The sequence below is a fragment of the Tursiops truncatus genome, chromosome 11 (assembly GCF_011762595.2).
Source record: "Tursiops truncatus isolate mTurTru1 chromosome 11, mTurTru1.mat.Y, whole genome shotgun sequence".
Lineage (NCBI taxonomy): Eukaryota > Metazoa > Chordata > Mammalia > Artiodactyla > Delphinidae > Tursiops > Tursiops truncatus.
The window spans coordinates 99,671,649-100,773,143 of record NC_047044.1 but is presented as its reverse complement, the minus strand read 5'-3'; the positions used below and the strand labels follow the sequence as shown (position 1 = coordinate 100,773,143).

The window sequence follows — 1,101,495 nt, the reverse complement described above, 5'->3', positions numbered from 1 at the left end:
CTTGTCCGCTCCTTCCGGCAGAAGCCTGCCTGCTTCCGAAGGAACGTTTCATCATTTTCAGCAAAACGTGCTGAGAGGAAGGTCAGAGAAGATTTTAAGGCCGGTCCTTAAGCCTCTGTGGGGAGGCAGTGGAGTGCGGGCATGACAGCAAGGATTCTTGAGGTCGTGGAGCGGACTGACGACTCGTGTTCACAGAGACGAGGGCCTGCTCTCCCCCCAGCCCTCCCCCGGGTTGAGTCGCCCTGGAATTGGTCCCTGCTGCGCGCTGGAGATAAAGTGAGCTTTGTGTTTCTATAGCCCTGTTTATTCCTGGACCATAAAAGGATCCCTAGAGGCCCACACAGGAGCTGGGCCTCGTTCTCCTTTTAGGGGTCACAAAGGAGGCAGGGAAGGAGGTTTCCTCACAGCTTCTGATGCCCAGAGGTGAACTGGAAGCTCAGACCTGGGGTAGGCGCGTAACCAGGCAAGGGCCTGCGGGGGAGCGCCGCCCCTCCACCCGCCCGCAGAAGGGCGCCTTCCCTTCGAGGAGGGCCCGGCCCACCTTGCGGGGGCCGCCCTGAGGCCGGGGTGCGGGGCTGCGGTTCCCTCCTGAGTCAGGAAGGGACGCCTCCCTCTGCTCCTCCGTCTCCTATAGCGCCTCACACCCTGACAGACCACAGAACCCCTGAAGCTCGTCATCGCGTGTGCAGCGTTTCAGGGCTCTTACGGGGAGTGTGGGGCAAGGGGAGACACACGGCCCTGTTGCCCTGCGTTGGTGACGCTCACCTCGGCGGCACACGCTCAAACCGGAGCAAACTCCACCGTCTCCCAGACCGCGGGCGACCTTTAAAACCCGCGGCACGTCTTCGATCTGAATTACACGTTCAGGGCGGCTTCTCCAGCTGGGGAGAAGCGAATCCCACTGCAAATTCTTCTCATGTATTTGTGGTAGCAAGTGGCTAGTTCCTGAAATATGTATTCCTTTACTTGATTGTTATATAAATAAAATAGAAATCCCAGTTGCAGCACCTACTGTGAAAAGGTGGCTATGCGCTGTGGCTGGAGGGACCCCCCCGTGCCCGGTGTGGTCAGACCCACACCGCAGGCGTCACTGGGCCTTTCTAGGTCAGCACCACAGTGGTCTGTTTTGAAAACAAATTCTCCATCCTTCACTGGAATGAACCACTTTAAAAGTGACAGGCGCAGTTTGTTCAGACCAAAGGCCGAGCCCCCTTTCAAAGGGCTCGGAGATGAAGAGCTGGTTTCCTCTGTGTGGGAAGCAGGTGAGAGCTGCTTTGTCCAAAGACCTTTCTCTGGAGGGTCCGGGAAATGGATTGCAGGGTTATCCAAGCACCCAGGACTAGATCTCACATGTAAACTCGCTTCCTTTTCCCACCTCACCCCAAATTCTGAGACCATCCTGGACGCCCTCCTCCGTGTCGCTGGCTTCCGGCAGCAGCTTGAAGCCAATTGAATTCCAAGGGGAAGGAAGCCTGGGATGGGTCCCTGAGCAGCGTTATCCCGGGCACTGGATTTCAACCCTGGAGAAGTGACTGAAGTCGGTTCTGCCTGGTGCAGGGACAGAACACGGGGCCTCGGTCAGGCGGACTTGCCCTCACGTCCTGCACCAGGGACCTCGTCTGAGATGCTGTTCTTCCATCTGTAAACGAAAGCAGTGCGCAGCTCTCGGGTCCTCGCAGGGATTAGATGGAAGCCATGTAGGGCAATGGCTCCTCGGGCTGAGAGGCACAGGCTCCACCCTGCCCGACGGGGTCCCGCTGGGGTGAGGCCCGCGGCGGCCGGAGCGCCCTCGCCTGCCGCCCACAGGATGCCGCTGCACCCTCTTCTCCCTCACTCCTTTATGCATGATGGGGGCCAGTGCGCCTCACCCCTTCCCCCCAAGGGAGGCGCCCTGAGCTCCTCAAGACACACACGTCAGTCCACGTAACCCAGGGCCTCGCCCGCCGTCGGAGGAGGAGGTGCTGTTAGGCCCTACAGTCCTGGACGGTCCCTGCAAAGACACGTGCTCTCATCTCCCCATTCAGAGCGTGAGAACCCTCGTCAGCACCCTCAGGAACCTCCCGTGCCCCGACCCTGCGACTCCCACCCACCCCTTCCCCAGGCGGCTGGCGGAGACTCCAGCCTGGGTGCCACATTGCTTGCATCCCAGGTGTCCCTTCTTCCCCAGACCCTGGGCACGGCCCGCGGGTCCTGGCCCAGGACGGGCAGGACTGCGGTCTCTTCTCCTGAAGGGGAAGTGCACGTCGGAGGACACACGTCCTGCAGAGGAAGTTCCAGCCACTGACTGGCCCCAGCCAGAGGACACATCAGCGGACACTGTGAAGACCGGTGTCCCTGGTGTGTGGCCCCAGGGACGGGAGCTGTCACGTCAGGTCCAGGCCTCTGAATGCCAGGCCGCACGTGTCCGGCAGGATGTCACCCAGACGCAGGCGGGGGAGGAGCGTAGGACTGACCCCACCCCCCTCCGCGGGTACAGCGTGGGGCACGATGTCTCCACAGCCCAGCTGCTCACTCCCGCCAACAAAAGAGCCACCTGCCTTTCCACCTGCTGCTCCGTTCAGAGCCGTTCCTCCTTCTCTCTTTTCAAAGAAATCAGGTGCTTCCAGGCTTTGGAGCTTGGAGCCCTCTTTGAGGCCACATGTGTCGTCTGCAGCCGGCAGGCGGGAGCAGCTCTGCATCGTGGAAAGTCGCCTGGCTACAGAGGGGTGCATCTCCCCGGCATGTCGCTGAATGCTTGGTTTTCAGGTTTCAAATCCTCAGCACCACCTCTCGTACAATTAGCGGGGGGAGAGGGGCGGTTACAAATACTTGGTACATTTAACTCAACCTTGAGCATCGCAATAGATTTCCACCAAACTGGGTTATGAGTAATGCCTCCTAACAGGGCCTTGAGAGAAGCACACAAATGAAACCCGTGTGTGTAGATTGTGGTCTTAAAACACCGCGGGGCGGCTGAAAGCAGAGCACGGCCGGCCATTCCCCTGGCGGCGGCTCTGGGCAGGGGCACAGCCGGCCTCCTGGGCCAGGTAACTGGGGGCACAGCGGGGAGGAAGTAGAGAATGTTCTAGACGCAAGAGAGAGGTGGGGGACCGGCAGGTGTGAGCCAGAGCCTAAAAGGCTGGGAGCACCAACCTCCTGGGTACAAGTCAAGGTGGGGCTTCCCCGAGGTCGGCAGGTGCTGGACGGACACTGGAGCGGGTGGCGGGACCTCCCAGCTCAGGGTGCTGGGCCGCGGGGCCCCGGGCCTGGAGGACGAGGTCCCAGCCAGTTGCGCCCACAGGCGAGTCTGGAAGACGTAAACCGACACCTGGCTGGGAGGCGATGCCTGGCGCGGCGGCGTTTCTCAGCACAAAACATCTACCGGCTCCACGGACCAGGGCGGCACCCAGGCGGCCACGCTCCGCGTCTTCTCTAATGACGAGCCCTCGGGGTCAAGGAGATCTGGGCTCTCCTCCCAGCCCCTGTGTCCTCCCTCGACTGTAAGCTCCGGGGAAAAGCCATTCCCCGTGTCTGTCGCGGGAACAGGGAAGTCCTCGCTGGGGCAGAGCCCGCCAGTGTCCGCGGTGGCGTCTCCTGCCGGATGGCGGCCTGGGTGTGCCCTTCGCGCCGGCAGCTGGGGTGGGGCCTCCCAGCCCGTCTTGGTTGCCTTTCTGGCTCTGCCGTAAATCCGTGCAGAAATCTCTTTTCTATGTTGTGCCCACTGTGCTTTCCAGGGTTGTAAGCTCCTTAAGTTTCATTCCCTGCCGTGTACGTGTCAGTCGGCCCTGTGTGCCCAGAGGCTAAGAAACTGGCGCCGCGGGAAACCCATGCCTGACACGCTGAGGACAGGCCGCGCTGCCGGCGAGAGGCCCAGCGCAGGGCGGGGTGGGGGGACTCGGGGAGAAGATGGGCAGCGGAGGCCCCTCCGAAGGACCAGGGCCTGGTCCAAGGCAATGGAAGCTGAGATTTAAACACAGAGAGAGGATGCGGATTGAAGAAATATTTAGGAAGCAAAGTCCGTAAGACCTGGTTATTGCTCACGTGTGGATGAGTCGTGACGGAGCCGCCAGGGCTGCTTCCTGGCTCGGGCGAAGGGGACAATGAGGCTCGGTGAGCAAGTGCTGGGAGTTAGTGATAATAATAACATACTAACAAGAGCAGGTGGCACCCACTCAGCGCCCCGCGCCCAGCACCGCTCTCCCAACTCGGGGCCGCATCTCGTGTGTCCCTCCCCAAAACCTGCCAGGCTCGGCACTGACGCCTGAAGCTCAGAGTTGGTTCCTTCCCGCGGCTGCCCCTCCCTCCGTCCACTCAGAGGCAGTGTTCCGTCCCCACCCGCCGAGCTGCCCAAGGGGCTGGCACGCAGGGGCAGTGTGGCCGCGATCGCAGGCTGGCCCGGGCTGGGGGAAGGAGAGCCCGCGCTGGTACCTGTACTTCCCAAACCCGGCCCCCCACCCCGGGGCGCTGATGCCGGCAGAACAGGGTCAGTCTCAGGAGTGAGGTCCTGGGTGCCCTGGGCCCAGACTGACGCCTCCGGGGTCAGATCCTGATGCTCCGTGACGTCCGCCTCTTGTGTCCCTGGGGGTCGGTGTGTGGCTTTCAGCAGAGTCTCTCCTGAGGGCTCCCCCTCCTCGGGCAGAGCGGCTGTGTCTCTGCGTGTTTCCCAGACGGGCCCCCTGGCGAGCCCGGCCCCGCCCACCCAGCTGTCACCCCCCCCACCCCCCGGGTCCTCCCGAGGGAGGCAGCAGCACTTCGCACTGGGCCCCGCAGATGTGCGCCTGGCGGAACAGATTGAAACGGGGTGGCGAGCGGCCAGGGACCGCCCCCCACTTCTCCGGCTGCCGGCGGGACCTGCCCGACGTGAGCACCCAGAGCCAGAGCGGCGGAGGACGGAGCCGGGCCCAGGAGACCGGCTACACGGCCTCTCCCCGCTCTGCACGTCCGCGTCCCCAGCGAGAAGACGCGGGGTGGTGGACTTGCTAACAGAAGGTAGCGCCTCACCCTGGGGAGCTCTTTGCTGTTCCAGGCCCAGAAAGCCTGAGACCCAGGCGCCGCTGCGGCCGTTTTGTGCATGAGAGTTGGCCTGGTGGGGACCGCCCCTGACTTGGGGTGCGGGCCCTTTTCTCACAGGCCCTGGGGTCCCTCCCTTCTCTCCCTCACACCCCACCCCCGGGGGCAGAGTGAACCTCTCCACTCAGCACGACATCAGCTGAAGCCCAGAGCCTCTGGGATGGCTTTTGCGTTGGACAGAGGTCCTTTCCGACCTGAGGCCAAGGGTCCTGGGCCTCCGGCCTCATCCTCGTGCCACCCAGGTGCCCGTCAGCAAGGTGACCACGTAAGCAGTCACCCAAACCAGGCTGCTCTGAGCATGAGCTGTTAGTAACCGCGCCGGCCAGAGGCCCGGAGGCGGGCATCCTGGGCCCGTGGGAGGGGTGGTCCCCACCTGCGTCCCCGCCCGAGTCCCCGGGTACCCAAGCCACGCAGGAGGCGGCCTGGGCTCGGCCCGAAGGAAGTCGGGCTGTGGGTGAGTGGCACCTCGGGGCCCGGCTCCGGGGCACGCCTGCCGTGTGGAACGTAAGCCAGGCCCTAGCTGCAGCCTCCTTGTCATCGAAGGGTTTGAACTTCCAGCCCTGACAGCCAGCTTCCTTTGTCCTTTGAGGTCCTTCCTTTCTGGTTAAGATGTAAGTTCAGGGAAGGCCACCACCAAAGCCGGCCAGGCTGTTGCAGGGTGTGAAATGGCCACCGCTTGCTCTGCCTCCGCACCCAGGACAGGGGTCTTCGAAGGACACTGAGTGGCTTTGCCGTCTGTGTTGCCTCCGCGGGGTCACTGGGCAAGTGGCGTGCCTTTCCTGGGCCTCCCTCGGGAGCCAGTGTCCCGGTGGCCACGTCACTGTTGTGGGCCAGGCTGGCCACGTGGCCCCCGCCCGCTTCCCCCAAGCCTCTTGGAGCTGAGCTGCAGCCCACGCTGTGACCTTGGCCAGAGGCGCGGATGGCAGAGGAGCGTGAAGATGCAGATCCTCCTTGATTGTACTGCTGCAGACACAGGCCTGGGGCTCGTCGGGCTCCGTGGACCAGGGCCCGGGCTTCAGCTCCTCTGCCGCCCCTCCCCCAGCCTCGCACCACGCTCCCCTCCCCCGAGGGCTCAGGCATTAGTCAACCTTCCGAAGTCTGGGTTTATTTATAAAGCCGCTGTTGCCGCTTGAGCAAAGCGCTTTACAGGCATTAATTAAGGAAGGTTCCCAGCAAGCCCGGGAAGGAAGGGAGGGAAGGGGCCCGGGGTTCTCAGAGGACCAGTTTCCCTGCTGGTGCCTCTCCCTGTGTTTCCCTGTAACTTCTCAGTCTCCTCAGGACATGCACACGGGTGCACACGCACGCATGCACACACGTGTGCGTGCACCGGCCCCCTTCACCTGCCCCCTGGTATCCTTCCTAACTGCCTACCTGCCCTGATCGCCCTGCCATGCCTCCCTGACCCGTGCTGCCCCGGGGGGTGCCCCGCAGTCACCCCACACCCCTTCCAAAATCCACCCCCGGGTGTCCCCACCCTTCAACTCAAGCCACCTCCCGCCCAGTGGGGCCGTCATCCTTGACTCCCTCCCATTAGCGGGGAGGGTCCAGGACCCAGAGGGAGGGATTCAGACCCTGGTGGCCCGCCTGCACCGGGTTCCTTGGGCCGCAGAGCAAAGCACCACAGGCTTAAACAACAGAGATGCATTGTCCTGTGGTCTGGAGGCCAGATGTCAGGCCGCGATGCCGGCAGGGCTGGTTCCTTCTGGGGGCCGCGAGGAAGAGCCTGGTCTGCGCCCCTGCTCACCCCCCGCGGTTTCTGGCCATCGGCAGGGCTCCTCGGTGCTCAGAAGCATCGCCCCGGCTCTGATCCACCCTCACGTGGGATACCTGCCTCTGCCTCCAATGTCCCCTTCGTAAGGACACCTGTCGTGTGGGATTAGGGCCCTCCCTGCTCCAGCAAGACCCGAGCTCCAAATGAGGTCACATTCCCAATTCCTGGGGGTTAGGGCTTCAGCATACACATCTGGGGCGACACAGTTCAACCCAAACCACTATGTTCCCGAAACACCACAAGTCAGGGGGCCCTCCCAGACCAAGAGTTGCCACTGGTGGCCTGACTCACGCAGAAGGGTTCCTCCTCGGACACCAAGGTGAGCACTGCTGACCGGGGGCCGGGAGTTCTTAGCTGAGACCTTTATTTTCACAATTTCTCTCTCAGTCCCTGTCTTGGGCTAATTAGTCGTATGCCTTAGTGTGTATAACCCTCCATTATCGGTTTGAACAAGAGCGCTTCTCATTCTGGTCATCTCTCCCTGTGCCTGTCCTGACCCCAAGTCCAGTCCCTTCCTTCCCAACGACCCGCAGCCCTTCCCTTGAGCCGACGTGGGCCCTGCTGTTTGCACGTGTGCTTCCAAAGCACGTGTTGTTCTGTGCGCGTGAATGTGTTTCACTTGCGTGGAGCTGTCACATGTACACATCCACCGTGCAGACTTCAGCGGACGGCTCAGTGAGCCTTACACACACCTGTACGTGCATGTCTGGGCGCGTGTGGTGACCCCCGCCAGGCTGAGCTGTAGAACATGTCCTGCCCGGCCTCCACCAAAGTCAGCCCCCGGAGAGCCCAGGCTTCTGACTCCTGTCATGGTAGATTCCTTTCCCGAATTTCACAGGCATAGGTGAGCCTTTGAGGGCATGTGGCCAGGGCTGCCGTGAACATTTCTGTGCACGGCTCCTGGCGCACGTCTGGGCTTGTCCCCGTGGACGGAGGGGTCGCAGGGAAGCAGGCCCCCCGATGGGCTGCAGGTCATGCCCTGTGACCCTCCCCGCCAGCAGCACAGCCAGTTCTAACAGGTCCCCTCTGGCGGGGTGCACGGTGTCTGGTGGTCTAGTCTGTGTTTCCCAGGTGACCCCAGGTGTGGAGCACGGATGCTGCATGTGTGGTCCTGGCCACTCACGTGTGGTCTTGGGGACGCGCCCGAGCACTTTCTAGCCCATTTTTCAGTGTGGATTTGTCTTCATCCGCTATGTGTCCCCGTGGAGTCTCTCTTACTGGAAAGAGAACCACGCCTTCTCAGTGGGCCATTGCCTTTCAATCTTCTAATGGTGCGTTTTGACACAATTATAAATGCTCTTAATCTTCATGAAGCCTAAGTTATTAATTTTTCTCTTACAATTAGTGCTTTTTGTGTTTTAAGAAATCCGCCAAGCCCCGGGCATATATTTTTAATTTACGTTAGGGCTCTCGTGTTATAAACCTCCCTTCTTCCCACTAGGGCTGTCTTCACTCCTCCTCCTGTGCCGTCCACACGTCGAATCTGCCGTTTCTAGTCACTCTTGACTCTCCACCATGTGACTGTTTGTCCCCGTTCCCTGCGCTCCCCGCGTGGTCACCCCTGTGTCGCACTGGATGACACTGCTGGGGACGGAAGGTGCTCGGTACAGGGGACGCCTTTGTCCTCACACTGGATGACTGTGCAGAACCCGGTCCCCGGCTGACCACCTGCTTCCCTCTCCTGAGTGACTTTCCCACGTCTGTGCAGGACAGCCGAGGAGGGGCTCCAGGCGCTGGGCCCACAACGTGAGACCTGGATCCGCAGGCCTGGGAGGCGGCCTAGGGACCTGCTTTTCCTGCAGGCTCCCCGGGGGATTCTGATCTGCCACCAGGGAGGAGGATTGATTGAGCACTTACTGTATGCCGGTACTGATCTAGGCTCTGGGAATAGCGAGGAAAGCAAACAGTATTCCTCCCGCGAGAAGATGGATAATTAGCAAGAGAGACAAGTGAACTACATACGTCCAGCAGAGACGCTGAGGAGGATGCCTCCAGCAGGTGCTGTGAGGGCTGCCCTGGGCCGGGGTCGCAGGAAGATCTCACTGGGAGGGAAGCGACGGAGCAAACTGCCGACGGGCCTCGGGGGACGAGCCGCGTGGGCGCCAGGGAAGCGCGGGCGGGCGGAGGCCACGCCGCTCCCCACCCGCTGATGCTCTGCAGCTTCCTTGCGGACTGGCTGCGCCCAGACCGTCCTGAAACCCTGAAGGGGACATTCACTGGCCAGAGACGGCCCGCTGCACACCGTGCTGGTTGATCACACAACTGCCATCCCCCCACCCCCGGTTCCAGCAGGCCTCAGGTTTGGGGGACACTTTCTGCCACCACTTTCTTGGGGGAGGTGGGCCCGGCCACAGCCAGGAGGGGAGTTGTGATTGGTTCAAGCTGGTCATGGCTGCAAGTCCTTCAGGCGTGGGCATAGAGTGCAGTCCGGCCACTGCAGAATGAAGGAGTCTGCTAGGTGATGTCCACAGTGAGGGGTCCTCATGGATGAGAGAAGCACAGGTAAAATCAGTGCCCCTTCTCCTCAAAGATCTGAGTGCAATGCCTGGAACAGTGGCAGCCATCCTGTGACCATGAGGGGAGCTAGCTTGAGGACAGCCCCAAATACTGAGGATTCCAGGGAAAAAAATGGAGGAAATGGGATCTTTGGTGACACCCTTCAGCTGCTGTGTTAATCAACCCTGGAACCACCTAGACTTCCTATGTGAGATACTGAATTGTCATTATCTAAGTCAGCTGCGTAGAGGTTTTCCTGTTACTTTCAGCCCAAAGCACTAACTGTGACCTACTCCTTTCCCACACCCTTGGCATACTTAGGATGCTCCTCTGACAGCTCCCTGAAGATGCAGGCCAGGAAGAGTCTACCTTCTACTCCTAGGACCTGGGGCCCACAGTGTTGGGGACTCTCAGGCTGCTGTCAGACTCGTCCTCCTTCACGGGGCCCAGAGCCGGGGCAAAGGCCGGGGCACCTGCTGCAGCCCTGGGGACCCACACTCCCCGCAGGTCGGAAGGTTCTCTTGTGTCTGCCTCCTCGGCAGCCCGTGGGCTTCCCCAGGGGCAGAAACCACCGTCATCCTGGTGGCCCTGAGCCCCAGCCCGCTCAGAGCCGGTGCATGGCAGGGGCTCGAGAAACGGTAGAACAGGAAGAGAAAATGAGCAGAGAAATGGGGAGGGGGGAGCAGGGGGGGAAAGTGAGGAGGGGCCCGGGGACGGCTCGCAGGCAAAGCTACAGGAATGTGGCTTCCCCGGGGCACCGGCAGAGGCCCCACGAGGGGAGAGGTCAAGGCTGTGAGGCAGAAGGACAGAGACCGAGGGACCCAGAGGCCAGTGGCGACGGCCAAGTGAGCCTGCCAGCACCTGGTGCCAGAGGCCCCGGCGCCCTCTGCCTCCTGCCCCCGTGCTCTCCCCTCCGCTGCCGGGAAATGAGGGCAGCGCTTAGGCTTAGGCGATGAGCCTCCAGCTGTGCTTCCCTGAACTGCCACGAGGCTCCCCCAGTGCCAGGAGCTGCCTGTGTTCGCTCACCTCCACCACTCACGCCGCAGCTCGGCACAGCTGCTGATGCTGGCGGAGGAGTGCACAGACGTCCCCCGGGGATGCTGCTGCCACACGTGCTTCTCAGTGGCCCGCCCCTCCTTCGCGGGCGCCTGGGGGGAGGATAGTGACAGGACGGGGAGGGCCGGGGGGGCCACAGGGCCGAGTGGTGAGTGGGCGCTGCCCAGCACGGTCAGTGAGTGGGGACGCACCGCACACCGTCCCAGGCTCCCAGCCCCGCAGGGCAGCCACCACTGCCTCGTCCTGTCTGGGAACTGAGAGTGAAAAAAACCGAGGGGCTCGACTCTCGTTTCCCACTTGAACTTCTGTGACTCTGTTCCCAAGGCAGAGCTAGGGACCCCTTCCCCAGTCCTCTGAGGCGCTCAAGGGCATCGTGGACTGGAACTCCAGCCCACCCCGCCCCGAGGCAAGACCCGGGACATCCCACTGGAGGTCGCCGGCCAGCGAATGAGCATCCTCCCTGCCCTTCCTGGCGTACCTGCGTTTCCTCCTCTGAAGAAGAGGGGCACACCAACTCCCCTGAAGGTGTCCTGGGAGTAGAGATTTGCCCATCAATCCTTGCACAGGAAGAGAACTTACTTGTGACTAATAATAGGGAACGTTTCTGAGTGCCAAGTTGTGAGCTGAGAACTTAGGCAGAATCTCATCCGTACTCAGGGCACGAGGTAGGCATGCTGCCCGCGACACCCAGCCCCTGCTCTTCCTTGCTAACAATGCCCAGCCCCCGGCGAGACACCAGGACTCGTTGCGGGGGGGGGGGGGCATCCCCCTCCCATCTCTCCAGCCTACCTTGCAGCTCCTGGTAACTGTGCATCTCACTTCTGGCCAGTGGGTCAGAGCTTAATCTGCCAGCAGAGGGGGCCAGTGAGATTCTTGGGAGACTGTTTGCCTTCCTGCTAAAAAAAAAAAAAAAAGAACAGCAGCATCTGGCAAGGCCCTTCTTCTTTCCCCTGCCTTGAACTCAGGCATGATGTCTGGAAGGGCAGCAGCCATCTTGTGGCAGTGAGGTGACAGGCATGAGGATGAACGCAGCGTGCAAATGAGGGAAAGGTGGAGAGAGGGAACACCCAGACCTTGGCTCTGTGCTGACAAGTCCTCATTTGTTAGGTGGGCTTCCTGTTACTTGCACTGAATACACCCCTGCCGGACGCAGACAGGAAATGTCATATCTGTTCCACAGACAATAAAAACGGGGTGCCCTGGACAACAGAATGAGGAAGAAATAGAGCTAGAGTTCAGACCCAGAGCCTGGACACCAGAGCCTGAGCTCTTATTGCCTATAAAGTTTGCTAAACAAATGACTCATATAAATAAGATTGCAAGGAAAACATTTATCTTATTTAAAAGGGTAATTACAGGCTAATTACAAATGAGTCCTGCCTTCCTATTAAATCCAGTGCAGTGGCCCCAGCTCTCAGGGCCACTGTGTCCTTTCCTGGCCACGGTCACTTGGATGGCCCCTCACGGGCAGATCTGGGACTCACCAGGCTGAGCAAATGCAAACCCTTTTCTGATCCAGGCCATCTGCCGTGGGATGGGGCCTTAGGCAGCCTGCAAGGACGCCACACCCCAGCCCAGCCTGAGCCTGCAAGGGAGCCTCTGCCCTGAGCCCCGCCTCCAGTTACAGGCACCTTCGGAGCCCCTCCCCGAGCTGCCACTCCAAGCCCCCTTGGTCAACACTTGACCTTAGCCTGGAGGACAGAGCCTTTGGGTTCCCTCTGTGTCCCCACAGTGAAGCTGCTGTTCTGTCCTGTCCCCGCGGGTGCTGCTTGGCCTCTGGCCTGGACCATGTCACGTTGCCAATGCCCCACGTCCCACCCACAGCCTGTCAGATGGGGGACGCGGCCTGGCTCAGAGCAAGCCCTCACTTGTGGGTCAGGGCAGGGACTCGCTGGCTGGTAGCTTGAACTTTCCCTTGCGCGCTGTTCCTGGGGCTGAGAGAGCGTGGAAATTCACCAAGTGCTTTACCACAAGTCCCCCAGCTCCCCAGGCCCCTCGGGCCTCCTCCCCTCCCCCTCCCAAGCACACTCATTTCCTCCAACTGTCCTCTTCCAGGTACTGATAGACCCAGCAGGTCCCCAAGGGGCCTGGCCAGCCTGTAATGAGCCCACGCCCCCTGCCCCGGGCTTCCAGGGGCCTGAGGCTCTGCAGGCAGAAGTCGGGGAGCTGGTGTCCTGCGGCGAAGGCGCCAGCAAATCTAGGCTGACGCTGTCACCTGTATCCCAGCCGCGTTTCCGGTGACCGGTAGGGAGGATGCCTGTGGGACTAGAGGAGGCGCTGTGAGCTAGACACACAGCGTCCTGGCCTTGCCTCTCCGCCCCTCCTCCCAGGTTGAGAGAGGACTGGCTGCGTGTGATTGAATGCATTGGGAATCTGAGCACTCACTCTCCCCTCAGTCTCGAGAAGCCAGACTAGCACTTTGCAGCAGTGGGTGTTTTAAAATGAGACGCAGTCTCTGGGGGACCGAGCAGGGGGCCAGACTCTGGCTCTGCCCAGGGCAGCTGCAGATCCCTCTCCCTGTCCCCCTACTTTTTAAAAAATTGTGATTTAAAAAAAAAACCCACATAACATAAAATTTACCACCTTAATCATTTCTAAGTGTACAGTTCAATACAGTTAAGTACATTCACATCATTGTGCGACCGTCTCCAGAACCCTACATCTTATAAAACTGAAGCTCTGTCCCCTCCCCCAGCCCCTGGCCTCACCCTCCTGATTCTCTATGATTTTTTACCTCCTCCAGGGACCTCATATAAGTGGACTCACGCAGCACCTGTCCTCTGTGATGGGCTTATTTCATCGAGCACAGTGTCCTCAGGTCCATCCAGGGCGTAGCAGGTGTCAGAATCTCCTTCCTTTTTAAGGCTGAGTCACCTTCCACTGCGTGCAAAGAGCACACTGTGTTTCTCCATCATCTGTCGACGGGCACTCAGGCCCTTCCAGCTCGTGGTAACTGCGGGTCACGCTGCTCTGAGTGGGTGCAGGTATCCGTGACATCCTCTGGCTCATTGGAAGATGAGGGGGAGACGGATGCCCCTGCGTGGCTGCCCGGTGGTTTCCAGGCCGGGCAAGAGCCCTGGGGGGGCTCCTCGGAGGCCCTGGAAGGGAGGGGAGGAAGAGCCCTCACCCTCACCTCCTCCCAAAGTAAAAGCTTTGGCTTTTACTCTCAGTGAGGTGGGCAGCCGCTGGGGCTTCTGAGCGAGTGTCGTGGGCTGACTTTAAAAGGACTCTCGGGGGCTTCCCTGGCGGCGCAGTGGTTGAGAGTCTGCCTGCCGATGCAGGGGACGCGGGTTTGAGCCCTGCTCTGGGAGGATCCCACATGCCGCGGAGCAACTGGGCCCGTGAGCCACAACTACTGAGCCTGCGCGTCTGGAGCCTGTGCTCCGCAACAAGAGAGGCCGCGACGGTGAGAGGCCCGCGCACCGCGATGAAGAGTGGCCCCCACTTGCCACAACTGGAGAAAGCCCTCGCACAGAAACGAAGACACAACACAGCCAAAATAAATAAATAAATAAAAATAAATAAAGGACTCTCAGCGGCTGGGTTTAGAATGGACGGAAGAGGGGTAAGGGCAGAGTCGGGAGGCCAGCTGTCAGAGGCCCTGCAGGAAACAGGCGGGACACTCATAATGGGATCATTGGGGAAAAGTTTCTTTTCAAACGTACGAATGGAGACGGCACACAGAGTAACCCAGGGCTTAGGAGCAGCTGAGCTGTAACTTCCTTCCACGTCATGGGGAGGAAGCAGTTACTCCTGGAGTCTAAGGGGGTGTGATGGTCAATTCCACGTGTCAACTTGACTGGGCCACAGGCACCAAATGTTTGGTCAAACATCATGCTGGCTGTGACCATGAGGTGCGCTCTGGATGAGATGAAAAGTCTATAGTCTATCAAGCTATAGACTTGGGACATCCCTGTTAGCCCAGTAGTTAAAACTCTGCTTTCCCACTGCAGGGGGCACAGGTTCAATCCCTAGTCAGGGAACACGCCGTGCAGTGTGGCAAAAAAAACAAAGAAGCAGAAGAAAAGTAAATAAATAAATAATCTATAGACTTTGCCCTCCCTGGTGTGAGTGGGCCACGTCCAGTCAGTTGAGGGTGTCAATGGAACAAAGGGTGACCCCTCCTGCAAGTAAGACTGACGGCTGCCTGACAGCCTTTCAGCTGGGACATCGCTTTTTCCTTCCTTTGGACTTGAATTGAAACATGGCGGCTCTCGGAGGTCTCCAGCTGTCAGGTGTTTGGGCCCCAGTGACACCACCGCTCTCCACGTCCCCGGGTACACAGCCCGAGGCTTGGTCGGCCCACAATCGTGAGAGCGCCTCCCCTGTAATGAATCTGTTTCCCTTGCTGCACACACCCAACCGGTTCTGGCTCTCTGTAAAGTCCTGACTAGTGCAGGGAGGAAGCCATGCGGGGGCAGCCCGCGAAGAGGAGTGGTAGTGCTGGGCCGGCCTGGGGTGCGCCTGCTCTCTCCAGGCTCCTGCTGGCTCCCCGCTGGACTCGGCTGCGTGGTCCACACAGGCGACCCCCGTGGGCGGGGCAGGAGCCTGGACACTAAACAGAAGGCGCGAACGTGCGCAGAGGGCAGGACGCTGCTGTGAGCCAGGGAAGGAGCTGGGCTGGCCGGGGCCCGGGGGCCTGGGCTGGGCAGCAGTGGGCGGGCTCTGGATGTAGTCACAGGCAGAGCCGGCAGGAGAAAGAGGGGTCACGGCTGGCCCCAAGGTGGGTGCGGGGCAGCCAGAGGATGGGGTTGCCAGTGACCGAAATAGCCTTCTTTGCCTCCTGCAAAGATTTCTTTGGAAGAAAGGACTCAATTGCTAAAGAAACTGTTATGAAATCCCTGCTGTGATAGTTGATGTTTTGTCGACACACATCCCTGTATCGCCACCTGTCCTCCTCGCTGTCCCCTGGAGCACGGAGGGGAGGGATTCAGCGATCGGGGAGACTGAGCCTGGGTACAGGGCCTCCAGTACAGCTGCGTGTGTTCACAGTTGCTGGATGAAGGAAGGAAAATTGATGTGGAATGATGGGAACTACTGACCTTTCCTCCTCTGCTGTGGAGCTAAGCCTGGAGCCCTTATTCCTTCTATCTGTCTGTCCTTCCACTGCTCAGAGGACATGTGGGTGCTCACCAAGCATTGCAGTGCAAGGGTGTGTGCAGGGGGTGTGTGTGTGCAGGGGTGTTTGTGCAGAGGGTGTGTGCAGAGGGTATGCAGAGGAGTGTGTGCAGGAGGGGTGTGTGCAGGGGCGTGTGTGTGCAGGGGGTGTGTGCAGGGGTGTGTGTGTGCAGGGGGTTTGTGCAGGAGGGGTGTGTGCAGGGGGTGTGTGCAGGAGGGGTGTGTGCAGGGGCGTGTGTGTTCAGGGTGTGTGTGTAGGGTGTGTGTGCAGGGTGTGTGTGCAGGGGGAGGGTGTGCACAGGGCGGGCAGGGCTGGGGGCACACACTTCTCTCCCACAATGCAGGCCCGGGAACAGCTCACTAGCCAGCGCTCTCTGGGCAAAGGTGGGAACGTGTGGCCTGTGTGCACAGGAGCTGAGCTTGGGTTACAGACTTTTTACATCTTTTGTGACCCTGTTCTTCTTCCTTCCTGTCCCCCCACCTCCCTGTTCTGCCAAACTTGTAAATCACTATTGTCCCATGGATGCGGGGTCGCAGCGGGTGAGGTTTAAGTTTGATTTTGGAGAGAGCTAATATAACCGCTGCCCAGTCTAGGAACAGCCTGACTTCCCCCAGCGTCCTCTCCCCTGTTCCTGTCTCTGCATCCCTGATCCCTCACACCCTCCCCCGCTCCCACCCCACTACCCTCGAGGTGGCGGTTTTAAGACAGGTGTGCAAATGTTTGCTGTTCTTCCCACTGAGAGTTGGGGCCCGCATCTGCTCCCTTGGAGCCCAGCCCAACCTGGCTACCAACTGGTAGCCCGTGAAATACACGAGGCGAGGCTCCGTGACTTCCAAAGCAGACCACAAGGCAAAGGGTTCCACTGCATTCTCTTGGGATCTAACTCTCAGAGCCCAGCCACCGTGCTGTGAGGAAACCCAAGCAGCCCCTGAAGAGGGAAAGTCAGTCTCCCAACCCTTGGCCCCTGCTGAGGTCCCAGACAACAGACAGCACCAAGCTGCCAGTCGTGTGAGTAAACCACCCTGCAGGTGGATCCTCCAGCGCCCGTTAAGCTGCCCCAGCTGACACTGCATGGGACAGAGATGAGCCTTTCCTGCTGAGCCTTGCCCAAAATACCCATTTGGGAGCTAAATAGATAATTGCTTTTATTTTTAAGCCACTAAGTATAACTTAGTATGCAGTAATAAACAACTGATATCTCACTATTTCCTAAAAAGTATACACAACATAGTATGCCCATGGTTTCCTACTTTTGTTCCTTCTGTATCTTATATCCTATCTGTTCCTTATAATGACTCCTTCAAGAGGCTCCTATTGGTGAACTCCTATTCATCCTTTAAAGCCCAATTCAAATGTCCCTTTCACTATGAAGCTTTCCCTAAAATTTCTCTCCCTCTTTTTCCCACCATAAGGAGAAAATGATTGTCCCTTCCACTATGGTGACAAATGCATCACTTATGCCTCACAGCACTCAGCCTGATTTAGCTGAGTGGCGGGTTTGAGACCAGCCTCCATGGATAGACTCTAAGTATGTATAGCAAGCATCATGTCCAGTCTTCCTTCCAACACTGTGTCTCTCATCTCCAGTGCCTGGTGAGGGGCCGACACCAGGAAGATGCCCTAGGAAAGTGGGTTAAATTTATGGGGGTTGAGATGCAAGACTGACCAAGGAAAAGCTGGGATACTCTTCCCCTCATAGCCCTTAAGAATGAAGCCGCATGTAAGTTCCCTCCTCCCTGGCATAAGTGATATGCCTTCCTGGACGACAGATGAAGGGTGAGCCCTGAGGTCTGAGGGCCAGAGGGCTCTCTGAGCTTGGTAATGCCCTTAGCTCTTGCTTTGGTCCCACCCTTCATTTTATTCCTGCTAAGAAATCCCTCCTCTGAAGGATTCAGCTCTGAAGTCCTCTGCCCTCCCCACTGCACCCCACAGCTCCTGGGGTTTCACAAGGTCCTGCAGCAAGAGGGGCCCAGTAGCTGGAGTGGGCCACAGTTGGCAACGCATACACAGCAAGATATATTTTAGAGCTATTAGAAAGGCATCTTTCTCTGCACAGCTGGTAGGGGCAACACCTCACGCTCTACCCACCACCCTAGCTTCTTTGCAGGAACTCTGAGGGCTTCCCAGCAGGCTGGGTAGACCCAGGCCACCACCATGCCTGTAAAATGAGCCATGTGACGTTGACAGAGATTTCTAGCAGGTCCCAGGCTTAGACTGTTAGAGTTGGTCATGGCCGCGGTCAGCAGGTGCTAGAACAGGCAGGGGCCGTTCCGGGGGCCACAGCTCCCGTCATGTGGGGATGGTCACCCACAGTAGAGACAGAACACAGACACACAAGTGGAGAGGAAAGTGAGCATTTATTTAAAATGGAAGAGTCCGGAGGAGGGATAAATTAGGAATTTGAGATGAACAGATACCCACCACTAGATATAAAATAGATAAACAACAAGGACCTACTGTATAGCACAGGGAACTGTATTCAATATCTTGTAATAACCTATCATGGAAAAGAACCTGAAAAATATATACATGTATATCTATAACTGAATCACCTTGCTGTACACCAGAAACATTGTAAATCAACTATACTTCATTTTTTTAATTTAAAAAATTAAAAAAATTTTTAACATCTTTATTGGAGTATAATTGCTTTACAATGGTGTGTTAGTTTCTGCTTTACAACAAAGTGAATCAGTTATACATATACATATGTTCCCATATCTCTTCCCTCTTGCGTCTCCCTCCCTCCCACCCTCCCTATCCCACCCCTCTAGGTGGTCACAAAGCACCGAGCTGATCTCCCTGTGTTTTAAATTAAAAAAAGAAAATGAAAGAGTCACTCCAAATCACAAATTTTAAGAAGTTGATGAATACCACAAAAATCACAAAACCTAGAAAAATTACACATTCTCTTTATTTATTAATTGACCAACACGCCTCTATGGTAATTTTTCTAATCTTGGTACGATTTGTGATGAAAGGTACGCAGAATCCATCTGAAACTCACGAACAACTCACGTGCCTGTAGAAATCGCTGTCCTGCCAAGCTGAGCCTGAACGGAGCCCCGCCCACAGCGCGGACTCCCCGCCGGGGACACACAGGTGTTTGCCATGGGGACACTTGCTTCTGGCATTCCTCTGTCGGTGGCAGCCCTGCGGGCCGATTTGCTGGAACCAGCAGGTTTGTCAGGACAAGATACACCAAGAAGCCCTCTGACCTGTGGAAGGCGTGCGCTGTGGCCTCACGTGGTGCTATCACCAGTTTGGACCCGCAGACATAAGAATTTTGATCAGATTCTGTCGTGTGTAATTCCCGTCGGAAGAGGCGACAGCGTATGGCATGCTTATAGTTACGGACAGTCAACATCAACCGCTTCCTAGCAGGAGAGCCAGGCCCCGATGAGAACCAGGTCCCCTGCTGGCAGCTTCCGGCCTTGGAAGAACCTTCCGTGGACCGGCTCGTGGGCTTTTCTCCGTCCACTCCCGTGCGCTGCCAGTGGGGCACTGCGGGGCGCTCACGCGGCAGCTGGGTGTCCTGTCACGAGGCCAGCAGCCCCGCAGGCAGGCGGTGAGTGTCCCTGGAGCCGCCCTGCCCTGGATGGCTGCACACAGCCGTCCAGGTGGCTACACAAGCCGAACTGTTTCCCCACTGGCTTCCTCTTAGCTGGACCCCAAGGCCCAGGGCCCCCCCCCCGGCACCACCCGGCAGAGGGGACATCGGTCGGAGAAGCTGAAATGCAGACGGGCGGAGGCCTTGACCAGCGGGGCTTGCACTGTCTTCCTTTCACATGCATTAGGTGCTCATTCCATACAAGGGTTGGGGGCAGGGGAGGGGCCTGGAGCTTCCCGGAAAAATGGGTCCCCAGCCTAGAACCGGGGCAGGTGAGATGTGGGGGAGGTGAGGCCCAGGCTGTGGACGTTACCTCTGACCTGGCCCAAGTCAGCGGCCTGGACACAGGAGCCAGCACAGGGCCCCCTCTGTCCCCTAGCCTCCCCGAGCCAACAGGGATGCTGACGCTACCCCCAGGACCGTTCTGAGGTTTAAGGAGAAGGTCTGCCACAGCTCCTGGTAAGTCAGAGCGCTGGACACGCATCCAGGGCCAGTGTCACTGCAGAAGGTGCTCTCCAGGGACGGGTCTGCCTCTTTAACACAGGAGGCTGTGCTCTGACCCTCGTGGGGTGGGGGTGAGCCAGCCCTGCCTTCTGAAACCAGGGTAATCCCGCCGAAGTCACCCCCACCGCCCTCCTGCTGTCAGGCGGGGATTAGAGAGGAGGCCCGTGGATTAACCAGTTCATTTCGTCACACCTTCTCCCACCAGCCGCTCTCCTGGAAGCCTGCGGCTGCAGGGCAGAGAAGGGACCCCCACCCACACTGGGCATTGCAGCCAGGACCCGACTGGAGGCTGGGGAACCCCAGGCTTTCCCCGACCCGGAAGGCAGAAGGCTCGGGGCCGTGCCAGGGATCTGGGCAGACAGAGCTCGGGGTCTGAGGCTGCTCTTTCCTCTCCCTGGCCCGACCCCAGCAGGGGCACCTTGCCCGGACCCCCCAGGGTCCACCCAGCTCCCAGCTCCACCCACGGCAAGATGCCCTCCCACCGGTGGCCAGAGGCCTGGGCCTCCCTGCAGAAGACGGTGGTCACCCTGTGCCTGCTGTGCAGCACGTCCCTGTCCCCCACGCGGGGGCAGGCCAGGATTCCTCTGGAAACGTAAGCCTCAAGAGCCCCCCCACCCATAAACCCCTCCCTCCCTCCCCTCCCCAGCCAACCTCAATCCTCGGCCTCCCCCAGCCCCCAGGCTCTCCAGGGCTCGGCTGCCTGCTCCCCCTGTCTTGCTGTGAAGACCTTTTCTTCACCGGCCTCTTCTCTTCCCCAAATCTCTGCCATATGGGGCCCTACCTTCACCCCCTGCCCAGACACCTGACAGTCCTAGGAGAACTGAGCACAGGGGCCCACACTCCTCCTGGGATGGCAGGCAGTGTCCCCAGACCCTGAGGGCGAGGCTCCTTCCAGGGCGATCGCACACTGAGGCAGCTCTAGTAGGAGCTGAGTTGCTGGACGTGACCATCTCAGCTCCACAAGGATTCGTTAGGAAACATTCTGAGAGGGTGAAGCGGTCCTAAACCGACCAATAGCTCTGCAGCCAGGAGCCAGGTGGATGTGCACGGTGGGGGCCGGGGGGTGTCTCCATTCCCTTTCTACACCTGCCTGCCTCCCTCCAGTCCCCCGTCCTACATCCTGTCACTAAGACCAGCTGCAGGGAAGCTATTGGTCATTCACACTTTGGTATAATCTAACTTAATGTGCGACTCTCTGGGGGTGTCTGGCCTTTAGTCCTTAGTTCTGGCGGTTCCGTTAATGCCAGTTCTGATCCGTGTGGGAGCAGAACATTCAGGACTGAAGGGGCTACCTGCTCATCACACCTGAGCCCACGAGGACAGTCAGGCTATTGCCAGCCTCGTGTCTGACAGAGGGGGTCCTGCAGCCCCACGAACACCTGGGGTTTGTGTGGAGCTGAGCTAAGGCGGGCTTTGAGCAGCTCTGTCCCCGTCGAGGGGTCCCACCTCTAGCTGTTACAGGCCTGGTGCTGCCAGGTGCTCCGCAGATGACCCTCCAGTCCACACAGTGAGGTGGGGAACGGTCTCCTGACTCTGCAGTAGAGGAAACGAGCTCAGAGAGGTCAGACGGCCACCCCACACTCGCGCAGCCTGCAAATGGCCGTGCCACACTTGAACTCGAGCCGGCCTGGCTGGGACCTCACCTCCACACCCCCTGCCAGCCTGAGCCCTTCATGGTGGGGGGAGGTGTTGAGAGTAACCGTCATCCCGGAGCACACCCCAGCTAACAGTACAGGCAAGCTCCAGGGACAGGCTGAGCGCCGGCTAGCGAAGGCTGGAGCCCAGGCCTGCGTAGAGGGGACCGGCCACACGGGGCGCCCGAGCGTCCGCCGAGGGGAGGGCCCACAGCCACGCCCGTGTCTGCACGCGCCCACCACCCTGCAGCCAGACCTCCCCCGGGCTCCGGATCCCTGCCCCCCAGTGAATCCTTCCCAGTCTTTCCCCCCGGAGACCGGCGCCTCCCCCACGCCTTCCCCTCCCACTCAGGGCTCGGCTTCTCCTGCCTGCCCGGCTTCTCCCACCTCCCAGATCTGTTCCCACCAGGACTCCCAAAGGTCTCCCCGCCCAACCCAGTACACACTCCTGGCTTCACCTCCTGGCCTGCTCCCGACACTCGGCTCTCCCTTCTTGAGTCTCAGCGCTCTCCCGGGTCTGCCCGGGCGCCCACGTTAACCTTTGTCTTCCTCTAACGCCCCTTTCCCGCCGTCGGCCCCGGGAGCGCCGCTGCTCCCCGGGGTTTGTCCTTCACTCACAGACCTTCTCAGCCAGCACCCCCTCCCTGTGAGCCCGTCCGCCTCAGAACCCCGGCTCCCACCCACCAACCAGTGACCCCCAGCCCTGACTCCCCCTGCTAGACCCACATTCCGCTGCCACGGGCTGCTCTTCCTGAACATCACCGGAGCTTTGAAATTCAAGTTTGTGTCTTTCCAGATACAATACGAGGGACTTACCCGGCAGTCCAGTGGTTAAGACCTTCCAGTGCCCGGGCTGGGGGAGGGGAGTCAGATGCAGGTTCGATCCCGGGTGGAGGGAGCTAAGCTCCCACCGGCCTCGCAGCCAAAACACTGAAACATAAAACAGAAGCAATATTGTAACAAGTTCAATAAAGACTTTAAAAATGGTCCACATCCCCCACCCCCCAAAAAAAGATGCAATGTGTTGGGTGCTTTCTGGAGCCGGGCAGCTCACAGCTGCCCAACGGCACCCAGTAGCCTCGCTGCAGGGACCTCCCCTCCTGCCTCTCCCAAGTTGCACGCGTCACCTTCTGCCCTCCCCAGCTTGTTCCCCGATCGTCCTGATAGTCTTAATTTTATTCAATAATACCACCATCGGCGCAACCACCCAAGCTGGAGACCTGGAAGCCATTTTGTTACCGAGCCCAAGCTCCTACTGCTCGCCACACAGCAGGCCAATCGAGAGACAAGTCGTTGGGGCAAAGAAATGGCGACTCTATTCGGAAAGCCAGCAGACCGAGAGGGCAGTGGACCAGTGTCCCAAAGACCCGTCTCACCCGGGTTGGAATTCAGGCTGCTGTTATACTAAAGGGGAGGCGGTGTGTTCGGTTGTTGCCAACTTCTTGGTGCCAGGAGTCCTTTGTTCTTACAGCTGTCCACATAGGTCAGGTCATGTTGTTTCTATAAACCTCAAACAAGGAAATTCCCTGGTGGTCCAGTGGTTAGGACTTGGTGCTCTCACTGCTGTGGCCTGGGTTTAATCCCTGGTGGGAGAACTACGATCCCCCAAGCCGCGCCTCTCAGACAAAGAAAGAAAAAAAGAAAAACCTCCAACAAGGCAAATGTTACTCTCTCTCCTGCAACTTTTTATCTCTATATGCATGAAAAGTGCTACACCCTTAAAGGTCAGAGTCTTGAGAATGGGCTGTGCTGTATATTTCAGGCTATAGGCAACCTTAACTCGTAGCAAAAGCAATAGAATACAAAGGTTAAAATAAAAGAAACAGATCCACCGTGGAGTCAGGTTTGTTCATCCCTGTTCCAGTTTTTGACCCCTCCAAGCTCCTCTGTCCTCTCTACCTAGAGTTCTCGGCCAAATCTCTTTGATGGGGGAGACTCTCCCGGACTTCAACACTGAGTCAGAGCCCACCTCTGCCAGGAAGCCTTCCCTCACCACCACCACCCCTCCCCCAGCTTCGATGGTGCCCCTTCAAACGTGCATGGCGCCCTCTGTACGTGGAGGGGTGTCACTCTAACTAACTGTTCCACAAAGGCAAAGACTGGGCACCGCTCATGCCCGTGCACGATGCCCAGCACATAGTAGGGCCTCGATCATTGTCGGTTGAGTGACCGAACGAATGCTGACCTTGGCATGATCACGTGGGGGAACTCCTTTTGCTCCATCTCGAGAGGCTCAGGCACAGCCCCGTGTGGCCTCGCCCCCAACCAAGGGCGGGATCTCAGGGCACTTGTGGGGGCGGGTCTCCCCGTGAGGCTGCCTCATCCTCCCTGCCCGCCGGCCCCGGCCTCTCAGACTCAGCTCAGAGCCTCAGCCTCCCTGCCTCACGCTCCCTGCGCAGGGCAGCTGGGGGATGACTGGCCGAGGAGCTGCAGCTGTGTGAGTCCTCGGGGTCCCCCCCCCCGCCTGGTCAACCCCGATCTCGTCCCTTCTTCTCCAGCCCTCGGGGGCGGGGGGCTAGGCTTGGCTCCGGGCGGTCAGCCCCTGCCCCCCAGCAAGGGTGTTGGCATCACAGTGTGGCTGCCAAGCCTGATGGGTCCTCTGGGCCCCTGTCCTGGCCGGGAGGGACCACAGCTGCCGGTGTGTTTTCCTGGGTGTACGTCAGGGTGTGTGATTGCGTGTGTGCATCTGTGTATACGTGTGTGTGTTATGTGTGTCCCTGCATGTTTGTGCGGGTTTGTATATGTGCATCGGTGGGTGTCTCTGCATGTAGACACTTGCCTCCTGTGTGTGCGCATCTCTGCGTGTGTCTCCTTGTGTGTGCTCACGCGTGAGTGCACACACACGTACTCCCACTGTCCTGCAGAGTGAAGCTGTGGGCAGACACCTTCGGCAGGGACCTGTATGACACTGTCACCAAGTACTCGGGCTCCCTTCTGCTGCAAAAGGTCAGTGACCGCCCCCCCTCACCCTGGGGCTCCCGGGGCAGCTGGCGTTAAGCCGTCCTGGTGGAGAAGCAGGACGTCTGGGTGTGAGAGCTCTTGGGGGTCATCTAACCCAACCCCCATTTCAGATAGGGAAACTGAGGCCCAGGGAAGGGAATGATTTGCCCAAGACACAGAGCAAGTCGGGGGGTGGGGTGCGCAGTACGGTCGGGTGGCCAAGAGTGTAGTGGCAGCTCAGGGGCCTGGGAAACCCACGCCTAGATGAGATGGGGGAAGAGATGGTGGGGTGAGGAACAAAGGGGAGAAGAAGCAGGAGCTGGTGGACCGGACACAGTCCTGCTGCCTCGGGGCAGAGAGAGGTCGGTGGGAAGACCCTCGGACAGAGAGCCGCCCACCCAGTGCTCGACCTGCCGCCACGTCTCCAAGCACTAGAGAGCCACCGGGGCCCAGCGAGTCCAGTCCGGCCCTGCCTGGCCCCTGGGCACAGGCTGACAGCCGGCTTCTCGCTCAGCCCCCACAAGCTCCCATCCCGCTGGTGTCCCGACTCCCAGGCCAGTGCTGAGGATGGCGCTGCCGTCCTGCTGCGAGTCGCTGAGATCAATAGTCACCATCTCAGCCTCACTGCAGCTTCAGCACCTTTCTCTAAGTGCTGTGGAAAGGGGAGCCTCTGGCTTTTATGGCCGTGCTTGTCCCCTCCCCCAAGCTGGGGGCCCGCTGTCCTGACCGCAGGGCCGCAGCAGCCATGCCCGCTCCCCTCGCCACCCCACACAGGCTCCCCCCACCCTGTGGCTGTTCTGGGTAAAAGCCTTGCACGTGACACATCTTACAGTTTGGGGAACTGAGTAACTCGTGCCCAGGTGGCACCCAGGACACACGGTGAGGGAGCACCTCCCGGGGGCCCAGATGGCGACTCAGCGGCCCTCTTAATGCCCCCAGGCCCACTGGCCAAGAGTCAGGCAGCACCCACCCCTGCAGCGCATGGGGGGCACAGACACCACGAGCCTCACAGCCCCTGAGAGCAGCCCCTGCGCTGGCTGTGTGACCTCGGTCAAGTTCACGACCTCTCTGGGACTCAGCCTCCCTCTGAAGGATGTGAATCCGAGGACATCTGATAAGAGGTGTCCCTTGTCGGTTGTTGGGGGAGGTTTTACGAGGATGGAGGGCCATCCTGGCCCCAGTGTGAATGCACCAGTGGGAGGATGGAGGCCGCCGGCAGCCAGGGATGGACGTCCAGGTACAAGACGACAGGTGTGTGTCTCTCCACGTCCCCTGAACAGAAATACAAGGACGTGGAGCCCAGTCTGAAGATCAAGGAGGTGGATGGCTTGGAGCTGGTGAGGAAGTTCTCAGAGGACATGGAGACCATGCTCCGCAGGAAAGTGGCGGCCGTCCAGGTGCTCAGGCCTGCGGGCTGATGGGACACGGAACCCCCTCCCTGAGCCCCGCTACACCACCTTCTCCTGCCTTGTAGCCCATGAGCCACAAGACCCTTGTAAAGGACGGGGTGGGGGGCAAGCGGAGAGTGGGGAGGGCCGGGCGGGCACCCTGCCTTAGGGAACAGCCTCCAGGGTTGGAGAGTCAACCACGGTGCTAAGAAGGACCTGCGTCAGGACCTCCGGTTCAGTGATGGGACAGAGCAGGGCAGAGTGAGGGCGTAGGAGTCACGGGCTGAGTGAATGGCGGGGGCTGGAGGGTGGGAGCATAGGGGGGTGAGAGCGGGTGGCGTGAACTCCCTCTCTCCTCCCCCAGCCTCTCCCCTCCTGCCACACAGACCCGCCCTTCATGGCACCCAAGTGCTGCCCTGATGGGGGCCCAGGGCCCAGGTGTTTCGTCACTGCACAGCCACCTGGCTTGGCCTGGTAGAAACGGGACGTGTCACTTGCCTGGCATGAAGTGCTTCCCTGACCCCTGTGGGGACCTGGCGGGTGTAAACCAGCAGGTGCTGTGTGCCAGGAATTGGCCACCCCAGACCAGCGTTATCCCCAAAGGAACTCCTTTCGGGGGTCCAGGAGAACAAGGAGGGAGGAGAGGGGTCTGGGCTGCGGACCCGCCAGGGAGGCCGAGGCTGTGCAGAGGATGGGCGAGGGTGGCCGTGGTGGGGGACAGGCTGCAGCCCCCACCGGTGTCCGCCCATTTCCCCGCCTCCCCGCAGGTTGCCGGGGCCCCCTCTCCCACCTGTGACGATTTGCAGCCTCTTCTCTGCAGGCTTAGTTAGGGCAGGGGCTCTTAGCGTCAGGAAGCAATGAGGGATACCTGGGGACCACCCACAGCAGGGGAGGCTGACCCCCAGAGAAGCCAACACAGTAGTAACACCCGCCTCCTTCAGTCAGCTGGCCTGGGCGGAGTGCAGACACCGGGGCACGGGGATGCCTCTCTTTAGGTGCCAGCCCTCCTGGCGCCAGAGCACAAGAGGTCCTGAGACACCTCCAGAGCCCAGGGCGCTGGGCTCCGGGGGCTCCAGGGGCACCGCATCCTTTCCACAGCCTCAACATGGAAAACCAACCCAGGGGGCACTTGCTCTGTGGACCTTCTCCAAGCTTGAGGTCCTGCTCCCTGCTGGGGGTGCCCCCAGGGCCACAGCCACGGACCCTTCTATGAGGGTCCCCGTGGGGAAATTGCCTGGAGAGCGGCACTCAAATAATCTTTGCCCCATGGAATTTCTTCATCACATCTCGGCATTGGGGGTCAGGAGTAGGGAAGCGAGGAGGGCCCTCCCTCCTTGTTGGGGATAACGCTGGTTCTGCCCAGTGTACACGAGTGTAAATAGAGACCCGGAGGGCAGCGGCTCCCCCTGGCAAAGCCAGCTTAGGAGCTCTGGTCTCCTTTCCCCCACCCCCGGCTTTACTGAGGTATAATTGACAATCAAAAGTTGTGTATACTAAGATGTACAACCTGATGGCCCGATATACACATCCGTTGTGAAACAGTCACCCCAACCAAGCCAGCCACCTTATCCATCACTCACAAATGGTAATTGTACTAAGGATACAACGCATTAAGGATAAATGGTATTTTCCTCCCTCCCCACCCCTTTCTTTCTTTTTGTATGAGAGGTGAGAACGCCCAAGAACAGCCCTCTTAGCAAAGGTCAAGCACACCCTACAATATTGTCACCTAAGCCACCTTGCTGTGCATCAGCTCTCCACAATTCACTCATCTTGCACAGCTGAGACTCTGTACCCCTCGACCAGCGCCCATTTCACCCTCCCTCCGACCCTGGCAACCACCATTCTACCCTCTGTTTCTAGGAGTTTGACCAGTTTAGATCCACACGTAAGTGACTCCATGCAGTATGTGCCTTCCTGCATCCAGCTGATTTCACTTGGCCTGACGTCTTCCAGGGGCACCCAGGTTGTCACAGATGGACCAATTTCCATTTGGAAATAGCCCAAATGTCCACCAGCTGATGAGCAGATAAACAAAAATGGGCTATCCATAAAATGGAATATTATTCAGAAATAAAAAGAAATGATCCCACGTGCCTCAGAGCAAGTAAGCCCGTGCCCCACAGCTACTGAGCCCGTGGGTCACAACTACTGAAGCCCGTGCGCCTAGAGCCCGTGCTCCGCAACAAGAGGAGCCCCACTCGCCGCAACTGGAGAAAGCCCGCGCGCAGCAACGAAGACCCAATGCAGCCAAAAGTAATAAATAAATTAAATAAATAAATTTATTAAGAAAAAGAAATGAATACATGTTAAACATGTCTGATACATGTTAAAATACGGATGGACCTTGGAAACATTGTGCTAAGTGAGAGACTCCAGACACAGAAGGTCAAACACTGGCTGACTCCACCTTTGGCTGCTGACTGTGTACAGACTGAATACAGAGGGAGAGATGGACACACATACACACATTTTAATAGACTATTTTTTAAAGCAGTTTCAGGTTGACAGCAAAATTGTGAAGAAAGTACAGAGAGTTTCCATTTACCCCCCTCCACAAACACAGCCCCCCCAAAACTATCCACACGCCCACCAGACGGTGTGTTTGTACAATTAACGAACCTACGCTGACACGTCATTGTCACCCAAAGTCCGCAGTCTGCACGAGGGTTCGCTCTCGGCGGTGTACGTTCCGGGCGTTTGGACAAACGTATGACGACGTGTCTCCATCATCAGAGATCATACAGAGTAGTTTCCCTGCGCTAAGAAATCCTGTTTGCCGGCTACTCATCCGTCCCTCCCCACAAACCCCTGGCGACCACTGACCTTTGTGCTGTGTCCCTAGCCTCACCTTCCCCACAGTGTCATGTAGCTGGAAGGACTCAGTGTGTCACCTTTCAGACTGGCTTCCTGTCCCTGTGACATGCACCTGCCTTCGGGCTACTGTGACTAGTGATGCTGTGTGCATTCGTGCGCAGGTGCTGGTCCGAGAGTCTGTCCCCACTTCTCGCGGGTGGGCCCTGGCAGTGGACCTTACGGGGCGGCCTCTGGCCTCCTTCCCGCACTGACTCTCCCCTTCCCATCCCCGCCCGCAGAATCTGGTCGAGGCTGCCGAGGAGGCCGACCTGAACCACGAATTCAACGAGTCCCTGGTGGTGAGTCGTCCCCTCCCACAGCCCTGGGAGGTACGGTGCCTAATGTCCCAGCGCCCCAGGGGCTGGGGCCGCCTGAGGGTGGGACATGGGTGGGAATTGCATAGGCCCGGCTCCATCCTTCAATGTGCACCGGTTTGTATGAAGCTGTAGAGGTCTGATTCTGAACCACTGTATCTGAGGAGATATTTATGGCTGGCCAGAGGCCAGGCTGCAGGCCTTCTCTTCAGAGGGAAGCCCCCTGCAGGGACCCCCATTTTGTCCCCCAGGAGCCCTCCCCCCCTGCAAGATCTCGGGGTGCTGGCCAGGCTGCCTCCGTCTGTCCACCTCTCCCTGAATCTGTGTCCGCCTGTCAGTCTCCAGCGCTGGCTGCGTCCACATACGCCAAAGTGGGGACTGAAGCCGTAATCTAGACAGTTTACACCAAAACCCAAAAGAGTCAACCATCTGATCCAATGTCTGGATGGGTATTTGCCCCGAATCAGTGATCGTGGCCGGAATCCTCCGCCAGTGTGGACGTGGTGGTCAGTCTGTCCGCTATCCATCACGTGTGACTCTATCTCTCTCTCTCTCTCCCCTTCCCCTCCCTGGGCCCCCTGCCCTCCCGTCTTCTCGGTGTCGCCCTAGTTTAACTATTACAACTCTGTCCTCATCAATGAGAAGGACGCAGGTGGCGCCTACGTGGAGCTGGGGGCCGAGTTCGTCCTGGAGGCCAACGCGCACTTCAGCAACCTGCTGGTGAACACGTCTCTGAGCAGCGTGCAGCTGCCCACCAATGTCTACAACAAAGGTGCCCGCCGGACCCCAGCCTGCAGCCCCGCCCGGAGCAAACGGGGGTCCCCGGGGAGGGGGAAGAGGAGTGCGGGTGTGGACAGCAGTCGTGGGCGGCGTCGCTGCAGGCTGTGGGCACACGGGTGTGTGTGCGTGTGTGCACGCGTGTTCCGTGGGGGAAGACTGATCTTGTTTCCCCTGCACTTCCTCCTATAATCTTACCCTTCAGACCCGGATATTTTGAATGGAATCTACATGTCCGAAGCCTTGAACCCTGTCTTTGTGGAGAACTTCCAGAGAGACCCGACGCTGACCTGGCAGTACTTTGGCAGCTCGACAGGGTTCTTCCGCATCTACCCAGGTGAGGCCGCTGGGAGGCATCTCCACGGTCCTCGGGGCTCCGTCTCTGGGAACAAGGCGACGGAGGCACTGGAGATGGACCCTGGTCCAAAAGCGCCTCCAACCCCACCTCCGTCCCCTTCACAACCTGATAAGCACACTTTCAAGTTGATGAAGGAATGAACAAATGACGCCTCGGTAAGCAGCCAGTAAGTGCCCACCTGGACTCTTGTCCTGTGAGAAGCACATGGGAGGCGAAAATGAGGGCAAAGCCATTCCCATCTTCACTGGAGAAGTGGGGCAGAGTCACTCATTCAGCAGCGGGGAAGGAAGTGTCACAGGCTAGCGGCCAACCCAGCAGGCAGCGGGGAAGCCCCCTTGTCTACCAACGAACAGAAAACGGAAGCCCCTTCCACGGGGCCTCCAAGAGCGCTGCCTTCTTTTATTTCTCATTTAAAACAATTCACCACCACAGCTCATGCCCACTCGTCTTATTTTAGCCCCCTGTCCAGAAAGCCTTAATATTGCCCTGTTTTCTGAGATAGGAACCGGAAGGTGCGACTGGCCAGGGTTCTGGACCTCCCCAGTCAATAGAAATTGACAAGAGGCCAGACAAGAAATTCAGGCAAGGCTTTACTGGGGCCCCTGCTGCGGCAGAGAGAGTGAGAACAACAGGTTCCCTTGCTCACCCCCTGGGGGGTGTAGGGGCGAGGCGAGCTGGTTCCTTATATGGGGTGAAGGTAGGGGTGTGTCCAGGGGTCGGGCTGGACGGACGGCTTAGGTGTTTTGCCCACCCCTTTCTGGTGTTGAGAGCAGGGGGCATGCCCAGTACCCTGCTTTTGCTCCCGGCCCTTCAGAAGTGGCAGTTGGGTTTTTTTGGTCTTTTTGTATCGTGTTGTCCATAATTTGCCCCAGCTCTGCAGGCACGCAGGTATTTTTAGTCCCTCATAGTTTCTTTGTTGCTGGAGGAGACTCTCTCCAGGTGCAAGCACTGCAGCAGAGGGTCCCAGGTGCCAGGTCCCAGCCTGTCTCAAAGGGTCCTGAGGACAGCCATGTGTGTCCCCTGGGCCTCTCTTAGGAGGAGCACAAAGTGACCTCAGGGCTCACCGGTCCCCCTCAGTGGTACCTCTTGTCTCTGCCCAAATCCACAACAAGCCATTTGGTTCTTTTCCTGTTCTCTGGAGTCTTGATGAACAAGTTCATCCCTCTTCCATGGAACAGCCATTCAGATGCTTGAAGACAACTCCCCTGTCCCTCAAGCCTTCCCCAGGGTGGAAATCCCGCCACATCGGGGCTTCCAGAGCCGTCAACGTGTGTGCAAGCACGAAACTTGCCCATTTGTAAGCCAGGTTGTCGCTGTTGCTGCTGAGTTGCAGGAGTTCTCTGTACATTCCGGATATTTCCTCCCATTCTACGGGCGGCCTTTGCACTCCGTCGACTGTGTCCTCTGATACACGGAAGTTGTTGCCTGTGCTTTCTGGTGTCAGCGTAGTGTTTTAGTTATTGTATTGTCTGCTTCTCAGTATTTTTGTATTCCCCTGTGATTTCTTCTTTGATCTCTCAGTTATTTAACTGTGTGCTTTTTAAATTTCCAAATACATAGGGATTTGATATTTATCTTTTTAGTATAAATTCCTAGTTCAGTTGCTTTGCAGTCAGAGCACACAGTGTATGTGGTACTGAATATATGAAGTTAGCTGGGATTTAGTTAATAGCCTAGTATGTCATCACGTTGTGTAAATATTCCATGTGTGCTTTAATCGCTGGATGAAAACTTCTGCTACGTCATTAGATCAGGCTTGTCAACCGTATTGTTTAGATTTTCTGTGTCTTTGCTGGTGTTGTGTCTGCTTGACTCTTGTTAGCCCTTATGATACCTTTTAAGTCTGTTTTGTCGGTATTCATAGCGTGATACCAGTATGTTCTCAGTTGGTATTTGCCAGACATATATATATTTTTTCCATCCTTTTACTTCCAATCTTCTATGTCATTTTGTTTTAGCCATATCTCTTGAAAATAGCTTATAGCTTTTTAATTTTTATGCAAACTGACAACCTCTTTTACCATTTCGCAAGTTAAGCACATTTCCATGTATTATGTTGATATATTTGGACATGCTGTTATCTTATTTTTTAAATTTCTACTCACCCCTCTAGTTCTATGTTTCCTTTCTTCGTCTTTTTTAATGATTTATGTTTTTTTGATAAATCTCCCCTACCCCTTCCTTCTCTTTTTTCTGTCAGTTTGGAGCTTATTCCTCTGTTCCCATTCTTTTAGTAATTAGCCCTGCTGTTTTATCAACTTTTTTTTTTTTTTTTTTTTTTTTTCCGGTACGCGGGCCTCTCACTGCTGTGGCCTCTCCCGTTGCGGAGCACAGGCTCCGGACGCGCAGGCTCAGCGGCCATGGCTCATGGGCCCAGCCGCTCCGCGGCACGTGGGATCTTCCCGGACCGGGGCACGAACCCGCGTCCCCTGCATCGGCAGGCGGAGTCCCTCAACCACTGCGCCACCAGGGAAGCCCTCAAGCATTTTTAACGTGAGATATAACAATTAAAATACTATTTCCACCCTCCTCGCAGTCAAAAAAGGGCTTTAGAACTCTCCCACTTGCACCTCCACCTCCCCACCCTGACTTATTTTCATCCAATGTTTCCCTGTTTTTATCCCTGCAAATTAGATACTCTCACTGTTGATATTTGATACAAACATCCCTTGTTTGAGTTCCCAGGCGCTCTCTCTAGGTTCTGGGAAAGCAAGGCCACAGCAATGAACATCACTCCCACAAGACTCCTAGGCAAGCAAAGCTTTTTAATCGAAAGGAGAGCTGGTGCAGCAGAAGGAGGGAAAGGGCGCCAGCTCCCTGAGGACGTCTAGGGAGGGGGGTTAAAGGCCGCGCCGGGGACGGTGCAGGAGCCTGATCAGCTCGCGCTCGATTCTCGGGTTGGTTGGCGTCCGAGCGAGGTTTCGAGCCTCGTCCACCTGGTTTCAGCCAGTCTGGGGCCCACGTGCCCGCGGTCAGCAGTTCTCATCGGTGGTGTCTGCTTCCTGCAGAAACAACTTAGGAACGTGTGCAGGCCTTTCTCTGTGTCTCTCAGGGAACTGGGAGTTCGGTGACTCTGCTAGGTGGGGGGTGATCGCCCGCGTTGTCCTTTGGAAACCACGTACTTACATCAGTGGAGCAGGGACAGAGCTCATCTCTCACGCCTGTGGGTCTCCGTTCACTGAGCGCTTTGCTTCACGGGGCCTGTGGAGCCCTCTTGCTAGAGGCCACCCTCGGTCCTTTTCCACAACGGCCACGCTCTCGCCTCCCTGTCTCAGCAGCGCCCGTCATCCCGGGAGGACGCATCTCATGGTTCTTGCCTCGCTGCCTCTCACCCACAGGGGCCTGTTTCTGACGCACGTGGTGAACTTGGCTTGTGGGGCCCGACTTGGGAAAGCTTCCCTTGAGAGGGTTGACCTCTGTTTCTGCTCGGGGTTGAGGGCACCCCACCCGGGACCACCAAAGCCCTCTTCTAAGGTTTGGGTTCAGAGCCAAGAACTTCCGCCTCAGCCGCCCCTCTCCGTTGCTGTTCCGGGAATCCGTGTCAGACCTGCCAGGCCCTGGGAAGGCCTGACCTTGGGGAGCTTAGTCTTGTAGCCAAATCACCTCCCCCCGCAGCTAACAGGGAGGGCGCAAGCACCAGCAGCTGATCTGCCTGGAGGCAGGTGGGCTGCAGCTCAGAGCCCCGGCTCTCGCCTGCTCTGTGCACGCTCTGCTGGATGGCAATGACGCTAAATAAAAGTCACACCCCTGGGCCTCCCCGTCTAGTTTGAGGGGAAGTTTAGCCCCACCGATGAGTCCCAGGAACCACATGGCTGGGTGGGGGGGCGGGGTCCTACCTATGAAATTAACCCAACTCTAGATCGGGGCCGCTGGGAGGTGAGTGTCCCTCCAAGAGCCGGCCTCCCTCAGCTCACAGGGGCTGACCTACTGCCCTGGGGGTCCTGGCCGTGCCGGCTGTCAGCACCCAGGCAGAAGCTCTGGAGCAGCCTCTCGGGCCAGCGAAGAAGCCAGACTTTCTTTCCCCAGGCATCAAATGGACGCCTGATGAGAACGGGGTCATCACCTTCGACTGCCGGAACCGCGGCTGGTAAGCGTCCCCGGGGCGAGGCGTCAGGGCCCAGCATCTTTCTGTAGCCTCGGGTGTTGCCTCGTTCTCCTGCCCTGAGCCCACCCCCACCCCCAGGGCCGCAGGTAGAACTAATCCAACACAGGAGAAGAAGAGTGTCCTTCTGCATCCCTCTCCCCCGACCCCGTCCCCCCCGTCCCCCTACAGCTGCTCTGCTCCAGCCCTGACCGCATGTGTCTTCCCTGCCCCAAACCTCCTCCCAGGGCTCTGAGCTGTCTTCGCACCAGGCTCTCCCCTCCTTCCTCACCCCTCCTCTGGCAGATCTGTAACCCAGTCTGAGGGGGCAGCCAGCTCCCTCCCTTCCCACTGCCAGCACCCCGGGACCAGGGCTGGCCCGAAACAAAGAAGACAAGGGTCACCATGAGCACTTGACCATTCGATGGGCACAGTCCCAGCCACGGCACCCGAAATGGCTCCAGAACGGAGTGGTTCCGGACCTGAGAAACGCCGGGCGTTGACCTGAACTTTGAGCCAGAGTCTGAATGGAAACCAGGGGGACCCGGTCGGCGGCGGTTCCGGCTCGGCTCTCCCACCGTCGGCCTGTCCCTTCCTTTCTGCTAAAGGTACATACAAGCTGCCACGTCCCCGAAGGACGTCGTGATCGTGATGGACACGAGCGGCAGCATGAAGGGGCTGCGGATGGCCATCGCCAAGCACACGGTCTCCACCATCCTGGACACGCTGGGGGAAAACGACTTCGTGAACATCATCTCGGTAAACTCGCCTTCCCGTTCCAGAAAACCCGTCCTCTGCCTGCACCGGAATGACCTGTACTTACGGCCACCCGATGGTTCGTGCTGTGAAGGACCCTATCCCCTGAAGCTGGGACTCCCCACCCAAGACAGGCTCCCAGGCGTCCACAGTTTCTGAAATTACGTGGGAAAGGCATATGTCCGTTTCTCGGAGTTGGTAGATTTACTCAGGTTCTCAGACGAGGCTGGGGTCCAGTCCAGATGAAGGGGTATCCGAGTAGATCCCTAACTCAGCCCCGCCCATGTGCCCTTGCCTGGCGCCACCGGGGAGAAGCCTCCTGCATCTGCAGGATGGGTGACCCCAGGGCCCTACTTCCATCCTCCCCAAATCCAGGCAGGTCGGGAGGAGGGGCCAGCAGCCCCTGGTCCTGCTTTCACAGCGACTCTCCTGAGGGTCGCTCCACCTGCCCCCAAAAGGTGATGAAGTGGAGGGACAAACAGAAGGAAACGGGAGAGGAGAGTTAGGTAACTCCTGGTCTCCGTGAGCCCCAGGGATGGACGGCACCCAGCTGGCCTCCTGGGAAGATGCCAAGGGCCAGGATTTGAGGGAGAACGTTTAGAGTTAAGGCCCTACTGTTCCCTCCCCTCTACTCAGAGAAAATTGCCCAAAACCTGGGGTCCCCCAAGGTCATATTACACAGGGGCCCGGGTGACCCCACCCCTGGCCCGCCGTGAGTTGCGCGCTCCGCCACTGGGCCCTGACTTTCCCAACTGATCGTGTGTGTTCTGCCCTCTGCAGTACAACGACTACACCCACTACATCGAGCCTTGTTTTAAAGGGATCCTGGTCCAGGCGGATCGGGACAACAGAGAGGTGAGTGTGCCTGTGCTGGCCCAGCATCTCCATCCAGGGGGGAGGGTGGCCCTGCACCCGGCCACTCACACCCTCTCGGCTTACCCTGGGGGCATCTGAGAGACATCCGCTGCAGGGGTCCAGCCATGAAAGTAGGGGGTGGGTCCTGCAATCTTGTTCTTCTGGGTGAATAGCTCTGCGCAGCCTCTGAAAGTACGACCAAAGGGGAAGGTTCCCTGGTCCACTGACCGGCTGACCCTCCCCCATCCTCTTCCCCGGGACAGCACTTCAAACAGCTGGTGGACAAGCTGATGGTCAAAGGTGTGGGGGTCGTGAGCCAAGCCCTCAGTGAGGCCTTCCAGATCCTGCAGCAGGTACGGCAGCTGGCGGAGCAGGGGCGCTGGGGTGGTGAGGGGAGATGGGGAGTCATGGCCACGTCCTCCACGCAGTTCCAAGAGGCCGGGCAAGGAAGCCTGTGCAACCAGGCCATCATGCTGATCACCGATGGGGCCGTGGAGGACCACAGGACAGTGCTGGAGAAATACAACTGGCCGCACCGCAAGGTTCCTCCCTGGGCGGGTGGCCGGGGGCCAGGGGAGCGCCTCCTTCTGCCGTGTCCACACGCCCCAGCCCGTGAGCCCCAGGCCCCGAGCGAGGGCATGGTAGAGACAGAAGACTGCTGGCTGTGAGCCCCGCCGGGCAAGCCTTCACGCCGGGCGGGCATCCCGGCGAGCCTGGGCCCCGGGCCCTTCCTGATGCAAAGGGGTGAAAGTGCAGAATCCAGAGACCCGGTCCCAGATTCAGACACAGACACGGTCAGGCCTCTCGCAGCCGGGACTCTGCTGAGTCCGCCGTGTCTCATCCACCAGGTCCGGCTCTTCACTTACCTGATCGGGAAGGAAGTAAGTTTTGCTGACCGCTTGAAGTGGATCGCGTGCAATAACAAAGGTGGGTGACGCCACGTGAGGCAGGGCGTCCGGCGGCCTCACCTGAGCGCAGGTGGGAGGGCATCCCCGGACCCCGCAGGTGCTCAGCTGGGCCTCCCACAAAGGGACCCAGAGCAAAGGTGACAGCATCCGCCCCCCTCCTGCTGAGACAAAGCAAGACCCATGTCGATCGCTCCCTGCGGGGCTCTCACCCCCGTGACACCTCCCGCAGCGCGCCTGGAGGTGGTGACTCCCGTTCTGCTGTCTCTTCAAATAAGCCTTATCCAGACTGCCACACGGAAAACCATGTAGACATGGGCCCGACCTTTCAATGTCAGTCGTCTCTGATGTCCAGCCTCCGTTCCTGCTGCTGCAGATGAAGCCCGTGTGCTCTGTTTCTGCTCCAGACAAAAGGCAGAGACCGTCATTTTCTTTAGATTAAGGTTTTGTGTGTGGCAGCCCTCATCTGTCTCTGGCCAGAACCCAAGACCCGGGCCTCGAGGTGCCGACTCGGGTTCCTCGATCCCAGCAGGACATCCGAGAACCTGCTGTGGGTGGCTGACTCTCCCGGCCCTAGTGGGTCGACGTGGTCAGGAAGGCCTGGTCCAGTCGGGGAGGCGCACACATGAGCATCCGGGACGGGACCTCTGCATCGCGCTGAGGGGCAGCGGGGCACAGGCTGCCCAGGGTTCTGGGCGAGGGGCGAGCCCTCCGCGTTTGGGGGGTCCAGGTGGGCCTCCTGAAGGACAGGGTTCTAAGGTGAGACAGAAAGAAGTGGTAGGAGTGAGTCAGATGCAGAGAGCGGGGAAGGGTGTTCTGGGCCGAGGGAAGAGCATGGTCAAAGGGTCCGAGACAAGAGGCACCCTGGGAATGAAAGCTGTCCCATTCCCCAGAGCTGGTGACAGTGTTCTGTGGGAGGTGACGAGCGGTCACGTGATAAATCGTCACAGCCTTGTAAAGCATTTGCTCTTTTTTTTTTTTTGCGGTACGCGGGCCTCTCACCACTGTGGCCTCTCCCATTGAGGAGCACAGGCTCCGGACGCACAGGCTCAGCGGCCATGGCCCACGGGCCCAGCTGCTCCGCGGCATGTGGGACCTTCCCGGACCGGGGCACGAACCCGCGTCCCCTGCATCGGCAGGCGGACTCTCAACCACTGTGCCACCAGGGAAGCCCGGCATTTGCTCTTTTAAATACCGCCTCAGCTGCGGCCCCCTCCCAGTAACTGAGGGACGACAGCAGTCAGGGAAAGGAGGAGGTGGGGCTCTCAGAAAACAGACCCGGGACAGAGCTGCCTGCAGGCACCGCTGAGGACAGCCCTGCAGGGAGTGAGGGGTGGCCTCGCGCCCTGAGTTGAGGCCCTGCTTCTCGGGCAGGGGGAGCCTCAAGGTTCTGCCAAGTCCAGCCAGGGCCAGGCCTTCGTGCCCCCGCAGCACCACTGGCCTCCAGTTGCCCCGGGAGAGGACAGCCTTGGGGAAGGTGGTACCTAGCGGCCCAGGGCAGCTCCCAGCCAGGGGCCCAGGCAAGAGCCGTCGCGGCTGGGGGTGCACAGGCCCTGCATCCACAGCCATCCGCCCCTCCCCTCCACAGGCTACTACACGCAGATCTCCACTCTGGCAGATGCCCAGGAGAACGTGATGGAGTACCTGCATGTGCTCAGCCGGCCCATGGTCATCAACCACGACCATGACATCACCTGGACGGAAGCCTACATGGACAGCAAGGTGGGGCCCCCAGCGAGTGAGAGGTGACTCCTGGGTTGGGAGTGGGGTGGGCAGAGCACGTCCTGGAGAGACACTGGGGGAGCGACACCTTGGCCCGGGAGCCCCGGGAGCAGACCACCCCCCCAGGGCCGCACCCCCGTGGACAGAGCCGTCTGCTGCAGACTCATCCCTCCCTTTTCCCATAATCCTCACCTGCTCTGGGAAGAAAGGGGGCCAACCAGTGATTCAGGACACTATGGCTTAACCAGCGGCCTCCCTCAGGGCCCAAGTTTCCAGCAAGACCTCCTGTAGTTCTCCCCCATGCAGGACCAGACACGGAAGGTAGACAGTCAGATGAGATGTCAGGGAAGGGACCTTCCTGACACGCCTCAAACCCAACACAGACGCAGACACCTGCTCCAGCAGCGTCATAGCAGGCTGGGATTAAGAGACATCTGGAAATAGTGGCTTCGATAGGAGAGAAGTGTGTGTCCCCCTCACGTAAAAGGGGACACGTAAAAAGTGGATGACGAGCCCCCTGGCCCCTTCCCGCTGCCCCTGCCCCCTGCCATCCCTGGGGTCCACATAGTCCAGGTGGCTAGTGGGGTCAGGACGACTGCGGACGAATTCTAGGCTTCAGGTGGAGGAAGGGAGGGGTGCACACCCCACCTTTAAGAGAAATGTCCAGGGACTCTTACCTGACACTTAATCTGGCATCTCAGTGACCAGAACCTGTCCCCTGTTGACTCCTCGGCCTGTCCTCTTGCTGTCTGAGCCTCTGTTTCTGGGCTCATGCACAGATGGGCTGGTCCCACGGGTGCACCCTCATCCTTGGCATGGCCGAGACCAGAGGCCTGGGTGAGCCTGGGTGTGCTCAGGGGCTGGGCCGCATACTCGGGGCTCTGGGGCCCCCTCCGGCTTAGGGCTTCATTCGCTAAGTGACGTCAGCCCGCTCCCCTGTCCGGCCTTCCCCGTCCAGCCTTTCCCCCAGCTGTCTTCATGCAGAGAAGGGAAGCCTCCTTGGGGATTTCTTCCTCCCGTTGGAAGGTGCCCCTGAGTTGTGGTTGAAGTGGCGGCTTGGGTCCCCAGTCTGTGGACACCGCCCTCCGTGCGTCCCCCTGACAGCTCTCTACCCGCAGGCGCAGAGCATGGCGCTGCTGACCACCGTGGCCATGCCTGTCTTCAGCAAGAAGAACGAGACGGTAAGTGTCTGCTCACGAGCGGCTGCCCGGCTTAGAGCTCCAGCCGCTGCCTGGCGTCGTTAGACCTGTGGCTCTTGACGTGGCCTCAGAGCCGCCTTGGGAGGGTTTAAGGTCAGGTTCCAGGCCCTGTGCCCAAGTAGCCATGTCAGAATCTCTGGGTCGGGAGGGGATGGGGCAGGGGCCACACTTCCCGAAGCCGCCCCGTGATTCTGTTCATCCAGCCTGGCGCTGACCCGCTGCTCTGGACTTGGGACCCTGGCTTGGGGATCAGGGCCAGAGGGGTCACCTGCCAGGCTTCCGGCAAAAGCACACGGAACCTGCTAGTGTGGGCAGGCCCTGGCTTGTTCGTAAAGGCTCTGGTGGGGAGTGTGGGAGCCGTCCGTCCTCTACCTGGCCAGGGAGTATTCCCTCACGGGCCCTGGGCGTTTCAGGGCCCCTAGATGAGGGGCCCTGGGATCCCAGTACTTCAGCCTCTCCTGTGAAAGCTCATATTTCATTCAACTTTGTAGTTCATTTAAATATTAAACTTAAATGTTAATACTGGACATTAATCTTCCCAGCGGTTGAGATTACTCCTGGGGCCTCTTCGAGTAGGTTCTAGATTTTTATTCCAGGGAGCTCTGCCTAAAATCTAACTGCAGAGCAAAGACCACCTTAGGTCCAAGTGGCTTCCTCTTCCGGGCTCTGGAAAGGCCGTGGGTTCAGTTTGGCCTCGTGCATGGGAAGCCTGGTCTCCCCTGAAGCTGGCATTTCCTTCCAGCGATCCCATGGCATCCTCCTGGGTGTGGTGGGCTCTGACGTGGCCCTGAGAGAGCTGATGAAGCTGGCGCCCCAGTACAAGGTGAGCCCGGTCAGGCCCCCAGGTAGGGTCACAGGCCTCCCAGGAGACACCCCACCAGGCTCTGGAGGCTCCCTTCAGGCAGTGCAGCCAAGCTCACAGCTGGGACGGGGCCTGCGGCCGCCCCTCAGCCCCACCCCAATGTCACACCCCCGACGCCCTATTCCCCCTCCCCGGACACCCCACCCCCAGACATCCCCCCATCCTGCCCCCCACATCCCACCCCCGGACATCCCGCCCTTAGAGACGTTTGGGCACAGAGCAGGGGAACCGAAACTTGGGCCCCTGGGACGCTTGGTCACGGCAGCCGCGACGTGCTCTGTGGCCTTCGGCACGTCTGTGCCGTCCTGGTCCGCCTGCGCACCACGCAGCCCCATCTGGGGAGGAGCAAGGCTGTGTAATCAAAGCCCCAGAGCAGTGGTGGAAGGAGGCAGGTGGTGACGTTCGTTGTTATGGTCACTGCCGACTGGAGCAGCTGGAGCAGAATTCAGAGTGAGCGGCTGGAAGCTGCCCAGCTTGTTCATACTGTCGCCAAAACGGGGCTGTGAGAGGTGGTCTTCCCGCCCGTGGCCCCGCCCCCTGCCCGGCCCCAGTCCTCCTGCACAGATACCCCCTGACCCCCTCCATCCCTGTCTTCCTAGCTCGGGGTGCACGGCTATGCCTTTTTGAGCACTAACAATGGCTACATCCTCTCACATCCTGACCTTCGACCCCTGGTAGGTACCGATCCTATTTGCCTCGGGGGTCTTAACTGTGCGGGATGTGGGGGTAGTTCATACAGACGGTTAAAACAACGAACACGCCTTCAGCTCCATTGAAGAACCCGATGGACTACAGGAAAAAAATTAAGTCATGGTCCCTGTTTTCAAATTGCTTATGATCTAGCAGGAGAGACAAGGCAGAAATGCACGAACTGGTAGCAGCCAGTCTGCAGGGAGCCTGTCATGAGTGTGCAGTGTCCCTGGAGGACCCGTCCCCTTCCCCGTTGTCACCCCGTCAGTCACCCCACGCTCTGTCTTGGAGTCTGACCGTGTGTCCCCAGATCGCCAGGGGCCACCCCAAGGGCGTAAGTGCCAAGTTAACACTACAAACGGCAGGAGGCGTCCCCCACGAGCTGGGGAGCAGAGCTGAGGCTGCCCTGAGGATGTGTCCCCAGGGCTCCTGCCCCCTTCCAGCTCCCTCCATCCCAAGGCGGGAGCCCATGGCGTTTTCACCTGCGTTCAGATGAGCGGCCGAGGCCAGGAGAGAAAGCAGCAGCCTTTTATCTAAGGTGCTACCTCCCCGGCCGGGGGGCTCCCCGAGACCTCCATCCGTGGCAGTAGTGGCCACACCTCCCAGTGTGGTTGTTGGGAAGCGGGGAGGGGAGTTGGGGTCCCAGCGGCATCGCGACCCTTCCCCTCCACCAGTCTCCTCTGGAGTCAAGGTTGGCACTGAGGACAGCAGCACCGCGGGCGCCTTTCCGAGCTCTCTCCTGCCCAGGTGCCACGGAGAGACCAGCCTAGGCCACACTGCTGTCCGTTCGGGTCAGACAGACGCTGAGTGACCAAAGGCACTGATTGAGCTATTTAAGGAAACGCTAGGGGTTCAGAGTTGAGAGAGACCAGGAACACTGACCTCTACCAGTGGGTCCTGTGGGGAGCAGCCCCAGGGCCAAGAAGATGACTCATTGGGGAAGAACAAAAATGTTGGCCCTTTAGAATTAAGGGGCACCTGTCCCAAACCTGTCTTCACATCTATGTAGTGTGGATGAACATAAGGTCTCAAGCAACCCATGCGTACTGGGGGCCCGTCGCACGCCTGACCCAATCACGCTCCGAGACGCTGTCAACAGACATTTATGGTCCAGTTAAGGAAACAGACTTACACAAATGAAACGATGAGAGAGCTGTACCACGCAGAACATTATCCCATACAGCAAAGCCAGCACAGTGAGACTCCCGTGGAGAGAGCGATCCCTTCATGACAGGCGTCGAGGAGAAGAATAGCTGAGTTTAAAAAAGAAAAGTCATAGAGGACACGCCTAGTAATAAAGGAGGGGCCGGAGCCATACTTTCGGCCTGAAATGTTTCCACGTCAGTGCCCAAACTAGGAGTAATGGAAGCGGAATTACGGTTTCCTGAGGAGCCCGGGATGGCCTTTCAGATATCCTTAGGAATTAGGAGGTGGCAATGAGCCGGGAGGGTCACTTCTTACTCAAAAGCAGCACCACCCTGAACAGGAGCGCAGGGCAGGGCTGCTTGTCATGAGAATAGACTTTCAACAGGCCAAGAATGGGAACATCGTTCGAGCACAGGCAAGAAACTGGAGACACTTTCTTGAGAAAAGAGGAAACTTGCTGAAGCAAGATACACAGTGATGGGGGACGTCAGCCATTCAAGCATCTGTGGGGGGCCTCGTCCTGCTAAATAGAGACCTCTGCTTAATTCCTAATGACCCTGATGATAAACTATCCTCTTTCCTTTTTTTTTTTTTTTTTTTTTTGCGGTACACGGGCCTCTCACCGCTGTGGCCTCTCCGGCTGCAGAGCACAGGCTCCAGACGCGCAGGCCCAGCAGCCATGGCTCACGGGCCCAGCCGCTCCGCGGCATATGGGATCTTCCCGGACCGGGGCTCGAACCCGTGTCCCCTGCATCGGCAGGCGGACTCCCAACCACTGCGCCACCAGGGAAGCCCCTCCTCTTTACTTTTTTGATCTATCACCAAATTAAACCTGGGGAATGCTACAGACCTAACAGCAGATGACTTGACGATATCTCTCTTGGTGTCAGAGAGAGAGAAGTCAGGGCCAGAAAATGATAATAACACTCAAAGAATGTTGATGAATGGTCCTGTCACGCTGGATGGAGGGCTTTATCGGGCTTTGCGGAATCTGTCTGTCCTTGGCTCTGCTCGCTCAAAAATTCTATCAACAAAGACTTCCCTGGTGGTGCAGCGGTTAAGAATCGCCTGCCAATGCAGGGGACACGGGTTCGATCCCCAGCCTGGGAAGATCCCACATGCCACAGAGCAACTAAGCCTGTGCGCCACAACCACTGAGCCTGTGCTCTAGAGCCCGCAAGCCACAGCTACTGAAGCCTGCACGCCTAGAGCCCATGCTCCACAACAAGAGAAGCCACCGCAATGAGAAGCCCGCACACCGCAATGAAGAGTAGCCCGCGCTGGCCGCAACTAGAGAAAGCCCGTGCGCAGCAACAAAGACCCAATGCAGCCAAAAATTTTTAAATCAATCAATCAATAAACTGCACACAAAAAATTCTATCAACAAGATGAAAACACAGAAGGAGATGCCATGGGATGTGGAAGGTATGGCTAATACATGAAGGGAGAAAATTAGTATTCAGAAAGTATTCTTCTAAAACGATGGGCTGGAACTAAGGAGATGAAATATATTAGGAATGCATGGAAAGTCGTGCAGCATACTCGATGCCCAAGCAGAAGATGGTAAAGCTGTGACTTAACAGTGCATCACAAGGAAGGTCAAGGGAATCTAATGGGCTGAAAACTCGGTTTGACCTGTCGGGCGAGGTAGCTGTCCTGGATTAGCAGAATCAGAGGCAGCGGTCAGAGCCGTACGATGTTTTGGTCTGCACGGGTCACACCCCACCCCACACTGGTCAGACCCCACCTGAAATAGCGACTGTCCCAGGCACTCTGCTTCGAGAGTGACATTGACAAAACGGAAGAGAATCAGAGGGAGCTGAGGCGTCTGCGAACTGGGAATGTTTAGCTCGGGGTGGGGGGGGACGTCTTAGCAGTGACGAGCATCCCCAAAAACCCTCAGGGTGTCGGGTGGAAGCTCTCTGTGTAGCTCCAGGGAGAGGCCTAGGACCCGTGGGTAAAGTCACAGGGAGGCAGGTTTCAGCTCTGCATGAGGAAGAGGTTTCTAACAACGCGAGTCCAAACCTAGGACAAGCGCACTCACGATGGGAGCTCCTTGGTGTGTGACATACTCTCCCCGAGGCCGGGAGACCATCTGACTCAAAGGTTGGCCAGGGCCGCTCTGCCTTGGGGGGAACGTGGCCCGCACGACCACGAGGAATCGCTGAGCTTCTCTGGGTTGTGACTGCCAGACAGGCTTTCTGGAAGGGCCGGGGCTTGTGTTAACCTCCCGTCTCTCCCCCTGACTGGCACACTCAGTACAGAGAGGGGAAGAAACTGAAGCCCAAGCCCAACTACAACAGCGTGGACCTCTCGGAAGTGGAGTGGGAGGACCGGGCCGGAACCGTGAGTGGGCGGCCGGGAGGGGGTCGGTTGGCTGGACAGCGGGTCCCGGGGCCACAGGCGCTGAGCTCAGCCCCCTCCCTTGGCCCAAAGCAGAAGCAGTGCCTCTAACGGGCAGCCCTCCCACCATCCACAGAGAGAAGAGTCTCTTCCTCTGGGGCTGAAGGAGCACACGTCTGTGAGCCACAGAGTTCGGGTGTGAGGGCGTTTTAGGCTGGCCTGGGTGTTGGAAAACTTGCATCTCAGGGCTCGGCCACCGTGTTCCCTCGCCCGTCAGCCCACTGGGAGCATCCTCTGAGTGAACTCCAGAATTCCAGCTAAAGGGAACCTGGCAGCCGGTCTATATTGCCACCTGTAGCCTGCTTGCAGGAGAAGGGGGAAAACGCAGCGTGTCCCCAGGGGTCACCTCCAAGGCAGTGTTCATTGCTTCATGGTCCTGTGTGAGCCGAGTTCTATTATCTGTTCTATTACTAATTCTATTACCTTTCCCCCTGAAGCTGAGAACAGCCATGATCAACAGGGAGACAGGGTCTCTCTCCATGGACGTGAAGGTTCCGCTGGACAGAGGGGTAAGGCGCTCGAGGGAAAGACTGAGGTCTGCTCCCAGGAAGCGGCGTCATGGTTAACTGGGGTTGGTGGTGGTGACAAAGGACCTGGCTGAGTTCGAGCTAAAGCCTTGAGAGCTTGCTGGAGCCTGGAGGGCCCTAGTGGGGGGCCCGGCCCAGCGGGCATCGGCCCCATGGAGCACCGGCCGGGGAGCTACCGCTCTCCAGGGCCTGGTTCTCGGGGCCGCAGAGCGAGGCCGTGGCCAGCCCAGCCCTTCGCAAGTCTTCCTGCTGCCTGCCATGTGGCCCTTTTGTTGTTTATGGTGGAAAGGGGGAAAGTGACAGTTAATTTTGCCAATCGTTAGCAGCTCTTGTAAAACATGTTATATGGGAAGAGGTTGAAAATAATTGCTACCCCGTAGAGCAATTTCCACCCATGGCAACCACAGAGAATCAGGCCAGGTCCCCGCAGCCGTGCCATTCCTGTCACCACAGACCCGCGCGTCGCTTACAAAAGACCACTTCATCTTCTCGTTGAGAAGGTCCCCCTGCGTTTGCACTGACGGGGCTTTGTCCCTTGACGTATTTGCAAATGTCACCTCCTCCCTCACGGCCACCCCCGCATCCCCTCCGCTGCCCATCGGCCTCTGCGGAGAGAACGCGGGCATGGGTCGGCGACAATTAGATCCAAGTTCTTCCACAAACACGGACCTCCGTGGAAGCCTAACAGGAAAGCGCTGGGAAGGAAAGCAACTCTGCATTCCTTTTAGATGCGTGCGCTGGTTTTCACTGGGACACGTCTCATTTCTGTGGGATCTGCCTGTTGTTTATAAGCTCCGGGCTGAGAGGGGCCTCCCTCGGGCAGGCTGGGCAGCATCCCTGATGTCCCACCAGGCCCAGCAGGTCCTTCTCTTGATCCAAAAAGGCAGAGGTTTCTTCCACGCGCCTCCACCCTTATCCCAACCGGACCCCTGCTCCTGGGCACCAGGGAGCTCGCAGCCACCCGGCACTGCCAGAGCACATCAGGTGGGACCTGCTTCCAGGCTACAACGTGAGTTCCACGCACAGGGCGAGGTCTAACTCAGACCAGCTCGGGAAGGGCTCCCAGTGCCGCGTCCTCATGTGGCCTTCACGCTTCTCAAAGCGACCGAGGGGTGGTCCTAACCAGATCCAGGCAGTCTGGACGTCTCCTGAAACTGCTGTCCAGCCCTTCAGAATGTGTTCACTGCTGTTAATAAACCGTCCAGGTAAAATTTGCAGTTTGACAAAGGCTTCCGGGCATGCGGTGCTCTGACATGAAGAAATAGGGTGATGCTGACCGTGGTCACGACCGGGGTGGACATTTCCCAGCGCATCGAGTTCTCGCCTTACCTCCACTGCAACGAATCATGATGATGATGCCAGCTCACCTTTATGAGAAGCTGGACTACACTCCATAAGCCTTCACTCACTTCCCACAGCCCTGTGATGTATGTCCTGTCCTATCCCCATTTTACCGATGCAGAAATTCAGAAAGCAAAAACTTGCCCGGGGCGACGTAGACCAGCGGTCCCCAGCCTTTTTTACACCAGGGACCGGTTTCATGGAAGACAGTTTTTCCCCGGATTGGGGCGGGAGGAGGATGGTTCAGGCGGTAACGCGAGCGGTGGGGAGCGAGGGGTACTGCGGACGAAGCTCTGCTCACCCGCCCGCCTGCCACCCACCTCCTGCTGGGCGGCCCGGCTCCTACAGGCCGTGGACCGCTACTGGTCCGCGGCGCAGGGGTTGGGGACCCCTGAGGTAGACGATCAATCTCCAGGCCTGTGTGCTTGGGTCTGATTCTGACCACACGCTCCCGACCACGGCTGTGCAAGGCCTTCCCGTAGGACAGGCCCTGATTTCTTCACTCACTCTCCAGAATGAAAGATTTCCTGGGTCTCTTTAGAGATGCCTTTCTGTCCCTTCTTTAAATTCACTGTCTTCTCCTCTCCCTCCACCCATTACACCATGACTCAGCCCTCTTTAATCAATCGTTCCTCTCTTTACTCTCATGCCCGGAAGCTCCTGTGCCTGCCCGTGTAGACGGGACACTTTGCTGGTACGAAGGACGCCATGGTGGAATCCAGCCTCTCACTGCTGTGGTGATGGTGCCCCTCCCTCAGCTCAGCCTACGTCTACCTTACGGGGTCCTCAGCAGAAACACCCTTCAGGTCTAGGCCCAGGGAGGCTTTCTTAGAGCATTGTGGGAATATCCGATATCATTCAAGCCATTCTCCAGGCAGGCCATAACCTGCTTGGTCATTTTCTCCAGGGGATTTTGCATGCGTCCTTATTTCCCAGGGATTAATTCAGACCTTTCTCCATCTCCCCTAAACTCCAGACAGGCAACTAGGTAGTGCTACTGAGGACAGTGGCAGCAGCCCAGCATGATAAGAGCAGGGCCCACAGACTCAAAAGCCTGCGGGACCAGATCAGCCGAGTTCAGGAATGTAAATGGGAGAAGCAGACAAGCCTCCGTGCTGCGGAGCCTGGGAGCCACGGCAGGCTGCAGAGTGCAGGCCCCTCGGAAGGATTCGGCTAGGAATCCATGCTGTTAAGTGTGTGCAACTAATTCCAAAAATGTGAGAAACACAGTCTGGCCCAATATCTAGGGTCTCCAACTTGTGAGGAGCCCACGAGCTAAAGAGGCTTCAACCCTTGAAGCGAGAGAAGTGCATGGGGTGAGGTGTACGCTTATATGGCTCTTTCCCCAAAGGGCTCACCCCAGTCCATCTGGAATGGAACGACTAGAAGTCAAGCAGAGATCTGTTGTTATCATCTTGAAGTGTCAGAGAACAGACTTTGGGCTCCCAGAGTGTCATAAAATGAGGGGCGATACCCCAGAAATGAGGGAGTCACAGGTGGGCTGGCCCTAACATATGTATGCAAGTTCCTCTCCAATTCCTGACTGACCTTGAAGCTACACATCTCCAGGGGGACTCCAGGCAACAGCTTGAGAGCTGGAAGTCAGAGCAGGGACTTCACCGCTTCCTGTGGTCGTGGGGAAAATTTGGAGTCACACCAGGGTGAGGAGGCTCAGTAAATACCTCAGAATTTTCTTTGAAAGCACAGAAGAACTACACCTTGGGAGTAAAGACTGTGTCCCAAGACCAAGGGATTCACCCTAGACCTAAAGACAAAGTTGAAGCAGACCCACCCTAGCGAAAATGTAATCCAAGTCTCTGCAAGCTCAAGGTGGTCAGCCAGTCACTTCTCTGCTGAGTAAAGTAGAAATCAACACTGCCTGGAGGAAGACAGAGTATCTACAACCTATTCTACACAATAGCCAGTAGACACATGAAGAAACAAGATGACGTTTCCTTTCTTAACAAAGAGTTAAGAGAAAAAGCAGTCTTATATGTGATCCATAGATGACCCAGCTATTGAAATTAGAAGAAGGACTTTCAAGCAGATATGACAAATCTGCACAAGGAATTAAAGGAAAAGATGGTCATCATGAGTGAACAGATGGAGAATCTCAGCAGAGAAATGTTTAGGATTTAATCAAAGAAGCAGGACCACTACAAATGATATGAATATAGGGTTTTATTGTAGGGGGTAGACCTAATGAAATGGTGGGAGCTGGTAAAAATGTCTACAGAAGGCAGGTGTCTCTGCCTCTAGTCATGAGCTTGAAGTCATCGTAGGTTGTCAGGGCCAGCGATTGGGAAGGAAAACTGGATGAGATGTGGGAGAAAGCAAGAACAAACTGGAACCCATGAGGAAGAATAGGAACCCATGAGGACAAACTAAAACCAGCATCTGTCTCTCACTATCTCCAGCCACAAGGTTGTGGGACCTGCAGAAGGAGCTCGTGCCCTTCACCTGGGCCTGCATGCTCACTGGCTCAGATCTCAGAGAGACTGAAGGAGGAGGTCCAGTGGCAGCTGCCCGTCCCAAGAAGGGAAGCCAGCAGAGCAGAGTGAGCTGCCGCAGGGCCCCATGTGCTGTATCCACTCCAGTGTGTAACACGGCCGCGGCTTTGCTCTCCCTTACAAATCTCATGCAGACTCCTCATCTGGCCAACCCTAATTTGGAACCATACAGGGAAGTGAGTCTGAAAAAATGTAATTCCAGCTTAGCTGACTTGACACAGTGTAAGACCAGCACAAGAACCAAGTGGAAATTCTGAAACTGAAGAGTGCAACACCTGAAAGGAAATTCCTACAGGACGGAACTAACAGCAGATGGGAGGGGAAAAGGACAGCGAATGTGAAGACAAATAGAAATTATCCAATGTAAAGATCAGAAAGAAAAGTTTTTAAAAAAATTATTCTTCAGTTACCTGTGGGGTAATATCAAGTGGTCTAACATATGTCCTTAGAGTCCCAGAAGGAAGGAGAAGGGACGGAACAGAAAAAAGTATTTGAAAAACTAATGCCCCAAATGTCCTGAGTTTAGTGAAAAACATCAACCAGTAGATGCAAGATTCTCAGCAAAACCAAGCAGAATTAAAAAAAAAAAATCCACACCTAAACACACCATAGTCTACCTGCTGTGAATCAAAGAGAAGGGAAAATCTTTTTTTTTAATAAATTTATTTACTTATTTATTTATTTTTGGCTACGTTTTGTCTTCGTTGCTGTGCGCGAGCTTTTCTCTAGTTGCAGTGAGTGGGAGCTGCTCTTCGTTGCAGTGCAAGGGCTTCTCACTGTGGTGGCCTCTCTCGTTACGGAGCACGGGCTCTAGGTGCGCGGGCTTCAGTAGTTGTGGCTCGCGGGCTCTAGAGCCCAGGCTCAGTACTTGTGGCACACGGGCTTAGTTGCTCCGTGGCATGTGGGATCTTCCCGGGCCAGGGATCGAACCCATGTCCCTTGCACTGACAGGCGGATTCCTAACCACTGTGCCACCAGGGAATTCCTGGGAAAATTTATTTAAAAGCTAGAGGAAAACGGTAATAGGGGAAAACAATAGTAAGAATGATGGCTGACTTCTCATCAAAAACAATAACGTAATGTTGTTAAAAACCAAAAGAAAAAACTGTCAACCGAAAGTTCCGCATATAGAGGAAATATCCTTCCAAAAAGAGGTGAAGTAAAGACAGATTCAGATAAAAGAGATCAGAGTTCATCACTTGGAGAAATGCTTGAGGAATTCTTCAGGCAGAAGAAAAATGACACAGATGGAAACTCAGATCAACACAAGGAAATGAACAGCATTGGAAATGGTAAATACGTGGGTGAAGTTAAAACTTCATTCATTTTTTAACTTCTCAAAAAGACAACTGACTATTTAAAGCAAAAATGTTGACATTGTATTGTAAGGTTTGTAACTTGTAGGATACATGGCAACTGCCACACACAGTGGAGTTATCCCCTTACATGAACAGATTAAAGGAAAACACCACATGGTCATCCCAACTGATACTGAAAGAGCATCTGACAAAATTTAACTGGGAACAGAAGGAAACTTCCTCCATCTGATAAAAGGCATCTGTGAAAAAGCTCACTTTTAATGATGAAAGATTGAGCACTTTCTCCCTAAGGTTGTGAACAAGGTAAGGGTATCTGGTTTCAACACTTCTGTTAACACTGCTCTGGACCTTCCAGGACCTATCTTTGCAATAAGGCAAAGAAACAAAATAAAAGGCACAAAAATCAGAAAGGAAGAAGTAAAACTCTCTTTGTTCACAGTAAGATGATTGTTTACATAGAAAATCCTGAGAATCTGCAAAACAGCTGCTGGAACTAACAGGTAATTGAGCAAGTTCACAGAATACAAGGTCAATATTATAAAAATCAATTGTATTATATATAGGAGCAAACATTTGGGAAATGAAATTATTTTTAAGTTTCAACTTCAATAGCATCAAACAATATAAAATACTTAGGAATCAATTTAACAAAGACATATACAACCTCTACATTGAAAATGACATAACACTGCAGAAAACATGTCAAAGAAAAAAATAAATAGAAAGATATAACCATGTGTATGGGTTGTAAGATCAATACTTCTAAGATGTCCATTCTGCCCAAATTGATCTATAGATCCAACACAATCCCAATAAAAAGTTGAACAGACTTCTTCTAGACATAGAAGACGGTGATTCTAAAATTTATATGAATATGCAAAGGACCTAAAATGGTCAGAACTGTCGAAAAAAAGAACAAATTTGGACGATTCACACTACCTGATTTCAAAATTTACTACAAAGCTACAGTAACCAAGCAGAATGGTATCGACATACGAATAGACAAATGGATTGATGGAATGGAATAGAAACTCCAGAAATAAACTCACGTGTCATCAGTAGATTTTCAGTAACGACACTTTGACAAATCAATGGAGAAAGAAAATCTTTTCAACAAATGGTGCTGGAACAACTGAATAAATGCATGAAAAAAATAAACGTTGAGACACACTCACACTGTACGCAAAAATATTTGAGATGTACCATAGCTCTCAATGTAAACCCTAAAACTGTAAGCCTCCTACAAGAAAATGTAACTGAAAGTCTTCACCACCTGAGGTTTTGCAAAGATTTCCTAGACAGAACACCAAAAGCACTAAACATTAAATAACATTTGATAAATTGAACTTCATCGAAAGGCACAATTAAGAAAATGAAAAAGCAAGGCACAGACTGTGTCCAGATGATAAAGAACTTCTCCAAATCATTAACAAAAAGACGAACAGCCCAACAAAAATGGGCAAAATACTTGAGCAGACACTTCACGAATGAAGAAACAGATGCGACCCACAAGCCCACAGAAAGATGCCCAGCAACTTTAGCCGTCAGGAAGGCGCAGATTAAAACTACTTTCATACGCTCTATCATGGCTAAAATGCAAAAGACTGGGAACACCAAAGGCTGGCAAAGATGTGCAGAAACCGGAACTCATGCATTGCTAGTCAAAGTACAATAAAATAACTGGGACATTGGCAGTGTTTTCTAAAGGCAAACATGATTCACCATATGACCCAGCAATTCCATTCCTGGTATTTACCAAGAGAAATGAAAACACATGTCCACAGCAGCTTTGTTCATAATAGCCCCAAACTGGAAACACCACAGATGACCACCCAGGGGTGAACATAGAGGCAAGTCCACCCTGGAGTACTTACTACTTGGCAGAGGGAAGGAACACACTGCTGACACGCTCAGCAGCGCGGATGGGTCTTAAGGACATTACGTTGAGCAGAAGAAACCGACACAAAAGGACATGTGACACGAAAACAGGGACACCTAGCCTGGGGGATGGAGCTCAGAACAGAGCGCGCCCATGGAAGGTGCGGGGATTGAAACCGAAGGAAGCAACGAGATTGCAGGGGATGCGAACAGTCTGTATCTCCAGCACAGAGGTGGTCGCAAGGCCGTGTACATTTATCAAGCTAATGGAACGACACACTTAGATGGGCGCGTTTCACCTTTTTCTTCCATTAGGAAAAAGAGAGAGTATGAAAACAATTTTTAAATGCTCTCCAGTTCCAGACTCAAGCCAGCCCCAAGCCAGCCCCATCTCCTCCCTTGCTGGGCCCCAGCTGCCCCGTAGCTCCCAGGGCCTCCCCCAACTGCCAGAAGGTCTGCCTGAAGCAGCGGGGATAGGAGGGCATCACGGAAGATGAGGCCCGTGCTGGGAACTGATCTTTTGGGTTTGGTCCACAGCTGGTTTCCTATAGAAGTAAAACTTTTTTGTCCCCTTCTCCCGCCACGTCCCCTGCAACATCTTACTCCAGTTTCCAACATGGAAGTAAAAAAGCCAGAAAGAGGTGAAGGAAATAGGAACAGCTCCCGAACCCAGCACAGTGTGTAGCTTTCCCAGAAGCATCCGCTGTGTCTGTGGACGGCACAGCCCGCAGGGCTTCGGAGCCCGGAGTGAACACTGCTCTTCCCGTACTGGCCCGCTAAAAGCATCCTCACCACCACCCAGTGGCCTATGTAGGGGATGCTCTCGTTACCCCTGACTTACGAGCAAGAACTGCGATGCCCGGGAGAAGTCACTTACCCAAGCACACACAGCCTGTGAGTGGCCGGCTAGGCTTCGACCAGGTCTGTCTGATGCCCTTGCCCGTCCTTAGCCACTGTGCCCCCTCCCCATGCCCTGACTTGTGCAAATTCAACTAAACCTAAAAGTGGCAGCTTTGAAAGGAAAGAGCCGCTGTCAAGGGCGCCGTGGCCTGAGGGCTCTGGGCTCCGGAGCCGGTGTGGGGGGGGGGGGCTGTGGGCGGGGCGTGCAGGTGGCTCGTACAGGTGTGAGCTCAGCTGGCAGCCTTCTCTGGTCCCACCTGAACCACAGTCGCTGCCCAGTGCAGGGACCACCAGCCACCCAGGCTCTCTAGTTAACTGACATTTACTAAAATTTGAAACTTCTATTCCTGAGTCGCACATGTGGTGGCTTGTGGCCCCATATGGGACAACGCAGGTCTGGACCGTGGCCCTGCATTCAGGCATCCCCCAGGGGCTGCAGCGTGCTGGTGGGAGGGGATCTGCCTGTGGCGTCACTGAGAGGAGATGTGAGGGGGTGGGGTTGGGGGCATGTAAGAAGTAGTGGAGGAGCACCAGGTGTCAGGTGGGAAGGGAGGGAGGGGGGAGGGGTGGGGGAGGGAGGGGTGGGAGGGAGGGAAGGAGGGAGATGGGAGGGAGGGAGGGGTGGGGGAGGGAGGGAGTGGTCAGGAAGGAGGGGCATGGGAGGGAGGGAGGGGTGGGAGGGAGGGAAGGAGGGAGATGGGAGGGAGGGAGGGGGTGGGAGGGGTGGGAGGGAGGGAGGGAGGGGGTGGTCAGGAAGGAGGGGCATGGGAGGGAGGGAGGGGTGGGAGGGAGGGAAGGAGGGAGATGGGAGGGAGGGAGGGGGTGGGGGAGGGAGGGGGATGGGAGGGAGGGAGGGGGTGGGGGAGGGAGGGGGATGGGAGGGAGGGAGGGGGTGGGGGAGGGAGGGGGATGGGAGGGAGGGAGGGGAGGAAAGGGAGGCGGGAGGGGAGGGAGGGGAGGGACGGTTGGCGCTCCCTCCCCAGCAAGCACCTTTCCTGGTGCCTCTTTCAGAAGCGAGTTCTTTTCCTGACCAACGACTACTTCTTCACGGACATCAGTGACACGCCTTTCAGGTGAGGGGCCGGGTCTTGTCTGCAGGGGAGGGATGGGTGCAACATGAAAGCCGACAGCTCAGGTGGGACTTTCAGGTCTGGAGGTGGATTTACTTCTAGGTAGTTGGCAATTTTGTGGTAACAGAAGAAGACTCAGGTCTGCATTCTGAGGTCTGCACCTGCTGTGCCAGTGCAGCCCGGTGTGCAGTGCAGCCCGGTGTGCAGTGCAGCCTGGTGTGCAGTACAGCCAGCCCGGTGCGCAGTGCAGCCCGGTGCGCAGTGCAGCCCTGTGTGCAGTGCAGCCCGGTGCGCAGTGCAGCCCTGTGTGCAGTGCAGCCCGGTGTGCAGTGCAGCCCTGTGTGCAGTGCAGCCCGGTGCGCAGTGCAGCCCGGTGCGCAGGGCCTGGAGCCACCACGCACAGGCTGTGACCTTAGTCAAGTTTCTCAACCTCTGTGCTTTAGGTTCCACCTCTGTAAAGTAGGGGTAATTACAGCTGCCTTTGGGCGGAACTGGGTGGATTAAATGACATGATCGACCTAGAGATTTTAAGCAACGCAATCATAAGCAATTGTAAGATGAAAGATGGGATTTGAAGAGCTCTCAGGTTCCCTCCCACCACATAAATATTCACTCTAGTATCATACAGTTTAGGGAACAAATGGGGCTTCTCTCTGAATTACCCATTTCTCAGTGAAGGGTGGTTCCCAGCCCTGACTGCTCCTGGAGCACCTGTGGGTCCTTGTAACATCGCCAGCGTCCAGGTCCTCCTTCTTACCTTACTTGGCATTCCTGGGGTGGGCCCGGGCGCTCGTACCCTGTAAAGCCCCCCGACCCAAGTGGTTCAGGTATCCAGCCAAGGTTCAGAAGCAATGCTTTTCCTGACGAAGGCATGGTGGGATTCTCCAGGCAGGAGGGGCCTCCCGACTGCGGGACGCGTGGGACACAGAGACCCCTCCCCGTCCCTGGGGGCCCTGACAGGTCCAGGGTGAATCTGACAAAATGAGAGTGGAGGGGGCCTTTGTCCTGTCGTGTCCAGCGTCCTTCCCAGGAAAAAGGCTGATGACAAAACAGAAGTGCTGCCTGTGTTTTGGAGGGGACGCCGAGGGCCAGGGCGGGCGGGGGCTGGCTGTGCGCCCTGTCGTGGGTGTGGGAGGCTCGGAGGCTCGGAGGACGAGGCTGGGCTGGGCCGTGGGCACCAGCTGGTGGTGAGCCGGCGTCCTTCACTCTGCCAACAGTTTGGGAGTGGTGCTCTCCCGCGGCCACGGCGAATACGTCCTCCTGGGGAACACGTCTGTGGAAGAAGGTGGGTCGGCCGGCGCCCAGGACTGGCGGACAGTTCGGAGGAAAACTGGCTTCTCCGGGAACACGGGGCAGGGCCATCCAGGCAGGGGCTCTGCGGGCAGGGCTACGTGGCTAGAGGGGCCTGGCATCCCCGGTTCCAGGGCCCACAGGGTCTGCTGGACAGTCGCCACAACCCGCGGAGTCTAAGACCTGCCAGACAGGTGGTCAGACTCTGGGCGGCCTTGCTGGACAGGGCGGGGTTTACCTGTCAGACCACTCAGAGGGAAAGAAGAGGCCTGGGAGGGCGAGTGGGCAGATCCGTAGCCGTTTGCTGGGGCTGCCCCCAAAACTGGCCAGCTTCTCTGTTCTGGGAGCCCCGCTCCACCCAGCGCCTCCAGGGCAGTGTCCCTCCTTCCCCTCCCGGCTCCCACTGGCCCTGGGCTTGTGGCTGCCACTCTCCCGACTCTGCCTTGGTCATCACACAGCTTCTCCCCTCGTGAGTCTCAATTTTCCCTTCTTATCAGCGACCTCATCTTTTTTTTTTTTTTTTTTTTGCGGTACACGGGCCTCTCACTGTTGTGGCCTCTCCCGTTGCGGAGCACAGGCTCCGGATGCGGAGGCTCAGCGGCCATGGCTCACGGGCCCAGCCGCTCCACAGCATGTGGGATCTTCCCGGACCGGGGCAGGAACCCGTGTCCCCTGCATCGGCAGGCGGACTCTCAACCACTGCACCACCAGGGAAGCCCAGCGACCTCATCTTAACTTGGTTACATCTGCCACGATCCTATTTCCAGATAAGGTCACGTCCACAGAGACTGGGGTTGACACTTCACACATCTTTGGGGGACATAATTCCACCCATTACAGGAGCCTGTGGGATGTGAATGGGGATGGGGGGAGGCGTGTTGCAGGGGGATGGGGGGAGGCGTGTTGCAGGAGGACGGGAGAGAGACCCTCCACCCCCACCCGCCCTGGACTTGCAGCTGCCTGGGCGCCCTGGGAGAACAAAACCCACGTGAGCCCTGGGACATGTCAGGAGGTCCTTGGACGACGCGGCCACAGCCCTTGAACCTCACGTTCTGTCTGTTCTTCCATTTCCAACCCTTGGATCATCTCATCCCCCCGTCTTTCCCCTCCATCCTGCTCACTCCCACTCTCTCCTGGAAACCACACCCGCAGGTCTTCCTTTCTCTCACTTTCTCCAGAGGGATTTTTCTATAAATCCAAACTGGATAGTGCCGCTGCTAAAGGCCTTCCATGACCTGCGGCCCCTTTTCATCTCTCCTCGCCCGAAGCTTCAGGGTCTGCTCTGGGCTGTGCTGCCCCACCCTCTGACCCCAGCCCACCCAGACGCATCTGCGGTCACTTTGCCGGGAGCTGTCCCAGGAGGAGCCTCCCCCAGGCTCCTGTCACGGCTCGTGTCCATGACGCCAGGACACTGACCTTCCCTGTCTCCCACTGTCCCCCCAGAAACCAAACTCCCTGGGCCTCCTTCTTCCTTCCTCTTCCTCTTCCCAGACGTGCCCAGATGTCACCACTGCAGGACAGAGGGTACATCCCTTACCCTCGCTGTGGTGAGACCCACCAGGCATCCATGGGCTTCCGGTGGGGAAGGCCGTCGCCCCTGAGCTGTCCGCCTGTGTGTGTTTGTCCAGCACCATGTTCAGTGACTCCACAGAGGCCCTTGGCATGCCATCATCCTTTCCTTCAATTAACAGATCTTAATTGAGCACCAGTGGGTGCACAGGAGGGCATTCGTCCATTCAGTCGGTCAACAAACACGTGCTGAGCCCGCCGCCACAGACATGCAGGGCCCCGCGGCTCGGTTCGGTACAGTGAAGCCAGGGAAGCCGATGTCTCCTTGAGGGCGATCCCATCGGGCGGGTCCAGGAGGCAGTGGGAAGGAAAGCGTTTCAGAAGCAACGTGACAGTGACAACGGCGGGACCTGTGCTGGCCCAGCCGTCCTGTGGGCTGAGATTCCGCTCTGCCCGGGAACGAGGCAGGACGCGGCCCAGCCCTTCCCCGACGCTGTTTCCAGAGCACTCGGTACACAGACTCTGGGCAGTGGGTGAGCGCGGACTTTGCTTTCAGGCCTGCACGACCTGCTTCACCCGGACCTGAGCCTGGCCAGCGACTGGTGAGGACGGGGGCTCGGGGCGGGGGAACAGGGCAGGGTGTGGGCTCTGGGTAACGGGCTCCGTGGGTTCCAGGATCTACTGCGTCACGGACATCGACCCCGAGCACCGCAGGCTCAGCCAGCTGGAGGCCGTGGTCCGCTTCCTGACCGGGCGGGACCCAGCCCTGGAGTGTGAGTGACTCTCCGGCCCCGAAGCTCAGGACTCCGTGGGGACAGTGGGCTGGGAAGAGGGGCCCCATCTGCAGACCTCACGATGGCTTAGGGAGAACAGGGAGTCCCCAAAGGAGAGGACAGAGCCAGCCTCACTGGGGCCACGCCGGTGACTGAGAGCTCTGGGACCCGCAGGGGCACAGGTGTGTCCCCACGGCAGGGAGCGGGGTCTCTTTAAGCGTCTGTCGCCCAGGCACTGTTAAGGCTCCCACAGTGAAGGATGCTGGCCTGCCCATCAGGTCCGTCCCCACCCCCAGCCAGTAGCTGATGTCTGCCCCCTCAAGTCCTCGCCTCCTGGACGCTGTGTCTGTTGAGTGTTTCCTAAGCCGGGTTCCCAGGTGACCCCACGTCCCTGCACTAACGCAGCTGGGGAGTCACAGGGCCACCCTCCGCATGGTCCCTTTTCTTCCTCTTTGGAAGGAGGCACGGGTCATCCCGTCCCATCAGCCTCCCGCTGGGGAGAAGACCCCGCTTCCCGTGTCCGCCTGACAAGGCCTCATTCATTCATTCATTCCACCCACAAGTCTGCGCCGGGCCTGGGGGGCAGAGGGGCAGTGAAGCTGCCTGTGACCCAGAGGCCAGGCCCTTGTGCTCACGGGGCCTGTGCTCTAGGGGAGGAGACAGGTAACCGGGAAGCGGCAGTGTGTCGATGCAGGGGGTGTAAAGCCGTGAGCAGGTGCCCTGGGGGAGAGGGGGCTGCTCTAACCGTGGCCGGGGGGGCCCTCGTCAGGAGGCGTCACTGCAGCTGAGGACAGAAAGGAGCCACCGAGTGGATCTCCTGGGGGGTCGGGGGAACGTTGTGCTGTGGAGGTGAGGGCCGTCCGTCTCCGAGCAGGTGTAAATGCCCAGACCGCACGCTGTCGGTCGGGTGTGTGCTGGGTGGATTTCACCACAGTGAACGTAAGAATCGTGTTAGAGGGGCGGAGGGAAAAGAAAGGGCCGTCCTCGCAAGCAGGGGGCGGGAGCATCTGGACCACGTGTGCACAGGCCCCGGGGCAGGTTTAGGCGCTCGGGGAGGCGTGGGCACGACGGAGCCCAGTGGCGAGAGGGAGGGGAGGGGAGGGCGGCTGGCGGGTGGGCCTCCTGATTTCATGGAGCCCAGGAGCTGGAAAGGCCTGGCAGCCCCTTGGTTCTGCCCACACGGTGGAGGCTGGGTGGAGGCTGAGGATGCGGCCTCCTGGCCCCCTGAGCTGCCCTCCTCCAGCTCGAAGCACGTCTCGTGCCTGAAGTTCAGGGCCCCTGGGTGGGGCTGAGCTGAGCTCCCGACCACGGCGGGAGTAAGAGGGTGGTCTCCGTATTTTGCCCCAGGCGACGAGGAACTATTGCAGGAGCTGCTGTTTGACGCGGTGGTGACGGCCCCCATGGAGGCGCACTGGACGGCACTGTCCCTCAACACCTCCGAGTACGTCTGTGGGGCTGAGGGTCCCGCCCCTGGGGTCCCTGAGCTGAGGCAGGGCCTCCCGCTGTGTCCTTTGTCCTGAGAGGAGGGTGGGAAGGTGTGGGAGGGACAGCCCCGGGACAGCAGGGACTTGACAAAGCTTCCTCAAGGCCCCTGCTGCTGCCCCCTCCCCTCCCAGGGAACACCCAGCCCACGCCCCAGGCCCAGTTCCCAGAACCCCTCCCTTGGGGCCGGCTCCGGCTGTGAGAGCCCATTAGCCAAGGGGCCCGGAGAGAGCGGTTCAAGCCGACGGGGGCCTCGTTTCCAGCAGGGAAGGTGAGTCCAAGCCCCGTGGGTTTCCTCTGCCCCTCTGCTCTTCGTCACCTGGGGCTCTGGTGTTTAGCAGGAAGGTAGAAAGAAGAGATGAATGGACGTGAGTGTGTGAGCGTGTGTGTGCATGTGAGTGCCAGGAGGGTGTAACGTACTAATGAGGTAAAGGATGCAGGGGCCACACCTGTTCCTGAACAGTAAGAGTCAACTTCGACATCAGGACGACGTCAGACCTCTCCTAGTGCTGTCCTCATGAAAACACCGACAGAATCTTATAGGAACAAACACCTGTTTAAAAAGCAAGATGCAGAACAGTGCCTGGTGGTACGCTACCATCTCTATCAAAGGGGGAAAAACATAATATAGGGGGTGTGTATGTATAAAATATCTACGGAAGGCTATATAGGAAACAGTTGTCACTGGTTGCTTCTGGTCAGAAGAATGGGTAACTGAAACAGGGATGGAGGGACACTTTTCACTATATAACTTGGCCTCTCACTGTTGTGGCCTCTCCCGTTGCGGAGCACAGGCTCCGGACGCGCAGGCTCAGCGGCCATGGCTCACGGGCCCAGCCGCTCCGCGGCATGTGGGATCTTCCCAGACCAGGGCACAAACCCACGTCCCCTGCATCGGCAGGCGGACTCTCAACCACTGCGCCAACAGGGAAGCCCAGTATATAACTTTTTGATACCAATTTGAGCCATGTGACTGTATTATCTATTCAAAATTAAATAAAACTGAAGAATGAAGAATACAGAGGGCCAGGCACTGTTCCAAGTGCTTAGTGTACATTAAGCCTTTTGATCCTCACGACAACCCTACAGTATAGGTCCTACCATTATCCCCACTTTACAGATGAGGAAGCCAAGGCAGAATGAGGTAAGTAATTTGCCCAAGGTCACCTGCCTCAGAAGTGGCCGCGCTGGAGTCAAAACCAGGCAGCCTGTTTCCAGGGTCCAGACTCTTGGCCCCTGTGCTGTCCTGCCTTCTACAGTGGGGGCTGGCTCACCAGGTTTGGAGAGAAGACACAATCTTTATCTTTCCAAGTTCAGAAATTAGCTGATTTTTTAATGTTGGGAAACATTGAGGAACACATATTCTTGACCAGGGAAAGAATATCTCAGGAGAGATGACCTGGGGTCATCAAAACAGCATGGTACTGGCAGAAAAACAGAGACATAGATCAATGGAACAGAACTGAGAGCGGAGAAATAAACCCACACCTATGCGGACAAGTACTGTGTGACAAAGGAGCCAGGAATATACACTGGAGAAAGGACAGTCTCTCTAACAGATGGTGTCAGGAAAACTGGACAGCCATATGCAAAAAAAAAAAAGAAAGAAAAGAAACTAGACCACTGTCTCACACCGTACACAAAAATCAGCCTAAATGGATTAAAGACTTTAATGTAAGACCTGAAATCATAAAACTGCTAGAAGAAAACACAGGCGGAATGAAGTTCATTCGGAAGAACAGGCAAGAATTGCCAGGAAAACGCTGAAAAAGAAAGGCAACAAAGGAAGGCTGGTCCCACAAAACAGTAAAACGCTACAGAACCTCTGCAACTTATAAAGTGTGGTTTTGACACAGGAACAGACAGGCAGACCAAGGGAATGGAAAAGAAAATCCACAAATTCATCTAAATGCACGTGGAAATTTAGCGTATGACAAGGGCATCGTGTCAGACCAGGGAGGGAAAGAGGGACTGTGTAATACTAACCGGTTTGAGGGCCATCTGCAGAGCAATAACGCTGTATTCTTTCCTCACACCGTAGACCTGGATAAAGTCCAAATGACTCAGAGATTTAAATGTAGAAAATGAAACCATATAAGCGCTAGAAGAAACCATGAGCCTGTTGCTGTACAATCTAGGAGTGGGGAAAGCTTTCCCAGCAATGGCTCAGAATTCAGAAGCCATAAGGGAATGACTGATAAATTTAAGAACATAAAATGTTTATTTGGCAAAAAAAAAAAAAAAAAAAAAACCATGAGCAAGGTGAAAAGAGAAATGACACACTGGAAAAATGTTGGCAACTTAAAAAAACAAAGAAAGAGTGACTGTCCCTATATTACATATGTGTGGTAGAGAACTTCAACAATAGAGAAGTGAACGACCAACGACTTACGGGGAAAACGACCAAGAGGCAGTTCAGAGACTTCATGCAGCTCGTCCTCAGTTGTATGAAAAAGTGCTCAATCCAGCTCATAATAAAAGGATTGCAAGTTGAAGGTGGACTGAGGTTGTACTTGTCATTTAGACTGACAACCATTTACGTTTGCTGACGGGCATTGTCACGAGACTGTGGGGAATCAGACACTCTTGTGCGCTGTTGGTGGGAATGCAAAATGTTTCAAAGCCTGTGGAGGGGAATCTGACAGTATCTACCAAAGTGACATATGCATGTACACTCTGGCCAACGATCCTGCTCCTGGGAATGCATCCCAAAGACATACACGTGCGCTGTTCGTAACAGCAAAAGATGGGAAATAACCTAAATGGCCATTAGTAGGAGCCTAGTTAAATAAAGCCTGGTGGCTGCACCTAATGGAATACTATGTAGCCTTGAAAACTGAGAACTATGTATATTGCCACGGAAGGTCTCAGCAATGGAGAAAATTGTGTATAATAATACCCTGCTGTTTATCTAAAAGAGAAAATGCAAATGTATCTTCATTGTTACTTACACGTCTATAAACATATATGTATGTGCAGATATAGCTACATATTTTAATGGAAAAATAAACTAGTAACAAAAAGGGTTACTTGTAGGAAGAGCGAAGGAACAGAGGGATGGAGACAGAAACAGACTTCTGAATATGCCTTATTTTGCGTTTGACCTTAGAACCATGTAAATGTTTATATCATTATAAAACAAAATTAACTTTTAAGAAATAAGCTCTAAAAATCTGAAAGCAAATGAAACAAGTGAACCTGGCTGTGTAGCAGGCTCGTGCGATGACCACACGTCGGGGGCTTCTCTCAAGGGACTTGGAAACAGAACTGTAAACACTAAACAAAATCTTAAAAACTGTTCTTCTCAAACTACATGGATAGACAGAGCACATAGTATTGTTAATGTCATTAGGAACAAGATTTTCAACAAACGAGAAAAGAGGTGCAAATTTTTTAAATCAGAGAAGTTTAGATGGGACCCTAAATACAAGTTGGAAATATCGATGAACTCATGTATTTTCCCTGAAGGAAACAAAGAGGGGATCCTCGTCCACTGAAAGGACCAACCTCAGTGAGCACCCCAGACCCAGCTTGTGGACTTCCAATATCTACCTTAAGAAGTTCTCACTAAAATGAGTCAGTGATCCCTGGAGAAGTGTCTGATTCCAGGTCAGGGGCAAGGGGTGGACAGAATGAGCTGGGGGCACCTTGTCATCCCAGGGGCAAGTCATCAAAGACGAAGGAGGTTTTGCCAACAGGACGTCAGAGCCGCACTGAAGGGGCTCTCGCCGGCCAGACGAGAGGCAGTCAGACCAGCATCACCGTAACAACAGCAGTAGGTAAGAGCACAGTAAACATGCTAAAATCCTGCGCTCAGAGTAATACTGAAGGAAAAACCTTCTTGGTCACCTTTGGAAGATGTTAGGAAACCTATTCATACTTGTACCAACTGGTGAAGAAACAGAGACACGATTCTTTATCCTGCCTCTTCTTACAAATTATGCCTCAGGATAAACAGATGTTGAGGAGAAGTTTTTCTTTAGTCAAGTATAAATAGAATAAAGAAGAAACCAAGGGGGCTTCCCTGATGGCACAGTGGTTAAGAATCCGCCTGCCAATGCAGGGGACACATGTTTGAGCCCTGGTCTGGGAAGATTCCACATGCCGTGGAGCAGCTAAGCCTGTGCACCACAACTACTGAGCCTGCGCTCTAGAGCCCGCAAGCCACAACTACTGAAGCCCGCGCGCCTAGAGCCCGTGCTCCGCAGCAAGAGAAGCCCGTGCACTGCAACGAAGAGTAGCCCCTGTTCGCCACAACTAGAGAAACCCCGTGCACAGCAACGAAGACCCAACACAGCCAAAAATAAATTTAAAAAAAAACAAAAAACAGTGAGATGTCACCTTATACCTGTTGGAATGACTATTATCAAAAAGACAAGCAATGACAAGTGTTGGCAAGGATGTGGAGAAAGGGGAACACTTGTGCACTGTTGGTGGGAATGTAAACTGATTTTGACACTATGGAAAACAGTATGGAGGTTCCTCAAGAAATTAAAAATAGAACTATCACAGGACCCAGCAATCCCACTTCTGGGTGTTTATCCAAAGAAAACAAAAGCAGACTATTGAAGAGGTATCTGCACCCTCCTGTTCACTGCAGCCTTATTCACAGTAGCCAAGACACAGAAACAACCCAAGTGTCCACTGATGGATGAATGGATAAAGAAGGTGTGGTGTGCATATTCAATGGAATATTACTCAGCCTTTAAAAAGAGGAAATTCCTGCCATTGGCAACAACATGGATGAACCTAGAGGGCATTATGTTAAGTGAAATAAGTCAGACAGAAAACGATGAATACTGCACTGTATCACTTATATGTGAGATCTAAAAAAAAAGTGTAATCATAGAAACATGGAGTAGAAAAACGGTTGCCGGGGGCTGGCGGTGGGATACATGCATGGGGAGAGGCTGGTGAAGGGCACGGCCTTCCAGCTGTAAAATGAATAAGGCCTGAGGGTGGTGATTCTAGTTGGAACACTGGATTGTGTAACTGAGATTAGCTAAGGGAGTAGAACTTAAATGTTCACATGCACGCGCCGTGCGCACACACACGCACCCACGATGGAGGGAATCCTCTCACAATGTGCACCTGTATCAAATCACCATAATGTACGCTTCAACTATCTTACAGTTTTATGTCCGTTATACGTCAGTAAGGTTGACATTTCAAAAAAGGTGACTCTCCCAGGTGGGGCATTGTCCCCACAGGGCCGCTCCGGGACCGTGAGAGAAGGAACAGCGCCCTCCAGCCCGCGGGCTCTCCCAAGTCTTGTTGGCAAAGGCGTGAGCTCTGCCCAGACTCCTCTTTGTGGATGTGGACAGTCTTCTCCTTCCCCATCTCAGGAATAAGGCAAACGTTTGCAAAGGGCTTCACATGGTGGGGTACTAAGTGTGTGCTGGTCACAAGGAGTTACTTTCCTTAGGTCCCGGGACAAAATCTCTCTTCCTGGGTTCCTTCCGTCTTCCAGAGCTAACTTCCCGCAAAGCTGCATGCACGCAGAGGGGCAGAGGCCCAGGGGACCCACGAATGAGGGCAGGTGCAGCCCAGGGATGCTCACAGCAGACGGCCAGCAGCATCCCCTCGAGAGACTGACCCACCTGCCCCCACCCACCCCAGTCAGAAGGCCCGGCGCCGGGAGAGGCCTGCAGGTCCTCCCAGTACGCCCATCCCTCCTCCCCGGGCACGTGGTGATGACTTCTGCTCTGTCTGCCCGCAGTGAGTCCGAGCATGTGGTGGACATGGCCTTCCTGGGCACCCGGGCCGGCCTCCTCAGAAGCAGCCTGTTCGTGGGCTCCGAAAAGGTCTCTGACAAGTGAGTCCTGCCGGAGGCCAGGGAGCGGGGTCCCTGGGGTGCCCCTGTGGTTTGTGGGCAGACCTGTGCCGGACTCCAAGAGTACGGGGGGAGGAAGGGTTCGGGTTTACAGACTGGGACAGCCGGAGAAGCACCCCTTCCAGCCAGGCTTGGTCCCATCCTGGGCTCATCCCCATTCACTCCCAAGAGGGGAACCAGATGCGGTCTTCCCGCCGGGACAGATCTCTGAGCAATGGGCTGAATCTTCCGGCCGTGCCCGTCCTTTGTCGACAACTTTCCCCTCCCCCAAGCCCGAAATTCTCAGATGGGGGTGATTCTGCCCCCTACCCTGGGGAATTTATTTTGGGGGAATTTATGACCCTCTATGACTATACAGTTCCCTCCTGCAGACATGCTAATCAGCTTGACAAAGAGGAATTAGGCTGTACCCCAAATAAATGAACCCTGCAGGCAAGGAGTGCACAGAGAGGTGGAAAGGCTCTCTCAGCACACAGGCCCTCCACCATTCCTACGATGTACCCTCAGCTGCACCAGCATTTGATTCCAGAAAAGGCAGGAATGACTGGGGAGCATCCTCCGGGGCAACACCCATTCAGGGGCTAATCTTTCCTTCTGCAACCCCACCAAGTCAGAGGGGAGTCGCCCCCCTGGCCCAGCCACGATGACCTCGTAGGAGCGAGGAGATGGGAAGACCGTGCTCCTGGGTCCGGGGGAGGTGACAGGCCCTTCTCGCTGCAGGAGGTTCCTGACGCCGGCGGACGAGGCCAGCATCTTCACCCTGGACCACTTCCCTCTGTGGTACCGCCAGGCCGCCGAGCAGCCTCCGGGCAGCATGGTCTTCAACCTCTACTCGGCAGAGGGACGAGGTAATCGACACCCCAAGCTCCAGGGCGGGGCCCAGGGCATCCCTCCTCCCACCGCGCTTGGGGTGGGAGACCGCCACGAGATACAGGACCGAACGTCCAGACCTCGGCGTCCCCTCACCCCGCTGGCCTCCACCTGCACCCTGGGTGGATCGTTTCATTCCCTGGCCGGCAATCAACGACGCGGTTCAAAAGTTCAACTGTAACAAAGGAGACCCGAAAGTCAGGAGGAGCTGGATTCTAGCCCAGATTCCGCATAGGAGGACGTCGGGACAATGGGTCTCTGGAGAGTCGTGTATTTCCAGACATCTGAGTGTTTCTGAGAGCTGCTCAAACCGTGAAAGGAGCAGACTTTATTCCGTGGGGGGCCGCTGTACTGCCTGGAACAGACTATATCCCAGGGGGGTGGCTGAGCCCCGGCCTGCTCCCCGGCAGCTCCTGGTAATAACGGGGCGCCTCCCGGCCGCCAGGCCTCTGGGGGCTGCAGGGCGAGAGATGATGGCGGATTGGGCCTCAGGCACCCAGCCAGCACAGGCCTGCCAGTCCAAGGGCCAGGGGGGCTCAGAGCTGGAGCCCCCAGCTCCCAGCCCGGCCCCCACTCTGGGAAATAACCCGAACGGGAAACGGTAAGTGGCTTTAACAGAGCGCCCAGAAAGCCGCACAGTGTTTAGGACAGAAAGGACCCTGGGGCTGCAAAGCCTCACCCTCTCAATCCGCACTTGAAGTGACCACGGCCCAGAGAGGGTCCACGGGTCACGTCTGGGGGTCCTGGCCTCAGCGCCGTGGGGTGAGGGGGCCCGCAACTATCCTCGGCGTCCTGGCTGAGCGAGCCGAGGTTGGGGCTGAGGAGTGGAGACGTGAGGAAGAGGGCGGCCGGGAGCCGACTTGGGATGAAGCCTTGTCCTCCCTCCAGGCCGCCCGCCCGCCCGCCAATAGCCTCCTGCCACCGCCGCCACCAAAACCACCCTCACGCCGCCCGACGGGAACCTCCCCGAGCTGAGCTGCCGGCTGGGGAGGCCCAGGCCCCGGGGCCCCGCCCGCGGCTGCAGGCAGCACCTGCCCTCTAGATGCCCTTCCTCGGCATCCTCCGCCCGGCGTGTCACTGACGTGCTTTACAGAACGCTTTTCCCCGCCCCGCTCATGCGGTGTGCACGCCCTCTTCTTACACAAGGAGAGTCTGAGGTTCAGAGGGCGCCTGACTCGCCCGGACCGCACAGCGGGGGGCACACCGGGGGTCTCTCCGCACTTCACTGTGTGTAAGGCGCTGGGACTCCAGGGCACACCCGCGGAGGGGCCCCTTCCCGCACTGGCACCACAGCCACAGAGGCAGCTCCCCCTTTCGGCGCCCCCCGGAACAGGAGGGCCCCACGGGGTCCCGGGGGGTCTGGGGTGAGGCCCTGCCCGCCCCCACGGTGACGGGCTCCCTCCTGCCAGTGTCACCAGGATGAGCTGGCTGCCGGGGAGCTCTCTGGCACAGGGGCAGGAGGGTGGTGGGCGGGAACAGAGAGCGAGATGACGAGGGCCGGCTGGGGACCACCGGGCAAGGGGCCCTGCACGCTCCCATCCTCCCCCAAAGGGAGAAACCGACAATTTTAATGGGGGGTACCCCTGAGGAGGTGGAGGGGCGGCTGCAGGGTGAGGGGAGGGCCCCGCCCACCCAGGCTGACTGCAGCCCTCCGCCTGGGCCCGGTGGGCGAGCTCTGCCCACACGGAGCTGCCTTTTGCAGTCGGCGCTGAGAAACCTGCCAGCACAGAGCAGAGTCCCAGCGCAGCCCCAGCAGCTCAGGCCTGGTGCCCCCACCCACAGCCCTGCTTCCTGGGCCAGGCCTGGGCCTGCCCCCCTACCACCTGGTAGCTGGCTCACTCACCCGGTGCCTGGTGACCCAGGCCCTGAGATCCCTGCTATCCCCAGAGACCGCGTCATTAGTGCCCCACACCTTCGCCTGGGTGTTTCCTCCGAGCCCGTGGAGCACACACAACGGGTCTGTCCCGAAAGCAGCTTGCGGCCGGGAACGGTGCGGGGGTCACCCCATCAGGATCGTCCAGACATTTCTAGAAGCAAGGCGGGGAAGCCAGCTTCTGCGGCTGTTCTGGTCTCTTGTGTCCTTGTCATGGCCAATTCCTAGAGCCAAGGACGACCTTACATCGTGTCAGTTCCTAGAATCAGAGTAATTTCTGATTTCTGTGAGATACTTGGTTCCGGCGAGGTGGGATGGGTAATCCTGACAAGAGGGCAGATACGAGAAACCAGTGGTGGATTTAAGTTTCGCTACGACTGACACTGTCAAGAGTCTCACGACCTGTTGGTTTCAAGCAACGTTTGATGTAAAGACATTCTAACAAGCGAGCACGTGGCAGAACTGTGCCCCTTTCTCGGGGTTTTTAGTGACACACTTGATCCGTAGGCAAGAGTGCCTTTCCCAGGGCTGTAGAGCCCAAAAGCCACGGGCACGTACTCGTCCGCGCCTCTCAGAGCCGGAAAGCTCTGTGCTGGTGCAGAGCTGAGGCTGCCACCTGAATTCTGCGCCTGGAGGCCTGGCTCTCCTGAGAGGTCCCGGAGCCTGGCTGTGTCCCGGACGTGCAGCGACCCTCCGGGCAGTGGCACGCAGGCCACCAGGATTCACGGGGCACCTCGCACGTGTCAGATGCCAGCCAGCCTCTGTGCCCATCGCAGCCCTGGCGTCTGGCTTCCCGAAGGGGCTGTCGTTGTCACCTTGACTCATGTAACTGATGAAGGACAGCGCAGGGTCAGCCGGCACTGCGTCCGGGAGCGCAGCCCGTCCCCTGCTCGCAAGGGCCCCTTGATGCCACGCGAGTCTCCTGGGTGGGTCCCCGCGGGGTCCCCGAGCTGCAGTGGGGCAGCTGCATGCAGACAGCTTTGCGGCCCTGAGACAGAGCAGACCTGCAGCGTCAGGGACCTGACAGTGCGGCGCTGTCCAGGCGGGCAGGGGCCACACACTGACCTGGCAGCTTCGGAGCTGCATGGAGGGGTGGGCGGCACCCGGCACATAGGAGGCAAGTACGAGGCGCTCCGCAAAGACCCGAGGTGGTGGTAGCAGGCAGCCTCCCGGGCAGCCCCTCGCTCGCTCAGGGAACGTCCTAGCCTGCTGTTTACTGGGCTTCCCAGCCCGCGCCGCCACCCCGGCTCCTCCTCAGGTGCAGAGAAAGTGACTGGACAATTTTCCCCCCAGAAAATACAGACAAGCCGATGGTGGTGACCGTGAGCACAGCTGTAGCCGTGACCATGGACAACAGGACAGCCATCGCTGCAGGTAGGAGCTGCCCCTGGGCTTTGAGGCCGGGCAGTTGTGAGTCCGAGTCGAGAACGAGGCCCAGTGACGGAGGCGGCCCCGCGCGTGGTTCGCGAGGCCACGGTCTGTGTTTTCCCAGATGAAATGTGGGGCTGAGGGGAGGTGGAGTCTTCCTGAGCCATTTTGTTTATACAGCTGTGAGGCCTTAGATCTAACAGAATTCATGCAGTAAACTGAAGCCCAGACAGGTTGAGAGATCTGCTCAAGGTCACACAGGACAGAGCCTGCCCAGACCTCCTTCCCACCCTCTTTGTGTCGCTTCCGCCTCCACTGCCCACTCAGGGGAGGAGTGGGCTTGGGACTCAGACCCTAAAGTCCGAGCCCGTACGTGAGTCCTGTGCTCCCGTGCATGTTCTCATCCAGCCCGGGGGGGGGGCGGTGACCTGGTTTGGCTCCATTTTACAGATGAGGAAACTGAGGCCCAGACATGTTATTTGCCCGAAGTCCCACAGCTAATAGTCAATGACTAGAATTTAAGCTCAGACTGCCTCTCTTGAAGGCCCAGGATCATGATCCTTTGTTGCAATTGGCCACAGAAGCCATGAGAGTACCCGGGCAGCCTCACGAGCTGCCCCGGCTTTGCAGCTTTTTGGGGCCTAAGAAGGGCCTTGGCACCCCTGCCCACTTGTCTGAGAGCCCTGAGGATCCTGCCCTCGGTCTCCGTGTCTCAGACCCCACTGTGTTCTGAGAAGCTGTGAGGTCCTCACAGCTCTCAGCCGTCCTGGGCACTGGGGTCGGGCGCCTGCATTGTGGGGGACCCCACAGCTGCCAGGGGCAGGCGAGCAGGCCCCTCGTGTCTTCTCCCCCAGGCTGAGTGCAGGGCAAAGGGCAGGGAGGAGCGGCCCAGCAGGCAGGCTGCCCCTTCGTCCGCCCGCCCCAGCAAGGGCACGGCCGTCCACGCTGCGATGAGGAGGGAGGGAGGGAAGGGCTTGTTCTGGTCACTCAGAGCCTCATTTGGAAACACGTGTGTCACAGGGGTCCTGAGGCTGCGCCACCGGGCACTTTGGAGGGACCCGCGCCTTCCCAGCCGCCTTTCTGTCCTTCGCCTGGCCTGCTAATCCCAGACCCTAAAGACTGTCCCGTAGCCCCTGCTCCGTCCATGACGTGGGCTTCTCAGCTCCCGCACACCGGAAAGCCCAGCAAGCAGAAGGCACGCGGGGTCAGCCTGCTGGCTGCTCCCCTGCACTCTCCAATTATTTGACATCATTTTTAACTCGGCGCTGCATTAGAGCCAGGAGGGGTTGCCATGGAAACCGTGTCCGGGTGCTTCTGGTTTAACTCACTGCAGACGATCGCTCTGCAGCTCGGGGGGCACGGATGTGATAGGACAGGGAGGAGGCACTGGAGACCTTTATGCTTCAATTATTCTTTTCAGCCTCCTTTTGTAATTTCCTCTTCCTAGCCTGTGGCTCAGCCTCCCTGACCCGGACCAGCTAGCCTGTGTGTGCGGTGCCGGCAGTTCCTTTCCTCGCGTGTTCTGTGACGCACAGGCTGCACGTTCGATGTTTGTGCCCTGGGCTGGGGAGAAGGAGGAAGGGCAGCTAGGGGGACAGCCAAGGGCCAGGCGGGTGAATGAGGAGGCGTCGCTTAACCTTAGTCTAAGCAGGTATTTCTCAACGGTTCATGCAAAATTTCTAGGAATCTACTGTTTTGATCAGGATCCACTTTCAAGTCTCTGTGCCCTCCAGGCCCCACTTGGGAAATACTGCCGAGTGTCATGGTGGTACCGTAACCTGCAAGTGTGCTTCCCCAGCCCAGCAGCCTTTGTGCGGAGGGCCTGCTGTCTGGAGCTGCCTGACGGCTCCTCTCCTTGGAGTTCCGCCTGCGTGCGCACGGCCCAGCCTTCAGACGGCGGGGCGCTCTCAGAACAGTGCGTCTGCGCGTTACCCACACCTGTGCAGGCTGTGCAGGCGGTCCCCTGCCCCCATGGGGCCTGCTCTCCCAGCTCTGCTGTACCGGTCAGGGCCACAGGAGGGCACCTCTCCCCACTTACCCCCACCCAGGAAGGAGTCCAGCCGAACTCCTGGAACAGGGACCTGCTGGTTCCCTTCTCCCTGGGGTTGGCTCCTGGCTCGCTGGGGTGTCACCGAAGGGAGGGCTCCTGGCTAGAAGAGAATCCCGTCTTGGTCTGAAGACTGTGACGCGTGTAGCCCAGGCCCGGCCAGTCAGGCGAGGTGGGCCACGGCGGGCCGCAGGTGGGCAGACAGCCGGAGGCCTTGCCGTCGCTCACTCCCCCCCCCCGGCCCCGCCCCAGCCCTCCGGCCCCGCCCCAGCCCTCCGGCCCCGCCCCCGCCCTTCGGTCCCGAGTTCTGATCCTGCACCTGCTGAGCCCTGAGGAGGGGTCGTCTGTACGTCAGCCTCAAAAGCACAGGATATTAAACGGGGCTCGTCCTGCAAACCCAGCGACACCCCTCCAAGGCTGGTGAAACCTAGTCCCCTAAACTGCTCTCGGGGAGCCGCCCCTCCCGGCAGGCAGCAGGAGGGTCCCCAGGGCCAAGGCGCGCCTCCTACCCCGTGGCCGTCTGCCCTTGACCGCAGGGCAGCCTCACTCGCAGCGGAGCTGGGAGCAGGCCCGGGGCTCCGCGCTCCCCCGCTGCCCTCCCGGGGGCGCCCCAAGGCCAGGCCTCGGGCGGGAGCTGCCGTCCTCCTTAGGGGCCTGGGGACACTCCGTGCGCCCATCTGGGGAGGTCAGCGGGCAGGGGCCGCCATCCCGGCTGCTGGCTCCTGCGTCCCCTCCCGCCCAAGGAAACCAGGAAGTAGATAGGAAAATACAGGCTTTATTTGTCATCTGAAACAACAAACCAGAAATATAATTTTGCCTTTAAAAATCTCTGTCTTAGGCTAAAGACACCACCACTGACAACGTCCAGCCTTCCCTGACTCCCTTTAGAAAATCCCCAGGTCTGGTGTCAGCCGGCACCAGAAGAAGGAAGACTGCAGGCCAGCCCGGTGGGCAGCCTGTACCCGGCCCCCTCTACCCCTGTCCTGCCTCAGAACCATGTTCTGACGGCCTCCCCCGGGCCACTCCCTAGACTCGCAGCCGTCACAGAGCCAGAAACCGGCCTCCTGCCACCTGACCCTCCGTAAGCGGCGGGGAGGCTGATGTCCTGCAGAGCGAGGCCCAGGACTCGCCGGGATCGCACTCCCCAGGAGGGCAGACCTCGGAAAGGGGACCGGTGAACCCCACCCTGCACTGCCCCCTCCCACGCCCACCCTCAGCCTCTGTCCCTTTGGGGGGGCGGGTTACAGGTAACGAGCAGATGGGCCCCTGGGCCCTTGCTCTGGTTTGGGCCCCAGTCCAGGTGCCACGAGGACTCTGGGAAGTCAGACTGAGCTGACAGAACGCTGGGAAAAGGACCCCATTACTGAGACCTCTGAGCAGGACGGGGGGGTCCTTTCGCTGCTCCCGGGGTCTGTTTGGTATATGCTGGCAGGAGGGTCACAGAGGATGAGCCAGTCCCCGCCCTGGGGTCACGGGCCCAGAGATGCTGAGGGTGGGGCATGGCAGTGGGAGGTGCAGAGCAACGGTTCTCGGGCCGCAGGCTGTGGGAGTGGGAGCGGTGCGCGTCCCCACGGGGCCTGGCGGGGACGTACTTGGGCAGCGCGGAGGATGAGTCCGGTGGTGCGTGGCCGGGCTCTCGGGAGGCCACCATCCACACACGCTGCATCTTCCAGGCCTCTGGGCAGGCGTCCCTGGAAATCCCAGCAGGAGAGGTGTGAGTGGGTTACCATGGTGACGGGCAGTCTCATCCGGCAGCACCACCTTGGCCTCTTGAGAGGATCTGGAAGGAATCCTCGTGCCGTGGGCTTGGGTTTCTCCCCATCCGCCGCAGGAGGTTGCATAAGCAAGCAGCAGGTTGTGTGGCCCGAGGGCTGAGACCACGGGGGACGCCTGGCTCCGCTCCCCGAGGTCCCACGACCTCTGTCCCTAAGTGACTGTGTGTGTGATGCCGAGCTCGAGCGGGAACGATTAGTGACCCGGAGCCGGGTGGTTGGTGGTGCAGGGACAGATGGCTTTGGAGAGGGCGTGGTGCTGGGTTGCCAAGTGCTGGTCCAGATGGCTGGGCTGGGCTGAATGCACAGTGGTACCAGCCATCGGAAGCTGGGCCCAACATCTTCCTGGCTTAGAAGAGAGTCGCAGAAACCGGCCCCGCACCCCCAGACGCAGATAAGGTGGGTTGAGCCAGAGGAGGGGGGTGTCACCGGCTGTGACTGTACCGGGAGCCGCAGCGGTACGGGGGCGCTGGGTCCAGGAGTCTTTGCTCGCACACACACATCTCTTCTGCCCGTGGGCCAGAGCGTTTGTGGTCCAGAGGGGAGCGTCAGTGTACTGATACCTTCCGGACGCTCCGGTGTCCGTGGAGACACGGGCCCGTTTGCTGGCGGGCTGGGGGGAAGGTGGGAAGGGGGCGGGAGGGGGGCTGGCGTGCCCCCCGGCCCCGCCCTGGGCTCTCAGGCCACAGAGGAGACCTGCTTCCGGTCCTCGTGCTCGCCCTCCGCGTCGCCCATCAGCGGCTGGCGCTTCCTGAGCTCCCGGTGGTACTTGGCCATGAGGGAGGCGTAGATGCAGCCGTAGGCAGCGGCCACCACCATCATGATGCAGACCACACCGCACAGCACCCCCGCGATGATCACGGTGCCGACGGCCCGCCGCACGCTCACGGGCCGGGGCCTCTGCTTCTGGGGGCAGGCGGTGCTGGGCTCGGGCTCGGGCTCGGGGCCCGGCTTGGGCTTGGGAGGCTCCGGGCTGGCCTTGGTGCAGGGTGGCCCGGGGACCTCCAGCCCGGCTGAGCTGCTCTGGTCCTCCAGCTGCGAGCAGTAGTTGAACATCTCCATGGGGACCACGCGCATGTCCTTCCCCCTCAGCTCCTTGGGCAGGGTGCAGGCCAGCTGATCCAGGCGCCCCCCTGCATCAGGAGAGAGAAAAGGGGGGCTGAGGCCGGCACTCCCTCCCCCAGCCCCAGGTCCCCACACAGAGGCCCGGGAGGCCTAGTTTCCATCCGCAGCACTATCAATCCTGGAGCGAAGGGGAGAGGTTAGGGGGACTGGCGTACGGCGCCCAGTGACGGGGAGGCGGGTACACGTGTCACGGCGTTTAACCCGCGCAGAAGCCTCAGAAGACGGACAGTGTCCCTGCTCCCATCTGATAGAGAAACAAACATTCCCACCTCTCCTGCCCCCAGAGTCAAGCTGGCCCCCGGGTGCTCAGGAAAGGGGGGCCAGGAGCCCTGCCAGGCGGCAGCCCGTGCCTGTCCTAACTGACCTCTCCACTGACCGCCGTCCGTGACCCCCGGCTCTGCTCTCCCCAGCAACTGCTCCCCCCGCGCCCCTCCCGCCCACACAAAGGACAGAGGTCAGAGCCTCGGCCCTGCTCCTCCACGCGGGCGGGACCGTGGTTCCTAAGACTCCTCCTTGGAAGAGGGAGGGGGGGCCCAGGGACAGCAGTTTCCTCCTTGAGGGCAGTGGTGGCCCCCTCAGCAGCCCGGCCACAGCACCCGTGAGCGCAGTGCCATCTTGGGAGGACACCCTGAGGACCCCCGAGGGCAGAGGAGGGCGTGCGGGCAGCGCAGGCTCACCCCGCGGCCTGGGCGGGGAGGGTGCAGCGCACAGGTGGGGCGAGAGGAAGAGGAGCTGCCCAGACGCCCCCCTTTTGGCCTCTTCGGGCAGCCCGAGATCTAGACGCAGGCGCGGCCCCCAGGGAAGCGCCTGGGCTCCTGCAGCCCCATCGCCGGGGTCTCCTCACACAATAGACATCAGTCTTCCCCGGGTGCTGAGGAAAAGGGCCCAGGTTTTTGTTCTGGTTTGGTCTGCGTTGTTTTGGAGGAGCGCATGGCGGAAGATAACTCTACTAGTGAAAAGTTCCTAAAGTGTACGTTCCCCCTCCACGCCCTTCAGCTCCCGGTGACCGATGACTGGAGGGGCAAGGACGTCCCCTGCAGATCACACATCGGTCTGGCTCTCCAGACCCCTGTCCAAGGCTTACATCCCGTGAACTGTGTCCAGGGCCTTTGCACGGGCGGGGGCTGGGCGTGGAGACGCAGCCGCCCTACCTCCCTGCTCCCAAAACCTGAGGCTGACTCCCTCCCGGCCAGGGCATCTGCAAGTCACTTTACGTATCGAATTGCTGAGGAGTCTCGATTTTCCAGGCTGTCAATAAGAATGGCCGTCTCAGCTGCAGCTCAGTTAGGGTTCAAGTGGGTCACGTACATGGTAGGATATTTGGAAACTGGAAACCATGCAAGTGTTACTATTTCTCCTCTCACAAAAACGGGAGAAATTATCACAGGGACTAACATTTTATGGTACTTTATCGTTTGTAAAATGTTTTTAATTAACTAACACGTGAGAATATTATGCAAATAATTAAATTGTGGAAACACTGTGAAACAAAGGGAGTAAGACTTTGACGAAAGCATTAGCGTTCGCTTCACATCGATTCACTCGTTCAGCAGATTCATGGAGCCCTACTTCCTGCTGGACACCAAACTGTGTCTAATTAAGCCCGGTTAATATTATGACTTCCGCCAGCCAGTGGACATATAAATGAGTAAGTTTTATTGCGGACTCACTTTATGCTGGGTCCTTTTCCAGACGCTTTCCATGAATTACCTACCTACTCCACACAGTGATTCTCTGAGATAGATTCTCTGAGATTGGCCCCATTTCACAGACGAGGGTGCAGCCACAGAGAGGTCAGTGAGCTCTCTCGAGATCACACACAGCTAGTACGTGGCAGAGCCACGAGGCAAAACCGGACCTGGCGCTTTTAGCCAGCAGGCTTACTTCTCTGCCCTTGTCCATTTCATTTAATCATTCCGAAGGTCATTCTAGAACTTTCCCGGGTCACCGAAAGGGGGAGCATTTGGCTTCTTAGTAAAAGCTTTGATAACAGAACTTCTAGGGAGAAGGAGTTGAGATCATCGTCAGAAAGAAAATGTGACTGCATTTGTGGATTTGAACTCGATTCCACCCTCCTGGCACTGTGGGTACTTAAGAGATGGCTGCATTATTCAGAGGAGCGAGGGTGTTTTGTTTTGGTTATTTTTGCCGTACGCGGGCCTCCCACTGTTGTGGCCTCTCGCGTTGCGGAGCACAGGCTCCGGACGCGCAGGCTCAGCGGCCATGGCTCACGGGCCCAGCCACTCCGCAGCATGTGGGATCTTCCCGGACCGGGGCACGAACCCGCGTCCCCTGCATCGGCAGGCGGACTCTCAACCACTGCGCCACCAGGGAAGCCCGCGAGGGTGGTTTTATCCCTCCTCCTGCCGGGCCAGGGAAGCCTAGAGGCAGAGGACAATGATACTGTGTGTTTAAGTCCATCCTGAAACCTACAGAAGTGAGAGCCAGTTACAGAGAGTCAGCCTGAGGAGACAGGGCAGAGCAAGGCGGCTGGGAGCGGAGGGGATGGGAAGAAGGGGGCCGCGGAGCCCCTGTGCCCGCCGGTGGCCAGGCCGGGCCCACTCCTCCCCGACCTGACCCGTGCTCACCTCGGTAGGAGAACCACTCTAGCCAGTGCTTGAAGTCCCGCAGGTGGCAGTCGCACTCCCAGGGGTTGTCCCCCACCTGCAGCAGCTGCAGGCTGGCCAGGGGCTCGAAGGTCCGCCGGTCCAGGCTCTGCAGGCGGTTGGCGCGCAGGAACAGGGAGCGCAGGGCGGGGAGCCCGTCAAAGAGGCCGGGTGGGAGCCGGGCCAGGCCGTTGAGGGACAGGTCGAGGTGGCGCAGGCGCGCCAGGGGCCGCAGCAGCTCGGGGTCCAGGGCGCGGAGACTGTTGTTGCGCAGCTGCAGCTCCGTCAGGTTGGCCAGCCCCCCGAAGGCGGCGCGCGGCAGCCCGTCCAGGAAGTTGTTGGAGAGGTCCAGCCGCTGCAGGCCCGACAGGCCGGCGAAGGCCCCGGCGGGCAGGGAGCTCAGCCTGTTGTTCAGGAGCAGCAGGCTGCGGGTGGCGGCCGGCAGGTCCGCGGGCAGCGCGGCGAGGCCCCGGCCGCTGCAGTCCACCTGCAGGCCGTGGCCGTCGCACGTGCAGGGCAGGGGGCAGGCGGGGGCAGCCTCCGCCGTGCACAGGGCGATCCAACAGGTGAGCCCTGCGGGACAGACGGGGCATGGCAGGACTGCGGGTCGCCACTCCCACTGCCTTCCCCTCCCATCCGCCTCCCATCACGCGGCCTCGCGCCGATCCCCTTTGGCCCAACCACGCGCGGTGCCGTAGCGCTTCCTGACCACGTAGAAACACAACTAACCCCCCGCAGCACGTCCATGTGGACGGACACCACCGGGCAGCCAGGGTCCCCACACAGCCCCGACACCACAGACGCTGATGCGACAGAGGATGTGAGGGTGTCAGAGGGGCCGCCCCATGTTCCTCTCCCAGGGCCGCTGCCATGGAAGGATTCTGTGCAGAGAAAGTGGCTCTGCTTCCTTCCCCTCTGCACCGCACCCCCCCACAACCACCACCTGGAGCTGCACGGGGCTGATGGCCGTGCATGGGAGGGGCCGCGCTGCACACACGAAGGGGCACACCGACCCCTGCCACCACTTCCCCGGTCTGCATGAGTCCCACATCCAAGGTGGGCCAGCGACTCAGGGTGACGAGGGAGCCCGGGCCCGCCCAGGCCCCACCCCAGAGACCACTGTGGAAACAGCAGGGTGAGATGCTGAGTTCCACGTCCACGTGGAGGATGCTGGGGTGCGAGCCCCCAAAGTTGTGGGCCCGGGGCAAGTCCCACATCTGTTCTCACTTTACAGCCAGCTTGCCCTTAGCCTGGGCCCCTGTCCCCAATTTCCGCAGGACAGATCTGTTGACAGAATTCCTTTCACGGTCCCATGCTTTGCCCAGGGCCCCTGTGGCAGGGCTGCAGGGGGACGGGTGCTCAGAGAACAGTCCCGCAGGGCAGCTCGTTCCGTGGCCCACCCTTCTAAGAGTGACTGCAAAGCCCCCGACTGTCCCCCAGGGTGTCCCTGTGGAAGGGGAGGATCCCACCGGGCCGGGAGGAAAGGCCCCAGCCGAGGAGTGCTGGCCGCTCGGCTCCAGCTGGAGGGGCAGAGCTGCTCTGACCAGGGGTCTGGAGGGGACGGTCCTGAGTCTGTGTCTAGTAGGGGTCTGCTGTCTGGTGTCCCAAAGGGCAGACCCTGAAGGAACAGGGTGGGACCGCACCCCCCTTTCCTGGAGGATCTGTGACTCCTGAGAGGCACCTGCCAGGCTGACACCTGAGCGTCTTTGTTCTCGGGAGGAAATGAGCACAGGCACGGCCACGGACGCCAACTGGAAGCCCTTCCGGCCACCTGAGGTCACCTGAGGGCCGCTGACCCTCTCGCTGTCTGAGCTGTCTGTGGCCAGGTCAGCCTGTCAGACTACCCCCGCCGTGCCTTGTGGAAGTCAACTGAATTCCTCAGACCTCACTTTCCCCAGAAAAACACTCAACCCATCCAGCCTCCCTCTCAAAAGGACCGACATAACTACAGGTCACTGTCCCCCCCCCCAAAGAAATTCAGGCTGGCGTTAAAGCTCTGGTGGCAAGAAAACAGAGCCCTGTGTCGCGAGGTGTTGAGTGATTCCAAAGGAGGCTGAGAGGGGAGCTGGGTCCCTCGGGATCAGCTGCTCTGCGGGGTGAGTAATTGAGGCCGCTTGTGTCTTGGGGCGGCAGCATCACAGGGCTGACCGTGCGAGGGCAGGAGTCAGGGACCTCCCTCGAGACCATTCTTACCTCTTACCCTGTAGCCTTGACCCTTCACCTCGTGAAGAGAATTCCCAGGGCTTCCTTCACCCGACAGCTCACAAGGTTCCCTTGTGGGGAGTGGGCGGCCTCTGTCTCCCCATATGCAGAAGGAGGGGCTGGACCCGCTCCCCAAGGCCCCTTCCAGTGTCACGTCCCCAGAGCCCCCTGGTTCCCCCCGTCTCGGAGCTACGGGGGCTGAGCCCTAAGGGAGGCCTCCAGGCCCACCCAGCTGATGGCCGAGCAAGGAGAGGGCGGTTTGCCATTAGGGCAGCAGGACTTGCTGGGGCCCCTGGGGGTGGAAGCAGACCCACCTGGGGGGACAGAGCTGCCTGTGGAGCCCCTGCCCCCGACCCGCCCGCCACAGAGCTCAGAAGCAGCTCTTCCCCCGGCACCGTGGGCAGGGCTGCGGGGACTGGGCCCTTCTTCCCAGACCCAGGCCATGGACACCTGGGAAGAGCATCCCTGCATCCCCGCTAAGCCGACCCCCGCCTCCACTCACAAGAGATCTGCCTCCACAGCGGGGCAAACCAGGTGCTCAGCTCGGGGCCGCTGCCCGGGGCCAGCATGGTGGCTGCACGGCTGTCAGGCCCGGCACCTCGAGGGAGAGAGAAGCCGCTTGTCCGCTCGGTCAGTCCTGAGAGAGAGGGAGAGAGAGCTGAGCGGAAGCGGGTGTCAGGCCGGTGCAGCCCCGGGTTATGGAGGGGGCCCGGTGTCTCTTTACCCTCCCCTCCTGTGTTCTTGGCTCTGATTCCCTGGGCGGGGTAGGGGGGTGGGAGAAAGAGGAGCAAGGGGGCTGAGAAGCCAGGAGCCTCTGCCTCCGTCGACAGCAGGGGGCGCGTGGAGGGGCAGGCGGGCATCCCAGGAGCCCTGGGGCTGGAGACAGTGCTGAGGCCAGTGCTGGGCGATGCAGGAGCCGTCCACCCGCCCTGCATCCCTCACCTCCCGCCCAGCCTCTCCCCGCCTCTTCTTGTCTCCCTGGATGATCTCGTAAACGTGTTCGGAGCCACGTGGCCTCCTCGGCCTCTGGGCTTCCCCCACGTCCCAGGCGCGAAATCATCGAGAGCCAGCTGGCCCCCCAGCCCCACTGTGCTCTTACCATGGCCCCCGAGGAGGCCGAGACCAGGCCCCGCGTAGGGGCGGCCGTTGGCTCGCGGGTGAGGCCCAGGCCCGGCTCTTGCCACGGGGAAGCCCCCTGCTTGCCCTCCGCGGTCTCCCGGGGGGTGAGCGGCCGTGCTCTGTCTTCTGCCGCCGGCAGGTCTGGGATAAACCTCATCAGCGCAGGGGCTCGTGCTGCAGCCACTGCCGTCAGGGCACAGGGGCAGGGAGAGGGCGAGGCTGCAGCGCAGAGAGCGGCTCCTCTTCCCGAGGGGCGAGGGGGCCTCCCCCTTCCCAGGTGACCTGCCCTGCTCCCACTCCCTTCCAGGCGCGGCCAGGGGCCCGTCACAGGGGCGGGAAAGGGGACTGCGGGCCCCCTGCCGCCAGCCCAGCGCGAGGTGGCGAACGGACAGAGACGGGCCAGCAGCCTCCCCTGCTCGGTGGCCACGCTGGACCCGGGGGCCCCAGGCTGCAGCCTCCCGCTCCCCTCCCACAGCCGCCTTAATTCTGGGAGCCCGAGGGGCTAATGGCAGAGCGGAGCGGAGCTGAGGGGTGGGGGCAGCCGCTGGAACCTCAGCATCTAAGCAGGGTCTCCCTCAGGCACTGGGGGCCTCTTCCGTCTCCTCCCCGCTTACCGCTGCCAAGCAGCCTCCTGGCCCCATGAGCCCACGAGCGCCACAGCCCCGGGGGCCTGCAGCTGGGCCCTGGCAAGGGCACCCGCTCAGGATGGGGCCCGCCGGGGAGGGGGACCGCTCGGGGGGCCTGTCTGTCACCTGGGCTTCACCCCCCACCAGGGGGTTCGCAGAGGCTGCAGAGCGAGTCGCACTGGGCAGATGTGGGTGCAGACCCACATGCCTATAGGATGGATCTGGGGCCCTGGGCTGGGGGCGGAGCAGATGCCCAGAGCAGCTGAGGGGTCCTTTCCAGCTACCCTCCCAGGGCCAGGTCCCCGGGGCTCCTGGCTCAGACTCCCGGGTCAGGGAGGGCTCTGGGTTCGAATCCCTGCCGGCTGCTCCCTCGCTGTGTAACTTAAACAGATCACGGAAACCCTCTGGGCCTCGGTTTCCTTATCTCTCAGGGTGATGACCAGAACACACTGCCCTCGGTGGGGGTCAATCTGGTCGGGGGAGGAGAGCTAGCATTTGCTGAATTCAGGATACATCATCTTGCAAGGCAGTCTAGGGGACTCCAAGCTTGGACCTGAGCCCCAGGTAGACGTAGGGAGACGTCAGTGCCCTGTGTCCGCGGGGAGGGGCGGCGGCTTCCAGCGCGTCTGCGGGACCTCTCTTTCTTGGTCCCCCAGTCTCACACTTGGGTGTCTGTCTCTGTGCCTGGGCCCGTGCCAGGCCAGCAGCCGTCACATGGCGGTCACCGTGGGCTGCGCTCGCACACAGCCTCCCAGGCCTCCATCACTGAGGACGCCGTCCACCCTCTCCGTGAGCCTTGGCCCCAACCCCTGGAATAGTCCCACACTCCTCTCGCCAGCGAGGACCCGCAGGTCGGCAGCTCACAGCGCCCACACGGTGTCAGGGGGGTCAGCAGCCAGCCAGGCTCAGAGGTGGAGACCAGCGTGCCTGGTCACGCGGCCGGTCAGGGACAGAGGCCCGCTCCCTGGGGACTGTCCCCCAGCAGTGGCCCCTGGGGGGAGACACGTGTGTGCGCTGAGCGGGGTGCACACACAGGCTCCCAACGCAGCGTGTGATGCAGACCACCCCCCCAGAGAGCGTGCAGCCACACACACGCACACGGGTGCACTCGCGCGCGCTGGCAGCCCTCCAGCATCCTCAGATGCTATCACTCCCGCAGTTCCCGCATGCCCCCGGCAGACAGATGCACGGGGGGACCTCCAGCCCGGAAGCAGGGCCTAGAGAAGCCCCCCGAGGGCCGCCCCCAACCCAGGACCCTTTCCACACTCAGACCCACGCCCTGGGATCTCTGGAGAAACGTGACGGGAACAAGGCCCCACAGGTCCATGGGACTGTAGCCTGCGCTCCCTGGGGACCACAGAAGCACCCCTCAGGCGCTGTGGGGTCCATCACCCTGCCCTCCAGCCCACCTCCAACCCAGGACCCCTTCCGGCCCCCAGAACCCTCTACCTCGTTAGGAAAGGGGTGACCTACATTAGGATGCCAGGAGCACAGCGGCTCAGGCAGGCGTGGCCACTGCGGAATAAATTCACGCCGTCTGGGAGGGAAGTCCCCACCCAGGTGGGGGAACGGGCAACGGAAACGAGTGAGGTGGCAGTGTCGGGGCTCCAAGCCCCACAGCCTGTGGGCATTTCTGTCCCAGTCCCAGGGACAGGGACACAGAGAGGAGGGTGGACCCAGCGGGGTCCCCAGCCTCCTTCGCTGGGCTCTGCTGAGAGAATCAGGATAGAGGATGGGGCTGAGGAGCTGCAGGCCGAGCGACCCCCCCCGCCCAGGATAGGAACACGGGCTCTGGGCCCCAGCCCTCTGCTACTCCAGCGTGGTCCACGGGCCAGCAGCAGCAGCCTCGCCAGGAGCTTCCCAGACCCAGCCCAGGCCAATGGGGCCAGGATCTGCCTCTTAACAAGACCTCAGGCCATTCACGTACCTGGTCACGTTCGAGAAGCCCTGGGCCAGGTCACTTCTCTCCCGGCAGCGCAGACCCCAGCACCTCCCGGGAGGCCGCGGCAGGGGATGGCCGGGGCCGGGGCAGCCGGGGGCGGCAGCGATGGGGGATGCTGGCAGTAACAGCTCTGCAGGAGGGCTCCGCATGGGGAGAAAGCATGCCCGCGGGGAAACACCTGTGTATGGTTCCCAGTCCCCGCAACAACTGTCTGGGGTTAGCAGCACTGCTGACACCATTTTGCGGATGGGGACACGGAGGCTGGGGACAGGTAGTAACTTGCCTAAGGGCAGGCAGTGGGAGGGTGCAGCCAGGGCCCAGGCGGCCTGGCGACAGAGCTACCGACCAGCGGCCTCAGGAGCCTGGAGGCGGCTCTGCTGACCCGCCTGCGCGTGGAGGCTCCTGGAGCAGGGGGAGGGCTGTACCCTCGCGTTTGTGCAGTGCTTCACGCCGACCGGCCTCTCCTCGTCCTTCCGCTGCCTCTCTGCGCCCGACGCGGGTACCCTCATCAAGCCGGGTCGCCCCCTCCCCGCCAGCCTTCCCCCCAGGGGCATCACAGATGCAGTGAGGAGAGGGAGGCAGGGGTCTTGCTGGGGAGGGGGTGGCGGGCTGAGGTGAGGAGGTGGGCTGGGAGCCCCGCGGGGGTGGCAGCAGGGCAGAAGGGCCCACGGGCTCCTGCGGAGTCACGTGGGGTGTGGCAGCCCCCCGAGACTCGGGGTGCGGGGGCGGGGACGGCTTCCCTTCCCCACGGGAGGAGCAGCCTGCCTCGCTCCCACCCCCGCCGACGCCCAGGTTAGGGTGGGCGCCCTGACCCCTCTGTGCTTCTGCCCCCCATTCCTCCTCCGGCCAGGGTTGGCTCAGTCTCCAGCCGGAAACTTCCAGCAAACCCACCCAGGCCTGGCGTCCGCACCCTTCCTCTGGTGCTGCGTGGTCACGTCCATCCCCCCAAGTCAGTGTCCAAGCCGCACAGCCATCAGCGCCCACTGTGCCTTGACCTGGGGCTCCTGCCCCCTGGGACGTCTTGCTGGCCTGCCGTGTACCCCCTCCCCAGGGATCTCCCTTTGATCAAGGTTCCCCAACCCGGGACAAGGCCTCTGCGCCCCTCCATTGTGCAGACAGGTGAAGGTCACGGGCTACCGAGCGGCAGGGCCGGGACGGAGGCCACGCCTGGGGCTTCAAGGGCAGCCCCTTCCCACCCGCCCGGCCGGGCTGAGGGGCACCTGGACAGGGGGACAGCGGGCGCCCGCGCTGAGCCCCGGGGGTGCCGTCCAGGCCGCGCGCTCCACCTGCAGCCGCCGGTCTGGCCTTCCAGGCCCTTCCCACCTCTTCCCTGCCTGGCATCCCCGTAACACACGCGGCCCAGGCAGCGCGGAAGCTGGTTTTTTTAAATCTCTAAATTTGTACTTGGAACAGACAAACCCCCTGGTGCATTTTTAAACGCGTGCCCCGTTCTCATGCCCGCCTTCCTGCAGCCTCGTTTCCTTGTCATCCTTCCTTGTCAGACATTCCCACTCCCAACCAGACCCTCTGGAAAGCGGAGAAAAACCCCCATCACCCCTCGCAGAAGCTGCTCTTGGGCCCGCGGGCCTGGCTCGGGGGCGAGGGGTTGGACCCGGGCAGGCAGGGTGGAGAGGCCTGATCTGTGTAGGAGGAGGGGGGAGGCCTCCCCAGGCACCCCAGCCCTAAAACACCCCCCTCCCCGTGCCCCTCAGCGTTGGGGGCTGAAAATGGGAGCAGGGTTTGCTTGTCCCAGGCGCAGCTTCCAGCCAAACCCCAAAGGAAGCAGATCGGTTGCTGAAGAAGCTCCCCCCACCCCCGTCCTCCTCCTGGCACCCCCAGCCGGCTTCCCTGGTCTCCCTCTCCTGGCAAAGCTGGATGGAGCCTGTGCCGGTGTGGAGGGGGACACGGCCGCGGGTCCCGTCCCAGCTGCGCTCCCCGGCCCATCTCCACACGCTCAGCCCGCCCCCCGGCCCTGTAGTTAGCTAAGCTGCTGGGTGTCGGTCTGAGCCAGGCCCGAGAGCCAGGTGCCAGTGTCCCCACCAGCCACCCCAGACAGGCAGACAGCAGCTCAGGGAGAGGATAAAGGGCCCTGAGAGTGAGCGGGGAGGTTGGGACTCCCGGTCAGACGGCCTCCGTCCTGCCCCGGCCGTATAACAGCCACCCCTAAGCTGAGCCCACCCCGCCCCCCAAGGCTTCCTGAGCTCTTTCGTAGGTAGAGAGGGTGTGCAGCTGGGGGACCCCAGCCCCAACAGGGCCCAGGTGGGCTGGGAGCAGAGCTGGAGCCTCGAGGAAGGGCCGGAGGAAGGGCTCCGAGGCTCCTCTCCCGCATCCACTCCCGGCCACGCCCCCCATACGAGCCGGGGACTCAGGTCCAGCTGGGGGGACCCTCTGCACCCCTGTCCAAGGACAGCCTGCTAGAGGCCAGCGCGCCTCGCTGAGGGCGTCCTGTAGAGGCCGGTCAGCACCCCTGGTCCCTGCCCACGCCTCGGCGCCAGCCCTCCAGCCTGCCACCCCACAGACGTCCTGTGTGCCGGCCCTGTCACCAGCACCCCCTTTCCCCTGGCACCCAAGTCCCTGGGGCTGCCTGCCGAGCCGGGCATGCAGGCGGCACAGGGCTCCTGGCTGGCGCCCCCCATGCTGCAGGGACCGGTTTCTATGCCACCGGGCCTGTCATCCGGCACTGGCAATGCCTCCTCCCCTCCTTCCCCAGCAGAATCCCAGCTCCTGTCCCCAACGCTGGGAGGTCAGAGTTCCCTGTGTCCTTTGGCTGCCCAGGGGTCCGGTCCTGAGCACCGCCCCAGCCCCAGCCACTGCCCCCAGGCAGGAGGCAAAGCAGCTGTCCATGCAGGCAAGGAACCCAGCGGAGATGGGCTCGGCCCCAAGCCTGGCCCCTGCACCCGCCCCCCGCGCCCCTGCCCAGCGCTCGGCACTCACCTTCCGCACCCCAGCGAGCGCCCTGAATCAAGTGGTCTGAGCCGTCCAGTGAGCCCCTCCTGGGGTTCCTGGAGAAAGGAGACAGCAAGCGCAGCGGCACCAGCCTGATCCCCCAGCAGGACCTGGCACGCAGAGCCCCGGCGGGAGGAAGGAACGCCTGAGGCCGTCTCCCACGGCGGGCGGGCGGCCGGGTCTCGGGAGCCGCGGAGAGGGGCAGGCGGGGAGGGGAGCGTGCGTGCGGAGCAGAGAGCAGCGGAGTGACAGCGGGGGAATGTCCGTGATGACAGCGACAGGCGCGCACACGGGAAGGCGGGCGCACGGAAGGCGGGCACACGGGCGCACACACACCGGAGGCGCTCACCCTTGAAACGCTCCCTTTTCAGGGGGAGACGCTGCCATGAACTCCAGCGGGAGGAGGACTGTTTACCAGGTCCTCTATCTTCTCTCCCCACCCCCGCAGGCTCTCCCTGCCCTGGCTGCCGCCCCCTCTGGCTTTATCCCCTCTCCCCTTGCCTTTGGGGACACAGGGGCAGGACCCAGGGGACAAAGGCTCCGGGAAGCTGGGTCTGCATCCTGTTCGGAGGTGGGGGCAGTATCTCCCACCCTGCCTGTAGGAAGGGAAAGCTGATCTGGGTCTCTGTCAAGGGGTGGCTTATTCCAGAGGGGGTACCTGGAGGGGTGCACGGGGGCCCATCTGCCTGGTGGTCCTTCGGAAAGGGGCCCCAGGCCACACAGCCAGGGGCACACGGTCACGCAGAGGTCACTGAGCCTCGTGACCCCTGACCGGGGCTATCTGGGGAGGGAAATGCAGGCAGGCTGGGCCGGGGGCCTGGGGTCAGGTTGCCTGGGGCACCCTGGGGTGAGCCCTGAGGAGGGGCCAAACCCAGCCCCGCCTCCCCGGCCTGGGCTTCTGCTCCTGGCTCTGGGCTGGATGGGAAGAGACTGGTATCAAGAACTCAGAGACGTCTTTACCAGCCAATCAGGACAAAGGAGTGGGAGAAACTGATATTCCAAGGGAAGGCAAGCGTTGATCCAAAGGAAAGAAAGCCAGGCACCGAGTCAGGGGAGGAGTGGCGGCCAGAGCTGGACCCGAGGTGACCTTCCTGGCATCTCTTGAAACCTGCCTGACAGCCGGACACGTGGCATGTTTCTGGCATCCCTCTTCCATTTCGCCTGCTTTGTGGGGGATCCACTGTCAGCCCTGGGTGCAGGTTGAGAGACCCCCCTGACTCAGGATGCTCCCACACCCTCTTCTGTCTGCTCCGCCGTCCGACACAGCAGGGATCCCGTCTCCCACCCCACGCCCATGTCACATGCACCTCACCTGCCCCCAAACACGCTTCCTGTCCCCCAGCTGCAGCAGAGTGTGTGTCCTTCCTGGAGTCTGGGACCCTCTCCTCACCCACGGGGTACATCCCGCTCCTTGAAAACTCAACCAGAGCTCACGTCCTGGTGCACCGTCCCAGGCTAGTGCCCGTGGGACCTTCTTCTCTGACCCATATCACAGAGGACGCGTGGCAGCTTTCTATGGGTGGTTCACCCCCTTTCCTACACCGGGGGCTGTCCCGGAAGAGGGGTCCACCTCGCCAGGCTGGTGAGGAATGAGCCGGAAGGAAGAGCCCAGCCGGGTGGCAGGGGCCCAGAGGCTAGACTGTGTTGCACGCTGACCCGCCATCCGCTGCCTGTTAGCTCCACAGCCCGGGGCTGCCCTGCAGTGACCAGGAGGGATGACCAGGTCTCTGGGGTCCCTGGGCATCAGCTCCCCAGCTGGTACCTAAAAGATGGGCCCCCGCTGACCCCGCAGCCCTCGTACAGGTCAGCACAGTCTGCAGCTGGGTTTCGAGGACAAAGTGGATGGGAGGGTGCGGGGCACGATGGAGTTTCTGCCCCCCCGGGGCATGCTCCCCCCCAGGGAGGGTTTCTGTGTGTGCAGCACAGCTGTTTTGTTTCGCCGTCTGTGATGACAAAGCGGCACGCAGGTGACAGCCAGGACGCAGAGCAAAGAGGTGCATCTCCATACGCCGCCTGCCGCCTGTGGCCTCACTGAGGCTCTTTGTCTGCCAGCTGAGCGCGGGTCCTAGAGAAAAGCTGCTTTGCAGGAAGGCAGGCAGAGGGAAGGCGGGACCCGGCCCCGAAGGGGGACAGGCCGGGCTGGGGCAGGAGGAAGGGGGTCCCATCGCTCCTCCTCCATCCGACTGTGGTAGGTCCCCCTGGGGACCGAGGCCGGGCTCTAACACAAGGACCCGCCAAGCACAGGCCCCGAGGGGGAAGCAGCCTGGAAGGATGGAGGCCTTGCCTGCCCTCGGCCGGGCCTGGCTCTCTCTTCACCATGCGCTCTGCCCTGCCTGCAAAGTCCAGCACCAAGGGCTATTCTCTGCTGCACACAGCAGGCTTCCAGGAGGTGCTGGGGGCAGGGTGGCCAGCCCGGGGTCCGCTGGAGCGAGGGAACGGGGGCCGAGGGCCGCCCTGGAGTCTCTCAGGAGAAGGCTGGGCTCTCGTGGTGTCTGGGGTGGAAAAGCACAGTTTGGGTTGTGAGGCAGGCGTCGAACAGAAGGATGTGAAACAATTCGAGTCCCGAGGTAAAGCCGTCAGGCGTGGCAGAGCGCGGCTAACAGTTCTCCCTGGAGGAGGTTCTTGTGTCTCGCCTGAATTCCCCGTCTCTTTGCGGGTTCCCTCCTGGGTCCTCGAGGGCACCAGAGCCCGGCTAGATCGCTAGCATTCCGTCCCGCATCTACAGAAGGGCGGGGCTCCACGTGGATGAAGGAGTTCAGCAAGGTGCCCACACCGGAGGTAAGGGGAAGGCTTGCAGAACTGGCTTCCCAGCCAAGTGGCTGACTCAGTGGAATTCACAAGCACTTACTTATTTAGCTCGAAAAATATTTATTGAGCCCCGATGAGTGCTAGGTGCTGTCCTAGGTGCTCTCCTAGGTGCTCTCCTAGGTGCTCTCCTAGGTGCAGGTATCGGAACTCAACCCCCCACCCTCCCGCCTGCTGTTAGCCCCCATGCTAACGGGGCAAGACAGACTATAAATGAGAATAAAGTAAATAAGTCATGCATCTTAGAAAACAAAAAGAGTGATGAGACAGAGGGTGAGCACCGGCGGCAGGGAGAACTGCGGTATCTGGGAAGTCAGGACGCCGCCCCAGGAGACGCTGTTTGGGCTGAGATCCGACCGTGAGAAGGAGCCTCGTCCTGAAGTTCTAGGGAAGAGCATTCCCAGAGGGAGAAAGCAGCTGGTGCAAATGCCCCGGGGTGGGAAGAGGCTTGGCCTGTTTGAGGGAGAAGGATTTGGGCTGAAGTCAGAGGTCGGCGGTGGGGCCTTGGACACCAAATTACAAAGGAATTTCACCTTTGTTCTAAGGGCAGCGGGAAGGCCTTGGAAGGTTTTTAGCAAGAGAGAGACGTGATTTGATCTTCAGGAAGGTCCCTCTCCCGGTTCTGTGGGGAGCGACCCGCTCAGGGCTCTGTGGCGTTAATCCAAGTGGCTCTGGGGGTAGCAGTAGGGGTGGAGAGAGTGGGCAGATGCTTGAGGTTCTGGACAAGGGCGGCAGCACTTGGGTGGGACACGGGAAAATGGTAACAATTCGGTAGAAGGTGTGTCCCCACGTGGGGAGGTTTGGGGAGGAAAAGCCAGTTAGGTTTTGAAGTTGTGAAGTTTGAGGTGCCTACTGGTGACCCAAGGGGGCCGGCAGCAGGCAGTTGCAAGTCCTAAATCCTAGGAGCGCGGCTTGCCTTGGAGGAGCCCGTGGTTCCACTGAGACGGAGCCTGGCTCCGGAGAACAGGCTTGAGGTCTCACTCCTCCCATCTCTACCCACAAGCCTCAAAATACTGCTTCATTAGACGGGCACCGACCCCGCTCTCTCAAGACTCCCTGTGGAGGAATCACAGAATTTCTCCCAGCTCAGAGATGCCGGGACTCCGGGAGACTTGGCGGCGAGACATCGAGAGGCTGAGTCTCGCTCGAGAGAGTCTGAGAGCTTTGACCCAGAGGCCAAGGTCACGGTAAATAAGCGTCCCTAAATCCCAAAGGTTGGAACATCCTAAGCTTTCGTGTGACTCCCCTCTGACAACTGTTAGGAGGTTCCTCTCTTTCATGCAGCCTTTTTCCACAGGTGAGAGAAATCTGTCTAAAGTGAACATCAAGGGTGGTCCTAACAGGAAGAATGAGGGGAGGGGCCGAGGGGCCTCCCCAAGCCTTAGAGAGAAATGGGGGGAGGGGAGCACGCCTCACCTGCCGCTCAGGTGCTGCACCTGGGTCTGTCCTCTTTGTCGTGAACCGAGATGTGGGCCTACCAGTCCCCTTCCGGCCCCCCGGACCTTGCAGCAACAAAGAAGCCCCCGAATACGATGCAAAGTCTCGCCAATGAGCCGTCACTGGGGTGACTGCAGAACGTCTCGGGAACGCGGCCTCGTGGCTGGAACCCCGACCCATCCCCGCATCACGGGCCCTGAGCGGGGAGCTTGCCCAGGCCTGTCAGCCCCCTCCTGATGGCGGCTCAAGTCAGGCCAGAGGAGAGGCGAGGTGCCTGACAGACAGCGGTGCGTGGGTCCTGCTCCTGTGTTCAGGGCAGGCGGCTTGGGCGAGGCTTCCCCGGCCGTGAAGCCCCAGCGATAGCAGAGCCGGCCTGCTGTGTGGACACGACCTCAGGACACAGCGGGCCTGGCACTCAGCACACTTTCTATATTCTTGTCTCTGACGGTAGGAGGCCGGCCTCATTTCTTTATTCTTTTCCTTTCACTATAACCCGCCTTTCTTTCTATTCTCTGGCCCCAGATTCCTCTTGGCATCTGGGCACTGGCTTGCGTTCTCCAAGCGTTTGGGGACCAGAGCGGCGTGGCGGCCCTTGTGAGCGGCGGCATCAAAGCCTGGTTTTCTGGGGCTGGGAGCCTCCTGCAGGCCTGGGCGACACGGGCCCAACTTGCGAGGAAGGAGCCCTCTTACAGATGGGGCTGGGGGGCCGGAGCGGAGCGGGGGGGAGGGGCTGTAACTACCCACGGAGGCCCTGAAATCCAGCCTCGCTCTCTGTGGGAAAGGGGAGAGCGGCCTTCCCAGGGCGCCTGCCTCGAGCTCCAGGGATGCAGGTCCGGAGCCGCCGCTGCCCCCACCAGGAAGCTAGTCTGCAGGCTGCTAGTGGCCCCCCTCCCCCGCTCATGGGCCTTCTCCCTCTGACTCAGATCTGACGTCTTCTCTCTCCACCCCCCCACCCCGTCCCCAAACACCCCCATGGCCTGGCCTGGCCCGCTCCTGGCAGCCGTGGGCGTGCAGATGAGGATGGAGTTCCTGCGGCGTACGTTCTGGGCGGCCACCCGGCAGGTGGGTGCCAGGGGTCGGGGGGGGGGGGGCTGGACGCTCAGGGTGAGGACTCCCGACCTGTGCACCTGGCTGCTGCCACGAGCAAGGCCCTGCCTGCATCTCAGCGCCCGGACCCCCTGCACACACTCCCCGCGCGTACACGCAAGGCACGCGCCACGGGCGCACCGCACAAGCACACACACACGTCACACCGTGCACACACCCCTTGAGTACACACCGCATTCACCAAACGGGTATGGGGCACACCCCTGCACACACATCACAGGTGTGCCGTGGACTCCATCCCCACACAGATGCATCACACACACGCACACACCACACACACAGGTGCACAGCTCATGGTTCCCCTCTTCCCTCCAGTGCGGCGCTGCGGAGGGTCCGTGCCCGGAGAGCTGCCAGGACAGTGTGAGCTCCCCACGGGGGGAATACGGTGGGAGAGGGAAGCAGCCCCCAGCCCGCGTCCTCCCGATGGGCCAGCCCCTCCTTCCCTGCAGCCCGGGCTCCACACAGAGGGCCTCCCTACACGGTCGGGCAGGCAGGGGCCGGGGCTCAGTGGCAGGGCCTGGCCTTGACCTCCTTCTGGGTCTCCTCCCAGGGCCTGGACTGCTTCGTCATAGACAACAACGGATTCATCCTGATCTCGGAGAGGCCCCAGGAGGTAAGGCACTCGGGAGGCCCAGCGGCCTCGATGGTCAGAGAAAGCCCAGGGCCAACTAGAGGAAAAGGTCTGATGAAAACGGAGTCTCTTCCTAGAACCACAGCCAGCACCGCAAGACCCCCAGATCCAGACTTCTCAACTCACACGCCCAGAGGAAACCTTACGTCTCGGGTCTTCTCCCACGATTGCTGGCAGGGAGCTGTCCACATGATGAGGCCCCAGCTTTTCTGTCTGCAGCCTTGCCCTGGGGGCCTCCCCCAGAGTCCTACACCCGCTCCTACTGCCCACCCCCTACCCCCTCCGCCTCTCCCCTCTCCCATCAGTCCGTTCAGGCGGCTGTAACAAAACCCACAGACTGGGCAGCTTACAAACCACAGTTCTGGGGGCGGGAGATGCGAGACCAGGGTGCCAGGGGCCGGGGTAGGCCCCGTCCAGGTTGCAGGGCTCTCACTGTGCCCCCTCCTGGCGCGAGGGACAGGGAGGCCTCTGGGGTCTCTTTTCTAAGGGCACCAACCCCACTGTGAGGGCTCTGCCCTGGGGGGCGTTTCAGCATGTGAATCTGGGGGACACACAGGCCACAGCGCCCACCCTTCTATCTCCTTGGGGCCGGGTCCAGGCCTTCCCGCTTCCCGTCTGGACCTCCCTTGTGGGAAATTCTGTCCTAACCCTCCAACCTGGCTTTGCTGCGAAGGGAGTGAACGGTGGCACTCCCCATCACACGGCACGGCTGCGCACCCAGGAACCCCACGTGCCCAGACCGGCCGAGGAGAAGGTACAGCCACAACCTTGTATTTGCTGAGCCCCAAGTTATTTATTTAGCCAGAAATTACACCTGAACCAATGCTGAACACATTCACCTAAAGCGATGCCTTGAAATGAGCCGGGAGCATCAAGGGGCCTCCAGCCTAAGGGACACGGGGTGTGGTCCAGCGGGAGCTTTGCCACTAATCAGACGTGTGGTTGGGTGGCCTGGGCCCATCTCCCCCTCTTGGAATAAGGGCGGGGCTGCGTGATTTCTCAGGTCTGGGTGCCCGGGTGCCGCAGAGCCGTGGGGAGCGAGCCGATCTATGACAGCAAAGTCACTCAGACTTATATTTCTCTAAGTATTTACCCTTATGTCCTCAGCCATTACGTTATCTTATCACCCCGTGTGTAGTTTCAAAAGGCACCTCACATCCTTTGTAAAACAGAGGACGTCAGTGAAATCTAATTTTCGTCACAGGGTTGGGACCTTCCAGGGGCTTCCACACAGCCCCCTCCCCCCCAACCAGGCCCCATCAGGGGTGGGACGTCCCTCCATCATCTCTGGTGACATTATTAGGCTCATTTTATACCCGAGGGACAAACTGAGGCTCTGCCAGTTCAGGTTATTAACCCAAAGGCTCAGGGCTGCAGAAGAGGCCAACTTTGAACCTAGAGATACACGTAGAGCCGCAACGGGGGGGGGGAGGTTCTAGAAGAGCCCTCCCGGGAGGGGGAGCAGGCTGCGGGAGCAGTGGCTTTGATGGGACCGAGAATTTGTTGGGCGGGGCTGGCGTCCTCGCTGGGCTGGCGGGTGTGGCATCCGGTCTGCCAGGGGTCATCCTCCCGCCGAGCCCCTGCCCCAGGTCATTAGGACCCAGAAGGCCTGGCCTGCGTCAGTCTCCGGGGCTGGTGCCGGGGCTCTGGGGGCTCTGCGGGTGGCGGTCTCCTCCCCCTGGACGGCTCTGACCCCAGACTGGGCTGTGAGGCTCTGAGACGGCTGGAGGGGGTAACGGCGTGTGCGGGCAGCCCTGTGTCAGGAGTCACGACGCCTGTGCTCGGTGGACACTGGAGACTAGAGTGAGGCCTGGCCTGAAGGTCCGCGGAGCACGGAGCTGGAAGCCGGGCGCTGACTGTCCAGCCATCCAGCCATTTCTGCTTTTTTTAAACTCCTTCACTCCACAGCCCTGCCGCACTTACCTGTTGCTCTGTAACAAGTCACCCCCAGCTGGAGGGCTTACACCCCAAGACCCACGATCTCCCAGCCTCTGTGGTGAGGAGCCGGTGTGCTCGGCGGGCGGGCCAGGCTCGGGGTCTCCATGAGGCATCAGCGGGGCCTGACCTGCGAAGGGCCAGATCCCGCTGCCCCGGGGGCCTCCTGGGCTGCGGAGAGCCAGTGAATGTCAGCGGCATGAGGCCGCGGTGCCCTGGGACCGGCTCTCAGAAGGGACAGCGCCACTTGGACCGTGTTCTGTTCACTAGAAGCAGGTCGCTGGGTCCAGCCTACACGCAGGGGAAGGGTACAGAGCCCTGAGGCCCAGGAGGCTGGGCGACTGTGACCCGTCCAGGCTCTCCCACCACAGACCCCTACCCCCTCCCCAGACACACCCAAGAGCCTCAAGGGCCCGTGACCTGGCCCCTCCCCCTTCGTTTGCCCCTCCCCCTTTCCTCCCTGGGCCTCAGAGTGCGGTAGGGGGACCAGTAGCCTCTGGGGAATTGATAGAAATGCAAGTTCTCAGGCCCCGCCCCAGACCGAGTGAACCAGAAACTGGGAGTGGGCGACCACCTGCACTGCAAGCTCCCCCCACCCCCCCGAATGTAATGAGGTCCAAGGACCACTGCCCGGGCCTCTGCCGGTGGTCTGGACGCACCTTGCCACCTGGGCTCACGTGCCGGAAGGCCCAGGTGACACTCCCTGTTCTGCCAGGTCCGTCCCAGGGCCCAGGGAGGGAGGCCTGTTGCTTCCATGGTGCCAGTGGGGGCTGCCCTCCCGGAGAAGAGGCGGGTGCTCTCTGCCAGGGCAGCCTGTCCTGGAGGTCACGTTGAACGGGGGGCACCTTTCTCCACTGTCCAGGAGCTTGTCTTACTCTCAGGAAACTCCCCTTCCAGAATCAGGGGTCTGGACAGCGGGGATATCGGTGAATAAGCCTGGAGTCAGGACAGACTCGGGGGACAGGCTCGTGGGGAGGGAGCCAGCCTCCCCAGGAGCCTCGGTTCCACCCCGATCAGGAGGCTCAGATCACTCAGCCTCGCCCTGGTCGCTTCCCTCACTCTGCCCTTCAGCAAATGCGCAAACAATCACCATGGCCTCTGGGGATCCGCCCGCCAGGATCTCGCTGTCTGGTAGCACAGACACACACACATGCACGTGCATAAAACACACACGACAAATCAAGTTTCACCTTCCTGCACGCGATTCACCCAGAAGTGTTCAAAGAATTCTGCACCTTTTAAAAACAAATCTGATTGCAACGCCTAGATTGATTTCACACCAACTTAGAATTTAAAAGCACTGAGAGGCGTGGCTGGAGCTGTCCCAGGAGAGGGCGGGTGGAGTGGAGTCAGATGGGCCACGATTCAAGGGCGTCTGGAGAGGAAACCCAAACACAGGTGAAGTCTGGCACTCAGAGCAATGTCCTCATCCTGCTTTCCCCCCTCCTCGCCCTCACAGATGGGACGATTCCTGGGGGAGGTGGACGGCGCCCTCATGACCCAGCTGCTCAGCATGGGGGTGTTCAGCCGGTAAGTAGGGCAGGCGTCACACACCCCCCCGGAATACACACTGAGGAGGGGGGGTCGGATGCTAAATGGACCAGACAGACTTCAGAGCCCGACCTCAGAACCCACAGTGAGCCCCACAGGGCTCCAGAAGCAGCCTTTCTGAAGCCTGGAACTTGATGGGGGCAGGGGAGGGGGGAGGACGGGGAGGGGGGAGAGGGGCTGAGGTCATGTGACCCTTAGCAGGAAAACCAGATTTGCCGTTCGTTGTCTTTGAAGCACAAAGACAAGAACAGAAATGTCGTTTTCTGACCTGCTGATCACGCACCCTCCTGGATCCAGGTGTCCAAAAACCTGGCTGCAAACTCCCCCAGGGCGGGGGCGGGGCGGGGGATGGGGTCCGGACTGCCATGCCCTGCTTCTGGTTTCAGAGTGACCATGTACGACTACCAGGCCATGTGCAAACCTCAGACCCACCACCACAGCGCCTCCCAGCCCCTGGTCAGCGTGAGTGCCACCCCAGACCCCGCCCCTGCCGGACGCCAGCCTGTCCCTTTCTCTCCAGGGCCCCAGGGCCACTCAGTCCTCTCCCAGCGCTCCCCGCATGCAGCCCGCTCCCCCGCACCAGGGTCTTATCTGGGCGGCCTCAGGGCAATTGCTCTGGCAGAGGAACAGGCTGCAGCCCCTTTCTTGACTGGTTCCCCACCTTCACCCCCAGTGCCGTCCACACATCATCAGGGACCCCAGAGATGCCACCCAGTGTGATGACAGGCATCGTCCGCCCTACAGTAGGAATTCCCCAGAAACCGCAGCTTCCCGCTGCTCCCGCTGCCAGGAAGGGGCGGGGGAGACCCCGGGGTGTGGTCTCTGATGGTGCAGAGCGAGGGGGCCCTGGGGCTCACGGTGTGTTCCCTCTCCTCCCAGCCCATCGCTGCCCTCCTGACTGCTACCAGGTGGCTGGTGAACGAGCTCTTGCTGTGAGTGAGGGGCGGGGGGGCTTTGTGCAGGGGTGGTTTATGAGGGAGCCCATTGAGGGGAGCTGCCGAGGTCCCCACGACCCCAAAGGAGGAGGGTGAGGTCCCCAGGTGGAACCGGCCAGGCCTGTATGGGACGCCCCTCCTACATGCCGCTGCCACCAGGAGCCCTCAGCAGGGACAAGGGTGTCCTGGGGGCGAGAGGCAGACAGCTTGGGGCCCCACTGGAGAGGGCAAGCAGGTCTCCAAGATTCACTTGTGCCTGACAGGCTCCTGCTGGAGTGGAGCGCCTGGGGCTCCTGGCGTGGGGACAGCGGGGCCGAGGGTGAGTGTTGTTCCAGCCTCCACCTGGTAACCGTCACCTCAGGGGGAGGGGCGGGGGCTCCGGAGTCCACCGCTCACATCTGTCCTGTCGGCTTCTCTCATCACCTTCCCTCACCCCTGTGTGACGTCACACCATCCCGGGTACCACCAATCCACGTGACATCATCCATCCCACGTGACGTCATTCACCCCGTGTAACATCATCCACCTCGTGTGACATCATCCATCCCATGTGATGTCATTCATCCCGTGTGACATCACGCCCACATGTGACATCACCACCTGTTTGATATCATCACCACCCCACGCCGTGCACGGGTCCTGGGCAGCCAAGGCCGTCTTCCATCACTGTAAGTAGGGCGGCCAAGGAGCTGGGTGCTGGGCTGGGCGCTGTCCCGGGAAGCTCCCTCCATCTGGACCCCCTGACTCCAAAGGCCCCTCCCAACTTACAGCCCTGCTCCTTCGGGGTGTGGGTGTAGCCCAGAGCTCATCCCACGCAAGCGCAGCCCTGCCCCAGGGAAATGCAGCACCCCAGCCCTCTCCTGGTCTGAGAGCGCTTACAGCGCCAGGAGGAAATCTGCGTGGTCCCAAGGCCGTGGCCCCTCGCGGGCGAGCGGGGTCTGCTCCCCCAGGGGTGGACGTGGGCTCCCCCAGGGGTGGACGTGGGCTCCCCCAGGGGTGGGCGTGGGCCGTCCGGGGCGGCTGCCAGGCCTTTGCCCTGGGTTAGCTGAGTCCTTTCTGGGCCGACTCGAGGGACCACACAGGCCCCACTGAGGAGCCCAGGAAGCTGGGCGCAGGGCCCCCGCCTGGCTCTCCAAGTAGCCACGGGGGCAGGGGGCGGGGGCAGACCCAGGGCTTGTCCAGGAGCTTCCCCCCTGCACGGAGGGAGGGGGGAGAGGACGAAGGGCTGCCGTCTCCCAGGCCCCCCCCCAGCCCCTGCCCTCCTCTCAGCCCCTGGACGTCACTGCTGATGGTGAGGAGAGAGACGGGTATCCCCAAGGGTCCCCAGGCGCGTCACCCACACGCAGCCACTCCCCTCCCCGGCCCCAAGTCCTGGCCGGGAGCCACCTGCCAGTGGACGGGTGTCTCACTCCTGGCGCGGTGACCGCACTGCCCGGGGCGTCAAAGCCCATCCCCGCAGCTGTGGCCGAGGCGCCCCTGAATCCACGCCCTCTCCGTGTCCCCACAGCCCACAAGCACAAGAAGCAGGACGTGCTGCAGCCCTGCGACACCACCTACCCCGTGTTCGTGCACGAGACGGCCATCCGGGGGGCCAACGGCATCGTGGAGTGCGGGGGCTGCCAGAAGTGAGAGGGGCTGAGCGGGACGGGGGAGGGATACCCGCGGGCGAGGCTCAGAGCAGAGACCACAGGCCGCGCGCCCAGGGCACCAAGTGCGGGGCTGGCCGGGGACGGAGAGGCGGCCCGAGGCCAGGGCAGGCTCGAGGAAGGGGCGCCAGCTCTCCCTTAGACGTCCGTCCACACAGAGGACTGAGAGGCCCCGGGATGCTCCTGGGAGTGGCTGGGGCACCTGGCACTTCCATCCCTGGGTCCCACTCCCGAGGGGAGGTCGCTGGTCCCCCAGCTCCGCCAGGCCCTGACCCAGGGAGGAAGGGAGGCCTGGCTGAAAGTGCTGGCCCGCTGACTCTCACCTGGACCCCGGGCCGCCCCCCGCCCAGGAGGTTCTGTCCTGACCCCGAGGCTATGGTCTCCCCTAGGCTGTGCTGGAGGGAGGGATTCTACCATCACCGCAGCCAGTTTCTCGGGAATATTGTTATTTGTACACTTATCTCAGAGGCTGGCAGTGCGGACACACGAGCAGTGTGGGTAAAGCCAAGTCCTCAGAGCAGACGACCTTGATTTAAGAGGGGCTGTGTGGCCTCGGGCGCGTTACTCAACCCGCTTCTGGCTTCAGTTTTCCCACCTGCAAAACACGGATAATACCAACCTCATACGGCGCAGTGAAGGTTAAATATATACGTGTGCCTGTGTGCACATGTGTATGTATGCATGTGCGTGTCCACGTGTGTGTGCACGTGCATGTAGGAAGTCCTCCACCCCATAGCAGAGGCCGAGCGGTGGCTGTCGCCAACGCACTGGCCGAGCGAGGGACCACGACTGGCTTGCACCTGCGCTCCCTGCCCTCCAGGCGGCGTGTGGGACTGTGGGACCACCTCACGGCCCGGCGCGAGCACTGCATCCCCGCCCGGAGCAGGGGCGGCCGCGCAGCCCTGTTTGCTTGGGACAGTCCTGACTTGCTGTCCCCATGTGTGTCAACAGCAGCTCCTGTCCCCTCCCCCGCAGATGTTTGGGCTTCCTCACTTCCAATCTGCTAGGAAAGGAGCAGAGCAGCTGCAAAGGCTCGTGGGGAAAATAAGCCATGCAGCCCATCGGTTGCTGGGACGGTTCCCGGGCTGCCCCCCGCCCCCCCGGGCTGACCCGGCCCCTCCTCACACCCGCCTCCAAAAGAGCCTCCCCTACAAGCCCAGGGCCCAGCTGCCGCAGGAACCTCCACAAGCCACCTCTCTGCCGCAGGACGTTCGTGATGCAACAGATTCCCTCCAGCAACCTTCTCCTCCTGGTGACGGACCCCGCCTGTGACTGCAGCGTCTTCCCGCCAGTCCTGCAGGAGCCTACGGAGGTCAAATATATCCTCCCGACCCTCCAGCATGTACGGGCGAGGGAGGGGTGGCGGGTAGGACATGACACTGAGGGGCTCAGATTTTGAGAGGCAGAGGCCAGCCTCCCTTTTGCCACCAACACCACCCCTCCCCCAAGAGCATCGCTACCTGTCCTCCCCCCTCCCCGGGGCCCCGGTGCTGCTTCTGACCCCGGAAGCCACTTCCAAGGCAGCTGGTCCCACCAGAGGTCAGTTCTTCCAGAGCTCGGCCCCCAGAGTCTCCGGTACCAGCTCCGTCGGCAGGTGTGTTCACCTTAACAGGGAGTTCTGCACATAACGCCACGGTCAAGTGTGACAAGATGCGCTCCCGGAAGCTCCGCCGGCGACCGGATGCCTGCCACGCCTTCCATCCAGAGGTAGGGGCGGGGGGGGGGGGGGCTCCACCCCCAAACCCTCAGCCCTGAGCTTGTGCCCTTCAGATGTGAGCGCGTCTGGACACGTGGATGCAGCTGTGAGGGCACCCACACGTGTGCATTCACGCTGGGCCCCGTGTCATTCTGATACTAAGTCAGCGGGAGGGACCCGGGGTGTTTTACAAGGAGAGCCGCACCTCCCAGGGTCGGGGCCCTCAGTGCGTCATAACACAGCCTCTCCGTACGGCCCTCACTGCACTCAGCTCCACGTGGTCCAAGCAAGTAGGAGGAAACGGTTAGGCACGTAATACCGCTGGTGACGGGCCCTGTGCACCCACCACGTAGCTGGGCTCCTTGTACATGGGGCCGTCCCTGCTGGACATGGCTGCCTCCACACCCAAGGTGCTCCCAGAGTCCAGGGCTTCTCTGAAGCCCTTCTAAGAGGATGAGCCCACAGCCCCTCCAAGGCTGGGGCCAGCGAGAAGGCTCGAGTCCAGCTCTGGGGCTGAGTGAGCAGCCTCTGCCCTCCCCTAGAAGGCAGGGGTCTAAGAAAGGGGGCAGTATTCCCTCCGCCTGCTGGAACTTCCCTCTCTCCCCAGCCCCTTGGCCCCTATTAGTTGGCCCCAGCGATCCCTCTCCAGACCCCCGGCCACCTCTGCCTGGGGCGGTCACCCCATCGTGAATGCTCTGGGTTCACAGGAGAATGCCCAGGACTGTGGCGGCACCTCGGACACCTCAGCCTCACTCCCCCTGTTCCTGCTGCCTCTGGGTGCCTGGGTACTGCTGCCCCAGCTGCTGCGGTGACACCTGCTCCGGCCGGCCGGTTTTGACAAGGTGACCCTTCCAGAGACATTGTAAAGAGTCAGCAGCTGAAGTGGGGTCCAGCGCTCTACACTTAGGTTCTCACCCAGGTCCATGCTCATCCAGTCTTGGGCTGATGGTCCCCTGCCCCCGAGATTGCTGGACGGAACCAGAAATCACTCCCAGAGATCTTCCGGGTGCCTGGTACCGTCCACCCCGCGTCTCAATGGGCAGCCTCCCTGCCCTCCTACCTTCTCTTTGGAGTCCAGCGCGAACTCAATTTGGACCAAGACAAAAGAGTTTTGTTCCGTCTATTCCCCAGAAGTCCAGACCCAGCCAAAGAAAGGGGCAGCTCTTCCTAATGAATCTGGTTGGTCTTCAGTAGAATCCAAGGACTTAAACGTACTGAGAAAGAGGAGAGGAATGAGGCCAACAGCAGAAAGGGGAGGAGGGCAGGAACGGGCCCCACGGGAAACACATCTGCCCTAGGGTGAGATGCCTGATGGGGGACCAGCTCAGCCTCCCAGATGCAGCTCAAAAACTGCGTGTGTGTGTGTGTGTGTGTGCGCGCGCGCGCGTGCGTGCGTGTGTATGTGCGTGTGCGTGTGCGTGAGAGAGAGACAGAGAGACAGGACACAGAGAGAGACAGAGAAAAGGCAGGGTCCTTTACATGAACATGGCCACGCATGATGTCCACAAACTGTTGCTATTAAAAACATCTTTCCAAAGCCCTAGTGTTCACATCCTTCTAAGAAAAAGCCAGTAGGATAAGCTATACAGCTGCTGCCTCGGAAGAGGATGCGAAGTCAGGGGAGGTGGCAGGGACAGCTGCACCCAAGCCGAGGGGTCCCAGGAAAAAGAGGGGTCTTCACGGTGGCGTGGTCAGGGGGCTCCTGAGAGCGCCAGGCCCCCAGGAGGTCCAGGTCCCAGGCTGGCCTTTTTCTGGCCACTGATCTACAAGAGAGACTACCTGACTGTGTCCCTGGGGTTGGAACTTTGGGGAACACTGCCATTTGCAAAGCGGACTCCAGTGGGAAGGGAGACACATCTGGGTACCTGTCCCTGGGGTTGGAACTTTGGGGAACACTGCAATTTGCAAAGCGGACTCCAGTGGGAAGGGAGACACATCTGGGTACCCCTCCCTCAGGGTCTCGGTGCCGGGGCTTCCTCCCCCATAGAGCCGGCTCCCCAGGGACCACAGTCCCCACTGTGGGAGCAACACTAAAGGCGGAACAGTGCAGAAACTCTAGGGTGGCCTCCGATCTCTGAGTTTAACCGGCCTCCCAGGAGGAGGTCCAGCCAGCCCCATGACGAGCAAGGACCATGTGCGCTGGGCCTCTGGGGACCCCCTCCCAGCCCCCCCCACTCGCACGTGCAAGCTTCCCACCAGCAAACAGCCTCGCCAACTCCTTCAAACACACGATGACGTTCGTGAAGCGCCTTCCACGTGAGGACACGTTACTCTCACTGCTGTCACGTTCCCCGTATCTACCTGTGAGGTGGGCACCAGTGGCCCAGTGACAGCTGAACTGGAGCCTCAGAGAAGGTGAGGGCCAAGGCCGGCTCGCTCAGCAGCCAGTTTGCGAGGCAGAACAGTGCTTGGAGAGCTGAACGCACCGTGGAAGTAACAGGCACCAACTCATCCAACCCGTACAACCACCCTCTGCCGTGGGTCCTATTCGCTCCTAGAACAGGAAACCCAGGCTCGGAGCTGAAACCTGGCTCCAAGTTATCGGAAGAGTATTGTGAGGCGTGAACGTGAGGCTCATATACTGAGCCTGAAACTGTGTGGCCTGCAGTCAGCACTAGTTACATGTCACCTACTCTCATCTATCAGAGCATCCTGTTTCGTGGCGGAGAGCCTGGAGAAATGACCATTTGGATGTCAAGAACAACAGGCGAGGTCACAGGTGCCCACCTGGCGCAGGTGGGCGAGGAGGCAGCGGCGGGCCCGTCTCCCGCCCCCTTGGCTGCTGCAGCCCAGCTCCCCACTTGGTGTCACAGAGACCTCGTGGCAACAGCCCCTCCATGCTGGGGCCCCTGGCTACCCTGCATCCTTCTGCAGCAACAGTACAAGCCCAGACCCTGACCGCCAGCCTCTCTCCAGGACAGCGTCCCATTCCCCACCCAACCAAGGAGAGCCTTTTCAGGCAAATTTATCAACTATCTTGGCCAGGTAATTTTTTTTTAATATTTATTTATTTATTTAGGCTGCGCCAGGTCTTAGTGGCAGCACACGGGATCTTTAGTGGTGGCATGCAGACTTCTTAGCTGTGGCATGCGAACTCTTAGTTGCAGCATGCATGCAGGATCTAGTTCCCCGACCAGGGATCGAACCAAGGCCCCCTGCATTGGGAACACAGAGTCTTATCCATTGAACCACCAGGGAAGTCCCGGCCACATAACTTAAAAACCAAGCTTAGGCATGCCCTAGAGCCCTCACGCTGCAACTACTGAGCCCGTGTGCCACAACTACTGAAGCCTGCGCAGCTACAGCCCGTGCTCCACAACAAAAGAAGACGCCACAAAGAGAAGCCCACGCACCGCAACGAAGAGTAGCCCCGGCTCGCCACAACTAGAGAAAGCCTGCGCGCCGCAACGAAGACCCAATGCAGCCAAAAATGAGGGACTTCCCTGGTGGCACAGTGGTTAAGCATCCGCCTGCCAATGCACAGGACATGGGTTCAAGCCCTGGTCTGAGAAGATCCCACATGCCGCGGAGCAAATAAGCCCGTGCGCCACAACTACTGAGCCTGAGCTCTAGAGCCCGTGAGCCACAACTACCAAAGCCCACGCGCCTAGAGCCTGTGCTCTGAAACGAGAAGCCACTGCAATGAGAAGCCTGCACACGGCAGAGAAGAGTAGCCCCCGCTCACCACAATTAAAGAAAGCCCGTGTGCAGCAGTGAAGACCCAATGCAGCCAAGAATAAATAAACTTAAAAAAATAAATAATTTATTAATGTAAAAATTAAATAAATGAAAACCAAACTTAGGAAGTGCTAGGGTAACTCCTGGCCTCGTCTGCTTCAGCCCCGTCTCCGCATGGCCAGGAGTGGACTGTAAGGCCTGAACTCCCTTTCAGAACCAACGGAAGCAAAAACCGTTTGATACACTATGGTTCTAACCACCCCCAAAGGACAGCAGGGGGCAGCCTGGCTCAAGCTAAAGAGCCATCACCTGATTTCTGAGGAACAAAGTTAAAACCAAAGCCATTTAGTCGATGGCAAGATTCTGGGCACAGAGTCCTGAAATCCCTATTCCTATAAACACCGTCACCTCGTGGGAGACCGAGCGCGCAAGGTACTGCCAGTGCCTTCCTCAGGGCAGGGATATACTAACTCCTAAGCCTGCCTAGTAATGTGTGTATTTTAGTGGAAGTGCTGCTGTCAGGTAAAAGGCTCCAACCACCGCTTCACAATGCCACGTGGAGTTTCGGTTTGGGAGGGCAAGGGAGCAGACACCTCTCGAAGTCAAAGAAGCAAACACGGAGGAGGAATGAGAGCAAGAGGTTGGCAAAGACGCTAGCCAATCCCTGTGGCTCATCTGAGAGATACTGACCTCGGGGAGCTGGGCTCACAGGTGAGAAAGCAGGTCTGGGTCCCAGCAGGCCCGGGCGCTGTCCCCAGGCCAGGGCAGCAGTGAGAGGCCTTCCCTCCCGCGTGGCTGGACATCTGCCATCACTGCAGAAGGTAGAGCTGGACTGGACTTGTTTGCCCCAAGGCAGGCAGCTGAAGGTGGGAAAACCCCTCCAGCGGGACACAGGGACCGGGGTCAGTGCTCCGTGCTGAGCAGACCCCTCTGGAGACCAGGGATTATTCCTGGGGTGATTCGGAAGCAATGGCACCTGGAGCCGTCTCCAGGCCGCAGAGCGCTAGCAACCATCGGCCCAGATTCAAACACATCCCTATCCACTTCCTTTCCAAGGCCACGGACATGGCTGAGAAAGCCTTCCAGCTCAGCAAAGGACTAGGGAAAACCAGGGGGTGTCTGTAGGCCTCGAGGACTGTCACCAAGAACAGGATGCCACCAGTTCCCATTCCCGGGTGACCTACGCAAAAACCCTCAAGTTATTTCTACATTTAAAGTGAGAATTCATCCAAATACTGGAAATCCCCCTGAAAATACTAAACTTACCTAAGGCAAAGGGGTTGGGATTTCCTCTCTTTTCTCGAATTACATGGAAAGGCTAACAAACGCCCAACCTTCGGGTCAATATACATGAGACCCTTTAATCCGGTGTTCTTCTTCGTGTAAAGAACGCGGGCATGGGCGTCAGACCTACCCCTGTAGCCTCCTCACCTATAAAACAAGAGTGAAACAACACAGACGTGTTCGGAGGGTGCTGCATTCGGTGGGATGAGGCATTGAGGCCTTTAACAGATCCCTCTGCATGAGGCACTCCTTAGGGAGTATTTTTCTAACTTTAACAATAAATTAAGAACTGCCCCTTAGAGCTAGCTCTCCCCTCCATTCTACACCTGGTACCCCCAGTTATGATGAAAGCATGAAGGCTGGGAAAATCTGAGTTGGGCGTAAGCACTTTGTTTTTTAAACTGCACCATCTTTATTAACTCATTACTATCCTGCCTGCCTTAGAACACATTAAGAAAATTCAATGGAAACGCAAAATACACAAATTACAAGGCTATCTAAAATTGCGAGAATTTTCAACTTGCGCAAACCCTCAACGTTATATGTGGAAGTGACAGTATACAGTGTAACTTGCAAACAACTGGTGGCCCAACTGAGTACACACACCCCTAAATGTCCTCAGATACCCTATTCAGTACAGAAACTACCCCTAGTGGCCAAAGAATTCTATTAATAATTCCACAAGATCTTAACTTGTGGAAAAGTTAGTCCACGGAGAGCTTTTTCAGAATGGTCTTCAGCACTCAGACTGGGACATTTCCGAAAATTTAAGCTTCAGTGACTAAGTTCAGGCTTCAAGTAAGAAGTACCAAAAGCTATGGACAGGAAAGTTGAGGCAGTAACAACAAAGTTCATATTCCATTTGGTTCTTTTTATTAGAAGGTGAGCAATACAGCAAGTAGGGAAATCCCATGGTGAATGGAACCATCACATAAATGCCTTTCTGGGATCCCAACCCTCTACGATCCCCAAAATTGTGCTTTGTGGCTTCAGCAACTTATAAACGGTAAGGGGGAAAATACCGAAAAGGCCACTATTTAATGGTGAAAGGATGAAGCTGTTAGCGGTCCTAACCAGCCTAGGACCCAAAAAGAAAATTAAAATCTGCACAGAGCAAGCAAGCCTCTGCCTGCTGAGAGTAAGGCATCCAGGCGCCAACCTGTGAGAGTTCTCAGCGAGCTGAGACGTGCGCGAACGGCGGGGTAGGAGCTGCAGACACACCCGTGGATGGGCGTACACGCCGCCACGCTCCCCAGAGCGAGCGGCGGCTGCTACTGGAGGACGGCTTGAGTGGTGTCAGCTTCATTTTCCTAAGGGTTTGTGCTATGTTGAGCCAGATTCCGCTCCTCCTTTGCAGTGTGGGGCGACCGGGCCCTGGACTGCCGCTTCTGTTGGTGGCGTCACAGGGCTGTGCAGACACACGCCCTGTCCCCCGAGGTGCGTGACCGAAGAGCAAGTGTGGCTTCTGATATGTGCTGCTGCTTCATGAAGCGAAGTGTGCTTCCTCCCAGGTGGGCCCGTCCTGCTGGGCTGGGCTTCCCCACGGGAGTGACACCGCTCGTCCTTCTGCCGGCACGGCACCAGCTCACCCACTGAGTCTTTCGCTGAGCCCACCCGGCACCCAGGGCAGTGACCTCACTCAGAATCAAAACTCTCGTAAGTTCTTCGCAAGTTCTTCAGTGGATTCTTTCTTCCTGGCTCCCAGCTTTTGCTGGAGATTGGAAGGGGCGAGAAAGTATAACCAAGGAAAAACCCCATACTGAATTAATAGGAGACCCTTCCCATACCCCCAAACACCCCCTGGAGGCTGCCGACCCCCACGCTCGGGGACTCGATGTTCACTGCTAGTCTCCGCCACCCCGAGGATGTAGTTTAACCGCCTGAAATCCTGGCTGAGAGTAAGAAACTGGACTCAAGGGTTATTCTGATGGCCCTCCCATGAGCCCAGGTCAGGATTCCGGGAGCCAGACCCTCCCCTACCGCCTTCTGACACCCTAACAGGGCACCTCTGGGACATGAGCAGCCTTTTTCACTTCGAGCAGCTCGTCAAAGACTTAACAGCTTCCAGGATCCGGCCAGACCCCGTGGCAACAACACAGCATTTCCTTGGGAGACTCGCCACCACACTAGCCCTGAGAAGTGGGGTCCTGGGGTGCCGGCCACTCAGGCGCTGGCGGGGCAGTGGGCTCTGCTTTAGGGGCATGCCGCTGGCTTTCCTGATGCACCTGCCACCAGGGTCACCAGGACAGCACCACAGGCAAACGCTCTCACCCACGTGAATGTGTCAGGGGCACCTGGAATCCCTCTGTGGCTGGCTCCATGCCAGGAACTATGATGCCAGGAAAGGTCGATTTTTATTCCCGGGAGGAGGAAGGGTAGTTTCATGGAGGAAAACGTACAGGGTGGTCCAGAGCTCCACAGCAAGGACACGGAACACTCTCACCCCCGCCCCACCCCTGGCAGCCAGCCGAGTCGCCACCAAGTTGAAGAGGACGCAGGAAGGGCTGCGATGGGCCCCTGTGCCAACAGTGCCCCCCCCACCGCCCCTCTGCCAGCCTAAGTGACCTTCCCAAGTAGGTGGCTCTAATGACACAGTCACTAGAGCCTTGATCTAACACATCCCGTTAGCCTTTCACGCGCTGTTTCCACTGAGAAAACGCACGCTGCTCCCGTCCACCTCAGGGCTCCCGAGGGCTCTCAGGTGCGAGAGCGGCCATGCGACTGCCGGGCTGGGCCGTAGACTCTGCCCCACCAGGGCCCAAGGTATGCCAGCCTTCAGAAGGCACCCTGGTGCACAAGGCATTATACATTCTGGGGCTGTCACCTGATCATCCTGCCGTCGCTTGTGCAAAATTGAAACAGTGTGTGGTACTTGCATGTTTCATTCTATACAAAAATCGTCCCTCCCTCCCCTACCCCTATGTTTTAAACATTTATATAAATTTTTATTTAAACAGTAAGTTAGAAATCTTATTTACATTAATTTCTTTGTTCTCCCAAAAGCACACCCCCCCCCCCTTATAGGATATAAATGTTCACCGAAACTGGTTTGCGTTACTGTTTTCAGGAGAGAGGAGGGAGAAGAATGAGCCTCCAGCTAAACTGTCCCGACATCTACGAAGAAGCAGGACACGGATCAGAAGCCAGCTTGCCCGGGCCTCACAGTGCCCTCACTCAGCAGACCCAAGAACAAGGCAGGGTTTGGGTCGTCTCTCCTCTTCTCCACCTCTGAGGTGGGATTTATTTTTGTTTTCTCTTTCCAGTCGCAGACCACCTGGAGCCCTGGGGCATCACAAAGCCCACGAGGCTGCCAGGGTTTGGGGCTCCTCCGGTACTGGCGTCACCGGCCAGTGAGGGGGCCTGCAGGCACCGCAGGCCCTGGTTAAGGGTCACAGTCCCCGGGCACCCGCAGGTATCACAGTGCATCTTCTTCACTGCAGCCTCCGCCGATCATGAAGCGGAACTCCTGGAGGTTCGAGACACCGTGGAAGTGAACGAAAGCGCCGGCCACCACGAAGATGTGGAAGAGCTGATGGGAGTGGAACTGGAGCAGGGCGGGGTGTGGGGGGAGAGAGACACATTGTTAAACGTTGGCAGAAGGTCCTGAAGATCATTTACGCTGAGCAGGGGGCGGGAGTGGATGCCACAGCTCAGATTCCAGGCATCCACAGACCTCGGAGCATGCAGCAGGCATATCACATTCTGCTGAGTTGAAGGCCAGCTGTCCCCACAGAAATCAAGCTGCAGCCCTAAGCTCGAGACATGAACACATGCGTGCCTGACACTGGGGACTTGGCGGACTCGGGGCAGGTGCTGCCAGCAGGCCACAAAGCCCTGAGGACCCCGTGATGCCGAGCAGCGGGCGACAGTCAGACACAGGGGTGTTTCCCTCACTGCTGTCATGGACTAGGACATCATTTATATGCTGCTCTCCTAGGAAACAAAGGGACTTCCAGGATGGGGTAGAGGGTCAAAATACCTGCTGGCTAGAGTTTCCTTCAGCTCTAAGACGCCAGAATCACATGAAGATACGACATCAAAAGACTAGTAGAGGGGGACTTCCCTGCTGGCGTAGTGGTTAAGAATCTACCTGCCAATGCAGGGGACACGGGTTTGAGTCCTGGTCCGGGAAGATCCCACATGCCGCGGAGCAACTAAGCCCACACGCCACAACTACTGAAGCCCACACGCCACAACTACTGAAGCCCACACACCACAACTACTGAAGCCCGTGCGCCACAACTACTGAAGCCCGTGTGCCGCAACTACTAAAGCCCACACGCCTAGAGCCTGTGCTCCACAACAAGGGAAGCCACCGCAATGAGAAGCCCACGCACCGCAACGCAGAGCAGCCTCCCCGCTCGCTGCAACTAGACAAAGCCTGCGCACGGCAACAAAGACCCAACACAGCCAAAAATAAATAAAATAAATAGATTTATTTTTTTAAAAAAGACTAGGAAAGGAACTTCACTGGTGGCGCAGTGGTTAAGAATCTACCTGCCAATGCAGGGGACACGGGTTTGAGCCCTGGTCCGGGAAGATCCCACATGCCGCGGAGGAACTAAGCCCATGCGCCACAACTACTGAGCCCACGCACCTAGAGCCCGTGCTCTGCAACAAGAGAAGCCACTGTAATGAGAAGCCCGTGCACTGCAATGAAGAGTAGCCCCAGCTCGCCGCAACTAGAGAAAGCCCGCGCGCAGCAACAAAGACCCAACGCAGCCAAAAATAAATAAATAAATGTATTTATTTATTATTATTATTATTATTTTAAAAGGACTAGGAAAGCAGGGCCTTCTACTTCCTTCTCAAGTCAGAGGCTGGTCTACAAGCATGTGATGGTTCTGATTTAACTCGTTCTGTTGAATGCTAGTTCATATCAAAGGGGGTTATTGCTCAGTGTACCAAGTATCACTTCAAAACTTACACTATTCTCTCATTATAGTCTCAACATGAAAAATGGCAAAACTAATTATCAAGGGAAAGACATTGATTTCAGAAGTGTCAACTAGACAGATCCACAAGCCACTTCCGAAGAAATACTTCCCAGGAAACCAAAGGGGATGCATTTTCCAAAAAGGCGGGGAGGGGTGTGAAAATTTCTCCATATCAGTGTCAAAACCATGATGAGGCAATCTCAGAAAGATAAATTTGATCATTTGAAGTTCCAAAGATGACCTAAGTTAGCATTTTCTTTTATATGAATAGTAAGCTTTGAAGAGATAGAGGACCAGCTCAGTTTGTGATCATCAGTAGCTGCCTGAGGAGCAGAATCCCGGAAGGTCAGATCCCACCTCAGGCAGCACCGCACTGTTGACAGGCCTCAGGCCACCTTCAGTTACAAGAGTGTCTGTCTATTGGCCCCTTGTATTTTCTGCCCCTTCTCTCCTCCTTTCTTACCATTAACCACATCTAGTTATCCTACCTCCTCTTCCAGCCAAACACGTGTATCAGTCCCTCATTACAAATCACTGAATTTTGGTATCAAAAAGGACCTTGGTAAAAACCTGGTCTGTCACCCTCATCTCATACACGAGGAAACCAGACGAAGAGGGACTAGAAGACCTGCCATGCCACACAGTATAGGGCACAGGAGCACAGACTGAAATTCCACTCATGCCATCTAATAGGCAGAGGTGCTGGATAAGGAGTTACCTAATCTCCCGAACCCTCATTTCCCAAGCTGTCGAGTGAAGGCACTGATAGCAGCTGTTACACTTTACGGGGCCAGTGTATCTGACGAGGCCGTCCCTGTAAAGTGCTCCCTCAGCTCTGTGCCAGGCACCACCGCATGTCAGTTACCAATAAACACTAGTCAGTACTGTACTTACTGTCCAGAGAGAGACAAATCATGAGGGAGACTGAGGGCTAGGATACACATATCTGGATTCTGAGTCTGAACCTTCCTCAATTATTCCACTTCCCCGTCTGCCAATAACCCACTAGCAGATGGACGGATAGACACTGACCACCCCTGACCATACTCACCCAGATGTCACACTTGCCGGGAAAGAAGCGCTCGGGGATGCGGGCAGCGTACAGGGCTGCTCCCGTGATATACAGGCTGGCCATCAGCATCAACCAGCCGATCTGCCCTATGGTGGCGGCCTTCAGGAAGCCCTCCGAGATGACATAATGCAAGGTGGGAATGACGCCACTCAGGCCAAGGCCCAAGAACACTCCTGGGAATCGTAAGAACACAGTGAAAACGAGGAAGGAGAACTTTGGCACGGTACCAGTGATTCTGTAAACTGAACACTTCACAGCAGAATGCAACAACATCAGCTTTTTGGTCAAAAGGAAAATGAAGGTTCTTCAAACTCTGTGATTCTGACACGCAAGACAGCACATCTAAGTTCTAAAAAGGAGATCTATTTACAAATGCAAAGAGCCTCCTGCTGAGAAAGGCTTAGCTTAACAAGTCAGCAGTATTCAAGGGGTCTGGAATTACCCTGCTGAGTGTTTTAGAAACAGACAGCTCTAGGGGTTTGCTCAAAGCACCCCCAAAGGCTGCTTCTTTAAAGACACAGATACACAGGTACTTTAAAGACACAGTACAGAGCAGTTTTACACACTTCATCTTCCCTTTGAGGCACCAGACATTCCTGGGGGGAGAGTAGGGTGGAAAGGACGGAGGTGGGGATGAGGAAGGGAGAGGGCCCCAGAGCACCGGTCAGATAGTGTGTCAGCAAGGCTCCACCACGGCCGACTGCCCTCAAAACCCTCTACAGCAGTGCTTTTCAAACTTCTGGATATGACCTGGGTTATGAGACAAACTGAGTCTGGATGAGCCTTTTTTTTTTAATGAACTAGACTAAAATAAAAAATGTAAAAAAAAATCAGACTGTGTCAAGTGGAGGGTTAAGTGCCATTTTGTGCAAGTTTTATTATTATTATATATATATGTATATATATAAAATAAGACATGTTTAGGGTTGTAACAGAAAATGTCACGATCCAAAAAAGGTTAAAGGTAATGCGGATCTAAAACCACTGTGAAGGGTGTGGGTCAACAAAGCACCACAGGGACGTCCCTCAGCAGCCAGGAGCTGCTCCCACGTTCTGACACACAGGTAAGAACGACCTTTGCCAAACAAACCACCATCTGGTAATAAGCCTTCTCAACAACAAGGTGCCTATTACTTGCTTTGGATGTTACAAGCAAGCGCCCACCGATGTGCACCAATACCTGTGCACCAATGCCGAGTGCACACTCGTAGATGACACGGGCATCCCCGAGGGCAGAGCAAGGGCAGTGCTGACTCACTATTTCCTACCCCACCCCCCCGAAAGCATCGTGCTCCTATCTCTTCACTGCGCTTCTCCTCCACGTGCTAAGCGGAGGCTGCTCGTGGTCGTGCCCATCATTCCCAAAGCCAAAGGCTCAGGAACGTGGTCCCTCTGATGTGCACAGACCGCAGGCCACGCAGCTCCACTCAGCCGGAGCGTTCCCATCTCTCGTGCTCCAGGCTGAACACCACAGCTGAGCACCGCTGGGGAAACCAAGTTCTCTGTGAGTTCACGATCAGCCTCTCTATTCAAAACGTTGTCTTCTTGTCCAATACCTGTTCCCCCCAAGATAGAGGCATATCACAGGAAAGGGGGGGACTGAAACCCAGCAGGACCTGGTGGGGCCCTCCCAGGCACAAAAGCCCTTCCGTGTCCCCCATTTCTTATTTGCAGGAAAAAGGTTTCAGCCTCCTAGACCTTTCCTGAGTTCCAAGGGCAGATTCCAACAGTCACTAATTAGAGGAGTGAGGGAATGCAGAAGCAAAGGCGGAACAGTCAAGAACAACAGTGCAGGAAAGGGGCACACGGTCCGGTTCCTCCTCAAGGGACCCAATCTGATGCATGTCTCAGAGCTCTTCTATAGGAACTGGGGCCCACCCGGTGGAGGATGGTGACTTCAGGCTGAGCACAAGCGCGGGGACCCCAGACTGGCTGCAACCAGAAGGCCAACGACTGAGGTTTCTGGAACACCACCCGGTTACCCCCCCATCAATCAACCAGAGGGAGGTCACACACCATGCAGACCTCCCCCAAATTTTGCCTATAAAAACTGTTCCCCCCAAACCATCAGGGAGTTCAAGTTTTCTGAGCACTAGCTGCCCCAGACTCCTCGTCTGGCGCCTTACAATATAAATGCTGCACTGTCCTCCACCACAAGCCGGTGTCAGCAGACTGGCACGGCAAGCAGACCCAGGTCTGGTTCAGTAACACTTGCAGCCAACCCTGACCACTGCTCACGTGCTCAAAGAAATCCTCAAAAGGGAAGAGGACAGAGTTACAACAGTGCTCATTAACATGAAGTTAATTCTAACTTCTAACCTTCTAGGTAACTGCAGATAAACTGTGGCTTAGACTTTGATACAAAATGGTTTAAAACAAAAAGGTTGAAAGGAAAAGTATTCCTTCTAATACTTCCTGTTCATTCTCAGGAGGTACTGGGTTTGACACTGGGTGGGCAGAAAATTGAAGACACAGCCCTGGCTCCGAGGGGTCAGTCACCAGTCTAGGCCCTCACACAGGAAGTACTCACACAGGAAGGGGCTTTTGGCTTTCCACTGATCTCCAACTAAACAGGCATTATCCTAAATACAAAAAGCCTCTTTATCTCTACATCAGAAAAGATATGTGGTTTAGAACACAATCAGTTGGGAGTGAAGACTTTTTTTTTTACACATTTTAAAATGAAAATACATAGGAAAAAAAATTTTTTTAATTAAAATGAAAATACATAACAGAACAAAAATGACAACAAAAAAAAGAACTAATCACTATAAAAAGTACACCTTGAGCTGAGAAAGAGGAATCACTATTTTACAAAGGTTACGGAGCCACAGCCATAAGGACAGTGTATGGGCCTAAACTCATGTACACGGTATTGCCCCAAATACGTCAACTGCAATAGCTCAGCACCCCTCCACTCTGACACCCCTACTACATTACGAGGCCCTCGAGAACAGGAACTGTGATTTCTCCATCTTTGCACCACAAGTACCTCACGTAATGCTTGGGCAACGGTGACCCTTTAACGAAGCCCGGCAAATAGACGCGGGTCCAGCGTGGACCCTCGGCGACCTCTTACCTGCTCTCACCCCCCGGTACTGCGGGGTAGCGAACATGTCCCACTGGGAGACGATGATGGCTGCGATGCCCAGCACACAGATGACAATCAAGTAGATGAAGCACGGCTGCGGGTTACAGTAGAAAGAGTAATAAAGCCAAGGGACGAAGCTTCCCATAATCAGAAGAGCAATGCCAGAGTAATCCAGCCTAGGACAGAAAAAAGAAAATCCATTTAATGTCAAAAAGTACTGCCTGCTACAGGTTCCGATCAAAGTTCCCAGCGGGTGGTATCAAGGGTTCTGCCACCTGTGCTGGAAGTTCTCCCCTAGCCCATGGCCTCTACATCACTGATCAAATATGGACTTTGCAGATACTTACTTAGAGAAGACACGGGAGACCCCTTCTGAGTGGCAGTAGACTGTGTGGAAGAGCCACGAAAAAGAAAGGCAGAGAATGGCCCCCAAGAAGAATAATCCAAAGACCACCTTCTCTTGCACGGGGGCCACAAAGGAGATGTTTGGACGAAACATATAAAAGATCCCCAGGCACAGGAAGAATACGCAACCTAGGAAAGAGTACGGGAAGAGAGAAAGGATTATCCTTTTGAAGATACACTGAAGCGTTATATACTGATTATGTTTTCAATCCTGACATCCAAATCGAAAGTTCCATGAGAACTTTCCTAATTTTTCCAAATAACTGAACCTTATCCAAAATGTTGGTCTACTCCAAATACTGTTGGTATCATATGCTCCTCAGTTTCACAAACTCAGTATACAGAATAACTTACTACTAATCCAAAAAAGAAAATAGACATTGCCTGCTACTTCTCAAAAAACTAGAAGAGAGTGGCAGGGACTTATACTACCAAATGTAAAACAGCTAGCTAGTGGGAAACAGCCGCATAGCACAGGGAGATCAGCTCGGTGCTTTGTGACCACCTACAGGGGTGGGATAGGGAGGGTGGGACGCAGATGCAAGAGGGAAGAGATATGGGGATATATGTATACGTATAGCTGATTCACTGTGTTATAAAGCGGAAACTAACACACCATTGTAAAGCAATTATACACCAATAAAGATGTTTTTTAAAAAAAAAGATTAAACTAAAAAAGTAGAAAAACCCACTTCTACCTCTAGATCCCATGTGAAATTTCATTTATAAAGTTTTTGGCATTTATGCTGTAGCCCAGGTTTCGAAGGCCCGTTCTGCATTTTCCTTTGCAGTGAATGCTGATACCTCCAAACTCTGCTAGGAAATACAGCTTTTCTCCACCAATAGCTGTCTAGGAACCTCATGCTTCTCTGGTCCTCACCCGTTGGCCCAACAGATTGGGGAGTTAAGGACAGTGAAATGCCCATTTGGGCCATTTCATAACCAGTTTTTAAACTGTTCTTCACAGTGAGATACCATGTTCTTATTGCCTAGGGAAAGGCCACTTAACACAAGACTGGCACAGAAATTAAGAAGTTAAACATTGACTAAGTGCTTCTGTTCGATCCATTTAATAAAGCATTCACCCTCGAGCAGAAGTCAGCAACAAACCTGACTGTCTATTCTGCTCTCACTGCACTAGCAGTCTGGAACTTGCAGTCACAGCGGAAATCAAATGCGGGGTAAGAAATGCACATCAAATCGGGTCAGGCCAGACTATTCAGTATATTCACAAGGTTGTGTGATCATCACCACCATTTAATTCTAGAACGTTTTCATTACCCCAAAAAGAAGTCCTATACCTGTTCAGCCGTCTCCCATTCCCCACTAGACAACCCTAGGCGACCACTAACTAACTTTCTGTCTCTATGGATTTCCGCATCCTGGGTATTTCATGTACATGGATCACACCATACTTGGCCTTTGTGCCCAGCTCCTTCCACTTCGCATGTTTTCAAGGCCCACCCGTGCTGTAGCACATTATCAGCAGTCCACCCCTTCTATGGCCATTATGTGGATTATGCCGCATTTTATTCACCCGTCAGCTGATACATGGGCTGTTTCCACTTTCAGCATTATTATGAATAATGCTAAGAACATTCATGTACACATTTTTGTGTGAACATGTTTTCAATTCTCTTGGATATATACCTAGAATTAAAATTGCCAGTAACTCTGTTTAACTTTCTGAGGAACTGCCAAAGTATTTTCTGTGGGCTGCCCCATTTTACCTTCCACCAGCAATGCACGTGAGTTCTAGCCTTTCCACATCCTGGCAAGGACTCGTTATTTTCCATGTTCGTGAGAGCAGCCATTCTAGTGACTGTGAGGCGGCAGCTCACTGCGCCTCCCTCAAACGACCCAGGATGCTGAGCACCTTTCGTGTGTTCACTGGCCACTTGTACGTCTATTCCGATGCTTTCCCCATTTTAAAAGCTGAGTTGTCTTTTTATTGTTTATTTGTAAGAATTCTTCACTAGACCCTTACCAGATATGTGATTTGCAAATATTCTCCCCCATTCTGTGGGTTACCTTTTTACTTTCTTGATAATGTCCTTTGACATACAGAAGTTTTTATTTTTTTAATTTTTTGGTCACGCTGCACAGCATGTGGGATCTTAGTTCCCTGACCAGGGATCGAACCCATGGCCCTTGCATTGGAACTGTGGAGTCTTAACCACTGTACCACCAGGGAAGTCCCAGAAGTTTAAAATTTTTTTTAGTATTTTATTTATTTGGCTGCGTCAGGTCTTAGTTACAGCATGCGGGCTTCCCTCTAGTTGTGGCGTGTGGGCTCAGTAGTTGCAGCATGCGGGCTTAGTTGCCCCACAGCATGTGGGATTTTAGTTCCCCGACCAGGGATTGAACCTGTGTCCCCTGCGTTGGAAGGCGGATTCTTAACCATTGGACCACGAGCAAAGTCCCAAGTTTTTAATTTCGATCAAGTCCAATTTATTTTTTCTTTGGTTGCTTATGCTTTAGGTGTCAATTCTAAGAAACTGTCACTTAATCCAAGGTCACAAAGATTTACATCTATGATCTCTCCTAATGGGTTCATAGTTTTAGCTCTTATGTTTAGGTCTTTGATCCATCTTAATTTTTCTACATGGTGTGAATAAGAAGTCCAACTTCATTCTTTTGCATAATAGTTTACTCAGTTTTTCCCAACATCATTTGTTGAAAAGACTGTTCTCTCCTCCACTGCATTCTTTCTTTAATGTGCAATCATGATGGGAAGAAATATCACAGATCACATTCTACTTCAAGACAAACTGAAACTGAACTGTGAATATTCTAAGTAATGACTTCCAAAAGTCAGCTTACTTCTATTAAATATTACCTTCCTCTCCACGCTCATTAAAACGTTATAACCCATTCTGTACAGTGCCTTTTCCTTTGCCTGGTTTAAGGACATGTCTGAAAATCTAGCAGAGAGAAATACAACCTAGCTATAATAAAACCATCGTGTCATCGAGGACTACCACAGAGACAACCACTGAGAAACTTCATCATTAGAAATCCAGAAAACAAAAACGGCAAATCCAAAATACATTTTTTAAGTTCCGTCCTTACCCTCAATTACACTGGTGGGGGGAGAAACAGAATGATCACATTGTATCACTGCTGTTACATACCTAAGAGATGTGTCCAGATGTTGCCTGTCTCAGTGTGTATTCTGAAAATGCTCTTAAAACAGGCCCGGAAAGAAGGCATCGGGGGCCGGTGTCCATGCAAGAGGAAGTCGTTATCCTTGAGCCAGTCGGGTAGCACATCATGAGGGATCACTCGCCACCGACCTTCCCAGACCTGGAAGAACATTAGCAAATACGTCGGAGTTTAATGTCTACTGAGCAATACTGACAGCTATCTCTTACCACACTGGCTGATAATGAGAAAAAATACCTTATCTTTAGAAAGACAAATAACATTCAAAGGTATAATGGCCTATATTCTGAGGTTTTAAAAACTTGACTGAGGAAAAACATTTTTTAAAGGCAGGGGATGGGGGGGGGCGGGGACAGGACTTTTCTTAGGAAAAGGGAAGAGCAAATGAAATGAAGTTATAGAAAATACCCAAAAAGAGTGCTTTCAAGCTCTGTTTCAATCTGGCTAAAGGTAGAGTGAGGGGGCTGAAGTCCCACCCATACAGACGCCCCACCCCTCCTTCATCCTCCACCACAGACTTGACCTCTGAAAAATCCCTGTCGTGTTAAATAAGACCATTTTTATACTTAATATCCCTGTTGGTGAAAGAAGAACCTAGAATCACACTTATGTACCTTCTGCTAAAGTCTCTCCCTCTCCCTTACTCTTTCTCTTCCCATCACAGCAAATACGGCAAGTGGAGAAGAGCACAGGAGTCAGAAAACCTTGGATCTCTGCCATTAACCAGTTGAATGAGCTTTAATTAATGACAAAATCCTCAAGCCTCAGTGTCTGCATTTATAAAACAAGGACACGAGTGCTTCGATCACTTGGTGAGGAAGCTGTGAGGATCACAGGAAATGACCCAAAGCACTTCATAAATGAGGCGGCAAACCCCAGCATCCCCGCCAAAGGTGATGCGCAGTCCTGCCTGTCCCCGCAGGCTGCCACCTGAGAGCTGATGACCAACGCTGCGGAGCCGGCAAAGGGGCTCAGCCCTCCTGCCCTCCAGGTCCCCCTTTCCTCGCCGTCAGGCCCCCATCAGACTCTAAAGGAAAGGGATCAGGAGTGTGGAAGCCCCTCCGAAAAAGTGTGTGTCTTCACTCTGCTCCTAATCATGTCTCTCAGCCCAGTGAGCTCACACCACAAAATCACGTAAGCCTAAAATCTAACCTGCTTCTGCTGAGCCAAAAAGATGCAAGGAAGGATGCAGTAGCATGTCTACCTGTGGCTTCCACACTGACATCGACGCCCCTGTGGCCAGCAGCACGGCTGAACCCCACACCTGCCAGCCACCATGCTCACCCTTTCCCTCCACAAGAGTCTGCTGCTCTGCTCCCCCTAATCCTTCCTTAGGGGTGTTTTCAGAGAACTGATCCTCTGTGGAACTCCAAAGGGAGTGGGCACAAACAACTGAAGAATAGCAGTGATACTCTTCACACTCAAACTTACTCTCCCTTCTCTCCCTACCCTCCCCGCTGGCCCTTTCACCTTCCAACTCAAAACCTGAGGCCTGGGCTAATCTGGCCATTCCCTGCTTGCTCCTAACATACGACAAGATAAAATAATTTGTTACAAGATGCTGCTACTCTGTTTTATTTTGGGAGAATTTTATTTTCTAAGATAGAAATCAATCCTCACCTCCCTCAAGGCAGTTCACAACATGGAAACAGCTCTGCTGTGATGATATGAAAAGTGCTACCGTGTCATCCACCACACAGCCAGAATAGTCCAAAGAATGCCGAGTTCCTTACATGCTTACACTGTCAGAGCGACCTTCCCCATTGTTTCTAAACAAACATTCTGGTGTCTAAAGACTGGGCCAAGGAGCTGTGCTTTCATAATTATACCGTATTAGTGTCATTTTCAGACACTGCACCCACGTGGCTCAACTTGCAGTGTAGCCAAACGCCAACCCAAACAGGTATTCTCTTTCCCCTCCTGGGGAGGAATAAGGTCACAGCTTAGTCAAAGACACATCTATTTATAAGCTTGACAAGGACAATGCCTAAATCAAACATCTTAGCAATGGTCCACTAGGTTTGTATTAGACCATATAATGCACAAAACTTAATTTACAAAAGTGACCCACAGAACACCTCCGATCCCACATGACGATGCTCGTAAACAGCATCTACTGAAGGCTGGGAAAGAGACACCAAGATCAAGCTTGGATGCTCCGTAAGCCTAAATGGTCTTGTTCCCTATCCCTACAAGAAAAGCTTTCCCAAAAGGGAAAGTACCTGGACCAGCAAGGTGACAGGACACTTCATTCTAAACTGTCTACTTGCTTCCAATCCAAGAAAGAACCCTGTGTCATTAGGTTTATCAAGGACGGTCTGGTGCTGGGCCACAGTGTGTGGGGCGACCCAGGAAGCCTCTCCCTCTGATCACAGACACACTGCTAGCGGATGATAAGGGGCTGGTAATAATCACTACGTTTCCTTCAGTAAATTATAGTCTGTAGCAAAAAAGTGCCCATTTATTCACCCATTAGCTTTTAAACTGGGAAGTTTCATCTGCTTTATTCTCTACTCGGTTCAGAAGGGAGAACAAAAAGACAGTCAAGTTAGCTACAGGACCCCACGGACCCATTAATATAAAAGTCCCTCATGGCCGGACACTGAATATTGAACTTTGAGATTTAACACCAAACTTGCTTTCTGAAAAACAAAATATATCTTTTGTATCCTTTTGTGCCGATTCTCCAGAGACACTGATTACTAGAATGGGTCTATTGTTTTGCTTGGCTTTTTCTTCACCAGTTTTCAAACAATGATGCAAATTTCCGAGGCTCTGAAAGTAGATCCCTAAATGTTTAGACACGCCTCCCACTCCCCCCCCTCCCACTCCCCCCTCCCCCCACCCCCCAATCCCTCTGTCTTGGAAGAGATGTCTATATCCAGATTATAACATTCTCTTCTCAGCTCTGGTCCAAAGTATAGGACTCTAAGTCAACTGGCCCCAATTATTTCTAGAATCATTATGAATGTAGGAAAACCTAAATTTAGTTTTCAGGATCTACAACTACACGCATAAAAAGTCTTGGTTTCATAAAACTCATGAAAAAGCTAAGTGTCAGAAAAATTTTTCTCTAAATGATCAAGAGTCCTTCAAAAATGTTTAATAAATGAATTTATACACACACACACACACATACACACACACACACACACACACACACACACACACACACACACACACACACACACACACACACACACACACACACACACACACACACACACACACACACACACACACACACACACACACACACACACACTGAATTGTGTTGACCTGAGCTGAGGTCATACCTGCCAGGGCTCCTACGGAATGGACCGAGCAGCTATACCCGTACCAGGGTCCCTGACCATTTTCTCTAAACAAGCAACCCCAATTCCAGTTACCATTTTAGGAGGGAAAAAATCCCCACATGGATCCTAATGAATCAGAAAACATACCAGCTACACTGAAGATACTAGACGTGTGTGAAAACTGGGCAATTCCTATGTGAAGAGGAGTCTGATTAGCCACACGGTCCCTAAGAAGAGCAGCACACTCGCTATCACAGCGGAACAGATTCAAGGCACTTGGAGATGGCACTCCAGCATCTCCAGGCATCGAACCCCCCCAACTTTTTCGTTCTGTCTTGTCTAAATGGTCAACAAGACATCTACTCTGTGAACCTATTTTCAGGAAAGTCTTGCTTCCCAGCTGGATAATGTAGTGCTATCAAACCTTTATCACGGCTGTGCAGGCAAACAGAACCTGCGCCTTGAACAGGGTTAAAGTCTTGACACTGCTTCTGCCCCCCACACCGCCACACGCCTCTCTCCTTAAAGTTTCCTGTTTGGGAAGGACTAAACATACAGCACGGAAACAACAAGAAAGGGCCACCTTACCTTGCACACAAACTCTTCCATTCTCTCCATGGCGTGGTGGGCTTGTAAGAGGGGGGACATGCCCATAAACCCCTCGTCCTCCTGAGACGCTCCATCATCGCACCGACGTTCCTCCAAGCTCTGCAAGGCAATCACAGAAACAGTCAGGGACAGAGACCAGGAGCCAAAGGAACCAAACAATACCTTTTCCTTGAAGAATTACAATGAAATTCTCTCAAGGTCAAAACAAGGCTCAGACAAGTAACAATGTAGGAAGCAAGGTCTGTTTATTATAGAATGGTTATGAGTACTGAAAATGAACAAGAGGTGCCTGATTCTTCTCTGACAGACAACTGCACTACGGCAGCAGCATTCCTGTTCAAGGAGTAGCCTTGAATGCTTTTTTATTTTAAGAATTATACCCACAGACCACATAATACTATTACACATATAAAGTTGAGAGATTATTGAGGGGAAATCTCCAAGAATCCCACCTGGCACGTGTAAAATAAATACAATGTGGTAAGTGCTCTAGGGGAAAAGAAAGAAAGGAGGAAAAAAACTACATTTACCAAATTCTTAAAATACACTGAGCACAAAGAAAAGGCCATCTAACTTAATCCTGACAACCACCTTACTAGAATAGTATTCTTATCAAAACATATAAAGAACATTAGGCAAAGAGGTTAAGTAAGTGGCCCAAGGTTAAAACCAACAAAGTGGAAGAGTAAAAAAGACGAAACCCATCGTCTTTCCACACAGGTGAGGAAATGATCACTGTGTCTGGGGAAATGCAGGAAGACGTGACAGCCTGCAGTCTCCAGGTCAAGGTGCCTGCTGGTTTAGACAAAATGAAGTTGTAAGAAGGGCAACGGACTAGAACTCAGGAGATGCCAGGAGTAAGCCTGGTTTAACCGCTAACGTCAATGGTTTTCTAGACAGGTCTCTCAACCTTTCTGAGCCTCAATTTTTCTCATTTCCATCTAAAAGGAGAAGTTTAAATCTCTCCAGTCTTCTCCATTCTCTAAAATTTGGTGGTTCTGTCACTCAATGAATAATGACACCACAGGAAAGTACTTCCTAAGCTAAGTGTCTGCCAGGTGAACAGCACTGCCCCCATAACTGCATGAGGGGGGGAACTGCAATCAGAAAACTAACCGGGGACGCTGAGCACACGGAGGTCGTCTACCACAAAACGTGAATTTGAACATGTTTCAAAAGAAATCCTAAGATTTTACTTTCTTCACTTTTCAAGATAACTAGAGGCTGTTAGGCAGCATGTGAGACATGCTATGCACCCAATCTCAATTTTTTTTAAATTATGTTCTCCAAGAAAACCATCCTGAATCTGCTTCTCTAGTATTCTCACCAAGAAAACACCCTCCCCTTCTCTACTTACCTAAAACTTACCTTCCTGCCCCTCCACGCCAGCCCATCACCATCATGTTCCTGTTTAAACCTCTTAACTACTCTCGCATAGTGTTTCTCTACCTTTCCTTCAAGAAGGTTCCATGTTTCCCTCCCACACCCCTCCACAGCCCCTCTACCTTTCTAGGAACATTTTTTAGATTGCTTCCCCCAATCCTGTGAAATTTCAATAACACAGATATTAACACAGCCGTCTGGAGGGCTACAAACCATTGTAACATTTCAATGTGTTTCACTCCCTGAAAACAAGAAGTCATTTTCACCAGAAAATGTAGGCGCCACCTAACCCATCACACGCCTCCTCTTCTGAATTTCTTCAGCACTTCAGGTCCAGACTGCTCACTTGACAACTGATGTACAGCTCCTGTTCACTGCCTTACACTGTTTTAGTTCATATTTGACAGAATGTTGCTTTTTCACGGTAACGCTTCCTAAACTAGATTTTAAGTGTATGTTTGTCTTCTTCCATTGCTCCCAGAACAGCTGTGCCAATATTTTATATACTTACAAAGTTGCTAGATTAATTAATGCTTTAAAAGATTTAAGGATTGTGCCTTATTAAACAAAATAAAAGTGATAAAGTTCCATTAAATCATCAATTATATGAAAACTGAAAATAGACAACAGCTTGAAATGATTAGCGGACTGGTTTTTTTAAGTATAAAATGTAAATTTATATAAAACATAAAATAGGTCCAATATTTATGCATGTTTAACACGTAGTTCATTCTTCACAAAGAGAAACAGAAACATGGATTCAATCTTGATTCTCAGACAAATAAATCATGCCAGCAGTTTCCAATAAAACTACAAATAAGCACACAGAACACAGTTAAATGTTTCCTGTACTATCAAAAGTAAAACCTGACTAAGTTGCAGGCAGTCTGCGATACCAACGGGGTCAAGTGCACTTGGATCCACGGAGGACCACTGACAGGGAAAGGCAAGGCAGCCTCACTGGCAGAAGCGAAGGCACTTCACATAGGTGACCTTTACTACAGACTGAGGAAAGGAAAATGAGGAGAGGGCACCTCTCTGGGTGGGCACCCACCACTGTCCACGTCTACAGGAAAGAGAGATGAACTCATCAACTTCCCATAGCAGGGAGGAGGAGAACAATGGCACTGCTATGGGGGAGGACAGCTTTGATTCTCAGCAGTGCTTAACACATGTTTATTACAAGAAAACAGAAAACATTGAGAATGCAAGATGTATGGTCTCGGTTGAACGCCGAACAGAGGAAAAAACTGTTTATTCACTTAAACAGTTTTTAGGAAAAGTTGGCTTGCCAATGGATAAAAGTGACTCTGAAGCCAGATAAACCTTGACTAATGATAAATTGTGTGATCTTTGACAAAATTATATACAATCTCAATAAGCATCAGTTTCCTCATCTGCAAAATGATTTTAACAACACTGTACTACACTGCACATCTGTTTAAGGAACAAAGATAATGAATAAAAGAAACTATCCCAGGGCCTAGGACTCCGGCAATAAATAAGTGATGGTCTGTCTCATGATGGTGGGCTACGTACTGAGCACACTGAAGTAGGTGCCACAGCCTAGTGGGGAAGGCACCCCTGTAAGTAAAACAAACAAACAACAAAAAAACCATAGCAATGAGCTAGTCTATAGTATGGACAAGGTCTGATGCAAACAGAAAAGAGAAAAGTTAACTCTGGCACTGCTAGAAAGTTTTCCAGAAAGGTAACATCTGAGGCAAGCCCCGGAAAATGCGTTAAGAGTTCACCAGTCAGACATGACAGGGAAAGGTAACAGCCCGAATCCAAAAACACAGAGGGAAGAAAAAGCTCCAAACAAAGAGCACAGAGTTTAGCACAGCTGTGGCAACAAAGCAAACGTGATGCGAGGCCAAAGGAGGTGAGTAAGGAAACAATCCAAATGCCCGTGGATGAGGGAAGAGACCCAGCCTAGCTAACAACAGAATACTAGTCAGTCATAAAAAGGAATGAAGAGTGGATACAGAAGATGTGGTGCATATATACAGTGGAATATTACTCAGCCATTAAAAAGAATGAAATAATGCCATCTGCAGCAACATGGACGGACCTTGAGATTGTCATACTGAGTGAAATAAGTCAGACAAAGAGAAATAGCGTATGCTCACATGCAGAATCTAAAAAAAAATGATACAAATGAACTTATTTACAAAACAGAAACAGACTCACAGACTTAGAGAACGAACTTATGGTTACAGTGGGGGGTGATAGTTAGGGAGTTTGGGATTGACATGTACACACGGCTATATTTAAAATGGATAACCAACAGGGACCTACTGTACAGCACAGGGAACTCTGCTCAATATTCTGTAACAACCTAACTGGGAAAAGAGTTTGAAAAAGAATAGATACATGTATATGTATAATTGAATCACTTCCTTGTACACCTGAAACTAACACATTGTTAATCAACGATACTCCAACATAAAATAAAAAGTTAACCAAAAAAAAAAGGAATGAAGTTCTGGCGCAGGCCACCACAGGGATAAACTTTGAGAACATCACGCTCAGTGAAATGTACCCCACACAACAATTCCACTTACATGAAATACCTAGAATAACCAAATTCACAGAGACAGAAAGTAAACTAGAGGTTCCCAAACACTGGGCTGGGGGGAGGAAGGAATGAAGAGTTACTCCTTAAGTCTTTCTGGGGTGATGAAAAACTTTGGAAGTAACAGTAATGGTTGCACAACATTGTGAATACAATTAGTGTCACTGAACTGTATACTTTAAAGGGGTCAGAATGGCAAATTTTACATTATAAATTTTGCCATAATAAAAAATTTTTAAAGAAGGTAAAGACGTACAATGTAGCTTTATTAATAATAGTGAAAAACCAGAAATAACCCAATTGTCTAACAATAAGAAACTGGATAAACAGGTGTGATAGATTTATATAACAGAATACTCTTCCGTAATAAAGAACTGACACAAAACAATATGGGTGAGTAGCAGAAACATGCCAAGTGAAAGAAGCCATTATTAAGACAGTGTGTATCACATGATTCCATTTGTATCAACGTCAGCAACAAGCAAAACAAATCTACTGTGGTAGGAGTCACAATAATGGCGACCACTGGGAATGGGGGTGAGGGAGGGGTTACTGACTGGAAGGGCATAAAGGGAAGTTTCTGAATGATGGAAATAATCTGAATCTTGATCTGCGTGGTCGTCACACATATGTAGTGTCACTGTGCTATATATCTAAGATTTGGGCATTTTAAACACATTTTAATGTGTTTAAATTACCCCATAATACAATGTTTGTGTAAATCATACCTCAATAAAATGCTTAAAAATAAAAAAAAATTAAAAAACGGAGGGAGAGGAATGGAGGTGGAGTTCGGTAGGAACCAGCTCCTTCAAAGCTTCTGATGCTCCTGGGCTTCAGGCTTTACCCTGCAGGCAGGGCTGAGCATTTAATGGATATGAGAGCAGGGCAAGCTGAGCACTAGACTTGCATTTGGAAACTATCACTTTGGCAACAGAGAGAAGGTCTGGTTGAAGAAGGGAAACAGGAAAGGAGAGAAATAAATTAAGAAAATACTTTAAAAGTCTAAAGCAGGTTGATCTCAGCTAGGGGGAATTTTATCCCCCCCCCCTCCCAGGGGACATCTGGCAATAACTGGATTCACTTTTACATGTCACAAGTGGTGGGAATGCTACTGGCATCCAGTAGGTAGGGGCCAGGATACTGTTAAACATCCTACAATGGCAAAATGTCACCAGGGAGTGAGAAACTCTGATCTAAAGAAATAATGAGAGGGTCTATACACCTCAAATTATGTATGTCACAGTTCAATACTGTGTTCACATCAGAAAAAAAAAAAAACTTATCAGATTCTTCTCTGTGAAAGATGCTAATAAGTGAGCTACTTACTAATAAGGGGTTACTAGTGCCGGGGCGAAATGGTAAGCATTCATTCAAAAAACTCAGGAAGTATTCACTGAGCGGCTACCACTTTAGAGATGAGAAACCTGAGGTTAAATGATGTGTTCAAGGTAACACACCTAGAGTCAGAAATTCAACTCAGGTCCACAGAGTTCCTGCTCTATTCATTCCCCTCACACAGTTTTCTAGTTATGAAACGGCCTGTTTCTGTGGGTAACAGACATTGGGCCAAAAGGCCACGACACATACAGACAGCCCTCGTTCCACATGGTAGCTCAGGACGTACAAACTGTGCAAGCCAAAATCACGCTTGGCAATCTTAATGACCAGTGGGGACTACTGCACGACCTGAGCAAAATGCTGTCAAAACATTAAAATCTCTGTCAGTTTTACATGTACAAAGAAATAGACTAGTGAAAACCAGTATTTATTTAGCATGCTATATTTTAGAACAGAAACACTGAGAATTAACTGTTTATTGGTTAAAAAAAGTTACCAAGAGTGATGTGAGCAGTGTGTGCCTTCTTGTTGTTTAACTTATAACACACAGTGAGCATATTCTCTATGCCTTGGCAAACTGTCGTACTTTCTAAGTTTGGATCAGGGTTTCAACGTTTTATTCTTTGCACTTTCAAAGTCATGAACCATCCTTAGGCACTCCTTTCATCTGACCTTTCTGCCTGCCACTGGCCATCCACATCCTCTGTCACACGATACTCTTTATGGCGACAAGCCTGCCCTCGCTAAGATCCTCTGGCTGCAGATCTAGAATCTAAGTGGCGGCAGGCAGTGCCAACATTCCCCCAGTCGGCTATTGCTTCTCTAACTCCTATTTATGTTTGACTTGATTTTCACGTTCGCCATTATCACGTTCATTTCTTTGCTTCACTTTTATCTTTGTCAGCCTATCCCCTCTTTTGATTATCCATTTTTATAAAGGGTCGCATGGGTTTATCACTGGGAAGCAACACACTTTGCTGTCTCATGGATTAAGTGAGTAACAGATGTACACTGACCAGTCACTGACAGACTTTCAAAGAAGTCATCAATACAATGAACATCTACTATTTGCACCATCATCTGTGGACTGGAGAGACAGCAGAGAGTTGGTACTTTAAGAATTACTCACAGTAAATAAACCACAGTAACTAAAATCTGAACCATACTGTGGAGGGACTGATATTATTTAACGAACGCATGGTAGCTGAAACTCATGCATGCTGGAAACTCGCAGAGCATCAGGGCTGCCTGTATGCATTTCTCTTCTCATCTTTTACAACTGCCCTTCTATCCAAAATGGTGCTTCTAAAGAGCTAACCTCAATTCAAAGAACGCGATCCTATATGTAAGGCAAGAATTTCACTGTACATTACATTACTAAGATACGTAGCTTCATCCAGGTTTTTTTCTGGGGGGGGGGTGGGGATCAGTTTTTTATTAATAAATACCACCAACGGTAATATTTCCACCTCCCATGGTCCAGTGTATGTGTTATGAAGCAGAATGTGGTCAGTGGTCAAATACACACCCCAGTAAAGATAAATACTTCCACCCATCCCAACATGTCAGCAAGATTTCTGAATTTTTATAAAAGAACATTTCCTTCAGAAGAGCAAAGTATTAATAAGTCTGCTGATCTACCGAACATTATCCCCACTTCTCACCCTCCTATAACAGAATACTCACCAACATGTCTTCAAAAAACAAATGTCTAAAACACTAGACCATAAATAGTTATTTGTTGTGTTCAAGCATTGTGGAGTTGCCAATTAGGGATCTACACAGAGTGGGTGGTGGTAAATATAGCTCCCCTGGTTAAACAGAGGTTAACATGTAGGAATTAAGTGGTAGAGTCAAGCAGTGGCTAGAACACAAGACAAAAATGTTTTCTCCAGGGCATACGGGCAAGTTTATAGCTCTGCCACATAATGACGGTTTGGAAAGTCTGTGCTGAGCACTATACATATAAAAATATCTGTCTTCCAATATTAACTCTAAAGAACTACCTTGTCATGAGTGGAAATTACGTTTAATTTCCCTTCTAGTAGCCACTAAACCACAGCACCCAAAGATCTGTTTCAATACTAAACTGCATCTATACTAAGATGATCACATACAAGGGTTAAACATTTGCTCTGTTCTGCTCCTGTTGTCATATCTCTAACTGTTATCAAAACAAGTTTTGAAGAGAAACAGGACATTGTAAATGATAATTAAAACCAAAGCTGCCTAAAATAAAGGCATAAACCTTAATTCTCTAAGGCTTTCTATGAATAAATCACTATATTTAAACTTAAAGAGAGGTCAATGCTCTGAAGTGAGTACAAAGACACTTTCAAATCTTTTCCTCCTACTATATTCAGTGAAGTCCATCTGTGAGAAGAGTTCAAGTGGGTTACATCTCAAAACACAACAATATCCAACTCTGATGATCCGTACAAACTGCAACCTCAAATGTTAAGTCTCTGGAGTGTATTTTACCTTTGGAAAGAGAGAACCAGAGTGATAAAGATGAAAGTCCTATATGAAAATAATTCATCAGTCTATTGGGCGTTTATCTGCTTTAGCCCAACTCAGTTCAACAGAGTAATTCAGTTTAATAAATATTAAGAGGATTTTTAAAAAGATGAGTAGGGCTTCCCTGGTGGCGCAGTGGTTGAGAGTCCGCCTGCCGATGCAGGGGACACAGGTTCGTGCCCCGGTCCGGAAGGATCCCACATGCCATGGAGCGGCTGGGCCTGTGAGCCACGGCCGCTGAGCCTGCTCGTCCGGAGCCTGTGCTCCGCAACGGGAGAGGCCACGGCAGTGAGAGGCCCGCGAACCGCAAAAAAAAAAATAAGAGTAAAATATAGTCTCTGTCTTCCACGGGCATACAATCTAATAAGGGGCTGAATTAGCTACATAAATGACTAAGAAATAAGGTACAGCCAGTTTAAAGACAGGGAGTGTGGAGCTCGGGAAAGGCTGCATGAGGAATAGAATTTTGGAAAGACGAAATAAAAGAACTGTCAAGAGGGAAAAGCAAAAGTACCATTTTGAAGAAAAGAGACTAGTTCAGTTCAGCTGAAACTTAGGGTGCATTTAGCGGAGTAGCAAGACATAAATTATATATTTAAATACTAGTTGAAGTCAGTAGACAAAGTGCCACAGAGATCTACGGTCATAACACCATCCACAATTAGAAGATAAAGGTCAAGGAAACGGTAAGATACCCAGGGGCCAGGACGGCAAAGTTTGATTAAAATGTATATGCCCTACAGAGGTCAGTGAGAACTGAGGCTTCTGCATTCACATAACTGTGAGGACTAAGATCTAAGGCCCCTACACAACATGACCTCATTTGTTCAGGAAACCCTTGCCCAGGAAGATTAAGGGTACAAACCAGTAGGTAGCTTTGCTGTTAGCTTTAGGAGCTTCTCAGAAATTCACTTAACATTAGACTGCTCAACCAGCTCCTTAGTATAATAAATTACTGAGCTGGGCACACCTACTCCCTTATCAAGTAAGAACTTGCTCACCAGACTTGCTCCAACTGTCCTAATCTATCACAAGCTCTGCGCAACGTTAATACGATCTTTGTATTGAAAGACCTGCTTTAAACCACGAGAAGTCAGACCGCAAACCCTACCCACAGCCAGCCACGGCCTCTCCTTCTAAAGCAAGACCCTTCAGAGTGATGCTCACTCTCACTGCAGTAAATAAGAAACTTCGCTTAGTCTGATCAACAGGTTATTTTTGTTTGTTTGCTTTTTTTATTAACCATTTTTTAAACTGAAGTACAGTTAATTTACAACGTTGTGTTAGTTTCAGGTGTACAGCAAAGTGATTCAGTTATAACATCAACAGGTTATTTTGATGGTCTTTTTGGAAAGTTGACAGGTTGAATCCAGCCTTAAATTTAGAAATCTGCAATGTGTAGTAAGGGCATTAGCAAGCTGCTATAGCTAACACACAAACACAGGGGTTAGTAGAAATTAAGGGGTCTTCAAAAAATGATAGCTGAAAGAGTAAGCACCGATGACTGCATCTCTGCTGTCGTCCAACAGAGGTACAACAGCCAGTCTATCTGAACACTCACTTTGGCCAGCCTAGAAACATACAGACTCAGCCTGTAAAGACTAGCTATCGCTATCAAAGATTGATGGGAAAGACCTTTAAAATCATCCAAGTTTTTTTTTAAATTCTCACAAAGCAGCTGTCTCTAATCTTAACTGAATTTCCTAAGTAGACCTCCTCAAGAAAAGAAAATGAAGTGACTGGCAGACGGGAGTCTAATTACAAGTTAGATTTCTTATGATAAGCTAATAAACAGTGGCATTCTTATGAGTTTGGTTAAAGCAAATCAGTTCAAGAAAATAATTCCTAGGTTGAATGAATGAAGAGTTGGCTCCAGTCCCTGTTTATGAAGAAGAATTTGGAGCAGAGAAAAAGTAGGACAACCATAAAGGCTGCTCTCTTTATTCAACTTAATACCTTAAAAACTCAGAGATACGAAATAAAGTCATAAAACTAAAGATCAAGGGTAACCTGGTTTGAAATGCCTCTTTTGTGTTTTTATCTATAGATGGTTACAAAACACAAACTATAAAGTTCAGCAAATACAGTTAAAAGAGCTGATGCTTTAGAGCCAGAGGCCTAGAAGTAATGGTCTATCCACTTCAACCAGTACACAACACTACACATTTCAGAAAGAACTTTGGAGGGTGGAAGAACACTGGACTGGGAGGCTAAAGATCTGGATTTTAGGCCCCGATCGTCTAGGCTCACTTGCTAACAAACTGAAACCCTTGTACCTTTCACTCTAGCTATACCAGACGTTTTGCAGGTTCACACATCAATATACACCAATGTATACTCAAAACACGTTAGCTATTATCATTATTACTATTCCCTAAAAGCATCATGCTATTTCTTATTCTGAGTCTTCACATCTGCTATTCCCTTGGCCTGGAATACCTTTTAGTCCTTCAATAACCGAGTCAAGCCTTATCCAGTTCTGCTTATTACATTTCCACTTCCTTTTAGATAACCCCAGTCATAGAAAAAACAATCCTAAAATTCATATGGAATGACAAAGGACTCTGAATAGTCAAAATAGTCCTGAGAAAGAACAGCAAAGCTTGAGGCATCACACTTCCTGACTTAGAGACATATTACAAAGCTACAGTAATCAAAGCAGTATGGTACTGGCATAAAGACAGCCACATAGACCAATGCAACAGAAGAGAGGCCACAGAAATAAACTCACACATATACAGATCTTCGGCAAGAGTGGCAAGACTACACAATGGGGAAATGATAGTCTCTTCAACAAATGGTGTTGGAAAAACTGGATATCCACATGCAAAAGAATGAAACTGGACCCTTAGCTTACACCATACACAAAAACGAATTCAAAATGACTTAACTAAAAATAAGTTAAATGTGGGAATTCCCTGGCAGTCCAGTGGTTAGGACTCCATGCTTTCACTGCCAAGGGCCATGGTTTGATCTGGTCAGGGACCTAAGATCCCAAAAGCCATGCAGCACAGCCAAAAAAAAAAAAAAAAAAGTTAAATGTGAGACCTGAAACTATAAATATCCTAGAAGAAAATGTAGAGGAAAAGCTTCATGACATAGTCAATTTTAAAACATTTTCATCACCCCAAAAGAAACCCCATACCCATTAGCAGTGACTCTCCATTTCCCCATCCCCGCAGCACTTGACAACCACAAATCTACCTTCTGTCTCCATAGATTTGCCTATTCTAGACATTTCAAATAAACAGAATAATTAAATATTTCATCTTTGTGACTGGCTTCCTTCATTTAGCAGAATGTTTTCAAGGTTTATCCGTGTGGTAGTATGTAACAGTATTTCTTTTTTTTTGCCAAAAATATTCCATTTTATGGACATACCTCATTTAATATATCTATTCATCAAGTAAGTGATGGACATTTGAGTTGTTTGTACTTTCTGACTCATAAATAGTGCTACTAGGAATATACATATAAAGTTTTGTTTTGATGTATATTTTTATTTCTCTTGGGTATAAACCTAAAAGTGGTATTGCTGGGTTATATGATAACTCTGTTTAACTTTTTGAAGAACTGGTGACAGTTTTTCTAGAGCAGCTATACCATTTATATTACCCTCAGCATATATGAGGGTTCGCATCTTCATGAATGCTTGTTAACTGTCCCCTTTGCAAAAAAATTTTAACCATTCTTGTGCATATAAAGTGGTATCACATTGAGGTTTTGACTTGAGTTTCCTTAATGATTAAAGATGTTGAGCATTTCCTAAAAAAAAAAAGCTTCGTGACACTGGGCATGAAGAAATATGACACCGATATCACAACAAAAGCAAAATAAGAAAAATAGGACTATGTCATACCACAAACCTCCTGCATAGCAAAGAAGACAACTGAGAGTGAAAAGGTAACCTAAGGACAGGAGAAAATATCTGCAAACCATGGGTCTGATAAGGGGTTAATATCCAAGATATATAAGGAACTTCTATAACTGAATAGCAAAAACCAAACAAACAAAAACAAACCCAACTTAAAAATGTGCAAAGGACTTGAACAGACATTTCTCTAAAAGACATATAAATGGCCAACAGGTATATGAAAAGGATGCTCAACATCACTAATCATCAGGGAAACACAAATCAAAACTACAATGAGATACCACAGTCACATCTGTTAGGACAGCCATTATCAAAAAAGAACATAAAGTGTTGATGAGGATATGGAGAAATTAGAACCCCTGTACACTGCTGATGGGAATGTAAAATGGTTCAGCTACTATGGAAAGCAGTATGGAAGTTCCTAAAAAATTAAAAACAGAACTACCATATGACCCAGTAATCCCACTGCTGGATATTAATCCAAAAGAACTAAAAACAGTACCTTGAAAAGATATCTGCAGCATTATTCACAATAGCCAAGAGGTAGAAACAACCTAAACAACCATCAGTAGATGAATGGATAAAGACAGAGTGATATATACGTATCAATAAACTATTACTCAGCCTTAAAAAAAAAGGCTTGTCTTATGCTACAACATGAACAGACGTTGAGGACACTGTGCTCAGTGAAACAAGACAGTCACAGAAGGACAAATACTACATGATTCCATTTATATGAGGTATCTAAAGTTGTCAAACTCATAGAAGCAGAAAGTAGGATGGTGGTTGCCGAGGGCTGGTGGGGTGGAGAAAATGGGGAGTTGCTATTCAATGGGTAGATGTTTCACTCACGCAAGATGGAAAAGCTCTAGAGATCTGCGGCACAACAAAGTGCATACCGTTAGCAATAACATATGTCATGTGTTTACTACAATAAAAAAGAAAAGATAACCCAGTCCTCATCCAAACCTAGCGACAGTTCTTACTGCTTTGATAACTGCTTAGGCCTAAGTAGCAATGGAGGGAAAGTCAAGTTGCTCAGCCTGAATAGGGGAGTCTTAGCTGCTAGTACATGTTATTGTAAAACATCAACAAGAAAGCAAAGCCATAAGCAAGGAAGAAAGTTCTTACCCTAGCTATCTGTCAAACTTCTTTTAAAAGAGTAATGGTAGGGCTTCCCTGGTGGCACAGTGGTTGGGAGTCCACCTGCCTATGCAGGGGCCACAGGTTTGATCCCTGGTCCAGGAAGACCCCACATGCCACGGAGCAACCAAACCCGTGCGCCACAACTGCTGAGCCTGCGCTCTAGAGCCTGCGAGCCACAACTACTGAAGCCCGTGTACCTGAAGCCCGTGCTCTGCAACGAGAGAGGCCACCGCGATGAGAGGCTCGCGCACCGCAGCGAGTAGCCCCTGCTTGCCGCAACTAGAGAAAGCCCGTGCGCAGCAACAAAGACCCAATGCAGCCAAAAATAAACAGATAAAATGAATGTAAAAAAAAACAAAAAAGAGTAATGGTAGTTTGAAGGCCAAATTACACTATACTCATAGTAAGCAAATCTTGTTTTTAATCCTGCCCTGTATATGCGGGGGCACACGCACACACAGGGACACAAAAACAGTCTTTCAATGTAGCACAACTAGCCAAGAGTATGAAGCTGGCTTACAAAGTGTTACCAAGGGTAAAAGAAGAAATAACCTTAAATTTCCTGCCACAATAGCCTGTATTCCTACAGTGCTCTGGTGAAATTCTTATAAAAGACCTGAAAAGACAGGACAATCCTCTCGAGTTCCAACCAGCACCACCATTACCCACACAATAAGCTTATCTCTTACGATGGTAAAGATGCAGTTCCAAATAGAGGCTTTCAATATGTTTCTAACTACAACCCACAGTAAGAAATGTATATATTATTCATATCTATAAACACATACATATCTAAATAAAGCTAAACAATTTCATCAAATAACATAGTTTAAAGGTATATTACTACATATATGCACCTTAATATCTTTATTTGCGGTCTAATTAACACTGCTTGTAGTACCAAAATAAATTTCACAAACTACTAACGGGCATAACCTACAGTCTGAGAAACACTGTACTAGAAACACAACACTGAACGTGCTACACAATTGCAAGGTTCCAAAGCACATGGCAAAATGTCTATTAACAATGACACTGGGACCTGCTCACAGATATTTACACCTTTGCGCTCTTGGTATAGCTGCTTGAATCATTTAAAAGCTGCTCTTTTCTCTGCGAGGTAAAAGGAAAGATTAGATTATTTTCCCAGAATTCTACTGGCTCCCAAGGTATGCACTGGAGATAAGCTCTATCTGAGAAGTAGTTCCAGCATGCAATTAGGATTTCTCCAAAAATATAAACGATAATGTCATTACTAAATCATGGCTGAATTATAAAGGATATATGGTAACTACAAAAACCCATTTCCTTTCTTAAATAAGATAGAGCAGCTTAAGTACGGTTTTACGTGTCAACAGAAAGGGCATAACTAATTCCTAGCTACCTTAAGAGACTTCAAAATCTTACAAATGTGCTCAGGGTTCCTTTTCAAAACGCCATCTTCTCTCCAGCAGAGTCCCCGTACTCTCTCTTTTTATTATCCTTCCTCCAGCTACATTCCCATAAGTCTGTTTTACTTACCATCCTTCCACTTTAACTTACTTTTTTATGATGGGAAGAAAGGGCAGATGCCTCTACAAGAGGCTCCAAATCTCCTTGGTGGATGTCATCGTCACCTCCCCTTGTACCATCAAGTTGGTGCCCTTTTCTGAGCCTTATATCTGGCTCTGGAGTCCTGCTGTACTCCAGTCGGTTTTCTGCTGTCTCATTCATGGGATACCCACGCCTTTCTTACAAAGAGGTCTTTCTGTTCCTTCTTCTTGGGAGGATGGACTTTTAGGATAGTGAGCTGACCCTAAGGAGAGAAAGTTTTGGATTAACATATTTGAATGAGTGATGGGGGAAGACATATGTTGTATTATTTTACACTAAAACTAGAATTTTCTGCAATCATTAAGAATAAAATAATAATGTATTAAAAAAAACCCTACACTTGTTGATAAAGAGGACTGCCAAAATCTACTTTTAAATGAAAAAAGCAGGATATCAAAGACGACATGTATAATGTTCCCGCTTATACATTATAAGTGTATACAATCGTGAATACGTATACATGTGTACACAGGTACCTATTTATTTGAAATTGTGCTCTTGGTCCAGAGGCACACAGGGAAGAACCTAGGGTCTGTGGTGAGAAGGCTTACTCTTCATTTTGTTCTGCCTGCATTGTATTTACCACATGCCATCTAATACTTTTTCAATTAAAAACATACCTAACTGTAGAAAGAATATATGTGGGGTTTATGTACTACAACTAGGTTTTACATACCCAATCTCATTTAAATCATCACAATGACCCTTCAGGGTATTTTGAGTTCTACTTCACAGGTGAGGAAACCAAAATTCACCATACTTTTATGAACTAAGACAACGTCTCTGACTGCCATGGCACATATTATTGGTTATGTTTTGCATTTAAGTTGCTTAATGTCTGAAATTTCAGTATTTTTGAGCTGCTTTGAACTCCAAGTAGATTACTCTGGAAGGCAAGAGCACACTCCTATTATATCCCTGAGTTCCCAGAAAGTACTGCGCACATAAATGTTTAATGAACATGACAGATGATATTTAAATGTTCTTAAGTGGTAAAAACACATTCAGGGATCATCAATATTTCTCTAAACTGGATCACATAAGTTTCCTAGGAGTTCAATAATTTCAAGTCCTTGGCCCTCTACCTCATAACTTACAGGACAAAAGCTTATTTTAGAGATTTAAGTTACATATCCAAATAAGGTGATTATCACAGCCAATCCAACTAGAAAGACAAAAACAGGAAGAAGCCAAGGTACATGTTATGCTCATAAATCCCATGGGATTCAAAATTTTTACTGCAGCAGGGGAGGAGTGGGGCAATGTGGGAGGGTCTGGATAGCATGAAGAGAGGGTAAAACAGGCACTTAGTGTTCATATGTGGATACACAAGACTAAGAATTAGCCAACTGTTAGTTTCATAAATCATCAGAGTTTGTTGTAGGAGTTCTCTCAAGTTTTTAGAACAAGAACAAACACAGTCTTTAAGGATCACCAAATCTGGGCCTGTGCCCATCACAGAAGGGCCTGAGCCAGCATATTCTAATAATGAGATTATAAACTACGCTATTAATACCCAATGCTGACAGAGGAAACAATGCTAGTGATTTATATTTATTTACAAAGCTGTTTCACACCCACCATTTCACTTTGTTTCAGGGAAGAGGGAGCTAACATTTACTGTGGATTGACAAAGTTAAATTCTGTACCAGAGAATTTACAGATGGTATCTCACATAATTCTTACATATGGCCCTCTGAGGTATCTTATCCCCATTTTACAGATGTGGAAACTGAGGCTCAGAGATTAGGCAACTTATCCAAGGCCATTAATCTCTAAGAGTAGCTGGAACAATGAACTGTCCTGCTGTACTTGGATAAATGATTTTCTTGCGAAGAAGAATAAAAAATAGGGAAAGTATTCAGAACTAGGCTTTAACTTGCTCTGATTCTTAACAGTAAAAGGAAGTGAGATGGGAGATGGAAAGTAAGACTTCAGAGTACCATTATCTGTTAACCAGAAGAGTTAATCTCTATTCTACTTCCTCAGAAATTTTTCGTTGGTCAGGATTCTAAGAATACTACGCTATATTACACAGAACCAAGATAAAAAAAAAAAAGAGAAAAGAGGGCTTCCCTGGTGGCGCAGTGGTTGAGAGTCCGCCTGCCGATGCAGGGGACACGGGTTCGTGCCCCGGTCCGGGAAGATCCCACATGCTGCAGAGCGGCTGGGCCCGTAAGCCATGGCCGCTGACCCTGCGCGTCCGGAGCCTGTGCTCCGCAACGGGAGAGGCCACAGCAGTGAGAGGCCCACGTACCGCCAAAAAAAAAGAGAGAAAAGAAAGGAATCCAATACAAACAGCTGGCAGGAAGGAACAAGTAACTGAGAGGTGCTCTGAATTTATCAATAGACATAGAAGTCCAACACAAATCCAACCGGGTGCATTTTCAGCAAGTAGGGCAGATCTAAGGTCTTTTAAAATCTCTGAGTGGCCAGTGGGGATGAGGAAAGAAAGAAAATACTAATGTGAGTTTTTCAACTCCTACACCTCCTCTACAGGTTGCAAGGCCTCTTGCCCCCAATATCTAGATTAAATATACTTTTATTGAATGAATTATTATACCTGCAGTGTTTATTGGAAAAGAGACTCATTTTCTGTATAAAATTGCTTAACATGCACCCTATTACTTTTTTTTTTTTGCGGTACGCGGGCCTCTCACTGTTGTGGCCTCTCCCGCTGCGGAACACAGGCTCCGGACGCGCAGGCTCAGCGGCCATGGCTCACGGGCCCAGCCGCTCCGCGGCATGTGGGATCTTCCCGGACCGGGGCACGAACCCGTGTCCCCTGCATCGGCAGGCGGACTCTCAACCACTGCGCCACCAGGGAAGACCTCCTATTACTTTTTAAGAATGTTTTCACAAACTAATTTAAGTATTAGCATAAATAACATTTAAAAGTTGCTAAGCCTTCTTCCCGGTAGACAGAGTCTGTTCTACAGATGATCAAATATGAAACTATGAAACAAAAGCAGTAAAATGGAAACTTGACCTCACACGTTCTAGGAGCAGACACACAGGCGTCACTAACTCTGCCCAAAAGCAATGGGGATTTGCCAAGCAGAGTAGAGGAAAGGTATTCTGTACAGAGAAAACAGCATATGCAAGGCAAGGACTCCAGGGTCTGTTCAGAAATCAGAGAACAGGGACAAGAAAGGACTCAGATGACACAGGCTTTTTGCTCAAGCAGCTGAGCATATAGAGGATGCCATTCACTGATGATCCAGGGGAGAAGCAAATTCACAGCAGAAGAAGAATGAATTTGTTTTCAGAAACGGTGTCTGAAGTGAAAGAAATGTTCACTTGGCACCAGGAAACATAAATCTGGAATTCAGAAGAGAGAATGAGCCTGAAAACAGAACTAGGGATTACTAGGAGTAAAAGTGATAATACTAGGGACTTCCCTGGTGTTGCAGTGGTTAAGAATCCGCCTGCCAGTGCAGGGGACACAGGTTCAAGCCCTGGTCCAGGAAGATCCCATATGAGGCGGAGCAACGAAGCCCGTGCACCACAGCTACTGAGCCTGCACTTTAGAGCCCGCAAGCCACAACTGCTGAAGCCCACGCACCTAGACCCTGTGCTCCACAACAGGAGAAGCCACCGCAGTGAGAAGCCCGCACACCGCAACGAAGAGTAGCCCCCGCTTGCTGGAACTAGAGAAAGCCCGCGCGCAGCAACGAAGACCCAACGCAGCCAAAAATAAATAAATTTATTTTTTAAAAAGGAAAGTGATATTAGCATAATAATAGTTAACAACACAGGACAAAATCCTTTGGGAAAAAAAAGTTATACAAAGGACTGAGGAGGGATAAGGATCAAAGTAAAAAAAACCCAGGAGAATACCAAATATTAGATGTTAAAGTCAGGACTGGACCCTCATCTGTTGACTCCCAATCACATGTACTCACACCAAGTTTCCTTCCCAGTGGGAAAGCAATGGAAAATTTAAAACTCACGCTTCTTAGACTTCACTTTCCCTTCAAATAATACTGCATAAGGTAAATTATTATGTTGCTTAAAAGCACCAAGGTTGCTTAAATGGTAACTCAAAAGCAATTTTCTCTACCTGAACAAACTGCTAACTTAATGGTTTGATACTTCTGGTCTAGAAATTTAGCTCTATCCCAGGAAAGCTATTTTCTAAAATCCAGTACTTGTCTGCATGTTCCATGAGGCAAGAGTTTGCTTGCTCAATGCTGAGAACCAAACTGCAACAGATACACAGTAGACATTCAGTAAAGGTTTCTTGTATGAATGAATAAATGTCTTATTCTCCAGGGGAAAAACAGAAGAAAAGGAATTAGTATTATTTATGTCATATTTAATCAGTTATATTGGACTTCCCGCCAAAGGTAGACTATATTATAGTATAATGTATTACTTCACCTATTTCATAATTTTAAGTTATGTTGCCCCCAATTTTAAAAGAGCAGGCAAGCTGTGGAAAATAGTATGGCAGTTCCTCAAATAAATTAAAAATACATTTACTGGGCTTCCCTGGTGGCGCAGTGGTTGAGAGTCCGCCTGCCGATGCAGGGAACACGGGTTCGTGCCCCGGTCCGGGAAGATCCCACATGCCGCGGAGCGGCTGGGCCCGTGAGCCATGGCCGCTGGGCCTGTGTGTCCGGAGCCTGTGCTCCGCAACGGGAGAGACCACAACAGTGAGAGGCCCGCGTAGCGCAAAAAAAAAAATACATTTACTATATGACCCAGCCAATTCCACTTCTGGGTATGTACTCACAAGAACTGAAAGCAGGGTCTTGAAGAGACATTTATACACTCATGTTCATAACAGCGTTATTCACAATCAGTAAAATGTGGAGCGGCCCAAGTGTCCATCAATGGATAAACAAACAAAATGTGGTCTATACATACAAGAAAATATTCAGCCTCAAAAAAAGAAGAAAATTCTGACACAAGCTACAACCTGAGTGAACCTGAGGACGTTATGATTCCACTTACCATAGGTTATTTAAAGTAGTCAAATTCATAGAAAGTACAATGGTGGTTGCCAGGGGCTGGGGCAAAGAGGGAATGGAGAGTTACCGTTTAATGGGTATAGCTTCTGTTTTGCAAGATGAAAAAGAAGAGTTCTGTAGATGAATGGTGGTGATGGCTGCAACAACATGGATCTACAACATGGCTACACACTTAAAAATGGTGACGACAGTAAATTTTATGTTATGTGTATCTTGCACATTTTTTAATGGGGGGGTGGAAATATACTATAGTACTATATGGCCTCTTTGTCTAGTAAACTTTTTACTCATGTAAAAAATACATTCAGAAAAGCACACAAAGGACACAAAGTTGACAAAGTATAAATGCTGTGTAACCAGCAACAAACAACATTCTAGCACCCAGAGGACCTCTCTCCCCTATCACTGTAAAGCTTTTTAAGGTGTTAAGTTTAAGAGGTCCAACCCCTTTCCTTGCCAGTTAATGTGATACAATCTTCCAGCAAGGTTCTCTAAAGACTTGCCAACTGCCATGGACCTTAAGTCTTCAAATTCTAAGGGCCAGTGGTATAATGTCCCTTTGTATTAACTGGGACACAGCAAGTAGGGTGCAGCAAGTACTGAGTCTAGTGGCATCGCTTTCTAGTTCTATAATTAGATTATTCAGTGGTAGAGGACAGGCTGCAAAATATGTCCCATGATTTTGTTGGCTTCCTCCAAGTTGAAAGTAGCCAATTTCAAAGTGACTTGAAAGTTGTATACTGAAATTATTCCAGTGTGGTCTGTCATTCCACACTGAAGTATGCGTTTGAAGTTAGTGCATGGTTAATGAGATTTCTGGTATCAAGTTCATGCTCTTCCTTGATTGGAAACCTGAGTGGCACAGAATGTTCTAAGTGGAAGTATCAGTATGTTATGCCCCTCATGACCTCTTCTTTCAGACTTCAATGTGAAACAAAATATGTGATGCAAATCTGAACTACTAATAATGAAACCAGATTATTTTTTTAGGATGGAATAGTTTATTTCAACAGTGGGACCAGCAGGGATATTAAAGGCAGCAGATTTTCTTTTGAATACTAGCCATTTTTTTCTCTTTACAAATCATTATTAAAAATAAGTACTAGATGTGTTACCCTGACTGGCTTATAAATCTTTAGAGAACCTTGTTGGCAGATTTCTATCACATTAACTGGCAAGGAAAGGGGTTGGACCTCTTAAACTTAACACTTTAAAAAGCTTTACCTTCTGCTCTGGGTGGGAGGTTGGAATAAAATTTACCACCTAACTCTTTAAAAAAAAAAAAAAAAAAAGCTTTACTGTGGGAATTCCCTGGCAGTCCAGTGGTTAGGACTCAGTGCTTTCACTGCCAGGGCCCAGGTTCAAGCCCTGATCAGGGAACTAAGATCCCACGAGCCGCTCAGCGCAGCCAAAAACAAAAAAGAACATAAAAAGCTTTACAGTGGGGATTCCCTGGTGGCGCAGTGGTTGAGAGTCCGCCTGCCGATGCGGGTTCGTGCCCCAGTCCGAGAGGATCCCACATGCCGCGGAGCGGCTGGGCCCGTGAGCTATGGCCGCTGAGCCTGTGCTCCGCAACGGGAGAGGCCACAACAGTGAGAGGCCCGCGTACCACAAAAAAAAAAAAAAAAAAAAAGCTTTACAGTGATGGGAGAGAGGGGTCACACAGCCCAAATCTACCTGTTTCCCTCCACTCTTACTTTCTGGTTCAAGCCACCAGCATCTCTCACCTGTCCTAATACAACAGCCAGTAAAGTCTCCTGGGTTCCACTTCTGTTACCCACCCACCCACCCCACCCCCCTTATCCTCAGAATCCAGTCCTCACACAGTGGTCACAGCAGATCTTTCTCAAAACACACTCCCTTACTTTTTGAGCCCTCCAATGGCTTTCCTTTACACCTAAGGGACCTCTTACCCTGGCTTACAAAACCTTAAATGATTAGCCCCTAACTCTGGCCTCATTCTGTACCACTCTCCCCCTTGCCCACTACATTCCAGCCACAGTGACTTCCCATCTACTCCCCAAACACCCGAAAGGCTCAAATGGCTCTATGTCACCTGGTTCCCAAGGCCTGGAATGCTCATCGCCCAGATCTTCCCATGGCTGGGCTCCTTCTTCACATGCGGATCTCAACTTAAGGGTCACTTACTCAAAGAATCCTTCTCTGACCACATAATCTCAGTCACTCCTTATCACATCACCTTTTAGTCTCTTCCACAGCACTTGTCTCTGGTATTTTTATTTCTTTGTTTACTTACTACTGGTCTTTTCTCACTAGACTGAAAACTCCTGAAAGAAGAGACATTATATTGGGTTGGCCAAAAAGTGCCTTTGGTTTTTAAGTAAAAATAAAAAACACATTTTTCATTTTCACCAAGAACTTTATTGAACAACATATTCACCCTTTTGTTCCACTACCTTCTGCCATTTTTCAGGCAACTTCATAATTCCATCTTCCCAAAACTTTTTATCTTTTTTTAAAATTTTATTTATTTATTTATTTTGGCTGTGTTGGGTCTTCATTTCTGTGCGAGGGCTTTCTCTAGTTGCGGCGAGCGGGGGCCACTCTTCATCGCGGTGCGCGGGCCTCTCACTGTCGCGGCCTCTCTTGTTGCGGAGCACAAGTTCCAGACGCGCAGGCTCAGTAGCTGTGGCTCACGGGCCCAGTTGCTCCGCGACATGTGGGATCTTTCCAGACCAGGGCTTGAACTCGTGTCCCCTGCACTGGCAGGCAGATTCTCAACCACTGCGCCACCAGGGAAGCCCAACTTTTTATCTTTTTGAGCAAGGAACTGGTCCAGATGCCTTTTACAGTCTTCCAGGGAATTGAATTTTTTTCCATTAAGAGAATTTTGTAAAGACCGAAATAAATGGAAACCTGAAGGTGCAATGTCTGGTGAATATGGCAGATGAATCAGAACTTCCCAGCCAAGCTGTAACAGTTTTTGTCTGGTCATCAAAGAAACACACAGTCTTGCGTTATCCTGATGGATATTCTGTTGACTAATTCCAGATGCTCTTCATCGAGTGCTGCTTTCAGTTGGTCTAACTGGGAGCAGTACTTGTTGGAATTAATCGTTTTGTTTTCCAGAAGGAGCTCATGGTAGAGGACTACCTTACAATCCTACCATGTACAAAACATCACCTTCTTTGGATGAAGACCAGCCTTTGGTGTGGTTGGTGGTGGTTCTTTTCGCTTGCCCCACGATCTCTTCTGTTCCACATTATTGGACAGTATCCACTTTGCATCTCCCATCACAATTTATTTTAAAAGTAGAACATTTTCGTTACGTTTTAGTAGAGAATCGCATGTGGAAATACGGTCAAGAAGGTTTTTTGCACTTAACTTACGTGGAAACCAAACATCAAAGCGATCAACATAACCAAGCCGGTGCAAATGATTTTCAGTGCTTGAGGATATTTTGAGTATGTCGGCTATCTCTCGCGTGGCATAATGTTGATTGTTTTCAATTAATGTCTCGATATGATCAACTGGTCTACCCAACCGTGGAGCATCGTCCAGTGAGAAATCTCCAGCACAAAACTTCGCAAACCACTTGGGACACATTCAATCAGTCAGAGGCCCCTCTCCATACACTGCACAAATCTTTTTTTGCATTTCAGTTGTGTTTTTACCTTTCTTGAAATAATAAAGCATAATACGCCAAAAATGTTGCTTTTTTCTTCCATCTTCAATATTAAAATGGCTACACAAAAATTCACCAATTTGAGTAAGTTTTTTCTTTTTTTAAATGCACACTGATATGTCAGCTGTCACAATACAATCTAACAAAACTGTTTCGAATGAAGTTGAAGACAACTAAGTGCTATTAGAGCCACCTTACGGAAAAAAAGAATGAACCTTTTGGCCAACCCAATATATCTTCTTTACACCTATATCCCCAGTACCTAAAATAGCTTCTGGCACACAGTAGGTGTATTCACTAAACATCTGCTGAATGATTAAGTGGGGAATTACTACCCACACTTCAAGAATAAGTTCATAGGCAGAAACTAATTTCCCTGACGTCCCCAGGCTCCTGACACTAACTCCTTTATTCTTCTCATTTACTAATGTTTCTATTATAGTACTTATCAGAATTTATTGCATTTTTTTGTTTACGTGCCTGTCTTCCCCTCCTGCAATGCAAAACTTCTCAAGGTCAAGGAGCCTTTTTTGGAATCCTATTTGTATCCACAACACCAAGCTTGGTCTGGAATGCAAAGGAGCTTAAAAATCTTTGCTGTATGATGAGGAGGAGGAGGGGGAATGACAGGAACAGCTAACATGCAGTGAGCGTTAACTACATGCAAAGAACATTTCCCATGGATTATCTCTTTAAATCCTTGCAACAATCCTGGAGGATAGGTACAATTATTTCCTCCATTTTGGAAATGACAAAACGCCCAGAGAGGTTATAAATAACATGCCTGAGATAACTACAGTAATAAGTGGCAATGTAATCTATCTAATCAATCTAACACCCAACTTAATGCTCTTATCCCCAACCTTCTATGTTAGCATGAACCATAAGCTGTTCTCAAATAAATGCATGATAGCACTTAAGTGACAAAACCAGGAGTTAACACTGACAGTACACTGTACTTTACAGCGATGTTGAAAATATTAAGAAACAATCAAGAAATGGGGAGGAGGGCTTCCCTGGCGGTGCAGTGGTTGAGAATCTGCCTGCCAATGCAGAGGACACGGGTTCGAGCCCTGGTCTGGGAAGATTCCACATGCTGCGGAGCAACTAAGCCTGTGCGCCACAACTACTGAGCCTGCGCTCTAGAGCCCACGAGCCACAACTACTGAGCCCGCGTGCCACTACTGAAGCCCGCGCGCCTAGAGCCCACGCTCTGCAACAAGAGAAGCCACCGCAATGAGAAGCCCGCGTACTGCAACGAAGAGCAGCCCCCACTCGCCACAGCTAGAGAAAGCCCGTACGCAGCAACGAAGACCCAATGCAGCCAAAGATAAATTAATTAAACAAATTTATTTAAAAAAAAAAAAGAAATGGGGAGGATCATGGAGCCTTGCCACATACCAGAAGCAATAAAATGATTGGTTAAAATTGGAATTCTTCCCAAACACTCAGAACATTTCTGAGTAGAAAAATGTCAATAAGAAAACCTGATGACTGGGAAAAGAATAACTGATAAAATGGGAAAAGTTCCCAACATATGTTACTAACTGATACAGCTCTTCCAAAAATGATACAGTTGATAACTGAGAAGGAGCAACACGTAGATTTTTAAGACAGGCACTACCAGTTTTCATGTTCATAAAATCTTAACTGATGTAAGCACAAAGAAACGTTTCAAATCAAATGCAGCTTATTTTTTAAAGATTATTTTGAAGCTCTGAAGACAGGCAACACTCTGTATCATTTACACTACTTTCTTTCCTAGCATGAAGTAGGGCAACTTTTAAGTACAATCACAAGGAACCTCTTCTAACTTACTGCCCAACCCCACTGACCAACTTTCCTGAGAAGAAATCAGGCAAATCCTATGCCGTGAAGTAGCAAAGCCAGTGAAGGCCTACCTCTCTCAGTCTTGAGACCTACTTCAGATGCACGGTATTACCACCTATCACTATAAAAGTTTAGAGGCTAATTTAGAGGTTACCAAGTGCCAGATAAAGTGAGCTTTTATACATACTCTCATTTAACTTTAAAACCCTGCCTGTTACAGATAGTATAATCTTTGTTTACAAACGAGAGGACTGAGGGTAAGACTATTCAAGGTTATAGAAGCTACAAAATAGAGAAGCAAGAACTATCCAGATTAGGCCCTCTCCATTATACAACACCGCCTCCCACAAAGGTAAGTGGTTCCATTTTTCCTGGTCATGGTCATGATGTTATCTCTTAGAAGGGAGATGAATTGCTGCTTAACACTTACCGGAGCCAACTTTGAACCAGGCTAAGTAGTTGGACTTTCACCCATCATCTCATTTAATCCTCCAGCAATCCTTATGATATGGGGTCCCATTTTACAGATGAAGAAACTGACACTAAAGGAGATCAAATAAGTCATCAATAACACAAACTTAACTGGAGACTATGAATTCAAATCTGTATCTAACTCCAAAGACCATACCTTACCATCTTACAGGGCTTCATTGAAGGCACAAATAGTCCATTAAAGCCACTGGTCATGGTCACGGATAAAAAACACCTTTATAAAAAGGATTCGAGGACCTAGTGGCACAGTGGTTAAGAATCCGCCTGCCAATACAGGGGACACAGGTTCGAGCCTTGGTCCGGGAAGATCCCACATGCCATGGAGCAACTAAGCCCATGTGCCACAACTACTGAGCCCTCGCACCACAATTACTGAAGCCCGCCCACCTAGAGCCCCTGCTCCACAACAACAGAAGCCACCTCAAGGAGAAGCCCGGCACCACAACGAAGAGTAGCTCCCGCTCGCCGCAACCAGAGAAAGCCTGCGCGCAACAACAAAGACCCAATGTAGCCAAAAATAAATTAATTAATTAAAGAAAAAAGGATTTGATACAACTCTTATAGCCATGTTACAATGGTTGTTTCCATTTCCCAAGATCTATAAGTAACCCTGAGTTTCTAAAACAAAGAACAGTACACAAAAATGCAAACATACATGATAGGAACAACAGTCCTGAACGTTATAGTCAGAGAAATCCTGACAAGCCCGTGATATATAAATTGTCATATCTACACTAAACCAAACTATGTAAATTATGCAAAGACTTCCTTTCATAAATCATCTGCACTATAATACCATATAACCACACTCTTGTTCCAACTATTTCACAAATAAAATCTGTCCAGGTAAAATATATGATCTGTACAGTCAATGTTTCAGGCAAAATCAAAAACCCTACTTTGGTAAAGACCTGTCTCCATAAGTAAATAACAATCATTCAGGGCCCTATCTCATCCTGCATAACACCCTCCACAGCATAAGTTTCTTTTTTGTTTTTTGTTTCTACAATGCTGCAGATGGAGAAACCAAGAAGTGATTAGTTATCTTTCTCAATATCACAATCAGAAATCTACAAATAAAACTTGTGTCTATAACCTTTCCCAGTATCACTAAATTCCACTAACCCACAAGGTCTTCTTTCAACTACAAATGTAAAAGAAAAGGAATGGGAAAAAAAAAAACCTAGAATATATAACTATCTGCAGACTTCAAAGCAACTCTTCTCAGACTAAAAACCCTTTATAAGTGGAAACAAAAATAGATTTCATTCTTTTTTTTTTTTTGCGGTATGCGGGCCTCTCACTGCTGTGGCCTCTCCCGTTACGGAGCACAGGCTCCAGACGCGCAGGCTCAGCGGCCATGGCTCACGGACCTAGCCGCTCAGCCGCATGTGGGATCCTCCCAGACCGGGGCACGAACCCGTGTCCCCTGCATCGGCAGGCGGACTCTCAACCACTGCGCCACCAGGGAAGCCCCTTCATTCTTAAATTAAGTGATTTGTAGCGATTTCTATCAGACATTTCAGAAAGATTCAAATTTACATGTATAATTCTAAAATCAAAACTGAAAGTCTCGGACTTCCCTGGTGGCACAGTGGTTAAGAATCTGCCTGCCGATGCAGGTGACACGAGTTCGAGCCCTGGTCCGGGAAGACCCCACATGCCGCGGAGCAACTAAGCCCGTGCGCAACAACTACTGAAGCCCATGCACCTAGAGCCTGTGCTCCGCAACAAGAGAAGCCACTGCAATGAGAAGCCCATGCGCAGCAACGAAGACCCAATGCAGCCAAAAATAAATAAATAAATAAAATCTTCTTTAAAAAAAAATTTTTTTTAAAGACCCAACGCAGCCAAATAAACAAATTTATTTTTAAAAAAAGTTTACCCTCAAACTGTCTGAAACCTAGCTTCTACTTAAAATGTGGTTGAGGGCTTTCCTGGTGGCACAGTGGTTAAGAATCCACCTCCTTCAAAAAAAAAAAAAAATCTCCCTGCCAAAGCAGGGGACACGGGTTCGAGCCCTGGTCCAGGAAGATCCCACATGCCACAGAGCAACTAAGCCCGTGTGTCACAACTACTGAGCCTGCATGCCACAACTACTGAAGCCCACACACCTAGACCCTGTGCTCCACAAGAGAAGCCACCGCAATGAGAAGCCCGCGTCCCGCAAGGAAGAACAGCCCCTGCTTGCCGCAAGTAGAGAAAGCCACACACAGCAATAGAGAACCAAAGCAGCCAAAAGTAAATAAATTTATTTTAAAAATAAATAAATAAAGTAAAATAAAAAGTGGTTGAGAGAAATGACATTTGGATGAGATCTACAAAATGTGCTGTATTTATCTACTCCTCTAGGTTCTGTTTCTGGATCAAGTAATCCACCAATCAATTACTTTGGCCCAGAAGTCACAAACTTGAACATTTGAGCAACCTGATGAAAGACAAAAAGGCTGTTATTGTGTTGACCCAGAAACTGCTCAAAAGATTTACAATTCAAATTTAAAAACACAGTGTTAAACAGTGCTGTGGTAACTGGCTATGCATATAAAAAAATTAGATCCCTGACTCACATCATATACAAAAAAAATTTTTTTTCAGGCAAGATCAAGAGCTAAATATAAAATACCAAATTTCTAAAACTTTTAGAAGGAAATGCAGAGACCTAAATGACCTTGGAGTATGGAATAGATTTCTTAAATAAGGCACCAAGGACACAAACCAATAAGAAAAATGATGATAGATTTGACAATCCTTTCTATTCAACAAACCATATAAAAAGTTAACAGATAAGCCACACAGACTAGAAAATACCTACAATTCATTTCACAGATATAACCAGGATATGCAATAAACTCCTAAAAGCAATTTTCAAAGGACAACCCAACTGGGGGGGAGAGACAGGGACAGACAGCTAAGAAATAGAAATCTGAATAGTCACTCAACATTTCAACATGCTCAATCTCATAATTAATCAAGAAATATTTTAAGATAATATCATTTCACACTCATCTGATTTGTAAACATGTAATAAATCTGCCAATGTCATGGATCTATAAGGATTTAGATAGAGCAATTCTCATTTTCTCATGCTAAAAAAACACAAAGTGACTCAATTCTGGAAAGCAATTTGGCAATATCTGATAGAACTTTAAATTCCCATAATCTCCAACCCAGTAATTCCACTTCTGGGTAATTTACACCAGAGAACTTCATTTCAAACTGAGTAGCCACACACACACACACACACACACACACACACACACACACACACACACACACACACACACACACACACACACACACACACACACACACACACACACACACACACACACACACACACACACACACACACACACACACACACACACACACACACTTCACAAAACATTTAATCCTTACTGCAAAACTGAACTATTTTAATTCCTAAAGTGATTTCATAACCGATTACTGGTTCCCAACATGCAGTTTGAAAAACTTGCCAAAGATCTTAAATACGTGCACAAGGATTTCTAACCAGGAATGTTCAATGCAGCATTGTTTTTAAAACAGGAAAAATGGAAACAACCTAAATACCTATCAACATGAAAATAAATTTAAACTGGTTGTATTCGTATAATAATACAACTATACAGCAGATAAAAGTAATGACTGTAACTAGGATGAACCACATGAAACTACCATTTTTGTAGGTCAAAAATGGTAAAAATATCAGCAATTTCATGGGTCTAAAAAAACTTGTTTCATGAAAAACAAGTTACAGAGTAGGTAGAATATTGCTTATATAAAGTTTGAAAATACCCAAAACATAATATTGATTTATGAATATACTCCTATGTAGTAATTATATAAAAACAGGTATTAGAAACACCAAATTCAAGATATCATTACTTCTGGGAAGAAAGTGAAATGTAACCCAAGAAGGTGCTTCAACTGCATGTGAAAGGCTTTTCTTTAAAAAAAAAAAACAGGTAAGTGTGGGAAAACGCTGAGGTCTGATATAACTGTATGGTAGCCGTGTGAAGGTTGATTATCTTGGTCTCTGTATCCTCCCGTATGTTTGAAATACGTTAAGAAGAAAAATAGTATATGTATTAGCCAACGAAAGCACACGTCTGCAGCCTAAATTCAAACCAACTGCTCCATAGACAATTTCTTTCATTGGCTTGAAACGCTAACGCATCATCATCACCTTTTTTTAACAAGGGCCTCTAGCCAAAAATAAATAAATAAATAAAATAAAGCTTTATGTAACACCCAATTTAAATAGTTCCTTAAAATCCATCAAGCGAAGATTATCCCTGGAAAATTGGTTTTGTTCCTCCTTCCAGTTCAGTGCTATATATTTTACCATATTTCCATTTTCATCTCGGCTGCCAAGAAAATTCAAATCCAAATTTTATTTTTAGTCACTGAATTATGCTGCCACTTGGGAAAAGAATATATGCCTTCTCCTTTTCCTCATTTTTCTTTTATATATATATAATTATTATATTTCTGGCTCTTTTAAGTTACAGAAATTCTGCAGTGAAATAAAATGTAAATAAATTCCAAGAAAATAAAAATAAACTTTCTGTTCCACCACGCTACGGAGTTTTCACCATCATTGCTTCTTCCTGGACCAAAGGAATGGGTATGCAAATACAACTATGCATACATGTTCACGATACTAAAATTTCAGGACATACAGGATTAAAGTCAATATGCTACCAGTGAAAAATAATTAGCTAATATACTAACAAAAAAATGCATACAAAAGAAAACGTGAAGTTGGTCAAAATTTAATAAGCTGATTATTTCTTTCTCTTCAAGACCATTTTGCTTTGTATGCTTTGTTTTCCGGTGCATGGACATTGTGGAAAATTCCTAAGTCCAATAAGAATATGTAACATTACAAGTCATATATAAAGAAAGTTCTGTGGGTTTTTTTGCGTGCATGTGGTCGCCTTTTTAAAAACTTGAAGTGTCCTTTCCCACAGGTATTTTGCCCATGCCTAAAGATATTCTGGCAGTTTTCTGAGTTTGGCTTCCCTTCTCCTTCTGTCTGGAGCCTCACGATGTCTACTGAAGCCAAGCATACCATTTAGGCAGCACACATCCCCTCTAACACATGGTATACCCCAATACAGAAAATTCAAAACCATGGGTTACATGAAACAAATCCCCTAATTAATCCATTCCTTAACTTCCAAAACTGAATACCAAATGTTCTTATTAAATAGGTTTGGTTAATTATTTCCTTACAAACAGGGCCTAGGATGTCAATCACTCTTATTTATCTCATTTTAGAAATAAAGGATAATACAGGGGGACTTCTCTGGCAGTCCAGTGGCTAACATTTTGCCTCCCAATGCAGGGGATGCGGGTTCGATCCCTGGTCAGCGAGCTAAGATTCCCACATGCCTCACAGCCAAAAAAACCAAAACAGAAAACAGAAGCAATATTGTAACAAATTCAATAAGGACTTTAAAAACGGTCCACATCAAAAAAATCTTTTTTTAAAAAGAGATAACATAGAGAATATACACCAAGATGACAATTCACAAAGACTTTGAAAAGATTATTTTTAACAAAGTTAAAGCACTTCACTCAGCAGTAAGCCCAAAACAACACAATCCAATTTAGGTTTTGAAAAGAATATAACATTTACTCGCCACCAGGATTACAACACATATGAATAAAGTTATATGCTCCTCATCTTCAAGAAATGTATAGTCTACTGGGCAGTCGTCCAGATTCTTTTAACAGGGATGGCAAAATCACGCTGCTTTCCAGGACTAGATAGGGAATCTAAATAGGTGAGCAGCTCTATCTAAGGGGTACGTATTAGAAAGAACAACTACAGAATGTAGATTTTGCCTAAAGTAATTCTAAATCAACTTCAAAAGAATGCTATCAAAACAAAACACATCTCCCAGTGACACAGAATACATCATTGCAAGACATGTTTAACTGCCAATCAGATACAGACTGAAAAAAAAAGTTGGAAATGGCATGGAGAAGCTAGACCTCGGCCACATTTCTGGTCAAGAGTTAACACTGCTGTGACTTTTCTGGATGGCAGTCTGGCAATACACATCAAAAAGTAAAACATGCATTTCCTTCAACCCAGTAACTAGACTCTTTAGAGAGCTACTCTAAAGAGCCATCAGCACGCAACAATTGTACATGCAATGCATACGCATGATATACAATAAATTTAAACAATCTAAACATCCAGCAATAGGAACACTGTTAAATTATGGTACACACATTCAACAAAATACTAAGAAACGATTTAAAGAACAGAGTAGACACAAACAGATTGACCTGGAAAGCCATCATGAGTGTTGGTTTTTAACGCACACGACTATGAGCCAAGATGGCGCCACGTGCCAAGCTCCCAAGTGCTACTTCCGGTCACACCTGGAAGCAAGATTCCAAGCCACAGCCTGAGAAGGGTTGGCTGGTGTCAGTGGTGTAGCTCTTCTGAGAACTGCTCAAGGAGAGCCAGTCTGCAGCCAACCTGTCCAGCTGCCCAGCAACCTGCAAGCAGGTACAGGAATAATAAAGTAGCCCCTCTGGCCTACACTGAGGAGTCCACAGCAGAACATTCACTACAAACCCAGCGTGGAGATTTTCAAGTTGCAACCAAATAAACCCAGCAAAGAACTGGCAAAGCTGGTGATGTTTATGGCACAGATGTTCTGCCACCCAGAACATCTAGATAACTTTCCTCAAGAACGGAAAGATCTGCCCTCCTACAGCTACACTGTCTTGAATGCAGGCCTTCCAATAACATTTTGCAATACTCTGATCTTCCTGAATACCTCATCTATCCATCAAGGTTGCCAGAGATCTTCTTTGAACCTCGACGCTGCCATGTAAGTTTCTACGACTCTGTACACTCATTCTGTGACTGATGAGAATAAAAGTGCAAAAACAAGAATAAGGTGAATATAGTATTGCAGAATTATACATGCACATGTTAAGGGACAGCAACACAACTGCACCCAAGATACCTTTGGAAGTGATCCCTAAACTACAGAAGAAGCATCTGAAATGACGCCAAGACCGTCAATGTTATCACAACCGTATGCTTCTGTCTCTTTTTTCTGTAATCTTTTGGCTGTGCCGTGCAGCACGTGGGATCTTATTCCCCAACCAGGGATCGAACTCTCTCACTCTGCATCGGAACCGCGAAGTCTTAACCACTGGGCCGCCAGGGAAGTCCCACAACTGTGTGGTTCTCTAAGGTCGCTGCCTTGACATTCTAACAAGGGCAAGATGAACAAGAGGAAGAGGACAACGACCCAGAATGCTAATGCAGCATGCCTTGGGGGAGAGGCTCTAAACACAAGGAAAGAAGGTTACCAACGTACTTCAGAAACAAAAGAAGAAAAGAGTTCGAAGTGTTTAACTTTTCAGCTATCTGTTAGATTCATGAGCCCCAAGAATGTGCACGAAAACCACTAAAGCAGCTGAAGAGTTTCAAGGAGACCCGTGAAGTGAGGTTAGTGCCCCTGGGCCTTACCTCCAGGTTGGCAGGGATTCACACGCTTTTTCTGTCTCTTTGTGCACAGGTTTCTGCAGCAGCACCAAGGAGGAGTAGCGAGATCCTTCGGTCTGCTGTGTACACTTCTCAGCGCCCGGCAGTCGCAGAGCGCATTCCGGTGTTGCTCACGACCATGCCACCCATTCTGTTATGACAAGAACTCTGGGGAAGTCATGACAGTAGGAAACAAAGCTCTGCAAGAGATAACAGCGCAATGACTAAAAAACTTCCTCAAAACCTTGCCCAGAATAATGAAACACAAAGAAAGAATGTGATGATGTCTCCTAGGACTCTGATTCAGTTCTTCCAAAAACTGAACCCTCAGATACTGCAGAAGGAATTCCAGGGTAGGACTACAGAGGCCTCTATAAAATCAAGGGTACAAGAACACGGAGAATTAGATGCTAAAGATTACATTCCGGTAACAGAAGTTCTGGAAGTTGAGCAAGAGAATGCTGAGAACGATCAAGATGGGTGGGGAAACACCAGTCTCAGGGAGGAGGAAGCTGATGCTAAGTGGGTTGATGTGCACCACTCTTCCGATGAAGAACAGCAAGAAGTCTCCGAGAAGCTGAACGGCTTCAGAGAGGAGCCAGAATGTCCCATCAAAAAATAAGTTTTTCTGGGCTTCTCTGGTGGCGCAGTGGTTGAGAGTCCGCCTGCCGATGCAGGGGACGCGGGTTTGTGCCCCGGTCCGGGAAGATCCCACATGCCGCGGAGCGGCTGCGCCCGTGAGCCATGGCCGCTGAGCCTGCGCGTCCGGAGCCCATGCTTCGCAACGGGAGAGGCCACAACAGTGAGAGGCCCGCGTACCGCAGAAGAAAAAAATAATAGTAAGTTTTTCTTCAGAGAAAAGCAGCTGGTGCTACAAGATTAACTTTTGAAAAAGAGAAAACGAAGTAACTTCCAGGCAAGTTTTCCACTCCAAGGAAAAGGCTAAATTTGTGTCATTAATCTGAATGTTAGTGAATAAAGACTGTTTATTTGCATTCAAAAGTCCAGAAGCACTATATTTTGAAAATCACCCAAAAAAGCACACTGCTGAACAATGGTTGGTTTGATCCCATTTTAAAAACTCTGCAACAGGAAAAATGAGCCCTAATATGTAGATTTTAATTAACAATGTAGCAATATTGGTTTATCAATTGTAACAAATACAGCATGTTAATGCAAGGTGTTATCAACAAGGGAAAATGGAGGGTGGATAATATGAGAACTTTCTTTACTATCCACACAAAGTTATGTAAATCTAAAACTGCTCTAATAAAGTCTATTAATTTTTTAAAAACCTACATGTGTAGACAGATTTGCAAATAAACATTTGCATATGCAGACAAAGAGAGCGGGAAAGCTCTATATCAAACTTATTAACAGTGGTTTTCTACAGAGAGTGAAGAGCACAAGGAAGAATTTTCACATTACATATTTCTGGACTGTCTAAAAACTTTCTACACTGAGCAATACTCTAAGAGGCTCTGCAGCACATGGAGAGCCTGGGTCCTGAAACCAGACTGCATGGATTCAAACCCCAGCTCCACCATTAACTAGTTGACAAACTTGGGTAGTTAATCTCTCTGTGCCTCAGTTTCCTCATCTGGAACTAGGGATAGTAGTTTTTGTACCCACACAAAGCTGCCGCAGGTATTAAGTGACTTACTCCATGTTAAGCATTGGAAAACTACCTAGTCCATAGTAAGTGCTCAATAAGTAGTGTCCTCCACCGCCACCAAGCATCCACTGTGCCTCAGTTTTTTTAAATCTTGACTGGTAAGACAAATCAGGAAAACTTGGCTCATCAAGCCCTTTCTAGTGAGATCTACAATCCAGAGAATACAATGTATTCAACAGCCAAATAAAATTAATCTGAGTTTTTAACAGATTACAAATAAACACTTAGCAATATAAGCCCATTTATATGAAAACAATCACTAATAGATTCTATAAGGATAATCATAAAAACAAACCCCTCTAAGTGCTGTGATTCTGGATAATATTTACTTTCTCCTTTATACTTTACTGAGTCATTTTAATTTTCCACATTGAGTATGCATCATTTTTAATGAAATAAAGTAGGAGTCGGCAAACTTTTTCTATTGAAGGCCACATAGTAAATATTTTACCCTTTACAGGCCATAAGGGTCTCTGTCCCAACTATTCAACTCCACTGTTGAACCACAAAAGCAACCAGACAATACCTAAATGAACGCATACGGCTATGTCCCACTGACAATTTAATTTACAAAAACAGGAAGCTGGCAGGACACTGCCCACAAGCAGTCAAGTTTGCCAACTCCTGAAATAAAGAAGGAAACAAAATTGTTTTCATTTTGGAAAACAAAATATAATTTACAACAAAGAAACTGCATGAGCTAAACTGACATTATTGATGGGGAAAAAAACCCTATTCATTTATTAATATATGGGAATGTACGGAAAGAAAAACACAAACTCTCTCATTTAGGCTCTGGAAATCCTCCTCTCATCCTTAGTGCCCCAGTAAGAGAAAACTTGCTAAGGAGCCTAAAGTCTAGATAGGAACATAAACTAGTGGGTAGGCAATCACAAACAGAAACTAAAAGAAGTATGTCGTTCATATTTAAATCAACTTGAAATTTCTTCAAATTTCATAATAATTCACCAAGTAGCGGCCACCACAGGCGTGGAAGTCCCAACTACTGAGGAAAGGATTTTAGTCTTGGATAATCACAATCGGCACCGACAAATTTGTGAAAGGAGATGAAAACATCTATGGACATCTAACAGCATTAGAAGTGAAATTTCTATGAAATAAACGTTAGAAATGAAAAACTCAGGAATGAAAAATCTATGAAATTCTAACGGAATTAGAGTCAGAGGGTGGTTAAGATGAGACATGCAAGTGGCCTTTGATAGGACACTTCAAACTTCAAAACTGACAAAGTTTCTGATCTCCGCCCCAAAAATAAAGCTTTGGATTGAAGGAAACTATCCTTAACATTTCACGTGGAACGTGGTTTGAAATATTATGACAGATTTCTTTGAGTTTTCAATGGTTTCTCTGGAGGAGGGAAGGAGGACTGTTTTGGGAAGAGCTACGAAGGCTGCGAAGTCCAGAGTCTAAACCTGAAGACGTTAGAAGACCACTCTGCTAAAAAGACGCCAACCCCCTGCAACGCAGCCAGCGTGCCCGATACAACCGCAGCGGGACCGCTCAAGCTTTCTGCTGAGCGACCTCGCCAAGTTGTCAAACCCCAGAGGAGACAGTAAACACCACCCAGAGCCAGCGGTGCCCAAGGCGAGCTCTCGCACAGACGCCCAGACCCACCGAAGCCGATGAGCAGCAGCCTCAAGGGGCGACACCGACACACGGCAGCCCGACGCCCGGGACACCAGGCCCAGAACGCGGTCCCCCCGGCCGCCTGCGCGCGGGCAAGCACCGGTGAGGGGTCTCCCCGCCGCAGGGGCCGGACGAGGGCCCAAGCGGAGCCCACCCAGGAGTGCGGCCAGCGGAGACGCGGAGCGGCGCTGGGGCCGGGGGGACTCGGGGCGGAGGGCGGACCCGGGGCCGAAGGAAGCCGGGGCCGAGGGACCCGGGGCTGGGGGCGCCGGTACCAAAGGGAGCTGGGGCCGAAAGGAGCCGGGGCTGAGAGGACCCGGGATGGAAGGAAGCCGGGGACCCGGAGCTGAAGGGACTCGGGACTGAGGGGACCCAGGGCTGGGAGTACTGGAAGGGAGCCGGGGCTGAGAGGCCCGGGGCAGAGGAAACCCGGCCCCGAGGGGCGCCGGCCCGGGGGTCGGGCGGACAGAGCAGGGGATGGAGGAGCGCGCTCCCCGCCCGCCGCGCCGCCGGGACACCCGCCCTCAACCCTCGGCCCCGCCGGCCTGGCCCGTGCTCCCACTCGAGAAACTCACCAGAGCTCGCCGCCGCCTCGCCACGCGTCTCGGGTGCCTCGGAACCGCGGCCGCCGGGACCCCAAAGCAGCTGTGGGGCCGCCCGCTGCCGCCGCCGCGACCCAGCGTCCGGGAGGGTCCTCACACCGCCGCCGCCGTGACGCGAATCGCAAGAGGCGGCTCTGGCCAATGAGAGCACTCCTCGTGCGCAGCCGCGCTGGCCCAAGCCGGAAGCGCCCCGCCAGGCCGCTCCCCGGCCTGGAAAGGCTTGGGAGCCACGGGGGGTGGTACGCAACACGATCCGGCGGCGCCGAGAGCCCGGGGACACGGAAGTCCTTTAGCTTCCCTGCCTCCGGAGGCGGGAGCGTGTGCAGCGGAAGAGGCGGGGCCGCCCGGCTCGGGAAGCTTCCCGGTCTCTATGGATACAGCTCACACGCCTTGGGCGGAACCGAAACTGAGGGATTGCTAGGCGTAGTCTGTGGAGGCTTCGGACCTAAATCCGAAACATCTTGCCCAAAACAACAGCGTTTGCCTTTTATTACCTCCCGAAGACACTACCATTTGTGCCCCACGACTTCCAGAAAACGAATGTGAGCCCGCTCCTCTTAAAATATATGTAATTCAGAGCGATTTTTAAAATGTTTTAGCGTAATAGCAGGTCAGAAACTAATTCAGCAATAAATACCGTGTCTGTTTACCCAGAGCGAGTCGTTTTCTACTTGTGAGATTCAATTGAGCTCTAACTTCTTAGACCCCAAGATCGGGTTTCGCTACATACTTACTCTACAAGAAAAGGAAGTGTAGGAGTTGGCCGGTGTAGAAAATGTTTTCTTCACATTCCGTTCTAAGAGGGATTTATCACGCTCCAAGGAGGTTATATTGCCTTAACTGTCAAAAATCTTGTTATACTGATTAAAGGAAACCCATAAGCTTTCAAGGACATCCATGACCCAGGCCTGTCCCTCCCTGGAACCACACCAACCGAAAACGAAGGAGGCTGGAAAAAGCGTCACAGACCTATCAAAAGACCGAAGATCCGATACACAATATAAGGAAAAATGTTTAAAACAGAGGACCCTCCAGCCTGGAAATGTAAAATCTAAGAAGTGATTAAAGTTACTAAAATCAGAAAGAGCATGAATAAAATGGTCTTAATACTAGTATTTTAGAACTAAGTCCACCCAGTTAAGCTTGAAAGATAAATCAAAGCAGACAAACTTACACTTCGACAGCACCTTAGAGACAACACCAGTATTTGCAGAGCGAATCTGACCCGTGTACCGACTCACACAGGGCACAGATGAGAACAGGGGCCTCAGGCTTAAAAAGAGGTCTACTACAGAGGACAGAGCTACATAAAAGACCATTAACTAAGAGAGTGTTCAAATACCTCAAACCTTTTCTGCATCCTTCTCTCAATGATTTTGCTTTGACAAAACAAAGTGCTTTCCTCTGGAACAGTCCTTCATGGGCTAAAACATGTGAGAAAGATCCTTATGATTTTCCCACCAAGATTTTTCCTCTCATTCTCTGTCATCTTGACCCCAGTCCCAGATCACTACTACCAATTCCTGATGCTCCCAGTGATGAAACAAACCCCATCATTCCCTCAGAATGCTCACAACTTCTCAGCCAGTGAAGACACTGACACCATCCCTGACCTGAAGGACCATCCCCTGAGTCCCACATCCACAGATGGCTTCATCCATATCTCTTACTTAAAGGTCACCATTAAATGTCCCAAAGCAGATATTTCAGGTCTCTCTCCCCAACTGTGCTTCAGTTCATAATCTCTATATATTGTCTTCTAACTAGCAGTCCAAAAACCAAGGGGAATTCAGTAAAATTCTGTATCCTCCAGCACCTCAGAAACAACTGTGTCAGCTGTGGATTTTTAGAATGTCTGTTCCCTCCATCCTAAAGGTGTCACACTTCTCCACAGGAGGGTGGAGTACTTCCTCTTCTGCAGCACCCAGGAAAGAGTCCCTTCCACTCCTACTCCCCCTACTAGTCACCAGTGACCCAACAGTGCCCTGAGGCACAGCTAGTCTGATGTGGTCATCTCTACAATGATCAGATGTTGTTGACAGAGAAGCGCATCACTGGGTAAGTGACATTCATAATCCGGTTTCGGCCACCCCAGAATGAGGCGTCAGTGGTGCTACAGTATATGCTGCAGAAATGGTGATGATGGACTTGCTCTGGGGACAGCCTCAGCCTGCGTTGTGATCTGCAAGTCAACAGCCAATGAGAACTGAAGAGGTAACCAGAGCGACCAGCAAATGAAGGTGCAGCTTTCAAATGCTAAAGGACAGAGAAAATGCTCCAGACCCCATTGTGAATTTAAGCTTGGAGTCCCAACTGGTTTGTTTTGTTTTGTTTTTCTTCTCCAATAAATAAAAGAGAAATTATACTATTTTTCTAATCAGAACAATTGCTATTTTTAAGGAGAAAAAAGAGACAAATCATTCTACTAGTGACAATCAAAATTAGCAGTCTTCTTTGAAAGAACTGTGTCTACCACTTTCCAGAAAAAATTACAAAAGGAGGTTAACAGCTTCATCATTACGAAATACCTAAAACCAATCTAAACTCTTCTCTTCTCCCGCAGTATCTACAAGCTGCTGAAATATAAACATTAGAACTGAGGGGAAAAAATCTGGACAAAGTGAAAGATGGACCATAAAAAAAGAGAAACTGAGAAGAAAGAGCAAGAAATGTCACACCAATCCTTGTGTTTGTCTCATACATATGTTGTAGGAGAGGAAAAATTTCTTTCTACCCTCTTAGGTTCTGCGGCTGGCCTAAGACGTAAACTGAGATAAGACATTCCTAACAAGAGAAAAGCTTATAAATTTAATGTTTCTACATGCACACAGGAGTCTGCAGAAGGAAAATGAAGACCTGAGGAGAACATTAGAGCCAAAAGCTTACATGCCTTTTTACATAAAGAATAAAAAATTGTGGGGATGTGGCGAGACAAAGTGGCCTGGACTAGGGACAGTAAATTGGGGGACAATGCCTAGGAAATATATGGGGAGAGGGGAACTCATGGAATATCAGGCTACTTTAGTAGGGTTCTTAGCACAGGTCCATTTTGGTTTAGGTCAACTCCCAGTCTAAGAATGTTCTACAGAATCATCATGTTGCACACCTGAAACTTACACAATGTTAAATGTCAATTATATCTCAATAAAACTGGTAGAAAAAAATAAAGAATGCTCTCTTCCTGGTAAAGGGAGGTACCTTTAGGTGTAAAGTTAGGTGATTCATTTGAATTCTTTCTTTTTTCTTAATGTAGGTGTTTACTGCTATAAACTTCCCTCTTAGAACTGCTTTTGCTGCATTGCATAAGTTTTGGCATGTTTTGTTTCCATTTTCATTGGTCTCCAGGTATTTTTTTTTTTTTTTTTTTTTTTTTTGGGGTACGCGGACCTCTCACTGTTGTGGCCTCTCCCATTGCGGAGCACAGGCTCTGGGACACGCAGGCTCAGCGACCATGGCTCACGGACCTAGCTGCTCCGCGGCATGTGGGATCTTCCCGGACCAGGGCTCGAACACGTGTCCCCTGCACTGGCAGGTGGATTCTTAACCACTGCACCACCAGGGAAGCCCAATGTACCTAGTCTTAAAAAAAAAAAATAGAAAATAGAAAGTGACATAAAAAAGCAAAGTTTGGGTTTTTTTTTTTCAGGGCACAGGTTTATTTTATTACATCAGGGGTCAACAAACGTTCTCTAAAGGGCCAAGGAATAAATAGGTCTTGTTGACTACAGAGTTTCAATCCTATTTAACTATTATAGTGAAAAAGTGGCCATAAACAATATGAAAACAAATGAGCATGATTATGTTCCACTAAAATTTTACTTACAAACACTGGGGAAAAAAAAAAAAAGGACGTCAATTCCCAAACACTGTCCCCAGAGATTCTGATTCATTAACCCTGTTAGGGCTCAGAAATCAGATTTTGTTTGTTTGTTTTTTGTTTGTTTAAATTTATTTATTTTTGGCTGCATTGGGCCTTCGTTGCTGCGTGCGGGCTTTCTCTAGTTGCGGTGAGCGGGGACTACTCTTCGTTGCGGTCCGTGGGCTTCTCACTGCAGTGGCTTCTCTTGTTGCAGAGCACAGGCTCTAGGTATGTGGGTTTCAGTTGTTGTGGCACGTGGGCTCAGTAGCTGTGACTCGTGGGCTCAGTAGTTGTGGCTCACAGGCTCTAGAGCACAGGCTCAGTAGTTGTGGCACAGGCTTTGTTGCTCTGCAGCATGTGGGATCTTCCTGGACCAGGTCTCGAACCCGTGTCCCCTGCATTGGCAGGCAGATTCCAACCACTATGCCACCAAGTAAGTTCCAGATTTTAAAAAAGCATTTTTTTTTTTGGCCTCACTGCGTGGCATGCGGGATCTTAATTCCCCGACCAGGGATCGAACCTGGGCCCCCTACAGTGGAAGTGTGGAGCCCTAACCACTTGACTGCTGGGGAAGTCACAGATATCAGTTTTTTACCAGTCGCATTCTAGCGACTCTGATACCATGGGCTCCACGCAGGCTCGGCTTCCTGGCTGTCCCTCCTGCACACTGGCACAGGGCCCTGTACTCAGAAGGACACACACATGGTTTAGTGTTCTCTTGGTCCTGTCCTGAAATTCTGAACAAGAGGCCCTGGACTTCCATTTGAGGCTGGGTCTTGCAAATTACATAGCTGGTGCTTTCTGTCCCCATGGACCACATTTTGAAAAACACAGCAATGGGGGTTAGATCTTAGCCTTCAATCTTCCACTCCTGAATGTATTCAGGCATTTATCTGTAGATCTATTGGACTTTAGGTGTGATGGACAGCCAGCGACCGAATAAAATCACTTTGCACAATTTCTACTTGACACTCTAGGATCAGGGTTTCCCTGAGTGTTTGTTTCCAAAGGGAGAGCTCAGGGAGAGATGCAGCCATCGTTAGAGGGGTTGTGGCCGGGATTGGGAATTACTCGTGCAAGGAAGGGATAAAGAAAAAAAGTAGAGGCCTCAAAAATAATACCTGGGGAAAATATCGCTCTCAAGCATTTGGGGGAAGGCCAATTCGGCCCAACAAAGGTAAATAGGTAACCCTGAAATTCAACTCTCCTTTTTTTTTTTTTTGGCCGCACCGTGCGGCATGCGAGATCTTAGCTCCCCGACCAGGGATGGAACCCATGCCCCCTGCAGTGGAAGTGCGAGTCTTAGCTGCTGGACCACCAAGGAAGTCCCTGAAATTCAGCTCTCTAAAGAAAACTTTGGTCACTGAAAGCTGGACAAGGTTAAAGACCTTTGGAACAAATTCTAATCTAATCTAATTCCACGAACCCATTTAGCAGTTGACGTCAGCGGCTGGTGGTGTGGGCTTAAAGAAAATGTTAGATTGTCACAGCATTTTGTGGGAGGACCCGAAGAGAGGCGCTTTAGGACAGCTCATCAAAAGTTCACGTTTCCCCATCCGTCGTTTATCACTGGTGGAGCATCAACAGTGCTCATTCCACAGGGTGAGAAACCAGAACCGTAGCCATGAGTCAGTTCCATCCCAGCCTGAAAAATAGAATCAGTATACATTTTAGTTAAGTCTAAAAACCAAGTTGCTTTTTCCACTTTAATTGCCATTATAATTGAACACACTCATCTCCACAGTCAAGTCAGGTTGCCCAGGCTTAAGAGTCTGGCTGGCCGTCAAGGGAAAAGCTGTGTTAGCTTCATCCGGAAGAGTCAGCTGTTTATTCAGCATTTCTTGTGGCTGTGCCTTCTCATTCAACTCAAGTGGCTCCAGGAAGGTATCAGTCATCGCGATTTTCACCATCATTATCATCAGTGACACGTCTATGTAATAATTATAGTAATGGCTTCCCTGGTGGCGCAATGGTTGAGAGTCTGCCTGCCGATGCAGGGGACACGGGTTTGTGCCCCGGTCCGGGAAGATCCCACATGCCGCGGAGCGCCTGGGCCCGTGAGCCATGGCCACTGAGCCTGCGCGTCCGGAGCCTGTGCTCCACAACGGGAGAGGCCACAGCAGTGAGAGGCCCACGTACCGCAAAAAAATAAATAAATAAAATAAATAAAATAATTATAGTAACAATAGCTAATATATATATAGAATATTTACCATGTGCTGAGCATTTTCTGAGTTATGTACATGCTCATGTAATCCTCAGCACAACCTCATGACATAGTACTATTGCCATCTCCATTTTACAGATGAAGAAATTGAGGCACAGAGAGTTTCGGTGACTTGTTTAAGGTCACACAGCTATTAAATAGCAGAGCCAGGATTCAGACGCAGGGGCTATGACTATATTACCCAAGCACTTAACCAGCAGACTATGTAGCAAAGGGCACTATGCAGAGAACTTAATGAAGCAAGGTAAACAGAGTTGCTCTTAACATTTTGGGCATTATAGACTCCTTTGAGAATCTATAACCCGCAGAAAACTAAATACACACACACATATTTGCAAATTGCCAGATGACTGTCCCTGCTCGTCCAAGACCTCACGTTGAACTTTACGACTCAATCCCAGGTTATGAAAGCCTGCTCCAGGCACTAGTTGCTTAAAAGTGTAAAATGGTTACCGCTACCAAAAGACAAAAGGATTGTTTAAAAGCTAATGGCTCTGTGAAGGGTAGACTCAGAGCAAGAGTCAAACTGTGAGCCTTACACTCGCACCACATCACCAAGCCCAAGAACTGGCTAATTTTTTTTTTTTAATATTTGCCATTTAGGGTTTTTTTGGCTGCGTTGGGTCTTCGTTGCTGTGCGCAGGCTTTCTCTAGTTGCAGCAAGCAGGGGCTACTCTTCATTGCAGTGCGCAGGCTTCTCACTGCAATGGCTTCTCTTATTGCGGAGCGCGGGCTCTAGGCGCACGGGCTTCAGTAGTTGCGGCTCGAGGGCTCTAGAGCACAGGCTCAGTAGTTGTGGCTCGCGGGCCCTAGAGCGCAGTCTCAGTAGTTATGGCATGTGGGCTCAGTAGTTGTGGTTCGCGGGCTCTAGAGCACAGGCTCAGTAGTTGTGGCACACGGGCTTAGTTGCTTCGCAGCATGTGGGATCTTCCCGGATGAGGGATAGAACCCGTGTCCCCTGCATTGGCAGGCGGGTTCTTAACCACTGCACCACCAGGGAAGCCCCTCCAACAAACTTCTTATCTTCCTAGCCTACTGTCTTTCAGTTCACTCTTCAATTAAATAAGCAATGTGGCACCTCTAACTGGCTGGTGTTCCTTTAAATTTAGCCCATTAAGAAAGAAGCTATAATCCAATCCACAACAATTTGGGAAAGGGGAACTCACACACAGGACATGGATGAAAATAACCTGAGAACATGCCAGGGTAATGTTGAAAGCAAGTGCAAACCCAGCTGGGTTACCACCGTGCCAACTGGATATATGACCCAGGAGTGACCAGTGATTAAATTGGCCTTCTAGAAAATCTGGAGATGGAAAGTCCAGAGCAATGATTTTAGAAGATCTTGCTGACAACAGAAGCAGACAACAGGAAATCCCCCTGGAACTGGGCTGATGCTAAGGACAGCTCTTTGTACTTTGTAGAGCTCTGGATCTCTCTGTTATACTCTACTTTCCCTGTTTTAAAAACCATTCTCCAAACCATGCGGACACGTGCTTTTCAAGCCTGGGTGCAATCACAGGAGAACTCTGAAATATACAATTAAAAACTATACAGTGAAAAAATATTTATATAGTGAATGCATAAATCTAGATACGCATTCACTGTGTACTGTATATTATATTGATGATGGCTATATATAAAAGAGTGGAACTAAAGTACGTCACAAACTAGCATGCAAGATAGGGTGGTGTGTACAGACTTAAAGGATGCTAAGGTGCTTGTATTTTTCAGGAGGAGGGGAGGGTTCCTGAGTGACAGGCTGACGAGCAGACAGTCCATAAACAGCACATCTAAGAGTTCATAATGCCACTTCATTGGGAAGCAACTTAGCTCTAGAGAATGCTGTCATATGCCTACATGGGCCTCTTCTCTTGGCCTCAATTTGGTTAATAACTACAGCTACGCTCTGATCATTTCAGCAGCTCTGAGCCTTTATCAGACCTCACCCCTATTAAGGGGCACCTTCTTCTTGGGCTCCTGCAATAAGTTGCTAATTGGTCTCCCTGCCACCAATCTCACCACAATCCAAACCATTCCATAAACTGCTGCCCAGATTACCTTCCAAACGAATTAAAAAGAGATTAAGTGCTAATGAATGCTACAGCATGGGTGCACCTGAAAACATTACACCAAGTGAAAGAAGTCGGTCCTAAAAGGCCGCATATGCTATAATTCCATTTATATGAAAGGTCCAGGATAGGTGAGTCCACAGAGACAGAAAGTATTATAGATTAGTGGATGCCAGGGTGTGGGGTAAGAGAACAGAGAGTGACTGCCAGCCGGTATCAGATTCCTTTTTTGGGGTGATGGACACGTTCTATAATTAGCTGGTGAAGATGGTTGCACAACCTTGTGAACAGACTAAGAACCACTGAACTGTGCCCCTTAAAATGGTGAATTATGTGGCATGTACATTATATCTCAATGAAAAGCAGAAACAGCAACAACAGAGAAGCCCTGTGCTATCTCTTACCATGTCAAAGCAGGAAGGGGTCTTAAATATCATAGGATCCAACTTGATCGTTTTAAAGAGAAGGAAACTGAGGTCCAGAGGAGGGAAGTGACTTGCAAAAAGTGACAGAGCTAAATCAATGCTGGGTGAGCTTGGGGAGGGGGGAAAGGACCTCTGCTGCCAGTATGGTGCCTTTTCTTTTTTTCTCAATTCTTTAACATACATGAAAATTTTTAATTGTGTACAAAAATAGAGCAAATGGTATAAGCTCCCTGTATCCAGACCCAGCTTTAATAATTACCAGTATACAACCAACTTTATTTCATCTATGCCCTCACCCACTTCCTCCCCTCCCAGACTATCTTGAAGTGTATCTCAGACATCATATTTTTCATACATAAATACTGTAGTATGTGCATGTTTTTATGTATTTTATCTATATGATCTATTTCTCACACACATATATGTGAATATACACAAAACTAAATAAATAAATGACCCCTCCAAAAAAAATAGAAAGATAGAAGGAATCGTAACCAAAGAAACAGGTAAAACTTTATTTGATTTTTTTTGGTTGGTTGTTTGTTCTTTTGGCTATGTGGAAGCTCATGGGATCTTAGTTCCCCAACCAGGGATTGAACCCGGGCCCTTGGCAGTGAGAGTGTGAAGCCCTAACCACTAGACCATCAGGGAATTCCCAGAAATAGGTAAAACTTTAAATAAATCTAAATATGCATTCACTGTATATTATATTGATGATGAATATATATTAAAAAGTGGAACTAAAGTACCTCACAAAGTAGCATGTAGGGGAGGGTGGTGTGTATAGACTTAAAGGATGCTAAGGTGCTTGTATTTTTCAGGAGGAAGGGAGGGATGCTGAGTAACAAGATACTGCATGGTGCCCTGGAAAACTTGTACAGCAATGTTCATGGACCAGCCTTTGTATCGGCAAGAGGACTGGAAACAACCAAACAATGCATCAGTAGAGGAATGGATATATAAATATGATATGTGCATCAAAGATGACATAAACAGATGGAGAAATATACCATGTTCTTGGACTGGAAGATTCAATACTGTGAAAATGACTATACTACACAAAGCAATCTACAGATTCAATGCAATTCCTATCAAACTACCAATGGCATTCTTCACAGAATTAGAACAAAACAATTTTACAATTTGTATGGAAACACAAAAGACACCAGATAGCCAAAGCAATCTTGAGAAAGAAAAACGGAGCTGGAGGAAACAGGCTCCCCGACTTCAAACTATACTGCAAAGTTACAGTAATCAAGACAATATGGTACTGGCACAAAAACAGAAATATAGATCAATGGAACAGGATAGAAAGCCCAGAGATAAACCCATGCACATGGTCACCTAATTTATGACAAAGGAGGCAAGAACATACAATGGAGAAAAGACAGCCTCTTCAATAAGTCGTGCTGGGAAAACTGGACAGCTACACGTAAAAGAGTGAAATTAGAGCACTACCTAACGCCATACACAAAAATAAACTCCAAATGGATTAAAGACCTAAATGTAGACACTATAAAACTCTTAGAGGAAAACATAGGAAAAACACTCTGATGTAAACCACAGCAAGATCTTTTTTGACCCACCTCCTAGAGTAATGGAAATAGAAACAAAAATAAACAAATGGGACCTAATTAAACTTAAAAGTTTTTGCACAGCGAAGGAAACCATAAACAAGATGAAAAGACAACCTTCACAATGGGAGAAAATATTTGCAAATGAAGCAATGGACAAAGGATTAATCTCCAAAATATACAAGCAGCTCATGGAGCTCAATATCAAAAAAACAAACAACCCAATTAAAAAATGGACGGAAAACCTAAATAGACATTTCACCAAAGAAGACATACAGATGGCCAAGAGGCACATGAAAAGATGCTCAACATCACTAATTATTAGAGAAATGCAAATCCAAACTACAATGAGGGACTTCCCTGGTGGCACAGTGGTTAAGAATCCGCCTGCCAATGCAGAGCACATGGGTTCGAGCCCTGGTCTGGGAAGATCCCACATGCCACGGAGCAACTAAGCCCGTGCACCACAACTGTTGAGCCTGCTCTCTAAAGCCCGTGCTCCACAGCAAAAGCCACTGCAATGAGTAGCCCACGCACTGCAACGAAGAGTAGTCCCCACTCTCCGCAGCTAGAGAAAGCCCACGCACAGCAATAAAGACCCAACACAGCCAAAAATAAATAAAAATAAAATAAATTAAAAAATAAACAAACAAAACTACAGTGAGGTATCACCTCACACCGGTCAGAATGGCCATCATCAAAACATCTACAAACAATAAATGCTGGAGACGGTGTGGAGAAAAGGGAACCCTTTTGCACTGTTGGTGGGAATGTAAATTGATACAGCCACTATGGAGAACAGTATGGAGGTTCCTTAAAAAACTAAAAATAGAACTACCATATGACCCAGCAATCCCACTATTGGGATTATACCCTGAGAAAACCATAATGTAAAAGGATACGTGTACTACAATGTTCACTGCAGCACTATTTACAATAGCCAGGACATAGAAACAACATAAATGTCCAACGATAGATCAATGGATAAAGAAGAGGTGGTAGATGTATACAATGGAATATTACTCAGCCATAAAAAGGAACAAAATCGGGTCATTTGTAGAGATGTGGATGGACCTAGAGTCTGTCGGACAGGGTGAAGTTAGCCAGAAAGAGAAAAAGAAATATTGTACATTAATGCATATATGTGGAACCTAGAAAATGGTACAGATGAACCTATTTGTAGGGCAGGAATAGAGATATAGACGTAGAAAACAGACATGTGGACACGGGGCGGGGGGAAGGGGAGGGGGGGATGAAGTGGGAGATTGGGATTGACATAAATACACTACCATGTGTAAAATAGATAGCTAATGGGAACCTGCTGTATCGCACAGGGAGCTCAGCTCAGTGCTCTGTGGTGACCTAGGTGGATGGGATGGGGGAGGAGGGAGGGAGGTCCAAGAGGGAGGGGATCTATGTATACACATAGCTGATTCACTTCATTGTACAGCAGAAACTAACACAACATTGTAAAGCAATTATACTCCAATTAAAACTTAAAAAAAAAAACAGGACTGGAAACGACCAAACCATGCACCGGTGGAGGAATGGATCTATAAATGCGTGTGTGCATACGCTGCAATACTGCGTGTTGTAAGGATAAGCTGCATCCAGGCAGAACAGTGCGCACGGATCTCAAAAACACGGGACGAACACCGAGCTGCAACGCAACATGAGGTGTAAAACGGCATTGACTGGAGTTAAAAAGAAAAACGTACCAGCTTGCAGAATGGAGAGAGAAAGAGAATAGGACTGAGAGCCCTTGTTAAAGGGATTTTGAGCGACATTCACAATGTTTTATTTCCTTGGAGGAAAAACAGATGATGCGCATGTAGCAAGAGCATAACCATTATACATCTAGGGTGTGAGACTAGCGGTGGTGGTTATGTTGTTTGTGTTTTATATGTTATTATCTGTGCTTGAATTATTAAAATATCATACATTTCTGAAGATTTTACACCTCTATATATTTTAAGAAGAATTATGGAGTCTGCAGAGCAATCTAAAATGTTGGCCTGATATCATCTGTATTGTGTAAACAATCCCGCTAAGACGTGGGTTTTATGGGGGCTGCACGCGAGCTCCACCATGGATACCCACCATGTTTGCTCTGCATTCTCCCATCTCTAGATTCTGACAAATTGATGCACATGTTCAGCTTTTCTGTCCTCATGAATTTAACGCCAGCATGGAATTCAGGGTAAGTTAGAAAGGAGCATTCTGTTTGAAGTGACGTCAAAGCTAATGTCATGAATTAAGGAGAAATGTTTCTCTTGCGTGCATTTTTTATATTTACAATATTAACAGTGTCATAGTAGGAGTGGCTTCTGTTTGAGAGGTGCAGCTTTGTGGGTGAGGGCACAGCCAGATACCAAGTGGACTTTTCACCAGGCACCACGTGTAGTGGCCATCATGGACTCATGACTCAGAACACTACCCCCGTGGAGTAATCAGGTGACACGCCAGCTTCATATGGAAAGAAGAAAATACAACACTGTCAAAGTGAGAAAACTAGATGAGTCGTCTTTTCAAGTGAGAGGTAAATTTTGTCATCTCTTCAGGGACATGGGGCAGGGGAGGGATACATTAGGAGTTTGGGATTAACATACACACACTACTATATATAGAATAGATAAACAGCAACTGTATAGCACAGGGAATGCTACTCAGTATTCGGTAATAACCTATATGGGAAAGGAATCTGAAAGAGAACGGATACGTGTATATGTATAACTGCATCACTTTGCTGTGCACCTGAAACGAACACAACATTGTAAATCAACTATACTCTAATATAAAATTAAATTTAACAAATAAAAAATAAATTACGTCATCTCTTCAATTAATGGAAGTCCAAACTTCCATTAATTTAGTGATTTTTAAATTTTACTAAATTTAGTGATTTTAATTTAGTGATTTTTAAATTTTATGCTCAGAATATATATGGTGAATCAATGAATAAATCCTTGGGGTTTCCTCCATTGACTAATTTTTTGTTTTGTTTTGTTTTGTTTTGGCCACACTTGCAGGATCTTCGTTCCCCGACCAAGGATTGAACCCGTGCCCCCTGCAATGGAAGCACAGAGTCTGAACACTGGACCGCCAGGGAATTTCCTCCATTGACTAGTTTTGTAAGATGTGTACTGCTGATGTGAGGAGGGAGGGTGAAAACAGGAGAGTGAATGGGGGAGAGGGTGCCATTCTGAGGGGCCGAGCAGACAGCTGCCCGCAGTGACACGAGGGCAGACACTCAGAGCCGAAAGCCAGTGAAGAGAAGGTGACGACACGGCACCTCCAAGGTGAAGACCCCTCTGCCTCCAAGCAAGGTCCCGTCAAGGGGCCGGCACCCCTTCTGTCTTGTTTAACTCTCGCTCCCGGGAGCTGGTTCTCCTCTGCCCTCAGATTCTCCGCCCTCAGAAAGGGATGTGATGTTAGCACCTGCCTGTCCACGTTCTTCCAGAAGGAGGGTCAGATTGGAGTGTGGGAGATGTGGCAGAGGCCAAATGTCCCTTCCAGCCTGAGTTTTGGAGATAATGTGAGACTGTAGAATGAGCCCTGCTTTTCCTGACACAGAAAAAACAAGCTGTGTCGACGGGTTCTTTGGTCTGGGCAAGGGCAGCATCCCAACCAAAGCTTGGGATGTTTCTGACAAATTATTGGAGATCATTTGATACAAAAAACAAAAACTAAAACAAAAACATGTCGAGGGCTTCCCTGGTGGCGCAGTGGTTGGGAGTCCGCCTGCCGATGCAGGGGACACGGGTTTGAGCCCCGGTCCGGGAGGATCCCACATGCCGCGGAGCGGCTGGGCCCGTGAGCCATGGCCGCTGAGCCTGCGCGTCCGGAGCCTGTGCTCCGCAACGGGAGAGGCCACAACAGTGAGAGGCCCGCGTACCGCAAAAAGAAAAAAAAAGTGTTGAGGATTGAAATTGTTAGTATTGTCTATTTTCCCCAGCTTCTATGCGGCAGCCAAATAAACTGCAACTGAAGGAAAAGGTCTCTGAGGACGAGGGTCAGCCGGATGAGAACGAGGGCAACTGTTTCCCAAGCAGTATCAGGTGTTTCCATTTCTCCCTGCTCCGAGTCTGCTGGCAGTGACGTTTCCACATCATCAGGCCCGTGCTGACCCCGTGGCACCAAGTGGGAGGCTCCGGGTCCAGAGGGCAGGCCTCTGCGGGCACCCCCAGGGGCCCTCTCATTGGTGGAGGCAGTGTGGGGTGACAAGCCACAGCCACCTGGGCTCCCACCCAGACGGTTATTTCAAAAGCGAAAACAGAGCAAAATGTTCTGATGAACACTGAGGCCATCAGGGTTGGGCCATCGCTGCAGAAAGTTACAAAACCAGGGTAGGGCTGGCGTCAGGCGACCGACCGCGGTATCTCTTCCAGACACCAGACTCCCTCTGCCCCAGTTCTGCTCCACGTCCAAAGATCAGGACTCGTCCTAAAGCCCGAAGCTGCAGATAGGCTTGTGCACACAGACTATGACACCGTCCTTGGAAAGAAAGCCAGCTGGGCACTGGTGGAAAGGCCACAGAGCAGTGGGACGCCAGCCACCTGCCCCGGAGCAAGGGCAGCTTGTGGGGACACACGTCGGGGGGAAGGGCTTTCAGCTGCAGCTCTGCTCTCTGGGCCCAGAAAACAGGTGGGCTGTTGGGATGTTTCCACCCCGTGGGAGGGAGTGTGGTGAAGACTCACTGCCTTTGTCACTTGAGTGCTGCTTGCTGTTTTTAGTTTGGTTTTGTTGTTTTGTTTACTTTACATGTATATGTTAGGTTACATATGTGTCATAGTAACATACATTTGTGTGTGTGTGTATATATATATATTCGTATGTAAATGTCAAAGTTGTATTTCACACTCTTGTCAGGAAATTTGTAGGAAAAAAATATAAGCTGGTTTGGTTAAAGATCGTGAGGCAGCACAAGACGGGTTACACGCTGCACCTTTGAAAGTCCATCAGCTGGATGGGCAACTTTTTAAAAAATTGTGCTCAAATAAGATAACATTTACCATTTTAACCATTTTTTAAGTGCACAGCTCAGTGGCATTAAGAACATTCACACTGTTGTACAACCGTCACCACCATCCGCCACCAGAAGTTTTTCATCTTCTCCAACTGAAACTGTCCGCATTAAACACCAGCTTCCCCTGCCCCTCCCCCAGCCCCGGGCACCCACCACCCTACTTCCTGTCTCTGTGGCTCTCTTTTGGGGGCGTTGTAGAAGTGGAATCCCACAGCATCTGTCCTGCTGGGACGGACTTCTTTCCCCCCTCAGCACAATAGCTTCAAGGCTCCTCCATGTTTGTTGTTAGATTCTAGTTTGTTTTCCATCGATTGGAAGGTTTATTTTTGTTTTTTTTTCATTTATATACCTTTATTTGGGAATGTTTAAATCAATACAGAGAAACTAAATTTCAGAGACACTGAATATCGTCAGTTTGGATATCATTACTTTATTATAAAAGAAACACAGAAATTATTTACACGATGAAAGATTTCAGAACTTCAGTGGCAGCTTCCCGTGATGCCATTTCAATAGTGACTAATTTTAGTCGACGTATTTTCCAAGAATGTCACCATCTCTAGATAAGAAATCATCCTTGTCGTCTAGAACTACTTTGGTGCCTTCATATTCTGGGAGAAGAACTTTATCTCCAACTTTCACACTAACTGGTTGAATCCCTCCACCCTTTCCCTTAGAGCCGGATCCAACAGCTACTACCGTTGCTTGCAATACTTTCCCTTGTGATTTTTCTGGAAGCATAATGCCTCCTTTGGTTACAATTTCGGCTGCACTTCTTTCAACTAATACTCGGTCAAAGAGGGGAAGAAACTTTCTAAATGCCTGTCCTGCCGTGACTCGGGTTGCAACACTTCGTACTCTCGCTCTCTGGCCGCCGCTGCCGCAAAGGAGAGATCCGCAGTCCGACCCCCCTGCCACGTGAACTCTGGTTTTGTTTTCTTGCTGAGGACTCTGATGTTGAGAACAGGACAACCATCTGAATGTTTGCCTGGCCAAGGGGCTTCTCTCTCACCACCCTAAAATATACTTACCTTTGCCGTAGTGGACATTTTTCAGTGTTTTTTCCTGCCCATCCACTACATAACTGGCGTGTTAATAGCTGCTCACGGGAATTCCCTGGCAGTCCAGTGGTTGGGACACTGCGCTTCCACTGAAGGGGTCATGGGTTTGATCCCTGGTCAGGGAACTAAGATCCCACATGCCACACGGTGCGGGCAAAATATAAAAGAAAAAAATTTTTTTTAATTAAAAAAAACAAAAAACCCAGCTGCTCACCACTCTCAGTACGGTCCGCACTGCAAGGGTGAGGTTGGAGGGAGTGCAACCCCTGCCTGCTTGGGCAAAGTCTCCGAGAACCCACAGAAGTCCTTTCTTTCTCCAGGAACATAAGGCCTCTTGATCTAGAGGGCAGGCCTGTGCTCACCTTCCTCTCCAAGTAAAACAGGCTCTTAAAACATGCTTTTTGTTTGCTTGTTCTTTATTTTTATTATTATTATTATTTTTAAAATAAATTTATTTATTTATTTTTGGCTGCATTGGGTCTTCATTGCTGTGCGCGGGCTTTCTCTAGTTGCGGCGAGCGGGGGCTACTCTTCGTTGTGGTGCGCAGGCTTCTCATTGCAGTGGCTTCTCTTGTTGCAGAGCAGGGGCTCTAGGAGCGCGGGCTCAGTAGCTGTGGCACGTGGGCTCAGTAGTTGTGGCTCACAGGCTCTAGGTGCGTGGGCTTCAGTAGTTGTGGCACATGGGCTCAGTAGTCGTAGCTCGCAGGCTCTAGAGCACAAGCTCAGTAGTTGCGGCACGCGGGCTCAGTAGTTATGGCACGCGGGTTCAGTAGTTGTGGCTTGCGGTCTCAGTAGTTGTGGCTTGTGGGCTCTAGAGCGCATGCTCAGTAGTCGTGGCGCACGGGCTTAGTTGCTCCGCAGCATGTGGGATCTTCCCGGCCCAGGGCTCGAACCTGTGTCCCCTGCATTGGCTACACCACTACACCACCAGGGAAGCCCTGCTTGCTCTTTATAATTATTATTTTTAATCAGTATGTTCAAATAGTTAAATATATATACAGTAAGAACGTGCAGTGAAAATTCACACCAGGGAACCTGTGTCCCCTGCATTGGCTACACCACTACACCACCAGGGAAGCCCTGCTTGCTCTTTATAATTATTATTTTTAATCAGTATGTTCAAATAGTTAAATATATATACAGTAAGAACGTGCAGTGAAAATTCACGTCCCACACTGACCCTGCTTCCTGGTCCCCTCCGCAGCTGCCCAGAGACGGTTCTCGGGGAGCAAGCACACGGGTGCTTTTTTACACAAAAGATTTCATCTCGTGCTCGCTGATCTGTATGGTGGTTTTGGAAAAAATACAGAGAAGTCAGAGTGTAATATGAAAAGTTCCCACCACCCAGAGCTGATAAAAACTAATCTTTGTTGTTTCTTTTTATCCCTTACGTAAAAGAAGTAAAATGTTACAGATAAAGTTGAAACATTCTGTGACGTTCACAGACAATCCTATTCCCTTCCTTCTCTCCCCAGAGCTGAGCACTGCCACTAATTTGTTATTCCTATCAGTAATTTTGTATATTTTCACAGGCATACATATATATGTCTGTGAACAACACATAGTATTGAAAGGGAGCAGGACCCTGTGGTCCTTGTCTCCCATGGCCTGAGCCTGCCTTCTGTCTGTGGAAAAACTTTAGCCAAAGGATAAGTTCAACTGGAGACGTGAGAAAATGCAGAAACAAAGGAAAACAGTCAAAGGAGACCAAATAATAAATGTTTAGTCAGTAAGCATAGTCAAGGACCTTTAGTTCCTCTTCAAGGGCTAGAGATCATAATGTGAGCCATATCCTGTGAGCTGTCTTGTAGATACTGATACCCTCGCCAGGTGGAAGAAGTGAACTACATGAAGACTAGACTGTAGCCATGACCTAAGCTGCCACAATTCCAAGAACTGGCCTCAAAGAAATGGAAACAAACCGACCCTGGAACTGAAGATTAATTGTACATAAAACAATCAAGATGACGCTGGTCAGACCACCAATGACCAACTTCAAGATGACTGTCAGAGGACTTCCCTGGTGGCGCAGTGGTTAAGAATCCACCTGCCAATGCAGGGGACACGGGTTCGAGCCTTGGTCTGGGAAGATCCCACATGCTGTGAAGCAACTAAGCCTGTGTGCCACAACTACTGAGCCTGTGCTCTAGAGCCCACGAGCTACAACTACTAAGCCCACGTGCTGCAACTACTGAAGCCCATGTGCCTAGAGCCTGTGCTCCACAACAAGAGAAGCCACCGCAATGAGAAGCCCGTGCACCACAATGAAGAGTAGCCCCCGCTCGCTGCAACTAGAGAAAGCCCACATGCAGCTACGAAGACCCAACGCAGCCAAAAATAAATAAAAATTTAAATTTACAAATTTAGTAAAAAAAAAAAAAAAAGCCTCTATGAGGTGATGGATTTTTTTTTCTGGCTTGCGGGATCTTTGTTCCATGACCAGGGATTGAACCGAGGCCTCAGCAGTGAGAGCATGGAGTCCTAACCACTGTATTGCCAGGGAAGCCCCTAGGTGATGGATTTAGCTAAACTCATCGTGGTCATCATCTCACAATATGTGTAAGTCAGGTCATCATGCTGTTCCCCTAAAACTTAGTGTTGTGTGTGTCAATTACATTTCAAAAAACAAACTGAAAGAAAAAAATAAATAAAGCACTTCTCTACATGCAAAGCAAAAAAAAAAAAAAAAAACTCAAAATGGAAACCTCAGTGTTCTGATTTCCAAACAATTTTCCTCCCTGTTTTTTGTTTTTTTTATAAATTTATTTATTTATTTATTTTGGCTATGTTGGGTCTTCGTTGCCGCGCACCAGCTTTCTCTAGTTGCAGCGAGCGGGGGCTACTCCTCACTGCGGTGGCTTCTCTTGTTGCAGAGCACAGGCTCTAGGTGCACGGGCTTCAGTAGTTGTGGCACACAGCCTCAGTAGTTGTGGCACACGGGCTCAGTAGTTGTGGCTCGCTGGCTCTAGAGCGCAGGCTCAGTAGTTGTGGCACACGGGCTGTAGAGCTCAGGCTCAGTAGTTATGGCGCACGGGCTTAGTTGCTCCACAGCATTTGGGATCTTTCCGGACCAGGGCTCGAACCCGTGTCTCCTGCATTGGCAGGCGGATTCTTAACCACCCTGCCACCAGGGAAGTCCGGAGTGAAGTCTTTTCTTAACATTTCTGACCTGGATGATTTCTGAAGGTGTGGACTGTGACCTTAGCAGAGGACAGAGTTACCCAATCTTCTACAGCTCAGGGAGAAGGGCAGGTGGTACGTGAACAGGACATGCCACTGCCACGTGCACAGGGTGTGTTCCTCTGGGCAGGTTCTGACCAGGTCGGCCCTGTGTGCTCACATTCGGAGCACACACTGGGACACAGCCGGCTTTGTGGGGGTGAATCCCGCCCACCTCCCTCTCCCGAGAGAGCTGTGACTGCCCAGCCGGGAGTCGCTGGAACAGAATGTCCCCGTCGTATGAATGGGTATTGTTCTCAGAAAGGGAGCCCGCAAGTCAATTGTTCAGAGTTGGGAGGCATTTCCCCAGATAAACAAGGGTACGTGTAAGCTTCACTATTCGGGACAGGCCCAAAGAACTGCTTGCTCCCTGCAGTCAAGGCTGGGCCGACGGTAGCTGAATCCCTGCCTGGAGTAGAGACGTGCTGCTCAGAAAATGCCTTCCAACTTGTACCCTCTGTGACTGGGGAGCAGGGGCCTCCCCAGTTCTTGGCCCTCGATGTGGCTGCCATGGCCTGGGGTGCAGGCCAGCGAGGAGAAATAGCTGGACCCTGCGGAGGGCGGAGTAAAGCCCTGGGTCCTGGTCCACGTCTTCTGGAGGCCCGGGTATGGGCCTGCTTCCCTTCTGCTTCTGGTCAAGGTTCCTCTGTCCTTCTGAAGTTCCCTAAGGTCTGGAAACAATGGGAAACAGACTTTAAAAATGGCTTCCTTCAGAGGAGCACAGTGATCACTTCTCAGGAAAGACCAAGGTTGACCCAGGGAAGAACGGTGGATTTCTAAGTATACGAAAGGCCAAAAAAATCCAGGTTAGAGTCCTTGCATTTGTGGCTGGCTTTGATCAAGGGATGATTCTGAAGATCTTATGTGTCATAATCACGTGCTTTTTAAAAAATCATGTTTCCTTTGACCTTTCTTGCCTTGATACAAGTTCGATGTACCAATACCTCAATCTCTAAAGAGACTTGACGTTTTACAAAAGGCTTTCACATCCTTTATCTTATTTGAGGGAAAGATATTATTACCCCTGTTTTACTGCTAAGGAAACTGCCCGAGATCGCTTAGCTGGGAAGCCGGGCCCTCTGCACCAATTCCGAGCCCTTGCTGGTGTTAATTCCCGAAGGGAGACAGGACCCACAGTCCTGTAGCGGAAACAAGTCTCCAGGGAATATCTGGTTTTCTCCGTGTCTCCGGACTCTTCCAAATTACCCCAAACATCTAAATATCCCTTATTTTCTTAAACTTCTCTAGGGAATGAAATCTATAATGCTCGCTTACCTGTCCTGGTGACAAATAGCCTCTCTCTGATTAGAAAGATATCCTTTATTTCCACCTTGGTTCTTTTTGTTACCAAAAAAATCTGTTTGGCCGAGAGCGTGTTGTTTTTTTTTTTTTTTTCTACTTTGTTGGGAACATACAGTAAGGGGCTTAGAAAACAAGCCTGGGACTACTGGGTCCGTCTACAGCAGACTTGAAATGACAGCTAACGCAAGAGTGTGATCGGGTATGTGGTCCAGAGCACTTGCCCATCTTCTGTTGCAGCCGAGCCTTACCGAGCCCCTGAGGGGCAGGTGGCACTGGATCAGCTAAAGCCTGGCAGCCTGGTGCTGCGTCCGGGGCTCTTGCACAAGCCGACGGCAGAGCCAGCCCAGAGTTCTGGTCTCTGACTCGGATCAAGGAGCAAGTGTTTGTGCCCGTCACAAGGGCGCCCGGCTTGATAGCTTAACAAAGTTCTTATCTGGGTGAACTTTCAATTCGTGCCCAAGTCCAAACTCAGGACTCTGGAGGCGGAAGCAGAGGTGACCCTGGGGACTCTCCTCAGCGAGAACACAAAGCCCCGTTGGCTTCTGCCGGCGGGTCCCAGGACAGTGGCTGGCAGAGGGTGCGCGGTGGCCGGCTCTGCCCTGAGCAGACCTGCGTGGGAAGCGGCAGCAGCAAAGGCTCCTCTTGGGCTGTTGTCCACGTGGTCTGGGACGGTCTGAGCACAGGGCCGCTCCGGGGCACGCTGTGTCCTGTGCGTCTCTCCAAAGCCAGAGGAGACCGACCAAGACACAGCCAAGCTCAGGGCTCAGGTCTGCCTCCAAAAGACGCTCTCCTCATCTGGTCAGACAATGTGGTCCATGGACCACAGCAGAGATTAGAAACACGTCCAGGAAGTTACGTCCACACATCTTACTATGGAGGAGATTCTAGGGACAGACTCTACTGATGTTAGACTTTTGGGGAGACGCTAATTCAGGACGGCCCACCGTCCCCTAGTCCAGGGTCAATCTCGAGGATGTAGACGCTGACCTCTAGCAGCCTGATGCCCTGCGCATGCTACCTCTAAACCCAGGTCCTCTGCAAACAGCCATCTCACTTGTGTGCAAGGCTTGGTCAGACCTAATAACCTGTCAGCAAGTGTCAAACTAGCCACAGAGCAGAACCGCCCAAGGCATCTTTTGAAAACACAGATTCCCAGACCTGACCTCAGATTCACTCAGTCAGCGTCTCCAGGTCTGGGTCCTGGAAGTCTGAATTCTTATTTTTTATTTTATTTTATTATTTTTTCGGCCACACCGCGCGGCATGCAGGATCCTAGTTCCCTGTGCAGGGATGGAACCTGCGCCCCCCTGCAGTGGAAGCATGGAGTCCTAACCACTGGACGGCCAGGGAAGTCCCATGAATTCTTTTTTTTTTTTTAATATTTACTTATTTATTTGGTTGCGCTGCGGCAGGCGGGCTCTTTAGTTGTGGCATGCATGCGGGATCCTAGTTCCCTGAGCAGGGATCGAACCTGGGCCCCCTGCGTTGGGAGCGCAGAGTCTTAACCACTGGACCACCAGGGAAGTCCCATGGATTCTTAAATCTCCCCAGATTTTAACAGCCAGATGGAGGGCAAGCTCGGGCCCTGCAATTGCCCAAGCTCCACTCAACGTCCAGTTCGAGCTTCCTCTCCGGGATCCATGGACAGCATCTTGCTTGCTCCTGGGCTCCCTTCTCTCCAAACAGATAGAGGATGGGCGCCCAGAAGTGCAGGCGAGGCTCTGAGTCTGCAGCAGGAGCTGCCCTTCCTGCTCTTACCCCCGTGGTGGACACAGCCCAGGAAGCGCTCGCACTTGGACACCCTCCACCCCACCCCCATGCCGCAGCCCCTCGGTCCAGCGCAGCAGGCGATTCCCAAGGTGTCCTGGTCCTACTCGGCCGCCAGCACGTCTGAGCCCAAGAGTGGACTGACCAGAAGGGGGAGGGCTCCCTGGGGCTGAACATATGCACGTAATTCGGAAGTATTTTAGGGTGTCTCCTTCTCTGTGGTAGAAGGTACTTACCTGTGATGGAGAGGTGGGTCCTGGCGTGGAACCCGGGACCTTCCTGGGGGAGCAGCTTAGAAGAGGGATTTCCAGAACTCAGCTCACGGCCTGGTCTGCTGACGTCACACATTCTCAGGGCCCTTCTGAATTCTGAAGAGCACCATTATTCCAAACCTCAGACTCATCAGCCCCGGGAAAGGCAATGGGGGTTGTGTAAATCCAGGGAAGTGCCCAGTGGAGACCGCCTGTCCTCCATCTCTGCTGGGGGCCTCGGGCCCCTCCTGAGGGCCGCATGTCCCCACCTCCCTGGGTAGATGCGCTCTGGCCCTGGGGCTGAAGTCCAAGCCCATGTTTGACTTGAGGACCCAGGGGATGTGTGACCTCGTCCCCCCTCCAGCCGATTCCACTCTTGTCGTCTGCGCTCAGATCTACAACCTTCCCACGATCATCCCTGCGGCTCAGGCCTCTCCCACCAAGAGGCCATCTTACCGCTCCTACCCAGGGCCTCCTCCAAGGGCCGCTGTCTCGCCTCGCCTGACGGCTGAAGTCCTTCTGCTGTGTTAGTTACATCACCAGAACAAATTAAAAATTTCAGAGAATCAAAAACAAAAAACCCAAAAACGAAACAACAACAACTGTCTTATGTAAAACGAACCCACCGTGAGGCAGCTCTGTAATTCACACGTAAGGCGAGTGACCTAGTCAGTTCCGCTGTCCTGGGCACACAGCAAGCGCCAAGCTCAGCGCCCACCATCCGTCTTGGCTTCAACATGTCTTTCAACACCCTCTCCTCCCTCTGTGCAGATTCTCTGTGTCCTCAGCTCTGCACTCCCTGTTCCCTTCCCTTAGATTCAGGATGGCCAAGTTCCCTCGGCCATGTGCCTCTATCAGAAGAAATTTCCCTACTCACCCTTCTCATTCAAAATTCTTGGTAGCGGGACCTCCCTGGTGGTCCAGTGGGTAAGACTCTGTGCTCCCAATGCAGGGGGTCCGGGCTCGATCTCTGGTCGGGGAACTAGATCCTGCATGCCGCAACTAAGAGTCCGCACGCTGAAACTATCAGCGCTCGTGCCACAACTAAGGCCCAGCACGGCCAAAATAAAAATAGATAAGTAAAATATGCATATATATTTAAAAATTCATGGTGGCAAGATGGGGAAGATTATTGTACACACCTGAGTCTCAGAAGGAAACGGGCACCTCTTACTGCAGGTGACTACATCCTGTGATCACCCAGAAATCCACTGAGGAACCGGAAGGGCCTCTGGAGTTGTTCGGCATCAATTAGCAGCTGTGTGAGTCCGAGGATGTTACTTGACCTCTCTGAGTCATAGTCTTCCCATCTGCAACATGTGGATAATAACACAGACCCTGCAGAGGTACTGAGAGAATTACCCATAATATATGCAGAGCAGCTGGTACAGTCAGCCAGCCCTCTGAATGGTAGCTATAGTTACTCCCCACCTCTGCAATGATGACCTTCAAGCAAGCAGGGTATTCGGCTGCCTGGAAACTACTTAGGGGCAGGGGATCCGCCGTGGCTGACACATGCCACTTCCCAGCCCGAGCTCCACTGCTGTCACGGACGTTTCGGTGGCCTATCCCAGCCAGACTAGGCACTCCCCTCATCTTCCTTGCACACTCAATCTTTAAAAAATTAGTGGGCTTCCCTGGTGGTGCAGTGGATGGGGGTCCGCCTGCCAATGCAGGGGACGCGGGTTCGTGCCCCGGTCCGGGAGGATCCCACATGCCGCGGAGCGGCTGGACCCGTGAGCTATGGCCGCTGAGCCTGCGCATCCGGAGCCTGTGCGCCGCGACGGGAGAGGCCACAGCAGTGAGAGGCCCGCGTACCGCAAAAAAAAATTAGTAAAATATGGGAATTCCTTGGTGGTCCAGTGGTTAGGACTCTGAGTTCTCACTGCCGAGGGCCCGGGTCCGATCCCTGGTTGAGGAACTAAGATCCCACAGGCCATGCGGCGTGGTCAAAAAAAAAAAAAATTAGTAAAATTACACTGACCTAATTCTTCCCAAATTCGTCCAAACGAAACATGTAAAACTCAGCCGAGCTGCTGTCCAGAGTCTGTTTCTGGCATCAACCCGCAAAGACCCCACGCCCAGCTTTTGAGCTGAGGTGCGAGCCACAGACGCTGGGCTGGAGCTGGGGAAACAGCGACACTGTGTGGCCAGGACGAAGGCGAGCCCAGCGCAGAGTGGGCGCTGGGGACCTGGCCCTGGCTCAGGGAGAGGAGAGGCCCTGACAGTCAGAAAATAGAAAGAGGAGGGAACACAGCACCTTACACATGCGAGTAGACCCACTTCCTACTCAATGCTCCTCCCGTCCCCAGCCTCAGACTAGAAGGCAGGGCAGTGCACGCTCTCAGATCGGAAGGGACAAAAGCAGGCTGCCCGCAGGGCATTTGTAACGTTTCCAGTGTTTGCTGCCTTTGCTCCTGGGAGCCGAGGGAGATTTACAGAAACATCGGGCCATCTTCCTCCCTCTCAGATATTTCCTTTTGGTGAGGACTCAGACCTTGCAGAACTGAGGAAAGTGTGAAGAAAGCAGCTGGTGCTGTAGAGTTATTACTGTCAAAGGGAAGTATCTTTATTTTTTGTTGTTTGTTTAATTTCTTTTTCTTTAAAAAATTTTTTTGTCTTCTTTTTCAAAGGGCAGTATCTTTATAATTGTTTTTTGGTTTGTTTGGGGGGGGGGGTTTGGCCACAAGGCATGCAGGATCTGATCCCCAACCAGGGCTCGAACCTTTGTCCCCTACATTGGCAGGCAGATTCTTAACCGCTGTGCCACCAGGGAAGCCCTCAGATCAATTTATGTCACTTGGAACTTTTTTTTTTTTTTTTTTTTTTGCGGTACTCGGGCCTCTCACTGCTGTGGCCTCTCCCGATGCGGAGCACAGGCTCCGGACGTGCAGGCCCAGCGGCCACGGCTCACGGGTCCAGCCGCTCCGCGGCACGTGGGATCTTCCCGGACCGGGGCACGAACCCGCGTCCCCTGCACCGGCAGGCGGACCCCCATCCACTGCGCCACCAGGGAAGCCCATCACTTGGAACTTTGAGAAAACAAACTACACTGTTCCCTCATCTGTTGAGTGAGAATCATCATTCCTCCAGCAATCATGTATGGAACCGTCTCTCTGCAAGGTACTATTTGAGATTCTGGGAGACAGAGCTGGGAACAAAAGAGATTTTTTTAAAAGTCCTTCCTTTATGAAACTTCCCTTCTACTAAAAAGGTCTCTGGAAAACCAGTAAATCTAAGGGAGACGACAACGTCAAATCAGAGACTAGCCAAAGGGCTGGTTGACCCAACAGACAGAGCACAGCCCCCAGTCCTAGAACGCATGCTAGAGGGCCAGGCCCCTTGAAACAGTCACAGCCCTTTTGGCTTTAAAATAAAATTCGTTTAAAGGATGCAGCTCTCTTTTTTATATATTTTTTAAAAGTATTTATTTATTTAGGCTGCACATATATATGGAATTTAAGGGAAAAAAATGTCATGAAGAACCTAGGGGTAAGACAGGAATAAAAACACAGACCTACTAGAGAATGGACTTGAGGATAGGGGGAGGGGGAAGGGGAAGCTGTGACAAAGTGAGAGAGTGGCGTGGACATATATACACTACCAAACGTAAGGTAGATAGCTAGGGGGAAGCAGCCGCATGGCACAGGGAGATCAGCTCGGTGCTTTGTGACCACCTAGAGGGGTGGGATAGGGAGGGTGCGAGGGAGACGCAAGAGAGAGGAGATATGGGAACATATGTATATGTATAGCTGATTCACTTTGTTATAAAGCAGAAACTAACACACCATTGTAAAGCAATTATACTCCAATAAAGATGTAAAAAAAAAGTATTTATCTATTTAGGCTGCATCAGGTCTTCATTGCAGCACACAGGATCTTTCTCTTAGTTGCAGCACACAGGCTTCTTAGTTGTGGCATGTGGGATCTAGTTCCCTGACCAGGGATCGAACCTGGGCCCTGTGCCTTGGGAAAGCAGAGTCTTACCCACTGTGCCACCAGGGAAGCCCCTAGAGAGGGCCACTTTCTATAGTTGCCTTTTCTTTTGCATCTTGGAGCAGCTGCTGCAGCCCCTTCTGATGCTTGCTGACGGGGCCCACACTCGGGCCAGCTCGCTCTGTACTGCAGTTTCCTATCTGCTTTGGCCGTGGAAGCTTTAAGCCTATTTCCAATTATCCTGGGGAGCAGTAGAAATACACGTAAGTGACAAGTTAAATTTGCAGATCATTTAAAAACCTAATCTCAGCCACCTCTTCTCCCACTCTGTTATTTATGAAAACTACTCAGGAAGCCCCCGTTAACTGATTTGGTTCTATCTTCTGTTGCCGCCTCGGGCAGAGCTGCAAATGGACAGAGTGAAGAGCAAAGGGCAGGCGGCAGGGGAGGAAGCAGAGCGTGGACAATCTACCTGAAAATCCACTCTGTGAAGGCTCTTCCAAGCACCGAACATCTGACCTCATACCTGGGCCAAACCTTCTTACTTAGGGGCAAATTACCTGGCATTCTTATGTAAAATCAGGAATTAAAGCACCTTTCCTTATTGTTTGGGTATAACTACAGTGCAGATTCTTACATAACAAAGGACTCACAATAATACTTAGCAACCACGGCTGTGGGGGGGTCCTTCTCAGCCCCCCAGGCTTCTTCCAGAGACGTGAAGCTTGTCCTCCCAACCAGAGGGCAGGGGTTTCCAATAACGACAGACAATCCATGTTCTGCAGCGTCTCAGCCAGAAGTGGTGACAGTTACTTTTATTTTATTTTTTTTGCATATTCCATGTCTCCAGTGCCTCTCTAACTCCCCTCCAAAATTAATGAAAGCGTTCATTCCTGTGTACACGGTGGGCATGGGCGTGTACAAGCGCACGCACACGCACACATACCCCATGCACGCGCACGCACACATGAGGTCCCAAAATACATGTGACCAGGGTCAGTGGGGGTCTGGCAATGCATCAGAGCCTGTTTTAAGATGGAAATGAGGACTTTTCCCACCTTCTTGGGACAGTGCGGCTCTCCTCCCAAGAAATGGGCTTCTTTCTTGATAAATCACTGGAGCTGTAAGATCGTTGTCTCGTGGAGAAATTTCAACCACAGACGTCTTGTTATGGGCCCAGAGCTCCAAGGATAACAAAGCTTAAATAAATATATATATATATATATATATATTTTTTTTTTTTTGGCCACGCAGCATACAAGATCCTAGTTCCCCGACCAGGGATTGAACCCATGCCCGCTACAGTGGAAGTGCAGAGTCCTAACCACTGGACCACCAGGGAAGTCCCTAAAGTAATAATGATTTAAGGGAAGAAGCAGGGCAGAATTTCAGAGGAAATAACCAACTTGGAGATTTAATACAAGTAGCAAGTTTTGTTTCTCAGCTCAAAGGATGGAGCGTGGATGACAACGAAATGTATTCTCCAAAGTAGGACTTCGAATTCAGTTCCTGAGACTCTGGTCACAAAGCCTTTGTGAGTGGAGGGCTGGCCTCATCTTGACCCCAGCTGTGGCTGTCTTCCCACCCTCCCATCTACTTTTAGTGGAGGCAGTCGGGCCTGCCTTTCTCTGAATTTCATCTTGAAGACAAGGTGAATGCCCGCAGACAGAGCTAAGTAAATAACACCTTATTATATTCATAGTGGATCTGTAGGCTTCCCCCAGTCCCGGGTGGAAGATCCCAGGGCAGATCGGTTCTTTCCCCTCTCATCAGAAAGGCTCCCTGGGGAATTCCCCGGCAGTCCAGTGGTTAGGACTCGGCGCTTTCACTGCCAGGGCCCGGGTTCAACCCCTGGTCAGGGAACTAAGATCCCACAAGCTGCTGTGACACTGCCAAAAAAAAAAAGAAAAAAAGAAAAAAAAGAAAGGCTCCCTGGGACGGCTGCTTGGTCCAGGCATCTCATTAATTCCATTAGGCTACATGTTAATACCTTTCAGGTGCCAGGGAATTCTGCAGTGTTGCCAAGAGCACCAGGTTGGGAATTAGGGCCCCGCTGCCTGTCTCCCCGTGGGTCCTGGGCTAGCTCTCAACGCCTGTAGGTCCAGTAGAGTCTCTGCACCACCAGCGCAGGTTCCCTCAGGTCCTTGATGAGGGTGTGGACAGTGGTCCTAGCTCCACCCACCCCAGATCAAGTGAATAAACATTTCTGCCATTGCAGGTCTAGGACGCCGCATTCTCACAGCACACTAAGGTTTAGGACCTGCTCATGGTTTGGAGGTCCTCATCTGGACACACAGGAGCTGGGGGTCTGACTGCCACACTCTCTGCTCAAACAGTCTACGGTTCTGAGCAGAAGCTTTTTTTTTTTTTGGTTTTTTTTTTGCTTTGCCGCACAAGCTTGTGGGATTTTAGTTCCCCGACCAGAGATCGAACCCTGGCCCCTGGCAGTGGAAGTGCAGCGTCCTAACCACTGGACCGCCGGGGAGGTCCCCAGAAGCTCAGTCGTCTAGGGCAGCCTCCATATTCTCCACCCACTTCCCACTGTCTCACTGGCCACGCCACAGGCAGCTGCGAATTCACCAGGATCCCACAAGCGTGTGACAATAAGTCTAACTTCATCCCAACCCGTTTTGAAAATTAAATAATCCCGAGACCTGGTTGTCAGCGGCTGCAACAACCACGTGGGTGTTTGAACATACAATCTGCTCCGCAGTTGGAAGGAAAACAGTGGGTATTCTCCCATTCCCGGGCCAGGACTCTGCAGGAATAAGCTCGGCGTGACAGGGGTGAGCCATCTCCCTTTGTGAACACGGGGCCACTTTTGGGGATTGTGGGCAAGTCACTCCCAACCAACTTTCTGAAGTGTCTGAGGATGAACTGGGTCTCAGCTCTTAAACACTTTGAGCACCTGATACAAGGTCACTCTCGGGGTCTGCGGACCCGTGATGTAGGCAAGGGCAATGAAGCCAGCCAGTGTTTCAAAACCCTGACGGTCACAGTTGATTTGGGTGACTGGTTGGTTTATTTGGTTAAATGCCAGCGATTGAAGCCAAGGACACGCTTTTGATCTTTTGTAGGCCAGGTGGTTTAAACACTTTCTCTCATGGACCATTCCTCTTGAAAATGTCGACCAATCTGAGTAACTGCGCGAGGAACAGTTGCAGGGAACACAGCCCCACGTCGGACGTTCCTCGGTGTCGGGTCAGGAGGTTCTTCTTTAGGTACTAAAGACACAGCAGGATATGGGACCCTGGACACCCTCGGGCAGAATCTCATTTACACTGTTCTGCAGCATCATTTGCTCATTATAACCAAGTTAATCCCGTAATCCCATCACTTCCCCGGAAACAAACTTTTCTTACACAAAACTGGTGTCTTTTGTGGCTTCTGGCTCGCTGGACAGCCTGTCTCAGTGTCTCTCCCAGAAACCCCCGCCTTTTCTAGGGTGCCTGAGCTCTGCCTTATTCTCTCCTGTCCCAAAACTGAAGTTCTGGCCCCAAAACCGCACATGGCAACACGGAGGAGCCAGCAGAGGGCATCCCCAACGCCTGTGGTCACCAAGAGCCCAGGAAGACTGGTGGGAGGTACAATGCGGAAGATGGGAAGAGGAGGTAAATGTGAGGTTTAACCCTAACTCTCTGAATTCTGTTCAGAGCAGAGATGTTAACGGCCATCATTTAACTCTGTGTTGCCCTTGCGGAGAAGGCGTGCACGCACGCGTCACCTTATGAATTCTCATGATGTCCCCCTGTCCCTGCAACACCAGACTAGGGCTCTGAAACGTCTCCATTCTCTCGCCCTCTTCCGTGCGTGCACCGTGTAGCAGGGTTCCAAGGATCAGATCGAAAATAAAAGGACCCATGAAACATAACCGTGTGTCCAAGTAAGGAAAGAGACACTTCAGTGGAGGGTGTTTAATGTCAGAGGGAAACTACATCTGGGGCACAGGTGAAGAGCCCGCAACAGGCCGGCCGAGCATGGCCGCACCTGCCCCAGCTTCCCGCAACGGGGAGGGCCGGCAGAAGCATCAGAGCGTCCGCTCCCTGCGCGGGAGCACGGTGCCACCCGCCCTCGCCAGTCACCACCTGGCTTTCTGCAGCTCGGGCACAGAGTCCATGTCTTTCCTGACACATCAGGTCAAACGACCCCTCCCTCCTGGTGCAGGTGCCAGTGAATCGCAGAGGAAAAGTAATTCTCGCTGGAAAGGCAGGCCCCGGAGTCTGGGGAGGAGCTGTCCCTCTGTGGTCCCCAGAGACGGCGTGGGGCCTGTCCTCTTTCCTGTAACTGTGGATTCTGCAAGTACGCACACAGACGAAAGTGCAAGGAGGCACTGGGCCTCTCATGGAACCAGTCGGTGTTCTGGACGAGACCCAGAAGATTCCAGGCGTGAGGCTGGGTTCCCGTCACTCCACGGGGCCGCCTGGCCCAGAGGCCAGGGTCGCAGGGCAGTCACCCACCCAGCAAAGACTCCAGACATCACCAAGTTCCCCCTCCAAGCACCACCTCTGTCCTCAAGGCCGCGGTGGGTAGACAGGGAACATTCCCAAGTCCCTACCTCTTGAGAGCCCCCACCAGAGGCGGGGACAGAGCCCTTTTCCCACCCACTGGGATCAGAGAACCAGCAAAATCCAACCCTCCAAGATTTCCAGCGTCTCTTAAATAGGCTTTTCCTTCCGTTTTCTTCCTTCAATTATTTACCATCCATCCTTTTCTTTATACAAATATAAAATAGATTTATATAGATTTATATCCTATAGACTCTGTGCAGCAGCGCGGAGGAGCACAGGAGAGCGGCCCTGTCTACTTGCAGACGAACTGGTCCACGACCTGCGTGCACTTCTTGCAGCGGACGAAGCAGCACCAGTGGAACTTGCAGTGGCAGCGCTCGGTCTGCACGCTCTTGAACTGGTCGTAGCCGCGGCCGCAGCACATGAGCGCGCAGCCGTCCAGGCCCTCGGACGTCTTGTTGCACAGGCGGCCCTGCGTGCCCAGCGAGCCCGTGCTCTGGTCGCGCAGGCAGTAGTCCGGGCTGGGGTCCACGTAGACCAGGTCCTCGGGGGTGGGCTGCTTGAAGCGGCTGTTGACCAGCTCCAGCTTGCCCCGGCGGGTGATGCGCATGGCAGCTGCGCTATCGTACTTCTCCTTCAGCTGGTCCCCCACCTTGCGGAACTCCGCCAGCTGCAGCCAGCAGGTCTTGAGGCTGCAGGACCCCGAGACGCCGTGGCATTTGCAGGCCACGTCTGCCGTCTTATACACAGCCTGCGGGGAGAGGGGCAGGAGAGAGAAGGGGGTGAGAAGGAACATCCCTGACGGAAGATGCCCAGAGGCTGGCTAGGGCGAGTGCAGGAGAGGGCCGGCAGGGTGCGTGTGCGGAGGGCCGCTTTTGAAAGTGGATAAAAGCAACAGCACACAGAAAACTTCTGGGGAGGTGACGGCCGTGTCTGAGCCACTACCAGGATGGTACACGTGCCCTTTTTGTTACCCATTTATTATCACCTGAAATTTGTCACAAGAAATGTGTCATCGTTACCAGCAGGAAAAAAAAAAAAAAAAAAAAGGCTATTTCTATCTTGATCAAAGTCTCAAACAAATAAAAACCAACAACATGAGTCTAGCTTTTACACGATGTGGAGCCCAGTCCAGAAAAAAGAATCAGCCGCACCGGGAGCCTGTAACAGAGACCGCTGGCACGGCCCTGGCTCGCCGAAAGCTATCCACAATCTTGTCAAGTCCCCTAAGAATTCAACGGTCCCTTTTTCTACATTAACAGTTGGTCACTAGCTCTACAGAGTCATCGGAGCCTCACCATAAACCAGCACGTTGTGACAAGACACCCCCTGGGAGTGGCTGTGATGCAGGGGAGGGGCAGCCCCTCTGCGATGGGAGAGCAGACCGGTGGGTCCATTTCAGGGCGGATGTCTTGGAAAACAAATCCACCCAGAAGTCACTGAACCACAAAAATGGGAGGGGACCTGAACGTGGGCTACCCCAAATCCAAATGGAAAAGCAAGAGCAGACCAGAAAGCTGCTTACAAAGTGCCTTTCAGCGAAAGCATACGGATGCATTGTGTCAACTAGCCCTGGCAGCCGGCCCAGAAGTGCAGATGGCAGGATAAAGATGCAGGTCCGCTGCCCAACATTTTCTTCTGCCACAGCTATTGTCACCGACGCAGGCAGGACTCATTTGTCAAGGGTTTCTCTCGGCTTTCTTTTCAAGAGTCCCCAGATTGTGTCTTTATTCAGCACTGCGGCTGGGACCGCTGCAGGTGCAAGAGACAGCTTCAGCTGCATCAGCTCATATCACTCCTGTCCAAACTCTTCCTGATTTTTTTCTGGTACAGAACTATTCCCACTATTTTCGGGTGGAGAAACTGTCGCTCTACATGAGGCTCAATAAACTGTGCAAGGGCCACCCAGGAAGGGTTGCTCACCAAACTTGGGGCTTAAAAACGGATTAGGGTGGAGAAGTCAGGCAGGCCCCTCCCCAAGGTTAAAGGCACCAGCACTTGGCTGGCAGCTCCAGGCCAAAGGCAGAAAGGAACTGACACCCCATTCCGACAGGGACTTCAAAGACAGGGCCCGCAATCGTCCTCTGGCGCAAATCCCCCGGGTCTGAGCTGGAGCCTGACATTCCTTGGAAATGGTCCTCGGTTGAGAGAGGGATGTCAGGCAGCTGGTGCTGTTAGAAGAAGGAGGAAACATTAAGGGCCTAAAACTGTGTACCCGACACTGAGTGACTGGGGGTGAGGGGTGGATAAGCATCTCCACGGGGAGATTTGGGAGGGACAGGAATTTTAGTAAAACAAATCCGTAAGGGAGAGCGTCACTGACCCTCACTATTTAGACGTCCATTCTACCTTCTTCTAGGAAGAAAGACACCGTAGAGACGGTTATGTTTGTATTTTAAATATTTTACTGTTGCTAATATATAGATGCTCCTCTTGCAAGAGAAGGAGGTTGGTAATTTTGGCCCTTGCTGCGAACTGAAAAAGCAAGAGAATGTTTTAAAATTTTCTCTTAGGTCGACATCTCGCCCCCTGGCAGAGCCCCTTGCCTCTCTTCCGCATCTAACGGTGTGACGGAGCTCGGTCACTGGCAGGAATGTCACAAGGACGAGGCAGCTTTCATCTGGAAAATGCTCAGAGGCCCTTGAGTGGCAAGGCAGTATCAACCCACCGCCCCTGGCCTCAGTATTGTAAAACAGGGTCCCTAGAGGCTCTCAAAGGCCAAGAGAAATTTCTTGCAAAGTATGCCCGAGATTTCCTCTGTGGTCAAGATGTCAGATCCTAGATATCCTACCCTTTAAAAAGATCTGGTTGTAAAATATCGGTCTGGGGCATTTTCCATGCCGGCCGCCTTCCTTCCTGAGGAAGGTTCTGTGTAGGTGTCAGGAGGCGGGAGGTGATCGATGGCGAGGGCTGCTCCTTGGAGGGGGGATAAGACATAGAGAGGGACAGAGACTCCCCACCTGGAGCAGATGGACGCCGGGGGAGAGATAAAGGGCTGTGCAGAGGTGAGGAGACTGCAGGGGGCAGACAGACGAAGCCGGGGAGGGGGTAGGACAGGCGATGGAAGGCGCAGCCGAGATAAGGGCTGGAAAAAGCAAACAAACAATTAAGGGTGAAGCAATGAGGAGCCAGCAGAAGTGGGGCCGGATGAGGACGAGCGGCTGGGCACCTCCGCATCTGCCCTGGGGCCCCAGGCACGGCTCCGAGCAGAGACAGGAAAGCCTTCCTGAATTTGACCTCTTGCTAGGAGGCCACGGGGACTTTTCCCTGCACTGTCACGTGCAGAGGTCCCAGGGCAGCCCGCTCCTCAGGAGCTGGAGTCAGCAAAGTCTAACACCTCAGCCACGTCCGCAGGTCTCCACTGCGCTTCAGACGCAGAGACTGCCAGCCACGGGGGATGGGAAAGACTGTGGGAGTACGTGGTGTTTGAACTGGGACCTCGAAAAATGGGTAGAATTGGGGCATTCAGGAGATAAAGTGAAGACCCTAACCTTTTTTTTTTTTAAATCAGTCTCTCACGGTTAGACTCCCAAAGACTGGCAAACAGAGAGGAAGTCGTGGGAGACTGAGGCAGCTCCACAGATGCCCTCAGAGCAGAAGAGTTCTGGTCTCTCCACCAGGATTTATAGCACAATAGCCACGGATCAGAGCGACGGCCCGAACTCCCGACACGCCGCAGCTGAACACCCATAACTGGCTAAACAGAACTAGCCTCTGGACGTGGGCTCTGCAAGGAAGATGCTGGGCAACGGCCAATTCTAATTTTGACTGGATGTCACGCTAGTGATGGCGCTAGGTTTACACACGGGTACCGTGCTCTGCCAGCACCACAGGATGCTAAGTCATAGGAAAGCATTTCCAATCCCCTTTGTTTGCTATGTGCTCCTATGAAACGAGTTAATTTTTTAAGAAATTAATATATTAACACTTTTTAGAAGTCTATCCATATCCTGTTACTGAGTCACCAATGAACCAACATTAAATTTCTGAATTTACTTCTCCAGAAACTGCTGTTCCTGTTTTGTCGTTGGCTCATTGGCCTCACTAAGTACCTTGCTGGGCCCCGAGCCCGGGCTTGACGCAGACGTGAGTGTGGACAGCTCTCCCAGAGAGAGGTCTGTGTGGTTTCCTGAGAGGTCCGTGGCCCCGGCCCTTCGCCAGGAGGGCCTCCCGCCACCCAGCACTCGGGCCTCAGACCTCTGTCCAGGGAGATCTGGACGCACATCCACGGTGGACGCCTGAAGAGTGGAAGACAGCCTCTGGCTGAGCGAGGCCTCCAGTCGGTAGCAGAGGCAGACCCCGTCGGGGCAGACCCTGCTCAGGAGAGAGGAGCAGGCCACGTGCTCAGACACGGGGGCTTCCCGAGCAGGTGCCGGCAGATGAGGCCCGAGCTCTCCAGCACCCGTGCAGGAAGCCCAGAGCCCTGGCCCAGGTGTGCTCTGCACAAACAATAAACCCAGCTCTCCCCAAACCTACATTTTAGTCTCCACTGCAATGGAGGCTCAGAAGACCCTCGCCTCTTACATGAGATTGATGAGACTGGGCCTTCAAAGGATGGGTGCCGTCCACAGTTCCACTTAAGTTAAAGCACCCAGGTGTGTTTGCCGTCAGTACTGAAGTGCTTTCGGACTGGGTCTCGGGATACGCATGACGGCAGCCCTGAAAAGTCAGCTCTGCTTTACCTGAGCCTCTGACAAACCAGAAACCCTAGGCGAGGTCTGCTGGCCTAAACCTCCAATCATCCTAGCTGTTCACACGACACAGGAGGGGCGGTCAAGACGAGAGGTGTCTGGGGTTCTGGTGGTGAGACCGCATCTAAGTCCTACAGGCACGGATGTCCAGTGGAGAAACAGATAAGGCTAAACGAGTGGCAACTGCGTGTGTCTTGTGGGAAATGGAGCCTTTGGAAGTCAAGGATGAGTTCCACAGTGTGGGAATCTAGGTCAGCCTCGTAAGAATCTCTGTGGTCAGACTCAACCCCTTCCTGGACCAGCTGCCATCGCACAGCAGAGCCCAGGAACAGCCGATGGTCTAGTTGTCTGCGGGGGTGGGGTCCTTCATCTGGGTGTGTGTGGGGGCGGGGCCCTCCGTCCAGGTGTGTGTGGCAGGGTCCCCTGTCCAGGTGTGTGTGTGGGGGGCCCTCCGTCCAGGTGTGTGTGTGTGTGGGGCCCCCTGTCCAGGTGTGTGTGTGGGCGGGGCCCCCTGTCCAGGTGTGTGTGGGGGCGGGGCCCCCTGTCCAGGTGTGTGTGTGGGGGGCCCTCCGTCCAGGTGTGTGTGGCAGGGTCCCCTGTCCAGGTGTGTGTGTGTGTGGGGCCCTCCGTCCAGGTGTGTGTGTGGCAGGGCCCCCTGTCCAGGTGTGTGTGTGGGCGGGGCCCGCCGTCCAGGTGTGCGTGGGGCGGGGTCGCTTACCCTCCGGCCGGCCTCGTTGTTCTGCAGGTTCATGAGCACGCGGCCCTGCTCCTCCGAGCCCTTGGCGAAGTTCTTCTCGCGCTCGCGGGCGTCCACGAACTCCTTGGCGAAGCGGTAGCCGTAGTCCACGTTGTCGCCGCAGCCGCCCCACAGCCAGTCCCGGGGCAGGTCCTTGGGCCGCGCGGCCCGGCTGCAGCCGCACGTGGACAGCTCCCCCTCGCGGCAGGCACGGCTGATGGCGTTGACCACCCCGGCCGCGCTCACGGCGTAGGTGAAGGCCGTCTCCCGGCTCCCTGCGGGTGGACAGGAGATGGGTGAGGCCCCCGCCCCCTGCCGCCCCGCCAGCCCGCACCCCGGGAGCGGGCACCTCTCCCTGCCGAGGCCCCCGGGGTGAGAAAGCGCCCTGGACCAGGAACCGAAGTTGACTCGTCTGCCCGTGAGCCCCTTCAGCCCCGGCCTGCACCTCATCCCCTCCGGAGAGGTCGCCCCGGCTGTGCCTTCCTAGGATCCCGGCCAGAGTGGACGGGAGGGGGGCCATGGAGGCACTGGTGGACCAGGTGGGACAGTCGGAACGAGACTGGGCACCAATCATGGGACCCACAGTGCAGCTCTATCCTGGCAAACACCTCTCCTTCACAGGTCTGTTTCTCCCCCTCCACGAGTCACACATCTGTCTTTTTACGCCTGCATTATCTAGCTGGACAGTGGCCGAGACCAGGAGTAGAAATGAACTAGGATGACAGAATCCAGAATCCTCTGGGCCGTTTCCCTCTGTCCCCCGAGGTCCACACTGCCTCCCACCCCGACAGCACTGGGGGACCACCTCCACGGTCACTCAGCACGGTCTTTCCAAACGTCCAGATCATTTCCCGTAAAAAATCCAAACTGTGCGGGCTTCTCTGGTGGCGCAGTAGTTGAGAATCTGCCTTCCAATGCAGGGGACACGGGTTTGAGCCCTGGTCTGGGAGGATCCCACATGACGCAGAGCAGCTGGGCCTGTGAGCCACAACTGCCGAGCCTGCGCGTCTGGAGCCTGTGCTCCGCAACAAGAGAGGCCGCGATAGTGAGAGGCCCGTGCACTGCGATGAAGAGTGGCTCCCACTTGCCACAACTAGAGAAAGCCCGCGCACAGAAACAAAGACCCAATACAGCAAAATCAATTAATTAATTAAAAAAACTCCTATCCCCAACATCTTTAAAAAAAAAAAAAAATCCAGGGCTTCCCTGGTGGCACAGTGGTTGGGAGTCCGCCTGCCGATGCAGGGGACACGGGTTCGTGCCCCGGTCTGGGAAGATCCCACATGCTGCGGAGCGGCTGGGCCCGTGAGCCATGGCCGCTGAGCCTGCGCGTCCGGAGCCTGTGCTCCGCAACGGGAGAGGCCACAACAGTGAGAGGCCCGCATACAGCAAAAAAAAAAAAAAAAAAATCCAAACTGTACTTTATTGCTATAGTGAACCACTTAAGAACCCATATGATGGATGTTCTACTTCAATAAAAACGTTGATAAAAAAATAATACTCAGCCACCAGGGACATGCAAGTCAAAATCACGAGACATCACTTCACACCCACGAGGACGGCTATAATCAAAAAGGCAGGGCTTCCCTGGTGGCGCAGTGGTTGAGAGTCCGCCTGCCGATGCAGGGGACACGGGTTCATGCCCCGGTCTGGGAAGATCCCACATGCCGCAGAGCGGCTGGGCCCGTGAGCCATGGCCGCTGGGTCTGTGCGTCCGGGGCCTGTGCTCCGCAGCGGGAGGGGCCACAGTGGTGAGAGGCCCGCGTACCGCCAAAAAAAAAAAAAAAAAAAAGTGCTGAATTGTACCACACATGAATTACATTCAGTAAAGCTGTTATGAGAAACGATAAATAATACTCGTATGGACTCAGGTATGGAGGGAGGGGAGGCATTCTTAGCAGGGAACTGAGATTCAGTCGTGATCTCAGCGATTAAACCAGGCAGGATCTTCTGCTCCCCACGCGCCCCCTCTTCTGAGCCTCCAAGGTCAGGGGTAGCCGTCCCACGATCCTGTCTTGGCAGGTGGTGAGGAAGGCAGTCTGCAGTCACTGCACCTGGCCCTACTTCTGGATGGTCTAGGCACAACACAGTGAAGTTTGCAACCAGAACAGACAGGGCAAGTCAGTTTTTCTCCAGTAACCAGGGGTCAGGAGAAGCACCAGGGAAAACCAGGTGACGTGGGAAGCGTCACCTGGTTTGATTCAGCCCTCGGGACTGATGTGTGAGCCAGTGTGAACCACAGCCAGAGACAGGATCTGTGGGTCTAGGGAGTTAGACTATGCGAGCTCCCAGGACGGTAAGATGGCCAAGGGGTCTTAGGGAGGAGGGACTGGGCACCCCTTTGAAGGAGTCATGCCTGAGAAGTCTCCCTAAAACAGTTCCTCAACTCCCAACCTGGCATCCAGGGACAAGGAGGAGAGTCTGAAGCCGGGCCCAGATCTACACTCCATCCGCTGTGAGCATCGCTTTTACAACACGCCTTGGAGAATCGGGTTGGGTTCCCAAGGCCACCCACTCCATCTTTTTAAAATGACTCTCATCACCAGAATGTTCTTTCTCTGAGCAAGCTGAAAGATGCCTCCCTATAACTTCCCTTTTCTGGAGCTAATCCCTCTTCCATTTGACAGCCCTTCAGGATTTGAAAACAACGAATATGCCTTTTATGTTTTCTCTTTTCCAAGCTACATATGTCTGATTTCTTCCACCACCGTTCTTTAGCAAACACGCTTTGCAGAGCTGAGTCACCCCTCTCAGAATTGCCTTTTAAAATAACGTTCCTGCAGCTGAGCGTAATCCTGCAGACGTCAGGGCTCTGAGGGTCCAGCCCACCATGTAGTTGGATCCCGGTCTGTCCCGGTGAATCCCCTCGGGATCCCCCGTGGTCACTCTGTCTCCTTTGGTTGGGGGCATCATTCGGCCCTGAGCGCAGGCAGCTCTGCCTTCCTGGGGCAGCACGTGGGCCTCAGGGAAGCCTAAGGACAGACTTCGTGCTGCTCTCAGCAGCAGAGAACCGGGGGCGTCTCTATATGTGAAACAATACAGAGAGGATAAAGGCTGAGAAACCAGCAGCCAGGGAGCTCCTGAGAGGTCGCGAATCTTCCCGGGACACAGAGACAGCAGGACAACATCACGTCCTCTGTTCCACAGCTGCCCAGCTACCCGCAGGAGCCTCCCGCCTCCGTGGCCTCCCTGGCCTCCAGGCAAGAGGCCTGGTGCCCTCCAGGCCGCTCTGCTGCCCTCTGGTGGTGGACGCTTGCAGTGGCTCAGAGGAAGGCGTCTCAGAAGCCACCCGCCAGACACAGGGAGAGGACTCGCCAGAGTGCCTGGGCCCAGCGGGAGGCGGGAGCACAGCTTCCCAGGCAGCAGAAGCCTGCAGGGAAGCTGCAAAAGGGGACGGTGAGAATAAGGCAAACAGAGGGGTTCCATTTGCAGCAGAGTAGGGCAGAGACTGGTAGCGTCTGCTTTCACTGGTCACTCCACCACGCAGACCTGCACCCCACGGAGTTTCTGTTCCCGACACGCCTCCTTCCCTAAAGCAAAGCCCCACTTTCGGGCCTTCACGCGACAAAATTACGTGAAAAGGATCTGGCCAACGTCAGGCATTCACTAGGTCCCAAAGAAATATTAGTTCCCTGACAGTGATGAGGGGATGCCTCTCTCTACACCTGGGCCATCCTAGTTTCCTCACCTGAAACCCAGCAGGCAGGGAGGAGAGTGGCTAACCAAGACTCTCACCGGGAAGAAGGGACAGGCACTAAGCGTATTTGATCAACTATGAATGAATCCCATTTGACCCCCAGGCCTATTGTTTCGGGAAAGTTGCCCAGCAGGACTGTTACAGGAACTCATGAGAATTCCTTTCAAGGGCCTTGAGTTGATGCTGAAGGAAGAAGAGAGAAGCAAGGTTCAAAGTGTAATCTCCCTGGACCTCACTTCTCAATGTGGGGCAGGGAGGGAGGGGAAGGGGGTCAGGAGAGGGAGGGGCCTTCGCAAAAGCGCAGAATCCCTAACTCCCCTGGTCCCGGCCTGCTGGAAACCGCAGCCTCAGGGAACTGCAGAATGTTGCCTTCGGGGGGGGCGGGGGGGGAGCTGTTCGGGGAGAGTGTGAGCCGGGACGTGGTGCTCTAACACCTTCCTTTTATGGCCCTGGGGATAAGAACCAGTAGAATAGGGCCGGATTTCTCAATTTCTTGCCAGGGAGGGGAGGATTGCATTTCAAAAGGACCTAAAACAATTAGACCCCAGATCACACCTCCATCTAACCAATAGGGCAGCCGAAGAATCCTCGGCCAGGCGTGGGAGAGGGGACAGGACGGGAACCCAGGCGGGGGCGGCCCTCTCCTCTTCCTCCTTCAGTCTGCCCCTCCCCGCCCTCACTTTCACACACATCCCCTTTCAAATGAAAAAGCCGGGACTGGATCTGGGTTGGCTTAATGACAGCCATCGCCAATTTGTCCCAAAGTTTCTCTCTCTCTCAGTGTCCAAGTGGAAGAGGCAAAACTCTCCAGACACTCAGCTCTCTGCCCACAGCTCTCGAGGAGGCCCTGCAGCTGAGACAGGGGTCAGTCGTGGTGGACGGGCTTCCCGATCCGCTCTAACTCAGCTTAGACCCCCGCCCCCTGCCCAGAGGGAGCGCCTCTAGGCTCCCTGCTCGGGGCAGGGCGGGAAGCAGAGGGCCAGCTGAGCCCGGGGGCTGGGCGCCGGCACGCCAGCCGAGACCACCCCCTCGCACGCTGGTCCGCCGTGGAGCCCTGGCTCCCCGGCCGGAAGCACGGCTGCTCCAGCCCCACGCCCCGCTCACCGATCTGCATGACTCTCCCGAAGACGGAGGCGTCGTCCACGGTGCTGCAGTTCCACCGCCGCTGCCGGAACTGGTGCTGGCACTCCCTGATGCCCGTCCTGGCCCCCTCGCCTATGTAGGCCATGTGCTCCTGGTACAGCTGGCACAGCTTCCGCTGGCCGGCGGAGAGCCCGGGGAGCTGGCTGCACACGGGCTGCGCCCCGATGATGAACACCTCAGGCCTCTGCACCGGGTTCATAGCCAAAGACCTGCAGCAAGAAGGCCGGGAGTGAGCGCGGCCCCGGGGCAGCAGCAGGCCTCGCACCTGACCCCCTCCCAGGGGAGGCCCTGAGCCAGGGGCTTGGGAAGGAAAGTCACCCAAAACCGAGTTCCTGCCTTCAAAGGGAAACTGAGGCACGAACGCAGGCGACGTGTGAGACGTCGAATGCCCGAGACCACCTTGGGCGTCTGGATCCACAGTGACCAGACAGGGAGGAGTGCTCCGAGCTGGGAGAGGGCTTCGGGGGGACGACCGGAGTGGCCGCCGGGTGGGCGTGCTGTGCGTGAGGCCGCTTCTCTGCAGGAGGCGCGGCCAGGCCACTGTGGCCCAAGTGCAGGATGTGTGCGGAAAGCAGCCCATTCCTTTCAAGAGAACTCCCCTTAGGCCTTTAAAATCGAAACCAATTTACATACATGGCCATATCTTCTAAAAGTCTGCACTTCCTTCTCTGCCACATGGCCCCTGACCCTGCCCTGTAGGGCTCTCCCGCTCATCTAGCAGATATAATAAGGTGCTAAGTCAGAGGGGAAGGCTGTGGTTTTGCCATCTGAGCAAAAATGAGAGCAGAGCACAGACCATGCCAAACAGGGGACGGGGGGCATGCCTGCCATTCCCCTGTCCACCTGGCAGTGACAGTAATCTTAACAACACAAAAGGAAGCCACACATGCTCCCGCAAAGCCCTCATCAGGTCTTCAGACTTAGAAACTGGGACTCCTACTCTCCTTGCCCTCACCAGCAGGAAAGAAAAATCAATATCCGTATTGATCCGAGAGCAACAAAAGAGCTGTTTCTAACCCAGGGAGACGGAGGAGGTCCAGGGAAAGGGGACCGTGGACAGGATCAGAGAAAAAGCCAAATGAACTGATCCTTTCTCCTCAGGGAGCCTTTACATAACGCTGGGGGCTCGAGAGAGAAAGAGCTGTGCCCGTTCTCCTGGGGTTGCTGAAAAGGGAACGGCCCCTTCGCCCCTCTTCTATGGCCCAGGGGGCCAGGCTGGGAGGGCTGCAGCCCGCACTCACCACCAGGAGCTGGCCGCGGCCCGAAGCGGGGCCCAGCAGGCGAACAGCGCAGCGGCAGCAGCGAGCAGGGCAGGCGGGCTGGGCATGGTCCGCCCGCGCCCCCCGCAGGGCCCGGGGAAGACCCCGGGGGCCGACGGCTTCCGAGACGGGCTCCCTGGAGAGAAGAGGCCAAAGGGAGCAGTCAGTGTGCGACGCAGACCAGGGGCACCGGGCGGGCCTGCTTCCCGGGGAAGGGCCATCTCTCCCCAGCCTCCCGTCCCACCCTCCCCTTCTCACCCTGGGGGTCGCTCCAGCCTGGGGAGCCCTGCTCAGGACCTGCTGCTTAAGGAAACAGGGGACTGAGAGACCAGGAAAGGGAGGAAAGCAAGGCATTTCCAGCGCAGAGCCGCTCCGGGCGGCATTTAGGGAGATGCTGCGGCTGCTACTATGCAGGCCTGCCCTCCTTCCAGAACATCCAAGGAGACAGCACCATCCCATCGGCTCCTCCCAGGGGTGTCTCTGTTGCGTGCAGCTAAAAACACCTGGCAAGTTGGTTACCTACAGCCAAGCAGGAGCCTTCGTTCTCAGTCTGCACCCTTCTCCCGCTAAACGCGGTTTCCAAATCCCAGCCCGAGCCCACCGGGACAGACAGTAGGAGAAGGGAGGGACTTTTCACTTTCTCCAGCCAACTCCCCTGGGAAATGTAAAAGCTGCCACCAGGCTGCGCCAGCGGTGGCGCCTCGGTGGCCCATGCCTCCTCTGTGCCCTCCAGGAGGGAGGGGTTTGCCACCCTCGCATCAGACTGCCTGCTCCCGGAGAACAGCTTTCCCAGAGCCCCTGGAGACAGACGGACCCTGGAGCAAGCCTCTGGCAACGCAACCCCACCTCTTCTCCTCGCTGAGCCCCCATCCAGGGCGTGACCACACCCCCAGGGCCCCTCAGCACCCCACCTCAACGAAACCCCCGCCCCCACACTCCGAGACCACCCCCATCTCACCGAGCAGCACAGGGCCTCCTGGCTCTCCGGGAGGGGCTCTGGGTCATCAGCCTGGGAGATATCTCTGTCCCGGGGCCACCAGGAGAGGAAGGTGGCCGAGCAGGGCCCGGGGGAGCTGGGGCATAGCTGTCCCCACCCCCTCCGGGCTTTTCTTCGGGAGGTCTCCGTCGGGGCGGGGGCACCCGCGGGCAGGTGTGTCGGGCTGGTGGGGGGCAGATCAAAGCCCCTTTGTCATGCAGAGCCAGCTCGGAAATGATCCGGCCTGGCGGCCGCCGGCAGCGCCCCACACCCTGCTTTCCTAACAGACCTCGCCTCCTCTGAAGAGGCCCTCCCCCCATAAAACCTCCCCGTCCCCCAGGGCAGGAGGTCTGTGAATGCACCGACAGGGCCCAGAGATGGAGCAGAGATAGGGCTGGCACCAGAAGCTAATGGCTTTATGGAGGGGAGGGGACCAGGGCCAGAGTGGGAGGACAGGAGAGAAGCTTCAAAGAGTTTGCTTGTGCAAACACCCTCCACCCCACTACCAGCCCTTCTTGGGGGCTGGAGGGCCGGGGCCGCTCCCCCTGGTCCTCTCCCTCCCCACACCCGCTCCCGCCGGCCCATCCCCACCACCAGGGAGCTGAGTTCTCTCTCCCAGCTAGTGCCCCTTCTCATCCCCAGGTCCCTCTCTCTCATTTCTGTGCCGCCCTCACATCAGGCTCCCGTGAAACCTCTCCTGCAAGTCCCAGGTTCACCGGAGGCCACGCTAGGCCCGTTTCCGAGGACAGGAGTCGGTCAGAGCGGCTCTGACGGCCCAGCTCCAGCACAGGCGCTAAGGCCAAACTTCCCCGAGCCGCACATCCCGCCCTCGTCAACATCGCCCGAGGCGGGAATCACTCGGGCGGCTGTTCCTCCCACCCCGTGCTTTCCAGCGAACTCTTGGCTCATTAAAAAATATATGTTTTAAAAACTTAGAAGAGGAAAACAGAAGACCCTAGCACGTGTGGTGGCTTCTTTCTCTGCTTTCCAGATGTCCGGCACCTGAGATTGAACACTTGTCCCCAAAACGCACACACAGCAGCCCTCAGGACCCGCTCTCTCCCACACACAGACGTGACCCCCCCCCCCCCCCCCAGCGACTGGCCTCATTGGCATGGGCAGAATGGAAACATCTTGCCCCACCTGGCTGGGGAGGAAGGAGGCTGTGAGGCCCACAGTTTGGCCGAAAGAGAGAGCGGACAGGGCAGGATTAAGCAGGGGGGCGGTCCAGGGTCTCTCTCTTCGGGGCCAGGGGAGGATGCCACGTTCTCAGTCAGGACCCCTCCTGAGGGTCAGAACGAGCTGCTCAGACATCTACTCTGCCCGCCTGCCGCATGATTTCATTCATTCAAAATAGTCGTTCGCCAAATGCGTCTTGGGGGCCTGGTTATGTGACAGAGACACAGCCATGAACAAATAAGTACGTAAATGTCAGGCCCAGTGAACCTCGAGGAAAAATCAAGGGGGGACAAGGGTGCAGAATGAGGGCGATGGTTTACTCTGCTTAGGGTCCTTGGGGGGAGCATCCCCCAAACCACTGAGTGGCCAGGTGGGGTGTAGCCCTGCTGTACTCGGGCCCCTCTGCACACGTCCAGGGTCCTTACTGAGACCACTTCACTGTCACAGCCGAAGGGGTGCATATTTGAATTGGGACTTTTTCAGTCACAAGTTTTCTTTCCCTAAGAGGCCGTGTCCACCCCGAGCAGCTGGGAGACCCAGAGAGGGGCTTGGGGGCTGGGGCCGACGCAGCAGCTCCGCCCTTGAAGGGGCGTCTCCTTGCTGTCCACACACGAGAGCAGTGATGCCACAGAAAAGCCCACCCGTGGGACAAGCGCCCGCCAAGGTCACTGGCTGTTCACAAAACCACCCCTGCCTGCTCAGGACTGGCCTCCCCCAGAGCCCGAGGACTCAAGCAGCTTAGGTGTCCCCTAGGAAGTGATGTCACCTCCCACACCTGCCCCCTGGCCCCAGATGGGCCCCCCACCCCACCCCGGAAACCTACCCAGAAAGAAAAACCTGCAGGGACCTTTTCCAGGTCGCCACTGGCTACTTCTTACTCTGCGACCCAGCGAGGAGCCTTGTAATTCAAAGGTCATTTGCAATTTTGTTAACAGTCCTGGCACAGCAGGTAGACAAACTCGGTCCCTGTGTGAACTCCTGGTGCTGTCCAAGTGCTGCCCTTGGTCCCAGGAGTTCTGCGGGGGTTGGGGGGGGGGTACCAGAGCTGCAGGCCTGTGCCTTCCCTCCCCTCCCCGCTACCCCCCGGCCAACCTGGCCACTCCATTTCCACCTCTGCAGAGAAAGGCTCCTCATGGACCGCAGGACACCCGACGACACCTCCTGCAATGCAGGTGCCGTCATCCCCCTTCCCCGCTTTCCAGGAAGTGCTCTCTGCTGTCTAACCCACAGGGCTCCAACACCAGCTTTCCTGCAGCACTGACTGTGCATCATAATGTTTCCCTGGTTGAAAATTCACGGTGGTTACCAGCCCTTGAGCCCCCAAAACTTCCCAACCTGGCCTCATTCTACCCCCCAACTCTTTGCCTGAAGTTCCCGCCACGGGGTCCCTATTCCAGCCTCCTGCTCTGAGAACAAGCCCTGCTTCCCCACCCAAGACCTCATCTTAATCCTCTGCCTCTCCAGCAATCAAACCTCAAACGACTCTCAAGTCCACCACCAAGGTTCACTTCCTCCGTAAAGCTGCCTTTGGTTAATCCAGTGCCAGGAGGCTCTTTCCACTGACCCGGCGTTTCCTCAGCCCCTGGAGCATGGTGTCCAGCCTGCACCGCCAAGCCTGCACGCGCTGCCTTGGAACTCTGTGTGTTCCTGCTTCTCCGGTAGGCCCAGCGTTTGCTGAAGGTAGGATGTGCCCCCCTCCTTCTCCTGGGTGCCCCATCCTGCCTGCTGTACGTACACCTGTCAATAAACAGCTCCTGATGGACGGCCAGGGACAATACCTAATACTAGAGCATTTATTAAACACCTTCTACATGCACTGAGCCAAATGTTTTACACCCGTTTTCCTCATTTAACCGTCACTAAAATGCTATGGTACAGGCTATTTTTATCCTCACTTTGAGCAGGGAAACCACAGGGAACCGAGGCATGGAGGGGCCCAGGAACTCGGTCCTACAGCGATTGAATGGGAGACCCTGGCTTGGAATCGAGACCTTTCCCCTCTTCCCCAAACACAGGCTGAACACGTCACGTACCACCCCCGGAGCAAAGGCCTTCTCTGCTCTGCCTCCCTGCTTTTCACCACTGCCTCTTCCCAAGAGGAAGATTGTCCGAGGGCAACATCCTGATTTGTAGGAAGTAGCCCCAAAAGCAACGTTTATAAAATACAGGCTGATTACAAAGTGATTAGTATAAACACACACACACACACACACTCACACACGCAGCCTTGTGGGAGAAAAAAAGCAGACTTGCCCCCCAAACAGAATGATACATGGATTGAGAACAGGTTGTTTAAAGCCGGAGAAATTAAAATAGAATAATAGGATTTTTTCCACTTTTATTTGAAGGATAGTTGATGTATAAGAAATAGAATGATGGTTTTAAAGAGCTGGTGTTTATGTTGAGATGGGCGGTCCCAGCCAGGCTGAGATGAGTGTCGGGAGACAGACCCTGTGAGGGGCGAGGGGCGCAGAGGCAAGGAGCAACGTGCTTACGCGAAGAAATGCAAGGCTTGGGGAGAAAGCGGAAAGAAGTTTCGGATAGCTCGTAACAGGGATGCTGACCAAGGGACTGTGTCTTCGGGAGGAGAAGACCCTACATTGATGGTGGAAAACTGCATTGCCTTTCAACGAATACGGCTGCCAAGGAGCTCTTTCCATTTTATTTATTTATTTTTAATTAATTAATGTTTTTTGGCCGCCCCACACGGCATGTGGGATCTTAAGTTCCCCGACCAGGGATCAAACCCGTGCCCCCTGCAGTGGAAGCGTGGAGTCTTAACCATTGGACCGCCAGGGGAGTCCCAAAGGAGCTCTTTTTAAAACTCAAAATTGACCAGAGACTTCTCTGCTTTTTAAAGAAAGGTTCCCCGTCTCCTAAAGGATGAAGTCGGAGCTCCTCAACACATACGCGAGGCCTTTCAAGAGTGCCCCCCCGGGCCGGGCCTCCCACCCTCTCCTGGTTTCCACTCTGCTGGAGGAACCCCCAGCTGTCTGAGGCCTGCCTCCGCCCGTCCCCACGGTTTCTCCCTTTGCACTTGGCTGACCTCGGGACCAGCTTCTCCTCTCTCTGTGCAGGGCAGGCTCCTCTGTCCTTGAGGTCACATCTTCAACTGACCACCCGCTCCAGAGAAGGGCCCTCCGTCCTCCTCCCCAGCTTCCTGTGAGTGTCTGCAGCAGCTCTGAACGTAACACACAAGAAACTGGCGTGCTCATCTGTCTACTCGTGGTTTTGTGTCTTTGCTCTGGAAACGATCCTGTTCACCATCTCCTCCCCGTCATTAGGACAGAACCCCACTGAAAGGAAAGAAAAGCCTTCGTTTGCTCTCAAGGAAACAGGAGGCGGGACACCAAGGCCTCCGCACGCTGCAGCCCACCGACCAGCGAGAAGCTGCTTCGCTCCTTATCCTCTTGTTTGGGAACCACCGTCGGCTGCAGATGGAGATTTCAGAGACGCCAGCCACGTCTCTACCTTCTCCTCAGAGACTCGCGCACCATCCAGCGTCTGGAAATGTGTAGGAAGCTGCTTCCCCAAGGCGCTGTGGTCCAGCAGGGACGACAAACCTACTTGAAAGGCAGGACGGATCAGCCCAAGGACGACCACGTCAGGATGTAGAGCTGGAGAGGGACAGAGCAAGGACGGCACCTAGCAACGCGCTTTGGTGGAAAAGAAAACTTCAAGTTGCTTTTGGAAGGGTCCGAGAGATATTGCAATAAAGAAGGAGTGCGATAATTTCCAATGTACTCAGAACAATTCTTGTTTGTTAAAGTTACGAGTCCCTCTGAAATCTGATATTGAATCCCCACTGAGCATCTAACATCCGTGGTCCAGGGAAACTCCCGTGATCACACGCTTCTAGTTTCTTAGGGGGGTCAGTCACCTTTTGACCATGAAATGATGGTTGAGTAAGTCTTCTTAGAGAGCTAAGAAGTACAGACATGAAGATACTGATTGGCTACACCTCTTCCTTGCAATCCTGGCTGCTCTCTGTCCTCCAATTCTCCTCCCGGATCCAGGCCAGAAATCTTGGTGTCCTTCACGACCCCTCCCTCACCCATACCCTCCACGTCAAAGCAATTGTCAAGGCCTCTTGACTGTGGCTCCCTCATACTTTAAAAATGTATTCCTGGGCTTCCCTGGTGGTGCAGTGGTTGAGAATCCGCCTGCCAATGCAGGGGACAGGGGTTCGAGCCCTGGTCCAGGAAGATCCCATATGCCGCGGAGCAACTAAGCCCGTGCGCCACAACTAGTGAGCCTGCGCTCTAGAGCCCACATGCCACAACTACTCAAGCCCGCGCACCTAGAACCCTTGCTCCGCAACAAGAGAAGCCACTGCAATGAGAAGCCTGTGCACCGCAACCAAGAGTAGCCCCTGCTTGCCACTAGAGGGAAGCCCGCACACAACAATGAAGACCCAACGCAGCCAAAAATAAAAATAAATAAATAAAATTAAAAAAAAAAAAAAAATGTATTCCTGACTCTCCATTGCTACTGCCACACTCTGAGCTACTACAAGCGCCTGCTAACGGCCCTCTTCCCTCCAAAAGATTGTGTCTTATACCCCATCTCATCTATTGAATGATTGAATGAATTCCTTCCGCACGCAGTCCTCCAACTTCCAAGGTAACAGCCGCTACCAGTTTCTCGAAATATGGTCCCCCAACTAACAGCATGAGCAACGCCTGAAAACCGATTAGGTACAGAGGTTCTCAAGCTCCAGCTAGACCTACTGAATCTGAAGCTCTGAGGGTGGTGCCTAGCGATCCGTTTCAACAAGCCATCTGGTGGTTCTGATGCCCAAGAAAATGTGAGAACCACTGTCATAGAACCGTTCATAGGAATATGCAACGAATTAAAGCATGGAGTCTTTCAGATTACATATATATGGATGGATGGATGGATGGATTTTAATGGCAAATTTCTACACGAAATGCCTGGAACCAGCGGCTCCTCCCCTAGGGGCTAAAGATATCTGGAGACCACACAACCACAGAACACGCAGACCAAGCACTGTCTCCAACATGAGTAAATATGTCCACGTACTTCCGCTCTGACAGTCTACGTATATGGACATCCTTGTAATGGATAAAATACTTATTCACTTAAAAGTGCTACTGATGACGCCAGTATATTACAATTCAAGGAATATATTAAAACCATTGAATTATACACTTTAAATGGTGAATTATATGGTACGTGAGTTATAGCTCAATAAAGCTGTGACATTTTAAAAACATGTTCCTGAAGACACAGCAGTTCCACTCTCCTGGAGGAATCTGCCCACGCGCACACCAGAACATGTGTCAAGACTAGAACAGCCTCAAACTGGAAATAACACGCATGTCCGTTACAGTTTATTACAAGGTACTGAGTAGAGCTCCCTGTGCTCTACAGTAAACCCTTGTTTATCTATTTTATATACGGTGGTATGCATCTGTTAATTCCATACTCCCAGTCTGTCCCTCCCCCCACCACCTTTCCCCTTTGGTAACCAGAAGTTTATTTTCTAAGTTGGTGCGTCTGTTTCTGTTTTGTAAATAAGATCATTTGTACTATTTTCTAGATTCCACATGTAAATGATGTCATATAATATCTGTCTCTCTCAACACAGATATTTTTAAATGGGGAAAATACCTAATGATTTGAGGGAATCTATATACTATCTCAGTGGAAAATATAACTATTTTGTCTCCTGGGGCACATAACTTTTTTTTCTTACTTAAAAAAGGGTCCTCACACTTAAAAAGAAACCTCTGCTTTCAGTGAACGTTGGAAAATTTAGGTACAGAGACAGCTGGCTGGAGGGCAGGTGGAGCTGGCAGGAAGGGAGGGGCTCAGGGGGTTCAATGCAAACCACGTGGGCTGGTTACACAAGCGCAAGGCCTGGACCAGCCATGCAAGAAACAGCAGCTACCTTGACCACTCGCTCCAGGAAACAGGACCTGGCAAAATCTCCTCTGTCTCTACTTTTCTTTTGGGGGGGGGTGCTGGTCAATAACTGCTACTTAGTCCTGTAGCTAGCCGTTTCTCCAGCATGCATTTCTCTCCATAGACACTTTTCTCTTTAAAATATTTTCTTAAGCAGAGACCAGAGATTAATGCAATGATGAACCCAGACTTTATCAGAAAGTCCCATAACCTCCTACACAGTCCCCTGGTGACTGTTCTCCTTCTCAGCTCAGTTAAGGCAGTCTCAGCAAGTTCTCCCACGGGTCACTCCCCATCCCTGGGTCTCTCTCTAGTTCTTCCTTCTAAGCTTTGCCCAATGAACCCTCTCAGCCTTAAGGCATATAGCATTCCTTTTTGTGATATTTCTCAACAGTTGGTGGAGAGGAAAATAAGTAAGTTTTGGGGTTTTTTGGAGGGGGAATCCCAGCTCCACCACCTTACTCTTTGCAGCCCCTTGGGAAGCCTTATATCGCAAATACTGTGTCGTTTCTCCTGCGTCTCTAGCTTGCAGGACAAATCATGTCTTGGGGGTGAGGTGAAGGGTAGAGAGTGGGTAGGAGTGGTGAGGTTTTAATTGTGGCCTTTCAGAGAAATGCAAAACTGCCCTTACCCAGAAATGAGTTTGTCCTTCACAGTGATAAGTTTGCCACAGTGACAAACTTCCCACTGTTTGGGAAGGAGAGAGCAAACCCACCCCAACTGTGGCACAGGGTGTCAGCACACATAACCGGATCCTGAGACCACCCCGCTAAAGACTAATTCTTTTTTTTTTTTTTTTTATGGCTGCGTTGGGTCTTCGTTGCTGCGCCGGCTCTCTCTAGTTGCGGCGAGCAGGGGCTACTCTTCGTTGTGGTGCATGGGCTTCTCGTGACGGTGGCTTCTCTTGTTGTGGAGCACAGGCTCTAGGCACGCGGGCTTCAGTAGTTGCAGCACGCGGGCTCAGTAGTTGAGGCTCTAGAGCGCAGGCTCAGTAGTTGTGGTGCACAGGCTTAGTTGCTCCGCGGCATGTGGGATCTTCCTGGACCAGGGCTCGAACCCGTGTCCCCTGAATTGTCAGGCGGATTCTTAACCACTGTACCACCAGGGTAGCCCTAAAGACTAATTCTTGATGTTTCAGAGAAACATGATTCCCCAGGTCCCAGGGCCTCAGGAAGTGTAAACGTGTCCTCTGTATCTGCTGCAATGCAACCCAAGGAGCAGGTCGTGCAAGTCCCCAGACTCTGGTCCCTGCAAGGTTCCCAGAGGGGCTGATCCCTGCTGACTCCCCCTCACCTCACTTGGAAAAGTAGAGTTTTCTCCCTGGGTACCAAGCAAAAGTCCATCGCAAGATAAGAAAGAGGAATTTTTCCTCCTCACGAATCCTGACAAATTAATTTAAAAAGATGCTCTAGAAAAGAATGGCCAGAGGTGAGTGTGGTACAGGAAGCGTGGCAGCCACACTTGTGGACTTTGTTTTCAGGGGAGCGGGGAGGGGAAGGGAGAGATGTCTGGGTGCTCCCACCTTTCTCCCGTCATCTGCTTTCCCTGGGTCTGCTGGTCTGGGGAAAAGCATTTACCTGGGCAAGTGTCATCCACTTCTGCACATTCCTTGGTTGGGACAGAGTGAACAAAGCAATAAATGGAGCTCTGGATCCCCGTCACCCGCAGGCCAATGACCTCTCTCTAAGCCATGGGCTAACTAGAATTAAAATGTTTATCTTATGTTACCAAGTAAATGTGTTCCTCTTTTTGCAAACCAAAGCGTATTTTAAAAGGACCTGGGGAGGGGCTTCCCTGGTGGCGCAGTGGTTGAGAGTCCACCTGCCGATGCAGGAGACGCGGGTTCGTGCCCTGGTCCAGGAGGATCCCACATGCCGCGGAATGGCTGGGCCCGTGGGCCATGGCCACTGGGCCTGCGCTTCCAGAGCCTGTGCTCCGCAACGGGAGAGGCCACAACACTGAGAGGCCCGCGTACCAGACACACACACACACACACACACACACACACACACACACACACACACACACAAAGGGCCTAGGGAAATCTTACTATTTTTAAAAACAGGAATCACCAACTGTCAGCCAATCAAATCTCTTTGACTAACGTAAAGTTTTAAAATTTTTGACATATAAATGTCTCATGGATGGGGGAGGGGACACACATGCTAATTTTCCAAACTCCCCACTGCTCTCTATCGCCTCTCTCCTGGCTACTTCACACATTCATTTTGCTTGTCGGGTTCCCAAAAGCTTTTAAGTAAGTGACTCTCTTATTTAAAGGAACATTCCTATATGTATTATATATTTTTATATATTACATATAATAGTCATTTTACCCTGTGAACAAGCATTCTGAAGTATTTATAAATCTGGATTTGCACATATGGGGTTTTCTGGAAGCAGTTACAGACACTGGTTCTTTTTTCTAAACAATTCCGTCGTTCCATCCCAGAAACGGAGAGTTCGGTTAAGTCATTGCCTCATCTTCTCCAGTCTTCTTGTGCTCTTAAACTCTTACTGAAGTTGCCAACCTTCTGCCCCCCAAATGGGCAATTTCCATTTGGAAAAACAGGATAGTTATTTCAGTCATTTTTATAAACAAGCGGGAGATGCCTACTGCAGGGAAAAGCATAGTGGGAGCAGCAGCCTGGATCCACAGGGCTGCAGCAGTGATGCCAGACACCTGGGCCTCCACCTCCACCAGCCAGGTACCAGGGACACGGCTGAGGAAGGACCGGCCGGAGGGGCTCCCACCCAGAGCAGGAGAGGAGGGGGCATCTGACTGTCCCGGGACTGACAGCCCACGTGGACGTGGCCCCCTGGTTGCCAGCAACTCTAGGTGATGCGGTCTGCCCACCGCTGCCTCTAGCTGGTCCCCCGGTTCAGACTGACCCTTAGACTGTGCTGCGGGAGAGGTAGGTCCTCAGAGGGAAGAGGTGTCGAGCATCCTTCTAATGGGACCAGAGGCAGAAAGTGCTCACCCCTACAGGAGCCCTCACTTCCTTCCTCACGGGGAGAACCTCCACAGCCAGGCGGCCCCCTTCTTCCCTCCCTTCGCCAGCACAATACCCACATCTCCTTTCCCCAGACCAGAGTCACACTGGAGTCCTTCAGGCCAGGTCCCGGGGTCTTACAGGTTCTGGTTTTTGGAATTAAATGACTTGTGCGGTTGGCTCTGGAAAAAGCAGGGTCACGCGATTCAAGCCTGGGCAGGTTGAGGGTCTCAGTTCACCACCGAGATTCTTCTGTTTCTTTTACGGCTCTGCCAGGCCCCTTTCACAGGCTCCCAGCCCTCCTGCTAAATTGCCCCCTGGTGGCCTCCTGGCCTGGCGAAGGCTGCAAGGACAGAGGCCGAGCCGGGTGGCCGTGTGGCCTGGGTCACCTCATGGGGGCTGCAGAGAATGCAGGTGACACACAGACGCTGGCAGGCTCCTTGAATTCTGCGGCCCCTGGCGAGTGTCCATCCCTCGACGGGTACTGACTCTAGGCCACTGAGTGCCCGGCGCCACACAGGAGAGGACAACAGGCCCATAAGATGTCACTCCCCTAGGAATGCAGCATCACCACTACAGTAGCCACTGGCCACTCGTGACTACTGAAAGTTAAAATGACTCAGGACTTCCCTGGTCGTCCAGTGGTTAGGAATCGGCGCTTTCACTGCCGTGGGCCCGGGTTCAATCCCTGGTTGGGGAACTAAGATCCCACATGCTGTGTGGAGCGGCAAAAAAAAAGCTAAAATGACTTGAAGTTAAGCATTCCGGTCTTCAGTGGCAGTGGCCACATTTCAAAGGCTCAGTCCCCTCGTGGGTCTTGTGGCTGCTTTTTTTGATTTTGGTTTTTTTTGCCACATCACACAGCATGAGGGATCTTAGTCCCCCAAGCAAGGATCGAACCTGCGCCCCCTGAAGTAGAAGCGGGCAGTCCTAACCACCGGACCGCCAGGGAATTCCGTGGGTCTTGTGGCTTTTGTTGGGGACAGCTCAGGTCACACAACATTTCCATCATCACAGGGACTTTACGGACCAAGCTGGTCTAGAGTGGCAGCCAGGCAAGTAAAACAAATCATCACCACCATCATCAAAACCACAAGCTCCATCTGAAATCTGTGAGTTAGTTACGTTTCGTGTAGTAAGGGCTATAACAGAGGTAACACGCAAGATACTACGGGCACATGGGTAGTAAAGGCAGCCAACCTAACCCACGGGCCAGGGTCACCACCTACCAGCCAGGGAGATAAACTTTCTATTCCAGTAACTTCTCATCCTTACAGTTAATCACTAGGAAAAGCAGATGCAGTAATGACATGGGGAGTAATTTCCCATCATCAGAACTAAATGACTAGCTATTTCGTATTTGCTACTCAGTATAGGAAAAAGGTCAGACCCAGCGAAAATGCCAGAGAGTCATTCAAAGGAAGTTCCTTCTGTGACTCCAAATCAATTAAATTTTATCGAGCATCTACTACGTCCTGGTCACAGATGAGTGAAATTGTTCTTATCTTTCAGGGGCGGGGCAACGGGCCAGATTCCAATACTGAGCAGAGTAACACGTCACAGTGGAGGTACCAATGGCTGTCCAGCTGTTATCCTAGTAAGTGTATCCGATTATTAATCCTAAGAAAGACAGATTAACTCCTAAGGAGGGGATGCTTCATGATGGAGGTGGTGTTTTCTTTTTTTAATTCTTAATTAATTTTTGGCTGCGTTGGGTCTCCGTTGCTGTGAGCGGGCTTTTCTTTAGTTGTGGTGAGTGGGGGCTACTCTTCCTTGTGGTGCGCGGGCTTCTCACTGCGGTGGCTTCTCTTGTCGCGGAGCACGGGCTCTAGGTGTGCGGGCTTCAGTAGTCGTGGCACGCAGGCTCAGTAGTTGTGGCGCACGGGCTTAGTTGCTCCTCGGCGTGTGGGTTCTTCCCAGACCAGGGCTCGAACCTGTGTCCCCTGCGTTGGCAGGCGGATTCTCAACCACTGCACCACCAGGGAAGCCCTGATGGAGGTGGTGTTTGAACTTGTCCCTCAGAGGACGAGCAGGATTCCCACGGGCGGACATGGGAGGGGGAGGCCTTCCCACTGGACGAAGGTCAGAAACACGTAACGCATTTTGAGAATGACAAGAACATCATATAACAATTTCATGTCCAAAATTCAACTGTAGAAAACACAGAATGAGAAAGAGAGAGAGAGAAAACCCAAATTCAAGGAAAAACAAAAGTCATCAATTCCTGGCAAGGCGGGCTCCCTCATCCTGGGACCACCTGACTGAAGACCCCAGGACACCCCCCACTCCAGGAGTCTGGGCCTCCGTCGGCAATCTGCAGGGCACCCAAGACACTCCAGCAGGAGAGAGGCAGCATCAGATCTGCACTCAGGAAGGCTGGCGATGTTTGCTGTCTGTGGAGTGACAGCCCAGAGCTTGGGGCCCAGCTGGGAGGGCCGACCCCGCAGGAACACAATGAGTGCAGAAGGAGAAGCTTGTCAGCCCGCGTGGGCAGGACGGGAGGACGTATGGTCTGTGTTACACAGCCGTGAGGGCGGCAAATGGCAGGAGTGGGGACCAGCCACCAGCACAGGCCCTCAGACCGCCAGCCTTCGGTCACGGCTGAACTGAAATTAAGAATACTGATGGGAGAGGACTTCCCTGGCGGTCCAGTGGCTAAGACTCCGTGCTCCCAATGCAGGGGGCTGGGGTTTGATCCCCGGTCAGGAAACTAGATCCCGCATGCCACGACTGAAAAAAAAAAAAAGATCCTGTGTGCTGCAGCTAAGACCCAGTGCAGCTAAATAAATAAATAAAAATTAAACAAAATACTGATGGGAGCGTGTCTGCGTGTGGCTTTGGGGAGAGCTCACGATTTTCAGGCTCCTCTCCAAGGCTACATCGGGTGGTTGGGGAAGATTTGATCTCCACTGGATCCGGCCAGGTTGCAAACATGTCCTTGACCCGAGAGAGGCACCACAACTGAAAACACAAACGGCCTGAAGTGTGTCTACACCTATGAGGAGTCAGCAGCGATGTGCTTATTAAAATCAACAAAAATGATAGTTAATCGTAGAAGTAAGTATTAATAACTTCTGCATCCCTGGGTACCTATGCATTTATTTGCTGAGATGTCACTTCACCCCATACGACATCTTCCCACTTGGGACCCTCACAGCTATTCGTGGCAGAGCTCACGGGCTGGTCACACGGCTCGATCACATTTTCCAGCGCTCAGATGTCCTAAAATGGTCACAGGACTGAGCTCTTCCTCGTGCAATGTCAGAAGAAATGATGTTGGCAACTCCCGAGTCTGGCCCATGAAAACCCCCCACAAGCTGTACCCCATGCTCCTCGCTTCTTCCAGCCTCCTGTGGACAAGCACGGAGGGTTCAAGGAGGACTAAAGCCAGAGTCACAGACAGAAGAAGCCGAGGTCCTGGAGTTGCTGCCTGGAGAGCTGCTGGCCGTAGGGAACACACATTTTGGTTTTCACAGGGGCTAGAAACGAACTTCTACAATTTTAGAGCCGATTTACAGCGGACACTTGTTCATGACAGGAGCTAGTATGAGCTTGACTAACACCAGCTTTCACAGCCTATCCTGCTTTGTATTAGACTCATGTATAGACTTCTAAAAATCCCCTTTCAGACTGTAAAGACCTCTGTGTATTTGGAGTTGCTCAAATGGTTGCTAAGTAAGTCTACCGAAGAGATGGCAACTGTGGTCAGGTGGCAATCCTCATTAAAATACAGAGTGGGGAGGGATAAAGTGGGAGACTGGGACTGACATACACATACTGCTACCTATAAGATAGGTAGCTAATGGGAACCTACTGTCCAGCACAGGGAACTCTACTCAACACTGTAATGACCTATGTGGGAAAAGAATCTAAAAAAGAGTTGATACATGTATATGTATAACTGATTCACTTTGCTGTACACCTGAAACTAACGTAACATTGTAAATCAACTCTAACAAAATTTTTTTTTTTTTTTTTTTGCGGTACACGGGCCTCTCACTGTTGTGGCCTCTCCCGTTGCGGAGCCCAGGCTCCGGACGCACAGGCTCAGCAGCCATGGCTCACGGGCCCAGCCGCTCTGCGGCATGTGGGATCCTCCCGGACCGGGGCATGAACCCGTGTCCCCTGCATCGGCAGGCGGACTCTCAACCACTGCGCCACCAGGGAAGCCCTAACAAAAATTTTTAAAAAATACAGAAGGGCATCCAGACACACAGTCATATAAGGACAGAGAGTGGATGGGAAAACAGGCCTGGATTCCCGTTTTTTGAGGCCTATGACATTTTGTCTGTCTGGAAAGACAGTAAAGCACAACATCCTAGAGATATTAAAAAAGAAGAGAAAGCATAATCCTGTTTTAAGCTATTCACCTACAGCAAGACCTAAGCAGCAGCACATTGTGTTTTCCTAACGCAGTTCTAGCCCTTCATACTTGGGACTCCAGACACACCTGCTCTACAAGCCTGAGGTCTCATGGAGATGATGAAGGGCTGAACCACATAAGCCCTAAAGTCCTTTCCAGCCCTCACAGCCCTGGCATCTACTGACCAGTCCACCAATCCAGTTAAATTGGTTTATTAAGTCTATTAGGCAATTTATTATGCTTTCAAAATAGTCTAAAAAATTTCCAACCTTTCATGAAGGTAAAGCCTAATAAAACACTACAGTAATTTTTAGTTCTGAATAACAAAAGTTAATTAAGATGATTGGATAGTGTCATTTAAAAAAAAAATCTCATCTTGTGATAGGTAAAAAATATTATCTCATTTTGGGCTTCCCTGGTGGCACAGTGGTTAAGAATCCGCCTGCCAATGCAGGGGACACAGTTTTGAGCCCTGGTCCGGGAAGATCTCACATGCCGTGGAGCAACTAAGCCCCTGCGTCACAACTACTGAGCCTGCACTCTAGAGCCCGTGCGTCACAACTACTGAGTCTGCACTCTAGAGCCTGTGAGCCACAACTACTGAACCCGTGTGCCACAACTACTGAAGCCCGCGTGCCACAACTACTGAAGCCCACGTGCCTAGAGCCCGTGCTCCGCAACAAGAGAAGCCACCGCGATGAGAAGCCCACGCACCGCAACGAAGAGTAGCCCCCGATCGCTGCAACTAGAGAAAGCCTGTGTGCAGCAACGAAGACCCAACACAGCCAAAAATAAATAAATAAATAGATAAATAAATTTATTTATTTTAAAAAATACTATTTCGTTTTAAACTGCATTTCTTTGATTATTCACAAGGGCAGACGCGTTTAGATGATTCCTAGGCATTTGTATTTCCTCTTTCATATGTCATTTAGTTTTAAGATGAGGACACTTCAGCAGGACCACATCTTTCAGCCAGCGGCCAATTGAGGGAGGCCAGAGGATCCTGCCCAGAACTGTCACCAGCTCTGGGGACAGAAGTGTAGGACTCCTCGCCTTGGTTCAGTGCCGTATCTCTGAGCACACACCTGACTTTCATTATGTGTTAAATGCAATGGAAGCACAGCATCGGCGGCGAGCAGGGGTCCATATTTATTCTCTTTCTGTGACAGCCACATCCGACGAAAGAGAAAAACAGGGTTACAAATTCCACCCAGGATCTGGAAAGCCAGCTGGGCTGCTGGAGCTTCTTTTTCCTTCTCCATGAATAAACATTCTACAGAGGAGCCCTGAACAAACAATGCCTCTAATCGTGTGTGAGGCAGACAGGCCCCCAGACTCCACTAGCCAGGTGACACTGGCTTTGCCTGGCGGACTCTAGCCCCAAAACGTGTTTTTGCCAAAGAAACCCTGTGACTCTGCAACTGGATACGGGCTGAAGTCACTCAGAGGGCAGAAGTGTTGAATCAGGGGGCAGTTTTTGGCTCTGCTGTTTTCCCCGAGCTAACCATGCTCTGTGGCCACAGCCCTGTCCCAACATCACCCGCTGGGTTCCACCCGCAAAATAAAACAAGACTGTGGGTTTCGAAAGCAGCTAGAAATTTCATTTACAAAAGCGGATTGAAGTGCTCACTGCCGCCGCAGCAGCAGATCTACTAAAATTGGAAAGACACAGAGAAGATCTATATCTTCTGTGCGCACCTTCGATACTAGCATGGCCTCAGCAAGGGTGATGCAAATTTGTGACAAGGTCCCTATTTTATATGTCGGTTATACCTCAGTAAAAAAGCAGATTTTAAAAGCTGCCAGAGAGGAAAATTCTAATGAGGACCCTCATTAGATGGGTCTCACGCCCAGTAGCCAGTGCCCCCAAGTTCAAGTCCAGGACATAGGCAGGAGCCTTCCTGCTCCTCTGCAAAGGGCCTCACCCTTGCAGATGCCACCATGTGGGGTGTCAGGGACTGGCAGGCCAGCTGGGTCTGGCGCTCTGACGTGTGTCACGGCTTTCCCGTGGTGCCCTTGTCCTCCTTGTGGCACAGAGCGGCTGCATCCCCTGCCCCGCGGAAAGGCCTGTGTTTTTCACCCACAGGAACGTGAACACGAATCCCGATGACAATTTCCAGCTTAAAATGGCCGGACCCCTAGGAAAATCTCAGTGATAAAAGGCACTCGTGTTTGTGTCAAGAGAAACCACACACCCAACCTGAAAAGCCAGTATCGACAACCAAAATGACAATGGAAAACTGCACAGCAGAACCACCAAGTATAATGTCACCCGACTGGGCTCCATAGGGAACAGCGTGGAGCACGCTACGGCAACGATGAAATGACTGTATTTTTCCAACATTACGGAAACATCCTGAAAGAAGGAGGCAGACCTAGAAAGGTCTGTGCGTTCTCTGTCTCACTTCCTGGCCAGTCCCGGGGTGCTCCCCATGACACAGAGTCTCTGATCTAGGCTTTAAAAAATAGCTTCCCTTTCCCTCTCTCTCTCACTCTACTCCCCACCCGCAACACAGATTAACCAAAGAGAAGTGATCAGACTGAAAGAATATTTATCGAGTGCCAACTGCATACACTGTACCAGGGGCTTCGGGGTGTGGCTGAGCAGAAAGACAAACTCCCTGCCCTGGCTCAGCAAGTGCAGCCAGGCCAGAAAGGTCCAGGGAGGGTGTGGCAGTTACTGGGCAAGGGTGGCCGCAGGGCTGCGGGGTAGGGTTAAGGCAAAGCGCCCGGCCCTTTTCAATTCCAGCCGCCGCAGAATCTCTACCTGTTTGATTGGCCCGTTGAATAAACAGAACTTGTGATCGTTTGTACGCAGAGAAGTAAACCTCCCTTGACCTGTTAAGCCCCCTCTGACTTAAACAAACAAACAGCTTTAAAAAAAAAAAACCTGAAACAAACTATACATAGAGTAAAATACACAAATCTTAAATACACAGCTTGATGAATACTGACATTTGTCTCCACCCATGAAACCACCACCCAGATCCAGATGCTCTAACCATGAAGCGAACCAAACTGGTATATGCTGCAGAAAAATGCAGAATAGAATCTGGTGGATCTCTGATACGCCTTTTTAAAGTTGTTTTATTGCTGTTGTTGATTTGATTTTGATGTTTAGAGATAGTTTACTCTTTTTTTGGGAGGGGAGAGAGTGGGGTAGGTCCACTCAGGCAGGAGCTAGGAAACAGTCTCCTGACAGGCACTCACCCAGGATGGAAGATTCTGCTTGTTTAAGCTTTCAAGATCCCTAACATCTAAGAAATGTTTAAGAAAACATTCAGACTCCCACCTAATGCTGCCATATATTTGCATCCTTCCTGTTTAGAAAGGGGTGTGAAGCAGCTCAACTTTCAGATGGAATCTGGGTGCTTTCTCACGTAGAACACCGCAGACTTAATCCCTGCAACTTTTATTTTTTAATTTTTTTCCGAGCCATTGCTTTTCCTGGGAGAATAGCAAATGACAGAAGATATTATTTTCAGGTCTTCAACTCTCCCTTTTCCAGCTTCGTCTTAGAATTTAAATGAACAGAATAAAAAAAAATTTTTTTTAAGGAAAAACAAAACAGAGAATTCCCTGGCGGTCCAGTGGTTAGGACTCAGCACTCTCACTGCTGGGGGCCAAGGTTTGATCCCTGGTCGCAGAACTAAGTTCCCACAAGACCAAGTCATACATCGCGGCCGGGGCGGGCGGGGGGGTGGGGGGGAAGCAAAACAAAACAAACACCTCCCACCCTCAGTGTGGAACACGATCCATGCATCAGAATAGAACAACCTGCTCTCTCCCAGAGCCAAGGATAATTTAAGATGATCTAATTTAAACCATGGGATTCTTTGTTGTTTTTTTCTTTTTTCAAATTGAAGTATAGTTGATTTACAATATTGCGTCAGTTTCAGGTGTACAGTTTAATGACTGAGTATTTTTGCAGATTATACTATACGTTATTACAAGATAATGGGTGTAATTCCCTGTGCTGTACAATATATCCTTGTTGCTTCTCTAGTTTATGTTGGTTTGGCCAAAAAGTTCGTTCGGGTTTTTCCCTAAGATGTTCCAGAAAAACCCAGACAAATTCTTTGGCTAATCAATATATAGTCGTTTGTTAATTCCATACCTCTAATTTGTTCCCTCCCCTCTTCGACCATGAGATTCCTTATGGTGGTTCAGGATTAACAAATGCTCAAATCTTAGGCACTTCCTATCTTATACTATAGAACACAGAAAAATATTAGCATGTGAATTCACGTAGTAGCCACGGCTTTGCGGCGGTGTTTGCAGTAAATGCTACGTTTATATGGAACATTATGATGGGCCGGTAGTAGCCTAAGGAAGCAGACGGGCCGTTTCTAACGTGAAGCGCCGCACAGGCGCTGCTGCGGTCACAGCGCAGCTCACTCACTTCCGCTCTGCCTGCTAGGACAGCTTCTTAGCTTACATATGAGTTTTCAAAGTATGTCAAACTTTTAACATCTATACATAAAATTGGGAGAATGGAGAACCAGGCAAAAAGGGGATCCCAAAGGTGGGGATTCCCGTTTCCCCACAGCACTTTTTCTTTTAAGATATTTTACAATTTATTTCTTATTTCTTCATTTACCCACCCTCCACCCAGCACTTTTAACAGCCGCTCCCACCGTCGCTCTGTCTGGAGTGGCCGCTCTTCCTCGCCTGCTGCGCTTTATCAATTAGCATCCCCGTCACTTAGTGCCACACTGTGAGCCCATGTCTGTGGACTTCTGCCCACGTCTGATTATCCTTCCAGACGCACAGAGTTTTAGTGAAACATCATACAAAGGCAAGCCTGCGTGCGGGGTTCCCAGAAGCTGTGCGGGCCCAGGAAAGACCCCATGACTTTGAGAAGGTCACTTCTCATTTGCCGCCTTGTTTTCTCCACTTGTAAAACCCGGTGCTGTCCTCACACGTCCTCACGGCGCCCTTGAGGCTTCAAAGGGAAGCATCGTCCAATCTCTAGGTTTCCCTCTTCTGCCCAAATGCTGACGGCTTAGTCCCCACAACCAACTAAATCAAGGAATTCTTTTTTTTTTTTTTTGCGGTACGCGGGCCTCTCACTGTTGTGGCCTCTCCCGTTGCGGAGCACAGGCTCCGGACGCGCAGGCTCAGCGGCCATGGCTCACGGGCCCAGCCGCTCCACGGCATGTGGGATCTTCCCGGACCGGGGCACAAACCCGTGTCCCCTGCATCGGCAGGCGGACTCCCAACCACTGCGCCACCAGGGAAGCCCCATCAAGGAATTCTTGATGGTCCACAGCAGGCATGGACAACTTGAAAGAGTTACCTGAACTTTTCGGCTTTAAACAGTACTGTTTAAAAATAAACAGCAAACAACAAACAAAGAACCTCACTGAGTTCAGAGCTGAGACAAATTTTTCCAGCTTTAGGGACAGTGTGGACAGGGTTTCTGTGCTGTTTTCATGCCCTGACACAGGGGGGAAGCCACGCTCGGAGTTAGTGGCCTCTTTGGGAACGACTGGCAATCACGAAAGCTGTGGATCCCATGATGTAAAGATGCGATTTTTATCTCCAACTATCTTCTCTGGGGTGTGAAGGGTTAACACCAGCAAGGTGAGATTTTGCTTTTGTACCCCTTGAGTTTCTGGCTGTTTTTTTTTTAAACCTTTAACCCTATCCTCTTGGCAGAAAAGGGGACCTGGCTGTGAACTCGGCATCAGGGCCGACCCTTAGTCCTCCTCTGGGTCTGACATGATGTAAGAAATGTAAATGCTCTGGTTCATCCCAATAGGGCTTTTTTCCAGCAAAGCCTGGCTCAGTGCCAGCGCCCTTCCAGAAGGGAACAACCTTCCAACTCCGGCCCGTAAGGCTGCAGAGTCCCAGGCCCGATACGGAGTTACAAAGCAGTTCTGAGTAGGAGGGATCTTAATCCCCTCTCTGCCTTTGAAATATTTATCAAGATATGACAGACCTACGAGGATCCTGACACAAGTGACCTTTCCCGGCAGAGAGAACATAGCCTCAGGCCGGGGAGAAGAAGTCAAGCCAGCTGTCCACCCAGGTGGTGAGAGTTTGGAATTTACTCAGCCCTTGTGAGTCCCACGGCCTGTGCCTACTTCCCTTGGAAAAGAGAACTGAAACTGGTTAAAAATAGCTCTTCTCCAACCCCACCAGCCCTCTGCACTGAAGCTCCCGAGAGAGCCCGGGGTGTAGCACCCACGCTCACAAACGAGAAACAGCGCTCGGTAAAGATGGATACGCGCTCTGTTTCTGTAAATAAGTTCATTTATATCACTCTTTTAGATTCCACATGTAAGTGATATCATACAATATTTGTCTTTCTCTTTCTGACTTACTTCACTTAATATGATAACCTCTAGGTCCACCCATGTTGCTGTGGAAATAGACTCACAGACACAGAAAACAAACATAGGGTTACCAGAGGGGGTGGGGGGAGGATAAATTAGGAACTTGGGATGAACAGATACACGCTACTATGTATAAAATAGATAAACAACAGAGACCTGCTCTATAGCACAGGGAACTATATTCAATGTCTTGTAATAACCTATAATGGAAAAGAATCTGAAAAAGAATAGATACATACTGTGTACATACATGTGTACGTATATACATAGATATGTGTGTATGTACATATAGCTGAGTCACTTTGCTGTACGCCTGAAACTATACTGTAAATCAACTACACCTCAATTAAAAATAAAAGGCTAAAAAAACTGATGCGTAGGCGCCCCTCCTCTCTCCAGATGTTCTGCCTTTCCCACCTCCGCCTTCTCTGCGGGAGTAAACTAATCCTTATTCCCAGAGCACTTTGTCCTCTTCTGATCCTGCCCTTCTCTCCTTGCCTCTTTTCCCAGCACTGCCCCCCTGCAGCCCCCCCAAGTTCCCTGAGGGTCTGCTCACCCAGAGGTCACCTGCACCTAGAGGGAGGGGCTGTTCCTCGGATAAAGGGCTAATACGGAAGTAACCACTAGAGGGTGACATAATTACACACAAGCGGCTTCCTGGGGCCTGAGTGAGGCCGGAGCCGCCCAGGCGTCCCGCTGGAGGCCCGGAGACGGAGCCGGGCGTGAGCACGTCACCCCAGTGAGCACACTCACAGTGGTGCCCGCAGGCTCCGCCCTCGCAGTCTCTGTGTCTCATACACACACGCACAGACCCACTTTGGCCGTCTACCAACCAGGGCCTTAGGTGTTGCACACGGAAGCCACCCCTCGTCGTGGCCCATGACCGTTCATGGCGGGTCGGCATCTCAGTCACTAGCAGCTGCTGCTTTCATAGACACTCCTCGTTTGGTGTCGCACAGCCACTGCACCCTAGCCAGGTGCGCTGACAAACTCAGCACGCGTCCTCAGGGCAGCGGAGCAGTGATATACAGAGTGGCTCTAGGTCTAGACCATGGCGTTGAAATCCCGGTTCTGTGGGCCGGATCGTCTTGAGCACTTACTCTGTGCCGTGGTTTCCCCACCAGGAAACAGAGGTAGTAATGGAACCTACTTCACAGTCGTGTGGGTGGATCTATGGGAGGAAGAGCTGAGTCATACTCGTAAAGACCTTCAAAGAATGTCTAACACATAATAAATGTGCAATAAATGGCAGGTATTCTGGGGACTTCCCTGGTGGTCCAGTGTCTAAGACCCCGCTTCGACTGCAAGGGGGCTGGGTTTGATCCCTGGCTGCGGAGCTAAGATTCTGCGTGCTGCGTGGTGCGGCCAAAAAAAGAAAAAAAAAAAAACAACAGCTATTTTGCCGATGGCCAGGAGCCGTACTAGGAGGTTCCGTGCGTTATCCCGTTCAACCCTCGCAAAGCTCCCAAGATAAGAGCATCGCTAGTCCTGTTTTACAGACAAGAAAACCGAGTCTCCAAGTGATGAAACAGCTCGTCCAAAGTCACAGAGCTGATAAGTGATGAAGTCAAGGTTTTGACCCCAAATCTGTCTGACTAAAAACCCACATTCTATCACTGCCTCACGGGGAAAACTTCGGACTTCACACCAGAGACTCAAAGGCAAAAGACGGTGTGGGGGGGACATAATTATTTTAAATATTATTTGTGTTTTACTAAAAAAGGAGAGGCTTCAAGAAGTATAATTTCACAAAAGTTTTAAATCAGGAGAAGGAAAACCAGGAGGTGGGAGGTTCCAGCAGTACCTGGGAAACCCACTGGATGTGCAAATTCTCGGCACCCCCCCCCCAGACATCTGACTCAGAGACCTTCGAAGTTACTCTGATACACATGCAAGTCGGAGAAGCCCAAGAAAGCATGAGAGTTGGTGATGAAAACCTAGGTCAGAGGAAAAAGGATGGATGTGTGTCTGGCTGACTCCGAGTCTGGGACTGTCTCTTGCTTTTCTGAATGGAGCACGACTCTTTCCGACTCAGGGAGGAGGGAATGAGGGGCACAGAGACAGGGGGCTCCCCTGACGTGAGGGACCATCTCATCCCGCTCTTGCGAGTGTGCTGTTTCCGCTCCTTTAACCTGCGCATTTCTTAAAAACAGGAAATGACATTTTTAAATGCTTAACTTTCAGTAAGGATGTATCTGTACAATTCGGGGGCACATCCACGTGGGGCTTTTTTTGATGGTTCATTTATAAAAGAAAAAACCAGAACAGTGTTTATTAGCTCCCTCCTAAAGGCCAGGTTCCCCCGAGGGCCCTCCCTTTCCCCTGCGTGGTTTTTCTCAATGAGTTGTCACCACAGTTCTGTGACCAGGAGTGACTTTTCACTTTATAGATGAGGAAATTGTAGCTCAAAGCGCTGAAGCCACCCTGCCAGAGGGCACGCAGGCATAATGGAAGAGCCGGGACTCCACCGCACAACTTGGGCTGCAAGCCTGGGGGGCACTTAACTCCTCAGGACACTGCCTGGGGAACAGCCCTGTGTCAAGGGGCCTCGAGTCACGGGCACCTAGGGGAGCCCCCCTCGGACCCGGGCCGTCCCAGGGGTCAGTCAATGTCTCAGTGGTCCCCTCTCACTGCCCCCAGGGTGTGAGGCACCAAGCTCTATTGTGGGGCAAAACGAGGAGAAAGACAGCTGATTTAAAATAATTTTTTCCCAAGGCAATCTCTGTTCTAAAAACAGTAGCCAAGTCCAAACCAAGAACTAAGAATTTCTGACTTCAGATGCCAAATTCCAGTTCCAGATAGACAACAGTTAAAATAAAGTTTCTTATTCTTGAAAGAGAATAAAGAGAAAAAGCTAAGAATTCTTTGAAAAGGTGACTCTTTTTGGGGGCCCACGTCGCACGGCTTGTGGGATCTTGGTTCCCCGACCAGGGGTTGAACCCGGGCCCTCAGCAGTGAGAGTGCAGAGTCCTAACCACCGGGCCGCCAGGGAATTCCCTGAAAAGGAAATTTTCAATATTCTTCAATACTGAAGAATCAGAACAATGTATGACAATGTATGTTTGCTATTATGGCACTCTTATTTTTTCCTAAACTAGTAAGGTAAAGCCAGCCTGTTCTCTAAATAAATTTCCACCCTATGTAATGACTTTCCTCTCATCAACACTATTCAAATTCGAGGCTCCTCTGTAGTGGTCCTCTAAACTGAGAACATTTTATTTATAACCATCACTCCATTGGCACTTACCCCACTGATAATACGGAAACCATTTTGTGGCGCGTTGCTGGGTCCTGAGTCCTAAGAAGCAGACATACCCTCTGCATCTTTGTCTACTCCAGGGCACAGAGCCGTGCGCACCAGCTGTAGGAACATTTCCTGAACGATCACATGATTGAAAACCCACCTTCCCAAGCGTTCAGTACTTGGAAATGGCTACATTTTCAATATGGCTCGTTTTATTTTAGGGTTGTCATAGCTACCTGCTTGGTAACAAGTACCTAAGGTGTTTGTTAATAATAACTGATACTTGGGGTTATTCAATCAAAGTATTTCTAATCCTTTGGTCGGGCACCTGAAAATATGAAGATATACGTTAGGCTTCCCTGGTGGCGCAGTGGTTAAGAATCTGCCTGACAATGCAGGGGACACATGTTCAAGCCCTGGTCCAGGAAGATCCCACATGCCGCGGAGCAACTAAGCCCGTGCACCACAACTACTGAGCCCGCGCTCTAGAGCCCGCATGCCACGACTAGTGAAGCCTGTGCGCCTAGAACCTGTGCTCTGCAACAAGAGAAGCCACCGCAATGAGAAACCCGTGCACCGCAACGAAGAGTAGCCCCCGCTCGCTGCAACTAGAGAAAGCACGCGCGCAGCAATGAAGACCCATGCAGCCAAAAAAAAAATTAAATAAATAAAATTTTTTAAAAATAAAATATGTTACAGTTAACACTCAAAAGTTGCAAACAACATATTTCAAATGCAGCCGCATTTCCAGTGTAAAAGGAGGGGGTGTCCATTCATCCGGGGGCGATTATTAATAGCACCCCATCTCTTTCGCATGAGTTTTTCCAGTTTGTACATGAAAGGGCACAGTCATCCTCAGGAGAGGGCTCCAGCTACCCAGACCTCAAGCCCTTATTTTTATGGGGGTGGATAAAGCCCTTGTTTACAGGATACAATGAACTAATAATTTGGGAGAGAGTAAACAAATATTTTGGGGTGTTCCGGCAATTTGCTGACGTGAGGACAATTTTCACCTATTTTTCCTATTTATTTACATCTTCATTTCACAATGTTGGTTCTGTTTAAATCTTTTCATTTTTAATTGTGGTAAAATATATGTAACGTAAAACTTACCACCTTAACCATTTTAAAGTATACAATTCAATAGTGTTAAGTACATTCACATTGTGCAACAAATTTCCAGAACTTGTTCATCTTGCAGAACTGAAACTCTGTGCCCCCAAACAGCTCCCCTCCCTCAGCCTCTGGCAGCCACCCTTCTGCTTTCTGTTTCTGTGATTCTGACTATTCTACATGCCTCATATAAGCGAACTAATACAGTATTTGTCTCTTTGTGAGTGGCTTACTTCACTCAGCATGACGTCTTCAAGCTCCCTCCATGCTGTGGTGTGACAGGACTTCCTTCCTTTTTAAAGGCTGAATAATATTCTGTCGTAGGGAGAGACCGCCTTGTGTTTATCCGTGATCTGTGAGGGACACTTGGGTTGCTCCTACCTTTTGGCTGTTGCAGACAATGCTATGAACTTGGGTGTACAGATGGTGCGTCTAGACTCCGCTTTTATTTATTTTGGGTATATGCCCAGAAGTGGAATTGCTGGATCATGAGGTAGTTCTATTTTTAAGTTTCTGAGCAGCCTCCGTACTGTTTCCCACAGCAGCCGTACCATTTCACATTCCCACCAACAGCACGCCAGGGCTCCAATAGCTCTACCTCCTCGCCAACACTTGTTATTTTCTGCTTTATTCATTGTAGCCATCCTAACGGGTATGAGATCATAGCTTATTGTGGTTTTGATTAGCATCTCCCTAATGCTTAATGTTGAGCATCTTTTCACCTGCTTGCTGACCATCTGTATGTCTTCTTTAGAGAACTGTCTGTTCAAGTCCTTTGCGCATTATTCAGTGAGGTTGTTCTGTTGTTGTTTCTAGTTAAATCTTCTCTTTGCACTCAGTGAATCAAGTCCTCACTATGTCTTACCTTTTCTCTAATCAAAAGGTGCCCCAGGATACTCTCCTGCTTAGAATTACTTAGGAATAGAGAGAATGTTGCCTTGAAGTGGGGAAGTAGTTGGAAAGGCACGATCTTATAAACCTCAGATATCCATTGTTACTGGTGGTCCAGAAAAGTTTTGACATGTATGAAGTCTTTTGTAAAGAGATTATATAGTTGTTATCGTTCTCATTCGCTTCAGTTCAACCACGTTTACAGAGCGCCTACTGCGAGGCATCCACTGTGCCATGGACACATTAGAGTTAACATAAAACACACACAACCTGTTTTAACTCCTTTGATCCAACGCCCACCAGCTAGACTCTGGGTCACTGTTTCTGGACATCTACATTCTGTTTTCAAAAAAAATAAATTTTATTTAATTTATTTTTATTTTTGGCTGAGTTGGGTCTTCGTTGCTGCACACAGGCTTTCTCTAGTTGCGGTGAGCAGGGACTACTCTTTGTTGCAGTGCGCGGGCTTCTCATTGCGGTGGCTTCTCTTGTTGCGGAGCACAGGCTCTAGGTGTGTGGGCTTCAGTAATTGTGGGTCGTGGGCTCTAGAGCGCAGGCTCAGTAGTTGTGGCACACGGGCTTAGTTGCTCTGCGGCAGGTGGGATCTTCCTGGACCAGGGCTCGAACCCGTGTCCCCTGCATTGGCAGGCGGATTCTTAACCATTGCACCACCAGGGAAGCCCTGGACACATATATTCTTGAATGAGGAGTTTAAAAGCCACGGATCTCTTCTGATCTTTCCTGCCTCTCTGTGTGAGGAAGCATACATCCTTTTTTTTTTTTTTTTAATATTTATTTATTTGGTTGTGTCAGGTCTCAGTTGTGGCTCGCAGGCTCCTTCGTTGAGACATGCGGGCTCCCTAGCTGTGGCATGAGAACTCTTAGTTGCGACATGCATGTGGGATCTAGTTCCCTGACCAGGGATTGAACCCAGGCCCCCTGCATGGGGAGCGTGGAGTCCCAACCACTGCGCCACCAGGGAAGTCCCAGGAAGCATACATCCTTAAGTAAGCCTCATCTTTGGGTTGGGCCTCACAATTTTCCCAGGCCCCACCCAGATGAAAAACACACCCTATCTAAAAAAACAGTGTCTTTAAAATTCTTGGTAAAGTTCTAGAGATTCTGTACACAGGGCTATCACCTCTGCTCTAAACAGAAGTTCAGAACTCATTCAGAAAAAAACTTCACCTCGGTTGCAAGCTGCTGAATCGTATACAAAGTCTCGACCTGGGCTCAAAATACACGTGGCTGTCCACGGGCCCCTCTACGTTGATACACATCTTCTCCAGACCACCAGTCTCTGGCCCATAATTCCCTCCACCTATTTTTGTGTCCTAAATCACAGCCTAAACTGAAACCCCCAAGAAGCCAGTGCACGTGAAACTATCCCTGTTCTCGGGGTTGCATTAGGAACAATGCGAAATGTCGGGCTGAGACAGGGCTCAGAGAGGCTCATGGTTTCCCAGAGGGTAACTGTTGAGAAGATCCCTGGAGATTATCCAGTCAATCTGCCCTAGTGAAACACAAGGAAACTGAGCCGCAGAAAGGGGAGACACTTCCTCCATGCCCCAGACTCAGCAGAGGGCTCACCTGATGCCACTCTGTTTCCCCACTAATGTGCATTTTCTAAGATACTTCTTGATGTTTATTCTCCTGTTTATTGAACGTGAACACAATCATATTGCTGAAAATCCTTGTCATATATGTTTGAATGCCTTACATAAAAGGTCCTGAATTAATACCACTCTAGAGTTAAACTCAAGAAAAAACTTCGCGAGAGCTAGGAGCAGGTGGTCAACTCCTCGAGAAAGTGCTTCCGGGCACCTCTGAACTACTTTTCAGACTTGAGAGCGGCAGCGGGTCTGGAGGAGGGGCACGGCTAACTAAGCCCCTCCTCTTCAGGTCAGCCCCCCCCACGCCCGCCCCATTGGTGGTCTAGCACTTTGTTTTGCGACAAGGAGGATTAAGGTTTTGTGGATTAAGACCTTGATATCAACACAAACACATCTACATCCACAGAACAACAGGAAAAGTCACTTCACGTAGCGCGTTAGGTAAAAGTTTACGCGGCAGTGACTGAGACCAGTTTACGCCTAGATACGGCCCAGGAGAAGAGTGCCAACCCAGGTGCAGCGCAGAGCTGAGGCTCTCACTGCGCAGCGCATTTGGAATCTTCTAGACGACCAACACAACCCTACGTGATTCCAGGAGGGTTATAGAAATCTCTGGGCCTTACACCACGTGCATCGTGGCTGAAGGATTTTGCTTCTGCATTTCCTGATTTAGGAACAGGGGAGGTGGGCGGCAGTCTAACAAGGTACTACGCCTATTATCTATCTGTATGCATTTGGCTCGCTACTGGTCTCCTGGGCAAAAGAGAAGTGGCCAAAAGGGAACCTCATATACTGAACATGGAACCCAGTCAAAACCTCGTTCAGGTTCTCAAAGACTCCTTTTTTGATAGCTGAACCAGGCTGTCTTGCATCTTGTTGTGCGGATCCACAAATTCCTTCAAAACACAGAGGGTCATTTTCTGGCTCCAAAATTCTTGGTTTGAAGGTAATTAAAATGAATCTCTTTTGAAACCCTATTCTCTGAGTGGGCATTTAAGACCCAGGAGCCACGCTCTAGACTGGAGCATTCCATGGTTCCAGAGAACAGTTTGTAAACGAACAGACATTTGCTGGAGCATCTTAAACCAAGCCCAATCGTCACTCTGTTTTGTCAAAAGATAAAATTGTATCGGCACATACGAACACAGTGACTGTCGGCACAACTGGGCCCTTCATCGTCTAAGAGGCTGACAAGAAAGAAAGCGGTGGCGATAGGGTTGAGGTGAGGCTGCTCCCTCCGGGCGCGAGGCAGGCGGAGGCGACGCGGCGCAGCCCAGGGCTGCCGGCCGAGTGCGGAAGCGGAGGAAGTTGTGATGCATAAGGAGCCGAGGGAGCGCACTGGCGGCGGTGTCTGGAAACACCCGGAACATGCTAGAAGGAAGTGGTAATGGCTAGATCCAGAGTGCGCACTGGGGGGAGGCCGTGCTCGGCTAAGGGACGCGTGGGTAGTCCTGAGTTTCTCCCCAGTTCAGGGCACAAGACTGGAGAGAAAGGAACCGTGGGAAGCCGCCCACTGGGGTGGACCGAGGAGGTGGCAGCACAGACGCGCGGCGGGGCCCCGGGGACGGAGGCGGGGAGGAGAGCGGGGCGGTCACCGAGCAGCGGTCCGGGGAGGAGGGTCTTGCGGGAGGATAAAGGGAGCGGGCGGGAGGCTGGGCCAGGAGCGCGCGGGGAGGCCTCGGACCCGGCGGCGCGGAGCCTAGACGCGGGCCGGGCGTGGCCGGCAGCTCCCCGCGGTCGGTGGAGGCGGCGGAAGCGGTGGCGGCTGGCCCGGCCGGCGCCCCGACGGCGCGCACAGGGTTAACCCGCGGCGGGCCGGCGCTCGGTTTCCAGGACAACGCCGGCAGTTCCGGCGCGCAGGCTCGTACCATCGCGCGCGCGCGGGGGAGCGCGGGGGGCGGGGGCGCGGAGGCGCGGAGAGCAGCGGGTCCGGCCCGGACGCCCCCGGCGCGGCCGCCGCTCGCCCCGGGTCGGCTCCGCGCGCGCGCTCCGTGCCGGCCGGCGCTGCCCCGCGCGCGGACGCGGGGGCCGAGCGCGCGCCGGCCCGAAGTCCCCCCGCCGGGGCGGCCGAGTGCGGGCGGCCCGCTGGCAGCTTTGAAAAGCGGGCGAGGACAAAGGCGGCCGCAGCCTCCCGGCGCCCAGCCCGAGCGCGCAGCCCGGCCCGCGCGGCGCCGGAGGATGCGGCCGGGGGCGCGGCGGCGGCGGCGGGGCGGCGCGGGCCGGGCGCGGCAGAGCTGAGCCCAGCAAGGGCCGGGCTGCGGGGGCGCCCGCCCGGGATGTGAGCGCCGAGCGCGCCGGGCGGGGAGGGCGGGCAGGGCGGCAGGAAGGACGCGCGGACGGGAGGAGGAGCGGCGCCGAGCCGGAAGGCGGGAGGCGCGTCCGTTGGGCCCGCGGCGCGGCCGGCCAGCCGCCTCGTCGCTCGGGCGGGAGCGGGGCCCGCGCCTCCTCCCCGACGCCGCGGGGAGGAAGATGGAGACGCACATCTCGTGCCTGTTCCCCGAGCTGCTGGCCATGATCTTCGGCTACCTGGACGTGCGCGACAAGGGGCGCGCGGCGCAGGTGTGCACGGCCTGGCGGGACGCCGCCTACCACAAGTCGGTGTGGCGGGGGGTGGAGGCCAAGCTGCACCTGCGCCGGGCCAACCCGTCGCTGTTCCCCAGCCTGCAGGCCCGGGGCATCCGCCGGGTGCAGATCCTGAGCCTGCGCCGCAGCCTCAGCTACGTGATCCAGGGCATGGCCAACATCGAGAGCCTCAACCTCAGCGGCTGCTACAACCTCACCGACAACGGACTGGGCCACGCGTTCGTTCAGGAGATCGGCTCGCTGCGCGCCCTCAACCTGAGCCTGTGCAAGCAGATCACTGACAGCAGCCTGGGCCGCATAGCCCAGTACCTCAAGGGCCTGGAGGTGCTGGAGCTGGGCGGCTGCAGCAACATCACCAACACCGGCCTCCTGCTCATCGCCTGGGGCCTGCAGCGCCTCAAGAGCCTTAATCTCCGCAGCTGCCGCCACCTCTCGGACGTGGGCATCGGGCACCTGGCCGGCATGACGCGCAGCGCGGCCGAGGGCTGCCTGGGCCTGGAGCAGCTCACGCTGCAGGACTGCCAGAAGCTCACGGATCTGTCTCTGAAGCACATCTCCCGGGGGCTGACGGGCCTGAGGCTCCTCAACCTCAGCTTCTGCGGAGGCATCTCGGACGCAGGCCTCCTGCACCTGTCGCACATGGGCAGCCTGCGCAGCCTTAACCTGCGCTCCTGCGACAACATCAGTGACACGGGCATCATGCATCTGGCCATGGGCAGCCTGCGCCTCTCGGGGCTGGATGTGTCCTTCTGTGACAAGGTGGGGGACCAGAGCCTGGCTTACATAGCGCAGGGGCTGGACGGCCTCAAGTCCCTGTCCCTCTGCTCCTGCCACATAAGCGACGATGGCATCAACCGCATGGTGCGGCAGATGCACGGGCTGCGCACACTCAACATCGGGCAGTGTGTACGCATCACGGACAAGGGCCTGGAGCTGATCGCCGAGCACCTGAGCCAGCTCACCGGCATCGACCTGTACGGCTGCACCCGCATCACCAAGCGCGGCCTGGAGCGCATCACGCAGCTGCCCTGCCTCAAGGTACTCAACCTGGGCCTCTGGCAGATGACGGACAGTGAGAAGGTCAGGTGAGGGCGGCAGCACCAACTCCCCCGGCCCCGCCCTGTTCGTCCTCCTGCCACCGCCGCGGCCCCCGCGCTCACTCAACACGCACACGTAGACCCAGAGCATTGCCGGGGACGCGGTGGGGGCGATGACGCGGAGCCCCAGTCTTGTCCTCCCCTCCCCCCCCCTTGCGTCCGGGGTCCCTCCGCCCCCACACCCCCTCCTTTTCCCCGAGGATGCGGAGGACTCGCCACCCACCAGCCACTCCTCCCAGCAGGGGTTTGGAGGACGGACTGAGCTACCGTATCCCCGCCGCGCTGCATTTGGAAACGGGGGTGGGGAGTGACCAGTCCTTTCAGCCCTGGGGAGTTGGGGAGAATGTCTGCCTTCACTTAAGCTTTCATTTGAATACTGTGATCTGGTTTTTATTTCGAAACGTATAAAAGCAAACCCAACTACAACGGCCTTTTCACCCTTCTTCCACTTCGTAACTAATCCCAGTCTCTCGTCATCAGTCCTTTGACAGTACTCTGCTACCCACGCTCATTTCATTTGTATTGTCTTTTTTATTTTTTTGAAGGAAGTTGACATCATGGTCTCTTTTTTTTTCTGCTGAGTATAGTCTATATATTATATATATATATAAATTATATATATATATGTGTGTGTGTGTGTATATATATATACATATATATATATATATGTGTGTGTGTGTGTGTGTGTGTGTGTGTGTGTGTCTGGCTACCTCGTTTTAGTTTACTTTTTTCTCTGAAGCCCTGGAATTCTACAAGAGAGATATTTTGAGACTGAAACATTTTTGTGCCTGGACTGGACAGATGCCCATCGGGTTCGTACATCTTTTTTGCTTTGGCTTCTTCCCAAACCCCATCCACCCCGTGTATCCCACTTCACATTCCGGCTCTGCTTTCCTTTTCCTCCTTGTCCACAGGGATTTGAGGGCCCAGCCGTGATCCTAAATCTTGACTTAATTTATAGCACAAACGTGTGGGAGACGCGAGAGTTGGACTGTTTCGTTTTTTGTTATTTTGTGTGTGTGTTTGAGATGCAGATTGTGTCTTGAAAATGATGATTATATATGCAGATTCTGCCCTGCCCTCCCCCTCTTGCAAGTTTCCCCACGAAAAGGTCACACAGTGAGGGTTCCTGTTGGGAGCGGAGGAGCTTCCAGAGCCCCCGGGGCTGAAATGTGAAGGGGAGGAGACTGAAATTCATGTCTTGTCTCTGTTCTGTTAATAAAACGGGAGTTTGTGGGTTTTTAAAAATTCTGTTTCTAAATGGAGGAGTAGATGCCTTTATTTTGATGGGGGTTGGGACTTGTGGCTTTAAAAAAAAAAATCACTTTTGTGTAGGATGTACATTTTCGTTGGATTTTTTTGGTTTGTTTATTGTTTTTTAGAATCCTCCACTGCAACATGCGAGACCATGGAGTAAAAGAAACCCAGAGACCTTTATCAATTAATTGTACTGTTTGTGAATTTGTATAAATAATAACAAAGATCCTCTTAAAACGTTTATATTCTTACAGTAAAAGGTTAAACTGATATTTATATAATAAAAGAGGAAATATGAAGTATGTTTTTGAAAAAAAAAAAACCAAAAACAAAAGCCTTGTATCTGTGCATTATTTTTAAGGCGGTGTGTGTTTGGGTCCAGGCCACGGTAGGAGGTGCTGTTTTGTGTCTCTGAAGTAAAAAGCATAAGATGCAGAGTTCCGTGCAGCCTGTGTGGTGCGAGCTCACGGTGAAAAATTCATCCTGTATGAGGTTCACCACTGACATCTACACGTTTTGTTGCTAGAAATGGGATTGGAATGGAGGTTTATATAACTTCTGGTTCTGAACTGTGCACAACATGGAAATTTAAAGAAACCGAACAAAATGAAACTTCTTCTTAAACCAGATTTGTAAGAGTCACAGCTTCACCAGGGTGGCCAGTTTTTCTCCACATGGACGTGAGATCTAGGGGTGATGTTCAAGAAATGCGTCCTGAGATGTGGAAGTGGGAAGAAAGATGGGTTTCTTGACCCTGAGCGGGTGTGGGGAGGCTGCGAGGGGGCGGGGAGGGCGCCAGGGCCATTGTTGGGAAAGTTAAGGGCGCTCAGTCATGCGGACTGCGGCTCAGTGCGAGCAGTGCGGCAGGGCGGGGGCTCGGGCCCCTCCTTAGCATTCCCCGCCAGCCCCGCCAGCGCCGCCGGGTTGGACACTTTCCTGGGGGCGGGGAGGCCGGCCTGGAGTTCTTGCACATTTGCATTTTAAGAAGGCGGCCACTCGAACCCCGGTGAGGGTTCTTAGACCGAATTGGGGCTGAATACCAACAATTCCAGCAAAGAGCTCCCTTTGGTAGACAATAACTAAATCATCTGACACCCTGTGGTTGGGCTGTGGAAACGGAAGTGTATAAATGCGCCAGCAGTGGGGTTTTTCATATTCTTGTTTCGCAGAGGTCTGTCTTACTTGTTTTTGAGGGGTTTTTTTTTTTTTTTTTATACTGATCCCAGGAAGAGCCGATAAGAATAGCACAAAACTTTCCTGGATCAACACCTCTTTCCAGGAAGAGAGCTAGAACCAGGTTTCTCTTGGGTAGGACTGTTTTGTAAAGTTTCCAGGCTTGCTGTACGGGCCTGGCACAAAAGCTGCATTGTTCCTTCTTGGAGAGCCACCACAAGTGGGTCTAATGGAGCCTGACACTAGATCCATCTTCCTTTTCTTTGGGGAAGGTGTGGATCTCTTTCTTCCCTCTTAGGTTACAGTGCTTACTGCCTGGAAAAAAAAAAAAAAAAGTGTGAACCCTAGTAAGAAGAGACTCTGAATCAGGGTCAGCTTTCTGATTTAGCATTTGCCTCTACAGCACACGAAGCTTCCACAAGCTGTGAGTTCCTATTTTTCTTCTTCCAAGAGATCGTGTGGCTGTGCAGATTCAGTCAGTAAGAATCTGGGCACCTCCTACGTCTTAGGCTCTGTGCTCACCTCCTTCATTTAATACAGAAAGTAATCCTACCAGCTATAACTGGAAGGTTTTCTGTTTCTCTGCTTTGTCTTGGTTTTTAAATATAAGCTTGACTCAAGGCTGGTAAATTACTGTTTGGAAGTTAAGATCACGGGCCTGGTGTCCTCATCCTGAACTGGGCAGAGTTTAGAATGTATCTCAGTGTCTTGGGAAAGATGAGTAAACCTCCTTGCATCAGTCAGAGGTGACTGCTTACCCCTCAACCTTTTTTGACAGAAAGAAAAGAATCAGGGTTGAGAACCAACGATGTGCTCTGCCTGGTACTTGAAAATTTCTCCGAGTCCTCAAAGCAACCTGCTGAAAGGTACCCTCTTTTCCAGATGAGAATACTGCTCGCCTAAAGCCAGCCACTAAGTCCAGCCCCCTTCCACTCCACGAGGAGGATCAGCTACTGATCGCACCTTGGTTTCCAGGAAGGCGACCTCCCGGAAGCGAGTGGTGGCTGTCTGAACCCAGGATGGACAGGCTCGGGCCAAGGGCACCACCTGAAAGGGAGCAGAAGTGGAGTTGGCCTCACCACACCTACGGGAATGGAAGGAAATGCTTTTAAGGAATAGGAGCGCTAAGCACATGAGCGGATGTGTAATATGTGGGTGGCGCACAGGTTAAGAGGACTTCAGGGCAATTTTTAGAGTAACAGAAAAAACCTGGCTCAGGTATTTGCCAAAACTCCAGAACTGAAAAAACAAAACAGGAACTTAGCGTAAACTTCATCATCTAGAAGCAATAAACCTCAGCAGGAACTGTGTTGCTGGCAGTCAGGAAAGGGTTCCGCGTACTTGTCCGAGACTCATGGGGCAAAAGCCATGAAACGTCTGCTGAAAAGATGATGTGTAAGTGAAGGGCGGGGTCGGCGGGGTTCAGACAGTGTCTGCAGCCTCCTCAAGACCACGACGGGCCTCTAGCTGAGAGCGCTGGGTGTTGCTGAATAATTCTCCCTGCCGTAGACGCCTGCCTGCCCAGTTCCTCCGTCCTGAGGCGGGGAGGGCCCACTTGATGTATCCCACCTTTGGCAGCAGTGACAAGGATGCTTGCCTAACTGACGGTACATCCTTAAACAGTTAAGAAAATTCAAACCGATCATTATTCTTTCATGATTGAAATCAGCAGCAAAGATCTGAAAAAGCCAATGTTCCTTTTACGGCAGTTTCTCTAACGGCAAGAGCCTTCTCTTAAACGGAGACACACGATACGTAAATGGAAGCGTGGCTTAGCCCCCAAATCCACGTGCTTTCCCACAGTGGTTATTAAATGCTGATCTTGCAATATAAGTAAAACCCTTCCCTTCCGACTTAGAGAATCTGAACTCAAGTTTTCAAAGGGGAGAGGGGAGTGGCCCCCAGGGACCACTGTGTTTCCAAAGGATAAGACCCCCTTATTAAGAGATCAGATTTGTAAAACAAAACCAAGACCTCATGCAGCTTCTGACAACCGTTCCTCTGCTCCCAGGGCTCTGCTGCGGCCAGGGGGCCAGTGAGTCAACCCGTGGTTGCCCCCTTTGCTGCCCTTCCCCCTCTGCATCACCCCCTTTTAAAAGTTAATTCTGCCCCTTTAATAGAGGGCAAGACCTAAATTGTGTGCCACCGTGACCCCTGAGGAGTCAGGGGCGAGGCTTTTGGTGAAATCATGTGGGTCCTGGGCAAAGCTGCATTGAATCCCGAGCCAGTGCCCAGGCCACACCTCTGTCTCGTCTTGTCAAGGTGCTTTGCTCAAATGGTACGGAGCAAGTTAAGTTTTTTGAAAAGTGAATGTTGTCAGACAGAGGAGACCTCATATTTGGACCCGTGCCAACTATTAAGACGTTAGAACGTCTCCAAGGTGAGTGCACAGCTGGGCAAAGAGCGAACACTCAGGTCTCGGATAGAAGAGGGGCATTTCCAGACATCTGTACCTGTAAATGTCCACAACTGATCAGTTTCAGCCTTTTCCTCTGTCGCAGGGGTGGCTCTGATGTGGCCTGGTGGAGCTGCCGGTACCACCTGGAGCGCTGGGTACCGTGGACAAAGCCGCTCCTCCCGTTCAGGGCAAGAGGAAGTCGGCACGAGAGCAGAAGTGATGGCACGAGACGGGGTACGTTGACATCCCCCCCAAACAAAACAATCCAAGTGGAATTCCTCCATCTCCTGTTTGTTAACCCAAGAAAGTGCACATATTTTCTTAAAAGAAGACTTAAGTTTTTTATTATCTCATCACTCTTCCACTTTGTGTAAAGGACAAATGCCCCATGTCCTGTGCGTTCGCTTTCATCTGTGAGAGTGGACAGCATCCCGGTCACACAGGCGGGATGTGGATGCGGCCCGCGGACGCACGGAGTCTCGACCGTGTTTGGCTTCCCTGTCTCCGGATTTGTGTTTCCCCAAAGCTGGTGGATGCTGGACATTTAATTTTATAAACGGGGAAAGAGGCTTGACGAGGGTGAAAGACTGTGCCCAGTGACCACCCCAGACTTTACCCATCACCGGGGAGGCCGGTCCCCAGCAGGAGGGAGCGGGGGGTCCTTCCCTGAGCTGTTGTCAAGCAACACCCGACCCCCTGCTTCTGAAGAGAGCTGAGCTACAGCACATTATTTTCATCTGGAGTAAACGCCCCGAATGCTGAAAGTTATTATTTAATACGCATTACTTATGCAAACTCAGACGTGTACGTTACTCATGCAAACTCCTTTTTCAAGGAGCCGGAAAGCTAGTGCGAGGAGTTGGTAAACGGGCTTAGGGTACCGGGTGGCCCGAGTATGCGTGAGGGTCCAGTCGGTCCCGTCGTCCTCAAGCACGTGGGCCAGCTCTCCAGCACTGCTCCGTCATGGACGGTGACAAACAGACGGCACAAAGGCCTCCATGCTGAGAAGTCACAGCTCCACACGCCCCCAGGGCCGCCTGTCACAAAGGAGAACTGAGCTGTGAGAGCACGAGGTGTTTTCTCATCACTCAAGGATAAAACGTCCTGACTTTACAGATGTTTTAGCTGCAAATCCCTCCTGTCCCGAAAGAGTAAAAGGGTCTAGTCCAGTGTGTTCACATCAGCACCGCTTCTGTTCCCTGCTCTCCGGGGGATGTAACCCGCCCTCCAGAGGCTCAGGCCTGCTCATGGTACCAGCAGTGACCCCCTGCCGGATCAGGGCCAGAGCGACAGGAGCGGCACAGACACAGCGGGGAAAGAGCCCAGTCCAGATTCACTTCTCATAAATGGTGTGGAATTACTCCACATGGTTTGGAAAGCACTGTTTTCCTCATCTAAAAAGATGATGCAAATATTTACTACAAATGTTTGTTTGTAATAGTGTTTTTCCTTAGGAAAGGTTTACCCCAAACTGGCATTTTTATGCACACGCTTGTGTACGTTTGTGTAGGAATAGCTACCGGCTTCCATTCTGCTTTTTGAGATGTGGCCTCTAGATAGAGAGGAACCCCCCAAACTAGTCCTCACGTTCCTTAGAATCTTCGGTAAAATCCCCGAGGCCAGAACTGGTCAGATGGGTGAAATAAGGGAGAACTGCAACAGTTAAACCCCTCAAATTCTTAGCCTTCTTAGATGGGAGATACACTAACCAGGGCCTTCCATTTTTACCTCAGTGTTTTAAACCTTAGCTTCCTAGCTTCAAAGCCCACTGCTATGAACTACCAAAAAGAAAAAAGGCCAGTAGGTGTGCCTTGAGCAAACTATATGAAAATACAGCATTAAAGTGACAGCTTCGAGCTCTTCTAGTTCATTTCGAATGCACAAAGTTTAACGTCTTTCAGGGATCTACGGTACGGCCAGGTTCTGTGGCCTGAACGTTGTCGAGCTCCCAGCGCAGCTTCCTGACATAGCAGGCAGAGAAGCTCTTCGGGTTTTCTGAGCCTGGACTGGATAGACGACTGGCCTTCCCAGCCTCCCTGACGTCCAGACGCCTGGCCACTGTGCTCGGAGTCAAAGGGCGACAGGACAGTGACCCATAGCAAGACAGCTGGCCTATCTTCTCCCCCACACGCAAGGGTCTAATGCTCAAGGGCATCACAGGAGGACCCGCGGAAATTCACTCCAGTAAAGCAGGGCACAGGGTTTCGCAGTGACAGCCTCACCCCTGCTTGCGTCGGAAGCTAAACCGCATCTCTGTAAGTTAGGAGACAGGTCGCACGGCACCTCGTGAAAGGCAGGGGTGGAAAGTCAGTCTTGCCTCTTGCTGCGTTGTTCCTCGACCTCCCCATCCCCCGCAAACCCTCTTCCACCTTCTCCCACCCATTCACCCTCCCCGCGGGGATGCAGCCCTGCGTCGTGGCCACACCAGTGTCAGAGGCGGGCGTCTGACCTCGTGCTTTCCTTTACCCCAAGTGCACTAAGTCGATTTTAGGATCCACTGTGGGGCAGAAAAGTAAAGTACGGTTCATGCAAAACTCCACGTATGTTTTCCACGTGGAAAGGCGGACTGTCTTTATCCACGGCGCCTGCTAGCCCCGAGACCCGTCAGCAGGTGGCAGCATTGCCTGTGAGCCGGATGCCCTCCGGCAGGTGCCCCCGGTCGCCTCCCCACAAAGACCTTCCCCGGTGTGAGTGAGAGCTGGCGAGACAACCTCATGTCGCCAAGAAGATGAAATGGAATTTTTAGGTATTGGTGGAGTCAGGGACGCCAGTGCTGGGCACTCGGTTTGGGAGCAGGTATCAGATGCGCCTTCGGGACGGTTCCCTGATGTAGCTGGCGGGAATCAAACATCAACTCCTAACTTTTCTTTAAGACCATCTCATACAGATCCTGTTAGATTGCCGTATTCGGGGAGTTTGGGAGAACAACTTGGGGAAAAGTTTACACTCATACGTGGAAACATCCATTCTAACAGGAGGAGCAAAAGTGCTGCCTTTATTACACACACACACACACACACACACACACACACACACACACAAATATTAAAAAATGTTAGGAGTATCAATTTCTAGTTTTTATTATCAACATGAGGATCTTCTGAAGGAGCCCACGAAAGTGAGAATGATTAAGAGCCCTGATACAGCAGTGAGGTTGCTCACATACCTAAACTCCTCCCCTGGAAAACAGACATTAGGAACAGGAAGCAGAAATGAAGGAGAAAGAACTTCTGAGCCAACCTGGCCAGATTCCGTAAAACGCCACAACGAGGGACAGGCTGGGGTCTCCCGCCGTCTTGGCCCCGACCGTCTGGCCTCGGGGCATGAAAGCAAGGATCTGAAGGGCAGGTGCAGATGTGGAATCAAAGTGTGGAAGGTGGAGGTGGCCGTGTCCCGCGGCTGCACCTGCCACGCCGTGCCATCCCAATGAGGCAAGCCACCAGCATGGTGACACAAAGGCCATTTTTGGTTAGAAAATGGGAGAAGGGAAAGGAGAAGCTTCTGGAACTCAGGGCCCAGGCACGAAGCTGATCACTGCTCCTGCCAGCAACCAAGAAGGTCGTAGGAAACCAGAAAACCTCCCGGCAGCTCCGTGGACTCTCAGGCTGTGTGTCAGTGACACACAGAACGAATACAGATTCAGGGAAACAACCCGGATAAAGAAAACAGGTGGCCGGGGAGAGAAAAGAGGACACGGAGGGGACACAGAGACCAGGTGAGGTGAGTGCAGGGGAGGCCAACGGCCAGCATGCCCAGCCTGGACCCCAGGAGGAGCTGGGAGGGGTGCTCGGGGCCAACATCTCCGGGAGCGGCGTTCCTGGGCTGCTCGTGTTTTCAGGAAGACAGTCCTTCTTCCTCTGGTTGTGTGACTCGGACACGAGACAAAAATTCCGACTGCTAGGTCCCCGGGCTGGCCTGAGGAGCTGGCAGTAGGGTGTTGGGCCCCCGGTAAGGTGACGGGTCCCACTCCCAGAGTGTGGCTGTTACTGCCCAGCCTTCTGGCCGTCACCGTCAGGACAAAGGTTCTGTGCTACCCACTCTCCCCATCCCGCAGAGAAAATCACCCAGAACAACAGCATCCCAGGGCTGTCATGTAACACCTCCTGTGTCGTGAGGCTCCCTGGCCTGGACTCTGTCTCTCGATCCCCAGGAGTCGGGCCTCTTCGCCCTGTCCTGGCCAGCACTCGAGTCACCCCACGGAGACAGCTGCTGTTTTAGGTCATGTCCCCAGCCCCAGCCCCAGCGGCCCCGACACAGTAAGCAAAGCCAGGCGGCCAGCACCGCACGTGCACACACCCCTCACCTTCCTCTGTCCGCTCCGTCCTCCCCACAATACAGGGGCCACGTGGCCATCACTGGCCCTCTGAAGTGGTCCGGCCGGGCCACCCGGTCCCTGAGTCAATGGAGACCACGACGGACGTGCAGGCTGGCCTGCGGTGGGAGCCAGGCACGCGGTGGGCACGACCTGGAGCAGACAGGCCCCTCCGTGCAGGCCCCAAGCCCCTGACCCGGCGCCTTCTGCCTGATGCCCGGAGGGAAAGCCCCACGAGCACCCCACGCCTGGGGGTCTCCGCGCCCTCGGCCGCTCCTGCCTCTGCACCTGTCGTGAACTCGTGGGGCCGCCGACACCTTCCCGCCTCCCGGAGCCCAGACAGGCTGGCTGGGGCTAATCCGCCCGCCGCGCAGCTCAGCAGCTCCGCTCCCCTAAGCCCCTGATAACGGTTTTACTAAAATCCTCTTTTGATGGAAAAAAATCCCAGCTGGACATTTCAGGCCCGGCACATTGTACAGGCCTGCGGGTCCCTTTCCCACCTCACAAAGGCCTCTAATCAAGCGGAAAATGTGCTGGAGGCCAGAGGTTGGGTCTGCAATTATTTTTTAAGGGATTACGGAGAAGAATAGAGGCAACGAGGCCCTCCCCCGCTTTGTTTTCCATTTGGTCCTGCTCGACATGCTTGGGGCTGGGGGAAGCCACCCAGATCTCCGCACACCAGGCCTCACCTCTCCCTGCCCCGTGGAAGGGTGGCATCTTTGAACACCATCACTTCAGGAAGACTGAGAGTCTGGAAGCAACACGCAGGCCCTATTCTGACCCCGTTTAAGCCCCTATTTATAAAACCACTATGGAGCGGGCCCCCCGTGTGTGGGGAGAGCCCTCATTCATTAACCTCTGACCCCACTCTGCATGCAGAGGGGAGGGTCCATACGCTGCTGGGAGTGGGAGCATTCACTGGGGCTTCCCAGGCTTCGGAGGGCAAGAGGTCGTGTTCCCAATGTCGCCAGATCCCCTCCTCCTTATTTATATACATTGACCCTTCCCCTCACACTGAGCAAATATCCAGGAAACTCCTAAGGCAAAGCATGGATGAAAATACAAGACACCAACCATTTTCATCCGCCTATCTGGAATCGTTTAAAAATGCACACTGCAGAAGGGAGTTTGTCTTCCCCGTACACTGGGAAGGACCTTTTCTGATGTCATTCGTACAGGAACGTTCATTAAAGATCAACTGATAAAAGGTGAACATCTCAGGTTGGCGCTCTGTTCTCATCCTTCTATTTCAGCCAGGAGAAGCGGCTCATCCTTCTAAACCAGCTGGTTAGTGATGTGTACAGATCCCCAGTAAAAAGGACATGATCACAAATTCCTAAACTCGTTCTGGGATGATCCAGGATTAGGCTGCTTGGCTCTGAAAGTCAGAGGTCAGCGTATATTTCAAAATAAATACCAGGCTGAGTGAGAATTTTCAGGTCCTTTCTTCAAAGTCCCTAAAATAAAAGCAACTACCAAAGGCAAAACAATACCTCCGGCCTGTTTTCGTCAGTATTTATGACTTACTGACATGTTTTGCCTCATTGATTTTGCAGTTCTGTCTCAGAAGGACCCTAAACGATCAAGGAGTAGATGGAGAGAAACACAATTCTTACGTTTAATACCTTACACGAAACACGATGCAGATAGCATACTAGTATTTCATGTTGGCCTTCATAGTTCCTTTGGTGGGTGTTACAGGAGGAGGGGACCACATAGTTCCCCTAAAGAAAGCAAGTCAGGGTGGACCCTGTGGGGTCCTCTCCCCAAATCGTGACAAACACGTTTGCTGAATCACTTCTGCTGGTTTTCAAAGCGTGACGGCTTTCTCCAGGAATGAGTAACCTTCACCCTGCTGTAGAAGATGAGCTTCTCTGGAAAGGTGAAGTGATAACATTTAAGGGCATCTCAGGAGACAGTGGACCATCTCGAAAGTAGAGCCCGAGGGGGCCTGGCTCCTGAAATAAGGGCAACGCGTGAGATAAGCCTGCCTTACAGGGGAGGGGTCCCAAAGCCTCCTCTCCCAATATACTTCCCGAGTCACCCACCACTCAGAATGCTGGCTTACCTCTGTCCTGGGCTTACCACCATTATTTTGTATTCGTCGTTATTCTTATACTTCTCCATCCTTTTAACATACTCTGTTGAACAGAATATCAGTTGTTTTCAAAGCCTCTCTTTTTACCAAAACCAGTTTGGGGGAGAGTAAAATAGCAATTTGGAAACAATAATCTGATAAAATACGGACAGCAACACATCTCAGATTTCTCAGGGCAGATGAAACTTTTAGTACTTTGGAATGTAAACCTCTTTCAGACTCTCACTAGATCACAAAGGTTTCTAAAAATCAACTTAAGACCAGCTCTCTTAATTTTCCATTCAAAATACAAGATGAACATACTTAGAATTAAGAAGTACAAAATATGGGCTTTCAAATTAACGAGAAAGTTTTGTTCAAGGTCTAAAGAGAAAAGGAAATGATATCTTGAGGTTGAAATGTTATCAGTCCAGGAATGAACAGTCTTCATCCTGCTTTAGGAGAAGATGAACTTCTTCTCCTAAAGGTGAAGTGATACATTCAAGGGCATCACAGGAGAGACAGTGGACCGTCTCTGTCCCGAAGAAGATAGGAAACACTGCTTCTCCGGATCACACTGGGTGGGGAACTACAGGAGAAGCGGAGCCTCATTTCTCCACAGTATTTTCTTCAGCTCTTCCTCTCCTGCTCTTGATAAACCAGGCGACATCTCACTCCTGCCCCAACTGTCTCTGTGCAGTTGCTTCATATTTCTGAAATTCTGCTGTTCACTCATTTTCCATCGTTACGGGCGCACTCATATTCCGACTCACCTGATTCTCTAAACCACCATCTCCATGCCTAACAATCTCCATCCAGCATCCGCAGGCCCTGCGGGGACCACCGCATTCCTGACTCTGAGGCCCTGGGCTTCCCTGCCCTGCCCTACAAGGCTGTCCCCAGCACCTCCCAACAGCCACGGAGCTTCCCAGAAACATCCAGACTGTGGTGGCCAGAGAGTGACGGCTGCCATCCTGCAGCTGACCGGCAGTCTCTACACCGCGGCTTTTAAATATTATTATTACTACAATATGCCTGCCTAGTTAAGGCTGTTCTTAAAAGTGATACATAAATCTTTATTTCAAAAATCTGTGGACTTCCCTGGTGGTCCGGTGGTTATCGAGTTCATCAAAGACCACTTGTAAAAGAAGCCCTCTAACTTTTCCAACAAACTCCTACCAACCTCTCGATGACCTTGACGATGCTTGAATTGTACCGAAGTGCTCAGCGGAGCGCCTGGGGCCGTGACCAGCCAGGTCCCTGGGGAAGGCAGGCTCCTGCTTGCCGCCCACACCCGACCGTTAAAGCAGACACAAGGCAGGCCTGCAAAACTTCGTGGGGTTTATTACCGCCGAGGCCCCACATTTGGAACCCTCAGAGGAAGGGTCTGGAGATCACCCCGGCCAAGCCGGCCGCGTGATCCTCAGCAGCTCCTGGGTGCGTGCGCTGTCCCCGCTCCGCCGCCAGCCTGCACGCACCCCGCCTCTGGTTCACACGCCGCTTCTCCAGGTGTGGTCTCTGGATGACCTTCACACGGGAGTCACCTGGGTGCTTCCCAACAATGCATTTTTCAGGGGGGAGGGTTCACAACCTCTCTATCCCCAGAGGTGTCTTCTAAAAAGGGATACCAATCTCACTGCTATCCTGCTTAAACACCTCCACCAGCTTCCTGTCGGTAAAGAATGAAGTCCCAGCTCCTCACTAAGGTCCTGAAAGCCGTCGGGGCCCCAGTCACACCTCGAGGCTAACCTCCCACCAGCCCTCATCCTCCTGAACTCCAGGGCATGCTATGCCCCAGGCCTAGAATGTTCTTCTCCTCCGTCTGATTGGAGAGCACTTCTCACCCTCCAAGGCCGGGCTCACGTGAACTTTGTGAAGCCCCCCGTTTCTGTGGCTCCCACGTTGTCTGAGGCTCCAGTATCAGCACTGGACACTGCATGGTGTGTCTTCTGTGCAGTTCTCCCTCACCCTGGAAGGCGCTCCCAGTCATGGGCAGCTGGATGGCATTCAACTAATAGTACGAGAGTCTGTATCCAGTGTCTACCGGTGCCGGCTCTGTACCAAGGGCTGAGGGTACAGCAATGAACCAAGCTTGGTTCCAGTCCCACAATGCTTACAGCCTTTGTGGGAAGAGAAAAAATTAGTAATTACCAGGGCTTCCATGGTGGCGCAGTGGTTGGGAGTCCGCCTGCCGATGCAGGGGACACGGGTTCGTGCCCCGGTCCGGGAGGATCCCACATGCTGCGGAGCGGCTGGGCCCGTGAGCCATGGTCGCTGAGCCTGTGCGTCCGGAGCCTGTGCTCCGCAACGGGAGAGGCCACAGCAGTGAGAGGCCCGTGTAGCGCAAAAAAAAAACCAAAACAAAACACTAACCTTTGCATGAATTGTCACACTCTCCCCTAAAATGCTCTATCCTGCTGACCTGCCTGCCTTTCCCGACTCCCCCAGGCCAAAAGCCTGGGTGTCTCCTCTTGTGCCCTCAGCCTTGGTCACTCCTGCCCACCCTTGCTGATGCATCTCTGAAGTCCCCTGGGTGGAAGAATGTGCAGTTATGGAACTTACGACTTCATAGATATACTGGGCTTCGGTGGCGAGGTCTCGAATGACCGAAGCTCAGAACTGCCTTCGTTTTGGTAACCGCCGCACTCAGGAAAGCACTCGGGATACAGCAGGTGTTCAACAGACACCCGGGGAACAAGCGGAGGAGAGATACACACTCTGCACACAGGCTCAGGTGACTCTTACTTGAGGAAGACAAATGGGACAGAGACAATCTTGCACTAACCTTGCTAGTGAGAAACCTACTAAAAACCCAGGTTTTTAAATAGTCACTCTGATAACTGCTGTGTTCCTGTCCCAAGGTAACGATTTCAAAGTCAGGGAAGCAACATACGTGATTAGAACATTTCAAGAACCTTTTTAAAGCATGATTTCGGTTTATGCCATTGACGAGCTCTGTGGTTTAAGCTTTGCTAATTGAAAAAGTCATCTCCTGGAGAGACGACAGGCGACCACCAAGAGTGGAACAACCTCAGCTCTGCGAGCACGTCCTGCGGGCGCAGAGCCCGCGATGGGAGCCCTCTCCCGCGCGCTCAGGGCACAGAAGCCCCCCTTCTAATTCCAGATCCTGCATTTCTGGGCAGAACCCTCCTTGCCCATCCTGGTGGGGACAAGTGCTCGCTGGGAAAGCCCCCACTCCAGCCCCCGGGGCGTGTGTCCTATCCAGGTTGAGTTCCCCAGCGGCCTCCGTCCGGCAGCCCCGGGGAACTGGCTTGGTAGCCCTCCAGGATCTGATGGCAAGGATCACGTCTGGCATTTTGTCTGGTTTTACGGGTGAAAAAGTGAGGCAGGTGCAGGCCAGTGAAGCTGAGCTGTGGACTAAGTAAGCAAAGCAGAAGAGAACCCAAGTTTCTCCACCATTTTGCCCATTTAGGTCCGGGCATACACTAAATATTCAATACACCTTTGATGATATGATCGTGGGGACCAAATGGTGTTAACTCTCCTCGGCCGCTCTTGGTTTTTATCCCCTTGGAGATCTCCCAAGTGGCCCCGGTAACGGTGGCCAAAGGACAGACCACCAGTGCCGACGCGTAGCCCTGCTCCTCTTACCCGGGTCTGCTGAGTCTGGGGTCAGAGGCTACTAAAAGACAAGGGCAAGTTAAGTCTGCCATTATGGTCAACAGTCCTCATGCCGTGCAGCATTTGTTTGTCAGTGGCAGTCAGTCATGGCTGTGACCGGCCACCTTCCCTTCCTTGTCTCACTCTCCCTGATCTCACAAATAATCTACCCAAACAACCACCACCTTTCCCCACCTTAGAAAGGAAAGAAAAAAGAAAAGGAGGAAAAAAAATAAGGCAAGACGAAGAGACACGATGGACTCAGGCGACCCCATTCCTTTGACTTCTATACAGTCTCCATCAACACAACACTGATTACGTTTACTTGCATAGAGGTGAAGAGGCACCCATCTTTTCCTCTTAGTTCTGTAAATTTCAATGCATTCTTTACACCCCACCCTCATGAAAATGTTTTTAAGATGATTATTATTACATTATTAAGGATAATTATTCTGGGTTATTCTTTTTTTTTTTTTTGGCCGCACCGCACGGCTTGCAGGATCTCAGTTCCCCGACCAGGGATTGAACCCGTGCCCCCTGCACTGGAAGTGCACAGTCTTAACCACTGGACTGCAAGGGAATTCCCAATTCTGGGTTATTCTTCATGTCTCAGGACTATACTTTGTGTTGCCCAAAGTGACCTCAAGGAAGCACACTTTCATTATAGATGTGTATGTATATGTGTGGATATATGTACACGTGTGTCTACATGTATATGTACGTCTATACAGAAGATGATGATATATGTAATAATCATATGTTTCTGAGAAAGCAAACTATGTTTACACAGTGATAGCTGGACACACAAGGAATTCACAACTCCCCAAGGAAAACACACCCGGATGACCTGCCTAGCAATTCCCTCCAGGATATAGAAATGTCTCCATATTTCATTCCCCTGGTCCTTCCCTGAAACAGTTTCAATCACTTGACAAATCATTATCATTCATTAGTAATGTTTCTGAGTGTCCCTATGTGAGAGAAATCCACCACACGTTTCACACAGATGCAATTTCTCTCCCTGCAGAGTTTTCCCGTTAATGGAAACGGTGTAGAATATATGCGTCTTCCACTTACATCTTCTGTTGTGTTTGTCGTTGCGTCTTGTGTTGTCTTTCTCTCTCTCTGGTCCTGAGGAATAATGTCCTGGCTTTATAAACCAAGGTGCTCACTTCCATGAGTGAGGGGCTTCTTTGTGAAAGAACACAGATTTAAAGAGGACTGGGGTAAGCAATGGAAGAGAGGCGAGGAGAGGTGAACTAAGCAGGCTGCCCTCCCTCCTGGCGTGGAGAGACCCCCTGGTGGTGGCCCCTCCTGCAGGGACCAGGGAGAATCGCTGGGGACAAAAGGAGGGAAAACTGATAACTAGCAAACTGTATCCCCCCAACACAGTTCTCACTGCCTCTTCTCAAATTACCTGCTCAGTTTGATCCAGCAAATTCTCCTGGCCCACATTTCATAGCCACAGGGACCGGATTCCATAGGACACAGCTGAGGAAGCCCAGAGAGGCTCAATGTTCACTAACGTTCTCTTCCAAAGCTCTCTACCAGCTGTTAGCCCAGCTCTGACAGCCATGGGGTTGGAGAACTTTGTCTCTTTTGATTGTTCTAGAAACTGCTGACTACATCCGGTACACTGCTAAGAACACCCTTCCTGCTGCCCAGTGGGCCTTCTGGTTTGGACTCTGGTGTAAGGGTCCCAGGGCATGAGCTTCCCGACATGTGAACCTGGCAGGCTTAGACCTGGGGTGTAGGGAGCCTTTCTACAAACATGAGAGTAGCATCCAGGGGTGTGGACAATTTGAGGGTAGACCTCGTATTGAATCGCTAAGATTTAGAGGCAGTGATTATCTAGCCCCGTGGCTTTAAACTTATTATTATTTTTTAAGAAATAGAAGTCTGCTTTTCTACTGATATCATATGTTGAAGCAAAAGAAATAAAAACATGCATGTAGTTGATATCTGGGGAGGGGAATGGACCTCCAGACTGGCCCCTAATTAAGAACTGTCTCAAAAACATCTTGTCTAGCCCACTCAATCCATTTTACAGATGAGGAAATGGGTACACAGGGAGATCAGGTCAATTTCCAGGTCACAGAGCTAGGGACCAGCCCAAATTTCCTGATGCTTAATCCTCTGCTCTTTCCACTGTAACACCCTGTCTTTGACAATCTCTTCTGAACCTACGGAATTACATGTGGCAATATTAAGCCACAAAAATGACTGACTCAATGCTTTCATTAGAGACTCCCTCCTGTTCATTTCCTCAGAATAAGTTTTTAGTTCTTTGTACCACATTAACTCCAATCGGTAATTTTGAATTCCTCTTGGCAGAGGTAATATAGGTCAGATTCCATTAAACACATATCACCACAGTAAAAAAAAAAATTCTCAAACCCAGCTCGTGGTCTACAGACTCCAGTCAAATTTAATCAGCCAGAGTTTAGTACTAAACTGCAGAAGAATTTGAATAGTGTTTTGAATTTTACTGTAAAGAGATCTGCCTATAGTATATCTGTTGGCCTCGTGTTGGAAGATTTGATCATTCAGACAGCAGTGGGCTTCCAAGCCCTCCACCATCAAAGTGGCTGTATGTTACAGAATCCGACACTAGGACACCCGGGCCAGGACCCCTGAGGAATTTACCCCCCTTCACTTAGCTCCCCAGGTAGTCAGATACGATATGCAATTTGCTGCCCTGGCTCAGAGAGAACAACCACCAGCTTTCCCCAAGCCCCCCATGGTCCCCCATGGCCCCTGCCGCACCCTCTGGGATGGGCTCTGTAATCCCAGCTTCGTCAGTAAGAAGCTGGGTTATTTACAAGACCGGAGGGCTTGTTAAAGCAATAATGTCCAAGGCAGTTTAAAAGAAGGGAAGATGAGTGAGAATTGGAAAGAAATGTATTTGCATATTTGAAAACCAGGGGCAGGGCAGAGGCAGGCTGAGGCGGGTATGGGATGGGGGGCCGGCAACTCTGTGAAAGCGCCTGGCAGCGGGGGTCCCTTGGACTCAGCGCTGTACCCTTGGGGTCATCGGGTGGGGTGATGCTGCAGTGTCAGGAAGGATTGGTCACGGAAGCAATGGCAACGAGAGGGAGGCCGCAGGAACGAGGAACTTGTCTACATGGAGTATAAATTCAAGGCCGAGATCCAAGTCAAACATCGTATTGGAAAGAAGAAAAATAACAGAAACATTTCAGATGACAAAGCTGAAACTCTGAGATGGGGCTCCTTAGATCTGCCTCTCATTCCTGACGGCCAGAATCAGAAGCCTGTCATCTCTAGACACCGAGTCCCGGACACTCGAGGCCCCGGGGGCAGAGGGATCCCACCCGCCACGCAGGGGATCTGGGCGGGGGGTGAGGTGTATGGGGCCAGCGCACCCCCTACTCGGGTTTCTCAACCATTAGCTTGTACTTGGAACCTGGCAGTTAGAGCAGTTCATGCCGGGACGCTCTCTGAGCTCTTGCCCTGTCTGACACTTCTTGCCATGCAAAGGGAGGAGAATTTTAACAGCACTGAAAAAACAAGGGAGAGAGGATGAAATACTTGTAAAAGCTTTTGCTAGCATTGAGCCATGCACGCACAAGCCTGCAAGTGGTAAGCGGACTGTATGTTCTATAACACGTCTGCGCTCACGGGGCAGCCAGGCTAAGCTAGGGCTGAGAACCAAGCTGAGATTCTAAACATCAGGGGCTTTTAAATACCTCTGAACTACACATATGCAGGGGCCTACAGCTTTCCGAGAGGGGCTGAGCTCTGGGAGCACGTGAAGTCTGCAGCACAGAGGACAGAGCACTGGGGTTGAACACTCAGTCTCATCGGCGGCTTCCCTGGTGGCGCAGTGGTTAAGAATCCGCCTGCCAATGTAGGGGACACGGGTTCGAGCCCTGGTCCGGGAAGATCCCGCATGCCGCGGAGCAACTAAGCCCACGCGCCACGACAACTGAGCCTGTGCTCTAGAGCCCGTGAGCCACAACTACTGAAGCCCATGCGCCTAGAGCCCGTGCTCCACAACAAGAGAAGCCACGTCAATGAAGAAGCCCGCACACTGCAGCAAAGAGTAGTCCCAGCTCGCTGCAACTAGAGAAAGCCCACGCACAGCAATAAAGACCCAACACGGCCAAGAAAAACAAAAAAGAAAAAGAAAACTCAGTTACATCAACTGTTCGCTACATGACCCCAAGCAAGTGAGCTACCTTCTGGTCCTCAGTTTCCTCATCTGTAAAATGGGAATATTAAGATCTGCTTCATAGGGTCATGGTTGGAAATGAAATCAGGTGATGCACGCACAGCATCTACCACAGCGCCTGGTACCCACCAGATGCTTCGTCCATTCAACCAGTATCTACTGAGCATCTCATTATGTGCTGGACACTGGAAAGAAGAGTCAGGAGAGATGGACGGGTACCTGTCGCCTTGGAGCTTTCAGGATGGCCACTGGTCTAGGCACCAAATAGAACTTTCTGTGAACTGTCTTGACTGAGGTGTGCCGGGGGTACCCAGTAGGTAACGGAGACAAGGGAGGTGCAGACTCTGTTCCTCAGCTGCTGAAATCTGATTGAAAACGTAACAGAACCCCATCACTGATGGCTCTGCCGCCAATCACGGCCCTTGGGGAAGTCACTGTGGCTCAGCTTCTGTATGAGTAGGACAAGAGGCTGGAAAGGATTTGGGGCTCTCAAGCCTCGCTGTGCATCGGAATCTCCCGGAGGAGCTTTTAACACTCCGGGTTCCAGGGCCCCTGCGCAGACCTGCCGGATCAGAATCCCTAAGGGGAGGGGCTCAGGGATCTGTCCCAAGGAATCAAATGCAGATATCTTGGTCTCGGTCCATCTGTAAGACGCTTCTTAACAGTAAGGTTCTGCGATAAATTGCTGTCACGCAAGCTGAAGCTAAGGGTGCCACAGAAAAGGCCTAGGAAAGTGTCATGAGGGTTAGGAGAAGGCAAGGTGGCAGCGTCATGGAAGTGGAGCTGAGCAGGGCCTTGGGGAGGTGGCTGGAACCCGAACTTGAGGACTAGAAGGGAAACAGAAGCCAAACGCCTGGCCGGAGGACAAAGCCCTTGAATGGGAATAATCGGACGGAGGCTGGAGAGGTAGGCTGAGGCCAACTTCACACACTCACTCACTCACTCATTCACTCATTCACTGTGTGACCTCACTTGGAAATAGGGTCTTTATAGAGGTAATCAAGTTAAAATGAGGTCATTAGGGTGGGCCCTAACCCAATATGACTGAAGTCCTTATAAAAAGGGGAAATTTGGAGACAGACAGACAAGCACGGGGGTTGGGGGGAAAGACGATGTGAAGATGCAGGAAGAGCGCCAGGTGAAGGTGGGGGGATGGGAGCGTGAGTCTATAAGCCAAGGCCCCAAAGATTGCTGCAAACCACCAGAAGCTGGGCCAGAGGGCTGCAGCAGATCCCCCTCACGGCCTCGGGAGGAGCCAAGCCTGCAGACACCTTGATCTCAGACTTCCAGCCTCCGGACTGTGAGACCATAGGTTTCTGTCATTTTAAGCCCCCCAGCTTGTGGTTGGTGCTTTGTTGCTGCAGGCCCTGGAAAGTGATACGCGATGGAAGAGCAAAGGTAACAGGGGCCAAAGAACTGTCAGAGGCTGTACAGTACAGCCCTGATGCTCCCTTCTGTGCACCCAGGGGTGCCTGGGACCCCTCGCTGAGTAGAACCAGCATCCAGAAGTATTTGCTGAGTAATTAAGGAGATGTCGGGGGAAAAGGGGGCGTAAAGAGGGGTGCTCGGGGAGCGTGATGGGACACAGAGGAAGTGTACACTCAGTCCCAGATGCGCGAAGTTCTCCAGGAAAAGCTGACGCAGGAGGGGACGTGGGGGAGGAGTCTGGGCAGAGATGAAGTTTCAGGTATCGCCCATCTAGAGAGAATCGACCAGATGCACTCAGGAAGATATATAGGAGAGAAAAGAGTGTAATTTAGGGTCTCAGAAAAGAACAGAGGAAGTGGAGAGGGAAACGAGATGGACAAGCCGGTGGCCCAAGTTCAAGGAGGCAGCGGCAGGACCCTGGATGGGGACACGGGTTTGACACGCGTCATTTCCTGTCCAGGAAACTATGGGTCTGTTTTCCTTCCTTCTTTCCTTCCTTCCTTCCCTTCTTCCTTCCTTCTTCCCTCCCTTCCTTCCTTCCTTTTTTTAAACATAAATCCATGGCAAGTCTTGAATGGTTTTAAATGAAGTAGCTTTTTTTTTTGGCTGTGTTGGGTCTTCACTGCTGTGTGTGGGTTTTTTCTCTAGTTGTGGCGAGCGGGGGCTACTCTTGGTTGTGGTGTGCGGGCTTCTCATTGCGGCGGCTTCTCTTGTTGCGGAGCACGGGCTCTAGGCGTGTGGGCTTCAGTAGTTGTGGCACACAGGCTCAGTAGTTGTGCCTTGCGGGCTCTAGAGCGCAGGCTCAGTAGTTGTGGTGCACGGGCTTAGCTGCTCCGTGGCATGTGGGATCTTCCCGGACCAGGGCTCGAACCTGTGTCCCCTGCATTGTCAGGCAGATTCTTAACCACTGCAAAGATTACCTCTCTCATGTCACAGATAAGGATGTTCAGGAAGTACAGATTTGTAGCTCAGTTTTACCCAGAATATCAGGTTCAGGTGAAGAGCTGGGTTCTGACTCCCGGGGAAATATTCAAATCAAAGCACCAGCCAGTTTATTCATTCATTCGACCCGTTACTGATCAGTTGGCACCTGCCCTAGAGGCCCAGAGATGAATCGAACCATCCAGGCCCTTCTCACAGGAACATTGTCAGGTAGTTTTTTTGTCTGTTTGTTTGTTTTTTGCGGTACGCGGGCCTCTCACTGTTGTGGCCTCTCCCGTTGCGGAGCACAGGCTCAGCGGCCATGGCTCACGGGCCCAGCCGCTCCGCGGCATGTGGGATCTTCCCGGACCGGGGCAGGAACCCGTGTCCCCTGCGTCGGCAGGCGGACTCTCAACCACTGCGCCACCAGGGAAGCCCTGTCAGGTAGTTTTTTAAAAATGTTAAAGACCTTAACTAGAGAAACTTTAAAAACAAGAACGTTCCATTGATGACTGACTAGGTAAACGATATAGACTCATGGATGAACCTTGAGGACCTTGCGCTGAACGAAGCAAGCCAGGCACAAAAGGACAGACACCATGATCCACTCACGGGAGGTGCCTGGAACTGGCGAATTCAGAGGGACAGAAAGTAGGAAGGTGGTTAGCATGGGCTGGGGGAAGGGACGGGACTGAGCTAACGGGGACTGAGTCTCAGTTTGGGAAGATGAAAACATTCTGGAGATGGGCGGTGGTGACGGCTGCACAGCAATGGGATTGTACTCAAAGTCACAGGACTGAACACTCAGAAACAGCTACGACGGTACATTTTACGGTATGTACATATTACCGCAATTCAGAAAACCCACCATAATGTTTGTGAACCTATCAGGTAACGGAACAAATTGAAGCTCTTTTTCCAGGAGCCGCTATCTGAGCACACAGCCTTTCAGCTCAGTGAACTGCTAAGTTGTTGTGCTTCCAGATTCGACGCTGAAAGGAAAGTATTCCGTTTTCTCTCGCCCAATTTGAGAGCTAGCAGTGCCCCGTGGATCAAAAGCCACATGGAGGCCTTTGTGCCTGCGAGTCACGTGCGACAAGTTCTTACCCTGCACAATTAGGCAGCCGGTGATGCTGACACAGAGTTCCACCACCAGGGAGAACGGAGGCTCCCTCCGCCCTGCTGCCACAGAAGGGAAACCGCTCCAGGGCCCGTGCAGAAAGAGACCAATTCCCACCCCGACCAGGGAAGCTGTCCTTTCATTTAAGTTGCGTGTCACCACCGACAGTAACTATTAACATGGGTCTAAGAACTGGCATGCGAAGCTTCCTTTTAGTACACAGAGAAGGTGTAACTGACCTCACTCGAGTAAAGAGACCAGGTCTAAGCTGCTATTCCAGGACACGCTACATATTTTACAGTTTTTATCACAATTAATTAGCATTTGCATGGTTAAAAGTAACTTTTGGCTTTTACTTGATTACATGTTCCCTTCCAGAAATGTTAGAAAATAAGAATAAGAAAGGGGAAGAAACAGCACTTAAAGCTGTCACCTAGAAACTAACGCAACTTTGTAAATCAACTATACTTCACTTAAAACAAACAAAAAGACCCCCATCCCCTAGAGAGAACCGCAACTAACGTTCTGCCACGGCACTTTGAGCTGAGCTTGCCCTCTGTTCCGTTTTCTGAAGCTCAACCCCTTGTACGGAATTTCCCACCCGCCCCAGTTACAAATGGCAAGTGTGATCCAGAAGGAAGGCGGGGGCGACTTTCGCAGCATCGCACAGTCTGGAGGAAGGGGCGTCAGAGTCAGAATTCAATTCTCCTTTGGCCGTCCACGCCTCCTGCCGCTCCAGTAACCATGTGGACAGTTAAAGCCACCGCCAACCACAGCCAGAGCTGCTGGCTGAAAACACAACCTCCTCTGAGATGGTTTCCGTTATTCGGATGTTTGAGAGCCGGCCAGAGCCTGGCCTGGGCGCTGAGTGAACATCTGCGTGAGGGACCGGCCAGAGAGCCACCCGGCAGCTGGGGGCCATATGGGCAAGCAGTCTCCCAGCCAGCAAGGCTGCTCTGCACCCCCTCCTCCCTGTACCCCTCCTCCCCCTGCACCCCCTCCGAAGATGGAGAGCCATGCCTGGGCCTTCACAAAGCACACAGTCCTAGGAAGCCACCAGGCATCAAAGTCGACACTCCAGAACATTCTATCACAGTTTAACTCTGAAATCAAATGCAAATTTCAATGCTGTCAGCCGAACACATGTCAGTGACAGAACTGTCATTGCCGCTGAATGAGAGGAACTGGTCACAGTTGTTCATACTGTTGTCACTTCAGCTGAGCAATGTCCACTGTTGGTACCACACACACTGAGTTTAACTGCAATTTCAAATGTCTTCAGAAAGATGACGCCAGGATTCAGCATTGAAACACAAAGTTCTTACAACCACTGCGAAGCAGAAGGGCTGTTGTAAATTCACTGTTTCACGGGACCCTCTGAAAGGCCCTGTATCACAGGCAATTGGCACTGTTTTTCTCTCTTTGCCACAAAGAAGCACAGCATAAAACCAAAGCAGTCCAAGAACCCTTGGTTCACGTCAAGCTTAGCATCTCAGTAATTTTTTCACGGAGCCCCCAGGCCTCAAGAAATAGCTGATGGTTCCACTGAGTGAGTAGTTAAGTCCAGACAACGCGATAAGCGTTTATGTTCCAACAACTTAGAGCCATTTGAGGAGATGAAACACATAATTTGCGAGAAAACTATTCTCATCTCATTCTTAAACAACCTCACAATAATCCCTCAAGGTGAGCTCTCAACCCCCTTCAGAGATGAGGAAGTTGAAGGTCAGAGAAGGTCAATGCCTTTCCCAAGGCGTCAGAGCTAATGAATGCTTCTGCCTTGTAATATGTGCCTTTCGGTTTTTTTGTTTCTCCTTTGAGGCAAGGACTGTCTCAGCTGTGTCTGCTTCAGCAGAACCTAGCACAGCATCTTGCCACAAAATAAAGTAAATAGTTCTTGAATTAAATAATCTCTTCCAAAGCACTCCTCCGGTTACAGCATCTTTGGCATTTTGAGTAGCTAACTCTGCACTTGCCACGTTGAAGAGGATGATGAGAAAAAGATGAAGGGAAGAAAGGAAATGAAGGGAAGAAAGCAGGCTGGTTGCAGAGCCTGGACAGAGGTGGCTGAGAGCTACCGAGTGCAGACCCTCGTGGGGCTGTGAGTTCGTTTCATGAGGCACTTCTGCTCACGTGCCCGCCCCACATCCTGAGCCCGAGCGCGGGATGTATGGTTACCATGGCGCCGGCAGAAACTGTCCCCGGGGCACGCACCCAGGAGGAAGCCTGGGCGGATTGGCGGATGTGACACAAGATGTACCCACAGGCCCCTGTGGCTCTGAAATGACAGCACGTGGAGAAGCAGGGGCCCCAGGGCTCCTGAGACCTCAGGACTCATCCACTGGGAGCCACGTGTGGACAGAAAGCTCAGTAAACAGGACTGAACAGAAACAATCTGGGAGCCACCATTGAGCCCCAGAGTGAGCAGTCCCCGCACCCCTTCTTCCAGGCCCTGGGTCTCCCCCTGCCCCTCCCGATGGGGCGGTCGGGGCAACAAGGTGGCAAAACGAGAGCAGCCTGGCAGTGCCTGCTGTGACCTGGGCCTCTGTGGACACGAGTGTCCTCACATGTCACCCCGTCGGCGAGCGGCAGGGCACACGGCGGTCACAAAGGCAGGTGCTGGCCCGAGGTCGGACCAGCCTGGTCCCCGACCCAGAGCCTCCGAGTCAGGACTGTCCCCCTCGCCTCTAATCCTCAAAGCCTTCTCACCCCCATAAAGAGGGGCATGCGGCAGAGTGGATCGATTGTCCTAGAATACGAAGCAACAACCTATCCCCACCTGCTCTCGGAAAGTGATTCCCACGAACGACAGGGCTGCCCGTGGACGGAAAGAACTGCCTGGCGTGGAGAGCTGCCTGACCCCCAGTGACGGTCATGCCACTGAAATATGACAAACACTTCTCAGGATATTTAACATCCGATTAGAATTTCATGTTATCTCTAATCAGCTCCAATTATCTTAAGAGGCATCATGAACACACAACTCCATGAATTTCAATTCACATTTATTTAAAAGGCATACACCGGGTAGTATTTTGGGAGAAGGGAGAGAAGAGTGGTCACAACACATAATGATACATGTTGCCTTTCCAAAAAGTCTACTTTTATTTTCAGAGGGCTTTCATTCACCTCTAAACTTCTTAAATTGTGCAAGACACAAAGGGCGTGAAGCTCAGGTGACTGTGGAGTTTGAACATCCCTGAAGACCCCCGAGCTCCAACGGCAGGTGCCTCACTTGGCCAGCGTTCCCCTTCCACAAGCCAACTGTCAATGGGGCTTTGGTGCACCGGCCATCTGCCCCAAAGGAAAGTCCCCAGGCTTCTGAGATCCTGCAACCCTCAGGATACCAGGTAGGGACAATTACAGGATTTCCTACTTATTATCTAAGAAAACAACATTAAGTACTGCAAATAATTTGAAGGTTTCTATTTTGTCAATCTGTCATGGCTGGACTGGATCGTCTAAAGATGCTCAGGTTACTTTCTCTACCAATAACTGATGCAGGATGTCTCAGAGACCCATATTAACTACTGAACATATTTCTTCTTCAGTGACACAATGCACCCAAAAGTAAGGAACCCACAGAAGAGGAGAAAGGATTTGCAAATCATATATCTGATAAGCTACCATATAACAATAACGCAACTCAATAATTAAAAGACAAAAAATCAAATTTTTTAAATGGGCAAAGGATCTAAATAGACATTTCTCCAAAAAAAGATACACAAGTAGCCAATAAGCATGAAAAGATGCTCAACAGCACTAGACATCAGGAAAATGCAGATCAAAACCACAGTGAAATGCTTCATACCCGTCTTAGTCCGTCATAACCAAATACCATAGACTGGGGGCTTAAACAACAGAAACATATTTTCTCACAGTTCTGGAGGCTGGAAGTCCAAGATCAACGTGCAAACACAGCTGAGTTGTGGTGAAGGCTCTCTTCCTAGTTTGCAGATGGCCGCCTTCCCACTGTGTCCTCACATGGCAGAGGGAGGAGGAGCAAGCTCTGGTGTCTCTTGCTCTTATCAGGGCACTAATCCCCATCATGAGGGCCCCACCCTCATGACCTCATCTAACCCCAGCTGACTCTGAAAGGCCCCACCTCCTAATATCACCACGCTGGGAGGTAGGACTGCAACATGGCAATTTTGGGGGAAATAATTCAGCCCATGGCCTTACTTATTAGGATGGCTATAATAAAAAGACAGATAATAACAAGTATTGACAAGATGTGGAGAAATCAGAACCCTCATACACTGCTGGTGGCATTTTACAATGGTACAGCCAATTTGAAAAACAGTCTGCCACCTCCTCAAAGGGTTAAACACAGAGTTACCAAATGACCCAAATTCTAAACTTCACTCCTTGGTATCTGCCCTAAAGAAACAAAAACATATTTCCACACAAAAACTCATGCACAAATGTTGACAGCGATGTTATTCATAATAGCCAAAAAGTAGAAACAACCTTAATATCCATCAACGGATGAAAGGATAAATAAAAGGTGGGCTGTCTATAGGCCACAAAAGAGATGAAGGACCACAGCATGGACTAACCTTGGAAACATTATGTTACGTGAAAGAAGCCAGTACAAAACACCACATGCTGCACGATCCCATTTTTATGAAAAGTCCAGAACAGGCAAATCTATAGTGATAGAAAGTGGACCACTGTTTGCCTAGGGCTGGTGGGGGAGCTGGGGGGAAATGAAGTGATTGCTAATGGCTGTGGGATTTCTTCTAGGGGTGAAAATGTTCTAAAATTGATTGTGATGATGGTCGCTCAATACGGTGAACATACTAAAGACCACTGAATTATACACTTAAAATGAGTGAATTGTATGGTATATGAATTATATCTATATATCTTTAAAAAGTAAGCAGTAGTTAACACCCCTGGAGTCCAGCTGAGATATGCCTTAGGAGTAAGAACCTTGCCCTTGAGTAAGACCTCTTCTAAACACAGTCTAGTAAAATCTCAAACCAAGCCCTAACAAGATCTACAGGAAGGACGGAGTTAGGGTTTGAGCCCTGCCAAGTTGAAGTCTGTGCTGCCGACAGATCTGTACTAACCAGGTGCCACACCACACCTCCACTGGCACCAAGTGATCAGCCAGTAACTTAACTGTCTGCCAAAGCAAGAGACAGCACATTTCAGAGACTGACAACAAAATCCAGAGTCTTTAAAACACAGTCACACAATGCCCAACATGCAATTAAAAAAATCACTGGACATAAATAAATAAATAGGAAAAAGGTGAGAAAAAATAGTTAAGAGAAATAAAATTTGACACGGTCTAGATGTTGAACTTAGTTGACAAAGACTTCGAGGCAGCTATTACAATCATATGTAAATCATTAAAAAAATGTTCAAAGAATTTAATAAAAACTTGATCTTAATGTGGAAACAGATAGGGAAACTCAGGAAAGAAATGGAGACTATATAAAGAACCAAGTGAAAATGTAAGCATGGAAAAGTACAATAACTAAAATGAAAAATTCACTGGATAATCTTAACAGCAAACTGGAGAAAGAGTCAGTGAACACTAAGACACAGCAATAGAAATGATCTAATCTGAAGAACAGAGAGAAAAAAAGGATTAAAGAAAAATGAACTAAATTCCAGGAACCTGAGTGACAATATCCATCAGCCTAATATAAAGGTAATGAAAGTACCAAGATAAGAGGATGAAAATGGGGCAGAAACAATATTTGAAGAAATAATGACCAAAAATTCCCCAAATTTGATGAAAACCACTAACTCATAGATCTAAGAAGCTCACTAGACCCCAAGAAGGATAAACATAAAAAGAACCATGCCTGGGCACATCACAGTCAAACTGCTGAAACATAAAGATAAAATATCGAAAGTGTGGGGACTGCGGGGTAGCAGAGGGGCAGTATGTACAGGGAACGAAGACTTTGAAAAAGATAGCTGATTCCTCATTAAAACTACAGAGGACAGAACATAATGAAACAGCACCTTTAAAGTGCTGAAAAAAAATATGTCCAGCAAAAATGTCCTTCAAAAACAAAGATGAAGTGGAGACATTTTCAAGTAAATGAAAGTGAGGGAATTCATCATCAGCAGACCTGCAGTATAAGAAATGCTAAAGGATATCCATAAGGCTAGAAACCTGGAAGAATGAAGAGTACCTAAAATGGTAAACATGTAAGTATAAAAGACTCTTTTCTTTCTTCAGATAATTTACTTAAAGGACAACTGACTTTGCAAAGCAAAAGTTCGAACTCTATAAGAAGGGGTTTATAACATATGTAAAAGTAAAAGATATGACAATATACGAAGGGTTAGGAGCAGGCAAGTAGAATTATGCTGTTGTAGGCTTATCATATCTGCAAAGTATGCTCTGTGAAGAGGTACTCTAAATAGACCTGATTATTTAAGGATGCTACAGTTAGCTCTAGAGCAACACACACGCCCTTGCAAAAAAAAGCAGGGAGGGGATGAATGGAAAACAAATATCAACGTGGCAGATTTTAACCAAACCATAACAAAAATTGCATTAAATGATCCAAAGTTAGCACCCTCAGTGGTAGGAATGCCGACATCATGTACCCCAGAGAAGATGCACTGAGGGGACAGAGCATCCCTTCTGTAGTATTCCTGCCCAAAATGCACAACCACGACCTGCTCGTGAGGAAACACCAGGCAACCCAAACTGAGGGAGGGACAGTCTGCACGTGCACACATCCAAGTGTCAAGGTCAAGGGAGACAAGGGAAACACCAGGCAGTGTCACTGACTGGAGGAGACTGATGCAACATGACAACTAAATTTAATGTGAGACTCAGGACTGTATTGGACTGGGGGCCAGAAAAAGACATTAGGGAAAAGCTGGTGAAATTGGAAGAAGATCTGTGACGTACTTAATAATACTGTAGCAATGTTAATTTCCTGTTGCTTCCTGTGCTATGGTTATAGAAAAATGTTAATATTAGGGGAAACGAAACTATTTTTTGCAACATTTCTGTAAAAAAAAGCTCAAATAATTTCAAAACAAAAAGTTGAAAGATGGTACTAAATGTAAATAGACTAAACAGGACAATTAAAAGACAGAGACTGTCATATTAACCAAAATCTAGAATAACCTGAATGCCCATCCAAAGTGAATTCCATGGTATATACCCAGCAATGAAAAGGAATGAACTACTAATATCTCAGCAACACGGAAAAATCTCACAGATACGATGCTGAGCAAACCAAGCCGGACAGCAAAGAGCTGAAGCAAAACCCCTGAGAATTCTGGTATAATTCTGCTTATGTGCAATTCTAGAACAGGCAAGACTAATCTAGAACGACATCAATCAGATCGGTGGTTGCCTGAGTGGCAGCGGGTGGTGGCGTGGAGAGACTGTGAGGGGACCAGGGGACTTTCCAGGGCAGTGGAAATATCTTGATTCGGGAGGCAGTTGCATGGGTTTGTCCAAATTTATCAAACTGTACACTTAACAATGGATGAATTATATTGCATGCAAATTATACTTCAATAAAGTTGATCAAAAAGAAAAAGTAAGGGAAATCCCTGGTGGTCCAGTGGTTAAGATTCCACGCTTCCACTGCAGAGGGCATGGGTTTGATCCCTGGTCGGGCGACTGAGATCCTGCATGCTGCGTGGTTTGGCCAATACATAAATAAATAAAAAGAAAAAAGGAAAAGAAAAAGTTGCACACACACCCCCTCCCCCATTCAGCTGCGGCAACACAGGGCAGCACGTGAAGAAACAGAGGGCAGAATGCATGAAGCTTATGAGTTTTGAGGCCGCCAAGATCTCCCCCAGCCTCCAGATGCAAACAGCGTGTGGAAGGAAGCTCAGGACGTTTCTTCAGAAGCAGGCCTCCCAGGCTGCACCCATAAAAGCTACACGCCACTTCAGGCTTTTCCTTAAGGACGATCAGCAGTGCACCTCGACAATCTCACTTGAAAGAAAACAGTTCAAAGCTGTCTGGCAAAGTCGAGACCAGGATTCTCCTGATTTAGTTACAGTATAACAAACTGTTTCTGAAAATGCAAAGTCGCTGGGGTCAGATTACTGTGGAATTGACAGGTTTGTGTAGCTTATTAATGCCACGTCTAAATGTGAAAATAACACCAAGGTGACCCCTTGTCTTCAGACATAACCCAGCGTCCGAGGATGTAGGCAGAGCTAGTCACTGGCTATTGCGCAAGAGTGGCTTGCGGGGTTGTTTAGAAGCATAGCGTGCACACCTGCTGGGCACGGCTTTCCACGGGCAAGGCCCTGCTAAGTGCTTCCCACGTGTTTCCTTTAATCCTCTCAACGGCCTCTAACAGATGAGGAAACAGAGGGCAAGCAGGTTTGGGTGGCTGGTTCAAGAGCACCTCTGGGTGTGGTCACACTGCTGGGGATTTTGTGTTGTCTTGTTTTGTTTCGTTTTTGGTTTTGTTATTTTTTGGCTGCGTGGCTTGCGAGATCTTAGTTTTCCGACCAGGGAATCGAACCCGAACCCTCAGCAGTGAGAGCACCGAGTCCTAACCACTGGACCGCCAGGGAATTCTCACTGCTGGTGAGTTTTGGGGCCGGGACCGGGCTCCTACTGGGCTGCAGAAGTTGATTTTTTTAAGCACTGCACATAGAGATTAGACTTCCTCTTTCATGATAAACACATTTGTGTTCATGTTGATGATGTTTTTTCTGACATACTTTCCCATGCCAAGGCAGTGAAACAGGAAAATATAAAATGGAAAAAACAAAAAGCCCGGCACTCTGGTTATAGGATGTAACTTCCTTTTGATCCTTCGGGATAGGATTTGCCTCACCAGACAAGCTTCCACAAAGTTTTCAAAGACTCTCTCCTAGAAATAGAGAAATGAGAGGACAGGTGCCACGTAGGCATCACTGCTGAGTCAGCAGGGGCTGTGTCTCGTCAGTGGATTTAAAACGTCTCTGGGTCACCTGTCCACTCTGTACATCCTGCAGGGATGAACAGTGCCTCACAGTGGTTATAAGCCACTTTCACACACATCGTCTCACTTAATTCTACAACTTGGTGAGGTAGGCATTGGGGGGGTACATTGTGAACCCCAACAAACAAATTACAAATGAGGCCAGGGAGGCTTGTCCAAGGTCCCTGGGAACACAGGGGCAGTGACCCTGGACTTCTGAGTCACAGGTGACCACAGGGGGCCGACCATCCTCAAGCATCCGGGTCCAAGGTCTGTGGGACATCTGGTCTTTGCCTAGAATTTCCCACCTCAGTTCTAACTCTAGTCAATAGATGGTCAGCATGGAGGTGACACTCTGAATACTCTATTTGGCAAACAAGAGAAGCACATTTCCAAGGGAACACCAAGGCAGCCACCAGGAAATGACAACAGGTCACCTTAATAAACAGTGATCAACGACATTGACTTATGTCACCAAATCTAAGATGCCATTTATCTCAAAATGCACCATTATTCCATCCCACTAAGGGAGAAAAGTTCTCCCAGTTAAACACATTGATTTTAAGATGAATCCTACAACAAGGTCCTACTGGATAGTGCAGAGAACTATTCAATATCCTAGGATAAACCCTAATGGAAAAGAATATTTTTTTAAAAATTATTTTATTTTATTTATTTTTGGCTGCATTGGGTCTTCGTTACTGTGCGCGGGCTTTCTCTAGTTGCAGCGAGTGGGGGCTACTCTTCGTTGCGGTGCGTGGGCTTCTCATTGCGGTGGCTTCTCTTGTTGCAGAGCACAGGCTCTAGGTGCGCGGGCTTCAGTAGTTGTGGCATGTGGGCTCAGTAGTTGTGCCTCATGGGCTCTAGAGCACAGGCTCAGTAGTTGTGGTGCACGGGCTTAGCTGCTCCGCGGCATGTGGGATCTTCCCAGACCAGGGCTCAAACCCATTTCCCCCTGCATTGGCAGGCGGATTCTCAACCACTGCACCATCAGGGAAGTCCCAAGAATGTGTGTGTGTGTGTGTGTATATATATATATATATATATATATATATATATATATATACACACACACATATATCTCTATATCTCTCTCTCTATATATCTATATATATATATATCTGAATCACTTTACTGTACAGCAGTAATTAACACAACATTGTAAATCAACTATACTTCAGTAAAATAAATTTTAAAAGATTATTAAGCTAGCTCTATGTTAAATTTCAAATGAATCCCTTAAGATGCATCCTGATCTCAGATATGTTAAAATGTGTCTTAGCATAGAGAACAGACTTGTGGTTGCCAAGGGGGAGGGGGTGGGGAAGGGATGGATTTCGAGTTTGGGATTAGAAGATGCAAACTATTATATATAGAATGGATAAACAACAAGGTCCTACTGTGGAGCACAGGGAGCTATATTCAATATCCTGTGATAAACCATCATGGAAAAGAATATATACATACACATATGTATAACTGAGTCACTCTGCTGAACAGCAGAAATGAACACGACTTTGTAAATCAACTATACGGCAATAAAATACACTTTTACAATGTGTCTCAGTATTGATGAAATACGGTAATCCATGACCAGCTTTCTCCAACTGGGGTGAGAACCTTCTTAGGCGTCACTAGCTCATTAGTCTCAATACTACTGAGTGGTAACGATGCTGATTGCTGGGACTACTCCAGGGACCCACTCAGGTTGGGTCCTTCAAGGAAAATTCCAAGAGCCTGGAGCCGTGCGCCCACAAGAGCACCTCATGAGAGCAGCTGTCATAGAGGCGAACTTTCAGATTCCCTTTGTCTCCTCACTGCCCAAACCAGCCAAGTTACAAACACTCAGCCCTTCTGGCCCAAACCCCGAGCAGGCACTGGAGCATCTGGGTGACGGCCCCTTGACACCTTCAATCTGTTTAGCAGAAGTTAAAGAAGGGGGCTGACACTGACTCCGTGCAGGAATTGCCCTAATTCACACAAATCATCACAGTGGATTCTCAGAATAACCCTAGGAGTTGGCCGTTATTATCCCTGTTTAAAAGATGAAGAACAGGGAGCTCAGAAAAGCTCGGCAGCCAGGGTGGGGTCTATCAGGTGTGAATGGCTGAGTGGGGACTCAAACCCACGTGCATCCACTTGCCCCCAAAGGCCACGCGCTTTCCACGACACGGGGGACAGAAAGCAGGGAGGGCAAAGGCCTTCACAAGCCTGAAAACCACAGCCGTGCTAACCTGGAGCCCGGAAGGCTTCCGCTGTCTAAACAACTGCCCAGCAAACAACAACCCTTCTGCTGCAGAACGCCCCACTCCCAGGGGACCCGCCGGTCAGCAGGAAGGCCAGTCACCCCCTGACGTGGTCCCCTGCACTGCCCCAGCTGCACAGAGGGCCTCCCCGAAGATCTGCTGAGAACACAGCGTAACCAGCCACGTGCCTGGTAGGGAGGATGAGACGTGAACACAAATGATCATGATGTAAGACAATGTGTGAAAAGGGCCACACAGATGACCTCTGAACTGCAGCAGCCTGCAAGCTCCCAGCCAGAGAGGGCATTTCTGACAGAGGCGGGCAGGGGGCTGGCATCTGAGGTGCACCTTGACGGACAGGCAGGTTCCCACAGGAAGGGGGCGCCTGGCTCAAGTGGACATCGGGGAACGGGACACAGAGAAGCAGAGGAGAGAAGCCTGGGAATGTTGGCAGGGTGAGGATTGAAGGCTACTGAACACCACAGTCAAGATATTCTATCAGTTCAGTGGGGTCACAAGGAGTGACTCAAGGATGCCGAGCAGGGGACGGACCCAGGGCGGCAGGGTGACCGTCCGGGAGCAGGTGACTGATGTCCCTGGCGCCTGGACCAGGGACCAACAGCTGGTGGGAGAGCGGGGGCCCTAATTCACATCCCTCACATGAGGGCTCAGCCCAGGCAAGAGCCCCCAAACAGGATGCAAAATGGATAATTCCAAGGGATTTAAGGGAAACGGAAATAAGGAAAGGTTCTCAGGAAAGGAACAGACACCCTTTAGAGCAGCGGTTCTCAACCAGGGGCAACTTTGCCCCCAGGGGATAACGGGCAACGTCTGCAGACATTTTTGGTTGTCATCACACCGGAGGGCAGGCACTACTGGCGTCTAGTGGGTGGGGTCAGGGTGCTGTTAAACACCGCACGATGGATAGAACAGCCCCTGCTACAAAGACTCATTGGGCCCAAAATGAACAGTGTCAAGGTTTAGAAACACGGTTTGGGGGCACAAGGAGAGGAAAGCGGCCCCATGCTCCTCGCCAGGCAGCTCATGAGCCCAAAGGCAGAGGAAGCACGGCGCCTTCTCTGCAGAGACGCAGCTACTCACCAGGACCAGTACACACCTCTCCCCACGCCCTTCCTCGACATCCCTGGACACGTGCTACGGCCGGGCCCGACAGGCACCGAGGGTGAGGACGGGGCAGCCCTTGCCCTCAAGGAACCACCTTCCAGAAGGGGGACAAGCACAGAAGAAACACACACGTGTCTGAAAATGCTTACGTGCTCGCACACGTCACTGTGGTACAGACTGAAAAGGGACGCCTTTTTCCTGCACGAGCCAGGAGGCCAGCAGAGCACTAGGAGCAGAACAGTGACACGATCTGACCTGTCTGAGCAGGACGGCTGCCGCTGCAGCAGGGAGGCCAGCTGGGAGGCTGCTGGTGGTGGACAGAGCCAGGAGGGGGGCGTGGAGGGGTGAGGAGAGGCCGGGGGTCTGGGGATCTTCTGGGAAATTAGACATGTCAAGATCCACTGCTACTGGGCTTCCCTGGTGGTGCAGTGGTTGAGAGTCCGCCTGCCGATGCAGGGGACACGGGTTCGTGCCCCGGTCCGGGAAGAAGCCACATGCCGCGGAGCGGCTGGGCCCGTGAGCCATGGCCGCTGGGCCTGCGCGTCCGGAGCCTGTGCTCCACAACGGGAGGGGCCACAACAGTGAGAGGCCCGGGTATCGAAAAAAACAAAAACAAAAACGATCCACTGCTGGACTGGATGTGGGCCGTGAGAGGAGGAGAGAAACCAAGGAGGATCCAGGGCTTAGGGCGCGAGCGACTTGGAGGGTGCGATGGAGCAGGTCTAAGGGGAAAGGTCAGAAGGTCAGGCTGGGACGCCCCTCAGACCTTCTAGAGAAGGTGCTGCTTGAACAATCGAGATACCAGTCTGAAGGTCAAGGGAGAGGGGCCAGCAGGAGATGACGGTGGGAGATTAGCAAGAGGGCGGACGGTACTTACAGCCGTCACAGTGTGCAGAGAAGAGAAGAGGTCCGGGGAGAGAAGGAACACCCAGAACCTCAGCCAGTGAGGCAGGAGGGAGCCTGGGAGAGTGAGGGATCTGGGGGCCAAGCCAAGACCGAGCGTCAAGGACGGGGTGATGGTGCAGCCGCCCGAGGCAGACAGAGACCCTTCTTATCAGGTCTTCTCAGATTATATTCAGTGGGACTTACTGGACACTGGCTGGGCAACCTGGGACCAAAGACATGCATGCTAGTAACTTCTAGACGGTGCCAGTCGTCTGGAATGACAGCCCAGCGAGGTAGACGGCTGTGTGCGTGCAATGCACCCACGGAGCTCCTAACCCAGGTCCTTCGCCACGTCTCCATCTGGTCACACGTGGGTGGAAAATGTCCCGCTAGCAACGGCACAGGGAGGAATGTTCCAGGTCCGCCCGGGAGCAGCCGACCATCCAGCCTGAGCAGAGGTCAGGCCAGCGCTTCCTCTCTCGGATCTTCTGGCCTGGGCTGCTCCTGTGGCTTCCCGTTCTTCTGTGTTTCCAAATGTCTGCTGCATCCCCAAACCACCCGCAACGTGTGTGCACTGTCACAGATGGGTCTTACGCACAGGGTACGGGAGAATAAAAGACTCGAGAGGTTTTCGAATTCTGCATACTTGCTGTTTGTACATAGAAGGAGTTCCTAGAACAAAAGCTTCTGAGGTTCAGGGACTGTATCTTATATCCCCAGCTCCTGGGACTCGCCTGGACCAATATTTGTTATATGAATAATTCAATCCACAGAAAAATCATTAAGGATGGCATCTTTTTAGGCAAAATAGGCCTTTTCTAGCAAAGAACATCCTATACAATTACAGAGCTCATTGCCCTAAGATCAACAATCACAGCTATCTTGGGAGCACCGTTAAGCTCAGGCACCGTCAACACTGTCTCAGCCCCAAGGACGCGTGGAGAACAGGAAAGACACAGGGTGGCGGACGTTTAACAAGATCTAACAAAAAAGAGAGTCTGAGACGGTGACGGGTGCTCTAGAGCAAAGAGCCAGGAATAGAGAGTGTGTGTGGGGGGGGCAATTCTGCCGCTGGGGCCTGAGGGTAGGGGTCCATCCAGCACAGAGAGGACCGCCCACAGCGTCACGTGCGCCACGTGGACAGGAGGGCGGGACCGGCCACAGGGAGCTTGGTAGACCACGGTGTGGGGTCTGGGTTATGTTTAACTGCAGCGGAGCTAAGGAGGGTATTTTCTGGGAAGCGTGCAAACTCCCTGTTAATCCAGTAAGTCCCCTACATACAAACGAGTTTCGTTCCAAGAACACGTTCATAAGTCCAGTTCGTTCGTAAGTCCAACAGAGTTAGCCTAGGTGCCCGACGAACACAATCGGCTCTATAGATAGTACTGTACTGTAATAGGTTTATAACACTTCTCACACAAATAATACGTAACAAACAAACAGAAAATAAAGAAAGCATTTTTAATCTTACAGTACAGTACCTTGAAAAGTACAGTAGCACCAGCACAACAGCTGGCACACGGGGGCTGCCATCGAGTGAACAGGCAGGAAGAGTTACTGACTGGAAGAGGGAGAGGAGGTGGGAGATGGTAGAGCTGAAGGGTCGTCAGCAACAGGAGACGGAGGAAGCTGCAGTGTCGCTCACGCCTGACGCTGATGGCGCGGGTTCTGGGCTGGAAATAAAGACACTGTCCTACTGTCCTCTATACAGTACCGTACAGTAAAGTACACAAAAGCACAACCACTTGTAGGGGATGCACGCACGTGACAACGTACGCCAGACACGTGCACTAACTTACGTGACTGGACATGGAAACGCACGTCCGCACCTTTGACAGTTTGCAACTTGAAGGTGCGTATGTAGGGGACTTACTGTATCCGGAAAGATACACAAAATCTGCAGGGAAGCCCATGTGTGATGGCCCCGAACCTGACGCTCTGAGAGGTGGAACTGTCGGCGCAGCTGGAGACTAGGTTAGGGGCAGGGCTGGGGACGGCAGCCTCTGGGCTTTGACAAGTTAAAGGACTTGACCCAACCCCCTAGGTGAGGCCTGACCTCCACCTTGGAGAAGGGCCTGTCGCCTGCAAAGCCAGTGGGTCCCCACTTGTCAGCTCGAGGTCCCCCGTGGTCACAAGGAAAGTCTGGGACAACGTCCAGCCAGCAGAGGCCTTTGGTGGGGCGGAGTCAGTGGATTTGAACGCCTCTAGGTGGGAAAAGCCCCTCCAGTGTGCACTGGACCCTGCTCCACAGCTGGCTGCTACCACCGCCCTCCCCTCCATCCCGCCGTTCGGCCCTGCTGGCTCCTGGGCGTACCTGAGGGCGAGGCCCTTCACAGGTGCTCTGCGGCTCGTCTCAAGGGTGGACGGACCTGGCCTGGGGAAAAGGAAGATGCCCTCGGGGGATCTCCCCCGTGTATTTAAAGCATACTTCAGGTTTGATTTTGCAGAGGTTACATTTTAAGAACAAGAAAAGACAACATGTCAAGATCTTGAGTGGTTTCCAAATGCAGGGACTCTCCCGGCACCTGCTTAGTTAAAAGGACAGACTCGTGTGAGGCGGGGCCCTGCTCGACCCCCAGGCTACAGGCCCCGTCGGCATCCTGACAGCGTCCACTTTTCCTTCTCTTCACAACAGCCAACGCTGAACACCCAGCCCCTCCCGTCGGTGGTCGCTCCACAAACCGAGACCCTCCATCCCATGGACGTCACGCCGGATGGGATGCGTCTGACACCCACGAGAGTCATTCCCTTCCAGGACTGGCGGGCACACGCTTGACACGGGCAGCTCTGTTAACAGCAGGGCGGGTTCCAGGTTCCTCCCTCACAGCTCGCAGCCAACGACGCCCAGCCCTGCACAGCCTAGTGCCCTGCACACCCAGACCTCACCACCAACTGCCTCTCTGCAACCACGCGAGAGGAACAGACAGTTACTGTTTCCACTTACAAGTGAGGCAACCGAGGTACAGAGAAGCCGGGTTACGTGGCTGGCTTCTGAGGGCCGGGCCACAGCCGCAGTGCCACCCTGAGGCCCAGCCTCTAGCGTCTCAGCTTCCCGCAGCCTGCGGACTCGGGGCATAAGCCACAGTGCCGCCCAGGACCCTCGCGCCATCCGCCAGCCCCTGCTCCCCAGCGGACAGGGCATTTCTAGCCTTACGCTTAAATACAAAATCTCTTTAAAGGTTCAGTTACAGTGATTGCAGGTCTTGTAGCCAGACAAGATCTGTGTGAAGTATCTAGTAATTCATTACTCAGAGTTTCCCAGGAGAAACTTCCCAACGAGCACGGGTGAGGTATATAACCTTAGAGACGATTCCACAAAGGGAATCAACTTCCTTCAACCGCCCTCAGACAGGAACGCCATCATCTCTGGGTATCTGCTGGGAAGCGGAAGGGGGCGCACAGCAGGAACAGAGCCCAGGGCTGCTCTGAGGCTTCTCCCCCAAAGTCCCCTCCGAAAGGAGGACAGAGTGAGACCCGGCAGCGAACAGGGTCACCCCGAGCCCGTGTCAGAGAAGCTTTGTTCTCGTTTCTTTTGCTCTCCCAGCAGGGCTCAGAGCAGATCTACTGACTGGACATTCCAGATAACTTGGATGTGACCTTCGGGGGCTAAAGTCTGTAAACCAAGAACTTCTCACAGTGAAGCCAAGACCTCGGGAAACCCACCCCGACCCTTTATCAATCAGTGAGACAGGAGTGACCCTGGAGGGGTTAGCATTTCTGGGGCTCAGGGACCCTGGGTGCCCCCCAGGAACTCAGGCCCTGGCCCCTAAGTCACCAGCAGCTGGACACAGGGCCTCGAGCCATTCTTGGGAGGCCGGCTAACCACAGGGGCCCCTCCGGGCCGGAGCCCAAAGCCAGGAGCACAACCTGCGCCTCCAGCTGGCCCACAAGCCCTGCCTGCAGGCCTGCAGGGGGTGAAACAGTAACTGCGAAGGCAGCCCCGACGCCCCTCCGTCACCGCCCCTCCATCGGGAACAGACGCCTTTGACTGGCTGCCTCCCCACCCCCGGGCTTGGTCCACAGCAGAGGGATTTCCAAAACGGAACCAGCTAGAGCTGTTTGAAACAACAGCCTGTTAGAACTGGAAGGGCCTCCAGGGCAATCTAATCCCAAGCGCCACATGACGGGAGAGACAACTGAGCCCCCAGAGGAGATGCTACAAGGCACCCCTCCCCCCAGTACCCCTCCCCTCGAAACCTCACACAACAACAGGACATACAGGCGGGCTGAGTCCTCCTGGGTTTTGGAGGGTCGGGGTGCAAAAAGAAACACCCCTGTGTCTGAGAAAACATCCCTGTGTCTTTAGGGTCTGCACTTGCTCCCAAGGGGGCCCTGGGGCCCTGGGGCCCTGGGCTGGGCTGGCGACAATTACAGTCAGCACGAGGGTCTAGGTGGCCAGGCTTGAGCTCCCTGAAACTCTTCTGTGCCTGACATTTGGAGGGAGAGCTTCCCCAGTACTAACCAGCTTCCAAAAAGAGCTGGGAAGAAAGCCCCGTGGGCAGAAGATGGGAGGAGAGAGGCCAGCTTTAGAGAGTCTGGAGGAGAACTCAGGCTGCACGGTTGGGAAAGACCCAGCTGCAACCACAGGGCAAGAAAGTCTGGAAACGCTGCCCAGCGGCCACAGGGCGAGACCGAGAGCCAGTGGGTCAAACTGGGATGAGGGGTGGAGGCTTAAATTTACCCAGGTAAACAGAGCCGACTGGGGGGCTGCGACGAGTGGGCCATCACTGCCAAGGCCGGCCAGACTGGACCAAACTGCAGGTCCGCTCTCCCAGATCTGCCAACTCGCTGCCTGGGGGAGTGGACAGTCGCCCCTCAGAGATGGGGAGAAGGTGACCTTTTTTTTAACATCTTTATTGCAGTATAATTGCTTCACAATGGTGTGTTGGTTTCTGCTTTATGACAAAGTGAGTCAGCTATACATCTACATATATCCCCATATCCCCTCCCTCTTGCGTCTCCCTCCCACCCTCCCTATCCCACCCCGCTAGGTGGTCACAAAGCACCGAGCTGATGTCCCTGTGCTATGCGGCTGCTTCCCACTAGCTGTCTATGTTACATTTGGTAGCGTATATATGTCCACGCCACTCTCTCACTTCATCCCAGCTAAGCTGGGAGAAGGTGACTTTTACCATGAAAGGTGGTTCAGACGGAAAACGATAGGGCCTTTCACCTTCATCACAGCATCCGTTCCCAAGCCCTCTGCTGGATCTCTCTGCACTGCTGGAGGCAGTTTGAAGACACTTAATGGAAACCAGCCAGGACGCCCCTGGGGTGAGGATGGGGAGCCCCACATCCTCCCCTCACTCGGGGTTTCTCCATCTGCTATTGTGAGACTTGAAGGGGCTACAGAAACAGCACCAACCAACCAACCACTGAAAACCCTGAGGACCATGTTCAGGTGTGCGGATGGAGCACAGGTGGCGTCTGAGGACCTGTTCGGAAGATGATGAGGGGATGAATGACAGGCAGGTTGGAAAGGAGCTCGGGAGCACAGACCAGAGCAGAGAACAGGAAAGCTCTGTGGGCTCAGTGGCGCTTACTCCGGAGGCGGCTAGCACCAGCGCTTCAGGTAAAGCCCTTGGCCCCTGCTAGACATGCCGGCATGGCCGTCCAGGACCCGCAGAGCCATCCCAGGGGTGAAAATTAGAACAGCCTCGCCTGGGCTCCTGTCCTTCTTGAAGGAGAGCCAACAAAAAATCTTCCAGCTGCCGCTAGGGCAAGCCCAGCGTGAAACGCGCAGGTGAAGAATAATCCCAGATTTTCTCTTTTCACAGCACGTGGCTCCCAGCAATCTGGCTTACGCTTCGGGCATAGAAATTTTTTTTTCAGAAAACAGTTGTTTCAAGCCAACAAGACACCCTTGGAGACATGAGCACGACCAAAGGACACGAAAAGGGCTGCTTTCGGGCACACCGAGCAAACGCCTGTCACACATTCACACTGGAATACACGGGAGGTCGGGGCCTGGGAGGGCAGGGCTGCTCCTGCTTCCCGGCAGGCAGACCCCAGCAGGTCCCACGCCCGAGGAACGAAGGGGGGCTGCCCTTAGGTCCTTATCCACATGTCACCTCAGTAGGTGCTTTGCTCCACGAACCTCCTTCCCTGCGTCTGCTCCACCTGCGCCTTTTCGGGCGGGGACCTGGCCCCAGTCTGCCTCTGGCCTCGGGCCCCGGACTGGACGTCCCCACAAAGAGCCCAGCCCCATCACTCCTCCCGCGAGCGTGCAGAGGGCTCTGAGCACTGCCCTTCCTTCCCAGGAGACGCACCTCCTTCCTCCTGCTATTTATAACCACAGATCTTCTGTGTGAAGAGAGAACAGATGCTATTTTGAAACAGAGGAAACCACCACTCAGCCTTCCACGTTCCACAGGTCGGCGGGTCTGCCGGGGGGCGCGCGTGTGCTCCTGGCGGGCGTGTGGGCACAAGCTCGGGGCCGGGCCTCGCTCACCCACGCCTGAGATCGGAGCCTTGCCGTTCATAAGTAAACTGCACATCTGAGTCAGCAGCAGGAGGGCCGGGGTCCAGGAAAGGGTCCTCAGCTCTCCCAGAGTGTGCCCGCCGCGCCCTGGCCCCCGTGTTGCCTCAGGGCCAGCCTCGGGGGGGGGGTCACCCTAAGCTTCCAGCCCTGTGCCTGCCTGGGTGCTGGTGTTTGGCCAGGAGCGCCACTCTGCCCACACCCACGCTGATGGCATCACAGCTCTGGCAAGTGGGCCCTTCCTTGGCCGCTAGACTGGTAACACGATCCTGGCCTTTCTCCTCCAGGTACCAGGCTGAAACTCTGCCCAGGGTGGTAGCAACTGAACGCTGTTGCCAAGCAGCCAGGTGGCAAAAGCAGTGAAGAAGGCCCGGGGGAAAGTGGAGAGCAAGTTCCCCAGAACAGCTGGGTCACCACTCAGCTCCCCTCTCTGCAAAACAGAAGCAGTCCCGCTCCAGGCAAGTGGAATGGTCTCTCACGAAGACTTGCAGGATGAGAACATCTAGGAACGGGGGCTCTAACTAGAGTGCGTGGCCAAATATCGCCTGCGGCTCCACGAGGAGGTGGAGAACGGCCACCCCGCACCTCTCCCGGCTGGGATGGAAGAGGCAGGGCGAGCGGAGGCGCAATGAAAGAAAACAGAAAACTAGGAAGACCAGCCGGAGACCTGCTCGGGCTTAGGCAGGAATCCAGGCACCAAACTAGCACTGCTCGCGGGGGTTAAAAGAATCCAGATGCAGCTCTCGCCACAGTCTGGCGGGCGCGGGGCGCAGACCCCACCGCGGACCCCAGCTGGGCCCGAGCGAGCCGGGAAAAGCGCGCGGGAAGCTCGGGGGCTCGCGGCGCGCGGACGGGCCGGGGCCGAGCCTGCGCGCCCGGGGGCGGCTCCCCGCGGCTCCGCGGTCGCCGCCCGGGGACCGAAAGCGGCGACACCCGCCCGCCGGGAGGGCGGGGACCCTCGCTACCTGCCGGCTGGAGGCGGCGCGGCCCGGGCGCGGCGAGAGCCCGCGGCCCCAGCTTTGTTCGGCGGCGGGGACCCCTTCCCCTGCGCGCCCCCCGCGCCGCCGGGCCCCGGCCCCTCAGACCCGTCCCGGGCCGAGCTCGCGGCCCCCGGGCGCGGGGGGTGGAGGGGAGGCCCCTCCCGGACCGCACCTCCCCGCTCCCGATCCGGGTGCCCCGACCGGCCCGCGGGCGCGGGGAAGTTGGGCGGCGGGGCGTGGGCTCTCCTTTCCCGGCCGCCGCCAGGCTTACCTGCGCGTCCGCGGCTTGTCAGGCCCGCGGGCTCCGGCTCGCTCTCTGCCCGGCCCGGCCCTTCTAGCGCCCGCGGGGCCGCGGCGGCCGGGGGCGCCGACTCTCCGCGCTGCGCTCCGGTCCCGCCGAGTGTCCGCCCGGCCCCGGGGGTCGCCCGGTCGCCCCCGCGGAGCCCGCGCTCCTTGCCCCGAGGGCTTCCGCGCGGCGCCGGGTCCGAGCCGATGGGCGGAGGCGGGGCGCGGGCGGCGGCCGAGCGGAGGAGGCTGGGCCCTGCGCGGGGCTCGGGCCGCCGGCTGCGCGCTCCTCTCCGCCGCGGCCGGGAACTCGGGCCCGAGTTGGCTGCGGCGGTGGCGGCCGCGGCTCTGAGTGCAGGGCCGGCGCCGGCCGGCGGGTCCCGGGCCCCGCGCTCCGCCCCGCGCCTCCTCCCCGCCCCCGCCCCGCCGCGCCGAGCCAACACGCCCCCGGGGCTCCTCGCGGGCGGCACCCGGCCTCGCACCTGCCTCAGCTCCCCGCGCGCCCGCTCCTGCGCGGGCCCCGACCCCCGGGCGCGCGTGGGGAGCCCCCCCGGACCCTCCGCACACCCACCGGCCCCTTCGCCGGAACTCGACCCGGTCCTCCGGGAGCACCTGGGGTCTCACGCGCCAGCAGCCCCCGGGGCGTCCAACTCAGGGACTGCGGGGCTGGAGGCTCTGGGTCTCACGTAGTAGCTTTTCTACTCACATCAAACACTCACACGCGCTTTATCCTCCTTGAATCTCCCCACGGAGTGGAGTGATCTGTTATTTCTGCCTCACAAACCCGAGCCATTCCCTCTGGTCCTGGACCCCTTTCGACAGCACCCAGCAGAGCCATCCCTGGGACAAGGAAAGCTGGCGCGGCGCGGATACACCAAGAAGAGTGCTTCCACATGGGAAACGCGCGCTCCCATCGCTTCTGGGGCAGCGTCCGGCCTGAATTAGTCCATAGTCACTGACCGGTGCCTGAAAAGTCACTAGAGGCTCGGCTGGGACCGATGTCCCCAGGTCTGGGCAGTGCACCCTGGGTGAGCTGCCCCAGAGGGAGTAGGCAGAGCTCCAGCTCCAGCCCTGGACCCGATTCCAGACCCCAGTAACAGGGCACCAACCAATGGGGCCAGCATGGTTTGAGGCCGGCCCTCCAACTGCTTTTTTTTTTTTTCAAAGTTCTGAACACCCCCCCCCCCTCTCTTCCCTGAGTGAGTAGGAGGTCGCTCTGCTAAAGAAATTGCCTTTGAATGCAGTACAATGAGAAGAAAAAACAACAATAGCAGTAATCGAAGGTTTGGCCTTTTTTAATTAGTAACTGAACAGGGTGACAACCTTCCCCTTTCAGTGGGGGAAGGGACCGCGGGCGGCGGGCGGTGGTCAGGGAACGAGGGACCAGGAACCCACCGTACTGGGCTGGCAATAAGGAGCTATTGTCCTCTGGGTTTTACAATAAGGAAAGTAAGAGCAGTTTTAGCAAATACCAGACTAGAGGGAAAGTCTTCCTTGGAATTGTGCCGTCTTGGCCGGAGGTGCCTGACGACTCTTCTCATCTCACAGTGAATGGGGTTTATGAGACCGGGTCCAGCAACCTGAAATGAATGGCCTACGATTGCCATGCCCCCCCCCCCCGCCCCCTTCACGGAGGGGAACTAGTTCAAGGCTTTACCTTTGGGGACAGATGAGACACAGAGGGTAACTGGCCTCGTGCAGGATGAGAGCTTTGAATCCACCTTGTCAGCTTACAAATAGGCCCAGCTCCTCTCCTCCTGAGGAGAAAGCATCGGCTCCGGGGTTAGGGTCTTTGCGGGAGGTCAAGGGAAGACCTCATGCAGGAGGCCCTGATCATTCCGGAATGCAGACTGGGAGAATTTGGGGATTCACTTCACACTCACATTTCTTGAGCCCTAAACACACAGAGATGGCCGAGAGCAGGTCCCAGCCGCAGGAAGTTTAAAGTCTAAAGGAAGGAGCGCAAGAACGAGCCACTTTGCTCCCCCCCCCCCCCCCCCCCCCGCTAGCTGACCACCCAGGGGGAGGGCAGGTGACAGATGACAGCAACCCCAGCTGTCCCTGGAGTGGTCCTGCACCTCCCACCTCCGTCTCGGTCCAAGATGAGTCAACAGTTGTGGTCCAGCGAGGGAAGCTGCAGCTACCCCCCGCCCCCGCCACCCCCAGGAAAGGAGCATGTGGCTGAGTAGCTGGGAAAGCATTCACACGACGAACCCCGAGTCCTGGGCTGGATTCCCAAGGGAAGTGGTGAGCGCCCCACTGCCTGAGTCAGCCCGGAGATGAGAGCCGATGGGACTGTGGGCAGATCTCGCCCATGTTTTGTCTGTGATTGCTGGGCGGGGCCTCTTGCCTTCTCCCCCAGATAAAACATACCCTGACTTGGCATTTGTGGTTTAAACAAAGAAAGAGAAAGCAAGTATCTGGACATATGGAAATTAGTAAAGACTCCTGCTCTTTATTGGAGACCCTATTCCCCCGTCCTGGTCATGCCCTCACAGGCCACCGGCCACACTGGGAGGCCCCGTCCAAGCCAGAACAGCTAACGAAACCCCATCAGAAAGAGACAGGAGGAGCCAGCCTGTCGGGGTACTAGGTCTAGGGCTGGCCTCTGCCCCTTGGGCCGTGCACGCTGAGGGCGACCGTTCCCTTTCCATCCCAGCCCCGGGAGGAAGCGCTTCGGGGGGCGCGGCTGCTCCAGATGGAGCAGAAGGAAAGCGCCCTGAGGTGGGAAGGTCCGCCCCCACCCCAGCCTGCTTCTCTGGCCTTTCTAAGGCTTCACAGGGACGCACAGAAGATTTCTTGGGGGCGCCAGCCTGATGAGCCTTTGAAGCCAGAGGACAGAGAGGCAAACCTGGTAACTGCCTCCCAACAGCTACTTCGCGGGCGCGTTGCCTGGGCCGTTCGGCTTCATCTGTGCCTCTTATCTGGATGCCTTTCTGAGAACGAGGGCCGAAAACAATGGTAGATTCGGACCCGAATGTCCGGATACCATCCATAGATTCCCCCACGGACTCAACGGTAGCTGAGCCCTCTGGGACGTGTGGGTCGGGGGATTCTAAGCACTGAAGGCAGCAGGTGAGAAGAAAGTTCTGCCGTCATGAGCTCGACCTGCAGTTGACTTCCTGGGAAAAGTTCACCCCAGGAGGCCGGCAGCCCGAGGAACCTGTATAAAGGCAGAAGGAGGCTACAGTACTGACAGTTCCAACCGCTGATACGTGCGGAGTTACGGTTTATCTTGCTTGAGATCAATCCAATGAGGACAGCTCCGCTCGCCGCACGTGGAGGGGCCTCCTGTGACCGATCCTCCCCAAAGGGAGGCCAAGTGCCCTCCAGGGCGACGTCTAACGAGGGTGCTGAGCAGGGGGCTCCACGTCAGCCCCCCCGGGAAGTCCGGACTCACTGCCTGTGTGATCTTGGGCAAGACGCCACTGCTGTCTCTCAGCCCCGGTTTCCTCATCTGCAAGGGAGTAAGACGGCAGCCTGCCTGGGGGAACCCGAGGCCTAAGTCAGGCAATGCAGGTGAGGAAACCGAGAGCCACGTCTTGTATGTGGTACACACTCCATAAAAACTAGTAACGGTATTACTACTCCGGAGTAGACAGGGCTGAGTTCGTTCCCATTTGGACAGTCTGCTGCGGCTCTCAGCCCTTGAACTCCTGGATCTTCATCCCCATTTTTCTCCTACGAGAAGATATACAGGGTCCTACATTGTTCCGTGAATGAATTACTGCTTCACAAATATGTAGAATGAGGCAGCGGAAGGTGTCACTAAAGACTTGCAAAATCCGGAGACCCTAGCCTCCGCCAGCATTGCCTGCCGAGGCCCCAGCGTGCGCGGACGGGAAGCCCTCATGGGCGGGGCCCCAGGAATGAACTGCTCCAGAGTGTGGCCCAAAGGGAGGCCCTGTTTGGAGTCGCCACGGACACGAAATGCTACATCCCTTTTGAGATGCCAGTGTCCCCATGTCCCTCCCGTTTCCCCTTCTCGGCTTTGACTGAAGTCCTTTCGTGTGTTCTGTACGGACGGATGTAGGAGGGCACAGGGACACGGGGCCCGTGCCAGGAGGTCTGCCCTCACGGTGGGGCTGGGGGCCGCAGAGGGGCACACAGCCAGGTCAGGTGCCCCGCTGTAGATCCCGGTGCCCTCAGGACGGGGTGGACCCCGCGCAGGTCACCTCCTCTCTTGGGGCCGCCGTGTCCTCGCTAACCTCACAAAGCCAAGACTGGGTCAAAGGGAAAGGGAAGCGGCCGGAGGTGTGGGTGGGAGACGAGACTCTGACCCCACGTCCATCTCATTTTGAGGGTCAGTGGGGCGGTCAAGTGTTGACGGCAGGAAACAGCGACCCGGAGCGGGGTTAGAGGTCGGGGTGGCTGGAGACGCAGCTCCAGCAAACTGAACTGATAACTATGAAAGCCAGACGGCCAGGGTCAAGGTGGGAGGGGAGGGAGCCCCGGGGATAATCCCTGCACCGTTAACTGGGAGGAGAGCCGGCTGGCAGGGGCCCTGGGGTCAAGTGATGTGCTCTTCACAATACGGGCCCTGGACACGCTTGAAATCAGAAGAAAAGTGAGGCGGATGAGAAATTCCTGGTGTCGGAGGAGGGGGCTGGGAGCTCGGAGGGGTGGTTAGCCGTCCACGCCCCGAGGGGCCTTCCTCCCTCCTCTCCAGGGGATGTTGGGTCTTGCGACCAGAGGGTGTCTCGCCATCCTCGGGCTCCGAAACTGCTGCCTGGGAGGCTTCCTAGGGCCCTGGTGGGTTGATCAGAATCTCCCAGGAAAGACTGTCACAGACACAGACTCCCAGGCTTGCACCTCAGGCCTTCTGAGCAGGTGTGTCTGTGGCCTGTACTTTTAAGGCCCCACAGGTGATTCTGGTCCTCAGCTCGGTCTGAGACTTGGCCACAGGGTCCCATAGGTCCACACCCAGCAAGCCTGAGAGGAGAGGAGAGGCGCCCTGGCTCCCAGAGGCCCAGGTGGACGGCAGGGCGGAGGGGAGCCCACCTGGTTCCCCAGCCCGACTCCAGCCCACCTTGGCCTTGGAGATGCATCAGCTGAGCTGGGCTCCAGGTCCGCCATCACCATGGTGTTTGAGAGTTAACTTTCGCTAAATGGTACCAATGAGGATGAAAGAGGAAATCCACAGGTAATCCAAACCTCTCACGGTTAAGTCATGGTTTGTCCCCCGCCCTGTACTATCATCAGAAGCGTTTATGAACTCCTGAATCCCACCTTCTGAGCTGGGACGCTGTGCTGGTAGTTCCCTGGCTGGAGCGTTTGTTTGGCTTGAGAAAAAATGGTTGTACCACAGAGGCGAACAGTGACACGTGGGAATGTATCATGGTAATGGAGTTACACTGGACGATGTGAAATTTTAAGCACTTAGCCCAACACCCTCCCCTGTTCTCTGATCTTTTTCACTCTGTCTACGAGCCTCTGGGTCCTAACACATAACTAAGTTCAGCACCTGCACTAACCCTGGATGTCCGAAAACGTTGATCAATTAAAACAAGTCACAGGAAACAGCAATCAGCTTCAACGCTAACGAGACGCTGGGGACTCCGCCTTCCTAGAAGCCCTTCTTGAGACTTCATGCTCTGGCCATGAAGACAGTGAGAGGGACAGATGATGAGCAAAGAGACTGGAATTATATTCAGTGTTTCAAGTTTCAAACATGGGCCTTAAACACCTTTGATTCTAAGAGAAGAAACATATAAATGCCATTGGCTTTGAGAGACTTGTTGGTGGGCTAGAGGGGCTGACCCGTGTTTCCCAAACCTGAGTGGATGGGAGGGAAATTGATAAGGAGAGAACAGTGTGGGAGGTGACTGCCCAGGAGGGGAAAGTGCTGGCTAGTGACCTCACCCCCTCCTTTATCAAACTCCTAACCACCCCCCCACCCAGCCCTGCTTCATTTCCTTTTTGCCTTTCTTGTAGCCTGGTAACCACACCTGTATCCCGTCGGCTGATTTCAGTCGTGGGCTGCCATCTGGGGTGCATTTTAAGCAGGAATTTCTGGAAACAGAAGAGCTACCAGACCCACGGCAGATTCTCCAATGGTGGAATTTCAGGCACCGCAGCATCTGGATGGAGGAGATGCTTCAGGGCCCCGGGGGTAGGTGGGATGCTGGGAGCCTTCCCAGTACCTTTAGATCTCAACACCCAGGCGGCCGCCCACCTCCAGTTCGCTCCCCAAGGCTCTGTCAGGGCTCCTGTCCCAGCCGGTGGCAGGCAGCCAGGAGCTGCTCGCTCAGCTTTTCAGTTTAAATGTCCACCTGGGTTTGCAGTGAGTGACAGGGACAGGGTCTCCGGAAGCTGACAGAGAAGGCCCAGGTCATTGAAACCCAGGCCTGGCAATCCAGGGTCCCCAGGAATTTCACTCGCTGGGATGGGTTTTGAGTGTGTGTTTCAAAGATGCCTTCATCCTAACTGTTAAAGGTTCAGACCTGACCTGGTCACCATCAATATGTTAAAAGCCTCTTCCTTTGCACTTAGAGAACCCTGAGCGTGGCCGTTAGGACAGCAACCCAGACAGACAGAGGACACTCGTGCTCCAGCTGTGGAGCACGTACGTTTGACTTAGGGCCAAGCCCTGGCCCGAGAGCCTTTGATGTGGGGAGACAGAGATGAATCAGGCGGGTTGGCAGTTGGGCCGGAGAGAGGGAGGGAGGGGAGCTTCTCTCTGGGGAGGAGCTGGCTCAGAGCTGCTGGAGGAGGGGAGGGAGGGCCGGAGCTGGGGGGCCTGAGCAGGGGTGGCCCGAGGGGGGCAAGAGTGGGCAGCCAGCGGGCGTGCCGGGAGGGCCTTGGGTCAGCCGCCAACGCCACGGGCTGGAGTGTCCCCACCAGCCGAGTGGAGTCCTCACTGCTTGAAACAGAAGAGGGAACTCTCAGCCTTGTCCCCTGGGGGCCGAGGGAAGAGTCACCCCCAGTGAGGGAGGGGTGACAAGGAGGCCCCTCACTGCCCAGGACTGGGCTCCAGATTCCCCGCTGCCGAGAGGTGGTCCTGAGACCGACGGTGCCGGAGATGGCGCATCCTGTCCTGTTCCGCACGGGCGGCCCCATCGCCGCGGCCCAGCCCCACGCCGAGGCCCAGCTTTAACCGCAGAGCCCGGTCTGACTTTCTTTCCCGTCTCAGTGGGCTCGGGAGGGGCTGGCGGGCTGGTAGCAATAAAGGATGTTTTGAGCAGCTGAAGCCACAGGCATACACTCAGCTACGGACAAGCTGTGGGGCAGCCCCAGGGCACCACCCCTCTGCTCCTCGCCCAGGGCAGCCAACAGGAGGAACCACCTGGGCCGTGTTCCTGCTTGCAGCCCTGGCCCGACCAGCCCTCCTCGCCCTCCAGTAGCCCCCTGGGTGTCCCTGCACCTTCCTCGGGGCCCTGGTGCGGTGGTCCGGTGGGGCTGCCGGTTCTGGGGTCGGGGAGGGAACACCCTCTCCAGCATAAGAACCACTGTTTGGGAAGCGCAGACCCCGGAGCCCGGCTTTTGGGAAAACCTTCCGGATTAGGACAGTTCCCATGGCAACGAGTGAGGGTGCTTTGTCAGTTACACCGTGTCACGGGGATAACGGTTAGCTTTCATGGATTTTCCAGTAGTATGTGGTGTCAGGAAATGTGTGGAGGGACACCTGCTCGGTCCAGAGATTATATTGGACCAGCATCAGGACAGCACTGACCAGTCCTAACGGAGCGCGAACCACGGGCTGAGGAATGTGACCCTCCTAACGGCACTCTGAGGACAGCACCCTTGTCATCCCATCTTGCAGGTGAGAACGCTGAGACCCAGCGAGGCCAGGGGGCCCCAGGTCAGTCCTCACCTGTCCCCAGGTGTACAAGACCCAATGTGGAGACAGAGGCTTCTCCAAACTCCGCCCCAAAAACCCCAGGTCTCCATCCCACGCCCACCATCACTCAGGGGCCGGAGTCACGCTGGCCCAGTTCTATAAATAGCTGTGGGAGGGGCGGGCTGCGCTGGAGACGGTGGGAGAAACACAGAAGATGAAGTGCTTTTCTGCGTAATCTGTTCACACTCACAAGGAGGCGGGAAACCAATTTCCGCCAAACTAAGAAAAAGGGCGGTTCTCTGGCCCCTGGCGCTGGAGACATGATGCTTTTTTTTTTTTTTTTTTTTTTTTTGCGGTACGCGGGCCTCTCACTGTTGCGGCCTCTCCCGCTGCGGAGCACAGGCTCCGGACGCGCAGGCTCAGCGGCCATGGCTCACGGGCCCAGCCGCTCTGCGGCATGTGGGATCTTCCCGGACCGGGGCACGCACCCGTGTCCCCTGCATCGGCAGGCGGACTCAACCACTGCGCCACCAGGGAAGCCCCGACATGATGCTTTTAATAAAACAATTCTGGGCCGTAGCTGGAGCTCCGGGGAACAAGCGCTACCCGCCAAGCCGCTCAGGCCGGGTCAAGCCCGAGCAGTGGGAGGCTGCTGCTTCCTGTGCGCTGTGTCCCCTCCTGCCCCACCAGCCAGAGGCTGCAACGAAAGCAAAGACCCACTGCATCCCAGGCTGGGAGGCTCCCCCTGGTGGCCCTGTGGACCCCCTTGCTGGTGGCCCCTGGGGTCTCGACGGGAGGAGGGAAGGAAGCAGAGGTTTGAACAAGTCCAGAGTCTGCCATAGCAGAGGCCGGTCCACTCCTGGGCGTGAACCCAGGAACTGAGAAGATGCATCAGGACCCCGACTTCACGAGAGCAGAGGGGTGGAAACAGCTCCGACATCCACTGACTGATGGATGGATAAACACAGTGCATAGAAACACACAGTGGAACATTATTCAGTCTTCAAAAGGAAAGAAAATTTGACTCAGGCTACAGCATGGATGGAACTTGAAGTCACTGTGCTCAGTAACATAAGCCAGACACAACAGGACCAATATCGTGTGACTCCACTTACATGAGGGCGCCGAGAAGAGTCAAATACGGAGAGACAAAAAGTAGAATAGTGCTTACCGGGGCTGGGGGAGGGGCGGCAGGCCCCTTTGCTGTTTAATGGGGGCGGAGCTTCAGTTGGGGAAGATGAAAAAGTTCTGGAGACGGATGACCGCACAACAGTGTGAATGTACTTAACACTATTGAACTGGACACTTAAAAATGGTTAAAATGGTAAATTTCATGTTATTTATATTTTACCATAATAAGAAAACAAAACAAGAAAAGAAAAAGAGGAAATGTGTCCATCCATTCTTGTGGGGAAAAACACACCTTTTTCCAGAGCCCTAAAACATTTCCCAAATCACCCAATTTGTGTTGAAATTTCCTGGGCTTGTCTCAGCCTAGAATGGAATCTAGGGGGGATACTGTCTTCAAATCCATTCAGTTTGGAAGAATAAATTGGGAAGAATTACTGTACCTGATGTGAAAACTTACAATATAGTTGGAGTAATCAAGGCAGCATGGCTTCATGGAAGGACAGACAGACAGATCAGTGGAACAGGGTGCGGAGCCTGGGAACAGACCCACACAAACACCCCCAAATGCTGTTGACAAAGCTGCAAAGGCAGCTCACTGGGGGGACGGTTGTCCCCAGCAGTTCAGTCTTTTTTTTTTCCCAACATCTTTATTGGAGTATAATTGCTCTACAATGGTGCGTTAACTTCTGCTGGATAACAAAGTGAATCGACCACACGTATACACATGTCCCCATATCTCCTCCCTCTTGCGTCTCCCTCCCACCCTCCCTATCCCACCCCTCTAGGTGGTCACAAAGCACCGAGCTGATCTCCCTGTGCTATGCGGCTGCTTCCCACCAGCCATCCTTTCTACATGTGGTAGTGGGACGAACAGTCTTTTCAGCAAGGGGTGCTGGGGCCACTGGGCACCCATAGGTTGAAAATGTGAGCCTCAACATCATAGAAAAATCCACGTGCTCATCAACAGCCACTAGGACACGCCAGTGAAATCCACGGTGAGGTGTCGCCCCAGACCCACGAGAACAGCTGAAATGCAGAGCGACAATACCAAACACCGGCGAGGCTGTGGGAAGCTGGCCTGTCTCTCTCATAAGTTGCCAGCGGGAATGCAAAATGGAGCGGCCTCTCTGGAAAAGAGTCCGGCGGTTTCTCTAAAAACTAAACATGCGCACCGTACAATCTGGCATTCGCACACCCGGGCCTTTATCCCAGAGAAATGAAAACTGGCGCTCCCACAGAACCTGTACCTGGAAGCTCACAGCAGCTCTATTTGTAACAGCCCAGACTTGGAAACGGCCCACATGTCCTTCAACAGGTCAGTGTGTGAACAAAACGTGGCCCGTCCATACCACTCAGTGACCAAAAGGAACCAACACTGATCCGTGCAACAATCTGGGTGGATCTCAAAGACATTCTGCTGAGAAAAGCCATTCTCAAAGGTTACAGACCGAGGGGCTTCCCTGGTGGCGCAGTGGTTGAGAGTCCGCCTGCCAATGCAGGGGATGCTCGCCGCAACTAGAGGAAGCCCGTGTGCAGCAACGAAGACCCAACGCAGCCAAAAATAAATAAATAAAATAAATAAATTTATTTAAAATAAAATGGTTAAGAATCCCACGATGGTCATAGTAGAGCAGAGGACGAGTGTGGTAGCCCCTCTAAACCCAGGGTCCCGAGTGACACCCATGAAGCTGGCCTGTCTGTCTCACTACAGAGGAACATTGCCAACATCTGCTCTGGGGGGTCAAACATCAACTGCTTTTTTAAATTTTTTAATTAATGTTAATCTTACAGCAAAACATTTAGAGGCGGTTATTAAAGTGTTTCTGGACACACTTTGAACAGAAATTATTCAGTACGAGGACACAACATGGGTTCACTAAAAAGAAATCATCCCAGATTAGACTCATTTTCCTTTTTGGTGGGATATCTGTTGGGGGTGGGAGGTGCTATGCATGTGTGGGTGCCCCAGCCCTTCCGCTCAGGCAGTCACCCCACACTCACCCCATAGTATCAGGGACAGTCTGTGACATTCCTTCTCTTCATGCAGGAAGTCAAAAATTTTAAGTGTAGTTTCGAGTTTTCTCATTTCTCAGATATCTTGATAGCTCCTTTGAAAGTCTGCTCCATAAGCCTTGTAGTTGGGTTGAGAAGTTCTGTTTGAAAGTTACTTCCCAGTTATTTGGGGTTTTTCTCAAGCCGTTTCAGAGGCTGTGCGTGAGGTTGAGTTGTGTTGGTGTTTATGTCGGATACAGCAATTAAATTTGGTACAAACGTAGGTAGCAGCTATAGTTTCTGGCTCCACAGTGGGCAGTGGGTGAACCCCCATCTCATCCCCCAGGTTCACATCTACACTTTGCAGTTCCTGGCAATTTGAGAATCCCAGTGAGCGCTATAGTTTGGAAGCATCAACTGTCTTCTGCCGTCTCCGCTGGACGCTGGATTTATTTATTAAACAAAATGTGAGATGCCGCCTCCATGGGTGGCATCAGTGGGGTGCCCGGGCCTGGTCGGAGTAAACAGCATTGACCTTTGCTGCTTCTGGTAGCGCAGACCGATTCTTGCTGAAGTAGGAAGGGCTGGAGATGGATCCAGGTTCAGCCTGTGCCTGGCCTCCCGTCACCCAGCTCTCAGGCGGACCTTGGGGAAGACACGCCCTGAGCTGGGGCCACGGTGGGTAAGAGCTGTAGCTGCCGTGGGATTCAGGCGGGGCTGGGGCCCCAGTGCAGGGGGCTCAAGTGCGGCGCTGGAGGGGGCCCGGCCTGCAGGGTGGGGATCTGGGCCTGCCCCTGAGTGGCCATGGGACCACGACCGCCGTGCTTAGTGTTTCCAGACCTCCTTCTGTTTAAAATGAAGAGACCGGACAGGATTGTTTTGAAGATCCTTTGCAGCTCTAATCGCCCACAAGTCTACAAGGAGGAATTTCCTAACATAAAAATCTGTTCAAAGATAGAACTGGTGGCCTCAGAGAGTGCGAGGGGCTGTGTGTAGTCCAGGGGGTCCTGTAATAAGAGGGGAGTTTGGGCAACCCCTTAACAGAAAGCAGCTTCTCTCTACTTCCGACATAAAGTGAATTCCTCACAGGGCTTCTGCTCTAAACCAAACAAATCTAATAAAAGGTAGTTTACTCAACCTCCTTATGCCCTGTTCCTGTTTGGAAAGCAGAGGAAGCAGGCAGGTGTCCTTTTCGGGCAGACCAGAGGGAGGCAAAGGAATGACTGGACAGCCTGGGGCTACAGGGAGGAAGCGTCTGGGATGGGCCAGCAAGGAGCTGCCAGGACACTGTCAATGTTCCAGGGACACTGGCCCTGAACCGGGGTCGGGGCTGAGCAAGGGAGCGGGGAGGCCCTGGGGAGGCTGGTGCCGGGGAGCCAATGAGCAGTGACCGGGCAGTGGGCAGGCCTTGGTGCTGGGCGGACTGGCTCAGGCTTCATCCTGGGCTAAGAGGAACCTTGAGAGGTTCTAGGCAAGGGAGCAACAGTGACCAAAGCAGTGCCCAAGACTGCAGGGATCTGGTGTGGAGCAGCCTTTAAAATTAAAAAACTTTCTGTGTGTGCGATAAAAAACATATAACAGGGCTTCCCTGGTGGCGCAGTGGTTGAGAGTCCACCTGCGGATGCAGGGGACGTGGGTTCGTGCCCCGGTCCGGGAAGATCCCATGTGCCGCAGAGCGGCTGGGCCCGTGAGCCATGGCCGCTGGGCCTGCGCGTCCGGAGCCTGTGCTCCGCAACGGGAGAGGCCACAACAGTGAGAGGCCCGCGCACCGCATAAAACAAACAAACAAACATATACCATAACACTTACGATTTTAACTACTGGTAAGTACACAATGCAGTGACACTGAAGTCACAGCGTTGAACAATCATCACCACAATCTACCTCAGAAGTTTCCTGTCATCCCCAACAGAAACTCCATTCTACATTCTGTCTGTACTTCTTTTTTAATTAATTTTTTATTGTGATAAAATTTACATAAATGTTACCATTTTAACCATTTTTTAGTGCATAATTCAGCGGCATGAAGTGCATTCACATTGTTGTGTGACCATCACCACGGTTCACATCCAGAACTTTTTCATCTTCCCAAACTGAGACTGTCCCCGGTAAACACTAACTTCCCATCCCCCTCCTCCCACCGCTGACAACCACGCTCCTACTTTCTGTTCCTGTGAACTTGCCTGTTCTAGGGACCTCCATAAGGAGTCACACAATATCTGTCCTTTGGGGTCTGGCTTAATCACTTAGCATAATGTCTTCAAGTTTCCTCCGTGTTGTATCTTGTGTCAGGATTTCTTTCCTTTTTTTGTTTTAAGGCTGAATAACATTCCATCTTATGGATACTCTGTTTCATCTGTTCACCCATCGATGGACACTTGTATCGCTCCTACCTTTTGGCTTTTGTGAATAGGCTGCCACGAACGTGCGTGTACAGGCATCTCTTTAAGACCCTCAGTTCTCCGGGGTATAGACCCAGAAGTAGAGCTGCCAGGTCATCTGGTAGGTAGTTTAGTTTAATTTTGGAGGGAATTGCCATATCACTTGCCGGTAGCCTTTGAAAGAGCCCCACAAGCTATACCCAGAGAAGAGGCAGAAGAGCCTGGAAGGCAGGAGAGGTGGAGCCAGGCCGGGAGCCGGGCAGCCCGGGGGTCTACCCAGCTGGCCGCAGCCAGGCTGCGTGAGCCCGTGTATGCGGCATCCCGCTCTGAGCTCTGTTTCCTTCCCATCCATTCGTGGAGTGCGGTTTTATTGAGCACCTAGGATGCGGACACTCTTGTATGCAGAGGGTACGCTGATGAGAGAACAGATGTGAGCCGCATCCGTCTGAAACGCAGATGGGACCCCGGTCCGTCGCGTGGCCAGGGCTGGCTTGGCGTCCAGCTCATCGCAGGCACTTAATCAGCAGCCCCTTCCTGCCCTCCGCTTGCAGCCGGGCGACCGAGGGCACCGCATGTGCTCTACAAGTAACTCCCTTCTCAGTCTCGTTTCTTAAGCTCACAGGGGCCCACCCGGCAGGACGACCACAAACCACTTTGGTGGTGGTGGGAGCTGGTGGGCCGGGGGGCTGTCCCAGGGACGTGAGTCACCCCCGGCAACGGCAACTGATGCAAACCTGGACGCAGACCTCACAGGGGCCCCCGGAAGAGCTGGTGAGACACAGACGTGAACCCCGGCGTCGGGCCAGGAGGGTGCCCTGCAAGCCACCCGGCTGCCCACAGCTGGGGCTCTGAGTCCGGGAGGCTGAGGAGGGAGCGTGAGGGCGCGCGGAGGGGAGGATCCGTGCACGCGGGCCGCCCCGCGCTCCTGCCCGGCCGCGTCCTCCCCCTCGGATGCCTTCCGGATCAGCTCCGGAGCCTCGCCCCAGACACGGTCCAAGTTGGCCACAGCTGCACGTGGGGCCGTTGGGCTTTTAATAGTTTATGATTTAAATCTTGCCTCTTAACACCTTCTTTGCAGGCCTCCGAGGGGAACAAAAATGTGGAATTTGTTCACTCATTTCCTTCATGGCAGGGAGACCCTCTGGGCCAAAGCCTGTGGGTACGTGTGCGTGTGAACACGCAGTTTGGTTGTGTGGCTGTCCGTACACACACGCGCACACACATCCACATGCACACGCTCAGGGGGAGGGGAGGAACCTTTAGAGAGACTGGCTGCCACCGCAGTCCCTGGCAACTTCCCCGAACATCAAACAAGCCTTCAGCACGAAGACCCTCCTCTGAAGAAGCGACACCTGCCTTAGGCGCCGGGTCTCTACCCGCCGCGGTCGGCGACGCAGGAAGGAGCCTCCTCAGACTGCTCAGAAGCTGCTGGAAAGAAAGGAAAGTCTCAAGGCCCCAGAGGACCCGGTCCCAGGGGAGCCGATGGTGAGGCCACGGCAAGGCCCTCAGCAGGGTCCCGGCCTCCAGGCTCAGTCCCAGCTGCCCCCCTCCCCGCCTGGAGGCAGGACTGTGACTGGGCGGGGGGCAGACAGCGTCCCCCCAGGCTGGCCCTCGGGGGAGGTCTCCTCCTGACAGCCACCCGGCCAGTACACTTGCAGCCACACGGGCCGGAACCGGGCCCGCTGTGGGACGGTCCTGGAGTCAAGGCTCGTGGGAGGCCGCCGAGAGCACGGCAGTCCCAGTGAGCACAGGTATGCGCCACTGCATGCAGGGGCCCCAGAGAAGGAGGAGCCGCACACCTGTCCTCGGGGTCCTTCCAGCCGCAGGCCTGGGCGGGGAGCGGGCTCAGCTGCCGTCCTGGATGGGGACACCGCACCTCCCGCAGGTTCCGGTCCACGTCGGGGGCTGCGGGCTGGAGCCCACGGCGTGACGTCCTGGCTCAGGGACCCGGCATCAGGCTCCAGTCTCCCAGGTCCCTTTTGCCAAATGGGACAAAGTCCGCATTCAGGAGCCCATCCCCGTGGGAGGGTAGCACGGCCACGGCTGATGAGGCAGGCGCGTTGGCATCTGGGTTTTTCCCTCTACAGCGGAAGCAACATGCTTGTTGGCATCTGACGCCCCTGGGGGAGGGCACTGCAGCCAGGATGGGGGGGCCTGGAACAGGGCAGGTGAAGAGGCCCGTGACCCCCCGCAGAAGACTTCCCACTCCAGGTCCCGCGTCCCCCATCTGTGGGAGTGGGCATCCTTACCTCTATTTTTAAAATGAGGAAACTGAAGGTGAGAGAAGCCAGGTGGACCCTCCAGGGCCACACACCCGACCCGCAGTACAGACCGGACGGAGACTCCGTCTTCCGACTCCTGGCACACCAGCCTTCCCGCTCATGGCCAAGGGCCCCACGGGCCAAGCCCTACTTTGCCCTGGTTGCCTGCCCGTCCAGCAGGGTGGGGATACTGCTCCCCGTACCTCCGCAGGCCCGCAGAGGCCAAGCGTGGGGAGGGGCCGGGCAGCCTGGAGACTCGGTCCCTCAGTGGCCCCCCGGACAGGAAGGCTGAGTGGCTACTCGAGTTTTCTTTTTCCCTAAAGCATCAGGTGGCTCATCCTGACGTCCACACTATGGTGACAACCCAAGGAGAGCCTGGCCGAGCCCTCCAGCCGCCCTCCTCCGCGAGCTGTCCGGGCGTGGAGGCCCTGCCGTCATGCTCGGGAGGCTGCCCGCTGCCCACCCAAGCTCCAGGCAGGGATGCCGCAGCTTCCCGCCAAAGCCCGACGGGAATCTTGAGAAATAAATTCATGGGTGGATGCTGTCCTTGCCCTCCCGGGACCGCAGAGCACGTCCCTTCAGGCACAGGCAGCCTGGGGACGCCCAGGACAGGCAGCGGGTGCCAGGTGCCGTATGGATGGTGGCAGGAAGGCAGGGCGGCCCTCCTGGCCCAGGTGCCCGGGGGGCCCCCCGCCCGGTTCCTGCTGGTGAGAGCGTGACTCCCCTCTACCCTCTGAACCCCCACTGGCCTCGATGCCCCAAACCCTCCGGCCAGGGGAGGTGTCCCCACATCCTCAGCCCCTCCCTGGCTCTGAGCCCTGGACTGGCCATGAGCCACTCAGAGAACAGGGAGGGAGGCTGGGGACACCGACAGGGGTCAACCCCTAGGCCCCTCACTCCCTGCTGTGTAACCGGGACCCGGGCCCAGCCTCCTCCCAGTGCGTCCCACAGCCTCGGGCTGGCGGACCGCTCCCTCCCAGCCCGGACACCCAGCTGCCTTTCCCCGGTCAGCTCCCCGCGGTGGCTGCAGGGGGGACCTGGGCGCGTGTGCCACGCTCCCTAGCAGGCCTTCCTCTCCAGGGCATCGCAGGCCTCCGGGCACTGACCTTGGGCCCCGCCGTGCCCTCCAGCCGAGCGAGTGACCTTGCCCTGGGGACACCAGACCACTCGCCCGTGTCCCTTCCTGCCCCCCCATCCTTGAACCCCTCTGCTGGCAAAACTGTCTTCCAAGGTCAAACTTGAGGCCTGTGGAGAGCATGGCCTGCCCTCCTCTGCCCACCTCCCCTCCCCACCCCACCCCCGTGGACCCCGCACGCCCAGAGAGGTGGCCACTGACGGGGGTGGAGAGCACAGCTCTGGAGACAGAGCCCCGCCGTGGACGAGGGCACGGCCCTGGGAAAGCTGTGTGGCCGCCCTGGGCTCACCTGTGAAATGGGGCAAGAGGACCTACCGCTCGCGACGGCCACGAAGGTGCCACGAGACAAACACGTGATGCGCCGAGTCCTGAACTGGCGCCCAGGCCACGGTCCCGGGCGCCCGACGCTGAGCCGCTGAGCGTGGGTGAGGGATCCGGGGGTCTTGGGGGAAGGTCCGTGTGGGATCCCCGCAAGCACCGCTGCAGGGTGTGAATGTTTAAGAAGACACACACGGTGGACACAGCAGTGTGAAGAGCTGGGTACCCAACGCCCGGCTTGGACAATGGCTCACAGCGTCTCCCTGTGTCCACATCTTGCTCGCCACTGCCTCCGCGGCACACGGGCTGGATGATCTTAAAGCAAATCGCAGACGTGAAGAAAGCAATTCTACGCTTCCCACTCTTAAAGCAGCTTTCAAACAGGTGAAACAGGATCATCATTATCCCCGTTACAGCTTGTGACCTAGAGAAGGTTGGGAGATGAGGTCGAGGGCGGCCGAGGCTCCGGGCTGCGAGTCCAGGGTCCCCCCCGGACACCTGGGAAAGCGTGTGGATCTCAGGCCAGCGTCCTCAGAATGGCCCCTCACCCAGGGTCTAACCAGCCCCTAACTGTCTTTGGGTCAGCCCGAGATGCTCCAAACAATCGCAATCTTCTCCGGATCCAGAGAAAAACCAAGTGAATGGACGCAATTATCCACTGAAACGTCTCCTCTCACGTATTTTCCTTAAACCTCGGGGTCTCTGCATCCCTCTGTCTGCAGCTGAGCTGGTGACCACCGGGTGCAACAACAAGCAGTGAGACAGGATGAATGGAAAACCCTGGGACAGCGACCACTGCCACCTGACGGCTGGCTGTGGACACACCTGCTCATGCTGGTGATTCCGTGCAGCAAAATCCACATCCTGCCAGCAAAACTGTTCCTGCTTTACAAGGGAAGGACGGGCAGCAGCGGGTCGTCAGCCCTGTGAGCAGCGCCGCGTCCCAGGCTGGAGCGGGTGAGGCCGGGCAGAGCCGGGCGTGGCAGGGCTACGGGTTGGCGGCACTCGGCCCCCAGTGCCAACGCCCGGGTCGGGGGCCAGCAGGACCCGCACGAGAGCAGGCCAGCCCCACGTGGGAGACAGAAACAAGCGAAGCAGAAAACCAGCTCTCACCAGAGCGCCCAGAATAATTTCTCCCTGCGCACCAGGCCCAAGGCAAATGCCAGGGCTGGAGATTTCCTGAGCAGACGGCTCGGCGGCCTGGTCCTCCTGGCACCCGCCTTCTGTCGGCTGACGCAGCTCACGCCTCTGAGTCTACACGTGGGTGCACGTCCCAGGGGAGCTCCAGCACCCCCTGAACCAGACCCTCTGAAGCCGCGCCCGCCCCGTGGGCACTTGTTCTAAGCCCTGGAACCGTTAGCGCTGAATCGGGGACAGGGGCTTGGGCCTTGGTGTGCGGACTGTGAAACACAACGAGGGGGTTGCCAAGCTGGAGTCCAGGTGGGCACCCAGAGGGGCGCCCCCTTCTCCGCGTCAGGGCCAGGGTGCTGTCCACTCTTCCTCCCTCCCCTGACCCGGGCATCCCTGCATCCCTGGTACCCCGAGTGGGGCTGACCTCGTGGGGACCGCGGGCCTCTCCTGCTTTGCAAAGCATCTGAGGACACATTCCACTTGGATGAGCAGACTGCATGAGGCTCAAAGAAAGACACAGCACATGATTTTTAAATAACTTTATAATTTCCTGATGGATTTAGTTTGTGAATAAAAAAGAAAAAAAACGAACAAAGTGTTTACAATAATTATCAAGGCAAATCCGACTCTAACTCAGTTTCTCTGTAACGTCATGATCGTGTCAGCCGCACGACGGGGCAGGTGCACAGCTGGAGGCAGCGGTGCGTTCGCTCACAGACCCCACCCCTCAGCAGCTACTGCTGCCAGAAGGAACTCAAGCTACAGGGGGTCAGTGCCCGGCGCCCTGGGGCCTCATCAAAGGGCAGCTCTCCCTCTGGAGCAGCGGGAGCCCGCTGCACACCCACTGGGCTCGGAGGCCCCGGGCCGCCCTCAGGGGTCCACCGTGCTGAGGTGGAGAGCACAATACTGCTGTGGGAGGGTGGGGGGCTGCCCCAGCCCGGGGGGGCTCTCTGGCTTTGGCAGGGGCCACCTCCTTTCCTGGCCAGGCCACTGCTAGGGCCCAGACGGATGGCCTGGGCCTGGGAGACCTGGGCTCTAAAAAGCTTTCAGGGAAAGGATCCAGGAACTGAAGCCAAAGGAACTGGGCTCTGAGGAGGACTCCCCCATCCAGATCATAGGCTCCAGGCTGGCCGGGGCTCGGCCCGTCTTGGATGGGCCACGGGATGATATAGCACCAAGTGGGCAGGAAGAGGTCCGGCGCCAGGCCCAAGTGACCACACAGCATCCGGCACACGGGGCTGCAGCCAGTGTGGGCTCACAGATCTGGAAACACCCCGCAGAGGTCCTGAAGGTGGACGGGCAAACCAGGGCCCAGGAGCCTGTTCCCCTAACTCAGCGGTTGCCTCCTTCCCTGGGTGGTCGCCTGCCTGGACCATGGCCACCGTGTTTCCCCAGAGGCCAGCTCAGCTGCCATCCCAGCCAACTCGGGGGGATGGAAGGAGCCTGGCTGCCCCATAGCTTGAATTCCTTTATTAACATGATATTGGAGGGATTTTTTAAAACACAGCTCTTTAATTTTTCAGTCCTACAACTACTTTGTAATATCTTAATAATCTCAACAGTGGACACAAGGTAACCGCCCCAATTCTCTGAACCACACAGACAACATCGACAAGCAGAGAAACAAAAGAGGAGGTGGGTGTGGGACAAAAAACCACTCCCCCCAAATCAATCCCTAAAACCACCCCTCCCCCAAGAGTCAGGAGGAGAAATACCTACAACAGGGTCACAGCACTCGCCAAACACGTTGGAAAAACCCAGGAGACACTTGGTTACAGTTTTGACACTAAAAAGTTTGGGAAGTTTTTGCTTAAAAAGAGTAAGACAGCCATTTTGTTCAGAAGGATTCCCCTGGATGTCTTCTTCTTGCCCAAATGTTCCCTTAGTTCACGTGGGGGAAACACCAGATTCCTCTGAAGACACTTATCCGACGGTGCATCCCTGCCAAGAAGCCGGGGCCGGCAGTGCAGGCGGGCCCAGGTCTGCTCGGCCCAGCTGCCCGCTCCCCCGGCCCCCCACGCCCTCCCCTCCCCTCCCGCAGCCCTGGGCTCCCGCCGGTGGGAGACGAAGCTGCGGGGGCGGGACGCAGGGTCCGTGGGGACTCGGGAAAAACCACTCGAGGGCCACGTCTGCATGGCCACGCCCTCCTCCGCTGCTCTTGCCTCAACGGCCCCGAGGCCACCCGTGGGCCTGTGCTTACACAGTGGGCGCCACAGGAGGGCGCGCGGGCGGGATCAGCAGGGCTCCAGCAGCCAATCCCAACGCCGATCCTGACCACCAGCCATCGCCCAAAACTTGGAGACGACTTCCTCTTCTCCTCTCCCTCTGAGGAGCAGGTGAGCCGGTGGCTCCTGCGGAAACCCCACAGGCCTTTATGGACACACAGGGCCGAGCCCCGTCGCCTCCAACCACCCTGGAGGTGCCTCGGGTCCCGTCTGCTTCACTAGTATTTCTAAAGCCCAAGTGTCAGGAAGAGAGGCGCCTTCGGATGGTAAGGTACACGGTCAAGGTTAGAGCCGAGGTGGATTTGGGGATTCCCGTTCCCATTTCTTCACGTGTTAAAGCCCACTTAAAATCTTTTCCATTTCAAACGGTGTCCAAGTCCTTGCAAACCTCAGTCCAGACACTGCATCAAGAGCTCAGTGAATGCTTGGGATGGAGGTACATGGGAAGAGGACACGGCCGCATTGTCCTTCTTCTGTCCTGAGCCCCAGGGCGGATGCCACCCACTCTCCCTCTTGCTTCCCCCTTCATGATGACTTTGATCTGGGTACAGAGCTGCAGGTGCTAAGGGGAACGAGACTTGCCAATGGGATGGCGGAGTTTGGTGAGCATCACTGGTAACCCGCAGTGAGTTTTCAAGGTTACAGATCCTCGGCAGCAGCTGCATGAACTTGTGAAACCATGAATATCAGAAGAGGCCACGGAACGGCAGGTCCCGTGTGATGGGAATCGTGCATTTAGCAAATGTTGGCTCAGTGGATGACCTAAACTTCGTAAGACACTCTAAATGCTAAAAACTATGTTAACTTTGCCTGTGGTATAAAGGCAGCTCCTTGTTCACTATTAAACTTTAGCCAGAGCCGACTTTCATCCAGGACCCAACAGCCCCTAGAACCATCTGAGATGCCAGGACGACCACCCAGGAAGCACCGAGGAGAGTCCCGCTACGCTTCAGAGACAGACAGATGGCGTCTGCCCAGAAACTGCTCTTCTCAGAAGCGCTTGCCCAGAGGAATCCCATAAGGCCCTGGAGGGGAAGCCACAGGAAGGAGAGCAGGCAGGAGGGCAGGTGGCAGGGGTGGAATCTGATGGGTGACGTGGAATCAGCGGGACCCGGGAGACCAGCTAGAGAGAAGCCGGCCAGGCCCGCCGCTGCTCTGCACGTGGCCTCTGGGTCCTGTTCCCTGTTTGCTGTGGTCCCGGGGAGGGTGTCTTTCTACTGCAGTTCTTGCTCTGTGGTGGACAGTGTGAGATTCCCGGACTCCAGCCCTAAAATCCTGGGGGCTTTCTACATGATTTATGGGCAGTGCCGTAAACAAACGGGACTGAGGTAATTGACCACAAACGGTCACCACTTGCTGTCTAACCTCCGCTGCACCCCCTCTCCAGCCAGCCTGGCTATCAGGAAGCATCTCAGTAAGAAATTTACGAGCAGAGTCCATTTAAACCTTCGGTAAGGAGTACTCGACAGCTTCTCACAGGGAGTCGGGGCAGCTGGAGATGTGACCATATAAGTTGATGGTACAGTCACAGGCCGCTGGCGGGAAGATACAGGACTGATGGCTGTGAGGACCTAACAGGCAGCATCGGAGAACTTGGGGAGGAGAAAGGAGAAAACGCAAGACAGACCCATCGAGCCCAGCAACTCTTACCAGGATGTGAGCGTCTGGTGGGTGTCTGGCCAGAGAGGTGGTCAAGGGGCTACCGAGGTGGGTGAAGTGATCTACTTCCTGCTGCCTGATGTTTAAGGCTGCCATTATCTACGCCTGGGGAAGACGTCCACACCTTCCACGGGATTTGCAACTTTGGGGTCAATTTTCTGTTCTGCAACATGGATCTGGCTGAGTTCGACAAGGTGCACCTGGATGTCTAGAGAAAACACCATCCACCGTTGCAGCCCATTAAACAGTACACTCTCTCAGGGGGACAAAACCCCGAACCCCAAGTCACCAGATGGGATTCTGCAGGCGAGTAAGTGACTCAGCTCTCTGCCCCCCAAGACCCATAAATTCCATTATAACGAGAAATGCTGATCTGTGGAAGATTTTCCTGGAAGAGATACCTTCTACTAAGATGGGGGAGGGGAAGGGTGTGCCTCTTACTGCTCTGACTTGACCAGGTGGGTCTCACAGAATCCTCGACTGCCCTCGCTCCCCGCAGACAGGCTTTCTTCCAGGATGGGTGCCCCTCTGACTGGACCAGGTGGGTCTCACAGAATCCTCGACTGCCCTCGCCCCCCGCAGACAGGCTTTCTTCCAGGATGGGTGCCCGACAGCGGCTTGCACACAGGAGGCACTTCATCGCGATTATCCGAATGCAAGAAAGGGGGAAGGGATGCGCGTGGGAAGAGAAACACTCATCCGAAGCAGAAGCTCTGGTTCAGCAGGAAAGCTGAAGGGGGGAGGCTGGGCCGCCTGAGCGTGGAGCACGGGCGGTGGGGTGAGGCAGAAGCACGCTTTGGGGCCTAGACTGCTGACGAGGGAGGTGTCTGGGAGAAGCCGGCCTGACCCCGAGGACCGGTCGCCTTCCACAGAAGCAGAGCTGCGGGGGTGACCACACTGCCCTCTTCTCTTTCAGTGACAGATGTGATCTGACACACCAAGGTCCTCAACAAGAGGGGCTCGCCCCAGAGGCTAGGAGAAGCGCAGGCACCAGGGCGGCACGGACGCCAGGACCTCCAAGCCCCGGCGCAGCCTGCCCGCAGTCCCGCACAGACGGCCCTGGTGGAGAGTAACCAGGACGGATGGGAAAGAGAAGAGCCGGTCGGCTCTCTGTCCCTGTTCTCTCTCCCCGCCGTCTCCTTTGTTAATACTCTTTTTGAGATTTTTTTGTCTTTTTTACCCTTTTACGAGAAAGCACCTGTTGTGACATTAGAACACGCGGCGCCCTGGTCTGCAGGGAAGGCGTCTCTCGGTGAGCTGAGCTCTGCAGAGCCCAGACCTAGTTCTCACGCCACGGACAGAAGGGAGGAGGGCTCTGCCCCGTGTCCCTCTGTCAGGGCACGGCCGCCCGCGTCCACGGTGTCGCTGCCGATGGCTGGATGGCAGCTCTCCACGGAGGCTCGGCCCCTCACCCGCCCTGGACAGCAGGACAATTCGCGCAGAGACGACAGTGGAAGACAGGAGGACAGACGCAGAAACGGTGCTGGAGCCACACTCGCGGGACTAACCGAGACAGGGCAGAGTCTGGAGTGTGTGCCTGCTGCCAAGAGCCGTCTGAGCTCCCCCTCCTCGTGCTTCTCCCTCCTCGGCTCCTGGGCTCATCGAGCGGGCTACGGTACTGGGCTGGCCGCTCCCCACGGAGACAGTCACGAAGACTCTTCCAGGGCGCTGACCACCTGCTCCAGGATGTCGGGGCAGCGGTCTGCTATCTGCTGCAGGACGGCGTTGGCAAACTCCTGTAGCTCTGAGTTGTCCCGCTCACCCTTCTCTAACTCGTTCTGAAGCTGCAAGGAGAGACGGATTCAGGAAAAATAAAACAACCCTACTGGCACTGAGTTAAGAATTGTTGTTCACCAACAAAGAGATGACATTTGCAACAACGTGGATGAAACTGGAGGGCACTGTGCTCAGTGGAATAAGCCAGACAGAGAAAGGTACATACTGCGTGGTGTCACTTATATGTGGAATCTGGGGGGAAAAAGTCAAATCAAATTCAGAGACACAGAGAATAGAACGGTAGCTGCCAGGGGCTGGGGGTGTGGAAACGGCAGTGGGTGGGGAAAGGGACAGACTTTCAGTTATGAGATGAATGAGGTCTGAGGTCTAAGGTACAACACAATGACTAGACTCCACAACACTGTGTTGCAGACTTGAAATCCGCTAAGAGAGCAGGACTTAAGTGTTCTCATACGGAAAAAAAGGAAATCGTGAGATGACGTATGTGTTGATAACTTGACCGAAAGGATGGAGAATCCCTTCATGACGTCTGTGTACATCACACCATCAGGGTGTATACCTTGAATATATTACAATTTCGTCAATCTTAGCTCAATAAAGCTAAAAAAGAAAAGAGAAATGACAAAAAAGAGGCAGTTTCTATGTGAAGTCTTCCTGTGTCAAAACTAACAATCAGGAAAGTGTAAAAGTAAATATCAAATGTCTCTTCCTGAAAACGAAGGTTAGTGACTGGTCCAAGGCCCTGAGAGGGTGACCTGCAGAGCTGCGCTCCCACCCCAGGGCTCGTACTCTGCGAGTATTCTCCCACTGGGCGACACCATCACTCACAGGCCCAGGACAGGGAGGGGTACACGCGTGATCAGGCAGGATCTTCGTCTTGCACCCTGGTCCCTGCCTGAGGGAGGCTTCTCCACCGGCCATGTGCCACTCCCTTGCTGACTGAGCCAAAGAGAGACGCGTCTAGTCCTCTGTTTGTTTACAAGTGTATTTCCTATTGCTTTAAACACTCTCTCTGACATTCCTTGAGGCACCGAACCAGCATGTACTGAGGGCCTACTGTGTGCTAGGTGCTGAAAGATGAACGGATCTGCACGTACACAGACGATTATGACCCAGCAGGGAAAGGGCCATGACCGAGGCCTGAACACGCTTCGGGGGAGACAGGAGGATGTCCGCTTCACCCTGGAGGAAGCCGAGATGTTCCCGAACAGGAGTGTGTCCAGGAGATCAGAGACAGAAGAGGCGGTCGAGCAATAAAGCAAGTGCAGACGCGCAGAGCCACCTTGGGGCTTGGTGCAGACCTCGGGAGAGTGAGCCTCCCCTGCAGCTGACGCATCAGGTAGGGGGCTGGGTGCAGAACGACAGAGGTGAAGCTGAAGGGCCAGACTGGGGCCAGGCAGCATACACAGAGCTGTGGGGTTCGGATTTCATCTGGTTAGAACAACAAGGACGACAACAGCAGCAAGTCCTAGACCTTTAAGACAGAAGAGTGACGCGATCACCTTTATTTTCTCAGAAGACACTGGGAAGATAAAGCATGTCAGCCTGAGTGGAAGGAGGGACACGTCGAGGGAGGTTACTGTCACGAACCCGGGTAGAGTGAAGCAGGACTAAACCTAAGGTGGGCCTAGGAACAGGGGGGGACCAAGCGGGTGGGAGATTCTCCAAAGGCAGGACTGGCAGGAGGCAGGGTTATGTGAGAGAGAACAGAGAGTCAGACAAACAAGACTGAAAATACAGGAGGCAGAGCAGGTTTTAGGAGAGGAAGTAAATTAAAAATTGAGTTTAGGGGCTTCCCTGGGGGCGCTGGTTCGAGTCCTGGTCCGGGAAGATCCCACATGCTGCGGAACAATTAAGCCCGCGAGCCACAACTACTGAGCCCGTGAGCCACAATTACTGAAGCCCACGCACCTAGAGCCCGCGCTCTGCCAACAAAAGAAGCCACCGCAGTGAGAAGCCCGCACACCACAACAAAGAGTAGCCCCCGCTCGCTGCAACTAGAGAAAGCCCACACGCAGCAACGAAGACCCAACACAGCCAAAACTAAAATATATATATATATAAAAAAAATGAGATATTCATATAAAGTACAGTACAATGCCAGACACACAGAAAATGCTTGGGAAATGTTAGATGTTGTTGTCATTATTATTACCGTTGTTTTTATTAAACAGATAAGATTACCCAGAAAAGAGCATGTAGATTAAAATGCAAAAAGAATCCAAGTTTCAATTACACTGTTGACAGAACCTAGATGCTCTGAGCCAAGAATGACTATGCTGCTTTTTCAAACATCAATATAGCAAAGAGCTGGGAACAGATTTGGCAATCTTCTTTCTGCTAAACGTTGCTAAAAGACCAGGACGTGCAAGGGCCAGATTCAGACCACACGAAGTCTTGGTGTACCTCAAGCTCTGGCTGCATCATATGAATAAGAGTCTCTGAAACGGGGAAACCAGAGAGGCAAGGGGCCTTATGAACACGGCCGCATAGGCCGTAACCCAGAAATACTGCTCGGTGAAAATGCTGCAGCTCTCAGGTCTCTTCAACCAGCTGAAGTAAGTGAGGAGGTGATGAGGTTGTACTGCTTCAGTTTCTTACCTTAATCCTTCCCAGGAATTCTCTGGACAACTTTGGTTTATATTCTGAGCCAGGAATCTTCACAAGTCATGTAGCTATTGCCCATGAAATATTTTTTATTCTAATTTGGGTTCTGTTAAGTTGATAATCATGAAGTTACTAATGAATATATTTTAGTTTAACAACATTTTTTCAAGGGTTTTATTTTTCTGATTTAAAAAGTATTACACATGCATTGTAGAAAATTTAGAAAAAAAAGGCACCCCCCCCCCCAAATCACCTATAATATTAGCATCAGGAGATAACCACTTCTATATATAGTCATATATTCCTTGAGACTTTGTTTTATTATACATACATGTAATTTTAGAAACAAAATGGCAATGATATTATATAGACTATATATAAGCTGATTTTGTTTTCACCTAAAAATATACTCTAAATACATTTCCAAACCAAATCCCAAAGGCTCTTTTTGAACCTTGGTAACTGATTCTACAATTTATCCTCAAGTGTAAATATATAAAAAGAGCCAAGAAAACATTTTAAAGGAAGAAAAATGGTGTAGGACTTGCCCTACCAGATTATAAAACAGTATAGAAGCACACTAATTAGAAGAGCATTGCACTGATACAATTAGATCAGTGGGATTTAGAATATGATCAAGATGCATTTGAAACCAATGAATTGTATTAGGAAAACTGGGCCCAGCTGTGGTTAGATTCCTACTCATGTCATACGTAAACATAAATTTAAAACTGGCTAAAGATCTAAATTTAAAATTATACTGGGGCTTCGCTGGTGGCGCAGTGGTTAAGGATCTGCCTGCCAATGCAGGGGACATGGGTTCGAGCCCTGGTCCAGGAAGATCCCACATGCCGCGGAGCAGCTAAGCCTGTGCGCCACAACTACTGAGCCTGCGCTCTAGAGCCCGCGAGCCACAACTACTGAGCCCGCGCGCCACAACTACTGAGCCCACACGCCTAGAGCCCGTGCTCCGCAACAAGAGAAGCCACCGCAACAAGAAACCCGCGCACCACAATGAAGAGTAGGCCCCGCTCACCGCAACTAGAGAAAGCCCGCGTGCAGAAACGAAGACCCAGCACAGCCAAAAATAAATACATAAATAAATAAAATAAATTTATATAAAAAATAGAAATGTAAAAACACTCATTCAAAAAGTATTGATTGATTCGCCCATGAAAAGGAAGGCAGTTCTGATACATGCTACAACATGAACCATGAACACATTATCTGGACTGAAGGAAGACAGTCACGGAAGACCACACTGTACGACTCCATTTTTATGAAATGTCCAGACAAGGCAAATCCAGAGTTAGAAGGCAGATCAGTGGTTGCCCAGGGCTGGGGTGGGACGGGGTGATCAGAGGGAATGATGAAAATGTTAGAAAGCTGATTGTGGTAATGGTCGCACAATTCTGAGAACACACTAACCCTATTACATTGTACGCTGTAAACGGGTGGATTGTATGATGTGTGAATTATACCTCAAAAAAACTGTGAAAGCATACTGCCTGAGTCCTGCATGCGAAGTGCTGTAAAGGCCACAGAGAGGAATGAATGAGCGCTACAGCCTTCAGCTTGGGTAGAAAGCGGAGTTGGCAGTAGATGTTAGAAGACAGAAAAAAGGGTCATTCCAAACAGACAAACAGTAAGAGCTGACCAGGCACGGAGGAGGAGATGCGCTTGGCTGGTCCCCGAGGTTTGGGTCTCTGCAGAAGCAACGCCAGGTGTCCCCAGGCTGGCCAGGTGCAGGCACTGCCCCCAGGACCCCCCAGGCCACTCCACGCTCTCAGTGAGGTGAGCACCTCTTTACCATAACAGCGGAGACAAACTGGCGTAAGTTAAGAGAACGATGGCAGGTACAGCTAAGACGCAGGGTTAGAGGAAATAAACAGGAGACTTGGAGGAGCGGAGACTGAGAGCGGGAATGTGATTATGACCCACAAACATAAGGGGTTAAGCAGAAGTGGGAAGGGTGACGGCACTGGAGGAGGACGCTGAGCCAGAAGTGATGGAAGAAGACCAGGGGAAAAAAGCAGAGGTCGACCATAAGGCTATGGTTTTTCCAACATCTAATGAATGGTCTGCCTGGGAAAAGGTGTTTAAACACAGAGAGGGTCAGAAGAATCAAAAGTTTGGAGAAGGCAGTGTTCCTTCATTGGTGGGAGCTGCTCTCCATCCCGCAGGCCTTCCTGTCTCCAGGGGTTACGGCTGGTTTGCACTTTATCTGGAAGCAGCATTAAACGTGGGCACGGCTGAGCAGGGAGAGACCTCACTGGCACTTGATCCATCATATGCGAAAAGTTCCTGTCTTGAAAAGAACTCTCAAAGATCAGCCTTTCTTGTGAAACTGGAATTACTTTTTAAAGGAGGATTTTTGTTTTGACTTTGAAATGCAAAGCTTTAGTCATCCTGAAGTCCGAGGAGCACAGAATGTGTCGGGAACATGTGGTTAAACCTTCAGACAACTTAGGAAAGAAAGGCAATGTGAAGAAACCAAAGGAGCAGCTCTGGACAGCTGTATTACACAGCACAGGTGGGAAAACAAATCTCGAGATGGATGAGTACCTCGTGATTTTAAACTGTTTCATTAGCATGTGCAGCGCGTGTAAAAACGGAAGCTTCTGCATGGTTTCAGATGTGGCAGGTCCCATGGATGAACTGGGAAAGGTATATTCCAGCTTCTGAAACTTAATTTCTCAGATCTCACTCAAGATATTCCTGTCCCCACCCCTGCTCCCACCCTCAGGTCTGCCTATCCATCCCTCACCCCCCCCCCCAAAGAAAGGGCCCCTTGGACTTGACACCAGGAAAGAATTTCCCAAAACGCGCACACATGTGATATCTGGGATTTAATGAAAATGCTTATTACATCTTAGCCACAATGAATTATATCCTCCTCTGCCCCTCTTCCCTTCCTCGTTAAAGCTACAAATCCAAATTTGGTGGATATAAATATGACTGAGTAATCCAACGAGATCTTCTGTATCCTACTCTCTGCTTTCTAATGCTGGCAGGCCAGTTCCACCACCGCAAGTACTACAGTGAAAAACACTGTCTTCTTGTTTACTTTCTTAAAAACATTATAATTATACGTAGCATGTAGGTTTACACAATCTCCCTGCTAGATACAGATGCAATCTTCCCTGTATGTACTGAAAGCTTTGCATCTAAAGACAAACAGCAACAACCCTAAAAACATCTCCAAGTACATTAATTTCCACTAAACTTCAAAACAAACTTGTTCCCACGAATCCCGCAAGCTCCTTCTGTTATGTAAGCATTAAATCCCAGACCTCAGCATCTCCGTTTCCTCCATATACAGAATATCTAACACAAAACCTTCCTCAAGTGTCTTGGGCCTCTTTCTATTCAACCTTAAGTGAACTAAGATGCTCTGGAGGAACGGACTCTTGTAGTAAGAGATGTACAAGTATGTGCCTCCAATAGAGAAAACAGAATACAGGCTCTGCTAAAAGAAACAGGGGCTTGGACGTGTGGGTCAGGATGACCGGGAGGGCAGCGTCCTGCACGTGGGCCTGCTGCTGTCAGTGGCAAAGGGCACGGCTCAGGACGGCTCCCGGTGCCAGCAGCCGCGAGCCTGAGGACTCATTACTAGGGTAACGCAGGCCTGACACAGCCTACCTCAAAACGACCCCACGACACTGCTGTTCTGCCTCCTTCTCCAGGCTACCCTGACCACCTCCCACGTCTCTGTGCCGTCAACTAACTCTGTTTCCAACCTCTGCGCTCCCCGATCTTCGACCACAGCCTCAGACGGCACTCTCACCCCAAACTTTCTGAGTCTGCTTCTCACAGGCTAGACCAATTTTCCTTTCTTTCACCATCAAACATCTGAAAGAACAGTCTACATTTGCTACCTCTGTTTCTCATTTCCCTCCTTAACATCTCAGAATTTAGTTTTTGCCATTTCACCAAAACTGCTCTCTCCAAAGTCTGCTAAACTAAGATTTCTACGCTGAAAACCACACGACATTATTTGGAGAAGTAACACAGCTCTTAAATGGAGGGAGACGTGATGACAGATTGGAAGACTCAGTATCGTAAAACTGTTAGTTCTGCCCTAACTACCCATGGATTCAGCGTAATTCAAATCACAACCGCGGCAGGTGTGTGTGTGTAACTGACACGCTGACTCAGAGTGTGAGAGGAAATGCAGAGCCCAGAGCAGCCCGAGCGATCCTGGAGAACGATCGTGGAGAAATCTCGCTACAACACAAAGCTCTCGTTACTAACACAGCTTGAGACTGGCACAAGAACAGACACAGAGACCACAGGAACAGAACAGAGGACAAGCCCAGTCCTGGGAGTAACCTGAACGTCCCTCAACAACCGAATGATAAACTGGATATTCACGCAGCGGAGTGTCAGCGGTGAGAACGGATGAACCACACCCACGCACAACGTGGTGCTGAACGGAAGCCGGACAGCAGAGCTCAGGCTGGGTGAGTCTGGGCATATAAAGCTTAGAAACGGGCAAAACCAGCCTGTGGTGCTGCAGGCGGGCTGCTCTGGGAGGCTGCAGTTGTGGCCGGAAAGCAGCTCTGCCTCTCGTGCCCGGTGCTCGTTCCACGGGCGTGTAAACTCACAGGCTTGTACACATATGACTCATGTAGTATGCTGTGTAGGTGTCACACCTCCAAACCTAAGACTCCAAACCAAACTGAACCTCAGGGAACCCCTAACAGCACAACCTGTCGGTCGCTGGTCTTCGTCCAACACAAGCCCCCCTGGACACTTGGCCCTGGGGACACCTGCTCCGGACTCTCCCTCCCGGGCTTCCTGGCTCTCCTCTACCTGTCTGTTAGTCCATCTGTGTGTTTCTTCCCTGTCCTGCAGCTGTTCCTCCCCTTTCTGCTTCCTGCCCGACACGCAGGGGTTCCCTGAGGCCTACGGAGACTGTCCTCTGTTGCCTTGGGTCACCCTGTCCATCCTCGCTCCATGAAGTTCAATAATCATAGCAACTAACCTACTGGACATGGATCCCGGCCGGGTCTGCTCTACGTGCTTTAGTGAACCAGCACATTTAATCTATTTTCTTTGCCAACTTAATTATTTCTTTTCAGGTGGGTTTTGTAAGACTTTTTAATTTAGCAGAGAACTGCACACATATACAAAACAAAACAGTATAATAACCCGCATATGACCTAAATTTAACCATTTTCAAGGTATGTATAAGTGTAGCTCCCTTCTTTCTCCCGAGCTTCAGACTAACATGCAAATGCCTGATAAACACTTTCTTGTGAATGTTTCACTTATACATCAATTCATAGTGTTCATACTGTTTAATAAACTGTTCTTTTCACTTAATAATGACTAAAAATAGCTTTTCATGTGATTAAGTATTCTTCTAAAACCTAATTTTTAAATGGGCTGCACTGTAATCCTTTCTTTTTTTTTTTTTTTTCTTTTTCGGCACGCGGGCCTCTCACTGTCGTGGCCTCTCCCATTGCGGAGCACAGGCTCCGGACGCGCAGGCTCAGTAGTCCTTGTGCGTGGGCTTAGTTGCTCTGTGGCATGTGGGATCCTTCCAGACCGGGGCACGAACCCGCGTCCCCTGCATCGGCAGGCGGACTCCCAACCACTGCGCCACCAGGGAAGCCCCACTGTAATCCTTTTAATGGATGTATTATAATTTATTTAACTAATTCCATTATTAGAAATGTAGTTTGTTTTCAGCTTTTCACTACTATAAATATTAACGTGTTGAAATTTTCTGTACATAAACCTTTGCATATCTATGACTGTTTTCTTAGAATTCCTGGGTCAAAGGGTATACACCTTTTTAAAGTTTTTGACATGTTACCAAACTGTTCAGGACAGTTGTACTAATTTTCAGTCAACAAATAAGGGTGACCATTTCCCAGCCTCCCGGTCCACCGGGGTCACACACACACCCCAACCTTGCCAATATGACAGGGCTGCTTTCGTTTGCAGTTCTTTGTAGTTCTTTTCATTTGTGGTGAAGCCAAAAATAGAGGCGACACATTTAAAAATATATTTACTGGTCCTTTCATCTTCTGTGAAATTCCTGTTAACGCCCTTCCCAGGCCATGTTTCTTTCGGTTTAGTTTCTTCCTTGCTGATCTCCTGGTCACAGCCCTAACAGGCTCTCATATCTCAGCATCTTTTGCTTATTGCAATAGCTTCACAGTCATTTCAACCTTGGTTTGTAGGAGTAATCTTTCTAAAACAGGTTGGATTAGGTTCACTCCTCTTCCAAGATCTTAAGTGATTTCCTACCTACAACAGAGTCCAACCTCTTTGGCATGGCAGCCACCCTCCGGCCCCATCCTACTTTTCCAGTTTCATCTCCTGGTATGTCCGTGCCACCCTCTGCCTTCACTTTCACTCTGATGAGGTTCCCTCACCCTGGGGTGAGGACAATCTTACCTCCTACACCTCCCTCTTCCCCATCTAACTTATTCTTCCTGGTGGAGATCATTCGCCCCTTTTGTCTGTGGAGACATCCCTTTTCAGAGGTGAACACTGCTGAAGTATTCATTTTGGCTCCTGTTTCAAGAGTTCGCTACATGTTCAATTCCCCAACTCTTCAGCAAGCTCCTCAATGCATTCTTTTTTACATACCAAGGCTGCCTAGCAGAACAACCTGCACATAGCAGACAATCGAAAAACAACTGGAGAATGAACTAAAGGAAAAGATGCTAATCCTGGGGGAAAACACCCATAACTTTCCCAAGAGCTTTTGAAGGTAAACCTGAAGCATCTCCAAATCCAGACCGTCTGACGGTGCAGGGCTTGTAGCATCCGTGGTAACACCCACGTGGCTGACGTTCTCAAAGGACAGAATATGGCACAGCACAGGATACCAAGGTGGCCTCTGGCAGGAACTTTCTGGCTTTGTCTGCTGAATGTTATGATAATGTATTCTGTTCTTAGTAGCTATTCCAGCCCTCAGTGTAGTAATATGATTTCTAGAGGGACCCCAGCCAAGAATCACAAATGCAACAGCAACCCAATCTGGACGCTCAAAGCAACACACATGGGGAGGGTGTGTGGCAGAAAGGGGGGGGGGCATGTCAGCCTCCACCGCTGCCCAGGGAAGAAGGCATTTCAGAGAGGATACCTCACAACCTCCACACTCCACAAAAACACGTCATGAAAGGCTGACTGTGAGAGAGACCACTCCAGCTCCCTTCCTGCTTTCCACGTCAGGACAGCTGTCAGAGAGCAGAGCTGACAGTGGCAGGATGATCCGGACACAGCCGGGCGGGACGGAGGGGCAGAGGTAGAGCGGAGGACGGGCTGGCAGACCTGAAACTGCCCAGAACAGCCACCGCCAGCACAAGTCAGGGTTTCAGGGCAGGGGCGGCCTCTCTCCACAGCCGAGTCAAGGCCAAGGGAGAGCGAACAGAAACCCGTGAAAAAGGGCAGGCTTAAAGGAGAGAAAAAGCTTTATTTCACGGCAAATAGTTCTCTATTCACAGACACAGGATGAGGTGAGAGAGGAGGATGGAGGGATGGGTTTAAAGGAGGGATGGTTACAAGAAACCTGACTGAACAGACTCAGTCGTGCTTGGTAGTGACTCAGATTAATTCGTTTCTGCAGCTGGTTTGGTGGTGGGTGGGGAATTACACAACAGATGCTCAGTTTGGTTTAATCAGACACGAATCTGAACTTGACGTTTTTGACAGCTAGGTCCCAGGACGCAGAGGCCATGAGGTCTGAGCTGTAAATGGACATGATGACTGGAGCCTTCCAGAAGTGACAGTGAAGCCAAAGCGGTCCTCTATCCTGGCCGGATCCGGGCTACAGTCCCCAGCCCCAGTTAGCAGGCTGCTTAACTACATGTACCCAGGAGATATGAAGACATGAAACACCCCGAGTTTGGATTTTTGAACAACTAGAATAAATTGCAATGTATTTTGTCATAATTATCTGCTGAATAAAACATAAAACTTACATGGTCAGAGGGACCTGACAGCATGGTGGAGATTTCATGCCCAGGCAGTAAATATTTCATTTACTTTTCTACAGGAATTGGGTCACTTTTTTGCTCTGTAGAATCCCTCTAGCATTTAGTAACAGGGAAAATGAAAGTTGCCCTTGAAAAACTCCAAGGCCCTCCCTTCCTTGTATTTCAAGTCCGAGCTTGCAGCTTGAATCTCCCAGTTTCCTTCCCAAGGTCTCCCCCCACCCCAGCTGCCTACTGTTAAGAGCCTGAAGCAGCTGCCACCCTGCCCGGACTCTGCAAGATGACCGGATGCGGTGGTGACGGTGAAGTTGCTGCTGGGCCTTCCCCTCCCCCTTCCCTGCCTTGCAATGAACCCCTCTGCCCGGCAGGGTCTGGATTTGTCTTCCTAAAGAGGGAAACACTGTTGTTGCTTAGGCCAAAAGTAAACAAGGTGCCATTGCTCCTCCATGACGAATCTGGAACAAAACGATGCAATAAAAACCAGAGTCCATTCCACCAAGGGGATCCACAGTCAGTTCCACTGATGGCAACAGGCCTCTGCACGGCGATTTCCTCAAGATTCAATTGGTGAAATAAAGGAACTTCCTCCTCTCCTTCCCTCACCTCACGACAGGTAGCAAGGCAGGAGGAAAGCCCCGGCACTAAAGCCTCCCGAAGCATGAAGATCATAACTGACTTCCCAGTAGTGCCAAGAGCACGTTAAGCCTGGCGCGCAGGGGGTGCTCCCTAAACAGTTACTGAATGAATGCTTGCCATGTGCCCTGGGGGAGCTAGATTTTCCAATGGTTAAAAACTAAACAAAGATAAAAACAAACCAAGAGCTTCTCTGCTTCCCGGCTGCGGCACTGGAAGTCCTGCAGTGTGGTACTGGCCACCCCCTAGCCCCGAAGGAAATAGGCAGAGGGGTTTTTCGTGACTCTGTACTAGGACAAAGCACACAATTTAGTTTCTACACCAACCCCCTCCCCTACAAAATATCCAACAGTGGAACTACCAGACCTAAAAGCAGGCCGAGAACCAAAAGCCTAGAAGGGAGCTAACAGAACCCGCAGTTCAACTCTCCAACCTTAAAGTGAGGCGAGGTGACGGGCCTGGTGCAGTTTAGGCTGATGGAGCGTGCACCCCAGGAAACCTGGGGCTCGTCCTTCACGCCCTGACAGCAAGCGGTCAGGGACCAAACTGCTGTCTCCAGATGCACAAGTGCTCCAGAGAGAAAAAGAGGCTATCTCTCTTGCTTCAGAGGCAAGTTTTACAAGAAAGCTGGTCTTGCTGGCTAACCACCGGCCCTCTTAGAGTCGGCATGTCACTGCCACTTATCATCTTCTGAAGATTAGTGTCGGTCACGGTTTTGTGAGAGTCAACAACCTGGAGTGAACCCAGGTGAACTGGGGTCAACGGATCTAGGGACCAAAACACAGGTTGCTAACACCTGGATACAGCAGGCGCTGGAACCGGGCACCGTGACGCCACAGTCCAGGTTTAGACGGTCATCTGCACATAAACCAGCACAAACTTCTGCTTGCTGATAATTCTGTTTTGTACTTGCAGGTGTCACTAACATACTGTCTTAATTTCTAACCTACTTAGGTCTAGACACTTCTAAAATGCTGGATGCGTTCCTGCCTGAAGTATTCTTCCCTGGCTGAGATAATCTGAGCTCTTCTTTGTGCTATTCAACCTCCCAGGTTACTCTCTTTCCAGAAAGGTTCTGTCTTGATATAGGTGTTATACCTTCTCTGAACGAGTTAGGGAAGGGAGTGAACAGAGGAGGAGACAGAAGACATGGCTACAAAAGATAAAAGTGGGAAGAGACCCCCCCCCCAAACCCAGTAGGAGGTTTACATTGGGCTGATTGGCCTCCTATACATTAAATTTCAAGAATCAAGAGAATGGTGGTGGGGGGGGAAAGAACGGGGAATCCTCTCTTGTGTAAAAACCTTGCAGAACACCAAAGGAATCTGACGTATCATCCCGTTCAAACAACAAACCAGTTGTGACTACAGTTGATAACACGGTATTGTGTAACTGAAATGTGCTAAGTAGAGCTTTAAAAAAGGTAAGTAATGCAAGATGATCAATGTGTTAATTAACTTGATGAGGGGAATCCTTTCACAATGTATACGTATAGCAATCATCACACTGTCCACTTTCAACATCTTACAATTTTATCTGTCAGTCGTATCCCAATAAAGCTGAAAGGAGCAAGCCAGGTACCCACGTGCGTGGGGCGTTTAGATGCAGTGCGTCCTGAGGCAGAGACGGACCACTCCCCAGTCCAGACTTGCTGGGGCAGCACTGGAGGCTGGAGAAAGCACGGAGGTTTAAATGGGGAAGCAGAATTCCTGCCACGCAGAATTTTCATTGGTAACACCTCACACCACCTCTTACAAACCCGTTAACTGACGTGAGTAGAGACATTCACTTTAAGAGCCTGTAGTTATCCACACGGGGAAGAATGTCCCTCTCTGTCAAAGGGACCATCAGAGCAGCAGCAGGGTTCTGAGAATCTCGGACACGGCCAGGCCAGGCCAGCCAGGCCAGCATGTTCGGTTTGGCTTTCAGAAACGAAACGTGTCAAATGCAGAGGATCAAAAACAGAAAACAAACCACCCAAACAACTAAGAAATCTAATGCTGAGGCCATCAGGACGACAAGAACAAGGCTCTGCTGTACCTGAGATTTAAGCACTAAACCAGCACACAGCCAACCCACGCCCATGAATCCCTGGCTGAGCAGGTCCGCTGCAGCGGCACGCGCGCAGTGCACGTTCCATGTCTAGCACGTGGCACCCGACTCTAGGGCCGGCGTGACGGGAGAGACTGGCAAGGCTCCCTCAGGGAACCATGGATCTTGTTTTTGCTATTTTTTAGTGCCAACCTGACGTTCCCTGGGTGGTGAGATGACAAAATGACCTTTTACAAGCTCCTGGCCCAGCAATGCAGAAGGGCCAGGGAAGGGGTGCCACTACCGCTTAAGGCTCCGGGGCCGTGTGGGCTGTTCTGAGTGACCCCCGGGTACACACGACCATCGTCTGGAGGACCATGTACGGGCACAACGCGAGGACAGGCACCTGTGCTGACGTGGAGAAGGCTGGTGGGGCAGGGTCTGGACGGTTAATTTTGGGTGCAAAAGGGAAGAGGATGTGATTTGAAAGCTCCTGGGCAAAGCTGGATTGGAAAGAAAAATATTCCCTCGGCCCCCTAAAGCTCGGGACTTCTGCAGTCGTGTTTCCTTAGGTGAAGAAGGGTGAGAGGAGAGACCCAGGGACCTTCCAGTCCCGTCTGGCTCAGCGGACGCTCAAGGCGCAGCACACGGGGAGCACAGTCCCCTGGAAAGCGTGGGCGAAGCCACGGTGCCGCAGGGCCCGAGCGGCCTCCCACAGCGTGGTTTCCACGCGGCAGGAACGGCCGCGGTGAGAAGGGAAGTGCACAGCACTCCCGGGAGGCTTCTCCCAGCCCCTGCAGAGGGGGGTCCCCGAGCTTCGCGAAGCAGCAGCTGGAGAGGGAGGCGGGCTCAACCTTCAGCAGCGGCCCAGTGAGCAAGTATGCTCTGCGCGGGTAAGAGGAGACGGGGGGTGACGGGGTGGGGCGCGGACCGCCCCCGTCACACGGCCCAGCGGCCCCTGCGTGCGGCTCTCCGGCCACCCCGCGGCCCGTGTCACCAGACAGGGCAGAGCTCAGGAGCCGACCGCGCGGGGAGCAGGCCGGGGCTGGCAAAGCCACAGGCCCCAGAGAGGCCAAAGAAATCTCCGGACAGGCATTTTAATGACCTCCTGCTCACTTTCCTCCCCGAAGAAAGTCCCAGTACTTGGTCGGCACACGGGGCCCGGGACAGACAGGCAGCCCTCCCTCCACACTCGCGGCCTGAGCCCGACGGCGACGCCCGGCAGCCCTTTAACGCGACCACCGAGAACACGCCTGTCTCGGGGGTGTCCTCTGACAGGCGGAGGGGGTTTTCTCTCCCGGGGACTACAGGGGGATGTGGTGGGGACAGGTCTGGGATGGAGGGAAACGTCCAGGCCCCATCTGGCCACTCGGCTTCATCTTCCCAGGCAAGTCCCGTCGTGCCGCCTCAGCTCCCTCCCATGCAAAGCGCCAGGGGCAGGGGATGAGGCTGAGTGAATGCAGCTGCCCCTGACGGAACAACACGGGACCCAGCTGAGCTCCCGAGGCCGGAGGGTCGGAAGGGTCTCCTCTCCTGGCTCCTTGTCTGGCTCTCATCACAGGGCGCTCCAGAAAACTCGATACCCTGTCTTTTCGGTGACTCCCCGCCTTCCCACGAGGTGCATCCTGACGCCCACGTGTGCTAAACTTAATCTTACGAATAAATATCTGTGGACTCAAATTTAGGCTAAACACTTGCAGAGGGCTGCTGTGGACTTCAGCGGTGCGACAGGCCGACATCAGCGCACCCTAAGGGCGATGATGCTTGATCACCAGGCCCGGGTCACAGTGGAGACTAAGCTGGTTTTTAATGTGGCAGCGTTGTTCCCTTCTCAACTCTCCTCTTCCCAGCCACTCACCGTTCCTATTATCCTAACGTTCAGGGGCCTTGGGCAGGCTAACGTGGGAGACACCGTGCTGCCCTTCCTAGAAACGCCTGCATTTAGAAAGGTACTAACCTCGGAGAGATGCTTGATTCAAAGGAATAAACGGAACCAGTGACCGTCAGGCAGGGGCCCCATCAAACACCCCACCCCCGCCTTAAGCTGCCCACAGCCTGCTCAGGATGGCAGTGAGATCCTAGCATTGAAGTTTGGCTGAGAGTTTCTATTAGAAAAAGTTATTTTTTTTTTAGTTTGATAACATTAAAACCACTATTTATCTTTAAAAAGAACCCCATGAAAAATCCCGTCCGTCAAAACCTGATTTTTAGGGTGACTTGAGTATCTCTTCAATTTACGGCAAGATCTGTTATCTTCAGTGTTAAAATCACAGGCTCCCTTTCACCAGGAGCACACGCTAGGTGGGGCATTTTCTCTTGTGCCGAAGTGGTCTTTCAAAAGAGGTGGACAAAGCAGTAAGATAGCATTTATACGGTGCAGAAGAATGCCACTAGCTCACTCCAGAAAGCTCCTGATTTCATTCGTTCACTAAGCATCTGCTTCCGACTTTACGCCTTTGTGTCTATTACACAGCTTTTAAAGAAAGGTCCAGTTTCTAAGTTGTGTCACAGGGCACTCTGGACTGACATCACCAGCAGCCCTACATCCCCACCTCCCCCCACCCGAGGGAGGATTCTGTAATTAGTGGATGTGGGCAAGGCTCTCCAGCACGCCCTGCCTCTTGATAGGCGGCCCCTGGGATTTATGTGGAAGGCTCTTTCCAGAGCTTGCTTGGAAGTTGGTCGTTGGAAACACTGAAACAATTACTTAAGTGGTAGTTAGGGCCCCAGGAGGCCCCATGGGCTACTGGCCATAATGTTATGGGCTGAGTCATGTGCCCTCCCCCAACTCACATGTTGAAGCTCTCACCCCCAAACCTTAGAATGCGACTGTATTTGGAGAAGTGATTTAAAGTGGTTAAGTTCAGATAAGGCTGTTAGGGTGGGTCCCACTCCAATCTTACTGGTGTCCTTGTGAAAAAGAGGAAACTTGGACACATACAGAGACACCGGGGATGTACCTGCACGGAAGAAGGACGATGTGAGGACACAGGAAGAAGGCGGCTGTCTGCAAGCCAAGGAGAGAGGCCTCGGGAGAAACCAACCCTGCTGACACCTTGATCTTGGACTTCTACCTTCTACCTTCTGTTGTTTAAGTTACCCAGTCTGTGGTACTTTGTTGTGGCGGCCTTACAAACTAATACAGTATTGTTGGTGAGCAGTGTCACCTAACCATCAAAAAACTTAACCATCACTTGTAACATTTTATATATTGGAAGACGCCTTCTGCGTCCCAACTCCTGCATCAGAAACACATCTTCACTTGCCCCAGTGGCAAGTTGAGTGTGGCCTGGTCCCATCTCTCCCACTTAGCACTAGAAGGGGTTCAGGGAGAAAAACCTCACTGATCCAGCCGCCCTGATGTTCTTACAAGAGGTGCAGGAGAGTCGCTTAGAGGCTCAGCGAGTAATAGGGACAACAGTCAGAACAGCAGCAGGTGGGGACTGGGTCACTGGGAAGAGGGGACACCAGGAGGGAGGCTGTGGCAGTATTTCCCCCCTCTCTGGGGGAAGCAGCGCTTTAGGTCAGGGGGCACAGGGAGTCTAGTGGGGAACAGCAACACCGTCTGTAAACTGGGAGAGGGCTGTGGCCCAACACCTTTTCCTGTTTTGAAGTTCACACAGGTTTTCCCTAAGAATTCTGCTGTACATACATACGGCCAGCGTGACAATGCAGCTTGGTATTGTGCAGGTGCCCTGGGGAAGAGATGTGGCTGGGACCATGCTGGACGCTGCCCACTAGACGTTTAAGTGACTTCTGTTTCTAGACTGTCCCACCAAATCTTTGGTAAAGAATTAAATAGTGGTTTGAGGAAAGCTAAGGACAATTTATTTCAAAGCTCTGACTAGACGGGAAAACTGCCGTCTCCAAGGCTTCTCCGCTCCACGGGCTTCGGGGTGGCAGTGCCTGCCCCGGGCCAGTTTCTGGACGTTCGCAGGGGTAAATTTCCCTGCATTATCTCTGTAAGTCAATGTGCTGGACTGTAGGAGTTGTCAAGACTCATGAAAACTCCAAGATGGTAACTAGTTGCTCCTGCGGCAGCTCCGGGGAATCACAAGCGCTGACCTCCTCCTTCCGTGGGAATACTCTCAACACAAAGGAAAAACACAGGGCAGCTAAAAGACACTAAGAGCTCTATAAATACAGAGCTTCATAATTAAAAAATGTTCCATATTCCCATTTCAGAGCTCTAAAGGGCCCAGTGCAAGATCAAGCTAATGGAAACAAAATTAAAGGTTCCTGCCCTCTTTGCTGCCAAGCTGAGGGCACAGGAGACCTGAATTCAGACTAGGTGTTTCATGTTCTTTTTTTTTGCAGTATGCAGGCCTCTCCCGTTGCGGAGCACAGGCTCCGGACGCACAGGCTCAGCGGCCATGGCTCACGGGCCCAGCCGCTCCGCGGCATGTGGGATCCTCCCGGACCGGGGCACGAACCTGTGTCCCCTGCATCGGCAGGTGGACTGTCAACCACTGCGCCACCAGGGAAGCCCCATGTTCATTTTTATTTAGCCCCGGCCCGCTGTGGGCAGAGGCCCTGGCGACAAGGATCGGGATGGGGAGGGAGAGACTGTGGACAAGAGAGAAACAGCAGATCCCCTTCTCTGAGATAAGTGAAGGGAGGAGACGGTCTGGAGGGATCTTTTGTATCAAAACAGTTCTGGTCTAGCTGAGTCTCTTAATGCAGTATTGTCTCTCCACAAACAAGGTGACGCAGCACGTTCAGCCCCAAGCCTTTAAGTGAGCTCCTGCTTAGGTGTAGCCTTTCCTGTGTCCACCATTCAGCTGCCCTCAGGCCGGGAGTGATTTGCAAAGAAGGATTATGTCTGTGTCATTTCTACTGTGTGAGCGAGGTCCTCACCTCCTCTACATTCAAATCCTCTCTTCCTCTTCCTCCCCGCAACCTTGTTTTAGGGGATTTTACCAGAAGTCAGGCAGCAGGCTCAGGGTCTCAGGGCCCAAGCCAGCAGCTGGCCAGGCCCTGTCCTCTCTCGTGGGGTCTTCCAGCGCTTCTACCTCTTTTTCTTTTTCTTTTTTTTCCTTTTCAGAACAATCTCTTGTCTGCCAGATTTTCAACATCCAGCTGGCAGGATCCTCTGCTCTTTGCATGAAAAGGTTAATGGAAGCTGTCAGGAAGGGAGAGTGCCAGACCGTGAGAGCAGAGGGGAGAGGAAGAGTGAGGCTGCCCCACAGGGTTTTCTCATAAACGTGAGACAGACAGACACACACACACCACTCCATCCCCAAGCCCAGTCAGGCACAGACCCCGCCTGTCCTCAGGGCCTGCAGCTCTTGCTGCTGGATCGCTGGTCGCCTCGCTCAGCCTCTCATGCTCTGCTGCTCTTAGTCTTTTTGGACAAGAGTTCAACGTCGGAGCCGAGGAAACAGTGCAAACATCGCAAAGAGAAGAAAACCAGATCAGAAACATGCAGGCTGGGAACCAAGACAGAGTTTGCTGCCCATAAAGAACCCATTCTTCTCTTTTCTCTCTCTCTTGTTTTCTCTCCCCGTTGCCCCCAAAAGCTCCCGTGTCCACGTGGCCCACTTGGGGGCTACGACGATCTGTGCAGATGCATTCACGAGAGAAGAGTGTCACGTCGTGACTGATGACCCACGAGCTCCCGGAGTGAGGGCCCAGTGCCACCCCGGCGTCAACCATCCCAGACTCACCGCCCTGAAGAGAGAGGGGACAAGCCAAGCAGCCACTGATCAAAATCGAGAAGACAAATGGAAGACGGGCTCCGAGGAGACGACGAGGTCCGAGCCAAGCTGTGCAACGATACTTCCCTGAAGGTCAAAACTGGACTGGGTGCTGGGAAAGGGGCTGGAGTCCACAGCCGTGACCCGCGGAGCGAGCTGGCCAGTGAGGGCTCGTTCCAGCGTGGTCGGCCGTCAGGGGGCTGGCCTTCGTGGTGGAAAAAGGACGTGTGCTCCAGGGAGAGATTCCACTTTCAGCTTTTCAGCAGAATCTGCCTATCAGTCGACCTGCTTCAAAAAGTTCGAGAGGAGACTGGAAATGGGGTGTGACTTTTCTGTTTTCGTTTTGAATTAAACTACCATTGACATACAGCAAGATGCACAGATGTCGGTACATCAGGGTGTACAATCTGATGAATTCTGATCAATATCTACGCCCACATGACCATCTCACCAACCGGAACACAGAACATTTCCACCGTCCCAGAAAGATTCCTGGGACCCCTTTCGGTCAGTTCCCACAGGCGCCCAGTGTTCTAGTTTCCATCACCACAGATGAGGTCTTCCTGCTCTGGAAATGCCATACGAAGGGAATCAGACATTAATCAGATACTCTGTTGCGTCTGGCTTCTTTTGCTTAACAGTGTTTTTGAGATTCATTCATCAAGTTGCTTGTATTAGAGTTCGTTCCTTTTTGTTGCTGAGTAGTACGCCATTATATGATATACGATAATTTAAAAAAACCTCTTCTGTTAATGAACATCTGGGTTGTTTCCAGTTTGGTGCTTTTACGAATACAGCTGCTCTGAACAATTTTGTGCACATCTTTTTGTGGGCGTGTTTTCATTTTTCTTGAGTAAATAAGGAAGAGTGGGATTGTTGGGTTACAGGACAGGTGTGTATCTAATTTAAAAAGAAAATGCCTAACAGCTTTTCAAAGCCTTGGACCATCCTCACCACTGCACGGAGAGTTCCAGCTTCTCCACACCCTCGTGGACATTTGGTGGACGTGTAAAATTCACATTTGGTGAATTTTAGCCATTTTCTTGGAATTGCCCTGCTATCTCACTGTGGCTTTCGTTTATGTGAGCACTGTTTTCGTGTGCTTGGTTTGTGTGTTTTCTCTTGTGAACTGTCTGGTTCAAGTCTTCTGCCCATTTTAAAATTATGTTGTTTTGTCTTTTTGTTTCTGATTTTAAAAATATCTTCTCAATAGAAGTCCTTTGTTCAATATATACATTGTGAATATTTCCTCCCAGTCTTCTGATGAACTAAAGTTTTGATAAAGTACAATTTTTCATTTTTTCCTCTCACGTTTAATGTCTCTGTGCTTGCTGAATTGGGGGAAGTTTCAGCAACATATGTGCCATTTGGCTAATACCTAGAATTAAGACATAACGTTCATTTATCCCACTACAGGTGACGTTACCTTCAGTCATTTGGGTTTAGATGGTGTCGCCAAGTTTTTCCAACGTAAATCAACTAAAAGGATTTTGTGCTAATTGACTGAAATAACTTTTTGTGTGCGTGTGTGAAGAGACACTTTTAGACTACGCAAATATCCTGTTCCTCAACCAACTTTCACCCACTGGTTTTCACGTTCATTGATGATTCCAGTTCAAATCAGTTATTACTGTGATGGTTGCCAAGTGGTGATTCTCTAACTCCGCCACTCTTTCTCCATGTATTAGCTGGCATTCTGCTACAGGGCATGGCCCCTGCCCCACCATGTATTTGCTTACTGTTTCTCTACACTAGTACAGACTCATAGATTCCTGTTCTACTCAGTGGGCTGTAATTTGTTACTATTATTAATTTTGCTGCTCAAATTCCTGAAGATTTTGCTATTGGGAGCCTCCCATGTCCTTCTTCTTTTTTTAAAAAAATTATTTATTTGTTTATTTATTTATTTGGCTGTGTTGGGTCTTTGTTGCTGTGTGCGGGCTTTCTCTAATTGCGGTGAGCGGGAGCTAATCTTCGTTGCGGTGCGGGGGCTTCTCATTGCAGTGGCTTCTCTTGTTGTGGAGCACGGGCTCTAGACACGTGGGTTTCAGTAGTTGTGGCATGCGGGCTCAGTAGTTGTGGTGCACAGGCTTAGTTGCTCCGTGGCATGTGGGATCTTCCTGAACCAGCACTCGAACCCATGTCCCCTGCATTGGCAGGCGGATTCTTAACCACTGCGCCATCAGGAAAGTCCCCCCCCATGTCCTTCTGACACCCCCCCACCACTCCTAGAACACTCCGTTACTTTCTGGTATAAGATGCTCTGGATTTATGTTGTACTTTGCCACACACAGTCCTAGGCTGAGCCATGTCTCCAAGGAGCCCTGGTTCCTTTTGGTGAAAAAAGGCATCTATAAACCAGGAGCTGGCAGCTAGGTGAGTTTCTTGTTACTGGTGTATCACTGCTTCTAGGTGCTTCAGCAGATAAAACTAGGAAATACACACATGTATCCATGTAGATGAGCACACAAATGTACACACAGAGAAAGCTAAATCTATTGTCTGTCAAAAACCCTGAGTCCATACGGACACCTGCAACAGCAGCTGAACGCCACCGGACTTGCCTTCACCCTTCTGTATTTGTTACTTCCTCCTCCTGGAGTAACAAGCCTGCTCCCATGAGCTTCAATATACCTACTCATTCCTTCAGTCTCCTTGTATGTAGCCAGTCTCCCAACCATCTGCACCATCATCTTGGTCCTTGCCTCCAAATGCCACCATGCCAGCTGAATCCTCAGCCCTGGCCCTGCCAAAAATGCTGGCCACGTGGGCCGAATCCTTGATCCAAGCCTGGCAAACACACCAGAATCTTTGGTCCCACCAAATATATAGGCCAGTGTCAGTGCCAGATTTATGGAAACACTAACAAGGTTTCCTGCCCAGGAGCTGGCAAGAGGGCCTGGCAAAGAAAAGAAGACACCTTCTGTAGAAGGTGTGTGGTGTGGGAAACGTGGACCTGGAATTTCAATTATGAGATGTGATTCTGGAAGATAACAGACAGTGGTCAAATATGGGGCTGTCCTAGAATCAACAGAGAAGATGTTTAAATCTAAAACTGAACCTAATGAAACCTTTTTCTTCATTCTAGCCACCTTGTACCACTACAGCATTCTACTGTGACACGACCTCAATCTACTTTTTCAAAGAAAGTTTCTCTAGGGCTCCAGAGCCATACTTAAAATGGTATGAGACTTACAGTTATCTGAAAAATTTCAGCAACATCTTTTCTTCCAATAGCAAGTGACCAGAAGGCTCAGGTTCAGTAAACACTAATGAACAGAGAGATAGCCTGAGTAGTATGATGTCATTTATTTCAAATTTATATCACACTGAACAATACTGCACATTGTTCGTGTAAACAAATATGTATATTAAAAAGGTAAAAACGTGGACTGTAAAAATGCAAACCAGTTTAGGACACTGGTTGCCACTGCAGATGATAAAAGAAAAATGCAACTGGGTACAAAGAAAACTTTAACTATATTTAGCGTTAACAGGTAAGAGCAGCCTGCACTGGGAGAGGACAAGAGTGTGAAGGGGGAGCCCTGTGGTGCAGGCAATGAAGGAGCTACTGAAATCCAGGAAAAGTCAGCACTCAAGACTTTGCGCTAAATGCACAATCACCACTGGAAAATTTAAAGCCTGTGGAGCGATGAAAGCAACTCAAACCCAGCTCAATTACAGACTTGACTCAGTTCCCAAATGCTAATGGTCTGACAGAAGAAGAGGAGTTGCCTATTTCTAGACATAAATGTTATTAATCTCAGTTTCTTTTACATATAATATTTACCACTTAATAAAAAATGAGACACAAAAAAAGCAAATGAACTTAAAGACATATTGATAGAAATTATCCAAACAGATAATAGGAATCTCCAAACATAACATGAAAAAAATCCCCCAAATAAACAAACAAAAGCCCCCAGACATTGAAGAGATGTGGAACAATATCAGATGGTCTAACAAATACATAACTGTAGATATAGAAAGGGAAGAGAGAACGGGTAGAAAGGCATATCTGAAGAGATAAGGGCCAAGAATCTTCCAAAATTAATGAAAGACAACAAAACATAAGCCCAAGGGACACAGAGATCTCAAAAAGGATTTTAGCACAGACAGGAAATATAACGTAAACTACAAATAGGCACAATATTTTCAAATGGTTGAAAACAAAAGTTAAAAAAAAAAGTCTTGAAAGCAGTCAGAGAAAAAAGAAACATGAGAGGGTGGGGGTGGAGCACACATAAATACAGCAGACTTTTCAACAGAAACTATGGAAGCCAGAAGAGAATGGAACAACATCTGTAAAAGTCAACCTAGAATTCTATACCCAGAGAAGAGTATCTTTCAAAAAGGTATTAGCTTTTTGTATCTTTCAAAAAGGTATTAGCAAGGTATTAGCTTGCGTGGGCTGCCATAAGAAAATAGCACAGACTGGGTGGCTTAACAACAGAAATTTATTTCTCACAGTTCTGGAGGCTAGATGTCCAAGAGCAAGGTGTTGGCAGGGTTGGTTTTTTTTTAAGGCCTCTCCTTATCTTACAGATGGTTGCGTTCTTGCTGTGTCCTCACGTTTTTTTTTCCTCTGTGAGCACACAGCCCTGGTGTCTCTGTATGTCCCAATCTCCTCTTTTTACAGGGACACCAGTCAGATTGGATTAAGGCCCACCTATCAGCCTCTTCTTAACTTAATTACCTTTAAAGGCTCTATCTCCAAATGTAGTCACATTCTTGGAGTCAGGGATTCAAGAATATAAACTTTGCAGGGGACACAATTCAGCCCATAACACCCTGCCTTCTCTACTCCCCAAACTCACGTTCTTCCCACACACAAAACACATTCACCCCCATCCCAACAGCCCAAGAGTCTTAACCCGCTGCAGCATCAACTCTAAATCCCAAATCTCATGTAAATATCATCTAAATCAAGTGTGGTTGAGACTTAAAAAACATGATTCATCCCGAGGCAAAATTTCAATGTGGACCTGCTGAACCCAGACAAGTTAGCTGCTCTAAAATACAGTGGTGGGACAGGCATAGGCTAGACTTTCCCATTCCAAAAGGGAGACCCTGGAAAGAAGAGAAAGGGGTCATGGGTCCCAAACAAGTCCAAAACCTAGCAGGTCAAATTCCATTAGATTAAAAAATATATATTTATTTATTTATTTGGCTGTGTTGGGTCTTCACGGTGTCAGGCGGGATCTTTTGCTGCAGCGCTTGTTGTGGCTCGCGGGCTTCTCTCTACTTGGGGCATGCAGGTTTTCTCTTCTCTAGTTGTGGCACGCGGGCTCCAGAGAGCGTGGGCTCTGCAGTTTGCGGCACGCGGGCTCTCTTGTTGAGGTGCGCGAGCTCAGTAGTTGCAGCGCGCGGGCTTAGTTGCCCTGCAGCATGTGGGATCTTAGCTCCCCGACCAGGGATTGAACCCACGTCCCCTGCATTGGAAGGCAGATTCTTTACCACTGGACCACCAGGGAAGTCCCTCATCAGATTTTAAGGCTTGAGAATAAGGCTCTTTGGCTGGATGCTGTCCTCCAGGCCCACTGGGGTGGCAGCTCCAGCCCTCTGGCCCTGGGTGGCAGCCTGGCCTATTGAAATCAAGGAGGAAGAGACAGCCTTGCCCCCTAGGCCTGTGTCCTCTAGGCTGGTGAATATATGTTGTCAACAAGAAACTCACTGTAGCTATAAAGACATCGACAGCTTAAAGGCAAATATATGAAAAAAGGTTTATCGTGCACTCACAATTCTAAAGAAAGCTGGAATGGTTACGTTAATGTTAGACAAAGCAGACTTCAGAGCATGGAGTATTACCAGTTTTGAAAGGAGATATTACATCATGATAAAAGAGTCAAGTCATCAAGAAGATATAGCAATCCTTAATGTGTATGCACTCAATAACAGAGCTTCAAGATACATAAAGCAAAAGCCGATAAGGTAAGAAAAATAAACAAACCCATAAATTTAGTTGGTAAGATAGCCAGCCTCTAAGAGGGCAAAGGAAACAAAACAATTCTGGGAAATCTTCAGATGTAAAGTAATATTTCTGTAGGCCAGGCAGTTGCAGATAATAGGGTCATAACTCAGGATGGAGTCTGAGTGGTTCTCCTGACATCAATGTCAGATTATCCAAAGCTACCGGATGGCACTGAGGAAACTGTCTTGGGTCACCAAATAAACCATCAGCAAGGTATATACTAATAAGCATTCTTTACACGTACAGTACTGTGCCAGGCACTTTAGAAATACAAGACATGGTTCTGGCAGTGAAGAAACTCATCTAGTTAGGGAGTAAGAATCATAACTATGAAATACAAAGTAATAAATTACGCAGAACTCACTAGAATTCACTCACTCATCTGAGTTAGTAAGCAAGTACCAAGTACCTGACGTGGTGCGAGTTTTAAGATGAAAATGATATGGTTCATGTCCTCAGCTGACAGAAAGCCTCGACTAACGGGAAGACAGATATGAAAACTAGTAAGTACGAGTGTCACAGGTCATACAGAAGCCCTAAGGAGGGAGTGGCACATTGGGCCTGGGGTTTCAGGAAAGAACTCAAAAAAGAAATGATGCCTGAGCTGAGTTTAAAAACTCAGATTCCTATTTAGATATTCCCCAGGGACACAAGGCAGGAAAGGGCAGAGCAGGCAGAGGGACACAAATGTGAAAACTGTAAGTCAATTAACAGTTTGAAAGACTGTCAGTGGTTGTATGCTTCAGGGACAGGGTGAGGGGAGATGTGCATTTAAGAATCAGGCCAAATGGAAGGAGGCCTTGTGTGCTTTGATAACAAGCACGGACTGTATCCTGCCTGCCTTTCTCCTTCCCTTTCTCTCATTCCTTAAACAAACCTTTACTGAGCAGATGCTATGTGCTAGGCATTATTCTTCGTACAGACAACAGTGCTGAAAAAGACAGACAAGGCTCTTGTCCTGTCCTCACGGGGGTGTGTGACCGAGGGGAGCACGGTGGCAGTGAAACGCATGGGACATACAGAGTGGAGTAACACAAACGTCGAGTGCAGAAGGCTCTACCTCCCCGAAGAAAACACACGCGCAAAATAAACCAACGTGCATATTTAGCGGTGATCTCTATCTAATGTTTCTTGGGCTTCAAAAAGTAAAGTCAAACCTTGCTCACAATAGGCAAGTCATTTTGTATTATCACAGGTCATCTTTCTCGACAGCCTGCACCACTCCCTTAAAATCTTACTTGGAGAGAGGTGGCAGAAAATGGGTCGGTTTCTCCACCAAACTCGAGCTGCTCTGGAGAGGCTGATGGAAGGTGTGGTTAGTTGCTGTGCCCCTTTACAGATGACCCTAGTCACCTGCTCCCCAGGTTTTCCAGGGCTGCTGCTGAAGATACAGTTTCACACGCCTCATGCAACAACTTCAGTAACTGAAGCAGGTTCTCAGCCAAGGGGAAACGTGACAATATTAACATGATTCATGTATGTGAGCAAAGCTGTTTGGATGATAACATGTGGGATGGCATGCCTTCTATTGAATTCCTGGTTTTTCACCCAAAACTTTCTGGAAAACTCTTAGCTTGAGATTTTCTACCTTGGCCTCACCCTGAAGGTATTTTTTTTCCCCTTAGAAAGACTGATTACTTCCATTCAGGCATATTTGGAAAACAGGACTGAGCCAAAATACTTTTTTTCATTTCAAAGACAAGTTGTTTCACAAAGAAATAATTTAATGCCAGTTAAACTTTGATACATCACTGTTCGTGCTTTAAGATGCCCTGTCTCTCTGCAAAATTTTGAAGTGGAGTTTCTAAAATTAACTGGCTGTGTGCTCTGTTTCCAGCGGGCTTCCAGTGGCATGTTAACTTCATGGTTATTAATATCAAAAGGAGCTACTAGAAATTCGATTTAATTCTGTCCTTTAAATTTCTCCCTCTTTTGAGAAGAAAGAAATTAAAATTTCCATGGCAACACGCTAAATCTGAGAGGTCGGCCTTACCTTTTCCATCACACAAATCAGGTGGGTGACCGACAGGCCGTTAAATGGGTCTGTTTTTAGGCAATGTCCACACCCGGGAGTCAGTCCTGCCCTGACCCCAGCGTGCAGTTCTCGACCCGCGGCCGTCACTGCTCCCTGCAACCTCACACCACAGGATGTGCCCTATGCGACACAGCCTCCGCTCATGCGTTGTAGGTGAACAGACGTTCAGCTGGAAGACGGTGCACAGCTTTGACACGCTGGTGCAGAGCTCCAGCAGACTGATGGCACGATCACATCTACAAGGGGCTGGGACACCATCAACCCCACTCTGTGGCCGGGAACAAAAGCAGCTTAGGATTACTGTTCTAAAGCTGCTCCATTTCTTCTTTTCTATTTTTATTTCTCAGTGTTTATTCCATTTTTCTTTCTTTTACTTTCCATGTCTGCCCTCACCCCGTTTTCTCCTTGTTTCTTTTATTCATGGTTTTTGCCTCCTTTTAGCCTTCTCATTTTCTCTACTGAACTAAAAAAATCACGACATGGAAAAAAGAGAACCAATGGATTTTACAGGCAACAGTAAACAGAAAGTGGAGCAGAAGAGGGTAACCTAAACTAATTCATCTAATGGTCCTTTTATTGAAAAACTTAGTAGGTTGTGACCCACAGTTCCCTAGAGACAGCTGACTTGTCAAGGATCCTCATCCAAATATCCCCAACTCAGACTTCCTGTCCGTGGTCACAGTCACGAGTGGCCATCAGTTCTGTGAAATAACAGATTCCCCTTAACCCTCTCCCTTCCGAACCAGCCCTTTCTGATTCTTTGGCAAGTTACACTGAGGGAAGAATAAAGTGGGGCTTACATCAAATGGTAGCTCCTAATACCTACTGAAGAGCCAACCACTGCTAAGAATCTTGACTCTGAACCCCGAATACTCCAAGGCAGCTTCTACTGCGTCAACCTACAGAGCAGCTGAGTTTTGTGAGGGTGTCGCCAGAGCTCAGGTGAGAGGCTTACCTGTTCCTGGGTCATCTTCTGCAGCTCATTCTCCCATGCTGCCTGGTCATCGTCCAAGTTATAGGAAGCTGGTGGAGTGAGTCCTTGAAGAATCAGGGGGTCTCGGTCATGGCAGAGGGCTGTCAGGTGTCCAATGTACAACTTTAGTTTGCTTCTGTTTTGGTCAAGTTCTAAGAGGGGCTGGATGATCTGAGGTGAAAAAAAATGAGGAAAGTCAAGGTCAATCTGAAACACGAAGTTCCAGTCTCTTTATGCCTCCCAAGGCAAAGAAACGGAGCAAGACTAGAGCTCTTGTAATCACTACCGCAGTCTTCGGGACTGTAGAGAGAAGCAGGTCCATACACCTGCACGTGTACACGGTCACACCCACCCACTGTTCTGGGGGCTGCGTGGGGACCACTGGCATGGACATCAACGCGAGATGCAGTTCTGACTTTGGGCTGGAGATCAAGCACAGGGTGAGCTTGTTTTTGCAGAGGTGGCATTCCTGATACAGAAAGACTCCAGTTACTTCACAATTGCTCATCCCATCTATTTACAAGGAGGTTACAAAAGACTGCTAGTTATTCACTTTGTTATGAAGCAGAAACTAACACACCATTGTAAAGCAATTATACTCTAAAAAAGATGTTAAAAAAAAAACCGCCAAAACTCCTAGTGAAACGTGCTCATCTGAAAGCCTGATGCCACATGCTACGTGTGTTCCTTCACCTCCTACTATGGAAGGAAGGTTCTGCCTCTGGAGAAAGTGCGTGTTTTTCTCGGCCACGAGATGTGGTGAGTGAACTCATGACTAGATCTGCCTCCTGGCTGGAGCTCCCTCGTTCACTGGGCCGAGGCCATCGATCCTCCTTTTAATGGGTGACAGATAAATCCTTACACAACGCCAGAGCCCTGGGCCTGAGCCCGGGCCCAGTGTGGCGCTGGGCCTCTTCTCTTGAGTAGCAGTCCTGCGCTGACTCTGTTTTGTGTCCCCTTTACCCTGGATGGGTAACTGTCACCTCGGCTCCCTCTGAAAGCACATCAAAGGACAGATGACTTCATCGGGCAGCTCTCGGGCCCGATGACACTCGGTACTGGCAAGCCTGAGGGGCTGAGGCAGAGCTGGGCCGGCTCTCCAACGCTGAAACGCTGGCACAGCGTCTGCCTGACACACAGCAGCTGGGGGAGCCGCCAACCCACCAGATGCTGGCAGGCCCCAGACGTTCCCAGGGCTCACAGGCAGGGTCTGCACCTGCTGTGTGTCACCGGGCCGGCACTTTACACCAGCAGGACACCTCTGACCCACCTAATGGACAAGGAGCTCACTCATCTTCAAGTCAACAGAAACAAGGCCTGGTATTACTTTCAGCAGTGACACTGATTTCTTCCTGGCCTCAGAGGACTCCCCTGCTGCTTTCCTTTTAAGAGTTTCTAAAATAAAGTTTTATGTTTTTTATTGTGAAATCAATGCATATTTTACTCTGAAAAGTATGGGAGAAAATATAAAAGAAATAATAAATAGCCTATAGGTATTCCATCAAGAATACCACTTGCAAAATTTTGCTGATTTTCTTCCAAGTCTTTTTATAAACTTACATAAATCAACTTTTAACAGTATCATACTTCACGTTTTGCTTAATACCCTGTTTATCCATTTAGTGTTATATTGTGAGTACTATTCACATTACGTATTCCTGGAAAACATGATTTTTAATGGTCGCTTTATAAATATATCACATTTCCTCTGTTTCTAATACTATTTCCATAAAATAGTTAAGAGAGGGAACAGCCAGGGCTTAGTGTCTAAAACGATCTTTAACTTACTAGAGAGATCAGAGTTCAGAGTTTAGGCCTACGTGGTATATAATACAATATAGAAATTGGAGCCTGTCTAGACAAACCAGAGAAAGTGAACACATTCAGCATTATTATTGCTTTTAAAACACACACACACACACACACACACACACACACACACACACACACACAATTCCCTAAGGATAAAGGTTACACATTCAGGGGCTGGGGTGGAAGGCTCTGGGCTCTGTAAGGGACCCCTAATCAGCAGGCTCGTGGTACGAGTCCCGTGGTATCAACACTGCCAACCACAGAAGGACGAGACTGTTTTGCAGAGGATTTGGAGACTGGGGAAGTTGGATAGCTTTCTACAAACAACACTAATCTCTCAAAAAAGACTTGTATTTTATTCCTGGCCACAAATGCACATTCACAGTGTAGAAGATTTAGAAAGAGTTCCAAAGCAGAATCTTTAAAGGCAAGTTCAAGGCAACTCCTTTAAATGCATGTTCACCTTGCACGTCAATATCCCAACTGTCTAGCCACGGCTCTCCTACCACACCCCTCATGCCTCCGCACACGGCAGCCCTATTTCATTTCCCGTGTTTTTAGCTTGGCCTCCAGCTTCTTTCATGGACACATTGATTTAAAAAAATCACTTTGGGGATTTTCATTGGATTTGTGCAACTTACTCCCATTCTTTGTGTGTGTGTCTGTGTATAGTTGCCATCACATCTGGGCTGCAAGGCTGAAAGAGCTGGTATCTTAGGTAATTACTGTTTGAGTTGGAAAACTGACAGAAAAAAGCACGAGCTCTGAGGAAGAAGACAATGTGATAAATGGTGGTAGTGGAGAGGTCAAATTTTTCACAGTAAAATGGAATCTGGAAAGATACTAGCTCACTGCTGTATGACTGGGAATGAAAAAGTGGACTTTTTAAGGTCCCTGTTCTTAATCAGAGATGAATCTCAAACTGATTTAAATGTATTTCATGCTGAGGTGCTGACAGATTACAAAATAGGTAGTGTTTTGCACTCTGAAAGTTTTCAAAGTCCAATTGAAAAGTTAAAAAATGATGGAATCTGAAAAATTTTTCGAGGATAAAAATTCATTCCATGCAATGACCAAGATGCCCTTTCTTCTCATGTCAAAAGGAGTCGCTTTTTTAAAACAAAACAAAAAAACTATAGAGCTTACTCGGTGAAAGTGTATGAAACTGCCCGACCAGCACAGTTCTCAAATCTATCCATCAAGGAAAAAAAAAAAAAAAAGTCACCGTGGCCTCTCTGGGACACATTCAACCATGTCAATCATGTGGGAAATGTCCTTATCTCTTCCTTCTCCCCATCTAACTTGGGCAGGCCACTCAGAAAAGAAACTGCATTTCCCACAAGGTAGAACTGCCACTGCCTAATCTCAAGAGGGAAGAGGGACACTTGCCAAGTAGGAAGAGGATGCCTTACAGGATCCAGAGGTTATGTCTTTTGTCCACATACAACCTCAGTACACTGGCAAGAAGTCCTACCCAAAGCTGTCAGTAATGCGGTCAGACCACATCAGTCCTACAGCTATGCAGAATTAGAATTACCTATCTTTTTCTCGGCATAAAGAAGTTAAAAAATGAACTTGTCAAGATAACCTCTGCTTTTATCAAATATAATGCCAAAATGTCAATATCCCCCCAATCCTACATTTACGGAGCTGTTAAGGAAAATAATTTAAATTATGAAGGGGAATGAGAGCTTTCTGGTGGACTTACTGAAAGCTCTGTTTCTTCTTGCAAGGATTTATTTATGTATCAGCCCCTCAAATTGGCTTCAGAGGCCAGCATTTGATGACACATGGTGATGGAAGACAGTGACCTCCGGAAGGTGTTTATTTTAACCTCCCTTCCACTCGAGCAGGTTAGATGGCTAGAGATCTTTTGGAAGACAGACCAGCTGCTCCTCTATTGTTCGATACAGATTGCAACTGAAAATTCTACAGCATCCCGTTTCTGCAACCCATTCATCTAAGACATGGGAACACATGTTCTTGGACCAGGATGGGACGTTCAGTGAAAGGCCCCTCCAGTCAATTCCATGGTCTGCCCCCTTCTCCCCACTCCACTGTTTCTGTACTAGATCTTTAATCTAAGTATAGGTGGGTTGGTTACGGCACATTCTGGGAGCTCATTCTGAGAGGAAAGGTATACCTTGAACTGAATATCACTTGGGACTTAAGGCATTTGCCCTTGCAGTACTAATATTTTATTGTTTGGAAGATGCCACTGTTTTTCAAGCTAACATTTATTGATCATTTACTGTGTTCCTGGCAAATTATTTTTATATTTACTATGGTTCCTCTGTCGCTACAAAATCCTCTTACTCTTCTGTCTATCTGCGGAAGTCCTCGGAGGCAGGTTCAGCTGTCCCTGGATTACTGCATAAATGCCAGTAGCAGTTCTGACTTCTCACTGGGTCATCGTTACACCACTGTCCCCCAGTGTAGGCTCACCAAAGAAGTCCTGGAACAACTAACGTATTAACTTCCCAGAAACATTATTCTTTTAATGACATTCTTGTCCAGAGGCCCCAGCAGAGAGCTAAACTCTGAAAAGTAAAAAAGGAAGCAAGGGAATAAAATTCAATGGTCTAGCCTCGAAGTCTTTTCTCTCAAGAACTCACTTCACCTTCTTGGTTGCGGTGTGCGTGAGGATGAGGAAGATGAAGGACGGTACTGGGTCTCTTCACAAAGTTTTGGACCTTTGTGTTGCTTTCTCACTTAAATGCAGCTACTTTGTGCAAGAATGTGGTTCTTTGAACAAAGATAGTAAACTGTCATGATATTTTTTGCTACATTAACTAGATATACTGCGTATCAAATCACACATATTGACACTGAGAACATTATGTAATTCGCTTAACAAACATTCAGTGGATGCCTTTGTGCCACGCCACAGCCAGCTTTTGCTGGCAGGAATATTAAGAACGAGATGTGGTCCTGTTCTGCATTAAAAAAAAATCACGAAATAATGGAACTAATGTGTTGGGTGTATATAAGAAGTAAAAGGCGTATATTCAGGATTTATCTTTGTTTTAACTTTAGTTTTGAAGTTTACTTTAGGCAGACCCTTAAATTGCTAAATCAACCTCTTTACCTTGATTTGAGGCCTAGTTTGACGTAGTCTTCACATATAAGGTTATAAAATTCAACAACTTGTTTATTCTTAGTGGTCTCTGAGATCCAACCTTTTAATTTAGCCTTCCCATTTGGAGCACAAACAGAAGGATACTCAATGGACCCCCTAAATGTTTTTGGTGTTATGGTCCTTACTCATTTGTAATCCTAGCAAGCTGAAAACAAATATGCCTTCGAGAATACCCCTCTATCTTATACTTCTCCTGCAAGAGAGACCCTGGATAAACATACGCCTCTCAGGTCACACCCTCATAATAACTGATATAAAGCCGGGCTACAGAAGGGTTCATGAGATACACCTGCACGACCTTCATCAGAAAACAAACCTTACTGTGAACAACGGGAATCTGGAAAGTTTCAGCAGCGTTAGCCTGAGTTTGTGCTTAGTAAGAGGGCTACAGTCTTTGAAAAGAAAAATCTCTTTTAGGGGGAAGTCAATTTCTAAAGTTTCATGAAAAGTTAAAAATATAACCTAAAGCTAAAGGCAAGAAAGTTCAGAGCTCCAAATCCTGACCCCCACTTCAGAACCATTTTTCACGTGTGTCTATCTGACTCCTCAAACAAACTTTATAGAATGGGACTGTCTTACATTTATCTTCCAAAACAAAAAGTCACGACAAATACAAAACCCAGAATGACATTTCTTATGCTATAAATGTTTACTAAGTACTTAGAATATTAGTTCTGTACTAAGCAGGGTCCCTTCCTCAGCATCTCTTACAGATGACCTACTATTACCACTTGTTTAGCTGATGGAATAACTAACCAGGCAATCCCTGAGGTTCAAAGAACTTTCTCATTCCCCTCATCTACAACCTGGGGACAGAGGTCTTCTCATTGACCAAATGTGGGTCAGGCTCCCCTGACCTCTCTTCTCAACTGGGCCCTGACTTTTGGGCGTTCATGTTCATCTCTATATTGTCCAATTCCCCCAGGAATTCTAAGTTGGTTTGTATCTGACGGGGTCCCTCATCGCCCACTATCCCTGATCACTCTGCCTGCCTTAGGCAAGAATCCAGTTAGGGTGGTTTAGCCGGAATCTCCCCCTATCCCTGATGTTTCCTCCTTAGGAAGTGTCCATCCACTGACCCCCACCTGCTCCTTGGCTGTAAATTCCCACTTTTCCTTGTTGTATTCAGAATTAGGCACTGTCTCTCTCTCCCTCACTGCAAAACCCCACTGCAGTGGCCCCTAAACCCATCACGATGGTCCTGAATGAAGTCTGCCTCACTGTTCTTTAACAAGTGAGTAAGCACCACTAGGAGCTCACATCCAGGGCCACTAGTGAAACCGAGTCCCCCTAAAACTGACCTCCTCTGCCGACAGTTTGTGATTAACCTCTCCAGGGGAAACTTTATTCCGTTTCTCGTTCTGAACCCGTTCCCCTGAGAGTGAGGGGCACCACAGAAAAGGGGGGACTGAAACCATGTGCAAGCCCCTGTGTCTACATCCTTCGAAGTAAAAGCCTTTTGCTTTCGTCTCTCAGCCCTCTCCTGAGTCTCAGGAGGCTGACTCCAGAGGGAATGACCAGGAAATGTGAAGACGCAGAAGCAGAGAAGAGCTCTGGGTCAGGAACCTGGTAACAATTCAGACTGCACACCAGCCACACAGCAGAGCCACCAAACTCCCCGTTCCCTGGAAGATACGGATAAAGGCCTGACACACGTTCCTAAGCTGTTTTTAGAGGAAGCAGACCCCCACAGATGAAAACTACTGACCATCAGAGAATGTAGGCCCCAGGCCGGTTGAAACTGGAAGACTGGTGATGCTCGAAGCTTCACCTTGTTGCCAACCAATCTGAGAACTGCGTACGAGCTGATCATGCGTCCTGTGACCCTCTCCCTCACACACGCTGCCTTTAAACCCCTTCCCTGAAAGCCGTCGGGGAGTGTGGGTTTTCAGCACGAGCTGCCCGTTCTCCCTGCCGGGCCCTGCAATAAACGCTGCACTTTCCTTCACCACAACCCGGTGTCAGTAGATTGGCTTTGCTGCGAGTGGGTGAGCAGATCCAAGTTTGGTGTGGTGACACTAGGTGAATGAGATCAATAAACATTAATCAGAAATCTTACCACAGAGAGAAATGCTGGGTTCTAAAAGTAAAAACTCTCTCCAAAGGTTTCAGATTTAAAGAGCTTTACGGTTTGTTAAAGTTAGATGTGTCTCTGAAAACGGCAAAAGGTTTGAAACATGAAAAAAACAGTGGGAATCATTTAAAAAATAAAATGTGATCATTTCCTCTTAGTTTTACAACTCAGAAATCTGTTGTCAATTTTCCTTTAAGCATGCATTACCACTCCAGCAAAACAAAACATCTCCTATTTCTTGACCCAGATATGGAGACAAATATTCTGTACTCAAAGTTGTAAGGACATAGGAAACAGAGTTTAGAATAAAATGAATCTTGAAATCTGAACTACAGAGCTGCTAACTGCATTTTGCCTATTTACTCCTTATTCAGCTAAAACCTATCCTATTGTATTCGGTACAAGGAATCCTACTCGAATAGAGAGCAGAGTGTGTGGGCCCCGCCACTGAGGGAAGAAACCTCCTGCTGAGCCCACCTCTTCATGGCCATGAGAGCAGCTTAAGGCTGGAGGTATTGCAAGGACCTGCTTCAGTATCTGGAAACTTGTAAAATCGAGGAAAATAAGGTCATTCACCAACAAGAAGGCAGACAAGTGAGTACAGATGAAGACAGGGCACATCAATGGGCAGTAATAAGAGAAAATGCTGCATGAGGCGCCGAAGCCATCGCGCGCTGACGAGTGGAGGGGACAGGAGGGGACGCACAGTGAGCACCCTGCGGGGACGGGCGGACGAGGCACAGGGAGGTAGCCAGTGGCACGTGTCCCGCAGCTCTTCTTCCTTGCTCTTTCAATAGAGATGAGAGCACCTTCGACTTAGTTCTTGGCTTGAGGCTTGCCTTTCCACAATAAACCATTTACTGTATTTTAGCAAACCATGTAGTGGTTAAATATTTGTGTGTGTGTATATTTTACCGGACTTCCCCACAGTAAGGTTCCAGGGCTATACACTAATGAATTACAAGTTATGAGGAAGAAAGTCTGGGCACGGGAAAGAAAATAAGGCAAAAGAGGGAGAAGAGAGGGTCACACTCTTTGAACAGGCCAGGCAACTGAAGGCTGACGCTGAATTTCAAAGGAAAACCAGGTAGGCAGTTGGCCACAGGCGAAGACGGTGGCCTCCACCCTGCCGTGCCCTACACACACACACACACACACACACACACACACACACACACACGCTGCGGCTGACCACACCTGCTCCGCCCAGTCCTCTGAGCTCTGGCACCTGAAGTGCTCGGGCTGCGTTAGGGCTGCAGCCAAGCACTTCTCAGCACTGTTACACCTTCACAAGACAGAGGGATGGATGTGAAAAGCAGCAACACGCTTGTTGCCTGCCGTGTGGAACACAGTAACGACCTTATCAGGACGGTTCATTTTCTTCTCTCTCTAGCCACTGGGAGTAGAAGGAAGGCCAGCCCGAGCTGTGCCGGGTGCACAAAGGGAACCTCCTGACCTGGCCAGGATCTCGGTAAGTAACCAAGGGTGCCAGTCTAGAGTACAGGGAGCCCACCCAATCGCTCCGCCTTGCAGGCCACAGGACGACAGAGGAGCAAGGAGCCGAGTACGCTTATCTGGTGACCAGGAGATTCGACAGCTTATCTGTACAAGGGCTCCCAAGCGGAGGCCAGGCTCTGGGGGAGACTCCCCCGTGATTGGCCGTTATTTCAAGGCTGGGGTAAAAGCAGGTGTGTGTGTGTGTACACACAGAGAAGCTGGAGGAGCAGACACGGGCAACTGGCCACTAGTCACATCATGACTGCAGCTCCAGCATCACATCCCACAGCACAGACTGCAGACACGCAGCACCTCCAGCTGAAACTTGCAACGGCTGCAGCTCCAGTCACTGTGTGTCCACAGGCTTTGGCTTCTCATCACACAGTGCTTCACAGGCACCTGGCCTTGGGGGTGCAGGTGGGAGGGAGGGGTTCCCTATCACCTGGAAGGCAGGGCAAGATAGACATGTACCCGTAGCTGTGTGTACACATCAGAGACGGGTATCTGTGCTACTAGAGAAAGACAGGCCACACACAGGAATTGAATCTCTTAATGCTGAAGGAGGAAACAGAACACGACCTGTGACAGGCTGAAACACCTGTGAGTGTGTATAAGGAGGCCCATGTATACGCGTGCAGTGGCGAGAGGGGGCCGGCAGGGTGGGAAGAAAGATCTGTGCAGAATGGCCCTTAGCCCGCAATTCAGCTTCAGGATAGCTTAGCACTCTGCTTAACTGGGAGGATGGAAATGTTTCAGAATATCATAAAAGAGCCCTTCAAGAACAGAAACCAGTACCAGGGCAGGGGGCACCAAGGGCATCTCCTTCACTCACTCCGGGCTGAACTCGTGCTGCCTTCTGGGGGCTGGCCTGGTGCGCCCCACCTCCACCCGCTGCTCTTCTTGTGCCCACGCCCCCCCCCTTCTCCATCTCTCCTCCTGACCCACCCACATGAAGAATCTTCATTTCCACTCCACACTCACACCAGAACTGCCGTATATCTAAGAATCTAAGAGGGATCTTGGCTGCTCTGACAGAGCTGTCGTCCTTGCTCGATTTATGTCTGCCACAGTCAATCAGGAAATCATGTTGCAAAAGCAAATTCTTTCTGAAAATTTTATACACCATGAACAAAATCCATGGATTAACGATTTCCAGACATCACCCCTTCCACCTTGGGAGTAATCCAGGCTTTGGGTGGAAGAAAAAGATTTGGGAAAAACAAAAATTAAGAAGACTGTTTTTCTCTACCCATTTTCTTTATTTGGGAATAAAACCTTCACACAATCACTGAATTAATCTCTCTTCCCCCTACTTCTGAAAGTTAAAGTTCCTTAGCGTGACACACACTCTGGTAGACATCACCATTTCAATGTTTCTAGCTGCTGAGGTTTAAGCAAAGCTTTAATATTGGAGGGTACGACAGTGACTATGACAAAAGAGTTCAGCTCAGGAATACCAGAAGTCCTACAAACTGTGGCTGATATTATATAAGGTAACCAGCCAGGGTAATTCAAGATTCAATAATCTGGGGCCCACCAAGCCCTTCTCCGGAAGAAGGGCCCCTGTGCCCTGATTCCCCGATCCCCCTGATCCAACACAGGGCTCAGTAAGTGCTGACTGAAGATCAATTCTGAAGTGTAGGGTCAGAGCAGGGCGGTCCCACTGGGATGCGAGATACAGAACGCTGAGAATGAGCAAACCCACACATTCCGATTGAGCCGGGAGACCCTGAGGGAAAAACTGCAGAGTACGGCAAGTAAAAAATGGGGTGCGGGGCAGTCCAAGGGGAAAGTTCCAAGGAACCAGAGATGGGGGTACATCTAGACGGAAGCACGTGAGGCTACCTGATGTAACAAAGAATAAGCAGCTTCTGGTATAGTTGTAAAGTGACCTGATAGCGGGGGAAAAAGTTAAGTTTGTGCAGAATCTTTGTATTGGTTTCATCTACCAGGCTCTAGTCCCACCTTTTAGTACTCATAAGAAACCTATCATGCACATGGACCCACATCCAAATTTTGTAGCAATTTCAGTGAGGGAATACAAAGGATAGAGACCATGTTTCTGATAGAATCAGAGGACCTAACACTTTATGGGTGTTTAGAAAACAGAAAACAACGGACAAGTGACACAGAAACTCCCAACTCTAGAAAGCAAGCAAAGAAGAAAAGGGAGAGGAGAACGTAGAAACACCTTTCTTCACCACGTTAATCTGTCCCTGTTATTAGTGCTTTCCCTGGTTCCCTCCAGGGAGCATACTTTTGGTGTTGTGGACTTGAACAGCAACGAACAGGAGGAAAAGCTCTCTCTGTGCTTTAAGCAAACTGCCCAAATGTACGCATCACACAAGTTGGGGGGACTCTTCATACTCAGTTGCCTTGTGGGCTCTAGCAGCTATAACCTTCTTATATATGAGATGCTACTGCTGACAAGAAATAGAAACATGGGGAGCAAAGTCTCTGCCATCTTATTCATCTAAGCAGTAACAGCTCATGACACTTGGTCTGATATGTTTCTGTCATCTGTCTAGCAAGCCATCCACATATCATTCCCCAGATGTGCCATTTCAAAGCACAGTGCAGAGTCATCCTATAGTGGGCACGTGTGTTTCAGAGTATCCTTTGAGTCCGGTGAGGCACGTTCTATGTACCTGGAGGTTTTCAGCTTTCCCTGACTCCATTACCATGCCTGTCTCAATGATCACACATTTCTGTGCACGCAAATAAAGCAACAGGTTCACGTGTTAAGACACACTCGTACGTTTATGTGAACGCGCGCACACACACACACAAACGGAATGTGGTCTGACTGGGAGGGCCCAGGCTCCTCTGAACTGGAACTCCTGCATCTTAGCATCTGTTGCCTCAACGACAACTTGTACGTTCCAGGGAAGCATGGTTGTTTGCCCAGCTGCTTGTCTTACCTATGATTAGGTTAGTTGCTTCCCTCATGGAAAATTTTTGTTAGTTAGCCACGGAATTCACTGAGGTGGTCCTCAGCATCTCATGATCTTAACTAGGAATTTTATCTACTTGAACACTTCTCTGGCAAGAGCAGCTGTGGCATCTCACACCTTATAGCACCACATGTTAAGCAGACACAGTGGTGTCCTTCTTCAGTGCCAGGGAAGGCCATGTGACTGGCTGTGGCCAGGGCCACGGCCACGGCCACTAACACGATCATTCAAACACCGCAGCCATATGCATGCAGGCCCTTGGCTGGTGACTATGTTAATTACTGGGCATCTAGTTTCAGAAACTGTGGTGAAAAAAGGCTTTTCTACCCAGAGGCTACTCTTAACAGAGACAGATTTGTATCAGTCATGTTGTGTGCTACAATATCTTTGCACTGCATTGATGACTGTGCCACACTGCAAAGCCACAAAGCAGTTAACAGCATGGGCTCTGGAGACAGACTGGCTTACCTCTGGGGCCTGCAACCTTCTAGCTGTGAGACCTGGGACAAATTACTCTGAGGACAGTATACCTTATGAGACTGTAATAACCCACGTGTCCATCACACGGTAAGCTTCTTCAGTAATTAGTGACCATTGTTATTTCCAAGAACCTGTTTTACCATCTGTAAAATGGGAATGACCATTCTCATCCGTGTGAGGATTTGAGCACATGTAAAATGCAAGGTACTCTTGATAACTCCAGCTGACATTCTGACCCCGAGGACACCTTAACCCCATCATTTGCACTGAGCTCCACCAATGACCGGATGGCTACAAAATGGCACATGAAGAGGTGAGAAGCACAAAGAAGAACTGGAAAAGCAACACAATAGACCAGAGGTCAGTAAATAAACGACAGTCTATGGACCAAATCCGGCACCACTGCCTGTTTTTGTACAGTCCATCACTAAGAATGGCTTTTCACATGGCTGGAAAAAAAATCAAAAGGGTATTTGGTGACATGTGGAGATTATCTGAAAATCAAATTTCAGTGCCCATAAATAAAGTTATATTAATCATAGTCATATTAACCCTCACTAATTTACATATTGTCTGAGGCTGCTTTCCCACTTTAGAGCAGAGCTGAATAGTTTTGACAAAGAGTAAAGTTCACAAAGTATAAAACATTTACTATCTGGACCTTTATAAAAAGGTCTGCCAATCTCTACAGTGGACCTATTCCAGATAACAGGGTAACTATACTATTAGGGAGGAGATGCTTATAATTTTCTTACAGATTACTTAAGAAATAAATAATAATTACTGTTAAAAAATTCAATTCACAACGAATAGTACTTGTATTAATAGTAATATCAACACAAAACAAAACATTGGCTAAATAGAAAACTGGATTTGGCAATGGGCATAAAAAGAAAATTCACAGTTGCAGGACGTTCTAATTAGTAAAATTTGATCTGGACAAAATCCCTGATTGATAAATAAAGTCATTATAAAGTTTAAATATGGAAAAGAATTGATACTAAAATGATTCAGTAAAATAATATGGAAAAAGATGGACATTTTCAACCTCACGCCTGGAAAACTGATAAAGAAACTGAATTAACTTAGTTTCAGTTCCAGCAAATATTCAGTGAAAATCCCTTGACATTGGTATAACCTGATTTAGATGTTTGTGAACAGATCAAATGTTTCTATTGAGTCAAATATTCTCAAGGTTAAACAAGGATAAAACACTAAGTATATCATTCTGAGCACAGAGGAAGTTATTTTAGTGATCATCGAGGTCATCGACACCTGCCTCCTCGCCCCACTTTCTAAACGAAAAATTCAACGCCCGGGGAGGTGACCCGGGCCGTGAATGTGGCTGGACCGAAGTCACTCGGCGTCCAAGTGTCATAGCCACCATGGAACACATGGGCTCGTGCAGGGCTGTTTATGTGAACAGTGCCTGTAGGCAAGTTACCTTTCTGAATCACAGTGGGGCTTTCGGGCTGCGTTCTCTGCCTGGGACATTTCTGAGAACCAAGCTTCCCGGTGATGAGCACACTGGCGATCCTTCTGCATCCCGTCCACCGCCGTGGCATCCAGGCCGCATGGCCTCCTCCAGGACAGAGCCAGAAGCTCTGACATCCCTCCCGCCCACCCTCCACAGGTCGCCACGGCACACGAAGGTCATCGTGATCCACCCACGCTGGCGGCATCAGCCGTGTGGCTTGTCACCCTGCCCCAACACCTGTGGAGGTTGGCAGTAAGTCCACATGTGCTTTGACATGCCTCCCCTCAAAAAGTAAAGCCTAAGATGCTCTGGTCCGTTCAGCACAGACGGGCTCAGTGCCTCACGCTGAAGGAACAGAACACAGTAGAGGTGGTGGTGTGTGACTTCCGATAATGGGTCATAAAAGTCACTGTGGCTTCCTCCTTGCTCCCTTCTCTTGAATCACCCATTTTGGGTCCGGATGGTGAGGAACTGAAGGTTCCTGCCAGTATGAGCTGTGGGTGAGCATCCTGGAATGGACGCTCCGTCCCCACCAAGCTTTGGACAACTACAGACCCAGCTGACATCCTCACTGCAACCGCGGAGACACTCACGCAAGAGCTACCCAGCCAAGCTGCTTCCGAATTCATGACCTGCAGAAACCACTGACCTAACAAGGGTGTATTGCTTTCAACGCTGCCAAGCTTTGGGGTAATGTGTTATGCAGAAATAGAGAATTAATTCACACTGTAAGCAGTATCCACAGGGAGCTACTGAGAGTTCAACAGATTTACAGTATATCTGCTTGGCAATCGCCTACTGCTCCTTCAAGATGCGGCACAATGTAACCTCCTCTGTGAGTCCTTGAGCCTCCGGTGCAGACCTGGGTTTTCCTATGGCACCTCGTATTCTTTTTTCTATTGGAGAAAATCTGTCCTTTAGTATTTGTTTTATAGTCTTGAAACATGTATTTCAACCCAGGTACCTAGTGCAGTGTAGGTACATAGTAGACTCCCAATAAATATTTTTGAGTTAATTTTCTCATTTCAGTCAGTTTTAAACCAAACAATAAAAACTTCAAACTGCACTTACGGACTTATTCTGTATGACCTCAGGACCCAGGTGTCAGTAATGGACTGCAGAGAATGTGCATTTTAGTTTGTAAAAATATGAAGTCAGGGATAAACACTCTGGTTCAATTCTGGAGGATGTAACAGTGTGAATACTAGATTTCAAATAGTGACCCATCAACAAAATGACCGTGAGAATCTGAACATTTACGATTTTTTCATTTAATACCCAAAATGCCAAAAGAAAAATCTGAATAACTTATTTTATATTCACGTGAAAAGGAACCCAGACAGTGTAACAGCTTTTGGGGTTTGCCAAATCCCTCCTCATGCAGAAAGTCTGTGATTCTAGTCTTGAAGAAGAGAGAGAGGTATATGTTCAGTGTTGACTATCTTTCAATGAAAAGAAATGAAGTCTTGCTAACAAGTGGTTTGCCTTAAAACCTGAATTTTCACCGCAAAGAACCAGCCATCTGTTTTGAATATTATAAAGACTAAGCCTCTATTTGTGCTCCGCTTTGATCTCCTAGGATAACAGGAAGACAGTGATACAGTCCAGCTACACCTCAATCAAGTGTGCGCACTTAATTTATCCCAGAAACGCTGACTGACAGATCCAGCTGGAAACTGTAGTCTCGTCATCCCAGGATCAGGAAGAATCAGGAAGAAGGAGGCAGGAAGGAGGCAGACACATCAAGGGAGAATAGCTTTTTGTTTTGGTTGATGATGCATTTTTGTGTCCCAGAAAATATTCCTTTAACCCAAAACAGACAGTAACCCTAAAGACAGAGAGAATGTATAGAAAATAACAAATTAGGGAGAAGCTGAGGACAAGTTAATGAAAGAAATACTGCAGAACCCTATTGTAACAAGACTGTTGTTAAATAGTTCAGATAAAATGTGAGTCAAATCATATCCTCCAAAACGTAACTCTATAGAATAAAAATGTGATACAGTAGGCAAGTGTTAGGCCTATCTTCCAAAACTGGTATTAAAAGGGGTCCCACCACATGTTAACCGAGGGGTGGCTGGTAAACCTGACAATGTATTCTAGAAGGTGGACTGGGAAGCCGGCAGTCCATGCCATAACCGTGTCAGGTTACAGGATAACCTGTTAGGGTACAGAGTAGACTAAAAGATGAAAATATCTACTACGAATGCATAAAATACATGCAACTTTCCTTTAGGGTAAAAGTTCACCAGTTTTTATTTCGAAAACGATTTACTGGGCTCCGTAGGGTCCCCCCATTTTCAGGGGACTGTGAAAAACAATTAGGATGTGAAGAGTTTTATTTTGCATGAAGTACAAGGATATTTTTATTGTCCAGGAGGAATGTCTGAGTCACGAGCGATACGACACACAGGAGGAAGCCCGCACTTCCTTATTAGTCAAATGCTGGTAATTGTTAAGGTAAGAACCCATGCCTCTGAGAGCTTATGTTCCAGAGATGTCTAAAACACTGCAATTTTCAGTCTAAGAAATACATCAAGTGAGTCACAGGACAATGTCACCTTAAATCATTCAGCAGAAACTACAAAAATGTAGGATGTACCTGTGGAACACTGTTAACTCTGTCTTAAAAATACACTGAGAGGGGCTTCCCTGGTGGCGCAGTGGTTGAGAGTCCACCTGCCGATGCAGGGGACGCGGGTTCGTGCCCCGGTCCGGGAAGATCCCACGTGCTGCGGAGCGGCTGGGCCCGTGAGCCATGGCCGCTGAGCCTGTGCGTCCGGAGCCTGTGCTCCGCAACGGGAGAGGCCACGGCAGTGAGAGGCCCGCGTACTGCAAAAAACAAAACAAAACAAAACAACAACAAAAAAAAACACTGAGAGAAAGGCCTCTCCCCCAGATTACTCACAACCCACTCACGTGGCCTAAGAAGAGGTCCTTGCCTCACTGAGCTCGTGTGATCACCAAGCCTGTCAAGAATCACTTACAGCCACCGTGCAGGGGTGGTGCTCCTGCTTCCTTCTACGGCCTGAAAATTTTCTAACCCTCAGGTTAGAAAACTTCAGAAGAAAGTGTCACCTGCCGCCAAGGGTGCTTCTTAAAGGTGATTAGGTCTGACAACGTCTGTGGCTGACCTCCCGCACCTGGGATACCTGGGAGAGCTGTCTACACTGTTGCTCAGGCAGTACTGGTGACATCATTGATGATTCAGTAAAGAAGACATTTCTTTTGCTGCAGGAAAAATTAATTACTAGGATTGTGGGTTACTTGTGCAATGGGAGGAATGTTACTATATTAGGAGAGAGGAGAAATCTATAAAGCGAAGAGGAGCATCAAAGGATCTTGTAAATATTCAAGGATTTTTACCACAATCACTACCAATGTCACACAGTCCTTTACTGAGCATTTCCTGTGTGCCAGGCAGAGGGCTAAGTGCACTGAATACATTAGTACATGTAATCCTCCCAAGAACCTTCACTATAGGTTTTATTACTGCCATTTAACAAACGAGGAACCTGATGCTTAGAGAACAGGTCGAGTGACTTGTGGGAAATTACACAGCTACCGAGCTGGACTCAAATCACATCTGGAGCCAAAGCATGCTATTGACCACCAAACTAAATGGCCACAAAGTAATAGAACTGCCGTATAGGGGACACAGGAGAAAACATGCTCTGTCAGTTTCACAGGTAGGACGTGATAGGAGAAAATAAAAGAGACAGGATAAATAAAATCAGAAACCAAAGAGGAGACGTTACAACTGATACCAGACCAATACAAAGAATCATGAGGCTACTACGAACAGTTATATGCCGACAATTTGGACAGCCTAGAAGAACTGGATTAATTCCTAGAAACATACAACCTACCAAGACTGAATCATGAAGAAACAGAAAATTTGAACAGACCAATAACAAGTAAGGGAACTGAATCAGTAATTAAAAACCTCCCAAGAAAGAAAAGCTGAGGACCAGCTGGTTTCATTAGTGAATTCTACCAAATATTTAAAGAATTAACACCAATCTTTTAAAAACTCTTCCAAAAAAATGTAAGAGGAGAGAACTCTTCCAAGTTCATTTTACAATGCCAGCATTACCTGATATCAAAACCAGAAAAAGATGCCACAAGAAAAGAAAATTACATGCCAGTATCTCTGATGAACATAGACGGAAAAATTCTCAACAAAATATTAGCAAACCAAATTCAACAACACATTAAAAGGATTATATACCATGATCAAGTGGGGTTTATTCCAGAGATGCAAGGATGGTTCAACATCTGCAAATCAATCAATGGGACATACCACATTAACAAAATGAAGGACAAAAATCACATAGTCATCTCAATAGGTGCAGAAAAAGCATCTGACAAAATTTAACATCCACTTATTAAAGAAAAAAAACTCAACAAAGCAGTAACAGAGGGAACATTCCTCAACATAAAAAAGGCAATATAATGACAAGTCCACAGCTAACAATACTCAATGGTGAAAAGCTGAGGGCTTTTCCTCTAAGATCAGGAACAAGACAAAGATGTCCACTCTCACCATTCTTATTCAACATGGTATTGGGAGTCCTAGCCAGAGCAGTTAGACAAGAAAAAGAAATAAAAGGCAGCCAAATAGAAATGGAAGAAGTAAAACTATCACTGTTTGCAGATGACATGATATTATATGCAGAAAACCATAAAGACTCTGTCAAAAAACTGTTAGAACTTATAAAAGAATTCAGTAATATTGCAGAATACAAAATTAATACACAAAATCAGTTGCATTTCTATACACTAATAACACAGTATCAAAAAGAGAAATTAAACAATTAAAACAATTAAAACAATCTCATTTACAATTGTATCAGAAAGAATAAAATACCTAGGAATAAATGTAACCGAGGAGGTAAAAGACCTGTTCCTTGAAAACGGTAAGACATTGATAAAAGAAATTGAAGAAGACACAAATAAATGGAAAGATAGCCTGTGCTCATGGATCTAAGGAATTAATACTGTTAAAATGTTCATACTACCCAAAGAAATATACAGATTCAATGCAATCCCTATCAAAATTCCAATGGCATTTTTCACAGAAATAGAACAAAGAATCGTAAAATTTGTATGAAACCATAAAAGACCCCCAAATAGCCAAAGAAATCTTGAGAAAGAAGAACGAAACTGGAGGCATTATGCTCCCTGATTTCAAATATATTTCAAAGCTATAGTAATTAAAACAGTATGGTACTGGCATAAAAAGAGACATATAGATCAATGGAACAGAATAGACAGCCCAGAAATAAACCCATGGATATATTGGTCAATTAATTTATGACAAAGGAGCCAAGAATATACAATGGAGAAAGGACAGTCTTTTCAATAAATGGTACTGGAAAACTGGACAGTTACATGCAAAAGAATAAAACTGGACCAAAATCTTACACCATACACAAAAATTAACTCAAAAAGGATGAAAGCCTTGAATGTGAGACCTGAAACCATAAAACTCCTATAAGAAAACATAGGTGGTAAGCTCCTTGACATAGATCTTGGGGATGAATTTTTGAATCTGACACCAAAAGCACAAGCAACAAAAGCAAAAATAAACTAGTGGGACTACATCAAACTAAAAGCTTCTTCACAGCAAAGGAAACCATCAACAAAATGAAGACAACCTAGTGAATGGGAGAAAATATTTGCAAATCATATATCTGATAAGGGGCTAATATCCAAAATTTATAAAGAAGTCATACAACTCAATAGCAAAAAATTCAACTAAAAGTGGGCAGAAGATCTAAATAGACATTTTTCCAAAAAGACATACAGATGGCCAACAGGTACATGAAAAGGCACTCAACATAACTAATCATGAGGGAAATGCAAATCAAAACCACAATGAAATCACCTCACACTTGTTGGTTATTACCAAAAAGACAAGTGATAAGTGATGGTGAGGATGTGGAGAAAAGGGAACTCTTGTGCACTGTTGGTGGGAATGTAAATTGATGCAGCCACTATGGAAAACAGCATGGAGATTCCTCAAAAATTCAAAACAGAACTACCATATGATCCTGTAATTCCACTTCTGAGTATATATCCAAAGGAAATAAAATCACTATCTTGAAAAGATATCTGCACGCCTGTGTTCCTTGCAGTGTTATTTATAACAGCGAAGACACACAGACAACCTAACTGTCCACTGATGGATAAAGAAAAATGTGGTGTATATACAGTTACCCTTGAAAAATGCAGGGGTTAGGGGCACTGACCCTCTGAAGAGCCAAAAATCTGTGTATAACTTATAGTTGGCCTTTTGTTCTGTGGTGCCTCTGTACCCATCGTTCCATAACTGCAGATCCAACCCACTGCCCATTGTGTAGGACTATACTATTTACTATTGCCAAAAAAAAAAAATCTACGTATAAGTGGACCTGTGCAGTTCAAACCTGTGTTGTTGAAGGGCCAACTGTACACACACACACACACACACACACACACACACACACAGAGTAATATTATTCAGCCAATAAAAAAGAAGAAAATCCTGCCATTTGTGACAACATGGATGGACCTTGAGGGTATTATGCTTAGTGAAATAAGTCAGACAAAGAAAAAGACAAATAGTCTACAATCTCACTTACACGTGGAACCTAGAAAAACCAAACTCATAGATACAGGGAACACATCTGGCAGTTGTCCGTGGTGGGGTTTGGGGGTGGGTAAAACGGTTGAGGGGGTCAAAAGGTGTAAACTTCCAGTTATATGATAAATATGCCCTGGGGACATAAGGCATGGTGTCTACTGTATATCTGAAAGTTATTAAAAGAGTAGACCTTAAAGTTCTCATCACAAGAAAAAAAACTGTAATTATGTGAGGTGACAGATGTTAACGAAACTCACTGTGGTGATCATTTGGCAATATATACATATACCAAATCATTATGTTGTGCATCTTGGATTAATACAATGCTATTTATCACTTATATCTCAAGAAATGGGGGGGGAGGGGGTTGCCACATAGAGAATGAGCTTTGGTTTAAATAAACGTCAGGAGAATAGTCAAAATGTAGGCAAAGATCATTGAAGTCAGGTGCTTGTAAAGCTCCCATTCTTCTATTACCTCTCTACCGAAACCATTCTACACTGTGTGTGCAACCAGATGATTATTTTCTCTTATGATTTAACTTGGAGTACCTCCTCACTATATTATTATAAGGTTCTTTTTCTTTTTCTTCCTTCAGTGTTAAATATCACAAGCCTAGGGCCAATGCACAGTTAACCTGGGAGGTTACTAACTTCCTAAAGTAAATACCTTTTTATCCATAGCATCTCATCCTCTATGACAGGGATCCCCAACCCCTGGGCCACGGACCGCTACTGGTCATGGCCTGTTAGGAACCGCGCCGCATAGCAGGAGGGGAGTGGCGGGCAAGCGAGCGAAGCTTCATCTGTATTTACAGCCGCTCCCCATCGCTCGCATTACCGCCTGAGCTCCACCTCCTGTCAGATCAGCTGCGGCATTAGATTCTCATAGGAGCGCGAACCCTACTGTGAACTGCGCATGCGAGGGATCTAGGTTGCGTGCTCCTTATGAGAATCTAATGCCTGATGACCTGAGGCGGAGCTGAGGCGCTGATGCTAGCGCTGGGGAGCGGCTGCAAATGCAGATCATCATTAGCAGAGGTTTGACTGCACAGAGACCATAATAAATCAATTGCTTGCAGACTCATTTCAAAACCCTATCAGTGAGTGGCAAGTGAAAACAAGCTCCCACTGACTCTGCATTATGGTGAGTTGTATAATTATTTCATTATATATCACAATGTAATAATAACAGAAATAACAATAAAGTAGAAATAAATAATAGAAATAATAATAAAATGCACAATAAATGTACTGTGCTTGAATCATCCCGAAACCATCCCCCCACTCCCCAACCCCTGGTCCGGGGAAAAACTTCCTTCCACAAAACCGGTCCCTGGTGCCAAAAAGGTTGGGGACCGCTGCTCTGCGAGATGTCTAAAATAACAGCATAAAAAAGAAACATATTCTTTTATCTATAAAGGAAATGATGTTATCTGGCAATCTGCTCTCCAGAAAACTCTAGAAAGTCAATATTCAATAAGTATTAATTGAATGCCTTTTATTGCCAGACAAGACAGAGTGACTTTTCGTGTTAGTTTACACTGCTCCTTGTTGACTTAAGACTAATAAAGCAGATTTGAAGACAAAGAATATTCCTGGAAAATAAAGAGGGATATCTCATAATGACAGGGAGGTCAGTTGATCAAGAGTATACAACAATCAAAAATGGGTGTGCAAATAATAACAGAGCTTCAAAATACATGAAGCAAAAATTGAGAATTCAAAGGACAAATAGAATAATTCCAATTATACCTGGAGATTTTAATACTCCTCTCTCAGCATTTAATAGACTGCCCCCCACCCCCCTGCCAATTTTTAGTAAAGTCATAGGAGATCTGAACAACCCTGTCAGCCACCTGGACCTATCAATATTTACAGAAGACTGTGTGCAATAACTAAAGAATATCATTCTTTTCAAGAGCTCATGGTAAGTTCACCAAGATGATCATTTTCTGGGCCATAAAGCATAAGTCTGAGAAATGGTTACATCTAGTAAGGCTCATACTTTGCTGGTACACATGGTGTTTTCAAAAATTTTTACACAAAAAACATTATTTATGTTCTTAAGTTTGATAAGGCAAATCATCAACTTCAAAAGCTTGAAATTTTGTTAAGAAAATCTGTTCTCTGTAGAATTAGCAAGTAAAGTGGATTAGCAAGTCAAGACTTGGGCAATGCTTAGGGATCACTCATGCATTTCTTTAGGTAAAACCTTTATAATATAATTATATTCACAGCACATTTTAGAAAACTTGAAATACTCTACCACAGAAACTCCAGCTGTGGCCAGCTAATTGCAACTGCACTTTGTTAAACCAACGACTGTTAATATTTTAGTGCAGTAAGATCAATAGTGCAATAATTAAAAAAAAATTGGTAGCATCTGAACACTTGTTAGGAGTTAGATTCTATTGTGGGAGAAGAGAGAGGAGAACGGAGACTCAGGAACAAGGTCATGTGAAGGTGGCTCATTTCTCAGTCTCCTGGTGAGGTTACCTATGGGCCGTGTTTCCTATGACACCAGCGGGGCTGGGCTTCCTGCTGAGGCCTGCACAGAAGCTCCTGTGTTCTGCCGGAACAGACAAGGCAGCTTCACACTGGCGGAGGAGCCTGCTGAACTGCATTCAGCTCCTGCGTGGCCCCAACAGGCTCCACGATGCCCAGCTCCACCGCCACCCCCCCCCCCCCCCGCCAGCGCGTAGTGTAGATAAAGAGAATAGCACACGGACTTGCTCAGCTGCAGCTCTGTCTGGCGTGCGGGGTTCAAAGAGCTTTTTTTTAATTGGAGTATAATTGCTTTACAAGGTTGCGTTAGTTTCTGCTGCACAGCGAAGTGAATCAGCTTTAGGTATACACATATCCCCTCCCCCTTGGGCCTCCCTCCCACGCCCGCCATCCCACCCATCTAGGTCCCCAGTGAGCACCAAGCTGCGCTCCCTGTGCTATACAGCAGGTTCCCACTGGCTATCTGTTTTACACATGGTAGCGCATTTATGTCAAACCTAATCTCCCAATTCATCCCACACCCCTTTCCCCACCCCCTGTGTCCACACGCCCGTCCTCTACTTCTGTGCAGATGGACCTGGAGTCTGTCATACAGAGTGAAGTAAGTCAGAAAGAGAAAAGCAAATACTGTATATTAATGCACGTATGTGGAATCTAGAAAAATGGTACGGATGAACCTCTCTGCAGGGCAGGAACAGAGACCCAAAGAGCTCTGTGGTTGGCAGCACGCATCTCAGCTTCTTTCACAGCCTCGGGATAAAGCCACATGGAAAGTTTCCCGTCTTCACAGTGCACGCCTCTCTCCACAACTTACCTCATTGTTCTCCTCGGCTGTGTTTGCAGCGAGAGGTCTACACGACCCTCATCATTTTAAGGAGGGTGACACCAAGACACAGACTCTTCAGGAAGAAACAACTCCAGAAGAGTGAGATCGCCAATAAGCACGGGCAGTGAATCCAGGGGTGCAAGGCCACCAATACGTGTGAACTTACTCATCATAATTATTATTTTTTCTAAGAAAAGGATTTCCTCAGTCAAACCTCCAGGGCATGGGATCAAAGAGAGATACTGACACAGCTGGACTATATTTTCTAGCCAATTGGCCTGGAAGGGAGAATCTAGACAGTGTCCTGGCAACCGTTTAACACGGCAGCAATCCATAAAAGAGGGAAAAAGAACTCTGGAGACCGACCTTTTAAAAAGCCTTCTTTTGCTTCTTTATTTCTCTTTATTTATAAGGACAGTTTGGGGGTAATATCCAAGCTCTAGGGGTTGTCCAGGGTAGGCACTCTGGAAGAATTACTGACCCTGAGAATGCAGAGCATTCTTCTATAGACAGAAACTAAAGGTTTTAGTCCACAGTACAGGTTTTTTGTTTTTTTTTTTAAAGACTATATACTTTAACTTATCATAAAAAGTATATCCCAAACCTACTGGCAGAGTATCTGATCAATTTTCTATTTCCAGTTTGATGTAAGTCACTATAAACCTTACCAGGACACTGTAATATCATGCTAGACAGAGTAGTTTATAAATAAAATAACAACAGGAGAAATTTATCAATAGTTACATGCCCTGGAAGTTCTCCCAAAAATGCATAAAAGAAATTATAAAAATGACTATTAACACACAACAAGAAAAAAAAGCCAAAACCCCAAAGCCCACTATGTCAGAAGCATAGCAATACACACAGGAATCAGGTGAGATGAGAAGGCAGAGAGCACACCAAGGATTTAGTGAGTTACAGAGAAACAAGCGTGAGATGATCGTGTGAAAAAAAGTGACGGCAAACAAACAGCACGCATGTCTGTAGTTAAGGAGAGCCTTTCTCACCGTGCTGAACAAATGGCTGCCCTAGGAGCACGTGGACGGCTATGCCCATATGCCCTCCTCCTCGTCCTACGGGACGGCAGAGACCCCAGAGCAGCGTGGGAACGAAAAGAGCTGGTTAGTATTCAAAACAGAGACACAAGCACACTGTAGCAGCAGCAAACAGTCTCTAACCTCCTGACCCTTTTTACATGAGGCTCTGACTCGTAATTAGTTTGTCACTGTACTTCCAGCCTTCCGACCTCTCCGAGACGCTCTCTCTATCCACTGCTGGATCTGGGCAACATTATCAAGTGAGAGGCTTTTCTTTATTTTTTGCCTTTTCCTCAACCTTTCCCCATTCCTGTTTGCCTCCCACTACTGCGAGGTATCCAATTCCTTGTATGTATGAGCGAAACCCGTTTCAAGGAAAGGATCTAGTACTCGTCTTACACACACTGGCATAAACTTAATGCCAGGTATCAAGAAGCAGGCAGAACAAGCAAAGTGATGTCTGGCAGAGGGACAGACTGCTGACATCAGGCAGACGGCTCTCCATTCTGCCTGCGTCAAAGATTGTACTGCTTTCCCTCTAAAATATAAGGCCTGCCGCAACTGGCTAGGAAATGTCATCAAACCATGACTATACCTTCCGAATCTTAGAACAAAATTGCATTTTCGATATTATTGCTGCTTTCACCTGCAATATTTCTTTTTCTTCTCCTAAGACAAAGCTATGCTATCGTTTGGAGGAGACGCTCAGTGGGGGAGTTTTCCTTGACTCTTCAGTCATATGGATGTAATTACTTAACTATTATTTTTCTCCCTCAGCCGTATATTTTAAGATTGAGTGTGATGGAGATGTTGAAATCTGACTTTTGGCAATGGGATATGAGGTAATCTGTTCACTACTCTCCCCCATCCATCATATTCAAGATCTTGGGAGAGTTTCTTTCTTCCAAAAAAACTGGCATCGAATATGGTTCCCCTTCAGGCTGACTCATCACTGCCTCTTTTGCATTGATGAGAAATTGAAGGCAACAATTTAAGAATGACATAGATGGAGGGATCCACCAAGGAAATGGGAGCGAACAACTAAGTTTCAATCTTCACGTCGACTAGGTGATGAGCAGAGATCTTAAAATTTGCAGTTAAATAATATTCAATAGTTATTACCGTTACGTTGCACTGTGTGTGCCTCACTGAGCTTACAAGGAGAGTTTTGTTTTTCTGCTGAGGCAGGACAGTTTCTTAAATAAGAAAAGCAGGACAGTTACAAATTAGTGAGTATCTCTGAGAAGATTAAATTTTTTTCTCATCTCAAGGATTCTTTAGTGTCCTCAAATCTGCTGAGTATCTCCTCTTAAAATATTCAGAATCATGTACCACCTTCCTCTACAGAAACTGACTCTGTGTTAAAAAAAAAGAAAAAGTTTTCAGCAACTGATTATTTTTATTTTTCTAACTCGTACCCCAGAATCTGTAATGTGCTAGTACAAAATATATCAAAATAAAAGCATACTGGTTTTCACAAGACAATCAAAAGCAGTCTTACCTGGTCTGGGGAGGGTTTATGATTGGTTTGACTGGAATGGGAGGATCTGAAGTGGTCGTCCTCATAATTGTCGGCCATGAGCTTCATCCGATTTTGTGTCTAAGAGGAAACGATGCATAAGGTTAAATTTAGGTAAAATTTCTGTGACACACTGCAAAGTAACAAGTGCCTTAAGAATGTCCTAAGAAAGGATAAAACGAATCCTGTCCGAAATAAAGTAAGTTAAACATAGGATTTCTGAGGATATTGGGGGAAGAAAGTTTAGACACTATTATGGACTGAACTGGGTCCCCTCAAAATTCATGTTGAGGCCCTGACCCCCAAGCCGACTGTGTCTGCAGACAGCCTTTAGGAGATAAATTAGGGTTCAGTGAGGTCATAAGGTGGGGCCCTAATCTGATGGGACTGCGGCCCTGTAAGAAGAGGAAGCGGGAGATGAGTCCCCCTGCCGCGTGGGGACATGGTGAGGAGGAGGCCTCCGTGAGCCAGGAAGAGGGCTCTTCCAGGAACCAAGGCAGCTGGCACCTTGATCTGGGACTTCCCAGCCTCCGGAATGGTGAGAAAATAAATTTCTGTTGTTTAAGTCACTCAGTCTACGGTACTTTGTTATGGCAGCCCGAGCAGGCTAAGACAAGCACCTAAATTTCCACAGGAATTCTGGAGGGAGGAGTAACCTCCCTAAATTAAGCACTTTATTGCAGTGCTTGTTTTTATTTTTTAAAATAAGGATTGGATTATACTACATATAGGATAGAACTCTGCTAACTCTATTTTTTCACTTCATGATATCAATATATAGGACCCATCTTTCCAGGTTACCATAAAATTACTCACCCTTTTTAACAACTATTCCATTTGGGGGGGGATGTTGTATAACATACAGACCATAAATATTGGGGGAAAAGTTATCATTATCTGTAAATGAAATCATTATATACCTAGAAAATCCAAGAGAATCAATTGAAAAATGATTACAATTTACAATAAAGTTCAGCAAGGTGACCAGACAGAAGCTATATATTAAAATTCAATAGCTTTTCTTTATACCACCAGTAAACAATTCAGGTTTTGGAAATGAATTGAAGATTCTGAAATCCTTCTCTTCAACCCTAGACCAGAAGAGGATTATTATCCCACTGCCTCTTCTCCATGTTCACCAAAATGGAGGACTGGATTGGTAATTCTATGTGCTTGGTTAATTTAAAACCCAGGTGAATGTAATATATATATATATGTATAAAACATTTTAGAGAATTCCCTTTGCAAAGCAAGCAATTCAGAAAATGCACGGTACAAACACTATGCATAAAATCAAACAGCAATATTGTTAAAACCTGAAGTTTTAAAAGCATTAAAAATACATTTGTTAACATTATATGATTCAAAAATGTTCACTGTAGATAATCTAAAACACAAAAAGAAAAAAGAAAAATTACCTGTAAATCCCTCTAACCAGTGATAATCATTGTTAATATTTAGGTGCACCTGTTCAGCCTCTTCACTATGAACATAAAAAGTAGCATGCTTTTCCGATTTATTCTCTATTTCTGCTATGATATGGTATTTTTTAAATTGCTATATCTTATGGTATATTTTGATACCTGGTAGGACATGTTGTCCTTCTCTACCAATTCTGCTTTGTCAAAATCTGACTGACACATTTTCTTTTCTAGATGAATTTAAAACATTTTGTCTAGATCCATAAAAAAGTTTAGAGAGATTCTTCTTCGGTATTTTTTCACATAATGATGCCTGAGCAAGGGTAGGGCCCAAGTGTCTGGGCCTGAATTCTAGTTCTGCCTCTTACCAGCTAGCTCAGCTGGGGCAAGCTACTCGGAGCCTCAATTTCCTCACCTTTAAAATGAGAACAATACCTTCTCCCCATAAGACTGTTGTTAGGATTAACCGAGGTAATACAAGCTCTTAGAAAGGTGCCTGGCGTACAATCGACACCCAATAAATTTCAGCTGTCACCATCGTTATGAACATTTCTTTTCATGGCATTACGTATCACTCTAAAACCTAATTTTAACTGGCTGCATGGTATTCAGTTGAATAGATGTTTAACAAGTCCCATATTGCCGGGCATTTGGGCTCTTTACATTTTCCCCTAGTAATATATGAACATTTCTAAGCCAGTTCCTCCCTCCAGGATATAATGACAGCAGAAAAAATACTTATCAAGAAATTGTCTGTGATATCAAATTTCTCTTTTCTGAGATGACTTAGAGGGACCTTGAAAATATGTAGGGCACTCTTTCTTATGTCAAGCCGTACTTATGACAAATGGAGAGTCGTCTGCAAGGCAGCTCTGGGGAAGCATGAGGGAGAGAGCAAAGGGCAAAGGGGCGCACCGGAAAGTGACAACATGCTGCACCTCACTCACTTTCACGTGGGTAAGAAACACTTCCCCGGGGACTTTAACAGGACCCTGCAGCAAAAGTACACGTGGATAGTTATTATCTTAGAGCATGACACGCAGTCTTAACGCCTGATACCGAGTGTGAGTTTAAAATCTTAGAGAAGAACTAATAAAGCACATGCAAATCCACTTTCAAGGCAGGATGTATCTCAAGTATTCCTCAGGAATGAGAATGAAGGCTTCGCACAAGAACTGATCACAGGAGACAGATAAGACCACAGGTTACTTATTTGATCCATGTAAGCGAATGAAGAAATAGCCCTAAGAGGGTCTCCATTTCTGAAAGACATGAGGTTTATCAAAGTTAACTAGTGTTCCCAGGTCAAATATTCATTAATTTGGTGTGAAGTCTGTTTCCTGCACAGTCAGAAGTTGAGCACTAAGTATCGGACAGCTCGCAGCGCAGTAGATATTATACAGACCATATAAACGACACTCTGCTCAAGAATCTCTTGTTCTACGCTCTTCTTAAGACTAAGACCAGCAAGCATGGAAGGTACTTTATATCCAAATATTTTCGCTCTTGAACCATGCCACGTGCATGTGCAGAGAGCCGAACTCCCATGGTCCCACGACATGAAGAATAAAGTTGTTTGAAGGAAGGAAGGAGAAAAAAAAAAAGGACAGGAGGAAACTTGCTGAGATAAACTTTTTAAGCTGTAAACGTATATCTGTGTATATAGGTATACATACCCTCCCAGAGGAAAGGTTCATCGTTTATTCTGTTAATCTTTTCTTTTAGGACTAAGATGTCAATGCTCAAAAAAGGTGGTACAGAAACTATATGTTTCACAGAAAAATACTTAGTTAGGCTAAGAAACAGTACATGTTGGTTATTCAAACCCAGGTATTAAAAGGTTGGAATTCTGATCAGAGTTACCTGGTTGTTCACTAACCTTTCCTTTCTGGTTTCTGATAACGCTATTAACCTACCTAAATGAGTTTTAGAAAAACTACTACTTAGAAATATTCTGAGATATTTTAGAAAACATATCATAAATAAGTCTTAACCTAACTAGCATTATTTCCAATTATAATTATCTTTAAGAAAGCATTAAGGGCTTCCCTGGTGGCGCAGTGGTTGAGAGTCCGCCTGCCGATGCAGGGGACACGGGTTCGTGCCCCGGTCCGGGAAGATCCCACATGCCGCGGAGCGGCTGGGCCCGTGAGCCATGGCCGCTGAGCCTGCGCATCCGGAGCCTGTGCTACGCAACGGGAGTGGCCACAGCAGTGAGAGGCCCGCGTACCGCAAAAAAAAAAAAAAAAGAAAGCATTAAAATTATTTCTGCCTACATTTGTTAAACTTTAGAAATCATTTTACTATAGTGAATTTTAATTAAACTTTAATTTGCTATTTTGGTATTTGATATACAAAATGAGAAAAGCATGATCTTCACCGTTTTCAGGTGGGTTGGACTCTGTTGGTTATAAACTTAGCAAAATTTCAACAAATTACCTATGAGCTTTATTTTAAACTTCATTTCATGAAAAAGTATAAGTAGTCATTAATTATTCTATTTTTTAGTTTTTTTTTTTTTTTTTTTTTTTTTTTTTTTTGCGGAACGTGGGCCTCTCACCGTTGTGGCCTCTCCCGTTGTGGAGCACAGGCTCCGGATGCGCAGGCTCAGCGGCCATGGCTCACGGGCCCAGCCGCTCCACGGCATGTGGGATCTTCCCGGACCGGGGCACGAACCCGTGTCCCCTGCATCGGCAGGCGGACTCTCAACCACTGCGCCACCAGGGGAGCCCCATTAATTATTCTTGAGTTGTTCATTTTATACACACTTGACTGAAGATTATCCTTCTACCTGGGAAAGCTCCTTTTCCACTGGTTGGACAGCTTTGGGGGGACTCCCGTGAAGCAGTGTGGTAGGCAGGGGATGGCAACTAGATTAGAGGAGACAACTGTGCTGAATTTAGCCCGACAGCAGTCAGGTCAGACTACCTTCACATCCTATTTATTTTCTCAGCTGGAGTGCAAGGTCTAATAGAAAAGTGTGCTTCCTACTGACTTTGTTTTGCTTTTTAAAGAAATCAGTTAGATAGTTTAATTTTGGTCCTGATTAGGACCAAAATGTGGAAGGAATAACCATCCTGTGCATTCTGTGTACGGTAGCAGACTTTCTGTGTCCTTCTGACATGACATTACTCTTGCGTTCCGGCAAACATGCGCTAAGCTCGTCTTGTACATTTCTTGCCCCACATCTGGAATCAGCTGGTTTACCAAAGAGCTCATTCATTCAGTGGGACAGGAGCGGGTGCTGGGTGCTCAGTGCTGCTGGATCACTGCTTCCTGGTTGTTTCAGCTGAGAGGTAGGAAAAACTTTCCTTCTTATTAAGAGGGAGAAAATTATAAATTAACAGTGATATTTTCGATTTAGATTTAAGATTCTAGGTCTGCATCTTAAAGAATAAGTTCTTACTTAACTTCTTTGATTTTACACTTTATATATCTTTTTTCCTCTTATGCTGAAAAACCTTGGTTCCTAACAATAATGACATAAATTACTTTTTATTTGCTTTATTCATCAATTTAATTCTTTGAAAATACCAATACCAACGTAATCACTATCAATATGCCTTCAGAATGAACTTTAAAATTTCTCTGCATTATATTTTCTTCTCATTGGAGTATATCTTATTGAGAATGTACAGAGAAAAATCTGTAATATATAAGGTTAGTTGAACTAATTCTCTGCTGCATGTGACTATGCAACAATTTAATAAACAACTAGATTCATTTGTTTCAGTTTGTTTACAAAATTCAGGAATTGCTTTCCCCTCTTTCTGATGTAATTTTATTTTTGATTATGTAAAACATCCGTATGATTCTAGAGTCAAAACTATATAACGAGGTATAACGAGGTACTTTCAGAGAAGACTTGCTTTCAATCCTGCCTTCTCTATCCTATTCCCTTCCTCTTTTCATAGGAAATTTTGGGTGTAAATTTTAAATTTACCTTTAAATTGTTCTTTATGTAACTGTAAGCAAGCATACACTCTCACAAACATTTATGAATTTACCCACTTTTCTCACATAAGAAGTAGAACATTAAATACACTATTCTGCATCTTGCTTTTTCATTTAACAACATATTCAAGTAGTCACTTCATAACAATAGAGATGTTTCCCATTCCCTTCTACAGCTGCACAGTACTCTACTCCATTGGATGTATTATAATTGATTCAACCAGTATCCCACTGTTGGGTATCTGAGTTATTTCTAATCTACCGCTACTACAAATATCGTAGCAAACACTATAGTAGCACACACGGAATTACCTTGTATATGTGTTATTTTGTAATTTTGAAAATGTGTCTTTGGGACAGCTTCCTAGAAGCTTCACTTCTGGGTCAAAAAGTGAAAACATAGTTAAGTAATGTTATTACACGTTTTGCCAAATTCCCTCCACAGGAGGTGTGCATTTTGCGCTCCCACCAGTAGAGTTTTACGAGTGTGTGACACGCGCAGCCCTGTCAACTGAATATGCTGTTAAACCCTTCCTTGATTTTGGCCAAACAGCACCTCAGTTTGACTTTACCTTAATATGAGTGCGGTCGGGCATGGATTCATGTTTAGAGACTATCTACATTTCTTACCCATGATCTTCCGTTCCTATCTTTTGACTATTCCCCCCACCCCCCATTAAGTTGTTATCTTCTCCATTTTTAGGAATGCTCTTTTTTGGGATATTAGCTCTTGGTGATGTAAGCTGCAATTTCTCTTCTGAAGTCTGACACCTGTCTTAATTTTCAGACCCCACACTCTCAACTATGACACTATCCTGTCTGTATCCACTGTTCTTCCTTCTGATCCTTATACTTCCTCTCTTTAGTTATTTTAAAAACTTCAAGAAAATATTGCCCGTCTAGGATCTTAAGTCTTCAGAGAAGTAATCTCCTCTGTTACATCCTCCTCGTTGTGGACTGACTGTGAGCTCATCCTAAGGGTCACCTGTTTTTTTCCATGGGAATATTGTGATGTCTGGGCTGTTGAAGGATCCCAGCAGTGATACTGTAATTGCTTCTGCTAGGCTCTAATGGGGCATACATTTTTATTCTAATATTTCAGGTAGGAGCTTCCCACGCCCAGTGGCAGTATCAATTTATACTCTAAATCTGCTGGAGTTACAGGCTTCAGAATTCTGACATCTTATAAGGGACCTGGGGTTCCTTCCCAAGGTCACGGCAGAGAAAAGCTTTTCTCATCTACCGGTGGTAAAGGTTTGACTCAATTAGTCTTATTTCCTTTCCCTTGAATGGCACTCATCTGACTGTCCCATCTCGCGGCAGAAGTTCAATTCCAGGTCCCCAGTTCAGGTCATCCTAAAGTCTCGCCTTCTTTCCCTGTGCGGGCACTAAAACCCAGCCCCAGCCCTAACTGGTCAGACTGGTCATAATGCCCAGGGCTGCTGCTGCTTCAGTTCACACCCTTCTTTGCTTCTGACACCTGCAGATTTTTTCTGTCAATTGAGCTCAATCATGCATCACAAATTGAGAGGGGATTAACGCTTATCCAGTATCTTCAGGTTTGGAACAAAAGGATTTCAGTGTTATCTGGAACCTCTGTCAGATTCTAATAATCTGTCTACATGTCTTTTCTTCCCATGGATTGTGAGTCTGTGAGGGCTGGGACAAAGACTCACTCACCCGTGTAGCAACCTAGTAACTAGTAAACTTGCCAGTATACATACATACATACATATATACATATATATATATATACACACACACACACACATATACATATACACACACATATACACACACACATACACACACATACACACACATATATATACACACATATATATACACACACATACATATATACACACACACATAAATATACACACATACACACATACATATATACACACACATACATATACACACACATATACACATACATATACACACACATATACATATACACACATATACACACACATATATAAACACATACATATATATACACACACACATATATACACACATAATACATACATATATGTATACATATATATATATTCCTTAACATATGTTTGTCAAATTCAAGAATCTATTTTCCATGGTTGTTACATTTGGGATTATATTTTATTATTGTTCCAGCAATGAGCTTCATATTTTGAAAGCTTTTTCTATGAAATTATCTTTATTAAATAATGCTCTTTTCCACTTGTATTAATTAAAAATAGATGCACTTACCAAACACAATTGCTCATAACTATGAAAAATCCAGCATTACCACAATGAGTTATCTCAGCCAAAAGAAAATAAAATAGACATTTTAACTAACTAGCAGAGTTTTATCTCAAATAAAAACAACTGCTGTTACTTAGAATAGGTTCAGAAAGGACCCCAGCACCCAGGCACTCTGATTTATAAGCACGTATAAGGTTCTTTTCTTTGATTTCCTCATATACAAATTGATTTATGTGTGAAAAGGAGAACTTCTGACTATAGATATTCAGGTATTTATTTTGTTACTCAGTGGATTTTTTTTTCTTAAGGTTTCATGTAATCTTCTCTTATCTAAAAGGATATACTTGAATACATCCCCATTTATGGCATTAAGCTCATAGGATATCTGTTCTTTCTACATATTCTGTATTTCCTAGCAAAACTCTACTGTTTTTTCCCCTCTTGGTAGAAAGCAAAGAAAACAAACACCAGCAAACTTTCTGATTTTTTTTTTTTAAAGGAGCCTACGTTTTTCCATCTATTATAATCATTCCTTAGTTCTTAGAAAGGTCTGTGTGGGATGCCTTGCTTCCCTAACTCAGAGACGCACATATTCCTTCCTTCTCAGCCTCCAGAAAGTATTTATTAATCTTAATGCTTAGTCCTGATTATTATGTATGTCTAACACTTTCTTATATGCCATGCAGACTGTAACTTTGATCCCTGAAGGACAGAAGCTTATTCTTTCTCTCTTTCAACAAATATTAACATGAGAATAAAGACATATTCAGTGTTTTAAAACTAAAAAATACTTAAAATACTTTATAAGAATTTCTATTCTATTTCTAAATTTTGAGAGCTGTCCTGTTTCTGGCAGGCCCGTGGTGTGTATCTGCAGTATACTGGGGTGAAAAATCAGAGCCAGATCCATAAAGTTACAGGAATGAAATACCCTGTAGGCCATCTTGTTTATACTGACCCAAACCAATGTCTGAAATGAGACTGTTTAAAACAAAGTGCGATTGAAACTTTATTCCTGATCACTGCCTCAACTTTCTAGCACATACTTCTCATCCTTGCAATAAACCTAAAGTAACCCTTTAGGTTTACTTTTTTACTTGCAGTAAACCCAGTTTTAATGTTATAAGGATCATTTCTTCCAGTTGTATCTGTTCTCAAAGCAACAGAAGCACTACATTCTGCAAAATAACCAGAATGTTTAGGGGGAATATTAGCTGGATCCAGTGAGACTCACCATCATATCTAAGAAAAGAACAAAATGTAGGTAGATGTTTTCTGTTATTCTAGAAACCAGTGAACAAAGGTCAGTATCCGAGAGCATTTACCGCAGCTTTGTTTATGGATTACGCGATCTCGGTGGCTAAGTATACAGTTAAAATGTTACAGATACAGAAGCCACGAAAAAGAGAAGTGACACTAAATTCCTTCACATGTAACAGAAAAGACCGACCCCCCCCCATTTAAAAAAAATCTTAGATTGTGTTAAACACAAATTTAAAAAAATCATTTTCTCAAGGATGGTAGCACAAACTATAGGTATCTATTACAATGCGTTCCAACCCAACAATTTAGTGCTGCAAAGCAGGAAAGTTTAGTACTCTCGCTTCAAACAGGACACCCTTTCCTTAGTAAATACACAGAAATTAACTTTAATTTATTTGATGCTTTTTATATAAAAAAAAGTAAAAACGTTTCCCCCTGTTTGAGGAATAGCTGAGCAGGCAATGGGGTAATCTTCAAGAATTTGAAGCACTTTTAAGCACACACACACAGAAAAAAGATGCCTTTTAGATAAGAAGGATCAAAATTCTTAAAGTAAGAAGTTTTGAGGGAATTTTATGCTTTCCTTTTACAAAATCATGGTCCATGTGTGGAAAAGGAATGAATGGAATTGACTCAAAATAAAGTTAACTATAAATTGTACACTCATGAGCACGTACACTGAAGTATCTTTAAACAAACCCAGGGATGTGAGGGCCATTTGGGTTCTTACTGGAAACCATCCATACGGAGAGCAACTGACAGAAGGCCAGACTCTGCAATACCACCTGTTCTTCCTGTTCTGTGAGACTTCATTATAAAAGGATTTCTCTGTACATATGTGCCTTCACAAACCTTCATATGTGGTCATGCTGGTAAAATCAGCAAAAAACGACCAATGCGTTCTAGGTGTCTTCTCTAGTTTCCAAAGTTACTTCTTTTTTTGTGAAATTGAGCTAAATGGCTTTCAGTCTTTTGTGTAAAGGAAAAAATCCCCTGACATTTATTAGAATCAGGCCTTTCTAAAACAAAACAAAACAAAAGATTAAATTTAAAAAAGTATCTTAGGGCTTCCCTGGTGGTTGGGAGTCCGCCTGCCAGTGCAGGGGACGTGGGTTCATGCCCCGGTCTGGGAAGATCCCACATGCCGCGGAGCGGCTGGCCTCTGAGCCTGCGCGTCTGGAGCCTGTGCTCCGCAACGGGAGAGGCCACAGCGGTGAGAGGCCCGTGTACGGCAAAAAAAAAAAAAAAAAAAAAGTATCTTAAATGATCTCATATATTTATGGTTGTGGAAATACTTCACTGATCATTTCAATAAACTCAAGTATTTGAAAAACTCTGATTTCTAGAAATAAACAAGAAGCACCAGGCATAGATAGGTTCTAATAAGGAATGAATACCCATTAAGAATCATTTAAAAGGCATCAGTGGCTGAATAAATTAGTGAAACTAGACAGCAAAACTTGTCTGCTACTAGAGGTATCATTTTCTAAAACACATCAATAAGTGACTGGGGCTGGCGGGTAGTGAAGATTGTGATTTCAAAAAAACTGGGTTATCTGAATACTGGCACTAAAGTTCAAACTCTACTGGGGTCACTTAGCTATCTAAACCTAGAACATAACTATTGTCTTACTAAAGAGAAAAGGTAGTTTTGCCTAAGTCTTCCTTCAGAAATAAAGGTTAGCTTTAACTTGCTGCTTCTAGAAGATGGAGCAGACATACTTTTCCCCATACCTCTGATAAGGACAAAAGTAAAACTAAAAAGTAACTGTGAGCTGTACATACAAATGTAAAACTGCAGCCACACCAACATAAAAAGCTGGAGGGAAGACAGACTGGTTAAGGACACTGGGACCCAAAGAATGCCACAGGTGGTAAGTTCCCTGGATTTTCTTCTTGCCTCATATATCAGACCTGGAGCTGGAAACCAGCGACCTGGAAGCACCAACAGTCACAGACAACAAAAGCCTGAGCTCTCTAGCCCAGGAGGCCTAGAGGGGAAAGGGGCAGCCTAGCAAGATAAAAACATTTTAGACTATAATCACTCTACTCAAAAGGTCACAGGAAAAACTGCCGCCCATGGCAGCAAAGCTAAATGGTGAGCTGGGGCCTGTACCCCACAGCCTCTCCTCCCCCCGGGCAGGTGTCAGAGGAAGCCAGGGAAGGGGCAGTAACCAAGCCCCCCCAGTGGCACCGGGGACAGGCGGGCGGAGCGGTGAGTCCCACCCTGGGAAGTGTCAGAGGAGGCCCAGTGCTGCACAGCAGGAAGGAGGCCACCCTGCAGTGCTTACGGAGGGAGTCCTACACATCCCGGCAGGAATAAGTCCGGGGAGGCCTAGCAGGGGTACAATTCATACCGCTGCCCGGAGTGACGGGGAGCCCCACTCCCTGGGTGTCAACAGAGGCAGAGGGGAGCCTGGATTTGCCTCCACTGGGCAGTAATGAGGCCTCACCACCCTCTCCTCTCTGGAGTGTGCCAACGAAAACCAGCTGGCAGAGACGGTTTAAATAAGATCCAGAGTCACAGGGCGTGCCCCAGACCCCAAATGTCCAGGCACCGATGAAAAATCACTCCTCATACTGAGAGCCAGGAAGATCGCCAACTGAATGAAAAAAGACAACTATGGTTAAAGGCACAGGGGAAGCGAAAACCTTCTTGACAACAGACTTAGGTATTTGGGCAGCAGCTGATTAGCTACCACAGCGGGACTGTGAGGGGCCGGAAGCAGCCAGCAGCTGCCCCGAAGGCCTGCCCACAGAGCACCGCCCTCCCCAGCAAGCCTTGGTTCACCTCCGCCCAACCCTGGGACAGGTCGGGGAGGCAGGCAGCGGGGGCTGCTGTGTCTGCAGTAGACCTAACTCTTAGCAGCCGCTTCCGGGAAACTTCTAGGTCAGGAGAGCCTATCCAGTCCAGGTCTCTGTAGCCATCTGACCACAGTTAGTCTGCAACTGGGTTCATCTAATCACCCAAAACCACAGCTTTATTTTGGTGGTAAGGACACCCCAGCCCCAAGAACCAACAGCACCCCTGCACTTCCTAGGCATGTGCAGGTAGGTCCTTTTGACTAGCCTCCCTGTTTTTAGGTTAAGAAAAATTCCTTCTTTCTCACACATGTAGCTCCTTCCATTTAGATAAATAATAATAGTAAATATTAATTTTATCAACTCAGAAGTTATCAATATATTTTTACTTTTATTGATTTGAAAATTATTAATTTTGAAACTTACTGATTTATTAATCAATATTAATGGACAGCTGATGTTCATAATATAATTGATTTTTAAAAGTTCTTAATTTATGTTACTGAGGATTATACTCTCCTAGAAATACACAGCAATTTACTGGCTAAGGATCAGTTCTAACTATATCAAGATGTGAAGTACAATTTATTACCCGACTATATGAAAGACTAGTTCATGAAATAACTGTGGCACTTAAAGTGAATAGGTTAACTTAACCAAGAGTTAAAAAAAGAAAAGGTACTAGATATTTTTGCTAAGGGATCAAATGCAGAAAGATTGAAAACTTTAGGTTCTTTAAGGAAAATAGAGAAAATAACCTGAAATCGATAGCATTTAGACTGAATTGTTTTCGGTAAGGAATTTTTTTACCCTACATTTATTTTACCTCTTCAAAATACGGCTGTAGAATTTTTAACTCCCATCCTCCTTGTTTCCAGGAACAGATCTTTAATTTAAAATGTCAAAACAGCAAGAAGCCTGTGGGGTACATAATATCACAATTACCTGTGATACACTGTGCCATAAACGCTTAAAGCATTCTCAACACATGCAAATCATGGAAAAAAGGTCTTAAAAGCCCTGAAACCTTATAAAAAACTTCCAGCAGTTCTCATCCAATAAAGCCGATTCTGAACTCTTAACAATGGGGTGGTGTACAGAGGGCGTCTGTTTGCTGAGTTATATTATGTAAGGATTAAAAGAATGGCATGTGCTAATATTTTCACACAAGTGTCAGAAAACAGTAAAAAGTAAACGTAACGCCTATATTCTCTCTTGAGTAAGCAAATACATTTTTTATGGCGTTAACTGGTACTTCTATTTTGATGACTCCAGAAATCAGTATTTCTAGCTCTCATGAAGTTTTTATACTGCTTTCTTCTAAAAATGTCATTGTTTTAGGTCTCATGCTCTGGTCCTTGATTCAACTGGATTTAATTTTTGTATATGGTGTTAGGTAAGGGTCCAAACTCATTCTTTAGCATGTGGATATCCAGTTTTCCCAGCACCATTTGTTGAATTGACTGTCCTTTTCCCATTGAATGGTACTGGCACCCTTGTCAAAAATCATCTGAGGTCTTCCCAGGTGGCGCAGTGGTTGAGAGTCCACCTGCCGATGCAGGGGACACGGGTTCGTGCCCCGGTCCGGGAGGATCCCACATGCCGTGGAGCGGCTGGGCCCGTGAGCCATGGCCGCTGAGCCTGTGCGTCCGGAGCCTGTGCTCCGCAATGGGAGAGGCCACAGCAGTGAGAGGCCCACGCACCGCAAAAAAAAAAAAAAAAAAAAATCATCTGACCATGTATGTAAGGGCTTATTTCTGGGCTCTCTATTCCACTGGTCTGTACATCTGTCTTTATGCTAATAGCACATTGTTTTGATGCTTTTAGATTTATAGTAAGTTTCGAAATCAGGAACTGTGAGTTCTCCAGTTTTGTTTTTTTTCAAGATTGTTCTGGCTTATTCAGGGTCCCTTGAGATTGATTCCATATAGATATTAGGATGGGTTTTCTATTTCTGAAAAAAAGCATCTCTGGAATTTATATGTGACTGCATGAATCTGCAGATTGCTTTGGGTAGTAGTGATATTTTAACAATTTTAAGTCTTCCAAAACCATGAACCAGGAATATTTTTCCATTAATTTATGTCTTCTTTAAATTCTTTCAGCAATGTTTTGTATTTTTCATTGTACAAGTCTATCACCTCCTTGGTTAAGTTAATTCCTCAGTATTTTAATCTTTTTAATGCTATTGTGTGTGAAATTGCTTTTGTAATTTCTTTCTCAGTTTGTTCATTGTTTGTGTATAAAAACGCAAACAAATTTTTATATGTTGACTTAAAAAAATTTTTTTTGAAGATTACTATTATTCTATTTTAGTTATTTATTGGCTGCATTGGGTCTTAGCTGTGTTATGTGGGATCTTTCATTGCGGCACGCAGGCTCTTCGTTGCGGGCAGGCTTCTCTCTAATTGTGGCGTGTGGGCTCATCAGTTGCGGCACGCAGGCTCTCTAGTTGTGGCACGTAGGCTCCAGGGCGTGTGGGCTCAGTAGTTGCAGCATGAGGGCTCCAAAGTGTGTGGGCTCTGTTGTTGTGGCATGCAGGCTTCAGAGTACGTGGGTTCTGTAGTTGTGGCACACAGGCTCTCTAGTTGTGGCATGCGAGCTCAGTAGCTGCAGTGTGCGGGCTTACTTGCCCCATTGCATGTGGGATCTTAGTTCCCCAACCAGGGATCGAACCAGTGTGCCCTGCACTGCAAGACAGATTCTTAACCACTGGACCACCAGGGAAGTTTTGTATGTTGACTCTTTGCATCCTACTTTGCTGAATTCATTTACTAGTTCTAACAGCTTTTTTTTCTGTGAGAAATCCTTAGGGTTTTCTACATATAAGCTCATACCACCTGCAAACAGAGATAATTCTGCTTCTTCCTTTCCAAATTGGAGTTCTTTTATTTATTTTTGCCTAACTGCTCTGGATAGAACTTCCAGTACTACGTTGAAAAGAAATGGTGAGGGACTTCCCTGGTGGTCCAGTGGTTGAGACTTTGCCTTCCAATGCAGGGGGTGTGGTTTCGATCCCTGGTTGGGGAGCTAAGATCCCACATGCCTTGCTGTGAAAAAACCAAAGCTTGAAGAAGCAACACTGTAACAAATTCAATGAAGACTTTAAAAATGGTCCACATAAAAAAAAAAAAATCTTAAAAAAAAAAAAAGGCAAAGAAGTGGTGAAAGCAGGTACTCTTGCCTTGTTCCTGATCTCAGAGGAAAAGGTTTCATTTCAGTCTTTCACTATTGAGAATGATGTTTGCTGTGGGATTTTCATATATGGATTTTATTATGTGGAGGTAATTGAGTGTTTTTATCATAAAAGGGTGTTGAATTTTGTCAAATCAATTGAGATGATCATGTGATTTTTTTCCCCTTTATTCTGCAGATGTGGTTTATTACATTGATTAATTTTTGGATGTTGAACCAGCCTTGCATTCTGGGAACAAATCCCTCTTAGTCATGATATATGATGTTTTAATATGCTGTTGAATTCTGTATGCTGGTATTTTGCTGAGGATTTCTGCAACAATGTTCATAAAGGATACTGGTTTGTAGTTTCGTTTTTTTGTAGTCTCTTTGCCTGGCTTTGTTTTCAGGGTAATGCTGGCCTCACAGAATGAATTAGGAAGTATTCCTTTGCCTTCAATTTTTGGGAAACATCGGAGGAGGATAGGTATTAGTTCTTCTTTAAATGTTCTTCTTTAAAGAATTCAGGAATGAAGTCATCAGGTCTAGGGCTTTTCTTTGTTGTTTTTGATTACTGACTCAATCTTCTTACTAGGTCTAACTCAGATTTTCTATTTCTTCATGATTTAGTCTTGGTAGTTTTTTCGCTTCTAGGAATTTGTTTCATCTAGGTTATCCCATTTTTTGGCTTACAACTGTTCACAGTACACTCTCATAATCCTTTTTATTTGTGGAGAATCAGTAGTAATGTCCCCATTTTCATTTCTGATTTTAGTAACTGAGACTTCTTTTTCTTCCTTAGTCCATATAGCTAAAAGTTTATCAATTTTGTTGACTTTTTCAAAGCAAAAGCTTCATTGGTTTTTCTGATTTTTCTCTCCTGTTTTTCTTTTCTCTGTTTTATTGATTCTCTGCTTAAATCTTTATTATTTCCTTTCTTCTGCTGGCTTTGGGTTAGTTTGCTTTCCTTCTTTTACTTCCATAAATTATAAAGTTATATTGTTGATTTGAGATCTTTCTTGTTTTTTAATGTAAGCATTTGCAGCTACAAATTTCCCACAGCACTGCTTTCACTATGTCCCAGAAGTTTTGGTAAGTTGTGTTTTCATTCACCTCCAAGTATTTTCTAATTTCCCTAGTGATTTCTTCTTTGATCTATTGGTTGTTTAAAGGTGTATTGTTCAATTTCCACAACTTTGTAAATTTTTCAATTTCACTTTCGTTACCAATTTCTAACTTCGTCCTGTTGTGGTCAGAGAAGATACTTTGTATGATATCTATCTTTTAAAATCTATTGTGGTCTAACATATGGTCCATCCTGGAAAACACCCCACGTGCGTGTGAGAAGACTGTGTACAGGCATACCTTGGAGATACTGAGCGTCAGTTCCAGATCCATGTGATAAAGCAAATATTGCAATAAGTGAGTCACGTGAATTTTTTTCTTTCCCAGTGCATAAAAAGTTATGTTTACACTATACTGTAGCCTATTAAATGTGTAACAAAAAATTACAGACTTTAATTAAAAAACATTGCTAAAAACTGCTAACTATCATCTGAGCCTTCAATGAGCTGTAGTAGTAAAATCAAAGATCACTGATCACAGACCACTGTAACAAATATGATAATAATGGAAAAGTCTGAAATATTGTGAGAATTACCAAAATGTGACATAGAGACACAAAGTGAGCAAATGGTGTCTGAAAAGCGTCACCTACAGACTTGCTTGATGCAAGGTCATCACAAACCTTCAATCTGTAAAAAAAAAACAAACCAAAAAACCCCAACAACAACAACAAAACATAGTATCTGTGAAGCACAACAACATGAAGTGCAGTAAAATGAGGCACGCCTGTCTGCTGTTACTGCTGGGTGGAGTGTTTTGTATATGTCTGTAATGTTTAGTTGGTTTACTGTGCTGTTTAAATCTGTTATTTCCTTACTTATGTTCTGATTGTTCTATCCATTACTGTGAATGGGGTAATGAAGTCTCCAACTGTTACTGTAGAACTGTCTACTTGTTCCTTCAATTATGTCAGGTTTTGCTTCATATATTTTGATGGTCTGTCCATTGATGTGTAAATGTTTATATCTGTTTCACTGTCCTGCTGTATTGAACTTTTCATTAATATATAACATCCTTCTTTGTCTTTTGTAAACTTTTTCAATTTAAAGTCTGTTTTCTTATATTAGTAGAGCCACTTATGCTCTCTTATGGTCACTATTTGCATGGAGTATCTTTTTCCATCCTTTCATTTTTAAACTTTTTTATGTCTCTGGACATCAAGTGGGCCTCCTGATGACAGCATGTAGTTGGTTTATCTGTTTTTATCCAATCTGTCAATCTCTGTCTTTTGATTGGAGAGCTTAACCAATTTACATTTAAAGTAATTACTCATAAGGAGGGGCTTACTTCTGCCATCGTGCTATTTATTTTCTACATGCCCTATAGTTTTTTTGTCCCTCACTTCCTGCATTACTGCCTTCTCTTGTATTTAGTTGATTTTTTTTTTTTGTAGCAAAATGTTTAAATTCCTTTCTTACTTCCTTTTGTGTATATGCTATATCTATTTTCTTTGTGGCTACCGTGGGGATTATATCTAACATCCTAAAGTTATAACTGTCTAATCTGAATTTACACCAGCTTAACTTCAATAACATATAAAAACTCTGCTCCTTTACAGCTCTGTCCCCACCCTTTCTAGCTGTTGATGTCACAAAACTACATGCTTATACAATGTGTAACCCGAAACATAAAAGTAATTCTTCTTAATGCGCCAGTCTCCTAAATTACGTAGAAAACAAGACGTGGAGCTACATACCAAAGTTACAGTAATATGAGCTTTTACACATAATTTTTTTCCCTTAAATCTATTAGTCTCTTAAATGATGCATAAAACAAAAACTACAGTTACAAACCATTGTTACAATAATACTAGCTTTTATAATTGCCCATGTATTTACCTTTATTGAGATCTTTATTTCTCCATGCAGCTTCATGCTACTGTCTAGTGTTGTCCTTTCATTTCACCCTGCAGGACTCCTGTGAGCATTTCTTGCAGGGCAGATCTAGTGGTCATGATCTCCTGCAGCTTCTGTTTAACTCAGACTGTCTTAATTTCTCCCTCATTTTTCAAGGAGAGTTTTACTGGATATAGGATTCTTGTTTTTTTCTTTTAGCTCTTTGAATATATCAGCCTCCCCAAAAAAGTCTTCTGGCCTCCAAAGATTCCAATAAGAAACCTGCTGAAAATCTGACTGAGGATCCTTGTATGTGATGACTCTCTCTTCATCTTTTGAAAGTTTGATTATAATGTGTCTCACTTTGAATTCATCTTACTTAGAGTTTGTTGAGATTCATGAATGTTTATATTTATGTCTTTCAGCAAATTTGGGAAGTTTTCACCATTATTTCTTCAGATATTCTCCCTGCCCCTTTCCCTCTCTCTTCTTCTGGGATTCCCATGATGTGTATGTTGGTCCGCTTAATGCTGTCCCATAGGTCCCTAGGCTCTGTTCACTTTTCTTAAATCATTTTTCTTTCTGTTCCTCAGCCTTGATAATTTCCCTTATCCTATCCTCATGTGCACCGATTCTTTCTCCTGCCTGCTCAAAGCTGCCTCTGAATCCCTCTAAGTGAGGGATTTCATTTCAGTTAATGCACTTTTCAGTTCCAGAATTTCTTTTTAGTTTCTTTTTAGGTTTTATGTCCCTTTATTGATATTTCCATTTAGCCACATATCATTTTCTTGACATCCTCATTCCAAAAGGGAGAAGTTGGAAGGAGTAAAGGGGTTGTCAGTTCCAAGCAAGTTTGAAATCCAGCAGAACACATTCCATTAGGCTTCAAGGCCTGTGAACAAGGCCTCTGTGGCTCAAGGTTGTGCCCTCTGGCCACGTGGTGGCTTCACTGGCCTCTGCCTCTGGGCCCCCAGCAGCTCCGCTGACACAAAATCTTAACTTTAAAGTCTTGATTTTAAGGTAAAACTAATCAATACTATCAGAATTCAGGCAAGCAGTCACGTGCAGGACTGAGCCGGGTACAGAGCCTGAAAGGGAGCACGAGGGCCTGGTTCTGGGGTGCTGGTGATGATCTGCTTCTTGGATATGTATGCTGGTTACATGAGAGTATTTCCTTGTGAACATTCACTGACATGTATGCTTAGATGTGTACTTTTCTGTGTGTATATTTCAATAAAAAAGATTTTTTAAAAAAAGGTTGTAGAACAAGAAGATTTCAGCAATAGAGGAAATTATCTCTAGACAGAGAGAGTTATTTCCTTTAATTTAGCTCATGTTTTGCCATTTTCTACAGTTAAAGCATTATGGTAATGAAAAGAAGATGTTAAGTTATGGCTGCTCCTACCAGCTGACATAAAAGTGAGAGACCTATTTTAGTCTCAGAGTATTAAAAGATACAATTTAGCTATTTTAATATTATATAGTAAGAGACATAGTTATTTCAGTGCATGGCCATAAGAACAGTTGTAAGCCAGTGGCTAGTAATATCATTACCATTCAGGAAGATAATCCAGGATTAGGAAATACTGTTATAAACAGTGAATGTCTAAATACAGTTAAAGATGGCAATCAGCTGAATTAGAACCAGCCTTCAAAACTGCTTTCCTGTAGCGTATAGCTCTGCCTGGTTATTTTTTCTAAACAATAAGGTAGATAGGGAGGCAACCGTGAGGAAAACTGTTGCAGAGATAACTTGATCTTACGAGTCTTCCATTTAGCAGAGACTGGGACAGAGCTGGCTAGAGGGACAGCACACAGTGCGTCCTTTCTCTGGATCCGGGCCAGTGACCGAGGGCCGATGGAGAAGTCAACCAGGCTCTTGCACGTGTTTAACGTGAGCCTTAATATACAGCTAGGTATTGGTTTCAGGCCTGCGAGGTGGATACATTTGCGAAGAGCACACATATATCTAAACATAGTTCGATCTCTTTGGATATTTCTGGTGACCTGGCTCATTAAAGTGCTAGGGAGGCCTGAAAGGCGCATGTTCAAAATGATCTTCAGAGGCACCTAATTTTAGAGTTGACTACTATTAGGCTGCAATCTCACACAAGGCCAGGAGAAACATGATACCCAATCCGGAGTGCCATATTGAGGCGCACCACCGGCAACACCACAAACTTTATGTTAAGCACATTCTCTACCTTGAAAAACCGCTACCGCAAACCCTGTTTTAGCACTAAAGCTCATCAATTTACTTAGTTAATTAAATTCTTACACTGTGTAAAATCTTTGAAATACAGGGGGAAAAGCTCTTGAACCTCAGCTATAACAGATGTTCATTCTTTGGCAGTCACTATTTTCTAGGAGCTTTTAACAGCTTTTCAATCTCTATTTGCTCTTCTTAAGAATGCAAATTTACTGATTCTTAAATTCTGCTGTTCAAAAGATATCTTAATAAATGATGTGTAATATTTTGGGGCCAGATTTCCATATATCTGCCCATGTACATATATGACAGTAACAGTATTTTCACACCCGAATCATTTGTGATGGTAATTTAGGATTACGACCATACATGTTTTCAAACTTGGCTGCTTAAAAATCGGTCTATCTGATTTCAGATGCTCTCTGAGTTCTCAATCAGAATTCTCTAACTCTCATTAATTCAGTCAACAATTTCTAAGATAATTGTTGAAAATGAGAAGGTATCTGTTGACGTAAGATCGGGAATAGATTTTGGCCTGTCAGGATTCTGACTTTTTAAACTGAGCACAGTCCATTATGGTAATTTATTTTCACTGTAATTTAGAAAAGAGCTTATTCAAGTACTATTTATCACGAGAGAATTACTGGGTCATTAATAATACAGCTAAAGGCTACTGAAATCTCTAACCAAAAGCCCACAATGATGGCAACACATTTCAGTGTAGTGATCAGCAGTGTTGGCAATGGAGGAACATGATTTGTTCTGAATCCCAGCTCCATCGCTTACTAGCTATGTGACTTTGGGCAAATTACTCACTGTCTCTCTCTTAGCATCTCCTCTGTACAATGAGGATAACTGTACTTCACAGGGTTGTTGTGAAGAGTATATGAGTTAATTCATGTGAAGCACTCAAAACAAGAGTTAGCTCAATAAATTTTAGATATTCTTATCTTGAATAATGTTTTCAAGAAAGCCAGATAGTACGGGTGATTTAATTTGGTCATGTACATTGTCCACGGGAAGGGCATTCTGTAACAGGTAATGTTATAGTTTTATATCACTCCTCTCGTCCTTGAATACAAATATCATTTAATTCCATATTCACTTTTAATAAGTATCCACACTGGTTCAAAAGGGACCAAAAGAGGCGGTAGGAATAGATTCTGTGGAGTACACTGGTCTGAACTGACTCCTGCCAAGAGAAGTTTAGTGGGGGAAAGGGGAACCACCCTAAACCAGCCTTCTTTTTACTCATGTTTAATGAGATCCTCAGACCAAGGTCAAGGAGCACAGGAAACAGTTATAAATCATGCCACCTGACGGGAGAAGGAATAGGAGGGGCACGTGCACTGGGGCAGGAAATCTAGGTTGATTTATTTGCATTGAGACAATTCAAGAGGGATCAGGAGACTCAGAAGGTTTATAAATTCCCTGTGGCATCATAAAAGGCAGCGGTCTGACAATAGGAAGGGCAAGCTAGATTTGACGCTAGAAAAGAAGGGAAGGGTCTTATCAAAGTTTTGTGAAGAATTTTTCTACATCTGGAATTGATGACAAAAAAGATGGAAGAGATGGAAGAAAGGAGGCTGGGAGGATTCCAGATTTCCCCACATCTCCCAGCCTCTGGACTTCACTTAACTCCAAGCAAGCAGAACTCATCAAAATATGATCTATTTCTTTGTAGGATACAAAAAAGGTTTCAAGGGGATAGTGAGTAACCAGGATTTCTTTTTTAACTTTAAAATGCAATACTTACTACTTTCATAAAGTAAGGAAATTCCTATAGACAGATTTAAACAATCCTTACATATGTGTTTTCTTATGCTTTACAATTCCTTCTTTTAAAACTGTTCCCAATGTCAGCAATTAGCAGGTAATATAGCTATAAGTAAATATATTGACTTGTCAAAAATTGGAAAATACATAACTTTAGACCTCAAAATTAATTTTATCTATCCATGTAATATTATAGATGAGGAAGATAAGACCAGAGAGGTAAGTTAGGAAGCTTGTGACTTGATTCATTAAAAAAACCGAAAGAATAAATTAGTGGCCAACACTTACATTTCAAGAGATTTGTAAGTGAAGGGGGTCAGAAAGTATAAACTTCCAGTTATAAGATTAAGTCCTGGGAATGCGACGTACAGCATGGTGATGAGACATTTGAAGGTTGTACATTTGAAGGTTACTGAGAGTCAAGATCTTAAAAGTTTTCATCACAAGAAAAAAAAATGTAACTGTGGTGACGGATGTAAACTAACCTTACTGTGGTGATCGTTTCACAATATACACACATATCACATCATTATGTTGCACATCTAAAACTAATGTAATGCTGTATGTCAACTACACCTCGATTAAAAAAGAGAGGTTTATACATATGGATTCTCTGTGTGTGGGGGCGGTATGGATGACTGGATTACACAGGGCTCTCGTCTTGCAGGGTCACAACGAGCTGGAATTAAAAGCGGCGGCCTCTCTGGACAACGCACGTGGCCCCCAGTTCATCATGGTCTCTCCTCTCGTCTTACATGCGTCCCTCCCCTCTTGAGTTATGGCATCTGCCTGGCCCACACAGCCCTCAGGCTTGGGGCTATAAGGCATCTGAATAGTACGCTGTAGGTTGTGAAGTGCTGTGTATCAGTTGATGGGGTATTACTGCTCCAGATGATACACTTAGTTTATCAACAGAGTTGGAGCTGGAGCTGAGGTCTGGAGCTGGAGCAACAGTTACCGGTGGGGATTCCTACATTTGAAGAGGACACTGTGGCTCAGAGTAAACGCAACAACTCGTAGGACAGCAAGTGAACAGTGCTGCTGCTTCTTTCCTCCTCCCTCTCGCATTTTAGCTTCTGCCCAAAGGAGGACGAATGTGTGAATGAAGAAAAGCAAAGAATGGCTTTGCTAATGTAAGGAAAAAAACCAATTCCGTGGCTAGGAAATTCCAAACTACAAAGATGAGTCTTGAAGTGAAGATTAAAGCAGAGATTAAGCTGAGGAAGGAGAAGGCAATTCCAGAGATGAGGGCAGTGAACGGAAAATGCTTTGCATCCAGTTCCTTTCAAATAAATCTGGATACCAGCGGCAGGAAACATGCAGCTGATCCTGATGTTTGTAGTGGTTTAGAGGAAGAAGTATGTATACTGAGTACTTAATATGTAAGAATCTAGAACTGAAGGGAGATAGGATAATTAAAACGAGATGAGCACGTTTATCTGACCAAGTCAATACGGGCTGTTGAATCATGAAATAAGGATTGAACTGTAATCGTCTACTCTGTCAACTTCTGGATATCGGATATTCTAACCAGCAGAAGGTTTTCACTCTCTCTGATCACCACGTACCAGTCACCTTCACGGGATAACGTCGCACAGATGGCTGAGAGGCTGGCTCGTGGACATGCCAAGTACAGGACAGAGCAGGCAGGCCAGACGCCCGTGTGTCCTCTGAGAGATGCCTGCTGTGTCCCAGCACCTGGCATCGCGGGTGCGCGGAGGCTGGCCTCATCACCAAGAACGCCGGCGCTTGGCGAGGCGGCCAGACGCCTCTGGCTCTGCCCCCCACGTGCAGCCTCTGCAGCACTCCCGCTACCTCAACATTTGCTGTTTATTTTTTCCTTTGTTCACTGACAATTCAGGAGCTCTCTGTAGCTTCACCCTATTGCTGTTCTCTTTTCATAGAATGTAAAATCGTTTTGTTGTTCTCTCTCCAATGTTAGATGTCACTTTTAAACTAGTTTTAATACTATGATGAATGGGTTTTCCCAGCTGCTCCAGAACTGGTGGCCCAGGCCCAACGCCGGGGACAAAGGAGAGCTCAGCAGGTCACATTCTAGAGAGCCCACAAGGGGGGTGGGGGGGGCAGAAAAGGCACCACCGTCCACCAGGCCAGCCCCTCACAGCTCATGCCTTTTCTGGGTTGCGACTGGTGTGCGGTGATGCTAAGTCTGGCAGAAGGAGTCTTGACGTCACGGGGAGCAGACAGTCATGCACAAGGGGGGCCCCTGTGCTCAGTGAGAGAGGCTCAAAGAGGATTCAGCCCTAAATCCTAGAGTCTTCAATCTTGAAGACGGGGTTTGAGTAGAAGAAAAGGAAACAGGCTTCTCCTTCCTTTGTTTGGTACCTACTCAGGCATCGGACTTGTTGGTTTGCCTTGTGCTTATCTGAGGAGGAGAAAGGACACCTAGAGACAGAGAGCAGGATGGACAGAGGAGCACGTGGCAGCCGACACGCTCTCTTCAGCCCAGCAAGGAGCAGCCAGGTCTGAGTCTTCCGGGCACTGCTCACCCCTCGGGGGTCAACGCTGGCCAGAGAAGCAGCATCAAAGGGCTGCAATGGCATCACAGGACCCCAACGCCAAAGGAAGAGGGAGAAAGGCATGAAGAGGACAGAACCTGTCCCTTCCTGCTGCAGGCCCCTCTTGGGGGCGGAGGCAGGCAAGAGAAGATGAAGCGAGTTCTGCTCTGATGCCTCATCTGCCTTCTGAGGTCAGAGAGTAAAGTGGTCTTTTCTAGAGCTGAACATACACATGGAATCACACAGCACGTACTCCTCTACATCTGAACAGTGTCTCACCACAGGAGGACACCACTGTTTGCTTGTTCACTCACTTCTCATAGCAGCCAGCCTTCCAGGCCGCCTGCACTGGTCCCCCCACGTTGTAGGTGGCTGGTGCACGTGCAACAGGACAAGGGGAAGTGATGGTGTGCCCCTTCCGAGACAGGTTATAAGGACATCGTGGCTTCCATCTTGGCTGCTCTCTTCCCCTCCCCTGGATCATGTGCTTAGGGGAAACCAGCCCCATGTCCTAAGTAACCCCATGGAGAAGCCTAAAAGGTACAGAGCCCCGGGCCATGTGAGTGAGCCCTGTTGCCCCGGCCAAGCGTCAGGTAACTGCAGACCTGGCCAGGAGCCTGACTGCAAACTCATGGGGACCTGAGCGAGAATGACCAGCTTGGGCCGGTGTCCTGGGCCTGCTCAGCGGCTGTCAGAACCCTTAGTTCCACCTGATGAAGCAACAAGTCAGGGGAGAAGTATCACGCAGGCACCCTGTGTGTCACAGGCAGCTCCCTGGAGACTAACCAACTGGTAACAGGAGAGCGGGCAGAACGTAGTAAAAGACAATCACTGAAAGCAAGATTCACTTAATTCAGATATTTTTTCATACCGGACCTACTGAAATACTTGGGGCAGCAGTGAAGTCCCCCCTTTTCCATCAGGGACTTAGGGATTAGGGAAATTAAGCGGTCTTATGAGGCTAAAGAAGTAAAATACAGAAAACACAACAGAAAACGAAGCAAGTCTGTGCAAATGCTTGTCTGAAGAGGACAGGATCCCCCCACTGCCGCCAGGACCACCCGGGGGTCACGCAAGGAAGGAGAGCGGGGACCGCTGGGAAAAGACTGCAGGGACAGGAGGGCATGTTTGGTCTGGGACAGTGAAACAGAGACCCTGTGAGCAGGCTCGGCCAGGTGAGCAGGTGACAGCACGTCTGTCTGACAATCAGCTCACTTCCCCAGTGACAGACACGTTTCCACAGAACATGCACCAGGAGACCTCAGCTCATGACACAGCTCTGCACGGACACACTGCTCGTCTCAAGATCTGGGTCCTGTCTGAAGACACTGACTGATTCTCACTAACTGCTCCCTAATGGAACAGGAGACGGCACCCACCTCCTAGCTGGGAGGATGACGCGCAGACCCAGGCAGCCCACCCGAGTTTTCTGCACCCACGACACAAGCACAGATGCATCGTTTACGACCCCTCCAGCCTCCTCAGTCCGCTGAGCTAGCCTTATCCATTCATAATTCTCCTGCTGAACATAACGGAAACTGAGAATCTGTTCAGAAAATGGGAAATGAGGACCAATTAGAATCAGTTACAGCTCTTAAAATGAGACAGGTTGAGCAATGTGAGCTGGGTGACAAACCGCTGATCAACTTTTTTGCTCCGTTTTCTTCTGTGATATGAAAGAAGTCTATCTCTCTCTCTCCTTCTTTTTTTTTTGTCAAGCTAAGTGACCTGAAAATGTTTATGTGGCAGAATTCCCACAAATGATGGATAAAGTGGTTGAACGTGCAATAAAGGGAGGCCCCCAGAGCACCTTTGTTTTGCTTTCCCTTGTGTCACTGGCACCCAGGAGAGGGTGAAAGCTCATAGTGAATTCCATCTCTTAAAGGGATGAACGTCCAGGGGTACCAGAGCTTAAGTGGGTAAAAGTTTTCTTTCACTTGCAAATGAGCACTGGGTTGTTTTTTGCTGGTCATCTATCTATCTTGCAGTAGGGAACATCTTCTGGTGTTTTCTCATCAAAGTCAGCCACATAAAGTCTATTTATAAGCAGTTTTATTAGTCTTTAAAATAGAGAAAATATCTTTATTGTGTAAATAGTGATTCTTGTTTATTTGAACATTAAATATGATGCTAAGACTTCCCTGGTGGCGCAGCAGTTAAGAATCCGCCTGCCAATGCAGGGGACATGGGTTCCATCCCTGGTGCGGGAGGATCCCACATGCTGTGGAGCAACTAAGTTCATGCGTCACAACTATTGAGCCCTCATGCCTAGAGCTGGTGCTCCGCAACAAGAGAAGCCACCGCACCGCAACGAAGAGTAGCCCCCCCCCTCGCCGCAACTAGAGAAAGCCTGCGCACAGCAACAAAGACCCAACACAGCCAAAAATAAATAAATGAAAAATGATGCTATCAATTGATGACTGATCCTCTAAAGTAGAAAAAAAGAAATTCCTTCACTTGAAAACTTTCCTACTCTGATTACTTCAGGCAGAAGGGAAAATGTGGGCAGCCCAAACGTACAGAAAAGTGGCGGAGGATGAAGGGGATGACCCGGAAGGCAGGAGGTGGACACTCGTGTAGAACAGGAATGCCGGGAACAGCACTGAAGATGGAGAGGACGCAGACTCTGAAATTCAGCTTTCTCCTTATCTTCAAAGGGGAAAAAGATCTGCCCCAGTTTTAAAATTGTGGCAAAGTATACACAACATAAAATTTACCATTTTAACCATTTTTAAGTGTGCAGTTCTGTCCATTAAGTATATTTACATTGTTGTGCAACCATCATCAATGAGGAAATTTCTAGCTTTTATTTTCACAGATGAAAGGCCTCACGTTAGTATTAAGCATTAAATTTGGGGAAGGTTTTGGGTGGAAAAGAAAAGGGCAAAACTTTGCTCTTACCATCAGAGCTTACCCAGCCTTGAATAACAGGAAATCACTTAAATGAAAATACCCTTAGTGCCTTCTGTAGCGGGAATCTGACTGGACGTAAGGGATAAGACTTTTCACCCGCTGGTGGTATGGGCACACCACCACCAGCTCCACACCACTGCTGCCTGCCCTTACATGCGGCCTCTGCCCCTGGAGGCACCACTGAGGACCCCAACAGCCCTTGCAGATACCCCACAGCACTTGCCAAGGACCACGCAGTTGTCAGTGCTGTGGACGACCCCTGCGGCCTGACCCCAAGAGACATGCAAAACCCCCCCCCCCCAAGAAAACCTTTTTCATTTCAAATGGGCAGAATTTCACTAATTTCATCCAGCCATTGCAAAAGTTAAAAAAGTTCTCCTAAGACGTGTGACACCTTCTAAACCAGTCCTCTGACCAAGAATGCTCTGTGCTTCCTAGACAAAGCAGAGGTTTGAAGGCTGAAGTCTCTGCTGGCGAAGATCAATTAGATAAAGACCAGACCTCTGGCCCGAGGTGGGAGACCTGAGTGCGTGAGCCGCGGGCAGCCCCCCCCAGCCCCCCCAGCCATACCTGCTGCTTGAGCTGCTGCACGAGCCGGTCCTTCTCCCGCTTCAGGGCAGCCACTTCTTCCTGGGTCTTTTTCTTCGAGGATGAAAGCTCCAAAAGAGCTATATTGGCATCTTTTTCACTGATGGCGGCCAGAAGGGCTTCCTGCCTGCAAACGGAAGAAAACATCCCGATTTCCATCTAGTCCTCACAGCAATCCTCAAGTTACTAGTACCATTACCTCCATTTTATGGGTGGTGAAACTAAGGCTTCGAGAGCGTATGCAGCTGCCCAAGTTCACACTTGAAGCAAACGGTCCGGGCAGGAATCCCATTCAGGGCTTCTTGACTCTAAATGTCTTTATCAGGTTGTTATACTGACATCTTAATGAAGAGTTCCTAGATCTAGTTGTAGTTAAACTTGGACAGTAAACGAAGTTAATGACTTTTTTTTAAAGTAGGAATTATCCTGTCATCTATACATTTTACCCATTTGACTCATTCTTTTGATAAGTATTCTGTGGTTTCCAGGCAAACGAGGCACCACTAAAACTGAAAACATTTTTATGTACAGAATGTGTAACGAACTGTAAACGTTAGTAAATGGGATTCAGGAAATCAGCCAGCTGCTCCCGGGGCACTCTGAACATCTATGAATCTTTTTATCTCATCAATGCAAATACGTTTCCAGTCAAGGCCTTCCTTGGCAATGATCTGCACATTTCGAAACAACAATTTAAACTTCACTGATTCCTTGTGGTTTACCTAACAGCTATTTTTGGGTTCATATCCAGAAGGAAAAGAAGGTGGGATTTTAGGGGAGGGGCGTTGAACTGAGAAATTGACAAAATAGTCAGAATGAAGTTGGTGAACAATTAGTCTCACAGTCCAAATGCATTCCTCTATAGCTCATCTTTTATGTAATAAGTCATCTGGAAGAAGACAGATCTGATTTACAGGAACTATAAAAGTGGCCTGAGCTTTTGACCTGAGGAAATGCTGGATCTGAGAACGCACTGCCCAAGTTTAACCTTGCTTCTGTCTCTTGTTAAGATAATTACGCTTCAACAGCAGTCATATGGAAGAGTTTTAGTTTAGCCACAAACTGGAAGACTATCTTTTGCACATTCTGACAAGGATATTCCATACTCAGATGGGTAGGTCTGGGGAACCCTGAACAAGCAGTGCTAACAAATGGAAGACGTGGATCAGTTTACATCATGGAAATGAGGATTTGTTTAACTAGTCTTCGCTGTTGGAAGGGAAGATTCGTTGACCTCAGTATAACTTTCCACTGTCCTCACTCTACATGAGTCTAAGAAATGGCAGATGGCTTATCCCATGAAGTCAACACCAAAGGGATAACGACAGTCTAAATATATCCACTGACCACTTGAAAAAAATATGTTAAGTGGTGAAATGAGCTTAAAGGTGAAGGAGTTCAAGATGGTCTCACTCTGCGGTTTCCTGTTAATTGCTGTCATCTGTTCCCTTTTGGGGAGCCCAGAGACTGACAAGCTGGGACGAGAAATGTGCCTTCTCAATAAGGGGGCTGCATTTCTGTGCGTCAATAGTCAGAATGACACATTTAGCGGCAGGCAAATAACAGACGACGAATGCAAGATAAATTACTCTGTCCAGTTAGACCGAGTCATGAGAACTTCTGCCGAATGCAAGATAAAAGGCGATAGGATCTGAGTTCCATTCTGTACTTAAGGAAAGAAGCGTCATAATACGAAATGGTAAAAATGATCCTATACTGTTGAAACATCTTGACTGAATTCCAAATTCTTTTATAAATGATATGCTTGGCCAGCTAGTGTGGTACAGTTAATCTCTGGGGTAAAATGTCACATTCCCCAAATGCAATATGATATAACAGGTGCCAATTCATATTCTAAATTTTAAAATAAAGGATGTGGCACTGGCGTCTGAGCCATTGGAATGGTGCCTTTTTTAATAAGATATATATTTTGAAGTCTTTTTTTCTTTTTCTGTACGATTCAAATAGAAATTTTATTATGTCATTGATGCTATTTACTTTTTATTGAGCACTGATAATATATTATGAACTGCACAGAATCAAATTTTCTCTCCCACACCCAAGGCTCTCACCCTCTAAAAATTCCCTAGCGGATTAACATAACACTGTCCTTTCCATTTTAAAACTGTACTCTCGGTATTGACTTCTACCTGTGTATGCGCCCATAAAGGGCAATTCACAGTCAAGAGAGTGAAATGTCTTGATTGCATATGATCATGTAAACTCTGGGTAATGTTAGTATCTTTTGTGGGTTTATTAGCTTTCAGGTTTTTCTCTTGTTTTTGGAAGGGGACAGAGACTGTACTGTTTTCCCTATAATTTTGGTAAATTTGAAACGGACACCATGGGAAGAACAACTTCTTGAAAACAGTTTGGAGGACAGGAACAAAAATAAAGCTGGTAAGTAGTAACAGCCGTCTAATTTATGGGGAATAAGAAAAACTCTTGTTCCCTCAATACATGTGATAGCAAAGACCATATTTGTAGTTGAGCTTACGTGGTTAAGCTTTACAAAGAACATTCAAGTGTCTAAGCTAAGAAATTCTAAGAATACCCTGCCTTTCAGAGGGAGTGGAATTTGGAGCAAAAAAGCAAATAGTAAAAAGGATTTTATTTTAGTAGCCACCTATTCTTAATACAACTGCTTCTTTGAAAAACAGGTATTTTCTGATAACAAAGTAATGTTCATTCATTGCTGAAAAATGGCAAGATACAGAAAACTGTGAAGAAGGAAATAAAAATACCTGCAATAATTCCTTTCTAATCAGAGTCAATTACTTGAGAGCTGAAAGGCAGCTATTCTAACACTAATACGGCTATTTCAAAGAGAATGAACCTTCCTGGGGATTAATAATCAACTTCGAAAGCTTTACTAATCCAAGGCTCTCCACAGAAGAGGAACACTTGCTGGTGGAACACTTCCTGACTTCATTTCCCATAAGCCCATAGGGAGTAACACCAGCACATGAAACACAAAAGGGAACATACATAAGCCACAAGCCCAGACAAAAGAAGAACTAAGATGCTCTTCCTGCCAAATCACTCTCCTTGTTCTCTTAGTGGCTTTTCCTCAGTTAAAAATAAAAAAAAATGAAAATGTGCACACAGGACCTTTCAAAGTGATTAGTAATTCCCTACTGCATGACTAACAGGCCCCCTGACTTGCATAATGAGTAGGTAGTAACAGAAATCCAACTTTAAGTCATTAGTCTAGTCACACCATCCCTGGTGCTGTAAACTACCAGAACAGTTGAACCTGCCCTTTGACCTGCAAATTCTAATAGAATCAAGATGTCTCTAAAAGTTCTGCTGTGGCATTTGAGCTTCAAGAAATGGTAAGACCACCTTCTCTGTCCCCCTCCCCCTTCCAGCAAATTTCAGAAACAAGAGGCAAATACCCAAGGCAAGTGGAGCTCAAAATCCTGCTGGTACCTCCTGAATCCTTAAGGACAACACACGAGCCCTCTCTTACTAGTAAACGACGGTGGTTAGCAATTTAAGAGTGAGTCCTAGGTAAGCGTGCGTTTAACAGAAATGCAAGACAGAAAAGGAGTATGAATGAAGGGATATTATAACAGTTTATCTTTCCCTCTTCCTCCAACTGGGTATTCCAAACGGAACGATTAAATAATCGTGTTTCATAAGTTTCATAATCCAGAAAACACGAGGAAAGAGAGCAGATGAAAGCAACAGTGAGATCAGTAGCTTTGGACGTATTACTGTCAAAGACATGTAGGCACAGCTTACTCCAATTTTAAGATGAATCTGAAATCCAGATTCTCTTACTGATGCCTCCTTTACTTGTAATTTAACCGGTTAACTACCCGGGGTGAAATCTCTTTCACCCCTTCATTTCCCTTGGCGAGGAGGTCCTCCAGCCTCCCTCACGGAGGCCTCAGAGGGTGTGGCCGATACGCCACCTTACGAAAGCTCAGTGGGCAAGCCTGGCTGAAATACCTGAACTTCCAAATCTGGTCCCTGAACATCTCCTTATGTCCTCTCTAGGGAGCCTTTACTTAGATACTCAGCATTACCTTTAATATAAAATGTCTACACTAAGTCAGGTCTTCCATCCGTCATAACGAATCTCCCGTTCAACGTTAACTGAATCACCACACTTCTAGGCCCACAGCCTGAGAACACTGAAAAAATTTGATTTCCTCTTTGTTCCCCAGAACCAATATGCAAGTTTTGTGGATTCTTCCTTTCTAATAGTTTTTAATGAACCCACCACTTTGTACCTGCATGTTCACTATCAGGGTCCCCAGCATCCTTTTATCACAGGCCTGCATGATTCTTAAAACGCCTTCTCTGACCTCACTGCTGTTCTCACTGTCCTGCTTCCAGCATCACTTTCATCAGGTTTCTTAATGTATTAAACACTTGGGCCTAATATCTGACCAGCTACAATTTTCTATCTACTCCTTCCTCAGTGTCTTCCAAGGACTGTGTGTCACTGAGACATGACTTGTTTTCACTTAGTTTTATGCCACACGCTCTACCTGAAAGGCCTGAGCTTTCTCCTCACCGGCTGCTAACTTCTTTCTGTTCAGCATTCCCTTCCAGCACTTTCACAGTTTAGATTAATAGGCATCTGCTCTGTGAAGGTCCTTCAATTCTTCTACATGGGTCTGCTTCCCCAACTATACTATGCTTATGGCTTATGTCTTTAAAGTTTTCTTTTAATGTTGAGTTTCTTGGTCTTTCAATTTGTTGCTTTGCTAATTTTTAAACTTTTTTTCTTCTTAATTGTGGTAAAATACACATAAAATTTACCATCTTAACTGCTTTTAAACCAAGACCAGGGACAGGAGGCTGTCACCTGAAGGAGGGGGGTGGGCGTGCCCCCAGGACTGGGAAAGCGAGCGGTGCCAGGCCCCTGCCGCCCGCTGCCTTGCTGCAAAGTGCTCCCTGGGCTCCCAGTGGCCAGGTTACAGCCCAGGTCCCATCTGCTTAAGCACCATCCATTCTCCCTGAGCCAAGAGCTTGGCCACAGGGGCCACGCTGGCCAGTGGCACAAGGTTCCAAATGCTGCTTCCCAAGCTGGCTGACCAGAGGCTGCAGCTAGGATTCCCTGCCAGCGGTCTGCGGGTCCCCAGGGACCTGACACAGATTTTCCAGGGTTTAAACACCTGTAAAAAAATGTTTGTTTTCATTTTGCTTACTCTAAAAAAGGACCCCCTAACCAGTCACAATGACAGAACTATTTTGTGACAACTAGAAATGAAAAGGTTTTCACAGATTAAAAAAAAATACACATAACATTTACCATCTTAACCGTGTTTAAGGGTACAGTGCCGCAGTGCCAAGGACATTCATACTGCAGTGCAACCGTCTCCAGAGCGCTTTGTCTTGCACAGCTTAAACTATGGATTAAACGATCCCCAGCCTCCTCCCGAAGCCCCTGGCAAACCACCCTCGCCTTGTCTCTATGAATCAGGCTACTCTAGAGCCTCACGTAAAGGCAGCCACACAGTATTTGTCCTTCTGTGACTGGCTTACGTCCCTGAACATAAAGTCCGCAAGGTTCATCCCTGTGGCAGCATGTGTCAGAATCTCCCTTTGTTTCAAAGCTGAATAGTATGCCACTGTACGCAGCCGTCACGCTTTGTCCATTCATCAGTCGATGGACACTGGGGTTGCTTCCACCTTCTGGCTATTGTGAATGCTCCTATCTTTAATTTTTAAAATGTATTATTTTCCTTCTAGAGGTGTGGTTCACGACTGTGAATACCAAAAGCTTGCACATATTGTTAATTTTCTACATTGCATGTGCCTGAACCATTTACACTTTTTTCTCTTCTTTTCTTTTGGCTTCAGTTACTCTATACTCTGATATTATCTGCCAGTCTTTTTTTTTTTTTTTTTTTTTGCCTAAAGTCTTTGCTCAGAAACAGCTGGAATACAAGCTCCACGAAGGCAGGGTGTCTGTCTATTGTGTTGTGTGTCCCAAGTGCCAAGAACGGCTCCTGGCACCAGCAGGCACTTCATACATGCACCCTGAACCAACAGCTCCTCCAGTTCTGACTCCATTCCCATCTGCCATAGTGGTTCCCAACTGCTCCAACGTTTTCACTTATTCTGAAGCTGGGCTTCACTGTATTTTATTTATTTATTTATTTTTAAAAGGGCTTCAAATGCTTGGCTTTTTTATTTATTTATGGCTGTGTTGGGTCTTCGTTTCTGTGCGAGGGCTTTCCCTAGTTGTGGCAAGCGGGGGCCACTCTTCATTGCGCTGCGCGGGCCTCTCACTATCGCGGCCTCTCCTATTGCGGAGCACAGGCTCCAGACGCGCAGGCTCAGCAGTGGCTCACGGGCCCAGTTGCTCCGTGGCATGTGGGATCTTCCCAGACCAGGGCTCGAACCCGTGTCCCCTGCATTAGCAGGCAGATTCTCAACCACTGCGCCACCAGGGAAGTCCCACTGTATTTTTAAGGCTTTTTTTTTTTTTTTCAGTCCAGCAGCATGGAAAGCAACTGAGCAGAGGGTTAGAGTAGGGGATATAAAAATTTGAAAACATGAAAAAAACCAAGACTAGAAAGAGACCACTAGCTCCGGCCAATTCACATTTCATTAAAAGAAGAGTTTTGCTTTTCTCTAACTAGACAGAGGACAACTGGAGAAGTAGGTTCAATTCTGGAGGCCATTATTCAAGAGGCAATTAAAAGTAGAGGGATCCAAAGGAAGGTGACAGGATGGGGTTATATAAGGGCATATTAATCCAAAAAGATTTACCCACAGAGCATGACTGATACTAGAAGAGCAGAAACAGGAAAGGCAGAAATAGGATTTTTTTTTTTTTTTTTTTAGAAATAGGATTTTAATCTGTGTCTCTCTAGAAAGCACATATGACACTAAAGGGAGGACAGTCACAAAGATACATATTTCAGTTTATAAAGTGATCATCTAACGTATTATCTCCTATTAATAAGTAGAACTGGGAGGCCTAAAAAATGACAGGGCTTCTCCTGACTAGGTGTGTAAAGAGGTTATCAGAGGTACTGTACAAATGATTTTGCTTTGAGTGGTAAGTCTGTCCTTTTTAACTGTAAGATTCCAGCAGAGCGAATGAGATGAAACAAAAATGCTAACTAAGTGCCAGTAAATTGTATGGGCCATACGTGCTGAAGTAAGTGACACCGCAGACAAAGAAAATCACCTGGGACCGAGGACACGGGAAGTCAGTGGGCCTTATTTTGACAGAGATAATAAGAAAGACAGAGAAAGTGATGTGTATAAAAGCACAGGTCGTGTGAGGACATACGGCATGACTGGATTGGAGGGTTTCTATAGGGAAAGGACAGAGTGAGGGGGATGCTGAAAAGGTAGCTTTGAATCGGAGCACGGATGGTCTGGAATGGCAGGAAGGAGTAAACACAGACTGTGACACCCTTGAGGGTTCTAACCTGAACCCGGCAGACAGAGGGTACTCAAAATGCTGAATAAGGAATGATTTGATTTTGAATATAATATAGAAGCATCAAAAGTTCCAGAAAAGTAAAGCAAGGTCTTAGAAAGACTGACTTAGAGGCAAAGAGGAGAGACGAAGTGATTCCGGAAGCAGAAGGGTCAGGAGGCTCCTGCTAGAGATGTATTATGAGCAGAATTCTTACATTACAAAAAAAGTTTTTAAAGAAATAAGAATAGAATGCTGCTGTCTGACTCTGGATTCCAGAGTCACAGGAGGGCTGTGATAAATCGCTATACTATTCAAAGAATACGAAACACACAATCAGTGTTGGACATATGTTTTGATGCTGGAAAGAAACTTTCAAACGTCACCAAACATAGACTCTCTGAGGGCATTTGATCCAGCAGCACGAGCTGGGGTCCTCCCTCATGTGACCTTCTCACGGCAAGGGGCCAGCCCTGTTCCACCTCCTGAAACAGGGGAAACAGACACACTGGCAAGAGAATGGGTAGAGAAGTTACCCTGCTATGGACGAACTTCTATATTTCAGAAGTCCTTGAAAAGAATCAAAATTAACATAAAGGCAGAAATTGCTGGTAGTTACAGCTCAGTAAAGGAGGCTGATTGAACAAAATTTTGTGCAGAAAAGCTGTATTCAGTTTTTCTCCTCACTTTTTCTGAAAAATGAGCATTTTGATATATCCAACCCACCACAAGTTATGACAAGTTTGGAAAACGGAGTTTTACTGTGATATTGATACTTCTGCTATAAAGCTTCTGCCTGCTTCTCAGACAGGCAAAAACTTGATGACTGTATTCCATGTGTCAGGAAAAAAAAAAAAAAAGAACCTATATCTTTTCCATTTGTTTAAATATAAAAATTGTAATCTAGTCCACAGAGAGATATAAAGCAGATCGGTGTCTGCCCGGGACCGGGGACGGGGCTGCACAATAACTAGAAAGGCCCACGGGAGCTTCTGGAAGTGGATTATAGCTTGACTATGGCGGCAATTACAAGTGTATACAGTTGTCCAAGCTCACCATACTGTGCACATGGGCACCATAAATACGGCATGAACTACATTCCATGATTAAATCGGCTTGCCCCAAAGTAAATGTCCGCGATTCCAGCTCCCTTGGGACTACTGAAAGTTTAATATTACCAGTACATAAAGATGATTCTTCTTATCCTATGTTTCCTTAAAATATAGCAAACATCCAGTTGCTTCCCTCATAAAATATACCTGTACTTACACTTCAAATGAAAGATAAGTTCTTCAAAGAATTCATTTTAGGAAGTTATATAAAAACATTTATTCAATAATGCTGCCAAATTTATCTTTAAAACTGACTTCAGGGCTTCCTTGGTGGCGCAGTGGTTGAGAGTCCGCCTGCCGATGCAGGGGACTCGGGTTCGTGCCCCGGTTCAGGAAGATCCCACATGCCGCGGAGCGGCTGGGCCCGTGAGCCATGGTCGCTGAGCCTGCGCGTCCGGAGCCTGTGCTCCGCAACGGGAGAGGCCACAACAGTGAGAGGCCCGCGTACCGCAAAAAAAAAAAAAAAAAACTGACTTCAAAATCTATTACATTATTTATGTATTTGGAATTATGACAAACATCCTTTTTATTAAACTGAATTTAAGTTCTGACATCAAGTCTGGACACTGAAGTTAGACAACCAGTCAAGATGATATGTTTTAGGACCACAGTGAGGATAAGAATATATTTATTTTCAGGGGCACCTCGTTAACCAGCTCTGGAAGCAACCGCCAAGAAAAGGGTTACAGACATACTCTTAGCAATGGCAGCACCAAGGGAGTAAGTGGAAAGCTGTCTAGGTGACTGTTTTGAGACCAGTCGGATCCTCAGTTCCTACACTCGTTATTTAAAAAAAAAATCCTTACCACTTCATAGACAAACCTTATCTTCATGATAGATCAGGACAACACAATCTCCTCTAAACAATATTGGATCTAGAGATCCCCTTCTGCTGAGTATGACTTCCAGACTCTTGTTTTTGATACTCTAAGTTCCTTTACTTTTGAATTATACTTAATCAAAGTAGCTTGTTCCTTTTGTAGCTCAGTGTGCCCTCCCCTCCCCACTCCTGCTTCTGGGGTGCCATGCGTCAGTGAGCCACCGGATTACGTGAATGGGGGTAGAACCACAGGAATGGTGGAGAAACAAGAGAGGATGACTTTGAACTCATGATAACTTTATAGAGCAGAATTAATATACCAGTTCGGACTTTGACAAGAAAGAGACATACATTTGTATACAGTTTGCTCTGTTATTTTTGTCGGAGCAGGTTAAACATATGTCCTAACTAGTTTTAATTAAATGTTTTAAATCCACTTAGCATTTTGTATACAAGAGGGAAAATCTATGAAAAGTCTACAAATGGTAAAATGACAATATAACTGGAATCTAAAAATTAGAAGAGAAATTGAGATAGGAATTAACCGCAGAATACATTCTTTAAAAAAAAAAAGCTAGAAGAGAAAGGCATACCTTGTTAAGACAATGTCTGCTCATTTAATATGTCATTTTACTTACTGATTAGAATAAGATCCACTAAAAATTTAGAGGCTCCAAAGTCAGTTGGAAAATATTGGCACACAGTACCTTTCTTTAAAACAAATCTAGAACTACAAAGTTAGTCAACTATCAAATTGTATGTAAAATGTATATCTACATTCTCCATGTTAGAGGATTCAGTCGATGATATATCTTTTGTGATACCCAAAGATGTGGAGACCAACAGTCCCTTCAATATGTTAAGCAGGAATTACAATTTATGGTGAAACATTACACCAGGAAGGAAAACAGTATCATTCAGACGAGTGTCTCGGGCTTTGTTCTCTATACAATCACAGCTCACTAGTGATTTGTCTCTATCTCTGGTTCAGTGTCGAAGTCATTACTGAATTCTACCTAATGTCCATCTGTTTCCAGAGAGAACTCATAAAAAGGAAGAACGTGTTTTATTTGATCTAAAATGATTTATTGTTCATACCACAATTACTGATGCTCATCTTAAAAGGAAAAAAGCCTCCCTTGACTTACTTTCCCCTAAAGCTGCTATGCCTTCTGGTCAAAAATTTTGGCACTCCAACACAGTATTGGATTCCTGATTTCAAGATGGCAGAACAAAGACCTAGCTCTCCCATTTCCTCTGGAAAATCAACCCCAAACACCAGAACAGCAAAAACCAGAAACAAGCCCTATCTTTGAAGATACAAGATTTATGTGATGCTGAAGTGTAATATATAAAGAGAAAATGGACATGGCAATTCTTAGCACAAGAAAGTCAACCCAAAGTGCCTACAGAGGGCAGGACTTATGAGAGGGAAGTAGATTTACCTGCAGAACCAAGAAGAGCTCAAGAATGCTAAGTCCACCACTATGGAGAGGTGTGTAATTCAAAGAAGTATAGCAGACTTGCTTTACAAGCAGTGATTCTCAAACATAACAGAAATTATTACAAATGGAAGGCTGTTCTCTACTCCTGACCTACCGAATCTGAATTTCAGGGGACAGCCAAGCCACCTATACATTTTTTTTTTTTTTTTTTTGCGGTACGTGGGCCTCTCACTGTTGTGGCCTCTCCCGTTGCGGAGCACAGGCTCCGGACGCGCAGGCTCAGCGGCCATGGCTCACGGGCCCAGGCGCTCCGCGGCATGTGGGATCTTCCCGGACCGGGGCACGAACCCGAGTCCCCTGCATCGGCAGGCGGACTCTCAACCACTGTGCCATCAGGGAATCCCCACCTATACTTTTAAGAAGTTTTGCAGGTACTTTTGGAACCCACTACTTTACAGAAACAATTGATCGATTGATTGATATTTTAATAAATTTATTTATTTATTTATTTTTGGCTGCGTCGGGTCTTGTTGCCGCACGTGGGCTTTCTCTAGTTGCGGCAAGCGGGGGCTACTCTTTGTTGCAGTGTGCGGGCTTCTCACTGAGGTGGCTTCTCCTGTTGCTGAGCATGGGCTCTAGGCGCACAGGCTCTAGAATGCAGGCTCAGTAGTTGTGGCGCACGGGCTCAGTAGTTGTGGCACGCAGGGTCTGGAGTGCAGGCTCAGTAGTTGTGGCGCACGCGCTTAGTTGCTCCGCAGCATGTGGGATCTTCCCAGACCAGGGCTCAAACCCGTGTCCCCCTGCACTGGCAGGTGGATTCTTAACCACTGCACCACCAAGGAAGTCCGAAACAACTGATTTAAAAGACCAACAGTAAGGTGTTAGGTTTCCCTGATTCCCCACATCCTTGCCAAGACTGGGTTTTTAATATTTGTATTTACTTTTCCAAGTTCACTAAGTACATACAAAATCTTCCAGTTCCACTGTAAAATGATCAGCTTTTCAAACTCTTAAATTCTGATGATACTGCAGATACTCATGAGACTGACCATCACTGAACTTAGAGATATCACGCAGAGATGACTCACGTGCTGTGGTTCTACCCAACAGATTGTCTGAAAGGCGAGCATTTCATGATGTATTTATAGGCAAATTTCCTCCTATCTTCATGGCAAGGGCCATCACAAGATAGACAGGTGAATGTAGGATCTTCTGCTTTCTAAATTCTGCCTTTAAAAAGAGCTGGCAAGCCAAGGGAGTTTTTGTTGGGGATTTACTCAAATCCTACCAAAATCCCTAGTGAATTATGTCTTAAACCCAATGATTTGTGTTGGAAATCCGGGGGGTAAAAACCGCTTAGCATGAGCCTCAAGAGATGAAGTTAAGTAGTGGGTTCACAGTAACATCTGGGGATGATGTGTACAGAAAGATTTATACGGCCTTTTCTTTCATTTTGTCTTTACTATTTCATAATAGTATGTCCTTTATGCCTCATGTTTGATAGTATAATATGAACAGAACACTTCAGAATATGAACTTCCCTTATAAAGATACAGTCCCTTCAAAATAATGGTCTGCTGGTTATTGTTATATTCACACTTCAGGCTGTATCATTTACTGTGTCTTCTTTTCTTAGTAAGTTTCTGTTTCCAAAGGAAAATAAAGTCTTCTTACAATGTTTCTCAGAACTCAAACACCAGAATCCCTCCATTTATTTAGATGTCTGTTTTAAGAATCATTGAATGCTTTAAGCAATTAATCTCTGCACTTCGTCACTGCCCCACTGTTGACTTAACCTTTTCCAGTTGTAGATAGATAGCATGTCCATACCAGCTGCCCCCATGGTGCTACCATGGCGGCTGTCTGCCTTGCCTTTAGCTTGCACTGCATTCCGAGTCTGTTTGCTATGACATCTGCTAGAAGAATGCCAGTGTATCATGGCACTCATTCTCCACCTTCTAGCACAATCAAGAGCTCAGTGTGCCTTGATTTCACAAAATAGCCAACATTATACAGAACATCCAATGTCTGGATTTGTGGTACACTGCCTGAAATAAAAAGTAGGAACAGTTCCAATGAGTAAATATCCCAGATATTCTGCAAGCTGTCTATGAAGCCCTATGAGAGCTGTAGGGATATATATGCATGACTGCTGGGGTGCTGGGAGGGGCCTGAAGATGCTGGGCTGCTGAGATGCTGAAGGTCACCAAGGTACTTGCTGGACAAAACAGCTGAAAGCAAACTCTGCAATGTATTAGTGATTCAACAATTCCATCATTCACCTCCTATCAGTTTGTTGGCAAAAATTATAAGAACAACTCCTCTCCTACACAGGTCTCCAACGAAACATCTGGTGGGGAAATTCTACAGGAATACACAAGTGACTATGCTTGCATTCGGTAGATGAATTGTTACTATTGTCGGCTGGGATCCCGTGTTCTCTGCATCCTCCCTTAGGTTCCAGCTGCTTGTCAAGTGATAGACATAAATTAGAAAGCAGGGCCTCTACACCTGTTTTTCCATTTTACATATAAGGGGCACATGGTGATGGTAGGCATACAAGGAGGGGAGATGTAGAATCTTCTGATAAAAGTGTTTTTTTTTCTTAATTTTGAAGTTTTTCTGCATTAGCAATTGTATTATTTTTAATAGGGAAAATATGTTCAAAAATAGTAAAGCAATAACCATCGCTTTACTTCTCAAAGATATAGGAAAAGGCCAACTGAAAATATTATTTCAAAATAAGTTTTAGAATTTACGGTATGATTAATGATTCAACATTAATTAAACTTTTTAAAGTTTAAAAACTAAAAAAGTTTTTAAACTTTAAAATTTTTGCTTATTTAACAAGAGCAGTAAAGATTTTAAAACTATGGAAAATGACAACTATTACTGCTCGAATTTTGTTATGGCCTCCGGATCTCTTCCTCCTCAACTGAGTGTTTTCTCTCTTACAGCACCTCTGTTTGCCTTGTGTTATAGCAACATATACACTTTTCCCACTTCTGAAAGCTGATCAATGACATGAAATTTACCACGTCCACTTCAACTCAGCCAATCTTTGAACCAGGTGTAGTGAGTGCCTAACTGGTACCTTCCTCGCAGGGGTAATTCCATTTTACTAGTCACTCTGTGACTAGTTAGCTCAGCTGATCAGAGAAAGAGTAATAAAGACAAGATACTTTCTCTTATTTCCGGTCTGTTCCACAACCAAAATTTTTACCTCTAGCACACATTTCTCAAAAGTGTATTCCACAGAAGTAAGGCAAGAGATATTAACAAATGTCCCGTGAAAAAAGATTTCCATAGTCAAATAAACAGGAGAAACACGACCTAACAGGGCACTGGTGCAGACCTTAGAAGAGCTTTTTATGATGTAAGTTACATATCTTTAATAGGAGGCCATGTTTTAAAGCAGGGTTCCCCCAATTGCTGCCCACAGGCCAAGTCTGTCCACCACTTGTTTATGCGAAGAATGGCTTTTACACTTCAATATGGTTGAAAATTTAAGGAAAAGAATATTTTTGTGATATAATATAAAATAATATTTTGTGAAAATAATGTGAAATGCAAGTTTCAGTGTCTATAAATAAAATTTTAATGCAACGCAAACATACTCATTTGTTTATGTATTTTCCATGGCTGCTTCAGCACTACAACAGGAAATCTGGGTGGTTTGACAGAGACCAAATGGCCCTTAAAATCCAATATATTTAGAAAAGGTTTGCCAATCCTATTACAGACCATTTCCAAACTTACTTGAATGGAACCCTAATTCCTTCCTTCCTTCCATGTCTCAAGTAACACCTTGAGACGTAGTATTCCAAGAAAGCAGTTTGGAAAGTGATGATTTAAGGATAAGCCAATGGTTCCCCAAGAGAATAAATAAAGAGTCTTAATGAACTGGGTAAAAATTTACCATGATCAACACTGCCATGATTACTACACAGCTAGATGCTTTGCTAAGCACTTTACATGGATTAAGTAATAAATCCTTACAACTACTCTATGAACTTGAGAGAGGAGACCTCTAGTAGGCAGTTGTACTGATGGGCCTGAGTTAAAGATGGGTGTGGAAATGGTCAGCACACAAGGTAGCTGAAATAATACACGGGTCCACCAAGATCAGGAGGGGCACATAGCGCTGGGGGAAGAAAAGCCTGTAAAGAACTGAGGGCAAAAGTCTTAGTAGAAAACAAGGTGTGAGTGAGTGGTATCTTGGAAGCCAGAGAAAGTTTCAAGAAATAAGAAGTGATCAAACACTTTAAAGTGTTTATGGACAAGTCAAGACAAAGAATGCAAAATCTCCTTTGGATTTAGCTTTTAGAATGCTACTGATTAGTTTGGAAAGCAGTTTCAGTGCTGGGAGCAGAAGCCACATTGAACAGGGTTGAGGAGTAAACAGCAGGAAAGAAGTGGAAAGAGACCATAAATTAGCCTTTCAAGATCACAGAGAGCAAAACTAGAATCACAGACTCTTAGAAGAGCAAAAGACCTTACAGACCACCAAATCCATCCACGAAAATGATTGCTTGATTTTGTTCCATTACATTCCTGTCAAGTAACCCTCCAGCTTACGCTTAGACACATTTAAAGACATGGAATTCTAGCTATCCCAAAGTGGCCTACACTAACTGTGATAACCCCGCGCTTAGAAATGACTTTATAAAATCAATCCTGAAAGCTTCTCTTCTAAATTCCTTAATTCTATCCCTTTAGGCCACATTAAAGAAATTTAATCATTTTTCCACCTGTCTTTTTAATATTTAGAAATGCTATTCTTTCTCCTTAGTGCTAAACAATTGCTTGCCAAAAGTTTGTCCAAGGTGCCATGGCCTGATTTTGCTCTTCCTTAAGCCCAAGTTCACTGAATACAAGTCTTAACGGAGCCAGGTGATCCGTATGAACTGGCATTTGATGGGCTAACTGGCTGCTGAATTTCTAAGATGAGCAAATATGTCTAGATATTTTATTTAAAGCAATCTGTAAGCTGTATCGTGTAAAGTCTACTCCTTAAATCTCAGTTACGCAAAGAGCTGATAAATGTTGGATCTCTTGCCTCAATTATCTTGGAGAACAAAGTAAGACTTATAACTGGAGAAAACCATTCAAAAAGATACATGCACCCCCCACTTTGTTCATGGCAGCACTATTTACAATAGCCAAGACATGGAAGCAACCAAAATGTCCCTCAACAGATAAATATGGAAGATGTGCTGTATATATATACACACACATGCGCACACACAATGTGTATATATACATACATACATACATGTGCGTGCGCGCGCGCGCGCGCACGCGCACACACACACACACACACACACACACACAATGGAATATTACTCAGCCATAAAAAAGAATGAAACAATGCCATCTGCAGCAATGTGGATGGACCTAGAGATTACCATACTAAGTGAAAGAAGTCAGAAAAAGAAAGACAAATACCATATGATATCACTTACATGTGGAATCTAAAAAAAATGATACAAATGAACTTACTTACAAAGTAGAAACAGACTCACAGACTTCGAAAACAAACTCATGGTTACCAAAGGGGAAAGATTGGGGGGAGGGATAATTTAGGAGTTTAGGATTAATATATACACACTACTATATATAAAATAGATAATCAACAAGGACCTACTGTACAGGGAACTCTACTCAATATTCTGTAATAACCTATATTACCTATATTCCTGTTATTACCTATATTCTGTAATAACCTAATATTGGGAAAAGAATCTGAAAAAGAATATATATATACATATGTATGTATAACTGAATCACTTTGCTGTACACCTGAAACTAACACAACATTGTAAATCAACTATACTCCAATATAAAATAAAAATTAAATTAGAAAAAAAAATTAGTATAAAGAGTACAAATAAAATGTGGATTTTCAATGGCTCTTTCATGATCAGATTGATATTAGGAAATTTTATAGGGATTAAAATACAACATTACTGGGGAATGTTCCTGCTTGAGTCATACGAGGCAAAATGAAAATGACCTCCTGTGAATTGTATCAAAGTTGACGAAGGGCCTTATTATCTTTTACTGATTGGCTAAGAGTTCAGATACCTTCTCTATGTTAGTTTCTACAGCAATCTCTGCAGAGCAGGAATCCTTAATGTACCATATCTCTGCAACTACCCTAGGAAGTTAAGAAAATTAAGACTTTTGCAAAGAAAAAACAACAACATAACATTATATCTTAGTTTATGAAGTTCATTATTTGATTTACCCAAATACACCTCTGGGTGAGATGACTCATTGCTTCTCATACCCTAGAATTTTATCACAATGAGAACTAAGAGATCGGGTTGAGTACACATGCTTAGACGGCATACAAGACAACATTTTAAAAAGAAAAAAGATATTTCAAACAAAGTAGTCCTGTTCTAGAGTAAATACGCATTGTCTTACACAGGAGATCATGAATATAAGATTTATTTGTACATACCTTGAAAGAAACCGAAAGAGAGAGAGCAACAGAAAGTAAAAGCAAAACTCCCCAGATAATCTCTACTTGTGTATTATTTTAATTTTCACAAATTTCTATGACTACTCTGTGCATGTCCCATCATACTTGAGGGTAACTGCTTTAAGAGCCTAAGACCAAAGGTGCCGGCAACGAGAGATTATCTGAGGATCTACTGACAGATCTCAATTTGCTGTTTTCTGGATTAAGATTATGAATTCGAAGAACATTCTAGCCACAAAAATTCACCATTCTATGTAAAAGATAATTATACAAATTCACAAACTACACATGATAACATTCAAACCATTTGCAGTTTGGCTCCCAACCAATTTTCCCAGCCTGATGCTTGAATATTTGGAAAATTCTTATGTTCCCCAAATATATGCTTCCCTTTCTTAGTGCCTTTTAAATTCTTTTCACTTAAAATGCAGTCTTCTAATCCCTCTTGCCTCTGCTGGTTCAGGTCAGTTCAGTACACGTTTACTAAACGTCTTCTATGTATCAAGGTCACACTAAACATTGAGCCAAGATAAGAACGCAATCCTAAGGTGTTATCCTGAGAAACCGTCTAGGTGAGTGGAGTGGGGAGGCATGATGCAGCCTTGGGTGGATGGAGTCCGGTGACCCCTAAGAGCCCCGGGAAGCAAGGAGGTGGGTGAAGCCTTAGGCCTTCGGAAGCTCCTGGGAAAGCAGGGGATTTCCATATATTGTGTCGGATGGAAAGGAGGCCGAGTGGATCTTCGGGCCTTTTGAGGCAGTATACACTAAGTAGGGATTTATTTGCCAACTGTTTAACCATATGAGAAAAGGAACTGGTTGTTTTCTTCTAAAAAGTTATTTGTAAATGACACTTGTAAAACTGGAAAATAAACCCTTTCCAATTTGACTGGTTAATCACATACATCTAGAAATTATTTCCCCCTGCATTTCATTAATAATGTCTCTGCATTAAAATAAGAGAATCTTAAATTCTTTAAGCATATAAGTCTTTATATTCTGGATACTTTTGTTGAGAAGCATGTACTGTTATTTTATTTTAAAAAAAACATGTTTAAAAATTTCAAATACCAAGAGACTGAGAAGTCCAGTCACAGACTGGGAGAAAATATTTGCAAAAGACACATCTGATAAAGGACTGTTATCCAAAATATGCAAACAGTTCTTAAGACTCAACAATGAGAACCTGATTAAAAAATGGGCAGAACTCCCGGGCACATCGCCAAAGACGATGCACCCATGAAAGATGCTCCGTGTCGTCAGGGATATGCAAACTGAAATGATGAGACACCACTACACACCTATTAAAAGGGCCAAAATCTGAACACTAACAACACCAATGCTGGTGAGGATATGGAGAAACAGGGACTCGCGTTCACTGCTGGTGGAAACGCAAAAACGTACGGCCACTTTGGAAGACAGTTAGGCAGTTTCGTACTCACAAAACTAGCCCTACTCTGACCACATGATCCAGAAAACACACTGCTTTGTATTTACCCAGGTGAACTAAAAACTATCTCACACAGAAACCCAGACAGGGATGTCTACAGCAGCCTTATTCATAATTGCCAAAACTCAGAAAATCCTTCAGTGGGCGAGTGGACCAACTGTGGCACATCCAGACAATAAAATATTATTTGGTGCTAAAAAGAAATGAGCTATAAAGCCATGAAAAAGCCATGAAAGGAACTTAAATTCATATTACTAAGTGAAAGAGGCCATTTGACAAGGCTACATACTATACAATTCCAACTCTATGACATTTTGGAAGAGGCAAAATGATGGAGACTGTGAGAAGATTAGTGGTTGCCAGGGGTTGGGGGGAGGGAGGGATAAGGAGATAATAAGGAGAGCATAGAGGACTCCTGGGGCAGCCAAAATACTCTGTATGATACTACAATGGTGAGTACATGTCACCGTACATCTGTCAAAACCCACAGAACATGCAAAACTATGAGCGAACCCTAATGTAAACTATGGACTTTGGGTGACAGTGATGCACCTATGTAGGGTCACTGATTATGATAAATGTGCCTGCAGCTGTCACTGGGGGAGACTGTGCGTGTACAGGGATGGGAGGAATGGGAACTCTGTGTCCTTCTGCCCGATTTTGCTGTGAACCTAAAAAATAAAGTTTATTAAATAACTAAAGCCAGAGTTAGTTAAAAGTCTCTGTTGAGAGGATGAAAAGATAAGGTACAGACTGGGAGAAAATATTTGCAAACCACATATCTGACAGAAGACTACTATTCAGAATAAAGAACTCTCAAAACTCAACAGTAAAAAAAAAAATCTCATTAGAAAATGGGGAGAAGGCTGAAAAGCATATAGAGGGCAAATAAGCACATGAAAAAGATATTCAACATCATTCTCCTTTAGGGAAATGCAAATTAAAACCACAGTGAGAGGGCTTCCCTGGTAGCACAGTGGTTAAGAATCCGCCTGCCAATGCAGGGGACACGGGTTCGAGCCCTGGTCCGGGAAGATCCCACATGCCCCAGAGCAGTTAAGCCCGTGCGCCACAACTACTGACCCTGCACTCTAGAGCCCGCCAGCCACAACTACTGAAGCCCGTGTGCCTAGAGCCCGTGCTCTGCAACAAGAGTAAGCCACGACAATGAGAAGCCCGCGCACCGCAACAAAGAGTAGCCCCCGCGCACCGCAACTAGAGAAAGCCCGCGCACAGCTACGAAGACCCAACGCAGCCAAATGTAAAAACAAATAAATAAATTTATATATAAAAAAACAAAACACAATGAGATATCACTATACAACTATCAAACTTGCTAAAATAAGAATAGAGACAACGGCAAATGCTGGTGAAGATGGAGAAAAACAGGATCATTTGTCCAGTGCTGCTGAGAACAGAATATGGCACTGCCAGTCTGGAAAACTGTTCAGCAATCTCCTAAAATATTAAACGGGCAACTACCGTATGATCCAGCAACTGTATACCTGGGCATTTATTCCAGAAAAGTGAAAACTTGAGTTCACACAAAAATCTGTACACAAATACTTATAGCAGGTTTATTCATGATGGCCAAAACTGGAAACAACCCAGGAAAATTAAACAAACTGTATTACACCCACACTATGCAGTATCACTCGGTAATAAAAAGGAAGGAACTGCTGTAGACACAACAATCTCGATGAATCTCCAGATAATTATGCAGAGTGAAAAAAAATCTGAGAAGATTACATACAGTATGGTTCCATTTAGATAACATTCTTGAAATGACAGAATTATGGAAATAGAAAACAGATCAGCGTCTGCCAAGAGATGAGGAGGGGGCAGGGATGAGAGGGAAGTGGGTATGGTTATAAAAGGGAATCTCCGTGGTGTATCTTGATGACATCAGCGTCTGTGGCTGTGATACTGTGCACAAAATCACGTCGTGGTTTTGCAAGACGTTACCATTGGGGAAACTACCTTAAGAGGACAGGGGATCTCTCTGTATTATTTCTTACAAATACATGTGAATCTACAATAATCTCAAAATAAACAGTTTAACGAAAACAACAAGACTATTTCATTCAGGTTAAAATGAAAAAATATCATGCTGCCCGTGTTTGGCTACCCATATAAATCCTAAGTGCAATTCTAACAGATTCTCTTTATCAGAGCTGGGGAATCAAATGAAGCTCCAAAGCCAGGCAGAACTCTGAGCTTATTGCAACACCGGCAATCAAGAGGATGACTGATCGTGGCTTAGCAGTCCAGTGAAGAATCTTCCAAACAAAAATTTCTTGAAAAGCCTATGAGCAACAATCTAAAATATTCAAGTCAGTTCTACTTTATAGAAGTAAATTCAAGAGAAAATATTAGTGACAAGTACCTCTCAGAGCTATTTTTTAGGTTTGTAAGCAAAAAATCAAAGTTGGGTAGACTGAAACAGCACACAAAAAGCCCGAGGACACATTCCGAGGAGGATGCTGAGCTTAACCAGTTCTGCACTGTACACCCCTATGAAACAGGAAGAGAGCTCTTGGACATGACACGAGCTGCGGCTGGCTCTGCCCCATCTCACTTCATGGATTTATGACACTTCCCCAGTCAAATACCCATCCCAGAAACCATGTGTGGCTTACACGACTGTCATTCCTACTATGGTACGGCATAAATAAATCACGGGGTTGGGTCAGTACAGCCAGCCTGGAAAGTGACTCAAGGAGTCAGCAGTACCGTCCCTAGGGCTATGTGCTTTATCACAGTAAACCTCGGAACAAGACACGACTTCCGGACTCAAGAAGCAGCCTTTAAATCAGGACACCTGGGCAGCCCTGGAATCATTTAAAAAATACAATAGGTCTCAGTCCACCACAGTTCCTCAGTGCTGGCCTGCACGTGCCCCAGGCCAGTTGCTTTTAACACTATTCAAAATGAATCCTTTCTGAGTGAATTATTATGGTGACAGAACTATTGAACAAACCTAAATGCATCCCATCCTCGGATCTCCTTTCCTTTGTCCTCCGTTTTCCCCTGACTTTATTTACCCATTCAAGAAAATAACATTCCCCAAGTCAAATTTCCCTCTTGAGCCTTTTCCCAGACTTTAAAACTCATAAACCAAGAAGGCTGCCTTTCGGTGCTTAAAATAAAAAAGCAAGGGATCGTAAGCCTGGTTCCCCCTACGTAAGGCAATAAAGAGCACGAGCTGGAGTAATGCTGGGGACAGACCTGCCAGGGCGTCCGTCGGCTGGGCTTGGAGACCGGCACTGCCAACAGCGCAACCTGTGCAGACAGTATAGAGACTCCAAACCAGGACTGGCAATAGGGCCAACCTCTCGTCAAGGAGAACAGGAAATATAACCAGCTGTAAAGGTTATGTGTTTGTTGAAAAGGGCTTTTGACATTAAGCTCTAAGTATAATCACCAAGCTATCTTTTATGTTCTCAACTGTTTGAATAAAACGCTTAACGCCACTAAGACAAACAAAAACCACATTCCGAGTTATCAAAAAGAACTACTTTTAAGCCAAGATGCCAAACAGTGTTTAGCTAGACAAAAAAACTACTGATCCGAATCAGTCTCACTTTACAGATTTACTGAAGCCTCCAAGCCAAAGGCCAGTCACATACGAATATTAACTTATGCTTCCCCTTGTACAAACCCTGTATCATGACCATAGAGCTGACTCCAATGCCCCGATCCTTTGGGGGTACACTGAGACAAACTTACTTTAATTCAGTAAAGACCTACTTGATTGTATATATTTGGGAACGACAGGTACAAAACAGTAAGAGACAGGCCGAGTGAAAACATGGAGTCCAGCTCATGAGCTCCGCCACACCATCCCGTCACGGAGATGACTGGACTGTACACATGCCTCAGGTGTTCAAACCCTTAGCATGAAACTGGAGGCCCAGGGGAACCACAACGATTAAATTGCAAACGTATCAAGGCTCAAGGCTTTCCAGTGAATCAAAAAGAGAGAAAAGAAATGACATTTTGATGGCAATGTGATTGCTCATATCTCAAGGGACAAGGTCTTCATAAGTCCTGATAGGAAGTCTTGTCACGTTATATTGTAAAATATTATACATTTTTTTCCCTTAAGCTGATTCTTCACCATTGACCACACAGTCCAACAAGTTTCCTAAAAAGAACTCAGTAATGGAAGTTCTTTAATTAATGAATACTAAAACTGTTGAAACAAGAGACACAGACATTTCCTTCTTAATGACCTCTGGCTGTGTCCTGCTAAAGAAGACATCCAAACCTGGAAGAGGCAGGGGCGGGTATCTGCCCTGGTCATGGAGTGTTCCTCACTAGGAAGAGCCGCACGCCTTTGCAGCCACCAGGCAGCGTAAAACACACTGCAAAATGAATCGCACTCTAGAGGATCAACTAACTGGAGAGATACATGAGAAACTGGCGTTTAAAAAAATAACGTTCACTTCTAGATAAGGCTTGAATTCTTAACCTGGAAGCAAAAAGGATGATTTTTGTGGCATGTGTGAAAATTGATACCAATCACAAAATTCATCTAGTAGTTTGTAGGAAATAATGTCTTAAGGACCATCAAAATGTCAGTAGATAGGTTTAAGTTGTATATAATTTCTCTACATAGCAATTACTACATTATCTCAACTTCCCTCTTCAAAGCAATTAATTTTTATCTGGGTGCATTTTAAACTGACTAGTAAGTTAAGCACACTTTGAAAAAGGAAAAAAGTTCCTGGCATTAAAATGCATCTTAGTATTTTGATGACATATTTCAAGAAGATACATTTGAAAACTGCAAACAGTAAGTCTTGACAAAGACGAATAACTGTTTGTCTCATTTCTATTACTATTTAAACACTGCGCTACAAAATACCATCGTCAATGGATCCTAGCCCCAAGTCTAACCACCCCCCAAAAACAAAAAAACCTCAAGATTAAATAAACACATGTCACAACACGGTTTCCCAGACACTACAGTAACTAGGTATAGTACAGTTAACCAATCCAGGACCCATGTGGACACCAAATCCAGAGATGTTCAAGTCCCGCACATAAAATGGTGCAATGCAGTCGGCCCCCCCCATCTCCCGGCTCCGCATCTCAGGATTCAACCAACAACACCTGAGCTGCTTCTGCCCTTTGGCTACTGTGAACTGTGCTGCTGTGAACATATGTGTACAAGTATCTGTTTGAGTGTTTGTTTTCAATTCTTTGGAGCATATACCTAGGAATGGAAACACTGTGCCACTTGCATTTGTAAATACAGTTGTACAGGAGCACAGCCGCATTTATTTATTAACATGCTGGCTACAGTTGCTTTTACACCTCAATGGAGAGTGAGCAGTTGTGAAAGAGACCACGTGTCCTACAAAGCCTACCACGTATTCCATCTGGACCTTTACAGAAAAACGTCTGCTGACTCTTGTTATAGTGCATTACAGTGAGATGTAGAAGGGGTGGAGAAGCAGCTGATTTTGTCTTATAAAGTTAGGAGGCCTCTGTGTGCGTGTGTGTTCTGAAGGGGGCAATGGGAAGGGGAACATTAGGTCCTAACAATACTACCTTGGAAAACATCATTCATATTCTGTTTTGACGCTGAGGTGAGGGTCATCATGCTAACCCACTACATTAAAGCATCTGCTGAGTGCTTTTCAAAGGAGGCTTCAGAGCGAGACTGAGCCTTACATTTTATGATTACAGGTTAACTACAGTTCCTCATTTTCTCGACACTGTATTCTCCCTTGGCTTTTGAGAAGTCACACTTAACTGGTTTACTATCTAACTCATATCATTTCTTCCCCTCCCCCACATGGTAAGTTCCCTAGTGTTCCAGCTTAGGCCCCCCTTTCATTTTATACTCACTGCTCATTCCTTTTGTTTGAGCTCCAAACCTACAGATACCCAGCTGTCTACTGGACAGTTCTAACAATGTCCTGTATCTCAGTGGACCACATCTACATCCACCTGTGTCTCACTCCGACCGACACCTGTCGTCCTGAGCTCCTCTCTCTCTTAACCCACCACGTCCAACCAATAACCGACATGTTACGCCTCTTCTGTCTTTGGAATTCAATTTCTCAAAAATCTCTTAAACCCCATAAGCACTGCTTTATGTCAGGATCTCAACAACTCTAGATTCCTACAGTGTTTCCATGACTTAAATCTTGTCCTCTACACCTCATTCTCCACAGCAGAGTCACATATGTGAAACGCAAATATGAACATCACTTACATGTTCAAAACATTCAGTAGCTGTTCACTGCTCCCAGGATGGGGCAGCCAGCCTCCAGAACGACCCCCGAATGATTCCGCAGCCAGGCATTCACACCCTTCTGCAGCCTTTTCTGCGTAACACCAGTGCTGATCTGGGACCCACAGAAGATGGCAGAGGTGATGCTTATCTCTTCCACGATGAGGTTACAAAAGAGACCGTGTGCCCTCTCACTCCTGGACCACTTGCTCTGTGAGCTGCCCCACAGAGAGGCAACGAGGTCTCCTGCAAACAGCTGGTGAGGGAGTGAGGACTCTTCTCGACAAGCACGTGGGGCGGCCACAATGAAGCTTCAGAGGACTTCGGCCCAAGATGGCCCCTCGGCTGCCCCTTCACGAGAGGCTGGGGCCAGAAGCACACAACTAAGTGGCTCCCGAACGCCTGACCGTCAGGAACTGAGATAATCATTGTTTTAAGCCGCTAAGTTTGGGATAATTTGTTGACTAACACACAGGATAAAGGCCAAATTCCTTGGAATGGAACAGAAGGCCCTTGGTGAGCGTTAGTAACGCCTCTCTCGCTCCCATCATGCATTATAATTTATGCTCCAATATTGCTGAAGTACGTGTAATTCTCCGTGTCTTGTCAACTGCTTCCCAGCTTTTACAATCCTGCTCTGATACCACCACCACCTAGAAGCTGTCCCTGATCATCAACTCCCATCTCCCTTTACGCCTCACATAAGTGGAGCACTGCCAGAACTCTGTGCTACCTTCACACACGGCACCCCCAGGGCCAGTGCACAGCACAACTGGCAATGTGATCAGGATGTGAACGGCACAGTGTGTCCACACACACAGTAGCTTTACGTATATGCTCCCATTTTTGAACTCGATCATGCTTCAGTATATCTGCTTATATATCGTTCCTTAGCACCTAAAATAGGTATTCAATAAGCCCTTGTTGAATGAACAGACTTGTGTTAAATTTTCAGTATAATCGTATTACACAAACACTTAAAATATACAACTTTAAAGAAGAAGAATTGTGCAGAACTTGCAATTAAAATTTTCATTTCCTATTTTTAATTCTAACTCGCGACACAAACTTTTCATCCACAGAAAAGGAACAGACTGTAGAGATGTAGTGAACGTATCCTAGGCAACCCATATCCAAAACAGAAAAATATTTTGTTGTTAATAAAACAAAACATGTAAATTTGAGGTCCCTTTTCACATCATGCGACACATGGAAAGTGATATTTGTATAGAAAACTGATGTGAAAGGCTGAGGCTGCTCTTGGTTCAGCGCTGACGCCTGTCTGGGACACTGCAGTGGAATGCAGCTTCCTGGGTCACATACACAGTATTCTCTCAGATCGCCTTTAAAACTAAATACGGCAAATTTGCCTAAAGGTGGCAGATTTCAGAATCCAACTCCCCACCCAGTACTTAGGAAAAATAATCAAAACACTGCAAAAGCCACAGGAATCAAACAAGACAAAGCTCACAATCTTAACTTTAGCTACGGGTAAGGAAATGAAACAAAGCCTCTGGTGGGGATGGACGAGTCCTTGACTGTATTCTAAGTCCAGAAGCAATCCAAGGTCAGAAGTGAGGTGAAAAAATCGTGAGCATTCCCAGGAATAACCTCAAATTTGGAGGAAAAAAGATTGAAAGGGTAAACTGACAGTTCAAGAAATGAAAGTCAGGAGGAACACTTATCTCTAGAAGTCTCAGTACAGGCAAGAGAAACTACCAGGATATGCCGTTTTCTAGAAAACACTAAAGACTTTAGCAAAGGATCTGAACCCTACTCACTTCTACCAAGATGAACATAGGACATTTATCAAAACTTCAGAAGGAAAAGACAGAGACCAGGTCTTCCGACAAAGACCGTGCATGGCCCTAGCTGAGGCACTGTCCCTTCTCCCCACACCCTCAGACCAGAAGCAGACTGAAGTCAACTCCCAGCCCCTCACACTTACTCTCAGAGGAGGAACCTATGAGGTTTCAGATAAGGTGGGGGCAGGAAAGATATCAGGGGACAGCTGCCCACTCTACATTAGAAGACACAGGTCCAGGAATTTCATAACCAACTGAATCTTCAAGTATAATGGCAAAATAAATATTATCCGGCATGCAAAAACAAAAAATGAAAAGAAGAAATCAATATCCATGTCTTTGCTTAAAAAACCAATTAAAGATAAGATTCAATAAACGAAACAAAACAAAAAAAATCAAAGAATTCAGGAAAAGTAAAGAGGAGATTCAGAAAAGAGCAGGTGACAAAGCACAGAATTTAGACGTGGAACCTACACTGAGTTAATTTGGAAATTATAGTTATAAAATCAAATGTAAATATTGTAAACCTTGGCGAAGCTGAGATTATCAATAAAGCATATCTTTAAATACTGGTGAGAAGTGAAAACTTCATTTTTTAGAGCATGATTAAATGCTGCTGAAAAACATGACCTAATCTTTTAGTCTTTTCCTATCCTTGGAAAGATGTCTTAGGAATTCTTCTGCTGAACAGTAAAGAAATACTCAGTTGAAATTCCATTTGCTCATTCTGTTACAATCAGGTAAAATGCGATCCCACTAATTTCCCCCTATTTTTCCTTCTGTATATGTGCTTTAGAAATATGCCAGGAATCAATACTTACTTACTACAAATGATTACTTCCCAAACAGTTGGTTTTGGGGTTATTTTTTTTCTTTCTTATTTCTACTTTTGCTATTGCTTAAATTAAAAAAAAAAGTAAATACATAATTAAAAACCTGACTCGAGGCCACTGTGACACAGGAAAAAGCGTGTGTGTGGACTTCAGCTCTGCCTTACGCTTGCTGTGCGATTTGAGACAAGTAATTTCTTGAAGCTCATTTTCCTGTCCATGAAATGGTAATACAAATGCCTAAATTTCCCAGAGTAGCTGTTAAGATTTTGACAATTTAAAATACGACACCTCTATTATAGCTGTGAATCTGGCACGAGGAAGGCACTTAACAAATTTTAGTTTTCCTAGAGAGCTCAGGTTGCGACAACAGAAGTAGAAAGAAGAAACCCACTTATACTCTTGGTCTTATATTTCTCTCCAATTATATCTTTTAACCTTTAGTCAATAGTCAAATGGATATGAGTTTTTTTTTTCTAATTTATTTGTTATTTTTATTTATTTATTTTTGGCTGTGTTTGGTCTTCGTTGCAGTGTGCAGGCTTCTCATTGCAGTGGCTTCTCTCATTGTGGAGCACGGGCTCTAGGCGTGTGGGCTTCAGTAGTTGTGGCACATGGGTTCAGTAGGTGTGGCTCACGGGCTGTAGAGCACAGGCTCAGTAGTTGTGGCGCACGGGCTTAGTTGCTCCGTGGCATGTGGGATCTTCCCAGACCAGGGCTCGAACCCGTGTCCCCTGCATTGGCAGGTGGATTCTCTACCACTGTACCACCAGGGAAGCCCTGGATATGAGTTTTATATCCCAAGATTAGTGTGCCTAAGGGCTGTTAGTTTTGTTACAACATGATGATGAAAATGTACCAGAAGGAGTTTTCAATATAAACTTCCATGTGGTTCCCGAGTCTTTCCTTTCCTCCTCTTGAGCAATCAGTCTCTTCAATGCAAAGAGAATATCACATTTAAAGTGCATTAAAAATATCTTTTCCTCCACTGAGATTCTGACAGAATCTACTGAATTCCGAGAGCAAAGGTCATGATTAGCAAAGAAAAACAAGTACCACAAAACTGATCAAGTTATCTTAAAAAAAAAAAAAAGCTCCTCCCCAAAAGGGACAACCCCCTCCTCTTCAGGCCCATAAAACGATTTTAACATAGTTAGATGTTTTATTTATAGATAAAGATGAAAATGTTTTAACACATGAAGTCCGTAATTTAAAAGAGAAGCCTCTCACCACAGCTCATTTCAGCACATCAGCACGTAGCTCGGAAGCACTAGGACAGGGAGGCCCAGCACTAAACGGGAACCAGGGCTGTGCGGAAGGAAAGGAAAGCAGCTGAGACCCAAGACAGAAGGGAGAGAGCCAAGAAGATTCATGACACACATGGTCAGAGGGGTAGAAAGGGTAGTTAAGTGACTGAGGGATGAGTTAGTAACAGCTACGTAACTTCCTTTAAAAATGGATCCATATCAACACCAACATAACTAAACTCCAAAGTGACAACACAATCTTCTTCAAGGAAGAACAGACACATAGTTTCTATAGTAGATATAGCTTTCCTGATGTAGCTTACAGAAACCTTTTACATTAAAAGTAGCATGGGGACTTCCCTGGTGGTGCAGTGGTTAAGAATCTACCTGCCAATGCAGGGGACACGGGTTCAAGCCCTGGTCTGGGAAGATCCCACGTGCAGTGGAGCAACTAAGCCCGTGCGCCACAACTACTGAGCCTGCGCACTAGAGCCCATGAGCCACAACGACTGAGCCCACGCGCCGAGAGCCCGTGCTCCACAACAAGAGAAGCCACTGCAATGAGCCCGCGCACTGCAACGAAGAGTAGCCCCTGCTCGCCGCAATTAGAGAAAGCCCGTGTGCAGCAATGAAGACCCAACACAGCCATAAATAAATAAGTTAGTAAGTAAGTAGGTAGGTAGATAATAAAAAAATAAAAGTAGCATGATGACTGAATGGAATGTTTTCATGCCAAAATAATGAGAAGCAGAGTTCCCAAACTGTAAATTACAAAGATTAATACCAAAACTGCTATCATTTGAATGTGCCATGAAATATTTTAAAATCAATGATACAGGTTAACTAGTTGCAACAAATGGTACTCTCCTTGGCGTGATGGAGTCTATAATGGAAAAAAACGGTCCTTTGCTTCGGAAGCTTGTCTGCACAGGGCTCTGCTGGTCTCATGGTGCCGACACAAGAAATCCCAGAAGAGCTGCAACATCTGCTTTAAGCCCAGGAACTCCTACACCTGTCTGTACAAACAGGGACGTTTCTCAATAAACACTTCAAAGCTGCCGAGTGCCAGGACTGGTCAGTTCAGGGGCTGTCAGGAGTTGTGGACAGCATGAGTGACAGGCAAAAAGATCACCTAGGTATTTAATCTCATTAATCTTCGAGTGTGCTTAATTCTTAAATTTAGAGAGTATTCCTGTCTGGACTCATCCAACGGATTCCTTACTGGTCTTCTGCTCCGCTCTCTCCCCATTCCAATCCATCCTTAATAGAACCAGCACTATTTTCCTAAAATATGGATCGGACGGTGTCGCTTCCCTGTTCCCTATGTCTACAGAATAAACATTTTAATTAGTGGCATAGCATACAGGCCCTTCCAGCATCTTCCTTCAGAATTTGCCTCAAATATTCTTTGCTCCAGCAATACTAAATTTCTGATGGTTCCTCAAATACACCTTAGTATTTCATACCTCTGTGACTTTTCATTTTCTACTGTATTTGGTCTATTAATACTTTCAAAGCTCTCTTCTCTTATTCCTCCTAAGAGACAGCTAGGGGGTCTGTGACGCCTGCCTTAACCATCCCAGGTAGACTTGGGTCCCTCGCTTGCTTCAAGCTCCTGCTGAACCCAGCTCATATGTCTTTTATATCCATCAACACAATATGCTATGATTTCCTGCCTTCATGAATTCCCAAGACAGACCAGTAACCGGCACCAACTGTTTATCTCTCTATGAAATACAAGAAGAAATTCTGATAAATATTTTTCCAAAGTTCAAACAAAGATGTGAATATCCACTCAGTGATTCAGAAACAAACCTGTCCACAGAATTACCTTAAGTATGCCAGGCTGATCTTGGAGCCTCAAATTAATCCTGACACACGCTACAACGTGGATGAAACCTGAGTTCATCATGCTATGTGATAAAAGCCAGTCAAAAAAAGACATACTGTATGATTCCACTTAGAAGACTTATCTAAATTAGTCAAATTCATAGCGACATAAAGTAGAATGCTGGTGACCAGGGGCTGGGGCAAGGGGGAAAGGACGAGCTCTTTAATGCAAGATGCAATGTTCTGGAGACTGGTTAACACTATGGAACTGCATTTAAAAATGATCAAGATGGTAAATTTTATGTTATGTGTTTTCTTTAACTGTATAAACTACTTATTAACAGACAACGCCCACAAATTTATTTCTTCTTGGGCACACTTGCAGTACAGCCATGGTGGTCCGTGGTCTTGGTGTGCTGGCCTGGACACCAAGTCCCCAGAAGTGGCACAGCCTAGGTGGGTCCAAGTCTGCTCCGGTCGCTCCAGGTCTTCCCGGAGCTTGTTGTCCAGACCCTTGGCCAGGACCTGGCTGTGTTTTCCATCCTTCAGGTCCTCTGTCTGTCTAAGAACCAGTCTGGGGTCCTGTACTGGCGTGGATTCTGCAGGATGGTGACCACACGTTGCACCTCATCCTCAGTGGGCTGTCCTGGTCAGGTCCACGTCGGCTTTCCTCAACACCACAAGGGCGGATCTTCACCCCACACCCTTAACTGCAGCGATGGCAAAGGCAATCTTCCATCGCCCACCGATGTGGGTGCTGAGTGCTCGCGAATATGGTGGACTTTCTCAGGGGTCGCTAGGGAAATGGTGGCGGCCTCAGTGGTGGCGTGCGAGCCTCCAGTGAAAGAGCTATGTTTTTTTTATTTCAATAAAAAATTTGAATTAGGGACTACCCTGGTGGTCCAGTGGTTAAGAATCCACCTTCCACTGCAGGGGACGCGGGTTTGATCCCTGGTCGGGGAAGTAAGATCCCACGTACTGTGGGGCAACTAAGCCTGCGTGCTGCAGCTACAGAGCTCACAGGTTCTGGAGCCCATGCGCCACAACTACTGAGCCCACGCACTCTGGAGCCTGTGCACCACAACTAGAGAAGCCCGCACACCGCAACAAAAGATCCTGCATGCTGCAACAAAGATTCCATGTGCCACAACTAAGACCCGATGCAGCCAAATAAATAAATAAATTAATTTTTAAAATTTGAATTAAAGAAAGGCAACTGCAAGTTAAAAAACATAACTACAACACCTAGGAAAGCCTATCCTAGAGCAATGCCTAAACACATGGTAGACACACAACAGTTTTCATGACTGAATATGTTAAGTAACTAAATTTCTCTAGTAGATGATATGTATTTGTGGGATATAGTTTATATCTCTGGGAATCCTCATTTAATCCCCCAATTCTGTCACGTATTTCCTATAGTATAGAATGAATGGAATTTCATGGGAAAATAGAAATGTTAATATCCAACGTTTTAAATCAGTATTTATTTGTTTCTCTGGAAGAACAGTAAAAACAGAGGTGGAATGAAGTGGCAATATACCACTTAGAGTTAAAATAACAGGTACTGGAAAACACTTTAACAAAAGGAGACCAGAAAAATAGCTTGTGGTATATCATTCAGTGGAATATTATGATATTTAAAATAATGATATACATCATTAACTGATTTAGAAAGATTTTCATATTTATTGCTAGGTGGTAAAAATCTTTATATGGAGATACAAACAGAATGAAGAATAGTCATACAACAAATAATTAGTTAGCTCTAGGGTAGGATTGCAAGTGATTTTAATTTCCCTTTCTAAATGTTTATGAAATAACTGGATTTAAACACATTAGCATGTACTCTTTTATAACAAGAAAAAAATAAAACCGTTCCACTCTGATTCAAGTCCACTGTTTCCTTGTTGATTTTCTGTCTAGAAGACTCATCCACTGTTTAAAGTGGGGTGCTGAAGTACCTGCTTTTACTGTATTCTCTACTGCTGCCTTCAGATCTGTTTGTATTTGCTTAACATTTTCAGGTGTTCCAATGTTGGGAACATATAAAATTATGACTATTCTGTCTTCTTGATGAACTGACCCCTTAATCATTACATAATGATCTTTTTGTCTCTAGTTACTGTTTTTGGCTTAAAGTCCATTTTGTCTAGTGTAACTACACCGGCTCTCGTTTTGTGTCTACTTTCAGGGAATATCTTTCTCCATTCTTTCACTTTGAGCCTATGTGTTTCTTTAAAGCCACAGTGAGTCTCTCGTAGGCAGCATATGGTTGGGTCTTGTTATTTTATCCATACAGCTAATCCATGCGTTTTGATAAGAGAATTCAACCCGTTTACATTTAAAGCAATTACTGTAGGTAAGCACTTCCTAATATGCCATCTTCTTCATAGTTTTCTGGCTGCTTTCTAGTTCCCTTGTTTCTTTCTTCCCCTCTTCCTGCCTTCCTTTGTGAAATGGTGATTTTCCACAGTGCTATGCTTTGATTCCCTTCTCTTTATCTTCTGTGAATCTGCTGTAGGTTTCTGCTTTGTGGTTACCATGAGGCTGAAATAAAACATTTTATAGCTCCAATAGTCTATTTCAAGGTAGTAACAACTTAGAGCACACGTAAAAAGCCTACCCCTAACCCACCCCCTTTTATGGTTTTGAAGTCACATTTTATCTTTTAATACTGTGTATTAATTAACAAACTACAGCAGTTACAGTTATTTTTAATACTCTTATCCTTTAACTCCAGAATTTTATTTTGTTTTTGTTTTGGGTTTTTTTTTGCGGTACGCGGGCCTCTCACTGCTGTGGCCTCTCCCGCTGCGGAACACAGGCTCTGGATGCGCAGGCTCAGCGGCCATGGCTCATGGGCCCAGCCGCTCCGCGGCATGTGGGATCTTCCTGGACGGGGGCACAAACCCGTGTCCCCTGCATCGACAGGCGGATTCCCAACCACTGCCACCAGGGAAGCCCTAACTCCAGAATTTTAAAACTCTTGTTTTATATCAGAGTTAAAACGCCACTATATTACTGTATTAGAATATTCTGAATTTGATTATATACTTCCCTTTACCAGTGTGTTTAGTGACTTGAAGTCACTAATTAGTGACCTTTCACTTCAGCTTGAAAAACTCCTTTCAGCATTTCTGATAAGGCAGGTCCAGTGATGATGAGCTCCCTCAGCTTTTGTCTGTCTGGGAAACTCTTAATCTCTCCTTCAGTTTCTCAAGGACAGCTTTGCCAGGTAAAGTATTCCTGGTTGGCAGTTTTATTCTTTCAGTGGCTTGAATGTATCACCCCACTCTCCCCTGGGGGTAAGGTTTCTGCTGATAAAGCAACGACAGCCTTATAGGGATTCCCTTGTAAGTCATTTAAGCTTTTTTCTCTCCTGCTTTTAAGATTCTCTGCTTGTCTTTGGTTTTTGACAACTTTATTACAAAGTTTCTTGGAGAGATTTCTTTTATCTTTATCAGTTTTATGGAAACAGAATCAACATAGAACACTGTATAAGTTTAAGGTACATGACATAATGACATATAGAGAACTGATTACCATATATAAGTCTAGTTAACATCCATCACCTCACATAGCACCGAACATTTTTTCCCTCATGATGAGAACTTTTAGGGTTTACTCTCTTGGCGGCTTTCAACTATACCACAGATCAGTGTTAACTGTAGACTCCACGCTGTACATTACACTCGTGGTGCTTATTAATCTTATAACAGGAAGTTTGTACATCTTCACCACCCTCACCCAATTCCCCCACTGCCCACCTCCAGTAACCACATATCTAACCTCTTTCTGATGTTTTTTTTTTTTTTTTTGCAGATTCCACACGTTAAGATCTTTCAATATTTGTCTTTCTTTGACTTATTTTACTTAGCATAATGTCCTCTAAGTCTATCCCATGTATTGCAAATGACAAGATTTCCTTCCTTTTTCGTGGCTGAATAATATCCTTGTGTGAGACATTTTCTTTAACCATTCATCTGTTGATGGACACTTAGGTTGTTTCCATGTCTTGGTTATTGTAAATAATGCTGCAATGAACATGGGGATGCAGCAGATATCTTTTCGAGATAGTGATTTTATTTTCTTACAATATGTACCAGAAGTGGGGTTGTTGGATCATATGATAGATCTATTTTTAATTTTTTGAGGAAACTCTGTCTTCCATGGTGGTTGTACCAATTTACATTCCCACCAACAGTGCACAAGGGTTCTCTTTTCTCCACATCCTCACAAACACTTGTTACTTCCTGTTTTTTTTTTTTTTTTTTATGATAGTCATTCTAACAGGTGGGAGGTGATATCTCATATTGTGGTTTGCATTTGCATTTCCCTGATGATTAGTCATGCTGAACACCTTCCCACATACCTGTTGGCCATGTGAGTATCTTCGTTGGAAAAATGACTATTCAGGTACTTTGTCCATTTTTAATTGGATTATTTAGTTTTCTTTGCCACTGAGTTGTATGAGTTCATATATATTGGTATCAACCCCTTATCAGACATGACTTGCAAATATCTTCTCCCGTTTGGTAGATTGCCTTTTCATTTTCTTGATGGTTACCTTTGCTGTGCAGAAGTTTTTCAGTTTGATGTAGTCCCGCATGTTGGTTTTTGCTTTTGTTGCCTTTACTTTTGGTATCAAATCCAAAAAATCATTGCCAAGACCAATATCAAGAGCTTAACCCTATGTTTTCTTCTAGGAGCTTTATGGTTTCAGGTTTTATGTTCAAGTCTTTAATCTATTTTGAGTTGATTTTTGATTTTTTGTGTATGGTGTAAGACAGGGGTCCAGTTTCATTCTTTTGCATGTAGTGGTCCAGTTTTCCCAACATCATTTATTGAGAGACTTTCCTTTTCCCACTGAGTATTCTTGGCTCTTTTTGTCATAAACTAATTGACCACGTACGTATGGGTTTCTTTCAGGGCTTTCAATTCTGTTCCATTGGTCTATGTGTCTGTTTTTATGCCAGCACCATAGTCTTTTGATCACTATAGCTTTATATATAGTTTGAAATCAGGAAGAGTGATGCCTCCAGCTTTGTTCTTCTTTCTCAGGATTGCTTTGGCTACTTGAGGTCTCTTGTGGCTCCATACAAATTTTACGATTGTTTTTTCTACTTCCGTAAGAAATGCCATTGGAATCTTAGGAGAGATAAGGTGTCTACAGATAGCTTTGGATAGTACAGACATTTAACATAATGTCTATATGTTAATTAGTATTGAATATTAATTCTTCTAATCCATAAACACAGGATATCTTTCCATTTATTTGTGTCTTCTTCAATTTCTTTCATCAAAGTCTTAAGAGTTTTCCATGTATAGATCTTTTACCTCCTCGGTTAAATTTATTTTTAGTATTTTATTGTTTTGATATTATTATAAATAGGATCATTTTCTTTATTTCTTTTTCAGATAATTTGTTGTCAGTGTATAGAAATGCAACTGATTTTTGTATGTTGATTCTGTCCTGCAACTTTACTGACTTTGTTAATTAGATCTAAGTTTTTTGGTCATATCTTTAGGATTTTCTATATATAAAATCGTGTTATGTACAAATAGAGACAATTTTACTTCTTCCTTTTCACCCCTGATGCCTTTTATTTCTATTCCTTGTTTAATTGTGCTGGCAAGGAGTATCAGTACTATGCTGGATAGGAAGGAGAGGATTTCTTTAAGCTGTTTTGTTTGGTGACTTATGAGGTTCATGTACTTCAATATCCAAATCTCTCCCCAGATTTGGCAAGTTCTCAGTTATTATTTCTTTAACTAAGCTTTCTGCCCCCTTCTCACCCTCTTCTCCTTTTGGAACCCCAGTAATTCACAACTTGGTTCTCCTGATGGTACCCACAGATCATCTGGGTGTTCCTCACTCTGGTGTTATTGCTGTTCTCCTCTGACTGGGTAATTTCAAAGCTCATGTCTTCATTCTCACTGATTCTTTACTCTGCTTGACCAAGTCTGCTGTTGATGCAGACTTTTCATTACACTCAATGAAATGAATGAAATCCACTGATCCTCAAATGGATCGATCTGGCCTCTCTTAGCCTAAGTCTGCATCTCAACCTTTCTCCCTTCATGATGCAAGAGACACAATAACTTCCAGGAGGCCAAGAGCCCACACACAAGGAATCCTTCAGTTAGAGAAGGGGAGAGAGAGGAATTTCTGTTTGGTTCTTTTTCATGATTTCTTATCTCACTAAACTTCTCATTTTGTCCCTATATTATTTTCCTGATTTCACCAAATTGTCTTTCTGTTTTCCTGCAGTTCACTGAGTTTCCTTGAAACAGGTATTTTGAATTCTTTACTGAGTAAATCATGGATCTCCAGATCTTTAGGCTCAGTACGGAAGGTTACTGTGATCCCTCAGTGGTGTCGTGCTTCCTTGATTTTCGATGTTCCTTTGAGTTTTGATTGCTGCCTTCACGTTTGAAGGTGCAGCCACCACCAGGCTTTCCTAACTGCCTGCTTCAGTGCATCCAAACTCACTTTTTTTACTCCAGTGGAGTGCTAGATCTCTGTAAACCTGGACTTCCACAAAGGCTCTCTTCTCTGTGGGTGACTGTTTAAGTCAGTGTTCTCCAGGGGCTCCCAGACCTCAGTCAAGAGGACCCGGAGCTGGTTCACGAGTCACTTCAGGGTCTACAGCGGGGAATGAGGTCTGTCTGCCTATTACATACACAATGCATGGGTGGGCGATGTTCCTTCCAGATCTCTGTGTATGATGACAGATGCTACAGCTCCCACGAAGACACTTTTATTCCTAGATGGATGCTGAATAGTTGGGGGGGGGGGCGTGTAGGTGGGAGGAAACATCTTATGCCTCCACAATGCTGATGCCACTTGTCTTTCCACTTTGAAAAATAAAAATTTACTGCTCCCCCACAAAGCACTGTTGACAAGATTAGAGAGATGCCAGAAATTGCTTCCCGCAGTCCATATATGGTTTACACAAGTGTTCATCTGCATGGTATTTTGTTTTTGTGAACATGAATGCTTTGACACTGTCTCACTTTAGTCATTTATATTATTTTCCATCTCAATAATTTACGTTATCTGCTTAGCCCTTGAATACATCTGAATTTGCTACTACAGGCTTTTACGATTGAAAAACTGGACCAAGCAACCACGGCAGAACCTTCTCACTTACGTAAATTGAACAGTGTACTCCTCACGTTCAGGAGGCTGCTTTAAAACTCAGAGTCATCTCAAATTCAAAAGCATGACAGTTTGGTGGGAGAGGACTACTTCCAGCACAGTATACTGCTAAGCCTGGAAGTCCCTCTGGCTCCATCCATCCTGGCTATGCTGAATAAATGTCTGAGCACTTGAGTGTGAACTAGAAATCTTGCAACCTAAGTAAGGGTCACCACTGTGGCCAGTGCTGAAATCTGGGCCACCCAGGGCACATCACCAGAGCAGAATAAAACTATCCACAGAACTATGTGGGATCAATTATTCAAGCCAAAACGAAATGAGCAATCTTCCTCCATTTCCTTCATCCCCAAAGTCCAAACCATCAGAATGCCAAAGGCTCAACTTACAAAATATATTATAGAGCTATAAACATTAAAAACATGAACTACACCATGCCACCACCCTGGTCAACATTCCCTGACGGTTTCCCACTCTATTTAGAATAAAATTCAAACTCCTTTAAGACCTTAAATGACCTGGGTCTTGCCTACATCTTTGGGCACATTTCCTATGAATCCCCTCATTTATTATACTCAGTGGTTTTGTTTCTGTTTTTCTAACAGACCAAGTTCAATCCTGCATCAGGGCCTCTGTATTTGCACCGATTTATGCCTGGAATGCTCTTACCCCAGACAGTCACATGGCTAACTTCTTTAGAACATTAAGGAGATAAAGTTCAAGGAAGACCTAAAAGAAGCATTCTTAGACCCCCGGATCTAAAATTTTCCCCAACCCCAACATACTATAAGATCCCTCCAGCAGTCAATTTCTATGAAAGATCTCTTATATTTTCTTCCCGTTACTTAATCCTTGTCTGAAACTATCTTATTTGTTTACTTATTTTATGTCTAAAATACACTAAAATGTATCCTATCCTCCACCTCCATAAAGGCAGGGCTCTTATCTGTCTTGATCACTTGTGTATCTCTTGATATTAGAGTACTTTCTAGCACACAATGCTACTTAATCAATGTCTGGTGAATGAATGAATGAACTGATCTTCAATAACTGTGTCATTTGTCAGTAGCGATATGAACTTCCCGTTATCCCTTTCAGCTTGGTGTCTGAAAGCTCCTCCAATCCAATGGAGACCATTAAAATGATACTGAAGAAAGATAAAAAGGAAATAACTTCTGTTATGGGTTTATTTCCTATTTGTATCTCTTTAGTATCAATATCAGATGGGAGCATTCAAAGAATTTCTAAGAGATAAAAAGAAGCAAGTGCGCTGCCAGATGAACAGGACTGGAGGAGTATCCCGCAGTCCAGGGAAACGCAGTAGGAGGCTAACGGTGACATGGGAGCAAGTCCTCCCTGAAAGACTCCAAAGAAATTCAGGACTCAAACAAGCCTGTGGGCGGGACAGAAAGGAGGAGCCCAAAATAAGGGAATTCATTCAAACTCTAACTACTAACTCACTGCAGCAGCTGTCCCTCCTCACTTTCCTGTCTTCTTATACAGGACACACGGCTCACTATTTTCCCCAGCTATAACAAGCGAGCAAGCAAAGAAATATGACGGGGTCCTCTATGATACCAAATAAACTACTTAGGGAGATGTACAGCTCTTATGTCAGAATCGGTGCCCCCGAGTAAATTCTTCATTCTAGACTGGGGGCCCTCCAACCTGGATCTATGCCCATCCATCCCAGCGAGACGTCTGACAGTTAACAAGTTCTGTTTATGTAAATAAAACTACTTGCCAGCTGCCTCATTCAGAGGAGAGGCCTAGCAGGACAGTAAACCTATAAACACCACTAAAGGAATCTCAATGCAGCCACCTACTGCAATCAACTCAGTTCCTAAATATGAATGGACCATTAAGGATCATCAGACGTATGTGGAAAACCTCCAAAATGAAAGAGAAAATAAATAATAACTGAGGTAGAAGGAAATACCACTCAGGAAACAGATGAAAGTTCTTAAAAAGGTCTAATTACTTTTCTCAGAGAAATTCAAGAAGATATTAAAGCTACAAAACAAAATCTAGGAGGTCATGAAAAAAGAACACTCAGATTATAAGACAGTTAAAACACTCATTACCAAAATAAAAAAAATTCAAAAGGACTGAAAGAAAGTCAAGAAAATACCCCGGAAACTGAAGAAATAAAACCCGAAGAGTTAAAAATATAAGAGAAATTGAGGATTAATCTAGGAAGGTCCCAAATCCAACTACTAGAGGTTTTAAAAGGTGAGACCAGTTAAAAATGAAGGAAAGGCCATTATCAAAAAATCTACAAACGATAAATACTGGAGAGGGTGTGGAGAAAAGGGAACCCTCTTGCACTGTTGCTGGGAATGTAAATTGATATAGCCGCTATGGAGAACAGTATGGAGGTTCCTTAAAAAACTAAAAATAGAATTAACATATGACCCAGCAATCCCACTACTGGGCATATACCCTGAGAAAACCATCATTCAAAAAGAGTCACGTACCACAATGTTCACTGCAGCACTATTTACAATAGCCAGGACATGGAAGCAACCTAAGTGTCCATTGACAGATGAATAGATAAAGAAGATGCAGCACATTATATACAATGGAATATTATTCAGCCAGAAAAAGAAATGAAATTGAATTATTTGTAGTGAGGTGGGTGGACCTAGAGTCTGTCATACAGAGTGAAGTCGGTCAGAAAGAGAAAAACAAATACTGCGTGGTAACACATATATATAGAATCAAAAAATAAAATGGTTCTGATGACCCTAGGGGCAGGACAGGAATAAAGACGCAGACGTAGAGAATGGACTTGAGGACACTTGAGGGTAAGCTGGGATGAAGTGAGAGAGTGGCATGGACATATACACACTACCAAATGTAAAACAGACAGCTAGTGGGAAGCAGCCGCATAGCACATGGAGATCAGCTCGGTGCTTTGTGACCACCTAGAGGGGTGGGGTAGGGAGGGTGGGAGGGAGGGAGAGGCAAGAAGAGGGGATGTGGGGATATACGTATACATATGACTGATGCACTCTGTTGTGCAGCGCAAACTAGCACAACATTGTGAAGCAATTATACTCCAATAAGATGTTAAAAAAACATTTAAAAAATAAAAAAAGTAAAAGAATTGACACTACATAAATAAAAAAAACTTCCCTAAGTTCATATTCTGCCTAAGACCAAGAAAGGAAGGAGAAGGAGCCTCTCTATGAATATCAAAAAGACAAGTGTTTCACCACATAATAAGTAGGAAATGACCTATCAAATATTTCCTGAAATCAGAGGACCAATTTTAAGCCATTGATACACCTTTTGATTACTATGATCACAACCATGACTGATAACAATGTTGATTTAATTTAATTCTCACAACAACCTAAAGAGGCGCTATAATTATTTTCATTTCAGAGATGGGAGAGACACAGATAAATTAATTAACTTATTTGAATTCACACAGCTAAAAAATGGCTGAGATTCTAACTCTAATTTTGACCTATATGATTAAATAGCAACATTACCAACAAGAAGATGATTACTGAAAATACTGTAATCTGACAAGCCTGTAAATCTAAGAGGCAATTTATAATAAAAAATTCTATTAATGGAAAAATGTTAAACGTCTCCATAGCGATGCAATTAGCAAAACCCAGAATGCAGGGCTAAGAACTTGGTTTTTTTCAACAAATACACTGAAAGGGGTAAACGAGATGGAAGGGAACTTAAAACAGACTTAAGAGACACACAAAGCAGCCTCAACATAGACATTGGTTTGGATGCTGAGTTGCACAAGCTACAAATAATTGAAAGTACAAACCATTTAGAAACAGCCTGGTAAATGCTAACACTAACTTTGATGAAAATAAAGAATTACTGTTAAGTTTCTTCAGCTGTGATAATGGTACTGTTGCCATGTTTTAAACAGAACTCTCATCTTTTAGAAATATATACTGAATGACTTAGGATAAACTAATATGATGTCTACAATTTGCTTCAAAATAAAACAGAATGGGGGAAGTAAGAATACAGATAAAATAAAATTAGTCATAAGTTGATCACTGTTAAAGATGAATGACAAACACCAAAGTTCACTGTTCTACTTGTTCTATTTTTAAATATGTTTAAAATTTTCCATAAAAAAAACACCCCATGTCTTGAACACTGGAATCACACAAAATGTTATTACTTGAATTACAGACTGAGTATCAGAAACTGAAAAAATATCTTATTGCATTTGATTGACTTATTAAAAAAGAAAAATCACAAGACACAAAACAACGAGTTGCCAAAGTAACGGAAGAGGCGCACAGCTCTTCTCACCTAGTAAGTAAGTACACAGTGACATTCCAACTCATCATGTAAAGGTTTGCTGTTCACAAGTAAAGATTTTTGGTTACAGGAGTGTTTATAAAAGGAACATTGAGCAATGCAGAGGGTATCATACATTACAAAAGTAATAAATTTTTTTCCTACATATAATTGATTATTTTTAAATTTTAGAGACTTTCAAATGCCAGCAATATTCCATGTTTAGTAAACATTCATTAATTAAACAATGTTTGCGTGTTCACACTGAGCTGCCACTGTGGGGCAGAGTGTGTGCGCGAAGTGCCACTGCCCGCAGGGGTGCAGTATGTGAGGTGGGGAGGGGTGGACAGACGGAAGAGGGAGCAAATGCTTCGCTGCTGTGAGACCTGGAGAACAATGGTCAGCGGAAGCATAATCTCCATTTAGAATAATGAGAGATTCACCAGCATCTGAGACTGAAAACAACACTGGAAGGTTTACTTTAAGTACTGACATTGTTTTCAATTGAGTTTGAGATGGTTCGAAAACATTCCCAGAAATCAAAGAAACAGGTGTAGCTAATAATTCTGGGATGACTAATTTGGCCTACTATATGCAGTATGAGATAGTTCTTAAATATATGTATCTCCCTCATCCTCACCCTGGGTAAAATGTGGCCACAGTTACTTCTCTGCACATAATTCATTCTCATTCTCTCTCTCTCTCTCTCTCTGCCCCCCCCCCCCACACTCACACACACAGACACACACACACACAGACACACACACACACACACACACACACACAGTCCTTCCAACGTTTCCTCTTTGCCTGGATTACAGTGACTGGGACTATAACCTCTGACTTGCTCTGTTGAGAGTAACACGATGTATATTCTTCTTTGGTCTCCATGAGTGACAGGTACCCTGGAAAGTCCACCAGTTAATCTTCTTGAGATGCGTTCTAGGAAGAAGTAAAAAGCTTGGCAGGCTCCAGAGTGAGGCGAGTGCGCTGTCTGGGCTCCCCTCCCACTCGGCCAGGAGGGCAGACTTTCAGGTTCATTATCACCTCAACAGTATGCCTGTCAGGTGCCAAGGGTGAGAGAAGACTGGGCCTCTTAAGGCGTCCTGGACTTTCTGACTTCTCTAAAGTAAGAGCAAATCCATAACAGACAGGTTATGTTTTAAACCTACTGCACCCATTTATCCACTTTAATTTATTGGATCGATTAGCTCAGAGTAGGAAATGCCTAACACTGGATTTGCCATTACATGGCCACCATTCGAATATCCTATTATCAGGACTAAGGGTGGGAAAGTGGACATGTGAGTTCGGGGGAGACAGGAGCACTGACTCACCTCTGATATGACCCTAACAATGTGGGCTCAAGTCTGACTGAGACGCAGAGCTTAGAAGGTACCACAGCAGAACTGAAATCCTGGTAAAGAGAGTGAAGCACAGTGGGAGGGAGAAACAGCTAACAATTGTCTCAAGAAGTACTTTCGTGTTGCACATTTAAAAGAAGAAACACGTGGGGTTTTCCGGTTTTTTGTTTTGTTTTTTAAAGCAGACAAAAACAAAAAGCAATCATTCCTTCTAAGCAAAATATTTTCCCAACGTCTTTTCTATTTTGGAATGTGGGTTTAAGTCTTTAATTTTTCTCTGGGTAAAACGTGGCCACACAATTTCTCTGCAACTGATGTACTATTCTTTCTGCCCACACTCAGGCTTTAAAATTAGAATTATTCAGGTTTCAGACACTACATACTTATGCCCATCTTTATTGTCAAAAGCATATAGAATATTCACATTCCTCACAAAATATACTGTATACCAACTTGGACCCTCTTTTTTAAGATATAAGATTACTTTACAAATGTAATTTTTCCTATTGTGATGTTGAAGAAGCCTAGCAATAAAAAGAGAGATGGAAGAAAAATAAGGTTTCTCAATTCCTAGACTAGAATTCTCTTTATTAATCCACTGTTGAGGCACACAAACTCTTACCCATTTTTAATCAGCAAGAGTAACGAAAATCACATGTGGAAAAGAAAGTCAGAGGGGATTGAATTCATCCAACAAAACCTAAAATGGACAAATTGAGGTTGGCAAACTGGAAAAGCAAGTTGGAAATAAAAGTTTAGAAAATACGAACAGGCTCAAAATGGGAAAATGACTACTGAGGCAAGTTACAGCAATTTTCAATAAAGATAGAAGTTCAGAATTGGAGAACTGTACCAGGTGAGAAGAGGTGGACCTAAAAGAAACTGCTGAGAACTGTGGAATTATCATCACTGAAGATGTTCATATGCTGGAATCCAACACCGGCCTTTCTGGAATGGGGTCAGTGTATGAATGCTTAATTCACAGCAATTTCTATAAGCCCCAGATCTTATCAAGATAGAAACAAAAGATGAACCGATAGTTTTTTTTTTCTCATTGAAAACTGTACACGAGAATTAAGTGAATACGGATGTTTCTTGGAATAGTGGGAAAGAATCCAGTGGCAATCAAAGTGGGGTCTGGCACCAGTTCTGTCACTAAGTTGGCTTCTGACTGTGCACGAATCACTTGGCCACTCGAATGCCAGTTCCCTTACATGTAAAGTAAGAGAACGGAAAGGAAGGAAGGAGACCGACGTGCACCGGGAGCTGGTCCACACCGTGCTCTCTTCTCACGGCAAGATGCTGACAGCAACCCTGTGGGTAGTGACTGCTCTGCTCATTCTTATAAGTGATGGAAGTTGGTTCACAGAGGCTAACTTGCCCAAGGTCACACCTACAGAGTAGGCAGCAGAGACAGGGTTTGTGTCCAGCCCTGTTTGACTCTGAAGTCTGTAATGTAAAAAAACCTGTACTGCCTCTCAGGAGTCTCAGAAAGTACCAGTGACCTAAATTCTCTATGTTTTACTCTTGAGAGCCTCGCCACCCTTTCTGCCATTTCCTGACTGAAGTCGCTTCTTCGGGCTCCCGCACCCCCTCCCGACAGGCTCTCGTTGCCTGTTCCCCAACCTCATCTACTGCCCACATAGTGACCACAGGGTATTCCTAAGAGATACAAACTTGTTGTTGTTGTTTTTTGCGGTACGCGGGCCTCTCACTGTTGTGGCCTCTCCCGTTGCGGAGCACAGGCTCCGGATGCGCAGGCTCAGCGGCCATGGCTCACGGGCCCAGCCGCTCCGCGGCACGTGGGATCCTCCTGGACCGGGGCACGAACCCGTGTCCCCTGCATCGGCAGGCGGACTCTCAACCACTGCGCCACCAGGGAAGCCCCAAACTTGTTATTTTTATATCCTTACAATAAAGGCTCGAAATACAGGAAAAATGCCCAATGCTTGGGAAACACACACTGATGTCTTCATAGCGCGCTCCCAACTCTCTGCCTGCTGCTGCCCGAACACAGCCATGCCTTCAGTGCTGCAGACTGACGGGGGTCACTCTTCCTTTCATCCGCACAGAAGACCTCCCCAGCCTTCAAGTACAGTCTGCCCTACTGAGCAGCTCCCTCCATCCACGCAGTTCCAGCGCTGACCAGCCCAGAATGAGTCTCCCCCCGCAGCTCCTCCTTCCCTCCGTGGCGAAAATCTTAACCTTTAAACCATAACTCATTGGTCATCATCTCCTCTGTGATCTCCTCCCCATCAAATTCCCTGTGAGCTGGTTCTTCCTTTGAGCTTCCATACCTTTACCAGATACCATCTTACATTCGTTTTGAGCCTGTCTTCTCTATTGTGAACTCCTGGGGTTTTATTTACCTTTGTATTATTGCCCCCCCCCCTTATCACCTATCAGTGTCTGGCCAATAATAATGACCAGACTTAATAATTTAAGTTTGTTAAATGAATTAATAACTCTGAAGAGGGGAATGCCTTCCTCAAAAGTAAACATCACTGCTTCCTCATGCACTGCAGTGGCCCCATTTCCAGCAAACCATCAAACCACAAGAGGTCAAAACTCATTGTGTTTAGGGTGTTTGCGTGTATGGTGCAAGGGTAAGTAAGGGGCAGGAGAGGAGGAAAGAAGAGAGGGCAGAAGAAGGAGCTAGGAAGACAGCTCAGACTAGACTGCGCAGGGCTCTCTAAGTAAGAAGTTGAGGTTTATCCTCCAGGAGATGGGTGCTACTGAAAGAATTTTAAGTTGGGAAACGACACTGCCGTATTTACTGTGTGAAAAGCTGTTTAGCAGTGAGTGAAGTCGGAATTCAAAGGTGAAAACAGGCTGAAGACAGAGGACTCAGGAGGCAGTCTGGTTCCAGAGCTCCCCTTCTTCGACATAACCTCTCAGTAGTAAAGGGAGGGAAGCCTGCCCAGAGTGCGTGCGGATGGCAGACAGGGAAGCTCAGGCCGAAGGGAGCACCAGTGCTCAAGAAGTGCAAACAGTTCACACCCATAATTACTTACTATCTACTATACATTATAATAAGGAACGCGCGCCAGGTACTGCGATGGAGAGGGATAAGTGAGAAACGGTTCATAGTGAAGTAGGGAGCACAGATCTACAAACAAATAACTAAAATACAGAATTACGGTTCAAAACAAAAAAAAAGGTCATTACCAGAGATAAATAAGAAGTATGAGAAAAAGGTACCACAGAGTCAAAGGGAAGAAACAGTCTCGAGGGAAAAAAAAAGGAGGGGGTTAACTAGTAGGGTACAAAATATTATAGAGCATCCACATACAATGAGGACAGAAAAGATAACAGTTTGCTTCTTAACTTTTGTTAAGTAAATAAATTCTGAAATTTCATATTGAAAAAGGCGGTGTCTCCAATTAGGTATTTTGCCCCAGGTGTAGATTAGAAATTCCCATAGTTTTAAACACGGTATAAGACTAATTCAATGTCGAATACTTTAACAATGCGGGATCTAAGTCCCTTACCGTATCAAGTAGGTAGATATCAATTCAAGTATATAGTCCTATATGAGCACAAGGACATTTATTCAATCGATTACAAACTTGCAAGCATATGACTGACTACTCCTCAAAGCATTAAAACATAGAAAATGATCTGATCACTGGTTCTAAAAGGACTGGCATGGAAAGAAGTAATTCCTTATTTCTAGGAATATGCTATTAACATGGGAGCGACTATGTATTTACTTAACTTTATTAGCATGAAAGGCGAGAAATGCTCCACACTGTGTAGTTGGGTACAATGAATTCAATAAACTTATGGAAGCAGGAAACAGTAAAGGAAGACAAACACTTATTCTATAAACACCCAAGTGTTATTTATAAAGATTTCTAAACCAACTGCCTGCTTTCCCAGGATAGTACCTAAAACCACGGGTAAAAGATACTCCATCTGAAGTGCCCATAGAGAATCTTCATCAGGAGTAGAACAAACTTTAAAAGTCTCAAGTTTCTAGGAATGAAGCCTAGCTTGCCTTTCAGTTACACTCAGAAGTAAAAGATAATTCAAAGCAGAAGCTACATTTTCTACGCTGATAATTCAATGTACAATCGATGACTTAAAAACAGCATTGACTGTCAGGCTCCACGGTGTATGAGCAGCAGGCAACCGCCACTTCCACAAGAGGTACTTGTGTCTCATGAGAATATGCAGTAAAAACAATTTAATCCTGAGATAAAGTTACAAACATGTGTAGCAAAGTGAAGGTCAATTGATTTGTAATAGGAGGGAAAAGACTGAGAAAATAGGAGTAAATCTAGCTTGTTAACAGCAGGAGTAAAAGGCAATCAAGTACAGACGATGCCCCTTACTCGTGGTAGTGACGCTCTATAAAGTAGCTGTGAACACTGAATTCACAAATCCTGACCTGCTGCTCCTAAGGGAAATACAGGATGAGGTTCCTGTGAGCTTCTGGGTACAACGTTTACACAACCAGTCAATAGCTAACCGTGTTCTATGCGTGTTTTTGTTAAAGACACATATTTAACATACACTGCTGACTCATTACACTGGACTCCAGGCCAAGGACACGACTTACTGCTCACGCCTGAACAGAGCTTCACCAGCACACGTGTTTCCTCCGTAAGGCACATCAGAGGTACACCAGGCAGCCCTTCGTGCAAAGAGGGGAAACAAGTGGCCTCCACAGACCGTGAAGAGGACCCTGTGTGGAGTGTGAGCGCCAGATGAGAAGGCAGACAGCACGTGGCTCAGCCCCAGCGGGATGTGCACGGAGGTGAGTCACAAAGCCTGGCCACTTGCCCACGTCCACGAATGGCTGTGAGAGTGTCTGAGTGCTGCGTTTGGAGTTACAAATAAGTGTTAGCAGCAGGTGAATTGGCATATACGGAACCCACAAATAATGAGGGGTGACTTTACTTCTCTCTCAAATGTATTAAAAGAAAACAAACCTTTATTTTCCACCCCATTAATCAATCCTGCTTCCTATTAGAGTGACTGTGAACTGACCAGGGCCACCTCTCTTTGCATCAGTTTTGCTTCCAGTTTAGAAAAGACACAATGTAGCTGCATATCAAGAAACTAAGTTAAATCCAGGACAAAATCCTGAGGGATTCCCTATGCTTCAATCACAGCATTGTAACTTCTTGAATAAAAACATGTAAGGAAAATTGTGGATGAACTCAGTAAAGACTGAGTTTATGAATGGATCTGAAAACAAACTGGAATTCTTAATTCTGTATCTCCTCAGATTACACTTTACATGATAAGGATACCCTTTTTCAAATTCTAAGGTTAATCTCATTCCTAGTGGATTCCTGGCATGGAAAGGTTCAGAAAGGTACAGGTCTGATTCCATCTGACATCACTATTCTTCCACCAACTGTGAGAGCTTAATTTTATATATGAACACTCTACCACTGATTTCATGTAGACAACTTTGTTTCTAAGAGAAATAAATATGTGCTCCATAGTCATGGAAGTGGAAGAATTTACTAAGTAGAGATAATGGGAAAGTCGCAGCTCAATAAATCCCTACATTTTAAAAAGAGGTGCTGAGAATTCACTTTTCCATTACAAAGGCCTATGAGTGAACACAGCTGCAGGAAGCAGCCTGAGAAATATAGGGCAGATTTTGTTTTTTTAAGGACCATTCTAGGGCTTCCCTGGCGGCGCAGTGGTTAAGAATCCGCCTGCCAATGCAGGGGACATGGGTTTGAGCCCTGGTCTGGGAAGATCCCACATGCCACGGAGCAACTAAGCCCGTGCACCACAACTACTGAGGCCTGCGCTCTACAGCCCGTGAGCCACAACTACAGAGCCCATGAGCCACAACTACTGAAGCCCGCACGCCTAGAGTCTGTGCTCCACAATAAGAGAAGCCACCACAATGAGAAGCCCGCACAAACAAAGAGTAGCCCCCGCTTGCAGCAACTAGAGAAAGACTGTGCGCAGCAACGAAGACCCAACGCAGCCAAAAATAAATAAATTTATAAAGAAAAAAAACTACCATTCTAAGAATGGCGATGGATGTTGTCTAATTCGTTCTACAATAATAGAATAACCTTCCTCCTCCCTCTCTCCATTCTTTCAAAAAACACTCACAGGCCATGTAATGTACTAGAAGGTACAAGATGAAAACAATCTGGCCTCAATAAATAGTGAACCTATTGGAAGAGACTATAAGTAAAGAGGTAAATAAAATCTAGTGTGGGGCTTCCCTGGTGGCGCAGTGGTTGAGAGACCGCCTGCCGATGCAGGGGACACGGGTTCGTGCCCCGGTCTGGGAGGATCCCACATGCCGCGGAGCGGCTAGGCCCGTGAGCCATGGCCGCTGAGCCTGCGCGTCCGGAGCCTGTGCTCCGCAACGGGAGAGGCCGCAGCAGTGAGAGGCCCGCGTACCACAAAAAAAAAAAAAAAAAAAATCTAGTGTGGTCTTTCTGTAAGATATCCAAACTGAAAGATATCCAAACAAATTTTTATCTACAGTTGAATGGATAAATAAACTAAGGTACAGTCATAGACTGGACTGCTACACAGCCACAAGGATAAATGAAGTACAACCACACGTAGGGGTAGCAGAAAGCAGGACAGAGATCACGGAGAGCCACACATACCACACTAAGAAAAAGAAGTGCCCTTGTGCAGGATGTAAAGGGTCGGAGACAGTGACGTTGAAAAATGTTAAGGAGAAGATTCAGCAGCTCTGAATTTTATACCAATCATTATGTCAGGCAATGTGAAGCATGCGTTACAATGAGACAAGAAGACCACTTAGGAGGCAATTAAGGAAATCCAAGCAAAAATCACCATGAAGGTACAAATTACGGTACAGAGAGGACAAGAGAAATCAAGTATTTAGAAACAAAATGTTTGTGAGCAGGAGAGTCAAAGAGGAGTCCCAGAATCATTCTAGAAGGACCATGTGGCATTTCTTTTCTCTTCAATATTTTTTGTAATAGTAAGACTCTTCAAGGGTTAGCTAAGCTTTGCGGCCACAGAAAAAAATTCTAAAATGGAAATTGCAAAAGCTACCCCCCAAAATATTTTTGAATGTTGTATACACTGGATATTCTATATTATATAGGCAGAATAGAATACGAACTGCAGACCTGCTGCATAACTGTGTATGTTGTAGTCCACACGTAGAAACTGTAATGTTTATAGATAAGGTAGGCCATGTGGAAGCTGACCTTCTCAGGAAAATATGTGAAAACCTTGAGGTTTTGTAACATCTTCAAAGAGTTAGAAATGGTGGACACCAGAACTCTTGATAAACAAAGTAAAGAACACAGTAGTATCCGTTATTTTAGCGCTGTTCTAACTGTACTGAAATAAGTGAAACAGCATAAAATATCAAAATGTTCTACATGTAGACAGGAAAGTATTATTAAGTGAAACTTCCTTCAGTAACACAGAATGCAGTATGTGTGTGTATACACATTACCTGTTTAGATATTTTAGTGAATTTAAGCAGAGGTCATCCAAAGACTTACAGGGAAAGAAGTAGATAGTATATTGACATAAGAATGAGTTACAGCAGTTGAGTATGCTTCTGACTATGAATTCTTGTAACATTTCAGAAGAAAGTCTGGACAGTAATTAGATTAATATCCTATGAAGTCAATTTAAATACCTAAAATCACTGTCTGTTCTCTTAAGTAGTAAATATAAAAAGAAGGACTTTCACAGCTACACCTTATCTTTCATAATTGCTGACCATCTGAAGTGGCAAAGAGACTGGAGTGGGTAATCTGAAGCACTCCCAAGCAAACTGATGCAGAGAGAAAGGATAAAAGTCATATGCAAGATGCAAAATTTTGGGAAGAGAATAAAACAAAAAAGAAACAAAACAAAACAAAAAGAATTGCACTTAGGATCTCTTCGGTTCTTTGGAGTTGGAGACCAATACTCGAGGCAGCTTGGATGTTTATAGAAACCACTGGTTTCTAGAAAGTTTTATAGAAACTTGCCAAGAGTCTTTTCTAATTTGATATTCTTGACAAGGAAAGTTTTATGAAGTCCTTGAGGTACAAATGACTTGGGAGGGAAAACTAATGGAGTAAATTTGGAAGAAACACAAGACGTTTTAATATATTGTAGTGATAACATATACTTGTTATTTTCAAAAGCTGATATTCTTCCGCTATGCGTACATACACAACACTAATTCAAAATTTATTTCTTTGCAGGAATTACCCAGAAGCTATCACTGGCTAAATTATAGCGGCTTATAAGTAGATCCAGTTTACACACACACACACACACACACACACACACACACACACACACACACACATCAATACAAGACTACAACATACATGCCTGATAACATATGAGCCTGGCTTAAGGGTTGCTCATGTCAGCTTCTGAATAAATGTTTTACTCACTGTAACAGCTCTATTCTCTCTGCGTGTGTGTGTATATATATAAAAGTAATAAATATATATTAGTTTCCCACTCGTATTCATTTTTCCATTGTCTGGTAACATAAAAGAAGTCACCATCACAAAGATCAAGCCTGGGTAATGGCCTCCTTCTGAGTAAAACAAATGGTTCAATTCTGCCTCTACATCCACATTTAAGTAGAGTGCAACAGACAACAGACATTCTCTGATTCAGTTTTATCCCTCCAAATACTACCTCTCAGGATTTCATATTACAGAAATCTCTTTGGCTGAAAGAATGGAAGGAATCCAAAAGAACTGACTCTCTGCTCCAGTGCAGCATGAGCTGGCCACTGTGCTACCCACTTTCCCACAGCTTCTCACTGAATTATGCAACTCTCAAGACAAGCATCTACTAGTTTCATTTACATACGTGAGAAAACAGAGATTGAGAGGAAATTAAATGTTTATGCTGAAGGTCACACAGTATACATTTAAATTTAGTTCCAATTTGAAAGCTCATGCTTTTACTACTATGTTAAAGAAATATTTAAAATGTTACATAGGCAATACATTCACATGGTTAAAAATTTTTAAACGACTGAAAATTATATATTTATGCATGTGTGTGCTCGTCTGACCTTTGTCTGTCATCTTCCCTCCCACTGACCTAGAGGATAACACATAAGCATGCGTGCGCCTGCATACACATAAGCTTTTGCCTCCCCCTTGAAAACACTCTGCACACTGCTTTCCGCCCTGCTTCTTCATTCAACAACATTGGCTAGAAGTACAGATGCATATGCTGTCTTACCCTACAATTCCACTGCTGGGGTTTTATGCTACAGAAATACTCGCACATCGGTTGAAATGCCTTTTATACAAGTTATTCTTATATTTATGAAAATTCTGTCTTCTTACGAACGTGTTACTATTTTGCAGCAGTGTGTGTAAAATGGCTAAGTGTCAGGAGTAACTTGAATGGCCATCGGTGGAGGGCTAAGTAAGTACAGTACTGTGGAATACCACACTGCTGAAGCGGGACGAGAGGGAGTAACGGAAGGCATCCCAAATATAGAAGCGGGTCAGCAAACCTTAAAAGCCAGATAATACACAGTACACGCAGGAGCCTGTGGACAGGAGTCTGTGGTAAAGCCTTCTGTTAAGAGGAGTTTAGCAACGGGAATCAAAATAAAATTTGCTTCACGTTTTGACTCAGTAATCCCATTAATGAATCTCTCCCAGAGAATATGCTTAAATATGTGAGAAGACGCAAGTATAACAATGTTCTTTGCAGTACTGTTTGTAATTTTGCAAAACTGGAAAAAAATCTGTATGACCTTGAGCAGAAAAGTGATAGAAAAAACAATGGGACATCTATACGAGGGAACACCAAGCAGTTGTTCAACAGAATATGCAGATCTTTATGTTGACATTAATAAGTACACACGACACTTTTCAGTTAAAATACTAACTGCAGAACAATGAGTCTAACATTCTGTTTACATATGTAAAGTCAGAAAGACGATATGTCAAAGAAAATGAACCGAGAGGCCTCCTCCCACCATAAACACACAAGAGTTGCGCAAGTGTTCTCTATGCTTTCCCAGTCCTACCAGAGTTTTAGGCACTCTGAAAATTAAACCTTATTACAGGTTAAGTAAAGAAATCCAGGATTTAAACATGCCAGTTACACCTCTGTGATGGCCACAAGTGTGAAAACATAAGTCAAATTATGAAAACTTCTAACGATAAACTCAACTCACGATGCTTTGGCAATGATACCAAAAGGTAATATACAGGAACCTAAATGGAAAGACAAAGTCTGAAGTGATACCTCATCACAATGAAGTCCTGCCATCAACCCAAGCGACACTCTTAGCAACGCAGTTTATGGGACTGACCAGCAATGTGTGCATGGACACCAGACACTGCTCTGTATCCAGAGGCCTTAGCACATCAACAGCAAAAAGCAACGTGAGGAACAGAAACTCAATGAGTCGTGATTACAACAATCACCTGTTTGGGGGCTTTCAAATCAGTTACCAAATCCGAGATGGGGCAAAGGATTAAGAGTTTTTCTATTTGCTATGTGAGCAAAGCTAATCAACAGAGGCAAGTGCTAGCCTTAAACCACACGTGCACAGACACACCTCGCACAACATCAACAGTAAGGGTGAATTAAACGTCAAAACTGATTCTTCAGTTACACTCAGCACAACTGGGCAATAAAGCTGACAGTGCCTTGACGCGAAGGAATGAAGAATGAAGAAATGATCACTGTGGACTATAACGTAGCAGAAATAACAAGAACCACCATCAAGCAAGCATCAGTAAGGTCAAAAGTCAGGAGCATGGAAGAAATATGGGCCGAAAGTTCTCTTCTTCGGGAACTCTTCCCTCTTTTTGTTGGGTATGACATATTCTAACACTTAATTACTCCTACAGAGGAAATGCTTTTCTAGAAACTCTTCTTCACAAAGAGCTGAGAATCACACAGTAAATTTTTGGCAGTTAACCTGGGCGAGACTGTTGCTTGGAGCTGCTACCCTCAAACATTAAGCTTCCCAGCGAACAGGGCTGCTGTGGCCCATGAACTCATCTCTGTGGAAGGCCCCACCGGGAGCCCTGCGTGTTCTACAGCTCGTGCCAACACCCCTTTCAACCCTCCAAAGGCTCACTTGCAACTCTGCATAAATTGTCAGTGTGTCTTGGCTCCAGAGACAGCTTCACCTGCAGGGCTTCATCTTTCTGTTTGACACCTACTGTTGATTTTCCTGCAAACTACAAAAGAGCCCTCTTCAGTGTTTCTCACACAATGACACAATCAGTCCTCTGTAACTCAGAAGAGGATTAATGATTGGGTTTTATTTGATTGTAGTTTTGATTAATCCTGACTTTGTTCAATTTGTGACCTTTGCTGGAATCCCAAGGGCTGGGAATTAGAAAATGCACACTGCACCACTGTACTCGGGGCAGTGTGAGCCTGCCAATTTACTTCATGCCTCATTAGCCACAAAAGCTATGAAATTGTAGTCCAAAACAGCTTCACATTTTTTCAGGGTATGGGTACAAAATTCTGTATGAGCTTTTCTTTCTGATTTAAATATAGTAAGCCAATAATTAAGTCTATCCTGGTTAAGCTCATAGGGTCCTAATTGCAATTGGCAGTTACCTCAGTAAATTATCAAACTCAGGCAAGTCATATCATGATGTAGCTGTCCTGACTTCCTGAGGCTTGGAATTATTAATAGTTTTCGAGAAGGGGTGGGGAAAAAATCTGACTTTTTGGATTGCAAACGATTACAATATTCTTTAATAAATTTGTCTTTGGCATTAAACCGAATTTATACGACTAAATTTATCCTAGTTTGTGTTAAATCTTAAAGATATCACACCGTGGAAAAGTTGCTGCAGTTTTTCATTATTTACTATTTGAGAATCAGCTATTTATAATACACAACATTCTACATAAAAGTGTTACCTTCTGGAGCTCCCAGAATCAACAAATTCTTTATAAGAAACTGTAGAATATGCCCCTTTCTGTGATACTCAATTCTGCTATAGATTAACTAAAAAAAAGTTCATTAAAGAATGGAAAAAAAAAAGATGGAGAAATTATACATATGTATGTACACTGCTTCACCAATTTCTGATGCAGGAGAGGTCCAAAGCTCACCATGTGATCCAATGCCTTAAATTCTGCATTGTACAAAAAGGACCCCTCAAGTTCCAGTTTTGTTAAAGTAGGGCTACTACTTAAAGACATTTGAAAGTAATTTCAGTTTAAAACACTTTTAGATTAAAGAAATTTCCCCCCATACTCAACGATTACCTCACTTTTACCTAATTCAAAAATGATTTTTAAACAATGATTTTTACTTTTATCTTCTTTCCAAAACATTCAGCTTTAGTTTCACAGAAATATTTTTTTTCTTACAAGTATGTCATTGGTTCCATATAAGATAAAAACACATAATTACAATATCCTGAATAACTGGAATAAACAAGTGTGGAAAAAAACATAACTAACCTTCAGTAATCACTCAACACGTTAACTGAGATGCGTGGGGTATATTTCAGGACCTGGATTGTGAATGGGACGGTACAAGTAAAATGTTTAAAATCAAACTCAATTTGTGTGAAAGAATGGACCAACTCACAAATAGGGTGGATGATTCAAGCCTAAAAGTCAACGTGATTTAACAGAGAATGGTCTTTTTTTTTAGGAGTAAGGGAAGAATCAACCAAAGTTAATATATTAAATGACATATTTAAGTATATTAAAATATATTTTAAAAACAACTGCTTTTCTTCTCTGAGAAGCAAATGCATTTTAGAATCACCCTCAATGGGTTAAGAGGTCACAAGCAAACATACTACCCTCTTCTACTTGTTTCTGTCTATCACCCTTCACGCTTAAGACCAGAGGTCAAGCTAAAGGTGCTGAAGGGGCATTCAGCAGTACTAAATTCAGAACAAAGGCTCTAATGGTGTATGCAACCACACCCCTACCACAGAGAAACAGCCCCACTTATTCCCATTATTGAGGAAATCGTACAAACAGTAGCCACAAGCAGGAGAAAAGGCACTGTTAAGGGAAGAAATTACGCTATCCAACCCCCAAACTGAGACGCAAAAGACAAAATGATGCTCTTGGGGGAAACGGGAGTTACACTGTTTTCAAACAATGCAATTATGTAACCCTGGAGAGCATAAACAAGAATTGGTTTAGTTTTCCATACTACAAATTCAATCATAGAAAGCCAATGGAAAAGTTTTTATATTACTCAAACTTAATCAAATTCCATTCCATTCAGCTGTTGAATGTGTTGAAAACACTTATTTTGGGCTATATAATGTATCTCCACAGGAAGAAAGAAAAGCATGACTAGTTCAAGAGAAACAGCCAGAAAGATAATTGATAATTCTATGTAATAAAGCAACTGCTATTTTTTTTGAGCAAAAAAATAGAATAGTGCTTATAAAGTTCCACTCCAAGAAATTTCTAGTCTAAAATAAGTTGTACAAGTTAAGTCCTGGTAAACCCAGAACCTATACAGAAGAAAAATTCTGACTGTGATGCTTGCAGCCAATAAAGCAACAATGGATCTAGGTTAGAGGTGACAATAAAAATTGCATTGATAAATTATTTTCCTAGACACATGCAGAAACAGCAAAGGCACATCTCTCTCTCTTGTTCTCTAAGTTCATAAGGCCTTTCGTATCTTGCTACCAGAAAAAAATTCCTTACACTTGATCACCCCAGTTCTACCATTTTAGGTTTTTGCAATTGATTCTATTAACCAACAACCACCGCCACATTAGATTTTTAATGACACTTATCAACCTACTCCACGTTATGTAACTAAAGCAGTAACCTTAAGAATCTGGTTCATTACAAATGAAACCAAAGACTTTGCATTGTGTTTCTTAAAGAACAAAGTCTCAATGGGAAAATGGAAAAGGAAATAAGAAGACGTTCAAAAACATTATATCCACGTCAGTCAATACATTATATTAAATCATAATTAAAAAGTTCTACATGAAAGATGGAGAAGATTAAAATTCCAGCAAATTATCTCAGGATTTATGTATAAAGTCCGTGACATGGGCTCAAAGGCCCTGCGTGATGTAAATCTTGTCCTTTTCACGCGTTCTGAATACCTAACCCCCATTTTCTACACTTGACCACACTAGTTTTCCTTCAGATCCTTGAACACCCTAAGCCCTTCCCATCACTGGAACTCCCTTTATGCTAATTCCTCTGCCTGGAATGTTCTGCTCTTCCTCTAGCTCCTTACTGGCTTCTCAATCAGATGGCACTCCTACTCATTCCTCAGGTCTTTTTCCTATCTAAATCTTTAAATACTTCCAGTATTTTGTTTCAGCCTATTGAGACATTCCTGATGTATAACATACACAAGTGTAAGGTGCACCCCGTGATGATCTGATACACAGTGATGCACAGCTTGCCTCTTTTCATGGTATCTCATAATTCATGATGGCTTTCTTCACTCCTTTTTATTCCTTTTGCTCCTCTGACTGGATGATTTCAAGTGACCTGTGTTCTAGTTAACTAATTCTTTCTTCTGCTTGGTCAGGTCTGCTATTGAAGCTCTCTAGTAAATTCTTCAGTTCAATCAATATATTCTTCAACTCTAGGATTTCTGTTTGGTTTTCTTCAGTGGTTTCTCTTTCTTTACTGAACTTCTCATTTGTTCATGCATTGTTTTCTTAATTTCATTTAGTTGTCCAGATGCTTTTTTTTAATTGAAGTATAATTGATTTCCAATGCTGTGTTAGTTTCAGGTGTACAGCAATTTAGATATATATATTCTTTATATATATAATTCATATATATACATTCTCTCTTTCTGTGTGTGTGTGAATATATATATTCTTTTTCAGATTCTTTTCTCTTATAGGTTATTACAAAATATTGAGTATAGTTCCCTGTGCTATACAGTAGGTCCCTGTTGGATATCTATATTACATATAATAAAATTTATATATTTGTTAATCCCAAACTCCTAATTTATCCCTCCTCCTCTTTCCCCTTTGGTAAACATAAGTTTGTTTTCTGTGTCTGTGGGTCTATTTCTGTTTTGTATGCAAGTTTGGCTGTATCTTTTTTTTTTTAAGATTCCACATATAAGCGATATCATATGATATTTTATCTTTTTCTGTCTGGCTTACTTCACTTAGTATGATAATCTCTAGGTCCATCCATGTTGCTGCAAATGGCATTATTTCATTCTTTTTTATGGCTGAGTAATATTCCACTGTATATATGTACCACTTCTTCTTTATCCATTCATCTATCAGTGGACATTTAGGTTGCTTCCATGCCTTAGCTATTGTAAGCAGTGCTGCAATGAACACTGGGGTGCATGTATATTTTCACACTATGGGGTTTTTTGTAGTTCAGTGAATTTTTTTAGGAGGATTATTATTCGAAATTCTTTCCCAGACAATTCATGGATCTCCACTTCCTTAGGGTCGATCATCGGAGTATCAGTTTTCTTTGGTGGAATCACGCTTCCTCGATTATTCGGGATCCTTCTGGCCTTGCTTTGGTGCTGTGCACTTGAGAAAGTAGGCACTGCTTCCAGTGTTTGCAAGCTGGCTTGGCGAGCAAAGCCCTTCATGGGTCAGCCCCTCCAGAGGCTCTGGGTAGAGGCCACCCAGGGGTATCTGCAGGCAGGCTGGCTGGTGGAGTCCCTGAACAAACAGATCAGGCACCTGGGTCAGTGGACATGAGCCTGGTGCTTGAGTCTGTGCTGATGGGCTGGGACCTGCATCTGCACGGGAAGATCTGGATCCTGGGTCCACTGGGGTGGACCTGGTATTTGGGTCTGCAGGTATTTGCATCTACAGGAGCCAGCCCAGTGCTGGGAAGGGCCAAGAGCCTGGTTTTACAGGAGCCAACCTGAAGGTGTGGCCACAGGAGCTGGCTGTAGATTAGGTCTATAGGGGCCCATGTGGGAGCCTGGATCTGTGGGAATCGGCCTCGAAGATGAGGCAGCTGTGGTAGCAGGGGGTCCGTCTTGGTCCTGGAATGAGCTGGGAACCTGTGTATTCAGGAGCTGGTCTGGAGTCTAGCACTACAGAGACCAGCCTGGCACTGGAGTAGCTGGGGGTCTGGAGCCATGGGAGCCGGCCTGGTGCTGGGGTGGGTCAAAAGCAGGGGGTCTGTGGTAGTTGGCCTGGCACTAGGTCTAGCTAGGACCTGGGTATGCAGGTGCCCACCTGGAACCTAGGTTCAAGAGGGATGGTTGTAAGCCTGGGGCCACAGGAACCACCCAAGGCTTCAGGAGCAACCTGGTGCTAGGATTTGCTGGGGACCTAGGCTCACTGGAGCCGGAAAGGAGCCTGGGGCCACGGGAGGTGCCTAGGGCAGCAGCAGGAGCCAGCAGGCCCGGGACCTGGCTTTGCAGGAACACACGGAGCCACGCAAGGCTGCAGGAGTTGGCCTGGTGCCAGGGGGGACCAACTCTGGGGGTCCATGGTAAAGCCGGTCACTTTCCTTTCCCCACGGGGTGGGTGTTTGCACGACGCTGTCTGGGCTTGGGCAAAAGGTAATGGGAATAGTGTACATCTATCTTTCCTACCCTCCTCAATGTACCTTTATTTCTGTGCTTCATGCAGGGTTGGAATCCCTCACATGAATCCTTGGCTCTTATAAAGGTACTTTTGTGCAGGGACAGCTGTTCCAACGGATGTTTCTGGCAGGGGCAAGAGTGCTAAGGAGCCCTATGCCACCATTTTGCTGACATCACTCTCACTCCTCAGGTCTTAAATGCCACCTCATATGGAAGATCATTGCACGTTAGCTCAGACTCCTTATTATAAATTTTAATTTACTACTATACTTTTTGTTAATTAGACATTATAATCATAACTAAATTATTATTTGCTTAACATGTCATCTTATCACTAGACTATTAGATAAAGGGACTGAATACATCTTCTTCAAAATCACATTAATGTTCAGTACGGTTCCTGAAACACAGGTACTATTACGGACATTTATTAAAAGACAGAAAAAAGAAACAAAGAATAGGAAGGAAGAATGGAGAGGGAGGAAGAGTAGAGGATGAGAGAAGTGGGAGCCAACTGAAACACTTACTGGGAAAACTTTCCCAATGTTGAGTATGTTTATAAAAAATAAGCCAAGATATTGCACCACTTTTTGTAATGAAAAAGATGGGCTGCATATATATTAACATAGCATAATTTAATAACCTGGACCAAGCACTATATACTACTCTACCAGCTACAAGTTCACAGAAATCATCAACTAGAATAAAATGTAGAGACAGACTGATGGAAACATGCTATTAGAATAACTACTGGTCAACCAAGGTAAGTCTCATGCTTCTAACTCTACTGCCATTTGATAAAAGCAAACACTAATGCATTTAACACTGTACGAATGGAACAGGGAAGAGAAGCTAGTCGTCCCTTTTTCTTGGAATGTAGTTGTGTCTGTTTTAGGGCTTCTGGAAATTCTAGGTTGCCCTAGTGAGCGCAGTTAAGTAAGACAGGCAGGATTCAGATCCCGGTATGTCTATCCTTAAAGTTCATACCAGAAAAGACAGCTAACTGCTGCAAGTTATGAAACACGAACTTGACTACAGGCCTGCTGTATCCCTGAGAAATGTTCCCACTCCTAGGTTAACATTCCTCATTCTCCACATTTCTATGCCTCTGTTCCCAGTCTCACTCCCTTGAGAGTTATCTGATTGGCAAGTTTTGAAGAAAGAGATAAACATGCTCATTTTAGCCCTTCTGCTCTCCTGTCTTCGGATTCGTCTGTCTATGCAGAATTTACACCCTGTTCTGCTCTCTGCATGTAGTAAGATGCCTGCAGTTATCTAGCGGTGCTCTAATTCACGAGTGAAATAGTAGGAAGGCTACTTGGCTGCAAATATAAAGCCGTGTACTCTAATCAGCTCTATCAGTATAAAGCTAATAATACTTTTATCTCCCTTTTTCCGACTCCTCTGTTTATCCAGAAAATCTTTGGCAAGGGATACAAAACATACCTGCCCAGGAGTAAAAATCCAGAAGAAAATGCATCCTTTTTACTATATATAGTAGCACTTTTAGAGGTTTAAACTGTTGTTTCTTTCCAATCCCCAAATGTTCTAACCTCTGATTATTCATTAAGGTTCTAATAAGTAATACAGCAGTAATTAACAGCCAAGGACTGTTTTAAGTGTTTCACATGTAGTAACTTATTTATTCCCCTCAACACCATGTATTATTATTAATCTCCATTTGACAGACGAGGAAACTGAGTAACTGAGAGGTTAAATAATCTTGCATGTGGTCACAGATAGGAAATGGTGATGGCTATGTTAAAACCAAATTGGGCCCCAGAGTCTATGCCCTTAACTAGTCTTCCTCAGTTTAGTGGCTCTTGAGGGTCTTTACTTTGTTTTAAAAACAAAGTAAGGGCTTCCCTGGTGGTGCAGTGGTTGAGAGTCCGCCTGCCGATGCAGGGGACACGGGTTCATGCCCCGGTCCAGGAAGATCCCACATGCTGTGGAGCGGCTGGGCCCGTGAGCCATGGCCGCTGAGCCTGCGCATCCGGAGCCTGTGCTCCGGAACGGGAGAGGCCACAACAGTGAGAGGCCCGCGTACTGCAAATAATAATAATAATAAATAAATAAAAATAAAATAAAAACAAAGTAAACAAGAATAAAAAGGAACAGAAAATATCAGTGCACAGCAAGTAGAAGTCCTGTTTTGTTTGGTACTTGTTTCAGTTATTTGTGTGTGTTTGTGTGTATATGAGTGAAAGAGAGACAGGACAAAAGAGGGGAGGGGGAGAGAGGGCAAGAGAGAGAGGAGATGTAAAAAGCTCTTCCTCCTCGGGTCAGAGTCTCTGTTCCTAATTAAGATGCCCGCTGTCTCCCCACAGGCCGGTGAAGAGTCCTGGGTCCTCTGGTAACAGCCTGGGACACACTTTACCCTCTTCCCCTAACAGTCTGGCATGGCAGCCATTTTTCCTGAACTAGGGTACCATCGAGTCTTATTAGCTAATACCATTCCACAATACTACCACGGTTCCCACCCTGCCCCAGGGAACTCAAAGGGGCACCGAAGAATATTTTCAATTTGGGGCAGAAACAGTGACATCTGTTAGACAACATATGAATCACGAGCTTGAGGTGGTTTCAGCACTTGCATCACACACAGATACATATGTCGAGACAGTCTCCGTCTGTGAACCTGAGTTCCGATGTTTGCTGTGATGAAGAGCCCAGCACAGTAATGCACAGAAATCAACGTAGAACAAGAAATGAAGGTGGCAGTGGCCAGTCCGATCCCAAGACCTGTGCAGTGCCCAGTAAGCACACACTCCAGTAGTGAGTTACTGTGGTGATTAGAGAACAAAACTAAAATATTTTGTCTTTCAATTTATATATGATTTTTTAAGCGATCAGCAAATCATTAGGACATAAATATTTACAATGTACAAGCATAATTATTATTAAGAACCGTTAGGTATTTATTTTGGCCTGGAGGCCATGAAAAGTTGACTGACTGCACTGAGACCAAGAAAATGTGGGGGACCTCTGCCCTATGATAAATAAAAGCTCCCCTTAAGAAGCTGTAAGATAAAGTCTAGCATTTAAGTCGGAAGGAATTTCAAGTACTCCTTCATTCTGTGCATGTGGAACAACATAAATGGCTTTTGTTTTTCATTAAAGAGTCCTCATTTAATATAACTGAATATGAGCTCTCAGGTCTTTCTCTGCTTCTAATCTGCTGCAATACTCTGGGACCCAACAGAAAAGTGCCTGTGGAGTCATCACTATTATTCATGCAAAACACTTACTGCTAAAAAATATCAACTGTAAAAATATGGTAATTCAGCAGCCATTGACCTCTCATCTTACCCCTGTCCCTGGCGGAGCTAGGGCTCTGCCCTACCTGACAAGCAATTCTGCTCTTTTAAATAATGAAATAAGGTCTTCCTTAGGCATGGTGAGTGTTCACACAGACACGGGCTTTGGGACTTAACTCCTGATGTTTTGAACCATGTTGTCAGTATCCAAACGGGATGTACAGTGGACCACAGCCACCACTGTTCACACTGCATCACAGCTACACTAAAACACAACAAGACACCACAGTACTTTCATCTGGAACTTTTTATTAGCCCACAGTTCAGTTCAGTTTGAGCCCAGGAAATGTGCAGTGCTTTCTAAGCTGAAAGCCTCTATTTACAGTACTTCTTTAAGTAGCTGAGATGGAGGAGGAATACCACACAGGATGTGATCCCTCTGACCTAAAGAGCAAGTAAAAATGCTCAATTTTAAATAAAAACTCTTGGGTAGCATAAAGGAATCATCAACTTAACAGTGATTGGGACTAAAACACTGCTCTGGTCTTAATTTAAAGTAAAAAACAAAATACAGCTCTTGAGTCTTGTTATGCTTTAAATGTGAAAACAAAGATGGGATAGGGAAGCACCCAAAGCTAAAAAGAGGTAGGATGAGAGGAAGCTGCTATGGCGAAGAAATGCCTCCACACTAACGACACCCCAGGGTGAACTGAAGGGAAGAGTCAATTCATTCAAAATTCAATGCGCAATTTCTACTCAATGCGGAGCTCTAAGTAACGACCAGCACTCTACCTAACGTGATTCCAGAGCCTGCGGACTTACTAAAGCATCTGTTCAAAACTGCAGAGCAGAGGTATGGAGGTGGGGGCAGGGTGGGGTCTCATTTTATGCACCACTTATTAAACTGAACTATTCCTTCTTTCTTTATTGGCCCAAACTTAAGTGACATGATTAACTATCTTTAGGGAAAAAAACAAATTTAGTTTATCTTCATTTTCAATTCAAAGACACTAACAACAGCTGACATTTGCTAAAATAGCCCCCATCTTAGTGACAAAAGAAGTGGGATTCGAATGAGCACTGGCAGGTAATGGGTGGGCTCTGGGGCCGTTCCTGCTCTGGGGTCCATCAGCACTTCCCAGAATGGTGACTGGGAAGAAGGACGGGTCTGCCCGCTGTCCCCAAATGAACCTTCCTGAAAACAACTATGCTAAAGTATTTCTATTGTTTGCATGTGATGGATACATCATCATTTATATGTGTTGTGCAATTATTTGGATACTTTCTAACAGATGGAGTAACAACAATAAAATGAGAGGAAAACACTCTCTTAATTAGCACAGGCCCAAGATATGCACATCTGTCCTGGTAAAGAAACCCTCTGATGAGGCCCTCTTCCACATCTGGAAGCACTGACAGCTTTGAGCCTTATTACACTTCATCGCAGTAGGGCTTCATCCCCAGAAAGAAGGGCTGGAGGATCCACTGAATGACACAACAACTTAACCCTGGTGTCTCAGAATTTTCATACTGAGGGGTTTAGTCACATTAAGCCCTCCTATAAAATAAAAATAAAACAAATAAAATATCAGAGGGAGAAATAATAAGAAATGTCCTCGAGGAAGCACAATTTTGGAGAAATGGAAAAACACAAGCACGTGTGGCTGTCTTATCTCTCCAGGAAATTAGTAGCCAAAGAGCTTCACTCCTCCAGTTTCTACTTCAATACTAATGGGTTCTGCAATTACCACATGGAACAAGCCCCCTGAATACCACCTGGTCTACCTCCCAGCAGTAAATTCCACTCCCATGCCTGTCAAGGCTCATTTAGATAGCACAGTGAGTTTCCTCTGTGAGCCTGCTCCCAGAGCTCAGAGTTGAAGATACAATGAGATACGAAGGTGTTTATCATGAAGTAGAATGGGAGTCTGAGCCAAAGCAACAGGAGATGGATATCGTGAGCAGGCTGAGAGCAGAAAGGTTTTCTTCTTTAAAGTAGATTGGAAAAATAAACTGTTCCATAAGACACAAAGTTTGGGTGAAGATGAAAATCTTTAAGCAGAAGTAACTCTCCACCTTACAGAAACTTAAAAGAACAAAATAACATTTCAGAAACCAAGTAGGGCCAGCACATCTTTCATCGTTGCTTCTTGCTACCTTTCCACATAAAATTTTGGTTCAGCAGAGTTGTAATTTACCCCATCCCACAAGAAATGGCAAAAATTTTGCAACAGATGTTCTGTCTGAAAAGTCGCAATCAAAATCCTAGTTATGCATTTTGAAGACTTCAAGAAGGCAAAGTATGCATATAAAAATAAAGGCCAAAAAATAAATTAAGAGAAGGGAAAAAAACTAAATTCTGAAAACCAATTTGGTTTAAATGGAAACTTACACTTCTGATAAACATTATGAACTAAGCCAACATACAAGGACCCTTCCCTCCTGCTCCAAACTCATGAAAACACTGCATAAAATAGAAAATAACCATGAGGTATCAAGCATGAGGTAAACTAAACTGGAAGCGCCAATAATGAAGATAGAACTCAAAGTCAAAGCACTGATGAGAGATCAAGTAGAAACGGCTCATAAGGGGTAAACACTGGGCTATAGGCCTTCATAACTAAGGGCTAGGGGAGAGGTTCCTGAATGCAGGCTCCACAGGAGACAGAAATAATCTGTGCATTACAGCTAAAGAAAGTCACAAAGGTTGGCTCCATCTGTAAAATAGGGGCCAGAAAAACGCCGCCTACCAGCCCAGCGGGGCAGTGAAGAGTCCAGAGCTTTGGGTGTGAAAAGAATCACCCATGAGAAATCGCTGGTAAACGAGATACACAAAATTCCAAGCACAGAAACTCACATAGAAACTGGTCCAGAAACAGTGAAACTCACTGTCTCAGACAAACTCAAAGCTGATCTGAAGGAACAAGACTCCCAAGGTCAGTAACCCCACAGAAGATGAGCTCATAGTCAAAGATTACAAACCATATAAGAAAACAAATCCTCATGAGGAAAGTTAAGTTACAAGAGACTTCACACTGTAAAAACCAGAAATAACTGAACTGTGTTAAAGGGCATTTAAATAGATATGAGAAGCTCTCCTAACAGAACGCCATGTATCAGGCTCTCCAGATTAATCAGTATCCTTTCTCCCTTCCGATAAATTCACTGATGTCCAAGGCATATTGACAAAGGGCATCTAGGAGGCAACTGCAGAAGACTGTATCCGGCCGCCTTCCAACTTTGTTCATGGATCCACCCCTTCTTCAGCATGACTCAAAGATAAACACCCTCTTTCTAGACCGCAGAGGTAGGTACTAATAGAGTAAGACAAAAAAGGTGCACTTTTCCCTTCCCAGTGACTTGGCATGTGACTCAGTCTGGCCAAACGGACGAGGAAGGTTAGTCTGCTGTGGAAGGAGGCTGTGAAGGACTTCTGGGAAAGTTTTTCTTACATGTAAGAGAGAGACCTAGGAATACCTGGAAATGATGTCATCATCCTGATTCCAGCCTGAGGGTAAAATCAACATACCGTCTAATGCCAGGATACCTGGTCAATAGATAATTTTAAACATTTCTACTGTAGCTGTATTTATGCCTCTTCTGCTTACCTTTTATAGACTATTTTTTCTCACTACAATGTATTCAATAATAATATTGTGAAATCAACACTGAATACTCCCCCCCTAATTTTATGAAATTAAACCACCACACCCTGGATAAAACATGAATCAATGGGGAAAGCTCAGGAAACCAAAAGACCTAAAATACACAAGGAGAAATTTCTACATATCAAAATTTGGATATAGCTAACGGGAGGCTTAGAGAAAAATTTATAGCCTTCCATCATAACTGACAATATTCAAGTAATTTGGAAAAAAGTAAACATGGTAAATGTAAGGAAAATAGAAGGAAATGATAATAGACCAGAAACTAGTAGAGTGAAAACAAACATAAAATAGAGGTGAACAAAATCCCAATCTAGCTCCTGAAAGAAAAGAATAAAGTACACAAACTTCTAGTAACACTAAACAAGAAAAAAAAGAAAGTCACAAAGCATATGAATTAAACAGGGCATATATACAGTATAGATTTAAAAAGCACCACCAATCAGAAATAATAGCATTGGCCTATTAGATCCACTGAGAAATAAACTTTTACTGTGTTAAGTCACAGAAAGTTTTCAGCAGGTTGTGCTACTCTAGCTAACAAAGCTAATAAGGGGTAACAGGATATATATAGAACAGCAGTATTTTTTTAAAGATAGCTTTTTACATACCAGGAATAAAAAGGTAGAGAATTTAATTGAAAAAATATATCATTCATGATAGCAGCAAATGAGGTATCTAGAAATAAATCTAACGTAGATGTGTGAGAATTTTGCTGAGAAAATGCACAAAATACTAATGAAAGTCATAAAAGAAAACTTAAATGGATAAACAGGCTACGTAAGTGGATGACAAGACGTACTGTTTATAATAAATATCTAATTTTGCCTAGTCTATTAATAAATGCAATTTCTTATCAAAGTCCCAAAAGGGTTTTTTTTTTTTTTTTTTAAGAACCTAGTCAACATCATTATAAAATTTCTATGAAAGAGTGAAGTTCCAGGTGATTCTGACTGAAGCACACTGAGGAGACTTCTGTCCTGCCATATACCAGAACTTAAAAGTAGAACAGTATATAAAACAGTAACAATCTAGCACGGCCATAACAGGTAAATGGAAAACTGAACAGAGCCCAGGAACAGACTCAGGCACATATGGGCACTTACCATATTATATAGGGGATATTACAACTGGCTTTCCATAGAGAAAAACTAGAATAAAAAACTTTCCTCACACAATACATTTCAGGTATCTTAAGGACTTACATGTGGAAACAAAACTTTACACACATAAAAACATTCTGTAAAAAATATAACACCCATTACAGGATGTTTTATCAAACGATGCACCCCTCTCATGTGGCCGTTTATGTTTATCTTCACCCACAGAAATCGTGTGTGCATAAGTCTATGAGCTCTGTGATGTGAGGAAAAAATACCTCATCTCAGTGAATATTTTATCCACAGTGCTTAGCACAGTTTTGGAGCACATAGTCTAGAAACAAGGTGTAAATGGTGTAAAAATGCTCTAAGAAACAAAACAAAGAGCAAAGTGATGGGGGCACCAGTGTTGACTGGGAAGATCTAAGCTGGTTTCTTTACAGGCAATGTGATTTGGTGTCAGCCTTGAGAAAAGGGTGGAACCATAAAAGGCAGGATATGGAGAAAGCATTTAAGACAGAAGAATGGTTTTAGCAAAAGCATTAAGGAGGGAGAATGTAAGTTTGAATAGATTTGGGATAATGGAGATAAGAACCATAGAGGGAAGTAAAGCCAGAAACGCTCCAAGGGACAAAATTATGGAGAGCTGACTGAAACAGGGAGCTTCTGAAGGTTTGTAAACGCCAGTGCAACATCATTAGATTTATGTTCCCAGTGAAAGTAAGAAGCTTCTTAGTTCCATTGAGCAACTGGTTAGAAAAAAAACGCTTTGAATATACCCCTATATATCAGAAAGGTCATGACTACTTTTATCCAGTTCATATTCAACTCAGTGATGTGGACTACACTGCCCAAAGATTAAAAATAGAAACTAAAAGCAAATGAAAACAGTAATATAAGACTTTACTATACTTCATGTGATGGGAGAGAGAACGATGATATGAAATGAGTACGTCTAATATCTGCCTTTCACAAAAGAAAAAAGAGACAGTGAAGAGGTCTTGATTCTTTTTTTTAAAAGTTAATGAATAATATCCATGCACATGTCTGAATCAATCACACTCCCCCCCTTCCAATGTACAGCCTTTACTTTATCTAACTCTAAGAGTAATACACCCTCATTATGGAAAATTAGAAAATGCAACCAGTATGAGAAAGAAAAAAAACACCCATTTGTCCACCATCCAAAGATAAGTACTTTTAACATTTTGGTGATTATTCTTCCCAGCTTTAATTTTTTTGTTAAAAAATGCATCTATATATACACACAGAAAAGTCAGTTTTATGCTTTTTCTTCTCACTTAACATTGTATCATAAATGTTTCCCCAATTTGTTAGATATTCTTTGAATGAATCGATCACACTTTTATGAGAGAACTACCCTATTTTTACTGTCTCTTTTTATAATGTTAACCCTCAACTCCAGATTTTGAGCACTGGATAAAGGCAATTAGACACATTCACAAATTATGAATGCTTTATAAATGAGCTAAGAAAATGTAAGCAAAAAGAAAATATAAACAAGCAAGACAGTATGGTAAAAACAAGAAATGATGAAAGAAAACGAAGATATGCAGGGTAGATGTGGCTGAAGATAAAGGAACACCAACTGGATGACTATATGTCTGGCGTACTGTGAGCTTGAGAGACACCACCAACGTGAGGCCAGAGCCCAGGAGGGCAGATGTATTCTGATAGGTTCACTCCAGATGTGCACGTTGCCCCCCTGTGAAACTAAGCTTAATTTCAAGATCAAACTGTTTGCTATCTCTGCTAGGTAGTAACCACCTTTCTCTAAAAAGCAACAGTATCTCTAACAGAAAATGCATGGCCACAAACACTAAGAAGAAATAACTTAATTCTGGGTGGAAAATTATACCAATGTCCATGGATGTTATAAGAATGTCATTATGTGGAAGAAAAGGCAATGAAGAAAAAGAATAAATCCAGTCATAATTTCTTTCACATGCATAGCAAAGACATTCTCTGCTAAAAGGAGGGGTTCGTCTGTTTCCCCCCGACAGTGACTCCTGTATAAAACTGATGTGCGCATCACAGATATTTCCCTTAGCAAATATTCCTAAACAAACAGGCATCCTAACCAAATAGCTTCCTAGAATATTAAACCACAGAGAAAAGAAGAACTCTGGATCTGAACAACGTTCAATCTGTCTTGAAGATCTAACTTGTAGAAATGACAAACAACATAAAGGCTGTTTAAAAACCATCAGTAATTTGGTTATACATCCTCTTAGACCACTTAATGTGAAAATAATTCAGTACAATTCAAAGAATATTTCCTGAGTGCCAATGTGTTGGGTACTGTGCTTGCTTTTCAGGATTCAAGAGAGGAACACTTCTGAATGTCAGGAGTCTGGAGGAAGATGATAAAGCTTGCAAATAAATGACTGTAACACGATGGGGTAAATCGTATAGAAACAGACATAATAGAGATTTAACTGTCATCTGCAAAGTTATACACAAAAATCCTTTACACATAAATATCTTTCACCTTTATCATTCAATTCTTTTCATTTTCTTAATGGTGTCTTTTGAAGAAAAGCCTTTAATTTTGATGAAGTACCATTTATCAATTTTTTCTTTTATGGTTAGTATATTATGTGTACTAAAATAATCTTTGCTTATTCCAAAGTTTCCCACTTTCTCCCAGAAGTTTATGGTTTTCCTTTTATGCTTAGGTCTATGATCCACTTTGAACTAATTTCTGCATATAGTATGAGGTCCCTACCTCACACTTTACCCTACAGACATCCAGTTGTAGCTGCATCATTTATTGAAAACACAAGTGTTTCCCCATTAAATTACACTAGTGCCTGTGACCGTGTATCTGTGGGTCTATTCGGTACTCTTCATTCTGTTCCATTATTCTACATGCCAGTGTTCATGCCCTAACCATACTTTTAATTACTGTCGTTGCATACCAAGACTACACATCTGGTAGTGAGAGTCTTCCGACTCTGCTTTTTCTTTCTTTCTTTCTTTTTTAAAATTTAATTTAATTTTTATATAGCAGGTTCTTATTAGTTATCTACTTTATGCATATTAGTGTATATATGTCAATCCCAATCTCCCAATTCATCCTCCCCTACACTTTCCCTTCATGGTGTCCATATGTTTGTTCTTTACATCTGTATCTATTTCTGCCTTACAAACCAGTTCATCTGTACCATTTTTCTATATTCCACATACATGCATTAATATACAATATTTGTTTTTCTCTTTCTGACTTACTTCACTCAGCATGACAGTCTCTAGGTCCATCCACGTCTCTACAAATGACCCAATTTCGTTCCTTTTTATGGCTAATATTCCATTGCATATAGGTACCACATTTTCTTTATCCATTCGTCTGTTGATGGGCATTTACGTTGCTTCCATGATGTGGCTTTGTAAATAGTGCTGCAATGAACATTGGGGTGCGTGTGTCTTCTTGAACTATGGTTTTCTCTAGGTATATGCCCAGTAGTGGGATTGCTGGGTTATATAGTAGTTCTATTTTTAGTTTTTTAAGGAACCTCCATACTGTTGTCCATAGTGGATGTATAGATTTACATTCCCACCAACAGTGCAAGAGGGTTCCCTTTTCTCCTCACCCTCTCTAGCATTTGTTGTTTGTAGATTTTGTGATCATGCCCATTCCAACTGTTGAGCCCATTCTAATTAGTGATGTTGAGCAGCTTTTCATGTGCCTCTTGGCCATCTGTATGTCTTCTTTGGAGAAATGTCTATTTAGGTCTTCTGCCCATTTTTTGATTGGGCTGTTTGTTTTTTTAATATTGAGCTGCATGAGCTGTTTATAAATTTTGGAGATTAATCCTTTGTCTGTTGATTCGTTTGCAAGTATTTTCTCCCATTCTGAGGGTTGTCTTTTTGTCTTATACAGGTTTCCTTCACCGTGCAAAAGCTTTTAAGTGTAATTAGGTTCCATTTGTTTACTTTTGTTTTTATTTCCATTACTCTAGGAGGTGGGTCAAACAAGATCTTGCTGTGATTTATGTCAGAGTGTTCTTCCTATGTTTTCCTCAAAGAGTTTTATAGTGGCCGGTCTTACATTTAGGTCTTTAATCCATTTTGAGTTTATTTTTGTGTGTGGTATTAGGAAATGTTCTAATTTCATTCTTTTACATGTAGCTGTCCAGTTTTCCCAGAACCACTTATTATTATTATTATTATTTTAAAATTTTATTTATTTATTTTTGGCTGCATTGGGTCTTCATTGCTGTGTGCGGGCTTTCTCTAGTTGTGGTGAGCAGGGGCTACTCTTTGTCGTGGTGCATGGGCTTCTCAATGCGGTGGCCTCTCCTGTTGCGGAGCCTGGGCTCTAGGCGCACAGGCTTCTGTAGTTGTGGCATGTGGGCTCAGTAGTTGTGGAGCCCGGGCTTAGTTGCTCTGTGGCATGTGGGATCTTCCCGGACCAGGGCTTGAACCCATGTCCCCTGCATTGGCAGGCGGATTCTCAACCACTGTGCCACCAGGGAAGTCCCCCCAGCACCACTTATTGAAGAGACTGTCTTCTTCACTGTAAATCCTTGCCTCCTTTCTTATAGATGAGTTGACCACAGGTGTGTGGGTTTACCTCTGGGCTTTCTATCCTGTTCCATTGACTGATAATTCTGTTTTTGTGTCTCTACCATATTGTCTTGATTACTGCAGCTTTGTAGTATAGTATGAAGTCAGGGAGTCTGATTCTTCCAGCTCCGTTTTTTTCCCTTAAGATTGCTTTGGCTATGTGGGGTGTTTTGTGTCTCCATACAAATTTTCAGTTTTTGTTCTAGTTCTCTAAAAAAGGCCATTGGTAATTTGATAGGTAGTGCACTGAATCTGTAGATTGCTTTGGGTAGTATAGTCATTTTCACAATATAGATTCTTCCAATCCAAGAACATGGTCTATCTCTCCATCTGTTTGTGTCATCTTTGATTTCTTTCATCAGTGTCTTATAGTTTTCTGAATACAGGTCTTTGACCTCCTTAGGTAGGTTTATTCCTAGATATTATATTCTTTTTGTTGCAATGGTGAATGGGATTGTTTCCTTAATTTCTCTTTCTGATCTTTCATTGTTAGTGTATAGGAATGAAGAGATTTCTGTGCATTAGTTTTGGGGTTTTTTTTGCAGTACACGGGCTTCTCACTGCTGTGGCCTCTCCCGTTGCGGAGTACCGGCTCCAGATGCACAGGCTCAGCGGCCATGGCTCATGGGCCCAGCCGCTCTGTGGCATGTGGGATCTTCCCGGACCAGGGCACGAACCCGCGTCCCCTGCATTGGCAGGTGGACTCTCGACCACTGCGCCACCAGGGAAGCCCTGTGCATTAGTTCTGTATCCTGCAACTTTACCAAATTCATTGATTAGCTCTAGTAGTTTTCTGGTGGCATCTTCAGGATTCTCTATGTATAGTATCATGTCATCTGCAAAGAGTGACAGTTTGACTTCTTCTTTCCCAATTTGTATTCCTTTTATTTCTTTTTCTTCTCTGATTGCTGTGGCTAAAACTTCCAAAACTATGTTGAATAATAGTGGTGAGAGTGGACATCCTTGTCTTGTTCCTGATCTTAGAGGAAATGCTTTCAGTTTTTCACCATTGAGAATGATGTTTGCTGTGGGTTTGTCGTATATGGCCTTTATTATGTTGAAGTAGGTTCCCTCTATGCCCACTTTCTGGAGAGTTTTTATAATAAATCGGTGTTGAATTTTGTCAAAAGCTTTTCCTGCATCTATTGAGATGATCATATGGTTTTTATCCTTCAACTTGTTAATATGGTGTATCACATTGATTGATTTGCGTATAGTGAAGAATCCTTGCATCCCTGGGATAAATCCCACTTGAACATGGTGTATGATCCTTTTAATGTGTTGTTGGATTCTGTTTCCTAGTATTTTGTTGAGGATTTTTGCATCTATATTCATCAGTGATATTGATCTGTAATTTTCTTTTTTAGTAGTATTTCTGTCTGGTTTTTGTATCAGGGTGATGGTGGCCTCGTAGAATAAGTTTGGGAGTGTTCCTTCCTCTGCAATTTTTTGGAAGAGTTTGAGAAGCATGGGTTTTAGCTCTTCTTTAAATGTTTGATAGAATTCACCTGTGAAGCCATCTTCAGAGGCTGTACTTCACAGTCCTGGACTTTTGTTTGTTGGAAGATTTTTAACAACTATTTCAATTTCATAACTTGTGATTGGTCTTTTCATATTTTCTATTTCTTCCTGGTTCAGTCTTGAAAGGTTGTACCTTTCTAAGAATTTGTCCATTTCTTCCAGGTTGTCCATTTTATTGGCACAGAGTTGCCTGTAGCAGTCTCTTATGATGCTTTGTATTTCTGTGGTGTCCATTGTAACTTCTCCTTTTTCACTTCTAACTTTATTGATTTGAGTCCTCTCCCTCATTTCCTTGATGATTCTGGCTAGAGGTCTACCAATTTTGTTTATGTTCTCAGAGAACCAGCTTTTAGTTTTATTGATCTTTGCTACTATTTTCTTTGTTTCTGTTTCATTTATTTCTGCTCTGCTCTTTATATTTCTTTCCTGCTACTGACTTTGAATTTTGTTTGCTCTTCCTTCTATAGTTGCTTTAGGTGTAAGGTTAGATTGGTTTTTTAAATTTATTTATTTATTTTGGCTGCATTGGGTTTTTGTTGACGCACGCAGGCTTTCTCTAGTTGTGGCAAGCAGGGGTTGCTTTTTGTTGCGCTGCGCAGGCTTCTCATTGTGGTGGCTTCTCTTGTTGCAGAGCATGGGCTCTAGGCACACGGGCTTCAGTAGCTGTGGCTTGTGGGTTCTAGAGCGCAGGCTCAGTAGTTGTGGTGCACAGGCTTAGTTGCTCCATGACATGTGGGATCTTCCTACAGCAGGGCTTGAACCTGTGTCCCATGCATAGGCAGGCAAATTCTTAACCACAGCGCCACCAGGGAAGTCCCAGGTTAGACTGTTTGAGATTTTTCTTGTTTCTTGAGGTAGGACTGTATTGCTATAAACTTCCCTCTTAAAACTACTTTTGCTGCATCCCATAGGTTTTGCATTGTCGTGTTTTTGTTGTCATTTGTCTCTAGGGATTTCCTGATTTCCTCTTTGATTTCTTCAGTGATCTCTTGGTTATTTAGCAACGTATTGTTTAGCCTCCATGTGTTTTGTTTTTTACGTTTTATTCCCTGTAATTTATTTCTAATCTCATAGTGTTGTGGTCAGAAAAGATACTTGATATGATTTCAATTTTCTTAAATTTACCGAGGCTTGATTTGTGAGCCAAGGTGTGATCTATCCTGGAGAATGTTCCGTGTGCACTTGAGAAGAAAGTGTAACACACTGTTTTCGGATGGAATGTCCTATAAATATCAATTAAATCTATCTGGTCTACTGTGTCATTTAAAGCTTGTGTTTCCTTATTAATTTTCTGTTTGGATGATCTGTCCATTGGTGTAAGTGAGGTGTTAAAGTCCCCCACTATTATTGTGTTACTGTTGACTTCCTCTTTTATAGCTGTTAGCAGTTGCCTTATGTATTGAGGTGCTCCTATGTTGGGTGCATGTATAATTGTTACATCTTCTTCTTGGATTGAACCCTTGATCATTAGGTAGTGTCCTTCCTTTAGGACAGTGTCCATTAGGTAGTGTCTCTTGTAACATTCTTTAAAGTCTTTTTTACCTGATATGAGTACTGCTACTCCAGCTTTCTTTTGATTTCTATTTGCATGGAATATATTATTCCATCCCCTCACTTTCAGTCTGTATGTGTCCGTAGGTTTGAAGTGGGTCTCTTGTAGACAGCATATATATGGGTCTTGTTTTTGTATCCATTCAGTGAGCCTGGGTCTTTTGGTTGGAGCATTTAATCCATTAACGTTTAAGGTAATTATCGATATGTATGTTCCTATTACCATTTTCTTAATTGTTATGGGTTTGTTTTTGTAGGTCCTTTCCTTCTCTTGTGTTTCCCACTTAGAGAAGTTCCTTCAGCATTTGTTGTAGAGCTGGTTTGGTGGTGCTGAATCCTCTTAGCTTTTGCTTGGCTGTAAGGCTTTTGATTTCTCCATCGAATCTGAATGAGATCCTTGCTGGGTAGAGTAATCTTGGTTGTTGGTTTTTCCCTTTCATCACTTTAAATATGTCATGCCACTCCCTCTGGCTTGTAGAGTTTCTGCTGAGAAATCAGCTGTTAACTTTATGGAAGTTCCCTTGGATGTTATTTGTCGTTTTTCCCTTGTTGCTTTCAGTAATTTTTCTTTGTCTTTAATTTTTGTCAATTTAATTACTATGTGTTTCGGCGTGTTTCTCCTTGGGTTTACCCTGCCTTGCACTCTCTGCACTTACTGGACTTGGGTGGCTATTTCCTTTCCCATGTTAGGGAAGTTTTCGACTATAATCTCTTCAAATATTTTCTCAGGTCCTTTCTCTCTCTCTTCTCCCCTATAATGCGAATGTTGGTGCATTTAATGTTGTCCCATAGGCTGTCTTCATTTCTTTCCATTCTTTTTTTCTTTATTCTGTTCCATGGCAGTGAATTCCACCATTCTGTCTTCCAGGTCACTTATCTGTTCTTCTACCTCAGTTATTCTGCTATTGATTCCTTCTAGTGTAGTCTTCATTTCAGTTATTGTATTGCTCGTCTCTGTTTGTTCGTTCTTTAATTCTTCTAGCTGTTTGTTCTTTAATTCTTCTAGGTCTTTGTTAAACATTTCTTGCATCTTCTCGATCTTTGCCTCCATTCTTTTTCCGAGGTCCTGGATCATCTTCACTATCATTATTCTGAATTCTTTTTCGGAAAGGTTGCCTATCTCCACTTCATTTAGTTGCTTTTCCTGGGGTTTTATCTTGTTCCTTCATCTGATACATGGTCCTCTGCCTTTTCATTTTGTCTGTCTTTCTGTAAATGTGGTTTTTGTTCCACAGGCTGCAGAACTGTAGTTCTTGCTTCTGGTGTCTGCCCTCTGGTGGATGAAGCTAAGAGGCTTGTGCAAGCTTCCTGATGGGAGGGACTGCTGGTGGGTAGAGCTGGCTGTTGCTCTGGTGGGCAGAGCTCAGTAAAACTTGAATCTGCTTGTCTGCTGATGGGTGGGACTGGGTTCCCTCCCTGTTGGTCATTTGGCCTGAGGCAACCCAGCACTGGAGCCTACCTGGCTCTTTGGTGGGGCTAAGGGCAGACACTGGGAGGGCTCATGCCAAGGAATATTTCCCAGAACTTCTGCTGCCAGTGTCCTTGTCCCTGCGCCAAGCCACAGCCACGCCCTGCCTCTGCAGGAGATCCTCCAACACCAGCAGGTAGGTCTGGCTCAGTCTCCTATGGGGTCACTGCTCCCTCCCCTGGATCCTGATGCACACACTACTTTGTGTGTGCCCTCCAAGAGTGGAGTCTCTGCTTCCCCCAGTCCTGTCAAAGTCCTACAATCAAATCCTGCTAGACTTCAAAGTCTGATTCTCTAGGAATTCCTCCTCCCATTGCCAGACCCCCAGGTTGGGAAGCCTGACGTGGGGCTCAGAACCTTCACTCCAGTGAGTGGACTTCTGTGGTATAAGTGTTCTCCAGTTTGTGAGTCACCCACCAGCAGTTATGGGATTTGATTTTATTGTGATTGTGCCCCTCCTACTGTCTCATTGTGGTTTCTCCTTTGTCTTTGGATTTGGGGTATCTTTTTCGGTGAGTTCCAGTGTCTTCCTGTCAATGACTGTTCAGCAGTTAGTTGTGATTCCGGTGCTCTCGCAAGGGGGAGTGAGCACACTTCCTTCTCCTCCACCATCTTGCTCTCCTCTGCTCTTTTTCAAAATGGTTTAACTCTGCTAGGTCCACTGAAATTCAATGTAAATTTAAAATTCCAAGTATAAGTTTCTACAAAAAGCTCCCTGTGATTTTGGCTGGGATTGTGTTGCAATAATAACTGAATTTGGGGGAAATGGTCAGCTTTAAGTTTGAATAATCAAATCATGAACTAGATATATCCCTATTTTTGTTTAGATATTTTTTATTTTCTCACAGTAGTATGGTTTTCTGTGTAGAGATCTTGTACAATTTTTGTTAAACTTATTCTGAAGTACTTTATGCATTTTGATGCCACTGTAAATAATATTGTCTAAAATTTCAGTTTCCATTTGCTTGTTGTCAACATATAGAACTACAACTGATTTTTATGTGTTGTCCTACTTAGACAATAATACTGTCTATGAGTAAAGACAATGCTACTACTTCCTTTTCAATTTTATTATCTCTTGACATATTGCGTAACTAGGACCTCCAAGTATAATAATGATCAAGGGGTTGAAGTGGATGTCTTTGTGTCCTTTGCAATCTCATGGGAAAAGTGTTCATCATTTGGTATGACCTTACCTGTAAACTTTTCATAGGTGCTCTTTTTTGAGCTGAAGAAATTGCCTTCTCTTCCTAGTCAGCTAAGAGTTATTATCATGAATGGATGTTAAAAACATTTTCTGAATATGTGAGATAATTATATGATTTTTTCTTTATTGTTAATATAGCTGAAATTAGCTAATTCATTTTTGAATAGTGAAAAAGCCTTACATTCAGAAATAAGCCTAACTTGGTTATGACATATTAGTTTCTTATTTAATTTGCTAAGACTTTTTGTGGGAATTTTATGTCAATGTTCATAAGGGAGTTTCTCTTTATATAATGTATTTTTCAGGTTTAAGTGTGAGAGTAATTCTAGCCTCATAAGATGAATTAGGAAGTATTTCCTTCTTCTCTATTTTCTGAAAGAGTTTCAGTAATGTTGGTATTATTTCATATTTAGATGTTTAGTAGAATTCACCAGTAAACTAACCTTTGCCTGGAGTTTTCCTTGTGGAAATATTTTTGATTACAAATTCATTTCCTTTAATAGATACAGCCTGGTCAACTTTCTATTCCTTTTTTGATCCAGTTTTGATACACCATATTTTTCAAGGAATTTGTCTATTATATCTAAAATATCAAATTTATTGGCATAAAGTTGTTCAAAATATTCTCTTTTTAAATGCCATTAGAGGGACTTCCCTGGTGGTCCAGTGAGTAAGAATCTGTGCTCCCAATGCAGGGGCCTGGGTCCGATCCCTGGTTGGGGAACCAGATCCCGCACGCATGCCGCAACTGAGAGTCCCCATGCCACAACTAAGAAGCCCGCATGCTGCAGCTAAGACCCAGCACAGCCTAAATAAATATTTTAAAAAATGATTCTACTTAAAAAAATATATATAAATGCCATTAGAACCTCAAGTGATATCCACTCTTGCCCTCTTCCATTACAAAAATTTGGTAATTTATGAGTCTTCATTTTTCCCTTGATCAGTCTTGCAAGGGGCCTACCAATTCCATTGCTTCTTTGCAGAACCCATGGTTGACTGTAAATTTTCTGTGTTGTTAGCTTTCTATTTCCTTGATTTCTGCTCTTATCTATATTATTTCCTTCATTCTATTTACTTTCATTTACTTTACTCTTCTTTTTAAATTTTCTTAGTGTGGAAACAGTTCACTGAATTCAACTTTCTTATTTTGTAATACAGGCATTTAAAGGTATAAATTTCACTCTAAGCACTACTTGAGCTGCATGACACAAAATTTCACATTTGTATTTTCATTTTCATTCAGTTCAAAATGACTTCTCATATTCCTTATGACTTCTTCTCTGAGCCATGGTATTTAGAATTGTATTATTTAATTTCCGAACATTGGGGGATTTTTCCAAAAATCTTATTATTACCTTCTAATTTAATCCCACTGTGTTAAGAGAACAATTCTGACATATTTTAGTCTTCTGAAACTTATTAAGATTTATTTTTATGGCCCAGCATATGGTCCTCATTGGTGAACATTCCATACATATTTGAAAAACATATATATTCTTCAGTTGTTGGGTGTACTACTCTATAAATATTAAATAGATCAAGTTGACAGTCTTCAGAGCTTCTATATTTTTACTGCTTGTTTTTGGTTCACTTATTCTATCACTTTCTGAGAAATCGGGGTTATAAGCTCCAGCAATGACTGATGAGTATGGATCTGTCTGATCTTCCCTTTAGTTGTCAGTTGGCTCTTCATGAATTTTGAAGCTCTGTACTAGGTGCATGCATATGAAGGATTGTTATGTCTTTCTGGTTAATTATCTGCTTCATCATTATGGCATGTACTTCTTTATCTCCAGGAATACTCTCTGGAAGTCTCTTCTACCTGATACTAATATAGCCGTACCAGATTTCTCATGATGACTATTTACAAGGACTATCTTTGTACATTCTTTAAATTTCAACCTACTTGTGTTTATCACACTGTATGTCTTACAGACAGCATTGTTTCTTTTTTAATCAATTCTAATAATCTCTGTCCATTAACTAGAGTGTTTAGTCCATTTGATTTTGACCTAACTACTGATATGCTGAATTTATATCTATCATCCATTTACCCCTCTCTGCTTCACTCCTCTCTTGTTCCTTTGCTGTCCTTTTTCTTCTGGGTAAATGAAGTAATTTTTAGTGTATTTTATTTCCTCTATTGGATTTTGAGCTTTTTGTTTTTGCTTTTGCTTTTGGTAGTTGCTCTACAGCTAACAATATGCACCTTTAACTTATCAAAGTCTATCTAGATTAGAAATTATAAAACTTTGGGACTTCCCTGGTGGTCCGGTGGTTAAGAATCCACCTTCCAATGCAGGGGGTACGGGTTCAATCCCATATCTTAGGTCAGGGCACTAAGATCCCACATGCTACAGGGCAACTAAGCCCGCGCACTCTAGAGCCCGCATACCACAACTAGAGAGCCTGCACACTGCAATAAAGATCCCACATGCCGCAACTAAGACCAAATGCAGCCAAATAAATAAATAAATATTTTAAAAAAAAGACTTAAAAAAAATCGAAACTGATAGTTTGTATTTTCTACTTCACAAAGTTAACAACCTGACAACCATATGTTTCTACCCTCCCCAATCTTTTGTGCTATTGTTGTCATATCTTTCAATTTTACTCCTATTATAAACTCCACCATACAATGATATTATTTTTGCTTCAGAGTCAGTTGTCTATACTTATCAGCTTATTTACCATGTGTGTTCTTCATTCCTTCCTGTAGATTCATGCTTCCATCTGGTTTCATTTCCTTTCAGCTGGAAGAACATCCTTTAGCATTTCTTACAGAATGTGTTTTTTTAGAAATGAATATTTTTTAATTGAAGTATAGTTGATATACAATATTATATCAGTTACAGGTGTACAATATAGTGATTCACAATGTTTAAAGGTTATACTCCATTTATAGTTATTATAAAATATTGGGTATATATCCTGTGCTGTACAATATATCTCCGTAGCTTACTGTATTTTTCTTTCTTTTAATTTTTTAAGTTAATTTTTTAATTGGAGTATAGTTGATTTACAATGTTGTGTTAGTTTCTGCTATACAGCAAAGCGAATCAGCCATCACGCAGACATACCTCCACTTAGGGATGCATTCTTTGCATATTTATTTATCTGAAAAATGTCTATATTTAACCCTAGTTTTTGGAGTTTGTTTGTTTGTTTTTTGGTCCTAGAATTCTAGGCTGACAAATTTTCTTACAGTACTTTAGAAGAAGTTCCATTTTATTCTGATCTCCAATGTTTTGGATAAGAACTCAGCTATCACAGTTTCCCTTTACATACTGTGTTTTCTTCTTCCCTTGCTGCCTCTGTTCTACTCTTTATATTTTGTTTCTAGCAATTATATTATAATGTTTATAGGTGTGGTTTTCTTTGTATTTACCCAGCTTGGTTTCACTAAGTTTCTAGGATCTGTAAATATACACGCTTTTTAAAAAGACTAGTTTTTAGAGCACTTTTAGGTTAACAGAAAAATTGAGAGGGATGCACAGAGATTTCCCATACACCTTCATAAATCAGTGTATTTTAAATCAAAGAAATATTTCAGCCATTATTTTTACAGACTTGTTTCTACCCCCTTCTCACTCTTTTACCCTGCTGGAATTCCAGTTACATGTATGTTAGCCCATCTGATAATGTCCAACGTGTCATGGAGGCTCTACTCATTCTGTAAAAACCCTTTTTCTCACAGTTGTTCACACTGGATAATTTCTATTGATCTGTTTTAAAATTTATGGACTCCTTCTTTTGAAAGCTCTGTCATTAAGACCATCCACTGAATTTTTTCATTTAAATTTCAGTTTTCAAATTTCCATTTTTAAAATGTTTTCCTTTCTCAGCTGAGATTTCCTATCTGTTCTATCATCAACATTACATTTTCTTGAAGACTTTAAAGCACACTTATAGGAGTGACTTTAAAATCACTGTTAATTCTAATATCTAGGACTTCTCTGACTTGCTTTCTACTGCATGTTTTTGTTCACCATGGGTTACATGTTACTGTTCTTTGAATGTCTGGCGATATTTTTTAATTGAATATAGAATACTGTAGATGATACACTACAAAGACTCTGGATTCTGTTATTTTCTTCTGAAAAGCAATGATTTTTATTCTAGTAGATAATTCAGTTAATAGCTGATTTCCTTGACCTTGTATAGGCTTGGATTTATCCTTGTTGGGCTGATCTGTTGAAAGCTCAGGGTATTTCCCAAACCTCTCTATCTTGATGGGACTCATCCTCCAAATTCTACTGTCCCTGTAGACTGCCTTGGGGCTTTCAGTTTTGTTACACTACATCTATAGTTAGCTTTATTGTAGGTCATGACCCCTACTCCTAAAACCCAGACTTTCTGTTATCTCAGCAAGATGCCTTAAGTTTTAACAAGACTTTTGCCTCTGTGACTGGGTTGGAACTGAAACTTCCCCGGCACTGCTGCTCTAACTCTAGCATCACAATTCCACTTCCATCCCCAGAGCAGCTTATCTCTGGTAGGCCTTGGGTAGTCTGATCCAGTGAACGTGAGGCTTAGTCCTCAGCCAAGGAATTATGGACATCTGACCCCCAACTTCTGCTCAGTATACTGTTTATATATAAATTACTTCTCTGATTTACTCAGAGCATTTGCAACTATAGAATCAAGGATGTCAGAAGGTCACCTAGTCAAAGAATCATATGATTTTTAAAACGACAGGAATCTTAGAGATGCAGGAAACCCTTTCATTTCAGAATGAGAAAACTGCCAACCGGAAAAGTTAAGTGCAAACTTAACAATTTTCAGTTGTATCATGCTTTGCAAATATTCAGCTTGACCAATTTCACAGTGTTTTTATCACGTTATCTCATTTAATCCTCACAACAACCTCATGAGGTAGGTCAAAGTATTATTAACCCGGTTTATAACTAGCTCAAAATGTAAACACATTCTTTGCTACAAAGAGCATCTTATAATACCTTTTTACTCAGAATCTTCAGCCAGGAAAAGCTTATGATTAAATAAATGGATTACTATTTCTACATACAAAGCTTGAGGGAAGTTTTATCCATTTACAGAATGAGTAAATACCTTTATGGTACTCTGAGGGACACAGAGAATGAAGATCCTGAAAGGAAAAGATTTTTTTTTTTAATCCCAAACTGAAAAACCCTCTCATAATGGTATATTATGTAAAAAATTTTCTTAAAATGAGTATTGCAATTAGCTTAAGGCATTAGGTTACCTACCTGGAATAGCTGTCCCTTTAACTGTTTCAGCTGTATTAAACAAAGGGACTAGGGTTCATCCTACACCTCCAGTAGAGAAAAAAATAAAAAGATAAGTAAGAAGTAGGACAATAATCCCACTCCTTTCCCCTTTAGGAAAAAGAGGATGACCTATATTCTTAATTTCATCCCTGCACAAGCGAGGACATTCTTGCACACAAACCATATACTGATGGGGGAAAGACAGAATTATAAAAACTGGAAAAGAGAGGGACTTTGGGGCCTCTATCTGAAAAGTTCAGCTCTTTACTTAGAGATTACCACAGCCATTTAAGACATTTTAAATGAAAAAAATTATTAGGAAGCATGATTTCTTCAGGAAAGTGGTTTTTCTGTTTGGAATTTACATCTGGCCTTAAATGGCTAAAAGGTAGAATGGATTTAGGATTAAGGGAGGAGAACGGGCAAGGGATATTAGGGTTGTTTGTAAATGATTCTAATTCAGGTCACAAGAAAATAAAACGATTTGAGAAAAACATTTGAAATACTCGTGCCTCATCTCGTGAGAAGCTGAGCATCACGGTCACCGTTTAGGAGCAGGGAAAGGTAAGGAACTCAAATACTGTACTGTAAATACTGTAATTACTGTACTTAATTAGCCCATCTCCATCACTGTCCTTAACAACTCAGAGCCCCATCTAAACTCTTAGTTCTGATGAGAAAAGATGTTTGACAGTTGACACCACACATTCTGTGAAGTAGGACGCATGAGAGAGCTGGATGTGAGGGTAGAAAAAGAGGGGACAGAATTAAAGAGTTAACCAAGGCTAGGAAGGAAGTCCCCAAGTCAAGAGTTAGAAACTTTTCTTTATAATTTTAATTAGGACCAGTCCCACTAGTGTTATTTATTGCTATACTATACAGCATACTTTGCTTTCTTTTTCAACTCAAGTGTAGGAAATTTTCATAAGAATTTATGTGATTTCCCACAAAATATTTAAAGCTCAGTATTTCAGGCCACTGTGAAAAATGCTTCCAACTCCACTAAAAGTCCTTTGTCATATGTCCAATGACTCAAACAAAGGCACTTGGTGGAAGTAGACATAAGTGTGGCTTTGCAAAAAGTATACACGTTCTAGTTCTCACGTATCTTAAAAGGCATTTCAATGTGTTACTAGCATATAATCTGCACAACTATTACCAATTTTGTGGTTAATTTGGAAGACTGTCATAGATCCCCAAGTGGGATTTTATTTTTTAATGTCAGCAAATCTACAATAAATTTTAAAATGAAATTCTACAGAATATTGGGAGATAAAATAATTTAAAATACAGTCTCATTTTAATTATTCAAAGTAAAACAGATTGATCACCTAACTATACTAACCCCAAGTAGCCTGAACTTTTCCCAGTAACCATTTTCTACAGCTTCCTTAATTCCAAGCATACTGCATTTTTCTCTCAAATTAAAAGGCAAGTATTTTTTAAATGCCAGAATTCAGATTACATTACTGAACTCTTCTTAGGTACATATGAAAATTTATTTTACGTGGGTGGGAAGTCAGATCTTTCTGTAGCCAGAAGTCATCTCACGAGTATATAACGTGGCCCACAGCGCTTTGGACTTCTCTAGCGACTTTATTAATGGGACGCTATTTATCACACAGCTCTAGATTCTCAAAGAAACCAAACAGCGATTCCACCACCACCTTCCGAAACAAACCGATTCTCAGTATAGTCAAATGCATAGTTTGATAAAAGTTTACTCAAAATGAAACGTGAGTCTTTTGAGCTGTATTCATAATGCGAACATAGGGTGAGACTGCAGTAGGACTCTGAATGCAGGGCAGTGGAGAATGAATCAGCTCATCTAGAAATCCTGATAGTGAAGCTCGTGACCTGAACTGATACTCAGAATTTATTAAGGTTGTTATTTTATTACTTTCCTCCCTCTCCCGTTCATCCCTTCTTTCTTAGTCAAAGAGGTTAACATAAAAGTGAAGTAAAAAAACAGTGATTAACAAAACCACAGCATGAGGAGAAGAACCAACATGAGATCTGCCAATGAAAATGTCCCTTCTCCCCAGGGCTAGCCAAGCAACTCGAGTGCTTCTTCTGAGACACTGGCAGGCTACCAGGTGAACAGCTCCACATCTCCCCAGACTCACGGCCGTCTGTCTGTAACAGACACTCAGAAATTACAATTATAAATACTAGGGTTAGAAGAGAACTATCAGGGCATTCCTTTTGGTTTGACTAGTTCAGGATTATTCCAGAAAACTAGACTATCCTGGTGCTTTGCTGAAGGACTGTCTCTACAAATAGGCCAACCATCCTTTCTTCAGGGAAGACTTTTCTTATTCCAGATTCAGTCACACATGTTTCAGGCTCTTGTGCACATTGCATTCCCTTCATATTTCTTCTGCATTTCAAATTCTCTGGTTATAGTAAACAAGTCCTTTTAACTTGTTCAGTTATTATTAATAAAACAATGAACACATTTAAAATATGGTGGGTCCTGCCATAACTACAGAAGGAAGAATCTTTTTGTCATTGCCAACAGCCACAGATAGGATATTACCTTTCTTCTTTTACATTTTGCTCAAATACTTTCCTGATTTCCTGCAAACTGTTGCCAGTAAGTACACGCAGCAAGCTAACAATACCCACTACTAAGGGCTTCCTATGCCAGGCACTGCTCTCAGTCCCGTATAGCAACAATTTCTTATCCTACTGTGATGAAGATGCTATGAAGCTGGGACAATCATTATTGCCATTTTACAAATAAGGAGACTGAAGCACAAGAAGGCTAAAGAACTTGCTGAAGACACAGAGCTCATAAGGGGCAGAGTTAGAATCCAGATTCAGGCTCTCTCATTCCAGGAAGTATGCTCTCACTATTTGCCACAAGTAATTAGATGCAGATACCATGCAGAACTCCTTGGGGGAAGTGAACTCCTTGCAAATTGACAATGAACGAAGCAAATTCTGAGCAAAGTTGTAGAACTGAGACACTCCCAACCCAGGACAGATGATTAGCAGAAACTGTTCAACATATGGCGAGGAGTCCAGAACATAGCAGAAGAAAGTCTATTCCCTTGGTCAGCTATGCAGTGAAAAGGAATCAAAAGTTTACTGTATCAGAACCCGCAATATGTCATTCATAGTGTTTTGTGTATAATTATGCTTAGGTTAATTGTACAGCTGTTGTTTTTTTTTTTTGTGGTACGCGGGCCTCTCACTGCCGTGGCCCCTCCTGCCGTGGAGCATAGGCTCCGGACGCACAGGCCCAGCAGCCATGGCCCACGGGACTAGCCGCTCCGTGGCACACGGGATCCTCCCGGACCAGGGCACAAACCTGCACCCCCCGCACCGGCAGGCGGACTCCCATCCACTGTGCCACCAGGGAAGCCCAATTGTACAGCTTTTGATTGAGGTTTTATGAATTATTACTTAATATTTGTATGCCAAACTTTAAAAAATTAAACTATAGTTGATTTACAATATTATGTTAGTTTCCAGTGTACAGCATAGTGATTCAATATTTTTGTTTGTTTGTTTTGAGTTTTTGTTTTTGCAGTACACGGGCCTCTCACTGTTGTGGTCTCTCCCGTTGTGGAGCACAGGCTCCGAACGTGCAGGCTCAGCGGCCATGGCTCACGGGCCCAGCCGCTCCACAGCATGTGGGATCTTCCGGACCGGGGCACAAACTCGTGTCCCCTGCATCGGCAGGTGGACTCTCAACCACTGCACCACCAGGGAAGCCCATGATTCAATATTTTTATACATTATACTTTGTTTAAAATTTTCACAAAATAATGGCTATATTTCCCTGTGCTGTACAATTAATTGCTGTAGCTAATCTCCAAAATATACAAACAGCTCATACAGCTCAATATCAAAAAACAAACCACCCAATCAAAAAATGGGCAGAAGATCTAAATAGACATTTCTCCAAAGAAGACATATAGATGGCCAAAAGGCACATGACAAAATGCTCAACATCGCTAATTATTAGAGAAATGCAAGTCAAAACAACAATGAGATATCACCTCACATCAGTAAGAATGGCCATCATCAAAAAAAATCTACAAACAATAAATGCTGGAGAGGGCGTGGAGAAAAGGGAACCTTCTTACACTGATGGTGGGAATGTAAACTGATACAGCCACTATGGAGAACAGTATGGAGGTTCCTTAAGAAACTAAAAATAGAGTTACCATATAGTCCAGCAATCCCACTCCTGGGCATATATCCAGAGAAAACCATAATTCAAAAAGATACATGCAACCCAGTGTTCATTGCAGCTCTATTACAATAGCCAAGACATGGAAGTAACCTAAATGTCCATCAACAGATGAACGGATAAAGAAGATATGTTTTATATATTTATACATATATATGTATACACACACACACACACTCACACACACTGGAATATTATTCAGCCATAAAAAGGAATGAAATAATGCCATTTGCAGCAACATGCATGGACCTAGAGATAACCATACTAAGTGAAGTAATCCGGACAGAGAAAGACAAATATCGTGATATCACTTACATGTGGAACCTAAAAAAAAAAAAAAAAAAAAAAAAAAAAAAAGATACAAATGAACTTATATACAAAACAGAAATAGACCCACAGACATAGAAAACAAACTTATGGTTACCAAAGGAGAAAAGAGAGTGGAGGAGGGATACATTAGGAGTTTGGGATTAGCCACCACTCTCAACAGCATGTTTGGATAGACGATTTGGCCTGAAGTGCTTAATTTGTTAAAAGAAAGGTATTAAACAACCATTTTATTAAGATATGAAAATGAGAGGCAACGACAAGGAGAAATTTAAGTGCAAATTAAAGCAAGGACTACTTTAAAAACTTTAAGTCAGTAAATCTGCAGGACAAAAATCTTGTAGAAAATCTAAGAACAGCATGATGCTGTAGTAGTATCTCCGGAGCAGATGAGGAAGGTGATTTAAGACACAGGTCACCTGTCAGAGCCAGGTTTTAACACTTATTTCTAGAACTTTTATTCAATGTTTATTCATCAAATTTCTATACCACTTGTAAATTCTCTGAATACTTTAATTACTTATCCCATGCTTTAGTGTGTGAGTGCTTGATCTTACCAAAAGCAGTTTTGCAAATCACAGTATTTTTCTGAAATGTAGTCTCTAACCTGGGTTGGCAAGGGAAGTCCATAAGAAAGTTTAGCACTGTGGTTCCAAAAATAATAATAATAAAACAAAAAAATCACACGCAATCCCCTTTTAATGGTTTAAAGTCAAGCATTCTTTAAAAAGTTCTTTCATATCTTTTCAAAGTCCTAATAATAAAGGAAAATTCCTTTACAAATCCACCACAGTTTTGCTATGGACACTTGAACTGAGTGGGAAAGATCTGACAAGTCGAGTCAAGATACTGGTACACAGAGAAAACGAAACAATACTCCTATCCCGTTGCTTTAGCAGGGCCTGTTTGTGCTTAGGAGTATCGCATCGATACCTTGTATTCCCGAATATTATATCCATCCTTCTTCTATGTTCTTATCATCAGTGATAAAACCTTGTCTTAAACTGCTTCTACTAACCTGGTCGTAAGAAGCAAACTTTCTCATCATGATACTCAGAACCCTAAATTCTCCCCGTTCTCCCTGCGTATCAACCTATTTCTGGCTCCAGTTATCTGTCACTTCCGAGAGCACATCACCTGTAATACTTTTCTAAAAGATCAGGCTCTCTTAACCTCCCACTGTGTCCTAACAGTCCATAAGCACAGGGGACACCCCGACATTTGTTTCCTCAACTCCTGGGCTGCCGTCATGATAACAAAACAATCATGCCCCATGAAAATTCATGCCGAGGTGTCATGGCAAGATCCTCTGCTACTTTGTAATTCTCATATTCAACATTTATTGATAGTTCAAAGTAGCAGGAGAGGGGATGTTAGCTTCAAGCACTGGCTGGGCTCAGAAAGACTGTTTACTTTAGGTCAGAGAGAGTGCGTATTTATTGCAGAGAAGAAGGAACTAACAGAAAGTGAGCAAAGATTATGTGAAAGAAAATTAATGGAGACAGATTGCAGAGGAGGGAACCAGAGCTTAAATCTGTGATAGAAATAAGAAGGGAGCTTGGTGAAGGAGAGACGGTATCTCCTCTGAGTCAGAAGAGAAGACGACAAAAACACAGGTAACTGCTGAGGTGATGAAGGTAACCGAGGGGTCCCAGCATAGACTTGGTTTCAGGAAAATGAGAGCAGGACAATTACATAGGGGTGGGGATCGGAGTGATGGAGAAAGTACTAAGGGACTTAAAAAAGAGACATACTTGTTATGAAGAGAAGGAAACCAGAACTTTTCAAAGTCACAGAGGAGAAAAAGAAACAGCTGTATTATGCAGAGCAGATATATACAGCCTTCACAACAGACTATCTCAAGGAAGCTGCAAGATGCCTGGGAAGTAGGAAAATGATGTAAAGAAAGGTTCTGCTAAAAGTGACAATTCTGTAAAAGCTGACTGGAGAGCGTGGCAAATATTAATGGTTAAATATGGGGGATGGGTATAAGGAGGTTCATTATACTATTCTCTACTTTTGTGTACCTTTGGAAATGTTTATAATAAAACATGTTTTTAAAAATTGCCTAGCCATCGTGTGTCCTCAGGAGCAATGGTTATCTTCCTCAGAAAGCTCAACAACTTGCCAGAACTTTCCAGAAGGTTTTAGGAATTTCAGAGACACAGTTGCATACGGATACATACACTCTAGAGGACTGCAAAATTCAGTGACAGGGAGGCAAAAAAAGTTTCCATTTGACCAGGATTTGTCCCCAATTTCTTCTAAGGAGTGAGAAACACAAGTGAGCATTAAAATTAGGCTAAGTGGGTCAGGCGTGACAAACAGGGCCAGAAGATGAAAGCGATGAGGACAAGTATTTCTACTAAGCATACGCCTGAAGACCAATATTATAGAACTTACTTCATCTCCAGAACTTCCTCTAAGTGTTTTCTTCTCTCGGCCCGAAGGTTGGTCAAATGAGTCTCCTTCTCTGCCAGCGACTGCTGAGTGCAGGACAGCTTCGCCTTCATGGACTCCAGCTCCTGCTTTACCTTCTCCATGGCCATCAGCAACTCCTCCACCTACGATCAACACACAAAGGTCAGAAACTGAGCATCTGGGCCAGGTATAGTCAGAGGAGCTGGGCAGTGGGCAACGCCTGGGTCCACAAAATTGAAGACACACCCATCAAAAATTCTGTACTCTCGCAGGATCAGACATAAATGGCAGTTAAAGAAATACATCTTTCATCTTCCCTCCACTATAATTCTTCTCAGTTTAGGTCCAAAAAACCCTCATTTTCTTTTTGACAAATGTAAGGGCATCAGAAGTAACACTGTGCCAGAAACAATCCCTTCTAAGGAATTTATTTGGAAACAGTCCAGAAACTTCCATGGAAATAACAATATAATGCAGATAAAAATATAAGGAACAAAATCATAATAAATATTTCTAGAAGGATTTTAGGAAATAAAAGCCATAAACTTGACTAATACCAGATGCAGAATAAACATAAATGAGTCATTTTTATTCGTTCAAACTAAGATTCTTCTGTTTATACCATTACAAAGAATTTCTTGTTAAAGAAACAGCTAGAATTCAATCGGATAATTTCCTGCTCTAAAGCTAGGTAGGTAGAGATTTTTTGAGGAAGGCAGGAAGAAAAAAAATATATGACCAGATAGAGAAGAGACAGAATGCTTTTAAAAGACCTGTAAAGGACTTCCGTGGTGGCGCAGTGGTTAAGAATCCGCCTGCCAGTGCAGGGAACACGGGTTCGAGCCCTAGTCCGGGAAGATTCCACATGCCGTGGGGCAACTAAGCCCATGCACCACAACTACTGAGCCTGTACTCTAGAGCCCTAGAGTGCCACAACTACTGAATCCCACGGGCCTAGAGCCCATGCTCCACAACAAGAAAAGCCACTGCAATGAGAAGCCCGTGCACCGCAACGACGGGTAGCCCCCACTCACCACAAATAGAAAAAGCCCACGTGTAGCAATGAAGACCCAACACAGACAAAAATATAAATAAATAAATTTATTTTAAAATAACTAAATAAAATAAAAGACCTGTAAAAACATGAGAGAAAGAAGACAGAATGCTAAAACACAAGAAACTAAGAGAGCAAGTTCTGTACTTTATCAGTTATTTCCACTTACTCCGGGTGGTTCCAAAATCAGATTTAAATGAACACGCTCATCTTAATTCAGAGGCGAAAAGATGTTGCCAAAATATCTGTTATTACCTAAAAACAACCTCAACCAGAAAATCAAACAGCCAAGTATACCAATCACAAGAGTTTACAGTCAGTTTGCTACTTGACAAGAAATAATCTTGGTTATAATCCTTTCCAGAGGTAGAGGTGAGTGTAGGTAGATGGACTGGTAACAGCTGTTAAAAAGTTACACTTAGTTTTTTGGCACCTGAATTATTTTACTTTGGATATCTTCTCGGAAGTGATCAAGTTAATGCTCTCAGCTAAACAGCCTCCTGACAGTCCCAGTTGCTGTGAGATTTTTTCTTATTATGCAGATCTCTTTGGATATGTATTCACATATCAGCAAGCTTTACAAGAACATATAACTGCCTGCCTTTTTGAAAACTGTCAATAAGGATGATTCTACGTTATCAGTTTAATTCATATAAAATCTTAGCAAAAACTAGATTAAATTATGCCCCAAGGTATACTCTTACAACACAAAATCAGCCATCAACAGCATCATTTATAGAAGGTCTAATAAATAGTGAGATGTGTCCACCTTTTATGAACTTAAGCGTATCTCACAACATCTCCCTCCCATCCTGTCCTTCACTGCTCCAGGCAAGCAACGGTGTCAGTTTCTTACATAACTTGAAGAGATATCTTATACATACACAAGCAAGCATGTATAAACTATTCCTCCTTTTCCTATACAAAGGTAAGCCCACTCTATACATACTCTTATGCATCTAAAGTTTTTAGTAAATATTTATTGAAATACAGCATAAATAAAGAAAAATATACAAAAATTATAAATGTATAACCTAAAGAATTCTAAGTGAACAAACCCATATAAAGGGCACAGACCAATAACCAGAACATTACCATCACCCCAACCCCCCCATACCCCTTTTCTAGATTAAGAGTAACCATTATTCTAACACTCCAGATTAGTTTTGTCTATTTGTTTTAACTTTATACAAATGGAATTACATAGTATATAATTTTAAGCACAGATTTTCCCCCCCTGGCGTTATATCTGTGAGATTCATCTACATTGCTGGGTAAAAGTGTAGTTCTGTAATTCTCATAACTATGATATTCCACTGTGCAAAAATAGCAAAATTTACTGAAAGCACTTTTGATAAACAGAAGTTTTAAATTTTAATGGCATTTAACAAAATCTTTCCTTTATACATGTTTATGTTCAGAGCTTTTTGTATAATGAACATGACAATTTTGTCAACCTCAAGGTCATGAGGATATTATCCTTTCTTCTAAATCCTTTCTTGGACTATACATTCACATTTAAATATATAACGTATATGCAATTGATTTTTTAATATGGTGTAATGGTCAGACTCATTTTTATCAACATGGATATCCAATAGGCTCAGCACTGAGAACGGTAGAAGGACTTCACAGTCATGGTAGGAAGGTACTTTGGGCCTACTTGGCAAAAGATCAGAAATTACTTAAAGACAACTTATAAATTATAGGAAAAATAATTTAACAATGTTTTATATTGCACATAACCACCTTTAAATTTCATAAATGATCCATCTGAAATATCATATGCACTGATAAAAGGTGTATGTATATATTCTAGAGCTAAGAGCAAAACACACACTTATATACTCACGACCCAGTAGCTTTTGTTAAGTGCAATTATCCAACTGTATTCTCTGACTCTCCTGTGATAGGTAATCGCTATTCTTAATTTGTGTACTTATTTCCTTGCATTTCTTTATTTTTACCTCTGATGCATATATTCCAAAATAAATCACTACTCAGTTTTATCAGTTTATGAACACTGAAAAAATGGTATTACTGACTTTATTTCATCCAAAATTATGTTTACTCATGCATATAAAAGAAGGGCCCACCATAGGAGTATAACCCGGATCTAAGAGCAAAACGCACACCTACGTCCTCACCACTCCAGAGGTAAAAGCAATGACAGTCAACAGCACTGAGGACCACAGCTCTAAGGTTACGGTTTCTCACTAAACTGAATGGGCTCCTTGGAAAAATTACTGATTCCAGATTAGGAGGCAGAAATATACAGAAGATGGACTTTGCACATGCAGTGCCAAAAAAACAAGAGAAAATAAGGATCATGACACAGAAACTCTGATAAAATCAGAAAAAACACAGCCGAAGAAAGAAAAAAAGAAAGCTTAGAGGAATACCCCTTATGACTATAGATGCAAAAAATACTATAAAATCAAAGCCAGCAAGATATAAAAATTGAGATTTATCCCAAGAATGCAAGGTTGGTTTAACATATAAAATAAATGTAATAAATCATATTAATAAAATACATGGCAAAAACCACATGATCATTTCAAAAGATATAGAAAAAGCATCTGACAATTTCCAAAACCCTTTCATGATAAAAATATTCAAGAAACTAGGAATAGAGGAGAACTTCCTCAAGCCAATAAATGGCATCTACGAAAAACTTTTAGTGATGAAAGACTGCATGCTTTCCCTCTAAGACCAAGAACAAGACCAGGATGTCTGTTCTCACCACTTCTGTTTAATATTGTACTAGAGATGATAGCCAGTAAAAAGTAAGCTGCAAAAAATTTAAAGGCATCCATATTGGAAAGGAAGACATACAATTTTCTCTAGCTGAAGATGATATAATCTTATAAAGAGAATAATCCTAAGGAATCCGTCTTAAAAAGTAAACAAATAGGGGCTTCCCTGGTGGTGCAGTAGTTGAGAATCCACCTGCCAACGCAGGGGACATGGGTTCGAGCCCTGGTCCGGGAAGATCCCACATGCCGCGGAGCAACTAAGCCCGTGCGTCACAAATACTGAGCCTGCACTCTAGAGCCCGCGAGTCACAACTACTGAGCCCGTGTGCTGCAATTACTGAAGCCCACATGCCTAGAGCCCATGCTCCACAAGAAAAGCCACCGCAATGAGACGGCCGTGCACCGCAACAAAGAGTAGCCCCCACTCGCTGCAACTACAGAAAGCCCATGCGCAGCAACAAAGACCCAACACAGCCAAAAATAAATAATTTTGTGTGTGTGTGTGTAGTACGCGGGCCTCTCACTGTTGTGGCCTCTCCCGTTGCAGAGCACAGGCTCCGGACGCGCAGGCTCAGCGGCCATGGCTCACGGGCCCAGCCGCTCCGTGGCATGTGGGATCTTCGCGGACCAGGGCACGAACTCATGTCCCCTGCATCGGCAGGCGGACACTCAACCACTGCGCCACCAGGGAAGCCCAATAAATTTTTAAAAAAGTAAACAAATAAGTATACAAAGGTTACAGGATACAAGATCAATATACAAAAATCAACTGTATATCGATACACAGACAATGAACATTCCAAAAATGAAAGTAAGAAGACAATTCCATTTAATATAGCATAAAAAAGAAGGAAACACCTAGGTATAAATTTAGCAAAAAAAAAAAGAGCAAGGTTTCTGTTGAAAACTATAAAAGGTTGCTAAAAGAAATTAAAGATTTAAATAAATAGAAAGACAACATGTTCATGGATTGAAAGATGTAATATTAAGATGGCAATACTCTCCAAACTGATCTACAGGTTCAACAAAATCCCTATAAAAGCTCTCTTTTTCCCAGAAACTGACAAGCTGACCCTAAAACTCATATGGAAATGAAAGACAGCTAAAATAAGTAATCTGGGGGTGGGGGGAAAGAGGACTCATACTTCTTGACTTCAAAACTTACTACAGAGTTTCAGGATGGTACTGGCATAAGGATGGACAAAGAGACCAATGGAAAAGAACTGAGAATCCAGAGATAAACCCTAACTTTTATGGTAAACTAATTTTTGACACAAGAGTGTCAAGGCAATTCAATGAGGGAAGAATATTCTTTTGATTGAAAGGTGCTTGGACAACTGGCCTATTGCTTTACATTTTAAAGTTCCCATGCCATTAACTTCTTAGCGAAAATGAGTCACTTGTCTTATAGAATGACCCACATTTTGGATTCAGTTGACTGTTTTTTTTAATGATACTATTTATGGTGTTCCTCTGGTCCTCATGTTTCTTGTAAACTGAAAGTAATAGGTAAAGGCTTCATGAGATTTGGGTTTGTTTGGTCTTTCTGACAACAGTACTCCATAGGCAAGGTGTGTACATCATATTATATCACATAATGACTGTCTGTCTCACTTTTAGCAATAACACTGATCAGTGTCTCAGAACCATTTATTGAAAAATCCATTCTATCTTCACCTTTGACATCCATCCAGTATCCCCGTAAACATGGATATGTTTCTATGCTTTCTATTATGATCCACTGGTTTGCCTATTCCTACACCAAAACCACATTATTTTAATTATTATAGCTTTATAAGGTTTGACATCTAAGAGAAATGGTGTTCTCTTTTCAAGAGCATCTTAGCTATTTTTGAATTTCTGCAAAAAATATTTCCTGAGTCTAGCATAATCCGGGCACTGTTCTACAACAGTTCATGGAAGAGATATACGGAAGAGATGTATATTTAGGACTTTAATATCTTTCAGAAAAGATTTATAATTTCCCCCATAATGATCTTGAACATTCTAATAATACTTATTCCTTGGAACTTTATACTTTTTTAAATGCTATATTAAATATTATCTTTTTTAAAAATGTAATTTTCATTTTGGTGCAGGCTATAGAAATGCTGCTGATTTCTATAAACTTACACTGTATCTAGTGTCTACTTAAAGAGTCTTTATGGACTTTTTCTCTACTATGTAGACGAACATTCATATCTTAATGATAGTTTTCTCGCTTACCTTCCAATCCTTATAGTATTTATTTCTTTTACTTGCCTTACTGCAGAGCCCAGAAAGTCTACACAGATGTTGACAGCACGCACTCTGTCTCATTTGTGATCATAAATAGAATACTTTAAAAGTTTTATCCATAAGTAAGTAGTATAATTTTTAATAGCTGTCCTTTGACAGGTTAAGGAAATTCCCGTCTACTACTAGCTAGTTAAGAATTTTTTTAAATTATAAATTAATGTAAAGCTTCTGCATTTCTTGAGATGATTATATGACTTTTCTCCTATCACGTTCCAACGTGGTAGACTACAGTAAGTAGTCTTCTAATGAAACCACTATTAAAATCCTGCAATGAACCTCACTCCTTCAAGCATATCTTTCCTCTTCACACACACTCACCTTGGACTCCAGCGATATTTTGTTCAGGAATTTCTGTATTTATGTTCGTGCTTGAGACAGGCCTAAACTTTTACTTTCCCGTATTAACTCTGTCAAGTTTTGATATGAAGTTATGCTGGCCTTATAAAATATGTCCCTCTTTTTTATTTTTCTGGAATTGTTTCTATAAGACTGAAATGATTTGTTCCTTGTATGTTTATTAAAAATCACCAATATAACTCTCTGGGCTTGAAATTTGTGGGAAAAAATTTTATTACCAACTCTTTTTTTTTCTTTCAGGTTTTCTTTTTCATATTTAGCTAGCTTTGCTGAGTTTCATTTTCCTTGGCATTTGCTCACTTAGTCTAAATCTTCAAACGTACTGGCAAAGATATCCTTGTATCTTTTCAATACTGGCAGGACTTGGAGTTAGGAGCCCTTTATCATTCCAAGAGTTGCTTGCTCACTGTGCCTTCTTTCTTTTTCTCTTTTAGTCTCACCCAAGGCCAGTCAGTTTTCTTAGTGTTTTCAAAGGACCAATTCCGGGTGTTATGGATCCTTTTTATAAAAAGGGGGGAAGTTTGTCTCTTAGACTCTCTACCTTGGGCTGCCATGGACATTTTCTTTTGTCCTGCCAAGATACAAAAACCAACGTTCAAGTTCAACAGCTTACCAAGTACTTATCTTTGAATTCCCTCTCTGTTCATCCCCTGGCCTGAGAATTTTCTACATTCTTGACAACTTATGAATGCATATTTTATCAGCCATCTTCAATTGTTTCTGTGGAAGTTATTTTCCCAGCATCTAGTCTGCCATGGTTACAGATATGTTTTATCTTTCATTCCAAACTTGAACTTACAGAATTTCCTTGTTAGTAAAACATAATTTTCTTAAAGATTGCTTAATTTTCCCACCCATTTGAGTGCCAGGTCAAGGTGTCAAGGTATTTCCACCTCAGATCATACATACATCCAAATAAGCTTTAAAGCACTTTAGCATTCAATGCAAGAACGGTGCCATGAACCAGGATTTCCAGCTAATCACCTGATTTGTGCTCTGGTTCCAAGCCAGGGAAACAGCTTCAAAGCCAGATGGAAATTCTGCACTTTCTGTTACTTTCCCACAGTCCCAGAGAACACATTCAGCTGTCTCCACTTGGACACCCACCCCGCTCTGTGCCCACCACACAGCAGTTGTTGTGTAGTTTTGGGTACAGACACTGAGAAACGAAGGTAATGAAAGCCGAGTAGAAGAGGAGATACATACCACACCGAACAATGAAGAAATTCTCCACAATTTTAAAATGTGCTCCAGGTCACAGTATGATTCTCGAAAGCACACGCTATAAGACATTTAAAAAAAAACAGAGCTGGGATTCAAGTATGTAACCTAACTGCCTCCACTAAAATATTAAGGAGAAAGTTCAAGGCTGACAGTGTGCAGTGCCAGCAGGACCAGATGGTTTGCTTAAATCACAAGCTAATAAACTTTTACTCAGAATAAGAAGGGAACAAATCATGGCTTTACCACAGACCCATTTTCCCTAAGAGAGCAAAGCAACTGGGCGCTTCAGGTAGGTGCTGGCAGAGACTGCATCTGCAAGTTTCCCTCCTTCTGTTCCACAACGAAGAGCAAAATACTTTTTGTAGTTTCCAAGATGCTTATGGAAAATCTTGTTACAGTTTCTTGGGAAGATAAGAGGCATAAGTCTCCAAAGGAGAAAGAAATGATTAGAAGAAAAAAGGAGGGATACAAAAAGGAGATTATCTAGAGGTTAAGCATTCATTAATGTAAATGTAGTTTACATTACATTTACATTAATGTAATTCTGTAAGTCAGATTTTCGTATAAGTCCCCTAGTTTTCCTGATTTCAATGAAATTCTAGATTAAGACCCACTCTGTTATACAAGCCCCCCCCCAAAAAAGTTATCTAGCTCTTGAGTTGAGAAGCATGTTTGAAGTATTAATGAGAACTTATATACATAACTACATACATACATTCCCCTACCTTCTCCTAACAAACTGCTTTAGGTACCTCACAACCACTACTAATGAGAATTTGAATTCACAGAATTCCCAAGAGATTTATGCTAGTATTTATACTAGAAATCGTCTCTTTATCCCCATATGTTCTCTTTGTCAAAGCATGGTAATTCTTTGACCAGGTATATACCAATAGTGCGGTATTTTATGAATATGGAATACCTATAGCTATTACAATAATAATAAGAGCAACTTACATTATCTGAATACTTTGAATGCGCTAAGCCTTTTACATATGTTGCCTCATCATCCTCACGAGGATCCTATGAGGTGGCATTATTGTTAGCATCAGTTTTACAGAAGAGGAAGCAGGTTCAGAGTTTAAGTGCCTAACCCCAGGTCACACAGCCGGAGGAGGCAGAGCTAGGGTTCCAACCCAGGCGGTCAGAAGGCGGTCAGACTCCACTGCTGTTCACAGTTAATGCTGCTTTGCTACAATGTATCAGTGTTCAAAAAGTCCTAAAACAGCCTCCCACAACTGTACCTAAGGAATCCCTCTGGGGAGTGTGCCTGTGCCCACTTTTGCATCTTTCTACCCGTCCTTTCTCTCCCTTCTCTCCCATCCGCTCCCCACGCCCCCAGGTACTTAACTCCCTCCATGTGCCAGGCACTGTGCATTATACCACCAGGGCTTAATAGAAATACACGTGCTTCCCTAGTGCTCCATGTAGAGATACAGTCATTAACTAATAGTATTTGTAAATGTATAATCATAAATCATGAATAGTTTTATGTAAGGAAGAACAAGACGCCATGAGAATAAGTAACATGAGGGCTTCCCTGGTGGCGCAGTGGTTGAGAGTCCACCTGCCGATGCAGGGGACACGGGTTCGTGCCCCGGTCCGGGAGGATACCACATGCCGCGGAGTGGCTGGGCCGCTGAGCCATGGCCGCTGAGCCTGCGCGTCCGGAGCCTGTGCTCCGCAACGGGAGAGGCCACAGCAGTGAGAGGCCCGCGTACCTCAAAAAAAAAAAAAAAGTAACATGAGACTTTGATCCATGTTTGTGGGCCTAGAGAAAGTTTCCCCAAGAAAGTCAAGGAGCAGATGGGGAGGAAAAGAGCATTCCAGCTCCAGCGCCCAGCAAGTTTAGAAACCCTGAAGCGGGAATGCATATACCTACAAGAGAAGATGAAAGCATCGCAAGCCCTGAGAGCAAGAGGAAGAAGGGTGCACACATGGCAGGAAAGGAGGAAGCGGGCAGATGCAGCGCTGTGCAGGCCATACGAGGGGCTTTTGGCTTTTCCCCCCAGAGCAACAGAGGTACCAAAGGATGTGACCAAACAGAGGAGCGAGATGATTTAGAATGTTAAAATCAGAATGACTAAAATAATGGCCCAAGGAATCTAAGCTGAACAGAGAGGGACGCCAAGCCAGGGCCAGTGGATTGGTATAAAGCAAAAAGAGACAAAGAAACTCAAGAAACGTAGTTGCAGTGGAAACCTGAAAGCTGAAATGACAGCAAAGTGTGATCTGAGAGGAGGATGCTATAATGAGTGGGCTGGAGGTGGACTGGGTTAGCAAGGTCTAGGATGCCAGATATGGAATGAAGAAAGGCGGCGACCTCTCGGGCCAGGAAGCAGAGAGGACAGACAAGTGGGTTATCCACACAGATGCTGAAGCTGGTGAGGCAGCAAAAGCCTGCAGTGAAAAGCTTCACACTACAGCTGAACAGCATGAGCCCTGAGGAAGCAGAGGCTCTTTGGATGGGTGTGATGGACCAGAGGTCTGAAGGGTAACAGGAAGCAAGACGGAATTCACATTTACTGACCACCAGGAAGGGCTGTGGGGAGTTTGCAGCGGAGAGGCCAGATTACACTTCGGGCAAAGAAGGTGAACGTGGTCCAAGAAGTAAAATAAGAATGTTTGTGCCAGGGCCAGGCACAGAGCAGATACTCAATGAGTATTTGTTGAATGGGTGAATAAGTGAAGATAGATGAATCTGTGAATTCTGGTGACCTAGCAGGAAATGTAAAAGGGATGAGAAGAGTGGAAGAGCTGGGTTAGGGCAAGAAGGCACTGAACAATATGGGGACGAAGGTGCAGAGCACAGATGCTCGGGGGCTTTCGGGGGTGGGGGGCAACATCTGCTGAAATGCAGGATGAGAGGCACAGCAAAATTAACTCCAATAGGTCCGCTGAAGAGAGTGGGCACTTCAAAATGAATCAGATGCCCCTAAAATAAGAATTTAAATATTTTGGTTTTTTTAGTCCCCATGTGAATGCATATGACATGTGATAGTGTTGATTACAACTCTCTATTCTGTTTATTGAAAATAAGATATAAGTGATTCTTGAGGTAACCTAACGGTAACAGGTGCCACTGAATTCAGCAGAATGTTAGACTTAGGGACTGTCAGGCATTACTACTATCTTTTATTCCGGACTTTATAAAGAACCCAAACATGGGTAGAAGTCACAGATAACAGCACTGAAGAAAAAACCACAGAAACCACAGTTCAACTTTGGGAGCCACTAGATTTCTTGACTTTTTATATATAGTTGGATTTCTCCAATATTCGACAATGCCAGATGAAATCAGCAAATGACACTTTTGACAATTAATGTGCTCCATGGGTGAAGAATTTACAACGTGTTTTTACTGTCCCTCAAAATATGCTTCACATTCCCTTAGGACGCTTAATAATGCTTAACAATGCATGTGGCTCACAAGTACCCACACAGTTGAGGCTGACATGCAGGGGAGCTAAGTTCACACTGACTGGCTGTATTCCTTCACTGGTAGCTGCCTTTAAGTTTCCAGTAACATTACGCTGTGGTAACAAATCTTCCACTGAAGATCAATTTTAAAAGAGTGGAAACACAACAATGTGAAGGAAATGCTTCTTTTTCAAGCCATCTCAATTTTCCTTTTTTTTTAAAAAAAAAAACAGCGCAGAGGGCTTGGGTAGATAAATCCTAAAATAAGCACTCATCACTCCAAAGTGGAGCTTGAAAAATCAGACATCAATAAAATGTGGGTGCACATTTTCAAAGCAAAGCAAATGTCCCCCTACTGGTAGGACTCTCATCATCTGAGTGACTGAGGGTGGAAAAAGGCTTTGAAAGGGCCAGTGTTTATCTCACTGCCAACTCTCCTTAGCATCAAAACTAAAAGGTAAAAATCTGAATTAAGCACTGAAAACTATTTTTTCCGGAGACTGTTACTTGATTAATGTCTCCTATAACTTGCTTATCTTAGCAACGAACAGGTTGCACCAGAATCAAGTAAAATATAAACTTAATAGTTTCCCAGGTCCACATAAACTCCACGGCTCCTATTCTATGCCCGTAAGAAAGAAGGACAGAAATAATCTAGATAGCATCACACTTTCTGTCTCTGGCGAAGAAGATGGGACAACTATCATTTTGCACTTTTCTGCATCTGGGTAACTCAGGAAAAGAAATACGAAAAGAGGAGGAATGACAAGACTTTCCCTTGAACTTCGAGCTCTGGTAAGTTCTCCCCTGAAAAACAATTGTTTCTGCACTGCTGGGAAGTCAAGGTAACAGGATACAGTACATGACAGGAGGGCTGTACACGTTGCCTATAGGCATTTCATTAATTAGAGATACATTTTGTGGGGAAAACATATCTCAATATAACCCCTGAAAAATGGTTACAAAGAAAATATTGACCAATGACAGTTATTTGACCTTATCAAAAGTATATGACTAGCCAAAGGAGTAAAGTAAAAGTGTGGGATTTAACGTCTGGCAACCCAAGGATGCCAAGAGGGAACTCATAAGTATCTCTCTCACCCACACACACACACACACACAGAGGATTATTCTGGTCTGGCCATTAACAAGTGAGGCTCAACATTTGTGTACTGCCTTTAGAGGCGACCAAAACACTCGTGGGGGAATAAGTTACTCCACACAGGTGAGAGTACAGAGTCCTAGAAAGACTATGAAACTCGCCCTACATCACAGTTAATAAACAGAAGAAACCGAACCCACGTCACCTGATGCTGGCTCAAAGCCCTTCACACCCACCCTCGCTGCCTCTTCGTTAATTCACTAAAGAGGGTGGACGTCAGAGGAAGGGACACAGGAGCACCGACGCAGAGCTCGGGCCACGCCACACACGAGAACTATCTGCTGTGCAGGATAAGTGCCGCTGTGCAGATTTCTCTAGGAAAACATGTTTCACTGAAAACATCCAGGAAGGCACAGCCAAGGAGAACATAAACTGCATATAAAGATCAGCAGGAAGCCATCTGGCTCCCACGATTTCACCTTCAGCCATATCCTGGATGACTGCCTCTATCATCAATAACTTGGTTTCTCAAACTGCACAGCAGGAGGTAACAGAATAAGGGCCAGACACCCCAAGAACCATTACAAGCAAACTAAACGTCATCTGTTACAGATCTGCCACAAAGATTCCAAAAGCACTTCCCAGTGTGGCAGTGGTTACACAGTTTAGACACAAGTATAAAAACACACCTACTTTGAAAACCAGCATCTATAGACTCCCGCACTCAACTGTGTGGTTCATTTTGGGGTATGCCAAGGTTTTATTTCTTCTCCACTGCAGTTAATTTTTTCATCTGATTTTAACTTTTGAAAACACAGATGTGGTCCTTTTGTTGAATAAAAAGAAAAAATCAACCTGAAGTTCAGAGACACAGATATTTCCTGAAGTTCCAGGATAACATAATCATGTACTATTTTTTCAAAACTTTTCAAAAGTAAGAAACCAACCAAAAAGACAACCAGAAGTGTACTATTTTAAGAACTACTCTACGAACTACTGATGAATATAGGGGTTTTGTTTTGTTTTGTTTTGCCATAACCATTGCATGTGGTTACTTCCTGGAGGCTTCAGTTTTCTTTCAGACTTTCTTTAGCTGTTGTCTAGTGACCCCATCTGGCAAAATTATAGAGGAAGTTATATTGGCCCAAGCTTCTGGCAAGTCAAACTTTTTTTATTTTATGTAAGAAGGAAATAAGAAAATAGATGTTCAGGGTGAAAGAATTTTAAGGATTTTTAGCTTCATCCTTCTGTAATACATAGGATAAGAGGAAAACCATGTAATTAAGAAAAGGTCATGCCATTCTAACTGAAGGAATTCATGTTGCTGCCTTTTCCTTGTTATTCTTGAAGATGCTTGTTTAATATTCTGATCTTCTATTAAAAGTTGTATTAAAACTCTGAGATTTCTGCTTGCTTGTTTAATACAAAGATGAAGTAATTAATTCAAAAGTATATCCAGCATAACTGGATGAATAAGATTTTGAATAGTACAGAGCTGTTTAAATTTTTAAGTAAAGAGTTATTAAAAACAGAGAAATGTCAGTTTAAACCATGAAAGTCGGCCTTGAGATGATAGGCTTTAGTTGTCTCTCATTCTTACTATCAACATTCAGAGCTTGATTTTACTAAACGGGGTAAAAATTACAAGCAGAAACTGAAGGAGCGCTTTTAAAACACTGAGAGTTTCATTTTAATTCACCATCTGACTTATTCCGCACTTGTGAAGGTGGCTACAAGATTCACACAGTTTCAGCTCTTCCTTTGAACATTCACTGTCTGAGACATTTGAATTTTTAGACATGCTGTTATTTGAACATATTTGGGTAATTTCCATTAATAAGTGGATTGAAATGCAGAATAATATTGGGTCGCCATTACCGCAGACTGTGTCATTCCTTTAACTTGAAGCCCATTTCATACATCTCTCTAAGATCAAAAGGAGGAGAAGTCTAAACATGGAGATTTCTGCTATGGCCGGGTACAGCCATTTAACTTCTTCTTTCAACAAGCCAGAGATGGCAGAACTCTCTTTGAAGTGGCAGCCCTGTTGGCCTTTGAAGTCCCTTGTCAATTGCAGAAAGGCTCTGGTGGGGTTTGTTTTGTAGCCAGCTGTCACCGTGAAGGCAGACATGACGTATTTCCAGCAGTCTCACTTCAGGGTCTGTCAAGTGACTGATTTCATAACCAGTCACCATAACAAAGGAGATTCAAACTCACTGACATGAGAGCAAGAGTCCACAGTGAAACTTACTAGGTTCCTCTTGACAGAGCCTGATTTAAATACTCAAGTGATTACACAGTGGCAAAGAGATGACGGCTGTGAAGTTAACTGTCACATCTCCTCGGATCCTTGAATATTAAAAACGTACTTTCCATATGTTTATCAATAAAATGTTACATAACAACAGTATCTTCAATCTTTGCACTGATGAGAAATGATGACTTCTGCAGAAATCAGTAAACTGCTTTAAAATCACAGTTTACGTTGCTAACTTACAACTAGACTTTCTTATATAAGACAATGATTCTCTATAGTTCTGAGACAAATGTTTGCATCTGTAATGCTTTTAGACTGCTCAGCTACTCAGGTCAAAAATCCCCACCACTCCTGACACAGAAATCAGTTTAAGACTTAAAAGGATAAGTAAAGAAAAACAATTTAACATGTGTTAAGAAACTTCCATAAGCTATAAATATAGCCCATGATAGCACTATATAAAAGGAAACAATCTTAATAATATTACAAATCTATTTTTAAGGTGGGGAGAGATGACACCAATCTTGAAAAATCAAATGTTAAATTTACCAATGATGATCAGAAGTATTAATTCCACTGGAAGGAAAACAGGGTAGGAACAAAAAGATTTTCATACTAATCTGACCATAGTTTATGTCTGTTATGTAGAACGTTTTGAGCTTTCAGATGTTTTTATGAACATGGCTTGCTGCTATCAGAGCAGAAGACCAGACGTACACAAGACGTTTAGCTCCCAGGGGCTCTCAGGCCAGCCTCAGTGTGGTTAGTGCTGCACGCTCATCCCAGGAAACACAAGTCCTCTACTTCCCACTGAAGAATAGGTCACAGGAATCCCAATGATTCCTAAATTTTACTTTTCCATTCTGGCTACCATGCTTTAAACTCAAGCAACAAAAAAAAAGCGTAAATTACGCTCAAATAATGATATCTATTCTGTCTTTAAATCTACAATTCTGAAATCTTTTGAGTTTTTCTGATCAGATGACAAAGCGCTTCATTAAATCCCATGGAAAGGAACTGCAGCAAAGAATAAAAACATGTATCAATTTAAAAAAATGTTTGGTAAGGTCTGTAAAAATCATAAACTTACATGAGACTTTAAATTGTTTAGTAAATAAAGTGATGCTGCTGCTATTAGGGGTACAGACACTCAGGTGGTCAGAATTAAATTTCATTCATTCACTCATGCACTCAAAAAATAGTCATTGATTGCCACTGGGTATCAGACGTGACGGTAGGTATCAAAGATACAGCAGTAAACAAGACACAGCCTGGCCCTCACGGAGCTTTCATTCTACTAGAGAAGACAGAGAGTCTCTTCAGTGACAGTAAATAAGTCATAACAACACAGTAAAACAAACAGCACAGGATGCTGCTGCAAAACATGGGGGAGACACGCAACTCAGACTTGGAAGGCCAGAGAGGAGTGTATGGAAGGAGAAGTGGGATTTATGCAGACAAGAGAAAAGGGCAAAGATGAAGACACTGCTTCATACAGAGGGAAATGTAGTTTCATAAATGCAAACCAGTCTGCACCCTTCTGAAAAAGGACCCAATGAGCACTGGTGCTCTTTTTCTATCCAAGAAATATTAAATACATCCAAGACTTTACTATCGAAATGATTAAACAAGACTACTGAGAAAGCGTTATCGTGGAGACTGGCAGCTAACAGGTAATCAGTAAAGGCAGTACCTCGAGCAGTCGTATTAAGAGAAAGATGCTATGTACGTGTCCTGTGGGCCACATCTTCTGGTAATAAGCCAGGCACATATTTATGGACTCATCAAAAGCTTACTTTGCAGAAATATACAGAGTAAACAGGTACTCTCTCAGTTTACGTGCACTTGAGGTTAACTGGAAGAGGCGTGTACGCTGTGAATGGCAAACACAAAGCTAAAGTGAAGAAAAACAGCCAGCCATACCTCACCTCCCGACTTTATATTCTGAGCCCGGAGCACTCTTCGGAGCTAAACGTGTATATCCAACTGCCTACTTGACATCATGAGAAACAGGACACAGGCACCTCCAATGTGACATGTACAAAGCTGACCCCCTACCTTAAACTCCCCCTCCTCCGGCTTCCGCAGAGTTGAATAAACACCACCACCCTCCACTTACATCGTCATGGCGGAAAAGGTGGGCATCGGCCCCCCCACATCCTCCTCCCTAACCTTCCCCACGCAGACCAGCAGCAGACCCTGCTCGTCCCACCTCCAAGCAGCCAACACCCTCCCCCGCCCTTGCATCATGCCGCATCTTCCTGACAGGTACGGCCCTCCTACCCGTGCTCTCTCTCTATTTATTCTTCAGATAACTGCCAGAATAGGCTCTCAAAACCTAAAATGGATTTTCATCACTCTTCTGTTTGAAACGATTTACACCACAATCTGGTTTCTTCCTACCTCTCCAGTTTCATGTCAGACCATCTGTTCTCACTTGTTTATTTACCCACTCGCCCACCTACGCGCTCAGCCACCAGCTCGCTTCTACTCACTCCTCTCCACTAACCGGTTTTCCTTTGGTTCTCTGATTGCGCCTCGCTCTTCCATCAGGGGGTCCACACACCGTGGTTCCCCCGGAGGTAAACCTCACGCACCGATGCCTCTGTGGCGCCTTCCCTGACCAGTCACCCTCTTGTTGCTCTTTCATAAAACACTAAACAGGGCTTGGTTTGTTTGTGGCACAACGTTAAAGAATATGTTTAAATCTGTGGTCACCGACCTCCCTAACATGCAAACGCCGCTAGGAGAGGGACCATGTTGTCTGGCTCACAAAAACAGCCACAGCTGCTAGAACACAGCAGCCTCTCAATACAATTAATTACATGAACAATGGAATGAATGAAATAGGTGATATCTCTGAGGCCATTAAACTCTTAACAATGCTGGGGTGGCACATACTCCTGGGGGACAGACATCTCCTTCTCACTTGTATAACTATTCTACTCCTTTTTCTGACACTAACTCCAATGCTCATGCTATAAATTTAAGTGTCTAGTTACATGAATATGGGGAAACACACATGATTATGACATCTCATATTTCCCCATTATTTCTTAAAGGAAAAATTACTTTTGACTACCATGTAGACCACGGATGTTTTCCCAAAAACAAAAGTGAAAAAGGGACCAAGGACAAGCAAAAAAGTGCATGTACTTGTATATTTCATGTCTACAACTCTGACAGGCTCAGGAGAAAAAAACTGAGTAGTAGCTGCTAAGTACATGTGTGTCTATGTATTTATCCATCCATCTAACACATGAGAGAATCCAGCTGTCTGATACACTGACCACTGGACAGATTAAAGAAATATAAAAACTCAGTCCTGCCGGGGCTCTAGCCACAGTTGAGGTATTCAGCTGGAACATGGGGCTGGGCTGTCATCTTGCTCACATCTTATAAGACATGCCCAGCGTCTCCAGGTCCTCCTGGACAGCGCTCCTATAGACTTCGGAGGCTTCAGTAACCAGCAAGCACTTGTAACGAAAAATGTACATCCACAGAATTTATGTCAGGAGTGAAAAAGTAACCTCTGTTTAGAATTCAAATCCTTTTAATAGGGAATGGGATTTGGATACCACATGTGAGCACCAAGAGTGTACACTGCTACTGAAAAAAATCTGTTTTCTAGGTACTTTCAGTACACAGGAAGTGTGTGTGTGTACATCTATGTGTTTAAGGGGGAAAAAAGTCATGAAAATTCAAACAGGTATTTCCAATTGTAATTTAAGGTTATGAGGATCAAACACAAATTTTTAAAATCCTAAATATTTTGTATCTTCTTATTTCTAGGAATAAGGTATAAGCATAATGTTCTAAAATCCATATTTTGCTTCAGATAGTGCTAAAAAAGTATTCTTTTCTTTCCCTTCCTCCTTCCTAAAGAAACCCACAGAATACACGACTTTGTAAAACTGAAAAATATTTAGCATTAGGATAGGAGTTCACAGTACACATTTCTAGTCCTTTACTAAAGCTACCCATACTCTCTTCATGAGGAAAACCTAAAAGTAAACTGGAAAATAATGCACAGACTACGATCCTGCACTGACCTAAGACACACTCAGAGAACGAACAACCCAATGAGCAAAACCATGCCCACCTGAGCAACCTGTTAGCTGGCTGTGGCATCCTCAGCTGATGTAGATACTACAAAATTCTAGGCCAGGCAAGGGGAGAGGACAAGGATTTCCTCAATTCACAGGAATTCAAACTTCATATATATGTAACCGGGAACTTTTAACAATAAGCATGTCATCACTGGTACCGAATCAACCAGGTAGGGTCTATAGATAGTAAGTTTCTCTGGGGCCTAGCCAGGTTGGACCAGTCCTCCCCTTGGAGCTATCGAGGGCAGTGGTGGTAGCAAGAGAAGTATCAGTAGTAGCTAATGTTGACTGACTACTCTCTTTACACATACAACAACCTCTCTTCATGCGGTAGATATACCAGATTATGCCAGCACCTTTATAGCACTATATACCAGTACCAAGTTTCTTTGACAGCTCAAGAACTGACACAGAAATAACTCGCCCAAGATCACAATTTGTAAGTGATGGAACCATAATTCCAACGAAGGTTTCCAACTTGAGAACCCACTTTTCTAGCCACCAGGTACTATAGTTTCCCTAAAGTTCTGCAGTGGCCTTCTGAACTAGAGAGGCACAGTATAAAATCTCTGTACCTAACATATCACTTCTGCCTTTCTTGGACTTGATTCTCCTAACTGAGGATGCTAATTTCAGCTTTGTAGGATAAGAGTGTTTTCTCAGGTGAGATGAAAAAGCCTGAGGGAAAAACTGGTTTGAGGCTAAGAAATAAAGAGTTCTGAATTTGGATGGTTTCAGGTTGAGATTTCAATGAAATGCTGGAGTAAAGATACAAAGTAGATAGGAAGTAGACTTAGCTTGGATCTCAGAAGAGAGAACTGGGCTGAAAGTACAAACCTGACGTGGTAGCAATTCTACTTCTCCTACTAATACAGCTAACACTCTTCAGCACAATTTCTTAGTTCTTACCCTGAACAAGTTTCTTGCTAGGGCATTCTCATCTCAGAAAACGGAACCACCACCTCTCAGGCGTCCTGTCAGAAATCGGAGGATCACTTTTGTTTCTTTTTCACCCTTACCCATACATGCAATTCATCAAATCTTTTTAGCTCTGTTTCCATTCTAAACCTGCTCACTCTTCTCCACCTCCACTGCCAGTATATGAGGTACTCAGCCTCATCTGCCCGCCCGCCCCTAGACCAGGAGTCTTCCACAACGACTGTGCTTGTATACCTCTTAAAGAGTTTATATAACTAGGATCTTAACTTGATATATGATTTTTTGGCATCATAAGTTAGAGTTGGTATCACATCATAAGTTAAAGGATTGGTAGGCATCGAGGGAATTTAAATCAACATAATAAAGGCCATATATGACAAATCCACAGCCAGCATCGTTCTCCATGGTGGAAACCTGAAACCATTTCCACTAAGATCAGGAACAAGACAAGGTTGCCCACTCTCACCACTATTGCCCAACATAGTTTTGGAAGTTTTAGCCACAGTAGTCAGAGAAGAAGAAGAAAAGGAATCCAAATCAGAAAAGAAGAAGTAAAACTGTCACTGTTTGCAGGTGACATGATACTATACATAGAGGATCCTAAAGATGCCACCAGAAAACTACTAGAGCTAATCAATGAATTTGGTAAAGTAGCAGGATGCAAAATTAATGCACAGAAATCTCTTGCATTCCTATACACTAATGATGAAAAATCTGAAAGAGAAGTTAAGGAAACACTCCCATTTACCATTGCAACAAAAAGAATAAAACAACTAGGAATACGGGCTTCCCTGGTGGTGCAGTGGTTGAGAGTCTGCCTGCCGATGCAGGGGACACGGGTTTGTGCCCCGGTCCGGGAAGATCCCACGTGCCGCGGAGTGGCTGGGCCCGTGAGCCATGGCCGCTGAGCCTGCGCGTCCGGAGCCTGTGCTCCGCAACGGGAGAGGCCACAACAGTGAGAGGCCCGCGTACTGCAAAAAAAAAAAACAAAAAAAAACCCACCTAGGAATAAACCTACCTAAGGAGACAAAAGACCTGTATGCAGAAAACTATAAGACACTGATGAAAGAAATTAAGGCGATACAAACAGATGGAGAGATACACCATGTTCTTGGACTGCAAGAATCAACATTGTGAAAATGACTCTACTACCCAAAGCAATCTACAGATTCAGTGCAATCCCTATCAAACTACCAATGGCATTTTTCACAGAAGTAGAACAAAAGAATTTCACAATTTGTATGGAAACACAAAAGACCCCGAAAAGCCAAAGCAATCTTGAGAAAGAAAAACAGAGCTGGAGGAATCAGGCTCCTGGACTTCAGACTATGCTACAAAGCTACAGTAATCAAGACAGTACGGTACTGGCACAAAAACAGAAATGTAGATCAACGGAACAGGATAGAAAGCCCGTGCACATATGGTCACCTTATCTTTGATGAAGGAGGCCAGAATATAAAGTGGAGAAAAGACAGTCTCTTCCATAAGTGGTGCTGGGAAAACTGGACAGCTCTGTGTAAGAGAATGAAATTAGAACACTCCCTAACACCATACACAAAAATAAACTCAAAATGGATTAAAGACCTAAACGTAAGGCCAGACACTATAAAACTCTCAGAGGAAAACAGAGGCAGAACACTCTGTGACATAAATCACAGCAAGATCCTTTTTGACTCACCTCCTAGAGAAATGGAAATAAAAACAAAAATAAACAAATGGGACCTAATGAAACTTAGAAGCTTTTGCACAGCAAAGGAGACCATAAACAAGATGAAAAGACAACCCTCAGAATGGGAGAAAATATTTGCAAATGAAGCAACTGACAAAGGATTAATCTCCAAAATATACAAGCAGCTCATGCAGCTCAATATCAAAAAAACAAACAACCCAATGCAAAAATGGGCAGAAGACCTAAATAGACATTTCTCCAAAGAAGACATACAGATGGCCAAAAAGCACATGAAAAGCTGCTCAACATCACTAATTATTAGAGAAATGCAAATCAAAACTACAATGAGGTATCACCTCACACCAGTTAGAATGGGCATCATCAGAAAATCTACAAACAACAAATGCTGGAGAGGGTGTGGAGAAAAGGGAACCCTCCTGCACTGTTGGTGGGAATGTAAAATGATCCAGCCACTACGGAGAACAGTCTGGAGGTTCTTTAAAAAACTAAAAACAGAATTACCATATGATCCAGCAATTCCACTACTGGGCATATACCCTGAGAAAACCATAATTCAAAAAGACACATGCACCCCAATGTTCACCGCAGCACTATTTACAATAACCAGGTCATGGAAGCAACCTAAATGCCCATCGACAGACGAATGAATAAAGAAGTTGTGGCACATATATCCAATGGAACATTACTCAGCCATAAAAAGGAACGAAATTGAGTCATTTGTTGAGACGTGGACGGATCTAGAGACTGTCATACAGAGTGCAGTAAGTCAGAAAGAGAAAAACAAATATTGTATATTAACGCATGTATGTGGAACCTAGAAAAATGGTACAGATGAACCAGTTTGCAGGGCAGAAGTTGAGACACAGATGTAGAGAACAAACATATGGACACCAAGGTGGGAAAGCAGCGGGGGGGTGGGGATGGTGGTGTGCTGAATTGGGCGATTGGGATTGACATGTATACACTGATGTGTATAAAACTGATGACTAATAAGAAACTGCAGTATAAAAAGCAAGCAAACAAACAAACAAAACAACTAATACTAAACTTTCTTTGGGTTATTTGTATGGAAATATGTTAATATAAATGTTTCAGACATTATATGAAATTCCTAAAAATCTTATATGTTCTGGTATAATGTTATAAGTCATAAATTCTAGTTATTACTTTAAAATGTATATCTCAAATAACTAAATTTCCTTGTCAATTGCATTATAATGAACTTTCATCAAATCTTTAACCGTGGTCATTTTTAAGGCTTTTGTCATTTACAGATAGTTCCGGGTACACTCTGATGCTTTTGCAAATACGTTCCTATAAAAGGGTTTCATCTTCAGGGAATTCATGGAAAAGACTCTGACGAGTACAGGTTTCTGGTAACTGACTGTACTGCTGAACTGAATGAATAAGCATTTTCAGAACTCTAATGGAAAACTGATGAATTCATAAAAGTGCTAACAAAAGATCAAGATAAAAAAATTTAATTACATGGGACTGAGTGAACTGATGAGGGTGATTATAATTTTTGTGACTTTCTGTTTGAATTAAAAAAAAAATCCCACAAGGACTCAGAGGCAAAAAATATACAAATCAATTTTCTCTGCAAAGTAAAGGAGCTGTTGCAGTGGAGGATTCCTGCACTGAATGTCAATATTACGACATAGTATGAGTGTGTTTCGTGTTTGGTAATTGCAATCATTGTTGCTTTTGTTGTGGTCACCCATTTACAATGCTTGGTGTCAGTCTATTTATCTCTTGTAAAAATGAAATACAGTGTGCGTGTGCGTGTGTGTGTGTGTGTGTGTGTGAAAAAAGAAAAAAAGAAAGTACAAGAAAAATAAATAAAATAAAAATAGCCTATTGGGCTTCCCTGGTGGCGCAGTGGTTGGGAGTCCGCCGGCCGACGCAGGGGGACACGGGTTCGTGCCCCGGTCCGGGAAGATCCCACATGCCGCGGAGCGGCTGGGCCCGTGAGCCATGGCCGCTGGGCCTGCGCGTCTGGAGCCTGTGCTCCGCAACGGGAGAGGCCACAACAGTGAGAGGCCCACGTACTGCCAAAAAAAACAAAAAAAAGCCTATTAATATCAATCAATCTGCCCCAGAAAGCAAATTATAAACAGTTCACACAATAGCTTAAAAAAGAACATGTAACAGCAGTCTATATACCATGACATGATTTATTATTAATTGCCAAAATTTCTACATGATCTCTGGTATGTAAGACTTGTCACTAAACAATGATCCCAAAGCAGAAAAAAATCTTTACAGAAAGACAAAATGGGGAACATTTTGAAAATAGAGGGAAGAATGTAAAAAAGATAAAATCAAGATACAAAAAAATCCTTCCTTACCCTGGAACAATGGTTGACACTACCCCTTCTCTGAGGCTCTCCACTACCCAAGCTCTGTTTAACTGTACATTAATAAATATTCAAATAGAAAGTGGACCGAGACATTTATCTAAGAATAGGGCACTGAAAGAAACTCATTCTGGAAAGATCAATTTTCCTTCAGCTTTGCTAATAAATGTCAGTTTGTCTTTCTACACTTGACACTAAAGAAACCAGATCCTTGTATCTAAGTTATGAGGGGACTCCCTGTAGTACATACCATGACACGTCTGCTTGGAAGGTACCCTTCTTCCTTGCTATGGCGCTACCCTAGCTCACAAGAGCTCGGGTGGTCTGATCAAAGGGCTGCCCAAAAGATTCATGTCACCCTCTCACTGAACACTTTTTACCAATAGTTTGGCACTTATGTTTCTCCAACAAAGAGATGGAAACAACACTGGAAAAGAGACACTCTTATAATGGGAACTGAGATCAGAGCCTTCACTTGTTAAAACGATTTCTTCCATTCAGACCTCCCACCTTTATTCTTCCTAATAAAAAGTTTAAAGCAAGGGCAGAGAATCTAAAAAGACATATAAAAACATAGAAAACAAACAGAAACAGCAGAGTTCTTTAACAAGTCACCTCCGGGTTGAGATGCTGATCTGGGACTCCCAGGTGTCATGACATCCACGTCCTTCATACCTGTTACCAACCTCAACTTGTTATAACTTTAACGGCTCTTGTGAACAAGACAGGCTATAAAATAAATAAACGTTTTGCTATTTAAATCAACGGCTTTGACTCAGAAGTGTTTGTGTTTCCCATTCAATTTAAAAGCAGGGCTGTGCTCAGTCTGGTGACAGACAGGCAAGGTAAATTTCGTCTCATCAGATGTGTCAGCATACACAACATCAACACACACAGGTCAGCCCCAAGTGTGTAACGCACAGATGACTGCATTGACGTGAATACATACAGGTCAGCCCCAAGTGTGTAACGCACAGATGACTGCATTGACGTGAATCAAGTCGCAATACGGCTATGCTTTAATTCTTATTTAACTCTAAATACTTACACTCAGTGAAGTGCTTTGAAACCCTGCAAACATACATTATGTACTGTTCACCTAAGCCATACTGGCTGGGCTTCACCCTCCTTTAACCAGCAGCACTGTCGTAACTGTAAAAAATCGCAGACCTGTTTTTCAGCACTGGTCCTGGCTGACTCCTCCTGTGCCAGCACCATCTCTCGCTCTGCAGTTATCTGTACACTTTCTCTTAGTGCTTCTTCCAGCTCTTCAATCCTGTCATCCTTCTTACGGAGACTGTCCTGGAAAACGACGGAAGACCAGGTGAAGGAGACTAATTAACTCAAGGAGAGCCCATTTATCAAGGAAGGGCTATGTGCTTATAAAATGTTCTTCCCTTCAGAAGTACATCTAGGCCAAAAAGATATGGACACAAAGGAAAGAATAAAACAGGGGAAGAAAGACATAAAGAGGTTGAAGAAGTAAGTATATTGTTAAGAGCAAAGGGTCAAGTTAGTTAAGCAAGAGAAACCTGTGATGGACTTCCTCCGTAACACACCGAAGAAAACTGTTAGTGTTAGGCAGATGGGCGGCAGGGGCCTGATTATCTAAAAATGCAAAGCCGTTTCTGAGCTACTCTCTAAACTGGGCTTATAGCCAGCTTTGATGAAGCCTAAGTCACAAGACTCAAGAGCTAAACATTCTCTCCCTGCAAAGTTAAGCCCAGATGAAAAAGTAAACAGCATGATCAGTCGGATTATATGCTACATATAGACAATTGTTGGCAAATTCATTTTTTAAAAAAGAAATGCAAAAGATTTCTCCTCATGAATTCAAGAGAGTAAAGTTTTCTCTCAATCTCATATAAGAAAACTAAAAATAACTGGTGATAAGTAACTGGTCTGGCTAAGGATGAGTAATTTGGTTAGACAACCAAAACCCACTAGGCCTAACATTCTTCACATGTCTAAGAAGTAACTTTCGGGGAGGTAAATATGGATTTCTACCAGAAAGACAAACAACATCCTACAGGACTTTAAAATCATGTAAGATAGACGATCTTAAAAGAAGAAGAATAAATGAAACAGTTTTCAAGTAGTATGAAGAACTGGATCCATCAGATTATTCTAAGCATTTCTTCTTTAAATAGAACCAGAAGACTAAGAATAAAGTGCTGCCTTTTATTAACAGATGAAACAAAGAACAAGGTTTGTCCATTCATTCTCCAACTTGCTGAACACTCACATCAGCAAAAGATACCAAAGGATTTTGTCTTTTATCTATGCAACTCTTATTTGATCTTATTGTAGTTCAGTTTTCGTAAGTACAAAGTACAAGAAAGTCCTTTTTTGACAACTCTGTCTTCAGAAATCTAGAACTGAAATCTAGAACTGAAATCTAGAACTGAAATCTCTCGAACTGAAATCTCTAAGTCAGATTTTTCTCCCAACTTTGATGGAATGGCATCTATTATTTAACATCCTTCCTAATAAAAAGTTGTTATATCTTTTGCTCTCTCCCATTTTTCTCAATTAAAAAAAAAGGTTTAGGAAAAAGAATATTCACATTTTGATGATGTATGTTCATTTTTTTTTTAAGTATTCATTCTTCTTGGAGATAATGTTATAAAATACTCTGATTTAGTCCCTAAGTAAGGTTCTGTTTTATGCAGGGCATTTAAGCTACAACAAAAAAATGCTCTTTGTTGAAATCTAAATGCTTCCAGTTTGCTTGCCATTAACAGCGGAGTACAATAAGGGTTTCTACAATGAGGCCAAGCAGAGAGAGACAAGGAATGACTCCCTTGAAAACAAAGTCCAACATAGTTTCTCTTGATTCAAAGAAAATGAAATGTAACAGAAGGATTAAGTGGAAAGGAATGGATGCAATGATCTGTGCAGTCCTGTCAAATCCTCTAATGAATGACTACATCTGTAGTAACATGGGGATTCTGAATTACAGATTCCTGTAAGCAAATAGAAACACAAATGGTTCCCGTTATCAATTAGCTGTGAATAGCTCAGTGTTATGTTTATGTCCAGCCTATTGCATCCTTCACCCTTAAACTGTCTTCTGGAGATCTCCTGAGAGGCTTCTGGTAACCTAACCTAAAATGAGGGTTATTCCAAATAAATTCCCAGGAACCCAATTTCAAGCAAACAGGTTTACTTGCTCTTCTGCATGGGCCAAAAAACAGCTTTGAGGCTTTATCAATAAAACTTTTTTTTAGAGCGAGGATAATTAGTAATTTGTCATACTGAAAGTTTCCCTGAAACCAGTGTTAAAACCAGAGTCTACAAGATGAGCTGTGTGTGCAAGGTCATTTATTTAAAAGTTTTCTGGACCTAATGGCAAAGCCTGGTGCAAAATCTTTCTCCATGACAAAAACGAAAAACAGAAGCCAAGTGAAACCACAAATAAAAAGAAAAGGAGAAGAGACTGTTGAATCATTTTTATGAGATACTGTAAGTCATGTTACATCTCAGTATAAAACTAGGTATGGGACCATCTGCTCTAAGGAACTCATATTAAACCAGGGCAATAACGAGAAAAATGAAGATAGCAAATCAAATACCCCCCCCACCATCTTTAACAAAGTCCAACTACTGAAACCATACAGTGAATAAAGTTTGGCTCTAGTTTTGTTTTTGGAATCTTAACAGATATCTGCTAAGGCAAACCAAGGAAGTTTCCTTTGTACTGAACAAAACCTTGAATCTATTTCATTTAATAAAATATTGAGCCAATGCCAGAAATAAATAGAACCTTTTAGTTCTACAAATATTGGAGCCCTAACCACACTGCTAGGTCATATTTATAATTATTCTTTCTTGTCCTCACTGTTTCTTCAAGGTTAAATACATTTTTCTGCACTTAGATTATAACATGGGTACTTTTTTGTAACGTTTAGAATACTAGAAAAAAGAAAAGATCTTAAAAAGTTTAGAAAGGGCAAAAATGATCACCCATAAAGAATAAAAAAATGGAAGGCAGTGGAATTTTTAATGGCAACACAGAAAACTAGAAGACGATTGAGGCGATGCCTTTAAAACTCCGAGGGAAAGATGACTTCTGATATAGAATTCTACATCCAAACTATCAATCTAATGTGAGGGTGGAATGCAAAGTCTGAAAAACTTTACCTCACATCACAGACCCTCAGAGAGCTACCAAGTCTGTGCTCTGTCTCAAATGCATGGTGAAGGGAACTGTGGAGGTGACAACCAGCCTGGAGAATAAGTACAGTTTGGAGTAGAGGACAGAAAACTCCAGGAAAGATGTTTCCAAGAAAAAAGTGCATGTAGAGATTACCTGAGGTTAATTAATAAGGGATGATGTATTTTACAACAGTAACAATATTGGGAGGAATGTCATGGTTGGAAAAAGGAATTTGGGAATAAACTGGTGATATGTATACAAATAACTAATCAAACAAACAAACAAACCAATTACCACCACCAGGAAAAACTACAAGTCCAATAAAGGAAATGAAGTCATAATACACTACGTGCCTTGGTCACAATAATGCAAAACTTGATATAATTATGTTGGAAAGACAGAGAGGGAAGAGTGCGGGGTGACTTGTGTAAAAAAGCCAATTCCTCATCACTCAGGATAAGAACTCAGTACACAACTAATGTCCAAATGAGAAAAATAATCAAATAACGATAAAAAAGTGGAAGTAAACAACAGAAGAAACAACCCAAAGAGGTGAAAGTGGTCATCTCCGAGGGGCAGGAATCAAGGTTAGACAAGAACGAGGCAGATGAGCCGTACAGTACTGCCTTGCTTTGTATACAATATAAATATATATTGTTCTGAAAAAAATCAAAATGAAATTAAAAATGTTAAAAGAATAGTGCACACTGCCAAGTAAATTAATAAGAATATAGAGAATTTTTGGAAATAGTTATAAATGTGGTGACTATTTCAGATACTGATACTCTAAACATACTAACTATTTATTATGGAAAGAGAAGAGCTGACTGGACAAATGTGTCACAACTCAGTGCTAACGGCAAAAAGGAATAAAAGTTTAAGAGAACAACATGTATGAATTTTAAGCCACTGTACTCTTCAGTTTTCTCTTCAAAAGTCCTGTGAAGACACAGGGAACAGACTGTGGTTGCCAAGGCGGTGGGGGGACGGGAGATGGAGGGATGGGGAGTTTGGGATGAGCAGATGCAAACCATTATATACAGAATGGATAAACAATAAGCTCCTATGTACAGCACAGGGAACTATATTCAATGTCCTCTGATAAACCATAATGGAAAAGAATACGAAAGAGAATGTACATGTATAACTGAGTCACTGTTGTACAGCAGAAACTGACACATTGTAAATCAACTAGACTTGAATAAAATACAATTATTAAAAAGTCCTGTGAATTTCTTCATGCCAATAATTTGCATGAGTGGGTCAAAATGATGATGATAAATTCCTTTCCAGTCTTTAGGTAACTGTGGGATACTCCAAATAATAACATTTTTTAAAGGAATGATAATGTTGCCGTAAGTTCTGCTATTAACCCGAAGATTCTGAAGGCATCTAAAGCTTAAACATCTCAACAGCCGCGGTCTGAGGCGCCAAGCCAAGAGCTTTCGAAACTGTCCCCCATCCCCTGTTCTGTGCAAATGGTTGCACACACACACACACACACACACACACACACACACACCCCTATAAAAACAGTAGTGAGTAGATTTCGGTGATAGAGTTTGACACAGAATTCTGGTGATAAAGCTGCTCGTCTACACTATCCTTAACAGTGCGTTTTGGTTTGAAGAGAAAAGTCTCTCATCTGTTCACTGCCCTAACTTTGAGCAGAAGTGACAGTGACCACCAGCTTCTCTGAATATGTGTGACGCAATAAAATGTCACTTGGTAAAGTGGTGGACTTCAGAAACTGTGAAACACAACAGACTCGGTACACTCTCGGGCCCAGGCTCGAGGAAGTAGGGATGTGCTGAGCCCCCGGAGAGCACTCCTTGGTGGCTCTGAGAGTGATTGTACCAAGTACAGCCTAAGGCCCTGAATGTGCTTTACAGCCTTAACTAGACTTTCTCTTTCAAAAAGTCCACATTCACCCATCTTCAACGTAAATCATGAGGCAGCCACACCACTCAAGTCTGTAATCCTGGAGGAATCTGCACAGAAGCTCCGAGATCCCTAATCCCTTCTATCCCTGGGACACTCCACAGGCTCGAAGGCTCTGAGGCATCCAGAGAGCAGAAAGATGACTTACTGGAACTAAATGTAGATAGAGATTAAAGTTAAGCTTGAGAACTTCATTCCTGTTGTTCATACGCATCATTGATTTGCAGCTAGCCTGGAATAAAATCGTAACTTCTCATTTGTCTTGTCCAATGCAACACAGCCACTAGCCACGTGTAGCTAATGAGCACTTAAAATGTGTCCAGACTAAGATGTGCTATAAATTCTAAAGACTTACTGCCTCCCCAAAAAAGGAATGTAAAATGGTTCATTAATAATCTTCACATTGATTATGTATTGAAATGGCAATATTTTGGATATACTGGATTAAGTAAAGTACATTATTAAAGTCATCTGTTTCCTTTTAGTTTTTTTTTGTGATGCTATTAGAAAGTGCAAAATTATACGTGTGCTCACGTTGTATTTCTACTGGACACCGCTCAAGTTTTTACATACGAAATGCACCTATAAAAGGCTATACAGGGCTTCCCTGGTGGCGCAGTGGTTAAGAGTCCGCCTGTTGATGCAGGGGTTGCTGGTTCGTGCCCCGGTCCGGGAAGGTCCCACATGCCGCAAAGCGGCTGGGCCCGTGAGCCATGGCCGCTGAGCCTGCGCATCTGGAGCCTGTGCTCCGCAACGGGAGAGGCCACAACAGTGAGAGGCCCGCATACCGCAAAAAAAAAAAAAAAAAAAAAAAAAAAAAAAGGCTATACAACACACCATGTTTTACATAAATTCGTAACTCTTCTCTTAGTTCATAGCCTGTTAGCACATAAATATGAGGTACTAGGTGAGAATCCTTACGGAAAACACTGTCAAAAGCTCTAACAAGTGACTGAAAATTACTGCAGTGATAACAAGAGTAACAGAAATTCAAATAGCACTTACTGTTCTATCAACAGAGAAAACCAAACTGTGAATTGAAAGGAAAAAGAAAAATTCAGGCCTGTGGCAGATCACTTTAGTACCTAGGATATAAAGTGCCTATGTTAGCTATTAATTATATCAATTTAACATGTTACCTCAATACTTAGCAGCTTAAAAGAACAGTGAACATTTTTTGTCTCACACAGTTTCTGTGGGTCAGAAACTCAAGAGCAGCTTAACCTAACAGTCTGGTTCCAGGTTCTCTCACTGGGGGACAGCTGAGATGTCTGCCAGGATTCAGTCCTCTGCTTCCTCTTACATGGTTGGCGAGTTGGTGATGACCACTGGCAAGGGGCCTCTGCTCCTCTCCACATGGCACCTGGCATTCCTCAGAGCAGGTGACCCTGGAGAGCAAGGCAGGGCATCCATGTCTCTTGTGTTCCAGCTTCAGAAGTCACATATCATCACATCTGACACTTTCTCCTGTGCACAAAGACTAACCCTGCCACAAGACTACACAAGGCCACAAATACCAAGAGGTAAGGATGCTCTGGGGCCATCTTGGAAGATGGTTTTCATAGTACCCGAGGATATAGCTCCAGTACAAGAAAACTGGATTATCAACGAAACAATGAAGAATGAAAACAGTGATTAACAGAACTGCTTCTGAGAGAAAAACAACTGTTAGGATAAGACAGCCTTCACTGCAAAGACACAGCTTTTGTTATGAGATTATATTAAAGTGGAACCCAAATGATACCAAATTAAAATGAAATCCAAACATACCTAAAATGTAAAAGGCAGACATTCAGAAGACATCACAAAATTGGGTTACGGATCAGCGTATCATTGGATATGAGATCAGCAAAATATGCATTCTGTCAGGAATTATTTAGAAGAGAGTCTGCAACTGGATTGAGTTGTAAGGAGAGATGTTTTCTTGGGATTATGGTAAACATTAGAGTAATCCAACTGAATTCAATGACAGTTCAGTCCTAAGAACACACAACAATATGCCAGTCAGTCACAGTTCAACTGAAAACAAACTCCTGGGTCAATGTTTGGAGAGCTATCTATATAACAGAGGTTTATTAATACGTTTAGCCTCCACATTTTGGGGGAATTAAGCCAGTTTTTAAAGAAAATATGAGAATGAAATATTCAGAGTCTTGCTGGCTCCCACTGAGTAAAGCCCTCTATAAACTCCTGATCCCTCATGGATTTTGATGATAATTAAGTCTAATCTTTCCGCCAACTCTACTTATTAGCTGGGGTCCAATGAGACCACTTCATTCACAGAGGAAAGGGTTCAACGCAGGTGGTTTTTGTGACTAGTTCTGGGGGCATGGTAGAGGGAGAACGAGAGGAAAGGGGAAGCTACCAAAGAATTTCTCATATCTTTAAACAAGAAGCCTCCTATACTCAAACGAGATTAGGGCAAAAGCTGTGACAGCTGTAACTTAGGCAACTGAAGAAGATTGGACCAGACCCTTTAGCAAATCCCATAATCCCACTCCCCTAAAACACTCCTCTGAACTTTACTTCTTGACATCAGCTCTGTCAACATCAGCTATAAACCAGCTGTAAGACTCTACTCCCCACTGCCTTGCCTTCAGATCAAACGTTCACTAAGGAAAGCAAAGGCAAGAGGAAACAAGGAACAAGAGCAATCAGAAATTAATGTTTTGTTCTCTTCAAACAGCTCCCTCAAAATTAAAAGAAAAAACAAGGCTCACTATACAGTAACATAAAAAGAAATCACTTGATACGGACAAATCTCATTAAGCTTTTCTCAGCAGCAGAAGGAAGGTCACTGCAGATTTCATGAATATCTGAGGGAACAGCCCCCCACGTCCACTCATCCCCCTGCCCTAGCCCTGCCAGTGGAGGTCATTCCCTCAGCTTAACATTAAGAGCCACTTCCTCTGGGGTAAACACCACTTACCAGAGAGTTTAACATGCTCTGAAAGATATTAATGTTAACTGCTATCCATTCTCCTTACTGTGAAGAGACCATGCTTCCTTCTCCATCACCCTCAACCCCACGGCTATACCTCCTCCCCATCCCCCAAACATAAATACACATGTGGAAGAGTTCATTAAAATCATTCAACAGGTCAGAATTCAATTACCAACTGCTCAGATGCTTAGTGGGGGGAGAAAGTTGAAGCCAGATGCATTGATGAAGTCAATTTTAAGAAAAGAAAGCTAGCCTAACACAGAGACAGAATTTGGTTACACACCAACCACTTTTTGGTTTAAGGAAATGCTTTGGGTTCAAATGTAAAGATATTTTCTCCCCCTGTTCCCTTTAAAGTCCCTCAAATATCTCCCACAGTTCAAACTGTTAAAAATCAAAGTCAAAACAAAAGCAGATGCATTTCATTAAGGAAATGGAAACATATACATATAAAATAATGCTTTATATAAATAACTTTTATGGAGCACCGAGTACAAATATCCCACACAGATTGGCCAGGTGCTCATCTTGAAAATTCTGGTAGCTGGTAACAGAAGTTCAGGCAAGGACATGGGGTTTACCTAATCGTAGGACACGTCTCCTCTGATCACTAATGCTTATTAAAAAGAAAAAGCACAAATTTTCAAAGTCTTCCCCCAAAACCCCAAAGACAGTCTTTTATGTAATATAATAAACAACTGATGTGGTCCATAAGAGGCTGTCTCTCTTGCCTTTGAGGTCTTGGCAAAGGTGCTATATATACACCTGTTTCTGCTCTCTCTTAAAAATAAAAGGAATCTCTTTGGAGATTCAACTTTCCAAATGTAAAGGAGGAGTTTCCACAATAACACAAAGGAAAGGATTAAACCATATGTTTCACTGAAGTGAGACCCTAGTACTTGTGAGAAATTTCATGACAAATGTAACTTTAACCACTTACTGATTTATGGGGAGCATTCCTGAAATAAGCTCAGATGATGTGATTAAAAGTTCCCATAGAAGAGGGCTAAACTTAACTGCAGGAAATAGCTCAGTAGGCGACACAATCATACTATCAATAGACATTCTTTCAGTAAATTTCATTGGCTATCAAATGGAACTGAATTTTGTCCAGAGGAAAACATGTCTACTGAGGACATTTCAAACGTGGCAGAATTTCTTAAAGTCATTTTGAGACTTGTTTTGCTTTTTTCCTAAATGGTAAGAAGTGGCACAGTTTGAGCTAAAAGCTTTAAAAATTTGCACATGTGCCAACAATATAAGTAGGTGCTTTACCTGCAGGAAAACACAATTTTCAAGTTAATTTCAGCAACTATCCACAGGGTTGTAAAAACAGATGCTGATTTGTATGTACACTTTTCCTATATAATCCCTAACTCCGTTTAATATTTGTTGAGAACTCCATAAAAACCCACTTATGCTCATATTCCAGATAGAAAAAGCCCTAAGAAAAAAACTAATCCAAAGGGAACAAAGGATATAGAATTAAATCTTTAAATAGGTCAAGAAGGTCTGTTAAGAAGAAACCAAAATTTATTTTTACAAAAACAAGAAGAACATTAATACATCAGAGGTATCTTGCATGTGACACATCACATACTATTTCTGGAAGGATGTCAGATAATCAATTTTTTAAAAGGTTATCTTAAACCATTATCCCCATGGTCAATAAAAAGCAAGGATAAGTGGTCTTCATTTCAGAAAGAAAGAAAAAAAAAATCTCTTACCAAAATGGAAGAAAACAAATTTTTGTAGGTAGAGCAAATAAAATACAACTGTAAAGAAAAACACAAATGTTTCACTGATTCTGCATCTAAGAGGAGAATATGCCTAAATACATGTAAAGCTGCATTCTCCTATCTCTATTTCTATTGTTTTCACTTTCTTTGAACTTTATTCTTAATAGTCATTGGTCTCAGGAGAGCTGGCTCACAATGTTCTTTCAGCAGTCCCATTAATCTCCCTGACAGTCCTCTCTCTCAAGGTTAAATTCAGATACTTATCTTTGTCATAAAAACAAAGCACCAAACCACTACTGATATGAGCCACTACCCCCAGTTCAGTCTGCTTTGCCGTATTAGAACCTGCAGTTCTGTCAAAAGACAAAGTGTCACTGCTGAAAGAATAAAAATATGAAAGGTAGACATCCTGAACCAAGGGAAGATGGCATTTCCTTTGTTAAAATATGCGAGGCCCTTAGAGGGTAACCTGTGAAATTTTAAAGAATATTAGGGTGCTAAATATAATATCATTATACAAAATTTTTAAAATTTGTAACTAAATTTTTATTACTTATAACAATAACTGTAGCTGTAATTAATGAACAGCTGCCTCTGTAAAAGATTAAGAAAGGCTAAAAAGAAATTTTAAAAACAGCCCTTAACCTAAGGCAGATATAAATTAGTCGGGGGGTGGGGACGGAGAAGAATGATTAAATCACACAGGAACAATTCTAAAACAATGTATTGAAAAATATAAAACAATAAAATATAATTAAACATACAGGCTGAGGAACAACAGATGAGACAATAACAAGAACAGGGTAGAGTTCATCAACAAAAGTTAATTTTAAGCCAGAATCTTCAGGCAGTAAAGCTGGACATCCACAGGAAGAAGACTGCATGAGTAGAAGAGCATAAGTTAGAAAACCAAGAAACTACGCTTAAGGAACACCAACACTATCAGGTTGTATAGAATAGAGTAGCTATGCTAGTGAGTATCTCACCTAAAAATGAGGCTAGAAATTCTTAAAGGATTCGGTTGACAGGAAGCTCCCAAGGGCAGGCTAAGATGCTTGTGAATGAGAGGTCTCGACATCTACTGATGCAACTGACATCAATAAACCATTTTATAGAGAACCAACAATGGGCAAAGTACCAAGACAGGGTTCCCAAACTCAAATATACGGGGAAACAACACACAAACTAACAGCATATAATACAAGGTAAGAAAAGAAGCCTTGAAATCAAAGCAGAAACAAGCTGTAATGGAACTGCAACACGGAGTGTGAGTAATTCCCACTGCAAGGATTTATGCAGGCTTTACAAGGGAGGGAACATTTGAGCTGAACCTTAAAGGATGGGTAGGCTTTCAGTACAAAGCTTTTCTAATCCCAAAATGACCATCAGTCAAATCAGCTACGATTATGCTTCCATATAACGCTTATTTGGGAGGCTCTTGTTGCTGGGATCTACCTAATTCCAGCTCTTCACACAGCAATAACTTATGAATTCCACCACAGCACATCTTTTCACATATCCAGCACAAAAAAAAGTTTTAATAAGCATATCTAATGTTCAAAGGGGGAAAAAAATTCTTATTTATCTCTATATCCTCACAGCACTCAGCGCAATGACAATTCCACAACGGGCACTCAATAAATGTTTACTGAGGATAACCACGGATTATTCTGAAATCTGACGTAGCCAACTGCAGTGGAACATGGCTTACAGAAAATGTGAATGAAACAACTCAGATCTAAATGTAACTAATACAGAGCTAAGCTCTTGAGTAGTGGAAACAGAAAGCCTGGCAAGATTCGACGCAGACTGTCAACAGAAGAGCCGCTATCATCGAAAAACATGATAGTAGGAAAAACATGATAGTAGGAAAGGCCTGTCACCAATCTGTGCCTCATTGCTTTTATCATTCATGTCCTTTATTTGTGAATATCACCTGGAATTGTAAAATAGTTTAAATGTTAGTATGCAAGGACCGTGGCAGAAACTCTTTAAATACCCATTGTATAACAATGTCTTGGAACAGTCACACATATACCTAAGATATTCCAAGGATCTTGTGAGGGGCAGTGAATTTTGGTGAGCGTGTGACAGAAATACTGGCAAGGTAAGTATCTGGATTGATGTGGGATCATCTACTATGCCCAAGGTCAACAGGGCAGAATGTAAGGCACCCCTTTCCCCAGACCAGGGGGATCGCTGGGTACTTTCTCTCTTGACCATCCTGGATACACTGGATCAGACCACACACGGATGCTGTCCTCTTTCTCAGCCTCTCAGCAGCATTAACAATCCTCTCCTGCCTTCAGTGATGCTATACTCTTTTTCTCTCCCGCTTCACTGGCCTCTTCATTTTAGCTTCCTTCCGAGCACCACCCTCTCCGAGTCTGTCCCAGCTCTCAACGGTGAGGATCCTAAGGGTTCAGCTCTAACTACATTTTCTTCTGTCAATATTTTATCTCTAGACGGTATCTGATTCTTATGGGCTAAAATATGATATTTAAGCGCAAGTCTCCAAAATTAATTTAACTATACCAGACTTCTCTAAACTTCAAATCTACATTTCCAACTGCTGGCTTGACATCTTCATCAGGATATCTCTCAGATACAGTCACATGTTGAAAATGGACTTGTTCCCTTTCCCTGGAAACCTGTTGAACTCACCCTCAGGGTTTGCCCATCTCATCACTGAGCATCGCCACACACCCTGTTCCCCGTGCCAGGAAACCTAGCAGCCATGCCCCTTCCTTCCTCTCCTTTAGTGCCCACATTCCAACCCACGAGAAATTCTGGCCTGTTCTACCTAAATGTAACAAATCTCAAATCCACCCTCTCTTCTTTTTTCTCTTCTGAGCCTCCAAAAAGCTCTATCATCACCTCTCATCTTCATTATTACTACAGGGCCTCCTACTATGATCTGAGCTCCTTTGGAGAGGGACGTTGTTCATCATCACTATTTACACAAAGCAGGTGTGCAAGACATATTTACTGACATACACTTTCTTCATAACCACTCTTATCCCATTCTAATCCGTTGTCCAAATACTGCCAAAAAAACCAGTACTCTCAAAATGCAAATCAAATCCTGTCCATCTTTACTTAAGGTGTTTCGCTACTTATAAAATTTAAACTTCATACATGGCCTACAAGGTCCAGCGTTACTAACACACACGGGTGCCTGTGTTCTGCCTCACTCACCACACTCTGGTCCTCGAACAACCTAAGGTAAGGTTTTTCTTACCTTAGGGATTCCCTCCACTTTAAACACTGTTTCCTCTGCTTTGCTTTTTAAGACCTCATCTTCATGTCATACCCTCAGAAGGGACATCTCTGATGGCTCTACCTAAATTTGCTGCCCACCATTGTTCCCTCCCCCACTATCTTTCACGTGCCCGGTTTATTTCCTTACAGCACTTACCATAATTTCTACTTACTTGTCCACTTAGTTTTATCATTACACTCTCCTCCATGAGACAATATGCTCCAGAGGGTAGGGAACATGCCTCTTCGTAACTGCACAACCAAAGTTTAGCAACAGAGTTCTACACTTAGAGAGCATTCAATAAATGTATATTGAATAAATGCAAGACGTCAAGTATGTCTAAAGAAAATGAGCAAAATTAAACCTAACATCTTGGAGGGATAGAGACTTGTCAAGACATATCCACTCTGATAATAACGGTTTATTATCGATATCATCATGGCTTTAAGATTTGGGTCAAATCTTTGGAATAGTCAACTTGCTAAACTAATTCTAAATTAAATGACAGCTTTAGGATGTCAAACAATATGGAGAACACAGTAATATCTGCACTGCAAATTTAGAAATGGTATATGAAAAAAGCCCAAGATATCTATCTTGTATCATTACGTTTGGTGGTAAGATGTTTCTGAAATTCATAACTCACTTGTTTAAAGGAGATGGGAAAGTGAAGTGGGTGATTATAAGTGCTGAGGAAATATAGAGTCAATGACTATTTTTAATAAAATTTTAATTCTGAACTATTTACAGACATACAGAAAAGTTGCAAAAATAGTACAGAGTTCCCATACACTCCTCACCTAGCCTCCTGTAAAGAGTTTACATAACCACAGCACAATGATCAAAACTAGGAAATTCAGACTGGCACAATATTATTAACCAAACTAAAGATCTTATTCTGGGCTTCCCTGGTGGCGCAGTGGTTGAGGGTCCGCCTGCCGATGCAGGGGACGTGGGTTCGTGCCCCGGTCTGGGAAGATCCCACATGCCGCGGAGCAGCTGGGCCCGTGAGCCATGGCCACTGAGCCTGTGCTCTGCAACGGGAGAGGCCACAACAGTGAGAGGCCCGCGTACCGCATTAAAAAAAAAAAAAAAAGATCTTATTCTAATTTCATCAGTTTTTCCCTAATGTCCTTTATCTGTTCCAGGATTTAACCCAGGATCCCACATTTCATTTAGTTATTTAGTTGACATTTCTTCTAAGTGTCTTCCAATCCATCTAAAACAGTGTTCAGTCTGTCTTTCCCTGTCTTTCAAAGGCTTGACATTTTTAAATATACTGCTCAGTTATTTTGTAAAAAGTCCCAGAATTTGGATTTGCCTGGTATTTTCTCATGATGGGCATGAGGTTATGCATTTTGCAGACACACATCAGCATCTCTGTACCTCCCTGTCTGCATATAAATTGAACACCATGAGTTCTTACTAGTATTTCTGATTCCCGCCTAGCACCCCAGGTGCTTTTTCATTATTCTTCCTTGAATAATGAAAAGACTCAGCCTTCATTACCTACAATATATTTCTTTATTATTACAACATTTATGTACAGTTCTTCTGTCTTTAGCTTCACAGTATTCAAGAAAATGGCTTCCAAACCTCCTTAGGTCCGTTCCCTTCTTCCCCACCCCTTGGAGGGCAGTTATGTTACTCATTTATAAAACTGGATTTCATCTGTTAGGGTTTGTACTCCTTCTGGGGTTCCCCCAACCCCACACCTTGACTGGTTTTATCTAGTTTTTGGGAAGGGTGAAGAGAAGTGTCACTTTCTGCTCAAACCTACCACCCCCATCCCCTTCCCCTTCTTTCTACTAATCCCCTCCCAACCACTCCCTTAGATAACTGGTCTCTAGCTTACTGTTCCTGTTTTCTTTGGCAAAAAGGATCAGATATATGTGTGTTCTCTCATAATGAGCAGCATACTACAGACAGTCTTTCGTGTACCCCCCCGCCGCGGCTTGACAAGATGTCCTGGAAATCACTCCACATCAGTTCGTTAGAGATCTCCCTCATTCCTTTTTGGAGCTGCCAGTCTCCAATGCGGATGCACCACAGTGGATTCAAGCGCTCTCCTATCTATAAGCAATTACGTTGTCTGCAATACTTTGCAATTAGTACAATACTGCAGATAACCTTGCGTACCTGACCTGTGAACAACACGGGGCTTAATTTGAGTATAATTACAGTCAGCCCTCCGCATATGAGGTTCCTCTGCACCCGTGGCTTCAAACCACAGACCATGTGGTACTGTAGTATTTACTACGGAAAACTGTCGGGGTATAAGTGGGTCCTCGAGTTCAAAACTGTGCTGTTAAAGGGTCAGCTGTATATGTATCTTTACACTGTTGGAGATGTGTCTTTAGATACATCGAGATATTGGAGAGCTGGGGCAGTGAGTACCTGCATATGTATATGAGAATTACAACCCACATAAAAAAATTGCTCTGGGGACTTTACAAATTATTAAGAGCACAAAAGAGCTTCTAAAACCAAAAAGTTTGAGACTAGTTAATGTAGATCATAGTAATAACTGTTCAAATCACGAAAGTACAAACAGGATGCAGTCGAGTGCCTTCACAACTAAGGCCATGCTAAACAGCAGCAGTGCTTAGAGCCTATGAGATCCCGCGATTTCCTCTATTCTCAGGTAGCATTTTCATTTCGTATGTAAGGTATCTCTTTAGTCTCTTCAGGACACTTTTAATACGTTGAGCCAAGAACAAAGTAACAACTTATCTCGAAACTCACTTTATGCCAAAAAGAAATACTTTTATTCCACCTGAAGTATTTTTAAAAATGGAAAATCAGAACAAAATGAAGATACCTTTTCAGAACACTTTCAAACTAAAACATGGAATTTTGAATTAAAGAAAAAACACACAGAAGAGCAAGGACAACGAATGTGCAAATGCTACGCACAACTGTCAAGGATAAGCCTCACACATGATGTTGAACAAAAGAAGCCACAGAAGAATAAATATGATCACTCTATTTACGTAAAGCAAAAATATGTAAAACGAATCTATACTTTTTAAAAATATATACACAGGTTGTAAAGAAAAGCAAAGAACAATAAAAGTCACAATAATGAAGGAAGGGAAGAAATGATGATTGGGAAGGAATACATAAATGATTTCTGGGATGCCAGCAGTATTCCAATTCCTTGAGACAATCACTTTACATGTATTATTCACACTGTGCATGTGAGTGTGTGTGTGTGCGCTTTATGTACTTTTTAAAATGTATATTATTCTTCAGAATAAAGAAAGTTAAATGAAAAAGTAATACCACTGCTTTCTGACAAACTGTAACCAGTAAGAGTGAGGTCACCAATGAACTTAACACCATAACTGGTAGTCACTGAATAACGAAAGGCAAAAACGAACCTTCTAGTTTAAACCAAGCTTTACTCTTCACAAATAAATGAAAATACACTGTGTGTTTATTAACATGATAAGCATAATTAATCTTTGGGAGCCAAGGTGGCATCTGATAAAGATTAAATATTCATTACTCATCAAAGTTCAAAACATTAGTTATAAAGCATTTCTTTTTAACATGATAAAAAATATTTTTTAATCCTCGAATTACTATTATGCCCATACTGGAAATACTACAATAATTCCTTCTCTTCACTTCACCTATTTCATGAAAACATCAGTAATGGACCCACATGTACATTCAGAAATTTAAAACAAAAACAAATTCAGATAATGAGAACTTTTAAAAATACAAATCCTCAAACAATTGCTTTTCTACTCCCCTACTCCCCCATGGATTCTACCATTAGCCATTTCTCCAAGAATCCCTAGTGTCTTTCAGCGGGGACTCATATTTAGAGATCACAATAGGGTCCTAGGGATACTCACCACCACTGGGTTGTCATTTGCAATGACACAGTTAAGAAACAAGTAGCAGAGCTAGTGAGTAAAAGAGCTGAGATCAGATGCAAAGTGTCCCGCTTGTAGTCCAGTGCTCTTTTTACATATCTGAATGAAGTGCATCCATGTGTATCTTGCATATGGCCATCAGCTATCATTTTTCATAACTTGAATATCTGTCACTTACTGAGACACCTTGGAAAAGTCACTCATCCACTCTAAATTCGTTTTGTCTATATGTAATATATAAACAAACAATCTGATTCACTTATCTGTCGGGTTATATAAAGAGGAAACAAGAGATGACCTATGAAAGCACTTTTGGTGTTACTGTAACACCTGAGAGAAGATTAAAAGGGCACGCTTCGGTTTACAAAGACAGACTGGTAGCAGAAACCATTATCTGGCGGGGGTGGGGGGAATGAGACAGATGAAACGGGTAAGGCGCTGCCATAAAGAAGGGCTTGTCTTATAAAACAAATAAATATTCTCTATAATTAAAAACAATGTGATCCTAGTCCAGAAAGCAGGTTGAACTGAAATCCTAGAAACAGCCTAATTATTAAACAATTTCATAAACCATAAAGATGTCAATTCAAACTTATGAGCAGTGAAATAATTTTCTATAAATACTCTAGTGAAATTGTTAGCAATGAAGAAAAAAATAAGACCCTCACAACACAAACTACCCTAAAATTATTTAAATTAAAAAGTAGGGCTTCCCTGGTGGCGCAGTGGTTTAGAGTCCGCCTGCCAGTGCAGGGGCCACGGGTTCGTGCCCCGGTCCGGGAAGATCCCACATGCCGCGGAGCAGCTGGGCCCGTGAGCCATGGCCGCTGAGCCTGCGCGTCCGGAGCCTGTGCTCTGCAACGGGAGAGGCCACAACAGTGAGAGGCCCGTGTACCGCAAAAAAAAAAAAAAGTAAAGGTTAAAAATGAAAGCCCAAAACAACTTAATATTTATAGGTAAATATTTATATGTTCTCAAAATGGGGATACACTAAGCAAAAAATCTACAGGGAAAAAGCCACCATGGAAGACAGAGATAGATTTAAGTACATTAATAAACAAATGAAAACGTAAGACATGAAAAAATACTCTTCCTCACTGGTAATCAGAGAAATATAAATTAAAACAAAAACTAAATATTTTCCACCCATCAGATTGGCACTAAAAAATAAAAACGGAGGAAGAAAACTTATAGTATCAACTGTTATTGGCAAGGGTGAGGGAAAACTGGTATGCTGCTTTTTCAAAAGTTGATGTATTTGAGGAAATTTATACTGTTTCTATAGAGTATGTATTTTATAATCAAAGTTATATACAAGAGGAATGAAAAACGGAATTAAAAAGTCAGGTTTTCAGCTCAGAAATGAATTTGTTATAAAGCCTAAAAATGGTTTCTACGTAACAGATAACTCCTCCAAATCTCTCCAGTAAAGATTTCTGTGGCTATGCAATGTGGCATAAACACTATCATACCAATTAGAAACTATAATGAGAGAAAAACAACCTGGCAGTGGCTAGCAGTCTTGGCAGGAGTTTTAGAGATTTCCACCACGTCATGGCATTCTCTAAACTTAAACTTTCATTCAGACAGGCGAGAGATCCAGGGAGTCTCAGTTAAAATCACAGCCGAGCCACTACGAAAGCTGTGTGCATGTAGGTATAAGTAATTCAGTATTTCTGAGACCATTTCCTCATCTGTAAAATGTGCAAAACGCATCTGCCCCTCTGGACTAGCGAAGGTTAGAAACAGTGAACGACCAGGCCCTGGTTTCAAGCACTGGGCACACAGCTGGCACTTACATGGTCACTGCTACTCTTGTTACGGAGTCTGGTTTAACTTAGTCTTGTGAATAATTAGGTCCAAACATCGATTATGTCTCCAGTGAAGTAAAAAAGTATGTTTTAATACATCCTGTATGACTGAAATACACTCTCTAAACTAAACTTTTTAAAAGTAAGGAAAGAAAGAGGGAGGGGGGGAAAAGGTAAGAAAGGTGGGGGGAGAGAGGAAAGGAAGATGGAACAAAGAAGGAAGCCAGGCACAAACCAAGACCGGCAACGCGCTTCAATGAAGGAAAGGGCCCATCGCTACGCTGCCCACCTGAAGCTCAACAGACCCACTCATCACACGGACGCTGAACTTACCAAGGAGGCGGGATCCCCTTGAGGAGACAGACTTTCTTCTTTGCTGAGGTCTCCAAACAAAGCTGTGGAATAAAACTTGCCTTTTCTATTTAAGGCCATCCCTTTACTGCTAAACAGCTGGTCTGAGAGGAAGGCAGCGGGCAGGGTTAGAAAGAGAGGAAGAAGAGGATGGAGAGTGAGCCACGTGCAAGCGGGGAGGGAACCTGCTCGCCCAGGGCCCGGCCCCCTGCCCACCTGCAGCTGCTGGGAGCTGTCGCTGAGGGTGTCCTCCCTGCGCCGGGCCTCCTCCAGCATCTGCGCGCTTTTCTTCTTCTCCACCTGCTCCTTGTGCTTCAGGTTTGCTACCTTCTTATTCTGGTCTTTCACTTGCCTGTGGATAAGGGGGGAAAAAATCAAGCTCTTCATATATACGCACAGGAAAGAATGTTTATTCACTGACCTCCAAAAACACCTGAGAACCAGCAAGAGTTCCTGCTGCAAAACAGTCCCCTCAACACTGCAGTGCTCCTCCCATCAATGGCAGCGAGCTGTTAACCAGGGTGCTTTGGGAGCACGTATTTAAGCGTGTACTTTATGAAGCACAACGAAATCACAAAGCAAACCAAAATAGGCATGGGATAGTGTGAAATGGCAGAAAAAGGAAACAAAATTCAGAGATTTTTGCTGGAAATATGAAAACAGCCTCTTGACATCAATGCTATGAAACTGCAGAATGGCTACTTAAGAAAGATTTGTAATACAACTCTAATTTTACCGTTATTAAATATTTGAAACTTTCAAAAAGCTATATATATGTGTATAAAACAGTCACATAAAGATCCAGGGCCCCAGCTTAAGCAACAGATCATCCTATCTACTTCTCCCTATCCAGCTCCACTGCCTCCACGCTAAGATAAGAAAACTAGACCCAGTGCTAGGTCACAGGTAAAGAAGACTCATTTCACCAGACTGGAATCATGATTACCAATCAAAAACTATGTTTAAGGCACTGCCCAGGAGAACATGGGCTCTGGAATGCACGAGGATCTACATTTGTTTATGCTTTGACAGTCTGTGAAGCTCTTTACATGCTCCTTACTCATCAGGTAGACAAGTATTTGGTTAAACGCCTCTCTCATGTACCAGGCATGAGAAATATCAATCCATGAATAAAAACAGTTCCTGCTCTCAAACACCTCCCAGGCATCCAAGCACATACAGGGTATACTAAGTGCTATAAGAAAGTGCCCAGAAAAGGGGTCAGGGGTGGTCGTGATGATCGGGAAAAGCTTCCTGGAAAACGATCTACCTCTGAACTTTCCAAAGGTGACTAGGTGAGAGAACAGCAGGACTAAAGCCCTGATAAAAGGAGAACGTGTCCCGTTGGGAGAAGCCACATTCACTATGACTGCAGCTTAAAGCTGGAGCAGCAGAACAAAGGAAAAGGAAGCCAAAGGTAAACGAAAGCCACATAATTATATCGTGCTGAGCAAGGAAGGTGCAGTTTATCCTAAGTGTGTAAGACTTTATGTAGGGAGATGATATAATCAGATTTCCAAACTTTTGGAAACAAATCGAAGGGAGGATGCAACAGTTAGAATTCATTCAACTCTGCCTTAGAGTTGCATCAATAAACCGAACTAATAATGAGACCATACAAGCCACCATGGTCTATATTTAATTAACATCCTTTAAATCAGGTAATGACAGCCTGTGGTGAGGTCTCCTCTCAACACATTCTATAAAAGTTGCTTTATCTCCAAACTACATCATCATGGTTTGTCAGATAAAATACAGGATATCCAGTCAAATTCATATTTCAGATAAACGACAAATAATGTTTTAGTATAAGTATGTCCCAATATTTATGACATATTAATACAAAAAATATTCAGTGTATATCTGAAATTCAATTTTAACTGGGCATCTCATATTTTTATTTGCTAAATCTGACAACCCTACAGAAACTCAAATCTTGACTAATTGTAACATTAGGCTTTCCTCCCTTCTCTATTGAATTTGCCATCTTTAGCTCATCTACAGAATACCAGGTAGTTATCTACGACTGCTATCTAGAAAAGCAACATTTACCACTTCTCAACGCATAATGGCGTGAAATTCAATACTCTTCAGTGGAAGAGTTAGGTAGATCAGCACAAGTCTGTGTTCACACACTTATTTCTATCAATGAATCATCCAAAACAGTAACACTATTTTATTTTAGGAGAAGTTAGTTAACAGAGGTGTGGCTACACTGTGCTTATGTGGCCTACTACAAAAAACTCCAGGCAATATTATTGCTTGAGAGGAAAATAAATTAGGAAATATACTCTTGAACAACAAAGGTATTTAAGAACGCCAAAAGAATGACAAATGGAAGCAAAAAATGCAATTAACAACAGATCATTCTCTCAGACGATAAACTCTTGCCCATACGTCGAACTCCTTGTAAATAGATCCCACAGGGTCAGAAATGCTCTTGGCCTATAGAGCCCTGAACACTTTGGCTGAAAAGTAAGAAAATAACTAAGCCCTCACAATTCTACTAGACTTCTTTTTGTGAATGACATCTTATGAGGTTTTAGTGACTAGCATCAGTCAATAATGAAAAAGGTTTTCTAAAATGTGCAGAGAAATGGTTGTATGACCTAGTTTGATTTTAGAAATCAATGTAGAACTCTTTCAACAAACTAGATGAAACAGACTATAACAACAGGAATGTACTTGAGCAAGTCATAAAGTATTTCAATTTTATTACATAACAATACAGGGACTCTGGTCTTAACACGATTAGTAGGAAGCATCCCACAGATTCCAAACATTTGTCATGAAGACAGGTCTGCAAAGGCCACTGCTAAATAAAACATGGGTAATAATAATATTGCGCTTAATCTGTTTACATCTAAGAGTGAAAGAGATGACATTTATAGGCCTAACTTCCTGAATGTCTTGCCTTTAGCCAAAGGTGCTGCTATATAATAGAAAGCAAAGATGAATTATGGACTGAATCATGTCTTTTCATCTAAACATGGAATTCGTTCTTTGTATTCATTCTCTGGGGCTAATGTCACTGAACAGGAACTAAAGAGATGTGTGTTTAAGGATACAGAGTGAGACTCTTTAGTCATCGTCACTCTAAATAAAATCTCTGCTCTGTACTGAACGGAAAGACGGACAGAAGCCAGATATTCTCGTTTCAGCCTCAGGGCTTTTTATATGATATGCCCTCTAGCCCAGGAATCAGAGTCCCAGATTGCTCAGGTGCTCTTAGGTAGATTTCTCATCTGTCGTTTTCCCGTCTGTGAGATCGGAGTGGTTCTCTAACATCTGAAGGGTTGTCGAGGAAGGGGAGGAAGAGCAGAAACAAATCCATTCAGAATGGAAAAGCTCAGTGGAGACACGAAAATACAACACTGCAGGTAACTGTCACTATTAACACAAAATAGGCTAAAACAAACACTGAATGAATAAGCACCTTGCCCGAAGTCACACAGTGAAGTAGTCTAAACGTCCAATTCAATCTCAAACCATCAATAAATTATATTCTCTTGATGAGTTATTCAACTGGACTTGGCAAAACTGTAATTAAAATGGTGAAATGCTTCTATATTAAAAAAAAAAAGTACTAAATTCCAATCTGGAATGACAAGAGGGTTTTTAATATATTACAGCCAAAATGATCCTTGCCACTGGAAAAACAAAACTTGTTATATTTTTTATTACTTGAAAAATAAACTTATTTAGAAATAAGTATAGTTTAATGGCATTTACTGTTAACTAAAAATGAATCAGCTAAGAATATTATAATTAATCTAACTTGTAACTCAGAGAATTATGTCTACACCAATGACTTCCATGGACAAATTCTTCTGGAGCCTTTCATAAGGTTTTGTTTGGAGACATTTAGATCAAAATCTGTCATGCAAAAATCAAAACACAGAACAAAGTGATAAAACTTCCCAGTAAAACTATGAGAGCCCTCGAAGCTTAAGTTAGAGAGGAAAGTCCTCCAAATACAAGGCAAAAGCCTTCATGATATTTTTCTCCTAAAGCTGAATTGTGGTCAGACGTGGAATTACTTAAGTGGTACCCTAACTGCTTTACTACAATGTGGAGAAAACATTTAGAGTAGAAAATTGGAAAATCACTTTTAAAATGCTTGCTTGCTACTTTTATTGCAAATACTGTTAAGATTTCTTCCATAATGAATATGGTCTATTCAAAGTAGAGGGCCATAAAATGTTTAAAAAACAAAACAAAACTGAGTCTTTGGTAGTAACAAGTCAGGTGACCAATAATGGAGATGAAAAAGGCATTTTTTAAAAGAACGTGAGAAACATCAAGAATTAAGAAACATGTAAAAGAAGAAAAGCAAAACAGGCCAAAAACTGTCAACAAGGTGGTAAGAGAGCTAGCAGAAAACAATGTCACATAAACTATTAAAAAGCAGAGCTCCAAAAAGAAGAGAGAGAGTCAAAATTCTAACACCCCAGAAAGGCCGGTAGGCCCGAGACAGACAAGTCCACTAAGCTTGGCAGAGTACCAGTGAAGCAATTTTAGCACAGCACTGAGAGAGGATTCCAAATTATATTGCTTTGGAAAATAAATGGGAAGTGTGAACGTGGAGGCATCAAGCATAATGATTCTTTCAAAAACTGTGCAAATAAATAGAAAAGAAAAGGTAAAAGTAAGATACTGTAGTGAATTGAAACCAACGAAAAGACACTGGAAGGATTGCTCCCATGTCTTTTTAAGGATGGGGAAAACCAGGATATGTTTTATGTTTGGGAGAGTCAGTGGGAAGAAAGCGAAGAGAAACAGGGAAATAAGGAGAAGGAGGATTCAATTTATGGAACAAGGTTTTGAAAACTAGTCAGAGGGAAGGAATGAACAGGAAGTTTAGCCTTGGAACAGAGCTGGGACATTTGTCCCACTGACAAATGTAAGGTAAGGATGAGCGAAGAGAGACATTCTGATACGTAGAGAGAAGGAAGAGGATGGTTAAGAACCCCTTCATGAATTAGATTCGTATAAGTAATTATGAAACAAAAGTTTATTTTTTTAACATACACCCCAAACAAACTGCTTATTTTTAAAGAGTCAAAGGTAAGAAGACTTTTTCAGAAATTTCGTCAAGCACTGAGAAGAAATATCAGGGAGAGAGATTTGGGAAAGAGAACGTTTTTCCCAAAAAAAGCCTCAACTTCATCTTTCTACCTAGAATAGAAGTTTCAGCACCTGAAAAATAGAGTCTGAAAATGTCATTACAGAAGGGACACGGCTTCTTTTATCATCTTCTACACATAACATACACAGCTTTCCACTTTCTATGAATAGTGGCAGGAGTCAAGAGCACAGTGTAGTGTTTTAAAGACCCTGAAACGTATGGCACCGTACTATGGTGTCCTGGACCGAACAGGACTCCATGAAAAAAGCAAAAAGGAGTAATCGTAACAGCTCCATTTACTGACTGCTCACCTAGTGCCAGACGCTGTTCCAAGCGCCATCTGCATTAACTCATTCAAAGTTTGCGACAACCCTTCAGATGTTAGAGAACCACTCCGATCTCACAGACGGGAAAACGACAGATGAGAAACCTACCTAAGAGCACCTGAGCAATCTGGGACTCTGATTCCTGGGCTAGAGGGCATATCATATAAAAAGCCCTGAGGCTGAAACGAGAATATCTGGCTTCAAATCTAAGTACCACCACTGACTAGTTGGTTCTCCCTAGATGTAGAAATCACGTTCCCTAATCTCAGACCCTCAGCAGAATAACAATCTGTCCTGTGTAACCCACATGCTGACAAGTACTTTTATAAACAGTAAACATATATGATGTTGTTATTATTAGAAAATAGCTGGTAGGTAAAACGCATGTGGTATTAACAATACTTTCTGAACCCTATCAGAAATTCTCACACCTTAATTTACATTGCCATGGCTCATATGCAAAATAAATAACATTTAAAATGCATGTTTCTGATTGTTTTCTGCCAGCTTCCGTTACTAATTTACTTACTAATGAAGATAGATGAGTTAGAGTTACTTAATGGACTCTGTACTTGTGTTACTTGCCTAAAAAGTGGAAATTCACGAACCTCTCTACATACTTGCTGGGAAGATCGACTGAAATAAAACCTTTTGTAAAGCTTCTCCCACTGAGCCTCTGACACATGAACAGCAGGACTGGTGGTTGTTTTCGTCACCACCAGTTCTACCATTCAGCAGAGTCACAAAACAAACCCCAAACTGAAAGGGTATGTGTAGGTTTGTGTACGTGAAATAATTCAAAGGTTCTTATAAAAATCCACAGACTGTGGCAATGTTCCCTCCCTCCTTCATGCTGCACTTTGCCTGCAAATATAACAGCCAGAATGTCTCTGGATGAAAATATAATAAAATTAAGGCAATAATTTTCACCTCCTCATTCCTCTAGTGGCTTCCTTTCATCCTCGTTTCTCTCTCCGTCCAAACCTGGTCAGTCTGATTCTCGCTTTCTGACCACTCTATCTTTTGAAGCACAGAACCATGAATCCACTCTTCCGATAAATCTAAGATTCATGACATTTTCTGCACTCATAACTGAATTTCTAGACATCTCGTTCCTGGGATAAGTTCCATCATTTCAGTTGCTTATAGGAATTCAAGGCAACGTTAGTATACAATGTTCTGTTGCATATCTTTGTTTTAGGACAAGCATACTGACCTTGAGGTGAGACTGAAGGAAACGGCAAATCCAGGAAGAAAGTGTGAAAGAGAAAGTTAGAAACAATTAGTGAGGGCAATATTCAGAAACAATATTATTCACGGACATAGACAAATATAAAGCACAGGATTAGAGAAGGGAAAGGAGTCACACGGATTCTGCACTGGCAACAAAAATTAGTAATTTCAGATTTTCAACAAGTGTATTTTCATATTAGATTACACCACTGTACCTTAATGTAAGTTTCTAAAGGAACAAATTTTGTCTAAAATTTACCATTTCCTAGGGCAGGAAAAAAAGTAGTTTCTTAAACACAAAGGAAAAGAAAAGAAGGCTAGCTGCTCCCCTTCTCGTTTAAGTAGCTAACTGTGATCCTACAGCGTCAGTCAGCTTAGTTCTACACACACCTATCTTAGAACTGACAACTCCTTTACCCACCCCAGTCCATTTCTTAGACCCAAGTTATCCAGGAGCAAAAGCAGAAAAACACTGACAGCTTCAATTATTCTGTAGAATACAGAACTCTGATGCATTTGGAAAATTTTGAAATAATTTTCTCAAATGTGAAAATAATGTTTTCCTAATTACACCCATTATTTCTCATTCCAAATCTATCAAATCCACCCCCAGTGGTGCAATCTAAAAGCAATAATGAAGAATATATGGCTCTATAAACCTCACTTCATGTCCAATACTGCTCAGCAGAAAGAGGTGCAAAGTAGCCATGCTTCGTATTCCTACCGTGGCACGAAGCCCCTGAGGTTCATTACTGCTTTTCATAACAAGCAGTTTTCCCTTTTTAAAAATTAATCAGTTTCATTGAAAGTAGTGTCGATATTATATCCTCCAAATACTTAAGACTTCTAAGAGCCAGCGCCATCCAGCTTACCTTCAGGATCTAAATGTTACTTTAAGAATCTAAAACAAGAAGGTTATTTCTTGAATGCAAGCACCATTTCAACTTGCACTTTAATGTTTTCTAATATTTCAGTACCAAAATAAGAGTTTTTTAAAACTCATTTTCAGAATAATGAAAGGCAAGGATAACAAGATTTATGATCGCCATTATATAAGATAAATAGATGAAAAACAGAGAAACAAAATGACAGACAAAACTCCTCACAACCACACAGCGAATACACGGTGGATCCGTGAGAAGAATGCAGGTCTGCTGACACACCTCCTGGGCATACTTTATATGTCCTATGATGCTTACAGATTCCTGAAGGGATCTACAAAAATCCATGGGTCTTTGGCATTTGGAAAACAGTGCAGAACGCAGACAATGTTCAAAGTCAAAGAGAGGCCAACTTTTTACCTAAATGACTATTCACAATGCTCTTTTTTATTTTTGTTGGTTATGACACATTACGTTAGAATAATTTTAGATCAACAATGACACTCACTGAAATCTCATATAGATGCAAAGCTTTATATGAGACACGAGAAAATCCCCGAAAAAGGAAAATTAAGCTTATTCCTGTCAAGAGTGAGCAACCTTAAGGATCTTTTTAACTAATTTACAGTTCAGGAGTCTTATTTCACTTTGGCATCAAACTTTAGCTCTTGGGAAATAAATTTAGGAGAAAAAAAATCTGCATATAGAATAACTATATATAATTCTAATGTTTCCAGTGTAAAGTAAAAACTTGAGGTAACCATCAAAATTTCTATCAAGACTGTAATAAATTATAAGGTGCTGTGCCCACAAGAAACTTTAGGAAGATGGCCTAATAGAATTGACTATGTGAAGCTGTGTGATTTATTCTTCTTTTAAATGAAATCAGTGAAATTCATCTAGGAGGAAGAAGAAAGAAACAAGCGGCCCCCCCAGGAAAGCAAGCTGAAGCCAGCAGGATCAGATAAAGAACCAGTCACCTTCCGTTATAACACTCGCAGCATCTCGTTTTCCCTTTTTCTTTTCATTTTTTTAAACACAACCCATTCTCCCTCAAGAAAGCACACACAATCACCACACTCATTTCTCCTCTGTTCCAACTACGTCAAGACCACATTCACCGACACTGTCCTTCGTGGATCAAAGATATATGACTATAAATTTAAAAGTAAGGAAATGGGGCTTCCCTGGTGGCGCAGTGGTTGAGAGTCCGCCTGCCGATGCAGGGGACACGGGTTCGTGCCCCGGTCCGGGAGGATCCCACATGCCGTGGAGCGGCTGGGCCCGTGAGCCGTGGCCGCTGAGCCTGCCCGTCCGGAGCCTGTGCTCCGCAACGGGAGAGGCCACAATGGTGAAGGCCCACGTACCGCAAAAATAAAAAAATAATAAATAAAAGTAAGGAAATGCTTTAAGGAACCATTTTCCTCATGAATTGTATACTAGTTTACGCCAATCTATATACAGCTTAATATTAATTTCCCTACGGGAGATTTCTGAAGACATTAAGCTGAATGATCAATTCGGGATTTCTTTACAGAAAAAATATTTACAAATATGAAGATTAAATATGTAGGTTTATATTATCAGGTTATACTGCGCCATAGATGCCTGAATATACTGTGATATCAACATAAAATCACAAACATAAAACCCACTTTCCCAATGAAAATGTCAAAAAAAATTTTAGGTCAACCTAAGCAAATAAACTTTCAGGATGCAGTTAAAACAGTCAAATATCTAATTATAATAGTAAACATATTCATCTGGTTACACACATTTTAAATGGAATACATGAGAAGATAACGTTAATTTGGAAATACTTCCTTCCACCCCCAGCCACTGAAATAATTTTATTCACTCTTTGCGCACATCTTCAATATCAATTCACCAAAGGAAGAAGATGCGCCATTACTTTATATGTTACTAAGAAATAAAAAAATATATACCAATTAAATCACGCCATTATTTATTCACGTATCCCAGTTTCAGTGATGTTAAAATGTAAAAATACAAGTTAGAATTGGTATTTCACTGTGACAGAAGAGGAGAGAGGTTATCTATACTTTTGTTTAACCTGCAGATAGAAAAGTAATCCTATTGAATTATATTAAATAAGAATACTTAATGCATATGCATTTACTTATATTTTTACCGAAAGAAAAGCATATGTGCAATGGTAAACATATTACAAACATACAGAAGAAACAAATATAAAAATATATTCAATATCACAAACAAGGGTATAAAGGACTATTAAATCTCCATCTGTTTGATGAAAGGTCTGAATGTGCGGGGGATGGGAAGATAAAAAGGGAAGAAATGTGGGATGATTAGACAGTAAAATGAGAAACGAGCTGTGTCCCTATGTTTTAACGTATGTATTTATTGGGCCCACAACAATGTACAGTCTTAGGACAGAATGTGATAGATACTATAACAAACGCACAAAAAAAAAATAAAAAGGACAGAGAAATTACTACCTAAGAGAGGTCAGTAAAGTTTTTTTTTCCCCAAAAAAAGATAACAATTAAAAGGGGTCAAATTCCCCCAAATGAATAAGGGGAAAGAAAATTTTGGTCAAAGAGAAAATACTCAGAAAAAGCAGATAACAAAAAAGCATTCATCTCCTAATTCTAAAGCCCAGTTTCAAAGAAAACAAAGAGTTAAATCTACTAATATCAGACCAAAAGTTGGAAATATCCTGTAAACTCTAAGCTTGCCAACACATTTTGAAAGATTTATAAAAAATAAAAATAACTCCATTTTCATTACGTAAAATTTCAGATAGTAGTAAGCTTTAAAAGCAAATAAAAAAACGTAAAAGGTCATATCCTTGAGCCATGAGGATTTAAGCCTAGCAACTATCTTCCCTAAATTCTCCAAATACCACCAGAGAAGTACCTTCTCTTACACATGCACACGTGCAAATAACACCACAGACTAAATCTCACTCCTGGCATAATGGGAAAACAACCCCATTCTTTGTGTTCAAGCTCAGTTCATTATTTTGATCTTGAACTACAGAAGTATAGATTCCTCTCACTTACCAAAATGAGGTTAACAGTTACTGCTTTAGCAATTTAGACAGTTAATTCAGGGGCTAACTACCTTGAGCCTGAATTCTGAGCAAACTGGGAACACCCTTACTTAAAAAAAAAACAAATCAAGCAGCCCCAAATCTTACGAATAGATCATATGCCAGTTTTTTAACAGAGCCAGTTGTTCACAAATCAGAAGGTAGTTAGTTCCCTTGGAAGCATTACAAACACAGGTTACGTTTTCTTGCTAGCCCACAAAATTTAAGTTTAATCATGATGTAAAAGCCTAGAACTAATAGTTCTAGATGAGGTCTGGAAAAGACAGCGAAGAAAATGAAAGCGACCATCACAAGGCAGAAAAACTAAGTTTCCTCCTAATATTATAACTACTTACAAGACTGGCCCCAAAATGTGTTTATGTACCTATATGTGTGTGTGTGTCTGTGTGTGTGTGTGTGTGTGTGTGTGTGTGTGTAAATAACAACACTGTTCCTGGTTCTCTTGCCTTTGTCAGAATAGTACCAATAGCAGCACACTATGCTGGCCTTCCCTCTCCATTTCACATCTCCATCTACGCTACAGTTCTAGGACCTAAAATTAGGAGGCTAGGATCCAAAACAACCTGCTAGCCTTCTATCCAAACAGCCTCTCAAGCCATCATCATTAATACTCGTCACAAAAATTAGAAGACCAGACCTAAGAGTCTGAAGTTCAACAAGAAGCCCCTCTTCTATAATAATTCTGTATCCTGGGGCACACATTAATTGAGTATGTTAAGTATTACTTCCCAGGAGAGCTCAACCAGACCGCAAATGGAAACGTCCTCACTGAAATTTCTAGGTACCGGCAAGCTGTGGAAGAACGCCTCTGCCAGCCTGCAGAGGAAAAGTCCGCTCCTTGCTGGAGCTCTGGTCTTCTGAGGTTAGATGATAAACTCCTTGAAGGCAGAGATTTTGTTTGTTTTGCTCCCTGTTGTGTCCCCAGAGCCCAGAACAGTGACCAGCAAATAAGAGCCTTCATAAGTAGAAAAATTAATTCATTAATTAATGAAGAAGGAAAGGGTATATTTTGTGGCAAAGAGAAGAGTGAGTTATGGAGAGAAAAACTAAACTCACAGATTGGCTACTATTCTCAAGGTCTTGATAACTACAAATCTTACTAACAGTAGTGTTTTAAGAGATGCATATTTAAAGGGAGAGTAACCAGGTAAAAGGAATAAGGAATAAAAAGAACTTTAGGACTTTCAAAGATTAAACATGTCTAAGAAAACATGTCCTTTCTTCTCATCTTTTAATCCCTCTTATAAATTTCAAAACACAACCCCAAATGAAATCTATATCCATTAAAATTCCAGTTTTTATATTCCCACAAATCAGGAAATATAGTAAATCCAAATTTCTTATAAATTATTTAGGTTATACAATATTATTCTTTACATCACTGAAAATTCCTAACTTTCATAAACCAAAGGCAATCCTTGATACCTAAATTATGTGAAAAATCAGAAGATGGGTGTCATTCTCCAAACATAAAAGTTTCTAAGTGGGATGCTGAATCTAATTTAAATAAACCTCACATTAGAGTAAATTGAGGATTTCTAATGCAAACACCAAACTCTGCAGATTTATCAGTGCTTCTGTATCAGAAAAAAAATGTAATAAAGCAAATACAGAAGCAAAATTATGCACGGGGGATAATGCTCCCAGTATACTGCCACGGCATGGGTATTTAGCTAAAGGGACACGAGTGAAAGAGCAGACAAGAAGCAATTCTTTCAGGAGTCTGAAAAGATACTACTATCAGAATTTCATCAGCCTACATTACTAAACATTTTAAACATTATGCCAAAGAAAAGGCTATTCATCATGCATCTAAATAGAAACTATAATATGCTCACTTTAGAAGAGAAATATTCAATTTACATTTCGGGTTCCTCATGCTAATCTAAATCAATCTACTTATATAGCATGTCAATCTTTAGGTTTGTTTTTACTATTATTTTCTCCCTTAAAATCATCTGTGGAGACTATCCAGAACCACCAGGTGATGACTTTCTGGAAGTGTCAACCTGGGTAGGCTACAGCACCCAGTTAACTTAATCCAACGCTAATCTAGATGTTGCTATGAAGGTATTTTGCAGACATTAAGTAAAGCCTACAATCCATTTAAGTAGAGGCGATTACTATCCCAGATGATCGAAGTGGGCATATCTCAGTTCTTTGGAAGGCCCTAAAAGCAGGCTTCCCAAGGAAAGAAAAGAAATGCTGCCTGTGGACCACAGTTCTGGCCCATGCTCACGGGAGTTCTATCCTGCAGGTGATCTCCTCCTGACAGCTTTCCCATACACATTTCAGACTTGCTTAGCCAGCTGCTGACAATCGCGCAAGACAATTCCTCGTAATAAATCTGATATATATATATCACATATATATAAATATATGTATGTATCTCTCCTACCGGTTCTGCCTCTCCGGTTGAACTCCCACTGCTACACACCATAGTATGGAATATAAATTCAGAAATAGTACTTCTTAGATTTAATTGGGAAAAACATTTTGTATTTTCAGATGTATGGGTAGGCCTACATAATCCTCGTTTTAAAATTGCAGTAGCTCAAGACACTGGTACAACACTAAATCATCTGACAGGAACTACTATTGTTCTGTAAGAGCAGTGTAAGGGACTATTTGTTTTTCTCAAGACCACAAAGAATAAGTCTGGGAATTCTTCATGATTTAATCTAAACCTATTAATATTGGAGAATCTTACATAAGTACTAGGAAATTTTAAAAGAATAACAGAATTTTCTTTAGCCCCATGATAACATTCTGCTGTCATTTTTGCACTTAGAAGGTTGCTGGACACCCGGTAAAAATGCATGCTACTTCCTGAATTAGGGTGTGGCACCACAGCTGCATCGCCCGAGAGGCTACTGCTTAAAGGGCACCCCAGCAAAAGAACCACCACACAAGAGATGGGCTAGACATCAAGAATAAGACAATTATATCCAACAATATCAGAATCTTACCAGAGAGAACACATACTTTACCCACAAGCAATGGACCTAAGAGGTACTGTTCAACTGGATATATAACCGGCTGGTCTTTAATTCTGATCAAGCAAAACCCCCAGCAAGCCCCAGCAGCAGCAGGAGTGGCAGCAGCAACTCCTCTAGTACAGAACTGTAGACTTACTTAACACTCACTTTCCCAGGAAGTCCCAAACAAACCCCCCTGACAGTTCAGGGACAGAAACGTGGCGTGGAAGGTACAAAGTGCGGGAGGCTGGCTTTCTGAGGAACAGCATGGCCAAGAGGGATATGAACACAGACAGACACAGAGACCAAAACCCCAATGGAATAGGACCAGGATAAGACAAGCCAAAAGAAAGGTGAAGAAACTCAGATGATAAATGACAGGGAGACAGACACCCACACACAGGAAACAGTGGAATAGCAACATAAAAAGCAAATGGTTAGTAAGAAACACAGCCACACATACACAGCTCAGTACTAAAAATCTGGGAAGAAAAGGCATAAAATAATTCCAATCATCTTTTATTCCCATCTTAAACTATGCTGCTCAATAACAAATTACAATTACATTGAGTTTTTAAAACTGTTTCTTTTCTTGGTAGCCAAGAAATTGTGTCGAATCTTAAAATAAGATTACAATGTTACATGACCAGAGGACAAAATTCTATAGTACTTTTTCAAATTTATAAGTAATATTCTGTGGAAAGAACAGATCATTTACAACTCTTTCCCAAAATGTGAGAAATATAGTGGCTAATAAAAGCTATCTGGTGTGCTTTGGATACAAATATAGATTTAATTCTATTTCTTACTCTCGTTCAAATCACGTCCATCTCCCCAAATCAGTATTGGGTCCAAAAATGAATTGAAACATTTTTCAAGCAAGGTATCTGTAATAGCAAGCAATAATTTCAATGCAGAGCTAATAAAAAAAAATCAAACTGAAAAATAAAACTTTATCAAGAAATTTCTTTTCTGAAATACTGAAATACATTTAGTGGGAAGTCACTAATCCATCAGAAGTATCGTATTTTAAAATCTATGGAATTAAGATTTGAATAAAAGTCTGATTTCAAAAAACATTAAAAATATAAAAATAAATAAAATCTATGAAATACTGCTGTTGATTTCAGGGTGACACAAAAGCAAAGAAAGGCATGTACTCATGTAAGTATGTAAGGAGAGAGAGTGTGTGTGTGTGTGTGTGTGTGTGTGCATACACACGTGTGCGGGGGGTAAAGATGCAGTGCAAACAGGGAAGACGTACAAAAACCATACATAATCTAATCTTGAGACTCTGACAACTTGTTAATTCTGATTTAAAGAACTTTATCCACCCATCTTATCCAGAACCAGACCAGAAAACATGAATAGAGTTAATACCAAAATAAGAGGAAACAAATGAGTAGGTGATCAGCTCATTTATTCATACTTTCAACTTAGTGAAGAAGAATTGTGAGCGTTGGACTTTATCCTTTTCGTTTTTTGAAAATCAAAATTCTATGGTTACAGAACAAGAGGAAAAAATTACTTCTAGGGGAAAATATCAAGTCTACCAATATCCTAAAAATTTAAACCTTAGTAAACAACTTATGAAAGTATTCTACTACCTCCCAACATTCAAGAGTATGAAAATAAAATACTTCTATGAATCAGGCTCAAAGGAGTCACACGGATTAATGACTTCATTCTGTCACTGCCAGTCTCTCTGACTGTTCAGAATACAGTGATTAATGCAGTTCTACTGGAAGAACTATTTCTATGCACTTGTGAATTTATGTTAAATACATGATGTAAAGAAAGAGGCCAAGAGGCATACGCTTTATCTTTAGTACAAAATACCCCAACAAGAAAAAAAGGCAAAGAAAATTCCAAGAGAGCTATCTGGCTGGTTCTGTTTAAACAAAGCTCATTTTGAAGAAGTCAAAGTCAGAGATCAAAAAAAAAATCACATCCAAGTCTCCTAAATTGTCCTCAAAATGTCCCTCCTTCTAAATTTGACCTATGTACCAATGTAATAGCTTGCTTCTCCACAATACAGAGTCTAAAAATTCACAGCCCAAAAGAGCAACAGCTCAACATAAAAGGTCTAAACCAATTAAAAATTTTAACTCCTTGAACTTGAGGTTCATTTGTTCCTTAAACAGATAAATAAATAATTAGAGAGCAAGTGGCTATCTGCACTCTCTTGATTAACCAGTAGAAAACTTTAATTTCTTAATCAATGAATACTTTCTCTTTCCAATCAATGATGCTGAAGTCCATAGCTTTCCCAGTCTATTCCCACTCTGTGTTGCCGTTCAGAGACTGCAACAATGAAGTTACACTGACTTAGAATAAAAGGTAGGTAATAAAGTCAATTCAGAGAGGCAGATATATTGGAAAAATATGTCCTGAAAAGTACATAGTTTTAAAACCATCCTTCAACCTTTCTAACATAGAGAGTGCCTCTTCAGCTTCCCTTTCCTTACCTTTCCAACTCAGCAATCTTCTTATCTTTGTCATTCTTCTCATTTTCCACCTCCTTCAAGATTTCCAAGAGGCGGTCAACTTCTGCCTGGGCCTTGCTAGAGTCATCTTTGTACCTGGCAATCTCTCTCTCTAATTGCTGTATTCGATCACTCATCTCTGGACTGGTTCTGGCTTCCAGTGCTGCCTCGTGTGCCTACAAAGAAAATGTCCACATTCTATCAGATATACGTACAGTGGCAGTGGGCAAACCATGTCCCCAAAAGCCACCTATACTCCAATTTCAACAGGGTATTATCAAACATCTAATAGCTAGTCTTCAATTTATAAGGTTCTTCTCTGCTTAAATATTACATAGACAAAATATCACTACACAGTTACTTTTTTTTTTAATAACTGGAAGTTTGTACCTTTTGACCACCTCCACCCATCATACGAACACACACACACGCACACACACACACAGCCCTCCATTTCTGACAACTACCAATCTGGTCTCTATCTATGAGTTCAGTTTTTGGTTGGTTTTTGGTTTTTACATTCCACATATAAGTGAGATCATACAGTATTTGTCTTTCTCTGTCTGACTTATTTCACTGCCCTGCTTTAGAGACAGACATGATAAAATAGTCAAATTCATTCAACATCTAGCAGAACTAAAAAAGCTGTATAAGACAGGTATATTGTTAATTAAGATCTCTGTGATCTACTTTCAAATTCCTGGGCATAGGTAACTTATTGATTCCATAAACAGTTACGTGTTAATGAATAAAACTACAGCTGATTCCCAAATATAATTAATACATTGTTTTTATTATATTATTATTTTAGATTTTATTCTAAACAGCAAAATTCATACAAATACCTTCATAAAACAAGAACAAGTAGGCCTGTTCCATACGGGAAACTACCGTAACTTCAGTTCCAACATGTAAAAAACTCAGAAGTCATCACTACCATTCTTACAAGGAAAAGTTGAAAAACAGAAAATCAATGACTTTTCTAGGACCTATCAGAGAACTGAGGTCACAGGAAAAATTACCCCTCCAACATCAAGAGACACCGGCAAACCCACAGAGCTGAAGCTGAGATCTGCTCACCTGGAGCAGAAGCTGTGAGCAGAAACACTTAAGTGGTAATTTTAAGGAACTGCTGGGGGCTGACTATGGACGTACAAGCAAACGAGTGAGAAAAGTCCCAGGGCCGGCGGTTTTAGGGGGGCCATACTTTCATGCGCTTTAATCCAGGAACCACACCAGGGTCTCACAGTGAAGAGCCAACAAAAATCCCCTTGTGGCTCTGGCTGCAGGAGGGGAAGAGTGACAACCGTGAAATATGCCCAAAGCGTACTGTATCCAAAGACAGACCCTCAGGAGCAAACATTGTAACAGAGCTTTATCCCACTAGGGAAGGGCGTTTCTCCCACTCTAGCCCCGCTAGTCAAAAATAAGACTCATATATTTGACACAGATGTTGGAATTATCAGACAGGGAATTTAAAGTAACTATGATAAACAGCTAAAGGCACAGGACTTCCCTGATGGTCCAGTGGTTAAGAATCCGCCTTCCAGTGCAGGGGACACGGGTTTGATCCCTGGTCAGGGAACTAAGATCCCACATGCCACAGGGCAACTAAGCCCGCGCGCCACAACTGCTGAGCCTCCGCACCTCAGCTAGAGAGCCTGCATACCACAAACGACAGAGCCCATGTGCTCTGGAGCCCATGCGCCACAACTAGAGAGCCCACGCATCACAATGAAGATCCCGCACGCCACAACTAAGACCCAACTCAGCCAAATAAATAAATAAATAAAATATTTTTAAAAAATAGTTAAAGGCACTAAGGGGAAAAGGAGACAACACCCAAGAATAGAGACGCAATGTAAGCAGAGAAATGGACACTCCAAGGAAGAATGAGAAGGAAATGCCACATATTAAAAACCTGTAAGATCTTGCTTATAATGTAGAATCTAAAAACGGTGAACTCATAAAAGCAGAGCGTAGAAGGGTGGTTGCCAGGGGCTGGGGGTGGGGGAAATGGGAAGATGTTGGTCAAAGTGCACAAACTTTCAGTTACAAGATGAATAAGTCCTGGGGATCTAACATATAGGAGATTGACTCTAGTTAACAATGCTGTGTTGCATACTTGAAATTTGCTAAGAGAATACATCTTAAAAAGTGTTGTCAACAACCTAAGTGTCCATCAGTGGATGAATGGATACGAAACTGTGGTATGTACATATGTATGTATGTATACACACACAGGAATATTACTCAGCCATAAAAAGGGGGAAAGTCTTTTCATTTGCCGCAATATGGATGAACCTGAGAACATGCTAAGTGAGATAAGTCAGACAGAGTAGATAAATATCATTATGATTGCACTTATATATGGAATCTAAAACAAAAACAAAAAGACCAAGCTCATAGATATGGAGAAAAGACCGGTAGCCTGCCAGAAGTGGGGAGTCAGAGGTGGACGACATGGGTGAAGGTGACCAGAAGGTACACATTTCCAGTTTCAAAACAGTAAGTCCTGGGGATGTGATGTACAGCATGGTGACTATAAATACGTGCTGCACATGTGAAAGTTGCTAAGAGAATAAATCTTAAAAGTTCTCACGGGCTTCCGTGGTGGCGCAGTGGTTGAGAGTCCGCCTGCCGATGCAGGGGACACGGGTTTGTGCCCCGGTCTGGGAGGATCCCACACACTGCGGAGCGGCTGGGCCCGTGAGCCATGGCCGCTGAGACTGCGCGTCTGGAGCCTGTGCTCCGCAACGGGAGAGGCCACAACAGTGAGAGGCCCGCATACCGCAAAAAAAAAAAAAAAAAAAAAGTTCTCATCACAAGAAAAAAAATTATAACTATGTATATTGATGGATGTTCAATAGATTTACTGGGTGATGATTTTGCAATATAGACAAATATTGAGTTGTTACGTTGTACACCAGAAACTAATAAAATGTTATATGTCAATTATGCTACAATTTTTAAAAAGTGTTCTCACCACACACAGGATAGAAGGTAACTATTTAAGGTTGATGAATGTGTTAATTAGCTTGATTGTGGTAACCATTTCACGATGCATACACAGATTAAAGCATCATGTTGCACACCTTAAATATATACAATTTCTGGCATTGAAAAAGCTGAGGAAAAAGAAAAGAGTGAAAATGTATATTGCAAACTCTAGAGCAACCTATATTTAGGTTGGAGGAGGGCATTGTGGGAGCAGTATACTAGGAAAACATCACTAATTAATTAAAATGAAAAGTTACAGTCTTCCAGAATGAAAGAAGGGAAAATACGAAAAGTAAAATGGCAAGTAGTAGAAAAACAAGTAATAAATCAGAGTAGGGGGAAGCCACCAAGTCCTCTACCCAAAGGTAACTTGATTTTTTCTCATGAACCTAAACACAAAGTTTAAGAGATCATAAAAATGACCAGCTATAGAAGTATCATGATAACAAGGATATTAAAAATAAACAAAGAGGGGCTTCCCTGGTGGCGCAGTGGTTGAGAGTCCGCCTGCCGATGCAGGGGACGCGGGTTCGTGCCCCGGTCCGGGAAGATCCCACATGCCGCGGAGCCGTGGCTGCTGGGCCTGCGCGTCCGAAGCCTGTGCTCCACAACGGGAGAGGCCACAACAGTGAGAGGCCCGCGTACCACAAAAAAAAATTTAAAAATAAAATAAACAGAGAAAATGTGGGATTGTCATAAATAGGTGAGTTTGGAATATTAGTGAATAACATTTATTACTCTTGACAGTACTGCTTAGTTTCATAATCCTAAATACATCTAACAGTCTTATCTTCAATATTCCAGTATTAAATAGAAAATTACTTCCGCTTATTTAGTGCGGGGGAAAAAAGTCAATTACCAAATCTGAATTAGTTAATCTCAGAAAAAGTATTTTCCTACTTATCCAAAAGTAACTTTAAGCTACTAGATTTTCTTCCTTTCCTTAGCTTAAGAATATGACTTCATTTCTGGCATACCCTACATAATGATTCATCACGAGGTGTTCATGCTGAACACACCCAATGTATGGAAAAAGAACAGCACCAAGTCTCAAGACTAGGCTGGGCCCCCTTTTCATCAGTAACCACATGAACTGGACCCAGTTAATCAGAGTTGGTAACTCAGAGATAATAAGCATGAAAGTGCTTTGAAAACTACCAACTGCCATGTAAAGATTAGAGAGGAATAAATCAATGAAATGGATAGTAAACACCTGCACCAAATTCTAATATTCACTGGTACGGGTGACTATCACTGTTAAATTAGCTCTTTCCAGGAAGCCTAATGCTAGCAGAAGAAAAATATCAGATAATTGAGATTTTTACATTGTTGTCTTACATTTCATCTATAAAGGAGCTGCATATTTTAATCTTACTCTGAATTGCCAATTTTCTAAGAGTTCGGGGACTCTCAGGAGTAGAGTAAAATCGGACAAGAACGCCAAGAGAATTAATCAAGGGATAAATGGTATTTTGAATTTTAGGAGATTATTACTCCACTGGCAAGTTATTCCATATGGACACTATAGAGTTTTCTACTATGCTGTTATTTAAAGCAAAGAAGGAACAGTAATCAAGACAGTATGGTACTGGCACAAAAACAGAAATACAGATCAATGGAACAGGATAAAAAGCCCAGAGATAAACCCACACACATATGGTCACCTTATTCTTGACAAAGGAGGCAAGAATACAGTGGAGAAAACACAGCCTCTTCGATAAGTGGTGCAGGGAAAACTGGACAGGTACATGTAAAAGAATGAAATCAGAACACTCCTTAACACCATATACAAAAATAAACTCAAAATGGGTTAAAGACCTAAATGTAAGGCCAGACACTATAAAATTCTTAGAGGAAAACATAGGCAGAACACTCTATGACATAAATCACAGCAATCCTTTTTGACCCACCTCCTAGAGAAATGGAAATAAAAACAAAAATAAACAAATGGGACCTAGAAACTTAGAAGCTTTTGCACAGCAAGGGAAACCATAAAAAAGACGAAAAGACAGCCCTCAGAATGGGAGAAAATATTTGCAAATGAAGCAACTAACAAAGGATTAATCTCCAAAATATACAAGCCGCTCATGCTGCTCAATAACAAAAAAACAAACAACCCAACCCAAAAATGGGCAGAAGACCTAAACAGACATTTCTCCAAAGAAGACATACAGATGGTCAACAAACACATGAAAGGATGCTCAACACCACTAATCATTAGAGAAATGCAAATCCAAACTACAATGAGGTATCACGTCACACCGGTCAGAAGGGCCATCATCAAAAACTCTACAAACAATAAATGCTGCAGAGGGTGTGGAGAAAAGGGAACCCTCTTGCACTGCTGGTGGCAATGGGAACTGGTACAGCCACTATGGAGAACAGTATGGAGGTTCCTTAAAAAACTACAAATAGAACTACCATATGACCCAGCAATCCCACTACTGGGCATATACCCTGAGAAAACCATAATTCAAAAAGAGTCATGTACCACAATGTTCACTGCAGCACTATTTACAATAGCCAGGACATGGAAGCAACCTAAGTGTCCATCGACAGATGAATGGGTAAAGAAGATGTGGCACATATATACAGTGGAATATTACTCAGCCATAAAAAGAAACGAAATTGAGTTATTTGTAGTGAGGTGGATGGACCTAGAGTCTGTCATACAGAGTGAAGTAAGTCAGAAAGAGAAAAACAAATACCGTATGCTAACAAATATATATGGAATCTAAAAAAAAACAAAAAAAAGGTTATGAAGAACCTAGGGGCAAGACAGGAATAAAGACGCAGATGTAGAGAATGGGCTTGAGGACACGGGGGGGGGGGGGATGGGTAAGCTGGGACAAAGTGAGAGAGTGGCATGGACATATACACACTACCAAATGTAAAATAGATAGCTAGTGGGAAGCAGCCGCACAGTACAGGGAGATCAGCTCGGTGCTTTGTGACCCCCTAGAGGGGTGGGATAGGGAGGGTGGGAGGAAGATGCAAGAGGGAGGGGATATGGGGATATATGTATATGTATAGCTGATTCACTTTGTTTTAAAGCAGAAACTTTAAATAAATAAATAAAGCAAAGCAAGAAATTGGAAAAGTTTTCTTTAACCTTTTTCAACTGCGAGTCCATCTTCAGACACTCTTCCTTCTTCTGCTCCAAAGCAATTTCTAGTGTCTTAAGCCGTGAGTCCTTTTTCAGTCCTGCGGAAGCCAGGGAAGAAGCATGCTCTTTCAGATCCAAGAGTGAAGCCTGAAAGAAGCAACATACATCTAGAATAAATACTATTTATTAACAAAATGGAGATTTAAATTCTTAAATTTATTTTCCTGGTGGTTTGTAGTTTCTTTCCATTAGCATATACTGACATATTTCCATTTCAAGAACATGAAATACAGAACAAAAACATTAGCTCTGGCTTTCAAGTCCTAACTAAAACAAAATGAATTCCCAAGAAATACCCACTGAATAGTGATTTAAAGAGCTCTACCAGTACATATCCATTCCCACAAAATAAATGGAAGTAGGTCAAGCTTTGTGAATGTAGGCAGTCAACCTTAGTAGCTACACTAACTTTTTTCTTCTCTTCTAAGTTTGGAAGAAACATTCTATTAGAAACTTAAATTCCCATAAATTTTCCTAAAGATATTAGAAAGAAAACCCTGAGAATGCCCCTAAAGCTCATGATTATCTGATCACAAGGCATTAGGCATTTTTGCTATTTAGGTGACATCAACAAGGTTCTTCAAAAGCAAAATCAAAGTATATTAAGTCACCTAATTGATCAACAATCATTTAAGATTTCTCTGCCAATGTTGAGGTGATCGTTAAGAGCTGATGTAATAGACTGTCCTCCTTGTTCATATTCTGTTCGTCTATCAGCTTCCTCACCATGAGCACAATATTTCTCCAAATGTAACTGGAGAAATACTGTTATTTTAGGATCTGTAGAATGTCATTAACAAGTAAGAAGCCAACTCATAACAGGTGGAAGAGGTAAGAGGTAAGACTTAGGAAATAAATGATTCAATCTACTATATCTCTGCAAAGCTTCCTGAAATAATCCCTGCTACAAGAAGATTCTTTAAATCTTCCAACAGATCGTTTTTTTATATGCATTCTGTAAACACCAACAACATATACACATAATGCACTGGCTAAGCAAACCAAATAATTCCATTTTGGTGATCTTGACCTCTTTCTCTGAGAGGTCGCCTTGCAATAGGCTGACTTTTTCTTTCAGGTCTTTAAGATCTTTTTTGTAGTTATCAATTTCCTCCTGCTTTTCTCGCTCATCTCGGTCCCGCTGGTCCTTTAAGCGTTCGATTGTCCGCTCCTGATAAGAGAGCACATCAATACATGAGAAAATTCCTTTCATACTTCTATCATATGACTGCAATTCAGCTTCTAGCTGATAAAATTTCACACTTCCATCCTCCATTCAAAAGACAGTGAAAGGTTGTTAATAATTTACCTTTTAAAGAATTCAACCTTCCAACCTATCTTGCCCTAACATACATCTGGTTTTGTTCTTTTGATTCCCCTAGGTTTCTTTTCCTATAACCTTAATTAGTATTAGATGTCCCTAGAGTATTCTTTTGGAATAATCTCATTTATTCAAATCCCAAGCAACAAAAAACTTATACATATACCCTAAGGACAATAAGTAGCAAATATTTCTTTTCTATATATAATTCACATGTTGCCTACAAAGCAATGGAAACAACTCACAACTCACACAGCAAAAAGGAGGAGGTTGGAGAGATTATGATTTGTTGAGCTTAAAGCATAAAGAAGGATAAAGAAACGAGAAACCATTAAAACTTCTGTCAACAGATACTCAGGAAGTTTGAAAGTTGAAGCAATTTAAGTATATTTATGGGTATTATTTCTGAATATATTTGGGGATCAAGCCTTGATCCCTGGGCAGGAAGCCTGAAACATTCTGAGTTCAAGAGGCTTAAGGAACAGTAACCCTATTCCCTAAAGAAAAAATAAGAAGAAGAACAATCCAATTAAAATGCCCCACCAAGAGTCCTTAAACCTCCTCCAAGACATTAACACTTGTCATGTTGGGCCACTTCTTATTTAGTCAACCATTCCTGAAAAAAACTAGGTTTGCTCATGAAGGCAAAATGAAGTGGCAAGGCCACGACTAGAAAAACACCAAGTACACTGTATTAATAACTAAAACCCACGAATATATTAGATCCCAATGCAGCACAGTAAAAGAGAACTAATGTTGCCTCCTGATGGTCAGTGTCTGACATTCCCACATCACCGAATTCTAGCTGACCATACACATAAAAAGAAAATAGTAAACAGGGAGCACATGGCTGATTCTTTAGAAACTTCAGCCACTGCCCTCCAGTACGGAATCCATCCTGCCTAGCAACAGATGCTTAAATTGGCAACAACAAAACGCATCTTCTTTCCCTTACACTGGGTACATCAGCAACAGTACAGGCAGCTCTTTTCCCTTTGCCAACGCAACTTCTTCTGTCTTCTCTATCAAGTCTCATCACTAAAGTGACTTTCAGATTAATGGGAAAGCAGAAGCAATGTGTCTGTGAGGAGTCTGGGCCAGTCACCCACCTTCTCGGCAAGGGCCTCCTCCAAAGTAGTCAAGGCGGTGTCAGTGTTGGTGGTGTCAGCCTGCAAGGATCTGACTCGTTCCTTCAAGCTGCTCATCTGCTTTTCCTTATCTCTAAGTTGCTCTTGGAGATTTTCAATCTGAGTTGTGTACACACATTTAAGGGGGGGAAAAAAAGGAAATTAAGAGAAATACAAACAGTCACAATAAAAACCATTTTAAGTTGGAAACAGGTAGATCAGGGTTGTCAGTGTGTGCTCTGTAGAAATAATTTAACCCTAAGGGTCTTAGAACTTCATGCAAAGCTTTAAACTGAGAATTTATAGCCAGAAGAAAGAAAAGACATACACATGGGTATGGTCATACATGTAGAGTCATAAATCTCTATAAAGAAATAAGGGAAGTAGCTAGGGAGAAAAGACCCAACATATAGGGATGGGGATAAAGGGTCTTAAGACCTACAGAGAGGAAAGCCATGAGAAACTGGATTACTTCCAAACCAACAGTGCAAATGCCCAGAGAGATTCCTTTAAAAAATGCTGAGGGAGGACAGCAAATTGAACAGCTGTACGCTAAGAAAAACAAATCAGCTGTAAAAAGGAAAAACTGTTCTTAAATGCTAGTGTTCAAGTTAGGTTTTTATATCATCTTTTATTTGAACAGCAAGCATTTTCAATGAAATTTATTATTATAGTTATTCATTCCTTTATATACACTAGTACGCATTCATTTACTCAAAAAACTATTGGTGAATTCTCTATTCTATGCCAGGCACTAGTGACACAAAAGAAAATGAACAGACCCATTTTCATTACAAGATGGGAAGGGGACTTTATGCAGCTGAATCCAAGCTATGGATGGCCTTCCATGCCATCCTAACGAGCACACATTTTACTCTAGACAGATGCGAACTATTAGGGACTTTTAAGCAAAGAAATGGTCCGGTCAGTTCTGTATTTCAGACTGATAATTCTGACAGCTGTGGAGAAGATATTCAATATCTATGGGGAGTTACGTAGAGACATGGAAACTGCTAGGAGATCGTATCAATTCAGGTAAGAGAGTTTGGAAACTAAATGAGCTAAGAGAGATGGAAAATAGGGGATGGGTTTGTGAAACAGTGTGGAAACAGCATTTTATCACTAGGGAGACTCCCGTACACACCATGAAAAATAGTAAGCAAAAATATGGAGGAACTGTAGAGAGATATTCTTAATAAGCAAAAGGAAAATAAGACAACTATTCTAAAACTCACAAACTTCATTCTTTCATTCAGCTACGTGCTAGGCAGTTTTCTAGGTGTTGAGGATACAGAATTAATCCAAACAGACAAAAATCCCTACCCTCAAAGAGCTTAACCCTAATACGGTAGACAAGGAATGAATGAATGAAATGAACATAGTATGTAGGATGGTGCTAAGTCCTACGGAGAAAAATGAAGCAGGAGAATATTATATCATCAACTACTCTTGAACTAGCTGGTTTATTTCACATGGCTTTCAAAAAGCAACGTAAATGTTATCTGCTTTGGGACGACTTTCTTGCTCTTACCTCCATGACAATAAGATGGCCACAGTCTGTATGCCATCACACATGAACAAAGTATTGATCTATATCATACATATACACATCTCCCATTCTTTTCTCTATCTATACATTTGTCTCCATTCTTCCATCTATCTATACATTATAGCATGAATCTCCAACCATATTGTTATTACTCATTCTATACACATCTCCACAAATAGACTGGATCTTACTCCTCTACCCCAGCTTTGTATCTTCATATCTGGCACACATCAGGTCTATAATAAATATTGGTTCATTAGTCGGTAATAATACATAAGCTTGGACTTTTATAAACTGTATTTAGGCACACACATAAACTTCTGCCAAGAAAAGAACTACAAAAGAACCTAAATCCAACCTTCATAATTCCTGCATCAATCCATTTAATATAAGCTCTTTAAGGGTCTGCTTCATTCCAAGCAGACCCTTCCAAGGGGAAGAAAAAAAGGTCCCTCTCTACAGTCCATGAGAATTCCACAGCAGAACAAATAAGCTAAGCGAAAAGATGCAGCAAACTCAGAATAGGGAACCATGAGTACTGTAAGGCTTGGATTTTCACTCTTTAACAAAGGAAGAATCCTACAGGTGAACCACTGAAATTGGCTCCAGTCTTTTCTATGCCAATAAAGTCCAAAGCATACTGTGAGAGAAAAGACCATCACATATGGGAAGCATTAGTTTCCTTTAGTTTAATCAGACACTCCTATTGGAATCTCATATGGATCAATACTTATGTAAATTCACAACCACTAAAGAGATTTTGCCACTTAAAAGTCGAGTACTCCATAACATACAGAAGCCAATGCCCTGGTGTTTACATGTGTAACCAGCTGTGCGGGTCACCTTAGTTGCTGACGTATAAACCTTATACAAAAAAAAAATATATCATTTTGTTGATTAGACTTTTTTTTACCAAGAAAGAGCAGTACAACCACCTTTTTTAAAAAATAAAATTTCATAGAACCAATAAAGTTTTACATACAAGAAAACAGACATTTGTTTTATGAGCCCACCTAGTATACAAACAGCCCTTACATGCATAATAAGGATTATACCCTTCTTTCTCCTCCATCATCAGCATCTATGAAAAAATTAAGATGTTAACTGTTAACAATTCCACTTGTATAATTTGTATGTAGTCCAACTCTTAAAGGGATCCATTATTCTTTGCCAGCAAAAACAAAAAAAACCAAACAAACCAACAAACGAAAAGACTTTTCCTGATATACTCGGGTGCAGAAGCTGCTAAACCATGTAAAATCCCCATTAACAAGTTCTCCCTAAGCTACTTTCTTATCCAATTACCCAGCTGTCTAAACTGTTGAGTTGGAGGGGAGGAAGACGATGCCTATTCCTGGAGAGCAGAAATAGCCATTCCACGGCGAAGAAAGGGCAGCGCTCACTAGAGCTGTCTCCTTTGGGCAAGCTGCTGTCGGCAAGGAAGACTTGCAGTAGATGCAGATGTGTGCAAACCAGCTGCAAGAGCATTAACCCAAAAGAAGCTCTGTGTGGTGAGTGGTAGGATGGGTGTGTACAAAGCACTTTCCATTTACCCAGCATCACGATGGACAGCAGCTGAATCCTACTGAAAACTCCTTTTATATATCCTCACTTTGGTTGTGACTCAAAATCGTGATTTTGTGATCAAGGCTCTCTGGGTTCAGACAAGTAGCTAACCAAGGGGTGTATGAATGCCATCATATTAATCTTGCCATTATTCTCTTCTTTTAACTAATCCAATATAGAGGCTGTGAAAACTGTTCACCCTAATAGTCCCATATCACACCATTTCAGTATTTACTATGCAATTTCTATAAAATATATAGTGGAAATCCCATTCTATACCAAGTTCAATTATCCACAGGATCTAAAATATACTATTTACAAAAGCTTTGACTCTAACAGCTAAGAGAAAAACTGGATCAGTTATGCACATACTTGACTATTAATGATAAAGATGACTGTTTCAGAATCATGCTAAGTGGAAAAATACTCCTTTAAATATGCTCAGAATATGTACCCCCCAAAAAGAGGAAAACTTTCCATTTTGTAGAAACAGAAACCACAGAATCTCTAGAATGGCAATATGATAAAAACAACAAGAAATTACTCGTGATGGGGGTGGTGGAGGAGGCAGAGGCAGTGGCGACATGAGGGGCCACTAACACTAACAGAGAGTATGGTATGTGTCAGGCACTGTTTTCAGAAATTTATGTATAACAGCTATTGAAGCTCCACCACAAGACTATAATTATTAGGCAATCTAGCTCCAGAATTGTACTCTTAATCACTGTGCTATAAATAATATGTTCTATGATGGGGGGAAAAAAAAGAAAGAAAAGAAGAATCACACAAAGATGTCTCAAGCATCTTTCCATAAACGATTCCTCGTTATTAAGTAGTGTTTATCAATAAACACAGTGTTATTACTACAGTCACATATGAAAATACTCTCCCCTACAGAAGCAAAGATGGAAGCGTGGAGCATCTTCCATGTACTTCCATGTACAGTCAAACATAACACAGTAAAGCTGGTGGGCAGAACCAAAGGCACTTGATATCAGGATCAGTATCATGATAGTATTAGGACAGTCTGTTCAGCCTTTCAAGGGGTAGAAGGAGGCTAGTTTATTTATACACACAGACTAAGGAGCACTTAACAATAGCTAAAAAAGCTTTTCTTCTTTTACTTTAATAACTTATACTTAATAATATTGAAAATAAAAAGTTGTTGCAGAAAATGACGCATTTTATAATTCTAGGGGCTCTTCCTACTTTATGCATAACCGATCTGTATTAAGAAGAAATCATTAAGCAGCTATTAACATGTATTCAATTTCTGCATGAGTAAAATTGTGTAGAGATCAAAGGCATTGGTGTTTATTCTATATATGTGTCCCTGGTGATAAATAGGGAGGGGGAGGGTCAATCAGGTTTACACATACAGCCTAAAATCATAGAGAAGAACTTAAGAGTGAAGAATTCAAGAAAGAAACACTTTTTAAATAACTATTTAGAGAAAGAAGGCATTTTCCTTAAAATAACCTCTCTAATTAGAGTATAACTCTGTTAACTGGGCTAGAAAGAAAATAGAAATAATTATTACATTAAATAGAGCCTTTCTTCTCCTCGTACAATTTTTATTTTACAAAGAGAGAAAAACTGATGAAAGGAAGTCTAATGCAGAATGCATGCTGCACGCGAATCCATCAAATCTGCACACCAGCTCCACACTGGCACGGACTTCTTAACATCTTTTGTTTTGTTTTTTATCAGCATTGCCAGTTGTCAGAAACTATCATGGTTCAACGTGGGTGATTTATTCCTAGTCAAGTGGAACTGATTACTCCGCTGCTGAGGCCCTAATCACTGAGCAAACGTAGAAGGGGCTTCCTATAGGACGTAGTTCTAAGGACAAGAAATCCCAATACTTCTTGCAGTCGCCTAGCTACTTGGAACATCATTTAAAGGAAAGAATTTTTTGATGATGCCTCCACACTTGTTCTAAGCAGCCATCAGTGTCAAATGTATTGTGGAAAGCAAGTTACTCAGAAAGGCTCTGACCTTTACCTTCTTGGTTAATAATACCTCTCAGTATCAGTGGTAAAAGTACAGGCTGGATGAACTGGTCATAATCAGCTGGCAAAAGAGATCTACAGTAATCAATGGAATCTCAAAAGGAAAAATTCACTAAGTCCCCTGATCTACGCAATTGTTTGTCTACCATCCTGCAGGCCTGTGAAATGTACTAACAGGGCACAACTATACTTTACCAAAATGATCAGGGTTTGCCCAGACTGTACTGGCCTCTAAATTTTACTTGTCCAGTTATATGTTTCCAATGATTAGAGGATACAAGAGTTAACAAAGTCATGTGGAACTCTAAGCAGTGTTTTAAACACAATTCAGGTTGTTAAAACTCCCATATCTATATTCTCAAGTACTGTTTAGGGTCTTTAACAAGCCCAGCAAAGATTTTGGCTGACAACCAATTATTTCTTTGGTTGAGTTTCCCTCCCAATCGTGCTATTCTCTCATCATATAAGTAATGGACGGATTACCGTGATGAATAAATAGCTAGCTATGTCCCACAGGGCAAGTTACTTGTTCCTTCTAATTACTTACCTACAAGACAAAGACCACTAATATTCCTTTCAATTCTAAAATACAACTGTATTCTTATGATGGGAAAGACGAGAACATTTAAAAAGTAATAAACTTCAGCAGAGTACTACTGTATTTTATCTTAAAAACTGTTCAAATCGAACTATACAGGAAGTATAGGTATGACCTTTAGGAAAATACAGGGTCCATTGCTCTGGTTAGATTTTATTAATTGTTGGGAGGGAAAGTAAGTTCCTTGATAGACTTGCTCATGGTACAGATAATGGAACTAGGGACCTCTTGAATTAAAATAACTGGATAATATGAAGCAAAAGCTGGTGAGACCAAAGGTCACTGCCAGTCAAGATCTGCTTGGTAGACAATTAAGGAAATGGCTCAAATACCTCTTTTTATATCTGGCAGGCATATATAAAAATTTGACGGATAGTCATATGCTAAAATTGCTTAAAAAAAAAGAGGATCCATAAATCTATAGTGGCTATGCTTTTGAAGCGGCAGCAATGATGAGACTGTACTTAGGACCTCAATTCACATCTATACAAATGGCATCCCTTGAAGTTGTACAATAACAATAGATAGAACACTCTTAGATCTAATAGTTCACTACATTTTAGTGATGAAAGAACTCAGTATTTTTAAGTAACTAATTAAAGCAGAAACACTAGGCTTAGTTTCTGCCCATCCCCCCACAAAGAACCACTATTCTTTGTATTACTTATTACCAATAACAAAGTTGGGAAAAATCAAGTACATAACAATAGAAGGCTAGCTAAATTAAATATGCTCTATCAACCATTGCAATTCATATATTGATGATTAATTAAGGATATGCAAACTTCTTTATTATATAATATTACATGAAAATGAAAAGTTATCAAAATGTACAATATTATCCCAATTTGAAGGAAAAGTTTATTTTTACATAGAATTTTCCTCGTTATACCTTTTCCACATTTTTCAGATATTCAGAATGGACATACCATCATTTCAATGATAATGACAAAAGCAATAATTTTCTAACTCCTATCTGTGAAATTTTAGGATTTACAAGAAATATGATTAGGATCATGATAAGAGAGATTCTCCTAACATACGCACTTAACAACATGGGAAATCTCTAGCGGTTTCTGTGGGACATGTGAGCATTTCTATTTAACCCACACCTTCCACCGGTGCATACTGTGGGACCAAGCCAAGCTGTCAGAGACTTGGGGGGTTTTCCGCAATGCCAAAGCAAGACTGAGAGATGACAAATGAATCCAGAGAAAACAAGACTTTCGAAACCTATTTGAAATATAAGGTCCAAAGGAAACAGCAACAGGATGCTTCACATAGTTTAAGTCTAAATTCAAGTTCATCTCACTAAATTTTTATTTTAGCCAGGCCTACTTTTATGGCCTGAAGTAAGCTAACTTGTACTAAAAGTCAATCCTAGTGTGACAAGGCTGGGTTTCCCAAGAAGCAGACCTTGAGACAGATTTTACTGTTCAAGAAATTAGAGGGTGCTCTTGGGATCAATACCAGTGGAAAGGAAGTGGAGCAGGGGGGAGCATGATGGTGCAGAGGGAGAAATTAGGGCTTCCATGAAGTCCCAAAGGATTCAAGACAACCCCATGGGGAGCTCTGAATCTGTGATGAGCTTTCAGAGTTGCCCCAAGTCAGGGCAATGGATTCAAGCCCTTGTACCCTACAAGGATCAATCACTGGAAACCAATGGGGAGGGGTGTGGCCTTGTACAAGGTAGGTCTCTTTAGCCAAGGCAATCTCCACAGGGGATACTTCCAGCACCTGGGGGAATACATCCTTCAACCTTCAAGGGGGGATCTGGGTCACTCATCACAGCATCCATTATACCCAGCAGCTATGTATGTGCTCTTTCTAGTTAAATAACATTTAACATGAAATTGTAATTGCCCGCAATTTATGCTATATTTGAACCATATACGTAATTTTATGGCTTTGTAAAACCTAGAGACCCTTCTATCGCAACTAGATTGTTTCACCAATGGTGGGCATTTTGAAGCAGGAGTTCGGGGATGGCCTTTAAGGTGTGTCTGACATCCCAGTCCACACAAATGAGCCATGTGCATTTTTACATGAAGAGCACCCGCAGCTTTCATCAGATTGTCAAAAGGGTAGGAGAAAAGTAAAAAATCATTAATTAGCGGCATTCTTTTCAAATACCCACAACATTTTCTAAAACGAATAGCCACTTCACTTAAAATTGCTTGCTTAGCTGTTTTACAAAGATACTGTGTTACCAAATTTGCTGTGTAAGAGTTTGGCCTGGTTGGGATGCAGGGAGAATAGATCCAAACAACAGTTCCTCACCCAAATGCAATGGAAGCCCAAGAATCTTATTAAATTTAGTAAATTCTCCTTGGTCAACTTGAATGATTTGTCTAATCTGAAAAACCCCTGTAGGAAAAAAAAAGTGTCAGGAGAAAAAAGTAAGGAGGTCTGGCAATTACAGGAAGATAAAATAGATAAAGGACAAAATACATGTCTGATGCTGGAAGCTATTTTCTGGTGAGGGTGTACACATCGGTATGGCAGAGAGAAGGAAGAGCACAAAAAGCTACTTCATCAAAGTTTGATTTAATAACTTCTTCAGGAGGTTAATTATTTCAACTTCTCAACTAGAGTTGACAGGCACCTAGGCATCTATCCAAACAGGCATTCCCACAGGTGAGAATGCAATGCAAGTTAATTCATGCCAAATTATAAGCAGTTTTAAGCAGAAGAAAATACTAACTGTGCTTCAAAACTTTGATCAAGCATTTTTTTTCCAAATCCTTTGCCCCTTTCTAGATACTTATCTATGTAATATCTATACTGTGACAAGTTCCTACTACACGGTCTCCTGAGAGACTACTAAGAACAACCTTTGTCCCAAAAGGATGACCCTTCCATATGACTTGTTAATTACTATTTTTCAAGTTTAAAATATGTTTTCAGTCAAAACAGAAGTCAGGGCACTCCAAACTAGAGCTTGCAAGACTCTGAGAATATTAATATGGCATACGATCAACAGAAAATGGACACATTACATAAATCCTCAAATTATTCATGAAGCTACTTAAAAGTCCAAAGAAATGATGTTTTAATAAGAGTCAAAATTATTTCTGTGTTGTACAAAGCATTACACTATAAGCCTTTGAATGCTTCTTGTTTATATTATACCCTAGCACTTGAAAATAAAGCATTTATCCAAAGGCTGTGTTCTCTCAGGTCCATTCCTATTGCCTCCATGATAATGGTGGTAGAACAAGTTTCTACATCTCTCCAGGTGAAAAATACAAGGCTCTTGAAAAACACATCCACTCTTATCCCAGGAATGCCAGGTTGATCCACCATACAAAAATCAATCAATATAATGTACCATATTAATAAAGAACAGAAACCACATGATCATCCCAATAGCTACAGAAAAAGCATTTGACAAAATCCAACACCTCTTCATGATAAAAAAACACTCAATAAACTAGGAACAGAAGGGAACTTCCTCAACTGGATAAAAGGCATCTGTAAAAATCCCAGTTAACATCATACTCAAGGTGAAAAATGAAAACCTTTCCCCTAAGATAAAGAACAAGACAAGGATGTCCACTCTCACCACCTCTATTCATCATTACACTGGACAATTAGGGAAGGGCAATTAGGGAAGAAAAAGAAATAAAAGGCAGCCACATTGGAAAGAAAAGGTACAGCTACCTCTATTTGCAGATGGCATTATCTTATACATAGAAAATACTAAAGAATCCACTAAAACACCATTAAAGACAATAAACCAATTTAGCCAAATTTCAAAACCCAAGACCAATAAACAAAAATCACTTGTATGTCTTTACACTAAAACTAAATAATCTAAAAATGAAGTAAAGAAAATTCCATTTACAACAGCATCAAAAATAATAACATATTTAGGAATAAATTTAAAGAAGTGCAAGGCTTGTAAACTGAAAACTACAAAACATCAATGAAAGAAACTAAAAACAACCTAAATAAGTTAAAAGACATCCTGTGTTGATCAACTGAAAGACCTGATGTTGGGGGGCGCTTACTTCTTTTTTTGGACTCCCAAAAGCCAAAACGATCCTGAAAAGGAGCAAAGGTAGAGGATTCACAGTGTCCAATATCAAAACCTATTACAAAGCTACAGTAACCAAGATAGACATATAAATTGACGGAACAGAACTTAAAAGTTCAGAAATGAACATGTGTGTCTACGTACAACTGATTTTTAGCAATGGTCCCAAGACCATTCAGTGGAAAAAGAACAGTCTTTTCAACAAATGGTGCTGGGACAAATGGATATCCACATGCAAAATAATGAAGTTGAATCCCTACCTTACACCATATACAAAAATTAACTAGCAATGGACCAAAGACCTAAATGTAAAAGCTAAAACTATAAAACTCTTAGAAGAAAACACAGGAGGAAATCTTTGTGACCTTCAATTAGGCAATGGTTTCTTAGATATGATGTCAAAAACATAAGCAACTAAAGAAAAAACAGATAAACTGGACTTCATCAAATTTAAAACTTTTGTGCATCAAAGGATGCTATCAAGACAGTGAAGAGATAACCCAGAGAATGGGAGAAATATTTGCAAATCACTTATCTGGTATGGATGGAATCTCCCGAATAAAGACTTTCTAGAACTCAACAATAAAAAGACAAATAACTCAATTTAAAAATGGGCGAAGGATCTGAATAGACATTTCTCCAAAGAAGATACACAGATGGCCAGCAATTACATGAAAAAACATTCAACATCATTAGTCATTATGGAAATACAAGTCAAAACCACAACAACGTACCACTGCACACCCATTAGAATGGCTATTTGAAAAAGAAAAATAACTAGTGTTGGCAGAAACGTAAAACGGTTCAGCCGCTTTAGAAACAGTTTGGCGGTTCCTCAAAAAGTTACAGGTAAAGTTAACGTCAATTCTATTCCAAGATATAAACTCCAGAGAAATGAAAAACATATGTTCATACAAAAACTTGTACATAGATGTAACACAATCATTATTCAAGTGGAAACCACCCAAACGTCCAGAAACTGATGAATGGATAACAAAAATGTGCTATATTCATTACAATGGAATATTATTCAGCCATAAAAAGGAATAAAGTACTGACACTTGCTACAACATAATGAACCTTGAAAACATTAAGTTAAAGAAGCAAGACATAAAAAGCTACATATTATATGATTACATTTATATCTAGAATAGGCAAATTGATAAAGACAAAAAGTAGGTAGTGGTTGCAGACACAGGTAGGGGTTGTGACAGGTATGGGTTTCTTTTTAGGGTCATGAAAATGTTCTGGAACTGGACAAAAGTGATGGTTGCACAACCTTGTAAATATACCAAAAACAACTGAATTATATAGTTTAAATTGGTAAAGTTTACAGTATGTGAATTATATCTCAATTACGGAGGAAAAAAAGCATCAATCCAATTAATCCCATGGTGCTAGCTTTAAAAGTCAAGGTTCCCCCCTCCCCCCCTCCACCCAGGGGTTTTTACAACCAAAAAATGTTTCTAGATCTTGTACAATGCCCCTTTTGAGACAAAACTGTCCCTCCCGTCCCAGTTAAGAAACACTGATATAAATGGAATGAAACTGTAATCTATTCATTTGAAGTGTCAATCTTTAAAAAGCATAGTTTCTGTGACAGAATAAGAAAATAGAAAAAAAAAAAAGTCAAGGTTCCCAATATCCATCAACGAAGCGTGAAACTACTCTAGTACTGAGATTTATCTGGCGTTATTCCCCAAATAACACAAATACAGGTAACAGTTTAGTCAAGTTTCTCTGTTCTTAATGGACTTAAAAATTCTCTTGCAATCACTGTGTCATCCATGCACATAGTCTGACGCACATCTAGATGGCGTCTCTTCCACGTTAGATCACTCATACGCAAAAGTTTTCATCTAGACAGTTGTGCTGCTCACCTATGATGATCTCCAAATTAAATACACAGCATTAATTCGCCTTCTGCTGTCAGCCTGCCCTTTCTGCACACCTTATTCCTCTGTACCCTTTTCCTATCAATTATTTTCATACCCAGTGATAATGCCTCAACTGGGTAAAACAATTTAAAACTGTTTAGAATTCCTTCTGGTTTGAAGTGACTTCTGTTGACAGCAAAGGATGATAGTAGACGTCCTATGAATAAGAGATTAAAACACTGAGCAAAAAAAAAAACAAACAAAAAAACACCGAGCAGAACATGGAAATACACAAAAAAGTCATACGACAACAGAAAAGAAAGTGAGAGCTTTATTACCATACCGCACAAACAAAATCTCGCCCTCATATTCTCAATCCTTTATCCAACATTTTTATTCAACTGGAGCAGATATTTTGCACAGACGGCCGCAACAATGTCTCCGACTTTACGGCTCTTCTGTAAGTGGCTTTGCCACTCCTCCAGTAAGACGTGGAGTATTTTTCTTGACGCTCCCGCCACCAAATCAAGTTAGGTCCTGTGACTACTGTGACCAGAAGAGTACAGACAAAAGGAATCCCCTGCTGCTTCCAAACCAACTCCTAGCGTAACCCTTAACTGGCCACGTAGACACGTAGCCAGAGGCCAAGGAATACCCACGCAGGATGTACGCAAATGAAGCAACCATCCTGGTAGTGGGTCACTCAGCTGCAGACACCGCCAGCTGTCACCAAACAAATCAGGGACAAACTATGGAAGAGAGCCCTTCCTGAATTCCTGATTCACAAATAAAATGCCTGTTTACTCCACTAAGCTTCAGTGACAGTTTGTTATGCAGCGAGAGGTTTTCCTCCCCCCGTCTATCTTTACAATGCTATTGCTCTTTCTGTTTTAATCACTGATATCGAAAGTGTATTGTTTCTAGATTATCAGAAGATAGGGATGAGGCATGTTGTGTTTTCTTTTATTGTTTTTATTTTTTGGAGAGGGGTGTTCTGGAAGAGGAGGGATGGTGAGGAGGAACATAATATGAAAAGATATATAATGAAAAGATATTTTGTAACAAAGTGAACTAAGATCCTCCCTTTTTTAGGGAATAATTCTTCAATCATTGTAAGATGTCACTTGTATAAGACCAGAATCAGTTAAAAACAGTTATCTACTGACAAATGGAAGTTAAATCAGACTTTGCAAGTTCAACTATCTACCCTCCTTAAGGTTTACTTGAAAAAGTGAGGGGAAAAAAGTTATATGAAGCAAAGTAAATCCACATGGAGCATATTCCCCAGCAGAAATGTTATCATCAATCAGACTTCATTTACTATGCATTGTTTTTTCAATAAAATATTTCAAGAATTTAGCTATACATATTTTCCACTGAGGACAAAAATTTTTAATTAAACTGAGTTCTATTAAAAAATAATAAAGAAAGAAAGAAAAGGGACAATTCTAATGCCTAAGTATATTAAGTTTCCAACTTAAAATCCAATTAGGGCCTGACCTGCTCTTCTTTCAACTTAGCTTCATTAGCAGCTGGCTTGTGATTTAAAAATAATATTTAGAGAACATTACAATTAATCCTTATTAAAAATAAAAGCACAATTTTTAAAATATTAATTTTCTCAGAATAAATTAGTAAATATTGTTTTCAATGATAAAATATATTCTTTCCATTTTATGATATGGAAAAAGTGAAGAAATGAACATGTGCTTAAGTCAAGACTCTACAGCAAACAAATAGAGTATATAAAGAAGCTATTCTTTCTGACTTCCTATGGAAAACAAAGTAACAGGAGACTTAAAGAACCAATCTAGGACCACAAAAAGGGAAAACTTTCCAATTCAATTATCAGTTAGCTTTCTGCTACCGATAAATCTAAACTCTAAATACCAAAACCTAGGAAACTGGAGATGCAGGCAAGGTGAAATAAAGAGAAGTTACAGACGCATAGAAGGGGAAGATGATAACGTCTGCGTCAGCAAATTAAACTCCAAGCTACATTACCATTTATAATCAATCAAGCAAGAAGCTGTACAATTTTAACACAGATTTTGAATGCAGCTCAGATTCAAATGCTCAATTACATTTTCCAGGTCAGTGATTTATTATAAAAATAAGAAATTTACTGTAACACAAAACTACTTTAAACCATAGGGGAGAGCCCTGGAAAGGAGAGGCCACTGCTAATCCCATTGTACTGCATGCTTGGCCATCTGCTATTGTCTCATTTCATTCTCTGAGCACAGGGCTACCCCTGTGCGTACAAATACATATACTACCTAGAAAGCTGGAAGGCTATGGGCAGGCAGTGGTGGCCCAGTCAGAGCCAAAATCGGTCCAGAGTATGTGATTCACAATCCAGCCACTATCAAAGCTGCTACTATTTTCAGAAAACAAGGACTTTTCATGCATATTTAATATGCCAAAGTAATACATTATTTCCTGGTATTCTCCTTAAATATTAAAATAGTTAAATATTACTTAAATTTACAATTGTAAGTATTATTTGTGAGAAAAATGATAGAGAATGCAGATGACAAGAACAAGGAAAGGATGAAAGCAGAGTTACCATCTGCTCTTCCTTATGGAATAAATGTCTAAATCAAGAAGCAAAATAGGGACCTCCCTGGTGGTGTAGTGGTTAAGAATCCGCCTGCCAATGCAGAGGACATGGGTTCAAGCCCCAGGAAGATCCCACGTGCCGCGGAGCTAATAAGCCCATGCACCACAACTACTGAGCCTGCATGCCACAACTACTGAAGCCCACGAGCCTAGAGCCCATGCTCTGCAACGAGAGAAGCCACTGCAATGAGAAGCCCGCGTACCGCAATGAACAGTAGTCCCCGCTCGCTGCAACTAGAGAAAGCCTGCACGTAGCAATGAAGACCCAACGCAGCCAAAAATAAATAAATTAAAAAAAAAAGAAGAAGCAAAGTAGGTTAAGTGTTGCATAGAATTAAGACATGTCTCCAGGGACTTCCCTCGTGGTCCAGTGGTAAAGAATCCGCCTTACAATGCAGAGGATGCTGGGTCGATCCCTGGTCAGGGAACTAAGATCCCACATGCCGCAGGGGCAACTAAGCCCATGCACCACAACTGCTGAGCCCGCGTGCCACAAACTATAGAGCCCACGAGCTCTGGAACCTGCGCACCACAACTACAGAGCCCATGCGCCCTGGAGCCTGCACACCACAGCTAGAGAAGAGAAAACCTGCCGCTACAACTACAGAGAAGCCCACGCGCTGCAACGAAAGACCCTGCGTGCCTCAATGAAGATCCCACATGCTGCACCTAAGACCTGATGCAGCCAAAAGTAAATTTAATTAATTAATTAAAAAAAAAAAAGACATGTCTCCAGGAAAATCTCAAGTTCCACCTGTAAGGTTATACTTCAGTATACCACCGCAGGTAAATTTCTAAAGTTTCTGATGGAAAATCTTCAGGGCCAGGGGAAAGAAATATTGAATTCTATTTATTAGTTTCCTAAATAAACTAAGAGGACAATAAAGATGAGTACATTCTCTGAAAACCTTCTCATTATGTAAGAAATGGGAATAATTTTCCCAGAGACCAGGTAATATGAGAGATCATAATAAGAAAGAAAAGGCAGTGAGAGACAGAGCTCTACCAGAAATTTTTAGGAATCCGTATTACAAATGTATGAAGTCCAGAGGTGAAATTCCAGGGCGTGACCCTCTGGAAAGGACACTATTCCCCTTTTCCATTCACACCGCTCTCTCAGCTTGGGACGTCTTACCCCTTCCCCATCTGTCTAGCAAACTTTCACACACCTTTCAAGACTCGACTGCTAAGACCTCTCTTAGACTCCTTTCACACAGGTCGAATCTGGAATGTCTTGCTTTGTGCCCACTGTACACCACTTGTATGTTAACTTCTTTAACTGCTACAACCCTGAGACTCTGAGAGCAGAAACGATCCTGTCTGTGTACTTAGCACAGTGCCAGGTGCACAGCAGAAGGCAATGTTGACTGCATGAATGAGACAGCTGAGGACGCCTGGGAAGACTGGGACGCCCACAGGAACATAAAGTGACTGTGAAACTATAAATGTACTCAGTAAGGGGGGAAAGGAGAGAAGCCAAGAAGATTCCAGTGTATACAAATAGACACACTGCTTAGAAAGCTAGGCCAACATGCACATGATCAAGTGGCTCACATCACTCCAAGAAGGAATTATACAGAATGACAATGAGTCCAATGGACTCAGACTTTCAAGACAGATTTCTTCTGGATGAAGAACAGAGGAGAAAACGGATTTACAAAGGAACTGCACTGTATAGCACAGGGAACTGCTCGATATTCTGTAACAACCGAAATGGGAAAAGAACTTGAAAAAGAATAGTTACATGTAAATGTATAACTGAATCACTTTGCTGTACACCTGAAACTAACACAACATTGTAAATCAACTATACTCCAATATAAAATAAAAATTTTTTAAAAATAAAAAATAAATTAGACCTGCCAACAAACTGGGATTACCAAAAAAAAAAAAAAAAAAAAAAAAAAAATTCCTACAGACAACAAAAGGAGGTCTAAGAATTGTTTGGATAAACATATCAATCTGATAGAGTTTTCTTACAATATACCACAAAAGTCTTTTCTGGGCCTATGCAACATTTTATCACCTACATGGATGCATAAAGAATATATTCATGGGCATCCCTGGTGGTGCAGTGGTTAAGAATCCACCTGCTAATGCAGGGGACACGGGTTTGAGCCCTGGTCCGGGAAGATCCCACATGCCGCGGAGCAACTAAGCCTGTGCGCCACAACTACTGAGCCTGCGCTCTAGAGCCCGCAAGCCACAACTACTGAGCCCGCGCTCTACAGCCTGCGAGCCACAACTACTGAGCCCGCATGCTGCAACTACTAAAGCCCGCATGCCACAACTACTGAAGCCATTGCGCCTAGAGCCCGTGCTCCACAACAAGAGAAGCCACCGCAATGAGAAGCCTGTGCACAGCAACAAAGAGTAGCCCCCGCGCGCCGCAACTAGAGAAAAGCCCACACGGAGCAACAGAGACCCAACACAGCCAAAAATAAATAAATAAATTTACTTTTTTTAAAAAAAGAATATATTCATAAGGGTTGAAGGCATAAAACTGAAGGAGATAAACAGACTAAATAAATCAAGTTTCAAAAGATTCTCAAAGATTAGAATCATTGGCTGAATTTAGCAAAGTAAAATGTAATAAGAATAAACAATATTAACACCTATTAATATATGCATGGTATATAACACTTCATGGGTTCCAAGGTGCTTTTATACACATTACATCATTTAACAACCCCCCCCAAAGTAACTGTTATACCCTGTCTACAGATGAGGAAACTGAGGGTTAGTGAGTTTTCCCAATACCACATTTCAGGGAGGGCCAAGAACAGAACATTAATCACCTTCTAATCATCTCTCTTGCAACTAGATTCAGAAATCCAAAGAGTACAAGCACGGAGGAAAAAGGAGTGTAGAAAAACAACTGCCGTCAGAAACCTTAATCAGCGCAAGTAAGAATGATGGGGGCTGTCAAATATAGGCTCCCAATATCTAAAAATCATCCCGCTGAAGGAGGATTACACTTGTTCAGTACGGCCCAAGTTAATCTTAACCAGCAAACACAATAAGTAGCCAAATTCTGGTTCAAGGAAAGAGGGTCAAAACTGTCCAAGCCATTCATTCATCTTAATTGGACATATCTGACCATAAGCTGAATAAATCCATTTGCCAGACTCTGTAGGAAATTTTAATCAAACAAACAGCTGGGCTTTATCAAATGAGACTCTACATCTGCACCAGACATTGTTTCAAAATATACAAATAAACTTCTAGAGAAAGGTGGTTCTAATTTCACAATTATAAAATTAGGAATAAATTTAAAGTAAAACATAGGAAAAATTCTTTCTCAATGAAGATAGATATGTAGGTACAGAGAAGGTTTTTTCTAGGCATTTTTATTATTCATATTCAAACAAAAGGAAACATATAAAGTATATAATAAGCACCCATGTACCAGCAATGCAAATTAAACAGAAGTAAATCTGCCTCCAGGTATTTTAAATATATTTCAAATATAAATATATACCTATATGTTATGAAGTACATTAAATTACACACAAACGCATTACCCATTGTAAGAATGAGAATTACCTAAAGATACTCATATACTCTTCCTTATCCCAACCCTCTTCCCTTCCCTACCTCCAGAAGAAATAACTTTGCTGAATTTTTATCCTAAATATTCCCTTGCCCTAAAACGAAAAGAATAATATATTCCACTGTGTGACTATACCACAAATTACTAACTCAATCATTCTGTCAATAAACATATGCAAAGTGCTTCCTCAGTTCTGTTTTGGTTTTTTCCTTAATGCAAACAAGGTTACTATGAGCGTTCTTACATACATCCTGGAGTTCATCTAAAGTGTATGTATCTGGCAGGGTACCCTTATGTTTAGTAAGCGCTTTCCAAAATAGTTGTACCTATTTAAAAACCCAACAGCACTGTGTGAGAAATTCAGTTGCCATATTTACCAACACCTGATACTGTGAGACTTAACTTTTGCCAACACAGCTTACAACAGTGAGTATAAAATGGTTTCTTAATCTGGTCTTATTTTACATTCCACTGATTACAGTGAGGGTACATAACTTTTCATATTTATTTGCCATGTGTGTTTCCTCTTATATAAGTTTTATTAACACATACACAGGTTGTACAAAAACACGCATCCTGACCTAAGATACGGGTGCATGCATAAACACCAAAGCAAGCGTTTATTTCTGGGAGAGAATGGAGGGGAATACTCTCAAGAAAAGACATGCCAAAGAACTTTGACTCTGTTTGAAATTTTACTTCCCAAGTTGAGTAATTACTATTAATTATTATATTATTCTCTATGCTTTTTGAATCTCACAAATAATTAAATTATAAAATGTAAAAAGATAATATAAATGCATGGTCAACAAGCAAGCACCCAGCGGACTTCCCTGGTTGTCCAGTGGTTAAGACTATGCTTTCCAATGCAGGAGGTACAGGTTCAATCCCTGGTCAGAGAGCTAAAATCCCACATGCCTCACGGCCAAAAAAACCAAAACATCAAACAGAAGCAATACTGTAACAAATTCAATAAAGACTTTAAAAATGGTCCACATCAAAAAAAAAAATCTTAAATAAAAAGGTACACTTAAAAAAAAAAAACAAACAAGCAAGCACCCAGGACCACTCTTGAAAAAGTGTTCAAAGGAGTTCTTGCGGAACCAAGAACTAAATGAAATGTAAACCTTGGGAACAGGTAAGCCATGGTGCTACAAACAGTGGTAAACATTAAATTCACTTAAACACAGAAATAAAGGCTAAACAATCTGAGTCACGATTACAGAAAAGACTTTTTCCCCTTCAAAAACCAACACAATGTAAATATGAAAAGTATTGAGGACTCAGCAAAAGACAACAAAGCTTACCAACAAAAATCAGGAAGGGGGTTTATAAACAAACTAAGTATTTTTCATAAAAAGCAGTCAAAGAAACAGAGGCAGATAAACGAAACAGACCAGAAACAGGCCCAGATTTAAACAATTTATTTTTGGCATTTCAAATCAGGAGGAAAAAGGTAGATTATTTAATAAATATTATAATGATGACTGGCCACATATAAGAAGAAAAAGCTGAATCATTAAAGCCAATATATAAATTTTATAAAACAATTTTTAGGTATAAAGAAAAAAAAAAATTTAAATGTACCAGAAGAAAGCATGCGTGAATTACTTAAAAACCTTGGTGGGCATAAGGACTTTCTGAGCATGACCGAAAACTGAGAGGACACAGAGGAAAGGACAACTAAATTTGACACATAAATTCTAAAACAAATACCATAAAGGAAGTAAAAAAGAAAATGACAAACAAGAAAATATATTTGTAAAACATGAGGAAAGAGGCCAATGCACTTACTAGGGAACCCCTATAAATCAATAAGGGAAAAAAATAAACCATCTAATAGAAAAATGTAGAAATGACATGAATATGTAGCTTCAAAACGAAGAAAACCCTATGAAAAAATGCTCAACATGCACTCAAATTTAAATAAATACTAAGCAAGAAAGTAGATATTTTTGGAACTTCCCTGGTGGCGCAGTGTTTAAGAATCCACCTGCCAATGCAGGAGACATGGGTTCGAGCCCTGTTCTGGGAAGATCCCACATGCCGCAGAGCAACTAAGCCTGTGTGCCACAACGACTGAGCCTGCGCTCTAGAGCCCACAAGCCACAACTACTGAGGCTGCGCGCCTAGAGCCTGTGCTCCGCAACAAGAGAAGCCACCGCAATGAGAAGCCTGTGCACCGCAACGAAGAGTAGCCCCTGCTCGCTGCAACTAGAGAAAACCCACGCGCTGCAACTAGAGAAAACCCAAGCACAGCAACAAAGACCCAACGCAGCCATAAATAAATAAATAAATGGGGGGGCGGGGGGAGAGAGAGAGAGGAAGGAAGGAAGGAAAGAAGAAAGAAGATATTTTTAAATTATCTACGAGGTCAGTGGAAATTTTTAAAGGTTTGGCAACAAACGTCTGATGAAGCTGTGCAGAAACTCATCTTAATATATAAAAACACAAGCCTTTTAGAGAACTGGGCATCCATCCATTTTTTTAGATGCATACAATATCAATTCATGAATGAGGTATGTTTATGTCATTAACTGTTATGCTGCTATAACAAATATATAAACAAGAAAAAAACCCTATAAATATCTACTTATACAGCTATAGGACATCAGTTAATTATGGTGCAAGTGAGACACCGAAAACCATGCAGACGTTAAAAACAATGAGATAAAGCTACGTATAAAAAGACACAAAAATATGTTTATTTTTAAACAAATAAAAAAGTATGATCGGGCTTCCCTGGTGGCGCAGTTGTTGAGAGTCCGCCTGCCGATGCAGGGGGCGCGGGTTCGTGCCCCGGCCCGGGAAGATCCCACATGCCGCGGAGCAGCTGGGCCCGTGAGCCATGGCCGCTGAGCCTGAGCGTCCGGAGCCTGTGCTCTGCAATGGGAGAGGCCACAACAGTGAGAGGCCCGTGTACCAAAAAAAAAAAGTATGTTCCCACTTGTCTGTTTTAAAAAAGGTGTGTAATATACGTATGCCTATATATGCATAGATATTTTATAGAAGAGTATACCAATAACTATTAACAAGTTACATCTCTAAGGAGCTGCACTGAGAGGGTCAAAGGATGAGAAAAGATAAGTTCATTTCATATGTTTTTGCACTTCTTGAATTTTTTTTTACTTTGAACATATATTACTTTCATAATTTAAAACTAGCTAATTTTTTAATCCACATTGTCATTTCTTAGTGCCTTTTCTTTAACTGAGGTATAACTGACATGTAACATTGTGTAGTTTCAGGTGTACAACATAATGATTCAGTATTTGTATATACTGCAAAATATCACCACAATTAAGTCTAGTTAACATCTGTTACCATACATCGTTATGAAATTTCTTTTCCTGTGGTGAGAACTTCTAAGATCTACTCTCTTAGCAACTTTCAAACATGCAGTACAGTACTGTTAGCTATATTTAGTCACCATGCCATACGTAACATCACCAGGACTTATTTATTTTATAACTGCAAGTTTGCACCCTTTGACCCCCTTCTCAGTGCATTAAAATCTAGATTTTAAAACAGTTGAGTACATTTACTCAATATTTCAAATATTTCAAAACGAATATATTTCAAATATACTAGTGATTCTACATTATGCATAAAAATTAGACCAAAAAAGTTTCAGAGGCTAAACTTTTACAATGATTGTACAACCCTCTCCCCCAAAGTATACTTCAGGATTATTTTTTCTATTAAAAAAATAATTGTGGGCACACTAGAAGTTAGTAGCAAAGTTACAGCAACAATCTACAGTGGGAATAACCCAGGGATTTACAGCAAGCCAAAACATTTATACACATTGACCAAGAAAAAAAAAGAGTACTCAAGTGTGTAACAAGTTTTGCAAAGCTAATGTGTTTCAAAGTTCCCAATTAAAAAGCAATATAAGCGGGCTTCCCCGGTGGCGCAGTGGTTGAGAGTCCGCCTGACGATGCAGGGGACACGGGTTCGTGCCCCGGTCCGGGAAGATCCCACATGCCGCGGAACGGCTGGGTCCGTGAGCCATGGCCGCTGAGCCTGCGCGTCCGGAGCCTGTGCTCCGCAACAGGAGAGGCCACAACAGTGAAAGGCCCGCGTACCGCAAAAATAAAATAAAATAAAATAAAAATCTAACATTTATTTAAAAAAAAAAAAAAAGCAATATAGGGACTTCCCTGGTGGTCCACAGGTTAAGAATCCGCCTTCCAGTGCAGGGTACACGGGTTCAATCCCTGGTCAGGGGAATAAGATCCCACATGCCAGGGGGCAACTAAGCCCACGCGCCTCAATTAGAGAGCCCGTGTGCTGTGAACTACAGAGCCCATGTGCTCTGGAGCCCATGCGCCACAACTAGAAAGAGAAAACCCACATGCCACAACTAGAGGGAAGCCCGCGCACCGCAACAAAAAGCTTGTGAGCCACGACAAAAGGTCCCCTATGCTGCAACTAAGACCTGACGCAGTCAAAAACAAACGAACAAACAAAAAGCAATATAGGGGAAGTTTCTACAAGCTAAACGTAGTCTAACCATATATCCAGCCATCATGCTCCTAGGTATTTACCCAAATGAGTTAAAAACTTGTGCCCACACAAAAACCTGTATGTGAATGTTTATTTATAGCAGCTTTATTCATAATTGATAAAAATTGGAAGCAACCAAGATGTCCTTCTGCAGGTAATTACATAAACAAACTGTAGTACATCAGACAGCAGAATATTATTCAGCGATAAAAAGAAGTGAGTTATCAAGCCATGAAATGAAATGGAGGAATTTTAAATGCATATAGTAAGTAAAAGAAACAAGTCCTGGAAAGGGTGCATACTGTATGATTCCAAATACATGACATTCTGGAAAAGGCAAAACTATAACCAGTAAAAACATCCGTGGTAGCGAGCTGGGAGAGAGGTGAACAGGTAGAACACAGAGATCTTTAGGGCAGTGACGATACTCTGTATGACTCTGTAATGGTGGATCCATGTCATTATACATTCGGCAAAACCCACAGAACTGTACAAGACAAAGAGTGAAACCTACCGTAAGCTACAGACTTCAGTTAATAATAATGTACCAATATCGGTTCATCAATTTTAACAAATGTACCACACCAATGCAAGACGTTAATAAGGGGAAACTGTGGGCAGGAAATAAATGGGAAAATGCCCTAAAAATAAAGCCTGTTAATTTAAGAAGAAGAAGAAGAAGAAAGCAATAGAGGGTATCTCAAAGGCATAGGGAAGGGAAGAGCCCAGCGGAAGGTGCTCGGCTGGGGGTTGTAGTTAACGTGGGACAAAACCAGGTGACAAGCAAGGAGGAAGGGGGAAGGGCCGCACCACAGCACACAGAGCACTCGTGTGGCCAGGGAGGGGCTGCTGGTCCCATGCTCCTCTTGGGGAACTCACAGAGAGCCATTTGTTTGTGTTCTCCACACTCACGCATTCTTCAAGTCTTGGTAACTGGAACATTTCTCTCTCCCGGCTCAGAAATGATCAGTGGAAAAGGAACCAAAACAAGTACCTCATTATGTGTCAAGATTAACCAGGCAAAACTGTGGGCTGTTGACAACTGCTTCTCTTAATCGGCTGGTGCTCTAGCTTTAAAAGTTCCCAGGAGACAACCTGAAATCCAGAATCTTCTCAGAACAGAAAAGAGTGGGGGAAATTCTGAATACATCATCAAACAGTAAGAGCCTCAAGCCTTTGGAAAGAGCCCAAAGGCCAAAAGCAAGACCTGTAGAGCTCTGTCCACACTGGTGGGTAACCTGATGATTATCTAACAAATTCAGCATGTGTCTACCAGAGTTCCAGAAGAGTGAGAAACCTGGGGATTCGTCTGAGTTAGAACAACCTTTGATTATAGCTGAGTCACCTCCGTGTTCTTAATACAAGTAAGACCTGGGGTCTTTTCACTGTGTCTATTCATGTGATATATGTCGCCCTCCAGTGTGAAATGGAAGGATGCCCTTGTTCTGTGGGGAAGACAACTGTGGAAGAAGGAGCTATGAGTACGGAGAGAGCCACCTAGAATGCCCCCTCCAAACCCGTCAGCAGAAGGCCTCTTCCTGGGGGCCTCTAAGAGACCCTGAATGCTGCAGAAACCCCAGAGGCTTGGGATCTGGGACCTTCCAGGAACTCAAGATCTCTCTTGCTGAGGTCCTTTCCATCATCACATGGACCAAAGTCTTCACCAAAGCCTTTGTGCTTCTCACTGTCTTCCTTACCAGGAAGCTCCACGCGCCAACCAACTATCTCACTGGCTCCCTGGCCAAGACCAATCTTCTTGGCTTTCATCTTGGTCATAGCCATCTGCATCACATATACCATCACCCACACCTGGAACTTTGGCCAAATCCTATGTGACATCTGGCTGTCCTCTGGAATCACGTGCTGTGTGCATCTCTGCATCACTGCTGTGGACGGGTACTGGCCGTCACCAACATCCTGTAGTACAATGAACGCCAGATACGCGGCCTCCACAGCCACCATCGTCTGGGCCGTTTCATCTCCATCCTGTCGCTCTTCTCCCAGATCTCCTACATGATCTACTCCACAGATGGTGCCTTCTACATCCTGTCCGTGTGGCTCATCACCTTTCACACGGCCTCCTGAAGCCACCATATCACCACAGCCCAGCTCATCAGAGTTCACTCTACTCCCTCAACCCCCAGTCTCGCACTCAGCCAGCTCCCCTCTGTCAACCACCTGAAAATCAAGCTTTTGCTCATAGAATCCTGGAGCAAGAGGATGTCTGCACCTCAAGAAAGGAAAGCCGTAATACGAATAATTATAGCTCTCTTGAGAACCTTTAACTGCCTCTAAACTTACTGTGTCTTTTTGTTTATTTTTTGTGGATCCAAAAATTAAAGTTATTTCTATTTTATCAGCAAACAATGGTCCAGGAAACACATCACGAACGTTGAGTCTCATGATGTTAGTACAGTAACTTCTACAACAAAATAAGCAGGCAGAAAATAAAGGCTCTAAGCACTGAAAATGACAGTTCTAGAGGCATTATCTTAAAAGAAGCAGTAACAATCTAAACCAGTTTTGAAAGTAACTGTGCTACCTATTTGATAACTGTTTTAAGACGAATCAAAGTCTATAACATGACAAATTAGTGAGGCAGCTAGTGTACTAAAAAGAGCACAATTACCGGCCCTCTAGAGCCTACTCCACTGGCCTTCCACAGCGAAAGGCAAAGAGACTAGACAAAGCATAATACGTGTTATGTTTATATGATGTCCTGTAGTGTCACAAAGCCTGAACACATACCACTGTCTAATCCTCCCAACAGGGAAGTTGTTGTCATGGGAAAAGCTGCATTTTGGAATAAGACCAACCTTGTGACAAAACCTGAAGCTACCACTGTTTTAGCTAAACCGATTTGTACAGATTTGAACCTCCCTTATTATGTAATATGTCTGGGACTTTGTTGGTTTGGGGCTTGTTTTTGTTTTGGGGGCAGGAAAGGGGAGCATGCGAGAACGGATACCAAGGTGTAAAAGTGTTTTATTAGTGAGTACTGAAATAACTTAATGGATCAGGACTAACACTTTTCTATTTCCTTTAAGAAATGGGAGAAGATAGTTCAGAGTATATTTTGTGAAAATTCTGTTTTAGCTGTATCTCTAAGCATGTATACCATACGTTAATACAGATTAATGTAAAATATATTTCTTATTATGTGTCATGGCCTAAAAATTTAGCCACTGATTATAACAGAGCAATCAAGATCTAAAATCCACTAGCAGAAAGTTGCAAGGATTAAACAAGATTACAGATATAAAGGGGCTAACGTAAGTGCTGCCACTCTATTTTTACAAACTATGATTATTCCAGGATGATGAGGTGTTATTTCTAACTTCAAACCCCTGTTCACAGTAATGAAAAACTTTTTTTAATGTTTATCTAGTTAAAAATAAGATGTGCATTACTTTCAAACAACCTTTGGGTTCTAACCAATGTACTTGTGACTTGGCAAAATCCACCAACACACGAACGCACATCCTTTCACCCAGCAATGCTACTTTAAGTAATTTACCTAGAAATATACTTCACTTATGAATAAACCAAACATGCCCATTTTTAAAACGCAGCATCATTTTACATAACAGCAGAAACTTTAAGCAGACAGTCCACCAGTGGAAACCTTGTAATAAACCACAGCACATCCGCACAGTGCTGTTGGTAACAATGAAGAAGCCCCGGAAGAAGTTTCAAAATACATTAATGGGAAAAAAAGGAAAGCAAAGGGAAATAAAGGAATGGTAACATCTGTGTTTAGAGAAACATTTTTGCTTTATATGGACTGTGCATAAAATGTTCATGGAAGAACACAGAAAGAGGTAAACAGAAAAAAACAGAATACGTATCTGCCTGTGTATATGTAAACTGTGCCTGGAAGTGTATACAAGAAACCGGTAAGGGGAAGTGAGCAGTGGGGGGGTAAGGTGAGAAGAACATATGTATAAAAATGTAAAACAAAGTAGCATCCACTAACAAGATACTACAGTCACTTACCTAGAGTGATCAAATTTTTATGTTTACTCATTGAAAGCAAATGAAAACCAAATTAATAGAGGACAACTATTGAACATGGTCCTCTGTACACAAAAGAAAAGCTGAATTTGAGGTTTAGCAAAGAGAGTTTTATTCCTGGGCTATTGTTAGAGGTTAAAAATAAACTGGGACAATGTCAAATATTTCTGATCTATCCCCTCAGTGGAGAAGAAAAATAAATACCAGTGTCTACTATAACTATTATCTCAAAGGTACCCTTTAATTTAGCTAAAAGGGGGAGGGGAAGACAATTATTAGTACTTTCCTTATTTATTACAGTGTTAGCCTCTTTCCAGTTATGATTAAGGTAAAATAGGAAAGAAAGTCTTCCTTTCCTTGACGTATGTAGATTAGATGTCATTATAGTAGCATGTGTTTCTATTCAAAATTGCAGTCTTGCAAGAATCCCGGCCCACGTGCTACACTAATTCATGGTCCTACAGCTGCCGTATGAGACAGAAGATTCGGAGAGGCAGAAGAATGCCCATGCAAATACTCTGGCAATTCACAAGGCCCTCTTCAGAGACAGCAGCATGGAAAATACTACTGAAGATATCAAACAGTGTTTACTTCGAAAGTTTGAAAACTGAACGTACAGAACAGTTTTCACAATCTACCACCTGCAGCAATGGTTTCAATTATGACCTGCAAAAATATAAACAGAGGAATGAGAGAGAAACTCTGACAGCACTTAGGTACAACTCAGTGGTAGGAATGAGGACGTGGGTCTGATGCGGGGCCCTGGGCTCAGAACACCTACACCTCACCTTCTTCTGAAGGACATTAACTTTCCGCTCCTTCACATCCAGCATGTCCTTGAGGTCATGGATCTCTCCAGCTTGTGTCCCCTTCTCCTCAGCCATGTCCTGGATTTGTTTTGTCTTCTTATTCAGCATGGTTTCCTTCTCTTCCAAACGCAACCGCAGAGCATCCACCTAATATAACATTTTTACAAATGATTAATTGAAAAGGAACGTAATTCCTTCCAAACAGATGAGTACAGTTGCCTAAATGATACTTTTATAGTAAACTTTCATTAGAATCAAATAAAATACCACTCTAAATACAACTGTGACTATTTAGACATGAAACCCTAAAATTTTGTGAGCACTTCCATAATAAAATAAAATTTACATCCGTTAAATTAAGGTGTAATCAAAATAAATAGATCTGAATAAAGGGGGTAAAATTGGAGAATTTACATAAAGGGGTTGAGCTTTGCTACGTCTATAAAGTGGTATAATCTATTATGTTTCTCAAATTTTAGAATCACATGGAGGATTTAAACAGAGTGCCAGGCCAAGCCACAAGTTTCTAATTTGGCAGGGTTGGGGCTCAAGAATCAGTATTTCTAACAAGTTCCCAAGTGATGCTACACTACTTTAGAAAATCCAAAATTAGAAAGAAAACAGTAAGCGTCACCAAACATGACACCTGCTGTATCAGAGAATACAATCTAGCTGCAGCTGACAATCCCATAATGCACTTAGAGATCTGTAAGGCAAAGCAAGGTCTACTTTCAGATGTCAAGACTAGTCAGCTAAAGCTTGGTATCCAGGTACCTTTATCACCAAAGTTTAATACCATCCATTAGATATAACTTTAAAATAATCAGAAATCTAATATAAGTACTTATTTTTTCTTCCAGTTTTGAGATATATCTGACATACAGCACTGTGTAAGTTTAAAGTGTACAGCGTAATTACTTGACTTCCATGCATCATGAAGTGATCATCACAGAAAGTTTTGTGAACATACATTGTCTCATACAGATACAAAATTAAAGAAATAGAAAACAACCTTTTCCTCATGACGAGAACTCTTAGGATTTTCTCCCTTAATGACTTTCACATACAACACACAGCCGTGCTTATTATCTTTCTCCTGTTGTGCACTGCACCCCTAGTACTTTTTTGTGTGTGTGTGTGTGCGGTATGCGGGCCTCTCGCTGCTGTGGCCTCCCCGTCGTCGTGGAGCACAGGCTCCGGATGTGCAGGCTCAGCGGCCACGGCTCACGGGCCCGGCCGCTCCGCGGCACGCGGGATCCTCCCAGACCGGGGCATGAACCCGTGTCCCCTGCATTGGCAGGCGGACTCTCAACCACTGCGCCACCAGGGAAGCCCCCTAGTGCTTATTTACCTGATATCTGGGCGTTTGTACCTTTTGACTGTCTTCATCCAATCTTCCCTCCCCTGATTCCTCACCTCTGGTAACCACATATCTGGTCTCTTGTTCTGAGTCTGTTTGTTTGTTTTTCAAGTATAACTGACCTACAGCCCTATGTTACTTCCTGAAACACAGCAGTGTAAGTTGATGTTACTATACATCTCAAAAAGTCTATTACAATACGTCACCACACAATAATATTCCACAGTTACTGACTGTATTCCCCACACTGTACATTCCATCCCCTTGACTCATTTATTTTGTAACTGTAAGTCTGTCCCTCTTAATCTCCCTCACCTATTTCTTTTCTCTCCCCATCCTCCTCTCCTCTGGCAACTACCTGTTTGTTCTCTATATCTATAATTCTGTTTCAGTTTTGCTATGTTTGTTCATTTGCTTTTTTAGATCCCACATATATGCAAAATCACACAGTATTTGGCTTTCTCTGTCTGGCTTACTTCACTTAGCACAATGTCCTCAAGGCCCATCCATGTTGTCACAAACAGCAGGATTTCCTTCTTTCTCATGGCTGAATAATAATATACACAGACACAGACAACATCTTCTTTATCCATTCATCCACTGATGGACACTTAGGTTGCTTCCATATCTTGGTTCATTAATGCTGTAATGAACATAGGGGTGTATGTATCTCTTATAATTAGTGTTTTTGTTTTCTTCAGATAAATACCCCAGAGTGAACTGCTGGATCATACAGCAGTTCTACTTTTAATTTTTTGAGGAATCTCCATACTGTTTTCCATAGTGGCTGCACCAACTCACATTCCTACCAACAGTGCACAAGGGTTCCCTTCTCTCCACAGACCACAGGCTCACCAACACTTGTTATTTGTGGTCTTTTGGATAATAGCCACTCTGACAGGTGTGAGGTGATATCTCATTGTAGTTTTGATTTGCATTTCCCTGATGATTAGTGATGTTGAGCATCTTTTCACGTGCCTGTTGGCCACCTGTGTGTCTTCTTTGGAAAAATGTCTACTCAGATGCTCTGTCCATTCTTTAATCAAGTTTTTTTTTTTTTATGTTGAACTGTATGAGTTCTTTGTATATTCTGGATGTTAACCCCTTACTGAATATATTATCTGCAAATATCTTCTCCAATTCAGTAGGTGGTCTTTTTGTTTTGTTAATAGTTTCCTTTGCTGTGCAAAAACTTTGTAGTTTGATGTGGTCCCACTTGTTTAGTTTTGCCTGCTTCCCTTGCCTGAGGAGACATATCCAAAAAAAATTACTAAGACCGATGTTGAAGAGGGTACTGCCTATATTTTCTTCTAGAAGTTTTATGGTTTCAGGTCTCACATTTAAGTCTTTAATCCATTTTGGTTTTTCAGTTATTTTTTTTAATTAATTTATTTATTTTTGACTGCGTTGGGTCTTCGTTGCTGCACGTGGGCTTTCTCTAGTTGCGGCGAGCGAGGGCTACTCTTTGTTGTGGTGTGCGGGTTTCTTATTGTGGTAGCTTCTCTCGTTGTGGAGCACGCGCTCTAGGCACACAGGCTTCAGCAGTTGTGGCACGTGGGCTCTAGAGCGCAGGCTCAGTAGTTGTGGTACACAGGCTTAGCTGCTCTGTGGCATGTGGGATCTTCCTGGACCAAGGCTCAAACCCGTGTCCCCTGCATTGGCAGGTGGATTCTTAACCACTGTGCCACCAAGAAAGTCCTTTTAATCCATTTTGAACTTGTTTTTGTGCATGGTGTGAGAGAGCAGTCCAGTTTCATTATTTTTCATGTAGCCGCCCAGTTTTCCCAACACCGTTTGTTGAAGAAGCTGTCTTTTCCCCACTGTATATTCTTGGCCCTTTGTCATAGATTAATTGCCCATAGAAATGTGGATGCGTTTCTGGGCTCTCTATTATATGCCATTGATCCAAGTATACATTTTTGTGCCAGTACCATACTGTTTTGATTACTATGGCTTTATAATATAGTTTGAAATCAGGCAGCATGATACCTCCAGCTTTGTTCTTCTCTCAAGACTGTTTGGCTATTTAGGGCCTTCTGCGTTTCCATACAAACTTTAGAATTATTCTAGTTCTACGAAGAATGCCATTGGCATTTTGTACTTATTTTAAAATCTATTCACAGCAAATTTCATTAAACATACTCACACACCAAATTCTTTTGTTTTTTTGCTTTCCCACTAAGGATTTATAATTCAGCAAATAGTTACACATTTGATTACAGAAAAACAGGGAGGTGGGTTTCTTTCTGTTCAACAAAAATATAACATGAGTCATACATGCAAGCCACTTGTGAAATTTTTAATTTTCTAGCAGCCATATTAAAAAGTGATAAAGGAAGAGGTAAAATTAATTTTAATAATATATTTTACTTAATCTAATATATATACACATTATTGTCATTTCAAACCTATAGTCTATATAAAAAACTATTAATAAGCTATTTTACATTTGTTTTGTACTAAGTCTTCAAAGCCCAATGCATACTGTAGTTGACACTTGTGTCACATCTCAATTTGGACTTGCCATGTTTCAAGTGCTCAACAGCCACGTGTGGCTGGTGGCTACCACACTGACAGCGCACATCTAAGATAACAAGTATGTTTCTACAAAATATCTTTAAACTTGAACTTGTACTATATTATTTTTCCTGTCTGAATGTAGAATAACCCACAAAGAAAAAATAGGTCAGACTTCCCTGGTGGCACAGTGGTTAAGAATCCGCCTGCCAATGCAGGGGACATGGGCTCGAGCCCTGGTCCAGGAAATTCCCACATGCCGCAGAGCAACTAAGCCCGTGTGCCACAACTACTGAGCCTGCGCTCTAGAGCCTGCAAGCCACAGCTACTGAGCCTGTGTGCCACAACTACTGAAGCCTGTGTGCCTAGAGCCCGTGGTCCGCAACGAGAAGCCACTGCAATAAGAAGCCTGTGCACCACAACAAAGTAGCCCCCGCTCGCCACAACTAGAGAAAGCCCACGTGCAGCAACAAAGACCCAACGCAGCCCAACAATTAATTAATTAATTAATTTAAAAAATAGGTAATATGGGTAATGACTCACAGAGAGAATACCAAAGCATCAGGAAATATTATTATTACATTATATCATAACTGTATTATTACATCAATAACATATTGAAACTATATTATATCAAAACAATAAGGTATCTGAGAACCAGTACTGTATGTTCAGTGGCACTTACTGCTCACTAAGTATTGTGGAAAATTTCCTAGGAGACCAGTCTCATTTGAGACCGATATAGATAAGCCATCATGTACTTACAGATTACGTTGGACCATGCTGGAGAGGAAAAACATGTAAATAAACAACATTTCATTCTGCTAAACTGTATTTCTCTCAACCACTTCAATGCCACCAGTCTCACCAAGCCAGAAATTGGGGAAGCCGTCTTTTCAGGTCCCATTTATACTTCGTCAGCACAAGTTCCACTGCCCCCTCAATAAACATTCTTGCACCTCTAATTTTCCTCTATTCTACTTTAATTAATGATACAGGGTAAACCTTATTACGTTCTGGAAAGGTCCACCTAAGAACTTTCAAACTCTGAAAATCTTATTTCTGAAACACGGTTCTTTCCTTTCTTCTATGCCTACTAAATCTACTCTTTGTCCAAAGTATAACCTCTGATCTATCATCCCTAACTTTTTGTTATTCACCTCCATTCTGGTTTTGTTTTTCTCCCAGCCTGAACAATCATTTCAAATACAGCCTCACATCATCTTTTTTTTTCCAGTCATGTTTATTTTTACAAACCGTTACTTCTGTATTAAACAGTTTTCTTCATTCTACCCTCAGACTTCTGAACCTTCCTGCACGTGGTCATGCATATGCTTGCCAACCACATACACAGTATATCAGAAGTCCTCAGAATTCTATTCTCAAGCATCGTATTTCCTTCCCTTGTATTTTCCCTGTGGAAAATTTCAATTTCCCATGGTAACCGGCAAAACTGGTACTTTGAGAAGAAAGCAGACCGAAGATCTCAAAGCTAAAAATAAGTGATAGAGCATGGATTTAAGATTAAATGGTCTGTCTTCAGATCCTAAGCTCTTAACCACTAATTCTGTAAGATTTCATATATGTAAAATTCTACAAAATGCAAACTAATTTCAGTAACAGAAAGCAGACCAAGGGTTGCCTGGATATGAGGGAGGAAGTGGGCAGGAGTGAAGAATATCAGGGAGAGGCAGAAGAAAGGGGTTACAAAGAGGTACAAGAAAACTCTGGGGACAGTGTTCTTTATCTTGACTGTGCCATTGGTTTCAGAGGTGTGTGTCAAAACTTACCAAATTGTACATTTTGAATATATGCAGTTTATTGGATGTCAATAAATTTGATTTTTTAAAGTCAGCAAAATTAGAAAGCACGGTATTAGAACAGGAATAAACCAACAGACGTTTGCCACAGAAATGCGAGCCCAGACACACACACTCACACCATGTAGTGACCCATACACGTATAAACAGAGGTGACACTGTAACCAGTGAGGAAAGGACAGAGTATCCGATAAACTGTTTTTAGACAACTGGCTACCCATGCTGAGGGAGGAGGGAAGAACCCTGACTCACATCATACACAAAAATGAATTCTCGATGAATCAAAGCTTTATATATAAAACGCAAATCTTTAAAACTTTTAGAAAGAAAGATACTTTTTAAGTATCTTTTAAGACAGGGCAGCATGGAAGGATTTTTTTTTTTTTTTTAAGACCCAGAAAGGATACATCATAAAGAAAAAATACTGGTAAGGCCAACTACGTTAAAATTAAAAACTCCTACACGTCATTTACCATATTAAAATGTTTCAGTATTTTACCTATATTTTAAGTGCCTGAAATGGTTCTTAGTAAAAATACTACTAAGGAAAATAGAGGCATATTTATACTAGCTTTTTAATTTTTTAATTTATTTTATTTATTTTTATTTTTGGCTGTGTTGGGTCTTCACTGTTGTGCATGGGCTTTCTCTAGTTACGGCGAGCAGGGGCTGCTCTTCGTTGCAGTGTGCGGGCTTTTCATTGTAGTGGCTTCTCTTGTTGCAGAGCATGGGCTCCAGGCGCACGGGATTCAGCAGTTGTGGCACACAGGCTCAGGAGCTGTGGCTCGCGAGCTCTAGAGCGCAGGCTCAGTAGTTGTGGTGCACGGACTTTGTTGCTCCGCGGCATGTGGGATCTTCCCGGACCAGGGATCGAACCCGTGTCCCCTGCATCGGCAGGCGGATTCTTAACCACTGCGCCACCAGGGAAGCCCTACTAAGTGATCTTTTCAATTCAAATCACCTGTGTACACTTTTTCTTGGTCTGCTTTTTCATGCAATGCAGAATTTAAATGGGCTGGTCTGGAGATCTGAGATAAAAATAACCACAAAAACCACTTTGCTACTACTAGATTAACTGCTCTGAATTCTACACTGATCTTTTGGTTTGGTGTGAACTAAATTCAGAGTATAATTTTGTGTGAGGTCCGTATTTTGCAAACCACAAAAAACGTATTCAGGAAAACCCCTCAGAGACTAGTAGGACACACAGTCATCACCCTAACACCATTCTTGGCAGGAGGAATAAGACTTTGTTTATTCACATCAACTGAGCTGGAGGCACAGCATCTAACCAGCTTGCCAAGCACCAAGGTCTGTGGCAAACAGGTTATGCCAACTTCAACAAAATCAGAAGGTTTTTCCTCCACAAGACTTTCTCTACCAATGACATGAACAGAAAAATGGCTACATTGCTGTTTTGGCCTTTTACCTCTGATCACAAAAGTATTCGTTATCTCAACCCACCTTAACCTTCTTTTGTTTTACATCAATAAACAGATCTACCTAAGAGCACATTAGCACTAGTAACTGCATGCCAGTAACAATGGCATGTTTCCTATAATTCCTCTTTTGCAATTATATGACTCACTGCCTTTCTAACTCTCTGACCACACCTCTTCAGTTTTCTTCACTGGATCCTCTGTCATTTCCCCCTCTTTACATCTCACTCTATACAACCTTCCTCTGGAGAAACCAATTCATCCCTAAGGCTTTAGCCACTACCCCCATAATGACAGCTTCCGAATATTTATTCCTAGCCTGTTCCTAGCCCCAACCAGTTCTAAAAACCTGAGATTCTAACAAAAGTTTCTGCTTTCACTGAATATCTAGTTTAGAATGAGTTTTTTTAAAAAAAATCTTTCCTTTTTAAGGACCTTTAAAGATCACCTAATGTGGTCAAACATAAATGTAAGTTAAATCTGAGTACTGTCTATTATATTATTTTCTGCATTTTTCCTGTATTTCATAAATTTTTTTAAAAATTTATGTATTTATTTATTTGGCTGTGTTGGGTCTTCGTTGCTGCGTGTGGGCTTTTTTTAGTTGTGGTGAGCTGGGGTTACTCTTAGTTGCGGTACGCGGGCTTCTCATTGCGGTGGCTTCTCTTGTTGCAAAGCATGGGCTCTAGGCGCACGGGCTTCAGTAGTTGTGGCACATGGGCTCAGTAGCTGTGGCTCGCAGGCTCTAGAGCACAGGCTCAGTAGCTGTGGCGCACGGGTCTAGCTGCTCTGCGGCATGTGGGATCTTCCTAGACCAGGGCTCGAACCTGTGTCCCCTGATTTGGCAGGCGGATTCTTAACCACTGCGCCACCAGGGAAGTCCCCATAAATTTTTAAAAAATTAAATAATCTAAACTACTCCTAATTTTAAAACTGAGGAAATCAAAGCCAAAACTAAGTGACTTGCCCAAGATCACTAAGTATAATTTCCTATCAACACATCTCCCACTGTTCCCATCCAGAAAGGAGGACGAATGAAGGGCGTTGGGTCATGAGACTGAGAGTGTACACAAGCAGACTTTTTTAAAAGGCTATTTCAACAAACTGCACTGAGTTCTGTTTGACATTCCAACAAAAGGTTGAAGAGCTCAGAGAAACTTGCAAAAGGCCACAGGCAGAGATGTGTCATTCAACAGTGCACAGTTTATCTGTACAAAGGGAGGGGGGCTACAAAGTTGTCATCTAAAAAAACCAGTGGCGGTATTTTAAACCCATTGATATTTAATATTCACCTCCAAATTCAGATAAGAACTTCATAATTAAAAACTCTATTCTAGCCACATTAAACATCTATTCTAACCTTAGGAAGTTGGTATTATTATTATTCTCAGTGACAGATGAGAAAATGGAGGATTACAGAGGTAAAATAACTCATCCAAGGTCACATAACTAATAAATGTAGAAGGCTATTTCAAGCCTAGGTCTGACTCCAAAGCCCATGCTTTGACCACAGTGCTACTAAATCCAGACTACCTCTGTGAAGGTCAACAGATTAAAGGAGATGTTCATAAAACAGGAGCAATTCCATAGATACTGTATACTGCCCAACACGAAAGGACCTCATACCATGGACCCTGAACAGGAAAAAAAACAGGCCTTTTCCCACATCCTGTTTTTCCTTAAAGAATTTTAAAATTAAAAAAAAAAAAAAAACTCCTGAATCCATGTTCTTTTTCATATGTGCTTAATTTAGTGATTTGAGAGCTGGATGAAAGTCTAGGGTAGCTTCAGAGAGGAGGATGAGACCAATTAAGAGCAATTATAGGGGGCTTCCCTGGTGGCGCAGTGGTTAAGAATCCGCCTGCCAATGCAGGGGACACAGGATCAAGCCCTGGTCCGGGAAGATCCCACACGCCGCGGAGCAACTAAGCCCGTGTGCCACAACTACTGAGCCTGCATTCTAGAGCCTGTGAGCCACAACTAATGAGCCCACGTGCCACAACTACTGAAGCCTGCAAGCCTAGAGCCTGTGCTCTGAAACAAGAGAAGCCACTGCAGTGAGAAGCCCGTGCACCACAACAAAGAGTAGCCTCCGCTCGCCGCCAACTAGAGAAGGCCCGCGCGCAGCAACGAAGACCTAATGCAGCCAAAAATAAATAAATAAAATAAATTTATTTTTTTAAAAAAAGAGCAATTATAGGAACAGAAATATAGCAATTATAGAAAAAGGTGAGAACTTTCAGAGAGCTGGTTCGAACTGTCTTTTATGGGATCCAACAGGAGAAAGCTGCTTTGGAGAAAGTGAGCCTTGCCAAGTGTCCCCAGAGTAATTTAAGAAGAAAAAGCAGATCCTGATAGACAGGCACATAACATTCATAGAGTCACCCCCAATTCAAAGGAAGTTAGCTTTCCTACTGTTATCTTTTAGAATGAGACCCTTATATTGGAGCAGTTGTCCTAAAAACTTACAAGGGTAATTACTGAAACTCAGTTAGTCCTAAAAACAAATATAAAAACCATCCAAGAATGACCACAAATACAGTCTTTGTTCTCTGTGGTACAAGAAACCAATCACAAGCCCATCTGTGTGAGACCTAGCTAATAAGAACACTATTTCAGAGGGTGGTACAAAGAGAAGGATGGATTGCCAAGGGGAAGAAGTCATCTATTAGACTGTGACAAGCTTTTAAGTGTTTGCATTATCATTAACCAACTGCCTGGTCCCCTGGTTCCCACACCTGCCACCTCCATCCAAAACTATCACAGCAGCAAACTTGGCAACGGGCTCACCTCCAAAACACTGGTGCCCTCTTTTGACCCTTTTGTAGTACTGCATGCACACCAGGCACCGATGTGAGAAACTCTAGTAAAGCCACAAGTTAATACATTTGCAGGTAACATTCTTCAGATAATTTTATATTTGCAACTCCCTGAATAAACCTTAATTTAGCTTGATAAAAATATTAAATAGCAGACCTTCTACATAAAATTTATGCCAATGAAAAGAAAAGCAGTAAGAATCTCTTACTGTTTTAACAGTTTACATGTATTAGCTGATAGTATTACAAGAATTAGAATGATGCCAATAACTGACAAAGACCTTACTATGTGCCAGGCACTAGGAGTGAATAAATTCGTTTAATGCTAACAACCTAATGAGGCAGGAACTCCTCTTCATCTTACAGATGTAAAACAAGGCGCAATGAACTTAAGTAATGTGCCCAGGACCCTGCACCTGGTAGCAAGTGGTAAAACTGAAGTTCACTCGGTAACTGTGAGGCCAGAGCCTTATTTATCCCAAAATAGCCCTCTGAGGTATCACGATAAGATGAAACGTGATCAAAATAGAAAAAGTATAATTTGTAAGGAAAATTATAAATATATCATCCAAATCTCTCATTTTCAACAAAATCCCAAACTGTAAAAAAATAAAATACTATATGAAACATTTTGGTCATTTTCCCATTCCTCCTCGCTTGAAGATTCTGAACTTCTGGGTCTGAGATGTTTTTATGCATTCTTTTTACTACCCATTCCTTTTTTCATTACACTATGCCTTTATTTACCTATTATCTTGTTCTTTAAAAGAAAAGAAAAAATTAATCCATACTATATGCTTTATTTTTCTTCTATACAGCAGAACTGCTTACCTATTCCTACCTAAATTCTCTATTTCACTGAGATCTTTAGAAAATATTTTCCTTAAGACAGCAAATCCAAATAGCATCATCAATTCCTTCTCATTGCAAATATGATAGATTCTCATCTGTCTGGAATTATTTAGTGTGTTCCTACCTCTAATCAAGGCTGGCAGACTAGATAATCTTCTAATATTTCTAAAAATGCTAACTTTATTTTCAAACAGGACATGAAGGCACGTGTCTAATAATCTGCAGTTCAAAACAAGATTTATCTCAAACATTTCTAGATTCCACAGTTTGCTTACTTAAAGCTATTCATAATACCAAAAATTAAGGACACTTAATAACCCAACACAGGCTGACCAAGCTCACTCCCATTCATGACTGAAAGATTTACCACGGGTGAGGACAAATGCTTTTACAACTATCTTTTCATTTCATATCATTAGTTTAAAGTCTACTTAGAAGCACAGACTTAGTCAAAGTCTGAAGTATCAAAAACATATATTAACTGCACTGGTTTAATTTGTTAGACACAAGAACAATAGAAACAAGATGGCTATAGTTTAGTACTATAACTGACCACATCGCTAAAGAATCCATCATAATATTATTCATAGCTCCCGTATCTCAACACAACAAGAAGTGCACAGGTAATACACGAGAAAAGGTGCCAAGGAATGGGCTCCGTGCAAATCCCACAACTCCTTTTACCTCGGTCTGCAGGATGGCAGCCCTCTGCTCCTTAGCAGTCAAGGACTCCTTCAGCACTTCAATGTGTTGCTTGCTGTCTGAGAACTGGTTGGTGAGTGTTTCTAGCTTTGTCTGTAGGGCTAGTAGTTCTGTGTCCTTTCTGGACAGCTCCTGCTTCACCTGACCAATCTAGAGAAGAAGAAAAAGCAGTATAAGGAAAAAAGAAATAAAACCACCACCTCTGATCTGGGTCTTTGACAGATCCACGTCAAGATATACAGCATTAACGTTATGACAGGACACAATTCATCTTTTTGCATCATGTAATCTTAGCTGACCCCCCCCCCAAAAAAACAAAGCTTATTCAACTAATAGCAAAATTTCCAGTTTTCATTTATTGTCTCCCCTAAACTTTTGAAATCCGTTAGAAAAGGAATGGAAGAAGAAAAATCCCAATTCACTTAGATGACTATGAGACAGTAGTAAGCATCTGAACATGACTAAAGCAGTTTTCATCTTATTAAGTCATAAGAAACTTCAAATCATACAGCAGGATTAGTGTAGATGGAATACAGAAAGAAAAAAGAAACTTCCTACTATTGCTATTTAAACTCAAAAGCTGCACATTTATTTTTTCATTGTTTTTTTTCATTCTCAAATGAAAGTGTACATAAAGTCCTTCTTAAAAAGCCACTTTAGTGTTATAAGGCGTTATAAACATGTGCTTTCTAAAAATTATGTAATTTTGAGGAGTTAGGGGTACTGACCTAAAAAAAAGATTCCACCTACAAAGTTATATTACCTACAACATGTCATATCAACTAAATGGATAAAAGTATATAACCTAAATAAAGAACGCATAAAATCTCATTCTGTAAGAATCTACATGTGTAATCAGATTTGAATTACTCTGACAGAGCAATCCATAAATCGATAGGTGCCGCTCACTCTCCCATAAATTTTTCTCATCTTAACTTAGAAAACGTTTAACATCAAACATCTCCTTTATATTTCTACTGTTTCTAAGAATTTTTACTCTTTTCTTCTTCTTTTTTTTTTTTCGGTACGCGGGCCTCATCGTTGTGGCCTCTCCCGTTGCGGAGCACAGGCTCTGGACGCGCAGGCTCAGCGGCCATGGCTCACGGGCCCAGCCACTCCGCGGCATGTGGGATCTTCCCGGACCGGGGCACGAACCCGTGTCCCCTGCATCGGCAGGCGGACTCTCAACCACTGCGCCACCAGGGGAGCCCTTACTCTTTTATTCTAAATGTAAGCCAAATTAACAGAAATCATATCTGTTTTTATATTATATCTACTGCCTAAGCAAGGTAGCTAGCTATACACTAAAATATAGACTCTTGGAAGTATAAATTTGACAAGAAGTCAGTAATCTCAGTATCACTGATGAAACAAAAAATACTTTTTAAGAAGTTGAATGTATCTAAAGTATTTTGACTGTAATAATCTTAGGCATAAGGGACAAAGTTTTTGTGAATAATTTCCCATGAGAAAGTATGAAATAAATTTTACTGTAATTAACATTACTTTTAAGGAGCACTAAAAATAAACTTATAATTTACTGTTCTGTTTCAGCAGGAAGACAAGCATTTTTCTCATATGCATGAAATCTCTACTTGCAAATATAATATTCATTCATTCAACAAACATTTTTGTGTGCTCACTGTATGCAAAATACTTGCAGCTGGTAAGGACGTCAGTGCAAGATAGCTGTAAACAGCAGCTACTTCCATCCTGTAACACAGATATGTACCCAGGAGCTGCCACATACTGTAATGGTGTAGCATCTTTCATGACATCCCTTTACCAACGTCCCACCCCTAACAAACAGAATGCACTAAAAACGCACTTGTGGTATGAATAAATAGTCAGGAGAAACGTTCAAAATGTTCTCACCTCATCAGCTAAAGAACTATGGCTTAAAGATTACTCAAATTTCCAGCTACCTCTGGACCATGTGATCAAAAATAACTATAAAATCTCAGTTTCCTCATCATCTGCATTACTAAATAATCCTGAAATAATGCTATACTGACCATAAAGACTGAGAAAACTGAAGAAAATATCCTAAATAGAAGAGTTTAGAAGCACAAATTTCCCTTAAAAGTTAGCAGCATAGGGCTTCCCTGGTGGCGCAGTGGTTGAGAGTCCACCTGCTGATGCAGGGGACGCGGGTTCGTGCCCCGGTCTGGGAAGATCCCGTATGCCGTGGAGCGGCTGGGCCCGTGAGCCATGGCCACTGAGCCTGCGCGTCCGGAGCCTGTGCTCCGCAATGGGAGAGGCCACAACAGTGAGAGGCCTGCGTAACGCAAAAAAAAAAAAAAAAAAAAAAAGTTAGGCGCATAAGGCTTTTGCAGTCAATCCCACGTGAGAACGAATGAGTGTGTCTTCTTGGGTAACTACCTCTCTAAGCCTTGGTTTCCTAATCAGTAAGATGGAGAAAGCAAACCAGTGCCGCTGTATCGCATACAGATTAAACCAAAAAAATGTATAGAATGTTCAGCCTGTTGTTCGACACAAAAATAAATTAATAATACTAGCTGAGGAAAAAAAAGTTATAGATCAACTTCTCCTCTAGACAATACATGGTTACAACAAACCAAACTGGACCCTTTTAGACAGAATATCTCACTTTTCTATCTATACTATAAAATGGTCCATAAATAGCAAACACTAAATTAGCACAAGTGGTTTTTTTTTTTCTTTTAATGCTGCATTCCAGTCTTATCCTACCGTAATTTTCAGAAGCAGTTATTTTCCTGACACTTGTGAGACAAATGTGTGCACAGCCTAGTATAGGGCAGTGGAGTGCAGAGCTTACCAGCACAGGTTCTGGAACCAAATGGCTTGTGTAAAACTCAAACTCTGCCTCTTACTAACTGTGTTTCCTGAGCACCACTGTGTTACCTCAGCTTCCTTATACATAAATTGGGTTGAGAATATACCTACCTTAGTAGGTTATAAAATGCTTGTAATAAGTACTCAAGTGTTAGCTATTTTATTATAATCATTTTATCACAGTTTGAAATGGAATTTCAAGTTCTCTAGACAGATGATTGAGCTACTGAATAGATTTAGAGACTTTAAGTTTCATGCTACTTCTAATTTACTAGATAACTAAATGAGCTAATCACTTCAATACATCTGTTCGTTCCAAAGAAAGTAAAATTTGTTGCAAAATCACCTATCGGGGACTTAAAGATGATGCCTACATATGAAGGTAAAGCACTTCACTCAAGAAATCAGATTGAAATAAACCCTGGGTGATGGACCTAGAACATCTGCACATTCTTTGTACCTAAGAAGAGAAAAGAGACCATTCACATAAATCAACAAGCTTCTGGTAACAGGAAAGGAGTCGAGAAAAAACAGCTTTGAAGCACCATCCACACAGTGGCAAAGCAACAGTAAAAAACCAGGGACAGGGCTTCCAGAGCACGTGAGGGCTCGCTGCACACAGGGCGGCACGTGGGTCAAACGGGTGAACAGGAGTCGGTTAAAGAGCAGAGCAGGCTGGTTAGTGCTAGTACCGGGCAAAGCTGCCGACCACAGAGTGAAAGTGTGAGCACCCAGAGCCAGAGCAGCAGGGCCCCACTGTGGGGCCACTGCACGCAAAGGGTAAATCTTACGGCAAAGACCTCGGCCTGAAGACCAGCCGCTCTCTTTTTCAGCTCCTCCCCTTGAGCCTCTTTCGAATTTAGCTCCTCCTTCAGTTGCTCTACCTGTCACGACATTGTTATTCTTTTTCACTCATGTGTCAACTTAGGTCTTTTTATTATCTGCTTTTGAGCCAGAGCAGTAACTGGAAATAACAATAACTCATATAACACAATCAAATCTGTTCCCCTAATTTCCTCTTCAAAGGACCCTAGATGGGCTCACTATTCCCATAGGGTAATGGACTGAAATGTGCTAATCAGCAAATGGGAAGCAGAGACAATATTTTATTTTGTTCTCAAGTTAGAATGATAAGTCAAAACTAACAGAAAGTTGGATATGTGAAGTTTTAAGTTCTAAAAGTTACATGAAATTGGCCATAGTCATTGATAACAGATTCTTAAAATAATAGAGGAATATTCTACTGACTTATATGCAGGTATGGGTATCACAGAAAGAAGCCAGAAACTGCATCATTAAAGGAACAGTTTTCACTTCTGAGAAATTAGGGAACTAACACAATTGGGATATGGGGGGCAGGGGGAGGGGAAGGAACACTTACTTTCTAGCTAATATTTTACAATTGAAATTATGATCTTTAAAACACCACAGACCTGATAAACTGATAACTGTAATAAACTAAATCCTCCAATTTACCTAAAATAGTTTATAGAAACAAAATAAATGCCTTTGGCTCTAAGGAAGGAATACTGTGACTGAGGTTATAATACAGACTGATATGTCTCAGCAATGCTTATCCTACTGTACATACACCCCAAGTGCACGTGGGAAACAATAAACCTGATACACATGGGTCTTCTCCAAGGGAGAGCACAAAGGGGTTTCCTTTAGGGAACTGTGTTTGAAGGGAAAACACGGTTTTATTTAAGCCATTTCAGGAAAAAAAAGGGGAGGTGGATTCAGTCTCTTAGGCTGAATTTCACTTCTAAATTTGTTCACAAGACATCAAGAACATGATGTTTCATAGAGTGAGAAAAACTCATCTGGATGTAATCCTACTAATCGCCTCAGAAGTACTGGTAGACATGAAATGTTAAACCGTGATAATACACACTTAGCCTCACACAAGTAATTTTTCTTTTAAGTGAAATTTGAAATAACCATGCAACATCAGTAATTGACTTTAATTCTGGAAAGTTCTATCTGAAAGAATTACGGTACAAGTATTCTTCCCTGAAGCCTGATAAAACAGCATGAAGTCCATCACTACGGAAGTAGGAACATGCATCAATTTTTCAAACCCCATTTAAAAGTTACAGTATCACACACCATTACCTTGTTTTTCATAAATTTAGAATGGCTCCGATAGACTTCCATTTGCTTCATTTCTTCCTCTCGTTCTTCAGTACTCAAAGCCCCGTTCGATTTCAGCATCTGAATCTCCTCTTCCAAGTCTCGGAGCCCACGCTCCATAGAGGAAATTTTTGAATCCTGAGGACAAAGGAAGATTTAGACATTAAAGTATTCGCAAAAAGTCAGAGAGGTCGCACAAGCCTGTCTTTACAGATGTGAAATTTAATAAAGATAAACAAATATGTAGAAATATTGCAACTGGTGCCTTGCTTCTAAAATATATCCTTCATGGCCATATGGTGGAGAGGAGGAGGACTGAGATCTATACTATGATTTTTTCCTCTAGCCTTTCCTCTGCACCCTTTTGATTAAAGTTGAGAGTATTAACTGAAGAAGTAGAAGCAATGGAAAACTAGTTAAAGTTTCTTAGTACTTTATGGTCAACGAACTTCTAGTGAAAACATTTGTAATATTAACAGTAAAACCTTTTCTAGCTATAATATTTTATCGTTTTACTTGATGACCTCTAAAAGGCTTACTTATGCTCCCAAAGGAGTGGGGAAAAGAGTAAGAAGGTTTCAAAGACTTACACAATAATTCGTATAACCCTATCTACAATAATAAAGATCTGATAACCTCCCACTGTAGAAAAACAAAGGGATGAATAATTATGCTAACAGTTACATTTTATCACACAGTGGTCCCGACTTATCCACAGTTTTACTTTCCGTGGTTCTGCTCTCTGTGGTTTCAGTTACCTGAGGTCAACTGCGGTCAGAAAATATCAAATGGAAAATTCCAGAAAAAAACAATTCAGAAGTTTTAAACTGTGCACCGCTGTTCCAATCAATATGATGAAATCTCACACCATCCCATTCTGTCCCACCGGAACGTGAATCATCCCTTTGTCCAGTGTACCCCTGCCCGTTAGTCACTCACAGCAGCCACCTCGGTTATCAGATGGACAGTCCTGGCATCACAGTGCTTGTGTTCAAGTGACCGTTTTTATGTGACAATATTTTATTTAATACCGTCCCCAAAGCACAAGAGTAGTGATGCTGGCAATTCAGTTTTGACAAAGAGAAGCTGTAAGGTGCTTCTTTTAAGTGAAAAGGTGGAAGTTCTCACTAAGAGAAAAAATCATATGCTGAGGTTGCTATGATCTACAGTAAGAACGAATCTTCCAGGAGTGAAATTGGGATGAAGGAAAAAGAAAGTTGTGCCAGTTTTGCTGTTGCACCTCAAACTGCAAAAGTTACGACTACAGTGCATGACAAGTGCTTAGTTTAGATGAAGAAGGCATTAGATTTGTGCAGTAAGATACTGAGAGAGAGAGAGAATGAGACCTATTCACATAACTTCCATTACAGCATACTGTTATAACTGTTCTATTTTACTATTAATTACTGTTGTTAATCCCTTACACACTGTGCCTAATTTATAAAATTAATCATAGGTATGTATAGGAAAAAACACAGTATATATAGGGTTCGGTACCACCTGTGGTTTCAGTCCACTGAGGGTGGTGGAACCTATCCCCTGCAGATAAGGGGAGGTTACTTACTGCATTAGTAATCTTACTTATTCGCTATACTTCACCATGCATGTGAAGTATCTCATAATGATTTCTAAAAAGAAACATCACTGTCCTTATAAATCAGCATCACCACGAATATCACCTCCTAGTACAACAACCATCTACACTCATTTTCTTGGTTTTGTCTGTCACAGTATCTAGTTTATCCCCAGATTACTTTAGATGTCATCAATTACAGAAAAACCCCTACACAGAATAGATACTTTATAGCTGCATATGCTTATTCACCTAAGAAGTAAAGACCTCAAAGAGCATAAATGCAGTATAGCTTTATGTTATTTGGAATTTTATAGAAACCATTCCTTTAGGAAGAAATTTTGAGACTGACTTCCTCTTTTCACTTTACCTCAAGCCTGCCTTGACTGACTTTCCTTGCTATCTGAGAGTGTGCCGGTAAGAGTTAAAGGACTTATCATGAGACAATTACAACCAGCTAGTTTTAGGTTTGGGGGGAGAAGCGAGGGCTGTACTCCTCTGACTTGCATTGCATTACCTTTAAAAATAACACAACAAAAATTTTCTTTTACAAATCTATTCAAATGCAACTTACATTTAGTTCAAAATTAAACATATTAAATTAACACAATCAGAAACGTTCTAAACCTAAACCAGGATTTTGATTTACTCGTTTAAAACTATCCTGGCCCATAAAGCATAAATAAACGACTTCAAATGCACTATCTGAAAATCCCAGCACAGACAGAGAGGCAGCTCTCGACCAAATCAGACACTCACTATCAAATCACGCACCATAAAATCTGCACCTAAAAAGGGACCATAACTGCAGCTCTGAACACCATGAGGCAGAAAAAGAACCTTCCAGGCTACTTTCTGGGATGAGGCCGGAAAATTAATGCCTGATATGTTGGACTAGTTGTAGCACCGACCAGTACTCAGGCTGTGTTTATTTGAGGACAGCCCTTTCCAAGGAGGTTTCTTACTCCTAGAATGTATAATAACTAAATAAATAAAGTTTTTATCATCTTACTACTCTATACTTGCCCAGCCCTGGGTCTCCCATCATTAATCAACCAACCCCACTGATTCCACTGAAATCCTCTGCTCCTTGTTAAATTTCCCAAATCCTCAACTTTTTTTTCAAAAGTTGTCTCCCTGCTCTAAGTAAACCCAGGCTTTCCCAAAGGATAGCATTTCCCCGAACGCTCTCCAGAGAAGTCCACTAATTCCCCAGCATCACAGAGTGGCAGGGAGAAGTGTGGGCACCTCCAGGTTCCTCGATGCTGCTCCCATTTATTTATTTATTTTGCGGTACACGAGCCTCCCACTGCTGTGGCCTCTCCCGTTGCAGAGCACAGGCTCCGGACGTGCAGGCTCAGCGGCCACGGCTCAGGGGCCCAGCCGCTCCGCAGCATGTGGGATCTTGCCGGACCGGGGCACGAACCCGTGTCCCCTGCATCGGCAGGCGGACTCTCAACCACTGCGCCACCAGGGAAGCCCGCTGCTCCCATTTAAAGCTCACACTCCTCTTCACTCTCCCTCCGCACAGCTGCCATCTAGGGGCTCCCCCGCCACTCCCGCCCACTGAAGAAGTCTTCAGCACCCGGCTGACAATAGATCTCTCCTTCAAATGCCACTCTTGCCATAATCCTAGGATTTCAATGTCCGACTTCCTTGACGTCCGTAACTCCAACGCCCGCATCCTCCGGTCCATTTTAGCTATCCAGTTTACAAGACCACATCACCCAGGACTCTCCTCCCAGGCCTGACACACTGTCACTCACATTAACTGCTGCTCTTGCATCTCACTGAGTCCTCCACCTCCCTAACTTCTACGTTTTCTCCCAACCTGTCCATCCATTCTGAATTCTCTTCCTTCCTATCCAGGCTACATTCCTGGACGGATCATCCCAACTACTCCTTCACCTCCACCCTCAATTCACTTGCATCCCAGTAATACTGCTGTATCTACCCAGCAAAACTCTAACCCTAGAGCAGTCCAGTAATTCCTCCCTGCTCCTCCACTGCTAAAGGGAAAAGAAAAAGTTAGAGAAGGGAGAAGGAAGCAGAGGGAAGAAAGTGGGAGAAAGGAGGAGGGAGAGGAGGAGGAGAGAGAAAAGAATGTTACGTCACCTTGAAGACAGCTGGGCTCTTTTATGGTCCACCATCACCTCCTTTCCCATTTCCCCCAAAGACCAGTCTAGACCTTCATGATCCTCTCAAGCTCATGCCACACTCTCAGCATCTCAGCTACTTCATCTGCAATTTCAACATAACATCCACCTGACCCCACTGGGCCACCAGAATCTCAGTCTCTTGCTTCTTAGCAGAATGGCTGGAGGTTAACACAACTTAAAATAGATCTACTGCCAGTTAAAACCAGTACACTTCCCTATGCCATCAAAAGGCAAGCAAAATAATTCTGTGAACATAGGTACACTCGTGTGTTTTTAGGTTCCAACAGGGATCAGGAAATAACATGTACAAATAAACTTGTGGGAAATGTGAACATGTAATTAAACCTTTCTAGAGGCTGTTTACAAGATTACGTTCAAGACTATGAATTGTCTAACTATAAAGAACCCAGAATCCACTAATTTGCTATTTGTTTAGTAAACCCTTTCCCCAGTGAGAATAAAGATGTATACAACAATAAAAACATAGTTTTAAGAGGAAATCATCTAAATTAAGAGAACCATTCTGATAACTGTACTTGAGAAGCATCTATTTTCATAAAACTATTTATATACCAAAAACTAAAGATTCTTGTCACATCAACAAACATTAAATGAAGGCGCATGATGCAAAACACTGTGTCAAACTTTTCAGGGGATACAAAGAAGTTAAAAAAAGAGACAGAGAGTGAAGGAGGGGTAGAGGGAGGGGTCCCTATCTGTAAGAGTCTTCTAGCTCTTGCAAGAAAGAATATGTTTTTAATAAAAATAATAATAGCATAGCAGCTAACACTGACTGAATGTTTACTATGTGCCAGGTCCTGTTTAAAGTGTTTTACTTGTTTTAACTAATTTAAACCACAAAAGAACCCATGGGATAGGTACTATTGTTATCGCCATTTATCAATAAAGAAATTAAGGCATGGCGAGGTTAGGTTACTTGTTCTATGTCATACAACTGGTTAAATAAAGCCAGATTTTGAATCCAGGGAATTTAACATAGAAGGCGAGTGCTTAGTCACCAATCACCATAACGTTCAGCCTAAAGATTTCTAACTACTCAGTAACCTAAAGCAGAGACTTTCAAAGTATAGTCCGTGAAAACCTGGGGGTGCCTCCTAGCCCTTTTGAGAAGGCAAAACTATTTTCATAATAATACTACGACTTTATGTGCCTTTTCCACTGTGTTGACACATGCACTAAAGGTATAAAGGACAGGCAAAAGCATTCGTTGCCTCTGGACAACAGCGTCAAACCATACTAGCGGTCAGTGTATTCTTCAGTGTCAGCGCTCTCAGACAAAAAAGAAAAATAAGAAAGAACATTTTTAAAACACTGGCTCACTTAGGAATGTCCCTGGTGACTTTTCATATGCTCAACCCTTGAGTATGTATCTTTGTACCATTCTGTGTGATGAAACAGGAAGGGGAGGCCCGGCTGCTGCGTCCTGGGTGTGATGCTGCTCCCAGGACAGCACTGGGTGCTCTGTGAGCTGCAAGCTGAATCAGGTACTTTTTTCACGGAACCCTATTCTTACTCGAGAGAAGAACTGACGCACAAACTTGGTATTTGGCAGACATTTTCTTAAAAACAAATGAAATGAGTCATTTTAAGAGAATAAGGGGCCCTGATATCAAAAGCTTTGAGAACAGCTGACTCCAAGAAATGCTGGAGGAAACGAAACTGAAGTTCATTTAATGTGTCGTTTTCATTAAGTCTTACTATTCCTTCTCAGCCTACAAAACGAGTGAACTATTATTACATACCACTTTCTTAAACTCACACATGAAAGTGTGATCACTTGAAAGAGTGAAATGACACATAAGATTCCTTAGGAAGTTCTCACTTACCTTCATTTCGATAACAGTTTGCAGAGCTTTAGTTTTGGCAGAATCGGGGGCATTCTCAAATCTCCGATGCATCTCCTATACAAGAGAAGCAAAAAAGAGAGTAAGTGTCCTCCTTTTCACTCTCATTTTTTCAACAGGAGAGTGGAGAGGCAAGTGAGTAGTAGTTACATGCAAAGATGACTACCCTGGCCTTGTAAGATACTCTGATCCACTTTCTGTCTTCCTGACCTTTCCCTGTGGACCAGGGAGCACACAGACTGCATTCAGGCTAAGGGGCACAGGAGGGTCCCCATCTCTGCACACCTGGTTATACACGGTAAGTCACACAGACCCCAGCCACCACAAGAGGTGAAGCTCCGGCACATCCCCATGTTGTGTGTCACTCTTCCACAGGACTCTGAGACATATTATCAGAACTCCAAACAATCCAAAAAGGGGATTAGAAATAGTCCCTTTTTAAAAGGAGAAATCAGGACTTCCCTGGTGGCGCAGTGGTTAGGAATCTGCCTGCCGATGCAGGGGACACGGGTTCGAGCCCTGGTCCGGGAAGATCCCACATGCCGCAGAGCAACTAAGCCCGTGCACCACAACTACTGAGCCTGCACTCTACAGCCCATGAGCCACAACTACTGAAGCCCGTGCGCCTAGAGCCTGTGCTCCGCAACAAGAGAGGCCACCGCAATGAGAAGCCCGTGCACCGCAATGAAGAGTAGCCCCTGCTCACCGTAACTGGAGAAAGCCCGCGCACAGCAACAAAGACCCAACAGAGCCAAAAAATAAATAAATTTATTTTAAAAAAAAAGAAAAAGGAGAAATCAAAGTAGCCACAGTCCACACTGCACAAAACAACTGAAAGCATTTGTGTTGACGACCTCCTTTGCATAGCATCCTCCCCCAGAGCAACAACCACCGGGCTACCTACGATGGAAATCTCTCTCTAGAGGGGCTACGATCAGAAAGAAAAAGAAGGTAAGACTGCTGAACAAGTTTCCTAAACAGCCTACCTGTAGCAAATAGCAGAAAAACATAGCTATTTTTTTCAATCCAAATGTCAGTGCATTCAGGATCAGAAAGGAAAGGAGGAGATGGTAGAATATCACAGTTGGGGTCTTCAAGGATCCCCCTGAAGTCACCAGACCTCCTCAGGCTATCTTCTTGTCAGATTCTGTCGATGTCTCTGAGTCAGCCAGTACCAGAGTACCCCGGTACAGCCCCTAGTGATGGCAGAGAATACAGATGGAGACTTCCCATCTGAACAGTGCTGGTGAAACTCTAGCCCTGCCCTTGCTCTGCCCATCTGACATGTATATAGATGTTTACTAGGTCACTCAAACGTATTTCATTCAAAACAAAACTCGTGATTTTCTCCTCTTTAACCTAGCCCCTCCTCTGAAGATTGATGAGTCCTGCCCATCTCCTTAAACGGCATTGCCCTGCCGGTGGTTCAAGCCAAACAGCAGTGTCTCCTTTCATTCCTCACACACCTTCACTTCCTACCACCTTCTACAGCAGGTCCTAATTGTTCCAGCTTCAAAAGAGTCCTTGAATTTATCATTTCATTCCACTTCCAGTCTAGTTTAAGCCTAGATTACTACAACAGCCTCGAGTTAAGTTTCCTTTCATTTCCTCTGTCCATTTTAAAGAAAGCAATGGTGTACTCTAGATAAGGCATCAACAAATCATGGCAATAGTCTGTTTTCAATCCTTCAACGAGTTTCCTATTTACTTCTCACCCTCTACCAGGTCAACACAATCTGATCGTAACAGACAGAAGACTAGCCCTCCTGTCATAACTATGTTAAAATTAGACAAAAATGCAAAAAGCAACTGTTTTCAGACACTGGAAAACAAGCAGCACAGGACTATGATCCTTGAGAGAAGAGAAACTAACAAGGTTATGGTCCGGACTTGCTATCCAATGTGACGCAGGGAGAGGAAGACCAAACGGAAAACAGCAGTCCCGCAGAGCTCAGAAGACAGATCAGTGGGTGAGAGTCCCAAAGACAGTAGAAATGTGCGGAGCAGAACGACACAGAGGAAGACGCTAGCCAGAAAAGCAGCAGCGGCTGACCTGACAGGGGTCCCTGGAGTCTTTGACCAAATACTAAGCCTGCATGTACAGGGAAAGACTCCACAGTGTCAAAGAACAACTACTGGGGACAGAACAACTACCAGAGAGCTACGAGTCGAGCAACTACCTGAACTCACATGGGGCTGGGAAGAATTCAAGCTCCAGAGAGCCAGAGTGGAGAGAACATCAGAGGCACTGAGCAGAGACACCAGGAAGGCCACATCTTAGGAGTAGAGACAGTCTAGCCCTGGAGGGGAGGCTACCAAGACTAGAGCCAACAGAGTGGAAAAGCAAGTCTCCTTAAGGATCGAGTTAATCCACAATTAACCCCTGCAAGATAAAACACTTCATTAAGACAGTAAAATGCAGAACACATTAATCCAGGACAAAATCTGAACACATTAGTTCAGGCGATAATCACCTCTCACCTGCATTAAAACAACAAATTCATCAGTTAACCCCCTAGCCTCTAGTTTGTCCACACTGAATCTACTCCCTACACTGTAAACAGGTGACAAATTGGGCACACAGATATTTAATAATATGTTTAATAAATGACTGCAAACTTTAAAATGTAACAAAAATAAAATGAATCCTGCTAACTGTAAATAATCATCACCTCTCAATAAAATCCTCTATCCTACACTTCACATTCTTCACTTAATATTTCTGCAACTACTTGAAATACTAAAACTGCATTTCTCTGAAATATCTCACAATTCAGACCCCGAACTAATTTCATCTGACGCCTTTCCCATTACCTACTTCCAAATTAGGGAAATTTCCAAATGCTTTACAGTGAAACTATTACAATTTCATTTTAAACTCTAGCAAGCATATCAGCAATATATAAGGAAAGAAATCCATTTGAATAAAAAAAAAATCCTCCTCTGCTAAGGAACTAGGGTGCACTTTAAACCATTCGCAGGCATAAAGCGTTCCCGTTAAGATCTTGTAAAACCTATCAGTCGTAACAGATTTCCATTCAAAGGCCTGCGCATTAAAGCTCATTATGAACACATCCCGCAGTCAGTGGGCTGACCAACTCCCCTTTCCCAGAGAGCACATCGAGCCTCTGACTCCTGCACTGTTAATAAAGGGAGAGGACTCTGGGAATAAAAGAGAATGTACCATTCAGACAAATGTGAGAAGTCGAATGTGCTAGTGCTTGCTTTATTTCCCTCTTTTTAGCCTGAAAATTTGCACTGCACAGAAATTAAAGTAAAGTACAGGCAGAATTATCTGGATCTTGTTATACTGCCAACTGTGGTACACGGCAGAAAATGTGTTCCGTTCCTCTCACTGACTTACTAAAGAATAATGACTAGAGAAAGAAAAACAAGTTAGGAACAAAATTTATCCGTTGTTAGTAGTTTCTTTCTTTTTAAAAGTAAGTCAACATTCACTTACACAGCTGAGAGAAAGGAGCATTTGTGACTGACAAGTAGTACTTATGTCTGAGATTTCTTTCTTTCAAGTTTCAGGTTTTAGCCTCCAGCACACCCTTGGTTCAAGGGTAGACGTCCCTCCAGCAGATTTCAATCCTCCACACAAGTTCTGGCTTTCCTGTACTCCACACGGAGAAGTGAAGAAGGAACCCTCTCTACTCTTCCTGTACCTCAACTCCGCCGTTGTAAGACAGCACTGCACTTTGACCCTTTACCATCTCAAGTAACGGCCTGCTTCTGAGAAAACATATCTTCCTGTCAAAATGGAAATGAGGTACAAATGACACACCAAAAAAAAGATGAGGAAGGATAACCTGAATCAAGTTATGCGATGCAACTGTTCACACTTCCAAGTTATGCAATGCAACTGTTCACACTTTCCAAAATCACTAGGAAAGGGCAAACTAACTAGGGATGCTTTTTCTTTTTTAATTCTTCCTACTCTGTTGTCCAAGGTTTCTATTTTTTTTCTATATATGTTTATTTCTCTTTTTTTCCCTCTAACCTCCTCTGCTTTTACCTTACAACTGCCAAGGATACAGATAGGCATTCCTCAGACATGTCAGAGCCAGAATTCCTAGCCTAGAACCTAGTTAAAGAGTAGGGCTTTTAAACCTCAAACACTGCTGCAAATCTTATCATGAGAGCAGTTGTACTAAACAAGGTTTGTTGACTGAACTATTATAGAGACAAAAATTAACATACGTGTAAATGTTTTAAAACAAATTAGTATTTTAATTTCTTTTTTTTTTTTGGCCGTGTCGTGCATCATGCGGATCTTAGTTCCCCGATCAGGAATCGAACCCATGGCCCCTGCAATGGAAGCGCAGAGTCCTAAGGACTGGACCGCTAGGGAATGCCCAACAAATTAGTATTTTATTCATCACAATAGGATCTACATTTCAAAAAAACAGGAGCACATATAGAACTGAAATATTTATTCAGCCTACAGACAATGCTTGGTATGCATATGGATAGCCGATCCAAAAATTCCATAGCCAATTCAGGTATGTTCTGCCAACAGACTGAGAACCAAAGTTTGGTGTATCACAGAATCACCTGTAAAGCCTGTTAAAACTCCATACGCTTGGCCCCAGGCACTAACCACGTCTTGACTGTAGTTCAGTATGTGTCCAATAGATGTCTTCACGCTTCTATCCATCAAAGGAAAGGCACTCCAGTAAACAATACAAAATCTAACAATAAGTCACGTAACAATGTAATTTCAGTACAAACAGAAAATACAATGCTTAATTTAATTTTTGTTTCTCTTCTTTGGCTTTTATTTGGGGGAATTATTTACCCGCTAGCTACAGAATCATGTTCATAAACAAAATGGAAAACTAATCACAGATGTTCCTGGATATGAATGCCATTTTAATGTTACCGTATTTCATCAAATCTAAGATGCCACTGATTGTAAGGCAAACCACTGTTTAATGTGCTGGAAAGAAAAGAAGGAAATGCCTCCAAATAAACCATGACCCAAGCTTCTATCATTCAGAATTTTTATTTTATACTGATTGCAAGACCCTTTTTTACTTATTTAACCATAAAGTTTAATCATATATCATTTTGAACTGTTTTATAACTTTCTCCATACCAATAACTGTTTGTTTCAATGCTGATTCACAGCATAATATTACTGAAGACATAATGAACAACAGCTAAAGTTAACATGAGAAATAGCAAAAATGCTCACAACATTGACTAAAATGAGCAGCTGTTAACTGTTTGTGAGTACACAGGCAAACAAATAGAGCAGGACTGCGGCCTTGATGACAGAGATTTTAAGATGCCATCAAGGATAAGACTTGTTAACTCAATTTCATACTGTTGAGATGGGAAAAGCTATGAGCCTTGGAATTGATGAAAACCCGCTTTTTTAAAAGATGGACAATAATCCAATAATAATAAAACCTATGGATACCCCAGTGTTGCCAGCTCTCAATTCTTTCTGCCTTTCTTGACACACGAGTGATATAATGTACAATAGCCATTTCAAGTCACCACTCACCCAACCTACAGTTGTTAAGTTCTTTAGACTTCCTTGTTCACTCGTAATTCTCCCTCCCCCATTTATTCTCAACACAGCCAGAGTAAGTTTTAAAAGCTATACTAGATCACTCCCTTGATTAAACATTGGTGCAGTTTTCTTTTGTACTTTGAATAAAATTGTTGCATTACCTGCAGGGATCCTGAAGCAAGTGCTTTGTCTCCTAGAGGGCATGGATTTCTGTTTTGTTCACTGCTACTGTATTTCCCTGTGCTCTGCACATGGGTTAGTGCCCAATAAATATCTGATGAATGGGATGAGTGACTCTGGCCCTGGCTACCTCTTTAACCGCTCATCTCATGCCTGTCTTCCCCTTAAACAATATGCTTTTGTCCTCTAGTCTCCTTACTGTATCCTGAAAACTCCTTCTCATCAGGCCTTTGAAACTGTTAACCTTCTTCATGAAATGATTTTACCCAAATGCTCAGCAAGACTGTTTCAACTTTCTTCAGATCTCCCTTAAAGGGCACCTCCTCAAAGATGCTTACCCTGTTTATCCCCTCTCCCAACATAATTAGACTCAACTAATTTATTTCCTCTCATAATTATCAGTTTATTGTCTCTCACCAGATTTTTAAGTTCTAGGAGGGCACAGACCATGTGTTCTGACATGAAAAATGTATACCCAGCGTGTATCCCAAGGTCACATACATTCTAGAAGCTCAATGGATGTTTGTTGAGTAATGAGCAAAGAAAGGCTGTGCCGAGTGCCTCTAGCACCTTGTCACTCTGGAAACGAAACATCGAGCCACAATGTTACAAAGCTTTACTCCAAATTACCATTTTAGCTTCTGTTGCCTGTATTTTCTAACATACACAAATTTAATTGTTTAAGGCTCTTGCTATGGCAATAAAAGATTCTTTCCTGTCTCAAGATTGTATTAAAACTTTTTTCTTACATTCTCTTCTAGTTGTTATTTTTTAAGACGTAGCTCTTTATTTCACCTAGAACTTCACTTGATGTAACTATGTACTGTTTTCCAAATAGATGGCGATTATCCCCAAACAGGCATCATATGCTTAAAACTCTATTATTTCTGGGTTCTATTCCGTCTCATCAATCTAGCCATCTATTACTGTGCCAGTACCACACATTTTAATATCACTGGGTTTAAAACACATGTATCGTGAGCTGCTTAAACAAGTGTCCCCGCACTGTTCTTCTTGCAAAGAAACTGCAACATCATTTGGGCACGTGTCAAGAATATTCCTATCGGGATTACATTAAATTCACAGAGTTGGGGGAAAGCAGCATCTTTATATTAATGTTCCCATCTACATTGTAATGAAAATTTAGCCCTATCCTTTCCATTACCGTTACTGATATTATTATTTCATTTTCCTTATCTAACGGCACTGCCTAACACTTCCAGAATAATGTAAATACTGATGAACACAGCTGTCTTTGCCTCTCCTTAACTTTAATGGATGCGTCTTAGTGTACGTCAGAGTAAGCACAATTCTGGCTACTAGTTTAAAATATGTTTATAATACACATTTACTGAGTTGTTTTATTTAAATCATGCTATAAAAGTGTCACTCAGTTCTTATTTTTAGTTCACTTGGTTTAGTTTTCAAAGTGTCTGTAACATTTTATCTAATGTCTTTGAGACAGCTATCAAACACTACAAGGTGGTCTTTTCCTTTCACCTCTTACAAATCATAACTGTGAATGCCATATTGAGCCGTTCTGGATTGCTAGAATAAACTCCTTTGGGTCAGAATATTATCCTTTTATCATAATGCTGATTTTATCTGCCAATATCTTATTTATAACTTCTACATCTAAACTCATAAGCAAAACTGGTTTGGGGTTTTAGTTTGTTTTCTAACCTTCGTTAGGTTTGAGTACCCAGTGGTCACACTGGAGAAAAAAGAATTGGAAAAGCTATCCTTCTTTCTGTAAGCTCCAGGCGTAAACTTCTTTCCCTACATTTCAACTTATTCAACCAACATTTCTTGAGTACCCACTGTGCATTTGTTAGACACTGACAAGATAAAATTTCATACATATATATATATATATATCTCCACATCCTTGGTGCAAAAAATTAAGTGAACAATGAAGAAACACACATGGAAGTATACTATAATATTACTGGCTCATCTACATATATGTATAGAGCTGCACAAGGAAGAATTCACAGAAGAACTGAAATTTGAGCTAAGTCTTGAAGGCAAGTAGGAGAAAAAGAAAGGGGAACCAGCATTCTAAACATGTGTTCCTGAAGTAATCACTTCTACTTGCTCTTAAATAATTTTAATCCATAGGACTGTGTTTCCTGTAAGATGATGCTACATTACTAATAGCAACTGGAATTGTGTATTGATACAACTGACAAGGCCTGTATTTCTTTCCACATTATGTTCAGAAGTGGGACTTAATATTTGTAGAGCTTGTTACTTCAAAATTAGTCTTAAATTCATTTTTTTTCCTACTACTTGTTCAAATTCACCATATTTCTGGTTGTTCTCTGCCAGAATAACACTGTGGCTTTTCATAATCCTTAACTATTCACTATTTATTAACTCTAAAACTCAAAAATAAATGGGCAGAAGTTGAAATATTCAGAACAGAAGGAGTAAAAACATAACATTCAAAGTTCATCACGATGCTGGTAGGGTTTTCCTGCTGCATGTGATTTGATTTGAGATGATCACACCTTCTCTAACAATGTTCTATGGCCTGGCTCCAGGTTACCTCATTAAAATATAAACTCTTTAAAGTAAACTGAAAGAAACTCAGGATAGTGCCTACAACACAGTAATGGTTGATAGAAAATTTTCTAAAACAATACAGTCCAGTAATTTGAAGATTGTAACATACACAGCTGCAGATTAACCGTAAAAATACAGTATATGCTTCTGGGAGGATAAACTGGTCCAATCACTCTGGGAGACAAGACTGATATTCAGAGTTTTGAAAACGTACACACGCTGAGCAGATTCATTTCTGGAAATTTATGCTAAAGAAAAAAATTAATGTACAGGGATATATGGATAGGGATATTCACTGCAGCACAGTTTTATAATAATGAAAAATTAACAGTAGTCTAAATTTTCAACAGTAAGAAATATATATAAATGCAACAGAACATTATAAGTTCAATTGAAATTACAAAACTCTACATGTACTGACAAAGAAAGATGGTCAAGACAAATTATTAAGAAAAGCGGGTAACATTACATTATGCATCGCTGCACTACCTAATACAGTAGCCACTACCTACACAGAGATACTTAAATTTAAATTTGATTAATTAAATTTAATTTTAAATTAGTTATATTTAAATAAAATTTAAAATTCAGTTCCTCAGTCACACTAACCGCATTTCCACTACTCAACAGTCACATGTAGCCAGTGGCTACCACATTGCAGAGAGCAGATACAGACCGCTTCCATCATCAGGGGAAGTTGCTGCTTTGCTGCTTTTAACTGCCTTCCTCACACTTCATTTAAAAAGGGATTATTCAGACTGGCACTAAAATAGTTCTGAGATTTTTTTTTCCCCCTAACCAAATGTGAAAATTATCTGAAGACTCTGACCTCATATACGGAAGTAGAGCTGTCATTTTTTTTTAATTCAATGTAAGATGAATTCTTCACTTAAGCTTTCTTAAAATGAAGCATTACATAGAAAAGTGAAAAATTATCAGTAGTCACAGTGGTCAGCTGAAGTCTGAGGTTCCTCTCTAAAAATAAGTGACAGCATACCTCTGTATCATTCCCTCTAGCTGTGCCTCCAGGGCAGCAAATATATATATTTTTAATTTTATTTATTTATTTTTGGCTGCATTGGGTCTTCGTTGCTACACGCGGGCTTTCTCTAGTTGCGGCGAGCGGGGACTACTCTTCATTGCGGTGCGCGGGCCTCTCATTGTGGTGGCCTCTCTTGTTGCGGAGCACGGGCTCCAGGCACATGGGCTCAGTAGCTGTGGCTCGAGGGCTCTAGAGCACAGGCTCAGCAGTTGTGGTGCACAGGTTTAGTTGCTCCGCGGCATGTGGGATCTTCCCGGACCAGGCCTCGAACCCGTGACCTCTGCATTGGCAGGCGGATTCTTAACCACTATGCCACCAGGGAAGCCCAGCAAATAATTTCTATCACGTATCTTTTACAGCAAGACAACAGTTTCCATGGAAACCACAGGGCAAACATCCATTACTGCTGCCTAGGACTTTATAAGCACACCGAAAATGAGGGAATCGCTTACTTTCAATTATTAATATTTTAAAATTGAGCAGTAGTTAGCTACTCTAATTCTGGTTTTGTTGTGTGTGTCTCTATGAACAAATCAAGAGATGAAAAACAAATCAAGAAAATTCTGTGCCCCTCTAGCAACAAAATGAGTCTACAGAAATCAGGAGGGGGAAAAAAAAACCAAGAAAGGTATTAAGCCAGTATACATGCCAGCCAATGTCATCTCGTACAAGACAGCAAATCAGAACAGAAATCAGTGCAGAATTTAGGTGAGAAAGAAGAAATTCCCTTGCACTAGTTCAGGAGAGCATATAAATTTATCTAGGTCAAAATGCTGACTAATTAGGAAAAAAAGACAGTCGTAACAACTGAGAAAGTGGCCACTCACCTCTCTCAACAGAGCGTTCTCTTTTTCCTTCTGCTCCAAAAGGCTTTCGAGGTGGTGGACGTGCATCTCTGCCTCTGCCAGTCTCCTTGTTCTCTCATGGTCCTCCTCAGTAGCCTTAGCAGAAAGCCCCTTGCTCTGCAACATCTCCAGGAGCTTCTTGATGGATTCGTCCCGAGCGTTCAGGGTTTGCTTCTGAGTCTCGATCCGCAGCTCCATCTCCTCCAGAGTCTTTCGAAGGAGGAACAGCTCCTTGGCCTGCCGCTCGTGCTCAGTGTGCAGCCTCTGAAAGTTCTCCTCCGTCAGCTCTGTCACACAAGGCTCACCAGTCCTACTGTTACTATCCTGTTGAAACAGCTGGTTCAGGTCCCTCTGGATCCGCAATTCATCCTGGAGAGCCTGGATTGTCATTTGCATGTGCTGGTATAAAGACAAAAAGGAAAACCCAAATGAGCTTTCCTCCTCAAGTAGCAGAAACAAAGCAGATTACGGGGAGTGAGAAAGCCGCTACCACAGCTCTCAGAACCCTGCATTTAGCAAATGAGGAGTCACATTATTCTGTTTTACACTGTCTTTAAAAATGATTGAGATAATCTGTAAAATGTCAGTAATTTAATTTGTGTTTATTACCAACAGGAAACAAGGTAAGTCTGGCAGCTCCTCACTTTGCTTGACTAAATAAAGACACTGTTCAAGATTAACAGAAGGTATTACATGGAACTGAAGGTGAGGAGAGGGAAAATCTATAGGAATACGGACACATCATACAAAAAATTTCACCAAAAAACAAAGGATGTCAAAATACAAAATGACTTTTAAGTGTTTTACAATTAAGTCAGCACATTAAATAATAAACATATGAGTGCATGCCAGAACGTGCTTTGCACTCCTCATGTGTTAATTCATTTAATCCTCACTATAACACATGTACTATTATTCGAATTTTATTGATGATGACACCATGCATGCAGAGACTTAAATAACTCACCCCAAGATCACACAGTAAGTAACAGAGCTGGCATTCGAATTAAAGCAATTCTCGCAGCCCACTGAAGCTAGTACCCAAAGGTAATAAGATAACTTGAAGCTTTAAAAACAAAACACAAAAAACTGAGGCTGTGTGAGCTATTTATACAGAAGATAACAATATAAGTGAGTAATTTGAGTAATTAAATGAAAATGTTAGTGCAGATAAGCTAGTAAAATGTTTCGACGGTATATCTTTAGCCTGTATCCCTAACGAAGGTATATGAACCTTTAATCTGAATGGATAAATTCTAGAACATTATACAAAGAACCTAAAAGGAAGTTACATCAAGAATCATGTTTTTAGAAATGAAGAAGCAACAATAGAAAATCACTCTTTGTATTCAAGGTATTCAAGGTCTGGCAGTGTGCCGCAGTGGAAGGAAACTAACCCACAGTCAGAAGACATGAGTTTTAGTTCCAGCTCTCACACTGAAGAGCAACCTGATTTGGAACACATCGCCTTCTTTCTGGGTTTCAGGTTCCTCATATTTAAAATGAGGATATAAATGCCTGCACCATCTTTTCAAAGAGCTAATAGTATCATTGAAATCTTTGTGGCATATACGTTAAAACATACATTGTTTAAAACTTTTGGCAAACTGCAAAACAGCAGTAAATATCTCAAGGAAACGATCTGGCAAGTGTACAAAGACGCTCATTGTTGTTTATACCAGTGACAAAATTAGAAACAACCTAAATGGATATTAATAGGTGATGAGTTAAGTAAATGAGAAATGTCCACCCAGTTTAATACTATGCATTAATTTTTTTAAATGTAGATTTATATTTACTGATAAAAACTACAGTTACAACATATTAAGTGTAAAGAAGCAGATCTATAATAGCAAGTATAGGATGATCGCGATTCTAATTTTTAAAAAGTATATACATGTAGACCCAACACAGCCAAAAATAAAATAAATTAATTTTTAAAAAAAAGTATATACATGCAGAGAAAAGCCTAAAAGGATGCAAACAATTACCAGTGTCTGGGTATGGGCAGATTTTACATTTTTCTTCATACTTTTTTCTACTATCTAAATCCCCTACAGTAAGCAAGTAATCAATAAAAAGAGACATTTTTACCTTTAAAAATAAGAGAAAAGACTTCAGAGATGCCTGCTTGGCTGTGTTCAATTTGCTACCACTTTGGTTAAAAGGGAGGGAACAATAAATATTTACTATTTACTATAAATAAAAAATATCATAAGAAATAAAAATACTTCTGTAATGTTACACAAGAAATAATTAATTTGGGGGAACAGAGGAAGGCAAGAAGGGAGGAAGGGAGGAACGGACTGGAATCACTGAGGGACAACATGTAAGAAAACTTTATTCTATTCCACATAAAAATTTTTTTTAACTGAGGTGTAACTGACATTGAAAATTTTTTAGTAATAGCTTTATTGAGACATAATTCACATATACCATAAAGTTTGCCGGTTTAAAGTGTGTAATTCAGCAGTTTTCAGCATATTAAAAGTTATGCAAAAAGAAAGATTGAAGTAAACTCGTGTAAATGTTCAAAAAAATAAAAAAAGTCATGCATCGATCACTACTATCTAATTCTAGAACACTGCCATCACCCCTTAAGAGAAATCCCATATACATCTGCAGTCACTTCCCAGCCACTTCCCATCTTTCTCTCCTCCTAACCCTCCTCTTGAATTTGAACTAAATGTATGTACTACCCACACAAAAATTAAATTTTAAAAAATGCCTAATGATATTTTTCAGCCTCAAAAAGGAAGGAAATGTTGACACACGCTGCAACATGGATGGACACTACGCCAAATGAAATAAGCCCGTCACAAAAGACAAATATTACACGAGTCCACTTACATGAGGGTCCCTAGAGCAGTCTACCTCACAGAGACAGGAAGCACAAGAGTGGTTGCCAGGGGCTGGGGAGACGGGAGGCAGGGAGTGATTGTCTGATGGGTGCAGAGATTCAGTTTTACAGGATGAAAAGAGCTGTGGAGATGGATGGTGGTGATGGTTGCAAAACAATATGAATGTACCTTATGAACTGTACACCTGAAAATCGGTTAAGATGGTAAATTTAACATGGTGAATGTAAGCTGTATTTTACAACAATTTTAAACACTGGGGAAAAAATAAGCCTGCCATAGAATTCCAACGTGTTGATATTAAATGATTTACTTATAACTATTGATAAATATTGAGTTTGGTTCTCATTTTCCACTATTATAACGGGCACCTTCACATGTATATTTCTGCACCTCTATCCGAATTTTTCCTGGAGATAAATTCTGAAAGGTGGAAGTCCTGGATCAGAGGGTATGCAGTTATGATTTTAATACACACAACAAATTACCTCTAAAAGGGTCTGTACAGTTTAAACTTCCACCAAACGATGTCTGAGCACTTTCCTATACCTTTGACAACTGGGTATTTTCTTTCTTCTCTTTCTTTTCTGGGCTTTTCTTTGATTACAAGTAAGACTGAATATCTAGTCACATATCTACAGGTGCTTTGTATTCCTTCCTTTGTGACTCATCTGTCCTTGTTCTTTGTTCATTTTGTTTTGGGGACATTTAACCTTTCTCCTAATCCACTTTAATATCTTTTTATATTTGGAAAACAACCTTTTGCCTGCTGTGCATGTTACAAATATATTTCCAAATCTGTCATTTTTCTTTTAACATAGTTTATGGCAACTTAAATAGAGAATTTTTTTAGTGCAAAGATAAGAACCTCTTCTTTTATAGTTTCTGGTTTGGTATTATGCTTAGCAAGTAGTGAACTTTCAATTATGGCAGTCTTCAAACTCTCGAAAAGCACTGGCTTTTTCTTACGAAAAATAAATTTACAATAAAATTATCAGGTATTTGAATTCATGAATATGATTCTTTAAATAAATTTAACTACCCGCATCATGCTGCAAAGATTCTCAACAGTTGTTGGAGTTCAAAATCCTTAATAAAAAGATGTGTCAAAATGCTAATTCTCTGAAGCCTATAATCAACCCCCAGTTTCATTCTTTACCTTTGGAAGTCAAAAAAATCCAAATAAATCCTGAGCAAGTTTATCCCACAGGGAAATATCAGAAGTTAAATTCAACAGCGAAACTGATTTCTAGGTACAACCGTCCCTCCTTTTCTGGACACTCATCACCAAATTCATTCAAATCAAGAGAAACAGATGTTGACGACAGCTAACAGTCTCACATACACTTTAGCACTTGTGATTATACTAGTATGGCAAGCACTGTTTTGGTGAAGAACGAAAATACAACGACTAATGTGCCCTGCTTCTCCAGCTCTGCTTGCACTCATTTTACTAGAATATAGAATTAAAATGATGCTCTGACTGGTAGCCGAGAAAGCTACACAGCAATCTTCTCCGTCGTAATCGGAATCAGCGCCCCTTCTTTAGGCTACATTCAAGCTAGATTCACTTTATAAAAATTCCTGCCAACTCCCTTGGGAGAAGAAAGAAGCAGCAGGCAATAAGCCAGCCTGCCCTTTCTCTAGCACATTCGTACTGAAGATAAAGTGAGCATATCTGCACATATCACAGACATTTACCATGATCGACCAAAAACAGACATGCTGAATTTAGTAGGACGATCTCAGCTCAGTTGTCAGATATTAGGAAAATTTCTATTTGGGAATTCTGCTCATGACACTCTCCAAAATGATCTCACACTTCTCACATTCCAAATTGTACACCAACACTCACTAGTCTACTTCTGCTCACTCTAACACTCAGCTTGAGCTGGAAGACTGGAAAAATAACAGCTTAAAATTTAGTTCAAGGATTGTGCTGAAATTACACCAAGCTGTATCTCAATGAAATGGCAGGATGTTGTGAACAACAGTAATGAAAATTCTTAAATCTCTGATAGGGTTTATGATCTTTTTTTTAGAAAAATACATCTCAAAAACAACAAAAGATCACAGCAATGCTTCATATATTTTAGACAAATATCAGAAGCTCTTCTGAGGCAAAACTTCCATTAGTTTCTCTGAACAAGAGAATGCTTTGATCCAGTTTATCCTGATTTCTAAAATGACAGAACCATGGAGTCTAGAGCTATTTTTAGTTACAGAAAAAGAATATTATGGATACATGAAAATGGTCATCATCACAAACATTATACTGCATCCCAGAGAGTTCAATGCACTATTTGTCAAGATAACCATTAGAAAAAATACCAGTACTGCATCCTATTATGTTAAATTAAGACCGATTTTTTTCCTGAAACATGTAAATACATACATTGAGTAAACTTTATCAATGCAAAATGCAAAAGAGTTTATAATAATTCTTACTAACATCACCCAAGTCGATCCTCAGGCCCTGTGATGTTCTGATCTGTGCTGTACCGTATGTGTCCCTAAGAAGACCACTTACCAGCCCAATCTGCAATTTATTTCTTTGTATCTGTCTTCAAGAAAAACTTTCTAGAACTTGGGACTTTCATCTTTTTACTCAGGGGCACGGCACAGTGTTTGGTATAATAAGTGCTCAATAAATTTTTGATGAAAGACTGACAAAAACAAATTGTCACGCATTATTTTGAAAGTAAATGGCTACTAGATAGTAGATGCAAATCAAGTCCCTGGAAAATTATATCTTTCCCCTACAACAGAGAGAATTACTCTCATTCTGTAACAATTAGTTCCTTACCAGCTAACACAAAAAAAATTCTATCTCAAATACAAACTGGCCAAAATACTAAATGCAATCCTAATTTTTTAAAAAATGTTAATTATACACTCTGGATTTATTTGTGTTTGATCTGAAGTGAAGAGAAGCATTTTCAAATAATAAACTGTCAACAAGTATCTTTTATACTTTTAATACTATACAACATACACAAAAAGTGTAGGATAGAGTTCTTGTCCAAAAACAGAGCGTACAAAGTGGTAAAACTTAATAGCTCTATACACACTCACACACCAGCACTACACCTTATTATAAATTTAAATTAAGAATATTCAAGAAGGAGAAATGGGACATATAAAAGCACTCATTATATATGCAACATACTCAAATGAAGTTTAGATTCTACAAGATCACTATGATATGGATTCATGAATCTTTAATATGAAAAGAAAGTATTCTAATTTCTATCATTTTAGAAGAAGCTCAAAGTTTTTTAATGAGTCTGAATTTCCAAGACTGAGACAAAGGAAGAGCCTCTAAGGTAATTCATTTCATCTGATCATTCGTCTAGTATTCTTTGCGTTGATTCTTTCAGTTGATGACAAGGATTTATTTTCTGTGCAGCAAAGCACACTGTAAACTCTCAAATATTAAACCAAAACCAAGTTCTCAGACTGATCTAAACACAAGCAAGAGACATACTGCAATGCAAGAAACCACCACACCAGAATTCAAATGGATAGATTAAATTGTTTAAATGAATGGTACTTTGAGCTTATTCTCCTCTAAAAAAGATGTCAGAGTCAAGAAAATGAACAAGCAATTATTCCAGATTCCTAGCAGCTACTCTCTGCTACTGAATCCAGGAGAGAAAAAAGAACATCTGCCTTTATGCCAGCGTAACCCAGAAGAGAAATTAAAGAATAAAGGACAATACTATCAAAATGGGCAAGTCCCACGGTCATTAATACATTCTATTATTGTGTGCTCATAAAGACAACTCAAGTGACAATAAACTGATTTTAGTACAAGTTTTAGAAATGCCAAAGAGCTTTCAGTTACCCAAACTCCCATACCATTCACTTACCCCTTAGCCTCTACTTAAAGAGTATCCTCTACCCGTTCCCTCACTTTCACTCCCAGCTGAATCCTACCTGTCCTTTCATCCTTAGATCAGGCATTATCTCCTCTAGAAAGCCTGTCTGACTCTCAAACTGAACAAAAGGCAAAAATAGAGAGGAAGGAATGGGTGGAGGAAGAAAAGTACAGAAAGAAGAAAAGATAATATCCCAAACCAGATATTACAATAGTAAAAATATCACACTAAGCAATGTCAGGGTTGAAGACGTCATTCCATTAAAAAATAACATCAAAATAAAAATTTTTTTTAACCTTAAAAGTAAAATCAACCAGCAGAGGGATCCTATAGTAACCATTTCCATAGTGTTTACTTGAGAATGCTCAGTACTAACAAAGCAATGGCAGAATTAAATACAAGCGACCATAAAGGTACTGTTCAGTCTAGCAGCATTTTAAGTATCAAGCTCACTTCTTTCTTCATGCTCTACAACCCAAAAGTTTCAAGCACCTGCAACAGACATCAATGAGGTTAACAAAATTCCCAGATTTAGTCCCTGAAATACTAGTTTATAAATCAAGAAGAAATAAGGGTAAAGAAAGAAGAGTTAAGCGATACCTATCAGCTGTGAACATGTTAAGAGTTAACCCTGGCAATGCTGCAACTCGGAGTGGATTCAGCTGAATAAACACACACCGGAGGCAGCAGCTTGGCTGTTGGGGGGGGGGGCGGTCCCTGCTGACATTCAGCTGCAGCGCATGGCATAAAGCTAACAGGGGCTAATGTCTGTGTCTCACAGAGCTATGTCAACACTGAAGTCACTGTGTGCCCAAAGCTTTCCAGAAGCTATAGAATTCCCTTCTCCTTTTTTTCCCCTCCTTTTCCTCCAGAGAAAGAGAAGAGGCAAGGAAGACTGATATTGAGGGAGAGTACAAAGAGATCATGACCTTACAGTCTTACAGAAAAGCAGCCGTGTACACTGCCATTGTTTAAGATGCTTTCACACACACTATCACTAAACTGTGTTAAATTGAAATGAAGCCCACCAAAATTATTTACATAAATAATTCTGTCTTGAGGAGAAAATAGCATAGAACATATACAAAGAACATCAGCTAACCAGAATAAACCGACCAAATTACTCACATTTTTTTTCAAGACTTACATCTTTAATAATGGGCTTTCTTGTAAAAATCAAATCTACACTAGGCAACTGATAGACTACAATAGTCCACTGTTATATTTTGTTCTAGAGATACTAAGACCAAGTGCAGTAAGACAAGAGAAGGAAATCAAAGGTATAAGAATTAGAAAACAAGAAACAGTCATTATACAGGATGAAAACTCAGAAGAAATTACAGACAAAATATCTGTATCATTAAGAGTCCAGCAAGGGACTTCCCTGGTGGTCCAGTGGTTAGGAATCCACCTTCTAATGCAGAGGACGCGAGTTCTGCATCCCACATGCCACAGGGCAACTCAGCACGTGCCACAACTACAGAACCCACCAGGGCCCACATGCTCTGGAGCCCGTGCACCGCAACGAAAGATCCTGCATGCCGCAAGGAATATCCCGTGTGCAGCAACTAAGACCTGACACAGCCAAAAATAAAATAAATAAATAAATAAATATATTTTTAAAAAGAGTTTAGCAAGACTGGCGCATATAAGATCAACATATAAAATTTAACTGCATTTCTCTACAAGGAACAAATCTTTAAAAAGTGTAATTAAAAAGAGAGAGAAAGAGAATCTTGATAAATAAAGCCAAAGAAGCATCTGGGGATAAAATAACAATAAAAAGTCAAACTATTACGGAGAAAACCATAATTGTTTCGAAAGCAAAACACCAAGGTATAAATATAATTTTTTTGTACACAATCCCTTAAATTTTCCATGGCAACCATCAAATAAGGCATACCTAAGACTCTTTTGCACATGCTTCTGTAAAAATGTTAAGTAGATAAAAGAAATCTTTAAAAATTAATAAAATTTTTTTGAAAATTAATTTAGGTACTAAACAGACAATACAAAAGATTGCTTCATGTTTTAGCAGCATGTTGAGAGGAAATAAAACCATATGGTATCTTCATGGGGTATTTAAACGGAAAATACATTTGTTTTCTTGACTCTCACCAATTTTATCACATAAACGCCAGTAAATACATGTGTTACCATTATTTTCATTTATCTCCTATATCCATATTTACTCATCACGTTATATTTTCAATTTGAATACTTAGGTCTATGACCACAAAATCTTTCACTTCACTTCAGCTGACTGCATACTTTTAGGGGAAAGTTAAACATGCACTTACCCTATGACCCAGCGATTCCACTTCTAGATATTTCCGCAAGAGAAATAAAAACATGGCCACAAACACATCTGTATAAAAATGTTTACAACCGCTTTATTCATAAGAGCCAAAACTGGAAACAACCCCATCAACAGGAGAATGGATAAACTGATTATGCAATATCCATGCAATGAAAACTACTCAATATTAGGATGACTATGGATACATGAACAACACGAATAAACTTAAAAAAAAATAGTACGCCGAGCAAAAGAAGCCAAACACAACAGAGTACAGACTATATGGTTCCATGTATAGGAGGTTCTAGAGCAGGCAAAACTAATCTAAAGTGAAAGGAATTAGAACACCATCTATATGTTGAGGGCAGGGAAAATACTGATTGGGAAGGAGCTCAAGGGGACCTTATGGGATGATGGAAATGTTCTATATCTTCATAAGACTGCATTATATGACTACTGGCATTTGTCAAAACTCATGGAACTATGATACTGAAGATCCATGTATTTTGCTGTATGTAAACTATACTCCAACAAAAAAATAAATATATTAGGGCTTCCCTGGTGGCGCAGTGGTTGAGGGTCTGCCTGCCGATGCAGGGGACACGGGTTCGTGCCCCGGTCCGGGAGGATCCCACATGCCGCGAAGCGGCTGGGCCCATGAGCCACGGCCGCTGAGCCTGCGCGTCCGGAGCCTGTGCTCCGCAACGGGAGAGGCCACAACAGTGAGAGGCCCGCGTACCGCAAAAATAAAAATAAATTTAAAATAAACTAATTAATTAAAACAGAAAAAAGTAACAGGTATAGGTCTGAAAAGGGAAAAGTAAATAAATATTCAAGAAAACTTCTTAACAAGTAGGAATGACTTCACTTAAAAGAAAGGATAATTTAGTTGATTTTGAAGAACACTTCCAGTTCCAACACGTATTATGCTCTATCACCTAATCCAATTGTAACCCTGCATTCTTAAAAAGGTTAGAGAAGAAAGCAGAAGCTGGGGGCTACAGAGACTCATTCAAATATACAACAACGCATGGAAATCACCATTAACAATTTGCCTTATTTGCTTCAAATATCTCTCTCTCTCCCCCACCCCTCACTGTTGCTTATTTAAAATTCACATAAGTGATGTCATCTGTTCTTGATTCTCTTTGCAAATTGCTTATGTTACTCACATAATGTGCCTGAGAATGTAAACTGGTATAGCCACTATGGGAAACAGTAATGGAGGTTCCTCAAAAAATTAAAAATAGAACTGCCATTAGATCCAGCAATTCCACTTCTGAGATTTTATCCAAAGAAAACAAAAATACTAACTCAAAAAGATATCCGCACCCCCATGTTCACTGCAGCATTATTTATAATACCCAAGATACGTTAACAACCTAAGTGTCCATCAATGGATGAATGGATAAAGAAAATGTGGTGTGTATATCTATACACATATATGTATATATTATTATTCAGCCATAAAAAAAAAATAAGATCTTACCATTTCGGGGGGGGGGGGGCGGACCACAAGCTCACAGATAGAGAACAGATTGGTGGTTGCCAGAGGTGGGAGACAGGGAGTGGGTGAAATGGGTAAAGGGAGTCAAAAGGTACAAACTTCCAGTTATAAAAATAAATAAGTCCTGGGAACATAATGTACAGCATGGTGACTATAGTTAATAACACTGTATTACATATTTGAAAGTTGCTAAAAGAGTAGATCTTAAAAGTTCTCATCCCAAAAAAAAGTTCTTTGTAACCATGTGTGGTGATGGATGTTAACCAGACCCAGTGTGTTGATCATTTTGTACTGTAACCCAACAGCAAAATATTGAAACTAATATAATGTTATATGTCAACAGTACTTCAATTTTTTAAAAACGTGTTTGAGATTTATCCACACTGATACACATAACTCTAATTCATTCACTTTTATGAACTGTATAATACAGGTTTCACAATTCCTTATCCAATATTCTAAAATCCAAAGAGCTTTAAAAAGACTAAATTTTTCTCCAAGCTTAATGGAAAAACCTGACTCAACTGCTACGAGGCTATTTACCATTTATTTATCCAATTTAATATGAATATTCCTATGTTTTGCTACAGATTTAATATGTTTGATTACTGGGTATTGTCCAGATTCCAATGGGAGTATTACACAATATGCAGTTTATATACTGGATTACCTTTCAAAATCTAAGTATTTTGGAGGAAAGGACTGTGTACTCATATTCCATTTTGTGAATAAATATCAACTTATCCACTCACCTACTGAGGAACAGTTAGATGTTTTTCCACTTTTTTCACTGTTACAACAAGCACATGTACATCTACCTGTCTCCTTGTGCACATGTGCAAAAGTTTCTCTCAAGGAGACACACAGGAATGAAACTGCCCGGTAGTAGAGCATGTCTTCAACCTTACTGGTCATGTAAACGTACCTTTTTCAATTTACTATAAACAAGATGCATGACACAGATGATAAAAGGGAGCAGATATCCAGCCTATAACTTTCATATCTACAGAATCATTAATCATACAACACTTTCCATCAATCATAAAACCACTTTCCTAGAAGGAAATTTTTGGTGGAAATGGATTGGGCTGCTACTTAAAAAAAAAAAAAGCTAAATGATTGTGCATTCAATTCCATCCATAAGGAATAAAGACAGAGTGTTTTCAAAGAAAGTGGTTACTTATGAAGCTACTTTAATTAGCAGAGCCCTAGTATCACTGTAAGGCATGAGAATATTTTTTAAAAAAGAAAAACTTCTACCCATAGGATCTTTTCTCTCTGAAAGAAGGAATTAGAGAAGAAACAGAAAAGATTGGAAAGAATCCTAATTTCTCTCTGCTCACCCTACTTCCTGAAATGGCATCTTTCCCTGAGAATCCCCACAAAATAAAACTACTTTAATCTCAGTACCAAAATTTTGATGTCAAAGAGTCCTATAAAAATGATGTTAGAGATAAGGACACTGAAAATCTGAAAACAACAATAATCAACAGTTTCAAGAATTTCCTTTCTATCCCTTTCATATTTATTATATTTCTTGGAAAAATAAATAAGCAGACTTCTTTTTTCTATCAGGTATCTGAGAAACAAAAAAGTAATACAGGGATACCTGATTCATTACTAATGTTTAATATATTTTTAAACTAAATTTATGAATTGGGATAGATGCTTATATAATTCTTTTTTTCTCACAGCTTTTAAGAACACATTCTTTGATCCCCGTATTATAAGGAAAATTGGCTTTTTAAATAAAGCTACTTGCTTAACCCAAGGTACCTAAACAAAAACAAGAAAACTTAAATGAGAGGTTCACAAAGGAACATCTGATGATGTTAGTGAACTTAAAATATTTCATATTTCTAATACAGACTTAAGCAAAAGAAAATATGAATCCCAACGTATAGACAAATGCCACAAAAACACAAAACCTACAGGAACACAAGAACAGCACTTTATCCTAGGTGGAAAAACAAACCCCAAGCCTACTTCAATACCAGAAGAATGATAAGATTCTGAGAGGGCTCTGGCTACCTTGGGAGTTCTCTCCACCAAGAACAAGAACTAGTAATTAACATGAAAGAGTCCATTTCAGACAATTCTGCCCACAAAGGAGGCAGTGCTGTTGAAAAATAAACTTAACCAAACACTGGAGAACAGAAAAAAAATACTGAAGTATAATCCCTCACTGACGGAAGAAAGATCTTTAGTTAGTAGCAGGCATTATGCTCCCTGACAGAGATACAGTGGCAGGTGGGTATAATAAACATGGTCTGTCTCCACATAAAGGTAGATAAGACAGATAACGGTGGATAAGAGAGTCATTAATCCCAACAGCAATAAAAATACACAATTATAACTGCAAACAGGGATAAAAGCTATAAATCAAGGTAGTAACAGATGAGAAGATCTGGGGGCTGGGTGAGATCTGAAGAATGAGTTAACGTCCACTAACTGTTTAAAGACACAACACTTCTACTGTGAGGAGAAGACTACTTAGGTGAAGACCCTCAAGAAGGAGGGGGCACAGCACATTTGAGGGATTAAGGATCCTGAGCACCAAGGAAGTGTGACAAGAGTTTTAATGGACTTTAAGGGCAACAGGAAGCCCTGGAAAAGTTTTGAGCAGAGTATGATCATCTCTACCATCATCACTAATAGTGATGCCAGGCACATACTACCACATTTAATTCTTAGAACAAGTACATGAGGTAAGAATTATATAACCATTTTACAGATGAGGAAACTAAGGTTTGGAAAGACTTAGCAGCCTGCCAAGCTCACATAACTAGTGAGTGGTGGAGCCAGGATTCAAACATCACATGGGCACTTTCAAAAGCTCAGACTGGGCTTCCCTGGTGGCGCAGTGGTTGAGAGTCTGCCTGCTGATGCAGGGGACACGGGTTCGTGCCCTGGTCCAGGAAGATCCCACATGCCGCGGAGCGGCTGGGCCCACGAGCCATGGCCGCTGAGCCTGCGCGTCCGGAGCCTGTGCTCTGCATCGGGAGAGGCCACAACAGTGAGAGGCCCGCGTACCGCAAAAAAACAAAACCCAGACTGGCTGCAATGAGGCTGCACATGAGGGGGAAAGAGAAAGACTGGGGGAAATTGGGAGACCACTGCAATAATGTCAGCCAACAGCGACATGACCAAACTATGACAGTGGCTGTGGGGTGGGAAAATGGATGGCTTTGAGAAATACTTCAGAGAAAAAAGACCACCAGGATTTGACTGGCAGGGTGGGAAATGAGGGAGTGAAGCAATCAAGGAAAATTCTGAAGTTTCTGACTTAAACACCATGGACAAGGTGGTGGCACCATAAACAAAAATGGGAAAAAATAAGGAAGGACCAGAATTGAGGGGAAATCTTGAGCTGAATGGAATGTGCTTTTGAGATGCTGAGAACAGGTTTGAGGGAGCAACTGGGCATGTGGGTCTGGAGCTTAGAGGAACGATATGAGCTAAAGATGTAAGTGTGGAAGCTCTCGTACACAGATGTTAACTGAGGCCAAGGTAGTGAATGAGCCTCCCTAGGAAGAGAAAACACAGCAAGAGGAGATAGTCCTAGGACTGATTCCACATTAGATGGCAGGCAGAGGAGACAAGGGGAGCAGTCAGAGAAGTGGGTAGAAATCAGGAAAGCAGTGTCACAGAAACTGAAAGAAGTTGATAAGGACCCTCCCTCTAAGGGGAGAACACAGGCCAAGAAAGATCTGGCTCTGGGTTCAATGGCTGGTTCCCTCAGGATGACTTCAGTGAAGTTAATTAAACACGCTGAGCCTTAATTTATTAATCTATACTATGAACATCATGAAATTTAATCTACAGGGTTATTATAATAATTAGCAGTAAGACAGAACACCTATCACACTGTAAATTATCAATAAATAGCAGCTACTGTTGTTGCCGCTGTTTGTAAAATCAAAAGGTTTGGTTAATGGCTTATTGAACCCAGCCCTGGGAAGCCCTAGGGGTTCTAAAGAACATCTTCAGGGAATGCCTGGCAGGGCCACACTGGGGCATCTGCGCTCCCCAGTCCTGCCTCAATCAGAACAGCTTTGCCTTCTTTTTCATTTTACTTCTTAAAATAAGTTTTAGGGACTTGCCTTGTGGCACAGTGGAATCCACCTGCCAATGCAGGGGACACGGGCTCGAGCCCTGGTCCGGGAGATCCCACATGCCGCAGGGCAACTAAGCCTGTGCGCCACAACTACCGAGCCTGCGCTCTAGAGCCCACGCGCCTAGAGCCCGTGCTCCACAACAAGAGAGGCCACCGCAATGAGAAGCCTGCGCCCCACACCACTCGCCGCAACTAGAGAAAGCCTGTACACAGCAACGAAGACCCAACACAGCCAAAAATAAATAAATTTTAAAAAATAAGTTTTATTTTCATATCTGAATAATATTCATTTGAAAAAAGGGGTCTGCAGCTTGAAGTGTTTTTCAAAAAGCAATGACTGGATCATCTCAATAGCCCCTTCAATTCATTTGGATTACAGCTCGTAATTCTTCTTTTTTTCTTTTTTTGAATGTTTGAAGTTTATTTATTTTTTTACACAACAGGTTCTTATTAGTTATCTATTTTATACATATTAGCGTATATATGTCAATCCCAATCTCCCAGTTCAACCCACCGCCACCCACCCCCCCGCCACTTTCCCCGCTTGGTGCCCATACGTTTGTTCTCTACATCTGTGTCTCTATTTCTGCCCTGCAAACCAGTTCATCTGTACCATTTACAGCTCGTAATTCTTCACCAAAGTAAAACATGTGAGAAATAAGGACAAAACAACACACTTGATAACATAATCCCTAACATGAACCTTATTATTTAGTTAGAATAATGGTTATAAATCAATTAGCTCTGTTTATCTACTGAAAATTGTACTAGGGTCAGTGCCATTACTGCCGTTGAAGCACCACAGCCCTATAATCGGCAATTTTTTGTTTGTTTGCTTAAGATTATAACCCCATGAGCAGTGAAGAAAGGAGTTAAGCAGCATTAAAATCACAAAGAGCTTTCTTTTTTCATGAAGAATAAAGTTGGTTAGTGTGCTCAAATTACTTGTTTTCTTTTTGAAAGCCCTGCATGAAGAAAACCAATTAGTAAAGAATCAAAATATCTCACCAGCCTTTTCTCATTGAAATCAGTACCTCTAAAAACTTTCTTTTAATATCCTTTTCTTATGCTATTGATTGTTTGTAACGAATCACTTTCCACGTCATCATTGTGTGTGGTCCTCTTGCGATAATCATCCCACACTCTCCAGTTTAGTCTATTGAGCAATCACCATTCTGGGGCAGCTGAAAATTCTCAGGGACACTAGCTTGAATCTCTACGGCACAGATGTCCTAATACTTCATTTTAAAATGGGGCAAAGGTTTTACAGAGCCTTGCTGATCTTCTGTCCCAGACACTGGCTGTCGTTTTCATCTAGGACATAATCAAAAATGTACTGTATTTTAAGAAGTGTACTGTATAAGTTTTGTAACTACAACTTTAGAATTTATACTCTTAAATACTAAGTCAGTTCTCTTAAATGACAGAATTTCCTCCTATTTAACTGCTGGAAATTTTAAGCAATTAAATAGGAGCTGACGGTGGATCAATAGCTGTCTTCGTTCTAACAGCTCACCCAATAATGAGGAACATGAGAACTGCATCTGGAAGATTTGGTGTGAAAGGAAATGACTTCTGAAAGGCTGACTGATTTATTTGTGCTGATACGGGCACAGACTGTCCTACTTTAGGCAGGATGGTTAGGGAAGGTCTCTTTGAAGAAGTACCATTTAAGCGGACACCTGAGGCAGCCAGCATATAAGAAGAGTGGGGTAAGAATGTCTGGCAGCACATAAGAATGGCAAATATATGTATATGTATATGTGTATATGTATGTGTGTATATATATATATTTGAAGGAAATTTTTTTCAATGCCCAATTGGCCATTAATACAAATTGCAAGCCTGTTATAATCAAATCAATGTAGTCCTGGAAAAAGAATATCAACAAAGAGATCAATGGAACAAATCTCACAATAATTAAGCACTTAAGAAAGAAAAAGGAGGGCTTCCCTGGTGGTGTAGTGGTTGAGAGTCCGCCTGCTGATGCAGGGGACACGTGTTCGTGTCCCGATCCGGGAAGATCCGTGGCTGAGCCCGTGAGCCATGGCCGCTGAGCCTGTGCAGCCGGAGCCTGTGCTCCACGACGGGAGAGGCCACAGCAGTGAGAGGCCTATGTACCGCAAAAAAAAAAAAAAAAAAAGAAAAGAAAAAGAAAGAAAGAAAAAGGAAATGCCACAAACCAAAAGAAAAGAGACTGATCACAGTATTTAGAAAGCTTTTCAATTATTAGGAAAACATCAAAATAAATATGTTCTCCCCACACAAAATTTAAAATAAGTTCCAGGAAGATTAAAGAAGTAGGTATAAAATGCTAATTAATAAGAAAATAAAAAGAAAAAAATATTTAATGATATTCAGATAGGGAAGGACTTTCTAAACAAAAAAAGAAATGTAAGAAATAACAAATTACAGATGTAAGAAAAGTATAGTACATTTTACTGCTTAGAAATCTAGAATTATATACATCAAAAGTCAACAACTAGGGGGTGCTGTGGCCTGCCAGCTTCTCCTCCCCCAGGCACATCGACGCCTTCTGGTACAAGAGACACAGGAGGAGGATGGCGAGGCCACGGCCGCAGCTCTGGACACATGTGCCTGTCTGCGAACCCGCACCCCCAGAGCATCACGACAGAGCCATGAAAAGGCAAATAAGGGGATTGTCAGGTACCATCCAGTACTCTGTCTACGACTGGATTCTGCCCATCACCCCACACTCCTCTCTGTGAATCCCTATTCCCGCTCCATTCCCCCCACATATCTAATGTATTTTATGCTTGGAACTATTTTATAGACCCCTGATCATGCATCCCTGCAATAGAAATGTGCTCCAGAATTGACCACAAGGCTCTAAGTGTTCAAAAATAATAATCTTCTGGCCGCTGAGCCTGCACGCCCGGAGCCTGTGCTCTGCAACGGGAGAGGCCACGACAGGGAGAGGCCCGCATACCGCAAAAAAAAATTATAATAATAATCTTCTGGATTGAGAAATCGGTACAATTATTATTGGTATGCAAGTAATCAAAATGACACAAGGATATTACAGTTATGGTAAATAATTACTAAACATAAAAAGTAAAATTTAATAGATGGAGAGGGCTAATCTGTTTTCTTCAGTTAGTTCCTATGTCCACAAGGCTCAGCATCAACTCTATTCTTATTTTTCCAATTTATACATCAAAACACTGAAAAAATCCCATTCCCATAAATAAACTGATGGCACCAGAAAAAAAAAAAGTCAACAACTAATGAGCAAATGACAAAAACTAAAAATTATTCATAACTGTGAAAGAACTTTATCCTCACTATTGAAAAAGCCTGTATAAGTCAATGAAATACTAAGACCTTCCTGTACCCAAGAGAAATTAACAAATAGGAATAGACCAATCACAGACAATATGCAAATTGTCAATAAACACATGAAAATGTAAACAAAGAATTGCAAATGTAAACAAGGTAAGACAAAACTTTTTAACCTATGAAAGAGGTAAAAGGTTTTTTTCAGGCAAAAGATTTTTAAACATTATATGAACAGGTAAGGTGATACATGCGCGTTCTTATATGCCTGATCACCTAAAGTGGTCCAGTCCTTCTAGAAAACAGTGTGTCAATAAGTATATTCATCTCTTTTATAAGCACAACTGTATCATCCTTAGGAAGCAGAAACTATCTTCTAGCAATGTTGCTTTTCTCTCCAAATATAAGGTAGATAATATAGTAATTTATAGGATCATTTTTGTAACATTATCTCATTACAAAGTAATAAATATACACGTTAAACATTTTAAGAATACATAAATTTATATGGGAAAAACTCTCCTATAATTCCTTTGGTCCCCTCTGATGAATAGATTCAATTTTTTAAACAACCTATCATAGGAAAATAATCAGAAATGTGAAAATGTATTAATAAAGATGGCCATAACAGTATGGCACGCCTCAGGCTGGTGCAACATCACGCCAGCCTCCGTCACCACAAGCTCACCACGCACTCTGTACCCCTCCCTCCCCCCAGCCTGAGTGAGCCAGAGCCCCTGAATCAGCAGCTCTTTAACCCCATTCTGTCTGGGCGGGAACAGACACCATCAGGCGACCTACATGCAGAGGCGGGTCCAAATCCAAAGGTGAACCCCAGGAGCTGTGCGAACAAAGAAGAGAACAGGGAATCTCTTCCAGCAGCCTCAGGAGCAGCGGATTAAATCTCCACAATCAACTTGATGTACCCTGCATCTCTGGAATACCTGAGTAGACAACGAATCATCCCAAAATTGAGGTGGTGGACTTCGTGTGATTTTGTCTGTACAGCTTTGCTTTTACCAATTGTCCTAGGGTTCTGTCCGTTTTTTCGGGGGGGGGGTTTGTAGTTTTTAGCACTTGTTATCATTGGTGGATTTTTTTTTTTGGTTTGGTTGCTCTCCTCGTTCTTTTTTTTTAAATTACTTTTTAATTTTTTTATTTTCAATAATTATTTTTTATTTAATAACTTTATTTTCTTTTTTCTCTCTCTCTTTTTTTTTCTCCCTTTTCTTCTGAGCCATGCGGCTGACAGGGTCTTGGTGCTCCAGCCGGGTGTCAGGCCTGTATCTCTGAGGTGGAAGAGCCAAGTTCAGGACATGGGTCCACCAGAGACCTCCCAGCTCAACGTAATATCAAATGGTGAAAGCTCTCCCAGAGATCTCCGTCTCAACGCTAAGACCCAGCTCCACTCAACGACCAGCAAGCTACAGTGCTGGACACACTATTCCAAAAAACTAGCAAGACAGGAACACAACCCCACCCATTAGCAGAGAGGCTGCCTGAAATCATAAAAAGGTCAATGACACGCCAGACACACCACCAGATGCGGACCTGCCCACCAGAAAGACAAGATCCAGCCTCATCCACCAGAACACAGGCACCAGTCCCCTCTACCAGGAAGCCTACACAACCCACTGAACCAACCTTAGCCACTGGGGGCAGACACCAAAAACAACGGGAACCACGAACCTGCAGCCTGCAAAAAGGAGACCCCAAACACAGTATGTTAAGCAAAATGAGAAGACAGAGAAACACACAGCAGATGAGGGAGCAAAGTAAGAACCCACCAGACCAAATAAATGAAGAGGAAATAGGCAGTCCACCTGAAAAAGAATTCAGAGTAATGATACTAAAGATGATCCAAAATCTTGAAAGTAGAATGGAGAAAATACAAGAAATGTTTAACAAGGACCTAGAAGAACTAAAGAGTAAACAACAATGATGAACAACACAATAAATGAAATAAAAAATTCTCTAGAAGGAATCAGTAGCAGAATAACTGAGGCAGAAGAACGGATAAGTGACCTGGAAGATAAAATAGTGGAAATAACTACTGCAGAGCAGAATAAAGAAAAAAGAATGAAAAGAATGAAGGACAGTCTCAGAGACCTCTGGGACAACATTAAACGCACCAACATTCGAATTATAGGGGTCCCGAAAGAAGAAGACAAAAAGAAAGAGACTGAGAAAATATTTGAAGAGATTATAGTTGAAAACTTCCCTAATATGGGAAAGGAAATAGTCAATCAAGTCCAGGAAGCACAGAGAGTCCCAGGCAGGATAAATCCAAGGAGAAACACGCCAAGACACATATTAATCAAACTATCAAAAATTAAATACAAAGAAAAGATATTAAAAGCAGCAAGGGGGCTTCCCTGGTGGCGGAGTGGTTGAGAGTCCGCCTGCCGATGCAGGGGACGCGGGTTCATGCCCGGGTCCAGGAAGATCCCGCATGCCACGGAGTGGCTGGGCCCATGAGCCGTGGCCGCTGAGCCTGCGTGTCCGGAGCCTGTGCTCCACAACAGGAGAGGCCGCAACGGTGAGAAGCCCACGTACCGCAAAAGAAAAACAAAAAGCAGCAAGGGAAAAGCAACAAATAACATACAAGGGAATCCCCATAAGGTTAACAGCTGATCTTTCAGCAGAAACTCTGCAAGCCAGAAGGGAGGGACGGGACATATTTAAAGTGACGAAAGGGAAAAACCTACAACCAAGATTACTCTACCCAGCAAGGATCTCATTCAGATTCTATGGAGAAATTAAAACCTTTACAGACAAGCAAAAGCTAAGACAATTCAGCACCACCAAACCAGCTTTACAACAAATGTTAAAGGAACTTCTCTAGTCAGGAAACACAAGAGAAGGAAAAGACCTACAATAACAAACCCAAAACAATTAAGAAAATGATAATAGGGCTTCCCTGGTGGCGCAGTGGTTGAGAGTCCACCTGCCGATGCAGGGGACACGGGTTTGTGCCCCAGTCCGGGAAGACCCCACATGCCGCAGAGTGGCTAGGCCCGTGAACCATGGCCGCTGAGCCTGCGCGTCCGGAGCCTGTGCTCTGCAACGGGAGAGGCCACAACAGTGAAAGGCCCATGTACCGCAAAAAAAAAGAAAGAAAGAAAGAAAGAAAATGGTAATAGGAACATACATATCAATAATTACCTTAAATGTAAATGGATTAAATGCTCCAACCAAAATACATAAACTGCTGAATGGATACAAAACCAAGACCCGTATATATGCTGTCTACAAGAGACCTACTTCAGACCTAGGGGCACATACAAACTGAAAGTGAGGGGATGGAAAAAGATATTCCATGCAAATAGAAATCAAAAGAAAGCTGGAGTAGCAATTCTCATATCAGACAAAATAGACTTTACAATAAAGAATGTTACAAGAGACAAGGAAGGACACTACATAATGACCAAGGGATCAATCCAAGAAGAATATAACAACTGTAAATACTTATGCACCCAACATAGGAGCACCTCAATACATAAGGCAAATGCTAACAGCCATAAAAGGGGAAATCAACAGTAATATGATCATAGTAGGGGACTTTTAACACCCCACTTTCACCAATGGACAGATCATCCAAAATGAAAATAAATAAGGAAACACAGGCTTTAAATGATACATTAAACAAGACTGACTTAATTGATATTTACAGGACATTCCATCCAAAACAACAGAATACATTTTCTTCTCAAGTGCTCATGGAACATTCTCCAGGATAGATCATATCTTGGGTCACAAAGCAAGCCATGATAAATTTAAGAAAATTGAAATTGTATCAAGTATCTTTTCCGACCACAATGTTATGAGACTAGATATCAATTACAGGAAAAAATCTATAAAAAATACAAACACATGGAGGCTAACAATACACTATTTAATAACCAAGAGGTCACTGAAGAAATCAAACAGGAAATCAAAAAATACCTAGAAACAAATGACAACAAAAACACGACGACCCAAAACCTATGGGATGCAGCAAAAGCAGCTGTAAGAGGGAAGTTTATAGCAATACGATCCTCCCTCAAGAAACAAGAAACATCTCAAATAAACAACCTAACCTTACACCTAAAGCAATCAGAGAAAAGAAGAACAAAAATACCCCAAGGTTAGCAGAAGGAAAGAAATCATAAAGATCAGATCAGAAATAAATGAAAAAGAAATGAAGGAAAAAATAGCAAAGATCAATAGAACTAAAAGCTGGTTCTTTGAGAAGATAAAATTGATAAACCATTAGCCAAACTCATCAAGAAAAACAGGGAGAAGACTCAAATCAACAGAATTAGAAATGAAAAAGGAGAAGTAACAACTGACACTACAGAAATACAAAGGATCATGGGAGATTACTACAGCAACCATACGCCAATAAAATGGACAACCTGGAAGAAATGGACAACTTCTTAGAAAAGCACAACCTTCCGAGACTGAACCAGGAAGAAACAGAAAATATAAACAGACCAATGACAAGGACTGAAATTAAGACTGTGATTAAAAATCTTCCAACAGAAAAAAGCCCAGAACCAGATGGCTTCACAGGCGAATTCTACCAAACATTTAGAGAAGAGCTAACACTTATTCTTCTCAAACTCTTCCAAAATACAGCAGAGGGAGGAACACTCCCAAACTCATTCTACAAGGCCACCATCACCCTGATGCCAAAACCAGACAAAGAAAGAAAACTACAGGCCAATATCACTGATGAACATAGATGCAAAAATCCTCAACAAAATACTAGCAAACAGAATCCAACAGCACATTAAAAGGATCATACACCATGATCAAGTGGGGTTTATCCCAGGAATGCAAGGATTCTTCCATATACACAAATCAATCAATGTGATACACCATATTAACAAATTGAAGACTAAAAACCATATGATCATCTCAATAGATGCAGAAAAAGCTTTCGACAAAATTCAACACCCATTTATGATAAAAACCCTCCAGAAAGTAGGCATAGAGAGAACTTATCTCAACAGAATAAAGGCCATATATGACAAACCCACAGCCAACATCGTTCTCGATGGTGAAAACCTGAAACCATTTCCACTGAGATCAGGAACAAGACAAGGTTGCCCACTCTCACCATTATTCAACACAGTTTTGGAAGTTTTCGCCACAGCAATCAGAGAAGAAAAAGAAATAAAAGGAATCCAAATCAGAAAACAAGAAGTAGAGCTGTCACTGTTTGCATATGACATGATACTATAGATAGAGAATCCTAAAGATGCTATCAGAAAACTACGAGAGCTAATCAATGAATTCAGTAAAGTAGCAGGATACAAAATTAATGCACAGAAATCTCTTGCATTCCTATACACTAATGATGAAAAATATGAAAGAGAAATTAAGGAAACACTCCCATTTACCACTGCAGCAAAAAGAATAAAATACCTAGGAATAAACCTACCCAAGGAGACAAAAGACCTGTATGCAGAAAACTATAAGACACTGATGAAAGAAATTAAAGATGATACAAACAGACGGAGAGATAAACCATGTTCTTGGATTGGAAGAATCAACATTGTGAAAATGACTCTACTACCCAAAGCAATCTACAGATTCAGTGCAATCCCTATCAAACTACCAATGGCATTTTGCACAGAAGTACAATAAAAAATTTCACAATTTGCATGGAAACACAAAAGACCCTGAATAGCCAAAGTAATCTTGAGAAAGAAAAACGGAGCTGGCGGAATCAGGCTCCCTGACTTCAGTCTATACTACGAAGCTACACTAATCAAGACAGTATGGTACTGTCACAAAAACAGAAATATAGATCAATGCAACAGGATAGAAAGCCCAGAGATAAACCCACGCACATATGGTCACCTTATTTTTGATAAAGGAGGCAAGAATATACAATGGAGAAAAGACAGCCTCTTCAATAAGTGGTGCTGGGAAAACTGGACAGCTACAGGTAAAAGAATGAAATTAGAACACTCCCTAACATGACACAGTAAGATCCTTTTTGACCCACCTCCTAGAGAAAGGGAAATAAAAACAAAAATAAACAAATGGGACCTAATGAAACTTAGAAGCTTTTGCACAGCAAAGGAAACCATTAGCAAGATGAAAAGACAACCCTCAGAATGGGAGAAAATATTTGCAAATGAAGCAACTGACAAAGGTTAATCTCTAAAATATAAAAGCAGCTCATGCAGCTCAATATCAAAAAAACAAACAACCCAATGCAAAAATGGGCAGAAGACCTAAATAGACATTTCTCCAAAGAAGACATACAGATTGTCAACAAACACGTGAAAGGATGCTCAACATCACTAATCATTAGAGAAATGCAAATCAAAACTATAATGAGGTATCACCTCACACCAGTCAGAATGGCCATCATCAAAAAATCTACAAACAGGGGCTTCCCAGGTGGCGCAGTGGTTGAGAGTCCGCCTGCCGATGCAGGGGACGCGGGTTCGTGCCCCGGTCCGGGAAGATCCCACATGCCACAGAGCGGCTGGGCCCGTGAGCCATGGCCACTGAGCCTGCGCGTCCGGAGCCTGTGCTCCGCAATGGGGGAGGCCACAACAGTGAGAGGCCCACGTACCGCAAAAAAACAAAACAAAACAAAATCTACAAACAGTGAATGCTGGAGAGGGTGTGGAGGAAAGGGAACTCTCTTGCACTGTTGGTGGGAATGTAAATTGATACAGCCACTATGGAGAACAATATGGAAGTTCCTTAAAAAACTAAAAATAGAACTACCATATGACCCAGCAATCCCACTACTGGGCATATACCCTGAGAAAACCATAATTCAAAAAAGAGTCATGTACCACAATGTTCACTGCAGCACTATTTACAATAGCCAGGTCATGGAAGCAACCTAAGTGTCCATCGACAGATGAATGGATGAAGAAGATGTGGCACATATATACAATGGAATATTACTCAGCCATAAAAAGAAATGAAATTGAGTTATTTGTAGTGAGGTGGATGGACGTAGAAGTCTGTCATACAGAGTGAAGTAAGTCAAAAAGAGAAAAACAAATACAGTATGCTAACACATATATATGGAATCTAAAAAAAAAAAAAAAAAGGTTATGAAGAACATAGGGGCAGGACAGGAATAAAGACGCAGACGTAGAGAATGGACTTGAGGACACGGGGAGGGGGAAGAGTAAGCTGGGACGAAGTGGCATGGACATATATACACTACCAAACATAAAACAGATAGCTAGTGGGAAGCAGCTGCATAGCACGGGGAGATCAGCTCGGTGCTTTGTGACCACCTAGAGGGGTGGGATAGGGAGGGTGGGAGGGAGACGCAAGAGGGAGGAGATATGGGAACATATGTATATGTACAGCCGATTCACTTTGTTATAAAGCAGAAACTAACACAACACTGTAAAGCAATTATACTCCAATAAAGATGTTAAAAAAAAAAGAAAATGAAAAGTCCTAAATGTCTTACAATAGAACGGCTAAAAATATGGCAATTTTATGTAGTCATTTAAAATAATGCTCCTGAAGAATATGTACTAAGATAGGAGAAATGCTTTCCTCATATTAAATTTAAAAAATAATACAAAGAGAAAGAGAGATAGTGTGTGTGTACACACACACAGGCAAATAGACACACAAATACAATCCCAACTGGGTATGTCTATGACAAATGTGATTACAGGAGAGTTTTTTTCCTACATACATTTATGTATTCTTAAAATGTTTTACCATATTTATTTATTATTTTGTAATGAGGGAAAAAACGTTCTAAAAATGACTCTATTAGTTACTATATTATCTACCCTGTGTTTGGAGAAAGAAGCAACATTGCTAAAATACAATATCTGCTTCCTAAAGACAACATAATTGTGTTTCATAAAATAAAAGGGACTGAATTAAAGAACACACAGAACAATATTCTTAGCAGCGCTACTCCGATAACAGGCCCTTACCCATATTTCAAAGTCAGTCTTCTAGGAGTAAAGTTAGTCTCCAGTCAAGAAACTCTGATTACAACCACATAAACTATGAAATTCGCTGACCCTTCAAATATACACTAATGAGGGACATTTAGAAGCTATTAAGCAATCGTTTTCCTTGCTTTCCTTCCTATATGTAAAATCTGCCTGTTACGAAAATTCCTTCCCCACTGTCATCAAGGTTCTAATCAAGTTCAAAGTTCACAGAATTGTAAAACTTAGGCAGCAAATAACATGAAATCAACATATAAAAGCTTCATTAGGCAATATAAATATGATCTGTATACTCAAGAGAAAGTCTCATTTAAGCAACACACAGAGTTTACAGACACAGACAGTAACAAAGAAACTGTAAAATCATCTTATGCTTCTAACAAAAGCACTAGTAAGAGTTTATGCCTATCATTCAGAAACTCTGAAGTCACTGTTTGACATTTGGAACAAGACTATAACAGGATCTTTGAAATCAAAATGTCAAGCTGACACAAACAGCTATGGAAATTACTCTATAAAGCAGTAGCTAAAATGGAATACAGTCAAAGTGGCAAACTCCAAAGGACACACACACACAGTCTGTTTTGCTATAAAGTGTGCTTTTAATATCACGAATTAGCTCACACAGGATCATGATAAACAGAGGACTAATCATTACATCAAAGCTCTATTGGTTCATAAGCAATTTTTCCAAAGCAAAGGAACAACAGAGGGCAGATGCAGAATTATACCCATCGGCAGGAAAGGAGAATGCCCTCAGCCTGGCTGCTGCATAAACAGGAATCCTTTCAGCTTTATTTCAGGACAATTAAAAATGAGCACCTGCAGCAGGGCTCCCTTCTTACAGGAGTGCACCCTGAAGCGCTCACAGTTCTCAGTTCAAGGCAGGCTGCACTTGGTCTTGTGCTCAGAGATCCACCTCCATCTGCATTGTCTCAGCACTGCAAGCAAGCATCTCTACTGGATTATTTTTATGAGTTTTCAATACCCGCTGGAGCAGCCTCCAGCCACAATGACCTGCAATCCTGGGGCTATCCAAGTTATCTCCTGAGGTACCATTTACTATTTCTTTTAACTGTTCTGGTTACAAAGTTGCACCGATTTTTGAGGAGTCTCCCCCAAACATTAACTACTTTCCTACAGCAAACTTTCATAGACACTACCAATTTTTCAAAAGTCAATCTAGTGGTTGACAACCTACATATTTTTTAGTAAAACAGTAAAATTTAAAATATCTAAGTACATCTCACATAGAGAGAGCAAATGTTTTATCATGAAGCTTATGCTTTGATTATTTAGGCATATATATATATTCTATATATTACATGATATAACATATACTTCTACAATGGATTATGATCAAAATAGTGCTTAGTTTATGCTAAATATATATTACTAAAACAATTCAAAATATTAGAGAGGGAATTCCCTGGCGTTCCAGTGGTTAAGACTCGGCGCTTTCACTGCAGTGGCCCGGGTTCAATCCCTGGTCAGGGAACTAAGATCCCGCACACATGGCACGGCCAAAAAATAAATTAAAAAAAATAAATTAGCTGTAACTAAATAGCTTAAAAAGAAATATTGATTAACTACTAAATGTTACTGAGTTTTCATTAGGGACTTCCCTGGTGGTCCAGCGGTTAAGACTCTGCCCTCCCAATGTAGGGCGCCCGGGTTCGATCCCTGGTCAGGGAACTAGATCCCACATGCCACAACTAAGAGCTCGCATGCCGCAACTAAAAGATCCCACATGCCACAACGAAGATCCCATGTGCCGCAACTAAGACCCGGAGCAACTAAATAAATAAATATTTAAAAAAAAAAATCCATCTTTGTCCCCTGCTAAAACTTACATTAAAAAAACAAAAACAAAAATTTTCATTAAATGATCACCACTGTTTAAACTGAAAGTGCTACTGAAGGAGGCAAACATTCATTCACATAACGCGGGGGTCCCCGACCTCCAGGCCACAGACCACTACCGGACATGGCCTGTCAGGAACTGGGCCACACAGCAGGAGGTGAGCGGCCAGGGAGCGAAGCTTCATCTATATTTACAGCCGCTCCCCATCGCTCGCATTACCGCCTGAGCTCCACCTCCTGTCAGATCAGCTGCGGCATTAGATTCTCATAGGAGCGCGAACCCTACTGTGAACTGCGCATGCGAGGGATCTAGGTTGCGTGCTCCTTATGAGAATCTAATGCCTGATGACCTGAGGTGGAGCTGAGGCGCTGATGCTAGCACTGGGGAGCAGCTGCAAATGCAGATCATCATTAGCAGAGGTTTGACTGCACAGAGACCATAATAAATCAATTGCTTGCAGACTCATTTCAAAATCCTATCAGTGAGTGGCAAGTGAAAACAAGCTCCCACTGACTCTGCGTTATGGAGAGTTGCATAATTATTTCATTATACAGTACAATGTAATCATAATAGAAATAAAGTGCACAATAAATGTAATGCGCTTGAATCATCCCCAAACCATCCCCCCGCCACCGCCCCTCCGCCGGCCATGGAAAAACTGTCTTCCACAAAACCGGTCCCTGGTGCCAGAAAGGTTGGGGACCACTGATATAATGTTCTCAACGGACCAGTCATGCCTAAAACAGCGATATCTAACAAACTCCAAAAAGAGTATATTTAACCAGGATTTAGAACTAGGCACCAAAAAAGAAAAAAGAAAAAGAGAAAAAGAAAATAAACTATCAAAACAGAAATTCCTTTCCGAGTTAAAAAAATTAATTTACTATTTCTTTTTAAAAAATCACATTTAAACTATTTCATACAACATATATATTTTCGTTAAATTTTTAAGTATAATTTTCATCGTTTCTTTTAAATCAAAAATATAAAACTTAGGGAACTCCCTGGCGGTCCAGTGGTTAGGACTCTGAGCTTCCACTGCAGGGGGCCCGGGTTTGATCCCTGGTTGGGGAACTAAGGTCCCGCAAGCTGTGCAGCGCGGCCAAAAAAATATCAAACTTAAATACATGAGGTTGCAAATACAAACACTTCTTCTATAAGGGAAAAGAAAATCTTTTCAACTACAATACAGAAAACTGTAAGATTAAAAAAAGAATTCAAAAAAGTGCAAGTTCATAATCAGATGATTCAAACTGGCAGTTTCCAAAGTATCAGATTAATACAACAAAGCTAAATTTATGACTTAAGATGCTCTAAACATAACCAGAGCAAGGTAAAGAACAAGAGTGTTCCCTACTAGCCAGTCTTTGATTAGATTTCAACAGCTCACTCTTAATTTGATTGATAAACTAGGTTTAAAGTGATTCAGGTCAGTATCTTGAAGAATTTTTTAAGCCCACTAATACAGTTCTTTGTTTTTCTTGTTCCTAATACCTATCTTGCAATGCTGCCATAAGGATTAGAATAAATACATGTGAAGTCTCCAGCCTATAGTAAATACTCAGTAAGTGACAGCTATAATCATCATCTTCGTAAGATGATGATGGCTGCTCATAAACTTTAAAATTTATAATTTATTGAGATGAAATTCACATAACATAAAATTAACCTTTTTATTTATTTATTTACTTTTGGCTGCGTTGGGTCTCTGTTGTTGTGCGCAGGCTTTCTCTAGTTGCGGCGAGCGGGGGCTACTCTTCGTTGTGGTGCACAAGCTTCTCACTGCAGTGGCTTCTCTTGTTGTGGAGTACGGGCTCTAGGCGTGTGGGCTTCAGTAGTTGTGACACACGGGTTCAGTAGTTGTGGCTCACGGGCTCTAGAGCACAGTCTCAGTAGCTGTGGCGCACAGGCTTAGTTGCTCCGTGGCATGTGGGATCTTCCCAGACCGGGGCTCAAACCCATGTCCCCTGCATTGGCAAGTGGATTCTTAACCACTGCGCCACCAGAGAAGTCCCCAAATTAACCATTTTAAAGAGAACAGTTCAGTGGCATTTAGTATACCTGCAATGTTGTGCAACCACCACCTTCATCTAGTTCCAAAATATTTCCATCACTCCAAAGTAAAACTCCTTCCTTACCCATTAAGTAGTTTCTCCCCACTTCACCCTGCTCTCACCCCCTGGTAACCACTAACTGGTGTTCTCTCTCTCTAGATAAATCTATTGTAAATATTTCATATAAATGGAATCATACAATATATGACCTTCTGTATCTAGTTTCTTTCACTTAATATAATATTTTGGAGTTATACCCAAAATACCCACAGTGGAGTTATACCCACTGGAGTTATACAGTGTGTATCAGAACTGAATCCCTTTTTATGCCTGAATAACATTCTGTTTATGGATATACCCATTTTATTTATCCATTCATCCATGATGAACATGTGAACTACTTCCAACTTCTGGTTATTGTGAATTTTTTCTATAAACATGCATATACATGTACTTGTCTTGAGTGTCAGTTCTCAGTTCTTTTGAGTATACACTTAGGAGTGAAACTGCAAAGTTATATGGTAATTTTATATTTAGCTTTTTTGAGGAACTGCCAAACTGTTTTCCACAGTGCCTGAACCACAGTGCCCTGAATCAATGCAGGGGACATGGGTTCGAGCCCTGGTATATACTACATATTTTGATATATTGATTTTTTAAAGCTATATATAAAGTATCAAATTTGAAGAAATCCTTAACATTAATATTCTGTTCTTATGAGTAATCCAATTCTTGAAGCTAGTCTAGGCCAAAATACTCTAGAATTCCACCCCTACAAAAATTCATCTTTAAGAAACTCCAGAGCATATCTATTTCATGATAACATGCTTTTAAACTCCTCAAATACCTGTCACTGTTTCTTTCTCTTTCTCCTCGCTCCCCTTTCTTAAAAAAAATCCCTCAAAGCACCCAGCATATTACTGGGCATTCACAGTAGGCACTCAATAAATATTTATTGATAGACTGGCTAGACAGTGCTATGCTGGATAGAGATCATGCAGAAACAATGGTCATCTTGTGAGAGTGAATGCAGCTGGACCTCCTTTCTCTCATCAGGAAACCACATGGATCCCCCAAAGCAGTCCATCCAGATAATGCGCAGTGACACACCACTAGAGAAACAGCTAACGCTGCCACTCTGCGTAAATGCTGGACTTTGACTGCACTGAGGTCAATAAATACACAAACAGGCAAGGTACAAACCAAGAGAATTTTTTTTAAAGTGGGGTGAGGTGAGAATCCCAGTAACACACAAATGACAGGCAAAAACAAAAATCCTAAAGGGCTTGCTACACGCAGTCCTAGCCAATTCCAAGCGCTCTGTGATGTGTGTCACACCACAGGGCGTGCCCAGGTCCTGGGCAGTTGGCCTTAGAGCAGCCCCCTGCAAAGAGGGAAGGCAGCTCCCGAGGAGCCTCAGATTTCGAAGTCTGGCTAATCCTCGTGGATTGAGAATCATGATGGTTCAAACTTTGAATACAGAATTTTTATAGCATATAACATTCAAGTAATATTCTTTGTGAATTTTCAGATCCTTATCCATGAATAAAGGGAATTCAGTTTAAAAAATAGTAACCTATATATTTTTTCTGAATCTAGAAGGCCAGGGCACTAGAGATAACAAAGGTACTATACTTTGACATGCAAATTACTGGAAACACTTGAAACGTGAGCAAATACTGCCTAGAAAGGCAGGGGAGCTTGAAGACCACACTCCCATTTGTAAGGGAAATAAAGGTGGTTTCCAAGAAAAGAGACCAAATTCCCAGACTGTATGATAACTGAAGCAGACACCTCAGTAATGTGCAAAGTCTCTACTTTTGTCTTCTACATATACTTAGTATGAGGGCGCCAAATGTGAGCTTGCCTGCTTGTTAAAACAAAAACAGAGAGGATTATTCTCCTAAGGTCTACTTTGTGAGTGAAGATAAAGACTTGTAACAAGAGGGAACAAATAATCCAGGAAGGAAAACAAACAGAAAGAGTCTGGAAGAAAGTAGAAAGAAACAAGTGTGTCAAGAGGATAATTTACAGGAAATATGTGATATTTAGAACAAATGAATAGATAGGTGGGTGGATGGGAAGGAGGGAGGGAAGGAGGGAGTGAAGGAGGAAGACGAATTGAAGCTCTACAAAGCTTTTCATCAAACAGTCCATACTTTGCAAAGCCACATACAAATCCTCACTTCAGAGAATGGTGAGGAAAACTCACAGAATCTAGCAAGTTCAGGGAATCCTGTTATTAGCTTCAAGATTAAAAAATATATAGAAGTGATTAATAATGCCCTTCAGAAGAATATAAAAACAGCGTAATTTCAATCCCACGAAACTAACTTGGCTGGGGGCGGGGGGTCTCTACCAAAATGAGCCATCTATTTAAAGCAGGAGAAAAAGCTAGGCTAGACTAATCAAAACCGCTTTCACTGTTCCAGAATCAAGTTGACAGCACTAATTATGAACTCAGTGTTTTTTCCCCATTTTGTACAGAATGTCAGTTATATTTAAGGAAAAACAAATTGTTTTAGAACTGAACAAATGGTACAGTTATCCCTTCAGGTTCTAGGTTCCTATGTTTTCACAGCTGTCACATTTTTACACCACTGTACAGAGCAGCTTACCCTTTCTCCTCCCAGATGTCGACACACAAATGAACTCCGCTTATCAATTCTGTCAACTATTCAAATAAACAAATTACTTAAACATAAAACAGGGTACTGTGATTGCATATGACAATCTCATTTTTCAATATATAATACTTTTTGATGTTCTTCTCAGATTGAGCATATAATCAGGATTGTACTTTTTCTTCTGGCCTTATTTCACTCTGTTGCCTAAAAGACTGATCAAACAAGTTAACAGAACACAGTTACCTCTTCGAGATTATGGTAGTTCACCCCAAAGAGCACTGATCTCAAGCCCCGAGAAGTTGCCATACTTCAGGCCTTGTAAAATTGTGAAATAAGTTGAAATTGTGAAATACATTGGAAAAGTGTGAAATAAGATACAGCAGCCTATTAAGACCAAAACGGGAATACTAATTCAAAAGGAATATTTCTCTACACACCGCTAACATTTGCTAATTCTAGGTAATGTATACTTGGGTTTGTGCTTGTTCTATTTTTAAACTTTTCTGGATATACATAGAGAAAATAAATCTACGTCTAATGTTCAAGGTTTCTAGCTGGGTTGACTAGATTAGTGTTTCTTCAAGTGTGATGCTGGAGCAGCAGCAAAGCATCACCTGGGAAACTGTTAAAAGCATAAATCCTTGGGCCCCGCCCCAGGCCCATCAATCAGAAACTCTCAGGGTGAGGCCCAGCAATCTGTGTTTCAACAAACCCTCTAGGTAATTCTGATGCACACGTAAGTCAGCACCATCTGACTACGTAGAAGATCTTACCAGTCACCCTGAACAGAAAACAAGAGAAGCAGGCTGGGGCAGAGAAGATAATCAGGATAAATAAAGAGCCTTCGTGCTTTACCAACTTACCTTCTTTTCCCTCCTTCCTGCCACACCCCTAGGTGGCCACTGTCTGCCTTCTAACTCTCCCAGATAAACTTATTTAGCACTCATGAATTTATGCTTCTTAGTCTGTTTACATTGTACTTTTTTTTTAAATCTCTAAATTCTCAGCTCAAAATATACATTACAATTACCTGGGAGAATGTTTTAAAAATACTGATGCCCACTGCTTCCACCATATGAGGACATGTGAAGAGAAGGCAGCAACCCGGAAGGGGGTCCTCGCCAGACCGACCCTGCCATGTGACACCCTGATCTACAACCTCTAACCTCCAGAACTGGGAGAAGTAAATGTCTGTTGTTTATTTAAAAAACAAACAAAACTGATACCCAGGTCCTATCCCATACCAATTAAATCAGATTTTCTGGGGCTGGGGACTGGCCAAAAGTACTTAAAAGCTCCCCAGGCAATTCTAGTGTGCAATCAGCAGAAAACCACTCAGTCTAAATGAAAGTTTTTGTCTCTATTTAATATATTTCCAAGTATGATGAGGAAAGTACTTGTATCAGAATCACCAGGGGCACATTTCTCACAATGATAGTTAAGATAATCTTCAATGATACATACATATGACCTTTTTAAAAAATAGCTATGTATTTACTTTTACAGGTTTTTTTTTTTTGCAAGTGATATGATTTCCACATATGGCAGTGAGAATTTCATTTTAAAATGCTTCCATTTTTTTAAAGTGTGCCAACTTTATAAAAATACTAAATAAGAGAATAGCACCAGGGATGGGGCAAACATTGCAAAGATGCTAAGGGAACAAAAAAGTTTGGTTAACCTTGACCAAAGTGCTTGTTAAACATACAGATTCCTGAGGCCTACCCCACAGTCCTAAACCAGAAACCTGGGAGTGGGGTCCGGAATTTTACATTTTTATCAAGTGCTCCCAGGTGATTCTTACTCACTAAAGAGGTATTTTATTCTTATTCACTAGTAAGAGGTATTTGAGCCTTTTGCCACTAGGCAGAGAACAAGTTTGGATGTCAAAGGGAACCCTCTCATTCCATTCATTTCACTACCACCACTTCCTGATCTCACAGGATGAGCCCAGCTACACCTGCCGGGTGAGGAAGAAGCAGTCCCTAGGTGAAGAGCCATCCTGACTTCCCATTCTGTCCCTTTACTGCAAGTCTCTGGGAAGCCAGAGCTCATTCCAATTTTGCTCTCTTCTCACCTGTACATCCTCCTCAGCAACAGCCCTATGCCTTGAGCATTGCCACTCCAACAGACTACCTCTCGTCCCGCGCTCATTCAACTCTCCAGCTACCCTGTGAAGCTAACGCTTTTGAAATGTCACAAAATATTGACATAATCTAATCGCCCCAGGTTATATTTGTGCTCTCAGTTTCCAATGATAAGCATTCTCTATCCATTCAAATTGAAGTTGTTTTTAACTACTTGTTTATTGTAGCTTGGAAACAAGTCACCCCACTAGACAGAGGACTGAGAACAGGTTTCAGTTCACCTAGCAACTCTTATCCATTAGTAGTAGCCAGTGGTTCTCCACCTTGACAGCACATTAGCATTACCTGGGGGGCTTTTAAAACTCCCCACATGGAGGCCGCACCCCAGCCCCAATTAAATCAGAATCTCCGGGGGGCGAGGGTGAGACCAGGCATCTCTCCCCCACCCCCTTAGGCTTTCAGGTGATGCCAACAGGCAGCCAAGGTTGAGAACCACGGAGCTGGGTTCAGATAGCAAGGTTACCAGGACAGGCTTAGAAGCTGTCTGCCATGGGTGGGCAACGCTCTTGCCATTACTGCGTGAGATTCACTTAGCCAGATACAGGAGACTGACACGACAGAGGCTTCTGAGGACAAAAATTCCAAGTCCCAACACTAATACTTAAATATAAGTTCAAAGCATATTTAAATACAAGTTCAAAGTTCAATACCATACAGCACAAACAATTTCAATTGTTTTTGGAGTATCTGTGATACAAATCCCTTCCATCTTCATTATACTCAGTAAAATTAGATCTATTAATTCAACATCCTGGACAGACTGCAGTCTAATATACTGTAAATCTTTTGAGTATGTAGAACTCAGATTTTAAAACCTATTTTGTAATAAATATGCCACAAAAAAATTTATTATACAACATCAAGTGAAAAGTATACTCTTAAAAAAAAGTAATAACATTCATTTTACTCTTGGTGTGACAAAGAAATGATGTTTAATTTTAGGAAGCTACAATTCTTCTAATAAATGAAAACCTGGTAAAGAGAGTCACAGTTGTATCCACTTCCTGCCATAAATGCCAACAGCAAGTACATCCAATTTCAAGTTCCTCTGAAGCCAGTGAGTGGGCAGAAAAAAATCATAGCCAAAATGGGAAACACATGGCATTCATTCTTTGAAAAAAAGTCAGCAGTGGATTACAACCAGGAGGGGAAGCCATCTGTCACAAGAGAAGGAGGTGGCAGTAGCTATCAAGGACTAAAACATGCCACCTCAACCGGGGCAGGGTCAAGTCTTAGATTTTAATTCCAGCTAACTCTTGTAATAAGCAACAGTTTTCAAAATTATTAGTGTCAAATTATGGATGGAATGGGTAAGAAGAAGAAAAATCTACCAACACAGTTCAGTTCTACCAACACTGTTAACTCTTGCCTTGCTATGAGGAAGAGCAACAACACAGTAGATGGAAATCACACACACGTAAAAATCAGAACAAGTCAACACCTGGACAACTTCCATTTGCTCTAGTATAAAAAGGACTGGCAGTTTTATCTGCGCTGTATTTCTAGCCTATAAACACTGGCCCAACATGAAAAAGGAGAGCAACTTTCCGAACAGGAGAGTAAAAGTGAACCCAAGTCAAAAATCACCTTTGCCACTGTCCCACCCTTCACCTAGCCCTCCAGCCACCCTAGCCACGCCCAAGCCCTGCAGAACACTGGAGCTCCTGCTTTGGGCTCCACCTTTAAAAAGGTAAACTCTTTGGGCAACTTCAAAGATTCGAAAAAATAACCTTACTGAAGTGTCAGGCCTATCTTCTCTACGGTCCTAAACCCACTAAAATTGGTCTCAGACACAGTAGGCTTCTAGGCTTCTAGGCTTCAAAGGATCCCAACAGTGAGTATCAGTTACCATCATTTTTAAATCTCAAAATACAGGTGCTGTTTAATTCAGATAAAGTGTAGCCACTAGGCCTCTATTTACTGAAAGCTGCATTTTATACTGTCGTCAGAATGTATAAAAGCTGTTTCTGAATACGATACAATATTTGTGAAATTATAATTGGTCACACTAAGTCCAGTTTAGTCCCTCACTTGCTAACATTCCTTCCCTCATTCTAGTGGTTTTTGAAACCTCACTTCCTCCCCTCAGAGCCTTCTTCCCTAAAAGGAAGACAGTGATTTCCTCTAGAATAGATTCATCTAAATATCCAACTACTGGTGATTCAATTTTTTTCAGACTTTGGCATACAAAGCCATATTTACTCTTTACTTTAAAACGCCATTACATTTTCTAATTAAAACTCATCTGTTTGCGTCAACAAAAGTTCAATTTTTTAATATAATCGACTTGGGAGGTATACCTTCTGCTCCTTAAGAACAAAATAATAAATATTTATGATGACGGCGAAGAACACAGTTACTCTCTACCAAGGTAATAGTTATTATTCTAATTATACCAAAAATTAGACAATACGGTCCCGAAATGACCTTCACTATCTCAAAAGTTCAATAAGGAGGACATCAAGAAGTAGATCATCTCAATCAACAAACCTCTGGGAAAAATCTACGGAGTCCAACGAACAAAAAAGTTCAGGAATCATAAAGCAATCAATGTTGATTTCTTCATTCTACTCCTCAATAACATTTTGAGCAACTACAGAATAAGGCTACTTCCCTCTTTTCCTGAAATAACTAACGTAAGTGTGAAGAATGCACTTAGTGTCCTGCAGTGTCCTATTTGTTTCTTCTTCCTGACCATCTAGTACAGTAGGAAGGAGCACAGACGTGGAGCTCAACTTCTGGGCTTGAATCCTGCCTCTGCCACTTACCTGCTCTGTGACCTCGGGCAAGTTACGTATTCTCTCTAAGCCTCTGTTTCCATATCAGTAAAATAAAAATAACAGTACCTACCTCCATAAGATCGTTATGATGATTAATAATAAAGGCAGAGCACATAAAATGGGGCCTGCTTCTTAGCAAACACTATACAAGCTATTACTGCTTTGAGTAGTAGTAGTTAGTTATCACTACTTATTCTGTTGTCTAAACCAGATGTCAGCAAACTTTCTCTGTAAAGGGCCAGATTAAATATTTCAGGTTTAAAGGACCATATGGACTCTGTGACAAATACTTAACTATACTGTTGCAGTGGGAAAGCAGACATAGACAATACACAAATAAATAAGCATGCCTATGTTCCAATCAAACTTTATGTATGGACGCTGAAGTTTGGATTTCATGTAATTGTCACATTCACAAAAACTACTCTTCTTTTCATTTTTTTTCAATCATTTAAAAAGGTGAAACCATTATTAGCTTGCAGGGGATGTATGAATCCTCTGGACATGATTTGGCCCACAGACTGTAACATAAAACCCCTGTTGTAAATCAATGCATCTTAAATGCCAGTCCGTGACCAAGTTTCCACCAATCCTTAATAAAATCGTCACTGTAAACTTAAAAGCTATATTTTCTTGGTAAGGACTGTTCTTTACTCTGTAATTATGCAATTCCAACTCCTTTGGTGTTACAGTGTTTTTCCTCTTATAAAATGATACTAAGAGTATGAGGTCATTTATCTTTTTTTAATTGTCTTTACTTGACAATCCCATGAGGTCCACCCTCCTACTTTTTTGGGGGGCGTGGGGGGGTGGTTGTTGTTGTTTATTTCTTATTTTACTGGTGTGTGAACTCCAAGTCTAGGAATCATTAACCTAAAGCTTTCTGCCTAATCAAAACAAAGAGAAGTAGTGATATGTGTCACTGACACCTGCTGATAGTTAAACTAACCAAATTACAACTTTACCATCTGCTAAGCTGTTCACCTGAATCTCTTTTCTCGGCCCTTTCTCTTAACTTAACGTTGACTCCTTCCCAGAAGCATTTGGATCCTATGATACTTCCCTTCTTGTATTTCCTCCTCCAACTAAAATATTCACATTTAATAAATGACTATGTACATGTTAATTTTTCAATAAATATTTTAAACAAGTATCTGCATTTCACTCAGTTGTTCTTAGTTGAAAATGCCACAATGACATTTTACTTGGCTTTGTAACCAGAAAGACCAAGATCTGTCACTTCCCAGATACGAGATGTGAACAGATTACTCTCTTGATTTTTAGTTTCTTCACCTATAAATGAGGACAGTATCACTTCCCTACAGGATTTTTGTTAGAATTAGAAAATAACATATGAAAGAATCTAGTATGGCATTTGTAAATGCTCTATAAAAGTAGTTATTAACATGTTCATTGGGTTTCTACAGGAGGTACTCAGAGATGTATTTGACAGCAGTGTCACTGTAAGACTTAATTTTCACTGACAAATCTACTACACTATTTTTAAAGGTACAATAGATGATATATAAAAACCAAAGAGAACACCATATGTAACGCTACATTTTTAATGGCAGTGAAGTAATAAGAGATAATGTGAGCAAAGAGCACTTTTTAGTGACATATATTAATATTTATATAACAATTTCAGCTAGAAAAAAGTAACAACGCAGAAATAAATAGTTTTAAATAAACACAAGTAAATATATTCTGTGTTGTCCATCCTCAAGAATTCTCCACTGTTTTGTAAAGGTTAAGTCTTCTTTATACAAAGTCACATAGTTTAAATTATTGACAGAGAGTTTTGGGTCCAACTAACTAGCCAGAAACTCCTTACCACAGAGATAAAACAGAGCAGTAAAAAAACTATTTCCAGCAATATTACATTCCTTTTGGGAAAGCACTCTATAATTCATGGATGAGTCATTGTGGAAATAAAAATGTTAAATAATGGGTAAGACTGTAACTGAAAATCCTGAGAGCTAATTACCCTACTCAAAGGTCCTGGTAACTCCTTCAGGAATATTAAGGCTACACTGGTAATAATTAGTTATCCAAATGAAACTTATTATCCATTGTGACCCACTTTCTAGAAAAACTGTATAGGTCCCATGCTACTGCTTCCCTCCTCAGAGCAGATTATAAGATACATCTCACACTTCAAAAAATGTTCTACAACATTCTTTGTATTTATGAAATACGAGACTTGGTTCCAATTGACACTGATTGCTCTGTATACCTATTATGGCATTTAGTCTTGTCCATAATTTTATACATATTATCTCCTTTAATCTCATTTAGTTATCACAACAATCAAAAAAGCATTTTCTCCATGTAACTGATGAAACTCACAAGAAAGCTCTTTGCTCTTTATATGCAAGCACTGATTTTATGCTGCCTACCTTGGAAAGGACATCAATAGTCAAGTATTTCTCATTCCCAGAAGGGCCTACCTTGGTTATGTGAATCAGTCTTGAACCAGGGCATTAAATCAAAGTGAAGAGCTTCTTAGAGAGAATTCCATTAGGAAAACTGACAAAAACAAATCAGATAACTGGTGGGACTTCCCTGGTGGTCCAGCAGTTAAGACTCCGCACTCCCAATGCAGGGGGCCTGGGTTCCATCCCTGGTCAGGGAACTAGATCCCGCATGCCACAACTGAAGATCCCACACGCCACAACGAAGATCCTGCACGTGGCAACGAAGATCCCACGTGCCGCAACCAAGACCCGGCACAGCCAAATAAATAAGTTTTTTTTTTTAAATCAAATAACTGTAGAAGTAAGAAAGAATCTCTAGAGACCACCTTGTCCAACCCTCTAGGGTTTATAGATGAGAAAACGGGTCCAAAAAGATTAAACCATGTACCCATGGTCACACACCTAGTTACTACTGACTGGCAGAGCCAGGATCAAAATGAGAATGCAAGTCTCCTTTTTTAGAATCAGTGTCCTATCCACTACACCAGTGATTCCCAAGCTCATCAGACCCAAGGCCACCCTTCCCCTTCTTATAACAAGTATTTTGCAATGTGCCCTTTACTATCTTAAAATAAAATTCATAGATAATAAGCCTACCCTCACATGAAATCCAAAAATATTAATATAATGCTCTGTGAAAGAAAGATAAGGAGTTTTATAATAAAATAACATGTATTTTAACATGTGAAATGCTGACATGGGCATGTGCAGAGAGAGGCTGTTTGGTGGATGCACTGGTCAACAATGCAATGTTGCTGCTTACGTCATTTTCTAAAATAATAAAAACTCTACATAAAGTTCCAAACAAAACAAAGTTACGATCTTCCATCAACTTACACAGTAGTCCCCATGCTAGAAAATTCAATGTACACTACAGCTATTCAAAGCGATGCTAATGTATTCATGCACATTTATGTATATAGTTAGGATCTAGGCTCAGGTCATTATAAACAGATTTCTCATCTATACAAATTTTTGGTAAGACATTTGAAAATCATATGGAGTAAGGGAGAATTTTTCAATGCAGGGCTATCCTAAGCATTTCAGGGTATCTAGGAATCCTGGGCCTTCTCTACCCTAAATCCAAAAACTGCCTTCTGCATCCAAATTATGCTTCCTGCCAATGTTCCCAAAACTCTCCAATAACTGAGAACAACAAGTACCTATCACCAAAAATACCAAGAGGAAGTCAGGAATCTAGCCACTACCATTTAAGTAGATTCTCTTTTGACTGCTTCGTTTCTTGAAAATGCTCTGTACCATGGGTAGCATGTTTTCTCAGAGAAACAAGAAATATACCTCATGAAATTACAGATAGGAAAGGTTGGAACTCATTAAGTATGCTTCTCTCCTAAGAATGTGGCACCTATGCTAAGTGCCTATGCCCATGAAGAGCCATGTGGCTCATAGAATAAATTACTCATTACTCAGATTATCAAATCTATGAAAGATAATTAAAACTAAGAACGTTTTCTGAATATATTCTTCTACTTTCTCAGTAGATTTTATATCCTACACAACAACAGTTTTCACTTAGCTCCCCCAAAAATGTTTTTCGTTGAAATAGAGTGAATGCTATAGGACATTTATAATGTAAACAGTGCAGCTGTGTAAAAATAAATAAATAAAAATACTATGCTTAAACAAAGATTTATCTGTGAACAGCTAATCAAAGCAGATTTGCTTTCATTTTAATACCATTATCTCAGACCAACAACAGGAATGATACTGGTGTACAAAGAATGATATATATAAATACCAGTCCAAAAGTCTTTACCGATGGTATGTAAGTCATCTATAACATACCATTATTTATATTTTTTTGACAATGAAAATACCTGAGTTACAGACACATATCTCTTCCTAGATTTCACAAAACACAGAAGGAGAACTCAATATAAATAATGAAGAAACTGGGGCTTCCTTGGTGGCGCAGTGGTTGAGAGTCCGCCTGCCGATGCAGGAAACACGGGTTCGTGCCCCGGTCCGGGAAGATCCCACATGCCGAGGAGCGGCCACTGAGCCTGTGCATCCGGAGCCTGTGCTCCGCAACGGGAGAGGCCACAACTGTGAGAGGCCACAACTGTGAGAGGCCCGCGTACCACAAAAAAAAAAAAAAAAAAGAGAAACTTAAACTGAAAAAAATATTTCTCAGTTATGCTTTTAAGGACACAGTTCTTCATCACAAAATTTTACAGCACAGAGGAAAATTTAAGAGATTAACTTGTCCAAATCCCTGCTCTAAGGCAAAAAAATGTATTGTGTGATAAACCAGTGGGTGACAACCTCTCATCATATCTTATGCTGCAGTATCAGAAAATAAAAATACATATTTTCTCTTTTCTTTTACCGTTCAGAGAATTTAAAAACCAAATCAAGATGAAACATACAAAATAATAGGCCTAAACATTCACAAGGTAACTTTAGCAGAAACCAGCACATATCATGGGCTCTGCACTCAACAACAGCTCCCTATTTTAAGTTTAATGGGTATTCCTCAAGCACAAACTAGGTAATTAAAAAGTTACATAAAATTTTCCATGAGAATGGCTTAAAATGCATTGCCTGCCAATATTCTTAGTCTTTAAAATTGAGCTCTCCTTCAGAATTTTACAATACTTTCTAATAGTTAAGCAATAGTAATACAGATTCCCACTGTCAAGGAATTCTTGATGATTTGCTCTCATTTTCAGGGCAACAAATTATCATGTTCAAGCACTGCTCACAAGTCAATTTTTAAAGTATGCAGTAGTTCTTGAAGAATTTAAGTCTTCCTTTATTTAAGGTTATGGATATTAAATGGATCCCAGAGAGTGAACAAATTTAAAAATCACAATTACAACCAAAAATTGATCGATATATCCTTTTCCTGTTTTTAGTTTCTTCACAGTAAAAACTGGGTAACTGATGAGACAAAGAGGAATCCTTACTGCAAAGCATTCCATAAGGAGAATATTTACTGCTTAGACAACTATAACTACTGGCTAAGACAGCCCACCCAAGGCACCTCTCTAATGACAGAAAAATATATGCCATTAACAAGCAGCAACAAGAAGAAAACATTGGATCTTTTGACCTTTTTCAACTTGTTGCTGTTCCTTTCACTGATGTTTCTACTAAGGGGTACACTATGTATTTCTAGAAGTCTATTATCCTCCTATACATTATACCCTACAAAGTAAGATAGTGTGAAAAGAACAATCCAAGAGAAAATGTAAGTATTCTTTACATAGAGCCTCTAAATCACTAAGACACTTTAATGTTAATGTTAATTCAGGAGTCCAAAAATTCAAGAAAGCAATTTACCACCTTAATAGTTTTCACATTGCTTTCAGCTTTATTTCTAATTTAAGGTCAGTTCAGCAGAAAAATACAATAATACAAAGGGGGTGTTCAATATTTGTTAAGTCAACAATATTAAATATTAAACATTAAAACTAGTATTTAAAAACAGATGGGGCCTTCCCTGGTGGCGCAGTGGTTGAGAGTCTGCCTGCCGATGCAGGGGACGCCGGTTCATGCCCCGGTCTGGGAAGATCCCACATGCCGTGGAGCAGCTGGGCCCGTGAGCCACAGCCACAACGGGAGAGGCCACAACAGTGAGAGGCCCGCATACCGCAAAATAATAAAAATAAAATAAAATAAAATAAAAACAGATGAACACTTTCACAAGCTTGCCAGAAAAAGGGTGGCATCTCTAACCACAGTTTATATCTGAGAACGCACAACCAAAACGATTAAGGATAGATCTCAAAGCAGGAAGTTTCATTCAATGCACATGGATAAATTCATTCCAAAACTTTGAAGAAGCACTTTTCCAGCTTTCTAAAACAGCAAAGCTTTCTATTATTTAATACTGTCTGGGCTGAGTTTTGGTATCAGGTTTTATCCAGTCTTTTCCCATTATTTACTATTACTGAAGAAATAGTAAAATTTCCTAAACCATGGCGAAGAAGCAAAAGCCTTGCTGATGTCAAAGACCACGACGTTTTATTACAACACAACAGATAAGAGAAGAGGGGTATTATAGCTAAAGAATAAACTAATCAAGACCCTTAGTGGCAACCTCTTACCAGAGTCAGAAGACCCCAGTAAGGCCTTTAGACTTGTAGTCCCTTCTGCCTGGAACATTTCACCCCCAAGAGTCACATCATTCAGGTCTCTCTTTCTCAGAGGCATAAAGCACTTCTGCTGCACACTGAAATACAATGGCTGTCTCAATGAGCACCATCTTAAAAGACTGAACTCAAAACCAATGATTATTCAGACTCAGGTATATGGATAAATTTTTCTCAAAATTTAAACTAACCTGTCAACTCAAAGACAATAACTGGCAATACTTCTTGCCAATGATAAAATCCGAGTTTCAAGGAAAACTCAGAATTTTGGAAAACTTGTATCTCCTGCCTGGTGAGCTTACCAATACTTGGAAGACTCTTCTGATGAAATAAGAAGTGTTATTAACGGAAGAATTTTTTTAATCTGTCTAATGAAATGTGTCGACATTTGGAAGACCTACATAACTCAATGAACCAGTATTTTCCAAATGACCGATACACAGTGTTACAAAGCGGGAGAAGGCATATGTATTATTCATGTATGTCCTCTACATGTAAAAGATCTGTTCAAAGCGCAAGACAGACCAATTTATTTTAATGTAACAAAGTATGGAAAAGTCACTGATAGGATTTCAGATTCCACACTGCACTAACTGTAAGAAACTACCACTCACTGATGAAAATGTTCTAAGATTACATTACGGTTTTGATTGCACACCTTGCAGTAAATTTACTAAAAAAATTAATTGAATTGTACACTTAAAATGGATGAACCTTATGGCACGTAAATCATACCTCAATAAAGCGTTAAAAATAAAAACTACCACTTGTCAAATTTTGGTGTGGTTTCAAAACATATCCACAGGCTTCCCTGGTGGCACAGTAGTTAAGAATCTGTCTGCCGATGCAGGGGACACAGGTTCGAGCCCTGGTCCAGGAAGATCCCACATGCCACGGAGCAACTAAGCCTGTGTGCCTAGTTGAGCCTGCACTGAGCCTGCACTCTAGAGCCCGCGAGCCACAACTACTGAAGCCCACGTGCCGCAACTACTGTAGCCTGTGTGCCTAGAGCCCGTGCTCTGCAACAAGAGAAGCCACCACAACAGAAGCCCGCACACTGCAACGAAGAGCAGCCCCTGCTCGCCACAACTAGAGAAAGTCCGCGTGCAGCAACGAAGACCCAATGCAGCCAAAAATAAATTTAAAAAAATACATATATATCCACAATTATCGGAAAAGGCTTTTAAAATACTCTTGCCGGGGCTTTCCTGGTGGCGCAGTGGTTAAGAATCCGACTGCCAATACAGGGGACACAGGTTCGAGCCCTGGCCCGGGAAGATCCCACATGCCATGGAGCAACTAAGCCCCGTGCATCACAACTACTGAGCCTGCGCTCTGGAGCCCGTGAGCCACAACTACTGAAGCCCACGGGCCTAGAGCCTGTGCTCCACAACAAGAGAAGCCACTGCAATGAGAAACCACCGCAACGCGAAGCCCGCACACCACAACGAAGAGTAGCCCCCGCTCACCGCCACTAGAGAAAAGCCCGCGCGCAGCAACGAAGACCCAATGCAGCCAAAAATAAATAAATAAATAGTATAAATAAATAATAAAATAAAATACTCCTGCCTTTTCCAACTAATTTATATGAAGCCTGAGTTTCTTCATATACTTCAATCCAAACAACAAACTGCAACAGACCACTGAAAGAAGAAACAGATATGACAGTTAGCTGTCATCTATTAAGCCAGACATTAGACTTGCAAAGCGATTTTTCATTAAAAATGTTATTTATGTTAACATTTAATGTGTTCATTATTTTTAAATATATCAGTAAATATTTTTCGAATTTCTATTTTAGTCTCCAATATGGCAAATATTGATAGATAAACACCTACATAAACAAAAGCTACTTGAGGTTCCTTAATAATTTTTACAAGTGTACCGCATCCTGAGGCCAGTTTGAGAACTGATGCTAAAGGGGACCATAGCTGAGTGCCTGAGGGCTCCTCCAAAATCAGAACAGTTCCAAGGGTGGTTTCAAAGCAAAATAGGTCCTGCATATCACATGCTCTGGAAGTATATGAGCCACTAGCCACAGCTAGGGATGGTACAGTGTGCGCATCAAGGCTGAATTGTGTCTCACCTTCTCAATCTACAAGGTCCACAGATGAAATTAAGCTGGACAGGTGCCATTTCAACCAAGTATTCTCCACCAATTGTCAAAATGCAACAGAACTTACCATGAGCCTATTAGGTAGGAAAGACTGCCAGAACAAACAGAAAGGGAGGTAGTTTCAGTAAGCATTACTGCTGATAATATGGAAAAATAAAAGGAACACATTTATGTTAAAGACTAGCTTTCCAACTCCAGAAGGAAAAATAAATGTTTCTGGAGATGCACATGGCAGCACAGAAAGTGAGAAGAAACAGTTCATAAAAGATTTCTAATCTTGTCCTTAGGGAAGAACAGAACACTTTCAATATGAAGTTAATCATTTTCTTGCTGAAAGCACATTTCCACAGTACTTCTCTTTTTGACGAATTTACTCCAAATTCATCATGCAGAGGTACCTGATTTCGATGAACTTGTTAATTAAAACAAAATAAAGGACGTCTATGAGCAAAAGTTCGTTCATGACAGGAATATAAACATTCACCTTTCTAAATGAAGAGTGACTTTCAGTAATCGAGAGAGTCACTCAAGTTATCTACCGTCAAAGAGAAATACCACAAGAAAGACAGGAGACCAAGACACAGACACAGCGGGTGAGAAACCATACATAAAACATGTGCCGTTAAATGGCTTCTCTCTTCCTCTCCACTCCTAACTCCCACAAGCAGGGACATTCAGCTTGTGAGACTGAACTAACTAGATCAGTACAATTTCCAACATTAACAAGCAAACATATAACAACATCCCTGTGCCTGTTACCTGAGGTCACAGTCACTAGTCTCTTATCTGCAATGCTTACAAAAAACTTCTCCTCAAATAATGAAAACTAAATTCACCATTTCTTACCCTTAATCTAGTTCTACCTTCTAATCTCTAACCATTTATCATCAATGGCAAAAACATTTCCTCAGTCTCAGTACCACAGTTCATCGCAGTCTTCTCTCTTGCCATCACAGTCTATATCCAAGTATCTCTTTGAAAATACTTCGTGGATGTGCACCTCCTTCCCCATTCCTTTTACCCAAATAAATCCAGGCCTCCTGCAACGAACTCATTCGCTTTCCCTGCCTGCCTTCCTTCAATCTGCTCTGCAGACGAGCAATATAAGCTGCTCCTAAACCATTTTTTTGGTTATGTCATTCATTCCCTTGTTCGAGAACACCCTAGGGCAACTAATTTCCTGTTACTTTCTTCAAATTCTTCTTTGAATAAGTCAGATTAAGGAAGAAAAAAGTTACACACTTTTAAAGGATGAATTAAATTATACCTCAATAAAGTTGTCATAAAGGGAGAGAGGGAGGAAGCTAGGCCAGGAGCGGCAAAAGAAGGTGAGAGGAGGGGGAACTCTTTAAATGGCTGCCGGAGAAGTCACTGCAGGCACCCTGCAGAGCTGAAAGGCCAGGAGCACCCACACAGCTGTCTGAGGCATCGGGCCTCCCAGGAACCAATTCCAGTGACGGTCAAGCACTGGACTGTGAAACTGACTTGCATCAAACGGATATAGCTTTGTTAGAAAATACATTCCTCCATGGAGCCAGAACGTAAAACCTTCATATCTGTACTCATTTTTCCAGTACTGGCTTTCCAAAAAAATACCAAAGAAGAAAGAAAGGGAAAAAACTTTCCTCTTCATGGCTGCCCGTCGAAACACAGAGTATAACTAAAATGCCTCACGTCTCTCCTTTAGAGTTCCCACAACCACTTGTTATAAAGCATGGTTTCCAGGCCCCTCCAATACTCTTCCGGGCAAATAGAGCACTGGTAACATGATAGCAAGTTCCAGGGGCAGCATGATTTTAAAAAGTAAAATGGAACTATGACCTCCCTTGATCAATATTAGTGTAACTAAAAAAACCAAGTTCATTTTCTGGTTTCTTTTGCACGAAAGAATAAAAACTGGGTTTCCCAACTCATATCTAAGCTGCTATCTTCATAGATTCTGTAAATTAGCAAACCCATACAACCAATTCTATCACTGAGATGAAATCACACACCAGACCACACAGCAAAATGTACCAGAGGGGAAAGAGAGACTGCAATCCTCTGGCAACTTCTCTTATTTCCTCACAAATAAGCCCTGTCAGGTATTTGTACAACAGTTTTTATTAGATCCACTGGATCATTTTCCATAATACTCCACTACATCCCAGGTAAGCAAATTTACCAGCTCTACAAGAAGCCAATTTCCCACACGCATTTATATACCTTCGCACATGAAAAATCCAATGGACGGGTAGCTTATATTTCTATAAGCCACATATGAACAAATTTTGCTTCTCAAAATAACTCCCCAAAAGGAGCATATCTATCTCACATTTGACTTAATTTTCTCAGGACATTCTCCACAGTGCCTCTAACACATGCCATTTCTGGAACGCCAGAAAAGATCAAATCTATCTGGAAAAGAGACTAGAATACCGATTTATCCACAATACTCTGAATAATCATTCATAATTCATCTCTGTGTTAAAACGGGATTATCAAAAAGAAAAGTTAAACAAATAGTCCAAGACAGAGATCCCAGATTTTGAAATCAGACGCTAAATGACAGTGAAACAATTAGCAACCTCATGAAAAAGTTTATTTAAATTCAAATAATAATGGCTTTCACCATGTAACAAATCAAGGTACAACCTAAAATTATTAAAATGTTAACAGTCACGAGTGTCCAAACAGTGAGAACAAATGACAAAATAAAGATTTACAGAGAGCAAGTCTCTTTTTTAATTTCTGAACTTCAAATTCTCTTGATTCCTAAATAAATAAAATCAAAAAATCAGAATCCTAAATAAAATCAAACTCCAAGAGCAAAAAAATACAAAAAGCAAAACATTAAACTCACTTGCCATACTGTAATAGTTTTTTAAAGGTACTCTGATCACACAAAATTCCAATGAAAGTGGTTTAAAATAATTATTTTAAAAATAAGCTTCCAACTAAACATACAGGAATATTACAAGGCATAATAACCAAAAAGAAGTATGACAGTATCTTTACTAGATGCCGGTTAGAATAAAATTTAAAAATATAAATCATCCAAAGCCTTTGCTTTGCAATTAACCAAGCTCACAGCTGGACTTTTATTCTTCATCAAGTAAACACACCAAAAGCCTTCCTCGGGCTTCCCTGGTGGCGCAGTGGTTGAGAGTCCGCCTGCCGATGCAGGGGACAGGCTTCGTGCCCCGGTCCCGGAAGATCCCACATGCCGCGGAGCGGCTGCGCCCGTGAGCTATGGCCGCTGAGCCTGCGCGTCCGGAGCCTGTTGCTCCGCAACGGGAGAGGCCACAACAGTGGGAGGCCCGCGTACCACAAAAAAAAAAAAAAAAAGACTTTCTCATTCTCAATTTTAAAAAAGAAAAAGAAAAGCCTTTTCCTGTTAAAACATATATTGTTCCATTTCTCCAACACCAGTACTTGAAAGTTCAGTAACAAAAACAGCTGGATATTTATTTTTGAAACAATCTTCTAAAAGGACTTCCTAATAATGAACCATACACATTAGGCAATTCTAAGCAAATGTGTTTTTTCATTTGATAGGATTCTAGACCAAGATCTCTGTGGTCCAATCAGATCAAACATTTAGAATGTGTCTAAATCCCCAATCTCAAACTGAAATGGGGAAATTTGTTTAATTACTGTAAATCCTATTAAACCAATCTTCTTTGTAAAGTGGAAAATGTCCAACCTCTGAGGGCTATGGAGGGTGTAATGAATGCAGAGTTTAATTAGGGCCCACTGCCGGCTCACTATAATCTATTAATTAGCATTCTCAGTTCTCTGTATCTCATTGCAGTGTCTCACTTTACTTTAAAATTGCACCCTTCATTTTTTGGACCAAAGTTATACAATTTTAGGATTGTGTGGTAATTATAGTGGGTGCAGGAAGAATACACTCCTGCCAGCACTGGTGTGTAATTAGGGCAGGGGGCGGAATCTCGATAAGGCATTGTTCACCCTCCTTCAGCACATATGGTTTTTTTGGCATCAGAGCTCTGTGGACTGTTTCACTTCCACCGGACTAAAGTGCTGAGTTCCCACCATAGTCTTTTCAGAAGATTCAAATATTTGCCTTTGAATGTAGCTTGATAATTAGAAAGGTTATTGTCACTGCTTTTTATCCACACAGCTTTTAAAGTATAAGCATAATTAGCTGCCTGAATTATTTGAAAATAAAGAAGTAAGCCAATAATTTTTTTTCTCGTTAAAATGGACTGGAAATTTCCAGGTCGCTGGATAATTAAAACCGTCTTGGTGACAGGCATATTTTCAGCACCATCAAAAAGGTACACTGGCTAGCTAATTCAATGATAAATTCAATAACCTCAATTTAACATTCAACTTCTACCAAAATCTAATTTATATTTTATATATAACAACCAATCACAGCAAGTTTCCTTTCTTCCACCTTAAATCCTCAAATTTGAAGAATTAAAGAATTTTTTTAAAAAAGGATCCTGAAGTTAAACTTTCCTAAATGCCAAGAGAAAGAGCTGCTACTCACTGTTGGTACTTAATAAATATGTACAATGTTAACTGTTTAAAATTAATTTCTGTTCTGTACTGTCAAGATATTGATTTGCCTTGTGATAGGTATTTTTTTTAAGATTGACTTCTTTAACATTTACTATGGTAAATCTTAACCCTATACCCCACTTAAGTTACACAGCCTGAACAATTTTGATAATGGATCTTAGAGCATGTGGCAAAATTACATTCTCTTAAGAAGTGAAAAAAGATAATGTATGCTGAAAGAAAAGAGGAAGAGAAAGAGAAGCTAGGGAAAAGAAACAAGCAAGAATGGTGAGCAAGCAGACATGGCAGCCAGAAAAAAATTAAAGCACAGGACCAATCTGGAAAAGGTGAAGAAATGGAGAGCACAAAATACTAAGAAAAACAGGAAGAAGGAAAATAAATGAACCAAGAAGGGAAAGACCTAAGAAAGAAAAGAGAAAGAATGGCTCATTTCATTTATGTACATGAATTGTTTCATAAATACAGAATACAGAAAGGCAAACATATATATATAACTAACCTGGTTTTCCTCCTGCACAACTCTATACTGTTCCTTCCAAATAGTGATTTTGGAAGCTTCATCTTTTCTCAGGGCTCGTTCTTTCTTCAGCTCTGGGCTCCAGAAGGTCTTGATGCTATTCATTGAAGAACTTAATTTGCTCTCCTTTACTTCCACATCCTTTCGCAAGAGATCATTTTCCCTTAATACTTCCTTCAGCTGTGTCTGCAGATCCATGATTGTGTTATCTCTTGCTTGACGAAGAGAGTGAGGAACGGTGGATGCCATGCTCACAGGAGGGAGGTGATGCTCTCCAAATGCTATGGTGTCACTAGCAACCCCACTGCTAGCTATATTGGGGCTACTGCCCATAGCAGTCATCCTCACACCATAAGGCAGACGTCCTCCAGAACGGCCAAGGGTCATGGTGCTTTTAGGTGTTTCCGAACCCACATTTTCATGGTCACTTAGGTACATAGGGCCAGAAGTGGCATAGGCAGCGTTTAAGGACTGGATATTCTCCATTGAAAGGGTTTTCCCACTGCCACCTCCGACACTGCTTCCAGAACTCCCTCCTGTACTATTGGTTCGACGATGACCCAAGCGAGGGGAACGTGGAAGCCGAGGTGATCGCCCAGGGCTCTGGTTGCTTGGTTCCACCTTCCCAACTGAGCGAGCACTTCCATACATGGTTGCAAGATGAATTCAGGTGCCAGGAAAGGTGTAAAGCAGAAAACAAAATACGGAACTCTGTGAGGTTTCTCTATGGCTATAAGTCTGCTGAAGGCTAATCAGAAATACCAGGTCCTCAGCTGCCCAATCTTGAAGAAATAGCTTACACCATATCTGTAATGAAAAGATCACACATTAACTCCTCCAAAAAGAAACATTTCCCCTCTCAGACACTTTTCATTGCCCCCCCTGAGCAAGACCTCCCCTTCGATCATCTATTTACTCCTGCCCCTGTCTACAGAGTAACTTATTTCTCAGTAAACATCATTGTAAAAACACTCAACATGTCTCGAAACTGAATACTGAAACCATACCAAGCAAAGGGAAAAGAAGAAGAGATAAGACTGTAAACATTGGCAAGAAAAGGATAAAACTCAGTGCTTGAATATATGATTTTTCTAACTGGAAAATCCAAGATCATCAGCTGACAACTACGAGAACCAATAAGAGAACTCACTCAACAAACTGCTTAGGCACAGATCAATATATACATATCAGTACTTTTCTGTGCACTAGTAATAACAACTGGAAAATGCAATTAAAAAAAGATCCCATTCACAAGAGCAACAAAACCATAAAGACACTTTGCTATATAAATATAACAAAAATGTGTAAGAATTTTTGGAAAAACTACAAAACACTCCTGAACAAAAGGAAAGTTATCCATGTTCACGGAGGAGAAGACAAACATTGTAAAGGTGTCCATTCTTCCCCAGCTACTCCACATGCCAATGAAAATCTCTACAGGATTCCTCACATAACCCAACAAGCTGACTCCAAAATGCAAATGGAGGAGTAAAGGTACTACAATAACCAAAACAATCTGAAACAGAAGAACAAAGGAAGATGTCCCCTAAATAGCAAGACACATTATAGGTCCATGATCCTTTATTTGCAATGCAGAAGTGTTTTAAAACTCTGAAAGTAAGGGTTTTTTTTTTCTTTTTAACTTGTTTAGTGGTAAAACCTGGCAGGATTTGATATGAGGTCACTTACTGTTTATACGTATCTCACCTAGTGTGATTATTCGTACACGTCACTGGGAAAACAATGTGTATGATTACAGGATACTGCATAACGCCCACTGGGCATTATGGGGAAAAAACCTGTACTCCAAAACCATATTTGACCCCTAGGATTTCTCATAAGGACTCGGAGCCTTTTAAAGCTATAGTGATTAAAACTGCACAGAAATGGCCAAGAATAGGCTCTAAATTATATATGTGAATTTAGTAGATGCTAAAAGTTAACATTTCAAAACAGTGAGAAAAGGACAAATCATTCAATAACTGGAGTTCCAACAACTGGTGCTCTTGGAAAAAAATAAATTACATCCCTACTTCACACAGTACACAGAAATAAATTCTATGTACATTAAAGATACAAATTTTAAAACTATTAAAAGTACTAGAAGAGGGACTTCCCTGATGGCACTGTGGTTAAGAATCGGCCTGTCAACGCAGGGGACACAGGTTTGATCCCTGGTCCAGGAGGATCCCACATGCTGCGAGCAACTAAGCCCGTGTACCACAACTACTGAGCCTGCGGTCTAGAATCCGCAAGCCACAACTACTGAGCCCGTGTGCCTAGAGCCCACGCCCCGCAACGAGAAGCCACCGCAGTGAGAAGCCCGCGCACCGCAACAAAGAGTAGCCCCCGCTTGCCACAACTACAGAAAGCCCGCGCGCAGCAACGAAGACCCAACGCAGCCAAAAATAAGTAAATAAATAAATAAATTTTTTTAAAAAGTACTAGAAGGGTTTTCCCTGGTGGCGCAGTGGTTGAGAGTCCGCCTGCCGATGCAGGGGACACGGGTTCGTGCCCCGGTCCGGGAAGATCCCACATGCCGCGGAGCGGCTACGCCCGTGAGCCACGGCCGCTGAGCCTGCGCGTCCAGAGCCTGTGCTCCGCAACGGGAGGGACCACAGCAGTGAGAGGCCCGCGTACCTCAAAAAAATAAAAATAAAAAAAATTTTTTAAAAAGTACTAGAAGAAAACGTAGGTGAATATCCTTGTGAACTTGAGTTAAGGTAGGGCTTCTTAAATAAGAAACAAAAGGCAAAAAAACAAAGAAAAATGACTAATATTCAATCATGTCAAAATGACAAAATACACCAAAAATTAAAAGAAAAACCAAACTCTTGGTGAAAAAATATCTAACATATGTATAAAGATTTGTATACAAAATATATAAAGAATTCCTACATGAGAAACGCCAAATTTGAAACAGCAGCGGTTAGATGGGAAGAGAATTTGCCTTCTGAGCTTGGGGGGAAATGTGTGTGGAGGCTTTAGCTTCACTTGTAAAGCTTTAGACTCACAGTACTCAAATGCTTCAATCTTTTAATAGGAAAATATGTTCATATTCTACAAGTATAGTAATTAAGACATTTTAAAAACACATATCATAGCTATCTACTTTCTACACTCCTCTCAAACATAAATCAGTACAGATCTAAACTAGGTCTCTGTGATTTCCTAATATCATTCTACCAAAGAATTGGCTTAGGTCAAGAAACAGATTTCAACATATTAAATAATATTTTAATATGCAATTGAGAGTGCAATCCAAGTAAATCACATGGTCAAAAGATTTTAAAGGGTCTGTATGTTTGAACCAAACTCAAACAAGTTAAAGATCTTCAGAAATATGAATATACTGGCAGTCTCGTCTCTAGTGATCCAGTAAAGATAGACCACTAAAGATAGACCTAAGGTAACAACAAGCAGGACAGGAAAAACACAGAGTCTGAACCTTCCGTCTCAGAAATAGCAATAGTACACCAAGTTCAGATATTGCAATATTCTACTAGTAATGTTAGGAAATTCCTTCCCAGGACTAACCTACCTCAGAAAGTAAACATTCCTTTTCATGATTAATCTGGACTGTAAGGTAGGTGACACAGTACTGTTCAAGTGAACTCTATTTCAAGACCAAAGAGGGATGCAAAGTTTTTTATTTTTTTTAAGTCATCTGAATATTGCTTAAAATAAGAGAGCTATTCATTACCCAGAATCCCTTGAATGATAACAGAAGCTAACATACAGTAAGTGTTTACCATATGTCAGGCACTGTGCTAAGAATTTTATAAGATTTAATTTAATATTTATAAGCCCCCTACAACACAGGCATTGTCGTTAGCTCCACTTTACAGATGAAGAAAGTGAGGCCTATAGGTGTTAAGTGACTTAGCTATTAAGTGGTAGGGTGCCCTAATTCCAGAGCCCTGGAAATCCTTAACTACTATGCTTATCCACCATCATCTGCTGATGTTAACACCTCAATTGTCCGTAGGATATTAAAGGCCTCCAGTTTTAAGGCAGGGTGTCCTGCTAATCTAGGACTCTAAACCTAAACTTTAAGGCACACCTTAGGTTTTCCATGGTGTAATGCTTCAATAACCACATTTATCTTTCTATTAAGGAGAAAGTCTTTTTTAAAAGATGGTGGGCAAAAAGAACAAAATAAGGAAAACTAACAAAATAAAGAATAATAATTCAGAGTCTCAGGAATCATGCCATCAGAACTTTAAAGTGCCACAGTCAAGAAAAAAATTCCCAACTGTGCTTTTGTGCAAAACTCTATTTTCCTGTAGTCAAGTAACTAAGCCACACTATTAAACAGGCTAAGATCCAGCAACAAAAATCCACATCGAGTTTTCAACTTTAGCGGGTGCACTCTAACATTCAAGCCACTTTCAGACCCAAAATGCCATTTGCATGTGGAGTCTTTTGTTGCTATCAGAACTATATTCATTTCTACAACAAAAGAAGAGAATTCACCAGCTCTGTCTAAAGCCCTCATTCTGGCTTTCTAATATGAGCTTCAGGGAAGACTGGGCTTCAAAATGTTTAATTACTTTTAAAAATCTGCCAGATCCATCACCACAAGATAATAATTCTTGCACTTTAAACAGCTAACAAAAAATAATTCCGACCAGAAAATAAAAAAAGTTAAGCCATGTGATTTCATTTATATAAAATTCTAGAAGGACCCCATTATGACAGAAAGTACATCAGTATGTGCCTGGGACTGGGGCTGAGGGATGCACGGATCATGAAGGGGTAGGAGGAAATTTTTGGAGTGATGAAAATGTTCACTATCTTGACTGGGGTGAGGCTTCCCAGGCATATACAGGTCAAAACTCATTGAACTACAGACTTTAAATATGTTCAGTTTATTGTACATAAATTATACCACAAAAGTTTGAAAAAAATAATTTCACATTCCAAACTCCCCTGCCCTTGATTAATCCAAAAGAAACACCTTCACCAATTACCTACCTGGAGTCCTGACTGCTGCTGGAAAAAATCATGCATCTGTTCAGTTTGGGCCCATAGTGTTGGCCCCAGAGTCCGACAAGTCCCTTAGTTTGCTTCCTATCCAATATTTTGTTAGCTCCCTATCTAGTATCTGTTGTGGTTACTTCAAACCTTCTCCTTCTACTTATCAGACAGAACACATGAGTCTCCTGAGTCAGAGACAAAGAACTTTATTACTCACAGCACAGCCAGCAGTATAAGCATCCTGTTACCCCCAAGTCCCACAAGGTGACACAAGGGGGCCCAGACAGATGCTACACATGCAGTGGATTTACAGAGGAACGCTGAGTTTAGGAAATCCACCACTTTTACAGCAAGCAGTAAGTAAGCCTGGTCTTCCCCAACGGGAGACGTTACCTCATCCCTCAAGGTGGCTCGCTGCAAACACAATCCTGAGAAACGACCCACGTTAAGAGCAGTCAGGCCCTCGCATTCAGGACATGCAGGAAAGAAGAGACCCATGGAGGACTCACTCTCCCGACAAGTAGTTGTGGTAGTTTTAAGGTACCTGAATAAATTCTTTGATACTCCTCCCTTCAAGAGGGGAAGCAAAATTCCTCTCCCTTTGAATGTCTACTAGACTTAAAGGATTTGCTTCTGATGATGTATCACTTCCAAGACTAACTCATAAAGACACTGGGACTTAAGTCTTGGTCACTCTCTTGGGTCACTCGCTGTGGGGGAGTTAGCTACCATGCCGCTGAGCCTGCGCGTCCGGAGCCTGTGCTCCGCAACGGGAGAGGCCACAACAGTGAGAGGCCCGCGTACCGCAAAAAAAAAAAGAATAGGGAATTCTGTACCTAAATCTTAATTCCAAGAAAACAGCATAAGCTCAACAAGAACAGACTAATACCCCTCATCTTCTAAGAAAATTTTTTAATTCATACACACAAACACACACAGCAATCATGCAGAAAATATCATGCCTATGTGTACGTATCTGTTCTCAATACTGAAAAATCTCTGTCAAGTTAGTATCATAGCCAGACTTATCAACTACCTAAAATGAGTTGTTTTATCCTATATTTTGAGTTTTAAAAAATACCTAAAACACCAGCACAGCATTTAAATCTCTGCAAGTCTGCCCAGATTTAGGTTTTTTAGAAAGATCCTAAAATCTAATTCTGATAAGAACATTACCAGAAATTTGGTTTATCTTAAATTTGGTGTTTATTAACAACATAGTTCCACCATCAATTCCTACTTCCATATTCCCATAAAAAATTTACAATTTTTAGAGCTCTTCAAGTTCACCAAAGAAGCATTCTTAACTCTAAAACAACATGAAAGCCTTAAAATACTGGGGCCGCCTATCAAGAGAAGGCACAATTGTTTCTCAGAAAAGAAAGTCAAAAAAACTAAAAAGAATTCAGTTCTGGTGACATACACCTATAAGCAAAGATTTTTTTCTAAGATATACAAGACAGTCAACATTCAAAAAGATTAGGTTAATTTTTTTTTTTTTTTTTTTTTTTTTTTTGCGGTACACGGGCCTCTCACTGTTGTGGCCTCTCCCGTTGCAGAGCACAGTCTCCAGACGCACAGGCTCAGCGGCCATGGCTCATGGGCCCAGCCGCTCCGCGGCATGTGGGATCTTCCCGGACTGGGGCACAAAGCCGTGTCCCCTGCATCAGCAGGCGGACTCTCAACCACTGCACCACCAGGGAAGCCCCCTAGGTTAATTCTTAAAACAATGAAGTCACTTTTTTTAAACTTACCCAAATGAAGTGGAATGGCAAAAGTTAAAAATACAATTCCAAATCATGAAGCAACAGTGCTCAGGATACATGGACATGGTAGTTTTTATATTTTCCTCCTTAATTAACACTGCTGCCCTCTGTATTAAAGCATATTAGTAACACTCTGCTTAAGTATGAAACCAAAAATGTAACCTGAAATCTTTTCTACAGGGTAAGTATAAAAATGTGCAAAACAAAATGCAATGCATAGACCTTAAATATTTACATTTCACCCTAACAAGCGCCCTGTGAAGTAATTCTTATCGTGCTCCTGAGGCTTAGTTGTGTAGCAACTAGAAGGGAAGGCTTGGGCTGGTTCAGCTCCACCATTTAAACATTGTAGCTTTCAACGAATAAATAAATCTCACAGTGCCGCAGTATCATCTATTAAATGGGCATATCATCTTTCTCAAAGGATAGCTAAAAAGATCAAATTAGTGAGTGAGTATAAAATATCTGGTTCCTGGTAGGTTTTCAATAAATGTTAGTCATTGCATGTCTAGGAATTTATCTTACACATATTTTCACACAAGTGGGAAAACTGAGTAAAAATAAACTGCAGCCTTCTTTGAAGTAACAAGACTCTGGTTAATAGTCTATATAATTACGGGAATACTGTGCAGCTATTAAAAAGAATAAGGTTAAGTCTGCAAGTAGTGATAAGAAAAGAGATACAAGATATACAAGATACATTTTTTAACATCTTTATTGGAGTATAATTGCTTTACAATGTTGTGTTAGTTTCTGCTGTATAACAAAGTGAATTAGCTATATGTATACATATATCCCCATATCCCCTCCCTCTTGTGTCTCCCTCCCACCCTTCCTATTCCACCCCTCTAGGTGGCTGCAAAGCACCAAGTTGATCTCCCTGTGCTATGCAGCTGCTTCCCACTAGCCATGCATTTTACATTTGGTAGTGTATATATGTCAATGTTACTCTCTCACTTCCTCCCAGCTTACCCTTCCCCCTCCCCATGTCCTCAAGTCCATTCTCTACGTCTTGTGTCTTTCTTTATTCCTGTCCTGCCCCTAGAGTCATCAGAACCTTTTTTTTTTAGATTATATATATATATATATATATACACACACATATGTTAGCATACGGTATCTGTTTTTCTTTCTGACTTACTTCACTCTGTATGACAGACTCTAGGTCCAACCACCTCACTACAAATAACTCAATTTCGTTTCTTTTTATGGCTAATATTCCACTGTATATATGAGCCACATCTTCTTTACCCATTCATCTGTCGATGGACACTTAGGTTGCTTCCATGTCCTGGCTATTGTAAATAGTGCTGCAATGAACACTGTGGTACATGACTCTTTTTGAATTATGGTTTTCTCAGGGTATATGCCCAGTAGTGGGATTGCTGGGTCATATGGTAGTTCTATTTTTAGTTTTTTAAGGAACCTCCATACTGTTCTCCATAGTGGCTGTATCAGTTTACATTCCCACCAACAGTGCAAGAGGGTTCCCTTTTCTCCACACCCTCTGCAGCATTTACTGTTTGTAGATTTTTTGATGATGGCCATTCTGGCTGGTGTGAGGTGATACCTCACTGTGGTTTTGATTTGCATTTCTCTAAAGAATAGTGATGTTAAGCAGCCTTTCATGTGTTTGTTGACAATCTGTATACCTTCTTTGAAGAAATGTCTGTTTAGGTCTTCTGCCCATTTTTGGATTAGGGTGTTTTTTTGATATTGAGTTGCATGAGCTGCTTGTATATTTTGGAGATTAATCCCTTGTCAGTTGCTTCGTTTGCAAATATTTTCTCCCATTCTGAGGGTTGTCTTTTTGTCTTTTTGTCTTTTTTGTCGTTTCCTTTGCTGTGCAAAAGCTTTTAGGTTTCATTAGGTCCCATTTGTTTATTTTTGTTTTAATTTCCATTTCTCTAGGAGGTGGGTCAAAAAGGATCTTGCTGTGATTTATGTCATAAAGTGTTCTGCCTGTGTTTTCCTCTAAGAGTTTTATAGTGTCTGGCCTTACATTTAGGTCTTTAATCCATTTTGAGTTTATTTTTGTGTATCGTGTTAGGGAGTGTTCTAATTTCATTCTTTTACATGTAGCTGTCCAGTTTTCCCGGCACCACTTATTGAAGAGGCTGTCTTTTCTCCATTGTATATTCTTGCCTCCTTTATCAAAGATAAGGTGACCATATGTGCGTGGGTTTATCTCTGAGCTTTCTATCCTGTTGCATTGATCTATACTTCTGTTTTTGTGCCAGTACCATACATTTTTAAATTTATAAAAAGAATACAAGAATTCGTGGGGAAAAGTGGGTTTTCACATTTTTCTTTTCTGCACTGAGGTTTTAACATGAATATGAATTACTTTTATGATTTAAAAAGTAATTATAGAGCTTCCCTGGTGGCGCAGTGGTTGAGAGTCTGCCTGCCAATGCAGGGGACGCGGGTTCGTGCCCTGGTCCGGGAAGATCCCACATGCCGCAGAGCGGCTGGGCCCATGAGCCGTGGCCGCTGGACCTGCGCATCCGGAACCTGTGCTCCGCAACGGGAGAGACCACAACAGTGAGAGGCCCGCGTACCACAAAAAAAAAAACAAAACAGTAATTATAGACCCATACATATATGGACAACTCATTTGTGACAGAAGTGCAGAGGCGATACAGTGGAGAAAGTGAGGCAGTGGGGCTCCCATGGAAGGAGACCTGAACGCACACCTCCGTGGTTGCCACAGTCCACCCCTCACCCTGCAGTCACTTCTGCACACAGGGACGGGAAGCAGCTTCTCCAGGATTCTCACGGGCCTCTGTTCTTGGGGGGATCAGAGAAGAGGAAGGTTACTGGAAGAAACTAGAGCTGCCGCTGGTCTCAGGAGCACAAATGGTCTCATCTCTCCCTCCTCCACTACCCTAAATGGCACCCAGCCTCAGTTTGCACCCAGCAAGGCTTAGTGGCTTACCTGATGGCAATCCAAACACTCCTTCCTAATAGGCCCTCGGCATGTCCTTCTCAGGCCAGGGCTGCTTCACATGTCCGTTCACAGTTAAGATGGGGCAAGGGGGTACCAAAAGGTGTCCAGCTGGATCACCTCGGTTCTACTACATGCATTATCCCTGCCCCCATTATGGTCACAATAGTGAAAAGTTACGATCTCAATGTCCAACAATGGGGTACTGGCTATGTAAGTTAAGGTGCAACTATAAGATGGGTTACTATCTATAATGAGTTGAATAGCATCCCCCCAAAATTCACGTCCACTAGAAACGCCAGAATGTAACCTTATTGGGAAATCAAGTCTTTGCAGATGTAACCAAGTTAAGATGAGTTTATACTGGATTACGTTAGGTTCTAAATCCAACTGGTGTCTTTCTATGAGGAAAGAGAGAGATTCAGTCACAGAGACGCACAATAAGACCACGCAAGAAGGGAGGCTGAGATTGGAGTGATGCGGTTACAAGCTAAGGAACACCAAGGATTGCCAGGAGCCACCAGAAGCCAGGAAGAGGCAACGAGGGGTCCTCTCTAGAGGCTTGAGAGGGAGCAAGGCGCTGCCTACACTGATTTTGTACTTCTAGCCTCCAGAATTATGAGAGAATAAATGTCTATTGTTCTATGCCACCAAGTTTCTGGTAATTTGCTACAGAAGACCTAGAAAATACACCATGTCATTACAAATGATGATGTGGCTCTATACTTAACAACAGAGAAAGGTATTTGTGATCTATTGTCAAACCAAGCAGAAAAAAGAAGAAGTTATACACACAGATTCCACCTGAGTTTGTGTTTTTAATGTTACCGCAGGATACACGATTCTGGGTAGTAAGATTTCGGGGTGATGATCTCACTTCCTCTCCAAGCCATAAATTTTCTTCTATGAAGACATACTATTTTTATAATCAGGACAAAACAATAAACCAATTTTGGGAAGGGTAGTGTAAAGATATCCAACAGAAATGGTATAGATAAGGCTCTAGGTACTAAAAACTCCCACTACCACTTCTAGAATAAAGCCAGAATGGTTTCCTTATAGCCAAATTCAATGGATTCTCTTCACTTCTACTGCATTTGATGCTACTGAACACTTCTTTTTATTTTTTTAATAAATTTATTTATTTGTTTATTTATTTTTGGCTGCATTGGGTCTTCGTTCGTATGCGGACTTTCTCTAGTTGCGGTGAGCAGGGGCCACTCTTCACCACGGTGCCCGGGCTTCTCACTGTCGTGGCCTCCCCCAGTGCGGAGCATGAGCTCCAGGTGCTCGGGCTTCAGTAGTTGTGGCACGTGGGCTCAGCAGCTGTGGCTCACGGGCTCTAGAGCGCAGGCTCAGCAGCCGTGTCACGCGGGCCTAGTTGCTCCGCAACATGTGGGATCCTCCCGGACCAGGGCTCAAACCCGTGTCCCCTGCAATGGCAGGCGGACTCTCAACCACTGCGCCACCAGGGAAGTCCCGCTACTGAACACTTCTACCTTGAAACTCTTACCTGGGTCTGTCTAATACTCTTCTGCTACTCCTATTATCTCTCCAGGACAATTCTTTTCTACTACATTTTATTGGCTCCTCTTCCTCCGCCTACCTTTAAAACACTAGTATATGCATATGATATCACTTATACGTGGAATCTAAGATAAGACACAAATGCACCTATATATGAAACAGAAACAGAATCATGGACATAGAGTACACACTGGTGGTTGCCAAGGCGGAGGGGGTTGGGGGAGGGATGGAATGGGAGGTTGGGATTAGCAGATGTAGGCTTTTATATATGGAATGAATAAACAACAAGGTCCTACTGTATAGCACAGAGAACTGCATTCTATATCCTGTGGTAAACCATAATGGAAATTAACAGAACACTGTAAATCAACTATACTTCAATTTAAAAAAATACGGATAAAACACTGGTGTATGCCTTAGAGCGCTGTCCTCAAACATGTTCCTGGGCAATCTCATCCACAGTCACTGTTTCAACTAGTTTCAATTATTACCTATTTTAAGTAGTACTTATTTTAATTTAGGTTATCTCCATAGTCCCAACTCTGGCTTCTCCCTTGGGCTGCAGACTTACATGATCAACTACTTACTGTACACATCTGCCAAGATTTCCCATAGGTAACTCAACGGCTCTAACTGAACGTATATTTGCCCTAAATATGCTCCTCTCCTCCTATGTTCCCTATTTTGATAGAATTCATTTTGACTCCCCCTTTTCACTCCTCTATTCAGCTTCCCATTAACTAATCAATCACTGTGCACCATCAAGCTTATCTTTCTAATATATTTTCTTTCTATCTCTACTGACTCATCCTGTGTGGCCAGTACTATCACAACAATCTCTGAAAACAGTCTCCTTGCCTATACAGTCTTGCCTCTTTCCAATCTACTGATGATCCTTAATTTTATTTTCTCAACCCAACATATTTAAGGGATATGACACATTATCATCATCAATAAGAGCACTTCACTTTGATAGACATTCTCAAATTGAGGGTGGAGGAACATGAGGTCAGAGGGTTAGTTTTCATTTGATAAGAGCTCCATATTCTAATATCCTACTCTGGACATTTCATATAAATACTATATGAGGCCTTTTGTGTCTGGTTTCTTTCATTTAGCATGATGTTTTCATGGTTCCTTTATTTTGTAGCATGTGTCAGTACTTCATTCCGTTTTATGCTGAATAGTATCTCACTGTATGGATATTCTACATTTTGCTTACCCATTCATCAGCTGAAGGACATTTGGGTTGTTGATATTACGAATAATCCTACTACAGACATTCGTGTACAAGTTTCTGTGTGGACAAAAGTCTGCAATTCTCTTGGGTATATACCTAAGAGTGGAATTGTTTGGGCAATATAAAAGCTCTGTTTAGGGAATTCCCTTGTGGTCTAGTGCTTAGGATTTGGCGCTTTCGCTGCCCTGGCCCCGGTTCAATCCCTGGTTAGGGAACTGAGAGCCTGCAAGCCACACGGTGCGGCCAAAAAAAACAAAAACAAAAACTCTGTTTTGGGCTTCCCTGGTGGCGCAGTGGTTAAGAATCCGCCTGCCAATGCAAGGAACACGGGTTCAAGTCCTGGTTCGGGAAGATCCCACATGCCGTGGAGCAACTGAGCCTGCGCTCTAGAGCTCGCGAGCCACAACTACTGAGCCTGTGTGCCACACCTACTAAAGCCCGTACGCCTGGAGCCCGTGCTCCGCAACAAGAGGAGCCACCACAATAAGAAACCTGTGCACCGCAACGAAGAGTAGCCCCCACTCGCCACAACTAGAGAAAGCCCGCGTGCAGCAACAAAGACCCAACGCAGCCAAAAATAAATCAATTAATAAATTGAAAACAAACAAAAAAACTCTGTTTTGGACTTCCTTGGTGGCGCAGTGGTTGAGAGTCCGCCTGCCGATGCAGCGAACACGGGTTCGTGCCCCGGTCCGGGAAGATCCCACGTGCCGCGGAGCGGCTGGTCCCGTGAGCCACGGCCACTGAGCCTGCGCGTCCGGAGCCTGTGCTCTGCAACGGGAGAGGCCACAGCAGTGAGAGGCCCGCATACCGAAAAAAAAAAAAAAAAAAAACTGTTTTAACTTTTTAAGAAATATCAAACTGTTTTCCAAAGCATCTGCAACATTTCACATTCTTAGCAGCAACCTATGAGGAGCCCAATTTCTCCACATCCTCACCAATACCTGTTACTATACGTCTTTTTTATTACAGTCATCCTACTGAATATGAAGTGTTATTTTATTGTGGTCTTGATGTTATGACTTTTCATTTAAATAATAATCTTTAAAAAGTCACAAGCATATTTGGAGTCATTTGGTGTACTTTTTGGTACACTTTTTGGTATTATGTGTTTTTAATGTATTTAACCTATGACATTAAATGTTACTATTAAATGAGTGATACATGCATGTAGAAATTAAAATTCAAACAATAAAAAGTAAGTCTCTCCCCAGTGAGTTCTCCTCATTAGAGATAACTACTTTTGACCATTCTGCTTTTAATCCTAGTGGTTACCTCCATAACTCTAAATTGTTTGACTCCTAATCACTAAATTTAATCTCCATAACTTATTTCTTCATAACATTTATTACCATATAATACACAATTTCTTTCACTTCTCTGTTTATTGTCAGTCTCCTTCACTAGAGTGAAAGCCCCAAGAGGACAGTGACTGTTCCCTTTTCTGCTCACTGCTGCACCTCAGCACCTAGCATGGGGCCTGGCACATAAAAGGTAGTCAATACATTTATATTAAATTAAGGAATAAGTATCTACTTCTTGATTTATCTACATCTTTAAATACATTTTCTTGAGTCTCTCCCCATAAAAGGTGAAGAATTTTGTTCATAACCCTCTTTTTTCCCCAATTTTTGTTGAATTATAGTTTACTTTTAGTTTTCTAATGGTTATCTTTATAATTTTAACTAATATACCTTAACTTTCCTCCATAAAATTTAAACTCTTAACCTCCCACCACCATCTCAGTATATGATGAGGAACAGAGAGTTCCAATACACCCAGCTACCTCCCATTAATGACCTACACCGTTACTTTTACATTGTCTAGGTATGTGACATTTATTTTCTGATCTATAACTGTCTTTTCTTTGTCTACAAATCAAATCTGAAGACAGAAAGCCAATAAACAGTTTACAATATGATGATAACGTAAACAACACTCACTGCAAAACCAAGTAGCAATTGGAACTACAGAGAACACACAATTCCATTTGTTCCCTTCCAAGGATTTACTATAATTTACAATTACCCTCTTTACATGTTGTCTGTATTTCTTATTACACCATAGTCTATGAAAATAGGATTTTTATACACACACACACCCTTGTTCATTACTGTATCATGCACAGCCCTTACTACTATACCTGGCACACAGTATGCATTCAATAAGTACATGTTTGTAAACAGATGAATAGATTTGTGGAAGGGAGGGGAGGGGAGAAAAGAAGAGGGAAGGTCAGATCATCAAGGATACCAAAGCCAATCTACTTTAGACATTAAGTATCTTTATACAACATCCATCCTCCAGCATCAACCTGAGACAGAGTTAAAGTGGAAGGAAATGAATCTACATACCCTATGAGATCTATCAGTCAAGCAAATGTCAACTAAACATTAAGTTAGAATTTTTAAAAAAGTGGTATCCTGTTTCTGTAATTATAAAATTTTTATTGCTTTTACTAACTCATTTCTCCTATTTTTAAAACCCTTCTATACATGGGGGCAGGAAGGAGGGGGGGATTTTGAGTTTTTCTCCCTTAGTTCTTCAGTACAGTTCCTTCTGAAAAACTTCAATCTTAACTGCTATAAGAAAAGTGCTTTTTCTTTGAATTGAGTTGAATATTTTAAAACGCTGTATTTCAACATTTTTTTTATTGAAGTACAGTTGATTTACAATATTGTGTTAGTTTCGGGTGTACAGCACAGTGCTTCAGTTTATATATACATACATATATACATATTCTTTTTCAGATTCTTTTCCTGTATAGGTTATTACAAAATACTGAGTGGCGTTCCCTATGCTATACAGCAGGTCCTTGTTGGTTATCTATTTTATATACAGTAGTGTGCACATGTTAATCCCAAACTCCTAATTTATTCCTCCCCCCCAACATTTTTAAGATTCTGTTCATTTTGTTAAAGGGTTAAATATGTCACTAGGGACAAGAAATGTGCTGCTATCTTAAGTCCTCTATGAAAAGATTAATAGACGAAAGTTTTTTAATCCAATTCAAGTAAAATTTTGCAGAATCTATCAAATTTTACATGTGTATACCCTCTGACCTAGAAGTCTCACTTTTAAAATTATTCTCTGTGAGACGTATTTCACAAGTTTAAAGATATGTGTGCAATGACGTTCAATTATTGTATTATTTTGTGCCAGCAAAAAAGAGCCAACTTAAATTTCCACCAAGAGACTGGCTAGATAAATTATCATATCTCCACACTATAAAACAGAACACAGCTGTGAACAAAAGTTTTAAGTAAATCTCTATATCTGACAATCTCTATAAAGACATCTATGACATACTGTGAGGTGGGAAAGAAAGCAAGTTACAGAAGAACTGTATAATACAAGCTCATCAGTAGACAAAAGTATAGACATGTATGTTGGCAAACACACAGAAATGATTTGGATAGCAAGAAGCTATTTCTGAAAGGTCAGATAGAGCTACTTTTTCCCTTGTATATATAGGTACTTCTTTTTTTCTTTTCTTTTTCAATTGTTTTAACAGTGAGCATGTATTACTTTTACTCACACACAAAGTCTCCCTACAACTAAGGGCTTCAATAAGCCCCTCAACCATTCAACACTATACTATGGTAATGAATGGGCTAGGCCCCTTACTAGGAGGTTAAAAACAACCCTACAAGTTAAAGGAGGCACAGATGTCTCTGCTTCCACCCTCAGCATGTAGCGTATGGGTTTTGTTAACACCAGACATCAGGTTGTATGATCTTAATCTGATTCTCCTGAAGACCAAAAAGTATAGAACTGTGAGGCTAAAGCAGCACAGTTTTGATGACATACCAACAAGAAAGAGCACCTCTGCAAGGAGCAGCCATGACACACCTGTCACAGCTGCTGTTTCATTCTTTTTTAGGGAAGGGTGAGAAGGTTGAGTAACTCAGTTACAATCAAGGTAATTGTGGTTTTTAATAATTGTTATCAATCATTTAATCCAGTTAATTATAAGGTCTATCAAAGTTCTCACCATGACAAATATCTTGTCAAGCAGATACTTAAAGCAAACACAAGGTTATTTATTAATCACAGTTGTTCTCTACTTATATCAGCAACTTGAGCTACTTAGTTCAAAAGAGCCAAGTTCTAGGTTGTGTAGCCTTCCCCAATGACTCCAGTCCTCACTGCTATCTGATTTCTAAAAATCCTAAAATATTAAATTGTTTGGAGGTAGTTACATTGTCTTCCATTTTATACCACATCTCATACTACATTACGATCAATTCAACAAATCCTACCAGACTGATTAAACTGAACAAATACACTGAATAGACACACATGTTCCCAACCACGTATCTCAATTCTAAAAATCTCTGAAAACCCCAAAATTTTGTAAATAATTTGGTGACAACATCACATCTGAACTCATACTGAAATACCAATGTGTTTGATGAAGGAATTGGAGGGTGCCCCCCACCTTGCTTGGAAAGTTAGATAATATATAGTATATGCATCACATCACCTTTCTAAAATCTGAGAAATTCTGAATTCTGGCCCAAAATATCCTGGATACAGACCTGTGTTATTGGATAAGAGTAAACATTCACATCACTGTTGGTAAAGACATTTATAACCAGCGAGAGCTATGCAAAACATTTTTAACTCTACAATTATTTATTAAACTAGGTAGTGAGTACACAGATATTTATTAATTAGACAATTCTATCTTTTTGCATGTCTGAACCATTTCGTAAATTTAAAAGTTTAAGTGAAAAATTGTAAGTACCCAATGTTTTATTTTCTTCCTTAAAATAATAAAAGCATTTGTATCGAAAGTGTTTATTTTCATCCTTAAAAAAATAAGAGCATTTGGGAAGCAGCAAGTTTGAAAATGGTTAAGGGTCTTAAAAACATTCATATCTTTTGATCCAATAATTCCAAAAACAGGAAACCCATCTATTTAAATGACCCAAAATGTAGAGAAAACCAGCTACATTATGACTTATGATATACAAGCTTTACTAGTACTCATTCAGTTGGAAAATGTTTAAGTGGAATCTTTATGATTTAACATGCCATCTGCAAAAAACATTTATAACCAACGTCTGTCATAAAAAGTTTATAATACGGTAAGCGAAAGTGGACACACATTTTGACATACAGCATACTCTCAATTTTGAAAATACAGTCGACCCGTGAACAACACAGGTTTAAACCTCACGGGTCCACTTACATATGGATTTTTTTTTCAACAGTAAATACTACAGTATTACACAACACATGGATGGCTAAATCTGCAGACGTGGAGGAATCTCTGTCATGGAGGGCCAACTGTAAGTTATACACAGATTTTCGCCTGCAGGGAGGGTCAGAGGCCCCCACTGGTTCAAGGATCAACTGTATACATATAAGCATAGCAAAAAGAATGGTAGGAAATCTGTTTACTTTCTTCTTAACAGTTGCCAAAATTTTCCAAAAGGAAAGAAAAAAATGTTTAAAAAGAAACAATATTTAAGCCACTGTAAATTAAGGTGAGCATTTCTTCCTTTTGGACCTGGTGTCAAAAAACCTGCCCAGCACAGCACTTCTGTGAAAGCCCGCGTGCAGCAACAAAGACCCAACGCAGCCAAAAATAAATAAATTAAATAAACAAATTTACTTTTTTAAAAAAGTCACAATTCCTTCCTCTTTGACCTAGTAGAGTCCATTTTTCTCCTCTTTGTTACCATGCTTCCCTGAATACCATGAATTACCAAGGGGTTTTTTTCATCATAATCCCTTACATGTTTGTACCCAAATGTAGAATTATAGACTCTTTTTTTTTTTGAATTATAGACTCTTAAATTCTATAGATTTAGCCCAGAATACAATGAAATCATAAATTTAAAAGTATCCAAAGCAATTCAAGCAGAATTCACCAGTTCCTGGAATAACCAAGAGAAAGAATGTGACCATATAATACATTTCAAGGTTCCAGAATTAAAACAGTTTTTCTACTACAAAGTCCACTTAAGTGAAACTTTACAAAAGAAATACCATGTTACACTGCACATTAAAAAACACAAAATATCATTGTATAAGGCATTTAACATAGTGTATGGACCATAATGAGCAGTCATCAGTATGAATAATACGTGTATTTCCTCTATTTTAAGATATACTTTTCCTCATAATTTAAAGTTTCAGAAATTGGGATTCAGCTCATAACATGTAAAATTAAAATAGGGTTTTTTCCCTAAAAAAAGAATAAATTATTAAATTGATGGTACACTCCACAAAAAATGGCAACTAAGAAATGAGGAGACAGGCACTATACATGGTAAATACTTGCCATGAATACTTCCTTTAACCTTTCTGGCAAACCTTTCAGGAGAGAGACTTTATCATCCCACTTCTAGATGAGGAGACTATGGCTTAGAAAGGCTCAGTAAGTTGCCCAAGATCACACATCTGACTCTAAACTAATATTTTTTTTTTTTTTTTTTTTTTTTTTTTTGCGGTACGCGGGCCTCTCACTGCTGTGGCCTCTCCCGTTGCGGAGCACAGGCTCCGGACGCGCAGGCTCAGCGGCCATGGCTCAGGGGCCCAGCCTCTCCGCGGCATGTGGGATCTTCCCGGACCGGGGCACGAACCCGTGTCCCCTGCATCGGCAGGCAGACTCCAAACCACTGCGCCACCGGGGAAGCCCCAGATTTCTTTTTTTAGTGGAGCACGGAGAACTTAATATTGGGCTGTCCTAAATCAAGCTTGTTTTTTTATCGCCACATTCCTCACAGTCCCCACCATCTACCTGTCTATTCCTACACCTCTTACCTGAGCTCCAGACCTGAATTCCCAACTATCAAGTGAATGCAACTGATTATTCCAGAGCTGCACTGTCCAATGGTAGCCACTAGCCACATGCGGCTGTTGAGCACTTGAAACGTGCTCGTGAGACTGAGGAGCTGAATTTTTAATATTATTTTATTGTAATCAAAAGTTAAATGTAAAAACTGGTAATTCAGTTACTGAAAATTTTAAGCATGTTTGAAACAAGCTGGATATGTGAATCTATTTTTTCAACTGTAAATTTTTATGAACTCTACAGATCAAGTATTTCTGATACAATCTTTGCATCTGAATTAAGATATGCTATAAAAGTATACAATTGATTTTAAATACTTAGCATGAAGAAATAATGTAAAATGGCTCATTAATAATTTTTTAAATGACATGTTTCAACATGTTGAAAATGACATTCTGGATGCACTGGGTTAAATAAAATATATTATAAAATTATGAAATCTAACCATTTCTTCTTACTCTATAATGTGGCCACTCAAATTTTCATTACGTAAGTGGCTCATACTACATGTCTACTGGACAGTACCCTTCCTAGAGATTCCTGTTGCCCTCACCACAGCCATCAATAGCTCAATGAATGGCATCACCATCCCTCTAGGGCAGTGCTGTCCTACAGAACCTTCTCTGTTCATGAAAGTGTTGCATATCTGATGATGACTGGATGGTGGTGGTGATAATTGTTTCTGACTCACAGAATCCCTAGGTTATTGTGGAGACAGAGTTCTTAGGAGACTGGAGAATACCACCTATTATTTTGACTTTCCTCTGGGGGAAGAGGTAGTCAGTACCAAAAATTGCAGACCAGGGTTAAGCAGCAAAACTTTCTGTGACAATGACAATGTTCTATATCTGCACCATCCGATACAGACGCCACGAGTCCCATTTGGCTACTGAGTACATGAAATACGGCTAGTGCACCTGAAGAACTAAATTTTAAATCTTTAAATCTTAATTCATTTAAATCAGTTTAAATTTAAATACCCATATATAATGGCTACTGTATTAGGCAGCACTGCTTCTAACCTACCTGCTCCATCTGTACGTCTGGAAGTCACCTTAGTCTCCTGCCTCACCACCAGCTGCCCCTTCTCCCACGAAAGTACACACACACACACACACACACACACACACACACACACACACAGATATTCAATTAGCCAGCCCTGTGTTCTTTAAAGCTTTCATTTCGGTATGCTTCTCTATCCCCACTGTCACTACTTTCTTTTTCAGTCTTTTAACAAGATTAAGGCCACAGCCTCCTAGTTGGCCTCCTCACTTAGCCTCCTCCTACCCACTCCCTGTAAAATGTAAATAAAATTTGTTATTTCCTTTACACGAAAGTCTCCAAAGTCTTGGCATTGCCCCAAGGTAAAACTCTAGACTCTAACATGATCGACAAAGCCCTCCATGATCCAAGCCCCATTTCCAGCCTCATCTTTCACCACTCCCGTCCACCTCCCAATTCTTGCTCATATCATTAACCCTCATCATGCTCTATTAAAACTGCCTGTGTACTTGTCTCCTTCAATGTCTCTAGCATCCTGAGAGCAGAGAGACTGTCTCAAAAATTATATTGCTAAGACAGAGCACAATACACAGTACACAAATGAAGCATACTAGAGTTTCTATAAATATTTTTTGAATGAGGGAAGAAAAGGGAAAAAAGAAAAAAGGAAACAGATGTGTACTCTGGGACAACTATGAAAGTAAAAAATTTGTAAAGCAGATATTTTTGCTATATTATTTAAAAGAATTTTAATATGAATTTAAGTAAAGAATCAACCCCTAATTTCAAGGAAATCCTGATTGGTGCTTTTAAGAAAGGCATATAAAAAACTTGCTATGTAGAAATACATACTATATTATCTGCATTTGTGAGTTTAAACCTAAAGAATAATTTATATCCATTTTTTTTCTTTTTTAATATTTACTTTTATTTATTTATTTGGTTGCGCTGGGTCTTAGTTGCGGCAGGCATGCTCCTTAGTTGCAGCTCACCGGCTCCTTAGTTGTGTCATGCGAACTCTTGGTTGTGAGATCTAGTTCCCTGACCAGGGATCGAACCCAGGCCCCCTGCACTGGGAGGGTGGAGTCTTATCCACTGTACCACCAGGGAAGTCCCTACATCCATATTCAATTAACTTATTTTCAATAACCAGGAATATAGATAGAAATTGCTGCTCTATTAAAATCAAGAAATACTAAGCCTAAGCAGTACTCCAATTATTTCAGAATGGATTCAGAAACTTGGCAATACTAGAAAATTAACAGCAAACCACTAGAAAAACCACCAGAAAAATCAAGTGAAATGTCCAATAACACCACTTTCAATAACTTCTTCTACTTTATAACTTTCTACTTATGCATGGGAGAAAAATATCAAGCAAAATTCAGCCTAAATTTGATACAGCAGTTTAGAAAGGGATGCAAAACTATCTGAAATATTCGAAATTATCTGCCACTAATGAAAGCGAAGTGAATACTGCCATGAGGGTAGAAAGTCACCTGTGTGGCATCTGAAGGGATGGGTCCTGAAAGATCTGAAGGGATGTACACAAAAAGACTGTTGCAAAACACAGCTACTTTTTGTTTCAGAAGAAATCCTGAGCCTCTCGGATCTTTAATAACTTCTTACTGATCCATCATAAGTTCAACTTAGTCTTTCTTCCTTGAAAGAAAAGGTCAGCAACAGTAAATTCTATATGTATGAGGAGAAAAATCATACATATACATAACACAAGGGGAAAAAGTCAGGTAGAAATGAATTTTAAAACCTGTGTAATCAACCACATTAACAGGTTAAAAGAAAAAAAGACTGTCTCAATAGATATGAAAATGTATCGGGTAGATTTTAACATTTATTAATGATTAAAAATATTAACAAATTAGGAAGAGAAGGAAACTATCTCAATCTAACAAAGGATAGGTGCAAAGGCAAATAAGTGTCTGTAGGGGAACAGGCACCTCTGCTGCTGCATGTCTGGTGACCTGTAGCATTCTGAGTCTAGGCAGAACGCTTCTGACCTCCTCCTGCCCCCCATGCACCACTCCCACCCCCGCCCCACCGCCCACAACAGGAGAGGACGGGAGGCCTACAAGAGGCAGCTACCGGGCCATCTCCCACAGTTCCCCTTTCTCCCTTGGAGGCTGTCATGAGAGAGTTTCTCATTGCTGCCTGGAGTCTGATGAGGCAGGAGACTTTCAGCCCTACACACCTCAGAACAGAGCTGTAGAATATGAAACCACGTAGGGGCAAATTAGAATGGGCTCCTTAGCGATAGGGCACCCCACAGCTCACTGTAGTCATCAGCAATGGTTTTGTTTTGGTGTCATCCTTTTTGGCCTATGGGACAAGAGTCATAAAGAGCTGGCACCTTTGGCTCCACTGCCCATGTAAGTGATAAACTGTCTAACCTGGAAGCGTTCATTGTATCTATACCAGTCAAATCAGTCAGGCCTTGGTCTTGGCCTTGGCCTTGCCTTGTCGTGTGTGTGTGCCTGACAACACCATACTTCACAGCAAAGAATTAGCTGCCCCAGCAACCACTGATTTGCCTTTTCTAGAAATTTCATGTAAATAAAATTATAAATGGCAGTTTTTTCCCTGAGCAAAACATTTTTGAGGTTCATTTATGTTGCTAAATGTATCAGTAGTTGTTCCTTCTTACTACTCAGTAGTATTCCATTATATGAATATACTGTATTTTGCTTATCAACTCATCAGTTGATGGACATTTGGATGGCTTCTGAGATTTGCTATTAAGAATAATGCAAAAAAAAAAAGAATAATGCTGCTATGAATATCTGCACACAAGTCTTTGTGTGGACATATGTTTTCATTTCTCTTGGCTAGATACCTGAGTCGAATGGTTGAGGACATACAGTAAATACATGTTTAATTTAAGAAATTACCAAACTGTCTTCCAAAATGAGTGTAATATTTAACATTTCTACCAACAATGTATAAGAATCTCAGTTTCTCCACATCCTTGCTAATACTTGGTACTTCAATCTTTTGACTTTACCATTCTAGTGGGTATGCAGTGGCATCATACTGTGGTTTTAATTTGCATTTTCCTAATGTATAATGATGGTGAGCATCTTTTTCAAGTGCTTACTGCCATCAATATATCTTCTTTGGTAAAGTGCCTATTCAAATCTTTTGCCCATTTTGGGGGGGTGATGTTTATCTTTTTTTTTTGTAAGAGTTCTTTAGATATTCTGAATGTTAAGTCCTTTACCAGGTATATGATTTGCAACTATCCTCTCCTGATTTGTCTTTTGTATTTTCTTAATGAATTCTTTTGAAAAGCAAAATTTTCTAATTTTGATAAAAGCCAATTTATCAATATTTTTCTTTTATGAGTCATGTTTTTGGTGTCATATCTAACCCAAGGTCTCAAAGACTCTCCTATGCGGTGAGGCTTGAGGTTCATTTTTTTTTGCATACTGAGATCTAACTGTTGTAGTACCCTTTGTTGAAAAGTCTATCCTTGCTTGCACTGAATTACCCTCCCACCTTTGTTGAAAATTAATTAACCATATATGTGTGTTTATATCTGGACTCTCTACTTAATTCCATTGATGTCTATATGTCTCTATGCTGATACCACTCCTGTTACTGACCATGACAGTCGCTGACCGACAATTAATGTCAAGACATTCCTGGAAAAAAACAAGGTGGGAGCACTTACTCTACCAGGTATGAAGACTTATTATAAAGCTATAGTAACTAAGACAGACTGGCACTGGACCAAGATAGAGAAATCAGTAAAACACAACAGAGAGCCTCAATTTATTACAAAGCAGTTGAAAAAGGAAGGAACTGTCAATAAATGATGCTGAGAAAATCAGGAACCAAATGGGAAAAAAATAAACCTCACAGCATATGCAAAAATCAATTATAGGCAGATCATGCTGCTATATGAGAAAGGTAACTTCCAGAAAATAACAAAAGAGTAACTTCATGACCTTAGAGTAGGAAAAGATTTCTTAAACAGGACATAAAAAGCACTAACCATATAAAGGAAAATATTAACTGGACTACACTAAAATTAAGAATCCAGTTCTTCAAAAGACACCATTAAGAGAACAAAACAGCAAACCATAGAGCAGAGTGGAAATATTCGCGACACAAATAACCAAAGAAGGGCTCATTTCCAAAATACATAACTCCTATAAATTAATTAGAAAAAGAAAGAAAATCCAACAGAAAACTGAGCAAGATATCTGAATAAGCACTTCACGAAAGGTTCTCCAAATGACCAAAAGACAGAAAGGTATTTAACCTCATTTGTAACTGGTGAAATGCAAATTAAAACTATAAGATACCACTATAAATCAATCCACCAGAATGGCTGAAATTAATAACACTGACAATAATGGCAAGGATGGAGAACAAAAAGAAACTCTCAAATACTGCTTCAGGGCATGTAAGTTTGTACAACTACATAGGAATAGTTGGCACTTATCTAGTAAAACTGCACATATGCATACTCTATCACTGAGCACTTTTTTTTTTTTTTTTTGCGATACGCAGGCCTCTCACTGTTGTGGCCTCTCCCGTTGCGGAGCACAGGCTCCAGATGCGCAGGCTCAGCGGCCATGGCTCACGGGCCCTGCCGCTCCGCGGCATGTGGGATCTTCCCGGACCGGGGCACGAACCCGTGTTCCCTGCATCGGCAGGCGGACTCTCAACCACTGCGCCACCAGGGAAGCCCCCTATCACTGAGCACTTTTATTCCTGGCTATGAAAGCATCAAAAATACATGCACCAAAAGACTTGTGTAATAACGGTCATAGTGGCATAATTCATAATGCCCCCAAACTGGAAACAACCTAAATATCCATCATTAAAATAATGAATAAGTTGTGATGAACAGAATACTATTTGGCAATGAAAATGACTAAACCACTGCTACACACAACAAATCTACATCTCACAAAATGTTGAGTCAAAGAAGCCAGACATGAAAGAACATATACAACATGCTTCTATGCAGATAAGGTTGGAGGACAGACAAAACTAAATAATAGAATTATATGAAGAAAAGCAAGAAAATGATTCCCGTGAAAGTCAGGACAGTAGTTACCTTTATAGGGGAAGGAATGGGTTGTGATTGGTAAGAGGCAAAGAAAGTTTTTAGAACGCTGGCAAGGTCCTAATGTTTGACCTAGATGATGGTTATACCAGTGTTTATTCCGTAAGTTTTCAAACTATACATTTGTTTTATACACTTTTCTCAATGTGCGTTACATTCAAGAAGGGCTTCAAGAGGGAATTAATTCCTTCAATTGATAAGTTATATTCCCATAATAAAATTATGTTTAAGGGAATGTTTATGTTTCAAGAACTTCTACTTCGTGAAATGTTTTCACAATTTCAGAGATGTTTAACTGAAGCTCAGACAATGAGTTACCTAATTTCCATGAAAAGGGCTTTTAAACAAAAAAGAAGGAAAAAATGAAAAGAATATATATACACACACATAAAGGGGCTGTCAGATGGAAACCATTGTCTATTCATCTCGCAGCACACCATATTAAAGAAAGCTAAAAGGAATACAAGGTTTAGCTTCATTCTGGGTGAACCACTAAAAATGAGAGTTCATATGGACTTCAGGTGACAGTGATGTGTTAATGAAAGTTCACCAGTTATAATAAATGTCCCACTCCGGTGGGAGACTGATAATGGGGGAGGCTATGCATGGATGGGGGCAGGGATTCTATGGGAAATCTCTACCTCCACTCAATTTTGCTGAAAACCTAAAGCTGCTCTAAAAAATAAACTCTTTAAAGTGTTCAAGAGTTGCTGTATCTCTAAAGCACAGCTCTGATCATGTGTCTCCTAATTAAAAACCTTCAATAGCTAGCAACACAGCATCTCAAGATTGGAAGGAACCTTAAAAATTACTCATTCAATGCCTGGAACACAACAGGGGATGCAGTACCTCATAAAAACATTCACACCATCACTGGACAGCAATGACTTACAAAGTCCATAGGGAATAGTAAAATGGAAGGTTGCAGGAGAGGGAAAATCAAGAACACTACATGTATTTCTGGCTTGAACAACTGGTAGTGTCATTTAACAAATTAAGGAACATCAGAAAAGAGAGGAATCATACATTTAGTTTTGGATGTGCTGAGAGTAAGGGGCATCCAAGTGGAAATCCTGGAAAACAATAGCCCTTAGACACAAAAGAGGTAAAAGCTGAAGACAGGAAAATGAATACTCAGCATACAGATGAAAAATGAAATAGAATATGACCTAGCAATCCCACTACTGTGCATATACCCTGAGAAAGCCATAATTCAAAAAGAGTCATGTACCACAATGTTCACTGAAGCACTGTTTACAATAGCCAGGTCATGGAAGCAACCTAAATGCCCATCGACAGATGAATGGATAAAGAAGGTGTGGCACATATATACAATGGAATATATTACTCAGCGATAAAAAGAAACGAAATTGAGTTATTTGTAGTGAGGTGGATGGACCTAGAGACTATCATACAGAGTGAAGTCAAGTCAGAAAGAGAAAAACAAATACAGTATGCTAACACATATATATGGAATCTAAAAAAAAAAGGTTCTGAAGAACCTAGGGACAGGACAGGAATAAAGACACAGACGTAGAGAATGGACTTGAGGACACGGGGAGGGGGAAGAGTAAGCTGGGACGAAATGAGAGAGTGGCATGGACATATATACACTACCGAATGTAAAACAGATAGCTAGTGGGAAGCAGCTGCATAGCACAGGGAGATCAGCTCGGTGCTTTGTGACCACCTAGCGGGGTGGGATAGGGAGGGTGGGAGGGAGATGCAAGAAGGAGGGGATATGGGGATATATGTATATGTATAGCTGATTCACTTTGTTACAAAGCAGCAACTAACACACCATTGTAAAGCAATTATACTCCAATAAAGATGTAAAAAAAATAAAAATAAAAGGTTTGTACTAAAAAAAAAAAAGAAGGAAAATGAGATGAGCCAGAGAAATTCAAACATTTAATGAATGGTAGAAAAATATTCAACAAAGGTGACTGGAAAGAGAGTCCAGAGAACCAGGAAGGAGAACAGAAGCATAATCTAAAGATCCCAAAAGAAGCGAGAGTTTTACAAAGGAAGGAGAAATCTACTGTGTCAAACACAGCTGTAGTGGGCAATCTTAAAAATGGCTCTGAATGATGTCTACCTCTGAGTATCCATGCTCTTGTGGAATCCTCTCTTGCCTGTGCCGGACCAAGTGACCCCCTTCAAATGAACAGGATACAGCAAAAGTGACAGACTGTCACTTCTGAGGTTAGGTCACAAAAAGACTGGCTAGTAACTCCCCTCCTCAATCTCCTTGATATAGGGCTCGACCCATGTTGTGAGTAATCCTGTGCAGAGACCCAAATGGCAAAGAGACTGATTTCTCCATCAAACAGCCAGCAAGGACCTCAGGCCTGCCACGAGCCACATGACTGAGCCGGACTCAGACCCTCCCCGAGCTGAGCTTTGAGATGACCAGTCCTAGTCAACATCTGAGTGCAGCCTTATGAGTGACCCTGAATCTCACACACCAAATCCAGATACCTGCCAAAGAAACTGTGAAACAATAAATGTTTGTTGTTTTAAGTTAAGTTTGGGGGTAATTTGTTACATAGCAATAGACAACTAGTACAGATGCTAAGAGGTTAAATAAATGGATAGAAAAATAGCCAGTGTATTTAAAGAAAGCCATTAGTAATCCCAGCAAACATTTCAGTGGAATTGTGGCAACAGAAACAAGACAAATAGATTGAGAAGAAAATTACAGGTGAAGAAAGGGAAACATAAAGCAAACGTAGACAACTCTCTCAACAAATTCTGGCTGTAAAGCAAAGAGCAAAGCAACTTAAAGCAAAAGGCAAAGAACGTATGAAGTTGGAGAAGAATCTGTTGTCAAAAATGAGAGACTTTTCTTAAAGTTTAAGTGATGATAAAAACAAGCCAGTTGGGGGACTTCCCTGGTGGTCCAGTGGTTAAGACTCCGTGCTCCCAACGCAGGGGGTCCCAGTTCGATCCCTTGTCAGGGAACTAGATCCCGCATGCCACAACTAAGACCTGACGCGGCCAAATAAGTAAATAAATATTAAAAAAAAAAAAAAGAAGAAGCCAGTTGGGTGGGGAAATACACCCTCAAGGAACTTCATTCCATTACTAAGAAACTCCTCTAAAAGTTCTCAGTACCTCTCTGCCTTCACTGATAGCTGGCTTTCCCAGGATGCCTCTTCCCATGCAGCCCTTTCAGGTGGAGGCTATGAAGTCTCTCACGTGGCACACCCAATATTGGGAAACGAGGCAGTTACCCTTCTTTCTTCCACTGCCACCTCCAGACCACTATTCCTGAACCTCATATAAAATCCTTGTTACTCTGATTTTCATGCTACTCAGTAACACAGTCTTCTACCTCCACCTCTTCACTATCAGCTAGTGATGACCTGGACACCCTCCACACTCAGCGAGGATATGCTGGCAGCTAGCTTACATCGCCACTATCTTCTACGCCACCACTCCTGGATCTTTCCAATACTATAAACCTGGATGAGGCAGCTAACACCAGTTCCTCTAACCCAGAGGTCCCCAACCTTTTGGCACCAGGGACTGGTTTCATGGAAGACAATTCTCCCACGGCCGGGGTGGGGGTCGGGGGGCTGGTGGATGGTTCAGGTGGTGATGCAAGCGGTGGGGAGCGGCAGATTACACTTCGCTCGCTCGCCTCTCACCTCCTCCTGCCGTGCAGCCCAGGGGTTGGGGACCCCTGCCCTAACCCATCTTCTGCAGTAAGCAGATCTCCATTCTCTGCGTCTAGCCATTTACAACTAGTTGTGACTTCACTTAATTGTACCATTCTCCATTCAGTCATCAAATATTTAGTAAGTATCTGTTATTTGCTTAGTAGAGAACAAATGACAGTCCCTGTTCTCATGAAATCTAGGACATAATTTTTCGTATTTTCCACAAAGACAGCATAAAAAGATCTAACTGAAGTCTAGACACATTACAACTACTACATTTCCTTTATTTATCAGTCTGGGAACCATGTCAGTTCTAGAAAACTAGAATTATTGTCTGATGTAACCTAGTGAATCCATGCTGTATCCCAGCAATCACCTTTCCCCTGACAAGGCTTCTAAAACTACTTTTTAACTTTTTAAATAATCTGTTCTAAAATATTGCGATAATTGAATTAGATTCCTCAATCTGTAAGTGTGTAACTGTGCTGCCCTAAACAGTAGCCACTAGTCACAGTGGCTATTTAAATTAATTGCAATAAAATTAACAATACAGTTTCTCAGTCACACTGGCCACATTTCAAGTGCTCAAAAAGCACATGTAACTAGTGGCTACTGTATCTGATGGTCAAAGATAGAACATTTCTATCATCACACAAAGTTCTATTAAACAGTGCTGGTCTAAAGTTTTTGCTATTCACTTCCTTCTTCCCCGGAAAAAGTTAAAATGACAGATCCTTTTCCAGTCTCCCGAGCACTCTCTGGGGCTCCAAAATATCCTAAGGAATTCCATACTTCACGATCATTATCACCATCATCAAAGTCACCATGATCAAAATCACCACCACCACAATGTCATCCTCAGGGCAGCTGATTTTTATTGAGTACTTACTGTATTCCAAGCATCTTATTAAAAGCTTTATGAGCATTAGCTCATTTATTCTTCACAACAATCACATCAGATAGGACTATTATTCTCATCTAATGAGAGTTTAACTGAGTTTTAGACAATAAGGTTTCTCATCCAAAGTTATACAGCTAGGAAGTGACAGCAATCCACAAACAGTTTAAGCAAATTAATCATGTAATTATTTTGCCTTTTTAAGACAACACACTTTTTCACAGAAAGGAGAAGTGATGCCCACACCTCACACTAGCACTCAACATTCCAGCCAGACCAAACTATCTTCAGATCACTCTACTTGCCCTACAGCTTTCTTGCCTTTGGGTCCTGCACATGCTGTTCCCTCTGCTTGCATCCTTTTCATCTGGCCAAATACTACTTATCCTTAAGATCTCATCTCAGATCTTCCTACAATCCATCCTATGAGCCCATTCATGCAACTAAATAAACCACTAACTAATTTGACTTTTACACAAACCTATGCTTCTATTCAATCAGAGAATATTAAAAGTAACACTAAATGGCTTCACTACCATTTAACTGGAAACAAAGTAATTCACAAACGTTTTCCCCACATAATACGCAAAACAATACTTTACTTAAAACCAAAGGTCAGGGCCTCCCTGGTGGTGCGGTGGTTAAGAATCCACCTGCCAATGCAGGAGACATGGGTTCAAGCCTTGGTCTGGGAAGACCCCACATGCCACGGAGCAACTAAGCCCGTGCGCCACAACTACTGAGCCTGCGCTCTAGAGCCCACGAGCCACAACTGCTCAGCCTGCACACCTAGAGCCCACACACCGCAACAAAGAATAGCCCCCGCTCGCCGCAACTAGAGAAAGTCCACGTGCAGCAACGAAGACCCAACGCAGCCAAAAATAAATTAATTTTTTTTAAAAAAAGAGAGCTTTAAAACCAAAGGTCAGGGGAATGACTGCTAATGAGTTTGGGGCTTCTTTCTGGGAGGATGAAAATGTTCTAAAATTGATCGTGGTGATGAATGTACCAAACGAATTTAATTGTACACTTTAATGGGTGAATCGTATGGTATGTGGATTGTCTCTCAATAAAGCTGTTATTTAAAAAAAAAAAAAAAAGGTCTGCAGATAGCTAGACTTAAATTATAAAAACAAATATTAAGCCTGCAAAAAAAAATACATAGGGGATAAAAATACTAAATGCCGTGTTATTGCACAAAATTTCACTTTTAAAATAGCTAAATGCCGTGTTACTGCACAAAATTTCACTGGATAGGAAAAACAAGAAACTGGAAACAGTGTCTGTCTTCAGGAGTAACTGGATGGGAAAGAAGAGACTTAATTTTTTCCCTGTATGCTTTTATAACTTCTGATTTGATACATGTATTAAAAAAATAAGTGTCCATATAATTAGTAACAACAGTGTCATACCTCTCCTTAGTACAAGTATAAACTCCCAGGTTGCATATTTTGTTCTGAAAAGAATAAAGAATGAAATATATATGTTTTTAAAAATCAGTCGAAGGAAGTAAAAAACTGAAAGATTCTTACATTTGTCTCATCTCACACTAAAAAGCATTTAGTCATTTCTCTGTTATTAGACATTATAATCAGGCAGAATTCTTTCTCACCCAACAGTCTGACACATCTTTAAGCAATGACACAGTTGACCATTCCCTCCTCCTTGAAAACTTCCTTTCCTTCATTTGTAGTACATCACACTCTCCTGGCTTTCCTCCTTCCTCAATAACCTCTTATTAATCTCCTTTGCTGAATTCCTCTTCATTTCCCAAGAAGGTGTCCAGAAGGTAAGTTCCATGAAGGTGGGAATTTTTGTCAGCTTTGTTCACTACTGTATTCCCAAAGGCTAAAAAAAGTACCCAGAACCGTACTCAATAAATAACTGTTGAATGAATACATGAATGAATCAGCACCTCCAGGCTCACATTTTGGAAAGCCATAGAAGTAAACTATATTCCACATAACCTTTATGCTTAATTTACTTTATTACATTATATTTCTCTGAAAATTGTTTATTAAAATTGTTTATTATTGGATTAGCCAAAATACTTCATTCCCTGCTCTTCCTCCATCAATGTGTTTTACACAGAATGTGCAAAACGCACATTTAACAGCTCTCATACTACTTCTAAAAGCATAAACATAGCATAGAAAAAGAGCAGTTGTTGCTATGGGAATTTTCACTTTTGTTTCTAGTACTAACGTTGAATTAACACAATGACATACTTATCTGACTTTAGTAATTAAAAAAAGGGGGGGACACCCCAGTAGACTTAACTAAGATATCACAGTAATGACTAGCAAGCCACATTTCTTGAAAAATAAAACATACCAGTTTTCTCAGTCTTAAGAAATTCTAAAGAGAAATAGAACACTTCTACCCTACATTTTCCCCAAATCATATGATTGCATTCCAACAAGAGGAATCACATCCCACTGTCAGCCATGGAAATGTCATTTTAGCACTATACAAAGTTTCACCGCTATTTTAGTTCACATTTGTCCCCATGTGTACCCCATTAAATCAAAGTATAATTTATAAGCCAAAACCAGATTATGTGAATTTTAATCTTTCCTTCTAAGTGACTAATCCAATATCAAAACTATTATTATACCAACTTATAATTTGACCTGTCAGAATACAATTAAATCTTTAGTTTATAATTACAAATTGGACCACACCCTTTCTCACTTAATAGCTATTATATCATCTGTTTCCTACAAATTTTGTCAAGCAGAAATATTTGCTAGAATAATCTGCTCATTAAGTAGGCATGTTAAAAAAAGGCACCTACTGACACTCACTCTGTATATTTCTCTCTCAGGTTATGGGAAAGCACTTCCCTGGCTAAGTTCCCAAATAAATTGAGTAAGCCTTTGGAAAGTCACTGCTTAAACTCCATTTCATGACGGTTTCCCTTCCTCCATAAATGAATTACTGAGAGTCATGCCTACTTCCATCCATTATATAACAAATGTCAATCTCAGGGCCTGTTTTCCGAGGAAGAATAGCTTAAATGATATTAACTGATAGGTAAGGCCAGTGAATACTGTAATCTAATAGGGAGCAGGAATCCAGAAAAGAAGATTCTGATTCAATGTTCTAGGTTGTGAAACACTGAAGCGAAGAACGTTGAACATTGTTTACTCTTAGTAACATCTCCCTATACGACAGACACATGCCCCCCAAAATGTTACTAAAGAGCATTTTAAAAGCACCTGACTCCAAGAACGTTTCTGAGAAATTGAGGGACCTACCAAAAAAAAAATTATTCCACTTCACTTTTAAAGTGTCTAATAAAGACATGTGCAATTGATAAATTTTAGAAATCTCCAATAATTAAGTGTTAATTAAGTGTAACTTTACAACAATTAAACACAAAATAGCTGTCAAGGTTTACTAACACATGAGTTATAAAGACAGTTGTGCTTCAAAACATTTAAGCACGTTTCGCATAATTAGCGCCAACAGAACTATTCAAATTGTTCATTGTATCCATCCAAAGCAGTCAACCAGAACCACGTGCGACTACTCCTCAGAAACGTGTCTTCCAAAGCAACCACCTGATCCTCAGGCCCTCTCTTAAGGGGCCAGGATAGAGCTCTGAAAACGAGGTGGCATAGAGATCGTTCAGGCACAGAAGAAAGACTGGAAGATAACGCCTTTAAGGAACTAAGTGTACTGGGACCTATTCCCCAATGTTGCTGCCAGAAGGAAGTTGTCTAACCCAAGATCTCGCTCTTCTTGAACGGTGCAGAACTCCAAACCCATCCACGCTCACACCCCGAGCCAAAAGCAGAGGGATTCTCCCCGCCCTCGACGCCCCACCCGCTCCGCCTGGAGGAAAAAAAGACCCCAAATCCTAAAGTAGAGGTGCGAGACCTAGTGCAATAGCTTCTCGAACTGCCTCAAAGGCAACATCCACAGCTCATCTTCCTTCTGGAAGCCAAGCCTCCATCTCCTACCTGACCACTTCATAGCAGGAAAAAAACCAGAATCCTCGTCTCTTTCAACGCTGTACATCAATACTCAAACCCCAGACCCAGCCGACCGCACCCCAGCCTCCCGGGGCTCCGCGAGACGTACACCTCCCCACCTCGCCCGCAACACCACGCCTCAGAAGCCGGGCGCCCGCAGCCGCCGCCGCCGCCCCCGATCTCGTCGGTGGGCTGGGTGGGGCCGCCCTCCCGGACGTCCCATCCCCCCCGCAGAGCGCGGAGGGGGAGGGGTCCCCGCGCCTCACCTACGGCTCCGCCCTCCCCGGGGGCGCGCTGCCGGGACCCAGCCAGGGCCGTGAGGAGGAGCGGGCGGAGGAGAGCCGAGGGGCCTAGCGCCAGCAACGGGCGGGAAGCTCCAGGCGCCGCCCGATCCCGAGCTGCCGCCACAGCGGCCGTCTCACCCTGCTCAGTGCTGCCGGTGCCGGTGCCGCTGCCGCTGCTGCCCGGGCGCCGTCGCCGCCCCCAACGCCGCCGCCACCACTACCACCGCCGCCGCCGCCACCGCCGCCGCCAACACAGCCACAGCTCGGCCCGGGCGCCCGACGTCACCGCGCCCCGCCCCCTGCGCGATTTCCCCAGCCCCGCCCCTGGCTGACGTCAGCGCGAGCCCCGCCCCCGCCCGACCGCGCCCGGTAGGCGTCCCGCAGCCTCCCGGGAGCGCGACTCGGGCGCGCGCCGGCCTCGGGCGCTTTCCGGGGTCTGGCGGGCGGGGGCTCTGGGCTGCCGGCAGGCGGGGGCGCACAAGCGCACACGGCAGCCGCGGGTCGGGCGGGTCTGTCTCCTCCCGCTTGCCGTAGGAGGCGGTGCGGCGCGGACAGTGGGCCGCCGCCTCCGCCGCTGCCTCAGGGGGCCAGTCACGCAGAACCCTGGGCTAGCCGCCCGGAGCAGCCTGGCGCCCGCGGACAGGTGGGCTTCCCGCCCGGAGGCCCTCGGGTTGCCCGCACGGCCCGGGAGACACCGCCAACGGCCTTTTCGCGGTTCGTCTCGGCGGCCGGGTAGGGAGGGCGGGGCGGACGGCCGTCCCAGTCCTCGCGGGCGGCAGCTGGCCCGGCGTCGGGCTCCCCAGTTTCTGGTACCGAAGCGCAGACGGTTTCCTTGTCGGAGCCACGCACCGTTAATGTAAGGCCGTAAGTAAGCTATCGTTGCACTAAGAAAGTAAGAGTGATTTGAATCGTGTTTTTTCCCGGCTGGCGATTGTTTTATCAGTAACTCTAAACGCCCCTGAGAGCAGTTGAGTCACCGCCAGCGTCCACACCCTCGTGGCCCCACTGTCACTTTCCCGTCCCTCGTCGGGGTTCTCGTCCCTTAATTCGTCATCGCATCCCCATCCCGCCCAGCGTCCCCCGGCCTGCTGTACAGTCGCCCCCTTCCGGAGGGTCCGTACGCGGCCGCCGCTGTCAGGACCGCTGCCGGGGGATGCTCGGTCCTGCCAAATGAAGCATCCTCAAGTGTTTCATTTTCTCGAGCACCCGACTTCACTCAGGAATAAACCAACTTCCTTTGACTGGTTCTCACGATCCTTCTTATCTGACTGCTGATCCGTTCGTCCTGCTGCTCCCCAGCGGTGTGGTGAGATGAAGGGAAAGCAAAGTGGACTCATCTTATCTTTCTAGTTTCCATTCTGCCAGTGTCTACGTGTGTGACCTTGGGAAAATCCCATTACTCCTGGGTCCTGCTTTTTGTAACTGTAAAAGGGGGTGTGAACGAGATGTCTCAGATCTATCCCATCCCTGAAATGTGGGGATCTGAAGAGTGTGAGATGCTAAGCATTGTTATTCATGCACGGGAGTACTGTCAATATCACAGACACAGAAATTTTTTTGGTTTCTTTTTTGTCATTCCATTGTTCTTTTTTCTTATTTACTACTCTGCCCCACATATCTTTTTTTAAACCTACACTTAGGATTTTTTTTTTTTTAATTAAAGCTGGCTGAGTGCATGCATTCGTTGCCTCTTCTTCCTGGAACCCCATTAAAATGCTAACAAAGGAATGAAAAATGATAGAAACCCGTACAAAACAGAAAATGGGAAGGGAGCCACCAAGAGATTTTTTTTTTCTAATTTTACACACAGAAAGTGGGTGAGGTCTGATTAAACAAAATGGAAGAAACCATAATGTGGAATAGGCGTGGGGGGGGGGTGCTGCAGCTGAAGAAGGAGGCCTACCTGCCAGAAGTGATTTAGAGAAGCTGAAATTTGGAGACACTGACAAGACAGAGCAAGAGTGAGAAGCAGGGCTGAAAACAAGGACACGAAATAAAGTTCTCTATGTAGAACAGCAGAACCCTCCCTATACCTCAGATACAATAGCTAGGAATTTATCCCAGGCTAAAAGTCAAGGTTTCTCATCATCTCTGGGGAGCATTTAATGACTAAGAGTAGAGCATTCTTTATTCTGACAATAGCCAGTTTCCTACCCACTCACCCTAGAGGGAAGTTGTGCAAGTTGGCAAGACCCTCCCAAGTTCTAAAGATGCGTCATCAGCATCCAACTACTTCATCTTAAATATGAATGGACAACCAGGGACTGTTAGGTGTTCAAGGGAAGTCTGTAACTTGGGGCTGGGGAAGGGAGGGAGAGGATAAGGAGAAAATGTGACCACAGAGGAAAAAGAAACTTCAGAGAACTTAAAAATATGCTCACAAACTTTTATTACAGGTATGAAACAAGGATAATGTACTCAGATAAGTAACAATCCAAGAACAAAAAGTAAGTCTTGAAATTAGAAATAGGAAATTGCCAAAATTATAAATTCACTGGAAGTGTTGAAAGGTAAAGTCCGTGCAATTTTAAGAAGAATAGAAGAAATACGCAAAGAGATGGAAATTGCAAGAGAAAATATAAGAAAAATAAAAAGTCTATCCAACAGGACTAATACCACAAGAGAAAGAGAAAAGAGAGTAAATAAAAGATGGAAAGTTACCCCAAAAATAATGGAACAAAATTTCCCAGAGCTGAAAATGTCCATTAGTGGGGAACAAAAACAACTTTGTGAAATGTTAAAACTCTAAAGATAAAGAGAAGATCCTGAATTTCCAAAGGAAAAATGTGACCCATAGGGACCTCCCTAGTGGTCCAGTGGTAAAGAATCTGCCTTCCAATGCAGGGGACGCAGGTTCGATCCCTGGTCGGGGAACTAAGATCCCACATGCCGTGGAGCAACTAAGCCGGTGTGCCTCAGCTAGAGCCCACATGCCACAAACTACAGAGCCCACGCTCTGGAACCCATGCACCACAACTAGAGAGAGAGAACCTGCATGCCACAACTGGAGAGAAGCCCACACACCTAAAGGAAAGATCCCAAGTGCCGCACCTAAGACCCGACGCAGCCAAAAATAAATAAATAAATAATAATAATTTTTAAAAGTGACCCGTAAAAGAGTAAGACTCACACTGCGATTAGAATTCTTACCAGCAACACTAGATATGAGAAGATAACAATGACCTTCAAGTTTCTGAGGGAAATATTTCTTTAACTTCAAATTCTAAGAATTTTTTTATTAAGAAAAAAACTCTATTCCTAGCTGAATTATCATTAAGAGAGCAAAATGAAAACATTTTCAGATATGCAGAGACTCATAAACTCAAACTCCCACATAGGCTTTTTTTCAAAATTTAAAGATGAGATAGAAATGAGGTTTCTGACAGCATCACTATCCAGGATTCACTAGATCTAATTCAATAGTAAAGGGAAATCCTAAGAGCTAGGCTAGATTGGGATGGAAGGATAGGAGTTCTGGGAGAGGATTCAACTGAATAATTACTATGATAGAAAGCTTAGAAAATGCTGGTTTCTGATGTTCAACTTTTAGACCAAACCTGTTAATAAATTATAATCTTGCTGTAGTTGAAGCATAGTTTATACCAATGTTGACAACATAAAGGTAAAAATACAGCTGGCAGTTTAAGATGTAAACATAGGAAAGGTAGAGGTAAAGGGAAAAGCACTCAAGAGACGATGTGTATAGTTGGCAGAATAAGAAGCAGTTGCTAAAGTGTACTGTTAGAAGTAGGAAAAGTGACCAGTGGAGGAGCAAGGAATTATTAGGCTTACTGAGAGGATAGGAAGAAACGAGGTACAGGGTTTATAATTAAGCTAAATCGTCATCAAGAAATAATAGAAGACTTAATATCGTTAAAATAAGCAGTACTCCTCCGTTTGTTCTGCACATTCTATGCAATCCTATCAAAAATCCCAGCTGCCTTTTTTTTTTTTCCTAGAAATTGACAAGCAGATCCTAAAATTCACATGGCAATGCAAGGGACTCAGAATAGCCAAAAGAATCTTGAAAAAAAAAAAAAAAGTTGAAACACTCATTCTTCCTGCTTTCAAAACTGACTGCAAAACTACAATAATCAAGATAGTGTGTTGTACCAGAATAATGATAGACGTATATATCATGGAAAAGAATTGAGACTTCAGAAATAACCCACACATTTGTGGACAGTTGATTCACTGGGAAAATAGTCTTCTCAACAAAGGGTGCTGGGATAGTTGTATAACCACATGCAAAAATTAATTAAAGGAACTTCCCTGGTGGCGCAGGGAATCCGCGCCAAGGGAAGGGACATGGGTTCGACCCATGGTCCAGGAAGATCCCACATGCCACAGAGCAACTAAGCCTGTGCACCACAACTATTGAGCCTGCACTCTAGAGCCCACGAGCCACAACTACTGATCCCACGTGCCACAACTACTGAAGCCCATGTGCCTAGAGCCCATGCTCCACAACAAGAGAAGCCACCGCATTGAGAAGCCCATACACCGCAACGAAGAGTACCCCCGCTCACCTCAACTAGAGAAAGCCCACACGCAGCAGTGAAGACCCAATGCAGCCAAAATTAATTAATTAATTAAATTTTTAAAAACTTAATTCAAAATGGATCATAGACCTAAATATAAATGCTAAAACTATAATACTCTTAGAAAAAAACTGGTGTAAACCTTCATGACCTTTGATTAGGCAATAGTTTCTTAGCTATGAAACCAAAACCGTAAGTGACAAAATTTTAAAATTGGACTCCATCAAAATGGAATATAGAAAACTTTTGTATATTCAGCTTTAAAAAGTATGGTGAGCCTTGAAGACATTATACCAAATGAAATAAGCCAATCACAAAAGGACTGTATATTGTATGATTTCATTTATATGAGGTACCTAGAATAGTAAAATTCATAGAGACAGAAAGCAGAAGGGTGGTTGCCAGGGGTTGGGGGAAGGCAGATGGGCATTTGCAAGCCAACCAAACCTGCCAACACCTTGATATTGGATGTCCAGCCTCCAGAAATGTGTGAAATAAATTTCTGTTGTTTATGCTGCCCAGTCTGTGATATTTTGTTATGGCATCCTCACCAGACTAATACAGATTTTGGTACTGAGAAGTGGGGTACTACTGTAACAAATACCTTAAAAATGTGGAAGGGGCTTTGGAAGTGGGTAATGAGTGGAGGCTGGAAGATATTTGAGGTGCATGTTAGGAAAAGCCTAGATTGCCTTGAAGAGAGACTCTTGGTAGAAATGTAAACGTTAAAAGGTGACTGTAGTGAGATCTCAGAAATGAGGCGCATGTTATTGGAAACTGGAGGAAAGGTGACCCTTATTATAAAGTGGCAAAGAACTTGGCCAAACTGTTTCCTAGTGTTCTGTGGAAGGTAGAAATTAAAAGTGATAAACTGTGATATTTAGCTGCAGAGATTTCTAAGCAAAGTGTTGGTGGTGCGGCCTGATTTCTTCTTACTGCTTAAAGTATACAGGAGGTGAGAGATAAATTAAAGGCGTTGTTAAGCAAAAAGGAACCAGAACCTAAAGATTTGGAAAATTCTTAGCCTATCTACAATATTGTAACTTGCAAGAAATATATACTGGTGAGCATTTTGTAATATGCTTAAATGTCAAATCACTATGTTGTACACCTGAAACTAACATGTACATATAATACAATACATCAACTATACTTCAATTAAAAAAAAAAAGAAATATACATTTGGTCATTCATATGACCAAAATATATCTCATATTTGGTCTTCATCCAAGGTTCTTGACTCACAGCTCCCAAAACCCTTGGAATTTCCTGAGGGATAAGAGCAACGGGAACTTCTCTTGTCATAATGTTTGGTCTCTACTCCTCAGTTCCTGAAATCACTTTCAGAGTCATAAAGGTAAAATGGATGTCTTGTTATTTGTAACAAGCCCCTTTCTACCACAACAGGATTTATGTTAATGAGGTGACTTTTGGAAAGCCCTAAGTATGGGGACTTGTCAGCAAAGAAGCCAACCATGAATACAGGATTGGAACTTTCAGTCCCACCCCCTGACCTCCAGGGAGGGAAGAGAGGCTAGAGGTTGAATCAGTTGCCAATGACCAATGATTTGATCAATTATGTCTATGTAATGAAGACTCCACAACACTCAAAAGGACAAGGCTCAGAGAGCTTCTGGTTGGTGAATACCTGGATAAGTGGGGAGAGTGACACACCAGGAGAGGGCGTGGAAGCTCTGCGCCCTTTCCCCATACCTTGCCCTATGCGTCTGTTCCATCTGGCTCTTCCTTTTATAATATCCTTTGATAACAAACCAGTCATCCAGTATGTAAAAATGTTTCTCTGAGTTCTATGAGCCACTCTGGCAAATTAATCAAACCCAAGAAAGGGGTCATAAGAACCTTTGATTTATAGCCATCAGTCAGAAGTACGGTCCACAAGCTGGACTTGCAATTGGCATCCTGAGCTGGGAGAGATTGTTGGAACCTCCAGTTTGTGCCCAGGTGGTCAGAAGCACAGGTAACAACCTTGCTTGCATCTGGCATCCTGAGAGGGCAAGAGGGGTGTACAGCGGTCTTGTGGGGCTGAGCATTTAACCTGCAGAACCTGATGCTGTCTCTGGGTAAATAGTGTCAAAATTGAGCTGAGGTGCAGGAGACCCAGCTGGTACCCAGAGACTTGCTCCTTGGTGGTGTTGGGAAACCACCCCAACTCCTCGCATGTTGGAATTAGGTGTAGAACCCAATTACTATCCATATTACGTTAAAGAAGTATGTTCTGGAGAATACATCAAGGGTGTAACTGGATAGTCATTTGATAAAGAGGTCATGGGTGCAACTCATGGATTTAATCAGTCATCGCATAAGTAACCAGGAATAGAAATAAGATTATACCAGTAGAAACACTGCCAGTTTGAACTAAGGGGCATAGAGACAACAAAATGGAGGAATACTGTCAGACTTCTGGGAGTCTACAGGATAGGACAATAGAGCTACCTGGCTGCCAATTCACATCACCCTTCAAGAAAAGCGAGAAATGACACCAAAAGTGATTCAGAGATCAACAGGGCTGCTACTCCAGCCACCAGCCCAGAGAGTACAGGTCTGGGGGGCAAGCTGTCTCCTTGGTTTCAGTGGAGCCTGCTACCAACCAGTGCCTCAGGAATAAAGCTGATGCCCAGGGCTGAGGGGCTGGAGCCACCACCCAGGGCCAAGGGGATGAGGTTGCCACCCCAGTGGGCCTGGAAGGCAGAGCATTGAGCCCAAAAGGATTACTCTTGAGCCTTAAAATCTAATGAAATTTGCCTTGCTGGGTTTTGTACTCGCTTTGGACCCATTTCCCTTTCTTCTTCCTGATTTCTCTCTTTTAGAATAGAATATCTCTCTATGCCTGTCTCACCAGTGTATTTTGGAACCACATAACTTGTCTGATGTCGCAGGCTCACAGCTGGCAAGGAATTTTGCCTTCGAGTGAATCATATCTCAAGTCTCAACCATACCTGATGATATTCAGGTGAGACTTTGCACTTAGAGTTGATGCTGGAATGGGTTAAGACTTTGGGATGGGGTGAATGTGTTTGCCTGTGAGAAGGACAAGAATTTTGGGTATCCAGAGGGCAGAATGTTTTGGACTGAGCTGCATTCTCCCAAAATTTATGTGTGGAAGCCCTAACCCACAATGTGACTATATTTGGAGACAGGGCTTTTAAAGAGCTGGTTACGGTTAAATGAGGTCATATACAGTCTGTGGTATTTTGTTATGGCAGCCCTAGTAGACTAATTCAGACACCACCAGGAAAGTGAGAAGACAATACACAGAATGGGAAAAAATTTGCAACCACATATTTGATATTATATCCAGAATATGTAAATAATTCTTAAAAGTCAACAATAAAAAGACAACCCATTAATACATGGGTACAGGATTTGAATAGGTATTTCTCCAAAGAAGATATATAAATAGCCAATAAGTACATGAAAAGATGTTCAACATCATCAGTCATTAGGGAAATGCAAATTGAAACCACAGTGAGAAACCACACCCACTAGGATGGCCATAATCAAAAAGAGTGTAACTGTTAGTGAGGACTTAGAGAAATCAGAACCCTCATACACACCTGGTGGAAATGTAAAATGGTGTAAGTGCCTGACAGTTCCTTGAAATGTTGAATATAGAGTTACCATAAGACCCAGCAATTCTACTCCTAGCTGTATACCTAAAAGAATTTAAGATACCCACACAAAACCACAAACTTTTGTATATGAATATTATAGCAGCATTATTCATAGTAGCTGGACAGTGGAAACCAAATCATGAATCAGTTCAAAAAAAATAATAATTTTTAACAAATTACTGACCTGCAAGAAAGTAAAAGAATTGCCCCCAAAGACTCAGTGGCTTATAAAGTGCAAATATTTATTTTTAAGTTAGTTGGGATTTGACAGCTGGAGGGAGGGGTGGTCAGCTGCTGTGCTGTGCTCGAGGTACGAATCAGTTCCACACATCTCCCATTCAAGAACCAGACTAAAGGAGCAGTAGTCACCTGGGTTGTATTTTCCTCATGATGGCAAACAAGCATACAAGAGGCTAAGCCACAGAATCACTTGAAGCTTCTGCTCAAGTGTGTCATATGTCCTGTGTGCTCACACTTCATTAACCAAAGCAAGCCACGCAGCCAGGTCCAACATAATGGTGTGGGAAAGTATACTCCTTTCACGGAGTAGAGGAAAGGAAGAAAAAAGGGAAGGAAAAAGACATGCCTTTCCCTTTAAGAAAACTTCCTAAAAAATTGTGCACACCACTTCTTTTTATATCCCATGGTAAGAGCTCAGTTCATGGTCATTCCTTGCTGAAGGGCAGATTGGAAATATAGACTTTATTGTGGATGGTCATGTACCCAGTTAAAATTAAGAAGTTATATTACTAAAATAAGGAGAAAATGACTATTGAGAAAAGCTATCAATTTGCCACAAACTTCTAAAACAATTAACTGATATTTAAAAACTTAATAGAGACTGCCCTGGTGACGCAGTGGTCAAGAACCTGCCTGCCAATGCAGGGGGCACGGGTTCGAGCCCTGGTCCGGGAAGATCCCACATGCCGAGGAGCAACTAAGCCTGTGAGCCACAACTACTGAGCCCACGTGCCACAACTACTGAAGCCTGCATGCCTAGAGCCTGTGTTCTGCAGCAAGAGAAGCCACCGCAATGAAAAACCCACGCACCGCAACAAAGAGTAGCCCCTGCTCACCGCAACTAGAGAAAACCCGTGCGCAGCAATGAAGACCCAACGCACCCAAAAATAAATAAATGAAATAAATAAATTTATAAATAAATGAAGACAGGGAGGATAGAAAAGGCAATCTCCTACTTTAAATCTACTTAGAGTCCCTTAAGGAGAATCTAGAGAAAGGAGGTAAGCATCTGTTCATATAATGGGTTCATATAATGGGTGAGGACTTTCCAAACCAATAAGAGACATAAATCTATAGAGCAGGAATCACTAAGAACAGGACTAAAAAGAAATCCAATCTAGATGCAGTGTAGCGAAACCGAGAACATGAAAGACAACACATCTTAAAGTCCGTTGCATTAGTTTCCCATGTCTGCTGTAACAGAGTGCCACAGACTGAATGGCTGAACATCACAGGAATTCATATAGTCTCACAGTTCTAGAGGCTGGAAGTCCAAGCTCCAGGGGTCAGCAGGGCCTTGGTCCTGTGAAGGGGAGGGGAGAACCCTTCCCTCCCCTCCCTAGTTTCTGGTGATTTGCGGCAATCCTTGGCATTCCTTAGCTTGCATCTGCAGCCCTTCAGTGCCTGCCTCCCCGTCACATGGCATTCCCCTTTTGAGCGTCTGTGTCTCTCTTCCTCTTCTGATAAGGCACCCAGTTATATTGGATTAAGGGCCCACCCTTCTCCAATACGGCCTTATCTTAACTAATGGTGTCCACAATGACGCTCTTTCAAAATAAGGTCACGTTCTTAGGCACTGGGGATTAGGGCTTTAACCTATCTTTCTGAGGAATACAATTCAACCCATAACATGAGACAAATAAATACCAGCTTACTTACAAAGGAACAGTAATTGGCTGACGACAAACCTATGAACACACAAGGGAAGCTGGAAGACAGAATAATCTCTCCAGGTGCTGAGAGACAATAACTGTCATCTCAGAATTGTGTACCCAGTAACACTAATTTATAAGATCAAGGACAAAATAAAGACATTTTCAAGTAAACAAAAGCGCATGGTTTATTACCAATTGATCTTCATTAAAGGAAAATCTGATACTTCAAAGGAAAATAATCCTGCAGATGAGGATCCAGAGGCATACACAGCTGCAGTCTGTGCCACCAAAAGGGGTACAGGGGGACTTAAAAGGGCCAAAGCTAAAAACAGAATCTGACCACCAAGTGGGAAGCATGTCCACACTGATAGGAACCCAGGGTTTTTCTTCCCCCTGGGGGTCTCATGATCATTAACCATCTGTGTCGGCAAAAGGCAGTCTTCCAGCTTTCATATCAGATGGAGGCAAGGGTAAAAGTTGATGGGAAACTTACGTGACTTGGGTGCATTCCTGTGAGTGGGCTAACGCTCAGTCATGCAGAAAGGGGAGGGTAGGACTGCGGGCCTAAGACGGGGCTGACAAAATAGATTCAGTGAGGTTCAGCCACACAGCGTCACTGGGGACCATGACAAGAGCAGTTTATTCAGGTGGTTGAGTTGAAAGTTGATTAATTGGTTCAAGAGAGAATGGGATGGGTGGAAGTACAAGTTGTGAGTATTAGCAGTTCTTTAGAGAATTTCTGTTATAAACAGGAGTGGGGAAATATGAGGTCAACATTATTTTCCCATGTACCTTTCTCCTATTCCCAAATTCCACCTGACGTCATCCACTTCTGGTTTGGGATACTTGTACGTGGAGGCATACTGGCTGGTATAATAGTTTGGGATTCCCCCTTTATTACCTGTTTTATTTGCATAATGAGAAGATAACTAGACTTACGTATTAAGTGTTAAGTATCTCCTACAGCATTTTAACTCCAAAATTGCAGAGAGGAGTATGAGAATAGTTTTTTAATCATTATTTCACCATACACAATATTATCTAACTTTACCTCTTATATTTGAAGTTTTTTATACCTGATTAATGTCCATATTTATGTGAGGGTGAAAAAGAATTTACCACAGTAAGGTTTATAGTTATAGTTTTATGTCAAATTATATAACCACAAATACTAGAGGGCAGTCTAGCAGAGTCTCAGGCGCAAGGGCTCTGGAATCAGACTGCCTGGGTTCATATTCTGGCTTAACCTATCCAGGCCCTATTTCCTTATCTAAACTGGAGATAATAATTGTAAAGGTATTATAAGGATTAAATGAGGAAATACATGTAAAGTGCTTAAACTAGTAAACACTAAGTATATAGTAAGTCCTTGATAAAATTAACTAGTGTTATTACTAAGCAGTGAATCAACTGTCAGTAAGAGAAGACCTGACTTACAGTGGCTTAAATGAGAAGGGTTTGTTCTGCTCACACAGCAGGCACGCTGAAGATAGGTGGCTGCTAAAATTTGCTCATTTCTACAATGCCAGGGCTTGGCCTCATTTCAGTTCCCTTGGACTTTCCCTCACGATTACACCATCACCAATCACCACATTGTCAAACAAAGGCATTCAAAGGCAGAAAGCAGGAGGCAAGGAAACAGAATTTCTGCCCCTGCGCCTTTCTCTTTTTAGGGAGGAAACCACCACTCTGTGTGTTGTGTTGTGTTGTGTTCTTCAAGATTGTCTTAGTTTGAGAAAGCCCTCTGGCCAATAAATGGAGGTGCTGGCTTTTGGTGGTCAGGCAGTCCTAAGTGCACTGATGTGGTCCACGTGAGGGGCACGGATGGGCGAGGCAGCAGCTTGCTGCTACAGCTGTCTAAAGGGCATCTGATGTGGTACATATATACCTGGAATACTGCTCAGCCGTAAAAAAGATTGAAATAATGCCATTTCAGCAACATCGATGGACCGAGAGATTATCACACTAAGTGAAGTAAGTCAGACAGAGAAAGACAAATACTATATGATATCACTTATATGTGGAATCTAAAATATGACAAATGAATTTATCTACAGAACAGAAACAGACTCACAGACATAGAGAACAGACTTGTTGTCAAGAGGGAGGGGTTGGGGGAGGGATGGATTGGGAGTTTGGGATTAGCAGATACACACTACTATATATAAAATAGGTAAACAACAAGGTCCAACTGTATAGCACAGGGAACTATATTCAATATCCTATAACAAACCATAATGGAAGAAAAAATTTTTTAATAAAGGGCATCTAAAATCTTACACATTGAAGAACACACTTCTAGGGCTTCCCTGGTGGCTCAGTGGTTGAGAATCTGCCTGCTAACGCAGGGGACACGGGTTTGAGCCCTGGTCTGGAAAGATCCCACATGCTGCGGAGCCTGTGCACAACAACTACTGAGCCTGTGCTCTAGAGCCCGCGAGCCACAACTACTGAGCCCACGTGCCACAACTACTGAGCCCACGTGCCTAGAGCCCAAGCTCTGCAACAAGAGAAGCCACCGCAATGAGAAGTCCGCGCCCGGCAAGGAAGAGTAGCCTCCACTCGCCGCAACTAGAGAAAGCCTGCACAGCAACGAAGACCCAACGCAACAAAAATAAATAAATAAATTTATTTTTTTTTTTAAAAAAAAGAACACACTTCTAATTTCTACCCCCAAACCTGCTCTTCCCACATGTTCCCCATCTCAGTAGGTGGCAACTCCATCCATCCTGTTACTCAGACCAAATGCTGGAGTCCTCCTTAATTCCTCTGTCTTACACATCACATTCAGTTACACTGTAGTTAATTAATCCTGTCAGATCTACCTTCAGATTCTGTCCAGAATCCAACCACTTTCATCACCCCTGTCATCACCATGCTGACCCAACCCACCATCGTTTCTTGCCTGTATTATTTCAGTCGTTTCCTGACCGCTCTCCGCTTTCTCCCCCACCATCCTTTTAAAAGCTAGATCATAATTATGTCACCTTCTTGCTCAAAACCCTCCAGTCTCAGAGTAAAACCCAGTTTCTTCTCATGGCCTGTAACTCCTCTAAGAGATTTGGTCCTCTCCGACTCTGCCCTTGCCTGCTACTTGCCCTCTAGCTCAGGCTGCCCCAGCTGCACTGACCTACTTGCTGTTCTTTAGTCATGCCAAGCATGCTCCCACCTCAAGACCCTTCTGATGGGCACAGTCTTCTGCCACAGAGCTTCCAGGCTTGATTCCTCACTTCCTTCAAGTCCCCGATGTCACCACCCTGAAGTCATCCCTGCCCCTCTCCGTACTCCCTGCCCCCCTCACTGTTTTAGTTTTCTCCATCTAACATGCTATATATGTGTATTTATATACATGGATGTACTACGCTTCTTTACTTATTTTCTGTCTCCCCTCAGAAATGTAAGTTCTGTGAGGGAAGGGACTTTCTTTTTTTCCCTGTTTTACCCCTAGTGCTTGGAACCTATTAGACACTTGGGGGAAAAAATGCTGAATGAGTAAATGAATGAGCGAACAATATTATTTAAAAAAAAAAAAAAGCTAACTGCCTGATGACCAGACTGCAGCCGTGACACAAACTGCTCCATCTTTTTTTTTAACAGAAACCATTTTATTTATGTATTTATTTATTTTATTTATTTTTGGCTGCGTTGGGTTTTAGTTGCAGCATGCGGGATCTTTCTTTGCAGCGCATGGGCTTCTCTCTAGTTGTGGCACACGGGTTCCAGAGTGCGCGGCTTCAGTAGTTGCGGCATGCAGAGTTAGTTGCCCTGCTGCGTGTGGGATCTTAGTTCCCCGACCAGGGATCGAACCCATGTCCCCTCCATTGGAAGGTGGATTCTTAACCACGGGACCACCAGGGAAGTCCCAGCAAACAATATTGAACATTCAAATTGCTTCAAGCTTTGTGTGTACAAGGCTTTGTGCATTTTCTTTCCGTGTTTTATGATTAATGAATAATGAATAATATTATTATGAATAATAATGAATAATTCTCAAAATGAGATTATGGAATAGGAAGGTAAAGGCATTTTTTGGCTTTTAATAAAAATAATCAAATTGTTTTCCAAAATATTTAAACCAGTTATGTAGAGGGCACCAGTTATATGATGGTCCTGCTAGGCATTCTACGTTTAAACTTTTCCATAAATTTTATAGGAAAGACTAGAAAATTTGATTATTTTTCCATATTTATTTATAACCATCAATAGTACTGTTACTTTTTTCTTTTCAGTTTTATTGAGATATAATTGACACACAGCACTGTATAAGTTTAAAGTGTACAGCATAATGATTTGACTTACATACATCGTGAAATGATTATCACAATAAGTTTAGTGAACATCCATCACCATATGTAGATACAAAAATTAAAGAAAAAGAAAATTTTTTTCCTTTTGATGAGAACATCAATGTATTTTTAAATAAATTAATTAATGTAATATAAATATTACTTTAAAAAATTAAAATCTCACCCACAGGCTTTCTCAGGTTCTTTCACCTTTTTGGTTCTGACCTATCCTTAGCTGACCTTAATTAAAGGTGAACTTAGTAGCCTACTTTAGACAATGCTTCCTATGTTCCTCCACTAAGTGTCATACCAGCCTCACAAGTTCTGGATTCTAAGTCCTGTTTATTAGCTTTTATCGTGGTTATAGATTCTCATGCTGGAGGGAAAGGCTGTTTTCTCTGCCTCCATGACTATATGCCCTTTTTAAAAATACCATGCCCCTGCCCGCAATACGTTCTTTATCCTCTAAGAATATGAATACAAGTATAGCTTGTATATGCACGCTTGAGTATACTTTATACAGCTGTAAGTATTTACATAGAATGAGAGTAGTTATATATAATCACACATGAATTTTTTGTGTTTCAAGATCTCAGCAAGGGATGTACCTGGCTTTGGTTATCGATGAGAAATGCAGCTAATAGACCATTCAAATTACTCTGGTACCCCATGCAAAATAACTCAGTTGTTAGTTCACTTCCTTCAGATACCACCTTGTCTCATGAGCCACCTACTCCCAGATGTTATTCTAAATTACCATTTGCAGTCACTTCTCACAATGCCCACTCCCAGCTGCCTTTCTAATTCAACATTTCACAGTTCCTGCTTCGTTGCTGTTCTTTCCAGTTGGCATTTTAATCTGAGAGCTAAGTATCTTTGTCAACCACCATTCCTCATAGGCCAAACTTTCAAACTGCAAGGCTTTCAGGAAGTCATTTGGTTAAATATTCCCTCATTTTTGGTTACAAATGCCTTGCTTTTTATTTTAAACTATGGAAAGCTTCATGACTGTATTAGATTGTGCTAAATAAGAATCCAGTGACCACACTAATCAGCAAAATGATTGTGACTCTGGAAACCAAGACTAAACTGCGGTTATATCACTGGAAGTGTAGGTGGGATGTATGAAGACCTTTCTCAGTGCTCACTGATGTGACATTTAAGTCAATAGAATGGAGGTAACAGTTCCTAAATTATCATCTATAGACAGATAGATAGATAGATAGTTAGATATTGTGCCTAATAAACCTTTCTACATAGTTTCTTCATTTTGCCCCTTCTAGATTTTGTACTTCACACTTAATATTGTAAAAACGTACTTGTTGTTTGCATTCCTGTAATGCAAATAACATGTTCAGTTGTGAATATATATAAGTGAATATTTTCATGTTTTATCTAACATTTGACATACATAATTCAATTAGCACAATCCCACCAAATTCTCATTTAAATAAAATTATTGACAATTTTACTTTTTTTTTTTTTTGCTGTACACGGGCCTCTCACTGTTGTGGACTCTCCCGTTGCGGAGCACAGGCTCCGGACGCGCAGGCTCAGCGGCCATGGCTCACGGGCCCAGCCGCTCCGCGGCATGTGGGATCTTCCCTGACCGGGGCACGAACCTGTGTCCCCTGCATCGGCAGGCGGACTCTCAACCACTGCGCCACCAGGGAAGCCTGACCATTTTACTTTTGGTATGAATCAATTCTCATTGTTGGAATGTTAAATGATTCTTTGGTGTTCCTGGGATGCAAAAAAAAAAAAAAAAAAAAAAAAAACCAAAAAAACCCCTAAAAGCATGTATTTTTTTTCCTACAAAACTCACTAATTCTTCATTTGTTCAACAACTATTTATTGAATTTCTGCTGTGTGCAAAGTATAGTTCATGATAGTGAGGATATAGTGGACAAACTCTCTGCCCCCACTGAGCTTGTATCCCTATAGGGGTACTATATTACTAGTATTACTAGTATATTACCAGTATTTACTATTAAGATAGTTATACTATAACTATATTACAAAGCTATAGTAATCAAAACAGTATGGTATTGGCTTTAAGACAGGCACATAGACCAATGGAACAGAATTTGGAGCCCAGAAATAAACATATACAGTCAACTAATATTTGACTAGGGAGCCAAGAATACTCAACAGGGAAAAGATAGTTTCTTCAATAAACAGTGCCGGAAAAACTGGATATTCACATGCAAATAAATGAAACTGTATCCCTATCTTACACCACTCACAAAAATTAACTCAGAGTGGATTAAAGACTTAAATGTAAGACCAGAAACAGGAAAACTCATAGAAGAAAATGTAGGGTAAAAGCTTCTTGACGTTGGTCTTGGCAACAATTTTTTGAAACACAAGCAACAAAGCAAAAATCAATAAGTGGGACTATAGGGCTTCCCTGGTGGCGCAGTGGTTGAGAGTCCACCTGCCGATGCAGGGGACACAGGTTCGTGCCCCGGTCCAGGAGGATCCTACATGCTGCGGAGAGGCCCACGTACCACAAAAAAATAAAAAATAAAAAAATAACTGGGACTATAACTGGGAGCTCCCTGGCAGTCCAGTGGTTAGAACTCAGTGTTTTCACTGCCATGGCCCGGGTTCAATCCCTGGTCAGGGAACTAAGATCCCACAAGCTGCGTGGCATGTAAAAAAAAAAAAAAAAAAATCAGTGGGACTATGACAAACTAAAAAGCTCTGAACAACAAAAGAAACAATCCAAAAAATGAAAAGACAACCTATAGAATGGGAGAAAATATTTGCAAACCACATATCTGGTAAGGGCACTAATATCCAAAATATATCAGGAACTCCTACAGCTCAATAGGAAAAAAACAATCTGATTAAAAATTAGAGAAAGGAGCTAAATAGACATTTTTCTAAAGAAGACATACAAATGGCCAACAGGTACATGAAAAGATGTTCATCAGGGAACTGTAATTCAAAGCCACGAGATATTGCCTTACAACTGTTAGAATAGATATTATCAAGAAGACAAGAAATAACACAGTTGGCAAGGATGTGGAGAATGTAAATTGCTACAGCCACTATGGAAAAAAATTAAAAATAGAACTACTATATGATCCAGCAATTCCACTTCTAGGTATTTATCCAAAGGAAACAAAAACACTAACTTGAAAAGATATCTGCACCCCCATGTTCATCGCAGCATTATTTACAATAACCAAGATTTGGAAGCAACCTAAGTGTCCATGGACGGATAAATGGATAAAGAAGATGTGGTACATATATACACAATGGTATATTACTCAGCCATAAAAAATTAATGAAACCTTGCCATTTGTGGCAACATAGATGGACCCTTGAGGGCATTATGCTAAGTGAAATAAGTCAGGCAGAGAAAGAGAAATACTGTATGATCTCACTTACATGTAGAATCTAACAAAACCCTCAAACTCATGGAAACAGAGAGTAGATTGGTGGTTAGGGAGTGGGGGTGGGGAAGGAAGTCTGAAAATGGTCAAAGGGTACCAACTTCTAGTAGTAAGATGAATAAGTTCTGGGGATGTACGTACAGCATGGCGGCTGGTTAATACTGCATTGTATACTTCAAGTTGCTAAGAGAGTACATACTAAAAATTTTCACCACACACAAACACACAAAGGTAACAATGTGAGGTGATGGATGGGTTAACTAACCTTTTTCTGGTAATCATTTCACAGTACATATGTATATCAAATCATCATATTATACACCTTAAACTTACATAATGTAATAAAGGAAAAAAAAGAAAAATGTGTAAATATATATTGGTCTCTGTCCCTGCTTCCCGGCACAGAGCTCCTAAAACTCTTGTATCTTCCTAAATGATAAGAGTGCTAAGAGCATCTTTTGTTCTAACATTTGGTCGTTGACCCTGGTTCGGTGACACAGAGCTTTAGGAATCCTTTGACATTTCCTGCATGATAGGAGTGTCTTTTGTTCTAATGAGGTGACTCTGGGTGGGCTTCTAAATAACTTCAGGAGGGGGGCAGGGGAGGTGCTGGTCACCAGAAAGACCAAGCCATGATTAGAAGGTTGGAACATTTAGACCACACACACCCCCCCCCCCATCCTCTGAGAAGGCGAGAGGGGCTGGAGACTGAGCTAATGATCGATCATGCCTATGTGATGAAGTCTCCATAAAAATCCCAAAATTGGGGTTTGGAGAGCTTATGCTTGGTGAACATATCCATGTATTGGGAGGGTGGCACACCCCAACTCCATGGGGACAGAAGCTCCTGCGCTTGGGACCCTCCCGACCCACTTCCTACATATCTTCTCATCTGGCTATTCATCTTGTATCCTTCATCATATCCTTTGTTACATAATAAACTGGTCGACCTAAGTAAGTGTTTCCCTGAGTTTTGTGACCTCTTCTAGCAAATGATCAAGTCCAAAAAGGCCAGTAGGGGGAACCTCTGATTTGTAGACAACTCAGACAGAATTGGTGGATAGCTTGGGGACCTATTATTTGCAAATGGCGTTTGAAGTGAGGGGCAGTCTTGTGGGAGTGAACCCTTAACCCGTGGAGTCTGCCTGTCTCCAGTTAGTGTCAGAACTGAATGGCGTTGTAGGACGCCCAGCTGGTGTTGCAGAGAATTGCATATGTGCAAAACCCACACATTTGGTGTTGGAAGAGTGAGTGTGTCAATATTATGAGAGTAAAGGAGAAATACACAGGAGGAAGAGGGTAGTTTTTCCCTTATAGCTTCTCACTCATTTCATTTCGTTCTTTGCAAAGTCACCTCATCCGAGACGCCTTCCCCAAATCATCCCTCCATCTAAACAGCGCCGCCGTTCTCATCATGCTAGCTCCTGCCTCAGTCTTCGTCGTAGCCCTTCCTTCTACCAGCCGTACCGTATAGTTGTTTGCTTGCTCACCCTTTCTCTGCCTTCTAGGATACAAGCCCCATGGGATCCTGGACTTTGTTCTTTGCTCCCTCCTCAGTGCCTGCATTGGTGTCTTTCACACAGGAATGGCTTAATACATATTTATTTGATGAAAGATGAATAAATGAATGAATGAGAAATACTAACCATTTACTATACTGTGGGAACCCTTAACTGGTAAAATATTTTGAAGTGACATGTTATACAGCACTCTACACAAAACAGAGGAAAGCCACGTATCTCACATGGAAGCTTAAGACCATTTTAACAACATAAATGAACACTTTCCTTTTAAAAAATTGTTCTTCTATGCCCAGTCTTCATTTGACTACTTTAGGAATCTCCTATAAGTAGAGTCATACTGTGTTTATCTTTTCGGACAGGCTTCGTAATGTCCTCAAGCTTCATCCATATTGTCCCAGGTATCAGAACTTATTTCCTTTTTAAGGCTGAATCATAGTCCATTGTGTGGACACACCACATTTTGTTTGTCCATCATCTGTCAGTGGACACTGGGGTTGCTTCCGCCTTTTGGCTATTGCAGATAATGCTGCTATGGACATGGGTGTGCAAATATCTGTGGGTGTGCAAATATGGGTGTGCTATGGACATGGGTGTCTGTAAAGACTCTGCTTTCAATTCTTTTAGGTATATAACTAGAAATGGAATTGTTGAATCATATGGTAATTCTATTTTTAATTTTTTTGAAGGCCCACAATTGTATTTGCGCCATTTTACATTCCTATCTGTAGCGCACATTATTCCAATTTTTATACATCTTTGTCAACATTTGGTATTTTCTGTTTTTAAACAGTAGTCATCCTAATGAGTGTGGGTAAGCTGTTTTAAGTGTATAGTTTTGGGCCCTGCTTTTTCCACAGAAAATGATCTTGAAAATTCTTTTTTCCACGTCAGTAGTTTTTGTTTGTTTGTTTTATTTTTAGGCCGTGCGGCATGCGGGCCAACCAGGGATCGAACCTGGGCCCCCTGCATTGGGAGTGTGGAGTCTTAACCACTGAACTACCAGGGAAGTCCCCTCAATAGGCATTTTTTTAAACATGATTTTTAATGGCTGTACTATTTAACAGATTCCATAATGTAACATTTTAATTCATTTTCAGTAATTTTTCAGGGTATAAATAATGTTGTGCAGAATATCCTTATAAAGAAATGTTTGTGTACATCCCTGATATTTTTCTTAGTTGCTAAGGTCCTACAAGTTGAATTCTTGTATCAGAGGATATATGTTTTTGATATATAGTCCCAGATTGCTTTCCTGAAAGGTTGCATCAGTTTATATTCCTACCAACAGTATGAAAGTATCATCCACACTGAATATTATCAGACAAAATTATTTCGATGTAAGATCATAAATACAAGGTCAGTAAGACTATATACATCAACAGATAACAGTGGTCAACTCTGAGAATAGTTCTGGTTTTGACATATGAATGGTTACGTAAAATGCTAGATTAATTTTTATTGTTTGTATTTTTCAGTAAGAACATATGTAATAATTATATAAAAATAAATATTTCAATTTCCTAACAAAACAGAAATGGTTGAAATTATATACTTATTTTATTTCTTAAAAATATTTATTTATTTATTTACTCAAATTATCTACTTCTAAATGACAAGATCGTGTAACTCTAATATGAAATTTTCTCATAACTTTTTCTGAGAGCAGTGCCACGTAAGCAGTGCAAGAAACCTTGAATTTTACCTTCTTTATTTTTTAAAAATTTCTTTGATTTAATTTTATTATTTTTTTTTATAAAGCAGTTTCTTATTAGTCATCAATTTTATACACATCAGTGTATACATGTCAATCCCAATCGCCCAATTCAGCACACCACCCCTGCCGCGTCCCCCCGCCCTTGGTGTCCATATGCTTTTTCTCTACATCTGTGTCTCAATTTCTGCCCTGCAAGCCTGTTCATCTGTACCATTTTCTAGGTTCCACATATATGCGTTAATATACGATATTTGTTTTCCTCTTTCTGACTTACCTCACTCTGTATGACAGTCTCTAGATGCATCCACGTCTTTGTTCTTTTTATGGCTGAGTAATATTCCATTGTATATATGTACCACATCTTGTTTATCCATTCATCTGTCGATGGGCATTTAGGTTGCTTCCATGACTTGGCTATTGTAAATAATGCTGCAATGAACATTGGGGTGCATGTGTCCTTTTGAATTATGGTTTTCTCAGGGTATATGCCCAGTAGTGGATTGCTGGGTCATATGGTAGTTCTATTTTTAGTTTTTTAAGGAAGCTCCATACTGTTCTCCATAGTAGCTGTATCAATTTACATTCCCACTAACAGTGCAAGAGGGTTCCCTTTTCTCCACACCCTCTCCAGCATTTGTTGTTTGTAGACTTTCTGATGATGCCCATTCTGACTGGTGTGAGGTGATACCTCATTGTAGTTTTGATTTGCATTTCTCTAATAATTAGTGATGTTGAGCAGCTTTTTATGTGCTTCTTGGCCATCTGTATGTCTTCTTTGGAGAAATGTCTGCTTAGGGGGCTTCCCTGGTGGCGCAGTGGTTGAGAGTCCGCCTGCCGATGCAGGGGACACGGGTTCATGCCCCGGTCCGGGAAGATCCCACATGCCGCGTAGCAGCTGGGCCCGTGGGCCATGGCTGCTGAGCCTGCGCGTCCGGAGCCTGTGCTCCACAACGGGAGAGGCCACAACAGTGAGAGGCTCGCGTACCGCAAAAAAAAAAAAAAAAAGAAATGTCTACTTAGGTCTTCTGCCCATTTTTGGATTGGGTTGTTTGGTTTTTTAATATTGAGCTGCATGAGCTGTATATATATTTTTGAGATTAATCCTTTGTCTGACGACTCATTTGCAAATATTTTCTCCCATTCTGAGGGTTGTCTTTTTGTCTTGTTTATGGTTTCCTTTGTTGTGCAAAAGATTTAAGTTTCATTAGGTCCTATTTGTTTATTTTTGGTTTTATTTCCATTACTCTAGGAGGTGGATCAAAAAAGATCTTGCTGTGATTTATGTCAAAGAGTGTTCTTCCTATGTTTTCCTCTAAGAGTTTTATAGTGTCTGGTCTTACATTTAGGTCTCTAATCCATTTTGAGTTTATTTTTGTGCATGGTGTTAGGGAGTGTTCAAATTTCATTGTTTTACATGTAGCTGTCCAGTTTTCCCAGCACCACTTATTGAAGAGACTGTCTTTTTCCCATTGTATATCCTTGCCTCTTTTGTCACAGATTAGTTGACCATAGGTGTGTGGGTTTATCTCTGGGCTTTCTATCCTGTTCCATTGATCTATATTTCTTTTTTTGTGCCAGTACCATATTGTCTTGATTACTGTAGCTTTGTAGTATAGTCTGAAGTCAGGGAGTCTGATTCCTCCAGCTCCGTTTTTTTCCCTCAAGACTGCTTTGGCTATTCGAGGTCTTTTTTATCTCCATACAAATTTTAAGATTTTTTGTTCTAGTTCTGTAAAAAATGCCATTGGTAATTTGATAGGAATTGCATTGAATCTGTAGATTGCTTTGGGTAGTATAATCATTTTCACAATATTGATTCTTGCAATCCAAGAACATGGTATATCTCTCCGTCTGTTTGTATCATCTTTAATTTCTTTCATCAGTGTCTTATAGTTTTCTGCATACAGGTCTTTTGTCTCCCTAGGTAGGTTTATTCCTAGGTATTTTATTCTTTTTGTTGCAATGGTAATGGGAGTGTTTCCTTAATTTCTCTTTGAGATTTTTCATCATTCGTGTGTAGGAATGCAAGAGATTTCTGTGCATTAATTTTGTATCCTGCAACTTTACCAGATTCATTGATTAGCTGTAGCAGTTTTCTGGTGGCATCTTTAGGATTCTCTATGTATAGTATCATGTCATCTGCAAACAGTGACAGTTTTACTTCTTCTTTTCCAATTTGTATTCCTTTCATTTCTTTTTCTTCTCTGATTGCCATGGCTAGGACTTCCAAATCTATGTTGAAAATAGTGGTGAGAGCGGACATCCTTGTCTTGTTCCTGAACTTAGAGGTAATGCTTTCAGTTTTTCACCACTGAGAATGATGTTTGCTGTGGGTTTGTCGTATATGGCCTTTATTATGTTGAAGTAGGTTCCCTCTATGCCCACTTTCTGGAGAGTTTTTATCATAAATGGGTGTTGAATTTTGTCAAAAGCTTTTTCTGCATCTATTGAGATGATCATATGGTTTTTATTCTTCAATTTGTTAATATGATGTATCACATTGATTGATTTGCGTATATTGAAGAATTCTTGCATCTCTGGGATGAATCCCACTTGATCATGGTGTATGATCCTTTTAATATGTTGTTGGATTCTGTTTGCCAGTATTTTGTTGAGGATTTTTGCATCTATATTTATATACTTATTTTAATATGTATGCTTTTTGGTTTAATTAAAGTTAAACCTTTTTTCCTCTTTATTATCTTTCTCCTTTTGTGAAATATCCACTCACTTCATTTGTATTTCCTGAGTTGTTAGAAGTTTTTATATATGAATTCTCTTCACCATACATGTCAATAATATCTCCCCCTCTTTCTTGTTTATTTTCTACTTCCAGAAGCTAAAAGAGTTGAATGTAGGTAGCTACATTTATCCATCTTTTACTTCATGATTACTTTATCAGCTTTTATAGTTAGACAGCTTTTTTCTGCATGCTGAGGTCGGATATTCATCTGCATATTTTTTTTACTTTGTTTTATGCGTATCTGCGTGTATTTAACATTTCACCCTTGAATTCAGCTGTAATTTATTTCAGTGCATATTTTGATAAGGAATATAACTCCAAACAGTAACTGTCTCAGCACCATTTGGAAGCCAACATTCCTTTCTTTACCAAATGCACTGGGGGTGGGGGGACGGGGGGTGCTCCCGGGAGGAGTGAGCAGTCAGCTCAGCTGGAGGTGACTCGCCCGGGGCTTTGCTGCTCACATCGGGGTCAGCGCGGCTGGAAGGGCTCCTGGGCAACAGCTGGAAAACGCAGAGACTGATTTTGTTGGAGTTTTCCGCAATCAGCTCGGAGTCGCGATGACAACTTTTTAATCTTGCTTTGCTCGGTGCTGTAAGACGTCCCGAGCGCAGGTCGCCACGCAGCGTCTCTCTCGACGCGAGCGCCTGGGAGTCCTGCAGACCCGGGGGCGGGGGTGGGGGGGGGAGTGCGGGGAGGTGGGCGTGTGGAGCCGGGACGGAGACGGGGATGTGTGCTGGGCGGTGACGGGCGTGTGCCGGGCGGGAGCGGGCGCGGCCTGGGCCGGAGGGCTCCTCGGCCTGCGATCCAGGCCGCGTTCTGACGACCGGCCTTAGCAGGATGCAGGAGAACGGTCCTCTCCCGCAGCAGCCTAGGGGCACTGGGCGGCGCCGAGCCGTCCTGCCGCCCCTCGTCGGGCTCGGGCTGCCTGGCTGGGAGAGCTGAGGGCGGCGCCACGAGGCCAGGCGAGCTCGCCGGCCGCCAGGGGGCAGCAGAGATCCCGGCGGCGCAGGGTCCGCGGAAGCCAAGCGGAGTGAGCGGCGGCACGGAGGTCAGGTTCACGCTGTTAGCTTGCTTTTGCGGCTCTCGACAGACGGCTCTGCTCCCGCTCCGACTTGACTTGCGGCTCCTCTTCCTGTACCCGGCAGTGGCCCAGCACGTTTTCGGTCTGACCTTCTTCCGCGGACCCTTATGTGCGTTCACGCAGTTATGGCCCGGGGCAGATTGGCCCGGACCTTTTCCCCAGCGTCCTCTGCGCCGTCGCGCCGGAGCGCCCTTCTCCGCGTTCAGCCCACCGCAGCCGGGCGCGCTCTCCCTCCCGGACCTTCTTCCCAGCGTCCTCTGCGCGGCCGTGCCCGAGCGGCCGTGCCCGAGCGCCCTTGCTCGCGTTCAGTCAGGACGGAGCTTCGTGCGCGCTGCGTGGCCGAGGCGCGTGAGTGGGGTCTCCGCCGGGTGGGGAGCTCGTCTTGCGAGTCCCGGCTTAGTGGTCCCAGGCCCAGCAGCGTGTGCTGAACCGCGAGGGCGCTGCGGCCCGAGGGCGCCGGAACGGGCGGGGCCGGGACTGGGCCGCGGGGTAATTGGTGCCCGCGGACGGGGACGGAGGGTGTACGCGGCTGGGCCGCCGGGCGGGAGAGGCGGCGGGGAAGGAGTTAACCGTTTAGGAGGGATTTGACAGGTGAGCGCGTCTTCAGCCTTTCTAGACCTTTCTTTAAAAATTGAGAGAGAATTCACATACGACTAAATTCATCCTTCTAAAGAGACCAGTTGAGTGGTTTTTAGTATAGTCAGGGGATTGGGCCGCCATCACCGCTGTCCAATTGCAGAGCGTTTCATCGCCCCGGAAGGAAATCCCGAGCTCGTAGTAAACGCTTTTCCTGTCCCGCTGCCCAGCCCCACCAGGCCGCTTTCTATCTCTGAGTTTGCGGGGCCAGGATAGTTCACCTCACTGCAGTCAGACGGCGTTTGTCCTCTCGTGGGCGGCTCCTTGCGCGCGGCACAGGTCCTCGGGGTTCGTCCGCGCTGTAGCAGTGGTCGGCACTTGCCCCTTTTTACGGCCGAATGATAATAGTTCAGCGTAGGGAGAGACCATGTTGTGTTTCTCCGTCAGTCGATGGGCATTTGGGGTTTTGCACCTTTTGGCTTCCGAGACCTTTTGAGCTCTGTTCCTCCACGGAACTCACAGTCGGAGGCACAGTCAACTTAAAACCCTTCTGCCAACATTGAACTCTGGGATCGGAGCTGGTAGTGTTCCAGTGGCGTCGGGTCCGCTGTCTTGCAGGAAAGTTTGACAGTGTTTCTGTCCTCGGCTCAGCACTTGCTGGGCCGTCGGCTGTGGTGGGCACAGGCAGAGAAGCGTCGGTGTGCGGGTGTCATCAGCGATGCCGCCAAGACCTGTTGACGCGTGATAGGAACTGGGTGGACTCGGAGATGAGCGCATGAAGAAGGTGGCTGAGAGCTGTGGGAGACGTCTGACCTCCGAGCACGCCCAGTTCATCTCCGTTATTTGCGGATGCACGGCCCGGCTAAAACTCCTCGGGAGCCTCCAAGTAGATAGCAGGGCCAACGCGCCCGTCCCCAGCTCAGGTCCAGCAAGGCGTGCCCCTGCCTTCTTGTCTCCGCTCACACTGTAAACCTGCGTCCTTGTTGTGGCATGTTTAGTGCCACAGTTTTATGCTTTTCGTTAGTGATTCCATTTTCTTCCTTTAACGCATTTTAAAAAAATTGAATGAGGGATTCTTTAAATTCTGTAGTTCTTTACAACTTTCAGAAGTACCACTGCCCCGCCCTTGCCCCTCCCTTCTTCCCTCTCCCCACTGATAACCACTGGTTTGTTCTCTATATTTGTAAGTCTGCTTCTTTTTTGTTTTGTTCACTAGTTTGTTGTGTTTTTTAGATTCCACATATAAGTGATATCATGCAGTATCTGTCTTTGTCTCTCTGACTTATTTCACTTCGCACAGTGCCCTCCAAGTCCATCCGTGTTGCTGTGATTTCACGGTTTAGAATGTTCTCCAAGCTTAGTGCTGAAGTGCTGTCTGGTGTTCGAAGTGCAGGGTGGCTGTGATGTGCCTTAGAGAGACATGCACGGCAAGCTTCTCTTAGATGAGCTTTGTTCGGGCCTGAGTTATGTGCTGTTGGCTGTGATTTCAGTAGTTATGCATCAACAATACATACTAAATAGGGTGCCTTTAATGGACAGAAACAGGCAGAGCAAGCTTTTGTATTGACTGGTCGGTGAAAACGTAGTGACTGGAGGCTCGCAGGAACCTAGGCCTGTATTTCTGCTAGGAGCAGTGGCTCGGTGTTGGATTATTGAGTGTTCGTGGTAACTGTAGAACATGAGTATCATGAATAGTGAGAATGGACTATGTAACCAATTTAGTTATTCAAGGGCAGAAAGCCTAGTGGGGATGTTGATTCAACTTCTGTGACTTTTAACATTTTTCCACTCAAGGTATTCATTTTTAATAACGTTCTGGCAGTTTTGAAGCGGAGAGGAGCTAAAATAAAGCTAAAATGCTGTTTATTCTGCAAGCTGGGTAGGGACTCTGCTCAGTCCTGGAGATCCGGTAGTTAGTATACGGCCCCGCTGTTCTCCAGCGGCAGAGTGTGGGTTATGGTGTGCTGTGATAAATGTGTAAATGCTATGGGAACATAGGGTTAATTCTGTTGAGAGTGTACTGAGGTGTGTAAGGCTTCAAGGAAGAGATGACATTTTGAGATGTTTCCTTCTTTTTACTTAAATAATTCTTTTTCTGCTCTGTTGCTAAATTTTGAAAGAAGTCTTACGAACATGAGAGTAGCATGTACATAAATGAAAATAAAGAATTTTGATACCCAGTCCTGTTCTTCTTGATCTGCACAGTCAGAACTTCACCGCGCACTGAGCTGGGTCACTTCTGCCTGTGATGCAAATCCAGAGTCCACCCCTTCTCTCCGTGGCTGTTTTCTTGGTTGAGCCTCTGTCATTTCCTCTCTGGACTGTTGTAACGTAGACTCCGGCTGCTCTCTCCATCAGTTATTCGCTGCTGACACAGACCTTTAATTCTCAGCCTGAAATTTCCATTGCTCTCCCATGTTTACAAACTAAAGTTTTACGCTTTTAAAGGTGGCTTATTTAACCCTTCATGATAATGCCCTGCCCTGTCTTTAATAAAGATGAGGTCATACAAAAGAGGAAACTCTCCTTATGTAGCGTGCCTTCTTTCCTCTTTACTCCTTCCTTCCTTTCTCTGTCCCTCCATATATAATTAGAAATGCTTTTAGGTGATAAGGAAATAGATGAGAATAAAAAACATTTTTGCCAATCTTAATATCTTGAATTCATCAGTTTCGTGATTACAGCCACTATCTTGGCTAAGGCTCTTACCCCTCACCCCCCCAAAGGTCTTTTTTTTTTTGGTCATATGTTTTTATTTCTTGGAAAAATACCTATCAGAAGAGTTCTTGGGTCACATGGCAAATGCATGTTTAATTTCTAAAGAAATTGTCAGATTTGTTTCAAAAATTATAAAACCATAAAGCTTCTAGAAGAAAATATGGAAGAATATCATCATGATCTGGAGGTGTGCAAAGGTTTCTTAGACAAGACTCAGAAAGCAATAACCACTGGGGGAGTAAAAAAGATAAATTGGATTACATTAAAATTGAAAACTTCTTATTTAAGGTAACTCTAAGAAAATGAATAGACAAGCACTGACACCTGTTTGACAAGGAACTGATATCCAAGGTATATAAAGAACCATTAGGGTTCGAGGCCTGGGACTAATCCTCTGTGGCCTGCTGCTCTAAACTCTGGAATGCTGGCTTCATCTTCAAGTCATTCTTTTTTCATGAAGGGTACCATGTGTTTATAGCTGAGTAGTTTTATCAGCCTGTTTCCTGCCAACAGTGTATGAGCATTCTGGTTGCTTCACATCCTTGCCAACTTTTAGTGTTGTCAGTCTTTATTTTTAGCCATTCTAGTGGGTGTAGAGTGGTATGTCATTATGGTTGGTTTTAATTTTAGTCCTTGATTACTAATGATGTTGAGCACTTTTTCCTGTGTTTATTGACATTTTTATATCTTCCTTTGTGAAGTGCCTGCTCAAATCTTCTGCCCATTTAAAATTGGGTTAATTGTCTTTTTATTATTGAGTTGTAGGAATTCTTTGTATGTCTTTTTTATATCCTGGATATCAGTCTTTGTGGTTGCCTATTCATTTTCTTAGAGCTGTTTTTGTTTTTTTTTTTTGCGGTAAGCGGGCCTCTCACTGTTGTGGCCTCTCCCATTGCGGAGCACAGGCTCAGCAGCCATGGCTCACGGGCCCAGCCGCTCCGCGGCATGTGGGATCTTCCCGGACCGGGGCACGAACCCATGTGCCCTGCATCGGCAGGCGGACTCTCAACCACTGCGCCACCAGGGAAGCCCCTTAGAGCTGTTTTTGATAAGCAAAGTTTTACATTTTGATGTAGTCATATTTGTCATTTTTTCTTTTATAATTATTGCTTTCTGAGTCCTAAGTAAGAAATCTTGGTTACCTCCAGGTTGTGAAGGTATACTTATGTATTTTCTTGTAAGAATTTTATAGTTTTAGCTTTTATGTTTAGGCCTATGATCCATCTTTAGTTTTTGTGAATGGTGTGAAAATTATTTTGTGAAGAATATTAAATGTTCTTCCCATACAGATATCCAGTTGTTCCAGTATCATTTGTTGAAAATGCCGTTGTACTGCATTGGTACCTTTGTTGAAATTCAGATGACTGTATACATGGCAGTTGATTTCTGGACTCTTCTGTTCCATTGGTCACTCCTTATGTCAGTACCACCCTGTTTTAATTATAGTAGATCTTTTTTTAAAAAATAAATAAATAAATACATTTATTCATTTATTTATTTATTTTTGTCTGCGTTGGGTCTTCGTTGCTGTGTGCGGGCTTTCTCCAATTGTGGCGAGTGGGGGCTACTCTTTGTTGCGGTGCACTGGGTTCTCATTGCAGTGGCTTGTTGCAGAGCGTGGGCTCTAGGTGCGGGGGCTTCAGTAGTTGTGGCTCGGGGGCTCTAGAGCACAGCCTCAGTAGTTATGGTGCATGGGCTTAGTTGCTCCGAGGCATGTAGGATCTTCCCAGACCAGGGCTCGAACCCGTGTCCCCTGCATTGGCAGGTGGATTCTTAACCACTGCGCCACCAGGGAAGCCCTATAGTAAGTCTTGAAGTTGTGCGGTGTAGGTCAACAACTTTGTTGTTTTTCAAGTTTGATTTTGTTAGTTTAGATCCTTTGCATTTTCCACATAAATGTTAGAATCATCATCTTACCAGTTACTAAAAAAAGTCTCGTGGGATTATGATTGCAATGGCATTGAATCTTCAGATCAATTTGGGAAGAATTTACATATTAACAGTATAGAGTCTTCAAATGTATGAACGTGGTGCATTTCCTGTTTAATTTAGGTCTTTAATTTCTTCTGGTACTATTTTATAGTTTGAAGAGGTCTTATGCATTGTTCATTAAAATTACTCCTAAGTATTTTTTTTTTTTTTTTTTTTTTTGCGGTACGCGGGCCTTTCACTGCTGTGGCCTCTCCCATTGCGGAGCACAGGCTCCGGACGCGCAGGCTCAGCGGCCATGGCTCACGGGCCCAGCCGTTCCGCGGCATGTGGGATCTTCCCGGACCGGGGCACGAACCCGTGTCCCCTGCATCGGCAGGCAGACTCTCAACCACTGCACCACCAGGGAAGCCCCTAAGTATGTTTTTTTAACTCACAGTGGCGCCATCGTTCACAGTGTTACTCTGTAGACAGTGTGCCATTTTTTTCTGACTGCTTATAAGGTTTTCTCTTTATTTTTGGTTTTTAGCATTTTGCCTACGGTGTATCTAAGTGTGATTTCCTTTGTGTTTATCCTGCTTTGAGATTTGCAGATCTTCCTAAATCTATAAACTTACGCCTTTCACCCAATTTGGGAAAATTTGAGCCATTATTTTAAAAAAAAAATTTATCCCTGTTCTCTTTAACCTTTTCGTTTGGGACTTTGATTATATGTGTTAGCCATTTTGATGTTTTCCCCCAGGACCCTGAGGCTCCTTTGTTATTTTCAATCTTTTTTTTTTCTTCTTCTTCAGATTATTTAATTTCTTTTGAAGTATCTTTTTTTTTTTAACATCTTTATTGGGGTATAATTGCTTTACAATGGTGTGTTAGTTTCTGCTTTATAGCAAAGTGAATCAGTTATACATATACATATGTTCCCATATCTCTTCCCTCTTGCGTCTCCCTCCCTCCCACCCTCCCTATCCCACCCCTCCAGGCGGTCACAAAGCACCGAATATCCGGCTGCTTCCCACTAGCTATCTACCTTAAGTTTGGTAGTGTATATATGTCCATGCCTCTCTCTCGCCCTGTCACAGCTCACCCTTCCCCATCCCCATATCCTCAAGTCTGTTCTCCAGTAGGTCTGTGTCTTTATTCCTGTGTTACCCCTAGGTTCTTCATGACATTTTTTTTTTCTTAAATTCCATATATACGTGTTAGCATACGGTATTTGTCTTTTTCTTTCTGACTTCATTCTGTATGACAGACTCTAGGTCTATCCACCTCATTACAAATAGCTCAATTTCGTTTCTTTTTATGGCTGAGTAATATTCCATTGTATATATGTGCCACATCTTCTTTATCCATTCATCCGATGATGGGCACTTAGGTTGTTTCCATCTCCGGGCTATTGTAAATAGAGCTGCAATGAACATTTTGGTACATGACTCTTCTTGAATTTTGGTTTTCTCAGGGTATATGCCTAGTAGTGGGATTGCTGGGTCATATGGTAGTTCTATTTGTAGTTTTTTAAGGAACCTCCATACTGTTCTCCATAGTGGCTGAACCAATTCACATTCCAACCAGCAGTGCAAGAGTGTTCCCTTTTCTCCACACCCTCTCCAGCATTTATTGTTTCTAGATTTTTTGATGATGGCCATTCTGACTGGTGTGAGATGATATCTCATTGTAGTTTTAATTTGCATTTCTCTAATAATTAATGATGTTGAACATTCTTTCATGTGTTTGTTTGCAGTCTGTATATCTTCTTTGGAGAAATGTCTATTTAGGTCTTCTGCCCATTTTTGGATTGGGTTTTTGTTTTTTTGTTATTGAGCTGCATGAGCTGCTTGTAAATTTTGGAGATTAATCCTTTGTCAGTTGCTTCATTTGCAAATATTTTCTCCCATTCTGAGGGTTGTCTTTTGGTCTTGTTTATGGTTTCCTTTGCTGTGCAAAAGCTTTGAAGTTTCATTAGGTCCCATTTGTTTATTTTTGTTTTTATTTCCATTTCTCTAGGAGGTGGGTCAAAAAGGATCTTGCTGTGATTTATGTCATACAGTGTTCTGCCTATGTTTTCCTCTAAGAGTTTGATAGTTTCTGGCCTTACATTTAGGTCTTTAATCCATTTTGAGCTTATTTTTGTGTATGGTGTTAGGGTCTTTTGAAGTATCTTAAGTTCACTATTGAACTATCTTAAGTTCTTTTTTATATTTAATTTTGCATTTTGTGAACAGGATTGACAGTTTGGGGTGATTTACAAGATTCCTACTTCGAGTATTTCCTATTCTTTTAGTAATTTTATTATTTATTTATTTTTTGGCTGCGTTGGGTTTTCGTTGCTGGGCCCTGGCTTCCTCTCTAGTGGTGGCAAGCAGGGGCTACTCTTCGTTGTGGTGCGCGGGCTTCTCTTTGCGGTGGCTTCTCTTTTTGTGGAGCACGGACTCTAGGCGCTTGGGCTTCAATAGTTACAGCTCGCGGGCTCTAGAGCGCAGGCTCAGTAGTTGTGGAGCATGGGCTTAGTTGCTCCGCGGCATGTGTGATCTTCCTGGACCAGAGATCGAACCCATGTCCCCTGCATTGGCAGGCGGATTCTTAACCACTGAGCCACCAGGGAAGTCCCCTTATTCTTTTGTAAGTGTAGTGAGTATGTTTCTTTATTAGGAGGCATTTGGGGGGAGATGGTTATATATCCTTTGACTTTTAAATGTTCTCTTGTCTTATAGGATCCTAAATTTCCCCCTTTTTGCCCTTCACAGGACAGTCTCAAAGGGCATCCGTCATTCCTTTTTCCTTCTTCTCAGAAGCCCCGCCTTGCCAGTTCTGCCTCACCGAGTTGTACATAACACTTGTCTCTTTCTCCATAGGCTGCACTCATCTCCCAGAATGTTTCGTCGGTATCTTCATACTTAGTGTGGGTCTTCATTTTCCGGGAGTGATTTTAGTTCTATCTTGGGCTCTCCATCCTCCTCTTCTCCCTTCTATGCATTTCTCTTCCCATCTGGGTCCCACCTTGCTCTCCTCAAAAAGTCGAGATGAGAGTTCAAGAACTATCTCCACCAGAAATTGATAAATATATTTCTTTACTTCTAGGCAGTTTGAAACTTCCACTTTCAGTCTTCTCATTATGTTAGGAGGTGCAGGGTGTTTGTGGTGTTATCTGTTCCTTCTGTTGGCGCGTATAGCTTCTGGCAGATGTATTGGGATATGTAGATTTATGGGGCTGCCGTAACTTTGGCTATCAGGAAGTCTTTCCTAACATTTTTTTTTTCTTTCCTAACATTTTATTTTGGAAAATTTGAAGCCTCTAGGAAAGTTATACAATGAATGCCTGCATATCCTTCACCTAGATTCATAGGTTTGTTACTTTATCTCTCTCTCTCTGTCTTTACACATGCACACATTTTATTAGTTGAATGATTTGAGAGTAAGTTGCAGAAAACATGACAGTTTATTCTAATACTTTATCATGTATCTCCTAGTAACAAGTTCATTCTCCTATATGACCATGATAGAGTTATCACACTCAGTATCTGTAACAGTGATACAGAACCATTGTCCAAAATGCAGTTCATCGTCAGATTTCCCCCATTGCCTTAGTCATATCCTTTACAGATTTTATTTTTTGTGATCTAAACTCCTGTAAAGGGTCACACAGTGTGTTGTCCTGTCTCTTTAGTCTCCCTGAATCTAGAAGAGTTCACTGTCCTTTTTGTTTTGCTTTGTTTTGTTTTTTGAGGCACTGATATTTTTGAAGAGTTCAGGCCTGGTAGGTTTCAACTTGTCTGATGATTTCCTCATGATTAGAGTCGTGATTAGATTGGTAGAGATGTTGGTGATATTATTATGTTTGACTGCTTGGTTAAGGTGGCTGCCAGATTTCTCCATTGTGACGGTGTCTTTTGCCCCCCTCCATTTTTTCTCCAAGTGCAAGTAGATTATTTGGGGACTGACCTCAGGACATACTGGGAGAACAGAGAGGCAGTGAGAAGGGACAGAAAAGGCAGTCAACAAAGGGTGCAACCCAAGCTGATTCCACCAGGAGCCTGGAGCCAGCGCAGAACTCACGGCTTAGCTTATCCCACAGAAGGGGTGAGAAATCTAGGGTCTTTAAACTTTAGCCAGCTCCTGTCAGTCACTGAGGGCTGCTCCCAGGGGCATCCGTTCTCTGGTACTTGCGGCTTACCCTGAACAGGTGCAGAATGGGCCCCATGCCAAGCAAGCCCCCAGGTAGAGATGCAGGTGTTGGCGTGTGGAAGTTAGGCTGGGCGTGTGCTGTTGCGGTGAGAGCTGATGAGATAGTTAGCACAGCACCCCTAGTGTCTGCTAGGCCTGGGGACCCCGGGACCTAGAGCTTGAGGCAAAAGCTTATGTGGTATTATTTTTTTAGGAAGTGCAATTCCAGGAAGCAGAAGTGAAGGAAAAGGGGATTGAGGAGAGATGGAGACGAAGTCAGTCAAGCGTGCATTTCCAGGCTGGCCACCCCTTGGTACAAGGACAGCTGATTGCTTGGTTTCCTTAAGCTGTCTCCCTGGAGGAGGTGTAAGGTGCCACACCCCAGGACAGCCACCTAAATGAGGAGAGGAGAGGATCTACTCCTCAGCGCCTTTGTCTCCCTGGTGAAAGGTTTGCCCCGTGTACGTCAGCTCCACCAGATGTGCCGATTGTGCACGTGTGGGCATCAGGTGGGTCCCACGGGTTCTCACACCTCAAATGCAGGAGCGAGGCCAAGGGTGGGAGGTAAGAGGCATCCCTGGGAGCAGGAAGTAGGGGCCGTAGGGTTGTGCCCGTGTGCTGCTGGTCGGGACCCTCACGTATGTGGTCCTCCTGATGGCAGCCAGGGTGGAGACAGTGGTCTGAGGCCTCAGAGACAGGCAGGGCCAAGACTTGAGGTCCTGCGTAAGATATGCCTGATACATTGGGAATCTACTTTGGTTTAACAGGTACGCATGTACATACACATAAAACACACATACACAAGCACAGTCATATGTGAAGAAGATAACAGCTATCTGTTGCTGGTGGGAATCCAGCCACATTTTACTTCTTCCCATATTTTTGATATGTTTAAAGCTTTCTACAATAAGACATTTTAATTTTATAACAGGAAAATGGTTTGTGGACAGTTTTAGAAAGGGAGGCGGAACAGTAAGCGTTTTTTCCAAAGTTAAAACTGGCAAAAAGAATAATTCCAGGGCTTCCCTGGTGGCGCAGTGGTTAAGAATCCACCTGCCAATGCAGGGGACATGGGTTCAAGCCCTGGTCCAGGAAGATCCCACATGCCATGGAGCGACTAAGCCCATGCGCCACAGCTACTGAGCCTGCGCTCTAGAGCCTGCGAGTCACAACTACTGAAACCTGCGTGCCTAGAGCCCGTGCTCCACAACAAGAGAAGCCACCGCAATGAGAAGCCCGCACACCGCAACGAAGAGTAGCCCCCGCTCGCTGCAGCTAGAGAAAAGCTCTCGTGCAGCAACAAAGACCCAACGTGGCCAAAAATAAATAAATAAATATTTTTTAAAAAATAATTTCATGTTTTAGTCTATAGACAGAGACTAGTTTCAATATATTGAATCTTATAAGATTGTTTAGAAAAGTAGAAACAAATTGCTTTTTAAATGTGAGAAGTGTAACTGCTGCCTTATAAAATTAGTTTCTAGAATTAAAAAATATACTTTGTCTATATATCCTGCATTATGTATTTCTTTCATTCACTGGTGTATCCGTTCATTTAATATTCAGACACTTCCCTTCCTGACCACCTACTATGAGCAAGGTACTATGCTAGGCCCTGGGGGTGCCACAGAGAGTCAGGAAGAACCCCCCACCTTCTAGGGGTTCTTACTGGAGTGGGGAGAAATGGATGTGGTAGAGACAGTACTCACCAAATATTTAAATGCCTTCTTACATTTCCCAGCCTCTGGGGCCGTGTGACTAGTTCTGTCTGGGGAACTGTGACCAGAGTGATGCATGTCACAGCTAAGGCAGCTCTGAGCTGGTATGACTGCTCCAGCTCTGCCTACCCCTGCAGTGCTGACCTCAGGAGTCACACATGCCAGACGGCATGGCTATAGGATGGACAGGGCCGCCAGACTGTATTAAATCTTTCATGAGTGAGATGGAAATCTTTTCTGTGTTAAGCTATTCCCCTCCTTTTTTAAAATTGTGGTAAAATGTACATAATGTAAAATTTATCATTTTAACCATTTTTAAGCATGCAGTTCAGTGGCATTAGTACATTTGCAGTGTATACCCTTGTTTTTAACAGATAACCAGATAGGCTCTCATTTGACTTTGTGAACATCCTGTTCACCTACAGCTTTTTAGTATCCCACTCCGTGACCTGTGGGCCAAATCTGCCACCTCTTTTTGTAATAAAGTTTTTGTTTGTTTCTTAGTTTTTATTTTATTTATTTATTTTTGGCCATGCCATGTGGCATGCAGGATCTTAGTTCCCTGACCAGGGATTGAACCCATGTCCCCTGTAGTGGAAGCACCGAGTCTTAACCACTGGACCATCAGGGAAGTCCCTAAATTTTTATTTTATATTGGAGTATAGTTGATGAACAATGTTGTGTTAGTTTCAGGTGTACAGCAAAGTGATTCAGTTATACATGTATTTATTCTTTTTCAATTTCTTTTCCCATTTAGGTTATTACTGAGTATTGCGCAGTGTTCCCTGTGCTATACTTTAGGTCGTTGTTGGTTATCCATTTTAAATATAGCCGTGTGTATATGTCAGTCCCAAACTCCCAATCTATCCCTCCCCGCCGGCCTTCCTCCCTGGTAACCATAAGTTTGTTTTCTAAGTCTGTGAGTCTCTTTCTGTTTTGTAAATAAGTTCATTTGTGTAATAAAGTTTTATTGGGACACAACCACGCCCATTCATTTATGTATTGTCTATGGCTACTTTCACGCTAAAATGCCAAAGTGAAGTAGTGACAGAGACCATATAACCTGCAACACCTAACATATTTACTCTCTGGCCCTGTATGGAAAAAGTTTGCTGACCCCTGCTTTATGGAACAGGTATTTAAGTTTTTATTTTTATTAAAATAATACATGCACATATTTGAAAAGGAAATAGCACTAAAAGTTTTATTTTTAAAAAGGCGAGCCCTGCTGCACTGTTCTTCACACCAGCATCACTCCTAAGAGATGTTTCTTTCTTTTACTTGTCTTTTCTGGCATTTATAGTTCTAAGTAATATCCTCATTCCACTATTTCTAGATTTAACAATTTTAGACACTAACTATTGACTAACCTAGTATAGGCCACTATCCTACTTTTTAGTGCAAGATTATAAATAAATTTACCAATTCTTAGCTGAAAGGTAATGTTTTATGATCATTTAGTTTTCTGCATTTTCATCATAATGTATGTAAGAAAATTAACAAGAACTTAGCAATAACTAACATTTATTTAGTATTTCACATGTGCCAGGCACTCTTCTGATGTAGTTTTTTTTTAAGTTGAAGTATAGTTGATTTACAATGTTGTGTTAATTACTGCTGTACAGCAAGGTGATTCAGTTTTATATATATACACACACACACACACATTCTTTTTTTTATATTCTTTTCCATTATGGTTTATCATAGGATATTGAATGTAGTTCTCTGCTGTACAGTAGGCCCTTGTTGTTGATCCGTTCTATATATAAAAGCCTACATCTGCTCACCCCAACCTCCCACTCCATCCCTCCCCCAAGCTTCTCCCCCTTGGCAACCACCAGTCTGTTCTCTATATCTGTGTTTCTGTTTCTGTTTTGTAGATAGGTTCATTTGTGTCATATTTTAGATTCTACAGATAAGTGATACCATATGATATTTATTTTTCTCTTTCTGACTTAATTTCATTTAGTATGATAATCTCTAGTTGCATTAATGCAGTTTTTATGCAGTTTCTCATTTAATCTTTACAGAACCCCTAGGAAATGTAGATACTATTATCTCCATTTTCTAGATGATGAAACGTCATTTAGAGAGATTATGTGATTTTTCTCTTGGTCAAGACCTCGTGGGTGATGGAGCCAGAAATCACCACTTGGAATGTCAGCTCTTAAACACCATCTTGGAACACTGCGTGGGGAATCATACTGGTTGACGTTCATAGATTTGTGGTCCTACTGTGAGTGAACAATCTGAAGATTTATAGCATGCAGATGTGCTGAGGCCCAACTTTGTTGGATCTGCAGCGGGTGGGGCACTCAGGTAGCGGGTCAGCCATCTGCAGCTGCTTTTTCTGAGGGTAATTCTCTTTTCTAATAGACTGCACACTTGCGTGGTCTCAGTCTAATGCAGTGGCTCTCAAACTGGAGCTTGTGTCAGAATCACGGGGTGGGCTTGGTCCAGCACTCATACATGGGCCTCACCTCCGGTTTTGGATTCAGTGGGTCTGAGGTGGGGCCTGAGAATATGCATTTGTAACAAGGTCCCAGGCGATAAACTGCAGGGACTACTAGTGGTTTAATGCTGTGCCCTTTCTGAACACAGGGTCTTCTGTGCCATCTTGCTCTTCCATTGCGTCATGTCTGTTACACTCCCCCCTGCTGGCGTGTTGGCTCCGCGACAGCAGTTCCGCTACGGTGGCCTATGTTTCCTCTTCAACCCCACAGAGGTCAGGGTCATGATGCCCATATAGCAGGTGATCATAATCTCCCCTAGCACGCTTTTGTAATTCTGACTTTTTCAATTACGAACATTGTAATTATAACATACAATACATTCTTATTGTAAAAATCACCTTTAATAGCACCACCACGCTAGCAAAATTTTAGCAGAAAGGTAGAAGCAGACCCTAAAGGATTTTAAGTGGTTTGTTAGGTGATAGCTAAGCACTGAGGAACTTGGCCCTTGACTGGGTCAGTGTTTAAAGTATGCAAGGAAAGTTACTTCATTTGATTTTTAGTAGAGGCTCTTGCCTTTTACCACTAGCATTCTTTGAGATCATTTTTTTAATCTTCTTTTTATTTAGAGGTCAACCTGAATCAACATGTCTGGGACTGAAGAAGCAATTCTTAGCAGCCGTGACAGCCATCCTGCTGGTGGCAACTCTGTATTATGCTTTGGTCAGGTACGTGTGTTTTTTTCATACCTGGAAGGAATGAGGTTAAGTGAAAAAGGTATGGGGAAGCCATTGGTAGAGCACCATCATATACATGTAAACTGTTTTTTTTTTTCATTTAAGTGCATCATTTGGGAGTCTTTGACAAGCTCTGAGGGCATTTTCGAAATTTAGCAGCACTGGGGGTTACATTCAGATTTAAATTTTATTTATTTTTTGGATAGATTACATTTTCATATGCTGTAACATTCAAAATGAAACAGACTGTATGTAAAAAGTCTCACTGTTTCCTATCACTCTTGTCCACATGTCACCCAGATCTCTTTTCTGGAGGCATCCAAAGTTTCTGGTGGTGTACTCTTTGTGGAGATATTCTGTGCATATAAGGGAGATTCTTGCTTTGTCCCCCCAAATTCTACCTTTGTCTTACCAGAAATCTATTTGTGTGTATTTATTCAGGGCAAGGGGAAAAGTATTGAGGGGATGAAAATCTAAACAAGTAGGAGTGTATTTCTCTATGTGTAGGATGGGAAATTGTTGAACTAGAGAAGAGGACAAATGGAAGCAGGGCTTCCTGTCATGTTTTCTCCTCTCCTGCTCCCTTGCCTACATACATGTCATATAGACTCCGAGGAGGGAAGTTTCAGTTTCCCAGTTCTGGCTCGAGAAAGTTTTGTAGGGATGGTAACATATTAGTAACATCTAAGGCAGTGGTTTTCAAAATGTGGTCCAGTGACCCCTGGGGGTCCACAAGACCTTTCAGAGTCTGTGAAATCAAAATTATTTTCATAATAATACTAAAATACTCTGTGCCTTTTTCACTCTCATTCTTTCATGAGTGAGGGTGTTTTCCAGAGACCATATAGCATGTGCTGATATCATTGCTCTGATGGTTACTGGAATGTGTGCCTGCAGAGTTTCTCATTTTTAATTCCTAGTATTGATAGATATAACCCACATAAACAAAAGCTCATAGGATCCTCAGTACTTTTGAAGAGTGTTAAGGGGTCTGGAGACCAAAAAGTTGGGGACTTGCTGATAAGGAATGGTGGAAATGTCAGTTTAATTTTCCCTTTGTGGATTACAGTACCAATACACAGCACAAGAGTACCAGGCCATCCAGAATGCTCTGAGGCAGAGGCTGGGCCCAGAATACATAAGTAGCCGCGTGGCTGGAGGAGGCCAGAAGGTGAGAGAGTTTAAGTGCTTGAAAAGTGGGTGCCCACAACGCCGACTATTCCCATGAACTTGCCAACTCCCTCTCTTTTCCTCATGGATTCAGAAGGTCTCTCATTCACTGTTAGTGGACGTTTGTGTCTTTGGGCGGGGATGGGTTCCAGCCTTCACTGTCATCTGCAGTGGCCCAAGCATGGCCTGGCCCAAGACACTAGTTCTAACTGGCTCCTCTGGAAGATCTTTGAATTAAGTTCACTGAGAAATTCTCTGGAATGTTTAAGGGTGGTTTTGCCAAAAGAGCTGGTAAGGAATAAATTTTTTTTTTTTTTTTTTTTTTGCGGTGCGTGGGCCTCTCACTGCTGTGGCCTCTCCCGTTGCGGAGCACAGGCTCCGGACGCGCAGGCTCAGTGGCCATGGCTCATGGGCCCAGCCGCTCCGCGGCACGTGGGATCTTCCCGGACCGGGGCACAAACCCGCGTCCCCTGCATCGGCAGGCGGACTCTCAACCACTGCGCCACCAGGGAAGCCCAGATTAAGTAAATTTATTTATTTATTTATTTAGTGGTACGCGGGCCTCTCACTGTGGTGGCCTCTCCCATTGTGGAGCACAGGCTCCAGATGCGCAGGCTCAGCGGCCAAGGCTCACGGGCCCAGCCGCTCCGCGGCATGTGGGATCTTCCCGGACCGGGGCACGAACCCGCGTCCCCTGCATCGGCAGGCGGACTCTCAACCACTGCGCCACCAGGGAAGCCCAGATTAAGTAAATTTTGATCCACATTTAAGTATGGCAAGGAATTTTAACAAGCTTTTTTTTCTTCTTTAATTTTTCTTCCAGGTGTGTTACATCGAGGGTCACAGGGTAATTAATCTGGCCAATGAGATGTTTGGCTACAATGGCTGGGCACACTCTATCACACAGCAGAACGTGGGTGAGTATGCTTCCTGGCAGTGCCTGCTTCTTCGTTTCCCTTCCTCGGCATTGGCTGACTTCTGGCAGGAGTGTTTTGTAGGCAAGGACCTAGGGAAGGCGTGCTCAGTCGCCAGCAGGAGGAATACAGGTGAGGCACAGCGATCAGTATCCTCTTCAGCTGGTTCTCTTTCCCACTCCTAGATTTTGTTGACCTTAACAATGGCAAGTTCTACGTGGGCGTCTGTGCGTTTGTGAGAGTCCAGCTGAAGGTGAGGGTGATGGAGGGGACATGCTGCCTGCAGGCACGGGGCAGGTGGGAGAGTGAGCAGGTACGGAGGCCTCGGGGCCCAGAGAGGGGGTGGGGTTGTTCAGACATCCTCCCTCATGTGCCCCTAAGAGAATTTTGAGGAACTCTGTTCTCTTGCACGTTTTTAAGTTGACTCAGTTTTCACCATATATATAAACAGTTGTGAGGGTGTATTTTTTGGCATATTGTAAAATTTTACATTCTAAAATAAATCTGTTACATCTTTTTAACACGTACCAATGTATTCTAAATACCATAGAGGATTAAATGCTGTCATCCATTTAAAAAAAATACATGCGCAAGCTATTTTTCTTTTTCTTTCTTTCTTTTTAAATATTTATTTATTTATTTGGTTGCACTGGGTCTTAGTTGTGGTGTGCAGGGTCTTTAGCTGTGGCATGCAGGATCTAGTTCCCCAACCAGGGACTGAACTTGGGCCCCCTGCATTGGGAGCATGGAGCCTTAACCACTGGACCACCAGGGAAGTCCCTGTTTTTCTTTTTTTTGAGCAAGTTATTCTTCGGTCATCAGATATCTTACGTTGTTTCTTCTTGAACACGTATTTCCATTCCATTTCCCCTCTGGCTTTTATCCTGCTATATGATTGAAAATCTTTTATTAATGATAACCTTATTATACTTGTGTGTGTAAAAATTTTAGGGGATAAATTTCCAGTGATCTTAAGGCTCTAACTATTGAGAAATTTCTTCTGGATTGAGTTACTATTGATATTACAGGTGCTGTTAATACACAATTTAGTCAGTTGTGTTTATGTTGAAGAGACAACATAACTACATCAAAATATTTATATTTAATAAAATTTTATGGAAAATGCATTTCTTGATAAGATGGATGAGCTGTTTTTTTCTATTCAGTTAGTTTGTATATCCACAGTTAATATTACTTATTCCTAAACATTTAGCATTAATTCTATTCTGACTTATTTTTATAAATACTACCGAAAACCTTATTCACATAAACAAACTGAGAATGAACGAGTTTCGTTACAGTGTCATTCATTTCTTTGACTACTTGTGAGTTATATATCAGAAATCACAATGCTATCATCAAACATTATAGTCAGCTCTCTGTCAGCTAACAGCTTGATCAGGCCCACCTTTACTTTTGGTAGAAGCCGAGAAACAGGTACCACCTGACTTGTGAGAGGATTTGCTATGCAGTCATTAGAATCTGTTAAATATAATATTTCAAATTTTTGGTTTGGTGCCCCAGAGGTTTTCATAGTGTGGGTGATGTGTCTTAGTAAGATGTGGGGCGGGTCAGGTGTGTGCCTAGTTATGTGAAGAGGAAGGAGAATTGTCTTGCACTTGGAGCACAGGCACATCTCTAGGCAGATCCGGTCCAGGAAGTAGCCCTGGAAATGGACTCTGGCAACTCCGCCTGTGTTCCAGGCCCTGGGCTCTGTCCAACCAGTCTGAACACTGATGCTTGAGGAAGAGGAGAGCTCTGCAGCCAGGGACGGGGCTGCAGCTCCTCACGTTGGACCCTGAACTCCTTTTCTGTCCACAGGATGGTTCGTATCATGAGGACGTGGGCTATGGTGTTAGCGAGGGCCTCAAGTCCAAAGCCTTGTCTTTGGAGAAGGCGAGGAAGGAGGCAGTGACCGATGGGCTGAAGCGAGCACTGAGGTAGGCAGATCCTGTTCTTCTCAGCTCTGGGTTATAACACCCACGTGGTTCAGAAGTCGAAATAACATAAGTCTTCCTCCCACCCTTGACCCTGTGCAGCCTGTTTTCCTGCTCTCTTCTGTCTTTCCCCAGTGCTTCTTTATGCTGAGGGCCCACTTTTTGGGGAATAAGTAGTAGAATCCTGTGTTCTCTGTTCTGTACTTGACCTTGCCTTCCCCACCCCTCTCATCAGCAGTGTGTCTTGGAGACCTGTCCACGCTGCACATACATTGTTTCCTCATTCTCTTTAATACACCTACACAGTTCTTCGTTATGTGTATGTAACATAGTTAACTTAGTTTCATAGAGCAGGGTTTTTAACCTTTTTTGGGGTCATAGATGCCTTTGAGAATTGAATTACCAGAAAAATACATGTAAAACATGCACTAAAAATTTGCAATACCATGACCTGTGGGGGAATCCAGATGTCCCAAGTAAAGAACTTTGGTCATGGAGGTCTGTGCCCCTAAAGTGCGCATGCTCACCATTACTGGGGAGTTGGAGCAGCCCTTGGGAAACATTCTCTGCTGTGGAATTCGTGTTCTGCGTTGGGAGGTATAGCTGGTGCGATTTTGTGAGCGCTTGCTCAGGCTTTCTGTGCCCACTGCCCCTCCTGCGGGCGGGTTTGTGGCTGCTGTGCTCACTGCTGTATTCTCAGCGCCTAATGCAGATGCGTAATGAACATTTCTGAATGCTTATCAGAGTCCATCTCCTCTGCTGTGTTGAGAAGCAGCTTGTACAAAGGCTGTAGCTCTGTTCTCTGATATTCACATATAACGTTCTCAACCCCGTTCCCCTCTTTTCTTACCCGTAGAAGTTTCGGGAATGCACTTGGGAATTGTATTCTGGACAAAGACTACCTGAGGTCACTAAACAAGCTCCCACACCAGGTATGTTACAAGTGGGGGGTGGAATGCGTCGCAGTAAAGGTGCAACTGATGATGCTTTTGTGTCATGAGTGAGTATTTGGTGATGGAGAGAGAAAAAGTGAAGACTTGGCTATTTAAAGGGTCTGGAATGTATTTCAGACGTCTTTGAACATAAGAGCCAGCAGGAACCAATTACCTTAATGTACCAATGAGGAAATTGAAGCCTGGAGCATTTGTGTTACTTGTCTCTTATGTAGAGAGAACCGTGCTTGGCAGTGGTCTGTGAGACAGAAGGAGCACAGATCCCTTGCAGCACTGCCATTTCTTACAAACACTCAGAGCCTCACGCGTTCAACCTTCCTGCTCTTCCTTAGCTCGGGTGTCTTTAAGGTTTAGATCTCCCTTGTTTCTGTAGTTGCGTGTCATGTGATCTGCGCGTTTGCCTTCGGAGAATGGGGTCTGGAGTTTAGCATGCCTGGGCCAGTCAGGCTCTGGAGCATTCCTGTTGCCTGGTGGAGTGTGGCTGCTTCACCTGTGGTTCTTTGGGTCCCTGCAGTGCCGCCACCCTGGGCAGCCTTCCCTCTCTGGTACTTGAGGGGTTCTTTTTCTTGTGCTGCCCGTAATAGAGGTGTGTGTCAATTGGCAGCTGTCAAAACTCCATTTCTTGGGGCTTCCCTGGTGGTGCAGTGGTTGAGAGTCTGCCTGCCGATACAGGGGACACAGGTTTGTGCCCCAGTCCGGGAAGATCCCACACGCCGCGGAGCGGGGCCCGTGAGCCATGGCCGCTGAGCTTGCGCGTCCAGAGCCTGTGCTCCGCAACGCAAGAGGCCACAACAGTGAGAAGCCCGCGTCCTGCAAAAAACAAAAAAAACAAAAAAACTCCATTTCTGTCCTTTTTCTAAATCCTTTTTACATATAATTGGACTCAGTTTGCTAATATTTTGTTAAGGATTTCTGCATCTATATTTATGAGGGATATTGTAATTTTCTCTGTTTTTAAAACATTGTGGTAAAAAACACATAACATGAAATTTACCATTTTAACCTTTTTTTTTTTTTTTTTTGGTGGTACGCGGGCCTCTCACTGATGGCCTCTCCCATTGCGGAGCACGGGCTCCAGATGCGCAGGCTCAGCGGCCATGGCTCACGGGCCTAGCTGCTCCGCAGCATGTGGGATCTTCCCGGACCGGGGCATGAACCTGCGTCCCCTGCATCAGCAGGCGGACTCTCAACCACTGCGCCACCAGGGAAGCCCATATTTTCTGTTTTTTTGATAGTAGCCATCCTAATGGGTGTGATTTGAATTTTTCTGATGATTAGTGATGTTGAACATCTTTTCATGTGCTTATTGCCCATTTGTGTATCATCTTTGGAGAAATGTCTACTCAGGTTCTTTGCCCAGTTTTTAATTGGGCTATTTGATTTATTTGTTGTCAAGCTGTAGGAGTTCTTTATATATTCTGGCTATTAACTCCTTATCAGAGATATGATTGCAAAGTTTTTTCCCATTCCATAGCTTGCCTTTTAAGTTTGATATAGCTCCATTTGTATATTTTTGCTTTTTTTGTTGCCTGTACTTTGGTGTCACATCCAAGAAATCATTGCCAAATTCAATGTCATGAAGTTTTTCCCCTGTGTTTTCTTCTTTGAGTTTTATAGTTTGGGGTCTTATATTTAGGTATTTAATCTATCTTGAATTTATTTTTGTATATGATGTAAGATACAGGTCTAACTTCATTCTTTTGCATGTGGATATTCAGTTTTTCCAACATCATTTGTTGAAGAGACTCCTTTCCCCATTGTGTAGTCTTGGCACACTTGCTGAAGATCATTTGGCCATACATGAGGATTCATCTCTGGGCTTTCTGTATTATTCCATTGACCTATGGACCTGTCTTTATGGCAGTATCATACTGTTTTGATTATTGAAGCTTTGTAATATGTTTGGAAATCAGGAGATCCTCCAATTTTTTTTTTTCAAAATTATTTTTGCTATTTGAGGTCCCTTGAGATTCTTTATAAATTTTAAGGTGAATTTTTTTATTTATGCAAAAAATGTCATTGGAATTTTGATAGAGATTACACTGAATCTGTACATCACTTTGGTAGTATGCATATCTTAACAATATTAAGTCTTCCAGTTCATGAACATGGGAAGTCTTTCCATCTATTTGTGCCTTCTTTAATTTCTTTCAGCAGTGTTTCATAGTTTTCAGTGTACACGTCTTTCACCTTGGTTAGGTTTATTCCTAAGTATTTTATTCTTTCTGATGCTATTGTAAATGGAATTGTTGTCTCAACTTTTTGATTGTTCATTATTAGTGTGTAGAGACACAACTGTTATTTATGTGGGTTTTGTATCCTGAAACTTTGCTGAATTTGTTTATTAATTGACAGTTTTTTTCGTTGAGTCTTTAGGGTTTTCTACATAGAAGATCAAGTAATCTGCAACCAGAGATAATTTTACTTCTTCCTTTCCAATTTGGATTCCTTTTATTTCTTTTCCTTGCTTAATTGCTCTGGCTAGGACTTCCAATATGTTAAGAAGTAGTGAGAGTGGGCATCCTTGCCTTATTCCTGATCTTCCAGGAAAAGCTTTCAGTCTTCACCATTGAGTATGATGTTAACTGTAGGCTTTTCATATATGGCCTTTATTATGTTGAGGTTGTTTCCTTCTATTCCTAATTTGTTGAATGTTTTTATCATGAAAAAATTATTGAATCTTGTCAGACTTTTTTTTTTTGCATCAGTTTAGATGAACAGGTGGTTTTGTTCATGGATCACATTGATTGATTTGTGTATATCGAATCATCTTTGCATTTCAAGAATAAACCTCTCTTGGTCATGGTGTATAATACTTTTAATGTACTGTTAAATTTGGTGAGCCGGTATTTCATTGAGGATTTTTGCATCAATATGCATCAGGGATATTGGTCTATAGTTTTCTTGTAGTGTCTTTTTATCCACCCTCCTCTTACAGTGTTTTTGCCTGGCTTTGGTATCAGAATAATGCTGGCCTCTTAGAATGAACTTGGAAGTGTTCCCTCCTTTTCAGTTTTTTGGAAGGGTTTGACGGTTGGTGTTAATTCTTTAAATGTTTGGTAGAATTTTCCAGTGAAGCCATTTAGTCCTGGGCTTTTTTTTCGTTGTTGTTGTTAGGTTTTTGTTTACTAATACACTCTTCTACTAGTTACTGGTCTATTTCTGTTTCTTCATGATTCAGTCTTGGTCGGTTGTGTGTTTTAGGAATGTATCCATTTCTTCTAGGCTATCTGATTTGTTGGTGTACAGTTGTTCATAGTATTCTCATAATTTTTTTTTTTTTTCTGGTACGTGTGCCTCTCACTGTTGCAGCCTCTCCTGTTGCGGGGCACAGGCTCCAGACGTGCAGGCTCAGCAGCCATGGCTCACGGGCCCAGCCGCTCCGCGGCATGTGGGATCTTCTTGGACCGGGGCGTGAACCCATGTCCCCTGCATCAGCAGGCGGACTCTCAACCACTGCGCCACCAGGGAAGCCCTGCCCTAAGCTTTATTTCCTGTCTTCTCCTAGCTTGTGTCAGCTAGAAACTTCCCTGTTAGTACTGCTTTTGCTGCATATGTAAGTTTTGGTGTGCTGTGTTTTCAACATTTTCATTTGTCTCAAGATATTTTCTAATTTCCCTTGTGATTTATTTGACCCATTGGTTGTCTTAAGAAAGTACTAATTTCCACGTTTGTGAATTTTTCATTTTTCCTTCTGCCATTGATTTCCAGTTTCATTCCATTGTGATCAGCAGAGATTTTTTTTGTATAATTTATGTCGTCTTCAATTTAAGACTTGTTTTGTAGCCTAACATGGGGTCTCTCCTGGAGAATGTTCCATTTGTACTGAGGAGAATGTATATTCTGCTGTTGTTGGGTGGAATATTCTCTATATGTCTTAGGTCCATATGGTCTGTAGTGTTCAAATCTTCTGTTTCCTTATTGACCTTCTGTTTGGTTCTATCCATTACTGAAAGTAGGGTACTGAAGTCTTCTGCTATTACTGTCTTGCTGTGTATTTCTCCTTTCAAATCTGTCAAAGTTTGCTTTACATATTTAGGAGCTCTGATGTTTGGTATATAAGTATTTGTGATTGTTATAGCTTCACAGTTAATTGACCCTTTTATTATTATAGAATGTCCTCTTTTGTCTCTTGTAACAGCTTTTGACTTAACGTCTATTTTTTCTTATATTAGTGTAGCCTCCCCTGCTCCCTTTTGGTTACCATTTACATGGAGTATCTCTTTCTATCCTTTCACCTTCAGCCTGTGTTATGTCTTTAGATCTGAAGTGAGTCTAATGTAGGAAGTATGTAGTTGTATCTTGTTTTTTGAATCCATCCAGCCAATCTGTGGCTTTGGTTGGGGAGTTTGATCCATTTACATTTATTATTGATAGGGAAGGGCTTAGTATTTATTATTTTTCTGTATGTCCTGTAGCTTAGCTTTTTTTTTTTGTCCCTTCTTTCCTCTATTACTGCTGTCCTTTGTGTTGTGTTGATTCTTTTGGTAGTAACATGATTTGATTCCCTTCTTGTTTACTTTTGTGTATATCCTATAGATATTTCCTTTGTGGTTACCATTGCAATTATATGAAACATTTTAAAGTTATAACATTCTATTTTAAACTGATAACTTGAATTGCATACAAAAACTCTAGTCCTTTACAACACCACTTTATGTTATTGATGTTACAGATTACATCTTCATATTATTGTATGTCTATTAACATAGATTGTTATAAAAGTTTTAATGGTTTTTACATTTAATATCTGTATTCATTATACAATTTTAATGTTTTTCTTCATTTAAATTCCATGTACCAAAATTATGATGATACAGGTTACTGTTTTTGTCCGTGTATTTACCTTTACTGGAGAACTTTTTATTTTCATGTTGCTGCCCAGCATCCTTTTGTTTCAGTTTGAAGGATTCCCTTTAGCATTTGTTGTAGAGCAAGTCTAGTGGTAATGAACTCGCTCTGCTTTTGTTTATTTGAAGAAAATCTTAGTTTCTCCATTTTTGAAGGATACTTTTGCTGGATACACTATTCTTGGCTAAGTTTTTTCTTTCAGGACTTTGAATATATCATCCCACTCCATTTTGGCCTGTAAGAGTTCTGCTGAGAAATCTGATAATCTTAGGCAGGCACTCCAGTATGTGATGATTTGCTCTTCTCTTGCTGCCTTCAAGATTTCTCTGTCTTTGACTTTTTTTTTTTAACTGAGATATAATTGACATACAACATTACAGGCATACCTTGTTTTATAGTGCTTCATTTTATTGCACTTCACAGATAATTGCATTTTTTACAAATTGAAGGTTTGTGGCAGCTGCATTGTCAGGTGATGGTTGGCATTTTTTAGCAATAAATTATTTTTTGATTAAGGTACGTACATTGCTTTTTTTTGACATAATGCTGTTGCGCACTTAACATACTACAGTATAGTGTAAACACAACTGTTATACGCACTAAGAAACCAAAAAAATTGTGCGACTTGCTTTATTTCTATATTTGCTTTATTGTGGAGGTCTGGAACCAAACCTGCAATATCTTTGAGGTATGCCTGTATATTAGTTTCAGTTGTACAACATAATGATTCAGTATTTTTATATATTGCAAGATGATCACCACAATAAGTGTAGTTAACATCCATCACCACACGTAGATGCAGTTTTTTTTTGATGAGAACTGTTAAGATCTATTCTTTTAGCAACATTCAAATATACAATAGTGTTACTGACTATAGTCACCATGCTGTATATTACATCCCCAGAGCTTATTTATTTTATAACAGGACGTTTGTACCTTTTGACTCCCTTCACCCATTTTGTCCACCCCCGACCCCTGGCAACCCCTGTTCTCTTCATCTATGAGCTCAGTTTTTGTCTGTTTGTTTAGATTCCACATATAAGTGAGATCATATGGTATTTATTTTTCTCTCTGAATTATTTCACTTAGCACACTGTCCTCAGGATCCATCCATGTTATTGCAAGTGGCAAAATTTTCTTCTTTATGCCTGAATAATGTTCCGTTGTAGATATATATACTACATTCTTTATCGGTGGGCATTTAGGTTGCTTCCATGTCTTGGCTGTTATAAATAATGCTGCAGTGAAAATGGGGGAGCATATCTTTCTGGGTTACTCTTTTTTCTTTTTTTTGGATAAATACCCAGAAGTGAAATTGCTGCATCATATGGTAGTTCTATTTTCTAATTTATTATTATTTCTAGTTTCTAATTTATTCAGGAAACTGTTTTCCATAGTTTTTCCGTAGTGGCTATGCCAGTTTACAGTCCCACCAGCAGTGCACAAGGGTTCCCTTTTCTCCACATTCTCACCAGCACTTGTTGTCTCTTGTCTTTTTGATAATAGCCATTCTGACAAATGTGAGGTGCTATCTTACTGTGGTTTTGATTTTCATTTCCCTGATGGTGAGTGATGTTGAGTATCTTTTTATGTACCTGTTGGGCATCTGTAGGTCTTCTTTGAAAGCATATCTATGCAGATCTTCTGCCCATTTTTTCATTGGATTGTTTTGTTTTGGTTTTGCTTTTGAGTTGTGAGTTCTTTATACGTTTTGAATGTTAATGCTTTAGCAGTTACATCATTTGTAAACTTTTTCTCCCATTTAGTAGGTTGCCTTTTCACTTTGTTAATTGTTTCCTTTGCTGTCAGAAGCTTTTTAGTTTGATATAGTCCCACTTGTTTATTTTTGCTTTTGTTGTTTTCGCTCTTTGGTGTCAAATACAAAAAAATTACCATCAAGACCAACGTCAAGGAGCTTATTGCCTATATTTTCTTCCAGGAGTTTTACGGTTTCAGGTCTTTAATCCAGTGTTAATTTTTGTGTATGGTGTAAGTGATCCAGTTTAATTCTTTTGCATGTGACTGTCCAGTTCTTTTGTTTTTGTTTTAATAAATTTATTTATTTTTGGCTGTGTTGGGTCTTCGTTGCTGCGCACGGGCTGTCTCTAGTTGCAGCGAGCGGGAGCTACTCTTTGTTGCGCTGCGTGGGCTTCTCATTGCAGTGGCTTCTCTTGTTGCAGAGCATGGGCTCTAGGCTCATGGGCTTCAGTAGTTGTGGCACACAGGCTCTAGAGTGCAGGCTCAGTAGTTGTGGCGCACGGGCTTAGTTGTTCTGCAGCATGTGGGATCTTCCCGGACCAGGGCTCGAAGCCGTGCCCCTGCATTGGCAGGTGGATTCTCAACCACTGCGCCACCAGGGAAGCCCTGTTTAACTTATTTACTTCTCAATGTCAGTACGAAATCTCACAGTATAATTTTCATTTTCATGTTATCTTTATCCAAAATGTAGTCATCTCAATCACTCATATTCCTTTATTCTATCAGCATCATATTATTGAGAGAGAAGTTCTCCCAAGTGAAAAATCTCTGGGTTTCTGTAGTGTGATGATGTATGATCATTTCCATTAAAAAAATAGTAGACAGCATCAGATCTGGTTGCCAAGAAAAGATTCAAATTAGATTTTACAGAGCATTTGCCCTCAATAAAAACTGAAGTATGATTCCTTATCAAAACTTCATTAATACATAATGGCATAGGTGGAAAATGAAATTGTTTTATTCCTCATATAATGAAAATGACTTGAACTTACGGATCCCTTGTCCCAGCTTCTTAGGACCTAGAAGGAATGATGGATAGAGGATCGTGAAATGCCATTTTTCAGGTATCTAGATCCTTGAGGAAGGGGAAGAGCAGTTGGAAGAAGTTTTCTCCCCTTTTTTCCCTCATTAGCTGCCTCTTGAAGTGGATTTAACTAAAGCAAAGAGACAAGACTTTGAACCATGTGTGGAACAAGCCAGATACAGCAGCTGCCGACGGAACCCGACTCTGGGACCCCCCAGACCACAGGAGGTGACGTCTCCTTGCAGACCAAGCCACCACGTTGTGATGCAGGGGATGAGGACAGCGGCTCCGGGTGCGGGCTGCGTGCCCTCCCCGCCCCTGCTCCTTCCCAGGTGTCTCCCCCTGCCTCCCACTCCTGCCTTCACTTCAGAGCCAGCACACTGGCTGGCCCGTGTGCTCCCTTGGGAACTGTGTGTTGCTGCTCACCAGTTAACTCAGGAACTCACCTCCCTGTTGCTCTCCTGATGCAGAAGCCCGACCTCCGCTGCCACAGAGCGCGATGCCACGTACCAGCGGAAGCTCCGGCAAAGACAGCTGCAGCAGCAGTTCCGGGAGCAGATGGAGAAACAGCAGCAGCAACCCCCGTCTGGCCCACCTGCCGAGAAGCAGGGTCCTGGTGAGAGGACGGAGCATGGGCTCTGGGGGTGACTGCTCTCCCCACTCTGCAGCAGGTCGGGTCCACACACAGCACAGAGGCGGCCACGGGCTCAAACCGTCACGTCCTGCCTCGCCATTCCCCGTGACTGAAGGAAGACACTGGTCTTCTGGGCGAAGGAGACGGGCCCTGACATAACCTGGAACTATTTGTCTCAGGAGACAGAGCTTCTTTTCGCCTCAGTTACTTTGGCCACGTGTACACGAGAAAGCCTTTCTGAGCTTTTATTTTTTTTAATTATTTACTTATTTTTTTAACTTTTGGCTGTGTTGGGTCTTTGTTGCTGTGCACGGGGGCTTTCTCTAGTTGTGGTGAGTGGGGGCTACTCTTTGTTGCGGCGTGCGGGCTCATTGCAGTGGCTTCTCTTGTTGCAGAGCACGGGCTTCAGTCGTTGTGGCACGTGGGCTGTAGTTGTGGCATGTGGGCTCAGTAGTTATGGCTCGCGGGCTCTAGAGTGCATGCTCAGTAGTTGTGGTGCACAGGCATTGTTGCTCTGTGGCACGTGGGATCTTCCTGGACCGGACTTGAACCCATGTCCCTTCCACTGGCAGGTGGATTCTTAACCACTGCGCCACCAGGGAAGCCCCTGAGCTGTCTCTGAACATAAAGCAAAGTTGGGTTTGAAGAGAATGGGTTTTTGGCAATTCTTTATCCCTGAACTTTTTATTTCAGAGTCCAGCTTCAGTGGGAGTAGTAGATACAGATTTTCTTGGAGTCTTTCTCAGAGACTAGAAACAAAGAAAGACCAAGTGGATTTTTGCCCAGCTTCTCCCTAAAAATTACAAAGAAGGTTCCGAGGACTTGCTTCATGTTTAGTTCTTTATAATTCCCCTCAGCAGTACTGGCAGGCTGAGGTTAATGTAGGGGAAAAAAACCCAAAAAACTTACTGTGCTGGGGATGTTCTTAATAAGAATTATGATTCTAGATCTTCAGCTTCCAAACCATTGCGGAAGCTCTGGGGGTCAGGGGTGGAGGAGGAGTCATCTCCAGGACCTCCCCCACCCCAAATCACACAGTCATCATCTTGGTTTTACATATTCATTTCTGCTTAAGATTTTGTTTGAACAAGGGTTATAGCTTCAAATAGTAAAAACTGGACAAAACGGCTTACAATAACTCTTCCGTTTCTGCTAAAGGAGAAACTAACTTCTCAGCGTTTTTTTCGCAGTTTGATGAGAAGAAAGAATATAGTATCGTCAGTCCTATTTTATATAGATCTGTAGGTAGGACCAGGATGCAAGGTCCCGAGTTCTGCCTGCCGCGCCGACGAGTGTAACCCCAGGCGGCTTTGCACGCACTTCCAAGGCCGCCCGCAGCCCAGCTTGGTTACGTGGTTTTGTCCTTTCTCTGCAGCAGCGCTGCCACCGGTGCCACCTGCCGGAACTGCTGCTTCAGAGCCGCTCACCCAGACAGACGTGCTTCCAGGTCAGGAGGGCTAAAGGAATGGCTTCAGTCCTAACCAGTAAATAGCTATCAAGTGTCTGTAAGTTACTGTGCTGCATACTTTCCGTCCTCACAAATACATTTCGAAAGAGGCATAAGGTATCTTCATCTTCCATTGGTTTTGTAGAAGTGCTGATAGCACATATGCAGCTCCTCTACGTCCGGACCTGCGGGAGGCTGTGGTGTACTTTCACGGGTCGGGGAAAGAGAGATTCCAAACGCCATCGTGTAGAGCGTTCATGATACAGCATTTCTCACGACCTGTTATTTTTCCAGCACCTCGTTTGTTGATGCTGCATTTGCTTGTGACCTCTGTCCTTGCAGACAGTCTTGAGATGTGGGACATGGCTCTAGATGCAGGGGACAGTGTGGTCAAGCCCTTGTCTAAACCAGAACCGCCACAGGCCCCTGCCACCTCCGTCCTGCAGAACAAGATGGAGACCTGGAACAGGACCCCACAGAGCCTTTGCCACCAGAATCCACAGGCAAAATCTGGACCCTGGCACCTTCAAACTTACAACCTTAACCAGCACATAACAGGTAGCAAAGTGTTTTAGGAGCAGAAATGGAAGGGAGAACCTGGGTATATATAATTCTATGAATCTTAAAGAAAGAATGACATTCCATTTTAAGAAGTTGGAGGGGACTCATGCCAGACCAGTAGCAGTCTAAGAAAATGGAGTGTAACTGGATTAAGAGCCGCAAGTCTTCCTTGGAGTCCTGACCTGAGGTGCAGCTCTTTCTAGCTGATTGATAGAAGTGGGACACTGAAGCATGGCTGCATTCCTCTTAAAAGCAGGCCTGTCATGATCTCTCCTGCAGCTTGGTCTAGTGTTAACAGAGCGACCTGTCCCCCTCATAACAATTTTCATTCTTGGCCTTTAGTTTAAAGTAGGACAGTAACTAATACGATTCAAAAGTTTTTAGCTGTCAGTTTATTCCTTATTTTTACATCATGGCAGCTGTATGTGAACAATTTTCTCTTCCATAGGAGACTATGATTCATATAGGAAGAACCAGGACACGAAGAAAAGGAAATTGGATTCATCTTGACCAAGGCTCCGTTCACCTCACTGGATTCTGTCACAAAGGGACTTTCAAAAACTGCTTGTTGGTCATGAAATGACTCATCATTCCTAGGCAATGAGCTTTACCTCCGGGGATTTACCTTGCCTCATGCTCAACTTCACCAGAGGATTTCACTATTGGAACCTGACGCAGATCAAGCTGGGCAGGTTGGGAAGCCCTGCGGAGATTAAACAAACACACACCTTTTCTTTGGCTCTTCACTATTTATTCCTAAGCTTTCATGTTAATAAAGGCAGAAATTCTAGGAATCTCAGTGGCCACTTTCCCCACGCACCAACCTCGACAGCGGCCTGCGGTATGTCACTGTGTGACCTCTGACCCCTTTCGCTGCCACTCATCTACAACCATCTGTCACTTATAGGCGCATCATGAAACTACCTCCATTTTTTCCTAATAAGGAAATAATCTAAGACCAAAGAAAAGGCATTTTAAGAAAGCAAAATAAAATCCTACTTTGTAACAAAATAACAGGCATACCTCTTTTTATTGCACTTCGCAGATTTTTTTTTTTAAACAAACAAATTGAAGTTTTTTGGCAATCCTGTGTTGAGCGTTTTCCCAACAGCATTTTAAAGTATATATTGTTTTAGGGACTTACTTCCCTGGTGGTCCAGTGGCTAAGACTCCACACTCCCAAGGCAGGGGTCCCGGGTTCGATCCCTGGTCAGGGAACTAGATCCCACATGCCACCACTAAGACCTGGTGCAGCCAAGTAAATAAATATTTTTTTAAAATATATTCTTAAAAAAAAGGTATATATTGTTTTAGATATAATGCTATTGCAGACGTAACAGGCTATAGTGTAAACAACGTTTATATGTACTGGAAAACCACAAAAATCTGCGTGACATAAGCAGCTGTTTAGCTATTTCGGATGTGCGATTATCACCCACCTTAACAAATTCTTTTAGTGTTTAGATGTTTCATAATCCTTTCCCCCAACTAATGAGTGTGCAGTTTTACTTTTTAAGGGCATTTTGGGTTGGGCCTTGTACCCAGTCTTGAGTTTGTTGGAGCACAGGCCCATCTGGGAAGCTGTGCCCCTAGGCCACCGCCGCGCCTCTGGAAGAGGAGCACGGGGCTTTCCCTGACCTCCCGCCACCTCACCTGAGCTGCACAGCTTTGGGCGTAGGTTCATCTTCTGATTTTCATATCCTTACCATGGTCTTCAGAAAATATATCTTGCCTGTCTGCAGCATCTTAGTTCAGGTCAGAACTGCTGTTAAAAAAAAAAGGTCCTGGAGATAGGAATCCAGTTATAAATTGCACACAAGTCAAATCAGAGCTAATGAGATCACGAAAAAGACATGTGCTGAAAATGAAACCCCACAGCTCAAGAAAAGCAAGTTTGGTTTATTTGAATGGTTTCATCTACAAAGGTAACAAACGGAAACAGAAAGCGTGTCCCCCGGGGTTTATCCCAAACGCACGGGTTGACGGGCTGCCGAGAACCCCCAAGGTTTGAATTTAGTCTGTTTTTTTAAACAGTGTACATTGTTAAATAATGTAAGGAAAACACTTATAATTCAGAAAGAATTTTTTTAATGTGGAAAAAGATACTCAAAGTGTACTATTAACACAAAAATAATTTAAACAGTTCAGTAGCACTAGGTTCATTCCTCTAGGCTTCAGTTATTTCATCCACAGGAGGGGAAAAAAACAGTAAATAAAAGCAGTTCTTACTTTCCACCTGTGAGTGAAGAGATCTCAAAATGATTAAACCCAAGAAACAAAATAGTCACGTGCTGCACTCTGGCTCCTCCTTCCTCTGCTGCAAAGCCCTGCCTCCTTGCCTGGGGTCCGTTCCCCACTTCCTTGGCGCTTCTTGTTCCGTCCTTACTCTTGTCATCTCCCGAGGATTATAAGCAGAGAAAAAGTAAGTAAACAGTTTCGAAGCAAAGCTTGGAACGCCTGCCCTTTTCATTTCTACCTTCCTACAACCTTCAGCTCTCATTTGCATCTTTGGGGTCTTGGCTAACTTAAAGAAAATGACCACCGGAGGACAGGACAGCCATCCAGGCTCTTCCTGTCATGGGGATTCCTGGGATGTGCCACTGAGGTGGGTAAGAGGTTGGAATAGGTCAGTTTCCCAGCTCAAGAGTCAAGACAAGAAGCACCCCAAAATTAAGAGTCCTGGCTTCTTTCCCCACCTTCTGGGAGAACAGAGATCCCAAACTCAGGCAATGAGGAGAGTATTTCCTGAAAGTTCTGAAAGTAACAGAAGTGCCCGTTACAACTAGGCACAGCACTAAATAATACTGGTTGGTTGCAGTTATTACTTCAGGGGAATATCTGTTTACAGAGAACGTGAGAATATCAGCTGTTAATTCTAGAAATAAGGTGGTGCAAGAGATTATGATCCTGCAACCATTTGGACATTATATAGGAAGCGGGTAGGAATAAGCATTCTTTCCTACAATGCTTAATTCAGATGTGGGTCCACTTTCCACAAACTACAGTACCCCAAGCTGAGAAATACACGGGACATTTGCACCAAGAGGGAAGCAATCCAAATGATTTTTCTTAGAACAACTTTCTCCATCTGTGACATTTCACTATCACATTTCCTAGCTTAAAAACTAGCGCCCACCCCCCGCAACCCCACCCCGTGCCCTTCCCTTTATATTCAGCCATTTCTTCCAGGTCTCCTCTGCTCAAGCCCAGCTCAGGTAAGTAAGGCTTATGGCAGCCACTGGCCAAGCATCACCTATCTTCAAAACAAGTCTGTTCTCCCATCCCGTAGTCTTTCTTTTTCTTTCATCACTTATCGCATACCACGCTCAATCTTGTAAATTGCCCGATTTTGTGACAACACCCCTCCTCACCTGTCCTGAAACAGAGTTTTCTGCTTTTAACCACTACTGTCAACTTCTCACCTGCTCATCTTACACCTGCTCTAGACAAAATTGTTGAATGACTTGAAAAAAAATACTCCTTCAATTTCCTTATTGCATAATCCACTGCTGGGTCACATGGACCCAAGGTTTCCTTCCATACGCCCTTTTGCTGACTGGGGTCTGATGAGAAGTTGATGTTAACGGCAGAAGCAATAGAAGTCCAAGGCACTAAAACATCCAGCAAGCAATACTGGGAGAACAGAAGTATTCAAGTACAGTAATTTATACAATTTTACATTCACATTTATTTATCTAATACAATGGAAATACAAAGGAGAAAGTAAAGTCTCAATAGGTAAAGGACAGAACTAGCTTTTTTCAACTTTTTAAACCTTTCATATCTTACTTTTAAAACTACTGTTGTCCAACAACATTTATATATCACAGTGTTTCCACATCAAAACTGATGGCAAAGTTACATGTCCGCAGGGAACTTACTTTTGTTTTCCTAATGGCTAATGCTGCAGTCAAAGCTGCGAATACCATCTGCTTAAAGCACTAATGACCTATCGCAAGAGAGGGTTGGAACCTCCGTCCCCTGCTGTTTTCACTGGGTTCTAAAGACTGGCTGGGGTGGGGACAGGGTAGGAGAGAGCCCAATAGTTTAGTTTTTTGTCTTGCGGTTTATGTTCTTGAGGGGATAAGGGACTTGCGGTGGGTACCAAGATTAAGAGCCCCACTACTTGAGAACACAGATGGGCTTTGCTTTTCCACTGAGCTCTCTAGAAGCTTTCTGATCAACACGATTCTCTTTCCGAGCGCTCACTGCTGGGGAGAGATAACAAAGCATACACAAGAAACCTGCTCTTTCTTTCCTTCTCATCCCACTCCAATAAACGGTGAAAGCACAGGGAGATTCTCCACTCTGAGGGCTCTAAGCGGTATTAAACACATTCCTGTCTGGCAAGAAATAACCAGTTAAATGCAGCACTAGTAGTTAGTAGGTAGGCTCCTTTCCCATCCCCCTTCCACCTGCCCCTCACCACTCCACCTCCTGCCCCCAATCTACTCCGTCAACGCCTCTAGGTCTAAGTGGTCCTCAGGTTGGAACCTGGAGGGTTGCTGATGGACTTCTGCAAGTTGCTGATGTTGAAGTTCTGTAAGGAGGCAGTTCCCACAGGTTGGAACTGGCTAAGTGGCTGTGTTGCTGGGCCGCCCGTGCCGCTCCACTGCGTGCCAAAGGGGGGGGTTGGGAAACCGTACTGCTGCGGGGGGCACATGGGCTTGGGGAAGTGGCCTAGAGAGGTAGCTGATGCTGCAGAGATGGGGGCGGAGCCACCCAGGGTTGAGGTCATGGAGACGCACAGCTGACCAGGTGCAGAGAACTTCCTCGCCATGCCAGGGCCCTGAGGAGAGAACAACGCCGTGTGAAGCTGGTGTGGGTGTGAAATGGGTGGAACTGAGACAGAATTCCAGAAGCGGGCTGCTCTCATCTTGCAGGGGACACTGAAAACAACACCCAGACAACCTTCCATCATAATTATTGGCTCTTTATATTTATCAAATACTTGTTCTGACTGGAGGTGGGTGGTGTCGTGTGTGTGTAGTTCAGAGTGTGAAAGGAAAAGGGAAGAAAAAACTGAGCTGACCGATACAGAGCTCGGGATTCAGGGCAGGAAAACTAAAAGGGAACCTGGGTGATTTTTGTCTTGTTTTCTTAAAAGTGTTAAAACTCATGAGCTACTGAAGAAGGTCCCTCATATGAGCGAGACACGTGCTCACTGATACTCTGATGGATCCGGAAAATGGCAAAAGGGGCAGACTGACCTCGTAACTCATGTGTCCTTTGCTTCCTCTCCTGCCTGAGAGATTCATGGCGTCTCGGGCCCAGTTGTCCACCAACTTGTGCAGGTCATCTGTGAACGTGCCCTTCCTGCTGGACGTCATGGCAGGAGGCTGAGCCTGGGCGGCCTGACTGTTCACTGTTCCCCCAACGGTGTTTGTGCTGCTGGTCCCTAAAGTCAGAAGAAGAAACAGAGTACAACCATTAAAAGAGGCTTGGGTTGTAATTTCAGGGAGAGGAAAAACTTCTGAGGATGATGAATGGCAAACCACGGAATGGGGAGGGTGAACTGGGAAGCCATGCAAGAAAAGGAAGGTTCCAAGGTTCTTATGTAGCCAAATGCTCTGGCATCACAGGGTAATGGAAACAGGTTCTCTTCAGGAGCTCCAGACGAGGCTGAGCAACTCCGGATGAGGAAAGGCACAGAGGGCGGGGACCTCCTCCTGCCCATTCTCATGGCATCCTGGAGCACAGACACTCGCTGCTGGGCCTCTATGCCCAGCATCACCTGGGGGAGAGGAGAGCTGTGCGGTGTGGCCAGTGAGGCTGGCTGCTCTAGAATGCTGCAGAACAGGGCAAGAGAAGGGGATCCCTGGAGCACTGGGCAGGGTTCATGGAGGAGTTAAAGGAACGCAAAGACAAGCCCCAGGAAAGATGGGCTCCCAAACCACGTGGGACCATCATGGTCTTCAGCCATTCTTTCACAGAAAGGGGCGACAAGAGAAAGCGTGCTCTGGTCGGAAACCTTTTTCACCTGGACCCATAAACATGAACTGCAAACGCAAACTTGCGAGAGTTAAGGCTTCAACGTCTCCCCATTTCCTTTGCGTAAAGAACCAGGAGCGCTCAGGAGGAAGGCTCTCTACGGTGTGCCTGAGTCTTTCAGCTCCAGGAAGGCGTGGCTTCCCAAAGATGACCTCAGTTCCGCTGCTTCAAGGCCTCTACGGCCCCCACTCCCCAGAAGAGCAAGCACTCTCATGCGCGCCCGGCTGAGGCAGGGGTGCGGAGGGGGAGGACGCTTTGGGGCTGTGATGAAGGAACTCTATTTCTATGGTTTGATGAGAAAGAAAGGAGTCTGTGTCCTGCCTGATTTCGGCTCTGCTGGAGGGCACACTGGCGATTATTCGAAGAGGCGAGTTTTAGGGAAGAGGGAAAGAAAAGTCACGTCTTGTGTTTTCCCGTCACCCCCCACTTTCTTACCAGATCTCACATTTGCTGCAGAATAAATGAAAGCTGTTGGGGTAGGCTGTGAGCCATTAGGACTTAAGATCCCCAACTACTGCCAGGGCTAGATATTTAAATGCATGCATCTTCCTGCTTTCAAGATCCAAGCAGCACCAGAGCACAGCAGCACACTGGAAGCAACTCTGCCATGTAGAAGCCCCCTGTAATCCACTGCTGCTCTCGAGGCCGGTTCGCACCCTGCCACCCAGGAATGGCACACCCGAGCGCACGTGTCCTAGAGGAACAGCTATTCTGAGGTGAAGCTGCAGAGTGCGAGGGGCACGTGCTTCTTATCACCAAGGCAAGACAAGCCGGGCCGACTGCACGTGTTGTCAGCTCACTCTCTCAGTGCCCGCCAGAGCCACGGGGGCTGTCACACACACCGTGTAAAGGGAAGAGTAAGCTCCCTGTGGAACAGGAGGCCCAGGTGCAAAGTGGAAAAGCACAGGAGACAGCGTTCCTCGAACAGCAGCAGTGAGACAGCCCTGGGGCGGGAAGCGCAGGCAGCGAGGATGGCGGTCGTGCTAATGGCGGATCCCGAGAGCAAGCACATCACATGCATGAGGACCGCCATCCTCCTTGAATGACAGCTGCTTCGCGAGCTTGATGGTGAGCGAGACGATGAAAACAAAACATAATCACAAGTGAGCAGAGCTGTCAAAAGCCAAATTCAGAAGCTTGCGGAGCTCAGCACTGCCGGCCACAAACTGCTCGTGCTAGAACCACACCCTCTGGTCTCATGCCAGTCGCCGCTGATGCTGAGGCCCCTTTATGGCCTCATCTTGTTACACGACACTGGATTCTGAATGTGGGGTTTACACCACGGGGGAGAGTCAGCCTCACAGTTCACCTTCTCATTCTGGCTTCTGAAAATAGCTTTCCCATTAAAGGACACAGACGAACACACACATCCCCTTTCTGACCAGGAATTAACTCCCAGGAAGAGCTGACTTGGCTAATAAAGCCCAGGAGAACGGGGAGTGCGTCTGGCCCACTGTAGCACTAGAGTGCTGAAGAGCACTGGTAAAGCAGGTATTTCTGAGAATGCTGCTTGCCTTCCTGAGAGGATATGACTCTCCTTTGAACCTTCTTCAGTTCTGCTGAAAGCTCTAAAAGTCGTGCATCCTCTACCACCAGAAGTTCACTTTCTGACGTTCTCCTGCCGTAATACATGCCCCCACCCCACCGCCGGATCCTAGTAACAACCCTACGAGCCACAGCTTACTGCCCAGTCTCCCAAGCACAGAGTTTTCTGGAGGGGCCTCTCGGTGGCTGCTGGGCTGCTGAACTGTCCTCGCTCTCACGAGAAGCCTCCTGTCTACACGGAGTGTCCCTGCCCTCAGCAGCCCAGCAGCCGCTCCCACTGCGATGTGAGGGCCCAGGCTCTCGCAGGCCACGGTCCCGGCCGAACCCCCGTGGGCGCACAGCGCCGGGTGCACGTTTTTGACTACAGGACTCTCTCCCAAGGAGCCAGGCCTCCCTGAGGCCCCTACGCACATCTGCAGGCGCCTCCACCCACAGCTGTCACAGAGCCAGGGCACGGGGCCATCAATGAAAGCACTGTGAGGCGACCTTGAATCTGGAAGGACAGCCAGTGGCAGCAACTGAGCATGTTAAAGACGACACCAGAAAAGGGTGCAGGACTAGCCGGACGGGAGCTGGGAGTCCGAGAGTCATGAGGCTTCGGGATTCAAAGACCTCAAGCGCAACAGGCTTTGCAATCAAGGGCCGGAAGTAACAGAAAGAAAGGATAATTACTACAGAGCTGGTTGCAAGGACAGACTTTTTTCACCATCTTCCCTGAAGCACAAAGAGAGAGCAATGTGTTAAAGATAAGGAAACATCAGTGTAAAATATTTAGAATCTCCAAACAGCACACAAAGTCCCAGCAAGAGAAAGCAGGAGGGGAGACGGACTGGAGGGACCCGGGAGCCCTGCCACAGATGCCACTCTGTATGATGGACCCTCCTGGCTGCTGGTTCCCGGCTGGCAGAAGTGAGTTTCCACACCCAGTCTTTGTACCTAGAAGAGCGATGCCCTGCACCAAGGTTCGGGATGAACCCCAGTCTCTCTCTGGGTCTCACTGCTTGAATTTCAAACACCCAAGCAGTCTCTCCACCGACCCTGTCCCCCGCTCCTGCTTCTCTTGCCGGGTTGTTAACAAAGCACTCAATTAAATGCATTAACAATTCTACCACAGGAGGCTGACAGATGGTACCATTGTTACAGTTTTAATTTAAATTGGTTAACACTCTATTTCCACATCCTAGACATACAATACTAACCCTTTCCCTCCTAGAAAAATCTTTAAAAATATGTGGAAAACAAGCAACTTTTGAACATAAATAAAGCATTAAGCCAAGCCGTGCTTCCAAACCATTATCTATTTTGAAAGCATAGAGTAAAGCATCGGAGACTAGTTAAGACCCCATGCCTGTGAGCCCCGGTTCTCTTTCCATATTTGCTTTTTTTTTTTTGGCCTCGTTGCACGGCTTCCAGGATGGGATCTTAGTTCCCTGACCAGGGATTGAACCTGGGGCCACGGCAGTGAAATCACCGAGTCCTAACCATGGGCCCTCCATATTTGCTTTACACCTGCCTCTTGTGATTTGTTCATCAAGGCTTACGTGATGTACACTGACATGCCTTCAACAGAGGTAGGGCCTCTAATTTTAAGACCCAAAAGGAAGTGATAAAATTTAATACTTCTAATCACTTTCACCTGAACAACAGTGTAATACCACCTACCTTTAAGAGTGTGATGAGAATTTACTGAATTATTTAATCTGAAGTGGTACCTGTCACCACTACACTTCCTTCACAAAAAAGCCTTGGTTCTCTTTCTTCCCTCTTAGACATTTCAGGCTACATAACACAGGCCTGACACATCACACTTTATTTCAAAACACTTGTCTCCTACTGTTAATGTCTTTTCCTCTTTCTAGCTGGACATATAAATAAAATGCTTACTTAAGTGTCAAGGAGCTAATATTCTTGGTCCAGCTTAGCCTTGCCAGAAAAGCTACTGATCTCAGTGCTCAAAAACCTACCAAATTGGGGCTTCCCTGGTGGCGCAGTGGTTGAGAGTCCGCCTGCCTTTGCAGGGGACACGGGTTTGTGCCCCGGTCCGGGAAGATCCCACATGCCGCAGAGCGGCTGGGCCCATGAGCCATGGCCGCTGAGCCTGCGCATCCGGAGCCTATGCTCCGTAACGGGAGAGGCCACAACAGTGAGAGGCCCACGTACCGCAAAAAAAAAACCCTACTAAATTGGGTAAGCCTTCCACCTCCCTCTTTGTTAAACAGCCCTAGACCAGTGCCCAAGGACCTCTGAACCATACTCAGAAACAACGATGGTCCGAGCACATGCATTTAAAAAGCACTTCAGTAACCACATCAGAAGTTTGAGACCTTAACAGAGAAGATCTTTACCTGAACTCTAACAAAGGTTTTCTACTTGAGCCTTATTTTTGTTTAAAAAATTTTTATTTCAACATACGTTTACCGACTACCTGCTACGTGCCAGGTAGGTGTGGTTTAATCAGAGAGAAATAATGTCTTGTGCCTGTGATCTTATCTGATTTGTGTAGGACCACCTGCATTCCACACATGGGGAGATGGGCTGGAGAGGTTGGGTGACTTGCTATTGTGCCCTGTTCAGGGGAAGAAAGCTGAGAAATCCCAGCATTCTTGTTAAAAAGCCCATTTTTGCTTGCAGGTGCTGGCCCTTCAGTCTTTAGTAAGCCTTATAAGAAGAACTACACTGAAACCCTTTCTGAAATTCTGATTTCATGGAGTTACAGGGTAGTGGTGGTGAAAACATCCAATAAAGAGATTCTAGCATCTTCTCAATTGATAGATGGTTATGCTTAATTGAGGGGAAAAAAAAAAAAGATTCCAACCTACTCTGCAGAAGAAGAGAAAAATAGGGTGTAACTTTTCTCCGGTACCAGTGGCCAAGATGCTTTCTGTGGCTTCTAATGCCACAGCAGGGGGCAGTGCTGAGCAGGACTGTGAGCCCAGATTTCGCTATGCTGAGCGACCCCGTGCCCTCTGTCATGGGCCTAGGAAGAGGCAATTCTTCCAGAAACTTATTTTGATGTTTACAGAAACCTATTGTTATTTCTACATCTTTTATCATAATTAACAGAGACCCAAACTTCTGAGGGTAATAGTAGTTCAGCCAAGACAAATGCACATGGACTGCGTGAAACAACAGATCCAAGCGGCAGAAACACAAGGACAAGGAAGGAGTAAAGGTGTTACACACAAAGAGCCAAGCAGGGCGTACTCAGAAATCGGGTCCTCCTGCCACCAGGTTTGAACGTCACCTGCTCAGACGCACAGTTAAACTTCGCACAGCCTGTGAGAGGGGAAGAACAGGGAAGAATGGGGAGAGAAGAGACAGAAAACAGCTACGAGACGTTAGAACCCGAGGCTGGAGAGTGAGATGCGCTAGGACAGCACACAGAGGAACGAGCTTCCAGGACAGGCCTGGACGTGGGGCAGGAGGGTCAGGCCGCAGTCCCGCCACCTGCCTAGACCGAGCGCCTCCCCCAAGGACACTCATCCTGCTGGGAGGCGGCCTAATGCCTAACTTCTGTGGCGCTGTGGCGAAAGCACCTACTTCACTATCTAGATTCCTGATTTCACTCTTCTCCACCCACATGCCCAACTCCTTTCAGCTTCTAGATCTAATGTTACCAGAAGGTCTTTCCTCTACAGGAATGTTCTGAGTGATCATTTTATTAAACATTTGTTTATTAACCTCTATTTGGGAAGTAGATTATGGGTAAAAACTTGAATGGACTTCAATTCATTTTAGTATGTGTCTCTCATACTTAGAAATTTTAGAAGTCTACGCTGGCTAATCAAATGCATTAACTTTCAGAAATGGCTGAAACTCCTTAGAATGTGGTCCAGGAAATCCCAGTCTAGTCCTAAAGCATAAGCCCCAGATCCCGAAGGAGTCACTCATCTCACTGAGGCTTCACAGGGCACAGGTGTCACTTTTTACTGTAGTCCCTTGAAAAAACCTATTTCCACCCGATGGGAGCAGTGATCCCACCCACTCCCCTTACAGCCCAAAGAACCATGTGGGTACCGTGCGGCTGGTTCCTGGTCAGCTGCTCCTCCAACCCACCTGAACAGGTTCCTCACCAGGCTTTTGTCCCACATATGGCAATATGTCAATTTTAATGTTCTTGGAAGATGCTGGCTGCTCTGATTTCTTACCTTGACCTGGAGCAGAAAGGCTTGGTACTGAAATGGCACCATCACTGGTGAAGGCTGAATACAGGTTGTCACTGGAGGGAGATGGCTTAAGGGGCTGTAACAGCTGATTCTGCCCCGTCTCTGGGATGTTGCCAGGAGCGGGGAGGGTCTGCTGCGGGTGCAAGACTGAAGCTGCACTCTGGCCAGACAGGTTACCTGCCAAAAGACACAGCGGCATGAGGGAACGTGCACAGCCTTCCAACCGCACCTGACAGGCACTGTCTTTCCTCCAATGTGTCCCACTGACGGATTAATAATGGGCCAAAAACTATAGGAGATCAAAGAGCAAGGATCTCACTGACAGGAGGGGAAGTGAGATGTAGCAGGAGACTCAACAGGCAACAGGGCTACAGGACCCCATCCCTGAAGATGCTGAGCCATAGACAACTTGGATGATTCCAAGTCTAAGCTGAGTAAGAAGACTAGCATGTGCAGTGGACATGAGAGAATTCCACTTTGCAATCTCAGCATTGCCTTTTTTACCCTCTTATAAACACTGAGTTGGATCATGATACAAATTGGTTCCAGAGACAGTCTCTGCTTAGTCTTTCCTGTACATGTGTCAGATCAAGTACAAAAGAGATGTCGAAAATGATGTAGGGATTGGAGAGTAATGCATATTTAAAATTATTCTTAAAAGGTGGCTTTCAATCATTAGCCAGGTGGCCTGAAATGGACTGACTTCTCTATTCCTTAGTAGCTAGTGGCTAGAAGTCCACGCAAAAAGAAGGTCAAAATTGGGATCAGAACCTGAATTAGCTGCTATAGCTTATCATCACATGTCTCCTAACAAACTGGTTCTCATGTGCTAGAGAAAAGCTTGGGGTTTCTGAAAGCTTCCAGAGAATGGAAAGCTGTTAAGTTTACAACTGCTTTCCAACATATTTATATTAGAACTGAAGAGCAAGTATGAGGTATAAACTTTTTTTAGCTGCTTTTACTTTTCAACTAGTTATCTGTTAACATTACCATAATTTCACCAAATGGTAAAAACTCGCTATCATAATAAAAAATAGGCAAACTACAATTCATTTCCAGAGATTATGATTTAACTATTTTTTTGATTATAAACACTAGCAAGTTCTTTATTCCAATACAGATAAATAAAACAAAAACTTTAGCCAAGGAAATTATCATATGACATACCCAAATACTTACATGAAATTTACATTCATCCCTGTTGTAATTATGACCAATTCATTCATTAAAAAGGAAGAATCTACCTGGACTTTACTAACAAGAACAATGAATTTTCTCTCAACTGCCTACGAGCTTGGTGAAACGTGAGCTCCACGAGTTAGCAGGCAAAGCTAAGTGTTTTATCCTCATCAACAACTATAAACGGAGGCAAAATGGATTACAAAGGAATAGGTCATAGCACTGACCTGTCTTCCATAAACTCAAAAGACGTTCTATAAATACGGGGAGTAGACAAGGCAAGGAAGCAAGCGTATTAGGGAAGTCAAACGCCTTCGAAATTTAACAAATGTTCCGTAGGTTATATACATATTTGGAGACAAAAACATAAGATGGGACACCCATGGCTGACCTGGTCCAGGGCTTTTATTCCCCAAGGAACTGCTGCGACTAGACTTGTTGCCTTTGCTTTTGGTGGGTCGCCTTCTTCTCCCTGCAAGGGGGGCAGCTGGGGGAATGATGACAGCAGGAGGAACCTTGCCCAGTTTGGTATACAAAGATTCAATTTCATGCTTCTGGCGACTCTGCAGGTCTTGAATCTCTTTAAGATGTCTATGAAAGATAACCAAGCATAATTCAAAAATATAACCACCTTTGTTCAAACAAGAATTAACAACATTATTTAACCTCCATTCACGTATTTACTCACCAGTGGATCCTTCCCCCAAATGTACTGAATCTAACTGCTGTCACCTTGTGATTCAAGTGTGTCAGCTCCTCTTGCTGGCCTCCGTTACCCAAGCCAAATTCCAGCAAGCTCCTAGCCAACCACAAATGGTTGGTGATGTGTTAGGAGAAAGAGATTTCCTGACTTGGAAGCTCTACACAGGAACACTGAACTTGCGAACCGGACCCAGTTCATCAAACGTGACCAAGAAAACCTGCTATCGTAATCCATATCCCAGTGTCATTACCAGATTCATCTGGTAGACCAATAATAGCTAAGATGAGGTTCACAACGCAAAAGAGCCACTGACAACAATAACATGCTACGAGTAATGCCAAGGTGCTGAAGCAGTTCTGTAAGAACTACCTTCAGACAGCCAGCTCTTGTACACCCCACCCTCTAGCTCTGGGAGCCAGCTCTTCATACGGCTCTGCTGGTACCCTTTCACAGGAGAAACGCACGTACTTTTCTCGTAGCCGCCGCAGCTCTAACTTCAAGTCCTCATCTTCAATATCTGATTCATTGTCGCTGCTCATGTAAGAGGAGTTGAAGGAATGACTCAGGCCCTGGACAGGGAGGCTCTTTGAGCTCAGCTGCGGGGAGTGAGGACTCCCTGAGCCATCGTCCACATCCCGAGCGAGGAAGGCAGCCTCCAGGTCAGAGGACGGCCCGTTCAGATGTGAAGCCTCTGACAGTTCGGGCTTCTCTTTCTTTGGTATCACAGCAGGAAGAACGTCATGTCCCAAATCCAGAAAAGGAGGAGATACCACTGGTCCCTCCTTCTTTGCCTCAGTAATCTCGTCTTCGGTTCTTGAAACAGAGAAACGACCGACTTTGCTTGCTGTAGTTGTCACCTGAAAACGTCCAACCTTGGTTGGCTGCCCAGTTTCAGGAGTTTTACGGGCGCTACTATCTGGCATATCTGAAGAGACGCCATGGACGGCTATCCCATTGGGCTCTGGCCTCACCAGGGTACTCTCTGGACTACTGCTTGACAGCACTGAGGACTCTGAAGTACTGGATTCAAAATGAACAGACTTTACATCTTCTGACTTATTTTTACCCTCTTTCTGGGGATCATCCATTGCAACTGAAACCTGATGGAAAGAGACCAAAAGTGAATCACTTTATTTCCCAGTCTGAGTAGGCTGATTGTTTGCATAGCCCCTCCATCTCTGACTGTGAAAATAAACTGAATACCATTCACTGTAGAGCATGACATATCTATACTGAGATGTACAGATGAGATGTAGATTCTGAGTGGCTGGCTAAGCTAAGTAAGTAAATTATTTACTTTCATATCTCATGTTGTGCACAGGACAGATTACATCTTAATGAAAATATAAATAACAACAGGTCATGGAATACTGAAGGTTGCCTGTGAACAAGAAAAACTACAAAGATTAAATCCAATAAATGTTAAATGCCAGCTAAGCTTCAAGAATCAGCACAACTAGCTGGTGCTAAAAGAAGGATATAGATCGTTGTCCTAGTTCGACAATGTATTATAAATACAAACTCAGGGCGGCGACAAACTCTGAGAAACTCAGTTTACAAATGAGAAAAACATGACCTAATATCCCCAACTTCAATTGCTATCATGAGAATAATAAGAAAGCAGGTGTGAAAACAGAAAAAGAAAAAAAAAGATTTTCAAAGCTTGTATAGCCCTATGTACTAAGCCAGAAAATGTTCACTTGTTTCCCAACTGGGAAAATACAATTAGATGGTATTATTTGATGATGACTCAGTATTTTCACTTTGGAAATTAATCCTAAGAAAATTATCCTGAACATGGAAAATGTTTTTATATACAAAGACGTTCACTGTTACTTTACTTACTGTGTTGGAAAAATCAGAAACCACCTAATGACTGACAATAGGAAAATGGTTAGATATACCTACTACTAGATGGGAAAAAGCTACAAAGTATCAATATCATTCAGAGGAGAAGCAGGGCCAATTTTAGATATACACATGTACAGAGCAAAAGGAATAGAAAGAAACACACCCCAAAAAGTAATCCCAGGGGGGTGGGGTGGAAGGATGGGCAGACAGTGTGACTATCTACTGTTTTCTCTACTGTTCTAAATATTCTTTATTTTCTTTAATTAGCATGTATTATTTTTAAGAGGGGAAAATGATAAAGAGCTAAAAACTGCTTTATATAAAAGAAATATATCATTGATGGCAATTCGGTCCTAAAAGGTAGATAATAATTTTATTATATACACACTCCCCCCAAACTGGGAATCCCTTTTTTATTATATACACAATCCCCCAGCAGTGACTGTCTTACCTGAAATCGCCCCATCTTCAAAACACCAGTCCCTGAAGTGGGTGCTAGGATAGGACCTTCTGTGACTTGAGACACTGAAACAAGTACATGGAGGAGGAAAAGAACTTAAATCAGCATCTTTTTTTAGTTGGCTTCTTTTTGCTTCAGCCAGAAACACAGCAAAATGAGACTACATATCAGAAGAAGAAAGTTGTTACAGGTAAGGGAGATTTCCTTACCCCCCTTTCCCTGACCCTGTCCAACAAGGGGAAACAGTTACTGTTTGCTTTCCTACTAGACACCTTGAGTGTGAAAGACTGTATCGCTGTGAAACCCTCTACCTTCCCTTGTACACTCGCACGGAGGACATGGCACTGTTTGCAGGAATAAAAGTCACACAGCAGCAAGGCGGCTTCACGGCTTAACTCAAACATGAAGAGATACTATAAAAACTAAGGCTGGGCTTCCCTGGTGGCGCAGTGGTTGAGAGTCCGCCTGCCAATGTGGGGGACACGGGTGCGTGCCCTGGTCCGGGAAGATCCCACATGCCGCGGAGCGGCTGGGCCCGTGAGCCATGGCCGCTGAGCCTGCACATCCAGAGCCTGTGCTCCGCAACGGGAGAGGCCACAACAGTGAGAGGCCCGCGTACCACAAAAAAAAAAAGACAAAAAACAACAAAATAAACTAAGGCTAACAGGAAATGACACTACAATTTCATCCTATGATTCAAAGGCAGAAATAAATGAAGCAAACAGTAAGATTTTTACCTAGGATACTAAAGACCCATTTTTAAATGAAAACCAGCTATGACAAACTGGTTTAGGCAACACTTAAGCAAAATCCTGGAGCAAGACAGTGTAAGCGGCAGAATCACTGGTAAGTAGTTTTGAGCCACTTTAAAGCCACCGAGGTCCTCCTCTTTAGGGACAATCACTTGTCTGAGTTTCTTTCTAGAGATAATTAATATATATCAGCATTTTCTTTATTTTATACAACTAGTAGAATATTGATTTTGATATTTTCATTTAATGATGTAACTTAAGAGATCTTTCCATATCAGTCTCATTCTTTTTAATGGCTGCATAGTGTTGTAGTGTACGTATATACATATGAAAAATTAAAAAATGTACCATATTTTATCCAGGCTTCTACTGATGGAAATTTAACTTATTCCGAACTTCTTGTTACTATAAAAGTGCTCTAATATGTATATTCTTATAGATCTGTGAAATAAATACCTAAAAATAGAAGTATTGGGTTGGCCAAAAAGTTCATTTAGGAACCCAAACAAACTTTTTGGCCAACCCAATACTGAATCGCTGTCATTTAAAACACTGACAGACATAAACTGATCTCCAAAAAGGCTGTACCAAGTCACCAGTGGCTTTTAAACTTCTGAATTTACCAAGGACAGGTGAGAAATACAATCACTTGTAGTTTTATTCTGCATTTCTGTTTCATGAAGGAAGTTAAGTATCTTCATGTCTAAGTTTCTTTTTTTTCTGTATCTTTTGATTATTTCTTGGTCCATGCCAAATTTACAGAAATTCTTTATATTAACAAAACTAGTCCTTTTTGTGATACGAATATACAACACACACATTTCCCAGTTTTCCATTTATCTTTGGACATAACAGTACTTTTTCTCCCCATGCAGAAATTTAAAATCTATTAATGCTTCTGGGTTGGGGATTAAATGTAATAGTAACATCTTTCTCTATATCAGGGAGCAGCAAATTATGATCTGTGGACCTAATTTAGCCCACTGCTTGTTTTTATAAATAAATTTTATTGGAACACAGTTAAACTCCTTCCTTTATTTATTATCTATTACTCCTTTTAGGCTACAATATGTTGGATACTTGAGTAGCTATGACAGAGACTGTATGACCAGCAAAACCTAAAATATTCCCTTCCTGGCCTTTTACAGAACAAGTTTGTCAACCCTGCTCTAGACAATTGGAAAAAAAAAAAAGATTCCTTTTGTTTTTGTACAGTCCTATTTTATGAGCTCATTTTCCATCTTTGTTCCATTTTGAATTTACTTTGGCCTAGGCTAGTGATCTATCTTTACTTTTTTCCAAATGGCTGTCCAGTTGTCCTAAACCATTTACTGAAATATCCCCTTTTCTCACTGATTTGAAAGGTCACCTTTTTCATTTTCTACATTACATTTTAGTTTGTCCATTTCTAGACTTTCTAATCTGTTCCACTGACTTTCAAGTCACTTCTTTTAAAATGAGAGCCAATTCAGATTGTGACTGCCTTGAAAATAATTTACTTTAGAAAGGTTTTAAGTGAAATTTAGCACTTAAGGAAGACAGGAAGAAGAACATTCAGGTAATCTTATTAATAGCTGCTCAGGGAATTACATTTATGTCAGGTGGTGTTGAGGAGAATGGATATAATAAAAAGGGAAAAATATTATTAAGCACGTGCTATATAAAATTACATTAAGCATATCTCAATTATTTCACTTTTGATTATAAATGATTCTGAAGGAAAAGGCAACAAAAAATAAGTGTTACATTTCCCAGGTTCTGTGGGACTGATGGTGAAAAGAGATTTACAACAAAACTTTACAGCGCTAGTAGTTGATAATGAACTTATGACTAAGCACATGGTGATAAAAGTTCTAAGAAAACATTTAAGTTGTTGGTATGGACAATTTTTACAAAATTAAGTTGGAAATGTGCCTTTTTTAAAAAAGAGATATTTATGGACAGACCAATTCTAGAGACTCCAGAAATAGATTAAAATGTTTGGGGGCTTCCCTGGTGGCACAGTGGTTAAGAATCCGCCTGCCAATGCAGGGGACACGGGTTCGAGCCCTGGTCTGTGAAGATCCCACATGCCGCGGAGCAACCAAGCCCATGCGCCATAACTACTGAAGCCTGTGCTCTACAGCCCATGAGCCACAACTACTGAGCCTGTGTGCCACAACTACTGAAGCCCGCACGCCTAGAGCCCATGCTCTGCAACAAGAGAAGCCACCGCAATGAGAAGCCCGTGCACCACAACAAAGAGTAGCCCCCGCTCACCGCAACTAGAAAGCCCACACACAGCAATGAAGACACAACACAGCCAAAAAGAAAATAATAATGTTTAAACTGATGATGTGAAATCTTGCATCTGTATTTCTACCATCCATGCTGTTCAAACTTATCTATACTTCTATACATCTCAAAAGTCAAGAGGTGGCCAATGAATTAACTTTTATAAATATGCTTGAATTTCCTTGTATCTCTTACCAAGGATTTGGCTGAGCTAATAATAACAAAGGGTCTTATGCTAAGAAACTATCATTACTCCCTGGCATGCTACCCCTCAAAAAAAAAAGTAAAAAATTCACAACTTTGCTGATATTACATGCTCTCAATATTAGTATCAATGCTCCTCAATCATGAAATACATAAAAATGTTGTTCAACACGGTCTCAAGTACACCTACGAACTCTCGAGAATGTGTCTTTGACATAGTAACCTCTACCATCAATTACAGGAAGGTCTGGAAGTGGGAATACAGAGGAAGAAGGATGCTTCTCACCATCCTTCTGAAGCTGGGCTCCTGCTTCCACAACTGCTGTTGGAGCCACCACGGACACGGGCTGCAAACACACACAGATACACAACATCTTTAGCATCAGTGACTTAAAAAGAGTGACTTTATAACCTAAAAATAAGTCTGAGGTAAAGAAAGACAGGCATTTTATAGATTTTTAAAAGAAATTTTGAGTCTTAACCTCTCCAAACTGCTTTTTTAATTTTTCTCATGGAATGCTCAAAAGTATAACTTGGATATTCATAGAAAAAGTAGTTTTAATCAGAACATTATTGTGTCACAAGCCTAAAAGGAAGAAGTTAAGACTTCGAACTTAAAGTATAGCCTCCTCCAAAGCATAAACACAAAGTCCATAGAACTGATCGGTGGTATGACTGTAACCACAGGTAAGACAAGAAAAGTGTCTCCCAAATCAAATTTTTTCCATAGTTACACTACTGGGTCAGTGTTACTCTTTCATTCATCGTCTCATTTCTGTCGACTGGAACAAGCAAAGACTCTGATTAGGTGTTAAAGGTATTAATAATGGTCTAGGTTACAGCTTATATTCCAGAAATATAATATATTAGGGTTGTGGGGAGATTTTATCAGAACTCACACCAACTGCAGACGTCAGCACAACGGTCTCTGGACTGAGCGTTCTTCTCAGCTGAGCATCCAGATCTCCCAGGGGCTGCTGGGGCTGAAGGACACAACACAGTGAGCACAGCCAGAGCCAGCTTACACAGGACACACTGCTTCCTGCTTCGGGGCCACACAACATAACACGCGTCTGCTCACTCAACATTAAACTCAAAAATATCCTAAGTTCAACTTAGTTGTAACTGCTTGAATGAATTACCAAGCTCTCAAAATTTTACTGTCAAGTTCTCAAGCCACAGAAAAATTCAGTTACATTTATGTTTTTACAGTTTTGAAGTCTTCTTTCTTACCTTCTATGTTTGATGTTATTTAGAGATAGAAAAGTTAACTATTTGTCCTCTCCTTAAAAATATATTCTGAAAATTGTATCAAGATTGATTGGTAGATTAACTGTATTGTTCCCTATTTTCTTTTTCAGTTGGGCACATCTTTCTGAGAGCCTGTCCTTATGAATAAAAGATGGCATCACCATACTCTGTCACTATCTTGGCTTCTATCTACCTCTGCCTCTCCAGCCTTCATCTGTGCTTCTCCCTCTATATGCAGCAGCATCCACTTATCCTCACCCACTACATATCTAATTTGCAGTTTCTCATCACATTTTGGGCCCTCTTAGGAACTGGAATACATGTTTTTAATGAGAAAATAGGTTCAAGACTTTCACAATGCATTTTTTTTTCAAAATTTAGCAGCCGATGGAATGGGTTCTCTATTGGAGTTATTACTTTATTATGGCAAGTTCCTTAAATTACGTTTTACTGTACATCTGGGATTAAAGAAGTAGGATAAATTCAGACTTCAAGTTAGCAATTTACCATGTTTTTCTTATATCTTATTCTAAAATAAATTCCTAACTTATTTTCAATGTTTACTAGCCTGCCCCATGTCAGAAGTTTTTTCATAGTTACAATGGGATCATACCAAGTACTTTATTTATGGGAATTCAACTAATGTGTAGGGTCGGGGGTAGGGTGGGAAAGGGAAATAATAATTTAAATAGTGCAGGCAATTCTGACCCGTAGTGAGCAGAACTGAGTGTGAGGTGGGAATCTCACATTCACGTCACCGGTCTCAGTTCTTCTCGGAGCAGTCTCACGTTAGCTGAGCTGTGTGGTTTTTGTACTTTAAGATATAATACCTGTTTTTTATAAACATGACCCTTACACCCAATTACTTCATTAGGTGGTCACTGAAAAAAAATGTCAAACATTCAAGAAAAAACAGGTTGTACTGAACTCGGAGAAAAAGGGCGTTACCAGTTATCAGGGTGGTAGCCTTTCCTCAGGAACTTTCACAGTTAATTTTGATGACATATAATTTTTTACTTCCACAATGGTCTAATCTTTCACTGCTCTACAAAGGTATGAATGACAGAGGAATTATATTTCTTTTGGCAAACTGTCACATTTGCTATCTTCTTTTTTCGTAAGATATGAAAAAATATTAGTATCAAATGATTTTTAGATGATTTGCTTCTTACTTTAAGTAGGGCCTGTATCATCAGCTATGGTGTTTTAAAAGAAAGTTTTTACTAAGTCAAAATCAAATAGGAGCCAGAAGGCAAGATCGTGCAATGGAGAATTTAAATGAGCTTGTGAAAGAAAGCAGAGGCACAAAAAGAAATCTGCCAAGTCTTGGGGCACCTGCGTTAGTGAAGGTCCTGGAAAAGGTGGCAGCTGCTCGCTGGGAGGAGTACCAGCTGGAAGTTCAGTACCCACTGGCAACACCTACAGACACGAAGGGAAATTCAAGTCCATGAGACACTAAGAGTAAAGACTGCATACTGGAGAGCAAACCAACTAATTCAAATGCAGAAGCATAAGAATAAAATGTATCTAGTTAAGGCAAGCTTCTCACCTGGGTTACACTCTGGTATCTACCTTAAATAAAGGACATTATAATCATGATACTATTACAGGGGTTACTATGACATACCAATAAAACGAACAGAAAAGTTTAGTAGAAGGCGATCCCCTAGTGAAAGCAGAGAGAACAAAGGCTGTTTAGACACAAGAGGCACAGTCCAGATACTCCTGAGCCTCTTATTTGGTACAGTATTATCAGGCTTTCCTGGGAAAACAAAACAGTTCAGAAATAACCATGGGGCAGGTCTGATAACAAAAGGCATCAGAAATCTAATACTATCAAGTAATCTGTATTTTGTCTGAGTGAAGCCTCTATATTACTCTGCTGTAAAAAGAATCTCACATCAATGGCAATGCAGAAAGATGGGCAAAGCATACAATACAGTAGGAGAAACACAGCCTTGTTATTTGGAGATGAGAGACTGAATATGGCAGAATGAGAGGAAGCCACCATAGCAGAACCAAAAAACACTTTCTAGTTATTTTATCCCTAGCATTAGATTAAATTCTCCTCCACCACATCGAAGTCATCACCAACTTCCAACTTTTTATAAACCTCAAATTGTACATCTATGGAATCTGAGCAAGGCAGAAAATTTGCTTCATTCTCATGGAAACAAAAACTGTGAACTGCTGTTACTATGTACAATCGCCAGCAGAAACACTCAGCTCCCTTTTGGGAAACGGATTTCTTCAGTCTGTACCAATTCAGAAATAATGCTTGTATTTTACCTAACTGTTATATACACTCTTAGAAAATCTTACAACATAATTAACCCCCAATCCTGCCATATTTCATAAAAAAAAAAAAAACCTCATGTTCACGTACATACATCCTAAAATCACCTTCAATCAATTTATTTAATAAATACTGAGTACCTACCACAAGCTAGGCATCTTTATAACTATACTGCAAGGCTGTATTGTTAAAAGTGCACTTTTGGGGGAGGGGGAGAAGAGTGATCTTATTTTTCAAACTATTTCAAAACAAGAAGCTTACTGGAGGCTTAGTTAAAGGTGGCTTTGGTGCAGCAGTTCCAGGTTTCACTCCTGGTACAGCGCTGACTGGGGTGGAAACTTGCCCAGGAGTGACCGCTGGTATAACTGACGAACCAGTTGTTCCTAAGGGCAAACTGGTTGGTGGTAAGCAAGTACTCGTAGTGGAAGTCATGAGTTTGCTTGGTGCAACGGCAGTGGTTGGGAGGCCTGGTGTGACAGTGGTCTCCATGACGAGTGACGTGTCCAGCGAGACAGAAGCATGCTGAGCTCCAGATGAGCTGTGCTCACTAAAGAGAGACCGCAGTTTTTCCTCTAAAGTCTTTATGTCATCAATCCCAGGAGCTTTGGGTTGAGTATCAGCATCTATTTCAGGACAGTGAGTATGGGGCTGGTTGGGAAGCAAAGCTGGTTGAGGTTGACTATGAATTAGTGTCTGCTGTACAGCAGGCACATTGGCAACAGGTTGTACCAAAGGTGGGATACTAGCTTGGGGTAGTAAAGGTGTGGAAGTAGGTCCTGCCTGGGAAAGGGCAGGAGTAGAAGCCACAGCTGATGGGATGACCAAAGGATGAGCCACACCAGGCTGAGAAACAGCACTAGATACCCCTGCCCCCAGGGAGGAGGGAGAGGAAGATGACGCGGGGAGGGACAAAGCCAATCCGGTCATGCTGCTATGAGATATCTTATCCAGTGCGTGCGCACTAACCACTACAGTCTCAGCTCGAGTAAGAGCAGAGGTGCTGCTGCTGGGTGGAAGGGACGGCTGTGCAGCTAGACTCGGGACTGGAGCGGTTGCCGACACGGATGTTAGCGTGGCTGTCCCAGCCATGCTGCCTGCCACCTGCTGCGACGATACAGGTGAAGGCTTAGCGCCTGGGGCAGCAGCACTGCTCACTGCAGAGGCTGCCGTCACTGAGACTGGTACAGAGGGGAATGTGCCTGTACCGGAAACAACGCTCCCAGGTGTGGGAGCCTGAACTGACTGGGATGTCGCTGATACTGAGATGACTGCAGGCACTGTGATGCTTGACACCACACTGGAAAGTATCGGGGATTCAGATGCAGGTGGTACAGGGAGACCACTGGAGGGTATTACACCTGTGCAGGTGGCAACTCCAGCAATCCCCTTTTCAGTGGGCACTGCAACCTCAGACTGAACGGCTGATGCGGAAGCGTCACTAAGAGGGCAGCCCGTGGCAGGGGCTGACGCTGAGGGTACGGCTGCCGCTGTGGCTGGAGCTCCAGCAGGGCTGATCACAGAAGGGGGCACTGCTGGGAACGCTGGCCCCGTCGGACGGAAGTTGGCAGGTGCTGTGCTCGGCCCTTCTGCCATTTGCGTATGTCTAAGTTCAGAAAAGGCCTGCTGTAGACTAAGGGATGAAGCAGAGTGAGACAAGCTCATTCCAGCACCAGCAGATGTAGAAGCAGCAACTGCAAAGGAAAATAAAAACTCAGAATCAGTTCTTTTTAAAAAGGGGGTTCAAAAGACTGTCTGCACAATCTACTTTTGGGATTCCCAACAATGCCACATACCAACAAGGTAAAAAACCTCCCCCAAGGACATGATAGGCTCTAAAACGGCTAAGTGATATAGCAGTTCCAGCAAAAGAAATGATCTTGTATGAATATCTATTTCTGAAAAAACACGGAGTAACCTCAAACGATATACAGCAGCGCTAAATGGAGATACAAACACACAGTGCTGAATCTACACAGTATCAGTCACACGGGCTGTAACTAGTATGGCCACCCTTCTGTGCCCTTTTGCTCAAATCCTCTCTATTCATCACCTATTTCCCTGTCTCCAAATGTTTATCTGTTGGTCAGTCTCAATTTTCTACTATTCTTTATTGTCTATGTCATCATTTGAACTACTGCTTGATGACCAAGCTTCCAATAAAGGAGAGACACAGGATTTATATATGTATGTGGTAGAAGCAATTCCTTACCTGTATCTGATACTTCACTGAAAATTTTTGATTCTCGTAATCGACTTTCTGGCACAGGACTTACTATAAACCGTCTTCCGGCAGAATGAACAACTTGAGTTAAAGAACTGGTGGGAAGGCCTGCTTAAAAAGAAACAAACCATTTAATTGCATTATTATTATATACATTGTCACTCACACAAAGCTTCAAGATTCCATTATTAGCACATAACTTCTTAGGTCAAAGGTAAGAACAAACAATGGAAAGAAAAAATCACCTATTTGCTGTGGCATGGAAGATGCAGGAATTGGTTGTTTGAACTCTTCCAATTTCTACAACAAACAAAAGTGATTAAATTCATTCTCTCACTCAATCTTAATGAGCAGGCACTAAGCAAATCGCCACATGCAAAAAGAACATAAATGTTGATAATCTCAGTTACAGGTGTAATGTGGTACCGCTGGACATCGTGCAAGGCAAATTTAGCAAATATTTAACATAAACGAAGCTTCACTACAGGAACGGTGAACCTACTTGAGAGCCTGCAAAGCCATAGTCATCCTTTCCCTGGAGACTCTCCAATCCCTGGTCACCCTCTGGCTCCACACTGACGTCCTCACTGAGCATTTCATCAGCTTTTTCAATAATATCCCGCACTTGTTCCACAAATGCCTCTCTCTCCATTGCCAGAATAAAGTCATTGTTCACCTGTCAAAGAAATGCGACATCAGCTTAATTAGCAGTGTTCCCCAAGCTTTAGGTCATTCAATCACCACTTCCATGACTTCTGTCCTATCTGCACACCACCTGTATTATTATTTAGTTAATATGTAAGTTGGTTCTTCAATACCTAGTTAGACATGCCCTACACAAAAGCACCTCTAAATCACAGGTTTGGTGTGCTAGTTATAGTCACACTGAAATAAATATTTAACTGTCAAAATAGTTTACAAAATATTGCATATTTGCCTAGGGCAGTGGATATGAAGATAAAGTATGAAGGAAAAATTCGGAACTCCAAAAACAGACATACCATAATTGTTGCTATCTCCTCAGGGTTGTCACCATCTAAATCAAATTTGAATGTAACCATTTTCCGATTGTGAGTCTCTAATTGACATTCTACTACCCGGTCTCCTTTATTTGAAACCTGAAAAGAAAAAAGAAAAGGTACTTCATATCTCAGAAGAACCATGCTCAGATCTGTTACTGAATGTGACAAAGTAACATAGGTTATCACTTGAACTTAAGCCAAATGTTACCACTATTCCTTGAAGCACTGCTACTTTGCCTCTTAAACTAGGAGCAAGAAAACCTTAAGAAAATATCAGCCTTTCAGCTACTTACACATCTTCCACTGAAGGGTCTGGTAAGAATGTAAGATCTTTGTTTTACAAAATAAAAACTCTCTGTATTTTTTTTTTTTAGAAATATGGAATTTAACAGTATCATTTGGGTGATACAAGATCCTAAACTTTCATCAATACACCCAAGCCTTAGAAATATTTAAATGGTATGAACTAACTATATGAAACCCAGAAGTCAGCAATACTTACATTCAAAATTCTCAATTTTGGGCGTGAAGTCTTTTCATGACGAGAGCGACTTCTTACAGATTTGCGATAATGCCGTTTGGTAGTTCTCCCTTCATGCCTTCCACTGGATGATGGGACATTCTCATTGCCGTCACTCATACCTGAAGCAACATCTGAATGTGCACTTCGGAAAAAAAAAGTTCAGTTTACGATGAGATTTAAAGGCGAGACATTTTAAAGTTTCCTACCATCCTATCTACCAGTCAAGAAAGGAGAACTGTACTGTCACATACCTGTCTACAGAAGAGACCAACGTAGCAGGCTGGGTAGGTTGTGGCTGAGCCACTGGAACTGGCTCTGGAGGAGCCACCTGAGAGACGCCCTGAGTGCTCTGTAAACAGAAAGGATAATTCACACCTTGGCAGTAATATACTTTATTTATTGTCGACCATCCCCAATACGCTACTCTTCCTTTCCTTATCCCTCCCCTAAGTCCTAGAAGCACTACATTTACTAATAATTCTTAATATTCAGCATCTGCAGACAGTCATCTTAAAATTGCAAAGGAAATTTCTAAAGCTAGTCTCTGGTACAGACTGCACAGTGTGTCATCAGCCAAAACAGCTGCTAGTTAGTGAGAAACTACAACCTGCCGTGCAGCCAGCATCTCACCAGAATGTGCAACAGGGCAGGCAGAGCAAAGTGCAAAGACAGCTCAGAGCTTTCTCCAAGAGGGGCAAAAATGATCACCGGGAGCACAGCAGGGTAAGGTATTCTGGTGACTTGCCAATGGCAGGAGTTTGTGAAAGGATAAGAACAATGGCTGAAGGGCTAGCTAAAGAAGTGAAGTGCTAGCAGCGTTATCTCCTCCAAGGCACACTCACTTCCCAACAGAACAGCCAGTGGCAACAAGGCCCCACACTGGCATTTCACTCAGCTGCAAGAAGAAGTCATTCAGAAGTTAGTTCGCAATAGTTTCCAAGTGCATTCTAAACCAGGGGAAACTGTATTTCTCCTTTGTCATTTTTATCCCATTATACATATAGTTTAGACATAAACATGCAGGAATTCCATTTACCTCCAGAGCTGCTTGCTGGGAGGATGTAGTGGGGGCTTGTGCTAAACTCACTGCTGGCTGGGACACTTGAACCTGTCCTCCTATACTGCCCACAGGAACCAAAAGGCTTGATTCCACATAAGGCTGCACCACTGTAGGAAAGTAACCTGGTGCAGCCAGTGCTTCTGCCGGCATGGGAGGGGACAGGACTGTAGAAGGAATGCACACAGAAGCCACGCTGGAAGAGGGAGCAAGATTTGAGTCTCCTGGGTACTGTGGTGGCAGTCGAGGTGGGAAGCCCTGTGACAGAAACGAGGAAGGGGAATTAGTGCAGGTTGGGTCATCAAATGAGTAAAACAGCAAGACAAGCAAGAAAAAAAAAAGAAAAAAAAAAAAAAGGGAACATAGTGAAGAAAAGTAGCCTGATCTTTTTCTAATAATTTAAAGAAGATTCTTGAAATGAAATGGTTAACTGATTTCAATTTAGGGGACAGGACTGTACACAACTATACTTCTAAGTTGCTATTTTTTTCCCTCCTGGAGACTATTTAAATAGGAGGAATAGACATAATTCCTTCTAGAAAATACCTACTTTCTACCCAATCAAACAGGAGAATGCAAAAACTCTTCAAGGTATCAGTCATTCCAGTCATATAATGACTTGCTAATATTCTAAATCTAAACCCTGAAACTTTTTACTGATACCATGTCGGCTACCCATATTTACTCTTCCCATAAAAAAAAGCCTGATATATTCTATTATTAGCCATATCTAGCTTTCAATCAGCTTACACTGAATATTGAGAGAACCATTTTTCTCCCAAGAGATGTCTTGGGAAAAATGGAAATGAGTCATCAGACATCATCGCCCTGTCCTTTCTCAGAATTTACTATTTTAGCATCTCTGGTTGAGATCAGCAACTTTTGTTATTGTTAGTTATTCTGATATTCAGTTATTAGGTTTTTAAGTCCTTGATGTTCTATCATTAGAACCAAACCCTCTGGTGCCCTCCTTCTCACCAGCCAACACGGTACCTGGTAGAGAACATCTCCAGAGGGGAGTGGAGCCTCAGCAGTCTGCCCGAGGTTAGCGGCTATCCCCATGGACTGAACTGCTGGCTGCAGGAGCTGCGGGTGAGCCTGACTTGGCAGCTGAGTCACAGGCTGCAGGAGGGTGGGAAGCTGACTAGGGACCACAGCGGGTCCCCCTGGGACTGCAGCTGCTGGAGCAGAGGAAGCCAAGGTAAGCAGAGGCTGATTAATGCCAGCTGCCATGGTGACAGGAAGCGGGGAGAAAGCTGGCTGAGGAGCTGAGGGGATCTGAGAAACAGAGTACTGGGGGAGTGAGGAAGGCGGGAGTGGCTGTCCCACAGGGAGGAAGTGAGCACCAGAATGGACTGGAACGACTGAGGGCTGTGTCGCAACTGGGATCTGAGGTTCGCCTTGGATAGTTGGTACTGGCTGGGAAACTGGAAGCTGGGAAGGTAAAGAAAAACAAAACAGACAGACTTTAAAAAAAAAAAAGCAAGGCTGCCAAAAGCAAGACTTATGTATTAGCCAAAAAGAAAGAAAATTAAAACAAACACCAAACCCTTGCATACATTAGTGTAAGTTAATGTGCCACATAAGAGCAGGGAGAGGACAACAGGAGACAGGGAGGCTGACAGACTGGCTGCTGTTTCAAATCTTTTGTGGCAGGAAATTTTGCTCATGCTTCATCGTTCAACAACAAAGAGAACCCTTCCATATGAAAGGTTGTTTTCTTTACAGCCTGGCTGAGATATGTTTCACATACCATAATCCACTGGTATGTTTGCTGTCACTAAATCTACAACTGATACTACAGTGATGACTGAAATTCAAAGGACTTCCTTCCCAGTGGAGTTAGAGCTCATCCATAGTGCTTCCACAATTCTTAGGTCTAACACAGGCCTGTCAAAGTAGGTCTAATTACTATATTTCACTGATTGTACGATGCAATCATCCCTTTCCACCACCTGGTCATTTTAATGTTTATGACATTAAGATATATCTTACAATTAATGGTATGTCAGTTCTCAGTGTTACATAAAATAATGGTGCATTTTACAATTGACAGTATCTCAGATGTGATGAAATATGACAAAAACAATACAAGCACAAGCTGCCCCGATGTTAAAGCTGAAAAAAGGTCATTCAGAAGAGCTTATCTTCTACAGGGTTACTTTTCTTTCTTTTTTTTTTTAATATTTATTTATTATTTATTTGGCTGTGCCGGGTCTTAGTTGCAACACACAGGATCTTTAGTTGCAGCATGCGGGATCTAGTTCCCTGACCAGGGATCGAACCTGGGCCCCCTGCATTGGGAGCACGGAGTCTTAGCCACTGGACCACCAGGGAAGTCCCCAGAGTTACTTTTCAAGTGACTAGAAGGATAACTTAGAAAAAAAAATCATTCCATATAAGGGTTTTTTATGACTTCAGAAGGCAATGAAGGAAGGAAACAATGCATAAATCTACGTGAAAACACAGCATTAACTGCAAACCTAGAATGATAGGTACAACTGACAATGCCAGAAAATGTCATAGGTTCAATTACTACAGCACCTTTATCAGTTCTATACCTGTCAAACTGATTTTAGGCTGATAAACCTAGAAGTTAAACATTTTTGGATTATTGCTGCTGTATATACACATTTATATTAACCAATGCATATACACAAAAGAAGCAATTTTCACTTCATTTCTGCAGTGAAAATAACCAATTTTCACCATTAGGGAAGGTAGAAGTCATGTGGCACTCCTTTCTAGAAGTTAAGCGTTCACCTGTTTTCCTGCTGACACATGCGAAAAGGACTGTGGAGGTTGAGGCTGACTTGTGGGCTGTGCAGTCATGGCCTCGCTGGAGGCTGACATCTGGGGAAGTGAATACTGCGCTGTCTGCTGAGAGGGGGTTGTCTGCTGCACTCCTTGCTGCTGAGAAGAAAACCATCACTCAGTTTTATTTCAAGTCATTAACAGCATGTTTCTAAGGAAGTATGTTTGCCTATCAGTGTCTGTAAAAGATGGCAATTTTAGTAATCAAGACATGCACAAACCCAAATTCACCAATTCCCCTTTTTACACATCTTTCTTTTTCATCTGGTGTTCTTTATTTGTGATGGTACAACCAAGAACTAACCCATGTTTCAAAGTTTGAGTCACCACTGGTTCTTCACCTAATAGGCTCCCTGCCCCAGTAGCAGCTCAGGTATTTATAAACACCTTCAGACACCATGTCCAAACAGACCCTCTCTTCTCCAAATTCCTCCCTCTTTGTTCCCATTTCTTGATAGCAGCTCTCACTTTGGTCCTATATTAAACTAATCCAATCTCTTCCTTTAATCTCTTTCCCTTCATCTATCAATATTTCATCAACTGTGTAATTAATTTGCTTAAAGAATAGCTTTGATAACGGCTACAAAATGGGAGAAAAGCATTGAATTTTGAACGTCAGCTTTACCATTTACTAGCTGTGATACCTTAGAGATTGCTCATTTTACTGCCAAAATGAGGTTTCCTTCTTTGAAAACAAGGACACTATCACTCAACTCAACGTACGGCAAAGGGAATGTCATCTGGAAATCAAGCATGTGCTAGGCACTCTGGTATAATACACCTAAACTTGATAAATGGCATGTAATTGTACCCAAACACTAAATTTTGCAATAAAATTAATGGCCCCCTCTAGCCTAACAAAAATCTGAACTTCATAGCTGACTTTCAAGCCTCTTTAATACCTATAACTAATTTAAAATTTTTAATTTTTTTTTTTTTTTGCGGTATGCGGGCCTCTCACTGTTGTGGCCTCTCCCATTGCGGAGCACAGGCTCCGGACGTGCAGGCTCAGCGGCCATGGCTCACGGGCCCAGCCACTCCGAGGCATGTGGGATCTTCCTGGACCGGGGCACGAACCCGTGTCCCCTGCATCGGCAGGCGGACTCCCAACCACTGCGCCACCAGGGAAGCCCAAATTTTTAATTTTTAAATACAAAAACAATACCTGTTTGTAATAAAAATTTTAAGCAATATATTAGATTAATAGAGTTAAATGAAAATACCCAACCTCATTTCTCCACAGGCAATCACAATTAGTGGTTTGGTGCATCGACTTTATGAATTTTCTTCTATGCATAAGTGGTCATTTACACACAAGTTGATTTTGTTTTTAAAAACAAAACAAAAACACACCCGTTTTATAAATACTGTTCTCTGACATGCCATTTTCATTTTATTTATCAACGGTACTGATATCCTAATGATGAACACTTTGGTTGATTGAATTTTTTGTTACTTGAAATAATGCTACAACCAATCATAGCCTTTAGCAGCCTTAGCAGCCTTCAAACATATAATACAGTATTATCAACTACAGTCACTATGCTGTACATTGCATCCCCAAGACTTATTTATTTTTGTTTTTATATCTATTATGCATCTACCCACCTTAACAAGCATCCTAGATTTTGTTAGGTGATAATCTGCAAATAATATTTTTACTTTCCTGATATTTATTCCTCATTTCTTTCTTATTATACGAATTAAAACCATCAAAAGAATCCTGAAATGTAATAGTGACAGTAGTCATGTTTGTTTTATCCTTATTTAGCTCTGATAATGTATTCTTAACTTAAAAAAATTAGAACAAATGGCTGAATTATATAAAATTTATTTTCAGCAACTAAGATATATCATATGTATCCAACTATAAGGCAGCTCTGAATATAAGACAATTTTGCCCATTTTCCCACTAAGAAACAAGAACCAAGAAAGTAGAAAACCTTTTTGGTTAACTTGAATATATTTAAACCTTAAGGAATTCACCGTGAACTATCTACAGTTATCTAAGTCATTAATTTTCATACCTAAATAAGATTGTCTTTTATATAAATATACTAATTCAGAAATGTTGCTCCCCTTGCCTCATTCAAAATCTTCACATGTAATTATACATCAGCATTTTTATCTTCAGGGAAGCTACACTATGAATGATCTCGCTTTTCTGGCGCATAACATAGTACTTGTTCTTTAAGTTGTGTCTTGAGATAAAATCTGCAGTGACAAGCATCTGCTTGATTATTAGTATTAGGACAGTTCTATTGTTTTTGCAATTGTCTTACAGGTGTATATTCATGTAACCTTTAAGTGATCTTTAAATGTTATTTACAATGAACCTGGAACAGTGAAGTTGTCCCCTAAGGACAAAATCTATGTTTAATGTCTTGGCATATATAAAACCAATTCTGTCAGATATTGCCTATAAACATTTCCAACTACATACACCCTTTAAGGTCCTTACAGGCACACTTGTTCTCAACAGTTTCACTTTATTCCATTAATATTTTTTTGTGTTATTGTTCAAAGCAAAGACCAGTAAGAGCCCCGTGATGTGAGCCTGATGAGAGTTTGACTAAGTGGTGATCTCCCTTCTTCGTAAAGGTTCAATCTGAGCAAATCCCCTGCCCCTTATATTTGGGCGCAAAATTACCTCTCTCCCGCACCCCCTTCAACGCAGACCCTTGCTTACATCACAATTTGGACTCAATCAGCTCTTTCCTGAACTCACACCTTCACTTATTTGTTTTTTGTTTTAGGCCGTGCCACGTGGCATGTGGGATCTTAGTTCCCTGACCAGGGATCAAACTAGTGCCCCCTGCATTGGGAGCACGGAGTCCTAACCAAAAGTCCTGACTTATCTGTATTCTAGCTACACTGAACCCAAGGTTTATTTGTTTCTGTCTCACAGCTTTCTACCTTTGTGCCTTCTACCTTGCTTATACTGCCCCCCTGCCCTTTTCTTTGGGCCTAGAATATTCCTTATCCTTCATCTGAATCTAACTCATAATCAGAGTCCAGTTCAAATGCTCTTTCATAAACCTACTGATATCCCCCTCCCTGCTCAGAAGAGATATAGTCTCCTCCTTTCATGGAGTCAGACTACTTGGATTTAAATTCTTTCTGTCTTTTAGAAGTTTGGGTAAAGTACTTAGCGTCTCCAGATCTCGTTTCAGCTTTCCCATCTGTACAATGGAAATAATGATAGTACCTATATTTTATATGATTCATAGAAGGATTGAATAAAAACACAGGTAGATTGCTTTGCACACTATATATGTTAGCTATTATCCTTACTCGTTTTGTAGGAGTTGACGTATATTGTTACCAGATTATTCAGGCTCCCTGAAAGTAGCCTTATATGATCCATCTTGGTAGTCCATCAGTGCCTAGCACATGGTCCTTCAGAGCATGAACTCAGTTAGGAAAAAACTGTTTAATTAGTTGTCTCTGTGTGTGTGTGTGTGTGTGTGTATGTGTATGTGTGTGTGTACTGTCAAAAATGAGCAGTTTTATAAACATATACCCTCACTCCTTGCTTAGAATAATTGAGGGTGTGTGTGTGTGTGTACTGTCAAAAACGAGCAGTTTTATAAACATATACCCTCACTCCTTGCTTAGAATAATTGAGAGGCATGTATGCCAGTTGTACATTAAAGCATTTATAGAGAAGTGGCACCTCTGGAGAGGACAGGAGTATATGGTTTTTTTTATTTTTGCACAATCACACTGGCTAATAATCAACACTTTAGCCAAACAAGTACTGTTTAGCATAGCAACTTGGCATCATGCTTTGCATAAAACTGCCCCTTGAAAACAGCCTGTGACCGTGTACTATCTGTTGGACAAAGGTGCTTGAAAAAAATGTTCATGAGCCTCAGTTGAACAAAAAGTAAGAGATACCTACAGACTCTACATGTGCCCTATGGATGAAATTATTAAGGAAGCAGGGTAGCTCATGACCTTTCGTGGCAGCAAAATACTCAGATTTCCGGTAGGAGAAAGTTATTTCTGGTACCTCATTAAGACACGATATACCACTAGAAGAGATTCTTGATAAAAACGTGAAAAGAAGCAATCCTTTATTCAGTATATTTCAGAAACACAAGAAATAAAGTAAATTTCAGCTAAAGTTCATCTCTTTCCTCACATTAGTAAAATTAGAGAGATTGTTTCCTACGGTGGTGTTGGGACGTGACGGTATGCAAAACGAAAATCAGATCTAAAAACAGACTCTAACTGTACAGTACAGAAAGTTTACAATCTTCCTTTTCTATATATGGAACCCCAGAAGATAAAACAAAAAAATACAGCTCCTTGGGCACCTTTGCAGAATCATGAATCCCCGTAGAACTTTAATGAAGAAAAAAGAAAACTACTGTAGAAATCTTGGATTATGGTTTGTAATGTTTAGTTCTATCTATTGGCTATGCAACCCTGGAAAAGTTAAATATTCTAGACTGCATACACTTATTTAGATTGAGGGCTCAATTTTATGATTCTATTTAACTCATCCTATATTTAAAATAACTCACAAAATAAAAATATCTGAAAAAAGCATCACTGAAACGGGAATTTTTGTTTGTACTGTAGAGATAGCCATTTAGTCAGATCTTTTCCCAGAAGAGTCAAGCACCTGATTCTTTTAACCTGACATTTGTGGAGCTGCCCCCTGCCCCCCGACTGTGCATACTTTCATCACCATTAAACTCAATGGCTTATTTCACTGCTTCATAACAAATTCCTTTGGAAAAGGAAAAAGAGACCATACACTTAAATCTGCACATTTTATTGGTATTGGCCTGTGTCCAATGATAAGCGAATTAGGAGACTGGTATCCATGATAGCGTTTCTGTCCTCACTCAGCTTTATGTAACTTTTATTTTGTATTCTTATCAGGGGTTGTTAATATAATTAAACCTGTTAAGCTTGGCAAAAATGTGACTACTTGAACGTAACTATAAATATATATAGATTCAGATACTTGTCTGGAAGAAAGGGCACGAGCAAGACAAAACGTGTAATTCCCAGCCCTTCTATTCTATAAGATAGAGGTGTTGGCCACAGAGAAAATGTATATACAGCCATCTCGGAAATATTACAGGTTTGGTTCAGATCATTGCAATAAAGTGAATATTGCAATAATCCAAGTCACGTGAATTTTTTTGTTTCCTAGTGCATATACCTCACTGTAGTCTATTAAGTGTGAAACAGCATCATGACTAAAAAGACAATGTGCGTACCTTAATTTAAAAAATGCTTTATTAATAGATGCTAACCATCACCCGAGCCTTCAGCAAGTCATAATCCTTTTGCAGTAGTAACATCAAAGATCACTGATCACAGATCACCGTAACAAATATAATAGTAATGAAGATGTTTGAAATAAGTGTGGGAATTAGCAAAACGTGACACAGAGACACGAAATGAGCAAATGCTGTTGGAAAAATGGTGCTGACAGACTTGCTTGAAGCAGGGTTAATACAAATCTTCAATTTGTTAAAAAAAAAAAAAAAAAAGAAGAAGAAATGTAGTACCTACGAAGCACAAGAAAGCGAAGCAAAGTAAAACAAGGTTTGCCTGTATAACCAAGCTAATCTTGTACAAGGAACATCTAATCTTAAACCAGCATCAAACGACCACATGATCACATGCTGGACTGTGAGCAGGCCATTTGTAAGGAGAACTGAAAACTTAGTTTCAAAAACTGATAGAAACAAGCCAATTTAGAATTTGGTGGTTTGAAAACACACTGCATAGGGAACTATCAACAAAATAGTTCACTGGGAAGTTTTTATGACACATGTAGTGGCTATAAATTTTATTTGAAACAGATAATAAATATTCGATTGTGCCCCCAAAGCATTATTTCCATGTAAATAACTACTGTTAACTAATATCAGTGATGCACTACAGATATTTAATTTTACAATTACCAGTTTTGCTGTTGAATACATCAGCATTATACTAATCCCTTGAGTTCTCTGAACCTTTGGGAACAAATTCCCCAAATCATTTTTTTAAAGTTCCTGAAGTAGTTGTTCTTAGGCTTTCATTCATTTTAGCATAAAATCTGATGCCCCACCCCGAAGATTAGAGATAATTAGAAAGGAGTGGAGCATTACTAGAGTCAAGCACAGTGAAAGCAATGGTAAAGTGCTCACAAAAGGACAAATCGTGAAATACATACACACAAAAATGACATTCTTTGTACAGTTGATCCTCAAATAACACGGGTTTGAATGGCATGGGTTCACTTATATGTTAATTTTTTTCAGTAAATACATACTTCAGTACTATGCGATCCAAGATTGGTTTAAGCTGTCGATGTGTAACTTCAGAGAGGGAGGACCCACTATAAAGTTATGCACATATTTCTGACTGTGCAGAAGGCCTGTGCCCCTAACCCCCTGTGCTGTTCAAGGGTCAACTGTATTGTTAAAATAGCGTAGAATCATCTGTTTAAGAAGGCACATAAAGTATGTCAGTAAAGATAATTCTTTTGAATTTCAATGTATGTCTAATCTAATAGACCATTCAAAAATACATTAAACAAAAGATTTTCTAAAATGTTACTGAAGACAGGAAATGTTATGCCTCTAGATTTTCCTTTCAAAAACTTAGCAAGCCATTTACATCAGGAATCCAATTCATGAAAGACGTAAACCAGTGTTTTGGCTATTGCTAATCCATAAAACGTAGCAATGAGTTGCTCTCACCTGCTGAGAATGTTGTATGGGTTGGGAGGATGAAACCCCTGTTAAACTACTTGAAGATTGCTGACCCTGGCTCTGCCCCTGTGCCTGAAGGAGAGAAGTGAATACAAAAAATTAGAGCAGCCCAAAGGTACGTTTATACAGAGGTCAGGATTTTGCAATAAATATGTGAGCTCCTGAGAGTCTGCCTGAGCAAGATGAAACATTCGCTTGATTAAGTATGTAGGGAGAGACCACTGGGGCATGTTTTTAAAGAGAAGGTTAGAGAAGGATCATATTACAGAACATACTCTGATTCCATGCAAAAACCACTGATGGTTAAAACCTAACCTACCCCACTGCTCAGGCTATATTTTTTGCCAAAATAGTAAGATTCAAAATAAAATTATTATTGAAAATAATCAGGAAAAATAATAAGACTATCAATGTGAAAAAACTATCCAAACGATTAAAGAAAAAAGGGTATTTAATAATGCTATTTGGTTCCTTTTGCTATTTCTTGTAGTGCTATAGCGACTTTTGTCAAAAACGTAAAAATAATTATCATCATTACCTGCCAAGTACCTAGAGCAATGGCTCTCAACCAGGGGCACTTTGCGAACCCCATGCCCCTTCCCAAAGATGTATGGCAGTGCCTGGGGCTAGTTTTGGTTGTCACAACTGCTACTGGTACTTGGTGGGGGGAGGCCAGGGATGCTGCTAAACACTCTACAAATGCACAGGGCAGCCCTCACAGCAAAGAGCGATCTCACCTAAAATGTCCATACGGTTGGAATTTGAGAAACCCTCACCCAGAAGAGATCTTAAGTTAAAATAAATTAGAAGGTGAGAACTGAATGCAGGACTTGATAATAGGTGAGCTAAGAAAATGAAAAGGCCCAACTTTGCTGTTTCATTTCAGTTTAGAGGGGCTTCTCTGAAGCTTACTTGGATAGAACATCACATTCTACTGCATCTTAACCACTGTGAGTATACATCCTTTCTGCACCTTTTCTGTAAACTACCTGATGTTTGAAATTTCATTTTGGAAAGTTTAAAGGAGCAAGGCTGGCAGTGCATACACGTTCACAGTATGGGCTGGCAACCAGTGTGTTAATGTGAGCGTACCATACCGCGTGTACACACAGTTCAAGTTTCTAGATCTTTTTGCTTCTTAGTACTGCTCTAAGTAACTGATACTTTATGTATATTTTGGGGGTTATTTATGCCCCTGATGGGGGAAGAACATAGGAAGAAAGTCAAAGAAGAACATATAGTTCTTTATAAAAGAGTGGGATATTTAAAACATCTAAATGATATCTTGAATATATAATTGCAAAGTTTCCTATTTAACTGCATAGTCTCCTACATAAATTTTATAAGACTTATACATTTGACAAAATATATCAAAGGAATAATATATGAAATAGTCAATACTGACTCCACTTCTTGAATGCTATTACGTCCATCACTTTGTCTTTATTTGCAAGAGTGTGCATATGCTCATATTCATAAGCAACAAAATCTAAATTTGTTGAGGAAAAATCTAAGAACTGAGGTATCTAATGGTCTTTACCTTGCAACATGTACCACAAATCCCTAAAACAAAAACAAAAAAACCCCCGTCACCCACACTAGATTCTAACTTAGTTGCTAAAAATTAGAATCAGTCAATTTTGTGGATTAACATTTTATTTGAACAAATGATACACAGTGACCTGTTTGACTAATGCCTTTTTTTTTTTTTTTTTTTTGCGGTACACGGGCCTCTCACTGTTGTGGTCTCTCCCGTTGCGGAGCAGAGGCTCTGGACGCGCAGGCTGAGCAGCCATGGCTCACGGGCCCAGCCGCTCCGCGGCATGTGGGATCTTCCCAGACCGGGGCACGAACCCGTGTCCCCTGCATCGGCAGGCAGACTCTCAACCACTGCGCCACCAGGGAAGCCCTGACTAATGCCATTTTTAAAAGGCATCCTCATTTGTTAAGACAAATTCCTAAGATGTTTCCTCTCTGTCTTTTAAGATCCTTCCATACTAATGAAAACTCTGTATATTCCTAACACTACTTTAAAAAAAAAAAAGATTTCTTATTTTTCATTCTTTGCATTTTACAGGAAAAGAAATGTTATCTTCTCTATTTTTTTTTTTAAAAACTAGCCATGTTTGTTTCTAGGGAGAAAGAAATACTTCACATTAATATTTGTAAATAATCAATGCTCAGTCAACTTTACAGACATTTATGTGTTCACTAATAGCTGAAAACTCTGTCCACTCTACATATGGACAGAAGTAACTGATTTTGATGAGTAACTAAAATTCTAGTTTTTGTGCTCTCTTTTCCAAGGGTGTACACATGTTATTGGTAAATCGGGCCGCTTCGGTCTCATATTTTGCTCTTAAATACAAGTAGTTTAAAATCACCCCCCCGCAATGGAGAAACTCCATAATAAAATTAAACAATAACCCTCATGAATGGAAAGGAGGGATAGAAAACTTAAACGTAATGGTGCACAGTAGGGTAGTGTAAAAGAACCGTGGAAGTTTTCCTATAACCTGTGGATGGAGTGCAGATCCTCCTGAAGAAAATGAGGCAGATAAAACCTGCGGAGATGTGGCTCCTTGGGGGAAACAGAAGAAAAGTGGGGACTCTTGTAACACTGTCTGAGGCAGACGGATAAAGGGTAATGAGACGTCAGAGCCAAAAGATGCAGCTGCTCCCCCTGTAGGGGGAGGTGATTGAAAATCACTGGGGTCTGAAGAAGTGATTTGTGAGGAATCACTGGAATATTCTGGGCTTCCTATGGGCCAGCTCTGTCCGGTGGGCTCTACCACAGAGACGGTCAGTTCTGGGGCCTGGAAATCATGCTGTTCTTCAGTCACAGGCTGCAGGCGGCCGTGTAATCCTGTGGATTGAGGAGGTGGTTCTTCCTGATTCAAGTCCACAGCAACCTGTCGATTTCGGTAAATGCGCTGAGGCAAAACTCCTCCTCCTCCTTCTCCTGAAGAGGAGCATGGAGTACGAGCGTGAAACTCAAATACACAATTGCTTCTGCTCTCATTGTTATGAGTTAACACAGCAGGTGCAGAATGAGGAAAAAAGACAGGGTGAAATTTCAAGCCTGTAGCATCTGTACTGATAGGTGCAGAAATGCTAGAGAGGGGAGATCCTGGGCTCAGTCCAGAATCTAATCTTAAATTCTGGAGGTGTCCTACCACGAAAGCCTGTCCGGATGGAAATTCAAAGACAGAACTTGAGGTAGGGCCCCCTTGCCCTGGCTTCTGTTCAGGTGTCTGTCTCATAGGACTTGACAGGACTGGTGAGTTGTATGGAATGCCCTCAAACTGTTCTGCCACCTGGGCCTGGTATTGTACCCCAGCTAGATACACTGCTTCCTGAGGAATAAAGTAGTGAGCTTCTTCCGGAAGTACTAGTCCAGGTCTATAGTCACTGTAAACTTGAGTTGGTTCAAACATAGGTTGGACCTGTATCTCACATGGCTCTCCAGTGACTCTACTGGCTGCAGTACCCAACATAACTACAGCCTCTGGTGTCCAGTTAGTTGGGCTGCCACCAGGTGGAAGAAGATTTTGGCCAACAGTCCTCAGCAGGGGTTGGAAGTGGTGAGTTTGGGCTTCCAGGAAGGAGGTGCTCTTACGCCGCTGGGAAATGGCCACCTTCGGTGGACAGGTGGGAGGTGGTGAAAAAGAAACTGGACGTTCATGAATAGTTGGGAAAAATATCTGTGATTCTGGGTATGTTGGGGTCCCCCCACACGGATGCGCCATGGACTGAGGCTGTATCAACATGAATAAGACAAGTAATTCATACATTCATATGTGAAATTACATTGACATGCACAATTGGGTAACTCTGTGTAATGCTATGAAACGGTTACACCAAATTTATAATTAATAAAGAAATAACAATGCTTTTGGAAATTATGTGCATAGTAAAAATCCATTAAATACATCCAGGGTCAATAAAATTATTCTGTGGGACTCTTTGCATTAGATAAGAGCTGCTTTTCCACAACTTTCCCTTCTCAAAGGAAATGGAAGAATTTAACCTTCTAAGTGATTATTCTGAATTTACCTACAATTTGTATGTTCACTTATAACTGTACCAAGTCTTCCTACTCTGAAGCCTTATTGTCTGCTGGTGTGTTAGAGGCTCCAAGGGTTCATTTCTGATCAACTAACAGTATGTCTTCTGACTAGAAATCAGAAGAGAGTTTTGGTGTACAGTAAAATATACACCACTTGGCCAGTGACTGTCATGTCTTTCCCCTGTCTGCCCCGAACCAAATGCAGTTAATTTTACTACATGAAACATGTTACAGATGCCAAATCATTGAATGTCCACTTTTCTGATTCTAGTTGTGTTGACTAATTTGGTGTTCAAAACAGGTGAAAAGGATAATTGCACACTGTAATAATTCACTTTCACGGACTCTTTTTTTAAAAGGGTAGATCAGTTTCATTCTTTCAATAGGGAAGACCCCTATCAAATAGGCAAAATGGCTCCACTGTTACTTCTTCACAACAGCTAAAAGGAGGTTTCTGTTTTGACTCAGAATGCTCCATCTTACTGTTGTTTATTCAAAGAGTATCCCAAAGCCATAAAACACTATACAGTTAATCATTCTCCTAGGTAAAAATCTCAAGATTTGGGGGTTGCTAGATCAGAATGTTAACTAAATTCTCTATCTGGAAAAGCAGCAGCAAAGTACCACAGTGTTTAAAACAACTCTGAAAGATAGACCTTCCACAGACAGTAATGAGGCCAAAGAAAATCACATGTACTATATACGTATCTAATGTGTTCCATTAGAGTCAAGATCCCACCTTATTCAAAGAAAAAAAATTCCCAAGAGGGAACATTATGTGGGGGCTTTTAGTTTGTTGACACCTCATTTTAAACAGCTAACAAATTAAAAGCAACTTTCCCTCTTCAATTATTCTTCACTCACTATTGGAAAAAAATGGACTCATCCATTGTCATTAGTGTCTCTTTGGAATAAAGTGAGGAGAAAACATGTTTGGGTAATGTCTGATAAAGAGAAATTTGCTTTTATTAAGCCAACGAGTTTAAAATTAAATAATACACACATTCTTTGCTAAGATATGAAAATGCAAGGATCTAAATACGTTGGTGGGGGACAGGAGAATATAACAAAAGCTCAATTTTATGGCTCCCCGCTGATAGATGCCAAGGGTGTTAGAAGCATTCTCTCTCATGACCCCCTTGCTTTTGTCCCCCTTAAAGCCTTACATAACAAAAAGTTATGGGAAACCATAGGAAAAACTGGTAACGTAAAAGCATAATATATTAGTAAGTCTAGCCCTGTTCTTTACTTAATTTGTATTAAAATTCTTGATGCCTGGATGTATTCACTGGTAATAAGTTTTGTCAGGAAGTTTATGTTACATACAGTACTGACAAAGAGGAAAGGCAGGCTGGAGCGTCGGTGCTTGCGCTGAAAGGCAGAGTGCATAGGCAGGACACTCTCCAATGCTTTAGAAAGCTTTTCGGCAGAGGTGTCCTCGGGGGCAGTCCGAAGGAGGGAAGGAGAAGGAGGTGCAGACAGCACTGGTGGTGGGGTGGAAGGAGCACTGGGAGAGATGTGGGACAGAGAGGGAACAGCAGAAAGATGGGGGACACAAACTGACATGCTACGGCCACGACGAGGCTAAACAGAAAACAAACACACACATGAAAAACATAGCACTCTGAAAACAGGATAACCAAAGGTACAATGGTAACAGGGCATACTTGACGTAAAGAAATGTTCCATCCTCCTCAATTCCACAAAGCCATGTTTTGAGGAGAGACGGAATCCCGCAAAGCACAGTTGGCAGATCGTAACTATTGTCTCTGCACTGTTGGTCACGTATGAACAACCACAACAATGACCAGGTATCTTCCTAAACATTCTGCAATAACATTAATTGTTATGAGTGTGCGAGTAAGAATGACTGACTGACTGAGGCAGCAGAACAGACAGGGAAAATGATGAATGGTGGCTTGCAGTTTCTGCAAACTTATTAAGATTAAACAAGAATGAATTCTATTAGTTTCACGTACATTCTAAGATGTAGAAGATTTTAAGCCTGGATCGCTTTGCAGGAGCTCTGGAAACCTCAGACATAAAAGATTTCTCAGTTCTATTTTAGAAGGCATTAGACAAAAAAGTTGTTGGCTCACAGTATTGTACCTATTACACTTGCCTATCTTTATCTATAAGTTAAAAAGTCATTTCCTACTAGGAAGAGCATTAGCTTTCTATACATAATTCGTAATAGATACAGGAAACATTCTGTATTTTTATTAAAGTAGTCAATGGAAAAATAACTGAAATGTGAATCTCTAAAGAGTAACGTTAAATTTTTTCAGCCACATCAGAGGTTCAACTTTGGTTTACAAAGTTAGAAAGTCTGAAGCACCTTAACATAAAGGTTTTAATATAGCTACAAAGCAGTAAATCTAACGCTGCAAGGCTGTCCTGAGCAAATTTGTTATTTCCTTTCAGATATTGTGAACTGTGTAACTGATTACATTTTCTTTTTTTCCCACTCTTGCTTCTCTTTTATTCTTAATTCCACTTATAATTGATACATACTGTTGCAAGCCACAGTAAATTCTTTCTGGAATTAGAAAGGAATAATTATAAAAGTTTTGAAAAATCCTCAATATTTAATAACTCTTCATAATACTTCCACAGAATATTGTCATTAAAAGGCAAGAAGACTGTCATATTTCATTAAAGTCTGCTTTTAGAGCATCAAATGTAGCTATATTTGTGGCGCAAATATTTAACATCTTCATAAATGATCAGTCCATTTCCTTTTCTAAAACAGAGACCCAAAGTTCATAAACCCTGTCATGAGGGAAGCCAAGAGATTAAAAATAGTTTTAAAAAAATCTATAGTTATGATGATCCAGAAGAAATCAACAAGAGTAGAAAGTGACAAGAAATGCTGACAAATAATATTTGTTAGATCACAGAAATACACCTGTACAGTCTGTATAAAGCTCTTCTACCCTACCTACTTATCTTAAAGGTTAGAGAAGTAGGTTGTTAGAACATTAGTACATTGGAAGTTTTCTTTCTGTTACTGTGGCCATCCATCTTGAGACCTAGCCAAACATCTTTTATTCCAAGCTGTAGGATAAGAGACCACAACAAGCAGAAGTATTTTCTTACCAGAAAAAGACAGAGTTTCATTTAATGAAGAGCAAGAGTTCCACAAATTCAGATTAAAAGCTTTCTGAGAAAGAGGGACAATGTATCTGCCTAAAGATCTCACTAAACAAGGGCCCTACAGTGACCAGTAATTCTCAGTTCCTTCCTGAGGCAGAAAATGCATCTTATTCACCTCTGAAGACTTCACGGAGGGTCAATATAAGAAATGGGGTATTATCTAATGATCTATTTGAACATTCTCTATATGAGAAGCAAGAGTGGCTAATGTAAAACATGGGTAATAATGTGTGTGTATGTGTGTGTATATATGCATAGATGTAAATGTATAAAATATTTCAGGATATAATTTCTATAAGTTGATGCTGAAAATAAATCAGTCATAAAACAGATACCAAAATAAAGGGAAAAAGCAAATGAACATATACTGGGGAAGGAACTCACGTCCAACACAGACTTTAAGGCAAGAACACGCACAGCAACTGATGACTGAACACAAGCGCTAAATTAAATGGTCATTCCTTCACTATAGAGTACTCACATGCAGCATTCTATCATGGCCTAAAGTCTTACCTGTGTTTTATACATTAACACACCTTACAGAAAACACTCAGTAATTCTTTTAAGTAACTTCTGAAAAACTCTCCTTGCCCCCGCCCCCAAACCACTTGTGTGCCCGTCTTACACTGCTTGGAACAGTTTCAACACTGAAGGGCTAAAGAGAGCATTATCTTTAATCAAACGCAGATTGGTTTAAATCTTGTAAACAGTGTCTTCACACATTAATGTAGGTATCCTCCCCTGCCTGAATGACTCCGATTATACTCTGTGATAAACCTGCCTCCTTTGGTAATGCGCCATTTGTATTTTTTACTCTGGACTCATGCTGTTACTAATTTGGCAGAAGAGTCTGAACTGAACACATTATAGGCTTACACTCTCTTGCACAGCTACTCACCATACTTGAGGGTGGATATACCCCATGGGGCTGAGCCTGTGCTTGGACAACAGACGCTGTGTGCCCTGGGAGGGTGCCAGTGGAATGTGCCTGCTCATGCTGGGAACCATACGAAACTGTCTGTTGGCTGCTCACTCGAGACTCTGTGAAGACAGAAGATCCCTGACCACTGTCAACCGTCCCGTCAGCTGAAGGAGAAACAAATTGCCAAAAAACAAGACAAAGAGACAAATCATGAAAAGAAGGTTCACATTTTCCCATCACAAACCCCTGATTTTAGGGTTAATTGGTTTTTTTCTTTGCACAGACCTGAACTAAATAAAAAATAAATACTAATTTTACTAAGTAGATTTCCATGTTTAAATGAGGGATCCATACAGAAAAAAGTTCTGTCTTAAAAAAAAAAAATTCCCTATCGCAGTATTTTCCCACCTGAAGAACAAGGGGAATAAAACAGAATGTTATTAGTCAGCCTGAAGTTTGACAGCTTCCAAAGTCTTAACTGTGGAGACCAGTGGCTCCTTAGTATTAAGAAGGTAGTTCAAAATACTAACTAGCAGTCTCATTAGTTTCTAGTTTATACGTTATTCAGCTTTGCTAAAAGAGCTGAACCGGATTAGTGGGTTCAAAAATAAGCAGCTAAGATAAACTTGTTATTTTTCACTACTAATTATATTTTAAGGAATTATAAGAAGTAGAGATCTACAAATTAGAACTTTCAAGATGTTGGAACCTGTAGAATTGTTTTATATCCTAATCCTATTTCCTCACTGTCCCATCCATACTCTATTAGCTATGGACGTAAGAAAGGTAGATGGCAACCATTTCAAACTTCTTATTGACACATTAGATTTCTACTTCAATACCAAGAGGTCAGTGCGAAATGATGACTGCGAAGATAAAAAGTCAACTAGGAGTCTCTTTAGCAACCCTGCGCGCTTCCCCCAGGACTCACACAACACAGACACACCAGGTGGCTGGTGCTGCAGCTGTTGGTGCTGATCTGCCTCGGGCTCCTCCGGCTCTACTTGTGTGGAAACAGAAGCTGAAGTGGTAGAGGCCGCAGGTCCACCAGTGCACGTCGAAGGGGGCTGCTGGGCTCCTGCCTGAGAAGCACTGGACTGCTGCTCCCCCTGCTGTTTGAGGCTGCTCTCTTCCTGCTTTCTTTTTTCTTGCTCCTCCCGCACCAACTGACGCTGTTCTCGCTTTCTCTTAATTAATGACACTCTATCTTTGATGGCTTTTGCCATGGTCTTGTGATCACCTTCACAGACATACCCAGAGTCTACCTGAAGGATAAAAGGGTACATTAGGAAGCAACAGGATATCAAAAGAAAACAAACCAAACACAAAAAAAGGTACTTCTGGGGAGAAAAGTAGAGAAGAAGGGGAAGAAGGAACTCTCTAAGGACTGGTCTTAACCAAACTGTGAAACTACTGGTCTGCATTATGCACTTCACCACCATATTCTGGGATACTCACGGGGTGGGTGCTATTATCTTTGTAGAAACTTATGGGGTACATGTACCTTCACTAACTATAACAACAAAACAATGGGGAACCTAAACACCAAAGTTTTTATTTATTTATTTTTATTTTAAATTTTTATTTATTTAATTTATCTCGGTTGCACCAGGTCTTAGTTGCAGCATGGGTGCTCTTTAGTTGTGGTATGCATGTGGGATCTAGTTCCCTGACCAGGGATCGAACCCGAGTCCCCTGCATTGGAGGGCAGATTCTTAACCACTGCACCACCAGGGAAGTCCCAACATCAAAGTTTTTAAACCAAAAGGCTCATTCTATTATATTCACTCTATTTCCCGCTCACTTGTAACCATCAATATTAATATTAATATTAACCTGTGTTGCTTTTACTTCCTTTCACTAGACAACCACTTAACCAGATAAGACAACTGTGGTAAATATATGAAGGTTACAAATGAAAACCTCAAACAGTATAAAAACCTGACAATTAACAATAAGTGCCTCTGTCACACCTGACCCCTTCTCAGAAGTAAGTAGCCCTGATGGTTGTAACACATTCTAGCAGAGGCCGTCTGTGAGCACCTGTGCACAGGAAATGGCTATTTAGGCACCATGGCAAGCCTAAGGTGGGTGAAGAGCTTCCTTTCTGAACAGTGATCCTTTAGACATGCTTCAAAAATGATTCACCAAGGGCTGCCTACTAATAATTGATCTTGAAAACTCCCTTTGAAGTAAAAACAATGTGTGATCTATTTATAGGGTTTATCCAGATGACTGATAAAGGCTACTGTATCAGTATTTAGAAAACATACCTTGTCATTCTAACGAAATAGGTTATACTAATTAGGAGTCAGTCAACCTTACAGACTTTCAAAATTACTTCAGAATGCTTTCTGGTTTGTTCTCTCTCTTTCTGTATGTCTGTCTGCCTGCCTGCCTGTCTGTCCGTCCATCCATCCTTATACGTATCTATGTCTATATACATCTCCTAATATACACGTATCTATGTCTATACATGTCTCTTAAAATAAAAATAGCTTTTAGGGCCATTAATCAACACAATTTTATATCAGTGGAATATGCCATACACACTGCTTCATAAACTGCTTTTCTGCTCAACAGTATCAATGTATATAAGTCTACATCAATTTTTAAATGGCTGATTAGTGTTAATTTACCATTTCTTGAGCAACCTCTTCTGGCACATCTCTCTCCAAGTCAAAGGAAAACTCAATAGCTTCATTGTCTTTGTATTTCCCCTTTAATTTCTTAATATCTTCAATACGTAGCCATAATTTAATGGCTATCTTTTCGCCATCATCTTCTTCTGCTAATTCTACCCGTACCCCTGTTTCCTCCTGGAAGAAGGCATGGTTCAAAAGGTCTTTGATAGAGTATCTTCAAAAGAGAGGGGAAAGAAACAAAAAACAAAATACCATTAGATTTAAAAGATACTTTTCAAGTATGGCTGATTATTGTTATTGGAATAATGAAAACAGACTGCAAAAAGAAGAACAAGGGAAATTCTGTAACTCATTCTACATTGCTCCATTTGAACAGTGATTATAGTTTTATTCAAGTTACAGAACATCAGAACAATCTCATTTATGAATAAGAGCTCAAAGTGATACTTTTAAAATCTAATAATCTAATCTCATCTTAGTTAATACTGTACTAATAATAGCGAGTAATACATAGAATATCATAGCTTCAAAATATCACATAATCATTTACATAGTGCTTATAGTTAACAAAAAATCTCGTATGCATGATCTCATCTGATCCTTGACCAACATCCAATTAAATATCATTTCCTGATTATTAGGAAATGGATCCTCAGAGAGACTGACAATCTTGCTCACAGTTATAAAAGTCATAAATGGTGGAATCAAAACTCGAAAATCTTTTTATTTCTAGTACATTAACTTCTACTACAGCAACCTTTATTTACTCCAATATATCCTCTCAATTCTTTGTTCAACACCTTGTGTACTAGGCAAGCAGAAGTCTGATTGTGGAACAATTTTCTCTAGATAAATGGTCTCAAAATACCAGTAATCTAGTAAACTGTTCCATCCAGTAAAGAAACAAGAGTAACACACTCTAAGACTGGAGACAAATATTCCTTTATTTATAGTTTTTAAAAAAAGTTCTTAAAGAGATTAAAGACTCTCCTTTTTAATCAGTGTATATGAAAATAGAAACCCAACTAAATTTCTACTAAAAAGCCTTAAAGATCATGATGTTAAGTTCTTCCAAATAACAAAGTTGTGGAAAGAATATGAGACTGGAGAAGTGAAGATATGGAATTCTTTAATTTGGTTGATGTACCTGATCACTCGCATTCTTCAGGAGGTAGATTATGCTCAATTTACAATTTCTATCTGCACTACCTGGTCTACTTTTTCTTCTTTGGAGGGTGAGGGGGGATGGTGAAAGTAGATTATTTTTCAAAAACAGACACTGGACCTTTGCCATGCCTAACGGGTGATGAATCAGCTATATGGCAGATCAGATACTTGCCCCTCCTCTGAGAAAAGTCCTCTGTAAGCATAAATGACTAAGCCAGATCTCCTCCCAAGCTCTGGGTGAAGTCGTCTCTTTTTACTCAAAGGAATTTTGACATTTTGCTCTTCTTCAGTTCTGGCATAGTAACAGCAAATCAAGACCTGCATAGCTGAGTTGATTTTAAAGAGCCAATGTTTTATTTCATCTTTTAGAATTCAATGGGTAAAGGACTAAGGAACAGATCTGCTGCATTAAGGACAGAACCCTACTGAGTTTTACAAATCATGCTGATGCTGTAAGTAGTTCTTACTGAATACAGCAGCTATGTTTAAGGTGGTTTTGGTTTAATTAAACTCTACCAAACCACATTCTTACAACATTTCAGTATACCAAATGTGAATACTACCTTCAATGGACAGAACTCTACTTTTAAAGATATTACAAGACAGGGTTTCCCTGGTGGCGCAGTGGTTGAGAGTCCACCTGCCAATGCAGGGGACACGGGTTTGTGCCCCGGTCCGGGAAGAACCCACATGCCACGGAGCAGCTGGGCCCATGAGCCATGGCCGCTGAGCCTGCGCGTCCGGAGCCTGTGCTCCGCAACGGGAGAGGCCACAACAGTGAGAGGCCCGTGTACCGCAAAAAAAAAAAAAGAAAAAAAAAAGATATTACAAGACATAAACAGAGAAACTAATCACAAGTAAAGTATTAAATACACCTTAGATTGAGTGTTCTATTGAGAGCCTATTACACTTGAAGTTTTTGTTTAAGCAATACCCAGGTCAAAAGAGACAACTTACCTTTCATCTTTGTTTTGCCGTATGCATCCTTCAATAATTTCCTTCACTTCAGGAATTGCTACTTTGTCAAAACTGGCTGGCTTCACCCCCTGAAAATCATAAAAATAGCGACAGAAACAGGTTAACAAAGACAGGGACTTTGAACTTTATTTTTACTTGCCTCTTAAGGTTCTACTAGATTCCTTCTTACCATCCTGGCTTTTTTCTGATTTGCCTGCAGGAGCTAGTCCATGCAGGGTTAGAGCTCGGAAGTGGCAATTAAGCCCCTTCGAGATAACAATAGGGAATAGTTAAGGTAGTGGAGTCACTCACTTCCATGGCTTCATATGGCTAGCGAAAAATTTAGGCTGTTGTTAACATCTTTTGCTGTGTTTCAGGTAATGGAAGTTACTGGCTAAAAAGAAGGCCAAATGTTCTAATTGGTTAGAAGATCTTCTGTTCAACCTCGTTCCCTAACACATTAATCAGCATAACATTTATGGGCATGAATTCGCATGCTCAGTTTGGCAAGTATTCTATTATTCTATTCTGGCAAGTATTCTAGTATACTTGCTCAGTTTGGCAAGTATTCTAGTATACTTGCTCAGTTTGGCAAGTATTCTATTATTCTATTTTGGCAAGTATTCTATTATTCTATGTTATATTATATATGTCATGTTATATAATAATTCTATTATTATATGTTATATATATGTATTCTATATATTATATGTCTATGTTATACCTTAACAACCTCAACCAGAAGAATTTGGATTGGTTTGGCATAACTGGATAACTGAAGAGCAAACTGTCTTGTACATATGAAACATAAAATCACAAGTGATACATCAGACCCATACGAAAGACAAGCTCTCCAATTAATCTCCGAAGAAAATTCAATACTAAACAGTATCACAGTAGTATTTTAGAATCTTCACAAAGTGTAAATTTTTTGCAAATAAAATTTCAACAGTGTGTGGAAAATATATATAAGAAAGAAGAATAACAAACTACTCCTGTCTGAGAGGTGGTATGGAGAAAAACATCTCATTATCTATTCTTGCCTCATCTAAGTAACCACATGGATTGATTTGAAGTAGCAACACCGATATACTGTGCAAGTGGCACGGTAAGTCTATAACCACATAACACACAGGGAGTAGGAAACAGGAGACAGGACTAGAAAAGTTAGAATATATTATAAATTATAACAAGCTACTGTCTCAGTGATGATATATATTAGAATTAGTGATATAATTTGATAAATCACAGAAATGGGTGTGATCTCTCACAGATTGAAATGAAATATATCAAATGGTTAGCTCTAAAGTCTTTAAATACTAGGGTTGTGGTGGGATAATTCTCATCAATTACTCACTACATTATTCAAAAGTTCTAAAGATAAATCAATCAATCAATTAATTAATTTAAAAAGGGGAAGAGACTTCCCTGGTGGCGCAGTGGTTAAGAATTGGCCTGCCAATGCAGGGGACACGGGTTCGAGCCCTGGTCCGGGAAGATCCCACATGCTGCGGAGTAACTAAGCCCATGTGCCACAACTACTGAGCCTGCGCTCTAGAGCCCGCGAGCCACAACTACAGAGCCCGCGCGCCTACAGCCCGTGCTCTGCAACGAGAAGCCACCACAATGAGAAGCCCACGCACTGCAACAAAGAGTAGCCCCCACTCGCCACAACTAGAGAAAGCCTGCACACAGCAGCAAAGACCCAACACAGCCAAAAATAATCAATCAATTAATCAATCATTTTTTTTAAAAAAGTCCTGATTTGGAGGAGTCTCCCTCTAGGGCTAACTTTCCACAACACGAAACTGTCTAATAAGGCTGACCCTAAAGTTAAAAATCCATGTATTTAAAATGTTTGTTTCTAAGTAATGACTACAAAGATAAGTATTTGTATTTTCCTCAATCTTTTTATTTTTCAAGGCCAGCTAAGTTTTCCAACTAGTCTTTGTCTTCACATAATCATTCTAGTGAAAACAAAAAATAATGCTGCTGAAGCAAAAGAATGCTTTAACTGAGCAAGCTGGTATGGTATTTCAAATTAAAGCTAAAGAAAACAGGAACTGTTTTAAGGAAAAAAAGGATGATACTCACTAAAAGTTCTCTGGTAGTAGAAACACTGGGAATTTTGTTTTATATTTGTTTTTCTACAATAAACATGTAAAAGTATATAAAAGCAAACTTTTAAGATGCTATTTATGAATATAATGGGAAAAACAATCTAGAATACCATATATTAAGTTCTTAGAACATTCACTATTGGCAGAAAATTATCTGAAGGACTGTTCTTTGCTAAAATTGGACATTAATACACAGTTGGCCTTTGCATGTAAAGACATTCCATATGTTACAGGGAAGTAGTTAAAAGAGGATATAGACTATGATTAGAAAAAATGTTCCTACTTCCATAAACACATACACTTTAGAGGAATGTAGTTTAGCCTTCTGGCAATAAAATTCTACATACTGAGTTAATAAATCACACCTATACTGACTATATTAAAAGACTCTTCTGTTTCAATTTAGCATAGGCATATTGGAAAGATCAAAGGATGTAACAGAAGACTTGAAATCACTGTGAACTGGACAAGCAGAAGCAGCTCTGAGCTTCAGAGTCCCTCTCTAGCAAATGGGGATAATACCTGTCCAACTATATTAATGGGAACTAGAATCATATGTGATTATCTAGGTTGACATCTCTTTGAATTATTAAGTTTGCTGACCTAAGGCACACCTCTGACTTCAAAGGCCATCACCAAAGATAATAAAGCTTACAGTTAAAAGGAAGCAAAGGATTCTCTTCGAAAAATAATCACCAAGATCCACAGTGAACCTGCTTTCATCCTTGGTTATCCTTAAAAATAACCCTCTTGTTAATCCTACCTATGCAGACATACATACATTCATGACTTTACAAACAGGAATTCCTATTTACAAGTAGAAATGCTAGTTGAACAAATGAGATATAAGGTCATAATGACAAAACCAGCAACTACGCATCATATAACATGTTGACTCTGCTAGGTTAAGCTGCTTTCTCAACATATAGCCAAGATTTAGGTACAGAAAATTCCATACCAATGCTACACAACATATTCAGATGCCACTGCTGCCTTAAAAAATGTTGCAGGTGCCAAGACAGCCAATAAAACGGAGACAGTCCAGCAGCTGGTATTAAAACATTACCCACTGAGATAATGAAAAAGACAAGAAGAAATCTCAGCAACCATCAAGAAACCAGAATTATCAAAATATCTAACAGAAGTATTCTGAATCATTTGCAAAGAAGCAAGAATATCTAGGGATTATATCCTAAAAATGACCCAAAAAAAAAAAAAAAAGTAACAATGAGCATGAAACGTCAATGACCCTGAAAGTGACCTACAGAAAACGCATCTGGGACACATGATGGAAAGCTGCTTAAAATAAACAAGCACACGTTTCAATACACAGCACTCATCATACTTAGAGGCTTCTTGTTCTTAAGAGATAAGAGAACTCTAATATGTATAAAATGGATAACTAATAAGAACCCGCTGTATAAAAAAATAAAATTCAAAAGTTAAAAGAGAGATAAGAGAACTCTATTTTTTTATAATTGATAATTTTTTAAAATTAAAAAGTTGGTTTAAGATTATTCTAAAACACGATTTAAGCACCAGACAGAACAAAATAATGATGAGAAAAGGTTTTAATGATAATATTTCATCTTTTTTCCTTTTAATTTATGTATTTCAACAAAGATAATCAACTTAGAGTCTGAAAATCCTTCAAATGTCACCTCTTTTCTATACTGTCTGATTTAGCCCCAGAGAGTCCTATTCTAGTCCTGTTCTGACCAGCAGAAGCCAAGTTTTGCTCACCTATTCTGAATGAGGTTCAAAAATACAAAACAGAAAAGTGCTAAGGCAGATAAATTGGGCTAATGTTTTACATATAAGAAAAATTAAGTTAGTTAAAGACATGTACCCTGTCACTCCATCCTTCCAGAGCTAGCAACCTGCCAGCTCTAGAAATATTCTTCCTTACTGTTGTAATTCACAGGATCTCTCTTTAGGCAGCAGTGCCATATTATGTGTTTTGACATGGGACAGTAACATGTTTCTCTGCATTAAACAAAAGAACTTCTTGAACAGCTAACGTACATTCATTTAAGACACTTCTGCGATTATATAAAATTATATATTCTCTTAAACAAAAAAACAAAGGTGACTCTTGTGCAGTCTTAAATGGAGTACAAAAAGAAAACAATAACAACAATTGTGACTCTCCAAGGGCACACCGAGAGTTGATATTTTTTAAAAAAAAGAGTTGATAAAAATGTTTATAAAATATGTTGCTTTATTTAAACTAAGAAAAATCCCAAACACATACATGCATCTTACAGACTAAGTTTTTCTGTCAATTCTATATACTTATAGTTTGCAACTAATCTGCTGGAATAATAAAAGTGAGTCATAATAAAAATATAAGTGAGTCATAATATAGTATTCTCTGGTTCAATCTTCTACCTCTTAAAGAGTGTCAGCACTTGCTTCTTAAAAACTTACGTTTCAAATGTGTTAAGGTAACATTTTCCTTTTCATTAGAGCAAAACTTTTCCTAACCATTCAGAATTGAGAAAAGTCTCCTTCCTCCTCATACAAAATGTTGTGTAAGTTAACTAAACTACAAAACTAACTTATTTTAAAAAGCATTCTGAACTAAACACTCTCAATACTTCAACTGAAACTTTCCACACGTATCATCAAATGGCTACAACATACCTTTTGTATACACTGGATATTCTTACCCACCTCATTTACACAATCCTTTTGAGGACAGCAGCAGCAATGAGAATTTACGATGACAAACACTGAACAAAAATCTCTCTTTGTAAAATCCATCAGAAAAGGCAAAATAGACTTGTTATAGTTAGAGGAAAATGAGGGGGGAAATATATAAGATGTAAATTGACAGAGTAACTTAGCCCACAGCATAAGCAAGGCAGACATCAAAATCAGGCTGAAGTTTCGTTTCTTGTTTAACACTAGCCATGCTTCCCCAACTCTCAGACATAAGTTTCCTCTGAGCCAACAATGTACTTATTCTAGATCGGCCCTTTAAACAAAACTACATGCCAAACAGCAAGGAAACTTAGTCTGCTACTCCTCCTCCTGCTTCTCCTCCAACAGCAGCAGATCCCTAAACAAGCAAAATAAGATTTTTTTTACTTGCTCAAAGCTCCACCCATTATGTCCACAGGTTCTGCCTCCTTGACATCAAAACCTACACCAGAAATCTGTTTATCTAAACACCCCCTTCCCCTTAATCATGTTGAAACTATGCTTTAAAAGAAAATGGGGAACGAATTCAATGACCAAAATGTAAACTAAGAATATACAGCCAAAAAAACACTGGACAAGGAAATCCCAATACTGGGAATGAGTTCCTAGTTCAACCTCTCATGCACCAAGTTTGTGTGACCTGGGCCATATTCCTTAAACTCACTTGAAAAGTGAGCATAATAGTTCTTGTTAACCTAATTTAAAAAGTGGTGACATTAAGGTAAACTGCCTTACCACTGTCTCATGGTACGTTAAAAAAAAATTAAATAGCTGTGAACAGCTTCTTATCACCCAGAAGTGGTAAGAATTTATCCTTCTCCGTTCCCTCCTATTATTAAAAGCCTCAATATGAAGATCTACCTAAAGACATTTCTATTTGCCAGGAAGATCTCATGGAGCCAAATGACTACTACTTTGATTTTCGTGATTAAGGAAAGGTTTTTCTTCATGCCATTAACAAAGATGGTAGAAAAAGCACTGTTCACTGCAATATTATAATGGATAACATAACAAAGTGCTATCCCTTGTAATTTGGTAAGCCTGAATCCCCATCAAGACAGTGGGTACTAAGGCTTTAATTACTCAGTAACAGGAGGATAAGGGCTTAGAAGTTATTTGGTAGGATTATTTCTACTCTAAAGGCTAGAAATGACTATTATTTCTAACAAGCTGTCTCAAAGTAGTTGCCACAGATCTCTTGCTCAACACAATTTGTCACTACAAAGTACACTAAGTAGGCAGTGTAGGATGCCAGCTATTGCTCATAAATACAGCAATGCGGTCCACCAATGCCTCTGACTTAAGTGTCTGACCAAAGCTGCTTAGGACTATGCTAAGCTAAATGAAAACAGAAGAGCCAGAAAACGGGCACCACGCTCCCTGCTTCAGAGGTTCATCAGACATAAACACATGAGTAGGTTTTTAAACTTTACTGTGCAACAAACAAAACCAAAAATGAGGTAGCTTTTTTTGGACAGTGGTATAATGTAGGCACAAATATCTAGATCTATGAAGATGAGCCTTTTTTTATATATCAAAAGAAAAGTTTTCAATGTATACAATAAAAATACCATTCACATACATATTAACAGTTTATATGTCTAAACTCTACTTCTTCCTTCTCTTCAAGTCAGTGCCTTTCTCTGGATTTCCTCCATTTCTTTCAATGGTATCATTATTTCCAGAATAGAAACCTTAGTCTTCTTGGATGCTTCTTCTCCCACAATATTTAAGTACTATTATTCTCTAGGAGCTCTTTAAACAATGAGAAATGTTTAAAACAGCTCATATATAGTTCTGCTGCTAGTACTCCTACTGCCCCTCCAAAAGCCAAAGATCTCTGGTTGGACAAAATGAGATTTTTACTGGCTTGTTACTTCTCAAAATCATTGCTTCTTCTGCATAACAACTGTGACCACCAAAATCCAGATTATCAACACCTCACCTCTTTAAACTTAGACCAATTTAAGATGGGTCTCACTGTTTCTATTCTCTCCAATTTGTATTTTACATTGTGGCCAGCTCAATCATCTGGCTTCATCTAATCATCTGACATTTAACCATTTCCAATCATCTGACATCATTTAACTCACAACACATTACTCAAATATGGTTAACAGTTCTCCACACCTACAAGATGACCACAGGATCACAGATCTAGAAAGAATCTGAGTTAGAGTCCCAACTTGTTCAAATGAGAAAACTGTAGATCAAAGAGATTAATGCCATGTCAAAGATGGAATTAATTCATTAATTCACTGGCATCTACGAGGTGTCATGTCCAGTCTAGTCTAGTATGTATAAGACACCTACTAGATTTACTGCATTACCTTCAGCACCTAGAATACAACAAATAGAGCCTATATTCTAGTGGGTAAGGGCCTAGTCAATGGTAAAGCAAAAACTAGAATCCAGATTCAACAATGTCTAGTTCAGTGTTACTTCTAGCCCACATTATAGTGCTTTTAATTTCCTTAATCTGGGGTGAGAAGCCCTCACAAGTCAACTTCTACCTACTTCTCTGCTCCTATCCCCCCCAAATAAGTCCAGCCAAATTAGTTACTTTTTCACTGAATACTTAATGCACATTTTCACAAGAATATTCTTTCTACTGCTCCCTTTTTCAGTCAACTGAGTCCTACCCTTCTTTCAAGGTATACCTCAAATCACACATAGAGAGAAGGTGGCAACTACAAAGTATCTGTATGAATCTTCTGGCATATAATTTATTTACAAGATACCAAGAAACTCAATACTATTATAATTTACTTAAGCACAGCAGAAACCATCTCTCTATATCCTATCAGTTTTTATTCTGTAGTCTAATGCTGTGTGAATTATAGATCAACATTCAGTTGGGATAAGTAAAACTAGCTTTTCTGTGAAATTCTGAAATAGGGATTTCACAATTGTTTTTTAGCACCGAAAATGTTGGGAATGATACCCAACTGTTTGGTTTAAGATTAATGGTCTGATTAAGACCCTTTAATATTAATCAAATCACAGGACAGTAATAGAATGACTTTGAAAATCATGCAAAATGTTCCTAAGATACACCCTATGATACACCAAGTTTTCTCTTATGTGTATAATTTAAATTTGTTGGATGGAAGTAGGAATAAAATTTATAAAGGAATCATTTCAACTAATTCCAGTGGATTTAGATCTCTGGGATATCACACACACACAAAAAATCCAACTGCTAAAGAAAAAAATACGAAGTTTTTCCCAACTTTTCAAACCCTATCTATAATTAGGAATCAGCTTCACTTGTTTCTGTAAAAAAAGTAGGGTGAAATGCAATCTGTTATATAAAAGCCAAAAGGAATTTCACCCCAACTGCTTTGATTCTGTTTTTCCCAGACAGAATGTTCAAACCTTGCAATCCAAAGGCTAATGGAATCAGTGACAAAGTCAAATTACACAAACAAAGTAATTAAAAATCCCCATTATTTCTAACTTGGTTGTTATGAGGCTGGATTCAGCCAGATTCTTACTGGTATGAACCATTAGTTTACAGGAATTTGAACATACCTTATGATCCCATTGGAAAACAAGCCTCTTCAAACTCCCTACCAAATCCAACTAGCTCTATCCAAGGAAATTAGCTGACCTCATGACTCCCCAAGGCTCATTACTCTCTGGATACATGAAAGCTTGTGTACTGCTCCAATCTCAAATGCACTATCCTCCACATAAAAAACTGATGCCACTGCTTACCATAGTTTCTATTCTTTTAATAGCAGACAAAAATTGTGCTAAGTACATTACTACTCTTATTTGGATCTTTTCATTGCCAATGGCAGAAAACTTCAAGATAAGTTTTTCTCTTTTGAACAGGGATCATGAACCCTGTTAAACAGGGGCTCAAACCTGTGACACCAATCTTAGACTTATGCTACCCACGTACCCTAAATTTCTTTTCCCTTGAAATCTAGGGAAAAAAGTTTACAAAACAGAAACAGGAAAAGGAAAACATTTTAAGGTTTGTATTAGTGTTATGTTAGAGATGCTTGATTTCTGACCCTACTATTAGTATTTCTCCTTCATGTCCTTGGGCAAAATGCTTAACCTCTGAATCTGTCTTCCCACCTGTAAAATGAAGGTATTATCTACTTATCAAAATACAAAAGATTAAAATAAGATAGTATATGTAAAGCACTTTGCAAGGTGATTGGCAAGAAGCAAGATGATAAATAAATGTGAGCTCATTTTCACTCATTTAAAACTTGGCTTTATTTTAAGTTCATTAAACACATTTTAAACACTGCTATTTGTTGAATGTTGCTAGGTAAAAGAATAGAACAAGAGACAACTTATTTCACTACTAAGCATGTCATAATGATGTTAATGGTAATAATGGCAATGCCTAATAAGTACTGACTGCTAACTGATTTAGGCACTTTTCTCATTTAATCCTCATTACCAGCTTAGGCTCAGAGAAGTTAATTAACTTGCCCAAGGTTTCAGCTAGGAAATGACATTGCTGGGATCTGAACTCAAGCAGACCCAACTCCAGAGCCCATTTCCTCCACAGGCAACATTGTGTCTCACTCCCTATAGTTCTGTATTCGTGTATTCATCTCGCAAACACTGACTGAGTGCCTATTACCTGCCAGGCTCTAAGCACTAGGAAAACAGCCAAGAACAACTCAAATAAAACCCCCACAACCCACAGAATTTATATTCTAATTGGGGCTTTAGATAAACACTGTTAGGCTGTGATAAAAGCCATGAAGAAAAATAAAACCATAGGGGATAGAAGTAAAGTGTGTGCACACCTAAGACTGTTTTAGATGGATGGGCAGGAAAGGCCTCTCTGAGACCTGAATGAAATGCATGTGCAGAACAATGACACACAACAGTTCTTTATCAGTGCACCATAGAATATAGTTATTAAGCCGGTACATTACCCATTTACCCCTTCACATTGGCACTTACACAGACAGGTTTAAATGCCCTCAGGTCACAGACTGACACTGTACTAGACATTTATGAATTCAGTACAGAATTTTGACATGAGCAGGGGACCTGGAATCAGAATAACAGAATAACTCTGTTATTTTCTAGATATGTAATCATGGGCTAGCCATCCTGGGCTTCAGATTTTTATTTTAAAGTGTAGACAACAGTAGTAGTAAACCACCCCCAATGAGGTTTGTTGGAAGAATTAAATTACATAATAATGCAAAGTGTTTAATGCGATGTCTGAGACATAGGATGTATATGTGTTAATATTTACACTGCTATCATCTGCTATTTACATGGCAGCTGTACCACTGCAAGGCCAGACATGTAGTAGTGAACTGGTCTACAGAGGAAAAAAACCCCTGTCCTTGAGACGCTCAGTTCTCATGGGGGGGGGGGGACAACAGTTAATATCAATATAATTATCATTATAGTATATTAATAAGACAGAGGTTGAGTATGATGGAAATACTGAAGGGGCAACAATATTGGCATGACTTTCTTCAAGAATCCTAGGACTTCCCTGGTGGCGCAGTGGTTAAGAATCCGCCTGACAATGCAGGGGACACGGATTTGATCCCTGGTCCGGGAAGATCCCACATGCCGTGGAGCAACTAAGCCCATGTGCCACGGCTCCTGAGCCTGCGCACCACAACTACTGAAGCCCACGCTCCCTAGAGCCTGCACACTGGAACTACTAAAGCCCATGCTCTGCAATAAAAGAAGCCACCACAATGAGAAGCCCGCACAGCGCAGCAAACAGTAACCCCTGCTCGCCACAACTAGAGAAAGCCCATGTGCACCAACGAAGACCCAACACAGCCAAAAAAAAAAAAAAAACCCTAGAAATATTTCTGGTAAAGAGCTCCAGATGACCGGGGTTACTGGCTCATTCCTTCATACAGATCTGCCTTAGCATCCCTGACACAGGCCAATAAAGCTCTCAATTTAAACCAACTTTCTCAGGAATACTGTCTCTGACTCTCTCAATGAGATCAAAACCCTGTACCTCATTATGTCTATAAAATCCACGTGCTTTATTATATTTACTACTTCAATGTTTACCTTCCCTACAAGAAGGTGAAAGAACACTGAAGCGTATATCTTGTTCACTGCTGTATCCTCAACCTGGCACACAGAAGACACCTAACTAATGGCTGTTAAGTAAGTGAATAATCGTTAAAATAAATTGAAAAGAAACTGAGAACTAGAGTTTATGATTCAACTGACTAGAGTTCTGTGATCTTCAAACCTGAAGAAGTAATCCTAGGCTGTTAAACACTCTTCTTTGTATCCCATTTCTAAGATAGTGCCAAACCCATAGGAGGCCTTGTGAGTTTAGGAGGGGGCAGTTCACTGACTACTATTGGTAAACAGGCGGAGCATAGTAGATCTGGGATGGAAACCAGGAATCTGGAGTGGCAGGGGGCAGTCTGCACTAGGGAGTTTGATGATCTCTCGATGGATAACCAAACATGTTTCCTTAATAAATGTGCAATCGTTAGGCAGACCAATGCTGACATATCCTTTAAAAAATTAGTTCAATTTACACCCAAAGCAAACTTAAGGGAAAGTACAATACTTCAAGGTGTATTTCAATAGAGTCACCACTAATGCTTATACAATCATATAAATCATTGTATAATCAAGGTAAACTCCCCACACATTTATCTCAGCACCCAAAACATGAGAAAAACTTCAGAAAATTAAAAAAGGACATAGCCCTTTTTATTCTTCACTGGAAGCCAGAAGATGGGAATGGAGGTTAGTGAAACCAAGACAGAGTTTCCCAGATAAGAAATATAATAACTGAAGTACAGAATAACGGACTGTAGATAATACAGAGCTCAGTTTTCACAGCTGAGAGGAAAAACAAAGAACAAGTAAATGCCTGCAGTATCCTCAGAGACCAAGGGTTCCAAAAGTTCCAACTGACTTAACTCCTCAAGCTTTTTATTCCAGCTTTTCCACGGCTTGACTTACTATTTTGCGTTTTTAAAAAGCAACTCTTGAATAGGCAGAAAAAAATGCAATTAAATAGGGTTAGATTTCTAAGTCAACTTGGTTGCTAGTAAAAAGGTTCCATGAACAATGGAACAAAAATTTATTCAAATAATGCTTGATATACAATATTTAGCCTTTTTTTTTTTAATTTAACCAAAAATAAGGTATACAGAACTGGAAGGGACCTGAGGTGATCACTGTTGTAGCTCACACTTCTCAAACTTTAATGTACACACAAATCATCTTTGGATCTTGTAAAATGCTGGTTTTGACTCAATCCGTCTGGGACGCGGCCAAAGTTTTACATTTTTATAATAACAAGTGTCCTAGGATGCCAATTCTGCTGGTTGTGGGGACTGCACTTTGCACAGCAAAGATCTCAATAGTGATTTGAGAACTGATGGAAGAGCATGTGAATAGATGACTTTTTCAAATGCCTTTCTAGTCCTGGAATTTTGACTCTATTAAAGTTATTGTTTTCTGCTCTAGTTGTACCAAACAGCTTTTCCCATTCTACAAAAATATATTGTATATGTACATATATAAACTGTATCAGTTTCTACTTGCTACTATTCAATTCCACGTTAGTAGGATAATTTTAGTATTTCTAAGGTGACCTTATTTTGCAGGGTAAACTCAACTGTCCCAAATTGACATAGTGTCTAACTTGACTATATCTGGGATTCCTTTAATTGAATCATTTATTCTTCAAAGTATCACTGAGTGCCTACAATGTGCCATATGCTATGCTACAAACACAAAACTATAAACAAAGATTTAATAAGTCGGGCTCTAGGACAATACCTTTTAAAACACTGTATATTTCATCCTTCCTGTTCCCAATTCCTCTCCAGAGGTGAGGGTGGCTATAGGTTCAAACAGTTTAAACAATGAGAAAAGGAGGAAGAAACTACAGAAATAGAAAGAAATAAAACCTGTTGAACATTAAAAATGTGCTACATTCATACAATGCAATATTATTCAGCTACAAAAAGGACTGAAGTACTGATTCATGCTAAAACATGGATAAACCTTAAAAATGGTTACGCTAAATCAAAGCATAACACAGAAACAAAGTGTAACACAAAAGGCCACATATTTTATGATTCTATTCGTATGAAATGTCCACAACAGGCAAATCAAATCCATAAAGACAGAGAGTAGATTAGTGCTTGCCAGGGGCTGGGTGGAAGAGGAATGTGGAGTGACTGCTAACAGGTGTGCGGTTTCTTTTTTGGGGTGATGGAGTGGCATTAGTGGTGTCGACTGCAGAACACTGTGAATACACTAAAACCCACTGAATTTTACACCTTCAAATGATTTAAATGGAGAATTTCATGGTATGTGAATTTTATCTTAAAAAAGAAAAAAAACACAACCCATTGACAAACTGAAAAAAGGGTAAATACTACACTAAGACTATGGAAACAGTGATATTGGTCTTTCTAGGGTCTATTAAACTAACGCCAAACACTTTTTTCATTTGAGAAGGGGATTTTCTTCTCAAGTGAGCTGGAGTTTGTGTTTGCAAATAAAGATTCATTTGTTGATTAGACAGTATCTCAAATGCATTATCTTAAAAATCAAATTAATTTGTTTTCTTTACTTTTATCAAATTATTGCTTATATAAACTTTTATCTGATTTTATGGCAGTGCTGTGTCTGACAGTCTGAAGCCAAAGAACACTGCTTTTAGCCCTGAGCCTCCGGTGAGTAGATTTAATCAATAGGGTTTACACTATTTTTCACCTACTCATCCTATACAGTCATTATATTTAACCAGTTAAACATATTTGGTGGGTAAGGTATAAAACAAGGTAAAATTTAATACAGGTCACCCATAAATTCTGCATTAAAAAACAAAACAGGGCTTCCCTGGTGGCACAGTGGTTGAGAGTTCGCCTGCTGATGCAGGGGACGTGGGTCCGTGACCCGGTCCGGGAAGATCCCACATGCCGCGAAGCGGCTGGTCCCGTGACCCGTGGCCGCTGGGCCTGCGTGTCCGGAGCCTGTGCTCCGCAACGGGAGAGGCCACAACAGTGAGAGGCCCGCGTACAGCCAAAAAAAAAACAGTCCTACCATATAATTTATAACTTTATTTCTTTAAATAGCAGAGTTATTTTTTAGACTTCATTTTACATAAAGAAACTAAAATTCCATGATCCCTCGAGATATTTTAAGTAAAAACCTTTATTTGTTTAGAGAAATAGTCAGGAATTGAATTCACAAGATTAATTAGAGACACCTATCACTAGACAACCCGGTAATGCCTAGGCAGTGTCTCTAACAGCAAAGCACTGTCTGATGGTTCACAACAAAATCTACCAAGTTTCAAAGTAGAAATATTGCAAGACCCACAAGAAGGCTGGTGGCTGAGAGACAGTAGAGAATGTTTAAATATATGGCTATCTGATGGATACTTCATTCTTCTGGTCTATTCACTATCAAAACATTCAGTACTGCTGGAAGGTAAATAAAAGATATTTGTTAATAAGTCTTTGTGTTTAAAATCCAGAATGATCACCTCAAGCAGTAGTACTGGGTTTAAGATGCTATTTATTCTTAGGCAATAGAAAGAATAAATATGGCCAGTGAAAAATGGGTGTTACATTAAAACCTGTTATGTTTTCGCCACAGAATTAAAGTGATAGTTCTACTCTTAACAGAGAGAAAAGACTGCCCACAAATTATCAGAGCTAATAATTTAAGTAACTACTTGCTCACACTGAGATTCTCCTGCCTACTCCAAGTACAGAGGCTAATAGCATTCTAGTAGAACATTATCACCACTTTTGCAGATTAGAAATTAGTTACAGTACTCTTCAGAGGAGAATTTTTTAAGAAGTTCTGGTGTCATGTGTTTGATTTTTTCTTGAATTTTTGAAATTTATTTATTTTTTTATACAGCAGGTTCTTATTAGTTGTCCATTTTATACATATTAGTGTATATATGTCAATCCCAATCTCCCAATTCATCCCACCCCACCCTGCCACTTTCCCCCCTTGGTGTCCATACGTTTGCTCTCTACATCTGTGTCTCTATTTCTGTCCTGCAAACCGGTTCATCTGTGCCATTTTTCTAGGTTCCACATATATGTGTTAATATACGATATTTGTTTTTCTCTTTCTGGTGTCATGTGTTTAGAATCGGAGTCAGCAACATTCTCCGTTAAGAGCCAAACAGTACATAATTTAGGATTTTTGAACCACAGAGCCTGTTGCAATTACTCAACTCTGCCACTGTAATATGTGAAAACAGACATAGATAATACAGAAACAAATAAGTGGCTGTGTCATTACTTTCTTCATGGACACTGAAATTTGAATTTCATATAATTTTCATAGGTCATCACATATTATTCTTCTTTTGGTTTCCCCCTCAACCATTTAGGAATGTGAAAAGAATTCTTAGCTCATGGCTGTACAAAAATGGGTAGGAGGCTGGATTTGGCCCATGGATCATAGTTTGCTAATCCCTGGTTTAGAGTGTGATGGAGTGAAGAAGTTATAGACAGTAAGTTAGTAAATAAATTACACAAACCATTTTACGTACAAACTGTATATTTTATAGTCCTAAAATTTAATGTATTTAACCTCTTAATCAGGTTTAATATTCAGTTTGATCTCCTTAAGAAGATATGTATTTACAAAGGGTATTTTCACATTATTATTGTTTTCATAAATATTAGGTGGAAAAGAACACGTTAGCTTAATTGAATTCAAATTCATAAAGAAAATCAATCTCTTGTCCATCCACTTTGGCCATCTCTACTTTAACTCCTTATTTCAGTCTATCGGTTATTCCTTCAGATTAGTGCAATAGCCACTTAACTGGGTTTTCAGCTTTTTAGTGTTTCCTCATAAATCCATCCTCCACTCTGCAGCCAGAAAACTCTTTTAAAAATTTAAGTCTGATCTTATGACACCTACCAAGTCTTTTTTTTGGGGGGGACAGGGGGCGGGGGCTGCACCTCGTGGCCTGTGGGATCTTAGCTCCCCGACCAGGGATTGAACTCAGGCCCTTGGCAGTGAAGGCACGAAGTCCTAACCACTGGACCGCCAGGGAATTCCTACGACACCTACCAAGTCTTATAGCGGCTGCAATGGTTCCCCCAGTGCTCAAGTATAGTCTAAACTTTCACTTTCCTCCCTTATCCCTTGTCTCTTCTTTTTCCTGTTTTCAAACTGTAGACATACAAAGATTTTTCACATGCAACTCTTAGTCTTTCCCTATTTATTTACATAATTTTCCTAACCTGTCCAAACTCAATTAGGCACTACTTTATGTGCTTCTGTTACATACCTATCCCTAGAATAACTGCTTTTATACACTATGGTAACTGTCTGGTTTACTTGTTTGTTCTCCTTTGCCTAGTAATAAGCTCTTGAGAGACAGGTTTGTGTTTTACTTAACTATAATATTCAATACCTAGGATCTAGAAAGAAGTCTGGAACATAATAGAGACTTAAATATTTGTTGGATGAACCCATGAAAGAAGAAGTCTGGAACATAATAGAGGATCTAGAAAGAAGTCTGGAACATAATAGAGACTTAAATATTTGTTGGATGAACCCATGAACTGTTACGGGTTGAACTGCGTCCCCCGCCCGCCCCCCCCACAAAAGATATGTTAAAATTCTGATCCTCAGTTTCTCAGAATGTGACCTTATTTGGAAATAGGATCGCTGCAGGTATAATTAGTTAGAATGAGGTCAACCCGGAGCTGGGTGGCCACAGCTCAATCTGACCAGTCCTTATAAGAAGAGGAGACACGAGACACAGATGAGCGGTGAACTCCATGTGATGCTTTCTAGTGTTGTTCCCTTTTGCACGGTTTGATGTTATACAGCTTCTTAGCCTAAGATCACCAGTCAGTTAGGACAAGACTTACACTGGTCACTCGACGGTAGATCTGTGCAGCATTTTGGCACTCGGAGTAAGGGTATTCAGATGTGGCCATCTCAAGCATGCACATCCCAAAAGCATAAACGTCAACGGATTCATCATATTTCTCTTCATACATCTCAGGGGCCATGAACTCTGGGGTACCTTAAATTAAAAGAATGATTCAGACTCAGTGTGAGGAGAAGCTGCGATTCATGGGGAGGGCAACAGCAGAGGGGTTGACCTGTGAGAGAGAAGAAAGTGGAAGTGGGTAAGAGGTGAGGGAGGAAAAAGAAAGAAAGGTAGGTAGGTGGTGGGGGGAGAGGAAAGAAATCGTCTTAGTCTGTTCCATCAAATATGTTATAGATCTTACACTACAACTCCTTTATAAAAGCTGGCGTAGGATCAAGTGTCTATTTATTTACTGTTTCAAATGGATTAGTGTTATACAATGTCAAAATAGAGCCTTGCATAAAAGATAAACTGATATATTGAAAACAAACGGAAGGAAAAGGTAAGAGACTACTGAGGAATAAAGCAGATATAATGCCATCTACCTGTAAGACAGGATGATGGGTTAAAAAAGATCAAAATCCTTGTCTGCCCCCTACTGTATGGTAGCTGTAAGGTTAACATTCATATAATAGCTAGTCTCTTGCCATTAACATTCCATCTGATCAGTTTCACTTTTAAGGCGGCTTTTCAGTAAAAAACAGATATTCAATACATTTTTAAAACGGTAAAATAAACTGTAATTGTCTATAAAGGCCACTCACCAGAGCCCTTTTCTTCACACACTTACCACCCCCCCCTGCAGTACACAAACCTACTGCAGATGTAAGAAGTGTAGTGAGGCACATCCTATAGACACACACACAAATAATTCGGTCTGCACTTGAGTTCTCAGACTGAATTATGAGCATAGAGTGAGTGTATGATTCCACACACCAGGTTTCCAATGTTTCCAAAGAAATTAAGCCCGAATACCTCAAATTATAGGACATTTCTAAGAACAGGCTTGCACACTATGGTTTAAACAAAAAAAGAAATAAGAAAAAACCCTCTTGGGACAGAGATTAAGATGCCAAAGACAATCAAAGAACTGTTTCCTATAAGGAGGGCAAAAAGGAAATTCATCTTTAAATAACTCTTCCCAGGAACACTATTTTGTAAGGATGTGCAAATTACTGGTGTTCAATGTTTTTCTTACTAAAACATAGGATTCTAGCCCACTTAAAAATGAATGGCTTGGGATTCCCTGGTGGCGCAGTGGTTGAGAGTCTGCCTGCCGATGCAGGGGACACGGGTTCGTGCCCCGGTCCGGGAGGATCCCACATGCTGCGGAGTGGCTGGGCCCGTGAGCCATGGCCGCTGAGCCTGCGCGTCCGGAGCCTGTGCTCCGCAACGGGAGAGGCCGTAACAGTGAGAGGCCCGCGTACCACAAAAAAAAAAAAAAAGAATGGCTTTCTTGCTGTTGTTATTGTCATCACCTTTGGGGAGAGTAGAGTGTTTGTGAAGATTTCAAGTTTTCAAATTGTCATACCCTCCTCAGAAAGTGAAAGCTTATAAAATAATCAGCATTAAATTATTTTTCCAGCTACAACTCTCAACAGTTAAAGGCTGAAAGGACAGAAATGTTGTATAGATCGGTGATTCTCAAGAATGATGATTTGCCCTATAGGGGACATCTAGCAATGTCCAGAGACATTTTTGGTTGTAACAACTGGGGGGAAGTGGGCAAGGGGGCATGCTACTGGCATCCAGTGAGTAGGACCAGGGATGCTGCTAAATCATCTTACAATGAACAGGTCAGTCCTTACAACAAAGAGCTGGCCAACCCGAAGTGTCAATAGTACTGAGGCTGAAAACTGTTTCAGGTATATCTTCTGAAGAGTAGGAGTTAAAAAAAAGTTGATAATGAACCATCATATTTTCACATTTTAAAATAAAGTTTTAATAGGCAGATATTTTTGAATATACATCTATCCAACAGACTTCTTCAGAAACTAAATTATATATAAATTCAATTTCTTTTATGGGGAAAGTAACATACTTTATCTGTTATATAAGTAAGTATATGATACTAAGTATCAATGAAATGACTCAGTAAGGTTAACAATTATTACATAATGTTTTGTAGGCAAAGTTCACCTTACTTCTCTTCATATAACTTTACAAAACAACAATGGTCTTCAAGATGATTCTAGAGGCAAAGAAAGAGAGAACTCCACATCACTTCCTGGGTTCAAGCTCTGAATTTCTGAAGGTTTATTTCACATAATAAAAGCTCTGACAAGGTCAGGTTTCTAAATAAAAGGAATGTCAGAAAGCCAGTGAGACTGCAAGGTACACCTGAAACATACCTATCACACTCTTGGCAAAAGAAGCCCGCTTCAGGGTTGCCAGACCTAGGTCTCCAATCTTGACTGAGCCTGTAGGGCCAGTGATAAAGATGTTGTCACACTTAAGATCCCGGTGAATAATAGGTGGAGTTCGAGTATGAAGAAACTGAAGTCCTTTAAGAATCTGACGGCACCAGCTTCTCAGAACTTTGATCTTCATCACCTTAAACCTTTTCAGGTACCTAGAAAAGGCAAGGTACACCAAACAGGTTATCAATGATATGCATTTATTACTTTGAAGAATTCCATTAAATTCTAGCATATCTGAGATGGGAATATCAAGTTCAGAATATTAAGATTCAGTATGCTTAGGTTAGTGCTACTTTTAGTAAGGTTAAAGGGGATAGGATAATAAGTAGTTGGCAAGCAAATTCTGATAACAAAGCACAAAAAATAAATTCCTTAAAATTAGATCACTGCTAAAATGATTTAAAAGTTAAGAGGCAGAGTTCGACTTCTGGTAATGGTGAAGCAACTCTTATTGGATGCAGATATAATTATAAACTCTAGTAAATACACACACACACAACTACTCGAAAGCTCTGGAGGAATCAAAATCAGGCATAAACTGGAAGGGAGTACACACGAGGGAAAAGGGAAAGCACTAGTCTGTGGGGGTCGCTCAAACCTGGACTGAAACCTGGAGCATTACTGGCTGAGGAATGAATACGAGGATAGAGTTCAAGATTACCTCAGGGTCTAGAACAATGCTATTCAACAGAACTTTCTACAATGACAGTCTGTCCAATACAATATTCACTAGACAAATAAGAATATTCTTTTTTTTTTTTTCCGGTATGCGGGCCTCTCCCATTGCGGAGCACAGGCTCTGGACGCACAGGCTCAGCGGCCATGGCTCACGGGCCCAGCCACTCCGCGGCATGTGGGATCCTCCCAGACCGGGGCACGAACCCGTGTCCCCTGCATAGGCAGGCAGACTCTCAACCACTGCACCACCAGGGAAGCCCAAGAATATTCATATTTAAATGAATTAATTAAAATAAAAAATTTTCATTTCCCAGCTGCACTAGTCACATTTCAAGTGCTCAACAACTGCATTGTAGCAAGTGGCTACCATTTTGGATGGTGCAGATTACAGAACATTTCCATCACCACAGAAAGTTCTGTTGGACAGCAGAGATCTAAAAAGTGAAGGAGGCAGGGCGGGGGGCTGGAGGGTGGGGGTGGTGTGTAATTCCAGAAAGGAGGTACAGGGGCTTCCCTGGTGGCGCAGTGGTTAAGAATCCACCTGCCAAGGCAGGGGACACAGTTCAAGCCCTGGTCCGGGAAGATCCCACATGCCGCGAGCAACTAAGCCCATGCGCCACAACTACTGAGCCTGTGCTCTAGAGTCCGTGAGCCACAACTACTGAGCCCACGCACCGTAACTACTGAAGCCCTAGTGTCTAGAGCTGGTGTTCCGAAACAAAAGAAGCCGCTGCAATGAGAAGTCCGTGCACCGCAACAAAGAGTAGCCCCCCGCTCGCTGCAACTAGAGAAAGCCCATGTGCAGCAATGAAGACCCAATGCAGCCAAAAGATAAATAAATTTTTTTTAAAAAAGGAGGTATAGGGCTTCCCTGGTGGTGCAGTGGTTGAGAGTCCGCCTGCCGATGCAGGGGACATGGGTTCGTGCCCCGGTCCGGGAAGATCCCACATGCCGCAGAGCGGCTGGGCCCGTGAGCCATGGCCGCTGAGCCTGCGCGTCCGGAGCCTGTGCTCCGCAACGAGAGAGGCCGTAACAGTGAGAGGCCCGCGTACCGCAAAAAAAAAAAAAGGGGGTATAGAAGGGCATCTCCAAATTCTGTATATTCACTCTGCCTAAATCTCTGGCTGACCTCTGAAATATGTGTGTGTGTAGCAGAGTCCAAGCAGCCAGCTAATGTTAAAAGAACAGGACAGAGATTTCTGATTAACTGAGTTCTGACGCTATTTTATCTGGAAATATTCAGGGAAAAAATGAAGAGCACTGATGGTAAATATAAAAGACTACATTTTCCTATTACTATCTTTATGTTACATATGACTACTTAAAGGAAAATCTATAACATTGTATTACAGGATCTAAACAATAAATGTAACATATGAAAATTATAGCATAAAGTATAAGTACTAGAAATACATGGGCCTATATTTTTGCAAGTTTCCTTTATTTTACATGAAATTGTACAGTATCAAGCATGTTGTGAGAAGTTAAAGATATAAATGCAGTATCTAAAGCAGCCACTAAAAAAGATATTTCAAATGCACACACACACACACACACACACACACACACACACACACACACACACACACAAGTGGAGTTTAACCAAAAAGCTAATACAGAAACTAATACAAAACCTTAAAAATAAATTAAAAAATGAAATTCTGCTTCACTTGGGTGGGATATGAGGTAATTAAAGAAAACTAACGGTGAAAGTTGGTTTTATGGTTTAAAAAATATATATAAAAACAGAGTTACTTCTGGAGGGTGAGGAAAGGGCTGCCTGGAAAGGGCTGCCTAGGAAGAGGTTTAAGGGCATGTATTGAGATGATGGAAATGTTCTATATCTTAACGGTTTCAATTACACGAGTGAGGTATCACATTAATAGGACAAAGGGGAAAACAACATGATCATTTCAATTCATGCAGAAAAGGCATCAGACAAAATCCAACACCTTCCCATGATAAAAAAAAAATACTCAAACTAAGAATAGTAGAGAATATATTCAACATGATAAAGAGCATTTATGAAAAACCCACAGCTATACTACAGTGGTGAAACACTGAAAGCTTTCCCATTAAGACTGGGAATAAGACAAGAATAACCACTGCTCTTCAGTGTTGTACTAGAAACTCTAGCCAGATTAATTAGGCAAGAAAAAGAAAGGTACCCAAATTGGAAAGGAAGAAGTAAAACTCCCTCTATTTGCAGATAACAAGATCCTATATATAGAAAATTCTAAAGAATACATACAGACATGCACACACAAGTAGAGTTAATAAACGAATTCAGCAAAATTGCCAGCGTACAAGATCAACACGCACAAATGAGTTGTGTTGTACACCCCAACAATTAACAACCTGAAAAGGAAAGCAAGAAAACAATTCCATTTGCAACAACATCCAAAAGAATAAAATACTTAGGAATAAATTTAACCAAGGAAGTGAAAGATTTATACACCAAAAACTAGAAAACACTGTTGAAAGAAATTAAAGGACACCTAAATAAAATGGAGAGATGGGTTCATGGATTGGAAAACAATATAGTGAAGATGGCAATATTAGCCACAGTGACCCACAGATTCGATATATCTATGGATAGATTTGATTATATCTACAGATGCAATCAAAATTCTAGCAGACTTTTTGCAGAAATGGAAAGCTAATCCTCAGGTTCATACGGAATTACAAGGGGCCCCAAATAGCCAAAACAATATCAAAAAAGAAGAACAAAATTGGAGAACTCACTTTTTCCAATTTCAAAACATATCACAAAGCTAGGTTTTGTAGTATTAAAACAGTGTGGTACTAGCATAAGGATAGATACATAGAACAGTGGAATAATATGGAGGGTCCAGAAATAAACCCACGCATCTATGGTTAAATGATTTTTGACAGGGGTGTCAAGATCATTCAACAGGGAAAGAATAGTCTCTTCAACAAATGGTGCTGGGACAAACTGGATATCCACATGCAACAGAATGGAGTTGGATCCCACACCTCACACATACACAAATGTTAACTCAAAAACTGGAACGATCTAAATAAAAGAGCTAAGCCTATAAAACTCTTAGAAGAAAAAATAGGAGTAAAACTGCATGGCCTTGGTTTTGGCAATGGATTCTTAGATATAACCCTAAAGGCACAAGCAACTAGGGAAAAAAAAACAGATAAACTGGACTTAATCAAAATATAAAACTTTGTGCATCACATGACGTCATTAAGGAGTGAAAAGAATATATAGAATGGGAAAAATATATTTACAAATCATGTACCTGATAAGGGTTTAGCTTACAGAATATATAAAGAACTCTTACAACTCAACAAAAAGACAAACAACCCAATTTAAAAATGGACAAAGTGGGCAAAGAGTTGAATAGACATTTCTCCAAAGATGTACAACATGCACATGATAAGATGCTCAACATCATTACTCTCTAGGGAAATGCAAATCAAATGAGATACCATGTCACAGCCAGCAAGATGACTATTAAAAAACCAAAAACAAACAAACAAAAAAACCAAGTGTTGGCAAGAATATGGAAAAATTGGAACCCTTATTCATTGCTAGTGGGAATGTAAAATGGTTCAGCCATTGTGGAAAACAGTTTGGTGGTTCCTCAAAAAGTTAAACACAGAATTACCATATGACTCAGCAATTCTACTCAAAGGTATATACGTATCTAAAAGGCATGAAAACAGGTACTCAAATAAGCACTTGTACACAAATGTTCATGTGGAAACAGCCCAAATGTCTATCAATAAGTGAGTGGATAAACAAATTGTGGTATATCCACGAAATATTATTTAGTCATAAAAAGGAATGAAGTACTGATACGTGCTACAACATGAACCTTGAAAACATGGTAAGTGAAAGTAGCCAAACACAAACATGTATTTTATATTCCATTTATATGAAATACCTTGATCAGATAAATCCTTAGAGACAGAAAATAGTTGGTGGTTGCCAAAGGCTGGTGCAAAGGAAGAAAGGGGAATTGTTTAATGGGTTTTAGTTTTGCAAGATGAAGAATTCTCAAGATTGGTTACACAGCAACATGAATATATTTAACTAAACTATACACTTAAAAATGATAAAGGGCTTCCCTGGTGGCACAGTGGTTAAGAATCCGCCTGCCAATGCAGGGGACACGGGTTCGAGCCCTGGTCTGGGATGATCCCACACGCTGCGGAGCAACTAAGCCCGTGTGCCACAACTACTGAGCCTGCGTGCCACAGCTACTGAAGCCCGCGCGCCTAGAGCTGGTGCTCCGCAACAAGAGAAGCCACGGCAATGAGAAGTCCGCACACCGCAAAGAAGAGTAGCCCTCACTCGCTACAACTAGAGAAAGCCCGCACGCAGCAACAAAGACCCAACACAGCCAAAAATAAGAATAAATAAAACAAATTTTTTTAAAATGATTAAGATGGTAAATTTTATATGTTTTTACCAGAGTAAAAAAAAAATGCCCATCTATAAATCCTAGAGATCAGCTAGTCCACTTATTTTACACATGGAGAACTGAGGGCCAGAGAAGGGGATCTACTTGCCCTAAATCACAGCTGGTCAAAGTCAGAGCAGAGAGCAGACTCCTACTCTAAGTCTAGTGCTTTCTACTTTACCTCTTGCTGCTTTTGCTTTGAGGCTCAGAAACTGAAACAGACAATGATGGGGAAAAAAGAACTTTAAACTTAAAAGAAAATGGTTAGAACCTTAGATCATGTGCAATTAAAGAGAAAATATACTACGTGGGAAGGGTAATGGGGAGTAACTGCTTAATGGGTATGGGGTGTTCTTTTAAGGTGATGAAAATGTTTACGAACTTGACAGATGTGGTTACACAACATTGTAAATGTAATAAATGTCACTGAACTGTACACTTTAAAAAGGTTAATTTTATATGAATTTCATCAAAACTTAAAAAAAAAACTAACTTTATTTCTATCTACTGACAGACTACTGACAACCCACCAAGTATTCAAACCAGAAAAAGAATATCAAGATGCAGATATACAAACAACTACTACCACAGAATTTTCCTTAATTCATTCAAATATTTATCAAGTTTCAGGCACAGTGCTAGGGAGCACAGTCTAGGAAAAGAAACAGGCATGTGAATAACAAGAAGCGTGGACGACTAGCATAAAGATGCTGCCATAAATATTAGAAAAGTTGGATGGGAAAATTAGAATGTGGAGGAGGGAAATAATCTGTTGGCTTTTCAACATGTTAATTTTGAGCATCCAAGAGCATCCGGGATTTTCTACATCCAGGAAATACAAGACTATGTTTCAAAGATCTGAGATTAATCAGCTCAGTAGCATTAACTACAGAAGGTTATAAAGAATAAATACAGAGACAATTTTTCACAATCCAATTCTTCCACAAAAAATTTACACCATAGAAGTTACTCTAGTTTCCTCTCTGAGTACAAATAGATACTCTAAGAGACACGGGACTCCAAAGGCATACAGGGAATTTCTGCATTTGACCTATCCATATTCCTGAAAGGGATGATAGGTCTAGATGTTTTGGCTTCAATTTCTGATGCTTTGGGAAATGAAATTATCTAGTGATAAATGTCACAATACAATTTGTATTTGATACAATATGTGCATAGTTGTAGCAAAAACTGCCCAATATGAGGTGATAAAATAAATGGGTAAAGCTTGTCAATAAGCTTCAATTTCATTTTAACCACTAGAGGGCTACCTTGTCATTTGATTTCTGATCTCTTAGCCACTCAATTTTAGAAATGCCAATCACCATAACTTAAAGCAACTAGGTTTATTCTGCAACAACTTCTCATTTAAATACTTACCAATACATAATTATCAAACCACTTTATATACCAGAGGACCTTGTGGGCAGGAAAATGTGCTCATATACTAACATTTGGAGCAACTATTCATTCCCTCCTTAGTATACTGGGCAACAACAGAAGAACTGATAAGGCCTGAAATAAGAAAATTCAAGTTCTCTCATACTTCTTGGTCAGCTTTTACAATATTGATGAACTTACGTTTTAAGTGTTCCAGATGTCATAAGTTCAGTCACCAAAACGATGCACTTCTTTCCCTTTACCGTGGATTCCCAGGAATCATAGAATCGGACAATATTGGGATGCTGAAGACCCTTTAACATTTCAGCCTCTTCTTTAAATCTCTGCCTCTCAGACTTTGTTAACTTTCGATCCTAAAATCAAAAAGCAAGACAGAATACAGTTCAAGATTGGGAGTTTGGGATTGACATGTACACACTACTATATTTAAGACAGATAACCAACAAGGACCTACTGTACAGCACAGGGAACTCTTGCTCAATATTGTGTAATAACCTAAAAGGGAAAAGAATTTGAAAAAGAATAGATACATGTATATGTATAACTGAATCACTGTGCTGTACACCTAAAACAAAAACAAAGGAAAAAACAAACAGAATATGCTTTTAAGATAATAAAACACCAAGTCACATAGTTACACTTAGATGCTAAACATGTACAAAATTATAATGACCAATACTGTTGAAATAAAACATCCTAACACTGAAGTTACTAATAATTAATAATTTCATCAGCCTGTTATATGAGTGTGAGAACAGGCTAAAGTGTATTTAAGAAAACTCTTGATTATAAAGTCATGCTTGAGGGATTTCCCTGGTGGCGTAGTGGTTAAGAATCCACCTGCCAATGCAGGGGACACGGGTTTGAGCCCTGGTCCGGGAAGATCCCACATGCTGTGGAGCGACTAAGCCTGTGCGCCACAGCTACTAGCCCGCAGGCCACCACTACTGAAGCCCGCACACCTGGAGCCCGTGCTCTGCAACAAGAGAAGCCACCGCAATGAGAAGCCCTGAGAAGCACGCGCACCACAACGAAGACCTAATGCAGCCAAAAAATAAATAAATCAATTACTTAATAAAATAAAGTCATGCTTGAGATTATTTTAGTATTTTTACTGTTAATATGTGCTTCAGGTACACGTTTTAGATGCAGTTAATTTACCACTTCCAAAATAAGTCACCTATTGACAGAGATATGCAATTTAATAATGGAACAAGTATGGGTTTTGGAAGTGGTGAGATCTAAATATAAATCCTGTCTTGGCTTCAACTAAAATTTCCTTCATGAATAAAGTCAAGTCCTCCGTATTCATGAGTTCACATACCCAGATTCAGCCAACTGCAAGTAAAAAATGGGCGGGGTGTGTGTGTGTGTGTGTTGGGGGGATCAGAAAATTCCAAAAAGCAAAACTTGAATAGTTTGCCCACATGCTGGCTACTATTTACATAGCATTTACATTGTATTAGCTATTATAAGTAATCTAGAGATGATTTAAAAGTATATGGGAAGATATGCAAATACTGTGCCATTTTATAAAAGGGACTTGAGCACCCACAGGGGTGGAGGGTGGGGTCCTGGAACCAATTCCCGCCACCCCCCAGGATATTGAGGGATGACTGTGTATACCTTCACCTCATAGGACTCTTGTAAGAATTAAATAATCTACTAGGTAGATTTAATTTAATTTAGTCTACTAGGTAGATTTATTTAAAGTGCCTGGCACTTCATAAGTTAATTCACTTCTTATCTGAGATAACTGGACAAAAGCACTTAATCTGCTCTTCTTCCCTTAACAGAGTCCCATACACACAAACTCTGTACTGTCCTGTAAATTAAAATTGAAACTGTCATGTAATACTCTATCAAAGCACATAATACGTATTTTAACGAAATAGGCCAGGCATACAATAACATAATGTGTCTATGATACAGTCAAATAATTAAACATTAAAGACATAATTTAAACCTTCCTATGTAACTAGATGGCCTTTCCCATCACTACTCCTCACCCTTGAATAACAACCACTACCCTGATCAGATATACCATTCCCATATGGGTTTTTACACTTTAGGTGAAATGTTAAGATTTCATAAAAAGAAGTTACAGAGCATGTACTATCTGGAAGGTGGCTATTTTCCACTCAACATTGTTTGAGCTCACCCATGATGGTACAAGGAGACATTACAAGATATCTACCATATTACTGTAACTCCATTCATTATCACTGGTATGCAGTTATCCACTGACTGAATACACCACAATTTATATATAATCTCCTACTGATCAATCTTTAGGCGCTTCCCCATTTTTTTTGCTATTACAATATGGCAAAGGTTTTGCAGTGTTAATCTCTAGGATGCAGGCTCTTATCTTGGAGTCTATAAACCTCTTTAAGGCAGGTTTGTGAACCTGTGTGAAAACAAATATATCTTTATTTTTCATTAACCTTGAATTGAAACTTAATATTTCCTTGAATGAATGTACGTACCTAATAGCATTCAGCAGTACCTGTGATTTGTCACCAACAGACCTAGGTATTTTCAGATCACGTAACAGTGGTTGCAGATTATCTCAAAATACCACACTAGGCATTACTTTGAAATTATGATAGCTATTAGATCTTCCAGTAGATCTTATTAATATACATTAATAATGCATACTATATCACAAATTTTAAAGTTTTGATAACTATTTTAATATAATTTGTTTCCAATATAATCCTATGTATCTTACTACATGGACTTAAAACATTTTTCTAGCCTTCACTAGCCTTCTGGGGCACAAAAAAAAGAGGAAGTACACCTACTAGGATATATAGCTAGCGGTAGAAGTGCATAGGGAATAGGCATCTTCAGTCTTCATAGGTATCAACAAATTGCTTTTCAAAGGGACTGTGCCAACTGAGTTTCCCAACAGCTTTGTATGAAGGTTCCCACTAGAGTACATGGTCACTAGCAACTGGTATTATCAGACATTAACTTTTGTCAATTTGATGGGTGTAAGTCATGTTCTATAGTTTAATTTACATTTTCAGAGTCACTAAAAAGTGTGAGAAACTTTGTTTTCTTTGCAGACTACTTAAGACCCCTCTTCTGCAAGGAACTGATGCTTTATCTTACTTGTAGCAGTTCTTAATAGATTATGGATGCTAATCCTTTATTGGGTTTTATGAGTTACAAATACCTTTTCTCAATTTGTGGTTTGTATTTTCACCTTGTTTATGATATCTTGATTTACAGATGTTTTTATTTCACTGTATTTCAATTCATCTATCTTTTACTTTATGGTAGGTGGATTTTATGTCTTCAGTAATTTTTCCAGACACTAAGGTCATAAATATTTTTCTTTTCCTTTTTAAAATATAAATTTGTTTTGTTTGCCACATCTGGGAATTGTTGAGGAATTTATTTGGTTGGGTAAAAGAAGGGCTGACTGTTATTTCTGTTCTGTATCAGCCAATGGCCCCAATATCATTTAATGAACAATCCATCCTTTCCATAGAAGTACAGTTCTGTCTCTGGATTCTACACTCTATTCCATGGTCTGTCTAGTCCTGTGCTAATACCTCACTTTCTTAATTGCTATCACTCTTGCATGATAGTTTAGATGGGTGTAGAATTCTAGGTTGGTGTTCTTTCAGCACTTTCAAGATACTGTTTCATGGTACTCTGGCGTCTACTGTAGCCCTCAGTATACATGGCCTCCTTTGTAGGTTATCTGTATTTTCTCTCTGGTTACTCTAAAGGCTTTAAAAAAAAATTGTGCTCTGCTCATTCACTACCATGCATCTAAGTTTTATTTTATACATAATGGGGCTAATTGTGCTTTTTAAGCCCAAAGTTTCAGGTATTTGTCTTCGCATCAGGAAAATTCTCAACGATTACCTTTTTGATTACTGCCTCCTTCCATTCTCCATTCTCTTCTAAGATTTTCTGTGTATGTCTGTATGTGTTATGTGTAAGGGTGTGTGTGTGTGTGGAACCTTACTCGATCCTTCATATCTTTTAACTTCTCTCTCATTTTCCATTTCTTTCTCTCTGCTGCCTTCTGGGCAGTGTTCTCAGATCTACCTTCTTGTTCATGAATTCTCTCAAGTTATTATCAGGTCTAACCTGCTTATTACCTTAAAATTTGTTTTAATTAATCAAACTTTAAAGTCTAAAGGAGGCAGAGATGCAAAGGACATGTGGCAAGGTCTCAGTCCCTGCTCCAGAAATAAGAGATGAACACAAACTAGACACTTGAAACTAGCCATACAAGTCTTCAAGGGCTGGGTATACTGGTGAGTCAGACATGTATTTGGACATCCATACAGAAAATAAAACGAGGTCAAGCAGTCAGTCTGTCACCAAAAGTACCCACCGGAGGGTCTGATAAAGGGAATTCAGTCACTACTTCAGTCCCTACTTTCCCAGCTAGCATCAAAAACAAAGCAAGGTGGGAAAAAAGGGGAAAAAAAGAAAAAAAGTTGGGCACTAACTAAAGACTTCAGTGGAGAAGGAATTCTCCTGCCACTTCTCTAGGCCCAATGTCTGGGGGAGGGATTTGTCCCCACTCAGTGGTAACCCCACACATGGGGTTTTGAATGAGAAATGATAACTGGCGACTCAATTTGCAATGATCCCCACCAACCTCCACCCCATCCCTGCTTCATGAACAGACAAGTTTTCCCAGCATCCTCCTTGGAATTTCCTCCCTCTCAGGGTTCATCTCCAAAATTATTTCCATCTCCAAATCATCACTGCAAGATTGCCTTCTCTCAAAGTTCTATAAAAGCCCACTTGCACAGCCCAATATCACTTTTATTCCCACTCCTAACCTGAAGCTGCAACCATCCACAAAGTCACATACCCTGTCCACTGAGACTCAGATCCATAGCTGTTTCATCTTGGGCTATCTTCCTAAACCATTTCCTTCCCAGAGAAGAGACAGCCAAAGGGCCAAAGGACAAGTCGAAGTATCTGGGGCCAGATGACTGAGGAAAGTGGCACTTGTTACTTACTTTTTAATTGCAATACATTTTCATTTCTTGAAGCTCTTTTTGGATCTTTATCAAATCAGTCATTCACTGCTCACTCCAATACCATCTTGATGTTTTTGTGGTTTTAGTTTTTAATCCTTTATTTCTTTTAAAATAATGTGCTTTAGGGGCTCAATTCAATAACACTTTTATCTGAGTTACTGGGGATCGAATTTTGCCTAGTGTTTTGGCTGCTGACATTCATTCATGGTGGTTTGTTTCCCCTCATGATTAACAATAGTGGATAATATGGTTATCTTAAACTGCGATTTGTCTGTTGGAATATCCTCAGTTGTGGGTGTATTGCTGTGGACAGGCTCTGAGTTTATTTATGCCTAGTGCGGCAGGGATATTACTAGTCTTGGTGATGCCTGCATGTAATCTGTTCAAATTTGAATCTCATACTTTTATGAATACAGGTCCCTGATTATGTACACTCAGGGTAAACTTTTTTCAGCTGACTTGAGAAAAACTGTCTTTTCCCTGACTCAGAAACTGAAATTTTCTCTAGTCTGTCTTTATATTAAAGGTTTTGTTCCCTTTTAAGGAACAAGTTTATTGGATCTCAGTTCCAATATCTGCTCGGGCTTAAGACTTCATCTAGCCTTGGGGAGACAGTAAAACCATGCGTCTTAGTTAACAAGATTGGCAACTGTCCCAAGAAGAACCCTAGTGTCAATTCACACTTTTCCTACTCTGGTTTCTAGTTTCTTCTTAGTTTCTAGACCTTGGAAATTATCCTGACAGCCTTATAAGCTCAGCTATGCATTTAAAAGGATAGGTTTCTGTAGTTCCTCTCATCAAAATTTTCAAAATGTCTGGTATTTTACAGTGGGAAGAGTTTTCAGCTTGTTTGGTTTTCTATTTACTGACAATAGGGTTCCCCAATATATGTTTTTTAAAAAATATTGTTTACCATATATTCTTAAGTGTTCCTCATTTAAGGGAACCTTATTCAAAACATGAAGGAAAATCCAGATCACTTGCTGACTCTTATACATTACTGTTGAATTACAAAAGCTTATTTTAAAGAAATTGTGAAAAGTTAAGCTATTCTCAAAGCAATCAGAAGACAGTAATCACGAGCCAAATGAATTATAATATTCTACCTACCATTAAGTGAATATTTAATTTTTATATTTTAATATATAGTCTACCTGATTGTCTTGATAACTACTCTTATTTTCTGTAACATGCAACATTCATTTCAGTTTTAGCAATTAATGTATATATTCATATATGTTTAATTAAATTTTAACAAATGCTTGAGTACCCTGTGTCAGACAACAGGATAGGACAAACATTAGAGACAAGGTTCCTGCTATTCTAGACCTTACAATGTAAGAGGCAGAGGCATTAATTTTATTAGGTATTATAAAGAGAAAAAAACTGAGTGCTTTGAGAGCATATCATAAAAGACCCAATTCTGTGTGCACAAGCTAGTGTTAGCCCCCATATCAGCAGGTTACCTTAAGGGTTGAGATCATGAGCATGAAAGTACCCAGAGTTCTAGTTTTACAATACTTGAAATGTTTAAGACCACAAGAGTCTGTAAAAAGTGCTAAAGGCAAACTTCGAAATGCAGGATAGACTGGAGGCAAGGAGACTCAAAACCTTAATAACAGTGAGCTTGTAAACCCTTTCTGCAGAAACTCAAACCAAAGTAATTCACTCTTGTCTGTCTCTACTACCACCACCCTATTTCAAGCCATCACGGTCTCCTCTGGATTTCTGCAATAACCTACTAGCTGTTTCCACACGGCTAAACTTCTCCCTGTACAATGTGTTTTTCCACTCTGTCCAAATACAACCAGAATATTTTAAGGTCAACTTAATCAATTCTGCAGTATGCGTACTTTATTAATTCTTAGAAATATTGTTTTCCACATTTTTAAACATCTCTGAAATTAGAATGTATCACATAATTGAACTCTTAGACTCAGTGAAGTACTGCATGTCCTAATCCTGTTAGGATAAAGGTGGAAAATCATTGTGACCAACGAGGTCCCACACAATGCAATCCTTGCCCACTTTTCGAGCCTAATTTCTTGTCACTCTCATGTGCCTTTCTCAGACATGTCATGCTTCTTCCAACTCAGGTCCTTCACACACGGTGTTCCCTCCATACAGGATGCCCTTTCATCAACCTTTTTTCCCTGGTTAATGCCCAGCCATTCTTCAAAGATCTGTCATTTCCACGGGGATACCTTCCTTGGCTGCCCCTCACTCTAGGTTAAATCACCCCCTGCCATATACATGTATAGTTTCATGAACTATGTACATGCCTCTTTCAGAGCTCTTAATCACAAGTAATATACTGAGACTTACTCTAAAAGCAGTGACAAAATGCCTTTTTCAGTGTTCTATCTTTAGCAACTGACAACCTAGCATTGTTCAATTGCCATGTGTTGAATGAATCCATGAATGTACTTTCCAAAAAAAATTGTGTGTGTACATTTTTCACAAGTAGTTAGCATTTCCCTAGGAATAGAAGAAATTCCTATGACTTAAAAGCAAGGTGAGGATTGAAATTGGGCCTCTGAGACTCAGTAACTTAACACAACTCAAACACTATGACCAACCTGCAATGGTCAATGCTGCCACCATTCTGATTTTAAAAAGTATTTGTTAAAAGCCATTGTAAAAAATCTGCCAACTGGGGCTTCCCTGGTGGTGCAGTGGTTGAGAGTCCACCTGCCGATGCAGGGGACATGGGTTCGTGCCCCGGCACGGGAAGATCCCACATGCTGCAGAGCGGCTGGGCCCATGAGCCATGGCCACTGAGCCTGCGCGTCCGGAGCCTGTGCTGCGCAACGTGAGAGGACACAACAGTGAGAGGCCCGCGTACCACAAAAAAAAAAAAAAAAAAAAAATCTGCCAACTAGTTATTTATAGCAAAGTATAAATAAAGGTGGGCGGGGGGACCAAACAGGGACTTCTTCCTTCTTCCAAAAACCTACAATCAATTTTCTTCTTAAGAATAAATACACTGAATGGCAATCTTAAAATTCTATGTTTAACTTTTATCTAATTTTGCCTAGAAGTCATCTATACTGTAAACAGAGGCTATTTTATATGTCTATTATAGATTTTTAACCTCCCTGAAAGCTACTGATGATTTATTTTAAGGGGTCTGAGAACCTCACTTTAAACCTTTAACAGCAGAAATATGACTACAGGGACTTCCCTGGTAGCACAGTGGTTAAGAATCCACCTGACAATGCAGGGGACACAGGTTCGAACCCTGGTCCGGGAAGATCCCACATGCCGCGGAGCAACTAAGCCTGTGAGCCACAACTACTGAGCCCGTGTGCCACAACTACTGAAGCCCGTGCGCCTAGAGCCTGTGCTCTGCAACGAGAAGCCATGGCAATGAGAAGCCTGCGCACTGCAATGAAAGAGTAGCCCCCGCTTGCTGCAACTAGAGAAAGCCCATGCGCAGCAAGGAAGACCCAACGCAGCCAAAAATAAATTTTTTTAAAAAAAAAGAAAGAAATATGAGTACAGATTCTAAGTAGGGAAAAAAACCAAACAAATAATTTGGTGCTTCTTTCAATAATCTGTCAACTTGTTCTATCTATAAGCCTTCTATTTTTTAAATCTAGGATCATTTCATATCTCAGAGAACTATACTATTTTAGCATCCAAAAGAATTTGTTAAGACAAAGTAAAACAGATCAAAACTAACATAAGCAAAAATACCTGTAAGAACAGCTGGGGTTTTAAAAATAATATTTGTTGGGTGTTTGCTATTTACACTAACTGGTTGTTTTACTTCTGTTCTCATTCTCAGAAAACCCTTGTGAGATATTAGGAAATATTACTTTATTTTAACAGATGAACAGACTCAGAGAAATTTAATATCTTCCTCCAATTCACAATGAAAAGCAGAACCATGAATTAACTGAAAATTTGATTCATAGCTCATGTTCCATTCACTATACTAGACAAACATATTTAATTTCTTCTAAAACATTTTTCAGAAAAGCCACGTTGATATTTCTGCTATTAACCAGGGATCACTGAAAAGAACTAGGCACTTTACTAAATTATAAGTTATAGTTGAAGGTAAAATAAGAGGAGTATATAGTGTTTAAACTATATCAACTGTCAAATACAAACAAAAAAGCAGACTCACAGATATATAGAGAACACACTAGTGGTTACCAGTGGAGGAGGGGGCCAATCTAGGGGATGGGGGAGTGGGAGGTACAAACTACTGGATGTACCATAGGCTACAAGGATGTATTGTACAACATAGGAAATACAGCCAATATTTTGTAACAACTGTAAATGTACTGTAACCTTTAAAAAACTGTATCAAAAATTAAAACTTGGGCTTCCCTGGTGGCGCAGTGGTTGAGAGTCCGCCTGCCGATGCAGGGGACACGGGTTCGTGCCCCGGTCTGGGAAGATCCCACATGCCACGGAGCGGCTGGGCCCGTGAGCCCTGGCTGCTGAGCCTGTGCTCCGCAACGGGAGAGGCCCGCATACCGCAAAAAAACAAAACAAAACAAAACTTAAAGACTTCAACACTTAAAAAAGCATTACCAAGTGTTAAATTATCGTGAAGACAGTGCATTACCAAGTGTTAAATTATCGTGAAGAGAATGATAAAACTTATTTGTTATTTTAAGTATCAAATGAGATTTAGAACAGATTAGCACAACTGCTGCTTTTTGGTGCCTTCTCTCCAGCATTATCAAACTGGATATTCCTGGGGGCTTGATATACTATCCCAATTGTAACATTCATTACCTTCAGTGCAAACGAGAGCTGATGCAGCTAACCCGCTCTATTCATTTCATTCATTTCTTTCCACCTACATAAAATTGTTTTGACAGGCTAAATGAACAAAACCAAGGATCACTGTCACATGACCTCCCATAACATGCACAGCTCCCGGAGGCTGAGGGGTGGAGGTGGGGGCCCAGCAACAACTGAAACAATTGTTCATCTCAGTACCATCCAAATAACAGTGCTCAGTAGATTATTTGCTGATGCAATTTCTTCTTGGGTGAGTGAGAAACACAATGTTAATATTTGGTACAATGGCCTTACAGCAATTTTACATCTTTGGTTCCTTGCTTTGTACAAAGTTATTTTATTTTAAATATCCTCTACAGGCATCTTCTCTTTATCCCTAAATTTCGGTATTTTCTGAAGTAGCAATCCTATGCCTTCCTATTGCTTATTTTATCAGCCCCAGAAGCAAACCTTCCAAATAAATTCTGCAACTGAAACAGTGAGCTTGATTTTCATTAAATTAAACCAGAAATATTCACTTTATTAGCTAATATCTGTACCCCCAGAAAATTTGACCCTCTAGACTTATTAACATTTAAACTTCTATTGCATTTTATTTTTAGCAATATTCAAAGTTTTACTACTAAATTAAGACCACATGTTGTAAGTCTACATATCACAACATGGGTGGAGAGAAGTATCTGGAATTCCTTGATTAGAATATTTTAGGTCAATATTGGAGTCCTCCCTACTTATCATTTTCTGCACCACACTGACTTAGCAAAGACCTAGGCATCTATTCCATTTTTTAAAGTGATACTAATTGTTGGGTGTTGGAATGTGGAAATAAAAACATGTCTTCAGGCAGAGAGAACAGCAGTTTGAAATATTGCTTTCCAATGCAGCATGGGTTCCAGTTAACATTTACCAAAAATTTTAAAAATTATTCTGTATTTTGAAAGAAGGAATCACATAAATGACTATTTAGTCTGGCATACCTCTCTCTCATAGGCCTACATGGTCTAGTAACAATTCAAACACTGCAGAAAAGGATTTTGTACTCTAAATACGTCTATCTACTAAATACTTTGCCCTATTCTTCTTGAAAACTCCCAAATAATTAGACACTGAAGGCCTGGGGAAAGGTGGGAAAAATAACTCATAGAAGCAGAATAATGATGCTCATGCAAAAACTCTTAACTGTTAACAACAACGACAAAGATTAATAAGGCTTTTAAGATGTTTTGAAATACAATATGAAAATTAAACCTGGATTTTATGTAGCCAAATCTACAGAGTAAACTCTTACTACAAATTTCATTATGACCTTCCAGTCTGATACCCTTAAAGAGGAACAGGGTCTATCCCATAGGGAAGAGAGTCTATTTGAATTTTCCTCAATAGGTCAACAGATATGATAATTACGGGGCAGGGGCAGGGAGTAGATGGACATTTAAAAAATGACACTGTGTTCCTTGCTTCTCCCTAGCATCCTCTAAAAACTATTCTGAAATAGTCCCAGTTTCATAAAGACAGAAAAAAAGTCATCAAAAGAAAAGCAAAAAAGAACCTGGCTGTTCTATCTAACTCCTCCTCCACTGATCCCTTCTTCCTCTGGCTCATCTTTATTTGCATTTTTAAAAATTTATTTATAAAAAGGTTCTCTGTATCAAAGCAGGACGAAAAAATAATTACTTACACAAGAAAATCTACAGTGCTTTCTCAAACCAGATGTGTGCCAATTTATACAGTTCTACCACTAAGCATCCTGTACTTCACCCCCAAACCTTGGCCACAAATATATAAATCTGGGGCCTGAGATTCTCTTCACCCCTCTCTTTTCAGGGGCACAAAAACCAAATGGGGGCTTCCCTGGTGGCGCAGTGGTTGAGAGTCTGCCTGCCAATGCAGGGGACACGGGTTCGTGCCCCGGTCCGGGAAGATCCCACATGCCGCGGAGCGGCTGGGCCCGTGGGCCATGGCCGCTGGGCCTGCGCGTCCGGAGCCTGTGCTCTGCAACGGGAGGGGCCACAGCAGTGAGAGGCCCGCGTACCGCAAAAAAAAAAAAAAAAAAAAAAAAACACCAAATGGAACTCAAAAATATCTAGAGCCTGGCACATATAGAAAGTTTTATGTTAATGCTAAAAATATAGCAGATACTTTTAACACCTGAACCACAAAAATGTAAACACATTTAGTCCTATTAGAAAACAGCAAACTATTTTCACTAAATGACTTAAAATATCCATTGTATATAATACAGCAAAATTCAGAACACTACCCCTAGCCATTCTCATAAATTTTAAAAGGTTTTATTGAGAGAAATTAGATTCATTTGAATGTAAAGGCAATTAACTGACAGGGCTAAATTTCAATTGTTATAGGTAGGACCTTATACTAAACTTTCTAAAGAAAACAAAAAGGCCAAGGAGGGGACAAGAAGGGGAGATGAATGTGGGCACAAAGATCCAAAAATTCTTGCTTATTACAGGAAGAAAAATTTTACACTTCAGAGACAAATGTTACTCTGCAATGGATATAGAAAACAGTGTCCAAAGTTTTTTTGAATGGGGTAATGAAGGGTTGCCAAAGGGGGAGACCAAGAAAGCAAAAACTGTTAAGAATCTGCCACCATAGGAAAGCAAACGTGGTGGGCACACATCACAAAAACAGCAAAAATCTCATCACAGAATTCAGAGCCTGATATCCAAACTTGTTTCATTTTGTTCAGGAAAGAAATCAATAAAATAAAGTCCAGTATATAAGAACACAATGTATTAGCTTTTCAGTGTGCATGACAAAATATTCATCTAAGAAAATAAGAACGCAAAAAAATTTTTTTAATTAGAAAAAAAAAGGAGGGAGGACTCCTTAACATACCTGTTCATGTAACTTTAAATACTCCTATGTTATCTTTTCTTCTAGAACCCTCTCATCAACTCAGTCTTAACCTCTCTCTCTTTACCATACCACTTGAAGGGCATGGAATAAATATTTCAGATTTCCAAGGAAACCCAGAAGTGCAGAGAGCAGTAAGATTTGAAGAGTAAGGAAAAAAACAACAAACAAACAAAAAAAACCCTGAAAGCCTGATTTGCACAAGCACATCTGCCCTAACAGAGTTTTATATTGAGAATAAATACTTGATATCCTCATGCTTACCAAGGTCGGACTATCTTACTGTAATGTTTTACTAATTCTGGAGTTCAAATTAGTATTTACAAACGTCTACTGCACATTTTACGACCAAAGACTCAATATACCTCCAACCCTACAAAGTTTCTTCCACAAATCAGCTTATCCACTTCAATTTCCCTGTTTCTCTTTGTCTTCCCAAGCAGTAAAGTTGGAATCTCTTTTAATCTCTGAAATTCCATCATTTTCCACATCTCATTTACATTACTGCAACCTAGTAAAAGGTACAACTACCTCCTATCAAAATAACTATTGCCTAAATACTTTTTTCCTGCTTCAATCTATCTCTTAGATGCAGATGATCTCCAAAACACTTTATTTTATTTTATTTTTTTGCGGTACGCAGGCCTCTCACTGTTGTGGCCCCTCCCGTTGCGGAGCACAGGCTCCGGACGCACAGGCTCAGCGGCCATGGCTCACGGGCCCAGCCGCTCCGCGGCACGTGGGATCCTCCCGGACCGGGGCACGAACCCGCGTCCCCTGCATCGGCAGGCAGACTCTCAACCACTGTGCCACCAGGGAAGCCCCCCAAAACACTTTATAATCACACCAAGTCCCCTGCTCTGAAACAGTGAGTGTAAAATTAGCCAATCAATTTCTCCCAATTACAAGAATCTTCAGGGGCGCTCGTTAACCAAGGATTCTAGGGCATTACCTAGTGAATCAATCAACAGGAGAAAGAACTTGTTATGACCAGTAAGTTTGGGAAATCCTCTATTACATCAAATCCATATTCCAAAGCCACTCAGATCCACCTTCTTTTTCAACACTTTCCAAAACAACCCACCACAGGCAGGAGGGAATCCTATCATGGCATACTCATCTCTTCTTCTACATGCCTATAACTAAAGAAACTGACATAAGTTTCTCCTTGTTGTAAAATGGAAACACCATCTTTCTTGACTAGCTAAGAGTTATTTTCAGGATTCAACATATTGCATGTGAGCTTTTAAAACTGTGAAAATAATTATACAAAGAACATAATTTTTATGTCAGATACTCCATTCATAGCAATTTATTCCTCTATACTTACTCCCAAATATAATTCACATTTGGCCGTTTTTACACTGCAGTGGAACAGACTACCTGAAGTCTTCTTCTACCTATGCAAGTAATATTTTAATAATTTAAGTCACGCTAACTGTCATCATTTTTTTTCCTTTAAAACATGTCTAACAACGAGATAGAACTTCAAATCCATTAGGAGGCTACTGTTAAAAACAAAAACAAAAAAACTTAGAGACTAACAAGTGTTAGCAAAGATACAGAGAAACTAGAACCCTTGTGCATTATTGGTAGGAATATAAAATGGTGCAGCCACTGTGGAAAAGTTTGGCATTTACTCAAAAAGCTAAACACAGAATTACCATATAACCCAGCAATTCCACCCCTAGGTTTATACCCAAAGGAACTGAAGCAGAGACTAAAACAGATAACTTGTACACCAATGTTCATTGCAACAGTATTCACAGTGGCCAAAGGGTGGAAACAGCCCAACTGCCCATCAGCAGATGAATGGAAAATAAAACCTGGTAAATATGTAAAATGAATATTATTCTGCCTTAAAAAAGAAGTTCTGATACATGCTATAATACGGATGAAACATGAGGACATTATGCTAAGTGAAACAATACAGACACAAAAGGACAAATACATGACTCCACTTATATGAGATTCCTAGAATAGGCAAATTCAGAGACAGAAAGTAGGAAAGAGGTCATCAAAGGCTGGAGGGAGGGGAGAATGGGGAGGTAAGTATTTAGTAAGTTCAGACTCGCAGTCTGGGAGGATGAAAAAGTTCTGAATATAGATGGTGGTGATGATTGCACAACACACTGTTAACGAACTTAACAACTGTATATACACTTACAAAATGGTACATTTTAGTAAACTGATGCTGTCTATATCCAACCCCCTACAAGTCTAAACATTACTGGATTTTTGTGGAACCCTGTTCTTGACACTTAAGAAAATGAAGTACAAAATTCAATTCAAGGTAGGGGAGAGGCAGGGGGATGGCTACTGGGGAGAAGCCCACTGAGAACTTCAAAAAGTATAAACCATGTTTCTACTTCCTATACTAGGTAAGTACTTGATGTATATGTTGAAATATATGAGATAGTGTATATAGTTCTTTTACACTTAAGAGAAAAATAATGTCTACTGATCACCTTTATCAACTCCCTAAATAAGAGAAAAAAATAAGTTGTAAGTTTCACATTTTCTTATTTTCAAGGCAAGTAAATAATTCTACCTCAATACCGATCTCTTCATAAGTTTAACTAGGAACTAGACTAGTTTTTGCATTAATATTATTATTATTATAACCTAATCCAACTGTCATTTCACCCAATGAATTGATTTTAATGTATCTCTTTTTTAAAAAATCACTGTTAACAACATGATCAGTGGGTATACAGGGAATGTAAATATTTTAAAACTTTACATAAACTTTTAAAAGAATACAGAAATGTAAAATATACATATATCTATGTATGCACCTTCTGTACTTGTCACATCTTAATGTTTTGCCATATTTGCTTTAGATTATTTTGTAAGAAATAAAAATACTGTTCTTCCTTCCCCCTCCACATAGCTAGCCACTGTCTGGAATATGGCATTTATCATGCCAATGTATATTTTTATAGTTTTACAACATATGTACACATTCATGAATGATATACTGTACTGTTTTATATATTCTGATTTTTTTTTTTTTTTTTTTTTGGCAGCATGCGGGATCTTAGTTCCCTGACCAGAGATCAAAGCCACGTCCTGTGCACTGGAGGCGCAGAGTCCCAACCACTGGACCGCCAGGGAAGTCCCTTGATTTTTATATAAATGTTACTACCTCTGAACCTTTTCTAAATCTTACTTTTTTTGGCTGATGATCTTTTAAAATGAACTAATTTCCTATCCCAACAGAGTGTACCTGACTAAATAAAACACATACCCTTTGTCAAATTAGTAGCAATAACTATGGATTTTCAAAGTAAGCATTATGTATCTAACTATAGTTTGCAATACAGAAAACTAACCTTTGAATTAGCATGCTTTTAGAAGCTGCTCCTTAATCAGAGGGAAAAGAATATGCATGTTTCCTTTTAGCTAAATCTTGTTCATAATTTTCAAAATATGGATACTATGGAAGACAGATCTTATTTATTGAACATATCCACCTAACTTTAAAAGTTAGATCTGACTGCATTTTATATTTGGTCTTCAGCTGGCTTGAAAGTTTTTCTGGCAAAAAAGAAATTAGGTGCTGCTTTAAAACTATCTTCTTATTTACTACCCACCTTGACAATGAAGTTTTAGTTTATGTAGAAACATAATACTTTCATTTAAAAACAAATATAATTCCTCAGTCTTAATCTTTAAACTCTGACATGAGAGATCAGTTCCAATCCCCTACATGTCCAGACTTATATTCAAAGAGTAACTGAAAATTAAGTAAAGGGTTTTTACCATTGCCTTCTTTTATTTCTAAAAAAAAAAAAATTTGAAAAAAAATCAGGTTTGTTTCATATCATGGCTTTAGCAACATGTTAAAGGCATCTCTATAATCAATCATAATGGAACTCTAGTATCAACCAATATGTTATTCATCCTAATGTCAGCTCTGCAAAATCCAATTCTTACTGAAATTATATACAGGGTTATTAAGTACTATGCTAAAGCACAAACAATCCAAAGTATAAGAAGGGGAGGCACCTGCACTTGAGAAACTTAAAGGGGGATGAGAGTGGGGAGTGTGTGCTCCAGGATAAAAAAAAAATGCTGAATACAATTAACCATATAATAAGACTGAACCAAATAAAACTGTCATGTTTGTCAGTCATAATGACTGAATATAGACCAATGATTCAACCCAACACATGACTGAATTATTTTCCTTTCATTTCTTCTCCCAGTGGTTTGGAAGATACCCTTATTTAATTCTATCGGTGCTTACTTTTAGTTGCCCAACAACATTCTTTAACTTATATCTCGACTCAGGATCTTTGGAGTGCCTTATGATTGAAGGTGTTTACCACCTTCCTTACCTACTTCTTGCTGAAGTTATCTGGAGATTGATCATTGCTTGCTTTTTGATTTCAGAGATTGTTCATCATAAATTCCCCTTACAGCCATGCTTACATTTTTAACAATTTCATATATATTGTCAGTCATTATAAATAAAATGGCTTCAATTCTTGATGCCTTTTTTTTGCGGTACGCGGGCCTCTCACTGTTGAGGCCTCTCCTGTTGCGGAGCACAGGCTCTGGACGCACAGGCTCCGCCGCACGTGGGATCTTCCCAGACCAGGGAACGAACCCGTGTCCCCTGCATCGGCAGGCGGACTCTCAACCACTGCGCCACCAGGGAAGCCCTTGATGCCTTAATTCTTGTTTCAATACTCCAGTTCCTTTAAACACAGAACATGCCATCATCTTCTGGCATCTAATATTGGAGTGAAGAGTCTGATTTTAGATCTTTAGTAACAGTATTTCTCTACATGGATATTTATAAACTGCCCTTCTCCCAATCTTTAAAGTTCAATTATTTTGCTAGATTCTTTGTGTAAGATGTGGGTCTCTTCTTGGTTTTTTACTAGAATGAAGTAAGTTCTATCTGTCTGTATACAAATAACTTTTTTGTTTTTAACTCAGTCTTGTAGTCTATCAGTTATTGGTCTCTTAGAAATCTCAATTATCCATAAATTCTTTCTCTCTTCTCTGAATTCACTTCTCATTATTTTTGTCTTTCTTATTTCATCTGCATTCTGAAAGCAACCTCCTTGTCACTAATTTGATTTTCCATGGCATCAGTTTTTTGTTTTTTTTTTTTTTACCAAGTTCAACGTGGTTTTATATTCTGCTCTTGTTTTCTTGAATTGCTTTCTCCAGCCCTTCTTAAAATACTGATTTTCTTTCTCTCGTGCCAAAAGCCAAGTCTCCATGTATCTTACTGAATATGTTGGCATTTTAACTTATACTTTTGGATCCTGCATGGTTCTTCTGGATTCTCTTCTTACACCCATGCTTTTTTCTTTTGGCTCTTTCTTGAACAAGGATAGATCTTCCAAACTTGTGTTTATAGCCCCACTGCATGCCACACATGTGGGAGGCAGGTGACTGGGTAGGAAAATTGACAGCCACCCAGCAAGAAATCTGAATGCTAGAGAAAAGCTGAATGATTTTATTACTCTCTCTCCATACAATACCACAAATTCATTGCCAAATGAAAAGGTGATCGAAGAAGATGAAGCCAAAAATGCAGGGCGGGAAGGATTTAAAACTATGTCAGATAGTTAATAAAAAATTTTTCCCCTGGATTTTGTGATAATTTTTGGTAATTAGATCTTTTAAGTTTGTAACTTGTGATTTCTTCTCTCATTTCATGTAAATATATATTTTCATAATTTCTTTTAAAAAAATTTTTTAGAGTACATTAACAAATACTGTGACTATAAAACAGTAAAACTGTAAATGAAAGGGCAGGGAACTAGAAGTAACTCTTAGAAATTAAAGATATGCTCATCAAAATAAAAATTCAATGAACTCTTGCAAAAATAAATGCCAAATCAAAATAGCAGACAGGGGCTTCCCTGGTGGCGCAGTGGTTGGGAGTCCGCCTGCCGACGCAGGGGACACGGGTTCGAGCCCCGGTCCAGGAAAATCCCACATGCCATGCAGCGGCTAGGCCCGTGAGCCCTGGCCGCTGAGCCTGCGCGTCCAGAGCCTGTGCTCCGCAACGGGAGAGGTCACAACAGTGAGAGGCCCACGTGCTGCAAAAAAAAAAAAAAAAAAAAAGCAGACAAGGGGGACTTCTCTGGTGGTCCACTGGTTAAGACTCCGCCTTCCAACACAGGGGATATGGGTTTGATCCCTGGTCGGGGAAATAAGATCCCACGTGCTGCGCGGCAACGAAGATCCCATGTGCCGCAACTAAGACCCAGCCAAAAAAAAAAAAAGCAGATAAGGGGTTGGTGGCAGAGATAAGGAGGTGGGGGTGGGGGAGGAGCAGAGTCATAACATGAGTTTCAACATACAAATAAATATGCCCCAGAAAAAAGAGAACAGGGAAAAATAGGAGTAGAAATTAGAACATTCCCCAAAGCAGAGAAACATTTCAAGGGTCCATTAACAAACAACCCAACACAATGGATGGTGAGAAAAAGTAAAAACAAAACTAACAGAAAGGACACCCATTCCTGTAAGTTTACAAAACCAAACAATATCCAGAGGGTGGGGAGGAATATCAGCAGTACCAAGGAGAAAAAAACGATATTAACAGAATCCTAAACAAACCCAGAATTCGAAGTTTACCATAATGCATACTTTCTTATTAGCAAACTTATTACCATACTTTCTTCTATTTGTCTTATACTGACAAATTTTAAAAAAAGAGAGAGGAACACAAGGGATTCAGGAAACATATTCAATCCATTAAGGAAAACAAACAAAAGCCACACACAGTTGTGCAGCATACTTAGAGAGCACCAAGTCCAGAGCAGGGGTATAGAAAACTCTGAAAGGAAGACTCAATATATCAGGTAGGACAATGTAAAGAAGACTTTGAAAATGTGCTAAGAAAAACATCAAGGCAACTGGAAACTACATGAAAAACAAAGCAGTACACATTAGTACAAAAAGGAACTGTATCCATACTACATGGCTCAGAGAGAGATATGGACGGTCATAAATACTTGATTTTCACTTTTAGACATTTTTAAAGCAGAGACAGAAGGTTAATATTACTCATCTTGATAATTTAAAATACATATAATAAAGGTTGGATAGTAGAATTGAAGAGAAGATGGTACGGGTGGTATTATCTTCATCTTACAAAGTAGAAATAGAAACTGCCTTTGATGGGACAATAACTAAGCGTGTGGCATATAGGTAGATTATCTAAAGTTGCCACTGAAACCATTTAAACTCTGATCATTTCCATACCACCATTAGGGCTGCTGCAATACTATCACGAACTTTTTTTCTTTTAACCTAATGTTTCCTCAAAAATCCATCTTCTTATAAAACTTAAATTTATGGTTTAAAGAAAACTTATATTACTACTCTGAATAAAATCCAGTGATCTGAGGTTTGCACATCCATTCAAGGCTAAAATAAAAAAGATACACAAGAACAAATGTTGGCAAAGACACAGAGAAAGTGGAACCCTAATCCACTGCTGATAAGAATGTAAAATGGTGCTACCACTTCGGAAAACGGACTGACAGTTCCTCAAAAGATTCAATATTGAGTTACTTTATGACCTAGCAATTCCAATCTTCAGTATGAGCCCAAGAGAAACAAAGTATATGTCCATACAAAAACTAGTGGCATTAATGTTCATAGCCACATTATTCATAATAACCAAAAAAGTGGAAACAACACAAATATCAATGATGAATGGATAAACAAAATGTCGCATATTTTGAAATATTACTCATTGTATGGATATTACATAAAAAAGAATGACATACTGATACGTGAAGTACTGATTCATCCATACAACATGGATTGAAAACATTATGCTAAGTAGAAGCCAGTCACAAAAGGCCACATATTGTATTATTTCATTTATATAAAATGTCCAGAACAGGCAAATCTCTGGAGATAGAAAGTAGGTTAGTAGTTGCCCACAGCTGGAGGGTTGGAGAGAAAAGAGGTTTCTTTTGGGGGTGATGAAAATGTTCGAAAATTGACTGTTATGATGGTTGCACAATTCTGTGAATATATTAAAAACCACTTGATTTTATACTTTAAATGGGTGAATTGGATGGTACGTGAGTTATCTCAAAGCTGTTTTTAAAAAATGCAGATGGCAAGTTAATAAAATAACACAGACCATCATCAAATGGATTTAAAAACTGCCATATGTAGTCAAACCTATGGTCTGGCTAACCCAGTGCTCTGTCTCTGACAGTGCCAACAAACAACAACAAACCACATACGTAGTAAGAAGAAAGGGTCCATTTCCTTTAGAAAAGATTGTGGAGAGAGTTCTAAAGCCATACTATCACTTACCTAAATCCTTTAAAGAACTGTTATCAGCCTCTCTTTGTACTTGCAATAATTAGTTCCAATGTTTACTAGCCACTGAACAAAGAAATACTATCCTTATTTTTATCCTAAGTTTACTATTTAGTTCTTTTGTGCATGTGTCATTTTAATAGATGACAGGAAGACCAATATAATAATATATTCTCCCTCATAATTTTATATAGACTCTTCAGGTCATCCAACTTTGGCAAGATCTGCTTTATAAAGTTCTTCCATAGACAGCTAACAATTTGGTATCACAATGATTCTAAAAACCACAAAGAAAAGGTCTCATTCATTCTTCATGACACAGCTCTTTAACCATTTGGCAACAGCCATCATTGCTAGACCCCCTAGAGATTTTATTCTTTAGATGTAGAGGGCTGACTGTGCTCTACTGCTACAAGTTTACTTCTTAGCTATAAAAGGATGATACAGAAGTGTCCTGGCCTTATTTCTTAATAATAGTAGCTACTATATGTTAGTATACGAAGAACTAGTTACCATGCTAGAGAGGCCATACGTAGTCTCATTTAGTATTTGTAATAACCCTAAAAGGTACATGCTATCATTATCCTCATCTTAACAAATGAAGAAAACAGAGGCTTTAATGGCTTAGCTGGCAGTTGAATCCAAACTGTGTCTCTTTTCCTCAGAGTTCCACAGAACCTCCACGAGTTAAAGTTAAGGATAAAAAAGCAAGTCACAGAACAATATGTTTACAATTTTTTAAAAAAATGTGAATATAGAGGCTTCCCTGGCGGCGCAGTGGTTGAGAGTCCGCCTGCCGATGCAGGGGACGCGGGTTCGTGCCCCGGTCCGGGAAGATCCCACATGCCGCAGAGCGGCTGGGCCCGTGAGCCATGGCCGCTGAGTCTGCGCATCCGGAGCCTGTGCTCCGCAACGGGAGAGGCCACAGCAGTGAGAGGCCCGCGTATCGCAAAAATAAATAAATTAATTAATTAAATAAATGTGAATATATATTTGTGTAAAGGCATGGAGAACTGGAAGCACATGAAAATATATGAAATAGTTGCCTCTGGGCAAAGGAGTGAAATCAGGAAGGCAGGGGCAAGAAGAAACTTTCAGGTTCTGCTGTAAACATTTACATATAGCTTTAATATTAAACAATGTAAATGTACTCCTATTTGTATGTTTTTTTCTTACAAGAGTAACAAAATTACAAAAATAGAAAAAAAGAGTTTTATTAACTAGAACTAAGACTACTATAGTTTTGCACCAAGCTCTTTGACCTTTAGATCTTTGCTCTTCCTCAGCCTATAACCTGCGTTTTTCCCTCCTGGGCTTCATGTGGCTAATTTCTTCCTCCAGAAAACTTCCTTGACGAAGTCTCCCACTTTTGGGGGGTAGGAAGTAGCAGTGTTTCAGTATTACCGAGATAGTTAAGGAAGTTCCTGTCCTTAGGCCTCAGTGGCGAAAAAGCAGACAGACAGTTTCGTGTAATGGGAAATCCCATAATTCTTCTCTTCTGTTGTGCTCAGTCTGGCTTAAAGTCCTGAGCAGAATGAAACTGCTATTCCTCACTGAAGCCCCGAAATGGGATATTATGATGTATATTTAAACCTGGACTAATAATTGACTCTTGTATTGCCATATGTATAAAAAATACAAAGACTGAAAACAACAAACATTCTCCCAATTTAAAATTATAAATGGAGAGAAAATTATCAGGAAAGGACATATCAATCATATTAATAGTTAATGTTATATACTTAAGTACAATGCTCTGTGCTAAATAAACTACAAAAACAGACACTTTTATCTGCCCTCCTCAATATCTTTCACAAAGTAAATCATTAATAAATACCTGACAAACTAAAATGGCTCACCATTTTATGGCAGGTTATGCATGAAATGTACCTTTTTTTAAAAAAAAAAAAGAAGAAGAAGAAGCCCTCTCAAGCAAATATAAACTCTTGCTTGAGAGTTTACTTGCTTGGCCAAATATAAACTTAAACCAGGAACTACAGAAAAGCACAGATCTAGGTTTCAGGTAAATTAAGGACTGTGTTGTACAAGAAGTTCTTATCACATAAGCGTTACAAAGAACCAATATTTATATGAGCATCCTGGTATTGCTAAAATTTTGTATATACACATAAAAATTTCCAGATGGGCCTCACTATTCATGCAGTAATTGTCTCTTTTTCTCTCAGATACAAGAAAGACCTTTTTTATATGTTCATAATTTTTTTAAAACATAGTAAAATTCTATTACTGACATTTCTAGATTTCTTTTCCAAGTCTGACACTTAATTACTATATACTGTGCTACTTATGACATCCACAAAATTTATAATAACCCACTAACCCTAACAGAAACAATTTTAATCTCTTCTAAACATATCAGGCTCTCTAGGGTTTAAAAAGATCAAAGACAATTGTCTCCAGCATCTTAACAGCACATTTTCCTTGGTTTTCCACTACAGCTGCAACTCATTTCCCTAAACAACCCCAATTCTAAACCTAGCTCTACAGGCCAAATAATATCAAGCACATCATTTAACCTTTTTGGACTTCTACATCTTCACCTCTAAAATCAGAAGGACAAGATAAGGCAGAACCAAAAGATGTACTTAAGTTCCATTCCAAAAAGAAAGAGAGAGAGAGAGAGAGAGAGAGAGGAAGAAAAGATAAGGGAAAAGAAAGAAGGAAAGGGGAGTGAGGGAGGGAAGGGAGAGACAAAAGTATCATTTAGGCTGTAAACTGTATCTTCCAAAGTTAAAAAAAAAGTTAATACTGAAGTATGGGACATCAAAAGATGTTTGTCATTTTAAAACAGTGATTAGCAGTTTCCTACACGGCCTTTATCTCACAGAACACGTTTCATTCAACTAAACCAGTTGCTACATGTTCCTTTTAATAGAAGGTGAAGACAAATTCCTAGGGAAATATGTTAAACATGTTTACTATTCTTTTTTTCTTTTTTTTTTTTTGCGGTACGCGGGCCTCTCACTGTTGTACCCTCTCCCGTTGCGGAGCACAGGCTCCAGGCCATGGCTCACGGGCCTAGCTGCTCCGCAGCATGTGGGATCTTCCCAGACCAGGGCACAAACCCACATCCGTTGCATCGGTAGGTGGACTCTCAACCACTGCGCCACCAGGGAAGCCCATGTTTACTATTCTTAAAAAAAGAAAGGACAAGCAGCAATGAGGATAGCTTAGAAGGATAAGGGAAAGTCTTCCTACTAATCTCCCCCTATCCACAAAACTCAGTTTAGAAACCACTTTATCCAAAAGTGGTTTCCTTCTACTCTAACTTCCTCCCCATCACTCAAGACTGAGTTAAGTAGCAGGTATTGTCTGCTGTCTACCAGCCATTCCCAAACTCCCTTCTTCTTGCTAACAATATTCACTTATTTGGTTCAAGTATCTATCCTGTGATAGAAGAAAAGTAGGCCTATCTCCAGTCCAAGGGAATGAATCATGGTTGGCCTAAACCAATCTCAGAGGTCCCATTTCCAGTACCTGATTTAGGCATGGGCGTGTGACCACAACTCTGGCCAGTGAAACATTAGACAATCTGAAAGAAACTGTTTCTGGGACTTCCCTGGTGGTCCAGTGGGTAAGACTCCACTCTCCCAATGCAGGGGGCCCAGGTTCAATCCCTGGTGGGGAAACTAGATCCCACATGCCGCAACGAAGATCCTGCGTGCTTCAACTAAGACCCAGTGCAGCCTAAATAAATCTTTTAAAAAAAAAGAAAGAAAGAAAGAAAGAAACTGTTTCTTCTGCTGCTGAATACTGGCCAGGACGCATGTGATGCTCGAGACTGGGGCCATAAGGGGCACTGGTCTGAGAGTTGCAAAGAGATCTTTGATGACATAACTGAATCAACCGACCTGGAAATGCCCTACCTCTTATGAAAGATTATAAATCTTTATTCACTAAAGTAGGCCTTTCTGCTACTTGCAACCAGAAACATCCTGAAAACTCTCAGCGTTTTCAGAAGACACTTTATCAAAGTAGATGTATCTAAAAATACTATCACAGGACTTTTCATAAAGACTATTTGCAACTTAGAATGGCTCCTTGATCTTTGCAGCGTCTGGGCTGAGAGTATATCCTCAATACGTGTCCCGCGAATGACTGTGCTGGTGTACGTGTATAAGGTGGGAAGGAGATGAAGCTAAAAATGTCGGTTGCAGCAAAAACCTGACCAAGCTAAGGAATTTAAACTTATCTTGTAAAAGTCCATGATTTCCCGAAATGGTGTCACATAGAACACTGTTCTGACACATTACAAGACATACCAAGAAAGAGTACCAAATGCATTTGGGAAATGTTGGTAAACCTAAGTTAAACAGGTTTCTTTAATGCAGGACTTCTTCTGAATCTACAATACGCAACATGCACTCTTAACCCCCAAATGTTAGGACAAAGCAATTTTAGGCAATGGAAAGTAACATGAAACATCAAGTTTGTTTCATAAAAACAAGTCTGGTGGCAGCGTAGAAACAGAAGATTTTTATTTATGATTGGGTGGGGTAGTATGGTGGGTACATGCAAGGGGTGATGCAGCTGAATTCTGACTAGATTATCAAAACATCAGGACGAGATGATGGCCTAAATTAAGGCAATGGAGAGGGGAAAAGAGAACAGAAAAGAGAGAATAGGTAGGGTTTAATTAAATGGGAAGAAACAAGAGTTGAAATATAACCACACAGTTTCTACCTCAGGAAATGTGACACAATTAACCTGAGCCCTGAAAAGAGAAAGAAGGGCTAATATAGGTAGCAAAATTGGGGACAGAATCTAAATTTTTTGACTAGTAGGGCGCATTATTTACCACACCATACTATCCTGGTTAAAAGTTATGCTTTAATTTTAATAGCAAAACATTCTGTGGCTTTTTATTTTATTCTTTAATATTAACTGTCTATATATAGTACACTGTCATGCTTCTCAATAACTACAATGAAAAACCATTGGGATTTTGTGCTACATCTTTTTTCCGATTTATGATTCTTATTATAAAACGGCAGCCCTGTTTGGTGCCATCAACACAAAAGGACCCTCTCCCGTAGTGATAGGCTGCTTATGAATCTTACCGCCTCACCTACCAATCTATTTCTATTCCAGTCCCTACCTTTTCCTTCACCCCCCGGTTTCACCAACAAAGATGTAATGTAAGCTCGGTATCCTCTTTCATTAATGCCTTAGTTGAAGTGAGCATGTGGTCTTCATATCTGAGCATTAAACTATTAAGTATTTCACAAAAAGTGTGATAAACAGAGGTTAAAGTCTAAACAACTTTTAAAGTTACTGGTAACCAAGCAGATAAATGGATAGCATTTAATGTTGTTCTCTTCCATTTTTAAATAGGTTTCTCTTGCATACGTAACATATTTCAGACAACGTGTGGCTATCAGTTTTTGCTGGCTATTCCAGGAACAATCATTTCTAGTACTGGCATTACAGGCCTTTTTCACTTAAAAGTCAACAAATGACCCATAGACTTTTAGAGTATGATCTATATATGCATAAGCTGACCTCATGTTAGCACTGTATACCTCTAAAATTATAATTTACTGAATATCTGGATAATTATTAATTTCCATGTAGTATTACATATAGTAACTTTTTTCTTTTTTAATTTCAAGAGGCTGATGGGCAAGGACAATCTATCCTGAAACTATATGTCCGTCTATGATGGTTTAATGTGTTGACTTGGCTACAGTCCCCACTTATTCAAATGAACACTAATCTAGGTGTTGCTATAAAGGTATTTCGTAGACGTACTTAATACCTAAAATCAGTTAACTTTAAGTAAAGGAAACTATCCTCAATAATGTGAATGGGTCTTATCCCATCATTTGAAAGGTAGTAAGAACAAAACTAATATTTCCTGAGGAAGAAGAAATTCCGCCTCAAGACTGCAGAACCAGGTTCTCCAAGAGCTTCCAACTTGGTGGCCTGCCCTGCCCTGTGGATTTCAGACTTGCCAGCTCCAACAATCATATAAGCTAATTCCTTGAAATGAAATAAACCTATAATATGTGATATTGTGATTTATATTAATATACATTTGGTCTTCATCCCTATTCCTGGCACAGAGCTCCTAAAAGCCTTGGAATTTCCAAAGTAATTTTTTTTTTTTTTTTTTTTTGCGGTACGCGGGCCTCTCACTGTTGTGGCCTCTCCCATTGCGGAGCACAGGCTCCGGACGCGCAGGCTCAGCGGCCATGGCTCATGGGCCCAGCGCTCTGAGGCATGTGGGATCTTCCTGGACCAGGGCAGGAACCGGCGTCCCCTGCATCAGCAGGCAGACTCTCAACCACTGGGCCACCAGGGAAGCCCCTCCAAAGTAATTTTTAAAGCGTCTTTTGTTATGTTAAAAAAGTGATGTTTAGAAAGCCTTTGGGCAACCTAAGGATGGGGGCTGACTGCTAGGGGAACCACCCATGTGATTAGAAGGCTGGAACTTTCAGTGCCACCCCTGACCTCCTGGGGAGGAGACAGGGGCAGGAGATTAAGATTAATCACCAGTGGCCAAAGATTTAATCAATCATGCCTATGTATTGATAACAGAGCCTCCATAAGCCCCCAAAAGGACAGGGTTGCAAAGCTTCTGAGTGTGTAAACATGTAGCGATCTGGTGAGAGTGGCAGGCTTGGAGAGGGCATGGAAGATCCATGCCCCTTCCCATATACCTTGCCCTATGCACCTCTTCCATCTGGCTGCTCCTAAGTTATATCCTTTTATAATAAACCAGATAATAAACCAGCAATGTAGTAACCAAAATGTTTTCTTAAGTTCTGTGAACTGCTCTGGCAGATTAATTGAACTGGGGGAGGGGGTTGTTGGAACCTCTGATTTATAGCCAGCTGGTCAGAAAAGCAAAGGTAACAACCCTGGAATGGGAGCAGTCTTGTGGGACTGAGTCCTTAACCTGTGGGACCTGACACTACCGTCAGGTAGACAGTATCTGAATTGAGTTAAATTTGTGGGACACCCAACTGGTGTTGAAGAATTGCTTGGCAGTGTGGGAAAAACACACACAGTAAATAATCTCCTATTAGTTCTATTTCTCTGGAGAACTCTGACTGATACACTACCTCTCACACCCAAAGTACACTTACACACACACAAACACACACACACTATGTAATTAAAGCATTTAGATACCCATGACACCATCCAAGATGTTAGTATTTTTGGTCGAACCTATCCAGAAGGTGGAAGAGGGGATAAAGGGAGAAAGAGAGGGAATAACAGATAGTGGCCAAAATAAAAAAATAAATAAAAGTAGAAAACTCAACTGAACAGAAGACAGACTTGAGTCTTTACTAGAGAGCACCCAACACACAATACAGAATAATAAACATGGAATTGTAAAAAGCATGAAGATGAATTTCTTAAAACATACAGAAAGCAAATACGGATTAAGGACCAGGTATGCATCAACAAATGGGACCCACGAGAACTATGCTAATTAACATAGTTTCAAGCTTTTGTTAATAACTGACATCTAATAATGATAATAACTAACAGTTATCGAGTCCTTACAATATGCCAGGCCCTGTTCTGTGTTTTATATATATTAACACATTTAAACTTAGCAACGTCCCAGTGAGGTATGTACTGTTATTATTCTCTAAGAATGGAGAAATGGAGGCACAAATGGGTCACAGTCAAAAAGTAGCAAAGCCAAGCCAAGATCCAAACACAAGCTGTCTTGATCTAGAGGCTGTGCATTTTTTCGTTATACCCAAGGAATAAGAGAAATAGTATCATTTAAAAAAAAATAGAAATTAGTACTAAAATGTTATATTTCAACACAAATTTTAGGGTTATCAGTTGAATAATGAAAATATATAAAACATATAGACCACGAGGGATAAAAATGCATCAAAGAAAATCAGGCTAAAGAAAGGAAAGGCAGCGGCTTCCCTGGTGGCGCAGTGGTTGAGAGTCCGCCTGCCAATGCAGGGGACACGGGTTCCTGCCCCAGTTTGGGAAGATCCCACATGCCATGGAGCCGCTGGGCCCGTGAGCCATGGCTGCTGAGCCTGTGCGTCTGGAGCCTGTGCTCCGCAACGGGAGAGGCCGCAACGGGAGAGGCCACAACAGTGAGAGGCCCGCATACCGCAAAAAAAAAAAAAAAAAAAAGGAAAGGCAGAAATAAAATGCACAGAAGGCAGGAAGAAGACCAACTCCAAACATATCAATTACCACTATAAATGTGAATAAGTTAAAGTTCTCTATTTTAAGAGAGACCTTTGGCGGGACTTCCCTGGTGGTCCAGTGGCTAAGACTCCACATTCCCAAGGCAGGGGACCCGGGTTCTATCTCTGTCAGGGAACTAGATCCCACATGCCGCGACTAAGACTTTGCATGCCGCAACTAAAGATCTCGCGTGCCGCAACTAAGACACAGCACAGCCAAATAAATAAATTAAAAAAATATTTTTTTTTTTAAATTAAGGGAGACCTTTGGGACAGGCGCTTACAAAACAAATCTACCTAAATGTTGTTTATAAGAAGCACATCTTGGGCTTCCCTGGTGGCGCAGTGGTTAAGAATCCCCCTGCCAATGCAGGGGACACGGGTTCGAGCCCTGGTCCGGGAAGATCCCACATGCCGCGGAGCAACTAAGCCCATGCGCCACAACTACTGAGCCCGCGTGCCACAATTACTGAAGCCGCGTGCCTAGACCCTGTGTTCCGCAACAAGAGAAGCCACCACAATAAGAAGCTGCACATTGCAACGAACGGTAGCCCTTGCTCACCACAACTAGAGAAAGCCTGCATGCAGCAACCAAGACCCAATGCAGCCAAAAATAAATAAATAAATTTTAAAAATAATACAAAATAAGAACATTGCAACAGAAATATTCATGTTAAAAGCTGAATTATGAAGACACTCATAATCACATGAAAACCAAAAATAAACAAAACCATAAGAAAAACGTACACAACATAGCATATGAAAATTCACTACAATATTACCAGTATTATTTCTGGATGGCTGAAACTCAGGTGAGTTAAAACTGGCATATAACACTACATCAGTTTCAGGTATACAACATAATGATTTGATTGTATATACTGAGAAATGATCACCACAGTAAGTCTAGTTAATACCCATCACCATACACAGTTACAAAAACCTTTTTTTCTGGTGATGAGAACTTTTAAGATCTACTCTCTTAGTAATATTCAAATATGCAATGCAGTATTATTAACTACGGTCACCATGCTGTACATTAAATCTCATTACTTTTTTATAACTGGAAGTCAGTACCTTTTGACCCCCTGTATCTGTTTTGCCCCCTCGCCCCACCCTGACTCTGACAACTACCAATCTGTTCTATCTATGAGCTCAATTTCTGCTGCTGTTGTTGTTGTTTTTAAGACCTTACATATAAATGAGATCATATGGTATCTGACTTTCTCTCTTTTACTTATTACATTTAGCATAATGCCTGCAAGGTCCATCCATGGTGTCACAAATGTCAAGATTTCATTCTTTTTCATGGCTGAATATTTCATTGTTCATAAGTAACACAGGTAGTTTTTCTTTTCACCTCTAGATCTTCCAAAATGTGCATACCGAGAGAGTATTAATATTCTAATAATGAAAATATTTAAAATAAATACGTTTTCTTCAACTTGAAACTGAGGAGAACTCAGGAGAATCAGATTTCACCTATGCCTGCAACCATAGCCTCACTACTGATACAGCATAATCTAAAACTTTTATTACCAACTTCTTGAGATGGTGGGATAAGTTTGCTCAAGAACAGTTTAACAAGAGGTCCTTAGGATTCAGGAGTAAAAAAAATTGGAAACCTCAAAACTGAGTTATCCAGTGATGGTAGCCACTAGATAAATATGGCTAGTAAAATACTTCTTTGAAATGTTGTTGGGAGGGAACTATAATCAATATCTTGTAATAACCTATAATGGAAGAGAATGTAAAAAAAGAATATACTTAGATATATAGATATATGTATAACTGAATCACTTTGCTGTACATCTGAAACTAACAACACTGTAAATCAACTATATTTCAATTAAAATTTTTTTAAAAAGAAATGTTCCTTAAAAAACTAAAAATAGAACTACCACATGACCCAGCAATCCCACTACTGGGCATATACCCTGAGAAAACCATAATTCAAAAAGAGCCAAGTAGCACAATGTTCACTGCGGCTCTATTTACAATAGCCAGGACATGGAAGCAACCTAAGCGTCCATCGACAGATGACTGGATAAAGAAGATATGGCACAGATATACAATGGAATATTACTCAGCCATAAAAAGAAACGAAACTGAGTTATTTGTACTGAGGTGGATGGACCTAGAGACTGTCATACAGAGTGAAGTAAGTCAGAAAGAGAAAAATACAGTATGCTAACACATATATATGTAATCTAAAAAAAAAACAAAAACCAAACATGGTTCTGAAGAACCTAGGGGCAGGACAGAAATAAAGACGCAGATGTAGAGAATGGACTTGAGGACACAGGGAGGGGGAAGGGTAAGCTGGGACAAAGTGAGAGAGTGGCATGGACATATATACACTACCAAACGTAAAACAGATAGCTAGTGGGAAGCAGCCACATAGCACAGGGAGATCAGCGCGGTGCTTTGTGACCACCTAGAGGGGTGGGGTAGGCAGGGTGGGAGGGAGACGCAAGAGGGAGGAGATATAGGGATATATGTATATGTATAGCTGATTCACTTTGTTATAAAGCAGAAACTAACACACCATTGTAAAGCAATTATACTCCAATAAAGATGTTAAAAAAAAAAAGAAATGTTTCTGGTGTGAATTGAGATATGTTAAGTGTAAAATATATACTGGATTTTGAAGATTTAATAGAAAAAAGGAACATAAAGTATCTTTATAACTTTTATAGACTACATGTTATAATGACATTTAGATATACTGGGTTATATAAAATATATTATTAAAATTAATTCTACCTCTTTCTTAACTTCTTTTAACATGGCTACCAGAAAATTTAAACTACATATGTGGTACTCATTATATTTCTATTGGACAGTGCTAATTTAGGGAATTTTTTTTTTTTTTTTTTTTTGCAGTACGCAGGCCTCTCACTGTTGTGGCCTCTCCCGTTGCAGAGCACAGGCTCCGGACGCGCAGGCTCAGCGGCCATGGCTCACGGGCCCAGCTGCTCCGCGGCATGTGGGATCTTCCCAGACCGGGGCATGAACCCGTGTCCCCTGCATTGGCAGGCGGACTCTCAACCACTGCGCCACTACTATACAACTTTCTCTCAGAATTCAGGATTCAAATTCAAGACTCAATGAAATGAAAATTAGGTCGTGAACTTTCAGGGTCACTTCAGGCCAAAAACCTCCAGAAGTTAATATGCAAAGACTATGATAATGACTTATAATTACATAAAATTTCACACTGTACTGTGAGTATACTGCATTTTGGATTATTTCTTTAAATAAATTTATTTATGTATTTAAAATAATCCAGTCAAATACATAAACTATCGTTTTGAGATGAGGAAAAAGGCTTAAAATTTAAGGGAGTGAGAGGTCCAGGGTCACAAATATTAAGTATTATTCCAAGAAAACTTTATTTTAATCCTTACATTTAAAAAGTAATCTACAAATTCCATAAGAACGCAAACCTGGGGGCAGGGGAGGCCTGTGGGGAGATAAAGGAATCTGATAGAACTAAAAGATTGACAAGTTTGAGTTAAATATCTCTTTCTCTCCATATATATATATATATATATATATAGATATATAGATATATCTATGTATCTCTTGATTAGAACACAAAAGCAAAGAACTTATTTAAAATAACAGCACATGTATGCCTTAAAATTAAATCTGTGTTTTCTACAAAATACCTTTAAAAACTCAAATCCAAAAAGGTGCTGAAGATTTTTTGTGCCACCGGTTTGTGTCATAGCTAATGCCAGTATCGTGTCTATTAATACGGGATGAAATAAAAAGCAGAAATAAAACTAACAGATCATTAAATTATCTACATTGAAGACTAAGCATATGCCTAACTTCGGCTGTTACGAAAAATCATTATCATTTGTTCCTTCCTGAGAATGAACACCATGTTCAGAGCTTGTGTTCTTGTTGACATTGTTAACAAACAATGGCAGGAGCTAAAATTCATATAGCCACTACATGTTCACCTTGTGGAAAATACTTATCAACAACTTACTGCTTGATTTAACTAGTTAAGTTAAAAAAAAAAAAAAGGACCCAGCTTCAAGTTTATACTCTAAATGGAGGGTTTTTCAAAGAGTAGATTGTAAATCACCTTGTAAAAAAAAAAAATGAAATAGAAAACATAACTCATCACTACTAAGGTAAGTATTCTGTGAAACTTCTGTCATTTAAAATGTGTATGTGCTAGGTCATAACGTAAAATGTATTTCTTAGAATGAGGCTCAGTTAAAAAGGTTTGAAAGCCACTGAAAAGTAGTCTGTCTATAGCAAAGCTACTATATGTTAAGTAACTGGAGAAGTGTTGGGGAAATCAGGCTGAATCAAAGTAAAAATCTTCCTTTTTGATTGTTCAAGAGGACACAAAGCAAATTTAAGGCAACAGACTAAAGTTGAAAGGATCCTTAAACAGATTCTATCACTCATTTTATCAATAAGACAACAAACTTAGCCAAGGTCATTCTTCTACAGTTAGCATTAGAACCAAGTTTCCATTTTAATTCTCTCTGCACTAAATTAGGCTGCAAAAAGCCACTTTAAAAAACATTATCAGCATTTAAGGGATAATTCTGAATTTCCTATTTTGGTTTCTAATAACCAAAAGAAATCGCAGTTTAACATGCAACCATTTCCTCAAGTGCTCTTCTACTAGATTAATGACCACACCAGCTCGCCCATTAAAAGCTTTTCCCAGCTAGTTACTTGGTACTTAGCTTTTTATGGCACTTTTCTTTTCCCATTATGCTCAGTAGTGCATGCAACACACCAAGTTTAGGAATGCAACACACTGCTTTTGAAAATGCATGGCCAGGGCCACAATATAAATGAAAATTTCCTAAGCTATATTCTGTCCAAATTTTAAAAGCAAAGTGCTACAAAATGTAATTAAATCAGATGGGTTTTTTTGGTACTCTGTGTACCTCACTCAGAATGAAACATTATAAATATTTTAAGTGATCTCATGCACAACAATAAACCTCGGTATATATGCAAAATGCTTCATTCTCATCTCCTGACAAATTTTCACCAATAACTGAGTCAGTAAGAAAAGAAAAGAAACATGTAATGATTGAAGTCTAAAGAGAGGTGATCTCTCTACAAAGAGCAAGAAAGATTAAACACTGCAAGTGGTGGGCAGATTATCACCATTCCATTCTACAAGCAATGGTTTATTTCTATATCCTTTCTCCTAATATCCACAATAAAGTCATAGTATTATTTGCAAAGAACTCCCAAAAAAGATGCCTCAAATTATTTCTATAAAGAACATTAATTGTTCACCCTTAAACAACTGTTAATGATTACCAACAAAATTCCAGATTTAAAAAATTGCTAAACACTGGGAATGGTCGAGATACGAAGTTATTTCTTCTGACTTCTAAGCCTTATGCTGAGTAGTCAAACCAAGGTAGTACACAGAAATTTCAAACAAATTTACGGAAGAGGAAATGGAAGCTGACTGAGGTGGTGTCCTTCACACCCAAACAAAAGAAAATGTCTTAGCTATTCTTTATTTCTCAAACCTCCAGTATAGTGGGAGAGATTTTTTTTTTTTTGCGGTACGCGGGCCTCTCACTGCTGTGGCCTCTCCCGTTGCGGAGCACAGGCTCCGGATGCGCAGGCTCAGCGGCCATGGCTCACGGGCCCAGCCGCTCTGCGGCATGTGGGATCTTCCCGGACCGGGGCACGAACCCGTGTCCCCCGCATCGGCAGGCGGACTCTCAACCACTGAGCCACCAGGGAAGCCCAAGAGATATTTTTTAAAAACCAGTATTTTTATTCCAGTCCAGTCAATTCACAAGACTGTATATGAATTTTTCTCTTAGAAAATTAAAGGAAAGGGAATTTATATAAATGTATGTGTGTATGTGTATATTTTAAAGATATACTCACAGCAACATATCTTAGATTATTTTCCCAGCAGGGAATTCTAAATCTGAAAGCAAGTACCACTCACATGCCAGCAGATGAGCTGCCAAAGTTCACTCACTCATTTTTCTAAAATATAACAAAAATAAATATTTTATTCAACTCTTTTGAGAGAGTAGACAATATGATCATCACTGTTAGGAGAAATACATAATCAGTGGCAGTTTTAACAGAAGAGAATGCTATCCTCCTGAATGTGTAAGGGAAAAAAACCCTCAGACAATCCATTTTCCATTTTAGAGTAGTAAAATACGCAAAACTGCAAACTCCCATTCCTCCAACAACATTCCCCATAGTTGCTTATTCCTCCCATGTTTATTCCTCCTTCAGTTCCAAGATTTTCTTAAAATTGAGCTTCCTGGCAATATGTGATTTTGATAATAATATTTTTAGAACCCCACCCTGGCCCTGTGGTGGGGTTCACCATGTTTCCAGGGAGAAGTCATACCTATTACTAGACTACTACCAGTATTACTAAGAAGAATTTAACATTTTTGTTCTACAGTTTAAAATACATATTCCTAGTGGTTTTTTCTTAAAATCTTTCATTTTTCCATAGCTTGGTTATGTTAATCTCTTTGCAAAGTTGATATGTCCTGTCCTATATTATTAAGTCATTCATAATCTTAAGCCCTAATCACAATGAACATTAGCACCATGAGTGTTTCCTTCCAATTTCCACAACTCACTTATTAATAACAAATTACTCACCTAGTATGATAATCAAGTAGTCACAATATGTCAACTTTTCTAGGTTTATATTATATTTATATTTCATTAAAATATCTTACCATTAGCATTTCTACACAAATTTTAATGTCTTTATAAATTTTTTTAAAAACTCAAGCACCAAATCATAATCACAGGTATGAAAAATCTAAATATTAAATACTATAAGACAACAGCTCTCTTCTGGTTTCTCACAGGTTAAGTAAACAGTTTAAACAAAATTTAGCCTTAATTATAAGCAAAGATGTGAAATCACTTAGGTTGGAAGATAATTCCCCTTAGGTGAAAATATTACAATTGAAATCATTAAGAAACCAGGAGCCAGCTACTACTACTTACAGATTTCTAAGCTGGGCACTAAATAAGAAGTGAGGCTTGAAATCCATCTATAGCCACTAACAAGGTATCCATCGCCAAAAGTTCTGAATTATGTTTCAGTCACATTTCCCTGTGGCTACAATTCAAAATTAAATACCACTCAAAGCTTAACTTTAACAGTACAATTCTGCCATATCTCAACAGGACACAAAGACAGATGAAAAATATTGTAAATTTTTGGATGCCAATCATTCTAAAGTTTCCTGAACCTGTGGTAAATTGTTGTTTAAAATAGCTACCATGTAATATTAATATTTGTTTCACTGAGCAACTACAGTGAACTTTGATACTAAATGTTTGATACTATCTGTCATTTCAAAAGAAACCCTAAGAAAACCATAATTCAAAAAGAGACACGTACCACAATGTTCACTGCAGCACTATTTACAATAGCCAGGACATGGAAGCAACCTAAATGTCCATCGACAGATGAATGGATAAAGAAGATGTGTCACATATATACAAAAGAAAACATAAAAAGAAACGAAACTGAGTTATTTGTCGTGAGGTGGATGGACCTAGAGTCTGTCATACAGAGTGAAGTAAGTCAGAAAGAGAAAAACAAATACCATATGCTAACGCATATACATGGCATCTAAAAAAAAAAAAAAAAGGTACTGATGAACCCAGTTGCAGGGCAGAAATAAAGACACAGACGTAGAGAATGGACGTGAGGACACGGGGTGGGAAGGGGAAGCTGGGGCGAAGTGAGAGTAGCATCGACATATATACACTACCGAATGTAAAATAGTAAGCTACTGGGAAGCAGCAGCATAGCACAGGGAGATCAGCTCCGTCCTTTACGATGACCTAGAGGGAAGGGATAGAGAGGATGGGAGAGAGGCTCCAGAGGGAGGGGATATGGGGACATGTGTATGCATATGGCTGATTCACTTTGGCGTACAACAGAAACTAACACAGCACTGTGAAGCAATTATTCTCCAATAAAGATCTATTTAAAAAAAAAAGAAATAGCACACTTATAGCAAGCTTTGCTTTCCCTCTCTTCGAATGCATCCCGTAGTATCACAATACTTGAGAAATTACGCAGCTCGGTAAAAGTTCCACAGTAGACCATATCTAGCTCTATGTCAAAATTCTAGCAGACTACATTTGTCCCAAAGTAACACAAGCATCTAACTCTATGACAAAATCTTGATTTCACACAGAATCTAACTCTTTAGCTATTTAAAAACAGTAAATGAAAAGCACAGATACTGACTGATTTTATCCAATGAAAACAGTGACCAAAAGTAACAATGTACATCATGGAAGGGGTTTAACATATGCAAATAATTCTCAATAAATCACAGAACAGTAGTGTCAACTGAAAAAAAAAAAGAGAACTGAGAATTCCACAGTAGCAATAAAAGGGACTATGGTCATGAAGTCCAGTCCTTTATCTACCAAACTTCTTCTGGATGAGCACCTACTTCTGTGAATAGGTCTTTGTAAACATTCTAGTCAACAATTACAACTCAAATAGAGGATTACTGACCAATTTTCTATAGTTCATATTCCTTTCTAAATCCCTTTTTTTTTAACTGCCTCTTAGAAGTCCTTGGAAAACCAAGTAGCTTCTCTCCAAAAGCACCAGCCCCGTTACAAATGCCATACAAAGAAGAACACACTGAGATTCAATTTTAACTTCATGTACTTAAGACAACATCAAATGCCAGATTAAAAACTGAAATATTACCAATTTGGTCTTTGGGTCACACACAGACAACCTAAACTATTCATTTTAATGTACACTACTAGGTAATTATAAAGTTTGAAAAGAAGCATGCTGGCTTTTAAAAGAAGAACTTGGGACTTCCCTGGCGGTCCAGTGGTTAAGACTCTGCACTTCCACTGCAAGGGGCATGGGGTTGATCCCTGGTCCGGGAACTAAGATGCCACATGCTGCGCAGCCCGGCCAAAAACAAACAAACAAACAAAAACCATAAAACAAGAATGAAAAGGCAAAAAATAGAAAGAAACAAGAATGATTTGAGCTCAACTCCCACCTCTACCATTTGCTAGTTGTGATCTGGGCAAATCATTTAATTTCAGCCTCTTCACGTGTAAAATGGTGATTGATCTCTGTGTCACAAGAATTAAATGAGAATGTATGTAAAACACAGTGCCTGGTCCATAAACAGTACCAAATCCTCACGCTTCTCCCAAGTCCCTTAAACAGAAACATACACTTCAAACTTTCTATCAGATTTCACATTAGACCCTAGAAGGAGTTGCTAATGAAAACACAAGTTGTCATAATAAGACAGAAATTTAAAGCAAACTGAATGAAAAATCATTGTGTCACAAAAAACAGTGTTACTTGATGTGCCGTCTACCTCATCACATTAAGTAATGTCTTAATTTACTCTCTAAATGCTAATAAGGAAAATAGAAAGGAGGGAATAACGACTAATGTGACTGTAAAAGTAAAATTTTAAACACTGATGAGAAGCTATACATTCGTTAAAAATCTGTTTCTGTATATATAGTTAAAATTTGAATCTTAATACTATAGCATAAATAAGTCCACAACGACAAAACAATTTTTTAACACCAAGATCAGAAAAATAAGAATCTTACTTATCAACTTTAGAGGGAAGACTCACTATAACGAAAAAGTAATGAAGAAAACAGAATCAAAGACAATATGAAAGAATTAGAAAAAAGCCACAGATTACCAAAAAAAAAAAATTAGCAAGAAATAAACTGTTATCCAAAATACACAAACTCTTAAAAAACTCAACAATAAGAAAACAAACAATCTGATATAAAAATGGGCCAAAGACTTAACAGACACATCATCAAAGACGATAAACAACTGGCAAATAAGCACATGAAAAACCCGCATATGTCATCAGGGAAATGAAAATTAAAAAAATAATGAGATACCACTACACACCTATGGCCAAAACCTGGATCACCAACAACACAAATGCTGATCAGGACGTGGGGCAACAGGAACTCTCATTCATTACTAGTAAGAATGTAAAATGGTACTTTGGAAGACAGTTTGGCAGTTTCGTAACAAAACTAAACATTTCTTACCATACAATCCAGCAATCATGCTACTTGGTATTTACCCAAAGGAGTTGAAAACTTCGATCTACATAAAAACCTGCATAGAGGTGTTCACAGCAGTTTATTCGTAACTGCCAAAACTTGGAAGCAACGGAGATGCCCTTTAGAGATGAATAGATAAACAAACTGGTATATACAAACAATGGAATATTATTCAGCACTAAAAAGAAATGTGCTATCAAGCCATGAAAAGACAGAGGAATCTTACATGCATATTACTAGGTGAGAAATGCCAATCTGAAAAGGCTGCGTGTACTGCATGATTCTGACTACATGATTTTCTGGAAAATGGAAAACTATGAAGACAGTAAAAAGATTACTGGTTGCCAGAGGTGAGGATGGGAAAGAGATGAATAGACAGAGCACAGAAGATTTTTAGGAAGTGAAAATACTCTGTATGATATAATATAATATGTAATTATACATTCATCCAGATCCATAGAATATATAACACCAAAACTGTGATTATGATGTGCAGGTTTGTCCTTGGTTAAAAAAAAAAAAAGTACCATTCTGCATTCTGGTGACTGATGTTGATAACAGGAGAGGGTATGTATGTGTGGGGGAAAAGGGTATATTGAGAAATCTCTATCTCCCTCTCAAGTTTTGCTGTAAACCTAAAACTGCTCTATAAAAATAAGTCTTATGAAGAAAAAAAAAAAAGAATATTGTACCGTTGACACTCAGTTCCCAGCACTGGAAAAGATTTGCTGAAAATCTAATTAATATTAATTTTAATAATATTGATTTGAAGAATTTATGAGAATTGATTAAGGGAGAAAAGCACTGGAAAGTAGACAAAATATATCAAAAGACAAAAGAGGGAATACAATTTGTTATCAAGCATATGGGGACAAGTCCTGAAGACATAAAATATAAAGCAATGAGAAAGTTTTAAGATAATATATTGATAAATGGGCAGTGAAAATAAGAACTCTCACTTGGGTCACCGTATCTATTCTGGAAAACAATCTCACAATATGTAGACAGTACTTATTTGTTCATACTCTTAGAAACAATAATTCCATTTCTGAATTTACCACTAAGAAAATAGTTCTCAACTGTGAAATCAGAGGTATTAATTTGTGTTTTGTTCACAAGGCAATAGGTGAATTCCTTTCCCCTATTCCAAGCCTTTGAAGTCCTTAGCCTCAGGGTCTTTTGGGTTATTTTTAGAACCAGCAACTAGAAGACAATCCCCTCAGCTGGCTTCTGTTTGAGAAAGCCCATGCCCAAAGAGAGTAACCAGAGAGAGCGGGGATGAAAGGAATGAGAAGGAGTTTGAGCAGGAGGAAACTGGAGGGAAAGAAGGGGATTAGAGGATTCACCCAGACCAAGATCAATACCCTCAGCCCCATAGGGAGGTGAGCAGGTAATGGAGAGACAATGACGGTAAGAACTTTGTTTTAGAAAGTTCTAGAGAAGAGCCTATTACCCAATAGTCTCTCTAACGTGGCCTTCAAAAGAACCTTCCAGGCTTAACATAAACAAGCATGTCAATGACAAGCAGTGTAGGCAGAAGACTAGAAAGGACTTTTCTGATAAGGTTCTGGATTATATGAAGTTATCCAAGGACTGGGGGGAGGAGGAGGTGTACAGCAGAATAACAACCGACTAAATTAGGTGAGGACACAACACAGATTAATTTTAGTAAAATAGGAATATGGTATTTCATAGATACAACTTATAAAATAAGACTCATGCCTACTATATTTATAATCAAAAATATAATAACCCTGGGGGTAAACTATGCTGTTTCCACATAAGGAACTATCATACAGCTGTTAAAAATATTTATACTAATTCTTATGTTACAATGAATTACGAAATTATCATAGTGTAAAATTAGTGGGCCAAACATTCTAATTGATTTTCTCTTATTGAGAATTTAAAAGAAATAATACATACTCAAATAGGAATTCAAGTGTTGTACATACTAACTTAAGATCAAAATGCCAGTTCTGAAACTGATCACAACTGCATGTGCAGTAGTACTAAGTAACAAAAACAATTATAATAGTGCACAAACAACACCTTTTTTAAAATCTAAATATATATGATCACATACACACATACCTATGATTCCAGTAGTACGTGAGTTCCATGAGGGCAGGGTTTTTCCTCTATTTGCCAACTAAGTACCTGGCACATAGGAGTTCAATAAATATTTGCTGAATAAGTATAAAACCCACTTTGAGGGGTAGGGAGAAACAAAAGGAAAATATTCCAAAATGATACATCAGCATTGTCTTTTAGTGATGGAAATTTAGAGGGGTCGTTTTGGTTTCTATTTTTCCCTGTCCTCTAAGATGTCTCTGCATCTACATACCTTCTATAATGGAAAAAAACAATTAGGAAGCAGTCCACTTTAAATGCATTAAGAATTTCCTATATTTTCAAAACATCTCTGTAGAGTTCTACAGCAGCTCTAGAGTACACTTAGCTGAAAATTTAAATAAAGGAAGCAGATTTAAGTTATCTGGAGTGGGTAGGAAGTAGAAAAAGCACACTAAGGCTTTTTTCCCGTTGTAGTTTAGTCAATATACAAAACTAAACTTCCTCAAAGAACTTTTAATGTACCATTATCAAAGCCCCTAATACTCAACTTTTATAAACTTTTCAACCACAGTAACTGTTCTAGAAGCAAACTACTGATTTAAAATATTCTGACCATGCCCAAAATCATAAGAGGCAGTGAATGAACTCTCTGCTAATCTCTCAACAAAGGCTGAAAGTGAAAAAACTAATCAGCTTTGCAATATACCAACGATGACTTTTAAACTTCTGTTCAGAGTGATCAAATGCATCAATGATCAGTTTCCAAGATTTAGCTGAAAGTAAATGTTGGCATTTGTGAGCCAAACATTCTAACTGATTTTCTCTTACTGAGAATTAAAAAAAAATAATACATACTCAAGTAGGAATTCAAGTGTTGTACATACTAACTTAAGAGCAAAATGTTAGTCCTGAAACTGATGTCATAACTGCATGTGCAGTGGCAAAAAGTCAAAACCAATTATAACAGTGCACAAATACTTATTTTTATCTAAATACTTAGTACTTTATCTAAAATTTCTAATTTTTAACATGAGAAATGCCTTTTTCTATGAGATAAGTCAAGCAAATTATGCCACCTTAATAGCATAATCACAGCTATATTAACACACACACACCAATTATGACTATAAACAGTATTTGTTGGTTTTGATCTAAAAACCTCAAAAATTTTTTTAATTTATTTTTTGCATTTTATTTTATTTATTTTTTATATAGCAGGTTCTTACTAGTTATCTATTTTATACATATTAGTGTATATATGTCAATCCCAATCTCCCAATTCATCCCCCCTCAAACCCCATCACCACTTTCCCCCCTTGGTGTCCATGTTTGTTCTCTACATCTGTGTCTCTATTTCTGCCCTGCAAACAGGTTTGTCTGTACCATTTTTCTAGATTCCACATATATGCGTTAATATACGATATTTGTTTTTCTCTGACTTACTTCACTCTGTATGACAGTCTCTAGATGCATCCACGTCTCTACAAATGACCCAATTTCGTTCCTTTTTATGGCTGAGTAATATTCCATTGTATATATGTACCACATCTTCTTTATCCATTCATCTGTCGATGGGCATTTAGGTTGCTTCCATGACCTGGCTATTGTAAACAGTGCTTCAATGAACACTGAGGTACATGTGTCTTTTTGAATTACGGTTTTCTCTGGGTATATGCCCAGTAGTGGGATTGCTGGGTCATATGGTAATTCTATTTTTAGTTTTTTAAGGAACCTCCATACTGTTCTCCATAGTGGCTGCATCAATTTACATTCCCATCAACAGTGCAAGAGGGTTCCCTTTTCTCTGCACCCTCTCCAGCATTTGTTGTTTGTAGATTTTCTGATGATGCTCATTCTAACTGGTGTGAGGTGATACCTCACTGTAGTTTTGATTTGCATTTCTCTAGTAATTAGTGATGCTGAGCAGCTTTTCATGTGCCTCTTGGCCATCTGTGTGTCTTCTTTGGAGAAATCTCTATTTAGGTCTTCTGCCGTTTTTTGAGTGGGTTGTTTGTTTTTTTTAATATTGAGCTGCATGAGCTGTTTATATATATTGGAGAATGTTACTTTGTTGATTCGTTTGCAAATATTTTCTCCCATTCTGAGGGTTGTCTTTTCGTCTTGTTTGCAGTCTCCTTTGCTTTGCAAAACCTTTTAAGTTTCATTAAGTCCCATTTGTTTATTTTTGTTTTTCTTTCCCTTACTCTAGGAGGTGGGTCAAAAAGGATCTTGCTGTGATTTATGTCAAAGAGTGCTCTTCCTATGTTTTCCTCTAAGAGTTTTACAGTATCTGGTCTTACATTTAGGTCTCTAATCTACTTTTGAGTTTATTTTTGTGTATGGTGTTAGGGAGTGTTCTAATTTCATTCTTTTACATGGAGCTGTCCAGTTTTCCCAGCACTACTTATTGAAGAGACTGTCTTTTTCCCATTGTATATCCTTGCCTCTTTTGTCACAGATTAGTTGACCATAGGTGTGTGGGTTTATCTCTGGACTTTCTATCCTGTTCCATTGATCTATATTTCTGTTTTTGTGCCAGTACCATATTGCCTTGATTACTGTCGTTTTGTAGTATAGTCTGAAGTCAGCGAGTCTGATTCCGCCAGCTCCGTTTTTTTTCCCTCAAGATTGCCTTGGCTATTCGGGGTCTTTTGTCTCCATACAAACTTTAAGATTTTTTGTTCTAGTTCTGTAAAAAATGCCACTGGTAATTTGACAGGGACTGCACTGAATCTGTAGATTGCTTTGGGTAGTATAGTCATCTTTACAATATTGATTCTTCTAATTCAAGAACATGGTATATTTCTCCATCTGTTTGTGTCATCATTGATTTCTTTCATCAGTGTCTTATAGTTTTCTGAGTACAGATCTTTTACCTCCTCAGGTAGGTTTATTCCTAGGTATTTTATTCTTTGTGTCACAATGGTAAATGGGAATGTTTTCTTAATTTCACTTTCAGATTTTTCATCATTAGTGTATAGGAATGCAAGAGATTTCTGTGCATTAATTTTGTATCCTGCAACTTTACCAAATCCATTGATTAGCTCTAGTAGTTTTCTGGTGGCATCTTTAGGATTCTCTATGTATAGTATCATGTCATCTGCAAACAGTGACAGTTTTACTTCTTCTTTTCCAATTTGTATTCCTTTTGTTTCTTTTTCTTCTCTGATTGCCGTGGCTAGGACTTCCAAATCTATGTTGAATAATAGTGGCAAGAGTGGACATCCTTGTCTTGTTCTGATGTTAGAGGAAATGCTTTCAGTTTTTCACCATTGAGAATGATGTTTGCTGTGGGTTTGTCATATATGGCCTTTATTATGTTGAGGTAGGCTCCCTCTATGCTCACTTCCTGAGGAGTTTTTTATCATAAATCGGTGTTGAATTTTGTCAAAAGCTTTTTCTGCATCTATTGAGATGATCATATGGTTTTTCTTCTTCAATTTGTTAATATGGTATATCACATTGATTGACTTGCATATATTGAAGAATCCTTGCATCCCCAAGATAAATCCCATTTGTTCATGGTGTATGATCCTTTTAATGTGTTGTTGGATTCTGTAAAAACCTCAAATTTTTAAATGGGAAAACGTTTTTGCTATGCAGTAAAACAGGCAAACTGTACCACCATACAGTATAATCACAACCATAAAAAGAAAAACACACAGAAATTATGTTAACAATGCTTATCTCTAGATGAAGAGATACATTCCAGGTAATTTTTATTTCCTTTTTCCCTCTAATTTACTAATTTTTATAATGAGAATGTGTTACTTTTATAAAATTTTCTTATAAATATTTTTTGTGTGTGATTATAAAAACTATGGTAGAAATAAATGAAGCTTATAATTCAGATAATTGAGTCAAAATCAAATTAACATGTAGCTCTAAAAAATGACTATCAAAAGGGCTTCCCTGGTGGTGCAGTGGTTGAGAGTCCGCCTGCCGATGCGGGGGACACGGGTTTGTGCCCTGGTCTGGGAAGATCCCACATGCCGCGGAGCGGCTGGGCCCGTGCGCCATGGCCGCTGAGCCTGCGCGTCCGGAGCCTGTGCTCCGCAACGGGAGAGGCCACAACAGTAAGAGGCCCGCATACCGCAAAAAAATAAAAAAAAAAAAAAAAAAAAAAAGACTATCAAAAGGTCCTTATACAAAAGGAAAATAGGTTTCTGGGGCCATTAAATTACCATATAAGAGTTTGAAAAGCATTGTCTTGGCATCTCAAATATTTTACAACTTTATTAAAGCAGTTAGCTACATTTTCAGTAATCTTTTCATCCTTATTTATTGTACAGGAACAGCTAGTCAAAAAATTAACTATTTTGGGAAAATAACGCAAATAAGTTGTTGACCTATAAATAATGTCTCTTTTTAGGAGCAAAAGACACCAAAAATCAATGAAAACTATTTCTCGACATCATGAAAACAGGAATATGGGCACTAAATTGGTCAACCAGGTTAAGGAGCCACAGTGGCCAGTAATGATCAAAGAATATAAATAAAGCAGCAAGTTTACATGTTCGATATACATCCAAACATGCATTAGCAGTTTATTTGAAATAGACAAAAGTGTTTACAAGTATTTCAAGATATTTGTCAAAAAACTGACTTCTAACATTCTCTTGGCAACAACTAAAGTACCCAAAGAATAAGACCATAAGAAATATTTCTGATACAGACATGCTGGAAAACAACAAAAGATAAAATTTTAAAGAACTGGATGCCAATTTTCATAATAATCAGGTATTAAAAGCACCACAAACCAAAAAGAAAAGACTTAAAAAACCCAAATTTCAGTACTTCCCTGGTGGTCCAGTGTGTGAGACTCCAGGCTCCCAATGCAGGGGGCCCGGGTCCAATCCCTGGTCAGGGAACTAGATCCCGCATGCATGCCACAACTAAGACCCAGGGCAGCCTAAATAAATAAACAAAAAAAGAAAAAGAATGAAACACCAAATTTCTATGTTCAGCGACAGCAAAAGAATTATGGTTTGCAAAGGGTGCTAATGAAATAAACCACAAAAAGGAAGGTGTTAAGATATTTTTTAAAAGGAAGTAGTAAACTTAATTTACTGCAGCATCAGCTCTCTTACAACATTTTATTTTAACAGAATAGTCTAGGTCAGTGGTGGCCAACAGAAACATAATGTGAACCACACATGCAATTTTAAATTTTCAGGCAGCCACGTTAAGTAAAGTAAAAAGAAACAGATGAAATTAATAATATATTTATTTACCCAATACATCCAAACATTATCATTTTAACATGTAATCAGTTTTTTAATTGGAATATTTTAACTTTAAAAAAATACTAAAATCCAATATGTCTTTTTTATACACAGTGTGTCTTAATCTGGATGCTAAATTTCCATCAGAAAAAACTTAGAAAACACTAATTATGAATAATTTTGATACTAAGATTCATAGAAGTTATTTGTATTTACAGTAAATTCATGGCAGTTCATGTCACCTGTTTTCTTGTAAGGCTTTAAAAAAAAAAACAAAAGCTGCATCATATCCCCAAAAGCAGCAGCAGAGAGAATGTAAAAGGACAGAAAGTAAATTAATTTTAAAAGAGTAATGCTGCCAAGATGTAGAGAACAAATGTATGGACACCAAGGGGGGAAAGTGGTGGGGGTGGGATGAACTGGGAGTTTGGGATTGACATATATACGCTAATATGTATAAAATAGATGACTAGTAAGAACCTGCTGTATAAAAACTAATTTAATAAAATTCAAAAAAAAAAAAAAGATTACTGCCGCCAGAGAAGATGTTAGAGGGAGAAGGGATGGTAGCCCCACTGCAGTGAGAAGGGTGCCTGAGGGACACCAGCCCAGAGGAGCTAAGAGAATGGCTACTCTGAACTGTTTGTACTCTCAACACCCTGACACCAATGGCATGGTGTTTTTCGTGCCACCAACAAATTTTTCAGCTCTCTGGTCCCCAACTGGGTGTCCTACGGATTCAATTCATTTCTGACACTAACCACCTGGAGTAAGCATGGACTCCGCAGATTAAGGGCTCAGTCCTACAACAGTGTCTCCACTTCAGATGCTTGCAAGTCCCAGGTTGCCACCTATACTTCTGACCAACGAACAATAAATCTGGGGTTTCCATGACCCCCTCCTCAGGTTTGACAACTTGCCAGAGTGGCTCAAAGAACTCAGGAACAGCCAAATGGAAGAGATGCATAGGGCAAGGTATAGGAGGAGGAGGGCCACAGAGCTTCCATGCCCTCCCTCTCTGATGTACCCCCTCCTAGCACCTTGAAGTGTTCATGAACCCAGAAGCTCTCTAAACCCTGTTGATTAGGGGGTTTTATGGAGGTTTTACTACATACGCTTGGTTGAGTAAATCACTGGCCATCAGTGAGTAGCTCAATCTCCAGCTCCTCTTCCCCTCCTCCCACAGAGGTGGAGGCGGGAATAATGCTGAAAGCTCCAACCCTCTAATCATGGCAGGGTCTTTCTGGTGACCAGCCCCTACCCTGAAGCCATCTAAGGGCCAGCCAGTCAAGAGTCACCTCATTAGAGCAAAAGATACTCCCATCCCTCTGGAACTTCCAAGGCATTTAGGAGCTCTGCCAGGAATCAGGGGTAAAAATCACATAAATTATTTCTAGACTATGCCAATTCATACATACATTTAGGATAATGAGAAGCAAGTCTGTCACTCTCAGAGAAGTGGGGTGTACATATATGGAAAAGGGGAAAGCTAGAATGAACTCTGTGTTGAATGAGCATTAGAGATATCAACGTGAACTCATGGTTTTCAATAGATATAGATGTATACACACAAACAGAGGCAAAAACACATGCATACACATAAATATTTCCTAACTCTTCACTAGAAGAGTCTGGAAACAGTGATGCCCCAGGAGCCTTGTGCACACTTGACCCCCAGATCTCATTTTCTGAATTCTGTTCTACCATAAAAGGAACCAGGCTCCTTGGAGAAATGGCTGGTCCACTGCTGGGATGCAGAAAGAGGAAGAAGAACCTGGAATATCTTGTACAAAAAGTAAGATTATTATCAAAAAATGATAAGATCATGTTCATTAAAAGGACACAGGAAGCAGCTTCTGGCCAGATGTGGGACAATTGCTATGTCTGGATGTATTTCACAGTAAAAAGTTTTTTTTAAAAGTATTACTATATCTGTCCATCATGTGAAGAGGGAAAAAATTATATTGTGTAACATTTAGTTAAGTACTGGTTGTTAAAGAAGTCATCTTTAGTCACTGTAGAGGGTAAGGATGACAGATGTTTAAAATACTAAACTAATAAGGTATTCAAACCAAGTGAATACTCAGTAAGATCTATGAAAGCCTGGAAGGGTGGTATTATTGGGAAGTATGGCAGTTTCACTTCTGTCCTTATAAGAGGAATGGAAAACAGTCAAGATTCTCAGCACAGAAATCAAAGCTATGCTTTAGCCATAAGATGCTCACCAGCAACATATCACTAACGCTCCCCTCTCCACTTATGTCCAAGAGGAAAAAAAAATCTGTAGAGACATAAACTACTGGTACAAACGCAACACAGTTTGTTCACGAAAAGTAAAATCTAAACTAGCACCTCTATGTAGTAGAGTGCTTGGTTAGGCAGAACCAATATTTAAATTGAGAGTCTAATGTTTAAAAATTTCTGTTTTTTTTTTTTTTTGTCCAGGCAAAAAAGAGCAAGGTACCTTGGAGTCATCATCATTTTTCTGAAAGAACCACTTGAGTGGACCTTCTCAGTTGGTAACTGAAGCAAATTCTCTGGACCAAGAGAAAGGGTGCACAGTAGACTCTATTCTGACTTGATAAAAGCTATCCCTATGAGTAATATTAAATAGTCCTGAAATAAGATAAAGTGTGTAGAAAGTATGCAAGAAAAGGCCAGAAAGTGTTCTGGTAAGCAACTAAGACTCCAAGGCGTTCCCTTTTAAGTGTACTGTTTTTAGAAATTCTCTGATTCACTTAAATGGCCCTGAACGAGGTCCACTGGCAGCAAAGTTTCCCCCATGTTATACATACACAATGACGCAACTTACCTTGAAATAAAGGAGAATGAAAATCTAACCCTATGCCTGGGGATGAAAGAGGGAGGGGTGATTTGCACAGTGTGTAGCTGAAGCTGAAAACCCTTAGAGGCCCAGCTACTCTAACCACAACAGTAATATTCTGTAAATCTGTCATATTTTGAGGTGACATCTTGTGTGCCTTAAGTATGGTTACCCCTGGTGTAATGGTATAGGATTGTCTGACTTCAAAGAACCATTTTAGCCTAAAGAATATCCAGGAATCCAGGCCTATGGGTTGATATGCTTATTATTCTGTGCTGGTGGGTAGGTATATAAGCAAATACCACTAATGCACTTTAAGAGTATTACCAAACTTAATACAAAGTCTTGTTACTTGGAGAAGAAAATTTAACTTACCAGGAAATCTTACTGGAGATGAGGTAACATCTTATTTCCATAACAATGCTGAATAAATTAAACATTCCAGAGGATTTCAAAACATAATTATGTAATTTATACAAGATTTCTATTTGGAGTTCATAGAAACAAGAGAGGCAAATACTTCCCAATAGTATATATAAAATGTCAAAGTAAACAGTGAAGAGAAGGAAAAAGAGGTAAGATTAAAAAAAAAAAAATCAGGGAAAAAAGTCAATTCATACTGTCAGTATCAAGAACTAAAGCTACAAAAAAAAAAAAGAACTAAAGCTACAAACTATAACCTCAATCTCCAAAGTAAATAAAACTAAGTCCTATGGAAATTATAGCAATTAACATGTTGATCTATTCATTGTAGATCCAATATCCTTAAGTCTGCTTTCCTGGTGAGTAAAAGGTAGCATTGATACAATTTTAGGAATCTGTAAGTCCAATTAATTATTACTAACAATGTAAAACTTGAATATGAACAATCTGTATACACAGAAGTCATCTAAAGACCACTGACCAAAATCCCACTAACACTATAACCATTCAATTTGTCTCTATTAGGTAGAAATTTGATACACATAGAACACTAGAAATAATATTCCTTCTCCTTAAAGATTTAAGTCTGAACAGAACGTTCTAGGGACCTCCCTGGTGGTCCGGTGGTTAAGACTTCATGCTTCCACTGCAGGGGGCGCGGGTTCCATCCCTGGTCTGGGAACTAGGATCCCGCATGTTGAGTGGCCAAATAAATAAAACTAATAAAAATAAATAAACTGAACATTCTATATCCAATGTAAATAACCAATGTAAATAGCATCTAAAAAACCTTGGACACACCAAGAAGTTAATAAAACAAACACGCCATCTCCCTCCTTATAGCATCTATATATGTACACTAGCTAAAAGGCCACTGGAGAGTTATTTCATGAACTCAAAGTATAAAAGGTACATGTTGCTCAACGACAAATTATAATTGCTAAACAGAGCAAAAGGACTTAGAATTCCACTAGAACTCAAACTTCTTCCCGGTTTAACTGAAGTATTTTGCAGTGGAAAAAACAAGGACTCAGATAGGCCATGTGATCTTAAACAAGTTATTAAACCTGAGTTAGCTTCCCCAAATAAAAAGTAAGAACATATCTGCCTTGTACTGTTGTTGTGAAAATAACAAAAAATATGATATGGGCATAGTACTGTGCCTGTCACAAGAAAAAAAAAGTCCTATTAGGTAAGTAAGTATTAGTAATTATTAATACTTTTCAGATTAATTAGCAAGGAACACTCTTCAAAAAGACAAGGGCTAGGGCTTCCCTGGTGACGCACTGGTTAAGAATCCGCCTGCCATTGCAGGGGACATGGGTTCAAGCCCTGGTCCAGGAAGATCCCACATGCCGTGGAGCAAGTAAGCCTGTGTGCCACAACTACTGAGCCTGCGCTTTAGAGCCCGCGAGCCACAACCACTGAAGCCCGCGAGCCACAACTGCTGAAGCCCGCACGCCTAGAGCCCGTGCTCCGCAACAAGAGAAGCCACTGCAATGAGAAGCCCGCGCAACGCAACGAAGAGCAGTCCCCACTCGCCTCAACTAGAGAAAGCCTGCGCACAGCAACGAAGAACCAACGCAGCCAAAAATAATAAATAAATAAAATAAACAAATTTAAAAAAAAAGACAAGGGCTGAAGAAAGTATATGCAGTTTTTAGGCTTTTTGTTGTAAAACAAGTCCACTTTGACCACATCCTAGAAACAGCATAATAATTAAGAATCTTTCTCGTAATGGAGATCTGTTTCCTCAAGTGACACACAAAGATGGTCATTTTAGATGCTCCACTAATAAAGTATGTATCACAGGACTAATACGCAAAGGTAGCATTAATGCCAGGAGAGAAACAAACTGTTTAAGAATCAGCACATCACTCCCAACGACTGAGTATTCTGGAAACTAGTTGATAAATGGCATATGAAGTATGAAAACTCTTTAGATTGAATTTAACCATTCATAAAGAATAACCAAAATTAAAACAGTAACTGGCTTAGAATAGACACTTACGATAGATACTGAAGCAGAGAAAGCAGACAAAATATTATATTTCAATGCTTCAACTTTTTAGACCTTTCCTTGATCATCTATCTATCCACGTCATCCTTGATCACGCCTTCTACTTACCTAATCTTTCTTGCCCCGTATTTGTTGAAACTTGTCTAAAGAAATGGCCTACTATTTTTGTCTCTACTTCTTAACCTCCCTCCGCCACTCTTTAAACCCACTGCAAAGTTTCCACTCTTCTGAAACTGTTAAGATCACCAAATATCTGGAGCAAATGTGACATAATGTTAATTTTTGTTAATTCTGCATGTATATGTGAGTTTGTGATAACATCCTTTGTATATCTTTTCCAAAAAAGGAAGTACTATTTTATTATTAATAGAGAATACATTTTTTAAAAATATTTAACACTTCAGTTATAAAAGCACCACCACACTGTATGTTCTTTGTGGTGTGAATTATATCTCAATAAAGCTATTTCTTTTTTAAAGCACAACTTAACACACGATCTAGATACAGCACATTCCAACAGAACCTTCTGCCATGATGGAAATGTTCTATATGTGCCATCCAGTATGGTAGCCACACATGGCTTCTGACCACTTGAAATGTGGCCAGTACAACTGAAGGATTAAGTTTAAAGTTTTCATTTCATTTTAATTAATTTAAATTTAAATAGCCACCTAAGGCTTTATAGATAGAGAAATTTAGTGACAGTGACCAGCCCAGAAATCCAGGATATTAGCAGAGACTTATACATCTACTTATGTGCTCCTCCCTTATGCAACCTCCCCTCTCATGTAGATAATCTTGAATGTTGCTGGTTAATGACTTAATAGCCAAATGCAATAAACAACTTCAACTGCCTAAACTAATCTCTACACTTTTTTTCTATGCCTTCTAACATCCATTATCCACAACTACTACTATGCCAATTGGACTTCTCTGCTATATTCCTTCCTGGAATTTTATTCCCTTGATATTACCATTCTCCTAGTGTTCTACTTAGCCTAACCCCTGGGCTCCTTTTTCCTTTGCCCATCCATCAATTATTCCCATTTTGCCCTAGGCCCATTATTCTCCCCTGTCTCTTCCTCTACTTCTCTCTTCATATATATCCTCTCCTTAGATGATTCCATTTACTTCCATTATTTCAGCTATGACTAATATAAACAGCCTCTATTTCTACCTCAGACCCATTATTTGAGCTTCATGAATGTATCCAACAGCCTGGCTGAACTTCCTGGAGGTTTCACAAGTATCTCAAAGTCAACATGTCAAACTGAATACATCTTCATACCCCTTCCCCTCTCAAAAAAACAAAACTCCTTTCTTATGCCCTCCCTCAGTTGACAGAACCATCACTATCCCCACCCATCCTCTTACCCATGCTTCATTTTTCCTCCAAACTCCACTTAATCACTAAACTCTGCATATTTTATCTACTAAATATTTAAAGATTCCACTCCTCTATTACTGTCCTAGTTCAGGCCCTAGAAATCTCATACCCACACATAAAACTAAACTCTACACATCCCTCGTACTCCTTAAATCCATTCTCCACAATTACTACTACGCAAATCTGCCAATTAACTTCTCTGCTTAAAATTCTCTCCACCACCTACAGTTGAGCATTTGTGTGGGAAGGGTGTGAGGACAGTTGGAAGAGCATGTAAATATGATAATGTCTAGGAACTCTTCAGCATGTTAAAGAGATGATATGCTGTATTTCCCAAACTTACCTTAATCCACAATGATCTACCAGTCCAAGTAAAAAGGATATCCACAAAGAGATGAATACAGTCATCCCTCAGTGTCCACCAGGGACTAGTTCCAGGGATGCTCTCCAACCCCCACCCCATGGATACCAAAATCCACGGATGCTCAAGTCCCTTCTATAAAACAGTGCTGTGTTTGCATATAACTTATACACATCCTCCTGTATACTTTAAATCATCTCTAGATTATTTATAATACCTAACACAATGTGAATGCTAATATAAATAGTTGTGAACACGATGTAAGTGCTATGCACACAGTTGCTACAAGTGCAGCAAATTCAACTTTTGCTTTTTGGAACTTTCTGGCATTTCTTTTTCCTGAATATTTTCTATCTACAGTTGGTTGAACCTGTGGATGCGGAACCTGCAGATATGGAGGGCGACTGCATATCATGTTATTTAGCTCAAAACTATTAGCCATGAAGATGATCCTATCATTATCCCAAACAACCTGTTTACTTCTATCGACTAATAGAGGAAATGTGTACATCAATAATTATTTGATTCACTAATTCGCTTCACCTCTCACTGTTTGGTTTATATATTAGTGTTTGATTAACACAAAACCATTCACCATGTACATAATGACCAAAACACAGATCATCTGTCACTGAGAAGCTGAACCCTGCCTGCACAAAAGGCATCTACAGAAACAGTGGTTTTACTTAACTAACCCGAATATGACGATTATACCAAGTAGATTTCCAAACACTTTCTGAAATTATTCTTAAACTCTTACGTTTCTTAAGATTTCTTAAATTCCAGGGAAAACTGTATTTGCTTGTGGTGACAAACAGCTTATCTGATGATTCTTTTCTAAAAATCATTAAGCAATTAATGTAGCACAGCACATTTAATATGTTAATCTTGTAATGCCAAGACTCAAGTCACAACATCAAAAACTAAATTCTTTATGAACGCCCACCTGAAAAGTCTAAATTAATACAAATTAAGGTGGACATTATACAATCAATTAAGTCAACCACAAAACCAAGCAAATACTAAAGTTTCTCCTCTTCTGCAGAACATATCAATAACCAATCTTTTTTTTTTTTTTTTTTTTTTTTGCGGTACGAGGGCCCCTCACTGCCGTGGCCTCTCCCATTGCGGAGCACAGGCTCCAGACGCACAGGCTCAGCGGCCATGGCCCACGGGCCCAGCCGCTCCGCGGCATGTGGGATCCTCCCAGACCAGGGCACGAACCCGTGTCCCCTGCATCGGCAGGCGGACTCCCAACCACTGCGCCACCAGGGAAGCCCAATAACCAATCTTTTTAAAGCCACACACAAAATTAAGCCTGCCACCTGTCAAAAGCATAGTCCTCTTCCAAATAAAAACACTCTTAAGAAAAGCTTCTGGCAATTTCTCTTCAGTCTGAAAAACTACTCCCCTCCTTAAGATATAATAAAATCCCTAAACTGACAGAACAAAAAGCTCCTAAAACCCAACTTTAACTAAGAAGTTTAAAATAATTAATTTGTAACAAATGATAACTTAGAGCCTTCAAATGGATTTTTTTAAAAGAATCATCGTTTACATTTTTCAAAGTACCTTCACATAGTATTTCAGTTGCTTCTCAACAATCCTGTGAAGTCAGTAAGACATGTTACTAATAAATCAGTGTTACAGATTAAGTTCCTTACTCAGGGTCAGGTAATTGGGTAACAAAGTTTTCTGCCTTTGAGTCGGTTTCCGTTATACAGTGTTGTATTATACCAGAGTCAATCTCCAAATACAAGATTAGAAAATCTGCTGTGGACCAATGAAAGGCAAGGAATATGGATGAAACAACCCCGAGATCTACAACTATTTCTAATAACAGAAAAAACTTAATATTTATCAAAGTATATTGAGCATCTATCGATACTTATATCTTCAAAAACCCCAAAGATTAGTGGAGTAGACAAAGAATGTACATGATTTTTAATCAATGTGAAGAAAAGTATAAGAATGATCCCAAGAGGAAAGATCCTAGTAAATTCGGGAAACTAGTAATTCAGAAAGGCTGCCATTTGGGAAGGTGACAGGTCATGAAATTAGAAAGTTAGTCAGAGGACAGCTAAAGCTAAGGAATTTGAAAACACTGATGACACCATGTTCAACTCCAACATTTCTCCGATAAGTATGGTAGCCAAAGTAAGAGTTCTGCTACATTTTTCAAGCATAAATGTAAACAAATCAAAATTTTCATCAGTACCCTCAAAGATAGCCTAAAAAAGATGCTGCATCATCACAGTTAATATTTATGTGCCAGGCTCTGTCCTAAATGTTTTTTATATATACTAATTCATTTAATCATCACAACAACTCTGTAAAATAAGTGCTCTTATTACATTCCATTTTACAGATAATAAACTAGCACAGAAGTTTACCCAAGGTTACACAATCATTAACTGAGCCAGGATCTGAATTGAAAGTCAGGCATTTTAAGTTCTTAATCACTGTGTTATACTGCAGAAAAATAGTGCCTTCTCCAAATTCAGGTCATGCTAAGTCTCACCTATTCCTGCACACTTGATTGACTTATTTTAAACACGGGACCAAGCAAAATGCAAGATGCTAACAATAAGTAAATATAAAGAACTGGTACAGCAAAACCTGATAACTAATTATAGTGAATTTTTCCCTAGTATATGAACATTTTCAGAAATTTTAATTTGAACATAACCACTATTGCTGTTTTTACAGCTTTATCTAAAAAATTTAGAAGTTACCAGAAAACACAAATAACAGGTTTAAGATGACTTCTGAAAATGAGAGCCCCGTTTTAGATGAACGTTTCCACAGGGATTAATAACTAGGGTGACTTTCAAATGACCAGGATCTTGCACTAGCATCCAAATGTCAAAGAGTGAACTGAGTCACCAGGCAACAAAAGATTCCCAATTTGTTTTACACAAAAACAATCTCTTGGGCATCCCTGGTGGCGCAGTGGTTAAGAATCTGCCTGCCAATGCAGGGGACTCAGGTTCAAGCCCTGGTCTGGGAAGATCCCACATGCCACAGAGCAGCTAAGCCCGTATGCCACAACTACTGAGCCTGCGCTCTAGAGCCCATGAGCCACAACTACTGAGCCGGTGCTCTAGAGCCCATGAACCACAACTACTGAGCCTGTGAGCCACAACTACTGAAGCCCACGTGCCTAGAGCCCGTGTTCTGCAACAAGAGAAGCCACCGCACCAAAACAAAGAGCAGTCCCCGATCACTGCAACCAGAGAAAGCCAATGTGTAGCAATGAAAACCCAACGCAGCCATCAATCAATCAATCAATCAATCTATATTTAAAAAATGGTCATCAAAAACAAATCAAAAGGGCTTCCCTGGTGGCACAGTGGTTGAGAGTCCGCCTGCCGATGCAGGGGACACGAGTTCGTGCCCCGGTCCGGGAAGATCCCACATGCCGCGGAGCGGCTGGGCCCGTGAGCCATGGCCGCTGAGCCTGCGCATCTGGAGCCTGTGATCCGCAATGGGAGAGGCCACAACGGTGAGAGGCCGGCGTAACGCAAAAAAAAAAAAAAAAAAAAAAAAAACAAACCCAAAAGAAAATCTCTCTTTCCAAGTTCTTACACTAGAAACAACTGTGATATTAAAGGTAAATAAGAGAAAAGGAAAACATTTAAGCTCTTAAGACTTAAGAACTAACTATATCATTAAAAAAAAAACCTAAATGTAATTCTTTTTCAATAAATCATAATAATAATTTAAAATATATGCAATAAATCTACATATATTTTAAATTAAATCTTACCTACCCAAAATTATCCTGTCCTTAATTCTATTCGGTCCTGTTTAGAAGGGACAAAGGATTACTTCAAACAAGTCACCAATCATTCTTTAATTTGCACAGCAGCTACCCTTGAGTTACCTGAATTCTGCCCATACTCCAAAAATCAGTGACTCGGAGAATTTAAGAACAAACAAGAAAAACTCCAAAGACTATTCCCTGAAATTCAGTTCCTGAAACTAAGAGTTACTGCAGGTTCCTAAAAAACAAGAAATGTGGCACAAATTTAAAAAATACAGGTAAGAAAAATCCTCAATGTTCAAATGGGAAGATACAGTTCAATGAATTATTTTAAGAACTATAGCAAAGAAATGTTATGGTTTCTTAACCACAGAACCACATCCAATTTCTGCAGCACTGACAAACTTTTCATAAAACATTAATATCATATACTCATGATGAGACATGAGTCTTAACTTGCGAAAAGCCAGAGAAAAATAGACTATAAGTATTTTGGAGCTTCATCAAAATTTATGATTTGACCTCTCCTTTCAGGTAGGTCTGGAAACAATCTCATCAATATATCAAGTGAACTCAGTATTTAGAAGTAGCATGGGGAGAAAAGTGCTTAGAGTAGAGCAACCATTCTTGAATTTCCATGTTTTCTTCAAGCAAACTATGCTATGTTTCTTTAAAACAAAAAGCAAAGAAGAACCCTTCCTAAAAATGCAACGTAAATTCTGCAAAGTCCAGCAATAACATTTTCTGACCAAGCCAACAGAGAAGTAAAATTAAAGCACAGCCTACCTAATAAAACCAGGTAAAGAAATTTTCATCTTAAAAGATCTGTTATCTCTTAAAATCCTGTGGTATCAAAGTATTACCTACATATTATTTATTAAGAGTCAATATTTGTTTTACTAAGTAACTATGCATATTGTGACTCTAAAAATAAGCTTGATTGAAACAAATTTGACTTGTATACCACACTCACCCATTCTCCACCCCAAAAAGCCTATTTATTTCTCCATTTGAAGTGATAAAATCAACACCCAAATCAGAAGTCTGGAATTTGCCACGGTTACAGGATAGGATTTCTCCAAAAATCTGACAGTAACTTCCACGCCAAAACAGAACAGCTTCATTTGAGATTTACTAATTAACCATCTACTGTATTACAAATGCTTTAACATTTCTCAAATTATTAGAATCCCAACCAGTTTAATTTCCGTTCTTTATCAACCCAAGCAAGTCATTTACCTGCTCTATGACTTCAGGTTCTTTATTTATCAAATAAGCAGCTGGGCAGAATAACCTAAGATCTCTTCCAGTTTTAATACATAAGATTTTTAACTCGACAACTGAACACAATATTTCTCCAGTCCTCCTACAGAAAACTATGCATATTAATAAATATACATTTAGTGAAAAAAAGCTTTCCTTTTTTCCTAGTGATTTAGTAATCCCTTGGCTTGTCCTTCAGTTTAGATCCAAAGACAAAAACCCAAACATTAACCTACTGAATAGGTTATTAGGCAAAAGTTCTGTCCAAAAAATCATAAACACTGTCCAACTACTGCTATAAAGGATCCTGGGGCTAAGATAATCACATTTTAAAAACCAAAATGAAAAATCGTAGAAGTAGGGTCAAATGACATATATGGAAGGTTCCAAACCAGGGTACCAAACAAATGAACTAGGATTCATTTGGTTCTCCAGCCAAACCCTGAACTAACGTAAAAATAATATGGCGACATTATTATACGTAAGGATAGCAGATATTCTTTTGTTTAACCATGACCATGCCTAGGTAGAGAACAAAAATCTAAAAAGTCATCAGTTCTAGGAAAAACTGAGAAGCTTAGACAAAATTCTTATTCTGACATTAGACAAATTGAGGTTTTCTTCCCCACTGTATCATTAGTTTCAGGATAATAAACTATCAGAAAATTCCAAGTGACAAAAAAGGAAAACACACACATTGCATCCATAAGGTGCTCAACATTTACTTGGGTCTAGTCTTAAGAGAGTAAGGTAACTAATTAAGGGAAAAAAAAAACTGTTAAAAAGCACCTATTCAAACATGAAACTATAGAAAAATAAAATCCAGGATCAGTAGCAATAAGCACCTGAGGTACAAAAAAGAAACAGGTGTCCGCCTGTAAACCAAAAGAAATCAGACATAAGTTTTTGAGTATGACTGACCAACCAGAATAAAGTTATAGTTTCACAATTTTTTTTAAAAAAAGGTCTGCCACCTTCCCAACTCTAAAACACTATAAAATTGAGTAGGTTTTATTTCACAGTGCCTTAGAAGTTCTATATCACTAACTATAAAACTTAAGAAATTACATTCCAAAAAAACCTGTCAGTTTTGAAGTTTACTTCCTTCCACATGTTAATTTCCCTTCACACTTGATATGGCCTTGGTCATTTGGAAGGTGACATTCAAAGGGTTAAGTGTTAACATATTAGTTCATGGATAATAGATAAATTCCCAGATCACTCAGGTACTTTCATACCCTAATTCAGCTTGGTCCATTTTCTTGGCAAGAAGAATATGGATACTGGCATTTTTCATGTATAATGTAAGTGGCTTTTTCATTCAGTTCAACTCTGCTTCTTCCAATAATCTATGTATGTTCACTTCCAGGTGAGGACAACATTCAATCAAGCTGCTACAGGTCAAGCAACAAGTAGCCCAAACCCAGCTACTTAAACCTAGAATATCCTTGTCAACCAGGATGACACACCATGAAAATCATTTCATTTACACCATGAAAACCTCCCAGAGAGGTGAAAAAGGAAGCTTTGTGACTCCTTTGTACTCCTGGGAAAGTCTGGCTTAAAAACTTTTTACAACAAAGTTAAAACAACGATAATGACATTACGACTCTCAAAGCACATATACAATTTTACATAAGCTCCTGTACTACCCACAGTATAGTGAATGGGCTGAAGACATACTAGTTTTAATTAACAACGTCAGATCACTGCTAGCTATCACAAGGTTTATGCACCATTAGGTGAAACTGTATCAACCACTTACTATAACTTTCTAGTCCCAAACTATTTATCCAGAGAAGGAAGCCTTTCTTATAGTTTATTAAATGCTTGTGTGATCACCAACTAAGATATATCCAAAGGAAAGTCAGTCAGGAACAAGGTCGTTCTTAATCTAAAAGGACAGCCTGATCTCAGGAACGGAAACACGCATCTAACACACCAGCAGCTCATCACTGCAGACCCCCTGAGGAGCACAAGGCAAGAAGACTGTACTTTCCTACCTCAAAAACTTCCCCACTAATTCCGTTTCCTGCCAGACGAGTAAAACAATGACGAATAGGCAATGCGTTTGTATCAGGATGACTTTCATCACTCCTCCCTAGCAGCACATCTCTTTGGCTACCAATACTAACTCCTATCCTATCCAAACACCTAGATGCATGCCCCAAATTCTGGTTTCTCTTCCAAAAGCTGGGCTCCCCCCATTTCGGAGCAAACAATCAGAGAAAGACATGCAAAGGGCGAACTCGGCAAACTGGCCGAACCGAGCCAAATCGGGGATCCAAACCACCGAGAAATAAAGAAGTAGGTGGGGCATACCTGCAGTTCACACCAGGCGACCTCCACGGTGGTTTCGGTGTCCAGACCTTTGTAGACCGTCTTAAAGGAGCCCCTGCCGATCTCGATGTCAAACTTGAGAAAGCGGCCATCATTGGACATTCCCACGGCCTTGGTCTCCAGCTCTTCGATGTCATCCTGCTGCTGGCTCCGTTCCTCCTGGGGTTCCTTGGCGCTGCCGCCGCCGCTGCCACTTCTCGACGACGGGGGCTCCTCTTTGCTCCCCGCGTGGCCGGGCTGGGCAACCTGGCGGTCTCTGCCAGCGCTGCCCGGGGCCGAGGCGGCGGCTGGGCCCGCGGCGACCGGCTCCCCGGGGGCGGCGGCGGCGGCGGGCGGCTGCTGGGCCACATGGGCGGCAGCGGGGGTCAGGGTCTCCTCGCGCTGGGGCTCCGGGGGGCTCCGTTGCGGGACCACCGCGGCCGCGCTCGTCTGGGGCAGCGGGAGCGGGAGGCCGGGCAGCTCCAGCGCCGTGGCGTTGGAGTCGCAGATAACGCTGCGGCGGAAGAAGCGGTGCTCGGTGGTGGTGGTCGCGGCCGCCCCCCGGCTGTCCTTGTCCATGGTGTGGCGGCGACGCCGGTACTCCTCCGTCCTGCCGGCTCCGGCGTCGGCCGCCGCGGCGCCCAGTTTCTCTCCCACCGAGGAGTCCGAACTGGAGCCATTCTTGGGGGGAGGCGCCGGCGGCGAGAGGAACAGGGAGCCCGGCGCGCTGCTCTGCTGGTCGGCGGCGCCGCCAGACATGGTGGGAGCGGGAGCGGGAGCGAGGCGGGCGGCTCGAATTCGCAGAAGAAGTGGGCCGGCCCGGGGCGGCGAGGCTGCGGGCCGACGGCCCCTCACTCAGCACTGACTCGGCGGCCCGAGCGGGAGGCGGGGCCGCGGGCCCGGTTGCGGCGGCCGCTGCGGCTCTCGAGGCGCGCTGGTCGGGGGCGGCGGCGGGGCGGAGGCACGGGGGCTGGCGCCTCACGGCCCGCAGCCATCGTGCGGCAAGCGGCTGCCGGGCGGGCTGGAGCGCCGGGGGCGCGCGGTCATGGGGGCGGCGCGGCGGCCCGCACCGAGTCCAGACGGAGGCGGCCCGGCTGCCCGCCGCCGCCGCGGCACGGGGCGGGCTGGGCCCTGAGGCGGCGGCGCGCGCGGACCCCCGAGCGGCGGCTGCTCGGCGCGGAAGCAGGGGAGGCCGCGCCGGGGCTCGCGGCCAGGCGGGTGGCCGCTCCTCCTCCCCGCCCTGCTGGACGGCCTCACAGGCCGCCCATCGCCCGACGCGAGGGGCCGACGCGCGACGCGGAGGAGCGGCCCCCGGCCCCGGGCCTCGCCGCCCGCCCCGGGCCGGGCGGACCCCGTCCTCTCTGGGCCGGGGCCGGGGGCTGACGGAGGGAGGGCTGGCGTGGGAGGGCCCGAGCCTGCTGCTCCTCCGGGCCGAGGAGGGCCGGGAGAAGAAGGGCAGTCACCCGGTTGGGCACCTTCTGTCACGAAGACGGGTGCAGATACGCCGCGACAGAAACGCGGCGTCCGCGGGCGAAACTCGGCGCTAAATGGCGCCGGGAGTCTGAAGCCTCCACACAGCCCGCTCGAGCCCCGCCCCCCGCTGCACGGGGCACCCCACCCCCCACCCCGCTCGCGGGGCTCTCGCGCAGGCGTGCCCGCCCCGAGACCCACTGGGACTTGTAGTTGGCGCCTTGAGGAATGAATGGGACAGAGGAGGAAGGCGCCTACAACTCCCGTGATGCCCTGCGATGGCTTAGGCTGATGCCTGACGGGAGCTGTAGTTCTCTCTGAAACCTCCCCTTCTGGAAGGCGGATGGGAGCGTCACCGTGAGTCGCTAAGCCCCATCCTTCAGTGGGCGCTAGCTAGGAAAATCATGACTTAGGCATTAATTGTGTTAGGAAGGAAGGGAGAAGAAAAGGAGAGGGAGGCAGGACAAGGGGAGAGGCTCCCACCATGCTGTGCCGAGGCGAGAGCGAGCTCTTGGGGTTGCCATGGATGGAAAAAGAGCTGCTGTTCCTGTTTAATGTGGAGTGGCGTTGGTGCCGGGGCGTGGGCAGAGAGCCGGGGGAGCTGGACCCCTTTCCTGGGGCGACAGACTTTGTGCATAACATTGATTGGATAGGTTAGGGAACCTCCCTTCCATGGCACTTAAGGCCGCATCCTCGGCTCCAGCCCAGGACAGATATTCTGGCTCTCAAGAAACGGGCCGCCCCACTGCAGTCAAGGGTCACAGCGAACTCCGCCCGGAAAAAGCGCGCAGCACGCGCGGGAGGGGGCGGATTCAAGAAGAGACGGGGTCTAACGTATCTTTGCGTCTTTTACCACAAACTTGAGGGCCGAGTTGACTCGGATGAAACTTAATGTCCGCCTGTTTGCTTGGTGCTTAGTAAAACAGCATCCAGCTTCCTCTAGAGGTGCCTGCATGTACCCGTGTGATTGACACCACGGCTTTGGACGTGCGGCTTTCTCGAAAGCATCCTTGGGCTCCCGGGACCTTTGCTCCTCGCAGCCACTCAAGATGGTGCAGGTGATGAGCACCAGGGGGCGCCCGACGGAGGAGGAAGCCAAACCCAGATGGCGGTTGAAAGTCTAGCCCAACGATAGGAGCGGGAAGTGCTGAAACGTGCGCAACCGCGCCGAGCGCGCGCGCTCCGCTCAGTCTCGGGCCCCCGAGCCCGCTGGGCACCCGCTCGGGAGCGCACGGCCCGTGCGGCCGCACAGGGAGGACAGCGGTTGGAAGCAGGCGGACGTAAGATTCTTTAGCGCTTAGTTTCCTAGCAAATGCCCAAACGGGCTGCATGAGCTCCACTTGGAGAAGTTTGTCTCTGCAATTCATAGCAATTCATCTGATACGTAGAATAGTTACACTACTTCTCAATTTTTTGTTTATCAAAAGCTACCCTTTGAGGTATACAAAAACAGTTTGCTTTAAAACCGATGGCTGTCAGGTTTTATGAAGGTGGAAGATTATGAACATTTTAAAATGCGAGTTTAGTAGGGGCCACTAGAGTCTTCAAATATTAGAGTTCCATTGTTTTAAAGAATATCCCCTTCACTCGTTTGCTATGGTAACGGCAAATATCATTATGGTATATGTATTAAGTGGTTTGTCTCAACCGTAAACTCGGTGCAAAGCAAGGGGAGAAATGACTTTAAAATACATTTGTATGGTACTTCTTGAGGCAGCTTCTTAGAACTTGCACAATTGTTGCTTTACTAGGAAAAGCAGTCTACTTTAAAACATGAGACAACTAATTATAAATTGATGAGTTAAAGGGAGATCAGTAAATCACAATGTTCGTGTTTTGCCACCATAAAAAAAATGAGACTATTTCTGTGTGAATGGTCATTAAAAGCCTTTATTACTACCTGGCCCTGCTTACTGGGCCATGAACCTTTGGCCACACTGCATTGGACACAAGTCCCATGACAACCACCATGCCCTATTGACATGTTATTTCAGCAGGGAACAACTAAATTCATTGTAAATAATTGAATTAACTGTTGACTTAACACTAGGCTTGCCCATGTGACAGCTTTTCCTACTTGGGTTATGTTAGCTTCACCAGGAAAACAGGTACAATGTTAGATTTAAAGCTTAAACTGTTGATGTGAATATTTTACTATGGACACTTATTTGTTCAGCTCCCTTTTCAACACTTACCCACTTGCAGTTAGCATGGTATTTTCTATTACTCATTACTATTATATCCCTAATAGTTCTTTTCCTTTCTCTGTCACTTCAATTATCAAGTAAAGAATTGACCTCTCTGTAACCCATATAAGACATCAAGAGGTAGGAGAAAGAACCCAGGACACCATGGATGCACTAAGCTCAGAGATTTGACTTCCTGGTGGGTAGGTCCATACTAAGAATACAAGTATTTTATTCTCTCTCACCATGTTCTTAATTCACTTTAGTCCTTATTCATTTTATCACGTTGATTCATATTTCTTTCTAGTTCCCATCCATTCACATTTTATGTTTACATGGTCCCTGCCATTGGTAACTGGCCAGCAATGAAAGCCAGAGATACCTTTGATTTAGACAGTGGATGAATACACAAAATCTATTTTATTTTGTATGTGGCATAATTTATAGGGTAGCACCTTGAAGTGTAGAGAAAAACAATACCATCTTAAGAGAATTCCTCCTTTTTTGTCTCCTTTCCCTCATTTCTCATGCTCTTTTGTCTTGTCTATGATACTTCTTATTTTACCTCCTTGTTATTTGCAACTCAAGGAAGAAGGGAGAATCAGACAGTTAAACAATGAAGAATAGATTTTTAAACCTTTTTTAATTATAAATGAAATAAAGGGGGATGAGACTTGCCCTATACCAAAGCAAATTGGAAAACCATAGGATTAAATCTGTATGGTATTGAGATAAGCATAGATAATGGAGAGAATACGGAAACATGTGTATTTAGAGTTCTATGTGTGTATGAGCATCCCATAAACAATAAAGGCGGCGTTTCAAGTCAGTGGGGTAAAGATTAATAAACAGTGCTTGATCAATTAGTTATTAGTTTGAAAAACAAATTAGGTTAGATGTCTACCTCACACCATTTACAAAATTAATATCCACACAGTTTAAAGAGCTATTTTTTTTTAAAAGAGCTGTAAGAATTTTTAAAATATAGGGGAACATGGGATAGGAAAGGACTTCAAAGAACAATCCAAGAGTCATAAAGAAAAACATTTGACTATTATCAAAGTTGACAATTCTGGTCAATAAAGCACAAATGATGAGCTGGCAGAAAAACTTAGAACCTATATAACAAAAGGCTAATAACCAAAATACATAGATAACACCTTAAACCACAGAGAAAAAGACACCTGTATAGAAAAGGGGGGAGAAGACAGGAAAAGACAATTGAGACAGTGGGAAATGCAAATGACTGAAAAATTCTGGAATCCAGTAACTAGAGAAGTGCAAGCTAAAATAAGATATATATTTTTTCTTCAAAAAAATTAGCAAAATTTTTAAGGGTTTATAATATCAAGTGTTGGCAAGGGTGTGGAGAAGCTCGTGCTATTAATGATAACATAAATTAGTACCACCTTTTCTGAGGGCAGTTTCTTGGTTAAAATGTACAATGTGCGTAGCCATTGATCCAGCAGTCTCCCTTTCTGGTACCTACCTGAGAGAAATACTTGCGCATGTGCACGAAAAATGAGAAGGTCCACTACAGTTTTGTAACCAAAAAGTGAAACAATCTGCATGTATGTTGATAAGAAAATAAACTATGGTATACTTAATTTTGACAACACCACGCAGCAGTAGAAGAGCAGGAAGTAAATATATATGTGGTCACATAAAAATAGTAAAAAAACTCAAGTTGCAGAATAATAGGTATTAGATCATATGTTATATTTTTACATTATGTTTCTATATGTATTTAAATGCACAGAGAAAAAGCCTGGGCAATACCCACCAAAATGATATGGGAATCCATACCATCTTCCAGGCCGTAACAAGTTCTCACAAGAAGAGAGTGATCAGCATTACCTAGGAAGCTGTTACAAAACACACCTGCTGGAGCGTTTCACCACCACCACCCCACCCAACCTGGGTGTGTTTTTGGTGAAAGAATTCATTGCAAGCAGACCTGCACTACAATAAAAGTCATTTTTTAAGTTCTTTAGGAAAAGAAAATGTTAGTAGATGGATTAGTAAATTAGGATTTCAATAGGGAATGAGAAACACTGGAAAAAATAAATTTGTTGGGAAATAGAAAAGCATTCTTTTAAATCACATTAAAAGATAAATATCAATTTAAAGAAAATATAATAATAACGTATTGTATATAATTTACCTTTATAAATTTATAAGTTACTTTTATATATAAAAGAAAATGGATAACAGTTACAGCACAAAGGACAGATGCGGTAATGGAAGAATATTATTATAAAGTTCTTAACACTATATGTGAAATGGCATAATATTATTTAAGGGTAAATTATAATAAGTTAAAAATATATACAGTAAACACTAAATCACTAAAATTATAAAACAAAGTTATAATTAATAAGCCAATAGTAGAGATAAAATTGAATCATTAAAAGATACTTAAATCAAAAGAAGGCAGAAAAAAGGGCTTCCCTGGTGACGCAGTGGTTGAGAGTCCGCCTGCCAATGCAGGGGGCGCGGGTTCGTGCCCCGGTCCGGGAAGATCCCGTATGCCGCAGAGCGGCTGGGCCCGTGAGCCATGGCCACTCAGCCTGTGCTCCGCAACGGGAGAGGCCACAACAGTGAGAGGCCCGCGTACCGCCAAAAAAAAAAAAAAGAAAAAATTACAGTTTAATATCTCTCATGAACATGATACAAACATCCTGAACAAAATTTTAGTAAATAAAAACCAGTGATATTTTTTTAAAAAGGATAATATATCATGTTCAAGTTGGGTTTATCTCAAGATATAATAATAAACATAATATTAATACAAAAATAATCAGTGTGATTGGCCGTATCAGCAAACAAACAAAAAAATCATATGATCATCTCAATAGATGCATAAAGATCACTTGACAAAACTCAACAATTATTCATTATTTAAAAAATCCTTCCACGGACTATAAATAAAAGGGAACTTTTTCAATGTGATAAAGTTCATCTACAAAAAACCTAGAGCTAACATCATGCTAAATGGTGGAAGAACAAATGCTTTCTCTCTAAGATGGCAGACAAGGTAAGAATATTCACTCCCACTACTTTATATAACATGGTACTGGCTGTCCTGCTCAATGTAACAAGAGAGGATAAAAGATGAGAGGCATGCAGACTATGAAGAAAGAAGTAAAAGTGCCTTTATTCACAGATAGCCAAAAAAAAAAATAGCACTGCTAGAACTAGGAAGTGATTTAACAAGGACACTGGATACAAGGTCAATATACAAAAATCAACTGCATTTCTACATACAAGCAATGGACAATCTAAAATTAAAAATTTTTAAATATATCGCTTGGCTTTCAGACTTCAGCAAGTTTCCAGTGACTGTCCCCTCACAGAAACATCAATTTGAACGAATATCCACATGCAAAAATACCTTCACAAGAGCTAAGGATTCCAGGTGGGGATTAGAGCACCTGGGTGGAGCAAGAAGTAAGAAAAGATGCATTGAGGAGGGAAGGAAAGACAGTTTCACATTATCTCTGTCACCCCTTCCCCAACCCCAGGCAGCCCAGTGTGAAGAGAGACACCCTCCCAGTGGGAGAAAGAGAATGAAATGAACACCTGAGCTTACTAAAGCCCCAGGACCAGGCCTACCCCAATGCCAGACCGACCCCTGTGGCCCCAAGCTCCAGCAGAACCAGAGCCCCGCCCTGCCCCAGCAGACCTCAGCACTGGGCCAGCCCCCATGGGGCCAGGCTTGATGCCTAATATTACAGTCCTAGATACCAGGCCTGCCTCTGTGGACTCAGGTCTTCAGCCTACCACCACAGCCTTAGGTACCAGACCCGCCCCACAGATCCAAGTGCCAAGCTCAACCCAGTGGACTTAGGCTTCAGGCCCACCCCATGATGGACTGAGGCACTAGGCCTGCCCACCTGTTGACCCAGGCACCAGACTTGCTTGCTGAAGGGCTCCAGAGCAAGCCTGGAGATAACCAACAGATGTGCAATCCAGAATCTCTGGATGGGCTGCCTGCTGAAGGGCTGTCCCTGTCGGAATCAGTCTGTAAAGACTAGAAGAGGTGCCTGCTTCTTCAGGTGTACACACATCAACACGAGGCCACAAGGATCACAAATAATCAAGTAAACATGCTAGCACCACAGGAAAATAATGGAGCTCCAATAACTGATCCCAAAGTAGTGGAGATCTATGAACGGTTCGACCCAAAATTGAGAATAATCCTCTTAAAGAAATTCAGTGAAAGACAAGAAAATACAAACAACTAAATGAAACTAGTGATTTCCTGGGTATGACACCAAAAGCACAAGCAACAAAAGCAAAAATAAACAAGTGGGGCTACATCAAACTAAAAAGCTTCCGCAATGCAAAGAAAAGAATCAAAAAAATGAAAAGGCAACCTACAGAATGGGAGAAAATTTTTGCAAACCATAGAGCTGATAAGGGATTAATATCTAAAATATGTAAGGAACTCATACAACTCGACAGCAGAAAAACAAATAACCTGATTTAAGAATGAGCAAAGGACCTGAATAGATATTTTTCAGAAGAAGACATCTAAATGGCCAACAGGTGTATGAAAAAGTGCTGTGTCACTAATCATCAAGGAAATGCAAGTCAAAACCTCAGTGAGATAACACCTCACACCAGTTAGAATGACTGTCACCAAAAAGACAAGAAATAAGTGTTGGCAAGGATGTGGAGAAAAGGGGACCCTTGTGCATTGTTGGTGGGAACGTCACTTAGTGCAGCCACTATGGAAAACAGCATGGAGGTTCCTCAAGAAAGTAAAAATAGAACTACTATATGATCCAGCAATTCTACCTCTGGGTATTTATTTGAAGGAAATGAAAACACTAACTCGGAAAGATATGTGCACTCCCATGTTCGTAGTAGCATTATTTACAGTAGCCAAGACATGGAAGCAACCTAAGTGTCCATCAATGGATGAATGGATAAAGAAGATGAGGTATATGTACAAAATGGAATATTATTCAGCCATGAGGTAAAAGAAAATCCTGCCACTTGTGGCAACATGGATGAACCTTGAAAACATTATGCTAAGTGAAATAAGCCACACAGAGAAAGACAAATACTATATGATCTCACTTACATATGGAATCTGGGGGGGAAAAAAATGATTGAATTCATAGAAGCAAAGAATAAGAATGGGGGGACAGTGGCAGTGGAGGAAACAAGGAGATGTTGGTCAAAGGGTACAAAACTGCAGTTATGTAGGATGAATAAGTCCAGAGATCTAATTATAGGCATGATGACTCTACCTAATAATACTGTATTGAACACTGAAAATATGCTAAGAGAGTAGATTTCAGGCAAACTCATCACATCCAAAAATGTAATTATCTGAGAAGATGATATGTTAATTAGCTTTACTATACTAATAATTTCATTATGGATATATATATCAAATCATCATAAATATATACAATTTTTATTTTTAAAAATATAAATAAATTTAATGTTAATTAAAATAGTGTCAAGAACATACTATACTTAGGAATAAATTTAGCAAACTATGCACAAGATTTATATACTAAAAGCCACAAAATATTACTGAGAGAAATTAAAGACAAATAAATGGGAAGATATATCCTGTTTTGGATCAGAACACTCAATAGTGTTAAGATGTCAGTTCTCCCAAAATTGATCTATAGATTCAATGCAACCTCAGTCAAAATCCCAGCAGACTTTTTAAAAATGAAAATTGACAGGGACTTCCCTGGTGGTCCAGCAGTAAAGAATCTGCCTTCCAATGCAGGGGACGCAGGTTCAATCCCTGGTGGGGAACTAAGATACCACATGCCGTGGGGCAAGTAAGCCCACACGCCACAACTACTGAGCTCATGTGCCTCAACAAGAGAGCCTGCATGCTGCAAACTACAGAGGCCGTGTGCTCTGGAGCCTGTGCCACAACTAGAGAGAAGCCAGCACACCACAAAAGAGCCCGTGGCCGCAATGAAAGACCCTGTGTGCCGCAACTAAGACCCAACGCAGCCAAAAAAGAAAAGAAAACTGCTCTGACTTTTTCAATACCTACGTGTAAAAGAGACTAGGAAAATACAGCCACCGTAATACTTTAAGACAGTATATAATGGGACTTCCCTGGTGGTGCAGTGGTTGAGAGCCTGCCTGCCGATGCAGGGGACACGGGTTCGTGCCCTGGTCCAGGAAGATCCCACATGCCGCGGAGCCGCTGGGACCATGAGCCATGGCCGCTGGGCCTGCGCATCCGGGGGCCACAACAGTGAGAGGCCCGCATACCGCCAAAAAAAAAAAAAAAAGTATATAATGGAGGAGTCTAAAAAAAAAAAAATTGACAGACTGATTCTAAATTTACATAGAAATAAAAGGACCTGATATAGCAGAAACAATTTTGAAAAAGAACAAAGTTGAAAGACTTATACTACCTGATTTCAAGACTCACTGTAAAGCTGCAGTCATCAAAACAGTGTGGTCCTGACTTAAACACTGACAAATGATCAGCTGATCAGAATAGTGAGTGCCAAAATACAAATAGACAAAGGTGCCAAGGTAATTCAAAGGAGAAAGGGTAGCCTTTACAACAAATAATGCTGGAACAATTGGGTGGCAAGTCCTTTCCTCATATAGTACATAAAACTTTACTTGAGTTGGGTCATACACTTAAATATAAGAGTTAAAACTGTAAAACTTCCAGAAGAAAACGTAGGAGAAAATCATTGTGATCTTGGGTTAGGCAAAGAATTTTTGGACACAAAATGCACATAAAGAAAAAATTGTTAAACTGGACTTCATAAAAATTTTTTTTAATTTGTTTTTTAAAAGAAATGTTATAAAAATGAAAAGGCCACAGAATAAATATTGCAAAACAAATATCTGTAGGGAACTCTTACAACTCAACATTAAGATAAATAGTGCAATTTTTAAAAAGTGTGCAAAAGATTTGAACAGATACTTTACCAAAGAAGATAAATGGATGACAAATAGGCACATGAACAGATGTATTGCATCATAATTAGTCATTGATGTAGTGAAAATTAAAACCACAGTGTAATATTACCACATACTTACTAGAATGACTAAAGGAGACAGAGAATACCAAGTGTTGACAAGGATGCAGAGCACCTGGTTCTATCACACGTTGCTGATGGGAATACAGTGGTACAGCCAGTTTGGAAAATAGTGTGACTTTCTAATAAAGTTGAACATACACTTACCATATAATCCAACAAATCCACTGCTAGGTATTTCCCAAGAGAAATGGAAATGTATGTCCACACAAAGACATTTCAGAGTAATTTTATTCGTGATAGCCAAAAACTGGAACTATACCAAATACCTGTCAACAGGTAATGAATGGGTAAGTAAACTGTGGTATTTCCATGTAATGGAATGCTACTGAACAATACAAAGAAACAAACTACTGATATGTACAATAATATGGATGAATCTCAAGAGCATTATGCTAGCTGAAAGAAGCCAGACACAAAAGACTACAGATTTCATTTATATGTCAATCTAGAAAAGGCAAAATTATAGAAACAGATCTGTTCCTGGGTTGGGGGGGTGTGGGAGGAGGGATGGGGATTGACTGCAAAGGAGCACGAGGGAACTTTTTTTCTTTCTTTTTTTTCTTTTTGGCTGCACTGTGGGGCATTCTGGATCTTAGCTCCCCGACCAGGGATGGAACCCGTGCCCCCTGCAGTGGAAGCACAGAGTCTTAACTGCTGGGCCACCAGGGAAGTCCCTTGAGGGAACATTTTGAGTGAAGGAAATGTTTTCTGTCTTGATTTTAGTTGCGGTTACGTGACTGTATTCATTCAAAACTCATTGAACAGTACACTTTAAATGGGTGAATTTTAATTGTACATAGATTACACTGCAATAAAGCAGATTTTTAAAATGGCATATAATTCTACCAAAATTAGTCATTTATGATCAAGGAAAATTATATGTGCTACTTTAACATTCATAATTTTATATGTAGTGTTAACTTTCTGACTCTTAAGATGATGATTTTACTGAACATATGTTGCTTAATTAATCTCCACAGTCAGATTTACTCTGTAACTAGAAAGAGTATTCAGCAAATTCAGTAACAGCAGCAATAATATTTCATCTTCCAAATGTCCGTATGTGTTTAGACCAATTGAAGACATTGTAAATTTGCTGTCTTAGAATAGCTGAGAATTAGGTAAAGAGCTCCAAGTTCTACACTGAGTAATGATCTAGAGTAGACAGAAGTATACATTATTTTAAGACAATACTAAGAGTCCTTAAACAGTAGTCTCATTTTTCTCCAACTTAATCACAAAGCTCATAAAATTATACACAATACAAGGAAACAATCGGGGCAGGTGATGAAGGAAGAGGAACCCGGGCCATCTAGGGCTGTAGTGATGAGACTAGCAGAGCCGGGCCCTTCGCGGAACTGAATTCATAATCGGTTGGTTTTCCTTTGTCAGAGTGGCAAGTTACTTCAACCTACTCCCTTTGGGACTTCTGGCGAAGTGTCTTTATAATTTCTCTAGGAAAATCCTGAACTGATTACTTCTTTCCCCCTCCACTACTTTCACCCTCTCCTAAAATACTTCTCAATTTCTTTTGTGTGACTCTCTAGACCACTGGAGAGGAAGCATGTCTGATTTCACATTTTATATGATTTTAATTCTTGAATAAGGGTGTAAACACTAACACAAGTCACGATGCTAATAAGAGCCAGGTTAGGGATGTGCGTGCGGAATCTAGGTCTGGAACGCAGGGGTTCCCTAGAGAAAGACAAGGCGGTGCTGCCTCACAGCTTAGTGCACCTCGGGAGCAGCTTGTCACAGTAGACCTTTCCAACTGCCAGGCTGACGTCAGCTCTCCATCCGTGCATCTCTGCAGCTCATATCCCCGAGCTTCGACAGAGGTATTAAGCTATGACAGAATAGGATTGGGGAATCTTATCGCTTATCTCTGCCTGTAACAAACCAGGACAGATTGCAGTGCTGGATCAGCTACCCAAGAATCAGGACGTAAGGGCTAGACCTTGGTTAGAAAAAATAGTCACAGGTAGTCATCAGAAGGGGCCCAAAAGGCTGAACCCTGCCCAAAGAGAAATTTAAAGCCCTTGTAGAGACTTAGCCCCTATCTTATTGCCAAATAAACTTTGGTTCAATTTTTTTAATAAATGGGAAGAAAATCTTACCTCTGCAGATTCCTGTGACACACGGTTATTACCTAAAGACAGACAACATCCCAAAAAAGACTGACTAAGATGTTTTCAAGTGGACAGGTCCTCTCAAGAAGCATCTTCTGGTCATCAGATTACATGAACGGAACATCATGTAAGGACTTCTGGAAAAAGCTGTCAGCTTCCTATGGGGATTGTTATTGACTTTTCCACATGTTTAAGCCTTTTTTCCACATCTGATGTAGGCCTTCTGTAAACAAGGTCTGTGCCTCATAACAACTGTGTCCTCTGCAATACCTGGGAAGGGGCCCTGGTCATAGCAGATGTCAACCATGTGATTAATTTAAAACGTTAAATTTAACTCTGTGTATCCAAGATCACCACCCCCCCACCACACACACACACACATTCATACACACAACAAACTAGGTCTATAATAAATTCTGCTCATCAGAACAGCAAAAGACATACTTTAAAAATTACATTATTTTGAGCTTCCCTGGTGGCGCAGTGGTTGAGAGTCCGCCTGCCGATGCAGGGGACATGGGTTCGTGCCCCGGTCTGGGAAGATCCCACATGCCGCGGAGCGGCTGGGCCCGTGAGCCATGGCCGCTGAGCCTGCGCGTCCGGAGCCTGTGCTCCACAATGGGAGAGGCCACAACAGTGAGAGAGGCCCGCGTACTGCAAAAAAAAAAAAAAAAAAAAAAAAAATTACATTATTTTATCTCTATAAAGGCCAGAAAACCATTATATTTGTTAACTCTTTAAAAACTAACCTTCATTGTTTTATTCTTCCAGGAGTATACATTTTATTTTTAGAAAATTTACAAACTAGAGATAGGCAAAAAAAAAAAAAAAGTGTAAAAACCACTCATAATTCTACCACAGAGAGATAACCTCACTAACATTTTGATATATTTCCTTCCGATATTTTTCTATGCTTTTACATTTTTTTTTAAGAAGATGTTGGGGGTAGGAGTTTTTAGTAATTTATTTATTTATTTTTGCTGTGTTGGGTCTTCGTTTCTGTGCGAGGGCTTTCTCTAGTTGCGGCAGGCGGGGGCCACTCTTCATCGCTGTGCGCGGGCCTCTCACTATCGCGGCCTCTCGTCGCGGAACACAGGCTCCAGACGCGCAGGCTCAGTAGTTGTGGCTCACGGGCCCAGTTGCTCCGCGGCATGTGGGATCTTCCCAGACCAGGGCTCGAACTGGGGTCCCCTGCATTGGCAGGCAGATTCTCAACCACTGCGCCACCGGGGAAGCCCCGCTTTTACTTTTATGTACGTTTCTTCCTTTCTTTTTTTTACTTCATGAGCATGTTTTATTTTTTAACCTAACACTATAATCATATTTCCATCAAAATTATCACTAATTTTTAAATATACAATATTATTTTAAGTGACAGCATAATCTTTCATCACATGGCTGAACTAAAACTTATTTAAACACTACTTCAGTTGGGACTTTTAAGTTGTTACTAATATTTCACTACTAGATACAAGATGCTTGTGGAAGATCTGTCGCTATCCCCAGGTCTATGAGTGGAAGTTATGTGCAGTGGGGAATGGAGAAAGGGTAAAAATGTGAGCTGACTCCACTATGACAGAGACATCCTTCTTCTCTTCCAGGCCTAGCCCATCAACAGACTTCCCTTAAGAAAGATCTTTTAAATTATCATTATTTAAGTACTAAATATAGGACATAGAGCTTCAATTTCTTTACCTCTGCATCCCAGCGTGGCTCACCCAGTCATCCAATTTGCCCTAACTCATCTTTATATTCATTCCTCCTTTCCAAAAATTGGTTTCTGTCTTCACTAATACTAATGACAGTTCACTTCATGAGAAGAACACTTCAAACTTTATGCAGTCCGATAGTCCTGCTGCGTTGTAATCACATGTAGAAAATACACAATTAGACTGGATATTATCACCAGTGCGTTCTCTTGAGGAGCTGGGGGGAGGACCAAAACGAACTTCTTAATGAGATTCTGTTTGTCGGTACAAGCTTGTATTAGAGCCTTTAATTCTTACTGTTAGAGGCTCTGTAATGAGCCCGATTAGAAGCAGTTAAGAGATGTTAACTCGACTTATTTCCGTGATCATTTTGAAATATATACAAATACCAAATCACTGCGTTGGACACCTGAAACTGATATAATGTTGTATGTCAATTATACCTTAACTGAAAAAGAACAAGGAAGAAGAGAGATATTTCAGTAAAGGAGGAGAGATAATGTGACAAAAACAACACAGACTGGCAGGTTAAGTCCCTCAAACTAACTTTTTTTTTTTCTGTGATCACTGAGAATAACAAGAGTTGACAATGGGGAAAAAGTGGGGAAGGAAATAAGTAGGAAATCGTGACAAATAGACATGAGAGCCAAGCGCCATTTAAAGGTCAATAAATCCATTTAGATATTACGATACCTGTCAGCTTCCAACACACTATAATCTTTCAGTATTTATTATTAACCAGAGGTTTTTTTTTTAAAGGCCTTCTTTTTTTTTTTTTTCAGGTAAAAATAAGGCACCAGGGACAGTCAATGTTGTGTCGAATAAAGTCTGACCTGCTTAATCCTGACAAGAGTCCACTGCACAGTTAAAAATTGACAGTAGTCGCCGAACTCGCAGTGGCAATTTGAGTGACTGAATCTAAACGAGGCCAGCAGTCCTAATGCTCACGTTTAATTTAGGATTAAACAGTTTTCTAGCTGGGTTTGCATGTCTGTGTTTGAAAGGTGATGCAATGACATACTCAACCTGGTTATTTTACTGTAGTTTTAATTCTTAAAATGTGTTAATTGGTCTTTAATGGTTATTGTTCACGACAGATCCACTCTAAGAGCATCCTGTGTTTTCCTAGTATCTTTCAAACTAAAAGCTTTTCACATAGTCGTACCCTTATTTTCATTTTCCCACACTCCCTCTGAGGAAGGGAGGGGGATGGGATAAAACAGGTGGGAAAACAAAGACACAGAAAGGGAAGCGTGTGGCCCTGGTCACCCAGCCAGTGACTAAACTAGACCAGTGGGTTCTCTTACATCCAAAGTATAATGTCCAGCTAGACCAAGGCATTGGATCTTATGGATGTCTTCCCCCTCGTATTTGCTGGTGAGAAAGAAATTTCCTATCTGAAAGTATAACTTTCTGGGCAAATAGCGAGTGCTAAGGGTGCTCTTTCGTTCTCTTTATGTTCCAGATATGCAATCTGGAACCAGGGCAGAAATACTGAGAGAGGAAACTAAATTTGCAGATGACGATCCAAGAGTTTTCCTTACACTGAATTCGGGATATATTTTATTTATTTATTTATTTATTTATTTTTGGCTGCATTGGGTCTTTGTTGCTGTGTGTAGGCTTTCTCTCGTTGAGGCGAGCAGGGGCTACTCTTCGTTGCGGTGCGCAGGCCTCTCACTGCAGTGGCCTCTCCTGCTGGGGAGCATGGGCTCTAGGTGCACGGGCTTCAGTAGTTGTGGCACATGGGCTCAGTAGTTGGGGCACACAGGCCCAGCCGCTCCGTAGCATGTGGGATCTTCCCGGACCAGGGATCGAGCCCGTGTCCCCTGCATTGGCAGGTGGATTCTTAACCACTGCGCTGCCAGGGAAGTCCAAGAATTTGGGATTTTTAAAACACAAAGCTGTATAAGCACATGTATTCTCTAGACAAACTAACTGGGTGTCTCCAAAGGGCAGACTGGGAGAAGTTACAAGGAGACACATTTTAGCTTAATGTAAGCAAGAATTAATGCAATTAATGTAATCAAGAATTAATATAAGCACTCACACTTTTTGATTTCAAAAACATACTACAAAGCTACAGTAATCAAGGTAAGGTGGTACTGGGATACAGATAAACAGATCAATGGAATAGAATTGAGAGTCTAGAAATAATCCCTCACATTTGTGATAAGTTGACAACAAGAATGCCAAGACCACTCCATGGAAAAAAATAGTCTTTTCAGCAAATGGTGCTGGGACAACTGGATAGCCACAGACAAAAAAAAAGAAAGTGAATACCTACTTCATACCATACACAAAAATTAACTCAAAATGATTCATAGATCCAAATGTAAGGGCAAAACCTATAAAACACCTAGAAGAAAACCTAGGAGTGAATCTTTGTGAGTTTTAGCTAGGCTATGGTTTCTTAGATATGACACCAAAAGCACAAGCAACAACAACAAAAAATAGATTCACTGGACTTCACTGTTGTTAGGAATGTAAAGCGGTGCAGCTGCTTTGGAAAACAGTCTGGCACTTCCTCAAAAGGTTAAACACAGGATTACCATGCAATTCCAGCAAATCCAGCTGGAATTATGCTATTTATATATTTGATAAATGGAGATAAGAGGATAAAAAAGCTTAGGAAAATTCCACTCCAAAGTACATACCCAAGAGAAATAAAATATGTCCAAACAAAAAATTGTACATGAATGTTCATAGCAGCATTATTCATAATAGCCAAAAAGTGGAAACAACTCAAATGTCCATCAACCAACGAATGGATAAATAAATTGTGGTATATCCATACAATGGAATATAATTCGGGCATGAAAATGAATGAAATACTAACACATGCTACAACATGGATGGACTTTGAAAACATTGTGAATAATCTGCTGTTAATCCCATCCAGTATACTCATTATCTCAGACATTACAGTTTTTATTTCTAGAAGTTGATTTGGGGTCTTTTAAAAATATCTTCCACATCTCTACTTAACGTAGTCAATCCTTCCTTGAGCCTCTGAAGCTAGGGAACAGCTATAATAGCTGTTTTAATGTCTTTGCCTGCTAATTCTAATATCTGCATCAGTTCTGAGTCAGTTTGTTTACTTTCCTCATTACGGGTCATATTTCCCAGTAAGCCCAGTAAATTTTCATTAATTCCATTCACTGTGAATTTGCCTTGCTGAGTGCTGGATATTTTTGTAGTCCCAATTCTTGAGTTTGTTCTGGGGCACAGTTGTTTGGAAACAATTTGATCCTTTCAAGTCTTTTTTTTTTTTTTAATTTGTTAGGCAGGACCAGGGCAGCATTTAGTCGAGAGCCAATTTTGCCCCACAACTGAGGCAAAATCCTTCTGAGTACTTTGCCTAATGACTTGTGAATTGTAAGATTTCCAATCTGGCTAGCGGGAACAGGCACTATTCAGGCCCTGTATGAGTTCTTGTTACTGTTCGCATAATACTTTCAGGTGGCTCTTTCCCTGACCTCGAACAGTTTCCTCATATTCGTGTGCTGGTGAGGGGGACCCTCTGAAGATCTCTAGATTTTTGTTGTTGTCATTTTTCTGTCTGTGTGTAGCTCTCTCCTATCTGGTATTCTGTCTTGCAAACTCTAGCTGTCTTGGTCTCTCTGGACTCTAGCCTCAGCTCCTCACCTCAGGGAATCTTCGAGGCTCTACCCAGATTCCACCTTTCCATGCCACCATCTGGAAAATCTCTCAAGGCAGTAGGCTGGGCACTCACAGGGCTTACCTCATTTGTTCCCCATTTCATCAGGCCTGATGTCCAATATCTCGAAAATGGCTATTTAAAAAAAATATTTTGTCTAGATTTTTAGTTGTTTCTGGTGGGTGGGTAAATTTGGCCCCTCTTACTCCATCTTGATAGGAAGTGGAAGTCCAAGCTCATGCTAAATTTAGCAAAAAAGTAGAATTAACTGGTTCACAAAACCACAGAAAGGAAGAAAGTATACTGGCCTTAAAGCTGACTGGATTTATTGACTCAAGTTTCACCAGAACACTTTCTCTTTCTCTCTCCCTCTGTCTGTCTGTCTCATTTCTACTTCTATATTTTGGCCACATTCCAGTGGAGGTCACAGCCGCTGTCAGCTCTAGAGCCCACCCTGACAGCCAGCATGCCAAGGACAAAGACAGAACTCCTTTTCCATCTCCCACTTGGATAATTCGGTGGAAGGTGGGGCCTGACTTGGATGTAACCCATGTCTATGCACCAACCACTAAGCCCTAGAGGGTATGTTAAAAGACTGACCCAAGAAGCAACAATCAAAAATGTATATCACCTACCCTACTATTGTACACGTAGGTTTGGGCATTTGTAAGTATTTTCTCATAATAACTTCCTGTAAATTGCTGTGTCAAAGGTTTTAGACAAAGCTTTTTGCATATTGTCAACTGTTCCACTGAAAAGTTGATACCACTTTACCCTCCCACCCACAGTGGGTAATTGGTACATTTCCCCTCACCATTACCAACACCAGGTACTTTTTTTTTTTTTTTCAGTGTTACAAAGCTGGCCGGTGAAAACAATTTATTTCACTGTTATTTTAATTTGCAGTTCTTTATTATTCCTGAAATCAAATGTTTTTCGTAGACATTCAGTCAGACAGTGGGTATTTACTGAGTGCCCGCTATGTGACAGTCACTATTCTAGACACTAAAGGTATATTAGCCTTTTGTATTTTTTATTTTGTGACTTTCCTATTATTTGGTCATTTTTCTACGGAGGCATTTGTCTTTTTCTTATTGATCTGTGAGAATTTCTTACGTACAGATGGCATCAACTCTGTCACACACATAGCAAAATTTTAAAACTTAAGTCATTAGTCTTTAATTTTGTTTCTTATAATATTTTGGTGTACAACTGTTTAATATGTCAAATCCTTTAGATCCCTGCCCTTGACATTGATGTAGTCTTGTCACTTTTACGCTGGTCCCATCTGGCATGTTAGCCAGTTTCTGTTTGAGATTCACCAAGTCATATGTAAAAATCAGCTCTCGGCATGTGCCCCTCCCGGAGCTTAATCTACTCTTGCTCCTTATGAGACTCCCGGGGCTGCAGGCAGTGATTCAAAACAGGTTTTCTCCCAAAAGGCTAATTAAGAGAGGGAAGACTTCTGCCGTGTTTACCAGGTTCATCACAGACTTGGGTTATAAAACAAATATTCTAGGTGATAATATTATCTGCTTATCAATTTAAGAAAATCTATGAATAATGAGACTATTAAGTCAAATAACAACACATTTATTTTTCATTTAGGACTCTTTAAATTTTGATTTGCTCTGATCTGACAGCTGACATTTCCTGGTAGTCCCAGGAGAAAAGCAGGACAACAGCGTCCAAAAACGTAGGTTTGCAGGAGCTGCTTCTCTCATACAGGCTCATTTATCTGGAACAAATATCCTGCATATTCAGTGAAAGTAACAAACCGAAACATGAAGAATGTGGCTTCTTGGCTATGTTAGAAGGGGTCTTCTAGGCTCCAAATATATATATTTTGTGTGTGTAAAATACACAAAACTTTCCTGCTATTGTTTGCTTGGCAAAGTTAGTGTCCAGTAAAACTTTCTGCAATGATAGAAATGTTCTATATCTGTGCTGTTCAAGATGGGAACCATTAGCCACATATGTGGCTACAGAGCTCTTGAAATGTGGCCAGTGAGGCTGAGAAAATAAATTTTAAATTTTTTATTACATTTCAATTAATTTAAGTTTAGATAGCCACGTGTGTAGGGTTACCAGATTTAGCAAATAAATATATAGGATGCTCAGTTAATTATTAATTTCAGATAAGCAGCAGATAATTTTGTAGTTTAAGTATATCCCAAATATTGCATGGGACAAATTTACACTACAAATTTATTCTTTATTTATCTGAAATTCAAATTTAACTAGGTGTCCTATATTTTATCTAGCAACCTTATATATGTGGCTAGTGTCTACCATATTGGACAGTGCAGGTTTGAAGAACTCACAAAGTTCTTCACAATTACTCAAAGACTCTTGCAGGATTAAATCAAGGAGGAAAAATGGTTATGGTCATATCTTGGCAAGAAAAAGTAGCCTGAATTCTGAAAGAAAGCCATTAGATGCCAGGGCCAGGACACCAAACCAATGAAATTCAATCCAACAATCGTTTATTGGAAGCCTTCTGTGTGCAGAAAACATACTCAGCTGTATATACCAGTATGGCTGTACAAATTGCTGAGACCAGTGTCCATTTGATTTGGTTGGTTCCTGTTCTGTACTGGGTGTTAACTATCTTGAATATCATCCCTGACTGTGAAGAAAACAAAGCAGGATGTCTGGAGATCCTCCTCTCCAGGCATTTACAACCTGATAGAACAACAGCTTTAAAAACAAACAAAATCAAGAAGCCCTTTAACAAAAGATAGATGCTAAGTGATATATACAAGGAAAATGCTATGGGAATGTGAAGTGTCAGCCACGGAGGGAACCACAGGTGGATGAGGTTGTTTGCTCGGTTGTGGCGTTTTGTTTGTTGCGTTTTGCCAAGGTCTAATAAACTCATCTTCTTACCTTTTCTTCCTCGAGCTCGACACATTTTATGAACGAGACTTGTAGACCCCCATACGATTAAGTCAAGGTGGGCATACTGGTGCAGGTATACTCCAAGAAAAATTCCCCCACTTTCTGCAAAGAGAGCCAATGGATCCCTCAGTCAGAAACGCCAAACCAGTGAAATGCTATTCAATGCAAAAAGACGTGTAGAGTACCTACTCTGATTCTGGGCTATGGAGTTAAGTTTCCAGGTGTAGCAGTCCAGTTATTCTACTTCCTTAATTTCTGCAGTCGAGACGAAAAACACAGACTTCTCCGTCAAGCCACAGGCATAGCTGGCTTGTATCAGGCCATCTAGGCCTGGCTCTGGCCCATCTCCACTGCGGAAAACTGACAGTCACGCGATGGCCCTTTCTCCTCCCCTCCCCAAATCTCAGCTCCTAGAGGAAATCTAGGACAGTTGTCCGTCTGAAATCTGTCATGTCTGACATCATGACAGTTCAACATTTTCCCTAGATTTTGAACTCTGAATGTGCCTCACAGCTGCACGGCAGGTTATAGCAGCTGCCGTGTTGGCTGTTGGTGGTTCACAGCTGAGCTCCCTCTGAAGGGCCCTTGGCGAGGGAGCTGCCTTGGCCAAGGTTCCACCCCTCCCTGGGGCCACCAGCATCAAATGGCTGGTCACTGGGGATGTGAGGCCACACCTCGTTTTATTGGGGACAACTCTGCACCGTTATCCAGCCTCCACGCGCTCAGCTGAGGCCCCTGGTGCCACAGCATCGAAGTTCACCTCCCTCTGCCCAATTCTGCTTCCCTTACTACCGTACACGTGTCATTCCTAAGAATACACTCCACCTCCAAAAAACACAAACACAAAAACAAAATAACCCCAACACCCTGCATGCATGTCTCCATCTAGGAGTCTGTTTCAGGGGAGACTTACCGAAGACATAGGTTGTTGAAATATCTCTTAAGTAAACTTCCAGCTTCTTAGGACAAACGTCTCGCTTTGTTGAGACTGGCTTTTTCTATTGCTTGGCAAAAACATGGCCTGCACTGCCTTTTTCCAGACAGGTGGGCAAACTTCGCAGAGGCGGGAGGCTGAGCAGTTTCTGGAATGAGAGGAACCTTCCAGTGTTGGTTATATCACATGGGACGAGCAGACAGGTGCCTGCAATTAATCTTCCTATTCCTCAGTAAAGTGCCAGGACCCAGCGAGATACATAGATTGCTAAATACCCCTGAGCTAATCCAATCCTGCCCAGCAAAATAGTCACTTATTACAGGGAAGGCCTCCCAAGAGCCAATTTCACGCTCTGCTGGGAATAACTACCTCCTCTTTCTTCCAGGAGACTTCTCACTTGTCCCTCTCCTGACTAACTTTTCTTGCAAGAATAAAAGCTGCTCTTTGGAGTCTTGGAAGTGGACTTTACCACCTCTGATTCACAGCCAATTTCTCTTGTGGAATTTGACCAACATGTCTCTTATTGCCAGCTGTCACCCATTCATCTTTCCTCTGGCTTTGTGCCTTCTTTCGGCTTAGCTGCAAAGTGGGAAACGAGGGTGGAGTGGAGGGCGGGGCTTACACGTATGGAGTTCCTTCTGTGTACCAAGCACTGTGCTGGGCACTTCACGTTATCTCATTAAACCTCACAATAAACCTGGAAGATATATAATATATATGTGTGTGTGTGTGTGTGTGTGTGTGTGTGTGTGTGTGTATATGTGTGTATGTATATTACACATACAAGATATATGCTCTTCCCCCACCCTCCAAACACACACAACACCAAGGCTCAAAGAGTTACATAATTTAGTTCTTTAGGATGTGTAACCTCTCCTCTTTAGGAAGTTATCAGTCTTAGCCAGGTTTCCGTATGATTGTGAAGCAGCGTCCTAGGCTAATTCTAATGCAACTTATGTCCGTATTGGTCAGACTTGGTCTGACAGTGGTCTGGAGGCAGATCTAGCCCTTCAATAACCCCTAATTTTACTCCTAAATCCTTTACAGTCTAAACTGTCCTAATGCTGTAGGTCAGAGGAGGCATCAGAAACTGGGAGAACCTCCTACCAGCTGACCAACCTTCTTGTATGTAACGGACTAATGAACTCATTTAACGAGTATTTACTGCACTGTTACTGCCTCCCATGTGCAGGAAGCGTGGCTGGGGGATGCTGAGGCCCAGGAACGAAGAGCATGGACTCGGGTCAGACTGCTTGAGTGTGAATCCAGGCTCCATCACTTAGGAGCAGCGTGACCTATTGAAGATCTACTATACTAGATACTAGATATTAATCTACTGTACTAGATATTGCTAACCTCTTGGGTCCTCAGGTTTTTCACTTGTAAAGTAGAGATAAAGCACCTATGTCATGGGGTGGTGGGTAGTTGTGAGGTTTAAATAGGACTGTCTGTGTAAAAACCGTCAGGATCCGGATTCAGGAAACACATGGTTCGGGAGCGGAGGTAAGATGTGTGTGTAAATAACAACATACATTTAGAAAGTGATGGACACCATGATGGTAGAAATCATGCATGGTGAAATTTAGAGGAAGGAAAGATTACTCCTAGGTGAGGAAATCAGAGAAGACTTCTTGCATAAAATAGCATTCAAGGGGCTTCCCTGGTGGCGCAGTGGTTGAGAGTCCGCCTGCCGATGCAGGGGACACGGGTTCGTGCCCCGGTCCGGGAGGATCCCACATGCCACGGAGCGGCTGGGCCCGTGGGCCATGGCCGCTGAGCCTGCGTGTCCGGAGCCTGTGCTCCGCAATGGGAGAGGCCACAACAGTGAGAAGCCTGCGTACCGCAAAAAAAAAAAAAAAAAAAAATAGCATTCAAGTTGATGATATTCACACTGACCAGTAATAAACCTGTGAGTGGCAACCCTCTTGTCAACCAGTAAGTACCATCTAAAGTTTAAAACAGCACCAAGGGACTTCCCTGGTGGCACAGTGGTTAAGAATCCACCTGCCAATGCAGGGGACACGGGTTCGAGCCCTGGTCCAGGAAGATCCCACATGCCGCGGAGCAACTAAGCCCATGCGCCACAACTACTGAGCCCACACACCACAACTACTGAAGCCTGCATGCCTAGAGCCCGTGCTCTGCAACAAGAGAAGCCACTGCAATGAGAAGCCTGCGCACCGCAATGAAGAGTAGCCCCCGCTCGCCTCAACTAGAGAAAGCCCACGTGCAGCAACGAAGACCCAACACAGCAAAAAAAAAAAAAATTCATTTTTAAAAAAAGCACCAAGTAACCGAGCCCTGGAATACAGCATCATGAGGCTGGGTGCCCAATGGGGATGATGATGTGCCTATGAGATCAGGAGAGGGTAACACATGTCCAACCCACAGGTTCTGCTTTCCAGGCGGCTCCACAGGGTCATTCTGACCCAGGCAAGGTTTCTCCTGCCCAGGTGACTTTAGTCTGGGAAACACTCCAAATTAATGACTGTTGGCAAGAGTTTATAAAGCACACACCATGAGACCTGAACAAAGGTATGGGAAAGGATATCAAAAAGAGAGAGAGAGGGGGGCTTCCCTGGTGGCGCAGTGGTTAAGAATCCTCCTGCCAACGCAGGGGACACAGGTTCAAGCCCTGGTCCGGGAAGATCCCACATGCCGCAGAGCAACTAAGCCCATGAGCCACAACTACTGAGCCCACGTGCCACAACTATGGAAGCCCACATGCCTAGAGCCCGTGCTCTGCAACAAGAGAAGCCACTGCAATGAGAAGCCTGTGCACCACAACGAAGAGTAGCCTCTGCTCGCCACAACTAGAGAAAGCCTGTGTGCAGCAACAAAGACCCAAAGCAGCCAAAAATAAATAAATAAAATAAAATAAATAAATTTTAAAAATTTATTTTAAATAAATTTTTATTTTAAAAATTTTTAAAAATTGTTAAAAAGAGAGAGAGAGAGAAAGAGAAGAAGGAGAAGAAGAAGGAGGAAAAGAAAAATATGTGACTTCTGTTTCAGGGAGTTTATATGGTCTAGTTAGGAAGATAAGATTAACATACAAAATGGTTTTTATAACATTTATTGTTCTTTCTCCTGTTTAGAAAAGCAATACAATTTCACTGCAGAAAATTTAGAAAATTAAATAGAAGAAAAGCAAAACCATTCCAAATCTCATTACCCGAGATTAACCACAGATAACAGTGTGAAGTGTGAAGTTTTCCAGCCCATCCTCCCCACCCTTGCAGACAGCGCACTGTCCCTACCCTCACCTCACACTTGCTCATGGGAGGGGGCTCCTGGGGATCATAAATCCTCCCGTTTCCTCTTTCCCTTCTGGAGATGTCTGCCTGGGAATGTGATTTGGCTTAAAGCACAGAGAAGGGTTTTTTAAGCCTCTTCAGGCTCTCAGTGTAGCCATCGATCAACGACAGCTCTGTGGAGGATGATTCCCAGGCAGATGGGCCTCTTGTAAGGTGAGGACAAAGGAAGTGGCTGCCACAGCTCTGCACCAAAACTCTAAGGCTATTCCCACTTGGGTCAGAAAGCATCATGTTGTTTATGGGGAAATGGTTTCTTCTATAAGGCTGCTCCGGAGAGCACCGTACTGGAGAGTTAATATTAGTCGTGTGTGTGTGTGTGTGAGTGTGCTTGTGTGTGATTCTGGATGACTAGGAAGAAACCCTAATTCTGCATCTCTCAAGGGCAGTGAGAGCTTAAAAGGACGCAGGCCCACTTTGAGCGGACCTGCTTAAGGCAAGGCCCCCTGTGGTGGGCGTCTAGACTACAGGTCCTCAGCCAGGAGCCCCACGCAGTGTCGGATGGTACTGCGCTTACAACTGAAATTAGCATTCAACGGGAAACCATCAAGAAATACCGTATATATGTTTTTTGGATTTTCAGCTTTTATTGAAAGAAAGAGAAAGAGAAAGAAAGAAAGAAGGGAGGGAAGGAAGGAGGGAAGGAGGGAAGGAAGGTCTGATAATCAAGGGCTCTCTTTTTTTAATTAAGGAAATTAGCCCTTTGGGTGTCATATTTTTTCCTGGTGTGCTGTCTTTTTAATTTTGGGGGGCTTTTAATTGTCATTTGTTTTTATTTCTGTGCAGGAATTTTAAATTATGTAGTCAAATTTATCAATCATTTCTTCTATGACTTCTGAATTTCGTATCTTGCTCAGAAAGGTTTTAGTCACCTGTATGAGTCTGAAAACCTGCCATAACAGAGTACCACAGACAGGGTGGCTTAAACAACAGAAATTTATTTCCTCTCAGTTCTGGAGGCTGGAGGTCCAAATCAAGGTGTCGTCAGGGTTGGTTTCTTCTGAGGCCTCTCTCCTTGGCTTTAGACAGCTGTCTTCTCCCTGTGTCTTCTCTCTGTGCCTGTCTGTGTCCTAATCTCTTCTTACATGGACACCAGTCATATCGGATTAGGGCCCACTGCTATGACCTTATTTTAAATTTAATTACCTTCCCTATCTCCAAAAACAGTCACATTCTGAGATACTGGGGGTTAGGACTTCAACATATGAATTTTGAGGGAACATAATTCAGCCCCTAACATCATCCAAGATTATTTCCCTAAATTGTCCAACTGTTTTACTTTTATGGTTTTATTTTTAACATCCAAATATTTGATCCATCTGGAATTTGTGTTGGCATAAGGAATGAGGTAGGGATCTAATTTTTTTCTAGATAGTAAGTTAAATGTTTCAACTCCATTTATTAATAATTTTACCCCCAAAATCTTGACATTCTACCTTTTTCTTTTTTTTTTACTTTTTAAAATTTATTTATTTTATTTTTGGCTGCGTTGGGTCTTTGTTGCTGTGCGCGGGCTTTCTCTAGTTGCGGCGAGCGGGGTCTACTCTTCGTTGCGGTGCGTGGGCTTCTCATTGCAGTGGCTTCTCTTGTTGTGGAGCACGGGCTCGAGGCACACAGGCTCAGCAGTTGTGGCCCACAGGCTCTAGAGCACGGGCTCAGCAGTTGTGGCGCACGGGCTTAGTTGCTCTGTGGCATGTGGGATCTTCCCGGACCAGGGATTGAACCTGTGTCCCCTGCCTTGGCAGGCGGATTCTTAACCACTGCGCCAGCAGGGAAGCCCTGTACCTTTTTCTTATACACATTTCTCATGTATATTTGGGTCTATTTCTGGATACTATCTTATACCACTAATCTGTCAATTCCTGTGCCACTGGCAAACTTTTAATTATGGTAATTTTATAATATATTTCAATCCTCTAGGGCTAATCTTACCCTGTTATTTTTCCTTTTCAGAATTTTATCACAATTTCTGCATGCTTACCTTTCAGCATTTACTTTAGCATTGCCTTGTCTAGCTCTAGAAAAGTTCTGATGGCATTTTTTGGAGGGCAAATATATAGATGAATTTAAGAAGACTTTACATGTTTGTATAGCTGGGACTCTACATGTCAATATCATTTCTTAGCATTGTTTACCCTTTTGTACTGTTTGACTTTTTAACCATGTACATGTCTTATTTTTTGAGACCAGGCAAAAGCGTCTTTCCATTCAAATAAAAAACAGAAAAAGTAAAAGAATGCAGCAGAGGTAAGCAACGATTAGCAGAGATAAATTTATCTAAAGGAGCCATTTTGGAGCTCCTTAAATTCTCAACCCCACAATTACATCTTCTGTTTACGGTAAGTCTTGCTTTCTCACGGTTGGAGCAAACTAGAATCAGTAACGCATTTCGACACAGTCTGCACGCTGTACCAATGAGAAATGTTAGTTCTCCCCTCTGCCCCATCTCATCTGTGCAAATTCAAAAGAGACGCGCCTCTCTCAAAGGTTGTCCGGGCTGAGAGAGGCCGACGGTAGACGTAGCTGGTTTCCCCAACCCTCCCTGGCCACGGCCATCACTGTGTGACCTCACCCAGGAGGGTCAGCTTCCCAGCGACAAAGAAGCTGCTCCAGGACCTCCTGCAGCCTCACCAGCGATCAGCTGCTCTTGTCACACGAGCTCCAGCGTCCTGCCTGCCCTACCGGCGCACAGTCCAGGCCCCGTGCGCCAGCGCCCCGGCCTATAGCGCAGGGAGAAGGTGAATCTGGGGCCACACTTCTGAAGAGGCCGTTTCCAGCGTTGTTGCTTGGGTGCCAAGCGAAGGCCTGCTAGCTCTCCCCTTTTCTTCCTTGCTTCGTGCATTCCCGTTCCGCACATGTGTGGGAGGATCCTTTTGAAATGCAAGTCAGCACTGTGTCACTCCTGTGCTCACGGCCCTCCGCTGACCTGCACCCTCGCCCAGAGTGAGAACCCGAGTCCTCACAGTGGCCGACTTCTGGCTCCACGTGATGCGCCCGCCCACCCCAACGCCTGTGACCTCGCCTCCAGCTGCACTCCCTGCTCTTCACTCTCCTCCAGCCACACTGGCCTCCTCGCTGTCCCCTTAGCGCCCGGAGCCCCCTCACCTCAGACGGCCCCATGGGCCAGTCCCGCACCTCCTTCAGATCTTTACGCAAATGTCACTTCTCAGGAAGGTGTTTTCTGGTCACCCTACCTAACACTGTAAGCCCTGTGCTCCCCACCCCCGTTCCTGACTTTATTTTCCTTGCCAGAAACAACAGCATACTTAAGTTTCTTAATTAGCATCCGTCTCCCCTCACTAGAGTGTAGGCAGGGATCTTCGTCTGTTTGGTTGAGCACTGTAGTCCCAGAGCCTAGCACAGTGCCTGCTGTAAAGGTGTTCACAGGCTCACAGACATCTGCTGAATGAATGAACCGGGGACGAATCCCTCTGGGCTGGCATCAAGGAGATCCACCATCTCCCATCTCCCCAGAGCCACCCAGGCTTTGGAGTCCCTGGCTCTGGCTCACAGAGTAAGAGCTTCATTTTCATGGAGCCATTCGACTGAGATCTGGGACACCTAGAGACACAGCTCCCCTTAGTTTTTCAAGGAAACTGCCTTGTTTGCAGAGTGAATAATTAAGATCGCTTCAAAGATAAACCAAATCTAATTTTGCCTATAGTCCAACCTTCCTTGTTTAATAGGAAGGAAGCTCTGCCGGGCACGATGCATTTATTCATTGTGCATTTATTGTAATTTGATGCATAGCTTTACTGAAATAAATCTGTTTTCTAGTTCCCTTACTCAGGGGAGAGAGGGTGCTCAGATATTCATTTACTGAGTGCCAACTAGAGCCAGGATCTTATACGGCGCTGGAGATAACTCCCGCCTTCATGAATCTCACGGTCTCCTGGGGAGACACACAATAAACTGACTAGTAAACATACAGTTACAAACTGGAAAAAGAACTATGAAGGTAACAGAGACAATACTGTGACAGATGATAATGGAGATGGACCCTCTTCGATACGGGGAAGGAAGGCCCGTCTGAGGAGAAAGTATTTAAGCTGAAATTTGAGGGTGAGAAGAGTCAGCCACGGCACACGCGGACACGGAGATCTGGTGTGTTCTCAGAGCTGACGGGAGGCCGAGGCAGCTGGAGCAAAGCGAACGACAAGAAGGCGGCCTCGAGGATGTTGAGGATGTTGGCAAGATGAGGCCAGACCGTGGATCCCCTTGCAGGTCTCTGTGCACCGTGCAACCACGGAGGAGTTATTAAGCGGGTGATGACCTAATCCAACTTGCTTCGTTGCAAACTCACGCTGACTCTTGTATGAGTGTGGCAGCTACCAGCCAATGCAGCCACGGAGCACTTGAAACACGGCACATCAGAGCTGAAGTGCACTGTGAGTGTACAGTATACATGGTCTGGTGTATTTAAACGACATTAAAAATGTAACGTACCTCACTAATAATGTTTATATTGATTACACATTGAAATGATATTTTGAATATATTAGGTTAACAGAATGTATGATTTAAATTAATTCCACCAGTTTTGTTTTGTTTTAGTTTAAAGTGGCTACTGGAAAAATTTTGATTACACACGTGGTCATATTCTATTTCTGTGGACACTGCTGCTCTTGCTGTTTACGAAAAACAGATTTGAGGGACTTCCCTAGTGGTCTGGTGGTTAGGATTTGGTGCGTTCACGGCTGTGGTCCGGGTTCAATCCCTGGTGGGGGAACTGAGATCCCGCAAGCTGTGCGGTGTGGACAAAGAGAAAAAGAAAAGCAGATTTGCGAGGGAGCAATGTGAGATGACCAGTGATGAGGCTCTTGCTGGAATTTAGAAACGATGGACTAGTTATCATGACGGCGAGGGTGTTAGCATGGAAAATGGAGAGAAGTATCAATAAATACATTTGAGGTCTGCTTTTTGGTGGTGATGGGGGGTGGATCTGTAGGATTTACTGATGAATCAAGGATGACTCCCACATTTCTGACTTGAGCAGCAGGTTACATGGAAGTGCTGTTACTGGGATGAGTAAAACCAGCAGAGGGGTGGGAAGGGAATCCCAAGCCCAGTGTTGGACATACTGAGATAGCCCCTCCCAAAGGAGGTGTCAAGCTGGCAGCTCTGAGGCCGGAGCTCAGAGGAGAGGTTTGGACTAGACTACAGAGAAAATTTTGAGCACATAAGAGGTACGTGGGGTTAGGAAGATGGTGTAGCGAAAAAGAGAAGAGGGCTGGAGCACGGGACCCCGGTGGGCCAGTTAGTTCATGCGCCATAAAGACAAGGGCCCCCAAAGGGAGCAAAGGAACAGAAACCTAAGAGGGACACAGGGGAGTCGTGGTGCCACCGAACAAAGGGAGGAGCCTGAGAAAGAGCGTTCCCAGCGCTGAGAACTAGCCGGAGAGTCCAGCGGAGAAGCACCGACAGAGTCCACAGGTCCCGGCTACGCGGGGCCGGATCCAGCGCTGAACCCGACGAGGCCACTTGTCGCCGCAGGAAGGGAGGGAGATGGTGGCAGACGGAGGGGCAGTCCGCGGTGAAGACTTAACCCTCCCAAGAGGTTTGGGTCGAGGAGGGCACCCGGAGAGAGAAGAAGAGTGCGGGGACGGTGATAGCCGGGTGGGATTAAGGACACGGGACGGGACAGGCATGAGCAAAGGGACATAGCCCTCCAGTGGTGGAGGAGAGGAGATGGGCCACGGGGGCAGGAAGCTCCAGCCTCAGGGCTCCTCCCTGCCTGCGGCGCTTTCAAGGCCTGGTTTCGATTTGTAATTTTGTGTTCTTTTTCTTAAAGAGGGCCCCCAAGCTACATAGACTGCGGGCTGCGCAAAACCTGGCTCCTCTACAGCCCCGCCCCCAGCACGCAGGGACTGACTTTTGATAAGAGGAGAGATGGCCCAGGGTTTCTCGAACTTCAGTGATGACAATAAATGAAAAAAGCCTCAAGACATGAAACATTTTGTCAGAGGGACCCAGGAATTTGGGTCCCCAGCTTGAGAGTCACTGACGTGCTGGAGGCGTTCACTCACCGGACTCGGGACGGGAACCCGCGGCCAGGCTGGCTTCACGGAGTGTGGCCTGCGTGGCCTCAGAGGCTCAGAAGGACCCCGGCTCGGTGTAGCGGCCTCTGCTGTCACCACCTTCAAGTTCCTCACGGTATCTGGACAAGGGGCTGCACATTTCACTCTGTTCTGGGCCCTGCACGTTATGCACGGGGCCCGGCCAACGGTTGATATTTGACTTTTTGAAAATTGAGATACAATTCACATGCTGTAATCCCTGACCCAGTGGTACCTCCGTTTCCTCATCTTCAAGTCACCGGGATGAACGCCCTCTGAGGTGGGTGATGGGACAATGAATGTGGGCTCCGTGGGCTCCTCCGACCAGGTGACTCTTCCCACAGAGTAAGCCCTCGGCTGCGTCTGGGGCATCACTGCTCAGCGTGCCCTGGTTTCCCGCAGCTGAGGCTTTCTGTTCTCAACCCCACCGATGGGATTTTTTTCTTCGTTTTTCCACCAACAGCCTTTTCCAAATGAGGGTTAAATACATCGATCGCATCCTTCTCTCTCCCAAGCTGTCTCTGCTAGGGCTCGGGTCCATCAGTGACTGCCCCATGCAAGAGGTACAAGCAGATGCAGACGCAGGACTGGACTGGGCAGAGCTAGTGCTTTCCGTCCCCTTTCTCTATGAGGGGGCCTGAGACAACAGATCGGCAGTTAGCGAGGGAAGGAAAAAGAGAGGCAGGTCTGTTTCTGGCGTTTGCGGGGCTCAAGGCACAAATACAGACAAAGAAACACACTACAGAGTTAACATTTAAAGTTTAAAATTTAGGCTAACAAACTGTTAAAATCTTATATCCTTCTACTTTGACAAACATATTTTCATAACGCTGGCTTGGTTTAAATTTGGAGTTTTTGCTGGAACGTGACAGTGTGAAGTGAGCCGGCCTCCAGTCCGCTCCACGTCTCTCCCCATTCGTGGCTGAAAACGTTTTGGAGGCGATGGAGCAGTAGCCACAGAGGGACAGAAGGCACTGGGGACAGAGAACTTCCAAATCTTGCCCTTGAGCCAAGCTGGGCTGTGAGCACGTCCTGGTTTTATGATCATGATGGGGATTCAGTCCTCAGTATCGGGGAAGATGCAGGAAAGCTGGGGTCAGCTGAGGACAGTGCTCAGGTTCACGCCGTCACCCGTGCCCTGCACACCAGGGCTCTGGTTCGCTCCCCAGCCTCTCAAGGTCCTCTCCGTGAATGACTGCCCGGCAGTACCAGGTGCCTTCCCATGGGCTTGATGAGCGCAGCAGAGGTGCACGTAGAGAAGGAAAGGCGCAGCAGGAGGTCTTGAAGGACAGGTCCCCAGACGCCGTGTTTTCCAGCCTTTCCGCAGCTGATCTCAGCCTGTGTCCTTGACAAGAACAGGATGAGGTGCTTGCTCTCACACAGGAGGTGCGGGAGTGGAGGGGCTAGACGCGGATGTCCACAGGAAGTCGTGGTGAGGAGAGCAGACCTCGGATGGATGTCTGAGGTCTCCCCCCCGAGAAGGATAAGCTTCAGCCTGATGTGAGGCCACCACGGTCACCAGCACGAAGGTAAACGGAATTTAGCCGAGCACCTGGTAGCTGGCTTGCTTTCCAGCATTTATGTCAGAGAGATAATGAGCAGCAGGCGGAGCTGCCAGGTGGAAAGAACCTTCCTGAGAACAAAGACAAGACAGAAGAAAACGGAGTCCACAGACTCAGGGAGACAGCGGACGTGAGCAACCCATCTGATGACGGGGGACCCAGCCTTGCCAAAGATGAGAACTTGACCAACTTGGCTATAGGCCAAGAAACTGCTTCTCTGCTTTTTTTTTTTTTCCCCACGAGTAAGTTTAACTTGGTTTTCTGTCCCTTGGGGATGAAAGCGTCCCAACTAATGCCTGGAGCGAGGCTCCGTAACGAGCGCGGCTGGAGAGCTGACATGAGTTGCCGGCACAGGGACGACCCTTCCAAATGTGAGTGTGGCATAAACTAGACACATCACTTTGTGTGTGTGTGTGTTTTTTGTGTTGTTTTTTTTTTTTTTTTGCGGTACGCGGGCCTCTCACTGTTGTGGCCCCTTCTGTTGCGGAGCACAGGCACCGGATGCGCAGGCTCAGCAGCCATGGCGCACGGGCTCCGCGGCATGTGGGATCTTCCCGGACCGGGGCACGAACCCGTGTCCCCTGTATCGGCAGGCGGACTCCCAACCACTGCGCCACCAGGGAAGCCCTAGACACATCACTTTGAACAAGAACCGATCAACATTCTCCGGGGATCTGTATAGGCATGTGACCAGAAGAAGCCACTCCTTCTAACTCCACTCCTCTTAACTACCACCCAACTGCCATCACCACACTCTGTCCGTTCCCACAACATACACACACCAACCACTGCCTGAAATTCTCCAGTGTGGAGAGCAAAGAAGCAAAGAAAGCCATATATATGTCCACCAACCAACTGACAGTAAGACTGTTTTCGCTACTGAGTCCCAGGGTAAAGGGCGTATTGTCGTAATGACATGATCACACACAAATACTTACTGAGTTCCTACTAGGTGTAAGGCATTAGGATAAATACTGTGGCAGGTTCAGGGGAGTGGAAAACACTGGTCCTTCCTTCAAAGAGTTTATGAAGTTAATGGGGAGATAAAGCCTAAATAGTGTATATAGAAAGTTTAAAAAAAATACAAGCGTTTGGGAAACAGTTTGGCAGTGCCTAAAACAGTTAAACATGGAGTTACCATTTGATTCTACTCCTAGGTATATACCCAAGTTTTGTCCACACAAAACTTGTATATGAATGTTCTGTTCACATCAGTACTATTCACAATAGGCAAAAGGTAGAAACAACCCAAATGTCTCTCAACTGAGGAATGGATAAACAAAATATGGTATATCCATACAATGGAATACTATTCAGCCATAACAAGGAATAAAGTATTATGGAACAATAAAAAATATATATCTAGTCTCTGTCCCTGGTTCCTGGCACAGAGCTCCTAAAACCCTTGGAATTTCCTAAGTAATAGGAGAGTCTTTTGTTATGCATAACAAGCTCCTTTCAACCACACCTGAGTTTATGCTAATGAGTTGACTCTTGGTGGGCCCCTAGAAGGCTTCAGGTTGGGAGCTGGTTGCAAGAAAGACCAATCCATGATTAGAAAGTTGGACCTTTCAGCTCCATCCCCAACATCCAGAGAGGGAAGAGGGGCAGGAGATTGAGTTCAATCACCAATGGCTATAGATTTAATCAACCATGTAATGAAACTCCATAAAACCCCCTAAATAACGGGGCTCAGAGAGCTTCTGGGTTGATGAACACATCAAAGTGCTGGGAGGGTGGTGTGCCCTGAGAAGCCTTCAGGCTCTGGGCCTCCCCTCACCATGCTTGGCCCCATGCACCTCTTCCATTGCCTGGTCCTGAGCTGGAGCCTTTATAATAAACTGGTTACTCTAAGTGAAGTGCTTTCCTCAGTTCTGTGAGTCGGAGTCATTCTAGCGAATTATCAAAATTAAGGGGGGAGGGGTCATGGGAACCCCTGAATTTGTAGTTTCCTGGGCAGAAATGTGGGTAGCCTGAGCACCCCATTTGCAGTTGGTGTCTGAAGTGGGAGCAGTCTTGTGGGACTGAGCCCTTAATCTGTGGGGTCTGGGGCTCACTCCAGGAGTTAGTGGAAAAACTGAATTGAATTGTAGGGCACCCAGCTGGTGGCAAAGAATTGGCTGGTGTCAGGAAGAAAGAACTCAGAAGTACTGACACAGGCTACAACATGGATGAACCCTGAAGCCATTATGCTAAGTGAAAGAATCCAGACACAAAAGGTCACATATTGTATGATTCCATTAATATTAAATGTCCAGAATGGGCCAGTTTCTAGAGACAGAAAGCAGATAGTGGTCCGTGGGGACGTGGAGGAGGGGGGGAGTGACGGTTAGTGAATACGGGTTTCTGTTTGGAGTGATGAAAAGGTTTGGGTGTGAGACGGTGGGGATGATTGTACAACTTTGTGACTATACTGAAACCACTGAATTTTAAACCACTGTACATTTTAAAAACAAATTAGTAAATAAACCTTTGATTAAAAAAGCAAAAGAAAGGCATGTAACCCAGCTACACAGGAGAAGCTATCACACTGGGGCCCCTGCACAAAACAATGCGCTGTGAGGAGCTATAATGACAGGCAGGAGAGATGACAGCTTCCGGTCAACTGGAAGTGACTTCAGAATAGCTGATTCCATAACAGTGGCTGTTTTCAGGCTATCGCTTTTGCTTAGCCTAATACAGAAACCAAGTATTTCTATCTTAACCACATAGCCAAATCCTTCCTTGCTGACTCTTAACATTTATTTTCTTATCTTATATCGCTGGTCACAAGAAATCATTTGTTATCTTTGACTAAAAAAAAAAAAAAAGAAGAAGAGATATCAAAAGACTAAGGTTGCTGTATTAGCCTGTGTTCTTCCTGGAAAGCAAGGATTGAGAGCAAGGCCTGAGTAAAAGCATTGGAGCTGGCGGGGGCTGGTGGGCAGTAATCTCATGGAACTGGGGAAAGTAAAACAGGAAAGGAGGGCAAACCGGTACAAAGGTGTGTTTTCATAAGGGTTGTTGTAGGAAACTGAGTCTCCGTCTCTTTAGGACTTTCTGAGGAGCCATGTTGAATGGCCTCAGAATTATCCACCCTAGATCGGGAAGGACTGGTTCTTGATCCCATTGGCCAAGGTTCTCCCCACAGGAAACTGACTCCCCTGCACTTCTGGGTTGTGAGTGCGTGAGTGCTGAGTGGATTCTGCAGGTATCCCTCACCTCAGTCTCTGAGTTCTGGGGCAGAATACAAGAACTGCACCCAAGAAAAGTTGGTGGTTTCTCCATGGGACTGACACCATTGGCTCCCCTAGGTCTCAGGACTTCAGATTTGGACTGGAGCTGCATCACCAGCTCTCCATGGCCTCCATCTTGCTGACAGCAGATTGTGAGACTTCTCAGCCTGACACTGCATTAGAGGACATTGGATGCATGTAAAATCATGCCTAACGTAGATGCTTCACCTGACATTAAGAGAGTCGTAATGAGCTGTGCAGCTACCGAGAGATCATAGGAGCCCCTTCCTTGGTCTCCTAGACTGTTCCTCTGGGGACAGCTCAGTACCATGTTGTGAGGACACTCAAGCAGCCCTACAGAGAAAACCTAAGAAGATCTGAGGCTTCCTGCCAACAGCCAGTACCAATTTTCTGAGAAGCTGTAGCTACAGAGAAGGTGTAGTCTAGGAAATAAGCCCTCACCAAACACTGTGAAAAATAAGTTTATGTAGTTTGTGAGAAAAAAAGTTGGGAGGCTGGAGCAAAAGGTAGACAATTAATAATTTTTAAAAAATTATAACACCTTAACTTTACACAGTGTTAATGGCAAATACATTTCAATTTAAAAATGCATACAAAGGGACTTCCCTGGTGGCACAGTGGTTAAGAATCCACCTGCCAATGCAGGGGACACAGGTTCGATCCCTGGTCCAGGAGGATCCCACATGCCATGGAGCAACTAAGCCCGTGTGCCACAACTACTGAGCCTGTGCTCTAGAGCCCACAAGCCACAACTACTGAGCCCTCGTGCCACAACTACTGAAGCCCACACACCTAGAGCCCATGCTCTGCAACAAGAGAAGCCACCGCAATGAGAAGCTCGCGCACCACAACGAAGAGTAGCCCCTGCTCGCCGCAACTAGAGAAGGCCCGCGCACAGCAACAAAGACCCAACGCAGCCAAAAATGAATAAATAAAATAAATAAATATTTTTTAAATGTGTGAAAAAAAATATAGGCAATGAAAGTTAAGAGATCAATACAAGATGGAATTGTTTCAGGCTGAAGACGTAGGGAATCAGGAAAGAGGCAAAGCTTAGACTTGTAATATTAACATAGCTCTATATAATATCTGGTTTCATTATTGTATTTACTTAAATACATTTTGTTTATATACTGCTTACAATTTAAGTAATTCTCACTTTCCTTATCTTAGCAGGAAACTTAAAAACATGTAAACATAAAAGAAAATAAGACTGGGGAAAGATAGTCTTTTCAACAAATGGTGCTGGGGAAACTAGATATTCACATGCATGAAGTTGGATCCTTACTTCACACCATACACAAAAACTAACTTGAAATGGATGAAAGACCTAAACATATGTACTAAAACTATAATGCTCTTAGAAGAAAACACAGGGAAATTTTTCATGACATTGGATTCAGCAATGATTTGGCACCTGACAACAAAAGTACAGGCGAGAAAAGAAAAAGTAAATAAATTGGACTTGATCAAAATTCAAAACATTTGTGCATCCAAGAATACTACCAAGAGAGTGAAAAGACAGCCTATAGAATGGGGGAAAATATTTGCAAATCATATATCAGATAAGGAATTAGTATCCAGAATATACGAAGAACTCCTACATTTCAATAACCAAAAAAAACACACTACTCAATACAAAAATGGGCAAAAGACTTGCATAGACATCTCTTCAAAGCAGATATTCAGATGGGCAATAAGCACATAAAAAGATGCTCAACATCACCAGTCGTTAGGAAAAAGCAAATCACGACCACAATGAGATACCATTTCACATCCATTAGAGTGGCTATTATACATATTTTTTTTAAAAAACGCAAGTGACAAATGTTGGTAAGGATGTGGAGAAATTGAAACCCTAGTGCACTGCTGATGGGATGTAAAATAGTGCATCCACTATGGAAAACAGTTTGACAGTTCCTCAAAAGCTAAACATAGTATTACCGTATGATCTAGCAATTCCACTTCTGGGTATATACCCAAAGGAATTGAAAGCAGGAACTGAGATATTTTACACCCATGTCCATAGAAGAATCATTCACCACAGTCAAAAGGTAGACACAACCACAAGTTCCAAGGATGAATGGATAAAAAAAAAGTGGTCCATCCACGCACTGGAATATTATTCAGTCCTAAAAAGGAAGGAAATTCTGACACACGCTACAACGTGGATGCACCTTGAAGACATTATACTATGTGAACTAAGACAGACACAAAAGAACAAATACTGTATGATTCTGCTTATAGGAGGTACCTAGAATAGGCACATTCATAGGGACAGAAAGCAGATCCAAGGTTACCAAGGTCTGGGGCGGGAGGTACGTGGTTACTGTTTAGTGGGTACAGAGTTTCTGCACGGGGTCACAAAAAAGTTTTGGAAACAGATATTGGTGATGGTTGCACAACACTGTGAATGTAATTAATTACCACTGAATTACACATTAAAAATGGTTAAAATGGTAAATTTTATGTTACGTGTATTTTACCACAATAAAAAAAAAGTGCCAAAAGGAAGGAAGGAAGAGAGGGAGGGAGGGAGGGAGGGAGGGAGGAAGGAAGGAACAGAATGACGTCGAAAGTTCTTCAAAGGGACCCCTTCAGCAACATCCAGGGCAAACTGGTAACGTCTTAAATTAATAAAACAATTTTTAGGGGCCTCTGGAATAGGCAATAAGGCAAACTGGATGAGCAGGACAGGTGACTGTCACCTGTGTGTCAAGTGGGGCATCTATAGCTGCCGTGCCTGGTAGTGACAACGCTTTGAGAAAAGCAGCTTCAGGTTGGGCGGTTGGCTAGGGTCACTCTGAAATCGAACCCCTTCGAGGTAGAGCTTTCCTCGTGGCCTCTCTGTTTGGATGCTCTTTTGTTGCAATGAGCCAAGACCAAGGCCAGATCCCCACCTGGCAGCCAGGATTCAGGAGTGTCTCTTCAGCTTCTGCCACCGGCTGCGACTGATCCTGCTGTGCTATCTTTGTTTTTAAAACGTCAGTCTTTGAGCCCTTCTAGGCACTTTTTGCCAGAGGTGCTGAATGGGCTTCAGAACTGTTGTTCTTGTTCTTCCTGTTTCGCACCTGCTGTTGTGACTGCCCTCCGAGAGTCACAGCAAATGGGCCTTCCTTGCAGTTTCCTTTGACCGGGGCGTACGACCTGCTCCAGCTGGTGTGTGGCCAGGAATCCAGGCATCCTCTCCACGCTCTTCCGCATTCTGCCTTCAGACTCTCTTTGTTGGACACAAGAAGTGTCTGTCCTCACAGCCACCACACGTCCAGCCCCGTGGTGGGCATTCCTGCATGTGGCACTATTTCCCCTGAGAACTTCCTGCTCGCCCTCTTCCGTGATCCTTCAAGGCTTTGTCTTTCGTATCCTGTGGGGGGATTTAGCTCTCTCTTTCAAAGGCTTACACTGGGCAGCATCAGATCTATGACTATTTTCAGAGGACTGTGTACATGGGAAAAAGTCTGAGAAACGTTCTCTTAAATGCTCTCTTGATGAAATTTAATTTTGACATTTTGCCAATTGTGGTAAAATACACCAAACATAAAATTTACCATCTTAAGCATTTTTTTTGTTTTTGTTTTTGTTTTTTTGTTTTTGCGGTATGCGGGCCTCTCACTGTTGTGGCCTCTCCCGTTGCAGAGCACAGGCTCCGGATGCGTAGGCTCAGAGGCCATGGCTTATGGGCCCAGCCGCTCCGCGGCATGTGGGATCTTCCCAGACCGGGGCACGAACCCATGTCCCCTGCATCGGCAGGCGGACTCTCAACCACTGCGCCACCAGGGAAGCCCCATCTTAGGCATTTTTAAGTGTGCAGTTCAGTAGTGTTGAGTATATTCACATTTTTGTGCAACCAACCCCCAGAACCCTTTTCGTCTTGTAAAACTGAAACTCTGTCCCAATTAAACAGAAACTCCCCTTCCCCCTCCTCCACCCAGCCCCTGGTACCACCACTCTACTTTCAGTCTCTGTGAATCTGACTAGTCTGTGCCTCATATAAGTGGAATCGTGCAATATTTGTCTTTTGGTGTCTGGCTTATTTCATTTAGCATAACGCTTTCAAGGTTCATCCACGTTGTAGCATGTGTAAGAATCTCCTTCCTTTTTAAGGCTGAATAATATTCCATTGTGTATATACACCACATTTTGCTTATCTATTCATCCGTTGATGGATTTTGGGTTGTTTCCACCTTTTGGCTGTCATGAACAACGCTGCTATGAACACGGTTGTATAAATACTTTTCATTGCTTTTGGGTATATACCCAGAAGCAGGATTGCTGGATCATATGGTAATTCTATTTTTAATTTTTTTTTAGGAACTGCTATACTGTTACGTAAAAGTTTTAGAGGATAAAAAAGTCACCCAGAAGTGATCAATGGAGGAGACTGGATTAAAGTAATGCAAGATGATATCTTTGGCATCTTTAAAATTCATCATCAATATTTTCTTTGTCCTTGGCTTTTCCTTAGACTCGTCTCTTGCCTTTCATTTTAGCCTACGGAGTGAAGATGGTACAGTTCTCTGAGTACCCGAGGCCTCTGGTAACAGTCTCAGTTTGTTGGAGAGTGCCTTTGGGGTCCACAGCAGAGGAGGAAGGAGGAGTGAGTAGAAGGAGGAGTTGAGCCGCCAGGCAGGCGTGATGGCCGGTGTGATGGCAGCCTCACCCAGCCCCACAGGGAGCTCAGGCTCCAGAATGGCTCATCATGTAATTCCGTGTCGGGCCGAAACAGCGGAGTCTTTATCCCTCCTTGGTCACTGAATATGGGCTGCCTTGGAAAGGACACAATGTTGAGCTAGGGAACCCTTTGCAGCTGAGACGGGTTCTGGAGCCAGCAGCTGTCAGCCACATTCCAGCAGCTGGGGCCACACGTCCATCCGTGAAGGGGAGTTGTGCAGCAGATCACCATGTCCACCACAGTAGTTTCTGGGAAAGACTACTGAGGAAAGCTTCAGAAGTACAGAAGGTCATGGTCCACAGGCACCAGCAGGAATGTGGCCATGCTACCATATGATATCACTTACATGTGGAATCTAAAATATGACACAAATGAACTTATCTATAAAACAGACCCACAGACATAGAGAACAGACTTGTCCTTGCCAAGCAGGGAGTGAAGGGGTTGGAGGAGGGAAGGATTGGGAGTTTGGGATTAGCAGATGAAAACTATTATACATAGAATGGATAAAAAACAAGGTCTTACTGTATAGCACAGGGAACTATGTTCAATATCCTGTGATAAACCATAATGGAAAAGAATATGAAAAAGAATGAATATATATATGTATAACTGAATCACTCTGCTGTGCAGAAGAAATTAATGCAACATTGCAAATCAACTCTACTTCAATAAAAATACGTTTTTGAAAATGTGGCCGTGTTAGAACAAAGCAGGTCATTCGCTGTGAGTAGGAGGGTCTGTGTGTGGTGGTGAAGAGCACAGACCACCTGGGTGGGAATCCTTGGTTCTGTCCTTCCCAGCTGGGTGACCTTGGTCAGGTTATTAACATCCCTGTGCTTTAGTTTCCTCCTGTGACGAGGGGTCATACTAGAATCTGTCTCATATAAGTGCTTACCATCGTGTCACACCCATAACAAGCACTGTATGTGTAACTGTTTTCACAGATATACGGAGTTTCATGAAAGCTCTGAAAGAAGATAGGGGCTTTAGAACCTATAGAATCCGCGGTAAACTGGAAGAAAGGTGAGGATTCAGAGAGCTAGGTGCAAAGTGAGCAATGAAAATGAACAAGGCAGGGACTTCCCTGGTGGTGCAGTGGTTAAGAATCCACCTGCCAATGCAGGGGACACGGGTTCGAGCCCTGGTCCGGGAAGATCCCACGTGCCGCAGAGCAACTAAGCCCGAGAGCCACAACTACTGAGCCTGCGCTCTAGAGCCCGCCAGCCACAACTACTAAAGCCTACGTGCCACAACTACCGAAGCCCGTGCGCCTAGAGCCCGTGCTCTGCAACGAGAGGCCACCACAATGAGAAGCCTGCGCACTGCAATGAAGAGTAGCCCCTGCTCACCACAACTAGAGAAAGCCCGCACGCAGCAACAAAGACCCAACGCAGCCAAAAATTAATTAATTAATTTAAAAAAATGAACAAGGCAGCACAGCACTAATGAGAAATGAGACACACAGAGAAAATAATAAAAATGGCTGGGAAAAGACTGTCCAAGTGAACCTGAAAATCAAAGGGCAACAAATTAAACAATTTGAAAACAAAAACACGACAGGGAGTTGGTTCTCTGAATATTTAAAGGATGTTACTTGTAGCAAAATTGTGACTCCCACTCCCTTTCCTCTTTCCAGTCGCCCCAATACTTTTCATCTTCCTCCTCAAGACTCAACCCCTAGTGACCCATCCCAGGAACTGCCCCTGTAGGCACATCTACTACAAGCACAAATGTAGCAGGACTTGGATGCTGCCGTGAAGCAGGTTAAGAAGATGACACAAGAAGACCGATACACAATGTGTATAAAAGTCAAAATATTTCAAGCTAGAACATAAAGCAAAACAAAAGAAAAAAAATGAGAGCGCCTTCATACACCTGACTGACAAATGATCTTTCATTTTTCTGACTTGAGTGGAGTCCTGCACCACCCCATGCACGTGAGTTGGACCTCTCCCCCAGACGTCTTACTCCTGCTTCGCCCAGGATCGTAGGAGTCTGCAGAGCTAAGTCCACCCAAACCTGCGAGAAGGGCCTCCTCTGGCTGGGCTAAGTGTGGTCTGAGTTCTGGTGTGTGTGTGTTCGGCATTGTATTGGATACTGGATTTCCCCCCGACTTCCCAGCACATCTTAGAAAAGCGGCTAAGCCCCTGAGAAAACTCCAGACGAAAGGAGAGAGCATGCAGGGATCCCCACGCTCTGAGCCCCCCTTTAGCCACCGCGCCAACAACGGAGCATTACTCTCCTCCCTCAGTCAGCAGGACGCATTGTTCTCGGGCTGCAACACGAGTGGGATAAACAGCAGCTGTGAGGCCCCTGCCCCTCCGCCTCGGAGGCCCAGCTGCGGAATGTGAGAAGCCCCGCCTCACTACGGCCGGTTCTGACAGCTCTCCAAAGACAGAGTTCATGGAGATGGGGACATCAGACCACTCGTTACACACAAAATATCACCTGCAAGGAAGCAGGAGGAGGAGGCTGAGAAGTCACAGTAGCCGTTAGCACTAATATCTTCCTATATTCTGCATGTGCAATAACTAGAGAAACAACACAGTTTTGCCTAATTTATGTAAATATATTGCATCTGCCAAGCCTTATGTAACCTCTGAGTCAATTTTCAAGTTTTTCTTAACTTTTATGGTGCTTTCCTGCACCGCCATCCCTCGGATTCTTTAGATATGTAGTGAATTTGCACTTTCCAGGGTAGGTATGTTCTCTGAAGTCGCTGCAGGTTAGGGCCCTGCACGTCTCTGGCCACATTTTCGTCGACTGAAGTCATTACCACTGAACTTAGGGCCCACAGCACATAACTTGTGCTCACTGGGAGCGCTAGTTTCTCTGTGAGGCACAGCGCAGGCTTCTGTGCTTAAGACCACGAGGAAGCACTTCAGCACTGTGCCCGGAGGCCATTGTCTACAGCAAAAACACCAACAAAAAACACAAAACTGCAAAAATGTGGCACAGCATGGACCTCTTGTTTAAGAGTGAATAAGACACTTGTTTCCAAAAGGAGCAGAACCAAGAAGGAGAGCATTGCTTCCACCCACCAGAGCTGGGAACACGCGGGCGCTTGGACAGCTCTGCGCGTGTCTGCATGTCCTCAGAAGCCCTGCCAGCTCCGACTCTGGGGTTACAAATACATTTTAGCAAGTAGACAAATTCACAAATACAGAATCCTGTAACTGTACAAAGTAGAGAATGCGAATGTTTTGTGGGTGAAATCTTGCATGGAACCAGAAATCAAGAAAACGTGGTTCTTCAGCTTTCAGAACGTGGAGAATTCTATTCCAAGTACACTTTGGGATGCACTAGCCTTCGTGCATAGAAGTGACAGTGCCACGTTCCCTAACTCCACCGTCATTAGGCCACGTATTGGGAGATGGTTTTCTGTTATTGGCCATGTACTAGCTCGAAGCCAGCGTTTCTCAAAGCATGGCCCTGGATGGAACTGTTAGAAATGCAAATTCTCTAGCAGATGCAAACTATTACATATAGAATGGGTAAACAACAAGGTCCCATTCTATAGCACAGGGAACTGTATTCAATATCCTGTGATAAACCATAATGGAAGAGAATATGAAAAAGAACGTGTGTGTGTGTATATATATATGTACAACTGAGTCACTGTGCTGTACACCTGAAACTGACACAACACTGTAAGTCAACTACACTTCAATTTAAAAAAATAAAAGAAATGTAAATTCTCGGGCCCTACTCAGATCTACAGGATCAGAATCTCTGGTGATGGATCCAGCAATCTGGGTTTTAAAAAGCCCTCTGGGAGATTGTGCTGTGCCCGCAAGTTTGACGACACTGCTCTAAGCCATGCAACTCAGCTGGTCCCCCTGGTGGCTACTGGCCTGTGGTGGGCCTGCTTCGCTGTCCTTCCCTGTGGAAGGAGCCAGGGCTTCAAAGTCAGAATTGGGGTCAAATCCCACTTCTGCCTTTTGTAACGGGGAGACCTTAAATGACTGAGATACTCTGACCTCACGGTTTCCTCATCTGTGAAAATGTGGAGATTAAAAGAAATAGTAGATGAGAGGCCCTCAGGAAATGTTAGCATTCTTTTATTTCCCTCCCTTTCATTATTCATTCCTGAATGAAACATGATGGGTGATGGAAAAAACCCCAGAGAGACAGTGTTCTTTCTTTAGAATAGAACAGAGCTTGGGGTTTATCTCAGAGAAAACAATGACTATTTTCATCACTCTCTCCCTCCCCTTCCATTCCCCCCACCTTCTCTCTCTCTCTCTCTCTCTCTCTCTCTCTCTCTCTCTCTCTCTCTGTAAGGAAAGCTGAGACTCTGCTCTCATTGTAGCTAGAGGGGGGGAAACACACTGATGTCCTTTAAAGAGAACTCAGACTGTTTCACTGAGCTCCTTTACCTTCATCAACAGTCAAAAAGTAAGTCCCTGGACTCCTTACGTTCCTGTTTCCCTTCTGTCTTCTGCCTCTGCCCAGCAACTTCTCATTCTGCTCTCCTTTAGCCTAGGGCACTAGGAATTCCTTGCAGTTGGCTTGCGAGGATCCTTGAGGGCTTTATTTGAAAAATGGGTCAGTACAGTCTACTGCCAGCGCCTCCTCCACCACCAACCCCCCAGACGGAGCTGAGGGAGAATCCGGGTTGCAACTTGCCAGCCCTTAGCCTGAGCCACACCATCACTAAAATCAAAATAGAGCCCAGCAAGGTGCTGTGTCATAGAATGTAATTCTGCGTATTGGAAATTGCCTTTTTTGGTTCCTCCTAGGATTGCAGTTGATCTTCTTTGGCTGCCTGCAGTGACACTACCTTCCTGTAGACCTGCTACTGCTGCCAGCGTATAAAATAGTTTGCCACAGTCTTGATTCCTTGCCCCCGAGCATTGGTAACGCATTATGCTCGGTTAGCACTCAGCAGGCTAACCGACATTTACAGTGAGGAAGAGAGGGTTGCAGTCTTGGAATTTTACTGGTAAAAACCAACAGGAATTTAATGGTAAAAACCAACTGCCTGTTCTGAGCCAGGGAAATTCCTTAATACAGGTTCCGAGATATCTCACCAGCCTTCCTCACCTTAATTTTTTTATGCTTCAACTCAGACTCTGCTTCAGCTGGACACACCTATTACCATCTCCTTCCCCATGCAATTTCCTTCTCTAGAAAACAGAGCTGGAGGAAGCTGAGACCCAGAAAAGAGAGGTGATTGACCCAGATCACATTTGGGTCCAGGGCTCCTTCTCTAGCATCACATCTCTCTTTCCGACTCCTAAGCCATTATCTCAGGCCTTCCCTATAATTCCAAACCTTGCTTTCTCCTTTCTACCAAAAGCCTGCCCTCAAACCTGTCAAATGTCTCTTGAAAATTCATCTTCTTTGAGAAATCAGACCTTTCTGATCCTCACCTGACTCAGATCACCCCATTTACTACGAGATCCTCTTTCTCTTTCAAGCAAAGAATTATAGACCGTAGGACCATAGCCATTTCTGGCTTAGAGGATTATCCCAATGTTTATAGATAAGGACCCCAACTAGCTAAGTCATTTGTCTGAGGTCCCTAAACTGGTTAAGGAACAAAGCCATGTCCAGAACTCAAGTCTTTGAGTCCGTAGTTCAAGATTTTCTGTTTTTACTGCATGGAAGTCTCTATCTGTGCTTCTTCTCTCAATCAATATTATGTCTTTACATGAGGTCCCATCTTCTAATATCCTTTGTCACCATTACCATTATCATAATGTCAATCAACAGCACGACTCAGCAGCTCCCCAGAGCACCCTGCATGGTGTCAGTGCGTACTCTGTAACCATTACCGATGGCCCAGCCCCTTAACTCTTTTTCCTTATATCCCCAATGATTCCAGCTTTATCACCCAATGAGTGTCCATCACCCTCAAAACTCAAGAAGACCAGAGTTGGTACAATGAAAGACACACTGCTACTGATGCAGGAAATCCACTCCTTTATTTGAAACACCAAATATCAAAATACAACTTGCTGAACTGAAAGAGCCTGATAGATGGCGCTCATATGGGACATAATATCATGGAAGTTGACCCAAGTCTTGTCTAGTAGGACTCACAGGACCTGATACCAGCTAGTGTGAAGGTGCTGGATTTCAGAAGAGCCTGTTATACCCTGGCTACAAGGTACTGGCAGCAAGGAACTCCTGACTCAAGCTGGGCCAATCCGACTCTCTAATGGCAGTTTAGAACTGAGACCTAACACTTTGGTATGTGTCCTGTGGAGGCTAGAATTGTGCAGTGATGTAAACCTAGGGTCCAGATGGCCATGCCTGATGAAGCTGTGAAAGAGAGAATGAAGCAGAATCTCAGAGAAGCAGAGGTTAAGACACTCAAAGAAACAGACAGTGATCTTGGGTCCTGGTTCCAGCTCTTTGTGGTCTGTAGGAAACCCAATAAATCCACTCAGCCCTCTCTACTCCCCTTTCTTCCGTTTTTTCCCTTTGGCCTGAACGAGTTGAGTGGGTTTCCTTTGCAACCAGGAAGTCTTAAGTAAGACCCTCCCCTTCTTCCCAGAGCTGAAAGGTGAATGGGGCAGCTGCCCCTGGCTGGGAGGTCAGGGAGAGGCTTGCCAAGGACTGGAAGGCAGTGATTGTTTCCCTCTCCGTAGGTGGTAGTGCTGGTCAGGCTGTGGTTTTCTGTGCATCAGAGCTCTCAAGCACAGGTATTCCCCTTGGGCCCACCCCCATCCAGGTAAACACAGCAGCTGCTGCCAGCCTTCGGCACTCCCACAATTTAACTGCCTCTCATGCACTTCTTTCTGAAGCACCTGGAGGACACTTTTGTTTGGTTGCGGACAGAAACAAGCTCAAAGCCTTATTAAAGTGAATCCAACTGGTCTTGGCTTTTTGCCTCTAATCTCTGTTGGGAAGTAGAGATTCTCCAACTTTAGTCACCAGCACTGCTTTTAGGATTTCTGACATTTCCACATACCCCCTGTAATATAATTTTCTTACTATTTAAAAAATAGGTATTTTTAAAATTTTGTTTCTCCTAACCTATAATATTCACTAATGAAACCATAGGCTTTAATGCATATTATATTTTTTCTAACAAATATTAAAATGAAAAACTATTACCAAAAAAAAAAACCATATTTTTTACCACCTAAGATCATTGTGTGTGCACCACCTCAGGAAACACTAGTATAATGTGGGTTTTGGAGTCAGGCCTGGTTAAGCACTGCCGCTTACTACCTGTATGACCTTGGACAAGTCACTTAATCTCTCTAAACTTCAATTTTGTCATATGAAGTGTCTTCCTCGGGATTTTGGCGAGGATTAAATGGGATAACGTTACATATAGCGTATTTCATCTGTGTAGCACAATGCCTAGCACACAGGACATACTCGGTGGATGTTAACTACCATTGCTGTTGGTACTGTACCCTCTACTCCTTCACTTTGCTCACTCCTATTTCCTTTCTTCTCTTCTCAGCTGAGGTTTGAAACAGGCACCAGCATGAAATGGGTTTGCTTACTGAAGTGTATGGAATTTATACAAATCCCTTCAGTGGCCAGGGTAGAAAGCTAAGCGTGCAGCCTCTGCTTGGTCCAGATCTGTGGTATCTAATGATGTGACTTACTGCTCTGTCTGCAGCAGTGGCTGAGATAATGACATTGTTTCCATAAAATCTAGTTCCTAAGGTGTTCAAAGCCCCACGGGCATTGTCTAACTCATCCCTACTGAGGGTGGACCAGCGTTATCTTCCTCGTTTTTCAGGTGGGGGAATCAAGACCCTAACAGGCCTGGTCTGGTTATCAGCAACTCTGTGACAGAGCCGCACAAAAGCGCCCAGGCCCCCCGGTTCAGAGGCCACAATACTGCCTTAGCGCACCACGTCCCACGTGACGTGAAATGTCATGCGAGTCTTCCAGAAGGGAGCAGTTAGAGTGTTCCGGCTCAAATAAAATGGGAACAACGCGGGATTAAACACAGTTAAGACCGGCTTCTTTTCTGCAGCACTTCAACCTTTCACATGCCAATGTGCACTAGGATTCACCAACAGAAAGACAGAGAATACTTTTGCAGATGTGACCACAGCCCTACCTACTTAGCAATTCTTAAGATAGCTTTCCTCAGAGCACTAGTTTAGAAGCAGGACCTGAGTTGAGGATACTGGTAGGAATTCTACTCATCTGATTCCTTTCCATTATAAATTCAAGCTGCTCCTGGAATGCTGAAAAATAACCATGTCTGAAGTTATTCTACTCCCGCATCCCTCTGGTCCCACCCTGGAGACTCACACCTCATTCCTGTAGCACAAGTCATTACACACCCGGGGAGCTGATTCCCTCCACGGCTTGCCTTGGTCACACACTTGCTAATGTGCAATATTTCAGCTCTTTATCTGGTCCTTTTTAAAATTAAAAAGGGGACTTCCCCGGTGGTGTAGTGGTTAAGAATCCGCCTGCCAATGCAGGGGACATGGGTTCGAGCCCTGGTTCAGGAAGATTCCACGTACCGCGGAGCAACTAAGCCCGTGTGCCACAACTACTGAGCCTGTGCTCTAGACCCCGTGAGCCACAACTACTGAAGCCCGCGCGCCTAGAGCCCGTGCTCCGCAACAAGAGAAGCCACCACAATGAGAAGTCCGCGCACAGCAACCAAGAGTAGCCCCCGCTCGCCGCAGCTAGAGAAAGCCTGCGTGCAACGAAAACCCAATGCAGCCCCAAAATTAATTAACTTAAATTAATTTTTTTTAAAAAGACCACAGCACTCCTAGAAACAGAAGTGAAGTATCCTGTCTCCTGGCTCAAGGCCGGTTTTCACTGCTGAGGTGATCCCTTGGCTTAAATGTGCAGGTTAGGCATATGACTGAGCCCTTTGAATTATCCGGACTCTGTGTTTCTCATTTGGATGTTTAGCATGAAATACTGTGTGGGGAGGGAAGGAAGAGACAGTCGTGGAAACATCTGCTTTAGAAATATAAAGTGGACCCAAAAATATATCTCCACAGGGGAACCCCCTTGTTATACCGACGAGGAATTTGAGAACCAATCCCGGGTAGAAAGTCACCTTGGCTATGTCAGGCTCTTCCTTAGTTTAGTGGTCATGCTAAGGATAGATGAGCAGCATTCCCACCCCTGAAGCTGGGGCTCCCTTGCTGCAGGAGAAGTGGGGCACAGTCAACAGGCAGAGCCTGAAGAGGAGGCCATGTGACAGAGGATTCATGCTCTACGCACTTCTGTTTTCTGAAGAGGTTTGAGACAGCTTGAAAAAGGACATGCACTCCATAAAGTATCAGGATGGTTGAAAGTAAGAGGAAGCAAAGCAGAAAGCCCACCATACGTACTGAGGATACATTTGTCTCTGAGCTTTCTGGCAACCACAAGAGAAAGGGAAACATGTTATAAAGAAAGGTGGATGCCTACCAATTATCCACAATAGAAAAAGATTTTCCTGGAACTAAATTCTTTAAAAAAATTTTTTCGCCTAAGACCTTATTTTAGGGGCTACTGTGCAATATAATGGACAATGTCGTGGACAGTGGCTTTACAATAAATGCAGACATTTTCAATCCAGCTTGTTTCCTGTAAGCAAGCTACAGCATCAGACTGGTCTCTGCTGAAGAGCAAGATACTTACTACTTCTAGGCCTCAGTTTCCTCTCCTATAAAATGAAGGAATTGCCTTTTAGATCAGAGAAGAGGTAGGAAAACCTGTCAAATTCATCTGCGCGTTTATTCAAAATACACGTTTTTTACATTTTCCCTACCACCTGCATATCAAATGCTTTGTGAAAAATCATTCCAGATGACTTAACAGTAATGAGGGTAACATAACATTCATGTACTCTCCACTTAAAATGAACAACTGTTAACATTTAGTCGTATGTTTTTTAGACCTTAAAAGTAAAAAGAAGGAATAAAACATTACAGATAAAGATGAAGTCCCTGTACCAGTTAGGATGGGCTAGGCTCTACTGCAGTAACAGACATAGAGTTCCATCATCTTAGGGGCTGAAAGCAGCAAAGGTCTGTTTCTTGATCACGCTTCATGTTCACTGTGGGGCATTTGGGGACTTTGCTGTGCGCTGTCCTCACTCCAGGACCCAGGCTGAAGAAGTAGCCTGAAACATCGCTAGTCACTACAGCAAAAGGAAAAAGGCACAGTAAATTGTGCATGTGGTTCTTTTTATTTTTTCTTTACATTTTTTAAATTGAAGTATAGTTGATTTACAATGTTGTGTTAGTTTCTGCTGTATGGCAAAGTGATTCAGTTATATATATATATATATATATATATATATATGTGTATGTTTAATATTCTTTTCCATTATGGTTTATCACAGTAAATTGAATATAGTTCCCCATGCTTCTTAAATCTTCCACCCAGAAGTAACACCTCTACTCACATTCTTCTGGCTAAGGTAAGTCATAGGGCCATTCCTACCTGCTGAGAACGTGAGGAAGTACAGTCCTACCGCGCCTTTGAGAAAAGCCAGAATAGTCGTGAACAGACCCGACGATGTCCCCTGTGCTTCTCTCCCCAGATAGAGTTTCCTTTCTGTTCAGAGCCAGCCACTACCATGAACTAGGTGCATATCTAGACCCTATTTTATATTTTTACTGCAAATCAGCATTTATAAATAATATATACCATCAATTTGTGTGTTTCACAAAACATTTGTTAATGATATCACACTTTTATGTTATCCTACAATTTTTTAAATGAACATTTTGTTTTCAGGATTTATTTATGCTGAGTCATATCGATCTGGCTCATTTATTTAATCTGCTGCATAGAATTCCATACCATCAATAGACTGTGACTTATTTATCCATCCCCTACAGATGAACAAACTGTTTCTAACTTTTTATAACTACTGGTAGTGTGTATTGTAAATATGTTTGGGAGTATCCCCTGGCAGTCTTTCTCTGCTGGGTTTAACAAGACAAATGTCAAAATGCAACCACTGTATGTAATGAATTAACTTCCCTCCTAAGCATCTAGAATAATAGCAGTATGCACGATCCTTGGGAGAGTTGAGAAAGTAGTCACTCAAATAATTGTCTGTGTACCATGGTTCATATGAAGAACCCATATGAGAATTTGCTGAGAGTATAACATAGAAGTAGATGGCAAGGTTTTAAAATATGGACATTTTCAACTTTTCTATGTATTGCCAGATTGTTCTCCAAAAATTGTCATTCCCATCAGATGTGAATGAGTTCTCTTTTTCTGACACCTTTACCAACACTTGTTATTTTTTTTTAATTTAAAGAAAATTTTACGGAAGTATAGTTGATTTACAATGTTGTGTTAATTTCTTCTGTACAGCAAAGTGACTCAGTTATACATATATTTTTTTTTAATTTTTTTTTTGGATGATGAGAAACAATGCCGTATTTTATTTTATTTTTTTTTGCGGTGCGGGCCTCTCACTGTTGTGGCCTCTCCCGTTGTGGAGCACAGGCTCCGGACGCGCAGGCTCAGCGGCCATGGCTCACGGGCCCAGCCGCTCCGCGGCATGTGGGATCCTCCCGGACCGGGGCATGAACCTGTGTCCCCTGCCTCGACAGGTGGACTCTCAACCACTGCGCCACCAGGGAAGCCCTGCATATATATATTCTTTTTCATATTCTTTTCCATTATGGTTTATCACTGGATACTGATCATAGTTCCCTGTGTTATACAGTAGGACCTTGTTGTTTATCCATCCTATATATAATAGTTTGCATCTGCTAATCCCAAACCCCCAAACTTTCCCTCCCCCATCTCCCTCCCACTTGGTAACCACAAGTCTGTTCTCTAAGTCTGTGAGTCTGTTTCTCTTTCGTAGATAAGTTCATTTGTGTTGTATTATAGATTCCACATATACGTGATATCACATGGTATTTGTCTTTCTCTTTCTGACTTACCTCACTTAGTATGATAATCTCTAGGTCCATCCATGTTGCTGCAAATGGCATTATTTCATTCTTTTTTATGGCTGAGTAATATTCCATTGTATATATATACCTCATCTTCTTTATCCATTTATCTGTCAATGGACATTTAGGTTGTTTGTCTTGGCTACTGTAAATAGTGCCGCTATGTACATAAGGGTGCGCATATCTAGTTTTGTCTGGGTATATACCCAGGAGTGGGATGCTGGATCATATGTCAACACTTGCTATTGTCAGATATTCTACTGTGGCCAATCCCATGAGTGGGAAATAGCATCTCATTGTTTTAGGTCATGTGCCCCTGATTACCAGTGAAATGAGCATTTTTTTATAGTTAGCAGTTGCATTTCTTTTTCTGTGCAACACTGTTCAAATTCCTTGCCCATTTCTCTTCTGGGTTGTTTATGTTTTTCCTGTGGATTTGTAGTAGTTGTTATACATTTTGAATCTAATGATTTATCTGTTACTATGTGGCCATCTCCAGGCGATTCTGGTACCTCCTCCACCTACACATCACCCGCCACTAAAGTCATTACTTTTTTTTTTTTTTTTTTTGGCTGTGTTGGGTTTTCATTGCTGCACGCGGGCTTCCTCTAGTTGCGGTGAGCAGGGGCTACTCTTCGTTGCGGTGCACGGGCTTCTCATTGCACTGGCTTCTCTTGCTGCGGAGCACGGGCTCTAGGCACACAGGCTTCAGTAGTTGCAGCACACAGGTTCAGTAGTTGTGGTGTGCACGGGCTCAGTAGTTGTGGCACACGGGCTCAGTTGCTCTGAGGCATGTGGGATCTTCCTGGACCAGAGATCGAACCCGTGTCACCTGCATTGGCAGGCGGATTCTTAACCACTGCGCCACCAGGGAAGTTCTTCTTTTTTTTTTTTTAAAGTCATTTTAATCTCTAACATTTTATGTATCCATATCATGACTTGATACAGATACATGTATTCACCCAAACCAAGGACATTTTAAACCAAGCTACAAAGAGTTCTACTAAATATACAGATGCGTTTTATATATTCCTTCTATCCCTAAGTAACCTCTTCCCTGAACAGAGGACGTATCCTGGATTTGCCTAAATTACAAGGAACTTTGGTACGGCCAGATCTGGACACAGCTGTGTTTGTTACATACAGTTACTGTTACCTGAAGATCAGCCAGTCCAAAGGCCCTCTTCACAGAGGCCTTCTCTGACCTCATGGGCAAAAGAACTGTTTAAAATAAGCTGACGGGTCCTTTAAATGAAACTGGATTTGTGGTTACTCTCTAACAGACCAAGGCAGAGCAGTCAGCGGTGCCCTGTGCTCATGCACTGTCAACAGTGTCTTGAAAGGGGAACATTAGCTTAAAAGACATTCTAAGGGCAAAATTACTGTGGTGATTACAGCAGTAAGCGGAGATTCAAATTTTTCCTAAAACCTCGTCATTATTAAAGTTGATTCTGTGCAGCAGTGTATTAGGATCATGACGTTTTTATGGTATTTTTTTCTTTTTCTCTAGTCCCCAAGCATCCTATAATAGACTTATACTATATTAATAATTCAGAAATCATAACGAGAAACAAAACCAAAATGTAACCCACTGCGATTACAAGGATTCTCAGTTTCTCAATTAGGCGTTCACTTCAAGTGGAGGGAGAAATCAAAGAAAAGCATAAGGGCCTTTCCCATTCGTAAGTTTTTCAAAGTCAATGTGAAAGTGCTAGAAACCTGCAGGCTCACCCAGGATGGGGGAGGAAGTGGCCCAAATGCTGTGACTGAAGGTGCCGAGAAAAAGTGCTGTGAGGGAGGGGGAGGACCTGAATGGAGCGAGGAGGCAAAGTTCAAGGGGGTCCTGGAAGAGGTTTTCACGCCTGGCTAGCAAGGCAGCAGGTACAGGGAAAGAAGACCAGGAGACCTGGTGCACAAAACGTGTGAGCCGGGGCTCTGACTGCCCGTCGGTAGGTCACTCAACCTCGCCTGTGAAATGCAGGTCACGCCCAGGGCTGTCATGAGCCCCACAGGCAACAACGTCTGTGAAAGCACTTGGTTAACGCTGAAGTTCCCTTTAATAACTCAGGTGAGTTATTACTAGTGAGAAAAGGGTGCCCGTGCTTTTGCAACAGCGGAGAGAAAAACAGCTCCAAGCCGGGGGCAGGGCGGGAAGGTTGCCCACGACAGAGAGCGGTGCACACAACACGGGGACCAATCCATGCCTGTCGCCGCCTTCTTCTGTGACTGATCTGGGGCCATCTTCCGGGGGCACGCTCAGGACATGGCGATTTGGGGGAAGAACACGTTGTACGTGCATTGTGTCTATCTAAAGTCTAATGATGCTATTCCTCATTAGATCTCCTTGTACAACATCGGGTTATGAGTGCTTGCCGGCAAAGGGTTCCACGTCATCTAGGTCTACCCCAGTGCGCTTCACCTTCGGGGTGGGGGGAGGGGATGACATCACCGGATATTGTTATCGAAGAAACTGGCCTCCGGCTGGTGTCCCTGACTCAGCTGCCTCAGCTCCCCAAGGTTCGGTTGATTCCAGGGAGTGACAACTGCCACAACATGTGTGTTTTTTCCCTCACGCACCCCTAAGGCTGCACTTCGTAATTTTTCTTTCCCCTAAAAGGTTAATTGTACACTGTCTTCCTTTAAACCACAGTTCACCAGAAAAAAAAAAAAAAATCGTGGCGTGTGTGATTATAGGAGGAGGCCTTCAGGCCCGCCCCGCCCCCCAGCCCCCAGTTCCTGATCCCTGGGACCACAAATATGGTGGCAGTTTTCACTGAGGAACTAAGGCCTCCAAAGAAATTCTAATTTGCAGTGACTTAAGCTTGGCTCTTGGCTTAGAAACCCCTAGCTTTGGGAAAGGCCTACCTATTAGGACCTTTCCTCATTACACTGTTGGAGGAGCTCTTACGGGCTCCATGTTACAGATGTGGCTACTGAGACTTAGAGAGATTACGCTTCCCAGAATCTGGAATGGTGTATGGTAAGGTTTTTAATATTAGTTTCAGAACTGGTTCTTTTTACATGTAGCTCAGTGATTGCCAAGGGGGAGAAGGTAAGTGCACACCTCCTACAGGGATATTTGAGCATGTGTGCCTGCGTGCGTGCGTGTGTAGGTGTGTCTCCAAGGGGAAGGCTGAAATTATATTCAATATAATAATTTTATGTGTGGCTGGAAAACAAACCCTATTGATTTCCTTTGGCAAACTGTAGAAAGTAAAATTTGACAAATATCTTCTTGGCTACTGAGTATATGCAAAGATATCTTCCTTAATATGCAGGACGTTCTGAGCAGGGAGAGTGAGATGTTTATGGTCTACTTATCAGATGCGGGATGTAGGTTCAGTCTCCACTGGCTACATATTCCTGCTTTGGATCAGTCATGCTTTGTATTTAATATCATCTTGCAGTGGAATTATTCTCAGTGTTGTGCATCTGGAACTTCACTACTTGTCACAAACAGCCACTCCAAATTTTCTCCTGTATTTAATGACATAGTGTATGGTCTGAATGTCTTTGTCCCCTACCAAATTCACACGCTGAAATCCTAACCCCCAAAGGTAATGTTATTAAGCGGGGCCTTGGAATGTGATTAGTTCACAAGGATGGAGCCCTTCTGAATGGGATTAGTGCTCTTATAAAAGCACAAAGGCCCCTGGCCCCTTCTACCACGTGAGGTTACAAAGAGAGGTCTGTAGCCTGGAAGACGGCCCTCACCCAGCCACACTGGCAGCTGATCTCGGACCTCCAGCCTCCAGAACAGGGAGCCATAAATTTCTGTTGTTCATAAGCTACCCAGTCTGTGGTATTTTCTTACAGCATTCTGAACTGACTAAGACATGTTAGGAAAAAAGTACTCACGGTATAAAATGGAAAGAATGCAAGGTTTTACATATAGTATAATCTCGATTTTATGAACATTTTTTTTTACTGATTTATAAGTTAGTATGAGAGGCAGTGTACCATAGTTGGAGAAAGCATGGGCCTGCAGTCAGAAAAACTAAGGTGTGAATATGGCCTCCGCTGCTTACTGCCTGTATAAACTCTCTGCTCCCCTGTTGTCTTATCTGCAAAATGGAGAGGGTGGGGAAAGAAGAACATTTATTTCAGGAAAGTTGAATTAAATCAGAACTAATTTAAGTGAAACACTTGACACATGGAAAGCACTCAATAAATGATCTCATTATTTTGAGGAGGGACTAGAAAGAGCCAGCCTCATAGGCATATGACTGTGGCCACATGGGGCCTGGCACTTGGAAGGGCTCCGAACTTGGTTTAATGCTGTGCTGCTGCCATCTTAAAATTTGTAATAATTTTTTAACAAGGGGCTCCTCATCTTCATTTTGCACTGGGACCTGCAAATTAGAGAGCTGGTTGTGGGAAAACACACACACACACACACACACACACACACACACACACACACACACGGAAAAGACTGAAAAGCAATAAACCAAAATGTTAACAGTTTATCTTTGGGTGATTTTTATTTTATTGTTTATCCTTCTGTGTATTCTACATTTTCTGTAATGAACATATATTACTTTTTTAATCAAGAAAAAAAATGAATACATGTTCCTTTATAAAATTGTTCTCCCCATTTTGCAGATGAGTAAAACCAAGATAACAGATAGGAAATGACTCACCTAAGGCCACATTCTGACATGTGAGTAGGAAACTGGGGTTCTAGTTCTGCACCCCTCTCTCAGGTCTGAGTTACCCAGTGTTTCCACAAGAGTCTCTTTGGGCCTCTGACTTGGTTTGGGCACCAGCACCACCCTCTTTAGAAGGACCCGTCGGAAGCCCGGGATCACTGCCCTGGGTGCACACACTCGGGCTGACTGCTCTGGGAGCTTCAGAAGCAGAAGCCACGGTCCCGTTCTCGAAGTGTTTCCAGACTAGTTGTACACAAGATGGTGAAGTAAATACTGCCGTGCGCACTCTAGATGCTGCGAGAACAGCGGGGGAGGAACTGGCTGTCAGAAGAGCATCTGAGAGCCTTTAGCACAAAGCCTTTTCAGTAGGGCTGCTCACCAGGAAAACAGGAGGGATGCTGGAGTTGGCTCCTCTGAATGCCCCCCACCCCGCTCCCCCCTGCAAAGGTATCCAGAGGTGAGCAGAGGGAAGGAGGGGGGTATAAACGCGCAGGATAATCCCGTTTGTATTTTCCACAGTTCGCGGCATTAAAGGTCTCTGACAAAATCCCACCGAGGTTTCTTTATTTCACGCTCAGAGCCCGAGCAGCAGCCAGCCCCGCCCTCTGGCTTCCCCTCCTGCGCTTCCTCTTCCGCTCCTGCTTCTCTTGGTTGAGCATCCAAATTCGAACGTTTGGCGCTGTTCCCCGACCATGCCACCACGGATGTCCCATGGAGGTCCGCACGCTTTATCCCGCTTAACCCAAACTGCTTCCTCCAAGGACCAGACCTTCATAGACCAGCGTCTTTAAGGACCTTTAGAACTCATCTTGGGCAGAATTTTCTAGGCTCAGACTCGAGGCTCTGGGCTGAGATGAAAACAGGGGAAGCACTCGGGAGAGTTAATCAGCCAGGCTCACGCCGGTGATCCTCACATGAAAATTATCGTTAGCTCCATTATGGAGTTCTTCTCACTCCGTGCCAGGCAGGTAGTTTGCTTTACGTCCATGATCGGATTTAGTTTCATCCTCACAATGATCTTGATAAATCAGGCACTGTGGTCCCCTTTTTTACCAGGGGAAAGGAAGCAAAGTCACTTGCTCAACACAGCTAGTCAAAACCCATAGAACGTATGACACCAAGAGCGAACCCTAACGTACGCCTAGGACTTTGGGTGATCGTGACATGTGATGTAGGTTTCCTGACTGAAACAAAGGTACACCTGTGGCGGGGATGTGACAGTGGAGGAGACTGTGCACGCGGGGGGGGGGGGTGTCTACAGGGACCCTCTGCGCTATGTGCTCGACTGTGCCGTGAGCCTAAAGCTGCTCTATGAAATAAAGTCCATCACACACACACACACACACACACACACACACACACGCAACTAGTAAACAGCAGGACCAGGGGTTAAAACTAGGTCTGTGTCCTTAGGTGAGGGTGAGATACTGTCTTCAAAAACCCAACCTCTACTGCACAGGTAGCAACAATGATAGAGTGTGTGTTTGTGTGTGTGTGTGTGTGTGTGTGTGTGTGAGACATCCTACTGTAGATCACAGTGGTGTGTCTCTGTGTGTGTTAAGCAGTCACCCATGTAAACGGCCATAATTTTGACTGTGCTTTTAAAATGTTCTTCTTCCTGTTCTTCTTTTTCCCCTAATATGTCATTTCAAGACTTGAAAAACTCCACACAATTTTGTGTGACTTGTGATCACCCAGCGCCGACACACCCAAAGGCCCTTAGAGGCTTACGAGCCACGCTACCCGCTCAGAATTCGAGGGGTTCCCAGGAGGTACCTGAAGGGTAACTTGAGAAATAGAGGGTGGGACAGGTGAGACGGGAGTGATGTGACTCCAGGGTCCCAGCAGCCTCACTTTAACCTGCTTTATAGTAATATCTGTACAAGATTTCATGTAAGAAAGGTTCCCTTGCTTTGAAAAGTTTGCAGTCTCTCTCTCCTACTACTAAGAAGACGTCAGCTATTACTCTCCCTTAAGCCCCCAAGAGAGTGCCAGGCACCTTTTAATCAGAGGTGAGAGGTGTTTCATACCAACACGAGGAGGCCCTGTTATTAATCATTCAGTGAACGGTGAGTCACAGTTAAAATCCCCCTACTCTGAATGCAAAAGAACACAGGGGAATTTTACTTACCACTACCAAGAGCATCCTGGGCCCCGTGGGGCATTCCCGTGAGAGCTGTGCGCCCTGAACTCCTATTTATGTCACATCAGCCTTGCCTACTGAACATCCATCAATGCACATCCATGGTGGGAATGGTTAATATGTGGTGGTCACTGCTCAGCAGTGCTCTGAATATACGAATTTTGGGTTAGAACTTCACTGTCCAATATGGTAGCTACTGGCTATTTAAACGTAAACATACTGAAATTAAATAAAATTTAAAATCCAGATTCTGTCACACTAGCCACATTTCACGTGCTCAGTTCCTCCATGTGACTAATGGCTGTTTTGCCAAACAGTGAAGATGGAAATGTTCTGTTGGAAAGTGCCAGAGTCACCCAACCTCATTCTTAATGATCCCTTTGGCCAACTGGGCCCCGTATCAGTCCCTGCACTGGCAGCTCTCTCCAAGGATCCCCCCCAAAAGTTTCCCTTTCCCATCCATCCTAGCTCTAGGATTCCTGGAGCAGTGACTTTGGAAGTGGCTGAATTAATGTGTAAGTGAGCATAAATGAGTTTGTAAGTATGTTCTGAAGTTTGCCTTTATTCTCACTTCTGTATCTTGTTTGTTGTATGTCTGCCCCGTCTCCACTAGCAGAGGTAACAGATGGGGGTAATTTTTCCTAAAATTTGTCTAATTACATAAAGACTCCTTGAGAAATCCTTAACTTTTACTTACTAAAATTCAGACCTGGATCTGAGATCTTATACTGTTACACAAGAAGTGTTTAATAATAAACACACATTAGAAACAGAATTTAAGAGCTGAAGGGATTTAGGAATCATCTTTTTTGACAGCATCACTTTTCACGAAGGAGAATATAAGACCCAGAGAGGTTCAGTGATGTGCCTGAGAACCTACAGTGACTCAGCACACACAGGATCCCAGGTCACCCGGTTTTCACCCCAGGGCTTCTCTCACAATTCAGCATTAAGGGGTCTTCTTACTGCTGGCTTCTGTAGGACCCGACAGCTCTTTGCTCCCCCTACATAGCAAGACAGCCCTCAGGTCTCACAGTAGGCCCCCTATTCCATGACCACTTTCTGAGTTGCTCTGAGTGTTTACTTATCTGTAAGTTCAAGCATATTAAAAAAAAAAAATACTTCCCAAGAGGCAGTTTCCCTAAAAATGTCCCTTGGGCTTCCCACTGCAGAAGTCACCCTAGCAGTAAAGAGAAACAGACTGAAGAGCCTCCTTGTAGGTATAGTTTCAGTATTACAGCCAAAGGTCAGAAGCACTCTCCACTAGAGCTTAACTTTCCATGCATGTGTCTCACAAGGGCATGTATTTTTTATTTTATATCATATTGACCCTGCAGTGGGAGCTCAGCTGTCACCTCTCAAGTGGGAATAAGACTTGAAAGACGTGGTCTGGCATAGAAAACAAACTTACGATTACCAATGGGGATAGTGGGGTGGGGGGAGCAGGGGGGATAAATTAGGAGTTTGGGATTGACATATACACACTACTATATATAAAATAGATAAACAAGCACCTGCTGTATAGCACAGGGAACCATATTCAATATTTTGTAATAACCTATAATGGAAAAGAATCTGAAAAAGAACATATATATATATATATATATATACACACACACACACACACATATATGTAAATATATGCACACACACATGCACACACATATAACTAAATCACTTTGCTGTACACCTGAAACTAACACACATTATAAATTAACTATCCTTCAATTTAAAAAAAAAAGGTTATAAAAAATAAGATAAATTTTAAAAAAAAGGACCTGGTCTGGGAGCTTGGACATGGCTGTGATAATGAAGACTCTGGATCCTCTTTCTGTTTAGAAACAGAAGTCAGCAGACTATGACCTGTAGGGCCAAACTGGGCCCACTATCTGTTTGGTTTTTTTTTTTGGGGGGGGTAGGAGTTTATTAATTTATTTATTATTTATTTTTGCTGTGTTGGGTCTTCGTTTCTGTGTGAGGGCTTTCTCTAGTTGTGGCAAGCGGGGGCCACTCTTCATCGGGTGCGCGGGCCTCCCACTATCGCAGCCTCTCTTGTTGTGGAGCACAGGCTCCAGATGCGCAGGCTCAGCAGTTGTGGCTCACGGGCCCAGTTGCTCTGCGGCATGTGGGATCTTCTCAGACCAGGGCTCGAACCCGTGTCCCCTGCATTAGCAGGCAGATTCTCAACCACTGTGCCACCAGGGAAGCCCCCCCTATCTGTTTTTGTAAATAAAGTTTTATTGAAACATGGCAGTAGTCCCTTATTTACATATTGTCTATGGCTGCTTTCAGGCTGCAATAGCAGAGTTGAGTAGTTGCAACAGAAACCAGATGGCCTAAAAGGCTAAAAAATGTCTGCTCTCTGTCCCTTTACAGAAAAAGTTTGCCGAGCCCTGGTCCAGAGTCACAGAAGATAAACCACTTTCTAAATCCTGTTTGCTATTTACTTCCAAATGATGCTTATGAGGTGGGGAAAGGTCCAAATCCAGGAAAAATCTTCCAAACTAAAACCATTATTACAGCCAATTACAGCTGTTTCCTTTTAAAACCAATGTGCTTATTAATAAGGTTTTCGGGGCGGGGGAGGGGACATATTCAGGTGATTTTCTCTTTTGAATTTTCACGTTCTGGTTTCCCCTCCACTTAGCCACATGCATCCATACTGTCTACAGGATGATTGGGATTGTTACAGATAGAACTGCAAGGAGAAATTAATAGTTGACATTTTGCTTCTGACATCCCAAATACGGTTTTCCAGCAAGACGATATTTTTGATAGCCCGGTTTTGTTGAGGAGGATTTTCTCAATTTCTTTATTTCCTTTTTGAATTATTATCAAAGAGTCCCACATAAGGCAAGTCCCAACCAAACAGAAAGAGAAGACAAAGCCCACCTTTTCTGATCCTAGGTTACGAGGATTGTGGGAAGAAGGAAAGCAGAGGAAGAGGAAGCAGGTGTTCCGACACGGGTGTCAATCTCCCCTCTCTGAGCCAAAATCATGGGTAAGAGCGTGACTCTGAATCCAGATTGCCTGTGTTAAAATCTTGGCTCAACCCCGGGCAATTTAACCTCTTTGTGTTTCTGTTTCCTCATCTGTAAAACAGGGGTAATGGTATTACCTTCCTTGCAGAATTGTTCTGAGAACAGAGTGAGTGAGTGTTGAAGAGCTTAGAATAGTGTTTGTTTACTTAGGGGCATTGTGGTGGAGGATGCAGGGGATGGATGTTACAGTAGATCTTAGAAGGAACACTGAGAAGAGGGTGGGCTCTATCTCTCACTCCCATTTTGGGGTCTGGAAGGAGATCACCCTAAAGGCTGCCCCTGCACCAACCAGGAGCAGCCCCATCAAAGCAAATTCTTCACCAGAAGTGGGGCTGAGCTTGTCCTTCTCCAGCGACTCAGGACCAAGAGCTGAGTGCCTGGTAGGAAGGTTTCCAGAGGGAATCGTCTTGGGGCGGGGGTGGGGGCAAGGAGACCACTGAGCTGGGACCACTGGGAGGGCATCTGAGTCATAGCAGGTCTCAGATGGTCCAGTCACCATCAGAGCCCAGATGGGGCAGAGTCAGCAAGGGAGCCCACCATGTCCCTAAGAGCAAAGAGAGAAGGACCATGGGTTATCCTGGCCACAGCCATCAGCCACTGACGCCAGCAGGAGGCCCAGGAGCAGGCCCAGCCTCACCCCAGCAGTCACCAAGCCAGGGGGCGCCTGGCCCCTGCCAACAACTCCAGAGTAGAAACCAGCAAAGATGGACAGGCCACCACCCCTCCACCACCAAGCATTTGGAAACCACACCCCTCTCCTGTGGGGAAGAGGGGTGGAAACTGGAAAGACTGTGTATTCTATCTAAACTGTTTACTATTTAAATTAAATCCAAGTATGTTCAGACTTCCCTGCTGGCGCGGTGGTTAAGAATCCGCCTGCCAATGCAGGGGACACGGGTTCGATCCCCGGTCTGGGAAGATCCCACATGCCACAGAGCAGCTAAGCCCGTGCACCACAACTGCTGAGCCTGTGCTCTAGAGCCCACGAACCACAACTACTGAGCCCATGTGCTGCAACTACTGAAGCCCGTGCTCCGCAACAAGAGAAGCCACCGCAATGAGAAGCCCGTGCACAGCAACCAAGAGTAGCCCCCGCTCACCGCAACTAGAGAAAGCCCGCGCGCAGCTACGAAGACCCAACGCAGCCAAAAATTAAATAAATATATAATTCTTTAAAAAAAATTCCAAGTATGTTTATTACATTAAGTTGAAATATAGTCCTCATATCACAGTTCAGCCCTCCCTCTCACCACTTGTCCAGCAGGATGGGGACTTTTATAAACATATTAGATCATTCAGTAGAAGTAAAGAAATTGCCCTTTTTATTGTTGCACATTTGAGGGTGGCGGGAATACATTTGTGACTCTGCCACTCTCCCCCCACCTTCAAACTGGATTACATGCTTAATGTCTCCTCTCACGCCCACACATGCACAAGCTGGTGTCTAAAACCAGCTTCAGGAACAAGCCCGAGGAGTTTTCGGCTCTAAGGTAAACAAGAGAAAGAAAACCTTTCCAAAAAAACGACTCATTCCTGGTAGCTTTATTTTAAAAGCAGGGAAAATGCAACTCCTTGCATAAACAGAATTTGAAAGCACAACTTTTTTCTGCTCTCTTTCTAGCTAATCAAGGGAGAAAATGACAACCAACCTGTCAATAAAAATGTATTGTTCACTCACTTCGTAGAATAAGGCTTATGCTTTGGGTCTATTAGGTAAACTACAATTTTTTTTTTTTTTAACTTTTAGGGACAGAGGGAACAAAGGAAAGAGCAGAAATCCCTAAGCTTCAGTCTTGGGAATACGCTGGAGGCCACCCACCCTTGGTGACTGGAGACCCCACTCAGTTCCACCAGCGTGAAGTCAGACGGTGTCCTCAGGCTGTTCCTCAATTTCCAGGATAAATCCACAGGGTTTAGTAAAGCTCTAGCTCAAAGCAGACTGGGTGGCCTCAGACGGCTCCTCTGGGGCAGGAGGGGCGTTGGGGCCACTGGGGTAAAAACAATGCTGTCACCACCAACTCAAAAGGCCACCTGTCAATGTGCCACATGCCACTGCCTGGAGCGTGCACACGTGGGCACACACACACATACACACACGTGTATGCACGTGTACACTCCCCAGGGGCCGAGACCAGGACGGCATCCCACATCAGATGGGTGGATAGCAGGTCTGTCTCGCCAGCCGGGAGCTCTCTCCCACCCAGAGAAAACAGCAGAGACCAGACGGCAGAGCCTGGGCAGCCCATGCAGTCTGACCAACGCTGGCCTGTGAAGGCAGCAGGATGGAACCAGAAAGCGGAATCATCGACCTTCAAGTAAGTTCTCTGTGGGAGAAAGGGGAGTGGAGACGGGGAGCAGAGGTGAAGTTGGGGAGGAAGGATGAATGTTTTGGTCACTCGATATTCTCCCCTTGCGCCCATTCCCTTTGTCTCTGCTTCCCTGCCTGGTTCTCTGCTTGTTCTGAAATATGTGAGAAATGTACTGTTTAAATCCCTCTTGGCCTCTGCTTCCTCCTGTCAAAGAGTTAATTACGCTGGTATTACCAGAAAACCATTTCACAGTCCAAAGGGTGCTTTTCCCCAAACCCCAGGACTTATTTGAGGGCTGCCAGGCAGTTCTGCAGAGAGGGGGAAAGATAGGAGTTTGGGGTTAGGGAGGGGGCAGCTGGCCAGCTCTGCATTTCACAGGTTGGAAAAAACTGGAGCCATTCCCCAAATCTCCCCACAGGACAGAGCGTCTCATTTGAACAGGGCAAGGGAAGGACGTCAGGGTAATTGACCAGGAGGAAGCAGAGACCTGTGCTCCCCTCCCTGGGACAGGTGTGGCGGCACCCGAAGGTCCAGTCCAGCATCGCAGGAGGCAGAGGAGGGTTCTGGTGGGAGAGGGTCAAGTCGCTGGGATCAGTACTTTCTGACTCTGTCTACTGAACAGGGTCGACCCTCCTAATTTAGAGATCACAGAGGTTGATGAGAAACTTTCAGAGTCGAACAGTTGAAGGATGGAGAAGGACTCTGGAGATCAAGCATTTTTGATCACAGAATCTGTTCTTCAAGCACAATCTTAAGCAGCACCCCATACATGCTTCAGATCGAAGGGGAGCTGCTGGGTATGTGGGGCAGGGTGGTGGGAGCCTCCGCCTCAGCCCCTCCACCCCTGGGACAAAACCAGGGAGGTTCTAGGATTGCTTGGAGACCTGTGTCCAAACCATTGATGCAGTATGACCACATCTCAGTGTGGCTTTCCTTGCCAACCAGCCTCAAACGTGGTCTCATCTCATTTGCTGGTTCCTCCACCTGGAATGCTTTTTTGCTTGCCTGGTCTCCTCTAACACTTTCAGGTCTTGGCTGGAATGCCACTGCCTCGGGGAGACCTTCCCTCCCCCCCTCAGAGGAAACCTCCTCCCAGTTTGTCCTTATCCATCACTAGGTGCAGTTATGCTATTTGTTTATTGCTTACTTATTCAACCTAATCACTCTCATTAGGACATAAACTCCAGGAGAGCAGGGCCTCCTCTGTTTATTTACTGCTGGATCCCTAGTGTCCAGGGCTGCACTTGGTACACAGCAGTTGCTCAGAAAATATTTGTTCAATGAAGGAGTTAAGGAAACCATGAGGGGGTCAACTATAAGGTCGTCAGTCAGGACTCCAACCCAAGTTTCTGACCAGGGGTGTTTTCTCTTTTTACTTCGTCTGGTTCTTGCTTCCACTGGATCCTGAGTAGCTAAGGAAACAGTAGTGTTCATTTTCAGTCTCTGAAGAACAAGTTTCTTACGTGCGGATGGGTTAAACAATCCTAAGTTACAGGCTAAGGACTCTGCACTTGGAAGAAAGGTTCAGAAAGAAAGAGGTCGGTAGGACTGCGGAGGAAGACCAGCCAGACCTTGAAAAACATCTCTACCTCTGGCAGGTAGCTGCCGTGAGGGTGCCCTTTTCTTCTTCACTAGAAGGAGAGTTATTCTCTCTCTCTTAATATACTTTTTTTTTTAATTTATTTATTTATTTTTGGCTGCTTTGGGTCTTCGTTACTGCACGTGGGCTTCTTCTCTAGTTGCGGCAAGCAGGGGCTACTCCTTGTTGCGGTGCGTGGGCTTCTCATTGCGGTGGCTTCTCTTGTTGTGGAGCACGGGCTCTAGGTGCGTGGACTTCAGTAGTTGTGGCACGCAGGCTCAGCAGTTGTGGTTCGTGGGCTCTAGAGCACAGGCTCAGTAGTTGTGGCACGTGGGCTTGGTTGCTCCGCGGCATTTGGGATCTTCCCGGACCAGGGATCGAACCCATGTCCCCTGCATTGGCAGGCGGATTCTTAACCACTGCGCCACCAGGGAAGTCCCTAATATACTCTTTTATTCTGGAATCTTACTCACACCTCCCTTAGGTCATTTGTTTACTTGGTCAGAAGGTTATCCATTGTTTCCACAACTTCCCGACCAGCCCTCTGGATCACATTAAGTCTTGGATCCTTTTGGGGAAACTGCAGTCATCTGAGAAGGTGAGCTTCGGTTAAGGACAGGCGGAGGTGTCTGTCACCTCGTGGCACGATTTCACCCTCTCCTCACATGGCAGCTGCCACGTGAAATCCAGAGGAGAGACATGTATAAAGACCCTGGGATATTACTGACCGAATAAATAGTTCCTGCTCTGTTTGGGGGATGGTTTCCCACGGGTGGTAAAGCTCTGTTACTGTAACTCAGCATTTTATCCATTCATTCAACTCGTGTCCTCTGATCAATGACAATATACTTCACTCTATGCTTGCTAGGTATGGAAAAGTTATCTTATTTCATGAGGTCAATATAGTGGGTTGAATTTCTATATGAGCTAAATAATGTTGCTCTGTTCTATAACCCCAAGACCAATTCTTAAACTTGTAAATGTGTTATTTATTCCAAGAATGACAGCTAGAATGTGAACGATTTACTGTTTTCCATCCTGATCACCCCAGTCCAAATAATGATAGCACAGTCTTTAAACCAGGCAACTTTCTTTAGCATATAAATATTGTTCTCCCCTTTATAATCCTGACCTTAGAGACTTCACTTATGTTAAGTACATAGGTTAAGTCTTATTGCTTAGTACCCCATCACCAAGACAAACCAAACCAAAGGAAGAAAAATATTCATTGAGCTTCAGCACTCCAAGCACCAAAGAAACCATGATACCTGACCTTAGAAATTAAATTATAATTAAGTGAAGGAAATATACACAATTAACTATAATATAAACTGTTTAGTTAAAACAGTGTTTCCCAAAGATGTACTATAATTACCACCGATGGGTAGAAAAGGTACTACCAATGGCTGACAACTTCTTTGGAAAGATTTTTTTTTAAGATTTTAATTTTTTAATTTATTTTTGGCTGCATTGGGTCTTCGTTGCTGCAGGTGGGCCTTCTCTAGTTGCGGCGAGCGGGGGCTACTCTTTGTTATGGTGCGCGGGCTTCTCCTTGTAGTGGCTTCTCTTGTTGCGGAGCACGGGCTTTAGGCGTGTGGGCTTCAGTAGTTGTGGCACGCAGGGTCAGTAGTTGTAGCACGCTGGCTTAGTTGTTCCGCGGCATGTGGGATCTTCCCGGACGAGGGATCGAACCCATGTCCCCTGCATTGGCAGGCGGATTCTTATCCACTGTGCCACCAGGGAAGTCCCTGACAATCTTTTATTGTCATGATTACCGTTATAGTTTTAGTGTATATTACAAAAAGTGTAACTAATCCATTAAACCTGTGATTTCAAAATTTTTACTGCTTAGGATGACACTAAAGTAAGTGGCACGATACACTTTAACACCTTAGGCAGCCCTTGCGACTCACGTGGTCACACCCTGAATGTTTGGACAATTTTATGTCCTATCTGTTCAGAAGTGTGATGGTTCAGATGATATGAATCACGGGTGTGTGAGTGTCTGTGCGTACTGCTGGTTTCTTTTCAATAAAACACTGAAATCTCGAACAAGGTACAGCTGAAGTTTGGGAAACTCCAATCTAAAAAGCATTAATTTAAGTTTCTGCAATCAACACTGCAGGTGCTTTCCCAGGTCAGGACCTGTGAGCCTGGTATGGCTGTAGTGGGACAGCTCCGAGTGAGAAAGAGTGACACAGTCCTCAAAGCAGGTTGCCTCTACCCGGGGGACGACGGGACCCGCCCCTCTCCCAGGCTCTGGACTTGACTCGTTTTCCATCCTTCCCCAGCTCCCAGAGTCTGGATGTATGAAGGGGTGAGGACAATCCCTTTCTTCCCCTTCAGCCAGAGTTGCACCCCGACCCAGAGCATGGAGTCCAAGCTGCCCTCCCTGCGCCTTCCCAAACTGAGCTCGTCTCCTGTTTGCAGACTCCCCTAAATAGATTCAGTCCTCCGCCCCCTTTTTCCCACCTGTGCTGGATGTGGAAGCAGACAGGAAGATGGTCGGAGATGGTCTCCTACTAGAATAACTAAGACTCCTACATACCAAATGCAAATGCAGTGTGGAAGGGGTGAAGTACAGCACGAGAGAGACGGATAGAATGCAATGGGAGTGGAGGAAAAACTACTCATGAATAGGAGGCTGTAGACAAAGTGCTCGGGAAATATTTTCAGATGGAAGTCCAGAAAACAACTTGTTAGTACGTACCAAGAGACTTAAAAATGACCCAGTAACCCCACTTCTAGAATCAGCCTAATAATCAGACACACGTTCAGAGGTGTGAGGATGTTCACTGAAATATTATTCATAACAAAAATGGAGTGTCCAACATTGAAGGAATGGTTAAGTAAATTTTGGTACATCTGTGAATGATATCGTGGAATATTTTTTTTCAATGTTTGGGAAGACTATTTAAAGTAATACCAAAATTCTAATTATATCTTAATTCAAAAAAGTAATAATATATACAGAATGTTTATACTGAAGTATATAAACATTTAGCCCAATTTCCTTTAAAAATCATATAGAGTAAATACGTGCAGGAAAACTATTCACAAGAAACACGCCAAAATGTTAATACTGGTTATTTCTGGATTATACTTATTTTCTTCTCTTACTTTTATTATATTTTTACTTTTTATTTCCTCTACATGTTTTCTACCAACCCGTATATTATATTTAGAAGAGAAAAAAACCTGCAGTTTAAAAAAGAAAATCAAAGAAGCAGATGTGCCTATAGGCAAATGAGAAGATTTGTGACCAGGCGCCACAGCGGATGTATATACACATACCTATTAATTCCCCATCTCTGATTACCACAGAAATAAACAGCTGACTAATCTTTTATGTAAGTAGGCTTCTCCTTTTAAGCGGTTGTCCCACTTTTTAAAAGTTTTACGTAGTATCGCAACTCTTGTTTTTCACATCTGAGAGTGCTCCAAAAATAGACTTCAGAAATGTGAAATCCAGGGACAGCCTGCAGACCACTGAGCCCCTTCAGAGGGACACTATCAGACACGAGTTGGAGAGTGGCGGGCTGCATCCCTGAGTTACATTCTATACCTGACGATTCTAATAACATGTCCAGCTACCACCCACAGAAAAATGTAAAAATCACTTGTATTAAATAGAGAGATACAGAGGTGATAGCTAGACAGAGAGACTGATGACAGAAAGATCTGGGGTGCCTCCTTGGAGGAGGTGGTCACTGGGTGACCTCGGAAGCACGAACAGGACCCTGAGCAGCAGAGGACATTCTAGTCGTGAGGGCAGTGTGAACAAAGGCAGAAAATCATGGGGCGTATTTGGGGAAGGATGAGTAACCCAGTTCGTCTAGACTACATGGTAAATGGAGGAGAGACAGCGAGAAATGTGATTATAAAGGCAGGTTGGAACCAGATCATGATGGACCCTGAAGGCCGTGTCACTCTCCTCTGGGATGAAGTGACCAATGACTCTGGTGATGGATGTTCTGTGCTTTGCAGAATCACCTGGGCTCTCAGATGGAGGTCCTGGAAAGAGGTGGGAAAGGAATGAAAACAGTGGCTGTGTCTCCTAACACCTAACCCCCTCCCAGAGCTGGGCTTAGAAATGGGACCTGGAGGGGCAGACCTAGCAGACCTAAGGCCTTCAGAAGAAAACTGAGGTCCAGAGATGTGTGATGTTTAATTGGGCCTTCAGAATCCTCACAAGTGACCTGTCCAAATCAGCCACCACACTGGGCCGCGTATCTAGACAGCAAACTCCTCAGTAAATACTGTATCTGTTGACTCACCCACGTATGTGGGTATTTACTGAGGAGTTTGCCAGGCAATTTGCCAGGCACAGTGAAAGGGTCTTTCGAATACTAGAAGCAAATAATCCTCCCACCCACCCCGTGGCCACGACTCTGCCTTTAATGGAGGAGAAACTGAAACTCAGGGAAGCCACGCGCCGCATCAGGGCAGTGAGTGACAGGGCAGGACTCAAATCTAGGTTTTCTTTTTGCTCTGCTCTGGCTCAGTGGTTTTCAGATGTGGTCCTGGTGCAGCTGCTTCCCGTCCCTTGGGAGCTTGTTAGAAATGCAAATTCTCACTCCCCACTCCAGATCTGCAGGATCAGAAACCCTGGGCACCGGGCCCAGCAGTCTGTATCTTAACATGTCCCTTGGTGATTCTGATGCACATGAAGTTTCAGAACCACTGCTGAGACACGGCTGATTGATGCTGGGACAGTGGGCAGTATGGAGGCTCCAAGACTGGCCCCGTCTCTCCCAGGTAATGCTAGATCGATAAGCCAAGGCATAGCACTGGCACCAGACCTAGAGGAAGGCAGCCCACCCAGGGTCAGGCAGGGAGGCTGGCAAAGCAAGGGCCCGGGCTGGAGCAGATGCCAGGGAGGCGGGGCTGCCAGTCACGTTCTGAGAGCACAAAGGCTCTGCGCCTCCTAAGTCCAGACTCCTCGTTTTCGTGCAGGCACCCCACACTGTCACTGCTGCTACCTGCCTGCCGCACACCTGTGGGGATTTACACCCACTCTGATGAGAGATGGTTTGGGGTTACTGCAGCCTGGGAAACAGGTGTTTTAGACAGGCCCACCCCACTAGGGAGATTAAGCATGATGAAGGGCACCGGTGAAGATGGATGTCTCTCTCCCGTCACCCAGCCCTGCATCTACGCGAGGAGGGCAACTCCGGGCAAGAGTGGGACTTTCCCACAGGGCACCCCGCACGGCCGCCGGGTCGGGGGTGCTCACTTTCTCTTGGGGTGGAGAAAAAAAGGCACAGGGCCTTGGGGACAGGAGGAGGGAGGGCGGGGGCAGTTCTCAAACACCAGCCAGGTGGGGTCATGCAATCCGGCGCGTCACTACAAAAGGGCTGCCGTGTCCTGGACGGCCAGCCTCGGAGCTGGGAGCTCGCCAGGCCCCAGCCAGGAAAATGGGAAACCCCTGGGCCTCTCCGAGGTGACCTCCCTGCTTCCACCGCCCCCATCCAGGAACCGGGGCAGTTCACCCCCGGGTGCGAGGCTCAGGCTTCGCTCTTTGTTTTGTGTGCTTGCCTCGTGCCAGGGGAACACGTTTTCAGTCCTAATCTGTACGCAGCCAGGCTGCTCTCCTTCACGCAGCCGGGACCTTTCCCCTTCAGCTGCAGTTTCCTAGAAATGTGGCCGCCCAGTGTTATGATTCAAACAGCGCTCAGTCCCTGTGGATCGCAGGGCAGGGCGGGGCTGGCAGTGCTGGACCTTTAGTGCCACGCCCTGTCTCTGCCTCTGCCTTCCTGGTTTTCCCAGCAACCTACGTGATTTAATGCTCATCCACACCCCCCGCTGTGAGCGGCCTTCGGGAGGGGGAGGGGTGGGGTGGGGAAACAGGAGATCTTGCCAAACCCGTCATTGCTCTGGTTGCCATAGCAGCCTCTGTGAGCCGGACAGACAGCCAGGGCCTTCCCGGCCCCAGGCGGCTTCCAGGCTGCCGCGCTCAAGGAGCAGAAGCTGCAGGCTCTGGGTGAAAGCTGAGATCTCTTGTCTTCAGCAGCCTAGCGGGTGGAAGAGGAGGCGGGGGGAAGGAGGAGAGCAAGGGCTAGACAAGCTTCTGTTCAGTGCAGCGTCCACTGGTGTCCCCAGACCCCGAGAGTTCAGGATCGCCTGTACTGTCCCAACATGCATTTCCCAGTAACAGCAGCCCGCAGGGGACTGTCACTGTGCAAGACGGGGTGGGTGGGGGTGGGGTGTAAAGACACAGACCTACTAGAGAATGATCTTGAGGATATGGGGAGGGGGAAGCGTAAGCTGTAACAAAGTGAGAGAGTGGCGTGGACATATATACACTACCAAACGTAAGGTAGATAGCTAGTGGGAAGCAGCCGCGTAGCACAGGGAGATCAGCTGGGTGCTTTGTGACCACCTAGAGGGGTGGGATAGGGAGGGTGGGAAGGAGGGAGACGCAAGAGGGAAGAGATATGGGAACATATGTATATGTATAACTGATTCACTTTGTTATACAGCAGAAACGAACACACCATTGTAAAGCAATTATACTCCAATAAAGATGTTAAAAAAAGACGGGGGGGGGGGGGGGCGGCGCAGAGAGGCTGAGGGACAGAGAGACAGGGACAGAAGGGAGCGCTGTTATTTTGTTTTCCATTCTCCATGGGACCTGCAGTATTTTTTCCTCCTCCCATAAGAAGTCAGCGTCCTCCCCCACCACCCTGATGTGACCTACTTATCTACACCCTTTAAAGGGAGGGACCCTGGAAGGCATCCCGGGCCAGGGCAGTTCTGAGTTTCAGAGACGAGCTCTTTAATAAGGGAAATCCAGAAGCTGTAAAATCGGGGGGCAAGGTGGTAGGGAGGTCAGGCAAGGCTGGGAAGAAGGGGGATAGAGGTGGGTGCCACTGGAGGAGAGTGCTCAGCGGCGGCCGCTGGCCGTCAGGCCCGAGTCATGCCATGACTAAGGGGAAGAGGTATGGGGCGCAGGAGTGGCGGAGCAGCAGATACCAACTGCTGGAGAGAGCGCACAAACACAGGGAAAACCAAACAAGATGCCAGCTTCCCCACTGTCTGCCCCTAGTCCACTGAGCTGAGGTACCTCATCTCTGAGCTCCAGTTTCCTCATCTGCAAAACGGGGATAAGAATTTCTACCTCAGGAGACTGATGAAAAGATTATTTACCACACCCTCTGTTCCCTCCTAAAGAAAACTCGACTAGGTCTCAGAACAATGGCACCCGTAGGATAAAAGCCACTACTTCTAAGCACTACCTACTCTGCAGGAGACGCTGTAAACGTAGTTTATCTCACTTAATTCTGCGAGGAATGTAATATGCCCGAAAAGGAATCCGAGGCTCAGAGGAGTTAAATCATTTATGCAAAGTCACGCAGCTAGGAACAGAACTGAGCTTCACATTCATGGATGTCCACTCAAGGCCTGTGCTCTTAAACACCTCCCCTGGACTGTAGCATCACTGGCCTTAATGAGAAAGGATTTGGCAAAACCTGTGTCCCCAAATCTTAAGTAAATTTAGAATGCTGAGTCAGATTGGGGCTGGAGGAATCAAAAAATAACTGGGCTGTATAATGCTATCGTTTGTCCTCTTGGCACTCAGCAGAAGCTGTCCTGCAGTCTGGAGGCTGTAAACGGCTATCTGGTCTCGAGCTGCTGGGCCTCCAGCCTGGCCCCCCTCCAAGCCATTCTCCTCACTGTAGCCACAGAGAACATTTTCCTGCTCCCAGTTGCCCTCAGGATTACATCCAGACCCAATGTGGCCAGGGCCTCTCCTATCCTTAGTAGACCTTAGGCCTAGTAGGCAGGCCCTACCCCATTTTTTATAAAATATACTAAAATACACCCATATCATTCACTAAACGTGAATTTTTTCATGTATAAAAATTTGAAAGGACTTTTAATAATTTGAACGTTGAAATGATTAATTTAAATATTCAGTTTTCATATGTAGGTGCCAATGCATTTTTTTTTTAGGCCTCAAATATTTGGGGCCTTTGGAAAGCTTATAAGCACTATGCACATGGTGCCCTAATGGGTGAAACAGCCCTCTGGGTAGCCCGGGGCCACCTCCCCTGCATCCCTTCTGTGAATAGTGTTTACTCTGCCTAGAATTTTGTTTCTCCTTCTACAGCTATAAGTACTCACACCATTCTCCCCTCCCTCATTGCCCTGCAGTTTATTTATTTTGACCTAAGGTCATAGATACTTAACCTCTCAGTTTCCTTGTGTGTAAAATACGTTTTAATAAAACAGGAATAATAGCGATACCTACGTCATGGGATACGTTTTCAGAGGATAAGTTAATACATGAAGTATGATTCATGAACCATCACCTGGAAGCTTGTTAGAACTGCAGAATCTCAGCCCCGCCCCCCAGATGGATGGAATCGGAACAAGATCCCCCTGTGATTCAAAGGCACGTTTAAGTGTGAGAAGCACTGCCCTAAAGCACTTATGAAAATACCTGTTACTTAATAAACACTCAATAAATGACAGCCGCGTTGATTACTATTGTCATGACTATTAAAGGTCAAGCTTTCATAGCTGTCTGCAGTTTCCCCTCTTGACTTACTTTTAACTTCCAAACTCTAGTTCAGTGGTTTTCACACGGAGCTCCTGGGGAACACTGGCATCCTGGGCGCATCCCAGCTAAATGCTGAGGTTAGTCAAGACGTGTTCGTTTCCTGCACTCAGGCAGCCTCCCTCCATCTGCAGGAGACAGAAGGAAAGAGGTAATTGCAGTAGGTGGTGTGACACCGGCTACCAAGAAAAGGATGCAGAGGTGCTTCAGAGGCAGCTGACCCCGGCTTGCTGGGTCAAGGAAAGTGCTATTTAAATCTAAGAGCCGATAACTCAGGATTCACCCCCAAAGTGTGGTTCCTATTTAAACGGTGGACTGACTGCTCCCACAGTGTGAGAGGGGTTGGAAAGGGCTTAAACCTTGCTCTAGGGAAGCAAAGATCTACTAAGTAGGTCTAGATCGATTGGCCTTGCTGTTTGCTCCCCCAGGCAGACAAGGGAGCCATGGGGATTTGAGTCTAGACTCTACGTGGTGTCCTGGTACGAAGCCCAGTCACTTAAAAGAAATTTTGGCTACGTTGCCAACTGACCCTCAGTAGTTGTAGAACTGTTACGCTGGGCACCTTGGTTTCCTCATTTGCAGGACGAAAATGATATGCCCACACAGGGTTCCTGTAAGAATTAAGTGAAAGGCAGGAGGTCCAGTCCCAGGAACACAGCAGGGCAGAGGCAAGGGTTCACGGGTTCTGGGCTCTGCAGCAGCATCTGGGCCCGCGTAGGCTGGACCTGTGACGCTGCATTTCTTCCGAAATGTACTTGCAAAGACCACCCCCCAGCCCGGGCTGCGGGGCTGAGCGGCCGAAACAGCCAGTCAACGAGCAAGATACGGGGCGGTCAGCTAGGATCAGCCGGGGTCGCGAGTGGCTGCTTCTGGAGCGAAGAGAAGGCGCTGTTTCCCGGGCCGGGGCAGCCCCTAACGGATGCTCTGAGGGCCCCAGAACAGACTCGGCCCAGTGCAGCCGCTGGCAAGGGCCCCGTGGAAACGAGAACACTCTTTACAAACAAGAAGACTCCTTACACGGAGGTTACCACGTAATCTACAGGACGTCCACTGCATCCGACCTTTCCCGCCCCACGCGCCACGAGAGACCGGCCGGCGCAGAGCCAGGAGGCCGCGCGCCGGCCGCCGCCGATTGGCTGCGAGGAGCCGGGCCGCCTTTGATTGGCCGCAAGGAGGCCGGGCAGCCGCCAATTGGCTGCGAGGAGCCCTGGCCGTCGCCGATTGGCTGAGAGGAAGCCCGGCCACCGCCGATTGGCTGCGAGGAGACCCGTTGGACCACTCCGCGGGCCCGGCCCAGCGAAAGCGAGGTCAGCTGACTGGGTTGAGCCCGCGGAGAGGAAGCGGAGTTCTGGCGCTGGGCGGGTGGTGGGTTTGGCCTTGAGCTTTTGTTACGTGGCTGTTATGGCTTCCTTCCCCAGCAGAAGGCCGAGGCCAGCCCTCGCCCTTTGCTGAAGCAAAACACCCCCTCCCCACCCCGTGGCTCCGGCCCGAGGGCAGAGGGGCCTCTTCCCGCCGCGCCTCGCGGAGCGGACGCGCTGACCGTGGGCGGGGCCTACGGGGCTATTTCGGTTCTTTCTCTGCCCGGAGTCTTTGGCTTCCTGCTGGGTTTCCCTGCGCTTCCCCTAGGCCGTTAGTGACCCCAGACACCACTTTCCGAGCGCTTACTTTACGTCAAGCAGGCCCTCTGCGTATTTCTTTGCCTGATTTTTCAGGGCAACAGTGCGGCAATCACTAACCCCCATTTACAAAAGAGAAAACATACAGTTCAGAGAACTTAATTTGCTGAATGTCACAGTTAAGGAGTGGTTCCGCTGGGATTCACCTCCTCGCTGTCTGTGCGCGTTACCCCTGCCTGCCCTCCCTCCGGGTGAGGCCATGCCAGGACCATGCTGAAGAATGGCTGTGGTCAGCCCCATTCTGCCCCGGAGTCACATTTGGGGGGCCAGGCTAGGAAATAACCCAGCTCTAGGGAATTGTTAGAAAAGATTTCCCCTAGAGCCTGTTTTTTTAGCACAGGGATCTAATCAACGCTTGTGATCTGGAATTCTTTCCTGGCTTCCTGTGAGAAGCACCCAGGCTCGGGGCACATTCCGCCTCCCATCCTCATGCCCCTTCCCGCCTCTGGACCCTGCAGAGAACGAACAAGGCACCGCATTTGTCCAAAGCCTCTCCAGTGGGAACTCATCTGCAGATCAAGCATAAACATCATGAACCCAGAGAAGGGGAAAGTAAGGCACGGGGCGCTTCTGGGCAGTCCCCCTCCAGTGGGCAGAGTGCTTGAGAAGGACAAGTCTCCCAGGTCTTCTCCCGCTTGTCCCCACGGAGTAGACACATCTCACACCCCCAGGAAAACCTCTTCTCAGTGAGAGGCGAGGACTGTGTGAGAAAGTGTAAGTGACAGCTTTGAAAATCAGACACATTGTACACGTGGAAGACAGGGTTTTTGTTTTGATGAGACATCAGTAAGGCCATGGCTGGCTTTTATTATTTATTATAAAAATAGTACAGGCCAATCGCCAAGTAATTCCACCTTGTAAACATAACTACATAAGAGAAAAGCCTGAAAACCACCTGGAGGACCCATGCCTTAAGATCCCTCGACAAAGGGGATGCAGACAATTTATGAAGGTCACTTCTTACCCCATCTCCAACCTCCAGCCCTCCATTCACCTGGTACTGAAGGTGGGAGATGTCTGCGGTAATAGAGCCACAGAGGGGTGGGGTGGGAATGATTCTCCTTCTCCATGTGAGTGAACACAATATGAACAGAACAACGAAAAATTTTAAATACGGTTAAAAGGGGAGGAGGAACAAGTTACCAGGCACCTGAGATGAACTGATGACTGTAGTTGAAGGCCCTGGAGCCAGGGAGGGGAAGTCTGAGCAGCCCACAGTGCCATGGCTCCAGGTATACTGTATTTTAAAAAACTACACGTTATCAGGTGGAAAGCCCTTATAGTTAACCTTTTTTAAAGCTTCAGTTTCCACATTTGTAAAATACGGACTTCGGATAAGATGGTTCCTAAGCTGCCCCCAATGTGGAAACTCCTGATTCTGCAGCGTCCAGATATTTTCATTAAATGACGCACACCTCCTCCATCTCAACAACGTGTTAATCATCTGACTAACTGTTCAGCTTCCCTGCTTTATGAGATCATCCGTGCCGGTTCCAAGTGCACCTGGCTGCCACACAGCAAACATTCCATGTGTGAGCTGGGGGTACATATTGTTGGGGTGCTAGGTCTGGCAAACTTGAGGCGTGCTGGTTTAACCTGAAACAGCACGAAACACAATGCAGTCCCCAACACCCAACAGGCTACTGGGGGCCTGGGCCTGGGGCAGAGCCTCCCGATTCACTTTGAGGTAGCATTGGTTGTCATGCCTCGGGGCTTGGAGGTGCCAAGAGCCTTCGCCTACCAACGATCCTCAAACAGTTATCAGGCCGACCCTTCCTTCCATCAGGTGGGGGCCATTACACCCCTAACCATCAGCCTTGTCTGCTAAGTTGAGGTTCTACTTAATAGGATCCACAGTTGGGACTAAAATCGTCCTCAGGAGGCACTTGCCGGAGAATCTATGTATATCCCGTGACTACACACAATCATGGCAAATGGTCATGATCTCTCAGTAGCAACCCACACATAGTTTCCAGAAGGCATCAGTAGCTCCTTATAGGTATACCTCAAACCTTCAAATCCACAGATAAAGCCATAGGTTAGGGTGGGACCCAGGATTCTCTTTTCTTTTCAGTTAATTGTCACACCATGTTCTGAGTGCCATCACTGAGGGAAGGAAGAGAAGGGGTGGGAAAGGGCACAGTTTTCAACACCTTCAGCACAGTGGTTAAGAAAACAGGCTCTGGAGCTAGACTGCTTGGGCTTGAATCCTGGGTCTTCAATTTTCTTGCTGGGCTGTCTAACCAAAGGCAAATTACTTAACCTCTCTGTGCCTCAGTTGCTTACAGGACTATTATGAGGGTGAAATGAATTAATTGATGTAAAGCACCAAGAGCAATGCCTGCCCCATATAAGTGCTCTATGAGTGTGACTATTATCATGGCAAGTCTGTGCTAACCGCCTTCCACGTATTATTTAGTTAACATTATCAACAATTCCTTCTGAAAAGGAAAATATAGGAAGTTACTGAGTTCTACACTAGTTATAACAATGTCTGTGACTGGGGGGATATATAAGAAAGGAAATAAACATATCTGGACCAAGGCCTTGTTTCTTCTATTAGTCCTTTCTATGTAAAGGGTTTCATACTATGCCTGATGATGCTTTTTGGACACAGTAATATGAATTGGAAATCTTTCCATGTCAGAACATGTGGATCCACCTCGTTCTTTTTAACTGCTGTGCAGTATTACATAATATGGATATAAATAGACGCTTTACCTATTCCCATATATTTCTTGTGTACCTAATGTTTTCTGTGTCCATACAGGATGTGGAAGGGAGCATAGGTGGCAAAGCAGCATACAGCATGTTCCCCAAGAGGCTTGTCATTTTGTGGGGGGGATTCAGGACTTAGATTAAATAATCAGAGACAAGTACAAGAGAGTATGAAATAAAGTATCAAATTGAATTTGTGTCCATGCTAGTGATTTAATAGGACTAACAACAGACTGCAACAGTGGAGCTGAGGGCCTGCCTCCTGGAAGCCCTGGCTGGGATAGAGAGGAAATTTACCCATTAATTCTTCCAGCCTCATTGAAAAATTACTCAAGACAGGAAGCACCAGCCTGCACTCACTTAACAACAGTGCGACACAGCAGCACTGGTGTCCCAGCTGGAGGTGAAATGCTGCAGGCCTGGTGTCTCCTGCAGCTGGCTACGGGTGGGCAGCCCCTTCCTGCTAACGCGCTGCAGGGGCTCGTCCTCCCCTCCACCTTCTGACGAGGGCTCGTGCTGCTCTCCCTGAATCCCAGGTGGTGCAGACCCCTCCAGGCACAGCAGCTCTCTTCCAGGAGCCAGAATGAGAGCTCCCTTCTTTGAGGTCCTCAGTCCTCCGTCTGGCTCTGCTTCCTTGGGAAGAATTCACTGTGTCGTGAGAGCAGTTGCCACATAGGCCCGGCTGGGGACATTCTGTGCGTAGGTACTCAGAAGCATTTGCTGAGGCTGTCTTTCTTTTACCCCAGCCCTGAGCACGAGTCACTACCTAAATCAGTAACACTTGGCTGCCTCAGAGAATTAGGTGGTGTCAAAGCCCACACTTGACATTCCTTCCGCGAGGCCCTACCCAGCAACATTTTCATACCTTATTGAGGGTAAACCTTTCGGCCTCATCCTTGACCACTTATGCTTCCACACATGCCTGTGTATGGACAAAGTCAACAGTCAATGAACAGAAAAATATTTACTAGGTACTTCCTATGGATTTAGCTTCATACAAAGCATGGGGTTAGGGATTTGGGGGGAGGGAGGGTTATAGGAAAAGAGAGACAGGGTCCTGCCTTAGGGGCTTAATGCCTTGATACACAGAGGAACGCAACACAGTAGGTCCCCAAGTGGTCATAGCTGGTGGCGTGGGAGAGCAGAGAAGCAACCTGGAAGGGAGTGGAGGGCCCCTACCAAGATGCTCTTGACAGAAGCATCTATTCTCACCTCCCAAAGCATCCACGTCAGCATCTCTGGGGAGTGAGTTCAGTAGGACAGGATGACCCAGTATAGCAAACAGATCCAAGTCTGGTCACAGGGTCACAGAAAGTCAGTGTTTCCCTAGTCATTTGAATGACTACCCCACCTTTTCCTCTAATTTTGAAAAAGTGGAAAGGCTTGTGCAATGAATATTCTTAAACCCTTCACCTACATTCATCAATGCTCTCATATTTACTTTATCTCTTTCTATAGTTACACATTTCCCCCTCATTTGGAAGTAAGTTGCAGACACCATCCCTAAATACTTCAGCACAGATCTTCTAAAAAAAAAGTATTCTCCTGCATAGCCCCAATATCACGTTACTCTGAAGAAACTGAACACTGATACACAGTTCACAGTCACTTTTCCCAATTGTCCGTACAATGCCCTCTATAGCTTTTCGCCTTTTTTAAAAAAAACTGAAATAGAATCAAGGATTAGTCATTGCATTTGGGCGCCTTGTTTCTCAAGTCTCTTTTAATCTGTAACCGGACCCTACTCCCGTTTTTTCCCCTTGCATCATCTTGACATTTTTGAGGAGTGCAGGTCAGTCATTTTGGAGAATGACCCACAATTTGGATTTGTCTGTTTTCTCATGACTGAAAGTAGGTTCTATTTCTTTTTCTTAAAATTATGGTGGTGAAACATCTGTACCACGAAATTTACCATTTTAGCCATGTTAAGTGACAATTCAGTGGCAATAAGTCCATTCATAATATGGTGCAACCATCACCACTATCCATTTCCAGAATGTTTTCATCATCTCAGAAATTCCACACCCACTAAACACTAACTCCCCATATCCTGAACCCCCAGCTCCTGGCAACCATTATTCTAATACCTTCCGGGTCTATGAACTTGCCTATTCTAGGTACCTCATATAAGTAGAATCATATGATATTTGTCCTTTTGTGATTGACATTTAACAGCATAATGTTTTCAAGGTTCACCCCTGTTGTAGCATGGGTCAGAATCTCCTTCCTTTTTAAGGCTGAATAATATTCCATTGTATGTACCACATTTTGTTTATCCACTCATCTGTGGACAGACAACTTGGGTTGTCTCCAACTTCTGGCTACTGTGTATACTGTTGATATGAACAGTGGAGCACAAGTATCTGTTTGAGTCCCTGCTTTCGCTCCTTTGGGGTAAATACCTGGGAGTGGTATTGCTGGATCATATGGTGACTCTGTGTATCTTTTTTTTTTTTTTTGGCTGTGTTGGGTCTTCGTTTCTGTGCGTGGGCTTTCTCTAGTTGAGGCGAGTGGGGGCCGCTCTTCATTGCGGTGCGCGGGCCTCTCACTGTCGTGGCCTCTCTTGTTGCAAAGCACAAGCTCCAGATGCGCAGGCTCAGTAGTTGTGGCTCACGGGCCTAGTTGCTCCGTGGCATGTGGGATCTTCCTAGACCAGGGCTCGAACCCGTGTCCCCTGCATTGGCAGGCAGATTCTCAACCACTGCGCCACCAGAGAAGCCTCTGTTTATCTTTTTGAGGAGCTGCCTGACTGCTTTCCACAGTGGCTGCATCATTTTACATTCTCACCAGCTTCTGATTCTCATGAGGCGTCCAATTTCTCCAATCCTTGCCAACTCTTTTTTTTTTTGTATTTATTTATTTTTCATAATAGTCATCCTAAAGGTAAGAGGTAGTATCTCATTAAGGTTTTGATTCGCATATCCTCAATGACTAATAATGTTGATCGTCTTTTTATGTGCTTATTGGCCATTTGTATATCTTCTTTGGAGAAATGTCTATTCAAGTCATTTATCCATTTTTTAATCGGGTTGTTTGTTTTTCTTTAAGTTATAGAAGTTCTTTTCATATTCTGGGTGTTAATCCCTTATCAGATATATAATTTGCGAATATTTTACTCCCTTTCTGTGGGTCATCTTTTCACTCTCTTCATAGTGTCCTTTAATGCACAAAAGGTTTTAATTTTGATGAAGTCGAAATTATCTATTGTTCTTTTGTTTGTGCTTTTGGTGTCTTATCTTAGAAATCATTGCCTCATCCAGTGTCACAAAGATTTTCCTCTATGTTTTCTTCTAAGAGTTCTATAGTTTTAGCTCTTAAGTTTAGGTCTTTGATCCATTCTGAGCTAATTTTTGTATATGGTGTAAGGTAAGGGTCCAATTTCATTCTTTTGCATGTGGGAATATCCAGTTTTTCCAGTTTGCTGAAAAGACTGACCTTTCCCCCATTGAATGGTCTTGGCACCTTTGTCAGAAATCAATTATTTCTGGGTTCTCTACTCCATTGGTCTGTATGCCTGCCCTGTTCCATTTTAAGACGTATATGGCTTCTTCCAACCTCCTCCTAATACTTGTATCCACTCTCTCAAAGAGAAGGAGAATGAGGGGCAAAAGTCTTAACCACAAAGGAATTTAATGTTATGAGGCCCTGGATCTGGATTTGAAAGCCAGGATAAGTGCAACCTTCTTGAGGTGCCCAGTTTTCAGATAAGCCTTCAAATTGTTGGTGTTGAGCAAGCTATTTATTCTATCTGAATCCATCCACTTACTAAGGCACAAACATTCTCTACATTTTTTCCCCTGTTACCAAACTTAGAGGACTCAAATATGCGTCAAGCCATGTTGTTTTGAAATCCTACACAATGCGAATGAGATTGATGTTGTGTGTGTGTTTAGCTTTTAACTCACAGGAGAAGGAGGTCTGCAATTCAACAACAGTTATTTATTGAGTACACTTTATGTGGGGCACTGTAACATAAAATTCATATTCATGGTGGCTTACAGTGTAGTTGGAGAGGCAAAGTGTGTATATACACATGTGTGACTTGATGAGTACTTGGAGATTGGAGAGGTGAACACCGAAATAGTTGGCAAACTCTCCGAAGGGGGGGTCTTCAGGGGACTGTTAAAGAGGAAGAGTACATTAAGATCCAGGGCTGAAAGTGAAGAATTCTGGGTATGGAAACACAAAGGCAGCAATGAGTAAGCTCTCTGGGGACAGTGAGAAGGGCAGCCCGACTAGATTAGCAGATGTGTGTGGGAGAGCACCAGTGGATGGGTGGGGTGCGGCTAAATTATGTAGGATTTTAAATAACCAGGCAAAGGAATGTGTACCTGATTGACTACACAGTAGGTCACCCTTAAAAGTTCTTAAATGATGTGATTAGTTTTCTGAATGGAGGAGTGGGGTCCTGTTTTAGGTAGGTTGGTCCAGGAGGGGATGTGGGATAGATCATTGGAGAAGAGGAATTGATTCATTTCTCATGAGGGCTTCCCTGGAAAGAAAAGTAGTAGCTCTCTGCCCCAAGTCCAACTCCAGACTGAGGAGTACTGACAACCCTTCTTACTGAAATCTGCTGTTAGAAAATGCACTGGATCTAAGATCCTATGAGATCTTACCCACATTCAACCCAGCCCACTAACCTTTTGTGGCGTAAAATTTCCACTGCCGGTTCTGTTTTGCTTTGGCGCCCTCCCCAGCCTGCCTCATCATGGTGTCATGCTTCCACAGCTTCCAAGCTACAGGCAGGGCTGCAATTTTAGTTTCTTCATTTTTACAGAAGGTCAAGTTTTCTAAAGCTATTAGTGGGTCAGCTGGAATTTGTCTGTGTTGAGAAGGTGCAGGAAAACTGGGGGACACTGCAGCTGACCTTTACAGCCTTCTCGCCGTTTCTCCCCCCTCCTCCCAGCTCCCTGCCCGAGATGCTGAGCCTCATCAGGACCTGGTACTTCCTCTTCACTCAGTGCTTTCCCACCACAGCTGAAAACTGTCTGTGACACACACAAGGGATTCAAGTCGCTCAGTCCCAGACAGGAATGTTGAGCCTCGCCGGGTGACATTCTGGGGGTCACAGGAAAACAGAAGCTAAGCAGGAAGTGTCCTGTGGGCTAGAATCAGAGAGATGCAGGGACACGGGTGAACGTTCTGGAGCTCAGCGCTGGACGACGCCGTGGGAACCATCAGGCTGGCATCCCCTGTGGTCAGAGGCTATAGCTGCATTTTTACCCTCCCCTCCCTGACTGAATACTGCCGGCTCTGGCATCTCCTCAGATGGCTACCGTGTTTGGTTTTCAACCAGGACAAACAAAGAGAAGGGGTTTGTTTTGCTGTCTGCTTTTGCTGAATGGAATCTCTGATTCTATTTACCAGTCATGCCTCAGACACCCTGGGGCTGGTTAGGACTTTAAACCCTGAGCACACTGGACTCCTAGCTTTACTGAATCCTTTTCCATATCCTGAGGCTGGTACAAACTTCATCCTTCCCCTTCACCCCCAACGTCCCTTCAGTCTGTGGGTGATTCTGCAGCCAATTCCTGGCTAATATTTCACCCACAAATTACTATTTCAGCTGAACTTCCCCAAACCTGAGCATCCTTACCAGATACTTTGGGGTTCCTCACAATGTAGTTACCTTCAAATCTGCGTGCCTTTCTGGTATAATTCTGAAGTGGTGAAGAATCTCTAATTTTAAAGGGCATACGGTAAGCTCAGCCCCCTAAGGGGTGTTGCAGAAATCTGGAGTTCTACCCTATTCATACCTAATTCCAGCCTTCCAGGAGTTTCAGACAAGATGTCTTAGGAAGCTTTGTGCTTTGGCGTTCTATTTTTCACCTCTTCTTCCCTCTAACTGAAGATGGGGTAAGGAGCATGAAAAGGGGCTGTGAACCAGAATGACTAGAAAACAGCACACACAATACGAGGCGTCTTCACCCTCCCTGCTTCTGCTCCCAGGGGTCAGCAGGCAGAGGCAGCTCTCAGGTAAGTAAATTTGCAGATGCCCACGCATGTCCAGAGCATTCCCAGTCATCAGAGACTGCCCAGCGGGGGCAGGGGTCCAGCCTTCCGTCTGGGGTTTCTTTTAGAACTTTCGTCCCGAGAGCATCCTGTTCTGTTATATACATACCCACGGCCGTCGCCAGATTGCTGGGTTGAGCACAGCCGTGCTCAAGGGCCTGGCGCTGGGTTAGAAACAGAAACTGAGCTTCAAGGCCCGGTGGGGGGCCTGAGACGGGAGCCATGGCCCAGTCCTCCCCACACGCCCTTTGCACTTGCCTCTCCTCGTGGAGATCCCAGGCTTAACCCCTTCCTCGCTCGACTGCTGAGGCATGTCTAAGTGTTTTCAGATGCAGGTCCAGAACGTCGGGCGTAAAGCCGAGCCCCGTCCATCACCCACCCTCACGTGGGTGGGTGGCTTGGCTGCTTCCCGCCCGGGAGGGGAAGAGGCTGAGCTGGGGTCTCTCGGAAGGGGGCCCTTGGCCCAGACGCACAGCCCCTGAGTGAGGATGCCCACGAAGGGAAGGGTCGGCGTCCTGCTCTATTTAGAACCGGCTTTCCTGCTAGTACAGGCCAGAGGGCTGTAATTGTGACTGGAGAGCCACTTTCCCTCAAAGCTCTATTTTCAGGCATTTACCATTTTCTTTAAAGCCTCACAGGCAGGCGGCCCCAGAGCACTCAGTCTCCCGAGGAAGGAGCCTGGGAGGAGTTTGGTCCAATTTCTCTGAGGGGCCCGAGAGGGCCTGTCCATCACTTAGACGGTCAGCGAGCCTCGGTTCGCTGCATGGACAGACCAGGAAGGCGAGCTACCGCCCGCTTTGCAGACCTGTGCTTTCTCCATCCAGCTGGCACAGCGGCCAGTGGAGCTGGACGGCCTGGCTTCAAACCCCACGTTGCTGGTTGTGAGACCTGCTTACTAGCTGTGTGAACTTGGGCAAGTTCCTCACCAGTGGCACCCACCTTACCGGACGGCTGTGTAGGACGGGCACTGACCTATAGCACATAAGCAACACCATAATGACACGTTCTCTTTCTTTGTCTGTAAACTGAGGAAATGCTATTAACTGCTGTGCCGGTCCTTCTGCCTGGTGGACAGCAAGCGTGTCCACTGTGTGTGGGTGATGCCAGGAGGAGATGCGCAGGGAAGGAAGGGCCTGGCTCCCATCCTCTGGGAGGGCCCGAGACTCCCAGAGAGACTCCCAGAAAATACGCAACAAGGGAGAAACCCGCTCCCCACTCTCCCTCATGGAAAGGGCCGTGACACAGAAGCCTGTCACAGGCTCCGGCCCGGGGGTCACTTCCCCACCCCGAGTGGGACGCCAGCTCAGCCCGGGGTCGGAGGGAGCTGTGGAGGGGTCTGCGGGCCTCTGACACGGCCGGCCCTCCTTGCACTGGGTGGCCCCCTGTCTGGCACAGGGTGTGAAAGAGGAGCTGGAGGACTGACAGGACTTGGCCTTACGGTCAGAAAGAGGGACACAGACGTAGAGAACAAACGTATGGACACCCAGGGGTGGTGGTGAGATGTACTGGGAGATTGGGATTGACATATATACCCTACTTTGTATAAAACAGATGACTAATAAGAACCTGCTGTATAAAAAAATAAATAAAATTCAAAAATAAAAAAATGAAGACCAATATTAAATGAGTTAAAAAAAAAAAAAAAAGAACTTGGCCTTGCTGAGTGACAGAGATCCTGGACAGGGTCTCTCGAGCAGCTAGCTGATGGGCTCCTGTCACTGGGCCCGAAATCCACCCCAGAGACTCTGGCTCCACCTCCGGCCCTGGCCCCGCACTCAGAGCCCAGGCTCCGGGCTCACTGGTGTCGTCCTTGTTGTGTGTGTGGAGGGCCACAGCCATGTCCCCTAAGTCTGCCCCTGCCTCTCTTGAAGCCCCAGTCCACTCTGGGCTTTTACAATCAGAGTCCTTGCTTTACTTTGTCCATCTAAATCCTACCTAAATCTGTCACGTCCATGTTAGTCTCACCTCCTCCATGAAGCCCTCCCTGCCTGCCCAGCTCACACCACCAGTCTCACTCTCCTAAGTTTCCTAGTTACCTGTTCCATTCATTTGGAAAATAGGAATTTACTTAATTATACGTCCCCCAATATTCAAGCACTCGTTTGACTGCAAGGCACTGGGGGGGAGATGTTGAGGGACATCTCTAGAAGGAAAGGTCATCTTCTATCAAGAAGCTTAGATTCGGGCTTCCATGGTGGCACAGTGGTTGAGAGTCCACCTGCCGATGCAGGGGACACGGGTTCGTGCCCCAGTCTGGGAAGATCCCACATGCCACGGAGCGGCTGGGCCCGTGAGCCATGGCCGCTGAGCCTGTGTGTCTGGAGCCTGTGCTCCGCAACGGGAGAGGCCACAACAGTGAGAGGCCCATGTACTGCCAAAAAAAAAAAAGAAGAAGAAGAAGCAGCTTAGATTCTAAAGGGATGGCCTGGAAACTCCTTCCTGCCATATGTTGCTTTTCAGGTCTGATGGTATTATTTAACTCAGTAATAGTAATAATAAACAGTTGAGGGGTACTCGCTGTGTGTTGGTCCTGTTCTAAGAACTTTACGTGGACTACTTGACCTGCGATAGTCCTCCTGTAAGGTAAGCGCTATCATTACTACTTGACAGATGAGGAAACTAAGATGCAGAAAGGTAGGTTAGAGATTGCCCAGCGTCAGCTCGCAAGAGAGCCGGTGTGTGAACCAGGCTGCTTGACGCGGCTGCTATGCGCTTAGCCTCTGTGCCGTATCTGCCCTGGGTTTCGCCTTCTCTGTCCAATAAGAGTGAAACCCCCAGAGGCAGGCACCCCGTCTCATCCCTCCTCACAGCCCTGCAGCCCTTGGTGAGTCGCCGCCTCTGCAGGTGGGGCTGTGTGCAGGTCGTGAGCGCTTAGCGTCCAGGGAGGCCGTGGCCAACGGGCTGAGCAGCACAGAGGAGAAGGGGTCGCCCACGAGGCCTTAGGTCTGGGGCAACAGAGAAAGGAGTCCAGGACGCCAGGGCCCAGACACTGCTCTGTACCGACTTCTAGCTCACACTGCCTCCTTGCTAACCCCGTGCCTGCCCCCAGCCCAGACCAGGCAGGCATCCAGCTAGGCCTCAGGAGGCCTTATGTGACGTAGGCCCACGGGGAACAGGCCCAGAAGCCATAGTGACTTCAGGTTAATGCTTACCAGGACCAGGGAGAGGCAAACAGCGCCTGGAACCAGGAGTGTTCCGTCTTGAGGACAGACTCATCCCCCCGCAGATGTACCAGCCTCCAGCATCTTCGGGATTTCTTACCATATGTGCCAAGTTACAGGGGTTGTACGTCTGAGAACAGAGAGCACTTCAGGCAAGAAAATATCTGTCCTCATTCACGGGACGGGTTCCCTGAAGCTTAATGAAAGCCTTGCTCACGTGCTAGTTACTCACCCATCATGTTATCTATTTCTTTCATATCCATTGATCGCCCGCTTAGTACAAGAAGCTATGTAAGCACCAAAGACACACACACAAAACCTGGCTTCCCGCACTCCAGCAGCTTACAGTCTCATACGGGAGACGATCCTAGCTCTCGACAAGCGTATCTACAACGTGAGTTGTGTGATAATGATTACCCTAGCAACCATTCGTTAACTGCTTACCCTTTGCATCTGCGCTAATAAATGTCTTAATCGAGTTTATCTCATTTAATCTTTGTAACAAATCTGCATCTAATTATCCCCACTCCACACGTGGTGGTTAAAGCTCTGAGAAGTTAATTTGCAGCAGAGTTAGCGATTCAAGCCCAGGCTTGTGGGACCTTGGAGTCTGCTGTTCCCTTGAGAGGTTCAGACTGAGCACCCATGAAAACAGAGGTCAAGGTCACTTTTGGCTTAGCTGACCAGAGCATCTTGGTGGAAGAGGATGCTGTAGTAGTCTCTTCTAGATGACTCTTAATTCTTCTTCTTCTTTTTTTTTTTTTTAACTTTTTCTCCAAGCTAGCCTCCACAGAACTACCAAATTAACCTTTCTAAGATACAGCTATGATCATCATGAACTCCTTCGCTCAGAAACCTTCAGTGATCCCCCTAAAAATCCCAAACTACTCTTAAGCCTGACATTCAAGGTCCCCAGGGCCAGGTCCATCCGGGCTCTCCCGCCTCCTTTCTGCTCCCTCCCCCGCGTCCTTGCCAAATAGAACTGTTTGCTCTTCCATGTGCCATCACCGCCACCGCTTCTGATCACCTTCAGGCCACTCCTTCCACCCAGAATCTCCTCCTCATCTTGGTCTCTCCAACTCTTACCCACCCTTCAAGGGCCCGCTGAAATGTCACTTGCTATGTGACCGACAATTACTAAGCTGGAGTATATTTATTTATATATTTTAAAAACATGTATTTATTTATGCATCTTATTTTCTCCAGTGGACAGCTAGTTCTTTGAAAGAAGAATCCACATCTCATTTGGTCTTCTTTTTTCCCGTATCCTAGTATATCTTTATGTTCTTCCATATCCTAGCATCCTAACCTGATTAGCACTCCATAAATATTTATTGGATAAGTTAATTTTTAAAATCAAAGAATAAAATAATTCAGTGGGCGGATCTGAATGTGTAGGGCCCTCCCCTGCTAATCTGCCTTCGAGGGGCTCCTACCATTACACGACTTGCAAAGATATCTAGACAAGTATATGTTTAGGGTCCTAGAAAGCTGGGACAGAATTGAACCCAGCAGGGTGAGACTGTGGAGAACAATGCATCATTTGCACAGCACATTGTTCAGGAAAAGGATGGGACTAGAGCTTAGGGTGGGGGAGAGGAAAGGCTGTAATAGAAATGAATTTCATTCTTTGCAATATTGCCTAACATCCTGGTATTTGGGGAATGTACCTCCCTTGTCCGGTGTGAACTGTGGCACCCTCGCCAAGCCCGGCAGCCTAGACTCTCCCTGGTGGACCGGTTGGTTTTCCTCTGAGCCCTTCCAGACCTCCTGCCCCCTCACGCATCCCGGGGCACATGACGGATGTGAACTAAGTCTAAGGATGGATGTTCTTGGGCCAGTCGAGCTTGGGCCTGGGTCGATATGACCCCTGGGCCTTTAGATTCAGAGCGATGTCCTGTGTGGATAGGAAAAGCCGCTCCCTGACTTGAGCTCATTCATTCGGGGTCTCCCAGCACTGAGCATGCTGAGAGGGCTGTCTGGGCAGGAGGATGAGCCCCAGAACAGGCGCCTTTACGCAGGATCTGAAGGTGAAAGGGGAGCTGCACCTGGGGTGGGGGAGGGGCCTGGGAGCTGGGGATCCTTCCCAGAGATGAGACCAGCTTTCCATTTCTGGGACGACAGGGCTGCAGGCCCACAGTCTCGAGGGTAGAAAGGTATAAAAACAGCACTGTCGGGGGAGGGGTCCTGCCTCTCGGGTGGTTTCTGTTCCCAGGCCCCTTTCTCGGCTCCATTCACATTGCACCTGCTGCCCACAGAGCCCAGCCTCCAGGTGAGGTCTGCACATGCGATGCTCCACCTTAGAGCACGCAGCCTGAGTCTCACATGTCTTTCCAAACTTAAGGAGCCTGTAATAGCAGGTTGGGAAATGGGACGCTTCGAGGTCCCATTAAAAGTCTTGTGGGACTTCGGGGCTTAGATTTGTGGAAAACGAGGAGAAGGTAAATGTAAACTTATTGAAAGCAACCCACGTGAGAGCAGGATCTCCTCACCTGGGGTCCACGAGGAATTCATGGGGTGGTGAACCCGCTGAAGCTATGTGTGAAAATTATCCATGTACGGGTAGGTGTGGCTGCATTTTTTCTGGAACAAGGGTCTGTAACCTTTATCAGATTCTTAATAGGTCTGTGACCTCCTGAAAAGTTAAACAAAACAACACAAAGCATTTTTCTAGAGGATAAAGGTGGGAACTGAGTGTCAGGGGAATTTGTAGGACATTCCAACTCCTCCCATTTCCCATGTGCTGCAAACACGTGTGCAGTGGGAAACAATGACAAATGCAGGGAAGTGACAGGTCACCTTTTAAAAAAGACCTTCAAACGGGCAGCATCCTGAGGCTTTCCGGGGTTTTCTTATAAAAGCTGTCCTCCTCCCCTCCAGTAACACCACCCTTCTCACCTGTCCCCATCCCTCCATCTTGCCTTCACCGCCACAGGACCGCCTACTCCACTCTCTGCTCCTTGTGCAAGGGGACCGAGGCCAGGAGGGGAGGGGGCTCGTTTGTCAGGCCGGAATAGGAGCCAGTCCAGGAAAGGCTGAGCACGCCCTTCATCTGATCCCGTAGGAGCCAAACTCCTCAAGCTTGTACCCCTTAAACACTTCGAAAACTCCTCTGCATTCCTCCAAGTAACTGTCACCGTACTTTTAGTGTCCGTGAATGAAAAGCTACCTGCTGATAGAAAGCTACAGGGCATTCAATAATCCTTTTGATATGTGCTTTTAAAATTACAGCAGCATCTCTGTGTGCTTGGAAAACAGCACAGCACCTACTTGCAAGGTGATTTCTTTGGTCTAGAGGCAATGCTTAGTGTGCATGTAGTGTCAAGGAGCCCCTACTGTAACTGAGGAGCCTCCCCTATCTCACAAAGTGGGAATCACTGGTCTAATTTCAGCTCTTCACTTCACACTTGAGGAAACTGTGGTCTAGAAAACGAAGCGCTTCATTACAGAACCCAGGTCCCCTAACTATCTCCTGGGCTCTTTGTGGGATGCTGTTAGGGCACCCAGTCTCCCATTAGCCCTGGGACTGCTCCCCCTCCCACATCTGCTCCCCGCACTAAGACGCCTCTGAAGGGCACCCGAGGGAAGGAAGGACTCCACAGGGCTTGCGGGGTCTGGGAAACGATCAGAGAAGAGAGTCAACCATGTAATGCCAGGCCTTGGCAGCAAACTAGACCACAAAGCCCTGACGATGGCCGCCATGGGCTGAGGGTGAATGGGCTGGGAAAGCCCACCTCCTTCAGTCCTCACAACAGAGTTAAGTATTATCCTTATCATCTTCACTTTACAGAGGAGGAGACGGACGTTTAAAGAGGTAATGACAAGGTCACACAGTCACTGAAGGCTTCAGAGAGAGGATTCAAAGCCAAGTCTAAATCCAGACCCCGAGCTGGTGACCGCTTTGCAGTTACGGCACGTGAGGCCGGCTGGGCTCCGGATTCTCGGTCCCACTTTAGGACTAACTTATTTTGCTACCCCGGCGCTCAGGGAATCATTCTAAACCCAGTCGCATCTTAGCAGTAATGCAGAAGCCCCTCTCTTCCAGGAGCCGGGGGTATCTTCACCACACCTTCCAGGGATGATACTCCACCCTGGAGGGCAGAGGCGCTGAGCCTTTCAAAGTCACATACAAAGGCGGCTGGAGAGGGTCAGCTCCTCTGCTCACTCCCACCTCTGCTCAGGCCGCTCTCCGTCCTAAGACGCCCCCTCCCCAACTCGCTTACTAACTAAAGGGAATGGGCCCAGGTAAAGGCTTCCCTTCCCCAGGAAGCCCTTCAGAACCACGTGCTTCCACACTGAGTTTTCATTCCTTCCGAAGCATCTTCTCTTTGGCCTTAAACACACCGTCTGCCTTTTGTCTCTTCTGACTCATGCGTGAGAGTCTTACACCCCAGCAAGCTCCCTGAAAGCAGGGACCAAATCTTAGACTTATTCTGTCTCCCCAGGCCCAAGCTCCCGGCTCGGGGCTGGACACACCGTGGCCCGCAAATAAGAACTTGCTGAATTAAACCCAATGGTCCTGAGAACAACTGTCCTCCCTCCAGAAGGACATACCATTTGGGCTACTGCTCCCTCCAGACGCTACGGGCCCCCCCCACCCCGTGAGGCTCATGAGCCTGCTGGGGTTTGTTTTGGGCCCCTTTTCAGAAAGAAGCCTGACCTTTCCGAGGACCTTTTGTCTGTGGGGCCCCCGTGGCTCTGCCTGGAAGACGTGAGACCTGTTTCTCCGCGGCTCCAGAGTCCAGGGCGGTGGGTCGGAGGCAGAGACGAGGAAGGCGTGGTCAGCTCCACTCCTGTCACTTCTCCAGGGCTCTTGTGAACCAAGTGTGTTTGCCTTTTGCTACCCTGGGAGGCTGAGAGCCTCTTTTTCTCTGCAGACTGAGACGGGACGTCTCGGGGTAAGAGGCAGTTCAGCTTCTGCTCCAACAGCCCTGTCTCCCCCAAGCCCAGCTCTCTGGCACTGTGACTGAGTGGGCCCCTGGCCGTGGTGCTGTCCCCTGGACCTTCGCTGGGTCAGCCCAGACTGCTAACCGAGGCCTGCGGGAGTCTTGAGCCAGCCACACACCTCTCTGAACCTCAGTTTCTTGATCTGTAAAGTGGAGGGGTTGGGCACCATTGAGCACTAGATTCCTCCCTGCAGTAATGTTCTAGGGCCCTAAAATAACACGGCCTTCTCAACACCTCCCCCACTGCTACCCCCATCCCGACACCGACTGCCCCAGGACTTTTTTTTTTTTTTTTTTTTTTTTTTTTTTTTTTTTTTTTTTTTTTTGCCCCAGGACTTTTAACCTCACTACAGTCAGGGCAGAGCCTCGACATCGTACAGCTAGGAGCTCCCATGCGCTGGGACAGGCCGGTCGACAGAATAGGGTTGCCGCCATCCAGCACCCTAGAAAGCTGGGGGGCGCGGTGGCGGCGGGGACACAGGGGCCTTTACTCAGTTTGATGCTGAATCAGTAAGTCAGGTTCTCCCCTAGTCACCTTTGGAAAAGTTACCTTTTGGTAGTCTAGACGTTACCTTTTACGGCAGTACTATTATTATTCACTGAATAATTTTAATAACAATAACATCTGAAAATTTGACCTCTTCTTTACAGTTTATGAAATGATTTTACAGCTACTCACTCAATTTAAAAATCCTCATGACAACCCCATGTAGAAGACAGGGATTATTATTCCCATTTTATAGACCGGATGAACGGTCGGGTTTACCTCAGTTACCCAACCAGAATGACAGCGCTGAGAATGAATGTCCCAATAGAAACCACAGGTTCCTGGAAGCCAGGAGCAAATACACACCCTTTTAAGGATTCTTACGTTACCACAGGAGAGGTCAGTGGAGCATTTGAAGGAACAATCTCACTAATATATACATTACATGCAAATAACACGTACGTGTGGCTCTGGAGGTTTTGAGCCAAGAGCTTGGAGGCCTCTTGCAAAGGGACACGGCAGCTCTTATTCAAGCCCTTCCCGCAAGCGGGAGCCAGAGAAAGCCGAGGAGGCTGTGAGGAAGCGGATGTGGGGCCATTTCCAGCCTGCTTTGTTCTTTCTCCTGACAGCTCTTGTCGGGGGAGAGAGGGAGTGGGAAGGGCAGCGGGGATCTGGGCTGGTGAAGGGCACAGAAAAGAGAAAAGAGCTGCTACGTGTGGCTCCTCTCCGCACCCTGCAGCTCTGCCCAGCGCTGGACAGGAAAAGAGGACCGGACTCGGGCTCTGGGTCCTTCATGAAGCTGCCCTCACCCCAGGAAGGCAGGGAGGGAGGAAGGGAGCTCCAGCTGCGACCCCTCCACGCGCCCCAGTTCTCGGGCTCGCATGGGCCGGGCCGCGCTGGGACCAAGCCTCCTGCTAAAATGTGGCATCTTCTCTCCAGAAAGACTTTGAAAATGGTGACCAAGTTAAACTACACAATCACCTAAATTGGGTAAAGGAAAACGAGGTGACCCTTAAGAAGGTGACGTAAGACCTCTATACCCACATCATGTACCGTCTGGAGAGGCAAGTCAGGTGACCTCGGGGCAGCTCTTCTACAACTTTATATACTGTCCCCCAGGACAGGAAGGAAGTCAACTGCTCTGCGGCAGGAAAGGCCCTGGGTCAGGCAGGAAAAGCCACTCATCTGGGTCATCCCAGGAAGACTTGCTGACCAGAATTCATAGGGTGACTGCAGAGCCACAATTGACAACATTTCTTAGAAAAGAAAACCACTGCGCTCGTACTTACTCAAGGCTAAACACTTTAAAATTATCTCATTTAAACCTCCCAACATCTCTGTAAGAGAGGAATCTTTGGGACCTCGTTTTACAGGGGGTAAAGGTCAAGGTCGCTAGCCCACGGCAGAGCCAGGTTTACACTCAGGAAGGGTGACCCGGAGCCTGCACTCTTGCCCAGAGAACGGCGCTGCCTCCACGTGGGGGTCTTTGACCCGCGGCACCCAGAGGAGAAGCCACCGTCAGGGACAGCCAGGCTTGGTAGGGACTGAGGCCTCTGGACAGCAGTGGCTTCAGATCAGCTTGTGAAGCAGAAGCCAGTTCCGAGGCAGTTGCCCAACTTCTGCGGCTCAAAAGAGAGCTGGGGTGAGGAAATCAGAACATCCCGGGGTGCGAGCAGGGGACAGAGAACACGCCGACACCGTGGGCGGGCAGGGACACCCTGCAAGCCTCCGCCTGCAGTCACCTCCTTGGAGACTCCGGGACCTGGGAGAAAAAGCACAGGGGCCAGACTGGTCCTTTCATTCTGAAGAGCTTGAGGGCTTCACAGACACCCCTTCATTACACGCCCAGGAGGGAAGGGGAGGTGAACTGTGCTTTGGCCGGGACACGAGCCTCAGCAGCTGTCGTGAAGACAGGTCTGGAGTGGGTTTTGGGGAGCAGGTGTTAGACATGGTTTCTCAGCTCAGCCGGGGCTCTGACTTCAAGGGAGGAGCCTGTGCGGGGCACACGCTGGTCCCTAGCATCTTTCTTCTGACGCCATCTGGGCATGTGCCAGGCTTCACAACAACAACTTTCCTAGGTTAGGGGACCCAGGACAAGAGCAGGGGTGAGCAAACCCCTCATGAAATGCAGGCAGCTTGAGCACTGCAGGTGCCAGACACTTGCCACATTCAGTGTGGACGGCAAGCGTCTGGGGGTTTTTAATCCTTTATTGGCGTAACTAGGGATTCTTGTCTCTAGGATTAGGTGAAGAAGAGGCTGCTGTATGGAAGGGTGTTCCATTTGGGACAAATCTCAAAGGTATGAGGAAGGAGAGTACCATGCAGTTTCCTTGCACCGTTCGTAAGTCTTGCTTCGAATTTAGAAGTTGGGAGATAGGCCCACGTCATAGTTAAGAGGCCCCTGATCTTGGCACCTTGACCTCCTTCCTATTTGGTGACAGGACGGGGGTGGGTTTCCTGGTGAAACTGTAACACTGTCGCCGTCATTTGCCCTGGACCAGAGCATACATTTCCACTGTCCTGAAGAGAGCACGCATACGGATGATTTTCCGACATTCCATCCCTGAAAACTCTGTGCTGCTACCTTCAAGGATCCAGACACGGGTCCTCCCTAGATCAGGCCCTTGAATCTACACATATTCCTTTTCTCTGCAGTGCAACCCATAATTAATCAGCAGAACACAAGGCATCTTGAGGCACAAACCAGAGAGAGGTTAGTAATTTCTAGGTACACTACCCAGTTGCTCAATGCAGCGTGACACAGTTAACCCCAATGACCAGGTCATCATCACTGCCTCTGTTTCCTGCCTCTCTCCTCCGGCCCCGACTCCTGGAGAAGTCCAGGTCTGCTCCTGGAACTATTCTGTCTGTAGGACTTTGCTTCAATCTCGGCCAGGCAGCCACTCAGGATGGTGGTGTGGTCCTGGGTTTCCACATCCAGAAATCCCCTTGAACCAGTCCTTCACCTTCCTGAGGACTTCCTCTGTCCCAGGAATTCTCATCAGCTTTTTTTTTTTTTTTTGCGTTACGCGGACCTCTCACTGTTGTGGCCTCTCCCATTGCGGAGCACAGGCTCCGGACGCGCAGGCTCAGCGGCCATGGCTCATGGGCCCAGCCGCTCCGCGGCATGTGGGATCTTCCCGGACCGGGGCATGAACTCGTGTCCCCTGCATCGGCAGGTGGACTCTCAACTACTGTGCCACCAGGGAAGCCCCCCATCAGCTTTTTTAACCAGTTTACCTCTAGCCCATCTCATTAGAAGAGCTCTCTGTAGCCCTTCACCCCAGATGGGGCCCGCTAGGATGGATACCCCATGTCTCGGAGAGCAGTCCTCACCTTTCAGCCCTGTCCTTCCCTGTGCTTCCCACACCCACACCAATCAACCGGGCCTGCTCTTGCCTATCCGTGGGTATTGAAGCAGGTATAGGAAACTGTGTGGGGCACATTTCCTGTGTTCCAGGAGCACGCAGCCCACGGGCTGAGTCTCACACGTAGCCCTCGGCACTACCCCATGGTACACGCTGTCCTGGGGGATGAACCCGATGCTTTGGGAGGATTGAGAAAGAGGGATAAATTTAGCCTACGGGGCTGAGGAGGGCTTCCCAGTTGAGCTGGGCTCTGAAGGGTAAGTGGGGTTTCTTCAAGTAGAAAAAAGAACAGGAGACAGGTATAGCTTTTGAAAGGGCAGGATCAGTCCTTTTAAAAAAATCACGCTCCTTTTGATAAACATAATAAGTTCCCACGTTCACTCTATCACCTGAGATTCCGATGTGCCTTCCAAGTGGGGCCTGCGTCTCTCCTTTGAGAATCACTCACTAAAGTGAGAGAGAACTATAGATTGTCATTTCTACCATCACAGTGAAACCAGAAAGGGGTCCTCCGTGCGTGCACACACACACACACACACACACACACCTTTTGCACGTTCACACCACTGCTCACCCGATTCTTCAGAGAACCTCCCTGGGGTCCCTGCTTGGCCTCTGTGGTAACGTCAGGGGCGTGAGCATGTGAGCGGGAGAGGTCAAGACCTTGGGCTGGACCACAGCCTGCAGAGCTAGGCAGCTTCCTCATCTTTGCCTGAGAGCTGTGCTGTTCTCAGGGCGCTGACACTGCATGCCACCCGGCGTGTGAAGACACAGTCCTGCCCTCAGGCCCCGGGGAACCTGAGCTAGAGATAGACTCAGCTCTGGGTGCAAACTCAGCCCGAAAAGAGCAGGCAGGCTCTGCCCTGAGGTCCGAAGCCTCCATCTCCCTGTCTGAGGAAAAAGCAAGCTGACTCACGACCTCTCAGAAGAAGGCAGCTCTCGGGCGCCTGCGGAGTAGGGAGTAGAGGATAAGAGGGACGTGGGAATCGGTCAGGACCCCGGTGTTACAGGACGTCTGGGGATGGAGGGGGAGGGCAGCTGTGGGTGAGTGGGAAACACGGGCAGAGGCAAGGACTGGGGGAGGAGGTGAGAGGGCAGCACGTGGCCAGAGAACAGGGCCACCTGCCAAGGCTCCTGCGGACACAGGCACACCTCCCTCCCCCACCCGCCCTGGGGCCCACAGCCCAGCTCTGCTGAGCAGGTGCCCCTGGAGAAGGCTGGAAAGCAAAGGCAGAAAGACGGAAGGGATGGGTCTTCAGGAGGAGTACGACCCGGCCACAAAGACCCGCCATTCCCGCTAGACCACCGACTCCCTCCCTGGTACCGTCTCCCCAGCCGCACGTCTTGGGCGAGTTGCTTCTCCTCCCTCAACCTCATTTTCCTCTTCTGGAAGATGGGTTCTTGTAGGGTTTTTTTTTAATTGAAGTATAGCCAATTTATAACATTGTTAGTTTCAGGTGTACAGCAAAGAGATTCCAATTTATATATCTATTCTTTCTCAGGTTCTTTGCTCTTATAGGTTATTACGAGATACTGAGCAGAGCTCCCTGTGCTGTACAGGTCCTTGCTTTTTATCTGTTTTATATATAGTGGTGTGTATGTGTTAATCCCACACTCCCAATTTATCCCTCCCCACAACTTGCAGGGTTGAAATGAGACAGCGCCTTGGACAGTACCACACGCCACGCGTAGCACGCAGTGGAGACACTCATTATTCCTTCGTCGGAAGAAAAGCCATTTACTCTTACATGGTGAGATTTAGAAGTAGAGAGAACGACCCAGAAACAAGAGAAAAGGATCTGTTCGCACTTTCCTAGGAGCCGCAGAAACGGCAGGTTAGACACAGCCATCGTGGGGTTTGCTCATCAGCAGGTGGGTGGCTCAGAGCACCCAAAGCAGGCCAGCCTGGGGGGCAGGGGAGGGGGTGTGAGGAGGAACCCTGGGGCCAGGGCCAGGGTCCCATCCAGGCTCAGCCACTGGACTGCGTGGCTTTGGGTGCATCACCACCTCCGTGGCCACACTTTGCCTGGTGCCTTTTGTCCCTTTCACCCCAATCCTGCGATTCCATGAGGCCTCCCAGCATCATCCCTTGGACAGTCCATGGACTGGTCTGCTAGCCAATCAGGCGATCAATCTATCCATCCATTTAGTTCACCTCTGACACGTCTCGCGTCGCAATGATGAAAGCATCCCGAGTGAGGGGAGTAGGGGGGCTGCAGAGGCGGGGGCCCCCCTTTTACAAGGATGCCCAGATCTTTATAAGGAGCAGAGGAGACTCTGGCGCTTCTGGTTACGGGACAGAAACGAACCTGAAGCGCCGAAGACCAGGAGGGGGATTTACTACAGGCGGCAGGGGGTCGTTCCCAGAAACCACAGGCAGGGTGATCGGGGGGCCCGTCACTGGAAGCAGAAACCAGGACACCTGCCGACCCCGGCGGCTTCCTTCCCTGTGCCTCACTCTGCTCCACCCTGTGCATCGTGCTTCAGGTCATCAGCACAGGCTGCATAGCAACAGTGATCTCATTGCCACATGCAGGGGAGAGAGAATCTGATTGGCCCTGCCCTGGTGGGAGGCTGAGTCCACGCAGCCTCAGCCAGAGGACCCAGGCACGCAGGGGCCACTGTGATGATCCTGTAGATACGATCTCACTAGGCTGCCTCCTGGTGAGCGGATGGGGGGCGGGGGGGGGGGGGCGATCTCAGAGCAGGGGAAGTTGTGACTGGCCTGACAGCCCAACGGGGGTTGTGTCAGTCAGGACACATGTTTGGCTGCTGTAACCAGACCCCAGAGAATAGAGGCTTAGGCAAGACGATAGTTTATTTCTCTCCGTGTGTAGCGGTGTCAGTGCAAGCAGCCCAGGGATAATACGGTGGCTCCGCGGTGTTGGGGACCCAGGCTCCCCGTGCTTGTAGCTCTTCCCTAAGGACGTCTGCCTTGTGCACATGGGTGAGCATGGCTCCCCACAAGGTCAAGGAAAGACGGGGAGGGAAGGCACGGGCCTTCCTTTTAAGGGCACAGTCACTGCTGCTAACTTCTCAATGGCCAGAACTTGGTAATGTGGACACGGTGCAAGAGAGAGATGGGGAAAGGATGACCAGCTAGGTGGTCCTGCACCCGGTCAACAACCTGTGAGGTCAAGTAGATGCTGGGGACGACGTCCTACATGGGGCAATATGGCCTTGGTTCCTGGGAACTCAAGGAGGTGTCTGTCTCTCCTGACTGTGGCTTTGGGAGGAGGTTATGCCACGGAAGAGCGTGGCCAGCACGGGAAGACCGTCAACGTGGGCCCTGCCAAGGAAGATGGGCTGGTCGAGTTCACACCAGCGACGTCTAGACGTTCTGCTCTCTTACACCACGGCGAGGAAGTGCCTCTTCCCCTCCCCTCATTCAGGGTGCAGAACAGGATGTTCTTGGGCCAGGTTGCGGAAGTCAGGGTGATAACACGGGGTCCTGTAAAGAGGCGGTTTCCGGGGCTGCGGTTCTTGTAGCCCCAGCGTGGGCTGCTTGCCTAGGGGAGCAGAAGTCTCTTCCTGCAAGCACTGGACCCACATGCTGTGTTCTGCCGGGCAACCGCGTCCCTCGGCTGTGTTGGGAGCAGCTGATCCAGCAGTGAGGCTGTGCGGAGCTCCTACTGCATGCAGGGCAGGTGCTGGCTGCTGGGCGGGACCCGTGGGGGGGAGGCTAAGCCCACTGTCCCTCCTCTTGGCCGCCAGCCTGACCTTCTCCTCAGCCACAAGCTTCCGGCTCACCAGTGCTTACTTGACGGGCGAGAGGCTTGGCGTCAGCGACTGGATGGGTCATGAGTCATGGTGCACGGGGCAGTTCTGCGGCTGAGCAGTCATGCCCTGCACTGCGCTTCGGGCCAGAGAGGAGATGCCAGAGGGGCCGATGCCCGTCCCTGGGCAGCACTGGTTCTGTGCCTGTGGGGTGTTGGGATGGGGGAGGCGGGGGTTGGATAAAGGAGCAGGAACTAGGGCTGGACCTCGCAGCTCTCGGTCACAGTGATGTCCAGGGTGGGAGGAGAGCCAGCGGCACAGAGCCGAGCCAGGGTCCACCTGAGGCCTAACGCTACGTGGCTCCGACTGACCTGAGCGACCTTCCACGTTCAAATATCATTTCCCTCATTGTAGACAACCAGATAGGGACTTTCCTGGTGGCTCAGTGGTTGAGAATCTGCCTGCCAATGCAGGGGACATGGGTTCAAGCCCTGGTCCAGGAAGATCCCACATGCCATGGAGCAACGAAGCCCGTGCGCCACAACTACTGAGCCTGCTCTCCAGAGCCCGCGAGCCACAACTACTGAGCCCACGTGCCACAACTACTGAAGCCCGCACGCTCTAGAGCCCGTGCTCCACTACAAGAAAAGCCACCGCAATGGGAAGCCCGCACACCGCAACGAAGAGTAGCCCTCGCTCGCCGCAACTAGAGAAAGCCCGTGTGCAGCAACGAAGACCCAACACAGCCACAAATAAAATAAAATAAAACAAAACAAACAAACAAACAAAAACCCCAAATAACTGTCTTGTTGAATCTAAGGATTTACACAATGAAGAGCACTGGCAAAGGTGAGGTCTGTGCTCACTGGTCTCCGTGCCCTTCAGCACTGCACCTGGACACACCTCCGTGTGTGTAGTGACCCCTCCGTGCGCACCGTGTGGACCGAACCCCTGGGATCGACTGGTCCATTTACATGCAAGGAAACTGAAAGCCAGCAAGGGACGGAGACTGGCCTAGGTGACACGGGCCAGCGGGGACAACAGGCCTGGAGAGTCCCGGTCAGGACGGGCCTCTGCTCATCAGCACCAGGGCCCTTCCTCTCCAAGTGGCAGCGCCCAAGTTGGATTCAGATCTTTCACCTCCAGTGCCTCTGCTCCCACCCCTCACTGCACTGTCCCCGGCTTGGTTGGCTAACAGCATAAAGGCCGGAAAGGGACCGGTCTGCAGGAGAGCTGTGGCGGATCCCTGCCCACCGGGGCACCGGTGCCCGGGGCTCAAGTACAGAGGCTGAGTAGCAGGGGCTCTGGAGCCAGACTGCCTGGGTTGGAGTCCCAGTTCGGCCACGCGTGAGCTACATGACCTCATTTCATCCCTGTATGCCTCAGCTTCCTCGTCTGGAAAATGGGGATTGAGATGGTATTTCAGGTCACAAGGCTGCCGTGCTTAGGAAAGTCCTGGTGCACAGAGTTTACGTAGTTAAGTGTCTGTGGCTGTTTGAGGTTCTTAAGTGTCAGAGCTTTACAGAGGTGGTGACTACAGTTGGCCTTCACAGGACAGCCTTTTGCTGATGGTGGAGTTTGTTGTTTCCAGATGGGACGAGATTCCCACAGGTGTTTTAAAGGACTGGGGGCTCTGCAAACTCTTGGAGGACTGGGCGCTTCTCCCGTAGAGACGGTCAAGGACTGAGTACAGGGCCATCCAGTTGGTGGACGGTTAGAAAACAGTGACCAATAACTCCTGGGGAGGTACAGACCTGGGAGGACGTCCTCTATCCACACAACCTGAGGGCTGAGATGGGACACCAGCTTCCTACAGACACATCTCCTTTTCCTTTAAAATCCCAGCTTTTATTCAAATTTGTTCAGCGTTGGAAAGTCAATGGAACCCTCAGCACAAAGAAGGTGGCTGAAAGCCAAGAGGACCAGAGCCAGGAAAACTGTGGTGCAGGCAGCCCTGCTCCTGCCAAGAGTGGGATGCGATTCCAACCCTACCCGCGCCCGAGTGCTGGGGCAGGACACCCGCTCTGCTGAGAAGGTGGCCCTAGTTCAGCCTCACCCCCCTCCTCAGCCCACCCCGCCAGGCATCATCCCAGGCTCCCTCACTCACAGCCACACCTGAGAGGTGGTGTTCCTCATGGTTTCCCACGTCAACACCTGGCCTGACTAACCTGACAGGTTCCTGGAGTAGAGCCGTCATCTGTTTCCTGCTATAAACATGTTCTCTGCCTTCTCTGCTGTGCGCCTGTCTTTGTAATTTGGTCCCGAGCACCATGTGCCATGGTCCCAGGAATGCTTCCCGAGATGGCGCCCCAAAGCAGTCCCAGCTCCACCAGCATCCTCCCCGTCATCATCTACAGAACACCTTGCAGAGGACTGGCTATGCGGCCAGGTATTTTAGACAGCATCTTTAATCCACCCGGCACCCAACCTCGCAAGGTTGATCTATCAGGACAGTGCTTCTCTGACGTGAATGTGCATATAAGTCACCTGGGAATCTTGTTAAAATGCAGATTCAGCTGAATAGGTCTCGGGGACGCCTCAAAGCCTGCATTTCTAGCAAGCTCCCAGGTGACATTGATGCTGCTGGTTCTAACTCTTTGAGGAGCAAATGTATCAGGCGGAACATTTTGGTTGCAAGTGACTGAAATCCAATGTGAACTGCTTAAGCAGGAAGATGAATTTATTACGAGGATGTCGAGTGTCTCACAAGGCCAGCTACAGCACGAAAGCCGGGCCTCGGGAAGAGCTGGGGCCCGGGAGGACTCTCGCGGCCTCCGGACTCTGCTTTCTCCTTCCGCCCACTTCATGGCTTTGTTCTTCCTCTGTCCCTTCCTTCCGTCCACTCTGTTCTGGTTAGTACCAAGCAACACTCCCCACAGGCCTGTGGATTCTGTGTCTTCCTCCTCGATCTACTCTTTGATTTGGTTGTGCATATCTTCCAGTAACTTCCTAAGAAAGTGAGCAAGGGAAGCAAAATTTTTGCTACTTACATAACTGAAAATATCTTTACACTTGATTGACAATCTGCCCAAGTATAGAATTTTAGCTTCCAGAGTGGCTGTTGTGATAACCGATGCCATTTCCATTCTCTATCCTTTGTACCTCGTGTCTGAAAATTTTTAGATTCTTCTCTCTGCTCTCCAGTGTTCTCAAGCTTCACGGTGGTGTGCCCTGGGATGGGTCTTTCCTCGTTCATTATACTGGGCACTTGACGAGTCCTTATGACCCACAAACTTCTGTCCTCCTGCTCTAGAAAAAAAATTTTTTTATTATTTATTTGGTTATTTCTTTCCCTCGCTTTTCTTTGTTCAATCTGTCAGGAGCCCGTTATTAGGATGTTGGATCTCCTGACAGGATCCTTTAATCCTCTTATCTTCTGTATCTAATTGTCCATCTCTATCTCTTTGTTTTAATTTCTGTGAGGTTTCACAAACCTCTTTTTCTAACTTTTCAAGTTGAGTTTAAAAAATTTATATTTTTATTTCATATTTTTAATTTCCAAGAGTTCTTTTTTTGTTGTTATTCTCGGAATATTCCTCTTCTTTTCCTTTTTTTTTTTTTTTTTGCGATATGTGGGCCTCTCACTGTGGTGGCCTCTCCCGTTACGGAGCACAGGCTCCGGACACACAGGCTCAGCGGCCATGGCTCACGGGCCCAGCCCCTCCGGGGCATGTGGGATCCTCCCGGACCGGGGCACAAACCCGTGTCCCCTGCATCGGCAGGCAGACTCTCAACCACTGCGCCACCAGGGAAGCCCTTCTTTTCCTTTTTAAAAAATATTTATTTATTTATTTTCCTTATTTCTTTGGCTGCATCGTGTCTTATTTGCAGCATGCAGGATCTTTGCTGCAGCGCGCGGGATCTTTCATTATGGCGCTCGGGCTTCTCTCGAGTTGTGGTGTGCAGGTTTTTCTCTCTCTAGTTGTGGCGCGTGGGCTCCAGGGCATGTGGGCTCTGTAGTTTGCAGCATGCGGGCTCTAACTGAGGCACACGAGCTCAGTAGTTGTGGCACGCGGGCTTAGTTGCTTCATGGCATGTGGGATCTTAGTTCCCCGACCAGGGATCGAACCTGAATTCCCCTGAATTGGAAGGCGGATTCTTTACCACCGGACCACTGGGGAAGTCCCTATTCCTTCTTTTAACGGAATACTATTCTTATTTCATTGATGTAATAGCTTCTCTACTGTCTCCAGGGATATTATTATTTTCCTTTTTTGAAGTTTTTTCTCTCTACATTCTTTTCTCTGAGTTTCTGGTTTCTTACTTATGGTCTCTTTCATGTAACTTTCTATTTATATTAAAGGGTGAGGCACTAAACAGTTTACTGGAAGGGGAACTAAGTAGTGACAGATAGAAGACCTCTTCATTGTACCCTTTTCATTCTTTTGAATTCTGAGCCACATTAGCAGAAAGTGTATTCAAAAAACAAAAGTTTTTGAAGTTTATTTTAAGCTTTCTGTGCATGGGTGCAGCTCACCCATTGAAGAACTTCACTGTAGACAAACAGAGGGGACTTCTAAGTGTCAGTGTTTAAAAGTCTTCTTTCTGGGTCATCAAGTCTTTTCTGATGAGAATCTTCTAGACCTGCGTCTGGGGATAGGTGTTGGGGGAGGGTATGCACCTGGCTGACAGTTTTCTTGAATGAGGGTGGAAGGAAGGCTGAAAAGCCCACCGTTCGGAATGCAGATTTTCAGCCAGGGACCTCAACCCTCTCCCAACTACACATACAACCGACCTGTCAGCCTCTAGCACCTGCTTCTCAAACCATCTGTGCTGAAGGACCAGTTATTAATCTCCCAATCTGTCAGGACCCACACATAGTCCTACTGCACATGACAGTACACGTGACCCACCACACGTGACCCACAGTAGGGGGTCAAACATCAAACTGGCCTGTATCCTGTTCAGAAAGAAGCCACTGAGCATACGCCTGAATGTTGAGGCCATTTCAGATTTCTATAAAAATTCTAAACACTCTTACTTTTTGTACTTCTGTATCTTCCTGGGGCTAGTAACGAAGCCCGTGGACCTAAACCAGTTCACAGCGACACTCTGAGAGCACTGCTCTAGAAAGAACAAACCTCTAGACTCTTGCCTTGAGGAGGAGCTGCCACCAGGCTGGCGGGGCGGGCGGGGGGGGGGGGCGCGGAATCTGGAGGGTGGAACTGCTCTGTAAACAGGCTTTCAGGCCATCCCCCACCTCAGCTCTGCACTTCTCTCACACGCCTTGGTACCCTGTTTCCAAATCTAGTGCCTTCCTGAACTGCTCACGTCCTTTCTGCAGGCATCAGGACACAGCATCTACTGCTCAGCAGAGCCATGTACACCTCCTCTTTCTACCTGTTTCTGTTCCCATCCTCTTTGCTCTCGCAGCTTACACTTTTAAAAATACATATATTGTTGTTAAGATGGCAATACTCCCCACATTGATGTACAGATTTAATGAAATCCCTATCAAAATCCCAGCTGATTTCTTTGCAGAGTCGATCCTAAAATTCATATAGAATTCCAAGGGACCCAGAATAGGCAAAACCATCTTGAAAGAAAACCAACAAGTTTGAAGAACTCACATCTCCCAACTTCAAAACTTACAACAAAGCTACATTAATCAAGTAATCAAGTATGATAGTGGCTTAAGGATAGACATGTGGGTCAGTGGCATAGAACTGAGAGTTCAGAAATAAACCCTCAGCTCTATGATCAACTGACCTTCAACAACAGTGCCAAGACAATTTGATGCGGGGGTGGGTGGGGGAATAGTCTTTTCAGCAAGTGTTGCTGAGACACTAGATATCCACATGCAAAAGAATGGAGTTGAACACCTACCTCACACCGTACACAAAAACTTGAATAGCTACCTCACACCGTACACAAAAACTAACTCAAAATGAATCACAGACCTACATGTAAGAGCTAAATTTTAAAAACTCTTAGAAGAAAATATAAGAGTAAATCTTCACGAGGCAAAGCCTTCTCAGATATGATACTGAAAGCACAAGTAACATAGGGAAAAATAAATTGGACTCAGGAAAATTAAAAGCTTTTGTGTCTCAAATGACACCATCAAGAAAGTGAAAAGAGAACCTATACATTGGGAGAAAATATTTGCAGATCATATACAAATCAAATATTTGCAGATCATATACATATCAAAACAAAATGTAAACCATTTTGTTTTATTTCAGAAAATTGGGATCATAGATATACTTAATAGGTGTTGTGTCTTTCTTTGTTCAGGATATAAGTTTGTAATATTTGCCTTTTACTTTTAAGAAGTTCTTCATGTGGCAGAAAAGTTTAACCTTTTGATATCTATTAATTTTTTTCTTTGTGATTTCTGCCATATGAAGTCACAGGTAATTTTTTTTTTTAAGGTTTGAAAAAATCCTTCCCCATTAAAGAGTCATTATCTTGTCTTCTGGTTTTATTGTTTCTTTTTTACCTTTAGCAATTTGAGCTATTTGAAATTTATTCGATGAATAATGTATCCCTTTCCCTGGGGTAAGTTTTGATATTTCCTTAAGATCTGTGGACGGATCTGTTTATTTAATAGATGTTATTTTGTAGGGCAAGTCTTCCCTCTTCAGTCTTTTTTTTCTAAGTGTTTGCCTTAATATGTTGCCAAATGAACGATAGAATTGTTACATCAAGCTGGCTGGCAATAAACCTGACAAATTATCTTGAGAAGAGTTGCCATATTTAAGATATTCAGATTTCTAATTTTTTCCATTAAAAAAATCATCTCCTACCATATTTGTAACATCTTTCTCAATTGTCCTTTTGTCTACTTGTATTTTCTGTTTGTTTTGTCTTGATTACACTTACAGAGAATGGTTGATTATACTTTTTCTTTGGCCATGCTGCATAGCTTGCAGGATCTTAGTTCCCCGGCCAGAGACTGAACCTGGGCCACAGCAGTGAAAGCGCCGAGTCCTAACCGCTGGACCGCCAGGGAATTCCCAATATACTCTTCTTTCAAAAAACAAAAATCAATCCCAGAGGTTTATATACTAAATCTATTGACACTATGCTCTGTAATGTCACAAATTTCTGGAATCATCTTAATTTTGTTCTTTTTTTCTATTTTCCTTATGTGTGTTTAACTGTTCTTTTCATAACTTTTCTGAGGTGAATTTCAGTTTGCTTATTTTCATCATTTCTTTTTTTTTTTTTTTTTTTTTTTGCGGTACACGGGCCTCTCGCTGTTGTGGCCTCTCCCGTTGCGGAGCACAGGCTCCGGACGCGCAGGCTCAGAGGCCATGGCTCACGGGCCCAGCCGCTCCGCGGCATGTGGGATCTTCCCAGACCGGGGCACGAACCCGCGCCCCCTGCAGCAGCAGGCGGACTCTCAACCACCACGCCACCAGGGAAGCCCCATCATTTCTTATACTGGCAGCATTTACCTTTAATACAATTTTGACTACATTCCATAATATGTTCTGATTCTCATAATTAGCTAAGGAGTCTGTAAATGATTTTTGTTTTTAAAGAGAAGGAAGTTTTATTCAGGGAGATACACACTCCGTAGACAGAGTGTGGGCCATCTCGGAAGGCAAGAGAGGCTGTAATGACTTTTTTTAAACAGCATTTTTGGAATATAATTTATATACCATCAAATTCACCTGTTTACAGTGTGCAGTTTAGAGAGCTGTACAACCAGCACCAGAACCTAATTTTAGAACATTTCTGTTAGCCTAAAAGAAACCCTGTACCTGTTGTCACTTACCTCTCACTCCTCCCTCCTCCCGACCTGGCAACTATTGCTCTACTTCCTATCTCAATAGATTTGCCGATTCCAGACATTTCATATAAATGGAAAGATGTAATACGTGGTCTTTTATGTCTGGCTTCTTACACTTAGCATGTTTTCAAGGTTCATCACGTCATGGCCTGTATCAGAACCCCATTCCTTTTCATGGCCAAGTAACATTCCCTTGTATGTACATTCTACATCTGATTTATCTGTTCCCTGACTGATGGACGTCTGGGTTGTTTCTACTACAGCTCTTATGAACACAGTGCTGCTATGAACATTCGTGTACAAGTTCTCATGTGGACAAATGTTTTCATTTCTCTTGGGTGGACATCTAGGAGTGGAATTGCTGGGTTATATGGTAGCTCTCTGTTTAGGCTTTGGAGAACCGCCAAGCAGTCCGAAGTGGTTCCACCATTTTACATTCCCACGAGCAGTGTGAGCTCCGGTTTCTGCACATCCTCATCAACTGTTGGTATTTCAATCATTTTTATTGTAGCCATTCTAGTGGGTGTGAAATGGTGTCTCATTGATTTGCAGTGATAACTTATGATGACTAATTATGTTGAGCATCTTTTCATGTGCTTATCAGCTGTTCATGTAGCTTTTAAAGAAAATGGCCATTTGAAATTAGGGTTTTTGTCTTCTTATTTATTGGGTTATAAGAGTTCTTTATATATTCTGGATATTAATCCCTTATCGGATATATGATTTGTAAATATTTTCTCCCATTCCGTGAGTTCTCTTTTCATTTTCTTGATGGTGTCATTTGAAACAAACAAACAAAATTTTTAATGCTTCATTTATGTATTTATTTATTTATTTTGGCCACGCTGCGAGGCATTTGGGATCTTAGTTCCCCGACCAGGCATTGAACCCATGCCCCCTGCGGTGGAAGCACGGAGTCCTAACCACTGGACCACCAGGGAATTCCCAAAAGTTTTTAATTTTGATGAAGTCCAATTAATTTTTCTCTTATCACTTATGTTTTTGGTGTCGTTTCTATAAAAAACACCTTCTAACCCAAGGTCACAAAGATTTACTCCTATATTTTCTTCTAAGTGTTTCACAGTTTTAATTCTTTAATTTAGGTCTATATTCTATTTTGAGTTAATTTCTGTATATGATGTGAGACCAGGGTCCAAGTTCAGCCTTTTGCATATAAATATCCAGTTGAGGTGTGCTCTAAGTGTAAAACACACACGGAATTGTACAGACTTAGAATTACTAACATGCTTAGAGGCATAAAGAAGAAGATTAAAAGGATAGAGGAAGAACAGAGACTATCAAAATAAACTTGAAATATTAACAAACTAACAAAATAGAGTTTCTAGAAATGGTGAAAAAAGCCAAAAAGCTGAATACCTCCAGCAATGATAGTAATTATCATTGGTAGTAACATCTCTGGTATGATTCCACAGGTACTGCACTATTTTACATGTATTTTCCCTTTTCATCTGCACAGCAGTCCAGTGAGGTAGGGACAATTATTTGTCCCCATCTTCAGGAAACTAAGGCTCAGGGAACCCAGCTTGTCCAAGGTCACCAGGCGGGCAAGTAGGAAAGCCAGGCCTGACCCCACTCTGAGTTCAAAGTCCACATTTTTATCTGTTATAGATTCTTGCAAGAATGCAACAAGAATGCAAACAAGATATGCATTTTGGCTACAGCCTGGCCTAGATTTTAGACAGTTGGAGAGATGAGTAGAGCAGGAGGAGTGAGGGGTGACTTGGCCAAAATGGGGGGGTCTCTCTGCTCAAAACTGCCAGCTTATTTCACAGAGCGCACCTGCCGTTAGCTGGTTCCGGCTCTCAGAAAGCTCTCGCGTTAACATGAAGCCCAGGCCCTGCCCCCACGAAGCCTGGCAGCGCCCCCAGCCCGGCCGCACCATGAGATAAGACACGAGGAGGGACCTGGGGAAAGAGGCCAGCCCGGTGACGCCCGACTGCTCCCTCCGTGACGTCCGTCCACAGCAGACACCATCCCTCCAGGGACTCAGGGCTCAGCCCAGAGCCCTCTGGTTTAAGACCAGCTCTACGGAGCTCTGATAAGCGCTGCCCTTCCAGAGGCTTCTGCAAACAGAATTGCCCCCGACCCTCTGGCCAAGGCAGCAGATGAGCCAGCCTTCAGTCCTGGGCAGGGGGTTCTCCGCAGCTGCGGCTGGGAGAGAGCAGGGACCGTTGCATCAGGAGAGTCAGCCCTCACATGGCTGACGTGTGCGGGGGTGGCGTGGTGAACGTGCAGGGCCGTTTCTGCCCCAGCGGAGTGCTGTCAGCAGGCAGGAGGTGAGGGGTGACGCTGCAGGGAGTTGTGAAATCTAGGCGCAGTGCCGCTGGGACCTTGCTGAGGGCTGGGGCCCCATCAGCCTGCAGGACGTAAAGCTGCCTCTTTTGTTGGTTCACAAAAACCATGGGAAGGAGCGGGGCCCTGACATCCAGGCAAGAGCCAGAGGACCCGGGGACCATCACGCCTCCCCCATGATCTGGGTCGCGACGCACAATTCGCCGCCTGATCGGAAGTGGTGCTGCCCTGGGTGGTGGGGACTCCGAGATGCCCCGGCGCGGTGACCCTGCTAGACCGCTGTCCTCGGCACCAGGCAGATAGGCGCCCCTCGCTTGCTGCAGAGCCGCGCTCCTGCAAAGCCGTTCATGAGCTGAATCCTATAGGGCTGCACTGCTGCAGGCGAGATTCCAGACTGCGGGTTCAACCAGAAGCCCAGGGGTCATCCTTACCCCTCCCTTTCCCACACCCTCCGCCTCCATCATTCAGCAGCTCCCCGCATTCCACTTCCATTCCCGCCGCCCCGCCCTGTCTCCCGGCCTCCTGACTCTGCCCTCCCATCCAACCTGGTGCTGCCTTTGTGGTGATCCCTCTAAAATGTAAGGAGGGCTTCTCTGGTGGCGCAGTGGTTAAGAATCTGCCTGCCAATGCAGGGGGACACGAGTTCGAGCCCTGGTCCGGGAAGATCCCACATGCCGCGGAGTAACTAAGCCCATGCGCCACAACTACTGAGTCTGTGTGCCGCAACTACTGAAGCCCACGCGCCTAGAGCCGGCACACTGCAACCAACAGTAGCCCCCGCTCGCCGCAACTAGAGAGAGTCTGTGCGCAGCAACGAAGACCCAACGCAGCCAAAAGTAAAAAACAAATTAATTAATTGAAAAATAAAATGTAAGGCTATCACTTCTCACTGCTCCCCGGGGCTCCAGGATAAAGTCTGAGGACCTTATGGGACCGCCCAGCCTGCCCCACACGCCCGCACCTCTCCTGCCTCACCTACAACCTGCCATCTTGCATCCACGCCCAAGGACCCCTTGGGTCCTGAGCTTGAGCCCGCTGCTCCCTCCCTGAGATTCTGGCTCCTCCTCCACCCCAGGAGAACTAAGCCTGGAACACGCTTCTCCCCGCCCTGGCACCTTCCAGGCCTGAGGGCTCCCCCTAGATCTTCCATCTGTCTCCGCCAGTAGAGAAGAAGTTCCCTGAGGGCAGGAGCTGTGTTCCTCAGTCTCTGCAGCCCCAACATCTAGCATCAGTGCCCGGGACTCAGCCGGGGCACCTGGAACCTGCTTATAGAATAAATGAATATCCAGGAGAGGGTGTTGTTCTGCTATTTATTTATTGTATTCTTAATCTTCATTATGTTTTTCCTGATTATAAAAGAAGGATGTGCAGGTATTCTATTGCTCCTTCCCCTTTTATTGAGGAGCTACTGGAGGCTCCATAGTCAGGCAGAGAAAAGAAAAACGAGTGAATTCACCACCCTGAAAGTATGTTGTCTACAAAGTAATAAGCATTTATTGAGTACCTGCTGTGTTCATAGCTTAGACCCTAAGTTCTGTGTTGGACATAATGCCGCTGATTCCACAGAGCTCACTTGCACTCAAACTTAAGCAGAAATGCAACAATAAGTTACACACTTATTAAGACAGAATTTAGAAATTTTAAGTAAGATTCAGTCATCAACACCAGGTTAAGCTCCTGTAGATACCCTTGGAATGCCCACAGTTTGCATTTAATGTCTGGCATTGGAATCGTAAAGGAATGAGGTTTTCATATTTTACTGTTTTTAGCACACCTAGGTCAAATCTTTACTGTACCCTACAATTAGTTATTTCAACCATTTTTTTCATCAACGACTTTTTACTCTATAATAACTATAGTTGCCTTGCCTAGTTGTTACCTATTTTCTCTGTGCTCATCTAAAATAAAGCATGACAGACAAAAAAAAAAAAAAGACGTGTTAGTTGTCAAAAATTGAAATTGAGAAAATATATAATTTAGAAAGGGAAAGTCCTTACTGTGAGATAAATTCCTTCCATATTTTATACTATGCTTACACTAATGCACAGTAGTATAAAATAGATACTCTGCATATTTCGCTTAGTTTTTACCAATATAAGATCATATCTTGGACTTCCCTGGTGGTCCAGTGGGTAAGACTCCACGCTCCCAATGCAGGGGACCTGGGTTCGATCCCTGGTAGGGGAAGTTCCGCACGCCATTTGGAGCAGCCAGAAAAATAAATAAAATAAATAATAAAGATCATATCTTGGGCTTCCCTGGTGGCGCAGTGGTTGAGAGTCCGCCTGCCAATGCAGGGGACACGGGTTCGTGCCCCAGTCTGGGAAGATCCCACTTGCCGCAGAGCGACTAGGCCCGTGAGCCATGGCCGCTGAGCCTGCGCGTCCGGAGCCTGTGCTCCGCAACGGGACAGACCACAGCAGTGAGAGGCCTGCATACCGCAAAAAAAAAAAAAAAAAGATCATAACTTATAAACAGCTCATACAGCCCAATATCAAAAAAACAACCCAATCAAAAAATGGGCAGAAGATCTAAACAGACATTTCTCCAAAGAAGACATACAGGTGGCCAACAGGCACATGAAAAGATGCTCAACATCACTATTTATTAGAAAAATGCAAATCAAAACTACAATGAGGTATTACCTCATACCTGTTAGAATGGCCATCATCAAAAAGACAAGAAATAACAAGTGTTGGTGAGAATGTGGAGAAAAAAGAACCCTCCAACACTGCTGGTGGAAATGTAAGTTGGTGCAGCCACTATGGAAAACAGGATGGAGCTTCCTTAAGAAACTAAAAATAGAGCTACCATATGACCCAGCAATCCCACTCCTGGGCATATATCCAGAAAAGAGGAAAACTCTAATTTGAGAAGATAGACGCACCCCAATGTTCATAGCAGCACTATTTACAATAGCCAAGACATGGAAGCAACCTAAATGTCCATCAACAGATGACTGGATAAAGAAGATGTGGTATATAGGTGTACACACACACACACACACACACACACACACACACACACACACGATACAGCTATTTGTGATTATTCTTCAGTGCTCGTTTGTCCATATTCTCTATTTTTCTATTGGTTCTCTTTAAAGACCTCTGTGTAAAGCAGGGAAATCAGTCCTTTGCCCTACGTGTTGCAATTTTTCCTCACTTGTCTTTGTCCTCTGACATTTGATGTTGTGTGGCAGTGTGGCGAGTGGCTACGGCACAGAATCTGAAGGCAGACAGCTAGGTAATCCTCGTTGGTCTCTAATTTACCAGCTCGGTGACCAAGATTCAGTTACTGAACCTCGGGTTCACGGGCTTTTATGAGAATGAAATGAGTTAAACGTGTAGAAAGGGTCCGGCACAGAGCTTAGCATGAAAAAGTGCTATGGGGGTATATGCTGCTGTTGTTACTATCTTGTATTCAAATAGCTTTCATTTTTATGCAAAATCAAATTCACTGATCCTTTACGAGTTCTGGATTCCACATCATGCTTAGAAAGACTTTCCTCAGTCTAAGGTTAGAAAACTAGCCACCAAGCGCGCCATTTAAAGGAGTCTGTGGGGAGTCCATTTGCAGAATGGATCTCCCCTCCCCAGCCCTCCCCCACTGTGCTCCTTCTAAGTTAATTCGGGATGGTTTTAAAGGGGAGGACTGCCTGTGTTTCCAACATGTGCAAGGACCAGGGAAGGTAGAAGGCACAGTGCTTTGGGAAATGGATGACAGTAGCTGCCGTTTCATGTCTAAAGGGTGGGCCTGGGCAGGTCACCCCTGCTTCATTAACTAAACCACTTCTGCTTGTCCATAAGTGGCAGCCTCATGCCAAGTTTCTGACCCTAAAGGAATTCATAGTCCAACATGAGAACAGACTAGTCATCAGGCGGAAGGTGTCACTGAAGGCCTGAAGGCCTCGTGGGGCGAAAGCATCCCTGATGGGAGGAGACTCACAGGTTGGCGGCAAGGAGGGGTGCAGAGGACGTTCCCAACACAGGGACAGGATGTCCCATCAAGACTCTGCAGACACGCCAGACCCTCCCGCTGCCTGTGCCCGCGGCCCCGGGGTGTGGTGCTGGAAGGAGGTGGTGAGGTGGAGACCAGCCAGAGGCCAGAGCAAGGAGCCGAGACTAAGACAGGAAATCTGGCTTCTCTCTCAGTTCCAGGACTTAACTTGTCAGATGGTCTTAAGGAAGTGACTTCACTCCTCTGTGCTCATTCGCTCATCCTTAAAATGCAGCCTCAGCTTGTGTCCTTAGGCCGTGCAAGTTCTACACGATGACACATGCGCAAACATTCTGTCCTGTGCAACGTAAACATCTGAGGTCCTCGGGCACTTTATGCTGCTAACCGGTGACTGCAGCTGTTCCTGCCTGGGGGCTTCACTGTGGGTTAGGCCGCTGCTTTCCCTGGGGCTCCGCCCTGCTCCCTGAAGTGGGGCAGCTTCGCAGGGACCCAGGCCTCCATGTTTGCACCCCTTCCTGGTCGCCTGCGCCTCCACCCGACTCTCCTAGTCCTGCTGTTGACCCAGATCAGGGTTCTACTCCGGCACCCTTTAACCCTGACACAGCTCCCACACGTGAAGGGGCTGAGCCTCCTCCCCTGACAGGTTTCGGTAGCAGGTTAGAAACTGCCCGCAGGCACTTCTGGCCTTGTTTTCCTCAGACGCTAGTGTGGGCCCTCTCCATCCCCAGCAATTCCACCATCTGCTCAAATTAAGGGTGAAAGGGCAGCGAGCATCCGGACCTCAACTCCTCTCCACACCGCTAGAGCCCAGCCAACAGCGTCCTCCAGTGGGCGGCAGGGGTTGCCTCAGGAGAGCAGAGTCCTGGAGGTCTGAAGACCACTGCGGAGGGCAGCCCCTGAGCCTGGCACCCACAGTCCAACGCGTAGGGCTCCTTTGCGGGAAGGGCACTTGGTGGGAGTTCAGGAACCTGGGTTCCTGTTTCAGCACTGCCTGATCATGTGACCTTGGACGGGTCCCTTGCCTTCTCTGGTTCTCGGTTTCCTCTTTGGTAAAAAAGAGGGTCGGGCACAGGGCTGAAACTGATGCCCTGCTGGCAAACAGAAATGTGCACGGTTGGTTTGGGGCTGAACACCTTAAAGTGAGGCCGGCATTTCCCATGAGAAGAATTTCCTGCCACTTCCACCATGGAAGGCATCTGTGTTTGTGTTCTTTGCTGCTCCCCAGTCCTGGCACTTGGGAAAGGAGCTAGGAGCCTCTGGCCTTTCTGGCACCATTATTTAAGAGAGGCAGAAAATGCCACTGGCCACCAACAGGAAGAGCTAAGTACAGAACCAGATCCGGCAGGTTATCTCACCTCTGGAGGCCAACCTTAACCCAAGATGCAGTGAAGAGTCACTGCGTTTCCCAAGGGCAGTGGTCCTCTTGGTGACAGAAATCCTTAAACCTTTTCCCTGCACTTACTAGCAGACTGGGCTGGCTTCAAGGGGCCTGCTCAGAAGGGTCAGCACTGAGAAAGGGCCCGTGCTTGGTTTAATGCCATTAGCATCTTAAAATTCTTCATACTTTTTTTTTCTTTTTTTTTTTTTCCGCTGCCATGCGGGATGCAGGATCTTAGTTCCTCGACCAGGGATCAAACCCGTGCCCCCTGGATTGGGAACGTGAAGTCTTAACCACTGGACCACCAGGGTAGTCCCTCCTAATACAGTTTGAACTAGGGGCCCTCAGGTTCATTTTGTACTGGACCTGCAAAGTATTATATGAACACCCACTTTGAAACTTTCACCAGTCTCTCCATTAGGGTACTGGTTCCCAAGGCAGGACTCTGATCTCCAGAGGAAGGACATCCTGAAGGACTCTTCTAGTCCCTCAAGATGAGCTGAGATGGCATACAAGCCCACAAATTCTCCTCCAACCTCCCCAAGTGGGTGGTCTCCTGTTTCCCACTTCAGCTGTCTCTCTCACAAGGCACCCACCTCTTTCTGTAACCCATCCCAGACTCCTCACCTCCGGGCTGTGCCCTCTGTACTCTGACTTCCTCAAAACAGAGGATGCTCGATAAACGTCTGTCGACTGAGGAAAGCAAACAGAGCTATCTTCTCAGAACAGGGTGCAGGGCAGTGCACACAGTGGGTGCTCAATCAATGCTGCTGACTCATGCACAGAGCAGGCTGGGGCACTGCGCCACATGGCCGTGCCTGTCCTCAGTCAAGGCATCACACGGACCATCATTCTCTCCCCTTCCGACCTGGTGAGGAAGGAAGGACAGGCCAGGGTTTCCTGGTGTGGAGGTGGAAGGACTACTCCCTACCCACCCCTGGGGTTCCAGTGCCAAAATGCCCTGCAGGAAATGGTATTAAGAACCCCCGACACTTGCAAAGCCCTTTAAAGTTTAAAACCCGCTTTCATTAACTTTCTCCTCAAACTGTCTTGCAAGTCAAGATGAATACTCCAAATACCAACTGTGGGTTGTTGTTCTAACATTTTTTCTTTCACTGAGTATATTCCTGGAGGAAAAATTAGGAAATGCAGTTAAAGCCCAGAGAACAAGGACACCTCAAATCCTAGGGCCTAGAGATGACACTGTTAACATTTTAGTCCATATCTCATGAGATTTATCTCCGTACGTAATATATACCTTTCAAAACAGGATAACGCTGTCACTGCTTTGTAATCTTACTATTCCCAGTTTTACAGGAGGCTAACAGAGGTCGCAGGTCACACAGCTGCTAGGGGTAGTGCTGGGGCCTGACTCTGGTGTCTTGACTCTGATGCTGGTGTCTGTATCCCTGAACCCGGCTGCTACTCAGACTCCACAGGGGCCGGAGGGGCTGCTGGCCATGGGAACGGAGCCCCAGCCAAGAAGGGTTTGCTCGGACTGGGCTTCAGGGAGAACACCCCGAAACTGCCTGGGTGTCCCCCAGCTCAGCGCGGGCGGGGCCAGGCCAGGCCCGGTGGCTCAGAGTTCCCACCTCTGCAAATCTGGACTTTGCCTGGCAGTAAACAGTCACAGGGATACGGGGTCAGCTGTCAGGCAGGGGCCCAGAGGGAGCAGGTGTCAGGTGGCAGGATCGGGCCACACAGCAGTGACCCTAGAGAGCAACTGGATATCTGTTGGTGGCCTTGGAGGGCTTGTCTGTTTGTATTTTTAGAAAAAGTGAGGGCACAGCAGTGACCCAGCAACTGTCTCGCTGCCTGGGCAACACGCTGGGCAGTGGAAAGGGGCTTCCAGCCTGAGTCCAGGCTGGTGGCTAAGGGCAGGACCGGCCGCCTCCCTTCCTTCTTTCCCTCCCCCCTCCCTCCCTCCTTCCTGAGCTCACACTACTAGCCAAATACTGAGTTAGGCACTAGAGGAAAGATTTCCTCAGGGCCCTGGCCTTCCACGAAGGTGGCAAAAGAACGAGAGCTGACCAGAGGCTTACAGAACAATAGTGGTCAAGAGCGAGAGCTCTGGCCTCAGACGGACCCAGGTTCAAATCTTGACTCCCCTGTCTCTAGCTGTGTGACCTCAGGCAAGTTGCTTAATCTCTCTGAACCTGCATTTCCCCTCTTAAGGTCTATGAGAAGCAAATGAGATAGTGCATAAACACACTTAGAAGAAGGCCTGGAACCTGGTAAGGGCTGGATAAACGCAGCTATGGAAAGAGAGGCTGTACCTTTGGAAGCATTCTGGAGCTCGGGCTGCCCAGCAGCGTCAGCATCACGGCTGGATCATTCCAGAGGATGCCGTGGGGCTTGGCTGAGAACGGGCCTGGGGCCTTCACGGCCCTTCAGCCAAGGGTCTGGCAGCCTGGCAGCGGCTCACCCCTTCCACCACACGCTAGCCCCTCACAGTGAAGGAGGGGCCGGCATCCTCTCGTTTTGCCAAAGAGGAGGCTGGGAAGCAGTGGGGTTGTGGGAGCTGCCCGAGGTCACCAGGGAAAGAAACGGCCGCCGGCTCCCAGCCCAGGGCCACCCGTCTGCTGACCTTCATCTCCCCCAGACCCTGGCCCACGACACCAGAGCTGCCTCTCAGGGTGCAGGAGTTGGGGCGGGAAGAGGGGTCTGCTGGGCCTGGCGGGAGAGCGGGTGACTCCTGGGGCTGCGGGGGGTGGCGGCAGCAATCCTGGCAGGCAGGCTCTGGGCCGAGAGGGCATCTGACTCAGGGCTGGCCGACCCTGAGGGCTGTTTGCACCTGGCTTTGCTATCTGGGACCCAGTGCCCTGGGGACGCCTCACCATCTTGATCCCACCCGCCCGGAGCTGCAGCTGGACTTCTTCCGGTGAGAACAACAGCATACCCCATCCTCTCTGCCTGCCTGTCTATGCCTGGCCCCTGGCAGCGCCAACCCCAGGGACAACAGACACCCATGCACACACACATGCACACACGTGCAAACGCGCTGAGGCTGTGATGCGGCACGGAGGGCCGCGTCAGGAGTGGACGCGCCTATGGAAGACAGGCCCTTTCCTGCACCCACAGAGGGCTCCGTGTAAGAGGTCCAGCCAGGGAGCACAGCTCACAGTGGTCCTCCCTCCTCAGCCCCTGGTGAATGAATACAGGGAGCCATCGTTGGCTCGTCAGGCTAGGTGCCGGGCTCTGCATACAGCCATGAGCAAGACGGATAAAGTCCTTGTTTCCGTAAAGCTTATCTACTGGGGTGGGACTGAAAAGGTCTTTTTATCTCCCTTATGCTTCCCCTTTTATGCACTTGATGCTCTACTAATCCTTGTCATTTTAGGGGATTAGGCGAACAGGGGTGTCGGGAAGGCGGCGATCTCGTGGTATCCTCGCTGCCCAGCACATGCTAGGAGCGGAGAACACATAGGATGTTGGCAGGTCTGCGCACGGCTGGGTGGGGTGGGAAATTCACCACCTTCCCTTTTCCCATCTCCGTGACAGATGTGATCTCCCGATGAGGTGTGCTCCCGTGGACTGAAGCCAGGGACTGTCGGCACAACGCTCACTGCTTCTCATTCTAATTGCCCGAGGTTCCAAGGAAGTAACGCTCGCCTTTTGCAAACACATCCTCTCGTGGGAACATACAAAACTCACACGCACCGTCGCGTGGAATGTTGATATTTTGCTTTACGATGAATTGTTCCGAGAGTCGTTTTCACTTACCCGTGTGTAGGCTTCCTATCTGGACACAGGTTCCGCCGCAAAATCTAAGGTTCTACAAAACCAAGGAAGGCTCAGTAAATGTTTGAGTGAAGACATGAAGAGGGTCTAAGGATAAACGTGACAGGACCTGTAAACAGGCACGCGGTGGGCATGACCCGGCACTGGGGACGGGAGCTGCTGGCATGTGTGGCTGGGGCCAAACGAATAAATTGGTTTTATTCACCATTCAGTGGGGAGGTCTGGAGAGATGCCCTCTGCATCCTTCAGGGTCCACCTCTGAGGGGTTTCAGGACCTACGCTTCCAGGGACTAAAGACTGTAGTGGTTAAGGACACAGGCTCTTTGGAACTTCCCTGGTGGTCCAGTGGTTAAGACTCTGTGCTTCCACTGCGGGGGGTTCAGGTTTGATCCCTGGTTGGGGAACTAAGATCCTATATACTGTGTGGCACAGCCAGAAAAAAAAAAAAAAAACACAGGCTCCAGAGCCTGCCTGGGTTCAAATCCCAACTCTACTTTCAACAGCTGGGTGATCCCAGGCAAAAGTACTGAACTGTTCTAAGCCTTGACCTTCTCATCTGTAAAACAGGTGTTGTTAAAAGAACTCAGTGACAGTCAATGGAAGTGTCTAGCACGGAGCTTAGAAGATGGTAAGCATGTGAGGCGCTGGTGACGAGCTCAGTGTGGCAGTGCAATGTAGACCAATGGCCCTCACACTTGAGGTGCATCAGACTCCCCTGAAAGCTTGTTAAAACACAGAGGGCTGGGTACCACCCCGAGTTTCTGATTCAGCAGGTCTAGGGTAGAATCTGAGAATCTGCATTTCCAACAAGTTCCCAGGTGATGCTGCAGTTGCTGCTTTAGGGACCATACTTTGAGAACCACTGGTCTAGAGAAGGGAGAACTCAGGTGTAGGACTTGGGAGCTGGGACCATCCCGCAGTGTCTGGTGACTTTGGGCAGTTAATCTCTTTGAGCCTCAATGTCTTTCCTTGTAAAATGGGACTCTTAATATCCACTTCACAGGAATTCCCTGGCGGTCCAGCGGTTAGAACTCTGGGCTTTCACTGCTGAGGGCCCGGGTTCAATTCCTGGTCAGGGAACTAAGATCCTGCAAGTTTCTCAGTGTGGCCAAAAAAAACCCCAAATAAACAAAAAAACCAGCTTCATGGGGTCATGCCTGGCATACAGCATTCTCAGTATTTAGCTCAGTTTGTTGGCCCTTGAAGGATGGGTAGGATCACCATGAGCAGAGATGGGTCAGGCGGGCCTGCGGGATGCTGCTGAGAACCCCAAAGCCCGGAGCAAAGTGCCGGATGGATCTGGAAGCCCCAGAGCAATGTGCTAATTCGGAAAGAACTCGTTTTCCAATTCTATGGAAGTTTCTATGTGGCAAATCCACAATTAACTTTGGACCCTGACCCAGATGGCTGACAAGGTGACCTAAGAAAAAGGAAGCAGCCCCACGGGGTTCCTATCACAGGCTCCGCGCCTTCCCGACCCTGCCTGCCCGCTCTGCTCCCGCGTGTCCACGGCCCCCTTTTGTCAGAGAGAAAGCCTGTCACCTCTGGACTCACAGGGGGATCAAAATCCCTGGGGCCCCTGGCCAGGCCGGGCTGCCCCAGGGCCCACGCAACCGTGTGCACCTGGGGCAGGGCTGGCGCCTTGCAAGACTGCGCCCAGGGCTCAGAGGAGATTTCCGGGCCAGTTTGGTGTTATGACGGCAACAGCACGCAGACACCCCATCCGCGGTGGATCAGAGCCTGTTGACGTTTAAGGGCGAGACCCATCGCTCTTGGCACGGGAACACTGCAGGCCGAGTGCCTCAGGGGTCCGGGCCTTGGCAGGCTTTGGCCTGAAGACCAGTGGCAGCAGCCGGCCTGAGTCACTGGTTCCGAGGCAGGATACCCGGGGAAAAAGGGCTCTCCCTGGACCAGGGGCACAGATTCACTGTCCAAACAGCACGCTCCTCACCCAGCAGTCCTTGGGCCTGAAATCCCACCCTCAGAGATCCATTGTTTGGTCTTTTTCAAAATAACTCTTTGAAGTAACTCTTTCATATAAAAAATTCAATGCTGTGCTCGTTTACTGGGCATTCAATGTGGGCAAATCACTGAGCCTGGCACCGTGGAGACCCAGGAATACGGAAGACGGATTCCCCACAGGAAAGCAGGTGGCTGGAGGGGCCACCTGGAGGGCTCCGAACACAGCCCAGGGTCTAGAAGGGAGGGCCGGCCTCCCAGGGGGCACGGGGAAGAAAGGCCTTTAGTCCTGGAGGGGGCAGGAGCAGGTGGAAGGCTGGCGTGTGTTCAGGGAACAGTGAGTCAGGCGGTACGGCCCCGTAAGGAGGGTGAGCCCTCAGCCCCTCCAGGGAGGGCAGAGGAGCAGGACACCAGCTGGAGACGCAGGTGGAAGCCAGCTGGGGGGGTCTGCACAGCAGGGACCGTGGGGACCCAGTGTAGGTGGCCTTGTCTGAGAATTTCCCTCCCTGGGAGATGGGAGGGAGCTTGAAGGGGAGCGTCCCCCAGGTGACAGGCGAGGAGACAGGTTCCCGGATGGGTAGAGAAGGGTTTCAAAGACCAGGGGTGCTGCTGAGAAGACAAACCTTCGGAATGTGGGCTGGGTCGGGCTGAGTCAGCACCTAGTACTTAAATGCCTCTAGGCCCACAGGTGGGAGTGTGGTCCTGCGTAGGAGAGTTTTCTCTCTCACCTCATCCTCGTTCTAAGGTTTCACAGCTTTCACAGCACATTCACCCACATCACCTCGCTGATCTTTTTAACAGCACTTTGGACTAAACAGGGCATATTATTCCCATTTCACACATGGAGAAGCTAAGGCCTAGGTGAGCTGAAGTTATAAATTCTGCTTTATAGGAACCACTGGGCTTTTGGGGTGCATATTCGTTTCTGTTTTATTTATTTATTTACTATTTATTTTTAGATAGTTCAAACATTTACATGAGTCAAAATTCAAAATGTCCGGATGAAAGCTTCTCTGTCAACCCTACTCTTCCAGCTGCCCGGGTCACCTCTTACCAGTTTGAACTCAAGCCTTTTGACTATGGGGGTAGGGTCCTTTCTGCCGCAGTGGGGCAGGGGCTCAGGACACAGCCCCCCTGTAGATTCAGGAAAGCCCAACGTAAGTGCCACCCCAGGAGGGGTGTTATACCTCCTCTGACAAGTATCCATTTGGTCTTCTTTCATCTGAGGCCACATAAGTCTATCTTTAGAGCCTAAACTCCTTGAAGGCAGGGAGTCTATCTTCAACTTCTGGGAGGTCATAGAGTAGGGGTTAAAATTAGAGGCTCTGGCATATAGAGAACTGGGATAAAAACTGTGCTGTGGGACAAGTTACTCAGGCTCTCTGAGGCTCTGTTTTTTCAGCTACGATAAGGATGCCCTCACCAACTTCACGGGGCTGTGTGGGGACTGGATAAGATGACTTACGTCCCGTGTTTAGCTGTGTGTCAGGCACAAGGTCTGTGATCTGTAACTGGGAACTGCCATCGTTCCCAGTGTTCTGGGGCCCGCGTGTGTCTGCAGCATGACAGACCCGGGCACCCTTTCACACTTAATCCTGACAGAGAATCAGGGATCTCAGGCAAGTCGGCACAGTAGGTCCCTCAAATCCATGTATCTGAACCAATCGCTCGCTCTTCCTGGGCTGGGATCTGCCCTTCCCGTTTGTGAAACCAGCCCTCCAAAGGCTGGCTCTTCACTGTCTCCTTTCAGGTGGTTTTTCTGGGGAGTCGGGCATTTTGACAGAGGGGCCGACAGCCCACTGCTCCTCTGGGCCTATTTTGTCTAATGCCCTGAGTCTGAGCTGATACACGGGGAAGCTGCCATATGGCTTTTCTCAGGGCTGACAGGAATGACTCACTGGAGGGTCACCCCTGCCCTGGAGCTGCCGAGGGCAAGTGACTCATGGCCTCTGCCTCTCGGAAGCCATGTCCTCGGCCCCTGAGACTACAGGCAGAGGAGGGGGCTTCCCCGCTCCTAGATCGCTCTGGGTTGGAAGGGAGCCAAGACATCATTTATCCCACCTCCCTCATCTCGCAGATAAGAAAGGGAACCTGGTGGTGGGAACAGGCACACAGCCAGCTGGTTGCAGGAGCAGGATTTGTACCTGCCTTGACTTCTGTGGTTCCCTCTGGGCTGCGGCAGATCCCCACCCCTGGGCCTTCCAACCACAGCGCCCTCACTCCTGCCTCGGGCTCCAGGTCCTAAACACTCTGAGCAGTGGATCCCGTGGCTTTTTGGTAGGACAGTTACTTACCCCTTTGGAAGAACATCCCTGGAATCTTGTTTCCAAGAAAGGGCAGAATGATCTGTTGGAGCTGGTGTTCCCACGGACCTTAGGGTCAATAAACAATATAAAATTGTGTTTACTTTTCTCTTAAAAAGAGGCATTCCTTTCCCATCCAACTCAAGTTTTGTCAAGAAACAAAAATATAGGCCAGCAAGGATTAAGGGATAAATAATCGTCTGGCAGAACAATGGAGCAATCCATGACTTCAAGGGATGGAATCCACACCAGCCTTGGGAGCTGGGACTTGGCAAGCAAGCCAGAGCCCGGGAACAGGGACGGAGGGCAGGGCGAGGAAAAGGGAGGGAAACGACTGTGCTGGGGCAGGGCCAGGCGGGGGACGACTCGGGGGACCCGGGGAGGGGTCTGTGGTGTCATCCCACCCCATCTCCAAACCCAGGTGCTCTTGCCGCCCAGAACCCCGGAGCCCGGACTTCCCATCAGCAGGGCCCTGCCTAGGCGCTCAGCTGCCGCGGGTGGGCAGGTTGAGGGGCGCGCGCATCTCCAGCAGGGGTTCGTCTCAGGCTTGGCGCCCCGCTGTCCTGGAGGAACAGTGCAGGGCGGGGGTGGGGGCCTGAGACGTAGACACAGAGGGTCAGGGGTCACGGCAAGACGCACTTCAGACGGGAAGAGTACGAGGCTCGGAGTTCTCTTTGCTTTGGGGAGGAGCCCGCTCACTCGGCCTCCAGAAAGGGATCTCCCCGGTTTGTGGATGTGGAAACTGAGGCCCAAACTGGGAGGCCCAGAGCCGGGGGTCCCGGCCGCCAGCCCCCGGCCCACGCCCGGAGGATTCAGACGACGACAGGGGTCTGGGGAGGCCCGCGCCCACCGCGCCCGCGCGCTCCGCAGACCCCCGGGCGCAAGGGGCGGACCCCGCGGAGCCGCCGGTAGTCCCGGGTGGGAAGGCGCCGGGTGGGGAGGGCGCGGGCGGAGGAACTGAAGTGACTCAGGCCGGTTCTCAGGCCGGGCCTTTGTTCCCGGGACGCCGACCTTAAAGGGCCAGCGCCCGAGGCAGAAGCGCGCCCGGCGGCCTCCCCCCGCCCCCGCCCCCGCCCCCACTCCCACTCCTCCTGGGGTCGCTCCTAGGCTCCGGGCTCTTGGCAGAAAGTGGGGCGTCCTGCAGGATTCAGGGGTTCATCCAATCGAATCCTCAGGCCATAAGGGAGGGCCCTCAGGTCATTTCAATCATCCCTCTGCCTCAGGGCAGGGCTGCACCTAAAGTGGCTCAGGGGGATTAAGAAAACCCTTTTCCTGCTTTTTAAAGATACTGCCACGGGGCGACCCCTTTCTAGGCAGCGTCTCCCAGGGTCTCCCAGCCATCTGTCTTCTAACCAAGTCCCCACCCTGCAAGGTGACCCACCCACGCAGGCCCCAATATCAGGACTGGATCATTTGCACCCTCATTTGACACGCTTGGTGGGTTTTAGGCCGGCCTGTGCAGACCTGTGAACAGGCTCCCGTCCCGGGCCTCCACGGGGTCCAGGTTTCACACCAGTCCTGTCCTGTCCGAGGATCCCTCGCCACTCCACCCCCCAACGCCGCGCTGCTGGTACCAAAGTTGCTCCTCCGGGCCCTGAGCGCCACCACGCGGACACGGGAGAACGGTGCCCTGGGGGACTTAGAGGGGCCCCTGAGAGCTTCCTGCCACCACTCTCAGTTATAAAGCAGCCTGAACTGGCGCAAATCAAAATAAAAGCAGGCCCTAAATTAAAGAGGAGAGGATGAGGCCTGTCCCCTTCTGTGCTCCCGGGAACCCACATCCTCTGTGAAGCGATGGCCCTGAGATCACTTAACAACCAACGCCCATCAGGTCTATTAAAACCTAGGAACAGCCGTCGTTGCTGAGGCTCTGGAAGACCTGTGCCCGTGATACCCACCTCTGCTACCCCTGCTCAAAAACAAAACAACGAAACACCGCTAGAGGTTGGGATTTATGGTTACGCCCACTGTTCATATGCAACTTTTCAGAGAAGGGGGTCTCTCCCTGAAGCTTTCTTAGTAATTTCACAGTTTATCAGATCTTGGACTTAGAGCCGGGTTGGGAAGGAGGAGAAAGTGCAAAGCTCGTCACTATGGGCAAACTGGAGGTGGGGGGTGGGGGGGAACAGCGGCAAAGAAGCCCCAGCTCACAGCTGTGCCCGGCAGAGGCCTCTGCGTCGTGGAGAGAGCCGGGGGCTGCCCCGTGGACTCATTCTCCTTGTGAGGGCATTTTATACCCAGAACAAAGATTTACCAGGTAAGCTAGGACCACAGGCTGTAGCCTCAGGGCCGACAGGGACAGTGTGGGCTTCGTGGGGTATTGGCCTTGGGATCCCTGGCCCTAACCAACCAGGCCAGCCAGCTCCAGACAAGCCCAGAATCCAAAAGGGGCAACCAGAGCTCTCTGAGACCTGCCCCATCCAACCACCCGCGCACCCGCCCGCTCAACAGACATCCCATCCAGGCTGTAGCATCTCCAAGACCTCCCTTCCTCTCCTTTCTCACCCCCATTCTCCTTCATTTCCTTGACAGCCTGACCCTAAATCAAGACCATAACCTTTCAACGGGTCTCCCTGTCTCTGGGCCCTCATGAGCCGCTGCATCCCAGGCGCCATATACTAAATGAATCTCCCTAAAACCTACCCAGGTTCTCTTGAGTGACGGCAGGGTTGCCTACACCATCCAGTCTGAATTTCTTGGTCCAGCGCAGAGGCCCACACCACAGGCACTGCATCGTGACTCTCTCTTTTAGAGTGAGTGACTTCTCAAGAAGAAGAGCTTCGTTTTAATATTTCAAAATCAAATCAAATGTAAATTATGCTTCAATAAATTCTCACCGAAAAGTAATACAAAAACAAACGAAGAGCCTTTGGCCAGTATGTTTTGCTGTGTGCGTGCGTGTGGGCACACAGACGTGTGCCCGAGCAGGGCTGCGGCTCCAGAGCTCCCCGCGAGGGCCGGGTGGGACCCACAGGCAGCTCCTGTTCCATTTGTGAAGCTCTGCACCCCACCTCGGGGCCGCATCGTTCTGGAAGAAGAGGTGCCTTTTCCTTCTCCAGCCAGGCCTCAGAGCTGAGACGCTTTCCTCTTGGAGGAAAAGAGCCGCCCAAGGCCAGGCCTGGCCCAGGTAAGATGGCAAATAAAATGAGGACTGCTCGTTTACAAGCAGCCCAGGCTCCTCCCTTTCGATGTGTGAAGGTGTGAGGCAGAGTGACCCTCCATGAAATAGAAATTACAACACAGCATCATTTCCAAGTTCAAACGCACATAAGGGTTTTCTAGCCCACCTCTTTATTCTCTCAGACCACAGCACCGAGAAGGGGGTTACCTGCCCTCGTTTCCCACCTGGTGAGGGGAGACCTTTAAAACTCCACTCCTCTTCCCAGCCTCTCAACCATTTTCCTTCCGGAGCCTCCCAGGTAAGCCTGTGTTTTGTCCCCTACAGCCTGGGAACGCCAGCCCCAGGAGGAGCCCACCCATCAACCTGAACCACTATGCCACCGAGAAGAGCGTGGCAGAGAGCATGCTGGACGTGGCCCTCTTTGTGTCTAACGCCACGCAGCTGAAAGCGGTGCTGAAGCAGGGGCTGTCCCCTCATCACTACACCACCCTCGTCACCCTCATCAGCATCTCTCTGCTTCTGCAGGTGGTCATTGGAATCCTCCTCATGGTCATTGGTGAGGAGCCCAGGCCTAGAGTTGGCCTCGGGGTGGGGGGGTGCCCCCCCCGGTGGGAAGAAAAGCCTAAGTGCCTCCCTGTCACACCCTGCATTTGCACAGGCCACCTTCTCAGCCATAAGCTGCTGTTAGCCCTGTGCACCTTCAAATGCCCAAGTAACAACCACACAGTGCAGGCAGGCACCCTGTCCCACCTCCTGGTATCCCATCTAGTGGCCACTCCATAATACCTGCTGAATGACTATGCTCACTAACTCATAGCAGCGTGCCTTTGAGCCTCTTGTGCGAGCGTGCATCCCTACCCTTAGAAGACCCAGTATAACTTTGCAAATCCCGGCTCTATTGAGTACCGCATGGATAGCCCACACTGGTCAGTTGGGGAGAAAGCAGCTCAGCACAATGGCTGCCACCTCCCTTGATCTCTGAGGGACCAGACTTTCTCTGGACTCTAGCAGCTGTGGTGGGGGAAGCTCCAGGCTGTGGCCACCGCCCCCCCGCAGACACTTACCTGCCACTCCCCCTTCTCCACAGCTCGACTGAACCTCAACGAGGTAGAAAAGCAGTGGCGACTAAACCAGCTCAACAATGCAGCCGCCACCTTGGTCTCCATCACCGTCGTCATTAACGTCTTCATCAAGGCCTTCGGGGCACATAAGACTGGGTTCCTGGCTGCCAGGACCTCAAGGACCCCTCTCTGAACACAGCCTAGAAGGCAGGTGAGGGAGGATGGGAGGTCCCCAGGTGGCACTTCTCACCTCTGGGGCTTTGGGCTGGGAGAGAGAGAGCCTTGCCAAGCAAAAGGGGAAGACCTGGGGCAGGGACGGGCTCTTGGAGAAGAGCTTGGCTTGGGACTCCCCAAGGTCCCCTTGTGCTCTCTCTTCTTAGGCTGGGCTTCTCTCCAGCCTGGGCTGGGTGGAGGCTGTGGTTAGTGGGGGGAAGAGGGAGATGTGGGTTTTCTCTTTGGCACTGTCCAGCAGCCCCTACAGCTCCAATCGTGGTCCACGGGCCAGCAGCGTCAACAAAACCACTGGGAACTGGCCGGCAGTGCAGAGCCTCAGGCCCCGCTTCAGATTCAGATCTGAACCCATACCTGCGTCCTGAGAAGCCTGCCAGGGCAATCGTGGGACACTTAAGCCTGAGGCACTGGTCTGACCTGCCCTCCTCACCATCTCTCTGCTTCCCTACAGGTTCTGGGCCGGCCACTGCTTCCTGCTCTCTCCCCCGCTGATCTGCCAGGCTGATGGGCACAGTCCACAGCCCCTGGGAGAGCTCCTGGAAGGGCAACGTAGATACCCTTGCTTCCTACCCTCGGCCCTGGAACAAAGATGGGCCCTTTTATTAGCTTAAGTGAACTCATCTCGGCCTGGTGTCCTGAGCTCGGACTGGGGTACCACCCACCTTCCTCCTGGCAGCATCTCCTGTACCTAAGGCATGCATACCGAAGGCTGGGCCTGCCCAGCTTAAGGACTTTGGTTCTGACCCCACCCCATTCGTCCGCTCTGCTCCAGGCCTGTTTTCCCTTTCTGTGGGATGGAATGATTTCTCTTTATAAAGGTTTCTGCAAATCCACTGTGAGTCAGTTTTTACGTCTTCAGTTGGGGAGGCTCGAGCACCCGGGCTGCTCTCTCCGTGTCCTAGAAACGGCTCAAAGGAGCAAGCCCTAGCCCGGAGGGGGAAGAGGCTTTTAAGTCATTCCCTCTCCTCTGGGTCCTGCTGAGTCAAATTTCCTGGCCTAGTGCCTTGGGCTAATTACCATCTGCTGCATCAGTGGCAGACGAGTCATTTCTGGATTGGTGTGTGTACGCATGGTGCTTTTTGAGAACCTACTATAGGCTGCCCCAGCTTTCATAGCAGCATCTTCTCTTGGGCATGAGTTTAAGGAATACAAACTAATTTTGATCTCTGCCTAGACCAAATATGACTAGGACAGTACCTTTGTACCTGTAAAGCAGCAACAGGGCACCCCCAGCTCAAACAGAAATGACTTTTAGATTGTCTGCTCTTTTATTTTTATTTATTTATTTTCACATTTTATTTATTTATTTGGCCGCGTCGGGTCTTAGTTGCGGCACGCAGGATCTTCATTGCGGCGCGCGGGCTGCTCTCTAGTTGTGGCACGCGGGCTCCAGAGCCCGTGGGCTCACTAGTTGCAGCATGTGGGCTTAGTTGCCCCGTGGCATGTGGGATCTTAGTTCCCGACCAGGGATCGAACCCACGTCCCCTGCGTTGCAAGGTGGATTCTTAACCACTGGACCACCCAGGAAGTCCCTATCTGCTCTTTTAGAATGAGCCACACCTCAGTTTCTCTCCACTGTTTACCCAGCCATCCTGTGTCCACCATCCTTTCTCAACTGAAACCACCAACCTCCATGAATCTAGTGCTCAGAAAATGCTCCTCAGACAGGAACCAGGTACGCCCCTTCAAGTAAACCACAGCCCAGGGAGGGTTGACCCCAGCCCCCAGGCGGTGAAGGGTGGAGGGTCCCTGGCACATCCGTCAGAGGCTTGACAGCTGCAGGACAGCGACGTGAACCCTGGGCCCACCCCTCTCCCACCCTGATGGGCCAGAGGAAAACACAAGAGCGTTTTGTTTTCTGAGAAGATGCTGTATTCAATGCTTTCCCTCCCCCCACCCTACACATTTCCCTACAGAGTAGGGGCCATGCCAGGCCCTCTCCATTAAGGCAGGCGGTGTGGAGGTAACAAACATCAAACACAAGGCACTGGCTGGGGCGGGGGGGGGGGGGGGGGTGACGGATCAGGCAGGGGAGGCTGGGCGGGCTCCCGTCATCAGGAGGGCTGAAGCGGGAGGGCTGTCTGGGTAGCTTCGGACCTTGCAGGGCGATGCCCAGGGATACAAGCAGCCCCAGAAAGAAAGCTGGCACCGCAGCCAGCCAACTGCAGCTCTCGCCTACTCCCTACAGCCCTTTTCCCAAGGCACGGAGCCTGAGCAGGGACCATAAAAAGCCACGGCCTGAGGGCAGATATGGCCTCCGTAAACCACAGTCTATGAGTTGAAAAGTCTGTGTCCTTCCTGATTTCTTAAGAGGGAGGCAGGGATTCTCTTCAACCTCCAGAAGGTTCTCGGGGGGCTCCATTCTCCCATACGCCAAGTTCATGCTCTTGGTGAATGCGGGGCCCACCAAGTGGACCCAAGTAGACTTGGACTCCGCCACAGCACAGAGCCTGGGCCCAGCTGACTGGCCCCCTGGGCCCTGCTGCAGCTCCCCCTACGCCCTTCCTCACAGACACTGGGCTTCGAGATGCAGCGTCCGATGTCCGTTGGTGAATCAGGGTAGCGGCAGAGGCAGCAGTAGTAGAAAAATCCCCAGCCATGAAGGCGTCTGGGATCATTAGTGCAAGATAAGTCTGTGATCGTAGGTGACAGAGAGGGTGCCCCAGACTACGAAGGTCAAGGGCTGTGTTCCCTGAAACGGCTTCACTTTTCATCCTCCGGCCCTGCTCCCTTCCACGTGAGGAAGTAGTTCAGAGCGATCCCCTTACCTCCCCAGACCTTCCCCCCGGGTCCCTGTTCCCTAGTTCCGGGTGTCTTCCTCCTCGTCTTCCCCACCGGGCCGGCCTGGGGCCCTCTCTGCAGGAGGGAGCTGGGCTGTGAGGACTCAAGCTGCCCACTTCCCTTCTCATCCCTTCCCGCTGGATCCCACCCCTCCTCTCATCCTCTCCCGGCCCTGCTTCACATGGTCCCCAAGGCCCAGCTCACAGGCCGCTGGGACAGAAAGGGGCTTCTCGTCCCTGCCTTCCCCACCTTGCCCATGATACACGGCCTATTCACCCAACACCAGGGGGCCAGGAGCCCCCTGCCCATCGGTTCCCCGGCTCCCAACCCCCCGTGGCACCGGGAAGAGGATGCCAGTCTGGAGTTAGTGCCGCCTGGAGGGTAAGGTTAATGCCCTAATTGGTGGCCAGCTGTCGGGTGGCCACCTGGGAGAGATACGCGTGTCCTGGAGCCACACGCCTGTGGGAGAGCTGAGAACGACTCCACGTGAGGCCAGCTCCTCGGTTACCAATCAGCTGTTGGTCAAGGACCGAGCGACGCACCTGTGGGTCTGAGGTATGCGGGGGGCCCCCTAAATGCACGACTCTGCCCCCTCACAGTCAATGCTGGATCTGGACAGGTACAGTTTTGGTTTTCTGTTAAAAAAATAAAAACCCCAATAAAATACGTCCAATAGGAGAGCTTCCCAGTCCACTGCCCCCTGAGGGGCCCAGGGTGGACGCTGGAAGGCACCTCCCGGTCAGGGTGGTGTCGCCCAGGTAGGGCTTTCCTTCCTCAACCCGGTTCCGCGGCCCGTCCCAGGAGCTGTCCCGTCTCTTTCCCATCTTCTGGCTCCGGAGGCCCAGAGGTGGGGAGAGGCCTTGGCCTCCTCCCATGGAGGACGGCTGCCGGCGCAGGGGGTGTCGGCTCGGAGGCCCCTCGGGCCCAGCGCGGCCCCTGCTCCCCTCCCTCCTTCCCTCCGGCAGCAAGCGGGCACTGGCCAGGCCACCGTGGTGCAGGGGCCGGAAGCGGTGGGTCCAGCGGGCCACCCCCGGGGTTACGGCGTCTTCATCTGGCGGCGGTTCCACATGCCTCGCTTGGAATGGAAGTGATGGAAGAAATTCCGGAGGGAGAGACGCTCCACTTCCAGGCCTGCTTGGAGGATCCTGGGTGGGAAGGGGCGGGATGAGCAACAGGTGCACAGAGGCGGGGGTGGGGAGGGGGGCCCCCCGAGGAGCCTGCCTTCCACGTCTCCGCCAGGCCCTGTCCCTGTCACCCTCTGGCTACTCCCCACGGGGCAGGGGAGCGGGTGGGGCAAGCAAAGAGAGCCAAAGGGCCTGGGCTGGAAGCCCAGCTCCGGACCTATGAGGCACGGCATCTTTCAGAGCCTCTCCCTCTACAAAGGATAGCGATGGGCTGGGTACTGCGAGGGTGAGGCCAGGACCAGTGATGATGGAGGCGGGGGTCGGGGGTGGAGGGTGGAGGCCACAGAGCAGACCTCGCCCATCCCTCCCCGCCCCCTTTCCATATACATGGCCTGTTGGGAGGCCTGAGCTTCCAGCAGGTGGAAATAACTGGAATTTGGAGCCGTTTCTCTCTCCTCGGGCTTCAGAGGAGGCAGGGAGGTCCAGAACTGGTCGAGGTCTGCCTCTTCGCAGCGGTGGGGGTGACACCAGCCTAGGCTTCTGTCCACCTTGGGGTCTGACTGACAGAGCTTTACGGGAGCTGAGTTATCTAATACAAGCTCCCTCACCCTCCCTCCTTTGCACCTTAAATTCCCTTAGTTTTGTCACCTTCCCTCCTGCCTGCTCTCTAGGGAAAAAACAAACAGACCAGGTTGTTAAGCCTCCAACAGTCACAGCTGTGAGATTTGGGGCAAGTTGTTAACTTCTCCCCAAGGCTCAGTTTTCTCATCTGGAGAACGGAGACAATCACACCTACCTCACAGAGGTCTGGGGCGCAATAAAGGAGGTGATGGATGTAAATCACCTGCCAAGTACAGGCGCCCAGAGATTGGTGGGTGAGGAAGTGCCCTGTCTCTCAGGAAGAAGAGTGTATCTTCCCTGTCAAGGTCCCCTCTCCCCCGGAGCCCCTGACCTTGCCTGGCCACCTCCTCTGGGCACTGTTCCAGCAATTACACCCTTTCTCTCTTGGATTTTTCCCCTCTCCCTCCTTTGCCCCCACCCCTCAAGCTCAAATCTCAAGGGATCATCCGCCTCCCCTTCCCTTCTCTTGGCAATAAATTCTTGAAGGAGGAATCTCAGACTAAGCTTCCACTTCCTTACCACCCACATGCTCTGAAATCCCCTCACCCTGGGGTCCCACCAGCCTGCTCTCTGCTGCAACCCTTCTTCCCACCGCTCCCTGCCGCCGGCTGGTCCTGCCTCTTCTTTACGTACCACAGACCCTGTCCTCCTCCCCCAAACTCCCTTCTACCAGGTTCCAGGGACCCAGAACCTCCTGGATACCTGTTGCCCTTTAATGGTCCACACTGGCTCTTTTCCTGACCCTCTGCCGGGTCTCTTATCCACCGCCACAAGCTCAGCCTCCTCCCCAGCCGTGTTTTCCCGAGTGGGCAGGTGGGAGCCTTGCCGAGAACAGTACCACTCGCATCCACACAGCTCGGAGCCTGTGTTCTTCCCCCCGACAGTCTGCCAGGCACCCACCACGCCCGCCCTGTGACACAGGCAGAGGCAGTATCCCCTCCGATAGATCCAGTCTCGGCGAGGGAAGGAATCTGACCCCCAAGAGGCGGTGCTGGGCCTGGGGGGGTCTAGCCCTGCCCCCACCCAGGGCCCCTCCCCCAGGCCTCTCAGGTGCCCTCGTTCCCCACTCACCTGTCCAACAGCTCCCAGTCCTCTCCACCCCAGCGGTCTCGGAACTCCTTGGTGTTCATGCCCCCGATCCTGTCCAGGTCTGACTTGTAGATGCCGAGCAGCCCAAAGCCATTCACCTCCCAGTAGCCTGTGGACAGACGCCCCAGATGAGCTGACCCAGGGCCAGGAGGACAGAGAAGGCTGAAAGCTCTCATCTGCACGAGCCCCTCGCCTATGTGCGGGGGGGAAGCCCCCGGAGCTAAGGTTCCGGGTCCAGGGGAGGCAGCAGTCCTACCAGGGAGGGACCAAGGGCCGGCGACAGCCCTACAGGAGGCTCTGATGGCAGCAGCCCCCGAGGGCACAGCCTTGGCCGCTCCCTCTCCGGGTGGGGAATCTTCCTCCCAGCTTTGTATCCTCACACAGCACGCCGTCTGGCACATAGTAAGTGCTTAATAAAGGTCTGATGAACAAAAGAAGGGGAAGATGAGGCAGGAAATGTTCATCGCTGCTGCGGCTGCGTCAGCTCAGCCCTGGGGCACTTCTCTGCGGTCTGTCCAGCGGGGGGGGGGGGGGGGGGGGGGGGGGCGGGCAGAGGAGCGGAAGGGGAGGGTGGGGGAGGGGTGCTGCCATTGTAGACACGAATATTTCCAGCTCTGGGTTAAGAAGCAAGACAGAGAGGCCTTTCCTACCCTCCCCAGCCCAGGACAGGCTCACCCTCAGGCCACTGGGGAGTGGCGCCGCAGTGCAGCCTCATGACCATGGGGGCGAAGGCCATCTTGCCCTCCACACAGTGCTTCCGGATGGTATCGATGATTCCAGCTGGGAAGTGGATGTGGAGGTCACAGAGGAAGATGATGCTGTGCGGGTCCTGGGGACAGAGGTGGGAGGGTCAGCAGCCCCTACAGACCACGGCGAGGAGGCCAGGCTGCTCTCTAGGGCAATCCTCAGGCTCTTTCCCATTTCAATGACTGACAAACTTGCGTGAAACAAATTGTTGGATGGGTTTCCAGGGTACTGGGCATCAGGGCGCAGTTCTCAGCATCAGAGAGGGAATCCCAACTCCTCCCCGACCTTTCACGGACTCCGAGGACCCCGCATGAACGCTCCCACCCTGGTACCGGCCCTGCGGCGCAGCAGAGAGGACCCTGTGTCCTCGTCCCTTCCTCCCGGAGGAGCCGGCCGTCTGTGCGTCTCTTCAGCAGCCTTAGTCACGTCTCTCAGGCAGCTTACCTTCACCAGGTCCACGCCAGCCTGAAGCCCGGCTGAGCGTTCGAAGTTCCCACTTAGCTTCATGTACTGGTAGCTGCGGGGAGAGCAGAGAGGGGCTGAGCCTCAGAACCCGGCTGTGGCAGTCCCAGGTGGAAGCTGGCAGGCAGAGAAGAGGTGGTGCGTGCACCTGGGATGGGCCTACGGGCAGGCGGTTGCGGCCTCCGGGAAAAGCTAGAGGCTGGGAATCAGGGAAGCTGGCGGGGCTTCAGGAAGAAGTGGCTCAGGCTGTGACCTGCCGAGAACACCCTCACCTCCGCAGCCTGGACCTTCGCAGGGCCATCTCGACGTCCATGTCCTCGCTGCTGTAGTCGGTGATGATGATGTTGAAGTGCGGGTCGCCGGTGACACCGAACAGGGTCTCCATGTCTCTGATGAATTGCTGCACCCAGCGCGCCTGGTTCTTTACTGCCCGGTGGGGCAGGCGGGGTAGGCGGGGAGAAAGAAGCAGAGGTAACGCAAAGGAGGGCACCTCCACTCCCGGTTCCTGCGTGCTCAGGAGTCCCATCAGACTTTTGCTGAGGGTAATGCAGCTACGGGAAAGGTCAGCAGAGCAGCAGGGGATGGAGGGTAGAGGGAGAGCTCACCGTTACAGGGGCCTCCACACCACCACCACCACCACCACCCCGCAGAGCCTCCCAGGGAGGGCTCTGCGGGAAGGGCGGGGGCTTGTCATCAGCTCATCCTGGTAACCCTCCTGGGCTCTCACACTCAAACCTTCTAGCTGTCCATCTTACGGTCATCCTTCACGTTCTGTCCGACCCCACGGCTACACTCCTTGACAGGCTCCCCTCTTGCTATAAAAACCAGCCAGTCTGCCCTCCCTGTCGCACTGCCCCAGGCCAGCAGCCCAAGCTGATTTTCACGTCCAACCCTGAATGCTGGGTCAGTAAGAAGAGCCGCTGGCCTATGGGTCAGCGTCCTTCCCAGCTGCAGCCCTGACTGCCCACATGACCTCACACTAGTTACTTTTCTCCTGTGAAGTGGCCTCTCCCACAAGTTCTTGTGGAATCACATCGGGGAGCAGAGACCGGGTGCTCGTGATCACGTGAGGCCCCTGCTCCGCGGACAGCGCCCAGGTGGCAGGAGGCTCACCCGGCACAACGAAGTGGACCACGGCGTGGTGGTTCCAGGAGAAGCCCTGGGGCCAGCACAGCTTGGGCTCCGGGGCCCGGGCACTCAGGACATGTCTCTGGCGGTCGTGTGGGCTCCACACCAGGCCTTGCAGGTTCCGGGCCTCGGCCTCTTCCCCACCAGCGGCATCGACGCCCTGCCTGCCACGCGTGGACACGAACTCCGAGAGCCGCACCAGGTGCTGGCCTCGTTCCAGCAGCTCAAGCTCCAGCAGGTAGCGGCCCCCACGGAGGTGGTCCTGACGCTTCTCCACGTTCACGATGCGCCTCAGCTGGTACCTCCTGGCGGAAAGGGTGCGGGGCTTGGGTCACTCTTCCCGCATGTGGGAGCAAGGCCAGTCGTCAGGAGACCTTGGTCTTCGCCCAGCTTTGCTGTTGGTTAACATGCTTGCGTGATGCTTACCTGCTCCAGTGAGCACTGCTGCCATCTTTAAAAATGCACCTATTGGGGCCTCCCTGGTGGCGCAACTGGTTGAGAGTCCGCCTGCCGATGCAGGGGACACGGGTTCGTGCCCCGGTCCGGGAAGATCCCACACGCCGCGAAGCGGCTGGGCCCGTGAGCCATGGCCGCTGAGCCTGCGCGTCCGGAGCCTGTGCTCCGCAACGGGAGAGGCCACAGCAGTGAGAGGCCCGCGTACCGCAAAAACAAAACAAAACAAAATGCACCTATTGGGCTTCCCTGGTGGCGCAGTTGTTGAGAATCCGCCTGCCAATGCAGGGGACACGGGTTCAAGCCCTGGTCTGGGAAGATCCCACGTGCCATGGAGCAATTAAGCCCGTGAGCCACAACTACTGAAGCCCGCGTGCCTAGACCCTGTGCTCCGCAACAAGAGAAGCCACCGCAATGAGAAGCCCGCGCACCGCAACAAAGAGTAGCCCCCGCTCGCGGCAACTAGAGAAAGCCCGCGCAGCAACAAAGACCCAATGCAGCCAAAAATAAATAAATTAATTAATTAAAAAAAAATAAAAGCGATAAAAATGTTCTGGAATCACGTAGTGGTGGTGGCTGCACAACCTGAATACACTTAAAAGCCACTGACTCGCGCACCCCAGAACGGTGGACTGAATGGTAGGAGCCTTTTTTTTTTTTTTTTTTTTTTTTTTGCGGTACGCGGGCCTCTCACTGTTGTGGCCTCTCCTGTTGCGGAGCACAGGCTCCGGACGCGCAGGCTCAGCAGCCATGGCTCATGGGCCCAGCCGCTCCGCAGCATGTGGGATCTTGCCGGACCGGGGCACGAACCCCTGTCCCCTGCATCGGCAGGCGGGCTCTCAACCACTGCGCCACCAGGGAAGCCCGGTATGTGCCTTTTATCTCAACTAGAAAAATGTTGGTGGGTTGAATGAATGAATGAAAGAACAGAGCATTCATCCATGCCTTCTGCCCCCACCCTTCTAGCCCACATCTGGGTCTCAAGGTGTCTTTTTAGCCCCAGTTTTGCCTGTCCCATCTCTTTACCAGCTCCCTCCCTGAGAGCCTTCCCAGTGTTCAGCCTGTGTCCTGGGACAGGCCCCAGGGATCTCAGACCTTGCCTGATGGTGGGACCGAGACCTGACAGGCACTCATCCTCCCAGGCGCCTGCGGCCAGGGCCCCCCCACTGCCCAGCCCACGAGAGCCCTTTACCTTACCCCCGGCTGCGCTGGTTAAGCTTCTTCAAGAAGACCCGCGTGACCTCGAGCGCCTCCTGCTCGGGAAGCAGCAGGTTGCCAGACGTGTTACAGCTCAGGTCAATCCAGTCGGTCCGCAGGGCTTGGAAGTCGAGGTTGCCGGCACTGAAGGTCTGGTCCCAGTTCACCACCGGGTCGAACATGGACAGGTATTCCAACACCTCCCTCACCTCCTCCTCCTCTTCTTCCCCCTCGTCCTCTCCCTCCGCTCGTCCTTCCTGGCCGCCAGCCGCGGCCAACACCTTCTCCGCCTCCTTAGGCCAAGCCCTCCTGGGGTCCGGAGGCTCCGTCCTGTCGCCCCTTCTCTGCTTTGCAATGTATGACTCAACTTGACTCAGCCACTGGGACTGCCCCAGCGTCTTCCCGGGGCTGCCACCCGCGGGTCTGGGCCTCTTCACTGGAGGTGGGTGCCCTGCTGGGCGTCCCGGGGGCCACTTGTCAGGATGCCGTGGAGCCTGGTGGGGCTCGGGGTTGGGCTTCCTGGCCTTCTTCTCTGCTGGCTGGGCCGGGATGGCGCTGGTCCTCGCTGGGAAGGGGGCTGTGGAGTTCTGCGTGGGAGGGGGCACCACCAGGCCCCCCTGCGGCTGAGCCAGAAGCCTCCGCAGGCTTCGGAGGCGGCGGTTGGTGGCGTCCTGCCCGGGGGCCGTCGGGGGCCCTTGCTTCCCCTCCGGTGTCCTGGCGTTCTGGCCGTCAGGGGCAGGGGTGTCCTCTGCCGCTTCTCCGTACTGGGATTCTTCTAGAAGGCCTTCCTCGGAACCTGCTGTCAACAACAACCATCCCTCGCGTGGGGTTTCAACCTCTCCCCAACAAGATCCACGAGACGGCTGAGGACCAGTGGGTGAGCCAGCGGGGGTCCCTGGCGGGGCCTGCACTGGGCCCGGGGTGAGTTACTCAACCTCAGCTAAAGCCAGGGTCTCCCTCTTCCATAGGGTTGTCAAGAGTGAGTGACACGAAGGACAGAAAGCACTAGCCGGGGCCTGGCACATGCAGGGACCCAGCAGATAGCCCCACTTAGTCCCCAGTACTGCAAGGAGAGAGGCCACAGGAAGACAGTGCTTCTGCACAGCAGAGCTTCCCTAATGATGGGCCGGGGTAGCGAGGCCCTCGGACAGTTCAGGTAGCGTCCCCCATGGCCCTTCGTCCTCTACATGTGCCTTGGAAAGGAAGAGGGGGGAGAAGGGCTCCTCCCCCCACTCTTGGGGCTGGGGGGAAGGGCTGTGGGGTTTGCATTCTAAGCTCCTGCGGGGGGAGGGCGGCTCGGCTGTCACTCTGTACCTGGCTGCTCCGGCCCCTGCTTCGGAGGCTGGTCAATCTTGATGTAGTCCTGAAAGTTGAGCCTGCAGGAGTGAGGGAGGCTGGCATGGGCACCCTGCAGGCCATGGCGCGGTCGGGAGGGGCGGCCTGAGGTCATGCCCGGCCGGGGGTGCAGGGGGGGAGGCTGCGTGTGTGCACGTGTGCTTGTGTGAAGCACCCAGGAAGCGCCAAGGCTCCTTGGTGGAGGGTCTCTGTGGCCCTTCTGGTCCAGGCAGCCCTCCCGGCTCCTGCCCCATCAGTGTCTCACCTGTCCTGGTAGTAGGAGTTTTCCTGGTAGAAGCACTTATTATGGGTCTCCATGTGGCTCAGGCGGGTGTAGTCATTGGGGTAAACAAAGGACAGGTGAACCTGGAGGCGGAGAGCAGGGCTGCTGTGGACACAGCATCGGGATTCCACCCCACCCCTGACGTGCCCTCCCCTGGGCTCTGGACTGAACGTGCCTGGGTCAAGCGCCCCGTGTGCACATCCCAGCCTCCTGCCCTGGCTTGTTCTCCGCAGCTGCAGCCGGGGCCACCCCTCCACCCCGCCCCTCCTGCGGCCTTGCCCTCTCCTGCCACCTCCCACAGTCCCGAGACAACCCCTGTTACTCCCTGCACTGTCTTTTGCCCCCTTTCAACATAGCTCGAGGCCTCGGCCACCAAAAGCCTTCTCAGCCCTGCCCCACGGCTACCCCCAGCCTCTCCCGCCGTCACCTCTGGACCCAGGGGCGCAGCAGGATCCTGCCCCTGGGGCTTCCGTGCGGGCTAGGGGTTCTCCAAGGCGGAGCTCCACCTCACCAGCGCCTTGTCTATAAGTTTAATAAATACCGCCACCCTCGGGGCGGAGGGTGGGAGGCCTTAGCCAGCCCTCCCCGCACGGCTCCGGGCCCCGCAGGGCAGCCCATCCGGCCCCGCAGGGCAGCCCATCCGGCCGGGCACAGCGAAATGCCGGTTCTCTGGGCCCCAGGAGGCATCCCACCCGCTGGCGTGTGGAGTGGGGAGGAGGGGCCAGCCTCTGCAGTCCCAGCAATGGGCAGCGAGCCCCCTCCCACGCCTGGCCCTGCCGCCTGGCCCGAGACTTACAAACCGGAGTCCCTGGTAGCGCTGCAGACGAAGCCCGTCCACCAGGTAGCTGGGCTTGTAGGGACAGTCGGGCAGGACGCGGCGGAGCTGGGATCTGGGGATCAGTGGCACTGGGACAGAAGGAGGCGGAGTGAGGTTGAGTGAGGGAGCCTGAAACAGGCTGGCTCACAGCCACAAAGCCTCCAGGCTGCGGGGCGAGGGCTGGATCTGCAGCCCCAAGCCCACACGTTTCTGTTTTCACTCGTGGCAGCATCCAGCCCGGCAGCTGAGGCCACCAAGCGGAGGCTGCCACCACTCTTGGGGGTGGGGGTGGATTCCAGGGGCAGCTGGAGGCAGAGAGCTCGCACGCAGCACCTGATTCGAGGCACAGGACGGTGCTGGGATCGCTGTACAGGGCCAGTCTCAAAACAGGTTTAGAAACTCCCAGTGAGGCCAAGAAGCCTCCCCCTAGTGCAGTGCCAGTAACTGAATTCCCTTCCGGCTGTCATGGCGGGGACAGGGCTGGAAGGGGACACTTTGTCGTCTTTTAAAATGTAAACACTCTGGACAGCTTAAGACTCCTACACCTTAGTGGGGACGTACTTCTCTCACTGGACAGCAAGAGCTAGAATCCAATAAGAAACCGATATACGTGATTGCAGAGGGCACACCTGGGTTCTGGCTCTATTTCTTGTCCTTTAATGTTTGCTCTGTAATGATTTGTACAATTGCAAAGCTGTACATCTGTCTTTTTGTACCTTTCTGTATGCATGTTATATTTCATACAAGTAAAAGAAAAGAGTCTCTGATTTGGGGATATTGCGGTAGCACAGAGGCCTCCTCCTCGACATCCGCGGACCTGGCAGCGCGTCCCCCGGCCGGAGGTCAAGTCCGCAGTGAGGTCGTACCTCGATAGAGGGTGTCCCGAGGGTCGGGCCGCAGCATGTCGGCCAGGGGCTGCTCATCAGTGGGAAGAGGGTCTGGGGAGCCTGCATGGCTGGCTGCTGTCTGCGGGATGTGGCCCACCTCATCCATCCTCAGGACTGTCTCATCTGGGCCCAGGGAGGAAAGAACAGAGGGCAGCTGTGACTCCCAGAGAAAGTCAGCCCAGAAGCCAGGCCCCTGCCTCCTGGAGGGGCCAGGAAGGGGCCGACTGAAGGCTTCCGTATCCCCAGGCTGGTACAGTATGTGACGCGCTCAATCCCGCTTGCCCCCAACCCTGCCTCCACAACCTGTGGTCTCCCTTGGACCCCCTGCACCAGCCCAGGGCCAGCACACACCACAGTTTTGTGTGAGTTGGAAAAAGCTACCTCTTCCTCAAAATGTGTTACCTGCTACCTGCTGGAAATTCATCATTAGAAGTCTGTTTATTTAACAAACACAGGAAGGGCACTTACTAAATAATAAGCCAGGCGCCGATCCAAGCATCTTACAAATATCAACGCATTGAATCCTCAGAGCTGCTGGGGCTTATGTACTATTACCATCATTCCCACTTTACAGACAAGGAACTTGGGCAAAGGGAAGCAAAGTCACGTGCCTGAGATCACACAAAAGCTGAGTGAACCCAGGCCTGTGTCTCAGCCTCTCCAGCAGACAAGCCCAGGCCCAGCAAGCAGGGAGCCCCTAGGCTTCCAGCACCCACCCCTCACCTCCCTCTGGGGGTCTGGTGTTCAAGACTACTTGTCCCCTATCTGACCAGCCCCGGGGGCTGGCTCCTTGTCTCTGCTCCCTGCTTCCTGAGATCATCTGCCGTGACCCCAGATAAGAGCTCGGTTACCTCTGGCCCATCTCACTGGCTTCTTACCTGAATTGGCCTCGGGCTTCCTTTTTCTTGGTTCACACTCAATCTATGGATTCCAATCTCCCTTCCTCTTCTGGCACCAACTGGCCCTTCTGCCCTGACCTCCTGCTTCGGTCACCGGCAGCCTCCCCCGACCCCTCTCGCCCCTTCCTCACTGCCGCCCTCTCCTGTGAACCAGACCTTCCGTCTCGCTCTCCCTCCTGCCCTCCGTGCAAACGCTCTTCCCACCGTCTCCCGGTCTCCTCCAGACCCACCTTCCCTTCCTCGCCAGGGCTTCTGCTCTGCCAGCTCCTCCTATACCTGGGCCCACACGGCCCACCTGCCGGTGGTGACTTCTCAGTGGGGCCTCCAGGCAGGGGGAAATCATAAGCAACAAGTATACTCGGGGAGTCCACTGACTGCAGCCTGAGAGAGGTGAGAACGCTTCCTCTCCTCTGGCCACAGCCGTGCGAGAACCATGGCGGCTCATCTGCAAAATAGGGACTGGCCTCCCTCAGAGGCTTTTCATCTGGAGTGAGCGTCCTGGTCTCTGGATCCCCTTGAAATCATACAGACAACACCGTGTGGAGGCGGACGGGTGTTTCTCTGGGGCGAGGGCTCGGAGAGGTTCCGGAAGGCGCTCACAGGTCACCGACCCCCCGGGAGCTAAGGACCTCTGACCATAGCGCCCTTCAGGCTCTGCTCCTTGGTCCGGACCCTCCACACCTCGTTCCAAGCAGCCCTCCCAGCCCCGCCAAGCCAGCCCCACCTCGGCCCGTCCCCAGGCTGGGGCAGGACACTCACTTGTGAAGAGGGACAGGGAAGCGGAGTCAATGATGCTGAACTTGGCCCCGGGGTCATTCCGTCGCCACTGGGAGAGGAGAGAGGGTGGACGCGGCAGGTTGGAGGTGGCTGATTTGGAACAGAGCTCAGGGGCCTGGGCAGAGGGGCGGCCAGGCACAGAGGCAGAGGGGACCTCGGGGGCTCACCGCGACTTCCACGTGGTCGGTGCCCTGGTCGTTCTGCTTGTGTAGCACCTCGAAGTAGTACCTGCGGGCGGCTGACAGGCTGGCGGGAGAGGGCAGGGAACGGGGGCTGTCTCCCAGGCCTCCACGCCGCCTGAGCCCCCTCCCAGCGCCACACACGCCCCGTCCCTCCCTCCCTTCTCCTGGTCCCAGGGACCTGCTGGCGAGCATCTGGGTCAGAACCCCCATCACCGCTTACTGACAGGGCGGCCTCAGTCTTCCCTCCCGTGAGATGGGATAACAACAGCACTAACCTCCCTGGATACTCAGCTCTCTGTTAACCCTCAGAGAGCTGTTCCTATGTGGAGGTACTGTGCTCAGTGCTTCATACACACGAACTCACGTAATCCCTGTTTGCAGGTAAGAACCCTGAGGCGCAGAAAATTTGGGTAATTTGCCCAAAGTCCCCAGGTAATAAGGGTGCAGGTGGGGTTTGGACCCAGGCAGTCTGGCTTTAGAGCCCTCATCCTCGGCTGCTGTGCTGAGTCACACGGGAAGTGGTGACCTCGGGGGCTGGCACGGTCAGTGCTCTGTGCAAGCTGTACTGTCTCACTACCATCAACACCAGCACCGGCACCTTCAAGCCAACACGTGTTCTTGCCAGTGTGTGCGGGCCACCAGGTGGCGCTCTGGGGCTGGGATGGTTCCCATCCCAGCCACTCCAGGCCTTCCCTCCAGCCTGCCCAGGGGCTCCCCGCCATTCGGAACTTTCTGCAGCTCAGAAAGAGCAGAGGCGGTCCAGCTGTGGACCCTGCAGGGATGGAGAAAATGGGCAAGCAAGGGCGGGAAGAAAGGAGACCCATTCTGTTTTCCAGTCCTGAGTGCGTCTGAACAGTTGTGTGACCCTCATTAAGTCACAGCCCTCTCTGGGCCTCAGTTCCTCATCTGTAAAGTGAGGAAGGATGGGCCAGGTGGTCTCTAATCAAAGACCTGGTTTACCTGAATGCACGTGGCCCTGGCTCGCTGAACCTCTGTGATGGGGCGGCGGGGGGGAAGTGTCCCCTGGGCCCGGGCCCCGGCCCTGAGCCGGCCTCTCGGCACCTCACGGAGGCTGGGGCTTCTGCCGTTCCTGTCACCACACTCCCTACTCACCTCACTGGTCTGGACATTTGACTCCGAAATTTCCCGAACTCTCCAGGGGCAGTCCACTCTTTCCCAGTCTGGAGGTATGGGGAGAAAGGGAAGAGAAGGGCGGACACAAAGGCGAAGTATGGAGGGTGGGAAGTGGCGAGTGAGGGGACACAGGCAGAAGGAGAGAGGAGGCAAGTGGGAGGAGGGAGGAGGGGAGATGGGGAGGGTGGGAAGGGACACGGGACCACTCGGGAAGTAACTCTCCTTCCCCGCACGCCCCTCCCCCAGCAGCCGGCGCCCACCGCGGGAATCCTCAGCATCAGGACCAGAGCACCCAGGATGGGTGTGGCCCAGTCCTGAGTCTTCCCCGGGTCTGTTCCCGGCCACACCCAGTCCATCCCTCTGTAAGATGGGAGGCAGCGGGGGAGAATGCTGCTTCTTATGTCTCTTCCCTGGCTGTCACACCAGACTGTCCTGATGGAGGCAGGTGACCTGGCTCCCGGGGGCAGTGGGAGGGCCCATGGGACCGTGGGGATCCTACCTTGCCGACGCTGGCCAGCAGCTGCAGGCCTGAGACCTGGTCGTCACGGCTCAGCCAGAATTCTGCGTTGTCATCGGCGGCGATGGCAAACTGGATCTCCCCTGGGCATGAGGGCAGTCTCCAGGTGAGAGCAGGACGGGCCTCCACAGAGCGGGTTCTCATGTCTCAGGCTAAGTCCTCTTTGGGGGCTTGCTGCTGGGCTCCCCGCTTTGTAAAGTGGGGGTCTCTACACCCTGGGAGACCCCGTGGAGATGGAGACTTACAGGGAGGGACCAGCTAGTTCCAGACCCTTCAAATCAGGGCGTGAAGTGGCCGCCTGGGGGCCTGCGTGAGGCCTCACCACGGCCAAACTCCACCCCTCCCCTGAGGGTGGGCTAACAGGGTCCAGCTGACCCAGGGCAGGCGATGTGTTCCGGGCACCCTGAGAACTCGGGCAGGAAGGGGAAGAGCGGGATCCGGGGCTGGCCTCACCGTCGCTGAAGGGGTGCAGGTAGCCGAAGATGCGGAGGCCGTAGTTGGTCCACTTGGGGGACACGGCCAGCTTCCTCAGGGTTGTGCGGATCTGTGCCGGGAAACCAGAGGGGGTCATTACCCGGAAGAGGGAAGAGGGAGGTGAAGAGGCTGGTCTGCTCAGGGCTGGCGGGAGGACGAGGAGGGCGGGAGGCAGGCGGACCCGCCTCCCGCTCCCACTTGCTTCTTTATCTAGGTGACCTGCAACAGTGCACAGCCCCACAACTGTATGTGGCGGCCTCCTGGGTAAACTATATTGCCAGGGAAATCCCTGGGAAGGGAACAAGGGAGACACTGTGGGCGTTAGAAGGGGGTCCACAGGATAAAGGAAAAGAAACGAACCAGAACAAAAGCAAGGGAAAGTGAGGAAGACAGAAGCGGGGTGCAGGCGTGAGCGCCAGGAGCGGGGCAGGAGGGCAGCGGGGGAGGAGGCACTCACGTGTGGGTACAGGGGGAAGTGGAGGTCCCTCCGCAGCTGCTGCATGGAGCTGCCACACCAGTCTTCAAACACGTGCAGGTTGACGCGGCCCCGGAACTGCAGGGGCAGGGACAGGGTGTGAGCGTGAGATGGGGCCGGCCTGCAGCCCCGGCCCGGCCCGAGCGCTCCTCACTGTTGAAGGTCATGGTCCACCCAGTCCCGCTCCCATCCTCGGCACCCGCGGCTGCCTGGGGAACCTCATCCCCGTGGTGGCCTGGCCCTGAGGCCTGGGGCTGTTTTTCTGTCCTTGCACGTGTCCACACGCCCACATGCATGTACACGCACATATACACACTCCCGGCTCTTTCCATGCAGGAAGTGGGCTGGTCTGCATCCCCCAGGCAGGGGGAGTAACAGCCAGGACAGAATGGCAGGAGGGAGGTGCCAGGCTGGGGCTTCAGCCGGACCCACTCTCCCTCCCCTACCGCCTCGTAAGAGGACACCCGCACAGCTGTCTGGGTGAAACCTCACCCACCCGTGGTCTTCGTGCTACTGGCTGCCCTCACGGGGAAGCAGCTGGCAAAGCTGCAGGAGGTCTGGGGGCCCCATCGGCAGAGGGGCTCTGACGGCTCTCCTGGGAGCTCAGAGCCTCATGCTGCCCAGGCCTCTGCTGGGATGCCCACCAGGTGCCTGGGCCTTCGGGGCAGCCCTGGGAAGGTAGGAGCAAGGAGGTACCTGCCTCCCCTCCTCGGCTGTGGGGCTGGTGGGCACGGGACTGAGCTTGGAGGCCTGGAGCACAGGGCCCCCCTTGGAGGGGAGGGGAGGGCAAGGGCAGCAGACTGGACCCTGAGTGGGTGGAAGGGTGGGGAGTTGGAGAGGGGAGTGGGGTGGGGACAAGGTCCCAAATTATCCTGACAAAGGGCTTCAGATCACCCCATCTCAGCCCTTCCCCACTCCCCGCACCCCTCCCCAGCTTAATCTCCAGGTTGTGGGAGGTGGGCCCCAATCAGGCCACACAAACAGGCCCTGCCCTTCCCGCCGTCAGATATCAGAATCCGAGCCGCCCTTAAGGAAGACAGAGGAGGAAGGGACACCCAGACTGGAAGCCCAGACAGAAGGGCTTCAGCAAGAGATCCGCAGGGAGGGATGACGGGGGAGAGGAGGGGCCGGGGAGGGCCCCCTGACAGGACTGTCCCCTCCCCATGCGGAGAGCCCGTCACCCCGTCCCCTCAGCAACTTGGTTCTTCCCGGGACCGCAGGTAGCAGCCGTCGCTCCCCAGAATATGAGTGGGGGGCTGGGACGGGTGGGAGAGAGAATGTGGGCTGGGTAGGTGGGGGTCAGGCTAGGGCTTCTTGGAACGAAAGAATGGGGGCATTGTGCTACTTCTGGGGAAATTCCTAAGTCCCTTTTACAAGACTCAGTTGTCTTCCCCACGCCCCTCCCGGGAGACTCGCCCCCAGAAGGCTGCTGTGCTCAGCCAGGAGGCCAGAGGCTACAAGGGCTTGTGCAGGGGAAGGAGGAAGGAGCTGGGCTAGCCCCCCACGGCCCCTCAGGGCCCTGCTTAGGTAGCGGCAGAGGAAACCCAGGCAGGGGGAGCACTGTCCACATCCCCGGGGGCTAGGCCCTGACTCAGCACAGAGCCAGCGCCCCAGCCACGCTCCACCTGCCCTCAGGCTGTAGGAGGGGATGGACACCATCCCCGAGGGACCAGTGGGCACCTTCTTCCTCCCCAGGCCCTGACTGGTGACCCTCACCCCCACCCCGGGGCCCATGTCCCTCCAAGCTTTGGAGACTTCGTGTCAGGCAGGGACATGGGACTCTGGCTTGTCAGCACGGCCCTCTGCCCCCTCTCTCCACCGTCCAGCAGAGCTAAGGTCCAGGGAAGAGTACTGGTTACTCCCACGCCCAGAACACGCCCACGGCCAAAGATGGATTGGAAACTTCTGCCTACAAGCAGTGGAGAAAATACCTGTTGAACCCTCTCATTTTATTTTTTATTTTATTTCTTTCTATTTTTTGGCCTCGCCACACGGCATGCGGGATCTTAGCTCCCCGACCAGGGATCGAACCTGCGCCCCATGCAGTGGAAGCTCAGAGTCCTAACCACGGGACCACCAGGGAAGTCCCCTGAACCCTCTCATTTTAGAGGTGAGAATATTGAGGCCCAGAGAGGTAAACTGAGCCCCTAAGGACACACAGCAATGAACCCTGTGGAAGGGGGAGGGCTTCTGGGAGTACGGATGCAGGCTGGTGGGTGCTCACCCACCACGTCCACTGCCTTCCACCCACCACAGGGTCCCTGCCAGGCCTCGCTGGGCTCACAGAGCCTCCCAACCGGATGGAGGCATCTCCCACCACTGACTCCTCACACTGCCTGTAGAACTGTCTTTCTAAAGACAGATCTGATCACGCCACTCTGCCACTTCACACCTCCGAGGGTTCCCAGAGGCTTCTGGACAAAACCTCACCCTGCCTTCCCAGCCTCACCTCGCCACACTCCCGGTCATACCTACACCCCAGCGCGCACACGCCTCTGTGCCTTTGCAGATGCTGTTTCCTGCTTGGAAGGCCCTTTCCTTTCTTCCCCACCCGGCAAACTCCAGCTCACCCTTCAAGGTTCTTTTCAAATCTCTCTCCCTAGGCTTCTGCAACTTCCCCAGGCAGAGTTCCAGCTCCCTCCTGTGGGTTCCCTGCACATCTTAATGATCTGAGTGAACAAATGCTTGGAGAAGCTAAGTCTGGAACCATATGTTCCTTCATTTATCCTATAAGCACCAAGTGTCTGCTCTGTACCAGTGATGACGCAAAGATAAAAAGGGTTCCTCAGAGGAGAGAGACATGCAGACAAACGGGCCACCTGTGCCGGCTACTGCAGAGGCTGAAATGCAGAGGGTACGAAGGCGGGGCGGCCAGGTCCACCTCCAGGAGGGGTGAGCAGCCCAGCACGGGTGTGAGCACAGATCATGCTGCTGCTTGGCCAGCCCGAGACCAGCACACCTGGCTGGACCACGTGACTTCCACCCAGCAGGACAATGAGGTCACCAGTTCCTACACACCGGACTCCCGTTCAGAGTTTCTAGCACCCGAGCTACTATTTTTTCTTTTTTAATAAATTTATTTATTTTTGGCTGTGTTGGGTCTTCATTGCTGCACACGGGCTTTCTCTAGTTGCGGTAATCAGGGGCTGCTCATTGCGGTAGCTTCTCTTGTTGTGGAGCACAGGCTCTAGGCGCCGCAGGCTTCAGTAGTTGTGGCACATGGGCTCAGTAGTTGTGGCTCGCAGGCCCTAGAGCGCAGGCTCAGTAGTTGTGGCGCACGGGCTTAGTTGCTCTGCGGCATGTAGGATCTTCCCGGATCAGGGCTTGAACCCGTGTCCCCTGCATTGGCAGGCGGATTCTCAACCACTGCGCCACCAGGGAAGCCCACCCGAGCCACTCGATTCCTGTTCACACCTGCCCCTCGAGGGAGCTCCCACTGGGAATCCAGGGGGTCCCAGCTCCAAGAGGGTAAGAGGTGGCTCTAGATTGGGAGGACAGGGCCCGAGGCCCGTCTGGTGAAATTCTGTTGGAGGGAATTGTCCCCATTGGAACAGATGGTTTGTAATTGAACTGTGGTGTCCCTTGTGTCTCCCCACGGTGACAACGTGTATGTTGGTGGTGGTTCAGGGCCCTGAATAAAGGGCAGCCTGATCCGCTCTGAAACCCGTACACAAACGTTCACGGCAGCTTTATTCCCAAGAGCCGAAAGAAGAAACAACCCAAATACCCATCTATCGAGGATCATAAAATGTGGTCCATCCACACAGTGGAAGATTATTCAGCAAAAAAATGAACACAGTTCTGATATACATGCTGCTATGTGGATGGACCTCGAAAACTTAATGCCAAGCGAGAGAAGCCAGACACAAAAGGCCACACAGAGTGTACGATTCCCTTTATATGAAGTGTCCGGAGCAGGCAGGTCTAGAGAGATGGTAGATTCGTGCTTGCTGGGGGCTGGGGGCTGGGGGGCAGTGAAGGGGTGGTGGCTAACAGGTGAGCGGGTTCCTTAGTGGTGAGGAAAATGTTCTAAATTGAAAGTGAGGGATGCACAACTCTATGAATATACTAAAAGCTACTGAATTGTACATGTTAAATGGGTGAATTATATGGTATATGAACTATATCTCAATGAAACTGTGAGAAAAAAGCGGGGGGAGCCTGAGAAGGGGAATCAAGGTCCCAGCCCTCCTCTCAGGAGAGAGACGCCACCTCGCCAAGCCCGCATGACGTCACCCACGGACTCTGACTTGCTTTGATCTGATTCTGCGTTCACCAAATTTCCTTCTTATAATTATTTTGCTTTTCTGGGGGTAGCGGCCTGAGCAGCAGACAGTGTCTGGTCAGTGGACCGTATACTGACTGCTAAGTGAATATACTGGCACTGAGGTTTGTTAATTGGTGGGGTTTGCTAGTCAGTGTCTTATGATCTGGGCCGACAGGGACAAGTCTTTGAGAGCGGTTACCCCGTGCAGCCCAGCCCACCAGCCGTCCACTCCCGGTCTCACAAGGGAGTGGACTAAGCCTGCTGTGCTCGAGAGCGACTGCTGGCCTCAGAGATCCTGAGCTGCCGGCCAAGGGCTGGGGCGGGGAGACGGTCAAGGGAGAGACCACGGGCAGCCTTCCCGTGTTCTGTCCGTGCTCACCGGCAGGGCAGGGCTGCAATAGCTACACCACCTTGGGGGAGTGACTGAGTCAACCCCTCTGGAGCCATCGCCAGGAAAGGGGCAACAACAGTGCAACCTGACAGCCGTGACAACCAGCAGATGTTCAATAAATGACACGTGTCCTTCACCTGAGCACTTCCTGCTGAAACCGTATGTCAAAAGGCAGGAGACAGGTAAGGAGAGGGGAACCGAGGTCCCCACGACGGGCTGGAGGAGAGGGCACCACTGCAGCTGGGAGACGGCATATGCTAGTTATTTAAACATTCGGGGCCTAATTATCCTTGCCGGTAAGATAAGGAGACTGGATCAGTGATTCCCTGAAGATCCATGAAGACTGTAATGAGGATTTTATAAGCCACTTTTTGTTTTCTTTTGGCCACACCGCGTGGCTTGTGGAATCTTAGTTCCCCAACCAGGGATTGCACCCCGGCCCTCGGCAGTGAGGGCCCACTGGACCACCAGGGAATTCCCTATAAGCCACTTTTAATAATAAAAGGACAAAGTCAGTGGAAATCAGGCATTTACCACCAAAAGGCTAAACACACTTACTAAAAGATCAACTATTTCTTTAAAAAGTCAATTCTATTTTAATCACTATTTACTATTTGTCACTGCTGTCATGGAGATATATATGTATATATCTCCATCCTTGATTGGCCAAAAAAGGTAAGAAAACTAATGACTAATAAATGCAGATTATTATGTAGTTATAATCTTTCAAAATCATTGGTTCATTAAGAAAAATGATCCAGGGACTTCCCTGGCGGTCCAGTGGTTAGGACTCCACGTTTCCACTGCAGGGGCCACGGGTTTGATTCCTGGGGAACTAAGATCCCGAGAGCCGAGGCCAAAAATAAATAAATAAATAATCCAACTGGCCTCAACGGACAGAAGGCTGGATCGCTGGACCAATGGTTTTCGCAATGCCATCTCCAGGTGGGGCGGGGCAGGGCCTAATTACCGATGATATCACCGGGTACAGGTGTGCCGGTGTTGTAATCCATCCTCTCTCAGGGTTTAAACAGAGGCAATTTCACGGTGTAGATAACCTACCATCATATTTTGTATGACACGCATCCTTCACGCCCGCCCCACGGCAAATGGGTGGACTGGAAATAAAATCACCCAGGTGGAAGAGGTCAACCTGTGACAGGTATGGACGAGATGACGGGCTGGCTGACAGCACCCAGCCAAGAAAGGCTTGGACAAGTTGCACGATACAAAACCTAAATTTACGATGTTCACCCGCAAAGCACCACGCTGCTCTGGAGTCTGCACAAGCTTTTACCCAAGGTGATCTTGTGCATGTGATTAACCCCCTGAGCCTCTGCTTCTTCACTGAAAGAAAAAGAATCTGTCAAATCCTATGTAACAAAAGGTATGATGATGCTTATGACAACTTTCATTCACACGTTTAACTGCTTCCTATAAAAATTTTCTAGGGCTTCCCAGGTGGCGCAGTGGTTGAGAGTCCGCCTGCCAACACAGGGGACGCGGGTTCGTGCCCCGGTCCGGGAAGATCCCACGTGCCGCGGAGCGGCTGCGCCCGTGAGCCATGGCCGCTGAGCCTGCGTGTCCGGAGCCTGTGCTCCGCAATGGGAGAGGCCACAACAGTGAGAGGCCCGCGTACCGCAAAAAAAAATAAAATAAAATAAAAAAATTTTCTAAAGCGGAGTTTCCTAGTATATGTCCCTTAGAACACTGGTTTCATAGAATATTAATGGTTCATGGGAAACGGTAATTCTGGAGGCAAATAAGTTTGGTACGTGCTGAGCTAACAAACCCAGTCAAACAGATGACCGCAGAGCTCAGAGCCTTTCATGTGCTAATGTGTACTTCCAGGGAGTGGATGTCTATAGATCTGAAACCATATTTAACAGTGGATTCCATTCTGCCTGGAATATCTTATGGGATTTAATGGTCCATGAAAGACAGTTTGGGAAGCCAAATTTTATAACTGGGGATTAACACGGACATGAAAGTCCTGTAGCTTTCCTCAGCTTTGCTTTCCTCACCCATAAAATGAGGACATTGTGTTATCCTATAGGGTCATAAAGCTGACAGGAGATTATGCACAAAGCCTGGCACCCAGTAGGCCCCCTGCAAATGTTAGGATTCCTTCTCTAAAGGAAGAAAATTCAATGAGCCTGGAACCCTTTCATTTTTTTCTTCAAATTAGATGAAAAATTTTAATAACAACCACTAGAAGAAAATTTTCTGGAGCCTCTGGAATTCCCTATAAACATTGTTTTTTAACCCTCTCCAAGAGCAGCCTCACCTCTGACAGCCAGGGGACCGGCTTATTCCACTTCAGGTAGCTGCTGTTCCCCCCGCCACCTCTCGCAGAGTCTTGGTCCTGGCAGAACAGAGAAGAATGAACTTGGTGGGAATATGAGGGTGACAGCAGGATCGGGGCCCCTTGAAAGTGCCTGTGGAAGCAGAGGCTCAGGAGACCCAGCCCTGCTGTCGGAGGCTTATCGACTTACGGACACTCCCCTTTCTGGCTCACACTATATCCCTCAGGAATATACCTCCAACGTGTAACCCTGAGGTGCTTCTACTTCCCTGACTTTTCTCAGTCTTCCCATATGGAAAAATTTTTTCTAATTAGACCAGGCTCTCCTGAGGGCAGGGACCTTGCCTCCCTCTCCTGTGACTCATCTGTCCTAACAAGTGGGGGCCTCCTTGGAGGAGACACCCCACCCCCTCCCTACCCTGCAGGTCCATGGGTGCAGTTTGGCCCTGGTCCGGCCTTGGAGATCCATGTCTGTTCTAGGCTCAGAGGCTCAACCTTAGGGCTCCAGGCTGAACTGGACCTCAAGTTCCCTAATCCCCACCCAGAGCAGCTTCTAGGGACCATCAGCCCAAGAAACACCATAGGGAAAATACTCCAGTACAAATCTGTCCCCCAGCTATTTGCAGGGAGGGGCCGTCTCTACCGCATCATCTCTGACTCTTAGCGGCAAGCACTGGGACTGTCACTAAAGTACCAGCCCAGTCTTCATCCCGGCAAGAGGCGAGAGGTGCTGGTCCAGCTCAGACTGCTGATGGAGGCCACATGCCTGGACGGCTCAGACTTGGGCATCTTGAACTATGCGACAAGGCTTTGGGGAAGGAACGATGGACGCCTCTACCCACAAAGCTAGGAGAGCCCATGAGGCCAGCCTGCCATCCAGGGACTCCCTCTGCTCTGCCCTCTCCTAACACAGGATGTGAAGATGCCCTTAAGGCTCTGTGGGCAGCGGAAGCCGAGGACCCCTGTTAACGCGCCAGCAGGGAGGACGGGCTGACCCTGCCACGTACCTTGAGGCCCAGCCTCTGGGGACGGTAGAACTGGAGATTTGGATCCACAGCCGGAATGTTCCTGCTGGCCAGAGCCTTGGCCAATTCTCTCCAGCTGCCATACCCTGCGGAAGGGAAAGAAGAAGAAAGGAACAAGGTCAGCACGACCTGAAGACCTCATAAATCCGCGAGATTCAGGGCGTAATAACAGAGGTAATTGTGTACCTTCTGTGGCTCCTGAGCCCTCGTCTTGGGGTGGGTATGAAGTGGGGTGGAGTGTAGGGGGACAGTTACAACCTCGGCCAAGGTCAACACGGCAGAGAGCGAGGGCGTGAGCTCATCTCCTGTTAGGACTCGCTGTCTTTCCCAATTCTGAGGAGGAACCAGGTCAGGTGAACCCGGAGCTTTGTCCTGCCATGTGACCACCACAGGCTGCCTGTCGAGGCCAATTTCGCCCAAAAGCCACTGGGTGCACGGTGGCGAGCTGAGCTTTCCCCTCACAACCTCCCTGCCCCCGAGCCAGGGAGCCGGTGGGGCTATCTGACGGGGGGCCCTCCCCCTGCCCACCGTTAGTCGCTGGGCTGCTGGATGGACCCAGAGCTGGGGGCGCCAGGAGACCGTGGGCCAGGACTTGGCGTTTGCCTTTCAGAATTATAAACAGCTGGAGATATGAGATTTGAGGCCCAGCTCCTCCTGGATGCATCTAGAGGCTGTGTGTGACGGCTGACATCTGTGCCCTGAGGCCCTGGAGCCGGTCGGCTTTCACACACCTGGGAAGGTAACAGCCAAACCACGGTGAGAATGAGGGAGACGCACGTGCATTCACAGCCACGCAGAGGGGCAAGGAGCCGCCGAGGGTCTGAGGGGGAGAATCAGAGCTCAGTGGTCAGCACTGCTGTCCACTGGGGGCTGGGGCTGCCCACAGGTCAGGGGGACGCTCGGGCAGGATGGAGACTTTGTGGAACCGTAAGGCAGAATTACAGGCCACCAAGAGCTGGGAGGGGCCTTCAAGACCACCTAGTCCTCATTTCAGGTAAGGAAATGGAAGCCCAGCTGTCTGGAGTCACTTAGCAAACACAGTTGACCCCCTTGTCCACAGGGGATACACTCAAGACCCCCAGTGGATGCTTGAAACCACACGCAGTACCGAACCCCATATATACGATGTTTTTTCCTATACATACTTATGATTAAGTTTAATTTACAAATTAGGCACCGTGAGAGATTAATAATGTTAACTAAAACTCAAATAGAACAGTTATAACAATATATTGTAATAAAAGTTATGTGAATGAGTCTCTCTCAAAATATTTTATTGTACAAACTGAATGCCTCTGCCATCTTAATGGAGCACTTATCATTCACTGTGGCTGGAGCTTCTGCAGTTTGAGGTGCGACAGCAAAAACAGTAAAAATTTCTTTTCCCTTCGTCACAATTTCACGGAGAAAAGATTCGCTCTTGCCGTAGATCTTAGCAACCTTAGCATACGGTTTTTTTTTCTTTCTTTAAGTTTCACCTTTTCACTCAAAAGAAGCACCTTATGGCTTTCCTTTGGCAAATGTGAATTTCCAGCATCACCGCCGTTGCACCGTGGGGACAGTGTTAAGTAAAATAAGGGTCCCTTGAACACAAGCACTGCGATGCCAGGACAGTCCATCTGGTACCAAGACAGCTACTAAATGACTAACGGTGGGAGGGGCTGGAGAAAGGGGCTGACTCACTTCCTGGGCAAGAGGGAGCAGGACAGCGCGAGATTTCGTCACGCCGATCAGACCGGCACACACTTGAAAGCTTATGAATTGTTTATTTCTAGAATTTCCCATTTAGTATTTTCAGACCCTGGTTGACCTTGGGTAACAGGAACCATTGAAGGTGAAATCATGGCTCAGGTAGGACCACTGTAGTGACAAAGCTAAGGCTAGAACCCGAGAGTTCAGATGGAACCCACTGGAAAAGCGCAGAAAGCTCTCCCACAGCTTCATCAAGATGCTCCCAGGACACTGCCGTGGGCAATGCCCGGCAGTTAGACTGGCACCACTGGCCACCATGAGCCAAGAGATGCCTGGAAGCAGATGCATCCTAGGACCCCCAGGCGGGCACCAGTAGCGGCACAGCCAGCCAACCAGACACAGAGGAAAGAGCACAGCCCACAGAAGGCGGACATCAGCGCTTTGCCAGAGTGTGTGTGTGTGAATACCTCCAGGAAGGTGGGTGGAATGTGGGGCGCGGCGGGGGAGCTTTTCTTACCCAGTTTCATGCTGGGTGCTCCACAGGGTTTACTCAGCACCTCGCAGGCACGATCCCATCTGGGCGAGGCCTGATTACCCCCGCTTCCCAGATGGGGAAAGAGAAGCCCAGGGCTGAAGGTCACGGAGTCCGCCGTTTCAAAGCGGGCATCGGAACAGAGAGCCTGTCTGCCTCACCAGCCAGCATTTCCTCTTCCCGCCTACATTTTCTCCTGTGGATGCTGTTTGGTGTGGACCTGGAGGAGACCCGGGGGCAGAGCGTCCGCTGGGGATCTGTGCCCCTGGGTTTCTGCGCAGACATGAACCGTCCACTCGTGTTATGTTTATTGGGACTTCCGCAGGTTTATCCTGCTGCCATCAAGGTCTCTGCTGTTTCCATGGCTGGCCAGCGGGCAGGCAGAAACAGGTCAGACTAGTTCGACACAGAGAGATGTTCTGGGGAAGAGGATCCAGGAGCCAGTGCGGTGACGTGAGGGGGAGGGAGGGAGGGAGACAGAAAGAGAAAGAATGTTCCCAGACCCAGCCCTACCTTCCCGCCTGGTGTTCCTGCGCTAACCAGCCTAAGACACTGCTATCAAAGGAGCCCCATCCCTGCCCAGGCCCCGGGGACTGTGGGTTAGTAGCTGGAGGCTCAGGGGCCTGGGGGACAAGTGAGTCATACCGTGGGAGGGGAGGGGAGGCGCTGCCTTGCTTCTGCCTCAGAACGACTGGGTCACCTCTTCCTTGACTTTGCTCTGTGGCTGAAAACGACCTACTTGTAGACAAGGTTGTGAGGATATAACCCTAAAAATTCAATTTGCCGGGCTTCCCTGGTGGCGCAGTGGTTGAGAGTCGCCTGCCGATGCAGGGGACACGGGTTCGTGCCCTGGTCTGGGAAGATCCCACGTGCCGCGGAGCGGCCGGGCCCGTGCGCCATGGCCGCTGAGTCTGTGTGTCCGGAGCCTGTGCTCCGCAACGGGAGAGGCCCCAACAGTGAGAGGCCTGCGTACTGCAAAAAAAAAAAAAAAAAAAATTCAATTTGCCACATCCGAGAGAGTTCCAGCGTGTCTCCCAGGCACGTTCTTTCCCACACACTAGTTTTCAGTGCCAGCCAAATTCTTTGACTCCTGGAAAGTGAGACAGGTCACCCCAAGGTCAATGGACTCTTCCCGTGGTCTTCACTATGCCGTGTCCTTGCATTTACTGGGAAGTGACAAGAACACTGTCTCCTGGACCAAACTTCGGAAGGGCTCCTCTGAGCACTCTTTTCGACTAGGCTGTAGTCCTTGGGCCCTGTCCTTGGCCCGCCCAGCCCAGATTTTAGGAAGAATCCTGTTAACTCTGTTTACAAAACCCTCCACCCTTGATACCTGAACCCAATCAGGTAGCCAGGATGCTGCTAGGCTGGGCTAGCAAGAACCCCCCACCCTGATGTCTCCTCCTGGCAATTCTCCATCCACTGACCCATCGCGCTGCTTGGGGGCTGTAAATCCCTGGCTGCCTTTGGAACTGAGCTCAGCTCGATACCTCGGTCTCTTTCCCACACTGTGGTAGTACTGAATCAAACCTGTCCATCACCTTTAACTTGTGCCTGGCTCTATTTCTCTTTAAAAGAGGGTAACAGGTGGCTCTCCCAGTAAACAAGGACAAATCCACAGAACGGAGGGGATGTCAGGGGTTAAACCTAACCAGGCCCTGCCCAGGTCACAGGTGCGTCTGGATGGCTTTGAAATTACTTGGAGCTGAGACAGTCAACAGCCCAGCCTTTAGCAATTCAAGGAGCAGGAAACGCCCTTGGCAGACTTCACAGTGTGGAAAAGACAAGAAGGCTTGGAGTCAGGATGCTCTCCATGGATGGCCACCATTATAAACGGTAACCGCTTGAGCAAGTAACTGAACCTCTCCGGTCTTATCTCTCTGGCTGGTGGAGAAAAGACCCCTGCCCCTGCCGTGAGGACTAAATACTGTGCGTGTCAGACACAACTAGCACCCCGTCCCCCAACAATGTCTGAGTTCAGGGTTTTGGACCTGGGTGTCAGAAGATGTGAGTCCCAGCACCTCAAGAATTTTATAAAAACCGGAAACGGCCAGTCGCCGCCTCTCTCCTCTGGGCAGAGAAGCAAGACGACCATAGGCAGCAGCGACTCAGTGGTGGGGGTAACAGACAGCACTTCCTCTCTGCTGCCCGGCTGTTCTCTGCGCCCCTCCCGTCACCCACCTATCCTCCCAAGCCCGTTAATATTCACTGAGTACATAGCAGGCGTCAGGCTTTTCCGCTGTGTTAACCCTGCCAGAGGTACCCTGGCCCCACTTAGCCCCCTGGGGGAACCAGGAGCTAAAGAATGTGCTGATTTAACTATTGACATTGTCACCTGCCCTCGGGTAAGTGAACTCCTGCTCCTGGCCAGAGCGCCAGCTGCCAGGGCCCCTTTCTCCTGCAACAGGTGTCACATTTGTGCCAGGAGACAGACACCCCGATCTCAGGTGACAGATAAAGCACCACCGTGGGCCTCACGTTCTGCCCTCACAAAGCTGGGCTATCAAATTCACCATCAGCCGGAACTCTGCCAACATCTCTCCTCTGTGCTATGTGGACTCTTCAAAGGCCTGGAGAGCATCTCGTTGGCTCTTTGGTGAAAATACAGCATAAGTACAGCCCTTGGTGCTTTCTTTTTTTTATTTCAGATGATACTTTTTTTTTTTTTTTTTTTTTTTTTTTTTTTGCGGTACACGGGCCTCTCTCTGTCGCGGCCTCTCCCGTTGCGGAGCACAGGCTCCAGACGCGCAGGCTCAGCGGCCATGGCTCACGGGCCCAGCCGCTCCACGGCATGTGGGATCTTCCCGGACCGGGGCACGAACCCGTGTCCCCTGCATCGGCAGGCGGACTCTCAACCACTGCGCCACCAGGGAAGCCCGATGATACTTTTTTTTAAATTAATTTATTTTATTTTTGGCTGCGTTGGGTCTTCACTGCTGCGCGGGCTTTTCTCTAGTTGCGGCAAGCGAGGGCTACTCTTCGTTGCAGTGCACGGGCTTCTCATTGCTGTGGCTTCTCTTGTTGTGGAGCACGGGCTCTAGGCACGTGGGCTTCAGTAGTTGTGGCACATGGGCTCAGGAGTTGTAGCACATGGGCTCAGTAGTTGTGGCGCAAGGGCTTAGTTGCTCCGCGGCATGTGGGATCTTCCCGGACCAGGGCTCGAACCTGTGTCCCCTGCATTGGCAGGCGGGTTCTTAACCACTGCGCCACCAGGGAAGCCCCCCTTGCTGCTTTTTTTTTTTTTAAACTCTCACCTATATTATTTCCCTGCATCCTCACCAACTCCCTGTGAACTGTTGTCCTCTTCTTTAGAGATCAGGAAACAGAGAAGTGAAGTCACACAGTGAATAAGATAATCCATGTTAAGGACTTAGTGCTTGGAACACAACAAGCAATTAACCCATTGCAGCTCATTAGTTTATGATCCATCACAGCACTGCAGATGTGAAACTTGCATTCGTTTCTCCTGATCTCTGGTCTGATTCTCTTGCTGATGTGTCACGTGGTCCACAGGGACATTCACACAAGGGGCAAAGGCAGCCCCTGGCTGCTCAGACAGATTTTGGATAGATTGTGAAGTTTCAGCTGAGGGACTGGACATGGGGAGAGGAATCAAGAATGATTCAGGATTTCTGCCCTGGCCGTTGGAAGGCTGGAGTTGCGCTTACTGAGATGGGGAGGACGGGTGTCAGAGGAGAGGCCGGGCTGAGAGTAATGCCCAAGAGAGAAGTGGAGGCATGGTGGGGAGGGGGTGCAATGAACGTGGTGTTTCTGAAGCTCCATCTCCAGCTTGGGCAGGGCTCTGCTGGAAAGGGCTCCCACCTGCCCTAAGACGCACTTTGCAAGAGGGGAAGGCCTGCACCCTCAAGGGCTGTAGGAAGGTGGGGTTCAAGGACGAGCCAGGAGGGCTGGTCCCACAGGCTCCATAGGTGTAAAGGACCCAAAGATCTGCAGATCCTTAGCAGACGATCTGCTAAGAAGCTCAGCGTCTGTAGAGAGAAAGGTGGTGAACCCCAGAGGAGCTGAGCAGAGACAGAGCCCTTGTCCCACTAGAGAACAGCAGGTTGTCCAGGGAACAGGAGGTCATGACACCCGGGCACGGCTCCACAAAGGCCAGGAACCAGCACGGAGTCCTGGGATGAAAAAGCAAGGCTCTGACCTTGGAGTGCACCCGAGAGCCAGTCATGTGGGCTCCGCAGAGCAAAGCTGCCATGGCTGGACGCCAGCAGGGCCTGGATGCCACCAGAAACCCGAGGTGGCACAGTCAGGGATGAAGCCAGGGACTGTCACCTGGGAGAGAGTCTCTAAGGCAAACCAGAATCTCTGACAGCAAAGACACGGCCTTTCCTTTCCAGCCGTGACACCCCAGAGAACGCGATGCAAGAGGAACTATTATTAATGTAACCTTAACGTTTACGTGTCGGGCATATACTTATATTTATAGTAAATGAAATATAGATGATTTTATTTAGTACAAAAACCCTATAGGAAAATAAGGCTTAGAGGATAAAAATCTCACTGAAAGTCCCAGAGATAGTAAGTGACAGAAGATGTGAACGCTGTGTCCTGAATTCCATGCCTCTTAGACTTGAGAACCTGGTCCAGCTATGCCACCTCATCACCTGGTGTCAGGCACACCTTAGTCACCGGCCCATCCCTCCCCGACACCCCACAGAGTAGCTCCCCACTCCCTTTAACGCCAGTAACGCCAATAACACCTCCCCATATACGCCCAATAAGAGCAAGAGGGCGCATGGAGACCCAAGCACCCCCGAACAGCTGGAGAGCTGGGCAGAAGCACCTGCGAGCAGGCCTGCTGCCCTCGCCCCGGCCTCTGAGCCTCTTCCTTCTCGACACGAGGGTGAACCATGCAGCCGCGGGTCTGGAGCAGCGTGGGCCCCAAGGAGGGTCCTAAGTGTGGGTCCAGCTCTGTCTCACGCTCCCTCGTAGCACAGGTACAGGGCGGACATCGTGACAAAGAACAAAACAAACCCCACAACCTTTCAGGCCCCATGTTACTCATCCGGGTCATGACAGGACAGTCAGAGCCACAAACACAGTTCTGTCGTGGGGAATTTTGATGAAGACCCCGGATGAAATGAGATGGTTTCAGGAAAATCTAGAGGTAACAAGGTCCAGGATTTCTAAAACTGGTCCATGCCCACTGAAGAGGTGCTTTAATCCTCGGGTGGACCTGGTAAAGGACCCCATGGGTCAGACTCTCTTGTCCAGTCATCCCGCTGGACTGGGACACAGACAAGTTTCGGAACGTGGAGAAGCAGTGGGGCGATCCTTTCCCCTCCAGGAGTCTTTCAAAGAGGAAGTTCAGTGGCGGTCAAGGGTAAGCAATGGCAGGCTGGGAAGAGTGAATGCATGAATCAATGAACCAACCAATCCCCAGCCACTTATTGAGCGCCTGTTGTATACTCAGTGCTCTGCTAACTGCTGCAATGGGGAGAAAGGTACAAAAGGAGACATTCAGCTCCATCCACTCCTGGCACACCTGGGGTGGGTGTCGTGGTTAATGAAGGGATCCACGTGACTGTGGCCTCGTGCATGTACTCTGGACCCACGCCGCGCCCCATGCAGGGCACGCACAAGCCATTCCTGCTTTAGGCAACAGACAGCCACACCTCAGGCCGCTGAGCTCACCAGATGCTGATGGTGTGATGCTGTGATGATTTTCCAGACTTGCAGGAACCTCAGACAAAGTGCTCTGCTAACATTTTCTGGGACCAGAGAATGGGTCTCCAAGATCCTAGAGTTCTGGAGAAGCAACACAGAGAGAAGAAAACCCTGGTTGCAGAAGATGGCCCTGGAGTCATCCCAGCAGAAAGGTCACCAGGACCCACCTGAAGACCTGACGCAGCCCACAGAAGCTCTGGGGTTTGGAGCCACAGCGGACCATGGCCCAGCAGCTAGTCAAAGCCCATGCTCTCGCTCCCGCGCCTTTCCAGGTAGAAGGACGGAGAAGTGGAGGCCCGAGAGCCCAGAACTCTCTTTCCCGACTGGATGGAGGTGGGAGGGGTACTTTCCACAGTTAAACTGAACGCTGGAAAAAAGGCTGGGGGAGGGGGGAGTGGAGATTCCACTAGGAATGTGCCTTTAAAAAAGGAGAAAAAAAAAAAAGAGAAAGAGGGACTTCCCTGGTGGCGCAGTGGTTAGGAATCCACCTGCCAATGCAGGAGACGTGGGTTCGAGCCCTGGTCCGGGAAGATCCCACATGCCACAGGACAACTAAGCTCATGAGCCACAACTACTGAGCCCGCGAGCTGCAACTACTGAGACCGTGCGCCTAGAGCCCATACTCCACAACAAAGAGAAGCCACCACAATGAGAAGCCCGCGCACCGCAATGAAGAGTAGCCCCTGCTCGCTGCAACTAGAGAAAAGCCCGGGCGCAGCAACGAAGACCCAACACAGCCAGAAATAAATAAATAAAATTATTTTTAAAAATTTAAAAAATAAAAAAGAAGAGAGCGTCACCCAGCCAACTAACGAGAGACACGGAAGGGGAGAAAGTGGGAAACATGAGACAGCAAAGTTAACTACGAAGACTGTGGGGAGACCATAGTGAAATGCCAGAGGGGACCGGTAGGGTAGCAGCACTGCTTACAAAGCCCCCGTCCACCCATTAACCCGCCCCACCCAGCGGCCGGCTGGTACCCTGTGCACATGACAGGGTGACCATCACAGCTAACACGTGTGCACTTGCCCAGGCCGGCGTGTGCTAAGCACTGGACAGGTGTTGTCTAGTTTAATCTTCATACAATCCTTTCAGGATGGTGCTAATATTCTTCCTATTTTACAGATGAGAATACTGAGGCCCTGGGCAGTTCGGAGAGTACACTCTGCTCAAGACCTCAGAACCCTTAGAAAATAGAGCTGGGATTCTCAAACCCAGGGCATCTGACTCATTCCATGCCAGGGAAGTCCCATCATCTGACTCTTTTAAGACAAAAAAATATTTCTTAACAGGTATCTAATACAGACCTTTTTGTTTGTTGAGTGAGGAAACAATGGAATCCAAAGGGAGCAGGAAGAGAGAGGCACCCCGAGGCCAAGAAAGTTTTCTAGGACCACACAGGGACTAGGTTTGGGACCTAGAGCCACCAACCCCCAGGCCTCTCTCCCCTGATGTCTCCGCTGAGAACAATGTACTCTTTCAAGCTGAACCCTTCTCTCTTCTCCATCAGCCTTGAGAACAAGGAAGATGAAGGATCTGATCTGAAGGCTGCCAGCCGCTAGCTGGTGAGGTCTGATCGAGCTGACGTGCCAAAGCCAAGCTGAGGTTGTCGTAACCTGTCCTGGGGAAGGAGGGCCAAGCGTGAGACCGGGAGGCATGCCCGGTAGTAGCTCTGGTCTCCAGCCGAGGACCTGGGCGCTGCATTCCTCCAGAATATCACACTAGCAGAAGCTCAAGGGCGAGACCACACCTAGGATGGAGGCTGGCGTCCTGTGCTAGCCCCCAGCCCTGAGTCAACAGAATCCCACCACGGTCCATCCATCCAAGGCCTTCATGTCCAAGCTCTCTCTTATATTTTCATCCCAATCCTAGAGTCATGTCCATTTTGCTGACGGGGATACAGAGACCCACAGATAAGTGAACGGACTTGTCTACCGTCAAAGGGGAGTCAGCGTTAAGACCGGACTAGAGCCGAGGCCTTTGATTCTGGGCCTGGAGCTCAGAGCATCACAGCACCGTGCTCACCCGTGGCTGCTGGGTTCAGTGGGCTACAGGGAGCCTGGCTGGACTCAGTCTAGGAGAGGCTGAGCACTAGCACCACGCTGGCAGGAACTAGGTCTCGTCATTACATTCACACTGTGTAAATCAGCTGGAATTAGAACCACCGTCCTACTTCCTGTCTCTGTGAATCTGACCACTGGACACCTCAGATAAGGAGAATCATACAATATTTGGCCTTTGGGTCAGGCTTCCTTCACTTAATGTTTTCAAGGTTCATCCGTGTGGTAGCATGTGTCAGAATTTCCTTGCTTTTCCAGGCCGAACCATATCCCATCATATGGACGGACCACATTGTGTTCCTCCGTTCATCTGTCGATGGACACTTGGGTTGTTTCTACCTTTGGCTACTGTGAATAACACCGCTGTGAACATGGGTGGGCAAGTGTCTGTTCGAATCCCTGCTTTCTCTTCTTTTGGGAAGGGGCTCTCTCTTAAACTGCTAAAAACTTTGTCCATTCTTCCAGAGATAGGTCAAGGGGGGCCAGGCTGCTGCCCTCATGGCAGAGACATGGTGGGAAACCTCGTGTCCACCTGAGGATGCAGGAAGTCTGTGGACCATGGGTGGGAGTAGGGTGGAGTCTCCCAGCCAACACGTTAAGAGGGAGAGCAGAACTTCCGAGGGTGCCCAGGGTGGGGCCCTCCGCGTGGACAGCAACGTCCTAGTCTACTAGCCTCTGTGGAAATGAGCAGTTTCAACACATCCCAGCTTCTGAGACAGGCTAAGTTACCTGGGCCCCTAGAACTCCAGCCCAGTGCCAACACGGGTCCACAAACTGGGGGCTACCCGTCCTCAAGGAGACAGGTACGGGAGCTTAGAGTAAACATTGGGAACCTGTGGATGCGAGCTGACATTTCTGTAACACCAACATAGGACAGTGCGGTGTGAACCACTCTGGATGTCTCGAACTCCCACGGTGAGTCATGAGGGCTGCAAGCTACTTACTGGTAACGTGTAGTGAGACCACCCTTGTCACAGGTTGGGGGCCAAAATCAAGAAGTAGAAAAACCGGCCCTTCACTCAAGATAGTTTGTTCGGTTAGCATCAGGGGCCTGCCTGCCTGTCTTCCTTCCTTTCCCTCTCCTCCTTCCTAATTTGGACAAAAGGCAATTTGGGGAAAGACTACAGCGTGGCTCACAGAATCAGCGAGAAGCACACAACCAGGCTCCAGAAAGGCCAAGAACCAGGGCAGTGATGGAGGCCCCACCAGCCGGCCAATGATGCTGCAGATATCTGTGTGTCTCTACTCAGAATACAGATTCCCAGGAAAGAGTCCAAGTGGCCCCAGCTTGGGCCGGGTGTCCCTCCAGTGGTGAAGGGGGACGTGCTGTGGGCAGTGGGGCTGAGACCCCTGCAGCTCCTCTGCAAGAACAGGTCGGGGGAGGGAGCCTGCTCCCTCCCTCCATGTGGAAATCATGCGGATTTTCTGAATCTTCCGTGTGAAAACAGCTGAACTCAATAATTGACCATTATCCCTAAAACAAAAGTGGGACTTGTCTGAGAGCCCTCTTTTTTAAGCAGGGGCACATAAAATGCAGATATAGCTGAAAGTATGAAAGACACAGACATACAGAGTTGGTTCTATAATACTTAAAAGACTTTACAAGATAAGGGGAAGATGGGAGAGTTGATTATCTAGTATATCCTCAGGAAAAGTAAATTCCAGACTCATCCAGACACACAATGTTCACAACACAGTTCTTGGGAAGAGAGGTAAAACCATCATCTGTCAGAGCCTTTGAAAGTAACACGTCATCAATTCATCAGTTCATCAAACACTTCATCAATTCATTTCAACCTTGGTTTAAAAAAAAAAATGTAAGCACTGCAGTCGAGGGGAGCTGAGAAATCGTCACTGCAGCCCCCTACGTGCTACATAAAGAAAACTGACGCGTGAAGACCGAGGTCACTGTCTGAGGTCACAAAGCAAGTTCGGGGCAGAACTGGCACTAGAACCCAGGTCTCCTCTCTTCCGGATCAGGATCTTCCGTCCAGACTGCAGGACGAACCTGGTTGTCCCCTGCGATGAGCCTGGCGCGAGGATCGGGGGCGGTGACAGCACTTTGTGGTCTGTGATCCTAACACTGAGGAAAGGGCCATGACCTAAAGCAGCCTGGAGAACACGTTTCTCTGGGTATCTGATAGCTTGCTCGTTTGGGTCCAGCCAGTTCTCAATGTAGAAGCTGTGAGTGTATAAAGGCAGGCCTCAGAGCCCTTCAGACGCAGAGCTGTGCCACATGCACCTCCGACCCCCCTCAGCCACAGCTTTAAGTAGGAAGATGTTCGGTTTCCTTTGAGACGAGATGGTGGAGTAGAAGGACCCCACCGAGCTCACCTCCTCTCACGAAAACACCAAAACATCACAAATAACTGCTGAACAACCATCGGCAAAAAAGACTGGAACCTACCAAAAGAGATGTTCTATATCCGAAAACAAAGAAGCCACAATGAGATGATGGTAGGAGGGGCACTTTCACAATATAATCAAATCCCATACCCGCCGGGTGGGAGACCCACAAACTGGAAACTTCAGTTTAAAATACTCAACTCCATTAAAGCAATATCTGCATTTAAAATAAGCTGGGTAGGGGACTTCCCTGGTGGTGCAGTGGGTAAGACTCTGTGCTCCCAACGCAAGGGGGCCCAGGTACGATTCCTGGTCGGGGAACTAGATCCCGCATGCCGCAACTAAGAGTTCACATGCCACGACTAAGGAGCCCGCGTGCCGCAACGAAGAGTCCACATGCCTCAACTAAGGAGCTCGCATGCTGCAACAAAGATCCTTCGTGCCACAACTAAGATCCAGTGCAGCCAAATAAATATTTTAAAATTTTTTAAATAAATAAGATAAAATAAACTTGATATATTATAATGCATAACACTCAAATGTTTACTCAAGCTTACTTCTGTATGGAATGTTTTCCAGTACAGTAAGCCCCCTACATACGAACGAGATCCATCCTGAGAGCACGTTCCTAAGTCCAACAGAGTTAGCCTAGGTACCCAACTAACCCAATCAGTTATATAGTACTGTACTGTGATAGGTCTATAACACTTTTCACACAAGTAATACATAAAAAACAAACAGAAAATAAAGAAAGCATTTTTAATCTTACAGTACAGTACCTTGAAAAGTACAGTAGCACCAGCACAACAGCTGGCACACGGGGGCTGCCATCGAGTGAACAGGCAGGAAGAGTTACTGCCTGGAGGAGGGAGAGGAGGTGGGAGATGGTAGAGCTGAAGGGTCGTCAGCAACAGGAGACAGAGGAAGCTGCAGTTTCACTCACGCCTGACGCTGATGGCGCGGGTTCTGGGCTGGAAATAAAGACACTGTCCTGCTGTGCTCTATACAGTACCGTACAGTAAAGTACACAAAAGCACAACCACTTGTAGGGGATGCACACACGTGACAACGTACGCCAGACACGTGCACTGACTTACGTGACTGGACATGCGAACGCACGTTTGCATCTTTGACAGTTCACAACTCGAAAGTGCGTATGTGACCTTGAAGGTTCACAACTTGAAGGACTTACTGCATGTGATCTAAAAAGTGGCTGTAGTCAAGTTCAAAAGAAAGCTACTTTAAGGAACAAATCCAACTGTACTAGATACGCTTGTAAATAAACTTATGGCATTAAAAAAATGACGTTCAATGAACAACTAATGATTTCATGGAAATAACTTTCATTGTTTTTATCACAGTTTGTCCTCTAAGCACCTTTATTAAAAAATATTTAATCCACGTATACAGACGTATCCACAAGCACATTAAATACTCCTTTGCCAGGTTATCTATCAACACTCTACATGGAAGGGAACAAATACCCTTTTCTCTGGGTTAACGACCACTTTTTAAAATAAACAAACAAAGGTAAGTATAGTTGAGAACAGGGAGGAAAGGAGCCAGGCAGGAGCAGTGATGGCCAGCTCGGTTGATGTTATGTCTGTTTCCTACCTTCACAAATAAGACTCTGCTCATTGGACTACAGTGTATTTGTTAAAATATCTACGTTAGTGCCAATGCTACTGAGCTAAATACCATAAGAGAATCTCTACCGGGCTATTCTTAGCTTCACAAATGCAATGAGGACTTCCCTGGCAGTCCAGTGGTTAGGACTCTGTGTTTCCACTGCAGGGGGCACAGGTTCGATCCCTGGTCGGGGAACTAAGATCCCACATGGCGTGTGGCGCAGCCAAAAAGAAAAAACCACACACGCACACAAATGCCATGAAACATTGCCCTCTAGGACGGCTGATTAAACTATTAGGATATGGTCTTTACATCCCTAAGAGTCAAACACCAGCTCTAGGTCTACAGAGAAAAGGGCAATAAATAGGAGAGTGAAAATCTGATGAAGTCAACTGGTTATTTGATGTGTCAGTGACCACATTCCCTGAACCCAAAGTCCGGCTATGTGGTCTGACCAAGGCAAGAGCACATCTGCAACAGTTCATCTTTCCTGGAAACCCAGGCCAAACAGTCACATTGTTTATTTGACACAAAATTATCGGTTTCACAGATCGCCATTGTCTTAGCCTCACCAAATCTGCTAAACGCACTGGTGAAATGACCAGACAGGACTGATCTATGCAACTCGATCTAGCCTGTCTATAGCTGGGTTAACAGGAATCTGGCCAAAGAGGCACAAATAGCTCGAGAGGATAAAGTTCATTCCAAGACCCTGTACCCCATGCTGTGCCCTCACCCTCCCCCCCACCATCTCCCCAGCACTCTCCTCCCCCTGAGGCACAGGCCATGCTGGACAGGGACAGCCGGCCCAAACCATACAAGAGGGGGCAGCACAGAATCACTGCGAGGCCGGGTATGTTTTGGAATTCCCCCACATCAAGGACACGTGGAAGGGTAGAAAGCCAACGATGTCTAAGTGGCCCCCCTGGCAAATCAAAAAAAAAGACTTTCAGGGTAAACGTCCCCAGGATGGCCACGAGCACTACGGAAGGTGAGGGGAGGCTCCACTCTACCCGCTTTTTGCTGAGGATACTTTGCTAAGAAACACGGTCACCCAACCCGAACATGTGTGCCCGATGTGTCTTAAAGAACCGCAGCGAACCAACAAATCAAGGTCCAGCAGGAACCAAAGAGGAACTCAAGGACTCGTGCCCGAGAGCAGACAGATGGACGGCGCTGATCCTTCACAAAATAGGAGAAAGTGAAAGAGAGAGCTTTGGAGAAGGAGCCAGGCCCACAGGCACGCTCCAAAGGCGCACAGGTGGGGCTCACGACCACCGAGCCACGCGCTGCGATCAACCTTTGAGATCGCAACCTTTTGGTCCGAGCAATTCTCGTTTTACCTGTGTGATACCTAAATGGTTTCTGGGGTACTTGTGAAGACAAGTGAGGCACTGAGAACTTAGATTATTTTTTGGCCTCCTGAGCGTAAACTTTGATATTTAATGACCCGTGATAGCGGTCGGTATCCTAGTAATCCAGAAGACCCTTGGGGATCTATTAACTGTTTAGCATTCCCAGGTCTTAGGGGAATATGTTTTCCGTCTTTCAAAGAGCCTGTTGTAGGCAATTTGAAGAGTAAGATGCAAATATTCCCCAGAGTGGGCAGAGCACTGCGCTAGGTTTCCCCAGAGCTCACCAGCACACAAAAACAGATGCAGGCTTCGCACAAAGAAGGCACAGTCTCTTATTTATTTTGAAGTGGCTTCTTGGATCAGCTTCTTAGAGTTGCGAGGGCTGCACTAAATGGTTCATAGTGGGAAGGAAGCTCAAAAAACAAAAAGAGAGACCCGTGGAATTAAAGCGGAAGCTGCAGGCAGTCAATTAGCTGGATTTATTGAGCATCTCGTACGTACCCGTAGCCGCTCTGCCCGGCTCTGTGTGAAGAGCCAGTTTGGGAGCCAGGAAGATCTGGAATCGAGCCCCAGCCCTGTCACTTCCAGCTGTGTGAGCTTTGGCAAGTTCCTTAACCTCTCAGGGCCTCAGCTGAGTCAGCTCGCCACCACCACCCCTTTCCCTTAGGAAGATTAATTAGATCCTTGAATGAATTAAACCAACGTTTGCTCCCTGCAGACGGGGTAACGGGCAGCTTCCTCAGCATCACGGTACCAACTGCTATTTACCAATTGTTTACCCCGTCCGGCATTTTTCATTCATTAATTTCCAACATACACTAACCCTGTAAGGTAAATATTTCTCTCCCCATTCTCCCAGTAATAAAACTGAGGTTTAAAGAGTCTACATGGGACTTCCCTGGTGGCGCAGTGGTTAAGAATCTGCCTGCCAATGCAGGGGACACGGGTTCAAGCCCTGGTCTGGGAAGATCCCACGTGCCGCGAGCAACTAAGCCTGCGAGCCACAACTACTGAGCCCGTGAGCCACAACTACTGAAGTCCATGCGCCTAGAGCCCGTGCTCCACAAGAGAAACCACCGCAGTGGTTTCTGCGTGCGTCTGGTGCGTTTCATACCGCAACGAAGAGTAGCCCCCGCTCGCCGCAACCAGAGAAGCCCGTGCGGAGCAACGAAGACCCAACACAGCCAAAAATAATAAACAAATAAAATAAATAAAATAAATAAATAAAAATAAAACTTTATAAAGAGCCTACATGATTTACTCAGGATCCCATAAGTGGCCAAACTGGGATTCAAACTAGACCTGTCTGGCTCCAAAGTTCACAGTCGTCCCACTGCTGCCAGGTCGACCCTCCCAGCAGCCCGGTGACGGCAGTGGCTATGGAGCCGTGGCCGGAGGGGTGGGTGGGGGGAACGGAGGCAAAGGACCCAGCCCAGGTCGGAAGGAGGAGCCTCAGCCAGTGCTGCTAACGCACAGAGGGCTCCGCTTCCACACACAGGTCTGATGCCTCCTGTGCTTCCACGACACAAGTCTGCTTCACACACGCAGGGCGCAGCGAGGCCCCTGGAATTCAGAGAGGAGGACCCTGGTGGTCCGGGAAGACGTTGTGGTGAAGGAGGTCCAGGGCAGGTGCTCTGGGAAGCGGGTAGAGTTGCTGGGCCTGGGAATGGAAGTAAGTCGCCGCCCCTAAGGAGTCATGGTTTTTACAGGGCAACCTGGGTTGTTTCCATCTCCAAGCCCCACCCAGGCACCCACCTTGGCTCCCCGCGTGGAACACAGAAGTTTTTACCAAGATGAAAGTAGCCTATGAACACCACCCTCCCCCAGTGTCAGAGTGCAGAGGTTCACCAAGAGAAAGCGATGACCCCTGCAAGCCCCACTGCCCCCGCTGCGGGCCACCGCTCAGTTCTCTTGCTAATAATGCCCCCATTACGCCTACCTTCACAGCCGGATAACCCACCCGGGGGCTCAGTCTGGACTATCCTCTTCCCTGTCTATGCCCCCACTCTCTGGTCCCTGGGTATCCCGTCTGCACGTGGACGACTTCCCCAGCTGCCCCCTGCCCGCCCCCCGAGATTCACATCTGTATCTCCGATATACAAACCCACTCCCCTGCCTGGAGATCTGAGAGGCATCTCAAACTCAACAGGCCTGAAACCAAACTCTTGATTTTTCCTGCCAAACGTGCTTGCTCCCCGTGCTCCCCATTTTAGTAACGGCAACTCCAGCCTTCCAAGTGCCGGGTCAGAAATCTCTGAATCATTCTTGATTCCTCTCCCCACATACAGTCCATCAGCAGGTCCAGTCATCTGCGCCTTCAAAAGCTACCCGAAGTCTGACTTCTTCCGACACCTCTACTTCCTCCACCTTGTCCCGGCCACCATCTCTCGTCTGGTCCCTGTGCCTCCACCCTCACCCCCTACAGTTCAGCAGTCAGAGTGACCCCACCAAAATGCAGGCCACGTCAACCTCCTGCTCAAATGCTCCAGTTCCTTCCCAGCTCATTCCGAATACAATCCAAGGTCCTTCGGATCTTATGAGTGAGGCTTACTGGGGGCAGACCCAGGTCACACTGTTTCTTCCGGCAGCCTTATTATCAGCACACACTTGCACGATCAAAAGTGTCCCACAGAATGTAAACTGGTGCAGCCACTATGGAGAACAGTATGGAGGTTCCTCAAAAAACTAAAAATAGAGCTGCCATATGATCCTGCAATCCTACTCTTGGGCATGTATGCAGACAAAACTGTAATTCGAAGAGATACATGCACCCCAATGTTCACAGCAGCACTATTTACAGTAGCCAAGACATGGAAACAACCTAAACGCCCATCTCTCCTCACCACAACTAATGGTAACAGTCAGGTCAACTTCCATACCTTTGCACTTGTTTACACACTAACAGAATTCTTAACTTTTTTGTTTTAAAAGATATATTTATATTACTCTGGAACTTGCTTTCCTCACTCACATTGTAGACATTTCTCTTGGTTAAAACATAATCCATTTTTTTAAAATAGCTGCAATAACATTTCATGGTATTGGCTATAGCACGAGTTAGCAGACTGTTTTCCTACCGACAGCCATTCACTTGTTTCCAAACGATGCTTCCAGCTCGTGTGGCTGCTACCATCTCTACAATCAAGTTTCAAAGTGAGACGTCGAGGTACAATATATTTTTAGTAATTGACATATTACTTTTCAAAATGGTTTGAAAACAATCCACCTTGTCAACAGCGTGATTTAAAAGCATCTGTTTCCAGGCAACTTCATCAGCACCACAGGTTCGTCTTTAAAATTTTTGCCAATCTGATGGAAGTATGTGTTTTTTAAAACACAGATGAACTTACACTATACATATTATCCTGCAACTTGCCTCTTTTTTTCCCTCAACGACAGTATCATGGACATCTTTTCAATTGTTGTAAACATTGCTGTTTACCTCATACAGTTCACCTCTGTGTCCTGGAACACATTTCTTTCCCACATGGGACAGCTGATCTATGGGCAAAGATGGCAAGAGAAGGTAGAAATTGGCAAGAGAAGGTAGAAATTATAATAAAACAAGTACAGAATTGGCAAGAGAAGGTAGAAATTATAATAAAACAAATACAGAATCACTTCACACCCAGTGGGATAGTGGTCATCAAAAAGACAGAAAACAACAAGTGCTGGCGAGGAGGTGGAACAAATGGAAACCCTCATATACTGCTGGGGAGAATGCAAAACGGGGCGGTCACTTCGCAAGACAGTCTGGCAGTTCCTCCAAAGGTTAAACGTAGATACCACGATTCTACTCCTTGGTGTACACCAGGAGAAACAAAAACACCACAGCACTAGTCACAATAGCTGAAAAGTGGAAACCACCCAAATGTCCATCAGTGATGAACAACTAACGAAATGCAGTAGTGTATCCACAGTATGGAATTATTATTCAGCCATAAAAAGAAATGAAATGCTGATCCAGGCTCCAAAATGGAGGGGCCTCGAATGATGCTAAGTAAAAGCCAGCGCAAAAGGCCACGTGTCGTACGATCCCGTTTACGTGAAAGTCCACAAGAGGCCAGTCCACAGAGACAGAATGTAGATGAGAGGCCGCCAGTGCTCTGGGGGAAGGGAACAGGGAGTGACTGCTGTGCCGTGCTGGGTTCCTTTTGAAAACGATGAAAATTGTCTGGAATTAGATAGTGGTGATTGTTGCACAACCTCGTGAATATACTGAAACCACTGAATTGTATACTTTAATGAGCAAATACACCCACACGGCCTCTACTTCTCTTTCCACCGAACACCTGAGGCTCCCCACTCCCCACGCCTTCCGGAGCATCTCCACCTCCAGTTCAGTAATCCTCATCCTGAGAGAGCTGGCAACAGGTTTCCTTTCAAAGCCGCCTGGTAGGGTTTGTCGATAGCACGGCCCCACCCCCACCCCGCTCAGACCCAACCCCCTCTACTTTGTACCCAGATCGTTTACTTATTAAACCAATTAGATTAAATGACTCACGCTGCACCCTTGGGCAGGAGACAGGTAAACAGCTCACAAAGGAGTCTGACTTGGACTGGAAAGGGCCTGCTTCCCTCTCAGCCCAGACTCTCTTTACCAGGCACCCCCCCACGCCCACCCCCCACCCCCAACAAAGCGTTTCTCAGGTCGCAGGAGGATGCCTGAGATGGGGGGGCGGTTTGCTGCCCCCGCCCACTGTGCTTTCTCACCCCCTAGGACGCCCACACCGATCCCTCAAAGAGCTGACAAAAAGAGCCTTATCTCCACTGCTTACACAGCCAGCAGGCCACCAGCCCAGCATCCGCGTAAATGCTCGTAGAATTCCTGGTTCTCCCAAAACCTGTCCTTGTGCAAAACGGCCAGGAGGGTATCTAGCACCCTTTGCTGCCACATCTTAGCCCCACAGAGGGCACCTCGCTGCCCCATCTTCCGAGGCTCCATCCCTGTCAAGATGTGCTCGGCTTGGAGGCCGTGGAGAGGCCCTGCAGCTAACTGGCTGAAGCAGGCGGAGCTCCTCACTCATCTTACCTAAAAACAAGGGGCAGGGTCTGGATCATTTCTCCAGGCTCTGAGACTCGTGACTGTTCAGTTCCATGAACACTGACTGAATTCACCGGGTCCTGGAGGGGACAACTGTCACAAGGTCTCCATCCCCGGGGAAGACAGCGGGGGACGGGAGGGCTGACCCCCCAAGGACACACTCTCGGGACAGTGCAGGGGCTCCCTGGGAGTGTGGACAAGCGGGCCCCGGGTCCCCTTTGCTCCCTGCTTCCACACCCCACCCTGCACACGGTGGAGGCCGCAGTTAGAACCACCCTGATCTGCTCTCAGCATCTCCTTCCAAGCACTACCTCTGAGGCAGCCCCCTGTGACAGCTTGGAATCCGGGAGGGAGGTGTGATTTGAGTCAGATCCTGTCCTGGAGTGGAACCACATCCTCTCCTGCCAACCCCCCCCATCCAGGAATTTCCGCCTTTGTATATTTATAAGACTCTCTTAAAATAGGTCCCGGCAAACAGGAGCAGAGACCTGATTTGGGTCGATGAAATCAGCATTTGGGAGGGTAAAGACTCCTGGGAGTAAAGCTGGTATTTTCCCTCCTATTCCGTATCTGGCTTCCAGTACCATCCAAATCCCCCAGGAGGGCTCCCCTCCCCCACTCAGTGCTGCCTCCCAAGCTTCTACCCTGGGAACCTCCCCGTCTCCTGTCCTCTCAGTGCAGAGTTGCTTAGAACACAGCAGTCCCCGGCCACCCTCTAATGCTCATTTATTGTTAAGCAGCTGCATTTTGCAAAGTCCTTCTAGGCTGTCAGCCTTTTGCTCAACGAGCCCATCCACCCACCTAAATGGGGTCTGAGTTTTAGAAGGAGGGGACGCAACGATCAAGGGAAGGTCAGTAGGTACAGATGTCTGTCCTCGGCCCCCATCGGCCTCAGGACAAGTCGTCCATCATCCGTGAGGGGCTGGAAAGCAGGCGGTGATGAGAAAGGCAGCGTCCCGGGAGCGTGTCGGCCTCAGACACCAGCTGGGGCCTGGCAGAGACTCCCGGTCGGGTGAGAAAAGCCAGTATGGTCTCCACCTTTCCCAGCGGAGCCTGGCACCTCTGCCCGGCGTGGGTTACACACTGTCTGGTCAGCCTCCCTGGGCTGCATGGGAGGAAAGGACATCGGCTCCCCTGATCCTTTTCTGAGAAAGGACTTATTCTATTTTGCAGTGTGGGAAGCCTGCTGGGGTCTTTGTGGAAGGAGACAGAGGGTTGTCTCTTTCTTCCCTTACCCTGGTTTGTCTAAGTCCCAAGGCAGAGAAGGTCAGGCCTAAAAGGAGTCCGTTTGTAATCCCTGGCCGGGGGAAGAAGGGCCCTGGAGCTCTGCTATTGGGGCCTGTGTAAAGGAGAGGTCAGAGGGAAAAGACCAGGGCTGAGGCAGTGGACGTGGGGCTTGGGATGGTAGGGAGGGTTTAAGGCAGGTCAGACGCTATGGTGTTCCAAGGGACAACTACAGATAACGAATCTGGGTTAAACAGGTGAAATATAAAAATAAGACGCTGGGCTTCCCCGGTGGCGCCGTGCTTAAGAATCCACCTGCCGGGCTTCCATGGAGGCGCAGTGGTTGAGAGTCCGCCTGCCGACGCTAGGGGACACGAGTTCGTGCCCCGGTCCGGGAAGATCCCACATGCCCCGGAGCGGCTGGGCCCGTGAGCCATGGCCGCTGAGCCTGAGTGTCCGGAGCCTGTGCTCCACAACGGGAGAGGCCACAACAGGGAGAGGCCCGCGTACAGAAAAAAAAAAGAAAAAAGAAAAGAATCCCCCTGCCAATGCAGGGGACGTGGGTTTGAGCCCTGGTCCGGGAAGATCCCACATGTCACTGAGCAACTAAGCCCGTGCGCCACAACTACTGAGCCTGTGCTCTAGAGCCCGCAAGCCACAACTACTGAGCCCATGTGGCACAACTACTGATCCTGCATGCCTAGAGCCCGTGCTCTGCAACAAGAGAAGCCACCACAATGAGAAGCCTGCACATCGCAACGAAGACCCAATGCAGCCAAAAATAAATGAGATAAAATAAAAAATAGCTTTTAAGTAGAAGGAAAGAGATGGAAATAAAAATAGAGGAGAAGCAAAATTGGAAACCTGTGCTAATATTCCACTGTCCTGTAATAGGAAGGGCACTGGGGCAGGGGTCAGGAGGCCGGGGTTTTGTCCTTGTCCTCTCACTAGCTTTGGGACCTCTCTGACCCTTGGTTTTCTTCCCTATCAAGTGATGACATTTAAGGATATTCCAAATGTCACCTTCTGCGATTTGATGATAAACACACATAAATGAAAACTGCATGTTGCTGGCAGATCCATCCTGGGTCCTCTTTAAATATTAAAGACCCCCTCCCCCATACATTTAAAATATTTCAGTCCGTAAAAAAAACTTCTGAACTGCACAGGATTTTTCAGGGACAAGTCTACAGGTACACTGTACCTCTGCAGTTTTAGAGGTTAGAAAAATGAGAGAGAAATTGGGTTACAGTCTGATTTATAAGAAGAGTGCTGGCTGATGCTTAACTGGCTCAAATCTATGCAAATGAAAGAAGACAAAAAAGATGGGTGGAGTTGCAAATGGCAGTCCTCCCGCTTGTCCCCAAACTAGGGCTCTTCATGGGAGAGGGCTGGAAATCCTTGGCGGCTCCGAAGAGCTTTGTTTCCAGCTCCCCACGCACCGCCCCCAACTCCTATCAACTCCGGATGCCCAGGAGATTTGAGAGGCAGACCTATTCAGAGCCCTATCTCTCTGCAGATAGCAATCCTGGGCCTGGTTAACGTGAAACGAGGGTCTTCACTCGACAATGGAGTGTGGCGGGGAGACAGTATCACATCCAGTGGGAACATTCCGAAAATGGGACGAGAAAGCGTGAGAAAGGCCAGAAATCGCAACAGCGCAACCCAAGGATGGGGACAAATTTCTCCCCCTGGCAAATTTCAGCAAGAGCCAGTTCTTAATCGATTTGGGGTTTATCCAAAGAAACTCTCCAATCCAAAAAGGATGGGGGCGGGGAGACCGTGTAGATAGATGTGCCTTCCCTTCCCCGGCTGGGCTCTCAGGGTTGGAAAGGACGCTGGCGCCGTACTGCCTGTTCCCGGGGGGGGGCAGTCAGCATGGTGGCCACCCATCCCTGTCTTTACCCTTTCACTTGATGTTAATTTATTCTAGGAAGAGAGTCAAAGCCGAGGTACCAGATAACTCGCTAATTCACCGCTTACATAGTGTAGAAGTCTGCTAAACCCTGTGGTCAATACAAAGGGCAAAGCTGAGTCTTTTACAAAACACCAACAGATATAAATTAACACAGTGCAAACCAGTAAGGATTAAGCTGATATGTAACTGGCTCAAATCTTAAACTAGTAAGTACTGAACTATATTAATATAGTACAAACTGATTAGCGGGCATGGAATAATGGAGTGATTAGAAGTGCATGGGGTTAGCCTCGGAAGTGGTAACTCTGTGTAAGCCCAGCCTAGGCCCTCCTGCCCTGGCCGTGGCAGCCCTGGCACTCAAGGCAGATAGAACTCTGGACCTAGAAATCAGACCTAGATTTCATCCTGGTTCTGCCACTCAGCCATGCTGCCACTCTTCAGTGGTGGGCCATTTTCTGTTTTAGCCTGTGTCAAAGAATAACAACCCCTGCCCTTTCCAGAATGTTACAAGAATCAAGGAAAAAAACAAACAAAAAAAAACCATTATATATATAATGAGTGCTCTGAAGTCCAAGGAAGGAAAAAGCACCAAGATCAATTCAAACAAGTTCTGTGTGTTAGTTTCCAATATGAAATAAAAGAGATTTCAAAGGCAAACCGAATGGAACAGTGGTCTTTGTTACGAGGTCTACACTTCCTCTGGCCTGAGCCTGTCAGCATGCACGATAATTCGATCAATGACCCACTCTGCCTGGCACAAAGAGGGAGACAGACCAGCGTGGCTAGACACCAGTTCTGCCCACGGTCTCACTCACGTCACCCTTATCTCAACAGGGCACCCAGACCCCTGTCCCTCTCCCCTGCCATGATTTTATAACTGTGACGGGACAACCCCTTTAATCCCCTCCTCCCTATAAAACTCACCGCCTTCTGGCAGCGCTAGGATTTCAGACACTACAGGCCCAAGGCCCATCTTGCGTCTGTACTCCTGGTTTTCCTTCCCAACTCATCCCTCCCTCTCTAATTGCCTTTCTTCAGCTTTCCTTCTTTCCCTGGGGTAGCACAGGAGACCGCCCCCTGAGTTCTGAGTTAGGGGTTCCGAAGGAAGGAGGGGGAGGTACGAGGACAGTGCTGTGGGCAGTGAAGACATGGTTTTATCCTGTTATCTTCGGCTGACAGGCAGCAGGTTAATTTTTTTAAGATTTTTTGGCGTGGACTGTTTTTAACGTCTTTATTGAATTTGTTCCAATATTACTTCTGTTTTATATTTTGGTGTTCTGGCCACGAGGCATGTGGGATCTTAGCTCCCCAAGCTGGGATCAAACCCGCACCCCCTGCATTGGAAGGTGAAGTCTTAACCACTGGACCGCCAGCGAAGTCCCAGCAGCAGGTTAATCTTACGGTACCTTCTCTCTATAACAAACTCTGCATATTAGCAGTGGGCGGGGGTTGGCTGATACTAAAATCTCGGTGTCAGAGGGCTTATTGCTCAGCTTTAGGCTGTGTGGCACTTGATAATACAAGGCAGGCTTAGCTGTCACCCTGGTCAAGCATCCTAGGCTACAAAGAAGTGGGCCACGTTTAACATTCCTGGATCCGTGGCCCAGAAGGGGGCTGGCAGAACCCCCAGGCAAAGTGTCGGAGAAAGGGACCCGACCCAGCGGTGGGCCACGGAGTCATACAGACATGTGTTTGACTCTTGGCTTTGCCATTTAGTTGGTAAACATCCTTGGGCAAATTCTGACCCTCCCTGAGCTGTGGTCTTTTCCGCTGAAAACGACCTCAAGAGCTCCAACAGAATGGAACTGAAAGAAAACCTCACGTGGAATCACTGAGCTGGGCGGTGTGTTTTGAGTTGAGGACCACCACCCATCAGTGGTCCATGAAATCAACTTAGTGGGACACAAACAGTATCTTTAAAAAAAAAATGAAAGGAAAGCATCACAGTCACCCCCTGAGCTGAAGGAAGTATTGTGTTGTTCAATGGTTCCAGTTCCGTCTATAATGGTAAGTGTGTGTGCACTGGCAATGCAAAGGGCACTATTTTGTGGATCATGGTAAAAAAGTTTGAGTCCCTGACCCAGAAGGATCAGCTAAGATCTGGGGAAGAGTTGGCAGGTGATGTCACATGCGTCCCCTACATGGAATACCCTGTCTGAATCTGTAAACGTTGGCCTGACATTCGTTCACTCATTCTTCTCAAACAACCCGGCCCCATCACCACACAGGCTCCCCTGCACTCCCTTGCCCTCCCCCCACACTGGGACTCTGGCTCAGCCTCAGCATCTGTATTCCGAGACACTGTCTGGGGCTCGCCTACACCTCCCCAGTCCAACCATAAGCTCCCCAAGGGCAGCTGGCAGCGTCTTATCCCTTTCTCAACAGCGGGCAGCAGAGGCCCTGCACGGGGCGGGGAGGGGGGCATTCAGCAGCAGGGGAGCAGGTCCAGGTTTGTGGAGGGAGAAGGACAACTGGGTCCCTTTAGAATTCGATTCAACAGGATTCTTACTGAAGGCTCGTGCCGTGCCGGGCACCGTGCTGGTACCATCACCAGCACCGTATGTAACTTGAAAAGAACAGGAATTATTATTCCAGTGTTAAGGGTGAAGAAATTGAGGTTCACCCAACAAGGAAGCAGCAGAGGTTTGAATGCTAGTCTAACTTTCTTATTATTCACTCATTCCTTCATTCACTTATTCTTTCAAAGGACACCTAACAAAGGCCGGCCATACGCTAGGCATCGTGCCCAGCACTGAAGACACAGATAAAGATGAACAGTCCCTGACCTCAAATAAGAGCTAACAGACACTTAACTATGTGAATCTGGTAAATGCTTAGAGAAGCGGATGGACAGAGCGGGCTAGATTTGAGACACATTTCATGATTATACGGGAGAGGTGGGAGGACGAGTGATTTTTATATTTTACTTAAATTCAAGTCTACAATGTTGGATTTTTTTCTTTCTTTCTTTCTTTTTTTTTTACAACGGGCATGCATTACTTGTATAATTTTAACAAGAAGGACACAGGTGGTCAGCGGCGTCGGATGCCGCCGAGGCTGGCGGGATGAGGCCTGGAGAAGTGGGGTCTGCCGGACCCCAGGTTGGGGGGACCTGCCCAGATAATCAGGGCTTGTCTGCATGGTAGACGGTAAAGAAGTGGGGGCAGGGCTGCTGGGGGCGGTGGGGGAGGACAGAAGCCGACTTCAGACAATCTTTCATCTGACAAGCCCCAAGTTCCTTAAAGACATGGATTCAGGGCTCCACACAGTAAGGAGGGTTAGCAGCGATCAGAAATCTGAGACACAGACAGGAGAAACGCTTTGTGCAAGAGCCGCGGAGGAGTTGACCCCCGATGGCAGCGATGTCGGGGGCTCCCGGGAAAGGTGGGCTTGTGGGGCGGGGGGGGGCGTGTGAGCTGCTGGGGGGGCGTGTGAGCTGCTGGGGGGGCGTGTGAGCTGCGGGGGGGGGGCGTGTGAGCTGCAGGCACAGCCCTGGTGGAGTGGGGAGGCACCGCTGGGACGTGGGATCACGGGGTGCGGCCCTGGGTAGGTGGAGGACAGGGTTGCAGGAGAGAGAAGAGGTGGGCCAGGCCGCGGCACCCAGATCTCACCCTGGGCAATGCCGGGAACAGCGGGTGCAAACCCCAAACGGCCTCGGCCTCCCGCTTGCCTCTGTTGAGCCACTGCACCTGCCTAGGAGTTGCTACTCGGGAACTTGCTTAAACAGAAGGAAAGATGTCACCCGTCCTGAAAAGATGGGAAGAGCTGCCACACTGTCCGCTTCGGGGCTGGGCATCTCCCCACCTCTTCCCCACCTTCCCAGACTTCAACGTCTCCTTGCCTGGCCTGTCATGGCCTCTCTTCCTGAGGCTTTTCTGCCCCTTCCTCTCCCTCCTCCCACTGGTCTCTCCTCCCTCCTCTGACCCCTCTGCACTGTGTCTCCACCCCACGTCCCCTGTGCCACCTTCCACGTCCTGACGGTCCTGATCGACACTGGGAGCCGACCCCGCGAGGCTGTGACGATGGCTTCCGTCGGGGGAGGCCCAGCCCCGGGCAGGCGAAGGGCCCTGGCAACAGCTGCTGTGGGCAGAGCCCCGCCAAGAGCTCAGGGGTGCTGGGGCCGCTGTCAACAGGTGGCCTGCACAGGCGGCCAACTGGGCCCATGCCCGAAGGGCGGTGATGGCGAAACCACCCATAAACAAGTTCGTCTGCCTGGACCGCATCTCCCCTCCCGGAAGGACACCCAGTCCTCACCTTGAGCGTCTGGTTTATCCTGAAGCCCAAGAGGCTTGGGTCCCTCCTCCCCTTGGCCTTTGCTCTCGGCCTTAAGGGAGGCCTAGATCCCTCCCGGGGGGCGGGACAAGATGTGTGACGGAAGCAGCAACACGGGGTGGGGGGCCGGGAAGGCCCCACCCCAGCCGGCTGAGAAGTTCCTTCTGGTTCCCATCTGCCCTCTGGCCATCACACCCCACCCGGCGTGCGTCTGCACCCATACAGGGCCTGCTTCCTTGACCTAAGTCACCTGCTTGGACCTTAACTTGTTGATACCCAAACCCGAGCTAAACGTACAAAGGTCAGAATGACCACAGCCAGACAGGCGACTCCCATGATGCCACACCCAACCAGCTCAAGCTTCCTGAAGGGGGACAACAGTCCCTAGAAGCCTCCCCAGGCCTCTGAAAGAGGTCCGTCCACAGCTTCTACATTGCTGGGCTCCCTGGGTGCTGACCCAAATCACCCCCACCAGACTTTCCGTCTTCCGGCCACACCAAAGCTCCATTGCCAGGTCCCTAGATTCGCCAACTCGCCATTTAATTGGATTTCCCAATTCCACCGTCGAAGAGATACGGTCACTGAGATTCTTTTCAGGACAGGCCGATGCCCCGTTGGCTGTCCAGCTCCTCCTGGAAGGAGCCTTTTTAAGGATGGGCTTGGGAACACCCAGGAAGACAAAGTTATCAGTGTTGCCTTATCAACACAAACTCCCCGACTCTGCTGTCTGGGTTTTCTTTCCCTCAGTTTGCTGTTGCAATCAGGAAATTTTCTTCTCTTATAGGTACCAACCCAGCCATTCCTGCCTCTCCCCACTACCCCGACCTATGATCCCACACATGCGGGAATCCTCGCCTCCTGAGAGCTTATCAAAAACCAACACGGGTGTGGATCCAAAAAACGAAAAAGAAAAAAAACCCCACAGACCAAGGAATGGATCAAGAACCAACTAAAATCAGGAAGTCAGTGTTAAATGGGCCCACAGATGCAGCCATTAAAATTCATCGTGGGGGCTTCCCTGGTGGCGCAGTGGTTGAGAGTCCGCCTGCCGATGCAGGAGACGCGGGTTCGTGCCCAGGTCCGGGAAGATCCCACATGCCGCGGAGCGGCTGGGCCCGTGAGCCATGGCCGCTGAGCCTGCGCGTCCGGGGCCTGTGCTCTGCAGCGGGAGAGGCCACGACAGTGAGAGGCCCGCGTGCCGCAAAAAAAAAAAAAAAAAAATCATCGTGGGTCTGACAGCATCCCTCCAGCACATAGTACAGGGCACTGGTTTGAAGCATCCAAAGCCAGCAGAGTGTGGCCCTGTAGTGACCTGCAGTCTAAAGTGTCTAGTTTTGGGTGGCAAGTGCACTTGGGTGGAAACGGGGGTGTGGGAGCTGGGGTGACGTGGAAGCACCTCGTTCGTTCAAAGGCCAACCTCACGATACTCATCAGAAGCAGCATCAATCAGGAAGAGGGAAAAACAATCTCTCTTCGGGTCAACCGCGGGGCACTGCTAAGGTATCAATAAGCCCAGGGGCAAGCACAGAGGACTTGGCAAGTGGCCAGGGTGGGGGAGGGGCATAAGGCTAGAGGAGTAGAAGCAGGTCTGTTTATTGTTTAGTCACTGCACCGGAAATCTGGGATGGGCATCCAAGTCGGGGGGCAGGGGAGGGCAGGGACTAAGAAACCCAGTGGGCATTGTACCCAGGAGGGGTCTTAAGGATCACAGGCTAGGAGGTGCTTTAGGGCATGAAATCCAAACACCCCGGAGGATGGCTGTCCTACTGCGCAACAAGGAGGTGGCAAGCCGGCCTCACCAAGGACAGGATGTCTACATCCTGGCATGGAGACGAGGTGAAGGTGGAAGGATGGAGACAGGGAGGCCAAGCATGGCACAAAGCGCTCAGAGAGAATGAACGAAGGCCGTTCCTCAGGAAGAAGAGTTACCGTGTGACCCGGCAATTCCACTCCTAGGTGTACACCCAGTAGGCTTGAAAACAGGTGTCAAAACAAATATTTGTGCACCAGTGTTTAGCACTATTCACAACAGCCAAAGGTGGAAGCAACCCAAATGTCCGTCAACGGATGAATGGATAAACAAAATGTGGTCTGTTCCACACAACGGAATATTATTCAGCCAGAGAAAGGAACAAAGTACTAACAACACGCTACAGTATGGACGAATCTTAAAACCGTTATGCTAAGTGAAGGAAGCCAGTCATAAAGGGTCACATGCTCTATGAATTCGTTTATACAAAATACCCAGAGTAGGTAAATCCAGAGACAGAAAGCGGATTAGAGGCTGGCAGGGTTGGGGTAAGAGGAATGGACAGTGACCGCCTGAAGGGTACGGAATCTCCTTTGGGGGTGACGAAAACATTGCAACAGGGCAGAGGTGATGGTCGTACAACACTGCGGATGTACTAAATGCCACTGAACTGTACACTTTAAAAGGTCAATGTTACGTGAATTTCCCTTCAATTAAAAAAAGAAAGAAAGGACGTCCCTGCTGGTCCAGTGGTAAAGAATGCACCTTCCAATGCAGGGGACGCGGGCTGGATCCCTGGTTGGGGAACTGGGATCCCACATGCCACAGGGCAACTAAGCCCACGCAGCACAACTACTGAGCTCGTGTGTCTCAACTAGAGAGCCTGCGTGCCGCAAACTACAGAGCCCATGCGCCCTGGAGCCTGCACACCACAACTGGAGAGAGAAAACCTGCCCGCCACAACTAGAGAGAAGCCCACGTGCCACAACAAAGAGCCCACGTGCCACAATGAAAGATCCCGCACGCCTCAAGGAAGACCCTGCGCGCTGAAACTAAGACCCGATGCAGCCAAAAAAAAAAAGAAGAAGAATGAATAAAGTCAGTAAGGGAACAAGGCTGAGAAGACGCCAAAAGAGAAAACAGGGACTAGAGGTGGGCTAGAGATTGAGTTACCATCACTTGCTCTCCAGGTCCACTGCTCTCAGCCTTTTCTCTGCCATAATCCTTGACAGGTGACCTGTCACGGCACATCCTTGGGCATAGCTGGGGCTCTTCGCAGCTCTCAAGGAGCTAACGAATTTCAACCTTTTCTCCACACCTCAAGAAAGCGTATTGGAATACAAGTGAGGGGAAAAGGACATGAAAGCGCTTTTATTTTATAGATACATATATGAACACAAAATATATACTACCAGTCAAGTATAACAATGTATACATACTTTTAAAATATAAATCCTCCATGAGCATTGATATTCTTGTAATTCTTCTCTTCACAACCGCCTGGCCCCTGCTTCCATCATTTCATGGGGATACAATTTGGGAGATTAGGATTGACATAAATACACTACCATGTGTAAAATAGATAGCTAGGGGAACCTGCCGTACAGCACAGGGAGCGCAGCTTGGTGCTCTGTGACGACCTAGATGGGTGGGATGGTGGGGGGCGGGGGGCGCGAGGCTCAAGAGGGAGGGGATATGTGTATACATACAGCTGATTCACATCACTGTACAGGAGAAACTAACACAATATTGTAGAGCAATTTTACTCCGATAAAAAAAAAAGAAAAAAGAAAGCTTTCCAAGGGCAAGACGTAACCCTGAACTGCTCCAGCATACTCAGGACTACCCTTAACCTACCTGGTACCTTTGTGCCCTTCCTCTGGTCACGCAACTTGGTAAGTGGAGCTCATGCTAGATTTTGTCCCCGCACACTCCCCAGAAGGGGAGCATCTGTGCAGTATACAACCTGCACAACTGTACACACAAGCCCTGAGCACAGGTTGGAAATATAATGGATACTTCCTAAGTGCTGAAAATAGGAAGCAAACTTAGACATCATCACATCTCACCTACGGCATCTTTGAGGTCTAGGCGACCCTTCAGTTTCTTATTTCAGATGGTGCATTTGGGGAAGGGTGCACTGGTCAACTGAGTGAAGGCTTACAATGAAAGTCAAGGTGACAAACGGGAAAGAGAAAGTCCCAAGGATTCCAGAGAAAATGAGGACCCTCGAAGAGGGCAACTGGAAAGCCTCCCTCAGTTAAGTGAACCACTAAGCCAAAAGCACTGGAGAAGAGCAGTATACTGAGGTAGCTAGGAGCATGGATTCTGAAGTCAGATAGACCTGGACTGAACTCCTGACTCTGTTACAGTTGGCCTGTGCTAAACCTTCTGAGCCTCAGTTTACCTATCTGTAAAAGAAAAATAATACCTACTTTGAAAGAGGGCTTTTAAGATTTAAATGAGGGGAGGGGCAAGATGGGGGTAGGAGATTAAGAGGTACAAACTACTATGTATAAAATAAATGTTACAAGGGTGTACAGTACAACAGGGAATATAGCTAATATTTTATAATAACTATAAATGAAGTATAACCTTTAAAAATTGTGAATCACTAGGTTGTATACCTGAAACATATAATATTGTACATTAACCATATCTCAATTTTTGAAAAAGGCCTTAGCCATCAAGAGACAAAAGACTGAACAGTGGAAAAAAAAGAAAAAGTTTTTTTTTTTTTTTTTTTTTGCAGTACGCGGGCCTCTCACTGTTGTGGCCTCTCCCGTTGCGGAGCACAGGCTCCGGACGCGCAGGCTCAGCGGCCATGGCTCACGGGCCCAACCGCTCTGCGGCACGTGGGATCTTCCCGGACCGGGGCACGAACCCGTGTCCCCTGCATAAGCAGGCGGACTCCCAACCACTGCGCCACCAGGGAAGCCCAAGAAAAAGATTTAAATGAGCTATTGCACAAAAAGTGCTCCACAAATACCAGTTATTACTAATCCTCCAGCACCTGTTTATGCGAGTCTGAAGCTAACAAACTCTAGGTCTCCCTTTACACCCCCAGATTTCTAACTCCTAACCAAAGGAGCCAGGTGGGACTCTCACAGTATTTCTCAAAATAACAAGGGACATCTGATCCTAAACCCTGTAAATGCTCTGGTTAACGACTCTCGGTTACCAAGGAAAAGACACTCCAGGGAATTTCCCAGCAGTCCAGCAGTTAGGATTCTGTGCTTCCACTGCAGGGTGCATGGGTTTGACCGCTGGTCGGGGAACTAAGATCCCACGCGCCTCGTGGCACAGCCAAAAAAAAAAAAAAAAAAACACAACACAGGCCCCCATCATCAGACAGGCAGCCTGCCTTCCACTCCCCCACCACTGCCCTCGGGGCCCTGTGTGCTCCAGCTTTTGGTGCTCGTGCCACTTGCTCAGTGCCATGGCTGGTGACCAGGGGCCGAGCGGTGGGTCTTCCTTCATCCCTGTCCTAACGCCTCAGCTTCCAGTACTACTCACGGGTCTCTGAGACAAGGAAAGTCATATCCCTCCGGAAGTTCTCCCAAGCCATACAAGTTACACCTGCATGTTAAGCTGGTCCCTTCCCATCCTGCAGCGCTGCTACAGAGTGGGGAGGAGGGAGAAGAAACTCAGGGCCCAAGGACTCACCTGCTGGCCTCCTGGCTCCTAAATTCAGCACTATTCACAAGGGCTAAGTGAGCAGAGTTCAGCTTAAGTAGAGGGCCACTGGCTTTCCCTGCTGGTGCCGTGGATAAGAACCCGCCTGCCAATGCAGGGGACACAGGTTTGAGCCCTGGTCCGGGAAGATCCCACATGCCACGGAGCAACTAAGCCTGTGTGCCACAACTACTGAGCCTGTACTCTAGAGCCTGTGAGCCACAACTACTGAGCCCGTGATTCACAACTACTGAGCCCGCGTGCTACGACTACCAAACCCCACGCGCCTAGAGCCCGTGCTCCACAACAAGAGAAGCCACCACAATGAGAAGCCCACGCACCACAATCAAGAGTAGCCCCGGGCTTCCCTGGTGGCGCAATGGTTGAGAGTCCGCCTGCCGATGCAGGGGACACGGGTTCGTGCCCCGGTTTGGGAGGATCCCACATGCCATAGAGCGGCTGGGCCCGTGAGCCATGGCCCCTGAGCCTGCGCGTCCGGAGCCTGTGCTCCGCAACGGGAGAAGCCACAACAGTGAGAGGCCCACGTAATGCAAAAAAAAAAAAAAAAAAAAAAAGAGTAGCCCCCGCTCACCACAACTGGAGAAAGCCTGAGCACAGCAACAGAGACCCAACGCAGCCAAAACTGAATGAATGAATGAATAAATAAATAAATATGTAAATACTGCTTGAAATGCCAGAGCTTGCAACGTGAACTCTCTGACTGATGGTACATTTTGCAGAATGGACAATAAGGCCCTTTTCTAAAGGTGACCTATGCCTATGAGGATGAGAACCACACTGAGAAGACCTCAGGCTGAGAGACCGATGCAGAAGCATGGTCAGCCTCCCAGCATGGACTCTGATGCTGCTGGGCCATCAGTTCCAGGTGATGTAGAAAACGCACCACCCACTCGATGGCTACTGTTACTTCTATTAATTTTTTAAACTACCTCCAAATCTTGACGATTCACATTTAAATGAGATGGAAAATATATCTGAGGCCATGTTAAAAGCTCATAGATAAAGGTAGGAACTACTAAGGAAAGTGGCTGATATACTGACAGTTTTTAAACTCTTGATAGATATAATGGTGAATTACTGAAAGCTCTCCCTCTAAGATCAAAACAACATTCATTGTATTTCAACACTGAACTTACTAGCCACCACAGTAAGGCAAGAAAAAGAAATAAAAGGCATAGTGACAGGAAAGGAATGAATAAAACTGCATTTATTCTTAATCCAAAGATTATGTACTTAGAAAACCCAAAGCAACTGAGAAACTATTAAAATTAATGAATTAGGGGCTTCCCTGGTGGCGCAGCGGTTGAGAATCCACCTGCCAAGGCAGGGGACACGGGTTCGAGCCCTGGTCCAGGAAGATCCCACATGCCGCGGAGCAACTAAGCCTGTGCTCCACAACTACTGAGCCTGCGCTCTAGAGCCCACGAGCCACAACTACTGAGCCCACGTGCCACAACTACTGAAGCCCACGCGCCTAGAGCCCGTGCTCCACAAGAGAAGCCACTGCAATGAGAAGCCACGCATCACAACGAAGAATAGCCCCTGCTCGCCACAACTAGAGAAAGCCCACACGCAGCAACGAAGACCCAACACAGCCAAAAATAAATAAATATTTTTAAAAAGTGTTTTAAAAAAATTAATGAATTAATTAGCAGGCTTGCAAGACACAGGGTCAATATACAAGTCAATTGTATTTTCTACATACTATCAATAAACAATTGAAAATGAAATTTAAAATACAATATTTACAAGAGTATCATAAAAATCAGACACATTGGAATAAATTTAGTGAAAGATGTGCATGAACTTGACATCGAAAACTACAAACCATTGTTCAGAGAAATTAAAGAAAACCTGCAGGGTATTCCCTTGTGGTCCAGGTTTTCACTGCCAGGGCCCAGGTTCAATCCCTGGTCAGAGAACTAAATCCACAATCCGTGTGGCACAGCCAAAAAGAAAGAAAGAAAGAGAGAGAGAGAGAGGGAGAGAGGGAAAGAAAGGAAGAAAGAAAGGAAGGAAGGAAGAAAGAAAAGAAAGAAAGATGCCATAAAAAAAAGAAAACCTGTATAAGTAGAGAAATATTACATTTTTATTAATTGGAAGACTCAGTATTACTAAGATGTCCATTCTCTCACAATTTCATTCCATTCAAAATCCCAGCAGACTTTTTCTAGAACTTCATAATGAGCTGATTCTAAAATTTGTAGGAAGGCTAAAGGACCATAAATAGGAAAATCATAAAGAGAAAGACCAAAGTTGGATGACTTATACTATAAGATTTCATAACTTACAATAAAGCGACAGCAATTAAAACAGTATGATATGGGTATCAAAGTTGGACAGTCCAATAGAAGAGTCCAGAAATACACACACACACACACACACACACACACCCCTGATTTTCAATAAGGATTCCAATGCAGTTCAATGGGGAAAGGAAAACAGGAAAATATTTTAAAATAGAGTTAGAACATATAGATATCTGCATGGAAAAAAATTAAACTTAATCCACATCTGTCACCATACAGAAAAATTAATTCAAAATGGATCACAGAACTAAAGTCAAAAGCTAAGTTTCTTGAAGAAAATATATCTAAAAGATAATAGCTTAATAACCTTGGGATAGGAAAAGATTTATTACACAGGATATAAAAGGCACTAATGATAAAAGACAAAAAGAAAATTAACTGGACCTCATCAAAACTAAAAACTGCTCATTAAAAGACAAAGAAAAAGCCTGAAAGTGAGGGGGAAATGTGTAAAACGTGTCTGACAAAGGACTCATACCCAAAATATTAAAAAGAACTCCTACAAGTCGATAAGACAATTCAATTAAAAAATGACCTAAGATTTAAATACTTCGTGAAAGATACAGGAATAGCCAACAAGCAAACGGCAAGGTCCTCAACCTCACTGGTCAACTAGGAAATATAAAGTAAAACCATAATGAGATACCACCTCAAAACCACTTGAATTACTAAAATTAAAAGACCGATATTGTCAAATGTTGTAAGGCTGTACACCAACTGTAATGCTTATACCTTAGTAGTGAGAGTATAAAATGATACAGAGACTATGAAAACAGTTCAGCAGTTTCTTACAAAAATTAAACATATACCTACCCTATGACCCAGAAATTCTACTCTTATATACCCAAAAGAAATAAAAGTATATGTCTACACAAAGTCTTGCATAAGAAAGTTTATAGTAGTTTTATTTACAACAGCCCAAACTGGAAAGAACCCAAATCCCCATCAAGAGGAGAATGGATAAACAAATTGTGGTTTAGCCAAAATTAGGAATACTCCTCATCAATTAAAAAAAAAAAAACTGTTGCAAAAACAACAACATGGACAAATCTCAAAACCATTTCTAGTGAAAGTACCAGACACGAGCCCATTACTGCACGACTTCATTCACACACGGATCTTCCTCGACTTATGACGGGGTCCTGTCCCAATAAACCCATCATAAGTTGAAAACATCATAAATCGAAAATGTGTTTAATATACCTCACCTACCAACCATCACAGCTTAACCCCTCCTAGCTTAAACATGCTCAGAACACTTATATCAACTTACAGTTGGGCAAAATCACCTCACACAAAGCCTATTTTATTATAAAGTGTTGAATATCTCATGTAATTTATTGGGTACTGTACTGAAAGTGAAAAACAGAACGGCTGTCTGGGTGCTACGGGACGGTTCTAAGTGTATCAGTTGTTCACCTTCGTGACTGCAGAGCTGCCTGGGAGCTGTGGCTGCTGTCGCCCAGCATCTCGAAAGAGGATCAGATCACAGCATTACTACTGCTGCAAAAGATCAAAATTCAAAATGCAAAGTACAGTTTTGGGGTTTTTTTGGCCATTCCCCGAGGCTTGCGGAATCTTAGTTCCCCGACCTGGGCTCCTGGTAGTGAGAGTGTGGAGTCCTAACCACTGGACCGCCAGGGAATTCCCCAAAGTACAGTTTCTACTGAACGCCTATTGCATTTGTACCATCATAAAGTCGAAAAATCGTTAAGTCAAACCATCATAATTCAGGGAACATCTGAATGAAGTTCAAGAACAGGCAAAGCGAATCTATTAGAGAAATCAGAACAGTGGTTGCCCAGGAGGAGCTGACTGAAGAGGGGCTCTATCCCCTGCCCTAAAACTCCTCTGCACTCCACTGACTCATGCCTCCCCTTGGCCCTAACCCCAGACAGTCGCTGATCTTTTTACTGTCTCCACAATTTCACCTTTTCCAGAATGTCAAAGAGTTGGAATCATACAGCATGTGGCCTTTTCAGACTGGCTTCTTTCATTTAATAATTCGCATTTAAGGTTTCTCCATGTCTTCGACAGCTCATTCCTTCTTAGTGCACTGTCTGGATGTATCAGTTTATTGAACCATTCACCTCCTGAAGGACATCTTTTTTTTTTTTTTTTTAACATCTTTATTGGAGTAGAATTGCTTTACAATGGTGTGTTAGTTTCTGCTGTACAACGAAGTGAATCAGCTATACATCTACATACATCCCCATATCTCGTCCCTCTTGCGTCTCCCTCCCACCCTCCCTATCCCACCCCTCTAGGTGGTCACAAAGCACCGAGCTGATCTCCCTGTGCTATGCGGCTGCTTCCCACTAGCTATCTATTTTACATTTGGTAGTGTATATGTCCATGCCACTCTCTCCCTTCATCCCAGCTTACCCTTCCCCCTCCCTGTGTCCTCAAGTCCATCCTTTAGGTCTGCGTCTATATTCCTGTGAAGGACATCTTGGTTGCTTCCAAGTTTTGGTAATTATGACTAAAGCTGTTACAACATCTGTGTGCAGGTTTTGCTGTGCACACAATCCTTTAGGTAAATACCAAGGAGCATGATTACTGGAGTAGATGGTAAGAGTATCTTTAGTTTTGTAAGAAACAGCCAAACTGTCTTCCAAGTGGCTGCACCATTTTGCATTCCCACCAGCAATGAATCAGAGTTCCTGTTGCTCCACATCCTCACCAGCATTTGGTGTTGTCAGTGTCTTTGATTTTGGCCATTCTTACAAAAAAAAAAGAGTTTTTTGTATATTTTGGATAACAATATCACGTGTGTCTTTTGCAAATATTTCTCCCAGTCTGTTGCTTGTGTTCCCATACTATTGACACTGATTTTTGCAGAGTAGAAGATTTTAACTGCAATGAAATCCAGTTTACCAATTATTTCTTTCATGGATTGTGCCTTTGGTGTTGTATCTGAAGTCCTTGTTATACCTAACATGAGATGGTTTTCTCCTGTTAACTTCCAGGAGTTTTATAGTTTTGTGTTTTAAGATCTTGTAATCCTTTTTTTTTTTTACTTTTTTTTTTTTTTGCGGTACGCGGGCCTCACACTGTTGTGGCCTCTCCCGTTGCGGAGCACAGGCTCCGGACGCGCAGGCTCAGCGGCCATGGCTCATGGGCCCAGCCGCTCCGCAGTATGTGGGATCTTCCCAGACCGGGACACGAACCCGTGTCCCCTGCATCGGCAGGCGGACTCTCAACCGCTGCGCCACCAGGGAAGCCCTTGTAATCCATTTTGAGCTGAGTTTTGTGAAATGTGTAAGGTCTGCCCTAGATTCATTTTTTTGCATGTGGACGTCCAGTTGTTCCAGCACCATTCATTGATAAGACTATCTTTGCTCCATTTTACTGCCTTTGCTCCTTTGTCAAAGATCAGTTGACTAAATGTGGGTCTGTTTCTGGGCTCTCTATTCCATCCTGTTGACCTACTTGGCTTTTCTTTTTTGTGTGTCAATACCACATTGTCTTGATTACTACTGTAGAGTTATAGCAAGTCTCGAAGTTGAGTGGTATCAGTCCTCCAATTTTGTTCCTCTCCTTCAACGGTGAGTTGGTTATTATGGGTCTTTTGCCTCACCATATAAACTTTAGATCAGACTGTATATATCCATAAAATAACTTGCTGAGTTTTTGACTGGGAGTGCATTGAATCTATATATCAAGTTGGGAAGAACTGACATCTTGACAATATTAAGTCTTCCTATCTATGAACTTAGAATAGCTTTCCATTTATTTAGTTCTTCTTTGATATCTTTCATAAGAGGTTTATAGTTTTCCTCATAACTCTTGTACATATTTTACTAAACACCTAAGTATTTCATGGGGGGGTGGTTCTAATGTAAGTGATAATGTGTTTTTAATTTCAAATTCCTTGTTCATTACTGGCGTGTGGGAAAGAGATTAACTTTTGTATACTCATCTTGTATCCTGCAACCTTGCTACACTTGCTTATTAGTTCCAGGAATTTGGGGGGTTTTGGAGGGTTTTTTGTCGATTCTTTCAGATTTACTGCATAGACGATATCATCTGTGAACAAAGGTGGTTTTGTTTCTTCCTTCCCAACCTGTGTACTTTTATTTCCTTTTCTTGTCTTATTGCATTAGCTAGGACTTCCAGTATAATGAAAAACAGTGGTAAGAGGGGACATTCTTGCCTTGTTTCTAAACTTGACAAAAGCTTTGAGCTTCTTACCATTAAGTACAATATTAGCTGCAGGTGTTTTTGTAGATGTTCTTCGTCAAGTTGAGGAAGTTCACCTCTATTTCTAGTTTGCTGAGACTTTTTATCATGAATGCATGTTGGATTTTGTCAAATGTTTTTCCTGTATGTATCCATAAGATCATGTGATTTTTCTTCTTTACCCTGTTGATATGATGGATAACATTAACTGATTTTTGAATACTGAACGAGCCTTGCATACCTGGGATAAATTCCACTTGACTGTGGTGTATAATTATTTTTATACACTGTGGATTCAGTTTGCTAATATTTTTTAAGATGTTTATTTTATTTATTTTTAAATAAATTTATTTATTTTATTTATTTATTATTTTTGTCTGTGTTGGGTCTTTGTTGCTGTGCACAGGCCTTCTTTAGTTGCGGCGAGCAGGGGCTACTCTTCGTTGCGGTGTGCGAGCTTCTCACTGCAGTGGCTTCTCTTGTTGCGGAGCACGGGCTCTAGGCGCGCAGGCTTCCGTCGCTGTGGTGTGTAGGCTTCAGTAGTTGTGGCTCATGGGCTCTAGAGCGCAGGCTCAGTAGTTGTGGCGCACGGGCTTAGCTGCTCCGCGGCATGTGGGATCTTCCCGGACCAGAGCTCGAACCCGTGTCCCCTGCATTGGCAGGCGGATTCTTAACCACTGCGCCACCAGGGAAGCCCCCAGCTTGCTAATATTTTGTTGAGGATTTCTGCAGCTATGTTCATGAGAGATAATTGTCTGCAGTTTTCTTTTCTTGTAATTTTCCCCCCCTGGTTCTAGTATTAGGGTAATGCTGTCCTCATAGAATGAACTGTAAGTAAAGTTAACCCTTGCACACCACTAGTTTGAGCTTTGTGGATCCACTTACACAAGGACATTTTTCAATAGTAAATACTACGGTACCACATAATCTGTGGTTGGTTGAGTCCATGGATGCAGAGGAACCGTAGATATTAAGGGCCAACTATAAATTATACCCCTGCATTGTTCAAGGGTCAACTGTATTCCCTCTGCTTTTATCCTCTGAAAGAGACTGTTGAGAATTGGTATACTTTCTTCATTAAATGTTTAGTAGAATTCACCAGTAAGCCCACCTGAGTTTTGTGCTTTCTGTTTTGGAAGGTTATTAATCATTTATTGAATTTGTTTAATAGATATACACCTATTCAGATTGTCCATTTCTTCCTATGTAAGTGTTAGCAGACTGGATCTCTCAAAGAATTGGTCCAGTTCACCTAGGTTATTAAATTTGTAGGCAGAGGGCTGTTCATAATATTCCTTTATCATCTTAATGTCCATGGAATCTACAGTGATGTCCCCTCTTTCATTTCTGATACTAGTAATTTGTGTCTTCTCTTTTTTTCTTAGCTTGGCTAGAGGCTTATCAACTTTATTGATCTTTCCAAAGAACCACCAGCTCTTGGTTTCATAGATTTTCTCTACTGATTTCCTATTTTCAATTTCACTTATATTTCTGATCTAATCTTTAAAATTTCTTTCCTTGCTTACTTTGGAGTTAATTGGCTCTTCTTTTTCTAGCATCCTAGGGTGGAAGCTTAGGTTATTGATTTCAGATCTTTTTTCTTTTCTTATATATACATTAAAACAATGCTATAAATTTCCCTCTAAGCACTGCTTTCACGGTATCCCACAAATTTTAATAAGCAGTATTTTCTCTTTCATTTAGTTCAAAATATTTTTGAAATTTCTTCTTTGACTCATTATTTAGAAGTATGTTGTTTAACCTCCAAGTCTTTGAAGTTTTCCAGCAATCTTTTTGTTCTTTATTTCTAGTTTAATTCCATTGCAGTCCAAAAGCAGACACTGTATGATTTCTACTCTTTTTAAATTTGCTAAAGTGTGCTTTATGGCCCAGAAGGTGATCTTGGTGAATACTCAGTGTGAGCTTAAGAAGAATGCGTGATATGGTGTTGTTGGGTGAAGTAGTCTATAAAAGTCAATTATACCCAGTTGACCGATGATGCTGTTGAGTTCAACTATGTCCTTACTGACCTTCTGCCTGCTGGATCAGCCACTTCTGATAGAGGGGTATTACAGTCTCCAATTATCTTAGTGGATTCATCGATTTCTCCTTGCAGTTTCATCATTTTTTGCCTCACATATTTTGATGCTTTGCTATTAGTCACATACACATTAAGGATTGTTATGTCTTCCTGTTGTATTAGTGTCTAATGCCCCTCTTTATCCCTGATAACTTTCTGTGCTCTGAAATCTGCTCTGTCTGAAATATAGCTATTCCTGCTTTCCTTTGATTAACGTTAGCATGGTATATCTTTCCCCATTCTTTTATTTTTAATCTATATGTATCTTTATACTTAAAGTTGGTTTCCTGTAGACAATGTAGGTGGCATGTTATTTTTGGATCCATGTGACAATCTGTCTTTTAACTGGTGTATTTAGACCCACTGATGTTTAAAGCATACATAATCAAATACATTGTTGCTATTATTATTTTGAACAACTGTTATCTGTGAAACATAAAATTTTTTTTATTTTACTTTCATGTATTCATTCTCCAATGCTCTTCCTTTCTTTATATAGATGAGTTTCTCACCTATATAGTTTTCCTTCCCTCTGAAGAACTTCTTTTAACATTTCTTGCAAAGCAGGTGTACTGGCAATAAATTCCCCCAATTTTTGTTTGTCTGAGAAAGTATTTCTCTTTCACTTGTGAAGGATAATTTCACAGGGTACAGAGTTCTAGGTTGGTGTTTTTTTTCTCTCAACACTTTAGATACTTCACTGCACTCTCTTCTTGCTTGCATGGTTTCTGAGATGTCAGATGTAATTCCTACCTTTGCTCCTCTATAAGTGAGGCGTTCCACCCACCCCCCAACTTCTTTCAGGATGTTTTTCTTTATCTTTGATATTCTGAAGTTTGAATATGATTGGGGGGAAGGGATTTATCTTGCTTGGTATTCTCTGAGCTTCCTGGATCTGTAGTTTGATGTTTGACATTAACTTGGGGAAATTCTGAGTCATTATTGCTTCAAGTATTTCTCCTGTTCCTTCCTCTCTTCTCCTCTGGTATTCCCATTGCACATGTCACGCATTTTGTATTGATAGCTGTCCCGCAGTTCTTGGACAGTCCATCCTGTTCTGTTTTGTTTTGTTTTCCTCAGTCTTTTTTCTCTTTACTTTTCAGTTTTGGAAGTTTCTATCATCACATGCTCAAGCTCAGAGATCCTTTCCTTGGCATGTCCAGTCTATTCATGAGCCCATCAAAGGCATCCTTCATCTCTGTTACAGTGGTTTTGATCTCCAGCGTTTCTTTTTCATTCTTTCTTAGAATTAAGATCTTTCTCCTTACATCACCCATCTGCTTTTGCATGGTCTACTTTTCCCATTAAAGCTCTTAACATATTAATCGTAGATTTTTAAATTCCTGGTCTAATACAGGATGGCTAGAATGGCCTGGAGTTGGGTATTTCCCTTCCCCCAGGTACGTCAGGCTCTGGTAAAACACCTTCTCCTTAGGGCAGACCTTGTTAAGAAGAACAGTGTGCTCTGGCACATTTCAAAGTGGTCCTTTCCCTTCCCCCTGCCGGAAGCATATGGGTATTTTCCTCCAGTGTTCACTGTAGGTGAATGAGGACCTGGTAGAGCTCCAGGAAGTAAAAACACAGAAGTGTAACCTCCCACCCCCATGACTGGGGTTTTTTTATTTCTTTTATTGAGACTTAATTGACATAAAGTGTACAACATGTTGATTTCATACATTTATATGTTGCAATATGATTACCACCGTAGTGTTCGCTAACAGCTCTATCACGTCACATACTTGTGGTGGGAACAATTATGATCGAGTCTCTTAGCAACTTGGAAGTTTATAATTCAGTATTGTTGACCATAATCACTGTGCTATGCGTTAGCTCTCCACCCTGAAGTTTTCAACTCTCAGACTTGTCCACGCGGAGCCTCCAGCAATTTGTCAATTACAGGTTAGGTTTTCCTACCCTGGCACTGGTTCCTAAGGAGCTTGCGGCTCCACCATGTTTTGTTTTTAAATTAACTATATTTGAGTATAATTTATATACAATAAAATGTATCCATTTTAAGTAAACAGTTGTATGAGTGCTGACAAACATATACGCCTGTATAACCTCCACCCCTTTGCCTGGATTATTCAGCTTCCTGGATGGTCTAGCATGCAGCTGGGGCTGAGAACCACTTCTCCGTCATTCTCCGTGGTCAGCCAAGGGCTTGGGACTCCCAACTCTGAGGTTATTCACTTATTTCTGGGTCTTGGTTTCTTCACATCTCTTGCTCCTGGATGGAACCTCTGTGAGCACCACCCACCACAAGAGTACCTATTTGCTGATTCCTGATATTATAGAATCCAGCTCAAAGTGGACACAAAATTTCCTTAAATGGTCACCTCAGCTATCTCTCACATATCTGTTGAGCCTGTAGCCATTTCCCATAGCTGGCTCCTCCCTCCGCATCTCTCGATTTTAGCCACCCTTGGACTGTAAGGACCTCTTTCCTCTCCCTGCCCATCTTCCCTGGGGAATGCAGCCACCTCTGCTCCCATCAGGGCGTGAGGAAGAGCCTGGCCTGGCCCTCTGTCTTCATCGTCCCTCACCTCCATTTACCTAAGTTCTCCGCATCATTTGTGTCCCAGTTCAAATCCCACCTCCACCACAAAGCCTTCCCCCCCCAGCTAGATTTTCTTTCTCTTACCTGTACCAGGCACTTGAGCACATAATCACGCTCCAGGTTCCCTTAGCACTCACCTTGTACTAGTTATTTCAAACAAGCAAATTCAATTAAACAAATATGGAATCAGCTGAGGGCTTTCTTTGAAGACGGCATAAGGCTAGGTTCTGGGCAATACCAGAACTAAGACCCAAAACAGACATGGTTCCTGCCCTCACATGACAGACTCTAAACAAAAGTAATAAGCTGGGGCTTCCCTGGTGGCGCAGTGGTTGAGAGTCTGCCTGCCGATGCAGGGGACACGGGTTCGTGCCCCGGTCCGGGAGGATCCCACATGCCGTGGAGCGGCTGGGCCCGTGAGCCATGGCCTCTGAGCCTGCGCGTCCGGAGCCTGTGCTCCGCAACGGGAGAGGCCACAACAGTGAGAGGCCCGCGAACCGCAAAAAAAAAAAAAAAGTAATAAGCTTTACCCAAGGTGAGGGGGTTTCTGGGCACTGGGGAGAACAAGCCAAGGGGATGTACTATTTCTGATGTACACACCTGTCTGTGCAAGAACACCATAGCTCCTGCAATACCAACAGGGCGGGGTTCACACTTCTCTGTACCTGCTGCAGCTCTCACACACCGAATTACCAAATGTTCATTGACTGGACCTGAACTCACAGAACAGGTACTGTTGGACAGGTATGGGGTCATCACAGGGGGTAATTTAGCATCCTCCAACACTAAGCTTTTTTTTTTCTTTTTCTCCTCTTTCCTTTCCTGCTCACTGTCTTTCCTTCCCTGTTCCTTGTCCCATTTCCAGGGTTCCCTGGCCTAATCCTGGACCAGCCTGGGGCCCAGGGGCATCCTGGTCATTGCTCAGCTGTGTACTCCCTTCCTCTTCATGGCCGTTTATTTCTTAGCTCATCCCATGCGGAGAGAAACCACAGCCCTAAGGTGGTCTACCTTGGCTACTCGTTAGAATCACCTGGAAAGCTGATGCTTAGCCCTCATCCACCCCCCAACCTAACTGATTGACTTGCGGTGAGGTCTTGGTAAGGACAGGCCGTCAAGTTCCCCAGGTGATTCAAATGTGCAGCCAGATTGCGAACCACTGGGACAGACTAAGGATTTCAAAGCCTTCCCCTTCTCAGTCGAGGGTGATGGTGCCTCCCCAGAGATAACCACAGAGCTTGGCGTGGGCCAACAGAACAGTATCGCTCACGCTGGGGGTGGGCTAAGACAGGACTTTGTATCTCTAGCATCTCAGCTCCGGAATGGACGTCATGGCAAAGTTGAAGCCAGCTCCCCTGGAGAAGGCAGGGAGAAGAGAGTTTTATTAACAGAGGAATGCTGAGAGCAAGAAGGCAGACTGCCTGGTGCTCTCGGTGGGGCAGAGGAGAGATCAGAGGAGGTACCACCTGAGAAGGAGCTGACACAGCATTATTTCTCAGTAAGTGTCAGCTTTCACGCTGATACAGTGCTTTTATATTCAAATGATTTGCACAAGAAGGATCACCAAGTAAAATGAGTTCCATTTATCAGATTTGGAAGTAGACGTTTACAGAGATTAAGTAACCTTCCTGCCTTTGTATCCTCCACCCAACCCCATAGGCCAACTGACTGCGAAATCAACCCATGTAATGGCTAGGGTGTCCACACTCAAACTTAACTGCAAAGATGACTCGCCACAAAACCCTGAACAAGGTAAGTAACCTCTCTGAACTTTAGTTTTCTCACCCGTAAAGTGGCATCTATGTAAAGGCTCCCATCCCCCCAAGAGCCACTGTGAAGATTGAATGAGCTCCTTGCAAAGTACACACGGTGGGCTATTATCACAATAGCTCTGCACTAGCACCCCTCACCTGCCAGGTAATACCTGATTGACCTGTCTCTCTTCTGCTTACCTAAGCCCCCCAAAGGCCATTTTTCTGTAGTTTGTAAACTCGCTGTATTTTTAAAATTACTTTTTAAAAGAATTATATCATACATATAAAAGGATACAGATGAATGGTTTAAAGAATAACACCTGGACTTCCCTGGTGGCACAGTGGTTAAGAATCCGCCTGCCAATGCAGGGGACACGGGTTCGAGCCCTGGTCCGGGAAGGCCCCACACGCCGTGGAGCAACTAAGCCCGTGCGCCACAACTACCGAGCCTGCACTCTAGAGCCCACGAGCCACAACTACTGAGCCCACGTGCCACAACTACTGAAGCCCACGCGCCTAGAGCCCGTGCTCCGCAACAAGAGAAGCCACCGCAATGAGAAGCCCGAGCACCACAACCAAGAGTAGCCTCCGCTCACGGCAACTAGAGAAAGTCCGCACACAGCAGCGAAGACCCAACTCAGCCAAAAATAAATAAACAAATAAACTTATTTTTTTAAAAAAAAGAATAACACTTGTGTGCCCATCAGTCTGCCTAAGAAGTAGACATAATCAATTCCTTTGAAGCCCCTTGTGTCTCTGTCCAATCTCATTCCCATCTCTCTCCCCCAAAATAACACCTTCCTGAACTGCTTCCTTGATCTTTTTTTTGAAGGTCAAAATCTTTCATTTTTGCCAATATGACGGTGGGAAAAATGGTATCTTTTTGTTGTTGTTGTTTTTTCCTTGATTTTCTTTTCACCAAAAACAGATTGAGTCCCAGCAACTATTTTTAATCTTTGTATCCCCAGAATATTGAACTTTACAGTATTCAATAAATATCGGATAAATGAAGAAATGTCCTAGCAGAACTAGAACCACAACTGGTTTTTTTTTTGTTTGTTTGTTTGGTTTTTTTTTTTGCGGTATGCGGGCCTCTCACTGTTGTGGCCTCTCCCATTGCGGAGCACAGGCTCCGGACGCGCAGGCTCAGCGGCCATGGCTCATGGGCCCAGCCGCTCCGCGGCATGTGGGATCTTCCCGGACCGGGGCACAAACCCGTGTCCCCTGCATCGGCAGGCGGACTCCCAACCACTGCGCCAGCAGGGAAGCCCACAACTGGTTTTTTTAATTCTCATCTGCTTGACCTTGGGCAAGCTTCTCTAGTCTTCAGTCTCCTCATCTGTAAAAGTGAGGACAGTTTCCATGATCCCTGGGTCCCCTTCCAGCACACGTCTACGATTAACCCAGGAGCTGTCTCCTGGGGCTAGGACCTGGCATGCTGGAGAATGATGTCACAGCCTCCAACAGGTGTGTCCTGACCCCCTGGCGGGCTTCGCGTGGGTGACACAGGTGCCAGTACCAACCCCTTGAGTTCTCGGCGCAGCAGAACCCTAGGGCTGGCTGTCTCCAACCACAAATATGCTTATCTCTTTACCTCCATATGTGATGCAAATATCTTCTTCCGTCATTTTTGATGTGTGCCAAGAGGAAAAAGGTTGAGAAAAACGATATTAGACTTAGCTTGGTGGTGAGCGGGAGGCTGGATTTAGCCCATAAACCCAGGACAGTCTGGGGATTCTGTCTCTTCTCCATGTTGCCCCAGCTGCCCCACGATGGAGGTACCCTATCAGTAGTTTCCGGGGTACAGAGCCATCTAGAAAGAGACGGAGGAATGAGCTATCTTCACGCAAGAAGGGGAAAGGAAGACTTGGAGAGAGCAGTGGCTTCAAGGTCCCACCCCCTGTGCAGAGGAACCCTTGTCCCCCCAGGCCATCCCTGCAGCTGGGACAGAGGCAGGAATGTGTTCCCGAAAGCAGACCTGGAGGGCCGGGCCCAGGGCTCCCGGCGGGCAGCCCAGCCCCACTGCCAGGCAGCCACAGCTGTTGGCAGGGAGTCCCCAGGTCTAAAATTAGCCTCCTGCTCTCCACCCAGGCAGCTCCACGCTCCCTCTGCCAGATGGGCCCTGCGGTGAGGTAATGGGAGCCTCAGGACAGCAAGGGGGCAGGGACCACAGCACAGAGCAGAGTCCCGCTTCCCCCGCAGGGTCAGCCTCGGGCTGGGGGACCGGGTACAGAAGCATGTGTGTGTGGAAGCTCAGCTTCTCCTCCGCGTCTGCACCTCTGGGAACACGCTGTCCTGTTCTGAGCTCGAAGTCCAGCAAGGAAAGGAACACACCCTCTCCTGAGAGCTTAAATGTGCCAGGGCCTCAATGGCCACCACGGCCTTGTGGGGTCAGGACCATCATTCCCATCACACAGAGAGCATGGGGATGCTCGCCGAGTCAGCTGACCTGAGCCAGGGACCCTGGGAGGGAGAATCCAAAAGTGCCCGCCCCCTTCTTTGGGAGGGGCATCTCCTCCAGGAGGGGCACCTTTTGAGGCAGAGCCCGAGCCCGTGGCTCCCTGACCCCCACCTCCAAGCCCCCCAGCTTCTGACGGTCTGGTCAGGAAGCCTGTGGCTGGAGCTGCAAAAATAAGAGGCCGATCCCGGGCAGCAGGCCTGCCTCTGGGGGCTGAGCACACAGAGGGCTGCCCAGGGGCAGGGCGGGGAGGCTCCGGGCGGGGACTGCTCAGAAATGCAGAGGAGTAGGAGGGCTACAAGGAAGATGACCGTGGTCACCAGGGGCTGTGAAATGCCCGCAAGGTCACCGAGCCTCTCCAGCCAAAGGCTTCCGAGACCATCGCCCCCAAGCCCATTACCCAGGGCTCATCCAGCCTCACCCCTCCCTCACCGACCCCACCTGGGGAGCCTGTCCTCCCACCCCCAGGTGAGTGGGGGAGGGGAAGGTGGGGGACGGTCACTGTCTCGCCAGTAAGAGCTGGACCCAGTGCCCAACTCCCACTTCTGCCTGCCTGGGAAGGCAGGGTCACACGGCTAGGAAGGGAGTAGAGAAGGGCTCTGAACCCGGCACCTTCTCGCTTCCAATCTTTCTCCAGCCACCTCCAGCTCAGAATCCTCAGTGCTGATGCAAACACCGCTTCCTCTGCGAACAATGTCAGAGCCAGAGAGCACCTCAAGGACCACGGAGCGCAGCCTGCTCCATTTGCAAGTAAGGAAGCTGAGGCCCACAGGGCAGAAGTGACTTGCTCAAAGTCACAAAGCCAGTTCAGATCAGAACCAAGATGAACCCAGGTCCCCTGACTCCAGCCCAGGGTCCTTTCCCCTAACACTGCGCTGAAAAGAAAGCCCAGATGCTCCGGTTCTGTAACATGGCTTCTCCTCTCCTCTTTCTGCTAGGACAGGCCTCAGTCGATCAGCCAGCTCACCAGTGACCTCCTGCTGCTTGGCCAAGCACGCCAGGCCTCCCTTCGGGACCTCTCACCCGCACCTGATCCTGCTGCTCATCTCTTCCTTAGCAACACGACTTCTCCTCCACGTTTCCTTCACGGTTCGTTCTGTCTCCCTCGTTGGCTGGCTGTGGACAGCCAAAGGCCCCCGCAGGTGCAGCCCCTTCTGCTGAAGACCAGATTCCACATCCCACTCCCCCATTCCAGCTCTGGCAGCCCAGGGAACATCCATCAGCTGGTGGAGGGGAGGGCTCTGGGCAGGATAGGACAGTGACACCCTTAAGGCACAGCCGTGAACCCAAAGGCCCTGCGCAGGTGCTGAGCTGCCCAGGGGAGAGCCTGGACCACAGACTGCAGCCCGCTGAGCTCCTGAGCCATCTGCATCTCTCTCCTGTTCTGAGAGTCGGAACCCTCCAGTGGGTCTCACGGGTTTGTCTATGCCGGCACCTCTTGCCTGCCCTCTCTAATAAAGGAGCAGCCCTAGCTGCTGTCTTCCCCGTGAATTCCAGGGTTCAGCACGCAAATGGTCCCCCACCCATAGACTCTGGCCGAGGACACCCTCCCAGACAGGTGGAAATGACTAATCTTCCTTCGGGAAAAGGGGCAGCAGCCTCTAATCCCAAAGTATGCCGGCAGCCTGACTGGGTCCGAGTTCCCAGGAAGAAGGTTCCACGTGAAACAAGGGCCACTGTTCTCCCCAGGCATCCATGCGTCCCTCACGTGACTGGTTCACGAAAGTCCTGCCAGCTGGGGAAAGTGCTCACCGCCCTGGGAGTTTCCAAACCTTCCCAGAGACATAAAGGAGCAGAAAAGTATAGAAAAACAACTCCTTCTTGAGAATTTTTTTTTCTTGGTTTTAGAAGAAACAACTTTGGGGTTTTCTTCTGCCTGTCAGGCTTCCCGACGTCTAAATATACCAAGCGTAATCATTTATTGTACAAACCAAGTTATGTACAATATATGTTTATCTTGCTAAACTAAGAGAAAACTACTTTGGATCTGTAAGGGGTGCCAAAAGTATTTCATAGTTGTTTCCCTAAAAATATTACAGTACATTTTCATTTCCCAGAAATCGAACCCCCCCTAATTTTTATATGAGCAAGTACCTTGGGCAGTTTATACCCATTTCTTTTTCTCAAAGCGGTAAATATCAACTTCCAATTTAATAGCTCCTGCTTCCGTAAATGTTTCCCTGCAACAGACAGGTGGTATTTCCTAAGTAGTAAAATTAAAGCTTCACTATTGTAGCATGTATATTGCATGTATATGCAAATATTTTTCTAATTTTCATGCATCAGAGCAAAATTGAATTCTTATTCAACATGCTAAATCAAACTTTAATATTATTTTTTCCACCTCCTCTCCGAACTCTTCCAAACACGTTCTGAACCCACTTATTGCTGTCTACCTGCAATTTTTCTTCAACTTGTCATCCATTTCATCTTTTACCCCCAAAAAGAATTGCCTCTTACAGACTTCCATAATCCTAGTACTAGGATTATGAAAACATCAGCCCTCATCCGCTTGTATCCTTCTACAGAGAAGAAAGGAGAAGATAACATTTTTCAGAATTTGTTACATGTTTTCCTACCAAAGGGTTTCATGATTCACGTGCTCCTGGATTCTTCTGATTTAAAATCAACTTTGTCGCAGTGAACACTGTGGTACGTCTCTTTTTGAATGATGGTTCTCTCAGGGTATGTGCCCAGTAGTGGGATGGCTGGGTCGTACGGTAGTTCTATTTTTAATTGTGTAAGGAACCTCCATACTGTTCTCCATAGTGGTTGTAAGCAATTATACTCCAATAAAGGTCTATTCAATCAATCAATCAGCTTTGTCTATTGCTATTCCCCATCCCTCCTCAACTCAAGGAGGTAAGACAGGAAATCGTAACTCCACACGCTTTTTTTTTTTTTTTAAGGTCTATGCTTCTTTAGCAGAATGGGCCCTGTTTTTTGTTGTTTTTTTTTTGGTACGCAGGCCTCTCACTGTTGTGGCCTCTCCCGTTGCGGAGCACAGGCTCCAGACACGCAGGCTCAGCGGCCATGGCTCACGGGCCCAGCCGCTCCACGGCATGTGGGATCTTCCCGGACCGGGGCACGAACCCATGTCCCCTGCATCGGCAGGCAGACTCTCAACCACTGCGCCACCAGGGAAGCCCAGAATGGGCTCTGTTTTGAGGATGGGAGGGTGCAAGGGACAAAGGGACCTGCTGGATGAGGACTGTCACGTCTTGGCCGCCCTTTGCAATATGAGAATTCAACATCAATAAGAACTTCCTTGCGGGTGACCTTCAGCTATCAGTGCACTATCAATGCAGAGTGTCGCTGGAGAAATTTCAGAAAACCCACAGATCAGCCCAACAGCAGCTGAGTTGGACACATGATCCACCCCCAACTAAACGGCAATAACTTCAGCTAGGTAACTGGCAAGATAAATAGATCTGAGAACCAGTCATATGCATACTTAGTACACATCAGGGAAAAAGGACCACGTGAATCTCAGACATTAAAAGGAAGCTTCTCAGCAAACAGAAAGGGATGGTGAGAGCACTGCGTGGGCACTGGGAGTCCTGGGCCCAGCACTGCTCCCTGGGCAGGTGCTGAAAACACTCTCGGCCTTAAATCCTTCACTGGTAAAATCAGAAGGCTGCGCAAACACTGCACTTCAAGAGGCAACTCCAGTCGACTTGTAGCGACAGCCCGGCGAGCTGTGTTGAGAAAAATTCTGAGTCTGCAACTGGGCTCAGGAAGAGAATTTCATGTTCTACTGGAGATGCCTGCCACTGACCTGGAATAAGAAAGGCAGGTATTTTCCATCTCAGAATTTTAAAATCTCTGCGCTCCATTCCTATCCTAGGATTCTTTATGATACGTGAGAGAAAGCCCCCAAAAAACAATCAAAAGAGAGACAAAGGGGCTTTACAAGCTGATTAAGTGATAATAATAATAGCTAACATTTATTAAACAGGAACTGTACCAGGAACTGTTCTACGTACTTTATATGTGTTACTTCACTTAATTGTCATGATGAAACCCAGTGAGGTAGGTACCACTATTAATAATTCCATTTGATAGATAAGGAACCAGGACACATTGATGCTTAGTCACCTGCTCAGATTTAAACTCAGGTAGTCTGACTGCTGAGCAAGCTAGGAGGGAAAGGAGGGAGGGAGGGAAGGAAGGGAGGGAGGGAGGGAAGAGAGGGAGGGAGGGAAGAGAGGGAGGGAGGGAGGGAAGAGAGGGAGGGAGGGAGAAAGGGAAGAGTAAAGACACTGGCAGGTGGCGTGGAGGACACCACAGCAACCTCAGAAGTTAAGGCAGAAGGGCTGGCAGTGTCCACACAGGGGAAATGCAGGCCCAGCGAAGGCTGTGCGGGCTGAATTCTATCAGTGCTGAATTCTATCAATTCCATGAGTGCTCGTGGGGAGGATGAAGCAAACTGCCATGACCGGACACTTGGGAGCCACCTCTGGCTTCTCTGACAACCTAAGCTGGAGTTCACAAGAGCAACCCAGACGAAGGAGGCATCAAAGAAGATATCAGCTGTGAGTTTCAGATAGTTCAACAGACGTTCCAGAGAGGGTGAGGTCAGCTGGCACAGAAACAACGAGGAAGGCTTCAGGAAAGGGATGAGGCCGACAGGATGGGCAGGGGCGTGAACGGCAGGCAGAAGGGTATCATGAGCCTGCAGAGCAGCGGTGAAGAGTTTGAGGAAGACCAGCCCGAGGGACAGGAGACCCCAGCTCCGGCTCCCCATGGCGAGAAGCGACGGTGAAGCTACTGCTCTCTGGATAGTCACTCCCAGAGTTTATACACGCTCCTCTGCATCTCCTAGCAGCCGGACTGCTTCCTTGCTCTTTGTTCCCCTCCCCACCACCGCAACTAGGGTAGAGGGATTTAACTGGGAGGATGTCCCCAAGTCAACCAAACTCTGAGAATTTACCATGTGCAGGTATCGGGCAAGGCACTCAGGCAGAGTTCTCAACTAGGGATCCACGGAGGGGTGTCAGGGGCCTGTGCACCTCCCCAGAATATTATGCAAAATATGAGGGGGGAGGCAAATTTCTGGGGAGGGGGTCGCCAGTTTCCTCATCAGATTCTTACAAGGGTACACAAGCCACAAAAGGTTAAAAATCTCTGCACCAGGGAGACCAAGGGGGAAGTGCCCAGGTCCGGCACTCAAGAAATGCAATCTCCTGGGGGAAGACAGACAAACAGAAATAACCCAGGCAAGGCAGCCTCTGAGAAGTACCCTAACGGAGTACAAAAAAGCAGAGTGAGGGAGGGGGGCAGAGGTTCATTCCAACGGGGATGCCCACAGCATGTGCTCCCCACACCCCAGTTTTGGGATCCAAGTTTGCAATGAAGGAAAAACAGACGTTACAGTAAGTCCCCTACGTATGAACCTTCAAGTTGCGAAATTTCAAAGATACAAACGTGCAGTCCATCAACGTCAGGTGTGAGTGAAATTGCAGCTTCCTCCGTCTCCTGCTCCGTCTCCTGAGCGACCCTTCAGCTCTACCATCTCCCACCTCCTCTCCCTCCTCCAGTCAGTAACCCTTCCTGCCTGTTCACTCGATGCCAGCCCCTGTGTGCCAGCTGTCGTGCTGGACTACTGTGTCTTTCAAGGGAATGTACTGTAAGATTAAACATGTTTTAATTTTGGGGTTTATTTGTTTTTATGTATTAGTTGTGTGAAAAGTATTATAAACCTATCACAGTACAGCACTATATAGCCGATTGTGTTAGTTGGGTACCTAGGCTAACTTTGTTGGACTTAGGAACAAATCGGACTTACGGAACTCGTTCGTTTGTAGAGGACTTACTGTATTACTTCTCCCCAAGCCTAGACAGAGCCCCTGGCCAGAGCCCCTGGCTCAGGTACTCCCAGCAGGAAACCAAGAGTGTGAGGCCAACCCTATCCCCCCAGAAGAAGGGGGAAGGAGGACACTGCTCCAGGACTATGGGAGGTGGCAGGAAGATACCCTTCCTGAAAACGAGCACTGATCCTGGTCCACCAGTCCCCACTCTGCCAGCTCCCATCCTCTGAATTCCTGGGGTGCTTGTGGCACTGACCCTCGGGAGCCCCTCACTCTCCCGGCCTCAATTCTCCCACCCTTTGTCCAAAAACTTTGTGCCATCACCTGTTTCATTCTCTCCCAAGACCTCACCGCCATCTGAAATTCTCATCTCTTTGTTGAAGTGTTCATTACCTGTCTTGTCCTCATGAAATGTAAGCTCCATGACAGCAAAGCCCTGAAATGTCTGGTTCCCTTCTCCATCCCTAATACCTACAACACTGCCTAGCACGTACGCACACTCACTACATATTTGGTGAATGAGTGTCTGTCTCCTGTCCCTTTGTATGTATTCTCTTGAAGGACCAGCATGGCATCCAGGTCCCAGAGGAAAGTGTAAGAAGAAACAGAGGCACTTTCTTCCCCAGAGACCACTTCTGAGATACTGGGTGTGCAAGGCGGCCCTTAATTTAAATGATTACGGCAGAGCGTAGCCAGAGGGCCACGTGTGAAGCTCAGAACTTTAGTATCCTATCACCTTCTGCATCAACAATACTGCCAAAGTGTCATGTGTTTCTCTGACAGGTCTCAGCTTTCCTGTCACCCTCCTCAGCTAGGCACTCATCGCCCATACCTTAGGTCATTGCAGTGACCACCTAGGTGGCCTCTGTCGCCAAACCATCTTACGAACCTCCAGCAGCTTCATCTGCCAATAATCACTGTTCCTAGGACATAAAAGGTGTCCACAGACTTCCCTGCTGGTTCAGTGGTAAAGAATCCGCCTTAAAACGCAGGGGAAGTGGGCTCGATCCCTGGTCGGGGAACTAGGATCCCACATGCCGCGGAGCCACTAAGCCCATGTGCCACAACTACTGAGCTGGCGCACCTCACACAAGAGCCCGCGTGCCGCGAACTACAGAGCCCACGCTCTCTGGAGCCCGTGCGCCACAACAAGAGAGAAGCCCAGGTGCTGCAACGAAGACCCCGCAAGCCACAACTAAAGACCCGACGCAGCCGAAAAAAGTAAATAGAATAAATTTTAAAATAAATAAAGAACTGCTTTAAAAAAAAAGAAAAAAAAGGTGTCCAGTAAGTGTCTGAAGAATTAAAGCATGAATCCGTGGATGAAAATAAGAAACACTGCCTTCATCATATAAAATCCCTGCTTTCAAAAATCTATGTTGCAATACAACAAACTAGTGAATATAACAAAAAAGAAATAGACTCCCAGATAAAGAGAACAACCTAGTGGCTACCTGTTGGGAGAGGGAAGGGGGCAGGGGCAATAAAGGGGTAGGGGGTTAACAGATACGAACTACTATGTATAATAAAAATCAGGGGCTTCCCCGGTGGCACAGTGGTTGAGAGTCCGCCTGCCAATGCAGGGGACACGGGTTCGTGCCCCGGTCCAGGAAGATCCCACATGCCGCGGAGCGGCTGAGCCCGTGAGCCATGGCCGCTGAGCCTGCGCGTCCAGAGCCTGTGCTCCGCAGCGGGAGAGGCCACAACAGTAAGAGGCCCGCGTACCGCAAAGAAAAAAAAAAAATCAGCTACAATGATATATTGAACAACACGGGGAATACAGTCAATATTTTATAATAACTATGAATGGAGTATAGCCTTTAAGAACTGTGAATCACAACAGACTCACAGACTTAGAGAACAGACTTAAGATACCAGAGGGGAAAAGGTGGGGCGGAGGGATAGTTAGGAAGTTTGGGATTGACATGTACACAAGGCTATATTTAAAATGGATAACCAACAGGGACCTACTGTGGAGCACAGGGGACTCTGCTCAATATTCTGTAGCAACCTAACTGGGAAAAGAACTGGAAAAAGAACAGATACATGTATATGTATAACTGAATCACTTTGTTGTACACCTGAAACTAATACAACATTGTTAATCAACTATACTCCAATATGAAATAAAAAGTTAAAAAAATTGTGAATCATTATATCGTACACCTGTAACTTATATAATATTGTACATCAACTGTACTGCAATTAAAAAAAGAAATTAAAAAAATTCTATATTGCTCTCCACCAAGTCCAAACGCGAGCACCCTGGCACTCGAGACTCTGCAATCACGTCACAACCACCCGTCCAATGTCATCTCCTTCACACTGTGGGAGCCTCTGCCCTCAGGATCTGAGTTCCCTAAACTTATAGTTAGCTTATGCTAGACACCCCCTCCAAATAGCCGCCTTTGCTTAGGCGCGCGCGCACACATACACACACACACACACACACACACACCCCAATAACAACAGAATCTTGGAGCTGGAGGAGGTCTTAAAAACTGAAGCCATAATGTGTGTATGTATAGCTGACTCACTTTATTATAAAGCAGAAACTAACACACCATTGTAAAGCAATTACACTCCAAAAAAGATGTTAAAAAATAAATAAAAAATAAAAAACTTCAAGCCAGAGCTCTTCTTTTGGGGAAATACAGCAGAACACTAAGAAATGCTGCATAAAATTTGACAAACTTATTTACATAGCTAAGGGCTCCATAAAGTAAGGGCAATCTCCAGGAGTCAAAAAATGAAGATGTGAACATTGGTGCAGCTCTAGATAACATACTAGGCAAAATTAATTTTAGAGTATTAAAAACAGAACAATTTTTAAAAAGGAACCAAATCTGAAGTAGAGCCAAGTAAAACTTACAGATATGAAAAATACAGTCATTGAATCCAAAGAAAAAATGGGGCAGATGCCTCTGCCTCAAGGTCCCTACCTAATTTTCTACCCCTTCTTTGTGCCTATGCAGCTTGCCTGCCTTCTGTTGCTGGAAGTTGTTCACCTGAGATGGGCTCTCAGCCTCTCCCTTTTCCCAGCCCTCTGCTCAGCTGAAATAAAGAAGCAGAACCAGGAACTGAGAATTCACCCCGACACTCTGTGCCTGGCTCCTGGGGAAGCCTCCCAAGTCCTCACCGCACCCCCCTGCCCCGAATCTTTGGCTAAGAGGTGGTGGTGAGAGGTCCAGAGATCAGCTGGCCGGCGAGGGGGCTGTGCATGTGCACAGGCCTGCACACATCCATTTGGACCCCGGTTGGCAGGAAGGGTGGAAAGGAGAGGATCAAGGGATTTGTAAGAAGATCTCAGCAGAGAGGCCTTTAATCTTTGAAGCAACTGCCTGAATGGAGGCCACATTGTCAGGGATGACCTTGGGGGCCAAATAGCCAGAAGCGCTGGGATAACTGCCACCCCTCCGCCAGGCAACTGAGTCTTGAAAGACCGGAGCCCAAAGTCCAAAGATGGACAGGCCCCGTGGCCCCTTTGTGACACGGTAGTGGCTCCAAACCAGACCGGGAAACAAGCATCCCATTGAATGGAAGACTGCGAAACTGAAGCCCTCAAAAGAAACAGGACCTGTGCAAGCACCCGCGATAAATCAGCTTCAGAGCTTAGATTAAAACAGAGATAAAGCCCAGTGTTCCTGCCTCTGAGACCCGGAAGTCCTCCGAGCATACTCAGGGACACGCAGTAGAGTGACAGGCTACGTTGCCCAACTGCTGAACTTTGGTGCCCTGGTCCGTTGCCAAATGGCTCTCATTCTCCACAAAACCCTTGACTTCTAACCCACCCCTCCCCATCAGTGCAGATCTGTGTCTGGGGTGCAGACAGAAAGATGGAGGATGGAAAAGAGTCTTGTGGCAGAATGCGCGTGTGGTGGCAGGTGCGGGCGTGGATGGCCTGGAGACGGCAGAGGGACCGGGCACAGCTGTGTCACGGGCCAAGAAGCTGGAGAGACAGTGGCAAGAGGGCCAGCTGAGGAATGCATCTCCACACTCCTGCCTGCCAGCCTTTTTCTAATTCTTACCAGATTGTAAACTCTGAAGGGGAAGAGATGGGAGCCAACTCTCTCCTAGCTCCTGACATGTGCTAGGCTTATGTTCAATCTAACCGGGCACTTCACATGTGCAAGGCTAGCTAAATCTTATCGAATCGAATCATAAGAAAAGCTCCACAGGGAGGTCATATAACCCCATTACCCAGATGAAGCATCTGAGGCTTGAAAAGGAATAAGTACTTTATACAAAGTCCTGCAGCTGGTGAGAAATAAAGCTTGGATTTGAACCCTGCCCTGTCTTTAAATTCCATACGCTTTTCCAGGGATCATCAATGCTTTTTATCCCACTCAGTCCCCCACAAAAAAGTAAATGCTCCATAAACATCTTACTTAAGTTTTAAAATAAATCACCTCTGCAGCCATTCAAGATTTGCAAAATAAAAAAAAAACTGAAAACTACACATCACTCAATTTCCTGGCTTTACTGCACTTCGCAGATATTGGATTTTTTTTTATTCAAACAGAAAGTCACAAAAATTATAATCATCCTCACCAGTTCACTCAGTCCCATGTAATTAATTTTTTTTTTCATCTTGATCTTTTGTTAGCACTTTTATGAACTCATCAGTTTTCCATTAGAGTTCAGAAAATGCTTATTCATTCAGTTCAGCAGTATAGTCAGTTATCAGAAACCTGTGCTTGTCAGAGTCTTTTCCATGAATTCCTTGAAGGTGAAACCCTTTTATAGGCACATTTTTGCAAAAGCACCAGAGTACACCCAGAACTGTCTGTAAATGACAAAAGACTTAAAAATGACCACGGTTAAAGATTTGATGAAAGTTCATAATAATGCAATTGACAAAGAAATTTAGTTATTTCTGAGATATGCATTTTAAAATAATAACTAGAATTATGACTTATAACATGCATTTTAAACATGCATTTTATAACATGCATTTTAAAATAATATATAACATGCATTTTAAAATAATAACTAGAATTATGACTTATAACATTATACCAGGCTTATAACTTATAACGTTATAACATTATGACTTATAACATTATACCATATACCATTATACCTAAGATTTTTAGGAATTTCCTGTAATGTCTGAAACATTTACATTAACATATTTCCATACGAAAGCTTAGTATTAGTTTCTTTTTTAATTTATTTTTTTATACAGCAGGTTCTTATTAGTCATCAATTTTATACACATCAGTGTATACATGTCAATACCAATCGCCCAATTCAGATACTGGATTTTTTACAAATTGAAGGTTTGTGGCAACCCTGCGTTGAGTGTCGAGCAAGTCTATCAGCAGCATTTTTCCAACAGCCTTTGCTCAGTTCGTGTCTCTGTGTCACATTTTGGTAATTCTCACACTATTTCAAATTTTTTCATTATTATTCTCTTTGTTATGGTGATCTGTGATCTGTGATCGTTGATGTTACTTACTTTTTTTAATGATGTTACTATTACAAAAAGATTATGACTCACTGAAGGCTCAGATGATGGTTAGCATTTTTTTAACCAATAAATTGTTTTCTCCCCGAATTCGACCAATAAAGTTTTTTTTTTTTGTTTGTTTGTTTGTTTGTTTTTGCGGTACGCAAGCATGTGGGATCTTCCTGGACCGGGGCACGAACCCGTGTCCCTGCATCGGCAGGCGGACTCTCAATCACTGCGCCACCAGGGAAGCCCCCAATAAAGTATTTTTGAATGAAGGTATGTAGAGTTTTTTTTTTAGACATAATGCTACTGCACACTTAATTGACTACAGTATAGTGTAAACATAACTGTTATATGCACTGGGAAACCGAAACATTTGTGTGACCCTCTTGCAATATTCCCTTTATCGTGGAGGTCTGGAACTGAACCCACAGTGTCTCCCAGGTCTGCCCCTATAAAATCCATGGTCTGTCTGGAATATCATTCCTCTATTCCCACCCCCACCTTTCCTTCTCCTTTTCCCACCTTGGGCCCTCTTCCCAGGCCTTGGTGCCATAAAGCGCAATTCCACCTGCAATGGCTGATGGGATCTTAGTTCCCCAACCAGGGATCGAACCTGGGCCCTGGCAGTGAAAGCGCCGAGTCCTAACCAGGGAATTCCCAAAAACACAGTTTAAAAGAAGAGAAGAAATGGGTAGGAGGCAGCTAACACCTCTTCCCCTGGCCTGTTTTCTCATCTGTTAGTAAAGGGGCTGGACGGCTCATGTTCGTGACTTTCTACACCCTCACGCTCCTGGTCCCCCCACTGGCCTGGGGGGAGGTTAGAAGCCCAAAGGACAAACTTGAGGTTCCTGGCCTTCCTGGCCAGTCCCCTCGGTTGTTTTATTAGTATTGTCAGGGGTGCCCCAAGCTTTATTAAATTTTCCTTACATTTATGTCATTGTTTCCAATGACAGTGGCTCAGGCCCCAGCATGTCAGTAAATTCCAAGCTTTTGATGTCCACTTCACACATAAGGAGGTGAGAATTTATTTTTGAATGTCATTCAATTTTTCAATACCTAAATAGACTAAAAACAAAAACATCAGGAAAATAATAATTCATGTTTTGGGGGGGGGTGTTTAATCTAGAATTCTTTCCAGAATCCAGCATCTGGTTATCACAGCTATTATACTTTATTTATTTATTTTTTTTTTGCGGTACGCGGGCCTCTCACCGCTGTGGCCTCTCCCGTTGCGGAGCACAGGCTCCGGACACGCAGGCTCAGCAGCCATGGCTCACGGGCCCAGCCGCTCCGGGGCATGTGGGATCTTCCCGGACCGGGGCACGAACCCATGTCCCCTGCATCGGCAGGCGGACTCTCAACCACTGCGCCACCAGGGAAGCCCCTATACTTTATTTTTTCTTTTCAAGAATCTCTAGGTCAGAGTAGTGGGATTATAGGTGACTGTCAGTTTCTTCTTCATACTTTTATATATACCATAGCACTTTTATTGATTTCTTTATGCCTTGATTTGGTCCAGAAAAAGTTAAAGCGGCTTGCAAGTACCACAGAATATAAGATGACATAAACTAATAGTAGTTGTGGGAAAGAAAGCAAAAGATAGAGGAATAAAATTGGTACCAAAGTGCAAATCGTAAAATCTTTTACACTTTTTTCCAAATGAACCAAAAACTGAATTCTAAAGCTTTCTAGTAACCAACACAAAGGGAGAAACCTGTGTGGTTATATAATTTACATGGCCAATAAAAATGAAAACAAACGGACTGCTCAAGAGAGCAGAGCTAGTTCTAATATCAAGATCAGAAGAAAAGTTCTCATCACAAGAAAAAAAATTGTAATTATGTGAGATGATGGATGTTAACTAAACTTACTGTGGTGATCATTTTGCAAAGTATACAAATATCACATCATTATGTCGTGCACTTCGATATGTCAATTATATCTCTAAAACTGGGAAAAAAAAATAAAGACCAGAAGAAACGTTTCTGGAAGGTTCTCAAACACAGGATAAGCAATGACTCTCAATCCCATCCTTGGAGAATGTCACAGGGCTATATCTCATAGCACTTAGGTCCTGGGTCTTGCCCCTCCTTAAGTTATTGGATCAGTTGTACTAGGTGCCTCATGCGCAAAAAGGTAATTTTATAGGGGTTACTGTGGTCCAGATACACAGCCATTATCTGGTATAATGAACATGTGTTGTTTTCATAATCATAAAGAAATATTATTTTAAAATAAATCACATACTGTGTGATTCCATTTCCATAAAGTATAGAAATAGACGCTATTAATCTATGCTTATGGTAGTGACAGAAATCGCTGGTACCATTCTGTTTCTTCATCGGGGTGTTCGTTACAAGGGTATGCTCAGTTTGTGGAGATTCATCAAGCTGTACCCTCACATGTGCACTTTTCTGTACATATAACATACTCCCATGGGAATTTCCTGGTGGTCCAGTGGTTAGGATTCCGGGCTTTCAATGCCAGGGGCCCAGGTTCGATCCCTAGTCAGGGAACTAAGATCCCACAAGCCACGTGGGGCGGCCAAAAAAAAGAAACCAAACCAAACAAAAAAACCCAACAAACAAAAAAAGGTACTTCCATGAAAAGTAAAACAAAAAAAAAAGGGACCACATGGACAATTTGCATGCTTATTTTCTACAAAAGTTGGTCAATGGTAAAAAAATTTTAAAGTTTAGCATAAGAAGTAAATTACATACTAAAATATCACAGAGATTAAAAAAAATATATGGATACTTCTAACACTGAAAGCAGTGCTTGTTGGAACCTAAGAGTCTGTAAAAATTTAATCTATCCGTCATGCTTTGCTCAAATGTATAACATATTCAGCCCGGGACCCTTTATATATACCCCATCCAAACTACTCTCACCCCTTCCAGTAGTACTTTTTATATCAGGTAACGTATAAATCTATTAATTGTGGATCACAAGGTCAAAGGAGGGTTGTCTGAAAGCTCAGAACGTATGCTTGGCCTAGCTGAGACCTCATCATCCTCGGACAGAAGGAAGCGTGCTTGTGGAAATTAAAAGGTAGGATTTGAGAGCGGTGCAACTCGGTAGAGAAGCAGACAGTCAGTGGCCAACTGCAAGAACAGCCTCCAGGCCCCCTTCCAAAGCAAACTGCTCTGGCGGCTGCCCTGCTCCGCGCCATAAAGCCCAGCCCAGGCTCTGGGGCCTGGAAAACTACTGCAGCGCGCCGCCAGCCACTCCTAAAGCCAGCACAGAAGTGGCTGCTTCAAAGGCCTCGTGCTGCAAAGCAGTCAGAACCGTGCGGGGCATCTGGACACCTCCCAGGACAGGCGCCGCCGGCAGCCCAATCACCACCAAGCAGGAGATCGGGGCCTCAGCCCACACGAGGGTCCCTGGGTGACAGCAGGATAGCAGGGCCGGCTGTGCTGCTGGGATTCTGCGGCCACGTCAGAAAGGACTAGAGAGACCAGGAAAGGAGAGGCCAAGGCTGGGTGAGGGCCCCTGTCCTCACACCCTGTGGTCCTGGTGCAGACGGCGCTGGTCCAAAGGAAACACACTTTTAATAGGAAAAGCAGTGATGGCTTAATTCTTATCCTTCGCATTTGTGTGTAAAGGCTACCGCTGTTTATACGTATTATGGTACAAGGAACAAGAATTCCTAGGTTCTATTCTTGGATCCATGACTGATAAGCCAAGTATCTGCCAGTGAAAATATCAGGTGCTTGGAAATTCAGAGCTTACCGTCCATAACCAGAAGGTATTTGAGTGCCCAGTATCTGCCCTGAATTGATTACTGACTTGAAGTTCCAGGCAGCAGCCGGGTGGCCAGAATGGCAGCATAAAGAGAGGTAAGTAGGACGGAGGAAAAGGAGCCAGAGGCTCCATGGGAAAGAGGGGCAGCCCAGCCAGGGCGACATGCGACAGGGTCCCGGGCCCAAGGGGCCCACGAAGCAGCTGTGCTTCCCTCCACACTTGCCTCTGCTCTGAGGCTCAGCTCTAAGCCACAGCCTTCCCGCTCTGCCCACACATCTGTCTCATCTGTTTTTCCCTCTCTCCTGGCCTGCGTCTCAGATTACCGTTCTGCCCTGAGCTACCTCTGTCACTGGAGGGTTTGTCTCCCTTCCAAATCGGAATGTCTGTGGCGACCCCGGGAGCCACAGGGCCCGCCTGACATCCGTGGCTATGCCACCGCAGCCCTCTCGGAGTCACTTAGGAATCGCAGGGGCCAGCCGGACAGATGTGTTACAAGTTTCAGGCTTGGAAACACCTTGGGGTTTAGCAGGTACACTGGACACTTAAATGGGGACATTGCAGACCCAGCCTTGTGAGACGTGGAAAGAGGCTGGTGTGCACCACCGTTCGGCCCTGGCTCTGTGGCCAGCTGTGATCGCTTGGTTCCAACACCAAGTTGGTCTCAGCAGCAGGTCAATTATCGAGCAAAGAACCTAGAAACCATTTTAGTCCAGACCTCTGCCCTCAGGCAGGACGTAGCTAATCCAGTCTGAACAAATGGGTATAGCTCATTAAAAGCTGCCAGGACGGGGTCTTTAACTTCCAATAATAGTCTGGGCCTGGGGTTGCTCTCAGCCAGTACACACCGGTACACCTGTGCCAGTTCTCAAAATACTGGAACACTTATAGTGACTGCCCCAGGTCCTCTGAATGTCCCACTAGAGCCCTGACCTGTCCTCAGGAGAGCTCCATGACCCAGCAGCTAAAGACTAATGCCAGCCACAGTAAGGAACCTTCCGCCCCATCCCAGCACCACCATCCATACCAAAGTACAGTATGGTTAAACAGTTTTACTATTTCCCTATCCATTCTACAACACTACCTTATTCTAAAACTTTCGACTGCTTTCTCTCATCTACTGAATAAATGCCACCCTTTAAGGTTGTTCTTCAGAGTCTTTCATACTGTGGCACCATCCCCTATCCTCCTTCACACCCTCTGCTTCACCAAACCCAGATGCTCAACATTTCCAAACACTAACTTGTCCTTGACTATTGGTCTTGGCTTCTGCTGCCCTCTCTGCCTGGAATAGCGTTCTCTTTCTGCATCCACTAAAGTCTTACCAACTCCTCAAGATCTCCTGAAATGTCACCACTTCCATGAAATATTAGTTGAAAGAGCCGTGCCCCATTTCCAGAAGTGTCACAGCAACGTGTAGGTTCTACCTCTGTAGAACTTAACGGTTGTCTCCTATTACGATCATTCTCATATACGCACCTCAACTCCCCTCCTAGAGGGAAAGCTGTGAGAGGCAGAAACCATAACAGAGTCATCACCATATCTAAGTGACCGAGCACAATGCCCTGCTCGAGCTACATGCTAAACAAATATTTGTTTAAATGAGTGAGTATGAAGCCCGCGCACCTAGAGCCCGTGCTCTGCAGCAAGAGAAGCCACCGCAACGAGAAGCCCACGCACCGCAACTAGAGAAAGCCCACACGCAGCAACAAAGACCCAACGCAGCCAAAAATAAATAAATGAATAAATAAATTTATAAAAAATAATAATAAATAAATAAGTGCGTGAGTGAGTAAACAGCTCTCATTCTTTTGTCCAAGGGACCCATTCTTCTATCCGTGAACAGTTTCGGTGGCTTCTCCCTGAAGTTACTCCAAATGTGGTTGTATCTTTTTCTACAGATGGAGCCCAAACTGCATATCACGCATCTCAAACTACGGGGTTATTCCATAAGAAGCAGGAAGCGCGCTCCCTGTCATTACTTGACCACCCTGGAGTTTGTAACTACCAGCTCTCCATACATTTCTCCCAGCACCAGATCAGGGCGGCAGTCACACAGGGACAGGCAAATGAAAGGTTCTTGGTAACGGAGGCTGGCCTTACAGATGACAGGAAGGCTGGTGGTGCAGTGAGCTGGCAGGGGCTGCTACAGAGAGGCAGGGTGTCTTGCTGGGAAGCAGAACCAGGCTGGGGCTCCGGTTGCCGCTGTATGCCAGGGTGTACGCGAGGGAAGGCTAGCAACCCTCTTCTTACCGCTGTGCTTTCTAATCCCTCCTTCCCCACTCTCCCTCCAGAGGAATGGCTGGGAGTAAGACCTATAAGACAAGACAGGACTTTGATGCACGACGTCTGAGCTTCTTAAAAACAAAGGACGGGGGACCAGGCGCCAGAAAGCACAGCCACTGTCTAAATCTCATTCCAAAAGGAAATCAAGGAAAGAGTGGAGTACGATGGGACAGCCCGGCATGACAAGCCACCCTGCCAGCAGGTGGGCTTCAGGGCTCTAGGAGGCTGAGAAGAAGGTACGAGGGATCCATCAGTGCCCAGGCTTGGGCCCCCGTTAAAAACAACAGTTAGGGAAACGGAAAGCCAGTTCTGGACTAGGAAGCTGAGAACATTCTTCTGGAGAAGGGTCCATTTGGAAAAGGAAACAAAGAATAAGGAAACCCAGTCAGAAAGTGAAGATGCATCTAGAAGGGAAAAGAAACTGACCCAGGAATTGATGGCTAAGGATGAGACAGCCAATAGGAGACAGAGGTTGGGAGCCAGGTGTGAGATGATAATTATGGCAAACTGCTTCCGGTCTCTGAGGAGAAAGTTCACTTGGGGTAAAGGAAAAGTATGTGCTGGGGGGTGAGGGAGGCGGATGGGCGGCCATTCATTTCAGGGTCACAAAGCAACTGCTCTGCTCTCTGCGTTTGGCCATGCCGCAGCATGCGGGATCTTAGTTCCCTGACCACGAATGGAACCCGTGCCCCCTGCAGTGGAAACGTGGAGTCCTAACCACTGGACCGCCAGGGAAGTCTCTCCTCTCTGGTTTCAATCTGTGCAGTGGACTCCACTGGCTACCAGGTTAACAAGATGGTGGCCAAGGAGGAGAGAAGGGAGATCCCTCCCGGGGCCTCCCACCCACCCACACTCCACCTGGGCTCCTCCACGGGGGACCCTCTGAGTGGCCGTGGTATGGAAGAGTAGATACACTCTGTCTTTCAGAGGAGCGAGCAAGGCCTGGGGAGCTGAGGGAAGGCAGACTGGTCTTCAGAAGGAAGAACTCTTCCTACTTGAGACCTGTGGACCTGACTTGGGAAGACCCTTCCTCGTGGTGTGCTGGGCTCCCTGACCCTGGAAATGCTCAGGCGGGGAGATCACACAATCGTAGTGTTCACACTGAAAGGGACCAACTCCCCCCTTCTACCTGAGAAGCTGCCATTTGCGCCTGGATTTCCCAACTAGTTAGCGTCAGAACCAGGAATGGAAGGCCAGTCTCCAAACACACAGCCAGAAATATTTCAGCAGCCACAGAGTGAGCGGTTCCGCCATAAATACCCATCTCTGTCCTGAACCGGCTCAATTACTGACCCTAGTAATTCCCTGTCTTTGGCCACAAGAGGAGGCAAAGCACCACACCCAGCCCTGGGCAGAACAGCTGACACAAGAACTTAGAGCATCTTCTCACCAGAGTTCCATCCGTCGTCCCTTAGTTTTCCTGAAAGGGGGAATGTTTGTCATTCCATACGTTGTCTGGAATTATAAACCTCCCCCCTTCAGGATTGGGAAGGGCACCTAGTAGTTCTGGGAGTTTCTCTTTTTTCCAACTATTGCAGCGACCTTTTACACAGTGCCTGACACTTCGGAGGTTTTACTTCACTCTGTCAGTGTAAACTGAAAACCACCTCGGACAGGCATGCCTGTTGAAGTAAAAAGAGAAAGAGAGCATCCCCTCCGTTTTCCTAGGAGGAAACTGAGACAGAAATTTTAAGTGGCTCTGGCTCCGTGGAAAAAGAGAAGCAGGAATCTACCCACTGCCCGGTCCACTGAGCTGCCCTGAGCAGGATATGGGGGTTCAGCTCATTCCGCAGGGTTCCCGAGGGGGGCTGCAGACAACCCGCTGGGGGTAGAGGGTGGCCAGGACCAGGAGAGGGGACCGCTCGAGGGAGGTGGGAGACTTGAAGGAAGAGGAAGGGGCTGGGAGGGGAGTGGCCTGTGGGAAGAGGGGGAGGCGAGTGGCTCACGACGGTATCGTTAAAATAAAGGACCCCTCCCCCGAAAACGCCGCAGGGGAGCAAACGGAGCGAGCCACGGAGAAGGCGGGTAGCAAAGTTTGGGTCGCGCAGACCGGAGCGAGCGGCCTGGTGGAGGCGGCCGAAGGCGCCCCAGACACGGACCTCAGCCCGCGTCGACGCGTTTCTCTGGTACCGGGTCTGCGAGCCGAGTGCGGCCAGGGGTGGCCCCGAGGCTCCCCCGGCTTCCCTCCCGCGGGGCGCCCGGCACCTGGAGACCCAGCGAGGTGGAGACCGGGTCTGAGATGGGGGGTGGGTCCCCCCTGAGGCGGGAGCCGCCGGCCCTGCCCCCTCCCTGCTGCGCGCCTGCCGCGGCCCCGGCGCTACTCACTCCGGTTCAGAGGGTTCCCGCCGACCTGGGCCGACGCCGCCAATTCCAGATAAAGAGTCCAGAGCCCCACGGACACCACGGCGAGCAGCAGCAGCAGCCGGAAGCGCCTCCGCAGCAGCTTGACCGGGCGCAGCAGCAGCAGCAGCCGCGCGGCCCGGGGGCCCCCCATGGCCCTAAGCCCCTGGCCCCGGCCCGGCCCCGGCCGGCTCTCAGCGCCGCGCCCCGGCCGCCCGACCAGGCCGCCCCGCCGCGGGGCGCCGGCTCATGCTCCTCCCGAGGCCCCGCCGGCTCCTGCCCACGCCCGGACGCGGGCTTGCTGCCGGCCGCCCCACAGCTCCTCGCTCGCCGCCCGCTCTCGGGCTGCCCACGAGGAGGCTACCCAGGTGCGCCGCCCCGCCCCGCCCCGCGCCCCGCCCCCTCCCGCGCCTCCGCCCGCCGCCCACCTGCCCCGCCCCCGGGCCCGCCCTGCCCCCGCGGCACAGGTGGGCCCCGCCCCCGAGCGGAGCCGGGATGGGGACCGCCGCTCGGGCCTCGCTGGTCAATACCCGGCGCCTCCGCCAGCCGGGGGTGCGTGGGGCAGGTATGATCTGCACTCTGCTCCCCAAGCACGAGTGAGGTCGAAGCTTTGTAGACGCGGGGCGCGGGGCGGGGGTAGTGTTGGGGAGGCTGCGGCTTGGGGCGTTTCGTGGCCCGCAGCGACCCTACCCCTGCCTTAGAGTAGACATCGGAGCTGGGGAACCCTGGCGTCTCAATTCAGCCGCGGTCTCCTCTCCCAACCACATCTCCAAGAGACCCTGGGAGAGTTGTACGGCCCCCGGGGTGAACCCAAGTAGTTGCTCCCAGACGAGGATGACAGAGCCCGGGGGGAGAATGGATGTTGGAGGGTTCTGAGGAAAAATTACAAATCAGAAAATAAACCAACAAAACGACAACAAAAACACAAACTCACTCCTAGAGTTAAAAAAGTTCATCAAGATATTCTGCATTCCAGTTCTCTGCCTTCAGGCAGGTAAAACATTATTACCTGATTTAAATGAGAGAATTAAAGTCCAGAGGAACACAGTGGACTGCCTAAGGTCATTCATCGGGGAACACTGCAGTTTTCTTTTTTGCTTTTTCTCCTGGGGACAATGCTCAGGAGACTATGGAGAAAGCAGGGGGTCAAAAGCATTCCCGGACATTTTAAAGCCACATGAACAGCATGCAAATACTGTTGACACACAGCTGTTCACATAACTGAGTGGTTTCCCCTCCCCTCTGCTACCACTGTAGCTGGATGTCCAACCATCCCATAGGCTCTACTGGACTATTGGAACTTTTCTAATTAGCCCCGCAACTCCAGGCTCCCCACCTGCCACCACCCCCCATCTTCTCTACTACCACCAGATCGTCTTCATAAAATCCTCTATGCCTCCATACACCTGCTCGAAAATGTGCTTACTGGTTAAAGTGCAAACTGTGAATCTGGCATTCAAGGCCTTCCGAAACCTTTTCCAACTTTACGTGGCCATGCGAAAGCTGCTGCAGCTGAAATGAGTTGATTCACCGCCTCCAACACATTTTCCTTTCCAGTTGGTCCAGTTGGTCAGGTCTGACCCCTCCTCCAAGGTCCATTTCAGGTCTGTGAAGCTTTCTTGGACCCGCCCAGTCCTGAGAAACCCCATCCTCCTTGGAGCTTTGGCACAACTGGCAGCCTGATGTGTACCCACCTACTGGTAGGTGCACACTCACTTTGAGTTTGAGTATAGTCTCCCAACTTCCCTGTGAGGCTTCAAAAGTGAGAACTGAAAAACAAATATCGCATATTAATGCATATACGTGGAATATAGAGAAATGGCATAGATGATCTTATTTGCAAAGCAGAAATAGAGACGTAGAGAATAAACGAACAAACGTATGGATACCAAGGGGGAAGTCGGGCGGGGTGGGGGGGGGTGAATTGGGAGATTGGGATTGACCTATATACACTATTGATACTATGTATAAAATAGATAACTAATGAGAACTGACTGTATAGCACAGGAAGCTCTACTCAATGCTCCATGGTGACCTAAATGGGAAGGAAATCCAAAAAAAGAGGGGATATACGTGTACAAATAGATGATTCACTTTGTTGTACAGTAGAAACTAACACAACGTTATAAAGCAACTCTACTCCAATAAAAATTAATTTAAAAAAAGGGGGGGGAGAACTGTGCACCCTCAGGATGCAGCACAGCGTCCATTTGTCACTTGGTACCCTTTGAGGAGGGAGGTAGTACCAGGAGGGAACGTCCCCCAGAATTCTCAGTGTAGTTATTCAGCAAAAGGTGAATCTGAAGGACAGTTCTCTACTAATAGCCCTGGGGAAGTGTCTCTGTGAAGGTCCAAACCACAGCTGTGTGCACTTCCCACCCCTTCTTTCTCTCCCAAAGACCAAGACAGGAGCAGCCAGAGGGCACAAGCTTGGCCAAGGCAGGTGGGAGGTGACCAGGGCCCCTGCACGTGGAGTCTCTCTCTCTCATGGGGGGCAACCACCCTGGACGTTAGGCTGAATCACTTTCAGGACTTTGTATGAAAATTGGTGGCAGCCCCACAATTCTCTCCTTAAAGACTGGCCCTCTGGGGCTTCCCTGGTGGCTCAGTGGTTGAGAGTCCGCCTGCCGATGCAGGGGACACGCGTTCGTGCCCCGGTCCGGGAAGATCCCACATGGCGCGGAGCGGCTGGGCCCGTGAGCCATGGCCGCTGAGCCTGCGCGTCCGGAGCCTGTGCTGCGCGACGGGAGAGGCCACAACAGTGAGAGGCCCGCGTAACGCAAAAAAGACTTCAATCTACCAGACCCTTGAAGTGTTTATTATGTGGGAACTGGGAGAGATATAAAACATGGAGCATGCCATCTAGTTGAGGAAAAAGACATTCCACTAAAAAAGAAAAGTGACACTTTAAAGGTAGAGTTTCTGGTCCAAATAGTGAATTCCAAAGAAATTCAGAAAAGGAAAGAGATCAGTCTGCACCTCTCAGTCCTGTGCCCTCCTTTTCTCACTTCTCTGTTCTTATACCTTGAACAGATGGTTACTTTTGTGCTTATGGTG

At 45.6% G+C, this 1,101,495-nt stretch overlaps 10 protein-coding genes, 1 long non-coding RNA gene, 1 other non-coding gene and 4 pseudogenes across 66 annotated transcripts; 7 read left to right on the top strand and 9 right to left on the bottom strand.

The window, feature by feature from the left end:
* Positions 1–20,075: 20,075 nt before the first annotated feature.
* Positions 20,076–100,079, top strand: CACNA2D4 (calcium voltage-gated channel auxiliary subunit alpha2delta 4). The gene is made up of 38 exons (XM_033867328.2): positions 20,076–20,197; positions 24,104–24,185; positions 25,460–25,576; positions 28,663–28,722; positions 29,347–29,509; positions 29,720–29,851; positions 33,899–33,959; positions 34,562–34,712; positions 35,490–35,564; positions 35,828–35,917; positions 35,993–36,106; positions 36,413–36,491; positions 38,058–38,207; positions 39,296–39,372; positions 40,133–40,213; positions 40,852–40,926; positions 44,348–44,434; positions 44,929–45,000; positions 53,978–54,039; positions 55,254–55,321; positions 57,392–57,437; positions 57,511–57,608; positions 58,956–59,049; positions 64,810–64,905; positions 65,644–65,771; positions 68,960–69,040; positions 90,662–90,723; positions 91,084–91,128; positions 91,319–91,381; positions 94,794–94,864; positions 95,272–95,347; positions 95,765–95,817; positions 96,084–96,139; positions 96,468–96,488; positions 97,328–97,445; positions 98,673–98,785; positions 99,091–99,173; positions 99,870–100,079. The coding sequence occupies exons 1-38, from the start codon at positions 20,076–20,078 to the stop codon at positions 99,972–99,974; spliced, it is 3,327 nt and encodes a 1,108-aa protein (XP_033723219.1). The 3' UTR covers positions 99,975–100,079.
* Positions 71,841–83,989, bottom strand: LRTM2 (leucine rich repeats and transmembrane domains 2). Its single transcript, XM_033867257.2, has 4 exons — positions 79,886–83,989; positions 79,289–79,423; positions 76,567–77,157; positions 71,841–73,986 (listed from the first exon to the last, which is right to left on the bottom strand). The coding sequence occupies exons 2-4, from the start codon at positions 79,353–79,355 to the stop codon at positions 73,532–73,534; spliced, it is 1,113 nt and encodes a 370-aa protein (XP_033723148.1). The 5' UTR covers positions 79,356–79,423; positions 79,886–83,989; the 3' UTR covers positions 71,841–73,531.
* Positions 100,080–104,974: 4,895 nt separating the features above from the next.
* Positions 104,975–157,655, bottom strand: ADIPOR2 (adiponectin receptor 2). Of its 3 annotated transcripts, XM_019925882.3 has the most exons (9): positions 153,586–153,724; positions 146,014–146,125; positions 135,081–135,333; positions 120,679–120,798; positions 116,764–116,935; positions 113,572–113,758; positions 113,213–113,400; positions 110,113–110,306; positions 104,975–107,668 (listed from the first exon to the last, which is right to left on the bottom strand). In XM_019925882.3, exons 3-9 carry the CDS (start codon positions 135,249–135,251, stop codon positions 107,540–107,542), a joined length of 1,161 nt encoding a protein of 386 aa, XP_019781441.2. In that variant the 5' UTR covers positions 135,252–135,333; positions 146,014–146,125; positions 153,586–153,724; the 3' UTR covers positions 104,975–107,539. The 3 variants fall into 3 exon arrangements, with proteins under 3 accessions (XP_019781441.2, XP_019781442.2, XP_019781440.2); XM_019925883.3 differs by lacking the exons at positions 146,014–146,125; positions 153,586–153,724 and adding an exon at positions 157,498–157,655; XM_019925881.3 differs by lacking the exon at positions 146,014–146,125.
* On the top strand, positions 152,424–153,172 carry LOC109548440 (protein SDA1 homolog; annotated as a pseudogene).
* LOC141275667 (protein SDA1 homolog) lies at positions 153,383–154,661 on the top strand (annotated as a pseudogene).
* A 15,377-nt stretch (positions 157,656–173,032) lies between the features above and the next one.
* Positions 173,033–180,108, bottom strand: LOC101317496 (10 kDa heat shock protein, mitochondrial pseudogene; annotated as a pseudogene).
* Positions 179,740–179,812, bottom strand: TRNAG-CCC (transfer RNA glycine (anticodon CCC)). The gene has a single exon. It is a non-coding gene; the product is annotated as a tRNA-Gly (tRNA).
* Positions 180,109–187,971: 7,863 nt separating the features above from the next.
* Positions 187,972–276,374, bottom strand: WNT5B (Wnt family member 5B). The gene is made up of 5 exons (XM_033867256.2): positions 276,010–276,374; positions 200,260–200,413; positions 198,980–199,227; positions 194,161–194,453; positions 187,972–189,502 (listed from the first exon to the last, which is right to left on the bottom strand). The coding sequence occupies exons 2-5, from the start codon at positions 200,343–200,345 to the stop codon at positions 189,044–189,046; spliced, it is 1,086 nt and encodes a 361-aa protein (XP_033723147.1). The 5' UTR covers positions 200,346–200,413; positions 276,010–276,374; the 3' UTR covers positions 187,972–189,043.
* Positions 217,349–217,478, top strand: LOC117314343 (U6 spliceosomal RNA; annotated as a pseudogene).
* Positions 230,312–239,410, top strand: FBXL14 (F-box and leucine rich repeat protein 14). 3 transcript variants are annotated; one of them, XM_073789175.1, is made up of 3 exons: positions 230,312–231,480; positions 231,582–232,589; positions 237,533–239,410. In XM_073789175.1, the coding sequence occupies exons 2-3, from the start codon at positions 231,655–231,657 to the stop codon at positions 237,801–237,803; spliced, it is 1,206 nt and encodes a 401-aa protein (XP_073645276.1). In that variant the 5' UTR covers positions 230,312–231,480; positions 231,582–231,654; the 3' UTR covers positions 237,804–239,410. The 3 variants fall into 3 exon arrangements, with proteins under 3 accessions (XP_073645276.1, XP_019781444.2, XP_073645277.1); XM_019925885.3 differs by having other exon boundaries at positions 230,312–232,589; positions 237,533–239,406; XM_073789176.1 differs by lacking the exon at positions 237,533–239,410 and adding an exon at positions 235,914–237,520 and having other exon boundaries at positions 230,312–232,589.
* A 10,130-nt stretch (positions 276,375–286,504) lies between the features above and the next one.
* On the bottom strand, positions 286,505–292,783 carry LOC141275923 (uncharacterized). Its single transcript, XR_012324583.1, has 2 exons — positions 291,107–292,783; positions 286,505–290,732 (listed from the first exon to the last, which is right to left on the bottom strand). It is a non-coding gene; the product is annotated as an uncharacterized lncRNA (long non-coding RNA).
* Positions 292,784–294,676: 1,893 nt separating this feature from the next.
* On the bottom strand, positions 294,677–685,339 carry ERC1 (ELKS/RAB6-interacting/CAST family member 1). Of its 12 annotated transcripts, none has more exons than XM_019925892.3 (19): positions 685,204–685,338; positions 650,853–651,677; positions 599,712–600,128; positions 589,550–589,624; positions 583,953–584,108; positions 582,629–582,721; positions 579,003–579,170; positions 567,491–567,658; positions 540,346–540,483; positions 538,946–539,086; positions 537,862–538,002; positions 531,732–531,925; positions 515,837–515,972; positions 496,697–496,828; positions 471,943–472,103; positions 381,421–381,565; positions 353,607–353,705; positions 327,657–327,845; positions 294,677–299,820 (listed from the first exon to the last, which is right to left on the bottom strand). In XM_019925892.3, exons 2-19 carry the CDS (start codon positions 651,519–651,521, stop codon positions 299,683–299,685), a joined length of 3,360 nt encoding a protein of 1,119 aa, XP_019781451.1. In that variant the 5' UTR covers positions 651,522–651,677; positions 685,204–685,338; the 3' UTR covers positions 294,677–299,682. The 12 variants fall into 12 exon arrangements, with proteins under 12 accessions (XP_019781451.1, XP_019781452.1, XP_019781455.1 ...); XM_019925893.3 differs by having other exon boundaries at positions 582,638–582,721; XM_073789253.1 differs by lacking the exon at positions 294,677–299,820 and adding an exon at positions 320,909–324,127.
* Positions 685,340–685,503: 164 nt separating this feature from the next.
* Positions 685,504–740,157, top strand: RAD52 (RAD52 homolog, DNA repair protein). 16 transcript variants are annotated; one of them, XM_033867251.2, is made up of 13 exons: positions 719,813–723,222; positions 723,588–723,738; positions 724,069–724,167; positions 725,246–725,347; positions 726,170–726,263; positions 726,446–726,573; positions 728,082–728,200; positions 729,054–729,129; positions 736,892–737,115; positions 737,254–737,399; positions 738,793–738,864; positions 739,311–739,422; positions 739,874–740,157. In XM_033867251.2, the coding sequence occupies exons 3-12, from the start codon at positions 724,087–724,089 to the stop codon at positions 739,406–739,408; spliced, it is 1,140 nt and encodes a 379-aa protein (XP_033723142.1). In that variant the 5' UTR covers positions 719,813–723,222; positions 723,588–723,738; positions 724,069–724,086; the 3' UTR covers positions 739,409–739,422; positions 739,874–740,157. The 16 variants fall into 16 exon arrangements, with proteins under 16 accessions (XP_033723139.1, XP_033723137.1, XP_073645361.1 ...); XM_033867241.2 differs by having other exon boundaries at positions 739,159–739,422; XM_033867250.2 differs by having other exon boundaries at positions 719,814–723,222; positions 726,446–726,513; positions 739,159–739,422.
* Positions 740,158–741,304: 1,147 nt separating this feature from the next.
* WNK1 (WNK lysine deficient protein kinase 1) lies at positions 741,305–877,514 on the bottom strand. 19 transcript variants are annotated; one of them, XM_073789245.1, is made up of 30 exons: positions 875,968–877,514; positions 815,192–815,364; positions 808,425–808,645; positions 806,069–806,226; positions 789,379–789,467; positions 787,249–787,468; positions 785,541–785,874; positions 784,586–784,773; positions 778,979–780,220; positions 776,451–776,534; positions 769,684–769,833; positions 768,267–768,354; positions 767,914–768,101; positions 766,900–767,178; positions 766,115–766,212; positions 765,843–766,005; positions 765,320–765,436; positions 764,821–764,994; positions 764,564–764,618; positions 764,307–764,429; positions 762,359–763,788; positions 761,137–761,220; positions 759,450–759,533; positions 758,837–758,897; positions 755,312–755,385; positions 753,478–754,109; positions 752,698–752,897; positions 751,110–751,304; positions 744,636–744,823; positions 741,497–744,214 (listed from the first exon to the last, which is right to left on the bottom strand). In XM_073789245.1, exons 1-30 carry the CDS (start codon positions 876,721–876,723, stop codon positions 743,897–743,899), a joined length of 8,166 nt encoding a protein of 2,721 aa, XP_073645346.1. In that variant the 5' UTR covers positions 876,724–877,514; the 3' UTR covers positions 741,497–743,896. The 19 variants fall into 19 exon arrangements, with proteins under 19 accessions (XP_019781478.2, XP_019781479.2, XP_073645346.1 ...); XM_033867236.2 differs by having other exon boundaries at positions 767,914–768,098; XM_033867230.2 differs by having other exon boundaries at positions 767,914–768,354.
* Positions 877,515–896,640: 19,126 nt separating this feature from the next.
* On the bottom strand, positions 896,641–1,098,780 carry B4GALNT3 (beta-1,4-N-acetyl-galactosaminyltransferase 3). 7 transcript variants are annotated; one of them, XM_073789256.1, is made up of 25 exons: positions 1,098,424–1,098,777; positions 1,030,246–1,030,349; positions 1,029,221–1,029,298; positions 1,022,258–1,022,353; positions 1,021,780–1,021,870; positions 1,021,309–1,021,409; positions 1,020,789–1,020,856; positions 1,019,661–1,019,739; positions 1,019,476–1,019,542; positions 1,017,797–1,017,940; positions 1,016,910–1,017,019; positions 1,016,096–1,016,196; positions 1,015,810–1,015,871; positions 1,014,496–1,015,294; positions 1,012,831–1,013,150; positions 1,011,990–1,012,143; positions 1,011,700–1,011,772; positions 1,011,184–1,011,337; positions 1,010,491–1,010,617; positions 1,004,666–1,008,819; positions 1,000,472–1,000,549; positions 996,201–996,252; positions 950,992–951,128; positions 897,986–898,154; positions 896,641–897,174 (listed from the first exon to the last, which is right to left on the bottom strand). In XM_073789256.1, exons 1-20 carry the CDS (start codon positions 1,098,590–1,098,592, stop codon positions 1,008,711–1,008,713), a joined length of 3,006 nt encoding a protein of 1,001 aa, XP_073645357.1. In that variant the 5' UTR covers positions 1,098,593–1,098,777; the 3' UTR covers positions 896,641–897,174; positions 897,986–898,154; positions 950,992–951,128; positions 996,201–996,252; positions 1,000,472–1,000,549; positions 1,004,666–1,008,710. The 7 variants fall into 7 exon arrangements, with proteins under 7 accessions (XP_073645357.1, XP_033723113.1, XP_033723119.1 ...); XM_033867222.2 differs by having other exon boundaries at positions 1,014,496–1,015,291; positions 1,098,424–1,098,776; XM_033867228.2 differs by lacking the exon at positions 1,098,424–1,098,777 and adding an exon at positions 1,032,473–1,032,601.
* NINJ2 (ninjurin 2) lies at positions 1,003,956–1,004,856 on the top strand. Its single transcript, XM_019925923.3, has 2 exons — positions 1,003,956–1,004,157; positions 1,004,689–1,004,856. The coding sequence occupies exons 1-2, from the start codon at positions 1,004,004–1,004,006 to the stop codon at positions 1,004,853–1,004,855; spliced, it is 321 nt and encodes a 106-aa protein (XP_019781482.1). The 5' UTR covers positions 1,003,956–1,004,003; the 3' UTR covers position 1,004,856.
* Positions 1,098,781–1,101,495: the final 2,715 nt, after the last annotated feature.

Bases quoted from the DNA above. Each gene is read 5' to 3' on its own strand.
- NINJ2 (XM_019925923.3), top strand. From the start codon at position 1,004,004: ATGCTGGACGTGGCCCTCTTTGTGTCTAACGCCACGCAGCTGAAAGCG. The intron at 1,004,158-1,004,688 runs GTGAGGAGCCCA...CCTTCTCCACAG, and splicing joins AATCCTCCTCATGGTCATTG to CTCGACTGAACCTCAACGAG.
- LRTM2 (XM_033867257.2), bottom strand. From the start codon at position 79,355: ATGCTGGCCCCGGGCAGCGGCCCCGAGCTGAGCACCTGGTTTGCCCCG. The intron at 77,158-79,288 runs GTGAGTGGAGGC...TCTGTCCCGCAG, and splicing joins GCTGTGGAGGCAGATCTCTT to GGCTCACCTGTTGGATCGCC. The intron at 73,987-76,566 runs GTGAGCACGGGT...CTCCTGATGCAG, and splicing joins AGAGTGGTTCTCCTACCGAG to GGGGGCGCCTGGATCAGCTG.
- WNK1 (XM_033867230.2), bottom strand. From the start codon at position 876,723: ATGTCTGGCGGCGCCGCCGACCAGCAGAGCAGCGCGCCGGGCTCCCTG. The intron at 768,355-769,683 runs GTGAACGCTTAA...TTACCTTCCCAG, and splicing joins ATGTGTCAGCAGGAAAACAG to CTTCCAGTTTCCCAGCCAGT. The intron at 754,110-755,311 runs GTAAGACAGTCA...TCTTTCCATCAG, and splicing joins TGAAGATGGGGCGATTTCAG to GTTTCAGTTGCAATGGATGA.
- B4GALNT3 (XM_073789256.1), bottom strand. From the start codon at position 1,098,592: ATGGGGGGCCCCCGGGCCGCGCGGCTGCTGCTGCTGCTGCGCCCGGTC. The intron at 1,020,857-1,021,308 runs GTAGGATCCCCA...CCATACCTCCAG, and splicing joins TGCTGGCCAGCGTCGGCAAG to ACTGGGAAAGAGTGGACTGC. The intron at 1,012,144-1,012,830 runs GTGAGCCTCCTG...CCCACCGGGCAG, and splicing joins GGTCCACTTCGTTGTGCCGG to TAAAGAACCAGGCGCGCTGG.
- ERC1 (XM_073789246.1), bottom strand. From the start codon at position 651,521: ATGTATGGAAGTGCTCGCTCAGTTGGGAAGGTGGAACCAAGCAACCAG. The intron at 496,829-515,836 runs GTGGGCAGGGGG...GTCGTTTTCCAG, and splicing joins ACAGCTCCCAGCAGCTGCAG to GACAGTCTCCGTAAGAAGGA. The intron at 472,104-496,696 runs GTCTGCGATTTT...TGTTGATCGTAG, and splicing joins GGACCAGTGCTGAAAAACAG to GTGGAGGAGTTGCTGATGGC.
- WNT5B (XM_033867256.2), bottom strand. From the start codon at position 200,345: ATGCCCAGCCCGCCTGCCCTGCTCGCTGCTGCCGCTGCGCTGTTCGCC. The intron at 199,228-200,259 runs GTGAGTGCGGGC...TTCTTGCTGCAG, and splicing joins GCCGCGGCCAGCTCCTGGTG to GTCTTTGGCTATGAACCCGG. The intron at 194,454-198,979 runs GTGAGCGGGGCG...GTCCACCCGCAG, and splicing joins CGGGAGAGTCATGCAGATCG to GGAGCCGGGAGACGGCCTTC.
- CACNA2D4 (XM_033867328.2), top strand. From the start codon at position 20,076: ATGCCCTCCCACCGGTGGCCAGAGGCCTGGGCCTCCCTGCAGAAGACG. The intron at 36,107-36,412 runs GTTCCTCCCTGG...CTCATCCACCAG, and splicing joins ACAACTGGCCGCACCGCAAG to GTCCGGCTCTTCACTTACCT. The intron at 65,772-68,959 runs GTAATCGACACC...TTTTCCCCCCAG, and splicing joins CTACTCGGCAGAGGGACGAG to AAAATACAGACAAGCCGATG.
- RAD52 (XM_033867248.2), top strand. From the start codon at position 724,087: ATGTCTGGGACTGAAGAAGCAATTCTTAGCAGCCGTGACAGCCATCCT. The intron at 725,348-726,169 runs GTGAGAGAGTTT...TTTTTCTTCCAG, and splicing joins TGGCTGGAGGAGGCCAGAAG to GTGTGTTACATCGAGGGTCA. The intron at 729,130-736,891 runs GTATGTTACAAG...TTCCCTCATTAG, and splicing joins TAAACAAGCTCCCACACCAG to CTGCCTCTTGAAGTGGATTT.
- FBXL14 (XM_019925885.3), top strand. From the start codon at position 231,391: ATGGAGACGCACATCTCGTGCCTGTTCCCCGAGCTGCTGGCCATGATC. The intron at 232,590-237,532 runs GTGAGGGCGGCA...CCTCTGTCGCAG, and splicing joins ACGGACAGTGAGAAGGTCAG to GGGTGGCTCTGATGTGGCCT.
- ADIPOR2 (XM_019925883.3), bottom strand. From the start codon at position 135,251: ATGAATGAGACAGCAGAAAACCGACTGGAGTACAGCAGGACTCCAGAG. The intron at 116,936-120,678 runs GTAAGGTGGCCC...ATGTTCTTCCAG, and splicing joins TGGAAGAGTTTGTGTGCAAG to GTCTGGGAAGGTCGGTGGCG. The intron at 113,759-116,763 runs GTATGTAACAGC...ACTCTTTCCTAG, and splicing joins CATCTGGACACATCTCTTAG to GTTGCGTATTCTTCCTGTGC.